The sequence below is a fragment of the Anabrus simplex genome, chromosome 2 (genome assembly GCF_040414725.1).
Source record: "Anabrus simplex isolate iqAnaSimp1 chromosome 2, ASM4041472v1, whole genome shotgun sequence".
NCBI lineage: Eukaryota > Metazoa > Arthropoda > Insecta > Orthoptera > Tettigoniidae > Anabrus > Anabrus simplex.
In genome coordinates, this window is record NC_090266.1 from 322,149,883 (window position 1) to 323,297,532 (window position 1,147,650).

General features: G+C 39.3%; 2 protein-coding genes and 1 long non-coding RNA gene across 8 annotated transcripts in view; 2 read left to right on the forward strand and 1 right to left on the reverse strand.

Annotated features, from left to right (window-relative positions):
* The first annotated feature begins 148,610 nt into the window (after nucleotides 1-148,610).
* LOC136864101 (DDB1- and CUL4-associated factor 7) lies at nucleotides 148,611-661,141 on the forward strand. 4 transcript variants are annotated; one of them, XM_067140674.2, is made up of 10 exons: nucleotides 148,611-148,964; nucleotides 163,526-163,669; nucleotides 252,778-252,938; nucleotides 358,971-359,112; nucleotides 385,599-385,697; nucleotides 421,650-421,772; nucleotides 421,926-422,049; nucleotides 500,772-500,923; nucleotides 590,398-590,515; nucleotides 647,362-661,141. In XM_067140674.2, the coding sequence occupies exons 3-10, from the start codon at nucleotides 252,829-252,831 to the stop codon at nucleotides 647,535-647,537; spliced, it is 1,044 nt and encodes a 347-aa protein (XP_066996775.1). In that variant the 5' UTR covers nucleotides 148,611-148,964; nucleotides 163,526-163,669; nucleotides 252,778-252,828; the 3' UTR covers nucleotides 647,538-661,141. The 4 variants fall into 4 exon arrangements, with proteins under 4 accessions (XP_066996775.1, XP_066996777.1, XP_066996774.1 ...); XM_067140676.2 differs by having other exon boundaries at nucleotides 148,611-148,843; XM_067140673.2 differs by lacking the exon at nucleotides 163,526-163,669.
* Nucleotides 661,142-843,362: 182,221 nt separating this feature from the next.
* Nucleotides 843,363-1,147,650, forward strand: part of Ptp69D (Protein tyrosine phosphatase 69D) — a 976,604-nt gene continuing 672,316 nt past the window's right edge. Inside the window, exons 1-7 of one of the 3 annotated variants that reach the window (XM_068226166.1) lie at nucleotides 843,363-843,816; nucleotides 895,121-895,262; nucleotides 933,710-933,867; nucleotides 973,095-973,230; nucleotides 1,039,534-1,039,682; nucleotides 1,072,345-1,072,454; nucleotides 1,095,163-1,095,346. In XM_068226166.1, coding sequence (XP_068082267.1) covers nucleotides 843,729-843,816; nucleotides 895,121-895,262; nucleotides 933,710-933,867; nucleotides 973,095-973,230; nucleotides 1,039,534-1,039,682; nucleotides 1,072,345-1,072,454; nucleotides 1,095,163-1,095,346 — 967 coding nt within the window. In that variant the 5' untranslated portion in view covers nucleotides 843,363-843,728. Of the gene's footprint in view, nucleotides 843,817-895,120; nucleotides 895,263-933,709; nucleotides 933,868-973,094; nucleotides 973,231-1,039,533; nucleotides 1,039,683-1,072,344; nucleotides 1,072,455-1,073,540; nucleotides 1,073,756-1,095,162; nucleotides 1,095,347-1,147,650 lie in introns of those variants that run through there. The other 2 variants (XM_068226167.1, XM_068226168.1) reach the window with 2 other exon arrangements.
* LOC137498533 (uncharacterized) lies at nucleotides 843,881-865,215 on the reverse strand. The gene is made up of 3 exons (XR_011017814.1): nucleotides 864,904-865,215; nucleotides 848,759-848,862; nucleotides 843,881-844,287 (listed from the first exon to the last, which is right to left on the reverse strand). It is a non-coding gene; the product is annotated as an uncharacterized lncRNA (long non-coding RNA).

Consider the following 1,147,650-nt stretch of genomic DNA (forward strand, 5'->3'; position numbering starts at 1 on the left):
TTTGGGAATACGTAAAAATTTTTGCCTTAGGAAAAACATGCTGTTGAACATAGAATTGCAAAGAGTTCCGCCGTAAAGATAGTTATATGATTCGGTAAATGATAATGGAAACTTGTTAGTGTATTGGAATCAAAAAAAGGCCGCTCCTACGCCGTGTTGAGACTTCGATCCATCTGTATATATATTTACGTCATTCTCGATTGATGAGATTTTAAGTTTCTTTGCTCTTGGCGCAATTAATGTGATACTTTGTGAGGATTGAGACGTTATGGATGATGATTGAATAATAATATGAGGTATAAAGTTGAGTGTTTCGTTTGGAAAGGAATGCATGAGTAATTGGGATGTTCATAGTAAAGAGGAGCGAAGAACGTGCATCTCGGCATAAGCCTGATATAACGCAGGGCATCTGCCGTTTTTGGGAGGGCGTTGATGATAATATTCATAAAGAAGTTGTAGTTTGGGTATAATAATGGAACTCGATCGAGTAAGGTGTTTTAAGATTTTTTTTTGCAAGCATTAAACATCTAATGAAGAGAGGGCATTCACTTCTTTCAACCAGAAGTGCATTTGTGGGGGTAGGTTTGAGAGCACCAATACAAAGTCGTAATACTTTGTGTTGGAGAATATCAGTTCTCGAATGGTTTGCAATGTTCATCACTGATGACGAAAACATTAACCAAAGACACTGGTATCCTCTAAGATCCAACCACTAATCCCGGCATAATCAAATTTGACGGATTTACGGAGTAAGAAAGGGATTGGCTGGCGAATAGCATGTGTACAAGATAGAAACAAAAAATATCTTCTTCTTTTGCAACTTAGATTTGACGGATTTAAGGAGTAAGAATGGGATTGGCTGGCGAATAGCATGTGTACAAGATAGAAACAAAAAATATCTTCTCTTTTGCAACTTAGCGTCTCCCCACAGGTGCAGAGTCCGCACTTCGGATAGACGAACGCAATTTTAAGCGATCAGACGCAACATTCACTGTCAGCTGAGCAATCTTCATATCTGCTCCTAGAATTTCTTGCCATCATGGCCTCAGCCTTCCACGTACATACATAAAGTCGGCAATGATGTTCTTTGTGCATTACGAGCGACGGCACCATTTGAGGCTATCAGCATATGACCGTTCCATCTCAGACGCCATTATTGCCTTAAATACTGAATGGGAACTGTTACGGGATTATCGTGGAACACAGAGGTGTAAGAAGTTGCTTGGGCAATGGGCGAACAAGGAATTGACCGGAGCATAATTTAATGAACTAAATTTTAAATGTTATTACTTTCCGTCCCTTCCATTTTTCTTAAAATTTAATAGATACAAAAACTGTATAAACAATACAATAATGAGCTCGTCAGCTCCAACAACAACGACTTATAGTCCACATTCAGGTATAAAAATAGACAGAATTATCAATTCGATAATATACGAAGGGATGAGCATTATAGCTCTGAAACTGGTACACTATTTTGTAAGAGCACGTTTGCTCCACTCTCTTATATAGCCCAGGTGTCTGAGCTCCTAAAGTAAAATAGTCCAGACTCACAGAGGCATAAATTCTTACATCCTAAGATTAACCTGACCATTCTCATGCAATCATATGGCCCTGGTTTGGACTCATCGTCTGCTCAACAGTTTTGTAATTCACGTGTTCCAAAAGAAACTTCACACCAAAATCTAATGTTTGATCAAACAGCGGCGTAATAGCCCATACTACTGGCCTTAATATGAAAAAGAAAAGATTATGATCGGTCAGAAAAAATACAAGGAGGCGGAAATCCTGCACTCCTTCTAAAAAACTCTTAAAACTTAAGAGAAATGTTAAATACCAAAAGTGTTCAGAATTTAGAGGTTCAGAAAATTGTAGTCACACCATACAAAGTTGAATTGGAATCAACAGAGGTTAATCACTCTCTGTTCCCTTACATTACCTATTTCCCAGTAGAGAATAAAGCAGAGTCCTTAGACTGACCGGCAATTTTACATTTAAACCACCAGGTTTAGAAATGTACACAAATTTAAAAAGGTTTGAAACATTCCACTCAAGCTATCTGCCGGAGCTATCAAATTTTAAGAAAATTCTCCCATTACCTTGAGTTGCTGGGCCATCCAAACGCCGACCGAGGCCCCTGTCCCCTTAGTACATGCCGCACACAATAAACTGGAGCGATGAAGATGACAATACGGATTTCTTTGTTGTTGTTGTTGTTGTTGTTGTTGTTGCAAGCAAGTCCATGAGAGTCCCAGGGCGAAAACTATGCCCCTCTATTCATCTGTACCACACTGGGGGGGACGATTTGGTGGAGACGCGATGTTTTCCTCTCGTCAGAAGGGAAACCCCCTCTTCGCTTGTGGAATAAATCAAATTTTAAGTCGGAGAGTTATTTGAGGGAGGAAATTTCCTTCTCAACAAACGGCCGCTTTCAGGGATTTAATTTGGAAGTCATTTAGTGAGGGATGTGTTTTACAATTTGGAAAAGGACGAAACAGATTCTTATTTCATAATCAGAGAGATCGTAAGTGAGTCAAGGGCCGCGATGCTTCAGGCGAGTCCGCGGTTTCTTGGCTCTCACGACCCATTTTAAGCGTAGGATGCCAGGGTCGGTTGAGTGGCTAGAGAGGATTCTAGCTTTGGTCATCTTTACTATTTTATTTATCTGAGATCTAATAGCCGGAATACGAAGTTGAGTTCGTATCCTTCTGTTAGATCTCATATTGGTGCTTTAATAATCATTCTTAATGTCTTATTTTGAATCACTTGTAATCTTGAAAGCGGAGTTTTAGCAAATATAGCCACAGGCCTCACAGCTATACAGCAGGATGGGCCTGATACATGCCAAGAAAATATTTCTCTTAACACAAATAGACATATGTTTGTTTCCTAACAGAGGCCATGGCACGTTGTCAGGCCGGTTCTATATTGTATCTCCAGGACATACGTCTGTCCGTAGCTAGGCTGAGATATTTAATTTTGTTTGTCCAAGACAAGGGGACAATGTTAATAGTAAGTTGACAAAATCTAGGCAGACGCTTGGTGAAAATAAATGCCTGAGCTTTTATGGGATTTATTTTCACCTTGTTTCGGATGCACCACACTCAGAAGGATAACGTCCATTGTTGCAGCCAACGGACAGCATAGTCATTCCTTTTCATACTGGTATAAATGGCTATGTCGTCAGCTTAATGCTGGACATCCACTCTTTGACGGGTTGGAAGATCATTCACATATAGGCCGTATAGGGTGGGGCTCAGCACTCCACACTGTGGGATTCCAGCTCTGAGTACCCTTGGGGTGGATTGCTCCCCATCACAGGAAACATAAAATTTCCTGTTCGTCAAATATTACTGTAAAATTTTTAACACATATTTTGAAAATTCGAATTGTTCCAGGAATTTAACAATTAAATTATCGTGCAATCAAAGTCGAAAGCTTTCTCTACATCGAAAAGTACTGCTGGCAGGCTACGGAATATATTGAATGACCTTGTGACATACTGCGTTAAGAGCAGCACCGCGAGTGGTTACTGCGCTTAGACCGAAAACCGAATTATTCCGGCCGCAGTATGTTGCGCATATCCCGGTATCCGTTGAGGCTTGTGAGAAAGGTCTAGAGAATTTTTCTGATATATGGGGTAACAGGGCTATCGGTCTATACTTTTGTGGGATTAATCTACCTTTCCCTGGCTTTGGAATGACTATCATTTTATCAGTCTTCCAAACGTCAGGGAAGCATCCCTGTTTCATGCAGGCTGAAAAAATAGTTGCCAAAAATGTTACTGCTCCGTATGGCAGTGACCTAATTTCCTTGTTTCATACCCTGTCATCACCGGGAGACTTCTTCTCGTTTAAGATTTTAATCACACTGCGAAACTCGCCAGGCTGGATATCAGGAATGCCACTGTCTTTGGAAAGATGAAACTTTTCTGCATATCTCACGGGTCCGTAGTTCGTTTACGTCATCGTCTTCGTCAGAAATGTCGTAAGTTACGCAATGACTTTCAATAGAGTCAACAAAAAGCATCAGCTTTATCATAAAGAGAGATAACAAGCCGTTGCGGACGTGAATTGCACGCCGGGGTTCCTTGGTTCGAGACAGACTGCGAGCGATCCGCCAAAATTCACGGTCTGACTCGTTTTCTGAGAGATGTCCGCAGAATTCCTCCCATTTTCTATCTATCGCTCCAGCAAACAATAGCGGAATTACGGGCTAGTTACTTGTATTCCGACCGATCGGCTGGGTCACGGTATTTTTGCCATTTTTTCCTATTATTGTTTTTAATTTGGATCAAATGCCTAAGAAGATCTGGCATGGTGACGTCTTAGGAGCCATTGCGGTACTGAAGCGACGGCCGAGCAGCGTTCGTATTTATGTCTCGGCCAACAGGACCCGTTTCCAGCGCGGTCCCGTCATTTTGACGGCGGTCCAGGAAAATATTATTATTATTATTATTATTATTATTATTATTATTATTATTATTATTATTATTATTATTATTATTATTATTATTATTATTATTATTATTATTATTATTATTATTATTATTATTAATGTTCCGGACCCCACGGCTAGATGTAAACCCGCTGTTTGGCTGTTAATTACTTCTGCCGTTATTGACATTGCTGAAAAATTGAACCAGCGCCATTGTCGCACATGAGCAAGTGCGCGGAATTTTTATTTGAATGAAATATTTCCTTGAATTATTGAGCTTATTATTAAGGTCAATAATTGCATGGACAACATCATTCTTACTGTTAATTGAAAACGTTTTTATACACATGCCAGGTAAACCTGTGGTAGTTAAGAGTTACGTTTCTCTAGGAAGAGATGGCTCATCTAGTCTAACCCAAGTAAGATTGAAGATCATAGGCTTATGGTCCGAATTTAAAGTATCTGGGACTAAAAAGTAAACAGTCCTATTATAAAAGATTAAGGTGAGTTTTGGGGATTCTGGACCACCTCAGCCTCGGCGCAAGCAGGTGCGCCAGCTCCCCCCAGCGGGGGCCCCACACTGGAGAGGCTATGCGTGTGCTGAAGGTTAACTACACATCGGGGGTCTTTATGTAAGGGGCAATTATTTCTTGAACATTATTGTAATAATAATAATAATAATAATAATAATAATAATAATAATAATAATAATAATAATAATAATAATGTTATTTGGTTTACGTCGCACTAACTACTTTACGGTCTTCGGAGACGCCGAGGTGCCGGAATTTAGTCCCGCAAGATTTCTTTAACGTGCCTGTAAATCTACCGACACGAGGCTGTCGTATTTGAGCACCTTCAAATATCACCGGACTGAGCCAGGATCGAACCTGCCAGGTTAGGGTTAGAAGGCCAACACCTTAACCGTCTGAGCCACTCAGTCCGGCTGAAGATTATTGTAGGAGAGGTGCAGTGACAATGGGGCGACTGTATTTGCTTTAAAGTTTAATTTCTGGTGAAAGGTGAACAGGATGTTAGTTTATGCAAGAAGCAACTTGTTCTGTACTTAACATCCCTCCCCACCCCCCTACTGTGAGTGAGGGGAAAAAACAAGGTGTGGTGCAGTGCAGGTGTCAATAGGCATGATCTGCTTTACAGCTTGTTAAGGTTATCTACCCGCGAAAGGTGAACAGGATGTTTATGGCTAGTTGCAAATTTGAGTGAAGGCTAACCAGCGACGACTCCACCCAACTGGTGAGGAGTGAAGGTGGTGGCAGGGAGTATTTAAGGAGAAGTGCACGGTATGCTAACCATCATCTAGTCGGAAGAGAAGTTTTCTGCTACTTTTCTTTCCTCTTCAGTAAGCGAGTTTAAGTTTATTTAGTTTGTTATTTCTGAAAAAGCAATATTAATTTCAAAGTAATGGATATGCAACTAAAATTAATTAAGATAGCAAAGGTACCTCAGATTCATAACAAAATTAATGGAGTTGCAACTTAACCATCCTTTTAAGGTTAAATAACTGAGAGCAGTGGAAACACGTTTCGGAAGGAAAATAATAGCCAATTTTGAGGGCGAAGATGAGGAGACCGTGATTGTTTTCCTACCAGATCAATTTGCAGAACTTTCTGCAGAAGAATTAGAAATAAATGTATTAAAAATAACCTGAAAATGGTGGATAAAGGCATGGAGAAGGGGTATCATCAAGTGTGCTTCCTACAGTAGAATGCCGCCAGTTACAACATTTATTTTAACTAAGTATGCAGAAGTTCTTTTATTCTTTCTCATATGTTTCTTCGTTTGTCCTTATTTGCACAATAGTTTTGTTATTTTAAAATAGTATGTGCTGCTTCTTTTCAGGTCCATGTTTCTATGATGAAGTGGAATAAGGTGGAGAATAAGGCTGGATCCCAAAATCAAGCATATAATATCATACAGAGACAACGATTGCAATTACATCGAGGAGAGGGAGTCGACGAAAGTACACAGCATGATCAAGGTGAAGCCGGACAGCTGAGCGCAGAACAACGGCAAGAACTTCTCTGGTAATTGTATTGAACTATGGAACAGAGGGTGTGTCCTCTTTAATTTCACAGTGTATGTGATGAACCTCAGTAAAGCATATGAAAGCCAGTAGGAGGTAACGGCTTCTGTAGTGCGATTTCTCTTAACCGAATTGTTAAGTAATGAATATTTTTTACTGTTTGTTGGTTAGAAAATATTCGAAGAAGTATACAAAATTGAATTTTCCTTTTCTTCACAAGAATCGACTAAAATTTCTTATTGCTGGAATACATTTTTAGGGAATCTTCAGGACGAGTTTCCAAGCGAAGCTATTCACTGTTCACTAGATGTATTGGGAAGTGAGGTAGCTCCACGGTTATACTGTGCGATGACTGACTGTACATTCTTGATAAGTCGTTGCTACAGCAACTGCTGGTCTTATCTTGAGAACGCAGAAAACTTTAGCACCAGAACGTAATTTGTGGCCAAATTTTAGTCATAGATTGTCTTTCAAGCAAACGTAGATAATTAGACATTAATTTACAGACGCATGAAGATGAGGGAAAAATGCAATCTCATTTTGATAGAGCGTTTGAACGCATTCGTGAGTTCATGAGGGAGGTAAATGGATCCATATTATTTTCGTGTAAGTTCGAACCTACCGAGAAACAAGAAGAAGCTGCCTACCTACAGTTGATTGAAAATCTTAACGAGCTAGAGGAATTGCGTAATCGGAATTTAGAAATGTATTTATATGCCCGCAATGTTAATGGGCTAACCCTTCAGATAGAAGATCTGTCTGCTTTACAGTGCAAGCAAAGTGAGGAAGCCTTTCATCGTAGGGTGTACACGCTAGCGGTGGTAAAGGTTAAAAATTATTTCTTACTTACCGAAGAGTTTCTAGATAAATCTTACGTGTGGTTTAATAAATATGTGAAGAAAGCACTTAACACACAAGCACTGAATGTAAATAATGTTCTCTGCACACAAAATGTTATTCACGATAAAGTCGCATACAATTATTTTCATACTAGGAATGCAGAAATTAACGAAGCTACGAATTTAAGAGAGTGGCACTGCGAGCAAGTAAGTAAACCGATTGTGAAAAGAATGACAGAGCTCGAGGCTCCTGACTCGAGTTTTTCTCTGACACGAATTTGTGAATTGCGAATAAACATTAATAGTTTAAACATTATTGTAGTGCAGTATAGTAACTTATTAGAAATTAGAGTGCCTATTTTATAATTTTGAGTAGTTCTGCGAATGTCGAACTTTATTGGTAATTTTCTTTTCTGTTTGTGCTTGCTAATAACCTGTTGTAATTAGAATACGTCTGAACATAGTTTAAAATTATTGTAGTGTATTGTAGTATCTGTACTTAGTCTAAACGTAGTTTAAAATTGTTGTAGTGTATTATAGTATCTTATTAGAAATTAGTGTTTTTATTCTATTACTGTGAAATATTTGTGTAGTATATATACCGTTTCTCTGGTAACTGTAGAAACTAGTAGTATAATTGGATGGTTCTGCGGCCTCCTCCTCCTCACGCGGCGCGGGAAATTTGAATTCTGGCGGGAAATTTGAATTTTGGCGGGAGATTTGAATTTTGGCGGGAGATTTGAATTTGTAAACAAAGCCACGTGCTTTTTGACAGCTGTCATCGACAACAACGCATCGCTAACCTCACTGCTGCCATCTTGACGGGCCTAAACCTCACTAGTGCCAACTTAACCTAACTAGCATGAGGTAAACAAAGCCACATGTTTTTTGACAGCCACGTGCTTCTTGACAGACAACAACGCATCGCTAACCTCAGTACTGCCATCTTGACGGGCCTAAACCTTAGTGGTACCAACTTAACCTAACTAGCGCGAGATAAACAAAGCCACGTGCTTTTTGACAGCCACGTGCTTTTTGACAGCTGTCATCCGCCATCTTTAAACACTGTGCTGCCCTCTTGCGTCACCTGTCATCGGCAGTGCTGCCATCTTGATGGGCCTAAACCTTAGTGGTACCAACTTAACCTAACTAGCGCGAGGTAAACAAAGCCACATGCTTTTTTGACAGCTGTCATCCGCCATCTTTAATCTATAGAGCACAGTGCTGCCCTCTTTAGATGTAAATTCATCACCTGTTATCGGCAGTGCTGCCATCTTGACGGGCCTAAACCTTAGTGGTACCAACTTAACCTCACTAGCGCGAGGTAAACAAAGCCACGTGCTTTTTTGACAGCTGTCATCCACCATCTTTAATCTATAGAGCACAGTGCTGCCCTCTTTAGATGTAAATTCATCACCTGTCATCGGCAGTGCTGCTATCTTGACGGACCTAAACCTTAGTGGTACCAACTTAACCTAACTAGCGCGAGATGAACAAAGCCACGTGCTTTTTGACAGCTGTCATCCGCCATCTTTAAACACTGTGCTGCCCTCTTGCGTCACCTGTCATCGGCAGTGCTGCCATCTTGGCGGGCCTAAACCTTAGTGCTACCAACTTAACCTCACTAGCTCGAGATAAACAAATCCACGTGCTTTTTTGACAGCTGTCATCCGCCATCTTTGAGCATCGTGCTGCCCTCATTAGCTACTTACCTTTGAAATGTGGTACGTCATCCGCCATCTTGCATCCGAAACCTCAGTGCTGCACTCTATGTAGTGACGGCAAATTCCACGTGCTCTTGTTTGGAAACAAAGCTACGTGCAGCTGTCATCCGCCATCTTTGAGCACCATGCTGCCCTCTTTAGCTACTTACCTTTGAAATGTGGTACGTCATCCGCCATCTTGCATCCGAAACCTCAGTGCTGCACTCTATGTAGTGACGGCAAATTCCACGTGCTCTTGTTTGGAAACAAAGCCACGTGCAGCTGTCATCCGCCATCTTTGAGCACCATGCTGCCCTCTTTAGCTACTTACCTTTGAAATGTGGTACGTCATCCGCCATCTTGCATCACAAACCTTAGTGCTGCACTCTATGCAGTGGCGATAAATTCCACGTGCTCTTGTTTGGAAACAAATTCACGTGCTACTTTCTGACAGCTGTCATCCGCCATCTTGCATCACAAACCTCAGTGCTACACTCTATGTGGTGGCGGCAAATTCTAAATGCTGTCAAAAAGCACGTGGCTTTGTTTATCTCGCGCTAGTTAGGTTAAGTTGGTACCACTAAGGTTTAGGTCCGTCAAGATAGCAGCACTGCCGATGACAGGTGATGAATTTACATCTAAAGAGGGCAGCACTGTGCTCTATAGATTAAAGATGGCGGATGACAGCTATCAAAAAAGCACGTGGCTTTGTTTACCTCGCGCTAGTGAGGTTAAGTTGGTACCACTAAGGTTTAGGCCCGTCACGATGGCAGCACTGCCGATGACAGGTGATGAATTTACATCGAAAGAGGGCAGCACTGTGCTCTATAGATTAAAGATGGCGGATGACAGCTGTCAAAAAAGCATGTGCCTTTGTTTACCTCGCGCTAGTTAGGTTAAGTTGGTACCACTAAGGTTTAGGCCCATCAAGATGGCAGCACTGCCGATGACAGGTGACGCAAGAGGGCAGCACAGTGTTTAAAGATGGCGGATGACAGCTGTCAAAAAGCACGTGGCTGTCAAAAAGCACGTGGCTTTGTTTATCTCGCGCTAGTTAGGTTAAGTTGGTACCACTAAGGTTTAGGCCCGTCAAGATGGCAGTACTGAGGTTAGCGATGCGTTGTTGTCTGTCAAAAAGCACGTGGCTGTCAAAAAACATGTGGCTTTGTTTACCTCATGCTAGTTAGGTTAAGTTGGCACTAGTGAGGTTTAGGCCCGTCAAGATGGCAGCAGTGAGGTTAGCGATGCGTTGTTGTCAATGACAGCTGTCAAAAAGCACGTGGCTTTGTTTACAAATTCAAATCTCCCGCCAAAATTCAAATCTCCCGCCAAAATTCAAATTTCCCGCCAGAATTCAAATTTCCCGCGCCGCGCGAGGAGGAGGAGGCCGCAGAACCATCCAATTATACTACTGAAACTCTCTTACTAGAATTCTGTTGCTGTAATTAGGGTAGACTTATCTGCAGTTAGGAATTGTGAAATTCTTGAGTATTATTCTCTGTTTTCAGTAATTAACAGCAATTTTCATCCTGTTAGCGTGTTGTAGGAATATAAAATCGTACAATTAAGTAGTATTGTAGTGTAGTAGTAGCCTATATTAATTAACTTATTGCCGTGTGATCTTTGTGAACTAACCTAGACAATATTTCTTTCTTTTAATTTTTATTTTGCACGGAATATTTTTCTTATTTTTCTTTTCTTTTCATTATTTAGTAAAGAATAGCTAAGGAGTGCGAGTGTAGGAACTGTGGGTGTGGCCATGCATTAAGGAGTATGAGGGAGGAGTTGGAGAGCATGAGGGAAATAATTAGGATTCTTTAAGAGGACAGGAAGGAAAGTAGGCCTCCCTCAAACAATGTACAGGATACAGTAGGTGTAAACAGGGATGGGAAGGAAAGGGGGGAGCTGCAGAAGACAGGTGCTCTAATGTTTTAAGAGGAAGGAGATTGCTGCCTAAGGGTTCCATTCAGGATCAGAATTTAGGACAGGTGTCTGTGAGAAATCCGTACGAGTCACCGCAGGTAGAACAACCGAGGGAAGAGGAGGAACAGGTAACTGTTGCTGAGATGTGTGGAAGCAGGAGGAAGAGAAAAGGTAGGAAAGGGAAATGTGGAGAAGTGGATGGAAAAAGACAGGTGGAATAGGGTCATGGGATGGAGAAAATGGAGGAGGAAGTAGCTTCTGCAGCTGTCAGGAAAGATAGGAAGGACCAGGAGGGGAGGTGATCAAATGAGTTGGGTAGGGTTGAGGCTCTGTTCATGGGGGATTCCATCGTTAGACATGTCGGGAAAATGTGTGGAGGAAAGGGTACCAGGGTAGAGTGCTATCCAGGAATTGGGTTAAGGCAGGTGTTGAGGAAAGTAGAAGAGGAGAAGGAGGGAAAGAAGAAGGTGGTAGTGTTTCACATTGGTACTAACAACGTAAAACAAGCAGGTATAAGTACCAACATAGTTGGGGATGTCTGGGACCTGGTAACTGCAGCACGGGCGAGTTTAAGGAAGCGGAGATTGTTATCAGTGGAATACTGTGTAAGAAGGATACTGACTGGAGTGTGATTGGGGATTTAAATGAGACTGTGAAGTGGGTATATGGGAAACTGGGAGTGAGATTTCTAGATCCTAATGAGTGGGTAGGATATAGGGATCTGCGCTCAGATGGCCTTCACTTAAACCGCAGCGGTACATATAAGTTAGGAAATTTGTTTAGAAGTGTTTTAGAGAGATACATTCAGGGAAACAGGGTGGCCTAGGGAGCGGTGTTAAGGGAACAGGGAACTGGAAATGAAGTAGACATTACATCTATATATATAAAGTAGCTTGTCCTGACTGACTGACTGACTGACTGACTGACTGACTGACTGACTGACTGACTGATTCATCATCGCCGAGCCAAAACTACTGGACATAAGGAAATGAAATTTTGAGGATATATTCATATTATAATGTAGGTGCTCGCTAAGAGAGGATTTTTTGATATTCCGTCCCTAAGGGGGTGAAAAAGGGGGTGAAATTTTAAAATGAGTGTGTCTATATCTCAAAACTTTAAAAGTTTACAGATGTGAAAATTGGTATTTAGAATCTTCTTTAAAAATAAGGAAACACGTATTTTTTTGTTTTCAGACAATCCCAATCGGAGGGGTGAAAAAGGGTGGAAAAGTGTGAAAAAGGGTTTGAATGCCTTTAATCAGGATACCGATACATATATCTCAGAAACTGAAGATATCACAGACCTCAATTTTGGTACTTTCGATCGCTGTCAAAAATAAAGAAACACATATTTTTTTGTTTTTGGAAAATCCAATTAATGCGAGGGTGAAAGGGGGGTGAATTTTTAAAATGAGTGCATCTATATCTCAAAAGTTTTATAGTTTAGGAATGTAAAAATTGGTATTTAGAATCTTCATTAAAAATAAAGGAACACGTATTTTTTTGTTTTCGGAAAATCCCAATAGGAGGGTTAAAAAGGGGTGAAAAATGGGTTGAATGCCTTTAAAGAGATTACTTATATCTCAGAAACCGAAGATATTACAGACCTCAAAATTGGTACTTTTGATCGCTTTCAAAAATAAAGTAACACATATTTTTTTTGTTTTGGAAAATCCAATTAATGCGAGGGTGAAAAGGGGGGTGAATTTTTAGAATGAGTGCATCTATATCTCAAAAGTTTTAAAGTTTAGAGATGTAAAAATTGGTACTTAGAATCTTCATTATAAATCAAGGAACACGTAGTTTTTTGTTTTCGGAAAATCCCAATAGGAGGGGTGAAAAGGGGGTGAAAATTGGGTTGAATGCCTTTAAAGAGAATACATATATCTTAGAAACTGAATATATTACAGACCTGAAAATTGGTATTTGGGATCTACTTTAAAAATAAAGAAACAGGTATTTTTTCGTTTTGGGAAATCCAAATAATGGGGGGTGAAAAGGGGGATAATTTTTTAAAATGAGTGTATCTATATCTCAAAACTTTTAAAGTTTATAGATGTAAAATTTGGTATTTAGAATCTCCTTTAAAAATAAAGAAACACGCATTTTTTGTTTTCGGAAAATCCAAATAGGAAGGGTGGAAAAGGGTGAAAAAGATGTTGAATGCCTTTAATGAGGCTACTTATATTTCAGAACCAGAAGATATTACAGACCTGAAAATTGGTATTTGGGATCTACTTTAAAAATAAAGAAACAGGCATTTTTTCGTTTTTGGAAAATCCAAATAATGGGGGGTGAAAAGGGGGGTGAATTTTTAAAATGAGTGTGTCTACATCTTAAAACTTTAAACGTTTACGGATGTAAAAATTGGTGTTTAGAATCTCCCTTAAAAATAAAGGAACACGTATTCCTTTGTTTTCTCTAAATCCCAATCGGAGGGGTGTAAAAGGGTGAATAATGGGTTGAATGCCTTTAATGAGGATACATATATCTCAGAAACTGAAGATATTACAGAACTGAAAATTTGTAAATGGGTTCTCCTTTAAAAATAAAGAAACACGTATATTTTTGCTTTTGGAAAATTCAATTAATGGCGATTAAACAGGAGTGGCAAATTGGGGTGAATTTTTTGAAAGACTATATCTACAGAATATCTGAGAAGCGTAAAATGTTACAGACGTAAAAAGTGGGTATTTGGAATCTCCTGTAAGTGAAAAGAAACATAGGTGATTTGTCTTTGGAAACTCCAATTAAGGGGAACTAAAAAGGGGTGAAATTTTAAAATGAGAATTTCTACAGTATATCTTAAAAAATTTAACATTTTTCAGAAGTGAAAAATGGTAATTTTTTAATTCTATTAAAAATAAAGAAACGTGTATTTTTGGTTTTCGGAAATACCACTTGGGAAGTGGGGGGGGTAAAAGTGACTGAAAATGGTGTTGAATTCTTTTAATTAGGCTACTGATATCTCAAAAATGAAGTTGTTACACACGTGAAATTTGATTTTTGGAATCTGCTTTAAACGTAAACAAACACGTATTCTCGGAAAATCCAATGAAGGGGGTTTGGGGGGTTAAAGGATTGAAAAAATTAATTGACTTAATTGTATGAGAATACATGCATCTAATGAAAACTAAAGTTGTTACAGACGTGAAAATTGGTATGTTGATCTCTTTTAAAAACAAAGAAAAGCGCGTTTTGGGGGGGATAACTTTGGGGGGGAGTGAAAATGAGCTGAATTCCTTTCATGAGGAGACATAAATCAAAAACTAAAGAGGTTAGAGTGGTGATAATTGGTATTTAGAAGATCCTTTACTATTAAAGGAACAAGTAATTTTGCCTTAATATCACTTTGTGAGGGTGGGGGGAGTGTGCAAGGAAGTTAAAAAAGTGAATTATTTTAAAGGGGATACTTATAGCTCAAAACTGAAGGTAATAAACGTGAACATTGGTATTTGGAATCTCCTTTGAACATAAAGAAACACACCTTCTTTTAATTTTTTGGGGGGTGGGGGTAAATAAATTTAACGGCGGTGGGGTGTAAAAGGCGGTGGGACCAATTCATTTTACTGTTCATAATGTACTTATAAGGAGCCTCCGTTGCTCAGGCGGCAGAGCGCCGGCCTCTCACAGCTGGGTTCCGTGTTCCAAATCCCGGTCACTCCATGTGACATTCGTGCTGGACAAAATGGCGGCGGGACGGGATTTTCTCCGGATACTCCGGCTTTCCCTGTCATCATTGATTCCAGCAACACTGTCCAATATTTCATTTCATTTGTCACTCATCGATCATTGCCCCAGAGGGGAGCTTCGGCAGCCGGCACAATTCATATTGTCGCCGCTAGATGGGGCTTTATTCATTCCATCCTTGATCCTGTCGAATGATAGGAAACAGGCTGTTGACTTCCGATGTACTTATTCTGATCATAAACCGATCATTTTTAATCTTTCCTGGGTTCTTTTTCAACAGCCATCTTTTCCTTCGGAGAACGTTCTTAGATTAGAGTAGATTCTCCTGATATATAAATAAAAATTTAAACACATTTGAAATAAACGATAGGAATGATATTGACCGTCAAATTGTTCACCTCTATAATAAGGTCACTAATACACGGAGGTATGTCATTCGTATCGCCAGAAATCCCGCACACTTGCCTACGCGCGACAATGGTGCTTGCCACATTGTCAACAATGACAATGGAAGCAGATGTAATTTACCGCCAAGTAGCGGTCTTGCATATTGCTGTGGGGTCCAGAATATATAATAATAATAATAATAATAATAATAATAATAATAATAATAATAATAATAATAATAATAATAATAATAAAAATAATAATAATAATAATAATAATAATAATAATAATAATAATAATAATAATAATAATAATAATAATAATGTTCTGGACCGTCGTCACATGTGTGGACCACGCTGGAAACGGGTCCTGGACGGCTAATGACTAAGAATGCAGTCCGGCCGCGGGTTCGGTAGGCTACCGCCAAGGCACCCAAGACGACACCACGACAGATCCCCTGAAGGATTTGATTCATATTAAAAATGCTTATAGGAAAAGATGGCAAAGATTTAGGGACCCAACTAACTGGGTGGAATACCTGGACCTAGCCCTGGAAGTACGAAATCGTTTGCTGGAAAGAAAGATTGAAATATGGGAGGAAACTTGCCGTAATCTATTAGAAAACGAGTCAGATCGCGAATTTTGGCGGATTCTCGCAGAAAACTGGTCAGATCGCGAATTTCGGCGGATTATATATCTAAAACAATAAGCATTCAATTATAAATTTCAGTATAATACCGTAGCGAAGCACGGGTATCTTGCTAGTTCATACATACATTATCACTATAGACTGTTATGCCTTTCAGCGTTCAGTCTGCAAGCCTCTGACAATTTACTAAACGTCGCCACAAACCTCGATTTGCAACTAGTGTTGTGGCCTCATTTAGTTCTATACCTCTATTCCTTAAATCGTTAGAAACCGAGTCTAACCATCTCCGTCTTGGTCTCCCTCTACTTGTCTTACCCTCAATAAGAGAGTCCATTATTCTCCTGATGATGATGATGATGATGCTTGTTGTTTTAAGGGGCCTAACATCGAAGGTCATCGGCCAGTCCATTATTCTCCTGGGTAACCTATCCTCCTCCATTCGCCTCACATGACCCCACAACCGAAGCCGGTTTATGCGTACAACTCCATCCATCGGGTTCATTCCTAAATTAGCCTTTATCTCCTCATTCCGAGTACCCTCCTGCCATTGTTCCCACCTGTTTGTACCAGCAATCATTCTTGCTACTTTCATGTCTGTTACTTCTAACTTATGAATAAGATATCCTGAGTCAACCTAGCTTTCGCTCCCGTAAAGCACAGTTGGTCAGAAAACAGACCGATGTAAAGATAGTTTCGTCTGGGAGCTGACTTCCTTCTTACAGGATACTGTTGATCGCAACTGCGAGCTCACTGCGTTAGCTTTACTACACCTTGATTCAAACTAACTTACTATATTACCATCCTGGGAGAACATACAATCTAAATACTTGAAATTATCCACCTGTTCTAGCTTTGTATCACCAATCTGACATTCAATTCTGTTGAATTTCTTACCTACTGACATCAATTTAGTCTTCGAGAGGCTAATTTTCATACCATACTCATTGCATGTATTTTCAAGTTCCAAGATATTAGACTGCAGGCTTTCGGCAGTCTGCCATTAAGACCAAGTCGTCAGCATAGGCCAAACTGATTACTACATTTCCACCTAAGTGAATCCCTCCCTTCCATTTTATACCTTTCAGCAGATGATCCATTTAAACTACGAACAGCAAAGGTGAAAGATTACAGCCTTGTCTAACCCCTGTAAGTACCCTGAACAAAGAACTAATTCTACCATCAACTCTCAATGAAGCCCAATTGTCAACATAAATGCCTTTGATTGATTTTAATAATCTACCCCTAATTCCATAGCCGCCAGTATAGTGAACATCTTTCCCCTCGGTACCTTGCCATATGCTTTCTCTAGATCTACGAAACATAAACACAACTGCCTATTCTTCTCGTAGCATTTTCCAATTACCTGGCGCATACTGAAAATCTGATCCTGACAGCCTCTCTGTGGTCTGAAACCACACTGGTTTTCATCCAACTTCCTCACAACGACTGATCGCACCCTCCCTTCCAAGATGCCAGTGAATACTTTGCCTGGTATACTAATCCATGAGATACCTCGATAGTTGTTGCAATCCTTCCAGTTCCCTTTCTTATAGATAGATTCAATTACTGCTTTTGTCCAATCTGAAGGTACCTTACCAACACCCCACGCTAATTTTACTACCCTATGAAGCCATTTCATCCCCGCCTGCCCACTATACTTCACCATTTCAGGTCTAATTTCATCTATTCCTGCTGCCTTATGACAATGGAGTTTTTTACCATCCTCTCCACTTCCTCAAGCGTAATGTCACCAACATCATTTTCCTCCTCCCCATGAGCTTGGCTGTTTGCAACACCACCAGGATGATTTCCTTTTACATTGAGAATATGTTCAAAATATTCCCTCCACCTCTCCAGTGATTCCCTGGGATCTATTATGAGATCACCTGAATTACTCAAGACACTGTTCATTTCCTTTTTCCCTCCCTTCCTAAGATTCTTTATTACTGTCTAGAAAGATTCCCCTGCTGCTCGACGTAGCCTTTCCAGGTTATTACCAAAATCTTCCCATGACTTCTTTTTGGATTCAACAACTATTTGTTTCCCTCTGTTTCTTTCATCTACGTACAAATCCCTGTCTGCCTCAGCCCTTGTTTCGAGCCATTTCTGATAAGCCTTCTTTTTACGTTTACAGGCTGCTCTCACTTCATAATTCCACCAAGATGTTCGCATTTCCCCATCTTTACACACAGTTGTTCCTAGGCATTCCCTTGCTGTTTCTACTACAGCATCCCTGTATGCCACCCATTCACTTTCTATACCCTGAACCTGCTTACTGTCTACCGTTCGAAACTTCTCACTAATCATATCCATGTACTTCTGTCTAATTTCCTCGTCCTGCAGATTTTCTACAATTATTCGTTTGCAGACAGAATTCACTTTATCTACCCTAGGCCTAGAGATACTTAGTTCACTACAGATCAGATAGTGGTCTGTATCATCGAAAAATCCCCGGAAAACTCGTACATTCCTAAGAGATTTCCTGAATTCGAAGTCGGTTAAGATATAGTATATTATGGATCTGGTAAACCCCTAGCCTCCCATGTGTAGCGGTGAATAGCCTTATGCTTGAAGAATGCTTGAAGAATGTATTCGTAACAGCTAAACACATACTAGCACAGAAGTCCAGCAAAAGCTTCCGATTCCCATTAGCTTCCATATCTTCCCCACATTTACCAATCACCCTTTCGTATCCTTCAGTTCTATTCCCAAATTTCGCATTGAAATCGCCCATTAGCACTATTCTATCCTTGCTGTTGACCCTGACCACGATGTCACTCAATGCTTCATAAAATTTGTCAAATTTATCCTCATCTGCACCCTCACATGGTGAATACACGGACACAATTCTTGACCTAATTCCTCCAACTGACAAATCTACCCACATCATTCGCTCATTTACGTGCCTAACAGAAACAACGTTGCGTGCAATGGTATTCCTGATAAAGAGCCCTACCCCAGACTCTGCCCTTCCCTTTGTAACACCCGTCAAGTACACTTTATAATCTCCTGTCTCTTCCTCATTATCTCCCCTAACCCGAATATCACTTACTCCTAGCACATCCAGATGCATCCTCTTTGCTGAATCAGCCAGTTCTACCTTCTTTCTTCCATACTTACTTACTTATCCGGCGCTACAGCCCTGTGTGAGCCTTGGCCTCTTCTACGATAGTCCGCCATCTACTTCGATCCCGAGCGGCTGGTCTCCATGGGCGGATGTTCATTGCCCTCAAGTCAGCTTCAACTTCATCACTCCATCTATTACGGGGCCTTCCTTGTCGCCGTCCTTTGTCTACTCGGGATTTAACTACTTTTCTTGGCATTCGATCTTCCTCCATTCTTTCCACATGGCCAAGCCATCGCAGTCTCTGTGCCTTAATAAATCTAACTATATCCTCCTGGTCTAGTATGTTTTGTATTTCAGCATTCGTCCTTATCCTCCAACCATTCTGGTCTTGAATTGGGCCATATATTCGTCTAATAATCTTTCTATCTTTAACTTATTTGCGTCATCAACTAAAAGGTTCCAGGCTTCTGAGCCATATGTCACTACAGGTCTAATAAGGGTCTTATATATTTTGAATTTTGTAGGTTTAGATAATAGACGAGTTTTAAATAATGTAAGATTAGCATAATAGGCCCTGTTTCCAGCCATTATTCTACGATGTATCTCCTCACTTATTCTATTATTATTTGTCAACATGGTTCCCAAATACTCAAAACTTCGTACATTCTCAAAATTATGGCCGTTTATTGTCAGATTATCTTGACTTCTTCTGCCCTCTATAACAGTCACATGCATATACTTAGATTTACTGGCATTCACTTCCAATCCCATCCGTTTTCCTGCTTCCTCCATTTCAAGAAACATTTCCTTCAAATATCTATCATTCCTGGCCATTAACGCTACATCATCTGCATATGCACAAATTTGTTTGGATTTATATACAATATTTCCTGTATCCATTATTTTTTCAAGGACTTGGTTAATTGCCAGATTAAACAATGTAGCTGAGAGTGCATCACCTTGTCTGACTACTGTATTAAGAGCAAACTCATTTCCAATTTTTCCATCCACCATCACCGTTGCCCTTACTTCTCCTAAAGTGATTCTGAACATCCTAATCAGTTTCTGTGGTATTCCTATAGTCTCCATGTATTCATATAGCTTATCCTTGTATATACTGTCAAATGCTTGGCTAAAATCTACAAACAACATATGTAGATCTATATTATGCTCACAGCATTTTTCCATCGTTTGACGTACCACGAATATTTGATCTACTGTGCTCCTACTTCGCCTGAAGCCACACTGTACTTCATCCAATCTTTCTTCAGCATATGGAGTCAGATATTGTAATAGGATATTTGAAAATACTTTATAGATGATATTCAGTAGTGTGATTCCCCTATAATTAGTGCATTCATATTTATTTCCCTTCTTATATATTGGGAAAATTATTCCTGTATTCCACTCATCAGGTATCCGTTCTTCCTCCCAAATCTTAATAATCAGTTCATGTATCTCTCCTAGCATTTCTTTGCTACTATCTTTAATCAGTTCACTTGTTATTCCGTCTTCTCCTGCTGCTTTATGGTTATTTAATTTTGCAATAGCATTTTCTTCATCTTTCGATGTGGGGGCATTTATCCATTGTTCTGGTCCATTCTGCTCCATATGCCGTTCACTTTCTTCCACATCTTCTCTTTCCTTGTTAAGGTGCTCTCGGAAATATTCGGTCCATCTTTCACTTATTTCCTCTTCATTCTGTAATAGCTTACCTTCTTTATTCTTACAGCCATTCAATCTTGGCTTATACCCTTTCCTGAAATAATTAATTTCATTATAGAATTCCTTTGTCCTCTTCTGTAACCTTTGTGTCTCTATACTCTCTAGTTTCTTCTTAATCATCTCTCTTTTCTTCTTCTTACAGATGTTATTAGCTTCACGTCTGCATTTCTCGTAATTTTCCCTATTTGACCTTTTATCTCTCTGTAACATTTTTGCTCTTGCTGCATTCTTCTTTCCAATCGCTTCCTCACACTCCATATCGAACCAAATATTTCTTTTCTTTTTGGCTATACCCAGTGTTTATTGTGCCGCATTTCGTATGCACTTTTGAACTTTTGCCCACCTTTCCTCTATTCCAGAAACTTGTCCAATCGTCTGTAAAGTATTATTCATTTTTGACTGGAATTCTTGTTTTCCTTCTGGTTGTTGTAGTTTTTCCAAATTCCATTTCTTTCTTTCCGTAGGTTGTCTCCTCTGTCCTATTGCCAATTTTTGCCTCACTATTGCTTTTACTAAATAATGATCAGAATCACAGTTTGGCCCTCTGCATGTCCTTACGTCAATAATCGATGCTGCATGCCTCGTTGTCACTAGTACATGATCTATTTGATTTACCACATTGTTTCCTGGCATCTTCCACGTTCCTTCATGTATTTTCTTATGATCAAAACAGTTGCTTTTAATTATAAGACCACTCGTAGTTGCAAACTGTCCCAAGTAAAAACCATTCTCATTTGATTCTTCATGTAGTGTATATTTCCCAGCTATTGGTCTCATACACTCTTCCTTTCCCACTTTGGCATTAAAATCTCCTAAAATAATAGTCATGTCATATCTTGGTCCCTCTTCAACGGTTTGTACTAACTCATCATAAAATTGTTCCTTCCTTTCCTCATCCGTATCTTCAATTGGTGCTTGTGCTGATATAACAGTTATGTTCCTAAACTTCCCCTTAATCCGAAGCTTACATATTCTATCTGAGATCGGTTCAAACCCTATTACACTCTTCTTCAATTTCCCATGTACTATAAATCCCGTACAGAACTGTCCTGTTCTTTCTTCCGGCCCACTGTAATAGAGGTTATAATCTTTCTTTTCAATACATCCTTGCCCTTTCCATCTTATTTCCCGAATCGCTATTAAGTCGTATCCAAATCTTTTTGTTTCATTTACAATTTCTTGCATTTTTCCCCGTTTCAACATTGTTCTTACATTCCATGTCGCCATGTTTATATCCGCTTTCCTTACTCGTGTCCTTTTCCTAAGCTTTTGTCGTCTTCGATTTCCATCCGCTTTTCTCGTAGAAGTCTTCTGAACAATGCTTTTTTACAAGGTGAGGCCGTTAACCCCACGCTCAACCCTATCCACTGGCTGGGGACATTGATTTTGGAGCATCCTACTCCTAGACAGGTTGTCTTCACCACGACTAAGGAGTCCCGTCTACCCCGTCTTACGTCCTCAACTAATTAACCCCAGTGAGGATGGGTTGCCTCATCCGCCTTTTCTACCATTCCGAAGGTCTCCTTTTCTGCTGAATCCGCCGTTAACGTCGTCACCCGTAACCCTGGGCAAGGGTTCCACGTTATACCCCGTGGGACTGGGTCCCCACCTGAACTTAGCCGTCCTTTTACACCGGCCTACTGGAGTAGAGGATGCCCACCCCCGCAACGTGGATGCGCCAGGCAGGAGTTACTCAAGTGGAGAATAGGGAAGGTGGCCCTACCTCCCTTGAGTCGGGTTAATGGTTGTGTATGGTACCACAACCAAAGGCTCTTTCTTCCATAAGCCCCATTAATATTGATAGCTGCCCATCGAATTCCATTTCGTTCGCCAAGTTGTTTCCAAGGAGTCCCTCGCCTGTCAAATGGGAGTGGGACTTCAATACTCCCATAGGTCCGAGGCTTGCTTAAAATGTTCTGAGCTCGGTAAATTCATGAAGCAGGATGCCACCCTACTTGCACATAGTCCAAGTGAGGATCTCTCCTCTAACGGGTTATGGACCACCGGTGAATTGTATAGTCCTAGCCGCCTGAGCACAAGGAGGGCCACGACTCAGAATATGTCCGAGATGCCCACTCCCTTTCCATAGCAACTGGTATCCCGACTCGCAGGCCCACTTACTAGGACACTCAGCCGTTGCGCATGGTTCATGAACTAGGACGTGACTACAGTAACCCACAAACATGAACCAGAAGTAGAGATGACATAAAAAAAGTTAGTGCTCAACTGTAGATATATTGTAAAGAAAGGAATAGAATTAATTTAATAGATATATGCTGAACCCGAGTGACCTAGGCCCAAAGTCAATCATGGTTTGATTTATGAAGGGAAATAGTACATTTATTGAAATACAGAAGTGTAGATGAAAATGTTTCATCTGTGTAGTGTTGAAATATGAGCTAAGGGACACGACAGACTGGAGCCTGACGGATTAGCTCGACACAACAACATTTAGCTGCTTCACAGCAGGGGAGCCCATTAGTTTGGCGACCAGGAAAAATACAAGTCCACAAATAAGTCTTGGTCAGGAAGAGAAGGGGTAGTCTGAGACAATGAAAGCTTGCCTCACGTGCAGTGCACTGGGATATTTTGGGCGAACGGAAACTTCCGCGACGACATGAATTCCAGGTAAGGTTGAATGGAAAAGTACAGAGGTTTCAACGACATTCGCTAGCCTAGGTTATTGCAGGTGGAAACTTAAATCACGTGACCACTTGCAGGCCAATCACAAAAGGTTGATGGAAGTCTCAGGGATACCATCTTAAGAGATGGGGGATGAGACACCAATGTAACTTCGAAAGTGATCAGTAATAAATTATTGTGAGTACACGGATCAATGTCATGAACTTATTAGATGTCACGCATGGAAAAATAATCGCTAATTATTGGCAAATTAAATAAATTGAAGGCTGGATTTCTTGGAAACCAGACAGCTAGAATGTCATTGGCTGGACGAAAACCACGTTGTAAGGGACGCTTCCAAAGGCGCGAAATGTGAGGAGCTAAATCCACCCGTATCTCCTAAATCTATGATCGTCAGGAGTTCATATTTATTCCAGCAAATAAGCTAGAGGAGTGGATTAATTTGATGTAAATTTTAACGTCCAATTCGGAGTGCAAGTGCCGATATTAAAAATCCACCCCCTCCATCGTGGATATGACATCAGTTAATGCGCTAGGGAAAGCTTCGTCAATAAATACGAGCGCATGGAACACTCATTACCCCAGTCTTACCAGTCGTAGCAGTCTGAGCAGTTGTGCTAGTTTTACTTGTCTTGAAATAAACTTCGGAGCGGAAATACCGTCCGCGCTTGACTTGAAATTGTACTTCGAAGCTGAACGACCGTCCGCAGCTGAATTCAAACTTGTCGTGCTTACAGTAATTCAACATGTATTGGTGCGAGCATCCGCCGGTACTTATAAAATGTGACCGCGCTCGAAAACCGTGAACTGAAAATAGTTAACTTAGGACAGTGTGTGCCAGTTACAAAAATCGTAGTGAAGTTAATTAATTGCATTGCAAGAGTGACTAATATAAATTTCAACTGCACAGCACTAAGTGAAAGAATAGAATACTGTGTGACGAACAGTAACTGGGAAATAATAGCCTGTACTTAGGAGGATCGAACCGCTATCATGAACACTTCAAGAGGGAAATCTGCGTCGGGCGTATCGCGTCGGACAACATAACTCGTGCCGGGCGAATAATTCGACACCTCGTACGTGTCCATGTCCTTTGTGCGGTAATCGGACGAAGCTTAAAACAGTGTAATATAATAAATCTTGTGTCTAGGGTATTAATTTGTTTTTTAAAAGTCAACTTTTCAGTGTTAACATTGTCAATTGTGAAGTAGTGTGATAGTTAAAGTATTAGTGTAAAAATGGTAATGTGCCAGGAAGTCACTTGTGGAATTCCGCCATCAAGAATGGGCAAGTAGTACGGCGGATAGGGGCCAAAAGGAGCCTCTCATCTGCCAAGCTGCAATGGATTACCAATAACTAAGATGAGTACCAAAAATGTAAATAATATTTGGGAAATGTTAGCGTGATTGGGAAAATGGGAATAATTTGGTTAGAATTGGTTACCTTCTGTAACAAGATGGGTCGCTTAACGATCCCATCCTAAATTTGTAGCACGGACAGGATTTAGTAATAATAACGTAAATAATCGGGTCTTTTTATGTATTCAGTTGGTTGTAGATGTAACTTTTGTAGATATAGGGTAGTACGTTAAGTCATGCATGCATTCATATTTTCTTGGTAGTCATGAATATTTTTACATTTGAATTTGTTATCATAGTCTAATAGACCCGATCTGTGCTTTTCTGTTAGTCATTTTGACGAGTTATGTAATGACATTGAAGGAAAGTCCAGCCTTGTCATGCCAGCTGTGTTCATATTTTCAAAGTGAAGTTAAATTTGTGAGAAGCGATATTAATAATAATAATAATTCAAGAGATATTGGAAGGTTAGTGAGCAGTGCGTAATAATAAAATTCAAGTGGTAAGATGTTGAGTTTATCGGGAATCATTTAATGACGGGATGTCGTTTTTAATTCGGAATTAAAGTGTGTGATAATTTAATTTGATCAATTAATAATATTGAATAATAATATCGGTGCTAATAATCCGTACATGTTAATGAACGTGTGGTTTAAATTACGGTCCAGTATTTTTTTACGAATAAATGTCGTGTCTTAAATTTGCAATTCATTAGCCGGAACACGTAGGACTAATATTACGAAACCATGATTGTCAAATTTTGGTAAATAGAATTTCAAAATGTTACGATTATTTGCGGAGAACGAACTAAGGCGTATATCAAAATGAGATAGAAAAATGTTAAAGAATCTGCAGTCAGATGATAAAAGGTCGTACGATGTCAGAAGTGGAATAAATAAGTCAGTTGATAATTCTGTGAGAAATAAATGAATCAAGGAATCTTGAGATAGAAAGGGATATAAATTCCGTACGAGAGACACTTAGGATATTGAAATTAGTGTAAAATGTACGGGCAGTGTCACAGAGAAATACTGAGTTACGTAGCGGGTAGAATTCGAACCCGTGACAGCATGTACGAAATAAATAAACTGCACCGCTATTCGTCGAGATACTACGGATCTAAGGATAATGAGAGTTCAGATTCCACATAAATGATCGTATAGTGTAATCATTGTAATGACGAGTGATGACAATCATGATGGCGTGATGATAATAATAAATATTGCAGATAAAGGATTGGACCGCCTTAATTAAATGAGCGTTGATAAAGATGTTAAACGGGAATCTAAATGATAATATGCAACCGATAATAATAACAACGTTAGGATAAATCATCGCGGTCAGATGAATAATAATTATCATAATAATAATAGTAATGAGGTCTTTGGGTTGATCATTGAATAATTGTAATCGCGACCGATATACTAATGCATTTTTGGCGGAAGTGACCGGTTCAATAATAATAATAATAATAATCTTGAGTGACATTAATAATAATATCTTGAGCCACCTATTCATTAATAATAATAATAATAATAATAATAACCACAAGAGGGATATAATAATAATAATAACCATTTGTGTTTGCGTCCCGCATAATAATGACGATATTAATCAAACGTGACAGTGCCAGGAACCGTTGAGTAATAATAATAATCGTAATAATAATAATAATAATAATAATAATTTCAAGGATGATAATTTCGTGGATAAATAAGTATTCTGACGATAGTGGATTAAAGAAGTGGTGACAACATCCCTCTACTCGAGTAGTTTGAATAATAAGAATAATAAATATTATAGTCATTTGTTACCTCGTTATCGTACGGTTTCCGCACGGGACAAGTTACAGTAATACATTAGTGTGCTTGTTTACTTCGCTTGCGATGCGAGGGGAGGTCTTCGGCACGGTATTTCCCACCGCTTCTTGTTATCTCATCCGTGGCAGTAGTTTACTGAGGCTACTTTGTAACATTTCAGATCATGTGTAAATAAAATATAAATGCTAATTCAGTGGTATGGCATCAGCTGGACATCGTAAGATAGAAACTGTCCGTGTAAATACATTTTCATAATTCACGAGAACATTACCCAGTCCGAGTACCGGTCTCGGAAAAATGTATATAGCCGGGGTATGTCATCTTGGTTAAATCGAGAAGCCGACCGTAACATGGGTTATGCTCGGGCTCTCGATGGAAGGAAGATATATCCTTGAACAATGGTTCGATTCAAACGTAATCGATCCATAAGTTATATCCCATTTGTAATATCTTTCAGGAGCAACCCAGCAACATATTGATACCACTTGCGGTATAGCAAGTGATTTGTTTATGTAACGTGTGTGAAAATTTAAATATCATTGCCAAATGTATCAAAGTTTCGTACGTCTGATGGCCTAATAAACCGCTCTTCTAGCCATTATTTCAAAGGAAACCATTCTCAATCTTTTCATTGTAGTTAGATGATACCCTTTTTAAAGTTAACTGTCACTTCCTAGTCCTATCATGGAGTCCTTAAATTCATGTTTACAATCGAGCTTTTCCCATTTTAATTTTAATTGCTCCGTTCATTCCCGTGTTCTCTTATGCCTCTATATTTATATATTTGTGGACATAATAATGAACCGACACCCCTGAGATTAATGCTAGTCTGGGACTCGGGAGGTGGACGGGTGCAATACTTACCAGATATTGTAATAGGAGTTGAATCATGACTGAGAAATGATATAATGGATGCAGAAATTTTCTCACGGAACTGGAGGGTGTATCGTAAGATAGGATAGGAATGATAGGAGGGGGAGTATTCATTCTGGTGAAAGAAGAATTTGTAAGCTACCAAAAAGTTAAAGATGACAAACACAAAATTCTAGGAGTAAGGTTCATCTCTAAAAATAGTAGGCAACTTTATATCTTTGGAGTGTACAGACCAGGAAAGGGTAGCGCAGATGCTGATCCAGAATTATTTGATAAGATAATCAGCTATGTGGAAAACGATAAGGAAAGGAACGTGATTGTAGCGGGTGATCTCAACTTACCAAATGTCAATTGGGAAGGCAATGCGAACGACATGACCAACGAACGGCAAATTAGTTAATATGGGAAAGGCACCTGATTCAGAAAGTGATGGAACCAACTAGAGGGAAGAATATTCTGGATGTGGTGCTTGTCAAACCAGATGAGCTCTATAGAGAAACCGGAGTAATAGATGGTATTAGTGATCGCGAAGCTGTTTTGTGGTCATTAAAAATTAATATGAAAGAAAAGAAGATATTAAAATTTGAACTATTAGGCACTACCATATGGCTAACACAACAGGCATGAGAGAGTTTTTAATAAGTAAATATGATCGGAGGAAAACAGTAAATAAAAATGTAAACAGACTCTGGGATGGGTTTAAACCAATTGTTGAGGAATGTGAAAATAGGTTTGTACCTTTAAAGGTGGTAAGGAATGGTAAAGATCCACTATGTTATAACAGAGAAATAAAGAGACCAAGAGGTGCAGGTTGGAAAGAAATAGAGTTAGAAATGGCTGTGGAAGTAAGGAGAAATTGAAGCTACTTACTAGGAAATCGAATCTAGCAAAGAAGTCAGCTGAGGATACATGATGGCAAGCATAATTGGTGGCATACAAATTTTAGTGAAAATGGAAGAGTATGTGTAGGTACTATAAGGCAAAAGCAGGTTCCAAGAAGGACATTCCAGGAATCATTAATGAACAAGGGGAGTGTGTTCGCGAGGATCTTCAAAAGGCAGAAGTATTCAGTCAGCAGTATGTAAAGATTGTTGGTTACAAGGTTAATGTCCAGATAGAGGAGGTGAGTAATAATAAAGAAGTATTAAAATTTACCTATGACAGCAATGACATTTACAGTAAGATACAAAAGTTGAAAACTAGAAAAGCAGCTGGAATTGATAAGGTTTCGGGGGATATACTAACGACAGTGGGTTGGGATATAGTACCATGTCTGAAGTACTTTTTTGATTATTGTTCGCATGAAGGAACTTTACCAAATGAATGGAGAGTTGCTATAGTATCCCCTGTATATAAAGGAAAGGGTGATAGACATAAAGCTGAAAATTACAGGCCAGTCAGTTTGATTTGCATTGCATGTAAGCATTGTGAAAGCATTCTTTCTGATTATATAAGAGATGTTTGCGAAATTAATAACTGGTTTGATAGACGGCAGTTTGGGTTTAGAAAACGTTATTCCACTGAACCCCAACTTGTAGGATTCCAGCAAGGTATAGCAGATGTCCTAGAATCAGGAGGTCAATTCGACTGTATCGTGATTGATGTCTAAGGCATTTGATAGGTTTGATCATGGTACACAACTGGCAAAAATGACTGGCAAAAGAGTGACTGACGGGGTGGCCCTGTTTCTAGAAAATAGAACTAGAGTAGGTGACGCTTTATCTGTCCCTGTAATAATTAAGAGGGGATTTCCTCAAATCAGTATTATTGGACCTTTATGTTTTCTTATATATATGAATGATATGTGTAAAGACTGCCTGCTGTCATTTCTTGATGGATACATTACTTTTGCATCCATCTCTTGGCACAGGCCAGAGTGAAGTGTAGCTTCCAGCGAAGTCCCAGTCAGCATCCATGGCTGTGGCAGTATGGAAGTTGCTAGGTTATGTGTAGTGCTGAGTAATGACATTCAGAGCATAACCAGTGCATCTGAGTGTTATGAAAGGTGCTGCTCATAGGGTCAGTCGTGCTTCAATAGTACTTTCTGACCCAGTGAGGTAAGCAATGGCAAACTACCTCACTCCTCATCTTGCCTAGTACACCTCATTATGGTGCTGCCATTGGTTTTTGGGGTTTCCTTTTAACCGCATAGCCTTTGGTGGTGCTTTTTGAGGATCCAACCAGCCTCTGCGCTGTTGACCTAACAGGCATGTGTAATGAAATGAAATCAGAGATAAGGCACTTTGCAGATGTTGTTATTCTGTACGGAGTAATAAATCAGCTACACGGTTGAGAGCAACTGCAAAATTACTTCGAAAATGTTGTGAGATGGACAGTAGGCAATGGTATGATGATAAACGGGGATAAAAGTCAAGTTGTGAGTTTCACAAATAGGGAAATTCCTCTCATTTTTAATTACTGCGTTGATGGCGTGAAAGTTCCTTTTGGGGATCATTGTAAATACCTAGGTATTAATATAAGGAAAAATCTTCATTGGGGTAATCACATAAATATGATTGTAAATAAAGGGTACAGATCTCTGCACGTGGTTATGAGGGCATTTAGGGGTTGTAGTAAGGATGTGAAGGAGAGAGCATATTTGTCTCTGGTGAGACCCCAACTAGAGTATGGTTCCAGTGTATGGGACCCTCACTAAGATTGCTTGATTGAGGAACTGGAAAAAATACAAAGAAAAGCAGCTCGATTTGTTCTGGGCGATTTCCCACAAAAGAGTAGCGTTACAAAAATGTTGCAATCTTTGGGCTGGGAAGACTTGGGAGAAAGGAGACGAGCTGCTCGATTAAATGGCATGTTCCGATCTGTCAGTGGAGAGGTGGTATGGCAAGATATCAGTATACGAATAAGTTTGAGTGGTGTCTTTAAATTTAGTAAAGATCACAATAGGAAGATACAGTTAGAATTCAAGAGGACAAATTAGGGTAAATATTCGTTTACAGGAAGGGGAGTTACGGATTGGAATAACTTACCGAGGGAGATGTTCAATAAATTTCCAGTTTCTTTGCAATAATTTAAGAAAAGGCTAGGAAAACAACAGATAGGGACTCTGCCACATGGGTGACAGCCCTAAATGCAGATCAGTAGTGATTGATTGATTGATTGATTGATTGATTGATTGATTGATTGATTGATTGATTGATTGATTGATTGATTGATTGATTGATTGATTGATTGATTGATTGATTGAAATATGTTGGTTTTCACGTTGGGAATTCTCAGAGTAGCCCAACATTGCCTTCAGCAATTACCAACAAGAAGGCAGTTATTAATCTGCAGAACACACGGGATGCTTGCTTTCCATGGAGTGTGGTTGCTGGCTTAGTTCCAGCTAAACATCATGTGGATAGCATTTATTCTTATCCGCTTTATTATTCAATTTTAAATTTAAAAGACATACCAATCCCGATGGAAATGATATATATTCGAAAATTTGAAAGATCAAAACAAAATCTCCGTGAATGTATTTGATAAGCAGTACGATGAAAACAACTGGGTGTGCATAGGACAAAAAATGTTAATAAAGAGTTCACCCTTGTACCTTTGTACGTTTAACACAAAACGTGCGAAAAAAGTAGATCTACTAATGCTTCAGATTGGTGACAGCGAGAAGTATCACTTCTGTTTAATTAAGAATCTTTCACGTCTTGTCCGCTCATCTCTTACGAAGCATAACAATATAAATTATATATGCAGACGGTGTTTGTAATGAAAAAATTATATTTTCGGTGTAATGACTGTAAACAACTTCCGGTGGCAAGAAGTGCATAATCATCTTATAGTGAACGACTAGTACACCTTACAGAGTATAAGGTTAAAGAGACAGTGACATTTATTGTGTATGCTGACACAGAATGCATACTGAAACGAGTTTATACGTGTTTTTCAAATGATAACACATCGCATTCAACTCCAATGCACGAACATGTACCATACAGCCTGGCATTTTATTTACACTCTAGTTTTGACAGAGATTTGTGTTCTTTCAAACTCTATCGAGGTAATGATTGTGTTAAATGGTTCGTAGATGGGATGTATAACTTAGTAGACACGCTTGCTCTGTATTGCACTGTATTATTTTGAAACGAAACCGATGTTACCACTATCTATTGAGCAACAAAATTCTTTCTTCTCGTCTACATTATGTCACATATGTGAGAAGGAAATCGCAGATAATGAAATTAAAGTTCGCGATCATTATCGCTTAACGGGTGTGTACAGGGGATCAGAACATAAATCATGTAAATTACATTATCGTAAAAATTCTACATTGCTGGTAGCATTCCATAATCTGACAGCCTGTGATGGTCATTTTATAATTAAAGGACTGCGTAGGAAGAGAGGGGATGCTACTGCAAATATTGATGGAGGCATTAAATTATTAGCAGCGAACATAGAGCGATATAAGGGACTTTCAAATTTTATACGTCATGACACAAGACAATGTGTTGAATTAAGATTTATGGCCTCATACAACTTTACTCCTTTTTCGCTGGACAAAATGGCATTAATACTTAGTGAGGATTCGAAGCTCGTAACGAGAAGGTATTTCACCGATGATTTACAGTTTAAACTTGCTTCTCGGAAAGGAATATTTCCATACGAATATATCACTAGTATGGAGGTGTTAGACGACAGTAGCTTGCCGCCAAGGATTTCATTCCTTAGCTCTTTGAAGGGTGAAAATGTATCTGAAAAAAGCTACATGTTTGTTTACCTTATATGGAATAATTTAACTGTCAATCATTGGATGAGTATTCCGATCTCTACTTGAAAATCGACACCGTACCATTGGCTGATGTATTTGAAAATTTTAGATTCAGCGGAAAAGAGACATATGGTATTGATGCCGATCATTTCTACACGGCACCTTCTACTATGGCCTGGAGTGCTATGAACAATAACAGATTTTCAGCTAGAATTAATTCAAGATGTTTACATGCTGCAGTTTTTCGAGCGCTCTATACGCGGTGGCAATGTGCAATGCGTTACGCGGCATGCATTAGCAAATAGCAAGTACATGTCAACGTATGATGTGTCAAAACCCGAATCATACATCATGTATTTTGACGTGAAAAATTGGTATGGATTCGGTATGCAGCACTTTCCTCCAGCGGGCTGGTTCCAATGGGTAGCGAACGTCGAGAATTTGGACAATATGAATGTTGAAGATGTAGCAGATATAGGGTATATGGTGGAGGCAGATTTACTTTAAGCCCATAACTTCATGATAAACATGCCGATTATCCCTTGTGCCCTGAAAAATCCACAACACTAATGTGCACTCATTACAACAAGGAATGGTATCTTGTTCATTATAGATTATTAAAACAGTGCGTAGAATAAGGTGTGCAATTAGCTCACATCTACAGATTAAGTCAATTTAATCAGAGCGCATGGTTAAAATGCTACATTGATTTGAACACAGAGAAACGAAAGCTAGCAAAAAATGTGTTCGAGAAAAGTTTCTATAAATTAATGAATAACGCCATTTTCGATCGTTCATTAATGAACGTAAGGAAGCTGCGCGACATAAAATGGGTCACACAGTGGGAGGGCCGTTGTGCAACTCATACGTTGACCGCAAAAGCAAACTTTAAACGTCTTATCATAGTGGACGATCAGTGTATGATTAGCGAAACGAAGAAACTTCAAATTCTTCACAATCAACCGGTTTACCTCGGTGGTACAATATTAGATTTGTCAAGAATCAAAATGAACGATTTTCACTACAACGTTATTTTGGCAAACTCTGATTCAAAATCGCAACTACTTACACAGACACCGACAGTTTAATATATAATTTTTCTTTTAATATATAAAGGTTTGTGAAGGAAAATTCAGTTTTGTTTGTCTCAGGAAACTATGATGAAAATAATCCTTTCCAAATTGAAAGAAAAAATTCAGATCAAATAGGTTTAATGAAGGATGAAAACGGTGGAAGTATCGTTGAAAAATTTGTAGGTTTGCGACCAAAGATATATGCTATTAAGTTGTGTGAAAAGGCGAAACCTACTTGTAAAGCTAAAGGTGCCAAGAATGTTGTCGATAACCTTACAATTGATTAATATAGACGTTGTGTTTATGAAGGTGAATGACTGACCAAACTACAAGTGTGCATCACTTTTAATTCTCATTCCGTGTTCACGGTTCGTCAGAATAAACTAGCACTCTCATGTAATGATGGCAAAAGAAACATCACAGACAACAATATTATTACATTACCATTTGGACATTACAGTCTTGCAGACAACGAATAGGCGAAATGAAGAGGGAAAAAATTACAACCAATGTATAGCTGACATTTTGCCTCGGGGCAGCTACCTTTCATGGTAACCCCCCTCTTGTGTTTCAGTTTTTTGCAAGCATCTCCGCCTCCTCCCCATCGGATTACCCTTACGTGTGTAAAAAGGATGTAATTTACTCTGTAGGTGGTAGTAGAAAAATGTGCATCCTCACTATCTCCTATTTATCAAGGAATACCAGAAGGAGCTCTTGAAGAGAATTGTAATCTTATAGAATTTCAAACTAAATAAACTTTTTTGTTTCTTCTGCATTCGATTTATTGAACACTTAAAGTAAATTGTAAACCTTAATGTTATCAATCTTTTTATTTTTGACAGAATTGTTATCTTATACAATTACAAACTAGGTAAACATTATAATTATTCAAATTATTGTACTGTATTTCTACTTAATATTGTCAATCTAACTTATTTTTGTTTTTCTACATTCTATATTAAAGTGCACTGTAAACCTCCCCTTCAGTCCTGAATTTTTCTGTTTAGAAAGAAAAATCATTTCTGACTGGATTTTGATTTTAGGTCATACTGGGGATGTACTTACAAAATTTGGTTGATGAGAGACCTCCCGTTACAAAAATATATCATGTACAGTATACTGTACATTTGGTCTCAAGTGTTGCTGAATCCTAAACTCTTACCTTGGGATGGCAACCTTCTTAGGACAGGATTTGGAGGTATACAATGTTTCTACTGTACTAAATAGTAAGCCATACATTCCTATAGAACTGAAATTATCTATTTTTGAGATATTTTCATTGTTTATAGATAATTACTTACAAATATTCATATTTTGTTAACATATTACCGACAAAGAAATGCTTCATAACGATTCACATTCATTTCATTGCTTATGAAATGCTGCAAAGCACTTCCTGTTCCTATTTATACAAAGATGTACTCCACATTTTCTGCAGATAATGTGTGATCGCTGGGTGCAATTAATTTTCTTGCATCGAGTAGGTTCTTTATTGCCATCATGCTCTGGTAAGTGATCAACACTATCCTGCACTTCCCTCTATGGTCTCCTCTCAGTTGTTTGTTTTTTATTAGTTGAAGGTGATATTACAGGGCTTGTAGACAGCCTTACTCTTTTGATACACTTGAATTGGTTATCAACCTTCAGAAAAGCTTCAGCTACCCTAAGCCTGAAATCTAACAAATCCATTATCTCCTTCTGTGCCAACCCAGCATTTCTAGCATTTTGACTGTACTCCATCACTCAGAGAAAACAAATATGTATGCACTTCAGAAAAACGTGACATACAAGCCAATCAAACGTGAGGAAAGTAATTAAAGTGTTGTTTGGTTTGCACATTGTCATGGGAGCAGAATATCAGGCCTCTGTGTCAGGAAAATATCTTCAACAGAAAGTTCAGCATCTCCAGAAGTACCAATAGTATATCCATTGCCACTTGCCTCGGTTGGGCTGCTTACAGATATCATCTCAACATCAGCTCCTGAAATATATCGCAGAATAAAGCTGTATTTTAATAATTATTAGAAAAAAATTTGGGCAACTCAGTTTGCCATAAGAGTACTGGAGTTTCATAATGTGTAATAATATTGAATGTGATAACGTACCAATGCGCTGTATTTGTGGCTGGTTTGTGGTTCATCCTCACCATCACTGGCTAGTTCCTCCACATCAGACACATCTCCATTCTCCAACAACTTCAATATCATATCAAAGTTGCTTGGGTTCATTTTCATTCTTGATGTGCCTGAATATCAACAAAAATATATTTTTAGGGAACTCAGAGAACAAAAACAAAGTTTCTTTTTACATTTCTAAGAGACAATCTAGAGTATACAACACTTAATCTTCTTCTATATTACTAGAAACTACCAGGTATATAAATAAAACTTTGTGAAAGATAATGAACTCAGTCACACTATTTGCAACACTTGAGACCCCATGTACAGTATACTGTACATGCTAATATACATGGATGTTATGAGTCAAGGGATATGAAAGACCAACTACAATTAGTATGCATATTCTATTCAAACCTTTATCTTTAACCCCCAAACAGAACTTTACCCTAAACAGAATAAAATGTTAAAAATAAAGAATAAAATTTTCCCACTTACCTCCACTAACAGCATGCTTGTCTGCCATGTTTGTTGTTTATCTTCATAATTCACTAATGTGTTGGTAGATGTAACTTCAACCAATTGAGAAACAAAGACAAAGCATAGAAGTCTCTAGCAAGATAGAGAACTCCCCTATTCACTAATAATTCTTGGTGCTATAAGCTAATGAATTTGATGTACAGTATACTGTACACCTGGACTGAAAGGGTTAATTGTCTCATTCTTTCCTTTTCTAAAAATAAAATCCAAATTAGATGATCAAAAGTTGTTAGATTTTTTAACCATCCTACCCTATTAGCTCCTGCGCTATCTCACTTTTATTCCTTTTACACTGACTGAAGTAGGAGTAGGAGAATTTAAAAATTTTGTTTCACTTATTTATTGTTAACTATGATTGTACATCATTTTTTATATTATACTATAATTTTTTACTCTTCTTCTCGTGCACACCTGTAGAGGAGAAAAAAAGATAATTAGTTGATAGCAGAATAAAATAAAAAAAGCAAGAAAAAAGAACATTAGTTGATAGCAGAATGAAATAGAAAAAGAAAGCAAAGAAAAAGAAACCACATTGTATTTTCCTCACCGGAATAATTGTTGAATTGGTAGCTGATATCAAGTTCGGACGTTAATAGTTGTTGTTGTTGGCTCATGGATCCCGACAGGGATGGTTTAATTTTACCTGAATATGATCTGGTAGATATGTCGAGAGCGCATTTAACTGATGTTGTTCGTAAATATTCAATATGCTTTCAGAAGAAAGCCCACACAAATTTATTGAAACTGCTCACACCACCTTTCTTGAATTTGCTTCTTACTGAACACACTATACTCATCAAGCCATCTAATGATTTTAACCAACTATGAACTGCGTGAAGGTTGAACATTGCACAGCTGCCTGAATGTCTTGCAACATGTGGTAAATGACGCGGACAGTCAACAGGGAAATACCCGTTACGCATTGTCTTTAAATCTGGCACAACTCCTATAGTGTCGAAGTCAATTATGCATGAACGAGGATACTCTCGCAGTGCCATTAGACGTAATTCTATAACACAGTTGCACACAACCAGATATTGGTATTGTAGATCATTGAGAAGGTTGAAGAACGACGTAGGCCTATGCGTGAAATATAAATTAGGTACACTCATTCCTAATATTGCTATAGTAAAAACATTTGTAGACGGATCGACATTACAACAAGCTATCTCGTAACCTCCAGTGGAATTTTTTTGAATATCAGCAATCACTCCTCTAGGTTTTGCACTCATGGTATGTCCGATATCGAAGAACTGAAGCAGATAAACACTACTCTCCCGTTTATATATGCAGTTAGGAAAAGGAAGAAAACCTCGTGCAAGAGTATTGGAAGAAAAATACTTCATTCGTTAGCGGTTTATAATTTATTATGCGATCATGAATAATGATGCAATGTAGAGTAGTGTTGATTGGAATAGGTTCGGTTCTTTCAATTTCAATGCGAACATCTACAGAGGAAGATATTTTCGATTCTTGCTGTTCCATGCAATTAATAGTAACAACAGGATAATGCGATTTAAATTCACTTCGTGATATATTCGGTTCAGACCGATTATCGTCAAGCTGATAATACGCATTACGAAACTTGATAAACATATCATACAATTCACTGCAATCGCCATTATTAAAATAAGCCACAGGTTTTTCATGTGGATAAAAGTTTGAATTTAAGAATACGGAAACGGATTGAATATGACAATGCTCGAACTCAGAACAAGCATCATTAATTAACTCTCTACAGGTTTGGAAACGAAGCATGAAAACTCTCGGTTTTTCTATTTGTGGCGTAGTCATATCCGTCATTAACTTTCATTTATTTCGAATTGTGGGCGACTCATGATAAATCCACGATCGAAGTTCAACAGAAATAGAAGGTTTTTCTGTATCATCTTTATGCCTTTTACTTCTTCCTCATCGGAAAGTATAATAGTTGGTAGCTTTATATACATTTTGCGTACTTAGATGTATCTTCCGCGTTGGCTGAAAACAGTGCGCACGTGTCATCTCTAGAACGAATAAAGGTGAATTCAAGTTTGCCGTTTAAAAATGGTTTCCTGTAGTCCTCAAATAAACTGCAAAGAACACACAGTGGGGTGATTGTATGGAACAGCTTTGCAGTTGCGTGAGCAATATTCGCTTCGTTTGGTATTATATTGTTGCATTGTATTGTAGTAGTAATTGAGTAAATGTAGCAAGTGTAGTAATTGACGGAAAATAACCGGCATTTTGAAGTGCTAGCATTTCATTTTTAGAATAAGAGGCGAATGTTCTTATAGCACTAGTCACACCTACACGCCGAGTTCTTTCAATTTCCACCCCATTTAATTGAATAAGAATTTCATCGAAGAGATTTGTTGCATAGTTTTGATCGGGGACTGCTGTAGTTAAAGGTGTATTCTGTGTGCTTGATCTAACAATATCAACTTATATGTGAACATCGGCTTCAGAAGTTAAAAAGACGTGCTCTTGGCTATGTACAGGAACTCGAATTCCATCGTTGTTTTCATATTTCGTGCCCGCATATAGTTGATAGTTCATTACTTCCCGCCTGGCTACTCTGTCATCAAATACAACTTTGTCTGTTACGTTGAACATAATTCTTCTTGATGTTACCTTGATTATACACGAAAAGAGACTAAAGTAGTTTCTGAAGGACAAATAGAATTTATATAATTTATCTTATGGTAGTCGGTAGCATAGCGACTGCAAAAATTCTTTCCGAGTTTTTTCAATTTCTTTCGCATTGAATTTAATACGAATTTCATCGGAGAGATTTGCTGCAAAATTTTCATCGGGGACGGTTTAAGTGGAATGTGTATCCTCTCTGCTTGATTTAACAATATCACCTTCTATCAGAACATCGCATTCGGAAGGTAAAAGGACATGCTCTTGCTCGTGTACAGGAACTCGAAATTTATCGTTGTATTTATATTTCGTGCCTGCATATGAATGATAGCTCCATACTTCCTGCCTGGCTACTCCGTTATTAAATACAACTTTGTCTGTTACGTTAACCCAGATCTGCCCACTGTCCTGTTTTAAGGACAGAAGATACACCCACCAACTTTTACTACTGCCTAAGCCGTCAGGAAAACACTGGTGCTAATTGTTATGTTGGTAACGCACTAAATATATAAGCTGTCATTTGTTTTGGTTTCAAACAGGTTAAACAAGTTTCTGTACATTGTTGATAGCTTTATTACAACCAGACATTGACATCATGGAAAAGCTCGTGCCCCGGAAGAATGAAAGGTAAGTTACGCAGTACCTACCTTTTGTTGATATTTATAATCCAATTGGTGTGATATGTTGGTCAATGTACAAGTAATGAATATATGAACTCTCCATTCTTGGTGGCGAATAATTGACTATGTGATTCTTATTTATATTTGAGTGTCCTCTTTATAGGACAGTGGGGATAAGGGGTACTATTACATAGTTTGTTTCTCCTCTATTCCAGCGTGTCTCTGAACGAGATTTTTTCAATTCTGGAGGAAGAACCAGATTGCAATGTGCAGACTGCATCTGTTACTGTGTTACCACCTAGTACCTAGATAACATCGTTACTGATGAGGAATCCGGTGAAGAGGACGATTTGAACGTGAATCATCTTCCTGGATCACAGTTACATGCTGATGCTGAAATGATGTACCATGAACAAAACGATGTAGTATATGTAGAAGTTGTAAATAACACACCCAACTGCAACATTACTGAGGAAAACTACCTGAAATTGACCATGTCTTCTAAAACAGCATATGTGTGGACAAAGCATGACTTGGAAAATGAAATGGCAAAAAAGCTTAGTCGTCCATCGCCGCTAGAAAATGCTGATTCCAGTTATGACCACGTAGATCACATGATTGAATCCCAACGGAAGCAAACAAGGTGAGAGTATGCGACAAAAAGGCGTCTGTGAGGTGCAAAAGGTGCAAAATAATTCTGCATGTGAAGTGTTTTGAGAAGTACCACCATGCCGTGTGAAAGCACCAAGGTCCTTTGAAGTCACACATTTTGCTGTTTTCCCTTCAGTTCAAACTCTAACAATACATTCTGTAATCAGACTACGTGTATTAGACTGGAATTAAGAATAATATAACATTATAATGACATACACATTTTTCTTATTATCATGCCCATTTTGCCCACTGTCCTTTTCATAGGACAACCCCTCCTGTCCATGCAACGTACCTAGTCCTGAAATACTTAACATTGGGGATCATAACACAACCTATAGGTCAGTTATATACCATTAATCTTCAAATTCAAGCCAAAAAATTGGGGCAGATCTGGATTAAACATAATTCTAGTTGATGTTACCTTGATTATACACGAAAAAGGACTAAAATATTTTCTGAAGGAGAAATAGAATTTTTATTCTCCTTAATTCCTGCCTGGCTACTCCGTTATCAAATACAACTTTGTCTGTTACGTTAAACATAATTCTTCTTGATGTTACCTAGATTATAAAGAAAAGAGACTACAAGTAGTCGGTAGCCTAGCGACCGTAAAAACATTTTATTATTTGAAGTTAATGTTTTCATGTAGCGTACACGATCAGATTTTTCAATTTGGCGCTAAATTTTACTACTCTGTCGGCTTTCTCTTTTAATCCTCGCTTTATTGTCCGGTTGTTATTAATTACTATCATGATGTTGTCGCTCAACTGTTCCTTACTCGAATGATAGTACATAAAAGTACGTTTTGTGTTATAAACGATTATTGTATTATCACTGGACGAATAATTAACTCTACTGTTACATCGTCATTTTGTAAGTCGATTGGGTTTCCGAACTGATCTTCGAGTACGATAGATATATGTTGAATAACACTAGTGTTTACCGAAAAGAAGCTTATAGTTGACGGCTGAACTACAACAGGATAGCCTGCTGGAACAAGTGGTTTAAAATTGTAAAACGAATGTGTTTGTTTACCATTGAGATAGGAACATGAATCTAACATGAGATTACAATATACGCGAATCGAGTTTACGTTATTAATTTTAATAATCTCCCCTGAAATATGCAATTTATTAGCTTCATATTTTTGACATGAAAACCCTAACAAACCTGCAATTGAGTCGGAAACATGAAAGTCTACGTCTAGGTCTGAAGACATTTTAGAGCGAAGATAGATTTTGATAAGTAATAAACATGTCTAGTATCTCCCTTTAGAAGGTCATTCACCTCTTCGAGAATAGGGAAGTTGTTAATTATTGCTTCTTGAACTAAAGCTCCTATACCTGAAAAAGTGTAACCACCTTCAAGTAATGTGATTACAGTTGTTTTGTCTCCCTTCGTTTAATACCAGTATGGGTATTTGTTCTATTAACGCTCACGCTACCTAGTTCATCCAGCTGAGATTCATGATTAGCATATTTCTCACATACATTTAACAGATGACCCAAGCTAGAACCAACACTGTTAGGTACATTAAGATCAATGTCAAACTGAGAATGTATAATAGATTTGTTGTAAAGAGTTGAGATAAATAACTAAGTTTTGGAGTGTACTCTTGCAGAAATATTTTCATATTTTTAATAGTTAGCAACCTTTCTATTTTTGCAACGAGTTCTTCGAATTCATAACTACCTTCTGCTACATTCAAAATAATTCTTTGTTATTCAATTATATAGCAAAGGTATTATTTTTACTAATGACATTTCGAATACTGTTAGATGTAAATAGTGCGGCAAGTCCTATTTCGTATAAAGAAGTTCTATTTAAGTGAATTGGGGTATCTAATACTACAGCAATCTTCGAGCCTTTACCCTCGAGTGCGATCCGTCTTTCATAAGGCATCATGAACACTGAAAACATATCTTAAGCACGTGCTTTATTTATACAGTATAAAAATAGTAAACACAGACCTCCACAAATTGATGAATTAAAATGATAAGACTGAAAATTATACTGAGTATAACAGTTTTTAAAGATTCTAATACCTCTTTAGGGGGACGTATATTACCAAAACTATCGAAGTAGTAAATATATGCACCTCGTTTACTGATCGCAACCCAGTGCGAACCAGGTTTACTTATCGAATCTAAATTCAAAATACAACTCTCCTTTTTATGAGAATTTTCGGTAACGTACCTCGCATAAACACACCTCTGAAGTAAGGAATTTTCAAACGAAATTCGTAACGATATAGATCTATGTTAGTTAAGGCTCTATTCGGCAAATCTTCCATTATCTTTTGTATGCAGGAGCAAATAAGTAAATGCCCCTTCATTTGTTTCGAGTAGAAAGCCCTTTCACACGCATTGCGTCTAGCATTCGATTGTGCGTTCTAATTCTTTTAATTCTTCCTGTGCGGCTTTCGCCTTGTTTACAGCCGATGCTATGCATGCAGCCCCATTTGCTTGACCGCCCAATCCCGACAAGGCTACAAATATCGGAAGGAGTGGAAGAAAACCACATTTCTTTTTTACAGCATGCTGTATTTTTCAGTTTTACACGTTCTCTTCGATGTTTTGATTTTCTTCTTCGTCTACCCCAACCTAATTTAGATTTCGCATTCGTAATACCCGTAACTGCTTGTGCAGCTACTCTTTCTCCCAATGATACGTCCTGAGAGTTTACACGAGACCAAGCCTTAAAGGCTAGGATTTCATCTGCTTCTTTCCTTCTGTTCTGATCTTTGTATGTAGCATAAGAGATATCGTGTTATTTACATGCCTTATCTAATAGATTTATTCCTTTATCACTACGTTTAATTCGTTTTTCTAACTTTATCCCAGGTCAACAGAATTCATACACAGGTATGTGCAGTTCTACTGGAAAATTATCTATGGCTTTATTAAGAACTTTGCCTAATATTCCTCCTTTCCCTACTCTTTTACATGGAGCTGCAACAACGTTGCGTCTTCTATGCAGCTTGCTCAAATGAGAGCTCTTGCTGCCAAGTGTGTTATTATACACGAATTAAATTTCTCACGATGTGCAACTGTTGCTTACTAAAATATATTTGAGTTCAGATTTCTTCTCTTAGAAGGTAGGTAAGATATATATTTTCTTCTCACCTAATTTTACTTCATTAAGGTGCACAGTGCTCTTCCGTTAAATTAAAATGTGAGGTAGGTCGGATAAAGACAATCGGTAGATGGCGTGTATCGTAGATAGTCCCAGTAAGTTTAGATAAATCTGAATTCTATTATACAGGATATCCAGCCGCAGTTAGATGTATTTTTGCGGACACGAATTACTTTCGTGTGAAAAGATGATAATCCTTTAACTGAACCCAGAAAATTCTCAATTTCCTGCCGGTATATGAGGGGGTGTGAAGTTGGCAACATACCATTACACATCTATAACACAACTACTGTTCCAGCACTTCTTAATACTGGGTGTAGTGTGATGTATGAACCATATTGGAACTAGATAAGTGAAACAGAATGTAAAAGAGTTCGTCTTTATTTAGTAATCTACACTAACTTCGTCATGTAAAAACCACTCTACGTACTGCTCCTGTGCATTCAATCGTTGAAATCATTATCAAAGTAGACTGATGGTAAAGGCAATAAAACAATCATTATCTTTACCTGTGACGAATCTGAACGAAACAAAACGTTCAGTTAGAAGGATAAATAAACATAGTAAACTGTTGCCGGACACAATACGCGGTATTACATGCGGTCCATCGAATGCAGGGAAGACCAATGTTATGATTAATTTGTTATTGCAAGCAGACGGGTTACGATTTAAAAATGTGTACGTTTTCTAAAAATCTTTGTCGCAAAAGAAATATATTTAAATAGAGAAGCTTTTAAAATCTATTACAGAAATAAAAAGCGAGTTTCACTATGATCATGAGCAAGTAGGCTCTAATAAAACCAGAAAAAGCTCTAAGAAACTCTGTTTATATTTTTGACGATGTAGCAAGCGACATACAGCAGCAAATGAAAGACTACCTTAGTAGAGGTCGACACTATATCGTAAATGTTTTTGCTTATGTCAAACCTATTCCTGCATACCCAAACATCTTATTAGAGACAACGCTAATTTTATTATTCTGTTTAAACAAGATGCAAGAAACCTCCGTCATGTTTATGATGATCATGTGAACACTGATATGAGTTACATACAAGTTCACTAATTTATGTTATCGTTGTTGGTCGCAATCGAAATTCATCTTTCTCGTTATCGATAAGGATAGAGAAATAAGAAATGTTCGATATCGAAATGGGTTCGATATGTTTTATAAGATATAAATACCGTAGTGTATGTATTAACGAACTCTTTTTCCAATTGTTGAGTAGGAAAAGAACACCATGATGACATCAAACAACAGAAATAGCAACGTGACCATCATCACTACATGATATTGCTACTGAATCATATGTGGATGAAAAAATGTTAATACAATTTACGTAACATCAATATCAGACGAAAACTTAATTATTCATGGTAAACAGCCGGAAAACATTGCCAATGATGTGTTAAAACCGTCAAGGACAGTATTAATAAGGAAGAAATACAACGTGACATTTAGACCTTAAAAATGAAATACGTGACATATATGAATTAGATGAAGATTCAGTTGATTTTAAAAACAAAATGCTGAAAGGAATAGCTCCAGCGATAAATATAAACGAAGCAGGTTCGCTTAATACATTGCGTACGCACACTAATAATGTGCAGAGAAAGTTAGAGAAACAAGTTAATGACGTTTCAGCACGCATAGAATATGTTAATTCGCTTGTACGTGATATCGTAGAAGATCACCCTCCTCGGACTGACAATAAACTCAACATGAACAACAAGAGAATATCGTGTGTAGCAGATCCTGAAGAGGAACAAGGTGCAATTTCACTTTTATTTTTAGAAAATCACACAAAAAGTAGACTACTTCAATTGAATGACGATGGATCAATAAATATGCAAAATAAACGAGTAACAAACATCAGCAAACCTATTCATTCGACCAATGCATTCAATAAAGCATACCTGGAAAAAGGTTCAGCTGCGCGAGAAGAACTCGAAAAAACTGAAGAATGAAATAAGCAGTCAACAGAAACTCAACGTTGATGTGGGGGGCACGTTGAGTACGGAAATTAAGCGAATTACTAACGTATACAACGAGAAAGATGTTGCAAATGTTTTTTGTAGAACCGTATGTGGCTGAGCGGAGAGAAGTTGGCGAGTTAAAACTTGTCTTACCTAAACTTCAGAAAAATCTAACGGAGAATTAAATATGAAGAATAAACGAATTATAAATGTTGATTCTCCTATCCACGAGCAAGATTTTGTTAACAAACAGTATTTAGAAACGTTTGCTATTCTGAAAGAAGAGTTTGAAATGACGAAAAAGAACTGGAAAATAAGTCAAGAAAATCCCTATTTCAAATTGGTAATCTACCATCAAATTAATCACGAATATACATGCTACAAAATAGTCGCCTTATGTATAAGATTCCATTCACAGGTACACTAACGCCATTAACAGTTTCACCTAGTTCTCTGAAATATGCAAATATTAATCATGTGAACAAACCAATCGAATTAGAAGAAGGTGCACTAATTGCTGTAAAAGAAGGTGATGAAATTCAATTCAATTCCACCTAACAATCCAGAGCAATGGAATACTAACGATCTTCCACTCTATATACTCTTTGAATATACTATATATGAGTAAAACAATGCATGTTTAACTTATAAAAATGCAGGCGAACATTTAGCCAAAAGTCGTGTAAAGGATAAATTAGCTAAATTAAGAAAAGGTGTAAAAAATATAACTCTATTAAAGCAGATATGGCATTAAACCAATTTAAGTAAGAAGAAAAACTTAAACCAATAACTAAACCATTAAATAAACTGAAGCTGCTTACAGTTAACTCGAATGGTTAAATGAAAAGAAAAATCGAAAATTAAATAGTTAAATAAGTGATGAAGAAAAATCTGAAGAAAAAGCTCTGGAAAAAAGGAAACAACTCTCCTGCAAATTATCTTGACCCACACAATTAAGACACAAAGTTGATAGAATATTTTGGATACGAGTAGTTAATTGGGAACACTACTTAGGGAGTGAAAAGTACTGTTTCAGGATAAGAATATCATAATTGACAATTACAACTATCCTTTAACCGAAGGTCTCCTTGAATTAATATTTCAGAAAGATCCAGATGCAAACTTGTATGATGATCATGACCTAGCAACATACGGTGATATATTAAGATACACTAACGTGGACAGAAAAAAATTGTGACGCAGGCAAGCAAATAAGAGAGACGAATTCGCTCATATTTCAAAAAGTTATCAAGGCGCCAGTAGATCATTCAAGAGTGAAAAAAAGAACGAACACAGCAACATTTTTAATTGTACTCAAATACAAACGTGCAGGAATAGGAACAAAAGTAGCTAAGTGGAAAAATGCACAAAGTAATAAGATAGAATTAGTTCTATGGAATGATCCAAACAATCTAGAATTGCAGGTCATTCGTCACACGAAAACTTGTCAATCGAAGAAGAATTTGGAAAATCGGATTTTATTGAATAAATGAACCCTCCGTGGGAGGAACTTCCATTCGCAAATGGATTTAAAGTGGTTAGATTTTCTAAGGACATATCAGTAATCTACGAAATTGATTGTGAGGACAGAAGAAACAATTGGCAACAACTAGCTATAGACAGACTTCGATTTATGAAACGAATAGACGACACAGAACGAATTCTTTTACCCATACTTTACGAACAAAATCAGAGAATAAATAGCGAAAGAACTCCACGCTCCACTAAGAAAGAGTTTTGAAAGTCGGGCTGTAATTAGCAAGGGGATAGATGACATTCACCAGACTGATCTTGTTGATATGTCTCGGTTTTCGAAAGTTAATATTGGATATAAATACAAGTTGACTGTAATTGATGTTTATTCAGAGTATGCACGGGCAGTTCCACTTTAAACAAAAACAGGAAAAGAGGTTGCACTACCATGGAAGGATAACTGTCAGATTATGAAAGGAAATACGGATATTGCCTTGAAGGGACACAGTTCTGCCACTGATCGTCTAAAGAAGGAAGGTAATTTTGAGCGTCACGTATATTGCCCTCCTCTCTGTACCAGTAAAATAGCCTGAATTTATGAATTAATTTTACAGTTAGCACGAAGTATATCTCAGGGCAATACTGGGTGATTTCTAGCTACGGCTTGGTATAGGAGGCAGGGTTATATCTACAAGAAAATGTTTAAATAGATTGAATAATTATTTTTATTCAGAAAATGCATTTTAAAGTGCACATCACCTTACTGTTGACAGTCGCTGTCTTCAACTGAGGACAGCGAATCTACTGTCTTTATAGTAAATTTCTTGTTTGTGCTAAGCAAAATCGTATGGAAACTATCGGTATTGCGGATCCCATTGAAATTCATCCAATGCAGGATGCAGAATTGGCTACTCTTAAGGATTTTCAAGGCATCGTCAGGATGAAAGAGGAAGGATGATATGAGTTTGCACTTCCATGGACGGATCAAAATTTCATTGATGTGTCCCTCTTCATCGGGATCCCCCTCTTCTTTTGACAGGGGTCCCTCTTCTTCTTCGGGACCACCCTATTCTCTCTGTACCTGGTCGACTGGGGCGGCATCGCCTATCACACCATCGACTTGTGGACGGGTTAAATCAATCCCTTGAAGTCTAAGAACTTCACTGTCTACCAGCTGTAACTCTACAGATCCAATCCTACGTAGATGAATAGTGTTGGCAGAGTAGTCAATGGTAGCCTTATATTTACATAGAAAGTCTGAACCCAAGATAAAGTTAAACTTCATAGGCGAGACTATCAGGAAAATTTGCTCACACGCTTCTTCATTGATAGCAAACTCAAGAAAGACTTGCTGCTTCCATTTGATATTCCTGTCAGGAATAATGCCTTTGAACTTAACTTGCGCTACCGCAAAAATGAGAATGTTATATCTGTCCTTGATTAATGTTATCAACTTGTCAGATATTAGGGAAACTTGCGCTCCCAAATCCACTAGTGATGAGACTTGAAATACCCCAATTTTAATATTGATTATCGGAAAACTTCGTTGGACATGTTGACGAATGGGTAATTCGTCTTCAAAAAATAAATTATCATTATCAATGGGCCAATCATTAACTATGTCCACATGGAATGAACCGACCTCCTCATTTTCAGGCAATCTTATTTCCGAATATTTAAGTTTTTGCAACAGCACCTGTGGACTCTGGATTCTGACCAAAGGTGTTGTTTCTCTTATGGTATTCTTGGTATTAAAGAGAAGTCGCTCCAGGTTGTTGACCCTCTTGTTTCTTCTGATGGAGGTAGTCCTGCGTTTCCTTCCACCGTTTCTGCAAGTCGGAGCGTCTACTGGACCCACACCACTTCCCTCTTATCCTACTGACCGAAACTGAATTGAGAGGGTAGGCCACATTGTATTTGCAGATTCATCAACCAGTGAACGGGTACACTATGTATATGAAATTTCTGATAGTAGCGAGGGTGATTTGAAGAAACATAACATGGAGAAGGGAATATGTGGGAAAATTTTAAGGTTACAGTAGGGCCCGTGGATGAATTATATTAAGGAAAGAGACATTTGGAGACCCTCCTGTAAAGAGTGTCCTCTACCGCTGGTAGACTGTTCGCGTGTGATGTTGTTCAGCTGAAATCTGGATTAGATGCCATGAAAATCATTTTCGGTTGGACAGTTTTTGGAAAGGTTTAGCAGGAAACTGAGCGTCTACTGGAACCTCAACAGTTCCATTTAGTCCTACTGACAGAAACTGAACAATCCAAATACATGTACCTACGGAAAGGTATCCACACTAAGGGCACGACATAATATCTTAGCATAGACAAGATCAACACAGTAAACAAGGAAAAGAAAAGTGTGAGGTCTCAGCACGGCCAACCCTGCTGAGCGACTGATGAGGGAGATCGCCAGATTCTGTAGTGTATACTGCCAGGAAGAGCACTGGAAATTGTTTGATGTGCTTCTAGTTATGCAGAAGATAGTCAACTCCACTAGCCACGAAAGAAAGATAACTGTCAGCTTATGAAAGGAAATACGGATATTGCCTTGAAAGGACACGGTTCTGCTACTGATCGTCTAAAGGAGAAAGTTAATTTTGAGCATCGACCAGGTACAGAGAGAAGAGGGGATCCCGAAGGACAAGAATAAGAAGAAGAAGAAGAAGAGGGACCCGTGTCAAATGAAGAGGGTGATCCCGATGAAGAGGGACCCGCCGATGAAGAGGGACCCGCCGATGAAATTTTGAATGTCAAATGGCCTGATTTTCTCACCTACATCTCCAGTGTGACTCAAGTCTCAGATTGCCAACCTAACATAGCAGTGGCGGAAGAAGAGATTTGTCATACATATCCGGACGTCTTCGATGAGAAGCCTGGAGAGGTTAAGAATTTTAGACACCACTCCAAAGTCAAGGATACTTCGAACTATAAACGCAAGCCATGCCCGGTGCCTGAGAAGTATAAGGATAAAACCAGGATACTGATTCTTCAGATGGAGACTGCCGGAATTATCTCCAAATGCGTTACGCCGTATATTTACCCACTCACCATAGTAAGCAAACCCAATGGTAACCTGCGATTATGCTTGGACGAGTCTTCAATGATCGACTGGTACTTGAGTACGACCACCCTCCACCGCTTACAGGTGTCATTGAGCGATTTTATGGAAGAAATATTTTTCAGGCATGGACATGACATCATCTTACTTTCATATTGTATTGGTCGCGCACAGCCGGCTCTTTAGTGGGTTTATCTTTGATAATATCACGTATGTCATCAACCGGCTGCCCTTTGGCATCAAGAACTCAGGAGCTGTCTTCATAAGGGCGTTGGAAAGCCAATTATCCGAAGAAGAAAAGGCCACTGCCACTATTTATGTACACGATATATTGGTAGCATCCGATACTTGGGAGCAACACTTAGAACATGTACATACAGTGCTCAAAGAATTGAGAGAAAAGAACTTTAAAATTAATTTGAAGGAAAGCCAATTTTTCAAGACGGAAGTTCTTTTCCTTGGTCATGTCATCAGCGCAATTCAATGCATTGTGGATTATCCTAGGCCTGGAAGGATTAAGCAAATTCGGCGATTCCTTGGACTTTGCAATTTTCTTCGCAACATTGTCCTCAGTACACAGAGGCTGTAGCGCCTCTCCAGGAATTACTGAAAAAATAACCGCTGGAAATGGACTACTGAATGTGAGCAATACTTTTTTCCACTAAAAGGATGCTCAGAAATAAGGTGCAGCTCTGCTATCCTAAATATGAAGGGCCTTTCCATATTGAATGTGATGCCAGTAGGATAGGGATCGGAGAAATTCTCTACCAGGTCGATCCTAGTGAGCCCGATGTCCAGCTATTCATTTCGTTCTTAAGTCGGAAGCTAAGGGCGCATGAGAAAGTGTACACCGTCACAGAGCTAGAAGCCCTAGCTATTGTATATTCGCTTCTTTTGGAAGAAATTTATCTTTGCGTTCCCGATCACTATATATACGGACCGCAAGGCACTAACTTTCATTCTATATTCCGACGTCACGAATGAACGGATCACTATACATACAGCAATTCACTGTCTCCATTGTGCATCGGCCGGGAAAGAAAAACGTACTGGCCGAAGCCCTCATTCGAAATCACGCAGATGCAGCCATAGCCTGTCCGATTTCAGTCACTGATAGTGATGATGATGAGTTTTTGAGAAGACTTCGGTATCTATCCCAAGCCCAGCGGGGAGACCACAGGCTAAGAGAAATTATTCGTTTCTGTGAAGGATTGTTTCCACAGCACGATCCAGACTACGCCCGGATTAGGCAAGCAGTCTAATCTTTCTCGTCGGACAACAACCTACTCTATAACTGTTTTGACGCAACCAGGACCACTAAACGGATTTATGCCCCGGCTAAATTTCGAGAAGCCTTCATCTGGGATTGTCACTTCATCACAGGACATGCTTGAGTGAACAAATTGGCCAGTGTATTAAAAGAAAGTTAATCTGGGAATACTTACGGAATGATATTAGAAGGACTATAAGAACTTGCGACTTATGCCAACGGATTAAACCGAATAGTTATATTATGACGGAATATCCAAGTCCTATCATCCCAGAGAAGCCACGGGAAGTGATGGCGATCGACCTGTACGGCCCACTTCCGAAGATGACCCGAGGTAACAAGCACGTCTTAGTCATCTTTGACGTCTTCTCGAATTTCACCATGTTGTTGCCTATCTAGAAGGCGAACATCGGCAATATTTTAAGGAGACTACGCAGGAATGTTTTCCTGAAATGGGGAAACCTGCATTCCTGCTGACTGATCATGGAAGCAATTTCACATCCGCAGAATTCCAGGTGGCTTTAGAAGAGTTAGAAATTCGTCATATAATGAATTCTATTCGTCATCCAGAAGACAACCCTGCTGAGTAACTGATGAGGGAGATCGCCAGATTCTGTCGTGTACACTGCCAGGAAGAGCACTGGAAATGAATTGTTGTGCTTCCAGTTATGCAGAAGATAGTCAACTCCGCTATCCACGAATCTACTGGAGATATTCCAATGTTGATGCATCATGGGCATAATCCTGATCGTCCATGCGATGCTATTCTCCGTGCTTCGCCAGATGCAGCGATCGGTCAAGAAGCAAGAATCGTTAAAACCTTAGGGAAATTGAGTCATGCTGCCGACATCAGACAACGAAGGAATAGGAACTGTAAGTTTAGACAGCCCTTGATGGTGGGAGATAAGGTATTAATTCGGAAACCTGCGATGTCTCGTCCAGAATTAAGGGTATATGCAAAATATTGTCCTTTGTGTTTTGGCCCTTACAGGATAGTTGAATCCTTGGACAACGGTGCCTAGAAGATCACCAGACTAGAATACAACCTTGAAGGCATCTACAATGCCTCAAATCTCAAAAAATAATTTGAGTAAGATGAAAACAAAAGAAAATCCTCATAGTATTTTCTTTTTCCCTAAGAGGGAATGATATGTACCGGTTACGACCTGTACATGACGTATCTTTTGACTATTAATTTTATTACACCATCACGCAAGTCATTCAGTGCGAACTTGGTTTGTCTACGTTCGGAGGAGCGAGCAGGTGAGCTGGCGACAGCTGTGAGGGTGACGTAGCGGCAGGAACAAGATAGACTACCCGCGTGACGCCACGTGTAGCTTGCATGACCTGGTATATTCTGGATATGAACGTCACCCCGTTGCGAACATTCGATGAGGAAAACATTTAAAACTTCTATTATAATAATCGCAGCGACTTCAGGGATACGTCATTTTTGAAGAATGTAAGATAAATGTCTCAAATTGTAAATCTCAAGAAAATCCGTCGAGGAATTAGTGAGATAATCAACTTCGAAGAGAACGCGTCATCTGATGACGAAGGAGCCCCAAACTGAATATAAGCTGAGCTCACTTGACCTGATCAGACAGTCATAGCTGGGTGTTCAGCCTGACACTCCACGCTGCAGTGTTCGTCGAAGTGCTGACAGAGTCTATCTTCGAATGGTTCAAAGTCTTCATGTGGGACATAAACTCACACTGGCGTGTTGAATTGTGCGCGTGTGAACTCTATAATGTATAAATTTTTTTTATAATGGACATTGAGTCTATCGATCAAGTTGAACTTATAAATTGTGCGTGTATTGGAACTCTGATTATGACAAGTCGTGTTGGACTTAGGCGACAACAGTTGAGTTGAACTTATATTCTGAGCGCATGTAGAAACTTCTCGATATAACTTACATTCGTTCTTGTAGATCTGAGTTCATTACCACGTTGCCTGTGTGAAACTTAATCTCTGAAAAACATTATTAATTACAATGTGACACTACTGCGATATATTAGGAACTGTGATATTTCTTTTTAAATCTCAGTCAGCAGAACTTAATCTCGTTTTTTTGCTATTTGCTTTACGTCGCACCGACACAGGTATGTCTCATGGTGACGATGGGATAGGAAAGGCCTAGGAATGGGAAGGAAGCGGCCATGGCCTTAATTAAGGTACAGCCCCAGTATTTGCCTGGTGTGAAAATGGGAAACTACGGAAAACCATCTTCAGGGCTGCCGACAGTGGGGTTCGAACCCACTATCTCCCGATTACTGGATACTGGCCGCACTTAAGCGACTGCAGCTATCGAGCTCGGTGAAATTAATCTCTGAACACATATCACTAATTTGAGTGTGACACTACTACGTTATTGTATTAACTGTGACATTTTTGTTAAATCTCAGTCAGCATAATTTCATTAATAAACAAGGGTGTTTAATAAAGTGTTCGAACATTCACAAGAATTGTAATGCAAGTGATTACCATAATCGTGTGCTACGACAACAGTGTTTCACTCTGAACTCAAACTGTGTTCTTTATCCAAATCAAACAAAATTAACAAAATTGTGTATTATTTCTTCTGAACAGTGAGTAAATTATTTGTGTGTGGCTGACAGCAGTGTCTTTGATAATCTCTCGAACAGTCACTATGTCAAGTGCGCCTAACAACGAACTATGCTTCTCATTTCAACCTTATTTCTTCGTCAAAGTGTTAAGTATTATCTCATGACTAACAGCAGTGTCTTTGATAACCTCTAGAGCAGTCATACATTTATTTCGATGTCAAGTGCTACACTATTTAGTGGAAAATCACCACGAAATGTGTCAAATGCGTGAACAAATTTTCAGTTTCATTATTTCTATTCATGAACTGTGCTTTATTTACTTTCAATTTCGATACTACCCACATCTTCATTTTTAGTGAACTTATAAATTTTATCTACAATATTAAGAGTGAATTCGACGGCATATCTCAACCATATTAAATGAAACATTGTTGTTAAACCAACGTGTCGGGGGACTGTGTAAATTTGGACACTCGTGTAAGTTATGTGATGAGTGACTAGCCCGTAACATCGTCGGAGATCGTCGGAGAACGTCGGAGAATGTCGGAGATCGTCCAGAACGTCGAAAAATCGTGATTCAAGCCCATATCAAACCGACCTGGTTGTTCCGGCCTTATCTCAACGTAATATTGGCAACCTGCAGAACGTGTTCCAGTACGGTTCAGCCTGGTGAACTGGGAACACGGGTCATCAAAGGGCGATGTTGACGACAGCGACTGTCAACAGTAAGGTGATGTGCACTTTAAAATGCACTTTTTGAATAAGAAACTATTATTCAACCTATTTAAAAATTTTCTTGTAGATAGTACCCTGCGTCCTGTACCAAGCACTAGCTAGAAATCACCCAGTATTGCCCTGAGATATACTTCGTGCTAACTTTAAAATTAATTCATAAAGTCGGGCTATTTTTCTGGTACAATACTTCATTTCCATCGCTGTTCTTTCCAGTATCTAAGACAACTGTGAACCACAATCTACCAGAGCACGTACAATTTCACCTTTCATTTAGTTCTACTCAACACTAAGGGTCTGTAAGAAACATCTTCAAGAAATTTGGTTGAGTATTGGGAGTCACAAATCCATTTTCCTCTCTATCTATCTTCCTATCACTATGTATCACATCATCCTTGGTAGTAAACTTGTTTACTTCTAACCTAGGGCACATAATCACTTCGTGTTTATTGCTGCACACCGGACACCTCAATTTTTCTGTGCAATTGGTTGCACTATGGCGCAAGACAACATATCTTTTCGGACATTCGCTTACGATTGTCGACTAAATTCAATTCTCAGACGTTGTGATACTCCTTAGTTTCATGCTGTATTTTACAAAACGTACAATGTATTTTTCTTCCCTCAAATTTGCTTCTAAAACATATACAGTATGTGGCGGATCCTCCTTAGATTCCCTCAACATCAATTTGTCACTGTTTCTCTTTTGAGACAAGCCAAAAGCAGCCTGAGCAATAGCTATTCTTTCTTAACTTCCACTTCCCCTTAAGGAAGACAAGTAAGGCTCCTTGTTTATCAGCATGGTTACGCACTTGCCCGCTTTAGTAATCGCTTGATTCCTCATTCAAATGCGTAGAATTTTTCGGGAAGGCAAGACTCAACCAATGAAACCAACATAGCTCCATATCTGTGCCTAGTGACACGCTCTAAACTGGGTTTCACTTTTATCGTGTAAAACAGCAAGATTAGCCTTTCCTTTCCTATTACCAGCATTTGCAATGGCAGATCTTACAAGCTCCCTCACATAATATTCAGTCAGTAAATCTCGTCCAAACCTACTTTGTAGCGATTTTACTGCCTTTCAGTAATTTCTGCAGTCAGTGGTATTCTATTTACCAGCTCTCTGGCTCGACTGTCTACTGGTATGTCATGAATTAAATACTGAAACTTATGTTCAACTTCAATATCCCCATCCTCGTTGATAAGTTTGAATTGCCCCCAAAAACCTAGCCATTCCTTAACATCTCCTCTAAACTTCATGAATTCAATCTTAGGCTGCTTTAACTGTAAATCAATCAATCAATCAATCAATCAATCAATCAATCAATCAATCAATCAATCAATCAATCAATCAATCAATCAATCAATCAATCAATCAATCAACACTGACCTACATTTAGGACAGTCGCCCAGGTCTCAGATTCCCTATAGGTTCTCTTCCTAGGTTTTTCTTAAATGATTTCAACGAAATTGGATATTTATTGAACATCTCCCTTGGCAAGTTATTCCAATAACTAACCCCGCGTCTTATAAAAGAAAATTTTTTCCAGTTTGTCTTGAATTCCTATCCTATCCTTTACATCCTTACTACAACACCCAAACCCTTCATGACCATGTGCAGGGATCAGTCTTGAATTCCTATCCTATCCTTTACATCCTTACTACAACACCCAAACCCTTCATAACCATGTGCAGGGATCAGTAGGCCTACCCTTTATTTACAATCATATTTATGTGATTACCCCAATGAAGGCCTTTCATTATATTAACGCTTAGGTATTTACAATGATTCCCATAAGGAACTTTCACCCCATCAGCACAGTAATCAATTCTGGGAGGACGTTTCCTTTTTTCAATCTCACAACCTCAGTTTTAACGCTGTTTATCATCATACTAGTGCCTTCTGTCCATCTCACAACATTATCGATGTCATTTTGCAGTTGCTCAGAATCTTACAAGTTATTTATTACTCTATACAGAACAACATCATCTGCAAAGAGCCTTATCTCTGATTCAACTTCTTTACTCATATCATTTATATATAAGAAAATATAAAGACCCAAAAATACTGCCTTGAGGAATTCAGATAAAGCTTCGCCTACTCTAAATTTCTGATATCTATTTTCTAGAAATATAGCAACCCATGCAGTCACTCTTTTGTCTAGTCCGATTGCACTCATTTTTGCCTGTAGTTTGTCATGATCCACCCTATCAAACGCTTTGGACACGTCAATCGCGATACAGTCCATTTGACCTCCTGAATTAAAAGATATCTGATGTATCTTGCTGCAATGGTACAAGTTGAGCTTCAGTGGAATAACTTTTCCTAAATCCGAACGCCTTCTATCGAACCAGTTATTAATTTTGCAAACATGTCTAATATAATCAGAAAGAATGCCTTCCCAAAGATTACATGCAACGCATCTCAAACCTACTGGCCTGTAATTTTTAGCTTCTTGTCTACCACCCTTTCTTTTATACACAGGGTCTACTATAACAACTGTCCATTCATTTGACATACCTCCTTCATGCAAACAATTATCAAATAAGTACTTCAGATATGGTACTATACAGGGGCGTATAACACAAAGAACTGTCTGATTTACGATTTTAGGTTGTTTCAGGTCAAATATTAACGATTTAATCTCTCAGAATTTCAAAAGGTACGCGCAACTGTACTAGTTCCGTTGCTTGATTACGTGTGGTGCTGGTGTAGTCTCGCCGTCTTCTCCACTCTCGGAAGAAAGAGACAGCAAATGGAGGAGTTAACGACGTAAGGCATTCAATCTTAAAATTGCATTCAGTGGCAGACGTAGTTCTGAAACCCTCCGAACGATGTCGCTGCAATTGAAACTTGGTCAGAATTTGTCACCCCATACCCGTGCTACCTTCTGCCATCTGTTAGCAACTTGGAGAAAGTCGACATGTTTACAGCGAACGGGACACACAGATTACCCCCTAGCGAGAACCCAACGTGACGACACTGACCAATGCCACTGGGGTGACTTACCTCCAGTGCTTGAGTTGTGGCTAACTAGTGAGTTAATTCATTGTGTGTTTTGCTGATTAGTGAGTTCATTCTGTGTGTGCTGTTCCTGTGCTATTCGTCGTTTTCGGTGTTTTATTATATTTTGCGCAATTTGGTATTAACGATGGATGAGTCTAAAACGGATATAATTGTAAATCAGTTTGAAAAGCCATTTACTGGCCGTTCGTTTGATGAAAAGATGCAAATAGTTAAAGCCGCGAGACCTCTACCTTCCCTCGTAAAATTCTCCTTCTTCTTCTTCGTCTTCTTAATCTGCTTACCCTCCAGGATTGGCTTTTCCCTCGGAAAAAGCGAGGCATCCTTCCTCTTCCGCCTCAAGGGCAGTGTCCTGGAGCTTCAGACTCTGGGTCGGGGGATACAACTGGGGAGGATGACCAGTACCTCGCCCAGGCTGCCTCACCTGCTATGCTGAACAGGGGCCTTGCGGGGGTTGGGAAGATTGGAAGGGATAGACAAGGAAGAGGTAAGGAAGCGGCCGTGGCCTGAAGTTAGGTACCATCCCGGCATTTGCCTGGAGGAGAAGTGGGAAACCACGGAAAACCACTTCGAGGATGGCTGAGGTGGGAATCGAACTCACCTCTACTCAGTTGACCTCCCGAGGCTAAGTGGACCCCGTTCCAGCCCTCGTACCACGTTTCAAATTTCGTGGCAGAGCCGGGAAGCGAACCCGGGCCTCCGGGGGTGGCAGCTAATTACATTAACTACTACAGCACTGAGGCGGACCCTCGTAAATTTAAAAAGAGAAAACAAGAATTGTGTACGCACGTTCAATCCAGAAACTTACAGTAAAACTGTTTGGCTCGAGTTCACCTACATGTAATTAGGGTGAGTAGAATTGAAATTTACTTAATACATTGTGTTAACTGCATGGTTACTAGTTGCATGCCTCAGTGGAGATTCCAGGATACGCCGCTGGTACTATATCATAACCCACTGTCTCTTGTTTATCCCTAGAAATCTTATCAATTCCAGCCGTTTTTCCAGTTTTCAAATTTTGTATCATATTTTCAATACCATTGTTATCTAATATACATTTTAATACTTCTTTAGCATTAGTCACCTCATCTATCTGGATATTATCCTTGTAACCAACAAACTTCACATACTGCTGACTGAATACTTCTGCCTTTGGAAAATCCTCACACACACTCCCTTTGTTCATAAATGATACCTGGAATGTCCTTCTTTGAACATGCTTCTGCCTTAAAGTACCTATACATACCCTTCCAGTTTTCACTAACATTTGTATGACTGCCAATTATGCTTGCCAACATGTTATCCTTAGCTGACTTTTTTGCTAGATCCAGTTTCCTAGTAAATTTCTTCAATTTCTCCTTACTTATTACAGTTTGCTTTACGTTGCACCGACACAGATAGATCATATGGCGACTAATGGATAGAAATATGCTATGAGTGGAATGAAGCGGCCGTGGCTTTAATTGAGATACAGTCCCAGCATTTTCCTTGTGTGAAAATGGGAAACCACGGAAAGCCATGTTCAGGGCTGCCGACAGTGTGCTTCGAACCCACTATCTCCCAGACGCAAGTTCACAGGTGCGCGCCCCTAACCGCACGATCAACTCGCCGGTGCACATTTATTTTTAACTAAAACAAAGACAGGTCTCTTGGTATTACTAATAGGCTATTTACTATTACTAAACTGCAGCATATTGGAAACTTCCCATCTAGCAGTGCCTTACTTTTCTCTTTTGTATTTACATTATTAATTAATTTCAACGAGCCAAAGGGTCGTATACAGGAACTGTATAATACAATTTGTTTAGCGACTAAGAATTATATAATACGTACGCATTTTCTGCAAATAAATACATGAGTTTGTAATAATGATCGTTACTCTAAATATTCCAATATTTACTTTACCTTTCCATTACACAAATTCTTTTCAAATAGTCTTCTACTTACTTAGGTACTGATTCCATAGCACTTTCTTTAATTTCATTTTGAAATATGACAGATTGGACACTGTGGAGGTGATTATACGATTCAATGGCTGAGAACTTAAGACTACGGTTGCCATACTTATATGAGTTTATTTGAAGTAGAGCAATGACACCTGTTTGTCATGTGTTATAATTATAAATGTCTGAATTCAGAATGTAAGTACTATCGTGCAGGACACTGTTTAGTTTAATTTTGTGCATTATTATTGATTATCTAAACGCAGTGCACACAGATAAAGGCACAATTTTACTATTGGCGCATAGAATTCGGGTGGTGTGTCAAAAGGAAGATGATATATATTTGTCAATGCTCTACTTTGTATTACCATAAGTTCATGAAAGACTGTCTTTCTACAACGAGACCAAATTAAGTTAAGGTACTGTAAGTGACTGTGAATGAGTGAGTAATATACTGTGAGTAGAACTTTCCTACGGACTATATGTCTTAATCTTATCAATAGCCCAGACACTGGAGCAATCTTTTTCGCAACGTAATCAACATGTTCTATCCAGCTTAAAGTTTTATCAATAATTAGATCCAAATATTTAAATTGATCGACCTCATCTATTTCTGTGCTATTAATATATATATTTGAATGATGAATATTTATATACTCGGCTTAGTGATCATCATGTATTTAGTTTTATTGATGTTCATATTTAATTTATTGATACTGAGCCGCTTGATTATTGCGATTATGTCTCCTTGCATATTATTGATGACCGAGTCCACTGTGACACCTGTGTAGAATACATTTGTATTGTATTTGTATTTGTATTTGTACAAGCCTTGTTGTCTTATATGCTAAATCTTTACTTTATTGTATAGCGCTACGGCAAGTAGTGGAGACGTTGCATGTGCTGTGAGGACAGAAAGACAGAAATATTTATTTAAAGTTGATTACAAGTAGGACCAGAGGTCCCTTTGGCTGTAACTAACTGCCACTTTAACTTAAATGTATCACCTAACATACAAAATCTAATAAAAAATACATAAAAAGCGTAAGATACATTTTCCTACTGAGGTATAAGAATAAGATAAAAACTAAACATCTAGGAGATTACAATAATAATTTTAACATTTCATAAACATACATTATACTAACAAGGAAGGGAAGACGAAAGAGAAACCTAAGAATTTTAAAGCCGAGGATGAATTAGAAGTAAAACTGAGCATCTAAAATGTATCTAGGGGGTTATGATATTTCGTACTGTTTAATTAATTTGGTGAAAATTCATTTACATGGCTTAACAAGTGGAAAGGTAGCGGTATTTAAGAGATTTTTTCTGAGTTCCCACACTACTTTGCTGAATTTCATTAAGATCGTTGTATAATTGAGAGGCAGTGACAATAAACGACTTACTGCACTTTATATTACAATGCTGTGGAACCTGAAGGGCGTTAGCTGTAAACCTATTGTCCCGATCATGCACTTGACTCATCTGAACAAAAGACTTGGTCAAACATGAGGGAGCTTTAGATTTTAAAATTCTCAGAAGTAAACAAGCAGCTGAGTATGATCGTCTATCCCTGAGTTTCAACCACTCTGCGGCTTTGTAGTAAGATGTTACGTGACAGTCTTTACGAATATTGAAGACGAATCGAACACAGGCATTCTGAATACGCTGGAGTTTGCTATTATATTTCTCGGAGACATCGCTGTAAATTACAGCGCCGTAATCTAAAATAGGAAATACCATAGTTTCGATCAGCATCTTTCTCACCGAGAAAGGAAGATACGGAAAGTGTCGTCGGAAATTATGCAATATGCCAGACACTTTCTTGACCAAGTACTTGGCATGACAGGTCCAGGAGAGAGTGTTATCTAATAGAATACCTAAATTCTTAACACATTTCTGATACTTGACTACAGAACCGTTTACAATTACTGGAGGAATGTTCCTGTTGAAATGATTTGATAAGTCTCTTCGATATCCTAGAAAAATAGCTAAGGTTTTGTTTTCATTTAATAGTAAATTATGACTTAGTGTATACTGATGTAGTCTCTCTATATCTAGATTTATTTTACTAATACTTTCGACAACATGATTCACAGGAAAATGGTAATAGATCTGTAAATCATCGGCATACATATGATGTCTCGTGTGGTGTAAAACTCCAGGAAGATCGTTTATATACAGCGAAAACAAAACGGGACCCAACACGGACCCCTGAGGAACGCCAGAATGTACACTATATTACTTAGAAAAATTTTGTTTGTCAAATACTAGACGCTGAGATCTCCCTTTCAAGAACGATTCAAACCAAGAGAGGGCTGATAGAGATATGCCAATTGTATGTAATTTAGTCAGAAGGAGGTCATGATGAACTCTATCAAATGCCTTGCTTAAATCGAATAGTACCAGAAGTGTTAGTCACTTTCTGTCCATTGCAAACTTGATATCATCTGTCACTTTGAGAAGTGCCGTCGTAGTGCTATGGCCTGTTCGAAAACCAGACTGAAATGTGTTAAGAATAGAATGAGTATTAAATACGAAGTGAGTTGTTGGCAAACAATCTTTTCTAATCCTTTACCTAATATTGACAAAATACTGATTGGCCTGAAATCATCAAATTTTTGAGGAGAAGGAACTTTAGAAACTGGTGTGATAGTGGCCATTTTCCATACAGCTGGAAAGACTCCTGATTGTGAACAGAAATTATACAGGTGAGCTATAACCGGAGTGATTATATCCAAACAGTTCATTAGGAGGGAATGTGAGATACCATCTGGACCAACAGCCTTGGTATTCATGCTCTTAAATACTTTGACTACATCCTCTGGGAAAATGTACGAAAAGTGAAAGAGATCATGTTGAGGTACATTTGTGTTCATGTAACTATGAATAATTTCGGATATTCTGTGAGAACTGTTCACTGGTGAGATTTTTAAGAAATAATCATTTTGCAATTCTGCAGATATGAATGAGGAAGTATGTTGCGAATTTTTCTTAGCAATACCTAGTGATTTTATAGTTCCCAGAGAGCAGATGGAGTTGATCTCTTACTGAACAAAGAATGCAGGTGTTTGACTTTAGCATCACGGATCGGGAGTTTGGTTTTATTACGCAAGATGCGAAAGGATTCAAAGTCTTCAGGTTTCCTGGTTTTGATGTGCTTTCTTTTCGCCTTGTCCCGCGCAGAGATTAATTTCTTAATTGTAGACGTTATCCACGGGTTAGGTGGGTGTTTGGCTCGAATTAGTTTTAATGGGGCATTGTTGTCATACAACGCGGAAATTAAACTATTAAATTTGATAACTTTACCATCGATATTGTACCCTGATGAGATAGGCCCTAGTTTCATGATTTGATTTTGATATGAGAAATACAGATATATAGGAATATTAAATGAATACAGTGGCAGTTTTGTGTGGACGGGAAAATTTTCGACATAAGCCAGCCGTGATCGCGACTGTCCGGCGCCACAATAAGCTTGTCATTAGGGGGAAAAGGTTTCCTGGTCAGAAGATAAGAGGATTAAATCTAGAGCTCACGACAACAGAATAATGACTTCGAGGAAGTGAAAGAGTATATATTTCGGACCAAGGGCGAGTAGATGCATCACCAATACCGAGAATGTGACGTGCCAGTTTTTCCACGCCCGAGGCGTTTGGTGTGGTTACGTTTCAAGGGAGAGATTTCAAACTAATCGAAACGGTGTTGACCAATGAGAAAATATATCACAGGCCCGCAGATAAACCAACATAAGAAAAACTCAGAGTGAACTCCAGTTAGCTTCTCCGATAACAATAATTAAATTATTCCAACCACATAATTGAATAGAGGGGATTTTTGTGATATCGTTCCCATGTTGAATAATGGTAATCGTAATAAATTAAAGTAATGAATTCGTGGAAATGACCCGCGCTATATCGCCATTGGTCGAGATGAGCACGCCATCAGGGACGCCGAGTTAGCGCGCGAAAGGTGCAGGACAGAAATTAAGTGATATTTCCATGATCACCGAACGATAGGAGTTCAGAATACGACACATGAATGTGTATCGCCAGTGTATTAAGTGGGATAAAGCAGGAGATCCAAATCCACCTGCATATGCCGATTTAGGAAACCAACCCCCCTCTCCAGGAAATGACCGCGGATGACCCCGGCGGGAAACCAGATCGTCCATAAAAGTCCAGAAGCGGACCTCACATCACTCAGTTCTCACCAGTACCCAGTCGTTGGAAGTCACCAGTTGTGACCGTCGTAATGGAGTAGTTGAGACTCTGACACGTTGACTCTGTAAGTCAGTACCTCGGGACGTAGTCGAAGTCAATTAGAGCTGAAAGTACGTGAATTATTAGGAGAATGAATACGAACAGTGAAATTATCCATAGTACCGAGTGTGTATAATCAGTACAATTGTATGTTGAATTTAATGAATGTCATGTGTTTAAATAATAAATAACTAACGGAACGCCGATAGTACCTTTGGAAGGCAGTGTGCGGAGCCTGAAGTAAACACCTCAAGATAGACGGTGAATAACTATCCGAGCAGGGAATTATAGGAGCTAGGCGATGATCAAGACGGCTTGAAAATAAACCAGGAAGTGCCGATTGAAGACGCGATACGCGCCGGTTCAAATGAACGACATTTCGTCGTAATGTGTCACGACGTGTGTTTCGGGCGTATATGAAGAGTATATTGTGCGAGTGTCAGGGGTCTAGGAGCACCTATAATTGTTTTTTTTTGTTATTAATATTTTTGTGTAAAATAGTGTAATAAGGTATTAATCATGGGTAGTCACCCAGAAGTGTTTTATGGTGTTAAATTTGTATTGTGCGGCATGATGGACGAGTAGATCACCATAGGGCCGTAAGGCCTATATCTACTCCGCTACGAGACAATGGAATTCTACATAGGAATGAGTACACAATTTTGATATTTAGGGGATGTTATCGCGACTGAACGGGGTTCAGTGTAAATTAATTATGGTTACTTAACATGGTCCGCTTCCCGAGTCCATGATTTTTTTTGTTAGACGGACGAACTAATTTATATTAACGTAATAATGGGTTAGATTAATTAATTTGAGTATTTGTTTGTTGTATATAATGTAAATATGGGATATATTTCTTTCAATTAATGCATGCTGTTTGTAATACTTTGAATTAAGTTCATTTCAAGTGTTAAATTCTTTTTTTTTTGTGCTAACCCATTTATTTGAATTTCATTCACTGCGGTGATCATTTGTATTTTAATTAGGAATAATTTCTATTAGACAGCCAGATTATGAAAGAGCCAGAGTATGGAAGATTTGTGTTGCGTACGGAAGGTCATTAAAATACTAATAATAATCATGTTGTGAGTCGACAAAGGAAAGTATAATAATAATATTTGGGCGTGTGCAAGTTAAAGTATAATAATAATAATAATGACAGTGCTTCGCGAGTTAGCCAGTGCAAATATAATAATCAAAGTGGAGATGACATGTAGCGTTAAAGACTTTCATTCGCGTAGTCAGTTTGAGTTTACGTAAATTTTTGATTTTACGTTTTTGGGACTTTATTTTAACCATTAAATTTTGTTTAAAAGCGATAAAGGCACGTGAATTAGAATGGTCACGATATGTTAAAAGCCCAGAATGATTTGAGCCCATATTTAGAGTTGGAAGTCATGAGGGACGAATATCCGGCGTGAAATAAATTGAGCCGTATTGTTTGTAATGATGAAATAGATGAATCTCAAGGCCTAAGATGATATAAATGCATATGCCGGTGTTATTAGTGGTAGAATCCACGCACCGAGGATTATTTTATGAATTAAATGTTTGAAGAGTTCCGATGAAAGGAAATGGACTTCAAATTTGAAGGAATAGTTTAGCAATCGCCGGCATTGGAGGTATTTGCCCAGCCGCGATGTGCCATAGGTTGTGAGATGTGTCTTGGGAGGACAGGTGTCCCCATATAAAATTAACGGCAGTACGAAGTTGAAGGTACGGTCCCGAATACCGTGTTGTCCCGACCAATATAAAGCAGATCTTAGTGGTTCATAACGGGATTTAACATATGTGACTAAATTCTAAAGAGTGGAAATTAAAATATCATCTTATCATTTTAATAATAATAATAAAAATAATCATACTCCAAGTGAATCTTGTCTTAAATCAAGTGCTTAGTGCCAAGATAAATCGGAATCGTAAAAGGGGTTATGCGTTAAACATATTAAGAGTGAACTACCGTGTAACAGGCGAAATTAAGTTTTTTTTAAAAAAAAAAAAATAATAATAATAATAATAAAAACTAAGCTACTTTTTTTTTGAAGAAATAAAATTTTTTTATATTTTGGACATAATAATGATGTTGGGAGATGAAATGAAAGATTTGAGATTTTTAACTAATAATAATAATAAATAAAATATTTGAAGAAGGAGAAGAAGAATAACCAATGAAGGTACTTTTTTTTAATTTTATTTTTTTGATGAAATTAATAAGAGCGAGAAGTTGAAGTATTATAGCGAGGTTGATTACGGGTTACGATAATCACGATTTCCACTATTAATAATAATAATAATAATAATAATAATAATAATATTTATGAGGAAGCTGATCATTATATTGTGCGGATAAATTAGGAGGAAGAACTAACCTTCGTTTGAAACGTCGGCAAGGGTTGGCATATAATCATCCCGGATGACAAATGATAATAATCAAATACCGGATTATAATTGAAATTAATGATAATGATAAAATTAATTGATGGTAGTCAAAGTATATGCTAATGATCAGATAAAGAATGGTAATGATATTATCTAATAAGAATAGGAGGATATGCTAGGGACAGTCATCCTGTGTCGAACTGCTCTGAACCAGATGTTGGGTTTTCACGGGGAGATAGCGGTAGATACGTATATAACCCACGGACGGCACATGTTTTCAGGGTCAGAGCAGAGTAATGAACCTTTCCGTACGTCTTGTCGTATTGACAAGTGTAAATATTAAAGTAGCTTTTGAGTTAATGAACTCTACCTGGTGTGTTTGTGAATCTGGAAATAATAGGCTAGAGTTTGTCCGTATTATAAATTCCCGTTTTTTCGAGGCGATAACATTTTCTACGGTGGGTGTCCGGCTCACCAGAATGTACATACCGGAAGTGTCTCATGTCCAAACGGAACGAGGAGACGACAGTAAAAAGTTACTGTCGTGCCTTCGTCGCCGAAAGAAGATCTCCAGCGGTGAAACGTCCAATCATACGGATGTGAATTCGATCCCCAGTAACCAATTGGGACGAATTCACCAGATGTTTTACACTACCAGAGTAGTGAGGTAAAATCCAAGTATTATGTCATTTATTTTTCAGGATGAAAGTGTCCCAATGTAAATTTGTCATCATGTGTAGTATGCAAAATAAGTGAATAAATTGCTCCTCATTGCAATTTCAATAGGAAACAGCTTCCATATCTTTTCATTGTAGTTAGTCCAGTATGCCCATGGAATTTAAGTTGTCACTTCCCAGTCCTATTGTGGAGTCAAAAATTTGTATCCATGAATGAGTCGTCCCCCGTAACCTTAAATTTTCATGCCCCGTTCATCCCTGTGTTCATTTGATGCGCCGATATATATATTTTTTGATTTTCTTTATATAAATTTTTTTATCGTTTTCGAACTGATCACCCCTGAGATAAATGCTAGTCTGGGACTCAGGAGGTGGGCGGGTGCAATATCACGCTGAGAAAATACTTCATACCAGGGAGCAGAAATTAGGTCTTTTCGAAAATCTTCGGGATTAAAACTGCGGAAATCCCTAAATGTGATCCATTTTCTTTCATATTTGGGCGTTGATATCGAGAAGACAGCATATAGCTTATCATGTCCAGAAAATTCACCGCTGGGGTCTGCCCAAATTTAAGAAGGATATCATTACAATTTGAAGCTATAGTATCGAGATTAGAATGACAATATGCAGTGTGGTATGTGTCGTCAAGTGGTATTCTAGTCAAATTGCATGAGTCAAGTGCATCATCGATTACTACAGTTTCCGAGGACCCTGATCCAAAATGCCCATTCATATCACCTGCAAGTATAACATATTTATAATGAAAAACACAATTATACACCGCCACTACAAACGACTCCATCAAACCAATATTGGGAGGTCGGTAGATGCATGAAAATAATAATTTACCCATAGGTAATTCAAGATCTAGGAAAATATACTCTGGCCTAGGACGATATTCTGCAGGGGAGGTGTGAACTATTTTACATTTTATGTTGCTCTTCACGTACACAGCCACCTCTCCACCTCTCTTGCCTAATCTATCGTTTCTATATAAATTAAAGCCAGGAATGATAATCTCTGAGTCCGGAATGGACTCCTTGAAAAATGTCTCACTTACAGCAATAACATTAATATTTGAATCAACAAAGCAGTTAAAAAACTCACCGAATTATACTTTATCAACTAATGACTGTGCATTGAAGTGAATTATTTTCAAATCAGTGGGATAGATTTCTGATAGATCTTCAATGATTTTATGAATTTCAGAAGACTTAAGTTTAGAAGACATGCATGAATTTGGCTGGTTACAAAATTCCAGAAAATTAATATTCAATTATAGGTCCTAATAAAAGGGTAGTAGGGGTACAATGTTTTGCCGAGGTCGTGGCCACGGAGCTATAATTCACCCGCTTGCCGCGCGCATTCGTCATTCTGACAGCCTCTTTATTGTCTGTTAGTTTCTTAGTGTGTATTCAAATACTAAATGATTCTTAATTGCATAAATATGCCGTACATCTATGTAACTGTACAGGACGATCTGGCCGTGGGGTTACGGGCGCGCAATTGTGAGATTGCACTCGAGAGATAGTGGTTTCGACTCCCATTGTCGACACCACTGAATATGGTTTTCCGTTGTATCCCATTTTCTTACCAGGGAAACGCTGAGACTGTTCCTTAATTAAGGACACGGTTGCCTCCTTCCCATAAGTTCTACCTGTGTCGGTGCGACATAAAGTCAATTGTAAAAACAGATATATTTAATTGTAATTGTAATTTCAACGCGAGAGAATACCAACTTTACATTCACCGGACTAAATTATTTCGTTTGTATTATGCTTTTTATAAGTAAGTGTAATTAATCAGCCTCGTGGATTAGGCCTATTCGTAAAAATAGGATTTTTGATTTTGATTCAATTCTGTATAATAAAATTTTCACCAGGTCTCACAAACATACTAATGGGCATTTACTTAATAAATGACATAACACAAAGAAATAACTTAGGAACGTTGGTATTAGCTCCTGTTGAAATACGATTACAACTGATCTTTTTTTACAATTGGCTTTACAAGTTATAAACCTCATTTTACAACCGTATTGGATTTCAGAATAAGAAATTATTATGTTAATAAAACCACCTTTCCAATACTCAATGTCCTTTATATTTAGGATAAAACCATTTAATTACAAGTAGGACATGTTTTACTCAATCATAGTGAGCATCATCAGCTATAGATAACATAAACCATGGTGGGTCAGGGCCCTGATCCTGGTATATATAACGAAAGGATGTCTAATATACATTGATAAAAATATGAATTTTAACAATTTAAAAATAATCAATAAGTTTATATTATGTCTATTAAAACAAATTGATCATTAAAATTGCTTAAAATGTAAAATGGAATGAATGACTTAAAATGTTATTATAGTATGTAGTGATTAGATGTTCGTATAAATCGTTGACCATTATATCTTCGCTCAATTTCATTAGACTGTTTATGGTAAAAACATTTATTCACATAAGGGTGAGCTCTTGTAATAAACTATGATGTTTTTTAAAAATAAACATGATGAGGAATACTAAAATCGTATATAATGGTTGAAAAACAAACTTCACTGATGATAAAGTATTCCTGGACTTAAACCTCACCCACTGGAATTATTTTCTGGGTACGTCACTTCATCCACTCACAATATGGTACAAGGTAATCCCGAAGAATTACTGGATACCTAAAATACACCACCATAAATGATGCGGTTATGTCTCAAAAGTACTAAAGAAAGGTAAGCGACGGGATCTACGGTTTTATGTATAATACGAATCAATGTAACGTGATTTCCCATTTCAATTATTTTGCATGCATCGACTGCAATTTAAGACTCGGCCGTCTTCATAAGAAGATATAACCAATGGAACTGAGTTTTCATGCCCGCCAATTTAAAAATAGTTACCCGCACTTCTGCTGCTGCCATTTGAGTTTCCAGTCAGTCCTTGGGCATTTGACAAAACAGACATGCCTACCTGTAGTAATTACGCACGTATCCGCGGTCATGCCTTGCTACTGCATGCTAGTGCTACTGTTAGAATAAAAAGAACAGTTTCATAACTTACGGAGGATGTAAATAGTTTTGGCTTCTTTATGACAAAACCGTCTATCTTCAAAATAGTCACATAGGGCACAAAATGAGGAACAAACGTGCAGCTGACAATCCTGTCACAGTCTTTACAATACTGCGACTTCAATACGGTACATCTTTCAACCACGGTTCAAACCGACAATCGCGATCGCGCTGAGCCAGCGTCCCTGGGATATTGTTGTTTCCTGGTACCGAAGTACAAAAGCTGACACAATGATGTAGGCTTGTAACATTTTGTGGCCGCCGTTATCCCGGTGGTCATATTGCGGCCCCTCACAGAGTAATCCCTTGCTAATTGCCCTTCACCTCATCTCTTGACATTTGTCAAAGTCCGGTTATATTCCCAATACTGATGCCACTACAGAGAAATATCCCACGCATCACTACCTTTTCATTCAAGCTCCTTAAAGTTTTACAGACATGAAAAGTTGTGTATGGCCCTACTGAACATTAGCTTTGCTAGTAAATTCTTTGTCACTACGTTAATTTTTCATTTCGCCGTAAGTTCTTAATTTTTTCGTACCGTCACCCGCACGTCTGCTACTGCCATTTGAGTTTCCAGTCAGTCCCCGGGCATTTGACAAAACAGACATGCCCACCTGTAGAATTTACGCACGCATCCGCGGTCATGCCTTGCTACTGCATGCTAGTGCTACTGTTAGAATAAAAAGAACTGTTTCATAACTTACGGAGGATGCACATAGTTTTGGCTTCTTTATGACAAAACAGTCTATCTTCAAAATAGTCACATAGGGCACAAAATGAGGAACTAACGTGCAGCTGACAATCCTGTCACAGTCTTTACAATACTGAAACTTCAATACGGTACGTAAAATACCGTACGTAAAACGACGCCTGATCCTCACTCTAGTTTCAGGAAACCTTTTGGGAGAGGGGCCTTACGACGCCCCTCCCCGCTACGCCAGTGCTATCACGTCGGAGTCACGATAATTCGTTAGGGACCAGAATCTGCCTGATTTGGATGTAAATAAAATAAAATAAAATGAAGGGAAATAAAATAAAATAAAATAAAATAAAATAAAATAAAATAAAATAAAATAAAATAAAATAAAATAAAATAAAATAAAATAAAATAAAATAAAATAAAATAAAATAAAAGAGATCATTCTGAACGCAACATCACCACCTGAACTGGCCAGAACTCACTATGAATTACCATCCTGATCTGATTCTAAATGCGGGTCTGGTATTTTCCTTGGAATGGTGCGATGCAATCAAGCGTATGCTTGGAGTTCAACAGGAGAGGAGAGATAACGTAATCCGAGCCTACAATCCACAACGAATGCAGGGAACTACCTCGGGTGATCTGCCAAGGCTGACTGACAATCAGGTTATCCGTACCCAACTGCCAGTTAATACACTATTCGTGGGTTCAATAAACTGTATGAAACCTGTGTCGCATCAGCATGTGCAACGTTCTAATAAAGAGCTGCATCATCCCTGCAACGTGAGTAATATCTCTAGGTAGATGTTTAGTTGTTACGTCACTTAAGAAAGCATTAGATAATGTAATTTGTCCCAGGATACGCTCACAGTTTCATTTCGAATATGGACGAAATTACGTATTCGGTTTTATTGTACTACTATAGATTGGTTTGTCCCCAACCTCTTCACGGTGGTAATCGCCTGCCCGTTAGTATCGCCCTTGCTATCTACCAAGGTGCATACAATAGGAGGTAGGTATCACGGGAGAGATGCGAACCTGTGACGTCACGCAGGACCCTCGTGCTAAAGCTGCCCTGAACGAGGTACAGGCAAGAGGGAGTTCGAATAAGAATTGCTGCGCACGCAGAATCTAGGCGCTAATAATACACGATAATAACATATCTGTGGTGTACAAGAAACCGAGTGTATTTTTTGTGTTATAAGACGTAAAAAGTAGCAGGAGAGTACACTTTTCAGTATGGTTTGTTGCACCATTACAGGCTACACAAATTATAGCAGGCTCGCAAAAGAACGAAACATACACTTTCATTTATTCACTAAAACCATTGTCCGAAATAAAAGGTGGCAGCAAGAAGTAATCACGACATTATTGAAAGCTATTTTTCTTAGTTTCGAGGATTCGGAAGATTCCATGATCACCATCTTCGGACAGCTATAATCCAGCCTCAGTGCTTCCGAAGTGATAAGAACTTCCAAAAGTTCTCCAGACAATTATGAAACATTACGTGCAAATATTTTATCATACGCTACTAATGAAGTCGATCAAACCTCGGATATCGTGTGCAAACCTAAGGCCAGCGTTGAGCCCACACCATCTTGTTCTTTACCGGAGGATGTGCAAGGGTTTGTTTAAACTCTTAAAGGGTTAGTGGAACAGCTCGCGGGCAGTCCCGACACCAAGGATCCTGATAATTGTCGCAGTTCATATAGCTTTTTGGGTTAAGAAAAAGAACCTCGACATAGAAAGCGATTAGAGATAGAAAAGTGGCCAACCTATAATAATAATAATAATAATAATAATAATAATAATAATAATAATAATAATAATAATAATAATAATAATAACAATACCCGTGTGGGGATTTACCGGTTACCTCCACCGGGCGCTTCCCATTGGAATTGGGGAAGATCGCTGGCTCTGCCGCTAGCAGATTCAGAGGGTAGTTGGGAAATAAAATACCACCGTGAAAAAACTGGTCCCTTGCCAGGGTTACGGCGAAGACTGGTAAATGACCAGAAGCCAGAAAACATCTTGAGGCAACCTCTAGGGCTAACAACCCTAGTTGAAAAAGAATGGGTACCCGTCCAAAGCAAAGTCAAGTCAAAAAGCATGATGGCACAACATTTCAAGAAACATACCCCAGGGGGTAAATCTTCGGATAAATCCTTCGTCGTGAACGCCACGGCGCACGAGTCTCGTTCGGATTCTGGCGGAGACCCGACATCATGCAAGAGACGAGTCGGAGCGTCTCGGTGTACCCCGAAGTGTCAAAAACTCAGGCCAAAATCTAAAACCTTTCTAGCAACTTTCAACATAAATTCACTTACATAAACTGGCAAGCTGAAAACCCTCACCAAAGCTCTTCACGGAAATCAGATATCCATAATGGCCCTACAGGAAACAAGGTACCCAGATGAAGAGATTTTTGAATCCGAAGACTACCGATTTTTCAAGAGCAAAGCGCAAAGAGGAATCCTCAATGGAGCTGTGATGCTTGGAAACGCGTTTGCTGTTAGACCCAAGATCCTTAAATCGGTTGCAAATTTCGAACCTGTGAATGACAGATTGTCTATACTCACAATTAAATGCGCGAACAAAACCTACACCCTAGTTAACGCACATTCTCCCACAAACGATAAGAACAAGTCTGATCTAGACGAAGTTGATAATTTCTGGGACCTACTGGATGAAAAATTAAACAAAATCCCCAAACACCATGTCAAGCTTCATTTGGGTGACTTCAATGCCCAACTAGGTCGTGAACAGAAGTACAAGAAAGTTATAGGAAATTACCCTGCTCACAAAAGAACAAATGCCAACGGCAAAAGGCTGGTGTCCATTTCCGAAAATCACAACCTGCAGGTCATGTCGACCCACTTTCGCCATCTACCCAGAAAGAAAAGCTCTCGGAGAGTTCCAAATTGATCATGTTGCAATCTCCAGGAGAAACAGCCCTGAGATTATGAATGTCAAGGTAAAGAAAGGCATCAATGTGGCCTCAGATCATTATATGTCTCTTATCAAATTCAAACCAATTCCCGCAAACACAAGGAAGACAACCAAACAGATCACACGCTTCGGCAATGATAAACTTCGGCAAAGGGTCGAGGAGTTCCAGGAGAAGGCTAGACCAAATGACTGTGACTTTAACAACGCCAAAAGTCTCCTTGTTGAGGCCGCCAAAGACGTTGCAGAAATCAAGGGAAGCAAAAAGCATGCCTGGTGGAATAGTACCTGCGAATCAGTCCTCCAAGAAAGACTCAATGCGTGGAAACAGTACTACTCTACGAAATCAGAAAATGATTGGGAAACCTACAAAACCCAACGTGCCCAAGCAGCTAGGGTGTTCAGAACTGAGAAACGTAAATACGAAAAATCTCTCATTGAAAAGATAGAACAAAACTTTAGGAAGAATGAAAGCAGAGAGTACTACAGAGCCTTCAAACGCAAACTCACTGGCTATAAACCACCACCTCTATGCTTTGAGCGAAAGGACGGCACAATGGCGACGTCAAATGAAGAAAATTGCAGCATTCTGGCAGATTACTTCAAGAATTTACTTAATTGCTCTAAACCGCAAAGCGCCATTGAGACCAAGGAACCCTTACTCAGGTATCCAGATTCCAGACCACCCGACAGAGATGAAATCAAGCGCCACATTGCCCGTCTCAAAAATAATAAAGCGCCGGGGGACGACTCAGTAGTAGCAGAACTATGGAAATATGCCCCAGAGGAATCACTCGATATCTTGCAAAACCAAAGAGAAGAAGTTTTGAAAAAGGAGACCCTACCCGAAGATTGGAAAATAGCTTTGATCCATCCATCACACAAAAAAGGCAGCGTGAAGAACATCAACAACTACAGAGGAATATCTTTGCTACCCGTGACTTACAAAATTCTATCACTTGCCATCCTGGAGCGTTTGGAAGCACAAGTCGAACAACAAATAGGTGAATACCAAGGAGGGTTCAGAAAAGGTCGCTCAACAGCTGAACACATCCAAAATCTCAAAACGATCATCAGATATTGTACACTAAGGTCCAAGCAGTATGTGTCTGTCTTTGTGGACTTTAAGAAAGAGTACGACTCCATTGACCGGGAAGTCCTGCTAAACATCTTAAATGAATTTGGAGTTGATTTGAAACTGCTGGCATTAATTAGAGCCACCCTGACCGATACAAAATCCAAGGTAAAGTTCCACGGATGTCTCTCGCATTCCTTTGACATCAAAACAGGAGTCCGACAAGGTGATGGGCTATCCCCGATACTCTTAAACTGTGTTCTTGAAAAGATCATCAGAACCGGGCGGGTGAGATTACAGGAAAACAACTACAGTCCATTGAGAATAGGAACCAAATCCAAGGGTATCGCAACAGACTGCTTAGCATTTGCCGATGATATTGCTGTTCTCTCAAACGACATAGAAACCGCTAGAGCTCAAGTTGAAATTTTAAAGCAAATTGCCGAACAAACTGGTTTGCAGATATCGTTTGAGAAAACAGAAGTAATGACTAACATCAAAGAGGCTCCACCAAAACTCCATACAAAATACGGGGACATCACCCGAGTAGACAAATTCAAATACCTGAGTGAGATCATCTTGAAAAATGGACTGGGCAAAGAAGCACTTCAGGAGCGAGTACGCAAACTGGAAATAGGCTACCAAACATCCCGCACAATCTACAACAAAAAAATGCCTCTCCCAAAACACCAAGATACGTTACTATGAAACAGTTCTGAAACCAGTAGTTCTATATGTAGCCGAAACCCTGTCTCTAAATGCCAACAAAGGACTCCTTGAAGAACTGGAGAAAAGAGAACGCAAAATTGTAAGAGGAATCTTGGAATCAAAGTACAGAAATGGAATCCATCAAAAGAGATCCAACGAGGAAGTCTGCAGCAAAATAGAGAAAATTACCGACACAATCAGAAAAAGACGGGCACGATTTTACGGTCATCTGAAAAGAATGGACGGAAGAAAGTAAACTAAAGAAATCTTTCACTTTCTTAATTCAAAACCCAAAACCACAATTCCCTGGTTTAGAAATACCAAAGAAGACCTGCAAATGCTACATATCTCAGCCGAAGACGCCCTTAACAGAGATGTCTTCCGCAAGAAAATATTGACGAACGGGCTAAACCGAGACGAGCAACCGAAGAGAAGACACGGTGCCCCTTGGACAGAGGAGGGTAAACAGGACCACTCACAAAGAATGAGAGAAATTTAGGCTCTAAAGAAGGCCAAGTTCAGTGTCAAATGCAACAAGACTTTACGTGGTCCTTGATGGCCCAAGCGAATTATATAATAATAATAATAATAATAATAATAATAATAATAATAATAATAATAATAATAATAATAATAATAATAATAATAATTGTTACCGTGTTTTGGTGGTAGTTATGCATGAAAGAAGGTGCTGGGTGGTGAAGGGGTCTCAAGCTACAAAAGTGAAATTAATTTTAAAATTTAACAAGGTTATATTTTCTTTTCAAAATTAGGTAACAACAAATTGAACAGGTACTTAGTAGCCGAAACACGATTGACAATTACATTTACATAGGTACCCCATTTGGGGCTTCAAAAAGTCAGAAACATAATTCTTGAGCCATGAGCCCAACCTTACAATGAACACCATACAACAAAGGGGCCGAAAACCCCCAAACATGCCAGAAACACCGGCTTCCAATTACATCCATAAGCCTCCTTGAGGCAGAAACACAATTTTCAAAAAGGGCAACTTCCCCTTAAAATACAAGCCTATCATAGGCCACTCCGAACTCCACCTTTAAGCCGTCCTCAAAGGACATATACACAGGAGCAAAATACCCAATCTACTGAGGTCTGTTAAATGACAAGAAAGTTAATACATGACCTCTAAAATCACAATTTGAGAGGAGGCGAACTTGCACTCCTAATACACTTTGTCTTTAAGACCTATTTTGGCTCTAAGGCCACTGATGCAAGGGCTAATCCCATACTACAGAGGTGACTTAAGAAACTACTAACTTACATTACTGAAGAATAGGTTGCGAAAAATAAGTTCACCTCAAACAATGTGAGTGGGAGCTCGAGAGGGTTAACACTCTCTATCCCAGTATGTCGCTTTACAAGAGAATAGAAGAAAAGAGAAGTTACATTTTAGGAAAAGGTTACATAGGGGAACGCTTAGAACCTGCCCCGAAAGTTAAACTGCTGAGCTGGCAAAGAAAAAAATTTATTAATCGGCCATTACCTTATTGTTGACTGCTGCCGAGGAAAGAGGCGCTTCCCGCCTCCTGCTATGTACTTAATACACTGAAAGATGGAACAGAAGTGGCCCGGAGACCCTAAAATCAGCAGTTTAAATACTCTCGCAGAAAGTTCTAGGCGTTAGGGGAAAGAAAACACCCTCCCACAAAGATTTTATTGGGTAGGACCCCGCAACAGATTCAAGTTGGGGAAAGATACACCAGATTGGTCAGAAATTAATTGAAAAAATTCGTGATTGGATACATTCAAAACAAGGGGAAGAAAGGGGTAAATATTGCCAACTTAAACAATAACAGAAAGAAATTTAACAAAGAACAAACTCCTGAAATTAAATTTTCTCCAACAAAATAGTTCTTTGACTCCGCACTAGGGTGCACTATTGTTGATCTTCAGTAGTGTCCTCTAGAAGAGAAAGTTCACACTTCTTAATACAAGCAAGACAAAAGTACGTCGAAAATGACACAGTTCACAAACTCAAAAATTTCCAGGTAGTGACATCTTCTGAGAAATTTGGAAATTAAGACCGTAGATAAAGTTCAGACTTCCTCCAGAAGAGGAGTTTCAACTGGCGCAACTTTTAAATAAACGGTGTGGAGGTGTACCGCCCGGTACAGACCTCCCCCCCCAAAAGTTCCTCCACGGGGTAACACAGAAGAACATAAACTTTAGTTTGAAAATAAGTTCCAAGTTTTGATGTTGATATTAAGATAACTTGCAGAAGTATTTGAGAAATTTTCTTAATTCGGTTCCAAAATTTTGTTGTTGGAGGTGAAGTGAAGTCTTTAGGTTTATAGAAGTTGAATTTCTGAAGATAAGCTTTTACTACTTAAAAGTGAAGGAAAAATTTGCAATGTCCATCATATATTGCGGTTGAATTCCCAAATGTAGTTATCTCTTATAGTAACTGTCCATGTAGTTGATGTTGATGAAGTTAGATGGCCGGACCGGCCGTTGCAGCTTGCGTCCAAAAGGAGGCCGCTCGGACCCCTTAAGTACCCTGAGATACCGCTCGCCCGCACTATGAGGGGAGCAGAGTGTTGAAACACGCCGCGCCCGCGGTGAACATATACAGGCTGCGGGCCAGTAGCAGGTCGTGCGCCGCACATCAGCCTTGGCCGGGAGGAGAGCTCCGGCTCGCCGTGCACATGTCGTCCTCGCTGGAGAGGAGGGGGCCCATCCCCCTCCCCAGTTGCTGCACGGCGCTGCGCGGCTGCGGGGGCACTGAAACATTAAGGCTATGCGGCAGAATTGTGTTGGACCATCGTCTTTTTGAAGGCACAGGCATGTAGAGAGGTTGAGGGGCCAGCGGCGTGTAGATATCCGTGGCATTTAATCTTATTAAGCCACAGTGTAAGGTGGAGCAGGAGACGGGAGCGTGGTAATGGCCGTGGCAAGAACAGGATGGCAGTTTAACGGATCGGGGCGGGTTTTACAAAAGGCTTACATCTAAAACCAAAATATTATAGAAGGGGCAGAATGCCATAAAAGTGAAACTCAAAAAAAATATAACCTTCATATCCTTTCAAAATAATATGAAGCAAGTTAACACAAAATTACACCGGTTTCACCTGGGACAGGTGAACCCTAAATATCCTCTCGGTGGCTGGATTACTTAACAATAAGGTAACCGGCGTAAGAAAATCGAGAATGATACAAGGCCCATGAAATCTGGGGGCAAGCTTGCCCGCGGGAACAAAATTTTTGACCATAACCTGGTCACCTACCTTCAAAGGGGTGGGTCTCCGTCCACGATCATACCTTTCCCTAACCTTTTCATGAGACACTTTAAGATTGGCTTTAGCCTTCTTCCAAAGATCTTTAATGTTGTCCGGATCTATTATCTCGGGTAGAATGTCATTCAGAGACCAGAGGTTAGAGAGCGGCGAGTTGGGAACAAACTTGAACATTAAAGAAGCAGGAGTGAACTTGTGAGATTCATGAACCGCTGAATTCAAAGCAAAAGCTATCCAATGCAGGGACGTGTCCCACCTGGAAGGATCTTCATGATGATAGGCAATGAGTGCGGACCTGAGATTACGGTTAACCCGTTCAGCCAGAGATGGTTGAGGGTAATAAGCAGAAGTAGTTACATGAGAGATGGATAAGTCAAAACAGAATTTACGAAATAAATTAGATGTAAAAGCCTTAGCATTATCGGAAACTATGTATTGACAAGGACCAAAAGAAGCAAAGATAGTATTAAGACAAGAAATGGTGGACTGAGCGGTAGCCAGCTTAGTCGGAAATAACCAGGAAAATCTAGTAAAACCATCTACACATACAAAGATGAACTTGTTGGCATTCCCCTTTGATTGGGGGAAGGGTCCCACATAATCAATATACAGGCGCTCCATGGGGCGCGACGCTTGATGAGAAGACAAAAGACCTACCTTAGTGGACATGGTCGGTTTACTAAGCAAACAGGATTTACATGCCTTTACTAATTCACGGATTTCACCGTCCATACCCTTCCAGATGAACATATCACGAATCTTTTCACGAGTTTTAAAGATACCAAGATGCCCTCCTAATGGGGTCTCATGATAATACTTGAAGATCATAGGTACAAGAACCGCTGGAACAACAACTTTCATCATCTTATCATGCCTCGAAGGGCAACATAGAACTCCATTCCTCAGAACATAAGGGACAACATGTTCCCCAGAAGAAAGGGTTTCCATTATCGGAGCCAGCGTCGGATCTTCACGTTGGTATTTCTCGATATCCCTAAACAGCATGGGAACATCTGTTAGGATGGCATTAACCTCAAATAGCATGGACTCGGGAGGTGATGGACTGTCGACCTGTTCATGGTTCTCAACGTCGCCTGAAAACATACGGCTGAGTCCATCAGCGACAACATTTTCAGTACCTCGGATATGCCTGACATTGAATTGGAAGGCAGAAATACGGATGGCCCAACGGGCTATACGACCAGTACGACGCGGCCTACCTAAGACCCAGCTTAATGCTTGATTATCTGTCTCCAGGTCGAATTTGACATGTTCCAGATAGAGACGGAACTTTTCTAAGGCAAATAAGACTGCCAACCCTTCGAGCTCATAGATGGAATACTTGGCTTCTTGAGCCGATAGAGTCCTAGATGCATAGGCGATGGGTCGCCTCCCTAGTTCAGTCTCTTGAAGAAGGACTGCCGCTACCGCCGACGACGACGCGTCCGTTTGGACGATGAATTTCTTTGAGAAATCAGGCATAGCAAGGATAGGGGCATTACAGAGAGCTAATTTCAGATCTTCAAAAGCGGCTTGTTGAGAAGGTCCCCACTCGAATTTGATGCCTTTCCTCCGAAGAAAGTTCAATGGCGCCGCTCTATTAGCAAAGTTAGGAATGAACTTTCTGAAGAAATTCACCATACCAATGAACCTGGCGATACCTTTAATGTCCTTGGGAGGTTTAAAATCACGGATGGCCTGTGTTCTAGAATGATCGACTGCTACACCATCAGGTGACACAATATGCCCTAGGAATGACATAGAGGGCTTAGCAAAAGCGACCTTGGACAACTTGACAGTTAACCCAGCCTTACGAAGGCGATTCAGAACTTCTCGCAGATCTAGATGTTCTTCGAAGGTCTCCGAAAACACGACGACATCATCCAAGTAGTGATATAAGTACTCGAATTTGATGTCGGAGAAGACCCTATCTAGTAGCCTAGTGAGCACAGCTGCCCCCGTGGGGAGCCCGAAAGGCACGCGGTTGTATTCGTATAAATTCCAGTCCGTGGCAAACGCTGTAAGGTGTTTAGACTCTTCAGCAAGGGGAATTTGATTATAGGCCTGATTCAAGTCCAAGATAGTAAAGAACTTGGCCTTACGAAACCATGAAAGGCAAGAATGAAGGTCGGGAAGGGGCACAGATTGTAACACCACCTTCCGATTGAGAGCCCTGTAGTCAATTACAGGCCTGAAGCCCCCTTGGGGTTTCGGGACTAGAAAAATAGGCGAAGAATACGCTGACTTAGAGGGCCTAATAATACCATCCTTCAACATCTGATCGATGATTTCTTTCAGAGCCTTCATTTTAGGTGGAGATAGCCTATACGGTGGAAAACGGACAGGAATCGAATCCGTGACCTCAATTTTGTATTCGATCAGGTCAGTAACGCCAAGAGTATCAGAGAATACCTCGGGAAACGACTGACACGGTTTGCGAATACTATCAGCCTGCTCCTCAGGTAGATGTCTAAGGTCTAACAACATCTCATCCTGGGTAGGCGAAATAGAAGAACATGACACAGAATTACACTTTAATAGTGGAATTTTACAACTAGAAGCAAATTTGAATGTGCACGACCTAGACTGGAGATCGAGCACAAGACCAGTGTGAGAAATAAAGTCAGCTCCCAATATAATGGGGCAAGACAATTGCTTGGCCACAAACAATTTAATTTTCCATGTAAATTTAAAAATACGAATTTTGACCAGTAAGGAACCTAGAATTTCTAATGGAGATGTATTAGCAGAAACACATTTCACAGGAGAAGAGTCATAGACAGGTAGGTTACAAACAGACTTCAATTTCGAGTACCATTCAGCCGAAATAATGGAACAAACACTGCCTGAATCTAATAGAGCTGTTATAGGTTCGTTATTTACCTCAATCTTAAGGAAAGGAACAGGTGCGGGGGTATCCGCCGCAATCTTAAGACACTCTTTGGGGCATTCAAAGGACAGATTAGCAGATTGAACGTTCCCAGAATTTTCGATCTGCTTACCAGGGGCTGAGCCTCGGGAAGATGAATTAGTTGACTCAGCCGAAGCCACTAGTCACTTTTGATTGTTGTTGGAAGTTACCCCAGAAGTTGAGCAGGAGGGGGTGCTATTCGAATTGGGACAATTCTTGGCGATATGTGAGAAAGCCCCACATTTAAAACAGCCTTGTGATGAACCAGCTTCATTATTTGCCCTACTAGACTTGATCAGAGGACACTTATTGCGCAGATGGTCAGGCGCCCCGCACGCATAACATTTACGGGGATTGACTGGTCGGCGAGGTGGAGGCCGAGTGTTACTAAAGGAAGGCGGGGGTTCTTTCGCGACACGCAAAGAATCGGCGTATCTAACTCCTTCCGCCGAGACGGCCAACGCTTCAAGTTCCGAGAAGGTTTGCGGGCACGCCGCGAAACACAAATATGACCTATAGGGAGGTGAAATTCCCTCTACAATAGCCTGCACAATCTGATCTTCAGGAAAATGAAGGGCAAACACCCTAGTATAAAACTTAATGTCCTGTATGAAATCAGCCAAGTTTTCATCCAAGCGCTGTACCCGATAATAGTATTTCTGAATCAGAGATGACCTCGCGCGGGCAGGAATGAAATTTGCAAGCAAGTGTGCGTGAAAATCTTCAATAGATGACTGTTCAGCAATAGCTCTTACTATCTTATCTGAGAGAACACCAATAGCATAAGGATAGATTATTTGTAAAATTTGACAAGGGGAAAGAGAAAACACAAGGGCGTGATCCTGAAATTCAACTAAAAATCTTAAAAATGAAATAACTTCACTGGTGGTGTTGACAGAAAACTTAGAGATACCTCTTAGCAACATTGCCAATGGATGAGGCAAGCTGCTAAACCCGGGTGACATAGTAGGTAGAGGTTTCAGGGGCAAAGAAGTTAATTCAGAACGGATGTTACTCAACGATGCACGGCGTTCAGGCTCGTTGTCCAATGGGGCAGAGATAGTTTGAGCAGTGGGGGTTTTCCTATTTACTTCTCCCTTAGGAGACTCTTCCTCGCTACCTACATTCACTATGGTGGGTTGATCAGATTTGGGAGGAATTTCCCCAGTTAACAATTGAGTGACTTTACTAGACAATTCAGAAATAGTTTCAAGGAGCGTATTAGCTTCCTTCCTCTGAACGTCATTCACCTTTAGAGACAACAGATCATTAACTCTATTTGAAAAATGATATAGCCTGCCTTGCACACGCTTAATTTGATTAGGAGACGGATCATTTTCATCAAAAAAACTAACGACCGATGCTAGCCCAGTAATGTTCTCGACGATCGTGGAAAGAGAGTCATCAATTTCTTTCTCTCCCAAATTGGGGATGGAAATGGGCAAATCAAGGGAGTCTCTAAGCTTGTTAGTATCGATAGCAACCGTGCCTCCAGATTGCACGTTTCTAATAGTTAATTCGTAGATCAACTCCTCTTTGCGCAAGTAGTTAAGGAGGAGAACATCGCGAGGGCCGGGCATGATAACAGAAAAATTTTGAAAAACCTCAATAAAAAATTTCCAGCAACTGAGAAAATGGTTAGAGTTCGGATCAAAACAGAGTTTAGCCGTCAAAAGGGGCTAAATTGAGACCCATTCAACCACGCTCTGCTACCACTTGTTACCGTGTTTTGGTGGTAGTTATGCATGAAAGAAGGTGCTGGGTGGTGAAGGGGTCTCAAGCTACAAAAGTGAAATTAATTTTAAAATTTAACAAGGTTATATTTTCTTTTCAAAATTAGGTAACAACAAATTGAACAGGTACTTAGTAGCCGAAACACGATTGACAATTACATTTACATAGGTACCCCATTTGGGGCTTCAAAAAGTCAGAAACATAATTCTTGAGCCATGAGCCCAACCTTACAATGAACACCATACAACAAAGGGGCCGAAAACCCCCAAACATGCCAGAAACACCGGCTTCCAATTACATCCAAAAGCCTCCTTGAGGCAGAAACACAATTTTCAAAAAGGGCAACTTCCCCTTAAAATACAAGCCTATCATAGGCCACTCCGAACTCCACCTTTAAGCCGTCCTCAAAGGACATATACACAGGAGCAAAATACCCAATCTACTGAGGTCTGTTAAATGACAAGAAAGTTAATACATGACCTCTAAAATCACAATTTGAGAGGAGGCGAACTTGCACTCCTAATACACTTTGTCTTTAAGACCTATTTTGGCTCTAAGGCCACTGATGCAAGGGCTAATCCCATACTACAGAGGTGACTTAAGAAACTACTAACTTACATTACTGAAGAATAGGTTGCGAAAAATAAGTTCACCTCAAACAATGTGAGTGGGAGCTCGAGAGGGTTAACACTCTCTATCCCAGTATGTCGCTTTACAAGAGAATAGAAGAAAAGAGAAGTTACATTTTAGGAAAAGGTTACATAGGGGAACGCTTAGAACCTGCCCCGAAAGTTAAACTGCTGAGCTGGCAAAGAAAAAAATTTATTAATCGGCCATTACCTTATTGTTGACTGCTGCCGAGGAAAGAGGCGCTTCCCGCCTCCTGCTATGTACTTAATACACTGAAAGATGGAACAGAAGTGGCCCGGAGACCCTAAAATCAGCAGTTTAAATACTCTCGCAGAAAGTTCTAGGCGTTAGGGGAAAGAAAACACCCTCCCACAAAGATTTTATTGGGTAGGACCCCGCAACAGATTCAAGTTGGGGAAAGATACACCAGATTGGTCAGAAATTAATTGAAAAAATTCGTGATTGGATACATTCAAAACAAGGGGAAGAAAGGGGTAAATATTGCCAACTTAAACAATAACAGAAAGAAATTTAACAAAGAACAAACTCCTGAAATTAAATTTTCTCCAACAAAATAGTTCTTTGACTCCGCACTAGGGTGCACTATTGTTGATCTTCAGTAGTGTCCTCTAGAAGAGAAAGTTCACACTTCTTAATACAAGCAAGACAAAAGTACGTCGAAAATGACACAGTTCACAAACTCAAAAATTTCCAGGTAGTGACATCTTCTGAGAAATTTGGAAATTAAGACCGTAGATAAAGTTCAGACTTCCTCCAGAAGAGGAGTTTCAACTGGCGCAACTTTTAAATAAACGGTGTGGAGGTGTACCGCCCGGTACAATAATAATAATAATAATAATAATAATAATAATAATAATAATAATAATAATAATAATAATAATAATAATAATAATAATAATAATAATAACAACAATTGTACCGGGTGATACACCTCAACCCCGTGCATTTAAATTAAACGCCATTAAGAACGCTATCAGTCATATAAAATTGAAACATCTAGTATAAGAAGTTGGGACGTTGATCAGAAGATGTCACTATTAAATGACACAGTAATATTTTATTTTATAGTTTCCTAAACTGACGGGATTTCTTTGTTTTGTTTTGGTGTATCACTAGTTGCAACAACTATTTAAGAAAATTTGGACTTTTCTCCATAGATGTCACTATGAAAGAACGGAGGTCATGCCCTCTGAAGCAAAGTGAAATAACTAGATAAGACGTTTCGTGTTTATGGGTTTTCTGAACTGAATTGACTTTTCCTATTTTTGGTACGTCAAGGTTTGCAACACTTCTTTTTCACCCGCCAACATGGGATTCTAACAATCATGAATATTCTGTATTTATTTTCAGCCAATCAAACGTTTCTTGTACCTATTTTATCCGCCAATAAAAATGAGACGGTGTGTCCGGATTTAGTCCAGATCCTTCTCGAAACTTCCTCTCGGGTATAAAAGCTGTTGCGTTTTCGAGCTAAGTTGTCTTTCTGATTGTCGTCTTACTGAGTGTGTGTGGTAAGACAGGATCCGGGAGCCTCAATTTTCGGCAGGCAGAACATCAGCTAAGGTAATGGCCAAGAGTTTTCTAACTCTGTAGTTATCTCCACAATCTGAAACAGAGAGGAACGTTCCAATCTTTAACTATGTAACAGCCCATTCCTAAAATGTAAATTTTCTTATTTCTAATGTAGTATTTCATGTAAGTCCTAAAGTCTTAAACTGTAATTCGCGATAGAGAGTGCGTTACCCTCTCTAATTCCCCTTCAATTAATCGTGGGGTGACTACAATTTTGTAACTGTTTTTCTCTTGTAAATCCTAAGTTACCTTTTCCTTCTAGACTCCACAGTTGTGTGGGATTAGCCTCTGCAACGTCGGGCTGCAAGCCCAAGTAGGGTTTTAATTTCCGATTTAGAGGAGCACAAGTGTACGCCTCCATACATTTTGCTTTGGGCCACTAATGTAACCTGTTCTTTTTCACGAAGGCTCGGTAGTATGGGTACTAGATAACCCTGTGTAATATAAAAGGTGATTAATATGACCTTGTAAATTGTAGGTTGTGCGTAGAGAGGCCTAGAAATGTAATTCTATTGAGCAAAGAAGATCTAATCCCTAATGTAAACTTAAAGGTTGCCTTAATCAGGCTGTAAGGGTTGGAAGCGCAGTCTCCTTGGTTGAATTTGTAGAGCATGTAAGCTCTTTCCTTCTAATGTAATAGATATTGGTGTAACATTGGGAGGGGTCTTTGGAAGGCCGTAAATTGTAAACGTTGGAGCAAAGTGCTCTTGAACATGGTGTTTTGGTAGATCTATCTCCTTATCTATCTCACTAAACACAACATTTGTAACGTTGGGACCCTGTAAATTAGGAGCTTGCAGCTCAAAATTGTAAATAACCAATTCATAGCTTTTCTATGTTTGTATCAAAATTGATATATACCTGAAACCTTGTTCTTTCACCAAGTGGAGAGTTTTGTAGAAATTTTAAGATCTGAAAAGGAATGTAACCTTTATTTTAATATTTTAAATACATCCTTGACTCTCGTAGATAGACCCATTCCAGCCCGCACATTCTTTCACCTCTGCGTTCCACAGAATACCCCGGATTAATAATAATAATAATAATAATAATAATAATAATAATAATAATAATAATAATAATAATAATAATAATAATAATAATAATTGTATGGGGAGGTACACCTACCCCGAGCATTTAAATGAGGCGCCTTGAAGAACGCACATAAAATTGAAGCAACTAGTGCAAGAAGTTGGGAGGTTGATCAAAAGATGTCACTACTAAAGTGATATAGTAATGTGTTATTTTAAGGTTTCCTAAACTGACTGGATTTCTTTTGTTTTTGTGTGTATCACAGTTTGCAACAACTATTTCAAGAAGTTTGCACTTTTCTCCATAGATGTCTTCATTTAAGAACTGATGTCAAGCACTCTGGGGCAATGTGGAATAACTAGAAATTTAAAGAAATGTGTGTTCATAAGTTTTCTGAACTGAATTGACTTTCCTTGTTTTTGATACTTCAAGATTTGCAACACTTCTTACACATCCCGCCAGCTCTGGAGTCTGCCCAATCATAAATTTCGTGTATTTATTTTTCACCCCATCAGTTGCTCCTTTTACCTATTTTATCTGCCAATAAACTGAGAGGATGTGTCTGGTTTTTAGTCCAGAGACTTCTCGAACCTTCCTCTCGGGTATAAAAGCTGACTCCTTTTCGAGTTCACTTGCCTCTTTGATCGCCGTGCTATTGAGTGTGTGTGCTAAGAGAAGAGGAGGGGGCCTCACACGTCGGCGAGCAGAACATCAGCTGAGTTAATGGCCATCAGATTTTATTCTCAGTAGTTATCTCCGCAAGCTGATTCGACGAGAAGGTTCTAATCTTTAACTATGTAACCGCCCATTTCCTAAAATGTAACCTTCTTTTTCGTCTTATGTAAAAGTTCGAGTAAATCAAGTGTATTTAACTGAAATTAGGGAATAGAGGTTGTGACACTCTCTCGAGTTCCCAGTCAACTTGTATTTGAGGTGACTATGTTTTTGTAACCGTTTTCTATCTGCAGCCTTGCAACTTAACTTCTCCATCTAGTCACCTCAGTAGTGTGGGATTAGCCTCTGCATCGTTGGGCCGCAAGCCCAAGTATGGTTTTTTCTTTGATTTCAAGGAGCACAAGTTCCGCCTCCACGCATTTTGAGTTTTGGGCCAGTAATTGAACCTGTTGTTTTCCAGAAAAGCCCGGTAGAATAGGAACTCAATACCCCTGTATTATTTCTTTCATGTAAACTTAAAAGACTACCTGCACGGTCCTGTTAATTTAGGTCGTGCCTAGAGAGGCCAGAAATCGTAACGTTTATTGAGCAAATGTAAAAGTTAAAGGTTGCCTTGAGTAGGCTGTATGGGTTTGGGAGCTCAGTCTCCTTGCTAGAATTTGTAGAGCATATAGGCTCTTTCTTGTAATGTAAACTGCGTGCCTTTGGAAGGCCGTAACTTGTAATATTTTGGAGCAATAGTGCTCTTGTTAAAGGTGTCATTTTAATTATCCTGTAAAAGAATAGTGGGAGATCTTTCTCCTTGAATGTGTTAGAAAAGAGCCTCAGTACTCTTGTTAAATTGTCAGTTTAAAGAGCGACAAACTCAGGTCCCTAATGGATATGTTTTTGATGTTACCTACCTTGTACCTGATCTAACTAACTAGTTCTGTACGTAACTGGAATCCTGTTTTCGCAAAGCGAATTGATTGTAAAAAATTTTATTACTGAAAAGAAATCAAAAGAAATATAAACTTTATTTTCAAAATTTTACATGTGTTTGCTGTCTGTCAAAGATAGACCCCATTCAAGCCCGCACCTTCATTCACCTCTGCGTTCAACAGAATACCCTAGAATAATAATAATAACAACAACAATAATAATAATAATCGTAATAATACTTTTACGTCCGACTAACTACTTTTCTACGGCTTTCGGAGACGGCAAAGTTCCAGAGTTTAGTCCCACAGGAGTTCTTTTATTTGCCAGTAAATCACCGATACTAGCTACGTATTTGAGCACCGTCAAATGCCATCAGACTGAGCCGGGATTGAACCTTCCAAGTTGGGCCAGAAGGCCAGCGCCTCAGCCACCTGAGCCACTCAGCCCCACAGCCTATAACAAGGAACGGAAACTGGATTTCAAACGCGTCTAGAGACTGTTTGATGCAGCCTACAAGAGAGATGGTACATCACGGTAGTGCCAATGGAAAAAGAGTTCAATTTTTACCACGGGAAAGAACTGAAAGAGGGTTCTAACCAAGGCCAACAAGAAATACAGGCCTTTGTGCGGGATTATCACGTGATCAATTCATTCTCCAATATGACGAAGGATCATGTTGTCTTGTGTATATCCGTTGCTAGATGATCAAATATATGTTAATGTTTTAATGTCTTAATCTTTTCAATTACATTCGATAAGTAATTTTGTTGACAAGAAAATCACCTTTGCATGTGTAACATTATTTGTTTATAATGGTGTGTACGTTTGAACTTATGCTGTAGGCAAATTTCTTTATCCCCGAGCGGGATTAACATTTCAGAAGCGTGAGCAAGATCTGGAGCTTGAAGGGAATAGTAAATGGTATACAAGTTTGTTCTTTCTGATGAGATATCTCTTAGCACTCGTGTACACGTATCCCTGCAATATGCTATAAATTCCGACGAATTTATTGATTTAGGGAACAATATAACATCAAAAATAAGATTGTATGCAGATGACGTAATTGTTTATAGGGAAATAAATACCATTGAGGATTATTCAGAATTACAAAGGGACCTTGAGAGTATCCAAAAATGGGTTGAAGAGAATAACATGAAGGTTAATGGAGGCAAATCAACTGTTACAACATTTACAAACAGGAGTTTTAAAACAGAATTTGAATATACTTTGGATGGGGTAGTTATTCCAAAAGATGGCAAGTGCAAATACTAAGGTGTAAGATTTGAAAGTAATTTGCACTGGAAGGGTCATGTTGATGACATTGTTGGGAAAGCATACAGATCTTTACATGTCATAATGAGGCTACTTAAAGGATGCAACAAAGAATTAAAAGAGAAAAGTTACTTAAGTATGGTTCGTCCATTATTGGAATATGCAAACAGTGTTTGGGATCCTCACCAAGAATACCTAAAAAAAGAAATAGATAGTGTGAAGAGGAAAGCAGCAAGATTTGTAACAGAGGATTTCAGGAGAAAGAGTAGTGTATCAGAATTGTTAAAGAAACTAGGGTGGGAAACTTTAAGTAAGAGAAGGGAGAAAACTAGACTTATAGGATTATATAGAGCCTATACAGGAGAAGCAGCACGGGGAGATATCCGTGAGAGGCTTCAGTTGAAAAATAATTATATCGGCAGCACTGACCACAAATATAAAATTAGAAGGAATTTTAGCAGAAGCGATTGGGGTAAATTTTCATTCATTGGGAAGGGTGTGAAGGAGTGGAACAGTTTACCAGGGGTAGTGTTTGATCCTTTTCCAAAATCTGTACAGATATTCAAAAAGAGAATAAACAGCAACAGAGAAAGTAAATAAAATGTTAGAGGGCATTCGACCAGTGCAGGTTAATGTAAATAAAAAATGTGTGTGAATAAATTAATTCCATCCCCTGGTCTAAGGAGTTTGGACAGCCAAAGTAGGGGACTGCCTGTAGGGGTGAAGTACAGCGGGGACTTTGAGGGCCCTGGGACCGCTACGGTAGCTGTGAAGGCCGTTCAGGAACTCTGAAAAGTGGTGGTAAAAGGGGCTCTGGTTAAGACGCAGCAGGTCGTTATGCTACTTAGGTTCTAGAATGGTAAAGAAAAGAAAAAGTAAATAAATGCAATGTAAATTTTAATACAGTATCATTTGAAGTAATTCCACATACTGTATATCAGATGACTATATTTGTAAGTAGTACAGAAGATATTATAAGTAGAATTTTGTAGACAATGTAAATTTATTAAGGATGAGCTGTGTGTTTAATAGAAAAAATTGTTAGCATAAATTATATAATATTGTATTATAGGAAAATTTTATTATCTTGTTAATTTAATATTTAGTGCTTGACAATAATGTATTTTAGTGTACCATTTGCCACCGAGGTAGACACCTCATTTGCAAATAAAGAGATTTTTTAAATTTTTTGTATTACTGTTTATCGGTTTGAAACTTTCCAGGCAACACATATTCGACTTGAGGTAGTCCTAAACAAAAGCATGTCAACTCAATCATGGCACTTGTTGTTCGTATGAGATCACTGAAAGTGTCTACTGAAAGGCGGCCGGTTTCCAAGGTTATATTAAACCATGCCCTCAATCAACTCACAAATTCTTCAAGAAACTGTAATCTGATATCATACCTTGATGTGAATGGAGAAGCTTCCACTTCTCTCTCTTTTGTGCTTCCTATTGACTTGGTCTTAATGTTCATAACTGTCCAACATCTATTAATCAAGTTAAGAAAATTTTAAACTTCAGAATAACCCATTGTAGACATTATTGTAAATGTTACAATAATATTACAAGCAAGAGCCACGTTCTGCCTCTCTATGACTGATGGAAGCACTGACTTGTAATTAAGTCTAGACGCCAACTTCAGTAACATAATGGACTCTAATTTGTACAATTCTCTCAACACAGAAAACTGGTCTTTCAAAACTGAACGACCATGTCCAACGACAGAATCCAATTTGGGATAAAAGAATGTTTTTGCTTCATCACACGGATTAAACCAATTATTTCTGACAGATTTAAGGAGATGAACAGTATCAAATAAAAAGTAATTAAAATATCACACTTTGAGTTGGGCATCTTATAATTTAAACTTCCACTTAGGAGAGAAAACACATTGCGATTTATTCGACTATTGTCAGAAATAATGCTAAGGACAGTAGAACCGCAATTTTGGACAGTACTTATAGCTCTTCTTCAAGAGAGGGTATTCAGTGGTGAAGTTAAAGACTGGTTAGGTTTCTGGAGCGAGTTCAGTAGGATACATGATGATCGGGACAAAGAAAGGGAAGATAAATTCCAGTACGTAATTCAAGCTACTACAGAGGGCAGTAGGGCGAGAGACGTCGTAAATAGCTTTCCGCCTACAACGGATAACTCCGAGAAAGCAATTCTGTGTTTACAGAGTAGGTTCGGAAGAGAAGAATTATTAGTGCAGTTTTGTGTTCGTGGGCTGTTAGGATTAGTTATCCAGAATTTCACAGCGTCTCCGAAACTCACTCGTTTCCAACTTCATGATCGATTAGAGCCGCATCTTTGGTTTCTGGAATCGTTGGGAATGACCAGTGAAAAACATGTAGCCTTTTTATTCCCGCTAGCCAACGGCCGTAGCCGTGTTGCAACACCGGATCCCGTGAGATATCCGAAGTTAAGCAACATTGGGCGTGGTCAGGAGTTGGATGGGTTGCCACGCGCTGTTGGTGGGGGTAAGGGAATGGAGGAGCGGAAAGGAACTGGCCACCCTACCGTACGTAAACTCCGGCTCATGAACACCTCTGCGGAGGATCGGACCTTCCTTCGGGCAGAATAACCCTTACATTACCTTTTTATTCCCCCCAGTTGAATCACCACTCCCAGATGACTTGCTAAGTGTGGGTAAGAACTGGCATTTCTTCGCCTGTCAGTGAGCAGATAATCTTTATTGTGAGAAATTGTCGCAGCCATCACTTTTCCTGAAGAACGAAGTGGAGGGAGAACAGGGAATTTCTCTGGCCCAATGGGGATTCCACATATCATCACAGAAACCGTGAAAGCAGAAGAGCAAGTCACCTCAATCTGAATCTATATCTACTGCTAGTAATCTGTTTGCTGGTGAAGAAAGTGGTACATCAAACGGAAGCAATTGTGTGTAAGAGAAACCACGATACGAAAGATTGTTTCAAGGCACAGAATATGTCTCTGCCTGAGAAGAAAAATATATTGATGATAACGGGTTGTTACAATCAATGCCTGAAACAAGGTCGTACGGCTAAGGCTTGTAAAGCAACTGTTCGGTGTCAGGAATGTGGTAAGAGACACCGTGTTCTTTCGTGTGCAAACGTGCCATTGAAGGAGTCGAACAAAGAGCAGAAGAATGAGGAGCCAAGTATGGAAAAACACAATGGAACGTTGAGCATTTAAAGCTATGGTCAAGAGGTCCTCCTTCAAAAACTAATGGTGAAGATACTATCCGGAAAACAAGAATGCATCGTCAGGGCTTTTATAGATAGTGGATCGTAGCGATCTTTTTTATTGGAAATAACTGCTGTGTCTGTTGGACTTCAATCCTCAGGTGCGGAGACTTTAACTCGTGCTTTTTTGAAGGTGCTGAAACTGACACGCAGTTGCATTCGAACTACCAGTTGAATATCTGCAGTGTGGATGGAAAGTATTGTTGTGAGATCCCTGTGCTCAGTTAACCTGTGATTCGTGTTGAAATTTCTAGGATTCAGAGGGGTCCCTTAATGAAAGAAATGAAACAAAGCATCATTTTTGTTTCTGATTGTGGTCCCAATTGACTTGAAATTGAACTGCATCTGGGAGCTGACGTGTATGTGCAATTCCAGACCGGGAAAATTAAAAAACTTTGAACTGTGGACCAGAAGCTGTAGAAACGCGTTTGGGATGACCTGTTATGGGAAGTCTGGTGGGTCGTCATTCCTCCTTCAGCGCTAACATGTTTGTAACCTCCTTGTTGACATTGAATTCTAGTGTGACCGAATCGCTTTAATTATACACTCTTGAAATCAAAGATCCTGTGGAAAAAGAAGTCCCGGGAAGAAATGGGATTTGCCACACTTGATTATTTTAAGAATAGCGTTTCTATTAACAGTGAGGGACGCTATGAGGTCAGCATACCTTGGAATGAGGGTGTTGAGAATTTAAATTGTTTTGAATTGTGTTGTATTTTTACTCTTTTGTTTTTGGTTGTGTATCATGGCGTCTCTTGGACCAGTGAAGTGAATTGTTGTTGACCAAGTGGGTAATCTATCACTGTTATGTGTTGTTATTCAGTTTAAACAGTAAATATACTGAATGTATGGAATTAGATCGAGTTTATAACAAAATAGTGGTGACCCCAGACCTGATAGATGTTGTGAGATTATTCCTGTCCTAGAAGAGAAGGAATTTAAAGTACAATAGCACGTGGTCCCTAGTTACTATTTCTTCCAAGTCGAGAAGGAATAAATATGGAGAAACTGAACAAATGGTAGGATACCTGTGAGAAAATGCTTCACAAAGAAGATAAACGACATAAAGGAAATTCTCGCAACAGGCACGTCTCCCGATTTTAATAATGCACTTCAAATTTCAGTCGTTTACAGGCAATAATGTCGGAGCTTCGTGAATTAGACAGCAAAATAATGGATGCACATTTAGATAGCGGTGATGATATGACTCTAAGTGTATCAGAAAAAGAAACATCCTTGAAGTATAACGACGAAATTGAGGTTTTACGGGTACAGGTGAATAATGCTTTGACGCACTGTAGATCAGACTGTTCTTTAAGCGAGGCACATGAAGAGGCCTCATGTCATAGTCAGGATAGGAGGAGAACTTATAAACTTCCTAAGACTGAAATTAAGAAATTTGGTGGTGATTTACGAGAGTGGTTATGTCTTTGGCCGCAATTTCGGAAGATTTACGAAGATGATAATTTGCATGGTAGTGACAAATTTCAGTATTTATTGCAAGTTATGGAAATAGGAACTGAACCTCATGAAATTGTGCTTAGTTATCCGCAGACGTCAGAAAATTAAGCGAAGGTCATTATGACTACGAATTGTGCTTCCCATCATGTTATCATTAGCTGCCTTCTTTGCTAAATTCAATTTGCTAGTAAGTTCCTTGAATTTCCCCTTACTTCCACAGCCATTTCTAACTCTATTTCTTTCCAGTCTGCACCTTCTTCTCAGTCTCTTTACTTCTCAATTATAATAAGGTGGGTGTTTACAATAACTTACCACCTTTAAAGGTACAAACCAGTTTTCACATTCCTCAACAATTGCTTAACCCTTTATAGGGCAAAAGACTGGGGGTATTAAAAAAATATTTTATGGTTAATTTGTACATGAAATATATGTATGACTATGGATATACAACTAGTTTATGGATTTACACCTTATTTCATAAAATATGGGGTGGGAAATTATTATCGCACTGACCGTTCCAGATGGGTAATGTCTGTGTGTGGGCAGTGGGATAATAATTTCCCACTTAAAAATATTTATGATAATGCGCTCATTACGTAATGATTACTTTATTTACATCAATATAAAACAATAACATGACATACTACATGGCCTATGGATTAAAAAACTGATAATGAAATCTCTGAAACCTAATTTACTTTGGTAGTAGAAAATTTTTGTCCGCCTCTGTGGTGTAGTGGTTAGCGTGATTAGCTGCCACCCCCGGAGGCCCGAGTTCGATTCCCGGCTCTGCCACGAAATTTGAAAAGTGGTACGAGGGCTGGAACGGGGTCCACTCAGCCTCGGGAGGTCAACTGAGTAGAGGTGGGTTCGATTCCCACCTCAGCCATCCTGGAAGTGGTTTTCCGTGGTTTCCCACTTCTCCTCCAGGCGAATGCCGGGATGGTACCTAACTTAAGGCCACGGCCGCTTCCTTCCCTCTTCCTTGTCTATTCCTTCCAATCTTCCCATCCCTCCACAAGGCCCCTGTTCAGCATAGCAGGTAAGGCCGCCTGGGCGAGGTACTGGTCATACTCCCCAGTTGTATCCCCCGACCAAGAGTCTGAAGCTCCAGGACACTGGGCGGTAGAGGTGGGATCCCTCGCTAAGTCCGAGGGAAAAACCGAACCTGGAGGGTAAACTGATGATGATGAGTAGAAAATTTTGAAAATTCTGTCTATGATTTGTGAAATGGTTCAAAGCATGATTTACATAATGCAACATAACATTTCATGTTACTCCTTAAGCTCGATACTACACTGTGCAGAGCGACGATATGTTTTTATTAGCGCAGGTAGATGGCTGCCGATATCTTGTAATCTCACCATATTTTCGATCGTTGCTTGTCCATCAGACCTGTTTCTCTTCCTTCTACGCCCGTTCCTTGGGGAATAGCCAGGGCGTTTCCTGCTCGAAAATGACTGTATCAGTTCATTTACTAGTTGTGACCTAAACTTCAGGTCTGATGTACCTTTTGTCTTCTCTCTCATTTCCGCTATGTACACAATCATACTGTCCAGGAAGTACCTAATACAAATCTTGAGCCACCATCTTCTTGACTTCTTGACCTGCTAATAAAAGATAACATGAACCTATAAGACACTATGTATAGGAATTCCAATCATAATAGTTTGCGTGGGTTGAACATTGCCTTTTCTTACCAGAGTACTGGACACGATCTTCAGCGTCAGAGTCTCCACCTTCCTCCGAGTCCACAGCTTGTTCTACCGATATTTTATCCAGCCAGACTCCAATCTTTACTTCCATATTCAGAGCAGTAGTAATCAGCCTACAATTAGTTCCAATATAATACCGTATTAAAATGATTATTATTATTATTATTATTATTATTATTATTATTATTATTATTATTATTATTATTATTATTATTATTATTATTATTACCAAGATACTATTACAGGAAACATGCTTTACCTATGTTTATGATTTGAAACCACTTATTAGAAGAACTAAATAGCACAAATACAGTCCAACCAAAATTAGGCCTAGATCTTGCCTAAAATCCAAGTACTGACTAAGTGCAAATGACTATAACATCTTTGTCTGTCGCCATAAGGGGAAACTTAAAACAGTTTCAGAATAACGAATTGTAGTAAGTTTGAAAAATATGTAAATAATTTTGAAATAGCATCTTACTAAGTTGCAGAGAAACTATGAATTTATCATTGATTCTGTTATTAGTATTCCGAATGACACAACGGATGGATCATTATTATATTCATGGCACAAATAGATTTCCTCCATGAATAAAACATGATAAATTGCATCTCTGGAGTATATACTAACCTTTCGAAATCTTCTGTCTTGAGTATTCCACACCTTCTTCCTACAAACACCGTTTTACTGCAGCTGAACACAAAGTGACTGTCACTGTACGCGCGCTAGGAACCGCTGGGATACATACTTCCCACCTAGTGATTTAGGTCGCAGTAGCGATCAGGTTTTCAAGTTTGAAATTAAATTGTGCAGCCCTCTCACACTAGCAAGTGGAACTGCATGCTCTGAAACAACTGGGGAGATAATCTCCCTAAACACGTTATGTATATACGAGGTGTTTACGAGTCTGTTTACATTTATATTTACCGTTTGCCACCCATCATAGTTTCGTTTTAAAACTTCCTCATGCCTGCTTCATCAGCCATATGGTACTGCCTAATATTCCTACTTTTAAGACCTTCCTTTCTATCACATTTATTTTAACTACGACGAAAACAGCTTCATAATCTCTAATGCAAGCTATTACTTCAGTTTCTCTATAGAGCTCATCTGGTTTTACTAGCACCACATCCACGATATTTTTCCCTCTAGTTGGTTCCAGCACTTTCTGAATCAGCTGTCCTCCCTATATCAACTTATTTGCCATTTGTTGGTCGTGCTTCCTGTCGTTCGCATTTGCTTCCCAATTGACATTTGGAAAATTGAGATCTCCCGATACGATGACATTCCTTTCCATGTCGTTTCCTACATAGCTGATTATCTTATCAAATAAATCTGAATCCGTGTCAGCGCTACCCTTTCCCGGTCTGTACACTCCAAATATATAAAGTTGCCTATTATCTTTGGAAATGAGCCTTACACCTAGAATTTCATGCGGCTCATCTTTAAATTTTTCGTAGCTTACAAATTATTCTTTCACCAGAATGAATACTCCCCATCCCACCATTCCTATCTGACCCGTAACGCAGTCAAACTCTACAACAACTACGTTAACGGCAGTAAAAGAAACTAGGAGTTACAGCAAATGAGCTAGTTCATAAAGGAAAAAACGGGAAGCGCAATCAGACTCCCCCAAAACACGACCAAAAACAAGAACAGAAACTTACCTGAAGTGATGGAAAGGTGTCTCATTTAAACCCGTGGATAAATAATATCAGTACCTGGTATCAAAATACTAACTTTTAAAAGGAAGAACAACACGTCTTTTCTTGAAAGAAAATATAACAAGATTTATTAATTTAAACTGAAAATTGTAACAGGGAAAACGTCCACTCAGGAGAAATTAAAATAGAAACAAATCATGAATTAAGTTAAGTTAAAATACCAAAGGAAAAGTTAACATTACAAATCGTGGTCGACCAACGCAAGAAAAGGAAAATGAACTAGTCATAACTCAAGTTAATATTTTAGAAACCTCAACATACAGAGGAACAGGTAAATAAATAATTCTAATATTTATAACTTCTCCAAATACTTAACCACGGAGTTCTCTCCAAGAGGAACGGCTGGCGGCAGTCCATATTATAATTATCATAACGACTGCTTCACACAGGGAGAATAAGGAACCAGATATTTAAAAATTAATAGCAAAATAACGTGCTCAAATTCAATAAGAGCAAGGGGAAATCATCCAATTAAATAGAATCGTCACACAAGATATTTAGTCTTCGAGAAAGAAAAATCGTCATCATCATCATGTAAAATCAACAAGAACATCAACAACAATTACCAATTTGCCATGGCAACGCACGCACGCCATGAACCAAAGCCATTAACAAAAGTAACAATGGCCCAAACTACGAAAGAGAAAGACATAATTTTACACGTAAAAATCAAAGAATGAACCAAGGAAATAAAATTAAGACAGAGGAAACTAAATAAAATATCCGTCCTCTTGGTTAGAACTCAAATGGTTCAAAAATAAAATAGTTCGTTATCTAATCAAATTATTTTTAAATAGTTTAGATCATAATTCAACTTCACCCCAGATCAATATCACAAGGTTTAAATGCACCTTCAGTACCCGATGAATACCATGGACACCTCTATTACAACGAACCCGAATAAAATTTTGAATTATAATAATAACAAATTTAAGCCGAGATGTAAAGACTGAAAGTTATTTAGAGTCCCACACGCCACACGTAGCGCAATAGATTTCCAAAATTGATGAATTTCGAAAGAAGAATATATTCATGAAGGGACGGAATGAATTCCGCAGAGCCAGAGATGACGCCATAACGTCATTAAAACACTCACGTTGATGAGATGTTTCCAACTAAGAAAATAAATAATTCATACTCTCTGGGGACGTTCCCATGATGAAGTAGGACACCTAAATAATACTGAGGGCAAGAGAGAGAGCCCTCTCTTTAAAATCACTCAGCCAGAATCCATCACACATGCTGGAACCTGCTCCTGCACGAGGCGCGCTGGCAATGCATCTCCATCAATACCTTAATGGCAGCTCTTGCTCGGTTATGATGAGCAAGTTAGAGCTTCCAACAGAGAGAGCTCTAATTGGTTAGGGGGCGGAGCGCCGCAGTACGAACTCTCCATAGAGAGTGCAGCACAAACAAGGAACTTTTCTATCCGTAAGTTCAAACCAAGACTATGAGCGCTATGCTCAGAGAAGTAGTGAATTGAATAAAACTTGAAGTAGTAAGGAAAAGGAACGAAGATGGTTTGAGGAAAATTAGAGTTATAAGACACGAATTTCAATGGCGATTAGCCCACAGCTCAAACGTTAGGGGAGGAGGTGAATAAATACGACACCTCGGTGTCACCATCATATCTCTACGATACACACTCCAGTTCCGTGAGAAAATTTATGCATCCATCATATAATTTCTCGGCCTTTATTCAACTCCTATTACAATATCTGGTAAATATAGAACTATTAAATTACTTAATTCTATTCCTTTCTTTACAATAATTCTACAGTTGCGCACTAACATTTTTATGACATCCCTACTTGATCTCCAGTTCCCTATTTCCACATCACCGCTCCCTAGGCCACCCCGTGTCCCTGAATGTACCTCCCTATTACACTTCCAAACAAATTTCCTAACTTATACGTACCACTGCGGTTTAAGTGAAGGCCATCTGAGCTCAGATCCCTATCTCATACCCACCCATTAGGATCTAGAAATTTCTCTCCCAGTTTCCAACATACCCACTCCATAGTCTCATTTAAATCCCCAATTACCCTCCAGTTAGTATCCCTCCTACAAAGTATTCCACTGAAAACAATCTCCGCTTCCCATAACTTCACCCGTGCTGCATTTACCAGATCCCACACACCTAAAAATATGTTGGTACTTATATCAGCTTGCATTACGTTGTTGGTATCGCCGTGAAAAACTACCACCTTCTCCTTCCCTTCCTCCCTCTCTTCTACTTTCCTCAACATCTGCCTCAAACGAATTCCTGGATAGCACTCTACCCTGGTTCACTTTCCTCCACACACTTCCCCCATATGTCTAACGATGGAATCCCCCATGACCAGAGCCACAACCCGACGCACCTCCTTTCATCCCATCCCGTCCTGGTCAGCCCTATCTTCCCTGATGGATGCAGAAGCTACTTCCTCCTCACTTTTCTCTTTCCCATGGCCCTGTTCCACCTGTCTTTTCCTATCCTCTACTCTATATTTCCCTTTCCTAACTTTTACCTTCCTCCTACTTCCACACATCTCAGCAACAGTTCCCTGTTCCTCATCTTCCCTCTGTTGTTTTACCTGGAGTGACTCGTACCGATTACGCACAGACACCTGTCCTGAAACACACACACAGAAAGACGATGATCAATTGAGAAGGAAACGTGAAAAGCCGCAGTTTATATGCCCTCAGAGAAGATTCGAGCGCATTCAAGACTAATCAGGACACACCCACCTAATTTTATTATCAATTGCAAAAATTCGTGATTGGCTAGATTCAAAACTGGCGGAAAGACAAGGAAGTATTGCCAACCCAAAAATAAATGAACATAGATCAGTTATGTAAAACCTAGGAATATGAAACTCCTTTAAGTTATAAATTCTTCCACCTTGTAACCGTACGAAAGTACGATCCCCAAATTTTAGGTTAGGGAATTTCGTAAAATAATTTGTAATGTTAAAGTCATGTAAATCATGTAATTTAGTTTATTTAGAATGTAAAAACGTAATATTATTAGAAGAATGTGTAGTTAGGGAATATTGCATATGTGCATCATTATATTTTGTATAAATTGCCGTTTGGTTAAGAGTCTGTAAATATGGCCTAGCCGTAAGGATTGTGCAACCGGGAAAACAGCGACTATATCAGGAAGGACGGTTGAAGTCAGTTGAATGTGTTGCAACAAAGTGGCTTGGAAACACGGGGTACGGCCAGGTAGTATAGGCTGAAGATTGGAGTGGATCAAAGTGGATGAACATGAATGGACGTTTGATGTCACATCAGACGCACGATAGCCAATACGAGGGCTTTGTTTTAAGCGAGGTTGGGTTGACTGAGTGACGCGTGAAGAAGTGCCTGTGAGAGCGTTGCTACTAGTAAACTTTTCAGGACGCTATAACCACGTGCAGCTAGCCTAAATAAGTATGTACGCGTGTGCGGCAATTCATTCTGATTCTGACTCTGATTCTGTTTCTGGTTGTGTTAGTGTTCTTGATTCTGTGTAACCGGCGCGCGGGAGCTACTTTGCGCAGATTCTTAGGCGATGCTCTATTGTTCCTAATAAGTATATTTTACCTACGGAGTGAGCACGCTATATATCGCTTATGCTACGTGTTTCTGGTGGCCGTTATGTAAAAGACGCTACTAAGTGTTTATTTGTAATTTCAACTCTGTATAACAATTAGACTATAATTCTTCAACGAGATAATGTACAGTGGATGTGGTGATGAGTGCCGAATCTATATTCGGTTGTGGATGTGTGGTTGTGCACAGAGCTAGTTCTTGGTAAAGGAAATCGTCGGCCGAGTATGCAGTTTCAGTTGGAGAAACGTGAGGCGTCACACTAACCTATGCTGCAGTCGGGAAGGACTCAAGACGTCGATGAAGTGTGTAAATAAGGTTAGGGGTGCTCTTCGTAAAGAAGGTTGCATCCGTACGTAGAGAAAGTCGTCGTACTTTTCTTTACCAGAATACGATTTTTGTTCTGTAACAGTACTGAGTGTAGTGGGACTCTTACCTGGAGGTATGTTAAGCAATGTAGGTCTGGTAAAATAATGATTTTTTTGTTGGTAGTAGTGTGTATATTTGCCTTTGTAAACGACAAACGAGTAGGTCTCGTCAAGTAATGATTTTGTTGTTGGTAGTAGTGTGTATATTTGCCTTTGTAAACGACAAACGAGTAGGTCTCGTCAAGTAATGATTTTGTTGTTGGTAGAAGTGTGTATATTTGCCTTGGTAAACGACAAACGATTAGGTCTCGTCAAGTAATGATTAATGTTGGTAGTAGTTGTTTGTACGTTGCCTTTGTGGACGGCAATCAGGAGTGGGTCTCTTCAAGTGATGATTATTGTGGTATTTATTATATTTTTGTTTATTATTTTGGGAATAAAGTCATGGTATTAAACTTGCAGTAAGTAATTTTATCAGTGGAGTGTGGATGAATCTGGCATGCTACCCACATCTAATTTCAGGGGTAAACAGGTAAGGTTATAAAGTAAGTCTGGAGCTTCGTCAGCCTGATGACCGTCGCCTGGGGAGAGGGAGTTGCTCATTGCTCTACAACGTTATATATTCCTGTAATTGTTTTACAGGTGGCGCCCAGTCTTGGTGTTTATACTTATTTTACTCACCGTTTATTCATTTCATATTCTTATTTATTTTGGTAGTTACAACCTTGAACTAGAGCGCATGATCATAGTTTTTGGTAGTGTCATCTGTACAAAAATGTCCAAACTTCTTAATGTATAGCAAAACAAAACAAGGAGAAATTCAGTCGGCTTAGGAAACTTAACAATAACAAAATTACTCAATATTTTAGTAGTGAGATCTTCTGATTAAAGTTCCAACTTCATGTGGTATCAATTTCAACTTTTGACCGATAGAGGAGTTCATTAAAGTGCTTATTTTGAATGCGCGGCGTTGAGATGTACCTCCCGGTAAAATAAAATTCAAATAAATATCACTACTCCCAATTTCTACCAAAAAGCACTAAACACCAGTATATAAATAGCGCTAAATGGAACACACACAAAATTTAAACAATTTCAGTAGGTTTTAAACTACTTTATTCCTACAATAATGCAAGAGCTCTCTCAACAGCCAACCGTTCACAAGCGCATCCAACAATACACAGTCCAGGGGCAAGGCATTTCTTGTAAACGTTTTACCTTTACACAACTCAGAAAACATACCAAACCACTGCAGACAATGAACTTAAGAGAAACAGAAATATCTCATACAATCAAAGAAATTACACTACTGTGCATGTGCTAAGAAGAAGTACCTAGGTGTTAAAATAAGAAAAGGCCTTCATTGGGGTAATCACATAAATATGATTGTTAATAAAGTGTACAGATCTCTGCACATGGTTATGAGGGTATTTAGGGGTTGTTGTAATGATGTAAGGGAGAGGGCATATAAGTCTCTGGTAAGATCCCAACTAGAGTATGGTTCCAGTGTATAGGACCCTCACCAGGATTACTTGATTCAAGAACTGGAAAAAATTCAAAGAAAAGCAGCTCGATTTTTTCTGAGTAATTTCCGACAAAAGAGTAGCGTTACAAAAATGTTGCAAATTTTGGGCTGGGAAGACTTGGGAGAAAGGAGATGAAATGCTCGATTAAGTGGTATGTTCCGAGCTGTCAGTGGAGAGATGGCCTGAGAGGACATCAGTAGACGAATAAGTTTGAGTGGTGTCTTTAAAAGTAGGAAAGATCACAATATGAAGATAAAGTTGTAATTCAAGAGGACAAATTGGGACAAATATTCGTTTATAGGAAGGGGAGTTAGGGATTGGAATAACTTACCAAGGGAAATGTTCAATAATTTTCCAATTTCCTGAAATATTTTCCCCAATGAGTAAATTTATAACACCAATAGAGTTGGTGCGGTATTGGACACTATACATCTTCCAGCTTACTCATTCCTGGCTGTAAGCGCTTCACTCCAGTGTGCCGAGTTGGGCTCATCAGTTGGTAAAGAGCACACCTACCAAGAAGCATGGCTAGTGCATACCGTGGAGGCCACTGCGTAGGCTACTTGGAGCCACCGACAGTGCATTGCTATTTACGAACTGATAAGCCGAACCTCACACACTGGGGCGAAACGCTGGCAACAAGGAATGAATCAGCTGAAAAATTCACAAAATCCAACAACAGACTTACTATATTGGTATTACACACCATTTCATCGAGCTGCTCGTCTCCTTTCTTCCAAATCTTCCCAGCCCACACTTCGCAACACTTTTGTAACGCTACTCTTTTGTCGGAAATCACCCAGAAAAAATCGAGCTACTTTTCTTTGGAATTTCTCCAGTTCCTGAATCAAGCAATCTTGGTGAGGGTCCCATATGATGGAACCATACTCTAGTTGGGGTTTTACCAAAGACTAATGCCCTCTCCTTTAAATCCTTACTACATCCATCTTGTACGGTATACGTTTTCTGCATACAAGGTAGATTACTTACTACTAAGTAGGTAAGTTTCAGAATGATGTGTTAGAGGGAAGTTTTGGTTGTTATAGACAGTTAAGTGGAGCTAACTTTGACATATCATTCCTGTAATTAATTGAGAGCAAGAAGAAAATCAGGTTTAAGTCTGTAGTGCTGTTAGCAGACAAGAATGGAAATGTTTCATTAACAACTCCATTACCGGTACCATGCTGTGATGAACCACAGACTATTCAGTTCAGTTTGAAATAAGATTTTTTAATACAAGATATACACCTGAAGAAGTACTTCCAATGTTAAGTTACATTGCAGGATATGTAGCCAGGCATGAAAAACGACAACAAAATTGTGAATTGTGATTTTCATGGCTACAAAGTAAGAAAACGCTGGAAGTTGAAATACCACCTCCGTTGAAATTAATTGAGGCATTAGACAGAGGTAAGCTTATGTTACCCTCAGAACTGTTTTTAATTGCAATTTGTGTTGTATGGCTTGTAATGCAGATCATAGATGATAATTTTAAGGGCTAATTTTTTACTTGCGAATCAGCTGGGCCCTCTGAAGAAATTGACTTCGTAGATACTGATCAACTGTCTGAAAGACTGCAATACTAGAATGGTAATAGATTCTGAAGAATCTTGTTTGTGTTTCTGCGAAGTAGCCATAAAATTTGTAAATGTTAGCAACTGTGGTTGTATAATAATGCTGAATAATTTTGTAAAAAATGAAAATGATGGAAAAAGATGTAATGCTGACCGAAAACTTAAGAAATGTAAAACAGATTAATAAGGGTTGTGAGTGTGGCAATCCCAGATAAATGTATTTGTATTTTCAAATTTTGTATAATCCTGGCCCATTTTTGTATGGAATGGCCGTGTTTAAACTTAGATTGTAAATAATTGTTGGTACAGCAATTACCATTGTTTACTTTCAGCATGAATGCTGACTCAGTTAGTTAACATAGTTCGGAAATAAATTCAGTGTCTGTTATGATCATACACGAATGACATTTATAATTAAACACGAACACCTTGCTTACACAAATACTGTATTGAAAAGTGTCTCATGATACACTGGCATAAAACAACCTCTACAAAGTATAACGCAGTTTCTATATAAATGCTGTGGCCGACATGCGTGCATTCTACTGGGATATAACAGTCTCCCACGCTTATTTCTGAAGAAGAGAATTTGGTGATCATTTAACTAACATAGTCCTTAAGGTACTGCGGCGGACGGCGTGTCCTATCTGGTCGGCAGGTTAGGTTTGGGGGTAGAGGTCCGTTTTCTTCTGCTTCAAGTCTTCGATTTTGCATGCCTTCTTCTGCCTCGAGTTCTTGATTACTTCCATGGATTGGCTCATTTATCCAGTCAGTGAAGATGACAGATTGTATATATTCGGATGTTCTTGTTGTTGACTTGGGCCTAATTTCTCATCAGTGATTGTTCCCGTCTTCTTCGGAACCTCCGTTCTAAGTATTTGGTCAATATGACTTTTGAGGCTATAACCATCGTCTAGCTGAATCTGGTAATGTAAATGACCGAACTTTCCAATGACTACTCCATACTTCCATGACACTTTATTCCCTTCATAGAATTTCACTTGGACTCTGTCTCCCACGCTTAGATTGCGATGTCCATGAGTCTCCTCTTGATTTCCTTCCTGTTTGATTGGGTTGTCTAGGTTGATCCGTAATGGTCTCTTCAGGTACAGTTCAGCTAGTGATTTTCCACAATCTAGAAGGGTGGCACGATATCTCAGAAGCATCTCTTGCACCTTTCTGGATATAGGCAAGGGCTCATTCGACATAGCTTTTAGTCGACGTTTTAGCGTCTGGATGTTTCGTTCAGCCATTCCGTTAGTTGCTGGATGTCCAGCAGCTGTGAATTTTTGGAATATACCGTGTTCCTTACAGAAAGATTTGAATAGGTCACTTACAAATTTTGTAGCGTTAGCAGAGACTATCGCTAATGGGAATCCATGAAATAAAAATATTTCTCTTAATAGCTCAATTGTCTTCACAGATGTCGGAGCTTCTCGAATTACTTTGATTTCTGCCCACCTGGATTTTGCATCAACAATTAGAAGCAAGTAGAAACCTTGAAATGGGCCTGCATAATCCATGTGGACGCGGTTCCAGTTGTCTGTAGGGACGTCCCAATTGTGAATCGATGCTTTCGCTGGAGAGGATCGAATGTCAGCGCAGGCCGGACAAGATTTTACCATTTTCTCAATATCCTTATCGATATTTTCCAGTAGCAATAACGCCTTGCTAATTATTCCATTTTTGTAATCCCTATGTGTGCTATGTAATTCCTTCAGGACTAATGGCTGGAGTTTTGACGGAATGGCGACTCTTTGACCCTTGAATAAGATTCCATCATCTAGCGTGAATTCATTGTCTATGGATTCAGATGACATGAACTCTGCTTTGATTTTTGATAACAATTCATCATTTTCTGTTGAAATTCGAATACTGTCAGGATTTAATTCCGTGGTTGCTATTTCAGCGATGGTTGAATAAGAGAGTTTATGAACTTCGTCACTGAACACAATATCCTTTGAAATGTGTGATTGAATGATCGCTGCTCTTGACAAGCAGTCAACGTTGGTATGTTCTGAACCTTTTTATACTCAACTTCATAGTCAAATCCCGAAAGAAATGAAGCATATCTTAATAATCTAGCACAAGTCATAGCTGCTAATCTTGAATTCTGATGGAAGATTCTGGTAATTGGGCTATTGTCTGTTATCAACTTAAATTTGCGTCCAAATAGATACATATAAAAATAGTTGACAGCGAACATAATTGCTAGAGCCTCATGATCCAGCTGGCTGTAGTTACGTTCAGCTGAAGACAAGGACCTTGAAGCAAATGCGATAGGATTTTCAACATCATCAACAATGTGTGACAAGTCTCTAGCAATACCTGTTGGACTGGCGTCGAAAGCTAGAACCAGTGGTAGATCTGCATTATAAGGTGTCAGCACTCGATCACTTGCAATCTCGTACCTTAGTCTGGCAAATGCTGATTCACAAGAACTAGTCCAATAAAACTTCTTATTCTTGCGGAGAAGCTACCTCAAGGGGTAGGTCATAGTTGAAGTATTTGGAGTGAATCTTGAATAACATGTTATCTTTCCAAGAAATCTTCGAACATCGTCTGTAATGACCAGACGAGGCATTTCAAGTATTGCTTTAACTTTTGCTTATGACTTCATGATTTTGTTATATTCAATAACATGGTCCAGATATTCCATGCTGGTTTCAAAGAAAGCACACTTCCTTTGATTTAGATGTAAGTCGAATTCTTTGAGCCTTTGAAGGCAGACAAATATGTTTTGTTGATATTCTGTTTTTGAAAAACCATGAATAATGTCATCAAAATATGAATGAGTTTATGACAGTCCAGATAAAACTTGATCTATGATTCTATTAAATTCGGACGGAGCTTTTTTTATACCAAAGGAAAGACGATGCATGCGATATGTACCTCAATGTGTTGATATGTTTTGGAACTTGCAGCTCTCGTGATAACCTGGAGATGAAGATATCCTTTATATATGTCCAGGCGGCAAAAGTACCTCAAGTTTTCAAGCTATTTAGGATGTCATCCACTTTCCGAATTGGGTAGTTTGCTGCTACTAATTTGTCATTGACGCCTATCTTGAAATCAACGCAAAGTCGAACTTCGCCACCGGACTTTGGAATCACTAATGGTGGCAACCCCAATGACTGTAATTGATTTTTGAGATTATCACACCTGCTTCTAAATCGTCTAATTCTTTTTCTAATTTCTCCCGCAAGGCATATGGAACATCACGTTCTTTATGAAAGACTGGCTTGGCATCCTTACGGATCTGAAGAGGCACTTTCAAATTTTTTTACTAGGGGCTTTACGTCGCACCGACACAGATAGGGCTTATGGCGACGATGGGATAGGAAAGGCCTAGGAGTTGGAAGGAAGCGGCCGTGGCCTTAATTAAGGTACAGCCCCAGCATTTGCCTGGTGTGAAGATGGGATACCACGGAAAACCATTTTTCAGGGCTACCGATAGTGGGATTCGAACCTACTATCTCCCGGATGCAAGCTCACAGCCGCACGCCTTACGCGCACTGCCAACTCGCACTGCCAACTCGCACGGTACTTTCAAATTTGGCACACCCTATATTTTCTTCGAAAATTTCTGGAAATCTCTTGATTATCTCAGTAATACTACCGACTGACTGTATATCTATATGACTAGTATTTAATTCCGCTTCACGGTCAATTTCTTGAAGATTAATACCAAGGTGACGGATCCAGACACGCCCCAGAAGCAGTTCGAAGTCGTCCGGTACTACATATAACTCTTCAGATGAAGTTCTATTCTGATAAGAAACAGCAACGTTAACCTTGCCATCAGATAAAAAACATATTCTTAGTATAAGAAATGCAACATCTGATTTCTGGAGTTGTACACGCAAGTTAAGTGCTTTGAAACTAGAACGTGATGGCAAGGTAAAACCCGCTCCAGAATCTACTTCAAATCTCTGGGGTATTCCTTCTATAAGAACTGTAGCATAAAATTTCTTCGCATGTGGATAGTCGTGATATTGAAAAATGTCTATTACATGGCTAACACCGAATGTTTGAGTAATATCTTCTTCCTGAAGAAAATGAGAGTCGATTTTGGAGTTACTTCTCGTTGCTAACAAAGTACGTATGCACACTTTATTAATGTGGCCAAGTATTCCTATAGTCCTTCGCTAGATGATTGTCTCTACCACAACGAAAACACATATTTTGAATTCCCAATTCCTTGTAGTCAATTTTTGATCTGACCTTGTTTACCGGTGTTGCTTGGCTTTGATCATCGTGAGATACGTCCTGCCTTGATTTGTGATTGATTTTTTGAACAGAATCATTATAAGTACCCTTGTATACAGCTGACGGTGATAGTTCGTTGCTGTCTAACTTACATGCTTCAAGAGCGATAGCTTTTGTTACAATTTCGTTAAATTCTTGAACATTTGCCTGGAGTAACTGTTCACGAATTGAACTGTCATAAATTCCCCTAATGAACTGTGCTCTTAGAAATACATCTGCAATGCTTACCTTACATTCACATGTAGAATTGAAGTCGTAGTCAATTGTAGCACGCCTTAATGTAGCAACATAGTGAACAATAGGTTGATTTTCAAGCTGGTAAGTGGATAAAAACCTATGTTGGGCTACCAGAACATTCTTCTTAGGACAAAGATGTTTTTCTAGGGTTTCAATTAAATTGTCATAATCGAAATCACTAGGTGTTTTTGGTGCCACTAATGCAGATAATACCGGGCGAGTTGGCCGTGCGTGTAGAGGCGCGTTGCTGTAAGCTTGCAACCGGGAGATAGTAGGTTCGAATCCCACTATCGGCAGCCCTGAAGATGGTTTTCCGTGGTTTCCCATTTTCACACCAGGTAAATGCTGGGGCTGTACCTTAATTAAGGCCACGGCCGCTTCCTTCTAACTCCTAGGCCCTTCCTATCCCATCGTCGCCATAAGACCTATCTGTGTCGGTGCGACGTAAAGCCCCTAGCAAAAAAAATGCAGATAATGTGTTATAACTCGCAGATCCAATCGAATTAAGTAGCATCTGAGCGGCGTATTTCTTGTAGGTGAACACATTTTTCAATTGTAGATAATTTTCAAAACGTTACTTGTAATTTCGAAAGTTCTCTGCTTGCGGGTTGAAACATTCGAAGGGTGGAATTAGAAATGTATTGGAATTAATAATAGGTTGAGTAGATTGAACTGGTGCTTGTGTTCTCAGTTGATCTAAGACTGCCTGTTGATTGGCATGCATTGCTGCCAAAAATTGCTTAAACTGGTCTGCATCCATGGAGAAATGTTTGAGTTATGTCTCCCACAAAAATAATTGAATGTTAGGAATATGATATTTACGCAGTTGAGGTTATATACGTAACACGACAGTCGTATTCCCGTTCAGTCACTAATCGCAGAACATAATTGTATTCAGAAACAATATTATCATTTCCTCTGACGTTTTGAAAGTTTTCCTCGTCGCAATTGTTATGACCATACACGAATTACATTTATAATTAAACACGAACGCCTTGCTTACACAAATACTGTATTGAAAACTGTCTCATGATATACTGACATAAAGCAACCTCTAGAAAGTGTAACACAGTTCAAATATAAATGCTGTGGTCGACATGCGCGCATTCTACTGGGATATAAGGGTGTCACAATATTTTTCAGTTTATATTGTCATGAATTTAAAGTATGAGTTTCATATCTAATCTCGAAAAATATTTCAAATTTTTGTGCACGCTTTTGGTTCTCAGCTCTGCTTTGTTTCCTTGACTTTGAATCATCTTCCTCCTGTGTTATTAACGCTTTTCAGAAACGATTTTTGGTAGTAATTACGTTACCATTTTCAAAAACGATAATTTTTTACATTCTCCAAATATTCCACTCCCCTCTCAGGGACATTAACTGCAGTGCACTCAACTTAAATGTCTTCACTCATGGAAATATAAATGAATATATACAGCGAAAGAACGTTATTTTACGATATGTGCATTTCTTCAGAGGACCGAGGAGAGAACTAGGACGATGGGAAACCGTAAGTTGGTAAGTTATTTTTTGTTTTCTCATGCAGTAACAAATGTGCAGGAAGTGTACTGTACGAAATGAATTTTATTAATTAATCTAATCAGTATATGTCAAATAACTAAAAAAGTAAATGTGGAATTTCCAATCACGAAGAATTGCACCGACTATTTTATTAAAATAAAAAAGTCTAGATTAAATTAAGCTGATTGTTTCCCCCGCTTTTTTTCACGATGATTCTTTTTTTCAGTCACACGCGGATCGGAATGTAGCTGGCCGTGTAGAGCTGTAGAGATTACTGTTACAGTGTACGAATGCTTGTAAAAATAAGAAGGCTAGGTTAGTCATGTGAGCAAAACCAGGAATCATTCATATCAGAACAGTTGTTCGGCAAAGACTGGATGTATCACGTTACTTCATTCGTTCGTGAGCGTGCTCGTGCCTGTCCTTCTTGTTGGCTTTGTTTCTAACGTCATCAATAACCTTAAGGATATCACGAAGAAGAAATTAACCGAAATTAATTAATTAACAAGTTACTTCGTGAGAAGGCGTTCTTTTATACAAATGAACGCTTTAAAGAAAAGTAAGGCATTCAAGAGACAGTTTCGGTTTATACAATACCGATAGCGTAAGAAGAAAAGCAAGTAAATTCCAATGATACTATAGATAAGTGTGTTTGATAATATTTTATAAAAAATATCAGCATTATTCTTTGTGTACAACACCCCTGTTAATTTTTTATGAAAGGCAGTTTATTATGTCGTATATGAAACTAGTATTATTTGTGTTAATGTACAGAGTCATTAATTTATATAGAATATCAGTAGTATAATTGGATGGTTCGGCGGGGGCCTCCTTCTCCGGCCGTCGGCAGAAGCCTCCTCCTCATTGAACTCTGGTAAGGACATGTTTGTAAACAATGCCACGTGCTCATGTTTGTAAACGAAGCCACGTGCTCATGTTTGTAAACAAAGCCACGTTCTTTTCGACAGCCACGTCCTTTTTTGACAGCGGCGATCTTTAATCGTGCTGCCTTCTTTACGGTACTAAACCTCATCGTAGTGGTGGGTAATTTAAAATCCACGTACTTTTTGACAGCTGTCATCCGCCATCTTGCATTGCTAACCTCAGTGATGCCCTCTTTACGGCACTACCTGTGATATGTGGTGGCGGTAATTCCCTCGTGCTTTTTGAGAACCGCCATCTTTAATCAAAAGAGTATCGTGCTGCAATCATGACGGCACTGAACCTTATCCGTATGCGTGCGATGGAGGGCAATTCCAAATTCCACGTGCTTTTTGACAGCTGTCATCCGCCATCTTCCATTGCTAACCTCAGTGCTGCTCTCTTTACGGCTCTACATTTGAAATGTGGTGGCGGCAATTTCCAGGTGCTTTTTTTACAGATACCTTGTTTAAACAAGACAGCATCGCGGTGCCCTCTTTAGGCAATAAACATCATCCTTATGCATGCGGTGGAGGGCAATTTGTAATTCCATGTGGTCTTCATATCCACGTGCTTTTAGACAGCGTTAAGCGATCGTCTTTAATCAACAGAGCATCTTACTGCCATCTTTAGCTACTTCCTTTGAAATGTGGTGGCGGCAATTTTCACGTGCTTTTTTGACAGCTGTCAGCCGCCATCTCTAACTTCATGCGCATGGCTTACTACTACTATCTTGACGGAATTAAATTTTGTAGCGTGGAATTTAACAGGACAAGCAAGCAAGCTGCCCTTCTTACTATCATAGTTATAAAGCAAGCTGCCCTTCTCAACATACTTACATACTATAACCTAAGTTTTTTAAACCAAGATGCTGTTAGAGATGATGGTTGATTGCACTGGGGCTACTGTGCAAGATAGTGGCTGCTGTTACGAAGAAAGCTAGCTCTGAGATAACTACACAAGATGCCGGCTATACATATGCTGTTATGGCCTTCTCCTCTGTCAAGGCATATCTCTATCGAACAAGTTTAAACATGCATCGCGAAGGCTAGAGTGAGCACGTTGGATTAGCCTGCAGTGATGACGTCATCATAGTTGTGCATGTTTAAACTTGAGTAGGTGTAAGGAGGCAAAGGAATGCAATAAGTACAATATTTCGAATGCAATAAAATATTTATTTACAATGTACTACAACAGTGTTCGTTTTGCTGCTGGCAAGGTTGGTATGCTTCTTAACAACGTTTTGCGAAGAGGTAGCATGCTTCCGAACTTGTAATGCCTCCTGCAACATTCAAATTAAACAAAGCATTAGGAATATATTGTACTAAGTATGTTATGCTTTACAAAGAAGATAATGCAATTCTTACCTTTTTGTTATTCATGTGGTTTATTCCTTCTCTGAATCAACGTCATGAGGTACTGGAAAAAACCATCCATACACTGTGTACAGTGTTTAATCCTCGGATTTGTTCCATGCCAATCATCATCACCATTTTTCCCTCGATGCTTGTAATGACGCTGAAAGGTTCTACATAAAGCTACATCGATTGACATCTTATGTGTAGAGGAAGGATGTCCCAAAAATCATGTACGTAAGGGGCAGCGTACGTTTGTTGTACTCTTTCTGTTCCATAGCGTACGATGTCGAAGCACACACTAATGTTGATAATAAAGGGCAATCCCTATTTATAGTCTAGTAACAATATTCGTTAGGGATGGTAAGTAACATCACTCATATGAATAATAAGACAATAGGCTGCTGTGTTAGCAGGAATGTTTTCAGATGTTTGAAATTTAAACAAATATCACCAGGAGATTATTTTATAGATTCTTCATGATAAGAGCAGTCTATAACTACAATCGGTGCTTTATTTTTGAATTCTTGAGGTGAAAATAGCGGACGATCTTCTTTCTGAAAATATGATGATTGAAATTTGCAAAACATGTCATAGGGCATCCCAAATTGATTTTTCTCAAAGTGAATGTCTATGTTTTCGTAGGGTACGTAATTCCGTTGAGATATAGTCCAACATGTCTTAATTTACAATGATCAAACAGTGAGCTATCTTTTTCCTGATCGAATTTACGATTGGTTTGAAATCCAAAAATAATATACAATGGCTTCTCAGTAAAAATTGACGTTTAACAGCCTAGCTATGCTTGTTTGTAGGTGGTACACAGGACATTCATGCAGTTCACAACTTCGAAAACGTATAGGTAATGGTGTATCATTTTCTACAATCTTCAGCAATCGAAGTTTTTCAAGATCAGGTAAGGTTACATGTGGAATCCACCACAATATACGATGAAGTGTGTTTCTGCTGTTTTAAGAGAATTGTAATCACTTCGATCACGGATCAGAATAAGCTCTTGTTTTGCGCTGATTATAATACGTGTTAAGTCTTCTGCGAAGCCAAAAATATGTTTCAGTGATAATATACCCGTAAAAGTTCCATCCTCATTAATCATCCAGTTGTTAGTAGCTTTTGTACACCATCCTCCCATCCGCAAAATATTACTTTCTTCATCACTGAAAGAAGGGCAGAGTTTCATTGCACTTGTAATACCAACATTCTACGTTCTATCTATTTCAACATTATTTACTTCAAATCGCACTTCAGAAAAGAGAAGAGCGAGAGCATGGTTGTTCAGTTGTGATGTGCTTCGTCCACTTCCATCCGACTTATCTAGCCGTCCTTCAGTATAGAGGTAGCTTTCATGCGGTTAGATGAATATATCTTGCTGATTAATAATAAAGTTAATTTCATCAATGTTATTTAATCCAAACGTAAAAGGTTGATAGGAATGAAGCTCACTTCGTACTACACCTTCACAAGTTTCTACTGTATTCGTAATGTCTAGCATTTCATCCATTCTGTTGTAGTAACGTATAACCTAAATCTTGGAGTATCTGCTTGTGGTTATAAGTTAACTCGATGAGTCTTCGCACACATGCAATATGTCTTCGTACTGTACACCGTGTTTTATTGATGTTTTTCATACCGGTTTGAGATGAAGTTTGAAAGCTATGTACGCGTGCCGATCTAAATGAATAAGCTGATTATGTTTATTTACAATCCTAAGAGTGATGTTACTAATGTGTTTTACAGACACAGGATGATAGAGAACTACTTCTTGTTTCTCACGAATAGTATATCCAAGTTCCTCTGTAATAATAAAGTCGTGCAGGACGTGCGATGTTTGTTGCTTACTATTGAAATCTGTAATAATATTACAAGTAATGTTCACATGATAATTATCGAAGGGCTATTGGTTGATCAGACTCGTAACGTACGTTCAGTAGGAGCTCCCTTGATGAAAATCCATGCAATGGTCCAATCGAATCAGGTTGTGATTTGAAGTCAAACTTAAATTATGATTCAATAACACATTTATGTATAACCTTGCTTACAGTAATTGAGAACATGTAATTATGATTACTAAAACTCTCTTCTCCAGACTGATCTACTGAATAATTGCCTGAGGGTAGCGTTAGCACACACACATCGTAATAGAACTTGTTTACACCATCACGCACATTATAGATTTTATCGTAGCCATCAAACGATACTAGTCCAAGACTATATAGCTGATATCCAAGTTCGATCGGCGGATTAAAATAGACGGTTGTTTCAGGTCTTTCTCCACGTACAGCAAACGTTCTTTCACTGTTAGTCTTCACGTTCATACTAATGCTCATTCTCTACTGTCTGGGTTTGATATAAGAACATAAGATATAATTGTCCGCACATGCGTGTATTAAATATTTGCACACGGTTTCTATTATAAACAATGTCCGCACTGCGTCCGAAATAACGTATGAGCTTAAAGGGAGAAGGTAAATATCCATAGCTATCGAGATACCATACTTTAGATTTACGTTTTACATAAGCAACGTAATGACTGTTGTTCAAGTTAATTACGGCACTTTCACGTTCAATCGGGCGCGCTGGTAGTTGATCGCGCATATAAACACCTCGAAAATAACGAATTCCTAGTTGTTTAACAAACGTAAAAACAACTTCATGCGTCAGAGCTCGATGTGGTAGTGCATTCAGTAGACATTTTTGGGAGAAATGTAGACGCCAAGACCTTTTTTGTATGGTGCTAGCTTCATGTGTACACATTTGCCTCGTTATGCAATTGCCTTCATCGTCTTTTTATGACGTTCACTCTCTTTCAACTGTTGTTTCGCTTCTTCTACAGCCTTAACTGTTCATGCTACAGCACTAGCACAACCCAGCAATGACCCTAAATCTGCTAGGCCAGCAAACAGCGCAGGAAAAGATCCTCCTCTTTTCGGTACAGGAATAATTCGTGCGCGTTTACTAAACATTGCTCTGCACTTTGGAGAATTTCTCGCTCTTGCTACGCGTAGTGCCTTAGTAATAGCTACACGAGGATTGTATTCCCCTCGGATAGCTTTTTGTGCAGCCTTTATAGCATCTCTCCATTCGACAGTTTTTGCTTTCTTCTTCTTCATGTCGTTTGGATATCGTTGTTTCACCATTCTGTACACGACTTTACTCGTCAAGAGCAAATGATAAACTTACTGTCACCTACGTTACTGTTACCTTTAATATATATATATATTACTATTGCCAAATTTATGATTCAGTTATCATGAAGATTATAAAGCAGCAAGACACACTACCTGTTAGCGATATTGTGCCACATCACTTACCTAGTTCTAGTACAACTACAAGAAAAATCATGGAACGTTGCTCCCTATTACTGCTCGATGTGTTATATCTGGCCCGTCGGGATGCGAGAAAACAAATCTTTTACTTACACTCATTACTACTTTAAATGGTATACATACATAGATACATACATATCTTTATTGCCCACCCTAGTGTACACCATCGGCTTACAGGCAATAAAGACAGACAGAGCGAAACAAAGGAAAACAAGCAATAATAACAACTACATATCTCTTAAAACTACTTAACTACATTTACTACCTCTACATCTACTCAGTATCATCCCACACGTACGCGGATAGCCAGCACACATGCAGGACGATACCGCACTACTAACTACCCAAAGCCCAACCCCTATCTACCACCTAAAAAAAAATAATTAGACTGGTCGCTGCAACAGCCCTGGCATGGAACACACGCCCACCAACCCGTCTACAGCAGCCACCAGCCTTGCCACGTGAGAACTGGTATCGTATCTCACCGACCCTCGCTGACAAACACTGTGTTCCTTTCCTTATCATGTGTTACAAGCCACCCTGGCTGAAACCAGACCCAACAGGTGGCCTGCAACACACTTCCGCTATGTACGTCACACATACTCTTGTCCCTTGTCAGCACACTACCTTCCCTATCCTTTTCATTTCCGTGCGGACATGCTCAAGTCTATCTTCTTTGGAGTGGGGTCAAGTCCCCCACCCCTCCCTCTTCCCTTGATACGTCACCCTCACCTCTCACGCACTACTCCCGCTATTTACATCTCACCTTATAAAAACTTAAGACTTAAACATCAGCTAACAACCATTTAAAATCCCTCATCAACGCACCTAAAACAATTAACACTTTTTTTTTACACAGACAAACTTTTTTCATTCGAAGTCCATTAGTTCACTCAGTCTTCTCCACCTACCGCACCACACTTCATATATCAAACCGACTCACCTTATTAAGCTTCAGACTTAAACATCAACTAACAATCATTTTATATCGCACTTAAAACAATTTGACTTTTTTTTAAAAACATTTCACTTACACACAAACAAACAGTTTCCAATCCAAATCCATTAGTTCACTCCGTCTTCTCAGTCTACAACACCTCAATTACATCAAACTGTTAGATCCCATTTCTTCCATCCTATTAAACTTAATACATAAACATCAAGAATCCCTCAATTTTTACACCCCTCATCAAGGCATCTACACCATTTAAATTCTTTTTAAAAGATTTTTTTTGACCTACTTTCATAATTTCCATACTGCCAACATTTTCTCCTTAACTACATTCCCACTTAATCTATCACAATTCTATCACATATACCTTCTTTATACTCCCTCCTCACACAAATACACTTAAACAATCCATTTTTTTTCACTCCTCATTTACACACCAACAGACAGTACTCCATTCCAAGTCCATTAGTTGACTCAGTCAACTCGCTTTTTTTTTTTACTTCCACCTAAGCTTTACACTACCCTCAAACCTACTCAACCTCCCTTTTTCTCAACGCTTACCTAATTTTCTCAGGCTTTCCCTTTGCCCCAGGCGGATCACCTTTCCACAGGGCAAGGTGTTCTCCCCCTTTCCCCTAACACTACAGCCCCCTCTTCTGATATCATGATTACCATGATACCCTTCCCGCATTTGCTCAGGGCGGATATCCATTCCTCTGAGCAGAATGCCTTCCCCCTTTCTCCCTCAGCACGAACCACATTATCTGCACAACCCCTGTTACTCCCTCAATTTCTTTATAAATATAGCTCTGGCCACATTTAAGAATTTCGCTGTATTCGTTCCTTTCTCCCACTCTCTACATAACCAAGATGTTATCTCATAGCTTTCCCCTACCATATGCAGCTCCTTCTTACTTAGTAGTTTGATCTTTATCTCCGCCAAAGGTCGGCATTGATTAAAAATATGCAGGTCCTCCCACTTCTCTCCACATAACACACATCTATCCCTATTCTCACTACCAACCCACCCCCTATTCCTCGGAAGACCCAATACCCACCAATACAAACCTCTCTTATCCCTTCTACCCTCAAACTCCGTTTTCGGGTTTATTACTTCCACCAATTTATTTAATACTGATAAAGAGACTCTCTCTCTACATGCCTCTATTAAGCTCTGTCTTTCAATATCTAGTAGTCTTCCCTTTATCCTTTCCCATACCCATTTATTCCTACCATCCCCCCAGACCTCTCCATATACCCCCAATCCAATCTTTTGTAACCATTAAATGGTATACACTTCGATAATATTTACTTTTTCGCAAAGTCACTGTATCAACCGATATATACTATCCTACAAACTGTAATGCACGATCTGGTTAAACATGGAATAAGGTATTTTGAATTTAATTCACATGAGCAAGTACCATAACCGAATGATGTGCTTTCTAATTCTCTTATGATCTTTGATGATGTCGCAACAGAACAGTAAAACGTTATTCGTGTATTCATTAGTATGGGACGACATAAATATGTTGATTGCATCTACTTATGCCAAACCTATTCTCGTGTTCCTAAGCAGTTGATACGCGACATCGCAAATGTTGTTGTGCTTTTTCGCCAAGATGACCGCAACATGGGACAGTGTATGACGATCATGTTAACACTGATATGACATTCAATGAGAGAACTATATGAATGGCATACTTCAAGAGGGTAATGACCAAAAAGGGAAGTGGAAAAAGCTGTATTCATATATTAGGAATCAAAAAGGAAAACGAATCTAAATTCCCACAATGTTGGGAGAAGGGGGTGAAAACTTCATAATAGATACTGAGAAGCAAATCCATTTAGTAGGGAATTCAGGGATTCAGTAGAAGATTGTCAGGAGTTGGAAACCAAAACAGAAGACAGAGAGGGGGCACTCGTAAGGAAACAAGAAGCTTCTCATTCACAAATGAGGATATTTTCAGAGAAATCCAACTGCTTCAGCATGGAAAACAGCAGGGAGTGATCAAATTGCTGGGGAGGTATTAGAGACAGTGAGGTGGTACATACTGCCTTATTTAAAATTTCTCTTTGACTATGTCATAAATAATACTGTAATACCAAAAGAATGGAAGGAATCTATGATCATACCAAATTATAAAGGAAAGGGTGATAAAAGGAAACCTGAGAACTACAGACCAATCAGCCTGGCCAGCGCAGTTTGTAAAATACTAGCGAGTTTACTAGCAAAGTACATCAGGGGGGGGGTATGAGATGATAACAATTGGTTCAAGATGTGCCAGTATGGATTTAGAAAAAAATTTCTTGTGAGGCACAACTGGTGGTATTTCAGCAGGACATATCAGATCAGTTGGATTCAGGAGGCCAGTTAGATTGCATAGTCATAGATCTTTCCAAAGCTTTTGACAGAGTGGAACATGGAATATTATTAAAGATATTGGAGGGAATAGGATTGAACGTAAGGGTTATACCTTGGACTAAAACATTTCTAAATTCAAGGGTTCAGAAAGTGAAAGAAAGTAAGAAATAATATATAACAGGAAGAGAAAGTTTGGAAGGGAATTGCACAGAGTAGGATAATCGGTCCGTTACTTTTCTTAATATACGCAAATGATTTAGGGAACAATATAACATCGAAAATAAGATTGTATGAAGATGACATAATTGTTTATATGGATATAAATTACATTGAGGATTGTTAAGAATTTCAAAGGGACCTTGAGAGTATCCAACAATGGGTTGAAGAAAATAATATGAAGGTTAATAGAGGCAAATCAACTCTTACAACATTTACAAACAGGAGTTTTAAAACTGAATTTGAATATACTTTGGATGAGGTAGTTATCCCAAAAGATGGCAAGTGCAAATACTAAGGTGTGAGATTTGAAAGTAATTTGCAATGGAAGGGTCATGTTGATGACATTGTTGGGAAAGCATACAGATCGTTACATGTCATAATGAGGCTACTTAAAGAATGCAACAAAGAATTAGAAGAAAAAGTTACTTAAGTATGGTTCGTCCCTTATTGGAATATGCAAACAGTGTTTGGGATCCTCATCAAGAATACCTAATAAAATAAATAGATAGTGTGCAGAGGAAATCAGCAAGATTTGTAACAGGGAATTTCAGGAGAAAAAGTAGTGTGTCAGATATGTTAGAGGAACTTGGGTGGGAAACTTTAAGTAAGAGAAGGGAGAAAACTAGACTTATAAGATGATATAGATCCTATACAGGAGAAGAAGCATGGGGAGAAATCCGTGAGAAGCTTCAGTTGGAAAATAATTATATCGGCAGAACTGACCACAAGTATAGAATTGAAAGGAATTTTCGCAGAAGCGATTGGGGGTAAATTTTCATTCATTGGGAAGGGCGTGAAGGACTGGAACAGTTTACCAGGGGTAGTGTTTGATCCTTTTCCAAAATCTGTACAGATATTCAAGAAGAGAATAAATAGAAACAGAGAAAATAAGTGAGGTGTTAGAGGGCATTCGACCAGTGCAGAGTATTGTAAATAAGGAATGTGTGTGTATAAATTAATTCCATAGCCTGGTCTGTGGAGTTTGGACAGCCGAAGTAGGGGACTGCTGTAGGGGTGAAGTACAGTACTTCGAGGGCCCTGGGACCGCTACAGTAGTTGTGAAGGCCCTTCAGGAACCCTGAAAAGTGGTGGCAAAAGGAGCTCTGGTTAATACGCAGCAGATCATTATGCTACTTAGGTTCCAAAATGGGTAAAAAATAAGAAAATAAATGCAATGTAAATTTTAATCTTAGACCAGTTGTATAGTATATTTGAAGTAATTCCACATACTGTATATGAGTTGACTATGTTTGTAAGTACAGGGGATATTATAAGTATAATTTTGTAAATAATATAAATTTATTAAGGATGAGCTGTGTGTTTACTAGAAAAATTGTTAGGGTAAATTTTATAATATTGTATTCTAGAAAAATTTTCTTCTTCTCTTAATTTAAAATTTAGTGCTTGACAATAACGAATTTTAGTGTACCATTTGCCACCGAGGTAGACACCTCATTTGGAAATAAAGGGATTTTGATTTGAATTGATGCAGCTGGCATCTACTCTATACGCAGCCTCTAATATATTTCATAATTTAAATATCAATTGTATTATGGGAAATCATATTAAAATGGAACAAATCTAAACGCATGTATGCTACATGTTGGTCATCACATCGTTACAGCTTTTTTAGTTTTTGATAAAGGTGATGTACAGCATGGACGATATCGCATGGGTTTCGATCATTTTATATGCATTAACATAGAATGTCAGTGACTACTTGATCAAAAACCATCATCATGTTAACATCTAGCAAGGAGATTACAAAACATATCATCCAAGCTCGAACAAATATTGGACGGTAATTTAAAGATCTTAAACGAGTTCAAGCAGAGACCGATTTATTTTAAAAAACGCAACTAAGTACACCACACAAAGAAATTTTTAATTGTACTTCATTGACGCAGTCTACTTCACGTTTTGCTTCTATGCAAACATCATATGATAAAGATAAGCATAAAGAAGAAGAGAAGCACAAACAAGAGAAGCAAGATGAGGAAAAGGAGAAGCAAGATATAGATCAAGAATAGGATAAGGAAGAAGATCTTAACGATACTCCACCATCTAAACGTGTTGAGTTTTTAGCTACAGATATTATTGCTTAAACACCTACTACATCGACGCAAGATCTACCATCTTTGCCTGAGGTTATGATCACGTCAGATTATCTTTTTCAGTTCAGAACTTTTATTCAAGATACCTATGGATCTCTCCTGGCGCCTTACATGGAAAAACTTTTTACAGGTCAAAGTGGCACTATGTACGGTATTCGCTACGAAGACGACTCTTTCTGGAAATGAAATTCAAATGTTAAGATTAATAGCAACGAACTCATTGTAAAATGTGTTACCTATAAACCTACGAAAGGACTCTTAGAACTTCTTTTCTCACTAATACCTGACAAGGATATGATTTCACAAGATGATCTTAAAAATATAAAGCAATAATTATTGCTACTGACGCAACACGACGTAATTACAAGAGAACAGAAGCTGTAATTATAATAAGAGTTACAAGTATCATGAGTTTATTTCTAATCTGTTTCCGACTGCACGTGGTCTTGATGTTATATACAAGCCTTTGTTGCTGTATGTGGACGTAAGATACTGTAATGACCCAAACTTACTTGTTCAACGATTACAACTTTTAGAGCATCGTAAGATGCTGGTCACACAGGTCACGAATCAGAAATTTTAGAAATAGAGAGAGAATTACGACATGCAGCTATTACTTTGTAATGGCCCGTCAAGAGAAGATCTCACCTGCAAAGGTAAACATCGCACATAAGTTATATAAACCAGCACGTCACACCTACTGTCGCAGACATGTTATTACAAGGGGAAAAGATGATCTCTGGCAAGCAGACTTAGTAGAAATGTTTCCATATGCCTCTTCTAATAAGGGGTATAAGCATAGACTTACTGTTATCGATGTGTGCCGGTACTCGAAATTTGCTTTTGCACATCCTGTGCGTTCAAAGACAGCAACTCAAGTCAATGAAGCATTTAAACATAATGTTGAAGAATCGAAACGCTGCCCAAGGCTGCATCAAACTGATCAATGTAAAGAGTTTTACAACAAGGATTTTTCAATCAATCAACCAATCAATCAATCAATCAATCAATCAATCAATCAATCAATCAATCAATCAATCAATCAATCAATACTGGTCTGAATTTAGGGCAGTCGCCCAGGTGGCAGATTCCCTATCTGTAGTTTTCCTAGACTTTTCTTAAGTGACTTCAAAGAAACTGGCAATTTATTGAACATCTCCCTTGGAAAGTTATTCCAATCCCTAACTCCCCTTCCTATAAACGAATATTTGCTCCAATTTGTCCTCTATCTTCCACTCACGAGGCACCTGATCCCAAATCTTCTATACAGCATTCGCAGCTACATTAACCAAAAATGCCTTTGGTAATGCATTTAACTCTTCTTCAGGAAATGTTTTTAGTTTCCTTTTGCCATGCATACAACTTTACGATTGCCTTTTCAACTGCGTTACAATTAGTATCTGTTAGAAATGACATGATGTCTTTACTCTACAAATGTTTCTTTCACACTAACGTTATTTCGTCACTGCAGTTTACATATGTTGTTCACCTCCCGGCACGCACTGCAACACAACCAATAGTAGGTAGAATTTAAGGATTCTGGACCACAAGGAGTCTAGACCAGCCGCTGCTTCCGCTCATGCGCGGGGGCGCGCTTCCCTCCCTGCAGGCGCCTCTCACTTGCCAAGGCGCGTGTGGAATATAATCTCTTGTACGGAGGGGCCTCTCGCAGTCAAGGCTACACACAAGTGTAGAATGTCACTCCTTGCGGTAGCTTTCTACTGCTATGCCTAGGTGGGTGGGTGTGATAGGTAACATCAATTGTTATGGTGCGTAATTGAGTATCATTTACAGAAAGGTATTGTAAGAGCAAAATAAGTTAACTATTAACCTTACTCTCCTAGTAGAGATTAAAAAACTCTATTGAGTGTAACTAACTGCTTAGTTTGTGACTTCCCCTCTCGGAGAACAATCATCGAACGAGAAATGCAACCATTCAAGCTAAGGGCGCCAATCTTTAAGTTGAGGACTTAAAGATAAAAATTTATAATCAAGCTTGGACGGACTCTTATCACAGGGGTGGGGTGATAGTACACTAATCATTAAGCAGGAGAATTAGAAATCAAAAGGCTAATTAAGGCAGATTGATTAAAGTGAACTAGAAAAATACTATTTATTATATTTAATATAAATGACGACGGTTTAACGAGAACTGAATTTAAAATAGAAAATGAATTTAATAAAAAATTGAATGACTCTACTTCGCGAAAACTTGCAATATCTTTAACTCGCTTGCTCACCATGTAGTCTTGTTCTGCTGGTCCTTGGAAAGCTTCCATCCTTGTAGCTGGAACATCACCGGTCGTCTTTGAGATCTCTTCATCTGCTGCTAAGTACCATTCCTACCTTGCAAATTGCACCCACCACTAATTGGAAGATGACTTCAAAACTAACACTCCCTATTATGCTTTATCCCATATATTGGAGATAAGCCCTAAGTCATAGTTAGAAGAACCACCTTGGGTTATATGGAGAGGATACTCAATTAAGAATCCTTCCAACTTTACTGAAAATGTGCTCTGAAGTTTCATTTCTATCTGGTTTAATACTACCTATTGACTTAGACTGGTTCAAACCGGTCTCGTAGCCGAGCTGTACGTACTTCCTGATGAGAGTGGCTATACCCCTCATTCAGAATTTCTAAGTATCGAGACGAAGAATCAAGTAGAGAATCAAGTAGAATAATGTAGAATAATATCGATCAGAATCACGTAGAAGTCTCGTAGAAGATCCGTAGAAGATGAAGCCAAGAGCTCCAACACGCCCTTTTATAAAATTCTCTCGCGCTAATTACAGGTCGCTACACGTGGTCCAATCAGGTGACACGTCTCTCCCCACTCCAGATATTAGAGTTGACGGGTCTTAACCATGATATCATCTGTTCTTCTACTAGTCCTTTCACTCAGTATCCATGGCAACATGACGCTCCTTTGAAAATATAGGCGGTGAGCAGTTTGAATAATTCTGGTCGAAATACGGTAGCTTACGTTAGGACGCGTGAACACGTGCTCGCTTTTCCCAGAACTTGGTGTCTAAATTTGTCCTTCCTTCTTCCTCGGTGATGTGGCAAGATAGAGGAAATCTACTGCAAGTTAATTTTAAACTAATGTCGCAAGAATCTAAGTGAATATTAGGATATTCAGCCCTCGTTTACAAGTCGTAGTTACAAAGTAATGAAATGATAGTGAGCAAATGATTAAACATGAATTATAATACAATTACATACCAAAATAAATATCATGACGTTAAATTCCTGAATTAATTACACATAATAAAATTAACATAATTACACTGTAACGTCTGGAACGTTACAAGTTCAATTACCGAAAAAAAATTCTACCCTACTTACCTATTTGATTAGCTCTTAAATTATTTATGTTGGTGACAGGAAGGACATTTAGACATAAATCATCATGTTAGATAATCACATTGTTTACTAAATTTATATTTTGGGGGAGGCCTCTCACTTGCTAGGGCGCATGTGGGAAATGTTAACTACACTTACCTATTTCTTGAAAGGTGTGGGCAAGGTTCTGTGAGTGGATTTGCTTCTAAAAGTTACTTGCTGGAGTGCCTCTCACTGCTCAAGGAGGCCAGCTACATGTGAAATAATTGCAGCAGCTGGATTTGCTTTAAAAGTTTACTTGCTGGCGAAAGGTGAACAGGATGTTAGTTTTTGTGAAAAAGAATCCCCCTCTCCTCCTACCCTACTGTGAGTAAGGGGAAAAACACTAAGGAGTAGTTCAGTGCGCTTGTTACTACGCAAGATTTGCTTTGCTGTCTCGTTTGAAGGTTACCTCTATCATGAAAGGTGAACAAGATGTTCAAGGCAGGTTGTAATTTTAAGTGAAGGTAAACCACTAACGACTCCAGCCTACTGGTGCGGAGTGAAGGTGGAGACAAAAGTGCTTAGTTTAATAAAATAAATTCCTTTTTCTCAACTACTTACCTTTAATTATTTTCCTTCTTTGATTAGCTCTCTCAAGTCGTTCATGTTGGTAACAGGAAGCACATCTCACCGTAAATCTTGACGTTAGATACACGCATTGTTTTTACTAAATGTATATATTTTTTCTCTCTTCCATATTAACTTCACATAAATAAAAGACATCTATGAAGTATCACTGTACTAGTTAAAAAACAAATAAAACTCAGATAGTCTGAAATAAGAGGTTTATTAAGAAATTCCATCGTTACGAGCGGGATAGTACGAATTTTTACATACGGAATAAAAAACAGGTCGCCATTTTTGGTATAGAGTTCGCTGTATACGTCGTCAACTGTTTATACTCTTCGAGGTCAAACAGCCCATACACGAGAGTGTCATGTCTGTGATTTCTAATTATCTTTGTCCAAGATGGCTAACACAATTTTTTTGTTAAAAATATGCATTATGATCTCTGAACTAATAAATTAGTTAGGCTAACACATGATGAGCTATCTCATCAAAAATTATATCGAATATATAAGTTTAGCACGTAAGATGAAATAAAAAATCGACTAATGAATCAGTTAAGGGCACGTGAATTGACCGCGAGTTAAAGCGACACTAATGAACTTCGGTGAACAAAGACATCAAACACGACAGTGTATTAACAAAACAAAAGAACGCGCTGCCCGTAGCAGAAATATTGGTCGAAAAACTGTAAAGCATGCGTTCCTTAAAATAAAATATTACGAATTGTTTCTTAATCCACCTCTGACTTGAGACAGTGTATGAGTAAAAGCTATAATTTGTCACACCCATACAGGTTGGTCTTTTGATGATAGAAACAAAATTCTGGTAAAGGAATCGGAGTTATAGCATTTGGTTGGTGAAAAAAGAAAAAAAGAAATATTTGTCTGCATATTCAAGCAACTCGAATAATAAGTGGAACATCACACTGTTTTATTTACCTGTTAGTTCAAAATACATGATCTAATTCTTTCTTTCATGCCTCACAGTCCTTAATCATTGTATTCGGGCTGTCAAAATCGTCGACTTCATCTTCTCCTCTGTAGCAATAATGTTTGACACATCCCCTGCAAACTGCTATTTCTAGTTTCGCTTTTGTATAGAAGGGAAGTTTCTCCCATGACTCATCTAAACCTTTAGCAGCATATGTTGAGAGAAACCCAGATGGTAAATAGTTAACTAGATGTTGTGGCATTCGAAGTAAACTGCCATATATATAGTATGATGTAATAGCCTCACTTACTAGCGAGAAATATATTGTACGTAAAGGATCAGGTTTAATATTTGGTGTACAAAGTTCACATTTACACTGGATGTTGCTGTTACGGGTTTTCTTCTCACCAAACTCATTCCTTACGTGTCGCTCCATGATTGTTGACACACACACACTGTTGTCGACGATGACAATACCTTACTATTTATTCACACACTTTTTAAATAGTGTGCTACAATTAACATTACGTCACACTGACATGTCGTATAGTCCAGTTAGGTTTAAGGTACACTTCCCTTAGCAGTTGCCTAGTGGGAAAATAGCGAACTAGAGAGAATTATTTTATGATTGCCAATGAGGAGGATCGAACTTGCACTCTTCTAGCTAGCTAACTAAAGATGTGAGCGAATTCGCTTGTTTGATAAAAAATTTTAATGCTAGATGTAAGATAATCTCGCATTATATTACCAGACGAGACTTTATTTTGTGAAAAAATATTATATCGTACACATATGTTTGAAGCAGAACGTCGCTTCGTAGTGAATATCAAACCCGGATGTTTCCTGCAAGCAGCTTTCGCTAAACCGGTTAACGCCTTACCTCTTTCGCGGTCATTGCTGGTCATGGCCGTGCTTGGACCACGGTTTCATCCCCTCAGGCTACGAAAAAGAATGCGTAAACTGAAGTGTGGCACGCCACGCAGCTTACTAGCAGATGTTGTATCCAAGCAGGTTTTTTGAAACTAGTTATTTCAAATTACATGTCGCCGTTAGAACGGGTATATATACTGCGAATCGCTTACTGTAAGTACGTCAACATTTCGAAAAGCTTTGCAACATGTCGACAGTGCAAAGAAGCCTTTATGAAAAACTGGTAGCGCTGCGAGAAATAGTCAGATTACAAGAAATCTGTGAGTTAAATAATATTGCGGAAGTAGAGGGGCCGTTTGAGCACGCTGTTGTGAATAGGATGAGAGATTTGACCAACAAAGAGTTTCGGCTCTTCGTTAGTCTTTACACTCGCATCATTTCACGGCGTGATAGCCCACACTTCCCACTATTTTTTATTCACAAATTTTGCTACTTTTCCTGCAGCGCTATATTAATAGAGCTGTGGGAAATAATAGACTCGCGTGAAAGTGATGATGATATAATTGGTGAGTTTCAACTCTTATAATTTCAAGAAATCGTATATTGTATGATTGGGAAAGATTTAATTTTACATTAACTTTTTCTTTTGATATAGTAGAAGAATAAGAAGTGGGAGAGCCTGGAGGAGGAGGAGGAGAATTTAATTTATTTAATCCGTTATAGGTGAGTGTAAATACCTTTTATTTTCTTGCTTTCTTTTTTCTGCTCTTAGGAAGATAAACTAATTAAAGAGATTGTTTTACGTCGCACTAACACAGATACGTAAAAGAGTAGGAAGAAAAGAACCGTAGCTATATGCATATATTTAGGAAAGAAAGAAGGGAGTCTAAATTTTTAGAAAAAAATATAAGAGGTTATATTTAGTTAAATTTTGTTTAATATAATTTATTACGATACATGTTACATAATTGTTTCTAATTAATTATGCATAGTTGAGATGAAAATTTCTTCTTGCTTGAGTTAATGTTCCAACGTTGTCATCATCAAAACAAACAGCACAGTTTCTTAAGCAAGGGAAGTCTGCAACAATAGAGAGAGGTCACTATACGATGGTAAATCTATCAGAGTAAGAAATTTAAAAATATATTTATATATTATACAAGCGTACTTACTATTGATTTTTTTAGAATACATATTCCTTCGGAATCCATGAATTATGCGTGGCGTCGAAACCAAGCCAAGCCACCAATACCTTGACGTTTTTTCTGCGTAAAATTTTATCAGTGAGGTATATTTTAGGATGTTTTGTCTTCTGCAGTTCTTGTTCATAGAAGGCTTATTGGTTTATTTTGATAGTCGTGAAGCAAGTAAGTTCTCGGTAATGTTTCTTTTACTTTTCTTACAGTAAATAATTCATTACTCCAATTAGGAGTATAGCCCTTTGTAAAATATCGCTTAATTTTACTTATTCGTACTGTGTCACCTACTTTAAATTTTGGTGGATAAGGAGATCTCTTTTTCTTCATTTCTCGTAATTTGTACACAGTTGCAAGTTGTTGTGGATTGTTTGTGACGTCTATAGGTTTCATACCAATCGTACGATGTTTTCGATTATTATATTCATGTAATAGTTTTGGTAGCATGCGAAGCCAGTGGTATGATCCACACGCCGAGAATTTCCTCCACGTCCACTGCTTCAGTGTTCGATTGAAGCTTTCAACTACGCTTGCCTTCAAGCTGCTTCCTGTCGAATAGTTTTTAATTTTCCTTTTTGTAATCCACTGTTGAAAAATCTTATTATAAAATTATTTTTCCCTGTGAGTTTGAAGATGTTTTGGATAACGTTTGCATTTTAAATAGATACGTTCCATATTTTCTACTACTTCGTTTGCTGTTTTTGATTTAAGTTGAACTGCCCATGCATACTTTGAATAAACATCAATAACGGTTAACATGTATTTATATCCACTATTATTTTCGAAAACAGAGACATATCAACAAGATCAGCCTGATACAAATCATCTCTTGCCCGGCTAATAACGCTCCGTCTTTCAAAATTCTTTCGCACTGGAGCGTGGAGTTCTTTCGCTATTTCTTCTCTGATTTTGTTCATAAAGTATGGATAAAAGAATTCGTTCTGTGTCGTCTATTCGTTTCTTGAATCGGAGTAGATCTATAGCCAGTTGTTGCCAGTTGCTTCTTCTGTCTTCACATCCAATTTCATAGATTACTGAAATATCCTTTGAGAATCTAACCGCTTTAAAAATATTTGCGAACGGAAGTTCGTCCCACCGCGCAGTGTTCAATTATTCGATGAACCTCGACTTTCGAAGTTCTTCTTCGATTGTCAAGATTTCGTTTTCGTGTGACGAATGTCCTGCACTTCTAGATGCTATTAACTTTTTCAGTCTCTCTTCAAGATTGTTTGGATCATTCCAATGAACTTAGTCAATCTCTTTCTGTGTTCATTTTTCCACTTAGCTACTTTTGATCCTCTTCCTGTACGTTTGTATTTGTGTACACTCACGAATTTTTGTGTGCTCCTTCCTTTTTTCACTTTTGCATCTTCTACGAAAGGCTTGATAATTTTTTTGAAATTTGAGCGATTTTGTGCCTCTCATTTGCTTGCCAGCGTCATACTGTTTCCTGTGCACGTTAGTGTAATTTAATATATGACTGTAAGCTGACAGATCCTTATGATCATACAACTGTGCGTCCGGATCTTCCTGAAATAGTAATTCAAGGAGACCATCAGTTAAAGGATAGTTAAAATTGTCAATTATGAGATTGTTATCGCGAAACAGCAATTTTTTACTCCCTAAATAGTGTTCTTCATGAACTACTCGAACTCCAAATATTCTATCAACTTTGTGTCTCAATTGTGGGTTAAGATAATTTTGCAGGATAGTCGTAACCTTTCTGTCCAGAGCTTCTTCTTCTGATTCTTGTTCTTCATCACTTATATAATTATTTAAATTTCGATTTTTCTTTTCATTTAATCCATTCGAGTTAACTGTAAGCTGCCGCAGTTTATTTAATGGTTCAGTTATTGGTTTAAATGTTTCTTCTAACTTTAGTTTGTTTAAAGCCATATCTGCTTTAAGGGAGTTATATTTTTTTACATCTTTTCTTAATTTTGCTAGATCATTCTTTACACGACTTTTTTCCACTATGTTCGCCTGCATTTTCTAAACTGAAGTGTAACGTCTATTGTTTTACTCATGTATAGTATATGTAGAGTATATGGAGCGGAAGATCGTTAGTATTCCATTGTTCTGGATTTTTTAGGCGGAATCGAATTTCATCACCTTCCTTTACAGCAATTTGTGCACCTACTTCTAATTCGATTGGATTATTCTCGTGATTAATCATCGCATATACCTGAGAACTACGTGAAACTGTTAACGGTGTAAGTGTACCCGTGTAGGGAAGCTTACACATAAGTCGACAATTTTGTAGCATATATATTGGTGACTGATTTGATGGTAGACTGTTAATTTGAAAAAGAGCTTTTCTTGGTTTATTGTGCAGTTCCTTTTTCATTACTTCAAACTCTTCTTTGCAGTAGCAAACGTTTCTAAATACTGTTTGTTAACAACATCTTGCTCGTGGATATGTGAATCAACATTTGTAATTCGTTTGTTCTTCATATTTAATTCTCCGTTAGATTCTACTGGTAGATAATTTTTCTGAAGTTTAGATATGACAAGTTTTAACTCGTAAACTTCTCTCCGCGCAGCTGCATACTGTTCTACAAAGATTTTATTTGCAACATCTTTCTCATTTAACGGATTACGTACGTTAGTAATTCGCTTATTTTTCATACTCAACGTACCACCCACATCAACGTTTATTTTCTGTTGATTACTTATTTAATTCTTTAGTTTTTCGAGGCCTTCACGCGCTGCTGAATGTTTTTCCAGGTATGCTTTATTAATCGCATCCGTCGAATGAATAGGTTTGCCTATGTTTGTTACTCGTTTATTTTGCATATCTATAGATTCATCGTCATTCAGTTGTAGTAGGCTACCTTTTGTATGCTTTCCTAAAAATAAAAGCGAAATTGCATCTTGTTCCTCTTCAGGATTTGAAACACCCGATATTCTCTTGTTGTTCATGTTGAGGTTATTGTAAGTTAAAGGAAGGTGATCATCCACAATATCACGTAAAAGAGAGTCAACATATTCTATGCGTGCGGAAAAGTCGTTGACTCGTTTTCCAAATTTCTCTGCACATGCTTAGTGTGCGTACGCATTGTGTCAAGCGAAACTGCTTCGTTTCCATTCATCGCTGGAGCTATTCCTTTCAGCCTTTTGTTCTTAAAATCAACTGCATCCTCTTCTAGTTCACATATGTCATGCATTTCATATTTAAGATCTAAAATGTCATGTTGTATTTCTTCTTTATTAACACTGTCCTTAACGGTTTTTAACACATAATTTTTATTACAATCATCCTCCATGTTTATAGGATTGCCGACGTTCTTTAAACTTTTACCATGAATACCGGTACTTAAGTTTCCGTCAGATGTTGATGTTACGTAATTTGTATTAACTAACATTTTTTTCATGTACATATGATTTAGTAGCAATATCATGTCGTGATGATAGTCGCGTTACATACACGTTACTAGTTCTGTTGTTTGATGCCGTCGTGATGTTCTTTTTCTACTCAACAATTCGAAAATGAGTACGTTAATGCATACACTGTGGTATTTATATCACATAAAATAAATCGAATCCATTTCGATATCGACCTTTGCTTATACAAGACCAACTACAATTACATCAGACCGTAATCCAGAATAAACATGGCGGACATCGGCGTGCGATATGAGAGGTTGAGGGAAGGATTATGCATGTTTATTTCGAGTCATCTACAGAAAATACCACAAGTCGAACGTCATGAAATGCAACTCACTAACTCAAAATATGAATAATTAAACACCAAATGTAGCGTTATAGCGTATTGTAAGTCTAAATGAAATTTCAGAGGGGAAAATAACGAAGCAAGAATTATTGTATCAACGTCAGGTTGGAACGGACAGAGAGTATAAAAATATTTCACATAAAAATCTCCGGTCAGCAAATACGATATATAGATTTCACACCACCATTAACCACAGCCCATTACGTAAAACACGCAAATAAATTTCTCCAACAAAATTTCAACCCTCCAAAATTCACCTATATTGTTGAGTAGGTACAAGCGATATTTGTATGATACACTTGACCATCTAAAGCACTCGTCAGCTTAAAACTCACCAGAATTTATGGCATAATTGTATTTTACATAAAAGAACACAATCTTCATGTTCACTCCACGGGAAAGGGGGTTAGGTTTAGTTTACGCATGTTCATTGTAAAACGTTGAAAATTTATTACATCATTCTTGCGCCACCGTTTAAAATTTATCATAAATATTAGTCATGATTTCTGGGACTGATTTAATGTTCTTTGTAGTACGTTGGCTGATAAGGCAAATGCTAGGATAGGCATCATTAGTTTAAAATTCGGAAGTTTGCGCGGCACTCGAATTAGATCACCATCTTCTATGGGTATATAATGTATTCCCTAACAATACGTTTGATTTCAAAAATGATAAAATGATTAATCCCCACAACATGGTTAGTCCTATGATTCGGTTCGAAGTTTTCCTTACGAATGCTCTTAACCCAATTTTGTTTTAATACTAGGTCTTTTGGAAACGGGAACACTTAAGCTCTTACTTACATCCAGGCACACAGCACATTTAACTATAAACATATTGCATAGGTAATTAAAAATTAAGGAAAAAACTTTCAGAGAAGAACACGAGAATCAACATTAACCTTATCACCACCTATATTGTTGGAATAAATAAGCTCTTTGAGAACAAATAGCTTCTTAAGGCACTGAAAGAGGATCTGTAACCTTCTTAAGACTATAAATAAATATAATATACGATTAATAATATTCAAATTTCCGTAAATATTTGGTAACAACACGGCTTACACAAATCAAAACAAACGCATGCTAGCACTCCAGCTGCCACCATTATGGACAGTTTCGATAGGTCGGTTAAGGTCTGATATATTGTAGTTGGTCTTGGCTTATATCGCTATCGTTATCGATAACGAGAAAGCTGAATTTCGACTGCGACCAAAAACGATAACATAAATCAGTGAACTTGTTGTAACTCATATCGGTGTTCACGTGATCGTCGTAAACATGACGAAGATTTCTTGCATCTTGTTTAAACAGAATAATGAAATTAGCGCTGTCCCTAATAAGTTGGTTGGGAATGCAGGAATAGGTCTGACATAAGTAAAAACATCCACGATATGGTGTCGACCTCTATTAAAGTAGTCTTCCATGTGCTGCCGTTTGTCGCTTGCTACATCGTCAAAAATAAAAACAGAATTTCTTTGAGCTTTTTCTGGCGGTATTACTTGCTCACGATCAGAGTAAAACTCATATTTTATTTCTTTAATAGATTTTAAAAGCTTCTCTGGCTCAATATATTTCTTCTGCGACAATGATTTTGGGAAACATACACATTCTCAAATCGTAACCCGTTTGGTTGCAATAACAAATTAATCATTACATTAGTCTTCCCTGCATTCTATGGACCGCTTATGATACCGCGTATTGCGTCCGGCAACACTTTACTATGTTTATTTTTCATTCTTACTGAACGTTTCGTGTCGTTCAGATTTGTCACAGGTAAAGATAACGATTGTTTTATTGCCTTTACCATCACTTCCTTTTGATGATAATAATTTTCAACAATCGAGTGCACAGGAGCAACACGTTTTTTTGTCAAAGTTATTGTTGATTACTAAATACACTCGAATTTTTACCTTCTGTTTTACTTATCTAGTTCTAAAATGGTTCGTGCATCACACTACACCTAGTATTAAGATGTGCTGGTACAGCTGTCCTGTTATAGTGATTTAATAATATGCTGCCAACTTCACAACCCCTCATATACTGGCACGAAGGTGACCATTTTCTGTGTTCTGTTAACGGATAGTCATCTTTTTGCCACGAAAATAATTCGATTCCTCAAAAAATACATTTAACTGCGTCTAGGTATCGCGTGTAGTAAAATCCACCTTTATTTAAACTTACGGGGTCTATCCACGGTACCCGCCATCTAGCGAAAGTCCTTATCCGATCTACCTCAGATTTTAAATTTAAATTTAACGAACGAGGAATGTACGCCATGTCGCTGTAAAATGAGGAGAGTAGAAAAATATCTCTCTTATTTATATACATCTTCCTACCTTCAAAAAAGAGTAAAAATAAACTTAAATACATTTTAGTACTCAACAGTTGCACATCGTGTAAAAATGTAATTCGTATACAATAACACACTTGCTAGCAGGAGCTCATACTTGAGTGTGCTGCGTCGAAGACGCAACATTGTAGCAGCTCCATGTAAACGAGTAGCGAAAGGAGGAATAATAGGCGAAGTTCTTAATAAAGCTATAAATAATTTACCAGTAGAATTGCACATACCAGGTTATGAATTTTTGCGGACCTGGGACAAAGTTAGTAAAACGAGTTAAGCGTGGTGATCGAGGAATAAATCTATTAGATAAGGCATGTAAAGAACACGATATCGCTCATGCTACATACAAAGACCAGAGCAGAAGGAAAGAAGCAGATGAAAACTTAGCCTCTACATCCACAGATATTATAGAAGAAATAGGTAACTGCTTGAATATGGTAACTAAGAACGATCCCATCATCCTAGCGGGTGATCTCAATTGTCGTGTAGATACAGAATTACAGAAGTCGAAAGAAGTTTTGACCTATCTAGAAGAAGAAGGGCTAATACTAATCAACAAGAAGGAACAGCCAACATATACACTGACTGACAGAGCAAATGCAACACCAAGGAGGAGTGGTTCGAAAGAGATGAAAGTTGGGGAAAAAACAGAGACGGCACGGACGAATAATTGATGTTTATTTCAAACCGATATGCAGGTTACACAATGCGCACGGCATCAACTCAGTAGGATGTAGGACCACCGCAAGCGGCGATGCACGCAGAAACACGTCGAGGTACAGAGTCAATAAGAGTGCGGATGGTGTCCTGAGGGATGGTTCTCCATTCTCTGTCAACCATTTGCCACAGTTGGTCGTCCGTACGAGGCTGGGGCAGAGTTTGCAAACGGCGTCCAATGAGATCCCACACGTGTTCGATTGGTAGAGATCCGGAGAGTACGCTGGCCACGGAAGCATCTGTACACCTCGTAGAGCCTGTTGGGAGATGCGAGCAGTGTGTGGGCGGGCATTATCCTGCTGAAACAGAGCATTGGGCAGCCCCTGAAGGTACGGGAGTGCCACCGGCCGCAGCACATGCTGCACGTAGCGGTGGGCATTTAACGTGCCTTGAATACGCACTAGAGGTGACGTGGAATCATACGCAATAGCGCCCCAAACCATGATGCCGCGTTGTCTAGCGGTAGGGCGCTCCACAGTTACTGCCGGATTTGACCTTTCTCCACGCCGATGCCACACTCGTCTGCAGTGACTATCACTGACAGAACAGAAGCGTGACTCATCGGAGAACACGACGTTCCGCCATTCCCTCATCCAAGTCGCTCTAGCCCGGCAACATGCCAGGCGTGCACGTCTATGCTGTGGAGTCAATGGTAGTCTTCTGAGCTAACGCCGGGAGTGCAGGCCTCCTTCAACCAATCGACGGGAAATTGTTCTGGTCGATATTGGAACAGCCAGGGTGTCTTGCACATGCTGAAGAATGGCGGTTGACATGGCGTGCGGGGCTGCCACCGCTTGGCGGCGGATGTGCCGATCCTCGCGTGCTGACGTCACTCGGGCTGCGCCTGGACCCCTCGCACGTGCTACATGTCCCTGCGCCAACCATCTTTGCCACAGGCGCTGCACCGTGGACACATCCCTATGGGTATCGGCTGCGATTTGACGAAGCGACCAACCTGCCCTTCTGAGCCCGATCACCATACCCCTCGTAAAGTTGTCTGTCTGCTGGAAATGCCTCCGTTGACGGCGGCCTGGCATTCTTAGCTATACACGTGTCCTGTGGCACACGACAACACGTTCTACAATGACTGTCGGCTGAGAAATCACGGTACGAAGTGGGCCATTCGCCAACGCCGTGTCCCATTTATCGTTCGCTACGTGCGCAGCACAGCGGCGCATTTCATATCATGAGCATACCTCAGTGACGTCAGTCTACCCTGCAATTGGCATAAAGTTCTGACCACTCCTTCTTGGTGTTGCATTTGCTCTGTCAGTCAGTCAGTGTATTTGCTATAATGGCATGAGTACAATAGATCTTGTCTTCACAAATTCTAGTATAACCACCAAATGTCAAAGTGTTATCATGGGAGCTGAGAAGAAGCATCTGCCCGTGAAAACAACGCTGGTAATAAACGGTATGAGGCACAGTAAGAAGTTACAGCCTTTAAAGTTGAGAAGAACATTGGACTTAACAGTACTAGAGGATTCAGACAACAAAGCAATAATCGATACACTAAACAAAGGGACTCTGAATCAGGCTGCTTTAAAACTGGAGGAAATTCTTAAGAAGGCAATACCTCCTACAGTAATTAACAATAGCAAAGCAAAACCATGGTTTGCAGATGCATGCTACAAAGCAAGGAAAACAGATTTGTCAGCCCAGCACGCAGCAAAATTGCAGCGCACAAAAGACCGGCTGGAGTACTACGCTAATTTAAGAAGAGAATATACAGCTATAGCTAAACAAGCCCGTCAGACGTTTTTGGAAAAGGAAGAAAAACGTTTAATTGAAGAGGCTACTCAGGACCCTTACAAAGCTTTGCGTCCTAAACAGCCAAAGTTTTCTCGTAATATACCAATGGATGTCTGGGAAGCGCACCTTCGTGCAATTCTTCAGGGGAGGGACACGCGGCCAATCAATTTTCATGTCGACCCAACAGTTATCCCGAATGACTCAGAGAGATTTACGCTTAAAGAAATAGAAGAAACTGTTAAAAGCCTAAAAAAAGGGAAAGCATGTGGTCCAGATAACATTTATAATGAACACTTGAATGGGATATTCCCAGTCTTGAAAGAGTCCATCTGCCAGTTATTGAATGAATGTTTACAACAGGGTAGGATACCAGACAGCTGGGCTAAGTCCACAATAAAAATGATGTACAAGACCAAAGGCGATACAGCAGACCCTAATTCGTACAGAGGAATTGCTCTGGAATGCACTCTCTTAAAGACATTGACTCAGTTAGTACGTCAGCGCCTCACAATATTAATAGACGACAAGCTCCCAGATTCCCAGTATGGCTTCAGAAGAAGAAGATCAACCATTCAAGCAATTGATTGTCTACAACAGTATATTAAGGAAGCTCTCGCAATTCCGAAGGGAAAACTTCATGCAATCTTTATTGATTATTCGAAGGCTTTTGATACGATCAATAGAGTTATCGTATTAGAGAAGTTGCGAAACATCATCGGGCCTAATTGTTATCTACTTCCAATCATCAAGAATCTCCTTACAGATAACTGGGTAGAGATTAGTGATGACATCGCCAGGTCATATCCGATACTTCAAACCATTGGCGTCCTTCAAGGTGACCCCCTATGCCCATTGCTTTTCATTGCCGCCACAGCTGACATCGTACAAAGAATAGATTCAGAAAATGTCAATATTCTCATGTATGCAGATGACATGGTTATGACGTCAACTTCTCAGTTAGATTTGCAGACTACTTTTAATAAAGTTACGAAATGGGCAGAAGAGAACCAGCTGAGGTAAAATGAAAATAAGACTGTCTCTGTGATCTTCAGAAAAGGAGGAAAACGGGGAACATTCTTAATCAATGACCAACAACTAAAGTCAGTCACAAATTTTAAGTACCTAGGAGTCACTTTTCAAACACCGGGGAACGTGTTCTCTTTACATGTAAAAGACCGACTAAATGCTGCCATAAAATCCATTAACGACATCAGATCTTTGAGCCATCTCTCACTTTCATGTGCCATCGAGTTATTTCATCTTAAGGTTAGTCCTGTAGCCACCTATGGATTAGAAAATATATGGATATATCTTGGAAAGAGGCAAGTACATAGTATAGAGAAGGTGAAAGCATTATTTTTAAAGAAAGTACTTTGCCTGTCAAAGTACACTCCACCACGCCTCGTATACCAACTGTCGAGGGAATTATTCTTTGTGGAAGAGCTGCGTTTGAAACTACTGTTCCCGGCCACCCCAGCGTATAAGGAACTCCTCCAAGAGCTTCAACATATGGTGGGACTTTTACCAGTGTGATGCGATGATCAACCGCAACTGGACGCAGGGAGGCTATGAGTTGAGACACGTTATGACCAGGCTCTCAGTCCATGGGTTTCACCAACGCCTGTGTATTAAAGCGAGCTTTCATGAGCCAAGTCCGGACTGCAGGTGCAAAACATGCAGCGAACTTTGTGAACGCTATCACGTACTTAAGCGTAAACTGAGAATAGAATCCTTAACAAAATTCTGCACAGACGACTGCTCATAAGAATTTTTTCCATGCACATTTGTGCGCAATAAACCATTTAATATAAGACTGTACTGTCCAAATTGTAATGTATTAATTTTGTTATCTGTGATGTACCTTTTGTCATCATTAGCTGTGAGTGCTAGTTTGTATTGACGAACCGTGAACACAGAATGAGAAGTAGAAGTGATGCACACTTGTAGTTTAGTCACTCGCTCACATTCATACAGACAACGTCTACACTGATCAATTGTAAGGTGATCAACAACATTTTTTGACACCCTTAGCTTTACATGTTGGTTTCTCTTCTTCACATTACTTAATAGCATACATCTTTGGTCGCAAACCTACAAATGTTTCAACAATACTTCCACCGTTTTCATACTTCATTAAAGCTATTTCACCTGAATGTTTTCTTTCAATTTGGAAAGGATTATTTTCATCATAATTTCCTGTGTCAAACAAAACTGAATTTTCCTTCACAAACTCGTATATATCAAATGAAAAATTGTATATCAAACTATCGGTGTCAGTGTATAGTAGTTGTGAGTTTGAATCAGTGTTTATCAAAATAACGTTGTAGTAAAAATCGTTCATTTTCATTTTTATCAAATCTAAAATTTTAGCACCGAGGTAAACCGATTGATTGTGAAGAATTTGAAGTTTCTTCATTTCGATAATCATACACTGATCGTCTACTGTAATACGACGTTTGAAGTTTGCTCTTGAGATCAACGTACGTGCACCAGAACGACCCTCCAACTGTGTGACCCATCTGACGTCGCGCAGCTTCCTTACGTTCATTAATGAACGACCAAAAATTGCGTTATTCATTAATTTATAGAAACTTTTCTCCAACTCATTTTTTGCTAACTTTCGTTTCTCTGTGTTCAAATCAATGTACCATTTTCACCTTGCGCTCTGATTAAACTGAATCGCTCTGTAAATGCGAGCTACTTTCATACGTAATTCTACACACTGTTTTAACAGCCTATAATGAAGAACATACCGTTCCTTGTTGTAAAGAGTGAACATTAGTTTTGTATATTTTTCAGGGCACAACGGATAATCGGCATGTTTGTCATGAAGTTCTGGGGGGGTAGATTATATCAACCTCCACCATAAACCCAACATCTGATTCATCTCCTACATTCATAATGTCTAAATTCTCGACGTTCTCTACCCATTTAAAGCCGCCCTTTGGAAGAAACTGTTGCCTAGCGAATCCATACAAATTGTTCACGTCAAAGTACATTATGTATGATTCCGGTTTGGACTCATCGTATGTTAACATGTACTTGTTATTTGCTACTGCATGCCGCGTAACGCATTGCACATTAACACCGCGTATTGAGCGTTCGAAAAGCTGCAGCATGTAGACATCTTGAAGTAATTCTAGCTGGACAGCTGTTATTTGTTTCATAGCACTCCATGCCATAGACGGTACCGTGTAGAAATGAGAGGCATCAATACCATATATCTCTTTTCCACTGAATCTAAAGTTTTCAAATACATCGGCCAAGAGTAAAGTATCGATTTTCAAGTAAAGATCAAAATATTCACCCGACGATTTACAGGTAAATTTATTCCAAATAAGGTGAGCAAACGCGTAGTTTTCTTCCGAAAGAGTTTCACCCTTTAAAGAGCTAAAGAATGAACTCCTTGGCGGTAAACTAGTGTCGTCTAACACCTCCATACTAGTGATATATTCGAATGGAAATATCCCCTTCCGAGAAGCGAGTTTAAACTGTAAATCATCGGTGAAATACAGTCTCGTTACAAGCTTTGACTCGTCACTAAGTAATACTGCCATTTTGTCCAGCGAAAAAGGAATGAAGTTGTAAGTGTCTATAAATCTTAGTTCAACACATTGTCTTTGGTTATAACGTATGCAGTTTGAAAATCCTTTGTATCGCTCCATGTTCACTGGTAATAGTTTAATGTTCGCTCTGATATTTGTCACATCATCCCCTCCATTCCTATGCAGTTCTCTAATTATAAAATGACCATCATAGGCTCTCAAATTATGGAATGCTACCGGCAAGATAGAAATTTTACGATACTGTAAGTTACACGATAGATGTGCTGATCCCCTGTAGACACCCGTTAAATGACAATGATCACGAAATTTAATTTCATTATCTGCGATTTCCTGCTCACATATGTGACATAATGTAGACGAGAGAAATTTACTTTCTTGCTCAACAGTCAATGGTAACATCGGTTTCGTTTCAAAATAATAGGGCGCAAGCGTGTCCACTAAGTTATACATCTCATCTGCGAACCATTTAACACAATCACTACCTCGATAGAGTTTGAAAGAGCACAAATCTCTGTCAAAACTACAGTGTAAATAATATGCTACGCTGTATGGCACATGTTCGTGAATTGGAGTTTAATGCGACGTGTTATCATTTGGAAAACAAGTAGACACAGGTTTCAGTATGCATTCTGTGTCAGCATACACAATAAAAGGCACTGTCTCTTTAACCTTATACTCTGTAAAGTACACTAGCCGTTCCCTATCCGAAGGCATTATACTTTTGCCCACCGGAAATTGTGTACAGTCATTACTGTGCAAAGCTAATTTTTCCTCATTGTGGAAGTAAGACAAACACCGTCTGCAAATATAAATTCTACTCCGGTTCTTCGTAAGAGATGAGCGCACAAGACGTGGAAGATTTTTAATTAAACAGAAGTGATACTTCTCACTGTCGCCAATCTGAAGCATTAGAAGATCAACTTTCTTTTCGCACGTTTTGTGTGAAATGCACAAAGGTACAAGAGTAAACTCTTTTTTGTCATCTTTCTGTCCTATGCACACCCAGTTGTTCTCGTCATACTGCGCTCCGAATACATTCACGGAGATTTCGTTTTGTTCTTCAAATTATGTCATGTATCTCATTTCCATTGGGATTGGTTTGTCTTTTAAATTCAGTATTACATTATAATGTAGATAAGCAGAAATGCGATCTACATGATGTTTAGTTGGAACTAAGCCAGCAACTACACTCCACGCAAAGCAAGCATCCCGTGTGTTCTGCAGATTAATAACTGCTTTCTTGTTTCTAATTGCTGTAGGCAACGTTAGACTAGTTGGCGACTTGCCCACGTGAAAACCTACATTTTTATAAATGTTTATCCGCAATTCGCGAATTCGTAGCAGAGACCAACCCGAATCACGAGCTTCGAAATCTGATAATTTTTTCATAATCGGTTTAGTTACATGCTCGTTGTACCATTCACTTAAATTAGTACCTTCGGTAATTTCAGCATTCCTTGAATTAAAATATTTTTTATCGATTTGATCGTGAAGAACATGTTGTGTGCAGAGAACGGTATTTACTTTTAATGCATGTGTGTTAAATGCTTTCTTCACATATTTATTAAACCACACGTAAGATTTATCTAGGAACTCTTCGGGAAGTAATAAATCATTGTTAACATTTACCACCGCTAGTGTGTATACTCTGCGCCGAAAAACTTCCTCGATTTGTTTACACTGGAAAGCAGACAAATCTTCTATCTGAAAAGTTAGCGCATTAACAGTGCGAGCGTGAAAATAAATTTCTAACATCCGATTATGCATTTCCTCTAGCTCGTTAAGATTTTCAATCAGCTCGAAATGAGCTTCTTCTCGCTCCTCGCTAGGTTCGAACCGATATGAAATTAATATTGATCCATTTACCTCCCTCATAAACTTACGAATGCGTTCAAACGCTCTATCAAAATGAGCTTGCATTCTTCCCTCATCTTCATCTGTCTGTAAATTAATGTCTAATTTTCTACGTTTGCTCGAAGGAAACTCCATGACTAAAAAAAAATACGTTTTGGTGCTAAATTTTTCTGCGTTCTCAAGACAAGTCCAGCAGTTGCTGTAGCAACGACTTATCAAGAATGTACAATCCGTCATCGCACAGTATAACCAACGAGCTAGCTCACTCCCTGCTACATTGAGTGAACAGTGAACAGCTTCGCTTGGAAACTCTTCCTGAAGCTTCCCTAACAATGTATTCCGGTAATAGGAAATTTTATTCGATTCTTGTTAAGAAAAGGAAAATTCAATCTTGTAAATTTCTTCGAATGTATTATACCCAATAAATAGTAAAAATGTTCATGACTTGAAAATTCACTCAAAAGAAATCGCACTACAGCAGCTGTCACCTCCTGCTGGCTTTCATATGCTTTACTCAGGTTCGTCACATATACTGTATAATTAAAAAGTGCACACCCTCTGTTCCATAGTGCAATACAATTAGCACTCACTTCTTGTTGTTGTTGTGCGCTCAGTTGTCCCGCTTCATCTTCAACAGGCTGTGAATTAGCGACCACATCCTCCTCTCGATGTGCTTGCAGACATCGACTCTGTATGCTTGGATATGCTTGATGTTCACTTCCTGCTTAATCTCAACTTTCTTCCACTTCATCATAGCAACACCATGGACCTGAAAAGAAGCAGCACATAATGTTTTCAATTAACGAATCAATTATACAAAAACGGTGAAAGAAGTTACATATAAGAACAAAAATACTATCTGCATACTTACTTAGTTAAAATAAGTGTCGTAACTGTTGGCCATTCTACTGTGGGAAGCACACTTGATGGTAGCCCCTCTCCATGCCTTTGTACATCATTTTCAAGTTTTTTAAAATTTATTTATTTCTTCTATTTCTTCTGCTGAAAGTTTTGCGAAATGCGCCGGCAGGAAAACACTCACAGTCTCCTCATCTTCCCTTTCTATATCAACGATTATTTTCCTTCCGAAACGTGTTTCGACCGCTCTCAGCGCTTTAACCTTAAATGGATGGTTAATTTGCAACTCGCTTAATTTTCTATTATGAAATTGTGGTGCCTTTGCAATTTCGTTCAATTTCATTAGCATATCCATTCTGTTGAAGCTGATATATCTTTTAAAATTAACAAACTAAATAAACTTACACTTACTGAAGAGGAAGAAAAATAGTAGTAGTAGAGAAGTTCTCTTCCAACTAGATGATAAATTTCATGTTGTGCTCTGCTCCTTAAATACTCGCTGCCACCACCTTCACTCCTCACCAGTAGGCTGGACTTGTCACTGGTTCGCCTTCACTGGAAATTACTACCTACCATAAACATCCCGTTCACCTTTCGTGATGGAGATAACCTTCAACAAGCTAGAAAGCGGATCTTGCCTAGTAACAGCTTCACTAAATCCACTCCTTAGTGTTTTCCCCTCACCCCCCTCCCCAGTAAGGGAAGAGGGAGGGTACATTTTTACATAAACTAACATCCTGTTCAGCTTTCACCAGCAAGTGAGCTTTTAAAGCAAATCCAGTTGCCACATAGTCACTGTTCCTCGCCCACAACAGTAACCTTTCAAGAAATCAATTACCTCTTACATAAAGGTCTCTGAGTGTGTTGTTCTCATTCCACGTGTGGATGACCCCCTTAGCCAGTGAAAGCCACTCCAGCAAGTGACCTCTTAAAGCAAATCCAGTCACAGTTAAAAAAAGATCTGCTCTTGACAAATGTGCGTTCATCCTTGAAGATAGAAAACGATAAGGTATTCCGTTTTCTTCCCACTGCAAACCTAATATTTTCTCGAACCATTGAGTCTGCTTTTTATCTTCATCCGTTTGCAAACAGTAAGGGAAAGGTGGTCTAAATACTAAACTAACAAGTTTTGGTGCCCACAACACACCGCAATCTAAACACAACCACCTCTTTAAACACAAATTTGTTGCCGTTTAATTTAAAGCCTTGTACACCAACTATTAATGTTCTCGTCATGTTTGCGCTCTGCTCGCTATCACTGTATTTCGAAGACTAAAGTTTTCAGTCAACGATCAAGTCTGAACATGTACAACTATGATGACGTCATCGCTGCAGGTTAAAAACCCGTGCTCACTCTTGCCTTCGCGATGCATGTTTAAACATGTTATATGGAGATATGCCTTAACAGAGGAGAAGGCCATAACATACCGTGAATAGCCGCCATCTTGTGCAGTAGCCTCTAAGCTAGCGTTCTTCATAACAGCAGCCGCCATCTTGTGCAGTAGCCTTTAAGCTAGCCTTCTCCATAACAGCCTGTGTATATGCGTCATCTTATGCAATCACCCATGATCGGCATCTTTAACAGCATCTTGGTTTAAAAAACTAAGGTAATAGTATGTTGAGAAGGGCATCTCGGTAATTATGTTGAGAAAGGGCAGCTTGCTTCATAACTATGATCGTAAGAAGTGCAGCTTGCTTGCTTGTCCTGTTAAATTCCACGCTATAAAGTTTACTTCCGTCAATATAGTATTAGTAAGCCATGCACATGTAGTTGAAGATGGCGGCTGACAGCTGTCAAAAAATCACGTGGAAATTGCCCTCCACCACATTTCAAAGGTAGTAGCTAAAGATGGCAGGACGGTGCTCTGTTGATTAAAGATGGCAGCTTGTCAAAAAAGCACGTGGATATTACCCGCCACCACATTTCAAAGGTAGTAGCTTAAGATGACAGCACGATGCTCAGTTGATTAAAGACGGCCTCTGTCAAGAAAGCACGTGGATTTTTTCAAATTTTGTTGATTGTGCTCTGTTGATTAAAGATGGCAGCTAGTCAAAAAAGCACGTGGAAATTACCCGCCACCACATTTCAAAGGTAGTAGCTAAAAATGGCATCACGATGCTTTGTTGCTTAAAGGCGGCAGCTGTCTAAAAAGCACGTGGAAATTGTCGCCACCACATTTCAAAGGAAGTAGATAAAGATAGCAGCACGATGCTCTTTTGATTAAAGATGACCGCTAACCGCTGTCTAAAAGGATGTGGCTTTGAAGAGCACGTGGAGTTGCAAATTGGCCTCCACCACGTGCATAAAGATGCGGTTTAGTGCCTAAAGAGGGCAACACGATGCTGTCTTTTTTAAAGATGGTAGCTGTCAAAAAAGCCTGTGGAAATTGCGCCACCAAATTTCAAATTTAGTGCCGTAAAGAGGGCAACACTGAGGTTAGCGATGCTAGATGGCGGATGACAGCTGTCAAAAATCACGTAGCTTTAAAAAGCACGTGGAATTTCTGCTGTCAAAAAGCACGTGGATTTTAAATTACCCACCACCACGATGAGGTTTAGTACCGTAAAGAGGGCAGCACGATTAAAGATGGCGGCTGTCAAATAAGCACGTGGCTGTCAAAAAAAGCACGTGACTTTGTTTACAATAAAGGTGGACGCTGTCAAAACAGCACGTGGGTGTCAGCTTGACAGCTGTCAATAAAGCACGTGGCTGTCAAAATTCACGTGGCTTTGTTTACAAACAAGTGCACAAAGCTTTGTTTACAAACATGACCTTGCGAGAGGTCAATGAGGAGGTGGCCTCTGCCGAGGGCCGGAGGCGGAGGCGGGCACCGAACCATCCACTTATACCACTACTATCTAATGTGAACGTGGAATTTGTCAGTTCTTGGCACTTGGAGGAGAACATTTACTGTTTGCGCTGTGGATAGTTATAGTTTCCTAACGTTTACTGTTTGTGTTGTTGACAGTGTATATAGTTTCCTAATGTTGTTTGTAACAATGGACATACTTCTTGCAGTCATTAAGCTTTAATGTTCCAGTCTGTAACAATTAGATCCCCTTGTTATTGTCGTCATAGTTAGGTCTTGGGAACATGAACATATGGAATGGTCATTCCACTGTGATCACAGTCTTAGCATTATTTCAACCTTTTATACAGGCCGTCTAATTACATCAGAAACGCTGCCTGAACCACATTGTATTTGATCTCATAATATTACTCTAATGTAATTGTGGAATGCCTTTTTCGAGGTGAGAATGAAGTATCAATAATGTCGTCTTACCTCTAAGGGTACGACCACACTTCACGAAACAAACAGCCTGAAACCCCCTCAAGCAAAACATTTATTATGTTGTATATGAAACTAGTGTTATTACTGTTAATGTACAGAGTCATTAATTTGTATAGACTATCTAATGTGAACGTGGAATTTGTCAGTTCTTGGCACTTGGAGGAGAACATTTACTGTTTGTGTTGTGGACAGTTATGGTTTCCTAACATTTCGTGTTTGTGTTGTTGACAGTGTATATAATTTCGCCGCACACACTGCAGCAAACTCAGCCAGTCGCCAAGATGTGATCTGGAGAAAAGGATGTAGATGAACCAGTGATGTGGCAGTGCTTGCCCTTAAATTCAAAACCACCACGAAAAATTTGTGTTCATCCTTTAAATGTTAAAAGAATTGAAAGTAATAGGCTAGTGTCCTTAATAAATGAACTACGGAACTATGAATATAAATTTCATGATTATACGAGATGACCCTTGCAACTTTCGATCTTTTATTAACATTGCAACCTTATCAGCTACAGTTTGCTTTTTACGTCTTTGCGAGGATACAGAGTGCTGAACAAGAGGCTTTCCTTGACCTTTTATGTGTGCTGCAAGCAAGTAGCCTCAGCACAACTTCCACCTCGGTAGTGTGGCCTGTCATCATTCCCTTCCGGTATTTCGAGCTCTAATTGAAGTAGGCGGTCAGGCAGCCTGTAATGGTTTTGCTTTGTTTCGTTTCACGCAGTGTGGTCGTATCCTCAGCACAAATTCCACCTGACTGAGGCAGCCTGGAGCAAGAGAAACGTTTTGCCTCTGCAGTGTGGTCTGCCATCTTTCGCTTCCTGTATTTCGAGGGCTAGTTGATTGAAGCAGGCGGCCTCAGTCAGCCTGAAAACGTTTTGATTAGTTCCGTTTCCCAATATGTCGCACCCTAACTTGTTTTCAAAACAGAATCGCTCACAGCAGATGACAAGGCGCTGAGGAGTCCGGTGAAGTCTCCGTCGGCTAAGCGTGATGTGGAGTCCTGCGCGTGATATCTACCTCTTAAGGCCGGTCTCCACTGATTAACATTTAACACCACCGCGTTAAATTTAACATGTTACAATTGGCATGTATATTGTGATTCTGTCTTCCAGTTGACTTTGCATGTTAACTCAGAATGTTGAGGTTAACAGTTTTAACATGTTGGCGTGTTTTCCGCTCCGAGTGGAATGTCAAGTCAATTCTTTGTTCGTGAGATGTCGGCACAGATTCGGCAATTCCGTGCTGTTTCCATTCCAATAGATAGCCTAAACGACGTAAACGATGCGCTTCTCGTGAAGTTGGATTATAGTTACAACACTCAGCAATACTCCTTTTCATTGTTATAAGCTATAAATACAGTACGCGCACGTATGCCGTTCTCTCTGCGTTATACCGGTATTAAAATTTATAGTTAGAAATGGAGTGGGGCAGGGAGATTACTCTAGACTTAATTAATGATATATAATAGATGGGCCTTGTTTGTGGGATGTCTCATCGAAGGAATACAGAGATAAAGCGAAGAAAGTGGACAGTTTCCAGGAACTCGAAATTGCCTTTAATTCTCAGTTCAGTCGAGAATTGTAAAAAAGTTCTGAAAACTCGGGTTTGGGGGAGGGAGCGGACGATGTTTATACTTCAAAGTGGTTTGCTTTTGAAGCAATGAGCAGGATGAGGGGAGGAAATGTGCCTAATGAAACTGCATTTCTAAATCATAACAATGAGCAGCAGTGGCAATAACAAAGGCCAAATCCTCTTCATCTTTTTTCCTTTAGTGGCTTTACGTCACACCGATACAGATAGGTCTTATGGAGACGATGGGATAGTAAAGGCCTAGGATTTGGAAGGAAGCGACCATGGCCTTAACTAAGGTACAACCCCAGCATTTGCCTGGTGTGAAAATGGAAAACCATCCTCAGGACTGCCGACTGTGGGATTCGAACCCACTATCTCAAGGATGCAAGCTCACAGCCGCGTGGCCCTAACCACACGGCCAACTCGCCTGGTAATCCTCTTCATCTGAGTCTATTGTCCTTGTTTGAAAATACTAGACACCACCTAAATTTATTACCACAAATTGATATAATGAACTACATGTATATAGAAAAAGGAAATCAAGTTTAACATGTTTATTACGTGTGGACACAATGTTAAATGAAACAGTATTCAGTATTCAACATTTAACATGTTGATGGTGTCACCAGTTAACATTTAACATGTTATTGTTAAATGTTTATCAGTGGAGACCGGCCCTTACTCAACTCCCTCGGTTGTCTACTAAGTGAGTAGTTTGCCTCGATTTTACATAATAAAACCATATGACTACCAAATTATTGTACACATTGTACACATTACTTGTAAATAGCCGAAATATAGAATTGTTGTAAAATTCTCACATGTATACAATGCAATACGAGGAAATGGTTAATGACATATTTAATGTCATCCCCAAGCTCACTATTGTCTAAGAATAAGAGATCTGTCTTGTTGTTTTAATTCGGCGTGATGGCAACATTGTGGCTGTAAAAGTAGGCGGGTGGTAGTCGCTATTTAGAGAATACGGGTTGAAATTCAATTATATATTCAATTAAAGTCATACATATTTTCTGCTGTAAAATTAATTATGTTTTAAAGGATGTGATCTCACCAATATTGTTCACATGAACGTCGGGTGAAGCTTATAAAACTGTGATGCTTGGAACATAACCGCAATTAAGGCAATGGCAGGCTGAAAAGTTGTGTTTAGAATGATGTGTATGTAGATGTTTGCATTGTTATATGTGTGTGAGTGTGTGTGTGTGTGTATGTCGAAAAGATTTATAGGATTTTAAATTTCTGAGGGCCTGTAAGGACATCTTTCAACTCTGTATATAAGGTAACACCTTTTCCTCCTGAAATTGCTTACTTGTACCTAAAGTTATTATTGTATAAGTTTTTTATTTATTTTTAGAATGTACCATGTGCTGTATAAAAACTAGGTACGTGGATGATGTGGCAATTCTAGTTATTATGTATTTGTCTTTGTTTGCAAGTTGGTGGTTCCAGGTTTTTCAGCTAAAAGGATGAAATAGGGGAAATTTTTATGTATGGCTGATCTGAATATATTTCCTTCAATTCAACGATATATCTATTTACGAAATAGTATATTTGAAGTTGTTAACACATTGTCAAGAGCGCATTAATACCTAATATATAGTATACTTTAACTATTCGTTTTTGTGAGGCTTTTCAGAAGATTTGGAAGTTGGTAGCCATCCTTTTTCCCTTGAGTTACTCTTCTTCTGTGGAATTTATACATTATCTTGGATCTCCACTATCTAATCTATCTTCACTTGAATGATTTTTTCCTGAACTTGATACAACAAAATATTGCCAATCCTGGTAATCAGTCTATAGCAGGGCCTCTCAGAGTGCATGTGCACGGTGCAAAAGACGACTTTGCTCGGTTGACCAGAGTGCAGACCCCACTCATCGATTTGGAGCAATAGCGCTGTCTCTCTCTTTCCCCACGCCTGTCTTGCTCGCTCCGCCTGTCTCCCTCTTCCTCCTTCCACTTGCTCCGTAGCGCTCCAAATCTGAGCCGAGTAGTCCAGAGACGAAGCATTGGTCCGAGCCGAGCCGAATGGGACCAATGCACTGTGCACAGGAACGCTGCGCCTCAATTTGCACGCGTGAGATTTTGGGCGTTTGAGAGGCCCTGGTTCTGTAGAGAGGGACAAGACTCAATCTATAACTATGCCTACAGTCATGGATATGTTAAGTAACCAGCATCACCAATGAGGTAATTTAATTAAAAATTTAAAGTTTACATGGTAAGAAGTTATACCGGGTGATATTTAAAAAATAGTTACAGAATTTAGTAACTCTAAAACTGAAGATTATTACGGTATCTCCAACTCGCTTTTAAAAGAAATGATTGATTTAATAGTGCTTCCGCTAACTACAGTCATAAACTGCGTATTCAAAGAAGTGTCTTTTCCAGACCGTTTGAAGATTACATTAGTAGTTGCAGTTTATAAGAAAGGGGATAGAAATAGTCCAGACAACTACCAACCAGTAGCACTTGTGCCAGTGTTATCGAAAATAATAGAATCTCAAAATACTTTGAGAACAACAACATAATCTGTCTAAACTAAACTAATCTAATCTCAACTTTCCCGAACCGGGCAAGTTTGTTGTGCAGTGGAGGCACACGGCTGTTAGCTTGCATCCGGCAGATAGTGGGTTCAAATCCCACTATCGGCAACCCTGAAGATAGTTTTCCATGGTTTTCCATTTTCACACCAGGCAAATAAGGGCTGTACCTTATTTAAGGTCACAGCCGCTTCCTCCCAACTCCCAGGCCATTCCTATCCCATCGTTACCATAAGACCTATCTGTGTGTGTCAGTGCGGTGTAAAGCCACTAGGAAAAAAAGAAAAAAAAATCTGTCCCGAGTGATATTTTTACTGCAAAAACTGAAGAAATGTCTTAGCAAACCTCAAATAATATCTGTTTACTATGCATTCTTCCATTCATATCTACAGTATGGAACAGTAATGTGGGGGAATTCTATGGGTGCTCAGGATATCTTTATATGGCAAAAGAAGGCAGTCGGAGGCGTGCAGGGAATTTCAGACAAGCAGTCATGTAGAACCATGTTTCAAGAACTGGAAATAAAGCATAGCTTTAGATACAGTATCACATGATATACTAATTTCCAAATTTAAGCATTATGGTGTTAAGGGTCTTGAACTGTCATTAATTAAATCTTTCCTCACAAATAGAAGCCAAAAGGTAACTGTTGACAATCAGCACTCGGAGTTATTCCAAGTAACAACAGGAGTAGTCCAAGGGTCAGTAGTTAGGCCATTCCTTTTTCTTGTTTATATTAATGACTTTCCTGGGAACTTAGCAGGCAAGTCTGTACTCTATGCAGATGACATTACTCTGATAACAGCAGATAAAGAATTAGAAAATGTAGTTACAGTATTCGAAACGGGGAAAGGTTTCAAGAGTCATTGACATGGTCAAAGAGGAATAAATTGGTCTGAAATTGAAAGAAAACTGAAGAAATTTTCTTTCATCTAAGCAGTACAACCAGGGAGGACAGCAACAAGTCGGTGACAATGTTAGAATCCCATTTAGGCTCAGAAGTCAGCTGGAATGTTCATACACAACTACTACGTAAGAAACTGTCCCAAGTGATATTTTTACTGCATAAATTGAAGAAATTTGTTAGCAAACCTCAAGTAATATCTGCTTACTATGCATTCTTTTATTCATATCTACCGTATGGAACAATAATGTGGGGGAATTCTACGGGTGCGCAGGATGTCTTTACATGGCAAATGAAAGCAATTAGGTGCATACAGGTAATTTCACACAAGCAATCATGTAGGGCCATGTTCCAAGAACTGGGTATAATGGCTCTTCCCTCAATGTCCAATGCATAATGGACATTGAAGGAAACCTGATTAATTATACCCGTTTTGAAGGAGGCACATCAACACAATATATAATAGGAAAAGCACCCGAAAGGGCATATACAATATGATTAAATCAAATTTGAAATTATTCTTTGCTAATTTGTGTGATGCTTTTGGTCCTTTTTGAACATAACACAATATGGTATTTTTCGCAGCACTTTCCACAGAGCGAACATATGCAATTCCCGTTTGATAGGTGGAATTTCTTATTGGTACATAACTTTTGGTGGTAGCCATGAATGGCTAGTCTTGTGATTGTGTGTCTTTGTTCTTCGTTAGCGTTTGTCCATGATCTGTCTTGCATTGCATCGGTACTGTAAAATTCCAAGTCGATGTCCATTCGTTTCCTTTGTCTAGCAGCTAGAAGTGCCTGGTAAGCGTCAGTAGATGGCAGGCTTAGCTTATACCTGATATCCTCTATGAAGAAGGTCTCTCTTGCTAATTCATAGGCAAGTCTCTATGGTGCATACTTCTCTATTCGCAGGCAGTTCTTTATGAATCGTGCTTTCACCTTTTCAATTCTCTCGAGGTTCTTGTACGTTAGATTTTCCCTTATTAGTTCTATGCCATAGACGAAGAAATGATACAGACTCACCTCATATTAGATGAAAGAAAATGCAAAAATATCGTAACTACACAGGAATGATGCTCTTTTAACAAGCTCCCATTGTAATTAAGAGATGTCTGTGGAATCCTTTCAAAAGACGCTAAAAAGCTCTCTGATGGGAAACAGCATTTACAGTATACAGGAATTTGAACAAAAATTGATGGGCCTCCATACAAATGAGTAAAGATGTGTAAATATGTAGATAGATTACTTGTTGATATAGCATAAAATAGTCAGTACAGTATATATAACAACGGAGTGAACAATGTTTAATAGTATGTACAGTGTAAGTATAGTCACAATTTTTGAGAGCATATTTTTTTATGGATTGTTGGACTTTTGTCTATTAAAATGTATATTGTTTAATGACAATAAATTCTACTCTATTATATTCTATTCTAAATGTAGATGGTGATTTTAAAAAAATGCTCGGCTATATCGTACTTGCAAATGTAATTTAATTTTAGTTTATATTTGTATATTTCTCAGCAGTCTCGCAGAAGTTTAGTGCTTGTTACATCCTACACTTCTAAGAATAATCAGATAATCAAAAGTATATTTTTGCATGTTTGTTTATATTCATTTGTATAGTCACTCAAAAAAGGAATGAGTACATCTAATATATTATCAGCTTTAGTTTCAATTATCAAAATATAATTCACCTCCCATGTAGATACAAACACTTTGGATACACACAACAAACATTATAGGTTCATTTGTTTCTGAAAAAAATGTACCTGCAAAAATCTGTAAAAATATCATTCAGTGATTCTATTTATGAGCAACCAGTATGTCGAAGCAGTTAACTTACCCAAACAATTTCCAATTAAGATTTGCAAAATTTCTAGTTTATTATGGATAATCTGAAATCGAATATGTATTAAAAATTGTTTCGAGGCTCCTTTAATCATATTTGTGCGATACTGTTTACATCCTAACCTAATCTGAAATTTTTTCCAGTTTTACTTAATGGCCGATAACTATCAGATATTGTCATTTATTGTTCAAGACACTCTGGTTTCTAGTTCAGTTTTTTGTATGGCAGTAATTGTTATTGGTCTTACTCACCTTCCATAATATTGTTGTAATCAATATAAGACCAGTATTTCTCTTTTTTGTAATAAGGATACCTAATTGTTGAACACCCAAGAACCATTGTATTCTATTTTATTGTAATTCGATGTTAATATGCCTGTGCAAATAGACTTACCAATGTAATTCTATTATTTAGAATTAGAAGTGACGTGTGACAACCTGTAGATGTGGGGCTATTGGGAATAACTATATTCAAGATGAAAGGTGGGAGAAGAGTAAGAAAGGTATTAGATGTTGGACATCTTGTTGAATCATTGACTATTTTTTTGTGTGTCCAAGAGAAATACATCAAACTTCTTAAAGGTATGCATTGTTTGTCGGGCATGTGACATGCTCCTGCATCACTTGCATAATTCTGCATCAGGTATGAATAGGAAGGGTATTGTTGAAAATTTTGAGGCGGCCCTAGGAACGGAAATATTGACGTATGAAACAATTATATGTAAAGTATGAATAAATGCTATGTATATTTGAACTCCTCTGGAGCCTCTGTGGCTCAAACGGCAGCACGTCGGCCTCTCACCGCTGGATACCGTTGTTCAAATCCCAGTCACTCCATGTGAGATTTGTGCTGGACAAAGCGGAGGCGGGACAGGTTTTTCTCTGGGTACTCCGATTTCCCTGTCACCTTTCATTCCAGCAACAATCTCCATTCTCATTTCATAGCCTTTATCAGTCATTAATAAATCACTTTGGGAGTGGCGACCCCATTGTACTAATAGCCTATATCTGCCTCATTCATTACATCTCTGACCCGGTCAATGACTGGAAAACAGGTTGTAGGTTTTAATTTTAACTCCTCAATGAGTTGGTAAAGTGAAAGGTTTCGATTTGCAAAAACGCGAGAGGTATAGGTACCATAGCCCTCGCAGGGTCACTAGTATGGGGAGGAATAAGCAGTGATTAATTTGTTCAATAGGACAGATGACAACCCAACCAATAATGTGAATTAATACAGTGCTTTGCCTTCCACTGGGTTTAAAATGTATCCTCTGTATTTACAATATTGATGATGCTGATGTTAACTCCCAAAGCCTGTACATTTGTCAGCCAATCTTTCTGCTTAGCAACCAGACTACCGAGCGAGTTTGCCGTGCTGTTTGGGTCGCATAGCTGTGAGCTTGCATTCGGATGATGGTGAGTTCGAATCCCACCTTCAGCAACCCTGAAGATGTTTTTACCATGGTTTCCAGTTTTCACACCAGGCAAATGGCGGGGCTGTATCTTTATTCAGGCCATGGCCGCTGCCATTCCATTCTTAGCACCTTCCCACCCTTGCATCGCTGAAAATTTTTAATGAGTTCATGTAAAGTTGAACTACTAGCAAAAGAAAAAGAAAAAAAAAAAAAAAAAAAGAGTGAGAGCAGGTAGACTGCAGTGCAAGTTCTGTAACAATTTCCCTGTATACTGCGACTCTGAATCAGCTATCTGTTGAAGAATTAAGAGACGTCTGACATTTCCATTTGTAACAGTTACATTGCATCAAGGCTATTTGATTGTATAGTAGTTGTTGTTTCTGGAAGGGTTCAAAGCATAGCTCTTTAGAAATTATGTTGTGTATACCTGATATAAACCTCGAAGACTATCATGTTTAGTATTTTGTACCGAGCAAGTTGGCTATGCGGTTAGGGGGTGCATAGCTGTGAGCTTGCATTTGGGAGTGCATTCGAACCCCACTGTCGGCAGCCCTGAAAACGGTTTTCCATGGTTTCCCATTTTCACAGTAGATCACAGATGCTCCCTTCCCACTCCTAGCCCTTTCCTATCCCATCATCGCCATTAGACCTATCTGTGTCGGTGCGACGTAAAGCCAGTGATAAATGGTGCATGTGACTGTCAACAAGTATTTAATCATGGGTACTGTTTTTAACAATTTTCAAGTAACACATGAGTGTGTATTGTGGGTGGGTGGGATGTTGCCTTATGTGACTACAGTATGTATTGATAATGTCTTCCTAAAAAAACTGTCTTTACCAGTTATTTTAACACCCCTTCTCAGTTTAAAGTATAGTCTCGAATGATTGTCAACCTGTCCATTGCGCTGTCTTGAATGGCTGGGGGTTATTGAATTTAAAATTAAACAGTTACATTTAGTTAATCTACAAAGGGCACTAGGAAAGTTTTGCAATACGCAAAAACGGTTGGCTGGACACCCCTGTTATGGTGAGAGATGAAAAGAGGGGTGAAAACCGGTCTAGAAGACAGCAAGGCGCGACCTTCACACCAGTTGTTACCAAGCAGTCGGATTGAAAGCAAGTTAAGATGTCAGTGTGGTCTAAAGGTGAATATCACGCAATTATCCGCGACAATTTTGCTCGTGAATTAACTGTTGACCAGTGCCTGGAGGAAATGACTCCTGTGCTGGGGAAAGACTGTCCACATCGGACAACAATTTTCTGCTGGTAGAAAGAGTTTCAGAGGAGAAATTTTGGGGTTGAAGACAATCCTCCTCCTGGGCGACCGTCTGAATCAGTGACTGAGGAAAACATTGAAGCTGTGAGGAAAATGTTTCAGCAAGAAAGGCGGTTGACAAATGGGCAAGTAGAAAAGACCCTCCACATCCCTACACCAGCTATTCATTCAATTCTACATGACCATCTCCATGTTAGAAAGGTTTGTTTCCTTTGGGTGCCCCATTCACTTTCAGAGGAACAAAGGGCACATTGAGTGAAATGGTGCCTAGAAATGCTAAAACAGTTTGAAAATGGGACTTCTCGTAACGTCAATAGAATCGTTACAGGTGACAGAACTTGGCTTTATTATTACGATGTCCCAACAAAATCCCAGGACAAGGTGTGGCTGTTCGAAGATGAGGGTACTCCTGTGACTGTACGAAAGTCAAGGTCAGTGAAGAAAAGGATGAGTGCAGTATTCTTCACTAAATGGGGCATCCTGACTTGGGTTGTGCTAGAAACACAAAGGACAGTTACTGCGAAGTGGTACAGTGAGACTTGTCTGCCTCAGGTTATCCAGGCTCTCAAGCAGCTCCGTCAAGCTCACGGCTCAACACTTGGCTCTTGCATCCCGACGATGCTCCAGCACATCGTGCTAATATAACAATGGATTTTCTTGCCAGATCAGGGTTGACTCTGCTTGATCACCCTCCATACAGTCCTGATCTTGCCCCATGTGACTTCGCACTTTTCCCAGAAGTGACGAAGCTGAAAGGGCGGCGTTTTGCGTCCGACGAGGAGCTTCTGGCAGCATGGGATCAAGAGTGTGAAAATGTAACCGAAGAAAAGTGGCAGAGTTGGTTCAGTGACTGGTTTCGACGTATGGAGAAGTGTATTGAGTGTGGTGGAAATTATTTTGAAAAATCCTAAACCATTCACTCACATTGCAAAACATTCCTAATGCCCTTTGTATATATATAAAATAAACAAGTCCTGACTGACTGATTCATCATCACCGAGCCAAAACTACTGGACATAAAGAAAGGAAATTTTGGGGATACATTTATATTAGCGTGTAGGTGCTCACTAAGGGAGGATTTTTGGATATTCCGGCGCTAACGGGGTGAAAAGGGGGGGGGGGGTGAATTATTAAAAGGAGGATATCTATATCTCAAAAACATAAAAGGTTACAGATGTAAAAATTGGTATTTGGAATCTCCTTTAAAAATAAAGACAATTTTTGTTTTTTGTTTTTGGAAAATTCCATTAAGAGGGGTGACAAATGGGGGGAAAGGGGGTTGAACACCTTTTATGAGGAGACTTATATCTCAAAAGCTGAATTTTTTTTTTTTTGTTATTTGCTTTACGTCACTTCGACACAGATAGGTCTTACGGCGACGATGGGACAGGAAGGGCCTAGGAGTGGGAAGGAAGCGGCCGTGGCCTTGATTAGGTTACAGCCCCTGCATTTGTCTGGTGTGAAAATGGGAAACCACGGAAAACCATCTTCAGAGCTGCCGACAGTGGGGCTCGAACCCACTATCTCTCGAATACAGGATACTGGCCGCACTTAAGCGACTGTAGCTATCGAGCTCGGTACTGTATATGTTACAGACATGAAAATTAGTATTTGGAATCTCCTTTGAAAATAAAGAAATATGTATTTTTTTTTGTTTTGGGATAAAATGAAAACTTACAACCTGTTTTCCAGTCATTCACCGGGTCAGGGATGGAATGAATGAAGCAGATATAGGCTATCAATCAATCAATACTGATCTGCATTTAGGGCAGTCACCCAGGTGGCAGATTCCCTATCTGTTGCTTTCCTAGCCTTTTCCTAAATGATTTCAAAGAAATTGGAAATTTACTGAACGTCTCCCTTGGTAAGTTATTCCAATCCCTAACTCCCCTTCCTATAAATGAATATTTGCCCCAGTTTGTCCTCTTGAATTCCAACTTTATCTTCATATTGTGATCTTTCCTACTTTTATAAACGCCATTCAAACTTATTCGTCTACTAATGTCATTCCATGCCATCTCTCCGCTGACAGCTCGGAACATACCACTTATGATGTAGATGTTGATTCCCATAGGGAATCAGAAATAATTGTTCCGAATGAGTAAATTTATAATACCAATATAAATGGTCCGTTATTGGACATTATAAATTTTCCAGCTAACTCATTCCTGGCTGCCAGCGTTTCGCCCCCGTGTGCTAGGCTGGGCTCATCAGTTGGTACCTAGCACACCTACCAAGACGCTGGTAAATTTATAATGTCCAATAACGGACCATTTATATTGGTATTACATACCACTTAGTCGAGCAGCTCTTCTTCTTTCTCTCAATTCTATTAGTACAATGGGGTTGCCACTCCCAAAGTGATTTATTAATGACTGATAGATGTTATGAAATGAGAATGGAGAGTGTTGCTGGAATGAAAGATGACAGGGAAAACTGGAGTACCTTGAAAAAACCTGTCCCGCCTCTGCTTTGTCCAGCACAAATCTCACATGGAACGATCGGGATTTGAACCACGGTATCCAGCTGTGAGAGGCTGCCGTCTGCGCCACGGAGGCTCTTGTTTTTGGATAATCCGATGAATAGGGGTTGACCAGGAGTGACAAACGGGGTGAATTTTTAAAAAGAATCTATCTGCAAATTATCTCAGACACTTAAACATATTACAGATTTGAAAACTGGTATTTGGAATTTGCTGTAAAAGTAAAGAGACATAAATAATTTTTTTTGGAAAATCAACTTAAAGGGAACTGAAAAAGGGGGTTAATTTTTTAAATTAGCATATCTACAGTATATCTCAAAAACTTAACATGTTGCAGACGTGAAAATTGGTATTTGGAATCGCCTTTAAAAATAAGGAAACATGTATTGTTTTCGGAAAAATCCTTAACCGGGAGGTGGGTGGGGTGTGTGTGTGTGTGTGTGGAGAATTGAAAATTTAGTTGAATTATTTTTATGTAAAATCTAAAGATATTACAAACGTGAAAACTGGTATTTGGAATCTCCTTTGAAAATAAACGTGCATTTCAGGGGGGGAGGGGGGAAATCCACTTGGTAGAGGGAGGATGGAAACGTAGATGAATTCCTTTTACGAGGATACCTATATCTCAAAAACGGAAGATGTTACAGTCGTGATAATTCGTATTTGGAAGCTCCTTTAATGAAACGGGTACTGTTTATTTTTGGAAAATTCAGTTAAGTGGGAAGTGTGGAAGGAAGTGAAAGAAATGGCTTTTTCTGGAAAAACTTATATCTCAAAACTGAGGTTACAAATGTGGAAATTGGTACTTGGAATCTCGTTGAAAAATAAAGAAACACGCATTTTTTTGGGTGGAGTGAAACCTACTTAACGGGCGGGGATGGAGTGAAAAAGGAGTTGAATTCTTTATATGAGGATACCTATATCTCAAAAACTGGAGATGTTAGAGCATGAACATTTGTATTTGGAATCTTCCTTCAAAGTAAAGAAACACGTGCTCTTTTGTCTTATGAAAGTCCACTTAGGGTGGGGTGAATGAATTGAAAAATTAGTTGAATTCTTTGTATGAGGATACTTATATCTCAAAAACTAAAGATGTTGAAGATTTGAAAATTGGTATTTGGAATCTCCTGTACAAATATAGAAACACGCACTTTTGGGGAGGGGTGAATCAACTTAATGAGTAGGAAGTGGGGGGTGAAAGAGGAGTTCAATTACTTTTATGAGGATACGTATATCTCAAAAACTGAAGATGTTACAAATGTGAAAATTAGTATTTCGAACCTCCTTTAAAAATAAAGAAACACGCATTTGTTTTTTTCGGAAAATCGACGTAAAGGATGTGGAGTTGAAAATAAGTAAATAGGAGTTGAAATATGTTTGAGGATACTTTATCTTAAAAACTGAATCCGTTATAGACATGAAAGTTGTTATTTTGAATTTCCTTTCAAAATAAAGGAACATGTACTTTTGTTTTTGGAAAGTCCACTTAAGGCGGGAGAGGGGTGGAAAGAAGTGAAGAGTATACATTTATCTCAAAAACTGAAAGTGTTACAGACGTACAGATGTGAAGACTGGTATTTGGGTATTTGGAAAGTCCTTTAAAAATGCAGGAACATGTACCTTCTTGTTTTCGGAGGAGGCACTTAACGGGGGGGGGGGTTTGAAAAGAAGTGAAAAATAGTTGAATTATTTTTTATGACGATACTTATATCTTAAGAACTGAAGATGTTATAGACTTGAAAATTGGTGTTTGGAATCTCCTTTAAAAATAAACATGAATTTTTGTTTTTTGGAAAATACACTTAAATGGGGATGGGGGTTGGGAAGGACTGATCAAGGGGTTGAATTCTTTTTATGGGGACAATTATGTATATCTCAAAAACTGAAGATGTTACAGATGTGGGAATACGTATTTGGAATCTCCTTTAAAAATAAACATGTATTTATTTTTTCGGCTTGAGAGAAGACTGTTCCTCAGTTGTACAGCTCTATGTTGCATGGTCGTCTTAGCCCCAAAAGGTAATACCACAAACATGGTTTACAAAGAATTTCTGGGGTAAATGAAACTCAATTTTTGGATGAGTTTTTATACTTCAGGAATTTTCAGATAATGTCTTAGTACAATGCCAAGGAACAATTACTTTGATCAAATTACAAAATCCACGCGAGCGAAGCCGCGGGTAATTGCTACTTAGAAGAAGATGGGATCTGTCAACATATTCTCTGCATTTGCTGTGTGCGACCTACTAACAGTACGGTGCAGTTTGTTTGGCACTCTTAGGGTGCGTTTATGCTGCAGCCTGGCTGCTGGCACATCGCCAAGCCTCGCTGCTCGATGTTAGACGATGATGAAACAAACCAATGGATCTCAATCGGTGCTTTTACCCTGGAGCCCAGCTCATAGTTGCGCTGATGGCTGCTATCCTCGCCACATCCATGGTCTCAAACACATTTGATTTTCGAGCCTGGCTCATCGTCGGCTATCCTGTAACTTAGACTGTGATTGGTTATTTCAAGGTCATCCGCTCTCCCTCTCTTCGTACTCTATACACACGTTCAGTGATCACTTGCTATCTGAACCTGTCTTCGAACGCAATGCGATTTGGAACCAGCGGCATGCCCAAGAGATTCATATGGGATAAAAGGAATGACGAGCGGCCAGTAGACCTTTTTCTACGTTTTATGAGGGAGAGTGGCTTGCTTTATCATGTTTAAAAGTGAAGTTTCTATATGTGTTTTAATTGGTTTATTGTTAACTACTATTTTTACTCTACTGGGAGAGTTGGCTGTGCGATTAGGGGCGTGTAGCTGTGAGCTTGCATCCTGGAGACAGTGGGTTCGAACCCCACTGTCGGCGGCCCCGAAGATGGTTTTCCGTGGTTTCCCATTTTCACACCAGGAAAATGCTGGGGCTGTACCTTAATTAAAACCACAGCTGCTTCCTTCCTATTCCTAGGCCTCTCCTATCCCATCGTCGCTATAAGACCTATCTGTGTCGATGCGACGTAAAACAAATAGCAAAATAACTAATTTTTTCTATTGACTTTGTGTTTATCTCTGTGTATTTTAAATTTGAATTAAATATGTTATTTTACTTCTATGTCAGTGCCTTATTCAGTTTTATTACGTTTTACTCTTTTTAATTTTAGAGGAAAATAAGGCATTGTGAATTAGATCCACTACTTATTTTAAATTCATAATAATTTTCCTCATCATTATCATTTTTCTAATCCTAGTCAGTGGGTTAATTATAATTTTTAATCCATTTCGTCTCATCTCGTACCACCAGGGGTCAATGACTTAGCCCACTTTAAACAACAAGCATCATCATCATCAAACTATGGAATGACGTGGCAAAAGAATGCGGAATGATTACGTCAACTTTGTTCTTTTATTCTTGCCATTTAGGGGACCTCTATCGTTACAGGCAGGTGATTTATATGAAATACCTTGTTTTTCATGGAAAGTTCGGCAGTTAATTTTTCAAACTGTAAACATATTTTGTTTAGGAGACCTAACTGAAGTCAAAATGAGATACTCCATAATCCCTTATTTTACATTATTCAAAGGTACACTATTAAATTACGAAATGAAGCATTTGTAGCTTCATTCTTCAATCAACTCCCGCAGTAGAAATGCACTGAAAAATCCAGGCGAAGCATTTTACACTTTTTATTTCACATTCAGTACACCAAATTATTGTAAGATACACTCGCCAACAGAACTGCGACTCACCCATTAAAAAAAAACTCTGAATTTATTCCGCACTTCAAAAGCTTCAGCTGGAGCTGTGTTGTTTCTCTTCGACGGAGTAGCTCTTGAAAGTACGTCTTCATAGTCTAAGTGTTCATACCCTCTATATCTATAATCAAATTATGCAAAATACAAACCGCCTGAACTATCAGTTCCTCTGTTTTGAATTTTCAACTACAGCTGAGAGCTGTGAGCAGCGTGGCTATAGTCAGCAGCGAGATGTTAAGGCGAGCATCCATGTGACAGCAGCGAACCTGCAGCATAAACGTACCCTTATGTGCTGTTCATATTGGTGGGATTAAATTCTGACATTAGCTGATATTCAGGTGTGCTTAAATGCTTAAGATCTGCCTCAGTAAATTGACTTGCAAGTAAAAGAATCCTTTCTCTGTTATATTCTGTAGTTTGTTTCCTGCCTTCCAAACTGCTTAAGGTCATTTGAGCTGTGAGAATAAGTAATGAAGGCTACCAAAGTTAAGAAACAATAATATGATCTTACTCAGAGTCTGCTGGGAAGTAGTTGAATGTTCATTATCTGTTATGCAATCCATGCACCGTAAGTTTAAATTAAAATCTACATAAACGAGTTTTCAGACATGTGGATCAGCCAGGGTTGGCTGGTTTAAACCAGTTATGTTTATTTTATTCCTGCTATTTATAATACTTCCCAATTTTGAAATAACAGTGGCTTTTAAATTTAAACAGTTTTAATAATATAATTTACAGAGTGGCACTTGTCCATTGTAGACCTGTATCCAGCCAGTGTCAGTTGTACTGCTTTTGTGATCTGGTTCTGTACCAACACAGTAAGATGGGTAGGAGGCAAAAAGACTTAGTTTGGCTCTCGTTTTATGAGTTACGTAATCAGAATAGAAAAGGCTGTAGAGTCAAGTACAAGAAACGTGGATATGAGTTGGAAGGCCAAGTACAGAGAATGAAGAGTCATATAAATTAGCAAAATGCAAAAAAGCTAACATTGATGATAAAGGTACGATATTAATTTAATTTTGATCTGTTATTTTGCACTAATAGTTCCTAGTTTTCTCACAATGAATCTGAAGTTAATATTCTTTAAAACTTCATAATTTTACTTTTCCTTTATATGTATCATGCCTTTTTTTTTAAAAACTTTTAACACACCGAGCAAGTGGCTGTGCGGTTAGGTCGCACAGCTGTGAGCTTGCATTCAGGAAATAGTGTGTTCGAACCCCACTGTCAGAAGCCCTGAAGATGGTTTTCTGTGGTTTCCCATTTTCACACCAGACAAATGTTGGGGCTGTACCTTAATAGAGGCCTTCGTCGCTTCCTACCACTCCTAGTACTCTCGTATCCAGTTGTTGTCATAAGATCTATCTTTGTCAGTGTGACGTAAAGCAAATTGTAAAAACTTCTAACAGAAAAGCAAGTTACTATAAATATTTAGTGCAAATTAATTTTATTTTTTTAATGAACTGTTTAACTGTTATATTTTGCCATTTTGGGTCTTTTTCTCAAATCCAAGCAACAGGCCTATTATTTTTTTTCAACAAATTTGAATGTAAGGTATTAAAGAGTTTTAACTTCCTTTAAACATTATTGTAGGAGAGATAAACACGCATTTTTCCTTCGATGTTTTCCAGACACTGTCTCGCTTAGAAGCAGCTTATCAACCAGCACTGGAATATTACCAGAGGACCTTGCAGCAAGAAAATGAAAATGTCTTCATCTTCATTGGATTTGTTTGTTGCAAAAACCACATCTGAAGAAAAACATTCATTTGACATGCAAGTAGCTCAATATTTATGTTATAACAAGACTGCATTTAGCACTGTGGAACATCTTCAATTTCTCCAGCTAGTGCAGCTACTACATTCTGGTTATAATCCTCCAAATAGAAAAGAAATTGGAAGTTTTTTTACTGGGCCCTGTTTATAAGGAAGTAAAAAGCAAGCATTTTTCACTGATAATAACGTTATTTGTATAGGGATTGTTGGGTGGTGAAACGTCTATAGCGAACCAGTAGATTGCTTAACAGTAACAACAACAACAACAACAGGGGATACTTATTTGGTAGATACTGTGGATATATCAGGAAATCTGCAGAATCAGAATACCTGGCAGAGATGTCATCTAGTAGCATTAAGAAATGTGAAGAAGAGTTGAAATATTTTGTTCGTTCACTCATGACCGTTAATGAAGCTAATGTCTCATGGATGCAACACTTGCTGTAAAACTGGGAAGACCAATGACTGTTGGGCACATCTTTTGAATCTCTTAGCTAATGACTCTGTTTCCAAACCTGAAGGAACATGTTCTTGGTGTTGTTAAATATTTTCAAAACAACCATTTTAGAAATGCTCTCTGCAATCATTCAGGTTCTCCAAATCTTATCATACCACCTGAAACTAATTGGCGCAGTTTAGTTGTCTGGATTAAAGATTACATTAAAGATTGGCACTATTTCTAAAAATGTGCAGAGATAATAGGGGCAAAATTAATAGTAATGTGCAAGCAAAAGAATTTTATCATCCTTTAAACATTACCCTAGACGAGATAACCATATATTTTTTCTTTGATTTTTTCCAGACACTGTCTTGGTTAGAAGCAGCTAATCAACAAGCACTAGAATATTACCAGAGCACCTTACAGCAAGAGAAGAAAATGTCTTCAACTTCATTTTCATTGGATTTTTTTGTTGTGAAAACCACATCTGAAGATTAGATTTGCAAGTAGCTCGATATGTATATTCTACCAGTCCTGCATTTCGCAGTGTGGAACACCTTCAATTTTTCCTGCTAGTGCAGAAATTGCATTCCAGTTATAATCTTCCAAATAGAACATGCTGAAGAGAAATGTTGAAGATACAGTTTCCACTTTGAAGCCCTTTGCTGAGACTCTTTATGAAGTAGAAGTAGACTTACATTATATTTCTCCTGCTGTGTACCTGTGGAAACAATGTAAAAAACAAAACAAAAAAAAACCAATTAGTGTGACCAGAGATTAAAATATCAAGAAGAAATGTGTGAATATATATAACATGGTTTTAACTCGTGTTCATTTCCTTGCTTGCGTGCTTAATAAAAAGCAAATCAATAAAACTAAACTGCTGCAACTAAGTGAAGAAATTGGGACTTGATAATGCATGCTCAAAATATAAATCTAGTTCTCTGCTACCAATAATAAGTGATGTTACAGGCACAATCTCCATCATTTCAAGAATAACTTTTCAGTGAATATGTGTGGTGTCACAAGTGTTGGTGTATGAATGGCGGAAGAGCCAAAACGGTGCAACTGAAAATGTGTATCATAATGTATTCCCAATTATCGAGCAAATTTTGACTGTCCATCCATGCATCTCCAGCTAGATATAGCTTACGAAGTTGTTCTTATGGTTTAGCGTATTCAAAGCTTCAAAACATATTGGGAACTTAAAAGGCCTCTCCACTAGTTTTTATATTCAAAGTGTTTAATCCCAGTGATGTTGCTACTTTTTGTTTTATTCACTAAAATTTGATTTTGTTTGTTGTGAAAACCACATCTGAAGATTGGATTTGCAAGTAGCTTGATATGTATATTCTACCAGTCCTGCATTTCACAGTGTGGAACACCGTCGATTTTTCCTGCTAGTGCAGAAATTGCATTCCAGTTATAATCTTCCAAATAGAACATGCTGAAGAGAAATGTTGTAGATACGGTCTCCACTTTGAAGCCCTTTGCTGAGAATCTTGATGAAGTAGAGGAAGACTTATGTTACTTTTCTCCTGCTGTGTACCTCTGGAAATAATGTCTCCAGCTAGATATAGTTTAGGAAGTTGTTTTTATAGTTTAGCGTATTCAAAGCTTCAAAACAGATTGGGAACTGAAAAGACCTCTCCACTAGTTTTTATATTCAAAGTGTTTAATCTTAGTGATGGTGCTAATTTTTGTTTTATTCAGATAAATCAGTGCCATTTTAAAATTAATATAAGATCAGTTCAATTGTTTGGTCTTATTGTGACCTGTACAATATATGAATATCAAGTCACTAAATATACAGAGACCTTCTGTTTTCACGTATTAATAATGGTATTATTAAGAACTGAACTATTCATTTTGATTTATTGATGTCATTAAGTGTGAAATGAAGGTTATTGATTTCTTCTCTCGGTCGACAGAAAGCATGACCAACAAATGGCAAATTAGTTAATATGGGAAGGAGAGCTGAATTGGAAGGTGATGGAACCAACTAGAGGGAAGAATATACTGGACGTGGTGCTGGTAAAACCAGATGAGCTCTATAGAAAAACCGAAGTAATGGATGCTGTTAGTGATCACAAAGCTGTTTCTGTCGTAGTTAAAAATAAATGTGATAGAAAGGAAGGTCTTAAAAGTAGGACTATTAGGCAGTACCACATGGCTGATAAAGCAGGCATGAGGGAGATTTTAAAAAGTAAGTACAGTCGAAGGAAAACGATAAATAAAAATGTAAACAGGCTCTGGGATGGGTTTAAAGTAATTGTTGAGGAATGTGAAAACAGGTTTGTACCTTTAAAGGTGGTAAGGAATGGTAAAGACCCACTTTATAATAACAGAGAAATAAAGAGACTAAGGAGGTGCAGATTGGAAAGAAATAGTTAGATGGCAGTGGAAGTAAGGAGAAATTGAAGGAACTTAATTAGGAAATTGAATCTAGCAAAGAAGTTAGCTAAGGATAACATGATGGCAATCATAACTGGCAGATACACAAATTTTAGGGAAACATGGAAGGGTATGTATAGGTACTTCAAGGAAGAAACAAGTTCTAAGAAGGACATTCCAGGAATCTTTAATGAACAAGGGGAGTGTGTATGTGAGGATCTTCAAAAGGCAGAAGTATTCACTCAGCGGTATGTAAAGATTGTTGGTTATAAGGATAATGTCCAGACAGAGGAGGTGACTAATGCTAAAGAAGTATTCGAATATACCTATGATAATGATATTTACAATAAGATACAAAAGTAGAAAACTAGAAAAGCAGCTGGAATTGATAAGATTTCTGGGGATATAGTACCATATCTGAAGTACGTATTTGATTATTGTTTGCAGAAAGCAGCTATACCAAATGAATGGAGAATTGCTATAGTAGCCCCTGTATACAAAGGAAAGGGTGATAGAAATAAAGCTGAAAATTACAGCCCAGTCAGTTTGACATGCATTGTATGTAAGCTTTGGGAAAGCATTCTTTCTGATTATATTAGGCATGTCTGCGAAATTAATAAATAACTGGTTCGATAGAGGGCAGTTTGGGGTTAGGAAAGGTTATTCCACTGAAGCTCAACTTGAAGGATTCTAGGAAGGCAGATATCTTGGATTCAGGAGGTCAAATGGACTGTATCGCAATTGACTTGTCTAAGGTATTTGTTAGGGTGGATCATGGGAGACTACTGGCAAAAATGAGTGCAATTGGACTAGACAAAAGAGTGACTGAATGGGTTGCTATATTTCTAGAAAATAGATCTCAGAGGATAAGAACAGGCAAAGCTTTATCTGAGCCTGTAATAATTAAGAGGGGAATTCCTCAAGGCAGTACTTGTGGACCTTTGTTTTCTTATATACAGTAGAGTCTCGCTCATCCGACCTTCGGTTATCCGACATTCCGTGTTATCCGACACTGTTAAACTTAATTTCAACTTTTGGTGGAGACTAAATTCAGGCACACCCGCTGTGGAGGGTGCGACCATGGGACAAGCACTGGCCTGAACGCTAGCGGTAGGACTGGGTTTCTCTCAAGGACAGGTGCAGTGAGTCTTCAGTCATTGTAGTATTGGTTGGGTGCGGATGTTATAGTTTTCATATCCTCTGTGAGTATGGCGAGTAAATGGAAGAAAGTGACTGTTTCTATGGAACACAAATACAGTGGATTAAAGAGACTGGACAAAGGGGAAATTCTTCAAAATGTGGCTTCAGATTATGGTATTGGACGTGTTACAGTGGGAGACTGGAAAAAACAGAGGGAAGGAATTGAAAAGTTGTGCTCTACCAGAGCAGAGAAAAACAATGAAAAAATGTCAGTGCGAAAAAGTAAGTGAAGCACTATTTCTTTGGTATCTCAGCACCGGGAAAAGGGCCTGCCAATATCTGGCACCATTCTGCAGGAAAAGGCTGTGTATTTCCAGAAGGAGTTTAATGAAGGGGACCCTAATTTTCCTGCCAGTGCTGGGTGGCGTGATCGGTGGCAAAAACTGTACGGTCTTGGGTAGCTTAATATCTGTGGAGAAAAGTTTCTTTTCGTAAGACATCTGGAATGTTTTCGTTTAATATTGCATGTACTGTATACAATTGAACTGGTAATTCAATAAGTAGAGCACCGTAAAACATGTCATTATTTTAGCCTTCCTGTTTGTTTCAGTTTATTTTCAAAGTTATTCTGTATTATCCGACATTTTCGGTGATCCAACGTACTCCAGGTCCCGTTTACGTCGGATAATCGAGACTCTACTGTATATATATATATAAATGATATGTGTAAAGAAGTGGAATCAGAGATAAGGCTTTTTCTGGATGATGTTATTCTGTATAGAGTAACAAATAAGTTACAAGATTGTGAGCTACTGCAAAATGACCTCTGTAATGTTGTGAGATGGACAGCAGGCAATGGCATGGTGATAAAAGTCAGGTTGCGAGTTTAAAAAATAGGAGAAGTCCTCTCAGTTTCAATTACTGCTGTGATGGTGTGAAAGTTTCCTATGGGGATCACTCTAAGGACCTAGGTGTTAATATAAAGAAAGATCTTCATTGGGGTAATCACATAAAAGAGATTGTAAATAAAGGGTTATGAAGGTATTTAGGGGTTGTAGTAAGGATGTAAAGGAGAGGGCATACAAGTCTCTAGTAAGACACCAAATGCGACCCTCACCAGAATTACTTGATTCAAGAACTGGAAAAATTCCAAACAAAAGCAGCTCTATTTGTTCACGGTGATTTCTGACAAAAGTAGTGTTACAGAAAGGTTGCAAATTTTGGGCTGGGAAGACTTGGGAGAAAGAAGACGAGCTGCTCGACTAAGTGGTATGTTTTGTGCTGTCAGTGGAGAGATGGCGTGGAATGACATTAGTAGACGAATAAGACTTAGTGGTGTCTTTAAAAGTAGGAAAGATCACAATATGAAAATAAAGTTAAAATTCAAGAGGAGAAATTGGGGCAAATATTTGTTTATAAGAAGGGGAGTTAGGGATTGGAATAACTTACCAAGGGAGATGTTCAAAAAATTTCCAATTTCTTTGAAAAAAAAAAAGGGGGGGGGGGGTACATGGGTGACTGCCCTAAATGCAGATAAGTAGTGATTGGTTTGTAGAAGGCAAAACCAATAGAATGTGTCAGTTAGCAATAGACATATGTTAGTGTTAGTATTATTTATTTACCACCATTCTGTTCAGAAATATGGTAGGTCTAAAGAAAAAGGGTGTAACCCCATGTACATATAAAATGTTCCCTAGACTTATCTTAGGATGAGATATTTACAATATTTTATCAGATTTAATATTGTAAGTACGACCAATGTTTAAAGATGATCATCAACATAATTTTCAGTTTCATTCAAGCTTTCTAACAGGCCTCACTCTATTCTCATGCTGTGTGTCTCTGGAAACAGTGTAAAATAACAAATAATTGGTGTGACCTGAGATGAAAATATTAAGAGGAAATGATGTACATTAATATGAAAAGTAAGACTCAAATTTTTCTTATGATATAATATCAATGGTGGTTTAAACGAATATTTTTTTAAAACTCTTTTTCCAAGCCTGGTATCAACACCTATTAACTAAAATAAGAAAAAATCCCATATCAATCATCCTGGGGAATATAGGTTCCAAATTTTTCTAGCTGGTGCCTCCATTCGTAAGCTTGACAAATTCCATGTCCCCCTCCTCCATGCTGTTATTACAAATATGTTATTTCTCAGAAACGTTTGTTTTTGAGAATAATATACAATAAAGGAGAGGATTTCAAAACTAATAATAATAATAATCATTCATGAGTTCTATTTTTGGGCTTATGCCGTGTAAATAATTATAAAACACACTCAACGTTTCAAAAGGAACCTTGCCTTTCTTCATCAGGAGACAAAAGAGAAGAGAAACGACGTATTGATGGTTGCTAGGAGAAAGCAACAAGGAAGCTACAAAGCTGATAAATCAGCTGTTGCTGACCATGCCCTAACACCTGGTCATGATGTCTTGTTCCAAGAAGTGGATGTTCTTGCCCGTATAAAGCAATATCGCCCAAGAATTATCAGGGAGGCGGTTGAAATACGTAAACATCCAGATAATTTCAACCGCGATACAGGTTACAACCTCAGTGAATCATGGCTACCTATAATCAGAACCATTAGAGAGTAATGCTTTGCTGCCACTATTCATTGTCTCTAGCATGGGGCTAAAATGGTGTCCCCTTTACATCTTGGGCACCATTTGTAGCTTCCTTGTTGCTTTCTCCTAGCAACCATCAATACGTCGTTTCTCTTCTCTTTTGTCTCCTGATGAAGAAAGGCAAGGTTCCTTTTGAAACGTTGAGTGTGTTTTATAATTATTTACACGGCATAAGCCCAAAAATAGAACTCATGAATAGTTACACGGGCCGTGAAAGTCTAAATGATAATAATAATCATCATCATCATCATCATCATATGCAGTTTCCAACTGTTGGCCATGCCTTCTTGGAACCAATAGCGTAGCCAGGATTTCAGTTTGGGGGGCGGGGGGGGCATTAAGGTAGTTCTTGATCCAGAATTTTATTTTGATAGGTGTCCAAACTTCCAGAGTTTAGGTGGTATAGAATACCTACAAAGGAAATGAGTGTCCTTGGATCCAAGTAAGAGTGGTGGATTCGTGCAGATTCTGGAAGCTAATAATAATATACATTATATATAAAAGGCTTAATAATAAAAGTTAATTTGTTAAAACTCCTGGGTGTCTGGACTCTTTGGACAACAACCCCTCTCCCTTCCCCGCCAACCTCTGTTATTCCCATCCCAACATAACTGCAGCATTTCATATATTCCGAGTACAAGTGAAATAAATGCAAGAATAAACAGTTTTAGTAAAGATGCAATATTCTGGTTTAGAATAAATAAGGTAATTTTATTGCAATAATGGTCATGTGATAAGTTACAAAGAAGCAACATTTTGTGCAAATAATGCGCTGAAGAAATACACACACACAAAACATATATATAGAATGTAATGGGTATGGGTATAGATATTTCGTTAGTTGGTAAAGAAAAATACATGTCACAACATATGCTAGGTAGGGTTTACCTTGTCCTATTAGTTTCCCTCGCAAGCCTGGGATACAGAACATAGTAGTATAAAGTTACAGTTTTTGACGCTAATATTCGTATGTATAATTTTTATTAACGTGCCAGAAACCAACGACATGGTGCTGTTGCCATTTCAATACCGTTTTAAGGGCCACCGAACCAAGCCAGGATTTGAACCTGCGAACTCGGACTCAGGACAGCGGCTCAACCAAGTCACATGAAAAGGAGGCGTTTGTGATTATTGTTATAAATAGATGCAGTTAGTATTTTTACAAAGGTTTTATGAGGAGCATTTGTTAAGGCGTATGTTTTCCAACTGTCCTAAATGCACGAGACCGGATGGAAGAACTAGCTGGAAGCTAAAGAGCCTTGCAGGGATGTCACTTCCTTCTCTGTTTACTTTTCCAAACCAAACTCCATGGTGTAAGAACCCCGAAGGGCCATTGCCTACCAAGCAACCGATGTTCAGCCCGAAGGCCTGCAGATTACGAGGTGTCGTGTGATCAGCACGGCGAATCCTCCCTGCCATTATTCTTGGCTTTCTAGACCGGGACCGCCATCTCACGGTCAGATAGCTCCTCAGTTATAAGCACGTGGGCTTGAGTGTACCTCGAACCAGTCCTCAGATACAGGTAAAAATTCCTGACCTGGCCGGGAATCAAACCGGGAGCCTCCAGTAAGAGGCAGGCACGATACCCGTACACCGCAGGGCCGGCTGTTTACTTTTAGATCTCGTTATTTTAGAATTTGACTTAAGGCATCCTGTATTCGATTCCCGGCACTGACGGAGTTAAGAAAGGCATAGGATAGGGAAGATACAGCCTTGTTTGTGGGTGCAATAGAGTTGGCCTTGAGTCTCCCATAATCGAAATATCTACGACCTGGAACGTAGTCACCTTCACAGGGCGTAGTACCAAAGTGGCTACTTTTTTTAAGAAGGTAAATTAAGATTCTACTTCCTCACAAATGAAGAAGATTATCAATTTTACGAGCAGATTCAATAATGCATCCGGTTTATGTTAAGAGTACAAAAGCTATGATTTCGATTGTTGGATATAATTTCATGGTAACAATCAAAACCATCAATATCTACTGAAGATCCGTCATCGCACTTAGAAGGGCCGGCTTCCTTTTCATTTCCACCGGGTAAGTTGGCCATGCCGTTAGGGGCGCACAGCTGTGAGCTTGCATCCGGGAGATAGTGGGTTCGAACCCCACTGTCAGCAGCCCTAAAGATGTTTTTGTGTGGTTTCCCATTTTCACACCAGGCAAATGCTGGGGCTGTACCTTAATTAAGGCCAAGGCCACTTCCTTCCCACTCCTAACCCTTTCCTTTCCCATTGTTGCCATAAGACCTACGGTGCGACGTAAAGCAAATTCTAAATAAAAATTATTTTCACAACCCCTTCCAAGGAAAAGTTGTATCTATGACTGGCCTCGACTTATACCCCACCCACTGAAATTATTTTGTGGGTACGCCACTGCATCCATTCATCATTTAATGTACAATGTAAGCCTGAAGAATGGTTGGATACTCAAAATACACTGCTATAAATGATGCGGTTGTGGCTCAAAAGTACTAAAGAAAGGTAAAGGACAGGATCTAGTGTTTGAAGTAGAATCCGAATCAAAATGCTTAAAAATGTCTTATGCATCGACTGCGATTCAAGCCTCGGCCGTCTTGATGAGAAGATAGAACCGTTGGAACTGAGTTATCACGCCCGCTAATTACAAAATAGTTACCCGCACTTTTGATGGTGCCATTTGTGGTTCCAATCAGTCCCCATGCATTTGACAAAATATATAGACCTACTTATAGAACTTAGGCACGCATCCGCGATCTGTTTTGCTACTCTTAGAATTAAAAAACATTTTCATAACTTACTGAGGATGCACATAGTTTTAGCTTCTTTATGATAAAATGGTCCATCTTCAAAAAAAGTTACTTATATGGCACAAAGTTAGGAACTAACATGCAGCTCCCTCTCCTGTCAGTCTTTCCAACGCTGCAAAACATATCACATCTCTCAACCATGGTACAACCCCAGGATTCCTAGGACATTGTTGTTTCCTGGAACCGATGTGCAAGAGCTGACACGATGTTGTAAGCTTGCAACTGTTTCTGGCCGTGGCCCCCCCTTATCTCTGTGGTCACATTTTGGCCCTCTACTGAGTAATCCCTTGCTAATTGCCCTTTTCCTCATCTCTTGACATTTGTCAACACACCATTATATTCCCAACACTGAGGCCTCCACAGGGAAACATCCCTGCACATCACAATCCTATGTGTTTTCCTTTCATTCAAGCAGTACAAATATGGAGAAATATGTATTGCCCTACTGAGCCTTACTAGTAGATTCTTTGTTGCTACGTTAATTTAACATTTCGGTGTATGTTTTTAAGTTGTTCGTACCGTACGTAAAACAACGGCTGATCCTTGTTTCAGGAAACTTTTTGCCCCCGCCCACTGGCTATGCCATTGCTGGGAACATAAGGCTCTCCATTTCCTCTTGTCTTCCCACAGCTTCTTCCCCCATTATTCTTGCCCAATCCTCTTCTATGTACACACTTACTCTCCTTTTATCCACCTGGATCTTGGTCTTTCTCTTGATCATTTTTGTTATCTTCATCTCGTGCATCCTCCTCGGTATCCTTTCCTCTGTCATTCTCTTCATGTGTCCATACCATCTAAGTCTAGATGCCTCTATCTTGTTCTGCAGTTGTTCTTTTTTTTACTACATCTCTTACATTCTCATTTCTCATCTTATCCATGTCACTCCTATCCTGATTCTCAGAAATTTCACTTCACTTGCTTGTATCTTAGTCACGGCTCTCTGCCTCATTACCCAAGTTTCTGCTGCACAACTCAGAGTAGGTATATAGTATGTCCTGTGTATCTCTTTGGCTTCTCTCAGGGACACCATTGTTCCAAACCAGGATTCTGACACTTTTCAGGAACGCTCCTGCTTGTCTTCCACACTCGATTATTTCCTTATCATTTCTTCTACTTTCCTCTATGATACTTCCCATGTGTTTGAAGCTCTCTACCTTCCTAAGTTGTTCCCCTTCAAGTATTATACATCTCGTAGGTCTCTCCTCCTTTCTAGTTGTGATCACTATCTCGCTCTTTTTGGCATAAAATTTCCTTCCATATTGTTCTGCCTCATCTTCCCATGCATCTGGATATCCTCTTCCTCTTCTCCCCAGACTAACAAGTCATCTGCAAATGTCATCACTTTCATTTTTCCTTTCCCAGTTTTCCTTGCCACTTTTGACATTAGCTTGTCTATTACTACAATGAAGAGCAAAGGTGACAGAGGACTTACTTTTCTTAATCCACTTTTTTGCTCAAACTAGTCTGTTGTCACACCACCTAATTTCACACAGCTGACACTCCCATGGTACATCTCCCTCATTCTCTCTATTGTCTGCTACTTGACACCTTTTTTCTGTAAGGCTTCCCATACCTTGTTTCTGCGCACACAATCAAATGCTTTCTCGAAGTCCAAGAAGGCCATCAGTAGATCTTTACCCCACTCATAGTGATACTCTTGTCTTACTGCGAATATAAGGTCTACTGTGGACCTTCCTGATCTGAAACCATACTGCTCTTAACTTTTCTTCCACCCTCTTTCTGATTCTATTCTCCAGACTCTTCTCAAACACCTTTGCACGGTGACATCAGTGTGACTTCCCTATAGTTCTTAAAGTCTTTCCTATTCCCCTTCTTGAAGATAGATATAATAATCCCCTTCTTCCAGTCTTCAGGGGTCTTCCTCTCCTTCCATACTACTTTCGACACACGATAAAGGCACTGTTTCTCAACCTCTCCTGCTTCCTTCACCATCTCAATACTCGCTTCATCCAAACCTGGGGCCTTCCCTCATTTCATCTTGTCCAGTGCTACCTCCACTTCTCCCCATCTTAAGTCTATTCCCATGTTTCTTCCTTCCTCCCTGCTTCTACTTTCCCCCTCAATGTATCCTTCTGGGTGTACTAAATTTTCAAAATAATCCTTCCACATTCCTTTGAGTTTCTCTTTTTCCTGCACTTCATTTCTATTTTTATCTATCATTATTACATCTTCCGACATACAATTCCTCTTACTCTTGACCCTTCCATAGAGTATTTTTTTATTTTTTGCTAACTTCTTCCATCATGTTTGTCCACTTTCCATCCATTTTTCTTCTCTCTTACAGCTTTTTTAGCTTCTTCCTTTTTGGTCTTATATTCTTGTTTTGTCTCCGTTGTCCTCTGTTGAAACCACAATCTAAAAGCTCTATTATTCTCCTCACCTGCCACTTAGACTCTGTCGTTTCACCATGGTGTCTCCTTGCATCTTTTCCTGGTACTAGTTCTCCCACAAACTTTCTCTGCAGTTTTTACTAATATCCTCTTGAACCTTTCCCATTCTTCCTCTCCTGTTTTTGTATCATCTGTTGGTAAGTTTAATCTTATTTTTTCCTGGTATTCTTCTTTGGATTTCTTCTCTTTCAGTTTCCATAGGTAATATACATCTTTCTTGCTTCTCTGTCCTCTTTCTTTCCTTGCTTGTTCTTAGTTTCACTACCAGTAGTCTCTATCTAGGGCCTTACATCTGTAACATTTCCCAGTTGTAGATCAAGTAATCCACAATGGATTTCCTAGACCAGTCACTGTTGTACCAGGTTATCTTATGGCTTTCTCTGTACTTGAACCACAAGTTCCTGTCAATGATTCCATTTCTTTTGCACAAATCCAGTAGCCTTTCCCCCTTCCTTATTTCTATTTCCCCATCCTTCTGCTACAAGCACGTTCTCTTATCCCTTCCATTCCATGCTTACATGGGCATTCAAGTCCCCCCATTACTATGTTGTTTTGGACATTCAACTGTCTCTCCAATTCTTTCTCAAAGTCATCTTTATTTTTGCATGTATCCTACTTGTGGAGCATATACTTGTACAATGAAATGAGGAAGGACAGTGAAATGGAGTAGGAGTGGTAATAAGAAATGGATGGAAAGACGAAGTGAAAGGGATGTGACAGGTTGATGAAAGTCAAAATAAAAGGTTTTTTTTTTCGCTAGTTGCTTTACGTCGCACCGACACAGATAGGTCTTATGGCGACGAGGATAGGAAAGGCCTAGGAGTTGGAAGGAAGCGGCTGTGGCCTTAATTAAGGTACAGTCCCTACATTTGCCTGGTGTGAAAATGGGAAACCATGGAAAACCATCTTCAGGGCTGTCGACAGTGGGATTCGAACCCACTATCTCCTGGATGCACGCTCATAGACGCGCGCCACTAACTGCACGGCCAACTCGCCCTGTAACTACGAGTGTAAGCTTGACAGTATATCAATAGCAGTTCTCATATGGAAACGTGTGCACCGATGCATTTTGTCAAAAGCCTAGAAAAGCACTGCATGTTGAACTATGAGCTCCTTAATACCATTAACGAAAGTGAAAACAGAATGTCAGTATCTTAAACTGTTCACGAGTTATTTCAGGTGGACATCTTAGCTGAATAACCCTTATAATTTGTGAATAACTCTAGGCAGGATGTACACCTACTTGGATACCTCGCAGTTGTTGTCGACAGGGTAGCTTCTTGTGATTCAGACCGGAGGTGTTCTGTGAGAATTCTCCTTCATTGATATTATGTGTTCTTAAGTGCCAGACCATCTCAGAAATATTTCTGTCGACGTATTTTAATTCGTTTGAACAAACAACACAGCGGACTATTCATGTGGCATCTCTTCAAAATAACCTATTTCCACGACTTACGTTGTGTTTTGGACATCGTCTTAAAGTTGTCGCATGCAATTAGACATAATTACACGTTGCACCGTCATATACCGAAGTAACATTGTAAGGAATCATTTCCTTTGTCACCAGAATATCGGTGAACACAACCAGTGCTCATATGATATTGAATGTGGGGTCTGATAACGGATGTACACCTACCTATCAAAAGAATTGGAGCAAACTCAGGCATTTTAGGTTACACTTTCATCTCATGCATAATGGTGGTTGCCTATGCAGCAAGGCGCTTCTTGCCCCGTCTCGAGTTTGAATATTGCACGCCTCTAATATCCGGGTAGGTGTATTTACAGTAGCCGTCAGTTTCTGTACTTAGCCTACTCATGTGTACTTACCGCTGCATACAGTGCCAGAATGCATATCCTTTATAATTATGTTACACTACATCAAAATAGTCTTCGGTAGAAATTATGAAATGGACGCCCTACTCGTTTGTTGACACGTACTTAAGGAACGGAGAAGACCCGTGGTGGGCTATTCGCATACTCGGCACAAAACAACATTCAGCTCCGTCTCCCTGTACACTGCTCGCCACACAATGCGGGGACAATGCTCTTGAGATCTCTCGAAATTTCTCGAGGGAAATATTGCCTGCGCTACTCTGGAGAAATCTCAAGAACTCGTCTCAGACTGCCCATCACTAGCTCAGGGGGCTAGGACTATACAATCCACCAGTGGTCCCTAATCCATTAGAGGACAGATCCTCACTTGGACTGTGTAGGTAGGATGGAATCTGGTGCACAGAATTTACCAAGCTCAGAATATTTTAAGCAAACCTCAGACCTATGAGTGTGACTGTCGCACTTCCATTTGACAGGTGAGGGACTCCTTGCAAATAACTTGGCGAACAAAATTGAATACGATGGGGAGCTATAAATATTAACGGGGCTTACGGAAGAAAGTAGAACTGCACGAGTCAGCAAAGAGGATGCGTTGGCATGTGTTAGGAGTTAATGATATTCGGATAAAAGGAGATAACAAAGAACCAATAGGAAATTATAAAGTATTCTTAACAGGTGTTTAAAAGGGAAGGGCAGAATGTGAGGTAAGACTGTTCATCACAAATACAATATTGCACACAGTTTAGTTTCTGTTAAGCATGTAAATGAGCAATTGATGTGGATAGATTTAGCAGTTACAGGAATGAGGACGAGAGTTGTATCAGTGTGAGGGTGCAGATGAGGTTGACAAGTTTTATGAAGCACTTAGTGACATTGTGGTCAGGGTCAATACCAAGGAATAGGATAGTGACAATGAGCGATTTTAATGTGAGAGTTGGTAATAGAATGAAGGATACGAAAAGGTGATGGTTGAATGTGGCGAAGATACGGTAGCTAATATGAATGGGAAGCGTTTGCTGGACTTCTGTGCTAGTATGGGATTAGCAGTTATGAATACATTTTTTGAGCATAAGGCTATTCACTGCTGCACATAGTAGGGTAGGGACAGGAGATCCGTAATACGGTAGACTATATCATAACCGACCTTCAATTCAGGTAATCTGTAAAGAATGTGTGGGTACTCGCAGGATTTTTTTAATGATATCTGATCTGTAGTGAACTAAGTATCTCAAGGCCTGAGATAGAGAGAAATCTGCTGACAAATAAGCAGAAAATCTCCAGGATAAGGAAATTAGGCAGAAGTTCATAGATATGATTTGTGAAAACTTCCATACAGTGGACAGTAAGCAGGTTCAGGATATAGAACGAGAATGGATTGCATACAGAGATGCTATAGTAGAAACAGCAAGGGCGTGCCTAGGAACAACTATGTGTAAAGATGGGAGAAAGTGAACATCTTGGTGGAATGATGAAGTGAGGGTAGCTTGTAAACATAAAAGAAAAGTGTATCAGATATGGCTCCAAACAAAGACTGATACAGACAGAGAATGGTATGGAGATGAAAAACTGAGGAAAACAAATAATTTTTTTGTTTTTGGAAAAACAGGAGTCACAAAGGGGGTGAATTTTTAAAATGAGTATATCTACAATATCTCCCAAAAGCGTAACAACACCGGGCGAGTTGGCCGTGCGCGTAGAGGCGCGCGGCTGTGAGCTTGCATCCGAGAGATCGTGGGTTCGAGCCCCACGGTCGGCAGCTCTGAAGTCTTCCGTGGTTTCCCATTTTCACACCAGGCAAATGCTGGGGCTGTACCTTAATTAAGGCCACGGCCGCTTCCTTCCAACTCCTAGGCCTTTCCTGTCCCATCGTCGCCATAAGACCTATCTGTGTCGGTGCGATGTAAAGCAACTAGCAAAAAAAAAAAAAAAAAAAAAAAAAAAAGCGTAACATGTTACAGATGTGAAAATTGGTATTTGGAATCTCCTGTAAAAGTAAAGGAACACACACAATTTATTTTCTGAAAATCTGCTTATGTGGAAGTGTTAAAGGAGGTGAATATTTAAAATAAGCACATCTACAGTATATCTCAAGAACTTTACATATTACACACATGAAATTTGGTATTATTATCTCTTTTAAAAATAAAACACATATTTTTTGTTTTAGGAAAAACAATTGGGGGGGGGGGGAGGTAGTAGAATGATTGAGAAAGGGGGTTGAATTATTTTTACTAAGATACTGGTGTCTCCAAAACTAAAGATATTACAGATGTGAAAGATGGTATGTGCAATCTCCTTTAAAAATAAACGCGTATTTTTTATTTTTGGAAAATTCACTTAAGGGGGTTGTAAAAAGGACTGTATAAGGGGTTGAATTCTTTTTATGAGGATACTTATATCTCAAAAACTGAAGATGTTACAGACATGAAAATTTGTATTTGGAATCTCCTTTAAAAATAAACGCATATTCTTTTGTTAGTAATTTATGAGCTTCATATCCGTATTGATGACTCTCACAAATGCAAAGAGGAGAAGAACTCCACCTAATCAGTATTTGTTTATTATTGTTATTAAAAATACAGGACTGGTTTCGACTCTAGCAGGTCATCCTCAGCTGGACATACATATACATATATACATGTCAGGTTGTACTCATGAGTAGGACATTCATCAAATTGGAAGTTAAGTATATGTTATCATGCGTGAATGCGCATCTATGAAAAGTGAATATTCCTAAACTTAAAACTAACTTATAAGTGTTCATAAAATAAAAACAACATATGCGTAAAACACTTTCATGCTTGTGAATGTTTGAGTTTATGGCTTGCACTGTTTCTTAATTCTTCAGTTTGACTGCTATCATTAAGTCTAGTTGTCCACAACTGTGCATTATATTAAAAACTCAATAGCTTAAATTGTAATATGAGTTACACTTTAAAATACCAATATCTCATTTAAAAGATTTTTGTCACCATATGTACACGAAGGATAAGAAACACTTTGCATCTCTAAAAGGCAAAATATTGACGTAGTGTGGATTCAGTTGAAGCTTGGGCGGAAGTGTAGAAATTGCAGCTTGCTGTATATAAAATCCAGTTGTTTACATTAAAAGACGAGTCGTAAACCAGAGTGCTTTAATGCAATACAACATTACTTAATACGGCAAAGGACATTCTGACCCATCTTTTAATGTATTGACGAATGTCCTACTCACGAGTACAACCTGACATGTTACCATCACATGATATTCCTTTTTAGATATGGTAATGTTTGCAATTGCACGATGTGTTATATGTCGCACCCTCAGAACAAGACTGTCGTAACTACCAAATCACTGTTTTGAGTAAATTGCGATAAAAGATTTCGAATGCACTTCATAATTCAGGGTTTTAAGATAGACACTAGAATTTTTTTAACTCACACTTGTATATCAATCTGGCAAGCGGAAATGTAACTGTTTACCTTCAATGTATAAAAATAGGTATAAAATAAACAACAAACTATACAGTAGTTACAACATTTTATGTGTTGGTATATTGTTGAAATGAAAAAGTTACATCAGTCATACGATACAGTAGCAAATGCACAGAAGTGAGTTGAGACATAATGAGGATTTAAATAAAGTGTTGTTAAAGTGAATAATATTACAATTCGTATGTCCTAATATTAAATGCTTAAAATAAAAATAAAAAGAATCTTTTCAGCTGAGATACACGGTTGTCGTGTGTAGGCAGGAGTAATTAGATGAGTTTGAGTTGACCTTCTTCCCCTTTGACGGCCCCTAATATTAATGTAATTGAACTCTTCACACTCGAAGTCTGTCCTTAGCATAGAGTATACTTCTGGCCCTTTTTAACTTTCAACACTCTAATTTCATTCCATTTGACTGATTCTCTTTTAGTTGCTGTGTAGTTGCTACCCATTTGGTCAGTTAATTTCTTGAAGTCATGGAATTCATTGTAATTCATCTCTCTGACCTGATATTCTGTCCCTCTTTTCGTGGCACACTGTGTGATTCCAGTCCACTGCGCAGGCACATACACTGGACTACTCTTTAAAGCTCTTTTCATTTGCTTCTCTATGCAGGAATGCATAGAATCACCAGCATTCTGTGTATCTCCTACAATTAAATATTTGTGGGTTATGGCTTGTAGGTTTGGAATGGTATCCACTGCATACAGATACATTGTTGCCAGGAACTTATTCTGGTTCTGTGCAGGGCAATTATCACTGTAAAATATGTCTTTACACTCAATGGATTTGAGATATTCATAGACACAGGATGCAATTTCTATTGCTCCTTTCTTACCAGATGCTTCATTCCTAAGGTAGCAATAACCTTTTTTGGTTGCATTATCAAAAATTGTGAAATTGTACACATTCAGCCGTCGTTTATAATAAAACACTGATAGGTCACCACATGGTGCCTGAAGGACAGACTGCAGATCAAAATCGCATACTTAAATATTGTTACCTCCAAGTGCTTTTTCTAAATCAGCATTTCTCTTGGCCTCTAGTGGTCACGGCAATAGGTCTATGTATGTTCTTTGAAATGGCAAATTATCGGTGTCAACATGCATCAGATGCGAGTTTGAAGCATTCTGCTCTTTCGGTTACACTAATACAAGATTTGCCAGAAGAAATATGACATAGTAACGATCCTCTACTTGGGGATACACGTTTGCAATCTCAACAGGACATCATTGCATCTATATCACTTTGTGGAATTTTACTCGCTACACAATCGCAACTTGCCAGTGCCTTGGTACAATACTGTCTTCCTATAGAAAGCATAACACTGTCAATACTATACAGACAATAATAATGTGCCCCACACACGATGACTTACGACAGTTTTTCAGTATGTACCTATGCAAAATGTTCTACAGGAAGACTGTCGTAATAAAGTTACGACAGTTTATCAGTATGTACCTCTACAAATTCACAAAACCTAAAAACTGTTGTTTGCGTGTTTTGATTGGTATGGTATGACTTACAGTTACAACAGTTTTACTATTCGATAGAGGACAAAATATCAGTTTTTAATATGTTCGTAACTCAAAATTCAACTTTTGGGAGTTACAACAGTCTTGTTCTGAGGGTGCGATGTATGTCTAGCTGAGGATGACCCGCTAGGATCGAAACCGGTCCTGTATTTTTAATAACAATAATAAACTAGTATTGATTAGTTGGAGTTCTTCTCCTCTTTGCATTTGTATTATATTTTTGGAAAATGCAATTAAAGGAAGGGGTGTAAATGAATTGAAAAATTAGTTGAATTCTTTATTTGAGGATACTTATATCTCAAAAACGAAGGATATTACAGACGAGTAAATTGGTATTTGAAATCTCCTTTAAAAATAGACACACACGTATTTTGTGTCAGGGATGGGAGGGAGGTGGAAACGACTTAAGGGGTTGTAAAAGGAGTTGAATTCTTTTTATGAGGATACAAATAAGAAGTGGACTTAAAACAACAGACTCCTAAGAAGGTTTTGACTGGAAAGGGGGGGGGGTTGAGGAATGATGACAAAAATATGATTTATACAAAACCGTTTGAATTATGAAGTTAAAATTTCAAATGATATCCTAGGTGTAAAAGAACAGAAGTTTGAAATAAATTTAACCGCCCGGAGAGTTAAATGGGGGTTAAGATCTGAAAGCAAATTTATTCATTCCTTCCTCCAAAATGATTTAACGTATCAAGACAAAATTCCAAATAGCGGTATATTTTTAAATCCTAGGTGTGTAATTGGATACATTTTTTTAACGTTCCGTCCCTAACATGTTAAATGAAGTTAGCTCCGTGAACAAAATTATTCATCCCTCCAAAACTGTTTGACGTGCAAACCATATCCATTCTTCCAAAACCATTTCAGGCACGATCTTAATCTTTTATAAAGGGCAGTCTTCTATACCCTAGATGTTAATAAATATTTAAAAACATTCACCCGTTTATAAAGTATTCATTCCTCCGTTACTGTTTGACATACAAAATCAGAATTTCACAGGTTGGTCATTTTTACTTTCTAGAGGGTTTAAAACATTCAAATTCTTCCGCAAGGGGTTCAAATGAGTGTTAGATCAGAAAATGTATGAACTGAGGGCGTATTTTACAGGCTCAGCTGACAGTGAACTCTCCAAAATGTAGAACTTTGAATAATAACTTTTAGTTTAAAACCATAGCGACCGAGCTCGATAGCTGATATCACTTAAGTGCGGCCAGTATCCAGTATTCGGGAGAGTGGTTTCGAACCCCACTTTCGGCAGCCCTGAAGATGGTTTTCCGTGGTTTCCCATTTTCACACCAGGCAAATGCTGGGGCTGTACCTTTATTAAGGCCACGGCTGCTTCCTTCCTAGTCCTAGCCTTTCCCTGCCCCTTCGTCGCCATAAGACCTATCTGTGTCGGTGCGACGTAAAGCCAATAGAAAAAAAAAACCCATAGCGAAGCACGGGTATTTTGCAAGTGGACTAATAAGATTAGCATGGAATGTTAGTAAGGTACCTTCTGATTGGATGAAAGAAGTAATTGCATCTATCTATAAGCAAGGGAACAGGAAGGATTGCAAACAACTATCGAGGAATTTCATTGATCAATGTACCAGGCAAGGTGTCCACTGGCATTTTGGAAGGTAGGGTACGATCAGTGGTCAAGAGTAAGTTGGATGAAAACCAGTGTGGTTTCAGACCACAGAGGGGCCAGCAGAATCAGATTTTCATTAAGCACCAGGTAACTGAAAAATGCTACGAGAGGAATACACGGTTATATTTATGTTCGTGCATGTAGTGAATGCATATGACAGAGTACCGAGGGAAAAGATGTTAGCCATACTGGAGAACTATGGGATTAAGGGTAGAATGAGGTCATGGTTCAACATTCTTACAGGGGTTAGACAAGGCTGCAATAATAAAGCATCTTAGAAAGCGAGGGGAAAAGGGAATGAATAGTGCTAGGGTAAATCAGGTAAAATCTGATCTGATCTGTAGTGAACTAAGTATCTCTAGGCCTAGGATAGAGAAAGAGAAATCTGTCTGCATACGAATAAGTATAGATAATCTCCTGGTTGGGTGAAACTATCTTTACACTGTTCCTTGGTGTTGTGATCATAAGTATAAAGATTGGAACTTTCCACCTAAACAATACTGTTATTTTATAAGGTACTTAAAATATTTTTACACTGCAATACAGGTTTCGACCCTATGTGTGGGTCATCTTCAGCTACTGAAGAACGTTTGTCTTATTAAAAATAACATATAATATTAAAACACTACTTCTAAACGACCAATTCTAAATTACAATGATGCGTTATAATATTAAAATATGTTTGGAAGAGAAATTTAAAAGTCTAAAATTGTTCACCAGTTCATTATAATGTCACTGCTCTTGATGTTCAGTCATATATTCATTTGATTACAGTGTTACAATGTTGTTTTAAAAACATCTTATTAAAAATTAAAAAGTACTGTATTTTGTTAAGCTTGTGTCAGTAGGAAGTTTAGTAATGAAGTATCATATGTTTTAAAGTATTTGTACAATGAAACAGATCTGAGCCACATGTTTTGAGGGAATAAATTTAAAATCTTCTTGTGGTTTGCTCAGGGTCAAGTTGTCTGGGTTTGATGCCCCATTATCTAAAGTGAGAAAGTTCCCTTCTTCATAACTCTGATCTGTTGGATTGTGTTGTATTATCTAAGTAACCCTTACCCAAGCCCTCTCCCTTGCTCTACTACCTTTCACCTCTGGTGCTGCAATAGCTAGCCCTCGTCGTACTCGAAGCAGTGCGTGGCCCGCTCCTGACAATCACACAATTGACAGGTCGAGACAGCAAGTAAGTAACACACATATGCAACATTTATAACATGTTCCATAGATATTCTCTAACAGCAAAACTATTTTCTTTCTTCTACTTAGATAATACGACACAGTCCTACAGATCAGTTTTCAAGAAGGGAACATTCTCACTTAAGACAATGGGACTTCAAACCCAGACAACTTGACCCTGAGCAAACCACAAGAAGATTTTAAATTTATTCATTCCAAACACGCAACTCGCATTTGTTTCATTGTACAAGTACTTCAAGACATATGATACGATACTTCATTATTAAACTTCCTACTGATGCAAGTTTTACAAAACACCCCAAGTACCTTATAATAAATAACAGTATTGATTAGGTGGAAAGTTCCAATCTTTATACTTGTGATCATTAGAATTATCAATATGGAAAATGAAGTTAATATATTATGACTTTGTTGTTGTACCATACCCTTAATCTTCTCTTAGTCTCCCAGTATGGCTAACACCTTTTGCCTTGGTACTCTGACATATGCCTTCTCTAGATGCGCGAAACGTAAACATAACTGTGTATTCCTCTCGTACCATTTTACAGTTACCTGGTGCAGACTGAAAGGTATAAAGTGGAGGGAGGGATTATGGAAATGTAGTGAGTTTGGCCTATTCTGTCTATTTGGTCTTAATGGCAGATTATACTGCAAGCCTGCAGTGTAATATCTTGGACTTTGAAAATATGTGCAGTGAGCATGACAATTAGCGTTTTCAGGACTAAAGCAATGTCAGTTGGTAAGAGAAATGAATGTCAAGTTGGGAATACAAAGCTGGAACAGGTATATCATTTTAAGTGTTTAGGATGTGTATTCTCTCAGTATGGTAGTATAGTAAGTGAGACTGAATCAAGGAGCAGCAAAGGTAATGCAGTGAACACACAGTTGCAATCAACAGTATTCTGTAAGAAAGATGTCTGCCCCCCATGTGAAAGTATCTTAACACCGATCTGTTTTCAGACCAACTTTGCTGTATGGGAGTACAAGCTGGGTGGTCTAAGGATGTCTTATTTATAGGGCAGAAGTAAGACATGAAAGTAGCAAGAATGATCCCTTGTATGAACAGTGGCAGGAAGGTACTCTTGAATGAGAAGATAAAGGCTAAGTTAGGAATTAACTCGATTGACATATCTGTAGGCTACACATTAACTGGCTTTGGTGCTAGGGTTATAGGAGGTGAAAGGAGGAAGACAGTTTACCTAGGAGGTTAATAGACTCTGCCATGGAGGGTGGGAGAAGTAGAGGGAAATCAAGATGATGATGATGGTTAGTCTCGGTTTCTAATGATGTAATGATAAGAGGTATAGAACTAAACAAGGCCACAAAGCTAGTTACAAATAGATAATAGTGCAGCATATTGTAAATTCACAGAGGCTTGCTGACTGTATACTGAAAGGCATAACAGTCTATAATCAAGATGGATGGGTATATGTTTATCAAGTTCTATATTCATAAGATCATATATGTTTCTCTTTACTTCTAACTAAATTGTCTGTGCCCAACTTGTAAACCTCTCATGCTACCCCATCTTCCCCCTCCTGGGAGGTGCGGCCCCAGTTTGGGAACCAATAAATAGTTGCTAGAAACTATGGGCTACCTGAAATTACTGTACACTTTGGATTAAATAGCATTATTTGGAATTTTGGTATTGAACTCTGGAATTGCATATATTAGAACATCCTATGAAAAGCCCAACATGCAGAATAGTGTTAGATTTAATGTAGAAAATTGTATTAAGTTGGAATAGACTACTACTTGCTCTATGGGACTCTCTGAGGCACTGTAATATAAAAAAAAGGAACTCATTGTTGTAATAATATTCACACAACTGCTTTACGTATTGGGCATATTGAAGAGAGAGATTTCTTCCAAAACAAATGGAAGATTTAAAATTTCCTCTATAGCTTTAAAGAGTATAATTTATTGATTTAGATCAGAGTATTGTAAGTTTATTCATTGATCATTTCAATTCATATTGAGAATTTATTTAAGTCCAATCTTGAGAATACCACAAGCATAGGATATATTGTAAAAATGGATAAAACAATTGTTTATTTTTAGAACAAGCTCTACCAACTCGTCTTTCATGTTGGCATCCATACATTTTCAATGCTGAATATTTGAAAAGTGTTTGCTAATTGTTGTAATGAATAGAAAGGCTGTGTTGATAAAAAGAATTCAGATTTGGCAGCCCTGAAAATAGTTTTCCATGGTTTACCAATTTCACACCACTAAAGTTTAGGGGTTCTACCTTAATCAAGGCCATGGATGCTCCTTCCTACTCCTAGCCCTTTAATTCCCATCATCACAGTAGGACCTGTCTGTGTTTGTGCCTAAAAAATCCAGATTCACAGTGCCTCATTCTAATATTTAGGGGGCTGATGACCTAGATGTTGTTCTTCTTATGACGCCGTCTCCCTTCGAAGGTTGGCGATCCAATTGATTAAGATTACACGCGAAACGGCAGCACGGAAGATTTCTATCGACGTATGTCCATACCACCGCCGCAAGTCTTTCAGCCAGGGACCTAGATGTTAGGCCCCTTTAAACAACAGTCATAATCATCATCATCATTAGTGTAACATTTAGTTGCACATAGGTTTGCTGAAGGTGAGATTTGTAGATCAAATCAAAGATGATGAGATACTGAACCAACTTGGTGAGAGGAGATCGATTTGGTTAAATTTGAAGAAAAGAAGAGATAGAATGATAGGACTAGAGTTGCGATGATGTTTTAAACCAGTTAGTTATATTAGGTAAAATACGACAACTTTGGTTTTAAACTGTATAATACCAGGTACAATTGGTGTAATTGGTTAGATTGGCAATTTCAAAGCTTGTAAAGAAAAATAACACCTAAAAACTGTTACAGAGGGTGTTTTATTTCATAAGTACATTCCATAGGCCAAAATATATAAATACATTATTATTCGATATGTAACTCAAAATTATGTGTAAATCATACTTGAAATATTAGGAACAGAAATGTCATTATAAGAAAACACTGTCAAACGTTTACCTCGAATAGGCTTCTGTACATGATAGCAAAGTCATTGAAAAAGCACAAAAACAAAGAAAATACCAATTGATCTCTGAAACAAACAAAACAAAAATGTCTGGTAGTCTCTAATCATAATGTCAGATTCATGTTCACAGGAGGACTGGAATGTTTCGATGACCTGTGTGTCACCCATGTGCTGGAGGTTCCACTGTATATAAACATGTTTTTCAGTTGTACCTGGAGACAGTCTTTTTCGTAGTGGAGTGTGAATTCGTCCATGAGCTGACTTGCTGCTGGGGAAGGTGTTACATTCAAAATTCTAGAAGCAAGTGAACATACAGGTTGTTTAGTACATAAGCCTTTCCATCATACAGAAGGTGTTACATGTTTTGCTGCAGTACATAAAGCATTCTGTTGGAAAAAGGCTTCGGCTGCCCGAAATGAGGCCAAATTTCCCATATCCCAAGATTTCACTCGTTGTGATGAAGTGTAGAGCCTGTGTTTCCTCCTCTTGGCTGAGAGTTTCCCCAATTAAAAGGGGGGTCCAACAAATTTGTGGTAGCACGAATAGCTTTACATGCAAACGCGAGTATCAGGTTCACAGCATCTTTAACGGAAGATTTGTCTACTGGATAAAGTGTGTTACGTTCTGTGAGTACAGGGTCTACTTCCCTAGAAATGCTATCACAGAATTCATATACATCCGAAAGTACAGGATTATCACCTTCAACCTTGCGTATGGCTTCTGACATTGGTTGCAAGGGACACCATGCCTCATCATATTGCTGCCATGTTTCGTCTGCTAACACAGAAGCTTTGTGTTCTGTTGCACTGCACAGTTGGGCATACAGTAGTTTCTAACACAGCCTCTTTATTCTTAAGTAAACTGTCCAAACAAATCACAGTACCTGCACAATGGGTTGGCGATGGAAGCATTAGTGTCACAGAGGTATGACTGTATTTCTCTTTCCTCTTGATTTTCAGTAAAGCATTGGGGACATGGTGATCCTTAAAGAATTTTACTATTTTCTTCGCGAGATGGAAGCACTCTTGCAGCGTTCTCAGTGACATTGCGTTCTGTATTAGTAGATTAAATGTGTGTGCTGCACAGCCTACGCAGGATATGTGTGTATATTGCTCCTCTGTTATTTTCCACGCAGCACACATATTTTGCGCATTGTCTGTGACCACTGCTACGAACCTCTCTGCACCTATTTTACTAATAACTTCAATCAGTTTAGAAGTAATATATTGTGCATTTTCCCTTTCCTCACTAGGTCTTATGCGTTTATAGAATACTAGCTGATGTACCCGTGCTTCGCTACAGAATTCTACATTGTATACAGAATTCTAGGCTAGGTAGTGTACACGTTGTGAGCAAGATTGTGTTAAATTGCATAGCTCTTAACATTACCCTAGAAACGCGATGGGGAAGTCACCTAACGTCTTTTCTCATATGAAGACTGTGTTAGGGAATTTTCATTGCAATGATAGGCCCACTTGCCTACCATCAGTTACCACCAGGTTGGGGAGTTTTCATTATAATGGCAGACACTCACTCTCCACCAGCCATTTTACATCCTCAGAAAGACTGTCTTAGGGCCATTTTCTCCAAATTGAGTTAAACCTGGTATAAATTAAACCCGTTCAACTTTAGTACCTAGTTTAAAGTTGTCCATTTTCTCCACCAATTTCTGACACTCGTTTAGTTTAAACGGGCGAGCTGTCGTTGGCGCTAACGTTGGCTGCACTGAAGGAATAGTCGAAGGCATGGTCGATTGGAATTGGCCAATCAGAGCCAAGTAATTCAATGACCGACATTTTTGTAATAATATCAGCTGTTTGTGGCGAATTAATGCTATCGTGCGTAGTGAATAAAGAACAAATTCGGCGGGATATTAGCTTTACTGATAAATAAATTGTTTACATTTGTGCGAAGTGTTGTGTCATATAATTCTACCTATTGCTGTCTACAATTTATTGGAACGCACTTTTATTTCTTATTTTTCTCTGTCATGCTTTACCATAAACAAGTACCGTGGGCCTAATACGTGTCTTTTGATGTCTGTATTGTCTTACGGAACACACGGGAACGTTGAAATATTAAAATCCTGGTCTTTCAGCAATAGGCCTACGGTATTCCTTTCCTCAGAAAATCAACATTTATGTGAATTTCAAGTAAACAAATTCCAAGCATGCTCGGGATCTATCTCCTATCAAAATCCATCGCCCTCGGCCGGGATCAATCTCACAAACCTTGGATCCAGCAGACAGACCACTGAGGATGTATTATTTGATTCCATATTCGTTTATAACATAACCAAGTTCGCGATATGTCGTACTGTATGCATAATACTCTTCTCCCTACAGCATTAATATTTCTATTGCTGGTATGCTGGCAATAGATACGGTGAAACATTCTTAACTATAATCTATTCTATTACAAGTTTACTAGCAAGCATGTAACACTTTATTGTTTTTCTGATCCTATAAATATATAATCTAGCGATTAGAAATTGTATACCACCGCCTCTCCTACCGTGCCGGTCAACATTCTGATGGTAAAAATATTTTCGACAAATTAGATTCGAACCGTCTTGTCACGGATTCGGACGATGCTGACTTCACGGTTTAGCGACTACAGCCACCAGGTACCACTTGAAGAGCGGACGTATTACACGACTTATGTAGGAATATTTTTATGCTTCGCATTACAGTATTCATGCCACCAACAGTATTTTACAGTATATAATGTTATAAGGAGACTGCAATTTAAGGTCTGTGGTCCCCGTTGTTAATGAAAAAAATGCCTGCTGCATCATATCTTAAAACAACCCGAATCATTGCTTCTAGCGAAATAGCATTATTTCGTGCTGTTGACGTTTTAAATTAATCCTTCTTTGATACTAGACAATCCTTGCTGCTCGCTTATGAATTATAAATCCATCAAAGAACTCCGTTACATCCGATTTTCCAAGATTGTAAACTTTTGTTGGAACGCGGCTTCTTAACCTCTCTTGCACATCAAAATTATTTCCTATTTAACCAAAGACTTCAATAAATTCTCCCATTTTTCTAATACTAATACTAGGTTATAATTTTAGTACGTTTTTCACTAAAGTGCTGCAGTACTGGTAGTCAAAACTAACCCTTCTGTTAGGAAAATCACAGATACGTTAATAAAATATCAAGAAGGTTGAATATAAACAGCAGTTTAAACCAACAGTATAGAAGGTTTAACTCTGAGCCAGGTTTAAACTAGATACAAAGTTTAAACCAATATGGGGAAAATGAATGTTAGTTTAAACTCAGACTTAAACCAGATTAAAATAAACCTAGTTTAAACTCATTTGGGGAAAACGGCCCTTAGTGGTTTTTCCAACTGAAATGAACATAGGTCATTGCAATGACGTCAGTAGGAATGGCGCGATTAAAAGCAATACTTTCATATGAAATATTCCATCAAATGAAAGACCACACACTTTCTCACTTTTAACGAACAGTACTATGCTGGAATTCCAGAACTGGAATGACCAAGTCGCAGACAGTTCTGATCCGTGAACACTCTTCGTCTTTTTTCTGCGGTGCGGGATGGAATGGGGGGGAAGGCGAATAGTGGAGAGTCCCAGGGCAAAAACTATGCCTTTTTACTAATCTGTTTCCGAGGAGTACCCGATGAGTCGGAAAAATCTCAATTTACTACAATGGCAACGGAAAAACCTATCTGATTTGGAGGCAATTTTTTCCCCCAAGCCAGAGGAGAAGCCCCCTCTTCACTGCTAATTTGGAATTAAATGAATGTAGAATTTAATAAAAGTGAAGAGGAAGATGCTTTTCTTAAGAAATGGCTCCTTTAGGGTTGACTTTTGAGTTATTTAGTGAATTGTGGTGCTATAATTTGAAATAGGCTTAAATAGTAATTCTAGACCAGGTCATACTACTACTACTACTACTAAGTGTAAGTGTGCATACAGCTCATTCGAAACAGCGCGTCAGAGTAGGGATTGAATAACTGGAATACTATGATGAACCAGTGTGTTACGTACCTGCAGTATCAGAAAATGTATGAACCAGAGGAAAATGAAAATGAAAACCTACAACCTGTTTTCCACTCATTGATCGGGTCAGGGATGTAATAAATGAAGCATGTGTATATATATATATATATATATATATATATATATATATATAGGCTGTTAGTACGATGGGATCGCCACTCCCAGTGACACATTAATGACTGATAGATGCTATGAAATGAGAATGGAGAGTGTTGCTAAAATGAAAGATGACAGGGAAAACCGGAGTACCCGGAGAAAAATTGTCCAGCACAAATCTCACATGGAGTGACCGGGATTTGAACCACGGTTACCAGCGGTGAGAGGCCGACGCGCTGCCGTCTGAGCCACAGAGGGTACAGACTCGATCACGCGAACGAGACCGTTACTTTGAGAAAGCCAGGCTACTAGAGAGGACAACCACCTACTGCACACCATTAGAACTTCATTGACGGTTTCCACTAGATTACTACAATTTACTATGCATCTGTCTTCTACCTAACACAGCTTCTCATATTTTTTTATATGCGGCCCTTCCGACCCCTCTATAATAAGGCAAAACACCAGCCAACATTATGAAACAATAATGTAGAAAGGGACCGCTAGATTGAGAAGATATTAAGAATGCTGCTATTTCTGAAGCCTTAAATTTAAGGTGTTTTTTCTCCTTATCACAGGCTTTTCGCCTGCAGGTTAATTCAGGCTTGGTTTCTCTCAAAATGTTTGCTCCCGCTCTCCTCCTGACCATTTGATGTGATGGGTTTCCACTAGGATTTTGACAGCGATTTCAAACTGTTTTGTCGTTTTTATAAACTAATAATTTGTAAACCATGAGGTCCACAACCTCACCATGTGCTACTATTATTCATTTCCATCTGCATCATTTGTTTTCTCATTCCCTTGTTTCTTAGGTTAACGCAGTTTTTTAGTATCAATTATTATTTCAAATTAACTCCTGTTTCACTGAATTTTGTTGCAATAAGTTGTTTTTTGCTCTGCATATTGATGTAAATATTGTATATTTGTGCTATTTTGTTTCCGTCTAGGCTCTCTTTTGTTTGTTTTTTCACTTGCGCTTTCATTATGTTTTTTAGCATTTTTTCAACTCATATTATGTAAATTATTCCAACCCCCCTAATTTTTTCACTGAAGATGGCTCAAACGAGCCGAAACATGTCTGAACTTGTTTACTCCGTCTAATGACGGAATATATGATGTATTGAATAGGAGGATACTTTCATTTTTCGCCATTGTAAAGTGAAAACCGTCAATACGGAATGATTCTAATATCTTGTAATAACCAGAGGAATGGTATGCTAAAGAAGAAAGTTTTCCAACTCCCCAGCTATTTTCCGCCATTGTTCAGTCGGACTGTTATGCTCGGTACGCAGTAGTAATCCCATCTATCGGAATTAAGCGGGACCATAAGAAACGAAGAACATCACAACAAACAATGGTCACTGTAAAGTTATTGTTGATCAGTGTTATGCGCTTTCAATATTGTAGGCCTTCTGAAATACCACTCTTATAATAGTCGGTACAGTAAAACTGAATGAAACATAAATGATCGGAAATTGTATTGTCTATAACTTTTGTTATGTAGTACTTTTCGATAGCACCAATAACATAGGTACCGGTATTTGAAAATTAAATTTTAGGCGCCTTCCCCTAACTACCATTTCATCTCGGGCGAATAAAATTATTTACAGCTTAGGCTGTAGTTTCTTATTCCCCGACTCTCTATAGCGGTTTTCATTAAATTCTGTTAACCCATTTTCTTAGCAACAAAACTACAAATTCATTAATATCTGTGTTATCAGAGCCAGTACGGTAAAAATGTATAAGACATAATTGATTGGAAATTTAATTCTATATAACTTTAGTTATATAGTATTTATCGATAGGACCGCTAATAATATAAATATTCGAGAATTAAATTTAAGGCCATCCCTTAAACTACCATTTCGCTCGGCGTGAATAAAATTATTTATAGCCTAGATTGTAGCGGCTCATCCTCCGACTTTACATACCGATTTTCATTAAATTCTTTTCAGCCGTTTTCTCGTGATGCGTGTACATACATACAGACAGACAGAAATTACGGAAAAGTAATTAGTACATTTTCTTGTTACTATGGACATGACCGATACAGAAATACCATTCTTTTCAAATTCTGAGCAATGTACAGACAAAACTCTTATTTTATATATATAGATTGACTGAGGTGTTGTCACGATTAAGTTCATGGCATTATTCCCTGTTACATCAGTCCATCTATCCAAAATGCAAGAGCAGTTGAACAATCCAACTTCATGACAAATGTCTTCACATCATGATATTCGTCACACAGCAGAACATGTGCTAAGCAGGTGGTGACCAGGAGGATCATAGCCAGGCCGTATTTTCTTAAATGCTTTCCGCCAATATTTTGAATTCAGCATAGATAGTGGAGCAGCTGAAGCACATATAGCCCTAGCAATAGCTTCATCAATGTCACTATCAGTTGCTTGATGGGTATTCGTATACCCAGATGAGTGTTGTGGTGAATCTCTCGTAAGTTGGTCACTGAGAAGAACCAGAAGGTATGGATGATACCCTAGATGAAGACATTGTCCTTGACACTTCAATATTCTGCAACCTAGTATTTTCTGACACATTTGTTTTTTTCCTTTTTGTTTGCAATGCATCATCCTAAGCTACCCGTTTGACAGACTGAGGGCAAAGATCACATCTGATAAAATGTTCTTTTAATCGTAATGCCAGGGCATTATGATAATTAGTTTTACAATATTTACATGTTGTCTCTGTCTTACCATCAACTTGTCTTAAATCAAATAGATTCTCAGACTGTTGAGGCGCTGGCCTTCTGACCCCAACTTGGCAGGTTTGATCCTGGCTCAGTCCAGTGGTATTTGAAGGTGCTCAAATACGTCAGCCTCATTTTGGTAGATTGACGCAAGTACGATAAACAGATACGAAGGCCATCCGGAAAGTGGTACCTGTTTGAGCAATAAAGACACAGGAGTAAATATTAACAAATATACACATTTTTATTGAAAAGAGCATACTTTACACTACTACTCCTCATAATCTCCAAGCAAATTTAGGCATTTGTCATAACGTGGGATGTTTTTGTATTCCAACGTCATAGTCCTCCACCACCAGCGTATTGAGATACGTAGTCACGGCTCATTTAAGTTCTTCATCGCTGTCAAATCTTTTTCCTGTCAGAAAGTCTTTAAGCTTCGTAAAGGGATGAAAATCCGAAGGGGCCAAGTCTGGGCTATACAGGAGATGGTCGAAGGTTTCCCACTTGAATTGCTGCAAAAGTTGTTGTGTTATTGTAGCTGCATGAGGCCTGGCATTGTCATGAAGGAGAATGACGCCTGTAGACAATAAACCTCGCAGTCGATTTTGTATTGCCCGCCGTAATTTGTTTAATGTTTCACAATACGCATTAGCATTAATTGTGTCTCCACGGGCCATAAAATCAATGAGCAGTACACCTCAGCGATCCCAGAAAACGGTTGTCATGAGTTTCCTGGTGGACAGAACTGTCTTGAATTTTTTTTGGTTTGGTTGGTGAATGAGCATGATGCCACTCCATTGACTGTCGTTTACTCTAAGGTGATGTATAGATGTATAACAAACCCATGTTTTGTCCCCAGTAATGATGCGAGTCAGGAAAGAGTCCCCCTAATCGGAATAACGTCCCAGAAACATCAGTGCTGCAGCCATACGCTTGGTTTTGTGCTCCTCTGTAAGCATGCGAGGGACCCACCTTGCACAGATTTTTGAATAATGCAGATGGTCTTTGACAATTTCATGAACAATTGTTCGAGACTCATTAGGGAAATGTTCACAGAGTTCATCAATTGTGACGTGCCGATCGTTCCTCACGCATTCATCTACTGCGCTCAGCAGTTGGTCTGTAATGACAGATGGTCTCCCTGAATGCTCCTCGTCATGTTTATCCCCCTCAGCAGGTTGAAGTTGTGACACCAGCGCCGAACAGACAACTCGTCCATCACATTGTCTCCATACACCTCCGTTAATTGGCGATGAATATCACAAGGTCAAACGTTTTGTGCATTAAGAAATTTAATCACGGCCCTCACTTCACAAGTGGCGGGGTTCTCAATTTGTTTAAACATTTTAAACGATCACAGACACAACACAGGCAATGCTAGCGTCACACCACCTTGCACAGAGCAAGCAGACAAGCCACTGATACGGTCTGACCTTGCCCAGCGGCTACCCAAGTCTTCAGCGCTTCATGCGGCGCTAACGGGTACTACTTTTCGGATGGCCCTCGTATAATTTGAAAACAGTATTCTCTCACCCATGGGTAACTAATGCATATATCAATGTTGTATTATTATTATTATTATTATTATTATTATTATTTTACGGTTATTATTATGATTATTATCATGGCTATGAAGTGATGTACATCCATTTAGTATTAGTATTATTATTTGCGTAGTTGAATGATCGTATTGTTGTGAGGTTGTCATGAAAATATTAGTATTATTATTATTTACGTAGTCGAATGATCATATTGTGTGTGAGGTTATGTCATGAAACATGTGCTGTGCATAGACATTTATATCAGTTCAATTAATGTAAGAACCTGTATATAAATTATTCTTACCTGTATGTAAAATTGTAATCCATAATTGTGAAACACACTGTAACTTCCAGAATGGTAATAGGCACGAGAGCATTTGAGAATATTCCATACATTATAATCTATGTATTATGCACTCTTGAGTTTTTGAGAAGGTATTGCTTGTAATGTATCTTTCTGGAAGCCTGGCCAGGATACCTGTATAAAGAGATGATCTTGACGGTAAAGTTAGTTACTGATAAGTGAGTTGTTGGAAGAGACAGAGATGAGTTATTTATAAGGTTCAACCTATTCAATACTAATTATATGTTGTATAGATGTTATTTACAACATTTATTTAACATGGGACCGGTTTCAACATTTAAATGTCATCATCAGCCATAAACAAATCACAAAAAAATGAGCAAGGACATAATTAAAATTGGTGTAGTGACACATTGAAATATGTACATTCCAAGATTAAGAGAAGGTTTTGAAATGTTATCAAATCACAAAAGTCTTTACGCCCATTCATACTTATGTTAATACTGGCGTAGTGACATATTGAGATATGTACAATGTTTTCTTACTAATCAGAGATTAATATAAGGTTCCAGTATATTATCAGAGTGTCAAACTGTCAAACAAATGAGCAATGGCATAATAATTAAAACTGGTGTAGTGACACATTGAATCATGTACATAGTTTTACACCATTCAAAGATCAAAAGAAGGTTTTTTTGATATGTTATCGAAGCATAAAAGTCTGTATACGCCCATTCACATCTTGTGTTAATAAAATAATAATTAGAACTGGCATAGTGACTACCGAGATATGTACATGGTTCTGCCAACAATCAAAGTTAATAGAAGGTTCTGACATATTTTCAAAGCCAAAGTAATTAAAACGCCTATATACACCATGTGTCAAACAAAATGTCAAGAACCTATTGGAATCACTTGGTATACAGCTCTGGCTGGTCCATCCATGCGCCAATGCACGCTAAGACATTATTGATTCGAATGTTGTCAAAGTGAGAATGTAAATTAGTAAACACACTTTGATCGTGTAATGCACTTGTAGAATTCTCAATGCACATTGTTTCGAAAGGCTTGATTTTTACCTGTTAAAATTTACACTGATGTATATGAAATTATAAGGAACAGTCAGTGGTAATAAGTTGTCCTTCAATATTCTTTTTCTTGCAGTACAGATGGTCTAAAATACTCAGGTCAATTGGAAGGATTTCTATCAGCCTGAAGCGAGAATAAAAATAAAGGAACATACCATAAGTGTTAAAATATATAATAGGCTTGGGCAGGTTGAAATGTGTTGGTATATGTTAAATGTGGCTCACCTTGGAACAGCGTGTTGTGGGAAGGGGGTACAGACTGTTATGTGCTGGAGGGGAGAAGGCTAAATATTGACCGCCTACTCGGAAGATCAACACACCTAAAGACTTTAACTAAAAAAATCGAAAAGAATGTTAGTTTCTTCTGAGATTTCGTTCAGGTTCGAATTGGAGTTAAAGAACTGGTCTAAGTGAATGAAGCAATTTTCTGCGGCGTCAAGAACAGGGCCTTTGTTCACATTCATGAGCACCTCAATATCTTGTTGTATGTTACTGAAGCAGTGCTTTGAATCTTGAATTTGCTGGCCAATTGCCGAGTATCTATTATATTTTATAGCATTTACATGCTCCATGTATCTGGTTTTGAAGTTCCTCCCTGTTTGTCCAATGTACGAGGATTGACAGTTTTGACATTGGAATCTGTAGACTCCCGATTTTTGGTAAGTGTTAGTGTTGTTAATTGAGCTGGTATTATATATGATATCCATATTTCTATTGTTAGTTCAATATGCGATTTTGGTGTTAGCGTTTTAATGACTTGTGGCTTTGAAAATATGTCTGAACCTTCTATTAACTTTGATTGTTGGGAGAACCATGTACATATCTCGTTAGTCACTACTCCGGTTCTAATTATTGTTATTTTATTAACACAAGATGTGAATGGGCATATAAAGACTTTTATGTTTTGATGACACATCAAAAAACCTTTTGATCTTTCAATGGTGAAAAACTATGTACATGCTTCGATGTGTCACTACGCCAGTTTTAATTATGCCATTGCTCATTTGTTTGACACACGGTGTAAATAGGCAGGTAAAGACTTTTATAGTCTGATAATAAGTTGGAACCTTATATTAATCTTTGATTTACCGGGCGAATTGGCCATGCTCGTAGAGGCGCACGGCTGTGAGCTTGCATCCAGGAGATAGTAGGTTCCAATCCCACTATCGGCAGCCCTGAAAATGGTTTTCCGTGGTTTCCCATTTTCACACCAGGCAAATGCTGGGGCTGTACCTTAATTAAGGCCACGGCCGCTTCCTTCCAACTCCTAAGCCTTTCCTATCCCATCGTCGCCATAAGACCTATCTGTGTCGGTGCGACGTAAAGCCCCTATTAAGAAGAATCTTTGATTAGTAAGAAAACATTGTACATATCTCAATGTGTCACTACGCCAGTATTAACATAAGGTATGAATGGGCATATAAAGACTTTTGTGATTTGATAACATTTCAAAACCTTCTCTTAATCTTGGAATGTACATATTTCAATGTATCACTACACTAGTTTTAATTATTGTGTCCTTGCTCATTTGTTTGTGATTTGTTTATGGTTGATGATGACATTTAAATGTCAAAACCGGTCCATGTTAAATAAATGAAGGGTACATGGGGAAAAAAGGGGAATGTCAATGTAAAACAAAAAATTAACACTACCCATGTATACTTAATGGTCAGGAGAATAGTTTAAGACAATGGTCAACCAAGTAAAGGGAATTGTCATGGAAATATAACAAGTTTAAGAATACATGTACAATTGATGAAAGGGGAATGTCACCACAGAACAAGAAACAAAGGGGGAATGTCAGTTTGGTATGTGGCAATAGCGATGGATTTCCAAAAGAATTTATGCATCCCTAATTTATCCACTAACGACGTGATCACCGTAGACAGCTGTCACTGTTCTCCTTCAATATACATGTTTTGTCTAATGGACACTCGGTATTCTATACATACCCAGAGACAGTTGCACATAAAGCAGCAGATGAAGTGTGTTCTGTGTTACATCATTTTATATTTTGTGAACTTGGGGACGAGATAAAACACTTGACAATCTTCTGTGATCCTGCATGTGGACAGAACAAGAACTGGACTGTTTTCAGATTTCTCCACTTTATAGTAAATCATGCCAAACGCCTCGAGTCTGTGAAAATAGTATTTCCAATTTTCGTGGCCACTCGTACTTAGAGTGCGATAGAAACATGACACTAATTAATCAGAAATTTGCAGCTGAAACGCCAGAAGACTGGGCGGATCATTTTAGAAGTGCCAGAAATAAGCCCTTCCCTTTCCATGTAATCGAAGTTGATCAACCAATGATTCGTCTGTGGACCAAGTTTTTTATTTCCTTGTACAGAAAGGTTTGCCTTTTTAAAACAAGACCTATGAGGGAACTTGTTATCTCCATTGAGCATCCACGATTCATGGAATACAGAGACAGTTGGGAACGACCTGTTGTAAATGCCCCAAAATCAACTCCACACTTTCCAGAAACACCAATTAGAGAGTTTGTTCTTCCAGAGGCATCTTATGAACGTAAGTGCAAGAGTTAATGTACATGAAGTTGCTCTACATTCGCAAACATGCTGGCAAGATAGAGATTTTAAATATGTAATTTATTTTTATTTCAGGTTTACATCCAATCTCTACAGCAAAATTTTCTGATCAGCTCGTCCTTAAATCATTTTGTGGACCAGAGGGAAGATCATTCATTGATACACTTCCTCACTATTAATTGACAGGTTATTTGTTAGGTTTTGTTAAAAGTGACATTCCCCTTTATTTCCGTGATAATGTGTTCATAATGCTGACATTCCCCTTTATTTTCGTGACAAATGTGTATTTACTTCATTTTCCATTTTTTTTCAATTATAAAACTTAATTCTATATCTTCATTATTATCTATTTACAATACCAATACATTAGGCTAACGTTACATAATATAATACTTTATGTATATTTATTATTGTAGACAGTATTAAAGGTTGAAATTTCAAAATTATCTCAGTTTGTAGAAGATATGACATTCCCCCTTTTTCTCGTGTACCCTCCAAATGTTGTAAATTACATCTATACAACACATAATTAGTATTGAATAGGTTGAACCTTATAAATACTCATCTCTGTGATCTCATTTCAATATGGAAACAACAATGAAGCTTATATCTTTGTTGGAAGAGAGTTATTGTGTAGAAAGGTTATGTTTATGACCACATGTGGACATGCTTTCAAGCAGTCAACTGTTTTATTTGTGTTCCAAGGTTGTATTCTCCATGTGCAGCGATTGGCTTTTCTTAAAATGGTGGCTTGGTGATTGAATGTTTTGTTGTGACAGCAGTGATTGAGGTTGTACGTGCTTAATTTGTAAATACATGTAAATAAAATAATTGTACCAACTGAAAGCATCTCGTGTGCGTCTTTATGGATACGTTAAGATTTACTGGCACGTAAAATTACTCCTGCAGGACTAAATTCCGGCACCATCTCCAAAAACCATAAAAGTAGTTTGTGGGACGTAAAACAATTATTATTATTATTATTATTATTATTATTATTATTATTATTATTATTATTATTATTATTATTATTATTATTATCATCAAATGAATTCCACAGCTTTTATCGAGGACGTATTCCACTAACTAAACTATTTGGTTTGATTGCGTAAGATAGCTCAGCCTCAGCGCAATGTAAACTGAGGCATGTCAGCACTGTCTAGCTTTGACCTGTGAGCTTGTTTCTAGATGTTTCTGGATTTATTCCATTCATTCCAGTATGGTAGACCCTGATGCTCATGCAGTACATGCTGCTGTATGGTATAGTAGGTTGTGTGACAACCGGGATGAAAAGAACTATTCCTACCATTCTTGTATGGGTTTAAACGGTTTAAAACAACACGTTCATCAATTCAACAGTATTAAACTATATTTTTAAATCTCTAGATAGGACACATCTTAAGACACCCAGGACTTGTTCAGTTGGTTTTTGAGGGAAGTGTAGGCAGTAAGAACAGTAGGGGTAGACCAAGGTATGAATATGATCAGATTAGAGCAGATGTAGGATCTAGTACTTAAGTAGAAATGAAAAGTTTAGCACAGGATAAGGTGGCATAGAAACTGTATCAAACCAGTCTATGGACTGATGACTCAGATAACAACAACAGGTTTGCTAACAGTTGTTTTTGTCAGTGAGGGACTATGAAAGTCTTGTAATACCTGGTCTTGCCAGTCAAAATGGAACCATATCATCCTAAGAACATAATTCTTAGCTTCCCCTCAAAACAGGATGTGGTTTGAATTCTGGTTGTTGGGGATGAAACTTGAAATGGAAAGCTACATTCCTGTTGTTTAGACTAGACCTAGAACTGTGTTTTGTAGTAAATGATTACAAGATTCCTAATCTTATCAAGCTAGAAGCTAGCTTGCTTGCTTTATGGATGAAAACCTCAAATCATCCTTCAAGACTCATAGTTCTACTGTATGTATGTTCAGTCCTAAGGCTGGTTGGATCTTCAACATCTCTGCCATCAGCTGTCATAGATGGCCTAGGCATCACTGAAGAGGCGTACTAGGAAAATGAGTGAGGTAGTTTCCTGTTGCTTTCCTCACCGAGTCAAGTTGCTATTACATATCAGTCTGCCAAGCGCACTGAAATGCATGCACCAGCTGACCCTATGAGCAACATTTTCACACCATTCACAGCAGGGACTGGCTGCATAAGGAATGGCATTACTAGCATCGACATACCTCAGTCACTTTCATATTGTCAAAGCCAAGGATAAGACAGAGACAGATCTGTGAAAGTAATACTGACGCAAAATATTTACATAGCTTTCGACATTGAACGGGATTAGAAATAGTGTGTGCTTGTGTGCAAAAATCTGGTTGGCGATGAAACTAAAAAATATGAACCCAACTTCGTTAAATTTATGGTTATTATTATTATTATTATTATTATTATTATTATTATTATTATTATTATTATTGTTATTATTATACAGGGTCTTTCATATAAACTAACAAGGAGAGGGCAGACCCTGCGCCCAACTGATTTCAGCAAGTTTGAGTGTACTTGTGGGGGGTGGGACACTCGACAGGAACTTGTATATAAGGTCAATACGCTCTTGTTTTGGAAAAAAAAAATGAAGTCAAAAATCATGATGCTGGATCCGCTTTAGACAAAGTGGAGATGATAGAACACTAAAAGGCAAACAAATTGTACTTAAACATGTCAGGTCCGCAACCTACCAGGTGTATGCGTAAGTTTTTGCTGCTTTTTGTGGTAAAGAAAACTCGTAATTTGAAGGGAAATTAGTTTTTGTTTATTCAAAATATTGGTCATCAGCTTCTACACACTTCGCCTATCTTTCAGGTAAGTTATGAATACCATGCCAGAAAAACTGCTTGTCCTTTGCGATGAGCCATTCGTCGAGCCATGTTCCAACGTCCTCAAATTTGCTGAAGTGCTGCTCTGTGAGCGCATGCACCATTGATGCGAAGAGGGTGATAGTCAGATGGTGCTAGGTGGGGGGAGTATGGCGGGTGTGGAAGGATGTCCCATCTAAGCGATTTCAAGGTGTCTTTCACTGGTTTTACTGTGCGAGATGGCACATTGTCATGTAACAAAATCACTTTGCCATGTCTTCTGGCCCATTCCGATCGTCTTTCGATCAATGCATGGTTTAAATTAATCATTTGTTGGCGATAGCATTGTGCATTAACTGTTTTACCAGGCGAAGAGTTCATAATACACGATACTGCTCTGGTCCCACCAGGCACAAAGCGTGGTCTTCTCACCAAAGCAATTTGGCCGTGGTGTTGAAGGACCGGCTTCACCAGGTGACAGCAACGATTTTCTCTGAGTCGCGTTTTCAAAATAAATCCATTTTGTGTTACCCGTCACAATTCGGTACTGAAATGATTTTCTTTTGTGGCGTTAAAGCAGCATTTCACAAGTGACTGTGATTTTCCATTTGCCGTTCATTCAGTTTGTGTGGGACCCATTTACAGAGCTTACTGAACTTCCCCATTGCTTGTAAACGTCTGCTGATTGTTTCTTGTGACACATTTAATGCTTGTGCCAATTGCTGTTGAGTTTGAGTTGGGTGATCATCCAGAGTGCTCACTGCCTTTCACATTGAAATCACCACATTTCAATTGTCGAAACCATGTCTCACATGTTCTAATCGATGGAGTGTGTTCACCATATGTTTCTACCAGCAAACGATGACTTTCCACTGCTTTTTTCTTTTGATTAAATAAGAGAAGCAATGCGTGCTGCAGATGTTCTTTTTCAGGCACACACATCGACATGATCACTCAATGATACAACACAGATGCTAGTGTTTCGCGGACTCAACTTGTGTATGTTGGTAGGTTAATGTCAGATGAACAAACTGACGTGTGTGTCAAATTCATATGCTGCGTACTGTTCGCTGGCACCATCTCTTAGTGAAACCAGAAAAGACTTAAGCATACGCTGGTAATAATTTCCAAAAAATTGATGAATCCCCGATTCCAATGCAGTGTATATATATTTGGAGAGTTACATCGCAGTCAACCAGAGTGGTGGCCTAGTGGTCATTGTACTTGTCTGCGAACCCCGAAAACGCGGGTTTGAGTCTCGTCGCAGCTATATTTCTTGTACAAAATAAATGAATATTTGAGGGAATATGAAGATCAAAATGGGAACAAAAATATTATGCAAATTTTAGTACACTTTATTTTCTACCTGAAATTAATATAGGCCTACATGTTCTTACAGTTACTGCTGGATCTCTCTCTATCTCTCTCTGTATGTGTATATATATATATATATATATATATATATACCTTCACGTTCCCTCAAATAATAATTTAATGTGTACAAAAAAATATAGCTATGTCGAGACTCAAACGCACGTTGTAGAGGTTCGTAGACGGCTACGGTGACCGCTCAGCCACTGCTCCGCTTGACTTTGTTGTAACTCTCCAGGTATATATGTGTTTCAAGGCATCGGGGATGCATACATTATTTGGAAGTTATTAGGTTGTGGATCTGACATATTTAAGTAAAATGTGTCTGCCTTTTAGTTTTCTATCACCTCCTCTTGTTCCGAAGTGGATTCTGCGTCATGACATTTGTCCTCAATTTTTTTCAAAAATAAAAGCATATTGACCTAAACCATTATACACAAATTACTCTAGAGTGTCCCACAACAGGTACATTGAAGCTCGTTGAAATCGGTCGGATGCAGGGCCTGGCTTCTCCCTGTAAGACCGAACACATGGTGTTTGTACTGTGTGCTATGGCAGTTGCCTAGCCGAATTTACGCCGCGCGTGGCCACACTTCTTTAAGCGTGTATACAATCTTACATGAAATCTTACCTTATAAAATACGCTCGAAGTGTCATCCATCGTGGGTTATACAGGCATTGTATCTGGTAACCAAATTCTGGTTGACGCAAGTGAGTTCTGCCACTGTTACGTTATGTTTCTGATTTCATTCATAATGTTTTCTTTCAGTTTTTCTAATGCATGAGGATTTGTTCGATACACTATTTCTTTCAGTTCACCCCTCAAGTAAAAATCACACACTGTTAGATCTGGAGACCGAAGGGGAAATGGACCAGCACTGATCACTTTGCCTGGAAACACTTCTGAGATTGTAAGAAGGGAATCTTCTGCTGTATGAACAGGGGCTGAATTTTGTTGAAACCACCAACGTGATTCTTCTTCCGTTAACCGATGGAAGTATGGCGTCAAAATGTCTTTTTTGTTGTTGCTATTTGCTTTACGTCGCACCGACACAGATAGGTCTTATAGCGACGATGGGACAGGAAAGGCCTAGGAATGGGAAGGAAGCGGCCGTGGCCTTAATTAAGGTACAGCCCCAGCATTTGCCTGGTGTGAAAATGGGAAACCACAGAAAACCATCTTCAGGGCTGCCAACAGTGGGGTTCGAACCCACTATCTCCCGGATGCGAGCTCACAGCTGTGCGCTCCTAACCGCACGGCCAACTCGCCCGGTAAAATGTCATCTTGGTTCACCTCTGCGTTTACTGTTGTCTCAAAAAAACAATAAGGCCCAATTTTTTGTCTTGCACTAACAGCACACTAAACACCAATCTTCTTATCATAATGAGGGACTTCATAAACACCATTAGGATTTTCTGCACACCAAGTGAAAGAGTTATGACTGTTCACACCACTGTTACGATGAAACGAGATATTTTACATACAAAAATATTGTGTTGCAAGGATAACTGTCTCACCATGTTGACAGCTCAAATTCAGACTGGCAACTGATTCTTGCCAGGTCGAACATGTGCAGGCTGCTTGCAAGGTCAAGAACTATGCACACGCCTTCCATACTGCAGCTTATGATTTGGAGAGTATAAACGCTTCTTCAACGGTCTTAGTTTATATGAGAGACCCTGTATAATAATATTAAAATAAAAAATTAAACAAGCAAAAAAAAAAGTATTTGTTTTGCTGGGGCAGTGTAGCTGAGTGGCATAAGCATTGGCTTCTCACCAAGGTGGCTATAGTTTGAATTCTGACCAATGTATGGAGGAGTTTTGAAGTGAAAAGTCATGTCCTGGTAGTCCCATGGCTATGATAATAAAACCAAAACCAAACCCATGGCACTTAAATTCCTTGAAAGGGCTTTGGCCTGCCCAGCGACCGCTGCTCAGCCTGAAGGCCTGCAGATTACGAGGGGCCATGTGGTCAGCACGACACATCCTCTCGGTCATTATTCTGGGCTTTCAAGACCAGGGCCACCATCTCACCATAAGATAGCTCCTCAATTCTAATCACGTAGGCTGAGTGGACCTCAAACCTGCCCTCAGGTTGAGAGAAAAATCCCTACACCACGGGGCCGGCGGCTATGATAATGCTATCATCATTTATATATAAAATGATAAGCTTGCTGTTTATTTGATTTTGATTTTGATATTATCATTTTTATCTGATACCTGAGTTCAAATAACTAAGTTAAAAGTATAAGAGTAACACTTTTCCTATTTCAACAAACTTACATTTGTAAACAAGAGGTAAGCTTAACTATTTAATGGACATATGTACTTTATTCGTATAAATAAAGCATTTGCTGGGTATGTAGACTGCCTGGTGGCCACGATCATTAAGGCATCAAGTCTTATGGTCTGACTCTGTGGTTAGACTGTTTCAGTCTCAATGGTGGGAAAAAAAAAAAAAAAAATTACCATGAGAATGTTGGCCAACGGGGTAAAAGAGGTGGTGGTATACAATTCGTTATCACTAGATTGCATGCCAAAAGCCTGGTTCAATTCCAGATCTCTCCACAGTGATCATGTGGAGTGAGGGCCACTCAATAATGTTGATGTTTCGTCGAGCAGATCCCTCGGTGTTCTCGACGTGAGTAGGTTAATCACAAAGTTTATACAAGGAGTAATTTTAATACCACCTATTCAATACAATTTATTCCACTATAGTGTGGTTAAATACACATGGAAATTACTGGAAATTTGAAGGGTACATGTTTCGCCCACTATTTATTGGGCATCATCAGCCTCGATCAATTCTAAAACACACATGGTCTAAGGAGTCATAATATTTTATGTAAAACGTATTGATGAATATTTACAAGTGTTAATACTGTGGATGCAAAATGTTTACAGTACAAAAATATTGAATAAAACAGAACTTATACTAAATTGTCGTCCAACCTACCTTCTGTTATTTGGATATTTTAGCAGCGGTTTACGGCAAATTCTTCGATGTTTTTTAGTACTTCACGACATACTACGATTTTTATCCAACTTTCCAAGACGTCTTAAACTATACCGCCTCCAATTCAACTACATATTTCCATCCTTATTTTAAATATTGGCCTCAAACATGAGCATGTACTGTATCTTTTAACCGTCTTGTTCTTATCCTGTGACGCATTATTTTTGATATTCTGTTTTCCAAATGTAATATATATTGTTCAAGCTTTTGATCAAAAAGATCCATTTCAGTGTCGGACATGGATTACTTTTTAAAAACAATGTGTGACAATTACTTTTAGACGAACATTTCATTTTTTCAAAGTGATTTTAGTATAAGTTCTGTTTTATTCAATATTTTTGTACTGTAAACATTTTGCATCCACAGTATTAACACTTGTAAATATTCATCAATACGTTTTACGTAAAATATTATGACTCCTTAGACCATGTGTGTTTTAAGATTGATTGAGGCTGATTATGCCTAATAAATAGTGGGCGAAACATGTACCCTTCAAATTTCTGGTAATTTCCGTGTGTATTTAACCACACTATAGTGGAATAAATTGTATTGAATAGGTGGTATTAAAATTACTCCTTGTATAAACTTTGTGATTAGCTATTTTTCAATATGGACTGATGACGAGAATAATGGTTTGTAGTGAGTAGGTTATGCGGCTACACTGGGTTTCTCCCTCTCTCTACCTCATCATTATGGCACACTGCACTTCACATAATATACAGTTATCACACTGGACACAGAAACACATGCACTCTCATAATGACTTCTGCATCTGAGGCAAGGTGTAATGAACTTCTTGACCAAAGGTGCTGCATGAATAAAAATGAAGGTCACAAACTGCACATCATCATTTGCTATGTACTTATAAACTTGTCAGTCCATCCCTGTCATGTATGATGGCAAACTTTTTAGGCACAAATTGCCAGGGAGTTGAAGGGCCTATCCCTATAGTTATCAAGAGGAAAGATAATACTGAATAGAATATCTAATTCTTGGTCATAAAGGCAATCAAATATTATTCAGTAGGTTTTCAGTTTCAGCCAACCTTTTGTCCAGTGGAATTTTGAAGTTTGAAAGATAACTATTTCTGTTATCAGGCTAGAGACTGCCTGCCAAGAAAAGGACACTTCAGGATGAGGGGAGAGACACTTAAGCCTAGTTCATCCAAGGCAGTACATACTGTTTTAAAATATAAACTTACAGCTGTCATTGCTAAAGGGTAAAAATATTACTGTTAGCACAGGTTTTCTTGAGTTCTCAGCTTTCTAATCGGTTGATATAGATGTTGATTCCCATAGGGAACCTGAAATATTTGTCCTGAATGAGTAAATTTATAATACCAATGTAAATGGTCCGTTATTGGACATCGTAAATTTTCCAACTAACTCATTCCTGGTTGCCAGTGTTTCACCCCCCGTGTTCTAGGTTGGACTCATCAGTTAGTACCTAGCACACCCACCAAGACGCAGGCTAGTGCGTACCGTGGAGGCCACTGCGTAGGCTACTTGGAGCTACCGGCCGTGCCAATGCACTATGAGAGACTTCGTCTCTTTACCAAAAACTTGATGCCTGCTTGGCCATCAGATGATATAGATGTTGATTTCCATAGGCAACCTGAAATACAATGTCCAATAACGGACCATTTATATTGATATTATTTCTAATCGGTGATTAACTGAACTCTATAACATTTAGTATAAGAAATCAACAGTGTTAGTGACTATAGTAGTAAAAGTCGGCAAGTCCAAGCCCCTCTCCCTCTCTTTATCTGCTAGTGGAAAAATTTACTGTGTTTGTATGAATGTTTTTCTGAGTTTATATCAGCCCTATATTAGTAAATAATATACTGTTCATCTACCGGGCGAGTTGGCCATGCGGTTAGGAGCGCACCGCTGTGAGCTTGTATCCGGGAGATAGTGGGTTCGAATCCCACTGTCGGCACGCCTGAAGATGGTTTTCCGTGGTTTCCCATTTTCACACCAGGCAAATGCTGGGGCTGTACCTTAATTAAGGCCACGGCCGTTTCCTTCCAACTCCTAGGCCTTTCCTATGCCATCGTCGCCATAAGACCTATCTGCGTCGATGCGAAGTAAAGCCACTAGCAAAAAAAAATCATTATTAATCTAATGGCGACCACAAGGTGCCTCATAATTATTTACCTTACTTCATTTCAACATAGATAGAAACATGAAAAGAAACACATAAGCATAGCTGTGGGCTTCCATTTGGGAGATGGTGGGTTTGAATCCCACCGTCGGCAGCCCTGAAGGAGGTTTTCTGTGGTTTTCCTTTTTCACACCAGGCAGATGCTAAGGGTGTACCTTTAGGCCATGGACACTATCTTCCCAATCCTACCCCTTTTCCTTTCCTTGTCACTGAAAAACTTTTGAAGTGTTAGTGCAACTTCAAACCACTACCAAAAAGAGGAACACATAATAAGATATACAGTGACAGATCAATGTGGGAAGTGAGAGCTGGAGGAGAAGACAAGGACAAACTTGAAAACAAAAGACAAGGACAATCGCCACATCATACTCTGCCATCTTCAAATAGATGGATTCTCTCCTCATCAATCTTCTACATCCCTTTCTTTTTGGCTCAGTGAGGAACCATTTTGATAGCTCTTCATTCTTGTTATGGCAAGTGTAGGACAGAAAAATAGATGAACTCAGAAAAGGAAAGTGACAAGCTAGTAACAGACTTGAAACACCGGACACAGGAGAGAAGTATCCCAACAGGTCAACGTAGGTAATGCAGAGGAACAAGCAAATTTCATATTAAACCATATGTATACCGGGTGTCTCACCTAAGAGTCGTCAGGTGTCTGTTCTCTGGTGTATTCGGGAGATAGTAGGTTCGAACCTCACTGTCGGCAGCCCTGAAAATGGTTTTCCGTGGTTTCCCATTTTCACACCAGGCAAATGCTGGGGCTGTACCTTAATTAAGGCCACGACCACTTCCTTCCCACTCCTAGCCCTTCCCTGTCCCATCGTCGCCATAAGACCTACCTGTGTCGGTGCGACGTAAAGCAACTAGCAAAAAAAAAAGTTCTCTGGTGTTTTGGAAGATATTTTCAATTTTGTTTTTGTAATGTGTAGGTAGACACAGCCCAAACAAAAACCGCTCATCAGGAACATCATGAGACCTCCAGTGTCAATGGAAAATGGCATTCAGTTTCTTATGGCAAACTGAATATTGTTTAAAGTGTAATTTTATGTGCCCAATCAATAGAGCAGCCTCAGATTAGTCTGTTGCAATATTCTATTAAAGGATATTTATTGACGGTGATAGTAAAGCTTCTCTGGTCGCACTGCGTTGTAGTGTACCATGCTGCCTCCACACTGCTGTCATAAAGCAGCCTCACTCAGTGGCTACAAAAAAATAAAAATATAAAAGTGCCAACTATTCCTCTTGTGCTGTAACAGTCAATAAACATCCTTGAATGGCATAAGACTAATTTCCTTGATATTTCATTTATTTCATTTCAATATAGGCACCTGAGCCAAGGCTCTTCTTGGTGCAATACAAATAAATGACAATGGCAGCTATATTCACAATCTGATTACAAAATAAAATACAGTAAGTATATAATTTAACATGGTGTAAGAGATAAGATAGGACAAAGCTTCCTAACCATAATTACCATACTACTTCAGGTATTTAGTTAAATTACTTTTGAAGATAGATAAAGTTGGTAACATTTTTATATTTTTTGGAAGCGAGTTATACATAGTTATAGAAAAATGCCAGAGAGAGTTTTGAGTTTTGACCATAACTAGTGGAATGAATCTGATTGTAGTGAATATTATAAATAATTCTTGTTTCATAATTATGAATCTGTGAATTGGTAATTACTGATGTGTTTGAGCGGACTAATTTGTTTTGAATTTTATAGATCATAATTATAGAAGCCTTTATGCGGAGGTTTGGAAGTGATAATATATTACAATATTTATACAGATCTTTAGTCGGTGTCAGAATGGGCAGTTTGAAAATTATTTTTAGTGCTCTCTTCCTAAGGACCTCTACCTTTCCAAATAATTCTTTATTACAGCATGCCCAGACATGTATCATATAAGAGATGTGGCTTTCAATAAGAGCATAGTAAATACCCTTCAACAACCCACGAGAAAACTTATATCGCAATCTACTGAGGATACCAATCACAGGGATAATTTTATTACAGATAGTCTCCACGTGATTACTCCACGACAGATTTTCATCTATAATCAGTCCTAAGAATTTAGTACTGTGCACTTTCATTACTCTTTGATTGAAGAAAAGCAGATTTTTATCCAAATTTAATACATATAAAGGTTTGTGAAAATTTATGTAGTTTGTTTTTGTTAGATTGATAGTTAATCGGTTGGAATTAAGCCATGTTTCAAGTAATCGAATATCCTGCTGCATATTTTGTTCAAGTTCATGATTGCTAGAGCCTGTATAAAAAATATTAGTGTCATCAGCAAAAATGGATAGTCTTCCATTTAATTTAAGGTGACCAATATCATTAATGAAGATAAGAAACAATAAAGGCCCAAGCACAGAACCCTGAGGCACACCAATTGAGATCACCTTCACATTACTCTGATTATTATTACATGTAACAAACTGCTCCCTATTAGAGAGGTAATCAACAAACCAATCCAATGCAATGCCTCTAATGCCTGCTGCTTCTAATTTATGTAATAAAATTTTATGATCAACTGTGTCAAAAGCCTTTTTAAGATCTATAAATAAACCAGCTGCTAACATACCTGAGTCTAAAGCTTGTTGTAGTTTAATAATAATATCCTCAATAGCATTACTGGTACTCGAGTGTGGTAGGAAACCATACTGAAATTGATAAAAATATTTATTATTTAACAAAAAATCTAATAATCTTTTTTTAACCACTTGTTCTAAAATCTTAGATAAAGGAGGTAGTACGGAGATTGGTCTGTAATTACTTACATCAAATTTATCCATGCCTTTATAGATTGGTACAACTCTGGCGATTTTAAGTTTGGCTGGTACTTTACCCTCTGATAGAGATTTGTTAACTAATTTTGTGATGTGAGGTATAATAAATTTGGAGAGTCTCTTTACAAGAATATTACTAATACCAAAACAGTCAACACTACAACTGTTTTTAAGATTATTAATTATTTGTTCAATTTCATTTTCATTAGTAGGGGTTAAAAATAAGGAATTAGATGGGCCAGGCTCAAGGTGAGGGTATTTACACTGAGGAATTTTCTTAGCTAAAGACAGACCCATATCAGTGAAATAGTTATTAAATATAGTAGAAATTTGACTAGGCTGCTCTATCGATTGTGTGGCAGTATTAAGACAGCAGTGGGAATTGATTGAAATTTCTTAATGTATTGTTTTAAAGAAATTTTTTCTTGTTGTATAAGATTTTATTTTGTTTGGACCTTTGGACTGGGAAGAATTCCATTTTAGAAACACTTTTTTAATGTGTTGTATCAAAATTATCATTTATCTGTGAATTTTAATATGTTTGTTGTCAACATTTGTGAAACGGTGTGTACCTACACGTGCAGTTCTGGAAGCGCATTTCCTTTTGCATAAATGAAGATTTTTCTTGAACATTTGTCAGCAAGAACAAAGAGACTTTTGATGGGAGAAAATAAGATAAATGTAATTGGTGAATGTGAAAGTCGAGGGTGAAGTCTGTTTTCTCATTGGTTCTCTTTGGTGGTTGCACCATTTCCTGTTTCTCGATCTTACACCGCTCCTTCTGTAGCAGCAAGGAAGGTTCTGTGTCTTTGATCATCTGACCATCATAGTGAGCGGTCATGCTCCTCCTCCGGTCCCCTCGTGGGAAAACCTGGTCTCAGGGTAAGCACTGCTTCTACGTTTATTTTGGTTTTCAGTTTCATTTAAACATAATATTTTCCTTTTCTTACCCAGGAGTTTATCCTTGAGTTTCACGTTTACTGCTAAATTTGTCGCAATGACTTAGCTTTTCAGCTCAGATCTCGTATCTTTTGTATCAGAGGCAATACCAATTTTCTTAAGTTCGTAACTTGTAATGTAATCCTTCGGATTTGTCTTCCCGTATTTCTGTGTCGCCTTACATAAGTATTGAAAATCTATTCAAATTACCTGAAGTGTTTCAGATAGTGATGCAAGTTTTCTGTACCTCTGTTTGGTCTTATTCCTACCTTTGTGTAGATTGGGATTAGCCCTCATTTAATCGGCATGTATACAGTATTACAAGATATACATTACTTGAATAGTGTTTCTTTCAGTTCAAAGTCTGTGAGTAAATTTCTTTTAATGAACTGCGCATGACTGCAGGCGCGGCTAAATCCTAATGTTCCTTGTAAAGATCTTTCTATTTTGAGTTTTTGATTTGTTCCCTTCTGTTATGAGTTTTGATTTGTTTCCTTTTTCTTAAAATAAATGTGTGTAATCCGAGGGCAATTACCCTCTATGTTTTCTTTCTTCGTGAAAGGCTACGTTCCATTACCTTTGAGGGTTCCATGCTGCTTCCCACATCCATTCTGTAGTTGTCATGTTTCCTAACCTGTTGTTTACATTTTGTGCTGCAATGTTTTCGTTGAACCTTAAGTTTTTCTTCTACTGTGTTTAAATTTTTTAAATTATTTTTTTTTATTATTATTATGGTTTATTTGTTTAATCAAGCAGTCACGGTTACAGATTGGGCACATAAAATTACACTTCCAACAACATTTTGTTTGCACTGAGAAGCTATGCGATTTCTGCTGTTCTGACACCAGATGTCTCATGACGTATCTGATGAGCATTCTTTGTTTGAGCTGAATCTTCTTACATATTACAAAAACAAAATTGAAAATATTGTAATGGTTATAGCATTTGGCATGCTGGTTATGTCGCCCACTATGGCCCGCCTGCTTACTCTTCGACCACACCAATCATGAACAAGTTTAGTGTCTAAACAAGTCCCTTGTCCCTCGAGCGGCAATGCGAGTTCAGCGTAATAATTATAAGAGCATGGAGTCTTTGCCTCAAGAGTTTTCTACATGTATCTAGTTACGGACCATTCTGGAATGTTTGGTCTCCTTATAAAAAGGAGACAGATGACAGCAAGTTAGTTTGGTTGTGAGCTCAGTCAGTGAGTGATTGCCAGCAATCGTGACATTAAAGTGCTGTGAAGTGCATGAAATGCTGTGATTGTCGGTCTAACATGCTACAGCGTGGACTGACAGCGAAGGTGAGACAGCGCAACTGTGCAACGTGGGACCTTGAAGAATGAAGATTATCATGTGTGTGTGTTCAGGTGCGCGTGGCTGCTTTTGGAATGCAGTGAGCTGCCCTAGGGTGCAAGTGTATGTGTACGTGAACTGTGTGACATAACTGTTTAGCTTGTAAGAATAATCTGTAGTGCTAGTACGAGCCCACGAACCTACTACGCTGGCGTAGCAGGGGGAGAGGTGATACTCCCCCGTGGCACATCCCAGGTGGCGGATAGTGGGGTCCTAACCGGCTTGCTGGCGGATTGAGGGAAATAAAATACCTCTCGCGGACCAAACACTCTACCCCCTGTGGGTGGGCGACGCAGACGAAGAATACACCCACGGTATCCCCTGCCTGCCGTAAGAGGCGACTAAAAGGAGCGACCAAGGGATGATCAAATTAGAACCATGAGACTATTTGTGCTTTGTACCACCACGCGGGGAACACCATGAGTCGCTTTTACTTGTGCGTAGTATCACTATGTTAGGTGCCATATAGGTTTGTGATTAGTAGCAATAGAGTACGTTGGCGGCTTCTACAGTACCTGTGATTTGTACCCCTATATGAGCAACACCATGGGATGAGTGACACCATGGTTCTGCCTTGCCTATGCTTAGTACCCACTATGTGAGGAACACCCCGGGATAGCGCGGGTCCCTGTGGTTAGTCCAATTTTGTGAGGAACATCATAGGTTTGCGTTGCATATATAGGTTTGCGTTGCCTGTGTGCGCCGCAGTGTGCGAAACACCGTAGGTCTGTATTCCCTGTGCAAATTTCATTATCTGTGTTTAGTACATTACTGTGTGGAATGCCGCAAGTCTAAGCTAATTTTGATTAGTACCGCAACATGACAAATGCCATGCCACGAACCTACTACGCTGGCGTACCAGGGAGAGAGGTGATACTCCCACGTGGCGCATCCCAGGTGGCGGATAGGGGGGTCCTAACCGGCTTGCCGGCGGACTTGAGGGAAATAAAATACCTCTCGCGGACCAAACACACAACCCCCTTTGGGTGGGGGACGCCGACGAAGAATACACCTTGATTGATAAATTTCATTTTTTATTCCGTATTGATAGTCACCATAAGTCATAAATGAAAGAAAAGTTCCACCTAATCAATACTATTTTATTGTCACATGTAGGACCGGTTTCGACCTCTCAAAAGGTCATCCTCAGCTACACTAGAATTTCATTTACATATTATGCCTCATATTGAGAGCTAATGACTAGAGACGGGAATTATAGGCACGAATAGGTTAGAATGCAAACGTATTTGAAGAAGACGCAAGTGTAATCTAGCCGCTCTACAGTTATGTCGGGGAGTTGCATAAATTTTAGGGGTTCTGTTTGTCCAGATCGATAATATATATGCAAATCTCACCCCAGAACCGTCATGCGGGTAACATGCACCTGCGCCTTGACTAAATACGTTTGCATTCTAACCTGTTCGTGCCTATAATTCCCGTCTCTACTAATGACATACTCTAGAATTCAACAATTTTGAAGTGGTTATACCCATGCTGAGAATTCAATATTATACAATTACAAAAATTAATTGCTCTTATTATACTCAATGTACATATGTAAGAATCTAATATGAGTTCGTCTTTTCTTTAGTGTGATGAGTATGTCGGAGTATTTTTAAACATAGGCATTATTACCTGCCGCATTACACAATCAACAGTGCAGTCAAGCACGTTAAATTATATTTACTACTGTTTTATTTGGCTAGTCATTTGTTTTATTGAACTATCAATATGTATATTTCTACATTTAGTGTAAATTATTGTTAAAACGGCTATAATACTGATTATTTCCAATTGTTCAACTAAGTTCATTTCATACAGGACTAAATATTCATAAGATTAGAGATCAATTAAACTGATTAGGCAAATGCCTCTGTTTAAAAATACTCCAACATACTCATCACACTAAAGAAAAGACGAACTCATATTAGATTCTTACCGAACTCGATAGCTGCAGTCGCTTAACTGCGGCCAGTATCCAGTAATCGGGAGATAGTAGGTTCGAATCCCACTGTCGGCAGCCCTGAAAATGGTTTTCCGTGGTTTCCCATTTTCACACCAGGCAAATGCTGGGGCTGTACCTTAATTAAGGCCACGGACACTTCCTTCCCACTCCTAGCCCTTCCCTATCCCATCGTCGCCATAAGACCTATCTGTGTCGGTGCGACGTAAAGCAACTAGCAAAAAAAAAAAAAAAATTAGATTCTTACATATGTACATTGAGTATAATAAGAGCAATTAATTTTTGTAATTGTACAATATTGAATTCTCAGCATGGGTATAACCACTTTAAAATCGTTGAATTCTAGAGTATGTCATTAGCTCTCAATATGAGGCATAATATGTAAATGCAATTCTAGTGTAGCTGAGGATGACCTTTTGAGAGGTCGAAACCGGTCCTACATGTGACAATAAAATAGTATTGATTAGGTGGAACTTTTCTTTCATTTATGACTTATGAAGAATACACCCACAGTATCCCCTGCCTGTCGTAAGAGGTGACTAAAAGGGGCGACCAAGGGATGATTGTCTTGGAACCATGAAACTACTTGTGATTAGTACCACCACACGGAGAGCATCATGGGCCACTTCTACTTGCGCGTAGTACCACTGAATTAGGTGCCAAATAGGTTTGTGATTAGTGGTACACAGGAGCACCGTGCGGTTGGCTTTTGCAATACCTGTGATTAATATCACCATATGAGCAGGACCATGGGATGATAACTACCATGGTTCTGCCTTGCCTGTGATTAGTACCCACTATATGAGGAACACCACGGGATAGGGGAAGGTCCCTGTGGTTAGTACTCTTATGTGATGAACACCATAGGTTTGCGTTGCCTGTAAATGGCGCCGCAAAGTGAGAAAAACATAGGTCTGTATTATATGTCGAATTTCATAACCTGTGAGTAGTACAATAATGTGTGGAATACAAGCCTCTGCTACTTTTGATTTGTACCACAATATGACAAATACCATGGTTCTACTTTCCTAGCGATCAGTACCGTTATGAGGGGCCGATAACTTGGATTTTGGACCCTCTTTAGACTGCAAGCATCATCATTTCAAGTGTTATGCTATAGCAGCAGTCCCTTGGTCAGTAATCCTATTCTTTTACGTCAGTTTGTGTGAACGTAAAGCAATGTGGGTCGCATCCACTGATTGTTTTAAATTCATGTCCATCCTTTCATTCTTCGTTCTCACGCTTTGAATTCTGGTCAGTGGAGAATTTTACACTTTTAATTTGTCACTCTATTTCGTCTCATTTCGTACCATTAGGGGCCGATGACCTCGATGTTAGGCCCCTTTAAACAACAAGCATCATCATCATCAGCTAATACGATTGAGAAACCCAGAGAGAGAGAGAGGGGGGGGGGGGCAGTGTAACTCTGTGTTATACTAAGAGTATAAGTTGTATTCTCAGTAAACTTGTGTGTGTAAAGTGTAGCCTTAGTAATTAGTAAATAAATCTTCAACCTCATGTAGATCTTGGGGATTGTCATTAACACAATGTCATCTGCTTAGACCAAGCTCTGCAGTCACACAGGGCTAACTACCAGTTGCTCACTCTAAATTTCTTGATTCTTCTTTTACATTGCTAATCTGTTGGTCCATGAGAATGGTGGAGAACAGAGGACTCAGATTATTTCCTTATCTTTCCTGAAGGTCTCAGTTTTTCCTGTATTAATCCTGCCCATTCTGAACACATGTTCATCAATGCTCTGAATTACTCTAGTAATATTATCTGGAGCTCAAAGGTTTAGAAGGGCTTTCCAAACTTCTTCCTTAAGCACAGAATCAACTCCTCATCTTTCAACTCCAGTTTTCCAGATGTGGTGTGCAAGCGCTCGCCATCTCTTCCTGTCTGCGTACATCTCCTGTTCCAGGACATATTCCCATTTGAGACCTCTCTCCTCCACAGTTGATTTTGCTGTGTCTATCCAGCGTTTCCTTGGCCTTCCCCTTGGCCTTTTCTCTTGGACAATAACGTTGAAGTATTTTCTGGCAGGTGTCTTGCTCTTCATTCTCATAATTTGCCCATACCACTGAAGTCTACTCTTCTTTATTACACTGGTAGCCTAATAGTGGGGCTGATACCTAGCTAATACTAGCCACCTGGCACTCGGCCAGACAGTCCCGGATAGCACCGTCTGTTACATACGGTAAAAGGATTGCTCCTCACCTGACCTGCCCTGACTTGACACTGTATCAATTGTTACAATTATATGTATGGCTTTCCTTGGCTGTTCATCTTCTTGGTCAATATTTATATGATACTGGCAGTCTTGACTTTGTTGCCCAGTTCTAAAAACAACTTGTTCTTCTTTTAGCTCGTGTTCATCATACTGTCATAGATGCTTTTCAACAATCCTTGCATACAGTTTAAATGCTACACCGGAGAGGGATGATAGTTTTGACATTTAGTTACACTTCCCTTCTTGTGTAAAAAGTAAAAAAGTCTTCACTCCACCATATTTTGTAGTATCTGGAGTTACATCAGTAGGGCCTGGTGCTTTTCCCATTTTCATTCTTTCTACAGCCTGTACTACTTCAGCTTCTGTGATATAATCTGTTTCTTCAGGTCTTTTATGGTTATTATCTGAACACTCAGCCTTTCTATCTTTAATTTCCTATAATAATCCTCCCAGGCTTTAAGCACCTCCTCTGTGTCAATATCTAGTTTCCCATCATGTGTTTCAGAAATCAATGTTTCTAATTTCTTCTCTTGTTTGCCTGTAAGGCTTTTTATCAGTCCAGAATCTTCTGTTGTTTCCTGTGAAGTAATTTTCTATTTCATTTCCACATTCTTCCAGTGCTGCTTTCTTGACCAGTTAAACAATAACTACAAAAAAGCTGACTGGGAACTACTATCACGCCTTCTCAGAAACCATCTAACCAACCCTTTATCTTTTTTTTAAAATTTGCTTTATGTCGCTCAGACACAGATAGGTCTTATGGCGATGATCCCTTTATCTTTAAACACTGCGGACATTAATGTGGTGTGGTCTGGATGGCAAGAAAGTTTCTTTCACTGTGTAGACAAAGCTGTGCCTAAAGTGAAAATCGATACCGAGGAAAACTCTCCTTGGATTCCAAAAGAAAGAGTAAAAATATTACTCAAAAGGAATACACTTTACCGGAAATGGAAACAGGATAAAAGTGATCTTAATATGGGACAAATAAAAAAGTGTGAGGAATACAACTAAGAAACTCATCCCCGAAGTATACAAAAACTACATAAACAAGATAAGTATCAACAGTAACGACATGTGGAAATTCCTGAATAGAAAATGTGGCAACTCAGCATCATATGCATTCTACTGCAACAGGGCAACAGTTACCTCCACAGAGGTCACTGCTACAGCATTCGGTGAGAAATTTAAAGGAAACTATAATGAGCCAGGGAAAGGTACAAACATGTAGCCAAACACAACTCAGCCATTACAACCTTTATTTTACGGAGTTCGAGGTAATTAACAGCCTTCAAAGGACTCAAGCGCTTGCTGCTTCTGGCCTGGTCAACATACATGCAATTATTTTAGTGCAGTGGGCAGAAGCATTAGCCCCCTCCTTGTGCACCCTGTTCAACTTATCAATGAACAGTGGCTGTGTATCTAGTAAATGGAAGCGTGCAAACGTAGTAGCAATTTTCAAAAGTGGAGGAAGAGATAACATTGATAATTATAGGTTTGTGGCAATAACATCTCTCGTTTGTAAGTCTGTGGAGCGATTAGTAGTGAGGAATGTCTTGGAATTCTTACGGGAGGGAGAGGTGCTTGGCTCTACTCAGCATGAGTTATCCCGGGGAGTTCTTGTGCAACATTCTTTGCAAACTGGCAGTGCTACTTGGAGCAACCACATGTGATTCTGGTGGACTGCCTGTCACCTGATTGGAGCAAAGCCTTTGACCAAGTGCTGCATGAATGACTTTGTTCCAGCTACAACAGCTCGGTATACAAAGCAGATTGTTGGTGCGGGTGAGGTCCTTCCTGGAGTGTCGAACTCAGTGTGTGGTATATATATGTAGGGGCCTAGTCACAATCTTTCAAAATTACATTAGGATAGTTCAAGGTTCTGTTGTACCTTGTATTTGTGTTCGATCTTTCCAGTTGTGTAGCCGCGCGCATGGCACAATATGCAGATGACACTGTCCAATATAAAAGTATAAAGAACATGGAAGATAGTAAAAAACAGCAATCAGACTTGCACAATTTATCTGTGTGGTGTTCTGTGAGTGGGTTGAACATAAATGTAAATATGTTAGGATAAGTAGATCAAGAAACTACCTAGAAAACAGGTATGAACTAAATAAGGATGTAATACTGCACTTTTAGGGATACTTGTTTCTAGGGATTTGAAATGGAACCTGTAGATGGAGGAGACAAGCCAAAAAGTGATGAATCATGGGATTTATTAGCAGGAATCTAAAAGGCTTCAAATGAGGGGCCCTACGAACAGTCTATCTCAGTATGGTAACACACATATTAACCTATGGTTTTCTTGCCTGGAGTCCCACCACAGATAGAAATCTAAATAAATTTCAGGACATACAGTCGGGCAGAGAGGCTAATAACTTACTACTCCCATTTCATTCAGCTAACCTCCCCTCAACAGAAATCATTGTTAAAAGAACAGACTGGATCTTCCTTTGAAAATCCCTCACCGGCTCCATTAACCTTGACCCATTTTGCTGCCTTTCCCTATCCTTTTGCTCTGTCCACAGAGGTGTTAATCTTGTCCCTCCATTTGCCTGTACCACCTCCTACCATTCTGGTTACTACAGCCGCTCTGCACATATCTGGAATGAGCTGCCACCTAAAATTAAAGCCTTGCGTCTAACACAGTTTACAAAGCATGTAAAAAAAAAAAAATAGACTGGAGTAAAAAGGAGTGCAAGTGTTGTGGAGTGAATGAATTACTGTACTAGTGTAAATATGTGAATAATGAAATTATTGTAAATATTAGCTTAGTGGGTCTGTGAAGCAGTTAATGTACATAGGGCTTGCCTTTTTTTCACTAGACCATCCATAAAATCTGTACGATTTGTGGTAAATAAGTAATAACAGAAAATAAATTATTTGGCACTCTGGAACTGGGGGGATCGCACCCCATCCCAACTTCTCCAGGAAATTCAGCGACTTGTTGGCAGCACCATTTTACCCAACATCATTTGTGTGTTATGGCTAAAAACGCACCCTTCCCACATACAACAGATCCTGCAAGTGAGAACTTGCTGATATGGTCGATAAAATTCAGTCGGTTCAGGTACGGCAAGCCCATGTCAGTGATGAAATTTCTAACCTCACTGAGATAGTTCAGGACCTAAGCATTAAGGTAGCACAACTTTCTGCTCAGATGTCCAAATATCAATCCCGGCAACCAAGAGAATGTTCTCAGTCATGCTCTAGAACCAGCACATGAGATTATAGCCCAAGTCACGTCATCTGCTGCTATCACAGAAGAATGAGACGGAGGGCTAATAAATGCTTTCAACCCTGCTCTTTCAACAACCGTCAGTCTGAAATCTCATAAGCCCCATCAATACAGCAGCAGTGATAATTCAGGCGAAGGCCGCTGCCTAGTTATTAACGATTCCAAGACTGGTAGATCATTCTTAATCGACTCAGGATCAGCTATTTCTCTTATTCTTTCTTCACCACATGATTGTCAAAACAAGTCTACCTCAACCTTGTATGCAGCAAACAACACCTGCATAAAAACCGTTCCAGACAAATATCCTGTCCCTAACCTTCAATATTGCACTCTAGCCCTTCACGGCTCTACGGTATTCTCTATTCTGGATCTCAACAAGGCATATTTCCAAGTACCAGGTCATCCTGAGTAAATAGCCTAAAGAGCAATATCGACTCCCTTTGAACTGTTTTAATTTGTCAGAATGCCCTTTGGATTCCGCAATGCCAGTCAGACCTTCCAGTGCTATATTGATTCAATCACTCTAGTCCTGCCTTTGCGTATATGGATGACATTTTGATTTTCTCATCCTCGTACAAAGAGCACTTGCAACATCTTGACATAATCTTGTCACATCTCCACCAACATAAGCTCACACTGAATGTAGCTAAGAGTGTGTATGCCCAGAATTGTATTAAATTTCTGGAGTATCTCATATCCCAAACAGCCAGTCTTACAGCTGAAGAGGTTTCTGGGAATGATCAATTTCTATCACAGGTTCTACCCTCATTTCTACGAAGTTCAGGCACTACTTAACATTTGTTCTAAATTCAACAAAAATGAAAATATGTTTATTGAGTGGACCCCTGAATTGGACTTAGGATTTCAGAAATGCTAAGATACTCTAGAAAACCATGTAGTGCTTCCTTTCCTATCACCGAGAGCTGAGTTTAGCATAATGACTGATGCATCCAGTGTGTATATTGCAGGATTTTATCTGTCAAACTTGTGATGGCATAACCTGCCCACTGGCTTTTGTCTCTAGAAAACTCACTCCTGCAGAAAATAAATATTCTACCTATGACTGAGAACATTAAATCATTTCTCCTACATACTGTATAGTTGTAAGTTTCAAAATTTATACGAATCATCACCCTCTCATTTACACTTTCACTAAATTCAGTGACAGTCTCACACCTCTGCAAAGCCGTCAGCTCTCTTATATTAGCCACTTCTCCACCAACATTTGCTTCGTTAAAGGGATGAACAACAGTCCAGCTGATTCATTCTCCAGAATTAAGACAATTGAGTGCCTGAGTAGAAGGGGCTAACCCACAAAAATTCAGAAATTTGTTTTATCGTGTTTTTGCTTAGTGCGGGTATCTCTTAGTAATCCTGTGCACTACTTGTGGTTGTGGGATAGATCCTTGTCTGTCCACATACACACAGAAATCTGAGGACTTTGGGAATAAGCTGTACAGTTGGTAAAAGGTGATAACCCACATACCTCAGTCAACTGGAGCGGAGGGGCGAGAGTGACATGTAGTTACATTTTCTAACCAGAAAATGTCTTGTGATGATACAAATAGTAGTGTTAGTGCGAGTAAAATGTCCTGTGGTGGCACAAACAGTGGTTTTAATATGAGTAAATGTAAAAAATGTAAACCAAACAAAGACAACTGAAAGAGGTCTGTAGCCAAGTGATTGAGAAATAGTGGTGAAGCTTATGTAAATGATAAAACTAAGGAACTTATGCCAGCTATGAGAATGGGTGAAGGATGTAAGTGCCTAGTGAAGAATGAAAAGGCTAATATTAAGTGGTGTGAGTATTACAAACTATCTGATATTGGAAAAGAAAACTGTTTTGTAAGATTTTACAAACTTGCAAATTTCAACTTACAAAATGCTTTTTTTTTTTGTTCAGTCTGATTAAACAGAAGTCATGTAAGAGCCTATGCAAAAAATAAAAGTGAGCCTAAGAGGAAGATGGCATACTACTATTACCTTAAAAAAAAAGAAAGCGGTGAAGATGTTCGTGTGTTTAAAAGGTTTTTGTGACACTTCTTCTCTATCCAAAAAGCATGTTTCAGTTTCTAGATGTGGATTGAAAGAACAACAATCATGTGGAAGAGTTGACGATGATTTTATTGATAGTGATGCAAGTCTGAATGAAAGTACTTCTTTTTCTGGGTCACCTTCCGTCCCATCAGTACCATGTCAGGACAAGAGAGGAAGACATGGGAAGTGTTGGAAAAAAATATAACTGACTGTCAATTTAATTTTGGGTGTAAACATATTAACATGTTTCCTAGGTATGTTAGCCAACATAGTAGGAAGAAAAACCCACACAAGAGCTACGTAAGGTCGGTGGCATCAGTTTCTGAAATGCACAGACTCTTATCTCTAAGAACAGAGGAACAGAGCGACATAGGCCCTCCCCTTCATAAGAGAAATATTTACATGTTTTTAATGAAAACTTTAACATTGGATTTAAGGCACCTTTAAGTGACACCTGCACAGTACACAATGAGTGGAGGGCTACGGTTGAGGATGATGCACCTTATGCAAATAGGCTTCATCAAATAAAAGCAGAACAAGGACACAAAACTCTTAACTGATGCTAGAAAAGACTGTAAAGATCCTGCTTATGAATACTTAGTTATCACAAGCGACTTACATTAGGCTCTACCTAAAATACCTGCGGAAAAAGTGTTCTGTCTCAGGCAGCTGTGGATGTATAAACCTAGGTGTTCATGTCCACAATGATGAATCTGGTATCATGTGTATGTTGACAGAAAACATTGCTTCTCAGGGATCCTGTGAAATAGGTTCGTGCCTACTAAAAATACTGGTTGACAACCAATTAACAGAAAACAAAACTCTGCTTCTTCTCAGATTCTTGTAACGGCTAAAATAAGAATATGGTTATCTTTATTCTGTATTACATTTTGGTACAGACTGGGAAGTTTGATGAAATAAAACAGTTTCTGGTGCCTGGCCACACATTTTTGCCAAATGATGGTTATTTCGGAATAATAGAGAAAAGTCTCGACAAGTTGATTATGTACACACTTCTGAACAATGGAGAAACATTGTAAAAATGGCCCAAGTCAAAAAACCATTTAAGGTAGTGGACATGGAATGTGCAGACTTCAAGGATTTAAAAATGCTCTTAAACATTGTAGTGAAGAACAAAGTAAATGTTGAGGATAGAAAAGTATTGAGTAGAGAAATAACAACAATAAAAGTATCAAAAGACAAGCCAGGTTTCCTGTTCCTTAAATTCTCATACTCACATTCAGAGTAATGAACAAAAGTTCATATTTTCCAAAAACAATCTGAGAGGCCAAAAAAGAAGAAAAAGATGAAAGTGTCGCTTACAAATGAAGTATTGAAACAAACACTGGAAAACCTAACATTTCAGTAATGATTACACTTATTTCTGAGTTACACTGATATGTAATTAATTTAAAGTCTGTAAATTGATATTTAAATTTTCAATTTTGTTGTTTTGTATAATCTAATGAAACCTTATTTATCTCGAAACTTTGTTTTTGTGGCTTAGCCCCTTCTCTTACTCAGGCACTCGATTGTAAAACACACAGTTTCCCCTGCGGATATTGCTGCCGCACTAGACGCTGCTGAACAACTTGCTGTACTATTGACTAGTGATTCATCTAGTCTTCAACTGAAGAAGCTTACACTTGAGGGCACAGTAATGTACTGTGACATTTCCACAGGTACCATTCAACCGTACGTTCTACGGACTCTTCGAGCTATAATCTTCAAGAAGTACCACTCCATTTCTCACCTTGGAGGCTGGGCTACTTCTAGTCTTATAAACCAGCATTTCATGTGGCCCCGGATACAAAGCAACATCAAGGAATGTGTGCAACAATGCAGCAATTGCCAACAGTCAAAGACCCACAGTCACAAAAGTTCTCCCCTCTACGTGTTTCTGAAGCCAGATGATAGATTTGCTCACGTCCATGTTGATATGGTTATACCCTTACCTCCTAACAAAAGATATTCTTACCTGCCAACCTGCATTGACAGTTTCACTCCATGGGTTGAAACCTTCCCTATGCAAGACCAGACAGCCGAAACAATTGCAAAGACATTCTTTGAGGTTCGAGTTGCCCGATTTGGATCCCCAGTCAGGCTTATGCGTGATCAGGAAGAAATTTTGAATCCGAGCTGTTTAAGAAATTATCTCACCAATCAATCAATCACCACTGATCTACTTAGCATAGACACTCACCATACTACAGCTTACCACCCACAGGCCAATGGTCTTGTTGAAAGAGTTCACTGTATGCTGAAAACTGCATTAATGAACTGCCAGCATTCAGACATTTCTGGTACACAGAGCTCCCAACAGTTCTCTTTGGTCTTTGCTGTGCCTACCGGGTGGACATCAAGGCACGGACATGGATTGCAGTTTGGTATAATGTGTTGGACCTCCTGTGGATGGGAGGGGCTGAATACATTCACAGGTAATGCCTGCCTGTCATAGGAGGCGACTTAAAGGGTCATGTGGCCATGGTCCCCTCTTTGTTTTTTAGTTTTTTTTTTTGAGGGTTAGTTGTAGACCATTTCAAATTTTTTGATGTGCGTGCTGCTCGGCGATGGAGCGACTACGCTTGAAAGCCCATGTCAGTGACCACCCAGGAAGCGGTGGGTGGGACTGTCATGTTTCTTGAGTCATTAGTTTCATTTTCCATATTGATAGTTCTCGTATATTATAGATAAGAAAGGATCCACCTTATCAATACAAGTTTTATATAAGATTCTACTTACAGTACCGGTTTCGACTTTTTATACAGTCATTCAGCTGTACATTAGTACCTTCACATAAGTCAAAGTTAAAATGCCTTGCCTAGTAAAGTCATAATAATGGAGTGTGTCCAACGTTCAAATTGGGCATGTTTCAAAGTAAAAGCTGACTATATGTACAATCTAAAAATGAGTGTGGGTGTGTCTTTTAGGCCTAAAATTCGTGTGGATTAACTTATTTTGAAAGTACAGGTACATAAACACTTAAAATATATAGTACATATTAAATCACATATTAAAATATGCAGTTCTTGTTAAAATCCATTATGATGACTATGAACACTTCATTAAAATGAGTTTAACATCTTGCATTTGTCCATTGTCTTATTTTTATCCAATATGAATGGAGAATGTCTGTATTCACAGGCGGTGCTTTCTGGGGTTCTGCTATGTTAGGCTTATCCACTAGGTTGATTAATAGAATCTTCAGTTATTGATGACAAGTTTAATGTGTAACCAGAGGTAGGTATGTGCAGCTGTGATTGAATGTTGCCTTAAAGTATTAAAATGCAGTCTGCTTTTGTGCATAAGTGTCAATTGCAGAATGGTGGCTCTTTTCTCGTCTATAATTGCTGGTGTATGTCTGTAAGAAACGAAAGATGGAATTAGGAATTTATAATCTGAAGAATGCCTGCTTGTGTGTGTGTTTCCGTAATGAATACTAACTATTGCTGTCGTGGTTGAGCTGTGTCAGATTTGGCTGCCTGGCGTGTACTGTATTATGTTTTCTTGGTGCTAGTGTCTGCTGCTGTGAGGGGAGTGGAGGGGTGGGTGAGGGGAGTTATTGTCGTAGGAGTAGGGGTGGAGTTGAGCGTGTCGGTCATCTGCGCTGTGGCGCGTGTTGAACACTGTTTATTGATTATTTTAAGATAGTAGTTTTTTAAAGCGGGGATAACTTTGTTAAATATGGTGTTGGTTTTTTCTGTGATTTCATTTATGTTATAATTAGGATTGGTGTATTGGTCTAGTGATATGTACAGTTCTTTTGTTATATTGAGGGTTTATATTTAGTATTTTCATGTCGTTTGCAATGTTCGTGAAATTGTGTTTGTATTCGTCAATGTCTTGGCCTATTGCAGAAAAATGATTGTGTTTTACGGCATTAACATGTTCATTACATCTGATTGCAAAGTTCCTACTGGTACGTCCTATGTAGCTTGTTTCACAGTTGTTTCATCTGATACGGTATATTCCTGAATGATGGTATTTGTTAGTACTATTGATTGTCTTAGTATTATGTAGGATGTTAATACTATTGTGCGTAGTCTTGAAGGCTATTTTTAAGTTGTATTTTTTAAATATATTAGTTAATGGATATATGTGTGGTGTTAAAGGTGAATAATGCATAGTCCTTTTTAGGTTTATCTATTTTCGTCAATCTGGTTTTTGGTTGAGATTTGATTTTTTGAATGATTGTATTGATCATTTCTTTCTTATAACCGTTATTTTTAGCTATTTCATGCATTAATCGTATTTCTTCATTTAAGTCAGTTTTTAATAATGGTATGTTGAAAGCCCTATAGATCATACTATAATACGCTGCTTTTTTATGAGTACTGGGATGGATGGAGTCTATTTTGATCGTGTTCAATGTGTGTGTGGGTATTCGATATATTTTGAATGATAAGTGGTTTTTGTGCCTAGTTATTGTCAAATCAAGATAATTTAATTTATGGTTGTTTTCAGTTTCTTTTGTGAATTTTATGTGCAGGTCTATTGTGTTTAGTCTTTCCAATAAGGTGTTTTCGCTGGTGTGTCTATTGTCAATGACGATAAAAATGTTGTCGACATATCTACACCAGAAGAAACCGTCTATTTTGTTAATGAATGTATCTTCTAGATAGTCTGTAAATTTCAGCTAGTATACTGGAAGCAGGAGGCCCATTGGTAGACATTGTTGTTGGTAGATCGTGTCGTGGAATCTGAAATAGGTATTATTAGTAGCAAATTCAAGTAATTTTATGAATTCTTCGATTTATTGGTTGCTTAATTTATTGTGATTTTTGAGATTAGACCGAATTATTTCAATGTTTTTTTTTTTTGGGAATGTTGGGATACATATTGGTTATGTCGAACGAAGCTATGGTATGGTATTGTTCTATTTGCAGTTCTTTGGTTTTGTTACAAAAATCTATTGAATTTCGTACAGTTTTGTTTGCTTGAAAAAAGTAATGTTTCTTAAGGAATTTTTGGATGAATTGTTGGGCTTGCCCTGTAATTTCTTATAGGCCTCATCGGTATGTTGTCTTTGTATATTTTTGGATAGACTTTTGCAGTTGGGAGTTCATTGTCGTGAGGTTCGTAGATTCTGTCTCTGTAAGTAAAAAATGTGTGTTTTTGAGTAGAGTTTTTAGATTCCTTTGTACACTGTTGGTCTGATCATTACGTATGATTCGAAGGTATTGTCTTTAAGACATTCTTTAGTTTTTGATATATATTCATCTTTATCGATGATAACCGTGGTGTTGCCTTTATCTGCTTTCGTTTTGTGTTTTTATTTTTAAGTTTCTTAATGTGTGCTTTGTTTGCAATACTATTGTTTGAGTTGTTGTTGATAATTTTGTTAATGTACTGTGGTAGTTTTTTTATGATGTCATGTCTAACTTCTTCACGTAAGTCGTGTGGAATCTTTTGTATGGCTTGTTCGGTTTCTGCGACAGTAGTTATGATGTTTTGAAAAGCTGACATGTTGCCCCAATTATGTTTGGGTCCCTTGCTCAATATATCAGTTTCTGTTTCGTTAAATGGAATTTTAGTGAGATTCTTCACTGGTGAATGAAAACTGTGCTCAACGATTTTGTTAGGGTGAGTTAGAGTATTCGTGTTCGTAGTTGATATCGTTGGTTTCATTTTGAATGGCTGTTTTAAGGACTCTAGTTTGAGTGTTCTGTTTTTTTATAAATAATTTTTCTATTTTTTCCTTTGTGGTGTGTTGGAAATGATCCCAGTAGCTGTATGAGAGCTCTTGGGATGCCTTCAAATGCAACTGGTATAGTTCGTTGTTCAGGTGCTGTTTTTTGCGATAAAAGAATTTTATTTCTGCTTTTAGCTAAATTCAATAAGTCCTTTTTAGTGTGTTGCGTGTTTGGGTAGTGAATCTATGTTTGTTATTATATTTGCTGAGAAATTTGGGGGTTAAATCATTTGCAAGGCATAATTTCAGAAATGCAATGTTTTTGGTTGCATTCATTAGTTTGATCTTAGTGTTCCGGTATTTGTATGCGTTTCGTTTTGCCTGTTTGGCTGTTGTATCTAAATAAATACTCAATATAAACCCTAAAGGCCCCTTGCTCAATATAACAGAAGAACTGTACATAACACTAGACCAATACACCAATCCTAATTATAACATAAATGAAATCACAGAAAAAACCAACACCATATTTAACAAAGTTATCCCTGCTTTAAAAAGCTACTATCTTAAAATAATCAATAAACAGTGTTTAACATGCACCACAGGGCAGACGACCGACACGCCCATCTCCACCCCTACTCCTACGACAATAACTCCCCTCACCCACCCCTCCACTCCCCTCACAACAGTGGACACTAGCACCAAGAAAACACGATACAGTACACGCCAGGCAGCCAAATCTGACACAGCTCAACCATGACAGCAATAGTAAGTATTCATTACGGAAACACACACACACAAGCAGGCATTCTTCAGATTATAAATTCCTAATTCCATCTTTCGTTTCTTACAGACATACACCAGCAATTATAGACGAGAAAAGAGCCACCATTCTGCAATTGACACTTATGCACAAAAGCAGACTGCATTTTAATACTTTAAGGCAACATTCAATCACAGCTGCACATACCTACCTCTGGTTACACATTAAACTTGTCATCAATAACTGAAGATTCTATTAATCAAACTAGTGGACAAGCCTAACATAGCAGAACCCCAGAAAGCACCGCCTGTGAATACAGACATTCTCCATTCATATTGGATAAAAATAAGACAATGGACAAATGCAAGATGTTAAACTCATTTTAATGAAGTGTTCCTAGTCATCATAATGGATTTTAACAAGAACTGCATATTTTAATATGTGATTTAATATGTACTATATATTTTACAGTGTTTATGTACCTGTACTTTTAAAATAAGTTAATCCACACGAATTTTAGGCCTAAAAGACACACCCACACTCAATTTTAGATTGTACATATAGTCAGCTTTTACTTTGAAACATGCCCAATTTGAACGTTGGACACACTCCATTATTATGACTATTCTACTAGGCAAGGCATTTTAACTTTGACTTACGTGAAGGTACTAATGTACAGCTGAGGATGACTGTATAAAAAGTCGAAACCAGTACTGTAAGTAGAATCTTATATAAATAAAACTTGTATTGATAAGGTGGATCCTTTCTTATCTATAATATATGGGAGTGTCATGTACCCGGGCTGTAGTATCCGCCTGACAACACAGGTCTCCGCACAGCCGAATGCCAGAAGAACATATTCTTATTAATTATTTTTATTTATTTTTCCTTATATTTAATGCTCTGTACACGCTATGGGACACATGCTATTGCGGGTGACTGGAGGAAGGGAGTCCTAGTCCTCATTGCCTCAGTCCTCCCGTATTAGACATCGTCCAAAATCGGACCCCGGGCAGTACCGGGTATGACAAGGTGGGTATTGCCTTGGCTGCTTGGTTCGGCTACAGAGACCCCTGATCGGTGTGAGTGACATTTGGGGAGGATGATTTCGGGCATGGCGACGAAACAACTTCCGCCTGCCACCTTGGGTAGTTCGCTACCCAAGTCTTTAACTTTTGGTTCCCTAAAGGGGGCAACCCCTTGGGAACAAGCGCAGCGTATTAGTCTGGGTTCCAGCTTCCCTAGGATCCTGGTTGTTACCAGAACCGATGGGCAAGATTTCAAGCTGGTTAAATTGATACTTTTCAGTCGACACATCGAAGGTGTATACGGTGAACTTGAGGATCTAAAGAAAATGCGCAATGGTGGTTTGCTTCTGAAGACGAGCACTGCGCTCAAAGCCGATCGGTTGCTTAAATGCGACCACTTTGGCAACATCCCCGTCAAAGTGGAAGAGCACAAAACCTTGAATCTGGTTCGTGGAGTTATTTTCCGTGATATACTAACAATTTGTTGGTTGTTTTGATCCACCTTTTCAATACAAATAATAAACTTAAACTTAAAGTTAAGGATGACGAATTCCAAGAATCTGGCATTTATAAGCTAACATGTACTCAGTGTAAAAAACGTACGTGGGACAATCGGGAAGGAACCTCTTAATTAGATATCAAGAACACGTCAATGCAGAAAAATACAGAAGATTCTCTACCATGGGAACTCATACGAATGGGACTAACCACAAATTCACTAATATCAGACAGGACCTTCAAATCATCTGTACGATCAATAAAGGAAATCTAATGAACAACCTGGAAAACATCCACATCATTCTTGATAAATTAGAAAATGGTGAACAGAATCTTAAAAAAAACAACGAGCAAAAAACATCTTATACGAGCATATCAATAAATACTTGGAATGGTTAGACAGGAAACAGACAAGAGATATAATCAAAAACAACATCGCAGAAGCTCAGCCTAATCTTCCTCCTCCCTCACTTGATATATTAGATGATGACGGAACTCTACTTCTCTTCTCTCCAGAGTATTGCATGAACTGTCAGAATGTGTCACATCGATACTACACTAGATCACGCTCAAAGACAGACCATCTGGACAGTGCAGAATAAACATCTTTTCCAAATAAGAACGAGAGGCAATATGTCCTGATCAGGTGACTGCCATTTTATAACAAAGGAGTCATCAAAGAACTTTTACCAAACAGTCAGACAGCAATTTTTTTCATTATAACCTAAGAGTATTACTTGTGCTTATCTCGACCTCCTGCATGCTAACCCAAAACACCATCCACTGCACCAACTGTACAGCACGACAAATATGTGCTGACAGACATAGTTACCCTACATGTGGTTACAGTGTTGCCAGATTGCCACCCTTCAACGTTCTTTTTCTGACGGATATACTCGCAAGACGAACTTTTGTCAGAGACATTTTTTTATTGCTTGCATGTGAGGAGTCGTGCCGCGACGTCCGAGTGCACGAATTTCGCTTCACCCTGTATATCTGTACCACCAGGCAATGCCCTATTCCTTTGTTTCCTGTATTTTCTCTTATTTTATTAGAAAATAAGGCATTGCGAATTAGATCCACTGATTGTTTTAATCTCATACTCATTTTTCTTCATCACCATTTTTTAACTTTAGTCAGTGGATACATTTTAAAATTTTAACTATCATATATCATGTTCCTTCTCTGCGAACCATGTGACCTTGCCGCGGTGGGGAGGCTTGCGTGTCCCAATGATGCAGATAGCTGAGCCGCAGGTGCAACCATATCGGAAGGGTATCTGTTGAGAGACCAGACTAACGAATGGTTCATCGAAAGGGCGGTAGCAGCCTTTCGGTAGTTGCAAGGGCGGCAGTCTGGATGATTGACTGATACGGCCTTGTAATAATACTCAACATGGCTTAGCTGTCTTGATATTGCTACACGGCTGAAAGCAACGGGAAACTACAGCCGTAACTAACTCCCGAGGACATGCAGCTCTCTCTGTATGAATGATGTACTGATGATGGCTTCCTCCCGGGTAAAATATTCCGGAGGTAAACTAGTCCCCCATTCGGATCTCCGGGTGGGGACTACACGAGAGGGGGCGATCATCAGGAAGATGGATACTGACATTCTGCGAGTCGGAGCGTGGAATGTTAGAAGTTTGAATCGTTGTGGTAGGTTAGAGAATCTGAAAAGGGAGATGGATAGGCTAAAGTTAGATGTAGTTGGCATAAGTGAAGTACGTTGGCAGGAAGAACTGGATTTTTGGTCAGGCGACTACCGAATTATCAACACAAAATCAAACAGGGGAAATGCAGGAGTTGGTTTAATAATGAATAAGAAAATAGTGCGGCGGGTAAAATACTACGACCAGCATAGTGAAAGAATTATTGTCGTCAAGATAGACACCAAACCAATGCCCACCACAATAGTGCAGGTCTATATGCCTACTAGTTCAGCGGATGATGAAGAAATCGAAAGAATATATGAGGAGATAGAAGATTTAATACAATATGTAAAAGGTGACGAGAATCTAACTGTGATGGGAGACTGGAATGCAGTGGTAGGCCAAGGAAGAGAAGGTAGTACAGTAGGAGAATTTGGATTGGCACAAAGGAATGAAAGAGGAAGTCGGCTGGTTGAATTCTGCACTGATCATAATTTAGTCCTTGCCAATACTTGGTTCAAACACCACAAACGACGGCTGTATACGTGGACGAGACCTGGAGACACTGGAAGGTATCAAATAGACTTCATTATGATTAGGCAGAGATTCAGAAACCAGGTGTTGGATTGCAAAACTTTCCCAGGAGCAGACGTGGACTCTGACCACAACTTGTTGGTCATGAAATGCCATCTGAAGTTGAAGAAATTGAAGAAAGATAAGAATACAAGAAGATGGGATCTAGACAAGTTGAAAGAAAAGAGTGTGAGGGTTGTTTCAAGGAACATGTTGCACAAGGGCTAAATGAAAAGGGTGAAGGAAACACAATAGAGGAAGAGTGGAGAGTCATGAAAAATGAAGTCAGTAGGGCTGCTGAAGAAATGTTAGGAAGGAAGAAAAGATCAACTAAGAATCAGTGGATAACTCAGGAGATAGTAGACCTGATTGATGAACGACGAAAATACAAGAATGCTAGAAATGAAGAGGGCAGAAAAGAATACAGGCGATTAAAGAATGAAGTGGACAGAAAGTGCAAGGTAGCTAAGGAAGAATGGCTGAAGGAGAAATGCAAGGATGTCGAAGGCTGTATGGTCCTGGGAAAGGTAGATGCTGCATACAGGAAAATCAAGGAAACCTTTGGAGAAAGAAAATCTAGGTGTATGAATATAAAGAGCTCAGATGGAAAACCACTTCTAGGGAAAGAAGACAAAGCAGAAAGATGGCAGGAGCATATCCAACAGTTGTATCAAGGTAAAGATGTAGATAATTGGTTCTGGAACATGAAGAGGCTGTTGATGCTGATGAAATGGGAGACCCAATTTTGAGGTCAGAGTTTGACAGAGCTGTGAGTGACCTCAATAGGAACAAGGCACCTGGAATTGATGACATTCCCTCTGAATTACTGACTGCCTTAGGAGAAACCAGCATGGCAAGGTTATTTCATTTAGTATGCAAGATGTATGAGACAGGAGAAGTCGCATCCGATTTTCGGAAGAATGTTGTTATACCTATTCCTAAGAAAGCCGGTGCTGACAGGTGTGAAAACTACCGACCATTAGTTTAGTATCTCATGCCTGCAAAATTTTAACACGTATTATTTACAGAAGAATGGAAAAAAAAGTTGGAGCTGAGTTGTGAGAAGATCAATTTGGCTTCAGAAGAAATGTAGGAACACGTGAAGCAATCCTGACTTTACGTCTGATCTTAGAGGATCGAATCAAGAAGGACAAGCCCACGTACATGGCATTCGTAGATCTAGAAAAGGCATTCGATAATGTTGATTGGACCAAGCTATTTATGATTCTGAAGATGATAGGGATCAGATACCGAGAACGAAGAATTATCTACAATCTGTATAAAAATCAGTCTGCAGTGATAAGAATCGAGGGCTTTGAAAAAGAAGCAGCAATCCAGAAAGGAGTGAGGCAAGGCTGCAGTTTGTCCCCTCTCCTTTTCAATGTTTATATAGAACAGGCAGTAAAGGAAATCAAAGAGAAATTTGGAAAGGGAATCACAGTCCAAGGAGAAGAAATCAAAACCTTGAGATTTGCCGATGATATTGTTATTTTATCTGAGACTGCAGAAGATCTCGAAGTTGCTGAATGGTATGGATGAAGTCTTGGGTAAGGAGTACAAGATGGAAATAAATAAGTCCAAAACAAAAGTAATGGAGTGCAGTCGAACGAAGGAAGGTGATGCAGGAAATATTAGATTAGGAAATGAAGTCTTAAAGGAAGTAGATGAATATTGTTACTTGGGTAGTAAAATAACTAACGATGGCAGAAGTAAGGAGGACATAAAATGCAGACTAGCACAAGCAAGGAAGAGCTTTCTTAAGAAAAGAAATTTGCTCACTTCAAATATTGATATCGGAATTAGAAAGATGTTTTTGAAGACTTTCGTGTGGAGCGTGGCATTGTATGGAAGTGAAACATGTACGATAACTGGCTCAGAAAGAAAGAGAATAGAAGCTTTTGAAATGTGGTGTTACAGAAGAATGCTGAAGGTGAGATGGATAGATCAAATCACGAATGAAGAGATACTGAATTGAATTGGTGAGAGGAGATTGATTTGGCTAAATTTGACGAGAAGAAGAATTAGAATGTTAGGACACATCTTAAGACACCCAGGACTTGTTCAGTTGGTTTTTGAAGGAAGTGTAGGTAGTAAGAATGGTAGGGGTAGACCAAGGTATAAATATGACAAGCAGATTAGAGCAGATGTAGGATGCAATAGTTACGTAGAAATGAAAAGGTTAGCACAGGATAGGGTGGCATGGAGGGCTGCATCAAACCAGTCTATGGACTGATGACTCACACAACAACATATCATGTTGTCCATCTCGTTCCATTAGGGGCCGAAGTCCTTCGATTTTAGGCCCCTTGAAACAACAAGCATAATCATCATCAATCAACACCCAATGACTCTCTACCCAGCCATGCATATGTCCAGCATCTCAGGCAAGTTTTCAACAATGTTTGGCCCAGAGATACTGCTATACACACAGCGGCACGTCCATTCTGCCCCAAAACCCTGGACTATTGCACTTATGTATATTTCCGTCAAGATGGAGATCATGCTCCACTTAAGCGACTCTATACCGGACCCTACGTAGTGCTGCGATGAGTCAGCAAAATGCTCGGCATTGTCATCAGTGATAGAAGATCAACAGTTTCTCATGATCACTTGACACCTGCTTTAGTGGTCAAACAGCGCACATCAACTGCTACCACTCAACTACTAGCATCAAGGCTAGGGACGCCCCACAACCTTTACACATCAGTCCAAGTACCTTTGCTCTCATCAGTTCCAGACAGTACACCACCCAAAACCACCATCACACAAAGTGGGCATCAAGTGCACTTCCCTAAAGCCCTTGATGACTTTGTTTCATGATGATGGGGGGAGGTCATGTAGTGACCTCTTCTGAAATGGAGTGAAAATGTGATTCTTTGCCTTTACTAGAACTCCCTCTGTGTAACCTCTCTGTAATGTTACGTATCTTGCATCATGATGTTCTGCTGTATTTGCTCCAGCATCAGTGTGTTAAATAATTAAATTTTGTATTTTGGCTAATGGTGACATTTATTCATCTACGTATCCATTAACCACAATTAAATTCAAAGATATACTTTCCCTGAAAGGCGTCGAGGCTTAGCAGTAATTATCTCCAGAACCAATTACGGTATTAGCAAAGTAAAGGGTAAGTTATTTGAATAGCTGAAAGTCATTAACTAAAATAAATATCACAAAATTAATTTAATATAATGGAATCCACCTTTTCAATACATACAAAACTGTTGCACATAAATTATATTACAACATTTTTATTACTTACTTTTGTGATTCTCAGTTCAATACGGAACGGCAATGAAGTTTTTAACTTCAGATAAAATAAATATGTTGGAAAAATTTCATTTCTAAAGTTCCAGCATCGGTGTGTTAAATAATTAAATTTTGTATTGTGGCTAATAGTGACATTTATTCATCTACGTATCCATTAACCACAATTAAATTCAAGGATGATAGCGACTCTACGCTATAGAACACAAAAAATAAAGCTACACGTTTCCTTGCAAATTTTATATTAAGTTATGCGGGGGGGAGGGGGATATTTGAGTGATTTCCTTAAGACCAGCATTCTGTAAAGTAATTGTACTTGTATGAAAACATGAAAATGAAAACCTACAACCTGTTTTCCAGTCATTGACCGGGTCAGGGATGGAATGAATGAAGCAGATATAGGCTATTAGTACGATGGGGTCGCCACTCCCAAAATGATTTATTAATGACTGATAAATGCTATGAAATGAGAATGGAGAGTGTTGCTGGAATGAAAGATAACAGGGAAAACCGGAGTACCTGGAGGAAAACCTGTCCTGCCTCTGCTTTGTCCAGCACAAATCTCACATGGAACGACCGGGATTTGAACCACGGTATCCAGCGGTGATTTGTAATTGTGATTTAGAGTAATTTGTAATTGAGAAAAATATTTCTCAGGTAACTGTAATTCATCCCAATTATTTTTTCATTTACTCTTCCCATCACAGGGAATTACCATAGATGAAATAGTAAACAGCAATTCCAAATATGTAAGTTAACTACATTATTGTCATGCGATCCTTGTGTACTATTCTAAACAATACTTATTTTCCTTCCATTTTTTTTGCACAAAATAATTAATTTACTTTTCCTTTTCTTTTAATTTTTCTGTAAAGAATGGCTGAGGAGTGCAAGCATAGGAACTATGGGTGTGGCCAGGCATTGAGGGGGGTAGTTGGAGAGTTTGAGGGAGATAATTAGGATTCTCTCAGAAAACAAGAAGGAAGATAGGCCTTCCTCAAACAATGTACAAGATACAGTAGGTGTAAAAGAGGGATGGGAAGGAAAGGGGGGGAATCATAAAAGACAGGTGGTCTAATGTTTTAAGGGGAAGGAGATTGCAGGCCAAGGGCTCTATTCAAGATCAGAATTCAAGACGGGTGTCTGTCAAAAATCGGTATGAGTCACTGCTGGTAGAACAACAGAGGGAAATTGAGGAACAGGTAACTGTTGCTGAGTAGTGTGGAAGTAGGAGGAAGGGAAAAGGTAGGAAAGAGAAATGTAGAGTAGAGGATAGAAAAAGACAAGTGGAACAAGGTCATGGGAGGGAGAAAAGGGAGGAGGAAGAAGCTTCTGCAGCTGTCAGGAAAGATTAGGGCTGACCAGGAGGGGAGGGGATCAAATGAGGTGGGTAGGGTTGAGGCTCTGGTCATGGGGGATTCCATTGTTAGACATATGGAGAAAGTGTGTGGAGGAAAGGGAACCAGGGTAGAGTGTTTTCCAGGAATTAGGTTAAGGCAGATGTTGAGGAAAGTAGAAGAGGAGGGAAAGGAGAAGGTGGTAGTGCTTCACATTGGTACCGACAACATAAGGCAAGCAGGTATAAGTACCAACATAGTTGGGGATGTATGGGATCTGATAAATGCAGCATGGTTGAAATTTAAGGAAGCCGAGATTATCAGTGGAATGCTGCGTAGGGGGTATACTGACTGGAAGGTGATTGGGGATTTAAATTAGACTATGGAGTGGGTATGTGGGGAAACTGGGAGTGAGATTCTAGATCCTCATGGGTGGGTAGGAGATAGGGAACTGCGCTCAGGTGGCCTTCACTTAAACCACAGTGGTACGTATCCTAGAATGTCCTGGAATGCTTAGTACAAACATACTAATGAACTTATGCAATGATTCACCAATATGAACTAAACTTCAAAGTGTACCTCAAAAATGCTATAAACATTTTAGGTGTAGAGATTGTATTTCACCAAATTATCTATTACTCACAAACAGTATACAAGAATTTTATGTAACATATACATGTCATAGAATATCGATGCTTGTTTTTTGAACGAGAAGATGCATCATATCGTATATTTTATATACTGTATATTTTAATATTATCACCCCCATGTTACATTCTTCATTAGATTTGGTAATGTTTTTAAATTATATATTAAGTTAGCTTTAGATCTCATGACCAGCTGAGGATGACCTCTGTGAAGGTCGAAACCGGTACTGCATAGTAACAAGACATAATAAAGTATTGATTGGGTGAACGGTACCCATTCTTTATGACTGTGGTATGTATATGTTAGGAAATTTGTTTAGAAGGGTTATAGGGAGGTACATTCAGGGAAATGGGGTGGTCTAGGGAGCGGTGATAAGGGTACAGGGATATGGAAGTCAAGCAGGATGACATAAAAATGTTCAGTGTTGAACTGTGGAAGTATCGTAAAGAAAGGAATAGAATTACGTAATTTAGTAGATATATACTTATCAGATATTGTAATAGGAGTTAAATCGTGGCTGAGAAATGATATACCGTATAATCCTGAATACCACTTGCATATTTTCCCCAAAATACTGGTTCTAAATCTTGGGTGCGGGTCGTATTCAAACCGCCATTCTCATTAATATTGACTACTTTTACATGGAGTATTGAAATAGATTTGAATACTGTTACTGTACTCAATATGTCACATGTAAATGAGCATTCAGGTCTTATTATGTTTTAGTTGCGTTCTAGAAAAAAAGATCAATTTTTTTCTTAATACGGTTACAGTGGCATGTAAAAGCGAAATGTAAGGTAGTGAAATATGGTAAATAACCGGGCTAGTTGGCCGTGCGGTTAGAGGCGCGCAGCTGTGAGCTCGCATCCGGGAGATAGTGGGTTAGAATCCCACTGTCGGCAGCCCTGAAGATGGTTTTCCGTGGTTTCCCATTTTCACACCAAGCAAATGCTGGCACTGTACCTTAATTAAGGCCACATTTGTCGCCATAAGACCTATCTGTGTCGGTGCGACGTAAAGCCCCTAGCAAAAAAAAAAAAAATTAAGGCCACAGCCACTTCCTTCCCATTCCTAGGCCTTTCCTGTCCCATCGTCACCATAAGACCTATCTGTGTCGGTGCAACGTAAAGCAAATAGCAAAAAAGAAATACGGTAAATCAAAGAATATGGGTAAATATGATAGCCACTGCTACGGATGCTCGATCGTCATTTGTTTCACAAGTGTTGCTGGCATGCTGGGTGCGCGAATAGCTGATCTCGCAGGATATCATACTTTGCGAGAGCCGAGACTGTTGGTTATGGAAGTCTACCTTGCTCACATTGGAGTTCCATATCTGTCTCGTGAAAGTGCTGTCTCAATAGTAAGCGATGGATTCAAAACTGCATCTGCGGTCATTTACTGTGCGTGAGAAACTTGAAGTTGTAAGCGAAGCTGAAATATCTGGAAATTGTGCTGTTGGCAGAAAGTATGATATTGATGAATTGTGTATTCGTGATTGGTGGAAGAAGAAGGAAAAACTTCTAAAAAGTAACGGCGATCGCAGAGCATTCCACGGGCAGAGTGCAGTGTTTCTGGAAATTGAAGAACAACTCCACAAATTTGTGATAGAAAAATGTGAGTTAGGATAGGGTGTTTCTAGTGAAATGTGTCAACTGAAAGCACTAGAGATCTCAAAAGAACACAAAACACAGGGTTTTCCTGCAAGCAGCGGATGGATCCGAAACTTTCATTGGAGAAAGGGATTGTGCATTCAAAGACGTACGTCTATTTCACAACGTTTCTCCGGGGTGTATGAAGAAAAATTAACGGCCTTTCAGGGTTACATTATTGAGGAAGCAAAATTCTTATTTGCTGTAGCAAATTGGGAATGCTGACCAGACACCTGTCTATTTTGAAATGCCGTTGGAAAATACAGTGGATACAAAGGGTTCTAAAAGTGTAACTGTCAGAACAGGTGGTAACGAAAAGCAACGATGTACAGTAATGTTGTGCGTATTAGCGGATGGAACCAAACTCCCTCCATATGTGGTTCTGAAAAGGAAAACACATCTGAAAGGAGACTTGCTGTCTGGTGTTATTGTTAGAACACGAGTCTGGCTGGATGGACAGTGCGTTAGTTGAGGATTGGGTGAAGTGCGTTTGGCAACGTCGCCTGGCAGCTTTGTTACAAAAACGAAACATGCTTGTGTTTTTTTGCTAGGGGCTTTACGTCGCACCGACACAGATAGGTCTTATGGCGACGATGGGATAGGGAAGGCCTAGGAGTTGGAAGGAAGCGGCCGTGGCCTTAATTAAGGTACAGCCCCAGCATTTGCCTGGTGTGAAAGTGGGAAACCACGGAAAACCATTTTCAGGGCTGCCGATAGTGGGATTCGAACCTACTATCTCCCGGATGCAAGCTCACAGCCGCGCGCCTCTACGCGCACGGGCAACTCGCCCGGTCATGCTTGTGTTAAGACAGTTACCGAGGACGTACAACTGACGCCGTAAAAGATATGATGAGGAAAGGAAAAACCGATCTTGCGATAATTCCCGGTGGACTCACTTCTATTCTACAGCTGTTGGATGTGTGCGTGAACCGGCCTTTCAAAACTTTAAAGAAACGGTTGTACCCCGAATGGATGTCTGATGGTGATCACGCGTTAACGCCAACCATACGAGTGAAGAGGCCTGATGTGGGACTACATGCAGCTGGATCAAGACCGCATGGGCGCGCATTCCCAACGATCTAGTGTCCAAAAGCTTTAGGAAATGTGGAATTTCAAATTCAGTGGATGGTAGTGAGGACGACTATACGTGGAAAGATGCCAGCGACGAAAGTTCCTATGGTGAAACTTCAGACGACGACGGTGAATTATGAATGATCCGAGTATTGGGCCAATTTTATTTACAATTTTTGTGATGATTTTATTAATTGTAAGATGTTTGCAATTATATTTGTGGTATATTTGAAGAAAATGAAATAGGTATGTAAGTTATTTAATTTTTTTTTTCTTTTCTGTATTTTGCAGTCTCATATTTAGGGTGCGGGTCTTATTCAGTGGCGGGTGGTATTCAGGATTATACGGTAATGGATGCAGAAATTTTCTCATGGAACTGGAGTATGTATCATAGAGATAGAATAGGAATGGTAGGAGGGGGAGTAATCATTCTGGTGAAAGAATAATTTGTAAGCTCTGAAAAATTTACAGATGACAAATATGAAATTCTCGGTGTAAGGCTAGTTTTTAAAGATATTAGGCAACTTGATATCTTTGGAGTGTACAGACCGGGAAAGGGTAGCCCTGACGCTGATTCAGAATCTATATATATATATATAAAATAAAAGTTTTGTCTGTACATTGCTCAGAATTTAAAAAGGATGGTATTTCTGTATCAGTCATGTCCACAGTAACAAGGAAATGCAAGTTTTAATTTTCCGTAATGTCTGTGTGTATGGACATGCATCTCGATAAAACGGCTGAATAGAATTTAATGAAAATCGGTATGTAAAGTCAGGGAATAAGTCACCATGATCTAGGCCATAAATAATTATATTCACTGAGCAAAATGGTAGTTCAGGGGAAGGCCTAAAATTTAATTCTCAAATATTTGTTATTAGTGGTCATATCGATAAATACTACATAGGTCGGTAGGTCAGGTCATCAGCCCAGAGGCTGGTTGGATCCTCAAATAGCACCACTAAAGGTTATGTGGTAATAAGGAAACCCCAAAAACCAATGGCAGCACCAAAATGAGGCGTACTAGGCAAGATGAGGAGTGAGGTAGTTTGCCATTGCTTTCCTCACTGGGTCAGAAAGTACTATTGCAGCACGACTGACCCTATGAGCAGTACCTTTCATAACACTCAGATGCACTAGTCATGCTCTGAATGTCACTACCCATACCCCAGCAACTTCCATATTGTCACAGCCATGGATGTTCACTGGGACTTCGGTGGAAGCTACACTTTACTCTGGCCTGTGCCAAGAGATGGATGCAAGAGTACTGAAGTTATATAGTATTAAATTTCCGATCATTTATGTCTCAAACATTGTTAGTGTACCGGCTATGATCGCAGAGATATTAATGAATTCGGATTTTTGTTACCAAGTCCATATCAGTGCCAAGTCGCGAGAAAATGGGTAAATGGAATTTAATGAAAATCGGTATGTTAAGTCGGAGAATAAGGAACTACAGTCTACGCTATAAATAATTTTATAAGATGCCCTAATATCACAGAGTCAAAAGAAAACTAAATGTGAAGGCCTACAATATAGAAAGCTAATAATATTGATCACCAGTAACATTACATTGACCATTGTTTTTTGTGATGTGCTTTGTGTCTTCTGTAGCTACTCATCTCCGATGGATAGGATTGCTGCGTACCAAATATTTTTTTTTTAATTTCCGTACGTCGCACCGACACAGATAGGTCTTTATTTTTAGAATTTGTTTTATGTTGCACTGACACAGATAGGTCGTATGGCGACGATGGGATAGGAAAGGACTAGGAGTGTGAAGGAAGTGGCCTTGGCCTTAATTAAGGTACAGCCCCAGCATTTGCCTGATGTGAAAATGGGAAACCACGGATACCATCTTCAGGGCTGCCGACAGTGGGGTTCGAATCCTCTATCTCCCAGATGCAAGCTCACAGCTGCACGCCCCTAACCACACGGCCAACTTGGCCGGTGGTACCGAGTGAAACAGCCTGCCTGAATATTGGCGGGAAGTAGCTGGGAAGTTAGATAAGTTTCTTCTTTAGCATGTCATTCCTCTGGTTCATAAATTTTCTAATACTACTGGTACATACCACACTGGTTCATCATAGCATTCGAGCTATTCTATCCCTACAAAGAGGCACTGATTTGAACGAGCAGTGTGCATATTTAATGGAATAATTGCAGAGGGGTGTTCATGGCTTTCTGCCGCCTGGTCATTTCAGCTCTGGAACTTCGAACTGTTAGATCAGCACCGTATTACTGTTTGTTAAAAGTGAGAAAATATGCAGTTTTTCATTTGATCGATTATTTCATATGATAACATTGCTTGTAATCACTACTTTCCTACTGACATTTTTGTAATGACCTTGACTTCAGCTAGGAAGACCTCAAAGTCAGTCTTTATGAGAATCCCGTAGCGAAGCACAGGTACATCAGCTAGAAATGGAAGTAATAGATGGAATAAGCAATCACGAACCTGTTTTTGTTGTAGTTAAAAATAAATGTGATAGAAAGGAACGTCTTAAAAGTAGGGCTGATAAAGGAGACATAAGGGAGTTTTTGAAAAGCAACTATGATCGGTGGAAAACGGTAAATAAAGATGTAAGGAGACTCTGGGATGAGTTTAGAGCAATTGTTGACGAATGTGAAAACGCGTTTGTACCTTTAAAGGTGGTAAGGAGTGGTAAAGACCCACTATATTAAAGAAGTAAAGTGACTAAGAAGGAGGTGCAGATTAGAAAGAAATAGTTAGAAATGGCTGTGGTAGTAAGGAGAAATTGAGGGAACTTACTAGTGTCCCTGTTTCTACCATCAAGGTAATTTTCCCCAGACTAGGTGTGCTCAGTTCGAACTATAAAAAAATAATTCCTTAAAATGTATGCACCCTGGATTTTGATGGCAAACATACAACTAAAATTGACACGGTGAGGTCAACTAAAAGCTATAAATAAAGCAAGGCGAAGCATGACGTCTGTTTAGAGGAAAAATATGTTCATCGAAAATAAACAAGATATACAAAAATTAGTAAAATATCAAATGTGATCAAATAATTTCATGACTCAATCATTTCTCTCAGTTTATAAAGCCCATATTGAGAATCAAATATAATACAAATTTACAAGCGTATGCCAACACACATACTTAACATTGCAAGGAAAAATTCTTGAATTTTATTAATTTAACACTTGGGCTAGTGTGCTCGCACCATGCTCCTGGCTTCGCTTTTGTTAATTCTTTCAACTGTAGATGAGTATATTTCCCCTTTCCTGGACGCTTGGCATTGCAGTGGGGGTCCCTAATTGTAAGAAAAGGCGTGTTTTAATACGCGTAGGGGAGACAGTATAACTAATCTAACCGTACAATAAATCTACGCTGAGTGGTAAAACGTCATCCTAATATATACACCTCAATCAGGAGTGACCTCGTGAGCACAACAAAACACTGTGGAAAAAAACTATGCACAATAAAATCACATAAATTACAAGCTGCTCTCACTTCATCATTGCACCAAGATGTTCGCTTTTTCCCATCTTTACACACAGTTGTTCCTTGGCATTCCCTTGCTGTTTCTACAACTACATCCCTGTATGCCACCCATTCTCTTTCTATATCCTGAACCTGCTTACAGTCTAGTGTTTGAAACTTATCACTAATCATATCCATGTACTTCTGTCTGATTTTCTACCCTTATTTGTTTGCAGACAGATTTCATGTTCTCTACCCTAGGCCTAGAGATACTTAGTTCACTACAGATGAGATAGAGGTCTGTATCATCGAAAAATGCTAGGAAAACTTGTACATTCCTAACAGATTTCCTGATTTCGCAGTCGGTTAAGATATAGCCTATTGTGGATCTGGTACCCCTAGCCTCCCATGTGTACCGGTGATAGCCTTATGCTTGAAGAATGTATTGTAACTGCCAAACCCATACTAGCACCGAAGTCCAGCAAACGCTTCCAATTCCTATTAGCTTCCATATTTTCCCCACATTTACCAATCATCCTTTCGTATCCTTCAGTTCTATTTCCAACTCTCGCATTGAAATTGCCCATTAGCACTATTCAATCCTTGCTCTTGACCCTGACCACGATGTCATTCAATGCTTCATAAAACTTGTCAATTTCATCCTCATCTGCACCCTCACATGGTGAATACACTGAGACATTTCTCGCCCTAATTCCTCCAACTGTCAAATCTACCCACATCATTCGCTCATTTACGTGCCTATCAGAATCTATGTGTCATGCAGTGGTATTCCTGATAAAGAGCCCTACCCCATACTCTGCCCTTCCCTTTCTAACACCCGTCAAGTACACTTTATAATCTCCTATCTCTTCCTCGTTATCTACTCTTACATGAATATTACTCCTAGCACATTCAGATGCATCCTGTTTGTTGACTCAGCCAGTTCTACTTTCTTTCTTCCATCAGCCCTATTAATATAGATAGCTTCCCATCGAATTCCATTTCGTTCGCCAAGTTGTTTCCAAGGAGTCCCTCGCCCGTCAAATGGGGGTGGGTCTCTGTTACTCCCATAGGTCCGAGGCTTGCTTAAAATGTTCTGAGCTTGGTAAATTCATGAAGCAAGATGCTACCATACTTACACATAGTCCAAGTGAGGATCTCTCCTCTAACGGGTTATGGACTACCGGTGGATTGTATATTCCTGGCCACCTGAGCACAAGGAGGGCCATGACTCAGAATATGTCCAAGATGCCCACTCCCGTTTCATAGCAACTGGTATCCCGACTCTCAGGACCACTTACTAGGCCACTCAGCTGTTGCCCATGGTTCACGAACTAGGACATGACTACAGTAACCCACACCATGAACCATCCTGTCCTCAAGCCTGACAAAAGTCCTAAGTATGCAGGAAGTTACAGACCTATTTGTCTTACTGTTTGTGTAAGCTATTTGAGAGATGGTAAATCGCCGACTTGTGTGGTGTCTGGAGGAAAAAGGACTTACGTCCGAGTACCAATGCAGTTTTCGAGCTGCTCGCTCGACGGCTCACCTCTTGTTACACCTGGAGATTTCTATCCAGGATGCATTTCTCTGCAAACAACATTTGGTGGCCGTTTTCCTTTACTTAGAAAAGGCCTATGACACCACATGCCGATATGGTATCCTTTCAGTCCTGCATCAATGGAGATTCCGATGTAACTTGCCGGTATTTATTGCAGATTTTTGTCTCTCCGTCTATTCTGTCTCCGTGTTGGGTGGGGATATTCACAATGCCACGTTCAGGAAAATGGAGTCCCACAGGGATCAGTTCTTAGTGTCACTCTGTTTGCGATTGCCATAAACGGTATTATGTCATAGAATGTCATAGAATGACATAGAAGATAAACGTTATTGTCGCTGCTGCTGATTCAGCAGTAATGCTGTTGCTGTATGTGGACAATTTTGCTCTGTATTATAGCTCACACAATATGGCAGTCACAGAGCAACAATTACAGCAAGCTATTAGGAGAGTGGGACAGTGGACTTTAGAATATGGCTTTCGGTTTTCAACTGCAAAGACGCCTGTTGTACATTTTTGCCGGAAGCGTACTCTTCACTTGCATCCTGAGTTTTATTTAGGGAATGTCGCTTTTCCCCTAGTTGACACCGATGCCCTAAGAAGTTGAATATTGTGATGTTACTTAACAGCACTACATGAGGGGGGGGGGGGGTTTGACCGCACGGTGCTCCTACGATTTTATAGGGAGCATATTTTATCCAAGTTGGACTACGGCACTGCAGCATAGGGATTAGCAAGGCAAAGCGTCCTTGCGAAACTGAATAGCATCCACCACAGTACAAGCCCCATTGCTAGTCTGCTTGCTGAATCTGGTGTGCTGCCTTTACACGTTAGGCGCCAGCAAATGCTTCTATCCTATGCTGCAAATTTGCGACAGATGCCACTTCACCCAAGCTACCCTTGCGTATTCCACAATGGAAACTGACGGCTGTACGATGCTTATCCTCGAGCAGCACTGCCGGGTGGAATACACTTGGATAGCAGTCACAGATTGTTTGATGTACCTTCGGTTCCCTGTCTTGTCTGACAACCAAGTGGGTTACCTCCGTGGATAACACGACAACCTGAAGAATTTCTGGATTTGCACACTGGCCCGAAGGAAAACACGAACTCTTCGATTTATCGGAGCCTCTTCCTGTCCATTGTTGGTCGGTATCCAGATTCAGTCGTCGTTTACATGGATGGTTCGTGGGCAGAAACGAAAGTGGGCTGTGTGTTTGTTGTCAACAATGATAGGTTCCATTTTGCTCTCCTGGAGGGGCCGTTGACCTTAGATATTAAGTCCCTTTAAACAAGCATCATTATCATCAGCAGCTCTCCTGGAAACCTGCAGTGTGTACACAGCAGAGCTCTATGCTATCTGTGAAGCTCTGCGGTATGCACTGTCTGATGAGCGCCAACACTTTCTGCTGTGTACCGACTCCTTGAGCTCGCTACAGTCTATTAATATATGTTTTCCTGGACACCCTCTGGTGCAGCGGATCCAGGACCTGCTGGCCAGGTGTTGGGATGCTGGCACCAGAATTTTGTTTATGCGGCTCCTATACGAGAGAAACGAGTTGGCTGATAAGGCTGCCAAGGAGGCTGTTACATTGCTCCTGTTGCCTTACAAGGTTCCAGCAAGTGATATTCGCTCTCAGCTGAGAAATTTTTTATGTCCCATTGGAAGATGGAGTGGCATGCCACTCCACATCCTAATTAGCTGAGAGCGATAAAAGGTACAACGAAGGTATGGAGGACTTCCCTTCGGGCTTCTCGGAGGGAAGCGGTGATATTATGTCATCTTGGGATTGGCCACGGCATAGTAACGTACTCCTGTTTACTGAAAGGAGAACCCCCTCCGGTGTGTACTTGTGGCGATCATTTTACCGTGGTACACATCCTTACAGATTGTGTGGACCTGGTCGATCTGCGCCGTAGTCGAAAACTCCCGAGTACCGTCTACCTCATTCTGCGAGATGACAAGCAGTCAGCAGACCTTGTCATGCATTTTATGAGGGATAGTGGTTTGTTTTATCACATATAAACATAGTGTTTCTTATTGGTCGTTGTATTATTTTTCACTACATTTTATTAATTTGACTCTGTCTTAGTTTGTGTTTGTATATTTTAATGCGTTTTTAAAAATAGTAATTTGCATGATATATTATTGCATTTTAAGGCAGTGTCTTATCCTACCATAATTTATCATCTATCATTTTACTGAAAATAAGGCATTGCGAATTAGATCCTCTGATTGCAGTATTTTAAATTCACAGTCATTGTTCATCTTCATTTGTTGTAAATTCTAGTCATTGGATACATTTCAAAATTTTAATTATCATGTTGTCCATCTTGTACCATTAGGGACCGATGACCTTAGATGTTCAGCCCCTTTAAACAACACACATCATCGTCATCATTCTGAGACAGATCATGGAAAAGAGCTGGAAATATGGGAAGAATATAGTAAAAACATATATAGACTGAGAAAAGGTATATGAGCATCCCCAGAACAAAAGTTTGGGAAAGCCTGATTCACAGGGGTATAGGCAAGAAACTAATAACAATGATAAAAGCAGTATATGATAACTGTTACAGCTGTGTGAAGACAACAGTGGATAGAACAGAATGGTTTGGAATTGACAATTTGCAAAAACACCCGCCAGTGCACATGATGGAGACTTTCCGACTCATCGGCATGTCGCAGAAACAGATGAGTAGAGAGGCATAGTTTTCGTGCCGGGACTCGCATGTACTCCCTCTCAACAAAAAAGGAAGGGAGTGTGTTGCCACCGTTAAATTGTGATGGATGACGTAAGGACAACAAGGGAATATTCTAGAGAGGAAAGAATGAATGTAATGATGTTTGTGGATGATGATGTGATCTGGGGAGACGATGAGGATGAGGTACAACAACAGCTGAATGCACTGATTAGAAGGATTGAACAATGGGGTTTGAGGATCAACATTTAGAAGGGCAAGACAGTGGTGATGGGTAGAGGAAGTAAAGAAGAAAAAGGAGCTATTAGAACTGGAGACAAGGAACTGGAAATAGTAGAACACCTCAGATACTTGGGAAGTGAACTGACAGAAAATGGAAAACTGCATATGGAAAATTATCAGGCGAGTTGGCTGTACGGTTAGGAGCGCGCAGCTGTGAGCTTGCATTCGGGAGACAGTGGGTTCGAATCCCACTGTCGGCAGCCCTGAAGATGGTTTTCCATGGTTTCCCGTTTTCACACCAGGCAAATCAGGGACTGTACCTTAATTAAGGCCACGGCCGCTTCCTTCCCATTCCTAGGCCTTTCCTATGCCATCGTCAACATAAGACCTATCTGTGTCAGTGCGACGTAAAGAAAAAAACATAACATGGAAATTTGCAGAAGGATGAAACTGAGGAGTACCTTTTATCACCAGGTACAGAGATTAATTTGGAATAGAGACGTACCAATGAAGGCTATCGAAGTAAAGTAATATACAAGGGAGATTAGTTATAAAGACATGTAGCAGAAACCTGGGCAATGACTCAGGGCGATGAGAGTAGAGTACAGGTGGCTGAAATTAAATTCCTGAGGAGTATGGTACAGAAGACAGAGGGATAGAGTGAGAAATAAGACATACGAAAAGAGCTAAATGTGAAAAAATTAAATGACCGAGCTCGATAGCTGCAGTTGCTTAAGTGCGGCCAGTATTCAGTATTCGGGAGATAGTAGGTTCGAACCCCACTGTCGGCAGCCCTGAAAATGGTTTTTCGTGGTTTCCCATTTTAACACCAGGCAAACGCTGGGGCTGTACCTTAATTAAGGCCACGGCTGCTTCCTTCCTACTCCTAGCCCTTTCCTGTCCCATCATCGCCATAAGACCTATCTGTGTCGGTGCGTCGTAAAGCAACTAGCAGAAATTTTTTTTTAAAAATGACAAACTGGAAGAGAACAGATTGAGGTGATTTTGATTTGAACATGTCAAGAGGATGAAAGAAGAAAGACTGCCCACGCAAGCACTGGAAAGACAGATGACAGGGAAGAGAGGATGAGGAAGACAAGATTACAATGGATGGACTCTGAGGAGAACAGTATAGGGCAATAGAATCTGTTCTGGAACATTGTTGTCAATGAGGAGTGGTGGCGAGATAGGACGAAATAGAGAAGAATCAAATTTGCTCCCACCAAATGTCAGTTGAAAAGGGGGAAGCGATGATGATGATGATGATGATGATCCAACTGATGAAAATGAGTATGATATGACAATTAGCTTTTCCATGACTAAAGTGTTGTCAGGAGGTGTGAAACCTAAGAGAATTGAATGTCAGGTTGAGAAAGTAAAGCTGGATCATGTAGCTAATTTCAAGTTTTTAAGATAGGTAGTATTGAGAGATTGAATCAAGGTGCAGCAAGGCTAATTCAGTGAGTTTACAGTTGTGATCAACAGTATTCTGTAAGAAAGAAGTCAGCTCCTAGGTGAAACTATCTTTACATCAGTCTGTTTTCAGACCATCTTTGCTTTATTGAAGTGAAAACTGGGTGGACTCGGAATATGTTATTGATAAGTTACAAGTGACAGACATGAAATTAGCAAGAATGATTGCTGGTACAAACAGGTGGGTACGATGGCAGGAGGGTACTCGGGATGAGGAGATAAGGCTAATTTAGGAATGAACCCAATGGATGATGCTGTACGCATAAACCGGCTTGGCTAATTTAGGAATGAACCCAATGGATGATGCTGTACGCATAAACCGGCTTCATGTGGGGCCATGTGAGGTGAATGGAGGAGGATAGGTTACCTAGGATAATAATGGACATGTTCATGGAGGGTAAGAAATGTAGAGGAGACCAAGACGACTATAGTTATATTTGGTTTCTAATGATTTGAAGGCAGGAGGTATAGAACTAAATGAGGCCACATGGCTTGTTACAAATAGAGGACTTTGTCGGTGTTTAGTAAATTTGGAGGTTTGCATACTGAACACTGAAAGGCATAACTATCTATAATGTATGTATGTATGTAATGACCTTAAGGTTGACCGTCTTTATTTGCCTCAAATGGTCCTTCTTGCCCAACATCCACATTTTGTGAAAGTTAAGAGCATTTGTTTTCCTCATAGTTTTTATTTTAAAATTACCATTATCCATAGCACTAGAGACCAATACGTATCTCTTTAACGAAAAATCTTATGTTATCAAACATGTAAATATGTTTTGTGTGTAATGTAATTGGTTTTAGTTCATAGAGTATAATTTCTTTTTGTTTCAGGTGAATCCATCCCACTTTAAGAATCTTAATTAGGTGACACTAGGACAATTCATGATGGCTGTTCACGGTGGACCTACAAAAAGGAAAGAAATATACAAATATGAAGCACCTTGGCCGCTCTATAGTATGAACTGGAGTGTACGGCCAGACAAGAGGTTTAGGTAAGAACTACATTCATTCATTCATTCATTTTCGATGGGTTTATACAGTGTCATGTCCTTCAAAAATTGGCCCGCAAGTGCCTCCAAAACTCTTTGCTTGCAACTTGCAGAGACTATATTTTGTTCTACACTTACTACCATGAAATTATTAAAAACTAAGTGCAGTCATCATCTCCAAAGACTTCCTGTACTTTTCTTACACTCCATGGCATAATTCATGGTAATCTATCCCTTCTCACTTCACATGACCGCACCGCTGAAACTGGTTCCTTGCTACAAATGTTATTACACGGCCTCAGCAGTATGGTAGGAATGACTGAATTGGAATGGAAGGAGTGAATCTGTTCAGGAAGAATAGGAAAACAAACCAATATTCTGCTACAATATTTAATAACAATCCTTAAAGAAGTTCATTGATAATAATAATAATAATAATAATAATAATAATAATAATAATAATAATAATAATAATTGTAATAAACAAATGGAAAAAACTCCAGAAAGCATACAAACTCGCATGGTCACATTATAATAAGTAAAGCATATCAAGACAGGCCAAACTTAGACACTACAAAACAGTCTTATTACCAGAAGCATTGTATGCATTAGAAACAACCACAATTAGAGCATCAGACATCATAGAGACAGAAAAAATAGAATGCAAATTTCTCAGAAAAATATTTGGACCAATACACAGAAATGGCATTTGGATTAAACGACCTACCAAAGAGCTGTACCAGCACACTGACAGACTCACGGACATGATCAGGATACGCAGACTAACTTTCTGTGGGCACGTACAGAGAATGGACAACAACAGACTTACAAAGAAAATCTTTGTTGTAGTAAACAGTTCAAGCAAGAAAACAAATTGGTATCATGAAAATAGAGGAAGACTTAAGGCAGGTGGGGGATCAACAGGCAAATGATAGGAGACAGAAAATAATTCAGAAAAAATATTAGGAATACAAAATTTTTAGTAAATGAGAAGAAGAATACAGTAATATTGTGGACAGAACAAAGGAAACAGGAGCACAGCCAAAGGATGAAGAGATTTTGGAAAGAGAAGAAGAAGGAAAATAAGTGAAAATAGTCGTGATGAGATATTAGAGTTCAAACACTGCCCATAATGGCAGATTAGAAAAAAGTTGGAATGGTTATATACTATTGGCTTTACATCACACCGACACAGATAGGTCTTATGGTGACGATGGGACTGGAAAGGGTTAGGACTGGAAAGGAAGCGGCCATGGCCTTAATTAAGGTACAGCCTGGTGTGAAAATGGGAAACCACGGAAAATCATCTTCAGGGCTGCCGACAGTGGGGTTCGAACCCACTATCTCCCGAATACTGGATACTGGCTGCACTTAAGCGACTGCAGCTATCGAGCTCGGTAAGGTTATATGCTGCTCACACACTGTCGTAAACACAAAGTTAAATTGTGAAATGATGCGAAGGGCAAGACCAATATTTGACAGGTCCCTATGAAGGGAATCCTCGAAGCTATCATTTTAGAGGTACAGTTTTAACAAATAGAAGCACTAGCTTAAATTCCCTGCAAGAAATAAGGTAGAAATAGAAGGATAAGAGGTTTACATTTATTTATTTTCTCCAACAAAATAATCCTGAGAAAAGACACACAATCTTTCTGTAGCACTTTGTTACAAACTATGGTTGAAAGAATCAATGTGTTCATGTTGCATTGTGCCAAAATAATTTTCATAAAGGTTCACTCGTTTCAGAAGGTAATTATATTTTACTTGAGTTACAGCTGAAGTGAAGTTAAAAACCAGAGTCTTCTCGGAAGGCGATTGGCAGAGCCTTCAGAGTTAGATAAAAACATCACAAGTTTCTTCTTTGATATATCACTTGCTGCTGGGTTGAGAAATTGGGCTCCTAAGCCAGACGAGGATGACAAATATTGAGGCAGAGTTGTTGACTGGGGTGGCTTGCACTGCAATGGGGTTTACTGACAGTTGATGGTGAATTATATAATCAGCGAGCAGATGTCATAGACCTTTGAGAAAAATCTGACAAAAATTACTTAATGAATTATTTACATAAAACACTAATCAAAACTTTATTTAGCTTTCAGTTCATTTGTAGATAATTTACCTTACAAAAACGGTGTTAGATTAATAAACAAAGTTAATGAAAGTGAGTAGTACAGAAAACATTTGACAGTAAGAAAGTGAAATGCACAAGGCAAGGTGATAACAACCCAGACAGGTAGATTCAGTGACTAACCTATAATATCTTTGCTTTAAATACAAGCAGCATAGCTTCATCCAATGTGATTGTTTCCAACTTAGCATTCAGTGCTTATCCTCTCCTGCCATTGAAAATGAAAATCCACGGACTGTTTCCAGTCATTCGACCGGGGCAGGAAGGGCATGAATGAAGCCCCATCTAGCGGCGAGGATAGGAATTTTGCCGACGCCTGTTGCACTCCTCTGGACTCCTGCCATTCTTCCTACATATTTTTACTAGCTGTTATTTTCAGTTGTCAATATTAAATTTACAAGAACTGTAAACTTGTCAAGAAGTTCTGGCTCTTGCAAGATTACATTGAAAATTTCAACACATGTTACGTGACTAAAACTGGTTTTCACCATTATTAATACTTTTCAGATTCAATAGTGAGTGAGTTTGCTTGTTTCTTTTTCTTTCCTTCTTTCTTTCGTCTGTCCACATTGCTTTAATGAGTGAAAAAATGTGCTCTATGGCTTCATTGGAACCTGGTAATGCTAAACGAAAGCCAACTAACATCTGAAAATTATAACATGTTTTCCTTCTTAAATACTTTTCACGTGCACTTTGATTTCTGTTATTCCAATCAGTTTTATTGTCACAGTGTTTTTTGCTCATTTAGAAAATTTTTAAACATACATTTGTGGGAGAAGCCAAGGAACTCTCTGGGTTAACAGGATCAACCAAGAAGGAGAAAGAGACACATTGGAACGACAGAGTCAAAACATTGCAAGTTGTGAATCTCATTGTAGAGCCGTATTGGAATTCAGAATAAGAAGTTGATACATTAATAAAAATTATATTTAGGATAAAACCATTAATAGATATTGAAATTAGGACATGTTTCGTTCATACTTTGTGAGCATCATCAGCCAGAATAATCAAATTCAAGGTAGGTCAGGGCCCTGATCCCAGTACATATAACGTAAAACATCTAATAATACAATGCTAAAACTAATTACAACAATTTAAAAATTACCAGTAAAAATATAACATGTCTGTTAAAACATTTAGTGACCATTAAAATAACTTGAAGTGTAGGTGAATGATAAGAAATGTTATTGGTGCGTTGCTGTGAATGATTATTCTTACGGAACGATGAACCTAATCCTCACACGATGGCATTAAAATGTTTATAGTTGTGAACACTTTTACACCATAAGAGTGAACTATTGTGGACTGCTATCTTGTTACAGATGTCGTGTTATATTTCATTGGAGCTATAAGCGCGAGCAAGTAAGTGTGTGGAGCCTCTCTTACGATGCGAAAAGTGGTCCCTTTTCTTAGTATTAAATAAACCTCATGTTTCAGCAGTGATTACTGTCAGAGGGCTTTTAAATTCGCACAGTGAGTAGATGACGGTCTAAGCAATACACAGGTATCAGAAACGAAATTTTGACATTTTACTCCGTTGAGTGGTTTTCTACAATTATTTCGTGAACTGTTGACCAAGACGTGGTTCATTTTGTTACGCGCACACACACATGTTAATTTAAGATAAGTTTAGTCTCGTTGCAAGACATCTTTTTTCTGCTACTTGCTTTACGTCGCACTGATACAGATAGGTCTTATGGCGATGATGGGATAGGAAAGGACTAGGAATGGGAAGGAAGTGGCCATGGCCTTAATTAAGGTACAGCCCCAGAATTTGCCTGGTATGAAAATGGGAAAGAATGGAAAACTTATCTTCAGGGCTGCCGACAGCGGGGTTCGAACCGACTGTCTCCTGGATAACTCGCCTGGTGCGAGACATCTATAGCTAAAAAATATCTAAAATAGAGTCACAGTTAAAACATAAAAAGAACACTTGGAAAGTTATTAAAAAAGATTTGTCACTGGTATTTCCTTATTCTTAATGTTTATGATTTCTTCTTCTAATTTGAAGTTAAGTTCTATGTCCCTGTTGCTGTTACGGTAAATTGATGAAATATTTGTCCTCTGTTTGGTATTAAATACCTACGAAATCAATCACTACTGATCTGCATTTAGGGCAGTCATCCAGATGGCAGATTCATTATCTGTTGTTTTCCTAGTATATGTATATAATATATAGGGTTGCCACATTGTTTTCCTTAAACTGGGACACTATGAATTCTCAAACGTAAGGTCAAATTTATTTTATTGATCACTGTTGGGACACTACTGGCCAGCCGGACGGAACCACACCCCGGCTATCGGCAGGGGAGCGAGAGTGTGAAAAGGCACAGCACAATGCGACCCTCCAGTTTTAGTTTGTTTTCTTTCTAAGCTGAGGCACTGCCTTTCTTGCTGTCTCTGCTTTAAATGGATACTGTTGGACTTGTCTCGGAACCAAGGGTCGAGGGTAAACGGGACTTGAGCTGTTATGTTTTCAGGTAGTCAGTTAGCAATGGTCGCGGCGCGCTGTTGTATGTCTGAAGTGTTTGATGTAAATATGTTTAATAAATCATTATTAATTGTCCTCCGTATATGTGTTTCAAAATGAGCTACCAGAGAGATGTTGTTTCACCAGCAAACAGACATTTTTTGGTCCTCCGGGCCGGATATTGTGAATAGTTTTCCGCCGAATGTTACGAATACTAACTTATTGTAAACTTTCGTGCACGGGTCTCTCAGTTCGTATCGTATGTTACGCTACTTTACGTACGGTAGCCAGTGCCGTGTTGTGTGCTTTTCGCCGGTCGTTTTATACAAGCCGGCTTGCTGTTGAAGAATTTCACTGGAGAGCTGAGTAACCTACTGGACCTGGCGGCGTGCCCGAGTTCGACTACAGGCCGAAGCATATCTACAGGCAGATGTAAGTACCTAGACTGGCAACAACCAATCCTTTCTTACCTAATATTGTTAGTCATGTCATCCTCGCCCGTTTATTGATCCAGTGTTCCTAATTATTGTTCTTGTGCATTCCTCTTCTACGGTCCTTATCTGTCAGCATGGATGAGACTAGCAGGAATAAATTAGTCACTACTCGCGCAGTAGCGAAAGCCAGCCTCACGCGTCTCGCGAAATTCGTACAAGAATTTCAAATGGATTCAAATAATCAGGCCATCGTAGTTCGTTTGAAGGAACTGCCTATTATTCGTGACAAATTTGAAACTGCTCAATCTCAGCTAGAAATATTTGAGGATTTCCAACAGCATGCAGAAGACAGAGATCACTTTGAAACCATGTATTTCGACACAGAAGCAAAAATGAATAGCTTAATCGCATTGAGTACCGAAGCTGCTGGCCCCAGTAGTTCTCGTTCTAGTGACAGTCAGTCTTGTTTAAGTGAAACTAAGAAGGCAATTAAGCTCCCTACCATAAACCTACCAACCTTCAGTGGTGATGTAACTGGATTTAGACATTTTTATGACACGTTCATGAGTCTTATAGTTAACAATGAATCGCTGGACAACATTCAAAGATTTCATTACTTACTGAGTTCTCTAACGGGCGAAGCGCACGTACTAATAGCAAACCTCCCAGTCACTAGCTCCAACTTCAACGTGGCTTTCGATACGATTTGCAATCGCTATAATAATCCGAGGTTAATCGCATCCGCACATCTTAAGAATCTATTGAACTTACCTACGATGAATAAGCTATCAGCGAATGAACTCCGTGCTCTACTCAATCAAGCTTTGAGCAATTTGAACGCTCTCAAGGCCTTAGAGCTAAATGTACCTTTAGATGATTTGATTGTTTCACAGCTAATTCTTGAAAAAACGGAGGCGTCAATTCGTAGAGAGTACGAAACTACTTTGAGTCCCAAGACATTTCCTACTCTTAGAGATACCTGCGACTTCTTGGAAACGAAATGCAAGTCCATTGAGATTGTGAGTTCTACTTTGCCTGTAAAACAAACCCCTTTGAACACCGGAACGAATTACCCATCCAATCGTAAGCAGCTTCAAACCCAGAAGTCATATGTGATGACCACTCCGCAGTGCACGTACTGCAACGAAGCTCACACACTAAGTAAGTGTCGTAACTTTGCACGTATTTCTGTCAATGAGCGCAGAGACTTTGTAAGAAGCAACAATCTGTGCTTCAACTGTTTACGGGGAGATCACAAGGTACAGGCTTGTAAATCTGGTACCTGCCGCACTTGTGGTAAATGGCATCATACTCTAGTACATGCAGACACTACACCTCAGCACTTTACTCAACAACATGGTCTGTCACGCAACATCGAGAGAGCGAGTACTTCAGCACAATCAGAGTCACGCATCAATAGTTATTATTCACAAAAGGTGGAACCAAGTAAACACATCCTTTTATCCACTGCACGCATCAGAATTAAGGATAGGAATGGAAAGTGGCAAACATGTAGAGCTCTACTAGATTCAGGCTCCCAATCATGTTTTATGTCCGAGTCCTGTGCCCAGCGATTAAGGTTGCATAGAGAGCCCAACAGAACACCTGTCCAGGGAATAGGTGACACCATTTCAGAATGCAAGTACAGTGTTTCAATAGATCTTGGCTCATGCACTAGTGACTTTACAACTTCAGCAAATTGTTTTGTGCTTCCTAAGATAACAGATGACTTACCGGGTCACAGGATTGATTCTGCTACATGGAACATTCCCCAGCACATTGTCTTAGCTGATCCCGAGTTTTATAAGCCCTCCAAGATCGACATCCTTCTAGGAGCTGAGGTCGTTCCGTACATTCAGCAGACAGGCAAGCTCACCAAAGATGCTAATCACCCCATTCTTCAAGAAACCAAACTGGGATGGGTTTTAACCGGAAGATACACAAATAATGACGGTCCTTCAGGTGTCTCACGGCGGCCGGTACTGTCATGTTTTGCTAAGACAGATGTTGAAGTCCAACAGCAGCTTCGAAGGTTTTGGGAGATCGAAGAGTTGCATCAAACTCCGCGTACGAAGGAAGAAGAGCAATGTGAAGCACACTTCGTGCAACATACCAAAAAGGATTCTACAGGAAGATTTGTTGTTCGTCTGCTGTTCAGAGAAGACCCGAGAAAATATGGTGACTCATTTCAAATGGCAGCCAGGCGATTCTATCATCTAGAGAGAAGATTACGCAAACTACCCAATATGAAACGAGAATACGTGAAATTCATGACGGAATATGAAGAGTTAGGGCACATGGAACTGACACTCCCTTCTGCGATTCCTGCATATTATGTACCTCATCACGCGGTTATCAAAGAATCCAGTTCTACCACAAAGCTACGTGTTATATTTGACTGTTCTGCTAGTTCCAGCAGTGGAATTTCCTTGAACGATTTACTTTATGTTGGGCCAACAGTCCAGCAAGATTTGTGTTCTATACTCACCAGGTTCCGGACCCACGAGATCGCGTTCACTGCTGACATAGAGAAAATGTACAGACAGGTACAGGTAGATGAAGGAGATTGCACGTACCAGCGTATTCTCTGGAGAAATGACGAATCGCAGCCCTTGCAGGAATATCAGCTCAAGACCGTTACATATGGTATGGCAAGCGCCCCGTTCCTTGCGACACGATGTCTATATCAGATTGCAATGGAAGCCGCTCATGAACTTCCTAGAGCATCTGAAACCCTATTAGACGAATTTTATGTTGATGACTGTATGTCTGGATCACAAACTGTAAATGAAGCTCTCCTCGTGCAGCAGGACTTGATACATTTGTTAAGAAAGAGTGGGTTTTCACTGCGAAAATGGTGCAGTAATCATCCAGCTATTCTTGAGAATGTTCCTCCAGAGTATCGAGAGACTCAACTTCCCCTACAGCTTGACAATGATGAGAATGTAAAGGCGTTAGGTTTGTTATGGCATCCAGCATCTGACAAGTTTCAGATAGTTAATAATGTTCAACCAAGTCCCCACGCTCCACCATTTTCTAAACGCAGTATTCTCGCAACAGTATCATCCATATTTGATCCTTTGGGACTCATTAGTCCAGTGGTAATTTTGGGAAAAATATTTCTACAACAGTTGTGGCTAAAGGAGACGTTATGGGATGAACCTTTGGATCCAGGAATATCACATGCTTGGGAGACACTATACTATCAGTTACCTTCCATTGAAAAGATTCGAATCGATCGTCGTGTCCTGGTTAATGGCCCTATCAAGGATATTCAGCTCCATGGATTTTGTGACGCCTCTGAGAAGGCTTACGGTAGCTGTATCTACATACGATCAACTAACATCCAAGGTAATACCTCAGCCAGACTACTGTGCTCTAAATCACGCGTCGCTCCTTTGAAAAGGCTGTCACTTCCTCGGCTGGAGCTCTGTGGAGCCCTTCTTCTTGCACGGTTGGTTAAGAAGATTATCCCTGCACTGAAACTATCGGTCTCTAAAGTCGTCCTGTGGACAGATTCAACCATCGTCTTGGCATGGATAGCTGCTCCATCTACAAAATGGAAAACGTTTGTAGCAAACAGAGTATCAGAGATTCAGGACAGCACCGAGAACAGTGAATGGAGACATGTGGCGTCTCAAGACAACCCAGCAGACATTATATCAAGAGGATGTTGCCCTGATGAGCTGGGTAAAATTCATTTATGGTGGCAAGGACCAAGCTGGCTACAGCAACACCATGATATGTGGCCTTCCTCTGCAAGTACTAGACTACCACTAGTGCTGCCTGAAGAGAGGTTCAAGGTGACATGTAATATCGCAACGATTCCTGACGATAATATTATCAACCGCTTTTCCAAGCTTACCAAACTGCAGCATGTTGTAGCATACTGTCTAAGATTTGCAAGAAATTGCAGGGCAACTCGTGGGTGCAGAGCAACAGGTGCACTATCCCTTCTAGAGCTCAACAGCGCAATTCTCCACTGCATACGAATAGCTCAGTTGACATCGTACTCTAAGGAAATACATCAGTTGCAGTCCAAGAAACCTATTCAGAGCAAGAGCAAATTAAAAACTCTAAATCCGATGTTAGACAGTACGAATATCCTGAGAGTAGGAGGAAGACTTGAACAAGCCAACATACCGTATGAACAAATGCATCAAGCTATACTGCCTGCAAATCATCACCTTACGAAGTTGATTGTTGAACAAGAGCACAGACGTATGCTGCATGCCGGCGGACAGCTTCTACTATCATCGATTAGACAGCGGTATTGGATTGTTAATGGCAAAAATGTCATCCGAAGAATTTTGCACCGTTGTTTGATTTGTCAGAAACTGAAGTCAAACACTGCTCAACAGCTGATGGGTCAGCTGCCACGCCCTCGTTTAGAAGTAGTTAGACAATTTTACAACTGTGGGATAGACTATACTGGGCCGTTCTACATAAAGACTGGTTCCAAGCGATCACAGTCAAGGCAGAAATGTTATATTGCCTTATTTGTATGCCTGGCCACTAAGGCAACTCACCTCGAGATTGTAACCGATATGTCTACTCAAGCCTTCCTAGCGGCATTGAAGAGATTTGTCTCACGTCGTGGCCGATGTCAGTCCATCCACAGCGACAACGGGACAAACTTCGTTGGAGCGGACCGAGAACTTCGTGCAGTGATTAGCTCCTGTCAACAGCAAACGGAAGTCAGAAACTTCGCAGAACAAGAAGGAATAACATGGATATTCATCCCTCCTGGAGCACCACACTTTGGCGGATTATGGGAGGCTGGCGTGAAGTCCTTCAAGTACCACCTTCGCCGCGTCATGGGAACTATGTGTCTCACTTATGAAGAGCTGACCACCCTCACTTGCCAAATAGAACCCTGCCTGAACTCCAGGCCCCTTATTCCCTTGTCCTGCAACCCTGATGACCCTGAAGCCCTAACTCCAGGTCACTATCTGATTGGCACAGCTCTCACTACCATTCCCCAGCCAGATCTAGGTAATACTAAGCTTAACCTACTGACTAGATGGGAAATACTACAGCAGCAAATGCAGAGGTTCTGGCACCGCTGGTCAAACGACTACCTGCATCACCTTCAGCAGCGATCAAAATGGACACACTCCAGTCCAAATGTGCAACCTGGAGAACTGGTGGTGTTAAAGGAGGATAATCTTCCACCATTAATGTGGAAACTGGCAGTGATCACGGACGTTCACCCAGGATCAGATGGACTAGTGCGTGTGGCTACTGTCCGCACCTCTCGTGGGATATTGAAGAGGCCTATCAATAAACTGTGCCCTCTTCCAAACGACGAAGAGTGATTTGTGTGTGTTGTAGATATTGAGTGTTGTATTGTGAACTCGTCTAGTGTGATTTTATCTGAATTTGTGATTTCAACTTTATTATGTGTACCTTTGCAGTTATATATTTTAAGAAATTGACATTTCTTGGCGGCCGGAATGTTGGGACACTACTGGCCAGCCGGACGGAACCACACCCCGGCTATCGGCAGGGGAGCGAGAGTGTGAAAAGGCACAGCACAATGCGACCCTCCAGTTTTAGTTTGTTTTCTTTCTAAGCTGAGGCACTGCCTTTCTTGCTGTCTCTGCTTTAAATGGATACTGTTGGACTTGTCTCGGAACCAAGGGTCGAGGGTAAACGGGACTTGAGCTGTTATGTTTTCAGGTAGTCAGTTAGCAATGGTCGCGGCGCGCTGTTGTATGTCTGAAGTGTTTGATGTAAATATGTTTAATAAATCATTATTAATTGTCCTCCGTATATGTGTTTCAAAATGAGCTACCAGAGAGATGTTGTTTCACCAGCAAACAGACAATCACCATCATTACATTATCGTCATTTGTAATATTTAATTTTAAATGAAAACTCAAACTCAACTAATGTCCAGCTCCATGGTTAAACGGTTAGCGTGCTGGCCTTTGGTCACAGGGGTTCCGGGTTTGATCCCCTGCAGGGTCGGGGATTTTAACCTCATCAATAGATCTGCACCTGGCGAGCCAAACATGTCCTCGGACACTCCCGGAACTAAAAGCCATACGCCTTTTCATTTCAACTAATGAAAACCTACAGCCTGTTTTCCAGTCAATGACTGGGTCAGGGGTGGGATGATTGAACCCCCCCAACTTGCGGCGAGTATATGAATTGTACCGGCTGGCGAGGCCTGTCACTCTCCTCTGGGGCAATGATTAATGACTGACAGATGAAATTAAATGATAGTGGAGAGTGTTGCTGGAATGAAAGATGACAGGGCAAACAGGAGTACCCGGAGAAAAACCTGTCCCGCCTCCGCTTTGTCCAGCACAAATCTCACATGGAGTGACCGGGATTTGAACCACAGTGTCCAGCGGTGAGAGGCTGGTGCACTGCCGCCTGAGCCACGGAGGCTCCTTCAACTCAACTAATACCAAACATCATCACCTAGTGCCACTTTCGGGAAGATAAACACACTTTGTAACTAAGTCGTGGTTCTCGGGTATTTTAAAATTGATGGAAATTTATTTACTTTTCTTGACATACTTTTTCCCAGATCCTAAATTCCGAAGACCTAGTTGGATGTTTAATTAATTAAGTTTTGAGCTTCAGAAAATGGTCCAGAGATAAAACATGCAGCAACAGCTGATTTTTCAAATTCCCCATTAATTATCACTTAACTGTGTTGACCTCGTAAGATAGTTTCTATGATTACCATCTGTTTTGAGTTTTTATCTAGTAGGAGTAGCCTTTCTCCCCACAGGACCAGGTATATTTCTCAGTGGAAGGAACCTTCCTGAGCACATTTGTTTTTGTTTTGGTTTTCTCATAAAATTTCCTGCAGGTCAAATTGAAGTTTAATTTACAGTAGAGCAAAGCTTGAACTGTGTTTTCATTCAGCCTATTTCTGTCAGGTGACCACATGTTTTTCATTATGAAGAACACACGTTCCACAGGAGTTGACGTCCTAGGTAGAGAAAAAACAAATTCAGCTACTTTCTGAAAATTACGAATCGGAATATTCTGCTCATCGAAGTGTTGGAATATTTTGACCCATTTATCTTCAAGTAGCCCAAAACCTCACTTTGAGTTAACATCTTGCTGTTTAATAAATTCCTTAATCCAAGATACCTCATCAAACAGGTTGTCAGTGTTTATTCTACACTCTGACTGTCCGACTTTAGTGTTAATTAGTTCCGCTGTTTTCTCAACTTCAGACCACTTAATTTCAGTTTGTTTTATCCAGTTGAAGGATTCCACTTCTTGAAAGTTTCCTTCCCACAATTCAGTAAACTCAATGCATTTTGGTAAAAATGCAACCGTCTCGTTTTTTGAACACGATAGCATTTATACTTTCATTTTCTTCAAGTTCTCTAAAAGGAGATTTAGCTCCTGCTAGTATGAAATAGTTCTCTTTTTCTGTTTGCTAGGCTTTGCTTCAGGTGTTTGAGTTTGCAGGCCACTTCTGTTGCAGTAATGTTAATCTTTTCCATTCCGAGAACTGTGTGATTAAATAAACAAACTGCAAGTACGCTTCTGCACATTCATTCTTGAAGAACTTAATTACTGCTGGGCATTGCTCTTGTCAGCAGAAGTAAGATTTAAGTCCTTGGAACATATGGATGATCCTTTCTAAGTCAGGAAGAAGGGAAAGAAACCTTGTGCCCCCATGTAGTAAGAACATGTATTCTACATCTACAAAAAAAATCCACAGCCTGCTTCCAGTCATTTGACCGGGTCAGGAATGGAATCCCCATCTAGCGGCGAGGATGGGAATTGTCCCGGCTGCCAAAGCCTGCCGCACTCCTCTGGGGTTAATGAATGACAGAAAAAGTGAAATGATACTGGAGAGTCTTTCTGGAATGAAATATGATGGGGAAAACCAGAGTACCCGAAGAAAAACCTGTCCCACCTCCGCTTTGTCCAGCACAAATCTCACATGGAGTGACTGGGATTTGAACCACGGAACCCTTCGGTTATCTGCACAGAAACCTGAACTTTCTGCTCATGTTCATACTTCTTGATGACAAATACTAAAAAGTCATTTAATATATCCAATGTTTCTTTTGGAATTGACAAAATGTCTAAAAGTTTTACTTTCACTCCCTCTGAAATTAAGAAATACCTCAATGGACACGGTTACAAAAGAGGCTTTTTTAAATCTTCCTTGACTTCGTAAATTGATAAAGGAGCTAAAACTGTGTATATCACTCATTCATATGTTGTATGTGCAAGACTAAATTTCACGTCAAAAACTTGGCGAAATTAGTTTTGAACTACAGTCAGCTGATTTGTTACTGAAATCATGAGAGGCTTTGTGGTAAGCAAAAGTTGCTTCTTTAGCAGCCATTGCAAGTTCCTTGTTCTGAGGATCCGTACTCTTGAAATACGAGGTGATATTCGAACTAGATGCTCTGATACAGCAGAGTTGTGCTTTGCATTTCGTGCATGGTCTACAAAATCAGATCGACCTCTATGTTCCACAGAAAAAACACTGCCACAATGTGAACACGTAACTATGCTTTCTTGATTACACAGTGTTTTCAAAAACAGATGTTCTCTCCAAAGCTCAAACATGTACGAATGCAAATGTAAAAGATCCATCAATTCAATACATCATATATCCAGATAAAATTACCTTACAGCAAGTACTAGTACATGTTTCGTCCAATTATTGGACATCTTCAGCTAATGCCATCAGTATTGTAACGTGTTGGCAGGGTAGATAGATAAATAAATGAGTACAGAACCTGGTAGCGTCCTATTCTAAGATTTATTCACTTAGCACTACAATTACAGATTTACACACACACAGACGATAGCCAAGCTTACTACTTACACACATACATGGTTACACACTTACACGGTTCGCGCTCTCTCTCTTAGCTTCTCATATTCCATCTACAGTGACACACACACGCACGCGCACACACACACAAAACGTCACAGGAACAGGAACCGAGTCCTCAGCTCCAACAGGCAGATACTCCAACAGGCTGCACTCTCCCAGGCCATCAATGACTGCGCTCCAGCTAACTCAATCTCGCTCTCACTCACTCACTAACTCTAACTGACCCTCACTGACTGTCACTCCAAGTTACTCCTCCCCTTATATACCTGCTCTGGGCCTTCCAGAACAGTCTGGATGCTAGATGTATCCAGGAACCTCGCTAGATAGAAGACTTCAGAATAATAGTCGAGTAATTTCTGTCGTCCTCTGCTGTGGGACCGCGGACGGAGGCGAGAGGGCCGGCCTACCACCAAGTGTTGCTCGTGATTGGCGCGCTTGAGCGTAAGGGGGTTGGGGCCGATACGATGATGCCCCCAGCGCGTAGCGACTTGGCATGGCGGACGCTATAACCATTACAGTATTAAACCATTAACACTAAAATATTAAAAGTGCAATGGAATAAAATCTATGGGAAACTGGCGTATGACTCATTAAAATTTAAAGTGAAATATCAAATTGAAATATGAATACAGTGCATCTATTAAGTCGAGGAATCACATATTCTGGCAAGCTGATCACTAAAGTCTTCAAATTGTTCTTTGTGTTGAAACACAAGGTCTTGATGTGGTGAAATGCAGATTGTGTGTCGCATATAAAAAAGTGCATAAAAATGTTTAAAATGAAGATGTATGTCCTTCAGAAGTTGGAAACAGTTCTTGTTATTAAGCAAGCTACTTTAGATAAGAAACTAGCGAACATTGGACAGTCTAAATATGATAATAGACCTAAGATTGCTGACAATGAAAAGTTTCAACATGACGTTAATACTGATCACGTATTTCATCCGTCAGTAAAAAGCCTTACAGATCTTGTTTTGAGCGAAGACGACCTTTCTATCTTAAACAAAGGCCTGAAGTATAATTGGCCCACAGTTTCAAAATCGGATAATCTGCTCACCACTATAGCTGAAGCTGAACATGCCATTTCCAAATTACCTACAGATGAGCAAGAGGAAATAAAGTTTCAACTGCGGAAAAAACTACAAACACCTTTCATTAAAGACATAAAAGGGTCACAGGAGTCCAAAAAACAAACCTCCAATCTTAAACATAAAATTAAAGAAAATATAATCATCATGAAAGCAGATAAGGGTAACCGTGTTGATGTCTAAGGAGGATTGTGTCGAAAACAGAACTTTTCTTTGCCGATAAGTAGCTTTACTACGATCAAAAAAAATCCCACAGTTAAAATTTAGAAAAATTTAAAAGCAGTTTTGAAGAACATCACTTTTCTTTTAGATGAACGTCAAATTAGTAAATACACTGTTATGAATCCTAAATTCCCAACTATCAGAGCAATACCTAAAATCCACAAAGAAAACGTGCCTATAAGACGCATCATTAATTTTCGATACAGCCCCTACATATGAAGTATGCCAGTTTGTGCAATCTTTTCTTGAAAAGCATTTTACCTTTACAAATAGAACCACAATTTGTAATTCCATTGAATTTTGTGAAATAGCAATGGACTTAGAAATTAAACCTCATTACACTTTACATTCCTTTGACATTTCTAACATGTACTCTAGCATCCCAATAGATAAGACGGTTGCAATAATAAAAAATAGCTTAAATAATCATAGTTTTGTCAGTAAACAAGAAATAGATGAGTTTATTTCTATTTTGGATTTTGTTCTGCAAAACAACTATTTCATAGTCAACAACACAATTTACCAATAGAAGGGCATTCCAGTGGGATCTCCTGTCTCTGGAATTTTGGTGGACATCTACATTGACAACCTCGAAAATACGAGAATTATTAATAATATACAAGGTATCCTTGTCTGTATGAGATATGTAGATGACGTTTTCGTTGTAATCGACTAACAAATAGCTAACAGTTCAACAACATTGGACCACTTCAACTCTCTAGACTGCCATTTTAAATTCACTATTGAAACTGAAATAAACAAATCTCTTAATTACCTTGATTTAACTGTTACAAGGAACACTACACACCTCTCTTTAACATCTATAGGAAACCTACACAGACCTTCAACTCCATGAGACAAGATTCTCTTCACCCAGAAACACATAAAATTGCAGCTTTTTTCGGTATGGTACCTAGAGCTTTTGATATTCCTCCTCCACGAACCTACTACGCTGGCGTAGTAGGGGGAGATGTGATACCCTCACGTGGCGGATAGGGGGGTCCTAACTGGCTTGCCGGTGGACTTAAGGGAAATAAAATACCTCGCGCGGACCATACACACTACCCCTTGCGGGTGGGGGACGCGCCTGTAGAATACACCTGCGGTATCCCCTGCCTGTCGTAAGAGGCGACTAAAAGGGCGACCAAGGGATGATCAAATTAAAACCATGAGACTACTTGTAATTAGTACCTTCACGCAGGTAACACCATGGGTCGCATTTACTTGTGCATAGTACCACTATGTTAGGTATGCTATAGGTTTGTGATTAGTAGCGACTGTGTGTGAATCAGGCTGAGGGTCTTACAGCACCTGTGATTCGTACCCCTATATGAGCAACACCATGGGATGAGCGACACCATGGTTCTGCCTTGCCTATGCTTAGTTCCCAATATGTGAGGAATACCAGGGGATAGTTCGGGTCCCTGTAGTTAGTCCACTTATGTGAGGAACGCCATAGGTTTGCGTTGCCTTTATAAGTTTATGTTGCCTGTAAATAGCGCTGCAATGTGCGAAACACCATACGTCTGTGTTACATGTGCGCATTACACTACCTGTGAATAGTACCATAATGTGCGGAATACCGCGAGTCTACGCTACTTTTGATTAGTACCGCCAAATGACAAATAGCATAGTTCTACTTTCCTAGCAATAAGTACCATTATGAGGGGCCAGTGACCTCTATTTTGGACCCGTTTCGACTAAAGCATAATCAATTCAGCATTGTGCTATAGAAGCAGTCACTTGGTCAGCAGTACTGTTGTTTTGTGCCAGCTTCTGTGCAAGTGAGGCACTGTGGGTCTACACTAATCGTTTCAAATTCATATCCATCCATTCATTCTTCGTCCTCACGCTTTGAATTCTGGTCAGTGGAGGATTTTGGACTTATAATTTGTCATAACATTTCATCTCATTCCGTACCATTAGGGGCCGATGACCTCGCATCATCATCATCATCATCATCATCATCATCGTTCCTCCTCTGCAAATCAATTTAAAGGAGGAAATCAGTACCATTTACACAATTGCCATTCAAAATGGATTTGAAAGGAACATGGTAGGCAAAATTGTGAAAAAAGTGAAAAACAAGATCTCCAGTACGCTCACCAGGACTTCCAGGAATGAAAATAAAAATTAAAAAGTCATTACTTTTACATATAATAATAATAAATTTTATCAGGTCTCCAATTTGTTCAAAAGAAGAAATTTCACTACTGCCTTTAAGACCAATAACACTAATTCTCTAATCTTCTATAACACATGTTCAGTTAATGGCGTGAGCTAATTCTCAAACTCGGGAGTGTACGAACGGAAATGCCCTCAATGCAAAGCGAGTTACGTCGGGCAAACTGGAAGAAACTTTAGTATCAGACATCTGAAACATTTTAATGCTAAAAAATATAATAAATTCTCGGCCATGAGTTTGCACATGATGGATTTCGATCATTTATTTTCATCTTCAGAACAAGATCTTAATAATTTAATATCGAAGTAAAGGCATACTACTCAATATTTTTGAGAACATTTTTATCCATTTAGACAAAGGATTCAACCCTACAGGGAATCTTAACGAAATTTCTGAAAAACAGAACATCTTATTTGACCAGTTATTCAAAGTTGTAAAAGAAAAAAAAAACCCCAAGAAACAAACCGCTCCCTACTTCATCTTGTCTCGCATTAGTACCGCCCACTTTAGTCCCTCCATCTCTACCCGCGCATCCAGCAGCTGTCAAGGTCACCTCCCAGTTGGAGCGCTCAGTTAATATTCAGAGAACCAGTCACATTATAACAAGTCTGTAGACCAGCCTGAGAAGTTCCAGCGGGTTCAGCGGAGAATGAATGGATGGATGAATATGGATTTAAAGCAATCAGTGGATCCTACCCTCAATGCCTCATCAACCCAGAAACAATATTAAAACAACAGTATTATTGACCAATTCTTCATCATCACGTTTTGAATTCTGGTCAGATTTCCATCGCTAAGGGGGTGAAAAGGGAGGGGTGAATTTTTAAAATGAGTGCACCTATGTCTCAAAAACTTGACAGTTTAAAGACATGAAAATTGGTATTTGAAAATAAAGAAACTTTTTTTTGTTTTCAGAAAATTCCTCTTAACGGGTGTGAAAAAAGATGGAAAAGGGGTTGAGTACCTTTTATGAGGATACATATATATCAGAAGGTGAAGATGTTAGTCTTGAAAATTGGTATATGAAATCTTCTTTAAAAATATGGAAACATATTTTGTTTTTTGGTTTTGGAAAATCTTCTTAAGAGGGGGTAAACAGGAGTCTCAATGGGGGTGAATTTTTTAAAGGAGTGTATCTAAAATATATATGTCAAAGACATAACATGTTGCAGACATGAAAATTGGTATTTGGAATCTCCTGTAAAAGTAAAGGAACACGCATAATTTGTTTTCTGAAAATCCAATTAAGGGGAAGTGTTAAAGGGGGTGAATTTTTAAAATGAGCCATCTGTATTATATCTCAAAAACTTTACATGTTACAGACGTTAAAAGTGGTATTTTTAATATCTTTTAAAAATGTAACACTTTTTTTTCTTTTTGGAAAAACACTTAAGGGGGAGGGAAGTAAAAATTGCTGAAAAAGGGTTGAAATATTTTTATTAGGATGCTGATATCCCCAAAACTGACGATATTACAGGCGTGAAAATTGGTATTTGGAGTCTCCTTTAAAAATAAAGCAACACACATTTTGTGTTTTTGTAAAAAATACTTGGGGGATGGGCGGGCATTCCTTTGTTTTCAGAAAATCTCCTTAAGGGGAGGGGTGGGGGAAAAGAATCGAAGAAAGTGTTGAATTATTTTTATGAGGATACTTACAGTACATATTAAATACTGAATGTTACAGACGTGAAAAATTGATATTTGGAACTGTAAAAATAAAGGAACATGCATAATTTGTTTTCTGAAAATCCACTTAAGAGGAAGTGTTAAAGGAGGTGAATTTTTAAAATGAGCATATCTACAGTATATATTTTTAAAAAAACTGCATATTACAGACATGAAAATTGGTATTTTTAATCTTTTAAAAGTATAGTAACACGTTTGATTTGAAAAAAAAAACAAACATTATTTTAAGAGATGGGGGTTGTAAAAAGGACTTAAAAGGCGATGAGTTCTTTTTATGAGGATACTTATATCTCAATTACTGAAGATGACACAGACATGAAAATTTGTATTTGGAGTCTCCTCTTAAAAAAAGAAACATGCATCCTTAATGGGGAGGCGGATATAAATGAATTGAAAAATTAGTTAAATTCTTTGTTTGAAGACACTTACATCTCGAAAACAAAGGATGTTATGGACGAAGAAATTGGTATTCGGAATCTCCTTTAAAAATAAAGAGACACACATTTTTTGGCGGGGGAGGAGGGGGTGAATCAACTTACGGGAGTATCAAAGTAGTTGAATTATTTTTATGAAGATACAAATAAGAAGTGGACTTAAAACAATACACCCCTAAGGGGTTTTGTCTGGGGGGGGGGGGGGGGCGGGTGAGGAATGATGACAAAAATATGCATTTATATGAAACTGTGAATTATGAAGTTAAAATTTCAAATTATATCCTAGGCTCTAATAACAGAAGGTTTGAAACAAATTTAACCGCTCAGAGAATTAAATGGGGGTTAAGATCCGAAAACAAATATATTCATTCCTTCCTCCGAAACGGTGTAACGTACAAAGACAAAATTCCAATTCCAAATCCTACGTGTGAAATAAGACATAATTTTTTAATGTTCCAACCCTAAAGTGTTAAATGAGGTTAGCTCCGAAAGCAAAATTATTCATTCCTCCACTACTGTTCAACGTACGGAATGAAAATTTCACAGGTTGGTCGCTTTTACATCGCAGATTTTAAATAAGATAGGGTTTAAACATTCAAATTCTTCCATATGGGGTTCACATGGGTGTTATATCGGAAAATAAATAATCATTCCCCAAAAAACGTTTGACGTACGAACTGAGGGCGTATTTTACAGGCTTCGCTGACAGTGGGCTCTCCAAAATATAAAACTGTGAACAATAATTTTCAGTTTAAAGCCGTAGCGAAGCACGGGTGTCTTGCTAGTATTAAATATAGGAGACACATTTCATCATTTTACCACAACACCATCAAGGACATTGAACTTTTAACTTCAAATTATTATTATTAGAACAAGAAGATAATAATTCATAAACATTAAACCTCCATTAGTGACGCACGGTGTCACAGACCGACATCATAAACGATTGCGCCTCCTTCTTTGCTCGTTGGAGTGAGCTAGTTGCGCATCAGGTTACCTTCATCAATTTCATTCTCGAGTATACTCACCACTGCACAAGTCTGAACGATAACCTTACAGGTTAGTGGAAGTCTTTTCGGTCTCACATACCGAGGTCACTAAGAGCGTACACGGTCCATTAGACCGAAGTCACCACTCTCGTTTTATGGTTGCATGCAAATGAAAGGTATGATCTAGATTTTGGTGGATTTATGTGTACTCATTAGCTTATTATATTCTGGAGCCTAGTAGCGTAAGCACTGTCGATTGTTGTATTCACTGTTAGAATTGTTAGATTGTTGTGCTAACACTAATGTTTCTTTACTGGTCAAGACAATATGGTTATGCTTTTTCTTCTTGTGTATTCAAGGATATGAATTTCAAAAGTGAAAAGTCCCATGTTAGGGAGCTCCTTGAAGATGTTTTAGCTGACCCTGCTAGTCAAGAGGAACAAGCTGACTTCTCAGATGCTGATGTCTGTGACTATGAAAGCGACATTGAAGAAATCAACTCTGTTGAATTATGAGAAAAAGATTCTAACAGTGAACAAGAATTAGATACCAATGATGAAATACAGTTTTATGTAGGTTGTGATACTCACTTCTATGTAGGAAAGGATATGACCAAATGGAAGATACATTGTCGTCCGAAGGCTGTATGAACAAGATCCAAAAACATTGTAACACAGTTACCAGGGTCTAGGGCATCAGTGAAGGGCATCAAAGAACTGATTGAAATCTGAAGGAAATTCTTTGATGATCATATGATAGAAATGATTGTGCAGTATACTAATCAACACATAGCGCAAAAATCCCTGGGGTGATATAAAAGGGAAACTTATATCAGGCCAACTGATAGTAATGAAATTGAAGCTCTGATTGGAATTCTAATATTGAGTGGTGTGAAAAAATCTAATAGGCTGAATGCAGATGAACTCTTTGCTACTGATGGAAGTTCACCAGAAATATTTCGCTTAGTCATGTCACTGCAGAGATTCAGATTTCTCCTACAGCACCTAAGATTTGATGACAGAAATACATGCCAGGAAAGAAGATCCAGTGATAAACTTGCTCCCATTCAAGATATCCTTGACAGCTTCATAGTAAATTGCAAAGCCCATTACAGTATGTCTCAGTGTGTTACCATCGATGAAATGTTGCTGGGATTTCACGGACCCTGTAGTTTCCGTCAATTTATACCATCTAAGCCGAACAAGTACGGCTTAACAGTATATGCTGTTTGTGATGCCAAGATGTTTTATATATCAAATTTAGAAGTTTACATAGACAGGCAGCCTGATGGTCCTTTTCAAACCAGCAACTCTCTCCTAGCAGTTGTTGAGAGGCTGTGTGAACCAATATATCATACTGGTAGAAATGTCACTACAGATAATTGGTTCACTAGCGTTGAGCTTAGTGACTTACTCCATGGTCAGTATAATCTTTGTTAGGCACCATTTGGAGGAACAAATGTCAGATTCCCCCCGAGTTTCTACAGGAGCAATCAAGGCCTATTCCATCAACAATGTTTGGAGGAAAAACGTTCTACTCATCAGTTCCATGCACGACGATGACAGCATCGATGATGAAACAGGACAATCAGAAATTATCGTGTGATATAACAAGAATAAGATCGGTGTTGACGTGGTCGATCAACTGAGTGCTAATTATAATTGCGCTAGGAATACTGCTCACTGGCCCCTGGTGATTTTCGTTGGATTAGTTAATATTTCAGGCATGAATACTCAGGTGATATTTAGTCATAACTGCCCATCTACCAAAATTGTCCGGCGTTAATTCCTGACTGAGTTTGGCTATTGACCTAATGAAGAACCATGCCGTTCGAAGAGCTTCTATTTCCAGTTTTCCCAGAATAACCAGAGAGAGGCTAAAGGAAATTTACAACATCAAGGAAGATGTCCAACCTAGATTAGAACCATCAAAGGAAGTGAGAAGGTGCAGGGTCTGCACGTCTAAGCAGAACCGGAAGACAAAGTACAGTACATCTGTAAGAAGTGTCATAAGTATTTGTGCCTTGAACACGCAATTGTATGCCATGACTGTCTTAAAAGTTAATTGTGTACTGATGCAAATTTACAAACTTCAGATCTCAATCATGATTGTTGTCTTTTCAACGGAGTTTATCATTGGATACTTCACTAATTTCACTTGTCATAACTGAGTTATAATTTCTCATTATTACTGCTTATAGATTACTTAAGTGTATTTTAAATAAAGTTTAAAATGATAAAATATGTATTATACCCTTCCTTGAAAATATACTCTAAAATAATGAAAAGTATGGAATTATTTAAGGCCAGTCTACTGGACCGAAGTCACTAAAGTTGAGAGTAAAATTCACGTCACTAACGGGGAGAATAAACAAAATACTAGTGACATAATTTTTTTTTTGCTAGGGGCTTTACGTCGCACCGACACAGATAGGTCTTATGGCGACGATATATATATATATATATATTTTTTAAATGACTTTCAATTGTTCTTTATTTGTTTTAATTAACAGTCTGTTCAAGTTTAGATATTTTTTTAGCTGAAGATGTTTCACGAGACAAAACACCCTAAATTAACATGTGTATATAATGTGTTAGTCCTATGTATATGTAGAGCAAAATAAAACTGTTGGAAGGTTGTAACTCTCTCAATGAAAGTTGAAAACATTACCTTAATTAAATTTCTTATACTTTCCAAATTACATCATTTCTGTCCTTATTCTTTTGTAACGTCTTTTTTTTGTGTGGGTAATATCTCTTTTCAGTTTCAGTTAATTTATAACTGTTAGTCTGCCAAAACTAACTTTGATTAATAAATTTATAAACCATCTGATAAAGAAAACATATGGTAACTGTATTATATTTCTTCTTTTCCTACCGCTTTTCTCACACATATGGGGTCGCGGGTGCGAACTGCGTCGCACATGTGGATTTGGCCCTGTTTTATAGCCAGATGCCCTTCCTGATGCCACCCCTATATGGAGGGATGTAATCACTATTGCGTGTTTCTGTGGTGGTTGGTAGTGTAGTGTGTTGTGTGAATATGAAGAGGAGAGAGTGTTGGGATGGACACAATCATCCAGTCCCTGAGCCAGAAGAATTAATCAGAAGCGATTAAAATCCGCAACCCAGCCGGGAATCGAACCCGGGACCCTGTGAACCGAAGGCCAGTACACTGACCATTAAGCCAACGAGTCAGACGGTAATTTTATTATACTAACAGTTATAAATTAAACATCTCCATTTATCACATGTGATTTGTATTACCTTGTCATTCATGGCAATACAAGAGGTTGATTTTGTGTGTGTATGAATAAAAGCAATATATGTTCGTGACAGAGCTGTGCATTCTGATGTATTCACAAAGACACACACACGCGATGCTGTCAATTGTGTAAACTATTTTATTTACAAAATATATACATATGTTACATTCACATCAATAAACCACCATTTTGAACAGCTACCTACTATGAAGGATCAGAAGAAGACTGCAACAGATGCATATCAACTACCAACCCAACAAAACCAATTCACATACTTGACGTCAAACACTCAGTTAACCCGACTTCCACACAAGTCTCATTAAAACAACTCACTCTATCCTCAAGACTGCCTCTTTATATACGTTGCTGGCCAGGCTTCTAGAACAATATGACATACATGTTTTCTCATAGGTCCGATGACCTTTGATGTTAGGCCTCTTTAATCAACAAGTATCATCATGTTTTCTCGTAAATTTGTGAGTCTCCAATAGCCTACTTACAATGTAAGGAACTTTCTACATATTTCTGGTAGCACATAGCATTGTTCTGGACTTATTACAGCGTGTTGCACAATGGTACATTGGATTATACATCATATATACAGGTAATAATAAATTATATACTATTAATTACATGTTCTTACATTAAATAAACTCATATTAATATATATATATACACACAGCAGATGTTTCATGACATAACCTCACAAATAATACGATCATGATTATACCAATTAAGCATCGTATACAACCACATAAATAATAATAATACTAATACTAAATGGATGTAAACAATTCATAGTCACACCTCACAAGTCATAATAATAATAATAATAATAATAATAATAAAAATAATAATATTTCCATTATTTACCAATGTGTTAAAGAAATATTGTTTCCAAGTTATATTAGTCTGTTTACTTTTATCCAATCCATTGACGTCAAGGGTGTCAGAAATGGCTTACACCTTTCATGAAGGTGTTGAATGAATGCAGGTGTCATATAAGTTGTCAGCATAACAACTGAAGTCTTAAAATAAGGCAGTAATTTCCGAGTTCCTTCAGCCGATCACTCAAATTATGTGAGAAACCATTGAGTTATTCTGAAATTTAATTTAATTTGTCCAACAAACTGTTCATTTCACGTTAACTTCTACAGTTGTAATGTTTTGATTCTCAGTGCATGTGATGGTGTTGGAAAACCATTTTACCTGAATGGCAAAAAAATTCAGAAGATAAAAAGAAAATAGATTTTCTAAGAACTTTCTAAGGGTGACAGGGCTGTTTTCAAAGGAAAGGAAATATGATTTCACTGCAGGAAATATATAAATATTTCTCTGAATTATTGGTAGAAAAGAACAATCTTCTCTTGCTGTGTCCTAAAATCATTTTATATTCTGTTTGTATAAATTCACAAAATGATTTCACTGCTTGAACTCCTACAGAAAATATGTGCAAGTTTTGATAGGTTCTATTTCTAATTGACTGTATATCAATAGTTAGGCTGTCTGCACCAATTTGAACATCGTGTACTGCATGTGCTGGGCACCCAGTACCAATTAAATCATTTGTTGTTGCAACATTTAAGACAAATTATTTTTTCCTTGTCTCTTCTCCCCACCGAAATTTGTGTTTGTGTTCTCAGTGGCCACGACGATCACTTGAAATTCAAACTTTTTTAAAACCTCCAACATATGACAAGCAAGCACTTCTGAGGTTTCTCCACTTACATTTACAAACTCCAAAATTTTCACCATCACAGCTTTTCAGGGTGAAAACATCTGATGAACTTAATTTCACATCCTGGTGGTTAGAAGTGTGCATTATCACTGAAATAAAATGAGCTGCTTTCAGTTCACTAATGATTTGTTGTTTCGCTTAAGGTGCAATGACATTGGTGACAATTGATTTACATTTAAATAATATTTAGGAACTTAATTGTACCTCAATTGGAAGCCATACTTTTGATTTACATGTAATTTACCAACACGTGAATTTCTGATAGAAGAGTTTCTTCACAACAGCTGTGGTGCATGAACTTAAAATTGCGGTTATGCGCTGCAGTGTGGAAGGCAAAAGTTGTTTCTTGTACCGCTATTGTCTTTCCATTTCATCCATAGTTTTTAAATGTAGTCCTACATACTCTTTAGTACTGCTTTTCGACATCCTACTCTCAACAAGAAGTGTATGCATTTTCTATTTAACGTGGTTTATTATGTCCGATCTTCCACTGTGCCCAGTGCAGATTTTAGCATTATACAAGTTGAGTTTGACATTTTCCCCCTTGTATTTTAATAAATTGAAATTCTCTTATATTATCATTCATGGAACAACTACATTTTGGCTTGATGATGGATAAAGAAAAATGTTGTCGCAAATCAACACTGCTGTTGTTAGAACATAAACCACAGTCATACACAACAGGGACTAGAAGTATTACATCACGATGATCTGATCACAACCAGAGAATACATACATACTGATGCAAGTGTAATAGACCGATATAACTTGAAAACAGTATTCTTTAACCCATGGGTAAATAATGCCAATATTGAGATTATTATTATTATTATTATTATTATTATTATTATTATTATTATTATTATTATTATTATTATTATTATTTATGATCGTCTTATTTGTGAGGTTATGTCATAAAACATGTGCTGTATATATATATATATTAATGAGTTTAGTGAACGTAAGAACCCGTAATTAATAGTATATAATTTATTATTACCTGTAAATATGATGTATAATCCTCTACAATATTGTGCAACACACTGTAATATCCAGAATGGCATATCTTTGACACTAGATGGTTGTAGAAAGTTCTTTGCATTTAGACTATTAGGCACCCTCGAATTTACGAGAAGATACTTTGTGACATATATTTCTAGAAGCCTGGACAGGCACATGTATAAGGAGGCGGTCTTGATGGTGGAGTTATTGTTTAGTTGGAGTTGTTTTGAAGAGATGTGTGTAGAAGTCGTGTTTGAAGTGTGCAAATTGGTTTTGTTGAGTTGCTAGTTGACATGCTTCTGGTGCAGTCTTCTTCTCATTCTTCGTTATAGGCATTTGTTCAAAATGGTGGTTTATTGATGTGTGTGACAAATGTATAACAGTTTGTAATTAAAATTAGGGTATACAACTGACAGAATTTTGTGTGCGTCTTTGTGGATACATCAATACATACATACCAGTGTTCTCCCTAGGACCTTTTTAATGGGCGCACTGCACCGCGCAGCTATTTCAACAGACCACCCGGCTAATATAGCCTATAGGTAGGCCAGCGTAAGGTTGCACATGACAACTACCAGAGCCATCTACAGTTAAAGCCGGAAGGTACGCTTGGCAACGCTGTATCTATCTGTCAAATGGAGGCCGAGAAAAAAAAGGGCGTGTCCGATTTTGAATGACTTCGCCCATATTCACTACATTTAGACCAACACGATGATTATGATAAATGCACACTCTTCGTAAGATGATACTAAGGAACACACACATCAGTAAATGCATTCACTGAAGTTAGAAATACACATTTTACATGAATAAAAACAAAACACTTTAGGAACATTACTCACAAGCTCAGTTATTGTGGAGCATTGACAGCTTCCTCCGCTTAGTGTTTTTATCCTCACTGCTGACATAACTCCTGTTCTTTATCTGCCTTCAGCACTTATTTAACACGACATTGGAAAATGTAGACAATAAACAGCAATCTATCGCACCATTATTGTCACGCCCACAATGAAGGCGTTCAAACCAGAATTGTTGATTGTCATCTCTTCCTAAAGCAGCTCAGGATAGAGAGAACAATCCAGGTAGTCCTTGTATACCACTGCTCTGTAGACACACACAACACAATGTGATGGCACCACTCTGAAGTTCTTCAAAATAGGGACCACCTGTTTCATTAATCTGCAGGAGACCTAATAGAGTGTCACAACCTATCCTCCTGGATATTGTCCTTATTGTATACCCACAAATGTACAGAATATTACCCCTGACATCTCAAAATGCCCACCAAAAAAATTCACGTGATAAAAATGAGTAACTTGCTTATTACTTCTATTTTGAGCCCAATCGAACATCTGTCTTAATGGAATCTGACATTTCTAATTGGCTACAACCAAACCACACTTTTCCATACCATCACCACCGCAACCCTAGAACACCCTTAATCCTAATTTTCATCTCACTTTCTAGGACTTTAAATGCAGTAACATTGTAGTTACAAAGAATAAGCCATAAGTACTGACTAAACCTTCTTTCTGTATTATCACTTTGAAACTTTCTTGACAGTAAATAATTTGCTTTCACAGTTCCAAACAAAACTTTTTGAGTAGGGCCTAACTCTTATTCCTTTTAGTGCAAATAATAATAATGTTATTCGTTTACGTCCCACTAACTACTTTTATACGGTTTTTGGAGACGCCGAGGTGCCGGAATTTAGTCCCTCAAGAGTTCTTTTACCTGCCAGAAAATCTACCAACACGAGGCTGACGTATTTGACCACCTTCAAATATTACTGGACTGAGCCAAGATCGAACCTACCAAGTTGGGGTCAGAAGGCCAGTGCCTCAACCATCTGAGCCACTCAGCCTGGCCTTTTTAGTGCAAAGTTGGAATTGTTCCCTAAAAATATGAGGCAAGACAAAGTGTGTGCTTTCACTGCTTACCTCATGATACTCTGAGATTGTGAAGCATTTTAATAGATTTATTTGTACACGTTTAACACTACAAGAAGTGGTTCCTATATAATTTAATAAATATGCATTTAGTTGAGACCACTTTGATATTTTACCATCTGCTAAACATATCATTTCTTTTACCAACATCTGGTAACTTGACATATAGGCCTACAGTGACATTCATATCTTGGTGAATTTTGGCATATCATCCATTTTCTTCTTTACCCTACTCTACATTTCCAGGCTCCTACTTTTGGGATATTTTCTTTTAACACTTTTCAATGACAAATATTTTGGCAAATTTGGTAAAATACTGTAATTGGACGTGCATCAGGGAGAAACTCATTAGGTTTAGGTGGTAGTATAGTTACGTTGACTTTAAAATTTATCCCCTGTTGAAAAACATTCGTGTGTGACAAGTTTTATGCATACGACTGAATCCTTCACGGGTTCCCAATTATCCCATTTAAAATGACATCCGTTTTTGTTTTAATTCCTCGTCTGAAAGAAAACTAAATGAGGTAACAAAACATTTTTAATGCTATAGTTGTTACGATACATGAGAACATTTTCTGGGCATCTGCAAATACACGAAACATTTTATTAATAAGCCAAATTCATTCTGCACCCTCACAAATAATAACGTTATTGATTTAACGTCCCACTAACTACTTTTACGGTTTTTGGGAGATGCCAAGATGCCGGAATTTTGTCCCGGAGGAGTTCTTTAACGTGCCACTAAATCTACCGACGCAAGGCTGACGTATTTGAGCAGCTTCAAATACCACCGGACTGAGTTGGGCTTAGAAAGCCCTACAGTCCAAGCTACTCAGCCCTGCTTAGCCTACACATTCTTTCGAGAATAGGCTCTACGTATGCTTATTCTATCACTTATCTTGTTATATATACTCGAACCTATCCGTGGCAAATTAAACGAAACACGAGACGAAGTTCACTTATAACCCTTTCAGACCCAAGACTAAACGGAGATAATTTTTTTTGCAATTTTTGTTGTTTAATGCCTCAATTGATCACGAAAACATAAGAAATCTGTTGCAGCAAAAAAATCTTATTCCATTGTTGTTTTTTATGACCGACACATTTGTGTGGGCTGGGTCTATACTCAGTCGTTTTAGTGGAGAAATAGTGAAGTTTGTAAAGTTCACTTTATATTTATTAATATTGATATAGCAATGAAATATTTTTTTCTAGAAGGAGATTGAAGGTAGATATAATAGACATGTTCTATCACATCAAATTTGTTTATTTATTGATCTAATATACACAATACAAGCAGTGAGAAATTGTCCCAAATTCTGAAGAAAATAATAAATAATTGTGAAAAATGCTTATGCTTACTACATCATTTCTTGTGGAATTCCCTGAAACACTTATTCTTACTTGTTAGACATAGGTAAATGTTACACTTAGTACATCGCACTCTGGTTCGGCTGGATCAGCTGGTCATGTGACTCCTGCGCGCCGTCAGCAGTTCATCAGCAGCTGGCCAATGCTCAAAACCTTCGAGCCTTTTGTCCACACATGGGAGTGGTGCACACATCTTCTTGTTGGTGGATCTCTTTCTTGTTCTTCCTCCTCTTGAAAGGGAACTAAGTCGGTTGATGCAATAAGTATTTCAGCTAAGGCTAATCGAAATTTCATTAGATCAAGAATGTCTTTCTTTGCAACTCCATTGCATACAGCATCTCTCACGTACTCCATCCACGCATTAACGGTCGCCAGATCAATAAGGTGAATAGCGGTTTTCAGTGCCCACTTCTTTGTTTTAAAGAAGGTTCAGGTACTCTTCCAACAGCTGATCGCAGGCATCGACACTGCCCATCTTTTATTTTTTTGGGTGCGTTTGTAATTGGTACTTTAATGTACTTCTTTTCCTTTTTGTCTCATCTCTCCACTTCATGAACAGGAGATTCTCCATGCATATTTGAGGCCATGGTTAACCACTTTCAAGTCCTTCCATCGAATTAAACACATTCCATCACCTGATCGGCATATCTCCTCAACTTCACCTTTTACCATCCTTTGGTCGGGTTTAAATGGGTTTTTTTTCACTCTTTTCATCATAATAGTGCCACTTCCATAGATTTCTTTCTCACATAGGGCATCAAGAAGTTGTATGGTTGTGAAATGACTGTCAAAATAAATTTTTGACCTGTACACTGGGTTCTTGATAGATGAAGAACAATATATTTCTGAAATTTAAAGGTTCTGTTAAAGCAAAACTATGGTGTATGTTAAATAATTGCTGTAAACATAGCAGTTATTTAATTACACTGTAATCTGTATTCATACATTAAGGAAATAATACCATATATTCCTTTTCATGGGACATTTGTTAGATGAGGAATAAGAATACGGTTAGCACACACCAGTCCCAGCCCACCCAAATGTGTGGGTAACATTTTGTGAAGCTCTACAGTAAAATAAACAAATTATAATTGCCGTATCTATGCATCAAAAATACTAATATGGTATTAGTTTTCATATTATGCAATTTGATATCAATATCTAACAAAATAAGGTAGTTATAAACAGACTTACCTGATAATGCACCGGTTGCCATGATGACCGCCAAAACCAGCAGAATCAACGTACTTCATAGGTCTTCCACAGGAGCACAGCACCAATTAATGCATATCAAAGAGTTTGCACAAACCTATGTTTTAAAACTAAATGGCTCAGAATGCTCTCGGTCACTGCAATGACTTGTACCAACTGTTGAAACGTACCCATACGTTTGTATGGTCTGAAAGGGATAGACATCAACATGCACGGATAGATCTCGCGCTTTCACCTTGGCCTCCACTGGACGTTGCCAAAGTTACATGACTACGGCTTGTAACTGCAGTCGGCTATGCAGCTACGCAAAACGTTGGTCACACTGCAGTGGCGCACGAAGCGATGTTGCCGCCATAACAACAATGATTGCACGACACGTAAGATTTTTAGAAACTTGAGAGAATTTTTCTTTAATGTTATCGCGATGATACACGATACAAATGAAATCGGCCGACGACAATCGCACCTTCAACACACCGATTAAGTTTACAATAAAATGTATCATCACACAAAATGATACGAAATAAATCTACTACGAAGTTCTTATTATCGTGATGTTAGAGTGCGGAAGAAATCGGCAAACAAGAATCTCACTTTAAATACACCAATATGTAACAATAATATACACCGGTGCTAACACAAGAGATTTCGAGTAAAGTCTATTAAATTTACGAAAATTCAGAAACGTTATTCTTCCTACCTTATTCACATTGGTAGAGGCTCTATACCCGCCAGATCACTGCCATCACTACCGTGGCCTTCATTGTTGTTGTTGTTGTTCTCCTCTTCGTCGTCGTCATCGTCCAGGCAGATCATTAACTCCTGACAGTCACTGATAGTGCCATCTATTGCCATCTTCGAGTTAATTAATGTTGCGACATAGCTAACTTTCTTCCTCCACGAAGCCGCATCCACTAGAGCAATACCCTCTCGGAACAGTCTTTCCACTTCAGTAATTGTGAAGGATTTGTTATTTGTGCGTACGTAATATTTCACTTCACTCCATACCAGCTCAATAGGACTGAAGTGGCAGTGGTACGGCAGCAACCTAACAACCTCGTGTCCTTGTTCTTTCGTTACGTTATCGACTACGTACGTCGGTTGTTTTGTTTCACCAGTGCATATAAGGCTAATTTAGTCATTCACATATGCGTTGGGATATTTCTTGCCTGCAGCCATTCCACTAACAGTTCTTTACGGGCGCTCGAAGTAGGGGTCTTGTCAATTATTACGGAGTGGTAAGGGGCATTGTCCATAACAATGACAGAAGGGCCTTTGAGCTGTTGCAGTAGCTTTTTAAACCAATCTGAAAAGCGAACATGGTCCATATCTTCGTGATAATCACCGGTTTTTTTTTTCGATCGGAACATTAGAAGACCACCTTCCACAAAACCAATGGATGAACCTGCGTGCGCAATTATTATTCTGGCACCCTTCTCAGTCGGTTGATTCCCGGAGCTTTTAGGACTGCCATCAGTCCAAGATTTAGCCATGCACTCCCCAGCGTTCACCCACGTCTCATCAAGCCATATTACCTCGTAGAGATCCTTACCGACAAGTTTATTTAGAAAAATACTCCTAGCCATCACGATGTGCGACTTTTCAAGCAGCAGTTTTCTTCCGTTCAGTTTTTATACCTGAAACCTAAGGCTCACAGTACCAATTTTAAGATAGTTTTGCCCTCGGAGAAAAGCTTATCCTGTTTAAGGGAGACTAGTAATTTTGCCACGATATGGTGTTGCTTCCTGCTGTAATAATCGTACACAGTGGCGGCTCGTGACAACATTTTTAGGGGGTTCACAACATTTTTGTTCATGTCTCAAATCCGCAAAAAAGTAACATAGTTGCATAAATCATTTCACTAAAAGTTCCTTGTACGGTTCCTTTTTCACGAATAATATGGTAGAACCCCTGTAACCGAGGATACATTTTATACTAGACTAATCTGTTGGTGTAGAACAAAAGTAAAATTCATAATAGCTTTACTACACTGCAGATATTGAAGGATGCGAGCACTGTTGTTGGTTTTTGAATAGCACCAAGTTCGCCTGGGCGTTGGTGTAGAACCAAACCAAACCCCATGGCCTACCAAGCGACCGCAGATTATGTGGTGTCGTGTGGTCAGCATGAAAAATCCTCTCGGCCGTTATTCTAGGCTTTCTAGACCGGGGCCGCCATCTCACCGTTAGATAGCTCCTCAATTGTAATCACGTAGGCTGAGTGGACCTCGAACTAGCCTTCAAATCCAGGTAAAAATCCCTGACCTGGCCGGGAATCGAACCCGGGGCATCAGGGTAAGAGGCAGGCGCGCTATTCCTACACCGCGGGACCGGCTGTGGTAGTGTAGAACAAAAGTAAAATCCATAATAACTTTACTGCACTGCGAACATTGAAGGATGCGAGCACTGTTCTTGGTTTAAATAGCACGAAGTTCACCTGGGTATGACGAGAAGCACAGTAATAATGTGTACCGCATTTACCGGTCATTTTTTAAAAAATAATTGTTTCCGAATTGACCCCAATAGTCTCCACATTATCTCGGTTAATCAGGGTTCTACTGTATCTGACGTTAATTATTCTCTTCTTGGAAATTATATACAACACTAGCATAGAGCATTCAATACTCGTGTTTTTGTGTGCATGGTAATTTTTCATGTTTATTTTTTCACTCAAATGAGCAAGGTCTGTGCACCCAGCTGAATTCCATACACTTTTTTGTTGGGCAATAAACAGGGCAAACAAAAAAAGCGCATTCCCAGATCTACATCCATACAACCACTTGCGCGTTTCGTACACTTCTCTCTTAAACTTACGCCGATACTCGCGTTTGTCAGTTTTTGTAACTTTTTCAATAATAAAATCTGGTCTGTCCGGTCCAAGCCTTTTAATTTCTAACTTATCCTCATATGTTAATATTTCGCTGGTTAAAATTTACCTGAACTGAATTCATTTCCTCTTACACAAAGAATACCATGTGGTTACAAACCATGCAAACAGAGAAGCAAAACACAACACTCAAATTAATTTCACTTGAAAAGATTTTCCAATCACAAGGTAAAGCAAACTTCTTCCCGCGATTACGAACACCTGTTCACAACGAGCTAGAAAATGCCTATTATAATTACTAACGAAATCTGCCGGTAATGTAATGCAATAGTAGCTTCTGGGAGCTGTGGCTAACCGTAATAGGGGAGGTGGCGGACCCTTGTGGTCAGCTCTAACCCTTACCCCTCGAATTAAAGTTCTCTGTGTTGCCTCTACTACTCGTATTTTAAATGTACATTTTTATCTTATATGACCTGTATTAATCTTTCACGATTTGGGAGATAGCACTTGGTTTTAAATGATGTAGAGGCTATGCACGTTTACAGCAAGCTATACGGGAGCAACTAAAAGCAATATGTGGAATTTAAGACGAATTATTTTGCATTTTTATTATTATTATTATTACCGTTATCGCATACCGATTGGTTTCTTTAATAATTTAGTGTACAAATTATCGCTAAAAAGCAATTGAAAAACTCTATTCAGTCTCTGTTTTCATACCTCGCGGTAGTATGTAGGCTGAAACCACTGTAAACCGCAATTTCTTGAAATCTGAATCTGTTGATTTATAATTGTGCCAGCCGTCAGCATCAGGTACATGTTGGGTTACGGTACACAAACCGACCATCGTCTGTTCACTTTTAGGCATCGTGAAATGCTATTAGATATATTCATTAGGAGCAGAGGTGCGAAAATACTGAGGTTTTGTGTGTTGCCTGACATATACAACATATATATGACTAGAAGAGCACATGGCGGCCATGTTTGTTTACTATGTGCGTGATTTGACAGCTGACGGCTACACTGCCATCTAAATAATGGATTTTTGACTGATTGTCGAATAGTATCTGGATTCTACAAAGTTCCACGCGGAACCAAAAGATGGCAGTACAGTATAACATCGTGTATTTTGTCGGCTAAGAGACGGAAGACGAGCGGTGGGCGATAAAATGCCGTGTCGGGTCTCCCCCGACATGCGACCGGAACGGGAATATCGTAATGTCGGGCCTCACCCGACAGACGAGTGGTAAAGGCTAATACTGCCACTGGTTTGAGGGTGGCTCTAGACGGCAAGGCACGCACCTTACCGATTACCGTGCTCCTCGCTAGAGGGAATATCAGTGCAAAAGCCATGCCGTCATCTACTTTGCGCATGTGTATAGTCTTCAGCACAATAGCGCATTATCCAGTGAGCTCGCTGCACTGTCAGTCAAAACGAACACCTGTCGGTGTAATGGAGCTTCGATATAAATGGAATGCTTTCGATCGATTGTCGAAATGAGGTCGAAGGAAAGGAAAGTTTCAAATTATCCATGAATGCATAAAACTGTACGGTATTAAAACTGGGTGTTCACGTGCTCATGTGCTCCTGAGAGCCCACCGCCACTGATCGTACACGTGTCTACGTATTGCATCAGCCTGGAAAGAATCAGTTGCTGTTACAGGAGATGGCTTAAATCGTTTCTTTCCTGGAATGCTAATAAACAAGTCCCCACTATCAGCCCCGTTTCCGCTACTGCTAAGTTCCCCAGTCTTCTTTTTTCCTTCAGTTCCTGGAGAAGAACACCTTTCTGAATAACAGTCCGCTTTGAAAGCCCTAATGTTCGACTTTTGCGTTCCACGACTTGATCTGCAGGAAGAGAGGGACGACCATGCAAGCGTTCGAATTCCCTCTCCCTGTCGTAAAACTCGCGAGTTCTCCGCACCAGTTCACATGCCTGACGATTAAGGGGCACTCCTTCCCGTAAAGGATTATCATTTCGCGATTCATCATATTGTCGTTTCCGTGACGTACTGCACTAGTTACAAAAAAAATCACTTATCTCACAAAAAGCACCACTTTCATCAACGCGCGAATCGAAAATGATCACGTGCTAGTGACGTCAAACGAGCGGCAACACTTCAGTACGGAAGTCAAGGTAGTTGTATATGGCACCAGCCTACTAGGCATATGGCCAACATGACCAAATGAAAATAGTTCGTCTTTATTTTGCAGTTCGCTTAAACATTACATTTAAGTGCTCATGTTTTTTGTAGGTATATAAAAGGTTATAAGCACTATACAAAATTAAATACGAACGAATATGTATAAAATCCATAACTCTATCTGACATAAAAAGTAGTGGATTGGTCGTTCTGATTGTTGGGGATATCACTAATAAATAAAACACTGAATCACTTTACTTCGTCACGGCTGCCATCTTTATTCTTACTTACTACAACGCAGTACAAAACAAAGGCATAAATACAAGCGATATGGCAGTTCCCAGTAGCTCCGCTAGACAGCAGGAGCTCATACTTGAAATACTAAACTATGTACAGTGAGATTGCATATTCAAATCACATAACGCCGTTAGAGTGTGTACGAGTCCTTTTCTATGAATCTCCAACATCCTCCCCACCCTGGTCTATCTCGAGTGGAATGACCAGCTGGACAGGCCGTGTCACATGGTTTCCGTCCGAGGTGCGAAGAATAACCGTTCTAGTTCTCCCGTCACGTCCTTCGCGTAATTCTTCGACCCGTGCTTTATTCCACATGTGCCTTGGGCGTGTATCCTCTTGTAGTAAAACTACGTCACCGACCCTGATTCTTGAGCCGTGGTCTCGGGGCTGGCGAACTTCGTAAAAATTCCGTAATAGTAGCAAATACTCTTTACTCCAACGCTTCCAGAAGTTGCGTCAAGGGTCTTGTGTTTAATACGGCTTCAGTGCTGATCAAAACAGCCCGTAGCCCTTCGTCATCAATAGTGGAACGTCCAAGTATTTTCCGCAAACATCGCTTGGTGAGGCCGATTAGTCTTTCCCACCATCCTCCCCACCAAGCAGCACGTGGGGCAATGAACTTCCATGTAATACCTTGCTGGGCTATATAGTGGTTTGTCCGTGCCGCTGTCAGTTCTCTCCACAAGTCTGTTAACGCTGCGTTCGCTGAATGGAATGTCAGAGCGTTGTCGCTGTAGATCGTGTGTGGTATACCACGTTGGCCTATAAACCACTGCAAGGCCTGTAGGAATTTGTTGACATGTCACCGCTCAGTTCCAAATGTAAGGCACGCGTTGTCGCACACGTGAAGAATGCAATGTAGGCTTTCTTCATGAGGTTGCCAGAAGTAACGTACAGTGGTCCTGCGAAGTCTAGTCCCGTTACTTCGAATGGTCTGCAAGGACGTAGACGATCGAGGGGAAGTGGTGCTTCTAATTCCGCCGCTCTCCTCTGGTGAACAACTTTACACGGAAGGCAAGTGTGTAAGACCTTCCTGATTGGCGTGCTCGCAATATCCAGATTTCTGTGCGTAGTTCAGTTAGTATGGCGGGAACACCCAGATGGTGAAGTCTTATGTGAGTTTGTTTTATCAGAAGTTTACAGAAAGCGTGTGAGCCATCCAGGTGCTTTTCGTTGCTCGAGATGTCTGCGTATTGTAGCCGTCCGCCTAGTCGGAGGATACCATGTTGTAGAAATGGATTGTAGCGAAATATCTTCGACGCTCGTGCTAGTGGAAGATTATTCTTCAGGGCTTGCAGTTCAGAAGCAAAACATTCCTGTTGAACTTGCTTTATCCAGTACGTTCTTTCTTCCTCCATTTCTAAGGCTGTGAAGTTGTGAAAATACTTGGTTTTCTCCTTCAAGCATTTCACGAGTCGTAGAATCCACGCGGTAACCCGTAAAAGTTTCCAGTATGTACTAAATCGTGAGGCATGAAACAATGGTCCTGGGGTGGTGGTTGCAAGAACTTGAGTGGTCTTCCTTTCCTCAGGTAGATTCATAGTGTGGGTGACATCTCTGGGCCACGAGTAGGAAGGTCCATTCAACCACGAAGGTCCGTGCCACTATGAGTCCAAGGACTCCAGTTGGTGTGCTTGAAGTCCTCTAGAAAGAAGGTCAGCTGGGTTGTTGATTCCGGGACATTGTCTCCACTGACTGGACGTGGTATGAGTCAAAATTTCAGTTACACGGTTACAGACAAATATCTTCCAACGGTTGGGATTACTTCATCCACCCAAGTGTGACTAGAATCGCTCCATAACGTGGCAGGGATGGACGTTACTCCAGTGGCTTCGTAAAAATAATGTAGAAGTCGGGATCCGAGCAAGGCTGCTAACAATTCAAGCCTGGGAAGGGTCACTTTGTTCACAGGGGACAGTCTGGCCTTGCTGCAGACTAAACGAACAGTGTAAGCATCGTCGACAAGTGACCGGTCGTACAATGCCGCGCCGGATGCTCTTTCGGAGGCGTCGCAAAACACGTGCAGTGATAAGTCTGTGCCGGAATTTAAAATGGCAATCCATCGTGGTATCCGGATAGGAGAGAGGTACTGTAGGTGTGAGAGCCAATCTTTCCATCGATGGGCGAGATTAGGTCGTAAAATATCTTCCCATGCCAGTCCTTGGCACCAAGTGTCTTGGAAAAGGATTTTGGCAGTGATTGACACGGGTGAAAATAGTCCAAGTGGGTCGTAGATGCGTGCGGTGGCTTTCAGTAACTGTCTTTTAGTTGCTGGCTGTGTGGATAGTTTTGCAGTGACGTCACTTGGGGTTGTAAAGAGTTCGTCTGATTCCGCATTCCAGTGGATTCCTAATACTCGTGTCTGCAGTACGACTTCTCGTGTTTCTGCTTTCCAAATGTTCATTAATGGCAAGGAATTCGTGACCAATTTGGAGAGTGGGAGTTGAATGTGGCGCATGAGGGCTGTCAGTTCATAATAAAGAGTAACGGCCGTATTGTCGTCTTTTACGCTGGCAGTGAAGTCACCCATAAATGTGCAAGCATCTAGGAGAGGCGCTGCCGTGGGGTACGTGTTGTGGTGTAGGGTTGCTAGTTCACGGAGAGTATCTGAGAGGAGGAACGTTCTAAAGGTGAGGCCAAACGGTAGTCGGGTGAATCGGCACGTTAACGACGTCCTCTGTTGTCGTGTAGGTTCCGTCTGTAGTAGTGTCGATCCCGTACCAAAGATATCTGGTGAAATCTCTATTGTTTCGTCGAGGGCTAGCTGGAGGAACGCCTGGGTACCGTCACATGCGATGGCCTTTCGATGCAATGGAAACCTTAAGAGACTGGCAAAAATTTCGGGTAGGAGATTTGGACCCATGTGGAGGGCATCGTTGAGGGATGGGAATTCTGGTTCGCGAGAGGAAGCGTCGTACACTATTCTCCGTTTAGTGGCACCTCGTTTCTCCTTGACGGCATGGTGTGGCAGATAAAACATAGTTCCAGGGATTGCGGTATCGGGGGCCAGTTCCACTTGCTGTCGAAGCACGTAGTCCAACATTTGCGTGTGATACATGTTCTTGAACGTTGCGTCTTGATGTAGCCGTGTCTGTAGTGTTCGAAACCTTGCCTCGGTTGTTGCGAAATTATCGGATAAGACTGTATCCCGTTTGCGAGGAAGGGACACGACTCTTCGTCCGTCATGGATGCGGTAATTGTCATGGAACTCTTGAAGAATAGCAGCATCCGTGTCGTCTAGCTGTCTGTGTTTCGTCTCTCGAATGCCGATTGTCTCGAGGTCCCAAAAACGTCGCCTGGAGTCGTCAGATATCTCGTCATTGTTGACAGAGACGTGGTTCGTCATGACATGATTGACAGTGGTACCAGAACGGTTGCCTGTGAGAACCCAACCGAAGAATGTTGGAAGTAGGACTAATGAAGGTGTGATGGGCTGTGATGGATCTAATTTTACGACTTTCCAATAATTGTCTGCACCAAAAAGGATTTCAATGGGCAAGTCATCTGCGTCATTGGTTTTTGGATCAGCGAGTGTCAGATTGCTGTGGTTAAGAGTGACTGCTGGGTGAGATGAATAAGTGTTGGCACTTTCGAAAGCTGTGATAGTGACGGCGGTTTTTGTCGAAAATCCGATCATTTCGAATTGGGTGAGTCGACGTGGCTGAAAGCTATTGCTAGTTGTTTCGAAGGCTGTGATTGCCAGGTCTCGAATACAGATTACTTGTTGCTGTAGAGTGTCCAATAATGACGTGGCAATAAAACTTGATTGACTTCCAGCGTCTAGGAGGCATCGTGTGATTTTGTGTGCCCCTGTTGGTCCTTGTATCTGAACACGGGCTGTGTGCAGAAATGAAAAACTGGTTGGACCAATTTCAATCTTTCCGACAGGGATACGTGAAGTTGTTTGCATTTAGAACATGACACTCTTCCCTTCTTGTTGCAGTTCTGGGCGTTGTGACCTTGATTGAGGCAGAGAAAGCATCTTTTGGAGATTTTCAGCTTCTCCACCCTAGCTTGGGGTAGGACTACTCATGTGCATCCCTGTGCCCAGTGACCCCTGCTTTCGCAGAAGGCACAGAATGGTGTTATTGCGGGCTTGTTCTGCTCCCTCCGAAACTTTTGTGGCCCAGTACTGACTTTGAGAGCAGCTGCTGTAGGTGGGTTAAATGATGGAAGTGCGATGCTGGTCTCTCCCCTGAGTTTCTGAGTGCTGAGGGCCGCTTCTACCTCCTCACGAAGAAATTCTATCAGAGACATCATATGACCTTCGGAGATTTTGTTGCGCTTTGCGTGAATTAGCCAACGTGTGCAGATTGCCGCCGGAAAATCTCGTAAAATCTTCGGGGCAATAACGCGTCCGTAAACATTAATGTCTTCGCCGAGCGCCTTGAGGGCTTGAACTCTACGGTCGCACTCCAGGTATGTTACGTTGCGATCATCAGGATTCTCTGATAAGGTGGGTGGTAAATACTCCAGGTAGGTCAGATGAGCCTGAATTATTTTATCCTTGTCGCCATACCGTTCAGTAAGTAAAGTCTTGACCTGGGCGTACGTTTCTGAACTAAGTGCTATACCATCGACGAGTTGCTTGGGTTCCCCTCGTAGATATCATCGTAATAACACGTGCTTGCTAATGTCTGTAATCGTGGTGGTGTTGTCAACTGCTGTCTCGAACTGTTCCCAGAAACGAGACTAGGACACGATGTCACCTGAGAATGGCTCGATGTGTATTGTCGGGAGTTTCACTTCTGGAACAACTGGGGGTGGAACATAATGGCTAGAAATGGGAATGAAAGTTGACGCATTTGTCTCTGCTGGTTTCCGTGTAAGAATTTTGTTGGCATGCTGTATAGCTCTTGTTGCACTGTCGACATAGTTTTCACATGTCTGTACATCTGTTTCATAATCTGTATCCGGTAACTATTCGTCTGAGGAAACTAATAATTGCTAAGAGTTCTGAAGTCTACCACGAAGATATTCTATTTCGTTATAGTCTGGTGTATTTGTTTTGTCTTTTAAAAGATTTACAAAGCCCGTTAAATTTGCTCGCAGAGTAGTTCGCTTTCTTTTCAGAAGGGACAGGTCTTGTATAGACATCGCTGAAGGTGTGGCAGACGGGTGATCTCGGTGAAAGTGATTTATGACGGCTGAGGAGGGGGTGCAGATGAACGTGCTGCAGGCAGTGCTTTGCTCCCGTGACAGTAGGTAGTTGACCGGTAATAGTCCGCCTTGTTTCCAGTAGGTGGCAACACTAGTTACATAGACCGGCGTGGAATGGTTTTAGAAATAACGATAGTCTTGAAGCATGCAGAAATAATATCTACACCAATGCAATAATGCCGTATAATCCCCATATAGCATGCTACGTTAGTGATTCAGTTCATTATATCTCGGAAGAAATAACTGTTCTACTCGTCGTGATCCTGGGTCCAGTGGCGTGATGAAACATTCCTTTTACAGAAGATCCGTGGTTACTTGGTGTGAAAGTTCTCCAAATCTTGAAAGTTCGTGATGAAACGTATCGTAACTTGAACAGATGGGTTATTTCGGCACCGTAAATGTTGGGGATATCACTGGTAAATAAAACACTGAATCATTTTACTTCGTCACAGCTGCCATCTTTATTCCTACCTACTACAACCCAGTACAAAACAAAAGCATAAGTGCAGCGATATGGCAGTTCACAGTAGCTCCGCTAGATAGCAGGAGCTCATACTTGAAATACCAAGGTCTGTCTAGGGAGGTCAAGTCACGAATGCTACTTATGGAGCCGCCATATTGGGTCTTTAAGCGAGCGTAACCAAAGGCATGTGTATTCGAATTTAGAGGATTTCGCTACCGTACATTGAAATAAAAACAAAATACCAACTATTTTTCATAATGAATTTAATTCGGCATCTACTGGTCATGTATATATAACTGTATAACACTTAAATGATATGAATACATCCACAGCTATTTGAATAGGAAGATAATTAACAGAACCTGAAATTCTTTTTTTTATTTTCTTGAGAAACAAGAATCAACAGAAAAGTTCATGTTCTTCTCTTTTACTTCCTTACAACTTGGTCTTACTGTGTTTCTTATTAATATCATCTGTCAAATACGTAATCTTATTGATAGAAACATAGAAATTTGTACAATACCTGTGTCATATTATGATTACCGGTACATGAAATACTGAACTTGAAGTACTGTACTTAAAGAACTAAACGACGGCTGTAATAAATTACCTTCAGCGTTTTCTTTATAAAAAAAAGTATTTTCCGATACTGCGTTTCTAAAAGGTTGACAAAACTGAATGCCTCTCGAGTTGAGTGCATTAAATTATGTATGGTAACTGTTGTTATCCATTCATGTGGTATTTCTTTGGGTTCTAAGGCAAAAATATTCTTCACATATGCAACAAGAGTGATGTTCTTAGCTACTCTTAACTAGTTTATTGATAACCCATGCAGCTATACAGTACAAAGTGGTGGTGGTGATTATTGTTTTAAGAGGAAGTACAACTGGACAACCATCCTCTATAAACACTAATCAGAAGAAAACAAATGGAAGAGGACCAACAATTCGAAAAATGAAGGTATCGGCAAAAGAAAGATGAAAGCCACAAAGTGCGTGGAAATGAAAAACTTCGTAGGCCTCGAATGCGCTAATGCCGTCGCGGTCGGAAATGAACAAGTGTTGACCAGGATAGGTCGGATAGGCTAGAATACTGAAAGCAATGTCAAGATTCAGCTAAGGGCCTCGTAGTCACAACCCAAAATAGATTTCCTCCCATGGGTGGGGGCAATAGAACAACACCCACGGTATTCCCTGCCTGTCATAAGAGGCGACTGAAAGGGGCATCAGGTGCTCCTAACTAGGGAGCGTGGGTTGGCGACCACGGGGTTCTTAGCTGACTCCTAATATTCATGCATATAATAATAATAATAATAATAATAATAATGGTTAAGAAAATTAAAGCCATTGGTAGACACGATTCCATAAGAAATAGGAATTCATTCACTATTAAGTTGAGTTAACCTAGGTTAGGCTATTTTAGGGATTACATTAGGATATTATGTTAGGCTACGGTACATTAAATTACAGTAGTTGGTTAGTGCGAGTGAAGCGAGTTTTGTGATCTCTAAGTATTTGTCCAGCCATATAATGTACTCTATAGAGCATATAAGATGACTGAAATTTAGCTGTAAATAATAACTACAGTACAGTATAAGACTGCTATTATCAATGAAATTGTTGTAATGATGGCCATCTGGACATAAATTGTTGGTTTGAAGTGAGAGGTCTATTGTTTGTTATGATTATAATTGGTAAATGAACAGGAACAAGCATTTCAAATATCTGTGAAATATTTCTACGTTGCATGTAGGGTTAGAATGATACTGTCTGTAGTTTATATGAAAAGGAATGGAATGAAATGGCGTTTGGCTTTTAGTGCCAGGAGCGTCTGAGGACAAGTTCGGCTCGCCAGGTGCAGGTCTTTTGATCTGACTCCTGTAGGCGACCTGCGCGTCGTGATGAGGATGAAATGAAGATGAAGACGACACATACACCCAGCCCCTGTGCCAGCGAAATGGTCCAATTACGGTTAAATTCCTGAACCTGCCGGGAATCGAACCTGGGACCCCTGTGACCAAAGGCCAGCACACTAACCATTTAGCCATGAAAAGGAAATTTTCATAAACATCAGTACTACTATTACACATTTCCTGTTAATTTTCTTGCTTGTTTTGAAAGACAATTCTCTTTCTTTGGGAGATTTCCTATTATATGTCAAAGACTTAGGTGGAAAAGGGGCGTTGAAAATTGTTGGGATGGAATTCCACGTGAGTAGTTTCCGTCCATCTGCCCTCTTTAGTTCAAATTGCGATTCTTCAAAATGATGCTAGAAGAAAATACATAATAAGGCCCGATAAATATAAACATCGTTCATATAAACATACTATTATTCAGGAATAATACGAATGTATAACTTCACTAACCTCGTACAAGAAGCAATTATCTGTAGGTTGCCATTTGTCACGCCTACAGTTTTGTACCCACTGAGCTCTCCTTTGCTTATCTCTCGGGAAGCGAAACACTCAAATTCCGTCAGTCGTCTTATTTTGACAATTTGGTGCGGCGCAGTATCCCGTTTTCCTTCAAAATACAAGTAAGAACTCACATCATTACATCGGGCACGCCCACATAACAGCGATATATGAGACCCAATATGGCCGCCACCGCAAAGGATTGTGGTAGCGTGACCAGACCTCCCTAGACAGACCTTGGAAATACTAACCCATGTACAGTGAGATTGCATATTCCAATCACATACCGCCGTTAGTGTGTGTACGTGTCCTTTTCTATGAATCTCCAACACTGATTGACGGGTGACGTTCTTTAATTATTCTTTTCGTAGTAGTGCCAACATGAACTATAACTGTCAAGTGCAACCTTGTACCGGCCCACCTATAAATATGTGCTAGTTACATACTATGAACACATATATGAGTCATTGGTTGTTTCGAATTAAAATATAAATACTGTGAAACTGTTTATTTAAGTAATGAATATTAATTATTGTCAACATAATTACACTGTGTGTTTTGCTTGACTATCACGTAATATACAATAGAGGGGAATTTGATTGATACACCTTTTTTCAGTACATAATATGTATTATCTCCTTTCAATACGGACCAGATATGAAGTTTCTAATGTTGAATGACTATGATGTAGCGTTGTGCGTAAGCGGCTCTTGGCTCAGCGTGGAATCGCATGCGAGCACTCGGCTCGATTCCTATGACGTTACACACCTGCACGGCACTCCTCAGCAACGGAGTGGTAAGCCCGATGATACGCGATTATGAACGAGCAGTATAACAATAGAAGTTCAAAATTCTCCGTTAATATTTGAATTAATAACGATTATAACAATTTCAACGCAATACAAATGGAAGAAATACACCGAATAATTGTGGCAAGGATCGTTAGAGACAGAACAGGATAGTGATTGTGATACCTATATATTAGTAGCGTTCTAAAACACAAATATTCTAACTACATTCTCTCACTATAGAAATGTATTTACGAAACAACTGGAGAGGATTACGTTGCAGCAGCATTATTAAGTCATATGTCCCAATGTGATGTTTCGAACCGGCATCCGGTGAAGTCATTAACGGTGTTATAATACTGATGATAATGTTGTGTTTACGTCCCATTAACTACTTTGAGCGGTTTTCGGAGACGCCTAGGTGCCGGAATTATGTCCTGCAGGAGTTCTTTTACGTGCCAGTAAACCTACCGAGGTTGACGTACTTGAGTACCGGTACCTTCAAATACCACCAGACTGAATCAGGATCGAACTTGCCAAGTTGAGGTCAGAAGGCCAGCTCCTCAAACGTCTGAGCCGCTCAGCTGGACATCAATACCACTAGCAGCTACAAAGAAATCACTGACATTCAGTCCTTCCGTACTTAATTTCATGAAGTGGTAAGGGGAATACCACACTAATCTCAAATTAGATTATCGTAAATTAAGATTTAACCGAGTTTGGGGTTGCGTTCATTATTTTATTCTTGATTTGAAATATATGTACTTCGCATATATTGTACCATATCAACGTCTTGGAGTCATTAAGCGCTATTTTAAACACACTTCCTTTGTCATATCACGATTTCATTCCTGCTACTTTCGTTGTTAGAAGTAATTTTACGAACGGTCAGAGATACCGACGCGTATTCCCATGGCCTTGATTCCCGAGCAGTGCCAATTTCCAGGCATAGACCGACTTTCGCGACTCCACTCCATCGCTAGCTCATCACAACGGTTTGCCAAATACTTTGATACAGTATTTGGTATAACGCATTTGCTACGGCAGCCATTTTGACGGAAAATATCGATCTACAATCCAATATGAAACACAGGAATCGATAGAGTATGTATTAGTGTTCAGTGTCACCAACATACTTGTTTTCGAAGCAAATCTGTTTGTTCGGTATTCTTTTAGTTTCTTTAAAATATGCTGCTGCTAACATTTCGACTTCAATTGATTTATAGTTCCGATTTAATTACATTTTAACTGTTATAAATGCGAGTGTTTTCCATTTGTGCTTTACTTTGTAATTCATCACGTATATTGGTGTTATTTTCAATTTCTGGCGTGAATGACTAAATTGAACTGGCTGTTTCATTTCTTCGCGTTCTTGACACTAAATTTTGTGTTCTCAAAATGAGCAGGAAATCTAGTCAAACATCTACTCTTCAAAGTTTCTTTAAGAAATAACCTAGTAAAAGTAATAATTTAACACCACGTGGGATTTCCGAAAAGGACATTGCTGAGGCCGTCTCATCTAGTGAAGTGGAATGTATTCAAAGTGAAAAACCACAAGTGAAACCCTCTTCTAAACACTGCTTGTCGGGCATCAGCAATGACTGATTTAAGCAATTTATGTTGTTAGTTGTGAAAGAAAATGATATGTTTTATTCCACATGTGTAAAATGTTCATTGAAGAAACCGACAAAGAAGGAGGTGACTTGGGTGACTATACCATGTGCAAGACTTTGAATGAGAGTTTAGTTGACCATGAACATGGCAAGCTGCATACCGATTCTTGTTCAAACTTAAATGAAAGACGTACATTCGAAGAAATTGGATTTGGGCAAATAGAAATATCAGTTTCCATTTTAAACAATTTTCAGAGAGATGCGCTTCAAGGAGCCCTGAGATCAACGTATCGGTTTGCAAAAAATGAACTACCACATACTACATTATACGGAAAATTGCTCAAACACTGAGGCTATGTGTTGTACATACTTAAAGCATCTTATTATTGGCGATAATGCTAATTATACTTCAGAAAGAATAATGCAGAAGTTACTTGATGTTATAGCTTTAGAAATTAGGTGTGAAATATTAAAGAACATAGGCCTACATTCAGCAGGTTATTTCATTGTTGTGTGTGATGATCCCTGATGAAACTACAGATATTTTTTTACTGAAGGAACTCATTGTGTACATAAAATATGTCAACCAACTTGAAAAAAAAGGTTAATGTCAGTTTTGTGTCAACATGCAACATCATTGATGGTAAAGCTGAGACCATAACAATTAAACTAATTGAAACCCTTGAAAATTTAGGGTTAAAAACTTGTAATTTGGTAGGTCTAGGATCTGACAGGGCAGTTGTCATGATTGGTAAGTAAAAGGGAGTGCAACACTGCTAAGAAAAAAAAAACGGACTCATGGTAAACTGTCGCAGCATAAACCACAGATTGGCACTTGCTAGTGCCCAGGCAGCAACTGAAGTGCCTTTTTTAGTGAAGTTTAATTATATTTTACGGCGACTCTTTTTTTTCAAAATTCCTCAGTCAGGATGGCTGGTTTAACTGAAATCCAGAATATAATGGGCAGCCCTCAAATTAAACTAAAAACCGCTAGTGATACCATAAAACACGGTAACTTTGGCCATCCAGGGCAAATTCGGCCAGTGACGCATCGCAACACTGATTTTCTCCTTCCCCCTTACTATAAAAGATTAATCACTTGCAACAACTAAAATACGCGCGCAATAGAATGCTCTATCAAAACTCGCTAGTTCAAAGAATATAGGTGGGCTCATTGTCGAGTAAAGCGATTTTTTTTGCAGCACCGATTGTTGTCTTGTTGGGTAACATTAAAAAAAAACCTGTTCTCCAGCCCCAGCATCTGATTCTCTACTCCATCTGTTTATGGTGTTAGAATTTGATGCGTTTTATGGAAATAGGTTTTTCATGGAATAGTTTTGTGATAAAAGTTGTCCTCTTCCAGGGTAACTTCGGTCATGCCAAGAAGATACAAGAAAGTTTTAGGCGGCTGCGGGTATTGTAATTACAATCCCGTTTACCTAAAAAACGCATTAGAAGAGATAAAGAAAGGCACTATAACGATTTGGCAAGCCTCGAAGAAATATGCTGTTCCACGATCGACCCTGCTAGACAAGCTGAACAAGAAGCACACGGGAAAAATAGGACGTCCAAGCATTCTTTCAGCTGAGGTTTGCTTTGACGCGTATATGTAACTGCTTCATTTATACCCCCGAGATATTGCTAACCGAGATATTTTATTCACCTATGATCTCTGGTGTTTGTTCAGGAAGAAGCCGACCTCATTCATGGACTGTGCTGTATGGAGATATCCGTTAACACCCGGAAGGATGGTGGTGAAGGATTATGTAGACAGAGAGCGAAAAACAATTTCCATCTTCAAAGATAATGTGCTTGGTGCAGACTGGCTCAAAATTTTCTTGATAGACATTTAGATTTAACGTTTCGCTTCGCGGAAAATATCAAACGTGCTAGAGCCTCCGTAGGATTGGTAGAAATTTGTGAATACTTCGACAACTTAGAAACAACACTGGACGAAATTCCTCCAGAAAATATTATAAACTACGATGAGACTAATTTTGTAGATGATCCGGGTAAAGTTAAAGTGATTGTCAAAGGAGGAAGTAAACACCCTGAGAGGATTACTGACTCATCAAAGAGTGGAACTTCTGTCATGTTGGCCGGAGCAGGCTCAGGAGAGTTGTTGCCTCCATATGTGCTCTATCGAGCTAAACATTTGTACCCAGGCTGGACGGAAGGTGGTGTCACTGGTGCACATTATAACAGAACGGAAAGTGGTTGGTTTGATATGGCCATTCTTGAGGAATGGTTTTCTACAATTTGCCTGCCGTATCTCAAGAAGTTACCGGATAAAAAGGTAATAATAGGTGACAACCTGTCCAGCCATCTGTCAATGGAAGTAATCAGACAGTGTGAGAACAACAATATATCGTTTGTGCTCCTGCCACTAAATTCAACTCATCTAACGCAGCCATTGGATGTTGCACTTTTCTGTCCACTTAAAATGTCTTGGAGAAAACAGCTGAACAAATGGAAGAATAAGAATAGAGGAACCCTACCTAAAACAGAATTTCCCAGAGTTTTCAAGGCAGCCCTGGAAGAAATAGGAGATGAAAGGTTGAAAAGTAGCCTAAAATCTGGCTTCAGAGCTGCAGGACTTTGTCCTCTAAATAGAGCTGCTGTCCTAAAAAGACTTCCTGACTTTACCAAAAATCAGAGTTCAGAACAGTCATGGATCTCACGAATCTCCTGAAGACATCTCGATTAGGAGAGAAGAATAATTCCAGATTCAAAGGAAAACGACTGAATGTGAGGCCTGAATGAAGCGTAACCACAAACCACATACCAGAGCAACCCCAAGATGAACAGGAGCAGCTTGAGGAAAATGATGAACTTTGCCGCCAAGGAGAGAGAATTTTAACTGAAGACAGGATGGCAAGTTTGGAAATGCAAGTAGATGGGACTGATGAATATGAAGCAGGAAACTTAGTACTTGTAAAATTTTCCAAGGACAAAATTCAACGATTTTATGTTGAAGAAGTTAAAAAACTGGAGGGCACTTGGTAGTGAAGTTTTTGAGGAAGAAAACTGGAAAAGATATGTACTTCACTTTCCCAGTTGTTGATGATGAATGTGACGTCCAGAATGATGATATTGTGAGGAAATTGGAAGTCCGGGATCCAGTCAGACGTGGGCGATACAAATTCAAGAGCTTAATTGACAGGCCAGATATATTTTAATGTAGACGCCAGTGTCCTGTGAGAAGAATCCAAAAATATTTTATTTTTTCAAATTGTTTCTTTCCTCATACATTGGACTCAAGAGAATATGATTTTGCTATCTTCATTATCTTTCATGACAGTAAAATTAGTACCAAGCTCGATAGCATTAGTCGCTTAAGTGCGGCCAGTATCCAGTATTCGGGAGTTAGTAGGTTCGAACCCCACTGTCGGCAGCCCTGAAAATGGTTTTCCGTGGTTTCCCATTTTCACACCAGGCAAATGCTGGGGCTGTACCTTAATGAAGGCCACGGCCGCTTCCTTCCCACTCCTAGCCCTTTCCTGTCCCATAGTCGCCATAAGACCTATCTATGTCGGTGCGACGTAAAGCAACTAGCAAAAAAAGTAAAATTATTTACGTAATATAATGCATAATTTTTATATCATTGAGTGCTTATAGGTTTAAATTAAATAAACTTGTTTCTTCTTTGGGGAAAATGTGAGTTATTTGGAAATATCTTGTAAATTTGATCACTATACATCTGTTTTATCCCGAATGGTTTTAATTCGTTTGTCAATTATTGATATCTGGCTTTTTACAAGGTTAAAAAACTTTTACGGTGGCCGAAGTAATACTAAGTCGGAGGAAACTTTGTTTTTTTAGTTACTTATACGGTGGCCGAAGTTACCCCGAAACGCGGGGTAACTCCGGCCGCTTTTTCGATAATCATAATTCATTACTGAATTACAAGTACTATTATGTACATACATAACAATGAAGAGAAAATACGACAGAACTTTTTTTTCAGAAAATTAGAGGGAAAATTCCATGTTTATATTTTCAAAATACATGAAAATGGCTGAAATTACCCCGTTTTACGGTACTAGATGGTTGTCTCATGCCTCTGCTGTACAGTCTCTAAGAATATCTGTGGTGAGTGTTGTTGCTACACTTGTAAGAGAGGCCAGTGAAAGGAATGACGTTACACCCGAAGGCTTTAGCAAGTGCAAGAGGACATACAATTTCTTACCTGCAATTATGATGCCTTCAGATATCTTACCTCTTCTGTGCACATTGTCTAGAGCTTGGCAAACGCAAGATATTAACTTGACAGAAATTGTGCCAATCTTAGAAGCCACAAAACTCAGCATCTTACAATTGAAATGCACTCCAGGAAATCATTTTTAAAAGTCTCAATCACCATCTTGCAGGTGAATAGTCAGATTTACACATCACTTATTCAGATATCGATGTTGTGACCTTCAAGGCTACATTTTATGACAAGTACATAGATACTGTAATCCAACATCTAGAACACAGATTTCCAGATGTGCCCATTATTTCCCGCTTTTCAAGAGGGTTTAATGAAAAAAGTCAAGATCAGAATGAAGATTCTAAGTTGCATCTTGATTTCTACTCTAAAATAAAAAGCCCTCCAGTCATAAATTATAATAGCGCTAAACTGGAATGGTCTATTGCATCAAAAATGTTCCAAGGAGAGTCCTTCATCAGGTTAAGAGCTAAACAAATAATGAAGTTTGGAACAACATGCGAACTTAAGGAATCTTTTCCAAATTTAGCAAGACTAGCTGCTATTGGACTGTCCATACCTGTGAGCACAGCTGAATGTGAAAGGGGACTTTCGGCTTTAAAGAGAGTTAAAGCCTGTTTGAGGAATCGTATGAAGCAGACCGCACTCAACAATTTGATGCTGATTTCACTAGAGGGACCAGACTCAACAGAATTCAATTACGTAAGAGATGCAGACAACTGTGCCTCAAAGAAGAAAAGAAAAAAACAACATGTAAAGTGTAATGCGAAAAGTAAATTTCAGTTTTGTAATGGTAGAAAAGAGAATATTTTTTCTTGTTCGTGATAACAGTGAAATAGTTCAATTTTGGAGTTAATGTTTACCTTTCTGATATTATTGTTAAGGCCTAAGGGAAATAGATTGAAATTTTATCATTCATTTTTGAAGTAGTATTCTTCCACCCGTCCGACAAAAATTTTCTGGGGAGAACACTGCATACTACGGTATGGATACTAGAACATATTGGTCAGGATGATAACATTGGTATTTATAAGCTATAAATTTCATTTTTGTTCCATATTGAAGTGCAATTATAAGAATAAATTGACAAGATTATGTGATAACTAAAACATATGTATTCATATGTATGTATAAATTTATTTGGCTGAAGATGGCCACTAAGTGGCTGAAACTAGTCCCAAGGCTTATGCGATATCATTTACTTAATATATTTTATTGAAAAGGTGGACCCTCTTGTCAATTTATTCTTATAACATTGGTATATCAATGTTTGTGTAAGTGATAAGCCCCATATGATCAAAACGTTCAGACATCATTGGCGCTAGCATCGCCATATCAATATTTGTATAAAGAATCAATAATACGGTGAGGCTCAGAGATAATTGCAATCGAATGCTCTAGTCTGTCTCTAGTATTAGATGGGATACTTGCAAGTAAAGCCCTTTTTTTTGAGATTGAGTGGGACATCAAAAAAGAGGACAAGGACTATCCCAGGTAGAATGGGACAAATGGAATTCCTATTCTAGGATAGATACATACATAAATATAAATAATTCTCCATTATAGACTGTTACGCCTTTTTCAAGTTCCAAGATATTAGACTCCCGGCTTTCAGTACAGTCTGCCATTAAGACCAAATCGTCAGCATTGGCCAAACATGCTACATTTCCACCTAACTGAGTCTCCCTACCACATTATACCTTTTGGTAGATGATCCATTACATAAATTGAAAAAAAACTCATTCTACCATAAATTCTCACTGCAGCACAATTGTCAACATAAATATCTTCGATTGCATTTAATAATGTACCCTTAATCCCCCCAGTATGGCTAACATTATTTCCCTCGGCACTCTGCCATATGGCTTCTCTAGATCTACGAAACGTAAACATTACTGTCTATTCCTCTTGTAGAATTTTTCACTTACCTGGCACATACTAAAAATCTGATCCTGCCATCCCCTCTTTGGTTTGAAACCACTTTGGTTTACATTAAAATTAATCTATACAACTGATCGCGCCCTCCCTTCCAAAATGCCATTGAACACCTTGCGTGGTGTACTGATCAGTGAAATACCTCGATAGTTGCTGCAATCCTTCGTGTTCCCTTGCTTATAGACAGGTGCAGTTACTGATTTTGTTCAATCAGGAGGTACCTTATGGACATTCCATGCTAATCTTATTACTCTATGAAGCCATTTTGTTTCTGCTTTCTCACTATGTTTTACCAATTTCAGGTTTAATTTCATGTATTCCTGCTGCTTTATGACAACGGAGCTTATTTACCATCCTTTCCACTTCCTGAAGTGTAATTTCACCATGAGTCCGGTAGTTTATGATGTCACCAGATAGATCTCCTTTTCTATTAATAAGAATTTTAAAATACAGTATTCCTTCCACCTGTCCAGTGATTCCCTGGGATCTATTATGAGTTCACCTGATTTACTCAGAACACTATTAATTTCCTTTTCTCTCCCTTTCTATGCTTTTTAATGTCCAGGAAGATTTCCCTGCCCCTTGACCTAGCCTTTCCAGGTTACTACCAAAATAAGGATAATACACATCCTGAATATTGGAAATAGTCCACTTGCTTCAATGTCATATTCCCTACTTAATATTTAATCTTCTTACTTTTCTTGCCACCCTATATAATCTTATATCGGGTTGCTGAAAAAATCTATACCCTTTAAAATATATTGCACATATAATACGCTTCAAGTTGGCGCTGTGTTCAGTTTGTGTCGAACAGATAGCATTAGTGTTGTGACACCACACATTAATCAGTGTGGCATGTTGCAATCATTCTACACATCATGACACATCTGTCATTTGAGCAGTGTGAAATCATTCTAAAATGGTATTGGAAAGCTGAAATGGTACTGAAGTGCAGCAACAATGGATGATGATGTATGGAAATGAGCCGCCAACGTGCTTAACCATTATTCACCTTCTGCATGGGTCAGTAAAGGGCATGCATAAAGGAAGATCTGGCTGGCCTTGTATGACCACAACTGAAGTGTGTTCTTTCGAGGTGTTAGATGCATTCACACGCTCACCAAAGAAATGGACACATGAAACACGAGTGAGATAGTGAGTTCGAATCCCACTGTTGGCAGCCCTGAAGATGGTTTTACTTGGTTTCCAATTTTCACACCAGTTTCATCAAGGCCACGGTAAATTCGTTCCCACTCCTGGCTCATCATTGTCGTAAGACCTATCTGTGTTGGTGTGGCATTAAAACGAAAATAAGAAAAAAAGAGCGAGTTCTGGCAAAGATAAGTCATCACTTTACAAATAAAAAGTATTTATATAATCCTCCTTCTCAATACAAAACAGCCATCTATATTAGATGGGACGATATCTATACATGTTTCAGCCTATCTAAAGGTCGTCCTCAGTAGAAGCTCAATATTACATTTATGCAAAGAAATAAAAAAAAACACTGATGAAATGAAATGGATGGCTTTTAGTGCCGGGAGTGTCCGAAGACATGTTCAGCTCGCCAAGTGCAGGTCTTTCGATTTGACTCCGTAGGCGACCTGCGTCGTGATGAGGATGAAATGATGAAGACGGCACATACACCCAGTTCCCGTGCCAGTGAAATTAACCAATTAAAATACATGATTGGTATGAATGATCATGATTGACAAAGTAAAAACATGTTGAGTTAAAAAAACTCTCGTCTGAAAATGAGGTCTGGCCAGGCTTTTCAAAAATTATTTAATGATATGTATTTGTTGATGGCGTCGACCTCTGTAGATCTTTTGCCACTACTTTTACCATATGATTGGAACCTGCGTGCAAGTGTAATTGCAGAAGTGTAGAGTGTTGAATGTTAGGAAAGGAACATTAAGGATGACACAAAGACCCAGTCCCCAGGCCAGGGATATTAATCATTTACAATTAAAAGCCCCTGACCCGGCCGGGAATCGAACCAGGCGGACGTGTTGCCCCCTACACCGTGGGGCCGGATACTGGTCAGGCTTACTTGGAGATGAATGGACACATTAACAGTACCATCGATTTGTGCTTTGTTTGGTGATGATCCCTTTTACTTCCATCAAGAAGGAAAGGTTCCATGCTCATGTCTGAAAACAAGAGGATTTTTTTTTTGCTAGTTGTTTTACGTCGCACCGACACAGATAGGTCTTATGGCGACGATGGGCCAGGGAAGGGCTAGGAGTGGGAAGGAAGCGGCCGTGGCCTTAATTAAGGTACAGCCCCAGCATTTGCCTGGTGTGAAAATGGGAAACCACGGAAAACCATTTTCAGGGCTGCCGACAGTGGGGTTCGAACCTACTATCTCCCGAATACTGGACACTGGCCGCACTTAAGCGACTGCAGCTATCGAGCTCGGTAGAGGATTTTTTGCCTCAACATGTTTTTACTTTGTCAATCATGATCATTGTATTTTAATTCCACACACTAGCACAACTGCGACATGAATGTGTAAATGCTTGTGGAACAAACCCTTTGACTACTCATGAAAATGTCTCCGTGTGTGTAGTGCATCGTACGCAGAAGTGTTTGGAGGCTGATGGTTCGAGTTTGAGCACTTATAGGCCAGTCAAAATCGACACAAAAAATCGCTAAATTCGCAATACATGATGTATTTCTGATTTTTTATTATGCTTTTTGGACACTTTAGGGGTATGTATACCCAAGTTTGCAACTCTCAAAAAGTTGTGGAAAAATTTTTACGCGCGAAAAACCACGAAATTTTTGGACTTGTTTCAGATTCTGCTCTATATCTCCTAATCCGTGCATATTTCGTCGAAAGCTACTCTATACGTTTTTAAGAGCATTAAATTTGTGACAAATTAAGCCCAACCGGAGCTCTATAGGTCAGTTGGTTACGGAAATAAGGCACATTGAAAATAAGCCAGTTTTCCAAAAATTGTAAATTTTAGTTTTAGACCTTCTTTGAACCAAAATTGCGTCGAAACCATTGATCCTACGAGTAGAACTTGCAAAATATAATTTGTAGGCAATTTAATTACCTTTAAATGAATCGCAGAGTGGGGTCTGTAAGCCTCGTAGTTCTCTCAAAATCTCAAAGAAACCCGTATAAGGTAAAATCGCATTTTTCCAGAAGTGTACCTAACCACTTTTTTGTTGCACGAAGTGAGATTTGAACATGCAAAACGTGTTATGATCATATAGGACAGGGCCATCCAAACAGCGCTCCCCGAGCGCTTTGGGGGAAGGTGCGGTAGTGGTGGGAGGAGCTTGGCTGGCTAGGCGAGCGGTCGGCCCGCTGCGCCTAAGCGAGCAGCCGATCCATCAGTCGCTAGTCTAGTCCAATGCGCTTTGTTGGCAGCGTGTAACTAAATCAGTTTCGCAGTTGTCATGACTGAACATCATAAAAAATAGAAGTGGTGAAGCAGCAGCCTTAAAAGCAGAATGAGAAATTTCATTTTTAGGTACAACTTATAAAGGATATGCCAAATGTTTAGTGTGCCGCCAAGATTTAATGCGTTTAAAAAAACACAATTTGGAACGGCACTGCAGAGCACACCACAGGGATGATTATGGTGATTTGACAGTCACCATTCGAAGTTGGAAGAATTATTGAAAGCAAATTTCAAGCAGCACTATTCTTCAAGTGTTATTGTTTTAATTTTAAAATGCTTGTTTACAGACGGGAATGAAGAAATAATTGAATTATCTGAAGAACACTAACATTGTAATAATAATAATAATAATAATAATAATCGTTTTACGTCACACTAACTACTCTTTTTCGGTTTTCGGAGAAGCCGAGGTGCCGGAATTTAGTCCCGCAGGAGTTCTTTTACGTGCCAATAAATCTACCGACACGAGGCTGACGTATTTGAGCACCTTCAAATACCACCGGACTGAGCCAGGGTCGAACCTGCCAAGTTGGGGTCAGAAGACCAGCGCCTTAACCGTCTGAGCCACTCAGCCCGGCACTAACATTGTGACTTGCCGTATTTTTGTCTGACAGGAGATTGAGGAGAGTGAGTTTGGTGGACCCATTTTACGAGCAAGCTACAAATGTTCGCTGCGAATTGCCAAAGCTGGGAAACCCTTCACGGAATGGAATTTAATCAAGGAATGCCTAATGGACGCGGCGGCATGTATTTGTCCTATTGAGCTAGTTGAGAAATTTGACAAGATCTCTTTCTCCTCAAACTGTGGCTAGCAGAATAGACAATATGGTCGTTGATATGGAACAGCAATTAATGGAGAAGGCAGCAAATTGTTTATCCTTTTCCATCGCCCTCGACGAATCAACCAACATTGCGGACACAGGTCAGCTTGTTATTTTCATTCGAGGGGTGGATGACGATCTTCGGGTCACCGAGGATTTCATAGACTTGGTAGCTCTCAAAGACACCACTACCAGTTTCGATATTTTCCAAGCTGTGAAGGGTGTTTTTGAGTCAATGGGATTAAAATGGGAGCGGCTGACGAGTGTAACGACGGATGGAGCTCCTGCCTTATGTGGTCTACGTACGGGGTTCCTCAGCTATGTAAAATTAAAAATGGCTGAGAGCGGTAGTACCCTCATAGCGGCGATCCACTGCTTGATACACCAGGAGGCAATCTGTGCAAAAGTCGCCGAACTTAAAGACGAAATGGGAACAATTGTGCGAATGGTAAATTTTCTGCGCTCCTATGGACTCACCCCCAATTCAAAGAGTTTTTGAATGACATCGAAGCGGAGTATCCGGATATCCCGTAACAAGCAGAAGTAAGGTGGCTGAGCAAGGCGCAGGTGCTTTATCGTGTTTTTTGCTTGCGGTACGCAATAAATACCTTTTGTGATATGAAAGGCCGGCCAGAAGTTATTTTGCGTGATCCTAAGTGGATGGCGAACTTGAGTAGTATAATAAGCGGGTTCGGCGGCCACCGCCACCGCAGGCTCCCAGAGGCCACCTCCACCACCACCACAGCCAGAGGCCTCCCAGATGCCTCCTCCACCACCACCACAGCCAGAGGCCTCCCAGAGGTCTCCTCCACCACCCGCGGGAAATTTGAATTTGTGAACAAAGCCACGTGCTTTTTGACAGCTGTCATCGACAACAACACATCGCTAACCTCAGTACTGGCATCTTGACGGGCCTAAACCTCAGTAGTACCAACTTAACCTAACTAGCGCGAGGTAAACAAAGCCACGTGCTTTTTGACAGACAACAACGCATCGCTAACCTCAGTACTGCCATCTTGACGGGCCTAAACCTCAGTAGTACCAACTTAACCTAACTAGCGCGTGGTAAACAAAGCCACGTGCTTTTTGACAGCCACGTGCTTTTTTGACAGCTGTCATCCGCCATCTTTAAACTACAGAGCATCGTGCTGCCCTCTTTATCGCAGTAGCTGCAAATTCGTCACCTGTCATCGGCAGTGCTGCCATCTTGGCGGGCCTAAACCTTAGTGCTACCAACTTAACCTCACTAGCGTGAGATAAACAAATCCACGTGCTTTTTGACAGCTGTCATCCGCCATCTTTAAAACACAGAGCACTGTGCTGCCCTCTTTATCGCAGTAGCTGCAAATTCGTCACCTGTCATCCGCAGTGCTGCCATCTTAACGGGCCTAAACCTTAGTGCTACCAACTTAACCTCACTAGCGCGAGATTAGAATCGGTAAACAAATCCACGTGCTTTTTTGACAGCTGTCATCCGCCATCTTTAATCTATAGAGCACAGTGGTGCTCTCTTTAGCTACTTACCTTTGAAATGTGGTGGCGGCTAATTTGAAAAATGCTTTTTGACAGCAGCCATCTTTGAGCACCGTGCTGCCCTCTTTGAAATGTGGTGGCAGACAATTCCACGTGACAGCAGCCATCTTTAATCAAGAGAGCACCGTGCTGCCCTCTATGTGGTGGCGGTAATTTGAAAAATTCTACATGCTCTAGTTTGGAAACAAACTCGCGCGCTTTTTGACAGCCGTCATCCGCCATCTTTAATCAACAGAGCACAGTGCTGCCCTCTAGCTAGATACCTTTGAAATGTGGTGGCGGCAAATACCACGTGCTCTTGTTTGGAAACAAAGCTATGTGCTTTTTTGACAGCTGACATCCGCCATCTTTAATCTATAGAGCACAGTGCTGCCCTCTTTAGCTACTTACCTTTGAAATGTGGTACGTCACAGCTGTCATCCGCAGTGCTGCCATCTTAACGGGCCTAAACCTTAGTGCTACCAACTTAACCTTAGTAGTGCGAGATTTGAATCGGTAAACAAATCCACGTGCTTTTTCGACAGCTGTCATCCACCATCTTTAATCCATAGGGCACAGTGGTGCCCTCTTTAGCTACTTACCTTTGAAATGTGGTGGCGGATAATTTGAAAAATGCTTTTTGATAGCAGCCATCTTTAATCCAGAGAGCACCGTGCTGCCCTCGTTAGCTATATACCTGTGGTGGCAGGCAATTCCACGTGACAGCAGCCATCTTTAATCAAGAGGGCACCATGCTGCCCTCTTTGTGGCGGTGGCAAATTCCACGTGCTTTACAAACTCACGTGCTTTTTTCTGACAGCTGTCATCCGCCATCTTGCATCACAAACCTCAGTGCTGCGCTCTTTAGCTAGTTACTTTTGAAATGTGGTGACGGCAATTTGAAAAATTCTATGTGCTCTTGTTTAGTAAACAAAGCCACGTGCTTTTTTTTGACAGCTGTCATCCACCATCTTTAATCAATAGAGCACTGTGCTGCTATCATGCGGGCAATTTCGTCAGCTTTCATTAACCATCTTTAATCTACAGAGCACTGTGCTGCTCTCTGTAGTAGCGGGCAATTTGAAAAGTTCTGTTAGCTGGCATCCGCCATCTTTAATCAAGAGAGCACCGTGCTGCCATCTTTAGCTAGATACCTTTGAAATGTGGTGGCGGCAAATTGAAAAATTCCACGTGCTCTTGTTTAGTAAACAAACTCACGCGCTTTTTGTCAGCTGTCATCCGCCATCTTTAATCTATAGAGCTCAGTGCTACACTCTTTAGGTACATAGCTTTGAAATATGGTGGCGGATAATTAAAAAAGAAAAATTCTACATCAGCCATCTCTCGACGCTAATTGCACAAGATGGTGGCTATACATGACTCCTTAAAGGTGCTTATGTAAGATGGCCGCTATACATAGGTTCTTATCAGATGCCCTTGGGATGCTTGCGCCAGATGGCGGTTATACAAGGCTCCTTATGAGACGCCCTAGAGATGCTTGCGCAAGATGGCGGTTGCTCTTATGAGGCGGCTTAAGGATCCTTGCACAAGATGGCTAGAGATGCCCTAAGGATGCTTGCGCAAGATGGCGGCTATACACGACTCCTTATGAGACGCCTTAAGGGTGCTTGCGCAAGATGGCTGCTGCTCTTATGAAGAAAGCTAGTTTAGAGGCTAACGTGTCGTGCTAGTTCGATTCATTAAATTTGGGGCTTAAATGCATAATGTTAAATATCTCGAGAACGGTGCATCGTAGAGCAAAACGGACAAAATTTTTCTACCTAATACCTCGGTTCGCAGTATGGGGAACATGATATCATAAGAAAAACATAGTCTAATGATGAGATCAACGGTTCGGTTCTAACTTAGGCCTTTTGGCATTAGCTCTGTTTCAGCTTGTAATGAAGCAAGTCTTCGTAACATGATCAGGTCTAGCTATGGTAGAGAGTATAACGTACCGTGCAGGTTCGATTCATTACATTTTGGGCTTAAATGCAAAATGTTAAATATCTCGAAAACGGACAAAATTTTTCTACCTGATACCTAGGTTTGCAGTATCAGGAACAAGAAAAACATAGTCTAATGATGGGATCGACGGTTCGATTCCTACTTAGGCCCTTTGGCATTGGTAGTTATCTATTTCTACAAGATGGCGGCTATACATAGCTTCTTATGAGACAGCTTAAGAGCGCTTGCACAAGATGACTGCTGCTCTTATGAGACGGCCTAGGGGTGCTTGCGGGAGGTAGCAGCGACAAGACGATGACTATACACAGCTGCTTATGATACGGCCTAGAGGTGCTTACACAAGATGGTGGCTGCTCTGATGAAGAAAGCTAGCTTTGCATCGTGCAGGTATTTTTACAGCACTAAACCTCATACCTTTGAAATGTGGTGGCGGGTAATTTGAAAAATTCGACGTGCTTTTTCATAAGCTGTTAAGGCCTCCTCTTATGTCAAGGCATAGCTCTATCGAACAAGTTTAAACCTGCATCGGAATAGCTAGAGTAAGCACGTGCTGCAGTGATGACGTCATTAAGCATGTTTAGACTTGCAAATCACAGAAGAAACGTAACAAGGCTGGAATCGAAAACTGCACTCTATGCCGTTAACTTTATCATGTGATCGGAACATTGATTGAAGTGTTTAGAACACTAAATAAGTAGAACCGAACACTGTACTCGATACAACATGTGTTTAGAACATGTCAGGGGATACCTTTGTTCTAAGAAGATTAGTTTACCGCACATTCCTTGTAGGGCTAATGGGCAAAAGGGCTAAAGGGCTAATGGGCTAAAGGGCTAAAGGAGCAACAACCTCATCGATCGCTAGCAGCAAGAACGCTTGTACTTTGTTAAGTGTAGAAAATTAATCTTTATTTGTAAATGGTTTCATGTCCAGAACAAGGAATGGAACCTAGGGGTTACGTCTTACCTAATAAAATCCCCGAGGTGCGATGAGTTACGTTTTTCGAACTAGTGTTTGGAACACTGAACTTTTCAAGATGATAGCAGAGAGTTTAGCAATGTTCTGTTGTTGGATTATAAATTCCGCGCTACAACATGCATAAGGTGGCAGCCTTGAGGTTTACTGCCGTAAAGATGACGAGAGTGAGGTTAACAATGTTCCGTTGTTGGATTTTAAATTCCGCGCTATAACATGCATAACGTGGCAGCCTTGAGGTTTACCGCCGTAAAGATGGCAGCAGTGAGGTTAGCGACGCTCTATTGTTTTTCAAAGTGAGGTTAGGGTTCGTCAAGAAGACAGCTGTCAAAAAAGCACGTGGCTATGTTTACCAAACAAGAGCACGTGGTCGTGACGTCACGGTCACGTAGTATGCTGCCTCAGCATGCATAGTTCAATGTCTACACCTACGTAGTAAACATTCTGCTATGTTCACAAGATTTTTTACACATAACTATTCTTCATGCTTTCAGTTCATGCACATTGGCTATGCTAAGATAGCAGCACAAACACATGCGAATTTTGTACATTCTAATGGAATAAGTTTAGTACTGCGTGCATCATGGATACATGATGTGTACACGCATTTAAACATGGCTATACTTAATGCTGCTGCTTCGTTTACAAGATTTTTATACATTGCTATTCTTTATGCTTTAAGTTCGTGCACACACAAGCGATAGTCGTACGCTCTGGCAGGAGAAGTTTAGTACGATATTCGATACATACATTATCGATAGGTGATGTGTACACGCTTTAGAACATAGCTCTTCTTTGTGCTTTAAGTTCGTGCACCTGGGTTAGGGATACACAAAAGCGATTGCTACATGCTCTAGCGGAAGAAGTCTAGTACGATAGTCGATGCATGTAAAATCGATAGGTTATGCTAAGATAGCAGCACACATACACGATTTTAGCACAATCTAGTGGAAAAAGTTTAGTATGATAGTCGTTTCATGCAAAATCATTAGGTAATGTGTACACGCTTTGAAACAAGGCTATTCTTTGTACTTTAAGTTCATTTGTATAAGTTATGCTAGGATAGCAGCACAACCTAGCGGAAGTTGTTTAGTACGATATGTGTTGCATGCAAAGTCGATAGGTAATGTGTACACGCTTTGAAACATGGCTATTCATTGTACTTTAAGGTCACGCGTATAGGTTATGCTAAGATAGCAGCACAATCTAGCGCAGGAAGTTTAGTACGATATTTGATGTATGCAAAATCGATAGGTGACGTGTACACGCTTTAAAACATGGTTATTCTTCGTACTTTAAGTTCATGCGTATAGGTTAGCTAAGATAGCAGCACAGTCTAGCGTAAGAAGTTTAGTACGAGAGTCGATGTATGCAAAATCGATAGGTGATGCGTACACGCTTTGAAACATGGCTATTCTTTTTACTTTAAGGTCATGCGTATAGGTTATGCTAAGATAGCAGCACAATCTAGCGGAGGGAGCTTAGTACAAGAGTCAATGCATGCAAAATCGATAGGTAATGTGTACACGCTTTGAAACATGGCTATTCTGTGTACTTTTAAGTTCATGTGTATAAGTTATGCTAAGATACCAGCACAATCTAGCGGAAGAAGTTCAGTACGAGATTCGATGAATGCAAAATCAATAAGTAATGTGTACACGCTTTGAAACATGGCTATTCTTTGTACTTTAAGTTCATTTGTATAAGTTATGCTAGGATAGCAGCACAACCTAGCGGAAGTTGTTTAGTACGATATGTGTTGCAGGCAAAGTCGATAGGTAATGTGTACACGCTTTGAAACATGGCTATTCATTGTACTTTAAGGTCACGCGTATAGGTTATGCTAGGATAGCAGCACAACCTAGCGGAAGTTGTTTAGTACGATATGTGTTGCATGCAAAGTCGATAGGTAATGTGTACACGCTTTGAAACATGGCTATTCATTGTACTTTAAGGTCACGCGTATAGGTTATGCTAAGATAGCAGCACAATCTAGCGCAGGAAGTTTAGTACGATATTTGATGTATGCAAAATCGATAGGTGACGTGTACACGCTTTAAAACATGGTTATTCTTCGTACTTTAAGTTCATGCGTATAGGTTAGCTAAGATAGCAGCACAGTCTAGCGTAAGAAGTTTAGTACGAGAGTCGATGTATGCAAAATCGATAGGTGATGCGTACACGCTTTGAAACATGGCTATTCTTTTTACTTTAAGGTCATGCGTATAGGTTATGCTAAGATAGCAGCACAATCTAGCGGAGGGAGCTTAGTACAAGAGTCAATGCATGCAAAATCGATAGGTAATGTGTACACGCTTTGAAACATGGCTATTCTGTGTACTTTTAAGTTCATGTGTATAAGTTATGCTAAGATACCAGCACAATCTAGCGGAAGAAGTTCAGTACGAGATTCGATGAATGCAAAATCAATAAGTAATGTGTACACGCTTTGAAACATGGCTATTCTTTGTACTTTAAGTTCATTTGTATAAGTTATGCTAGGATAGCAGCACAACCTAGCGGAAGTTGTTTAGTACGATATGTGTTGCAGGCAAAGTCGATAGGTAATGTGTACACGCTTTGAAACATGGCTATTCATTGTACTTTAAGGTCACGCGTATAGGTTATGCTAAGATAGCAGCACAATCTAGCGGAAGAAGTTTAGTACGAGAGTCGATGCATGCAAAATCGATAGGTAATGTGTACACGCTTTGAAACATGGCTATTCATTGTACTTTAATTTAATGGGTATAGGTTATGCTAAGATAGCAGCACGATCTAGCGGATGAAGTTTAGTTCGATGGTCGATGCATGTAAAATCGATAGGGGATGTGTACACGCTTTGAAACATGGCTATTCATTGTACTTTAATTTTATGGGTATAGGTTATGCTAAGATAGCTGAACGATCTAGCGGATGAATTTTAGTTCGATGGTCGATGCATGTAAAATCGATAGGTGATGTGTACACGCTTTGAAACATGGCCATTCATACTGCTGCTCTGTTCCCAAGACTTCTAAGCATAGCTAATCCTAATGCTGCTCTTAACGACGTCGAGCTAAGGATTGATTACGTGACCGTGACGTCACAGCCACGTGCTCTTGTTTGGTAAACATAGCCACGTGCTTTTTTGACAGCTGTCTTCTTGACGAACCCTAACCTCACTTTGAAGGACAATAGAGCGTCGCTAACCTCACTGCTGCCATCTTTACGGCGGTAAACCTCAAGGCTGCCACGTTATGCATGTTATAGCGCGGAATTTAAAATCCAACAACGGAACATTGTTAACCCCACTCTTATCTTTACGGCAGTAAACCTCAAGGCTGCCACCTTATGCATGTTGTAGCGCGGAATTTATAATCCAACAACAGAACATTGCTAAACTCTCTGCTATCATCTTGAAAAGTTCAGTGTTCCAAACACTAGTTCGAAAAACGTAACTCATCGCACCTCGGGGATTTTATTAGGTAAGACGTAACCCCTAGGTTCCATTCCTTGTTCTGAACATGAAACCATTTACAAATAAAGATTAATTTTCTACACTTAACAAAGTACAAGCGTTCTTGCTGCTAGCGATCGATGAGGTTGTTGCTCCTTTAGCCCTTTAGCCCATTAGCCCTTTAGCCCTTTTGCCCATTATCCCTACAAGGAATGTGCGGTAAACTAATCTTCTTAGAACAAAGGTATCCCCTGACATGTTCTAAACACATGTTGTATCGAGTACAGTGTTCGGTTCTACTTATTTAGTGTTCTAAACACTTCAATCAATGTTCCGATCACATGATAAAGTTAACGGCATAGAGTGCAGTTTTCGATTCCAGCCTTGTTACGTTTCTTCTGTGATTTGCAAGTCTAAACATGCTTAATGACGTCATCACTGCAGCACGTGCTTACTCTAGCTATTCCGATGCAGGTTTAAACTTGTTCGATAGAGCTATGCCTTGACATAAGAGGAGGCCTTAACAGCTTATGAAAAAGCACGTCGAATTTTTCAAATTACCCGCCACCACATTTCAAAGGTATGAGGTTTAGTGCTGTAAAATACCTGCACGATGCAAAGCTAGCTTTCTTCGTCAGAGCAGCCACCATCTTGTGTAAGCACCTCTAGGCCGTATCATAAGCAGCTGTGTATAGTCATCGTCTTGTCGCTGCTACCTCCCGCAAGCACCCCTAGGGCGTCTCATAAGAGCAGCAGTCATCTTGTGCAAGCGCTCTTAAGCTGTCTCATAAGAAGCTATGTATAGCCGCCATCTTGTAGAAATAGATAGCTGCCAATGCCAAAGGGCCTAAGTAGGAATCGAACCGTCGATCTCATCATTAGACTATGTTTTTCTTGTTCCTGATACTGCAAACCTAGGTATCAGGTAGAAAAATTTTGTCCGTTTTCGAGATATTTTGCATTTAAGCCCAAAATGTAATGAATCGAACCTGCACGGTACGTTATACTCTCTACCATAGCTAGACCTGATCATGTTACGAAGACTTGCTTCATTACAAGCTGAAACAGAGCTAATGCCAAAAGGCCTAAGTTAGAACCGAACCGTTGATCTCATCATTAGACTATGTTTTTCTTATGATATCATGTTCCCCATACTGCGAACCGAGGTATTGGGTAGAAAAATTTTGTCCGTTTTGCTCTACGATGCACCGTTTTCGAGATATTTAACATTATGCATTTAAGCCCCAAATTTAATGAATCGAACTAGCACGACACTTTAGCCTCTAAACTAGCTTTCTTCATAAGAGCAGCAGCCATCTTGCGCAAGCACCCTTAAGGCGTCTCATAAGGAGTCGTGTATAGCCGCCATCTTGCGTCCGCCATCTTGCGCAAGCATCCTTAGGGCATCTCTAGCCATCTTGTGCAAGGATCCTAAAGTCGCCTCATAAGAGCAACCGCCATCTTGCGCAAGCATCTCTAGGGCGTCCCATAAGGAGCCTTGTATAACCGCCATCTTGCGCAAGCATCCCAAGGGCATCTGATAAGAACCTATGTATAGCGGCCATCTTACATAAGCACCTTTAAGGAGTCATGTATAGCCACCATCTTGTGCAATTAGCGTCGAGAGATGGCTGATGTAGAATTTCCTTTTTTAATTAACTGCCACCATATTTCAAAGCTATGTACCTAAAGAGTGTAGCACTGAGCTCTATAGATTAAAGATGGCGGATGACAGCTGACAAAAAGCGCGTGAGTTTGTTTACTAAACAAGAGCACATAGAATTTTTCAAATTGCCGTCACCACATTTCAAAGGTAACTAGCTAAAGAGCGCAGCACTGAGGTTTGTGATGCAAGATGGCGGATGACAGCTGTCAGAAAAAAGCACGTGAGTTTGTAAAGCACGTGGAATTTGCCACCGCCACAAAGAGGGCAGCATGGTGCCCTCTTGATTAAAGATGGCTGCTGTCACGTGGAATTGCCTGCCACCACAGGTATCTAGCTAAAGAGGGCAGCACGGTGCTCTCTGGATTAAAGATGGCTGCTATCAAAAAGCATTTTTCAAATTATCCGCCACCACATTTCAAAGGTAAGTAGCTAAAGAGGACACCACTGTGCTCTATGGATTAAAGATGGTGGATGACAGCTGTCAAAAAAGCACGTGGATTTGTTTACCGATTCAAATCTCGCACTACTAAGGTTAAGTTGGTAGCACTAAGGTTTAGGCCCGTTAAGATGGCAGCACTGCGGATGACAGCTGTGGCGTACCACATTTCAAAGGTAAGTAGCTAAAGAGGGCAGCACTGTGCTCTATAGATTAAAGATGGCGGATGTCAGCTGTCAAAAAAGCACATAGCTTTGTTTCCAAACGAGAGCACGTGGAATGTGCCGCCACCACATTTCAAAGGTATCTAGCTAAAGAGGGCAGCACTGTGCTCTGTTGATTAAAGATGGCGGATGACGGCTGTCAAAAAAGCGCGTGAGTTTGTTTCCAAACTAGAGCATGTAGAATTTTTCAAATTACCGCCACCACATAGAGGGCAGCACGGTGCTCTCTTGATTAAAGATGGCTGCTGTCACGTGGAATTGTCTGCCACCACATTTCAAAGAGGGCAGCACGGTGCTCAAAGATGGCTGCTGTCAAAAAGCATTTTTCAAATTAGCCGCCACCACATTTCAAAGGTAAGTAGCTAAAGAGAGCACCACTGTGCTCTATAGATTAAAGATGGCGGATGACAGCTGTCAAAAAAGCACATGGATTTGTTTACCGATTCTAATCTCGCGCTAGTGAGGTTAAGTTGGTAGCACTAAGGTTTAGGCCCGTTAAGATGGCAGCACTGCGGATGACAGGTGACGAATTTGCAGCTACTGCGATAAAGAGGGCAGCACAGTGCTCTGTGTTTTAAAGATGGCGGATGACAGCTGTCAAAAAGCACGTGGATTTGTTTATCTCACGCTAGTGAGGTTAAGTTGGTAGCACTAAGGTTTAGGCCCGCCAAGATGGCAGCACTGCCGATGACAGGTGACGAATTTGCAGCTACTGCGATAAAGAGGGCAGCACGGTGCTCTGTAGTTTAATGATGGCGGATGACAGCTGTCAAAAAAGCACGTGGCTGTCAAAAAGCACGTGGCTTTGTTTACCACGCGCTAGTTAGGTTAAGTTGGTACTACTGAGGTTTAGGCCCGTCAAGTTGGCAGTACTGAGGTTAGCGATGCGTTGTTGTCTGTCAAAAAGCACGTGGCTTTGTTTACCTCGCGCTAGTTAGGTTAAGTTGGTACTACTGAGGTTCAGGCCCGTCAAGATGGCAGTACTGAGGTTAGCGATGCGTTGTTGTCGATGACAGCTGTCAAAAAGCACGTGGCTTTGTTCACAAATTCAAATTTCCCGTGGGTGGTGGAGGAGACCTCTGGGAGGCCTCTGGCTGTGGTGGTGGTGGAGGAGGCATCTGGGAGGCCTCTGGCTGTGGTGGTCGTGGTGGAGGCATCTGGGAGGCCTCTGTCTGTGGTGGTGGTGGTGGAGGTGGTCTCTGGGAGCCTGCGGTGGCGGTGGCCGCCGAACCCGCTTATTATACTACTAACTTTAAATTTTTAAGTGACATTACTGCCCATCTGAATACTTTGAACACTTCGCTTCCGGGCGAAAAGCACAATATCTGCGATTTGTTGGGAAAAATTCAAGCGTTCAAAAGAAAATTGATTTTGTGGGGAACCAGTTGCGTGCATGGAACACAGGGCATTTTCTATTGCTTGAAACAGTGAAAGGTGTCGACTTTGATGGGTACTTGCAGGTAATTCGCCAATTATAAGAAGAGTTTGAAAAGAGATTTTTCAGAATTATCAGAACTCCAAGTGGTGTTAGATGTATTTGTTCGACCATTTTCTATTAGTGCAGACAGTGCTCCACAGCTATTTCAATCAGAGTTGATTGAACTGCAGTGCAATGTTCGTCTTGAAGATCGCTTTCCAATGTCACGAAGTTTAGAAGAATTTTACAGCGGCTTTCCGCAAGAAGAATACCCCCTTTTGTATAAAAACGCATGTAAAGTTCTGTCAATGTTCGGCTCAACGTACATTTGTGAGTGTCTCTTTTCTGTTCTTAAGCTTAACAAAAGTAAACATCAAGCAACAATGAGTATTTTTTTTGCTAGTGGCTTTACGTCACACCGACACAGATAGGTCTTATGGCTACGATGGTATAGGAAAGACCTAGGAGTTGGAAGGAAGCGGCCGTGGCCTTAATTAAGGTACAGCCCCAGCATTTGCCTGGTGTGAAAAAGGGAAACCACGGAAAACCATCTTCAGGGCTGCCGACAGTGGGATTCGAACCCACTATCTTCCGAATGGAAGCTCACAGCCGCGCGCTCCTAACCGCATGGCCAACTCGCCCGGTACGATGAGCGATAGAAACTTGCGCAATTGTTTAAGAATAGCTGTGCCCAGAATTATTGTACTCAATTTGGAGAAGATTGTTGCTCCAAAACTAAAAGATCGTAAAAACGACAGAGCAAAAGTCACCCAGGTATGTTGAAATTTCAGTTTTGAATAATTCAAGTTATTCTTTACTTAACACTTGATTTAGTTTCCTGCATATTCCATACCTCGGAGTACCTTTCGATTTGTATATGCGGTATAACAAACCACAAAAGCTGTGGTAGGCACGTATCTAGTCAGCGCGTTCCGAACATCGTTCGTCTGTCTCAGGTCTCCTCGCTGCCACACTATAGTGGTGGTAGGGGAAGGAGCGCTAGTCTGACTGCCCAGTGCTCCCCGAGCGCGAGCGCGCTCTCGGAGCGCAATGTCTGGATGGCCCTGATATAGGAGGTATGTAATAATTGTACCGCACATGAAAGAAAGGGACGTTGTCCAAAACTGTCCCGGTGCTGAATTGACTGGTGTGGAAGTACGATTAGGTGGCTTCCACCTATTGATGTCATCAAATACAATAGAGACAATACGCGACACTGAGCGAGATATCGAGGGACAGCTATTGGAGCTCCCTCTAGCGAGTAGACCTGAAAACTACTGATTCTGTCATAAGAGCACGTGTATTTTTGTGTGAAGTTTTTGGTGTTATTTATGCGTTTTCAGTGAGTTGACATAATTAAATAGTGGCGTGTGTCATTCCTTGATATCTCCTCTCAACATGAGGGGAAAAGTATGTGCTGTGTTTGGCTGTAGTTACTATGAAGTAGAGAAGAATGCGCGGTCGTTCTTCAGGTTCCCTCGTGACAAGAAAATGTAAGTAATATTGTGTTTGCATATATATTCTTGCAGTGACAGAGATCTTTGTAGTACTTCATAATCTTCTGACCTGCTCGACCCGTATTTTAACGGGCTTAAAATGTAATACGCATATTTTATTGTATAGTGCAGCAGTTAACCTTCAATACCGATGTGTCGTTGTAGGTGTGATCTGTGGGTTTTGAAATGTCACATAAGTGATTTGAATAATGTATACAAGTAAGAAGGGACGTTACGCTTATATAAGAATTATAAGATCTCTTCAGATCATTTTCAGGCCAGTGACTTTAAAAATCCTCGACTATGGAGCCAAGGGTATGTTACATTTTTACTCTAATTGTACGCAAATATTCCTCAAAGCATCACTATCGACAACATTTTCGTAATTTTCTTTTATCCCTCTTCTCAGATTAAAGCCGGGATTTTATAGATTTTCTTTCTGTTAGTAGGTAGGCTTCATGTTAGGAAAACAGTCCAGCTATTAAATGTTAATTCATTACATCATATGTGTAAGGAATGTGCCGATATTTTAATTGTCAAGTGTCTTAATGTGATGATACAATGTTTTTAAATGAGAAAAAAGACAAATCCAACCGTAAGAGTTCAGGCAGGAATGCTAAAGCTAAAAAAGTAATGCATAAATGAAAGATCAAGCCATTTCACAGCAGTCTATTTCACATCTTGTTTATATGTCTAATTTCAGTCTTTGAATAATGACCTTTTAAATAATTCTTCATTCATTTATCCAGAATTGCTTTAGCAACTTCGAAGTTAATATCTCAATAACACTTTCTTTCTAGGCGTAATTTATTTATCCATTTCCGTATATACATTTCCATTGATATTTGAATTTAGCGCGATTTTTCCAGGTCAAGTCACTAGGAGCGCCACCGTCGAATTGCATCCCATTTTACCAAGGCTAAATCCGTAAGTGTCGCGTATTGTCTCTACTTATTTGATGTCATATATGGGAGCAATTGGCAATATCATGGCGGGGAGCGGCCTCAAACAGCTCCTTGCCAAGATACATGCTCAAAACAGTGTAAAAAAGTGATGAATGGGCACTTTGCAAGACCGGATGGATCGAACAGAATATCAGTTGTTCACGAAAGGATGCATCACCATCCGCAGATCCGACAAATTTTGGTCAGGTCTGTGGACTGACCTGACAATTGAACAGGATACGTTCAATGAAGAGCCAGAGTGGCCTTAGCTATGGCAGAGGTATCTCTACAAGTGTGCTCTTTCGTTGGACGGGCGTGATGGTATATATGCTGAATATATGTGAAGAGGTAGAAGTGCATTGGGATATTTCCTCCACAACAAGTAAACAGCGTGTCGATATGCGACCTACGCAAATTGCACGAGATACCTCTGATGTGAAAAAACTGAAAGCCTGGTTCAATAACCATCCACCGTTCCCATCGATAGGTAAACTCGTATCCATTAGCAGTGGCACTGTAGGTGGCCCCCACATAAATTGCCAAACTGCCTGAGAAGAAGGACTGAAAGGGGTGAACCGTATTATTGGAAAAACTTTTGGGAATGTTGGCATCTCTAGGAAAGAAAAAGTCCTCTCTTTGGGAACGCCTACAACCTCTATCAAGATCCACAAGAAGAGAGTCGATGTCGAGCCACTCATCTTCCAGCGCATGTGTATCATGAAATAGTCAGACCTACAGTTGAAGGCCCACTTCACATACGAGCTCGCTCCATATCTAATGGCCCTATTTTCCGACGAAGGAATGCGTAAAGGCTCAAAATCAGCTTTTTACGCTGCCTTTACTCAAGCCACAGAGAACATCAGTGTGTAGGCAAAAAACAGTGGTGGCAACTATTACGGATTATCCGTAATTAGTACGGATTTTACTTCACGATTACGGAATTACGGTCAAAGGGGAAATTATTACGGAAAAGCTGACATTATCAGGAAAAATAATTTTCAACGGGAAAAAAAAGAAAAGAAGGCTAAAGGCTCGAAAGGATTGAACATTTCTCCTAAATCGTCCTCATTTCAATGCTTGTGAATTGACAATGATAATTATTCGATCGTGATTTCCTTTTGCTACCCATAAGCGTTGTAAAATTCATTGTGAATGAAGGAGCTCAAGCGCTGCTCTTCTCCACTATAAATCCTTCAATAATGTTGTATTTGCTGTGTTAAGTCCACTGACAGTTGACAAAAAGATTGAGAAAGAAGTGAGGCCTGCATTAAGCACATCTGCACTGGAATCGCTTATGGTTCAGAAGATGAAAATGCCATCAGAGTGGGAAGGATGCTTCAAGAAAACCTACACTGAAAAGCTGCTGTTGCGTGAGAAACAAGCTACAAGGAATGTTTTATCACATAACTAACAGGTTGTATGCTAATGTTATTGTGTAATATGATATACACTGACAGAGCAAATGCAACACCAAGAAGGAGTGGTCAGAACTTTATGCCAATTGCAGGGTAGACTGACGTCACTGAGGTATGCTCATGATGTGAAATGCGCCGCTGTGCTGCGCACGTAGCGAACGATAAATGGGACACGGCGTTGGCGAATGGCCCACTTCGTACCGTGATTTCTCAGCCGACAGTCATTGTAGAACGTGTTGTCGTGTGCCACAGGACACGTGTATAGCTAAGAATGCCAGGCCGCCGTCAACGGAGGCATTTCCAGCAGACAGACGACTTTACGAGGGGTATGGTGATCGGGCTGAGAAGGGCAGGTTGGTCGCTTCGTCAAATCGCAGCCGATACCCATAGGGATGTGTCCACGGTGCAGCGCCTGTGGCGAAGATGGTTGGCGCAGGGACATGTGGCATGTGCGAGGGGTCCAGGCGCAGCCCGAGTGACGTCAGCACGCGAGGATCGGCGCATCCGCCGCCAAGCGGTGGCAGCCCGCACGCCACGTCAACCGCCATTCTTCAGCATGTGCAAGACACCCTGGCTGTTCCAATATCGACCAGAACAATTTCCCGTCGATTGGTTGAAGGAGGCCTGCACTCCCGGCGTCCGCTCGGAAAACTACCATTGACTCCACAGCATAGACGTGCACGCCTGGCATGGTGCCGGGCTAGAGCGACTTGGATGAGGGAATGGCGGAACGTCGTGTTCTCCGATGAGTCACGCTTCTGTTCTGTCAGTGATAAGTCACCGCAGACGAGTGTGGCTTCGGCGTGGAGAAAGGTCAAATCCGGCAGTAACTGTGGAGCGCCCTACCGCTAGACAACGCGGCATCATGGTTTGGGGCGCTATTGCGTATGATTCCACGTCACCTCTAGTGCGTATTCAAGGCACGTTAAATGCCCACCGCTACGTGCAGCATGTGCTGCGGCCGGTGGCACTCCCGTACCTTCAGGGGCTGCCCAATGCTCTGTTTCAGCAGGATAATGCCCGCCCACACACTGCTCGCATCTCCCAACAGGCTCTGCGAGGTGTACAGATTCTTCCGTGGCCAGCGTACTCTCCGGATCTCTCACCAATCGAACACGTGTGGGATCTCATTGGACGCCGTTTGCAAACTCTGCCCCAGCCTCGTACGGACGACCAACTGTGGCAAATGGTTGACAGAGAATGGAGATCCATCCCTCAGGACACCATCCGCACTCTTATTGACTCTGTACCTCGACGTGTTTCTGCGTGCATCGCCGCTCGCGGTGGTCCTACATCCTACCGAGTCGATGCCGTGCGCATTGTGTAACCTGCATATCGGTTTGAAATAAACATCAATTATTCTTCCGTGCCGACTCTGTTTTTTCCCCAACTTTCATCCCTTTCGAACCACTCCTCCTTGGTGTTGCATTTGCTCTGTCAGTCAGTGTACTTTCGGATAGATTGCTAGAGGGAAGGGCAAAAGGGGTGTCATTATCAAGAAGGGGGGAGCATGCTTTGGATTTGACTCGAAATTTTTCTCGGGGACGAAGGGCGATTAATGATAATCCACATCAAAGGTTGGCACCTCTGAAAACATTTACAGTCGTCGATGGAGGATACCTGGTCCATAAAGTCGTGTGGCATCGGAATGATTCGGTACGGGCAATCATAGCAAGCTACATAAGCGACATATTTAACCACTTTGGGAGAAATGTGTGTGTAGTCTTCGACGGGTATCCTGAGGATGGCGCCCAAAAGAGCACCAAATTTGCAGAGCGATCATGACGGTACTCTGCACCATCAGCGGAAACTGTGTTTGACGCATCGACCATCATCACAGTCCCCCAAGAGAACATGCTCTCGAACGAAAAAAACATGGTTCGACTCATTGAGCATCTCTGTTCTTCTTTTGCTCTTGAGGGAATTCAGACAAAAATATCAAAAGAAGACGGAGACCGCGATATCGTCGTGACTGCTCTGCAAAAAAGTACCTCCAATGACCACATCATCATGTTTGGAGAGGATGTGGATTTGCTTGTGCTCCTCTGCGGACTAGGATCCACTAAAACAAACGTATACAACAGACACTCTCAACGATGTACGCTTCCGTTATTTTTGTGAAGACAGCAGCCAACGCCAAAGCGAATCTGGCCCGTTTGCCCCAAGCACAGAAGCTGCGTCCTATTACCACTACCGCACATACCACCAGGTGCAAAAGTGGTTGGGGGTGGAGAAAGAGGCCACCGGCTGGGGTTGGGAATTGACCTCGGCTGGACTCATCCCCATTAACAGTCGGCAAGCTCCTGCCCCCGCAGAGCTCCTGAAACTCCTCTCTTGCAAATGCAAGAAGGGGTGCAGAAGTGGCTGCACTGGCCTGAAAGCAGGGCTCAGATGTTCTGTGATGTGTGCTACCTGCCCTGAGGAAACGTGCCAGAACGCTGCCCTTATCATCATTGAAGAGGACGACGATGACGATATCGATGACGAGCCTCAAGACAATCCTGACGATCCACCAATACTGGAGTACCTACCTATAGGGGACGAAGACCTACATATTTAAGAGAGCAATGAAAATGACGGACCTAGGCCATCAAAAACAAGGCGACGAGTTTGACTTCGTGTCTAATTTGATTGATTGATTGATTGATTGATTGATTGATTGATTTATTGATTGATTTACTGTACTTTTGATTACTTATGTTTATTACTTATGTTATATTAAAATACATTTCACCTGTTTTAAACGATTACATGCCTTCTTTTTCTTTACCAAACCAAAACCCAAGAGATTTTACCTTTTATGGTTTTTAGTTTTTTTTTTAGTTTTTGAGTGAACTAGGAGGTTTATAGACCCCGTTCTGCACTTAATTTAAAGCTAATTAAATTGCCTACAAATTATATTCTACACTTTCTACTCTTAGGATCAATTGTTTCGATGCAATTTTGGTCCAAAGAAAGTCTAAAACTAACATTTTCAATTTTTTGGGGGAAAAAAAACTGGTCTATTTTCAAAGTGCCGTAATTCGGTAACCGATTGACCTACAGAGCTCCGATTGGACTTAATTTGTCACAGAAAGTATACAGTAGCTTTCGACGAAAAATGCATGGATTAGGAGATATAGGGCAGAATCTGAAACAAGTCCAAAAAATTCGTGGTTTCTCGTGTGTAAACATTTTTCCACAACTTTTTGAGAGTTGCAAATTTGGGTATACATAGTCCAAATGGGTCCAAACAACATACTAAAAAATCATAGATACATGTTTTGTTAATTTATTGTCGATTTTGACTGGTCTGTTGTAATTGCACCAACAAACTGTGTATGTATTCTAACATTTCACTTTCGATTGTTGTAATACTCATAATACAAAAGCTATTCTCTGTTAAAGTGTGTGTGTACATTTTTTTGAGCAACCTGGTGTTTGGAATGCTTAGTTAAGGGATTTTGGATTGCTGGTTTTCAACATAGTTTACCATTGCCAAGCTGAGTGGCTCAGACAGTTGAGGTGCTGGCCTTCTGACCCTAATTTGGCAGGTTCGATCCTGGCTCAGTCCGGTGGTATTTGAAGGTGCTCAAATACGTCAGCCTCGTGTCTGTAGATTTACTGGCACATAAAAGAACTCTTGCGGGACGAAATTCCGGCACCTCGGCGTCTCCGAAAATCTTAAAAGAGTAGTTAGTAAGACGTAAAGCAAATAACATTATTATTATTATTATTATTATTATTATTATTATTATTATTATTATTATTATTATTATTATTATTATTATTATTATATAGTTTACCATTAAAAAGAACAGAGTCTACCATTAAGACTAAGCCATTGACGTAACAAACTATGTGTGTAATATATTACATTTTCACTCTACTGAATATAATCTTACCACTGATATGCCTTTTTGCGAATGATATTGTACTGTACAGCAGTGGCGTGCACTGAACCCCATCTACCCCAGCCTGCTGGGGTAAAGAACTTTATATTAACTTTTTTTTTTTTTTTTTGCTAGTTGTTAGTTGCTAGTTGCTAATTGCTTTACGTCGCATCGACACAGATAGGTCTTACATGTTACAAACTTCATATTTGGTCCGTATTGAAAATGTACATCAATTTAAGATTATTAAAAAATTTTATTAGTCAACCTATTCAATACAAATGATATTTGCAAAGTTACGACTTGCATCCTATTAGACTAAGGTCTAAAGGGACATGTTTCGCCCTTTAAAAGGGCATCATCAGCCTTTTTACACTCATGCTAAAGGTAAAAATCAGGATCCTGATTGTCGATATAAGAAAAAGTATATAAAATGAGAATAAAAATTAGAATGAATATTATACAATATGTGCAATCATGAGTTCTTAAATGACAATTGACAATTAAAAATCATTTAAAATGTTTGTGAAGAAATAAGAGTTTGTATGGTTATTACATCAGCAATCTTAAAATGATCTTATAAAACTGTACAAACTAGGCCTTGACCAAATAAATAATAAGAAAGTCTATGGCTAAAGTTGCCGTATCAAGGTTCGTGAAATTCGGCTGGAAGCAACCTGATTATAAATGGAAAGCAAATTAGAATGCCCTTTTAAAGGGCGAAACATGTCCCTTTAGACCTTAGTTTAATAGGATGTAAGTCCTAACTTTGCAAATATCATTTGTATTGAATAGGTTGACTAATAAAAAATTTTTAATAATCTTAAATTGACAGATAGGTCTTACGGCGACGATGGGACAGGAAAGGGCTAGGAGTGGGAATTAAGCGGCCGTGGCCTTAATTAAGGTACAGCCCCAGCATTTGCCTGGTGTGAAAATGGGAAACCACGGAAAACCACTTTCAGGGCTGCCGACAGTGGGGTTCGAACCTACTATCTCCCGAATACTGGATACTGGCCGCACTTAAGCGACTGCAGCTATCGAGCTTGGTGTTAACATTTTCTAATTAGGCCTTAGAACGCTTTTTATAATGTTTAAAAAATTGCGGACATCTAAGCCATCTAAGCCAAGCGAAGTACAGCTGTTGCGACAGTCCGCTCGCACTACTGCAGTTCAGCTCCTCCAGCGAGCTGGGTTTCCTTGCCGGCGCAAAAGAGAGCTACCCCAGCAAAATTTAAGATCGCTTGGGTGACGCATGCACTTGAAACTTCCTTATCCTGGGAGCGGGGCATTGATGTAACATCAATTTACGGTGACATGCCAGCTAGCTTAGGTAAGGGATGTTAGTTTTAATACTTGACACTCAAAGTCTTCAGTGCCACACACTAGACACAGCAAGAAAAATATAAACATCTTAACAGTATAGCCACTTACACATCGTCTTGCTAATAAAAATAGAGCCAGTATATGAAATCAATTGTAATATAGAAGAATATATTTTCGTATTTGGTTGTCTGTGATGGTGGTATAATACTGAATTTTTGTAGTGTTCCTCTTGGATTATAAGTGAAGGTTTCACGAGTTCTGTGGAATTCTTCATGAATATATAACGTGTGTTATGCGCCATGACAAATATTTTCCCTCGTTTGTCGTTGATGCACGTACACTCAGTATGCGAGTGAAACTATAAAACTTCAGCAATGGTAAAATACCAGTTAAATTTTGCTGATTAGTTGAGATTAGGCTTTTTAAGTAAAAAATAAATAGTCCAAGTGTGTTTTTTGTGAAAACCATGGCTATACTATCACGAAGCGTCAGCTGATGAAACTGTAAGTACATTGTTTAAAATCTGCTATAAATTAAGTTATGATGGCGTCGTCACTGCCATGAATATCAATTTGGAAGTATGTGCGAGCGTGTGGTTGAAAATATTCTCGAAAGATCTTTCTCAGGTTGACCTTTCCACGAAAAATGCAGCCTTATAAAATGGTAATGTTGACTTTAGAGAGTGTAGTGGGGCTATAATTGTTTATATTTAAAAAACGTTTTTGCAGCTGGGGTAATGAATATGTTCACCGCACGTCACTGCTGTATAGAGCAATAAGTTACAGGATTGTGAGCGACTGCAAAAAGGCCTCAACAATGTTGTGAGATGGACAGTAGATGGTGAATGAGGTGAAAAGTCAGGTTGTAAATTTCACCAAGAGGAAAAGTCTTGTAGTTTGAATTGCCATGTTGATGAGGTGAAGGTACCTCATGGGGCTCACTATAATTACTAAGGCCCGCATTTAAAAAAATGCATATGCAAATGCATATTTTTAATGTTAGTGCATATTTTGAGCGTTAGTGCATATACAGACAAATTTTTCTATTATGTGTGATCAATTATCTAAGATTTCTGAACAAAATGAAAAATCTAATTAACTCTGTATGTTGTACATCCCTTGGCAACATGAGAAGCCTTCCCTGGTTAAGGAAAAAGCTTTCAGTGTCACAGTACAAGCAGGTAGACGGATAATGACGCTTTTCACAATAGCTATTTCCTTCTTTCTGACATTCTTTTCTCCTCCTAACAGTAGCCTCCCGAGGTTTGCTTAAACAAGTGTGTCCATCTGTTAACTTGCTCTTCATTTACTGCAGTGTTTCACCAGGTTAAACTGTAAAATTATCTAAAGATTTTGCTAGAAGAATGTTCCAAACATTCAGTGCCAGTGTTCAAGTATTACCCACTTATGTCCATTGATGTAGAACGACCATTTTCAGCGTATAAATTAATTCTGGCCGACAAGAGAAGTTTCTTGACTCCTGAAAACATTGAAAAACTGTTGAAACCTACTGACATGCATCATTTTGCAAGGAATTACACATATTTATCAATTTAACACTGAGTTAAAATTAAATAATGCGTCTGGTAAGTGTATTTTATTTTTAGTGCATATTTTCATGCATATTTACAACATTTTTATCGCATACGCGCATGCATATTTTCAAACTTTTCAGTGCATATGAATCCGAGCACTAGTAATTACCCACTGTGGGTGCTTGTACGAGGAAGGATCTTCATTAGAGTAATCACATTGAGATTGTAAATAAAGGTTACAGCCATTGATACTGAGGAGTAAATACTACCACCATGTAGCAATACGGCTTTTAGACTTGACTTTGAAGAATCAATAAATTACATTCATCTGAAATATGTTCTTTACCTAGCTGAAGCATCAGTTCATTCACATTATTGCAATAAATGAGATCACCCTTTTTAAGCTGCCTCTGTGGATCCGTGGTAGAGTGTCGGCCTCCGAATCCCAAGATAGCGGGTTCAAACCCGGCAGAGGTAGTCGGATTTTTGAAGGGCGGAAAGAAGTCCATTCGACACTCCATGTCGTACGATGTCGGCATGTAAAAGATCTCTGGTGATACATTTGGTATTTACCCGACAAAATTAATTAAATCTCAGCCATAGACGCCCAAGAGAGATCCGGTTTACTCTGTCTGCCATCTAGCGGACCTAGAGTAAAACGGAACGTCGAAATTGACGAGCAGACAGCCAGATGGCGTCAAATCGAAATGTCTGCACATGGTAGCTGAGGCCATACGATTATTATTTATTATTATTATTACCCTTTTTAAAATATGTCGGTAAGCTATGTTGATGCTTTTGATAAATTGAAACTTTGATACCCAGTTAAGAGATTCCATTCCTTTAGTTGAGATGCTAATAGTTCGGACTGGGCTTGCGTGTGATTTAAATCTCTTACAAAATCGTCCAGCATTGACTGTGAAATTAGATGGGGGGTTTTGGATTCCATGAGTTCAGAATCAGAGTTGCGAGTGAAAGAAGTACTGGGACCAGCTCATTGGAAGAACTAGATGCTTCCTCTTGTAGGGTCAATTTTCCAAGTGATGTTGGAAAAGGAAATGAATCTCCATACTTAACAGACCTTTGCATGGAGGACAAACCTGGGTAGAATATTCACTGTTTGTTTTTTGATGAGAAAGTAGAAAGTTTGATTAAACAGAAATGACAGTTCAAGAGGTGTTCCTTCTGCTCTGCCACGAACCTACTACACTGGCGGAGCAGGGAGAGAGGTGATACTCCCACGTGGCACGTACCAGGTGGCGGATAGGGGGTTCCTAACCGGCTTGCCAGCGGACTTGAGCGAAATAAAATTGCTGTCGCAGACCAAACAGACAACCCCGTGTGGGTGGGGCATGCAGACAAGGAATACACCCGCGGTATCCCCTGCCTGGCGTAAGGGGCGACCAAGGGATGATGACATTATAACCATGAAACTACTTGTGCTTAGTACCATTACGTAAGGAACACCATGGGTTGATGTTACTTGCAGTTAGTACCACCATGTGAGGAACACCATGGATCTACGTTACCATTGAGTAGTGCCTTTATTTGAGGAACACCAGGGTTCTGTGGTTTGTAGGGTCTACGATTGTGTGTATTCCACCGAAGCGGGGAGTGGGCATTCGGCTGCGCGAACAAATGTCAATGTGCCGTAACGCTGTGCTGGAATGTGTTGGTTCCCCTGGCTTCAGAATAGATCTGCGCTACCTATGAGTAGTACCACATTACAAGAAACACTATGGGTGTACGTTGCCTGTGTTCAGTACCATTATGTGAGAAAAACCATGGGTTTGGCTCATGCTCGTGGTAAGTGCCACTATGTGTGAAAACCTTGGGTGTGCGTTACCTGAGAGTAGTTCAATTATGTAACGAATACCATGGGTTTGTATTACCTGTGGTTGTTACCATAATATGTGATACACCGTGGGTCTACATTGCCTATGATTAGTAGCACTATGTGAGCAACACCATGAGTATACGTTACGTTCAGGCTTTCTGAATTGGGACACCACAGGAATACTGGCACCCGTGATTAGTCCCACTATGTGCGGAGCACCATGGGTCTGCATTGCTTGTGAGTAGTACCCTTATGTGTGAAACACTATGGGTTTGTGTTACCTGTGAGTGATGCCATTGTGTGCGACATACGATAGGTCTACATTTCCTGTGATTAGTACCACCATTAGAGAAACACCATGAACCTACTTTACCTGTGATTAGTACCTTTATAGGAGGAACATCATGGTTCTACCTTCCAGTGATTTGTACCATTATGAGGGGCTGGCGACCTGGATTTTTGACTCCTTTAGATAATAATGCTTCATCCTAGTAATTCAGGCTTTCTGAATTGGATCGACTGATTGTTTTTGTTTCACTATCATTTTTTCATCCTCATTCGTTTTAGATTCTAGTCAGTTGACAAATTTTTAAGTTTTAATTTTAGTTTCGTTCACCTCTTAGGATTAGGGACCGATGACCTAGCTGTTAGGCCCTTTTAAACAACAAACATCATCATCATCCTTCTGCTCTGTTTATATCGTAGGAGCAGCAAACAACATAGAAAGGTGAGTGTCATATAGCCAGCCTCTCAAATTATGAGAACATCCACTACAACAATATTTACGTGAAAACTAACTTACTTACTTATCCGGCACTACAGCCCTGTGTCAGCCTTGGCCTCTTCTGCGATAGTCCGCCATCTACTTCGATCCTGAGCGGCTGGTCTCCATGGGCGGATGTTCATTGCCCTCAAGTCCGCTTCAACTTCATCGCTCCATCTATTATGGGGCCTTCCTTGTCGCCGTCTTTTATCTACTCGGGATTTAACTACTTTTCTTGGCGTTCGATCTTCCTCCATTCTTTCCACATGGCCAAGCCATCGCAGTCTCTCTGCCTTAATAAATCTATCTATATCCTCCTGGTCTAATATGTTCTGTTTCAGCATTCGTCCTTATTCTCCAACCATTCTGGTCTTGAATTGGGCCATATATTCGTGTAATAATCTTTCTTTCAAATATTCTTAATTTATTTGCGTCATCAACTAAAAGGTTCCAGGCTTCTGAGCCATATGTCACTACAGGTCTAATAAGGGTCTTATATATTTTGAATTTTTTAGGTTTAGACAATAGACGAGATTTAAATAATGTAAGATTAGCATAATAGGCCCTGTTTCCAGCTATTATTCTACAATGTATCTCCTCAGTTATTCTAGTATTATTTGTCAACATGGTTCCCAAATACTCAAAACTTCATACATTCTCAAAATTATGGCCATTTATTGTCAGATTATCTTGACTTCTTCTGCCCTCTATAACAGTCACATGCATATACTTAGATTTACTGTCATTCACCTCCAGTCCCATCCGTTTTCCTGCTTCCTCCATTTCAAGAAACATTTCCTTCAAATATCTATCATTCCTGGCCATTAACACTACATTATCTGCATACACACAAATTTGTTTAGATTTATATACAATATTTCCGGTATCCATTATTTTTTCAAGGACTTGGTTAACTGCCAGATTAAACAAAGTAGCTGAGAGTGCATCACCTTGTCTGACTCCTGTATTATGAGCAAACTCATTTCCAATTCTTCCATCCACCATCACCTTTGCCCTTACTTCTCCTAAAGTGATTCTGAACATCCTAATCAGTTTTTGTTGTATTCCTTTTGTCTCCATATATTCATATAGCTTATCCTTGTATATACTGTCAAACGCTTGTCTAAAATCTACAAACAACATATGTAGATCTATATTATGCTCATAGCATTTTTCCATCGTTTAACGTACCACGAATATTTGATCTACTATGCTCCTATTTTGCCTGAAGCCACACTGTACTTCATCTAATCTTTCTTCAGCATATGGAGTCAGATATTATAATAGGATATTTGAAAATACTTTATAGATGATATTCAGTAATGTGATTCCACTATAATTAGTGCATTCATATTTATTTCCCTTCTTATGTATTGGGAGAATTATTCCTGTATTCCACTCATCGGGTATCTGTTCTTCTCCCAAATCTTAATAATCAGTTCATGTATCTCTCGTAGCATTTCTTTGCTACTATTTTTAATCAGTTCACTTGTTATTCCGTATTCTCCTGCTGCTTTATTTTTATTTAATTTTGCAATAGCATTTTCTACATCTTTCAATGTGGGGGCATTTATCCATTGTTCTGGTCCACTCTGCTCCATATGCCTTTCACTTTCTTCCACATCTTCTCTTTCCTTGTTAAGGAGCTCTCGGAAGTATTCGGTCCATCTTTCACTTATTTCCTCTTCATTCTGTAATAGCTTACCTTCTTTATTCTTACAGCCATTTAGGTGAAAATGTTTGTCCTTATCTACTTTAGAGTTGAAGTACAATTCATATGCTTTCTTAATCATAAGAGTAATATTTTCTCTTTGAGATTTTGTAGTGAATTCACCACACACAAAGCAAAATACATTTGGAGAATTTACACACTGGCACAACATTGTTACCGTAAATTGCAACTTTGTATGAGTTTTACAATCTAAGTCTATTTAACGTACTTCTAACTGTTAAAAGCACTGTTATTCACAACCACAGAATTAACATCTGAACTCACAATAAATGCAAACACAAAACTTTACGTGAAAACATTCTGCACAATAGCAAGTCATTATAATGACTGAATTTTATTGATACTAATATATGTTTAGCAGTGAGGAATGATATACCTTTCAGAAAGAATGTAAACAGGAAATGTGACATATAACCAATAACTTCCACTAGTGTCTGCCTGCAATCTTATGTTTACAATCAGACCATGCTCGAGTGCCCTTCCAGCAAGTTATTAGCAAAAACGGGGATTGCATCACAAAAAATGGAATGATTTTTGCAGTTGATGTTATTCTGTATAGAGTAATAAATAAGTTACAAGATTCTGAGCAGCTGCAGAATGAGCTCGATAATGTTGTGAGATAGACAGCAGGCAATGGTATGATGATAAACAGGGTTAAAAGTCAGATTGTGAGTTTCACAAATAGGAAGAGTCCTCTCAGTTTTAATTACTGTGTTGATGGAGTGAAAGTTCCTTATGGGGATCATTGTAATTACCTAGGTGTTAATATAAGGAAAGATCTTCATTGGGGGAATCACATACATGAGATTGTAAATAAAGGCTACAGATCTCTGCAGATGGTTATGAGGGTATTTACGGGTTGTGGTAGGGATGTAAAGGAAAGGGCAATATAAGTCTCTGGTAAGACCCCAGCTAGAGTATGGTTCCAGTGTATGGGACCCACATCAGGATTACTTGGTTCAAGAACTGGAAAAAATCCAAAGTAAAGCAGCTCGATTTGTTCTGGGTGATTTCTGACAAAAGAGTGGCATAACACAAATGTTGCAAAGATTGGGCTGGAAAGACTTGGGAGAAAGAAGACAAGCTGCTTGACTAAGTGGTATGTTTATACCAATGTGGTTGGTCCTTTATTGGACATTATAAATTTTCCAGCTAACTCATTCCTGGTTTTGCCCTAGTGTGCTGAGTTGGGCTCATCAATTGGTAAATAGCACTCCTACCAAGATGCATGGCTAGTGCATACCGTGGAGGCCACTGCGTAGGCTACTTGGAGCCACCAGCAGTGCCGATGCACTATGACAGACTTTGTCTCATTTTCAAAAATTGATGCCTGCCCAGCCATCAGATGATAAAAATGTAGATTCCCATAGGGAACCTGAAATATTTGTTCCAAATGAGTAAATTTATAATACCAATATATTTGAAAATGAGACAGAGTGTCTCATAGTGCATTGGCACTGCCGGTGGCTCCAAGTAGCCTACGTAGTGGCCTCCACGGTATGCACTAGCCGTGCATCTTGGTAGGTGTGCTATTTACCAACTGATGAACCCAACTTAGCACACAAGGGCGAAACGCTGGCAACCAGGAATGAGTTAGCTGGAAAATTTATAATATCCAATAATGGACCAACTATCTTGGTATTATAAATTTACTCATTCAGAACAAATATTTCCTATTCACTATGGGAATCTACATCTTTATCATAAGTGGTATGTTCCGAGCTGTCAATGGAAAGATGGCGTGGAATGACATTAGTAGACGAATAAGTTTGAGTGGTGTCTTTAAAAGTAGGAAAGATTCCAATATGAAAATAAAGTTGGAAATCAAGAGGACAAATTGGGGCAAATGTTTGCTTATAGGAGGGGGAGTTAGGGATTGGATTAACTTACCAAGTGAGTTGTTCAATAAATATCAAGTTTCTTTGAAATAATTTAAGAAAAGGCTAGGAAAACAACAGATGGGGAATCTGCCACCTGAGCGACTGTCGTAAATGCAGATTAGTATTGATTGATTGATTGATTGATTGATTGATTGATTGATTGATTGATTGATTGATTGAATTCAGTGCACACAACATCAATATTTCATAGTTTCAAGTTTTGACACTTTTTTTGTTGTACAGTGTAATTAGAGGAAATTGCAATAACTTACCATAAAAGTGGTTATCAGCTAGGTATACAGACATACAATTGCACTGGGCTGAGTACCTCAGGAGTGCTAGCCTTCTAATCTCATGTTGACAGATTTGATCCCTGCTCAGTCCATTGGTATTAGAAAGAGCTGAAATATATCAGCTTGTGTTGGTAAATTTACTGATGCATTAAAGAACTTCTATGGGACTAAATTTTGGCACCTCACTGTATCCAGAAACTCCCAAAGTAATTAATGGGGCATAAAAGTAGTAGTAGTAGTAGAAGTAGTAGTAGTACAATCGGTTAAAGCACACAGAAGCAGTAACTAATTGGCAAGTATGGATTTAGTCAGTCATCAGTGATCTGTATTCAGGACTGTCATTCAAATGGCAGCTTCCCTATCAGTTGTTTGTCTAACCTTTCCCCAAATGTTTTCAAAGAACTTGGAATGCAACAATCATTTCCCGTGATAAATTTTCCAATCCCTTATTGCTCATCCTATAAATTAATATATGTCCTCTCTTTTACGTCCGTACAACTCTTAAATAACCTTTTAATCATGTAAAGAGGTCTGTATTTTTTTTAACAACTTCATTAATGTTATTACCCCAATGAAAATAATTTTTTATGGTAAAACCTAGGTACTAACTGCGCCGTTCCCGCGTCCAGGCATGGACACAAGAGATCCTGACTAGCTCTAAATTCAATTGGTTCAACGACTAAGTTTTATGGGTATGGGTTCCGTAAGAGAAAATCGTTCAGGTCGGTTAATGGTAGATTCTAACTAACGTTGAAAGACGTCTCTTACCCGTTACTAGTTAGATACCATACTCTTATTAGCTCATAGAGAAGTTGTCAACTGAAGATACCACTATCTTATAACTAATACTTATTCTAGGAACACATAGAAAGAATGCTGAGGTTATACTATCTCACATTTATTTAAATATTAAGTTAGACATTATAAGAAAAATCATCTTAAATTCGACCAATGAAAACTTCTTGGCGTGAGTAATTCGTTGTTATTCCTACAGTTTGTATTCTTCACCAACATTACAGAAAAATCATATCCTCCGAACTCATCGTAAATAAATGCATTCTAGGATTCTACCATTTCATTTCATTTCATTTCATGAGTCCATTGATCTCTCAACATTATAGAATATTAGAAGAAATATTACATAACATTTGGGAATTAAAAAGAAACATATGGTTTCATTCGTAGGCAATTCACTTACGAAGTTGGGCGATAATGAATTAAACTAATATGAATGAAATTAATTATATTTACATGTGCCGTACTGGCAAGAAAATAAACATTAAAATCAAGAATATTAAGAGTGTTGGATGCATCCTTTAAGAAGAAAAAAAATAAAAATTGTATCAATTACTATTTACAATATCTCTGATTAAACTTTCTTGAGAAATAAAGAATGCTTATGGAATCATCGAGTTGGTGTTCAGATAAGAATTGGAGTTCAAATTGTCTGAATATCAGTTATTCTTCGAATAAATATGGAATTCAGTTCGTTACTACCTATTCCTTACTCATAGGACTGACACATATTTCAATTTACACTAACTGTCTGTCTCGATGCAGGTGTAAAATTCTCAATAAAAACTATCTCAAAACTTCTCCTGATTTTGAATTGACAAGTACACTCACGTATGTTTCACAGTTTAAATATTCACATTCACATGTTCAATTGCCTCTTAGTTACTCATATTTCCCTGTGTCACTCACCATAAGCTAAGCTATGTCCAGTGTAAGTCGTAATCACCCTCCAAGTAACGTTATCATAAGATTTAACTTATAAACTTAAGGTAATGTGACCTTAATTTTAGTGATAAGTATTAGTCTACGTGCGTATTTGGTTGTAAGAAACGTCATCATACATACCCTATGAAATTATCATCACACCTACTACTAACGGAAAATCTACTTGGTCAGAAGACACTATCTTCGACGAAAAATAATCCTTTTTGAATAGCTATGTCACCAGTGATTAGTGTAGTAGGTTGAATATTGTTCAGTATAATGTTATACACAGTGAGAGTTTTCAAAATCATCCGAAATAATTCAGTGAAGGCTTAAATATTATCATGACTACATGTATGACTCTCTAGACAATCCTAACATGGATAAAAACATTGCTCTATCAATCTCGAGACCGTATCCTAAGCTATGTGAAAATGCATAGGATTAAGAATTATCATATGGAATTGACAAGAATTCACTGACACTCTCAGAAACATCATTTGAAAATCACATCATCTCACTTAGAACAACTATGACTATCTCTCTCGAAGAAAATAATAAATATGACCATCATAAATCACTATCATCCTTATACCATATCTATAACGCGTCAATCATTACTCACATTTCATGTATAATAAATCTCTCTCTTCATCATATGCAAATCACTTCATTAAACTGCACGTCAACGTGCCGTGACATTCTTAAAATGCCCTCTTTACTTCCTATCGTCATAGTGCCAAATTTAACATCATAACTGTGAGTAATCTACTGCCTTATTCCTTCATAAACACTTCCTATATACGATCTCGCACCGAGTGACTTTGATTAAAATAGTATACTCTGGTGTTAATGTCAACTTCACACTTTACTCTTCACTGATAATAATAATAACACTAACTATTTACTCTCACATATCACTGGAAACATTACGATCGAAATATCACTTGGTGATCACGCCTACTAATGAAATTGACATTTCATATAGATGAATACCTACTTCCAATAATCTCATCTAGACGTTTATCTACGCACTGTCTTCGCACAAATACACATATCAACATATAATTATAAAAGGTAATATTCTCTTACTTACGAAAACGACTCAGATAATGGACTTAGCTTTGCTCAAGGTGGTCTCGATGTCTTCTCATCTCCGGTCATCTGAGATTAGGATCTCGTCATCTGGTTCCTCCACGAGTGATCGGGTTCATCGTAGCTCTCCGCAATTGATTACTGGTCATCTGGGATGATCAACATCGTATCGCCTCATCAGGATCCAAATAGCGTTGCCTTGTTTCTTTACAGGCTCATAGTGGAATCTCGTACGTATGTAACAGAATAATAACAAAATATGTGATTCATTGCTGTCATTCTTCAACTAATATATCTCTTGTGAAGCTCAAATTGTATGGATTTTGCTATGGTACAGTTAGTCCAATATGCTAGCTCCAAATCGACTAGGATAATTATTAAGTATTTATTCCAATTTGAAAAGGAACTTCTTTCCTCTATATTTTTATTGGTGCGAACGCACTCAACAGCTGATCAGTACGTATCTTTTACCATTAAGCGGTATCGGGCAAATTTATTTAAGCTCTGCGCCACTTCGTGACGTAGCTCTATTGTAATCTGGCTTATCTCCTTTTATAGTATTTTATCTTTCGCGCAGCGATTAAATCTTGATAACAAGTGTTGGGTGTGTAGCCGCGAATTATATTTCCTTCCAAATTACGGTACCGGTATTTACTCCAGATGAATAATCTCTTTCAGTCTAGTCCTACGTCTTCTTACTGCTTCAAGGTCTGATTATATAGTGAGTGATGAGCAAATTTTTTTCTTAAATAATAGGTTTAAATAATGTCCATTTGTCATTCTTTTCCTGCGCCTTCTATACATGGTTCTTTCCATAACTGACTGATGAAAATAATTACATTTCGGCCCGTATTGACGTTAAATGCATTTATTTTAACATTTTGATCGTAGAGACTCCATGTTTGTTCCTACCAGCTCGTATAAAGAACTGTGAAACGGCACATGACAGTGATCCCCATGAGGCAGTGTTAACAACACTCATGTACACTGAGACCATATCATATGAAACTGCCTTTATAAACCCAATGCTGATATCGGATATTGGATATCAAGTGTCATTATCCCCAGAGTCAGTTGCTGAAAATTACTATTCAAAGGCTATTGAAAGTTCTCTAACTTTTCCGAAACAGCTGTGAATTACTTGGTATCATTCTTCTTATTATTATTTTTTTCTTCATGGGCCTCTAAGTATTAGTTCCTAATTAGCGTCAACCTCTAAGATCTTTTTCTACCATGTTTTTCCTTCATTCCCTCCTAGATATACCTGCTCCCTTCATAAAGCTGCAGGTTGTTCTTATTGGGTCGTCTTGGATTTTTCCTCTCTCTTCACCTGGTAGTCCTAGAGTGGAGAGTCTGATTCTACCCAGCACCTCACATTCTAAAAGTATGTATTCAGCTGATTCCTCTGCTTCACTGCATTTCCTACATATATTGTCTCATATTACTCCAATTGTATGTAGGTGTTTTTTCAGATGGCAATGTCCTGTCAACAGTCCTACTACCCATATTATATTTTCTCTGCTGAGTTGAACAGGTCTTTAGTATGCTTCTTGTTTGGTCCTTTTATCAGTTCCTTTGCAAGCCTGCATCCTGGAGTATTTTTCCAGTTTTCCATTTGTTTCTTTTGTACCCATTTTCCTATGAAGTGACAGGCTTGTCCATAGGAAAACCTGCATACAGGTTCTGGGCCTACAAAATGTGTTTCTGCCTCTTTCCAGGCCAGTTTATCTGCCTTTTCATTTCCTTCTATACCTGCATGCCCTGGTACCCATATTATTTTGACAATGTTGTACTTTGAGAGCTTCAGGAGAAGTGAATGGCATACATACATACATACATATATTATCATTATAGACTGTTATGCCTTTCAGCGTTCAGTCTGCAAGCCTCTGTGAATTTACTAAACGTCGCCACAATCCTCGATTTGCAACTAGTGTTGTGGCCTCATTTAGTTCTATACCTCTTATCTTTAAATCGTTAGAAACCGAGTCTAACCATCGTCGTCTTGGTCTACCTCTACTTCTTTTACCCTCCATAGCAGAGTCCATTATTCTCCTAGGTAACCTATCCTCCTCCATTCGCCTCACATGACCCCACCACCGAAGCCGGTTTATGCGTACAGCTTCATCCATCGAGTTCATTCCTAAATTAGCCTTTATCTCCTCATTCCGAGTACCCTCCTGTTTGTCCCAGCAATCATTCTTGCTACTTTCATGTCTGTTACTTCTAACTTATGAATAAGATATCCTGAGTCCTCCCAGCTTTCGCTCCCATAAAGCAAAGTTGGTCTGAAAACAGACCGATGTAAAGATAGTTTCGTCTGGAAGCTGACTTCCTTCTTACAGAATACTGTTGATCGCAGCTGCGAGCTCACTGCGTTAGCTTTACGACACCTTGATTCAATCTCACTTACTATATTACCATCCTGGGAGAACACATAACCTAAATACTTGAAATTATCGACCTGTTCTAGCTTTGTATCACCGATCTGACATTCAATTCTGTTGAATTTCTTAGCTACTGACATCAATTTAGTCTTCGAGAGGCTAATTTTCATACCATACTCATTGCACCTATTTTCTAGTTCCATGATATTAGACTGTAGGCTTTCGGCACAATCTGCCATTAAGACCAAATCGTCAGCATAGGCCAGAGTGCTTACTACATTTCCACCTAACTGAATCCCTCCCTGCCATTTTATACCTTTCAGCAGATGATCCATGTAAACTACGAACAGCAAAGGTGAAAGATTACAGCCTTGTCTAACCCCTGTAAGTACCCTGACCCAAGAACTCATTCTACCATCAATTCTCACTGAAGCCCAATTGTCAACATAAATGCCTTTGATTGATTTTAATAATCTACCTTTAATTCCATAGTCCCCCAGTATGGCGAACATCTTTTCCCTCGGTACCCTGTCATATGCTTTCTCTAGATCTACAAAACATAAACACAACTGCCTATTCCTCTCGTAGCATTTTTCAATTACCTGGCGCATACTGAAAATCTGATCTTGACAGCCTCTCTGCGGTCTGAAACCACACTGGTTTTCATCCAGCTTCCTCTCAACGATTGATCGCACCCTCCCTTCCAAGATGCCAGTGAATACTTTGCCTGGTATACTAATCAATGAGATACCTCGATGGTTGTTGCAATCCTTCCTGTTCCCTTGCTTATAGATAGGTGCAATTACTGCTTTTGCCCAATCTGAAGGTACCTTACCAACACTCCATGCTAATTTTACTACTCTATGAAGCCATTTCATCCCTGCCTTTCCATTATACTTCACCATTTCAGGTCTAATTTCATCTATTCCTGCTGCCTTATGACAATGGAGTTTATTTACCATCCTTTCCACTTCCTCAAGCATAATTTCACCAACATCATTTTCCTCCTCCCCATGAGCTTGGCTGTTCACAACACCACCAGGATGATTTTCTTTTACATTGAGAAGATGTTCAAAATATTCCCTCTACCTCTCCAGTGGTTCCCTGGGATCCATTATGAGTTCACCTGAATTACTCAAAACACTGTTCATTTCCTTTTTCCCTCCCTTCCTAAGATTCTTTATTACTGTCCAGAAAGGTTTCCCTGCTGCTTGACCTAGCCTTTCCAGGTTGTTACCAAAATCTTCCCAGGACTTCTTTTTGGATTCAACAACTATGTTTCGCTCTGTTTCTTTCATCTACGTACAACTCGCTGTCTGCCTCGGCCCTTGTTTGGAGCCATTTCTGATAAGCCTTCTTTTTACGTTTACAAGCTGCTCTCACTTCATCATTCCACCAAGATGTTCACCTTTTCTCATCTTTACAAACAGTTGTTCCTAGGCATTCCCTTGCTGTTTCTACTACAGCATCCCTGTATGCCAGTGAATGGCAATACCAGACAATTCTGGATATTAACTGGACTGCTTCTAATGCCTTAATGGCCACTTGGCTGTCTGTAAAAATGAAAGTGTTCTTATTCCTATAGTTCATTTTCATTTTTTCTTCAAGACATATTGTGATAGCTATCACTTCCGCTTGAAAGACTGTAGTGTGTTTACCCAGGCTCATCTGGATTGATCCCACCTCCTGTGCCATCCCCAGTCTTTGAGCCATCAGTCCACCACACTATATCCTCTTTTTCAGTATTCCATATGTTGATATCCCAGTCTTCTTTTTTTATTATCTGGGTCTCAAACAGTTTTTGAAAGTTGTACTTTGGTATCATATGATCAGAAGGCATGTGTAGAACTTCCTCTGTTATTACTCTGTTAATTTTAGTGTCCTAGATTGGGTCTTTGTGCATTCCAGCACTCTAATTTGCCAATCTATATGAACTCATTCTAGCCTGTCCTTTTATGACATTGCATAGTGATGGGAGGTCTAGTAAAGTATTCAAGGCTTCTGTCGGCATAGTTCTCATAGCCCCAGTTATGGCTATGCATGCCATTCTCTGTAGGCTATCCGATCTAATACTAACTTTTCCTTGGCTTACTTTCTGCCATCAGATGATTGCAGCATAGGCCAACATTGGTCTCATGGTCATTGTATATATCCTCATTACCATTGATGGTCTTAGGCCCCATGTCTTCCGACGGCTCTTTTGCATGCATACAGCAAGTTCTTGGCCCGGGTTATGTTCCTTTTTATATGTGGATTCCAGGTTAGATTTTTATCTAACACTACACTACGTGCAGTGCCTGTTCTTCTATATATATATCTTGCCCAAAGAGCTTCAGTGATCTCTTTCCCTCTAATTTCCTCCTTCTTGTAAAAGGGATCAGAGTTATCTTGTTCAGGTTAACTGATAGTTGTTCTTTCCAACATCAGTTCCCCACAGGGTTGAGTGGTCTTTGCATGAGGTCCTGGATAACACTCGTCACCTTACCTCGTTATACAATCACTAGGTCATCTGTGTATTGTTGTGTATAAAAACCTTGTTCGTTGAGCATAGCTATGATTTTGTTTACCACGAGGTTCCACAGCAGAGGAGAAAGAACTCCTTCCTGAGCACAGCCTCAGGTGGCCCTAACCGTCAGCGTTTCTTCAAACAGGGTTGCTTGTATCTTCCTTCCATCTAACATGGATTTAATGCATTTGACGGCAGTTTTATTCACCTAGCTCTTTTCCAATGCTTTGATCATAGAATCATAGGTTGTATTGCTGAAGGCTCCTTCTATATCTAGAAATGCCGCCAGTGCAATTTTTTTATATATTGTAGGCTTTCCTCTAGTTTACAAACCAACTGGTGGTGTGCTACTTCAGTGGATCTGCCAGGTCTATATACAAACTGATTTTCGTGTAACGTTGAGTTCAGTTGCACCGTTCTTCTTATATATTTATCCAGAATTTTCTCCATTGCTTTTAGCATAAAGGAGGTTAAACATAATGGTCTGTATGCTTTGGCTTGGGCATAATTTGCCCTTTCAGGCTTAGGTATGAATACTGCTTTAGCTTCAGACCATGATTTCGGCACGTACCCTAAAGCTAGACTAGCTCTGGAGAGGTCAGTCAGAGCATTGATGAGTATCTCCCGTCCTTCCTGTAGAAGTATCGGAAGTATCTCGTCTGGCCCCAGAGCCTTTATAGGACGAAACATGTCGATTGCGCATTTTACATGGTTATGTTTTATTATTCTGTTGGCACAGTTCCAGTCTGCTCTTCGAGCTCCGGTCTCTGTTCCAACCATTTTTTCTTCTTCTGTCATCTCCTCAGCCTCAGAAAAGTGACACGCCATTATTATCTCCAGCGTGTCCCTCCCTGCCCGAGTAAATGACCAATCTGGTTTCTCCAGTGTCCCTACTTGATTTATATGGGTTGCTTTCAGAACCTTCTGGAGCCTTGCTGTTTCAGTGTGTGATTCCACTTTCTCACAGAACAGTCTCCAAGATTTTCTTTTTGCTTTCTGTATCTCTAGGTTATACTCGGTGAGTTTCCTATGATATACGTTCCACATACCATTTCTAGATTATATTCTATACAACATCCTAACCTCTTTTTTCATTTTGGCTAGTTTGTTGTTCCACCACCTTACCTTTTTGGTGTTTTTCTTTTCTTTGAGAGGACAGTTTTCATGGAATGAGTCTATAATGGCCTCTTCTAATAGTTCCACTGCCTCATCCAATTCTTTCTGTCTTCTCACATTAGTTGGAATTTTTTGTACAGCCTTCACTAGAACTTCTCTGTATCTGTACCAGTTAGTTCTTTTTGGGTCTCTATACATCTCAATCCCACATAGTCTTGCATCTATTGCAAATTGGATATGCTGGTGATCTGCCAATGGTGGGTTTCTCCAGCACCTTCCAGTCTTTAATAAAGTTTGCAATATGCATAGTGCTTAGTGTAATGTCTATTACCTCCCTATGATTTTTATTTATAAACGTAGGATTATTTCCTAGGTTTAGTATCATCAGCTCAGTTCCAATAATAAACTCTAGTAAAGATTCGCCTCTTGCATTGCAGTTTGTGCGGCCCCATGCCGTGTGGTGTGAATTTGCATCTGCTCCAAGGACTAGGGGTTTGCCTTTCCTCTTTGAGTTGCAAATTAGGTTTTCAACTTCTTCTGATGGGGGCAGATTAGTTCAGTTATATGGGAGGTATGCAGAGCCTATGGTTACATCTCTGGGTCCCTCCCAATCTCCAAGTTTAATCTTGGCCACTGTTAAGTCCTGTGAACAGTGTTCCTGCAACATAAGTTATTTTAATTTCCTGTTCACAAGAAGACCTGTTCTGGGTATTTCCCATGTTGTATCATACATCAGCTTACCTCCAGATTCCGCCAGTCCTGCTACTCTGCGCTTGACTACCCATGGCTATTGAATAAGGGGCCACGTCACTAGCCTCGGACTTGAATTTCCTGGAAAAATTGGCCACAGCTGCTTTTTTTATACTGAAGATTGGCCTGAAGGACCTTCAGCTCCATCTTTATCAACATTGGGTTTCGTTTTTCCACTGATGACTTGCAACTTGATCTGCCCAAGTCCAAGCTTAGCCTTAAGGCTTCTCTTTTTGAGCTCTTCAAAGTCTCTTTCACCAAGGGCTAGAACGACTGTCCTTCCTGTCTTATCGATTGAAGTGGCATTCAGCACTCTCCACTCTTGTGTTTACCGAGCTCGATAGCTGCAGTCGCTTAAGTGCGGCCAGTATCCAGTAATCGGGAGATTGTGGGTTCGAGCCCCACTGTCGGCAGCCCTGAAGATGGTTTTCCGTGGTTTCCCATTTTCACACCAGGCAAATGCCGGGGCTGTACCTTAATTAAGGCCACGGCCGCATTCTTCCACTTCCTAGGCATTTCCCATCCCATCGTCGCCATAAGACCTATCTGTGTCGGTGCGACGTAAAGCAAATAGCAAAAAAAAACCTCTCTTGTTAGAAGTTTGGTATCGTGCTGATTGATTCTGACAGCAGTCTGCTCAACTGGAGCTTCTGTGGCCATTTCTTGTTTTAAGTCGGCGACTGCCTGTCCATTTGGGACTTCAGTCTCCAGTTTTTCATCTTGGGCTTGCTCCCGGATCTGCTCTACTGGAACTTCCTTGGCTTCCCTTGATGTCGAAGTTTTTGAAATTAGTTCTTTATAAGCATCCATATTTCAATCAATCATATGGTTTTTGCCCCTTCTAGGGTCCTGAGCGTCGTTCTCACCTTTTGTGGTGAGGCATACAGCCAGACATTGTCCTCCCGCAACTCAGGCGCTCCGTAGCAGAGACCATGCTCCTCAGTCGTCCATCCAGCGGTCCGCCTCTGGTCCGAACCTAGCCAGGTTTGTAACCCCTTCAGTAGGCCTAATCACGTGGTCTTCACTTGGCATTATCATGACTGAGTTCACAGCCATGACTTTCCCCCTAGGTTGGGATCACCCCTTTCCTAACCCGCAGCTCGTCCAGGCTACGTAGAACAAAGTGATGTGTTGGTTCCGGCACCCCGCAGTGAGCCTTCACCTCAAATCACCAGCCCACTTTACCTGAACCACTATATCACCCATGTGGAGGAACCGTGGATGCCTCTCTAGCATGTGTGGGCGAGGACTCCACTTCTAAGCCTTGACTTGGGCTAGTAACAATGGTATCATTCTTTGTTAAAAGATTTTTTTTAATTCATCACTACATAATGGACATCAACAGTTAAGATAATGAGTACTAATGTTTACATTTTCGTCACTGGAAATGGCTGACATTGTGCAGTTTGAACTTTTTTCAACAAGACTGTATTGAACATACGGTCTTTCTTTCACACTATTGATTCCTCTATATGACTTGCATTGATGTTACAAATTTCTGTATGGAACTACAGCAGTGTACTGCCTGAAAAAACTAAAAAACAAACAACTGTGCAGAATCAAAATGCAATTGTGGTGGTGGTGGTGGTGGTGGTGGTGGTGGTGGTGGTGAATGTCCATGGTACGAAAGGTATCTCTGTTCTAGTTAATCAGTGTTACTCTTCTTTAATGACCATTGAGAGAATAAAACAAAAGTGTGACAGTGTGGCCTATTTAATATAGTATAGCTTGAGAAGCTGAAGTAAGACTGGTATGATAGAGAGAGCAGAGCAAGTATGAGAGAGTAAACAGTGAACCCCCTCTTGCTGTCTCTCTCCCGTAAACAACTTCAGTTTTAGTATTTGCCATTACTTACCATTAGGGCATAATATACTACTGGTAGGATAAAATATCATACTCCAACAAAAATGTATGTGAAAATCTCTCTCAGTACAGTGCAACACTCGGCTTAACGAGAGCCAGCAGTACTGGCTATTTAGGCCTGGATGTTGCCAAGCTGTGTGCAGTAACTCAAGCATGGAGCTAAAGCACTTCAGTGCTTGCTTAACGGAAACATCTCCCATGAGAGGTGATCACTGATCCTCGGTCACTAATCAGCAACATTGGGCAATCTTCACTTTGGTTGGTTTTGACAGGACACTCTCCTGTACAGGTTATAAAACTGTTGGTCTTGCATGACTAGGGAGATTAGGGCAGGAGGGAGTTAACAGAAGTTCGCATTTCTTGCAGGGTTTTGTTTGTAGTTGCTGAGCTCTACAAACCCTGAATGAATAGGGGTACAGTCTTCACATCCTCATGAAGTACACTGACTGACAGAGCAAATGCAACACCAAGGAGGAGTGGTTCGAAAGGGATGAAAGTTGGGGAAAAAACAGAGTCGGCACGGAAGAATAATTGATGTTTATTTCAAACCGATATGGAGGTTACACAATGCGCACGGCATCGACTCAGTAGGATGTAGGACCACCGCGAGTGCAGATGCACGCAGAAACACGTCGAGGTACAGAGTCAATAAGAGTGCGGATGGTGTCCTGAGGGATGGTTCTCCATTCTCTGTCAACCGTTTGCCACAGTTGGTCGTCCGTACGAGGCTGGGGCAGAGTTTGCAAATGGCGTCCAATGAGATCTCACACGTGTTCGATTGGTAAGAGATCCGGAGAGTACGCTGGCCACGAAAGCATCTGTACACCTCGTAGAGCCTGTTGGGAGATGCGAGCAGTGTGTGGGCGGGCATTATCCTGCTGAAACAGAGCATTGGTCAGCCCCTGAAGGTACGGGAGTGCCACCGGCCGCAGCACATGCTGCACGTCGCGGTGGGCATTTAACGTGCCTTGAATACGCACTAGAGGTGACGTGGAATCATACGCAATAGCGCCCCAAACCATGATGCCGTGTTGTCTAGCGGTAGGGCGCTCCACAGTTACTGCCGGATTTGACCTTTCTCCACGCCGACGCCACACTCGTCTGCGGTGACTATCACTGACAGAACAGAAGCGTGACTCATCGGAGAACACGACGTTCCGCCATTCCCTCATCCAAGTCGCTCTAGCTCGGCACCATGCCAGGCGTGCACGTCTATGCTGTGGAGTCAATGGTAGTCTTCTGAGCGGACGCCGGGAGTGCAGGCCTCCTTCAACCAATCGATGGGAAATTGTTCTGGTCGATATTGGAACAGCCAGGGTGTCTTGCACATGCTGAAGAATGGCGGTTGACGTGGCGTGCGGGGCTGCCACCGCTTGGCGGCGGATGCGCCGATCCTCGCGTGCTGACGTCACTCGGGCTGCGCCTGGACCCCTCGCACGTGCCACATGTCCCTGCACCAACTATCTTCGCCACAGGCGCTGCACCGTGGACACATCCCTATGGGTATCGGCTGCGATTTGACGAAGCGACCAACCTGCCCTTCTCAGCCCGATCACCATACCCCTCGTAAAGTCGTCTGTCTGCTGGAAATGCCTCCGTTGACGGCGGCCTGGCATTCTTAGCTATACACGTGTCCTGTGGCACACGACAACACGTTCTACAATGACTGTCGGCTGAGAAATCACGGTACGAAGTGGGCCATTCGCCAACGCGTGTCCCATTTATCGTTCGCTACGTGCGCAGCACAGCGGCGCATTTCACATCATGAGCATGCCTCAGTGACGTCAATCTACCCTGCAATTGGCATAAAGTTCTGACCACTCCTTCTTGGTGTTGCATTTGCTCTGTCAGTCAGTGTATAAACCCTGCATTTCATGCTATTCCCTTGTGTTTTTTGTGGAGTTACCAGTGTGTTGTGGTCTACCAACCTCACTTCCTCTCAAGACCCTGTCCTCATCTTCGCAACTTTGCCGTTGAAATTGGCTGCTAAGTTTTTGCGTATGGTCTGTTCCTTAGCTGTCCTACCTAATGAAAATGTTGTAGTAGATTTGAATATGATCTAGTTGACAGTTCCCTTGTCAGGCCAAAGATATCCTGTATTACATATATGACTTTACTGTACAGAAATGAAACTAGGGTGAATATTGATTCATGAACTAAAGTTGATGAATTTGGTACTTTCCTTAAATCACAATTCAGTTGTTGGATGAGGGAAGGGAGTAATGTGGATACACTTTGGGAAAAATTTAAAGGAATCATTTGGGAAGGAGAGAAGAGATTTGTACCTGTGAAGAAAGGTAAAATGACCTCAGAGTCTGTTTATTAGACAAGGGAAATAAGAAAATGTAGAACAGTACAGGAAAATCAAAGAGGGTAGGGAGAGTAGGTAAACTAGAAGGCAGCTATTGAGGGAACTTAATTGAGTGAAAAAGGATGCAAAAGAGAATTATATGAATGTCATACTTAGAGAGGGTAATGACCAGAAAGGGAAATGGAAAAAGCTGTAATCATATATTAAGAATCAAAAAGGAAAAGGAATCCAAATTCCCACAATGGTGGGAGAAGGGGGTGAACACTTCTTAATGGATACTGAGAAGCAAATCTATTTAGTAGGGAATTCAGAGATTCAGTAGAAGATTGTCACGAATTGGAAACCAAAACAGAAGATAGAGAGGGGGACACTCGTAAGGAAACAAGAAGCTTCTCATTCACAAATGAGGATATTTTCAGAGAAATCCAACTGCTTCAGCATGGAAAGCAGCAGGGAGTGATCAAATTGCTGGGGAGGTATTAAAGACAGTGGGGTGGTACATACTGCGTTATTTAAAATTTCTCTTTGACTATGTCATAAATAATACTGTAATACCAAAAGAATGGAAGGAATCTATGATCATACCAATTTATAAAGGAAAGGGTGATAAAAGGAAACCTGAGAACTACAGACCAATCAACCTGACCAGTGTAGTTTGTAAAATACTAGAGAGTTTACTAGCAAAGTACGTAGGTGGTTTGAAAAGTTCTCGGAATGTACTAGAATTAAGTATCTTACCTCGGTGGAACTGCTTTTATTTTTCAACATAGTCTCCATGTAGACTAATGCATTTGGTCCAGCGATGTTCCAATGCATTGATCCCATCTCGAAAATGAGATTCCTCTAGGGCTGCAAAATACCTCTCTAATTTGGCTGTCAGTTCTTCCCTTGTAGAAAATCTCCGTCCACCGAGCAAAATTTTCAGCTTGGGGAATAGATGAAAGTCTGATGGTGCCAAATCAGGTGAATAAGGTGGATGTGGCAACAATTCGTACCCCAGTTCATGAAGTTTTGCCATGGCAATAACACTTGTGTGCAGAGGAGCATTGTCCTGATGAAAGATGACCTTTTTCCTTGCCAAACCAGGCCTTGTTTCGCGTATCTTTTCCTGTAGTTGGTCTAGGAGGTTTGCATAGTATTGCCCCGTAATTGTTTGGCCAGTAGGAAGATAATCTATCAGCCGAATGCCTTTTGCATCCCAAAAAACTGAGGCCATGACCTTTCCGGCCGAACGCACTGCCTTTGCTTTCTTTGGTGGTGTTGAATCAGCATGTTTCCACTCCTTTGACTGCTGGACCCAAGTTTCATCTGTAGTCACAAACCGGTGCAAAAAATCTTGTTGGTTGCACTGAAAACGGGCCAGACTTTGTTCGGACATTTCCAATCTGGTGCGTTTATTGTCTGATGTCTTGTCCGATATCTTGCGGATAATTTTTTCATACCCAATTCTTCTGTTAAAATATAATATACCTGTTCAGAAGACATCCCTACAGCTTCAGCAATCTCCCGAACTTTCAGTCGACGATCCTCCATGACCATTTTATGCACTTTAGCGATAAATTCTGGGGTCGTAACACTTTTTGGCCGTCCACTTCGCGGATCATCATCCAAGCTCTCCTGACCAAATTTAAACTTGCTGGTCCACTTGGCAACAGTTGAAAATGAAGAAGCAGGATCCCTCAGTGTGTTCTGAAAGTTGGCATGAATTTCCTTTGTTTTCATACCTTTCTTTACAAACTATTTAATCACTGCTCGAATCTCAGTTTTTTCCATTGTCACAAATCACTACGCGGGAACAACAACAAAGAGTCATCACTACCACACTCTTGCAGCTAGAGCACTGACACGCCACGTGTTCACTCACAAAGGATGTGTGATTATTGCGCGGGAACCTCGTTGCTCTAGCACTGACATCTAGCGGTGATTCCGAGAACTTTTCAAACAGTCCTCGTACATCAGAGGGGTATGTGATGATAACAATTGGTTCATAAGGAGCCAGTATGGATTTAGAAAGAAATTTTCTTGTGAGGCACAACTGGTGGGATTTCAGCAGGACTTACCAGATCAGTTGGATTGCATAGCCATAGACCATTCCAAAGCATTTGACAGAGTGGAACATGGAATATTATTAAAGAAACTGGAGGGAATAGGATTGGACATCAGGGTTATACATTGGATAAGACATTTCTAAATTCAAGGGATCAGAAAGTAAAAGTAGGAAATAATGTATCACAGGAAGAGAAAGTTTGGAAGGGAATTGCACAGGGTAATATAATCGGTCCATTACTTTTCTTAATTTACACAGAGGATTTAGGGAACAATATAACATCAAAAGTAAGATTGTATGTAGATGACATAATTGTTTATAGGAATACAAATAACATTGAGGATTGTTCAGAATTACAAAGAGACCATGACATTATCCAACAATGGGTTGAAGAGAATAATATGAAGGTTAACGGAGGCAAATCAACTGTTACAACATTTACAAGCAGGAGCTGAATTTAGATAGGCTTTGGATGAGGTAATTATCCCAAAAGATGGCATGTTCAAATACTTAGGTGTGAGATTTGAAAGTAATTTGCACTGGAAGGGTCATGTTGGTGACTTTGTTGGGAAAGCATACAGATGGTTACATGTCATAATGAGGCTACTTAGAGGATGCAACAAGAAATTAAAAGAGAAAAGTTACTTAAGTATGGTTCGTCCATTATTGGAATATGCAAACAGTGTTTGGGATCCTCACCAGGAATACCTAATAAAAGAAATACTGGGCGAGTTGGCCGCGCGCGTAGAGGCGTGCGGCTGTGAGCTTGCATCCGGGAGGTAGTAGGTTCGAATCCCACTATCGGCAGCCCTGAAAATGGTTTTCCGTGGTTTCCCATTTTCACACCAGGCAAATGCTGGGGCTGTACCTTAATTAAGGCCACGGCCGCTTCCTTCCAACTTCTAGGCCTTTCCTATCCCGTCGTCGCCATAAGACCTATCTGTGTCGGTGCGACGTAAAGCCCCTAGCAAAAAAAAAAAAAATAAAAGAAATAGATGGTGTGCAGAGAAAGCAGCAGGATTTGTAACAAGGGATTTCAGGAGAAAAAGTAGTGTATCAGGCATGTTACAGAAACTTGGGTGGGGAGCTTGTAAGTAAGAAGGGAGAAAACTAGACTTATAGAAGAGGAAGCTTGGGGGGAAATCCATGAGAGAGATCAGTTAGAAAATAATTATTTCGGCAGGGCTGACCACAAGTATAAAATTAGAAGGGATTTTAGCAGAAATGATTGGGGTAAATTTTCATTCAATGGGAAGGGCGTGAAGGAGTGGAACAGTTTACCTGAGGAAGTCTTAGATCCTTTTCCAAAATCTGTACAGATATTCAAGAATAAACTGCAACAGAGAAAAGAAATGTTAGAGGGCATTCGACATGTGCAGATAATTATAATTAAATAATTTTTGTGAATAAATTAATTCCATCCCCTTGTCTATGGAGACTGGACAGCTGAAGTAGGGGACTGCCTGTAAGGGTGAAGTACAGTGGGAACTTCGAGGGCCCTGGGACCGCTACGGTAGCTGTGAAGGCCCCACAGGAAGTCTGAAAAGCGGTGGCTCTGGTTAAGACGCAGCAGGCGTTATGCGAGTTAAGTTCCAAAATGGATAAAAAAATATGTAATTAAATGCAATGACAACTTTAATCTTATAGCTATTGTATAGTATTATTTGAAGTAATTCCACATACTGTATGGGTTGATTATGTTTGCAAGTACAGGAGAAATTATAAGTAGAATTTTATAAACAATATCAATTTATTAAGGACTAGCTGATGTACCCGTGCTTCGCTACGGGATTCTCAGAAAGACTGACTTGGTGGTTTTCCTAACTGAATTCAACATAGGTCATTACAAAAATGTCAGTGGGAATGTAGCGATTGACAGCAATGTTATCATATAAAATACTCGATCAAATGAAAAACCGCATACTTTCTCACTTTCAACGAACAGTACTACGGTGCCGATCTAACAGTACAAAGTTTGAGAGCTGGAATAACCAGATCGCAGACTGCCGTGAACACTCCTCTGTCATTATTCTGTTAAATATGCACACTATTCATTCCAATCAGTGCCTCAGAGTAGGGATTGAATAGCTCGAATGCTATAATGAACCAGTGTATTACGTACCAGTAATATCAGAAAATGTATGAACCAGAGGAATGGCATGCTAAAGAAGAAAGTTATCTAACTCCCCAGCTACTTCCCGCCAATATACAGGCAGGCTGTTACACTCGGTACGACCAGGCGAGTTGGCCGTGTGGTTAGAGGCGCGCAGCTATGAGCTTGCATCCGGGAGATAGTGGATTCGAACCCCACTGCCGGCATCCCTGAAAATGGTATTCCGTGGTTTCCCATTTTCACACCAGTCACACCAGGCTTTACTTTAATTAAAGCCAAGGCCGCTTCCTTCACACCCCTATTCCTTTCCTATCCCGTCGTCGCCATAAGACTTACCTGTGTCGGTGCGACGTAAAGCAAATTAAAAAACCCTCGGTACACTGCAGTAATCCTATCTATTGGGGATGAGTGGAAACAGAAGACAAAAAGCACATCACAACAAACAATGGTCAATGTAATGTTATTGTTGATAAAGTTTATGAGCTTTCTATATTGTAGGCCTTCACATTAGTTTTCTTTCGACTCTGTGATATTAGGGCATCTTACAAAATTATTTATATCGTAGACTGTAGTTCCTTATTCTCAGACTTTAGATACCGATTTTCACTAAATTCTGTTTACCCATTTTCTCATGACTCGGCGGTGATATGCACTTAGTAATGAAAATCCAAATTCATTAATATATCTGTGATTATATGCGGTACGGTAACAATGTATAAGACATAAGTGATCCGGAAATATAATAACTCCTTACATAACTACTACTAACTTACGACATAACTAAAGTTATGTTAGTTATGTAGTATTTATCGATACGACCACTAATAACATAAATAACTTATTTGTGAATTACATTTCAGGTGTTCTCCTAAAGTACCATTTCTCTCAGCATGAATAAAATAATTTGTAGCCTAGATTGTAGTGGTTCATCACCCGACTTTACATACCGATTTTCATTAAATTCTCTTCAGCCGTTTTCTCGTGGTGCGTGTACAGACAGACAGACAGACAGACAGACAGACAGACAGACAGACAGACAGACAGACAGACAGACAGACAGACAGACAGACAGACAGAAATTACGGAAAAGTAAAAAATGCATTACCTTGTTACTGTGGACATGACCGATACAGAAATACCATTCTTTTCAAATTCGAAGCAATGTACAGACAAAACTCTTATTTTATATATATAGATGGGCTGTGTGTTTAGTAGAAAAAAATGTTAGTGTAAATTATGTATAATGCTGTATTCAAGGAAAATGTCTTCTTCTCTTGTTAATTTAAAATTTAGTGCTGATAATAACTTACTGTATTTTACTCTGCCATTTGCTACCAAGGTAGACAACTCATTTGCTAATAAAGTGATTTTGATTTGATGGTAATAATTTTGGGCATAGCGAGAATCTGCAGTATTAATGGCAGCTGTCCTAACTGTGTGCAAAATTTCTTGGTAGGTTTTGACATGATCTTGTTGATGATTCCCTTGTTAGACCAAAGAAAATCCTGTATTACCTTCATAACTTTACTGTAAGGAAATGAAAATAGGTGGATTCAGATTCATTCATTCATTCATTCATTCATTGGCATGGAAATAATTAAAAATTGTGAAGTAGTCTGAATATGTGGAATTAATTGCATTACGTTACTCATATGAATGAAATGGAAGTATCATTAGTACAGAGGAAAGTTGAAACTCCGCTTACGAATGAACTTAGGTGGTTCACTGAATGCAAATAGGTGACAACATTTTACTTTGAAGATTAATGATTTTAACTTTAGGGTGCAATAATTTTAGGAGTAGACTTAGAAAGACTGTATCTGGCTTACACATTAGGATTGCGGTTAGTGGTATGTAAAGCCACCATATTGTTTGTTTTAGGGTGTAGTGGAGTTTAACATGCTAAGTCACTTCCAGACTGAATGCTGACAGGTAGACAATTCTAACAAGGAAGTAACTTATTGTAATTACTGGGAAATTCTGTATAGGAAGCTTGTACTTAAACAATGAAAGAATTTGCACAAGCTGTGCTCTCTGTGGTGAGAGTTAACAGCGAGTTAAGAGGTTTCTCATATTTTGCCATCAACACTTCATAGTCCTTTATTTCATGTTTCAGGACACCTTATTCAATCCTACCCAAAATAATTATAATCATATCACTGTGGACATCAAAATGCAGGTTATCTGGGAGGATTAAGATTCAAGTTAACTCTACGAAGTTGATAACTACTTAGAAGGAAATATGTATTTGATTAATCATTTCCAGTTACATATATCATTAATATTTCTTTTTTATTTCAGATTGGCTTTGGGTAGTTTTGTTGAAGAATATAACAACAAAGTCCAAATAGTTTCACTTGATGAGGACACTTCAGAATTCAGTGCAAAGAGTACATTTGATCATCCCTATCCTACCACAAAAATCATGTGGATTCCTGATAGTGTAAGTATAGCAACTTGATATAATTTGGATTTCCTTAAGAAATAAGGGTTGTTTTTTTTTGTTTGTTTCATTATTCTGGGTCTTATTATATGAGTCTAAATAACGGTCTAGACATTCAAAGTAAAACTAAAAATCATGTGGCAGCTTGTAGAACATTAATGATCCCCCTTCCATTTTGTATCCTAAAACAAAGATATGATCCTCCTCTTATTTTATATCAGAAAACAAAAGATTTTTCTAGTGATTAATACACCATTACGAACTCTCCCAGAATCCTGAAGTACACTTAACTGTGAATTTAGAATGTAGAAGGACCGAGCTCGATAGTTGCAGTTGCTTAAGTGTGGCCAGTATCCAGTATTTGGTGGGATAGTGGGTTCGATCCCCACTGTTGGCAGCCCTGAACACTGTTTTCTGTGGTTTCCTAGTTTCACACCAGGCAAATGTTGGAGCTGTACCTTAATTAAGGCCACGGCTGCTTCCTTCCCTCTCCTAGCCCTTTCCTGTCCCATCGTCGCTATAAGACCTATCTGTGTTCGTGCGACGTAAAGCAGCTTATAGAAATAAAATAAATAGAATGTAGAAGGTGAGCTGAATAGTGCAGTTGGCTAGGTATTCACTCTTTGTGTTTCAGGTTGTGGTATCAAGCTCCATGTCAGTTGGTACTCCATTTACGTGTGTTTAGAGAAGAAACCTATCTCAGTAAATTTGCTTGTGGTGGTGGTGGTGGTGGTGGTGGTGGTGGTGGTGGTGGTGGTGGTGGTGGTGGTCTTGTTGTTATTGTGATTAGCCTGTCTGGTGGTCATGATCATTAAGGAAAGTACCTACTTTTGTTATGAAGGGGTACCTCATGTATTGAGTGGTGGTTTTTGGTCTGATACCGTGGTTAGCTAGGTGATTAAAAAAATTTACCATCAGAATGTTGGCTGGCAGGGTAGGAAGAGAGGTGGTGGTATACAATTTCTAATCACTAGATTGCATTCCAAAAGCCTGGAATCAATTCCAAACCTGTCCCCAATGTTCAAAGGCATATGATGCTGTTGTTGGTGATTCATCCGTCAGATGGGAATGTTAAGCCTATTGGTGCTATTCGACAAGAGCAGGCAGTGTGCCGGATCTGGGTTTCACCCTCTTTCTTCCTACTGTCATATATCACGTCATTCATTTCATCTCGTTAACTTCTCTTATGAGGTTGGCATCAGGAATGGCATCCGGTCATACGAACTCGCAATGGAGATTCATCTCCCTTTCATATCCAACCTGTAGACAAACAGGACAAGGGTTGGATGTATATACTCAAATGTCCCCAGAAATAAAAGTTGCACATTCAGAGATCTGGAGAACAAACTGGCCATAATTCCTTACTAATTATCTGCCACCAAACATATTTCTAATTGCAGCCAGAGAATTATGTGCACTGTGGGGTATAGCACAGTCTTGCTGAAAGTGTGCACAGAAAGTACCTACTTTCATTATGAAGAGGTACCTCATGTATTGCATGGGGATTTTCAGTGTCCCAGTCTTGGTAGTTCTGAGAATAAATATACCCACTGAGTTGCAAACAAGTTTAGTTAGATATGATCAGTTACGACTCCCTTTTTATAATACCTTTTGCTGTTTAAGATGGATCCAGTTACATGCCTTTTTTTTTTTTCAAACAAAGCACATGCATGATAAAAATAATAACAATGGCGGAATACTTCTAGCCTCTGTTAAGTGTGCTCCCACTCAATGTGTGAGTTTGCGGGTGTATTCTCTGAGAATCTGTGTAAAACTTGGCTTACTAGGTACATACTAAGTTCCAAAGTGTGCTAGAGTGATTTTCTGGGTAATTGCGAAGTGCCAATCAAGCAAATTAATTATTCTAACAATGGGAAATAACAGCAACAAGACCACAAAGAGGAATGAGCCAGCAGGCGAAGTTGCTACACAGGTGAACATTGTGGACACTGTGCTGCAGCAGCTAGGGGCTGCCTTGCAGTTGTGGGACGTTCTTTCAGCGATTGTTGCCGCGAAAACAGAGTGTGTGACTAAAGCTGTTGTAGAACAGCTTAAAGTCTTACTTGACTTTAACAAAGACATACTAAGTGAAGTGAAAGCCAGTCTCAATAAAAGGGAAGCTGAGCTTGAAGACCGTTGAAATCTAACTTAAACGTAAAACTGATGAACTGGAAAAGCACCAGAGACGTAATAGTCTCCGGATATTCGACGTGCCTGAGACCTGTCAGGAGAACACTAACCAGCTTGTGATCAAGGTGTGCTGGGACAAATTAGGGATTGAACTCGGCATCCTTGATATAGATCAATCCCAATATAAATGGTCCGTTATTGGACAGTATAAATTTTCCAGCTAATTCATTCCTGGTCACCAAGGTTTTCTTATATATATCAATGATCTGAGTAAAGGAGTGGAATTATTGATAAGACTTTTTGCAGATGATATTATTCTGCATAGAGTAATAAATAAGTTACAAGATTGTGAGCAATTGCAAAATGACCTCTGTAATGTTGTGAGATGGACAACAGGCAACGGTATGGTGATAAACGGGGTTAAAAGTCAGGTTGTGAGTTTCACAAATAGGAAAGTCCTCTCAGTTTTAATTACTGCATTGATGGGGTGAAAGTTGCATTTGGGGATCATTGTAAGTACCTAGGTCTCAATATCAGGCAAGATTTTCATTGGTATAGTCACATAAATATGAAATGAAATGTCGTATGGCTTTTAGTGCCGGGATATCCAAGGACGGGTTTGGCTTGCCACGTCTTTCTATTTGACGCCCGTAGGCGACCTGCATGTCATGATGAGGATGAAATGATGATGAAGACAACACATACACCCAGCCCCTGTGCCATTGGAATTAACCAATTAAGGTTAAAATCCCTGACCCGGCCGGGAATTGAACCCGAGACCCTCTGAACCTAAGGCCAGTATGCTGACCATTCAGCCAACGAGTTGGACATCACATAAATATGATTGCAAATAAAAAGTACAGATCTCTGCACATGGTCATGAGGGTATTTAGGGGTTGTAGTAAGGATGTAAAGGAGATGGCATATAAGTCTCTAGGTAAGACCCTAACTAGAGTATGGTTCCAGTGTATGGGACCCTCACCAGGGTTACTTGATTCAAGAACTTAATAAAATCCAAAGAAAAGCAGCTCTATTTATTCTGGGTGATTTCCGACAAAAGAGTAGTGTTACAAAAATGTTGCAAAGTTTGGGCTGGGAAGATTTGGGAGAAAGGGACGAGCTGCTTGACTAAGTGGTATGTACCAATATAAATGGACCATTTACATTGGTATTATAAATTTACTCATTTGGGACGAATATTTCAGGTTCCGTATGGGAATCAAGATCTATATCATAAGTGGTATGTTCCGAGCTCTCAGTGGAGAGATGGCATGGAATGACATCAGTAGGCGAATAATTTTGAGTTGTGTCCTTAAAAGTAGGAAGGATCACAATATGAAGACAAAGCTGGAATTTAAGAGGGCAAATTGGGGCAAATATTTGTTTTTAGGAAGGGGAATTGGGGATTGGAATAACTTACCAAGGGAGATGTTCAATAAATTTCACATTTCTTTCCAATCATTTAAGAAAAGGCTAGGAAAACAACAGATAAGGAATCTGCCTCCTGGGTGACTGCCCTGAATGCAGAGCGATGGCGATTGATTAATTGAATAATTGTTTTGTTGGCAGTACAAATCGAACATGGAATTTGTGGCTCTGACCTAAGGGACACCTTATCTGAACTGGTATTTAAAAGGAAATGTTGGCAGCGGCACTTAGACGGATCAAGTTGAATGTAAATACATGAATTCTGTTTTCCTGTTTTCTTATTTCATTCCGTCTGTCACTAAGTTTTACTAAATTTGTTTTTTATTGATGCATTAGGACAATTTTCTTTATTCTGGATTATTTTATATATACGTTTCTTTTTTTTCTTTCCTTTAACATGTTTTTATATCTGCGTACGGTGGGGGGGTTAATATATGTCGAACTGTATGTACATTATAAGACATGGTCTGGCAGGAAATAGCAGGGTTCACAGCCTGAGTCATGCCATGTAAATAAATAAATAATGCAGTGAAACTTCTCCTCAATGAAACCCAATGGGCTGGAATTTTTTTTTCCACTGTAGGCAGGATTCCTGTTCATAAAGGTGGTTAAAAACGAAACAATAATTATAATTACAAGTCTCTGTTAGATAATCCAGCATTAGATTTATAATTTTGTGTGGTAACAGATAAAATAATGAGATTAATCACACACTTACATATAGTAGCTCATCATCACTAACACAGATCTCTACTTGCCTAGAACTTCCTCACAGTGCACAGTATTATGTACACTTATTTAATACATGTTACATGCTTTTTAGAAATAACTCCAATAGTAATACTGTATGGAATTAATCATTACGAATTTCATAGTGACTTATATTATCAGTAGTGTCCAGATCTTTATGTAATATTAAAATGCAAAATATGTACATGAAAATGTAGTAAGTATCAGTGGAATATGTAATTAAATACGTAATATTCACAAAAATGTAATATTCATAAAATATTTAAAAGTATTGATGCAATAAATTTTTAAAAAGTTTGTAATTCCTTTTATTATGACTCATGGTTATGATATGAGGCAGTGAAATTGTCTTAAATACCTTCATATTTTATCACAGTCATTGCTGTTGCTTTACATAATTTATATAGTGCACTGCTTTCTAACTTTGACAGTACCGGGCGAGTTGGCCGTGCGCGTAGAGGCGCGCGGCTGTGAGCTTGCATCCGGGAGATAGTAGGTTCGAATCCCACTATCGGCAGCCCTGAAAATGGTTTTCCGTGGTTTCCCATTTTCACACCAGGCAAATGCTGGGGCTGTACCTTAATTAAGGCCACGGCCGCTTCCTTCCAACTCCTAGGCCTTTCCTATCCCATCGTCGCCATAAGACCTATCTGTGTCGGTGCGACGTAAAGCCCATAGCAAAAAAAAAAAAAAACTTTGACAGTATTAAATAATGAAATTAAAGGCATAATCAAGCTACTTCAAATATTTAAAAGTAATAATATGCACTGCAAATTGCGGATTATTGATGTATCCACAGAGACCGACACAACCCCCTGCGGGTGGAGGACGCACATGTAGAATACACCCTGTCGTAAGAGGCAACTAAAATGGGTGACCTAGGCGCGGACATGGATTGCGGGTTGGTACAATGTATTGGACCTCCTGTGGATGGGAGGGGCTGAATACATTCACAGGTAATCCCTGCCTGTCATAGAACGCGACTAAAAGGGTCATGTGGCCATGGTCCCCTCTTTATTTATTATTGTTTCTTTTTTAGGGTTAGATGTAGACCATTTCGAAATTTTTGTTGTGCATGCTGCTCGGAGATGGGCCTCTTACGTGTGCAGTTATGCCCAAAAGCCCGCATTTGTGACCACCCAGGGATTTTGCGGGTGGGAGTGTCACGTACTCTTGCAGTAGTATCCGCCTGACAACACAGGTCCCCGCACAGCCGAATGCCAGAAGGACATATTATTATTAATTATTTATTATTTTTTCTCTATGTTTAGTGCTCTGTACACGCTATGGGGTACATGCTATTGGGGGTGACGGGAGGAAGGGAGTCCTAGTGCTCATTGCCTCAGTCATCCCATATTAGGCATCGTCCAACATCGGACCCTGGGCAGTATCGGCTATGACCAGGTGGGTATTGCCTTGGCAGCTTGGTTCAGCTACAGGGACTCCTGATCAGAGAGGGTGGCATTCAGGGAGGATGATTTCGGGCATGGCTTCGAAACGAAGTCGCCCATCCCAAGGTGGTCCCCCACCGAAGTCTCTTAACTTTTGCTTCCCTGAGAGGTTCAACTCCATGGGAACATGCGCAACGTGATGGAATGGGATCCAGCTTCCCTAGGTTTCTGGTTGCTACCAGAACCGATGGGCATGATTTTAAGCTGGAAAAATCAATCCTTTTTAGTAGACACATCGAAGGCATCTACTGCGAACTTGATGATCTCAAGAAAATGCTCAACAGTAGTTTGCTTTTGATGACTCGTACAGTACTGCAAGCCGATCAGTTGCTTAAGTACGACCACTTTGGTGAAATCCCCGTCAAAGTGGAGGAGTACAAATCCTTGAATCTGGTTCGCGGAGTCATCTTTCACCACGACCTTCTTTTGAACTCTGACAAAGAGTTGATGGAAGACATGAAGAACCGTGGCGTCACACATGTCTGGCGCACTACATGCAAGGTCAACGGTGAAGACGTTGCCACTGGTGCCTTCATTGTCTCTTCAAGTTGTCAGTGTTACTAGAGAAAGTCAAGGTAACGACTTATCGTTGCGATGTGAGGCCGTACATCCCGCCTCCTATGTGATGCTATCAATGCCAGAGATTCAGACATATGGTATCTCGTTTGAATCAGTTTGTGTGTGATACATGTGGAAGAGTAGCTCACGGCGCAGAGGAGTGCACAGGTGCACTAACTACTCTGGTCTTCATTCTCCTCAGGATCGGAACTGTCTGATATATCTGAGTGAGATGAAGATCTGGAAGATCAAGAACCTGGATAGTCTTTCCTACCAGGAAGCGCACCGTAAGTTTAATTCCACAAATACACCTGCCCATACACTCAACTACAGCATGATAGCTCAGACTCTCCCAGGTTTGTCTTTCACAACATCGTTACCCGTGATGATCACTGCAACCAAGGCGACTGTTGCTCCTCAGAGCAAAGTCACAAAGGGTAAAAACTCGAAGAGGGGGACCACCCTACCTTCGACCAACCAGAAGTCTGTGCCGGCTGGCAGTTCTAAGCCAGCACAGCAAGGTGGGAAGGCTAAGTCTCCCCCCCCCCAAGAGGTCGGCGAAATCCGTTCCCCAGCCGGCGGAGACGGCATCATCAACCAGGGCTGGGAAATCATCTCCCCGCCCATCTAAAGGCGACAAGAAGGCTGTGAAGAAGAACGCCCCTATCAGTCACTCCCACACTTCCCCTGCGAAAGGGAAATCATGCCCTCCATCTGGAGGGTATGAGTCTGCGCCAGCAGGTACTCCTGTTACAAACCCTGTGCCCTCCCCTCATAGGGGAACTTCCTGCCCCCAAAACGCGTCAAGGTTCTGGGCGTTAACCTCGCCGTCTGTCGATGACGGGATGGACGTCGAGCTGTCATCTACAAATACGGATAGTGTTTATAGTGTTTAGGTTCACGAGCATTTTGTTGCTCACAACCTAACATTCCTTTTATGATCCACAGTATGGCACTGTTACACTGGAATCGTAACGGTTATGACAGGCAGCTTTGCTGAGTTGTATCAGCTCATTAGTCAGTTCGCGGCTAGTATAGTCTGTATTCAGGAGACCAACTTCAGACCAGGTCATCATACGGTCTTGAGAAATTTCACACTATACTCGACAGAACATTATCATGCTCACCGAGCGTCTGGTGGTGTGGGTATTTTTGTTCGTTCTGATGCCTATAGTGACGAGGTTCCTCTAAGAACCCCACTGGAAGCAGTTGCGGTGCGGATACAGCTGCCTGTCATAACAGCAGTGTGTAACATTTATTTTCCACCAGGCCAGCCTCTTAACATAAATGATGTTACTGATCTTATAGATCAGCTTCCTCCTCCCTTTTATTGGGTAATTTTAACGCTCATCACCCCATATGGGGCTCTGGAACACCTTGCCCCAGGGGAAGGGAGTTGGAAACATTAGTAACAGAGCTGGATTTATGTATTTTGAACACAGGGCAACCAACTCATTTCAGTGTACGTTACTGCACATACTCTTGCATAGACTTAAGTCTATGCAGCCGAGCGTTGGTTCCACTGTTTCGGTGGAATACACATCGCGATCTCAGTGACAGTGACCATTTTCCCATTATTCTTACTTTGATGAAACAGAAATCCGTCGAGGCTCCTCCTCGATGGATTCTTAAACATGCTGATTGGCCAAAGTTCAGATCACTCGCTATCTTTAACGAGACCAGGCGGACTGTAGACAGTGATATAACTTATATAACACAAGTTATCCTTGCTGCTGCTGATGAGTCCATTCCCTACTTCTCAAGGACTCCTCGCCAAAAACTCGTTCCGTGGTTGAACGAAGAAATTGCAGCAGCTATCAAAGAACACCGTCACGCTCATAAACGCTATCATAGGCAGCCTAGTGTGGCCAACTTAGTAACATTTAAAAAACTCCGCGCTGCGGCGCGAGTTCTTATTCGCTTCGTGGGAGAGATGTGTCGTCTCTGATGTCACATACTCCATTATCTCAAGTGTGGACTAAACTTCGATGTATTTTGGGTATCCAAGGTTCATCTTCTGTACCGGGAATTTCCATTGTAGGCAGGATCGTCACTGAACCACTCTCAATATTGCTAACCATCTAGCTAGCCATTTCGCGGATTTGTCTGGCTTTGGGAATTACCATCATGATTTTCTCGCTCTGAAGCGGGAGGTAGAACGATATCACCTCAGTTTTGCCACTCAAGCTTCAGAGAGGACTACACTGTGCCCTTTACGGTGTGGGAACTCTGCAGCACCTTGGTGCTTCGCAAGGGCACGTCCCTCGGACCAGACAATGTCCGTAACCAGACGTTGAAACACCTTATTGAGGATAATCTATTATATATCCTTCGCATGTTCAACCAAATCTGGTTAGAGGGTGAGTTTCTGTCTCAGTGGTAAGAGGGCATAGTCATTCCTGTCCTCAAGCCTGACAAAAACCTTAAGTATAAAGGAAGATATAGACCTATTTGTCTCACAAACTGCTTGTGTAAGCTATCTGAGGGGATGGTAAATCGCCGACTTGTGTGGTGTCTGGAGAAATGCGGACTTTTTTCCGAGTACTAATGTGGTTTTCGAGCCGCTTGCTCGACTGCTGATCACCTGGTACACCTGGAGAGTTCTATCCAGGATGCATTTCTCCGCAAACAGCATTTGGTGGCTGTTTTCTTTGACTTTAAAAGGCCTATGACATCACATGGTGTTATGGTATCCTTTCAGTCCTGCATCAATGGAGTTTCTCTAGTACACTTGCATTTTTATCTATTCCGCACTACATTCGTATCCACTCGTAAAGTCTTACGCCCTGTCACGGTCGCCAGTGAGGTATCCACAACCCCCCCCCCACGTCACTTAACGCCCGTGAAAGGGCCTTGGCTTGCCCAGCGACCACTGCTCAGCCTGAAGGCCTGCAGATTACGAGGGGTCATGTGGTCAGCACAACGCATCCTCTCGGCCGTTAGATGCATCCACAAAGACACACACAAAATGCTGTCAACTTGCGTACATGGACTTATTCACAATTATTTACAAATACACATAACCTCAATCAGTGCTGTCGCATACAAAACACTTCACTCTGAAAACATCAACAAACCACCATTTTAACAACTGCCTATCATGGAATCCGTGGGGATTACAACCTTAAAACAGTTCACTGCTGACTGCCACAGCATGTCAGTTCAAACACAACACATGGTCACAAGTACAACTCCTGTTAAACGATAACTCCAACTGAATAGTAACTTGTCTCCACCATCAAGACCACTTCATTATATATAGGTGCCTGGCCAGGTTTCTAGAAAGATACGTTACAAAATTCCTTCTCGTAAATTCTAGAGTGCTTAATACATAGATATTATGTACAGAATATTCTCCATAGTTCTCGTCCTCCTAGTGCCATTCTGGATGTTACAGTATGTTTCACAATATGGTTGTGGATTACACATCATTGTATTGTATTGTAAAGAAAGGAATAGAATTAAGTAATTTAATAGATATATACTTACCAGATATTGTAATGGGAGTTGAATCATGGCTGAGAAATGTTATAATGGATACAAAAATTTTCTCATGGAACTGGAGGGTGTATCGTAGAGATAGGATAGGAAAGGTAGGAGGGGGAGTATTCATTCTCGTGAAAGAAGAATTTGTAAGCTACGAAAAAGTTAAAGATGACAAGCACGAAATTCTAGGGGTAAGGCTCATTTCTAAAGATAATAGGCAACTAGATGTCTTTGGAGTGTACAAACCAGGAAAGGGTAGCGCAGATGCTGATTCAGAATTATTTGATAAGATAATCAGCTATGTGGGAAACGATAAGGAAAGGAACGTGATCATAGCGGGTGATCTCAATTTACCAAATGTCAATTGGGAAGGTAATGCGAAAGACAGGAAGCATGACCAACAAATGGCAAATTAGTTAATATGGGAAGGGCACCTGATTCAGAAAGTGATGGAACCAACTAGAGGGAAGAATATTCTGGATGTGGTGCTGGTAAAACCAGATGAGCTCTATAGAGAAACCGAAGTAATAGATGGTATTAGTGATCACGAAGCTGTTTTTTGTGGTAATTAAAAATAAATGTGAAAGAAAGGAAGAGATTAAAATTAGGACTACCGGGCGAGTTGGCCGTGCGCGTAGAGGCACGCGGCTGTGAGCTTGCATCCGGGAGATAGTAGGTTCGAATCCCACTATCGGCAGCCCTGAAGATGGTTTTCCGTGGTTTCCCATTTTCACACCAGGCAAATGCTGGGGCTGTACCTTAATTAAGGCCACGGCCGCTTCCTTCCAACTCCTAGGCCTTTCCCATCCCATCGTCGCCATAAGACCTATCTGAGTCGGTGCGACGTAAAGCCCCTAGCAAAAAAAATAAAAAAATAAAAAAAAATTAGGACTGTTAGGCAGTACCATATGGCTGATAAAACAGGCATGAGTGAGTTTTTAATAAGCAACTATGATCGGTGGAAAACGGTAAATAAAAATGTAAACAGACTCTGGGATAGGTTTAAAGCAATTGTTGAGGAATGTGAAAATAGGTTTGTACCTTTAAAGGTGGTAAGGAATGGTAAAGATCCACTATATTATAACAGGGAAGTAAAGAGACTAAGAAGGTGATGCAGGTTGGAAAGAAATAGAGTTAGAAATGGCTGTGGAAGTAAGGAGAAATTGAAGGAACTTACTAGGAAATTGAATCTAGCAAAGAAGTCAGCTAAGGATTACATGATGGCAAGCATAATTGGTGGCCACACTAAGTTTAGTGAAAAATGAAAGAGTATGTATAGGTACTTTAAGGCAGAAACAGGTTCCAAGAAGGACATTTCAGGAATTATTAATGAACAAGGTATGTATACGAGGATCTTCAAAAGGCAGGAGTATTCAGTCAACAGTACGTAAAGATTGTTGGTTACAAGGATAATGTCCAGATAGAGGAGGTGACTCCTACTAAAAAAGTATTAAAATTTACCTGTAATAACAATGACATTTACAGTAAGATACAAAAGTTGAAAACTAGAAAAGCAGCTGGAATTGATAAGGTTTCGGGGGATATACTAAAGACAATGGGTTGGGATATAGTACCATATCTGAAGTACTTGTTTGATTATTGTTCGCATGAAGGAACTTTACCAAATGAATGGAGAGTTGCTATAGTTGCCCCTGTATATAAAGGAAAGTGTGATAGACATAAGCTGAAAATTACAGGCCAGTCAGTTTGACATGCATTGTATATAAGCTTTGGGATAGCATTCTTTCTGATTATATAAGACATGTTTGCAAAATTAATAAATGGTTTGACAGAAGGCAGTTAGGGTTTAGGAAAGGTTATTCCACTGAAGCCCAACTTGTAGGATTCCAGCAAGATATAGCAGATATCCTGGATTCAGGAGGTCAGTTGGACTTTATTGCGATTGACTTATCTATGGCATTTTATAGGGTAGATCATGGGAGACTACTGGCAAAAATGAGTGCAGTTGGACTTGACAAAATAGTGACTGAATGGGTGGCTCTGTTTCCAGAAAATAGAACTCAGAGAATTAGAGTAGGTGAAGCTTTATCTGTCCCTGTAAAAATTAAGAGGCGAATTCCTCAAGGCAGTATTATTGGACCTTTATGTTTTATATATATCAATGATATGTGTAAATAAGTGGAATCAGAGATAAGGCTGTTTGCAGATGATGTTATTCTGTACAGAGTAATAAGTAGGTTACAAGATTGTGAGCAACTGTAAAATGACCTCGATAATGTTGTGAGATGGACAGTAGGCAATGGTATGATGATAAACGGGGATAAAAGTCGGGTTGTGAGTTTCACAAATAGGAAAAGTCCTCTCAGTTTTAATTACTGCGTTGATGGGGTGAAAGTTCCCTTTGGGGATCATTGTAAATACCTAGGTATAAATGTAAGGAAAGATCATCATTGGGTTAATCACATAAATATGATTGTAAGTAAAGGGTACAGATCTCTGCACATGAGAGTATTTAGGGGTTGTAGTAAGGATGTAAAGGAGAGAGCATATTTGTCTCTGGTGAGACCTCAACTTGAGTATGGTTCCAGTGTATGAGGCCCTTACCAGGATTACTTGATTCAGGAACTGGAAAAAAATCCAAAGAAAAGCAGCTCGATTTGTTCTGGGCGATTTCCGACAAAAGAGTAGCGTTACAAAAATGTTGCAAAGTTTGTGCTGGGAAGACTTGGGAGAAAGAAGACGAGCTGCTCGACTAAGTGGTATGTAATACCAATATAATGGTCTGTTATTGGACATTATAAATTTTCCAGTTAACTCCATTCTTGGTTGCCTGTGTTTCACCCTTGTGTGCTAAGTTAGGCTCGTCAGTTGGGACTTAGCACACCACCCAAGACGCAAGGCTAGTGCATACCATGGAGGCCACTGCATAGGCTACTTGAAGCCACCAGCAGTGTCAATGCACTATGAGAGCTATGTCTTATTTCCAAAAATTGATGCCTGCCTGGCCATCAAATGATATAGATGTTGATTCCCACTGATTGGCACTGCTGGTGGCTTCAAGTTGCCTATGCAGTGGCCTCCATGGTATGCACTAGCCTTGCGTCTTGGGTGGTGTGCTAAGTCCCAACTGACGAGCCTAACTTAGCACACGAGGGCGAAACGCAGGCGACCAAGAATGAGTTAGCTAGAAAATTTATAATGTTCAATAACGGACCATTATATTGGTATTATAAATTTACTCATTCAGGACAAATATTTTAAGTTCCCTATGGGAATCAACATCTAGGCTATATCATAAGTGGTATGTTCCGAGCTGTCAGTGGAGAGATGGCGTGGGAGGACATCAGTAGACGAATAAGTTTGGATGGTGTCTTTAAAGGTAGGAAAGATCACAATATGAAGATAAAGTTGGAATTCAAGAGGACAAATTGGGGCAAATATTCGTTTATAGGAAGGGGAGTTAGGGATTGGAATAACTTACCAGGGGAGATGTTCATTAAATTTCTAATTTCTTTGAAATCATTTAAGAAAAGGCTAGGAAAACAACAGATAGGGAATCTGCCACCTGGGGACTGCCCTAAATGCAGATCAGTAGTGATTGATTGAATATATCATATTTACAGGTAATAATAAATTATATACAGGTTCTCAGTAGTGATTGATTGAATATATCATATTTACAGGTAATAATAAATTATATACAGGTTCTCACATTAACTGAAGTCATATAAATATCTATATACAATACATGTTTCATGACATAACCTCACAAACAATGTGATCATCCGACTATGTAAATAATAATAATACTAGTACTAAATGGATGTAAATACTTCATAGCCATACATTACAAATCATAACAATAATAATATTCATAGTTGTAAAATAATAATAAATAATAATAATAATAATAATAATAATAATAATAATAATAATAATAATAATAATAATAATAATAATAATAATAATTCAAGCTCGATACTTGCATTATTTACCCATGGTGAGAGAATATTGTTTTGAAGTTATATCAGTTTATCACAATTGCGTTAGTATATTACACAATGTATTTTTGTGGCTAATTTCCTGTTGGCCTCATGCCCTGAAATTGAAACAAGTTACTAAGTAAAGTTAATATACAGTCTCTCTTTACAACCTTATTCACAAAAATAGTATGGTAACTTTTTTATTGTGATGCGCACTGCGTCACAAAGTACTTCAACGTGTTTTCCATTGTGATGTTTTGGCGCTGATCCCATAAAATTCTCTTGTAAGCTGGGAAGGACTGTTGAACATAGCAGGAAGTTGCCAGTACATGTTAAAAGAGATAAAATTAGCTGGGTGAAATATGTTCTGGGGCTCTTCTTGTTCACCACTAATGATCTTGCAAACAGATAGAGAGCTTGAATAACCTAGATTTCGTTTCAAGACCGCATGGGTTTTGTCAGAAACTTTCACCAATGAAGGGTATCTAACGATCCCTGATTCTTAGAAAAGATTAGTGCTGTTGTTTGCAGTTCAGATGCTCAGAACTACTATATTTCACGGATAAACTGTTAGAAATCTCAATTTTAAAGGAATTTTAAAGGCAACTTTAGGAATTGATATATATTGTACCTATATAAGATAAAATTTGCCAATTATTTTACTATAGGTTATAAATTAAACAAGCAAGCGGGGAGTCCGGTGCCTTGGGGTCTGCCTGAGACTTGTTCTCAAACAAAACTGTCGCTTCGGTGACATCAAACGCATACAGATATCAATCCTAAAACTGAAAACATAAATTAAACAAGCTGACATAATTTTTAATATTTTTGAATAATTGCATAGGTATGTAAAAAGATGTAATATTACTAAGAATATGTACAAATGTGTAAAAGTAATAAACTTCATTGTTAGGTTCCATATTGAGTTGAGACTATGCTTAAAGTAAATACAAAATTTTAATATTCCACCTTCTCAATACTAAAAATCATTTGATGTTTTTACAAAAACATTACAATGATATTAAAAGGTACTAGTTTCGGTCCACTGTGGACCATCATCAGCCTAGCCAAATTACAACAGTAAAAGACATAGTGATAAAAATAGTGTGGAGAAGTGAGAGAGGATCTAGAAGAATGGGATGGTGGTGGAATGACAGACAAAAGTGAAAAACCGTATTTGCGAATAATGATAAAAGTAACAGAAGTGTTCACATTGACAAGTAAAATCTTGTTAGTCACGTAAAAACTCTTGATGAGATAGTCTTTGGTTGGCAGTTACTCCTGTGTTGCACAATTGACATATATAACTAAGTATATGCTTCTAGAAAGTTGTAGATGTAAGTTCCACTTTTGCGTAGAGGGAAGAATTGTCCGATGAGACCAGCATTAAAATTTGACAAAGTTGAACATGTTCTGTGGTGGAATGAAAAGCTTGCTGTGTTAAACAGAAGTAGTCTCAGTTCAATCGGGACCCCAATGAACCTTGCGCTGCGTGGAACAAACTTGCTGTATTGAATGCAACTTACGCAAAAGTGGAACTTACATCTACAACTTTCTAGAAGCATATACTTAGTTATATATGTCAATTGTGCAACACAGGAGTAACTGCCAACCAAAGACGATCTCATCAAGAGTTTTTACGTGACTCACAAGATTTTACTCGTCAATGTGAACACTTCTGTTACTTTTATCATTATTCGCAAATACGGTTTTTCACTTTTGTCTGTCATTCCACCACCATCCCATCCTTCTAGATCCTCTCTCACTTCTCCACACTATTTTTATCACTATGTCTTTTACTGTTGTAATTTGGCTAGGCTGATGATAGTCCACAGTGGACCGAAACTAGTACCTTTTAATATCATTGTAATGTTTTTGTAAAAACATCAAATGATTTTTAGTATTGAGAAGGTGGAATATTAAAATTTTGTATTTACTTTAAATGTGTAAAATGAAACACAGGTTTATATACCTCGATATTTTATGACAAAGTCATAATGTTGCTTTACATAATTTATGTAGTGTACTGCTTTCTAATTTTGAGAGTATTGATCGATATGAAGGCATAATCAGACTACTTCAAATACTTTTTAAAAAATATATGCACTGCAAATCGCATAGTATAAGTAATCAGAACCACAATTTGCCAACATTTTTCATTTTCATCTGTCTACAAGAAAAGGAATGGAATATGTAATTACATACGAATCCGGACCCTAGTTATCAGTTACAAAATAAAATGTTTATTAAGGTCAACTTAATACTATTGTATTACTCATGACTTACAGTTTGTCAGTACATATTTCAGCTTCTTTCATGCCATCACGAGCTGACAAAGCATGGTAAAGAATCAAGAATCTTTATTTGCCATTTACCGTATACAATGAAATAGGCTTCATGGATGCCTCGAAAATTCACGGGACGGACATGACCATGAGACCCATCGTGAACTTTAGGAACAACCCAACATATAAAGTTCCTAGTTCATCAACAAATTTCTGAAAATACAGTACCACTTTCAGTCTAAAACATCAGTCAGGTACACAACAGAATTATGCAACAGGACCAAAGTAATTCAGGTCTCAAAACTTCATACCATTCACATTCACTCATTTGACATCGTCAACATGTACCCAATCATTCCCGTCAATAACACTATCAGTTTAATCAAGGACAACTTACTGAAGCACAGCACATTACGAAAAATAGAAACAGAAGAGTTTTAAACCATCTTCAAATTAACTTTAAACAATAACTACTTCACTTTCAACAACATCTGTCAGCAATCAGGACTTCCCATTGGTTCACTGGCTTCTGGAATTTTAGCCCAAATATACCTAGATTTCTTAGCCTCCGTGGCTCAGGCAGCAGCACACCGGCCTCTCACTGCTGGGTTCCGTGGTTCACATCCCAGTTACTCCATCTGAGATTTATGCTGGAAAAACGCGGAGGTGGGACAGGTTTGTCTCCGGGTACCCTGAATTTCCATATCATCTTTCATTCCAGCAACACTCTCTAATATCATTTCATTTCATCTGTCAGTCATTAATCATTGCCCCAGAGGAGTGCGACAGGCCTCGGCAGCCAGCACAATTCATATCCTCGCCACTAGATGGTGTCTTCATTCATTCCATTCCTGACCCGGTCAGATGACTGGAAACAATTTCATTTTTCATACCTAGATTTCTGGGAGGATATAAAAATAATAAACATCATCGAAGGCATTACTCTTTGGACGAGATATGTAGACTATATTTCCGCCGAATTGATGAATGGATCAGTAATGCAAACACAATTTTAGAACAACTCATCTTAGGTCCACACACAAAGTTCACAGTCGAATCAGAAGACCAAAAATCAATAAATTTCTTGGATCTCACAATGCATAGAAAAAAGACAATCTTGTTTTCAACAAACACAGAAAACCCACACAATCAATCAGTACCATCAGAGAAGATTCCACACATCCAGTTTCACACATAGGAACAGCCTTTTACAGCATAATTGACAGAGCGTTCAACATTCTGTTATCAAAGACAGATTTCAAGAGAGAAATTCACACTATTTACTCCGTAGGTAATAAGAATGGTTACCTAAGGTCTTTTGTCAACAAAATCATAAATAAATTAAAATCCAAACCAAAACTCCACTCTAGTATGGGGCACCAAACCCAGGGCAATTTACTCGTCCTACACCTTCACTAATATAAACGTTTACCAATTAACGAATGTCCTCAGAAAACAAATCACCATTTCTTATAGGACTACCAATAACTACACCAGTTTATTCCATAACTCTCTCACAATCAATAACATGAACAAATTATTAAATTTGGGGATCTGTAGCCTAAATTGCTCTAAATTTCCTGCAAATTATGTGGAGCAAACAGGGAGAAATTTTAATGCACATTATGGTGAGCATTCAAAGGCAATTAGATACAACAAATTCTCTGCTATGGGTCAGCATATGATAGATTTTAATCATGAATTCACTACAGTAGAACAGGACCTGGAAGTTTTACATATTTCACAAAAGGGCACCATTAATCAGCATGGAGAATATATACATTCACATGGATCAGTTTTGTAACCCATCTCACAATTTGAATGGAATTTGTGACACTGCTATCAACTTAGTAAACAATATATCCCATTAATTTCTGATAAGTATTTCAGGAAGAGTAAAAAACAGAGTGCAAAGACAAACTTAATCAGTTCAGTGGCAGAGGCTGCTGATTCCATGGTTGCAAACAATGATGCCATTATCAGTTTTCTGTAATTAATCTTAAAACAATTAATGACACCCTGGTCCATTGGCTGAGTTGCACTTAAAGTATTTGGATGGAACCATGCGAGCTTACATTAGAAAGTTTTGTTGTTGAATTGCATGTAGAGTTGTCCAGAAATAGAATGACATTCCTCTTTTGTAGCTTCATTCTAGAGTTAAATGACACCAACCATTCTTCCATTAGGTGTGACGACATTCATGTCCTCTCATTGGATCTCCAATTGACAAGTAGACTCTTCAAATCAGTGTTTTTAAAGCATCTGAATTTTTTGACAATAATATTCTGGTGGTCAAAAATGGGAAATGTGTTGACATAATGGTCGTGAAGTGTATTGAATATTAGTGTATTTAAGTGAAGTTTCAGTTATTGTATATGATCAATTACATCAAAAGCTATACAACAACTGCTACAAGTGTTATCTTTGAACTAATTTGAGTGTACGATCAGAATAACTGTGTAACAAATTTCCGCACGTGAGTGAAGATAAGAAACCAGAATCTTGCATTCAAAAAAGTTATAGCTTAGGAGTTTGCTCCGATAGTCCGAAAGTGATGCCCACATCGGGGTGCAGCGCCGAAGTGGTAACTTGCAGAACTTGCAACAAGAGAGTAAGAGAGGAAGATATATCTATACATTGTGATGGGATTTCTGAAAGATGGCATCACAAGGCGTGCACATTAATGACGTCAGGTGAATTTGAAATGTTGAAACATAAAAACTGCACATTAATATGGATGTGTGAAAAGTGCAAGCATGAGATAATTAACAAAAACAAGTGGCAGGGTACAAAATTAAAAGCCTGGATGAGAGAATGGACATGATACCGAATAAATCAGAAATTAAATGTGAAATGGATGCCCTAAGTAAGACATTACTAATAAAACTAGCACTAATACTGGAGGTACAACTGAAACAATTCAAAAACCTAACAGACCATCTCAAAAGCACTGAAAGTGCGAGTTGGCCCTTACTGCCAAACAAGAGAAAAAGAAGAAATACAAGATCCTGCAACTTTTAAAATTGATGAAAACTCTGCACACAATCGGGAGCAACTACAATATTGTAGTCAAGATGAAGCACAACACCCACAAAGCAGCATGGTCCAACAAACCAAATCTCTCATTTCCCAAGTACGAAGCACTATAATGCACAGGAAGCTACGATTACAGGTACCACCTGATAACACGATATTCGAAGACCACTCTCAGAATCATAAACGAAGAACTCAGGAAGAATGTAACAAGAATTCCTTCGACATTTGTAACGAAAATATAATGACAGAAGAAACAAACAAAGATGCTAATCAGGGTAATACTGGACCATGGATTATCCATCAAAGAAGACGACCAACATCAGGGAACCGAAATGGGCATACAAAAGGGAACACAATAATTGAAACTAAACCAAACATAGAGCAGCTACTGGCAGCTTCCAGGAAAGCATGGATGTATATGGGGAGGCTTCACAAAGAAACGGAGTCGGAATCTATAATAAACTTCCTCCGAACAAATGGTATTCTTAGAGATATTGAATGTGAGTTATTACAAACAAAAGAATCAAACAAGGCATTCAAAATAGGAGTGGATTTGAGATAACTTGATTCACTATAGGACGACAGCTTCTGGCCCCAGGGAATCTTAGTTTGGCCCTTTCGCTTCTCAAGAGAAAGAGCAGGTATACAGCTGTAAGTCTAGAGTAAGATCACACAACAAGACTAAGACTAAGGCACTGAATTTGCACATCATTCTTTGTATTGTGGAAGGTTTAAAAAATATCTTTGTTCCTCTCTTCCTGATAATTTCTGGCACCAGTTGGATATAGCCATACTTACTGAGACTTTTCTACTGGAACACACAAGTTTTCCACAGTTTTACAGCAGACATGTTCTAGCCACACCAAAGGAGCGAGGAAGGCATGAAGGAAGAATTAGTATATTGTATGGAGAAGGCAAAGGCACACCAAAGAAGTCCATAAAGAGGAAAATATGCTAATAGTTGAGACATACAAAATAACCATTATCAGTATCTACATTAGCCCAGCTAGGACAACAGACAATGCAATATTTCAGGGTGTTAACATCCACCAACAGATTTTCGGCCATGGGACAGCACATGGGTAATACTAACCATCAGTTCGCTAATATCAACCAAGACATGAAAATTCTCGAAGTTATACAAAATGGCATGGTTCATGGTGTGGGTTACTGTAGTCATGTCCTAGTTCGTGAACCATGGGCAATGGTTGAGTGGCCTAGTAAGTCGTCCTGAGAGTCGGGATACGAGTTGCTGTGGAATGGGAGTGGGCATCTTGGATATATTCTGAATCGTGGCCCTCCTTGTGCTCAGGCGGCTAGGACTATATAATACACCCATGGTCCATAACCCGTTAGAGGAGAGATCCTCACATAGACTATGTGTAAGTAGGGTAGCATCCTGCTTCATGAATTTACCGAGCTCTGAACATTTTAAGCAAGCCTCGGACCTATGGGAGTAACGGAGTCCACTCCCATTTGACAGGCGAGGGACTCCTTGGAATCAACTTGGCGAATGAAATGGAATTCGATGCGGAGCTATCAATATTAATGGGGTGTATGGAAGAAAGAAAGTAGAACTGCCTGACACAGCAAAGAGGATGCATCTGGATGTACTAGGAGTAAGTTATTTTCAGGTAAGGGGAGATAACGAGGAAGAGATTATAAAGTGTACTTGACGGGTGTTAAAAAAAGGGAAGGGCAGAGAATGGGGTAGGACTGTTAACAGAAATACTATTGCACGCAACATTGTTTCTGTTAGGCACGTAAATGAGCTAATGATATGGGTAGATTTGTAAGTTGGGGGAATTAGGACGAGAATTGTCTCAGTGTATTGATCATGTGAGGATGCAGATGAGGATGAAGTTGGTAAGTTTTATGAAACATTGAGTGACATCGTAGTCAGGGTCAACAGCAAGGATAGGGTAGTGCTAATGGGTGGTTTCAATGCAAGAGTTGGAAATAGAACTCAAGGATATGGAAGGGTGATTGGTAAATGTGGAGAAGATATGGAAGTTAATGGGAATGGTAAGCGTTTGCTGGACTTCTGTGCTAGTTTGGGTTTGGCAGTTGTGAATACATTCTTCAAGCATAAGGCTATTCACCGCTACACATGGGAGGCTAGGGGTACTAGATCTATAATAGACTGTATCTTAACAGACTTTGAATTCAGGAAGTCTGGTAGGAATGTACGTTTTTTTGGGGGATTTTTGAATGATACAGACCACTATCTAATATGTAGTGAACTAAGTATCTCTAGGCCTAGGACAGAGAAAGTGAAATCAATCTGCAAACAAATCAGGGTAGAAAATCTCCAGGGCGAGGAAATTCAGACAGTAGTACATGGATATGACTAGTGAGAAGTTTCGAACAGTGGACAGTAAGCAGGTTCAGGATATAGAAGGAGAATGGGTGGCATACAGGGATGCTGTAGTAGAAACAGCAAGGGAATGCCTAGGAATGACTGTGTGTAAAGAGGGAAGAAGCGAACATCATGGTGTAATGATGTAAGTGAGAGCAGCTTGTAAACGTAAAAAGAAGGCTTATCAGAAATGGCTCCAAACAAGGGCCGATGCAGACAGGGAATTGTACATAGATGAGACACAAAGCAAAACAAATAGTTGTTGAATCCAAAAAGAAGTCTTGGGAAGATTTTGGTAATAACCTGGAAAGACTAGGTCAAGCAGCAGGCGAACCTTTCTGGACAGTAATAAAGAATGTTAGGAAGGGAGGGAAAAAGGAAATGAACAGTGTTTTGGGTAATTCAGGTGAACTCATAATAGATCCCAGGGAATCAATGGAGAGGTGGAGGGAATATTTTGAAAATCTTCTCAATGTAAAAGGAAATCTTCCAGGGGGTGTCACGAACAACCAAGCTCATGGGAAGAAGAAAATGATGTTGGTGAAATTACGCTTGAGGAAGTGGAAAGTATGGTAAATAAACTCCCTTCTCATAAAGCAGCAGGCATAGATGAAATTAGACCTGAAATTGTGAAGTATAGTGGAAAAGCAGGGATGAAATGGCTTCATAGAGTAGTTAGATTAGCATGGAGTCTTGGTAAGGTACAATCAGATTGGACAAAAGCAGTAATTGCACCTATCTGTAAGGAAGGGAACAGGAAGGATTGCAACAACTATCGTTGTATCTCATTGATTAGTATACCAGGCAATGTATTTACTGGCACCTTAGAAGGGAGGGTGCGATCAGTCGTTGAGGGGAAGTTGGATGAAAACCAGTGTGGTTTCAGACAACAGAGGGGCTGTCAGAATCAGATTTTCAGTATGCGTCAGATAATAGAAAGATGTTATGGGAGGAATAGACTTTGTGTTTATGTTTCGTAGATCTAGAGAATGCATATGACAGGGTACCGAGAGAAAAGATGTTCGCCATACTGGGGCACTATGGAATTAAGGGTAGATTATTAAAATCAATCAAAGGCATTTATGTTGACAATTGGGCGTCAGTGAGAATTGATGGTAGAATTGAGTTCTTGGTTCAGGGTACTTACAGTGGTTAGACAAGGCTGTAATGTTTCACCTTTGCTGTTCGTAGTTTACATGGATCATCTGCTGTAAGGTATGAAGGGGCAGGGAGGGATTCAGTTAGGTGGAAATGTAGTAAGCAGTCTGGTCTATGCTGACGACTTGATGTTAATGGCAGATTGTGCCGAAAGCCTGCAGTCAAATATCTTGGAACTTGCAAAAGGTGCAATGAGTATGGTATGAAAATTAGCCTCTCAAAGACTAAGTTGATGTCAGTAGGTAAGAAAGTCAACAGAATTGAATGTCAGATTGGTGATACAAAGCTGGAGCAGGTATATAATTTTATGTTTTTAGGTTATGTGTTCTCCCAGGATGGTAATATAGTAAATGAGATTGAATCAAGGTGTAGTAAAGCTAATGCAGTGAGCTTGCAGTTGTGATCAACAGTGTTCTGTAAGAAGGAATTCAGCTCCCGGACTAAACTATCTTTACATCGGTCTGTTTTCAGACCAACTTCGCTTTACGGGAGTGAAAGCTGAGTGGACACAGGATATCTTAGTCATAAGTTAGAAGTAACAGACATGAAAATTCACAGAGGCTTGCAGATTGAACGGTCTATAATGATTATGTATGTATGTATGTATGTATGTATGTATGTATGTATGTATGTATGTATACAAAATGGCCCCCTGCTCAGTATTATGGAAATTTGTTCTATCCTTCTGGAACAGTTTTTCAATCCTAACGTAAATCTAAATAAAACTTCAGAGAAATCAAATGTTTTATTTGACCTTTTTATTCATATCTTTAGTAATCATGTCTCACATAAAAATAATTCTTTCTTTTATCGTCTCTTTAAATTCCCATTTCAGCAGCAGTCTTCCTTTCCACACCCTTCAGCCCCACCTTAGACACCCCTCCTCTCATTCAGCCATCCCATCCCATCCCATCCCATCCCAACCCTCCCCCCCCCCCTTCCCCTCCCTTCTTTACCTCCTCCCCTCTTCTCCTTATCTACTCCTTTGTTTACATTGCCTGCTTCTTACAAGAAGTCAGTCCTTGCTCCCTATCCACTCTTTTTTTTTTTTTACATGGTCTGCCTGCTTCCTCCAGCAAGTCAGTGCTTGTTCTACGTCAGGCATTAGAGGTGAGTCTCGTTATAATTTTTCTCCTTTTTAATTACTTTTCTGTATGTGTATTAATTCCTAATTCTGGCTATCATTTCCAGATTTACTTCTTTGATAAAATTCCTAAGTCAGCTCAAAGACATCATATTATGACCAGAAGATCGTAACCGTAATTTTTGTTATTATATGTATTTTGATGTTATAATTATTCCTGCAACATTATCTTTGTCTGGTATACATATGTTTCAATTATTACATAATCTGTTTAATTTTTATTTGGCCAAAGATGGCCACTAGATGGCTGAAACTAGTCCCAAGAAGATGTAATATCATTTCAACCAACTACACAACCACTTGGTACCAATACAACATAACCACTTCTACAACATGAGTTCACATACTAATCTCAACTAATGACTCTAGCTAACAACTCAACTTAACTACCCAAGACCATCCTTTTATATACCTTGCCTGGCCAGTCTTCCAGAAAAGTATTGTTGTTGTTGTTGCTAGTTGCTTTACGTCGCACCGACACAGATAGGTCTTATGGCGACGATGGGAAAGGGCAGGGCTAGGAGTGGGAAGGAAGCGGCCGTGCCCTTAATTAAGGTACTGCCCCAGCATTTGCCTGGTGTGAAAATGGGAAACCACGGAAAACCATCTTCAGGGCTGCCAACAGTGGGGTCGAACCTACTATCTCCCGAATACTGGATACTTAAGCGACTTTAGCTATCGAGCTCGGTCCAGAAATGTATGACTCAACATGCTTCCTAATATCTTCTCGAGTCAATAAATTTCCAATTTCTTTGCAATCATTTAAGAAAAGGCTAGGAAATACAACAGACAGGGAATCTGCCACCTGGGCGACTGCCCTAAATGCAGAACAGTAGTGATTGATTGATTGATTGATTGATTGATTGATTGATTGATTGATTGATTGATTGATTGATTGATTGATTGATTGAGTCTCCAGTAACGTATGTACAAATGAATAAAACATTCTGTAAAACTCGAGTGACAACGGTACGTTGTTCTGGAATCTTACCTTGTGTTGCAAAACATTACATCAGATTTATGTATCATATTTACAGATAATAATAAATTATATACGATTAACTACATATTCTTACATTAAATAAAGGCGTATTAATAAACGCACAGCATAAGTTTCTTGACATAACCTCACACGTTCTGTTACACAAGACAGATCATACACCACACAAATAATAAATGATACGAGCACGATTTATACCAAATGAAGTCCGTACTGACAACCTGTCGTACATAACTATGTAGATAACACCACCACCTACTAATCGAGCTCGATATTTTCACTATTTACCCATGGGTTTAGAGAATTGTTTCCAAGTTATACTAGTCCATTACACACTTACATCAATACATTGTATTGAAAAGGTGGATGCTCTTGTCAATTTATGTCTTATAATTGCACTTCTACAGTATACAGGACAAAAATGAAATTTATAGCTTATAATAATTCTGCTGACCACTTGGTCTGTACTGTTTTTGTTATGGTTGTTCTGATGTAGCTTCCCAATTGTTTACTTTGTGCCTAAAGATGTCTCTTTCTAGGATGTCTGTTGAATTTATGTTAACGCTTTTGAGGTCCTTTCGAAGTTTGTTAAGCCAGGGTGTTAAATTCTTAAGCAAGGTTACATAATCTATTATCCTTTTTGTCAATCAGTTTTCTGATAATATAGTCAGATGGCCGAAGAATTTCATGAGTCTTTTCCTTATGTCAATTTATGTTTGAGAACATTTCTGTTATTTTGATTGATTGTAACCTGTAACCATCTTGGGTGTATCTTGCTCATAGGATTTTCCTAATAACTTAGTCTCTTCTTGTTTGATTTCTTCAAGTTCTTGCTTTCTGTTGAGTGCCAATATTTCATTTGCATAAAGGACTGTTGGTTTTATGACTGTGTTGTAAATGCTAAATTTTTGTATGTCTTCACTTGGATTTTGTTGTTGTTGTAGATGTTTTGGACTAACCCTATTGCTCTCTTATTTCTTCGGAGATGAGTTTGTTATGAGATCTTTTCAAGGCCTGTCGGTTCGATAAATTCTCTCAGGTATTTAAAGTAATGGACTTGGTCAATTGTACCATATTTTGTTCTCAGGCTCTTGATATCCGTTTTTGAACATAAAAATTTAGTTCTCTCGAACGATATCTGTAGTCCCACCTTTTCTCCAGTTTCTTTAACTATCTCGAGCTGTTTAACGGCAGTCTCCTCATTCTCTGTTAGTATCGCCAGATCACCTGCAAAAGCGAGGTATGGTATGTAGAGGTTATCTTTAGGAAAGCCCAGTCAGATTGGCTTTCAAAATTCACATTTCTTGAGTTCTTTTTCCCGTTCTTCCATAACCTTGTCTAGGATGATGTTGAACAGAATAGGAGAGAGTCCATCACCTTGTCTCATGGCTGTTTGAATGTCGAATGGTTCTGAGATTTCTCCCATAAAATTCACTTTAGATTTCATGTCCGTCAGTGTTTGTTTTATTTCTCGAGTTTTGGGATTTATTATTATTATTATTCTGTTTGTTTATGAACATAGCGTATTTACCTGAATTTTAAGACAGTCCTGACTGCAAGAAAATCCCTGTACTTTGAGGACGCTTCCTGAGGATTTCTTTTACCTACAGCATTTTTATTAGAAAGATTTGGCAAGTAAGAAGTTTGCAGCAGATCTCTTTCTATAGTATATGTAATACAATTATTCATTTCTTGCTTTGTATGTGCTATTCTTTTTTCATCTGAAATTCATGACGTGTCGCTTTGATTGTTTTCAGAAAGGAGTATTTCCAGATCTTTTAGCTACTAGTGGTGATTATCTAAGAGTGTGGCGTGCTGGTGAACCAGAAACAAGACTTGAATGTGTACTTAATAATGTAAGTATTGCTTTATTTTTCATTGCACAACTCAAGAGATAGAACTGCCTTTCTTCATTATCACTCTTTAATTTGTTGATATGAGTCTGTATTGTTTATGACCTAATACATCTAGAACTGTATCTGCGAAGAGCCTCAAGTCTAATTATACAGGATGGTGCAAAAGTCACTGCGCACTCATTTAAACAAAAGATTGAATTTATGTTTCATTACAAATACAAACTATGCTTACAATTATATTTTATGTTCAAACTTTTTCTGTCTGCATGAATACATCTTTCAAGTGTTTTTGGAACACTGATACATACTGTATGGCATAGTGTGGTATCACTGTCCAAATCATGAAATGCGTCATGTATGTAGTCCTTCATTTCAGCAATGGTCTGAGGCTTTTTAGAATAAACAGAGTCCTTGATGACACCCCGTAGGAAAAAATCCATGGGCATGATATCTATGAACGTGGAGGCATGTCAATATCTGCCCTTCGACCAATCACGTTTCTTTGGAAAGTTTTATTTAAATAATCACGGATGGCAGTGGCATAATATGCTGGTGCCCCATCGTGTTGAAAGTAAATTTCTTGAACGTTTTCAGCACACGTCATAAGTCCTAGTGCCACATAATTCTGAAGCATATCCAAATACGTATCCCCTGTCGCTGTTCTGTCAAAAAGATATGGTCCAAGTACGCCACATGATGATGCTGCCGCCGCCCCCCAGACACTCGCACCAGGTTGATTTAGTTGTTCTTCTAACAAAAGGTGTTGATTCTCGGTATACCAGTAAGTGCAATTATGTCTGTTAACTTGTCTGCTTAACTTGAAATTGGCCTCGTCAGACCACACAATTTTATTGAATAAGTTAGGATCATGCTTTTGTTGGTCAAGCATCAGTTCACAAAACTGAAGATGTCGATTGGGATCATCTCCAAGTAACCCATGTCGTAAACGTGGAATGTAAACTTTAAACTTCTGTTTGTGTAACATTCTTTGCACTGACCTTCGTGATAAATCCAGCTCAGTTGCTAATCATCTGGTTGATTTTTGTGGACTTTGGGTCACAGCTAAACATACACGCAGATAATTTTCCTCACTTGTGACTGTTCTTGGGTGACCGGATCTTGGTGCATCCGTAACAGATCCATGTTCTCCAAATTTATTCCGTATGTCGTACACTTTGTCTAGATGGTATTTCTGATCTAAAGTGTTGTCCCTGTTCATTATCAACTGAAGTAGTAAAGTAAAATATTTTAACGTGAAAATCCTTTCTTCTTTCTTTAACATGGTGACAATTTGGAAAACTACACCTGTAAACACATCTCACAGATCACGTTTTGAACAATGCACTAGTTTGATTATCATATTTGTTTTGTTTGTCATAGCCCAATTTGACAAAACGTAAACATCGCCATTTGGTAATAATAACTTAACGTGTTAAAACTTCCTACTGTACTACGTCTTGCTATTACTTTTGTTTTCTTTTAATCAGCTATCCAGTGACCTTTACGCCACCTTGTATTTGAGTTCTCTACGATGTTATATGCTCTCATTTATCTGGCATTCATTGTAATAAGCCCTAAATATGGTTCAAATTTTACACAGTCAAATCACATTTTTTGACCACCTGCTAGTATCCAGAGTAACCACCCTTTGCATCACGGACAGTAGCTAGACATGTTGGCACTGACTCAGTCTGGTGCTGATATGTATCTGGAGCCATGCTGTCTGCAGTACTTCCCACAACTGTTGAAGGGTGACGAAGTGATCCTACAGATATTCAGCTGGATTGAGATCGGGGCCAGGGAAGAACTTTGAAGACTTGATCGTGCTGGAAGAGCCGATCCTCCCAAGGAAAGACAATCGTCATATACAGGTGAACATGATTGCTGAAGATGGATTCATAATCATATTGATCAAGAGTGCCTTCCACATGCATGATGGAACTTACTATATCATGAGAACATTCCCCAGACCATAAAACTGCCCCCATTGCTGTGTGTTTGTCCAGCAGTGGTTGCAGGGTGTTGTATCTCTGATGTTTCATGCCAGAGAAATTGTGCCTCATAGGAGAAGGCTACCAGGCATCAATCAGCAGTGGTCCAAGTTGCCGTACTGTTCAGCAAATTCCAGTCATTTTTGTCGATTGTGTTAGCATGCATGCAGTCATCCTCCATCTACTCCACAGCCCCATTCGCAGAAGTGTTTGCTGAACTGTTGTGGTAGAAACTAATATAGATGCCCCTTGGTTCATTTGGATGGTGAGTTGCTCCACTATAGCCTGTTGGTTAGCCTTCACCCACTGTCATGGTTAGTGTTACCTCAGACATCAGTGATGTGTGGAGCTCCGCATTTTCCACGATGATTATTCTCAATGGTGCCATTCGTCTACTAATGATACACCTTTACCACAGACACACATGAATCGTTCACAAACATTGCTGTTTCTGGAATGCTACCAGTCTTGTCCCGAAAGCGAGTAAACATCCCTTTTTACAACTCTGTTAAATCACTTCCCTTACCTATGACAGCAGGAAGTGCAATATGTACAGCCAGTCTGTTGGTCGCATTATATACCCGCTTCACCAGCCCACGTTATGGGGCATACGTCATGGGCTACATGTGGAATATAGCACTTATAGCAGATAGTCATAATAGTGTGATTTGACTGTGTAAAGTTTGAAGTTGCTCAGTTGCATGAACATAATTCAATGTTTAGTTCAGGGAGATTTACAAACTATCCTATTAATAGACTCTTCGGAAAGTAGAATGGTTTGAGATTACCGTAAATACTTGGAGTAATGTAGAGCGTCACGTCTCTGTAAGATAGAATGTAGTGAATAGAATTGAACAGTAAAGGGTCTTGTGGATGTGATAGCTCAGCAACTTTGCCAGCTTGCCACCTAAATTATTGTCAGTTCAGTACTGGTAAAGTCATATGAGATTTTCAGGATGAGTAGTACTTTTCCTATGAAAACTATATGTTCCATGACTCAAGTTTTAAAGTCCTGTAAACTTCCAAGATTTCTCGCTAGATGCTTGGAATATGTTCTTTCTTATTTAAGGTAATACAGTGTATTCAGATGGTCCCTCCACTTTAGGGTCTTCCTGCTAAAAATTTTGTGGCTGCTGGGCAAGGAAGAAGGCTAGCTGCACGTAAGCCTTACTATGGTCTTGTAGGATACTCAACTATGAACCCATTAAACCAACTTCTGCTGCGGAGTAACTGTTAGAACGAACTGTATCATCATTCTTTTAATCCAGTGGATTCAGAAAATCTTGAAAAGAGAATTGAGTATTATTAGAATAATGCCTGCAAGTGATCTAGGCACATTCTATCTTTTAAGTTATTAGCAAGATAAGGATTAAAAAGTGGATGAATTTAAGTGATTACTCTAAATAGAAACAAATCATCGTTGCCGGGACGAAACCTCCTATGTGATAATATTTTTGGAGATATACTGACCCGCAGCACATACATTATGAAGAGCGAGAATGCTTTGACAACTGCCACACAATATTGCACCTTAGATGACAGAACATTACCAGCCAAAGTTCTAAGCTAAAATATTTCACATAGGAGGTTTCTTCCGGCAACGACGAAATGTATTTGTGAACTCTGCATTAGGGATAAGTATCTTATAATTTTTTTTCTTAAAAGCATTCATGACCTATATTAAGACATTATAGTCTTTTGAATTTATACTGTGTGAAACAGATATACTGCAGGCAAAAACTTAACTTTTCACAAAGACCTTGTTCCACTTCATCGGAAATAAATCACAACTATTCTAATAATGCTAAAGTGTTTGAAGTCAATGTCACCAGTGCTTTATTGATGAATCAGTACCCTCATTCATCACCAGATGGCTCTCTGTGCACCATTACATATGGAAAAGTAGTTCATTTGGCCGAATTTACATGGAAGTTTCATATTTTGTTAGTGATGTGTTAGGCAGATGGAAAATAAGAAGGTTGTCAGAGTGATAAAATAAAGTGGGGGTGGGGTGGGATGGGAGAAAAAATATTAAATGAAAAATGAAAAACAAGAGCAATTCAAGATTAAAATTTGTGTGTGTGTTTGAGTCATCAGTCCATAGACTGGTTTGATGCAGCCCTCCATGCCACCCTACCCCGTGCTAACCTTTTCATTTCTACGTAACTATTGCATCCTACATCTGCTCTAATCTGATTGTCATATTCATACCTTGGTCTACCCCTACCGTTCTTACCACCTACACTTCCTTCAAAATCCAACTGAACAAGTCCTGGGTGTCTTAAGATGTGTCCTATCATTCTATCTCTTCTTCTCGTCAAATGTGGCCAATTTAAATCTAAGAATTTCATTTTTTGTCCGTATTGAACTGATAGGAAACTTAAAAGGGTCCACCTTTTCAATACAAATAAATGTTATAAGTTTATTTACAACATATATTTACACTTGGAACTAGTTTCGACGCTGTTTGGCGTCATCTTCAGCCAAAATGTGGGAAATAGGCGTAAGCATGCAGACATTTACATTATACAAGATGTTAAATCGGTGTGATTAAATAAGAGACATGAAATAGCGAATTACAATGTCAGTTTACAAAATGGTCATGAAGGGTGAGTCAAAATTCTATAAACATGAGTTAGGGCTCAAAAACGTAATCACTTGAAAAACATATAAACCCCAACAAAACCACGCGGAAGTTTGAGATAAAATTGGCATTGGAGATTCAAATTATTTCAGACACTCTTCCATTGAATGTTGCCTGCTGCGAGTGTAGTATAAAACATAGGTTAGATTTCAACAAACACAATCGTCTCAAAAATGCACATAACATTTTAAAAATATTTTGGGGTTGAGATGAAACTTGGCAGTTAGGGATTGAAATCACTTGTTCACTAAGCGTCAATTCAAAACCAGCTGTGAAGGGTGAGACAAAATTGCACAAGTGTGAGTTTGGACTCGATGAATGCAAAAGTGGAAACTTACACGATTTACATAACTACAGACCAATATCAATACTTACTGTTATTTCAAAAATATTTGAATGTGCTATGAAAGATCGGCTTACTAAATTTTTAATCAAATATAACTTGTTAAATAATGCACAGCATGGGTTCAGAGCTGGCAGAAGTACTTTGTCTGCTTTATCACATTTTACACAGTTGGTCGTAAATGCTCTTGACAATGATGAAACTTTGATAGGACTATTTCTTGACCTTTCAAAGGCATTTGATACTGTTGATCATGAAATATTGTTGCACAAATTATATCAGATTGGAGTTAGAGGAATTGTTAATGACTGGTTTAGATCATACCTGAATAAACGATCCCAGTTTGTTGAAATTACACATTGTAACAGTAAAGGGCATAATGAGACATATCACTCTCAGGTAAAAAGCATAGACTTAGGTATTCCACAGGGTAGTATTTTGGGGCCTGTTCTTTTCTTGATCTATGTGAATGATCTTCCTCACAATAATCAAGTAGAAACAGCAGTTCTGTATGCTGATGATACAAACATAATTATTAATAATCCTGACCCTACGTCTATAGAAACTACAGCAAATACAGTCCTGTCTAGGTTAGAATCATGGTTCAGGAAAAACAAATTAACATTGAACTTTAAAAAGACCCAATACATGGAATTCAAGGCATCTAACTACCATGACAAAACTGCAAAAAAACACAACCTTATATTAAATGCAAATGCAATTGAAAATACGTTGACCACAAAATTTTTAGGTGTCCATATAGATGAAAAATTAAGATGGGATTGTCATATTAAAAAAATAGGGAAGTCTCTGAGTTCTGTTTGTTTTGCCTTAAGGATTTTGTCTAATAGTTGTAGTGAAGAATATGTTAGAATGGCATATTTTGGATATTTCCATTCTGTCATCACTTATGCTATTGGTCTCTGGGGCTGTTACAAATCAAATCTTGATGTTATTTTTCGAATACAGAAACGAGCTATCAGAATTATATTGAGACGTAACAGGTTAGATCATTGCAGACCATTATTTAAGAGACTAAGAATACTCCCAGTACCAAGTATATACATCATGCAATGCATTCTACATGTGAAAAAAAATATTGATCACTTCAGAAAGAATTTTGATAATCACAATTACCAGACGCGAACAAGAAATAATATTTTTATTGAACACAAGAGTAAAACCATTGCCTTGAGACATGTAGACTCTGTTGGAATCAGATTGTATAATAAGCTTCCAAATACGATTAAAGATATTAGTCCCATCAGTTCATTTACCACAGCTTTAAAAAATCTCCTGCTGAGTAGCTGCTTCTACAGTACAGAAGAATACATGATGAAGTGCTGGTAATGATGCTACTACTTATTAACTTGTAATCTAGTATATAGCCTTAAAAATATGTTAATGTCACATTGACTATGTTCACATTATTAACACCACACCAATATATTTTTATTTTGTCTTGTAAATATTGGTTATTAATATTATTTAAAAAAATTAAGATGTGCTGTCCTAACATTGAGGTATGTGGTGTTTCTGTTCTTCTTCTTTTTCAAAATGTTCATTGTTGTGCATATATTATTGTTAGTATTAGGAAATCACTTGACAACTCCTATACTGTTGGCATATTTCAAAATATGTAATTGTACAGTCTATGGAAGCTAAATAAATGAATGAATGAATGAAAAACCTGAAACACATGCAACACACTCGAAACTGTAGGATCGCGTTGAATTTGGCACATAAAGGTCTGCGTTCACTCATTCATTGAATGTCACTGGTGCAAGTGTAGTTCAAATACGAGTTAGGATTTAACAGAATCAAGCCTCTTAAAATTGCACATGACATCTGAACCCATGGTGCGAGGTGAAGTTGGCAGTAAAGGTTCGAATTTCACCTTGTACGTATGAAAAATTTGAATATGTTATATGTATTTGGAATTAGTATTTAATGAGTCCTAACTCGTGTGAGTTAAGCTTTTGTTTCACCCTTCATGGTCTGCTTTGAAGTGGCATACTGAATATCTACAAATTCGAACCTTTACTGCCAACTTCACCTCGCACCATGGGTTCAGATGTCATGTGCAATTTTAAGAGGCTTGATTCTGTTAAATCCTAACTCGTATTTGAACTACACTCGCACCAGTGACATTCAATGAATGAGTGAATGCAGACCTTTATGTGCCAAATTCATCGCGATCCTACAGTTTTGAGTGTGTTGCATGTGTTTCAGGTTTTGCATTCATCGAGTCCAAACTCACCTTTGTGCAATTTTGTCTCACCCTTCACAGCTGGTTTTGAATTGACGCTTAGTGAACAAGTGATTTCAATCCCTAACTGCCAAGTTTCATCTCAACCCCAAAATATTTTTAAAATGTTATGTGCATTTTTGAGACGATTGTGTTTGTTGAAATCTAACCTATGTTTTATACTACACTCGCGGCAGGCAACATTCAATGGAAGAGTGTCTGAAATAATTTGAATCTCCAATGCCAATTTTATCTCAAACTTCCGCGTGGTTTTGTTGCGGTTTATATGTTTTTCAATTGATTCTGTTTTTGAACCCTAACTTATGTTTATAGAATTTTGACTCACCCTTCATGACCATTTTGTAAACTGACATTGTAATTCACTATTTCATGTCTCTTATTTAATCACACCGATTTAACATCTTGTATAATGTAAATGTCTGCATGCTTACGCCTATGCCTATTTACCACATTTTGGCTGAAGATGACGCCAAACAGCGTCGAAACTAGTTCCAAGTGTAAATATATGTTGTAAATAAACTTATAACATTTATTTGTATTGAAAAGGTGGACCCTTTTAAGTTTCCTATCTTACTTTAATGTGGCAAAATCGATCTCCTCTCGCCAATTCAATTCATTATCTCTTCATTCGTGATTCAATCTATCCATCTCACTGTCAGCTTTCTTCTGTGACACCACATTTCAAAAGCTTCTATTCTCTTTCTTTCTGAGCTAGTCATCGTCCATGTTTCACTTCCATACAATGCCCTGCTGCACACGAAAGTCTTCAAAAACATCTTTCTAATTCCTATATCAATGTTTGAAGTGAGCTAATTTCTTTTCTTAAGAAAGCTCTTCCTTGCTGGTGCTAATCTGCATTTTATGTCCTCCTTCTGCCATCGTTAGTTATTTTACTACCCAAGTAACAATATTCATCTACTTCCTTTAAGACTTCATTTCCTAATTTAATATTTCGTGCATCACCTGCCTTCGTTCGACTGCACTCCATTACTTTTGTTTTGGACATTTGTTTTCATCTTGTACTCCTTACCCAAGACCTCGTCCATACCATTCAGCAGCATCTCGAGATCTTCTGCAGTCTCAGATAAAATAACAATATCATCGGCAAATCTCAAGGTATTGATTTCCTCTCCTTTGATTGTGATTCCCTTTCCAAATTCCTCTTTGATTTCTTTTACTGCCTGTTCTATGTAAACATTGAAAAGGAGGGGGACAAACTGCAGCCTTGCCTCACTCCTTTCTGGATTGCTGCTTCTTTTTCAAAGCCCTCGATTCTTATCACTGCAGACTGATTTTTATACAGATTGTAGATAATTCTTCGTTCTCTGTATCTGATCCCAATCACCTTCAGAATCTTAAATAGCTTGGTCCAATCAACATTATCGAATGCGTTTTCTAGATCTACGAATGCCATGTATGTGGGCTTCTCCTTCTTGATTCGATCCTCTAAGGTCAGACGTAAAGTCAGGATTGCTTCATGTGTTCCTAAATTTCTTCTGAAGCCAAATTGATCTTCACCCAACTCAGCTTCAACTTGTTTTTCCATTCTTAAATAATGTGTGTTAAAATTTTGCAGACATGAGATACTAAACTAATGGTGCGATAGTTTTCACACCTGTCAGAACTGGCTTTCTTGTGAATAGGTGTAACAACATTCTGCCGAAAATCGGATGGGACTTCTCCTGTCTTGTACATCTTACACACTAAATGGAATAACCTCGCCATGCTGGTATCTCCGGGGGCAGTCAGTAATTCAGAGGGAATGTCATCAATTCCAGGTGCCTTGTTCCTATTGAGGTCACTCACAGCTCTGTCAAACTCTGACCTCAAAATTGGGTCTCCCATTTCATCAGCATCAACAGCCTCTTTTTGTTCCAGAATCAAGATTAAAATTTAGGAACTAATAATAATTGGCACCAGCATGTTTATTGTGACGTATGGTTATGAAAGCCATAAATGATACGTGTCTTACCTTATTCATCTTCGTCCAGGCATCACTTTGAACTGGGCTCTGCACTTTACTACATATGCACATTGCCTGATCTCAACTGCCTGCCTTTCGGTGACATTCTGTTACATGCGGCTTGCATCAGTTGTCCTTTTGACTCTAACCTTCTCGACTTTTCTCCTCTCCTCATATAAATTGCAGCTCATCCTGATCTTGGGCAGTTCCGTTCCTGCTTGGTACCCGAGGGGAGACCATACTTCAGAGAAGTTGGTTCCTCTTCTGGAAGAGGGTAAGTCTATCTTCTTAGAATGAGGTGATAGGTTGAGAGAGGCACTGATTTTCATCTATCTACAGTAGAAATCCACTATAGCGAGTACAGCATATTTATTTTCATCTATCTACAGTAGAAATCCACTGTAGCGAGTACAGCATATAACGAGAACCCTGTTATAACGACAGTTTTTATCTGTCCCTTCAAAATTCCGGTATTAAACTGTGTATTATCCTTCGGTTACAACGAGAGCCCTATCGCCGATGCATCCATTATTACGAGAGATTAAGCTTGCAGATTTTTTTTCCATTACCGATATTTATGCACCCAGCAGTTATATTGCATGCAATCAGTCATCATCTTTGGAAACATACATGATGGGGAACGACAGGGAATTTGACAACATTCTATTTTGGTCTAGATTTGTGGATGACACATTAGTAATTTTAGACAAACGTGTTAGGGACGCAACGGCTACTCTAAATGTACTTAGTAACATTGACCGACAGATAAAAATTTACTTTGGAATCAGAAAGTAATAAATCAGTTAATTTTCTAGACTTAAAAATCAACAGATCGGATTCCTCTTTTGCTTATGTTATTTTTAGAAAGCCTACACAAACGGTAGTTACTATTAGACAAGACTCAGAGCACCCACAGAGTCAAAAAAACTCTACGTACAATAGTTTAGTAGAACGGGCTTTTAGGATCCCCATGACAAAAGCTAATTTGAATAAAGAACTTAACATAATCCGTTCAATGGCTAAGGCCAATGGTTTTAGTGAATGCTTTATTGAACGTTCAGGTACTGTTTACGAACCACTTTGCTCAAAGACAAACCTAATCAAAATGCGTTCGCAATATTTACTTATAATAAGGATATATATAAGTTTACTAATATTTTCAAGAAGCATAATGTCAGGGTTTCGTTTTGTACTGATAATAATACAGTTGTATTGCACAATTCAGCCTCAGTCAATAGATCAAACCCATATTCCAAATCGAGTGTATATAGATTTAAATGTAACGACTGTGCGTACACATATCTAGGTCAAACAGGATAAAACTTTAAAATTAGATATACAGAACATACTGATGCCATAAAATATAACAGATTTTCCGCAGTAGGCCAGCATATACACGATCTACAGCATAATTCACATCTATAGAACAGGACATTGAGTTTTTGGAGAACTTCGGAAAAGGAAGTTTGCTGGATGTTACGGAGTATTGCTATATACACCTAGAACAGTATTTTAATCCAAACCTTAATTTAAATGAGATTCCTTATTGCGTTTTTTAAAAACGTGCATATCCCGGTCAATAGGTCGGTGTTTCATATTATGCGTAACAGCTTTACTAGTTGCTTCTTACGACCACGCCCTCCAGAGCTCCAATAAATTGCCGTTCCTCAGTTGCTCCTCCCACTTTCCCCTACTTCCCCTCTTCAATCCCGACCAACCTTGGGCACTTGATTATTATCGCAACACTGCTTGCTGTGCTTCATTACGCTTCACATGGACAGCGATCTTTTGAAGTGAGTCATGTAAAAACTATTACGTTATAAGACGTAATTTTATATCTTGCCTCGTCAGTGAAGTGATAGTTTATTACATTCCTGTTATTACAGGTCCGCATTGAACTGCGAACGTTGTCCTTGATAACATCTCAAAGGACTTATTGCTCGTTTCCACCTCACTAGGATTGCTCCATTAAAGCGACACTGAAGTTTTTATTGAATTATTTATACTACGATTCTACATCAAGTTTTAAGAAGTGCTATAAATTAAGCACACAGTACTTCAAGACTATTTTATTTTTAAGTTGGTGTTCTTTTAAATCCACGTTATTTCATAAGTGAGCAAACCGGTTTGCATATGTTTTTATCAGTTTATATCATAAGACTCTCAAGTCTTGGACTTGTAAAAAATATGGACTTAGAGACAGTATAATTTCATGTTGTTAATATGGTTTTAAATTGTGATCAATTTGACGTAGATAAACTTACATGATTGTCGATTTTTCCATGAACTTATATCAGCTGATGATGATGCAGAGGGGCGTTGAAACTAGTTCTGATTGAAATATATATTGTAATTACATCTAAGCAACAATTTTTATGTATTGAATAATGTGGACCCAAATTATAATAAAAGTTGTAATCTCTTGTTGATATTTGAAGGTGATGTCAGAAACAATTAGTAATACCCATTGCCTGCTGTTCCATAAAGAAAAATGGAAATGAAAGAGAACATGTTTTCGTAATAAATGCGAAAATATAACTCGTCTGATAGCAGTTGTTAATTCGTTAAAAATGAAGGCTGAAGTAAACGTCGCCTAATTTTAATGCTAAATACTGCAATTAAGTAAGAATGGGATTCACCTGAAGATATGCCAGAGTGCATCATTGATTTCAGAGGTTAGTTTATATTTTCTCTCTTGTGGTTAAATTTCGGAAAGGCTATTATGTAAATTTATAGCGAGAAGGTTATAATTTCTCTACTGGCGCTTGAAATATGTTTCCATGACACATATAGTACGGTTAAGTTACGTTAGGTGATGCTGTTTGAATAAGGAAACTGAAACGTTTGCCACAAAATGCGATCGATTATCTTCGGTACAGTATCGTTTTCTCACTATGTGCACTTGCATGCTTTCTCGTCGACATTCAAAGGCGATGTTGGAGTCGATTAGCAATACCTTTCAACCGCTGTTCCGTAAAAAAAAAAGTCAAAAACGAAAGAGGAGTACATAATCGTAATAAATACATAAATAACGTGGCCAATAGCTATTGTTAACTCGTTAGAAATAAAGGCTAAGTAAACGATCGCTTAATTTTTAATACTCTACACCGAAATTAACTAAGAATGCAACACAGCTCAAGATATGGCAGAGCGCATCACTGATTTGTGAGGTTAGATTATATTTTCTCGCACCTGGTTACATTTTGGATAGGCTATTCCCATGTAAATTAATAGCGAGAAGGTTATCATATTTCTACTGGCGCTTGATATATGTTTTCATGGTACATACGCGGTTAAGTTTGGTTAGGTGATGCTGTTTGAATGGGAAAACTGAAGTGTTTGCCACAAAATGCAACCTTTGGTATAGTTTTCTCTCTATGTACACTTGCTAGCTCTCTCGTCGACATTCGAAGGCGATGTTGGAGTCGATTAGTAATACCTGTCATTTGCTGTTCTGTAAAGAAAATTAGAAATGAAAGAGAACATGTTTACGTAACAAACACATAAATAACGTGTTCGATAGCAGTTGTTAACTCATTAGAAATAAAGGCTAAGTAAACCGTCGCTTAATTTTAATGGTGTATGCTGAAATTAAGTAAGAATGTGATACACCTCAAGATATGGCAGGATACATCATTGATTTTGAGGATAGTTTGTATTTTCTCATGTCCAGTTTATTTCGGAAAGGCTGTTCACATGTAAATTTGTAGCAAGCAGGTTATAATTTCTCCATGTGTGCTTGAAATGTTTTTGTGATATAGATACAGTTAGGTTAGGTTAGTTGACTCTGTTTGAAGAAGAAAATGAATGTTTTGCCACAGAGGCCTCTGGCGAGATAATATATTTTTTTCAGAATGAAATTAAACATACACTTTAACATAGTATCGGATTTCGAAAAATAACAAACGAGTAAGCCATAGTGTGGAGATATAATCCGCAAAAATGCAAGTTTTTGAACAAACTGATAGCCGTTTCATACAAATTTTAATGTGTATGGTGTTTTCCCAACTTTTACAAAAAATCAGATATAACGACAATCCGCTCTAGCGAGTAAATTTTTCGCCGTTACGAATTTTTGCTATAACAGACTTCTACTGTATTTCTTACTATCAGCCTTGGTTGCTTTATTGAATCTCTTCTTAGGCCATACTGATCTGCAGTTTTCTAAGTACTGCTTATTTCAGGGCATTTAATTATTGGCTTGGGCAGTTGGAGCAAGAATGTGCTACAATAACCATCCACATCTAAACTATCACATACCGAGCTCGATAGCTGCAGTTGCTTAATTGCGGCCAGTATCCAGTATTCGGGAGATAGTAGGTTCGAACCCCACTGTCGGCAGCCCTGAAAATGGTTTTCCGTGGTTTCCCATTTTCACACCAGGCAAATGCTGGGGCTGTACCTTAATTAAGGCCACGGCCGTTTCCTTCCCACTCCTAGCCCTTTCCTGTCCCATTGTCGCCATAAGACCTATCTGTGTCGGCGCGACGTAAAGCAAATATCAAAAAAAACTATCACATGCCTTTGGAATTTATTGTGCAGCCAGTGTGAATTGCAATAGAATGCAACACTATATGGACAGAAGGATAAAGATTGTATGTTCACCATGGTGAACTGTTTTGGAAGGACCTTCCTTGAGAGACTCATTGAGTGTTCTACATGCTATTAATAAGGAACTTAGTTATTGCCATCTCACTTTGGACCTTTAAAATGTGTGATTTTTTTTTTCTTTTCTGCTAGGGGCTTTACGTCGCACCGACACAGATAGGTTTTACGGCGACGATGGGATAGGAAAGGGCTAGGAGTTGGAAGGAAGCGCCATGGCCTTAATTAAGGTACAGCCCCAGCATTTGCCTGGTGTGAAAATGGGAAACCACGGAAAACCATCTTCAGGGCTGCCGATAGTGGGATTCGAACCTACTATCTCCCGGATGCAAGCTCACAGCTGCACGCCTCTACGCGCACGGCCAACTCGCCCGGTAATGTGTGATTTAAACCATAATATATCTGATTACTGGGCGAGTTGGCTGTGCGGTTCCAGGCGCGCGGCTGAGAGCTTGCATCCGGGAGATAGTGGGTTCAAATCCCACTGTTGGCAGCCCTGAAGATGGTTTTCCGTGGTTTCCCATTTTTTCACACCAGGCAAATGCTGGGGCTGTACCTTAATTAAGGCTGCGGCCGGTTTCTTCCGACTCCTAGGCCTTTCCTATCCCATTGTCGCTATAAGACCTATCTGTATCAGTGCAATCTAAAGCCACTAGCAAAAAAAAATATATATATATAAATATCTGATTCCTCCCCACTTGCCCCTTTTTTCCCCCTCTTTGTATTAAGTTGGAATTTCTTTTTGTACCCCTTTGGTAAGGTTGTGGAAATTTATCATTGCTTCACCTTTTACTTGATTTGCAGAGTCTTTTAAGGCTCCTTGTAATTGATGAATGTAAGATGTAACCCAAACTACCACAACACATACACGCCTGTGCCAATCAATATGTGATGCAAAGGAGATGGCAGACATATCAGCGTACTATACAAAAGCCTTCAGTATGCAGGGGGATATGAATTTAATATATCAACCAACTTCCTAGACTTCACTATCACAAATAACAGCTGCCAGGAACACACAGATGCACAGAAAGCAAACACACAGATGCACAGAAAGCACACTACAGTACACTGATCCAGAACATGTTACACCATTCTACGCATCACAGGCACCAAGCATTCAAGCATTCTGAGACTGGTGCTAACAGTTACAACCACGGCATAATATACAGAATCGTGAAGTTTCACTCACCCCACCCCCCATTTGTCTGACTGCAGCACACCTAGGCGGCCAGCCAGCTAATACTATTCAAGTGATGTGGAGTTTGCCTGTGATAACCTCGTGGAAACGATATATTTTTACTTTTTTTAATGTAAGTTTAGTAAAGGAGACCTGTGTAGCATATTAAACTGTTCCTATAACAAGAAGAAGATACCAGATATTATTCTTCAGGTTTCTGAAAGATCCCGATTTGTATTCTAATAATTTTGAAGCTAGTCAAATGGTGATGCGGATAAGACAAAATTGCTGCAAAATGTCTTATCATAACATCAATTGATAGGTACATTGAACAGAATACCACAGATATCTTTACTGCTAGAACTGCCAATGCAAAAAGATTTGAGACAAATGAGCTGAAATTGTGAATAAGCAGTGAATGGATGGGGGTAAAGTTAGAATGCATAGCATCTTAGACATCTTAGTAACAGAGATGAGAAAACTGCCTGAAATGCATACAACATAGGTAGGTAGGTAGGTAGGTAGGTAGGTAGGTAGGTAGGTTGGTTGGTTGGTTGGTTGGTGTGATAAACTATAAGGCTCGTGTTAATATTTCACATCAAAGTTGTAAATTTTTGTTAATAAGCTATTAAAATGACTTAAACTGCAATGCAGCTGTGTAATTTTACTCTCTGATGTCCTTCATGTGAGCAATTGAATACCATGACTGCCCTAAATCTACATTGGACAAACCATTTAAATTTAAGAATTTCATCTTATATCCGTATTGAACCGAGAACGTAAGAGAGGTAACTTAATGGGTCCACCTTTTCAATACAAATAAATGTTATAATGGTTAAGTTACAGCATGTTTACTTGGGACTAGTTTCAACGCTATTTAGCATTAACTTCAGCCTAAATGTGAGAAACAAGCATAGGTACATACATACAAACATATACATTACACAAAATATTATAACATTATGCTTAAATAAGAGTAAAAAGGGGAATAAAATAGTGAATAGATTTTCAATCAGAAGTTCAGAACTTGACCGTCATTATCAAAACAACCCATAGAGGGTGAATTAAAATACCAATCTGATTGTACAAACATGAGTTAGGAACTTAACAAATTTAATTTTTAAAATACATATAACACTTTAAAACTTGGCCTAAGTGCGAGATGAACTTGGTAGTCAAAGATTCCAATTTGTAGTCACTTTTTTCATTAAATGATATCACTTATTAACTAGAAGTAACTTACAATGAATATTTTTTTTTGAGTAAAGATTTTGTCGCTTATTTGACCAGAATTACAAAATTCAATTTGCATAAGATGTTCCTCTGAGAGCTTTGAAGTTAGTTTTACATCACGGCTCTGCTGTTATCTGTGATCTATTGTTTTGATGTTGCAACGTAACGGGTGAGGTGGAGACCAAGTTTTGAGCCAAGGTTCCTATGATGATCGCAGTTCAATGTGTGGCCTGTGAGTCTCGTTCAATTATAGCCCAAGCTCTCTTTTGCCTCATTTATTTCAACTTTTATAAATATCTCCTTTTTACACTACAGGTTCCGCATTGAACTGCGAACATCATAGGAACCTTGGCTCAAAACTTGGTCTCCACCTCACACGTTATGTTACAACATTAAAAAAATTGACCACAGATAACAGCACAGCCGTGATGTAAAACTAACTTCAAAGCTCTCAGAGGAACATCTTACGCAAATTGAATTTTGTAATTCTGGTCAAATAACCGACAAAATCTTTACACAAAGAAAATATTCGTTATAAGTTACTCCTAGTTAATAAGTGATATCATTTAATGAAAAAAGTGATTGCAAATTCGAATCTCGGACTTAAGCGAAGTTTTAAAGTGTTATATTTGTATTATTGTATTTTAAAAATTATGTTTGTTGAGTTCTTAACTCATGTTTGTACAATCAGATTGTTATTTTAATTCACCCTCTATGGGTTGTTTTGATAATGACTGTCAAGTTCTGAACTTGTGATTGAAAAGCTATTCACTATTTTATTCCCATTTTTACTCTTATTTAAGCATAATGTTATAATATTTTGTAAAATATATATATGTAGGTTTGTATATACGTATGCTTAATTCTCGCATTTGGGCTGAAGATGACTCTAAATAGCGTTGAAACTAGTCCCAAGTAAACATGTTGTAAGTTAACCATTATAACATTTATTTGTATTGAAAAGGTGGACCCATTAAGTTACCTCTCTTACGTTGGACAAACCAGTCAATATTTCAAAACAAGGTGCTCATAACACATCACAGAACTCATACACAACCCATAATGTGAATTTACTAACTACTTACTAGGTATATTACACACATGCTGGTTAACTCAAGCATGGAAATTCTCCACATGAACCCAAAAGGCTACTGTTTTTACATATTACCACCAAGACTATCAGGCAAGCATCTGGCCCCATTGGGCTTAGCCATCATTCTCATTAACATAATGATAATACAAAGTTTCATTCAAATAGGTGTAACTTCTAAACTGAGCACTGCAATGCATTGAGCTTGGCATACACATCTATGAACCCTTTTAGATAATGACCAAGTTATATTTGTACAAACATTCATCTTTGCATCTTGCAGAACTTGCAAATGAACGGTGTTTTACTTCTAGCTTCTTAGCAGCACAAACTGTGCAGATTCTCTCAGCAGTTTCTTCACATCTGAGCTAATAACATTTTCAGGGATATACTTCTTTATGGCTCTAGAAAGTCTGCCTAGAGGATCGTTCCTTGGTGCATGTTCAGCTGGAGCAGTGGTTGGTCGATACTGAGAGTCGGTTTGTCGGATAGCACTGTCCCCCAACCATTCCTCAGCAACATTGCAAGTATATTATGTATGATATTTTAATTTGTGGGTTCATATCTCTAGAAACTCTTAACAAGTTCCACAATTCACAGTTCAGGAGATAAGCTCACCAGACAGAAAATTAGTCACCCTAGTGCGCACACACAGATGGATTGATAAGCCTGTACAGATGGCGCAGCGAATGAGTACCTTGTTCAACTGCATGTACACTGTGTCTGTGTGAGCATAAGGCAGTAGCAATCAGTGAGACTTTGATGTTTTAAGCAGACAGTGTACGTCAATGTGGGTAGATGTAAGAATGTGACAGAGTCGCAAAATAGAAAAATCTTGTTTGGCCGTGCCCATGGACATACAGTGCGTGAAGTTGCTGGATTTGTTGGTGTTTCACAGCGGACTGTGCAACGTGTCTGCAAGCAGTGGTATACTACACGTTGCCAGGAAACACGGTGCCAGAATTGTAGTCGGAAAATGATCCTGACTGAGATGAACTGGAGATGCGTTTCCTGGCTTTTGATTCAAAATCGCTTCCAAACCTGACAGAAATTGCTGCAGTCAGTGAATGGAGGTCCATCCCAACCTGTTAGTGAGAGAACATTTCACTGGGAACTGCATGCAATGAACATTTGAAGTCGGTCACCTTGCAAGAGGCCATTCCTCACACAGACACACAAAGCTGCGCATCTTCAACGGGCTAGAAATCATTGAACGTGGACAGTAGCTAACTGGAGGAACATAATGTTGTCTGACAAACCACATTTTCGCCTATATTCCAATAATGCATGTCGTCCAGTGCACCGAAGGCCAAATGTAGCATTTCATTCTGGATGTGTGCAAGGTCAAGTTCAAGCCGGAGGTGGTTCTGTGATGTTTTAGGGGTGTTTTTCGTATAATGGATTGGGCCCACTCACTGAGGTGACCACTAAGAAGAACCAGCATGTTTATTCAAATATTCTAGATGATCAGGTGGTGCCTTTCAGTCAACATATATTATGCATGATGAGTATGCTATTGATGCCCCTATTTTTCAAGATGACAACAGCAAAGTTCATTGGGCTGGACACATGTGTGACTGGTTTTATGAACACTCCCCCACCCTGTTACATCTCGATTGGCCTACAAAATCACCTGACTTGAACCCCATTGAAAATCTGTGGGACATGTTGGAACACTGGGTAAACTGCAGACATCAGCATCCCCGCAATTTGGTGGAATTGCGTGTCAGATCCTCAGCGAGTGGCTTAACCTGGATGTAACGTACCTGCACAACCTTGTGGCCTCACTTTCTAACCATATCCAGGTGGTTATCAAGTCCAGAGGTTGATTTACTCTGCATTAAATAATGCTTGTAATGATTTCTCCAGGGGTGACTAATTTTTTGTCCGGTAAGCTTACTTCATCCCTCTTTATCTCCTTTGTTTTATGTAGCACTAAGCAATATAACAGATACTGCTGATATGCATGGTATACTTCATTCATGAACTGTGTCCACCACAGCTAATGAGTGAAATGTAGATATCATTCACACATCTCTCTTGTCCTCCTACACCTGAACAAGTACATACTGTAACCGGTTTTCCAGTGGTTACATGATACACAGTTGAGAAAAGGGAAAAAAGAAATTAAATTACACGGCACCTTAAAACCTTTGCACCAAATAAAACATCAGATGAACTGCGCCAATACAAACAAATGAACATCAGGTTGGGCAACATGACGACTAAGATAAAGGAACGTGGAATGGGTCTGGGAAATCTACCAGGGCCGTTGGGATATGAAGGCTGCGGGTTTCCAGAAAAATCAACGGTGATCCCTTGATTCATGATATTATTTTCCAAAATAAACATTACAAAGAAAATTTGGAACAAATTCCATCTATCCAAACAATCCAGTTACGCTATTTCCAAAATACAAATTAGATATGGTTGCCGAGAGCTTTCAGAGCTTTCCTCTTAGACCAAGAGGTTAACTAAAGATATCTTAATGTAATGCAACTTCCACAATACAATTTTGAGGCTAAGAGGAACCACAGGATACAAATACAATATTAAAGGAAAGTTAACGTGCTTTTTGATAATTGTGCCACTTAGTGGAAATAGGGGGAAATCAGAAATATTTAAACTTGGCGCAGAGACCAGTTCAACTTGCTCCCACACAAAAAACACTTCTGATGCGGGGCAGAGGAAAAACTAGCGTGCATCAAGTGATATGGAGTTACTAGAGGCAAACCCCGAGGGAAATTAAATTAATCTACAAATTACATGTTTTGCAAAACTAAAGGAAAGGGGAATGCCTCAGAAGGCAAACAGGCAGGCCCAGCTGAAAAGCTAAGGAATCTGAGTAATTGAGTGGCGAGTCTGGGCGCGTAGGGTCAACTTCTGTGTGAAAATACAAGCGAACATTAAATACAAATTAAGGTGGAACTGAAACCAACAGTGCTTACCCCAAGGTAGCCCATCCTGGGAGGGAGGATTCGCCAACGTGCGTCTGATTGCTGGACTGACGAGAAAACGAAAGACCATGAAATCTCACCTCACTCTCTTAAGAAGGCAAGGCTGGCCCCGGTGTGATCACCGAGTGACCAATCAGAGCACAGGAGTTTTCCTTTCGCCACCCAGATCCACCAATCAAAACCCTTTATCATGTCGCGATGTTTTCACAATATTCTAGAACATCACCTAACCCTAATCGCGAACATTCCATCTTCCAAAATGAGTAAAGACGTGCTTCTAGAATCGACAGGGATTGACACACCCTGTTCCGAAAGTCCGCGTGACAACATTTTCCAGAACACAACGAAATATCACATAATAATAATAATAATAATAATAATAATAATAATAATAATAATAATTTACAATCTAGTAATTACATTTCCAAATTTAGGTAGATAAAGGGAATACAAATAAAATATTCTCAAATAATATTTTACACCATCTAGTAAACCTTTCTTGACAGAGATATATTCCACAGGTCTCACATACTGTATTTTTTTTAAATCTGAAATCTTGAATCTGCCCTCTTCAGTTCTGTGGACTTACTGAAAGGTGGCCCTTATTACTGCTAATTGTTCTTTCTATCCAGTAGTGCACAGGAAAGTCACTTCAGCAATATGGACTATATTATAATGATAATGAATTTAAATATAGTGCCACAAACCCTTTTTTCCCTTCCCCTGGATATATTTCTGAGTTACATAAATAATCACCGACTGCTTCACATACATCATTCTAACCAGAAGTCTTTATTCTACTTTTTTTCAGGGTTGTAAGTCTGAAATGAGAGTTACCCTCTCCAAGGAATTGTTCTCCCATGCAGTAAAATTTGCACTTTATCTTGTGATCAATTCTAAATATATACCGTATGATAATCTGTAATGTACTAGAATTATGTGATTTGTCTTCAGTGTTGCTAAGTTTCCTGCTTGCCATATCTGCCTAAATCTACTCATATTCATTGCTTTGGAAAATATTAGTTTCACAATCTATGGATCTGTAGTACAGTAGTCGTTAGTAGTGTATTTGGGTACTTGGCCTATTATAACTAGAAATTCCAATGATTTCAGGTACTGAAGTATCTGTCCACTTGAAATTCTTTTGAGAGGTTTTATACCTTGCTGTATTGTGATGATACATGTAGCAATCTTTCTAAAGGTGCTGCCCTCTTTCTATTGCATTATATACATACAGCCCCTTGAAGAGTTAAGCATCCTTTATAAAAAATTGAAATTAAGGTAACACAACAAATAAAATGTATTCAAAATTAATAAATGTTTAACTTTATAGTTTGTAAAATTATGACCTGTTCATAGTTCACAATAATTTTTGAATTAATGATGTTGTATGAAACACTTAACATTTATAACAAACTTAATGTGATTCTTGTACAAGAATATAGATTCTTGGCAGGTAATTCACCATATAATGGTAATAATTTGTTGAAGAATGATGATTTTATAAATGCAGCATCAGTTGGTACAGATCTCTTCATGAGCATTTCGGTTTCTGTCAAAATATTCAGGTGGCTTATTAGTAAGATTAGAAAGAACACTTTCCAGATGTCATTTTTTATTTTTTTTTATTTGAGAGTCTCATTTGTTTTAAACCAATTGGTTCAATTTCATTTCAAAATTTCTAATGTAATCCTCTCTTCGCATGGTAAATATGCTAGTCATCATACGTGTATCATCTGTTGCTGTAGAATTCACACCTTCAGGACTTTAGGCCTATTGATTCATTTATTTTCATATACTTTTTCTTTTTCGTTGCTAATTTATCATTTGAAATAGTTCTACAGATTATTTTTTGAATCCATTTTAATTAGGTTGCTCAACAACAGAATACTTCCAATAGACTGAAACACATTTGACTGAACGATGCCAGGCAGTAAATGAGGCTTCAGGCCTCAGAAATTAATGAAGACAACCAATGCACGATACTGTCCCCTTATATGTAACACGTCGGTATTTGCCCCCACATTGCTCGTCGAATCCCAGGCGTGCTCAGTCCGTGCTCAATAAAATTTATATCTAACTTAAGTAGTGATGGGGAACATATATTTAATAGTATGGACAAGACAAGGAAGCTATAGTTATAAATGATGATAGGCAGACCATGATGTAAGATAGAGGAAATTATTCGTTACATGAATAAAACAAGATATTAAATATTGTCAAAGAATTACATGTGACATGAATAAAATTTTATCTTTGAAAGTTTCAGAATAAAGTTCATCTTGAGTTGAATAAAAAATCCCAGCAATTATGCACCGACACACGCATTTAAACACTAATTAAATTTGGGCTGATGTAATTACTCATACTCCTGGCTGAATTGTTTATTTTACTTTATGATAAGTACAAAGGGCACTAGAAAAGTTTTGCAATGTGAGTAAACGCTTTAGACTTTTTCAAAATAATTTCCACCACACTCAATACACTTCTCCATACGTCGAAACCAGTCACTGAACCAACTCTGCCACTTTTCTTCGATTACATTTTCACACTTTTGACCCGATTCTGCCAGAAGCTCCTTGTTGGATGCAAAACACCACCCTTTCAGCTTCATCTTCACTTCTGGGAAGAGTGCGAAGTCACATGGGGCAAGATCAGGAATGTACAGGGGGTGATCAAGCACATTCAACCCTGATCTGGAAAGAAAATCATTGTTACATTAGCACATTGTGCTGGAGTATTGTCGTGATGCAAGAGCCAAGTGTTGAGCCGTGACCTTGGACGGAGCTGCTTGAGAGCCTGGATGACCTGAGGCAGACAAGTCTCACTGTACCACTTCACAGTAACTGTCCTTTGTGTTTCTAGCACAATCCGAGTCAGGACTGCAATGATCCTTTTCTTCACTGACCTTGACTTTCGCACAGTCACAGGAGTACCCTCATCTCCAAACAGCCACACCTTGTTCTGGGATTTTGTTGGGACATCGTAATAATAAAGCCCAGTTTTGTCACCTGTGACGATGTTACTGATGTTGCGCGAAGTCCTATTTTCAAACTGTTTTAGTATTTTTCGGCACCATTTCACTCAATGTGCCCTTTATTCCTCTGCAAGTGAATGGGGCACCCAAAGGGAACAAACCTTCTAACATGGAGATGGTCATGTAGAATTGAATGAATAGCTGGTGCAGGGATGCGGAGGGTCTCTTCTACCTGCCGATATGTCAACCGCCTCTCTTGCTGCAACATTTTCCTCACAGCTTCAATGTTTTCCTCAGTCACTGATTCAGGCGGTCGCCCAGAACGAGGATCGTCTTCAACCCCAAAATTTCCCCTCTGGAACTCTTTGTGCCAGCGGAAAATTGGACAGTCTTTCCCCAGCACAGGAGTAATTACCTCCAGGCATTGGTCAACAGTTAATCCACGAGCAAAATTGTAGCGGATAATTGCGCGATATTCACCTTTAGACCACACTGGCATCTTAACTTGCTTTCAGTCCCACTGCTTGGTAACAACTGGTGTGAAGGTCGTGCCTTGCTGTCTTCTAGACCGGTTTTCACCCCTCTTTTCATCCCTCACCATAACAAGGGTGTCCAGCCAACCGTTTTTGCGTATTGCAATACTTTCTTAGTGCCCTTCGTACACGCTTTATTCCTATGCAAAGTACGTCGCAGTGGAAATGCTAACCTTACACATTACCTAATCACTTTTCGGGAAAGTCCTATGCCAACTGTACACAAGAGCGTTAGTTAGGTGGCGAGTAAATAAAACTACTGTGGGAGTAAACAAACTTGAATGAATGAAACGTGGATTGAAATCACATACAACAAAATCATATCTCGATAAATATCACACAAACAAAGGAACACTCATATGTTGTCATATTTTTCCACACAAATAAGTATGAAACTTTCACTCCAATCAAATCACACAAAAAATGGAATTTTCTGTAGAAGGAAATTGAATAAAAAAAGCAATTCCTGCAATGAATGCACGCTGCACAAGAACATCAGACATCTGAATTAAATCAGATCCCTATTCAATGTGGACTCTCAAGAAAGAAAAAAAAAAAAGAAAGAAAGAAAAAAAATACATGACACAAACAAATCCCACTGTGGACCTTAAATCAACCTTGAATTTAACATTGGTTCCCTGAAAATAATTACATGAAACCAAAATAAATCACACATGATTCCACACTAAAATTGGATGACTCAAATAGTAAAACTTGCACTGATGAAATATTGTAATTACACTGAAGAATGTAGACAAAATACACAATTGCCCGCTTCACACAGAAACCCTCCTTGGCAGACAAAAAATAAATTACTCTCGCCGGACATCGACGGAATAATTAATGGAGATCCACGCTCCTAACGCAGCTATATAACCTGGGGTCCCAATACCCAAATTATACCATGAGACATGGACCTAATTGGCTCCTGGCTCATAAAACAATATGCTGCACATTAAAAAAGAATCTATCCAAGGAGAGGTAAATGCTAATAAATCCCATTATGCTGACCTGTACTGAAGAACAATCTTCCCCTTTATCACAAAATAAAATAGTTCCACATCCTAAGTTTATTAAATTAACATTCAATAGATGACGCCTAACATTGTCTCAGACTCTTGTCAAAATCGTTGAATAATCTCAGAGATCATACTCGCGTATGTTCAATTAATTTAATCTAATAAATTTATCCACATTACTTGAATCAAAGTTGATGACTGAAAGTTATTCACAATTTACTCACAATCACAATGAAATCATGAATCTTACTGAACTAGCTCGTATGACATACCCAACTAATAATAATAAATGTCACCAGTTGTCTGAAATTCAAATAATATTTGATCAATCCTATACCTGAAATTCCAATCCTACAGGTATTTGAACAGTTCATTCTCTCTGAAATTTGACAACATGATCACGTTGATAGTTCAAATAAATCATATTTACACTTGGGAATTAAGACGGTGATTCTGTCAGTTTCTTGGATCAAAGCTTCATGAAACAAAGCTTGGACTCTCACACACGCTCATGCATATGAATGGGAAAATTTGACTGCATGTTTGCCCTTAAAAATCCCTTTATCTTACTGTCATTGACTTTAATGATTAAATCTTACTTCCATTACTTCCCGTAAAGTTTACGTTAATCCTGAGATGTACAGTGCATCTCCATGATAAGCAGACAATAAAATATAAAGCAGATAATTAATTAAAATAATGAAATAATTAGAAATCACGCTAATCCACTCAGCTTGAAATAAATAAAAATACTATGACTCCATGCAATAGCAATAACTATTTACAAGTTACTTGAAAAATGTGCCCTATATTTTAAAGGAAGCGATTAGGTCATCATCCTATAAAATTAATCTATCAAACTAACCTATTGAAATTAACCTGTCCCCTCGGCCATTAGATAAAGTTTACACATTATAAAATTATTGAACTTTTGTACTCATTTTTATTGATCCACCGCTCCGCACCTGGCCAGGCTGCCCCCATCTTTTAGTAATGGCACATCATTACTGTAGGGTCAGCAAACCAGATGACGAAGTTCCTCCAGGGCTCCATTTCAGCATGTCGGGAGTCAAACTGTTGTCTTCTTTCTTGAGCCATGATAACTGGTACACCTACCTCATATATCAGGAGATCTAAACTTCGGCATTCACCACCTCTGTGACACAACTACAGAAGTCTTATTACCCTTGACCTACTGAATGTGTTCACTGTTGTCTTCCTGTGTATAGGCTCTTGCTTATGTAACATAAGTCCAGCCGCTACCTGCTAATCTCTCAAGTTCAAGTCTACCTTGCTTCACGACCCTAAATGACGTTAATAAGAAATTAAAATGAAGATCCACCTATTCAATACCATTTAATATGATGTTGAATCACTTATGCAGTGCAGCCCCATTAAGGGGTCATCTTCAGCCTTGGACTAAAATTGACAATATATAGTGCAAATACAATCAGATTAACACTTTAAAAATATTATGTACATATTAGAAATTATTTTACGAAGGAGGCAAAAATTCTCTGTCTATAATACTATAATTAGTGAATTTGAAGTCCACTAGTCGAATTTTGCCGTGTGACATTTCCATTGGTATTAATCTAAAATTATCAGTCCTAATAAATAACCCCTGTACATGTACAATTAAAATATTAAAATTGAACGTGAGCCGTTACATATACAATATTAAAATTGGAGCTGAGCTGTTACACTGGTGTTGAAAATTAAAATAACTATCTTATGTGCTTAGTTGGTAAAAGTCTGCCTTGCTGAGTAACATGTATTGGTGAGAGTTGTATCAAATGCAATACAGCTGTGTTTTAAACAATTGTATACACAATGAGTAGACTTGAGATGGTATGATTGAATCATTTGATAGAATGGACCTTGCAAAACCAAAAGGACTTGAGTTAAAATCGTAATTGATGAGCTGTTTTTCCAATCCTCCCAGGCAGCTGGCACCATGAGTATCCGGTCATGTTTCCACATATACTACAGAGTGAAATAAAATTATGAAGGCTGCCGATTAAATGTATTCATAATACCTCCATTGATTCAGTATATTAATTAACATGAGCACTGAATAAGGGCTCAATACAAAGCCTGTACGAAGAAACAGCACACGCTCAATTCAGGCAGAGCAGCCCAACAGCTGTTGACTCAAGTGCAGCTTGGCATTATGTTGAAACTGAAAAGAGCTGTGCTTGACATTACATAGCTTTTATTTTAAGTTGTGAAGTAAGTTGGAAAAAAATTAAACATATGCTATAAAAATGAAAGGTGGCAAAAGAATGTATGTTTTATTGGTGTAAAATTTGGCATCGTGGTATTCTAAATAGAACATTTTTAGAATTTTCATGATCCTTTCTTTACTGTTCTGAGGACCCCCAGGAAGCTGTAGTCCCCTAGTTGAGAAACACTGACCTATTCTTTTTATCCATCATAAACTGCAAAAAATAATCAACAAAAACTGAACGAAATAGCCATGCAGTTAGGGTCGCGCAGCTGTGGGGCTTGCATTTGGGTGATAATGGGTTTGAATTCTGCTGTTGGTTGCCTTGGAGATGGTTGTCCGTGGTTTCCCATTTTCACACCAAGCAAATGATGGGGCTGTACCGTAAGGCCACAGCCTCTACCTTCCCAAACCTAGCCCTTTTCCATTCCTCTGTCACTGAAAACCTTTGATGTGTTAGTGTGATATTAAACAAGTAGCAAAAAGTTCAACAAAATGTCTTAACAACACAACCCATATACTCATGTTCACTCAGCAAAATTTTCACACTGCATATCCCCTCAAAAGTTTCTAAAACTGTGTAATATCCGTTTAGACAAGCTATTGGCAGGAATAGTAGGACTGCTATCTGGACTTCTAACTTTTGTGTAATTGTCACTTTCGAAAGAAACATGCTATTCTGACTGCACATATAGTCTTGTAATTATCTAATTCTCAGTATCAGATTCATCTATTTGTTCAATGTGGCACTAACTTGTCAAAGGCTTCTGACAATATGAGGATGGAAAAGGTCTAGGATTGGAAAGGTAGCGGCCGTAGCTTGTAACACTTGGTGTATGATGGACGGTAGCTGGCGAGTATGGAGCAAGGTTGCAAAGATCTAATGCTGTAAAGGCTCATAAGCTACTGGTGGTTGACAACACAATAAATTTAACGTCAAAAATTTCATTATTGGTCCGTATTGAAACGAGATTTACAGTCAAGGATAAAGGTAGGATTTTCCACCTGTTCAATACTATAAAAAATGTGAAATAATTTTTTAATAGTATTGAACAGGTGGAAAATCCTACACTTATCTTTGACTCTAAAACACAATAAAGTTGAATTTAAGCATGAGTCACCAAGCAGTATTAAATCGAGCTTGGAGCTTATCATCAATATCATGGGCTAACGTACAGTGTGCAAGACACGGGTATTCTCAAAAGCCACAAGAAAGTACCGGGCACAAATACATGGAACCTGCACAATGGAACTTTAATTATAGAACAGATAGTAAGCAGAAACAAACAGGACTGGGCCAAGGTACTGGAGGTTAAAAGTCGAGGAAAGCAGATGCACAAAGGGTAGAAACATAATTTCTGATGCCTGTATGTATGTTTTCATTTCATACAAGCAAATTCCTTCCAGAGGATACATTACCAGCTTGAGACAGTTAAGAAAGTTGATAGAAAATCATGCCAAAGTTGGCAACAGTAATGACAATAATATTGGCAATAATGAAAGACTATCTGGTACAAGATTAAAAACATAATAAGGAAGCTAACCTAGTATGGAATACTCTCCCCTAAAACAACAGAAATACTTTGATTTGTTACCATATTAACTTAGACTAAAATACGAATTCTGAGGGGGGAACCAATTCCCAACCACAAAAGTTACGACGAAGAAAATATTAGAATATACATACACACACATTATCATTATAGACCGTTATGCCTTTCAGCGTTTAGTCTGCAAGCTTATGTGAATTTACTACACGTTGCCACAATCCTCTATTTGCAATTAGTGCTGTGGCCTCGTTCAGTTCTATACCTCTTATCTTTAAATCGTTAGAAACTGAGTAACCATCGTCGTCTTGGTCTCCCTCTACTTCTCTTACCCTCCATAACAGAGTCTATTATTCTCCTAGGTAACCTCCTCCATTCGCCTCACATGACCCCACCACCGAAGCTGGTTTATGCGTACAGCTTCATCCATCGAGTTCATTCCTAACTTCGCCTTTATATCCTCATTCCAAGTACCCTCCTGCCATTGTTCTCACCTTTTGCACCAGCAATCATTCTCGCTACTTTCATGCCTGTTACTTCGCTCTCGTAAAGCAAAGTTGGTCTGAAAACAGACCGATGTAAATATAGTTTCGTTCGGGAGCTGCCTTCCTTCTTACAGAATACTGTTGATTGTAAATGCGAGCTCACTGCATTAGCTTTACTACACCTTGATTCAATCTCACTTAATATTTATTCCTTCATGGGAGAACACACAACCCAAATACATGAAATTATCTACCAGTTCCAGCTTTGTAACACCAATCTGACATTCAGTTCTGTTGAATTTCTTACCTACTGATGTTAGATTAGTCTTCGAAAGGTTAATTTTCATACCATACTCATTGCACCTATTTTCAAGTTAGAAGATACTAGACTGCAGGCTTTTGGCACAATCTACCATTAAGACCAAGTTGTTAGCATAGACTAGACTGCTTACTACGTTTCCACCTAACTGAATTCCTCCCTGCCACTTTATACCTTTCAGCAGATGATCCATGTAAACTACGAACAGCAAAGGTGAAAGATTACAGCCTTGCCTAACCCCCTGTAAGTACCCTGAACCAAGAACTCATTCTACCATCAATTCTCACTGAAGCCCAATTGTCAACATAAATGCCTTTGATTGATTTTAATAATCTACCTTTAATTCCAAAGTCCCCTAGTATGGCGAACATATTTTCCCTCAGTACCCTGACATATGCTTTCTCCAGATCTACAAAACATAAACACAGCTGTCTATTCCTCTTGTAGCATTTTTCAGTTACCTGGCGCATATTGAAAATCTGATCCTGACAGCCCCTCTGTGGTCTGAAACCATTCTGGTTTTCATCCAACTTCTTCTCAACCAAGGATTGCACCCTCCCTTCCAAGATGCCAGTGAATAATTTGCCCGGTATACTAATCAATGAGATACCTCAATAGTTGTTGCTATCTTTCCGGTTCCCTTACTTATGGATTAGGTGCAATTACTGCTTTTGTTCAATCTGAAGGTACCAACACTCCATGTTAATCTTACTACTCTCTGAAACCATTTTATCCCTGCCTTCCCACTAGACTTCACCATTTTAGGTCTAATTTCATCTATTCCTGCTGCTTTATGAGAATAGAGTTTATTTACCATTCTTTCCACTTCCTCAAGCATAATTTTACCATCATTTTCCTTCTCCTGTGAGCTTGGCTGTTTGCAGCACACTAGGAAGATTTCCTCTTACGTTGAGAAGATGTTCAGAATATTCCCTCCACCTCTCCATTGATTCCTTGGGATCTATTAAGAGTTCACCTGAAGAATTACCCAAAACACTGCTCATTTCCTTTTTCCCTCCCTAAGATTCTTTATTACTGTCCAGAAAGGTTTCCCTGCTGCTTGACATTGCCTTTCCAGGTTGTTACGGGGATACCCGTGGAGCAGAAAGAGGTCAAAGAAGGTGCCAGGGTGAATGGGTCTATCTGCAATATCAAAATTAATTCAAAACTTGAACTGAAGGTTATATTTCTTTAGAATTTCAAAAATCAACAATTAACAACATTACAGGTACAATTAGCAATCTAGAAACAAGACTAGGAAAATCCCAGATTAGTGATTTTTACAGATTCTGGGCTTCAAGCCCCTAGTGTAACAATTCCAGGGATACCATATTCAGTTTACAACTTTAATTCAAACCAGGAACCATTTACTCAAAGGCAGAAATCCCTTAATTCAAGAGCACTTGCTCCCAAAATACAATATCTAGCCTTCCAGAGGCATTCGTTACAATTACAAAAACTTGAAAAGAGCAAACAGGCTCTCAGTTTCTTACAGCCCGCTCAAGGCAATATTACGTCAAAATGTTACGCTCTCTGAATTACAAATAATAATAGTTTAATACAGGGGTATTTAGTACCCAACCTACAGGGCCTTTGCAAAAAAGAAAAGGTTAAATAAACGGCCTGAACACAAACTGAATGGAGGCGAAAACTGCGCTCTGAGAAAATGATAAAAAATTAAAATCTTACAGGGCTCTCGGCTGATAAAACAGGGGCTATTCCCAAACTACAGAGGTGGCTCACATGGAAATATCTTTAACGTATTACAGAAAAGTTGCAAAACGTAGTCACCTCAAAGCAAGATGAAGGGGAGCTCGAGAGGGCAACTCACTCTCTATCCCCGATTTACAGTTAAAGATTTTATGAAGTTTTTACATTAGCCGAAAGAAAAGTTACATTTTAGAAAAGTATTGTTACATAATTAAAGATTTGGACTTCCCCTCTAATAAAACTGCGGAGTTAGCAAGAATGATTTTATGTGGCCATTACCTTATAGATGTTCTGCTGACTGAAGAAAGAGGCGGCCCCGCCTCCTGCCTTAACACACACATTTAGGAAGACAGTGATCAATTGACAAGGAAACATGAAAAGCTGCAGTTTATATACCCTCAGGGAAGGTTTGAGATCATTCAAGACTAATCAGGCAGATTCAAAGTGAACAAGAAATGCGGGATTGGTTGAAAAATAATTATAAAAATTTATGATTGGCTAGATTCAAACCTGGTGGAAAGAAAAGGAAGTGTTGCAAATCCAAAATTAAATGAACATAGATTCAGTTATGGAAAACCTAGGAATATAAAAATTTCTTTAAGTTATAAGTTCTTTCACCTTGCTCCAGAGTGCATGACCATCGTTTTAGTAGTGTCATCTGTGGGAAAATTTCCAAACTTCTTGATGAATGGCAAACAAAACAAAGAGAAATTCAATCAGTTTAGGAAATTTAACGGCACTATTGCGTAATTTTTCAGTGGTGACATCTTCCGATTAAAGTTCCAAGTTAAGGTATTATCAGTTTCACCTTTTGACCGTTAGAGGAGTTCATTAAGGCACTTATTTTGAATGCGCGACGTTGAGGTGTACCTCCCGGTACACAGGTTGTTACTAAAATCTTCCCATGACTTCATTTTGGATTCAACAACTATTTGTTTTGGTCTGTTTCTTTCATCTACGTACAATTCCCTGTCTGCATCGACTCTTGTTTGGAGCCATTTCTGATAAGCCTTCTTTTTACGTTTACAAGTGGCTCTCACTTCATTATTCCACCAAGATGTTCGCTTTTTCCCATCTTTACATGCTGTTGTTCCTAGGCATTCCTTTGCTGTTTCTACTATAACATCCCTGTATGCCACCCATTTTCTTCCTATATCCTGAACCTGTTTACTGTCTACTGTTCAAAACTTCTTACTAATCATATCCATGTACTTCTGTCTAATTTCCTCATCCTGGAGATTTTCTACCCTTAATCGTTTGCAGACAGATTTCACTTTCTCTATCCTAGGCCTAGAGATACTTAGTTCACTACAAATCAGATAGTGGTCTGTATCATCAAAAAATCCATGGAAATCTTGTACATTCCTAACAGACTTCCTGAATTCAAAGTCTGTTAAAGTATAGTCTCTTATGGATCTGGTACCCCTAGCCTCCCATGTGTAACAGTGAATTGCCTTATACTTGATGAATGTATTCGTAACTGCTATATCCATACTAGCACAGCAGAAGTCCAGCAAATGCTTCCCATTCCTATTAGCTTCCATATATTACCCACATTTACCAATCACCCTTTCATATCTTTCAGTTCTATTTCCAACTCTCGCATTGAAATCGCCCATTAGCACTATCCTATCCTTGCTGTTGACCCTGACTATGATATCACTCTATGCTTCATAAAACTTGTCAAATTCATCCTCAATTACACCTTCACATGGTGAATACATTGAGACAATTTTCATCCTAATTCCTCCAACTGCCAGATCTACCCACATCATTTGCTCATTTACGTGCCTAACAGAAACTATGTTGCATGCAGTGGTATTCCTGATGAACAGCCCTACCCCATACTCTGCCCTTCACTTTCTAACACCTGTCAAGTACACTTTATAATCTCCTATCTCTTCTTTGTTATCTCCCCTTACCCAAATATGACTTACTCCTAGCACATCCAGATGCATCCCCTTTGCTGACTCGAGCCAGTTATACTTTCTTTCTTCCATAAGCCCCATTAATATTGATGGCTCCGCATCGAATTCCATTTCTTTCGCCAAGTTGTTTCCAAGGAGCCCCTCGCCTGTCAAATGGGAGTGGGACTCCATTACTCCCATAGGTCCGAGGCTTTTTTAAAATGTTCTGAGCTTGGTAAATTCATGAAGCAGGATGCTACCCTACTTGCACATAGTCCAAGTGAGGATCTCTCCTCTAACGGGTTATGGACTTCTGGTGTATTGTATAGTCCTAGCCATCTGAACACAAAGGAGGTCATGACTCAGAATATGTCCGAGATGCCCACTCCCATTCCATAGCAACTGGTATCCCGACTCTCAGGACCACTTACTAGGCCATTCAGCCGTTGCCCATGGTTCACAAACCGGGACATGACTACAGTAACCCACACTATGAACCACTGTACTTGGGAATAGTTAATCCTTAAGACTCGGTTACAAGAGGAGCCTTAGAATTGAATATTACATAACAGTCCCATAATACTGAATTAATAACAAGAGAACCATAATAAGCAAGAAAACTGTTTGCATTTAGGTAAACTAGCAAGTATTTCTAGCATAACACAATTTCCACTTGAATATTGAGGGTTGAATGAAATTCTTGTAACTGAGGTACAAATTTGTTGGAAAAAAAAAAAAAAAACTTTTTTTTCTTACAGTAGGAGAATGCAAATTACATAGGTAAAATATAATGAACAATTACACTAACTGAACTGCTAACAATACGGTTTACAACTCAGGGTATTCACGAGACCAGAAAGGTCTTACAGGCTAGCTGTCCAAAGTTATCCAAACTTTTTGACAATAAAAAGTAATCCTAAGGAAGATAGTACAGGGGGGAAGAAAAAGGATTTTCTAGACCCAGCAGAACATCCTGTGTGCTGTGCTGGAATGTGTTGGTTCTCCTGTGTTCAGAATGGGTCTGCCTTACCTATGAGTAGTACCACTATAGGAGGAACACCATGATTCTGCTTTAACAGTGATTAGTACTATTATGAGGGGCCGGCGACCTGGATTTTGGACCCTTTTGGACAACAAGCATTATCTCAGAAAATAAGGCATTGTGAATTGGATCCACTGATTGTTTTGCATTTTTTCATAATCATTCGTTTTAGGTTCTAGTCAGTGGATACATGTTGGAAGTTTTTTTATCGTTTCATTTTGTTTCACCTCGTACCATTAGGGGCCGAATACCTAGCTGTTAGGCCACTTTAAATAACAACAATCATCGTCATCATCATCATCATCATCATCATATCCTGTGGGAATAGTCTCTAGCAGAATTCACAGTCCGTGAAATCCATAAAGTTCATAATTTGGAAAGTAAATCCACAGTTAGCTGCCATACGAAAGATCATGCAAAGAGTTAGTCCAAGATAGGACACTGGCTATGGAATGCCATCACTTGTTCCTACACATTACACACCCCAAGCTTCAATATTGATTCCCAAGAAGAGATAAATAAGGGCATTTTAAAAGAGACATAGAAGTAAAGGTTTCTCAGTCTCTCGCCCTGACTTGATGATAATGAGGCAAAGTTCATGGAAGAGAGAACCAGCTCTCTTCTTTACCTAGTTAAGCCTACAGTGCTCGATTTTCCATTGCACTCATGTAAACCCCAGCAAGTAGACGGAGAGGCCAGGTATTTATACAGAAAAAAGGAAAGGGGGCGACGAGAATGTTTTCTAGAGCATACCATGTGGCCAATCATGCACGAATAGCATGACTTAACAGCATGTTGGAGAGAGAGAATGGAGGGGGAGGGGGTGTGAGGTAAATCAGCAAGAAAGGTCTTTGAACGGGCAAAGGTACGGGTGGGAGTGATGTAGCCGAGCATGTATGCCAGTGTTTGGTTGGAAAATATTTCCAGGTAAGATGAAGCACATAATCTTACCGCATGTCACAGCCCTTAATTAAGGTACAGCCTGGTATGAAAATGGAAATAGGTTGGAAAACCATATTCAGAGCTGCCAGCAGTGAGGTTAGAACCCATCATCTCCTGAATACAAGCCCGCTGCTACATGACCTGAACACCGCGGCAACTCGGTTGGTAGATTCATTCAAATGCTTAGAGTTGACACCAGAAACATCACTGGACACTTCATTATCATCATCACTTTCATTAGGAATAACTGACAAGTTGTCAGGGTACAATACCTGAAGGAGCTGCCATGTTTGTTTAGATATGTTTATGGATATTCTCATGAGTGTCGGGTTGAAGAACATGGCAATAAGATACAGACATGCAATACTTGTGCTGAAGGAAGAACTAGATGTATGACATATGATAAATGGCAGAAGAAATAAGACTTGAACAAATATGTACTGATAGCAAGCCACTGGAGATAGGTAAGCCCAGCAACTCGTAGATGTACATAAGCGGCCAGCCTTGTGTTATCACTCTAGAGCAGTATGAAGTATACACCCACATACTATGACTTCAAAGCACTGGCATTCCTACTGAAGAGGGACACATGCTCTTTGACCCCATCGAACAAAACGGACTTTCTCACCACAGTGTTGGTAACAGACACAAGAGATCAAACGTTCCTTATCGCAGAAGTCAGATGATGAGGGCGGTTGCTCATAATTGGTTGAAGGCACTGTAGCAAGGTAATTCATTGACATTCACTAGATGATAGTAAAGTCAGTAGAACTCCTGGATGTACTGATATGAACCTTGAAATCTATTATTAAAACATTCATTCATTCATTCATTCTTTCTTTCTTTCTTTCTTTCAGTTCTTAAATATATCTATTGTACTTATAACTTAACATTTTAGAGTAACATTTATATATCATACTTTAATGACTGTGTTATCACCCTTTAAAATGCTGTTCCTTGTTCTTGCAGAATAAAAACTCAGATTTCTGTGCTCCACTGACATCGTTTGATTGGAATGAGGTAGACCCAAATTTGATAGGGACATCTAGCATTGACACTACGTGTACTATTTGGGGCTTGGAAACTGGACAGGTAAAGAAAATTGATTAAATTTGGAGTTTCATTTTAGATCAATAGTATGTGTCCAATATTAACTATTTTCCTTTTGATTGACCCTGTTAGTTAAATTGTGTAGTGTCTGCTTAAGTGTTTGGAGGATAAACAATAATAAAGAACTGTTTCTAGGTACTAGGACGAGTGAATATGGTGACTGGTCATGTGAAAACTCAGCTGATAGCCCATGACAAAGAAGTATATGATATTGCTTTTAGTCGTGCTGGAGGTGGGAGGGATATGTTTGCCTCAGTTGGTAAGTAATGCAGAACTGTTTTATTAATTCAGTTATAAGATCACATTTATTATTATTTATTCGCTGTGGCCATTGAGGACCACATTAAGTCTTGTTACATTTGGCAGTGAATTTTGCTTTCCTTTGAGTCCTTAATTCCTTCATTCTTTCTGAGTGGGCCTGCTTGTGTTTCTCTGTCCAAGGGACACCGTGTCATCTTCTTGGTTATTCGTCTTGGTTTAGCCTGTTCATCGCTATCTTTTTTCAGAAAAGACCTCTGTCACAGGCATCTTCCGGTTTGATCTGTAGCTCTTGGAGGTCTTCTTTGGTGTTTTTAATCCACAACATCATGGTTTTGGGTTTAGAATCAAAGAGGTGAAAGATCCGTTTGGTCAACCTGTTTCTGTCCTTCTTTCAAGGTGACAGTAAAATTGTTCCCCTCTTCTGCAGATCATGCCTGTAATTTTCTTTATTTTATTATAGACTTACTTGTTGGATCTTTTCTTGGTGGATGCCATTCTTGTAGATGGAACCCATGATTCCCCTAATTATTCTGCACTCCATTTTCTGCAATTCTTCAAGGAGTCCTTTATTGGTGTTTAGGGTTAGGGTTTTGGCTGCATAGGGATAGGTTTCAGCTGCATATATAACTACTGCTTCAGAACCATTTCATAGTGACGTATCTTAGTGTTTTGGGAAGGGATTTTTTGTTGTAGATCATGCGTGCCGTTGGTAGGCTATTTCAAGTTTGCATATTCATTTCCTAAGTGCTTCCTTGTCCAGTGCATTTTTCGTGATCTCACTCAGGTACTCACATTTTTATACTCACCTGATGTCCCCATACTTCGTCCAAAGTTTTGGTGGTGCATCTTTGATGTTACTCATTACTTCTGTTTTTTCAAACAACATCTGCAGGCCAGATTGTTCGGCACTTTCCTGTAACAGTTCGGTTTAAATCCTGGTGGTTTCTGTGTAATGCGATAGAATGGCGATGTCATCGGCAAAAGCTAGACAGTTTACCATGATTACCTTGGATTTGGTTCCCATTCTCAGTTAGCTATATTATTATACCCTTATTTGTATGGCATGGCTCGGGCTATGAAGCCTGTTATTCTGCCAAATCATGTCTTATAATGTACATACATTTTAACATACATTACATGCACGCACATTAACACACTCTCTCTCACACATACACACTAAACTGTATACATAGTTATAAACACACATTAAAGAAAAGAAAAAAAGAGACTTACAAAAAAGTAACCCTGAATAAAGGAAATTGTCCCAATGCATCAATAAAAACTAATTTAGTTAAGCTTACTGACACACTGAATGAAATAACAAAACAGGAAAACAGAAATCATGTATTTACACTCAGGTTGATCCATCCAAGTACTGCTGCCAACATTTCTTTTCTTAAATATCAGTTTAGACAGGGTGTCCCTTAGGTCATTCAGCAATAAATTCCATGTTTGAATTGTACTGACAACAAAAGAATTATTGAAGAGGGTGGATCTGTGATTTGATATTTTGAGGGTTAGGTTAGCTGCAGCTCTGGTGGAGATGTAATGAATGGTGAGAGCAACTGGAAGGAATCTTTTAGATAAGAGGGTGTTTGCTTGTATATTATTTTGTGGAGTAGAAGCAATGAATGATAGCTAAGACGCTGGTTTAGTTTAAGCCAATTTAGCTCATGGAATGCAGGAGTTACATGACGAAATTTTGGGATGTTCATTATAAAACGGATGCAAGCATTCTGAGCTCTCTGAAGTCTATTAGAGAGAGTGCCACTTAGTCTGCTGTACATGACATTACAGTAGTCGAACATAGGCATTATTAGCTGTTGAACCAACAGCTTTCTGACCTAGGGATGACATAAAATTGTTAGTGTTGAACTGTAGAAGTATTGTAAGGAAAGGAATAGAATTAAGTAATTTAATAGATATATATTTACCAGATATTGTAATAGGAGTTGAATCATGGCTGAGAAATGATATAATGGATGCACAAATTTTCTCACGGCACTGGAGTGTGTATCGTAGAGATAGGATAGGAAGGGTGGGAGGGGGAGTGTTCATTCTGGTGAAAGAAGAATTTGTAAGCTACAAAGAAGTTAAAGATGAGACACATGAAATTCTGGGTGTATGGCTCATTTCTAAAGATAATAGGCAACTTGATATATTTGGAGTGTACAGATCGGGAAAGGGTAGCACTGACGCGGATTCGGAATTATTTGATAGGATAGTCAGCTATGTGGGAAACGACATGGAAAGAAATGTGATTGTAGCGGGAGATCTGAATTTGCCAGATGTCAATTGGGAAGGAAATGCGAACGACAGGAAGCATGACCAACAAATGGCAAATAAGTTAATATGGGAAGGACAGCTGATTCAGAAAGTGATGGAACCAACCAGAGGGAAAAATATCCTGGATGTCGTGCTGATAAAACCAGATGAGCTCTATAGGAAAACTGAAGTCATAGATGGTATTAGTGATCATGAAGCTGTTTTTGTGGTAGTTAAAAATAAATGTGATAGAAAGGAAGGTCTTAAAAGTAGGACTGTTAGGCAGTACCATATGGCTGATAAAGCAGGCATGAGGCAGTTTCTCAAAAGTAACTATGATCGGTGGAAAACGGTAAATAAAAATGTAAACAGACTCTGGGATGTGTTTAAAGAAATTGTTGAGGAATGCGAAAACAGGTTTGTACCATGAAGGGTGGTAAGGAATGGTAAAGACCCACCTTATTATAATAGAGAAATAAAGAGACTAAGAAGGAGGTGCAGACTGGAAAGAAATAGAGTTAGAAATAGCTGTGGAAGTAAGGAGAAATTGAAGGAACTTACTAGAAAATTGAATCTAGCAAAGAAGGCAGCTAAGGATAACATGATGGCAAGCATAATTGGCAGTCATACGAATTTTAGTGAAAAATGGAAGGGTATATATAGGTATTTAAAGGCAGAAACAGGTTCCAAGAAGGACATTCCATGAATAATTAATGAACAAGGGGACTGTGTATGTGATGATCTTCAAAAGGCAGAAGTATTCAGTCAGCAGTATGTAAAGATTGTTGGTTACAAGGATGATGTCGAGATAGAGGAGGAGACTAAGGCCAAAGAAGTAATAAAATTTACGTATGATAACAATGACATTTACAATAAGATACAAAAGTTGCAAACTAGAAAAGCGGCTGGAATTGATCAGATTTCTGGGGATATACTAAAGACAATGGGTTGGGATATAGTACCATATCTGAAGTACTTATTTGATTATTGTTTGGTCGGAGGAGCTATACCAGATGAATGGAGAGTTGCTATAGTAGCCCCTGTGTATAAAGGAAAGGGTGATAGACATAAAGCTGAAAATTACAGGCCAGTAAGTTTGACATGCATTGTATGTAAGCTTTGGGAAGGCATTCTTTCTGATCATATTAGACATGTTTGTGAAATTAATAGCTGGTTCGATAGAAGGCAATTCGGTTTTAGGAAAGATTATTCCATTGAAGCTCAACTTGTAGGATTCCAGCAAGATATAGCAGATATCTTGGATTCTGGAGGTCAAATGGACTGTATCGCGATTGACCTGTCTAAAGCATTTGATAGGGTGGATCATGGGAGACTACTGGCAAAAATGAGTGCAATTGGACTAGACAAGAGAGTGACTGAATGGGTTGCTATATTTCTAGAAAATAGATCTCAGAGAATGAGTGTAGGCAAAGCTTTATCTGACCCTGTAATAATTAAGAGGGGAATTCCTCAAGGCAGTATTATTGGACCTTTATGTTTTCTTATACACTGACTGACAGAGCAAATGCAACACCAAGGAGGAGTGGTTCGAAAGGGATGAAAGTTGGGGATAAAACAGAGTCGGCACGGAAGAATAATTGATGTTTATTTCAAACCGATATGCAGGTTACACAATGCGCACGGCATCGACTCAGTAGGATGTAGGACCACCGCGAGCGGCGATGCACGCAGAAACATGTCGAGGTACAGAGTCAATAAGAGTGCGGATGGTGTCCTGGGAGATGGTTCTCCATTCTCTGTCAACCATTTGCCACAGTTGGTCGTCCGTACGAGGCTGGGGCAGAGTTTGCAAACGGCGTCCAATGAGATCCCACACGTGTTCGATTGGTGAGAGATCCGGAGAGTACGCTGGCCACGGAAGCATCTGTACACCTCGTAGAGCCTGTTGGGAGATGCGAGCAGTGTGTGGGCGGGCATTATCCTGCTGAAACAGAGCATTGGGCAGCCCCTGAAGGTACGGGAGTGCCACCGGCCGCAGCACATGCTGCACGTAGCGGTGGGCATTTAACGTGCCTTGAATACGCACTAGAGGTGACGTGGAATCATACGCAATAGCGCCCAAACCATGATGCCGCGTTGTCTAGCGGTAGGGCGCTCCACAGTTACTGCCGGATTTGACCTTTCTCCACGCCGACTCCACACTCGTCTGCGGTGACTATCACTGACAGAACAGAAGCGTGACTCATCGGAGAACACGACGTTCCGCCATTCCCTCATCCAAGTCGCTCTAGCCCGGCACCATGCCAGGCGTGCACGTCTATGCTGTGGAGTCAATGGTAGTCTTCTGAGCGGACGCCGGGAATGCAGGCCTCCTTCAACCAATCGACGGGAAATTGTTCTGGTCGATATTGGAACAGCCAGGGTGTCTTGCACATGCTGAAGAATGGCGGTTGACGTGGCGTGCGGGGCTGCCACCGCTTGGCGGCGGATGCGCCGATCCTCGCGTGCTGACGTCACTCGGGCTGTGCCTGGACCCCTCGCACGTGCCACATGTCCCTGCGCCAACCATCTTCGCCACAGGCGCTGCACCGTGGACACATCCCTATGGGTATCGGCTGCGATTTGACGAAGCGACCAACCTGCCCTTCTCAGCCCGATCACCATACCCCTCGTAAAGTCGTCTGTCTGCTGGAAATGCCTCCGTTGACGACGGCCTGGCATTCTTAGCTATACACGTGTCCTGTGGCACACGACAACACGTTCTACAGTGACTGTCGGCTGAGAAATCACGGTACGAAGTGGGCCATTCGCCAACGCCGTGTCCCATTTATCGTTCGCTACGTGCGCAGCACAGCGGCGCATTTCAAATCATGAGCATACCTCAGTGACGTCAGTCTACCCTGCAATTGGCATAAAGTTCTGACCACTCCTTCTTGGTGTTGCATTTGCTCTGTCAGTCAGTGTATATGACTAAAAGTATGTTCTTATTCAATAATTAGGCCAAAATATGACCTAAAGCTAAAATATGGTTAAATATGCAATTATATGACCAATAAAAACTTGTTTTTCGTGTTCACAAATGTTTGAAACATGCTTAAAAGGACTTAATAATGGAAAATTAACTCAGGATAAAATTTATATCATAAAAATCTGAGTCCTATTAATAGGCATGAACATGTCAAATGGGCTCGAAAACTCTTTAATTTTCTTTTGAATAAAGCACTTGAGTTTATGTATGTGAATAAATAGAAACAGCTCAAATGGTAATGATCAGTTAGTAGATTAAGCATAATAAAAGCAGTGTAGGAAACTTTTCTTCTAGTGGAGAATTATGAAGAATGATATGAACCTCATATCTTGAATTATCACAAGGAATATGTTACTGCCATGCATTGGTAATAATAATAATAATAATAATAATAATAATAATAATGGTGGTGTGTGGCCTCCAAAGAGGCATGGCGGAGGTCTTCAAGTTGACACCATATAGGCGACCTGTGCGTGTATGAGAATGGGCCCCTAACTGTGATGAATTCTAATGATGAAGACAGCACATGCCCAGCCCCCGAGCCATCAGAATTACAAAGTTTTGAAGGGATTTATTGCTCTACCTTTTTCACTACAAAACATTTGTTGTTTAGATTAAATTACGACAATTATTTATTCAATACTAGTTTCAACGCTGTTTGGTGTCATCCTCAGTCGAACATAGATCATAGAAACGGCCAATCATATAAAAATTACACTACATTACAACATTACATTTTAAATAATTCCTGAGTAAAATGACTGGAATATTTATCTTCTTTTAGCAAGTTTAAAACTTGCGGTTTGAATACAATAAGTTAAGAAGACATAATGAGTTAATTTCTGTCAAGCTGGGATCTTGAGAGTCCTGGGTTCGACTTTTGTCATACCTAATATCTGATAAAAACTGTTTGATTTTAAGACTTGTTGCACTTTGTGCTGTGTAAGTATATTAATTCTGTGAGTAATGAAATCAATCTTGAAGGATGCAATTGTGAACAGTTGCTTTTGTCTGTTTCCATTAGCTTATTACTGCAGCTTGTCAAGTGAGGTGGAAACGTGTTCTGAGTGAAGTCCATAAGATGCTAAAAGAACAGTATTTCCCAGTTCAATGCAGGACCTAAAGAATAAAGAGAAAAATGCTAATTATGAAAACGTGCATGAAAGAGGGGCGGGGGAAGGGGCAACGTGGAAAATCAAATCGTGTAATTGTATATTTATATGAGACTCACCTCTGATGGCTGTTGAATGGCACGAAGTGTGGAGAGAGATTGTGCGTTACGACAAGCTCTGATCAAGGACGTGTTGATGGCCGGGGAAGGTGGGGAGAGGGAGGGGAAGCTGAAGGGAGTGGATGAGGAGCGATTGAGTAAAGGAAATCTGGGGGGGCGTTCTGGTGGAAACGCATAGCGAGAAAATGTGTTGTGCATGATGCAAAAGACCGAACTATTGCTTGGAATTTTAATATTTTTAATAAATGCTATAAGGAAATCTAAATGTATTTTAGGTTTTTCAGAAATATCGTTCAAATTGAGATTTGAATTAAAATACTGGTCTAAATGTATATAACAATGTTCAGTAGCATCAAGCAAATGACCTTTACTTAAAGAATCCAATATTTCAATGTCCTGCCGTGTACCATTGAACGAGTGTGTTAGATCATGGATATGTTGGCCCACAGTGGAAAATTTGTTGCACTTTATAGCATTGAAATGCTCAGCGTATCTAATCTTGAAGCTGCGTCCAGTTTGTCCTAAATAGGGCCGATGACCTTCGATGTTAGGCCCCTTTAAACAACAAGCATCATCAGCAAGCATCAGTTTGTCCTAAATATGAACAGTTACAGTCATTACAACAAAACCTGGACGCAGCTGCAAGATTAGATACGCTGAGCATGTCAACGCTATAACGTACAATAAATTTTCCGCTGTGGACCAACATATCCATAATGTAAAACACTCCGTCAATGGTATAAAGCAGGGCATTGAAGTATTGGATTCTTTAAGTAAGCTCTTTACTGGTTTGCTAGGCCTAATGTAATTGACGATTTTCTTTTGGGGTTTATTCCCTTAGCCTTTGAGGATCCCTCCTCATCGCACAAGGCAATGGGTTCCGTCTGTACTACCCCTAGAGGAATGGGTTGCCTCCTCCGCCAGCTCCACCGCACCAAATCATATTCTTCGCTTTTGCTGCCATTGAGGTCTTCACTCGTTACCCTGAGCTGGGACCCTTTACCAGATGTTACACACCAGGTCAGTGTGCTCTGGAACTGATATAGGCAGGGGCACCACTCCCTGGGCAGGGCTGCCTCTAAGAGGGTCCCTACCTGTTACCTACATCCCACTAACTACTTCTTTGTTTTTCGGAGACGCTGAGGTGCCGGAATTTTATCCCACAGGAGTTATTTTACATGCGAGTAAATTTACCAACACGAGGCTGACATATATGAGCACCTTCAAATACCACCGGACTGAGCCAGGATCGAACCTGCCAAGTTGGGGTCAGAAGGCCAGCGCCTCAACCGTCTGAGCCACTCAGCCTGGTGATCACTGTAGGTACCTAGGTGTTAATATAAGGAAAGATCTTCATTGGGGTAATCACAAAAATGGGATTGTAAATAAAGGGTACAGATCTCTACACGTGGTTATGAGGGTATTTAGGGGTTGTAGTAAGGATGTAAAGGAGAGGGCATATAAGTCTCTGGTAAGACCCCAACTAGAGTATGGTTCCAGTGTGTGGGACCCTCACCAGGATTACTTGATTCAAGAACTGGAAAAAATCCAAAGAAGAGCAGCTTGATTTGTTCTGTGTGGTTTCTGAAAACAGAGTAGTGTTACAAAAACGCTGTAAAGTTTAGGTTGGGAAGACTTGGTAGAAAGGAGATAAGCTGCTAGACAAAGTCGTATGTTCTGAGCTGTCAGTGGAGAGATGGCGTGGAATGATATTAGTAGACTAATAAGTTTGGGTGGTAACTTCAAAAGTATTAAAGATCACAATATGAAGATAAAGTTTGAATTCAAGAGGACAAATTGGGGCAAATATCATTTTATAGGAAGGGGAGTTAGGGATGGAATAACTACCAAGAGAGATGTTCAATAAATTTTCAATTTCTTTGCAATCATTTAAGAAAAGGCTAGGACAACAACAGATACGGAATCTGCCACTTGCGCCACTGCCCTTAATGGAGGTCAGTAGTGATTGATAGATAGGGCGTTCCATTCCTCCACCAGCGTGGTTGATAACTGTTGGATGGTCGTTGGTGCATGTGGATATGCTGAAATACATCTGCCCAACATGTCCCACACGTGCTCGATGAGATTTAAGTCTGGAAAACAGGCAGGCCAGTCCAATCGCCAAATATCCTCACGTTCCAAGAGCTTCTCCACCTGCGCTGTTCGATGAGGTCATGCATTGTCATCCATAAAAATGAAGTCGGGGCCGAATGCACCTCTGAAAAGACGCAAATGGGGAAGGAGAACACTGTCACAATAATGTTGACTGGTGAGTGTACCCCGTTCAAAGATTTGGAGGTCGGTACGCTCATGCAACATTATGCCTTCCACACCATAACACTTGGACCTCCAAAATGATCATGTTCGACAATGTTCCTGGGTGCATTACTTGTTTCCACCTCTCGCCAGATGAGGTTACGTCTAGAATCACTACTGAGACTGAATCTGCTCTCATCTGAGATAGATTTTGAATTTAATTTCTTCAAATGTTTTCTTTAATTAAAGAAATATTCATTAAGTGAATGCCACTCTATATTGTTAATTATCCGCTCTACAGTATATTATGATGTCAGGAGTAATTCCTTAATAACTGTTACTTTATCGTTGTATCTCATTACTATCATAGTTTTTAAAATTTTTATTCTCTACAATGTGAAACCATTTTTTTTTTTTTTTTTTTTTTGCACAATTCATTATTATACAATGTTGTAAAAATATTATTGTAAATTTCCTATATTGTATATCTTGCATTTGATGCAGTCTGTTTGCATGTGTGTTTGTATTTCTTGTTGTGATTTTATCATATTCTTTGTAGAGTCTACTGACTGGGTTCTAGACTATATTCATTATATATATATATATAAAAGAGCTTGTCCTGACTGACTGACTGACTGACTGACTCATCATCGCCGAGCCAAAACTACTGGACATAATGAAATGAAATTTTAGAGATACATTCATATTAAAGTGTAGGTGCGCACTAAGAGAGGATTTTTGGATATTCTGTCGCTAAGGGGGTGAAAAGGGGGTTGAAATTTTAAAGTCAGGGTATCTTTATCTCAAAACTTTAAAAGTTTACAGAGGTAAAAAATAATATTAAGAATCTTCTTTAAAAATAAGGAAACACGTATTTTTTTATTTTCAGGAAATCACAATAGGAGGGGTGAAAAGGGGTGAAAAGGGATTCAATGCCTTTAATCAGGATACCGGTACTTATATCTCAGAAACTGAAGGTATTACAGACCTGAAAATTGGAACTTTTGATCCCTTTTAAAAATAAAGAAACACGTATTTTCTTGTTTTTGGAAAATCCAATTAATGGGAGGGTGAAAAGGGGTGAAATTTTAAAATGAGTGTGTCTATATCTCAAAACTTTGAAAGTTTACAGATGTAAAAATTAGTATTTAGAATCTTCATTAAAAATAAACACGTATTTTTTTGTTTTCGGAAAATCCCAATAGGAAAGGCGGAAAGGGGCGAAAAAGGGGTTGAATGCATTTAGTGAGAATACTTATATCTCAGAAACTGAAGATATTACAGACCTGAAAATTGGTGTTTTGGATCTCCTTTAAAAATAAAGAAACACGTAATTTTTGTTTTTGGAAAATCTAATTAATGGGAGGGTGAAAAGGGGGTGAATTTTTAAAATGAGTGTATCTATATCACAAAACTTATAAAGTTTATAGATATAAAAATTTGAATTTAAAATCTCCTTTAAAAATAAAGAAACACATATATTTTTGTTTTCAGAAAATCCCAATAGGAAGGGTGGAAAAGGGTGAAAATGTGTTGAATGCCTTTAATGAGGCTAATTATATTTCAGAACCTGAAGATATTACAGACCTGATAATTGGTATTTGGTATCTACTTTAAAAAATAATAAAGAAACAGGTATTTTTCGTGTTTTGAAAATCCAAATTAGGGGGGGGGGGTGAAAAGGGGGGTGAATTTATAAAATGAGTGTATCTACATCTTAAAATTTTAAAAGTTTACAGTTGTGAAAATTGGTATTTTGAATCCACTTTAAAAATAAAGTAACATGTATGGTTTGTTTCCGGAAAATCCCAATAGGAGGGGTGTAAAAGGATGAATAATCGGTTGAATGCCTTTAATGAGGATACATATATCTCAGAAACTGGAGATATTACAGAACTGAAAATTTGTGTATGGGATCTCCTTTAAAAATAAAGAAACACGTATTTTTTTGTTTTTGGAAAATCCAATTAATGGCGGTTATACTGGAGTGACGTATTGGGGTGAATTTTTTGAAAGACGATATCTACAGAATATCTGAGAAACATGGAATGTTACAGACGTAATAAATGATATTTGGAATCTCCTGTAAATGTAAAGAAACATAGGCGATTTGTTTTTGGGAACTCCTCTTAAGGGGAACTAAAAAGGGGGTGAAATTTTAAAATGAGAATTTATACAGTATATCTCAAAAAACTTAACATGGTACAGAAGTGAAAAATGTTATTTTCATCTCTATTAAAAATAAGGAAACGTGTATTTTTAATTTTCGGAAATGCCACTAGGGTGGAAGAGGGGGGGGGGGGTAAAAGTGACTGAAAATGGTGTTGAATCCTTTTAATTAGGCGACTGTCATCTCCAAAATGAAGATGTTACAGACGTAAAATTTGATATTTGGAGTCTGCTTTAAAAGTAAAGAAACACGAATTCTCGGAAAATCCAATGCATTTGGGGGGGGGGGGGGGAGGTGAAAGAATTGAAAAATTAATTGACTTAATTGTATGAGAATACTTGCATCTAATAAAAACTAAAGTTGTTAGGGCCTACAGACGTGAAAATTGGTATTTGGATCTTCTTTAAAAACAAAGAAAAGCCCGTTTTTTGGGGGGTGGGGTGGGGGGGGGAAATCATCTTGGGGGGCGGAAGTGAAAAGGAGTTGAATTCCTTTCATGAGGACACATAAATAAAAAACTGAAAAAGTTACAGTCGTGATAATTGGTACTTAGAAGTTCCTTTACTATTAAAGAAACATGTATTTTTTTGCCGGAAAATTAACTTGGGGGGGAGGGGGGAAGAGTGTGAAAGTGAAAAAAAGTTAATTATTTTAATCTCAAAACTGAAGGTAATAGACGTAAAGAATGGTGTTTGGAATCTCCTTTAAATATAAAGAAACACGCCTTCTTTTAGTTCTTTTTTCTTTTTTGGTGGGGGTGGTAAATAAACTTAACGGCGAAGGGGTGTAAAAGGACGTGAAACCAATTAATTTTACTGTTCATAATGTATGTATAAGGATCCTCCGTTGCTCAGGCGGCAGTGCGCCGGCCTCTCACACCTGGGTTCCGTGGTTCAAATCCCGGTCTCTCCATGTGACATTCGTGCTGAACAAAATGGAGGCGGGACAGGTTTTTCTCCGGATACTCCGGTTTTTCCTGTCATCATTCATTCCAGCAACACTGTCCAATATAATTTAATTTCATTTGTCATCCATTAATCATTGCCCCAGAGGAGTGCGACAGGTTCCGGCTGCCAGCACAATTCCTATTATCGCCGCTAGATGGGGGCTTTATTCATTCCATTCCTGACCCTGTCGAATGACTGAAAACAGGCTGTAGATTTTCGAGGTACTTATTCTGATCATAAACCGATCATTTTTAATCTTTCCTGGGTTCGTTTTCAAGAGCCATCTTTTCCTTCGGAGAACGTTCTTACAGTAGATTCTCCTGGCATATAAATAAAAATTTAAACACATTTGAAATAAACGATAGGAATGAAATTGATCGTCCAATTTTTCACCTCTATAATAAGGTCAATAATGCACGGAAGTATGTCATTCGTATGGCCAGAAATCCCGCACACTTTCCTATGAGCGACAATGGTGCCGGTCACATTCTCAACAATGACAATGGCAGGAGATGTAATTTACCGCCAAGTAGCGGTCTTGCATCTTGCTGTTGGATCCAGAACATCTATAATAATAATAATAATAATAATAATAATAATAATAATAATAATAATAATAATAATAATGTTCTGGACCGTCGTCAAATGTGCGGTCCGGGCTGGAAACGAGTCCTGGACGGGTAATGACTAAGAATGCAGTCCGGTCGCGGGTTCATTACCGCCAAGGCACCCAAGTCAACACCACGCCTGATCTCCTGAAGGATTTGTTCCATATTAAAAATGCTTATAGGAAAAGATGGCAAAGATTCATGGACCCAAGTGACCGGGTGGAATACCTGGACCTAGCCCGGGAAGTACGAAATCGATTGCTGGAAAGTGAGATTGAAAAATGGGAGAAAACATGCCGTAATCTATTAGAAATAGTCAGATCGCGAATTTCGGCGGATTATATGTAAAACAATAACAATTCAAATATAAATTTCAGTATAATACCGTAACGAAGCACGGGTATCTTGCTAGTATATATATATATATATATATTAAATATTCTGTTGTTAAACATTCAAGTTGGATGGTTTTCAGCGGTTCCCATTTTCACACCAGGCAAATGCTGGGGCTGTACCATAAGGCTATAGATGCTTCCTTCCCACTCCTAGTCCTTTCCTATCACATCGTTGCCATAAGACCTGTCTGTGTTGGTGCAACGTCTAGCTTACCGTGGTGAGTGAGAGCCAAGCATTCAGCAGCAGCATATAAGGCTGTAGGCCTAATCGTACAGAATTCCAACACCACATGAAGTCAATTTTTGTATTTACAGCAATATTTACACCAAATTAAAGGTTATGTTTTTATTTATATATTGTCAGCATCATTTATTTCATTGTAAAAATACTGTATTAAATTGGTGGCATTCTGTATCACCAAAAGTTGGGAATCTTGCTTAAGCAAGGGAACTAAATGTAAAGAAAGTTGCATAAGAAGTTGGTTTGCCCAACATGATGTATGTCTCCCAACAGTTTTCAAGACGTCAGTACGCCGGTGTTCAGCATCAATAGTTTGAAAACGACATGCCACATGGGACAGGAATGGAAGATGATTAGCTCAGACAGAGAAAACCATGTGATTTGAAGAGTTTATTTTATAGCTGGTTTGCCAGAAGTGTTGTCTTATTGGTCGTGGCTGTTTGAAATATTGTGATCGGCTTGTACCATTTGAAGTGTGCAAAGTTTTGTCATATTGAATGCTGCTCGTGTCTGTGTTTTCGAGAATTGTGTCTTGTCCCTGGACGTTTGGCTGGGACATCCGACTGGCTTAGGTGTCATTACATGTATATAGGAGTCTACTATGAAGTGCTAAGCTTATACTTAGCTGAATATACCATGAGTATTTTATTATTATTATTATTATTATTATTATTATTATTATTATTATTATTATTATTATTATTATTAACAAATGCATTGCAAATGGGAAATATCCCAGTGGTAATGGTCATTTACAGTAATGAAATAATAAAGTAACGTAAACATAATCACCCAACAACAAACAAATAAACAAACAAATAAACAAACAAACAAACAAACAAACAAACTAGAAGCAAATCCATGGAATGAAAATATTATAAGAATTACTACTAGTTTAACATTCTAAATCCAGCATCATCATATACAAATTCACATACAACTTAATTATTTCAGTGCTTAATACTACAGCTTACAATACTATAGGTTGACCGTAATACTAGCTTAACATTATAAGTGATAATAGAGTGAAGTTGAACCATAATTACCCTACAATAACAACAACAGCAACAACAACAACAACAACAAGAGTACAACAAGCAAGAAATATTACTAGTTTAACTTTCTAAATCCAGCGTCATTATATACAAATTTGCACTCAACTTAAGTACTTCCAGTACTTAACACTACGAAATACAATACTATAGGTTGAACTTACTACTAGCTTAACATTACAAGTGATAATAAAGTAAAGTTAAAAAAACTTTGGTAATTACCCAACAATGATGACTGCAACAACATGAGTACAACAAGCAATTTCCTGGAAAGAGAATACCACCAGAAATAACTCCTATTTTCACAATCTAAACCCAGCAGAAAATCACAAATTCAGTGTCCGTAACTTACAACTCTTACGTTTCACTTTACGCTAGCACTAATGGTCTTCTTAAATGACTTGATACTGGAAGGGAATCTATCAAAGACTGCTGCTGTCTTTTATGTACTGTGGAAATAGACCATGAACTTGTCAGCAAAGTTATCAGCGAGTGTGGCGAGGTATGTTGGCATTTAATCTCAACTTTGAGATGGTGTAGCAAGATTTTTGGCTGAGGTGTATGATCCTGCATTTTTGACTACTCAGATTATATGTACAGAGGGGTCCAGAAAAATATAGGCACTCGTTGATAGTTAATATCTTTGGAACAAAATTACATATAATTGCAGTTCTTGAGCGGGTGTGTAGTCCATTGTTTTCTCAACAGGTGATGGTCACATGAATGGCACGACTATCTTGATGTGCGTTTTCCAGCGGATGACAGTGCAACAATGAATGAAGTAAGATTGTCGTTTGAGCAACGCAAAGCCATATTGAAATGGTACTGGAAGTACGAAAACATGATGGAGGTACAATGGCAATGGGGTAATGTGTACGGAATTCGGCCAACAACACGTACAACCATTTATCGTATTCGGGATAAATTTAAAGCCGACGGTACTGTTCAGGATGTACATAAGAAAAGGTCTGGCAGACCAAAAACATTAACAAGTCCAGCTTCTAGTGCTGATGTGTTGCAACATTTTACTAGCTCACCTCAAAAAATCTATTAATTAGGGTGCATGTGAATTCTGAAGGCTACAAAGTGAAAAGTGTACATTCCAAGATCTCTGCACGCTATGTACGAGAATGACCTGGATCAAAAGATGGAGTACTGCGAGTGGTTTGAAGGCAAGGATGAACGTTTTTTCAGGAATGGTTATCTGGTCTGATGAATCGCAATTCAAACTGAACGGTACTGTACACCGCCACAACTGCGTGTACTGGGCTCCTGAAAATCTGCACATTCACATGGACAAACATGTTAATCTATCTGGTGTTAATGTATGGTGTGGCCCGTCATTGCACGGTTTGATTGGCCCATTCCTCGTTGAAGGCACCGTAACTGGTGAGGCGTATCTTCATATGCTGCAAACATCGATTTTATCTTTAAGGGTATTGTATTGAATAGGTGGAAACCTTTACTGTGTTGTTACTCATATGTTATCGATTTTATCTGACATCCGATAGGTGTTTGGAAATAAAAGATTTTACTTACAACAAGATGGTTCTCTGCCGCACTACCACAGAGATGTCAGAGCCTACTTGGATGAAGATCTACCTGGACAATGGATATGTCGAAGAGGAGCTGTTGAGTAGCAACCACGGTCTCCAGACCTTACACCACTTGACTTCTATCCATGGGGTACCTTGAAAAATGAAGTTCATCAACAGAAAAGAGTATAACCTAGCCATTTATCCTCATACCTTTTCAGTTCAGCAGGTCGTCAGGTTAGGTTAGCAAGTCAGGATATTGTCATCCCCACCCTGGGAGAGGTATTATTCTCATGCTGTTTATATCGTGTATCAAGTACACTGGCGCCCAATCAGTTTATTTTTATTGTGTTCCGTAACATTGTATTGTAGCGAGTTGGTGGGATAGTAGAAAAATTAACACTAGACTGGTAGCTTCTACAGTAAGATTTATTTACTAATTACTGAAGCTACACACACAGGCTTAGTGACAACACAACTAGTACTCATAGTATAGGACACACAGTTACCCAGTTTGCGCTCTCTCTTAGTTTTTCACTTGTGTTAGCACTACAGATTATTCTTACAAGTTAAACAGTTATGTCACACAGTTCACATACACATGCACTTGCACCCTAGGGCAGGTCACTGTTCACTTTATTTCGAAGCGACTGCATACTACACAGTTCGCGTGTGTGTACACAGTTTTACACTCAAGGTCCCACGTCACACAGCTACACGGTCTCACCTTCGCCTTCAGTCCACGCTCTAAAACACTAGAACGACAGTCATGGCAGTTCACGCATTTTGCAGCACTCTCCTCGGCTGCACTTTCACGTCACGATCTCTGGCAGTCACTCACTGACTGAGCTCACGACTGAACCACACCAACTCCAAACACTCAGCTGAGCTCTCCAACTGAACTCTTCGCTAACTCATTTGTTGGCAAGTCGCTCCTGTGTTATATGCCTGCAGCCGGCCCATCCAGATGCATCGGTCTTGTGAAGCTCGTGGAAATTACCAGCTATAGAAAGCTCTCGGCCTGTGGCTTAGTTGTGCCTTCACACCTCGAGACCTCAGAGACATAGCGGCCAATGACGGTGCTTGTAGTGATGTCTGGCCAATGAGCGCCGGCCCGGTGACAGTCAAACAGCTCACATGCACTGGCCCTGCCCCGCTGGAGGTTGAAATGGCAGACAGAGGCTAAGCCTGTAGCGTTATTAATTAAGTAAATACTGGGTGAGTTGGCCATGCGGTTAGGGGTGCGCAGCTGTGAACTTTCATCCGATAGATAGATAGATAAGGAATGGGTGAGCCCTGCCTTTGCTGGGCTCCACACGTAGGTCTATGAAGACCCTTTGTGTCCCTTAAACGGGTTTGCCTAGTCCAGCCCTAGTGCTCCGATGAAGGATACCAGTGTCCGGATGTTGGCATTTCTGATGTCTTCCAGGTTCACAAAGTGTGAGCCAAGATATTGATGTCTAGTGCGTGCAAGAGCCTTGCACTGACACAACACATGCGCGGAGGTCTCTTCCTCCCTACCGCATCTTCTACACATCAGATCTTGACTGATTTTATGATGTGTAGGTGTCTCTGTAAAGTATTGTGGCCTGTCAACAGTCCAACTACCATTCGTGTTCTGGTCCTGTTCAAGTTTATTAGGACCTTTTTATATTTGGCTGGACCCTTCGATAAGTTCACGTGCCTGCCTTGCCATGGTTAACCTCTTCCAAATATCTAAGTGAGACTGGTTTGTCCACTGGGATATTACTCGTTTCACACTTTTGAGTGATACTCTCAGGAAGGGCTCTGGTCCTATGAAAGGACCTTTTGAGCCTTGTTTCACTAGTTTGTCAGCTTCTTCATTTCCACTGATTCCTGTGTGCCCAGGAACCCATAACATGGTAACTGAGCTAAATTCACACAGCTTATCTAACATCCTTTGGCACTCCCATACCATTTTTGATGTTGATCTAACTGCACATAGTGCTTTTAACGCTGCCTGGCTGTTGCTGCAAATAGTGATGCATCTCGTACGCCCGGGCATGTTCCATACATGTACAGCACAGTCCAGTATAGCATATACTTCGGCCTGGAAAACAGTAGCATATTTACCCATGAGAAGGGAGAGCTTTGTCTTAGGCCCCCAGATCCCAGCGCCCATGCCCGTCTCCGTCCGTGAGCCATCTGTGCACCATGTACAGCCCACAGACCTAAGACGGGCCCCAGCATCCGTGACCCACTCCTCCCTCCTGGGTATCACTACTGTGAACTTATAGTTCAGGTTAAAACTAGGCTTCATCAGATCCCCGATTATCATTGTCGTAGGCCAGGTCTGATGAAGCCTTGTAAAAATAGAAGAATGACCTCTATTCGGATTCTTGAAAGACCATCCTCCGAGTGACCAGAGGCGGTAAGCACTCATTCCCCTCATCTCCTTAACATATAAATGTAAGGGGCGAAGGCATAGGATAGCCTCCATTGCACATAATGGTGTAGTATCCAGTGCTCCTGTTATTCCTAGACACGCAAGTCTTTGGACACTGTTTAACTTGGTGGTCACAGTTTTACTCTCAGAACGTGGCCACCAGATTAAAGATGCATAGGTGATCATCGGCTGTACAATAGAAATATAAAGCCATTGGACCACCCTAGGTCCTAGGCCCCAAGTCTTACCGACGGCCCTGCGACAGGCCCACATAATCTTGCGAGCTTTTGCATCCAGGAGATAGTTTGTTCGAATCCCACTGTCAGCAGCCCTGAAGATGGTTTTCCGTGGTTTTCCATTTTCACACCAGGCAAATGCTGGGGTGTACCTTAATTATGGCCACGGCCGCTTCCTTCGAACTCCTGGGTCTTTCCCATCCTATCGTCGCCATAAGACCTATCTGTGTCGTGCGACGTAAAGCCACTAGCAAAAAAAAAAAAGTATCGGGGTGTCCGGAAACCTGTATATGCCACTTGGGTGCTACAGCAGTTTAGGTTTCATATTAATAATAATAATAATAATAATAATAATAATAATAATAATCACTCCAAGAAACTAGGTACAGTGACGAAAATCATTTTTAATCAGGAAACTATAGAATTTATAAAGGTAAACCAGCTACCCTCCTCCCTAACAAAATATTACAATTTGGCACTGGTTTTGCAGTGAGAAAAAATATCACAAACTTGGTATTATACTTTACATCTCCTTCTGAAAGAATTTCGCTAATGACAATCAAATCAGGGAACAAAGTTTATACACTAATCAATGCACATGCACCTACAAACAATTACAATCAAAAAGACCCACAGAAGGTAGATGACTTCTGGGAATTACTAAAAGAAACTACAGCCAAAATTCCAAAACATCATGTCAAAATTCTGCTGGGAGACTTCAGTGCACAAATTGGCAAAGAGAAGAAATTTAGGACCACTGTAGGACTTTACCCTGCTCACAAAAGAACCAATAAAAATGGAGAACGTTTAATTGGCTTCTGCGAGAATTTCGATCTAAAATTGATGTCAACCCATTTCCTGGCACTTCCACAAAAGAAAATGACATGGAGATCCCCGAACATGCATTTAGGAGAATTTCAACTAGACCCTTTGGCTATTTCCAAGAAAAACCCAAAAGAAATTCTGAACGTTAAAGTCAAAAAGGGAATTATTGACTCCGACCACCACCTATCTCGTGTTTAAGTGAAGTTTCAACCCAACAGGAAGAAAACCAAAACAATCAGAAACCCAAGAATCGACCCTGAATTTCTGAGACAGAACTCAGACAATTTCCTTGCAAATATATCTAACGATGCTCCTTCAAACTGGCTAGAACTCGAGGACACACTCTTGAAAGCTTCACAAAACATCAGCAACCCCCCAAGGAAACCCAGACACAGGTGGTGGAATGACACCTGTGACAAGGCCATAGAAGTCAGAATTAGGTCCTGGCTAAACTGGAGTTCCCATAAAACTGATCAAAATCGTGATGAATTCTTCAAAACACAGAAACAAACCTCAAAAATCATCAGATCTGAAAAACGAAAATATTATCAAAACAGACTGGCAGAAATCCAAGAAGATTTCAAGAAAAACAATACACGGAACTTCTACAGAACATTCAGAGAAGAATTATCCAATTACCAGGCACCTAGTCTCTGTTTCAAATGTACAGATGGGACTTTGGAAACAAGTAATAAGGGAAATTGTGAACTCCTAGCAAACCATTTCATGGACCTTTTAAACTGTTTTTAAACTGTGAATCTCCGAAGGAACAATTCACCTATGAAAATACCAACACCTAATCCAGATTCAGAACCCCCCCCACATTACAAGAAGTCAAACAAATAATCAGAGATTTAAAAGACAACAAAGCACCAGGAGAAGATGGAATAATCGCTGAAATGTTAAAAATTGGTGGTGACAAACTGGCCCAGAGTATTCAAAAAATCTTACAGGACATCTGGTTTTCTGAAGAAATTCCAGAGGATTGGAAATGTGCATTGATTCACCCACTTCACAAGAAAGGAGACAAATCAGATATTAATAACTACAGAAGAATTTCTCTCCTCTCACTCGTATATAAAATCTTATCTAAAGCTGTACTTAATAAATTAGAGAAACAAACAGACCATCTGATTGGAGATTATCAGGCTGGATTCCGAAAAGTAAGATCCTGCGCAGAACAAATCCTAAACCTAAAAATCATACTACAGATTTGCAAAACCAAACAAACAGTAATTACCACTGTTGACTTCAAAAAGGCGTATGATTCCATAGATCGGCAGACCCTGTTCAACATACTAGAGGAATTTCAAGTCGACAGGAAAACGAGGGAATTGATTAAACAAACTCTGACCAACACAACATCAAAAGTTAAGTTCCTGGGAGAAATTTCTGAACCGTTCAAAATCTAACTGGTGTCCCACAGGGAGATGGACTATCCCCACTACTATTCAATTTAGTTTTGGAAAAAAGTGATTCGTCAATGGAGAAAAGAAACTAAAGGTATAAACATTGGCAGACTTCTTAAAGACAAAATTCACCTTGATTGCTTAGCTTTCGCAGATGACCTTGCAATCCTTTCGAACAACAGACAAGAAGCAATCCACTCCATAAAAGAATTGCATGACATAGCCGCAAAAACCGGACTTCAAATTTCATTTGAAAAGACGCAGTTTATGGAAGGAACTAAATCAAGATTCGCAAGTAGACAAATTCAAGTATCTAGGTGAAATTATTCAGCCAGCAGGGATACATCAGGAAGCTAACAAAGAAAGAACCGCTAAACTGCAAAGGGCTTACAAAATCACATGGAATAGATACAACAAAAGATGTATATTAAAAAATGCAAAATTACGACACTACAATACAGTCATCAAACCAGAGGCACTTTATGCATCTGAAACACTGATCATTGGTGGCAGGTCACAAATGAAAAGCATTGAGAAACGAGAGAGGAAAATTCTCAGAAAAATCCTAGGACCAAAGTTCGGAAATGGAATTTGGATGAAAAAGAAACCACACAAAATTTTTCTATTCACAGAAAAAATCACAGATACCATCAGAAAGAGACGACTAAAATTCTACGGACACCTACACAGAATGGATAACAACAGACTGACAAACAAAATTCTAAATCTAGCTCTAACCCTGAAAATCTGCAACAATTGGTTAGCAGAAATTCATGAAGATCTACAAGAAATGGGTATTGAGGATGAAACCATTCAAGATAGAATGAAATTTAGAAGCTTAGTAAACAAACATAAATTTGCAGAGAAACCAACAAGAAAAAATACAGGCTGGACAGAAACACGCAGAAAGGAACACAGTGAAAAAATGAAGAGAGATTGGGAAGGAAAGAAGAAGAAACATTGTGCAAAATAAGTTCAAACGCGCTCCACAGTTGGGCACAACAAATCAAAAAGAAAAAAAAAAATGATAATGTATTTATGTGAATTACCCCGAGTAGTTTGGGTTTAAAAGTGAATGTTATGAGTTTGAGTCCCAGTAAGGTTGTGATCACATTATGGTGGTAGTGTTTGGATGGTACCAGTGAGGCTTCAGGATGTGCTACTGTTTAGTGGCAGTAGTTGGACTGCTATGAAACCAGTCTGGACTGATAAGTGGTTTTGCAGAGGTGAAAAGCTGTTTCCATGCATTTAGCCCAATATTGCAGAGCTGCTTTCTCCGGTGCATTAAAGGAAATTATCTCTCAAAGATACTTAAAGTGAATGCAGCATTTGATTTTTCCATGTTGGGTATCAAGAAATGCAATGGCAGTCAGGCATCATTACTTCAGTTTTGTCAAAAGATATCTGGAGACTTGCAGCTTCACTACTTCTTGTAATGTCTCAACCTGGAGGACCGAGCTCGATAGCTGCAGTCGCTTAAGTGTGGCCAGTATCCAGTATTCGGGAGATATTGGGTTCGAACCCCATTGTCGGCAGCCCTGAAGATGGTTTTCCATGGTTTCCCATTTTCACACCAGGCAAATGCTGGGGCTGTACCTTAATTAAGGCCATGGCTGCTTCCTTCCCAGTCCTAGCCCATTCCTGGCCCATCGTCGCCATAAGACCTATCTGTGTCGGTGCGAGGTAAAGCCAATAGTCAACCTGGAGGTCGGCGATGTTGAGGTAATCTGCAAGAGCAAGATAGTCAGTGTTTACTGCTTTGAATTCAGTGCCCTGCCTAATACCACTATAGGGTAGTCTGTTTCTCCACTCGCAGATGACCTTTTCAAGAACACCGTTGAAAAGAATGGGTGATAGCCCATTGCCTTGATGAAGACCACTGTTAATCTTGAAGGGTTTATTGATTACCCCCATACATTTCACTTCTGAATAGGTGTTGGTTAGTTTGTTTGATGATGTCTTGCTGTCCGTGGTCATCTCCTGGTGGATATCAAGAAGACAGATGGTTGATTGAATCATAGGCCTTCTTAAAATCAAGTAAAATCAATACAAGTGTTTTAGCAAAAGAGATCTGATTTTGATGGTACTATTTAGTGAAAAGAACTGATCATTCACCCATCTGTAGATCAATAATAGGTTCATTGTAACTTCGAGGTGCTTGTTAGAGGATTTTGTAGGCGTCTGTAATTGCATCTGCTTTATTGCCTTTTTTTTTTTAATGGAGAGGATATATACAGTATAAGAGCTGATTGCCACTTTGTAGGAATAGTTTGATTGTTATATATCACAAAATTTTTTCCATTTTGGCAACAAAATTCGTACCAACTATGGAATCCTTGCCTGATGTCTTGCTATTGGGGGGAGATGCAATGATTAGGGTGATTTCTTCTCAATCAGGAGGAAGAGAATCAGGTGAAGTAAAGGATGGATGAGAAATTGTAATATTTGATACTGAAAGAGGGCAGTTGAGTAATAACTCAAAATATTGAGTTAATCATTCATAATTGTCATGATTATCAGAATAAGATTATACCATTCTCTTTCTGGAAACATAGCGAAAGGGCTTGGTAGCTGGTAAGGTCAGATTTGAAAGTATGACAAAAATCACGAGTGGTGTTCCTTCGGAAGGGTTCATCAATATTTTCAAGCTGAGCCTTTTCATAGGAATATTTGGCTTTATGGAGACAGACCTATTACAGTGAGTTTCTCTCATTGGTTGGCTGGTAGGCGCGCCCAGCTTATCTGCCTCCCATTGACTCGTCACTTCTCGTTACACAGTGCAGTGACAACACGGGAATGCCCGTACTTCACAGTTCATGTCTATGCTTAGAACGTGTATTAAGTGTTGATCTGTCACTCCAACTGTTCTCAAGTTGTGCAGTGTTAATTCGGGGTATAATTCCCATAATGCCTCCACATGTATACACGGTAGAGGAAAGGGTATTTATGTATGATAATTATGTGAAAACATAGTCTTGCAGGGAAGTCGTCAGAGTATTTGTAACACTATTTCCAGGTGTACGCCCTCCACAGAGACACTGTATGGAAACTCTTAAACAAATTGAGAGGAACTGGTTCTTCACTCGATAACAAGCAAAGTGTTAAAAAACGTGTACATAACAGGGAAAAAGTAAATGAAATTGCGGAAATATTAGAACATACACCTACAAAATCCCTAAGACGATCTGGACAAGAAGCCAGGGTTTTTGTAATTGGATGTTGCAAAAGGTTCATGATGAAATAATTGATCCACGCTTAATATTTTTCTCTGATGAAGCATGCTTCCATTTATACAGGTATGTTTTGACGCAGAATAACAGATATTGGAGTACATAACACCCCCATCGCATATACGAAATTCCTCTGCATGACTAACAGACTGGAGTTTGGTGTGCAGTGAATGGATACCGAATTGTAGAACCTATCTTTTTTCAGGCCACAATTCATGCACAAAGATACAGAGATAATATACCTGAACCATTTTTTGATGAACTGACTAACACTGTCGAAATGGATATTTTCAGCAAGACTTTGCCACTGCGTATACAGCTAATGACACATTAAACTTAATTGAGGAAATTTTTGAAGACCGTGTTATTAGTACGGACTTATCGCTGTCATGGTCCCCAGATTTAACTGTTTGTGACTTTCATTTATGGGGGAGCTTAAAAAATGAAGTGTATGCAAGAAACCCTCACACATTGGATGAACGGAAGGAACATATCTGGAGAGAAACAGCCTCCATTACGGAAGACGACCCTATGTGTGCGAATGTAGGTTGCTAAAGGGTGCTATGTGTGTGTTTCGGAGTTTCTTATGATGATGCCCGAAATTCATGAATGCAGGAGAACATTTCCAACATCTCCTGTCATAAGGTATGAGCTTATTTTCTTAATTTTTAATTTACTAAGTTTCTTAATTCTTATTTCCTTAATTTTAATATTTATCTCATGTCTTGCATGGATAAAGTGAGCGAAGTGCTGTCCTTGTTGCTATGCTGTGGAGTAAGGAGTGATGAGTCAATGCGAAGCAGATAAGCTGGGCGCTCCTGCCGGCCTGCCAATGAAAGAAACTTACTGTATTTATCTATTTATATATTTATTTATTTCCCACCAGCCAAATGCTGGGGCTGTACCTTCATTAAAACCACGGCCACTTGCTTCCTTCCCATTCCTAGGCTTTTCCTATCCCACTATCGCCATAAGACCTGTTTGTGTTGGTGCGACGTAAAGCAAATGGTATTTATTTATTTTCTTTCAAAAATTGTGGTGCAGTAAATGGGTGAGTGTTAATTTCACACAAGACATTGTCAAATTGAGTCCAGAAAGTCTCAAACATTCTCAGGACTGCTGTAGTTGTTTTGATTGGTTGGAGCATGAGCGTTGATTAGGGTGTAAGCCTTGTTGACACACTTGACACTAAGAGTTGACAGGCAGGGAGAAATTACTTTGAAGTCCACTATAGAATCCACTATGGATGTACGAACTAAGAAGACTGTGTCTAGAATAACTAAATTAGCAGATGTGATCTTAGCCTAGAATTTGAACATCCGGTATCCACATATCAGTGACAAAACTTCCATAGGATATGTCTCTCTTGAATTGCAGGAATTATGACAGTGTGTTTGTTCAGAGCTTGTGTGAGCTCAGTCTGTTTGCCAGCTCTAGCAAGTGTCTGTGGATATTAAAGGTTCCTAAATAAATGCTCTGTTTGGTCCTGATTCTTTGAGATTGAGGGACCCTTAGACTGGTCCTTGATGTTTGCACTAAGTTTAGTGATCAGTCACTACTGATCTGCATTTAGTGCAGTCGCCCAGGTAGCAGATTCCCTTTCTCTTGTTTTCCTAGCCTTTTCTTAAATGATTGCAAAGATATTGGAAATTTCTTGAACATCTCCCTTGGTAAGTTATTCCAATCCCTAACTCCCCTCCCTATAAACGAATATATGCCCCAATTTGTCCTCTTGAATTCCAACTTTATCTTCATATTGTGATCTTTCCTACTTTTAAAGACACCACTCAAACTTATTCGTCTACTGATGTCATTCCACGCCATCTTTCCACTGACAGCTTGGAACATACCACTTACCAACATAAATGGTCCGTTATTGGACATTATAAATTTTCCAGCTAACTCGTTCCTAGTTGCCAACGTTTCATCCCCATGTGCTATACTGGGCTCATCAGTTGGTACATAGCACACCCACCAAGACGCATGGCTAGTGCATACCGTGGAGGCCACTGCATAGGCTACTTGGAGCCACTGGCAGTGCCAGTGCACTATGAGAGACTTTGTCTCATTACCAAAAAATTGATGCCTGCTTGGCCATCAGATGATCAGGTTCCCTATGGGAATCAACATCTATAACATACCACTTAGTTGAGCAGCTCGTCTCCTTTCTCCCAAGACTTTCCAGCCAAAACTTTGCAACAATTTTTTTTAACACTACTCTTTTGTCGGAAATCACCCAGAAAAAGTCGAGCTGCTTTTCTTTGGATTTTGTCCAGTTCTTGAATCAAGTAATCCTGGTGAGGGTCCCATACACTGGAACCGTACTCTAGTTGGGGTCTTACCAAAGACTTATACGCCCTCTCCTTTACATCCTAATGAAATGAAATGAAATGAAATGAAATGTCGTATGGCTTTTAGTGTCGGGGTATCCCAGGACGGGTTCGGCTCGCCAGGTGCAGGTCTTTCTATTTGACTCCTGTAGGCGACCTGCGCGTCATGATGAGGATGAAATGATGATGAAGACAACACATACACCCAGCCCCCGTGCCATAGGAATTAACCAATTAAGGTTAAAATCCCCGACCCGGCCGGGAATCGAACCCGGGACCCTCTGAACCGAAGGCCAGTACGCTGACCGTTCAGCCAACGAGTCGGACACATCCTAATTACAACTCCTAAATACCCTCATAACCATGTACAAGAGATCTGTACCCTTTATTTACAATAATATTTATGTGGTTACCCCAATGAAGATCTTTCCTTATGTTAACACCTAGGTACTTACGATGATCCCCAAAAGGAACTTTCTCCCCATCAAAGCAGTAATTAAACCTGAGAGGAATTTTCCTATTTGTGAAACTCACAACCTGACTTTTAACCCCGTTTATCATCATACCATTGCCTAGTGTCCATCTCACAACATTATTGAGGTCATTTTGCAGTTCCTCACAATACTGCTGACTGAATACTTCTGCCTTTTGAAGATCCTCGCATACACATTCCCCTTGTTCATTAATGATTCCTGGAATGTCCTTCTTGGAACCTGTTTCTGCCTTAAAGTACCTTTACATACTCTTCCATTTTTCACTAAAATTTGTATGACCGCCAGTTATGCTTGCCATCATGTTATCTTTTGCTGATTTCCTTGCTTGATTCAATTTCCTAGTAAGTTCCTTCAATTTCTCCTTACTTCCACAGCCATTTCTAATTTCTAACTCTATTTCTTTCCAACCTGCACCTCCTTCTTAGTCTCTTTACTTCTCTGTTAAAATATAGTACCATTCCTTACCACCTTTAAATGTACAAACCTATCTTCACATTCCTCAATAATTGCTTTAAATCCATCCCAGAGTCTGTTTATATTTTTATTTACACTTTTCCACCAATCATAGTTACTTTTTTACTCCGTCATGCCTGTTTTACCAGCCATATGGTACTGCCTAACAGTCCTAATTTTAATAATTTCCTTTCTTCCACATTTATTTTTAACTACCACAAAAACTGCTTCGTGTTCACTAATATCATCTATTACTTCGGTTTCTCTATAGAGGACATCTGGTTTTACCAGCACCACATCCAGAATATTCTTCCCTCTAGTTGGTTCCATCACTTTCTGAATCAGATGCCCTTCCCATATTAACTTATTTGCCATTTGTCGGTCATGCTTCCTGTCGTTCGCATTATCTTCCCAATTCACATTTGGTAAATTGAGATCACCCGCTACAATCACGTTCCTTCCCTTATCGTTTCCCACTTAGCTGATTATCTTATCAAATAATTCTGAATCAGTGTCAGTGCTATCTGTTTCCGGTCTGTACAATCCAAAGACATCAAGTTGCCTATTATCCTTAGAGGTGAACCTTACACCTAGAATTTTTGTCATCTTTAACTTTTTTGCTTTACGTCGCACCGACACAGATATGTCTTATGGTGACAATGGGATACGAAAGGCCTAGGAATTAGAAGGAAGCGGCCGTGGCCTTAATTAAGGTACAGCCCCGGCATTTGCCTGGTGTGAATATGGGAAACAGCAGAAAACCATCTTCAGGGCTGTCGACAATGGGGCTCGAACCCACTATCTCCCGATTACTGGATACTGGCCGCACTTAAGCGACTGCAGCTATCGAGCTTGGTATTTAACTTTTTTGTAGCTTACAAATTCTTCTTCACCAGAATGAGTACTCCGCCTCCTACCATTCCTATCCTATCTCTACGATACACACTCCAGTTCCATGGGAAAATTTCTGCATCCATTATATCATTTCTCAGCCATGATTCAACTCCTATTACAATATCTGGTAAGTATATATCTATTAAATTAATTCTATTCCTTTCGTTACAATACTTCTACTGTTCAGCACTAACATTTTTATGTCATCCGTACTTGACTCCCAGTTCCCTGTTCCCTTATCTCTGCTCCCTCGGCCACCCCGTTTCCCTGAATGTACCTTCCTATAACCCTTCTAAACAAATTTCCTAACTTACTGTATATGTACCACTGCGGTTTAAGTGAAGGCCACCTGAGCGCAGATCCCTATCTCCTACCCACCCATTAGGATCTAGAAATCTCACTCCCAGTTTCCCATATATCCACTCCATAGTCTCATTTAAATCCCCAATTACCTTCCAGTCAGTATCCCTCCTACACAGTTTATCCACTGATAACAATCTCCGCTTCCTTAAACTTTGCCCATGCTGCAGTACCAGGTCTTCTACTTTCCTCAACATCTGCCTCAACCTGATTCCTGGACAACACTCTACCCTGGTTCCCTTTCCTCCACACACTTTCCCCACGTGTCTATCTGTGGAATTCCCCATGACCAGAGCCTCATCCCTACCCACCTCATTTGATCCCCTCCGCTCCTGGTCAGTCCTGTCTTTCCTGACAGCTGCAGAAGCTACTTCCTCCTCCCTTTTTCCATCCCATGACCCTGTTCCACCTGTCTTTTCCTATCCACTACTCCACATTTCCCTTTCCTACCTTTTCCTTCCTCCTACTTCCACACTTCTCAGCAGCAGTTCTCTGTTCCTCATTTTCCCACGGTTGTTCAACCTGCAGTGACTCGTACAGATTTCTCACAGATATCTGTCCTGAGTTTTGATCCTGAATGGAGCCCTTAGCCTGCAATCTCCTTCCCCTTAAAACATTAGACCACCTGTCTTCTACAGTTCCCCCCTTTCCTTCCCATCCCTCTTTGCCCCCACACTCCAATGTGCTACTTTTACCACTCACTCTGTAGCCCAGGATTTCCTCGTAGATGTTACTGCCTGGGGTATAATTTTCATTTTGTACTTTTCCTTAGTGCCAGATCAGGTGTTCAGAAGGTAATAGAGAGAGCTAGGCTCCAAGGAGTAGAGTAGGGTAGGAACAGTGATGGGTAGTCATGGAGCTGAGGTTTGATTCTGGTGTTCTTTTCTTGTAGGCAAAGTTCTTCTACAGGTCCATTTCCGTTCCACCTCTGGTTAGTTGATATGGAAGTGGTTTACCATTACCTCCTTCTATGCAGTCGTCTTTCTTGTCACACAAGTGATCATCTGCTTCATTCTCCTGTACTGCTGCTGGCCCAGATAGGAGCTGGAGTCGCCCTGACATGGAGGCAGATCTTCTTCTTCTTCTTCTTCTTCTTCTTCTTCTTATTATTATTATTATTATTATTATTATTATTATTATTATTATTATTATTTGATAATATTTTACTATTAATTCACATTTCACTCGTGGCAGTTCACCAGTCAGGAGATGGACCGTTGTCAAGTTCTCCTGACTGCTGTTATGATATGAAGGTTCTTCAACAAATTAGTTTGCAAAACAAAATGAAGGTTCTTGTCGTGCAGCAGGTGTTCAGAATGACAGCCTCCTGCATTTGTGGATGTGTATAGGCGATGTCTGGATTTTGCAGGCCTCAATGTTGCTAGGTCCATTTCCCACAGTTTTCAAACTTCCTGCTGAGAGTTCAGTGTACTTTTCAATCTTCTGGCATAAGCATGGTGGATATTATGATCTGAAGGGGCCGGTACATCCAGAAGGTAAGTCTTCCTGGCCTGTTTGATCTTAAGGTCCTGTCTGTCTGCAAAGGTAGATTCCAGTACAGCCTGAAGATTTCATTTTGAGCACATCAGATAGTCTGTGCTCATAATATAGAATTTTCTCATCTAGACACCAGATGGCGTTGAATTAAAATGTCTACACATGGGTAGCTGAGGCCATACTGTTGTTGTTGTTGTTGTTTTTCTCATCTATATGTCCTAATTTGATTCTCAGTTCTCGATGCACAATTTTCACTACCTCATCATGCCAATGAGTACATTCTTTACCTGCCATGGTTTATACGTGCAACCACGATATGCTTGACCATCTCAGCTGTTTCTTCACATCTCCTGCATCTCTTCTTCCTTTAAGATATATTTGCAGTAGTTATGGTCCTTTATGAGTCTGTCCTGAATCGGTGTCAAGAGCCCTTTTGTTTCTCTGTGAAGATAGCTGTGTCTTAGCCAGAGTGTGTACTTCAGTCTGTCAACAGATGGTAGACTCAGATGGTGAGAATATAAACCATGGAATTTTTTCTGCTTTCAAGTATACTGTAGTTGTTCTCTGTATTGGTGAATTGTGGAGGAGGAGGAGTCGGTGTCTACGTGCTTTTAATATTGAGTGGAGTAAAGTTGTGAGCAGAACAGACAGCTGCAAATTGATGTTGATCTCACTTTGAATGGAAGTATCTTCATAAATTTTCTGTCTGTTCATGGCATATCTTCCTGAGGTTGAGTATTCTTCTTCCTCCATTTACACATGGTAAGTTCATTTGCTCAATTGCAGAATGAGAATGAAGCACTTTGTTTATTATTATTATTATTATTATTATTATTATTATTATTATTATTATTATTATTATTATTATTATTATTATTAACAGATACATTACAATTGGGAAATATCCTGGTGGCAATGATCACTTACAGTAGTATGATAATGAAGTAAACTTAAAACTAGCTTAACATTACAACTCTGTCATATAGGAATTCACACGTATCTTAGGTATTTTAAAATTCTTACACTAAGTAGGTACTGTATTACCGCAGTAAATACAACATGTTCATATACAAACTCACACACACACTTTAAATAATTCAGATGCCTTAATACCTTAATACTACGATTTACAGTGGATTGAGCATTACATTAAAATATGACAGCTGCATATAGAAATTTATGCACAATTTATAGACAATTTACAGAATGCTGGAGTCTATTCTTGAAGCGTCTTACATTCAGTCAAATCAATCAATCGCTACTGGTCTGCTTTTAGGACAGTAGCCCGGGTGGCACATTCCCTATCTGTTGTTTTCCAAGCCTTTTTTTAAATGATTTCAAAGAAATTGGAAATTTATAGAACATCTCCCTTGGTAAGTTATTCCAATCCCTAACTCCCCTCCCTATAAACAAATATTTGCCCCAATTTTTGTCTTGAATTCCAACTCTATCCTCATATTGTGATCATTCCTACTTTTAAACACACCACTCAAATGTTTTCGTCTACTAATGTCATTCCACACCATCTCTTCACTGACAGCTTGGAATATACCACTGACCTTTCTGAAAGAATGTTTCTTGAGGGTCCACCTTTTCAATACATTATGGTTTTGTATTAATTTACACCAATATTGCTACATCATTAATATGTCTTTAGCAGGACATGTTTTGCCTGTTTCTTGGGCATCTTCAGCTACTGTTCCTAATATCTAAGATCAAAATTCCTAGGATCCTAGGCTTTGTTTATGATAAAATGCATAAAATAGTTGGGCTAATATGGATTGCATATGAATTACAACACAGTAAAGGTTTCCACCTATTCATACCGCATACGCCTGCCCTCCTCCCCGCCCATATTTCTCTTCCAGCCACCAGTTGCACACTATCAGCTAAACTACACACACCGCAGCGCGAGGTAAGCGTCCTCTCACTTATGGTAATCTTTCCTCTTTCCGTGTACTTTGCTTTTTACAGGCTTTTCTCCATTTTAATAGGTCCAATTTGGTTTCTGCTATGAACTGAGAATTCCACCAATTAATATCTCCACACACAGTGTCTACTTTCTTCTTAACAAGAATTTAAAAATAACTTCACATTCTGCACAACTCCAACAATCAACAATGCTGCCCATCAACACAGCTTGATCACTTAATACATCAACTGCCAATTTCTGTGCTTAAGCTGATCAGTATAAAGTCGACTCTGCATCTAAAGAGTATCGCATTTTACTCCCCAGACTTTGTACATACTTTTATATATTTTTATGTGTGTCATTTCACATTGTGTTCTTTATTATGAGGACCTACTGAATTCCATGAGTGTATAATTTTTATAACACAGAGCACCTCATTTGTACTTTTGTTCCAGACTTCTTAGTATGTATTATTTACTTGTATTAACTATTACTCACCTGTATCACACGTAATATCTCTCATTTTCATTTACAACATTTCAACCACACTTCACATTGTAAATTATATATCCATAAGATTCTTACTGTTAAATAACATGTTTTAGGATTTCGCCATAAATTGTGTATGTTTATGGCTGATGATGACCCCGAGGAGGGTTGAAACTAGTCCCATGTAATTTAAATATTGTAAATACATCTTAGTATTGAATAGGTAGAAACCTCTACTGTGTTATAATTCATATGTTATTCTCAGTTCAATACGGACCAACAACATGAAATTCATAACCCTTGATAATATGGATTGTTCTGTCTGAAAAGTTTATACATACTATGTATCTTATAGAAACATCCGGCTAACATGAATTGCTCTGTCTAAAATGTCGTGCTTACAGATTACTATACATTGTATAAAAACATCCTTGACATGATTCTTACACTTTTTTAAACTCTATTATATACAGTATTAGTTCATTCCACTGTTACTTATAGTGATGTTGGGCTGGTGTGTGTTGTTCAGTCTATAATGTTAAACATGTGTGTGACCAATGGAAACTTCACCAACTTGGTTGTCACTTTTTTGGTAATGTTCGTTTTTGAATTAAAAATTTGATTGTGGTTTTGTGGGATTTTTTTTTTTTTTTTTTTTTTTTTTTTTTTGCTAGGGGCTTTACGTCGCACTGACACAGATAGGTCTTATGGCGACGATGGGATAGGAAAGGCTTAGGAATTGGAAGGAAGCGGCCGTGGCCTTAATTAAGGTACAGCCCCAGCATTTGCCTGGTGTGAAAATGGGAAACCACGGAAAACCATTTTCAGGGCTGCCGATAGTGGGATTCGAACCTACTATCTCCCGGATGCAAGCTCACAGCCGCACGCCTCTACGCGCTTGTGGGATGTTGATGTGGTCACTTGTCTGCCTGATTTTCTTCTTCGTTGCCTTATGATGATAAAAATTAGGTAAAACAGGACTACCTGCTGTTGTGTGCGTTGGAAGAGGGGACATCTCAAGATCGTTCTTTCAGTTATTGTGGACCTTATTGCTCATTAAAGGACTGAGGTTGGTGGATTAAGAGTCTGTAATGAGAAAAGTGTCTTGGTTTTAGAGTTTGTGTGAATAAAGCATAAAATGGGGATGTTAAGCGGAATCTTACTCACCCCCTCGCTCCTCTTGCGGCTGGCTTGCACCTATGACACATGCTGTCTGACTGGCAGTGGCTAATGGTGTGCGCCTCGTGTTGTATCTGTGTGCGTTGCGCGGAGGGGGTGGGCGGAAGGGGCATTGGCTGTTGTCGGAGAGGGGGGTCTGTTTTTGGGCGGAACTTTTACGTGTGGAGATTTGTTAATGTTTTGGAACATGCTGTCTTGATTTTTAATATTTACACACCCCTCTGTGCAACACATATGGCCTCTACGGTATGCACTAGCCATGTGTCTTGGTAGGTGTGCTAATTACCAACTGATCAGCCCAAATTAACACACTGGGGCAAAACGCTGACGACCAGAAATGACTTAGCTGGAAAATTTATAATGTCCAATAATGTACCAACTATATTGGTATTATAAATTTACTCATTTGGGACCAGTACTTCAGGTTCCCTAAGAGAATCAACATCTATATCATCCTTTGATGTGTAAGTGCGACATTAAACAAGTAGCAAAAGAGAAAAGTTCTTGATAACTGACAGTAGTGATTTGTCAAGCATGCAATAAAGATTCTAGAAGTTCCATAAAATACCATCAGGAGCACCATGTACAAAATGCTCTGCATAGAAAAAACAAAACAAAACAAAGTAGATTTACAGAGAAGCAAATACTTTTAACACAGATAAAGAAACCTTTACCTTCAGATAACCCATTTTTTTTTTTTGTTTTATAAGGACATATGCAGTACAATGATTGCAGCCAAAATATTCCATGGTATGCGCTTCCAAGTGCCCAAATTCAGATGTTTCTGATCATTCAACACTACCTAAGAATTACCTTCAAGTTCTGCTACAATGAGGCAGTGGATCAAAGACAACATCTGAACATAGGAAGTGCTTCCTTATGGGTGAAAAAACTGCTGTTAAAAGTTAATTTATTGCAAATTTTGTGGTGGGAAAGCCTAACAGGTCCTCAGAGCCATGTTTGACATACTGTGAAGATCTGTACCGTACAAATCACTCCACTATTGCCAGATTTGTGAACGATGGATTAAAAGTTTTGGGGCATACTGGAATGCAAGAGGAGAAGGGATTAATGCTGTAATCTTATGCTACAGCATATATGCTTAAAGTCACAACTGACCTGAAGGTGTTTTATCTCAATATGCTCCATTTTACATGCTTGGCTCATGAATTCCAATGTGTTGGCAAAGATACTAAAGCTAAATCCACATTAGTTCAAAGAGTAACAGCACTGAGCTCGATAGCTGCAGTCGCTTAAGGGCGGCTAGTATCCACTATTCTCGAGATAGTGGGTTCAAACCCCACTATCGGCAGCCCTGAAGATGGTTTAGTTGCTATAAAGACTGTTGTAGATTCTTTTGATTCTGAAAATGCTGCATCTGTATGTGAAACTTCGAGTACCTGTAGTGATTCCAAAGTGGTCTGCTCAGTTGCCTACATCAGGAGCAAAATCATCTGCCTTCCAGAAAGCATCAGACATCTCGAAACTTCAGGACTTCCTCTGGAAGATTCTATTGCAGTCATAGAAGTGTGTATGAAGAAACTGGTGCACCTGTACTGAGTAAATTGCAAACAGTGTTGAAGGGAAAACCTGGGTATTCTAAATTTCACAGCTTGTGCCGAATTCTAAAAGGTGATGATGTTGATCCACATAAATACATTTCTCCAAAAATAATTTGCCCTAGTTATATCATGATGTGGAAAGATATACAAAACAATGTGCTCATTTACTTGCCTATTTTTTAGCAACTATACATATGTTGCTGAGATATACTATATAAAATCCCAGCTCGACTTACTATCACGATCAGTTGTGGTTGCTTTTGTCATCACTTTCCTCTTCTTCATCATCGAGAACATCCAGTATCAGGTTTCTAATTCACTCCTGCTTTTTCATGGCCATGTCTGTATGCTGTAGTTCGATAACACAGCCACATCAAATATGTCAAAGACCTGCAGTCTGTACCAACAACCGAAGAAAACTGAGTATTCAAGAAGATTCACTTCACAGAGATGTTCTCCAGACTAATGCTAGCTGATGAAAAATATGTATTTACTGCTTGCTATCTCAACTCGTACAGATGTACAGTAGAATTCCATTAGTCCGGCATCCAACGGTCCGAAACACCCGATGGTCTGGCACCATTCCAGGATTTTTTAATGCTTTTTTTTTTTTAACATTTGTGACAGTTAAAGCGCTCGGCACGGTTTGAAACCACCCGGATATGTCCACTACGCGTCTGCTATTGTTAGAGACAATCGCATTGTTGACTGTCACCTCACACAAGTTCAGTTCATTGTTTTGATTGCGTGCACTTTTCGCTACAGTTTTTTTTCCTGCGATCTAGGATCTGTATTACAGTAGTGTAGTGAACATACATATCAAAGTGCCCTGTGGAAGTTTTCTTGGTATTTAAGCAGTGACAATGTTCTCGAAACCGAAACCTTAAGTTCCAAATCAGGAGAGAAACATAAGCATGTAACTGTATCAACCAGAAACTGGAAATCATCAAACCCCTGGAGAAAGGTGAGAATAGAAATTTTGTTAAATGAATTTAATATTGGCTCGTCAACCCTGTAAGACATTAAAAAAAAAGGATGAACTAATGAAATTAGCTTCTCAATCAGTAACAACTGAAAAGTTGGCTTACAGACAAACATTAAAAAGCCAAAACTGGAACAATCAGATTGCTTGTTGTACAAATGGTTCAGTGTAGTACGCTCCGAGGAAAAGCCGGTAATGGGGCCAGTGGTTATTGAAATGGCAAAGAAATTTGGACAAGACTTAGGTGCTGCAGAAAGTGACTGCAATTTTTCTGATGGTTTGCTCAGAAACTTTAAGTTTCGGTATGAAATTCAAAGACTTGATGTAACCGGAGAGACACTTTCAGCAAACCAAGATTCAGCAGAAAAATACAAAGACGAGTTTGAAGAAATAATCGCAGTTAATAATTTAACAGTTGATCAGTTTTACAATGCTGATGAAACAGTCCTACTATGGCAGTGCTTACCAACATATTTCCAGCTGCGGGAGGTGGAAAGGTGGCCAAAGGGTTTTAAAAAATAAAGACAGATTGACAGTTTTGCTATGTGCTAATGCGTCTGGAAGCCACCGAATAACTCCTTTTGTAATTGGTAAATCTAGAAAACCTTGGGCATTTAAAAATGTTACGAACTTGCCTGTTCATTATGATGCTTAATCAAATGTGTGGATGACCGCCACCCTATTCAAAGACTGGTTCTTTCATCATTTTGTGCCACAAATCAAAGAAAGCTTCAAAAACCTTGGTCTACCAGAAGACAGCAAAGCCATCCTTCTTTCGAAAAACTGTAAAGCACATCCACCAGTAGCTGAGTTAGTTTCCGGAAATATATTTGCTACACTTCTGCCGCCTAATGTTACGTCACTGATTCAGCCACTGGATCAAGAGGTAATCCAGAACTTTAAATGTTTTTATAGGATTTCTTTCGTTTGCACCCTATTAAATGCTGAGTGTGATGTAACTGAATTTCAAAAAGAGTTTAAAGTACAAGATGCCATCTATGCTGTCACACTGTCGTGGGGTCAAGTAAAAAAATGTTACTTTACAATGATGCTGGGGAAAACTTTGGCGAACTGCAGATCCTACATGTGATTCAACACCACATACTGTTGAGGAGGAACAACATCCCAAATCAGTGTCTGAAGTTTTGGATGTTGTAAGAAGTGTAACCAACAACAATTCTTTGGATAACATATCTGAAGAGGAACTTGCGGAGTGGATTCAGATGGACAACAATGAACCTACCGAGCATGAGCTAACCGATGAGGACATTATCCAAAGTGTAGTAAACCCTCAACCTATACACAATCGTGAAGAGAGTGACTCAGATGAGGAGACCAAAGAAAAGGAGAGAATCAGATGGGCAGACGCAGCAGAGTCCCTAAATAAATTCATCACTTTTGCTGAGTGTAATACTATATTGCCACTGAACTTACTGATTTACATATCATCAGATATAACTTTTATGCCAAGCGACAACGACCTCGAATACTAAAAGATATTCAAGATTTTTTTAAGTCACACTAAAATATTGTACAGTACATGTATGTAAACTGTATGTGTTGAATGAAAATTTGATGCTGCCCTAATTTTGAGCTAAAGTTATTAAACTAATGATTCTGCTGATCAACATTTTACTGCAAAACGCCGTGTTACAGCTGTTTTTGCTGTACACCTTAACCTATAGTCCAGCATTTTCGGTAATCCTGCACCGGGCCGGTCCCGAACGTGCCAGACTATCAGTCTTCTACTGTACTTGCTCCCTTAAACTTGGAAGTGACAGTCAGGAAGGTAAGAAGGATAGCAAGTATGTCAGAACAATGAAATTAGAGCCAAGCAATTTGCAACCCAAAAGAGACCTCCAGCATGCTACTAAAGACTGGTTAAGCTTACCTGTGAATGTATTTAGTTGTGTTGATGCTGCCAACACTGTATTGAAGAATCAAGCACTGTCTTTCAAGAAAACTGTGTGTATTCTATTTTTTTTTTTTTTTTTTTGCTAGTTGCTTTACCTCGCACCGACACAGATAGGTCTTATGGCGACGATGGGACAGGAAAGGCCTAGGAATGGGAAGGAAGCGGCCGTGGCCTTACTTAACACATTACGGATCGGGTGCCCTTCACCCCATGCACAGCCCTGTTCCCGGCCACTTTCTAACTACCTCTATGCTGGAGTGCATGCATTCAAATAAACTGTCAGAACTTCACTAGTTTTTGAAGGACTACTGTGTATTTTTCTAGTGGCCTTCCTGAATAGTTGTTGAAATGCAGGGTATTTGTTGAAATCTATTTCAGCTCATAGTTTTCGGAAATATGGGTGTTTTATTAGGGGATCGGTTGGCCAGTAATCTTTCAGATATGATTCCTTCACCTGCCCTATCAATATACACAGAGAAATATTTTTTTAATTTCCCTGCTAGTGACATTAGTCCACTTTAGTCTTTTAGGGGATACGTTATGAGAATGTGAATTCTGCTCATAGTATAAGTTTGTCTGTTCAGCTACATACTGAAAAAATTCCTCACCAAACATAAGTCCTGCTACTTGTACTATGTTTCCAGATTCATTAGGCCATACCTTTATACCAGGAGCACCTTCAAAATCCTCTGGCCTAGGTTCACTGTTGCCCATAACCCAGTTGTCAGAAAACACTACATTATTTACAGTATTTAGAATATTTACACCCGTAACACAATTATCAGACTCGTTCTGCACTACGTGAGTTCCACACCTTGAAGATAAGACTATATCCTCGTCATCACTTGAAACATTTCCGTTAGAAGATATTTCATCATCGAACTCTAAATATTCAGCATCACTTAGATATTCGGAGCCTGTATCAGCACATAATTCGCGAATAATTTCATCTTTGTCTAAACACGTGCGATCCCTGGGCGCTGCCATCTTGCATGGCTCTTCGAACTTTGTAAACATGTTGTCAAGAAATGCAAAGAAAATCTATGATATGAAGAATACTCGAAAAGAAATGCGACTATCGATTGTGCAGAAGCATACATAACAGAGTTCTATCACCCTTGACCTCCAAATAGTTCCCGTATATCTCAAAACATAGCACTAAAGTTCAGTCTGCTGGGTCTGCTGCTAACACGATATAACTTGGGACCGGTCCGAAACGCTCGGCTAGGCAAACACGAGTTTTCTCGGGATTGGTCCACATTGTGTTAAGGTAAAGCCCCAGCCCCAGCATTTGCCTGGAGTGAAAATGGGAAACCACGGAAAACCATCTTCAGGGTTGCCGACAGTGGGGTTCGAACCCACTATCTCCCAGATGCAAGCTCACAACCACGTGCCCTTAACCGCACGGCCCAGTCTTCTTTACATGATGTATTTTCCCTGTTCAGGATTGAAATAACACATAAATCAGCAACAATAATATTGCCTGAGTCATAGCTCCCATGTAACAGGCACCACCTCCTTGTATGGACACTGGATCAATGTCACTTGCAAACTCATCTTCTGAAGATTTCTACCATTGAGAATTCTATGAAATTGTTTACAATGCTGTGAGCTGATATCACTGACACTTTTCTAACCGATTGTTTCAGTAACGGTATTGGGGAAATGGAATAAATTCTATCGTTTTATAGTGATGACTTGGGCAAAGAGAGGCTACTGTTACACAAGGACATATTAGACATTGCAAGATCAAAAGTGTACCATCACAGATTTTCAGATTTTTTTTTTTTTACCTCCTTCAAAAAGGAGCTTATCTTTGCAACATGTTAACAGGCCTTAAGTTCATGAGACTAGTTCTTAAAATACCAATGACTACCTCTGTTGCTGAATGTTCATTCTCCTCTCTCTGCAGACTTAAATCCTGCACTAGCTCTACCATGGGTCAGCAATGAATGAATGATGTATCTATTGTTCGTTTCTACTGGTATAAACATCTACATTTAGATTTCGATGAAATAGCAAATGAGTCTATTATCACTAGAAATGAAATTTGGAGACACTTTTGCTATTTACAATTGGGTCAGTATACTGTGGTACATACGTTATGAAGTATGATTTTATTAATCCAGATTGGACCTGAAAACTCTTGCTATTGCTGCTCATTAATTTTAATAAAGAGTGTGTGAACACTGTTCTTATCACTGTTGACATTCTTTGCTATAACAATGAAAGACTTAATTATGGTGCTCAGAATTGTTACGACCGGGCGAGTTGGCCGTGCGCGTAGAGGCGCACGGCTGTGAGCTTGCATCCGGGAGATAGTAGGTTCGAATCCCACTATCGGCAGCCCTGAAGATGGTTTTCCGTGGTTTCCCATTTTCACTCCAGGCAAATGCTGGGGCTGTACCTTAATTAAGGCCACGGCCGCTTCCTTCCAACTCCTAGGCCTTTCCTATCCCATCGTCGCCATAAGACCTATCTGTGTCTGTGCGACGTAAAGCCCCTAGCAAAAAAAAAAAAAAAGAATTGTTACGTCATATAAAATTATCACTTTTGACTTAACTGTGGCACGGCTGAGGGGTGTCAGAAGGCGAGTAAACTTAAGGTCTTGTTAAACAAGACAGCCAGATCACTTTCATTATCGAGCTTCAAGATTTCGTTCTCCTTTCCAGATTTGGATGCAACATCATCATAGGGAGTTGATTTCCATCTTGAACACAATCACTCCATTTCATCTAACAAGTTAATTCTCCTTTCCATTCACATCAAGTGTTGAATGTCACAAAAATTGCGAAGTTATATACTGCTGTTTCATGTATTTATCAAGAAACTTTAAGATCCCTTTGTCTTAGGATAATTTTCCAAATGGTATTTTATGAAGGAATGTGTTGTAGTGGGAGATCTTAATTTACCAGATGTCAATTGGAAAGGAAATGCAAACGACAGAAAGCATGACCAACAAATGGCAAATAAGCTAATATGTGAAGGACAGCTGATTCAGAAAGTGACGGAACCAACTAGAGGGAAAAATATACTGGACGTGGTGCTGATAAAATCAGATGAGCTCTATGGAGAAACTAAAGTAATAGATGGTATTAGTGATCACGAAGCTGTTTTTGTCATAGTTAAAAATAAATGTGATTGAAAGGAAGGTTTTAAAAGTAGGACAATTAGGCAGTACCATATGGCTGATAAAGCAGGCATGAGGCAGTTTTTAAAAAGTAATTATGATCGGTGGAAAACGATAAATAAGAATGTAAGCAGACTCTGGGATAGGTTTAAAGAAATTGTTGAGGAATGTGTAAACAGGTTTGTACCTTTAAAGGTGGTAAGGAATAATAAAGACCCACCTTATTATAATAGAGAAATAAAGAGACTAAGAAAGAGGTGCAGATTGGAAAGAAATAGAGTTAGAAATGGCTGTGGAAGTAAGGAGAAATTGAAGGAACTTACTAGGAAACTGAATCTAGCAAAGAAGGCAGCTAAGGATAACATGATGGCAAGCATAATTGGCAGTCATACAAATTTTAGTAAAAATGGAAGGGTATGTATAGGTACTTTAAGACAGAAACAGGTTCCAAGGAGGATATTCCAGGAATAATTAACGGACGAGGAGAATGTGTATGTGAGTATCTTCAGAAGGCAGAAGAATTCAGTCAGCAGTATGTAAAGATTGTTGGTTACAAGGAAAATGTCCAGATAGAGGAGCTGACTAATGCTAAAGAAGTATTAAAATTTACATATGATAACAATGATATTTACAATAAGATACAAAAGTTGAAAAATAGAAAAGCAGCTCGAATTGTTAAGATTTCTGGGGATATACTAAAGACAATGGGTTGGGATAAAGTACCATATCTGAAGTACTTACTTGATTATTGTTTGGTTGAAGGAGCTATACCAAATGAATGGAGAGTTGCTATAGTAGCCCCTGTGTATAAAGGAAGGGGTGATAGACATAAAGCTGAAAATTACAGGCCAGTAAGTTTGACATGCGTTGCATTTAAGCTTTGGGAAGGCATTCTTTCTGATTACTTTAGACATGTTTGCAAAATTAATAACTGGTTCGATAGAAGGCAGTTCGGTTTTAGGAAAGGTTATTACACTGAAGCTCAACTTGTAGGATTCCATCAAGATATAGCAGATATTTTGGATTCTGGAGGTCAAATGGACTGTATCGCGATTGACCTGTCTTTAGCATTTGATAGGGTGGATCATGGGGGACTCCTGGCAAAGATGAGTGCAATAGGACTAGACAAAAGAGTGACTGAATGGGTTGCTACATTTTTAGAAAATAGATTTCAGAGAATTAGAGTAGGCGAAGCGTTACCTGACCCTGTAATAATTAAGAGGGGAATTCCTCAAGGCAGTACTATTGGACCTTTATGTTTTCTTATACAGGGTGAAGCGTAATTCGTGTACTCGGGCGTCGCAGTGCTACTCCTCACATGCCAGCAATAAAAAAATGTCTTTTACAAATTTTCGTCTTGCGAGTATATCCAGTAGAAAACGGACGTTGAAGATTAGTGTACAGTTGGTGCAGTAGGTAGAGTTTTTGGTTGGCATGCAGGAGGTCGATGGTTCGATCCTGGGTTGAGGCGCATTTTTTATTTGCTAATTTCCATCTGACATTACCTACTGTAATACAGTAAGACACCGTTTCTAAGGTCACATCTATCCTACATTTACAACATTTTGTAACGCTGAAACAACAAATACCTGGTTAGACTAATAAGAAATAGACAGCTGAAACAAATGACCAGTCATAGGACAAAATAACTACACAAACAATATCACTTTCGATATGCTAAAGATGATAGCACAGTACAATAACACAACATCTACTTGTCATTTACATACTACATGTATAATAATAATGTTATTTGTTTCACGTCCCACGAACTACTTTTCAAGGTTTTGCGGAGACGCCACCACACTACATGTAACATGATCGCGCAGATGTAGCACATTAGCACTAATACTGTCCATATTAATGACCGCATGACCTTCACAATAAAATACGTTGTCCTCAGAACAACAGATGCTCAAAGCGACCTCCCTGCACGTCCAAACATTGCGCAACCCGCCGGATCATACAGCTCTGGACCCTTCGCAGCATAGCTGTGTCCACAGTAACAAAAGCAGCATGAACACGCACTACCAATTCTTCCACATTTGTTGGCGGAGTAGAGTACACGTGCTCCTTCAGGTGTCCCCACAGGAAGAAATCCAGGGGAGGGGAGTTACGTCAGGTGAACGCGGTAGCCATACAACTGGACCTCCACGTCCGAGGCATTTCCCTGGAAAAGTTCTGTCCAAATACTGTCGCACATTACTTTCAGAGTGTGGAGGCGCACCATCATGTTGGAACCATATCCTCTGCCGAACATGTAGTGGAACATCTTCCAGCGCATCAGGCAGATAGTTTGAGAGGAATGCATGATACCTTTGTGCAGTCAACCGGTGAGGCAACATGTAGGGGCCCAGACACCTGTCGCCCAATATTCCGGCCCAGACATTGATACCAAAGCGAACTTGATATCCACGGTCGTGAGTGATGTGCGGGTTAACCTCACACCAATGGTGGGCATTGTGCAAATTGAAGACACCCTCACGAGTGAATGCTGCTTTATCCGACCATAGTACAGTGTTCACGAAGTCATCGTTGGCTTCCTGTTGTTGTTGGAACCATTCACAGAATTGCACCCACTGATGGCAATCTGCAGGATGCAGGTGTTGCGTGCAAGAATAATGATAGGGGTGCAGACCATGCTCGTGCAGCACGTTAATGACCATGCGTTGCAAGACACGCGCTGCCTTCCTACGCTACGTGTACTTCGCTGAGGTTCTTGGTGTATGACCTCCAGAATAGCTTCCTCAGTAGCTGGAGTACGGCGAGTCCGTGGACGACCTCTGTCACGTGATGGTGGAAGGAGAGAACCTGACTCCTGAAGGCGCACCTCCAGACGACGAAACACATTTTTATCTGGATGGCATTGACAAGGATATCTAGCAGCATATTCACGAGCGGCAACACCAGCCCGGTTATCAGATGCACCAAGGACCAGAAGCATATCCACATATTCATTGTTTGTGTTATCCATACGTCTGCTGCAGTGGTTTAGAAGTTTATAAGACGGACATTCGATACGTGTACGCATGTACGTTGGAGTCTGTCATGAGTGCATTACTCCGCTCACCACTAGTCCCTGTCTGGTGGGCGCATACACTACGTACTAAATACGCCGTCAGTCCTGCGCGCTGTTCCACCTAACGCGCATTACCTCTCTGACAGATATTGTTCTGCATGATTCACCCCAAAATGGTGAAATGGTCGGTTTCGAATTACACTGTTTCCCTAACAGTAATAGACATGATGTTTTGACAATCCCATCGATGTAATAATAATAATAATAATAATAATAATAATAATAATAATAATAATAATAATTATAATGTCCCTACAGGAAACAAGGTACCCAGATGAAGAGATTTTTGAATCCGAAGACTACCGATTTTTCAAGAGCAAAGCGCAAAGAGGAATCCTCAATGGAGCTGTGATGCTTGGAACCGCGTTTGCTGTTAGAACCAAGATCCTTAAATCGGTTGCAAATTTCGAACCTGTGAATGACAGATTGTCTATACTCACAATTAAATGCGCGAACAAAACCTACGCCCTAGTTAACGCACATGCTCCTACAAACGATAAGAACAAGTCTGATCCAGACGAAGTTGATAATTTCTGGGACCTACTGGATGAAAAATTAAACAAAATCCCCAAACACCATGTTAAGCTCCTTTTGGGTGACTTCAGTGCCCAACTAGGTCGTGAACAGAAGTACAAGAAAGTTATAGGAAATTACCCTGCTCACAAAAGAACCAATTCCAACGGCAAAAGACTGGTGTCCATTTGCGAAAATCACAACCTGCAGGTCATGTTGACCCACTTTCACCATCTACCCAGAAAGCAAATGACTTGGCGTTCTCCCGTACAAGCTCTCGGAGAGTTCCAAATTGATCACGTTGCAATCTCCAGGAGAAACAGCCCTGAGATTATGAATGTAAAGGTAAAGAAAGGCATCAATGTGGCCTCAGATCATTATATGTCTCATAAAATTCAAACCAATTCCCGCAAACACAAGGAAGACAACCAAACAGATCACACGCTTCGACAATGATAAACTTCGGCAAAGGGTCGAGGAGTTCCGGGAGAAGGCTAGACCAAATGACTGTGACTTTAACAACGCCAAAAGTCTCCTTGTTGAGGCCGCGAAAGATGTTGCAGAAATCAAGAGAAGCAAAAAGCATGCCTGGTGGAATGGTACCTGCGAATCAGTCCTCCAAGAAAGACTCAATGCGTGGAAACAGTACTACTCTACGAAATCAGAAAATGATTGGGAAAACTACAAAACCCAACGTGCCCAAGCAGCTAGGGTGTTCAGAACTGAGAAACGTAAATACGAAAAATCTGTCATTGAAAAGATAGAACAAAACTTTAGGAAGAATGAAAGCAGAGAGTACTACAGAGCCTTCAAACGCAAACTCACTGGCTATAAACCACCATCTCTATGCTTTGAGCGAAAGGATGGCACACTGGCGACGTCAAATGAAGAAAATTGCAGCATTCTGGCAGATTACTTCAAGAATTTACTTAATTGCTCTAAACCGCAAAGCGCCATTGAGACCAAGGAACCCTTACTCAGGTACCCAGATTCCAGACCACCCGACAGAGATGAAATCAAGCGCCACATTGCCTGTCTCAAAAACAACAAAGCGCCGGGTGAGAACTCAGTAGTAGCAGAACTATGGAAATATGCCCCAGAGGAATCACTTGATATCTTGCAAAAGCAAATAGAAGAAATTTGGAACAAGGAGACCCTACCCGAAGATTGGAAAATAGCTTTGATCCATCCACTACACAAAAAAGGCAGCATGAAGAACATCAACAACTACAGAGGAATATCTTTGCTACCCGTGACTTACAAAATTCTATCACTTGCCATCCTGGAGCATTTGGAAGCACAAGTCGAACATCAAATAGGTGAATACCAAGGATGGTTCAGGAAAGGTCGCTCAACAGCTGAACAGATCCAAAATCTCAAAACGATCATCAGATATTGTACACTAAGGTCCAAGCAGTATGTGTCTGTCTTTGTGGACTTTCCATTGACCGGGAAGTCCTGCTAAACATCTTAAATGAATTTGGAGTTGATTTGAAACTGCTGGCATTAATTAGAACCACCCTGACCGATACAAAATCCAAGGTGAAGTTCCACGTATGTCTCTCGAATTCCTTTGACATCAAAGCAGGAGTCCGACAAGGTGATGGGCTATCCCCGATACTCTTCAACTGTGTTCTTGAAAAGATCATCAGAACCTGGCGGGTGAGATTACAGGAAACCAACTACAGTCCATTGAGAATGGGAACCAAATCCAAGGGGATCGCAACAGACTGCTTAGCATTTGCCGATGATATTGCTGTTCTCTCAAACGACATAGAAACCGCTAGAGCTCAAGTTGAAATTTTAAAGGAAATTGCCGAACAAACTGGTTTGCAGATATCCTTTGAGAAAACAGAAGTAATGACTAACATCAAAGAGGCTCCACCAAAACTCCATACAAAATACGGGGACATCACCCGGGTAGACAAATTCAAATACCTGGGTGAGATCATCATGAAAAATGGACTGGACAAAGAAGCACTTCAGGAGCGAGTACGCAAACTGGAAGTAGCCTACCAAACATCCCGCACAATCTACAACAAAAAATGCCTTTCCCAAAACACCAAGATACGTCACTATGAAACAGTTCTGAAGCCAGTAGTTCTATATGCAGCCGAAACCCTGTCTCTAAATGCCAACAAAGGACTCCTTGAAGAACTGGAGAAAAGAGAATGCAAAATTGTGAGAGGAATCTTGGGATCAAAGTACAAAAATGGAATCCATCAAAAGAGATCCAACAAGGAAGTCTACAGCAAAATAGAGAAAATTACCGACACAATCAGAAAAAGACGGACACGATTTTACGGTCATCTGAAAAGAATGGACGGAAGAAAGTTAACTAAAGAAATCTTTCACTTTCTTGATTCAAACCCCAAAACCACAATTTCCTGGTTTAGAAATACCAAAGAAGACCTGCAAATGCTACATATCTCAGCTGAAGACGCCCTTAACAGAGATCTCTTCCGCAAGAAAATATTGACGAACGGGCTAAACCGAGACGAGCAACCGAAGAGAAGACACGGTGCCCCTTGGACAGAGGAGCGTAAGCAGGCCCACTCACAAAGAATGAGGGAAATTTGGGCTCTAAAGAAGGCCAAGTTCAGTGTCAAATGCAACAAGACTTAACGTGGTCCTTGATGGCCCCAGCGAATTTTATATATATATATATATATATATATAAAATAATAATAATAATAATAATACATTGAGATACGTACTAAACAGCATGCGGTTACCAGACGCAATGTTGAAAGGCAGAATTATTGGGACCGTGGTGATAACACATACAAATTGTAACCGAGTTTGGACATTATTCGCAGAGCACATTGCTAGGCCTACTGGTAACGTAAGGCCCTAACGAAATGTAATGGACCTGAACGAGCCAAGAATAATAGTTGGTACTAATCTATGGGACCATTGGAGGAGGGTACACAGAAAACACGTTTCACATCTAGTAGATGAAGTGGTGCGAATAAATTCACGCCCACGACGTGGAAAGGGCGCCTTTCAAAGCTGACCAATGAATACGATTGTTCATCCATTTCTAGGATCGTAGTATGTAAGTGCAAATGGTTTCTAGAGGACCCACTGCAATCGCTGTTGACGATTAAGATGCCAGATACCATACCACCTGGACTACATTTACGAAATAAAAAACGTACGCCTCAACCCAGGATCGACCACTCGACCTCCTGCATGCTAACCCAAAACTCTATCCACTGCACCAAATGTACAGTACGACTAAATTCTGCTGACAGAGGTAGTTGCCCTACGTGTGGTTACAGTGTTGCCAGATTGCTACTCTTCAACGTCGTTTTTCTGCTGGATATACTCGCAAGACGAAAATTTGTAAGAAACATTTTTTAATAGCTGGCATGTGAGGAGTCACGCTGCGATGCCCGAGTGCGCGAATTACGCTTCACCCTGTATATATAAATGATTTGAGTAAAGGAGTGGAATCAGAGGTAAGGCTTTTTGCGGATGATGTTATTCTCAATAGAGTAATAAGTAAGTTACAAGATTGTGAGCAACCGGAAAATGACCTCGATAATGTTGTGAGATGGACAGTAGGCAATGGTATGATGATAAACGGGGTTAAAAGTCAGGTTGTGAGTTTCACAAATAGGAAAAGTCCTCTGAGTTTTAATTACTACGTTGATGGGGTGAATGTTCCTTTTGGGGATCATTGTAAGTATCTGGGTGTTAATATAAGGAAAGATTTTCATTGGGGTAATCACATAAATGGGATTGTGAATAAAGGATACAGATCTCTGCATATGGTTATGAGGGTGTTTAGGGGTTGTAGCAAGGATGTAAAGGAGAGGGCTTATAAGTCTCTGGTAAGACCCCAACTAGAGTATGGTTCCAGTGTATTGGACCCTCACCAGGATTACTTGATTCAAGAACTGGAAAAAAATCCAAAGAAAAGCAGCTCGATTTGTTCTGGGTGATTTCCGAAAAAAGAGTAGTGTTACAAAAATGTTGCAAAGTTTGGGCTGGGAAGAAATGGAAGAAAGGAGACGAGCTGGTCGACTCAGTGGTATGTTTAGAATATTGTGATTTTTTTATTCCACCTTTTCAATACAATTTTTTATGTTGTTAGATCATAATGCTACAACCCTATTTTATAGGGACATGTTTTGACTAAAACCCTCATATGTACAAACTACTACCAATGGAAAATCTGATCGTAAAAACAAGACTAGTTCGATTGAAACTAATTCAACATTTTACTGTTCAAAACTATTAAATTACAGTAGCAAGCCTCAAAATTAAAACCTGAAGCTGAATTCCAACGTATCCAAGATTTTAATCTTCAGACACCAATAAGTTTTAACTATAATTACGACTCAAATTTTAACATAGAATTCAAATTACAATTGTTTTTGATAAACTAGAACTTTGAGAAAACAATTTTAGCCAAATTTTCAACATTTGAAGATACTGTGTTTTGGACGTCAATATCTTTAGAATTAACGGTTATTCCAATTTTAGTTTAGTCATTCATATTGTTAAACTGTTAATGTGTTCATAAATTTCTATGTTTATATATTTTATAACATGGTTTTAGAATTATAATTAAGCACAAATTTGTCAAAGCAAATCAAATGTGACAGGTCTTAACCTTGAGATGATTATATAGGCTGAGGATGCTTGGAATTCAAGCGAAACATGTCCCTATAAAATAGTGTTGTAGCATTATGATCTAACAACATAAAACCAATTGTATTGAAAAGGTGGAATAAAAAATCACAATATTGTAAGCATATTATAGCAAATTCAATACAGGTCTAATCATGAGATTAGTTGCATGTAATGAGTGGTATGTTCCGAGCTGTCAGCGGAGAAATGGTGTGGAATGACATTAGTAGACGGATAAGTTTGAGTGGCATCTTTAAAATGAGGAAAGATCACAATATGAAGATAAAGTTGGAATACAAGAGGACAAATTGGGGCAAATATTCATTTATAGGAAGGGGAGTTAGGGATTGGAATAACTTACCAAGGGAGATGTTCAATAAATTTCCAGTGTCATTGAAATCATTTAGGAAAAGGCTAGGAAAACAAGAGATAGGGAACCTGCCACCTGGGCTACTGCCCTAATTGCAGATCATTGATTGATTGATTGATTGATTGATTATAACATATTTCACATCAAGAGATGTCAAATAGCGACAATGAAGAAAAAACCAAAGACTCCTTAGATATTTAGACCTTTTATCTTGTTAAGGACAAGTTGTTTCTAATATGAGTGATGAATTGTGTTTTACTTCTGCAACCTGTGTTTTTGTGCATATTTTGGCTGTAAATTAAGATCACAGCTGAAGATGTTTTCTGTAAAAAACGAAACATGTATGGACTAATCTTAAAATAAATTAATGTTATTTTAATCTAAGAAAAATCGTAAGATTTTAAGTGGTGAAAAGGTGGCACTTCTCTAATTTACAAGTTGGAATTTGTTACATATAAAAATTCCACCATGGACCAAGACGAAATTCATTATTTTTGGAACATACCACTTTTCAACATTAATAAAGGTGTTTTAATTTGTTCCACCTATTCAATACTTATATTTTCACTTATAGTGGGAACATAATTAGATTCTTAGTTACCGGGCGAGTTGGCCGTGCGCGTAGAGGCTCGCGGCTGTGAGCTGGCATCCGGGAGATAGTAGGTTCGAATCCCACTATTGGCAGCCCTGAAGATGGTTTTCCGTGGTTTCCCATTTTCACACCAGGCAAATGCTGGGGCTGTATCTTAATTAAGGCCACTGCCATTTCCTTCCAACTCCTAGGCCTTTCCTATCCCATCATCGCCATAAGACTTATCTGTGTCGGTGCGACGTAAAGCCCCTAGCAAAAAAAAAAAAAAAGTTTCTTAGTTACATGGGACATGTTTCACCCTCAATTAAGGGCATCTTCAGCCTAAACACAATCATAAAAAATACAACTAAATTAAAAGTGGAAGTTAAAAGTTTAGTCAGTTATTAAAATTCGGAACATAAAAATGTGAAAAGTGATAAAATATAAAGACGCTAATGGAAAACTGTCTTATGATTAAATTATAATCTTGTCAGAGACTAAAACTTCTTCTATTAAAATTCTAATTAAAACATTTCATATAAAATATTAGTGGAAAATCAAAGTGGTAATAATATAAAGCCAACGACATGAGGGCGTGAACACAAGCATAAACTTGATTGTCATGAATACAATCTTTCCAAGGCCGCTGATGAAATTCGTCAGCGAGTGAGACAGAAGCATCTGTTGAAAAATATGAATCCTAGGCTCCTGGAAACTAGAGCTATGCCCAAAATACATAAAAAAGATATTTCGATTCGTCCGATTATCAATTGCCGAAATTCTCCCAGGTATAATGTCTCCAAATACATTCATAATTTTTTGAAAAGACATTTCACTTTTAATAATAAACAACCATTAAGAAATTCCATTGACTTATGTGACATTTTGCTTAAATTTGGCGTGGTTCCAAACCAGATGATGTGTTCGTATGACGTAGTGAATATGTTCCCTAATATTCTGACAGATAAAACTGTTAATATCATTCAAGATAATATTTGTAAACACAGCAATCTTAGTAAAATGGAAGTAGAAGAATTCACTAGATTGTTAAAGTTCGTATTAGACAATAATTACTTCACATTTAACAATAATATTTATAAACAGAATTGATTAGCAATGGGTGACCCAATATCGGGCATCCTTGCCGACATATTTATGGATTCAATCGAACACAATGAAATAATAGCAAAAATTAAAGGAATTGATTTATGGTTGAGATATGTAGATGATACATTTGTAATCATAAACAAAGATGTCACTAATAGTCAAGAAATCTTAAATAAATTAAATGAAATTGAACCTAATTTGAAATTCACGAAAGAGGACGAAGTCGATAACTCATTGAATTTTCTAGATACAACAGTTACGCGTAAGGTTAACACTTTTGATTTCCAAATATTTAGAAAACCGATACAATCGTCCACAACTATAAACAATTCTTCTTTACACCTGAGTTCACATAAACAAGCATCTTTTCACAGTCTGATTTATAGAGCAGTTAGAATCCCTCTATCTCCCAAGAATTTGAAGAAAGAATTAAATTGTATTAGATACCTCGCTAAACAAAATGGTTTCAAAATAGAAATGATTAACAAATTAATCAATAAAATTAAGAACAAATTATCTACGAATCTGATACCAGAAAAGACCAAAAAAAAAAAAAAAAAAAAAAACTGAGTATGCTACATTCACTTTTAATAATCCAGCTATACACCAGATTACTAACGTATTCAAAAAACATAATTTTAATATAGTTTTTAGAACTACTAATACTAACCAGTCCATATTCTTTAATCATAAAAAAGTTAATTATGATAAAATTCGTTATTTGGGATCGGGAGTATACAGACTTAAATGTACTCAGTGTAATTTTTCATATGTTGGTCAGACTGGGAGAAGTTTTATGACAAGATACATGGAACATGTTAACGCGGAAAAACATAGGAAATACTCAGCGATGAGTTTGCATATGAGGGAGACTGGTCACAGATTTGAATCCATAGAGAAAGACTTAGCGATAATTAGAAACATACAAAAAGGAAGAATGCTGAACGAATTAGAAAGTTTATACAGCTATTTAGATCAGACGTACAATAAGCAACAGAACCTCAATGAAACCATGGATAATAAAAGTATGTTACATGAATTAATGCCGAAATTATTAAAGTCAGTTAGTTCGAATAATTTTAAGATACCTAATATATATAATTCTTCAAACTCTAATACTCCTCCCATACCTACAGATATTAGGCCTACTTCCAGCAATGCGGTTGACTCCGCCCCTTTGTCAGCCTCGTCACAATTGACTCCACCCATCCTCTCCTCCCTTCCGCACTCCCCTATTCCTTCCCCTCCGAGTTCACTGTCGCCTCTGCAGCACAGTTACAACACCAGACTCAGAGCCAACAGATGGGCAGCAACCAACTCAACAGTAGATAACAAATAACAACTTCCACTTTACGTGTAAGTCCTCATCTGTTTTAATTTTATGTAAACCGAATTCTCTCCTTACGTTCAATTTCTTATTTCTTCTTTTCCTTCTCTTACAGAAAACATTATTTCTGCATCTACTGACATTTTCTGGCAAGGTTTCAGCCATTTTATTACCTACCGGTGCTAACGGCCACTTACAGTTTTTCAACAGATGCTTCTGCCTCACTTGCTGACGAATTTCATCAGCGGCCTTGGAAAGATTGTATTCATGACAATCAAGTTTATGCTTGTGTTCACGCCCTCATGTCGTTGGCTTTATATTATTACCACTTTGATTTTCCACTAATATTTTATGTGAACTGTTTTAATTAGAATTTTAATAGAAGTTGTTTTAGTCTCTGACAAGATTATAATTTAATCATAAGACAGTTTTCCATTAGCATCTTTATATTTTATCACTTTTCACATTTTTATGTTCCGAATTTTAATAACTGACTAAACTTTTAACTTCCACTTTTAATTTAGTTGTATTTTTGATGATTGTGTTTAGGCTGAAGATGCCCTTAATTGAGGGCAAAACTTGTCCCATGTAACTAAGAATCTAATTATGTAACCACTATAAGTGAAAATATAAGTATTGAATAGGTGGGACAAATTAAAACACCTTTATTATTGTTGAACTGTTATATTTTCAATACGGACCTAAAATGAGGTTTATAACATGTAACATACCACTTTGTCGAGCAGCTAGTCTCCTTTCTCCCAAGTCTTCCCAGCCCAAACTTTGTAACATTTTTATATCGCTACTCTTTCGTTGGAAATTACTCAGAGCAAATAGAGTTCTGGATTTTTGGAGCTTTGGTTTTTTTTTCCAGTTCTCGAATCGGATAATCCTGGTGAGGGTCCCATACCCTGGAAACATACTCTAGGTGGGGTTATATTTGAGACTTGCATGCCCTCTCCTTTACATCCTTATTACAAGCCCTAAATATCCTCATAACTATATGCAGAGATCTGTACCCTTTATTTACAGTTCTATTTATGTGATTATCCCAATGAAGATCTTTCCTTGTATGAATACATATGTACTTACAATAACCCCTTAAAGAACTTTCACCCAATCAACACAGAAATGGGGTGGTCCAGCATGTTCACTGATATAATTTACATATTTCTTTAAACAAGATAAAAGTGTAGCAAATATTTTATGAAATCAATAGTAGTGCCATAGTTGATACGTGTAACTGTACAAGGGTATGATCCCCAATTTTTAGGTTAGGAAATTTTTGTAAAATAATTCGTAATATTTAAAGTCATGAAAATCATATAATTTTGTTAATTTTTGATGTAAAAATGTAATATTATAAGAAGAATTTGTAGTAGGGAATTTTGTATCTGTGTATCTTTAAACTGATGTAACTTTAATTTGTGTAAGATTCTGTACATGGCATGGCAGTGTAGATTGCTCAAGATTGGGCAACACTGAAAACAGTGGCTGTATCAGGAAAGGCGGTTGAAGTCAGTTGAAAGTGTTGCAGCAAAGTGGCTTGGAAACCCGGGGTACAGCCAGGTAGTGTAGGCTGAAGATTGGAATTATTGATCAATGTGGATGTACATAAGTGAACGTTCTATGTCACATCAGCCACTTGATAGCCAGTACGAGGGCTTTATTTCAAGCAAGGTTGGGTTGACTAAGTGATGTGTGAAGATGTGCCTGTGAGGGTGTTGCTACCCGTAATCTTTTCGGGATGCTATAACCACATGTAGCAAACCTATATATAAGTGTATGCGCGTGTGCTGCACGTCACTCTGATTCTCATTATTATTCGGACCGGTGTTCGGGATCTACTTCACACAGTTTCCTATGTGTTATTCTATTGTTCTTCAGTAACCGTTACAGAGTGAGCACTCTATAATTACAGATGCTTACAAGTTTCGGGTGGGCATTCCATAAAAGACACCACTAAGTGTATATTTGTTAGTCAAACTCTGTATTATTCTTCTAAGAGATAATGTACAGTGGGTGTGGTGGTGCATACTGCATGCACATTCTGGAGTGGATGTGTGGTTGTGCACACAGCTAATTCTTGCTAAAAGAAATCGTCGGCCGAGTATGCAGTACTTCAGTTGGAGAACTGTCGCCTTGGGAGAGGGAGTTCTTTCTTGCTCTACAGAGTTAATTATTCCTCTGAATCTTTTGGAGGTGGCACCCAGTTTTGTTATGTATATTAATTTTAGTTACAGTTTATCCATTTAGCATTATCAATTCTGCCAAGATGTTATATACTAGGAAAAACATAATACTTCTAATTTCAAAGATTTTAAATATCAGCTGGTGCTTTCCAGTAAGTCAGTATGTGATGAAGTTTTAAAAATAATATTAATGAAAACCTGGAGAAGAGAGACATATTGCTGGGCTGAGTGGTTCAGATGGTAGAAGCACTGGCCTTTTGAGCTCAAGTTGGCAGGTTCAGTCCCTGCTCTGTCCAGTGGTGTTTGAAGATGTCCAAATACACCAGCCTCATGTTGTCGATTTACCGGCAGGTAAAAGAACTCCTGTGGGAATAAATTTCAGGCACCTTGATGTCTCTAAAAACTGTGAATTTAGTTTGTTGAACATGAAACAAATAATACAGTTATTATTAAAAAGACATATCAGGGAAAATACACTGCAGTCTTACATTAAAGGCAGAGTTAGGTTGCAACATACATTGTAGTACATATCTTCTAAGACAGACAAAGTTACAGTATTTGTGGAGAATTTAAAGCTCTTAAGAAATAAATAAGTAATGGAGAATTCAACAGTCAATATGGAAATTAGCTGGATGATACAACTTTAGAGTGTTTTCGACCACAGAGTATGGAATCTTCCTTGGACAGTTGACACTAGGACAGTGAAAGATGAGAATGCAAGGAAGCTGGCTAGACTAGAATGTTGGTGAATAGCGACATTGCCGGTACAGGGATAATAATGTGTTTGGGGCCAGCAGTTGGTGAAATAATACTGCAGGAGAAATGTTTACGCTAGCAGTGTAGAAATTCCTGAGAAGAAGCTGGTTAACAATGTAGGAGGTACCCTGAATGATCTGGAAATGGAAACTACAAGAATCTTATGCAGGCCTATTTAAAGAGCACGGCTGTGGGAACAGGGGTTCAGTGTTGCATCAGTCACAAGTGAGTTACGAGACAGTCTCAAATCCTGTGTGTCATAGAGTACTTTAGTGAATCGAGACTGTCTTAATTACACGGCATATGACGGGCTTTGAAGTGAACTGCCCTGGAACAAGGCTGCAGTGTGAGAGGCCTGTTGGAGAGCAGAAGTTTGACACACCAGAGTGATGTGTGATTGGCCGAGTGAGCTGAGTTAGTGAGTGAGTGAGTGAGTGAGTGAGTGAGTGGAGAGCTGAGTTGGAGAACTCGCACATTGATGCAAGTGTGTAATGGACTAGTAGAACGTGGAAACAATTCTCTAAACACCTGGGTAAATAGTGAAATATCGAGTTCAATTAGTAAGTGGTGGTATTATTATTATATACTTGTGAGGTTTGGCTATGAATTTGTTTACGTCTATTTTTTAAAAAATGATTTTACACCCACATTGGAGCACTTTAATCAATCCATATACATTTAAGTCTTAAGAGTATTAGCTACAAATTTGGCTTGTTTTTTCTTCTTCTGCTCCCAGAAAACTTCATTATTTCTGAACTGGCTGCCCTTTCTTCGTCAGTTATGGTGTACTGTTGGCGTGTAAAGTTCTAAGCTTAAGTCTCTAGTCTCTGTTTCTCAGGATCCTCTTCTCTTCTCGGTCTTCAATTTGCTGCATTGTCAAGCCTAACTCATCCAAATCATCTTGGACTTCTTTGAACCAATTATTCTTGGTTTTACCTTTCCAAAAGTAGTTGAAAAGATGTTTCAGTACCCTGGTTTCTGGTAGTCTTGATATGTGGCAGAAGAATGCAAACCTCTTTTTCTGCATTGTGTCTATTATTGAATCAGTTTCCTGGTATACAACTTCATTAGGTAATAATCACCATTGTCCATCTACTTGGTGTTTTTTGTTTTTGATTGTTCTAAGGATTCTTCTTTCTGTCTTCTGTAATTTATCTGTTGTTGATTTGGTGTTCAAACTGAATAGTGTTTCACTAGCATAGGTTACTTCAGGTTTAATAACGGAGTTGTAGTGTTTGAATTTTGCATTTATCGAGAGAGATTTCTTATTGTAGGTTGGCCAAGTGATACATTGTGCTTGTTTCAATTTAGTTGTTCTATTTTCTACTGATACTTTCTTGTTTAAGTTCCAAGTAATAATCTCCCCAAGATACTTGAATTTATGTACAATCTTAATTTGTTTGTTATTATTCAGTGTGATAGTTTGTTGTTCAATCTTGAAGGATGGCATAATTTCAGTCTTTTCAAATGAGATTTGTAGCCCAACTTCTGCTGCATCTCTTACACTGTTTGTGAGCAGTGCAGGTCATCTGCAAATGCCAGGCAATTGAGTTTGATATTTTTGCCAATCTTGATGTTTGGTTGGCATTTCTTAGTCCACTCTTGCGTGATTTGATTATGATGATGCTTGTCGTTTTAAGGGGCCTAACATCTAGGTCATTGGCCCCTGATGGTACGAAATGAAATGACAAAACAAAAATTTTAAATCATCCACTGACCAAAAAAAAAAAAAAATGATGACGTGAAGAATGAATGGATGGACATGAACCCAAAACAATCAGTGGATCCTACCCAAAAACTACCAGAAAGAAACAGCATTACCGACCAAAGGACCATTCTAAAGTACAATCCTGATGATGATGATGATGATGATGATGATGATGATGACGCTTGTTTTCTAAAGGGGTCCAAAATCCAGGTCACCGGCCCCTCATAATGGTACATGTCGCTGCTAAAGTAGAACCATGGTATTTGTCATGTTGGGGTACTAATCAAAAGTAGTGAAGACTCACGGTGTTCCACACATGATGGTACTAATCACAAGTATTGTACATCGTACAGGTACTCATAGCCAACGCAAACCAATGAGGTTCCTCACCTAGGTGTACTAGTCACGGGTGCTGGTATTCCCGTGGTGTTCCTCACATAGTGGGTACTAATCACAGGCAACGCAGACCCACGGTGTCAGTCATATAGTAGTACAACTCACAGGCAACGCCCAGACCCGCGGTGTTGCTCACATGGGTATGACTCACGGGTACTGGAAACCCACTGCTGCTACTAATCACAAACCTGTTTCGTACCTAATATAGTGTACTACTCACAAGTACAGGCAACCCATGGTGTTCCCTGCGTGATGGTACGAATCAAAAGTATCATGGTTCTAATTCAGTCATCCCTTGGTCGCCCCTTTTAGTCGCCTCTCACGACATGTAGGGGATACTGTGGGTGTATTTTTCGTCTGCGTCCCCCACTCACAGGGGTACTTGCATGATTTTCTCCAGTGTGCAGTTAAATAATAATGGTGAGAGACCGTCACCCTGTCAAAGTCCAGTCCAGATTTCAAATGATTCAGGTAACACCCTTCTGAATTTAACTTTTAATTTAGTGTTCTTAATATGGTAATTCCAATAAGGTTGATAAGTTTCTGGTGCAATCCAAATTCCTTGAGGATTTTAAGTAATGATTCATGATGGATACTGTCATATGCTTTCTTGAAGTCAACAAAAGTGATGACTAACTTTTTGTTTCTCACTCTTTGGTGTTTCATGATCCACTTAAGACTGATGATTTGATCTGGACAACTTCTTCCATGTCAAAATCCTCCCTGATATTCTCCAAGTTCTTGTTCGAGTTGTTCTTGAATTCTTGTTAGGATAATTCTAGACAGGATCTTATTTGTGACATCAAGTAAAGAAATGCCCCAGTAATTATTAGGATCCAATCTATCACCTTTTTTTGTGCATTGGATGAATTACAGCTTTGTTCCATTCTTCAGGCAATTTTTCAGAATTTCAGATGTCTATGAAGTGTTTATGGAGGTTTTGAAGTGTCCGTTTGTTTGCATTCTTTCCCAGCTCTGTAACCTCTTGATTCTCTCCTGTTGCCTTGTAGTTCTTGAGCCAACCAGTCACTTTGATTACTTCATCAAAATCTGGTGGTATAACCTTTTCTAGAGGTGTTTTATTTTTTGGATAATGCTCAAATTCTTTTGGTTCCTCAGCATTTAGTAATTCTTTGAAGTGATCGGCTAGAATTTTGGCATTCTCGTGATTATTGTGTGCTAGTTTCCCTTGTTTATTTTTCATCATGAGTGTGGGTGGAGTATACCTTGATTGATATTGTCTAAATGTCCTGTCATAGTCCCTTGTCTTATGTTATTTGAATGACTCATCTATGATGTTTAGGATTTCTTTTTGATGGTCTTTTGATTCTTCTAATTTCTTTGGTTGCTTGTGTTCTAGTAATGGTTAGTTCTTCTCAAGATTCTTCGCTTTTCTTTTGTTGGTCATTTAGCCATGCTTTGTGCCTTTTCTGTATTGCTAAATCACAATCCTCATTCCACAAGGCGTGTTTCTTTCTCCTTGTAATAGGAGCAATTTCTTCGGTAATGTTTTTCAGTTTATCAATAATCGTTTCCAGTGTGCGACTTAGATTTGTTTTGGATATCTCTGAATACAATGCATTATTTATTGTGTAACTGGGGACATATTTCCTCCTTCTAGTGGATTTTGGTAGTTTGTATTCTTTCTTGGGGTAAACTTGACTTTTATCTTTGAAATATAGTGGTCATAATCAATGTCCATCCCACGAAGGACTTTGACATTATAGATTTCTTTGCGGTACTTTTTATCCATTGCTGTATGGTCTGTCTGAAATTCACTCATTTCAACATTAGGGCATTTCCTGGTCATTAACTTGTTTGGTTTTCCATTAAATCTTGTGGTTTCAAGAATAAGCCCATGGTCTATGCAAAGTTCAGTTAGTCTTTGACCATTCTTGTGTGTCAATTTATGAGCAGGCCATCTACCTACCACTGCGTGATACATTCATTCTTGTCCGATTTTCACGTTGAAATCTCCTAGCATTATTTTAACATGGTTGTGAGGGATATTTTTGAAATCAGTTGGTCAAGCTTTTTCCAAAATTTTTCAGTTTCTTCTTTATTTTTCATGTTTTTGTCATTTGTTGGTGTATGGACATTAATCATTTTATATATTTTGTTCTCTACTTTAATCTTTAAGGTTGCTGTTCTTGGGGAGTTTGATGAGAAGTCCTCCACTGAATCTAATATGCTGGTATAGACCAGGAATCACATCTGTTAAGTGTTTCAACTTTCCAATTTTCATTATGGAGTTTATGTTTAATGTTGCAAATAAAGAGAATTTCCCTGCTTTACTGAATTTAAGTCTGTGTCTGCAGTTTGTATGTTGGGCTTCCAGGTGCTTCGACTCGCCATGATCTAAGTGACACCTCACCGTATCCGAGTAGTGTCTTTTCTTGGGCCTATGATATATGTCCAAGCTGGTGGATTCTTTCATTAGATGACTCTTCATGTTTGGTTGATTGATCATTGATCACTGTTCTGACCGTGGTGTAGGATTTACAATTTCAGACGTGATCTGGAAAGGTGATTAATGAAATATGGTATGATGATGAATGAAATTGTGGAGTGTGTTTGGTCCGCGAGAGCTATTTTTATTTCACTCAAGTCCGCCGGTAATCCGGTGAGCATCCCCCTATCCGCCACCTGGGACATGCCACGTTGGAGTATCACCTCTCTGCTTGCTATGACGGCATAGTAGGTTTGTGGGTTTACGTCTGTTAGTATTATTATTATTTACAACTTATGTACTGACTTTATTTGGTATAAATCATGGTCGTATTTATTTGTGTGTTGTATGATCTGTCTTGTGTACCAAAACATGTGAGGTTATGTCATGATACATCTGCTGTATGTATATTAATAAGACTTTATTTAATATAAGAACATGTAATTAATGTATATAATTTATTATTACATGTAAATATGAGTATAAATCTGATGTAATGTTGTGCAACACAGGGTAAGATTCTAGAACAACACACCTTCGTCACTAGAGTTGTACAGAATGTTCTATTTATTTGTACATAGGTTATTGGAGTCTCGAGAAGATACGAGAAAGCATGTTGTGTCATACTTTTCTAGAAGCCTGGCCAGGCAAGGTATATAAAGGACAGTCTTGAGAGTTGAGTAGTTAGTGAAAGTAGTTAGTCGAGTGTGTGAACTCATGTTGTGATATTGTTGTGTTGGTAATCGGTTGACATGCTAATATGGCAGTCAAGTGTGTATTCAAGATGGCTGTTCATTAATGTGTATATAATTTGGAAATAAAATAGTGTACACAATTGACAGCATCCCGTGTGTGCGTCTTTGTGATTAGGATAACATGGGTGAGCCAATAAATGCCTTTAAATGTAGTTTGATTAATTTAGTGGATAGTAAATAATGCTGCTCTCTGAGTAACGATTTAAGTTTTGAGAACCTGCTACAGTGTGATGACAGTTTTCTTGGCTTTAGTCTCATAAGATACAAGTATAATTTTGTTGTGAGAGTAAAACATTGAGTGTTCTAATTTTTCTCTTCTTATTATTTATTATTAATTCTTCAGCATTTTCTAGGCACCGAGCTCGATAGCTGCAGTCGCTTAAGTGCGGCCAGTATCCAGTATTCGGGAGATAGTGGGTTCGAACCCCACTGTTGGCAGCACTGAAGATGGTTTTCCGTGGTTTCCCATTTTCACACCAGGCAAATGCTGGGGCTGTACCGTAATTAAGGCCAGGGCTGTTTCCTTCCCACTCCTAGCCCTTTCCTGTCCTATCGGTGCCATATGACCTATCTGTGTCGGTGTGATGTAAAGCAACTCGGAAAAAAAATCCTAGGCAATAGTGCAGAGGTAAACAGCTTAACAGATGGGTAAGGTTGAAACGAGCCAATGGTGTCAGTCCGTCTGTCACCCCGTGTGGGTGGGGAATGCAGATGAATACCCACGGTATTCCCTGTCCGTTGTAAAAGGCGACTAAAAGGGGCGACCAAGGGATGATTGAATTAGAACCATGAGGGCAGGGAACACCATGGGTCACTTTTACTTGCACATAGTACCACTATGTTAGGTACAAAATAGGTTTATGATCAGTATTGACAGTGTATGCTTCCGGCTGGGTTTTACAGTACCTGTGATTAGTACCACTATATGAGCGACACCATGGGTCTGCTTTCCCTATGATTATTACCCACTTCGTGAGAAACACTACGGGATAGTATGAGTCACTGTGGTTAGTACACTTATGTGCGGAACTCCATAGCTTTGCGTTGCTTGTAAATGACGCCGCAATGTGAGAAATACCATTGGTCGGTGTTACATGTGCGCATTACATTACCTGTGAGTAGTACCATAATCTGTGGAATACGGCGAGTCTATGCTATTTTTGATTAGTACTGCAACATGACAAATACCATGGTTCTACTTTCCTAGCGATAAGTACCATTATTAGGGGCTAATGAACTGGATTTTGGACCCCTTTAAACTACAAGCACCATCTATTCAGTATTGTGCTTTAGAAGCAGCCCCTTGGTCAGTAATCCATTCATCCTCATGTTTTGAATTCTTGTCAGTGGATGATTTTGAAGTATTAAATTGTCATTACATTTCCTCTCATTTCGTACCAATAGTGGCCGATGACCTAGATTTTAGGCCCCTTTAAACAACATCATCATCGTCCTGTCTGTCTGTCTGTCACCTCGGTATTACGAAATAATTCTTGTAATTTTCCAGGTTGGTAGATGACTACATATTGGCTCAGAGTGAACACGTTCTTGCTCTCGTTTAGCATGGTGATTTCAGTGTTTGTAGAGTAGTGATCACATCTGGCATTTCATTGTGTGTGCTCAGATACAGATAAGGCTTGACAGCTGACATGAGAAACTGGTTGACCCAAGCTATCCCTGCGTATTCCACAATGGAAACCGTCGGTTGTACACTGCTTATCCTCAAGCAATGCAACCAGTTGGAGTATGCCTGGATAGCATTTGCAGTTTGTTTGATGTATCTTCGGTTCCTTGTCTTGTTAGACGATCAAGTAGGGTACCTCAATGGACAATACAAGGACGTGAAATAATTTTAGATTTACACACCGGCCTGAAGGAGAACACGGACCTGTCCATTTATTGGAGATTCTTCCTGTCTGTTGTTGGCCGATATCCCGATTCAGTCGTTTACACGGATGGTTCGAGGGCAGAAGCGGGAGTAGGTTGTGCGTTCGTTGTCGACAATAACAGGTTTCTTTTTCCTCTCCCGGAAGCCTGTATTGTGTACACAGCAGAGTTCTATGCTACCTGTAAAGCTCTGCAGTACATGATGCTCAATGAGCGCCTGCACTTTCTGCTTTGCATCAACTCCTTGAGCTCGCTACAATCTATTGATACGTGTTTCCCTCGGCACCCTCTGGTGCAGTGGATCCAGGACCTGCTCGCCGGGTGTTCGGATGTTGGCACCAGAATGACATTTATGTGGCTGCCAAGTCACATGGGTGTAGAGGGAAACAAGTTAGCTGATAAGGCTGCCAGGGAGGCTCTTACATTGCCCCCGTTGCCTTACAAGGTTCCAGCCAGTAATATTCGCTCTCAGCTGAGACATTTGATTATGCCACATTGGGAGATAGAGTGGCAGGCTACCCCACTGCCGAATAAGGTAAGAGCGATAAAAGGAACAACAAAGGTATGGAGGACTTTCCTTCGGGTTTCTCGGAGGGAAGCAGTGGTATTATGTCATCTTCGGACCGACCACAGTATAGTTACACACTCCTATTTACTGAAAGGAGAACCTGCTCCGATGTGTAGTTGTGGCAATCATCTTACCGTGGTACACATCCTTACCGGGTGCATGGACCTGGCCGGTCTGCGCCATAGTCTAAAACTCTCAAGTACCATCTCCCTCATCCTACGAGATGACAAGAAGTCAAAACTTCGTCATCTGTTTTAGTGGGTTGTTTAATTGTATATTACCATAGTATTTCGTATTAGTCTTTATTCTTTCTTTCTTTCTTCGTTTCGGCCTGCTGTGGACCACGTTATTTCAACCGTTTGCATCCTTGAGCTTTAATTCTTCCCCAGTACTCACGCATTCTCATTCTGTGAGCCTCCTTCCTTTCATCAGTCCACTTCTTGCCTGTTTTCAACTTTGGCCTTTCTTGGAACCTCTTGTATCCCTGGAGCTTTTTCTGGAGAGGAGCACGTTTCTGGATGTCTTCGAGTGTGATTCCTATTTCTTGAAGTTCTTTTTCAACTTCGATAAACCAGGGTCCCTTGGTTTTCTTGTTAAGAAAGTAGGAAAAGATCCTATTGGTTTGTCTCTGTGTGCTCATGCGTGCTATATGGCCATAAAAATTAATCCTCCTTTTCCGAATCATGTCCGTTATCCTCTCCATATGCTGGTACAGATTGCTGTTGTGGCGTCTCCTGTACTCACCATTTTCTTTGATTGGTCCAAGAATCTTTCTCAGGATTTTTCTTTCTTTAGCTTCTAGCTTCTCCATCAGACCTTTTCTGTTCATTGCAAGGCATTCTGCTGCGTACAGTGTTTCCGGGCGTACAACCGAACAATAATGCCTAAGCTTGGCGTTGATGGACACTGATCTTTTGTTGTAGACATTCCTAGACAGCTGATATGCCACCTCCATCTTGTTAATTCTGCACATGATTGCTTCTTTCTCAGAGTTGTTAGGTACTATCCACTCGCCTAAGTACTTAAACTTTTCCACCTGCTTGATTTTTCCCTGTTCCACAATGAGCTCTCTGGGGGCTGGCTTGATGTTGGTTATAAACTCTGTTTTTTGGAAAGAGATTTGGAGGCCAGCTTTTGCTGCTTGGATTCTCAGTTGGTTAATTTGTTTTTCAGCAGTATCCAGGGAATCAGAAAAGATCGCTAGGTCATCTGCAAAAGCTAGGCAGTCTATGATAAAATCATCTTTCTTATATCCTATTCTAAGGCCATTCTCAACCTCTTCCTTGCACATCTCCTTGCGCCATTCCCGAATGATTTTCTCCAGAGCGCAGTTGAAGAGAAGCGGTGATAGTCCATCCCCTTGCCTAACACCAGTCTTGATTTCAAAGACGTTCGAAATTTCTCCCCTGAATTTCACCCTGGACGTAGTGCTGGTTAAGGTCTGTTGAATGATAGCTCTCGTTTTGTTGTCTAAGCCCATTTCCTTCAGAATGCGGAGGAGTGTGTGTCGGTCTATGGAGTCGTAGGCTTTTTGGAAGTCAACAAAAGTAACTACAAAATTCTTATTCCTGGATTTTAGGTACGACAGGACAGACTTAAGGTTCATGATCTGCTCTGCACAAGATCGTCCTTTTCTAAAGCCTCCTTGGTATTCACCCAACTGTGAATCAAGTTGCTCTTCTGCCCGAGTTTGAAGGGCTTTGGAGAGAATTTTGTATGTTACTGCGAGAAGGGAGATGCCGCGATAGTTGTTTACATCTGTTTTGTCACCTTTCTTATGTAGGGGATGAATCAGGGCTGCTGTCCAATCATTTGGGATCTTCTCTGTTTCCCAGATCTCGCGAATGATCTCAGTTAGTTTATCGATCGCCTTTTCACCTGCAGCCTTCCAGAGTTCAGCAATTATCGCATCTTCTCCAGGTGCTTTGTTGTTCTTTAATGATGTAATTATCTGTTTGATTTCCTCTTTTGTGGGGGGAGAAGAGTCTGGGTTGGGATGTCTGGATTCTTCAAAGGTGAATTCTGATTCTGGTTCTTCGCAGTTAAGAAGAGATTCAAAATATTTAGCCAAGATTTGGCAGTTATCCTTGTCGTTGTAGGCAACTTCTCCATTTTGATCTCGGAAGTGTAGACTTGGTGGGGTGTACTTGGTGAGGTTGTGTTTGAAGGTTCTATAGAAATCTCTAGTATTATTCTTATTGAAGTCCTGCTCGATCTGTGTCAGTTGGTTTTTGTCAAATGCGCGCTTTACTTGGCGGATCACTTTCGCTGCATGTTTCCCAGCCTCCAGAAAGTCTTCATATCTTTCTGGATTCTTCAGGGAATTCCATCTTTGCCAAGCGATTTGTCTTTGTGTTATGGCTTCATCACATTCTTGAGTCCACCACGGATGCTTCTTTGGTTTCTTTAGCAATACTGTCTCCTCAGCCGTTTCAACAATGGCATTTTTCAGTTGTTCCCAATTTTCTGTGTCCAAAGACTGAAGTTTCTGAGTGAATTTTTCGCTGGTTTTCAGCTTTTCTGTATCAAATTTGCTAGTTTTCTTTATCTTAACTCTTTTGGTGTTTCTTGGATGAAGCTTAATTTTGATCTTGGATAGATAGTGGTCTGAGTCAAGGTTAGCACTTCTCAGGACTTTAACATTTTGGATCTCTTGTGTTGCTTTTCGTGCAATGGCAACATGATCTATTTGAAATTCTCCCAAGTGAGGATTTGGTGATATCCATGTCTTTTGTTTTCTTGGTAGATGTTTGAAGGCTGTTGACTTAAGAACAAGACTGAATGCCTTACAAAGCTCTATAAGCCTTTCCCCATTTCGGTTGGCTCGTCTGTGGGCTGGATAGTTTCCAACGATATTTTGGAATTTCCTTTCTTTGCCAATCTGGGCATTGAAGTCTCCAAGCAAAATGATTGTGTGTTTGTCAGGAATTTTTGATATAACATCTTCCAGGTCCTCCCAGAATTTGTCTGTTCCTTCTGGGTCTTTCTTGTTTGCCTGGTTAATTGGTGCATGTACGTTCACAAGCGTGTGTACGTTGTTCATACTCCGAAAGCTAAGCATCGAGACCCTGCTGTTAGGAGAGCTGAAATCGGTGACTGAATCAATAATTTTCCTGCTGACAATAAATCCTGTGCCGAGGTGTGGAACAGTTTTCATCACACGTTTGCCAGTTTTCTCTTAGAAGATTCTATAACCTTGTGATTCAAACGCATGTTCATCAGTAAACCTTGACTCTTGAATTGCTGCAATTAGGATTTCATGATGGGAGAGGACATCCGTAAGATGTTTGAGTTTACCAACTTTCAAGAGGGAGTTGGCATTGAAGGTAGCAAAAAAATTTCGTTGTTTGTGGCTGATTTTGTTCCTAGGAGTCTCCGATACCTCCTTGCATGTAGGTGCAGGCTCCCCAGAATCCGAAGGCCTGCTTGCATCCCTCAAGGCGACGGTGGATTGGTTACCACCTGGGGTACAATTTCCTGTTGTATTTTCCTCCATGCTTTGCAGTTGAAAACTTGTAGTTTGGGGTCGGTGTAGTTTTATATCGACCAAGTTACTTCCAAGGTTGTAAGCCTTGGAGAGAGCCTGATGTTCGACTATATTATTGTTTACTACATTTTATTCTATTGACTCTGTTTTAGTTTGTGTATTTTAATGTATTTTTTACAGTGGCAGCTCATGGATATCAGCAACCTTAGTTTCGTAATTCCACAAATATCTAAAGTTCTTCAAACCATTTTATCAAGATACACACTTCAAATACTATATGGTGCAATGCATATGCAATTATTATTATTATTATTATTATTATTATTATTATTATTATTATTATTATTATTATTATTATTATTATTATTATTATTAATGCAATTTAGTACAAGATAGTACCTACCTTCATCCTCTCATCACGTTCTGGTCCAGCGGTTAACCATTTTTGGTTGCTCTACAGGAGGTCCTGGAAAGCAGTAAAAGGTTTCTGAGATATCACTTCCACATGTCCACAGGTTCTTGTTATGTACATCAGGAGAATTAAGTTGTCTTTGGAAAGCCCTATTTTCATTTTCCTTGGTCTCCGATTTTTTCAACGAGAAGTCTGGTGTCGGTCTACCACACTCCTTCAGTTCAACTTTCTTCTTGGTAGAAAGAGAAGAAAACGTTAGTTCTTTAATATGTTCGACGGTAATCATACTGTACGAAGTGCAAATATATAATAATAATAATTTTGTGTGGCTATTTCTAGCTGAGTGCAGCCCTTGTAAGGCAGACGCTCCGATGAGGGTGGGCGGCATCTGCCATGTGTAGGTACCTGCGTGTTATTGTGGTGGAGGATAGTGTTATATGTGGTGTGTGAGTTGCAGGAATGTTGGGGACAGCACAAACACCCAGCCCCCGGGCCATTGAAATTAACCAATTAAGGTTAAAATCCCCGACCCGGCCAGGAATCGAACCGGGATCCTCTGAACCGAAGGCCAGTATGCTGACCATTCAGCCAACGAGTCGGACAGTGCAAACATAACACTACGCCAACATATAGATCACAACCTTTCTCCTAATTTCATCTTGTCACAGTCACCTCACAAGATCATTCATCAACACAAAGCTGAACATCGTGCTCTCCAGTGAGTATGGCCAATATGAGTGCTACACACAGACGAAAGTGTCCAATAAAGACCACAAAAACATAATAAAACCATTACAGTCATGCATAGCCTGCACAGATTGTTGCAGATAGCAATGGCCCACATTCAGAATGGTTACAATTTCAAGAATAGTAGTCTGTCTCTTGGGTGTTACAAAGCATGACTGCTGATGTTTCATCAACTGTGTGCAACCACTCGTTTTGCTAATTACGAGCAAAAAATGCCAGCAATGCACTTTGTCCACTCTTACAATATAGACTTTGAAAAGCAAAGTTACTCACGTAATACCATCTTCTGGTTGGTCTGTAATGCATCAGTTATGAGTAAAGCACAAAATTTCCAGTAAAACTGCTATTCCTTTGCATTTGGGTCACGCGGTACATTATACACAATATACAATGCTGGTTAACCTCCCTAGTGTAACGGTAAGTGCTATTAGCAGCAGTCCTTGGAGACCTGAGTCAAGTGCGAGGAGACAGTAGTTACAGTCGTTACTCATTTCGTTAGTTAATAATCCTAAAAATTACAAGACTATTTTAAATATTGTGATAGTACATATATCACACCTTTGCACTATATGTAGAAGTCAGAGATATTATTGTCAGTATTCTATTTATTATTATTATTATTATTATTATTATTATTATTATTATTATTATTATTATTATTATTATTATTATCATCGTCAGTATTTCAATTGTATATTTCGTCATTAATATTTGTAAGCTGGGAGGTCTCCATACATGTAGTATGAGTAATTTGTTTTGACCATACGGCTGGGAAAACATTGCTATATTGGAACTTGGAAACTTTGCATGAGTCACGTATATATCCCAGTCTGATGAGATGAGCTTGTTGTTGTACTAGGAAAGTTCTATGACTCATGTTAAACACCCCAGAGAGTTTGTTTATGTCTTGGGACTAAGAAGGAGTTCACGGTGTGGTCTTGACCAAAGGATCTACCATGATTGGCTGGCGAGGATCAATCCAGACGTATCATGTGAGAGGAAGGGGAATGCTGATGTCTATAAAGGTTGATCAAATGGCGGGAACCAGACACACGGTATGGGAAAGAAGGAGTGCTAACACACTGCATGAGAAGGAAGTAGTGCAGACACATTGTACGGGAAGAAAGTAGTGCTAACACACACGGGAGTGAAACTGGATATACGGTATTCGAGTGACACTGCTACAATGGACTGGACTTCAAACGTTCGTGGAACGTAGTCTTGTTATGTTCGTGGAAAGTGGCTGATCGACTAAATTATGGAGTGCTTACGCATTAGGTATTTGTAGCACTTGTGGCGGCCTGGCATTATATGTTGGTGAAAGCTATCTCAGACTTTCCGTAATTTATGTTCAGAATCGACAAGCGTGTGTTGCTCAAATGTATATATATCTTTACAACGAGTGTTAAAGTCTGTGAACACAGTATTACGAGGTACAGTATCTGTGTGATGTTATAACTGCCGATTATGAGAATCGACAAGTCGTGTTGATACAGAGACAGTGAAGGGTTCTTATATACATATATGTACATTGTTCAACGAACTAACTACAAATGGTGGCTTAGTTCTCGCTTTCATTTTCCCACTGTTTTCATTGTTGTTGTAGTAAATATGGAGTGTTCCAGCAATCTTTTGTTTGTGTATTATAAGTGTATTTTGGAGTGTTGATGAGGTGCTCATGCACAGATTTTATTGAGAATGTAGTTAGATATTTTAGAATCAGTGGAGTTATTGATGAACCTAGGTGCAGTTCCTACCTATTTAGTTGTTTTCATAAGGCTAGGTAAGGTCTGAAGCAGATGTACAAGTACGCAGCATTATGTACATGCCCTGGGATATAAAGAATTATCACGCTGTATCTAAATTCGAGGGATCCATTCTGGTGAACTCTGGTGCCCATACAACGGACTTTTCGATACATTATATTTATTAATTTAATTTATTTCAAGTATTTTATTTATTTATATATTTTAATTTATGATATTCTATTTTTTATGTTTATTAGTATTTATAAACAGTTACAATTGGCGCCCAATGTGGGGATGAATGATTGGTACATCTGTTAGGCTTATAAGCATAGGTGCACTTGTCAGGTGTGGACAGAATTCTACAAACTATTTCAGTGAAGTGTTTTATATGTTTCATGTGTATTTTGGAGTATGAAGAAATGTTGTAGCGAGTCGAGTATTATAAAATTAAGAAATAGAGAGGTTGTTAAAGTTGCTGGTACTAAGAATCAGGATAAGAGAAGTCAAAAGAATTCCACCACATTGAGTTTATCTAATTTAAGTGAGAATAGCGAAATGGCTGATAGTAGGAAAGATCAATTGGCAACGATAGGTGAGGAACCTAGTCACCCGTCTTAAACTCAGAATGTAGGGGATCAAGGCAAGGCTTCAATGCTCAGTATGCTTAAATTACTACTTGATAGTCAGAGTAAAGAGTTGAAGAGTGAATTGAATTCTTTAAGTAATGAATTAAACAGTAAGAGTGTAGAATTATCCAGTAAGATTGATAGTCAGAGGCTGGAACTGTCCAGTAAAATCGATAATAATAATGTTGAATTGTCCAGTAAAATCAATAATAATAATGTTGAATTGTCCAGTAAGATTGATAGTCAGAGTAAAGAGTTGAAGAATGAAATGAGTTTTTTAAGTAATGAAATATACAGTATTAATAGTGAAATAAATTCAGTTAGTAACGGAATTGTCCAGTAAGATTGAGAATCAGAGTAAGGAGTTAAATTCAGTGAGTGTTGAATTGTCTAAAATTGATAGTTTAAGCAGTGCTGTGAATGGTAGAATAGATGAATTAAACCAGAAGTTTGACCATCAAAGCAGGGAAATTCAGGAATTCAATAATGTAGAAGCTCAATGCTTGGAACTGACTGACAAAATCGAATGTTGATTTAATGTAGTTAGGAAGGAATGTGTGGAAAACAGCAAGGAATGTGATAAGAGAATAAAAATAGTGGAGGATAAAGTCGAAGAAATAGATAGAATTAAATCTAATCAGAACATTTTAGTGAAGCGTATAGATGAGAAGAATGAGAAATTGGTAAAAGACCTTAAGTTGGTAAAAGATGACCTCAAGTCAGTACAAGGAAATGCCAGAATGGTAGTGGAAGAAGGAATTAAAACATGTCATGTGAAATTAAGGCAGGAGATCAGTCAAATCCAAGTAGGTAGCAGTATATGTAATAGGTACGTATCTTGTTCGAAGGACTCTGAATTACCCAAATTTAATGGTCGGCAGTGTAATCCGATGGAATTCTTGAAAACAGTGGAGAAACGGTTTTCCAAGAATCTTGACGATTGTTTGATTGAGTGGAGTATGGTAGATGAGATGTTGGATGTTGCATTTGTTGGAGAAGCGAGATCTTGGTTTCAAGTTTATAGACAGGGTATTTCGAGTTTGGAGGAATTTAGGGAGAAATTTAGTTCTAAATTTTGGAGTGAAGCTATTTAGGGAAGGGAAAGAGATCGCGTGCTGTTTGGTAAATATAGACTTCAGGAAGGTATGTCTGTGACGGAGTATTTCTTGGTGCATGTTCTGATCACCCAGAATATTGAAGGTGTAGCATCGGAGAGAGATACGGTCCGCCAGATGTTGAGGCATTTTCCTGAGAAGGTCGGATTAGCTGCATGTATGCAGAATATCGTTATGATTAAGGAATTAGAGCAGCTTTTAGAGAGGTTCGATGCTTTGGAAGGGCAGGGGAGGACTAGGCAAAGTGAAGGTAGAAATTATGGGGATAATGGGAGACAAGGTAATCAGCTAGTGGGAGATAGGAATAATCAGAATTTCAGTCATTCTAGGCAAGGGAATCAGGGTGGTAATTCCAGAAGGGGAATCAGAAAGTAGGGGGCGTACGGATCAAAGACCTCCAGATCAAGTGCAGAGACATGATAACAGTGAACAAGCCACGTCAAGTAATTTAAACCGGAATTGGACTTCTTAGTTGGGTCAGATAGGCAGTCCGATACCGAAATTCCTATTCACGCGATGAAACAGGTAAGTTATGATTTAGACGTGAAAGAGGAATTCTTGAATGACCAAGTGTTTTGTGATCAGGAGGAATCTGAAACTATTATGATCATGCCTGTGTTTGAAGTTGAGATTTGGGAGAACAAGGTCAAGGCTTTATTAGATTCAAGTAGTGAAAATTCTTGTATTAATCTTAAGTTTTGTGATGATGCCAAGAGGAAAGGACATATCATAGAGCAAATTCCTGTCAGTAACACATTCATCTTGTCTGCAGTAGGCAGCAAATCACATAGAATTAAGAATCAAGTGGCTATTCCAGTAGGCAGTGAGACTGTTTTTCAGGTATGTTTATTAGTGCCTAATTTAGTATATCCGGTGATTTTTGGGGCTGATTGGTTGGGTAGTCAAGGGGTTAAGTTAGATTATGATAGTGCGACGATTCGATTCTTTTGGGGTAGTTCTCGTGATTTAATGAAATTGGAGTACAAAATCGATGAGGGAATTTTTGTTCATGAGTTGAGTTGTATCCAGGTGGCTTACTATGTTGAAGTAAATGATGTTTGTGATAGAGAGTCACAGGTAAATCTGTGTCACATGTCTGTGGAGACTAGTCAGGGAGACCAGTTCCTCGAGGCTGTGGACAGAACGAATTTAGTACAAGAGCAGAAGAATTTTTTTATTTTCTTTGTTAGTAGAGTATAGCGACGTTTTTAGTGGTAAGCCTGGAAAAACTCACCTTTATGAACATAAGTTTGACATCACTGATCGCTCGAGTTTTGTGGGACCGCGGTACCCTATCCCACATGTTCATGCCAGAGCTGTAGATGAGGTTATATCGAAAATGTTGGAGGATGGGATAATTGAACCTTCAAGTAGTCAGTATGTGAACCCTTTAGTGGTTGTAGCCAAGAAGGATGGGAGTGTTCGCGTGTGCTTAGATGCGAGAGAGATGAACAAATGCATAGCACCCCATCAACAACGACCTGAGACTACCGAAGACCTGATCCAACATTTCGATGGTAGGAAATGGCTCACGATGGTAGATTTAAGCTCTAGTTTCTGGCAAGTTCCCTTAAGGAAGGAAGATAGGCAATTCTCAGCGTTTCTTTATAAGAATAAGTTATTTCAGTTCACACGCATCCCTTTTGGTACAAAAACATCATCTGCCGCACTTATCAGGGCATTAGACATTGTGCTGGGACATGAAACGGAGGATTTCACCACCAGTTATGTTGATGACCTGTCATTGCATCACATAAATTCGAGGAACACATGAGACACTTAGGAATTGTTTTTCGTAAGTTGAGGGATTTCTGCACAACACATAATATTTCTAGATCACACTATCACGCAGCAGGGTGTAACTCTGAAACAGGCGAAATTAGAACAAATTTTCAACACCAAGACACCACATAACGTCAGACAACTTCGGTCCTTTTTGGGAGTGTGCAATTATTTTAGGAGGTTTGTAATCAGGTATTAATTTCTCATAGAGCCATTTAGGGAACTCCTTAAGAGTAATGCTAGGTGGAATTGGGTCCGGAGCATGATACAGCTTTCACACAGCTTAAGGTTTTTGAGAAGCTGTCATGCTAAAATATCCTAGATCAGACCGTGCATACTTAGTTATGACTGATGCTAGCGATAAGGGGATCGCGGGGGTGTTATTTCAGGAGGAGGATGAGGGTAACCTTGGGATTGTGTCTCATGCTAGTAGGGGACTTAGTTTAGCTGAGAAGAGGTATACCGTTACCGAATTAGAGTTGCTTGCCATTGTGTACTCCTTGGCTAAATTTAGAACGTATGTATTAGGAACTAAATTTAAGATTATGACGGATCACATTGCTCTGATTTTTACGCAGATGTGTAAGTTGACATCTAATCGTATGTCTCTTTGGATTCTTGCCTTACAAGAGTACGACTTTGACATATCTCATGTCAAAGGGACAGACAATGTCTTAGCAGATTTACTGAGTAGAAACCCTCAGGTATCTCGTGAAGACATTGTCGCCGAACAGTTGGGAGGCATTTTAGTTTGTACTGCAAAATTTTATGATCGTAAGGAGGAGAAGTTGCGTTTGCATAAGATTAATGTTGAACAGAGGAAGGAGGATGACCTCATTCAGATAATTGGTAAATTGGAGGCTAGTGAGCCTGACACTCAGATTCAGAAAGGTAACACATGGTACAGTTTTTTTTTTTTTTGCTAGTTGTTGTACGTCGCACCGACACAGATAGGTCTTACAGCGACGATGGGACAGGAAAGGGCTAGGAGTGGGAAGGAAGCGGCCGTGGCCCTAATTGAGGTACAGCCCCAGCATTTGCCTGGTGTGAAATGGGAAACCACAGAAAACCATTTTCGGGGCTGCCGAGAGTGGGGTTCAAACCTACTATCTCCCGAATACTGGATACTGGCCGCACTTAAGCGATGGTACAGATTACAAGATGATTTACTGGCTAAGAAGTGTTATAACGATCTGTGGTGTGTGATAGTTCCCAAGTCTTTGATAGAAGACATTGTTTGGTTTTATCACAAGGAGTTGGGACATTTCGGTCCGGACAAGTTTTTATGTGCTCTTCAGTACAATTTCATCTGGAAGAACATGGGAAGGGATGTTAGGAAAATTCTAGCGACTTGTGTCAGCGCTGCAAGCACCCCAACATGCATTTAGAGGGTCCTAGACAGGTAGTTTTGACGCAGGTGCCTGGAGAGCTTGTATGCGTGGATTTGTATGGACCGTTAGTGTCTTCTCGGTATGGATACCAGTTCATATTTGTCGTATTAGATGCCTTCAGCAAATACGTCAAGTTGTATCACCTGAGAAAGTCCACAGGGAGAGGGTGTGTCAATCAGATCATTGACAAGTATGTGCCTGAGTTTGATAAGCCACTCAGGATACCATCAGACCATGGATCACAATTTTCCTCAAAAGTCTGGAGAACCAAATTGGCAGAAATTGGGATCCAACATATTTATTCATCGATACGATATCCGCAAGGCAATATGTCTGAAAGAGTCATGAGAGAACTTGGCAGGATGTTCAGGTCGTATGTGAGCGAGAAACACAGCTCCTGGTTTAATCGCCTGGATGATATTGAGTGGTGGTTTAACATCACTAAGCACGACAGCACTGGACATTCTCCGATTGAGGTTCAATTAGGTAGGAAGCCTACCAACAAACTCGCTAGAATACTAGGTTTAGCTACAGGAGAGGCGGTACCCAGGGAATCTGCTTCTAGCTGGCTAGGGATAATTTAATTAAGGCAGGTAATAGGAGAATTCGCCAGCAAAAGGGGAAAGGACAAGACGAGTTTGAGGTGGGTGACGAGGTGCTTCTCAAGGTTCCTCATTTGTCGAATGCCGATCAGAAAACTATGCTTAAGGTTTTTCAATTATATCAGGGTCCGTATACTGTGGACATTAGAATAGGCAAGTGTGCTTATCGACTTCTAACTTCTGACAACAAGTTCCTTGAGACATTTAATATCTATAGCCTTCGCAGATATAAGAGATAGGATCTGCACCTTGGATGTAAATATTATCAATTTTAAATTTGTGTTCATTAGTAAGAAGGGTTGTGTTCAATGATATATGAAACAATCGGAGTTGTGTGTATATAGCCATATTATTATTATTATTATTATTATTTGGACAAATTATATATTTAAAAAAAAATATATTTCCCGTGTGTGAATACAATGCAGTGGACGCAATGTATATATCATTATTACAGTAATTTAAGTGTTCAGTTATATCATTTATGAAGTTCTGTTTTATGGTGAATCATAATATGTTATATCATCGATTCACCAAGGGGGCGTTATGTGATAGTACATGTATCACACCCTCGCACTGTATGTAGAAGTGAGAGATATTATTGTCAGTATTTGATTTATTATTATTATTATTATTATTATTATTATTATTATTATTATTGTCAGTATTTCAATTGTATATTTCGTCATTAATATTTGTAAGCTGGGAGGTCTCCATGCATGTAGTATGAGTAATTTGTTTTGACCATACGGCTGGGAAAACATTGCTGTATTGGAACTTGGAAACTTTGTATGATACCAATATGAATGGTCCGTTATTGGACATTATAAATTTTCCAGCTCACTCATTCCTGGTTGCCAGCGTTTTGCCCTTGTGTGCTAGGTTGGGCTCATCAGTTGGTACCTAGCACACCTACCAAGACGCTGGCTAGTGCATACCCTGGTGGCCACTGCGTAGGCTACTTCGAGCCACCAGCAGTGCTAATGCACTATGAGACACTTTGTCTCTTTACCAAAAATTGATGCCTGCTTGGCTATCAGATGATACAGATGTTGATTCCCATAGGGAATCTGAAATATTTTTCCCGAATGAGTAAATTTATAATACCAATATAAATGGTCTGTTATTGGACATTATAAATTTTTCAGCTAACTCATTCCTGGTTGCACCTAGCTCACGAGGGCGAAACGCTGGCAACCAGGAATGAGTTAGCTGGAAAATTTATAATGTCCAATAACGGACCATTTATATTGGTATTATAAATTTACTCATTCGGAACAAATATTTCAGATGTCTATATCATCTGATAGCCAAGCAGGCATCAATTTTTGGTAAAGAGACAAAGTGTCTCATAGTGCATTGGCACTGCCGGTGGCTCCAAGTAGCCTACGCAGTGGCCTCCACGGTATGCACTAGCCAGCGTCTTGGTAGGTGTGCTAGGTACCAACTGATGAGCCCAACCTAGCACACTAGGGCAAAATGCTGGCAACCACGAATGAGTTAGCTAGAAAATTTATAATGTCCAATAATGGACCATTTATATTGGTATTATAAATTTACTCATTCAGGACAAATATTTCTGATTCCCTATGGGAATCAACATCTATATCAACTTTGCATGAGTCACGTATATACCCCAATCTGATGAGATGAGCTTGTTGTACTAGGAAAGTTCTATGACTCATGTTAAACACCCCAGAGAGTTTGTTTATGTCTTGGGACCAAGAAGGAGTTCATGGCGTGGACTTGACAAGAGGATCTACCATGATTGCTGGCGAGGATCAATCCAGATGTATCACGTGAGAGGAAGGGGAATGCTGATGTCTGTAAAGGTTGATCAAACGGCGGGAACCAGACACATGGTACGGGAAAGGAAGTAGTGCTGACACACTGTACGAGAAGGAAGTAGTGCAGACACATTGTACGGGAAGGAAGTAGTGCTAACACGCACGGGAGTGAAACTGGATATACGGTATTCAAGTGACACTGCTGCAGTGGACTGGACTTCAAACGTTCGTGGAACGTAGTCTTGTTATGTTCGTGGAAAGTGGCTGATCGACAAATTGTGGATTGCTTACGCATTAGGTATTGTAGCACTTGTGGCGGCCTGGCATTATATGTTGGTGAAAGCTATCTCAGACTTTCCATAATTTATGTTCAGAATCGACAAGCGTGTGTTGCTGAAATGTGTATATCTTTACAACAAGTGTTAAAGTCTGTGAACACAGTATTATGAGGTACAGTATCTGTGTGATATTTTAACTGCCTATTATGAGAATCGGCAAGTCGTGTTGATACAGAGACAGTGAAGGGTTCTTATATACATATATGTACATTGTTCAACGAACTAACTACAAATGGTGGCTTAGTTCTCGCTTTCATTTTCCCACTGTTTTCATTGTTGTTGTAGTAAATATGGAGTCTTCCAGCAATCTTTTGTTTGTGTATTATAAGTGTATTTTGGTGTGTTGATGAGGTGCTCATGCATAGATTTTATTGAGAATATAGTTAGATATTTTAGAATCAGTGGAGTTATTGTTGAACCTAGGTGCAGTTCCTACCTATTTAGTTGTTTTCAGAAGGTTAGGTAAGGCCTGGAGCAGATGTACCAGTACGCAGCATTATGTACACGCCCTGGGATATAAAGAATTATCATGCTGTATCTAAATTCGAGGGATCCATTCCGGTGAACTCTGGCGCCCATACAACGGACTTTTCGATACATTATTTTTATTAATTGAATTTATTTCAAGTATTTTATTTATATATTTTTATTTATGATATTCTGTTTTTATGTTTATTAGTATTTATAAACAGTTACAATATATACCGGCACATTTAACTCAGGTAAGTGTCTCACGCCTCTAGTATCCAGGTACGTGTACCTACAGTAGCCGTCAGTTTCTGTACTTAGCCTATTCATTTGTGTACCTACCAGTGGCACACACAGACTTTTTATTAGTAATGGGCAACGCTCTCGCTCGAGACCGGGCTGGAGGTGTTCTGTGACTATTCCTCTTCATTGATATTATGCGTTTGTAAGTGCCGAATCATCCCAGAAGTATTTCTGCCTCTAGCATTCAAGTAGGTGTACATCCTATTTACAGTTAACCCAAACGGCAGAGCGATCTTCCCTACCATGGCACCAAAAATAGTATACGCCATTGACAGAGTAAATTTTGACTACATGTCTTGTTGATATGAGTGATAATAAATCTGAAGATCAGCTGCAGAGATGTGGTACTTGCTATATTTCAATGCATCCGTATGTCATCCTTGCTAATGACAGATAAAAGTATGTGTGATACCTACTGGCTTGTTATAACATCCTGAGTACACTGAATAAATTGTATACTACCAACTTAATTTTAATATTTATCTTTCTTATGTACTCAAGTACTGTTTCCTGTATAATTAAAATCTCTGTGTTTTCGTAAGCTGCTCTTCTTTTTACTTGATGGCATTGCTATTATGATCCCATATCCATGATTGTTTTAGGTGCTGATGGATCTGTTCGTATGTTTGACCTCCGGCACTTGGAACATTCAACAATAATATATGAAGACCCTCAGCATACACCACTTTTACGATTGGCTTGGAATAAGCAGGATCCAAATTATCTTGCCACAGTGGCAATGGATGCTTGTGAGGTATATGTTTTTCTTTTGTTTGTATTTTCATTGTGTTCTTTCTGTTTTTCTAATAAACCGGCGTTTATATAAGTTAAAGTTGAAATCAAACTGTCAGAGTATATTCTCATATGCGTTTTAATATTGGGCTTAATGTTCCGTCAGTGTCAGAAAGAAATCTGGGAATCTATGAAAAGAGAAAATTGGAAATGTACAAGAATAACCCTCAAACACCAACAAGGCAGTAATCTAGAAAGGTACAGTAACTGCACTTAACCAAAACGGTGGAGTGATCCTCCCTACCATGTATGTGTTGTGTTGTCATCCAAGTAGTGAGTTTGGCTTCCTATGTGAAGGTTCTCCAGTACATTTCTTCATGCCAAAGTAATTTTCGATAGGTCGCTGTGTAAATTTTACTTTTTGTTGGCATTTGTAGTAAATGTAACCACATAACAATGACGTGTTGTTGGCAGACACGACTAATAATCCTGGGAACTTGATGTTCTTATATGGTGAAACGGAGAAAGTCGCATTGGATCCTTACAAGCCAAGATCTGACTCATAACTCTGCTTTCAACAGTGCATGAAAGAAAGTTGATAAGAGAAAATGCAGAAAAATTGGAGATTGTTCTTCTGTACAACCAGACCAAAGTGTGTTTTGAAATATTTGATCAAATGTGCCGATATATGAACTGTGGGAGGGAAACCAATAGGTTTACTATTTTAATAACATATTGAACATGGAATCAATTAACTTGTGCATAATTTTCAGTAATCAGTACATGAGGGAAAACCCAAGCAGTAAAGTTATATCTTGAATGAATTTCATTCAAGCAGCTTATTCAGCCTGGGCAGAAAGAGAGCCTGGATGGGAAAGGTTTGTCATACTATCTAAGGACTGGTTGTGGGTTGTGATGAGGAGGAAATGAAACAGAAAGAAGCTAAGTCAAGCAGAAGAGATGTATTGTCACTTATGTGACAATAAGACGAGGCAGATGACAACCATTTACTGTCTGAATTGAGCTAAGTCTATTTGCAGACAACATTGGAAGAGAAGGTGTCCAAATTGATAACCACCACCAAAGAGAATCACCGATGTGCTGATAAATGTTGTGATAGTACATATATCACACCCTCGCACTGTATTCAGAAGTAGGAGATATTATTGCCATTATTCGTATTATTATTATTATTATTATTATTATTATTATTATTATTATTATTATTATTATTATTTCATGTGTATATTTATTCTTAATATTTTAAGCTGGAAGGTCTCCATATGTGATATGTGTAATTTGTTTTGTACAAACGGTTGGGAAAACAGTGCTATTTAAGACTCAGAAACTTTGCGTGAGTCATATGGAACTACCCAGAGTCTGTTGATGTTGTAGTCATGGGGACACGGAAGAGGTTCAGGGTGTGGTCTTGGTATGGCAAGAGATCTTCTACTCATGATTGAATGGCCAGGATCAATCTCGATGTATCATATGAGAGTAGGGGGAAGCTGAGATCTATTTAGGCATGTGAGAAAACGGCGGAGGGGACTTGACTGTAAACAGCAAAAGAGATCCAACTTTTGTGGAACGTGGTCTTATTATGTTTGTGGAACGTAGTTGACCTACAAACTGTGGAGTGTTTAGGCACTTGTTATTATATCACTTGTGGCGGTTTGGTGTCTTATATGTTGTTGATAGCTGTGGGATACTTTGTCTCATACTTTCCATAATTTATGTTCTGGAACAGCAAGCGTGTGTTGCTCGAGTGAATGTATCTTTAAACCAAGTGTTGGAGTCAGTAAACACAGTATTATAAATGTACAGTATCTGTGTGATATAACAACTGCCAATAATGAGAATATGCAAGTTCTGTTGATACACAGAGATAGTGAAGGGAATTCATCCATATATATATATATGCTTTGTCATGACCTTTCATCGGCCTGACTGCAAATTATAGCTTGGTCATCGCTTTTGGTTTCCCACTGTTGTTGTTTTAAATACGGAGTATTCCAGCAGTATTTTGTGAGTATATTTTATGTATGTTTTGGTGTGTTGTTAAGGTGCTCATGCATGGATGTTATTCAGACTATAGTTAGTAATTTTAAAATCAGAGGAATTATTGATGAGCCTAGGTACAGTTCCTACCTATTGAAATGGTGTATGGCTTTTAGTGCCAGGATGTGTCCAAGGTCTTTGGCTCGCCAGGTGCAGTTCTTTTGAATTGACTCCCGTAGGCGACCTATGCATCGTAATGAGGATTAAATGATGATGAAGACGACACATACACCGAGTCCCCATGCTAGGGGAATTAACCAATTAAGTCAAAATTCTGGACCCTGCCGGGACTCGAACCTGGGACCCCTGTGACTAAAGGCCAGCACGCTAACCATTTAGCCATGGAGCCAGACTCCTACATATTTAATCGTATTCAGAAGGTTAGGTAATGCCTGAAGCAGATGAACAAGTACGTAGCTTTATGTACACGCCCTCAGAGAGAGAATTATCATGCATAATCAAAATTCTAAAGTGTCTGTGGCTCAGGTGGCAGCGCATCGGCCTCTCACCGCTGGATACCGTGGTTCAAATCCCGATCACTCGATGTGAGATTTGTGCTGGACAAAGCGGTGGCGGGACAGGTTTATCTCCAGGTACTCCGGTTTTCCCTGCCATCTTTCAATCGTGCAACATTCTCCATTCTCATTTCATAGCATCTGTCAGTCATTATTCATTAATATAAATCACTTTGGGAGTGGCGACCCCATCGTACTAACAGCCTATATCTGATTCATTCATTACATCCCTGACCATCAAAGGCTGGAAAACAGGTTGTAGGTTTTCATTTTCATCAAAATTCGAGGGATCCTTTCTGGTGAACTGGCGCTCATACAACGGAAGTTACGATTATTTTTATTAATTAATTTTATTTTAATTATATTATTATTTTATTTCAGTTATTTATTCATGTATTTTTTAATTAGATTTCATTTAATGCCCAAGCGTGAGGCGATAAAGTATTTTATTCATATTTGATTATTTTAATTCTATTGAAATTACTATTATTATTATTATTATTATTATTATTATTATTATTATTATTATTATTATTATTATTATTATTACATACATTATCATTATAGACTGTTATGCCTTTCAGCGTTCAGTCTGCAAGCCTCTGTGAATTTACCAAACGTCGCCACCATCCTCGATTTGCAACTAGTGTTGTGGCCTCATTTAGTTCTATACCTCTTATCTTTAAATCATTAGAAACCGAGTCTAACCATCGTCGTCTTGGTCTCCCTCTACTTCTCTTAACCTCCATAGCAGAGTCAATTATTCTCCTAGGTAACGTATTCTCCTCCATTCGCCTCACATGACCCCACCACCGAAGCCGGTTTATGCATACAGCTTCTTCCATCGAGTTCATCCCTAAATTAGCCTTATCTCCTCATTCCGAGTACCCTCCTGCCATTGTTCCCAACTGTTTTTACCAGCAATCATTCTTGCTACATTCATGTCTGTTACTTCTAACTTATGAATAAGATATCCTGAGTCCACCCAGCTTTCTCTCCTATAAAGCAAAGTTGGTCTGAAAACAGACCGATATAAAGATAGTTTCGTCTGGGAGCTCACTTCCTTCTTACAGAATACTGTTGATCGCAACTGCGAGTTCACTGCATTAGCTTTACTACACCTTGATTCAATCTCACTTACTATATTACCATCCTGGGAGAACACACAACCTAAATACTTGAAATTATCGACCTGTTCTAGCTTTGTATCACCAATCTGACATTCGATTCTGTTGAATTTCTTACCTACTGACATCAACTTAGTCTTCGAGAGGCTAATTTTCATACCATACTCATTTCACCTATTTTCAAGTTCCAAGATATTACACTGCAGGCTTTCGGCACAATCTGCCGTTAAGACCAAGTCGTCAGCATAGGCCAGACTGCTTACTACATTTCCACCTAATTGAATCCCTCCCTACCATTTTATACCTTTCAGCAGATGATCCATGTAAACTACGAACAGCAAAGGTGAAAGATTACAACCTTGTCTAACCCCTGTAAGTACCCTGAACCAAGAACTCATTCTACCATCAATTCTCACTGAAGCCCAATTGTCAACATAATGCTTTTGATTGATTTTAATAATCTACCTTTAATTCCATAGTCCCCCAGTATGGCGAACATCTTTTCCCTCGGTACCCTGTCATATGCTTTGTCTAGATCTACAAAAAATAAACACAACTGCCTATTCCTCTCGTAGCATTTTTCAATTACCTGGCGCACACTGCAAATCTGATCCTGACAGCCTCTCTGTGGTCTGAAACCACACTGGATTTCATCCAACTTCCTCTCAACGACTGATCGCACCCTCCCTTCCAAGATGCCAGTGAATACTTTGCCTGGTATCCTAATCAATGAGATACCTCGATAGTTGTTGCAATCCTTCCTGTTCCCTTGCTTATGTGCAATTACTGCTTTTGTCCAACCTGAAGGTATCTTACCAACACTCCATGCTAATTTTACTACTCTATGATGCCATTTCATCCCTCCATTCCCACTATACTTCACCATTTCAAGTCTAATTTCATCTATTCCTGCTGCTTTATGACAATGGAGTTTATTTACCATCCTTTCCACTTCAAGCATAATTTAACCATCATAATTTTCCTCCTCCCCATGAGCTTGGCTGTTCGCAACACCACCAGGATGATTTCCTTTTACATTGAGAAGATGTTCAAAATATTCCCTCCACCTTTCCAGTGATTCCCTGGGATCTATTATGAGTTCACCTGAATTACTCAAAACATTGTTCATTTCCTTTTTCCCTCCCTTCCTAAGATTCTTTATTACTGTCCAGAAATATTTCCCTGCTGCTTGCCCTAGCCTTTCCAGGTTGTTACCAAAATTTTCCCACGACTTCTTTTTGGATTCAACAACTATTTGTTTTGCTCTGTTTCTTTCATCTACCTTCAAATCCCTGTCTGCCTCGGCCCTTGTTTGGAGTCATTTCTGATAAGCCTTCTTTTTATGTTTACAAGCTGCTCTCACTTCATCTTTCCACCAAGATGTTCGCCTTTTCCCATCTTTACACACAGTTGTTCCTAGGCATTCCCTTGCTGTTTCCACTACAGCATCCCTGTATGCCGCCCATTCACTTTCAGTATCCTGAACCTGCTTACTGTCTACTGTTTGAAACTTCTCACTAATCATATCCATGTACTTCTGTCTAATTTCCTCGTCCTGGAGATTTTCTACACTAATTCATTTGCAGACAGATTTCACTTTCTCTACCTTAGGCGTAGAGATACTTAGTTCACTACTGATCAGATAGTTGTCTGTATCATTGAAAAATATGCGGAAAACTCGTACATTGTTAACAGATTTCCTGAATTCGAAGTCTGTTAAGATATAGTCTATTATGGATCTGGTACTCCTAGCCTGCCATGTGTAGCGGTGAATAGCCTTATGCTTGAAGAATGTATTCGTAACAGCTACACCCATACTAGCACAGAAGCCCAGCAAACGCTTCCCATTCCCATTAGCTTCCATATCTTCCCCACATTTACCATCACCCTTTCGTATCCTTCAGTTCTATTCCCAACTCTCGCTTTGAAATCGCCCATTAGCACTATTCTGTCCTTGCTGTTGACCCTGACCACAATGTCACTCAATGCTTCATAAAACTTGTCAACTTCATCCTCATCTGCACCCTCACATGATGAATACACGGACACAATTCTAGTCCTAATTCCTCCCACTGACAAATCTACCCACATCATTCGCTCATTTACATGCCTAACAGAAACTATGTTGCGTGCAATGGTATTCCTGATAAAGAGCCCTACCCCAGACTCTGCCCTTCCCTTTCCGACACCCGTCAAGTACACTTTATAATCTCCTATCTCTTCCTCGTTATCTCCCCTTACCCGAATATCACTTACTCCTAGCACATCCAGATGCATCCTCTTTGCTGACTCAGCCAGTTCTACCTTTTTTCTTCCATAATCCCCATTAATATTGATAGCTCGCCAACAAATTCCATTTCGTTCACCAAGTTGTTTCCAAGGAGTCCCTCGCCTGTCAAATAGGAGTGGGACTCCGTTACTCCCATAGGTCCGAGGCTTGCTTAAAGTGTTCTGAGCTCGGTAAATTCATGAAGCAGGATGCTGCCCTACTTGCACATTGTCCAAGTGAGGATCTCTCCTCTAACGGGTTATGGACCACCGGTGAATTGTATAGTCCTAGCCGCCTGAGCACAAGGAGGGCCACGACTCAGAATATGTCCGAGATGCCCACTCCCATTCCATAGCAACTGGTATTCCGACTCTCAGGACCACTTACTAGGCCACTCAGCCATTGCCCATGGATCACGAACTAGGACGTGACTCTTTTTAATCTAAGAATTTCATTTTGTCCGTATTGAACTGAGAATGGATGATAGGAAACTTAAAAGGGTCCACCTTTTCAATACAAATAAATGTTATAGTTTATTTACAACATATATTTACACTTGGAACTAGTTTCGACGCTGTTTGGCGTCATCTTCAGCGAAAATGTGGGAAATAGGCATAGCATGTAGACATTTATATTTTACAAGGTGTTATATCAGTGTGATTAAATGAGAGAATATGAAGACGTGAAGTACAATGTCAGTTTGAAAATGGTCATGAAGGGCGAGTCAAAATTGTATAAACATGAGATAACATAAACACATAAACAAAAAACATATATACATATAAACTGTAACAAAACCATGCGGAAGTACGAGATGATTGGCATTGGAGATTCAAATTATTTCAGACACTCTTCCATTTGAATGTTGCCTGCCGCGAGTGTAGTACAAAACATAGGTTAAATTTCAATAAACACAATCGTCTCAAAAATGCACATAACATTTTAAAAATATTTGGGTTGAGATGAAATTTGGCAGTTAGGGATTGAAATCACTTATTCAGTAAGCGTCAAAAAATTAAAAAAAACAGCTGTGAAGGGTGAGACAGAAAATTTCACAAGCGTGAGTTTGGACTCGATAAATGCAAAAAACACATGTAACACACTCGGAAATGTAGGTTCTTGATGGATTTGGCATAAAAGGTCTGTGTTCAATCATTCATTGAATGGCACTGGTGCGAGTGTAGTTCAAATGCGCGTGAGGATTTAACAGCCTCTTAGAATTGCACGTGACATCTGAACTCATGGTGCGAAATGAACTTGGCAGTGAAGGTTTGAATTGTAGATACTCAATAATGCCATTTCGAAACAGTCCATGAAGGGTGAAACAAACAACCCAAATATTTTTAAAATGTTATGTGCATTTTTGAGACGTTTGTGTTTATTGAAATCTAACCTATGTTTTGTACTACACTCGCGGCAGGCAACATTCAAATGGAAGAGTGTCTGAAATAATTTGAATCTCCAATGCCAATCATCTCGTACATCCGCATGGTTTTGTTACAGTTTATATGTATATATGTTTTTTGTTTATGTGTTTATGTTATCTCCTGTTTATACAATTTTGACTCGCCCTTCATGACCATTTTGAAACGGACATTGTACTTCACGTCTTCATATTCTCTCATTTAATCACACTGATGTAACACCTTGTATAATATAAATGTCTACATGCTATGCCTATTTCCCACATTTTGGCTGAAGATAACGCCAAACAGCGTCGAAACTAGTTCCAAGTGTAAATATATGTTGTAAATAAACTATAACATTTATTTGTATTGAAGAGGTGGACCCTTTTAAGTTTCCTATCTTCCTAGGATGTGACTACAGTAACTCACAAACATGAACCATATTATTATTATTATTATTATTATTATTATTATTATTATTATTATTATTATTATTATTATTATTATTATTATTTAGATTAAAATGTAAATATTAAATTGTCCCATCCATCTTAAATTTTATTGCAGTCTTTCTTCACTTCTTCTTTCACCTGTTCCTTTCAAAACTAGTGAATTTTTGTGTTGGCCGTTTTCAGCATAATTTTTAACTAATTTCTTGCAGTCCAGATATTTTAAGTAATACTAAATAGTTATAAGTTATCCCGTATTGCCTTCTGTTGTTCCTATACAGCCTGTAAAGTAGTAATTTTCCTTGTTGGATACAAGGTTCAGCACATGCTCCAGAATCTACACTGACTGACAGAGCAAATGCAACACCAAGGAGTGGTCAGAACTTTATGCCAATTGCAGGGTAGACTGACGTCACTGAGGTATGCTCATGATGTGAAATGCGCCGCTGTGCTGCGCACGTAGCGAACGATAAATGGGACACGGCGTTGGCGAATGGCCCACTTCGTACCGTGATTTCTCAGCCGACAGTCATTGTAGAACGTGTTGCCGTGTGCCACAGGACACGTGTATAGCTAAGAATGCCAGGCCGCCGTCAACGGAGGCATTTCCAGCAGACAGACGACTTTACGAGGGGTATGGTGATCGGGCTGAGAAGGGCAGGTTGGTCGCTTCGTCAAATCGCAGCCGATACCCATAGGGATGTGTCCACGGTGCAGCGCCTGTGGCGAAGATGGTTGGCGCAGGGACATGTGGCACGTGCGAGGGGTCCAGGCGCAGCCCGAGTGACGTCAGCACGCGAGGATCAGCGCATCCGCCGCCAAGCGGTGGCAGCCCCGCACGCCACGTCAACCGCCATTCTTCAGCATGTGCAAGACACCCTGGCTGTTCCAATATCGACCAGAACAATTTCCCGTCGATTGGTTGAAGGAGGCGTGCACTCCCGGCGTCCGCTCAGAAGACTACCATTGACTCCACAGCATAGACGTGCACGCCTGGCATGGTGCCCGGCTAGAGCGACTTGGATGAGGGAATGGCGGAACGTCGTGTTCTCCGATGAGTCACGCTTCTGTTCTGTCAGTGATAGTCACCGCAGACGAATGTGGCATCGGCGTGGAGAAAGGTCAAATCCGGCAGTAACTGTGGAGCGCCCTACCGCTAGACAACGGGGCATCATGGTTTGGGGCGCTATTGCGTATGATTCCACGTCACCTCTAGTGCGTATTCAAGGCACGTTAAATGCCCACCGCTACGTGCAGCATGTGCTGCGGCCGGTGGCACTCCCGTACCTTCAGGGGCTGCCCAATGCTCTGTTTCAGCAGGATAATGCCCGCCCACACACTGCTCGCATCTCCCAACAGGCTCTACGAGGTGTACAGATGCTTCCGTGGCCAGCGTACTCTCTGGATCTCTCACCAATCGAACACGTGTGGGATCTCATTGGACGCCGTTTGCAAACTCTGCCCCAGCCTCGTACGGACGACCAACTGTGGCAAATGGTTGACAGAGAATGGAGAACCATCCCTCAGGACACCATCCGCACTCTTATTGACTCTGTACCTCGACGTGTTTCTGCGTGCATCGCCGCTCGTGGTGGTCCTACATCCTACTGAGTCGATGCCGTGCGCATTGTGTAACCTGCATATCGATTTGAAATAAACATCAATTATTCGTTCATGCCGTCTCTGTTTTTTCCCCAACTTTCATCCCTTTCGAACCACTCCTTCTTGGTGTTGCATTTGCTCTGTCAGTCTGTGTATATGATACCTTTTGTAAAAATTAATGGAAACTTACCTTTCCTTACTACACTCACTCCACTTGTGCACATAAATACATCAATAAACAAAAGAAACTGACCGGGCGAGTTGGCCGTGCGCGTAGAGGCGCGCGGCTGTGAGCTTGCATCCGGGAGATAGTAGGTTCGAATCCCACTATCGGCAGCCCTGAAAATGTTTTTCTGTTGTTTCCCATTTTCACACCAGGCAAATGCTGGGGCTGAACCTTAATTAAGGCCATAGCTGCCTCCTACCCATTCCCTATTCCATCATTGCCGTAAGAACTATCTGGTTTTGTGCAACATGTAAAAAAGTCTTTTTCCCATTGTTTTATTTTTCCTGACCCAGTTGCATCTGTATAAAGGAAGATGGTGATATTGATGGATATTGCTATGCCCATACCTTGAAAGTACCGTATAATGCTTTCAGATTGTTTCTTGGCATTGGTAACGTATCGTGAAGTACATCGTTTTATTCTTCCAGTACAGTTCCAATCATACAGCAAGTAGGTGAGATTGCTGAGTTACTGTACTTTGTCCCTAGCTCTGACCTATGTGTCCATTATCATCATCCTGTTCAATGCAAATGAGAATATCATCTCAGAGTTGTAGATTTCATGTAAAATTTTGGTCCTGTTGCAAGACATTAATACTACTGTAGTAAGTTCATGGACTGGTGCCGACAGTGTAGGCAACACAGCATACACTTACATAGTCCCCGAAAATTGGTCGCTATGCACGTCTGTCAACGTTGGTATAGTTGTTGGAATCACTGCTGAAAGGTATGGGCAGAAAGATCCTGTATGGCTGATCTTGTGCAAGTAATGAGCTCAGCGGAATGAGATCTATGCTCTCATGAGCTTGTTTCAAGTGAGGAAAGAAATCGCATAATGCAAGGTCTGGTGATTATGGAAGTTGTGGTAAAATGGTGACCTTTTGCCTTTCTAGTTCCTCTTAGGAATGCACAGAATGATGCTCGCTGGTGCTGTCGTGCACCAGCAGTTCTTTCCAGGCCACGAATCAAGATGCCTATGACGAATTGAATCACAATAACGCTAAAGGATCTCCTTGTAGCTGTTCTTGTTTACAATTTCTTCTTGTGGGATGAACTCCATGTGCACATTTCTCAATGAGTAAAATGACGATTCATGCATCACCTAGTCTTTTGACCTACCTTTGTGTGGGTTTTACCTTTTGTAGTGATACGGATGATTTCGGCTTCATCATCTTGAACGTTTTGCTATCGGATTTGCCCAATTCTTGGCAGAACTCAAAATTTGCCTGTTGCTCTAACTAAGACATTCTCAAATTCTGCTGCTCACTTTCAACTACCCTTCATAATAGAGACCATAGTTCTATTTACACTGAATGCATGCAACTGCCCCTTGCTTGGACTAGCAAAGAATTGACATGGCAACATCCTGTGGAGCAACCTATCCATTGTAGTGCACTATGACAACACTAGGCGGCCAGTCCATGAACTGAGTGACTGCATTGTGTAGGCACGTAAATCACCAAGCTTGCTTTTCTTACACCAATTGATATGTTTCTTGATGAACATTGTTTAATAAAACTGATTTTGGATTTGTGATATGGTTTTGCATAGTCATCAACCCTGGACAGTGGTTGAATAACCTAGTCAAAGTTTCTTAGAGCCAGGAAACAAAACTGCGATGGTATTGGGTCTCAAAAGTGGCAGCACTCCAGGGAGCGAAGAATTATTTACGAGACATATTTACCGCTGCGTAAAGGAACAACTAGTATGGTTAAATTTGGTGATCACTGAAATTTAGACTTAGCTGTTATTGTATTTTGAATGTTCGCCATTCATAGGCATTGATAAGGAAGATTAAGATTTCGAGTGTTCCTCACATTGAAAATACCAAATGTTGAAAATTTTGTTTTAGATCTCAATATGTGACAGTCGTCAGGAAATGATACCTTCAGTCAGAATATTGTATTTTATATTTTGATAGTACATACTGTTACCATGTTTTGGTGGATCAGCAGAGGTGAAAGAAGGTGCGGGCTGGAATGGGTCTAACTACAAGGCCGAAAGATTAAATAAAATTTAAATAGAGGTTATATTTTCAATAGACAACAAAATTTAACAAATTTTCACTAGGTGAAATAACAATGAAAAATCAGGTACAATGCTAATTTTACAAGCGAAAACACAAGTTAAGGTGTCTTTAGAAATCCTGGGCTTTGAGCCCCAATTTGACCATTCTTGAGCTCTCGGCTCACAACCACAAATTACCAAAGGGCAGAAAACCCCTAATTACATGGAGCACTTGCTCCCACCTCGTAATGTCAAGCCTCGTAGAGGCACCTTTCAAAATACCAGAAAGAGCTGACCCGCTCTCAATCGCCCAGGCCTATTAAAGGCAATAACAGACTATTACACTTAACTGCCATCAAGGCACAACTTATAATGGAACAGGGGTATCTCGTACCCAATCTACTGGGCCTTCGCAGGAAGGAAAACAAAAATGGGTTAAGTTAATGGCCCAAAATACAAAGCAGAATGGAGGCGAGTACTTGCACTCCTACATGAAAGCTTGTTAAAACCTAAGGGGCACTAGGCTGATTACACAGGGGCTATTCCCACACTAGGGAGGTGACTCGTATAAGAAAAATAATTTAACACATTAATGAAGAGAAGAAAATAGGTTATGAAAACGTAGTCGCCTCAAATCCAAATTGAAGGGGAGCTTGAGAGGGTAAAGCACTCTCTATCCCCGATTTACAGTTAAAGTAATAAGAAAATGTTTACATAAGCCGGCACTAAGTTACATTTTTAAACAGGTAAGATACTTAGAAAAGTTTTCGAACCTTCCCCTGGGGTTACACTGCTGAGCAAGAAAGAAATAAAGATGTTAAAAGGCCATTACCTTTGCTGAAGAGCTGCTGCTCGAAGGTTGAGGTGCAACCCGCCCCCTGCTATACTTCCATACACTAAGCTAGATGTTGTTGAAGTGGCGACGAGCCATGAAAATCAGCAGTTTTTAATCCCTCATGGAAGATTCGAGACCTTTCATGAATAATTAAGACACACCCACAGGCGTTTATTGGTTGCCCCAAAATTTACACATTAAAAATTGGAGAAGAAGGACACTATTGATCCAAAATTAATTTTAAAAAATTCGGGATTGGCTAAGTTCAAAACTGGCGGAAAGAAAGATTAATATTGCCAACCCATAGATGAAAATACAAAATTTAGTAAAGACAACAACATACGAATACAAAATATCTTCAAGAAAAGTTCCTTCACTTCGCACCAGGGTGCATGATCATAGTTTTTGATAGAGACATCTGTGAGAGAATGTCCACACTTCTTGATAATTAGTAATCAGAAACAATCCAAAATTAACACAGTGACATCTTCATATAAACGGTTGAATTAATTCAGTTTTAAAGTTCAGAGTTTCAGCTGTAGAGGAATACCTTAAGGCGGAAAATTCAAATGTGCGGCGTATAGGTGTACCAACCGGTACACATACTATAACAATCATTTACTTGAAAACCAGAAGTCTCTAGCTTGATAATACAGCATTTTACCAGAAGTTTGAATGTGTTAGATTGATTTTTTTTTTTTTTCAAAATTCAATAAATTCTATGTCAAAATTTGGTATTCTTATTAAAGAGCATAATGTCTAAGGCAATCTGAATGTTTCATTGATTAGAGGAATATCTGTACGAGGTATTAAAATCATCTTTGTAAATGTTTAATGGCCGGGCTGAGTGGCTCAGACAGTTGAGGCTCTGGCCTTCTGACCCCAACTTGGCAGGTTCGATCCTGGCTCAGTCCGGTGGTATTTGAAGGTACTCAAATACATCAGCCTCATGTCGGTAGATTTACTGGCACGTAAAAGAACTACTACGGGACTAAATTCCGGCACCTCGGTGTCTCCGAAAACCGTAAAAGAGTAGTTAGTGGGTCATAAAGCAAATAACATTATTAAATGTTTAATGGTTTTATTCACAGGAAATTAAAATAAATGTATATAAAAGTTAAGAAAAAATGGAATAGAACAAACTGTAAAAATCTGAGTCAGTTCATAATAGAAATCATATTTTGTAATATATTAAGAAAATTTCAATCTAATAATGACAGTAATGAAAATGAATAATAATAATAACAATAACATAGGAATTTAAGAAAATCGATGGTATTTAAAGGTGCTCAAATATGTCGGCCTCATGTCAGTAGATTTACTGGCACATAAAAGAACTCCTGCGGGGCTAAATTCCAGCACCTTGGCATCTCCAAAAACTGTAAAAGTGTAGTTAGTGGGATGTAATGCAAATAACATTATTAAATGTTCAATGGTTTTATTGTTTCTTAGTACCAAATTAAAATTTACATACAGTACATTTAGAAGCATGCATCGCACTCGTGCAGATAATGTAAGTTCTCTTCCATTGAGTTGACTGGTACCAGGTGAGCTAGTGAATTGTCAGATCATCTGGGTTAATTCCATCTGCCGAGCTATAATACAGCAGTGAGGTAGCCTGCTGGCTTTGACTAGCAAAAAGTCTGAACCATGTCACAACTATAATGCTAATACTTGGTGTAATACGCATTCAGTGTCAAACTTACATGTTAATGACACAAATAATATAGCAGAACCACATATTGGATGTCAATATAGATAATGCCTTTCTTCTTGATTATCGATAAATACTTCTATTTTCTGACTAGTAAACATACCTCGCCAGGCGAGTTGGCTGTGCGGTTAGGGGCGCACGGCTGTGAGCTTGCATCTGGGAGATAGTGGGTTCGAATCTCACTATTGGCAGCCCTGAAGATGGTTTTCCGTGTTTTCTCCATTTTCACACCAGGCAAATGCTTAATTAACCTTAATTAAGGCCATGGCCGCTTCCTTTCAACTCCTAGGCCTTTCCTATCCCATCGTCGCCATAAGACCTGTCTGTGTCGGTGTGTCGTAAAGCCACTAGCAAAAAAAAAAAAAAGTACCTCATGTAAAAATGTCGTCATGCTGTAGCATAATACAACAAAACTAGGTGAGTTGGAGGTTGTCGTTCACTTAGTGGATGCATCTTTATACCTGAAAATTATAATTCATTCATTCATTGATCATTACCATCATCATTATCATGCAGTTTCCAGCTGTTGGCCATGTCTGGTTGGAACATAAGCCACTCCATCTCCTCTTCTCTTCCCACCAGTTCTCCCACTTCACTCTTGCCCGCTTCTCTCCTCTTCCCTGCACACACTCTTCCGCTCCTTTTATCCACTTGCCTTTTGTTCTTCCTATTGGTCATTTTTCCATTTCGTGCATCCTCCTAGGTATCTTTTCCTCTGTCATTCTCTTCATGTATCCATACAATATAAGTCTAGATGCCTCCATCTTGTTCTGCAGTGGCTATTATTTTCTAACTCTCTAACCTTCTCATTTCTCATCTTACCTATTCTCGTCATTCCTATTCTGCTTCTCAGAAATTTAATTTCTTTTCTCAATCCAGTCTGTTCTCTCTTCTTCTTTCACACAACTGACACTACCATGGTACTCCCTCACTCTTTCTATTGTCTTCATCTTGGCACCTTTTTTCTGTACGGCTACCCGTACCTTGTTTCTGTGCACGGCTGTATGCATCACCACCCAAGTTTCTGCTGCATACATCAGAATAGGTATAAAGTACGTCCCTTATCACTCTTTTGCTTTTCTGAGGGATGTCCTTGCTCCAAACCAGGTTTCTGACACTTTTCAGGAACACTCCTGCTTGTATTCCGCACTCTATTATTATTCACTTTACAAAGGTGAAAAATGAGAGTATCCTCCTAATTCAATACAATAAATATTCCGTCATTAGATGGAGTAAACAAATTCAAACATGTTTCAGCTCATTTGAGCCATCTTCAGTGATAAATGAGGGGAGTTTGAAATAATTTACATAATATAAGTTGAAAAAATGCTAAAAAAACATACCATACCATTTCTTCAACTTTCCTCTAAACTACCTTGAAACTACCTTCCTAAGTTGTTCCTCGCCAAGCATTATCCCTCGGGTAGGTCTCTCCTTTCTACTTGTGATTGCGATCTCGCTCTTTTTCAGCATTAAATGTCATTCCATATTATTCCACCTCATCTTCCCATGCATCTAACTGTTGCCAGATATCGTCTTCTAGAGCACTTCATTGTCTTAATCCACTTTTTTATCAAACCAGTCTGTTCTCTCTTCTCCGACTTTCACACAGCTGATACTCTCATGGTACTCCCTCACTCTATTATCTGTTTCTCAACACCTTTTTTTTCTGTACAGCTACCCATACCTTGTTTCTGCACACACGATCGTGTGCTTTCTCAGAATCCAAGAAGGCCATCAGTTGATCTTTACCCCACTCATAATGATGCTCTTGCAGTTGCCTTACTGTCCGACTCGTTGGCTGAATGGTCAGCATAATGGCCTTCGGTTCAGAGGGTCCCGGGTTCGATTCCCGGCCGGGTCGGGGATTTTAACCTTCATTGGTTAATTCCAGTGGCCCGGGGGCTGGGTGTTTGTGCTGTCCCCAACATCCCTGCAACTCACACACCACACATAACACTATCCTCCACCACAATAACACGCAGTTACCTACATATGGCAGATGCCGCCCACCCTCATCGGAGGGTTTGCCTTACAAGGGCTGTACTCGGTTAGAAATAGCCACACAAAATTATTATAGTTGCCTTACTGCGAATAGAAGGTCTACGATGGACCTTCCTGATCTAAAGCCATACTTCTCTTCTTTTTCCTTCCACCCTTGCCGGGCTGAGTGGCTCAGACGGTTGAGGCGCTGGGCTTCTGATCTCAACTTGGCAGGTTCGAAGTTGGCTCAGTCTGGTCATATTTGAAGGTGCTCAAATATGTCAGCCTCGTGTCGGTAGATTTACTGGCTTGTAAAAGAACTCCTGCGGGACAAAATTCCAGCACCGTGGCGTCATCGATAATCGTAAAAGTAGTTAGTGAGACATAAAGCAAATGCAACATTATTATTGTTATTATTATTATTATTATTATTATTATTATTATTATTATTATTATTATTATTATTATTATTATTATTACTTCCACCCTATTTCTGATTCTATTCTCCAGAATTTTCTCAAACACCTTTGCACAGTGACATATCAAAGTGACTCCCCTATAGTTTTCTAAAATCTTCCCTATTTCCCTTCTTGAAGATGGGTGTGATTATCCCCTTCTTCCAGTCTTCATTCATAATTCATAATTAATTTGTAAAAATTTATAATATAAGACCACACGGAATTGCCAGTTTCTTCACAGCATAAATGATTACAAATGTGAAGTGCAGTAGCCTTACAAAACAATTGTGCACTAGTTTGTCATTTACATTCTGAAAACTAATTGTACTACTTTTTCTTTGGTGATTATCACCTTTTCTTTGTTGAAATTTCGTATAGTAGAAGTACTCATATTGATTGCTAAAATTTGGCAGTTCCGAAAACATGTCCATTGTCTTGCCACTACTAAACTGGATTGGCACCGGCAGTGCAGCTAATGCATGGTCTACCAAGCACATGACATGCTGTTTACATTACTAATTTTATCTTGTATGATATTGCAACAAACATTGTTAACCCTTATAGCCTCCATAAACTCGCCCAGTATTACGTTCACATTATCTCCTGAATGACATTCACTATCGGAGTTGAAACTTCATTCATAATTATAGAGTTCATTAATATTGGGACCACTAGAAAAAGACTTACAAATATCTAAAAACACTTCTCTCTCGCTCAATATGTCTGCCATCTGTAGCCTTTATCTTTGGTCAGGGGTGAACTAAACAGGGAATAACTCTGCCTCATATCTGTAGGTCTCCCAAGCAGATATCGAGTGAGCTTCAGTTAAAATAAAGAGTAAGTAAAATATGTACCCTAGGTAAACAAAGTCTTTCATTTTAACTATAACATGCTGTTTACATAGGATATTTGATGTTTTAGTATAAGAAGATTTCATAGAAACTTCATTTTCCAGAAGTAAAAATCCCATTGTGATTTAAGGTATGGTTTTGTTAGTGTATATAACCTGTATCAAGGGGCTTTTTACAGACTTTCCAGTACACTGACAGTGCTGTTGATGCTATATCTTATAGTGTAAGTATCATACTAACAGATGGCACTGAAATTGAAAAATCAATATTTTCACCCATGTACCGTTTTTTCCTCATCCTGTAAAATCTAGCCATGCAACTTTTGGTTTCTTGGAGAGCATCACACATGTTATGACAGATTGATTTAGTTTAAAATGTATCGTCAACTCCTTGACTGAGTACATCCCAACTACAGTAATTGGTATATAACTGAGCCTTTTTACCTTCCTAGAGAGCGGACCATTGAAAATGCCGGGAACAGTTTCGGGTGAAATTTTGGGAGTCTGTAAGCCCAAAAATTTATTTTGTATCCATCAAGATACCAGCTATGAAAACCCTAACTGTTGTGTAAGGTCCAACCATTTAAAAAATTAGGAAAATTGTATGAGGACAGGGTGAGATTTTGAAAGCAACTGAAAGCCTACCTAGGCTTCACAAACCTAGTACCATGAGTGTTGAACAAAAACAAGATTTGGCAGGAAATATGATGGAAAATTTGTGGCATAAGTGGAAGCAGTACTAGACTTAGCTCGGACCCTTCGGTCTTTATATCCATATTTCAATATATTTCTTAAAGGTAAACAATTTATTAAATTGTGAAAACTTTAATTGTCCACTATTTTGTATATATACTGCACTTAAAACTAAACAGTTTTGATCACACGTATGCACGTAGGTAGCCTTTGTTGCATAGGCGTCTGTTCCTTTTTGTCCTGTACTTCTGTTTTTGTTTAATATGTATTTGTTCTAGGATTGATACAGAACAGCTGTGCTTTAAAAAAGTTTCCATCCCAAGATATGCTCAAAATTGAGGTTAAGAAAGCACAGAAAACTGTTTCAGGATCATTTCATCATTCTACTGGTTCTATAACCCACAGTATCAGTTTTCAATACTTGTATTCAAATTTGACCTACAGTGTGCTATCTAGAAAATACTACTACAAAAGTTGCACGTTATAAATTTCATATTAGAGCCCGTATTGTCAAAGTATCAACTTGTGAAAGTTTAGATTTTATAATTCCACCTTTACAATACTGGAATTGTCTTTATTACGAAGATTACATTAAATTACACTCGTGAAACATGTTTCGTCCTCTTATAGGACATCTTCTGTCATAAATACATAACATTGCCTTATTTTTAATGTTATGCATTTATGACTGAAGATGTCCTATAAGACATTATTTTTAATGTTATGTATTTATGACTGAAGATGTCCTATAAGAGGACGAAACATGTTTCACGAGTGTAATTTAATGTAATCTTTGTAATAAAGACAATTACAGTATTGTAAAGGTGGAATTATAAAATCTAAACTTTCACAAGTTACTACAAAAGTTGATATGGATGATGAAGGCCTGAGTGAATAAAACAAAAGTACCGTAATAATTGCGTATGGCCTCCGGAGGGGCCTGGTGCAGGTTGTATTCTAGGAGAAAGCCTGTAGGCAACCTGCATGTCTGTGAGGATGGGGTCCAGTCTATAATGATTTCTGATGTTGGAGACATCACAAACACCCAGACACTGAGCCAGGTGAATATTAACCAATTCGGGTTAAAATCCCTAACTTGGCTGGGGGTCAAACCCGAGAACCCTTGGGCCAAAGGCAGCATGCTAACCATTTAGCCATGGAGCTGGGCAACATTCCAGTGAATTCATGTTACTGAACTTATCATTTTCAGTTATCTTGATAGCAACCTCTCTTATACTAATGAAAAAGACAAAAAAATTAAAATTTTAAAATTTGCTGAAGTTTCATGTGTAATTAACCAAATTTCTAAGCTTCTTGTAGCACAATTAGGCATCAGGCTGAAAGAGTATGAAATCCTAGCTAGGTCTCTTCTTTCCCATGTAAGTGAGGCCGTAACCAAAAATAAGGAAGGTAAAGGGAGACTCCCTACTTGATCATGAAAAGAATGAGGACATTCAAAGAGCTACAAATTATACTTAAAAGATTCATTGTGCATTGGATACAACATCTTGACAGGATAAACTCTAGCCAGATACCTCAGTTATGCTCCAAGAGGTCAAAGAAATCTAGGAAGGCCAACGTAAGGTTGTAAGAGTCCATAACAGGTCACTAGGTCCAGTACATTAAAGATAAACATACTATACATTGGAGTGAAACAACTAACCAAGTATATTAAATACTCATGCCGTCCATGTAGAAATCGCATTCCATTGAAATTCCAAAATATCCAAGATATCAAATGTCAGACATCAAAAGGCTTCAGCTGTGATTGAGAGAGGGTTAAATGTCCGTGAACTCTTACAAATTCATAATGATGACCCTTATTGTTTTGACAGAACATGGCTCAGATTAGAGCCATGAAAATATCACGACCACAATAAACACAATGAAAATAAATAAAAACTTATTTTTGAGTCTTTTGTCCCATTATAATTACACTCCTTTAAGACCAGTTCTGTTATTGTGAATTAATGCTATAAGTGGATAATAAGGTGATAAATTATATTTTCAGCAAAATATGAGCGATTGCAAAGAATGTTTAATATTTTGGCATAGAATATGTCCCTCCCGATGGTATCACCACCTTGACGAAGGCAAAATACATTTTGCCGGGTGTTTTGGAGGCTTGCATGTTCAAATGATCCTTAGAGCTATGCCGGCAGGAGCATATGCTCTTGGTAGGGCCACCCAAGCCGGACAGGTCTAAGGTGATGATCCAGACTAAGAGTGATACCCTGGTCCTCCAGGTTGGGGGTTGGTACGTGGGGCTAACAACTCCACTACCACAAAACTACATATTGTTCAGAAACCAAATCAAGATAACCGGACGGTCCCAAACTTACGACGACTAAAGGGCGCTAAATGGCAACGATACGGATATATTGGAACATGGAATGTGAGAAGTATCTTTCAGGCCGGGGCTAGTAGAAAATTGGAGGAGGAATTACTTAAATATCAGATAGATGTGGCAGCATTACAGGAGATAAGATGGAAGACAATGGAGGTGACAGATCTACAGCACTACATTTTGTTCAATAGTGGGGAGGAAGAAAATAGAATAGGAACAGGGTTTATGGTCAAGAAATCGGTCAGTCATAATGTGATTGAATATGAAGCAATAAGCCCCAGACTATGCCGGTTAAGATTGAGAGGGAGATTTGCCAACATATCACTAATTAGTGTCCATGCACCAACAGAGGATGCCGATGAGGAAGAGAAAGAACATTTCTATGAAAAAATGGAGCAGGTATATGACAAGTTGCCCAAGTATGATATTAAAGTTGTCCTAGGGGATTATAATGCCAAAGTAGGCAAAGAGAAAGAAAACCACCCAGTGGCAGGATATCATAGTAAACACCAAGAATCAAATGAAAACGTGTGGAAATTGATTGACTTTGCCTTTAGCAAGGAGCTGGTGATTAAGAGCACATGTTTTCCCCATAAGGAGATCACCGGATGGTCTGACAAAGAACCAGATAGACCATGTGCTGATAGATGCGCGACATGCCTCCAATATAATGGATGTGAGAAGCATGCATGGTGCAGACAGTGATTCAGATCACATACTGGTGAGGATCAAGTTCCGAGAAAGACTGGCAATTAAACCCAGGGACAGAGCTGAGCAGAGCAAGATCTATAATGTAGAACTGTTAAGGGATTAGAAAAAGGAGGAAGAGTATAGAGACCGGCTGCAAAGAAAGCTACAGATGGGCAGAAACGGAGATGTGGACATCAACACAATGTGAGAGGAAAGCAAGCTAGCAATAAATACAACGGCGCAGGAAGTACTTGGAGAGAGATGGAAACAGAGTAGAAATAAATGGTATGACGAAGAAGTGGATAAGGTTCTGGAAGAGAGAAATCTTGCCCGACAAAGAATGCTACAGAGACCCACTCGAAATAATATTGCAGTTTTTAAAGAGAAACGGAGAATAGCAAAGACATTGATAAGGAACAAGAAAAGAATAGAAGAAAAGGAGAGAGTGGATGAAATGCAGAAGAATTTTGAAAACAAGGCAGAAAATTCTTCCATGGGGTTGGACAAGTAAAGAAGGGATATCAACCCAGAGTGAATATGCTTAAGGATGAGACTGATAGACTCATTGTTGGGAAAGGACAAATTCTGGAAAAATGGGCAAAACATTTTGAAACATTACTTTCTGTCAGACCAATAAATGAAGAAAAAGAAGGATCAGACAGTATGGAAACTTCAGAGAGAGATGAGGAGGGTGAATATGGAGATGAGTGTGAGGAGGAAGAGATGGATGAGGATGAAGACGATATGGGATCACCATCGATTGAAGAAATAAGAGATATTATAAAACAATTAAAGAGCAGTAAAGCCCCAGGGAATGACCTCATAACAGCAGAAATGGTAAAACATGGAGGAGAAGTGTTGGTGAAGAAAATACACGAGATAATTAAAAAGGTATGGGAAACAGGTACAATGCCGGAGGACTGGACACTAGCAAATATATGTCCTATACATAAGAAGGGGTCATGCATGCAATGCAAGAATTATCGAGGTATATCCTTACTGAGTATAGTATACAAAATCTCTGCAGCCATAACAAAGAGAGTTAGTAGTAGAGCAGAAAGAATTATAGGGGAGTACCAAGCTGGTTTCAGACCTGGAAGATCGACGATGGACCATATTTTCACCATGAGAATGACTCTGGAAAAGACATATGAATACAACGTTCGACTAAGGCATCTTTTTATAGATTTTAAACAAGCCTATGACAAAGTTAAGAGATCAACATTGTGGGAAACAATGAAGGAGTTTAAATTCCCACAGAAGTTAATAAAATTGACTAAGATGACCCTGGAGAACAGCAGAAGTCAGGTAAAAGTGCAGGGAAGTCTGTCAAGATCTTTCAGAACCGAAGAAGGCCTAAGGCAGGGAGACCCCTTATCACCAGTGTTATTTAATCTAGTGTTGGAGAAAGCTGTAAGATCAGTAACTACTAATCCGGGTGGTAATATTTACAATAGACTGATCCAAATTTTGGCTTATGCAGATGATGTGGTGATATCTGCTAGAAGTAACGAGGCACTTACAACTGCCTTGAGGGAGCTGAAAGATGCGGCTGGGTCCTTGGGCTTGGAGATAAGTGAGGCTAAATCTAAATATATGGTAACAGAGAGAAATGGAAGGAACACTGAAAAATTCCAAGTGGATGGTTACACCTTTGAAGCAGTAGATAGCTTCACATATCTTGGCTCAGTAATAACATCAGAAAATAAAGTTGAGACAGATATTGTAAATCAAATTAAGGCTGCCAACAGATCCTACAGGGCACTGAATCCCCTTCTGAGAAGTAAAAACTTAAGCAGGAAATTAAAACTGACTCTCTACAAAACAATAATTAAACCAGTGCTTATGTATGGGAGTGAGGCATGGGTATTGACTGAAGCCACAGAGAGGAGATTAAATGTGTGGGAAAGGAAAGTACTGAGGAAGATATTTGGTCCGGTGAAGGAGGGAGATTTATGGAGAATCAGAACAAATGAAGAAATAAGATTATTGTATAAGGAGCCGGACTTAGTGACATCAATCAAAATGAGACGAATTGGATGGCTGGGGCATGTACAACGGATGGAGGAGGGAAGACTACCAAGGAAAGCACTGACAGGACACCCTGGGGGCAGGAGAAGGAGAGGTCGGCCCCGGATGAGATGGCTGGAGGATGTGGAAACTGATCTGAGGACCGTTGGAGTCAGGAGGTGGCGTAGGCGTGCTGAAGACCGGGACGACTGGAGAGCTGTGGTCAAGGAGGCCAAGGTCCTTAAAGGACCGTAGAGCCATGGAGTAAGTAAGTAAGTATAGAATATGTCTATAGTTTCAAATTTGTACTTGGGTTTGTCCAGCATTACAAAAACATGAAAGTTTTTAAATCAAAATAACTTCAAGAATGCACATCCTATGATGGCATCCATTATCTAATTGTAAAGAAAAATTTTGAACGTTCCCTGTAACAAGATTCCGACCTCAATATAATGTATACAAATCTTTAGGTACTAAAATCGCCATACTGTGCAGCTAACAAATGGATGGAGTTATGCATCAATAGACTAAGCGCCATTGGACAAAAATTGAGATTTTAGCACTATCTTGGTAGCCATGTCATTTATGTTAGGTTCATAACTTGCTGTCTTCAATATCACACAAGTAACACTTATATCTGAACCAAGACGGTTTCTAACTGTTGACTGCACGACGTTCATTGCAGGAAACAGCTGCTTGCAGGCATACAATGTATAATAGTCGTAAATAAAAAACAATAAGATTAACCACCTTTCCAATACTTATCAATCGTTATATTTAGGATACAATCATTACAACTGGTGTTACAAGTTGGGACATGTTTCGCTCAACTGTTGTAAGCATCTTCAGCCATAATAAACTTAACCTAAACTTCGGTCAGGGCCCCAAACCTAGTGACTTAAAGTATAATAGTTCTCTAAAAACTAATGCTCTCATTAGTGACTGACAATCAATAACCGTATAATTAGTTTATAAGCTTTTAACAATTTCACATAATTAAGGTAATAACACTACATTCATATTGACAGAGGTTAAAATATATCAAATTACATAGTCTGATAATAAAGTAAATAATCATAACTGGGGCAAATATTCATTTATAGGAAGGGGAGTTAGGGATTGGAATAACTTACCAAGGGAGACGTTCAATAAATTTCCAATTTCTTTGAAATCATTTAGGAAAAGGCTAGGAAAGCAACAGATAGGGAATCTGCCACCTGGACGACTGCCCTAAATGCAGATCAGTATTAATTGATATTGATTGATTGATCATATTAGATTTCACATTGCTATCACTCACTAAAAAACTGTTTTACAATACTTCTAAAAATCATTTTTATTTTTTTGTTGAATGAAGTATAAGGTAAAATTAAAATAGTTACAAGTTAAATCTCATTCTATTGCATAGAAAATGAGAGTCAGGTGTAAAAAATCACTTAATAGTTAGTTGACTAGTGGAATAGTTCACATCACAGAATTAATTACTCCTGAAATAGGTGTCCTAGAGTTTTTACTGAGAGTTCAACAAAGTCTTAGCTGGAGAAAAAAATGCTATGAGCGTGTATTGAAGTATGAAAATATAAAAGAGAGAAGATATATGGCAGTTCTTGAAAAATTAAAGTATCTATTGAAGTGAGAATCGAAGACTTGCTTACCCCTTATGTTGAAAGAGAGGCAACTAGTCACCTTAGCCACTCGAGGAGATCTGGCAATCGTCTGCCCACTACTGCGTGTGTAGTAGGGGTGTGCTAGCATGGGCGGAGAGCAAGCTGGGAGGGGAGAGCGCTAGAAGTTGGTGGCGAAGTTGTGGCAGAAGGAGTAGATACGGCAGAAGCTGCTGATAAGACTGGAGGGATATTTAAAGGGTTATAATTGAAAATTCTCGTGTAATTATTATGATTTATATCAAAATTAATAAGTAACTTGGGGACTTGTTCAGTTATCAGACAATTGTTCTCAGAAACATCATTCAAATTATTATTACTGTTATTATTATTATTATTATTATTAGCGTATTCTCCCAATAATGGAAGACGTTAAGCAAACAACTCAATCAAGCTTTCTTTGGGTTCTTCTTGTTCTTCCAATAGGCTTTCATTCTCTCTGAGAAGGCTTGTTTACGTTCTTCCGACCATTTCGGTCTGCACTGTTTTTGCTTTGGTTGCTCTGATGTAACTTCCCACTTGTTGACTTTGTGTCTGAAGGTGTCTCTTTCTAAAATGTCTGTTGCACATATGTTTGCGTTTTTGAGGTCCTTTCGAAGTTCATCCAGCCAAGGTGTTGAATTCTTAAGTGAGCTAACATAATTTAATATTCTTTTTGACAGTCGATTTTCTGGTAATCTTGTGAGGTGTCCAAAGAATTTCATTCGTCTTTTCTTAATGTCAATTTCAATGTTTGAAACTTTTTCTGTTGTTTTGATTGATTGTAGCCTGTAACCATCTTGGGTATATCTTGCTCCTAGGATTTTCCTGATGATCTTCCTCTCTTGCTTTTTTATTTCTTCTAATTCTTGTTTACTGTTAAGTGACAATGTTTCACTTGCGTAAAGGACTGTTGGTTTTATGACTGTGTTGTAATGCCGAATTTTTGTCTGTCTTGACATGCATTTTTTGTTGTAGATGTCTTGAACTAACCCTAATGCCTTCTTGACTTTTTGGAGACGGTTTTGCTGTGAGATCTTCTCAAGGCCTGTCGGTTCGATGAATTCTCCGAGGTATTTAAAGTACGAGACCCGGTCGATTTTACCGTATTTTGTTCTCAGGCTCGTGATATCTGTCTTTGAACAGAAGAATTTAGTTTTCTCAAATGAAATCTGTAGTCCCACTTTTTCTGCAGATTCCTTAAGTATCTCAAGCTGCTTGATGGCAGTCTCCTCATCCTCTGTTAAAATCGCCAGATCATCCGCAAATGCAAGGTATGGTACGTAGAGGTTGTTTTTGGGAAAGCCCAATCGGATCGGTTTCCAAGATTCATGTTTCTTGAGTTCCTTCTCCCATTCTTCCATAACCTTGTCTAGGACGACGTTGAACAGAATTGGAGAGAGTCCATCACCTTGTCTCACACCTGTCTGAATGTCGAAGGGTTCTGAAATTTCTCCCATAAATTTCACTTTAGATTTTGTGCCCGTTAGTGTTTGTCTTATGAGTTCTAGGGTTTTGGGATCTAGTCCTCTCTCTTCTAGAATTTGGAATAGGGAGGGTCTGTCTATCGAATCATATGCCTTTTTGAAATCTACAAATGTGCATACTGTCGGCTTTTGTCTGAGGGCTCGTAGTTTAAGTATGGTTTTGAGGTTGAAAATTTGTTCTGGGCATGACCTGTTTGGTCTGAATCCTGCTTGAAATTCTGATAATTTGGGTTCTAATTGTTGTTGTGTTCTATGCAAGAGACAGGCTGATAGTATTTTGTATGTGACTGATACAAGTGAGATTCCTCTGTAATTGTTTACGTCTAACTTGCTGCCTTTTTTATGTAGTGGATGGATTAGAGCAATCTTCCAGTCATCCGGGAGCTTTTCGGTTTGCCAAATGTTTTGGATTATTTGTGTAATTTCTCTGAGTGAATTTGGGCCTAAATTTTTCAGAAGTTCAGCTACAATTCCGTCTTCCCCTGATGCTTTGTTGTCTTTAAGTTTCTTGATATGTGAATAAATTTCTTCTTGAGTTGGTGGTGACGAATTTTCCGGTATGATTTCTGGCTGTACTTTCGGGAATCTCTTTTTGGGTTCTGGACAATTTAAAAGCTGTGAAAAATATGTAGCTAATTCTTGGCAGTTTTCCTTATTTGTCAGGGCTAGTTTACCATCGTGCTTCCGAAAGCAAAGGTTCTGTGGGGAATATCCTTTAATTTGGTTCGCAAAGGTCTTGTAGAAATCGTGTGTGTTGTAATTTTTGAAGTTGTCTTCAATTGACTTCAGTTGGACATTGACGTATTTCCGTTTATTTTGTCTTAAAATCTTGGATACATGCTTGCGAACTTCGAAGAATTTCTTCTGTGTTTCTTCTGATTTGTTACAATTGTAGTTTTGAAATGCCTTTTTCCTTTCTTCTAGTGCGGTCTCACATTCTTGATTCCACCAAGGATGTTTTGGTTTCTTGCGAAGAGGGATTAGGTCCTTCGCCGTTTCGATGATTTTAGTCTGGAAATTCTCCCAGCTCTCTGCAGGTCGTTTTTCCCATTCTTCTGAAATTTTGGAGTCCTTGATTTTGTGCAGATCAAATTTTGGAATCACCGATGTTTTCCTGTTGAATTTCCCTTTGGGTGTGAATTTAATTTTGATTCTGCTTAAATAATGATCCGAATCGATGTTAGCACCTCTGCGCACTTGCACATCATGAATTTCCTTTTGGTAATCATATGATATTGCCACATGATCAATCTGAAATTCTCCTAAATGATGGATGGGTGATCGCCAAGTTTTTTGCTTTTTGGGATTCTTCCGGAGTGATGTTGACATAATTTTGAGGTTATTTTGTTGGCATAACTCAATGAGGCGTGTGCCATTTTTATTGGTGAATCTGTGAGCTGGATAGTCTCCCACTGTCCTCCTGTATTTGTATTCCCTGCCAAGCTGTGCATTGAAATCACCGAGTAGAATTTTCACATCATTTTTAGGGATTTTGGCCATTTCTGTTTCAAGTTCTTCCCAGAATCTTTCTGTTTTTTCAGGCTCCTTTTTATTGTCTCCATTTGTTGGCGCATGCACATTAATAAAGGTGTATTTTTTGTTTGTATGCCTGATTCTTAAGGTCATAAGCCTATTGTTGATGGGTTTCACCTCTATTACTGAATCCAAAACTTTTTTGTCTACACAGAAGGCCATTCCTAACAATGCTGCTCCTTTACCAATTTTCTTGTTTGTTCCACTTTTGAAGATCCTATAATTATTGTAATCCATCGTTTCTGAATCGGTGAAGCGTGTTTCTTGCAGGGCCAGAATTTGGATTTTCTGCTTTGTAAGTTCTGTTGTGAGATTGTGCAGTTTTCCTGTTTGAATCAGTGTCTGAATGTTGAATGTGCCAATGAAAGTGTGAGTCTTTCGTGGAAGTTTATCAGAGCACTCCGATTTGCTCTCTCGTATTCGCCCAAGCTCCCCAGAATCCGAATGCTTGGTTGCCACTTTAGAGTGGGTGGATTGTCCACCTGGGGTAATTTTGTCTTTACTTGTACGAGTCATGTCTGCTTGTAAGCAATCTTCTAGCTTTCGCTAGTGGTGTAGAACCAGGGATTGTTAGTTCCTGGAGCATATTTACAGCCGCACCTCTGGTGATCAGACGCTGACCACTTGCCGCTTGCTACAAGTCAGACGCAAAGTGGATTTGATTCGGTTCTTCCGCCCTCTCTGCCATTGGGATATGTCCTCTTCTGCCGTCGAGGCCGTTGACCATTTCTCTGTTTACCTCAGTTGATCCGCGGGTGCTTATTTGGCTAAGCCTTATTCACACCTCTCCTGCATATCTACAGGAGCTTCCCCTATCAGCCATATGGGACGCGCCGTGTCGGGGTTGAGGGCCCCCTCCCCAGTGTCTTACGCAGGGTTATGCCTAGCTCCTACTCATTTCAGAACCAGACCCCCACGTAAGCTGACCGGGCACGGTTATTATTATTATTATTATTATTATTATTATTATTATCATTATTATTATTAAAGTGTTGATAAAAAAAATGTAGGTATTTTCAAATTCAGTCATTAAGTTGCTTTTATTTACATATTTAATAATGTGAAGGTCCTGATCAGTTGTGGTAAAATTGTCGCTGGAATACCTTATATGGTTGCCCATAGCAGAGTATATTTTATGCTTTAAGGCATTATAATATTCCAAGCATCTAGTTCTAAAGTTTAGAAAATTCACACAGGGTGCACTTACGTCTGTGTATACCAGAATTTGAAAACTTGTCCTGAGAGGCATTTACAGAGTTGGAATTAAAAAATATGTTTTGATTAGTGTTGCATGTTCGGTAAGCGATTCTGATATTATGCTTCTTTAATGGGTTAGTAATGCTGTATATAGCTGGATTAGTGAAGGTGAAGGTGGCAGTTTTTCCTCTTTTGGGCTTATCAAAACTTAAATTTGTAGCATTTTTTGATTTTATTTTACTAATGGTCTTATTGATCATGTCTGGTTTAAAGCCGTTAAGTTTTGCTAGTTCTTTTACGTAATCATATTTTTTTTTCCGATTAGAAGGAGAAGGAGAAGGCATACAATGTCCCAAACAAAGTAAGTAGCACTGTAGTAAGTTTCTTCATGGCCAAAAACATTACTTGTGGAAGGCTGTTCCACTGTTCTAGTATTAAGTTCGCCGGCTGCTGGAGAGAGAATTCACCATCAACAGCACACTCAATTTTCATCAATACTTCAACAAATTGTACGAATTTTTTCATCCATGTACTGCTTTCTTGAAATTCAGTCAACTCCATTTCTAAACTGTCAACCTCTCACCGCTCAAAAAATTGACCTTAATATCAGTCATTTGTGCAATATGAGCTTTTGAAATAAAGTGCAATAGTTTCTCCAAATCTCGAAATTGGGATAATCTCTTGGCAACTATTTGTCTTACAAAAATTCAAAACAGTACACAGTTACTCACTAAGAATAATTACGCGGTGCTGGCAACCACAGACAAGCCAAACTTCGCTAACTATATGATGTGGGTGAGCGAATGGCTTGTCGGCCACATCTGACATTTATCTCACTTTACTTCCGAACCTATCAGTGTTGCCATAATGCACTTCCGAATGGAACTAGAATTTAGATTTTTGGTATTTATTTCTTAAACCTGAAACACTGACTATACGATGCATGAGATGTGTATAATCTATAGTATAAGACGTACATAAAAAGGCTAATATCTGCATGTGGTGTGCCACCGAAATTGTGTGCATGTGTCACCTAGTGACACGCGTGGTGTAGGTTCGCCATCTCTGGTATATTGTAACTGTTTCTGACATGAGAATAATATTAATGATACTTTGGTGTGTGTGCGCGTGTGTGTGTGTGTGGGCGCGCACGCGCATCCTTTTTTATTGTATTACAGATTTGAGAAAGTTTTCTACATATTTGTTCTTTCTTGCTAGTTTTTGGTTTCATTTTCCAGTGTGAATTGTATGTGTGGAACTATTATTCACTTTTGGGTCTATTATAACAAAAATGTCATTGACATATCTAACTCTTTGATATTATTTAATATTTTTATATTTCTCCTAGTGATCCATGTATATTTATGAGAGTAACCCAGAAGCTGGAGCTCCCATTGGGAGTCCTTTTTGTTGGTAAATTTTATTGTTGAAGGAGAAATAACCATTGTTTAGATCAAACAAATAAGTTAAATAACATAGACTCACAGAAAATTTAATCATCATCATCATCATCATCATCATCATCATTTTCCAGCTCAGTTTCCAGGGTGTGGTGTACAAGCGCTCACCACTTCTTCCTGTCAAGGTACAGTATAGTTTCTCTTCCCATTTCCTCTCCCACTCGACATTCCTCTTGCTGACCTCCATTTTCACTGTGTCTATCCATTGATTTCTTGGCCTCCCTGTCCTCTTTCACTCTTGCTCAAAGTAATTCTTCGCTGTTCACCTTCTGTCCATCCTCTTGACATGTCCAAACCATTACAAGTTATAAATCTCATTTTACAACCGTATTGGATTTCAGAGTAATAAATTATTATATTTAAAAAACCACCTTTCCAATACACAAAATCCTTATATTTAGGATGAAACCATTTGATTACAAATTGGACATGTTTCCCTCAATCTTAGTGAGCATCATCAGCCATAGATAACATAATTCATTGGTGGGTTAGGGCCCTGATCCTGGTGTATATCACAAAAGAATGTCTAATATACATTGATAAAAATATATGAATTTAACACTAAAAATAATCAATAAGATTATATGTGTCTATTAAAACAAAAATTGATCATTAAAATTCCTTAAAATGTAAAATGGAATGGATGACTTAAAATGTTAAAATAGTATGTACCGTAGTGATTAGATGTTCTTAAAAATCGTTCTCCATTATATCTACACTCGATTGCATTAGACTGTTTATGATAAAAACAGTTTTTCATATCAGGGTGAGCTCTTATTATAAACTATGATGCTGTTTTTTAAGAATAATCATGATGAGGAATGCTGAAATCACATATGATGGTTGAATGACGAAGTTCACTGATGATAAAACGTCGTCTAAATCGGCGTAAATTAGCCTTAATGGGATTCCTTGCGTTGTGTTTCAGATATTATTTTGTTCAGTAATGTGTTGACATTGGTCTCCTAACGGAGAATTACTAATCTAGTAGGTGAAATTTAAATCGGGTGTATCCTGTAAAAGAAGAAAAAGGGGGAATAATGTGTGTGTCAGCTATTGGAAATTTAAAGACCGTAGCACTGTAAGGAGGTGATAACGGAAAACGCTTACCCGTGTGTGAATTGGTCCCTTGGTTGTTTACTGAGGTTTGATGGTAACTGACTTACTGCTGCGTGTGTTGTACGAATGCGGTCGTGGAGACGGGGACGGTAGCGGTGAGGGTAAGAGAGGCGGGACATTACGCGAGTTGTCAGCCAATGGGGAGGATGCAGTGGTAGGAGGCATTGTGGGTGTGGCTACTGTTGCTGCTGTTACTACGGGAGGATTGAAAGCATGTTTATAATGGAAAATCTTCATGAAATTATTACCATTAATTCCAAATTTAGCAATTAGTTTGGGGATTTGCTCAATTATGGGGCTGTTAATGTCCGAGACATCATTTAAATTACAATTTTTATTAAAGTATTGGTCCAAAAAAATGTAAGCATTTTCATACCCGGTCATTAAACTGCTTTTATTTACGTATTTGAGTATTTGCATATCTTGATCGATAATACTGAAATTATGTCCTGTGTCCCTCATATGAATACTCATAGCGGAATGCTTTTTGTGTTTCAGGGCATTATAATGTTCTCATTCTAAAATTGTGGCCAGTTTGCCTTATATAAGAAAAATTGCACTGTGTGCATTTGAGTCTATATATTCCCGAGTTTGAGAATTTGTCGTAAATTGTATTGACGGAGTTGGAATTGAAAAAGATATTATGGTTGGTGTTACGGGTTCAGTATGCAATGTTAATATTGTGCTTATTTAATGGTTTAGTGACATTGTGAATAGCTGGGTTGGTGAAAGTGAAAATAGCGAAATTTGTTTGTTTTTTTTGTTTTTTTGGGAACTAGTGTAGTTGAACTCTTTAATCTAATTTTACCTATGATTCTGGTGATCATATCAGGTTTAAAACCATTCGCCATGGCTAGTTCTTTGATGAAACGTAGTTCTTTTTCTCGATTAGCTTTAGAAGGAGGAATGTTCATGGCCCTGTGAATCAAGCTGTAAAATGTAGCTTGCTTATGGGAGTGAGGGTGCAAGGATTCGCTTTTTATTGTTATGGGAGCGGCAGATGGTTTCCTTTAAATTTGGTAAGTGAACTTATCTTTATCTCTAGTCAAAGTTAAATCTAAAAAGTTTAAGGAGTTGTTGATCTCGTCCTCTTTAGTAAACTGAATACTAGGGTTAAGGTTGTTAAGAAGCCTGAGTACGTTGTCGCTATTATTCAATTGTTTATCTATGATTACGAACGTATCATCCACAAATCTCAGCCAGAGATTTACGCCGTTAATTTTATTAATTATTAATTTGGTTTCCATATCGTCCATAAAGATATTGGCAAGAATGCCGGAAATTGGGTCGCCCATTGCTAATCCTTTTTGATGATATATTTCATTATTGAATGTGAAATAGTTATTGTTAAGTACAAATTTCAATAAATTAATAAAATCGTCTATTTCGTATCTGCTTAGGTTGTTATGTTTCATAAGGTTAGATTTCACAATGTTAATTGTGTCAAGTACAGGTATGTTCGAATACATGTTAGTGATATCATAAGATACCATAACGTGATTATCTGTTAGCTTGAATGTGGACAATTTGTTGCAGAAATCGACAGAATTCTTTATGTAGGCTTTATTATTGAATTTATAATGCTTGTACAGGAAACGATGCAAAAATTTTGAAACGTTATATATGGGACTATTTATACAATTTATAATGGGGCGCATTGGAATCCCTTGTTTATGTATTTCTAAAGCTAATCGAGAAAAAGAACTACGTTTCATCAAAGAACTAGCCATGGCGAATGGTTTTAAACCTGATATGATCACCAGAATCCTTGGTAAAATTAGATTAAAGAGTTCAACTACACTAGTTCCCGAAAAAACAAAAAAAAAAAAAAAAAAAATTTCGCTATTTTCACTTTCACCGGGCGAGTTGGCCGTGCACGTAGAGGCGCGCGGCTGTGAGCTTGCATCCGGGAGATAGTAGGTTCGAATCCCACTATCGGCAGCCCTGAAAATGGTTTTCCGTGGTTTCCAATTTTCACACCAGGCAAATGCTGGGGCTGTACCTTAATTATGGCCACGGCCACTTCCTTCCAACTCCTAGGCCTTTCCTATCCCATCATCGCCATAAGACCTATCTGTGTCGGTGCGACGTAAAGCCCCTAGCAAAAAAAAAATTTCACTTTCACCAACCCAGCTATTCACAATGTCACTAAACCATTAAATAAGCACAATATTAACATTGCATACCGAACCCGTAACACCAACCGTAATATCTTTTTCAATTCCAACTCCGTCAATACAATTTACGACAAATTCTCAAACTCGGGAATATATAGACTCAAATGCACACAGTGCAATTTTTCTTATATAAGGCAAACTAGCCGCAATTTTAGAATGAGAACATTATAATGCCCTGAAACACAAAAAGCATTCCGCTATGAGTATTCATATGAGGGACACAGGACATAATTTCAGTATTATCGATCAAGATATGCAAATACTCAAATACGTAAATAAAAGCAGTTTAATGACCGGGTATGAAAATGCTTACATTTTTTTGGACCAATACTTTAATAAAAATAGTAATTTAAATGATGTCTCGGACATTAACAGCCCCATAATTGAGCAAATCCCTAAACTAATTGCTAAATTTGGAATTAATGGTAATAAGTTCATGAAGATTTTCCATTATAAACATGCTTTCAATCCTCCCATAGTAACAGCAGCAACAGTAGCCACACCCACAACGCCTCCTACCACTGCATCCTCCCCATTGGCCGACAACTCGCGTAATGTCCCGCCTCCCTTACCCTCACCGCTACCGTCCCCGTCTCCACGACCGCATTCGTACAACACACGCAGCAGTAAGTCAGTTACCAACAAAACTCAGTAAACAACCAAGGGACCAATTCACACACGGGTAAGCGTTTTCTGTTATCATCTCCTTACAGTGCTATGGTCTTTAAATTTCCAATAGCTGACACACACATTATTCCCCCTTTTTCTTCTTTTACAGGATACACCCGATTTAAATTTCACCTACTAGATTAGTAATTCTCCGTTAGGAGACCAGTGTCAACACATTACTGCACAAAATAATATCTGAAAAACAACGCAAGGAATCCCATTAAGGCTAATTTACGCCGATTTAGACGACGTTTTATCATCAGTGAACTTCGTCATTCAACCATCATATGTGATTTCAGCATTCCTCATCATGATTATTCTTAAAAAACAGCATCATAGTTTATAATAAGAGCTCACCCTGATATGAAAAACTGTTTTTATCATAAACAGTCTAATGCAATCGAGTGTAGATATAATGGAGAACGATTTTTAAGAACATCTAATCACTACGGTACATACTATTTTAACATTTTAAGTCATCCATTCCATTTTACATTTTAAGGAATTTTAATGATCAATTTTTGTTTTAATAGACACATATAATCTTATTGATTATTTTTAAAGTGTTAAATTCATATATTTTTATCAATGTATATTAGACATTCTTTTGTGATATACACCAGGATCAGGGCCCTAACCCACCAATGATTTATGTTATCTATGGCTGATGATGCTCACTAAGATTGAGGGAAACATGTCCAATTTGTAATCAAATGGTTTCATCCTAAATATAAGGATTTTGTGTATTGGAAAGGTGGTTTTTTAAATATAATAATTTATTATGTCCAAACCATTATAGTCTGCATATTCCTAAAAGCTTGACAACAGATATTTTGATGCCAGCCTCCTTCCTATTTACTTCATTTCTAATCTTGTCTTTCCTAGTCCTTTTGGTTCATTGTTCTAATGAATTTCATTTCTGCTGACTGGATTTTACTATTAGCCTTGTTATGTTGGGTATATGTTTCAAGCCCATAGGTGAGAATTGCAATGTAGTAGGTATGAAACATGGTTAGTTTTGGTTTCTGGGACATTGTATCATCCCAGGGTAGAATTCTCACTTGAAAATAAAATTGAGAAGCTTTCAAAGTCCTTTTAAGTATTTGTTGGTTTATTGTGTTATCTTTTGAAATGATACTTCTAAGGTATTTGAAGTCAGAAACATATTGTAACAGAGTTCCATCCAGGAAAATGTTTGAAACTGTGACTTCCCTGTTGATAGTCATTTCAGCAGTGATTTTTAGTCCATTTTTTTAAAAACTTCCCATTCCAAAGATTTAGTTTCTCCTGTACTTCTGATTAATTTTCTCCCCAGATCACATCATCTGCAAATATTAGAGTGTTAGGTGCTTTGCAGCGTTTTGTAATAGATTTTACAATCCGATCCATGACGATGAACGGGAGTGGTGACATGCACTTCCCTGCTGGACTCCTCTTTTGATTTCAAACCAATCTGATCTTCCATCACTTACTTGGATGCAGCTCAAGCATTTTAGATAGATCATTTTTACTTTATCAATCAGGAAGTTTTGCACACCTATACCATCCAGGCATTCCTAGATTATCTCCCTCGGCACACTGTCTTAGGCCTTCTGGATGTCTATAAAAACTTTCACTAAGTTCTTACTATAATCCCAGACTGACAGACTTCAGAAAATTGAAAGGAGGATTGGAAGAACCTGCATCAACAAAAAATACCAGAAAGATGGACAGTGGCGGTTAATACCTAACAAAGTCGTGTACAAAGAGCTAGAACCCATTACAGATACTATGCGTAAGAGGAGACTGGGATTCTTTGGACATATCATGAGGATGCAGGAATCGAGACTTCTGAAACAATTAGTACAACACAATCTCGTCTCAAAAAATACCACAACAGGATGTAAATGGATCAGAGAAGTAAGAGAGGATCTAAAGTAAAGAGGCCTTACAACAGAAGACACCACAAATAAGATAAAATTGAATACAAAACTCAAGAATACAAACTTCCGCTTTACCCTTACACAAAACAAACCAACGACATGCATATTTTCAACTGAGGAAAGGGCACGAAGATCGGAGCACCTGAAGAAGTACTGGGAGGACTGCAAAGCCCGAACAATCCCTCCAAAGAGACCTGAACGACGATACCAAGAACGTACTGTGCCATTCCACTATTCCAGAAATAAAAATAGAGTCGAGTCGGGATGAATGCGATTTCCCATTTTGGCTGATGATGACGCAAACACAGCGTCGAAACTAGTTCCAAGTACAAATACATGTTATAAATAAAATATAACTTTTTGTATTGAAAAGGTGGACCGTTTTAAGTTTTTCCTATCATACCGACATCAAAGTTAAACATATTGAATAAATTACATAAAATGTCAAGAAAGTTCAGAATAATGCGAAATTGAAATGTATAAGATTATAATGGCAGTGGTAAAGACATAATGAGAATAAGAATTGTTAAGACCAACACTGTAAAAAGACAAAAAATGAAAAAGCATTCTAAGGGAATGGACGTATTGCGATCTAGGAGCTGATTAAGTGATATAAAACTATTGAAAAAGAAGAGAATTTAAGAAAGAAAAGTCATTAACAACGATTAAATAACAATATAATGCAAGAATATATAAGAAGATTAATTAAATATGCGTTATATATTAAAATGCACAGCTGGAGAATTGATTAGCGACGGCATTGAAAACTGAAAGGACAAAGCCTTGACTAGAGAAGAAAATATTCAATATAACGCAGCATCAATGTTTAATATTTTATAAGGCTATTCTGTACGAGATAAAACTGAAATAATTGCAGACATATTGGAGGTCTTAATAGTAATTGAAATTACACAAAGCAATATTAAGCGCAATCTAATAATGAAGTTATGATAGAAGGCTTTGAAAACGTCAATATGTTACAGCTGATTTCATCAATGTGTTTTGTCTTTTTAATTGAGCAATTCAGGAACACCATGGCTCTCTAAGACGATTTGAGGTAGACTGTCTGGATGTTCCTGAGCTGGACCGACATGGCAGAGAGGAACCTTGGTTCCCGTTGACATTACAGTGAGTGGCCAAGCAGGATGACCATCACCCAGAGCTGCAGAGGATGAATGAATGATATCATTCCGGAAGTGAAGAAAAAAGATAAGTTTCTTAAATAAAATGTATATGTATTTGTAGATAGTAACAAAGGTAACCCATTTTTAGTTAAGGCCTAGATGTTATATCGTTATTGTCTTCAGAATGGCCTAAATTGTGTTCGTTTCTCGCAAATGATTTATTATATTTATATAAGGGAATAGGTAGTCATCTTAAGAAACAAGACTAACCCCAGTTAGGGAATGCAATGTAGAAATGTGATAATGATACTTCAGTCAAAGCAAAGAATTCCAACATGTTATGCCGTATCATGTATGAAGTGTTTATGAGTAGAATATTTTGAGGATCTTCGAGACCGAGCTCGATATCTGCAGTCGCTTAAGTGCGGCCAGGATCCAGTAATCGGGTGATAGTTGGTTCGAACCCCACTGTCAATAGCCCTGAAGATGGTTTTCTGTGGTTTCCCATTTTCAAACCAGGCAAATGCTGGGGCTGTACCTTAATTAATGCCACGGCTGTTTCCTTCCCATTCCTAGGCCTTTCCTTCCCTCGTCGCCATAAGACCTATCTGTGTCGGTACTATGTAAAGCAAATAGCAAAAAAAAAAGTTCTTCGAGAATATGCCAATTGATATGTATAAATATTTTTTTGTTAGTTGCTTTACGTAGCACCGACACAGATAGGTCTTAAGGCCTAGGTATGGGAAGGAAGAGGCCGTGGCCTTAATTAAGATACAGCCCGAGAATTTGCCTGGTGTGAAAATGGGAAACCATGGAAAACCATCTTCAAGGCTGCCGGCAGTGGGGTTCGAACCCACTATCTCCCGGATGCGAGCTCACAGATGCGCGCTCCTAACCGCACAGCCAACTCGCCCGGTAATTGATATTTTATAGGCCCAAGAGAGGTTATACGTTATCATAATGAATTAGGATGATGTTAGATATGGATATGACGGCAGAGAGAAGACATGTTAGTGTTATTTAAGAAGATATTGATCCAATTATATGAATATTTGAGAATAATGTTATTTGTGTGTCAAATGAGTTATATACGTGAAATATTTGGAAGAATAGGGAGAGATATGATGAAGATATTATGATGCAAATTAGGATCGTATATGTTCATGATGCAGTGACATTGTATTTGTTTGAAAATCCATATCCTACGATAATGATGACAAGGTTTCACATTTATAAAATATTATGGTATAGTAAGACCATCAAAAGGAATCCATATAAGATTGTTTATTTGTTCACTTGTACATTTTTAGCTTGATACTTCTACTTTAAAATCACAGTTTCCTAAATTAATAATGGCATAGGTAGGTTAACATGGATGATTACTACCACATTGTATAATGAACACAATTGAATAGATATCACATAATGTCTTCGAGAATAATGCACGAGGTTACGTATTGATATGTTTAGGCATACTTGAGAATCTGATTACCTTGTTATATTCAGTGAGTGATCTGTGTTGAAAAGTGTATTAATATAAGACATAATGTTGATTAACATAGTAACTTCAATATGTTTAGAAGCAGCTTTTTGTTGTTAAATAAGAAACTTATCATTTTCCAGAAGCTTACCTTGAGATACTATGAAACAAGATGAATAGAGCTTGTCCTAAGTGAGATTGATAAAAACTGATGTGTATAAAGAGAAATATAATTGTATCATATTAACGTAACCAATAATTTCCCATGCAGATGTGCATTTTACTGCTTTTCTTTATGATTATTTTATGAAGTTAACTAATAGCTCATTTCAGTTGTAATGTTAAAATGATCGACGCAGATAATAATGATCATTGGCGATTATTTTAACCCAGCAAATCAGAAATTAATTAATTAATTTCTGAATTTAATTTCACAATTTCATTCTCTCTTAACATCATTTTTATTTCTTGAATAAATAATAGTAATTTAAGTTTATATGAGATGTCATTTAAAATTTTCTGTAGTAATGTAAGTAAATTTAGATTCAAGCTGTTGGATTATCGATTTTGTTGCGGCCCAGTGATAAGTCAAATGGAGACGTCCATCAATCCTAATGAAAGAACTGTACTGCGTATCAGCGTTGTCTTGATCCCATATAAAATATATAGGCTATTTATGAAGATGAGAACAATGAACCCTGAGAGTCTGGTCGGGATTTCTTTTACATCACTCATCCTGGACGCAGGAAGGGCGTAGTACAAATGCAGAAAAACACAGTAGATACTCAGCTATAAGTACACATATGAAAGAATATAACACAGCTCCACTACAAAACACCGAGCTTGATACCTTCAGTCGCTTAAGTGCGGGCAGTATTCAATATTCAGGAGATAGTGGGTTCGAACCCCACTGTCGGCAGCCCTGAAGATGGTTTTCCATGGTTTCCCATTTTCACACCAGGAAAATGTTGGGGCTGTACTTTCAATAAGGCCACGGCCCCTTCCTTCCCACTCCTATCCCTCTCCTGTCCTATCATCGCCATATGACCTATCTGTGTCGGTGCGACGTAAAGCAACTTTCAGTACAGAAGAACAAGATTTAACAATTTTACTAATGAGAAAAAGAGGTACCTAATAAACATTTTAGAATCAGTCTACATAGCAGTAGACCAAAAACAAAATCCTGATTGCAACAGTAATGAAATTACAGAAAACATAAACATACTTTTAGAAGAAATCCTAAAAATAGGTCCACGAAAAATTTAACTAAAACAGACATGAAAAGAGATAAGAACTCCTACAAAGAATAAGCTCCATCTACCACAATATTACACCTACTGCTCCCCTTCATATGCTTAGAACCAGTCAGCAGCTCAATGTGAGCAGTCAGTCACCAGCTACAAGTACGTTATGATCTAAGGGGCTGGTGGGGAGTTCAGTATTCAGTATATATTTTTAACATTTCCACACTACAATAGCAAGGTTTCTTCACAGCAAATTAAACCCATTCTCTTTCTTCTTCATCTCTTTAGTCTCCTAACAAAAAATATCATATTGGCAGATGAGATAACATCAATATCAAACTTCATCTGCGGTAGGGAGGAATTTCCCCTGCCAGTGAAGAGAGTCTCTCTTAGAGTAAAATTAAGAAGTCCACCAGTCTACACATAAGAAGGTTTTAAATATTAAAAGTAGGATGATACATTTCATCATAACACTGTCGACAAGAAGAGAATGTTTAACTTCGTTCAAAGAAGAAGAAGAAAATGTAGACATTTCGAAAGAGCAAAACCAGTGACAAAAAATGCTTTAAATTACTGTTAGTGTTTCTTCTTTCATGTTTCATGTTTGTGGGTTACTGTAGTCATGTCCTAGTTCGTGAACCATGGGCAGCGGCTGAGTGGCCTAGTAAGTGGTCCTGAGAGTCGGGATACCAGATGGTATCGAATGGGAGTGGGCATCTCAGAGACATATTCTGAGTCGTGGCCCTCCTTGTGCTCAGGCGGCTAGGACTATACAATTCACCGTTGGTCCATAACCCGTTAGAGGAGAGATCCTCACTTGGACTATGTGCAAGTAGGGCAGCATCCTGCTTCATGAATTTACCGAGCTCAGAACACTTTAAGCAAGCCTCGGACCTAGGGGAGTAATGGAGTCCCACTCCCATTTGACAGGCGAGGGATTCCTTGGAAACAACTTGGCGAACGAAATGGAATTCAATGGGGAGCTATCAATATTAATGGGGCTTATGGAAGAAAGAAGGTAGAACTGGCTGAGTCAGCAAAGAGGATCTATCTGGATGTGCTAGGAGTAAGTGATATTCGGGTAAGGGGAGATAATGAGGAAGAGATAGGAGATTATAAAGTGTACTTGACGGGTGTTAGAAAGGGAAGGGCAGAGTCAGGGGTAGGGCTCTTTATCAGGAATACCATTGCACGCAACATAGTTTCTGTTAGGAACGTAAATGAACGAATGATGTGGGTAGATTTGTCAGTGGGAGGAATTAGCACAAGAATTGTGTCCGTGTATTCACCATGTGAGGGTGCAGATGAGGATGAAGTTGACAAGTTTTATGAAGTATTGAGTGACATCGTGGTCAGGGTCAACAGCAAGGATAGAATAGTGCTAATGGGCGATTTCAATGCGAGAGTTGGGAATAGAACTGAAGGATACGAAAGGGTGATTGGTAAATGTGGGGAAGATATGGAAGCTAATGGGAATGGGAAGCGTTTGCTGGACTTCTGTGCTAGTATGGGTTTAGCTGTTACGAATACATTCTTCAAGCATAAGGCTATTCACCGCTACACATGGGAGGCTAGGGGTACCAGATCCATAATAGACTATATAATATCAATCAGTCAATACTGATCTGCATTTAGGGCAGTCGCCCAGGTGGCAGATTCCCTATCTGTTGCTTTCCTAGCCTTTTCCGAAATGATTTCAAAGAAATTGGAAATTTATTGAACATCTCCCTTGGTAAGTTATTCCAATCCCTAACTCCCCTTCCTATAAATGAATATTTGCCCCAGTTTGTCCTCTTGAATTACAACTTTATCTTCATATCGTGATCTTTCCTACTTTTATAAACGCCATTCAAACCTATTCGTCTACTAATGTCATTCCACGCCATCTCTCCGCTGACAGCTCGGAACATACCACTTAGTGGAGCAGCTGTTCTTCTTTCTCTCAATTCTTCCCAACCCAAACATTGCAACATTTTTGTAACGCTACTCTTTTGTCGGAAATCACCCAGAACAAATCGAGCTGCTTTTCTTTGGATTTTTTCCAGTTCTTGAATCAGGTAATCCTGGTGAGGGTCCCATACACTGGAACCATACTCTAGTTGGGGTCTTACCAGAGACTTATATGCACTCTCCTTTACATCCTTACTACAACCCCTAAACACCCTCATAACCATGTGTAGAGATCGGTACCCTTTATTTACAATCCCATTTATGTGATTACCCCAGTGAAGATCTTTCCTTATATTAACACCTAGATACTTACAATGATCCCCAAAAGGAACTTTCACCCCCTCAACGCAGTAATTAAAACTGAGAGGACTTTTCTAATTTGTGAAACTCACAACCTGACTTTTAGCCCCATTTATCAACATACCATTGCCTGCCGTCCATCTCACAACATTTTCGAGGTCACGTTGCAGTTGCTCACAATCTTGTAACTTATTTATCACTCTATAGAGAATAACATCATCCGCAAAATGCTTTACCTCCGATTCCACTCCTTTACTCATATCATTTATATATATAAGAAAACATAAAGGTCCGATAACACTGCCCTGAGGAACTCCCCTCTCAACTATTACAGGGTCAGACAAAGCTTCACCTACTCTAACTCTCTGAGATCTATTTTCTAGAAATATAGCAACCCATTCAGTCACTCTTTTGTCTAGTCCAATTGCACTCATTTTTGCCAGTAGTCTCCCATGATCCACCCTATCAAATGCTTTAGACATGTCAATCGCGATACAGTCCATTTGACCTCCAGAATCCAAGATGTCTGCTATATCTTGCTGGAATCCTACAAGTTGAGCTTCAGTGGAATAACCTTTCCTAAAACCGAATTGCCTTCTATCGAACCAGTTATTAATTAAACAAACATGTCTAATATAATCAGAAAGAATGCCTTCCCAAAGCTTACATACAATGCATGTCAAACTTACTGGCCTGTAATTTTCAGCTTTATGTCTATCACCCTTTCCTTTATACACAGGGGCTACTATAGCAACTCTCCATTCATCTGGTATAGCTCCTTCGACCAAACAATAATCAAATAAGTACTTCAGATATGGTACTACATACCAACCCATTGTCTTTAGTATATCCCCAGAAATCTGATCAATTCCAGCCGCTTTTCTAGTTTTCAACTTTTGTATGTTATTGTAAATGTCATTGTTATCATATGTAAATTGTATTACTTCTTTGGCCTTAGTCTCTTCCTCTATCTCGACATTATCCTTGTAACCAACAATCTTTACATACTGCTGACTGAATACTTCGGCCTTTTGAAGATCCTCACATACACACTCCCCTTGTGTTCATTAATTATTCCTGGAATGTCCTTCTTGGAACCTGTTTCTGCCTTAAAATACCTATACATACCCTTCCATTTTTCACTAAAATTTGTATGACTGCCAATTATGCTTGCCATCATGTTATCCTTAGCTGCCTTCTTTGCTAGATTCAATTTTCTAGTAAGTTCCTTCAATTTCTCCTTACTTCCACAGCCATTTCTAACTCTTTCCAGTCTGCACCTCCTTCTTAGTCTCTTTATTTCTCTATTATAATAAGGTGTGTCTTTACCATTCCTTACCACCCTTAAAGGTACAAACCTGTTTTCGCATTTCTCAACAATTTCTTTAAACCCATCCCAGAGTCTGTTTACATTTTTATTTACCATTTTCCACCGATCATAGTTACTTTTTAGAAACTGCCTCATACCTGCTTTATCAGCCATATGGTACTGCCTAACAGTCCTATTTTTAAGACCTTCCTTTCTATCGCATTTATTTTTAACTACCACAAAAACAGCTTCATGATCACTAATACCATCTATTACTTAAGTTTCCCTATAGAGCTCATCTGGTTTTATCAGCACGACATCCAGGATATTTTTCCCTCTGGTTGGTTCCATCACTTTCTGAATCAGCTGTCCTTCCCATATTAACTTATTTGCCATTTGTTGGTCATGCTTCCTGTCGTTCGCATTTCCTTCCCAATTTACATCTGGCAAATTCAGATCTCCCGCTACAATCACATTTCTTTCCATGTCGTTTCCCACATAGCTGACTATCCTATCAAATAATTCCGAATCCGCATCAGTGCTACCCTTTCCCGATCTGTACACTCCAAATATATCAAGTTGCCTATTATCTTTTGAAATGAGCCTTAGACCTAGAATTTCATGTGTCTCATCTTTAACTTTTTCGTAGCTTACAAATTCTTCTTTCACCAGAATGAAAACTCCCCCTCCCACCTTTCCTATCCTATCTCTACGATACACACTCCAGTGCCGTGAGAAAATTTCTGCATCCATTATATCATTTCTCAGCCATGATTCAACTCCTATTACAATATCTGGTAAATATATATCTATTAAATTACTTAATTCTATTCCTTTCTTTACAATACTTCTACAGTTCAGCACTAACAATTTTATGTCATCCTTACTTGATTTCCAGTTCCCTGTTCCCTTATCACCGCTCCCTAGGCCATCCCGTTTCCCTGAATGTACCTCCCTATTACCCTTCCAAACAAATTTCCTAACTTATACGTACCACTGCGGTTTAAATGAAGGCCATCCGAGCGCAGATCCCTGTCTCCTACCCACCCATTAGAATCTAGAAATTTCACTCCCAGTTTTCCACATACCCACTCCATAGTCTCATTTAAATCCCCAATCACCCTCCAGTCAGTATCCCTCCTACACAGTATTCCACTAATAACAATCTCCGCTTTCTTAAACTTCACCCGTGCTGCATTTACCAGATCCCACACATCTCCAACTATGTTGGTACTTATATCAGCTTGCCTTACGTTGTTGGTACCAACGTGAAACACTACCACCTTCTCCTTCCCCTCCTCCCTCTCTTCTACTTTCCTCAACATCTGCCTCAACCTAATTCCTGGATAACATTCTACCCTGGTTCCCTTTCCTCCACACACTTTCCCCACGTGTCTAACGATGGAATCCCCCATGACCAGAGCCTCAACCCTACCCACCTCATTTGATCCCCTCCCCTCCTGGTCAGCCCTATCTTTCCTGATAGCTGCAGAAGCTACTTCCTCCTTCCTTTTCTCCTTCCCATGACCCTGTTCCACCTGTCTTTTCCTATCCTCTACTCTACATTTCCCTTTCCTACCTTTTCCCCTCCTCCTACTTCCATGCATCTCAGCAACAGTTCCCTGTCCCTCATCTTCCCTCTGTTGTTCTACCTGGAGTGACTCGTACCGATTTCGCACAGACACCTGTCCTGAATTCTGATCCTGAATAGAGCCCTTGGCCTGCAATCTCCTTCCCCTTAGAACGTTAGACCACCTGTCTTCTACAACTCCTCCCTTTCCTTCCCCTCCCTCTTGTATACCTACTGTAACCTGTACATTGTTAACAGACTTTGAATTCAGGAAATATGTTAGGAATGTACGAGTTTTTCGCGGATTTTTCGATGATACAGACCACTATCTGATCTGTAGTGAACTAAGTATCTCTAGGCCTAGGGTAGAGAAAGTGAAATCTGTCTGCAAACGAATAAGGGTAGAAAGTCTCCAGGACGAGGAAATTAGACAGAAGTACATGGATATGATTAGTGAGAAGTTTCGAACAGTAGACAGTAAGCAGGTTCAGGATATAGAAAGTGAATGGGTGGCGTACAGGGATGCTGTAATAGAAACAGCAAGGGAATGCCTAGGAACAACTGTGTGTAAAGATGGGAAAAGGCAAACATCTTGGTGGAATGATGAAGTGAGAGCAGCCTGTAAACGTAAAAAGAAGGCTTATTAGAAATGGCTCCAAACAAGGGCCGAGGCAGACAGGGATTGGTATGTAGATGAAAGAAACAGAGTGAAACAAATAGTTGTTGAATCCAAAAAGAAGTCATGGGAAAATTTTGGTAATAACCTGGAAAGGCTAGGTCAAGCAGCAGGGGAAACCTTTCTGGACAGTAATAAAGAATTTTAGGAAGGGAGGGAAAAAGGAAATGAACAGTATTTTGAGTAATTCAGGTGAACTCATAATAGATCCCAGGGAATCACTGGAGAGGTGGAGGGAATATTTTGAACATCTTCTCGATGTAAAAGCAAATCATCATGGTGGTGTTGCAAACAGCCAAGCTCATGGGGAGGAGGAAAATGATGTTGGTGAAATTATGCTTGAGGAAGTGGAAAGGATAGTAAATAAACTCCATTGTCATAAGGCAGCAGGAATAGATGAAATTAGACCTGAAATGGTGAAGTACAGTGGGAAGGCAGGGATGAAATGGCTTCATAGAGTAGTAAAATTAGCGTGGAGTGTTGGTAAGGTACCTTCAGATTGAAGAAAAGCAGTAATTGCACCTATCTATAAGCTAGGGAACAGGAAGAATTGCAACAACTATCGAGGTATCTCATTGATTAGTATACCAGGCAAAGTATTCACTGGCATCCTGGAAGGGAGGGTGCGATCAGTCGTTGAGAGGAAGTTGGATGAAAACCAGTGTGGTTTCAGACCACAGAGAGGCTGTCAGGATCAGATTTTCAGTATGCGCCAGGTAACTGAAAAATGCTACGAGAGGAATACGCAGTTGTGTTTATGTTTCGTAGATCTAGAGAAAGCATATGACAGGGTACCGAGGGAAAAGATGTTCGCCATACTGGGGGACTATGGAATTAAAGGTAGATTATTAAAATCAATCAAAGGCATTTATGTTGACAATTGGGCTTCAGTGAGAATTGATGGTAGAATGAGTTCTTGGTTCAGGGTACTTACAGGAGTTAGACAAGGCTGTAATCTTTCACCTTTGCTGTTCGTAGTTTACATGGATCATCTGCTGAAACGTATAACATGGCAGGGAGGGATTCAGTTAGGTTGAAATGTAGTAAGCAGTTTGGCCTATGCTGACGACTTGGTCTTAATGGCAGACTGTGCCGAAAGCCTGCATTCTAATATCTTGGAACTTGAAAATAGGTGCAATGAGTATGGTATGAAAATTAGCCTCTCGAAGACTAAATTGATGTCAGTAGGTAAGAAATTCAACAGAATCGAATGTCAGATTGGTGGTACAAAGCTAGAACAGGTCGATAATTTCAAGTATTTAGGTTGTGTGTTCTCTCAGGCTGGTAATATAGTAAGTGAGATTGAATCAAGGTGTAGTAAAGCTAATGCAGTGAGCTCACAGTTGCAATCAACAGTATTCTGTAAGAAGGAAGTCAGCTCCCAGACGAAACTATCTTTACATCGGTCTGTTTTCAGACCAACTTTGCTTTACGGGAGCGAAAGCTGGCTGGACTCAGGATATCTTATTCATAAGTTAGAAGTAACAGACATGAAAGTAGCGAGAATGATGGCTGATACAAGCAGATGGGAACAATGGCAGGAGGGTACTCGGAATGAGGATATAAAGGCTAATTTAGGAATGAACTCGATGGATGAAGCTGTATGCATAAACCGGCTTCGGTGGTGGGGTCATGTGAGGCGAATGGAGGAGGATAGGTTACCTAGGAGAATAATGGACTCTGTTAAGGGTAATAGAAGTAGAAGGAGACCAAGACGACGATGGTTAGACTCGGTTTCTAACGATTTAAAGATAAGAAGTATAGAACTAAATGAGGCCACAACACTAGTTGCAAATCGAGGATTGTGGCGACGTTTAGTAAATTCTCAGAGGCTTGCAGACTGAACGCTGAAAGGCATAACAGTCTATGATGATAATGTATGTATGTATGTATGTATGTATGTATGTATGTATGTATGTTTTAAATTTGTCTGTAATCAATTTTAGATATTTATTTCAGCTGAAGATATCTCCTATCAAGACCCAACATGTCCTCATTTAATGTAAAAATATATTGAGTTAGTCCCAAGTATATGAAGGGCTATAATAAGAAGTATTGAAAGTTGGAAAACTCTCTCAATCACAGTTGCATAGCAGTCAATACGGATCCATATAATGAAGGTGGTCATCATCATCATTTCCCTTTTTCCATGTGACACCGTGTGGGGGATGATATGTTTCCTCTCCACTTCATCCTGTCCATCATTCCTTATCCAACACTGTGTTCCAGTCCAGGTTCTGTTCTATGCTTTTCTTCACAGTCTATCAAAATCTTCCTCTCCTCCGTGTCATCTGTCGTTGCACTGCTTGTCTTGGCAGTCATTTTTCTTTCATCCACTTTACATGTCCAAACCACCTGAATCATTTCTGTTCCAGTGTGTATGTAGGCCTAGTTTTTGCACACCTGGATCTTTTCATATAGCTTCATTTCTTACTCTATCCCTGCTTGTCTTTTGTACCCTACTCCTCAGGAATTTCATTTCAGCTGCCAATACCGTACTTTAATCTCTCTGAGTCATCGTCCAGGTTTCTGCTGCTTATGTTGATAGAGGTAACGAACATCCCTTGTACAATACTTCTTTAGTGCCCGTCTGAGTGGCTCAGATGGTGAGGCACTGACCTTTTGACCCCAGCTTTGCAGATTCGATCCTGGCTCAGTCCGGTGGCATTTGAAGGTGCTCAAATATGTCAGACTCATGTTGGTAGGTTTACTGGCACATAAAAGAACTCCCGCAATGGAATGAAGCTCTAGGCATTAAATTTAAAATACACTGGCCGGACATTTGAAATCTTTGTAAAGGAAGTTTATCCCTCACTGGTTCACATTACCTTGGACACTTTAAGTGGTGTTGTGGTGTGTTTCTTGGAACTGGCATTGGCTGTAGTTATCTCAGACCAGATTTGCTGCACAAAATTTGAGTTAGAGTATAAAAGAACTCCTGCAGGACAAAATTCCAGCACCTCGGCATCTCCAAAAACTGCCAGAAGTAGTTAGTGGGACGGAAAATCAATAACATTATTTCTTTATCCTTCATTGGTACACCTTTATTCCATACGTGGTGGTAAAAGGCACTTCTCAGTTGTACCCTTCTACTATATTTCATAACCAGTCCTCCATTTTCTGTCAGTTCACTTCTAAAGTATTTCAAGTGTTCTATTAATTCCAGTTCCTTGTCTCCTATTTTGATAGCTCCTTTTCCTTCTTTACTTCTGCTCATCACCATTGTCGTGCTCTTCCTCACGTTGATCCTCGGTCCCCATTGTTCAGTCCTTCTAATTCAGTACCCAGCTGCTGTTGTACCCATCTTCTCTGCAGATCGAATCATCATCCACGAACATCATTACATTCTTTCCCTTCTATAATCTTCCCTTGCTGCCTTTATGATGTCATTCATCACCATTATGAACAGTAAAGGTGACAACGCACTCCCTTGTTTTAGTCCATTGTCAATTCCAAACCATTCTGTTCTACCCACTGTTGTTTTCATACAGCTATAACAGTTATTATATATTGCTAGTTCCTTGCCAATCCTCCTGTGCATCAGGCTTTCCCAAACTTATTTTTCTGGGTATGCTGTTGTATGCCTTTTCTAAATTAAATAATGCGATTTGCTTTACGTCCCACCAACTACTTTTGCGGTTTCCGAAGACGCCGAGGTGCCGGAATTTAGTCCCGCAGTTCTTCTTTTACGTGCCAGTAAATCTACCGACATGAGGCTGACATATTTGAGCACCTTCAAATACCACCGGACTGAGCCAGGATCGAACCTGCCACATTGGGGTCAGAAGGGCAGCGCCTCAACCGTCTGAGCCACTCAGCCCGGGCTTTTTCTAAATCTATAATGGTCTGTAGTCTATAATGAAGTTCATAAACTGTCAAAAGGCTTATCATAAACATCTCAAAGTTACGGCGCCCAAGCTTTATGAGGCGAGTTCTGCATTACTGGAGCTCCATTCAAGCACGTTTCTGCCTCAGTGGTGGAAAAATGTTAAACCCGTGGTGACTAGATACTTTATTTCATTAAAACTTATCACATGGTAGGCCGACATATCTACCTCAAAACTTGCGGTTGTGACCCAGACACAGCCCCGTTCAAATTATTTAATTCAAATAGGAAGAGAACATTTCAGACTTGGTTTCGTTCTTTAGATATGACATAGCTGGAAACTTCATGAGGTCCGCTGATATACCGTAAACTGTCCATGAGCAACAATGATCTTTAATTTCATCCACTAAAGAGCACATGAGGGTCATCCTTTGGACGGGCGGTGGGTTGAAGATGTGCGATGTTAGTAATTTGTAATAATTCGACTGCTGTTTATTATTTTTAAAATCTCAATAATTATTGTAGGTTGCCATAAAATTTCACGGAAGTTTATCAAGTTTCGGAGTTTTGCTAGGAGGAATTACCCGTCCCAAGCAACCTAATAAAATAGCAGAACAGGTTACAGCTAATAAATGCTATTTCTTCAAATGATTGTTATAATTTCACACCTTTACTCATGATGCAGCCCGTGTACTTTCAGTATCTATAACATGAAACACAACCACTGATGTGTATCTGGTGCCAGAAACAGAACTGGGATTACCTGTTTCACCATGAAAAAAAACAATTAACTGCACTTGATACTAAACAAATTGTATACTTAAAGTTTGAAATAGAAATTGTGAGATTTGCTGCGATACTGAAATTACAATATAAAAGTCTGAAATTAAAATGGAATGAAGCTCTAGGCATTAAATTTAAAATATATTGGCAGGACATTTGAAATCTTTGTACAGGAAATTTATCCCTCACTGGTTCACATTACCTTGGACACATTAAGTGGTGTTGTGGCGTGTTTCTTGGAACTGGCATCGGCTGTAGTTATCTCAGACCAGATTTGCTGCACAAAATTTGAGTTAGAGTATTTTTTGCTTCAAGGGAGGAAATGTTTGCTTCGAGAAATCGAGAAATTCTTGTAACCAAATTTCAAGAAACAGAGAAATAAATACACGTGAAGAATAGGACAAACGGCCGGGAAATTTAAGTTGCTTCGAGTTACTGAAAATTTGAATAATAGAGGTTCGAGATATCAAGGTTTGACTGTATTTAAATCATTCAAGACCGAGCAACTTAGCAGTGTGGTTAGGGTCACGCAGCTGTGAGCTTTCATTCAGGATATAGTGGATTCGAAACTTGCTATCGGCAATCTTGGAAAGATGTTTTTGCGTGGTTTCCCATTTTCACACTATGCAAATGATGGGGCTGTACCTTAATTAAGGCCACGGGTGCTTCCTTTCCACTCATAGCCCTGTCCTATCCCATCGTCACCGTAAGACCCATATGTGTCGGTGCGATGTATAGCAAATTGTAAAAAAAAAAAAAATTTAAAAATGGTTTGTGCCCTGTTAAATCAAGGAAAGTAAAGTCGCATGTCCAGGTTTTTTTTCTTGCAACTGAGGAACAGGCCAATCGTAACTAGTCATGAATAATGTTATTTCATCTCTTAACTCAAAAAAACGATCAAGCACCTTACCCCTTCCCAGCCAACGCACATTACAATGATAAGTGAGATTACTATACTGACTGCCACATTTTACAAGGAAGGTTTTAAACCGTCTATGTCTGAGGCCTCTTGAACGGATGGAGTTTGTAACTTTTACTATGGTATCCAGAGCGTCTTCAACTGTAATGTACAAAGATTCTCTTGATGAAGAATGCAGTGAATTGCAATCAATGAGATCATGTGTTGTACTAGCAATACCTTTCATTCTGAGTGCTAGGAAGCATTACCTCATACATAAAAAAATGACTTTTTTTCAGGAGAAACTAAAAATGTTCTTCAGTTTCGAATTTTGGCCCACTAAGGTGAATTTGAAATTGTTACTGTAATTTTTATGGTCTTTAATTGTACTGCAATATATTTCATTAAGAAATAAGCTAAATATTTCAAAGGAAGATTATTTCTTAAGAGGTATCATCACAAATAATATTGTCAAATGTGGAGTTACAACATTTTAGAAATAGGGATTGTTAAATACTCAGATATTATGTAGAAATTTAATATTCACCAAATGCACAGCAATTGTTGAAATAAAATTTGTTTATGAAGAAGAAAATCGGTACATAATATGAAAAGCTTAACAGTTAAAAATGACACTGACATAAATCTCCATTCAGTTTGTTCTTCAGAATAAATCACCAATAAATTTGATGTTCTGACAAATCTTCTGGCAAAACTTCCTTAAACTGTTGAAGATCATAATATTTTGAGTCAGAATTTTCAATGTGCTTTCATACATTTGTTTGTAATATAATTCACGGGTGATTTTCTTTGGCCATCATGGCAGATCGCAGAGTTGATCGGAAAAATTAAGTTTGTGCCATATGATTCCCAGGGAATCGAAATTCAGAACCTTCAAATCTCTGACAGTGGGATCTGATACACAAAGTCCAGGTTGAATGGAAGAGTATCTTTCAAGCTCTGGATCTGTGTAGTTCAAAAAATAAATCATAAAAAAGAAATTTGCTTCAAGACAGGATGGTTACTATGGGCCTTTCTTTGTGACACCTGTATAATCTGTTGGAAGGTGAATGTGTCTACTTCTTACAAGGAAACTATCAATATGGTCATATCAAAACTGACAATAAAATTTTGCAGAGAGGATGAGGGGACCATGAGAAAGCAATGTACAAAAATTTAGCTGCCATTTCGAGCTGTTAGTTCCTGAATTAATACGAAAATGTATAATAAGATTGCACACATTACCGTATAGCTAGACGTGGACAGCCCTGGTGACAACTGAAGCGAGCGTGTTACCTTGAGCTTTCTGTGTGAGGCATTTAGCACATGTTCCTATGAGAGAGCAGTCATGAATCCGGGTAATGTTCTAGAGCAGTGGTATTCAAACTTTTTGGTTGGCGTACCCCAAAAATCCTATTTTTTTACCTTTGTATCCCTGAAATAAAATTATACTGCAGTTATACTAGGAATAACAATATTATTGTTGCTGGATGCCAAATAATATTAACTATAATAATATCATCATAATCTTCCACAGCTTATCCTGCTTGCTCAGGGTCTCTGCATGCACTGAAGCATGAAAAGAGTTTTGGGCGGGGATTGAGGGCCGCATGCCCTTCCTGACACCACGGGATTTTCAACTGAAAATCCCACCCCAGCAACACCAGGAATCAAACCACGGTCACTGGGATGACAGGCAAGCAGCTAAAGTGCTGCACCACCCTATTCCCCCATAATAACAATAAAGTACTTCCTCTGTCCCCAAATAATAGTCGCATTTCTTTCGCAAGTAATTTATTGACAATAAACAATACAGAAAGGAATATACTTATAACACTAATACACCACACCAAACCGATGCTGTTGACAGTACTCACAACTGCACCTGATCACTTAACACGTTCTAAGGCAGCATGAGCTGACATGACAATATCGGAATCACGCTGTTGAACAAGAGGTATACATATACACCCCTGTCGTTGCAATTTTTGTTTGCCCATGTGAGGCAGGTTGTAACAGTTCTTTCCATGAACCTTCATACATTCAACCATAACTTGTTGCAGGGTCAGGAAAACATTATTCATTGTCTCAACAGGAAGGTCGTTGAAGGCTTTTTTAACAGCAGTAACAAGTGCATCTACTGTGGATGTTGCCTTTTGATATTGGAGAGACTGTATGGCATGGAAGAAGCCGAGATCTGGGACATTCATATCTGGGTTATTTGAAGGCTGACAGTACAATTGTATGGTTAGACCAGTATTAGAAGCGGCAGCTTTAAACTCAGGATCAGACGGATCAATGTGTGGTTTTTCATTATCCTGTTGTATGTAGATGAGTTTTGATGCTGTCCATGAAGGCCATTTTAACTGGATAGCAGGAAGAACTTTCTCGATGAGCATCTTTCGGTATTCGTCCTGTGTAACGGATTGGATAGGTTCTGTAACCAGTGTCCCCCTAGGCCTATTTTTGCTACTGTGTTTTGCTAGTTCCTGGATGATGAATGGAAATGCCCCAAGTTTTCCATCAAAGTACTGGTTACGCATTGAATCAGGACGGGGATGTGCCACTGCTGCTAGAAACATCACCTTCGTAATGAAGCGTTTATTCTGACAGGTTTGATGTGGATAGGGTTCTTCATCAGCAAGGTAAAATCGTCCTTTTTCTGCAGTCATGTAAAACCATTTTTCATCAACATGAATCCAATCAAACATGTCCTGAAATCTTGCTCTGCGTATCGAAATGCTGGATCCAACATTGACAAACAAAATTGCAAACGCTTCTGTTCTCCTGTGAAGTTTAGTGTTGGTTTTAGTCTTGATGAATGTCGTCGAATAGCTTTTTCTTGGATTCTGCGATGCACTGTTTTTGCCATACCCAAAGCGACAGCTACAGATCTGATAGTCACTCTTTGACGCAATGGAATTTTTTAAAGTCTATCCTGATCTATGCATTTCTTCTTTCTACCGGCTCTCCCTTTCATTCTAGTAGAGACATCAGCAACAATGTTGTCATTCATTATGGAGTTCTCACCTTGTTTCCATATGCGCTCTATGGACCGTCTATGAATGGCAAATTTCACAGCACTTTCCTTTATTACACCTCTTTGCAAGATGCCATTATTACTTACACGAAGTAAATGCTCATAAATGGCCCTCCTCTGATCATCATCAATATTTTTCACTCTTCCCATTTCTTCAATGGCACTTTATCACTGCAAGTACAATATGTAAACTGTACATACTTCATATTGACATCTATTGTACACATAAAGCGTCTGATTCACGTCACTACCACTGCATTCACCGATAGCTTGCGTTGATCTGAACACCTCGGTTCATGCGACTGCCTACCAAGGTCATGCACATATGTCCCAGACTGCTAAACCAGTTTATATGCTCTGCAACAGAGCAAACATCACTGTTCTGTGCTTAAATTGCTATTACGTTGCTGTTGTTAACAATAAACGCTTGTTGACGGAATGCGACTATTATTTTGGGATAGAGGAAGTATTATTTATACAGTATATCCTTACTGAGCAAAGGAAAGCTCATAACTCCTTTGGAGCAGAGTTTTTTTTTAAAAGCCGAAAACTGTGTGGTCAGCAATGGCCGGAGAACTGTTCTTAGCATTTTCATTGCTTAACAATAGCCCAGTTATTTGACCATTGTAGTCTTCGGTTACCTTCTCAAGCAATGCAGCAAGCCTTCACAAGACAGATGGAGAAACATGGTTTTCTCGTGAGTTGATGATCATGATCATGATGATGATGTTTGTTTTTTAAAGGAGCCTAAGCTAGGTCATCGGCCTCTAATGGTACGAGGTGCAACGAAATGAAACGGTAATTTAAACTTAAAACTGTATCCACTGACTAGAATCTAAAACAGAGGATGATGAAATGTCCATGAATCCAAAACAATCAGTGGATCCAATTCACAGTGCCTTATTTTCTGAGATGATGCTTGTTATCCAAAGCGGTCCAAAATCCAGGTCACCGGCCTCTCATAATAGTACTCATCACTGGTAAAGCAGAATCATGGTGTTCCTCCTACAGTGATACTAATCACAGGTAATGTACTGTGACCCATTTTATGTCACACATAATGGCACCACTCACTGGTAACACAGTCCAATGGCATTCCTCAGATAAGGGTACTACTCACAAGCATTACAGATCCATGGTGTTCCTCGTATAGTGGGACGAATCATGGCTGCCAGCTGGATCTGTGGTGTTCCTCACATAGTGGTACTAATTACAGGCCATGTATACTCATGGTATTGCTCACATAGTGGTACTAATCATAGGCAGTGTAGACTCACGGTGTTCCTCACGTAGTGGTACTAATCACGGCCGATGCCCAGTCCCGTGGTGTTCCCTCACATAGTGGTACTAATCACAAGCAATGTAGACTCATAGTTTTTCTGGTATAGTGGTACTACTCGTAGGTAATGCAGATCAATTCTGAGCACAGGGGAATCAACATATACCAGCATAGCACACCGCATGTTCTGAGCAAGGAGCAAGTGCCTGCTTCCCCGCCTTGGTGGGATGCACACAATGTTACTAATAACAGGCAATGCCCAGATCCATAGTGTTGCTCACAAATGGTACTACTCCTAGGTAACATAGATGCATGGTGTTCCTCACATGGAGGTACTAATCACAAGTAACATCGACCAGTGCTATTCCTCACATTATCAAGAATCTTTATTTGCCATTGACCATATACAGTGAAATAGGGTTTGTCAGCTGATAATAATTCAGTACATAGGGTCGGTTGGTGCAAGCATTTCAGTGGGCTTCGCAGACTGATATGTAATAGCAACTTCTGGCTCGGTGAGGAAAGCAACAGGAAACAATCTCGCTCCTCATTTCCCTAGTACGTCTCCTCAGTGACGCCTAACCTATTTATGACAGCTTTTGGCGGAGCTGTGGAGGATCAAACCAGCCTTTAGGCTGAATACCCAACACACATACTTCATAATAACAGGGCTAAATGATCAAACACCTTTTATTAAAACGTAACACTAACATTATGCATTTCTAAGAATTCAGAGGTATTGTAAAATGGATTTTCTATTAACCAGTCATATGATTTCCATTTAAAATTGCTTAAAGGAGTGGACCGTGCAGAATGTGGTAATTTATTAAATAATCATAAACAACTGATTTTATTTGAGTGAGCAGTTTTTGACAGCCTATGAATTGGGATGTCAATGTCTGCTTTGCCCCGAGTATCATGAAGGTAAATGTTTTCCCTAGTACTGAATTCATTTATGTTGTTTTTAACATACGTGAAAGGGACATAAATATACAAATTTATTATTGTCAGTATTTTAAGCTTAATAAAGAGAGGTCGACAATGGTCAACTGCACCAGCCCTACACATTGTGCAGACAACCTTTTTCTGTATTAGAGGAATATTGTATACATAAGAGGAATACCCCCATAATAACAGTCCATAAGTAATGTGTGACTGGAAGAGACCAAAATATGCCATCCTCAGGTAGTCACTGCTAACTAAATCCCTCATTTTCCAGATCAAATAGGTCACTCATGATTTTTTTATTTTTTTATATAAACATGATCAATGTGTGTTTCCCAGTTCAATTTGGTATCAATATGAAAACCAAAAGTTTCACTGACTGATTTTCAATATCTTTGGAAAAACCTAGTGTGGGAAATTGAGTTTTATCCTGATTGTGCAACAGCCTATTGGATGAAAACAAATACATTGCAGTTGCAAGAGCTTCTTGTTACATCTGATGCAAACCTGAGATACTCTGGTGTTTTGTAATTAAAGTTGTATCATCTGCATAGGATATAAGAGCATGAGCTGTGACATTTTGCGGTAAATCATTGATTGCCAGAATTAATAAAAATGGACTGAAGACAGAGCCCTGTGGCAGACCAATTGGAACTTTCTTCAAAGTGGAATACCTATTTTTAATCGAGACAGACTGGTATCTGTTATTTAAGTATGACTTAATTATGTGTAGTGAGGAATACTCGACACCATATGTCTCAAGCTTTGCAAGTAAAATTTGATTAATACAATCAAAAGCTTTACTTAGATCACATAACACAGAGAAATGGCCTGCTTGTTTTCAGAAGCTGTTAATAGCTGATTAACAATTTAAAAACAGCAGTAGTAGTACATTTACCTTGTCAGAATCCAAATTGACTGTTGGATAGGAGATTGTAAGTTTCAAAATAGTTGCTAAGTTGATTGTACAAAAGTGATTCAAATATTTTAGAAATTATTGGAACAATTGAGACTGCATGATAGTTCTGAAGAAATTGTTTGTCCCCACTTCTAACTACTGGAATAACTTTAGAAATGTTAAGTAAATCAGGAAAAACTCCAAACTCTAAACAATTATTAAAAATAAAAGCTAGAAGTTAAGAAATCAAATGTATTATTCTTTTGACGATATAATTAGATAACCAAAAACAATTCATACTTTAAGAGTTTGATCATTTTAAGCCGACTTTAATTACTTAATCAGGTGTGATTTCAACCCATTGGAAAGTGTTTCGGCGGGGGGGTTGATTATGAAGAAAGTCACTCACAGATGTACCTGTTGCCTTAATTTGATCTCTTTTTTTTTTTTTACAGAGTTTAAGAAATAATTACCAAGTTCTTCAGCATTGAGGAATGTGTCTTGAGTATGAGTAGGGATGTTTTCTTGTACTGTAACATCCCATGCTGCCTTGCATTTGTTGGGTGCATTCTCAATATATTTTTCACAAGCTAAAGTTTTGGATGGATAAGTTTTCTTTTATATAACTTTTTACAATTAAGATAAGTTTTATACACGCCATTCTGATTGGTTCTTCCTTGACTAGACTTTTTATAAATTCTATGCAGCGAAATAATTCTTTCTCTATACTGAGTCAATTCATCAATGTACCAGTTCAACTTCTTCCTTTGAAGTTTACCATTACAACTAATTTTTACCAATGATTAACATAAATGCCACTGTTCAACCAATTTATTTCAAAAGTTTCCAAATACAGCTTCAATATCATTTTCTCTCGTTTCAAATTCAAATACAAAGCCCCAGTTAATTTGCTTCAGATTTTCTATAAATATGTTAATATAATCATCACTCTTGACTTTTTACCCTTATCAGAACAGGTTCGTCATTGTAAGTTATGCCAGCCTGATTAAGATACGATGATATAGGCAAGGGGTCATGATCTAGTACTAATCAGCAGTAGTCCCATGGTTATAATTCCATTATTCCTTTGTAGCCTGTTATGACAGGCAGGGGATACCATGGGTGTATTGTTCGTCTGCGTTCCCCACTCACAGGGGGGTTCTCGTGAGTGGAATTACGAAGTTTTCATTGCTTAACAATGATATACATATGAGTATAATTATTAATGCAATAATTAATATTGTACTATATACACTGCTATTGAAAAAATTTCAAAATAAAAAATAAAAAAGCGGAAAATAAGCATCTTTTACACACCTAGTCACATATTTTAGAATGAAAAGTTCAGAAAGGTTACTGTGTGTAGTGGTAGGCAAAAATACTAAATCAAAACAAGATATTATTGATAATGAGTAGGCTCAACTCATTTCTGTACTACTCACTGAAAACAGTCAGAAGCTGCGGTAAATTTGCGTACCCATTTAAGACAACTCTGCATACCCCTAGTGGTACGTGTACCACTGTTATAGAGTATGCATTACATTATTTCTGTGAGAAAGGTTTCTCTTCATCCCGTGAAATAGCTTTCGAAGAAAGGGAGATGGGTCAATGCGTAATCAAACTAATTGAAAATCATCTCGGGGGTGCCTGTATTGTCTCGAAGTCATGTCCAGAGAGAAATAGTGGTAGCGAAAGTGATAATGAAAGCAGTGACACCTCATCAGCATTATCTGAAAGAGAAGGTAGCACACCAGTGCCAGGTAAGAGAGGTGTTATGGGTCAGAATTTGAGCCCCAAGTCCAATTCCCGTCAATCCTATGAAGCGGCACCATAGTCACCTAAAGGCGCGTCCAGACTTGTAACAGAACATCGTAACGTAACCGCGTCGCGCTCCTGTCTGGACGGTACTGCGTAACCACGTCGCGCAACCTTAGCCCGCAACATGAACGATACGGAACGAGGTTCGCTGCGTTCCACTGCTTGTCGGTTTTCCCGCGTCACATCAAAGAGCTGCGCGCGCGGAAGTTACAGCAAGCTTGGACGTACACAGGACCTCGGCGCGTAACACACATTCGCCTCTGTCTGCTTGATCAGTAAAAATGTTGTGGACCGAGCAAAACACACTGCATTTTATTGAAATGTACAGAGCTAAGGAAATGTAGTGGCTAACTAGCCATCCCAGGCATTTCAACAAAATTTTAAGGAATGACCACTTTCCCCATTCACTCCATTCTCCGGTTCACTCTACATATTCCCAATATCCCCATCATGCTGCACAACATAATGTTCATCAGCTGCCGAACCCATCACATTTTCAAGGTTACACCATTTCAACACCCACTCCTTCAGCTTCCTTATCCTCACCGAATACTACTACTACACCCAATTCTCCTCACTCCAACTCTAATCTGTCCACTGAGTGAAATACAGTAAGCAATTCCCACGATGTGGATATGGATTTTCAGGACTTGATTAGACTTACAAAGTAGTGTTTCTGTGTTGAATAAGCAATTAAAATAGATAATGTTTGATGTATGAAACCTAGAATATCCCAGCAATAAATTCCTTACTTACGTATATATTTTCTTTTAGTGCTTCAATCAGAGGTTGTCACATTCCGGTATGATAACACTAATCGACTGTTTGGATATTTTGAAAAGATACTGCAGACTAGTGTTTGAATCACCGGTTGCTAGAAATCGTACTGTCACTGCCAGTCTCTCTTGCACCGAGATAGCCTCTCTGAATGTGGGTATCCTTCTTAGCAATTTTAGGCCCTATCAAATTGATGAGGTGGGATCTCTCGCTGAGTCTGAGGGAAAAGCCAACTCTGGAGGGTAAACGGATTAAGAAAGAAGGAAAGACATGTATTATTATTATTATTATTATTATTATTATTATTATTATTATTATTATTATGGAATTTCTAATATGTTTTCATGTAATAAGATACGTATTTCCGTTTCATTGCTGTCATTTTTATTCAATTAATGTGAGTATAGCTATGCAGTATAACTTAACCTCTACAAATGATGTTATGGCAGTAAATACTGTACATTGCAAAAATTATGTTGAAGATAACTACATTAATATTTTGCCCATGTAAATTGTGTTTTTTTTTTTTTTTTTTTTTTTTTTTTTTTTTTTTTTTTGGCGTTTCTCTTCTTTTTAAGACTGTACCCCGCTGCTAGTCCAACAACTACAACAGCTGTTTGCCTTTCCTCTATGTTAAAACGAAATGCTATCAAACCTTGCCAAATCTTTTCAAATCTTATCAAACCTTCAGCAATGTTGAACAGTCTTCGACAAGATTTGACAAATTTCTTGTGAAATGTTGAACTGACAGGAAAATGTAATGGTGTACAACACGCATAAGACAGTGGTATTTCCTGCCCCAGAAGTTCAGGCGTTGTTATAGATTAAATTTATGAATTAAATATAAGCGCGCACATTCCTCCACACCCTCCCCAAATTATTCAGATCACGAAATGAATGAATGTAATAGGAGGGGGAAAAAAAGGAGAAGTCTGCAGATAATTACGACTTTCTTTCAAAGATGAAATGTGTAATTCGGTCAGTTCAGTCACTTCACCGTTGTAAAATCTTATATACTGTAATAATATAATATTGTAAAACTAAAGTACAGAAAACCGTCGTCAGGCCTGAAAATCGCTGAGCAGGGTCGGCTACAGTCAATCACTTGTTTATTTTCACTCGATGAAAAACGTGTTTAATAATTGTTTTACTATGCTTTCACTACCCATATTACCGGGCGAGTTGGCCGTGCGGTTAGGGGCGTGCAGCTGTGAGCTTGCATCCGGAAGATAGTGAGTTCGAATCCCACTCTCGGCAGCCCTGAAGATAGTTTTCCGTGGTTTCCCATTTTCACACCGGACAAATGCAGGGGCTGTACCTTAATTAAGGCCACGGCCGCTTCCTTCCAACTCCTAGGCTTTTCCTATACCATCGTCGCCATAAGACCTATCCATAAAAAAAACTCTACCCATATTGAAACATTTAAACCTCCGACTTGATTGCCTAAGCAATAATACTCTTGCGCGGAACTCGAAAACAAAAATCAACACAAAGCGTTGGAAACGGAAACGACGCCTTGGTCAGGTTTAGCAAGTAAAATGTTTATAATGCCCACTAACTGTCTGAAACTTCATGTCAGCCAGCAAATTTGAACCACCATGTGTAGTTCTACGTGAATATAGCTGAGTTTGCCACTATCGCCTATGTTTCCGTTTAGTTGCATAATGCAAATAAATATAGGCTGCTGCAGCTAAGTCCATCTTTCAAAGCTGCACTGTCTCAACTGGCGGAACGCTGGTAGGTTACGCGTTACGACCTGCGGCGTGGGGTAGAAAAGTTTACCTCGCAACCGCGGTGCGTAACATTGCCCCGTTTAACCTTGGCGCGCGACGTGGTTACGTTACGGAGTTAGGCGCGCATGTCTGTACCCGCCTTAACAAATCTATCAGTTGAAGCTATGCTTCCAGTGCACAGAAGAAAGTGAAACATGCGTATAAGAGGAAAGCTGTAAATTTATGATTAAATGAGGGGGTGGTAAGAAGGGGCTTTCCCAAAAATTGTCATATGTTAACATCACTAAGACTACTGTACATGTGGAAGAAACAATTAGAATCGATATCAGTAAGTCCCATTGAACACAGGAAACTGATGTATACAAAAATATCTTTTTGCTTTGCAGAAGCAAGAAGGTTGAAGTGGAATATTGCGATGAAGTCTTGCGACGATGGGCCTTGGAAATTTCGAATGAGAGCTCAATCGGACAAAGTCATTTCAGCACATCTACTATTTGATGGAGTCACTTCAAGGGCAAGTACAGAATCACAAGTAGAGAAATCACTAAATTAGCACCTCATAATTATCTGCAAGAAGAGGAAAAATATATCATAGTATGAAGGCTTTCACGTCCAGTGTCAATATAATAAAAATCTTCCGGGCTATTATACCGTGGTCCACTGCTGTCATTCCTTCCAACCATTTCGACTACTGCTGCAGTAGTCATCTTCTATGGCACTGTCGAGGTACTCGCGCCTGTATCCCGCTGGCTACCGCGGTGGTTGCTTGGGAGGCAGCTGTATTTATATCTGAGTGTGCGGCCTCTGATTGGTTCGCGCCATGCAGTCTGACGGCTGATTGAATATCTGAAAGCACAACCTCCGATTGGGTCACACCGAGCAGTCTGATGTTTGGTTAGATCTCTGAGCACACGACCTCTGATTGGTTTGCGCCGTGCAGTCTGTCGCCTGGTTGAATATATGAGGGCACGACCTCCGATTTGGTCGCGCCAAGCAATCGGTCCTCTGGTGGGTTGACTGTGATGTCCCTGATCTTAGTTGGCTTTGGCCAATTCACTGTAGAGAAGGAAAAGGATGGGAAATTAGCCTTCCTGGATGTGCTGGTGAAGAGGAAGAACGATGGATCCCTAGGACATCATGTATATTGAAAACCAACACACACAAACTGTTGCTTAAACAAAGATTCCAATCGCCATCCTGGCCATAAGTGCACAATGATGAAGACTGTGGAAGATCGCACTCTTCGTGTCTGCGAACCAGAGTACATCAAGAAGGAACTATGGCATCTTGATCAAGCCTTACAAACCAGTGGCTACACGGTATAAGAGGTCAGGAGGGCACTCCATCCCAGAAGACAGCCAGCTAATAAGAAACGAGAACCATCCAGGAAGAAAGGTATATATATATATATATTTTTTTTTTTTTTTCCGTATATTTGTGATGTTTATGGAGCCTATTGGAAGGCTCCTTAAACATCACAATGTTAAGACCATTTTACAGCCAACCCCACAGCTACGAAATATGTTACGTTCTGCCAAAGATCCACGTGACCCTTTAACATCTACTGGAGTCTGTAGGATACCGTGCAGCTGTGGAGCTGTTTATATTGGCACAACTGGCAGAAGTGTCAAGACTCACCTGACGGAGCACGAAAGGAACTATCGCTTGGGGAATACGACAAGTCAGCAGTAGTGGAGCATGCACTGCTTAACGGAAAGCATGAGATCCGTTACAAGGATACTGATGTACTGGCCACATCATCTCACTTCCACGCCCACCTCTACAGGGAAGCTATTGAAATACACAAATATCCAGATAACTTTAACCCATTAACGCCGTGCATGATCATCATCGCAATGACTTATATAATATTGTATATTTTCAAATCCTTCGGGTTTAATCTACTAATTATTGGTTTATTCTCTTTGACGTACATCTGGCAACTCAGCCTGATCGATATGTTATAGTTCTCAATTGGCGGCATTATTGCATTGTGAGTTGGAGTGTGCCTCTGTGAGGATCAACAATGGATGCGTGCTTCAAGTAAGTAATTGTTTTCTTGTCCTGTTCACACATATTAGCCCATGAAAACTGCACCGAAAAATCATATTGAATGCTGGATAATTTCCAAGAGGAAAAATGTTCTTACTACTATATTATACGCCAAGAATTTTTAGAGTGATCGTACAAACATGCTAGGCTCTAGCGGTGGCTTTCAATTTCATAAAATATCACACATGTAATGAGCTAGAATTTTACAAGAATATTATCAGGGGTCTCTGTTTTAACATTTTAAAAGTTATTTCTCCTACTCCCACTGCTATAATGTGTTGTTTTACGGCATATCTGTGCCCTAACCTTCGCTTCTACATCTTAATAACGGTGCTCGAAAACATACCTACGGTAGTTGCGAATGTATCAGACATTTCTATTAGTCCATAATATAGGTAAAAGTACGTTAAGACTGTAAATAGCCTGCTTTCTTTACACATGTCCTGATTTTTTTGCAGGGACATAACTCTAAAGGAAGTCCTCAATATTTTGGAGGCTAACAGTGAAGAGAAAACGGTGAAGGAAATATTCATCGAATCACCTGAAGTGAACATACCATCTGATGAAAATTCAGGTGACGAAGATAGTGGTGGTTTAGTTGACAATCTCACTGGCTGTCAACTATCCAGCAAGGCGGAAATTGTGTATACAAATAATGTACATTTGGGAGGATGTGCAACAGATGATACTGAACAAGCAGACACTTCTGCCAAGAAGAAGAAAACAAACATTTACTCGTGGAATAACTGTAACGTACTAAATGAAGAGAGTGTTTTTCCAGAACCCGATTACATGTTGTTTCGTGATAAATCCCCTGTGCAGTGTTTTGAAACTTTCTTTGATGGTGAAGTTATTGAACTGCTGTTGCAAGAATCAAGAAAGTATGCACTTTTTAAAAATTTCCCTGATCCTAATTTCTCGCCAGAGGAAATGAAAGTATTTATTGCTATTTTGTTTCTGTCTGGTTACAACCCTGTTGCCAGTAAACGTTCGCACTGGGAAGCAAGTGAGGACTTGCGCAATGTACTAGTTGTCAATGCTATGCGCAGAGACAGGTTCTTAGATATGTGTAAATTTATTCATTGTGCAGATAGCACCCAGCCAGTTCCCAATGACAAGATGTGGAAATTACGCCTCCTTATGGATCTTCTGAAAAAGATATTAGTTTCCATGTTCAGGCCTGAGCACAATCTCGATTTCGATGAGTGCATGGTAAAATACTTTGGCAGGCATGGCTGCAAGCAATTCATAAGGGGGAAACCGATACGTTTTGGTTACAAAGCCTGGTATTTGAATACATCCTCTGGATACATTATCAATTTTGATACTTATCAAGGAAAGAATCCAAAAGGAAACTCTGAATACGAAAAGGCCTACGGTAAATGTGCAGCTCCCATGATGCTGATGTTAGATGAACTGCCAGAGGACATCAAAGTACTGCCGTTCCGCCTTTACTTTGATAACCTGTTCACAAACATGACACTTCTTCAAGAGCTGAAGCGCCGTGGCTATGGAGGGAGTGGGGCTATCAGAGAGAATCGTGTTCCCAAAGAATGTCCTCTTCCCACAGTAACAGAAATGATGAAGAAGCCCCGTGGAACATTTGAGGTCACCATGCGTGTGGAAGATGGGTTTGGAATTGTAAGATGGGTTGATAATTCCGTTGTAACCATTGCATCCACGTGTTACGGCGCAGATCCTGCATCTTCCGTTTCACGTTACTCTCAAACAGAGAAGAAGAGAGTATGTGTGAGATGTCCTGCTGTTTTTGGGGCATACAATAAGCACATGGGAGGAACGGACAAAATGGATGAGAACGTCTCCCACTACCGCGTAGGCATACGGGGGAAGAAGTGGTGGTGGTCCCTATTTACGTGGTTGCTCGATGTTACAGCACATAATGCCTGGCAGCTTATGAGAAGATCAGGTGCTGACATCCCTCAGCTTGACTTTCGCCGGCACATCGTACAGACATATCTCAAGGCATACAGGAATCCACCATCTGGGGCAGGACGTCCCATTGGAACGGTTCATCAAGGTCGCGCCCCCAATGATATTCGCTTAAATGGCAGAAATCATCTAGTAGCATCTGGTAATCGTCGCAGATGTGCTGGAATTAACTGTTTCAGCACTGTACGTACCCAGTGCTTGAAATGCAACGTTGGACTCTGCATTCCTTGCTTTGTTCCATACCATACAGTTGAATATCGCTAAGAAAAGACAACCAAATCGGTAAACGGTGATAGAGTGATGAACAAATGCTTTTTCTTATGGCTCTCACGTTTTTCATTTCATGGTTTGTTGTACCCATATATTTTACACAAGTGTTTTTGTACATTATATGTTGAATTTGTAGAATGTGCTTGTCGCCTATTAAAATAATAATACATTTACAAAGATATTAATGATAAAATGAAATGCTCCCACTCCCGCCTAGCGTGATCATATGGACACGGTCCCTCGCGGGGAAACTACTGGACGGAAATGTGTAAAACTTCATATACATACTCTAGACACAATCAGAAGCAACATGTATAACAGGCAAATAAAAATTCTAAAAAAAAAAAAAAAAATTCCGGCGTTAACGGGTTAATAGAAAGGAGGAAGGACTAAAGCTCAGCAAGGCCTGGTACACCCCCTTATATAACTTACAGCCAAAGCCAACTATGATCAGGGACATTACAGTCGACCAACCAGAGGACCTATTGCTCGGCGTGACCCAATCGGAGGCCGTGCTCTCGGATATAAATTTAGCTGGCTCCCAAGCAACCACCGCAATCGCCAGCGGGATACAGGAGAGAGTACCTCGACGACGCCACAGAAGATGACTACCACAGCAGTAGTTGAAAAGTTTGGAAGGAATGAGAGGAGTGGACCACGGCATAATAGGCCGGAAGATTTTTATTATGGGAAAAATTTGTGTGAGCAGCTACAGAGAGATTTTTAGACTACACCCCTTCAATATATAATACAGATCAGTTTCGAGCACGAAATGAGAGCAGAAAGGTCTGTATCGTTTGTTGGTGTGAAACATACAGAGACAATTGTTCAAGCAGTTAGTGCACTCGCCCATTCATACACATTTACACCTATAATTAGTGTGGCATATACTCTTTTCCCAAAATTATTCATTGTACTACAGGAGTCAACTGAAACTTTCCATCAGAGAGTTTCCAAAGAAGTGTTTCATGCTGAAAATATAATTGTAACAGCCAAAAATCAGGAAAAATGCGAGAAAAAATGAATTTAAGTATTGGTTTAAAGAAGCCTTCTTCCCATTTGCCGAAGACAAGTGTTTGCTACTGTTAGATTTCTGGACTACTTAACAGTGATAAAAGCTATCTTGAAGACATTGCTCCAGGCAACAGTATAGAAATACTCCAGATTCCTCCCGGTACTACAAGGAAAATATAGCCCTTGGACAAGTTTATCTTCCAGCAATTAAAGGCTTTGTTTCGCCATTTAACAGACGTTGTGCCGGCTTGTGAAGATTTTCACTTTGATGTGTATCAGAGAAACAGCATACTGAAAATACAATTCTTCACTAATTTTCAATTTTCTTCCCCACGGTTCAAGGACAGATTGAATATTCGTGTAAGTGCCTGTGAAATAATATTGCCTTTAAACAAGTAATGAAAACTGTGAAGAACAATGTGGCCTTAAAGTGCATATTCATTTTGTGTGGTGCCAAAAACAGTTGTGTTTTTATCATTTGATTAATACACGTCATTTATGTTTCACATTTGTTCTCTAACAAAGTTCTGTATGATTGTATCGATAGTTCCCTTGTCACCTTAGTTCAGTCATAGCATGGACAGAGTCTACTTTCATTTGAGTGTTTCCTTTCACCAAATACTTGTGCTCTATCTCAATATTATACAGTGTTTCACTGCTAACTTGAGTAAGGCATTTCCAAGCACAGTGTTTCTGTTTTGATGTTCTAAACTGTGTCTTCAAATTGTTACTTTTTTAGCATTCATGCAATTGTGTTGAAATAGTCAATCAAGTAAGAAGTTCACCTTCACACTTGCCCAACTGTAATGAATACAGTGACAGAAGGATAAATGATAAACATTTTAATTGTGTACACACAGCTTTATCTTATAATACATTGCAGTAGCCTGTAGGTTAGGACACAATTTGATGAACTGTAGGTCTGCTGTACGCACTTTTGTATTTTCATCTTCATTTTGACACAGTTCCTTAATCCCTCTTTTCTTTTCTCTTCTCTTGCCTCTTCCTTTTCAAAAATGTTCTCTTTTCCATTCTTCCTGTAAATTTCCTGCTTAGTAAGAGCAGTTTTACGTCACATTGATCCTTTACCGGTTGATCGAGAGCAATGTTCTCTTGGTCTGCTATGACGTACAACTTGTGGAGGCTTAATGGTTTCATTCCATTGGATATGCATTTATGCATATCTATTTGTAAATGTCAAATAGCTGTTGCTTGGTATTAAGTAACTGTTTCAAGATACAACTTTGTTGTGATGTTCTTCCTGGAGTAGTGAGCCAGAAGTATTGGGAAATCCTTCGGGAAACTAATGGCAGTGGATTTCTTCCCATTATACTAAGTAGTACTTATGCATCTTAATAGAGTTCCATCGGTAGCCAACAAACTGTTCACCTTTTATATGAAGTGTCTCACTCATTTCAGTCTTATTACTGGTTGGTTGAGAACAATGTTCTCTTGGTCCACTATGATGTACAACTTGTGAAGGCTTAATGGTTTCATTCCATTGGATGCACATTTCTGTTTGTAAATGTCAAATAGCTGTTGCTTGCTATTAAGTAACTCTTTCAAGATACAACTTTGTGATGTTCTTCCTGGAATAGTGAGCCAGAAGTATTGGGAAATTCTTCGGGAAACTAATGGCAGATATTTATCAGACTTTCTTCCTTCGTGTCCTTACTTCACTCAAGATGATGTTGGCTTCCTTTATGTCACTCATGATGGGTGGAATAAGAGTTAATATTTGGTCACTCTAAATGTCATTGTTGATAGCAGAATCATTTGTATTGTCTTTGATAGCAGGGAGGGTATTTAAAATACCAGAATAAGTGTTGGCATTTGGATTAACTTGTTAGTATCACTGTCCTGATGGTTGTTGATATCGCCAACAACACACTCGTCATGGCGTTCGGTAAATTTTGTTTAGTAGTGAGATTATGTAACTGGTCTTGTAGGTCTGTCCCAGAGTTGAATGATATACCCATTGTTTCTCTTTCACTTGAGAGTACCTCCAGTTTAGAAACATCACATCCCAATCTCCGATCTTCCTTAATATTGAGGCTACTGGCAATGTGAGAATTTAGAATATGGTTAATTTCCTTGTTATCTGACAGGTCCAACAAACATTTATTGCATCTGATCCAAAAAGCAAACAACACAGATATTAGTAATGTTACAGAATACATGATGAGATACTGGTACCATATCTACCTAAACTATGAATAATATTTATTGATGTGCTACTAATTCTTATAAATCATGTTACGTGTATAGTACACCAACACTTTTTCATGCATTCGCAGGTAAAAATATATTTATAAACTTACCTGGAACAACAGATCAAAACAGTTTTACTTCAGTCTTCAGTGAAACAGCAATATGTATAATAAGAGCACAACAACAATACATGAATATAATCCCACAGAGCACACCACCAAAACTGACTTACGAGGAATTTTTGGGTATCAGCATCGACACACCACGTAAGAGTTATTGCAGTTGCTTGACTTCTGAGGTATTTCTGCTCATGAATATATGGGAGGCATCACTATGTTATTTTGAAAGGAAATACATTTATCTCAGTTATGAGATATCCGCCATCTGAAAGAACACTTCTTTTTATATAAGAATGCAAAATATTAAATATCGTCAAAAATCAACTTACAGGGTATTGCTTCTTACAAGTAGACTTGTTCTTTCATCTGTTTAATTAATCCAACATTGACTTACACCATAGACGGAGACCCATCTGTTGTAACAGAAGCAAGCTTATTCCACCTCAGGCCAGCATTTTCAACAGCTCCTTCAACACCTTTGAAAATATCCAACACCATGGTGGTGCCCTTAAGGAAAATTAAATCTAACAATTGCTGTGTGTCATTGACGCCCCTAATGAAAACTTGCGCCATATCAGATATGTTGCCACTCTCAAGAACAGATAAGGAATAATTATACAAACTTACGTGACATTTCACAAGTTCCTCGTGGGCATCTATGCTCAGTTCCTGAATCCTCCTCCTCCTTGCTTGCATAATTTCTCCAGTTTGTGTACCCAATCTCTTTTTGACCATGGTTTCCTAAATCATCTCCCTGAGAACACTTGTCATATGTCTTTGGTAGATCGATGAATGTCATGATCAGATCCATTCCCTCTTCTTTCCCATTAAATACCTCATGCTGAAGATTGGGTCCACGATAGATCTTGCACTTCTAAAGCCATACTGTTCCTCTTCCAACTTTCCTTCTACTATTCTTCTTATAATTACTACTTGTGATAGGAGTGTGATTCCTCTATAATTTTGTCTACCCCCTGTGGGTGGGGGACGCAAACGAAGAATACACGCTCGGTATCCCCTGCCTGTTGTAAGAGGTGACTGAAAGGGACGACCAAGGGATGATTGAATTAGAACCATGAAACTACCTGTGATTAGTACCATCACGCAGGGAACACCATGGGTCGCCTGTACTTGCAAGTAGTACCAATATGTTACATACTGTACCGGTAAAAGAGCCCGACTCTCAGATTAAATGTTAAAGTAGCATGACTATAGTTCTCAGGGCGAAAAACTGGATTAATTGTAGCTAGGGCTCGGTACAGGAGGTAGGTCCTATCTACAGAAAAACTTTGACTCTGATTGCACAAGAGTTTATTCAAATAAGTCATGAATTGGCACGTCACCTCTAAGTAGAAATGGATTGTCTTCCTCGTATTCCAATAGTATGGCTCGGTTCTCCAGCTCACCAAGCCAAGCTGGTTGAAGCACGTTCCAGAAGACTCCAGGGATTCCAGGGACTCCAGATACTCCAGACGGAGGCAGCTGGACTGTCTGGATTGACGGCAAGTAGAGATGTCTCGAACTCTGAGGCCCGGGTTGAACCCCGGTGATCCAGGCGATGAGGCAATGAGACTGAGAGGATTGATGTTCCCAAGGTCACTAGTAGCACTGAGTCCATGAAAACCTTGGATGATCAACTTATAAGCAGAGTTCTTGATAATGGTACATCAAGACTTCCAACACTCCTAAAACAATATGAGTGGTATTAATAATTTTAGAGTTCATCACTAGGAAAATCCCCTTCCCTGAATAACTTTTGGCAACGAAAAGCACAAGTCCCTTCTTGTGAAATTATAGTTAAACTCAAAGTTCATTACTGGCGAAGGTGCAAGTCTTTGCCTAAACTCGAATGAAAACACAAGTCCATTCACTTGGAAGTTGAATATATTTAATCACTGGTGAAATTCATAAAGTCTTTGAGTGACCACTGACGGAAACACAAGTCCTTCCACATAAATAAATTCACTGACGAAATTTATAAGTCTTTTAAACTAACACTGGCAAATGTACAAGTCTTTGAGTAAATGCAAGTGAAATCCTAACTTTGTTTAGAGCCGTTGGAAAGTTAAAGTTCATCACTAGCAATGTTAATCAATCGCTGTCTATTAGAAGGATGAGATCCTCAACAGTCGCAAATATTCCACGTAAATAATACAAGTCCATTTCACGAACACTTAGAAAAATTCCAATCTCGAATACTCGTAAATAATACAAGTCCATTCAATGATCACGTAGAAAAGTTCTGGTCTTGAACACATGAAAATAATACAAGTCCATTCTGTGAACACTTAGAAAAATTCCAGCTTCGAAGACACGTAAATAATACAAGTCCAAACACTTAGAAAAGTGTCACTCTTGAAGGCACGTAAATAATAAAAGTCCATTTAATTAACACTTGTAAATATTCTAAGTTCATTTATGAAGACTTAGAAAATTTTCTACAACACTCGAAGTCTTATGAGTCCACTTATAGTACTTGGAAGAATTGTCTTCCCGTACTTGTATAATGACAGAGTTCCACGATGATAGTAGCAGCAAGAGTGTCCCCGCTGACTACTCAGCTGAGACTGTGTGAATAGGCTACAGTAGGTCCTCCTTTTATTCAATCCGGGATGTCTACGTCACAATACGGTTTGATTGAATATCTCCCGAATCCCTCGATGGATTTGCTTGAAACTCGAGCATTGGGACGTTTAGGTGATCCCAAACAAGATGACATATCGCTCGATTCGCTAGCATCATTATTATAGAAATTTCAAAATTTTCTCCATCGAACTCTCTAGAACAAGTGACGTGGAATCCAGAAAATACCAGTCAAGGCTGGTAACACGTGTTGAGACGAGCGGGCGGTCTAGCTAGCCCCTGTGGCTACGTCACAGCTCACAGTCGTCATACGCTCGCTAGCTGGTCCTCGCTGCTGGTAAACAAACCAGGCGCGCTCGGAACATTACGCGTGGTAAATAAACGTAACTTATGCTCAAAAAATACTTATGTACAGGTCGTAACCGGTACAATACATAATAGGTTTGTGATTAGTAGCAGCAGAGAGCGGTTCACTGAGGGTTTTCAGTACCTGTGATTAGTACCATTATATGCGGAACATTACGGCTTACGCTGCCTGTGATTTGTACCATTATGTGAGAAACACCACGGGTCTGGACGTTGCCTGTGATTAGTACCATTATACGCAGAACATTGCGGCTTACGCTGCCTGTGATTTGTACCATTATGTGAGAAACAGCACGGGTCTGGACGTTGCCTGTGATTAGTACCACTATATGAGCAACACCGTTGGTCTATGTTGCCTGTGATTTGTACCCGCTATGTGAGGAACACCACGGGATAGTACAAGTCCCTGTGATCAGTTCACCTATGAGAGGTGCACATAGATTTGCGTTGCCTACGAATGGCGCCATTATGTGAGAAACACCGTAAGTCTGAGTTACCTGTGTGACGTACAATACTTGTGATTAATATCATAATGTTTGTAACACTGTGAGTTTACGCTCCTTTTGATTCGTACCGCAACTTGAGAAATTCCATGGTTCTACTTTACTAGTGATAAGTATCATTATGAGGGGCAGTTGACCTGGCTTTTGAACCCCATTAGACAACAAGCATCATCCATTTGGGATTGTGCTTTGTAAGCAGTCCCTTCGTCAGTAATACTACAGTTTTAATATAGTTTCTGGGAAGGTGAGGTATTGCGGGTTGGCTCTACTGATAGTTTTAAATTCATATTCATCCATTCATTCTTCATCATCACGTTGTGAATTCTGGTCAGTGAATTAATTTTAGACTTTTAAATTGTCCTTGCATTTTGTCTCATTTCGTACCATTAGGGGCCAATGACCTAGATGTTAGGCCCCTTTAATCATCACACACATTTTTGTCCCCCTTACCAGGCGAAATAGCCATGCAGTTAGGAGCGTGCAGCCGTGAGCTTGCATCCGGGAGATGGTGGGTTTGAACCTCACTGTCGGCAGCCCTGAAGATGGTTTTCCGTGGTTTCCCATTTTCACACCAGGCAAATGCTGGGGCTGTACCGTAATTAAGGCCATGGCCGCTTCTTTCCCATTCCTAGGACTTTCCTGTCCCATCGTCGCCATAAGACCTATCTGTGTTGGTGCGACGTAAAGCAAAAAAAAAAAAAAAAATTGTCCCCCTTCATAAAGACTGGTATTATTATTCCCTTTTTCAGTCTTCTGGCAAAATTTCTGTTTCCATATGCACTTTAATAATCTGTACACCCATTGTAATCCAACAGGTCCAGCAACCTTTAACATTTCCACACTAATTTCATCAATCCCTGGTGCCTTCCCCATCTTCATTTTACAGACTCCTAATTCCACCTTCAACATTGTTATATCATATTTTACTCTTGAGTCAGCACACCGTATTACTATAGTCTTCTCTGCAAAATTTCTCATATTCAGCAGTTTATCAAAATGCTTCTTCCATCTTCTCTTTATTTCTTCTGGATGTGTTATCAACTCTCCACCTTACTCTTTCATCAGCTTTATATAAACTCTTTCTTCCCTATTACTTTGTATAATTCCATAGAGTATTCTTCTACTATGAGCTCCATCCATTTCCATCTTTTGTTCAATTCTTCCCAACCTTTAATTTCTTCTTTTACCCATTTCTTAAATTTCCATTTATTATCAACTTCCTCTTGCTTGCTTTCTTATGTTTTTTAACCTCTATTCCATTCTTGCCATGCTTTCTTTTTTTATTTCACTGCTTCTCTCACCTTCTCATTCCACCACGGTGCCTCCTTTTCTTTCACTCTCATCGATGTTCTATCACGGGCACACTCTGCCCCACGTACAAATGCCCTTTAGAAGTTATACCATTCATACCCCACATTTTGTACTTCAGTAACTGGAATTTGTTGTTTCAGTCTCTCTAGAAATTATTCCTAAACTTTCTTTTAATTTCCACACTTTTCTTTTACTATCTCTTATCTCCTTTAATTTTTCCGTTATTTTTCCACTGTCATTTTTGCTATCACAACTCTATAATCTCCATCAAATGCTTCTCCTGGTAAAGCTGTTATATCCATCAACTGTCTGCGATTTGTCCTTTCCACCAGAAAGTAATCAATTATTGATTTTATTCTTCTGGTACCCCAACCATTACTTGTAATTTTCTTGCTGTTTTTCTTCCGAAACCATGTGTTGCCCACAATCATTCCTCTCACAAAACGGTCCGATTACTTCCTTTCCTTGTCTTTCGTTTCCCACCTGTGCATTTATGTCTCCCAGTATAATCATTTTCATATCAGTTATCTCCTTTTCTAGTTTCTCCATTAATTCCTCAATAACCTCCTCTTTGTTCCCTGTCTGTGCTGCATACACTTGTATGTTCCTTCAGTTCCTTCAGGAGACTAACTTGCTCTTTCACTTCTATCAAACATGGACATACTTGTTCAGTGGGCATCACAATCACTTTGTCGCAAAGTCTCCTTCATTAAATGGCGTTACTTTCTTGGCTATATGAAGAGATATTCTGTAGCTTAGATATATGCTTTGCTACTTTGATAGTGCTCCACATCAGTATATTCCTTTAATTCTGCTAATACTGCATCTCATTCTTCTCCTTGATATTTCTCCTATTCATTTGTGTGGCACACAGAATAATGTCATTCTAAATTACATTTCTTAGTACTTCTTTGTTACATACTAAACACTTTTTTTGTCTTCCCCACATTGCACAAATGGAAAAAAAAGAAAAGAATTCCCGTACAGACTGAAAAACTTGCAGCTCTGTTATACTTGTACTTGCCATGTTACTGTCATCAAGAGCAGCTGACTGAGCTGACTGACTCCTCCAGGTCCGTACTCAGTGTCATTTGTCCTCTTCTTTTTTTACGGGTATGGTTATAACATTACATTTTGTGTTTTTGACAGACTGAAAAACAAGTTGTATTAAATGAGTCTACACTGAAAAAGAATGGCTGGGTTCTTAATAGACATAAAGGAAAAATAATGTTTGTCTAGCCAACATTACATTACTCAGCTGTCACCTGATGTCACACAAAGTGCCAGGCTTGCTCTTGGTTATTACACATCACACCACCTGAAACTGTCATCCTCCTACCTTGGTTAACAGGATATGTGTTTGTTTATATATTGCTTTTATGTTCTGCCTCTTTTACCTTTCAAATTGTCAAAATTCTTTGGGAGTTGATGTAGTTCTTAGTGATGTACAGTATATTTAGCTAGCCATGAGTCTGTGCTGTAGAACTTCTCTTCTGTTCATTGTTGCTTCTTATTGCTACTATTGTCAATATAAGGGAGCATTTCATGTGATGTACTTTGCCTCATGTTCTTTTTTTCTTTTACTTGCCGTCATTATGTGATAGATTAGTATGATATGTGTTCAGCACAGTAAAACTTTATCAAAACAAAACAGGGAAGTTCTGTATTTGTAGCCAAAAGTCTTTGTTGTAAAATTGTATAATATGGGTAGCATTGTATCATTGTATTAACTTGACATAAAGTGATAAATATATAGCATTATGTATTGGGGCCGATGACCTCCGATGTTAGGCCCCTTAAAACAACAAGCATCATCATTATGTATTGTTGCTCAAAAAGAGAATGAGCGCTTGTATTGTATATTCCTTGCATTTAATAATTTATTTGACTTCATTTTAATTATAAAAATATAGTTCACCTCCCATGTACAGAGGTGGCCAAATTATTTTCCTTACATATTTTACTTTACCTATGCTTTATCACACACTGCATTTGAACATTAAGAGTTTTAGAACCTCATTTGCACCCCCTTGTTCGTAATCAACATTTCCAGCCTTTCAGGCATGCTTTCCACAAGATGTATACATGCTCTACATACATCAGTGTCACTACCCCACATTTCAGCAAGTTCATGTTTCAGTTGTTTTTCGGTTGAAACTTTTTTCTGTTTCAGTTTTTTCTTCAGAATTGTCCAGAGGTTTTCTATGGGGTTCATATCTGGAGAATTACCTGGCCATGGGAGCACATTGACTTCATTATATAGAAGAAACTTCGACACAGTCCTTGCTTTGTGACGTGCCCCATCATCCATTAAGATGAACTCCATGTTCCCAAACCACTGATGAGCCTGAGGCAATAGTTGATTTTGGGGGCACTGATAAATACTGATCCTGCCCCATGGTGCCTTCTACAAAGTAAAGGGACCCTGTACCATGCACAGACATCTCCCAATCAATGACAGAAGTAGGATTTTCTTTATGGTTTGATGCACACATTCTAGTTTAAATTCTTCATATGCACATACTGACTGGATTCTTCTGACACACAGAAGATGAACTCACAACTGAAGACTACGTACCAACAATATTTGCTGCTTTTGATGAGGCAGATGTAGAAATACTGTGCTGCAAAAACTGAGTAAAAGAAATTGAGATCTCATTGAAATGTTGATGCAACACAATGTATTGCACAATCACTACTGTACTGAAATGGACTGAAGAAAAACTATAATAAAATGGTTGTAAAAGACAAGGATATCTTCCAGTCTGCAAAACTCCAATGCTGAAGTTCTTTGGCCCATTAAAGGTGTTTCAAGCTGTTTCTGAGCCATTGATGGTGCTATCTTTGCCGTCTTGCAAGGCCTACAGGCTTTAAGAACCACACTTACCAAGGATCTCCGCATTCTTCGGTGTGAAATCACAACTCCCAATTCATGCATTTTTCATGCTTAGGTCTTTGCTCGTCTATTTCCTGTTGTCAAGACACACATTCTGCAATTTCCTTAAAGATCTATGCATACCTGCCTAGTATTCTGGTTTTTCCGCAAAATGTACGGATTTTGAGTGTGTACAGATTTTGAATATCCGCGCTTGTTTTAGCTTTCTGCGGTCAAATCGGATTTGTTTGTTTTTCGGTAGTAGCTGGTAATATGAGATGGTGTTTGAAATTCGATCGGTAAATGTATCAATAATCACATTATCGATTATCACCCTGCTTTTGTCACCTGTTCGACCTCAACTGCTACTTCATTCACTGAAATGTTCCCAAACAAGTAGCAGGCTGTGATTTTGAAGAAAAGAAATCGGTGAGAAGTAGCAGTCTGTGAATTTATATATAACAACTTTAGTAACTGTGTCGTGCTTCGTAGCAGCTGAAAGGCTTTGTTTGTGTGTGGGTGTGAGTAACATTGGCAGTAGTTCTGAAACTCGTGGAATTGTGTGATGAATTTGTGAGCGATTTAGTATTTTTAGTGATGTTTGTAAGGAGTTCAACTAAGAAACGATGTTATCAATCTTATAGGGAGGCATATTCTGTTGAATTTTCTTGTTTTATACGATCACGGAAAAGCGAAACATTCGCATTCCGTTCCATGTGCTCATGTGATACAAATGTTTCTCACTGAGGAAGAACAGAATTAGTAAATCGCATTAAATCTGTTAAACACGTCTCCAATACAAAATTTAAGGATGACAGTCGGAAAATTAATTTGATTTTTACCTCTTCTGCAGTCGACCTTGATATACAGTAGTAAGAGCGGAATGCTTGTTCACTTAATTTTTAATTGAACATGATATCCCGTTAGCTGCTGCCGATCATGCTAGTGCTCTGTTTAGGGAAATGTTTCCAGGTTCAGAAATTGCAAAATTAAAAAAAATGGCTGTGGTCGTACGAAAACCACACACATTGTGAAAGAAATGGCTACGGATTCAAGAAGTGAACTCGTTGGTTACATGCAATGTGAACCATTTTCTTTAACTATGGATGGAAGCAATGAAATAGTAATGCTGAGCTGTACCCTATTGTTGTCACCTGTTTTATGGCAAAGCAGGAAAAGATAGTTACCACAGTGTTGTCTCCCCCCAGCCTTGGTGGGTGATTCAATGAGACGTAATACTGGTAATTTGGTAATTTCACAGTTAGAGTGTTTCAAAATACCAATTCAAAATAGTGTAGCGTTCTGTTCCACACAATGCTCCAGTCATGATTGGAAAGAAGAATGGAGTCATTGCTGTTTGATGGGAAGTACAATCATGTTGCTCATGCCATTTGATTAACTTGGCTGCTGAGAAAGGTGCAAGCAGTTTGCCTGTTAAATTGATGAACTATTAGTCAACATCTTCTATTATTTAGAAAAGAGCTGTAAGAGGAAGGAACGCCTTAATAAATTCCAAGAGCTTCACAACAAGGAAACGAAGAAGATCCTGAAACATATTTGCACGAGATGGCTATCGTTAAGAAGATGCCTGCCGAGGCTGTTAGAGCAATGGGATCCACTACTTGTTTTCCTTAAAGATGAGGTGCTTGTTAATGTTCAGTGTGCATCAACTACTCACTTAACACTATTTATGATCCCAAAAGCTGAGTCTGGTAGTTCCAACACTGTTTGTGTACTGTGTTAAGTGTTAAGTGAAAACAAATGAGCACTCATCAAGATGTAACTTGGTGTAAGTATTTAATTTCAAGGGTGATCATAACATGTATTTGACTTGTATTAATGTTGTTTGTAATCTCCCCCTTGCCGTCCTTTTTCACTATGTCTCAAGAATTTACGATGCATGCGCGTGTTGTTAAAAAATTTCCGCGTTAGGATCTTCTGGATTTCTCTTTTTGAAAGTTGGCAGGTATGCCTATATGAAAGTATCTTCTTGCATCTGCATTTTCCAACACTGTTTTCTTTGAATACTTCTCGTTGCTCAAATATTTTTTAAATATTGCTCACAGATTCTTGAGAGATACTAAGTCTCCTTGCAATGTCCCTCTGAGAATATCTTTTCTCTTCAAATAGAGTCCTTACAATGCCAATTTTTCTAGAAAATGTCACTTTTTCGCCCCATATTCTCAAAAGATACGATGGCAGATGTTCCACTCACAAACACACCACCAAATGAAATTCTTGAACTCAAAATTCAAAAATAAACCCCACAAATGATATGAGGTGACCTACTTCATGATAATTACAGCAAAATTGATGATTAATTGGAAAAGAGTGACTGTATAAACAATTACATCAATGTCAGAATCACTGTCCTAAAAACTGAAAAGCAACAATTGCCATTATGGAGGCTGTTGTTGCCAAGTTATGAGAAAAAATTCCTGGAATCTATTGTTGGAAGATGTAAGGCATTAGTGAACAAAGAAAACATCCAATACATTCTTTGAATTAGGCACCAAGTACAGGAAATCACAAATAAATAGAAACATCTTGAGTATAATGATTTGGCCACCTCTGTAGATACAAAGCCTGGGATACCCACAACAAACATTTTATCTGTAGGTTCAGTTGTTCAGTTGTTTTGAAAAAAAGTGTACCTGTGAGGATCTGTGCTCAATACAATCCACTTATTCTTTTTTTTTTAGTGATTGTACATCACCAATTTTACAGGCAAAATTGAAAATGAACATTTAAGAGACAGAGCCATCAGCTGCAACCTGAAGACTTTGCAGACATACCTTACACTGTTGAAGGTAATGCCATTGTTCTTGTTGAAGATAGCAGGCTTGCTCTGGCTTTATTGTAATGCAGAGTGGTCCAGCTAGCTTAAACAAGGATGACTGTTATCTCCTCGGTGAACAGTGCTAACCAGCAGACTTGAACCAAGAAAATTACAAAACTTTTATAAACTTATTTTACAGTGAAATTACTCGGATGTAATGTTTACCAGGCTTAGTATTTGTTGGTAATGCTTCAGTTGTTGGATCTGTAATTTATACTGATATAGCTCACTGTTTATGATTTTCTTAAAAGCTGAGCTGACTTGTTTACATTCAAGTATCAACCCTCCTTTGGAGAGTAAGTAGTATTACCAAACCATTTGTCGATAATTATGGTGCTGTTAGGTAAGCTTGGTGTTCAGTCATTGCATATTTATTAATATTTGCATTTATGAGCATATGTGTCCTGTTAATGATAAGTATTACTAGTGACAGCCGATGACAGTTAGGCTGGTGGTGACAACAGCAATAATAATAATAATAATAATAATAATAATAATAATATAAGTAAATTCTACCAATTGAATTATAATTTATTTTACTCATATTATTGGTGATTGGCTGATGGTTTCTTAGCAACTGACTTGGCAACACAGCGCACATCTCTGAATAAGGTGATACTCTCCTTCCCATTCCAATTAATGCTCAGTCAGTCACACATTGAGAAAGAGCTAGATATACATGATAAGTTGACACAATCAGATGCAGTGTTTACAATATTGAATTAACCAATTATCTTGTTTGTATGGTACACACACACATAGCCTATACTGTATACTAAATTTAAAATGAAAATAGGCCTACTGCATTTCAAGTTAAAATTATTATCTGAATTTAGCTTACCAAGTGAACATTTGTTGCTCTTAATTAAAATGTACAGTAATTGAAATTCATACACAATTTATTAACTTTAGCATTTCGTCGTTCATACATAATGTTTAATTTTGGTAGAGGCCTGCGTAACAGCTTCAGTTTCAGTTTATATATATAAAATAACATGTACTGACTGACTGACCGACCGACCATTGCCGAGCCAAAACTACTGGACATAAAGAAATGGAATTTTGGGGGTTCATTTATATTACAATGTAGGTGCCCACTAAGGGAGGATTTTTTTATATTCTGTTGCTAAGGGGATGAAAAGGGGGGGGGGGTGAATGTTTAAAATGAGTGTATCTACTTCTCAAAAACTTTACAGTTTAAAGATGTGAAAATTGATATTTAGAATATCCTTCAAAAATAAACACATACTTTTTTGTTTTGGGAAAATCCCCTGAAAGGGGTGAAAAAGGAATTGAATATCTTTTATGAGGATATATATATTTCTCAAAAACTGAAGATGTTACGGTCATGAAAATTGGTATATGGAATCTCCTTTAAAGATAAAGAAACATATATTTTTTTGTTTTTGGAAAATGTACCGTAAAACGGGGTAACTTTGGCCACTTTTTCGTATATTTTTAAAAATAAAATGTGAAATATTCCCCCTAATTTTCTGAAAAATATAATATAAATTCTGCCATGTTTATTCTTCATTTTTAAATATGAACATAATTTTCATTTTTATTTAATAATTAATAATGATTATCGAAAGAGTGGCCGGAGTTACCCCGTGTTTTGGGGTAACTTCGGCCGCCATAAAAATAACTCAAGAAACTAAGTTTTCTTCGATATAGTGTTACTTCGGCCATCATTAATGTTTTTCAAAAACCTGCAAAATGCCCAGTATCAACAATCACAAACAAATTAAAACTATTTATGGTGAAACAGATGTATAGTGATCAAATTCACTTCTTCCCCAAAGAAGAAACTATTTTATTTAGCCTAAGCGTACAAGCATTGTATGATATTACATATTACATGTTGCATTGCATAAATATTTGTAATGGTACAAAAGATAATAAATAAAAGGTACAGAAATCATAAAGCCCAATTGTATGGTGAGAAAAGGCGGTCGGGAAAGAAGCAATCTTGTAGACTGTCCTCATAATACACTGTCTTCTAAATTAGAAAATATCTGGGCCGTCATCAAGTTCTTAAATATGTATCATCCATGTCAACTGATATCCGTCTATTTATCATTGAAAATGGAAACTATCTTTCCTCTCCCTGTCGCGATAAACTTCCCTGTTTATTGTTATTGTGCCTTTACTAATCTCTTCTAAACCGTTCTTGAAGTAAACAGGATTGTAATTACGATATCCGCGGCTGCGTAATGTTTCTCTGTACCTTCTTGGCATGGCTGAAGTTACCCCGGAAGAGGACAACTTTCATCACAAGACTATTCCCTGAAAAACCTATTTGAATAAAATGCATCAAATTGTGTTGATCAGTTACCAGACGAACTTACATTTTGACCCCATAAACCACTGGAATGGAGAATTGAACGGTGGGGCTAGAGAACAGTTTGTTTTCTGTTACCAGACAAGACAATAGTCGGGGCTACAAAAAAAATCGATTGACTCAACAATGAGCCAATGTTATTTGGACTACTGAGTGTTGATAGAGCATTCTATTGTATGTGCATTTTAATTGTTGCAAGTGGTTCGTCTTTTCCAGTATAGGAGGCAGGAGAAAATATGTGTTGCTATTCATCAGTGGCCAAAGTTACCCTGTATGGTTGAAGTTACCCCACTTTACGGTACTTCATAGGGGGTGAACAGGAGTGTCAAAGGGGGTGAAGTTTTAAAATGAGTATATCTACAGTATATCTCAAAAACTTAACATATATGAAAATTGGTATTTTTAATCTCTTTTAAAAATAAAGTAACATGTATTTTTTGTTTTTGGAAAATTCAATTAAGGGGATAGGATGAAAGGAAGTGAAACAAATTGAATTCTTTTTTTGGGGATACTTATATCTCAAAACCTGAACATTACAGACATAAAAAATTATCATTTGGAGTCTCCTTTAAAAATAAAGAAATGAGTCTTCTTTTGTTTTCGAAAAATCCACATAAGTGGGTGAAATAATTGAAAAATTGGTTGAATTATTTGTATGAGGACACTTATTATTAAAAAAACTGAAGATGTTACAGACGTGAAATGTGGTATTTGGAATCTCCTTTAAAAGTAAAGTAGCCTCCCCTTTTTTGTTTTCGGAAAATCAACTTGCTGGGGGGGGGGAGTGAATCACCCTTAAAAATAAAGAAACCCGATTTTTTTGTTTTCGGAATGTCCACTTAAGGGGTATGCAGGGTGGAAAGAAATGAAGAAGTTGAATTCTTTTTATGAGGATACTTATATCTCAAACACTGAAAATGTTAGACATGAATACTGGTATTTGGAATCTCATTTTAAAGTAAAGAAATGTGTAAATCTTGATTTTGAAAAATCCACTTAGTTGGGGGTGGGCGAAGGACTGATAAAGGGGTTGAATTCTTTTTATGGGGATACTGAAATCTCAAAAAGTGAAGATGTTACAGACGTGGAAATAGGTACTCTATTTGGAATCTCCTTTAAAAAATAAAGAATCATGTGTTATTTTTGTTTTACTTTTCGAATGGAGAGAAGACTGTTTCTCACATGTACAGTTGCCGCATGGTCATCTTAGCCCCAAAAGACAATACCAAGAACGTGGTTTGCAAAGAGTTCCTGGGGTAACTGAAAGTCAGTTTTTTGGTGACTTTTTATACTTTAGGGATTTTCAGATAATGTCTTAGTACAGTACCAGGAATGATTACTTTTATCAAATTATGAAATCCATGTGAGCGAAACCGCGGGCAACTGCTAGTCATCATATATTACTGTACAAAACGGACCCAAGAGAAGAGCACCTACTGAATTCATAATGTAAAACACATCAGGAACATATAAAAATGTCACTGCTGTGACAAGAAGGCTCTGTCACACATGTGCCTTCTTAAATCTGAGCTCTACAGGCAAGGGTGCATGTGTGCCAGCACTTTCTTGCCAGGCCAGAGCTGCCACACAACATATCTGCAGTGACAGTGACAGTTGTTATTGAAGTTTTCTACCAGCTGAGTACCTCAGACTGTTGAGGTGCTGGCCTTCTGATCCCAACATGGCAGGTTTGATCCTGGCTCAGTCTGGTGGTATCTGAAGGTGTTTAAATATGTTAGCCTCGTGTTGGTAGATATACTGGCACGCACAAGAACTCCTGCAGGACTGAATTCTGGCACCTTGGCTTCTCCAAAATCTGTAAAAGTAGTTAGTGTTACGTAAAGCAAATAACATTATTATTATTATTATTATTATGAAGTTTTCTCTGCTGTATAACAATGTCTTATAAATTTTAACTCCAAATTACTTGCCATGAATCTAGAGGGTGCTGTGTTACTGTCACTATCCCTAGAACCAGCCCTCAGTATTGCCTATATCTCCGTTCATGCTTTGCATTATGCAATTGTGTGTGGGTGTTTTTTTTTTTTTTTTTTTTTAACATTTGATTCCTTGTGTCTATTACCAACGTTGTAGTTAATGTTCTTGAAAGACGTAATAATTTAGCATATGCCATGTGAGTTGTCTGTTCATTGCGAATATTTGTGCTTTGAGACAAATTGAGTGAACGAGCATGTTATATTGTTCTCAAGTTAAGGTTCTGCAGAGGTACCAACTGTTGTGGATTGTCTGTAATTATTACAGTTATTACGGATTTCACCTCATAATTATCGTCAAAGGGGAAATTATTGCGGAAAAATGATATTATTACAAAAAATAATTTTCTGTGGGTAAAAAAAAAAGACAGAAGGAAGAATGTTCAATCCTTTCGAACATTTCTGCTCAACCCTCCCCATTTCAATGCTTGTGAGTTAGCAATGATACCTACTCGATCGTCACTTCCTCTTGCTACCCATAAGCGTTGTGAAATTAATTGCGAATGGAGGAGATCTACTCTCCTCTTCTCCAGTATGAAACCTTAAGTACCGGGCGAGTTGGCCGTGCGCGTAGAGGCGCGCGGCTGTGAGCTTGCATCCGGGAGATAGTAGGTTCGATTCCCACTATCGGCAGCCCTGAAAATGGTTTTCCGTGGTTTCCCATTTTCACACCAGGCAAATGCTGGCTCGGGCTGTACCTTAATTAAGGCCACGACCGCTTCCTTCCAACTCCTAGCCCTTTCCTATCCCATCGTCGCCACAAGACCTATCTGTGTCGGTGCGACGTAAAGCCCCTAGCAAAAAAAAAAAAAACTTAAGTAATGTTGTATTAGCAGTATTAAGTGTACCTAAAGGTAAATCTCCCTCAGAAAGAGTTTTCAGTGTTGATAGAAAAAAAAATGAGACAGAATTGAGAGCTACATTAAGCACATCTACATCGGAATCACTTACGGTTCAGAAGACGAAAATGTCATCACAGGGGAAAGGATACCTCAAGAAAACCTACACTGAAAAGCAACTGCTAGGTACAAAACAAGCTACAAAGGATGTTTTATCACTGAATAAATAGGTATTGTGCATATGCTGTTATGTAATATGATATACTTTAGAATGGATTACTGTTGGGAAGGGCAAAGCGAGTGTCATTATCGAGAAGGGAGGAGCGTGCTTTGACTCGAAAATTTTCTGATGGATGGAAGGTTGTTACTGATAACCCACTTCAAAGGTTGGCACCTCTGGTTGTGTCCTTCAGAATTCATGTGAGAAATTTCCTTAATTTTGTTGATCTCTGCATGAGTATGTTATGTGTGGTTGATAAATGCACTTTCAGTGTTTTGTTTAAATGCTCTGATATGTTATGTATGTTATGTGTATAGATGTCCCTCGCTTTATGCAATCGGTTGTTTCTACAAAGTAACTGCATAAGACAAAATCACTCCATAGACTGGTTTTGTGTAGCTCTCCGTGCCTAGGCTTGCTCTTGTACTTCTTTAACATCATTTCATCCTCATCACGACACACAGGTCACCTACGGGCGTCAAATCAAAAGACCTTTCAAAAATATGCAATTGAATTATTCAGGCAAATATGAGATTTAACATCATTAACACATTGTGAGTTGAAATTGTACAGCATTTATCAGAAAGTAACCATCATGAACTGAAAAAATGAAAAAAACTGAAGTCGAAGTTAAACCAATTTTATGAATCTGAAAATGCCTGAAATGGCCTATAGCCATGCACTTGTGTATTTTTTCACTGAATATAATACATTTCAATGTATTTATTTGGTTGTTAATACTTTTTGTGGTTGGTTCCTTTCTGGTTTTTAGAAAGTTGAAGGGCTGTAAATATACTGAAGGGATTACAGAGAAAATGAACAGCAAACAAGGATAGAAATTATTTTATTCTTCAGTAAAAAAAAGAAGTGGTATTTAACAGGGCAAGAAGCAGGATCACATGCTACAAATCATAAGCCTTCAACAGAAACTGAACCTATCTACTCATTTTCAAGTTCAGAATCTGGTGAAGAAAGAAAAAGAAAGCCATCAGTATCATATTCCACTGCAACTGTAAAATTCTTACCGAGCGAGTGGCCACGTGGTTGGAGCACGTTGCTGTCAATTTGTAGTCGGGAGATAGTGGGTTCGAATCCCACTGTCGGCAGTCCTGAAGATGGTTTTCTGTGGTTTCCCATTTTCACACCAGGCAAATGCTGCGGCTGTATCTTGATTAAGTCTGTGGTCACTTCCTTCCTGCTCCTAGCCCTATTCTGTCCCATCGTTGCCATAAGACATATCTGTGTTGGTGTGACGTAAAGGAAATTAATAAAAAACTAACATTATTTGCCATCAATAGGAAGAATCCATGTCATTCAACTTAAGTGCTGCATTGTCCTTTCCCTCTTCCCACATTAACTGAAGATAGTTTCAGAAATTGATACTTGTACTTACCTGCAACCTTCCTCTTATTGGCCTTTTTTAAAGGTTGACGCAAGTGTGATAAACAGATGTAACTTGAAAACAATATTTTCTCACCCATCGGTAAAAAAATGCAAGTATCGAGTTCAAATTATTATTATTAATATTACTTGTAATGTATGGCTATGAAGTGTTACATCCAGTTAGTACTTGTATTATAATTACATCATATGTACGTATGATACGATCACGTTGTTTGTGAGGTTATGTCGTGAAACGTGCTGCACATAAATATTTATACGAGTTGAGTTAATGTAAATACCTGTAAATTAATATTATTGTATATAATTTATTATTACCTGTATATGATGTGTAATCTGCTACAGAATTGTGAAACACACTGTAACTTCCAGAATGGCACTAGATCATGGTAGAAGATTCTGTACATTATAACCATGTTGTTAGGTGCTCGAGAATTTACGAGAAGGTATTTTGGTAATGTATCTTTCTAGAAGTCTGGCCAGGCACGTATATAAGTAGGTGGTCCTGATGGTAATGAAGAGTTATTGTTTAGTAGAGTTATTGTGTAGCATGAGTATACTTGTGGCCACATATTGTTGTGGCATGCTTGTAAGCAGTCAGTTGTTTCAACTATGTTTCAAGGATGTAACCTCCATGATTTTGTGGTGGGCTGTTGTTAAAATGGTGGCTTGTCGACTTGTGCATTTTGTTTGTGACAGCAGTGATTAAGGTTATGTGTGTGTAACTCCATTAACTTGGTATGACTCCTTAATATGTAGTTTAATTCACAAGTCGTAGCAGTTGTATTTTATCTCCCAAAAATGTGTCAACATTGGAGATCTAATGTTCATGTGTGGGTGTGTAATACATACTTCATACTGTTGCCACTAGGTGTGGCATTAGAGCCCCAGTGCAGAAGTGATCATACTCCCAAGATTGGTCATTTGATGACAGTGGTGTCTAATAGACCTTAACGTTTGAAAGATTACTGCAAAGTGGCTGCCACATCACTTAATTGAGGTAGAGAAGTGGACTCCCTACAAAAAAAAAGTACCAATCTGGAGAGATTTAACAGCAGAAGAAATAGCATTCTGAATTGTTTGATTACATTCAATGAAACCTGGGAACAAGCTCATGAACCTGAAGTTAGGTGATGTAATATTCTGTAAAATGAGTTGCTCATGAAGCCTATGATCATTTCAGTGTATGACAGTCAAGGTGTTCTGCTGTGTCATCCAGTTCATAAGGGACAAACTGTAACTGTACAGTATTAAAAGTAACTTTTGTGGTACCACCTTCGTTGTACACTATGGGATAAATGTTCAGAACTGTTGGGCAACACAGTAAACTTAAATAAAAATGCTGGATTTCACGAAGCTTACGCCATTAGATGTTTACCGTGTGGGAAGTCTTGCCACATCCTCCCTGTTTCCCTGATCTTAGTCTGTATAACTTTGATTTCATACCTAAAGTGAAGAAACCATTTCATGGGAAACACTTGACCAAATACAAGACGTTGTTATGGCAGTTCAGCACGATTTTCATGTGGTTGATATTAATGCCTGTGTTTCCCATCAGCTGAATATTACCATGGACAACCTAGGAGACTACTAGTTCTTTGAAGGAGGATAAACAGATTGTACACAAGTAGGACATTGATTTCAAATGATTAGTGACTTTGCACCTAGTAATGTTTTCAGAAGGTAATTTTTCTTTAAATACAGTGGGTGCCATACTGGGATGATTTGCCAGAGCAGGTTATGGCTAGTTCCCACATGACTTCCATATAAGGTCGCCAGGTGTCCCTTATTATCCCGGATTTCCCGTATTCGATGGTCTGAAGTAGTCCCATTTTTAACAGCACACGGGACACCCATTTTTCCCCCATATTTAAACAACTCTCTTCTGCCATGCTTAAAAGTTATCTATTTACAGTAGCATATACCAATCGTACATCTCAATTCATTATTCTTCATTTAGTGATTCTGCTCTATGATTGAAAAGTGTAGCAGGCATGCGAACTACTGGTGTCAAGCCCAAGCACGGGACTCACAGGAGTATGACACGGAGGCATCTGGTTTGTCAATGCAACAATTAATGAAACCCTGCATTCTTTCATTTTCAAATTATTTTAGCAGAAATTATTGCAGCTGGCAGTTTGTGTTGTGCTGTGGTGAGATGAGAGTAAAAGTGTTCATACTAGTTTTGTTATATTGTGCGATTAAGGGAGATTCACTGTTATTGAAAAAGGCTAAAAGTGAAGAAAAGTGCGAGTTTAAACTTTTTATGTATTAAATGAAACAGCAAAATACTGTATTAAAGCTTGTGCCTACAAGCTTTACTGTAGCACAGTAAATTATATCTCTGTTTTTTCTTGAGCAAACGTTATGTCATGTCGACGTGACCTGGGTTTTCAAAAACCTGGCAACCCTACTTCCACATGATTAGTTCTTTCTTTTGTGATCATGTAGCTTGTCAGTTAATTATACAGACTATAGAGCTAATGCCATATTTGTCTCTCTTCTCTTTCCAGGTTATCATCTTGGATGTAAGGGTGCCTTGTACACCTGTTGCTAGACTGAATAATCATCGTGCTTGTGTTAATGGCATTGCATGGGCACCTCATTCGTCGTGTCATATATGCACAGCTGGTATGTTTTTGTGGTACTGATTGGCTTGTGTGTGTGTATCGAAATACCTGTATACAATATGTTGATTACTATTGATGATAAGGAATAGTATTCCATTTATGAAAGTGATCAGTACACTGAAATTCTTTGACAGTCCGTTACATTCTTTGTATTGTAATTCAGCCCATATCAGACTCTGGTTTCAATACACTGCTTAGCAAGCAAGGTGCATTCTGTAGTAACTTGCTACAGTTATCAGACCAAGGGCTATGATATACACTTGTGCTCATAAGTATTGGAAAGAAACAAACAAGTGTTAAATCGTATCATATGTAGAGAGATGACATATATGACTGTTGTTCATAGATATCCATACTTCAACAGGAACTGTGATGAATCTCTGAGTTTTCCAGAACAGGATTACAATGCAGCATTAGTGAAATTATTAGTATTGCTTTATCAGTGTTTCTAGATGAAGTGGAGGTCAGTGTTTCAGGATGTAAAATGGATGAAAAATAGTTCAGCAGGTAGTGCTTATGGGTCAAACTGAAAATATCTGGGATATAATCACATAATAGGTGCAGCATTACAGCTATTCACCAGCAAATGTTGACAAACATTGAACACCAGTGTACGATACATAGGTGATGATGATATTATTTGTTTAATATCCTTATAGTTGCTGCACATTTTAAGAGATACCAGTGCATCAGAATTTTCACCCTCTGGTGTTTTTTAACATGCCTGAAGGCAACGACACAGAGTTGTCGCATTTGTTTCTTCTGGTCATCAGTACAAAAAACTGATTTAATGCAGCTGTCTATATCACCTTATCCTGCCCTAACCTTTTCATCCCTATGTAACTATTACATCCTACATCCACTAATATATCATATTAATGTGATGACCCTTTCCTACCATTCTTACCCACGTACTCCAAAGTCCAATTGTAAAAGTTCTAGCTATTTCAAGGTATGTTCAATCAGTCTATACCTTTCTCTGCTTAAATTTCATCGGATCATTCTCCTCTCATTTAAATGGTTCAGTATTTTTTTTTCTTTTTTTGTTTCAAGCTATGCACTTCACCTTCAACATTCATCTGAAACACAACATTTTCCTTCTGTACGCAACTGTTATCCATTTCACATCCATACAATGCTACGTTCCACACAAAAGTATCAGAAACATCTTAAATATGTATATCTATTTTTAGGTGCCCAAAGGCCTTAGGCCTTTCTTGCTTGGGCTAGCTAGTCTACATTTCTGCTCTCCTAGGTTATTCTGTTACCCAAGTAACAATATTCATCTGCTTCCTTTAAGACTTTGTATCACAATCTAATATTTTCTGCATCACCCAATTTCATTCAACTACATTCATTACCGGTACTTGTAACTTGTACTCCTTTTCTGCGACTGTCTCCATGCCATTCAGCAATTTTTGCAGTTTACTTATAAACCGGGATAAAACATCAACATCTGCAAATTTGAAGAGTTGTGATTTCCTCTCCTTGAACTGTGGTTCCTAGTCTAAATTTCTCTTTTGATTACCTTTACTGCCAGGCTGAATGGCTCAGACGGTTGAGGTGCTGGCCTTCTGACTCCAACTTGGCAGGTTCGATCCTGGCTCAGTCCAGTGGTATTTGAAGGTGCTCTCATACGTCAGCCTTGTGTTGGTAGGCACATAAAAGAACTCCTGCGAGACAAACTTCCGGTACCTTGCCATCTCTGAAAACCATTTAAAATGGTCAGTGGGATGTAAAAACAATATTATTATCTTTACTGCCTGTTTTGTATTTATTTATTTATTTTATTATGGGAGGACAAACTGCAACACTGCATTACTCCTCTCTAGTTAGTTACTTCCTTTACACATCCCTCGATTCTGATCACTGCAGTTTGACTTTTGTACAAATTGTGGATAAAAATTCCTTCTCTGTATTTGATCCTGCCCACCTTCAGAATCTCAAAGAGGTTGGACTAATCAACATTATTAACCGGAGGTGGGTCACATGCTGGGCATAACAGAAGTCACGCACAGTCTTTCCAACCAGGAATCAATAACATTTCATAGTTTACAAAAAACTATACTTATTTTTACAGTATTATGAAATATTACTAGCAAAACTTAAACATACATTTTTTAAATAATAATAATAATAATAATAATAATAATAATAATAATAATAATAATAATAATAATAATAACAAAATTATTGTTACTAACTTAATAACATTAAAATAACAGTTGAAAATTAAAAAATTGAAGTTCTTATTGCCAAAAGTAGCCCACAGTTATGTTAAATATAAGCTTAGTTGAATTGTATGCAAAAAATTGGAAATAAAGCTCAAATGGCAAGCAATAGGGTGTAGAATGTTAAAAAAGGTATTTAATCTCAGTACTTGTTTGAAGAACTCTTCCTGTTGGGTTTGGTATCACATCTGTCACAGTTGATTGCGCTCCTTGGATTGTGCTCCTTGCGGATGAAATGATGGCAAACCATACACTTTGTTTTCAACTTTCTGTTTTCCGTAGGGTCACAATGAATACAACGGACTGGTTCTTCATCATCTTCCCTTGGGGTTGGCCATTCTTCTTCCAATCCTAGTATAGGTCTGATCTTCTGTTTCAAGGGATGAAACAGTGCCTGACACTACAAGGCTTGAAATAATTCTGACAAAGCTCTCTTGCAAGTTGTTTGAGGAAAAATTTTCTCTCTCCACAAACCTGCCATGCTGGCATAGCAAGGGGAAAGGTGATACTCCCACGTTGCACGCTCCAGTCCTAACCAGCTTGCTGTCGGACTTGAGGGAAATAAAATACCTCTCGCGAACCAAACACACAACCCCCCCCTGTGGGTGGGGGATGCAGACGAAGAATTCACCCATGGTATCCTCTGCCTGTCGTAAGAGGTGACTAAAAGGAGCGACCAAGGGATGATCAAATTAGAACCATGAAACTACTTGTGATTAGTACCACCACATGGGGAACACCATGGGTCACTTTCACTTGCGCGTAGTATCACTATGTTGGGAACAAAATAGGTTTGTGATTAGTAACAAACAAGGGCTCGGCGACTTTTACAGTACCTGTGATTAGTAGCACTATATGAGCGACACCATGGGATGAGGGAACCCATGGATCTGGCTTGCCTATGATTAGTACCCAGTATATGAGGAACTCCATGGGATAGTACGAGTCCCTGTGGTTAGTACCATTATGTGATGAACACCATAGGTTTGCACCGCCTGTAAATGGCACCGCAATGCGCGAAACAACGTAAGTTTGTAATACATGTGCGAATATCCTTACCTGTGAGTAGTACCATAATATGTGGAATACCGCGAGTCTTCGTTACTCTTGATTAGTACCGCAACATGACAAATACCATGGTTCTACTTTCCTAGCGATAAGTACCATTGTGAGGGACTGATGACTTGGATTTTGGACCCCTTTTGACTACAAGTATCATCGATTCAGTATTGTGCTATAGAAGCAGTTCCTTAGTGAGTAATTCTATTGTTCTACGCCAGCTTCTGTGCATGTGAGGCACTGTGGGTCAGTTCCACTGAAGTTTTAAATTCATATCAATCCATCCATTCATTCTTCATCCTCACTTTTTGAATTGTGGTCAGTCTATGATTTTGGGCTTTTAACTTGTCATTTCATTTTGTCTCATTTCGTACCATTAGGGGCCGATGACCTAGATGCTAGGCCCCTTTAAACAACAAGCATCATCATCATCACAATTTTCTCTCTAACTTGAACTGTCCTTAAGGACAGGGAATCCAGAGAAATGTGTTTTACTCGCCTACAAGTACCTAACATGACCTCAAATCTATAACTTAGTACTGTTGAAAGCACACTGTTAAACAGAGGGCTAGTTCATTTAAAAAATTAAACATGAAATAATTTCCCATTTTATCAAGCTCCATACAAATAAGAAGCTTTTGAGTCCTGAAACCCTCAAATTATATATTCTCAGAATTAGCAGAAATTTTTTACTGAACTGAGATAGCCCTATCTAAATGGAAAACAAGAAAATAAAACCTAGAACCAACACAATCTATTGAAAAATATCAGAATCTAATGAAAATAACACAAATGAGAAAAATGTTGGCAACAACACTTAATACCTGGGCAAAGAGGTCATCTTAAATACTTTTAACTTATGTGCATGGTAATATGAAACATACACAACCATCATCAAATAAATTTATCTTTCACTGTAAAACTCAACAGATATCAATCTGGAGGATGAGTTATTGAAAAGAACCACATATATTCACTCTCTTATCAGTAATGACACAAAAAAAGGAGTCTGATATTTTACATTGTTTGCATTTCTTTTGTCGTATTGTGTCAGTTTGATTTTCTAGTTCATAAAGGTGATCAAATGTTGCATCACCCCCATCTGAAATTAAAAGGAACTTCCTCCGTGTTTCCAGCAGAAAAAGTATCTCCCATCTAAGGAACACTGTCGCTTACTTTGCCATCTTTGGAATTAGTATTGCGAACTTCCTGCGTATGGTTCTCGGCAATGTCCTCAGTAGCATGGTGTTCCACATTGATGACGTTTTCATCAACCTCAACGAAGTCGCGGTGTGGAGGCTTTTCCACTCATTATTCTACAACATTGCTTTATTGCCTTCATCTTCTTCTTAAGCCTCCTTTTTTGAAGCCGCTGGATATGGTTGCAGGGCTGACTTCATGCCATGCTTTGGCAACGAGGTACACAGCATCTAAAACTGAAACCTTCACATCTGCTAGCTTTCCTTTCTCCATTAGTTTCTCAGAACCATCCACATTCATTCCCAGCTTGTTAGTAAGCTGCTTTTTACTATACATACCACCATGACTGGGTTCCTCTTTGTGTGAGATTGGTTTGGGAGGTGGTTATAGAACAGACCTGTTTCATCCACATTGAAATTGTTGCATGGTTTATAAACTTTCAGCAGCTCCTGAACCCTCTGTTCTTTTCAGGTCTGAACAATCTCCACACTTACACTGTTCACTTCTGCAGGTATAATCTTGTACACACTATTGTACCATTTTTATAAGTGGTTAATCCAGTTGTATGAGGCTGTGAAGTCTTCAATCCACAGCATGTTTGCCACTTAGTGGAGAGCATGTTCTCTCGGTATTATACCACTGATGAGAACATTTGCCGCTCATGCAAAAGAAAACCATTCACGGGCAGTTTCTTCTAATTAAGCATATTTTGAATATTTGATGCACCATACTTTCTCATATAATAAATACACTTTTTTGACTAAAAATGTTGGTGTGTAAATTATTCATGGAATTCAGATGTACAAAAATGTTATTTACAGTTTTTCATTTAGAAGATACACAAAGTTGGTTTGACTCGTTTACAATTATCGTTATCTGGCATAAAATTACAGCTTAAGCTTTCTTCTGAACAGTGAAATAAACTACATCAGGGAAGTTCGACACACGGGTTTGAAAGACAGACACTGGAGTATATTCTTTCTGTTACGAGCTGATAATACAAACTGAAGAGAAATAAATATGAATCTACAAATGTACCAGTCACATAAGTAATAATAACATACCAGCAAAAAAGGCAAAATATCTTCCCTTTGATAGGCTACTGTCTTTGACGTCGCTACTGGCACTGCAGTAAAAATTGCTGCTGTTATCACTGCTCAAGTGTCTTCATAAGAAGTCATTTTCACTCCCATCTAGTGTATTCAAGATTCCTGTCTTTTGGAGCTCTTTTTAGTCTTATATAAAATTTATTAATTTCAATCACCTTTGAAGAAATTATGTCCCAAGCACGCAGTATCAGCTCAGGCAGGATTTTATCAGGCGGTCTATGAATCTTGCCTTTTGGAGTAAGTTCTTGCACACTTTCTGCCATCCAACACTGAAAGAATTTCCCCAAACCGTTCATATCTAATCTTGTATGAGTGATGTGTCCATCCACACTTTTTCTAGGATACGAATGTGAATCATCGCAGAAATTTTACTTTCAACTTTGTGTATTGTTTCAGTAAAATGTAAGGTGCAAGCTTTTTGCCATCAGCTGTCAATGCAAGCATTGCAACACTTTTTTGTTTATCGGTTCCAGTACTGTGTACAATAACACTCAATATCCCTTTCTTATCAATAGCTGGACTTTGTAGCATATCAAAAGTGATTGGTGTGTGATCTGAGTTTCCTATTTGGGAAAGCATTTATTTCTTCACTTTCTGCTTCCCAGTCACAAAGTGATGAAATTCAATGACTCCGATTGAAATCATTCAGTATTCTTTAGCATAATGATGTTCTTCATCGAAAAAAGGTTAATTTCTCTTTATAAAATTAATCATCCAGCCTCAGCTAACCTTAAAATCCGAGACACTGATCCCATGTGCTGCAGCTATTTCTCTTCCTTTAAAGTACCGTCCATCGTCGCGTAACAAAATCGCATATTTCTGCAGGTTCTGCTCTATTTGTGGAAACTTTCCACTTTTTGGGCTGCAAAATGCTTTGTGAGATTTGTTAGTCGCTTGAAGTGCAGTCTTCTGCTTCTGCCAGTAGTACATGTTGCACGTGAACACTTGCGGCTCACTGTCCTATTCCCATGTGTTTCAGCGTCACTGATCACAGCACGTTTATATGATGCAGTATTACGTGAATACTTGCTGACAAAGAAAGTGGAAGAACGTATCAGGAAATGAAAAGGAGGTGCAAGAAAGTCGTCAGTGGAAAAAGGCGGAGAAGGATTTACACGATAGTTGGAAGAGGGTGTGTAGGGGTGAAGAGGGCTCGAGGGCACAATTTTTTGAAATGTTCTTGAAAGTCAAGGAAAGGTATGCTTTAGAAATATCTTGCTCATTTCTGTCTACAGCATACTGTATTTATTTCTGTCACAAATGACTACCTAAGTTTTCATTGTTCTTATCTGTTCCTAATAATCAGTATTAGTGTGATCCCATGGTAGGGGTGAGTGTGGACATTGAAAAGGGATAGTTTGGACAATCTAAAGAGTCTTAAATAATATAATTTTAACACAAATAACTGATCAATTTTCTTTTAAATAATACCAGACCATAAATAAATTAATAACTTAGGCCCTCAAGTGTATATTTAACCCATATTGAAGAAGGAAAAGTCAGTAAGAAATTTTGTATGTCTGGTAACTCGAGCTGTGCCCTTAGTAACATGATGGTGGGATAGTAGATAAATAAATACACTGCTGGTAGCTTCTACTATTAACTAACTACTAACAACTACAACACAGCACACAATTACACTAGTTACTAATTACATTTACAATACTAATTACAATCTCCCTCGGTGTCCCCAATGTTCAGTCACACTAAATTCACACTCCCTGGGCTGACAGTCTCGCTCAACTACACTACGCACACTTCTATAACTGTCCCTTGAGCTCTAGGAGAGTTCAAGATACTGCTCACAGAACTACTTTTAGTGAACACAGAAAGAATAAAAAGAGTTCCACCTTTTAACAACTCACCAGCCTTAGTTAACATGACAAGCACAAGGTTCTCAGATAAAGAAATAGATCTTTTAAGCAAAGGGTTAAAACATAATTGTCCCAGCACACAAAAAGTTAAAGATGTGATCACCATTATAACTGAGGTTGAATCAAATATTTCAAAACTCCCTTTGGAATTACAGAATGATACTAGGTACGATATAAAAAAAGAAACTACCGACAGTAACCGAGGAATTAAATAAAAGTTCTGATACCAACCACACAAGATTAATTCAAGAAATGAAAACCAAAATAAAAAACAATAATATTAACCAAAGTGGACAAAGGAGGGACCACAGTTTTATTAGATGAGAATGATTTTTTTTTTTTTAAGATTTTTTTTTGCAGGTGGGACATATTCCATAGTCAACAAAGACCCCACAACAAGAATCCAACGAAATTTAAAACACTATTAAAGAATTCAACATTTTTACTTAATGAACAAGAACAGCAAAAACTAATCCACATGAACCCTAATACCCCCACAGCCAGAGCATTACCCAAATTACACAAACAAGACACTCCCATCTGTCCTATCATTAATTGTAGAAATAGCTCAACTTATGAAACTTCAAAGTATATCCATAAATTTCTTGTAAGACACTACAGATTTAACAATTAATCCACGTTAAAGAACTCAATAGAGTTTTGCGACATTTTAAGGAAATTTTACCATACTACCCAACCACATTATGTGCTCCTTTGATATCACGAATATGTATTCTAACATGCCAACAAAAGAAACAGTAAATGTTATTAAGAACTTCACCAATTACAGCAATCTTAGCAATGGTGAAATATAAGACTTCACTGTACTAAAAAAATAACTTTTAGATTTAACGGCAAAATTTATCACCAGGATGGCCTAGCAATTGTCGATCCTTTGTCAGGCATCTTAGCTGACATATACATGGATTCGTTAGAACACCATGAAATAAAAATAAATGGACTCAGCCTGTGGCTCAGATACATAGATGATACTTTTGCAATAATTGGCCTGTGGCTCAGATACATAGATGATACTTTTGCAATAATTGATAAAGATTTCAACAATAGTAATGACATTTTAGATTTTTTAAACAACCTCGATCAAAATATAAAGTTCACCAAGGAGAATGAGCTCAATGGATCCATTAATTTCTTAGACATCACAGTAACATGCACAAACAATAATTTTGACTTCCAAATTTTTATGAACATTAAAATAAGAATAATAATTTATACCACCTTTCCAATACTTACCTTTCCTTATATTTAGGATATAAACATTACAACAGGTGTTGTAAGTTGGGACCGCCAGGACACTGGCGGTAATTCTATCTAATTCTATCCAATGCTGAGCCAGCAGTAGGATTACCTAATGAAAGATTTTCAGCTAACTTATCACCTATATCTGTAAAGTATGTATTGAAATGGTTACTAATCAGTTCAAGTGATGAAAGCATGAAGATAAAGTTGGAATTGAAGAGGACAAATTGGGGCAAATATTAGTTTATAGGAAGGGGAGTTACCGAGCTCGATAGCTGCAGTCGCTTAAGTGCGGCCAGTGTCCAGTATTCGGGAGATAGTAGGTTCGAACCCCACTATCGGCAGCCCTGAAGATGGTTTTATGTGGTTTTCCATTTTCACACCAGGCAAATACTGTACCTCAATTAAGGCCACGGCCGCTTCCTTCCCACCCCTAGCCCTTTCCTATCTCATCGTCGCCATAAGACCTATCTGTATCGGTGCAACGTAAAGCAACTAGCAAAAAATAAAAAGAAGGGGAGTTAGGGATTGGAATAACCAAGGGAGATGTTCAATTAATTTCCAATTTTTTTGAAATAACTTAAGAAAAGGCTAGGAAACAACAGACATGGAATCTGCCACCTGAGCGACTGCCCTAAATGCAGATCAGTAGTGACTGACTGATTGACTGATTCCATTGGCTGATTTCAGAGTTATATTTTGATTGGATTATTGATGGGACTTGTTGTTTATTAGGGAACTTACGTTTCCATGTGGTTTTAGGTCTGTTGCTTGATTCTAGGAATACATGTGAATAGAAACCTTACATAAGTTTTCTCCTTAAAGCTGTGATTTTGTTACAACATTGCTTGTATGCTTTTATTACATACGTATTATTTTCAACTTCTTTTTCTTGTTAGCAAACAGAACTGATCTTCTATTACATGACTTAAATATTCTGGTGTGATCCAGGGTTGTTGACACTCAATTTTATCATGAATTTCCCTACTATATGTTAAAAATTCAATACCTTGTTTAATGTTTGATTCTAGGTCATTATAAAACAAGTCAGCATTAGTTGTGGTAGTAGAGAATAATGATTTGCTATATTATAATTTGTGGATAGTATTTTTCTTTTCTTAAATGTAGGTTTAGCTCTGTTACCAACAGGTACCTGGCAATAGAGTAAATTATGATCACTGATATCACGTAAGATATTATTATCTTAACAGTTGCTGTTGTACTTGATATACATATGGTCAAGAAGTGGGGAAGTATTTGCCGTAATTCTAGTGGGGTACTTTGTGTTACAGAGATTACAACCACAGCTCATAACTGATTCAATGTAATCTGATATTACTGCGTTACTTTCTAGTAGATCTAGATTGAAGTCACCTAGTACAGTAGTTCTTTTACGCCCAGTAGTGGCAAGTATACTTTCAAGGGAGGGTAAGAAACAATGATGGATTATATGCAGCAGTAACATGATTATTTCCTCCAGTTGAATCTATCTCAAGATGTAGGATACTGTGATCATGTATTTTACTCACAATTTTACCCATCCATGAATTATGCAAAAATATTGTAACTCCACCTCTCCTAGTTTTTATCTTACATTGATTACACACTACGGCAGTGATTTTGAGATTTTCCTGTGAGCAAAAAAAAAAAAAAAATATATATATATAATCCTTGAGATTGTAAAATTTAGCATTGGATTCAGAAAGCCATGATTCATCTACAACAGTCACATCAGTGAGGGTAAGATAATTAAAATATTTTCTAATTTTTCCTTACTTCTGATATACTGTTAAGATATAAAAAGTTAATGTTGTTAGTTATGGTTGGTGAATGACTTACAAAATTTTTGAGAGAGTCCTAGTAGTGCTTCTTGGATTGGTAATGGGATGAGAAGTATTAACAAAAAAATAACTAAGGTAAGTTGTTGGAATTTTTAACAGCAAGAAACCAACACGAATCCTGAAAACACTCATTTGCTAGCTCCTCCTCCTTGATCATCTAGTTTAATAAAGTCTTAATTGTTCCTGACAACAATAACTTCAGAACCTACGTTTTTTCAGAGACAGATCTTCCAGTTTGCATACCACACAAACTTGTAACCTCCTATTTCTCCCAGTTTCTTGTCCCCTGCCCTCTTAAAGATAGACTTCTTGTAGTGTGTGAGGTGATCGTTTATATATATATATATATATTGCGATTAATGTTGAATCTTAGATTGAGTTCATTAGTAGTGAGATTCTTCTTAGCTTTCATCTTGGCCATTATTTCATCTCATTCCCATCTTCTTACCAATCTTGGAAAGCTTTGGCATTTCCAGTTTTCTTGTTTGTAGTCGGTGGATTGCATCAATACTATACTTGCTAATCTCGACTCGCAAGGGTGATGCACCTTACAGGTTATGTCAATTGTTTCAGTTCTTCTGTTTCAAGTTTGGGAAGCTGAACTTCCTTGGAGGAGCGTTCCACAGTTTCATTCAGGCTCATGCAATTCTTTTGTTGTTCAGCTAAAAGCATTTTCTGTCCTTCAAACAATTTGCTCATAAAGTTCATAGAGTCCTTCATTTCCATGTTTTCTTTTAGTACTTGATCGAGTTTTGGTCTCAGTTCCTTATTCTCGTTAGCTAAAGAGTCAATTTCTGTGATTAAATTGTCTAATTTGTTACCGATATTAGCCCTGTTGTTGTCATCCGGTTTTGAGGTTAGGCCTACACATTGCGGACATTTGAATGTTATGCACACTTTATCATACACTGCTTTTTCATACTGTTCATTTGGTAAATGAGTGCATTCTTTGTATCCGCTTTTCACAAACTGCACAAGTCTTGCTGTGATTTTGATACCCGGTACTTTTTTGCTGCACAAGCCACACATAAACTGTTTACCATCTGCCATTTTAAATTCACTTATTTCACTAGGCTTGAACACATTCATTTCTAAAATTAACACATTTGTTTTAGTTTTTATTTGATTTCCTAATATTTCTTTGACTTTTCCTTTATTTTTGATAGATTATAATATGATGTATTTTAGGAAATGTTATTTAATTTAATATGTATTCTATCAATGCATAATTCATCATCAGAATGAAAAATTATATTTCTTTCACTCTCGGAAATTCTTATACTCGACAAGATCTGAAATCTTCCACCAAAACAGAACGTGTGAAGTTCAGATGCCCCAAGAATAGACTAATGTTCACAAAGATAAAACATGACATCAGAATATAAGAAAATCAGCACGCAGTATCACACTCATGCAAATACGCATTAATTACTGGTATATTTAAGTAGTCACTAAATTTTCTGATTTTTTTATCATTATTATAATTATTATTATCATCATTCATCATGGCAATATTGATGATGATCGTACATTTGACGTACCTTTGTAATGTATCGACTTAAGCATCTGATGATGATGATGCTTGTTGTTTAAAGGGGCCTAACATTGAGGTCATCGGCCCCACTTAAGCATCTTGTGATGGAATTCAGAAATTCACTTGTTAAAACGAGTCTTCAAATTCATATATTCATGACATTGGGATTTATCAGAAGAATCCATCTCCTATTATCACAATACTCCTGGGGATAATTTAGCTTCGTTATTTATTTGTGTTGAACAATCTGCAGAATGGTTATTATTTAAACTAGCTAACGTTTGCTTGCAGTATCAACACGTGCTCACAATATATCATTCCAAACTACATTATATAGTTCCTAATTCAAAAAGTGGACTCAGCCACACCGTATATTCTGCCGCTTGAATTTGAGAACTTTTCGCTTCTTTTAGCAAAATATTCATCAAAAAATAAATTATATTTATCTACTCAACTACATTATTTATGGGTAAGGTTTCCTACTATCATTTTTAAAACTATCAGTTTTATTTCTAAATTCCTATTTTTTCCTATATGTCTATGAAATTGAATGATGACTGATATAATTTATTTATGGAAAATTCTCTTGCAAGACTCTCATCAGTATCACATTGATCAAAACCTTGGTTGAATTCTAAGTCAAATAATGAAATTATTTAATTGATTGTCAGTTATGTCAGTTCGTATTATATTAATATTTTTAATATGCCAATATCTTTTAGATGATCATCATGACATGCATTTCTTCCTCAAATTAGAGCTACTCAGACACACTCTAATCTACCTTCCACCTTAACCCCTTCAGTGGCACGCCCGAGAAATTCTCGGGTGGCGCACGCCTGCCCATAACGTCACCGCCCGAGAAATTCTCGTTTAGCTGCAGTGTTCATTTCGCGATTGCCCAATAATTTCTCGGGTGCTCTAATCGCTTTGGAAAATGTTTTCAAGCATTCTCAACAAATGGCGGGAGGATTTCCAGCTGTATTCACGAAGCGTCTGGCCTAAAATATGCCTTATCTTTTCTATTTTACATATACAACCTCTGGCCAGCTGACGAGGTAAACAGAAATGGCGAGCGCGAAACGGAAGAGAAGTTTGTCTGAAGACAAAATAAGGAACTACATCAAAGATGAATCTCTAAGTGACATTAGTATTTCTGATAGTAGCTATAATGGTACTATTGATTCTTCAGATGATGACCTCAGTAATTGTAGTGAAAGTGAAGAAGGTATTACGTCAGAAGCTAAGGTGATGGTAGATGTTGAATATACATTCGTTTGGAAAATGTGTAAGCCTGGGGATAGTGCGCGACCTAATATTATTCCATTTACGGCAAATCCTGGTGTGAGGATTATCAGAGGTGAGTGCGATTGACTGTTTTGAACTGATTGTAACAGATGAAATTGTAAATTTGACAGTGCCCGAAAAACTTCGTTGGCCCTATTCTAAAATTGCATTGAAAAACTTGTAAATAAATCTCCGCATGGAAGGGCACAGTTTTGGAAAAAATAAACTCTTATAAAATTTGGTAATTGATTGCGTTAGTGTTGCTGATGGGAATAATACAAAAGCATGAAATAAGAATGTATTGCTCACAGGACAGTACAGGTCCTACTCAAAACACCAGTGTTTTATGATTTTTATGGAACTATATCACAGGCCTACTGTAAAAAAGTGTTAATAGAGTGTAAAGTAAGATTTTATTAACCTTGAATAATATATGAATGTGTTCCCTTAATAATTGTTACTCATTCCTTGCTTCCTAAAAATAAATAATTTCCTCCGAAAAACCTCACTTTTCTGGCACAGGAGGTCTCCCGAAACCCGCCACCGAAGGGGTTAAAAGATAAGATAGAAAGCTACAGCCCAACAGAAGAAAATGTTAATTCTATTCAGATCACAGTATAATATACTGGAATTGAAAGAAAATAATACATTTGGGTCCTCATTTACAGTAGACGGGAGTCTATTCTTTGTTGGTCCATCCTCATGCTGGATGAATTACGTCAATGCTCTGGTTTATTTCCTCCATAGTGCTGGCTGCGTATCACCATTAGATTGTCATCGTTGAGGTAATGTCCCACTCAGGAGAATTGGTGATCCTTTGGGTGGGAACGTGGTAATCTCTCACTGGTATGAAATACAGCACATGATGTCCCATATATTTAATACGTTCATAGCTGAAACTAATAAAATATTTCAATATGTGCACTTGACCAGATTACGAAGGCTGTTTTTTTTTTTTTCCAAGTTTTGATAGGCCATAAATAATAGATGTATTGAGATAACAAGATGATTTTATTACCAAAAAATATGTACGATCTTACTTATTTTTCTACATAGTCACCATGAAGGTTGAGGCATTTGTCATAACGAGAGACCAGCTTTCCTATACCCTCCGCAAAGAAGTCTGCCGCCTGCGAGCTCAGGTAGGTCCTTACAGCATCTTGAAGCTTTTCGTTGGTAGCGAAGCATTGTCCACCTAACCACGCCTTCATTTCTCGAAAGAGGTGATAGTCACTGGGTGCTAGATCAGGACTGTAAGGTGGGTGGTCAACGACTTCCCACTTGAACTTTTCGAGAAGTTCTTTTGTCACATTGGCATTGTTGTGCATTGTCTATTTTTGGGACCCAACGGGCACACAGTTTTCGGTATCCTAGCTCGGTGGTTACAATTTTGTACAGGAAAGACCGTGAAATGTCCAGAAATTTTGTGGAAAATTCACTAATCGTAAACCTCCATGTCTTGAAGATCACTTGGTTAACTCGGTCAACCAAACATGCAGTAGCGATCAGCTTGTGTCCTTGACAACCTTTGTCATGGACGTCTGTTTGACCTTCGGCAAATTTCCTACACCATTTTCTCACAGCATTGTCACTCATACAGTTTTCACCGTACACTTCACTCATCCTTCGATGAATTTCAGCAGCACTGCATCCTTCAGCTTGAAGGAAACAAATCACACTTCGCAACTCACAATTGGTGGGTGCATCGATCGTCGCGGCCATCGTTACTCGCTCGTAGCTCGGTGATGACTGAGGGATTGGAGCCAGCACTGGCGGCAGTTGTAGCGAGGGAGCGGCACAATCTTACTACGCGCTGACCAGCTTCCTGCCACTATGCAATTTACTTTTAGAAACAAATGGAACTTGAAAAAAAAAAAAAACCAGCCCTCATGTAACATGTAATTGAGTGTTCCTTGAGTACTGCTCAACTTATATCTTGGAACATACATACTGAAACATGAACGCCCGTACTTCAGCTTTGTGGAGAGCATGGATTAACGCCAAGGCGTGTACGGTTCATGCTTTAGAGAGTACGAGAGAAGGGTAGTGAAATGAGTTCATTTTTAAAGTGGAACTTGAAGTTTATTTAAAAAAAACATAGAAATTATATCACCTTTTACAGATGACGGGTTTGAATGTCCCCAAAGGTGTGGAGAAGGCGGCGTCCTGCAGCGTCGGCGTCGTCCCACGGCGGTTGTTAGCCCTTGATGTTGAAGGAGACTCAAACCTGGGGCAGTCGTCTGATGACAGTGCAGCGTGGAATAGTTGCTTAGCTTTGTATTCCACTAATTCCCATGAAGGGAGTAGAGAAATGTAAAACTTCCGCACAGAATGTCAATAGAATCTGATAAGACACTTCTCTACCGCACTGCACTTCAAATTGTGGCGAGACACTGTTTACTGATGTAGATGTTGATTCCCATGAGGAACCTAAATTATTTGTCCCGAATGAGTAAATTTATAATACCAATATAATGGTCCGTTATTGGACATTATAAATTTTCCAGCTAACTCATTCTTGGTTGCCTGCGTTTCGCCCTTGTGTGCTAAGTTAGGCTCGTCAGTTGGGACTTAGCACACCACCCAAGACGCAAGGCTAGTGCATACCCTGGAGGCCTCTGCGTAGGCTACTTGAAGCCACCAGCAGTGCCAATGCACTATGAGAGCTATGTCTCATTTTCAAAAAATGATGCCTGCCTGGCCATCAAATGATGTAGATGTTGATTCCCATGGGGAACCTAAATTATTTGTCCCGAATGAGTAAATTTATAATACCAATATAATGGTCCGTTATTGGACATTATAAATTTTCCAGCTAACTCATTCTTGGTTGCCTGCGTTTCGCCCTCGTGTGCTAAGTTAGGCTCGTCAGTTGGGACTTAGCACACCACCCAAGACGCAAGGCTAGTGCATACTGTGGAGGCCACTGCATAGGCTACTTGAAGCCACCAGCAGTGCCAATGCACTATGAGAGCTATGTCTCATTTTCAAAAAATGATGCCTGCCTGGCCATCAAATGATGTAGATGTTGATTCCCATGAGGAACCTAAATTATTTGTCCCGAATGAGTAAATTTATAATACCAATATACGCAGGCAACCAAGAATGAGTTAGCTGGAAAATTTACAATGTCCAATAACGGACCATTATATTGGTATTATAAATTTACTCATTCGGGACAAATAATTTAGGTTCCTCATAGGAATCAACATCTACATCATTTGATGGCCAGGCAGGCATCATTTTTTGAAAATGAGACATAGCTCTCATAGTGCATTGGCACTGCTGGTGGCTTCAAGTAGCCTATGCAGTGGCCTCCACTGCACTAGCCTTGCGTCTTGGGTGGTGTGCTAAGTCCCAACTGACGAGCCTAACTTAGCACACGAGGGCGAAACGCAGGCAACCAAGAATGGGTTAGCTGGAAAATTTATAATGTCCAATAACGGACCATTATATTGGTATTACACTGTTTACTGGCCGAACAAGTTCCACTGTAAATGGTGTTGTACGCACATAACTTTAGGAAAAAGAGATGAATTCAAAATCACAGTTCTGTGAATATAATTAATATTGTTCGTGCAATAGTCACTGGCGAACTCGAAGTGATATGCAATGAAAATAATCTGGAACTTTCTGAGATACAACTGTTTACCACTTCACGTAATCTCAGTGTGAAAATAAAATAAATGAAGTCTTACGGACACAGTCTTTGTACTGTTTGTAGTGAGTACGGAGAAGCACATGCAATGTTTTAGCACACGCACATGTAGAAATAAATCAAAAAAACAGTTATGACCCTTAATGGATGGTCTCTTGAAAAAGAACTACGTTCTATTACGACACAGTCTTAACCAAAAATCACATAGTTTCTCAGAGATAAATTTTCCACTGAGGCACAGTATTACACGTAATACAACTTCTCAGCAATAAATGTAGACACAGTCTTCTATGAGGGGAATTAACATAGTCCCTTGAAAAGAAATAAAGGTACCAAATTTCACAACGTGAATCGGCACAGTCTTATGAAAGAAAATGTTAGCACAGTTCTACGAAATGAATTGACACAGTCCTTTGAAAATGAAGGTTGGCACGGTCTAATGAAAAAAAATGTTAGCACAGTTCTGCGAAATGAATTGACACAGTCCTTAGGTTGGCACAGTCTTATGAAACAAATTGACACTGTCCATAAAAAGAATTGTACTTTCACTAGGGCACAACCTAACACAGTCTCTTGGAGAGGAAACAACTAAAGCACAGTCTTCATGCCCTAAGTCCTTTAAGCACAGTTTCAAAATATCTAGTGATTTCTGTACAGTCTCTTCAATACAAAATTCACAAAACGAAATAATGTTACTCGGCTCGACAGACCGATATTAGAAGTGGATGAGCTTTCCGCTTACACACGAAGTTAGAATCCACTGAGAAGGCTTACAACACTCGTATCACGTACTTTCAACCACCGGTCCTTAGCCGGACAGAATAACGAACTGTATTACATCAGCGGGCCCAGACAGCGAGGCGGCTGGTTCACGACATAGTACTCACTCACACACTGGCTACCTCGAGGCTGGTGACCCCCTTATATTGCTCAAGGTCGGACGGCGAGACTGGAAATATGAGCTTCTTAAAATATATCTCGGCCATCCTTCCGCCGATTTTAATTAAATTTTGGGCAGTAGCATTTGTTGTCCAAGCCTACAAGGTGACGTTCTCCAAATTACGATCTGACCTTCTGTTCATGATGAAATACCATTGAATCGAATAGAACTTTCGGTGTGACGTCACTTGGCCTTGGCTGGCACCCCGTAGCAGCGCTCGCTTGCATGCTGTCCCCCATGGTGCCTGTGCACTCGGCGCTCGTTTTGAATCCATACAATTGGGTGTTAGTGCGTTCTCCTCAAGAAATACATGACCGTGAATGCTCACAGGGCATTTCCGTTTCAATATATACATCATTATAGACCATTATGCCTTTAAGCATTCAGTCTGCAAGCCTCTGTGAATTCACTAAACGTCACCACAATCCTGTATTTGTAACTAGGCCTGTGGTCTCATTTATTTCTATACCTCTTACTTTTAAATCATTAGAAACTGAATCTAACCATCATCGCCTTGGTCTCCCTCTACTTCTCTTACCCTCCATAACAGATCCCATTATTCTCCTAGGTAACTTATCCTCCTCCATTCGCCCCACATGGCCCAAAAGCAAAACTGGTTTATGCACACAGTTTCATCCATCAAGTTCATTCCTAGCTTAGCCTTTATCTCCTCATTCCAAGCACCCTCCTGCCATTGTTCCCACCTGTTATTACCAGCAATCATCACATGTAACTAATCTCATGTTTAGACCTGTATTGAAATTTGCTATAATTTGCATACAAATTTGTATTTTTTATTTTTGTGTTCCACCTTTTCAATACAATTGATTTTGTTTTTTAGAAATTCATATTGCTACAACACTACGTTAAAAGGGACATATTTCACTCGGTTTTGAGCATAGTCCCTTAATATTGTTCGTGCAATAGTCACTGGCGAACTCGAAGTGATATGCAATGAAAATAATCTGGAACTTTCTGAGATACAACTGTTTACCACTTCACGTAATCTCAGTGCGAAAATAAAATAAATTAATCATGGATTGCAGTTGATGAGTCCTTTGCAACTGATGGCAAAGTAGTGATTTGCCAAGCATGCAACAAACATATCGCATGTTCCATGAAATCCCAGCTTGAGCAACATGCACGAAGTGCTCTGCATAGGAAAAACCAACAGTTCGGTCCACAAAAGGAACAAATCCTTTTAACACAGATGCAGCCTTCACTTTCAAGTAACCCTTTTTATAACGACTTATGCAGTGCAATGTTTGTAGTCAATATTCCATTGAAGTGCCTGAATTCACATCTTTTCTGGAAAAATACTGCAAGCAACATGTTTCTAACCAATCAACACTATGCAAGAATTATCTTCAAGTCTGCTACGACGAGGTAATGCACAACATAAGACAGCATATAGGAAATTCTTTCATATGGGTTGCTGTTGATGAAACAACAGATGCTAAGATGCTAAGGATAAATTTATTGCAAATCTTGTGGTGGGGAAGCTACAAGCTGACAGCGCCTCAAAACCATGTTTGATCTACTGTAAAGAGCTAGACTATACAAATCACTCAACTATTGTGAGATTTGTAAATGATGGATTAAGAGCTCCGTAGCTGACTGAGATGAAAGACGAAAAGGTATTGGTGATGTATTCTGATGCTGCAGTATATACGGTTAAGGCTGCAACTGCTTTGAAGGTGTTTTATCCCAGTATGCTCCATTTTACATGCTTGGCTCATGGACTGCAACGTGTTGCCCAAGATATTAGAGCTAAGTTTCCACAAGTGAATAGATTAATTTCAGCTACAAAAAAGGTTTTTCTAAAAGCTCCACAATGAGTGCTATCTTACAAACAGCAATTGCCAGAGATACCACTGCCGCCGGAACCAGTGTTAACAAGGTGGGGGACATGGATAGAAGCAGTTAAATTCTATAGTGAGCATCTATATGCCATAAAGACTGTGGTAGATTCTTTTGATCCTGAAAATGCTGTATCTATTAGTGAATTACAAACTGCCTTTACGTGCATCCGGGAGATAGTAGGTTCGAATCCCACTATCGGCAGCCCTGAAAATGGTTTTCCGTGGTTTCCCATTTTCACACCAGGCAAATGCTGGGGCTGTACCTTAATTAAGGCCACGGCCGCTTCCTTCCAACTCCTAGGCCTTTCCTATCCCATCGTCGCCATAAGACCTAACTGTGTCGGTGCGACGTAAAGCCCCTAGCAAAAAAAAAAAAAAACTGCCTTTAGTGACTCCAAAGTGGTCTCCTCAATCACCTGCATCAGGGGCAACTTCTGCTGGCTTCCAGAAACCATCAAACGTCCAGAAACATCAGGACTGCCACTGCAAGATTCTGTTGCCATCATAGAGGATGCTATTGAAAAACTAAGTGCTGTGCATGGGGAAACTGGTGCAATTGTATTGAGTAAATTGCAAAAAGTGTTGAAGAGAAATCCTGGTTATTCAACATTTCACACTGTTGCCGAATTCTAAATGGAGATGACGTTGATCCTCCCGAGGACATTTCTCCAGCGAAAATTCCTCTCCTAGAATTTGCCCCAGTTACATCATGTAATGTTGAAAGATCTTTCTCTGCACATAAGAACATCCTAAGTGACAAACGCCTTTCCATGACCCCAGAGAACATCGAAAAATACTTAATAGTTCACTGTGCTACAAAATTTAAGGAATAAACGTGCTTTGAGTGCTGAAAATAATAAGTTTCTATTGAATATGTGTGTGATATATTCATATAATATGACTCCAAAGAACATTGAAAAATACTTAATTGTTCACTGTGCTGCAAAATGTAATATAAAGCATGTTTAGTGTGTTGTAACTGACAAAATGGTAAGTTTATATTAATTATATAATATTACATATTTTGCCCATTCTACATATTTTGGTGCTTTTTGTTACATATTTATGTACATATTATGCCACTTGATACTATATAAAAATCCCAGCCCTACTGATTACACCTATTTTCAAGTTTTGAGATATTAGACTGCAGGCTTTCGGAACAATCTGCCATTAAGACCAAGTCCTCAGCATAGGCCAGACTGCTTACTACATTTCCAGCTAACTGAATCCCTCCCTACCACTTCATACCTTTCAGCGGATGATCCATGTAAACTATGAACAACAAAGGTGAAAGATTACAGCCTTGTCTTAACATTTGTAAGTACCCTGAACCAAGAACTCATTCTACCATTAATTCTCACTGCAACCCAATTGTCAACATAAATGCTTTTGATTGATTTGAATAATCTGCCCTTAATCACATAGTCCCCCAGTATGGCGAACATCTTTCCCTTCGGTACTCTGTCATTATGCTTTCTGTAGATCTATGAAATATAAACATAACTGTCTATTCCTCTCGTAGCATTTTTCATTTACCTGGCACATATTGAAAATCTGATCCTGACAGCCCTGCTGTGGTCTTAAACCACACTTATTTTCATCCAACTTACTTTCAACCACTGATAGCACTCTCCCTTTCAAGATGCCAGTGAATACTTTGCCTGGTATACTAATCAATCAGGTACCTCAATAGTTGTTGCAATCCTTCCTGTTCCCTTGGTTATAGATAGGTGCAATTACTGCTTTTGTCCAATTTGAAGGTACCTTACCAACACTCCAGGCTAATCTTATTACTCTGTGAAGCCATTTCATCCCTGCCTTCCCACTATACTTCACCATTTCGGGTCTACTTTCATCTATTCCTGCTGCTTCATGACAATGGAATTTATTTACCACCTTTCCACTTCCTCAAGCGTAATTTCACCATCATTTTCCTCCTCCCCATGAACTCGGTTGTTCGCGGCATCACCAGGAAAATTTCCTTTTACATTGAGAAGATTTTCAAAATATTCCCTCCACCTGTACGATCTATTATGAGTTCACCTGAATTACCCAAAACACTATTCATTCCCTCCCTTCCTATGATTTCCCTGCTGTTTGACATAGCCTTTCCAGGTTACTACCAAAGTCTTCCCACGACTTCTTTTTGGATTCAGCAACTATTTGCTTCGCTCTGTTTCTTTCATCTACAGACAATTCCCTGTCTGCTTCAGCCCTTGTTTGGAGCCATTGATAAGCCTTCTTTTTACGTTTACAGGCTGCTCTCACTTCGTCATTCCACCAAGATGTTCACTTTTTCCCATCTTTACACACAGTTGTTTTGAGGCATTCCCTTGCTGCTTCTACTACACCATCCCTGTATGCCACTCGTTCTCTTTCTATATCCTGAACCTGCTTACTGTCCTCTGTTCAGAACTTCTCACTAATCATATCCACGTACTTCTGTCTAATTTCCTCGTCCTGGAGATTTTCTACCGTTATTCGTTTGCAGACAGATTTCACTTCCTCTATCCTATGCCTAGAGGTACTTAGTTCACTACAGATGAGATAGGCATCTGTATCATCGAAAAATCCCCGAAAAACATGTACATTCCTAACAGCTTTCCTGAATTTGAAGTTTGTTAATATATAATCTCTTATGGATCTGTACCCCTGCCCTCCCATGTGTAGTGGTGAATAGTCTTACGCTTGAAGAATGTATTTGTAACTGCTAAAACCTGTACTATCACAGAATCCCATCAACAGTTTTTACCTTTCCCAAATATGGAATCGCGTTTATCATGCACTTGGTAGTCGCATCACACGTCATTATTAGGGTTGTAATATTTTGGTATGAACGATAAGAGCAAAATTTTTGGAAACTGGATTTTATGTGCAGAAAAGACTAATCTCATGAAGAATGTCAGTAAATCATGCATTCTTATTTGCAAATAAACATGAAATTATGCCATTGGCACAAATTTAGCACAAAAAAATATATTCATCATGAAATACTTACAAAAATAGTATTCTTGTAGACTAGAAAAACACTGCCATTTCCCTACATATATGATGAGGGCTTTACAAAGGAAAAATTAACTGTATCCTCCCAATTCAATACAAAACATAATTCCATCATTAAATGGAGCAATAAAATTCAAACATGTTTCAACTCATTTGAGCCATCTTCAGTGAAATAAGGGGGGTTAAAGTAATCTACATATTACAAGCTAAAAATGTGCTAAAAACATAATGAAGGAACAAAAAAAAAAAAAAAAAAAAAAAAAAGGACATGATGGAATTAAAAACAGTAACAATATACAATATTTACATCACTAGATGGAGCAATAAATAACTTGCTGAGACAAATTCAGTGAAAAGAGGTTATTATGAAACATAATTGGATCCAAAAGGTGTGCTAAAACTAAGGAGAAAAGAAAAGAAATGATACAGACGGAAATGAAACATAAGTGCTAATGGTGAGGTTGCGGACCTCTTAGTCTAAAAATTTTAGTTTAATAAGAATTGCATTTGTCTTGTGTTGTTATCTGTTCTGGGGCATTTAAAGTCATGGGGAAGCTGTCCACGGTTACAGTGCAATCTTTTGCATTAGAATATGTACAAGAAACTTTTTATGTATCTGATTCCAAAGTAAAGTGTTGATGTGCAAATTATGTAACATGCGATTCACATGGGAAAGGAAGGACTTGTATGACAAACACCTGAATAGCATCTTACAAAATTGTACAAAAATTATTTTAATCATCCTAGTCAGTACTTTTTCTTTTACATCCAATTAAGACGAAAGTTCACACATAAATAGACATATTTCGACCCGGCATTGGGTTATCGTCAGTAAGACATGTATCCTGTATGATGTATTTAAAAAAAACAATAGCACTGTGCTCGATAGCTGCAGTCACTTAAGTGCGGCCAGTATCCAGTATTCGGAAGATAGTGGGTTTGAACCCCACTGTCGGCAGCCCTGAAGATGGTTTTCCATGGTTTCCCATTTTCACACCAGGCAAATGCTGGGGCTGTACCTTAATTAAAACCACGGCCACTTACTTCCCACTCCTAGCCCTTTCCTGTCCCATCGTCGCCATAAGACCTATCTGTGTCGATGCAACGTGAAGCAACTAGCAAAAAAAAATAATAATAATAATAAAACCAGCAGACACACTAAATGAAATGTTAGTTAAAACGTTCATGTTAGTCACTACTTTTCAACCTTAATTGCAGGAGTCATGATTCATGAAAATGTGAATGCAGCTGCATGCTATCAGGCAACTGTAGAAGTTTTCACAACATTGTCAGTGGAGTACCAGTACATTTTTTGGCAATGGTTACGGATGGAGCTATGTACGTGATGAGTTGTGTTGATACACTAAAGGGTTTTCTCATCCATTGCTATTAGCTTCCATATCTTCCCCACATTTACCAATCACCCTTTCGTATCCTTCAGTTCTATTTCCAACCCTCGCATTGAAATCGCCCATTAGTACTGTTGCAGGGGTCATGATTAGGGCCCGGATTTTTAGGTTTTAGCGTATTTTGTTCCTCGTTGTTTAATTTACAAATTTCAATATATTTGTTCGTTTCGCACTTCCTGAAGCAGAATATGTGAATTTCATTGCACCTAAAAAAACTTAAGTGAGGGGTTGGCACCTAAAATTACCTTAATAGCTGTTTTACCTTCTTCAAATAAAGAATGTTATTTCCCTGCATTGTAAAATTATTTTCACTGCGATTACAAGCAGTAGGATGGAGATAGTTCAGGTTACTACTGTTAAATACAGCACGTCCTATGCTTCCCACTACACATGCGAGATCTGGTGGCTCCTTGATGCATCTGATAGGTCAGGAGGAACGTAAACAGTTTCACCTCCAGTCGTCCACAGAGTATACAGCCGGTAGAGTGTGTGGTGAATAGTTCCTGCAGTATTTTCTAACCATAATTATTGTATAGCGAAACAATGCCTAAATCGCACTTATTGAGAAAATGGATTGCTACAGATGGACACTTCACTACAGGTGGTCGAGTCGTTTTCTGTCAGGCATGTTCCAAAGAAGTAAGTTTCCTGTAACTGATCGAAAACCTGCATTGCAATACCCTAGCTCACTTACTGAAGGGTACTTAGGATTTGGATTCTTCATTTGAGGTTAAATGTGAGCAGAAATCCCATCTTGAACAGCATAAATCTGCAGCTGCTCACATGGCTAGCGTAGTGAGGAGAAATAAGTCCAGCAACAACAGTAAGCAAATGTTTATTTCTTCCACAGTTGGCAGGCCTGAAGATAACTTTAACTGTCGCTTATGTCAGGTGTTGGTGTCTGCGAACGTTCCATGGAACGTGCTAAGTAACCTGACCATGAAAACATTCTTAGGAGACATCAGCGGCCGCAGTATACCTAATGAATCCACTTTAAGGAAGAATTATTTGCATCCTGTTTACCAGAAGACATTAGGTGAAATAGGAGAAGATATAAGTGATCACTGTATTTGGTGGTCTGTCGATGAAACATCTGACAGTTGCGGTGGCTTCATTGTGAATGTGGTAGTAGGTAAGCTGGATCAAAATGAACCAGGTAACTTTCATATAATTCTTTATAAAGAAATAGAACAAACTAACAACAGCACAATAGCCTGTGCAGTGAGGGATGCTTTACGCATATTGTGGCCAGCAGAGAATCAAGTTTATTTTGTTAGTGACAGACAGTGCTACCTACATGTTGAAGGCAGGGCAGATTCTACAGTCCTTTTACCCGAGCATGCTATACGTTATGTGGTTGGCCCACGGTCTGTACCGCCTTGTGGAGGAGATTAGAAGCAACTTCAGTGACGTGAACAGCATGGTTTCTTTGGTCAAGAAAGTTTTCTTACAAGCCCCAACACGTATACAGTTGTTCAAAGAGAAACTACCAACAACACCTCTTCCACCTGAGCCGATACTTTCCTGTTGGAGAACTTGGCTGTCTGCTGCTATTTACTATGCTGAGCACCTAGAAGGAATTTAAAAATGTCATCAATGACTTGGATGAAATAGAAGCTTCCTGCAACGTCAAGGCCAAGATATCGCTCGAGTGCCCGACCCTCGTCGGTTCCTTAGCATATATTAAGACACATTTTTGTTTTATACCAGAAGCTATTCTCCAGTTGGAAAGTGCAACCTGGCCACTTGGAGATTCCCTGGATATCATTGGCAATATTTCCAGAAGAGAAATACCTGGGCCATTGGGAGTGGCATGCTCTTCGAAGCTGCAGAAGATTCTTCAACGCAATCCTGGTTTTGAAGATATGAAAGACATCAATTCAGTATTACAGGGAGAAAAGTATTCAGGAAAATTACCTCTACAACCTGCTGCATTAGCATCTATGCACTACGCTCCAATGTCCGGCTCCATGGCTAAGTGGTTAGCGTGCTGGCCTCTGGCCACAGGAGTTCCGGGTTCGATTCCCAGCAGGGTCGGGAATTTTAACCATAATTGGTTAATTTCGCCGGCACGGGGACTGAGTGTATGTGTTGTCTTTATCATCATTTCATCCTCATCACGACACGCAGGTCGAAAGACCTGCATCTGGCGAGCCGAACTTGTCCTCGGACACTCCCGGCACTAAAAGCCATAAGCCATTTCATTTTACTACGCTCCAATGATGCCATGTTCCGTTGAAAGAACTTTTTCGTCTTATAAGAATGTGTTGCATGACAACAAGAAATCATTTATGCCAGACAATTTGGGTATGTACATTGTTATTTACTGCAATGTCAAAAAAATAACTTACAAACGAAACAGTAAAGTGTATTCTGTGTTTTTTTATGAATATGACAATATAAACTTTTGTGAAATAAGTACATAAATAAATTTTACAGAACTACGAAAACAGGAAATTATTGCTGCCTGTATTGATCCTGGAGGCAAAACCTAAAATAACCTATTTTAAGAATACAAGAAACCTAAGGTTAAGGTTTATGCCACCTAAAAATCTGGTCCCTAGTCATGATTCATGAAAATATGAATGCGGTTGCATGCTGTCAGGCAATAGTAGAAGTTTTCACAACATTCTCATTGGAGTACAAGAACATTTTGGCAATGGTAACGGATGGAGCTATGTACATGACGAGTTGTGTTCATACACTCAATGGTCTTCTATCAGAAACTATCATCCATGTCCAATGCTAGGCACATAAATTACTTGATGGTCTAGCAAAAGTACATTCCATGCACTTAAAAAAAAAAAATGAATGTGTCATTGTAACAAAAAAATGCTTTCCTAAACACATGTAAATATAAGCATGGTTATGTTAGGTACCTAAGTGATTAGTATCGAGGTGGTGAAAAATCAGTCAAGTTGTTTCCTTGTCCAGTTACAATTCACTGGGGTTCCTGTATGACATCTGTCCCTTATGTAGGATATCCAGAAGATATTACCGACTATTTCAAAAGGTTGAAAAGCAATTCAGATTCAGATGCACTTGCATATTTTAATGACCTTACTCCAGGAATAGTTAAGGCTATAAAGTGTGAACTTACATTTGGAAAATAACACTGCAATTCTGTTGTAAAGCTGATCAATATTTTGGACTGGGCATCCTATCCATTCACTCACAAATTATATCCCAAACTTCATGAGGTATTAAGCGAGTGGCAACTCGTCAAAAAGTCCATATTAAGTGATGAAGTTAATAACGTCCTTGCTACACTAAGTGAACAGAGGAAAGAAACAGCAATCTGTAGGATGTAGCAAGTGGCAAAGTAAACTGTTGCCAGGTTGCAAGAGCAATTGAAAAAGATCATGCAGGAAAGTTTTTCAAGGTTACTGCAGAACTCATTTGTCTTCCTTCTCTTCTCAGCAACCCTGTCAACAACATCCTTGTAGATAAAATGAAAAATATTGCTGCACTAGATGGTGTCTCAAAATCATGTTTCTTAAGGGGTTACAAAGTTCTATAAAGCCTAGCAGAAGAATCTGCTGGAGGAAAGAGTGAATGTGATTTGGTAAGCAGTATATTAACAGGCATGCTTGAGGATCACAACATTTTTGCCTCTAAATGTCTACGTTCACTGTGGTTTTCTATGTCAAACATTGACAGTGAGAGAAGGTTTTCTGTGCATAAAGTGGAAGCTAGAAGGAGAAATGGAAGAAGAACAGCATCTCATGTCGGCGTTTTCCGGGCTTGTAGGCCGTGGTCCAGGAGCGAGTGAATGTCCCGATGTTTCACCGAAGACTGCGTTCATGTAAATAACACCTAAACACAACTTTGTAAGAACCGTAAGACAATTGTATTTAGTATTAATTTAAGCTTAGTATTAAGTTCCAATGTTAATAGATTTAAGACTTAACCTTAAGATTAGTATTAGGCTGAAGATGCCCAAAACTAGGGCGAAACATCTCCCTAACAAGTGTTTATAATTTATGTAGAATTTAATCACTACTAAATATAATTGTATTGAATAGGTGGACACAGTAATTTTATTCAATAAAGAATTGTCAAGGGTTCCAACTGACTTCGATAGCAGCGAAGCTATCAGTGGAGTGAAATGCTGTTGTAATCCCACCTCATTATATAGTGCAGGATACGGTACGCTGCTCGCCTATTGGCCGCCATGGTGGGGGGGCGGTCGCTGATTGGTTGTTCTTCGGCCAATGGTTGAAGTGTTAGGGAGCCCAGTGTACATCAATATGCCTTGGCGGAGACAGGCAGCCGATCACCCGTTGCTTTCTTCTTGTCTCCCGCGGCTATCGTGTCCTTCAGGATTTAGAGCTTTCAAGACTGGAAACCAGGGTTTGTTTACCCGCTCAGATTCCTCCTTATGGTTGAATTTGTGTGCTTCAAGATTTCAACGGCTTCGCTCTGTAGCCGGGCGTGATAAGACACAGTAGTTGACAGTACTTTGGTGTCTCTGTACTGTATGTCATGGCCTGCTAGCAGCGAGTGTTCAGCGACTGATGATCTATCTGTCTGTCCCAGCTGGCTATGTCTGTTATGCTCCTTCAGTCGTGTGGCGATGCTGTGTTTGGTAGTGCCTATGTATACTTGGCCCCAGCTGCACGGGATCTTGTAGACACCTGATGTGGAGAGTGGATGGCGCTTGTCTTTGGAAGACCTAAGCAGTTCCTGGATTTTCTTCGTAGGCCTGTATGTGCTTTTAACCCCATGGGACTCCAGTAGCCTCCCTATTCTGTCAGTTACTTCCTCAGTATACTGCAGAAAGGCTTTAGCTGCCGGCCGCTCCTCTTCTTTCTCCTTGGTTCTTGGACGTCTGGGATGGAGTGCTCGCTGGATATCTTTGAGGCTGTACCCATTAATGAGTAGGGCCCTATTGAGGTGACTGAGTTGTTCTTTTAAGTGCTGAGGTTGACAAATTCTCTTAGCACGGTCAGCTAGCGTCTTAATCACTCTGTATTTTTGTTGTGGGTGGTGGTTGGACGTCTTCTGAAGATAGCGGTCTGCGTGGGTCGGCTTGCGGTATACTGTGTGTCCCAAGTTTAAACCAGCAGTCTTCATTACCAGAACATCGAGGAAAGGGAGCTTTCCCTCGTTTTCTGTCTCCATAGTGAACTGAATATTGGTGTTAATACTATTCAGATGCTGTAGAAACAGAGATTCAAGCCACTTCATAGAAAAGCTGAATAACATCCAATTAGAAGCAGACCTGCTTGTCAGCTTTGACGTGGTCTCACTCTTCACTAAGGTACCTGTGAATGAGGCTCTGGACCACATCGCTCGGATTTATCCCGAGGACATTACCAACTTGTTCAACCACTGGCTCACGACAAGCTATTTCCTGTGGAATGGCAATTTCTATGAACAAGTAGACGGCGTCACCATGGGCAGTCCTCTGAGTCCGGTGATGGCAAATTTCTATAGGGAAAAGTTCGAAGAAACAGCACTCGAGACCGCACCACTGAAACCTAAGGTGTGGCTGCGCTTCGTAGATGACACCTTTGTGATCTGGAGCCACGGAAAAGAACAATTACAATGGGAAATGAAGATGATGATGGAAGATGTTTTATCCGAAAGACGAGTTAGCTTGTTGTGTGCAAATGTGGAAACTGTTTTAAGTCTTTTCATTCTGTGTCATGAAGATTAGGCAATGTTCGAATGTACACCATGGTTTCTTTTTTTCTGTGCCTATAAATGTGTATTTAAGGTTAAGATACAATAATAAAGGTTAGTAAGCATGTTTTGTTATTGTATTTGCTTTGCATAATGTAATTTTTTGCGTTATAACTGGTACTTTTATTAAATAAGTATCAATATCGTTAAATAAGCACCAAAATTGAGGTAAAATAGACACCACATAATCACAGGCTAATCATTACTAATTTTATTCCATACTTCACTGGCTTGTTTGGAATGTACGTAAAAAAATTTACAGTGACCTCAGAAAGCTAGCAGCTACTCTTCAACTATAACGTACGAACCAGGAGTGTAGTAACTGGATCAATTTGTGATGGTGAATATATCCCACATCTCACGTGTGTGCAAAGGGATCACCTTGTTGACAGTCAGCCCTTGTTTCTTTATCATCAAAACACACGCTGTCTAATAAGAACTCGCATCTGTCCGTACTGCAAATTGCTTTGAACACAGAACTACACAAACTTAAGTCAAATATTTCATCATTTGGTAGATGATCGTCTTTGAGTGCAACAGATAAAATTAATAGTCCTACTATGCCTTTCACCTCTTCAACAAAAGTTTTGGATATAGTTGCACTTCGAGTACTTGGTTTGCTTTCTTCATATTTTCTCACTGGTATGTGTAACAGTGTACCATAATATTTGATCATTTATAAAATATGAAAAACAGTTGACTGGATATTGGGCCTCTCTTGCTTGCCCTTTAGACCCATGAAAGAAATGCATGATGTTTCTTCCAGCTGTTCTGGCTGCTAAAGTATGTGGTACTGTGGTCCACCGTTGGCCATTCTTGCCCCTGAAATAAGATTTGAAGGTACAATTGCGGCAGAATGACTTGGACTGAAGAGGCCAGCTTGCGGATTATTTTCATGTGAATTTGTTGCTGGCATTGGAATAGTCTTCACCTTATCTGCATCATCCAGGGATATACTAGATGATTGAACAATACATATCTTCTTGACAACAGGTTCGTTGTCACAGGAGGTTTCACAACTAGAATCAGACACAATATATTGACTGTCTGAACCACTATCTTGAAATTCAAAAAAGCTAGCCGCAAATACGTGTGTAGCGGCAGGCCTCTAGCTCCCTACATGTTTATTTTCAGAAGACTGCTGTAAACTATGAGACAGGTCTGCACCGCACACTCCCATCTCGATCAGGTTGAAGCCTGTGTGTTAAAAAGATTTCAGAATCTTCTTCCTCACTAGAGCTAACCGCTATTGTCTCGTGTCACTGTCTTCAGTCATGTTCGATGGCATTGCCTCTATTTCTGCAGAGGTAATAGAATTCCTTGCTGTATTTTCTTGGGAAGAACTTGGAATTCATTTAGCACTCTTTTCAAAAAAACTCTATTCCATTTGTGATGCTACACAGAGATTTTCATTAAAAGCTAACAATTTCATTTTGTTCCATATTGAACTGACTGTTAAAATTTGAATGAAGGTTCCACCTATTCAGTACTAAATATATGTCGTACAAGATATTAGTTTACAACATGTTATTTATTTATTTATTTATTTATTTATTTATTTATTTATTTATTTATTTATTTATTTATTTATTTATTTATTTATTTATTTATTTATTTATTTATTTATTTATTTATTTATTTATTTATTTATTTATTTATTTATTTATTTATTTATTTATTTATTTATTTATTTATTTATTTATTTATTTATTTATTTATTTATTTATTTATTTATTTATTTATTTATTTATTTATTTATTTATTTATTTATTTATTTATTTATTTATTTATTTATTTATTTATTTATTTATTTATTTATTTATTTATTTATTTATTTATTTATTTATTTATTTATTTATTTATTTATTTATTTATTTATTTATTTATTTATTTATTTATTTATTTATTTATTTATTTATTTATTTATTTATTTATTTATTTATTTATTTATTTATTTATTTATTTATTTATTTATTTATTTATTTATTTATTTATTTATTTATTTATTTATTTATTTATTTATTTATTTATTTATTTATTTATTTATTTATTTATTTATTTATTTATTTATTTATTTATTTATTTATTTATTTATTTATTTATTTATTTATTTATTTATTTATTTATTTATTTATTTATTTATTTATTTATTTATTTATTTATTTATTTATTTATTTATTTATTTATTTATTTATTTATTTATTTATTTATTTATTTATTTATTTATTTATTTATTTATTTATTTATTTATTTATTTATTTATTTATTTATTTATTTATTTATTTATTTATTTATTTATTTATTTATTTATTTATTTATTTATTTATTTATTTATTTATTTATTTATTTATTTATTTATTTATTTATTTATTTATTTATTTATTTATTTATTTATTTATTTATTTATTTATTTATTTATTTATTTATTTATTTATTTATTTATTTATTTATTTATTTATTTATTTATTTATTTATTTATTTATTTATTTATTTATTTATTTATTTATTTATTTATTTATTTATTTATTTATTTATTTATTTATTTATTTATTTATTTATTTATTTATTTATTTATTTATTTATTTATTTATTTATTTATTTATTTATTTATTTATTTATTTATTTATTTATTTATTTATTTATTTATTTATTTATTTATTTATTTATTTATTTATTTATTTATTTATTTATTTATTTATTTATTTATTTATTTATTTATTTATTTATTTATTTATTTATTTATTTATTTATTTATTTATTTATTTATTTATTTATTTATTTATTTATTTATTTATTTATTTATTTATTTATTTATTTATTTATTTATTTATTTATTTATTTATTTATTTATTTATTTATTTATTTATTTATTTATTTATTTATAGTACCGGTTTCAACATTTAAGAGTGTCATCTTCAGCTTAAAATTTCAAACTGGGTGAGTAACATATTATGTTACTATAAACAATAATCATATAATATGTTATAAAATACATATAGTGACAATTTTACACATAAAAATGAAAAGTAGGTAAAATATATGGTGGTATGTTGGAACGCATTACAGGCGTTATAGTCTATGGTTGTGAAACTGTTGATGATGTTACACATTCAGTGTTGGATTGATGATATGCGAGTTTAAAATCTTGATGTACACATTATTGATGTATTCATTATTGAATAGTTGGAACCTGTTGGTGAACTATCGGACTATGCAAGAAATAACATAACCACAATACCATATGTTAGTTAAAAGAATGGTTTATTTAACATCCCAACATCTCTGTACATGTATTACTGTTCTAGTACACATATTCAACAACTGTACACATCCTAATGCTGTATCTCTACTACAACTGGAACTGCAACTGGTGCCTCGTACAACTGACCCATATTCATATAGGCACACAGCTGATCCAAGGAGTCTACACACTCACTGAGTAAACACTTCCACCAGAGTACACAATATGAGGGAACATTGACCCTCAACATTCCCCCCTCAATGTTAAACTCATATTTACATAACTTTAACATCTCAGTATCTTAACATTTTACCAAACCAAGACCTTTCATGCAATTCTCAAGAATTACATAGTTTACAGGCTTAGTTAACATATCAGCTAGTTGCTTGTCTGTTTCGATATATTGTACATGTTCATGTTTCTTTTCCACTTGATGTTTTACAAGTTATACTTAATGTCTATGTGCTTCATTTGCTTCTGATCCAGATTATATACAACCTTTATTGTACTCTGATTGTCTTCAAATATTGTTATAAGTTACACCCTGTATCAATATTTAAGTCTACCAACATTTTTTTTTTTTAAGAACATTGCCTTTTCAGTCACTTGACACAATGATATTAATTCTGCTTCTGGAGGGCTTAATGCCACAACACTTTGCTTCTTACATCTCCATACTACCGTGTTATTAAACACTTTAAATACACAACCTGAAGTTGACTTATGATCAAAGTCTCTAGCAAAGTCTGCATCTACATAACCAGTTAAAACATCACAGTTGTTTGATTTACAATACTTCAGTTGTATGTCCAAAGTTCCTTTTACATGGAGTACCGTACTCTTTTTAATGCTAACCGTAGCTCATTAGATGGCTTGTTTTGAAATATACTAAGATAGGACATTGCAAAAGCTAAGTCAGGTCTTGAACCATTTGTTGCATACATCAGTGAACCAGTACATGATCTACATAATTTTTCCTTATCAGGAGTAATTACACAATCTTCACTGATTCTAAAATTATTGTCCATAGGTGTTCTTACTGATCTACACTCAGACATATTAAATCTGTGCAAGACACTTGTCAAATAACTTGTTTGATCAATGTACAGACAGTCGTTAACTTTTTCCATGCACTTATCACTACAAAACTTAACATTACTGTAACTTGATGGGACATCAACCTCTGACTGAACAAATAATGCAAACATCTCTTCTGCTTCTTCAACCACCTTATCCACATCTGTGACATAATCATCATGCCATACTGGTTTTCTCCTAATTCTTTTCTCTTCTACAATTTTATCTGAACTCCCTGCATTACCTTCAACTTCATTTTCAATCCTGACTTTAACTGATTGAACATTAACATTTTGAATCTGAGACTAGACTGATACAGTTCCTACATTCTCCTTCCTTGATTTATGTTGATCAAAAATCACATTGCGATGTAGAACAATCTTTCTGTTTTAGCATCCCATAATATCCAACTTCCCGCTGGAGCATAGCTTACCATAACTAGCTTTTCACTTTTTGGGTTGAGTTTTCTCCTGAACTGTCTAGTCACATGCTTAAAAGCAATACTGCCAAAAACTCTAAGGTTACACAAATTGGGTTTTCTACATTCCCATAGTTCACTAGGAGTTTTGTTACAAGAAACAGTTGTACTTCTATTTGTTAAATAAGTTGAACAATAAATTGCCTCTCCCCACATTTCTTTGGGCAACTCAGATTCAATTAAGTTCTAGCCTTTTCTGCTAAGGTTCTATTCATTCTTTCTGACACTGGATTCATTTCTGGATTGTATGGAACAGTATATTCTAGCTTTATACCCTTACTTCTGCAAAAACTTTTCATGTTATTACTAATATATTCACCACCATTGTCTGCTCTAAGTTTTAACAAATTTTTAGAGAAATGATTTGTTGCATAGTTATAATATTCAACAAATTTGTCATATACTTCATGCTTATTTCTCAATAGATATACTGCAGTAAAATGTGTAAAGTCTTCGGTAAATGTTACAAAATATTCATATCCATCCCATGTTAAAGGTATAATTGGACCACACACATCGGTATGAACAAGCTCTAAGGGCTTACTTGACTTTTCTCTTCTACCACTAAATGGTTGTCTAGTCATCTTTCCAAAAATGCAATTTTCACAACTCTAATTTTCAAATCTAACATCTTGTATATTACTAAATCCATTAACTAACTCTTTCTTTGCTAAAGTACTTATAATTTTGTATAAGTAATATGCCATAACTCTAATTCGTCATTGGGTTTACAATTCTTCAAAGAATTACCATAGCTAGCATCAGATCCACTATACATGCTGTCTCTTGCAGCCCCTAACTGCACCTGAGTAAGTGCTTATAAATAGCAATACTACATCTTCATCTCCCTTTCTTCTTTCCCACTCTTTCTTTCATCAGCTCGTTACTCACATTTTTTACTATTCCTAGAAAATGTTTGCAGTGACAGATATACCGGTACATTCCGAAAACTAATACTTCAGAACCTTCATTAGGAAAGTGATTGAGTGTTGACAGATTTTTCAACTTTCATCTTAACACTGTACAGTGAACCATCTTTCTGTCCTGCAAGTATTAATCTATTATTCAAGAAAGCTTTGACACTACTACTATGAAATATCACTTTGCAGTCAACCTGCTCCAAGTTTGACACTGACAATATATTTTTTCTGAGTTCTGGTACATAATGTACAGTTTTAATAATACAAGGATCAATTGCTCCATTTGCATAGATTTTAGCATTAATATTCTCTATACCAATTGCCTCGATGTCTGCCATTTTTGGCTACACATATCTTTTTTGGAAGTCTTAATTTCACATAGGTATCAAAAACATCTAATTCAGGCACAAAATGATCAGAACAACCTGGATCCACACACCGAACAAGATCACTCTCAGTATTACCTTGCTTATTTTTCTGTACATTACACACAAAGTTATCAGAGTTACATGAATTTAAATTTTGTCCTAACTCACTTTCACTTTGAACTTCATTTTCATCTTCTGCATAAAATGACACTTTTTCATCTGCTTCAGTGTTGAAATCATTTCCCCTGCTGTCCATTTTGCATGAAGTATTTTCACGATTCATGGAAACTGGAGTACGAGACTGTGCTCGACCATGTCCTCTTGACCTTGAAGATACTCTTCCTCTGTCTGGAGTGTACTTTCCTCTTCCTCTGTAGAGGTTTCTAGATGAAGAATTGGAATGCCCTTTACACTGATATTGTTTATGACCTGGTTTACCACATCGAAAGCAGAGAAAAATGTGACTTCTCGTAACAGAATTTTGAAGTGTCTTCTGTTTTTCTTCTTCTCCTAACAGATGATTTTTCACAAAATCTAATGTTAAGCTGGTTGAGTTTATAGAGCTGTCACCACTGAATCATAACTACGAAGCATTGAAAGTAACAAATAATTAATTTGGTCATCCTCAGATAACTCACTATCAGCGTCCTTCAATTGTGAGAAATAGTCCTCCCATTTCATAATATGTTCTGCCAACATACAACAAAGGAGAGTACAAATGATCCACCTTATATCAATACAAATATGTTGCTAATACAAGATCACAACATTTTTATTAGGGACCGGTTTTGATGTCTCTGGACACCATCATCAGCCACAATAGGTCAAATGAACAACAATATATATATATACTATAATACAAATTGTAGACAGTTAGTAATAAAATAAAAGCCTCCGTGGCTCAGACGGCAGTGCGTCGGCCTCTCGCCGCTGGATACCGTGGTTCAAATCCCGGTTGCACCATGTGAGATTTATGCTGGACAAAGCGGAGGCGGGACAGGTTTATCCTTGGGTACTCCGGTTTTCCCTGTCATCTTTCATTCCAGCAACACTCTCCATTCTCATCTCATAGCATCTATCAGTCATTAATAAATCACTTTGGAAGTGGCGACCCCATCGTACTAATGGCCTATATCTGCTTCATTCATTACATCCCTGACCCAGTCATTGACTGGAAAACAGTTTGTAGGTTTTCATTTTGAGTAATAAAATGACATTAATTGGATGAAATATACTACGTGATGGTGCTTAAGTCATTCTTACAAAATTTACAAGTTTGGGACTAGATGGTCGAATAATAAAATAGAAGTGAAAAAATATTAACAAATGGTTTAAAAAGTCTTTGTCACTGTGTAATGCCTAAAAGTATTGAGCATGGAGTGAATAAACACTGGATGAATGTTGAAATCTAAAAGCTGACGTAAAACATTGTTTTCTGTTGATAATATGTAACTTGGTAGTGGCCTGTATCATCGGTTTTCATAACGTAAACAATAAATTATAAAGTAATTAAGCAAGTGGATTGTGTTAACGGCATTGACAGAAGTATTGTTGTGAAACCAGAAAGTTCTCGATCCAATGCGGGACCTGAAGTGTGGGAAAGAAAAAATTTTGTATTAAAATAAATTGATAGAAAAGAGGGCGTTAAATTTTTAAAAATTTGAAGTACGTGACTCAACAAATTAACACGCTATCCTTCCCTACCATGCCCGCCTGACTCCGCCCCTTCCATCGCCCCTCTTCCACTCCCTCCTGATCCACCCTTCTCCGTCCCTTAACACTGTGCTATGCTCCCAGTAAGCTCCAGCCTTCAGTTCCTCTCCGTTCTCCATACAAACAGGCCTATCAAGGTGAGCCCCTTACTTTAAATTTTTTAAAATTTAATGCTCTCTTTTCCATCAACTTATTTTAATTCAAAATTTTTTCTTTCCCACACTTCAGGTCCCGCATTGGATTGAGAACTTTCTGGTTTCACAACAATACTTCTGTCAATGCCGTTAACACGATCCACTTGCTTAATTACTTTATAATTTATTGTTTACCTTATGAAAACCGATGATACAGGCCACTACCAAGTTACATATTATCAACAGAGGAACTATGTTTTATGTCAGCTTTTAGATTTGAACATTCATCCGGTGTTTATTCACGTCATGCTCAATACTTTTAGGCATTACACAGTGACAAAGACTTTTTAAATCATTTCTTAATATTTTTTCACTTCTATTTTATTATTCGACCATCAAGTCTCTAACTTGTAAATTTTGTAAGAATGACTTTTAAGCGCCATCACGTAGTATATTTCATCCAATTAATGTCATTTTATTGCTAATGGTCTATAATTTGTATTATAATATATATTTGTCATTTGACCTATTGTAGCTGATGATGGTGTCCAAAGACATCAAAACCGGTCCCTAATAAAAATGTTGTGATCTTGTATTAGCAACATATTTTGTATTCATATAAGGTGGATCATTTATACTCTCCTTTATTGTATGTTATTCTCCTTTCAATATGGACCAAATATGAAGTTTTTAATACTAAATGTTCTGCTAGTGAACTACGGAGGCCATCCGGAAAGTGGTACCCATTTGTGCAATAAAGACACAGGAGTAAATATTAACAAATATACACATTTTTATTGGAAAGAGCATACTTTATACTACTGCTCCACATAATCTCCAAGCAAATTTAGGCATTTGTCATAACGTGAGACGAGTTTTTGTATTCCAGCGTCATAGTCCTCCACCGCCAGCGTATTGAGATACGTAGTCACGGCTCATTTAAGTTCTTCATCGCTGTCAAATCTTTTTCCCGCCAGAAAGTCTTTAAGCTTCATAAAGATGAAAATCCGAAGGGGCGAAGTCTGGGCTATACGGGGGATGGTCGAAGGTTTCCCACTTGAATTGCTGCAAAAGTTGTTGTGTTATCGCATTTGCATGAGGCCTGGCATTGTCATGAAGGAGAATGACGCCTGTAGACAATAGACCTCTCCGTCGATTTTGTATTGCCCGCTGTAAATTCTTTAATGTTTCACAATACGCATTTTCATTAACTGTGTCTCCACGGGCCATGAAATCAATGAGCAGTACACCTTGGCGGTCCCAGAAAACGGTTGCCATGAGTTTCCTGGTGGACAAACCTGTCTTGAATTTTTTTGGTTTGGTTTGTGAATGAGCATGATGCCACTCCATTGACTGTCGTTTACTCTCAGGTGATGCATAACAAACCCATGTTTCGTTCCCAGTAATGATGCGAGTCAGGAAAGAGTCTCCTTCATCGGAATGACGTCCCAGAAACGTCAGTGCTGCAACCATACGCTTGGTTTTGTGCTCCTCTGTAAGCATGTGAGGGACCCACCTTGCACAGATTTTTGAATAATGCAGATGGTCTTCGACAATTCCATGAACAATTGTTCGAGACACATTAGGAAAATGTTCACAGAGTTCATCAATTGTGTCACGCCTATCGTTCCTCACGCATTCGTCTACTGCGCTCAGCAGTTGGTCTGTAATGACAGATGGTCTCCCTGAACGCTTCTCGTCGTGTGTATTCCACCTCCCCAGGTTGAAGTTGCGACACCAGCGCCGAACAGATGAATCGTCCATCACATTGTCTCTATACACCTCCATTAATTGGCGATGAATATCACAAGGTCGAACGTTTCATGCATTAAGAAATTTAATCATGGCCCTCACTTCACAACTGTCAGGGTTCTCAATTTGTTTAAACATTTTAAACGATCACAGACACAACACAGGCAATGCTCGCATTTCAGTTGAGAATTGTAGTGTAGATACAGTATATTAGTTAGTAACTTGCCTGTTATATTCGTGTGTATTTTTGTGCAAACGGCAGGTTTCATTTCTATTACAGCATAGTAGGACAAGTAGTACTAATATTAATCTGTATACGTGTTTAACTTTGTTGGTAATCTTTGAGTACCTACCGGTAGTTCTTGTGAATATCTAAATTTAGGCCTAATTGGAATTTTCATTCCTATTTGTGCTTAGTAAGAAGCTAGGATACGTCTGAACGTAGTTTTAACATTATTGTAGTGTAGTATAGTAACTTATTAGAAATTAGAGTGCCTATTCTATAATTGTGAGTAGTTTTGCGAATTTCGAACTTTAATGGTAATTTTCTTTTCTTTTTTTGCTTGGAAATAACCTGTTGTAATTAGAATACGTCTGAATGTAGTTCAAAATAATTGTAGTGTATTGTAGTATCTGTACTTAGTCTGAACGTAGTTTAAAATTATTGTAGTGTATTATAGCATCTTATTAGAAAGTAGTGTGTTTATTCTATTACTGTGAAATATTTCTATAGTATAGTACCGTTTCTGTGGTATCTGTAGTAACTCTCTTACTAAATTTCTGTTGTAATTGGGATAGTCTTAACTGCAGTTAAGAATTGTGTAATTCTTGTGTATTATTCTCTGTTTCCAGTAATTAACAGCAATTTTCATCGTGTTAGCTTGTTGTAGGAATAAAAATAGTACAATTAAGTAGTATTGTAGTGTAGTAGTAGCTAGTGTTGGTTACTGAATGCATGATTCGAAGCAGTGTATCGATTCATTCAAGTGTCCGAGTGAATCGATTCACAGGAACAGGAAGCTCACGGCACACGATTCAGCTTACTCCCAGCGGACAGTGCTGAGTGGCGCACTCACTGGACATTGACGGGGAGCCGAGCTTCCACTGCAGCGAGACAGTGAATCATGCCACATCGAAAGAATCGTGAACGAGCGCGGCTCAGTGAGACACATGATACACACGGCTCCTTATCGGCTCACTGGACACGCGGAGAGCCGAGCTTCCGCTGCAGCGAGACATACAGTGAGCCATAGCACACCGAAAGAATCGTGAACGAGCCGGCTCAGTGAGACACAAGATACGCACGGCTCCTTATCGGCTCACTGCAGCGAGACATACAGTGAGCCATGCTACACTGAAAGAATCGTATGCTATAATGGACTCTCGAGCTCAGCTCATTTGAAAATAATACCCATTTGCATTCACTGTCCTCTTCTTACAGGGAGGTTTAAATAATAGATGGATTTATTTGCAGTGTTAAAAGGGTAGTCACAACATAATTCTGAAGTAGCTAGTAAGTAGGTAGTAAGCTATTAGGTTATACTATTTATTAGTTTAATGAATCTTAGTATTATAACTTAGTTGACTTTTGACAATTAAACTCGACTCTAGCCTGCCCTATGACTATGAGTCATGCTCATGACCACTCAAAAGTACCTGTTTTATATTGGGAAGAATGGCTCAGTATTCTCTCAGTTCATATGTCACATCGTTGCACAAGACTTCAATCATATGTGGACAGACGCAATAACAGTATGTTGAATCAGAAAACCAGCGGGCTACTGTACATCTCGGGCAGCCTATACAAAATATGACGATTTAAAAAAATCCTCAGCTGATAGAAAAATACATATTTTCAAAAATGACTGAGCGAGTTGTCGTGCGGTTAATATCGCATGGCTATGCGCTTGCATTTGGGGGATGGTGGGTTTGAATCCCACCGTCGGCAGCCGTTAAGATGTTTTTCCGTAGTTTCCCCATTTTCACACCAGGAAATGCTGGGACTGTACCTTAATTCAGGCCATGGCTGCTACCTTCCTAATCCTAACCTTTCCCACCCTGCGTCGCCGGAAACCTTCGATGTATTAGAGTAACTAGCATTTTTTCTAAGAAAGGAGTTCATAGTATGAAGACCAGATGGCAGCTGCGAGCACTGAATGCTGTTGCTGCTTACCAGCACATGCTACACAGATGCAGTAGGAGCGGTGACCAATGAGCCGTGAATCGGATCACTGTATCGATTCAGTAACGTGAATGGAATCAAATGAATCGATTCAGTAAAATGAATCGAATGTCCCATCACTATAAGCAATGTGAGTGTAGGAACTGTGGGTGTGGCCAGGCATTAAGGAGTATGAGGAAGGAGTTGGAGAGCTTGAGGGAGATAATTAGGATTCTCTCAGAGGACAGGAAGGAAAGTAGGCCTCCAAACAATGTACAGGATACAGTAAGTGTAATCGAGGGATTGGAAGGAAATGGGGGAAATGTGGAAGACAAGTGGTCTAATGTTTTAAGGGGAAGGAGATTGCAGGCTAAGGGCTCCATTCAGGATCAAAATACAGGACAGGTATCGATGAGAAATCGGTATGAGTCACTGCAGGTAGAAAAACCAAGGGAAGATGAGGAACAGGGAACTGTTGCCGAGAAGTTTGGAAGTAGGAGAAAGGGAAGAGGTAGGAAAGGGAAATGTGGAGTAGTGGATAGGAAAAGACAGGTGGAACAGGGTAATGGGTTAGAGAAAAGGGAGAGGAAGTGGCTTCTGCAGCTGTCAGGAAAGATAGGACTGACCAGGAGGGGAGGGGATCAAATGAGGTGGGTAGGGTTGAGGTTCTGGTCATGGGGGATTCTATCAATAGACATGTGGGGAAAGTGTGTGGAGGAAAGGGTACCAGGGTAGAGTGTTACCCAGGAATTAGGTTAAGGCAGATGTTGAGGAAAGTAGAAGAAAAGGAAGAGGGAAAGGAGAAGGTGGTAGTGTTTCACGTTGGTACTAACAACGTAAGACAAGCAGGTATAAGTACAAACATAGTTGAGGATGTGTGGGATCTGGTAAATGCAGCATGGATGAAGTTTAAGGAAGCGGAGATTATTATCAGTGGAATACTCTGTAGGAGAGACTGACTGGAAGGTGATTGGGGATTTAATGAGACTATGGAGTGGGTATGTGGGAAACTGGGAGTGAAATTTCTAGATCCTAATGGGTGGGTAGGAGATACGGATCTGCGCTCAGATGGCCTTCACATAAACCGCAGTGGTACATATAAGTTAGGAAATTTGTTTGGAAGGGTTATAGGGAGGTACATTCAGGGAAACAGGGTGCGCTAGGGAGCGGTGATAAGGGAACAGGGAACTGGAAATCAAGTAGGGATGACATAAAACTGTTAGTGCTCAACTGTAGAAGTATTGTAAAGAAAGGAATAGAATTAAGTAATTTAATAGATATACACTTACCAGATATTGTAATAGGAGTGGAATCATGGCTGAAAAATGATATAATGGATGCAGAAATTTTCTCACGGAACTGGAGGGTGTATCGTAGAGATAGTATAGGAATGGTAGGAGGGGGAGTATTCATTCTCGTGAAAGAAGAATTTGTAAGCTACGAAGAAGTTAAAGATGACAAACATGAAATTCTAGGGGTAAGGCTCATTTCTAAAGATAATAGACAGCTTGATGTCTTTGGAGTGTACAGACCAGGAAAGGGTAGCGCAGATGCTGATTCAGAATTATTTGATAAGATAATCAGCTATGTGGGAAACGATAAGGAAAGGAACGTGATCGTAGCGGGTGATCTCAATTTACCAAATGTCAATTGGGAAGGTAATGCGAACGACAGGAAGCATGACCAACAAATGGCAAATAAGTTAATATGGGAAGGGCACCTGATTCAGAAAGTGATGGAACCAACTAGAGGGAAGAATATTCTAGATGTGGTGCTGGTAAAGCCAGATGAGTTCTATAGAGAAACTGAAGTAATAGATGGTATTAGTGATCACGAAGCTGTTTTTGATCACGAAGCTGTTTTTGTGGTAATTAAAAATAAATGTGAAAGAAAGGAAGGTCTTAAAAGTAGGACTGTTAAGCAGTACCATATGGCTGATAAAACAGGCATGAAGGAGTTTTTAATAAGTAACTATGATCGGTGGAAAACGGTAAATAAAAAATGTAAACAGGCTCTGGGATGGGTTTAAAGCAGTTGTTGAGGAATGTGAAAATAGGTTTGCACCTTTAAGGGTGGTAAGGAATGGTAAAGATCCACTATATTACAACAGGGAAGTAAAGAGGCTAAGAAGGAGGTGCAGGTTAGAAAGAAATAAGAGTTAGAAATGGCTGTGGAAGTAAGGAGAAATTGAAGGAACTTATTAGGAAATTGAATCTAGCAAAGAAGTCAGCTAAGGATAACATGATGGCAAGCATAATTGGTGGCCACACTAATTTTAGTGAAAAATGGAAGAGTATGTATAGGTACTTTAAGGCAGAAACAGGTTCCAAGGAGGACATTCCAGGAATAATTAATGAACAAGGGGAGTGTGTATGCGAGGATCTTCAAAAGGCAGAAGTATTCAGTCAGCAGTATGCATACCTGCCAACTTTCCCAATTTAGGCGGGAGACTCCCGATTTTCGACAGTTTTTCCTGCCACCTGATTATTCTATTGTTTCTCCCAATTTTAGCTCTTTTTTTTTTTTTTTTTTGTGAACTTTAAAAATTTGTTTTCAAATCTCGCCATTTCAGCTTTGTACGCTAGTGGCCGGAATTCCTTCACTCACTGCTGTTTTCAAATGAAATATCGGCGTTTATTAACACGAGAAATGCGCCTGAATGTGCGATGTTCATTGAAACCTGTATATCGCGACGCGTATATCGATTGTCAATATCTCGTTCTCGCGTACTATGTTCGTGTTCATTCACATCAGTCTAGTCTATTCTAGAGATTAGTTGCTAGGTTTGGAGTCTTTTTAAATAATTTAGTGATAGAATTTCAAGGATACTGACTAGTGACTCTCCTAGAGATTTTAGGAGCCAGTCGGAGACAATTCTGGCGAATTTTAATGTGTTACTTGATAAAAATAACATAGCCAACGGCTATAGCCATGTTGAAACACTGGATCCTATGATATTTCCGAAGTTATGCAACATTGGGCGTGGTCAAGATTTGGATTGGTTGCCACGCGCTGTTGGTGGGGGGTAAGGGATTGGAGGAGCGCAAAGGAACTAGCCACCCTACCATACTTAAACTCCGGCTCAGGCATACCTCTGTGGAGGTTTGGACCTGCCTTCGGGCAGAATACACCCTTACCTTACTAAAAGAACATAGTGCTTTGCATAATCACGCGAGGAGTTATCAGAGACCGATCACCTCACTCACATACTTCCTGTGAGGGAATGGAGATGTGTAATTTTTTACCTTGTAGCCTTGTATAGCAACAGTCGTGTTTTGAGACAATAGGTGTTACAGTGTACCAGTAGTACTCCTGTATTGCGCAAGACATGTAGAATAAGCAGTTTTGACCAATTGTATCTCCTGATTCCTCCTGATTTTTCCTGATTTTCATATCCAAATCTCCTGATTTTTGGTTTTGTAAAGTTGGCAGGTATGTTAAAGATTGTTGGTTACAAGGATAATGTCCAGATAGAGGAGGTGACTAATACTAAAGAAGTATTAAAATTTACCTATGACAGCAATGACATTTACAGTAAGATACATAAGTTGAAAACTAGAAAAGCAGCTGGAATTGATAAGGTTTCAGGGGATATACTAAAGACAATGGGCTGGGATAGAGTACCATATCTGAAGTACTTATTTGATTATTGTTTGCATGAAGGAGCTATACAAAATGAATAGTGTTCCTATAGTAGCCCCTGTGTATAAAGGAAAGGGCGATAGACATTAAGCTGAAAATTACAGGCCAGTCAGTTTGACATGCATTGCATGTAAGCTTTGGGAAAGCATTCTTTCTGATTATATTAGATATGTTTGCAAAATTAATAACTGGTTTGATAGAAGGCAGTTTGTGTTTAGGAAAGGTTATTCCACTGAAGCTCAACTTGTAGGGTTCCAGCAAGATATAGCAGATATCCTGGATTCAGGAGGTCAGATGGACTGTATCGCAATTGACCTATCTAAGGCATTTGATAGGGTAGATCATGGGAGACTATTGGCAAAAATGAGCGCAACTGGACTTGACAAAAGAGTGACTGAATGGGTGGCTCTGTTTCTAGAAAATAGAACTCAGAGAATTAGAGTAGGCGAAGCTTTTTCTGCCCCTGTAATAATTAAGAGGGGAATTCCTCAAGGCAGTATTATGTGGCCTTTATATTTTGTTATATATATATATATATATATATCAATGATATGTGTAGATAAGTGGAATCAGAGATAAGGCTTTTTGCAGATGATGTTATTCTGTACAGAGTAATAAATAAATTACAAGATTGTGAGCAACTGCAAAATGACCTTGATAATGTTGTGAGATGGACAGTAGGCAATGGTATGATGATAAACGGGGATAAAAGTCAGGTTGTGAGAGTCACAAATAGGAAAAATCCTCTCAGTTTTAATTACTGCGTTGATGGGATGAAAGTTCCCTTAGGGGATCATTGTAAATACCTAGGTATTAATATAAGGAAAGATCTTCATTGGGGTAATCACATAAATATGATTTGGGCGTCTCCGAAGACCTTAAAAAGTAGTTAGTGGGACGTAAAACAAATAACATTATTATTATTAAGTATGATTTGTAAATAAAGGGTACAGATCTCTGCACATAGTTATGAGAGTATTTAGGGGTTGTAGTAAGGATGTAAAGGAGAGAGCATATTTGTCTCTGGTGAGACCCCAACTAGAGTATGGTTCCAGTGTATGGGACCCTTACCAGGATTACTTGATTCAGGAACTGGAAAAAATTCAAAGAAAAGCAGCTCGATTTGTTCTGGGCGATTTCCGACAAAAGAGTAGCATTACAAAAATGTTGCAAAGTTTGGGCTGGAAAGACTTTGGAGAAAGGAGACAAGCTGCTCGACTAAGTGGTATGTAATACCAATATAAATGGTCCATTATTGGACATTTCAGATTCCCTATGGGAATCAACATCTGTATCATTAAGTGGTATGTTCCGAGCTGTTGGTGGAGAGATGGCGTGGGAGGACATCAGTAGACGAATAATTTTGGATGGTGTCCTTAAAAGTAGGAAAGATCACAATATGAAGATAAAGTTGGAATTCAAGAGGACAAATTGGGTAAATATTCGTTTATAGGAAGGGGTGTTAGGGATTGGAATAACTTACCAAGGGAGATGTTCAATAAATTTCCAATTTCTTTGAAATCATTTAAGAAAAGGCTAGGAAAACAACAGATAGGGAATTTGCCACCTGGGCGAGTGCCCTAAATGCAGATCAGTAGTGATTGATTGCTAGCATCATGCAACCTCGCACAGAGCAGGCAGACAAGCCACTGACGCGGTCTGACCTTGCCCAGCGGCTACCCGAGTCGTCAGCGCTTCATGCGGCGCTAACGGGTACTACTTTCCGGATGGCCCTCGTATAACCATCATATTTAGTTTCATTCAAAAGTCTCCTCAAATATAAACGACTTCTTGCCCCTTTACCTTTAAAATTATCTTCTAAACTCCTGAACATAGCGTAGCTGAATTATGCTGTTTCAGAAAATTAAGATAACTATCACCTACACCAGCAATGAGTAACGCCTGAGCTCTTGCTTCCTTACCAGCATTTTTGTGTTTCGTAGCAAAATCAGCAACTTCAATAGCTTCTAACACTTGAGCTTGATGTAATACACTCTTCATTCTAAACGGCCAGTTCCCAAAATCTGCACCCGAAAACTGCTGAATGTGATACATTTCATTAATCGCCATTGTCACTGGATAGTCTTCACTATTTATGCAAGGACACCGAAAAAACAACTCACTAGAACTTTCTGGAACCTTGTAGCTCTGTCAATCTTCTGGAAACTTCTGGAACATACGGAGCAGACTGTCGATCTGGATCTCTGGGCCCATAACCTTGTAGGTGAACTAACTGTAGAGCTATGCGAGGAGTAACATAACCACGATACCACATGTTAGTTAAAAGAATGGTTTATTTAACATCCCAACATCTTTGTACACGTATTACTGTTCTAGTACACATATTCAACAACTGTACACATCCTAATACTGTATCTCTACTACAACTGGAACTGCAACTGGTTCCTCGTACAACTGACCCATATTCATATAGGCACACAGCTGATCCAAGGAGTCTACACACTCTCACCGAGTAAACGCCTCCACCAAAGAGTACACAATATGAGGGAACATTCACCCTCAACAGAACCTTCATTCAAATTTTAACATTGCTACACAGAGAAGTGAAGGAAAATTAATTTAAATCTCAAATAACAATGAAAACAACATAAAAGTAATACTAACATGTCACAAATTATGCGACTACACTGATAAAATACTACTTTCAAAACAACCGGGATCACGGATAAACACGTCCAACAATGCAGCTTGCTGCAAACTGAAGGTAGCGAGGTGTTCAGTGCTCAGGTATTTCCGGTTTTGCAGCAGCAGGCTATGTTGCCGAACTACCTTCTAAAAAGTACAATGTGTTGATGTTCTATGCTTATATCACTTCTCAAAATGGGAGTATCATACGAAAATTTACCACTGTTAGCCTAATGCATCAAGAAAACCACATCATGATGAATTGTGAATACACTAGAATTCATACTGCCTTAAGACACAACAGGCAGAACGCAGAATATGTGCGGAGGCCAAAATTAGGACCCCATTTGAAGTTGCTGTCAAATTTATTTTCAATGTAGATAATAGGTTGTGTTATGCAGTTTACGAAGTATAAAGCTTCGTGCTATACCTTCAACTAAGTTAGCGGATTGTGGGGTTTGTTATTCAAGATGTTAGGTACGTCCTGTCGGTCTAGAGTTGTTAATGTGTCTGCCACAGGATAATGACCTGTAACATACCACTTAGTTGAGCAGCTCATCTCCTTTCTGCCAAATCTTCCCAGCCCAAACTTTGCACCAGTTTTGTAATGATACTCTTTTGTTGGTAATCACCCAGAACAAATCGAGCTGCTTTACTTTGTATTTTTTTCACTTCTCAAATCTAGTAATCCTGGTGAGGGTACCATACACTGAAACCATACCTGGAGTCTTACCCCAGACATATATACCCTCTCCTTTACATCCTTGCTACAACCCCTAAATCCCATGATCTACCCTATCAGATGCCTTAGATAGGTCAATCGTGATACAGTGCATTTGTTCTCCTTAATCCAAGATATCTGCTACATCCTGCTGGAATACTACAAGTTGAGCTGCTTCTTGCGCTGCATACATGGCTTGCTTCCCTATTGTGCTCACATCTGGGAGATAGTGGGTTCAAACTCCACTGTTGGCAGTCCTAAAAATGGCTTTCCATTTTTTCCCATTTTCACACCAGGCAAATGCTGGGGCTGCACCTTAATTAAGGCCATGCCCGCTTCCTTCCAATTCCTAGGCCTTTCCTGCCCCATTGTCGCCATAAGACCTATCTGTGTCAGTGCGACGTAAAGCAACCAGCTTCCCTGTTGCCATTTTTTGTAGTTCACAGTAAATTATTTGCTTAGTTCAATGTGTAGGGTTGCTACCTTAAGAACCCTGAACTGTATGGTTAAGATTATTGAAGTAACTGGCTTGGATAAATATCACTAAGAATCTAAATGAATTAAGAATATTGATTTTCCAGATTTCTTTTGCCCTTTCCACTCAAATGAATATCTGATACTGCTTACTGCTTACTCATATTTACTTGTAGCTTGCTCCAGTGCTGAATACTATCATGAGATTAATCATGTCAATAAAACATATGTATCATTATGCAGATAATTACATTAAATATGAACACTGCACATTTCTTTCAAATCACTGAACCTAATTCACCTGTACTTTATCACAATATGGTGCATTCCAAAGCATTCTAGAAGTCCTGGGTTTTATGAGCATGTTTGGCAGTAATAAGAAGTTTGTCTCCCTCCCTTGACCTTGCGGGCACTGCAGACTGCACAGTCCTTAGTATTCCTCTTCTCTCTGGAATACAGAACTTGAGGCTGCTGACAGCCTTTCCTGTTTATGGTCTTCCTTCCTGCATTATGTAGCAAATTGTAAATCTATGTATGGCAAATGTCCTGTAGCCTTCTTCCTATAATACGGTTCAAACCTAACAAGATAACTGTTGCTACTGCCACACACAGCATACACTTGTATATACCATTTCACAAGTTTCATTGGGTTATAGCTCTTGAGTTTTATTCATCCTTTGAAACTGACTATACTCTAATCAGTGCAAATATTCTGTCCTGGCACATGACACTCCCAGCATTTAGGATCTATATATACCACCATGTCTTTCATTTTTGTGTATTCAGGTTGAACACCATTCACAGGCTGAACAGTCCGAGAGCATGAAAAGATCTGGAAGAACGTATCACGGTTGATTATATCCTTCTGGAAGGTGCATTTTTTTACCATTCTTCAGTAACGTAGTCCTGAAGATCAGGCTTCGGATTCATGCCCATGTTTACTATCACCCATAAAAATGCTTTTATCTTGGTCAGTCAGTCAGTCAGTCACAGTCACATCAGTCCATTCTCTTCATAAGAAAACGTGAAAATCTTATTTATTTATTTGTTGACTTTACCAACTTGGTGAGCAACTTGAGCATGAAGAACAACATGAAGTGATCTAACATACCTTCTAGTTTATAATGAGGCAGTTAGTAATAATAATAATAATAATAATAATAATAATAATAATAATAATAATAATAATAATAATAACGTTATTGGCTGTATGTCCCAGTAACTACATTTCCAATTTTCGGAGACGCTGAGGTGCTGGAATTCAGTCCTGCAGGAGTTCTTTTACTTGCTAGTAAATCTACCAACACGAGGCTGTCATATTTGAGCCCCTTCAAATACCACCGAACTGAGTCAGGATTGAACCTGCCAAGTTGGCGTCAGAAGGCCAGCGCCTCAACCATCTGAGCCACTCAGCCTGGCGAGGCAGTTAGTAGCCAGGTACTGGGTTGAAAGGGATTTTTATGAAAATCATTAATGTTCACATATACAGTACATTCAGTGCGTGCTGTGGGTTACTATAGTCATGTCCTAGTTCATGAGCCATGGCAACGGCTCAGTGGCCTAGTAAGATGTCCTGAGAGTCGGGATACCAGTTGCTATGGTATGGGAGTGAGTGTCTGAGACATATTCAGAGTTGTGGCCCTCCTTGTGCTCAGGCGGCTAAGACTGTACAATCCACCAGTTGTAGCTAACCTATTAGAGGATAGGTCCTCACTTGGACTATGTTTAAATGCTGCTTCACAGAATTTTCACCGAGCACGCTCGGAAGGTTTCAAGTAAGCCGCGGACCTATGGGGTAACAGAGTCCCAGTCCGATTTGACAGGTGAGGGACTCCTTGGAAAAAACTTGGCAAGCAAAATGGAGAATTTGATGGGGAGCTATCAGTATTAATGTGGCTTATTGAAGAAAGAAAGTAGAACTGGCTGAGTCAGCAAAGAGGATGTGTCTGGATGTGTTAGAACTTAAAGATATTTGGGTAACGGGAGATACCGAGGTAAAGATAGGAGATTACAAAGTGTACTTCATGGGTGTTACAAAGGGAAGGGCAGAGTGCGGGGTAGGACTCTTCATCAGGATTACTATAGCACACAATGTACTTCATGTAAGGTATGTAAATGAGCTAATGATGTGGATATATTTGGCAGTCTGAGGGATTAAGATGAGAATTGTTTCAATCTACCCACCATGTTTGTGTGCAGATGAGGATGAAGTTGACAAGTTTTATGAACCATTGAATGACATCATAGTCAGGGTCAACAGCAAGGGTAGGGCAGTGCTAATGGGTTATTTCAGTGCAAGATTTTGAAACGAACTGAGGGATACAAAAGGGTGTTTGTTAAATGTGTTGGAAATGTATGAAAGCTTATAGGAATAGATAGTGTTTGCTGGACTTCTGTGCTAGAATGGGATTAGCAGTTATGAATACATTCTTCAAGCATAAGGCTATTAACTGTTACACATGGGATGGTATATCATAACTGACTTTGAATTATGGAAATCTGCTAGGAATGTTCTGGTTTTCCAGGGAGTTTTCGATAATACGGACCACTATCTGATCTGTAGTGAACTATGTAATTCCAGGCCTAGGATAGAGAAAGTGAAATCTGCCTCCAGACAAATAAAGGTTGAAAATCTCCAGGTCAAGGAAATTAGACTCGAGTACATGGATATGATTAGCAAAAAGTTCCAAACAGTGGACAACAAACAGATTCAGGTTGTAAAAAGATAATGGATGGCATACAGGGATGCAGTAGTGGGAACAGCAAGGGAATGTCTAGGAACAACTGTGTATAAAGATGCAGAAAAGCAAACATCTTGGTGGAATGATGAATTGAGAGCAGCTTGTAAATGTAAAAAGAAGGCATATCAGAAATAGCTCCAAACAAGGACTGATGCAGGCAGAGAATTATACGTAGATGAAAGAAACAGAGTGAAACAAATAGTTGTTCAATCCAAACAGAAGTCATAGGAAGATTTTGGTAATATCCTGGAAAGCCTAGGTCAGGGAGCAGGGAAACTTTTCTGGACAGTAGTAAATAATCATAGAAAGGAAGGGAAAAGAGAAATAGTGTTTTGAGGAAATCAGGTGAACTTTTGTAGATCCCAGAGAATTACTGGACAGGTAGAAGGAATATTTTGAAAATCTTCTCAAACTTAAAGGAAATCTTCCTGGTGATGTTGCGAACAACCAAGCTCATGGAGAGGACGACATTGATATTGGTGAAATTACGCTTTAGGAAGTGGAAAGGATGGTAAATATACTCCATTTCATAAAGCAGCAGGAATACATGAAATTAGACTAGAAATGATGAAATATTGTGGGAAGGCTGGGATGAAATGGCTGCACAAAGTAATAAGATTAGCATGGAGTGTTGGTAAGGTACTTTCAGATTGGACAAAAGCATTAATTGTGCCTATCTATAAGGAAGGGAAGAGGAAGGATTGCAAAAACTAACAACTATTTATCAATGTACCAGGCAAGGTTTTCACTGGCATTTTGATAGAAAGGGTGTGATCTGTGGTTGAGAGTAAGCTGGATGAAGACCACTATGGTTTCAGACCGCAGAGTTGTTGTCATGATCAGATTTTTGAACCAGGTAGTTGAAAAGGGTTACTAGAGGAATAATAATATAATTTCGTGTGGCTATTTCTAGCCGAGTGCAGCCCTTGTAAGGCAGACCCTCCGATGAGGGTGGGCGGCATCTGCCATATGTAGGTAACTGCGTGTTATTGTGGTGGAGGATAGTGTTATGTGTGGTGTGCGAGTTGCAGGGATGTTGGGGACAGCACAAACGCCCAGCCCCCGGGCCATTGGAATTAACCAATTAAGGTTCAAATCCCCAACCCGGCCGGGAATCGAACCTGGGACCCTCTGAACCGAAGGCCAGTATGCTGACCATTCAGCCAACGAGTCGGACACTAGAGGAATAGACAGTTATGTTTATGTTTCATAGATCTAGAGAAGGCATATGACAGAGTACCGAGAGAGAAGATGTTGGCCACAAACCTACTATGCTGGCATAGCAGGGGGAGAGGTGATACTCCCACGTGGCGTATCCTAGGTGGTAGATAGAGGAGTCCTAACCAGTTTTCCGGCGGACTAGAGTGAAATAAAATAGCTCTCACGGACCAAACACACAACCCCCTATGGGTGGGGGGCACAGACTAAGAATATACCTACAGTAGCCCCTGCCTGTCGTAAGATTCAAGTAAAAGGGACAACCAAGTGATGATTGAATTAGGACCATGAGACTACTTGTAAGTAGTACCATCTCTTGGGGAACACCATGGGTCACCTTTACTTGCGAGTAGTATCACGATGCTTGGTTCACAATAGGGTTGTGATTAGTTTCAACAGTGTGTGAATCAGGATGGGTTTTACAGTACCCGTGATTAGTACCACTACATGCAGAACACCACGGGCTTACGTTGCCTGTAATTAGTACTATTATGTGAGAAACACCACTGGTCTGGGCGTTGACTGTGTTTAGTACCACTATGTGAAGGACACTGTGGGTCTGCTTTGCCTATGATTAGTACCCAGTATGTGAGGAACACCACAGGATAGTATGAGTCCCTGTAATTAGTACACCTATGTGAGGTACACCATAGGTTTGCGTTGCCTGTAAGTGGTGCCGCAATGTGAGAAACACCTGCATTACATGAGTATATTACATTACCTGTGAGTATACCATAATGTGTGGAATAACGCGAGTCTGCACTAGTTTTGATTAGTACCGCAACATGACAAATACCATGGTTCTACTTTACTAGCGATGAGTACAATTATGAGGGACCGATGACCTGGATTTTGGACCCCTTTAAACAACAAGCATCATCGATTCAGGATTGTGCTTTAGAAGTCGTCCCTTGGTCAGTAATACTATTGTTTTACGTTAGTTTCTGGGAATGTGGGTCATTACGGGTTGGATCCACTGATTCTGTTAAATTCATATTCATCTATTTATTCTTTGTCATCACGTTTTGAATTCTGGTCAGTGGATGATTTTGGACTTCTAAATTCTCATTATATATTGTCTCATTTCGTACCATTAGGGGCCGATCATCTATATGTTAGGCTCCTTTTAACAATAAGCATCATCATCATCATCATCAGAAGAAGAAGAAGATGTTTGCCATACTGGGGGACTATGGGATTTAAGGGTAGATTATTAAAAACAATCAAAGGCATTTATGTTGATGATTGGGCTGCAATGAGAACTGATGATAGAATTTATTCGTGTTTCAAGGTACTTTACAGCAGGTGTTAGACAAGGTTGTAATCTTGCATTTTTGCTGTTCATAGTTTACATGGATCATCTGCTGAAAGGTATGAAGGAACAGGGAGAGTTTCAGTTAGGTAAAAATATAGTAAACTGTTTGGCCTATGTGGGCGACTTAGTCTTAATGGCAGGTTGTGTCAAAATCCTGTAGTCTAATATCTTGGGACTTGAAAATAGGTGTGATGAGTGTGGTATGAAAATTAGCCTTTACAAGACTAAATTGATGTCAGTAGGTAAGAAATCCAAGAGAATACTGTGTCACGTTGGGGATACAAAGCTGGAACGAGTAGATCATTTTAAGTATTTAGAATTTATGTTCTCCCAGGATGGTAGTAAAATAAATGAAATTAATCAAGGTGCAGTAAAGCTAATGCCGTACCAGGTGAGTTTGCCATGTAGACAGGGGCACGCAGCTGTGAGCTTACATTCGGAAAATAGTGGGTTTAAACCCCATTGTTGGCAATCCTCAAGATGGTTTTCCGTGGTTTCCCATTTTCACACCAGGCCACAGACACTTCCTGCCCATTCCTAGGACTTTTTTATCCCATCGTCGCCATAAGACATGTGTGTCAGTGCAACATGAAAAGAAAAGGCTAATGCAGTGAGCTCGCAGTTGCGATCAACAGTATATTGTAAGAAACTATCTTTACATCGGTCTCTTTTCAGGCCAGCTTTACTTTGCGAGAGTGGAAGTTGTGTGGACTCGGGATATCTTATTCATAAGTTAGAAGTAATAGACATGAAAGTGGTGTTAACGATTGTTGCTACAAACCGATGGGAACAATGGCAGGAGGGCGCTCAGTTTGAGGATATAAAGGATAATTTAGGACTCAATGAGTGAAGCTGTACGCATGAATCGTCTTTGATGGTGGGGTCATATGAGGCAAATGGAGGAGGATATGTTACCTAGGACTATAATAGGCTCTGTTATGGAGGGTAAGAGAAGTAAAGGGAGACCAAGATGACGATGGTTAGAATCAGTTTCGAATAATTTAAAGATAAGAGGTGCTGTACTAAACGAGGTCACAGAACTAGCTACAAACAGAGGATTATGGCAGCTGTTAGTAAATTCACAGAGGCTTGCAGACTGAACGCCAAAAAGCATAAGAAGATGTATGTATTCATGTACATATGTGCATTTGCCATCCATGAAGCATGACACCATCACATTTTCATTTGCACCTTCGGAATCAGAAGTAGTCTCGTCCTCTCCAGATTCAGATGAAGCTTCATTCTCTTCAAATAAATCATTGCATTCCTCAGCAGTATCATCACCCTGTTCCTATAGCTCTAAAATTTCACCACCACTCATACTTCCATTTGCCCACACTGCCGTTTTGTAAGTAAACACGGAGAACATGAGTTGTTACGCATATTATGATAGCATATGAAGTTCTTGGGATCTGCAGCAGTAAAATGTAGTTCTTCATATTTGTGATGCATGATTTTATGTACGTAGAGTTTACTCACACATCAGCAATCTTCAGTGTCAGGGATACGTAAAAGTTCATGTGGGCTATGCACAACATACGAGCTTTATGCAAAAACATGATATAGAGAATTGCCCGACTTGCGAGTGGTAAAGGTTTAGTCTGTTGAAATGCAGTTATTTTGGTAAGATGTCTTACCACCGAGCTCGATAGCTGCAGTCGCTTAATTGCGGCCAGTATCCAGTATTCGAGAGATTGTAGGTTCGAATCCCACTGTCGGCAGCCCTGCAAATGGTTTTCCGTGGTTTCCCATTTTCACACCAAGCAAATGCTGGGGCTGTACCTTAATTAAGGCCACGGCCGCTTCCTTCCCACTCCTTGCCCTTCCCTGTCCCATCGTCGCCATAAGACCTATCTGTGTCGGTACGACGTAAAGCAACTAGCAAAAAAAAAAAAAAAGATGTCTTACCAGCCCTGGTCAATGAAAGAAACTGCGAGGTTGGTGGAGGGGTTGCTTTTTCCCTAGGAGTAGAAATACTTGAATAAACACTTTACTTTCTGGTAGAGTTCAGTCAATTCTTTTTATCTTTGAACTCTGTTACCTCCAAGAACGGGGGTAATCAGAAGTTTACTCTGCCATATTTCAAGTATGCACACCCAGCCGCAGTCATCACTAGCAGCCATTGTCTGCATGAACACATTGGTGAAAGACTTATTAAGGATGTTTTACTTTCAAAAGTGAGCATGGTTTGTTACATGTTGTTTATTGGAAGAAAACATATACATGGTCTTAATCCTTTGTATGAAGATCTGTAATGTTAGATTATAAGAATTGATTTATCTTTCCAGGTGATGACCACCAAGCTCTTATATGGGACATTCAACAGATGCCCCGTGCGATTGAAGATCCTATTTTGGCCTATACTGCTGCTGAAGGAGAAATAAACCAAATACAATGGGGAGCCACTCAGCCCGATTGGATAGCAATTTGCTATAACAAAGCTTTGGAAATCCTGCGTGTGTGAAAAAGACTAAACATATTATAGAAAAGTACAGCAGAATGTCATTTTAAATTCTTTATGCTGTAGGAAATTTGCATTTGAGTCATTCAGCATCAAATTGGGCAGAAACTGATATCACTTTCCAAAGTTTAAATTACTCATTTTCTCATTGTTCTGTTCAGTTTGCATAGCTGTGAGCCTGCGTTCAGGAGATAGTGGGTTCAAATCTCACTGTTGATAGCCGGGAAGATGGTTGTCCATGGTTACCCAGTTTCTTGCCATGCAACTGCTGGTTTGGACCTTAATTAAGATCACGACCACTACCTTTCCAATCCTAACCCTTTCCCGTCTTAGCGTAGCCGAAAACATTCACTGTGTCAGTGCTACGTTAAACCACTAATAAAAGGCATTACATTTGTTCTCTGCTTTGATATTTCCAATATTTTAAATGTCAGATATTTTATTGAAATTAAGTCCTTGAAATTTAAAAACATGTTGGTACTAGGCTTACCAAATTATACAACAGTGAGTAATATAAAAGGATAATGAAAATTAGACTGAAGTGAAGGACTTTGTACAAGTGAATGCACCACAGACAGGGAACAAAGAGGAGGATATTGAGGATTTCCTGGAGAAATTAGAAAAGGAGGTAACTGATCTGGAAGTGATTATAATGCAAAGCAAAGCAAAGTCACCGCCGTACAAGCCATGAAGGCCCGTGGAGGAGTGGAAGGTAAAGGCTTCCACAATTGTTAACCTCAGCACGTGATGGAGTAGAGTGGTTAGCTCTATGCCCGGCCGCCTTTAGGAATTAACCTGGTACTCATTTTTGGTGTAGGCTGAGTGAACCTCAGGGCCATATGCACCTCCGGAAGTGGAAATCTTATTTCTTAAATTTTACAACTTCATGATGGGGATTCGAACCCACGTCCTTCCGGGTGAACCGAGCACGCCTTTACCGCCTTGGCCAGACAGCCCCTAGAAGTGATTATAATGGGGGACTTAAATGTACAGGTGGGAAACTAAAGATAAGGAAAAGAAGAGGAAATCAGACCTTGTGGATGTGGGAAAAGGAATGAAGAAGGAGAATAACTAGTTTTGTTAAAAGAATGGAATGATTGTGGGCAACGCATGGTTTTGGAAGAAAAACAGCAGAAAAATTGCAAGATTTGACTGGGGTAACAGAAGAATAAAATCAATAATTCATTACTTTCTGGTGGAAAGGACAAATCGCAGACACTTGACGGATGTAACCGCTTTACCAGGAGAAGCATTTGATGAAAATCATAGAGTTGTGATAGCAAAAATGAGAGTGGGGAAAATGGAAAAATTAAAGAAGAGATAGTAAAGTAAAAGCAAGGAAACTAAATGATAAGAATGTACCAGAAGAATTTCTGGAGAGACTGAAACAACAAATTCCAGTTACTGAAGTAGGAAATGTGGAAGATGAATAGTCCAACTTCATAAGGAAATTTGTAAGTGGGGCAGAGAGTGCCTGTGGTGGAACATCAATGAGAGTGAAAGGAAACGAAACACTGTTGTAGAATGAAAAGGTGAGAGCAGCAGTGAAAGAAGAAAGTATGGCAAGAATGGAATACAGATTTAAAAAAAGAAAGCTAAAAGAAACATCTTGATAATAAAAGGAAATGTAAGAAATTGATAAGCGAAGAAAAGTTGGGAAGAATTTACACAAAAGATGGAAATTGATAGAGCTACAGTGAAAGAATTCTGTATGGAATTATACAAAGTAATAGGAAAGAAAGACTGTATACAAAGCTGTTGAGTGTAAGGTGGAGAGTTGATAACACATCAAGAAGAAAAAAAGAGAAGTTATTTATTTATTTATTTATTTATTTATTTATTTATTTATTTATTTATTTATTTATTTATTTATTGGTGATAAAAGGTCCCATGAGCCTCTGGCTCGTGATAGGGACAATACAGTACATACAGTACATACAGTACAGATGGAAGGAGTATTCTGATTAACTGCTTAATGTGAGAAATTGTGCAGAGGAATTTGTTGGAAAAAGGTGTGATGACTCAGCAGTTGAAGATCATATAACAGTGTTAGAGGTGGAATTAGCAACCCGTAAAATGAAAATATGGAAGGCACGATGGATGAAATTAGTGTGGAAATGAATAAGGCTGCTCGACCTGTTGGACTACAAAGGGTGTACAGATTGATGATGATGATGCTTGTTGTTTTAAGGGGCCTAACATCGAAGGTCATCGGCCCCGATGTACAGATTATTCAAGTGCACATGGAAATAGAAACGTGTGCCAGAAGACTGGAGAAAGAGAATAATATTACCTGTCTTTAAGAGAGAGGACAAAAAACTGTGTGATAACTATGGATGAATCACACTCATATCACAAGTGGCAAGAATATTGGAAAGGATAATAGAAAGGAGAGTGAGAAGAAAGGTAGGAGGAGAGTTGCAAGAGGAACAGTATGGCATTAGAAATGGAAAATCTCCAGTGGAGCCAATCTTCAGCATGAGGCAATCAATGGAAAAAGAATTGGGAATATGTGAAGGACCTGGTCACGACATTCATAGATCTTAAAAAGGCATATTATAATATTCCACGGAGAACGTTTGGAAAACCATTGTCAAAAAGAGACCGGGTACACAAACTGTAGAAATGGTGCCAGCAATGTACGTCAACTGCATCTGCAGTGTATAGACTCCGGTTGGAAAGACGGAATGACTTAGAAATGAAACTGGACTACGACATGGGAGTGTGCTGTCACCTCTTTTGTTTCTAATGGTTATGGATGAAATTGTAAAGGAGACTAAGGAAGCATATGGGAATAGGGAGATGAAGTTATTACCACTTGCAGATGATATTGTAGTATGGGAAACAAACAGCCAAGAAGTACAAGAACAGTTTGATGCACTGAATGAGAAAATTGAAAAGTAGGGTATGAAAATTAGCGCAGAGGAAACCAAGACCACAGTGATATCAAGAGGGGGGAAAACAAGGGAAAAGCATTGTGAAGATTTGTGGTCAAAGCCTTGAAATTTTTGACAGTTTCAAAGACCTAGTGAGTCAGTGCAAGAGGGCAATGCCTTCTACCAGAGTGTAAGAAACATTTTCTGTAATAAGAAAGTACCAAGGAAGTGTAAAGAAATAGTGTACAAAATGTATTGTGCACCCATATTGACTAATGCAGCTGAGACGTGAACCATGACATGTAGGGAGGAGAGTAGAATTCAAGCCGGCGAAATGAAATACCCAAAAAATATGATAGGAAAGACAAGGAAAGAAAGATTGAGAAACAAAAATTTGAGAAATGAGGTTGGTATTGAAAACCTAAATGAGAGAATTGATAGAAGTAAACTAAGATGGTCTTGACATGTAAAGAGGATGGAGGAGGAAAGAATACCAAAACAGATAATGGAGATGAAGTTTTAGGGAGAGAGATTGAGAGGGAGGCGTAGAACAAGGTGGATCGATTCAATAAATAGGAGTGCAAGAAGAAGAAACCTAGACTGGGACAAAATTATGGAAGAGGAATGGTGAAAGGAGAGAGGAAGTAGGAGAAGTACTATAAATGCTCCGACCCAGCACAAGCTGGATTAAATAGTAAGGTGGTGGAGGAGGAGGGAGAATGAGTAAACTAAACATTTTGGCCAATATATACTCATAATCAAGCTAAGCAGATGTATAGTGGCTTTTGCAACATCACTTGCATACTTCTTGACACTTGGAGAACCTTAGAATTAAATCCTGAAGGCCCTTCTCACATATAGTCGTGAAGAACGTCGTAATGTCCTCCTTAGGTATATGCTCCCATTCTTCGGTTAAAGCTTCCTGTAGACCTTGCGGGGCCTATGGAACACAATAGACACATCTTACAGGAGTAAGAAATGGCATATCTTGCCACTCAATCATATAAAAGGTGAACTCTTAGGGCTTCACTAGCAGAAGGTCAGTTTTGGCTACTTTCTTGACCTACATGCAAATTTTGGACACTACCACTAAACACCATACATTGATGAATAGTCCATTGTAAATAGAAAATATTTCCATGGACTTTGCCTTTTCCACTCTTTTGTGCATCAGTAGTGTTTTAGATGAGTTAGGACTCCTCTGTGACCAAGAGTCCCACCCCCCCATTGTTCTTCAGTCCATTTACAATTTACAATGGAGTGAAATGAATCCTGGTATGCTTTCTGTCTGCGAGATTGAAATTATTACCACACCCTAGTCTGCTTTCAAACATTAAGAACTTCAACTTTATTAAACAGATTTTTACGTGTGAATATTAGTGTAGTACAGTGTTTGTATCGATCTTTCAGGATGCAAGAATTGGTTACCTCTTGCCATCTTTGAAAGTAGTAATATCTCTACTGAAGTAAAAAATCTGTAACACTGTACACAGGACCTTTGTGATATAAGGAATGCAATACCTTTCTTGTACCTGTATGACGACTCTAGGAGCAGGACTTTATAGCATCTTAAAATGGTGAAAGGTTGATGGAGGCTGATTGAGGTATCTTAGAATAAATTTTACAGGTTCACAAGTCTTGACAGCTAAATGACCAAGCGAGTGGCTGCATGGTTTGGGTCACGTAGCTGTCAGCTTGCATTCGGGAGATAGTGGGCTCGAACCCCACTGTCGGCAGCCCTGAAGATGGTTTTCCATGGTTTCGCAAATGCAAATGCTGGGGTTCTACCTTTAAGGTCACGGTCGCTTCCTTCCCACTCCTAGCCCTTTCCTATCCCATCGTCACCATAAGACCTATCCGTGTCAGTGCAACGTAAAGCAAATTGTGGTCGGGGAAAAGAAAGAAATATCCACTAAATACATTTGAAGGCCTCTGGAATGTGCTTCTCAGTGTTTCTTCCAAAGTGGGTCTGGGTACAGGAGATAATGGCAAGGGGCATTTGCAAGATAAGTAGAAATCATTGTCTTACTATGCATGCAGATCTTGTCCAACTGAAAATCCTGTTGTAAAATTCAAGACACTGTCAAAACACACGCTCCTTGGCTGAATGGTTGATGTACTGACCTTCGGTTCAGAGGGCCCCAGCTTTGATTCGTGGCTGGGCGAATTTAACTGCGTATGGTTTACTACTACAGCTTGGGGACGTCCTTTTCCATATTCACATAACACATCACACTACAACACAATAATTCATACTTCCTTCCGCATAGGAAGGGCATCCAGCCGTGAAACAGGACCACTTTCACATATGCTATACAGTTTGCACCTACGACCCCGTCAGTGTGGAAAACTCTGTTAGAAGTAGACGGTATAATGTCATCCCCAAAAATATGTAAATATACCAGGCGGCTTACGAGCGCCGTACTTTCTACTTATAAATGTCCCGCATGCACAAATGATGAATGGGATGTCCACCAACTGATTTGCACACGGGCACTACTGCCAGTGGGCAGGTTATGTCAGAATACAAAGAGATAACAACCGGTCGGTCGCTCGCAGCATGTTACTCGGCGCTACGGGTTTAATGCACCCCTTGCATTAGTAAACCTCATTTTCCACCACATAGTTGTAGGTTGATGTATGGTACAGCCGCACTATATTTGCTGTCTGCATATCGACAGTGGCTGGTGTGTTCAGCAGCGACGAATACACAGACAGTGAATTAAAGGTAATTTGGATCCACCTTTTCAGTACAATAATAATTTATTGATGTGAATTATATCACATGCCATTCACAAAAGAGTGGTACTATGTAGTTTCGACACTAATTACGTGTCATCATCAGCCAGTGATACAATTAAGCAAAATACAGACATCCAAAAAAACAATATAAAACTTTCAATGAATACGCAGACATTATTTTAATCTGGACAACCTGCCCCGTTGTTTTTTTGTAATAATAGTTTTGTTTATATATTTTGATTCAATGCTGTGCAATAGAATTTTTACCAGGTCTCACAAACGAACCATGGGGCAGGTTAAATATATTGATAAATAACATAGCACAAAAGAAAGAATTTAGCCCAGTGAAGGGAAAGTTCTTATTATCTCCCCTTGAAATTACAATTACAATTGATTTTTTTTTAATAATTCACTTTATGTTGCACTGACTCACAGATAGGACTTATGGTGACAATGTGGCAGGAAAGAGCTAGGCATGTAAAGGAAGCAGCTGTGGCCTTAATTAAGGTACAGCCACAGCATTTGCCTGGTGTGAAAATGGGAAACCATGGAAAACCATCTTCAGGGCTGCCGACAGTGGGATTCGAAACCACTGTCTCCCAGGTGCAAGCTCATGGTCAGCTCGCCCAGTATAATTAAATAGAAGTACGGCATGATTATATAATAAAAAATCATTGCGTATTTGAATACACACTATAAAACTAACAGACACTAAAGAGACTGCCAGACTGACGAATGTGTGCAGCAAGCGGGTGAATTATACCTCAGTGTCCACAACCTTGACAAAAAAATATGTACCCCTACTACCCTTCCTCATTCAACATGCAGTATCCACTACTTGTCGTAGCGCTATACGAATCGGTTAGCCGCGACAAACGGCATTTTGTGCGTATTTCCGCCAATAATCATGTTAATAATTAAGGAAAATAAAGGAAAGGATTAGCAGATAAGACAACAAGGCTTGTACAAATAGCTTTTTTAAATAATTCCTAGTTCCAGCTGGCTCAATTCGAATAAAAATGTAATGTTTTCTCCACAAAGTGGAGGAGGGGCAACTGTCCCCCCTCGCCCCCGCCCCCGTCTTTAATCGCCGCTACTGTTGGTAAATACGCCAAAGATGCAGAAAAGAAAATTTAATAACTTATTAATTTGTACATGTGTAGACATTCCACTCTATAAAAGAGTTGTTTGTATGAAACAAAGCTAATACTGTTCGGCGAAATACGTGTGTAGAAGGCTGTCTGTTTGGAGCTTCGGCTGCATTCCGACCAGGTTGTCCAGATTAAAATGATGTTTTTGTATTTGTCTTTGTCACTGCTGAACACACTAGCCATTGCCGATATGCAGACAGTAAATATAGTGCGGCTGTACCATACACCAGCCTAGAAGTATGTGGTGGAAAACTAGGTGTATTAATGCAAGGGGTGTATTAGACCGGTAGTGCTGAGTAACATGCTGCAAGCAACTGTCCGGTTGTTCTCTCTTCGTATTCTGACGTAACCTGCCCACTGGAAGTACTGTACTGCCCCTGCGAAATTCAGTTGGTAGACATCCCATTCATCATTTGTGCATATGGGACATGTATAAGTAGAAAGTATGGTGCTCGCGAGCCACCTGGTATATAAGAGAATATAAAGGTCCAAAATACTGCCTTGCGGAATGCCCCTTTTTATCATTACAGGATCAGATAATGCTTCATGTACCCTAATTCTCTGAGATCTGTGCTCCAGAATTGTAGTCACCCATTCAGTCGCTCTTTGTCTAGTCCACTAGCACTCTTTTTTTTTTTTTTTTTTTTCTAGTAGTCTCCCATGATCTACTCTAAGAAAAGCCTTGGATAGGTCAATAGCAGTGCAGTCCATTTTACCTCCTGAATCTGAAATATCTGCCATATCTTGCTGGAATCCGAAGAGTGGAGCCTCACTGCAATAACTCTTCCTGAACCTGAGCCCAGTTAGTAATTTTTCTAACGTGTCTAATATGTAATTATCCGCTTTGATCACTTTACAAACGTGAAAAATGAGAGTATCCTCCTAACTCAATACAATACAATACAATAAATACAATAAATATTCCGTCATTTATTGTATTGAATTAGGAGGATACTCTCGTTTTCCACCTTTGTAAAGTGAAAACCGTCAATACGGAATGATTCTAATATCTTGTAATAATATCCGCTTTATGTTTATCACCCATTCCTTTATACACAAGGGCTGCTATAGTAACTCTCCATTCATTTGATATTACTGCACCTTGGAAACAGTAATCAAATAAGTACTACAGATATGGTATTATATCCCATCCCATTGCTTTTAGTATAGAGTGAAACCTCATTAGTGTGTTCCTTATTAAAACGCATTCTTGCTCAGCATGTCGTAAATTCGAACTCCCAATTTCCCATCATATTAAATTTATATAAATCCACATTGCTTATTGCATCACAGATGTTTGCTATTCTCACTTAGTATGATCACATTTTTCCCAGCCATGAAAATGTTCTTTGTTATTCCTTTTGTATGGAATGTGATTTACTATCAAAATAAGAGCACTCACCAAACGCGATACGAGGCCAGTTGGGGAATTTGCTTGATAACAGCGAAAGGCCTTGAATAACTGAACTTCACAGTGTAAATTGCACTTTCAGGGCGCAAGTTATTAGCCTCAGGAAAGTTCAGTTTTACTTGCTGGTTAGTACTGAGGTTGCTAAATAACCCAGTGGGCCTCGCTGTGCTTGTATATCGCATTCTAGTCACAACATTACAAGTGAGATATGACATGTTTAGCCCGTATTGTCAACTTTGAATAGTTTAAAGATATAAACATTGAAAGTTCCATCTTTACAATGTTTACAAAAGTTTTTATTCTTAAAGCGAAGTTACAGGTACATGTTTCGTCCCTCTTGGGGACATACTTAGCCTAGCGAAGAACGAAAGTTAAATAGTAAAATTAGCATAACAAAAAAGATATTATGTTCATATGTACAGCAAATCAAATTTACATGGTCTTAATTTGCCATTTGGCAACAAAATGGTGACATGAAATTCATTTGAAACATCTCATCATTACATTTGCAGACACACAGGTTAAGGAAAGAAAAATCATGGCTAGTAGTTCAGTCTTAGTTCTATGCTGCTATTCATAAAATATGTCCCATTAATGGATTAATGGATGTAAACATCTCATCATTGAACAAGTATAGAATCATACATTTGTTCACATATAGGTTAACCTGTGCTTATTTACTATTTGTTGGTCATGCGTTCTGACATTCACATTATCTTCCCAGTTAACATTCGGTAAATTGAGATCACCTAATAATATTGCATTCCTTTCTGTATCGTTCTGCATGTAGCTGATTATCTTATCAAATTATTCTGTGTCAGCATCACCCTTTTCAGGTCAGTACACCCCAAATCAAGTTGCCTATAATTTTTAGAGATCAGCCTTAGAATTAGATTTTCATGTTTCTCATCCTTAATTTTTCATACCTTACAAATACTTCTTTCACTAGTATGAATACTGTACTCCACCTCCTATCAAATCTATCTTGCCTCTACGATAAAAACTCTAATTTCAGGAGGAAAATTCTGCATCCATAATATCACATCTTAGCCATGGTTCGACTCTTATTACAATGTCTGGTAAATATATATTAAACTAATTTTATTACTTTCCTTACAATACATCTAAAGTTTAATGCTAACAACTTTCTGTGATCATTGCGTACTTCCAGCTCCCTGTACTCTCATCACTGCTCCCTAGTACACCCTGTTTTGCTGAATGTTCCTCCATATAACCCTTCCTAACAAGCCTCCTTACACAGACCACTGCGGTTCAAGTGAAGGCCATCTGTGCGCAGGTCCCTATCTCTTACCCACCATTTGGAATCTGTAAATCTCGCACCCAGTGTCCCCACATACTCACTCCACAGTCTCATTCAAATGCGTAATCACCCTCCTTTCAGTATCCCACTGATAACAATCTCCGCTGCCTTAAACTTCTCCCGCGTTGTCATAACTGGATCCCACACATCCCCAACTATGGTGACACCAACTTGTAAAGTTACCACCTTCTGCTTTCCCTCCTCTTTCCTCAACATCTGTCTTAACCTGATTCTTGGAAATCCATCTAACCTGGTTTCCTTTCCTCCACACACACTTTCCCACATGCCTAACAGTGGAGATCCCATGACCAGAGTCTCAAACCTACCCACCTCATTTGGTCCCCTTCCCTCCCCTCCTTGTCTCCCTTATCTTCTCTGATGGCTGCAGTACCTACTCGTCCCTTTTCTCCCTCTGATGACGCTGTCCTACCTCTGTCTTCATATCGTCTACTGTGCTTCCCGTTCCTACATTCCCCTTTCCTCTTACTTTCCCCCTCCTCTCTAACATATGCCTGCTCCTCATCTTCCCTCTGCTGTTCTACCTGCAGTGACTTCTACTATTTTCTCACCAATTCCTTTCCTGTACTATTCTTCCCCTCCTGAGACCCACCTTCATTCCTATCCTCCAGTAGAATCCTAATTCTCTCTCAAACTCTCAATCTCTTCTCTCATACTCTGTAATGCCAGCTCACACTCACAGTCCCTAATTCTGAGATACCTCATCAATCTCTATTAACATTTCTGCATGTTAATAAGATGCTGTAAAACCCTGCTGGTTGAGCAGTTACATAAGTACAAGAAAGGTATCACATGCCTTATGTCACAAAAGTGACAAAAGATGAAATTATATTATTAATATTTTGTACTTTGAGGATGCTGAACATTATAATTAATATATTGTCTTGCTGTTTTTAATATTTGTGTAAGATGAAGTTGAAGATACAGGAGAATATTGCAATGAACAAGTTGGCCCTAGAGATTGGTAACTGTTGATATGAGAAGTAGGGTAGTTAAATTAATGTTGATTCAAGGTAGTCCAATTTAAGCATTAAATTGCTGTTAACGAAACAAAGTGGAATGAAACATTTAATTGAGGTATTCTAAGCAGAAATGGAGCTATTATTATCAAGACACTGGCATTCCAGATATTTTAATTTACGTATATTGGTATGGTGGAAATAGTGTACATTTTTCCTATGTCAGTGCATATTCTTATGCAAGATTATGAGTTTCCTTAATGTTCTTAATCTTTCTCATTGCTTTTTAATATTATAAAATATTTCATTAAAATCTGGGATATTGAGATCAGAATTTGTCTAATATGATGTGGACTGACTCATTTAGAGCTGAAGAGGAAAGAAACAACAAGAATGTTTATGGGGACGCTTATTGACTGTGTGAAGTATGTAAGTGGACAATATTAAGGAATAAAAAAACTAGAGCTGAATTCTATAGCTTTATTGTGATATGCTGGAAAAGAGGATATTGTGTGAAGGGCAGCTGTCATTGACATTCATAAAAACAAGTTCATTCAAGGAATCTGCTCAAGATAGTGCAGATTAACATGTAATTCAGATGCCAAGCACCTGATGGTGATAAATAAAATGTAATTCTTCGTGAAGCAATTTATCTGTTACAAGCTCTTCCTAGTACTTGAGAAACAGCTGGTCTCTTTTGTAAGCCATATTGAAACAAAATATTCTCAAGGACTTACAGTAGCATCAAAAAGTGTAAACTCACATCTGAAATTCTCTCTATATATTTTTGAGACAGATACTTCATTGAAATTTATTGAATTTCTGATCTATTTCCTGCTGCCAGGTATTAGTCCATTCCGATAGAGTACACACCAAAATATGATATTTAATTATTATTTAGGTTTTATGTAGGTACTTGGAGTGGGGCATGATTAGCTCAGCAGCTAAGCTGATGGCTTCCCTCCCAGAAGGCTGAGGTTCGAATCCCAGTCGATCCTGGATCTAAATTTTCATCCCAATAATCACATGGGTCAGGAAGGGCATCCCATCAGAAACCCCCGGCCGAAATCAAAATGAGCCTGGCTGGCTCCAATGACCCCAGAAATAACTGGAGTAAGATGAAAGAAGTTACGTGTACTGTAGGTATCTGGATAGATTACCTGTAATATAATTTTCAGCCTGTGTGCACCAAATGTTAGCCTGGTTTCTGTTATGTTGCTAAACCAAAGCATTTACAAATCTTAAAAGGTTCTCTTTCCTTTGTTGTTGAAATCATTTATTGTTAGCTGTAATGCAAACTACTTTTGCTCCTTTTTCAATGTCTGTTGGGTTAAAATTTTTTTGGAACACTGACTTCTTTCCAGTACTGCTCCAATTTTTGCAGGATAAAGACTCACTGTAGAAATGGAGGAAAAAGCTATAGTCCTCTCCGTGTAAGGACGTACCCTAAGGGTGCAACCTTACCCTTTCTCCCCTGTAATATTAAGATATTGATTTATGGTTACTTTTCTTGCTGTTGGGTCTTTTTCAGTGTCGGTAACCATACAGTTTAGGGACCCTACTTGCCGATACGACGTCTTACATTTACCGTTAATCTGGCACGTTGGCAACGTTCAATCACTGCTCTAGCGTGAAGTGCGTGTTGCCACCGCATCGCCGTTAAAGTCACTAGTGATACATTTGCGAGAATATTTAAAGCATATTTTCTTTTTCTGTGGGATTGTAAATCTGTTTGGCTAATACCAGGTAAGTAGGATTGTGGCATGTTCGGATAATGCATTTAATAACATAGTTTGTGTGAAATGATGAAAGTGCTCAAATACGTCAGTCTCATGTCTAGATCTACCGCTACATGAAATAACTCTTGCGGGACGAAATTTTGGCATTAGAACTTATAACATTATTATTTTCAAATCCGCAGTGAACTTGAAAGCTGACCTAAATTCCGTTCACGGAGCTTGGCACATTAGTATTCCTATATGTTTCCTGATAAGCTTGAAGATATAACCAGCCTGCAGGCTGAAAATATGCCCAATAATATCTCTCCTTACTGGTTACCGGTATTGAAGAGAGAGGGAAATATTCGCGCAAAAGAAAGGGAAGTCATTGGATGTCTGGAACTTTCGAAAATCACACTGCAAAGACTTATTAAATAAATTGCATCGTTTAACACGCCCCTCTTTTCAAGAATATGGTTATAGTACGCCTACTGTATATCAAAATAAAGACAGATAATTTAAGTGAGAAAGTGTGTTTATTTCCTTAATTCCTCATTGAGGAGATATTCATAATTATCTTGATTTATTTCATCTTATCTTTTATCATTTACTAGGGTAGGGAAACATTCATTATCGGTGTTTACATTGAGGTTAGTTTGTTATGGTTATGTCTGATGATTTTAATATGTAACCAGGCAGGTTGGCAGCAGTGATCAGCCATTACAAAAAAGAGAAAAGAAGAGCATCGGGCAGCGATATTTACTTTCTGGGGTATTTCCTTACGTGGCAATTACTTTAGGATTGGCATGTGCCTACAAGACAGTTGTTTGGACTGGACTGAGTGACTCTAGATATTTAAGATGCTGGCCTTCTGATGCCAACTCGGCAGGTTTGATCCTGGCTCAGTCCGGTGTTACTTGAAGGTGCTCAAATATGTCAGCCTAATGTTGATAGATTTACTGGCATATAAAAGAACTACTATGGGGCAAAATTCCAGCACCTCTGCATCTCTAACCTCTGTCCAATGTAGTTAGTAATAACATAATTAAAATTACAATTGTTTGGTCACAGTCCCTAATTGCCAGATTGCTGCAAAATTAGGAATTTTCTGAATTTAGCATTCGCTCTGCTTTGAGATGAAGACAGGATAGGCACTTGGTGTGTAGTGGACATTCTAGAAGAACTTTTTTTTTTTTTTTTTACAAGTTGCTTTTTGTTGCACTGACACAGATGCTAGGAGTGGGAAGGAAGTGGCCATGGCCTTAATTAAGGTACAGCTGGGGCTGTACCTTTCCTATCCCATGGAACAGTTCCCTGGAAAGTGCAGGTCTCATACAACCATTGCATATGTATTACTTCCATCTTTACAAGAATTTCATAAAATATATCACAGATTCTGTATTTAGCTATCTTTTCACAGTATGATTTATGGAATCGGGCAGACTTCTTGAAAGTTCAAGAGGTGGCGCACTTAAAATGTTTTACTTTCAGATTTAAACCATCAATCGGGGCCGATGACCTTTGATGTCAGTCCCCTTTAAACAACAAGCATCGTCGTCATCATCGTCATCAAACCATCAATTTTGCATGCATTTTATGAAGCTGGATGTATAGATCAGACACTGGGAACATTCAAAAAACACATTCAGTTCTGTTCCGACGCAAACACTAATGATAAATATATCACATGTGAATGGATTACATTCATACAATGTGCACACTGCTTCAGAACATTTTGTTTTATGAATTTTATCGTAGAACTACACAAATGTGCATGATGCTCCATGTATTTGCAAACAATTGCATAGGTTGTGTTTATTTTGTACAGTTCAAAAGGTTATAGTTGATGAACCCATTGCACTTTGGCATTCACATTTATCATGCATGCATATCCATATACTTTCAATGTTTTACATTTGGTCAGGATCAGCATCTGACCGAAATATATGAAACTTCTTGCACTTCCCTTGTCAGTCACCCGATTTATCACCCATAAAGTTGTTCTGGGATGAACTCGACTGTAAGGCAAAATTATCTTTTGTCAGCAGTTGTGAAAATGTCTTGCAATGTCTTTTGCAAGAATGGGGAACTATAACCACAGAGATGTTGGAGAAACTAACTAGAAGACTGCCACATATTTGTCGAGCAGGAACCACAGCACAGACGAGCACAGAGTTTAAACAGGGTTGCTCTAAAAACATTGTTTTCCACTGTGTGAAACATAAATATTGCTTTATAATGTGTCCAGACGTGCCAAGTCTCCCGATTTGAGCGGGAGACTCCCGATTTTTCATCGTTCCTCCCGATCGCCGGGTCCGATCTCCCGATTTTCAGAGTAATATCCGTAATTTTCGTATTATTTTAAACTCCCGCGGATTTCCTCGTTCTATCGATATATAGCTGAGTATGGCTGGTCGATAGTAGTTCTAATAATGATACCAGATGGCAGTACGGGGCACGGTGGCCAGTCAAGACCAACTACAATATCTCAGACCTTAACCGACCTATCGAAACTGTCCATAATTGTGGCAGCTGGAGTGCTAGCATGTGCTTGTTTTAATTTGTGTATGCCGTGTTGTTACCAAATATTTACGGAAATTTTAATATTATTAATCGTACATTATATTTATTTTTAGTCTTAAGAAGGTTATAGATCCGCTTTCAGTGGCGTAATAAGTTGTTTGTTCTTAAAGAGCTGATTTATTCTAACAATATCGCTGGTGAGTAGGTTAATGTTGATTCTCGTGTTCTTCTCTGAAAGTATTCTCTTCATTTTTAGTTTCGTATGCAATATGTTTATAGTTTAATGTGCTGTGTGCCTGGATGTAAGTAAGAATTTCAGTGCTCCCGTTTCCAGAAGACCTAGTATTACGGCAAAATTGGGTTAAGAGCATTCGTAAGGAAAACTTCGATCCGAATCATAGGACTAATAATGTTGTGTACATTAATCATTTTATCATTTTTGAAATCAAATGTATTGTCAGGAAAGACATTATTTACACAAAGAAAGTGGTGATCTCATTCGAGTGCCGTGCAAACTTCCGAAGTTAAAACTAATGATGCCTGTCCTAGCATTTGCCCTATCAGCCAACGTACCTTACTACAGAGAAAATTAAATCAGTCCCAGAACGATCCGGAAAATCGTGACCAAGATTTATGATTTAGAGACTAAATTAATCTTAAACGGTGGTGCATGAATGAAGTAATTAATTTTCAACGTTTTACAATGAACATACGTAAACTAAACCTAACCCCATTTCCCGTGAGTGAACGTGAGGATTATGTTTTTTATATAAAATACAATTATGCCATCAATTCTGGTGAGTTTTAAGTTGACGAGTGTTTTAGATGGTTATGTGTATCATACAAATATCGCTTGTACCTACTCAACAATACAGCTGGATTCTGGGGGGGGGGGTTGAAATTTTGTTGGAGAAATTTGTTTGCGTGTTTTACATAATGGGCTATGGTTAATTGTAGTGTTACATAGTATTTCATGTAAGGTTAATAATGTTCTTTGTTGACATATCTTATTTGCAGACCGGAAATTCATATGTGAAATAATTTTATACTCTGTTTTGTGTTTCAACCTGACGTTGATACAATTATTTTCCCCCTGAAATTACATTTAGACTTACAATACGCGATAACGCTACTTTTGGTGTTTAATTATTCATATTTTGAGTTAGTGAGTTGCATTTCATGACGTTTGACTTGATATTTTCTTTAGGTGACTCGAAATAAACATGCATAACCTTCCCCTCAACCTCTCATATCGCACACCGATGTCCGCCATGTTTCTTCAGGATTACGGTCTGATGTAATTGTAGTTGGTCTTGGGCCAGTCATGTGGTGCTGTTTGGTCTATAATACAGTCATTCTCTTTGCAAGCGAGTCAAGCGAGTAACATTCTCTTTGGAGTAACGCAACATCAGAAGTAGCACACCCAACGAGCTAGAATAACGTAGAGAGGCGGAAGCGCTGCCTGGGTGAACCTAATAGAACGAACGTCCGCCATGTTTCCTGTTGTCACACAAGCAAGGGGGCATGGCCTTTAAATGACGAAAAGTGTAGAAAATGCGCATTTTAGAATCGCTGGGGGAGAATTAAAGACCGTCGCCGAACGCCTGAAGCATGAAAGCGAATACCGCCACTTCATCATATTGCGGCACGAGGCCAACATTACGACCAGTTGATTGTAGGGTAATTCGAAATCATCGCACAGTGACATACGAATAGGCCTCGAAATCGGAACAAGAGCGTTACCCTGCTTGGCTGTTGTGATTAAGCGTAAATTAGAATAAAAACGATGGACATAAATATTTATGACAGGAAACCTTAAAATCATTCTGTTCATATTTTTAAAATTATTGCATCCTCATGAGTACTGTGTTCCTTTTTTAATCTGTTTACCCTCCCGGGTTGGTTTTTCCCACGGACTCAGTGACGGATCCTACCTCTACCACCTCAAGGACAGTGTTCTCGAGCGTGAGACAATGGGTCGGGGATACAACTGTGAGGGAGGGCTGCACCTGCTATGCTGAACAGGGGCCTTGTGGGGGGGGGGAGAAGGAAGCGGCCATGGCCTTAAGTTAGGTACCATCCCGGCATTTGCCTGGAGGAGACGTGAGAAACCACGGAAAATCACTTCGAGGATGGCTGAGGTGGGAGTCGAACCCACTTCTACTCAGTTGACCTCCCCAGGCTGATAGAATCCCGTTACAGCCCTCGTGCCCCTTTTCAAATTTCGTGGCGGAGCTGGGAATCGAACCCGGGCTTCCAGGGGTGGCAGCTGCTCACGCTAACCAGTGCACCACAGAGGCGGCCCATGAATACTTTACCACAATAATCGTTTAGTGTAATTATTTATTATAATGTAGGGGGGATATCATGTTTCTCCCATTACCATATCATACTGGGATTACTAGCTGAAAGGTAAGCTTGAAAGTTGTCCATTGTGAAGTGTGGCATAGTTTTAAAAACCAACGCAACAGACATCTACAATAAAGGCTGTATACATTTCAAAAATAGCAGTAAAATGCTGTATTTATCATACTTGGTGTACGTTTGAACGAAGTGTTTGTTTGTTTTTTTTTTTTTTTTTTTTTTTGTGGTTACGTTTTCTTGGTGGTGGGCGTTCCGTTTCCTTTATTTGTAAATGTGAATGAAAATTAAATAGGGCTGGAAATGTACAGAGCATAAGCAACTGAATTGAGTGGGATACCATTTATCTCTTTTCGCCCTCACAACGCATTGTTCGGTTAATTCCTTGTTCTTTAAACGAAATCTGAAACAAAATTCGACAAATAATTACCGTGGCTATCCGTACTTTCGCTAAGTAAACAATAAAATGGATTTAATTACAAACAGAAATTACAAAAAGGAATCTCGGCTATAATTCAGTAATACTTACTTAAAGTACGATATATCCTTGGTTTTATTACTCCGATTAGTACAACCATACGTTGAGCTTACGGCTGGCATTCTTGAAAGCGAGAATCTATGTTTTCACTTCTTAAAACTTAGGGAGTTAAATTGGCATGCACGATCTCCCTGTCACCTCAACATATGCTCTCGCGCCAATTCGCTTTGTTTTGACAACCGTTAACATGGCTGCCCCTTATCAACTTGCTTCAAGCAGGGAGCGCTGATGTCAGGTATACAGCCCCTCTATGTTATTCTAGCTCGTTGAGCACACCATAGTTGTTTTACCCGTAGAAGTGCTCGTGTTGTGCCTTAATATTTGTTTTGGCCAAAATGTCAAAAAAGAAATATGATGCAGTGTTTAAAAGCGCTTATAGGGAAGAGTTTGAGTGAAACCAGAAAGGGACCAACGTTCACATTCTGTACTATATGTAGGTGTGAATTTTCAGTTGCACATGGCGGGAAATGCGATATACTCAAGCATATGCAAACGATAAAACATAAGGAGAGTGTCCAGTGTGTAGAAAGAAACCAGAAACTGAACTTTTCATGTAAAAACCAAGATGTAAATCCTGTGACGAATACCGAGGCGTTATTTACGTCATTTATAGTAGAACATAAACCTGCCTGTAAATTGTGCCGATCACGCCGGACCTTTGTTTCGCAAAATGTTTCCTGATTCGGAAATCGCTAAACGATATGGGTGTTCTAGAACGAAAACACGGCTATCATTACAGAAATGTGCATGAAAGAAAGGGCGAAAATTGTATCACATTTGCAGGTGAATGCATTTTCTGTTGCTACTGATGGTAGCAATAAAAGCGACTTGAAGATATATCCCATTTTTGTAACATTTTTTTAGGCCTGAACTCAATGAAATTCAGAGTTGTCTACTCTCTGTGCCTAATTTAGAAGGGGATGCTACTGAAGGTAACATTGCCAATCTTTTGCTCTCAACTTTTCGGGAATTCTGCATTCCATTAAGAAACTGCCTAGCTCTTGGTGCTGATAATGCTCCAGTAATGGTAGGATTAAAGAATGGTGTGGCAGGATGTTTGAAGCCGTAAAATAGTAACATAATCATCGTAGGCTGCTCTTGTCACCTAATTAATCTTGCTGCCGAGAAGGGTGCGGCGTGCTTGCCCGTAAATGTAGATGAAAGTATAATTGATATAATCGAAACAGACTTTCAACGTATATGCCGTGTTACGTGCATGTAGTGTGTGTTGAAGAGATGTTAAGTACAGAACAAAAATGACCAGTGGGATCCGAACACACAACCTCCCGATTTCGCGTCGGTTGCTCTACCAATTGAGCTATGGTGGCCTAGGCCATCTTTGTTCTGTTTGAAAGGATCTGAGCTACAGGTCTGGCACTGCTGCTAGCACACTGTAGAGTGCGTTTAAGTCGCCCGTTGTGGGGCATGTCAATGAATATTGAATTTTCACGACCGCATTGTAATCGAAACAGACTTTCAACGTATTAGGTCGACGCGAAATCGGGAGGTTGTGGGTTCGGATCCCACTGGTGTCTGGCTGGCCATTTTTGTTCTGTACTTAACATCAACACGCACTACATGCACGTAACACTACCTAATACGTTGAAAGTCTGTTTCGATTGCAATGCGGTCGTGAAAATTCAATATTCATTGACATGCCCCACAACGGGCGACTTAAACGCACTCTACACTGTGCTAGCAGCAGTGCCAGCCAGACCTGTAGCTCAGATCCTTTCAAATAGAACAACGATGGCCTAGACCACCATAGCTCAATTGGTAGAACAACCGACGCGAAATCGGGAGGTTGTGTGTTCGGATCCCACTGGTGTCTGGCTGGCCATTTTTGTTCTGTATTTAACATCTCTTCAACACGCACTACATGCACATAACACGACCTAATACGTTGAAAGTCTGTTTCGATTACAATGCGGTCGTGAAAATTCAATATTCATATAATTGATATATTGTATTATCTGGAAAGGAGTGCAAAGAGGAAAGAAAAGTTCAGAGAATTTCAGACTTTACACAACACTGAGATCAGGTAAATTCTGAAGCATGTGCCTACTCAGTGGTTATCACTAAGAAGGTGTTTAGATAGGATTTTGCTTCAGTGGGACCCTTTGGTTACATTATTCAGGAGCGAAATTGTGAGTAAGAATTCTCAGATGGAAACTTTGAAGACTTACAAAATTCCTAAGCACAGTTTAAGTGCAGATGTGTCTTGTTTGCCTGAAAACGTTAAGGAATGTCATAACATTTCACCTCACTCCTAAGTTAAAAGGAAAATTCAGTCATCAGTTTCGTTAAAAAAAATGAAACTGCTGATTACACTAAAAGCCATGCATTGTCACGTGAAGAACGACTTTTCATGTTCCTTTAATCAAATGTACATAAATCTTTTTGCCTTTTTCTCTCAAGTTTTATGGATATCTTTGAGAATCCAAACGTAGCTCTTCCGTCAAGTATGCCGCACATCCACTTATTGAGGTCAGTTTTGCAGGAACTATTGAAGAATGTGATGGCAAGGTTTGTGAAACCAGACGTTATTAAAAGATCCTCCTCTCCCCTTGATGTAGACTATCATACTCCAGCAAATCAAAAGGATGATTGTGATTTGATTATAGGGAACTCTGCGTTTGTTTTAGTGAACACCTTGAAGTCTGAGGAAAAGTGCATATTCTGTAAGTCTGTTAGAAAGTGTTTCTCTTCATCGTGTGACTACATGGTACACAAATTTCCATTCAAAGATGAAGTTTTAATTAATGCAGAAGTTGCAAATATTTCTGCTATAAGTAAGGCATCATTTTCTAGTCTTGGATTTTTCACTAACAAGTGTCCGAACATTTTGACTAGTGAAACGGAACATTTGGATAACGAAACTGATATTCTGCACTCCCAGTTCTATAACTTTCAGCTCGAAGAAACAGACCTGGCAAAAGGAAGAATTGATGCTCAATGGGCATTGGTAGGTCGGATGAAATCAGCTGATGGTGTACTTAAATATGACAGACTCTCTAAGGTGATGCTTGCTATTTATCAATTCCACATAGCAATGCAGAGTGTGAAACGATTTTTAGCTGAGTCACAAAGACAAAAACAGTTCAGATCCTTGCTGTCTGAACAAACTTTGGAGAAACTTTTAACCTTGAAATCAGTTCAGCAAGGCAAGTGCTTTGAGCAAAAATTTAGTTCCGAGTTTCTGAAGAGGGCTAAGTCAGCTACTGGTGTGTTGAACAACAACTAGTCGTAATGTGATCATCATGTTGAAGGATGAGAAGTCACATGTTTCTACAGTTCAGGTTTGTCCAGTATTTAGTATTCACATGTAAATGATGAAAAAAATATATATGGGCAAATAGAATTGTTAATGTATTGAATTATAATGAATTTGTACATGTTCTGCCATCAGTGATGTGTCGTAATACGTCGCGATTCGCTGCGAAATTTCTCCTGATTTTTCACTTTTGAAAGTTGGCATGTCTGTGTCAGTTTGTGTATAATGGATGGATGTATTTGTATTTTGTTTTAAAATATATGTAATTTGAAATATCGCAAATCTGCTGCATAATAAATAACACGAACTGGAATTTTCTGAAGGAGAGTTAAAACTTTTTGATGCTAGTGTATCTGAGCAGGGATTGTGAAGAATTCTTGAGCACTCAAACCACTGTAGCACACTACCTTCATCATCATCTATATGAACATGTATCTCTTGATGGCTTTACCGTGTTAGTCCAGAGAGGAAGAGAAATTGTGCAGTAATAAATCAGGATTGAATGTTAAGTGTCTGTAGACCTTAAAACACTTGTAGATTTTGCCATAATAATGTGATTGATTATATGGATTTTTAAGCTTAATTGTAAAACTGTCCGTATCTACAGTTCATATTTATCTTTATTTAAAAAGCATTCATATATGTTTCACCACCTACCAATAATTTATCTGTGAAAATTAGTCCTTTGAATTATAGGTCAATAATGGTATACAAAATATAAAATGAATATAGTGGACACCGTTTATTGTAATCACGGATAATGTTATCAACCGTATTATATAATCACTTTTATCAAGTCCCGTCCCCTTTATTGTGATCATGAATTCGGTTTATGTTATCATATTTGGTTTCAAGGATTTCGTTCTCGAGTATGCTAGTATTAGCGCGCCTTGCCTGAACACACTCACTTCTTCAAATATGAAAGTTCTAAAGGCTATAAAACCTCTAAGGAACAAGTAAGAGTTGTATGTTGTGCGAGTGTGTCTGGTGAAAAGAAAATACTGTTAGTGATTGGGAAAATTATGAACCAACATTGCTCTAAATGCATCAATAAGTTTCCAGTGGACTATTATTCCAACTCTAATGCATGGATGACTGCCCTGATTTTCAAAGAGTGGCTACTGAAGTGGGATAATAGGCTTGGCCGTAAATAGTTTTGCTGGTTGACAACTGTGCAGCACACATTGTGAATTGTGAGCTCAAGAACATCAATGTGGTTTTTTACCGGCGAATATGACTTCATTTATGCAGCCATGCGATCAAAAAATCATTCGCACCATGGAAACGTATTAACGCCATGAAATGCATACACGAATCTTAGAAAAAATAGAGCATCCGGGAGATAGTAGGTTCGAATCCCACTATCGGCAGCCCTGAAGATGGTTTTCCGTGGTTTCCCATTTTCACACCAGGCAAATGCTGGGGCTGTACCTTAATTAAGGCCACGGTCGCTTCCTTCCAACTCCTAGGCCTTTCCCATCCCATCGTCGCCATAAGACCTATCTGTGTCGGTGCGACGTAAAGCCCCTAGCAAAAAAAAAAAAAAGAAAAAATAGAGGACTCGCATAAAACTAGTGCCAGTGCCCTTGCCAAAACAACCAGGCTTCTCGATGCCCTGCATCTTTTAGCCGTGTCATGGGATAATGTCTCAGCACATACAATAAAGAACTGTTTCCGGTATGGGGGATTTTTAAGAGAGTTACCGGAAGTAGACGAGGCTTAACGGAAGTTGAGAACAAGGACGGCATATGTGAGACAGTTTCTTCCGGAACATTAGATATGAGAGGTGAAAAACATGGAGCAGAAGATAGTGATGCTGATGATGACGATGTTGCCAAAACATCCCAAACACACTGTAGTGCAGTGCTGTGTACCTGTATCTGTTTCATTGTAGTGCATGTATATTTTGACTAAATACAGTAGGCTGCCTGTCAATTTTTATTTTTTGGCTACTGTTATCAATAGGTTAATATTATCAAATTATCTGCGTCCCAGAGTGATCATAATAAGCTGCGTCCACTGTACTTGTACATGCTATAATACTATAATAGTAATAATTATAATAATAATGATGATGATGATAATAATCATCATTGGTTTATAGTCCCAGTCTCCTGGGTAATGTAGATCAGCCTCTTCCACTCTCCTTGATTCATAAATGTCCTCTTCTTCATGACATCTTCCATTCTCTTTTCTCTAGCTGCAGCATCAGTCTTGACCAATCCATCCAGCAGGCTCTAGATCTTTCAACGTGGTGTTTTCCTTCTACTTCTCTTTCCAACTGCACTCCAGCTGTTCTCATCGACTCCATCCTCATCATGTGTCTGAACCATCGTAATTTGGACGTACAAACTCTGTCTAGTACAGGTGTCTTAATCCCAGCTTCCTGCCTCGCTTACTCATTTCTTAACTTGTCCATCCTGGTCTTCTGGTTAGTGGACCCCAGGAACTGAATCCCTAATGCCTGCAGTCTTGATGAGTCTTTCTTCATGAAGATGCATGTTTCTATACCTTCGGTCAAGATCGGTATGAAGTAGCTTGTGAACATTGCTAACTGCTTTCTTTAGAGTTTTATTATCTTGCTGGTGGAAGAGGGACCTCTCTTGCACACTATGGGTGACCTCTCATGTGACTAGATTGCCCCTAGAAATTATACTGCTGAGAAAGGTGAAAGTGTCCACTCCCTCCAAATGGTAGTCTGTTATTTTGATGCTTGCTCTTGGCCATCTCTGTTTACCGCCATCACCACCGTCTTAGTTTCACTGATTTTGAGGTCGAACGCCTGAAACATGGCCTTCCACCCATTGAGTCTTGCCTGCGCCTCATCTTCTGTTTATTCCCATATCATGATGTCATCAGCAAAGACAGCTGCGTTGAGTTCACCTGATGCTGAGTTGGTGCTCTTTATTATATCATTCATATCTATGATAAACAGCAGTGGGGACAGCAGTGCATTGCCTTGCTGGATGCCATTCTTGATCGTAAACAACGATTGCCTCTCTCCAACTCGCACACAGCTGGTACAGTCGTTGTACAACATCTGACTTTTCTTACAAGCCCTTCAGGTACCTTCCTCTTTTGCAACCACTGCCAGATCTTCTCTCTTATGCTATTTCAGTTCCCGGGAATACCATAAACTAGTCTTGGCCTTTCTCATGTTACTTTGCCCTCAGCATTCTTGCTCTGAATATGAGATCTAGAGTTGACCTGTTACTTCTAAAGCCATACTACTCCTTTATGAACTGTGGTTCTATGATGGTTCACAGCCAGTGCTTGAGAATTTTCAGCCCACGTGACAGAAGAGTTGTCCCTGTGTTATTGGTGGATTTTTACCTGTTCCCTTCATTATGCAGAGGAGTGAAACCACCCTTATTCCAATATGCAGGTATCCTGTTTTCTTCAGTTTCAATCAATCAATACTGATCTGCATTTATGGCAGTCGCCCAGGTGGCAGATTCCCTATATGTTGTTTTCCTAGCTTTTTCCTAAATGATTTCAAAGAAATTGGAAATTTATTGAACATCTCCCTTGGTAAGTTATTCCAACCCCTAACTCCCCTTCCTATAAATGAATATGAATCAGGTAATCCTGGTGAGGGTCCAATACACTGGAACCATACTCTAGTTGGGGTCGTACCAGAGACTTATATGCCCTCTCCTTTACATCCTTACTACAACCCCTAAACACCCTCAAAACCATGTGCAGAGATCTGTACCCTTTATTTGCAATCCCATTTATGTGATTACTCCAATGAAGATCTTTCCTTAAATAAACACCTAGATACTTACAATGATCCCCAAAAGGAACTTTCACCCCATGAACGCAGTAATTAAAACTGAGAGGACTGTTCCTATTTGTGAATCTCACAACCTGACTTTTAACCCCGTTTATCAACTTACCATAAGATGTCAGTGTGGTCTAAAGGTGAATATCGTGCAATTATCCGCTACAATTTTGCTCGTGGATTAACTGTTGACCAGTGCCTGGAGGAAATGACTCCTGTGCTGGGGAAAGACTGTCCACAACGGACAACAATTTTCCGCTGGTACAAAGAGTTCCAGAGGGGAAATTTTGAGGTTGAAGACTATCCTCGTTCTGGGCGACCGTCTAAATCAGTGACTGAGGAAAACATTGAAGCTGTGAGGAAAATGTTGCAGTAAGAGAGGCGGTTGACATATCGTCAGGTAGAAGAGACCCTCCACATCCCTGCGCCAGCTATTCATTCAATTCTACATGACCATCTCCCATGTTAGAAAGGTTTGTTCCCTTTGGGTGCCCCATTCACTTTCAGAGGAACAAAGGGCACATCGAGTGAAATGGTGCAGAGAAATACTAAAACAGTTTGAAAATGGGACTTTACGTAATGCCATTAACATCGTTACAGGTGACGAAACTTGGCTTTATTATTACGATGTCCCAATAAAATCCCAGAACAAGGTGTGGCTGTTTGAAGATGAGGGTACTACTGTGACTGTGCAAAAGTCAAGGTCAGTGAAGAAAAGGATGATTGCAGCATTCTTCACTGAACGGGGCAGCCTCACTCGGGTTGTGCTAGAAACACAAAGGACAGTTACTGCGAAGTGGTACAGTGAGACTAGTCTGCCTCAGGTCATTCAGGCTCTCAAGCAGCTCCGTCCAAGGTCACGGCTCAACACTTGGGTCTTGGATCACGACAATTCTCCAGCACAGCGTGCTAAGGGTAACAATGGATGTTCTTGCCAGATAAGGGTAGACTGTGCTTGATCACCCAATACAGTCCTGATCTGGCTCCATGTGACTTCGCACTCTTCCCAGAAGTGAAGCTGAAGCTGAAAGGGCGGCGTTTTGCATCCGACGAGCAGCTTCTGACAGCATGGGATCAAGAGTGTAAAAATGTAACCGAAGAAAAGTGGCAGAATTGGTTCAGTGACTGGTTTCGACGTATGGAGAAGTGTATTGAATGTGGTGGAAATTATTTTGAAGAAGTCTAAAGCGTTCACTCACATTGCAAAACTTTCCTAGTGCCCTTTGTAGATGTTATACCCCTGCTGCTGTGATCATGTTTGCATTCACTTCATCTACTCCTAGAGATTTTTCGATAGGCAAAGTTCTTAATGCTGCTTCTGTTTCTGTCCAGGTCATATTCTACCTCAGATTCAGTCTTTCTCTCTTCCTCGTATCCATTCAGCAGGTAGTTGAAATGGTTCTTCAGGACCTCTTACATCACATACCTTTCTGACTATATATTCCCATTTTTGTCTTCAAGTGCCTTGATGGTATCCGAGTTTCCCTTTGCCTATGATCACTAGGTACTTCATATTGCATCTGCTGTCTTCATCCAGTTTCTGTGCAAAAATCTCTCAACTCTTCTTGTTCTTTTGAGCTTTCCTTCTGACTTTCAGCTTCTTATCTCGGTACTCATGTTTAAAGTCCTTGATTTTACATTATTAGTTTGTTGTATTTTTCTTTTTCTCTTCCTTTACAACTGAGTGAGGTGGCCATGCAGTTAAGGATGCATAGCTGTGAGCTTGCATTCAGGAGATGTTGGGTTCGAATCCCACTGTTAGCAGCCCTGAAGATGGTTTTCCATGGTTTCCATTTTTACACCAAGGCAAATGCTGAAACTGTACCTTAAGGCCATGGCAGCTACCTTCCCAATCCTAGTCCTTTCCCATCCTTGTGTTTCCGAAAGCCTTTGATGCATTAGTGTGACGTTAAACCACTAGCATTAAAAAAAAGAGAATTCTTGCCATGATGCATTCCTTTCACTGATGGCTGCTGTCATTCTTTCATTCCTCCATGATGTTACTTTCTCCCTCTTTCATACTTGTCTTCCATTGAGCGAGTTGGCCGTGCGGTTAGGGTCGCGTTGCTATTTGGGAGATGGTGGGTTCGAATCCCACTGTCAGCAGCCCTGAAGATGGTTTCCCGTGGTTTCACATTTCCACACACCAAGCAAATGCTAGGGCTGTACCTCCATTAAGGCCATGGCCACTGCCTTCCCAATCATAGCCTTTTCCCGCCCTTCCGTCGCCGAAAACCTTCGATGTGTTAGTGCGACGTTAAACCACTTCAAAAAGAAAACAATAGTTATCTTCCCACAGGGTTCAGTTGTTGCCTCTACTCAGATGTTTTTCAGTCTGGCCCATTCATCATCTCTAGTCTTCTCTTCATCTCTTGGCAAACGATACCTTATCCATCCTGATATCAAAACTCTTGCCTGTTTTTGGAAGTTCCCACACCTTGATCAGTATTTTTGGTACATGGCAGTCTACAAACGGGTGAGGAATGGAGTTGGGATTTGTCGTCGCAAATTATGTGTCTGATTCTGTCTCATGCCTTGTAACTCTTTTCTTGAACCAACTGTTTTTCACCGGTAAGCCATTCCTCGTGCAGAACTAAAGGTGATGTTCGCTTCCTGAGTTTTTTCTGCCATTTACATACGGTCCCATCTTCTTCTCATACCCATTCCTATTTGTCCCGATCTGTGCTTTCAGGTCTCCTCTGATGATGGCTCCATCTTCATGGGTGATCTTTTTTCTTTTCTTAATCATCCAGGAATTGGGTTATATCATCCTGGTTGTATCCGTTCTGTGGTGCATAAACCTGTACTAATATTTGTTTTTCTTTCCCTAAGTGCACTGTCACCTTTATTATTATTATTATTATTATTATTATTATTATTATTATTATTATTATTATTATTATTATTATTATTATTTCATTGAAATACTGGACATCAGTGATCCCTTCTAGGTCATTTGCCGTCATGAATCAAACTGCATTCCTCATCCCTTTCTTTCTTGTCACCCTGTCAGTGATAGGTATGCTATTTCTTCAACTTCTTTGTCCCTTTAGCTTTCCTCGTGATGTCACTCAGCCCCAGGATTGCTTTTTTTTTCTTCCATGAATTCTGCAAGTTGTTCACACTTTCCTATATGGCTGAGTATATTGATGGTTCCAATTCGTGTTGTGTGTTCCCCGAGATCGGTGCATTGCCACACTGCCCTGCCTGTCATCAGACTAAGTCATTATACCTGGCATAAATCTGCATATACTGGTGTCTTAGCTGAGTATTTTGCATTCTGATGCTCTTGTTAGAGTTCAAAGCAAATTTACAAAACTAACTTGCTAGGCATAACATAAGAGGTTGTTTTTTTTTCTGTTGGGGTTAACTCCCTTAGTCTTAGGTTTGGTATTGACCACCCAACCCTCAGCAAGACAGTCGCAGGTAGTACAGTCTACTGTTACGTATGGTAGCAGGATGTTCCTCACGTGGCATAAAGTAACAATAATAATAATAATAATAATAATAATAATAATAATAATAATAATAATAATAATAATAATAATGAAAACCTTCAACCTGTGTTCCAGTCATTAACCGGGTCAGGGATGGAATGAATGAAGCCCCCATCTTGCGGCGAGGATAGGAATTGTGCCGGTTGCCGAGGTCTGTCGCACTCCTCTGGGGCAGTGATTAAAGAATAACAGATGAAATGAAATGATATTGGAGAGTGTTGCTGGAATGAAAGATGACAGGGAAAACCAGAGTACTCGGAGAAAAACCTGTCCCGTCTCCGCTTAGTCCAGCACAAATCTCACATGGAGTGGCCGTGATTTGAACCACGGAACCCAGCGGTGAGAGGTCGACGTGCTGCCACCTGAGCCACAGAGGCTTCTAATAGTAATACCAACAGTAGTAATTTTATAGCCTCAGCTACCATGTGTGGGCATTTGTAACCTAACTAGACTGCGTGTGTGTCAGTTTTTGTTCGATTTTACTCTACCAGATGGCAGAGAAATGGCAACACGCATTAACATCCTCAGCATCATGAACAATAATTATGGAATGCATGAAATCTTCAGTAAAGCCAATTATATCAATGTATAAATGTACTTCAGATTGTTTTGTTAGAAGAAATACGAAAAAGCAGAAAAGGCTCTTTCAGGTGTCTTCAGTGTATTTTGTGCAGCATACACAAAGTAGTGTCCTCAAACTTCCATTCACTTCCTGTTTACATCCCATGCCCTCAGTGCTTCAGAACGAAGGTCCTACGAGTCAATTATGGAACAGTTTCCACTAACAAGAGGTTCCTAACTTTAATCTAGCTCTCCAACTTTCCTTGGTCAACTGTCATCATTTGACCTTACTGATATGTCAAAACTATTTGTTTCGCTCGAATCTACTGTTAAAGAAGTTACTGTGGCAGATTATCAGGATCCTTAAAACTAAAAATCACTTCTCAGAAGGGGCAGCGTGTTTTACTGTTCACTAAATTGATTAAACTACTATTTACAGTTATTTGCAAGTTCACTCACATTTGAGTTTTCCTGTCCACATCTTCAATAATCAGTCAACCAGTCACTCATAAACTCAGCCAGTCAAATAACTCTTCAGCATGTTGAACTGCTCCCCAAAATATTTATTGCAATACAGCCTCATTCAGGACTGGTTCACATTACCGCTTGCTGCACACTCCGTAATCAAAACCATCCTTATTCACTACAGTACATGCTGGCGCACAGGACCTGTGTCCATCTTGTAACTTACTTGTGATTGATACAAGACTGACTCCATGCTCCTGCAGCTGCACACTTTATATGGGCCCACAGAAGATTTTGTAGTTTCCATTTCCAGATCATTCTGGACACCTCTATTTTTTCAGCTTCCAGCATCATCTGAGGAGCTTTCTTATCATGAGCCTCAACAATTCACCAGCAGTATTCTGCTTGTTGCTGGCCCCACTCATATTGTTGTCGCTGCACCGGCTTTATCATTTCTCGCAGCATCGTAGCCTTGTCAGCCCCCTTTCACTCTTGTTCTTCATAGTCACACTATTTTATCTAACAAAACTTAAGTGACTGGTAAGTTGTCACTGTCGTTATGTTTGAACTTGAACCACTTCTAGAAAATGTCAGTTGAACATGAGAATTTTATGCTAAATACAATCATGTTCATAAAAACCAGAACACCTTGAAAGATTAGAGATAGGAACTTCATATTCACAGGACATGTTCATTAGTATGTTCTGCAGAAACGATTAGCATTTCAGTCACCTAGGTTCAGCATGTGTGCTGTTGCCTAGTAGGCACTGGGTCCTCTGTGGGCACTGATAACTTGTGCCATGCGTGATGGTATCGATGCGTATAAGGCACGAATGGTGTCCTGGGGCATAGCCATCCATGCTGCATTCACCTGGTTCCACAGTTCATGTTTGGTGGTTGGCATTGGGTTACAGCGCCGCGATTGGCGACAAGTCCAGTGAACGGGCAGGCCAGGGCAACAGTCTTGACAACCTGTGACAACAAGAAGGCACGTGTTCATGCAGCAACATGTGGTTGCACATTTTCCTGCTGAAGTATGGCGTCTGAGGTGTCGTGCAGAAAGGGTATGGCTGCGAGTCTCAGGATGTCATTAACGTAGGTCAAACTGGTCATAGTACCCTGGACACGCACCAAGTGTGATTTGTGGTTGCACCCAATAGCACGCCACACCATAAGGTTTTGAGTTCTTGTTGTATGTCTTGTGTGAATGCAGCAGTCAATGTGATACCTCTCCACCTGTCTGCAGCGAACCAAAATGTGGCCATCATTTTCAAACAAACAGAACCTGGATTCATCCGAAAACACTACCTGCTGCCATTCCTGTCCCCAGTGACGTCATTCTATACACCACTGCAGTCTAGCATGTTTACGTACATTAGTCAAAGGTAGGCAGAGAAGTGGACGACGCGCAGGTAACCCAGACCATAATAAACGGCGACGGACTGTCACTCCTGATAGTGTACAATATGTTACACTGTGGTGCCAGAGCCAAGGAGGATGCACATCTGTCCTGCAATGCCATTTGGATGTGGTGTCGATCTTCTCAAGGATTGATCTGGGTGGTGCAACCAAGATCCGTCTCGTGTTCTACGGCCTTCTGTGAACCATTCTGTACACACCCATTGCACTGCCGACTCACTTCGCCCACACGAGCAGCAATTTCCCTGATAGATGCATCACGTTCTCTCATGCCATTAATGCGTCCTATTTCAAACTCACTTATTTGATGGTACGGTTCTTGCATATGTCTGTGAGCCACCCTGCACGTCTGCTCAAGTCATACTGATCCATTACCTTCGGTTTATAACGACAACAAGAGCCGCAGGCACATTTTACCAGTCGGTGGTGGTGCGCCGATATACCGATGTGGGATGTGGACCTTGAACCTGAAGGCCAACATGGTTCAAATGCTAATCATTTCTTCAGAACAAACTAATGCACATGTTCTGTGAATATGAACTTCCTATCTCTAGTCTTTCAAGGTGTTCCAGTTTTTATGAACATGAGTGAACTTCAGAAACATTCTCAACTGCAACAGTTCCTCCTAACTAATCCTCTTGCTCCTCTTGGCATTATATGTAACGTTTACGTTATCACACTCACACACTTTTTTGAGGGATCTAGAGTCTCCTTTTCAATTTATGTTGGTGGATCATTCTAAGAAATTTGCAACTGCAAGAAAATCCACATAATATATTTTCATGCATTGATCGAATGAATGATTCAAACAGTTTCTTAAGCAATTTAGAAAATAAGGATATATTGGAGTTAGTTTTCTTCCAAATTTGAACAATATTTCTCCAATGGCCTGTAGAAACTCGCACTCAGTTTCATGCGCTTTGTGATGTTGTTCATTTTTTTTAAAAAATAGCTTCCTTTATATAATAGTCTCCCAGATTTACAAAGCTTAACTAAAACTTGTGTACAAATACACCTACAACAATTGAAATGACTACATACAATGGAGTGTGTTACTGTAGTCATGTCCTAGTTCGTGTACTAAGGGCAATGGCTGAGTGGCCTAGAAAGCTTGGACTATAGAATCCACCAGTGATCCTTCATCCGATAAAGGAGAGATCCTCACTAAGATTCTGTGTAAGTTGGGTAGCATCTTGCTTCAGAATTTACCTAGCTCAGAATATTTTAAGCAAGACATGGACCTATGGGAGTAACAGATTCCCACTTCCAATTGGCAGATGAGGAGCTCCTTGGAAATAACTTGGCAAACAAAATGGAGTTTGATGGTGAGCTATCATTATTAATGGGCTTCTGGAAGAAAGAAATTAGAACTCTTTTTTTGCTAGTGGCTTTACGTCACACCGACATAGATAGGTCTTACGACGACGAGGGGATAGGAAAGGCCTAGGAGTTGGAAGAAAGTGGCCGTGGTCTTAGTTAAGGTACAGCCCCAGCATTTGCCTGGTGTGAAAATGGGAAACCACGGAAAACCATATTCAGGACTGCCAACAGTGGGATTCGAACCCACTATCTCTCAGATGCAAGCTCACAGCCGTGTGCCCCTAACCGCATGGCCAACTTGCCTGGTGAAATTAGAACTGGCTGAGTTACCAAAAAGGATGCATCTGGTTGTGTTAGGAGTTAATGATATTCGTGTAGGGGGATGTAAAGAGGAGCAGATTATAAAAGTATTCTCAACAGGTTTTCAAAAGGGAAAAGTGTAGGACTGCTCATCACAAATACTATTGCACACAACAACGTAAATTAGCTAATGATGTTGGAGGATTTAGGACGAGAATTGTCATATAGTCTCGAGGGTGCAGATAAATTTGACCAGTTTTACGAAGCACTGAGTGATATCGTAGTTGGGGACGAAGGCAAGGATAGGATAATGCTAATAGACTATTCCAATGCAAGAGCTGGAAATAGAACTTAAGGATATGGGAAGCTGATGGATAAATGTGGGGATAATACGGAACCTAACAGGAATAGGATGCATTTACTGAACTTCTGTGTTCTTACGGAATTAGCAGTTATGAATATATTCTTCAAAAATAAGGCTATTCACCTACATGCATAAGAGAACAGGAGCACCAGATCCATAATAGACTATATTATAACAAACTTTGAATTCAGGAAATCTGCTACAAATATCCAGGTATTCTGTGGGATTTTTTGATGACACAGACAACTATTTGATAAGTATTGAACTAAGTATCTCCAGACCCATGATAGAGGAAGTGAAATCTGTCTGCAGACAAATAAGAGTAGAGAATCTCCAGGCCGAGGAATTTGGATAGAAGTGCATGGATATGATTAGTGAAAAGTTCCAAACGATAGACAGTTAGCAGGTTCAGGATATAGAAAGAGAATGGGTGTCAAAAAGGGATGCTATAGTAGAAACAGCAAGGGAATGCCTAGGAACAGCTGTGTTAAGGATGGGGAAGAGATAACTTCTTGGTGGAATGATGAAGTGAGGGCACTTTGTAAACATAAAAAGATGTAACAGAAATTGCTCCAAACAAGAATTGATGTAGAGAAGGAATTTTAAGTAGATGAAAGAAACAGAGTGAAGCGAATAATTGCCTAATCCAACAAGAGTCGCAGGAAGATATCGGTAATAACCTGGAAGGGCTGGGTCATGTAGCTAGGAAACTTTTCTGGACAGTAATAAATAATCTTAGGAAGAGAAGAAATAAGGGTAATGAATAGTGTTTCGGAACTCAGAGTAGATGCCAGGGAATCACTGAACAGGTGGAAGGAATATTTTGAAAAACTCATCAAAAGTAAAAGGAAATCTTTCTGGTGACGTCATGAAAAACCAAGCTCATTGGTAGGAAGGCAATAATGATGGTGAAATTACGCTTGCCTGGAAAGCACTAGCTTCAGACTTCGAGGCCTACGCAAATGTGGCGCGACGGGATTGGAAAACTTTGCAATTATGTTACAAGAATGTCAAACGACAAACGAAGAAGTCGGCTGCAGACGATAATGTAAGTACAGATACTTATTTACGTATTAATCACTAGTTGAGACTTCGGAGTACCGTACTTAACAGTTCTTACTAGGTCAACATTCATGAAACAGGTGGAGGCCCATTCGTACAACCTACGGTGGTTGAAACTAGACAGAAACTCGTGGCAGCATTAAAAGCTCAATTTCTTCCACTAGCCTGCGAGTCCGATTGCAATACGAACTCCACCAAGAAGTTATTTTTGTCAGTTAACCTTGAGATTTTGGTATAAATAACTAGGAGTGCGGGGTGTTCGGAGTATAGACACATACAGAGGTGTGCTTTTCACAAGCGTAAGGCATTGTAAATTAGTTACTGATACACAGGACTATGCCTGATGTTAAAGAGTCCGTTTTTGGTTCTAGTGATTGAGATAAGGCCTTTCCCTTAATCGGTGAGGATGGTTGCCTAGTTGAACTTCCTCTTAAAACAGTAATCGGTCATCAGTAACTCCAATAAAAATTACAAACTACCCCTTGTTGACTAATGACAGGTTAACTAAATACAGCGCACATTTACTATGGAAGTTAATAATGTCTACTTTTATTAATTAGATATACGTGAATGTGATGTGAAGGATCCTGCACTTACAGTGGAAACTGCAGCGAGCGAATCTCAATCGGTTGCTTTTGTGGAGGAAAGATCTGTCAGTGGGGTTTATTATAACACGGTAATGTATCACGTTACGTGACTACTGTATGTTGCAACAAACTTCATGAAGGTGTTAATTCAGATAGATATTACATATTGAATCAAATATGCTTTTCACACGCTTAACTGTTCCTTATTACTATTCGACTAGCTTTTACAGTGTTACATGTGATAAAATTCATTTTTGGGTCCGTATTGAAAGTATTTGTATAAATAACACTCGTGTGTTTTTATTGTTCTCCCACCTATTCAGTCTTCAAATAATTGTCATGTTTTTAGGCTCAAATATTAACACAAATATTGTTAAGTAATAGTATACCACATTTTATATTGTAATAGTTGTTTAACGATCTCTAATCCATTTTACAAGACATAGTTTTTAACAGCATTCATAAGTCATTCCCAATCAGGTACCTGATCTATTCTTAAGGTAAAAAATGTCTGATGATGCCTACTATTGATAGGAGAAACATGTACCATCCAATGTATTAATTTTATGTTAACATTTTGATAAGGACAAAGTCCTAACTTTTAAGATTGTATTGTATTGAATAGATGGGAGAACAATAAAAACATACGAGTCTTTTTTTATAAAAATACTTTCAATACGGACCCAAACATTAATTTTATCACATGTAATATCAAAGCCAACCAGGCAAACGTTAAAATGAATAATTATTTGAACCTTAGAATAAAGATCGGTAAAATATCAAAAGACATAACATTTCTCAAGGACTGCTTGAAACTAGAACTAATACCATAAAATGCGGTGAATAGGATCACTTTCACGAGGAACATTAACCTACCAACAGAAAAAATACAGAATTATCCTCCTTTTTTTATTTCAGCACATGAGTCCTACTATGATTTATAACTTTATGTAGAAATATTATAGAATTCCTTCATATTTCCTTGATTTTAACCATTTTAAGTGATCCTATTAACCCCTTGACTGGGGTCAATAGGATCAGGCATATTAATATGAATGTTATTCGATTCACATCAAACCGGGGTCAATGGGATTGGTTATTTGATAGTTAAAACACATAATTACACTTTCTATTATAGTTTAATGTTCTGAAATAACAAAAACTGATTAGGGTAAACAAAACATTGTTGTCAAAGTAGCGGTACAAAATTACTGTGAAAATTACAGCAGGAATAGTGTCTTCATCAATAGAATAATAACAAAAAATGCTATTTATAGTACATAGTTGAAATGTGTTGTGTTTTTTAAGGTAACAACATATTATATGAAGGAGAAACATTTGTTTTTGTTTCATCAAGGAATGGCATTCTATGATGACAGGGTCTGAGAGTGCACATTGAATTTCAATTGGCTCCTCATTATATGTGCATTATCCAGTTTTCCTATTACCCGAGTATAGGAAAATTCACGTATGTCCTCAACATCAGGAAAAGTGTAAATGTAACCAGCATTATCTCGAGTAACCTTCGGCTTCACAAAATTGGCCATAAATCGATCCTTCTCTTTCTTCTCTACAACTTTACCAATGAAAGAGTGACTCATAGTGGAACTAGTGCCTGGTTTACTAGTCAGAAAGGAAACCATTATTCGGTCCCTATTTTCAACTTCCTCAGCAGGAACTTCTATTACGTTATTTTCATTCCCTTCTGAATTATGTTCGTGCAAAGGAGGTTCGGAAATATCCCTGAGCTGCTGGAACATCCATTTCACATTGAGATTCACTCACATTGGCATTTGAGGATCAGTCACTTACTACAAGTCACGCTTTTTCCTGGAGCAACATCCAGCTTCTTCTTTTGCTTCCGCACTACGTTCTTTTCATATCGCATGCTCCTTAGAAAAGCTTTGAAAGAATCTTCCAACAATTCAAAGACGTGATCAGGATCATTTACCCCATCATCTAGTGGCAACACTTTTAAAACTCTTTCCCAAACTGCTTACTTGCAGCTCTTATGCTAACATATTTCTTGTTAATTCCATCCTTAGGCCATTGTATGGTCTCAGGATCATGGTTCTTGTCACGGGTGGCCCGGATTGGTTGCGCAGTAGATGTTAGTTTTCCCTCGTCCTGCTCGTGACGTCATCACAAGAGCACCGTGACTGTGTGGCATACAACCGCACGTGTATCTCATTTCGTTGTTCATATATATGTCTGTCATATAAAGAAAGGATTTCCACGTAATACCTATACGTAATTTATTTCCGTACATTGCTGTTGGTTTATATAGTGGCCTACTGTATTTTGCGTAGTGTGTGTGTCGTAGATCATTTCTGTGAGATCTCTATTAAGTTGTTGTTTCGTGCAGGTAGGTGCACTTATTTTCTCTTCGTTAGTTGCGTGAATAGTGTAATAGTAGCTGGAGTGAAATTCCTGTGTTTATAGTACAGTATCATTGCGATAGAAAACGGTGCCGTTAATGATTCGCCGCAATCTACAACGACACCTGATTGTTCAGGAGAGGGATTGCGGTACCTCGCCGGCTACATCGCCTACCGTGAAAGAAAATATGACAGGTCAATGGGAAGTCCCACTGGGGAAATGCTTTCCATTTCCTCTGGTACAGCCCCTGTGGGATGGATAGAAGTGTTATCTCGGGGAGGTCTACTCGTTCTATCGGAAGTATGGTAAACCAAATAAAGGAATTTATGTTAATTTTCACTGACACTCACGGACGTGCTGATCTGTGACGCAAAACCTAATATTAAACGCAAAGTGTGTCAAATAATTAGCAGTAAATTCCCCGCTGTACCACCAGAAATAGTAAAAATGTATGTTAGAACTGGAATATTTACAAGCATGCGACAAATGAACATTTGGGCAAGAACTGAAAAATCCATATCAGCTCATCGGCGAAAGGCATGACAGTGGATTTCATCTTCAAAAGCAACCACTTCATGACATCTGATCTCACAGGTAGGACTGTGTTCTAATTAAGTGCTTTTCCTGTTCTTTCTTATTGTTTAATTTTTAAAAAGTAGACCATCTGTGCGGAGCCTCCGTGGCTCAGACGGCAGCGCGTCGGCTTCTCACCACTGGATACCGTGGTTCAAATCCCGGTCACTCAATGTGAGATTTGTGCTGGTCTAAGCGGAGGCGGGACAGATTTTTCTCCGGGTACTCCGATTTTCCCTGTCATCTTTCATTCCAGCAACACTCTTCATTATAATTTCATAGCATTTATCAGTCATTAATAAATCACTTTGGGAGTGGCGACCCCATTGTAATAATAGCCTATATATAGTTCATTCATTACATCCCTGACCCAGTCAAAGACTGGAAAACAGGTTGTAGGTTTTCCAGGACTATCTATGCATGGTTTCAAATATGAAATTACTTCTGCTGCTGTTATAATATGTGCTAAGCTTTAAACTCGATACCTGCGGAAGTGAGTCAGTACCGGTATATCGTATGTTAACATACCGTACGTTAGTTCCATCACGGAAGTTCTGCTGTAAAGATTTAATATTAGGTACAAACATTTCATATCTTTAAATATTTATGTTTACAGATTTGAGAGCGCGTAACCTTCCTCAAACTAAATAGAGGAACTTGGAAATGTTAATAAATTTCAAGCGTTGGTCAGTGTGCCGTCACGTTACATTTACGCTTTATTCGTAATAGAAATAACGAAAAGTTACTATGCTGTACTCTTTTTCAATCTTATAACAGCAGTAATCCTTATGTCTGGTCTGCAATTAGTTCTGAGAAACTGGTAGTATGAGATTATGAGATTCCTAGTGATTTGCGCGCTCTCTGGGCTCGGCTGCTTTGCTGCTACTGTGACGTCATTTCGTTAACCAATAGCAGCTCGTCTCGCGTTGGGCCCAACCAAGACCAACTACAATTACATCAGACCGTAATCCAGAATAAACATGGCGGACATCGGTGTGCGATATGAGAGGTTGAGAGAAAGGCTTTGCATGTTTATTTCGAGTCACCTAAAGAAAATATCACAAGTCGAACATCATGAAATGCAACTCACTAACTCAAAATATGAATAAATAAAGACCAAAAGTAGCGTTAGAGCGTATTGTAAGTCTAAATGAAATTTCAGAGGGGAAAATAACGAAGGGAGAACTATTGTATCAACGTCAGGTTGAAACAGACACAGAGTATAAAATTATTTCACATATGAATCTCCGGTCAGCAAATACGATATATAGATGTCAACAAAGAACATTATTAACCTTACATGAAATAATATGTAACACCACCATTGACCACAGCCCATTATTTAAAACACGCAAGCAAATTTCTCCAACAAAATTTCAATCCTCCAAAATCCACGTGTATTGTTGAGTAGGTACAAGCGATATTTGTATGATACACTTGATCACCTAATGCACTCGTCAGCTTAAAACTCACCAGAATTGATGGTATAATCGTATTTTTATATATATAAAACATAATCCTCATATTCACTCCACGTGAAATGGGGTTAGGTTTAGTTTACGCATGTTCATTGTATAACGTTGAAAATTAATTACATCATTCTTGCACCACCGTTTAAGAATTATTTAGTCTCTAAATCATAAATTTTAGTAATGATTTCTGGGACTGATTTAATGTTCTTTGTAGTAAGGTACGTTGGCTGATAAGGCAAATGCTAGGATAGGCATCATTAGTTTAAACTTAGGAAGATTGCGCGACACTCGAATTAGATCACCACTTCTATGGGTATATAATGTCTTCCCTGACAATACATTTGATTTCAAAAATGATAAAATTATTAATCCAAACAACATTATTAGTCCTATGATTCGGTTCGAAGTTTTCCTTAAGGCCGGTCTCCACTGATTAACATTTAAAACAACATGTTAAATGTTAAAAGTGTTGAATGTTAACTGGTGACACCATCAACATGTTAAATGTTGAATACTATTTCATTTAACATTGTGTCCACACTTAAACATGTTGAACTTGACTTTCTTTGTTTATATATAGGTAGTTCATCATATCAATTTGCGGTAATATATTTTGGTGGTGTCTAGTATTTTCAAACAAGGAAAATGGACTCAGATGAAGAGGATTTGGCCTTTGTTATTACCACTATTGCTTCTTGTTATGATTTTGAAATGCAGTTATTAGATACATTTTCTCCCCTCATCCTGCTCATTACTTCAAAAGCAAACCTCTTTGAAGTATAAACTTCGTCCGCTCCCGCCTCCCGACTTTTTCTTTTTTTTTTTTTGGCAATACTCCACTGTACTGGGAGCGGAGGGACGCTAGTTTTTTTATGCACTCGCAGGAATAATTATAGATAATTTAGAGTTCCTGGAAACTGTCGGCTTTGTTCGCTTTATCTCTGTATTCCTTTGATGAGACATCCCACAAACAAGGCCTTTCTATTATGTCATTAATTAAGTCCAAGATAATCTTGCTCCACTCCATTTCTGACTATAAATTTTAGTATAGTACAGAGAGAACGATACACGTGCGCGTACCGGTACCGGTACTGTATTTGTAGCTTATAACAAAGAGAATGAGTGTTGCGGAGTGTTGTAACTATAATCCTGCTTCACAAGAAACACGTCGTTTGCGTCGTCTGGCTATATGTTGACATGGAAACGGCAAGGAAGTTGCCGAAGCTGTGCCAACATCTCACGAACAACGAATTGACTTGACATGTTTTCCACTTGGAGCGGAAAACACACCAACATGTTAAAAGTGTTAACCTCAACATTCTGAGTTAACATGCAAAGTCAATTGGAAGACACAATCACAATATACATGTCAATTGTAACATGTTAAATTTAACATGTTGGTGTTAAATGTTAATCAGTGGAGACCGGCCTTTATGAATGCTCTTAACCCAATTTTGTCTTAATGCTAGGTCTTTTCGAAATGGGATCACTGAAGCTCTTACTCATCCAGGCACACAGCACATTAAACTATAAACATATTGCATGGGTAACTAAAAATGAAGAAATACTTTCAGAGAAGAACACGAGAATCAACATTAACCTTATCACTACCGATATTGTTGGAATAAATAAGCTCTTTGAGACCAAATAGCTTCTTACGGCACTGAAAGATGATCTGTAACCTTCTTAAGACTATAAATAAATATAATGTACGATTAATAATATTCAAATTTCCGTAAATATTTGGTAACAACACGGCCTACACAAATCAAAACAAACGCATGCTAGCACTCCAGCTGCCGCCATTGTGGACAGTTTCGATAGGTCGGTTAAGGTCTGAGATATTGTAGTTGATCTTGGCCCCCTTTAGTAGTGCTTATGAACCTTGGGTTATTGTAAGCCCTTGCATATGGATCTCGTTTTGTAAGTTCTTGGCATGGTGATCCTGTTCACCCCAAACACGCCTACAAAAATTACAAAGCGAGGTTAACCTAAATTCCAGAAACTCTAATAGATGCACAATATTGCCTATTTCACAGATGATTCTGGAATATATTTTAAATACAAAATACCAACTGTAATTTCGTGGAATCTAATAGTTCCTGAGATTTAGTCAATGTTATTTTACTCCCATTGCATTGTCACAGTGACACAAATGGTGGAAAAATGTACAGGTGTCACGACAGGCAACCCCCATACATGAAATTAACTGGATTCCCAGGAGAAAATAGCATATAATTGTATAACCCCGGAATTCTTTGAAAAGAAAGTCGTTTACTCCTTGAAAAGTGAAGTTTATCATTTGATGATGCTACTCACCCCAGTTTACGGTACCTAAGTTCCTTAAACCACCGCAAAGGAAAAACATTCCATACCAAAAGTCAAACGGCACTCAAAATAAAGTAAAAAAATATATGGCTGAGAAATGAAATTAAAGAAATGTATAAGAAAAAATCATTCCTAAATTTGCAATTATACTGGACGCATTTGACCATCTCACACTATCCAGCTCCACTTGAATGGAGTTCTTTTCTTAGGTGCACCGACTATAAACTGACTACTATATCAGGTAGAAAACAAAAGACACTAAACCAGAAGCTAACTTGTTTACAAATAGCCGAACCCAAAGCCCTCAATCAGAACAGGAACACCAGGTTTTTTGGCTACCCCTTCGTTGACGAACATTCCCACTACAATTAACTTATCTGACAGAGTTTTCTCAGATAGCGAAATGGATCTCCTCAATCAAGGCATAAAATATAACTGGCCTAATCCACAAAAGATCGAAGATGTAATCACCACCATGACTGAGTCTGAATCTAATATTAACAAACTGATCACCTTAGAGAAACATAATGATGTAGAATACGAAATAAAAAAGAAAATACCTACACTCGTCCATTTTATAATAACTAACAATAATTCTAACTTTTCAAAACAAAAACTAAAAACTAAAATTAACAACAATAACGTCATAGTAACAAAGGCTGATAAGGGCAATACAACAGTTTTAATGAATAAACAAGACTACATCAAAAAACAGAAGATTTTCTCCGATAAAACCTACACAATAATCAATAAAGATCCCATAGTAAAAAAACAACGCAATCTAAAATCACTCCTTAAAAATTCAATATTCCTACTTAGTGAACAAGACTATAAAAAAGATCACTATGAATCCGAAATTACCTACAGCGAGATCATTACCTAAAATACACAAGAAAGAAACCCCCATCAGTCCAATAATCAATAGCAGAAACAGCCCCACTTACAAAACTTCTCAGTTCCACCACAAGTTCTTAAAAAATCATTTTAAATTTCACAGTGCAAATCTCATCAAAAATTCTATCGAACTTTGCGAAACTTTAAACAAATTCAATATACAACCAAATCACGTTTTATGTTCGTTTGACATCACGAATATGTACTCAAATATACCCTTCAACGAAACTATCACCATAATAAAAAAAACCACCTCTCCAAACACAGCGCATTAAGCAAAATTGAAATAGACGAATTCGTAAAGTTACTAAGTTTTGTTTTACACAATAATTACGTTACTTTCAACAACAGAATATATAGACAAGAAGGCTTAGGTATGGGATACCCAATCTCCGGCATTTTAGTGGACAATCTAGAATACAAAAATAGTAAGAAACATTAACGGACTCAGTTTATGGCTCCGTTTTGTCGACGACACATTAGCAATTATCGATAAACAACTTAACAATACTGATAACATCCTAACGTTCCTAAATAATGTAGACGATAGTATAAAGTTCACAAAGGAAAATGAAAACAACAATTCAATTTTCCAGACACCAAAATCACGCGAGTTGTAGACAAATTTGATTTCCAAATTTACCGCAATCCTTCATTTACTCCATTAACTATAAGAAATCGAACCTTTGCACACGAATTCCCATAGAAAGGCTACTTATTACAGTTTAGTATACAGGGCATTAAAAATCCCTCTTTCACCGAATAATCCAAAAAGTTAATTAGGTTTCATAAAATAAATAGTTAGATTCAAGGGGTTCATTCCAGATATGATCAACAAAATCATTAATAAAGTTAGACTAAAATTAACCACAAACCTTTCTCCAATAAAATCCAACAGACCAAAATTCGCCAATTTCACATTTACCCATCCAAAAATTCATGAAATTATCAATTCTTAAAAAAACACGAGGTAAAAATCGCGTACACAACGCAGAATACAAATCGAAATTTATTTTTAAATCATAACTCAAGTCAATTCAACTAACAATAAATATTCAAGCTCAGATATATATAGACTCAGATGCTCAGTATGTAATTTTTCTTATGTTGGCCAAATTGGCCGATGTTTCTCAGCTTGATGTGCAGAACATTATAACGCCCAAAAACAAAATAGTTCTCTGCGATGAGTAACCACATGAAGGAAACAGGTCACAAATTTACTACAATGGATCAGGATTTACAAATCTTAAAAAGAATTGAAAAAGGTAAGCTTATGACAGAATATGAAAACTTATACTTTTTCCCAGATCATCAATTTAACAAAGACAAGAACGTAAGATGACGTAATAGATAACAAAATTCATCTTTATGAACAGATTCCAATTCTATTAAAAAACATTCCTCCTGAATATTAATTTCTATAAAATATATAGCACCAAATCTGTAAACACTCCCACCAATCTAACACACACACACACACACACACACACACCACGCCCCGCCCCTTCTCCCGCTGCCGGCAACTCCTACTCACGCGCATTGAATGGGCTCTTGGCCACGCCTTCTCAAGTTCAACCCCCTCCACCAAGACTTCACGAATACAACACGCGAAGCAAGAGTTCGTCGACTCCAGTTGCTCTAAAGCCCTCAACATAAGTTAACATCTCAGCGGTCAAAGGGGTAAGTGTCAACACTTTCTATTTAGCTCCCACTATTCAACCCTTAATTCAAAATATGGCCCTTCATTAAATTTTCAAAATAACTCTTTAATTACAGAATTTCATCACACACTTGGCTACCCACCGATTGACAACAACGTTCCCCTTCAACTAGTACGCTCACCTCAACACGTTCAACAACAAAGATCCACAAATACTGCATTAAAGGAGATGGCCAAATGACGTCTACACAAACTTCAATATAGCCCACGGCACCAGCATTCCAAATAATATCATCTTAAAAAGAACCAGGCGATATGAAAATTCTTCAAAATTTTTAAGCATATAAATGAAAACCAACACTTATTAACTTCAAGAACCAACGACCATTAGCAATGCTCAACTTTCCTCAAGTTTTTAAGTACACGCCTTTTGGCAATTAACTGGAATGTACTTTCTGATTTTTATCTTTGTAGTAATATATTTAATATCAAGAACCAGCTACCTATGTTGTAATCTTCAAATAATTGTCATGTTTTTACACTCAAATATTAACACAAATATTGTTAAATAATAGTATACCACATTTTATATTGTAATAGTTGTTTAACGATCTCTAATCCACTTTACAAGACGTAGTTTTAACAGTATTCATAAGTCATTCCCAATCAGGTACCTGATCTATTCCTAAGGTGCCTAATATTGATAGGCGAAACATGTACCATCCAATGTATTAATTTTATGTTAACATTTTGATAAGGACAAAGTCCTAACTTTTAAGATTGTATTGTATTGAATAGGTGGGAGAACAATGAAATGAAATGTCGTATGGCTTTTAGTGCCGGGATATCCCAGGACGGGTTCGGCTCGCCAGGTGCAGGTCTTTATACTTGACTCCCGTGGGTGACCTGCGCGTCGCGATGAGGATGAAATGATGATGAAGACAACACATACACCCAGCCCCCGTGTCATTGGAATTAACCAATTAAGTTTAAAATCCCCGACCCGGCCGGGAATCGAACCCGGAACCCTCTGAACCGAAGTCCAGTACGCTGACCGTTCAGCCAACGAGTCGGACGGGAGAACAATACAAACATACGAGTCCAATGTATAGCTTTTACAGCACGGTCGTTCTTATTTTTCTGCCGCTTCATCTTTATCATCACATTCTCGTATTTCAATTCTGATTGCCTGATTGTAGGAACAAGTACCAGACACAGATGTCAGTCCTGGCCCCAGCAGACTAACTTCGCCTCCTAAAAAGAGAAGAGCTGAAGCTGAAGTAAGTTTAAGGGAAAACTTCTACAAGAGAAGATTGGAATGTCTAGAGGCAGAACACGCCATAAAAATGGAAAAATCTGAAACTAGATCAGGAAGTTAAAAAATATGAGCTAGCGGTGGCTAAAGTGAGAGCAAATGAATATTCTTGTTAATACCTACTTAAAATATGAGTAACAGCACCTAAAGCTAGAACAAATTTATAGTCTTGTTAGTACTTATAAATATTAAAAACATACCTGAACAAGTTGTAAATTATTTCATTCCTAACAGCAGTATTTCATCAATTCAGTCCAGCTTCCCCGAAGACTGGAAGTTCCTCGAAAGCCCTTCTTCCTGTTCAAATATCTCCTTCTACTTCAGGTTCACCATCTATGGAATCCAACGCCGTGTTATGTAGGACAAAAGTTGCCACTATAATAGGCAGAACCTGAAGTAATTTCACTCAAAAACGCATCTTCAAGCAGGGAAATGGTCTTTTAACAACCCCGAAAGTTCTCTCAATTGTGGATCGCGATCTCTAGACTTATTGAGTGTATTACAGTCGTGTGCAAATCCAGGCCACGTTCCTACCATGTCAAGACAATCACATATAACCTGTACATTCAGGGAGAACCATCCATGCCTGTTCCTCAACAATTCTGCGTTGTTAGTCCCTGGCGATAGGGCACCGAGCTCATAGCTGCAGTCACTTAAGTGCGGCCAGCAGTAGCAGCCGGCCCGTAAGGACTCCCGGATGGTGTCCTCGCTAGAGAATGAAAAGTTTTTTATTTATTTTTTCTCGGAGTTTGGACTCCAATAACGCTAAGAAAATTACATTCCATCGTAAAACTGTAAATTCCCATCAATAAGGAAGACTGTTAGGATATATCAAACTTAGATGAGTGTCTTTTAACGCGCAGTTCACTTGTAAATGTTTTCAGGTTGAAAGTAAGGCACGGACTCTCGAGTTTCCGTCCTGGGAGGTACTGAGGGCGAGGGGAGAGAGATGTAAGGGGGAAGCACGCCGGGATTCTGGCTCAGTCCGATGGTATTTGAAGGTGCTTAAATACGACAGCCTCGTGTCGGTTGATTTACTGGCACGTAAAAAGAACTCCTGCGGGACTAAATTCCGGCACCTCGGCGTCTCCGAAGACCGTAAAAGTAGTTAGTGGGACGTAAAACAAATAACATTGAAGCACGCCGGTGGACGGTTTTGGAGGGGCGAAGGGTGCGGGAAGAGGCCTTAAGCTCGGCAGAGTCCGGAGAAGTAAATCCATCTCCACAAATCCCTCTACGAGCATGCGCCAGTCATGGCTGCATATAATGACATTAAGTAATGCTTCATGACCTTGTTTTCCCTATTTTTAATTGTATTTGAAGACTATGAACAATAATGAATGGTAATGAAATGTAACATTTGAGACCAGGGATGTCTATTAAAATTGCAAAGGTTAAGTAACTCAGGCCTCTGGCTTGCATCCCGCGTTTCGTGAGTGTTGACAGCAGTGAGCGAGTTCGTTTTCGCGTGGAAGACTTGAATGAGTGCGGCGATACTGCTCCTAGTTGTACTCTTTGTTTGTAATCTTCCTTTATTTTCGTGTTTCGTGGTGATTATTCTGTATGCTTTTACGCTTTGAAAGTAGTGTGTGTGTTAATTTACGGGTGCGATTGTAATTTTTTTGCTACTTGCTTTACGTCGCACCGACACAGATATGTCTTATGGCGACGATGGGATAGGAAAGGCCTAGGAAGTGGAAGGAAGCGGCCGTGGCCTTAATTAAGCTACAGCCCCGGCATTTGCCTGGTGTGAAAATGGGAAACCATGGAAAACTATCTTAGGGCTGCCGACAGTGGGGCTCGAACCAACTATCTCCCGATTACTGGATACTTGCCGCACTTAAACGACTGCAGCTATCGGGCTCATTCGATTGTTATTTGGAACTGCTTGTGGTGATAATGATATCCTCGTGCTTTCTTTATCTGTGTTTATTGACGATAATAATAATATTGCTGCTGTGCTCTAGAATTAAAAATGGTGAGTTGCGCTCACAGTGCTTAAAACTTAAATGTCTTTCCTTTTTTAAAATTTTCATACTTATTCTAACAATGCTTTCATCTTAGGTTGATTAATTATTCCTGCTTTTGAAAATGAATTCTGTGGATGATGTTTTCAAGAGCGAATGTATTTCTTTTGACAGTAGATTTGAAATGAAAAGGCTAGGACCTCCAACATCCGATTTAAACATTCCACAGGTTCAGAATTCTTGCAAAAGTGAAGCTGGCTATACCAGCAAAACAATCGCACACTGTACAAGCATGCAGACTGGTTGTGTGGATGCGAGATAAGAAATGCGTTCTTTTGCTACAGAGGACTGGCTATGAATTCTCGTGATCGAACGTGGACATCACACCAGGCAAATGCTGGGGCTGTACCTTAATTAAGGCCACGGCCGCTTCCTTCCCACTCCTAGATCTTCCCTGTCCCATCGTCGCTATAAGACCTATCTGTGTCGGTGCGACGTAAAGCAACCAGCAAAAAAAATTATGTAATTTTGTTATTGTGCAGTTTCCTAAACTGAGTGAATTTCTCCTTGTTTTGTTTGCCATTCATCAAGAAGTTTGGACATTCTTCCATAGATGACACTACCAAAAAACTATGAGCGCACCCTGGTGCGAGGTGTAAGAACTTATAATTTAAAGAAGGTTTGTATTTCTAGGTTTTTGTAACTGATTGATGTTCATTTATTTTTGGATTGGCAATATTTTATTTTTCTTTCTGCCAGTTTTGAATCTAGCCAATCACTAATTTCTGTAATTAATTTTCTACCTATCAAGGGCTTCTTGTTCGATTCTGAGCGTTACTTTTAAACTCAACCAATAAAATTGAGAGGGTGTGGCTAGTTTAGTCTTGAATGATCTCGAACCTTCTCTGAGGATTTATAAACTGCGGCTTTTCACTTTTCTTGGCCAATTGATCGTCAACTTTCTGAGTGTGTGTGTGTTAAGCAGGAGGCGGGCGGCCTCTTTCGTCGGCAGCTAGAACATCTACATGGTAATGGCCACATAACTTTATTCTTTCTTGCTACCTCCGCAGTTTAATCCGATGGAAAGGTCCGAATCTTTAGTTATGCAACAAACTTTTCTAAAATGTAAATCCTCTTCCGGCTAATGTAAAAACTGCATAAAGCTTTAACCTTAAATCGGGGACGCAGGGTGAATTACCCTCTTGAGCTCCCCTTCATCTTGGTTTGAGGTGACTGCGTTTTGTAACCTTTTTTTCTTCTGTAAGGTGTTGAAGTAATTTCTATACGAGTCACCTCAGTAGTTCGGGAAAAACCCCAGAGCCCTTTAGGTTTTTAAGTGTTCATTATCTTGGAGCGCGGTGTGCCTCCATTCACATTGTGTTTGGGGCCAGTTATCTAACCTGTTCTTTTTCATGAAGGCCCAGTAGGTAAGTTGTGCCTTGAGGGGCCAGTGATTGTAATTTTCTGATATTGCCTTGAAGAGGCTAGAAGATACTGAGAGCCGGTTCGCTCTTTTTCAAATTTGTTGTAAGATTAATGAATGCCTCTGAGAGGCTTGAGATTGTGATTTAGGGAGTAAGTGCTCTTGATTTAGGGGATTTCTGCCCTTAACTAGGTAATACCACTTCCATTTTTTAAAAATGTAAAACTAGGGGCTTGAACCCCAAAATTGTTAAGGTTCTGAATCTTGGACTTTTCCTAATCTGGTTTCAAGATTGGCATTGTACCTAATTATGTTTTTACGTTCACCAAGTGAAAATCGTTAAGTTGTTGTTTTCTGAAAAAATATAACCTTCCGTTCAAGTTTTTACATTAATGTTATATTGTAGTTAGACCCATTTACCCCAGCACCTTCTTTAACCTCTTTCCGCTCCACGGGTAACCCCGTAACAGTACATATAGGTCGAAAATTAAACAGTTCAATGAGGACGTAGCGAAAAACCATTACACACTCAGTAAACTGATCGACTGCATAAGTTTTGTGGATAATCTGAGTTCGCACTGCGAAGACACAATGAAACCGATTCATCCGATAATCCTAGAATATTTCATGGGTTGGGCAATTTAATGGTCGAGCTCGACTCTACTTTAAAGGGGCACATTTAAAAAAAGCTAACAGTCGTGTTTTTCTGGGACTAGTTAAAACTATAGAGAACATGCTTTTAGACTCAATCTATTCTGCGCGCTTTCAGTTGTATCCATTGCATTTTTGGACGTGATCCAAAATGGCGTCAGAGTGGAGGTATGGACCACACAAGCCAGAATTATATGAAGTGAACTATAATTTAAAAGTTCACAGCCACGAACCTACTACGCTGGCGTAGCAGGAGGAGAGGTGATACTCCCACGTGGCGCGTCCCAGGTGGCGGATAGGGGGTCCTAACCGGCTTGTTGGCGGACTTGAGGGAAATAAAATACCTCTCGCGGACCAAACACACACCCCTGTGGGTGGGGGACGCAGACGAATAATTCACCCACGGTATCCCCTGCCTGTCGTAAGGGGTGACCAACGGATGATCCAATTAGAACCATGAGACTACTTGTACCATCACGCAGGGAACACCATGGGTCGCATTTACTTACGCGTACTACCACTATGTTAGGTACGCAATAGGTTTGTGATTAGTAGCGACAGCGTGTGAATCAGGAGGTAGATCCTACAGCACCTGTGATTAATACCCCTATATGAGCGACACCATGGGATTAGCGACACCATGGTTCTCCCTTACCTATGCTCAGTTCCCACTATCTGAGGAATTCCACGGGATAGTACGAGTCCCTGTGGTTAGTTCACTTACGTGAGGAACGCCATAGGTTTGCGTTGCCTGTAAATAGCGCCGCAATGTGCGAAACACCATAGGTCTGTGTTACATGTGTGCATTGCACTACCTGTGAATAGTACCATAATGTGTGGAATACAGCGAGTCTCTGCTACTTTTGATTAGTACCGCGACATGACACATAGCATGGTTCTACTTTCCTAGCGATAAATACCTTTATGAGGGGCCGATGACCTGGATTTTGGACCCGATTCGACTATAAGCATAATCGATTCATCATCGTGCTATAGAAGCAGTCCCTTGGTCAGTAATACTATTGTTTTGTGCCAGCTTCTGTGCATGTGAGGCACTGTAGTTCGGATCCACATATCCGTCCATTCATTCATTCTTCGCCCTCGCTTTGAATTCTGGTCAGTGGAGGTTTTTGGACTTTTATGTTGTCACTTCATTTCGTACCATAAGGGGCCGATGACCTCGATGTTAGGTCCCTTTAAACAACAAACATCAATCAATCAATCAATCAATCAATCAATCAATCAATCAAAAGTTCACAGGAGGCCAAGACCGAGTAAAGAGCGCACTATTTCGAAGGCTGTGAGTAGAGAACATATAAATATCAAGTGGATTGTTTGAAAAGAAACAATCAAATATTCATATACAGCATTATTACACTAACTAATCTGCCGAGATACTGGACGGACACGAAACATTTCAGCTGCGTCGGAAAAGAAAGATATTAGCCAAATTAAACGAAATACTACTCGTTCTAAAGAAGAAGATACGATGTAATACACAGTATTCAGAAGAGAGGAATCGCGGCATGAAATAACGAGATTTAAATTAAATACGCTCATCAACTGATCAGACACGGAGCAAAACGACACGTCGAAGCTTATTAAAAATCGAGACCAAGAAGCAAAATGATATAAAATTCTATGTTTAAAAAATTAAGGAAAAGATAAAATCGAAGATACACTGAACCCAGTGTCAAATATTTTGGGAAACGTCAGTTCAATAGGCAAAATACAAGAGTATTGACGAGATATTTGATTTTCAAGAATCATAAAAATGAACTCTTACTTGTTGGGATTATTTTATGTTAACACTAGCGCAAGAGAGGAGATGATTATGACTGGCTAAATTCGAGGTGAACCAACCTAGAAGTGAATATGTAACCAGCCAGCCAACCAAACCTTATGAAGGAGAGGACTTCAGCTGACCCATAGTATCCAGCCGGCCAAGGACTACAGATGTAGCGCCGAGAGCTACAAAGTCACCATAGCCATAGAATGACAAGCTAAGTTTATCAAATGATACTTCTTAATTAAGTTAGAATGTAGTAACCTCATGAAATTTATAGTAATTGTGAAGTATTTAGGACAACAGGTGACCCAGTGAAGTGCAATTATAGAATTATACATTACGAGGTTAAGATGTGATACAATCGATATATCTCGAAGAAATGATTATACATGTATTGAGTGTATTATGATAGCTGACGAATTTATGATTATTTGCGGGAATGAGTGTAGATTTCACACAGCAGAATGAGAGTATATTCATGTATTAGATTTCTTAAATGGGTTTGGAAGCCGAACATGCTTATTAAGCGTCATAATGAAATGATATGGAAAGTGAGTGTAGATTATATGAGTTATTCCTTGTCGATGTACGTTATGAAGTGGTGTTATGGAATACTAGAGGTTAAATAATATTCTGTGATATGAATTATGATCCAATGAAGTGAATATAAATGCAATGAAGCTTAATACGTCGTAGGAATTGTGTTATATGTGAAGAGATTATGATATGAAAAAAACGGTTATTTTGATGTTTACAATTGATTAAATTGAGCGATATATAGAAGTGAGTGGTGTAATATGAAGGAATTGAAATGAAGTGTTAGGAAGACAGTTGCAGCAAAGACGTAATGATGGATGCTAAATATATATATTAACATTATGGATCAATTATAAGAAGCAAGTACATGGAATGATTAATACTTCGTGGAAATATCGTAAGAAAAGCTAGGCATGGCTGACCCAGACGCGTATATCAGAGTAGATGGTTCCTGCTATATTAAAGTAAGGCTGTGTAGCAAAATATCATATAGAGGTCATACACGAATTGAAAGATGGGAGTGTGTGTAGCTATGTTGAATAACATAGACGTCAGAGCTAATGTTGAGCTGTCATATTAAACTGAGAGGAGTCTCTTAACTTTTCAACGCAAATAAGGCTTCATGTAAATTCAAGTATGGAATAAGAGGATGGAATTATGTCTAATTAAGAACTAGTAGACCTGCCGCAAGTACTGCCACCTTGACGAAGACAATATGGCATTGCCGGGTGTTTTTGGACGCTTGCGTGCTCAAATGACCCTTAGAGCTATGCCAGCGGGAGCTACGGCTCCTGGTAGGGCCAACCAAGCTGGACAGGTTTAAGGCGATGGGCCAGACTAAGAGCAGTACCCTGGGCCTTCAGGTTGGGGGTTGGGCGTGGGGTCAACAACCCTACCCCGGAAAAAAACTCTTGTTACGGAACCAATGGACAAAGGAAACCGGACGGATGTAATGGATAAACGACCCTAGCAACGGAAACGGCATATGCATTGGTATTGCGCTACATGGAATGTGAGAACACGGAATAAACCTGGAGGATTACTGAACCTGAAAACGAAATGAAAGAAATATAATGTGATGGTGGTAGCATTAAAATAGGTAATATGGAGTGGAAGTGGAGTAGTTGCAATTGGGACACACACCTTGTTCTATAGCTGTGGAAACAGAGGATACGGAGGTACAGGGTTCATTGTTGATAATTCATATAATAGTGTAATATTGAACTTTAAGCCCGTTAATGAAAGAATTTGTCTTCTACGAGTAAAAGCCCGCTTCTTCAATATATCTTTCATATGTGTATATGCACCAACAGAAGATGCAGAGTCAGCGGAGAAGGATATCTTTTATGAACAACTGGAACAAGAATTAGCACTAGTGGCAAAGCATGATGTTAAAGTGGTTAAGGGGGACTTTAACGCCCAAGTGGGAAGATAAATTGCTTACAGGAAAACAACTGGTAAGGAGAGTTTGCACGAGGTTTCGAATGATAATGATATAAGATTGACTGATTTTTCTACATACTTATTAAAGGCAGATGGATGCAAAGGAAGAATATAAGGAAAGTAACACGGTGCTCTCCTGATGGGATCACAAACAGCCAAATTGATCATGTGCTTATAGATAGAAGGCATACTTCAGATATCTTGGAAGTGGATAGCTGTCGAGGTGCAGATGGCGATAGTGATCATTATCTGATAAGAGTCAAATACAGACAAAAGATAGCCAACTACACAGAGATTAAGAGAGTTGTCGTACCCAGGTTTGATGATGCTAAGTTAAGAAAGGATGAAAATATAGCACACCAATATGCAATGGTTTTGACATAGCCTTAATGAAATGGGAGTTTGGACAGGAGAGAGTATTGAAGAAAGATGGCAAATGGTTAATGGTATAATATACAGTACAAAACAACCGAAACTGTTTTGGGCAGAAAGAAACAATGGAGTATTCAGCACTGGTTTGATGAAGATTTAGATTGAAGAAAGGAACGAGGCAAGAAGGAGAATGTTACAGAGAAGAACAAGAACTATTGTAGAAGAATACAGAGAGAAGAGAAAGGAAGCGGACAAGGAATGTAGGAAGAAAAAGAGAGAATTTGAGAAGCAGTGGATTGAAGCATTAGAAGAGAGAAAGACAGCTCAGGAAACTAGACAGTTTTAGATAAGGGTAAAATATATAAAGAAAGGATTTCAACCCAGAGCAGTTTTATGTAAAGATAAGGAGGGAAATCTGATTGGAGGTAAAGATCAGATGTAAGACAGATGGGTGGAATATTTTAGTGAACTGCTGAATAAGGAGTCAGAATTTGAAGGTAAGGTCGATGATGTGCAGACAGAAGAGAGTGGGCAGGAACAATGTAGAGAAGAAGTGGACCTGGAATCAATCAAGGAACCTACATTGCAAGAAGTTAAAGATGGAATCAATGCTGTTAAAAGCAATAAGGCGCCAAGAGAAGACAACATTACTGCAGAAATGATAAAATATGGAGGAGATAAGCTAACAAGGTGGGTGCATGAAATTATGGTAGAGGTATGGCAAAATGAGAAAATGCTAGAGCAATGGAATATAGCAATACTCTGCCCTATACATAAGAAACATCATAAAGCAGACTGTGGGAATTATAGAGGTACAGCATTGCTATGTATTGCTTATAAAATCTTAGCACAAAATCATAACTGGAATGCTGAGACCATACGTTGAAGAATATCTAGGAGATTACCAGTGCGGCTTCAGAATTAACCGATCTACTACGAACCAGATTTTTCCTATCAGACAGATCCTTGAAAAATGTTACGAGTATAACATTGATGTTCATCAGCTGTTTATTGATTTTAAACAGGCATATGATAGTATCAGAAGGGGTCAGTTATGGAAGGCAATGAAAGAGGCAGGAATACCTAACAGACTTACAAGATTGGTCCAAATGACTCTAGCGAAAACAGTATGTAAAGTAAAGGTTGAGGGTACTTTATCTAAAGCTTTTGAAGTTAACCAAGGATTACGACAGGGTGATGTACTCTCCACTCATCTGTTTAACATTGCTTTGGAGAGAGTAATGCGAATAACACAAGGGAGTAACCCTGGTGGAACATTGTTTAATCGAGTGATACAAGACCTTGCATATGCAGACGATAATAATTTGCTATCCAGGAGGAAACTGGATCTGGAAGAGAAGTTGAGAAATTAGAAAAAATATGGGGCTGAGATGGGGCTGATGATTAATCAGTCAAAAAATAAGTACATACTAATGTCTAGGGAAAAGTATAATGAAGCAGAATAATTTGTGAATTTGAATGGGAAAGAATATGAACGCTGCAAAAGCTTTAAATATCTAGGGTCAATGGTAGCTAAAAACAATGATGTGAAGGAAGAAATACATGCTAGGATAGCAGCTGGTAATAGGAGTTACTTTGCCTTAGGCAGGGTATTTAAAGCAAGGAGACTTAGTAGGAATCTGAAGCTGACTGTTTATCGCACGGTAGTGAGACCTGTGGTGATGTATGGTGTGGAAACTTGGACTATGACACAAGGTGATGAGGAGTTGCTACGGAGATGGGAAAGGAAGATACTTAGGAAAGTCTATGGACCAATAAAGGATGGTTGACTCTGGCGAATCAGAAATAATAAGGAAATCAGAGAACTGTATAATAAACCAGATATAGCAGCAGAAATAAAGAGTAGAACACTGCGATGGTTGGGACATGTAGAAAGAATGACAAAGGACAGGACAGTAAAGAAAGTCTTTGATGGGAAAACAGAAGGACGTCGGATGAGGGGAAGACCGAGGATCAGATGCTTGGACAGCGTGGAGGAGGATTTGAGACGGATGGGAGTTAGAAGATGGAGAACCAGAGCAGTCAACAGAGAAGAGTGGGTGGAAATGGTCTAGGAGGCCAAGGCCCTACAGAGGCTGTAGCGCCAAGGAGTAAGTAAGTAAGTAAGTAAGTAAGTAAGTAAGTAAGTAAGTAAGTAAGTAAGTAAGTAAGTAAGTAAGTAAGTAAGTAAGTAAGTAAGTAAGTAAGTAAGTAAGTAAGTAAGTAAGTAAGTAAGTAAGTAAGTAAGTAAGTAAGTAAGTAAGTAAGTAAGTAAGTAAGTAAGTAAGTAAGTAAGTAAGTAAGTAAGTAAGTAAGTAAGTAAGTAAGTAAGTAAGTAAGTAAGTAAGTAAGTAAGTAAGTAAGTAAGTAAGTAAGTAAGTAAGTAAGTAAGTAAGTAAGTAAGTAAGTAAGTAAGTAAGTAAGTAAGTAAGTAAGTAAGTAAGTAAGTAAGTAAGTAAGTAAGTAAGTAAGTAAGTAAGTAAGTAAGTAAGTAAGTAAGTAAGTAAGTAAGTAAGTAAGTAAGTAAGTAAGTAAGTAAGTAAGTAAGTAAGTAAGTAAGTAAGTAAGTAAGTAAGTAAGTAAGTAAGTAAGTAAGTAAGTAAGTAAGTAAGTAAGTAAGTAAGTAAGTAAGTAAGTAAGTAAGTAAGTAAGTAAGTAAGTAAGTAAGTAAGTAAGTAAGTAAGTAAGTAAGTAAGTAAGTAAGTAAGTAAGTAAGTAAGTAAGTAAGTAAGTAAGTAAGTAAGTAAGTAAGTAAGTAAGTAAGTAAGTAAGTAAGTAAGTAAGTAAGTAAGTAAGTAAGTAAGTAAGTAAGTAAGTAAGTAAGTAAGTAAGTAAGTAAGTAAGTAAGTAAGTAAGTAAGTAAGTAAGTAAGTAAGTAAGTAAGTAAGTAAGTAAGTAAGTAAGTAAGTAAGTAAGTAAGTAAGTAAGTAAGTAAGTAAGTAAGTAAGTAAGTAAGTAAGTAAGTAAGTAAGTAAGTAAGTAAGTAAGTAAGTAAGTAAGTAAGTAAGTAAGTAAGTAAGTAAGTAAGTAAGTAAGTAAGTAAGTAAGTAAGTAAGTAAGTAAGTAAGTAAGTAAGTAAGTAAGTAAGTAAGTAAGTAAGTAAGTAAGTAAGTAAGTAAGTAAGTAAGTAAGTAAGTAAGTAAGTAAGTAAGTAAGTAAGTAAGTAAGTAAGTAAGTAAGTAAGTAAGTAAGTAAGTAAGTAAGTAAGTAAGTAAGTAAGTAAGTAAGTAAGTAAGTAAGTAAGTAAGTAAGTAAGTAAGTAAGTAAGTAAGTAAGTAAGTAAGTAAGTAAGTAAGTAAGTAAGTAAGTAAGTAAGTAAGTAAGTAAGTAAGTAAGTAAGTAAGTAAGTAAGTAAGTAAGTAAGTAAGTAAGTAAGTAAGTAAGTAAGTAAGTAAGTAAGTAAGTAAGTAAGTAAGTAAGTAAGTAAGTAAGTAAGTAAGTAAGTAAGTAAGTAAGTAAGTAAGTAAGTAAGTAAGTAAGTAAGTAAGTAAGTAAGTAAGTAAGTAAGTAAGTAAGTAAGTAAGTAAGTTTATTTATTTATTTATTTATTTATTTATTTATTTATTTATTTATTTATTTTTATTTGTGAAAGATACGTGATGATTTTACCAAAACGTAAACATAGTAAGACTAGAATGGTAGGTGCCAAGATTATAAGTGGCAATAGGTAAGCCTATTAGTAACCTTAGCATGTCATTCAACGGAGATAAAGCGATATTCATAAAACAATATAGACTGCGTAACTTGAAAGAAAACATCTAAATATAAATCATGTATTATATGAATCAGTGATGTGATTGATTTTTCAATCTGATTATTATTTGAATGATGTGAATGATTAAATAAATATTTACATAGTCAAATGAAAATGTGAAAACAACATGTTAGCTCATGTCAGGATTGAAATTGAATTTTATTAAGTCAGCGCTGATATATATATAAAATCCATGGATAATGTTATTATGATTTATTGGACGAATATTTTAACAAGTTACTTTCTCTTTCCTTCTGAATTAAATTAGATTAATAAACTTCTTATTATAGATTTTTATATGTGTGAGTAATTGATTTATAGGTAATTGTCGTAGGATAACTTAGTCTTAAGTGGATTTTTGCGATTTATCTTGGTACATGCGTTGGAAAAACATGCGGTTGGATGGAGACGTTCATCCGGTATCGAATTATTTCGCATGGGGTCGAATGACTCTTCTGAATTCACGTTAAGCCGTCTTATTTACATGAAGATTTACTCTGAGAGATTACTGAGCTGTCGGAGTATTTTTATTTGTACCGTACCTGGACGCAGGATGGGATCACAGTTGGTATGTGACTAGATTTCTCTGAGACAACCAGAATAACCATTAAATTCGTCCAGAATCTTTACGCAGTTCATTTTTGAGAAGGAAACAGTTCTTACGTACCCTCCCTAAAATTCCATCTAGTTGCGGAAATTTTCGGGACTAGATTCGAAACGATCTCATTTAGTATGTCTGTCCATTTGGAAGATTTGGAGAAAACGTGTAAAATCCTTTTAAATTGCTATTTTAAAAACCTTTCACTTGTTAGTTGGGTTGCACAGCTCTCTATAATAAAGTCCTATTGATGGGCGTAGCAATGAACAAAGTGCGCATTTTTGTACACAGCCTTCTTTCTTGCCAGTACACCTGTGTATTGACCGCTTATCACATTCGAACCATCATACTCTGAGCTATTACGTTTCGCGGGGACTTACTTACCTCCAGTTAATTTAGTTCGGCCAAAAAAGCTTCACTAATTCCGTATAAGTGTAATTTTCACATCAGAACCTCAGTTATGGTATCATTTAAATGTAATCATCATTGTATATTCAAATGACAAAAACAGGTGATAAGGACAGCCTGATCTCAATTTGCTCTTTTCTGTCAAAGTTGTCAAGAAAGAGGTGTGTGAAAAAGCACTGTGGCCGCCCCGACCTAACAATCCACTGGTGGCCAGTATTCAGTATTCGGGAGATAGTGGGTTCGAACCCCACTGTCGGCAGCACTGACGATGGTTTTCCATGGTTTCCCATTTTCACACCAGGCAAATGCTTAATTAAGGCCATTATCGCTTCCTTCCCACTCCCAGCTCTTTCCTGTCCCATCGTCGCCATAAGAAGTATCTGTGTCTGTGCGACATAAAAAATTGTAAAAAATATGATAGGAACGTGTGTACAGTCTATTGTGACCGTTCGTCATCATGTTATGGACATGTTAGGAGGTCTGGCTAATTATATAGGCCGTTTTCCGCAACATCCTGTGATATATAACGCAGTAGTTAGCATCCTGTATGCTTAACCGGGGTATGATCCGCGACGCGCCAGTCCGGAGGGAGCAGTTTCCCTACGCTGTGACGAGAAGAAGACAGCGCAGTATTGTTAACCTTGAAACCGCGCTCTCTTTCCGAGCGAGCGAGAAGGGATGATAACGCTACGCACGGAGATGGAGGTTTTTTGAGACAGGGCCAAATTAAGGTGTGTTAACCGTTGAAAAATAAATGCCCACTATAAATTCAACACCGCATTCATTAGTACCACTTCACCATAATTTACGAAAAAGAGGAAGAAGAAGAATACTTCTATATGAAATAATTTTTCTAAATTTATAAGTCAGGTCTCATTCGAACCAGTGTATTTTATGCTGACTGTCAATGCATATAAACACAATACTTTAAATATGGATCAGTAATGACGCCTATCACACAGTAGTACGCAGATCAAAGGCGACTACTGAAATCTGACAACATGTGGAAAAAAGTGGGAGATATTGCATGATGAAACATGACGCATGATTTTCCAAAAGGACGCTTTGGAAATTATGAATAACCTACTGATCGCTTTGGTTTCACAGATGTTCAGTAGAAAGTAGAGGTCATGAGCTTTAATTCGATTGTTATCACGTCATTCAAAAACATCCATTACCGGACTGTCATTTCCAACAGGGGCATAATTCACCTCCCCCCTGACCATTTTGCCCGTAGGCTATAAATATATCCAAGACCCAGACACTGTATCTCATTCTCAACTGTGTAACTGCAGTGGTAACACGTTACTTAATTGTCGTCTGTATAGTGGCAGCCCAACATATCAGAAGCGGACTTGGATATCAGTGTTCAAAGTGTTGTGCCATTGAAGAAACACATCAACGTGATGTAAATATATATACGGAATAAGCCGTGTGGTACAAGTTAATGTACATAATTGCCGAATAGAAGCCTTAATTTGGCATTTTAACATCACAATCGTCGAAGATAGTTAATTATGACTTATGGTGCAATCACCAACGGAGGGCAAACGCTTCAGGTTATTTAGCGTGGTGAGACAGTTAATTAATATATATAAATGTTAATTATCACTTCTCCTGAGCATTTAAGAACGAGTGACATTTAGCAAAAATTAAATAACTGTTCTTGACAAATTTAATATTCGCATCCTCCAGGGACATTCGTTGTGGTAGTCTGTGTGACGGTCAGGGAATGAACAGTGATTTTTATAAACTTATCACTACTTGCGTTAATCTGTTTGAACTTAAGAGTGGATCTTGTTACAAGTAGGTCCCCCTTTGAAAGGGCAAAAAACAGTATTTGATAACTCATTCTCCATTTTTCTGTATGTTCGTGAGTGGTCGTCGAACCCAAGACTCGGAGCCTACAAGAGTCGCGCCTGAGTGCCTGCAATCAGCTTTACAAGGATCGTCCCGAAATTCAACTGAGAAAACAGCAGTTCGAGTCATGGACCCCCTCGTGTGTGCTTCTACAATTGTAGGGGGCTAACCTTGGTTACCCTCTTCAATTGAAGATCCTCTTCGCGGTGAGGGGGACTAGTAGCTCCTTTCTTGCGATGCCGAATGGAGCCCTATTGGGTAACCATTCGGCATACAAGGAGGAGGAAGCTAAAGCACCGCCCAACCCTAAGGTGTAACGCGACCCGTGCCGATGGGGTGCATGGCACATGGGAGATGTGTCTTGAACGGAGCCTTCGAGATACTTGGCGACCTCTCGAAGTAAGTAGCCTTACCCAGGTATGCGGGGCTCTGCCTGGGCGGACATATATTTCCCTAGCTACTCGTGGGACCTACATGAGTTCCGTAGCCACCCATAAACCGGAGAGCTCTTCTGGGGCCTCCGAGAGAAATACCAGCACAACAACAACCGAAGGGGACTCTTCGGAGATACCCTCGGACAGTACGACTTCAACAGTTAGAGGGCTCACTCAAGAGGTGGGCAATCTGCAGGTGAAGAAGAAGAAGAAACAGCGCTCTGGCGCTGAAAAGAGGAGGTACAAGAAGGCCTTAAAGGCCCGGGAGCAGGCCAAAGAAGGCCTAACTCCTGGGGCTGAGGGGACTTCTACTACCACAACAGCGACAACAGTGGAGGGATCCAATGGGCACAAGAGGCGGGACCCTGAAAAGGGCTCTGCTTCTAGGGCACAGAGGACCCCACCCACTAAGATGCCAGCGGGGAAACGACTTCTGTCGGGGGCAACCCCAGAAGAAGATCGGCAGACCCGCAAGAGACCCAAAGTGGAGTACGCCAGGATAGCTAAAGCTGGGATCAGGATGGCCATAGTACCTGTGGGATATCCTGACCAGCAGCTATCCGAGAAACAGGTGGAAGCTGTGGAAGAGGCTATCACCAATCTGATAGACGAGCTTCCGGAGCAGGGGCCCATTAAGCCTCAGTTCCTGGACTGCTATCTGTCAAGGGGTGCGGCCGTCATCATAGCGGAGAACAATGAAACTGTAGCATGGCTTTCTAGCCTTGTTACAGATATACAACCGTGGGAAGGAGCCAGGCTCACAATTGTGGGCATGGACAAACTCCTTTCCTACAAGAGAGTCATGGTCTGGATACCAGGACAACCAAAGGACAATAACGTCCTTTTGGGAAGAATGGCACGCCAGAACCATGGCTTAAATCCCGCCAGCTGGAGGGTCTACGACCGCAAGGAGGAGAAGAGAGGCGTCCGCCTTGTGGTCAGCATGGACTCCAGGGATGTGGAGAAAGTGGTGGGGAAGAAGATCTTCTGCGGGGTGCATGTGGCTACCTTCACATTAGTGGAGGGCAAGCGTGACAAGCAGAGGACCAACCCCACCACAGATAAAACCGAGACCAGCAGGGGCGAAGAGCTGGAGCCCGGACAGGAACCGGGGCCAGCCAAACCCCAGGATCCATCGCGGGAGACGGAGCTGCAAGTTCCGGAGACCGCATAAGGTAAAGTATTCTATGAAAGTAAAGAATGATTACTTTCATACAAGCAAATATACAACATTGTATAGCGGCCTCTAGGGTACTTAATAGAAGTATCCAGAAAGGCGGGTTTTCGGTCGCCCTGATACAAGAACCCTGGCTTAGACAGGGACATATCATGGGACTAAATTGTGCAGGTTTCACTCTATTCAGTGGAATAGCAGAGGAGAAGCCTAGAGCATGTATACTAGTTAAGGATCATAACGCTTGGGCTATACCGGGTTTCATTACTAGAGACCTAGTAGCAGTCCTAATGAGATATGAAGAGGGCGGACAGCCAAGAAACTTGGTTGTCTGTTCTGCATATTTCCCAGGAGACTCTGAATCTCCACCCCCGCCGGAGGAGTTCAAGAGACTGGTGATATACTGTAGGAAACAAGGATTAAACCTCGTAGTAGGATGTGATGCCAATGCTCATCATAGCATTTGGGGAAGTAAAAATACAAACCGAAGGGGAGAGCACCTCATAGAATTTCTATGTACAACTGATCTTGAGATCATGAATATTGGTGATACCCCTACCTTCATTAATAATAGGAGCGAAGGGATCATAGATCTTACCCTGGGTTCCATGGGAATCATGCAGGAATTTAAAGACTGGAAGGTCTCTCTGGAGCCTTCCTTGTCAGATCACAGACACATTGTGTTTTATATAGAGGGCTCCATCGAGATCCCGTCTTACAGAAACCCTAGACGAACCGATTGGATATCTTTTAGGGAGGACGTGAGGAGGGGACTGGAGGGAGGACCCTCAAATATAATTAAAAACAAAGAGGAGCTGGAGCTCAGTGTGAGTTTCCTCACACGGACACTGGTTACCTCTTATGAATTAAACTGCCCTATTGTTAAGGCAAAAAGAGTAACAGGAAGCTTCAAGTGGAATAGTTATCTTGAACACCTGAGGAGAAATACACGAAGGCTCTGGAATAAATACAGGGAACTTCAGGATCAAGAAAGCCTAGATTCTTACAAAGAATCTCAAAGAAGGTACAAGTCAGAAGTCAAGAAGGCTTCTAGGAAATCTTGGAGACAATTTTGTGACTCCATTGAAAGTCAACATGAAGCGGCAAGGCTTCATAAAATTTTAACCTTGGATAGAAGGGCAAGGCTGGGCTCATTGGAGACTCCTTCTGGTGGATACACATCCACAGAGGGGGAGACCCTGAGCTTACTGCTTGATGCCCACTTTCCAGGTTCGGTAATCACGAATAGTGAGGTAGAATCGAGCGGATCCTTCAGACCCGATAAAAGTGGCTGGAGGGAAGCCGCAGAGATTGTTACCCCAAGAAGGGTTAAGTGGGCATTAGAATCCTTTGCCCCTTACAAAAGCCCAGGTGTGGATGGGATCTTCCCGGCGCTTCTTCAGGAGGCGGGGGGGGTCCTTATACCATACCTGGTCAGAATCTTTAGAGCCTGTCTCACTATGGGGTACGTGTACTCCTTGTGGCGTCAGGCGAAGGTGGTATTTATACCTAAACCCGGAAGGTCTTCATATACTAGACCTAAGGATTATAGACCCATTAGTCTAACGTCTTTTCTACTTAAGACCTTGGAAAGACTGGTGGATAGACATATCAGGGAGAAAGTATTAAGAGACTTTCCCCTGCATTCTCATCAACATGCATATCAACCAGGGAAGTCGGTTGAGACGGCACTACACCAGCTGGTTTCTAGGCTGGAGAGTGCCTTGGATCAGCAACAACTTGCTATGGTTGTATTCCTAGATATAGAAGGGGCCTTTAACTATACATCTTTGGGCTCCATAGAACGTAGTCTAGAGAGAAGAGGAGTGAGCAGTATGCTCATAAAATGGATTATGGCCTCACTGCAGGGCCGTCAAGTTCTGTTTACTCTCAACGCTGTAATGTTGAGAGCTAATATAGACAGGGGGTGTCCACAGGGAGGAGTATTATCACCAACATTATGGTGTCTGGTAGTGGATGAACTACTTACCAGGTTAAATGTTGGAGGAATATACGCCCAAGGCTATGCAGACGACATAAGCCTGATGGCGGTAGGAAATTTCCCCAGTACGGTTTCCGAACTCGTACAGAGCTCTCTACGTAGGGTGGAAAGATGGTGTCACGAGACAGACTTGTCGGTTAATCCCGATAAGACGGAGCTCGTGGTATTTACCAGGAGGAGGAGGCTAGACGGACTGTCAGAGCCTTTCCTATTCGGAAAAAAATTAGTTAAGACAACCTCGGTTAAGTACCTAGGGGTAATCCTTGAGGCAAGACTGAGTTGGAAGAAACATATAGATCATAAGGTGGATAAGGCTCGCAAGATTATGTGGGCCTGTCGCAGGGCCGTCGGGAAGACTTGGGGCCTAAGACCTAGGGTGGTCCAGTGGCTCTATATCTCCATTGTACGGCCCACGATCACCTATGCATCTATAGTCTGGTGGCCAGGCTCAGAGAGTAAAACTGTGAGCACCAAGTTAAACAGTGTCCAAAGACTTGCGTGTCTAGGAATAACAGGGGCACTGGATACTACACCATTATGTGCAATGGAGGCCATCCTAGGTTTTCCCCCCTTACATTTATATGTTAAGGTAATAGCGGGAATGAGTGCCTATCGCCTTTGGTCACTCGGAGGATGGTCCTTCAAAAACCCGAATAGAGGTCATGCCTCTATTCTTACAAGGCTTCACCAGACTTGCCCTATGACAATGATGATCGGGGATCTGATGAAGCCTAGCTTTAATTTGAATTATAAATTCACAGTGGTGATACCCACAAGGGAGGAGTGGGCCGCGGACGCTGGGGCCCGTCTTAAGTCTGGGGGCTGTACATGGTACACAGATGGCTCGCGGACGGAGGCGGGCACAGGCGCCGGGGTCTGGGGGCCTAAGACAAGGCTCTCCCTTCCTATGGGTAAATATGCTACTGTTTTCCAGGCTGAAGTATACGCAATACTAGCCTGTGCTTTAAATATATGGAAAATGCCTGGACACAGAAGACACATCACTATATGTAGTGATAGCCAGGCAGCGTTAAAAGCACTATGTGCAGTTAAAACAACATCAAAACTGGTTTGGGAATGCCAAAGGATGTTAGATCAGCTGTGTGAGCTTAGCTCAGTTACCTTATTATGGGTTCCTGGGCACACAGGAATCAGTGGAAATGAAGAAGCTGACAAACTAGCGAAACAGGGCTCAATGGGTTCCTTCACAGGACCAGAGCCCTTCCTGGGAGTGTCACTCCGAAGTGTGAGACTGGCAATATCCCAATGGATAAACCAGTCTCACCTAGATATTTGGAAGAGGTTAACCATAGCAAGACAGGCACGTGAACTTATCAAAGGGCCTAGTCAAAGCTATAAAAAGGTCCTAATGAATTTGAATAGGACCAGAATGAGAATGGTAGTTGGACTGTTAACAGGCCACAATACCTTACAGAGACACCTACACATCATGAAAATCACCCAGGATCCGATGTGTAGAAGATGCGGTAAGGAGGTGGAGACCTCCGCGCATGTGTTATGTCAGTGCGAGGCTTTTGCAGGCACTAGACATCGATATCTGGGCTCACATTTTGTGAGCCTGGAGGACATCAGGAACGCCAAAATCCGGACACTGGTATCCTTTATAGGAGCACTAGGTCTGGACTAGGCAAACACGTTCAAGGGGCACAAAGGGTCTTCATAGACCTACGTGTGGAGCTCTGCGAAAACAGGGCTCACCCATTTCTTATCTATCTATCTATCTATCTATCGAGTCATGGATCGTCGTATGAAGAAGACCCAAGGACTACTAGGAACAAGAATATTCATCATGTTCGTGTAAAGATCTAAGATGTACCCTAGATGACAACAAGCCTTACTCACCAAGTGTTAAGTACATACTTTTATATACCCTAAACACGAGATATGCATGCCAGTAATAATAATATTTGTAAATATTATAATGTCATAATTAAATATTAAATATGTAGGGAACATTATGCGCGTATGATTGGGAAAGATATATTACTATCAGTTAGGATCATCAAGTGATTTTTAAGATAATCATTGATATTTAACAAAAGTTCATTTGCATGAATTATTATATAGACTTCAAAGTTCTTAGCTTATATGAACTATCTTTGGGAAGAACGGCAAGTTAGCTGGTAAAGATCTTCAGAGTAGTTTGGATATAAATGATACTTTGAGATTCGGGTATTTGTAATCCCGGATAATATTAGATAATCATTGGAGTTGATCCAAACCGAGGTGTAATTAATTTATAATTATATATGAAATTGTGAGAATAAAATAACCTGAAATAATGGGGTTTCTCTGTGAATTAAATGAACGGATTGAGATACGATGCCAAGACATGAGAGGGCGAAGCTGTAACATGTTTTGTTGTTGGAGTGATAAGGAAGAATAAATAATTATAGCTGTTGTGAGATATTGAATTGGGCTGAATATATAGCCAAATGATGAATAATAAGAAATAATGGCTTTCAAGTGAGTGCATACTTGACAATGATCCGAGATGATATGTAAGAGAAATGAAAGGGAGAGTGACGGACGATTTATGGTATCCACAACCCAGGACTAGTCACAGCTGTTATTGTGATGGAAAGGTATATGCTGGTCGACCGTAGGCCGAGCAAACTTTGCAGTCTCTAGCAAAGCGATGTTAACGGGCCAAGCTCTTTTCATTTACCAAAGTAATCTCAATCCCATTCTAATTATACGTTGCAAGTAACACGGATAATTTCCGGATTTTGTGAAGGATAGATCCCTTCTCATGCTAAGCATTAATTTAGCCTCTGATTGGAGTCCAAAATTTTTTACCTTGGAAGCCGAAGCCTGTTGGTTCGAATGATGTTGGAGCGAAGATTTAACCAGATATTATGGCTTGGTTAAGCCATATCTTCAAGATGTGTTGTGTAAATATATTTGATATTTTTATATATATGTTTCTGTGTGTTTTATTATTTCCCAAAGTGATATGGTGATGGGTTCGATTCCAGCTTTGGCTGATTTTCTTTAAATATATAATATGTTAGGTAAACCCAGGATACGCACATATATGTTCAGCGTGTATGTTCATCGTAAGTGTTCAATGTAAATATACATTTGTCGTGGTCAAATGGATCACATGTTCGATACTCGGCAATGCAATCTCGTGTGTATATCAGATGTGGTTATATTGTGTTATAATTTCTTTTCTTTTCTCCAAATCATGACCGGTAGACAAAGGACACTATTTAATATCCATTTATGACTAACACATGAAGGATATCTGGTTCTTACCCAGGAGGCTCGAGTTCGATCCTCGGTACCGGAACCATATTTAATATCCATTTGTGACGAGAGTTTAACAAATAAATTCAATATCCATTTTTTTAATATCATGTATCAGTGTATGTTGATCGAATGAATTGGTGTACATCAAGAACTAATTATGCCAAGACAATTTCAAGAAAAGAAAGCATATAATGTATATAACTGTATCATTTTAATTGTTTCTTTACTCATATGTTGAGATACAACATTATTTATGTGGTTCATATCAGTATAATAAATATGATTAGAATATATATTTGAACGGAGATTCTTTTCATTTAGCAATATTAGCATATCCCTTTCATATTATAGAATCCTACTTTCATTATTTTAGATAGTGCCTATTTTATTTCTTTATCGGACATTCCATTACCCATATTGCTCTACGAATTCAGCCGGTGATCTTATGAAAGTAGGGAGGATGAGACTTCAAGCCTGGTAAGTGACTTCTGGCCGTTCTCGTCGAAATGTTCCATCTGTACATCTGTTTGTGAAACCAAATTAAGTAATATTGCCCTGATATACCTAACGTAAGCCTCATTTTTGTTGCCCAATTTTTGGGGCCAGTTTCATTTTGTCGCCCGATGTGCTCCGAGCTGGTTCATACTTAGTTTAGGGCATAGAATTGTCGCCCGATGTGTTCAAAGCTGGTTCATACTTAGTTTTTGTGCGACGATTCTATGCCCTAACGGTTGCATTATATCACGAAGAATTACTGGGAAATGAGCTATGGCATAGACCTGATGCATGGTTCTCCTTACTTCTCTCTGGTCAGTCGGCATATTTATAAACTGAGTCCTCAACGCAGCTATGACTCGACAAGCCGTTGCCTTATCCATTTGAATAAATCACTAACTACGATTTGAAAACTCCGTGTCGCGTAAAATCGCAGAGTCAGAATCTGGAATATCGGGGTAAGTAGCTGGTTTCTATTCGATCGTCTCATTAGAGAGTATTACCAATGTAGTTGGTCCGTTATTTGACATTATAATTTTTCCAGTCAACTCATTCGTGGTTGCCAGTATTTCTCCCTAGTGCGCTAATTTGGGCTCATCAGTTGGCAAATAGTACACCTACCAAGACGCATGGCTAGTGCATACCGTGGAGGCCACTGCGTAGGCTACTTAGAGCCACCGGCAGTGCCAATGCACTATGAGAGACGCTGTCTCATTTTCAAAAATGGATGCCTGCTTGGTCATCAGATGATAAAGATGTTGATTCCCATAGGGAACCTGAAATATTTGTTCTGATTGACAAATTTATAATACCAGTATAGTTGGTCTGTTCATCATCATCATCATCATCATCAGTGTCCCACTCCAGTCACTCGGGTGTAGTTAACAAGCCTCCTCCACTCCTTTCTGTCCTTCCACTTTTCCTGCTCCATAATTCTCACCACATCCAATCCAGCTTCTCAAATGTCCTTCCAAATCTGATCCATACATTTTCTTCTCTGTGTTCCAACTGGTCTCTTTCCCTTAACTTCTGTTTCCAATTCCCTTCTTGCTACCCGTTCCTTTCCCATTCTTTTACATGCCCGAACCATCTCAGTCTTGCTTTCTGTATGTTCTGTAGCAACGGTTCTATATTTAGCCCTTCTCTGATTTTCATATGTTGAATTCTATCTCTTCTTGTCTTTTTAACAGATGTTCTTAAAAATTTCATTTCTACTGCTTGGATCCTACTATCTTGTCTCTTATTATTTATCAGTGTTTCTAGTCTGTATGTTACAATTGGTGTGAAGTACTGTTTATATAATGTTAATTTTGTTCTCTTGGATACTTTGTCATCCCATAAAAGCTCTCTAACTCGATGATAATATGTTGTACCTTTACTTAGTCTGTTATTAATTTCAGGGTTGATTTCATAACTTCCATTAATAATGCTATCCAGATATGTAAACTGTTCTACATTCTATGTTCACTTGGCTTCTCTTTTTTCTCTTTTCCACAGTGCATGACTACAGTTTTCATTTTACTAATTACCTTTCCAAACTCCTTCAGATTTTCATTCCAAACTTCCAATCTCCTTTGTACTTCCTCTTCTCCCTATCCCCAAATCACCACACCATCTGCAAATGCCAAAAAATTCACTTCATCACTACTGATACTCTGTTTTACACGTTTTATGATTTCATCCATCAATATAATAAATAATAATGGTGACAGTGCACTTCCTGCTTGAGACCTTTTTTCGTATAAAGTGCCTCACTTTACAAAGTTAAAAAACTGAGTGTATCCTCCTAATTCAATACATCTTATAATTCCATCATTAGATGGAGTAATACAATCCAAACATGTTTCGGCTCGTTTGAGCCATCTTCAGTGAAAAAGGAGGGGGTGCTGAAATAATTTACATAATACAAGCTAAAAATGCCAAAACACATAATGAAGGAACAAATGAAAAACAAAAGAGAGACATGATGGAAATAAAATTAGCACAATATGCAATATTTACATCATCATATGGAGCAAAAAATAACTCGCTGCGATTAAATTCAGTGAAAACAGGTATTAATACAAAACATAATTGAAACCTAAAACTGTGTTAACCGAAGAAGAAAAGAAATGAAAACAAATGATACAGGCGGAAATGATCAATAAGTGCACATGGTGAGGTTGCGGACCTCTTAGTTTACAAAATGTTGGTTTTATAACAATACAAAGCAGGATGGAATCATTTTGTCGAAAATTCAGGCCGAAAGCCTGTCTTTGTAGAAACATCATCACATCGAATGGCTAGGAGGGGAGCGGAAGCGAAGAAGTTTGAGAAACCAAGCCTGAGATAACGCGCAGGCGAAATTCGTGTGACAAGGAAAAAACGCCGATGAAATTTAAAACTTATGAACAACAGCATTCTCAATATCTTCTCTATCTAGCGGTCCCATTCTTGATTATTGTTTCAAAGCGTTGGCTGGTTGGTTTGCCTTATTACGAAAGGTCGGAAGGGCCGCGACATACAATTGAGAAGCTGTGTTAAAGGAGATGACAGATGCATGGTAAAGTGTAATTGACCTAGTGGAAACCGTCAATGAAGTTCCAATCTGTAATGGAAAAAGTGAGGTTGTGTGAAAAACTTGGGGTGATAAGTAAAAAGTGTGAAATGGGTGTGAAGAAGACTTGAAACTTACAGTGTTTAGAAGGTGGTTGTCCTCTCATACGGCCTGGCGTTCTCAAAGTAACGGCCTCGTTCACACGTTCGAGTCTATTGTTGGCTCAGCTGTGTTTGCGAGGATGGGAGGAGCAGATGGGAAGGGGAGGTGCAGGTCTTGCGGGGAGGGGGAGTGGTGGTGAGTTGGAGAGATGGAGGCGGAGTTTGTTTATATTATGGAAGTTCTGACAAATATATGGAATGAATGTTTCTAGTAGAATGTTCTTTTCTTCGTTGACTTCATTTAAATTGCTAGAAGGGTTTATAAACTGCTCTAATTCGACGTGGATGCTCTCGAGAATGTTGAGCAAGGTGCCTTTTTGCTCATAATGCAAGATCTTAAGATCTATTGATCTCTTTCACTGAAGATGGCTCAAACGAGCCGAAACATGTTTGGATTGTATTACTCCATCTAATGATGGAATTATAAGATGTATTGAATTAGGAGGATACACTCAGTTTTTTACCTTTGTAAAGTGAGGCACTTTACACGAAAAAAGTTCTCAAGATCTATTGAAGTGTATTCGTGGCTGGATGCTTTATGATGTTCATTCATAGCTGAAAAACGATTATATTTTGAGAGCGTTGCGATGTTCGGCGTATCTTGTAACTACTGCAAGCTATTGAAAATATGAAATTAATAAACGATGAGTAAAATAAGTATAAATACCCGGACTGGGCGCCACCTGTAAAACAATTACAGGAATATATAACTATGAAGAGCAATGAGCAACTCTCTCTCTAAAGGCGACGGTCATCAGACTGACGAAGCTCCAGACTTACTTTATAACCTTACTGTTTACCCCTGAAATTAGATGTGGGTAGCATGCCAGTTTCATCCTCACTCCACTGATAAAAAGATTTACTGCAAGTTTCATTCCATGACTTTATTCCAAAAATATTAAAAATATATAATAAAAACCACAATAATCATCACTTGATGAGACCCACTCGTGATTGCCGTCCACAAAGGCAACTTACAAACAACTACGACCAACATAAATCATTACTTGACAAGACCTACTCGTTTGTCGTTTACAAAGGCAAATATACGCACTACCATCAACAACAACAAAATCATTACTTGACGAGACCTACTCGTTTGTCGTTTACAAAGGCAAATATACACACTACTACCAACAACAAAATCATTACTTGACGAGACCTACTCGTTTGTCGTTTACAAAGGCAAATATACACACTACTACCAACAACAAAATTATTACTTGACGAGACCTACTCGTTTGTCGTTTACAAAGGCAAATATACACACTACTACCAACAACAAAATCATTACTTGACGAGACCTACTAGTTTGTCGTTTACAAAGGCAAATATACACACTACTACCAACAACAAAATCATTACTTTACGAGACCTACTCGTTTGTAGTTTACTAAGGCAAATACACACACTACTACCACCAACAAAATCATTACTTTCAGTCGATATACATTTCTTAACATACCTCCAGGTAAGAGTCCCACTACACTCTCCACTGTTACAGAACAAAAATCGTATTCTGGTAAAGAAAAGTACGACGACTTTCTCTACGTACGGATGCAACCTTCTTTACGAAGAGCATCCCTTACCTTATTTACACACTTCTTCATCGACGTCTTGAGTCCTTTCCGACTGCTGCACAAGTTAGTGTGATGCCTCACGTTTCTCCAACTGAAACTGCATACTCGGCCGACGATTTCCTTTACCAAGAATTAGCTCTGTGCACAACCACACATCCACTACCGAATGTAGATTCGGTACGCATCACCACACCCACTGTACATTTTCTCGTAGAAGAATTATAGTCTAATTTTTATACAGAGTTGGAATTACAAATAAACCCTTAGTGGCGTCTTTTACACAACGGCCACCAGAAACTAGTAGCATCAGCGATATTTAGCGTGCTCACTCCGTAGGTAAAACATACTTAAGAACAATAGAGGATCGCCTAGGAAACTGCGCAAAGTAGCTCCCGCGCGCCGGTCCGAGTGAGAAACACAGAGAATCAAGAACACAAACACAATCAGAAACAGAATCAGAGTCAGAATCTATTGCCGCACACGCGTACATACTTATATAGGCTTGCTGCACGTGGTTATAGCGTCCTGAAAAGTTTACTAGTAGCAACGCTCTCACAGCCACTTCCTTACGCGTCACTCAGTCACCCCAACCTCGCTTAAAATAAAGCCCTCTTATTGGCTATCGTGTGTCTGATGTGACATCGAACGTCCACTCACGTACGTCCACATTGATCCACTCCAATCTTCAGCCTATACTACCTGGCCGTACCCCGTGTTTCCAAGCCACTTTGTTGCAATACATTCAACAGACTTCAACCGTCCTTCCCGAAATAGTCGCTGTTTTTCCCGGTTGCACAATCCTTACGGATAGGCCATATTTACAGACTCTTACCCAGATGCAAATTTATACAAAATATAATGATGCACATATGCAATATTCCCTAATCACATTCTTCTTATAATATTACGTTTTTACATTCTAAATAAACAAATTTACATGATTTTCATGACTTTAACATTACAAATTATTTTACGAAATTTCTTAACCTAAAATTTGGGGATCGTAATTTCGTACTGTTACAATCATATGACAAAATTGCGGCCTATTTGATCAATATAGCTGGAATTACAGGATTGGCATTCGAATTTGTAAAATCTGGAGTTCAAATATTTATTATTAATGTTGTGATTGTTTACCGTGTGTGGATTGAAAATGAGTATGGAGTTGGTGTGGTAGGTTCTATGTGCTATTTTGATGTTGTGTTTTTTAAAAAATATTAGAAATGTGGTAAATGCTACTATTATTGAAAGTGAATGTGGAAAACTCTTCTTTAGGAGCGGAATCTTTTTCTAGGGTAGTCTTGGGCCTGCTCTTATATCTATTGATGATTCTGCTGACGAAGGTTCTACTGAAACCATTGTGTTCTGAAATATTGTAAATAGTATTAATTTCTTTTTTGTAATTCTTGTGAGATAAAGGAACAGTTAACGCTCTGAGGACCATGCTATTGTAAGCTGCTTTTTTATGTATGTCGGGGTGTACAGTGGTTTAATGGATGGTATTGATGTTATGGGTGGGTTTCCTGTATATATTGAAGGATAGTGTAGTTGCTGTTGCGCATAATGTTTAAGTCCAGATAATTAATATTTTACATGTGGGTCAATGGAGTTGAGAAATTAGAGTACTGTGTTGCTGTTAGTAACGTGGGAGTCTAAAATAACAAACGTGTCATCTACAAAGCGTGTCCAGTGTTGAATGCCGTTAATCTTACCAATGATTTAAGAATGCTCTAAATGATCCATGTAGTTATCCGCAAGGATTTTTCATGGGAAGACCTATCTGTTGGTAAATAACATTATTGAACGTGAAGAAATTGTTGTTCAATGTAAACTTCAGAATCCGAATAAATTCATCTATTTCGCCTATGCTACAATTTATTGCTGTATTTGGAAAGATGGTTCTTGATCAATTGCACGGTTCTGTTACAGGGAACGTTAGCATACATGTTAGTAATATCAAAAGAATGAAGAATGTGGTGTTTGGATAAATTAAAGTGTTTAATCTTGTTGCAAAATTCTATAGGGTTCTTCACTGATATATTGGCTTGAAAACGATAGTGTGACTTGAGGATTTTTTTGCTAGTTGCTTTACGTCGCACCGACACAGATAGGTCTTATGGCAACGATGGGAGAGGAAAGGACTATGAATTGGAAGGAAGCGGCCGTGGCCTTAATTGAGGTACAGCCCCAGCATTTGCCTGGTGAGAAAATGGGAAACCACGGAAAACCATCTTCAAGGCTGCCGACAGTGGGGTTCGAAGCCACTATCTCCCGGATGCGAGCTCACAGCTGCGCGCTTCTAACTTGAGGAATTTGTGAATGAACCGACATACCTCATAAGTCGGACTGTTTCTGAAATTGATGATGGGTCTTATGGGGATGTCTGTTTTATGGATCTTTGGTAGCTCTTTTTGCTGTGGAAAGCTTCGGATTCATAATAATCATTTTGCATTTTTCAAGGTCATTAAACAGAAATGAAACGTTCTCAGTGGTGGTTTTTAGGTCACTTTGTATTTTATTAATTGGATCTTTTTTAGAGTTTATGAAGTTTTAGTCTGCAAAAAACGTGTGTGCTTCATTAATATAGTCACTTTTGTCCATGATTACGGTAGCTTTCCATTTGTCGGCTTTTGTTATTATTAAGTCGTTTTGTTTGACTTTTTTCTTTAGTTTGTGTACTTTAGCTATGTGTTCTGTGTTGGATTTAATGGTTTGTTCCTGATTAAGGATAGAGGATAGCTTGCGTTTGACTTCATATCGGACCTCTTTTCGTACGTTTATGGGTAATTTATTAATGGCTAATTCAGATTCAGCTATGGTGGAAATTAAATTATCACGGTTAGAATGATTTCCCCAATTATGTTAGGTCCCTTGCCCAGCTCATCGAGATCATCGGCATCAAGATTGATTTTACTTAAGTTTACTACAGGTTGGTGAAAATCATTTGGCTTTATGTTATTTGGGGTGTTATATTTGCTAAGTGTTTTTGAATGTTTGTGTTATGTTTTTGCAATAAAATATTTGAGTCACCACTCCCCACTTGTACACTGCTTTTACTCACATGACACAATATTTTTATCTTGTTAATGAATGATTTTGGTACTATATCATAAGCTTCCAAATCCAAAAATACGAAGATGATTTCCTTGTTCCTTTCCAGATGTTTTTCCATTATCATTCGCAATGTAAATATCAAATTTATTGTTGATCTATTCGGTCTAAAGCCATATTGTTCTTCCTCTAACTGTGTTTCTATTATATCCCTCAGTCTTTCGTCTATGACTGTCCATTATTTTTAGCCCATGGGATAATAGGTTTACACCTCTATAATTTTCACACTTCTTCCTATTTTCTTTTTTGAACAATGGTATAATGCTTCCTTGTTGCCAATCTTCAGGTATACTTTCATCTTTCCATATGGCATTCAGGGCTCGGTATAGCCATTCTAGTCCAATTCTTCGTGCTGCCTTAATCGTATCAGCATTTAATTCGTCTTTCCCACTTGCTTTACCTTTGGTCATTGCTTTCACTGCCCTTTCAAGTTCCAACCATGTTATCGGGTTCTCTTATTTTTCTCCATCTGTTATTTCCATTTTCTTATCTCCTTCCTCTGAGCAGTCATCCTCATTATAAAGTTTTTCAAAATACTTTGCCATCACCTTCTGAAGACTGTTTTCGTCATGTACTATCGACCCATCTTCTCTTTCTAATACCTTGAATTTTCTTGTGATTTATTATTTTTGATTTTTTAATCTGTGTAATAGTTTCTGATTTCCTCGATTATCTTGCTCAATTTTGTTGGTAAACTCTCCCCAATATTTCTCCTTTTCTTCTTTGATACTCCTCTTTACTTGTAGTTTCAATCTTTTGTATTCCACATGTAACCTTTCTACATTATTCTCATCCCTCTGATACGTTTTTTCTTTTCCTTATAATTTCTTTCATCACCTTGTTCCTTTCTTTTATTTCTTTTCTATTTTGTCTGTTCACCACCGTGTCTACTTTCCCCTAACCTTTGCCTACATCAATTGTTGCTTCCGCAAATGTCTGTCTTAAATTGTCCCACTCTTCTCCTCCACTTCGCATTTCCGTGTTAGGCAACTTCCTTTTTATACAATCTTGGAATGCCATTCTTTTATGTCCCTCCTCCAATTTCCAAATCCTGATTTTTGGTTTATCCTTCAATGCAATTTTAGTAATTTTTACTTCTTTTCATTTCTCAATTAATAATCTATGATCACCCTCCATAATTTCACTGGGGATTATCTTCCTATTCATGACGTACCTTCTCCAGTCTCTGTCTGTTATAAAATTGATGAGGGTTCCATACTGTCCATCCCAACTATATCGGTTGATCTATGGCTATACCTCTTCATAAACCATGTGTGCTTTTTATCAGGTTATATCTGATACAAAAATCCAACAGTTTCTCTCATCTTAATATCTATTTCCACACCCATGTGGGCTCAGAACATTCTCGTATCCTATTCTATCAGTTCCCATATGAGCATTCAGATCTCCCATTATCATGATCCCATCTCCAACAATATGTGTTTCCAGTTCGTTGAGGAACTCTTCTTTTTCTTCCATGCTACATCCTCTCTGTTGAGCATACACCTGTACTATCTTCAGTAGTTCCTTGTTTACATGTATGGGCATTATTATAATTCTTTCATTTACATACTCAACTTCAGCTATTGGTTCAACATTCTGATTCACCAGAAATCCCACTCCATTTCCTTTTTTAGTTTCTTCATTCCTTTCCCCTTCCATTTTACTTCGCTTAATCCCCGGATGTCGAGTTTTCGTCTCTCCGTTAGGTCGAACAATTAATATTCCTTGCCATGCATTGTTAAAATATTTATTGTTCCAAAACGGGTTTTGTTCTCTGATCTAACACTTGCACGAACATCAGGATTACCATCATACTGTGCAACTTTAGCCAGAGATTTCTCAATTTCATTTCCATTTTAAAACCTCCATCCGATGCTTGTATTATAGTTGAAAGCAAGTACAAATTTACTCCTCTGTTGACCTGCTAAGCCTAAGGCATATGAGGATTTTCTTTCGGGGTTTACTCCCTTGGCCTTTAAAGATCCCTCTTCTCCACAAGGCAGTGGTTTCCTATTCTAATTTTCCCCATCGAGGATGGTTTGCCTCACTCACCATATTCGCCATTCCAAAGGTCTCCTTCTCTGCCCTTTATGCTGTTAAGGTCTTCACCCGTAACCCTGGGCATGGGTTCCACGTTATACGCTTTGAGAACCTTGCTCTCTTTCACACTGGCCTACTGATGTGGAAGATACCCCCCCCCGAAACGTGGATGCGCCAGACAAGAATGACTCATGTAAAGGAAAGGCAAGATGACCTTACCTCCCTTGAGCCGGGTTAATGGTCGTGTATGATGCCACAACCAATGGCTAGTTCCCGATAGGTTCCTTATGGCAGTCAACTTCTTTATCATCTGATGGCCAAGCAGGAATTAAGTTTTGAAAATGACAAAGTCTCTCATAGTGCGTTGGCACTGCCGGTGGCTACAAGTAACCTACGCAGTGGCCTCCTCAATGTGCAATAGCTGTGCGTCTTAGTAGGTGTGCTATTTACCAACTGATGAGCCCAAATTAGCACACTGGGACGAAACGCTGGCAACCAGGAAAGAGTTAGCTGGAAAATGTATAATGTCCAATAACGGACCAAATATATTGGTATTATAAATTTACTTATTCGGAACAAATATTTCAGGCTCCCTATGGGAATCAACAACTTTATCATCATTAGAGAGTCTCGAAGTCTACATTCCATCACCTCAATAGTGTGTTTGGTTAGACGGAATCTCATTTTAAAGGCTTTATCGCCAAGTGCTTTGAATGGGTTACCTCTTCTTTGGTATACTCAGAGAGACCACCGAAATTCTTCATTATTTTCATCTGAAGAAAAGTCGGAGAATTCAGACATATGTAATTCAAAGACAGAATCGCGATATAAATCCCTTCATCGGATTCAATAAAGGTAATAATGTAGAACCTCTTTTTTATTATTTTCTTACCCTGATTTATTGTTACGGCACAATTTTTCACTACAAAAGCCTTCTTCTTTTCACGTTGATAAGTGCGGCCTACAATACAAGAACACTACTTGATCCGGATCACAAGGCATAATCCAAGGAATTTGTTGGATCAGTTTTGATTCGAAATTAAGGAAAAATGATCAGATTTACGCCTTGATCTCGGATTAACTGCTTTATACAATCTGGCCTAAGAGACACAAACAACACAAGCAGATGATAGGATATCAACACAGGCATAAATCCACATGCAGAAACCTGAAATCGTTGACAAGAACATAATAGCACGCTTTCAAAAATAGCACTCCCGTGACTCAAGCGGCAACGCACCTGCCTCTCACCACTGGGTTCCATGGTTCAAACCCCAGCTACTCCTTGTGAGATTTGTGCGGGACAAAGTGGAGGCAGGACAGGTTTTCTCCGGGTACTCCGGTTTCCCTGTCATCTTTCATTCCAGCAGCACCCTCCAGTATCATTTCATCCGTCAATTATTAAACTTTGCCCCTGAGGACTGCGACAGGCTTCGGCAGCCAGCATAGTTCCTATCCTCGCCGTTAGATTGTGGCTTTATTTCCATTCCTGGCTGGGTTGAAACTGGAAACAGCCTGTGAATTTTCACTCTTCACTTCGTTCCACAATTTGTGCTCTATAGCCTAGACATGTTCCGCATTCATCCCTGGGTCATGTTACAAAAGTCTGCCGCAATTAAGTAAGCGGGTCAAATTAAGAATCTACCCATTGGATATTACCTTCCCTGCACAAAGGATGGTGGTCTCTTCATTCGCCAACTTCTGTAAATCTCGTGCAATAAAAGAACATGCGAATACTAATTTTAGCTGATGTCTCTTAACTCCCAGACTCCTGGTTCGATACTAGTGTGAGCCGTGAGGTCCCACTTGCAGAGATAACCACATTAATATACCAGATTGAAATAAACTGCATAAAGACAACTGAACATTAGTGATTCCTACTATTTAAAAAGCCTAACTAGCTAACACCCCTGCAGGAACCCAAACGATAAACATGCATAAATCTGGCCCCACTCCAGCTATCAACCAAAAATCTCACTTTGAAGCAGCGCCAATAAATACCACATTAAATATGTACAAGCCCGGTGCAAAAACTTAACCTCCTACATAATTATAATAAATTATTAGGACTTTTCTGTTCATTTCGTGACGAATATCAGTCGTTTCATCCTGCTATGGTGGGCCTAGCTCATCATAGCGCCAGTGTTAAATGCATAGAAGGTCTTGGTTTCCATTGTACTGGGAACTTCCGTACTAGTGCGATCGTCTGCCTGAAAACTCGGCTACGATTTCAGTGCAGCAAAAGATAACGATTCATTTACTGCGAACTCCCAGCACATCTTCTGCAATCGCGCAACGCCCGAAGGATATAGCCTGCGTTTACAACGCGTTACACTCGAACTAGTGGGCTTGTGTTTCAGCACACCATCGGCAAGATTGGAATAAGCTTACACACCCTAACGTTGCGCCCTTACTGCGTCCAATAACGGCATAAATAAAATTATCCGGCTACTCAGATTATCTCAGCGTATGTTTACTGTAAAGTTCGCTTTGCGTGAATCCCGAAGAATGGCGAATTTGCTTAAAATTCGGAATCCAATCAATCAATCAATCAATCAATCAATCAATCAATCAATCAATCAATCAATACTGATCTGCATTTAGGGCAGTCGCCCAGGTGGCAGATATCTGTTGTTTTCATAGCCTTTTCTTAAATGATTGCAAAGAAATTGGAAATTTATTGAACATCTCCCTTAGTAAGTTATTCCATTCCCTAACTCCCCTTCCTATAAACGAATATTTGCCCGAATTTGTCCTCTTGAATTCCAACTTTATCTTCATATTGTGAACTTTCCTACTTTTAAAGACACCATCCAAACGTATTCGTCTACTGATGTCATCCCACGCCATCTCTCCACTGACAGCTCGGAACATACCACTTAGTCGAGCAGCTCGTCTCCTTTCTACCAAGTCTTCCCAGCCCAAACTTTGAAACATTTTTGTAACGCTACTCTTTTGTCGGAAATCGCCCAGAACAAATCGAGCTGCTTTTCTTTGGATTTTTTCCAGTTCCTGAATTAAGTAATCCTGGTAAGGGTCCCATACACTGGAACCATACTCAAGTTGAGGTCTCACCAGAGACAAATATACTCTCTCCTTTACATCCTTAACACAACCCCTAAATACTCTCATAACCATGTGCAGAGATCTGTACCCTTTATTTACAATCATGTTTATGTGATTACCCCAATGAAGATCTTTCCTTATATTAATACCTAGGTATTTACAATGATCCCCAAAGTGAACTTTCACCCCATCAACGCAGTAATTAAAACTGAGAAGACTTTTCCTATTTGTGAAACTCACAACCTGACTTTTATCCCCATTTATCATCATACCATTGCCTACTGTCTATCTCCCAACATTATCGAGGTCATTTTGCAGTTGCTCACAATCTTGTAACTTACTTATTACTCTGTACAGAATAACATCATCTGCGAAAAGCCTTATCTCTGATTCCACTTCTTTACACATATCATTGATATATATATATAAGAAAACATAAAGGTCCAATAATACTGCATTGAGGAATTCCCCTCTTAATTTTTACAGGGCCAGATAAAGCTTCACCTACCCTAATTCTCTGAGTTCTATTTTCTAGAAACAGAGCCACCCATTCAGTCACACTTTTATCCAATTGCACTCATTTTTGCCAGTAGTTTCCCATGATCTACCCTATCAAATGCCTTAGATAAGTCAATCGCAATACAGTCCAACTGACCTCCTGAATCCAGGATATCTGCTATATCTTGCAGCATTTGCGATGGACTTCTCCATCCCTATGCCCCTAATTTCACGCTTTAGAAAGGCGAGAATCGCAATACATAATTATCAATAATCTATTCTACAGTTTCGGCCTATAAATAATTATGTTACCCATATTTAATCTTAACCAACTAATTTATTGACACAATATTAAGCTTAGGAATGAGAAAATCGTATTAATGCTTTGTTTGATTCTTCAAAATTCCAAATAAATATAATGAGATTGTCTTTATGTACATATCAATTGTAATCATGATCACTTGCAGTCTTGACATGAGCTAACTCGCTCGTTTTCTTTCATTAAACTGATAATTAAACTCTTCTCTTTAATTATTACATGTCCACAGGTATTATATTGAAAATTATTATACTCATTTCTAAAGAAACTAATATTTTTGTCTAAACTTTAAATATAATACCTGACCAACTAAATTGATCTCTGTCACTGTCAATTATTTCAATTACCGTTTAATAACTCGCTACGCTTGCTATTTCTACTGCGCACATACTGGCCTAACCACACTGTGTTTAATTATTTAAACAACATCATATGACTTTATGAAATAATTGTCTGTGACTGAATTCTAATTATTTTAGTTCTTAATGAATCACAACTTTCATTTAAGACTGTAAGTTTACCTTCAATGAAATATCATTCGCCTCTTAAATTGATTCACTCCTTTCAATCGATTGAATAGCTCAATTATAACTATGGATGTCAGAATTGATCATTATTCATCACATAATACCTTGTGCGATACCAACATGGATAATTATTGAGGGTGTTTCCTTACCTTATGTATTTATTTCCAACATATGGACATGGTGAAACCTATTTGACTTGACATTTACCTCTGTCGGTTGGCTATGTCTTCATTATTCTGTGTTTTATTTCATATAAATTCTTCTCGACGATTCATTATTTTTTTCATTATAACCTGCATATCATTTATTTCATTCATAACATCTTCATAACGTTGCAATTTCTCTTATATCTCATAACCTTTACTCGTAAACACTTGTCCCAACACGTAATCTATTCCATTGGTAAAACATCTTTACTTCACTGGATCACATATCATTTCCTACGATGACATCTAATCTCCTAGTATATTGTATTACTCCTTCCCGTTTATGCATCGACTAAGAATAACTCATATTTGAGGCATATCTCTTGTATAACATATTATCATGAAGGCCAACAACACTTTATGTTAGTTGACCCATCTACAATATCCATTTCTCAATATATGATGTCATTATGCTGTAATAAACTCTACTCATTTCTGCTATCAATAATAAATTCTAAAGAGCTAACACATTACATTCAATACACACTATCGGTTCTCCCAATCGAGGTATATCGATCCTAACATATCTTAAACTTAAGAACTCTATTTTGACATTACACTTCACTGATCCCTTTAATATCCTAGATTCACAATTTATGTAATATTTTTCTCACAAAATCCTACATCAATTTAATTAATAACTACATTATAGAAAACTTAGCTTGTCATTCTCGGGTTTATGGACGAATCTGTAGCCATCCAAACTACAGCTGCTGCACTCGGCGGGCTGGAATCCATAGATCGGCTGGTCTCCTGTTCTACATCAGGTTGTTTGGATCATCCGTGACACACTCATCTCCAGGTCGGTCCACTGCAGATCTAGTAGCACATAGTGACGGACTTCATTCTTGCTCTAACCTGAATGGAATATAAATATGATATGGATGAGTTCATTTCGACGTCTTCAATAGTTCAACAGTCTGTAAGTGATTTTCTTATATGTCTGATAATACGACTGCTTTCAAATACGTCATTTGAAGTTCACTACTGCTCGAGTAACAAATCTGCTTTAAACTGATAGTGAACTCAGATAATATTTCGTTTTTCTAACGTCCTCTTTCCGTTAATTTTCACCTTTCTTGAAATTCTCTTCTTGCATTTACTTGGCAATCTTCTACTACGTCAGCAATCAGTATTCTGGTCCTTGTCTGACCACTTGCCCTGCTTGCTAAGCCTTTCTCTTCCTATTTAAAGGGACACTGGGACTGAAATTTCTAATTCCCGTAAAAATTAAGATATCACCTTAATATTTGGTTGGCTCAAGTTATGTACTATTATGAATATCTGTACTAAATTTGATCAGTGTAGCTTTACTAGTTTCATAGACATTAATTATTTTCCAATATTTATATGCAAATTATTCAAATATTATAAATGTTAAGCATATCAAAGCGATCCAGATAGCACATTTTTAAGTAATGATTTAGTACCTTATTCTTATATAAATGAAACTGTACATCATTTTTTAGATTGTATTACTTACTATGGAGATAGGACTTTTCCCCTGTTGAAGTTTATTTAGTGTAAAATTATTGGAATTTTAAGTTTTGAATTTATTTCACAGGCAAACCAGAATTTCAATCATAAAAGTAATGCACACGTTTATGGACACTGTACTAAGGAACATTCGTGTGAATTTTCAAGGTAATAGCATCATATCTGTAATGTGTATGACATTTTATACATCTGAAAATGTGAAACTGAGAAAATAGCATTTTTCTAAATTCATGCATATTTTTTAATATTGTCAGTTGACATACTCATTAGAACTGTCCTGCAGCATAAGTCACACTCTCAGTCTTCCGTTTTTCAGCCTCTTTCTTCATTTTTGTGACCTTCGCCTTCCGTCGAGTTGATTTTTTCTTCTGAGAGGACAATCACTGTATTTCATACTTTCTGCGATCATCAGCCTAAGGACTGATTTTTCTGTCACATGAGAGACTGAAGTTATTTTGATATCAGACTTCAAGTCTATTGTTGCACTGCACCCCTTATTGAACTCTGCCACAGCACTGCATGCACCAATTTCAAGTCTCTTTCTTGATACAAAATTTTCTTTGGACACTTTCTCCAGATGCTAGAATGTAGACTTTCGTTCTGATTCTGCGTTGCACCACGGACACATCGGGATAGTACTTCATCAGAGGCCAGCCTCTGATACACAGGCATAATCTTACACACGAATGGCTTAGAAAGTTCGACCGACATTTTATCATGACTCTGAGGTACAATACCTTCCGCTATGCTTTTGTTATAGAAGCACCAATCATCTAAGCCTTGCCTGCATTTCTTATGTTGGGGCTTACTGTTGGTGAATATGTAATAGTAGAGTGTCTCAGAGATAGCATTTTTCATGTTTGCAACATTAAGTGTGATTTGTACAATATAATTCCTATAATAGCTGGTAAGTTTGGTAATTGTACCATTATTAAGACCACCTGAACGGCCACCTAACTACACACCCTTCACTTTCCAAGTTTGTAGCATCTGTCTGAAACCTTTTCCCATTCTCTTAGCAATGTGGTTTACACACTTCTCCTTCAGTACTGTGTCGGTGCCATGCACCACATTTCAAAATTATGTTATGAAAAACGCATAAATGCGTCTGCAGGATAATTTTCGGTGAGAATCGAAGAGGAAGGGGCGTTTAAATGGCTGTGCAGCAGGCATTTAAATGTCCCGCTGTGCCTTAAAAAGGCGGAACATGGAAAATTATATCGCTAATTTATCCGCAATGGTCAGGGGTAGAGCATTATGTGAAAATCGAAAAATCGAAATATTTGTTAAAATATGCCTAAAACTCAATCCCAGTGTCCCTTAAGCTGTACCGCTGTTCTTTTATATCAAATATGAGGCTTTCTACTGTATTTTTTTCTTTCTTTGGTTCCTCGTAGAATACTTTATATATATTTAATTATTTTCCCTGCAATTATAAACACACGATGTCTTCGTCGACCATTTAATCTTTCGACAGTTTTGTGATAATAATATTGATATTTTATATTGTTTCTTTAAACAATCTACTCAGCATTTCAATGTTCTTTTCTTCCACAGCCTTTGTGATCATGCTCTATTTTTCCGAGTTCGAACCCCCTGTGAACTTCTGAATCACAGTTTGCTTTTCATAAATTCCGTCTCGCATGGTCCATACATCTGTTTTGACACCATTTTATAACGTGGCAGAAAATGCAATGGCAAAACATTTATTTAGCATTTCTACTCTTGGCTGACAATGATTCAGCTACATAAAATTAGTTCGTCCCCTAGCTAACATAAATGGCATATTTTCTGTTGCTCCTCCTGGAGCATAGGGCTTCCGTGAAATACTTCCGTCTGTTCCATTTGTTGGCTAACCTCTTCACTTTGTTCCACGTCTTTCTCACTGCCAGACATTCCTCTTCGATCATCTTTTTCCAGGTCTTCGCACGTCCGCGCTTTCTAACACCTTGGGGGTTCCATTCGAGCGCTGTCTTTTCAATGGCTCCAGCGGGCTTCTTTAAAGTATGTCCTATCGAACCCCATTTTCTCTCCCTTATCTGTATTTCAGTTGGCTGCTGATTAGTTACTTCCCGTAAGTCTTCATTTGAATTAACGTCCGGTCATCTTCTGTTGATGATATGTCTTGGATAGCGATTCATGAAGACTTACAGTTGTTTAGTAGTCTTCTGGGTAATTTCCCACGTTTCACAGCTGTAAAGCACAACAGACTTAACATTTGTGTCAAAAAGTCGTACATTAGTCTTTCTAGATATGTTCTTATTTATCCATATAGGATGCAATTGAACAAAAGCACCATTTACTTTCCTGATACGCCTCTTAATATCTTCTTCTGCTTCTTCAGTTGTAGTAACCATGCTCCCAAGATATACGAAGGAGACTACTTGTTCTATCTCTTTATCATTGTTTGACAGTTTATCATCAGTCTTGGAATTTACCCTCGTCTCCTTGGTCTTATTAATATTTATTTTAAGTCCAGCATCCTCTGCCTCCTCTTTCAGCCTCTTAATCTTCTCTTCCATATCTGTACCCTCTAGCCAGTAGGCAGATATCATCTGCAAAAACAAGGTCTTCTAACCCATCTTGCTAGCTCTACTGGATCCCCCTTCCCAACCATGATACACTCTCCTCAGCACACTATCCAACACAAGTAGGAAAAGCGTCGGAGAAAGAATACAGCCCTGTCGAATTCCCGAGGTCACATCTATTGGCTCAGTAATATCTCCCATATGCAGAACGTGACATTTATAACCCTCGTATATATCCTTTATAATATTCAGGATCTGTCGTGGTATATTATATTCTCCAAGTGTTTGCCACATAACTCTTCTATTTACAGAGTTGAAGGCCTTCTCAAAATCAATGAAAGTCAAGTAGAGCATGTTCTGCCATTCAGTACATTGTTTAAATATCATTCTCAGCGTGTTTATGAGATCGACACAGCTACGGTGTTTATGAAAACCAGCATGTTCCCTTCTAAGGCTCAATTCTACAACATCCTTCACCAGCTCTAAAATGATCCTTGAAAGCACCTTACTTGGTACCGACAACAATGTAATTCCCCTCCCGTTATCACACTTAGTAATATCCCCCTTCTTAGGTATCATAACAGTCAGGCCTTTCATCCATTCAGCTGGTAGCATTTCATTCCAGATCCTTTCCAACAGGGTTTGCAATAATTTTGTCCAGGTCTCAAATTCTGTTTTAAGTATTACTGGTGCCATATTATCCATACTGGTGCTTTTCCAGTTCTTATCTGTTTCAAGGCCTTCTCTATTTCTGAACAGGTCTGGAGGATGTAAATTTATTCTTGGATCACTATCTACTGGTTCCGTTTGTTGGTTACCGTTCTGTTCTATATCTCTATTGAGCAACTCTGAGGAATGTTCCTTCCATCTTTGTAACTGTTCTTCCCGTGTGGTCACTAGATCACCTCCCTTGTTTTTAACGGGTTTATCCTTGATAAATTCTTTCCTTGACACTTTCTTTGTGAAACTATACAATTCTTTAGCATCTGCCTTTGCTGATACCTCTTCTGCCATTCGTGATTGTTCACATACCCACTGTATATGATCTTTTCTTGCGCTTACCTTCACACACTTATCTGTTTCCACATATATCTTGTGTGCTGCGGCTTTATGTTGTCCGTTTTTACACATATTAATCTTTGCCTTTACTAGCTTCTTAGCCTCTGTTTTTTCCAAGTACCATCAGACATCCATTCCTTCTTGAGGTAATTGTGAAATCCAAGTACATCCTCACTAACGTCTAAGGACATATAAGGAGCGCGCCCAGTGAAAAGAGCGTCAGTTTGATTCGGCATGAGGGGCCGACGGTCACAACAACGTAAACATGTGCAGGCCTACGCATCGACGGAGGAGAGCAGCGATTGTGGCTGTGTCGGAGCAGCTACTATCACAACGGAAGGACGGTCCTACACGGTCCCACCACGGTGTCTTCAGCTGCCCTCAGTTCTCGTTGGGTTCTACGCTACGGGACCTTTGGTCTACTTTCAACCCATATGACGAGGACACTCCACAGGATTACCAGTCACATCATATAGACGAGCATATAATTCGGCCAGACTGGGATATCCCGCGTGACTCAAGCCCTTGGGATATTGCTGATTTTGAAGACACCGGTCGCTCTCCGCAGGACGATGACCAGCACAACATACTCCGAGATGCTGACAAGGATGAGCGTTCCACATCTACCCCAGAGGATGACTACGAAGAGGACTTCGAGGACACCTAGAACTACGAGAATGACCCGAGTTTCTGGCGTCCACCTCGCTGCCACCAGGTCCCATAGGACAACCCCTGCCAGCGTTGCCCGAATTCCAAGCTACGTCTCGTCGACCGAGACTCACTACTCGTCAGTCGCCGTGCCTGCGGCTACGCCGGTACCATATCTGGATACTCCAATGGGGCGGTTTGCAGAGAGCCTTATCCGCAATGGCGCACGTCTACCTCGACCAACAGCGGCGCCACCTGTCTTCGTTCCCACTAAACCGTCAGCACTCATGGACGAAGTCATCCAGGATCTCCAACACACAGGTATTATTGAGCGCCATGAAATTACTAGTTCACACCCCCTATTCCTGGTTTCTAAGCCGAACGGATCCGCACGGATCATTCACGATCTGTCGCTTTGGACAACCTTTTATAATATTCCCAAGTTTTCTTTAAATAGCCCTGCCCGGGACTCAACAAGATCCCGCCATTCTCTTCGATGATCAAAGTAGATCTCAAGTCAGTTTTCTACCAATACCTCTTAAATTTCATGACCGGCTTTTTATGGTATCTATTACCGCGGGGTCTCTTATGCAATGACCAGACTTCCCATGGGACATACGTTAGCCCCGTCAATAATGCAACGATGGGCTATCGCAGTATCTGAAATTCTACACGAGCAATTTAACGTGCATACTATCTGCTACCTCGACGACTGGCTCATTTATGGTTCCGAGATTCATGTCACCTGCACTCCCATAATTTGTTCCAACCCTTCATTGTTAGAACCAAACTTTTCATTTAAATCCCCCATCACAATAATAATATCCCTATTTCCTACTCTCTTAATAGTCTCATTTAGCTGGCAGTAGAATTGCTTCCTGTTTTCAATCTCTGCCATTTCTGTGGGAGCATAACACTGGCTCACGGTCACATTGCGAACGCGGATCTTGAATCGAGCTCTCATCGGTCTTTGTTAGATGGGTTTCCAATCAAGAAGACCCCTCTTTGTGGTTTCATTTAATAACAATCTTACACCATCTCTATGTTCTGCATCCTCCCCATTTCCCCAGAATAAAGGAATGTGCACCTATTAAGAGTGTATTTCTCCGAAGTCTGGCCACCATTCTTCACTCAATCCAAGGATATCCAGCCTGTATTCCTCCATCACTTTAGCCAGTCTCTTGAATATACTGCTCTCTCTCTCTCAGTGTTCTGACATTACAAAAATATATTCTCGTTTTCCGTTTCATGCCAAAAGTCATCTTATTATCCATCCGGTTGTGTTTCACTTCGGTTACTTTAATAGTTTATATTTAAGGCAGTGCAAGTCATCAGCCCACAGCAACCCGACCTTGGTGGTGGGACTGCCACCTAAGCCTCCAACCCTTCTGTTTTCTGTAGGGGTTGTCTCCCTTATCCTTTGAAGATACCTCTTCACTACAAGGCAGTGTTTCCCTTTGTTTCCTTAAACCCCACGGGAAGAGGGTTGCCTCGTCTACAAGCTTTGCCATTCCAAAAGTCTCTTTTTCCGCCGCATCTGCCGTTCAGGACTTCATCAGAGCCCCATCAGCCGTCAATTTTCAGGGTTCCTGTAGGGCCTTCATAGCTACCGTAGCGATCATGGGGCACGCACAGTCCCCGCAGGTAATGCCTTACTTCACGCCGTTGCCCACCTCCCATGTCGTGGACGAGGGGTTGGACTTGTGGGAGGCTAACATAAGTTACTCTGCACTGAAATTAACTATTATTTTCTATCAGCGCCCACTCTCCTTAATTGAAACTTAAAAGTTCGTGCTCTTATTAAACTCTACAATTTCTATTTCTGAAGTTTCTCCATTGTAACTCCGATACTGTAAATCCTCGTTCACAAATTGTTTGAGATTATAAGGAGTTGAACTCACAACTGCGCACAATGATCAGTTGTTTGCAGTTCCGACTTAATATGTAATGTTATGTAATATTCCACATCGACATGTTTAAAATGAATGGTCTTGTTAGTTAATGATACGAAGAGGCGGCTACAGAAGATTGTCAAATGCTTTCAAAATAAATTGATATGGGCAATACGGATTGAGTATATTTTACAAATCATGGCATGCATCTTAACAAAAGGGAGAAAAAGCAGCTATGTATTACGATAAGGAAAAAATAAGAGAGGCCCCAGGAACAACTATCATGAATAATGCCATACAATTGCTGTTCGATAAAGATGAGGAAGATGCAGAACATTTGCAGGTAGTGAAATTAAGAAGGCTTGAGGAATTAGTTGAAGTGATTGCTACCACTAAAGGAGGATGCCCAGGAGAAGAAAATCAGCTGAAAGGGATTAGTATGATTCTCAGGGAAGCTCTTGAGGAAACCATTGAGCTCGTGAGTAGGAGTCACTTGGATGAACGAGGAGAAGAGTTACTGGAGAAGCTGAATGTTGGAGCATCCTCAGGATAAACTGAAGGAGGGCAAGCTAAACAACCAGAAATAAGAACGTCAAGTAGGACAAGGAAATGAACAGTATTACTAGAGCAGGATAATTTTAAGGTAAAAGTTAACAATAGTAATAATCTAAAGGAAGAGCTAAATTATTTCCACCAGAATGTTCAATCTTTAAGAAATAAAACACTAAGTATGGAAGTTCGGTTGGCAGATATCCTACAAGGGTATGATTTATGTTTAACTGAGCATTGGTTGGTAGAGGATGAGATGTCAAACTTTGCATTAGAAGGTTATGCTCTTGCTAGTAAGTTTTGTAGAAGGAAAATGAAGTTTGGAAGTTCATGTATATATGTGAAGAATAATATCAAATGTAAGCAGTTGGATAAATTAGAGTTCTGAATGTAGAGGAGCTTTTCGAGGCTAGGCTTTGTTGAACTAGTGGATTATAAGTTAATAATTACATGCATTTATAGAAATCTTTTATTAATGTTGAAAATTTTTATAATAATATTGAAATTATTTAAACTGGCCTACAAAATAAGAACAATAATGTAATAACCATGGGCGACATATTGTAGATTTTTAGACAATAATGCTAGGCAAAGGCTAGAAATGTTGATTTCCTTGTATAGTCTAAGGGCAGTTGTAAATCAACCAAATAGAATTTCTGGGGATACCTAGTCAGCAGTAGATCAAGTTGTATTGAATGAGGAAATGTGGAATTATGAAATAGAAGATTATGATATAGGTTTTTCAGATCATTTTGCTCAAATTGTGCATCTAAATTTTAGGGCAATAGGAAACCGTAATTTAAAAATAATGATGCAATTTGCAGGGAGACCAGAATGAATAACATGGAAAATATGTCATATTTTAACCAGTTATTGGCCAAGGAAACTTGGGAAAGTGTATACAGAATTAACTCAACTAATGAGGCCTTCAGTGAGTTTTTGGGTTTGTTCAACTGTTATCATCAAGTGGCAATACCAGTCAAAAGAGTAATTAGAAGAATTATGTGAATGTGTGGATTACAAGAGGAATTAGAAATTCAAATACACGATTAAGATTTTTAAGCAAATGTATGAAAGGGAGTAAACACCTCATCTGAATTGAAGGATTATTATAAGAAATATAAGAACATACGTAGGTGGTTTGAAAAGTTCTCGGAATGTGCTAGAATTAAGTATCTCACCTCGGTGGAACTCCTTTTATTTTTCAACATAGTCTCCTTGTAGACTAATGCATTTGTTCCAGCGATGTTCCAATGCGTTGATCCCATCTCGAAAATGAGATTCCTCCAGGCCTGCAAAATACCTCTCCAATTCGGTTGTCAGTTCTTCCCTTGTAGAAAAACTCCGTCCACCGAGGAAAATTTTCCGCTTGGAGAATAGATGAAAGTCTGATGGTGCCAAATCAGGTGAATAAGGTGGATGTGGCAACAATTCGTACCCCAGTTCATGAAGTTTTGCCATGGCAATAACACTTGTGTGCGGCGGAGCGCTGTTCTGATGACAGATGACATTTTTTCTTGCCAAACCAGGCCTTGTTTCGCGTATCTTTTCCTGTAGTTGGTCTAGGAGGTTTGCATAGTATTGCCCCATAATTGTTTGGCCAGTAGGAAAATAATCTATCAGCAGAATGCCTTTTGCATCCCAGAAAACTTAGGCCATGACCTTTCCGGCCGAACGCACTGCCTTTGCTTCCTTTGGTGGTGGTGAATCACCATGTTTCCACTGCTTTGACTGCTGTTTTGTCTCTGGGGTATAGTAGTGGACCCAAGTTTCATCTGTAGTCACAAACCGGCGCAAAAAATATTGTTGGTTGCACTGAAAACTGGCCAGACTTTGTTCGGACATTTCCAATCTGGTGCGTTTATTGTCCAACGTCAAGAGCCACGGCACCCATCTTGCGGATAATTTTTTCATACCCAATTCTTCGGTTAAAATATAATATACCTGTTCAGAAGTCATCCCTACAGCTTCAGCAATCTCCCGCACTTTCAGTCGACGATCCTCCATGGCCATTTTATGCACTTTTGCGATAAATTCTGGGTTCTTAACATTTTTTGGCCGTCCACTACGCGGATCATCATCCAAGCTCTCCCGATCAAATTTAAACTCGCTGGTCCACTTGGCAACAGTTGAAAATGAAGGAGCAGAGTCCCCCAGTGTGTTCTGAAAGTCGGCATGAATTTTCTGTGCTTCCATACCTTTCTTTACAAAGTATTTAATCACTGTTCGAATCTCAGATTTTCCATTGTCACAAATCACTACCCGGGAACAACAACAAAGAGTCGTCACTACCACACTCTTCCAGCTAGAGCACTGACGCGCCACGTGTTCACTCACAAAGGATGTGTGATTATTGCGCGGGAACCTCGTTGCTCTAGCACTGACATCTAGCGGTGATTCCGAGAATTTTTCAACCCGCTCTCGTATACTGAGAAATTTTGAAGGCTGCCAAAGATTATATAATGAGAATGAGATTAAGAATTCTAAAAAACAGGTCTAAATGTATGTGGAACATTATGAAAAGGGAGAAAGGTACTATAGTTACAACAAAAACGAATATTACTCTTACAAATGTGGGGAAGGAAGTCGGTGATCCAGAAGAAGTTGCAGAAATCTTTAGTAACTGTTTTCTAGAAGCAGTTTTGAATTTAACAGAAAATTTTCAAGCGTCATTGATAAGAACAAACTTGAATACAGTTCATAGGAATGTATCATCCGTGCTTCTTTCTCCTGCGACTGAGCAAGATATAGAGAAGACAATACAACAGATGGGTAAAACGAAGTCTTCTGGTTTAGAGTGTTGTTCAAACTACCTTTTTAAATGCTGTTATCAATACATATTCAAGCCTCTCTGTTATTAATACATTTGTCACTTATCACTGGTAAATTTCCAGAAAAATTCAAGGTAACCAAAGTTGTTTTCACACATAAGAAAGGTAGTGAATAAGATGCTGGTAACTATAGACCTGTCTGCCTCCCATCTGTATTCTCCAAAATACTGGAAATAATTATACACGATAGACTATTATCATTCTTTGAGAAGCATAATATATTAGCCGGTTGCCAAAATGGCTTTCGTAAAAATAGATCAAGTAGCACAGCATTCATTAACTTTATTGAACAGATATATGACACACTAGATGGGAAGGGTGCATGTTTAGGTATTTCCTTAGACTTAACATAAGCTTTTGATGTAATTGACCCCAGCTTTCCTTTAGTAAAGCCGTACATGTATGCAGTTCGGAGAATGGCCTATAAATGGTTCAAAACATTTTTAGAGGATAGAAAACAGATGGTTGATATATCATATACAGGTACTGATTTGAGCAAAGTTAAAATTAAGGATGTGTATTGCGATGCCAGAAACATAGATCATGGCATTCCACAGGGGTCAGTGTTAGGACCATTATTGTTTTGAGCATTCCACAACGATGTAGTCCAAATTGTCGATGATATGCAAGGAGTGCAATTAACTGTGTTTGCAGAGGATATTACTGTTTTTGTAGCTGATGAAAGTTCTGAAGGGTTAGAATTAAGGGCAGGCAATATAGTGAGTAATATCCTGAGCTGGGTTGAAGATTATAAATTAATCTTAAGTAAATAGAAAACATCTGTGATTACATTTCTCCGATAACACTTGGAGATCATAGTTGAGTACTCATCATCAACAAAGTTTCTTGGCTTGTGTATGGATGAATCATTTACCTGGGAAAAACATACAGAGTTTATAGGGAAAAAATTAGTGGTAGAATTTATTTCATGACAATATCTTTGAAAAATAGTTTTAATTTAGAAGCTTGTGGAATAATGTATTTTGCATAGGTCCATCCCATACTAGCCTATGGATTCATTTACTGGGGGGACTCACGATATAGACAAGTCATCTATAAGTTCCAAAGAAAAATAATTAGGGGAATGGTTGATGTGGGCAGGAGGACAAGCGGCAAGAAATATTTTAAACTATTCTTTTTTACCATTGCCAAGAATTTATATCTTCCAATCACTTGTACATATGAAAGAGAACGTAATCAGTTTCACCTTAAACTCAGATGTCCATAGGTATAATACTAGAAAGCGTATAAAACACATATAGCATATAAAACATGTATAAAACCATTTAAAAATGTAAGAAAGCATTATTCAAATTTGTTTCTAACCATTGTTTTTATTCTATTGAAGAATACTTAGCTTTTGAAAATTAACTTATGTATTGTCTTTTTTGTTTTTGTTTATCTGTGTTCATTTACTACATTGTATATTTCTCTTTATTTCTCATTGCATGTATATTACTGTTTTATCCTTTGTTACTGTAAATATGATTATTGACATGTCCCATATCACTGTGTGATCAGTTGGATGAAATACAATACAAAAACGATACGTGCTTTCCGCACACATGACACAAGGAATTTTCCCCGTCTGAGGTTTTAAAAAGTTACCCCCACTCCCCAAATACTTGTGAGAATCACTACCAAAGAAACATTGAGACTATGTTAGCAATCAAGCTTTCTCTTGTAACGGCTCGACCTTATTTCCATCTTCTGTTAAGCCACCGAATTACCATATATTGTGATAAGATATTACTTTATAAATTATATCTTAGCAAACCTGTGTTTTTATTTAAACCATATCGGTCCCATGGGCTTGATAACAGTCAACTAGCGAGGGTTTCCAGTCCTGAAGTGTCTCATATTCATTGTGTTTTTTTGGCAAGATTAAATCCCCGAATAAGGGCCAGTTCGACCATCTGCTGGTAAACTGGCTGGCAGTTGCGCGGGGGATAAATTACGTGAGGGTGTAAATCAGCTGGTACTGTGGCTGGCGTGTAACCACCTCCGCACAAGCGCTAGATAGCACAAGAGTCTAGCTCCTGAGGGAGCAGTAGTTTCGTGTTTTGCCGCATAGCGCTGTACGAAAGTAATCGGAAGACATCGGTAACTTTCGTGAGGGAGCTTTAGTTTCAAGCTATGGCACGTTACGTCGGGAGCGCGCTGGTGTAGTGGATCTTGCGAACCAGCTATGAAACGGGTCGTTGTCTACGAGGCCTCTGCATGCGCGGTCTTTTCAAGCAGGCCTACTAAATTGACAGAGAAGCAACAGTTAAAGCAGTGCCGCTAAGTATACGGCTATCGCTCCAATCCACAGCGCGATTCCAATTGGCAGTGCGAGAATGACTTGCACCCAAAAGCAAATTATTTTTCATCACCTTTTTATCATCATCATCATCATCATTATTTCAATGGTTTCTTCGAAGATGCAGGCGACTCTGAGTGCCTGTGTTGTTGTAGAGACGAAGTCTCGGTTCGCTCCAGTGTCCTGGTCTCCCCATAAAAGCACATTAGAACGGTTTTTTTAAAATGCGTTTTGAATAGAAAAGTGATATTCCTATGACGATTAATGAAGAAGAGTAAATGTATCACACAATAATTCAAGAAGAGCCCATACGAATCAGGTCGTTGCGACTGCAAAGTTCACGTCCTGGTAGAAATTAAAATGCTACATAGTGTATATATATTTACAATTGGCTTTACGTCGCACCGACACAGATAGATCTTATGGTGACGATGCGATAGGAAAGGGCTAGGAGTTAGGAGGCGGTCGTGGCCTTAATTAAGGTAGAGCCCCTGGTTGTGGTGGTGATAATTGTTTTAAGAGGAAATACAATTAGGCAACCATCCCCTATATAACACTTATCAGAAAGAAAAAATGGAAGGGATCCGACACTTCGAAAAATGAAGGTATCGGCCAAAGGAAGATAAGGGCCACGAAGGGCGTGAAAATGAAAGACTCCCGAGGCCTCGAATGCTCTAATACCGTCGGGGTCGGGAAAGAACACGTGTTGACAAGGGAGATCATAGGATACATAAAAGTGAGGAGCTTGGCACAAGTAAGAGGAAGCAGTGCTAGTACTCAGCTCAGCGCCCCGTGGCCGCCAATCCACGCTTCAAAGGTATGAGCCCCTGGGGCCCCTTTTAGTCGCTTCTTACGGCAGGCAGGAGATACGTGAGGGTTATTCTAAAGCCCCCATAGCATTTGCCTGGTGTGTAAATGGGAAACCACGCAAAACCATCTTCAGGGCTGCCGACAGTGGAATTCGAACTCCCGGATGCAAGCTCACAGCTGTGCGCCCCTAACCACATTGTTCCCACAACGAATTACTTTTTCTTCTTGGTCGTTATTGGAATCCGCATCTACGGCATAACCACAGTCCAGCCACAGAAACTCTTATGTTATACTGTTAGTTTGCTTTCGTGAAGGAAATGAACGATCGAATTTGCTAGTTGAACTGTAGGTTTATATAACAGGCAAGAGACATTCAAGGGCAGTTGCAAACCCAAATTCATTCATTTCGAAAGAAATTTGTTCCGTTAGTGATTGAATTTTTCAGACTGGAAAAGAATCTGTGTATTTGCCGCCACGAAGTGCCGTAGGAAAATAAATGCCATTCTTCGGGAGAGCCATAGTTTCGTGTTTCACCGCATAGCGCCGGAGGAAAATAGTAATCGTAGCCCTTCGGAAAACTTCGGTGAGTTTGGCGCCGCGTAGCACCGTAGAAAAATAAAAGTAATTCGGGTGACAGATTAAATAGTATTTTCATTCTGTTTTCGTTCTTCATTAGTCAACGCTCATTAGCTAGAGTAGTACCATGTAAATGTGTGTTACAATTTAGGAAGTGCATATAACGCGTCTAATTTAAAGTGATTATACATCAGGCGATAGAGTATCTGTTTGTCCGCGCTCGTGTTTGAAGGAATGTTGCGGTGATTAGCCAGCACTGTAACATGTAAATAGATGGGTGTTACTGTTCTATAAGTGTATAAATTTATGTGGATAATTTCAGGTGAATTTTTACAATGTTCAAGTGTAGTGACTGTGGTTTATTATACAGGCATAGACAAAGTTTAAATAGACACATTAATAGTACACATAAGGAAATTAACTCAAGTGGCCCTAATGCTACTAGTGCCGGTAATTTTACATGCAGTGTATGTTCACATACATATTCTAAAAAGTCAGATATATTGTTACATTTCCGAAATATTCATGACATTGTTGCGATAAGTGAAAGCAAGTCATTTAATTCTTTTGAAGAGTTTAAGGAATGGAAAAGAAATTATGAAGCAAAAAACCTTGTGAAATATGTTTTAAGGTTTGGTTCTGAGGACATTGCAAAAAGTGGAACAGTATATTACAATTGTCATCGTTCAGGACACTTTAAATCAAAGGGGTCGGGTACCCGTCATTTAAAGAGCCAAGGCACCAAAAAGACTGATGGTTTCTGCCCTTCGACAATAAAAGTTTCTTTAGTTGAAGAGGGAAGGTGTGAGACTGTGTTTTCACCTACTCATGTGGGGCATCAAAATGATTTAGAGCATTTATTTTTAACTCAGGATGAAAAGAGTTCTTTGGCAGCTAAAATAGCATTAAAAATTCCTTTTGATGTCATATTAGATGATATTCGAAGCAGTCTGAAAACCCCAGAAGAACTGCAAAGAATTCATCTCCTCACAAGAAAAGACTTGCATAACATTGAGAAGTCTTACAATTTGAGCTCAGAAGCTGTGAAGCATTCTAATGATGCAGTGAGTGTTGATGCCTGGGTGAATGAGGTGAGAGCAGGAAGTGGGGATTGCGTGTTATTCTATAAGCCTCAGGGGAAGGTTTCTGAAGAGTATCCTTTCTTGGCTAAAAATGACTTTGTGTTAGCATTAATGAATGATGCACAAGCTTCTATGCTGGAGAAATACGGAGGGGATGCTGTATGCATTGATGGTACCCATGGACTCAATGCATATGATTTTGAATTGATAACTCTCATAATTATTGATGATATGCGTCAGGGTTTCCCATGTTCATTTTTATTTACAAACAGAACTGATAAAGAAGTCTTAAAGATTCTATTTTTAAAAATCAAAGACCAGCTTGGCAATTTGTCTCCAAAGATTTTTATGTCAGATGTGGCAGATTCATTTTTTAATGCTTGGATTGAAGTTATGGGGGAACCAAATCAAAGGCTGTATTGCTCCTGGCACATTGACAGGGCATGGCGTAAGAACCTTGGCAAAATCAAATCTAGAGACAAACAAGCAGAAGTGTACAAAATGATAAGATCACTTATGCAAGAACGAGATGTGAATACATTCAGTATTATTTTTGAGCCAGCTGTTCAGAAATTAATTGATGACCCTGACACCTATGATTTTGGTAAATATTTTTTAGAAAATTATGTTCCCACAGCCAGACAGTGGGCATATAGCTATCGGATGCACTGTGGTTTGAACACAAATATGCACATTGAGAACCTGCACAAGTGCATAAAACATATATACTTGCAAGGCAAGAAAATAAAGCGCCTGGACAAATCCATTTTTGCAATAATGAGATTCCTCAAAGATAAGATGTTTGACAGAGTCATCACCATGCATAAAGGTAAAGTGACAAGTAAGCTGAGGGACCTTAGGCAAAGACACAAAACTAGTCTGACATTAAGAAAAGATTTAGTTATACAGGAAGGCAACATATGGACTATTCCATCAACATCCAGTTCTGATATATACACAGTTGTCCCCCTGAAACAAAACTGTGAGTGCCAGTTAGTATGTAATGACTGCAAGTCATGCATTCACAGCTACTCTTGCACGTGCATCGATTCTGCCATACGATTCAACATGTGCAAACACATTCATCTTGTATGCCAGATTATCTCAAAGGTAGAGGTCCAGCCTAAAGAATACCAAGAACACCTTCAAATATGTTCTGAAAAAGAGTTACAAGTTGTTGAAAAAGAAGTATTATTGAAACAAATCTCTACCAATGCCTTTCAAAGCACCAGTACTACAGAAACCAATAATCAACCATGGTTAGATATCAAGAAACAAAAATTATTATCTCAGTTAAATGAAATCAAGGAATTGGTGCAAAATTTTACAACCATTCAAGAAGCAGATGCTTTAGAGAAGTTATTGTTACCAATTAAGCCTACATTAGCAGCAGTTCAAAGTTTTAACATGCCCTATAATCAAACAGACACATCTCAGAAAAGAAAAATTGAACCTCAACGGGGACTCATCTCAACCAAGAAGAAAAGATCGACAAAAAGTAGTACAGTGACCAAACCATCTCCAGCGGAGCAACAAGCTATTACGTTGGATTTAATCAGTTCTGTTGACAATGAGGGACATTCTGCATGGAACCAATAAATGCCCTATGAACAATACCTACTGCTTCTGAATGCTCATGTTTAGATCAATTCATTCAAGTGCATTATTAACCATCCTACATCTAAGTTAAGACTGACTGAGACGCACACCTCAGTAAAAAGTATCTTATAGGTTAAGAAACTGTCTTATGGTACCACACTGAACTAATATTTTGTAGTACAGTAGCATTAGGGCATCTAGTAAGCTTAGAAATGCATATTTGACAGTTATCCGAACTTAATTTTCGGACAATGACAAGTGTTTTATTGCCTATAGTATGTGCGCGTTTGTAATGTGCTACGACAAGTGACAAAATGACAAGTCGCCGTTCTCCCATACGCTAGTCGTCAATGGTATTATATTTTTATTATAATTTCTTCTTGTTCTGTTGACAAAAGTCCTTACTTGGTGACTTCACTGTAGTTTCATTCGGTATATGCGTTTACGAAGTTATTTTATAGGCCTAGTATTATATATAGTAACGACGACCGAGTCGCACTCCGTATCAGCTGTTTGTGTTTACGTTGTACAAGCATGTCTCTCAGCTGCTCCCGCTTCACCAGCGCGCTCGCAACATTACGTGCCATAGCTTGAAACTAAAGCTCACTCACCGAACTTTCCCGAAGTTGTCCGATTATTTTCTTACAGCGCTATGTGGCGAAACATGAAACTATTGCTCCCTCAGGAGCTAGACTCTTGTCTAGATAGCTACCCGGAACTAGACACCGATATCCGGGGTTGGTTACACTGATTTTCAGCGACTTCTCACTTTCGAGTGAGATGCTATCTATCGTTAGATATATGAAACTCATTTGGTTTGTCTTATTTTCCTGTGCTTGCATCTGCTGATTATCACCAAAAAATCTAATAAGGGGAGTCCTAAGAGTTATGGACAACGATTTATATCATGCTTTTCGTGTTTTTAATCTATTAGCTTCGAAATCAATACCTAAGTGACATTAATATCTCGAGATTACATTTTCTTACGCAGTTATAACATGCCATGTAAGGCAGCGTTTTGGAAAGTATTCTCGTAGTAGATTGGTCAAGTCGCTCGCTCCGTAAAAGAAGGTACGCAGGTTCTCTTCGTCTTTCTAATTTACATTTAAAAATTTATTTTCGTTCCCTGCCGTTGTTTTTAACTATCTTTTACGCGCTTCCATATATATAGTGTGACCGTATCGTCACATTGAATATTTATTCGGAAATATATATATGTGGGAAGTGTGTATTCTTGGAGTTTCTTAGTCAGAACAGGGGCTCGGTTGCATCGTGTTGCGTAACATCTTAGCAAGTCTGGCGCCTACCTTGGCTTATAAAACCCCCGAACTGAGTGCACGTGATGAGGGAAGAAGAGAAAAAAATATAGTTTCTGCTGGCTCCACCTCTAAAACAAGTGCCAACTCACAGTAGAGACAACGTGAGGAGGTGATTTTAGAAGTACTTTCGGGATAATAACGTTTAAATTAATCATAATGCGCATGTCAAAGTAATAGCGAGAATAAGGGATCATTGACAAAATTATAAGTCAAAATAAAATAATGCCACTTATGAAATTACGTCTCAAAGAAGTTACGCAAGATGTTTTGGCGTCATAACGCTAGCTGTGAAACCAGACAGCCAACAGGGATTCCCCGTTGGGCCCTTGATTTGGACGACGAATTTCTATAAAACCACTGATCGTTCTGCATTCCGTTTTACATCTGTTATTTGTGATTAGCGAGCCACACAATCTCCCGCATCGTTGATTGCCATAAACTTTGTGGATCTGGAGATCTCAAGATTATGGTGGGGAGCCGTTCCTCTGTCTAACCCCCACTCCATATTTGTCCATATATGCACGCACATCTGAGGATAGCTGGTTAGTCTGGAGGCGGTCTTGGAGGTGGAAAGACGGTCGGTCGGTGGTCGATTCTGCCTATTCTTTGTATAGAAAATGTGCAAACAAACGGGGGTGTTCTACGTATAATTTCTCATCCGAAGTGACAGTAGAGAACCTAATTGATTGAAAGTGCTGTAGGATTGACAGATCGTGAATTACATGATTACTTAATATGGTCACATCGCGTAACTGTGACTCTCTGATGTGACGAATATCGAACGGAGAGGACTATCCTTGAATTAACCTCCCGTGCACGCGCGCGCGAGAGAGAGAGTGTCGGGGTGGTGTAATATTAATTTTGAAACTGTGTGAAGGCAAACTTGTGGAAAGGTAGCACGGAAATCCGTGTTAGATAATAAACAGATTTTCAGTATAAATTTATCGTGCTGAATGACGGCGTAGTTATAATAGTACAGAGAATCAGACGCAGGAGACTGGGTTTCGAAATAAATATAGATACCCAATGTCTCGATAATTTGGAGTAACGAACTGTTGCATTGACTACACCGCGAATTTTTGTACTAGCTTGTCGGATTGAGGTAGACTAGCTACACCCTGCATCAAAGTAATAAGTACGTAACTTTAATTCCGTCTGAGGAAAAGGGAAATTTGACTGTGACGCGTGCGGAAGAAGCCTTCGTGAAAATCAGTGTGATTAGAATCCTTCCGGTGATTTAAACTCAAATATCATGGATTACTCAATAGGCCCCGAGGGACGTCTAGAACCCGAGACTTCCCACTTCAGCACCATGGAATGAACACTGCAGGCGGCTCCCTCGTCGACTCGGACGATGAAGGACAAATCAGCTGTTGAGTAGCAAGCTATGACTTTGTAATGCTAGCACTCCTTTAGTAAAAATTTAAGGATAGGGTTATGATGATTTTTAATATTTAGTTAATAGATTAATTCACTTAGAGTGGTCGATAGAGTCCCTTTTACTTTTTGTCATTTAAGGTTATATCGAGAAGGAAACAAATTAGGGTAATTGTACGTATTTTTTACCCCATTTATTTCCTTCCATGTGCATGATTTATGGGTAATTAAGAGTGCTGTCAGAGGACGATGTGGGAAGCGAGTAGTTAATTTTGGTAGGTTGAGGAAGTAACTTTCATCTGAATGACTATTCAAGATGAGTCAGGGTAATGTAAAGGTAGGATCTTCGCCAAGTGCATGTGAACAATATAAATGTGGGATAGTTGAAGCACTCTCTTTTAACGTATAGTCGTAGAATTTGTTGCATTTTAGATTATAAGCGGGTGTATGATCTGTGTGTGAAGAAGACCTCGTCCCCAGTTTTCGAAATCCGCCCTCCGACATGAGTTAGGCCCATGTGATTTTTTCCTCTTATTTTATTTTAAAAATTAATTGGTTTGATAGTAAATGCTGACTTTACTGAAAGTAAATTCACTTAATTATAAATATACAGTCTTATATCTCTGTTTGAGAATATGGTTAATGCTAGCCTATGAGATGGGGAAACCCTGTTAACTATGCTAGGTAGGAAACTGTGCCTGAACTCTGGCCTTCTGTAAAATTGAGATACATTGACATGGTAATTTATAGGATATAATGCACGCCAAGCTGATTTTAGCATACAATGAGTGCGTCAGTTTATTGCGTTGAAATAATGAGCCATTGATGCATTGAGTACGTATTTATTTGTGGAGACGTTTGTTTCAAAGAGGTTTTTGTCCTGTGGCGTGAGCCCTGTCCACATAGTTTATTACGGTCTACCCGAGGGTGTGGAGCGCTTAAAGGAAAGGTCTCTGTACTGGCTGGTGGAGAAGACAGATTTTTCACACACTAGCCGATATATTTTTTAATTGGTTTCTACATTTGTAACAAGTTATGATAAAACTAACGTTGAAATATTTAATTGTTACCCTTAAGAATGCAATAGCTTTGGATTTACAGGGTCCAAAATGATGTCGAAATCGAGGCCACCACTTCGAACCTTGCAGGCACGATGAGGTCCGTGAGTCACACAGAGACATGTAAATAATAATGCAGCCAATATGTGTGTTATATGTTTCCTTTTCCAGGTTGTAGAGATGTATGAACATGATGTTTTGTTAATCATTGTTTTACTGAAGTTAGATTTCGTGAGAATCCATTTGTAGTTGGTTGAAGTAAATGGGTTCGACCCTTATGACGTGTACAGTTAGTTCATCAAATGATTGATTCATAAGCACCAGAATTAGTTCATTTTTAACATTTTTAGGATTATGTTGTAATACCGTAGTTTTTGTTTAAATTTTATTTTATATTTTTTATTTTTGTTTATATATCATCTATCGTGTCATGTTTTATTTAGGCGGCCACTCTAAGACTAATCTCAGTGTAAGTTAATGTTTGAATACATAAATTGGGAGATAATCCCGGGGAATATCTCGCATTCGCAAGGTCGTAGCTTCTCACTGTAAATACACAAGTGTTTTATTATGATATTTTTGTCGTTTTCAACAGCTGAAACATATTAGGCCGATGAATGTAAAAAACAATGATAGGAAGTGAAACGTTTTGAAGGAAAATTCAACCTTCTCCGATTTATTCTGATGAAAGTGCAGTAACACTGAAGTGTTTAATTGGTAAATGTGTGATTTCTCTTATTATTAAAACCATGGCCGAACTTTTGAAGTCCACACAGATACACTTGCAAAGATGTGGATCGAAAGGTATACTTGAGGGACAGCACGGACATGTTTTCCCGTTGCTTTATCGAGTATCAAGTGTAATTATTGTAAATTTTAACCATCAAGGTTGTAGAATGTATTATATGTTTTAACGAGAGCTAATTATATTTCTTTGAGAACTTATTTGTGCCTATCTTTGCCGATAATTAGCATCCATGACCTCTTCTGTTCAGTGTATGCCTATAAGTTAGACTTTAGTTGGTTCTAGTTCGTATCTACGGACGCGCCATGCCCTTGAGAGGCTTGTGCTCTTATCTTGGAACGGAAGGGTAGCGGTTGACCTCGCTATGCTGTATTGGGCATTTATCATCTCATGTGTTCGAATTAGTTATTAAAATTCCCTTGACTATTATTTTCTGTGGCGCGTGATCCCATGTGTTAAGACCCGATAAGGGTAAATTTGTGTTGTCACATGGTCCCATGAGCTATGGGAGATGATGGGAAAGGTCCCAATATATATCTTCCTTATGGACTTATTGCTTTTGAGCATTCTATCTGCAGGCTTCTGTGAACAGATTAAGTATCTCCACGATTCTCTATCTGCAACTAGCTCTGTGACCTCGTTTAGTTCCTAATGCTTCCTGTACCGGAAGGTACACCCCAACGCCGCGCATTTAAATCTAGCGCCTAAAAGAACTCTTCTAGTGGAGAAACAGTGAAATTGAAACTAGACCAACTTATAAATTTACTCAGAAGATGTCACCACAGAAATCTAATGTAATTTTGTTAATGTGAAGTTTCCTGAACTGACTGTATTTCTACTTGTTTTGTTTGCCATTCATCAAGAAGTAGGGACTTTCTTCCATAGATGTCACTGCGAAAAACTATGATCATGCACTCTGGTGTGAAGTGAAAGAAGTTTGATTTAAATAAGTTTTGTATTCATAAGGTTTTTTTACTAATTGATGTTCATTTATTCTTGTGTTGGCAATATTTAACTTTTCTTTCCGCCAGTTTTGAATCCAGCCAATCCCTAATTTCTGTAATTAATTTTCTACCAATCACAGTCTTCTTCGGTTTTCAGTGTAACTTTTAAATGAACCAATACAATTGAGAGTGTGTGGCTAGGTAATCTTGAATGGTCTCGAACATTCTCCGAGGGTTTATAAACTTTTGGGTTTTCTCGTCTCTTGGCCAATTGATCGTCATATGAACTAGTGTGTGTGTCAAAGCAGGAGGCGGGCTGCGCCTCCTTCATCAGGCAGCAGTACACGACAAGGTAATGGCCACATAACATCTTAATTTCTTGCTAGCTCCGCAGTTTAACCTGAGGGAAAGATCCGAATCCTTAACTATGTAACCTAGTTTTCCTACAAATGTAACTTCCAGCCGGATAATGTAAAAACATAAAATCTTTAGCTGTAAATCGGGGATAGAGAGTGATGTGCCCTCTCGAGCTCCCCTTCATATCGGTTTGAGGTGACTACGTTTGATAATTTGTTTTCTTCCTTTCTGTAATGTTCTAAACTATTTTTATACGAGTCACCTCCATTGTTTGGGAATAGCCCCTGCTTTATCGGCCTAGTGCCCTTTAGGTTTTAAGTGTTCATGTCTAGGAGGGCAAGGTATTCGCCTCCATTAATTTTGTGTTCGGGCCATTTATTTAACCGTTTTTCCTTTTATATGAATGCCCCGTAGGTTGGGTATTAAATACCCCTGTATAATCATTTTCCTGTTGTAAGTTATGCCTTCAGAGGCGAGACTTTGTAAGTTGATGTTGCGTTGTATAGGCTTGGAAAACTGAGAGCCTGTTAGCTCTGTTTTTCAAAGTAAGATTACTGTATGCCTCTTGAAGGCCAGGTGTTGTATTGTGGGAGAAAGTGCCCCATGAATTTGGGGAATTTTCTGCCCTTTGAACACATTTATGCCCGTCTGTAAAATTTGAGCTGGGAGTTCAAAAAAGTGTTAACTATGGGCTTGTAGCCCAAGAGTGTTGAAGTTCTGAAATCTTGGATTTTCTAAGTCGTGTTTCTCAATTGCTATTTTGTACCTGAAACGTCATTGTTATCTCACTATGTGAACATTTTTTAAGTTGTTTTAAAAAATGTAACGTTCAGTTTACGTTTTAAATTCAATTGTTGACATTGTAGTTAGACCCATTCACCCCGGCGCCTTCTTTCATCTCTGCGTTCCACGGGTAACCCCGTAAGACTTCCATTTAATGATAACGCATTTCATTCTAATGTTTAACTTTATGAAGATAAACTTGGAAGATGCTGTAAATATAGAGAACTAATCGGGGTAAATATCCATTCATAGGAAGAGGAATTCTGGAATGGAATAGTTTCCAATTTCTTTGAAATCATTTACGAGAAGACTAGGTAAACAACTGATTGGCAATCTGCTACCTGGGCGACAGTGCTATATGCTTTACTACTATAATGATGATTGGAATTAATCATTACATCACTTTCTATAAGTAGCACACATATAAAGCATGAAAAGGGGCATAGAGATGAATACAACACTGATAATGAAAATAAAATATATTCGGCATACCTCATATTACGAAGCGAGCGTGTTAGCCATTACGCTACGAGAACGCTTGGTGTACTTGGAATACACATACTTATATCTGGTGTCTGAAAATTGAAGAATGTGACAAAAACTTGTCAGTTCTTGTTACGTTTAACTAAGTCGACACTGAGAAGTATGGCTTCATTCTTAACAAAAACAAGAAAACTGAAGAATTAAAATTAGAAAATTAATGCCCATTTGAGATGATTTCCAAACAGGTTTTGATTTGATATCCTAGTAGAGTTTCCTTGCGAAAGCTTGACGTATACATTGTGTCCCAGACGCTGTCGATGCGAGAGGCTGGTGTGACGGTTGCAACTCAAGGGAAGCATTAATGTTCAAAATCCTGCAATACAATATCAATCACTATTACGGTATCATGATTATATCAATAAACTAAGCTAATTTATGCTGTATTATAGCAGAAATACAGCTAAAAATGTGCAGCTCTTAAAACTTTCCCGGCAGGTAAAGTCTTATCCAGCCCTCGAAGTGGCCGATAAATTGCGCGCCGGGTAACAACAATTTATGCTGCCAAAAGCGCTATCTAGGCAGGGAGATGCCTTGGAATTCTGAGAGTAAAGCCCAATGACAGTGGTCTACATAGGGGGCCTAGTCGTAAATAGGCGTGAGAACGCATGCTATTTTTTGATAGGCAAATCTGTCATAGCTCATTGAAGTGAATACGGTGAACGCAAAATGTAATTGCGGGATTTTTCAGATGCAAATACTGTACGACACGCTAAAATGTAAAAGAGAGACTAATATTTAGTTGATGTAGCACTTACAATGTGCATACGATTGCACGAATCGGGAATCCTAAAATATTCCTGGAATGACATTTCACAGGTAAGATTCTACGTATGGTTTTTAATATGCAGTACAGTATATTATATTGCCTCCAATTTTATTGTGCTAGTATTTCGGAGTCTCAAAAGCACCGTCCCTTCCATTTTTCCTCCTAATTAGTGTTAAAAGAGGATTGTTGCCCAGGTGTACTTCCTCTTAAAACTACATTCACTACCACCAACTCTAAAACATGTATCCCCCTATGGTGAGGACGGTATCCCTTGCCAGTTGTATAAGTCCCTGTGGAATATTGGGGTAGTAGAATAACATCCACGGTAAGCCCTGCTTTTCGTGAGAGGCGACTGAAAGGGGCCCAGGGGCTCTCAGTTTGGGAGCATGGGTTGGCAATCACGGGGCCCTTAGCTCTAGCATGGCATTGCTTCCACTTACTTGTGCCAGGCTAATTTTAATATCCTGTCCGATATCTGATGGTCAACTTTTGTTCTTCTCCGACCCCGATGCTATAAGAGGATTCGAGGGCTAGGGAGTTTTTCATTTTCTCAGCCTTCATGGCCCTTATATTTCTTTGGCCGATATCTTCATTTCTCTCTGATTAGTGTTAATAGAGGATGGTTGCCTAGTTTTACTCCCTCTTAAAGCAATAATCACCACCACGTGACGTAAAAGGCGATTAAGGGGGCCTAAGGGGCTCTTAACATCGGAGTGTGGGTTGACGTCCAAGGGGCTCTTAGCTGAGTCCTGTATTGTTTCCACTTGTGTCAGAGGATGGTTTATTTGATGGTTGTACGTCCTATTAAAGCAATAATCACCACCACCACTCCAAAATATTTATTTATTTATTTTACACATAATAATAATAATAATAATAATAATAATAATAATAATAATAATAATAATAATAATAATAATAATAATAATAATAATAATAATAAGTTTAAATAATTATGAAAGGGAACAAAGGTATAATCAACAATATTAAGTAGCAACAATAAATTAACAAATTTAACAATAACAACGTAACAACAATGACAACGATAACTGACAAGTGTCGATTACAGAAACTAGGAAGTAGAAAGGTCGATGGCTGGAGGGACGGAAGAAAATGGCAACCTGGAGAGGGCTTCAAAGGAAGCTTTTAATTTTTAATTCCCTATGGGAATCAACATCTAAATAAAGTGTGAATATGTTGATATCGGGTAGTGCGTTACCAAGAGTAGGGAGACGGTGTTGTAAGGTTAAGCGCGGACGGGACACATGATGAGTGCGCCGGTTGCGTGTAGGGCGGGGAGGAACGTGTATAGGGAAGTATGCCGGAAGAGTATTACATTTGGTGCAGCCATTGATTATTTTGTGAAAGGATCATAGATCGGAGAACTGTAAACGGCTTCTCAGGTCAAGTATACTCAGGTAGTTCATAATGTCAGATTTAGTTTTGTACTTAAAACAGGATTCATATTCTTAACAATGACAGTGAAAAAGTTAAAATACTATTTAGTTGAGATGCGTTTGTGATAGCAGATGAGGACCAAATAGGGGAACAAAAGTCAATAATGAGGAGAACGAGACAAAGTATAATTTCAAGACGTTATTATCATTAACTTCAGTGAACCTGTAAAGAATGCCTAGGGCACGCATAGTACGTGACTTTATAGACTGAATATGAGCAGAGAAGGTTAGTTTACAGTCTATTATAACATCTAGGTCTCTTACCTGAGAAGCCGATTGCAATGTATTTCCCTGGAACGTATAGGCAGTGTTCATTCCTTGCTTTAGCAATAAAAAGGATATTGTATTGCACTTCTTAACATTCGGAGAAAGGTGACATTTCTTAAACCAGTCACCACACGAATTGAGAACAGTCTGTAATTCATCACTGTCATATGGCGTACACACTTCTCTTAGGATTTTCAGGTCGTTAGCGTACAAGAGGAGGGAACACTGACTAATTTGGCTGCAAAGAATTATGTCATCGATATAGAGAACAAAGAGTAGGGGTCCCAGAATACTGCTCTGAGATACACCTGATAACACAGATAACCAGGATGAGGCAGATTCAGGGAGTGCCACCCTTTGTTTTCTGCCGGAGAGGAAATTATCACAGCAATGTTGCTATGTCCAGTTTGGTGATTTATTGCGCATTATCCTAAAGCATTCAGATTGCGGTATGCCCTTATTAACAGCTTACTCCTTATCTTTACTGATATCTGGTGAAGATTTGCATCTCCTGTTTTTAAGATACTCGGTTTATTAGTACCGATAGTCAACTAGCGACAGAGTAGAATTAAGGCTGCGGGTCATGAGAAACGCTTCCTTTGAGCTTAGTAAAAAAGCCCTAATAGGTCTGTTTGCCAGAAAATTTTGTTACAGTTTATCGCTGTGTTATTTTGAATACGATTTTACTTCATTGAGCGATTCGAAGTTTCCCTTCTTCCGAGAAAATATCTTAGTTTGTATATACCCACAACGTAAGAATTGCCATGTTTTGCTAACCTTGGGGGGCCTGGCCGTTGTCTTCAAGCGATAGCCACAGAGAGTAGTGTAGTGGGCAGTCTCACCGGCACCGTCCTCAGGGCACCCGAACAACCCTTCGGGCGATGGTCTTTTAATCTTACACGCATAGATGTGATGCCCCCAGGTGAGAATGTTGGTAGCGTATTCGCCCCTAAGAGGGAGTTAAAGCGTACTCGAGAGAGAGAGAGACCAAACACAGTCAGGTAAAAACAAACCTCAACACAACATTAAATCCACCATATAGGAAAACAACGCACAGTTACCATAGACGGTGGGAGGAAGCGGCTTAAGACCGTGGACGAAAATCGAAAAGAAACAGTGACAGTGCTCCATAATTTCAGTGAAATGAAAATCGACAGCTTTAGTAACACACGGTAAATTTAATTCGTATGAAAAATTGGTTGCAACAACTCAAAGAGGAAATACAATTCTAATGGAAATTAAAATCTTGAAAGCATCAATCAAAACTTTCTGAATAATCTTTAGGAACCATAAAACGCCGATTAGCTTGGAATGTTTTTAAAAGGAACAATGAGTGGGAAAACAATTCAAGTTTGGTAAAAGAAATTAAAATATTGTTTGATTTAAAATAGATTTGAGAGTCAATAAAATACAAATCAATTCAAACTGGTTTTCAAAGAAAATAAAATATTGATTTATTTAAAATAGTTTTGAGAACCAATAAAATTAAAATTAATTCAAGCTGGTTTCAAAATAAAATAAAATGATGACCTCTATACAACAGAAATTGAATATAAGATTTCAAAAAATAAAGATTTAGGGCCGAATTTATAGACAGCACTTATACATAAGTGCCCCTTATAAGCCAGTTTTCATTTCATATTTCCCACTTAAGTGTCCCTCTTATTGCTATAAGTGGACCTCCCACTCACACTTAAGTGACTCACTTATGTTGTTTGGTAGCAAGATGGAAGATAATGATTTTGCTGAATAGTTTGCATTTCATGCGCAGAATGCATTCCGTGCACCCAAAAAATATTTGAGAGACATGGAAAATCCTGTAGAAATGTATAGTGGCCAACAGTTTAAAAGAAGGTTTCGATTTAGTAAAGTAACAGTAATGAATATTCTTGTACTTTTGGTTGAGGGAGTGAACATAACCTCTAGAGGACTCCCTATCTCACCATTAATGAAGATATTAATTGCTTTGAGATTTTATGCCACCTCTTCATTCCAGGTGAGTTATCATTAATTTATTATATTTCTTGGCTTAATTAATTGGAAAAATGTTACAAGTTGATACATTATCAAAACTGTGGGCTTATTGAATAGTAAAGACTTACCTGGAAAATTAACTTAAATATGACATGCTTCAGGATTCTTTTTTTATTTTTCAGTTGGTTTGTGGTGATTTATATCAGGTTAGTCAACCGACCGTATGTCGGAATATATCAGAAGTTTCTGAAATCATGGCATTCCACATCAAAAGATACATCAAATTTCCTGCAGACCAGAATATATTAAATGGAATAAAAGTTCAGTTTTTTCAAAAAGGTGGCTTTCCAGGAGTCGTTGGTCTTGTTGATGGAACTCATATCCCTATTAAAAGTCCTGGAGGGAACAATGCTGAAGTATTCCGCAACAGAAAAATATTATTTTCACTAAATGTACAGATAGTTGCAGGACCTAATGAAGAAATCTTCGATATTGTTACAAGATGGCCAGGTTCTGTTCACGATAGGCGAATTTTTGAAAACAGTGGTATTAGAGTGAGGTGAAGTGAAGGGCACATACCTGGACATTTGCTAGGGGACAGTGGCTATCCTCAGCGTGATTACATTTACACACCTGTTCCACATCCAACTACTCGTGCTGAAATGAATTACAACACTGCCCACAGGAGAACTAGGAGTACCGTTGAAAGGACCATCGGGAGATGGAAGAGAAGGTTTCCATGCCTATATTTCGAACTTCAAAATAAATTGAGAAATGTCACTAGGATAATTACAGCTTGTGCAGTTTTATACAACATAGGGATACAAGCTGGAGATCTCTGGGAAGCAAAGGAGTTGGAGGAAGGAAGGGAAATTATTGAAGTTCCCATTGTACATGTTGCTGAAAACGTTATGGGCAACGTAATCAGACAAAAATTTATAGACAGTTATTTCAATAATTAATTTATTGCACTTCCATTAATTACATTAATTTTTTAAATTCCAAGTCACGTTTCAGTTTATTAAACTCTTCTTCGTGTCTCGCCGCCTCTAATTGCTGCTTCGCTACTTCTACTTGAGTTTTGATTAATTCACATTGTAGTGACTGCTCTTCTCTTCTCATCTCTCCTAATTCTTTTTCGAGTTTTAATAAATAGTCTGCTTTGTCTATTCTTAATTCAGCCTCTTCAGAAAATAAATTCTTCTTGCTATCTTTCCTAATTTCTGAAAGGAAGGAAGTTCCATTATAAAGTTATGAAGTGCCATGTGATACAATGTCCATATTATAACATGTCATTAATCAAATACAAATGGATAAATGTACCTGGTGTGCTTGATTGCTGAATTTGTCTGTCACCATTAATGTACTCTAGACACTGAGAATTCTCTGAAAATATATAAAAATAAAATGAGTTTATCATGGTATAATTGTAACAGAGCAAAAATATTTTTATTTGTTTATCGAAATTCTTGAATTTCATTTGACATTTTTATAGATACTGTATATAAGTATTTTGATCCAGCAAGCAAATATGTACATCTAAAAAGTAAACTATATTTTAACTTTTAATAAATTGGTGACGTGAGGTCGAACAAATTCCCAAGAAAAATAAATCATCAGGGCTATTTTAATTAAATCGTGCAGGGAGCTGTTGTTTATGTTACCTTCTTATCTGGGTCAACATATAGTACTAAACGCCCCAGTCAGGAATATTCAGTGGCCTTGGTTAACTCGCTTCGTTCGGTTGAATTTCTTAAGTGGACTGCCAGACCTCACGTCTCCAGGTACGAGAGTACTTTTTTTCAATGCATGTTGAATACTCAGCTTAAGTAAAATGTCACAACTGTTTGGACCATTGTGGTAATTAATATCTACAGAGCCTGAGTTCGAGAAGGACACTAGGGAAAGTGAATACAGTAGTGATACACAGGAAGTAAGGGTGAATTGGCGGGTACTAATGAAGGTGGGGAAGACGACGTAGGAACTCGGAGATACTTTTATGGGAAAAAATCGGTTCAAATGAGTTTTAGATGAACCCACAAGAAACGTCCGAACACCAAGTTACAATATTGTGCGCTTACGTCTCACAGCACTCCGTCCCCATGCAAGAGTCAGTGAAAGTGTACAACCACGCCCTCTGTGGGTTTTAATATTTAGCGAAGCCCGGAAACAAAAATGTTGGAACTCCGTACATCACCAGTTCAAGGTTAATATTTTTTTCTTACAATTTGCTTTACGTGACACCAGCACAGACAAGTTTTACGATGACAATGGGGTACGAAAGGGCTAAGAGTGGGGAAGGAATCGACCGTGGCTTTATCAAGGTGCAGTCCCAGTATCTGCCTGGTGTGAAAATGGGAAAACCACAGAACACAATTTTCAGAGCAACCAACGGTTGACTTCAAAACCCCCTATGTCCCGAATGAAAGCTGACAGCGCTATGTGACCCAAACCTCGGAGCCACTCGCTCGGTTTTAAGGTTAATATTAATTATATGATAATAGATTAAATAGTATTTACCTTCATTGCCGGATGTAGGTGCTTTGATTATACCACCTCCTCGGTTTGATGCTGGCTGAGAATCAGCCTCACCATGTCCTGATATAAAAGAACATAAACACTGATTTGAACTCATAATAACAGAATTTGTGTGAAGTATGAAAATATATTATTATGTTTATAAGGTAGAGTGAGTATATAATGCTAGCATGCAAAATCCCTCTATAGTTGAATTTCACAGTTATTAAAAATAAAACAAATGTTTCAGAAATATAAAGTTAGGCCTACATTTTGTTCAGAGAATTTGGTAGCCCTCCCCCACCACCTTGGACCTATCTGTGACAAAAGAATCTTGGACTTGGGTTAAATTCTTAACGTGGAGTAAAGCCTCTGAGAAACGTGTAGTGTAGTGAATATTTTATTCAAACTTGTGACTGGTAGCAGTTTTTACTATTTCATCAAAATAATTATCAATTAATGCATCACATTCTTACCTTCGGTACTCTGTGGAACGAGGTTGCATTGTTGGATGCGCTTGAGAACGGTTGGCTGTTGAGAGAGCTCTTGCATTATTGTAGTGATAAAGTAGTGAAAACCTATTGAAATAGCTTAATTTTGTGTATATCTGATTCATTTAGTGCTGTTTATATAGTGGTGTTTAGTGCTTGTTGGTAGAAATTGGGAGTAGTAATAATTATTTAAATTTTGTAACAAGTAATTCAGTTGGTATTCAGTAAATTACGTTTTCTAGGTTAAGTAGGCTAGCTAGGTGCACCTTGTTTCGAATTTAGGTTTAGGTAATACTTTAGGTAACAATATTAACTTTAAAAATATTTGTAAATACCGGTATCTGTAGGTTCGTTGGTTGTACTTACAAAGGCATATTATCATAAGGAATAGTACCGTAGCAGATATCTTGGATTCTGGAGGTCAAATGGACTGTATCGCGATTGATATGTCTAAAGCATTTGATAGGGTGGATCATGGGAGACTACTGGCAAAAATGAGTGCAATTGGACTAGACAAAAGAGTGACTGAATGGGTTGCTATATTTCTAGAAAATAGATCTCAGAGAGTTAGAGTAGGTGAAGCTTTGTCTGATCCTGTAATAGTTGAGAGGGGAGTTCCTCAGGGCAGTGTTATCGGACCTTTATGTTTTCTTATATATATAAATGATATGAGTAAAGGAGTGGAATCGGAGGTAAGGCTTTTTGCGGATGTCGTTATTCTCTATAGAGTGATAAATAAGTTACAAGATTGTGAGCAACTGCAACGTGACCTCGAAAATGTTGTGAGATGGACAGCAGGCAATGGTATGTTGATAAACGGGGCTAAAAGTCAGGTTGTGAGTTTCACAAATAGGAAAAGTCCTCTCAGTTTTAATTACTGCGTTGATGGGGTGAAAGTTCCATTTGGGGATCATTGTAAGTATCTAGGTGTTAATATAAGGAAAGATCTTCACTGGGGTAATCACATACATGGGATTGTAAATAAAGGTTACCGATCTCTACACATGGTTATGAGGGTGTTTAGGGGTTGTAGTAAGGATGTAAAGGAGAGTGCATATAAGTCTCTGGTAAGACCCCAACTAGAGTATGGTTCCAGTGTATGGGACCCTCACCAGGATTACCTGATTCAAGAACTGGAAAAAATCCAAAGAAAAGCAGCTCGATTTGTTCTGGGTGATTTCCGACAAAAGAGTAGCGTTACAAAAATGTTGCAATGTTTGGGTTGGGAGGAATTGAGAGAAAGAAGAAGAGCTGCTCGAGTAAGTGGTATGTTTCGAGCTGTCAGCGGAGAGATGGCGTGGAATGACATTAGTAGACGAATAGGTTTGAATGGCGTTTATAAAAGTAGGAAAGATCACGATATGAAGATAAATTTGGAATTCAAGAGGACAAACTGGGGCAAATATTTTTTATAGGAAGGGGAGTTAGGGATTGGGATAACTTACCAACAGGAAAGCAACATATAGGGAATCTGCCACCTGGGCGACTGCCCTAAATGCAGATCAGTATTGATTGATTGATTGATTGATTGAGAACATTTTCTACTGGCACATATGCTCCAGATCGATTCTCGGCCAACATCAGCGTATCACTATCAATCACATCTTTCATTTCAATGTCAATATTGCAGCAAGAGTCCAGATCAGGATTATTTACTGCTGAAGTTTTTGGAGGTGGACCTCCTCCAGTCTTCATGACAGCTCTTTTCTCTGCAGCCAGCTCAGCCTTTCTGCGAAATGTAATATTCTCCCACAGTTTTTTCAACTGTGCAACATCCTTCTGAATAAACAAAATTTTAAAAATAAAATAAAATTCATTATCTATATAAAGAGTAAAAATATATCAAAGATCTATGCCGTGTGTAGTCTGCTCGCATCTAATGCTCGATCTGACCGTAATAACCGTTCTTAATCTATATCAGTAAAATAATGCAATATTACCGCGAATGGAAATATTTCATCCGTTACGCAGGTAAAAATGGCAAACGAAATTGTCGGGATGGCGTGTGCTTTGTGAAAACATGCTCTTTCCATTTTATTATGGAAGTAAATAACTAAAACACAAGGACTGTGGATGTATTTGTCAAACCATCAGAAGTATTGTAAGGCAAGATATTTTACATTTGTAAACAAATAAAGAAGAAAATTGGACTGTAATGTTTACCTGGGCATTCTCGGAGTTGTCGTTATATTCCACAAGAAGTGTCTCCCAAGCTATTTTTTTCTTCTGCAGAGAAACGGCGTCTGTCTGCTTGTTTTCTATTATATTCATGTACCTCGACACAAGTTCTTGCAGGTTCCGTCTCTCCAGCTCACTGCATGGTTTTCCTTTAGGCATTCTGATGACAAAATACACATACGCAAATACAAATATGATCTTCTAACCTTAAAAATGACAGCGGCTGATAAACAAAACGCAATAGATCATTCCACTGTTCAGTAGCCAGAACTATACGATCCAGGAAGCACGAGCAAACTATACAGCGTTGCCACATCTCCAGTGAATTCTTATTGGGTAAATGTTCGTACTCTTTAAGTGTTGTCTATGAAATGTAAACTGATATAAGTGAATACTTATTATAAGTAATCCCTTACTACTTAAGGGTTCCACTTATGTATAAGGGCTGACTACGAATTCCGCCCTAAAACTCACAGTCGTGACAGGTCACCTGTCTTAAATTAAATAAATTAACAATGCTCTTAGATTAAAATTAGATATACGTTGTTCCAGTGGGTGAAATCCCATCAAATTCCCTTAAAATCACATAGATTTAAAACCCATTTCCCAGCAAGGTTCTGCCGCAAGGTTATGTTCTTCACAAGTATGCTCGAGAACAAATCGCCTTCAAAAATAAACATACAAGTTTCACAGACGGCGAAAATGAATAAAGAGAATCAGATCGCAATTAATAGACCCGGAAATAAATAATCGCCACCACGATTGAAAGCCAAAACAAGGAGCACGGGCCAAATCAAACCCCAAAATACAATAACAACGATAATAATATCAACAATACCGTTGCTGGGGGATACCAGAAAAACAAAGGTAACGCGTCCGCCCAAAGCCCGATAGAACTGGCCCGGCACAAAATTAAACGGTAAAATCAGCAAACAGGAAAGAATTAAATTAAAACAGGAACAAACACACGAGAAGAAACTTAAGCTTGAACGAAATATGAATACAACCTTGCGAGGGCGTCCTTGTTTAACATAGAAAATATTACATTTTCAGGGTAAGATTTAGAATAAAACCTAAAATAAATTTTGAACAACAGTTCACGACGTGCCTTTTTAAACGCAAAAATGTAGCTTCATTAATCTAACCCATCGTAACGTAATTAGGGTTACCAACTGAAAATTTCCAAATGCAGGACATTGCTTAGCAAAAAGCAGGACATTTAAGAAAAATGCCTGACTATTTCAATCGATAACAAAATTATACATATATTACACACAACTTTTTACAAAAGAAAATACCTTACTTAATGATCAGTCCTTGCTGCAGTTCATTTCCTTGAAGCTGTATTTTTCAACAGAACCTACTTTTGAAAGAAGACGTGTGTTATTTTTTTGAAGTACATATTTATAAAATTCTTCACACGACACATCTTTGAAATTGAACCTCACAAGTAACATTCCTTTCACTGATTCTACCAACAAACGGTTCCTTTCCTTTGTCCATTGAGCATTTATGAATGAAAGCACACGTTCAGTGGAGGCATTGCTGCCTGGTATGGCAAGGAAAAACTGGCAAATGTTCAAAAGTTCAGAAAATACCTCAATGTTCTTGCACTTATTAAAAAACAGACCATTGTTGGTCCAGTGTTGTATCTTTATCCAAAGTTGAAGTTCTAGAATAAGCCCTTACGTTGCAGAACTGGTCGAATAATTTTGAATCATCTATTTCTACACCTTTTGACTGAAGTACTGAATACATGCTACAATATCGTCAAAGCTGAGGTCTTTAATGTTTTGAAGTTTCAACCATTTGAAAGACTTGAATTCCTCTATAGGATGCATTCACTTATCCAAGTATTCAGTGCAGGTTTCATAGAAACAAGATACATTCTCCATAAACACTTTGCATTCTTTATCCAAACCATCTTCTGAAAATGTATTTAACATCTGTCTGACTTTAAGGGGAATGAACTGACCTTCAAGTCTGCCTTTCAATGAAGATTGGACAGATTCTAATAGTTCAAGCACTTCTACAACTGAATTATGTTCTTTTTCAAGTGACAAAATTTTATAGTGAAAAATGTGCATGGTTGAGGAAAGAAGCAAAAGATAGAGCTCTGAAAAGTCATTTTCAAGGAAGTTTCTAATTGATGAAGGCACTGACTTCCTACCCTGTGAAAGAAAGTAGGATTTCAGAGCTGGAAACAATTGCAGGTTTTTTCAACTGCTGGATACAATGTTAACCACCTAGTCTTAGAATGATTTAAAAGCTGCAGATAATTTATATCAACAAATTAACAAAAGTATTTCAGTTCCTGAGTGCGCAGTGCATATATATGAAAGAAGTTGAAAATTTTCATCACCACAGACTCAATATCAACAGGAAGAGCAACAGCTCCATGTTGCAAACAGTTATGTAGAATGTGAGCAGGACATCCAACACCTACTATGTTATAATTCAAGTCTTTTTTTGAGAGCAGAGAATACATTCTTTCCTTCACTGCGTGCAAGACCTCCAAAATTAACATTGGCATTGTCTCCAGAAAATGCAATGCATCTAGAAGTAAGTATCTGAAATATAGGAGGAAATACATTCAGAACTTTCACTTGAACATGCTTGTAAATCAAGAACTTTTATCTGAATGCCATTATCTTTGTAATCAAAGAATTGGATGACAATTGGAAACAACTTTAGTGCACCATGATTGCTTGCATCTGTTTCTAGGCCAAAAAATGGAACTTTACTGTTAAGAGTTCAATTATAATATCTGTCGAGTGAGGAGCAATAACATTATTTATTATGGCTTCTGTTTCAGTTCTGGCACAGGTCAGTTTCTGTTCTACTTCAGAACCTAAGAATATACTCTTATTCAATTTAGCTGTGCAGTCCATTGATTTGTACGACTGGTGATGGAAAACTGTATGAAATGACACTGTAGCTTCTGCGGCTTGAACTTTTTTATAATCTGTTGAATATTTGGGAGTGACAAATGATAACATTGAACATGATATTGACCTAGTTCTCACCGTCTTTTTGTGTTTTTCACTGTTAACGTGCTTTCCAAGTCACCAACACCTTTGTATCCGACATTAACATAACTATTACACATTACACATTGCACATTTCGCTTCACTTTCAGTGCGTCCGTGAGTAAAGCAAGGATACTTATGTTTTAGTTTATTTGAAAATTTACACTGTCTTTTTTTAGATTCACTCCTTTCAGGTTGCAAAGATGACATACCGGTACAATAGGATGCAATGAGATTAATATTTCACTCCACTCGCTGCATACTGGCACTATACTTTACGGCGACAACCAGATAACCAAACACGATAGCTGCAAATCATATGGCAAGCACATGTAAACTGTAGCTCTCGACACTTCCGGTTTCTCTCAACATAAACGTGGAAATGAAGCGCGTTGATTGGTTTATTGATGCCTGGACTTGGAGTTTAATATATTGAATATTAGTATTACGCATTTCCACCCTCGGAAGTAGCGCCCTGAGCACATAGAGTTGATGTACGATACAGTAACATGCTGTCTTCAGCCTAAAACCTAAGTGAGCAATCTTGTAACGAAAAATGCCGGACAATGTCGATAAATTAGAAATGCCGGCCGGACATAACCAAAATGATTGAAAAGCAGGAAATGTCCGGCAAAAGGCGGACGGTTGGTAACCCTAAACGTAATGGAAACTCCATCCTTATCCAAAACAGGAATAATCATTTCATATGTAGAAGTTCGATTTCAACATGCGTAACCAAAATAATTCCTTTTAGTTTCTTCACGTGTATTTTTATGGATGAGTAAAATTTATGGCAAGACTTACAGTTTTTGATCCATCGCCCACGAGGCAACCAGTGCACAGCATACTACCTTTCACACGAAGATCCTTTAATTTAAAAGAAGGCAAAACTATAACTTGTAGTAAACACAATCAGAACAGAGGCCAACATCATAGGAAAACGGGCTCCAACGTCCGTAGTAAGTTAGTCTCATCCAGGTTCCATTCTGTAGAGTCACGCCACAGCGCCAGAAAGGAACGAACAGCTTCTCTTCATGGCTACATAACTCACACTGATAGCATGCCCAAGCAGAGGAGCTTGGCTATTCAGCTGCTGCCAGCGCGCTCACAGGATGCCTGAGACGCTCTAGAAAGTTCAAAGGCTCGGCACTACAGCGCAGCACCTCATAGAACGAGAAAATATGATAAACAAATCCAAACGAAGATGGCAAGTTATTGCACATTAAATGTGATACGATAATGTTCATGGCCAAGGTCCGTTGATATTAATTTCCTGCGGTAAAAATACCAGTCTAAAAGGTTTACTGGGGAGGATCTACACAGTTAATACTGTTACAGCAGGTCCCTGTACCTGGGAGTGGTCTAACGGAAATATCCTTTTGCGCGGAGGGCAAGTTACGCGCTACTTTACCCGTAGGTGGTAGAACCAGTACCTACTAATACAACATGCCTCACAGCACGGCTGATGACGTCACAAGGATAGGCAGTCACTCCTGAAGCGCGCAACGGCACTTCAATGCTTGTTGAACGAATTACTTTATGAGAACTTGTGTGATTTACAAAACGTTTTCAAAAGATGCTCTTTCAGGGTATTAAAGCACATTCAGTTGCACCGAAACCAATTAAAGCAGAAGAAAGACGGAGAGATGGCGCACTCCGTTTTCTGGAAATTTCGTAAAAGTTCAGATTGATAGTAAATAGCAACAAGGGGCTTTAATTTGATTGTTACTATTTTTTAGTTAATAATAATTTTATGACCCTTGGTGATTAGTAATTCACCTACGTTTTACTCATGAAGTATCAGTTAACATTTTACTGGAAAATAAAATAATTATATTAATTAATAATCAAGGTCTTTCGTCTATACTACTAAATTATAAGCCAAAGTAAACTGGAATTTCGTACCATTTAGGACTCTTTAACGTGCCGGAAACCTTCCTTTATTTCTTATTTAGAACATTTTATTTTTACTATTTTGGTAAATATTTCTGTCTTAGTGCTGACTTAGAAACAAATCGGATATTATACATCATGGAAATAATTAGTTACAAATGAAAAATGGAATACAAAGGAGGGAATGATTCACAGAGGATGAAGAAATTATGCTGGAATTCATAACAGGAAATACAACAATTTAACAATAATAACATAATTTTAGTTAAATAACTTAATTCTTCTGTACAAACATTACATCAATACACTTTTCTGAACTGTTAATTCTTAATCAAGGGAATTTTCTCACGGAAACTTGTTTAAACTCATTTGTTTATTTAGATGAAATTAAATCCTGTAAATTTTCAATGTTTAATAATAAGAATAGTAATATAATAATTCCACAAACTTTACTGAAAATCCACTGAAATTTTTCCTTAAGTCTTCCAGTGAAATAATCTGACATTAGTCCTAGATGTTCCGTATTTCTTTTCTCCATTACTGGCAAGATGCTGTAATTAACTTAATTTTTTACTTTTCAGGTAATACCCTGTCAATCACATTCCGTTAATGTAAAAGCTCTCTTTCTCTTCAACACACTTGTTTAAACATATTTTGCACAAATTGCAAGAAAGATGTTAAATATGTTTTTTGTGGAAGAAAAATTAGGCTAACTAAGAAAATAGCATAATATGGAAAAACAATTCTTAGCATAAGAAATTTAAAATTTCAAATAAGTGCATATTTTGCTCAAATTACAAGAAAATTTTTAAATGTTTTGTTGAAGACAACTTAGAGACTAGCATACAATTAGGATGATGGAAGAAAAGCCTTTTATGGCAATAGACTAACCTTGAAACAGTGAATCAACTACAATACACTCAGAATATGAGTACATGGGCTTAATAATATCACAAAATTAGAGCCCAGAAATGTCTCATTAAATTCAGATTACATGGAAGTACTGATACTGAATCACGTACTCTCAAACTCAACATGTCAAAAATTAAAAGTACCTATTTGAAAATATATTTTAACTTGGCTATAAAGTACCACTGGCCATTTAGATAATGTTTGAAAAATATTTTTTCATTGTCAATAGAAATATGCAAAGGTTTGGAGTATATTTTTTAAAGAAATAATTTACAGCATACATGGTAATATAATCATGCATCCAAACCATAGTCTCTGCAAGATATTAATTCTTAAAATTACAAGACACATTTAAAAGGGTATGCAAGCACTTTCAAGGAAACTCATTAATGAAACTGTGCAAAGATTTAGGTTCATTAAAAACATGACATGATTTAATTTCAATTTCAACCTTGGCATAGAGCTTGAAAGTGAACTACTAAGTTTTTCACTAAGGCAGCACTTTAAAATTTAAAGATTTTTTCTCCTTTGCAGGAACACATGCATCTTATGGTACTGCTGCCATTGTGATAGGAATGAACACTTTATATTAATTGAAGAACACTTTGAAAATATGACACTTTTTGAATTACACTACACTGCATTTATGAAAATATCAGAACCAGGGTGGAATATGACAACATAATAGCCAAGTTTACAGGGTATGCCTACATTACAACATTTCATCCTCTTACTGTAGAACCACTCTATTACAAGATAATTTAGTACCCTTAACCTATGAGACTGTTAAGTTTCCTCCTCTTTGTATGTATGCGACTCTGGACATTATTAAGTTTCTTAACATAATTATTAAGGCATATGTTACATCCTGTTTTTACAATGTAAGAGAGAATTTTTTCAGGAGTATGGTCATCTTGAGTACATGGCAACTCCACAAGAAATACACCTTTTTTTCTAATCACAGACATTGCCAATGTTACAACTAAATTTTGCTGTGATGGGTGCTTCATAAACAAGTATTCATACTTCTCAGATACCAAGGTTTTGACAGTCAAGTAAGTGAAAATAATAGCATTAACACTTCTGGGTTGGGACAATGCAGACCCCCCCTGTCAACACTTTTTATAAGCTCATAATTACCTTGATCATCTGTTAATGATAATGTTCTATCCAAAACGAGTGATGTTTTACAAATTTCACACTTCAACCTTCGAAGAACTGCTCTTACACAATATCCTGACAAATATGTGATAACAGGCAAATATTCCTGAATGGATAAAAGCTGGTCTTCACTGATATCTACACAGTAAATGTCAACATCTGGGGGACTAGCCTCAAAGTCATCCAGTTTCAGATCACATTCAAATGAATCCAGGTCCAGATCAATTTCACCAAAAGCATTAGATGCAATTTTCAATGACAATAGAGTTTGAATTCTTATCTTTGATTCAATTTCAAATACTTGTCGCAGAGATATTAGGTACTGAGATCCAGCCATTGTTCTGTACTTACCAAATCGTGCTTCAAGTGCACCTGTTTGAATTTTACCTGGCAAAAGGTATTTGAAATTCAGCTCTTGAGTACAGTATTTACTGATTTCTAAAAGTGCATGAGTAGTATGTGATATGGCTAGATGTGTTTCATTTGACAGAGCACTTGCACGATTTGGTAATTTTTTCCAGAAACGTTCCAGAAATGTGAAATTTTCATCACTTGGATTTAACAATGGTTTTTGACAGATACCTTTAGCACGAATATCTCTACCAGGTGATCCTACATTTACATTTCTCCACCATGTACAAATTAATTTAATGAAAGTGGCAGTTGCCTTAAAATTTACAATTCTGTTGCTTTCTCCAAGAGCTTCTAGCCCCTGAATAGTCATTTCATTGAAAACATTCAGTACAAGTTTTACATTTTGACGTTCAAGATTGGTAGGAAATAGTGACTTCAAGTTCAGCCTGTTGGCAATGTAGGGATACATTATCGACTGATCAACATCTTTTTGGTTAAGCCAATTGTTTCTAATACATTTGAGAATGTGAACAGAATCTGACACATAGAAAAGAGGCTTGTTGTCATCACATGGGTGCCTATAAACAATTGATAATTTTGGTGGTGAGGCAAAAAAAGACATAGCCCTTCTATTGAGTGCATTATTGTCAGTTACAATGCATATGACCTTAAAACCTATTGCATGTAATCCACAAACCACTTTCTTAATAAATTGAAACAGACCCTCACCATTGAGCTTCTTGACTGGAAGTATGTGTACTACATCTTTGAATGATGACAATAAACTTTGAATCATAAAAACTTGAGCACTAGCAGCAGCATTTGAGGAATTATATGCAGCACCTAGGATGTTGCCACCAGTATAATCTAGGTAAGGTTTCAGATGGATTTCATCAACCATTAGTGAAACAATACTATCTGATACACTAAGAAATTTATATTTCTGCCTTATATAAAGGAGAAAATTCTTGTCAATTTGCTCCATAGCTGGGTTGGTATTATATGCTGAGCAAATTTTATGCAGTGTGTTGGGATGGGGCAGTATCAAATAGCCTGAACTTCTCATAAATCTATATGCATGAGGTGAAATAGAAAATAAAATGCTGCAAAAAATGAGGAATTCTGATGAATAAGAATAATGATTCTTGGGTAAATTAAATAACAGTAACTGTTCACATATAAAGTTGATCAAACTAGATTCTTCTCCTTTAAGCAGCTCTGATAACTTCATTAAACTGTCCTTAATAAACTGAAAATGATCTTTTATAAAATCCTGATTTTCTAGTCGTCCAATCTTATCAAGTTTGAACATACTGTCTGCTACATAATTGATATTACTAACTATTATAGGAAACTTTCTTTTATCTAGGTTAGTAAGTTCCATTTTCCCCACATGTAAGGACATACTCAGGTCACTTTTTACCACAATGGAAGCTAGGAGTGTGGGAATATTGCATGTATCGAGTAGGACAAATGAAACATTAGATTCTGATTTAACACAGATCCAGTCATCTAAAATTTGGATATTAGGGAGACATTGAAGAAAACCTTGAAAGTCTGTGAAATTCCTTTTGTCTTGGTACTGAGCATGGGTTTTCAAATTTTCTGCTAATGCAGTTTCAAGATCCCTGTTTTCCAACCTTTCTCTTCTTTGATCACCACTCTCCCTACATGAAGAAGTGGAAGAGAGATAAGAGGGGCAGTTAGGCATAATTGTTGGCACTGCTCCCTGTTTCAGACGAGGTTTCTGAAGAGGTATACAATACTTATTTCCAGTCTTACTGTCATAGCAGTCACTATGCCTCAGGATTTGGTCCTCACTGAAATGCAGTTCACAGACCTTAAAAAGAAAAGTGAGGTAATTAATTAACTAAGGATAATCATCTCAAGGTGGGCAGTTAAAATGCGGAACAGGACAGCAACTTGATGTGTGTGGTTCAAATTAGGGTGGTCTTAGACTCAAATATTATAAATCTTAAATGTTCACGTTTATCACCTGATTCAGTTTGAGAGATAATGAATACGGTAAAACAAGCTTCCTAGACCTTTAAGTGAAAAATAAGAGCGCACAATCTAAAACGAACAGAATTTTCAAAATATAAGTACTGAGCTTACCTTTGAATTCTGCGTGACCTGGAAATTGTCTCGGCGTATTGCGGTAACCCATATCTTGCGAAGTCCTTCATCGCTTGGGAAGGAAAACACAGCTACACGGGATCCTTTATCATAATTTCCCCTGCAGCGGGGAACGGGACATTTAAACACCATTCTTCTACGAACTATAATACTGGTACACTACACTAATTTCGACCATACGCCAGTATTAAACAGATTCGGCGCAGCATTTTTTAGTCGCATGTTCCTCACGCACAACGCAACATAGCAGCCGTGTTTGATGATACTCATTACAGCAGGGGTGCCAACATGGAAACTTAAATTTTTCTCCAGGTGAAGAGGCAGGGAAGGGAAAATAAATTGGTTCGAAGTACATTTAACCGTTTTTATTCATTAATGAACTTCGCTGTTCTTTGTAGTTCATCATAATCACATTTGTTTACGATGCTGAGTGTGGAATTAATATTCCATACGTGGGTTGAAATCATAGACGTTGGCACCTCTACTATGCCTAGTTCCTCCTTTCACCGCCAAGGAATCTCTCTCCTTGCTGTGATCTAAACGCTGGGTCGTCGACTGGCCACGTCTGCCTATCCCCGTGACGTCACATACTTCACGACACATCTGTTGTAAGGCCTGTAGTATTAGTAGGTACTGGTAGAACACGCCCTAAGTTGACTAGACGTGGGTTTTCGAATTCATAGCTCCCATAGCTCCGCGACTAAAAGTTTTCTCTCTCTCTCTCCCTCTCTTAGACCTGGCTTGTCTCTCTCCGCTCTCTGTCTGCCATGCCTATGAACTTAGCCCTCACTAACAGTGGGCTACCTGTTCGCGGACAAAGGATTGCACTCGGTGCAACAAATTTGCTCTAAATGAGTCCTGGGATCACCGCCTGGTAGAGTTCAGTATAGTGTCAAATTTACGAACATTTTTCTAGTATTCTCAAATCGATTATCAGTATAAGGCTCTAATCATCACTAGGAGTAAGAAACGCGTATTTTTTTCAAATTTACCTTATATCCGACATGAAGTCGCTCTGTGTTAATCTAGCAAAACCCTCATTTATAGCTTCATTTATTTGTCGGGAATAATCAAAACAGTTTATAGGTGGACCGGCGTAAGGTTGCATATGACAGCTGCGTACAGTATTGGTCACACTGCAATGGCGCACGAAGCGATGTTGCCGCCGGAACAACAGCTGATTGCACGACACGTAAGTTTTTAAAAACATGGGAGAGATTGTAATGTCATCGCGATGATACACAATACAAAAGATTACCGCCGACAAAAATCGAACTTTATACTCATCGATTATTCATCACACAAAATGATACGAGATAAATATACTACGAAGTTCTTATTATCGCGATGTTACAAAATACGGAAGAAATCGGCCGACGAGAATCTCACTTTAAATACATCAATAAATGTCAGAATACTATACACCGGTGGTAGCACAAAATGTTTCAAGTAAAATCGATCAAATATACGAAAATTCAGGAACCTTATTTTCATGCCTGATTCACAAAGGTAGAGGCTTGATACCCTCCACATCACTGCCATCACTACCGTCGCCTTCGTTATCGTCTAGACAGATCATCAACTCCTGACAGCCACTGATGATGCCATGTATTGCCATTGCCGTGTTCATGAATGTTGCGACATGGCTAAATTTCTTTCTCCACAAAGTCGCATCCATTCGAGCAATACCCTCCCGGAGTAGTCCTTCCACTTCAGTAATTGTGAAGGACTTTTTATTAGTGCGTACGTAATGTTTCACTTCACCCCATACCGTACCAACTCAATGAGGGCAGTGGTACGGCGGTAACCTAATAACTTCGTGCCCTTGTTCCTTCGTTACCACGTCGGCTAATTTAATCATACAAATATGCGCTGGGATATTTCTATACCGCAGCCATTCCACTAACGTTTCTTTACGGGCGCTCGAAGTAGGGGTCTTGTCCATTATTACGGAGTGGTAAGGTGCATTGTCCATAATAATGACAGAAGGGACTTTAAGCTGTAATAATTGTACTCTTGTCTTCGTATTGCATCAGCCTGTAAATAATTAATTCCTCTTACAGGACATAGCTTAATTCGTTTCTTTCCCAGAGTGCTATGAAACAAGTCCCTACTATCAGCCCCGTTTCCGCTATTGGTATGTACCCCAGTCCCCTTTTTCCTTCTGTTCCTGGAGGCGGTCACCTCTCTGAATAACAGAACGCTTTGAAAGCCCTAATGTTTGACATATGCGTTCCACAACATGATCTGCAGGAACAGAGAGACGGCTACACAAGCGTACGAATTTCCTCTCCCTCTCGTAAAACTCTCAAGTTCTCCGCACTAATTCTAAAGCCTGACTATTAAGGGACACTCCGCGGCGCAAAGAATTATCACTTCGCGCTTCATGACTATGTTGCCGTTTCCGAGTCAACGCACTGCATTCGTTGAAATAAAATTTCACAATTATCTCACAATGAAAACAAAACGTTCATAAACGCGCGAATCACACCTGACCACGTACTAGCGAAGACAGACAAAACGGCAACAGTTCAATATAGTAGTCAAGCTAGTTATAGATGTCACCACTATACTACCGATATTGCCAACAACAACCAACTGAAAAGAGTTCGTATTTATTTTGTGGCTCTCTTAAACTTTATAACATTTTTAAAATGCTCATATTTGTGTAAGCAAATAAAAGATTATAAGCGCTATACGGCATTAAATACGAATTAACATGTATAAAATGCGTAACTGTATCTGACATAAAAAGTAGTAGATTGGTGATTCTGATTGACGGGTGACGTTTTTCATTTCATTTTTTGTAGTGGTGCCAACATGACTTACAACTGTCAAGTGCAACCTTGTGCTGGCCCAGCTATAATTAGTGTACCTTTAAGAGTTTACGAAATTCAAAATGACTCTTAAGGCCGTACAAAATAAAGTTTCTGCGTTTGAAAATCGGATGAAAGAATGTCAAGCTCTTCTCGACCAAGCGACCGTGGCTGCTAACAGTGCTACTAACTCCCACGACATGCACCATGATCTCCGCTCGGACTGCACTGATTTCCAGGCCACTAATGGAGCTGAATTGGTCTCCATAAAGGAGGAATTAGTTTCATTGCAGCGAACAGTGTAAGTGCAGGAGGAAAAACTGGACCAAGCGGAACAATACTCCAGGCGAAATTGCCTCCTCATCCACGGGATCAGTGAGTGCCCATAGGAAGATGTAGCGGCAATGGTACTCAATATGGTGAAGCAGAAGTTAAACATCGAGCTTACCATGAAGAGCATTGACCGCTGTCATAGGCTGGGGGCCCGTAGAAGAACTGCTGCTGATGTTCTTAACAACAGGGAAGAGGCCGGTAATAGTGAAATTTACTCGCTATCAACAACGTAATGCGGTCTGGCGGGCTAAACGTGCCCTCAAAGGGACGGATCTCCTGGTCACGGAGTCTCTCACTGTTACTCGGAAAGGGATGCTCAAGAAGGCGCGTGAGCTGGTGGAAAGACGGGCCTGGGCATAGGATGGTCGAATAGTGATAATGGACAATGACGGGAAGAAACACTATTTATACACACCTGCGGAGCTGGACATACTCCTCAACCGGCTAGATGCAGACAGCAAAAGAAAGTGACAATTAGCTTAAGTTTGTATTATAGTGTTTTATTTTTGAGTGCGAATGTGAGTGCTTGAAAATCTGGTGCGACATTGAAGGAGATCCGAAGGTAAGAAGCACGTATTCTGCTCTGTGTGATGAGTACCGTTGCCGTTATAGCCACTGCTAGCTGTAGACCTGACTGCCCCTACTCCTAACCACTCCTATACGAGACTGGAGACACCTCACTGCCAGAGCTCGTTAGTGAAAGTATTTCTGGCGAACTGACGAGCATTGAACTGTATTCACTTAAATTCCCAATCACTACCTGCTAACAGCTCTTCTTGAAAACAGCATTGTACACTTATCTTGTGTTCGTGCGAGCTGGTTACGGCGAACTATTCCTAGTAGTATGGTTCACATAACGGGCTATAATATACTTTTTTTGCTATTTGCTTTACGTCGCACCGACACAGCTTGGTCACATGGGGACGCTGGGTTTGGAAACGGGTAGGAGTTTGAAGGAAGCGTCTGTGGCCTTAATTAGGGTACAGCCCCAGCATTTGCCTGGTGTGAAATTGGAAAACCATCTTCAGCGTTGCCGACAGTGGGATTCAAATCCACTATCTCGCGGATGCAAGCTCACAGCTGCGCGCCCCTAACCGCACGACCAACTCGCCCGGTAAATAAAAGAGTTGGAGGAGTAACCTTGTTCTGTAAAGATGATATTAAATGTAAAATTATATGCATTTCTGCGCACTGTGCTGACCCGAGATCTGACTTCATTTTTGCCGAGATCACTGTGACAACAATGAAAGTCCTAATAGGTGTAGTTTATCGGCCACCACGGGTTGGTCACCTCTCAGACATTGAAGACATTCTACAGAGACTATCACATGCTTATGAACATATTCTAATATTTGGAGACTCCAATACTAATTTACTGGAACAGGCTGGAGATTCGAAACAACTATTAAGTATTTTCCACACATGTGACATGAAAACACTGCCGCTAAAACCGATAAATCATACCTCATCTTCACATACACTAATTGACTTAATGATCACTAACAATCGACATAAAATAGTACCACATTGTCAGATCCCTACTCCCAATATATCGACACATGACTAAATATATTTGCCTTACTCGCTGAAATTTCCCAAGTATCAAAAACGAGATACATCACATTCAGGGACATTAAACATATAAACTTAGATGATCTAAGATTTGATGCCTTGAATAATCCATAGGGTGACGTAAAAAAATATAAACGATATCGATAAGAAAGTTCAAACTTTTAGTTCGCTTATACTTGGCCTCCTCGAAAAACAGCACCTAAGCACACCGCCAAAGTCTCCCGACCTCCTCCATGGCTGACCGAAGATATCAAACGAATGATATCTCACCGCGAAACGTTACACCGGCTCTACGGACGCACTTTCCCTTCCAGTGCACTTGAACAGTATCGGATACTTCGGAATAGATATAAATTAATAATCCGAAATAAGAAATTTACTTCTTACCAACAGCTGGTTGGAAATTTAAACGTGTCAAACATTTGGAAACAAATTCGTTCCATTGTAATTGGGAAAGCTTTGCCCCAGCCAGGTAATCCAGTCATCTCTCTAGATAGATTAAATGCTCATTTTTCAGAAATAAAAATTAAACCGGAAATGCAAGCAATATGTAAGTCTATACATTATCTTCTGAACCAACTACCAATAAATAGGCCATTCTTTGAATTTTGTGAAGTCAGAGAGATTGATGTGAAACGTGAACAACTATCCAGTCACAACACCTGCTATATGACCTGATGAAATACCCATATTCATAATAAAAACATCATTGACATTATTGTTCCTGTAATTACTCATATATACAACGTCTGCCTCATAAGTGACCTCTTTCCAACAAGTGGAAAAATGCCATAAAACCTGTTCCGAAAACTCCCTGACCTGTACTTATAACAGATTATCGACCTGTTTTAATAATTTCATCTCTCTCCAAGCCTCTTGAGCGCATAGCACACGTGTAAATAACTGACTATTTAAATAAATACAAATTCTTTTACCCTTTACAGTTATGTTTCAAAAAGGGGCACAGTACGGCCACTGCCCTACTGAAGGTTACAGACGACATGAGATGCGCGATGGACGAACGGCAGGTGACGTTACTTGCACATCTTGATTTTAGCAGTGCTATTGACACAGTAAATTTAGACATTTCTAGAATTCTTTCACTCATATCTTACCGAACTAAAACAATGCGTAATTCTTCAGAATAGGTCATCTGAATGGGTAACGAAATATACAAGAGTGCCACAGGGCTCAGTACTTCGACTACTTCCTTTTGTTATCTATGTTAATGATACATCGACACGGCTATGACACTGTAAATGCCACTTACGCTGACGATCTACAAATCTATTATCACTCCAGAATTTCGGACATCAATCAAGCAATAGGTTATATGAATTCTGTCTTAAATAATATCTGTGCATACGCTCATGACAACTATATTTCAATAGAAAATGAAAAACCTACAACCCGCTTTCCAGTCATTGACCGGGTCAGGGATGTAATGAATGAAGCATATATAGGCTGTTAGTACGATTGGTTCGCCACTCCCAAAGCGATATATTAATGACTGATAGATGCTATGAAATGAGAATGGAGAGTGTTGCTGGAATGAAAGATGACAGGGAAAACCGGAGTACCCGGAGAAAAACCTGTCCCGCCTCCCCTTTGTCCAGCACAAATCTCACATGGAGTGATCGGGATTTGAACCAAGGTGTCCAGCGGTGAGAGGCCGACGCGGTCCCGTCTGAGCCACGGAGGCTTTCCTATATTTCAATTAATCCATCAAAATCTAAAGCAGGGCCATCCAGCCATTGCGCTCCGAGAGCGCGCCCGCGCTCGGGGAGCACTGGGCAGTCAAGACTAGCGCTCCTTCCCCTACCACCACTACACTGTGGCAGCGAAGAGACCTGAGACGGACGATATTCGGAGTGCGCTGACTAGATACGTACGTACAGTCGTGCGTCCGACGGCTTTTGTGGGTTTGTTGACATCATATTGATAGGGTTGTTTTACCATAACAAATATACCGCATATACAAATCGAAAGGTACTCCGATGTATGGAATATGCAGGAAACGAAATCAAGTGTTAAGTAAAGAATACAGTAATGTGATTTATTCAAAACTGAAATTTGAACATATCTGAGAGGAAAATTCAACAAAACTTTACCAATATGACCAGATAGTAGAGACCTTGCGTGACTTTGGCTCAGTCGTTTTTACGAGCTCTTACTTTTGGTGCAAACAATCTTTTCCAAATTGAGTAGGCCTACAATATTTCTGGACACAGCTATTCTTAAACAATTGCGCATGTTTCTATCGCTCATCCTTGCACGATGTTTACTTTTGGTAAGCTTAAAAACCGAAAAGAAAGGCTCACAAATGTACGTTGAGCCGAACATTGACAGAACTTTACATGAATGTTTGTACAAAAGGGGGGCTTTTTCCTTGCGGAAAGTCGCTGTAAAATTATATTAAACTTCGTGACATTAGAAAGCGGTCTTTAAGACGAACATTGCACTGCAGTTCAAGCAACTGTAATTGAAATAGCTGTGGAGCACTGTCTGCACTAAGAGAAAATGGTCCAACAAATACATCTAACACCGCTTGGAGTTCTGATAATTCTGAAAGTCTCTTTTCAAACTCTTCTTGTAATTTGCGAAATACCTGCAAGTACTCATCAAAGTCGACACCTTATTTCACTGTTTCAAGCAATGGAAAATGTCCTGTGTTCCTTGCACGCAACTGTTTTTCTCACAAAATCAATTTTCTTTTTAACGCTTGAATTTTTTCCCACCAAATCGCGGATATTGTGCTATTCTTATTTTTGCGACACAGATAGGTCTTATGGCGACGGTGGGAGAGGAAAGAGCTAGGAGTGGGACGGAATCGTACGTGGCCTTAATTAAGGTACAGCCCCAGCGCTTACTTGGTGTGAAAATGGGAAGACATGGAAAGCCATCTTCAGGGCTGCCGACAGTGGGGTTCGAACTCACTATCTCCCGAATACTGGATACTGGCCGCACTTAAGCGACTGCAGCTATCGAGCTCGATATTGTGCTTTGCGCCCTGAAGCGAAGTGTTCCAAGTATTCAGGTGGGCAGTGAAGTCTCTTAAAGAGGCCAAGTCCGCCACCCACTTAGGATCACGCGAAAGAACTTCGGGACGCCCTTTCATACCATAAAAGGTATCTATTGCATTCCGCAAGCAAAAATCTCGATAAAGCAACTTCGCCTTGCTCAGCCATCTTACTTCTGCATGGTAAGGGATATCCGGATACTCCGATTCGATGCCGTCCAAGAACTCTTTGATTCCTTTTTTTTTTTTTTTGCTATTAGCTTTACGTCACACCGACACAGATAGGTCTAATCACGACGATGGGACAAGAAAGGCCCAGAAATGGGAAGGAAGCGGCGGTGGCCTTAATTAAGGTATTAGTTAAGGTACAGCCCCAGCATTTGCCACGAAAAACCATCTTCAGGTCTGCCGACAGTGGGGTTCGAAATCAGTATCTCCCGATTACGAGCTCATAGCTGCGTGCCCCTAACCGCTCGGCCAACTCGCCTGGTACTTCTTGAATTGACGGTGCGTGAGTCCATGAGAGCGAAGAAAATTTACCATTCGCACAACTGTTCCCAGTACGACTTTAAGCTTGGCGACTTTTGCACAGATTGCCTCCTGGTGTTTCAAGCACTGGATCGCCGCCATCAGTGTAAGAGCACTCTCAACATTTTTAATTTTACATAGCTGAGGAACGCCGTGCGTAGACCACGTAAGGACCACTCTATATGTATAGAGTCACTGTAGAGTAGACTATGGACTAGCGACTGATGGATCGGCTGTTCTCTTCGGCGTGGCGAGCAGACCGCTCGCTCAGCCATTAAGCTCCTTCCACCACTACTGAAACTACCTTCCCCCAAAGCGCTCGGAGCACTGGCTTAGAGCGCGGCCAGAGCGCTAGCGCTCGGGGAGCGCTTTTTGGATGGCCCTGATCTACAGCTATTATTTTTGGGCAGATGAAACAAATCAGTGCGCTAAAAAGGAAAAACATTCCTCCACTAACTTTAACTGGAAAATTATTTCGTATGAAAAATTGGTAAGAAATCTAGGTGTTATTATTATTATTATTATTATTATTATTATTATTATTATTATTATTATTATTATTATTATTATTATTATTATTATTATTATACATGAGAGTCTTAACTGAGGAGAGAACATTACTAATGTCTGTACAAAAGTGTACGCCTCCCTCCACCCACTAAAATATCATCAGAATATGCTGCCACTAAACATTAGAATTAGGCTTATAAATACCGTTATCCTCCCTATATTTTCCCATTGTGACGTAGTACTAAATGATGCTACCAGAGAACAACTAAACCGATTACAACGTGCTATGAACTCTTGTATTACATTTATTTTCTCCTTAGACTATGATGTTCAGGTTACCTCTTATTATCGTCAACTTTCCCTTCTAAAAGTTGAACAGTAGAGAAACCTCCACCCACGAACGTACTACGCTGGCATAGCAGGGGGAGAGATGATACTCCCACGTGGCGCGTCCCAAGTGGCGGATAGAGTGGTTCCAACCGGCTTGCCGGAGGACCTGACGGAAATAAAATACCTCTCGCGGACCAAACATAGAACCACCTATTGGTGGGAGACGCAGACGAAGAATACATCCACGGTAAACCCTGCCTGTCGTTAGAGGCGACTAAAAGGTGTGACAAAGGGTTGATTGTATTAGGACCATGAAACTACTTGTGATTAGTACCACCACGCGGGGAACACCATGGGTCGCATTTACTAGCGCGTAGTGCCACTATGTTAGGTACCAAATAGGTTTGTGATTAGTAGCAAGAGAGTGCATTGCCGGCTTCTACAGAACCTGTGATTAATACCACCAGCGACACCATGGTTCTGGCTTGCCTATGATTAGTATCCACTATACCAAATCGATCACTACTGACGTGCATTTAGGCAGTCGCCCAGGTGGCAGATGCGCTATATGTTGTTTACCTACGCTTTTCTTAAATGATCGCAAAGAAATTGGAATTGTATTGAACATCTCCCTTGGTAAGTTATTCCAATACCTAATTCCCCTTCCTATAAACGAATATTTGCCCCAATTTGTCCTCTTGAATTCCAAATTTATCTTCATATTTTGATCTTTCCTACTTTTAAAGACACCAATCAAACTTATTCGTCTACTGATGTCATTCCACGCCACCTCTCCACTGACAGAGATCGGAACATACCATTTAATCGAGCAGCTAGTCTCCTTTCTCCAAAGTCTTCGCGGCCCAAACTTTGAAACATTTTTATAACGCTGCTCTTGTGTAGGAAATCACCCAGAACAAATCGAGCTGCTTTTCTTTGGATTGCTTCCTCTTCTTGAATCAAGTAATCCTGGTGAGGATCCCATACACTGGAACCATACTCGGTCTTACCAGAGACTTATATGCCCTCTCGTTTACATCCTTACTAAAACTCCTAAATACCCTCTATAACCATGGGCAGAGACCTGTACCCTTTATTAGCAATCATATTTATGTAATTGCCCCAATGAAGACCTTTTCTTATATTAACAACTAGGTACTTGCAATGATCCCCAAAAGCAACTTTTACCCCATAAAGGCAGTAAATAAAACTGAGGACATTTCCTATTTGTGAAACTCACAACCTGACTGTTAACCCCGTTTATCATCATATCATTGCGTACTGTCCATATCACAACATTATCGAGGTCATTTTGCAGTTGCTCACAATCTTGTAACTTATTTATTCCTCTGTACAGAATAACATCATCTGAAAACAGCCTTCTTTACACATATCAATACTATACATAAAAACATAAAGGTCCAATAATACTGCCTTGACGATTTCCCCTCTTAATTATTATAGGGTCAGATAAAGCTTCGCCTACACTAATTCTCTGAGTTCTATTTTCTAGAAATGTGGCCGCCCATTCGGCCACTCTTTCTTCTAGTCCAATAGCACTCATTTTTGCCAGTCGTCTCCCATGATCTATCTTATCAAATGCCTTAAATAGGTCAATCGCAATACAGCCCATTTGACCTGAATCCAGGATATCTGCTATATCTTGCTGGAATCCTATGAGTTGAGCTTCAGTAGAATAACCTTTCCTAAACCCAAACTGCCTTCTGTCAAACCAGTTATTCATTTCTAATATAATCAGACAGAATGCTCTTCCAAATCTTACATGCGATGCAAGTCAAACTGACTGGACTGTAATTTTCAGTTTTATGTCTATCACCCTTTCCTTTATACACAGGGGCTACTATAGCAACTCTCCATTCATTTGGCAAAGATCCTTCAAGCAAACAATAAGTAATAATATATGGTAATATATCTCAACACATTGTCTTTAGTATATTCCCAGAAATCTGATCAATTCCAGCTGCTTTTCTCGTTTTCAACTTTTGTATCTTACTCTAAATGTCATTGTTATCATAGGTAAATTTTAATACATATCTAGTATTACTCGCCTCCCCTATCTGGACATTATCCTTGTAACCAACAATCTTTACATACTGCTGACTGAATACCTCTGCCTTTTTAAGATCCTCGCATACACACTCCCCTTGTTCATTAATGATGCCTGGAGTGTCCTTCTTGGAACCTGTTTCTGCCTTAATGTACTGTACCAGGAAGGCCTAGGTCCTGGTCCATATTAATTGAAAGAAATGTTATTTCCAGCATTAAAGATCCGACCGACGTACGAACATCCATGTAAAGAATGTTCCAGTATGTGCCAGACCCTACGAGTACGCTAGGCGGAGTCAAGTGACGTCACCTGTCGCTCGAAGCTCACCTCCCCTAGAGATATTTCTCGAAAGAATTTTTCTTTTAACAGCTTTTTAACACCTTAACCAATTTCAACGGGACAAACGCTGAATTATAGCAATCATCATAAAAGTTAATCCCTGTAAATTTCAAATTAATTCATCAAACGGTTGTTGAGTTATAACAATTTAAAGTCTCAACGAAATTACGTAATTACGGTCACATGGCCGAGAGAGAGCTGCCACCCCTCCCTGCGCTGGTATCTATATATGTCAAGGCCAGATAGCCCGCAAACCAGTGTGCAGTACAGTACAGTACGGTACAAGGACAAACAGACAACTGTGTGAGTGAGATAGTGAAGAGACCGGCCCGCGTACAGTATGTTCGCGCAGTCACGGTAGAAGTACTTTCGTCGTATCTCCAGAACGCGAAATTCTATCGCCGATAAAGGACGTCGCACTGCAGTTAGTATGTCGCGTCGCGATTACAATATAATCCTAAAAAGACATTTAAGACTGTAACACGAGTGAACTTATTGGAGTACAAATATTAACTATTTCATTACGTGTGGACTTAGGCAACGTCAAGTAACATTAAACTGCTACAGAGCCTAATACTTAAGAATCACCAGAACTTATTTTTTTTTTTCTCGAGTATTGCATTATATTTCTTTATTCACGTCACATCAATATTTTGAATGAAAAAGTAAGAACTTTTCTGAGTTAATATAACAGGATTAGCAGAAAATCTAACTTAATGACGGTGTTCACAGACTGTGCTTATCGACTTGCTTTCTTTTTTTCAAGTGTGAACTGTGTGATTAAGAACGTTTCAATAACGACTGTAAATAGTATTTAGTACAGAAAGGACTGTGATTCTTCATACGCCATAAATAGTGTTCAACAGTGTAAGTGATAACCAGTCGCACTAAATGAATTTTCGTGTGCGAAACTCAACAGTTCCAGCTGTCATCACCTCATCGGGAACGTCAACATCGCCGATCCTGATTCTACATGGAACATTCCAGATGTCCATCTTTCGACATTTGGTAACAACAGTTCTTGTCATAAGTGAGTAACAAACTGACTAAACTTTTTCATTTATTTTGAACAGTGAAACTTCAGTGTCGCGTGTGAACAATTTCCATAATTTCTCAAAAGTGATAAATTTAATTTCAATTTCATTTCTCGTAAAAAGACTGTAGGATTTCAAGTGTGCTGTATAACGAGATTAACGAACTGAGAACTGAAAACTTTTAATAATTTCTCATATCCATTTTAAAGGTGTGCTTAGGTTTAAAAAGACTTTAGGTGGAAATTCACACATATGAAAGACTTTGAAACCAATGATATTTATGCCATTTTTTTTTCAAGAAGATTATTTTCAACATTTAATTTCAATATAAATTTTGAGTCAACAATCATACCGCAGGGTGAGAAATTAATAAATTGTTTTGAAAAAAAATTATTTACCATCTATTATTCGCTCTGCGAGACTATCCTTCTCTGTATCGGCTCCAAAACCCAGTTCCACTCCCTGAGGTCCTACTCATGCCCTTTGCCCACAACTTTTCCTGGTACAGTACCTATACATACCCTTCCATTTTTCACTAAAATTTGCATGACCACCAATTATGCTTGCCATCATGTTATCCTTATCTGACTTCTTTGCTAGATTCAATTTCCTAGTAAGTTTCTTCAATTTCTCCTTACCTCCATAGCCTTTTCTAACTCTATTTCTTTCCAACCTGCACCTCCTTCTTAGTCTCTTTAATTCTCTGTAAAAATATAGTGGATCTTTACCTTCCTTACCACCTTTAAAGGTACAAACTTATTTTCACATTCCTCAACAATTTCTTTAAACACATCCCTGAGTCTGTTTACATTTTTATTTACCGTTTTCCACCGATCATGGTTACTTTTTAAAAACACCCTCATGTCTGTTTTTTCAGCCATATGGTACTGCCTAATAGTCCTAATTTTAATACCTTCCTTTCTTTAACATGTATTTTTAATTACCACAAAAACAGCTTCGTGATCACTAATACCATCTATTACTTCGGTTTCTCTGTAGAGCTCATCTAACTTTACCAGCACCTCGTCCAGTATATTTTTCCCCCTGGTTACTTCCATCCTTTCTGAATCAGCTTCCCTTCCCATATTAACGTATTTGCCATTTGTTGTTCATGTTTCATGTCGTTCGCATTGCCTTCCCAATTGATATTTGGTAAATTGAGATCACCTGCTACTATCGCATTCCTTTCCATATTGTTTCCAACATAGCTGATAATCTTATCAAATAATTCTGAATCAGCGTCAGCGCTACTCTTTCCCGGTCAGTACACTCCAAAGACATCAAGTTGCCTATTATCTTAAGAGATGATCCTTACACTTAGAATTTCATGTTTTTCATCCTTAACTTTTTCGTAGCTTACAAATTCTTCTTTCACCAGAATGAATACACTCTCTCCTACCATTCCTACCCTATCTGTACGATACACACTCCAGTTCCGTGAGAAAATTTCTGCATCCATTATATCATTTCTCAGCTATGATTCAACTCCTATTACAATATCTGGTAAGTATATATCTATTAAATTAATTCTATTCCTTTCGTTACAATACTTCTACAGTTCAGCACTAACATTTTTATGTCATCCGTACTTGACTCCCAGTTCCCTGTTCCCTTATCACAGCTCTCTCGTCCACCCCGTTTCCCTGAATGTACCTTCCTATAAGCCTTGTAAACAAATCTCCGGAATTATATGTACCACTGCGGTTTAAGGGAAGGCCATCTGAGCGCATATCCCTGTCTCCTACCTACCCATTAGGATCTAGAAAGCTCACTCCCAGTTTCCCACATACCCACTCCATAGTCTCATTTAAATCCCCAGTCATCTTCCAGTCAGTATCCCTCCTACACTGTATTCCACTGAAAACAATCTCCGCTTCCTTAAACTTCATCCGTGCGGCATTTACCGGATCCCACACATCACCAACTATGTCGGTACTAATACCTGCTTGTCTTACGTTGTTAGTACCAACTTGCAACACTACCACCTTCTCCTTCCCCTCTTCTTTCTCTTCTACTTTCCTCAACATCTGCCTCAGCCTAATTCCCGGATAACACTCTACCCTGGTTCCCTTTCTAACCATGTAATCCCCCATGACCAGAGCCTCAAGCCTACCCACCGCTTTTGAACCCCTCCCCTCCTGGTCAGCCCAATCTTCCCTCACTGCTGCAGAAACTACTTCCTCCTCCTCTTTCTCGCTCCCTTGACCCTGTTCCACCTGTCTTTACCTTTCCGCTACACTACATTTCCCTTTCTTACCCTTTTCCCTTCCTCCTACTCCACACATCTCAGCAACAGTTCCCTGTTCATCATCTTCCCTCGATTGTTCTACCTGCAGTTACTCGTATCGATTTCTCAATGACACATGTCCTGAATTCTGATCCTAAACAGAGCCCGTAGCCTGCAATCTCCTTCCCCTTAATACACCGGACCACCTGTCTTCTACAATTCCACACTTTCCTTTCCATCCCTCCTTTACACCTACTGTATCCTATAAACATTTTGAGGGAAGCCTACTTTCCTTCATGTCCTCTGAGAGAATCCTGTTATCTCCCTCAAACTCTCCAACTCCTCCCTCCTACTCCTTAATGCCTGGCCAAACTCACAGTTCGTACATTTTCACTCCTTAGCCATTATTTACGGAATAATGAGAAGAAAGGAAAAAATAATATAACTTATTCTGTGCAATATAAAAATGAAAGGAAAGAAATATTGTCTAGGATAGTTCAAAAATATCACACAAAAATATTATTAATATAATCTACTACTACACTACAATACTACGTATTTGTACGAATTTCTTTCTACACCACCCTAAAAATGAAAATTGCTGTTAATTACTGAAAACCGAAAGTAATACACAAGAATTAGGCCTACAAAATTCTAAACTGCAGTTAAGTCTACCCTAGTCACTGCAATGGAATTCGAGTAAGAGAGTTAATACAGACACTAGAGAGTTAATAAAGATACTACAGATAATATACGACACAAATATTTCACAGTAATAGAACAAATACACTAATTTATAATAAGATACCTACTATACACTACAATGATTTTAAACTATCTTCAGACACATTAATTACAACAGGTTATTTCTAAGCACAAACAGAAATGGAAATTACAATTTGTTTCAAATTTGCTAGACTACTCAAAATAATAGAATAAACATTCTAATTTCTAATAAGTCACTACAATACACTACTACAGTTTTTAAACTACGTTGAGACGTATAATAATTACAACAGGTTATTACTAAGCACAAATTGAATTGAAAATTGCAATTAGGCCTCAAGTTTGAAATTCGCCAGGACTACCGTACACAAGCGTAGACAGAAGATTGTTTTAGTACTCATTTATCCTACTATGCTCTAATAGAAATGAAACCTTGCGCTTGGTTAAATGCTAAAGTATCGAAATGATTGCCGTGCACAAAGAAAAGCACAAATATAACAGGTAACAGGTAATACCTGATTCATTATTCCGATAATTTGTAGTCTTACGTTCCTGCATACTTTTTACTTTCCACCTTCGTTTATTCATCGAGTAAAAGTTAATAATCCAATTCCTATATCCCAATAATACCGTATTGCACTTCAAGACCCCGGCGTGGTTTTGATAGAAATTATAGTAGACAACCTCTTATTCTCAGCATTTAAGGACACTCTTATTCTCCGTCCCGCGTAGTAGGGAAAAAATACTAATCCACCCGCGGTAAAAGTTCATATAACCACACTTCAGCTGAAAATTGTAGTGTAGATACAGTATATTACAAGTGCGTATCTTGCCTGCTATATTCGTGTGTTATCTTTCGTGTGTATCTATTAGAGCGTAGTATTAATAATAATTTGTCTAAGCATTTAGCTTTGTTGTTAATCTTTGAGTACAGTAGTTCTTGCAAATTTCATTTCTGCTTGAGCTTAGTAGTGACATACGGTACGGGTATCATAATTAGGATACGCCTGAAAGTAGTTTAAAAGTTACTATAGTGTACAGTAGTATATGAGTAATATCCTATTAGAATTTAGTGTGCTTATTTTATTATTGTAAAAGATATGTGTAGTACTGGTGTAGTAGAGGTATCCGTAGAAACTCTTACTAAAATTCTGTTGTAATTAGGATAGGTTTAATTGCAGTAGGGAATTGTGTAGTTCTTGTGTATTACTTTCGATATTCAGTAATTAACACCAGTTTTTATCCTGTTAGGGGTTGTAGGATAAAAAATAGAGTACGACTAAGTAGTATTGTAGTGTAGTCGTATGTTAATTACCTTATTGTTGTGTGATCTTAGAGTACGATCCCAGACAATATATCCCTCCGTTCATTTATTTTTTGCAAATAAGTTATTTTAATTTTATTTTCATTTTTCCGTAAAGAATGGCTAAGGAGCGCGAGTGTACGAACTGTGGGTGTGGCGAGGCATTGAGAGGTATGAGGGGGGAGTTGGAGAGTTTGAGGGAGATAATTAGGATTCTCACAGAAGACAGGAAGGAAAATAGGATTCCCTCAAAAACAATGTACATGTTACAGTAGGTGTACAAGAGGGAGGGGAAGGAAAAGGGCGGGGGGTTGTAGAAGACAGGTGGTCTAATGTTCTAAAGGAGAAGGAGATTGCAGGCTAAGGCTCTATTCAGGATCAGAATTCAGGACAGGTGTCTGTGCGAAATCGTTACGAGTCACTCCAGGTAGAACAACAGAGGGAAGATGAGGGGCAGGGAACTGTTGCTGAGATGTGTGGAAGTAGGAGGAAGGGAAAAGGTAGAAAAGTTAAATGTAGAGTAGAGGATAGGAAAAGACAGGTGGAACAGGGTTATGGGAATGAGAAAAGGGAGGAGGAAGTAGCTTCTGCAGCTATCAGGAAAGATAGGGCTGACCAGGATGGGAGGGCATCAAATCAGGTGGGTAGGGTTGTGGCTCTGGTCATGGGGGATCCAATTGTTAGACATGTAGGGAAAGTGTGTGAAGGAAAGGGAACCAGGGTAGAATGTTATCCAGGAATCAGGTTGAGGCAGATGTTGGGGAAAGTAGAGGAGAGGGAGGAGGGGAAGGAGAAGGTGGTAGTGTTTCACGTTGTTACCAACAACGTAAGGCAAGCTGATATAAGTACCAACATAGTTGGAGATGTGTGGGATCTGGTAAATGCAGCACGGGTGAAGTTTAAGAAAGCGGAGATTGTTATTAGTGGAATACTGTGTAGGAGGGATACTGACTGGAGGGTGATTGGGGATTTAAATTAAATTATGGAGTGGGTATGTGGGAAACTAGGAGTGAAATTTCTAGATCCTAATGGGTGGGTACGAGATAGGGATCTGCGCTCAGATGGCCTTCACTTAAACCGCAGTGGTACGAATAAGTTAGGAAATTTGTTTTGAATTGTAATAGGGAGGTACATTCAGGGAAACGGGGTGGCCTAGGGAGCGGTGATAAGTGAACAGGGAACAGGAAATCAAGTAGGGATGACATAAAATTGTTAGTGTTGAACTGTAGAAATATTGTAAAGAAAGGAATAGAATTGAGTAATTTAATAGATATATATTTACCAGATATTGTGATAGGAGTTGAATCATGGCTGAGAAATGATATAATGGATGCAGAAATTTTCTCACGGAACTGGAGTGTGTATCGTAGAGATAAGATAGGAATGATTGGGGGGGAGTATTCATTCTGGTGAAAGAAGAATTTGTAAGCTACGAAAAAGTTAAAGATGAGACTCATGAAATTCTAGGTGTAAGGCTCATTTCTAAAGATAATAGGCAACTTGATATATTTGGAGTGTACAGACCGGGAAAAGGTAGCACTGACTCAGATTCAGAATTATTTGATAAGATAGTCAGCTATGTAGGAAGCGACATGGAAAGAAATGTGATTGTAGCGGGAGATCTGAATTTGCCAGATGTCAATTGGGAAGGAAATGCGAAAAACAGGAAGCATGACCAACAAATGGCAAATAAGTTAATGTGGGAAGGACAGCTGATTCAGAAAGTGATGGAACCAACCAGAGAGAAAAATATCCTGGATGTGGTGCTGATAAAACCAAACGAGCTCTATAGGGAAACTGAATTAAGAGATGGTATTAGTGATCATGAAGCTGTTTTTGTGGTAGTTAAAAATAAATGTGATAGAAAGGAAGGTCTTAAAAGTAGGACTATTAGGCAGTACCATATGGCAGATAAAGCGTGCATGAGCCAAATTCTAAAAAGTAACTCTGATCGGTGGAAAACGGTAAATAATATGTAAACAGACTCTTGGATGGGTTTAAAGAAATTGTTGAGGAATGCGAAAACTTGTTTGTACCTTTAAGGGAGGTAAGGAGTGGTACAGACCCGCCTTATTATAATAGAGAAATAAGGGGACTAAGAAGGAGGTGCAGACTGGAAAGAAATAGATTTAGAAATGGCTGTGGAACTAAGGAGAAATTATTGGGACTTACTATAAAATCGAATCTAGCAAAGAAGGCAGCTAAGGATAACATGATGGCAAGCATAATTGGCAGTCATACAAATTTTAGTGAAAAATGGAAGGGTATGTATAGGTATTTTAAGGCAGAAACAGGTTCCAAGAAGGACATTCCAGGAATATATAATGAGCAAGGGAAGTGTGTATGTGAAGATCTTCAAAAGGCAGAAGAATTCAGTCAGCAGTATGTAAAGATTGTTGGTTCAAAGGATAATGTCCACATAGAGGAGGAGACTAATGATAAAGAAGTATTAAAATTTACATATGATAACAATGACATTTACAATGAGATACTAAAGTTGAAAACTAGAAAAGTGACTGGAATTGATCAGATTTCTCGGGATATACTAAAGACAATGGGGTGGAATATAGTACCATATCTGGAGTACTCATTTGATTATTGTTTGGTCGGAGAAGCTATACGAGATGAATGGAGAGTTGCTATAGTAAACCCTGTGTATAAAGGAAACGGTGATAGACATAAAGCTGAAAATTACAGGCCAGTAAGTTTGACATGAATTGTATGTAAGCTTTGGGAAGGCATTCTTTCTGATTATATTAGACATGTTTGTGAAATTAATAACTGGTTCGATAGAAGCCAATTCGGTTTTAGGAAAGGTTATTCCACTGAAGCTCAACTTTTGACTTACTACACAAATAACACTTTCTTCTATTGAGGATAACTCTTCCTCAATAACTCTATCACAATACAACTTAACATCACTCGATAGAACGTCAACCTCTGACTATACATTACACGCAAATAACATCTTTTCGTCTGCCACTCCAATTACCTTATTCATTTATGTAACTTTCCTCCTGATTCTATTCTCTTCTACAATCTGATTTGAGCTTTCTGCATTACCTTCTACTTCATTTTCAAAGCTAACTTTCACTAATTGAACATTAACATTTTGAGGTTGAGATAGGACTGATACATTTACTACATTCTTGTTTCCTAACCTATGTTCATAAAAAATCACACTGCGACCTAGAATAATCTTTCTCGTTTTAGCATCTCATAATATCCAACTTCTAAACTCCTGGACAGAGCGTAAGCTGAATTATGCTGTTTCAGAAAATTAAGATGACTATCACACCAGGAATGAGTAACGCCTGAGCTCTTGCTTCCTTACTAGCATTTTCTGGTTTCGTAGCAAAATCAGCAACCACAATAGCCTCTATCACTTGAGTTTGACGTACTACACTCTTCATTCTAAACGTCCAGTTCCCAAAATCTGCACCCGAAAACTGCTGAAAGTGATACATTTCATTAATCGCCATTGTCACTCGATAGCCTTCACCATTTGTCCAAGCACACAGAAAAACAACTCACTGGAACTTTCTGGAGCCTTGTAGTTCTATAACTCTGAAGAATACTGAGACTGTCGATCTACATCTCTGAATTTCTGTTGATCTAGGCCCATAACCTTGTAGGTGAACTAACTATCGGGCAATGCGAGGAGTAACATAACCACGATACCACATGTTAGTTAACAAATGGTTTATTGAACATCCAACATCTCTGTACACGTACACTGTTCACAAACACATACTCCACATGGATACACTTCCTACTACTTGCTACATACAGGCTAATATGTTGAATTGTTGTTGTTGGTGACGATTTTTGGGCTTTTTTTATCAAGGTAATTTAACCCAGTCTACAATCCCTTACTTGCTGAATAACACTAATACAAATGTACACGTCAAGCTCAGTGAGCTCCTCTAACTACACACATATTATATAGCCACACAGCTGATCCATGGAGTCTGCGTTCTCTCATGGAATAAATGCATCATACAAAGGGTACACAACCACAGAGTAAAGACTATGAGGGAACATTGACCCACTACACAAATCCTACTGTCGGCAGCCCTGAATATTTTATTCCATGTTTTGCCTTTTCCACAGTAAGAAAAAGGTGTAGCTGCGTCTTAATTAAGGCCATGGTTGCTTCGTTCCCAGACCTAGTTCTGTCCTATACCATAATCGTTGCCCTCTGTGTCTGCAATGTAAAAACAGAATTTTACACTCTTGTGCCTTTCAGTCCTCAGTTGGTAAAAACAAAGGAATGAAATAGACACCTCTGTTTATAATTAGGATTGTGGTTTCATCATGCAAGCTTGAAATCAGGCATAGAGAAATCTTACGAAAATTCCTCTCATCTGAGGTTACCAAATGACGAAGCATGTAAAACTGTGGTGATAAAGCATCTATTAAATTTTAAAATTATTTATGTCGCTGGTAGAGCGCTGGCCTTCTGAGCTCAATTTGCCAGATTCGATCCTTAGTCCGTCCAGTAGTAACTGAAGTTTCTCGAATATGCCAGCGTCCCATTGGTAATTTATTAGCACGTAAAAGAACACCAACTGGACAAAATTCCAGCACATACAAAAGTGTCAAAAGTACTTAGTGGGACATAAAACAAAAACATTATTATAAAAATATTTATAATATGTTATTATAGTGAGACAATAAAAGTTAATTATAATGTTCCTAATTGCATAAGAAATATATAAACTTATGGTAGTTGAATCATTTATTCTCTTAAGTAATTACCTATTCCTTTGCAATCCCTCTTCTAAAACTAGCTCTAAGGATATTTTCATCCTGTGTATTTTCCTAACTTGGAGTGTGTCTTTTTATGAATACCCTACTGTTTAAGAAACTGATTAAAATGTTATAATGATTAGTTTATTGAGTTATGCTTTATTTAATCATATAGAAATCACCATGAATGGATAAAAATACGGAACTACACTAGGTCAACATTCTGCATCAGTGTGCGAAATCAGAAAGAAATGGTGAGAAGGATCATAGGTCCTAACTACTAACGTATATTTCAGACAGTACCTGTGCGGGAGGGGTATATAATTCCCCTGTAAGTAAATTAAGCTCTCCTCCAGAAAATTGTACATTTTAAATCTTTTTCTTTGAATTCTGTTTATTATAACAAGAATGGTAAACATTAGAATGTTACTTGGCTGAGAAGTTCATGAGAGACTATCCCTTTCTTAAGTACAGTCAGACGAGGTGCAATTTGTCCTGATTTATTGCCTTATTAATGGAACCTTCCTCTACCAGGGCTATGTGCTGACTAAACAAATTTGTTAGTTTGTACACTCCTTAAGTGAATATTGTCGTACAAGCTACCTGTTGGAAACACAATGTCTCCAAGAAGTACAGGAGTGGTGTAAGCTCGAGCTGCTTACAGCGATGGCAAGGGAGGAGGGCTTCAAGTAAGTTATATTTTTGCTCGGGTTTCAGATGCTAGAGTGAAATATAAACACTTGGCTGCAGTGAGGAGTTGTTGTTTTATTGCTCAAGGTCTTGCAGTGAGACTGAACAGGTTGTTAGGGCTTCCAAGGTAAGAACGGAGGGCAGCCTTGGATAAGGTGTTCGATACTCTGTTCCTTTACACCACAGTCTCACACTGCTGAGCTGATCTACACTATTTATGCCAGATGTAGCTGCTGCAGCCGTGTCCACTCCTATGCCTGTTGAGGGAGCACCAAAGATTTGTTTTTAATGTTACAAATTATTATACGCCACTCACACACACAGATAGGTCTTAAAGCGTCGTTGGGATAGGGAAGGGATAGCAGTGGGAAGGAAGCAACTGTACATCTAAGTTAAAGGCCCAGCATTTGCTGGTGTGAAACTGGGAAACCACGGAAAACAATCTTCAGGGCTGTCGAAATAGGGGTTCGAATCCACTATCTCCCGAAGGCAAGCTGACAAGTATACGGCCCAAATTGCTCAGGCACTGCCTCGGTACCAATGCTTCCTTGAGAGGTCAAATCTCCTTGGATTCTTTGCAAGATCCAATGTTTTCGTGGATCACTCATCCTTTCAGCTTTGATTTAAATCGAACCCATTCGCATGCCTGTTAAAAAGGGCAGTTCTATCTCATGGTTTATTATTTTGATCCAGAGCTTAGTACGAAACCGTCTGGGAGGTGCAACATGTACTTCTCGAAGATATCTCTTCTATGTTAATTACAGCTTTGTTTGTTATTGCTGAAGTGTATATTTAAAAGGCCTTCAGTAATTAACCTAATTAACCTAACCTCAAAATATACAAGTCTTAACCAAGCTAACATTTCCTAACCTACAAGTTGGTACAACTACGTAACCTAATCCGTTTAACCCAACTACAAAATGTAAACTACTACACAATCCTTAATCTTACAATGAAATGCAACTCGTTATTAACCGACGAAATATCTTCATAAACAATCATTTCTTTCCTCTACCACTTTCAAACGCTAATAATAGGTCTAAGTCATGTACACTGCTGTCGTTAACACACGAGCAATGGGTCAGCAAATCGACGGTCACCAACTGAGAATATTTGGTCCAAGCAACAGTTTTGGCCTTCTATTATCAGTAAAGAAAGAGTGCAGAATAGCACTCGATGAACATAGTCGGAAGGTCGATTAACCGATACCGAACATCGTCGGTTGGCATGTACGGAATAGCACCCTACGTCTGACCCGAAGCAAGCTTTCCAGTCCAACACCTGGTTTCTGAATCTCTTCCTAATCATAATCAAGGTATTTGATACCTTCCATTGTCTCCAGGTCTCATCCACGTATACAGCCGTCGTTTGTGGTGTTTGAACAAAGTATTAGCGAGGACTAAATTATGATTAGTGCAGAATTCAACCAGCCGACTTCCTCTTTCATTTCTTTGTCCCAATCCGAATTCTCCTATTGCATTACCTTCTCTTCCTTTGCGTACTACTCCATTCCAGTCTCCCATCACAATTAGATTCTCGTCACCTTTTACATAATGTATTAAATCTTTTATCTCTTCATATATTCTTTCGATTTCTTCAACATCCGCTGAAGTTGTAGGCATATAGACCTGCACTATTGTGGTGGGCATTGGTTTGGTGTCTATCTTGACAACAATAATTCCTTCACTATGCTGGTCTTAGTAGCTTACCTGCCGCCCGATTTTGTTATTCATTATTAAACCAACTTCTGCATTTCCCCTGTTTGGTTTTGTGTTGAGAATTCTGTAGTCGCCTGACCAAAAATCTTGTTCTTCCTGCCAACGTACTTCACTTATACCAACTCCATCTAACATTGGTTTATCCATCTCCCTTTTCAGATTCTCTAGCCAACCACAATGATTCAAACTTCCAATATTCTACGCTCCGACCCGCAGAATGTCAGTATCCATCTTCCTGATGATCTCCCCCTCTCGTGTAGTCCCTACTAGGAGATCTGAATGGGAGACTATTTCACCTCCTGAATATTTTAGCCAGGAGGAAGCCATCATCAGTACATCATTTATACAGAGAGAGTTGCATGTCCTCGAGAGTGAGTTACGGCTGTAGTTTCCCGTTGCTTTCAGCCGTGTAGAAATATCAAGACAGCTAAGCCACTTTGAGTATTATTACAAGGCCATATCAGTCAATCATCTAGACTGCCGCCCTTGCAACTCCCGAAAGGCTCCTACTCCACGTTCGATGAACCATTCGTTAGTCTGGTTTCTCAACAGATACCCGTCCGATATGGTTGCACCTGCGGCCCGGCTATCTGCGTCATAGGGACGCGCAAGCCTCCCCACCACCGCAAGGTCACACGGTTCGCAGGGGAGGAATCTGGCGATAAGGGAGAATTAAACAATTATCGCTCAATTTTTATCACACCTTTCAAAATTACTAGAGAAATTCTCTAAAACCAGACTACCTAATTACCTGAATAAGTACAACATATTGTCGCCAAATCAGTTTCTGGGTTGAACATTATTCACGTCCGTAGGTATTACCTCAAAATACCCCCGGGTTGTGCTAAACGAGTAACAGCGTTAAAGGTGTCATACAATATGCCCAGAGACATAACAAGTAACGGTTATTTTCAGAACCATCAAACTAGAGACGAGAAACACCCAGTCCGCGTTATGCAACTTAATATTTAAGGCATAAGTTCTGCCAAATGAGAGTATCTTCAAAAATAAATGCATGACCTTAACATTGATGTTAACATTCAAGAAATCCATACGAAAGTTGAACAGGATCTCCAGCGTTGAGGAAGAATACCCGGTTATACACTGGTCGAAGCTTTCCACCGTCCACAAAATGGAATAGCCTCTTATGTGAAGTCACGTTTAAATGGAGTGCAAGTAATGGGTTGCACTGAAGATGGCTACATTTATACTACAGCAATTCAGATAAATATCAGTCTGTACAAGCCTCCATTAGTGAATTGGGCTCCTATAGTACTGCCGGCTTTTTATCACCCTTGTGTATACATTGGAGACTTCAACAGCCATCACACGAACTGGCGCCATGGCACCGTGGATGTGAATGGAGAGTCTCTAGTTCTATGGGCCGAAACTAACAATATGCATTTGGTTTTTTATGTAAACGACGACGGAACCTTCCACTCCGCACGCTGGAACAAGGATTACAACCCAGACTTGACATTCGTGTCTAAAGGTCAACTAGACCAACCCCTCAACACCACTTGCACTGTTCTGCCCAACTTCACAAACAGTCAACACCGACCTGTTATGGTGGAAATCGGTTTGAAAATTCCCCTTATAAACTCAATGCCCTTACCCAGATGGAACTTTCAACGAGGCAACTGGGATGGATTCACAAAAGACCTTGACTCCAGTCTAGCTGCGGAGAATCTTCAGCCGGCAGCAAATAACTACGACGAATTTGATAAACTAGCTACCAAATCTGCCAAGTGAATCATTCCAAGGGGTTACAATAAGGAATACGTTCCCGGATGGAATGAAGATAGTGAAGCCTTATACCAAGAATACCAAAGTTCTGGAAATCAAACAGTTGGCTCACAGCTACTCCACTATTTAAATAAGAGCAGAAGAGAGAAATGGAAAGCTTCACTCAAAGAAATGAACTTATAAAAGTCAAGCAGGGAAGCTTGGAGGATCCTGAATTGGCTAACTGGCAAGCAATATCCCAAAAAGCCGCATCCTAAACTAAGTCCTGACATTATTGCCAACAGGATTGTAGACCTCACAAGGACAAAGGGGGACAAGAATCATACCAGAATAGTAAAATATAACCATTCTAAACTCAAGCGTAGTGTACCGAAAAACGAGCCGCTTTCCAGACCCTTTTCCACAGTGGAAGTAGAAAATGCTATTAAACAACTGGAAATCGGCAAAGCTTCTGGTCACGACAACATCTATAATGAATTTATTAAGCACATAGGCCCGGATTGTACATACTGGCTCGGTTCTCTCTTCACTTACATACTCCAAGAGAACAGATTGTCCAGACAATTCAAACTGTCAACATTTATAGCCATTCTCAAACTTGGCAAACCTGAGGACAGCCCAACAGTTATCGAACAATAGCACTGCTCAGTTTCATATTCAAACTTCTTGAACGAATCCTCCTAAGCAGAATAGCTCCGTTCATTGAAGCCTGCTACTCCTCCTGAACAAGCTGGATTCAGACATGGACGCAGCTGGACCGATCAAGTTCTTACCATAACTACACATATCGAAGCTGATTTTTAAGGACAACTAACATCAACAGCTGTATTCATCGACTTGACAGGTGCATATGACACTGTTTGGTGACAAGGACTGATCTACAATCTATTGAAAGTTGTACCAAGGCAAGAAATCGTGGATCTAATATCTAGCATGCTTAGTGAAATACAATTCGGTGTGTTTCTACTCAAAACTAAAAGCCACAAATGAAAACTAAATAAAGGTCCACCACAGGGATCTGTCTTAGCACCACTGCTATTCAATTTGTACATTCATGACCTACCAACCCCAACATCAACTAAGTTCATATATGCTGATGACATCGCATTGGTAGCACAGAGTAATAACTTCGAAGACGGTGAACAAATTCTTACGGAGGCCCTTATAAAGATGTCAACTTTCTTTTTAAGGCCATTAGATTGATCCCCAGCACAACAAAAACTGAAGTCTCTTGTTTCTATTTGGGGAATCGCGCTGCAAACTACAAACCAAGAGTTCGGCTCAACGAACGAAAGCTGAGGTACAACCCTTTCCGAAAATAGCTTGGAGTCACTTTAGATAGAACCCTGAGCTACAAAGCTGCAAGCTTTCTCATAAAGTCGCCGCAAGAAACAACATAATGCATAAGCTCTGTGGCACCTCCTGGGGAGCCTCTGCCGATTGTCTAAGTTTAACTGGCATAAGCCTTGTCTACTCGGCTGCTGAGTACTGCGCTCCTGTCTGGTCGGAAGGTGTGCATGTGAAGAAGGTAGACACAAAATTAAACGATACAATGCGTTGCATTACTGGTATCATCAAATCAACTCCATGTCACTGGTTAGCTGTGCTGAGTCACATCCCTCCGCCTCACTTAAGACGGAAGCAAGCTCTACTAAGGGAAGCTAAGGAAATCTTTGCATCTCCCTCTTTGCCACTGCACGAGGAATTCCGTCATCCGTCACAGCAGCGATTGCAGTCAAGAAGCCCAGCAAGTGTCAATGCAGGGCAACTCATTGCGGACGGATTTGACCTAACTGAAAGATGATAACATGAGTGGTCAACAAGAACATTGGGAACAAGTGCCCACCATCTTGATTTCACAAAGAAGCCGAACGGTTTTGACCTACCGAGGAACCTCCAGTGCCGTATCAACAGGTTAAGGACTGGACAAGGTTGTTGCAATTATTTCAGGTACAAGCGGGGTTGGATCAGTTCACCAATGTGTGATTGTAACCTAGAAGAACAGACGATTGAGCACCTGGTCCAACGCTGACCTCTTCGTCCGTACCCTGGCACTCCTGAGGATTTGTTCGCTCTCACACATGGTTTATCTGAATGGCTGAGAAGGATGGACTTTAAAGTTTGATTTTGCCTTGTGTATATACACTGGTTTAGCAAATGTCATGGGATAGTTACTAATAGCGTGTGGGGCCTCCTCTGGCTCTGCGAACTGCAGTGAAACATCGTGGAATTGAGTCGACAAGACCCTGGTAGTCCTCTGGACGCAGCTGACACCAAATCGTTTGCAGAGCGGCCGCCAATGCTGGTCTGTTCGTGGGTTCAGAATCCATACCACGGAGTCTGCGTTCCAGGACATCCCAGATTTGCTCGATAGGGTTCATATCGGTGCTCCTGGGTGGCCATGGCAGTCGTTGGAGCTCCGCTGCGTGTTCCTGGAAATATTCCCGGGCGTCGTGGGAGCGATGTGGCGGCGCGTAATCATCTTGAAACACCGCAGAACCGTGTGGGAGCTGGAAGGCCAAAAATGGTTGGAGATGGTCTCCGATCAGCTCAACATACAGCGTACCATTCAAAGTCTCTTGCAGAACAACTAGGGGGGTCCATTCCATACCAGGAAAATGCACCCTAGACCATAACAGAGACACCAGCGTCCTGGACCACACCTTCGAGGCAGGCGGGATCCTTCGCTTCATGTGGTCTGCGCCATACACGGCGCCTCCCATCGGCATGGTGCAGTTGAAATTGTGATTCGTCCGACCATATCACGTTACGCCATTGTTCCAGTGTCCATCCTTGGTAACTGGCGACAAATGCGCGTCGTTGTGCCCGATTACGTTGGGTTAACAGTGGGACCCATTGTACGGCGCCGGCACCCATACCCCATAGAACCCATGTTCCTACGGATTGTACACTGGGAGACGTGCCTAGCACGGCCTGTGATGAATTGAGCCGTGATTTGTTGCACGGTTGCCCGTCTGTCACTATTGACAATCCGTCTCAGATGCGGCCGGTCACGGTCATCGCGGGTGGCTGGACGGCACGTCGTTCGTCTGTTGTAGACGGTGACACCCGCATTCAACCCTTCGCAATTCACCCTGGACATGGTTGATAATGTGAAGCCAAATTCCCGCACCACTGGTTTTTGATGGTCCTTTGAAAACTCTCTTATCACGAGTGTGTTTGGTGATAGAAGTCAGCAAGCGAAAAACATTAGTTAAAGTTATGTGAAAAATTTCAAAAATTTTCAAACTCCACATGAACTCGGGGTATGGTAAAGGTAAAGTGTTTTACTATGAAACTGTATGTGAAAAGTAATCTAAAGCGAACTTAGTGTAAATCGAGTAGGAAAATTGAAACCTGAACCGGTTCTTAAAAGCGGATATCAAAAGGAAAACAGTGTTGCGGCACAGTGTAAGTTTAAAAGTAACTTATAACTTCTGGGCCTTGAACTGTGTTCTATCAACTTAATGGTATGATTGGTGGTGAGTTATGAACATTCCCGATTTAGGAATGCCTTCACTTCTGGATGCTATGGATATCTGAAGATGGACTCGATACCAGTGACTTTTATTTGTTGTGGACTGAAACACCTAAAAACTAGCTTAATTTCATACACTGGACTACGTCAAGGGGTGACGAATGAAAATATGAAACCCTTATAGGGGGGAGGCTGAAACCGAGTTTTCGCATTAGTCTCCTCTCCATCTACGCTTTGGGATAGCCTGTTACGGCATAAAAATCAGTGTCATTATTTTTCCTGCAGCTTAAACTGTGTTCTTACAATTATTTGTAATGTTTAATTCTGCGAGGGCATGTAAGCTCTGATTGTTACTGTTATATTACAGCTACTGTGGGAACTATTTGTCGCCTTTCCCCTTGATCTTGCTCCGGCCAAACAGCGCCTTGTGTCGGCCATTTTGGAATAGACTCTGACTCCAGAGAGCAAGGCAAGCGAAGCCTGGCATTCGCTGTCTTCCCAACATGGAAAGAAGACGTTGGTGTATCAGTCTCTACGTTATGTATTGGAGTAGCGGCATGGACTACGGATAATTGAAATAAGGTGGAGGGTTGTGCTCTACACCCTCAGAACATCTACATTTTTTATCCTCTTGAAAAAGATTTGTGTTTTTCCTTCTATTTTTGGTGATCTTGATCTGGTAATGTAGCATGGCTCGGCCATGTCTGAAACTTTTCTACTTTTGGAGCAACTAAAATGTAAGTCCACATCTTTAAAATTACCTTGGTATTTCTCACCCGGAGTGGACTACTTCAGTGATTTATTCGAAGAGAGTCTGTTATCATTAAATTAGTGGTGTGCGGCGGAAAATTATGATAAAATCTTCTTAAAAAACATTCATAAAAATACTGTGATTTCATACATCGGGTTGAAAATGTATTAGCTTGGTTATTTATGTCCCTAGGGTGTTTAACTTTCACGATAAGGTATTTAAATGGTTTCTTGGGCAAAATTGTAAAGAAAAGTAAGAAATGTGGAATTTTAATTATTATTATTATTATTATTATTATTATTATTATTATTATTATTATTATTGTACCGGGCGGTACACCTCCACGCCGCTAGTTTAAAAATGTGCGCCACTTGAAACTCCTCTGCTGGAGGAAGTCTGAACTTTATCTACGGTATTAATTTTCTACTTTATCAGAAGATGTCACTACCTGGAAATTTTGGAGTTTTTGAACTGTGTCATTTTCGACGTATTTTTGTTTTGCTTGTAGTAAGAAGTGTGAACTTTCTCTTCTAGAGGACACTACTGAAAAACTACAATGGTGCACCCTAGTGCGACGTGAAAGAACTATTTTTTGGAGAAATTTTTATTTCAAAAGTTTGTTTCTTGTTAAATTTCTTTCTGTTATTTTTTAAGTTGGCTGTATACCCCTCTCTTTCCCCTTGTTTTGTATTTAGCCAATCCCGAATTTCTTTTATTAATTTCTGACCAATCGGATGTATCTTCCCCCAACTTGAATATGTTGCTGTATCCTACCCAATAAAGAGTTTGTGGGAGGGTGTTCTCATTCCCCTAACGCCTCGAACTTTCCGCGAGAGTATATAAACTGCTGATTTTAGGGTCTCCGGGCCACTTCTGTTCCATCTTTTCGTGTGTAAAGTACATAGCAGGGGGCGGGAAGCGCCTCTTTCTTCGGCGGCAGTCAACAACCAGGTAATGGCCGATTAATTACTTCTTTTCTTGCTTGCTCAGCAGTTTAACTCTCAGGGCGGGTCCGAAGTTTTTCCATTATGTAACCTTCCTTAAATGTAAAGGAACTTGTATCTATTCTATCTTTTAAACTACATATTGGGATAGAGAGTGCTTAACCCTCTCGAGCTCCCACTCATATTGTTTTGAGGTGAACTTGTTTTCTCAACCTATTCTTCCCTAACATTATGTAAATTTGTCAATTTCTAAAGTCACCTCTTTAGTATGGGATTAGCCCTTGCATCAGTGGCCTAGAGCCAAATTAGGTTTTGAAACAAATACATTAGGAGTGCAAATCGCCTCCTCTCAAACTGTTGATTTAGAGGTCATGTAATTAACCTTCTTGTCATTTAACAGACCTCAGTAGGTTGGGTATTTTACCCCTGTGTATATGTCCTGAGAGGACAGCTTGAAAGTAGAATTAGGTGTGGCCTTGACAGGCCTGAATTTTGAGAGCAAGTTGCTCTTTTCCCGAAAATTTTGTTTTCTGCGCGCCTCAAGGAGGCCTTACTGTGTATTTTGGAGCAAGTGCTCCTTGGTATGAATGGGGTTCTCCCCTCTCTGTTGACACTTGTGTTTGGGGTAAAACTGAGCTGATTGCTCAAGGATTGTGATCGCGGGGCTCGAAGCCCAAATCCTGTAAATACTGTAATTGTACTGTTGTTGCCTTGCTACTCTGTACCTGCCATATTTGTTATTTCTTGATTTTGAAAAGAAAATATAACCTTGTTAAATTTTAAATTCACTTTAATTTCGTAGCCTGAGACCTATTCACCACCCCGCACCTTCTTTCACCTCTAACTACCACGGAAAACTCCGTAGCAATTATTATTATTATTATTATTATTATTATTATTATTATTATTATTATTATTATTATTATTATAATTATTATTATTATTATTATTATTATTATTATTATTATTATTATTATTATTATTATCCATTTTTGGATGTTACTTCTGTTTCAAATGTCTTGGTTTTTAAACTGGGTTAATGCATGGCAGATCCAGTAAGGATTATCAGGGTGGGATTCCTTTCGTATTAAATTTTGTTTCTTGTTTCCTTTATTTATTACTTGATTTCTTTTTGGGTTTTTATGTGTATTTGGGGATGGTTTGCGGCTTACTGGCCTACATTTTACCGACCATTGTTGTCCTCCCCCGGGATTGGTCCTTACCATGTTTAACAATTACCTTTGGTATCCTTGGTGATGATGATTGTTTTTGGTAATGATGATGATTTTGATTTAATATGGTGGACTGTCCCTTGTGATATTGCTGTGTGGTTTGATGTAACCCGTGTTGGGTGTGTTTGGTTTTATCTTTGGAGTTCATTTTCGGCCTTTCTTTTCGTCTCCCCTGCTTTTGATCTTGGGATTTTTCCTTTCCCTTTGAGTATTTTACTAAAAGTTTCTGATATCCTGTGCTGGTCCTCCCAGTATGCCTGGTCACTCTGTTAAGAAAGAAAAAGGAGAGTTTCAAGAAATTAAGAAAAAAATCTCTCAATGTGTAATTTTAAAGGTTGTAATTTTCAACCCCTACCTAAGACATTGGGTAATTTGAAGGTATATTTTCTCCGTCTAGAAGTGATTGTGGTTGTTGCGAAAGTAACTTCAAGTTTCTGTTGGTAACATTCATTCATTTAATTCCTTTCTTATCAACCGGCCGTTTTTAATTTGATTTCCTTTTTTAAGGTGTTTAGTTTAACTTGATTTCCATTGGAATTTTACTGTGGTTTCAAATAAGCCAGTTTAATTTAACTTAATCTGTTGTTGTTTCATTATAATTTGATTGATATTCCATTTCAAACTAATTGAAGTTTAATTCGGGTAATTTTTATTTGTTATACCTTCGAAGATGATCTGTAATTTATTTTATCTGTTTATTTCTCTTTGAGTTTAAAAAATGATATTTTCTTTAAAAAAGGAAAGATTTGACTTGTTTTCTGCTCAACAATTATGTGGTACACTATCAGTTGGTAGCTTGATCCACCCGTTTGTTGTTTTCTACCACCTGGAGGTAAGTTTACTTGTTTCTATGTTCTTTATTTGTGTTCTGGGTGTGTAGTGTATGTGACGCTTACTGTTTGTTTCTCTGGCACACCTTTTGTCCTGTGTGGTGCAGTTTTTACTGCCGATCAGCTGGGTTGGCACGGGTTACCTAGCTGGATTGGCACCGGTTACCTAGCTGGTGGGGCATCCTATACAACTGCCGCTGGCACAGGGGGCATGTGGTGCGCAGACAACACACCTTCTCTTGAGTGCTCCGCTATTACATGACATTTGCTCAGTCAGTGTATATTGTATAAAATCTCCACATTACTAAATAAAATAAAAGTTTGGTTTTAGACAAAAAATTAGCGCTCATGCAATAGACTCCTTAACTGATTATTTGTATAAAACCATTGATATCTCGAAAACACTACTTCTATATTTTTGGATTGAACGAGGGTATTTGATGCCGTAGACCACAATATTCTCCTTAGGAAACTTGAAAAAGTGGGCATTCGTGGAATTCATCAAAATCTAATTAAAATCTTTCTTTCTAATATAATGTAAAATGTAAGAATCAAGGACACACTAAGTAAAAGTGCTCAGGTAAAAATCGGAGTACCCCAAGGAACATTGTTAGGACCAATTCTTTTTTATATATCAGTGGTCTGTGTGAGCTAAACTGTAATGCAAAAATTAAGTCTATGCTGATGACACGTTAGTCACAGACACGGGTGAAACTTGGGAGGACACTTTCAACAGAGCCTAAGAAACCCTATCCATAGCTCAGAAATGGCTAAACAACCACCTACTTACTTTAAATGGAAATAAAACAAAACTCCTCTGCTTCTCACATAATAGAACAGTGCAACCCTCAGACAACTTAACACGAAGACTCCACACACCAACTTTCAACAATACTGAACTGTTATACTTTACAGAAATAAATAAATAAATGTTACATACCCAGGGATAATTATAGATAGTCACCTGAAATGGAAATTTCACGCATCAAATTTGATCATTAAACATCACTAGCTTATTTATATAGTTTATAGAATTAGAAATGTTATTTGCTCATACGCCCTGAAATCTGTATACTTTGCCTTAGTTCAATCGCAGCTGCAATATGGAACTAACAGTTAGGGTGGAATACATTATTCACATTTGACTCAGGTAAATACGTGCCAGAACTACATACTGAAAGTCATGTACAAAAAGCCACTGATGTTTCCATCATATGAACTGTTCCAACAAAGAATGATACTTAGCAATGGGCAATTATTTGTGCAGTCAGTGACCCTATACATGCACAAAACTTTAAAGCTCTTCTGCAAAGAACACAAGTAACAAATTTGCACTAGGCTGCAAGACAGAACTGGAGTAAGTATTCCACGCCGGAGCACTTTACTTGGACAAAGAAATCTGAGTTGTCTAGGGCCACGGATATGCAATGCATTACCTGGGGACGTGATCAGTGGCAAGCAGAATACCCTGAATAAAGGCTATTCACATGGCTCATTAACAATTATTACGAAGTAATCCAGCTTATAAATGCCTATTATAATATTTAAATCAACTAATAAATTCCCATTATAATATTTAAATCAACCGGCTCACAATTCCTCTCTACTCTTCCTCACATTTCCAGCTTCCTGATTGTTGCATCAAATGCAGGAAAACGGTTCATAGAATTAGTACAAAAATTACCAAAATGCTAATGGAGAAAACGCTATTCGCCAGATTCCATTATTTACAAAATCTAACTATTGCATTTTTGAAGCCCACACACAAGTTTACCTTATGTGGGATTCACACTGTTTGATTCACTACCTCTGTATGTATAAGTACGATACTGAACGTGAATAAAACTATTTAAACTATAAAATGTAAACTTGCATATATCTCCCAAATTATTAATAGCAATAATGCCTGTTGTCTTCCAAGCTTCTTCCACAGTTCTTTTTCTTCAAAATGATTCACTTTATGCATCACATAACGTTCTGCACGAGGGTGCAGCTATTGTCGACTAGATTATCCTGGTAAATGAGAAAAAATTGAAAACACTGTATCTGCAGTGGCGTGCGGTGGTTTTGAAAAGTGGGTATGCTGTCCAAGGTAGGACGTACTAATTACCGGGCGTAGGAAGTATAACTTAAAGTGCATCATTATATAAAGGAATATAACCAAGTTGTAACCATATAGACTTACCTATGTGTAATCTCATGAAAATTGAAAGACTTCTAACCAGAGCGGACGGTATCATGTCAAATCCTTGGCTCTTCAGGAAACACAAAATAACTAGTGACATCACATCTATAGATTTAGAAAATCGATATAATTTTTAAAGCTGCAATTAACTTATTGAGATGTATAGAAATAGTTTATGTATGCCCAATGGCAATGCATAATCCGTTAAAAAAGGAAGATTAACGTATCATTGTTGCGTTTTAGTCTAAAAATTGTTATTTTATTCAGTTTCCTACATCGAAGTGCAGAGATTAGTAGAAATCACGTCTATTTAGTGTATCACCCCTCACTATTCAGTTAAAAACTCTTTGATCTCTTATGTATGTATCAGAAAACTCTATGTCCTGTTACACTTTTCACCATTGAAATATCTTTGACACTAATGCAACAGTATCATGCATATTACATTGTCCACATAGGCCTATCAAAAATTGATAGTAACTTATTTGCTACGTTTTTGTGAGAAGTTCTTCTATTGTCCACTGTATTATCTACTACTAACAAAACTATGAATTAAGTCCCTTCACAAGATTTTTGGTTGCTTTGAGTCTACTTGAAGGTGAAATCTAGTCGTCTCTCTTGTTTTGTGAATGTTGTGATGACATTATCATATAATGTGTCTGTGCTTTTCAGTTGGTGCAGAACTTCCTTTTCTATGGACAGAACTGTCAAGCCTGATAGCCCCTCTTGACTCTGTGTTGACCTCTGATAAGTCTTAATCCTCCTGAGGGCTGAATACGATCTTTCAACTGACGCTCTTGTGCTTGGAACAGTTACTATAAGTACACCCAATGTGTACACTTCAGGCAGGGCTGTATCTAATTGTTTGCTTTTCAGGGAACACACTAACTGATGAGGGTGTTGACCATAAAATTCATCAAACGAATACAGCACGTTAAGTTCATTCTTCAACCGGATAAAATCAAACAAGTCTTTGTAGGACAGTTTAAGATTTTCAAAGGCAGAATGAGGAAAAGTAGCTTTGTACGCTTCATACTTCAGAGGATCCAACAAGGAAGTAAACTGTAATTGGTTTAATGACCCAGATCGTTCGTCTAATTGTACAATAATGTTGTCAAAAATAGAGTGGTAAAGGCATTTCCTTGACATTATGGGATTTTCTTCCCGACATTGTCGCTTAGTTGGTAAGGATTCTTCGACACCATGATAGACCAGAGTCTCGGCCCTAATTACCTCGCACTTTTTCCTGAGGTTTAGTAAGTCTCTTTTGATTTCCTGAACTTTTTGGGAGCAATATAGGACGTCTAAATGCTTGGATTGAAGGATATTGAAAAGGATATCAGTGAAGGTGAAAATGTTGCTAAAAATCAGTAACAAAAAGGAAGTTTCAGTGCTGGTTAGAAATTTCATGAAACCTTGTGCCGCTACAACTGTTTCACTCTCCCAGTTTGAGCTTTCATCTAAAACATTCCGAAAGAATTCAAGGAATGAAGTGCGATGTTCTTTAACTGTGTGAACAAGACGAGATGAAAAATTCCACCGTGTTGGAGCATTTCTAGGCATCCTCTTTGCAGTAAATTCTTTCAGTTCATGAGATCGTTTAGAGGACTTGTGAAAAAATGATCCTAATCCCGTTAAGGTCTGAAAAAATATTCTACATTCCTTGATACAGGAAACTGACCGTGACAAAATCAGATTAAGCTTGTGACTAAAGCAATGGATAAATATGGTCTTCGGAAAGAGTTCTTGTACTTTGGTTCTTAGACCACTTGTGTGGCCGGAGATCATAGCTGCTCCGTCGAACGTTTGTGCAACCAACCTGTAGTTTAAGTCAAACTCAGTAACAATGTTTTTCACATGTACAAACAAACCACTGGCTGTTCGATCTGCGCTGACATCAGTGAGAGAAATGAACCTTTCGTGAACTTTACCATTTTAAGAATCAACGTATCTCAGAGTGGTTGATAGTTGAGACAAATTCATAATGTCTGAAGTCTCGTCAAGAAGAAGGGCAACGAAAATAGCGTGTTTTATTTCTGACTTCACTTTTCCAAAACTACATCACTGACTGCCCTTATTAAGTCATTTTGTATCCTGTTTGAATTCCCGCGGAACACGATGTTTCTAGGTGTGTACTTAATGTCGCATCGTAAGTGGCGAGTACGTTCACTGCACCCAAATAAGCACCCCTGTTCAAAGAATCTTCACCCTCAGAATGTCCACGGAATGGTAATTCGTGAGTAGCTAAAAAACACACAACATCAATCAATCGCTTGAACACCTTTCTGTTTTTCCGAACGGTCTCATTATATTGTGCAGTGCTTGCACGCAATTGAGCATCAAGCTGAATATCAATTCTAGATTTTCCAAACGTTCTCAGCTGTAATAGTGCAGAAATGTGTCACTGCGATTTCTCATGCTTTTGAATGGCATTGTGCAAGTTACTCAGATTATCATAACCAGTGTCAGACCAAACAGTTCGGTCTCTAGCAAAGAGTAAACATGGCCAGCAAAACAGTTTATTAAATTTGGAACTTCCAGCAATCCATTCTGTTTTACTGTACTGTGAAGTTTGGAAATGACGAACGCACTTTTCACTTTTGTTTTTATGCGTCCCTTTAAAGTTGAGCATATTTGGAGAAGGTTTTCCAGATTGAACAATTTCTAGTTTCTCACATAAGCTCCTAAAACGAAATGGTTTGTCCAGCAGTTGTTCAATCACACAAATAGAGTCAGCCATCGCAAATATTACGATAGTTGAAACTAATAAGAAATTACCGTACCGTATATTTCACTAGTACTTCTACGTAAATCCACAATGATGCACTCACGACACAGCACTGTCCACGTTGCATGTTATTATTATGAAAATCATTACAACGTACGCCCCTACAAACACGCCACATGGTCCACAACAACGCTGGTACCTACTATATAGTAGGCATGTTTTTCTCACCCTGTTACAATTAAGAAAAAATAATTTTCAAATCTAAAATGAACTGGGTATTCGTACTTTTATAACGTTCTTCACTGCTGTCAGTTATCACTAGCAAGAGCTGTTTCAGCAACAAGCCAAATAACAATAAATAAACGTATCATAAACCAGCACAAAGTTGCTTCACACTGCTACACCATGCGATCAAGCCGGGCAGCGTTCAGTTGTCGGCTTACCAAGCTCACTAACTAGCGCGGTTACTACGCTTGCGTCACTTTGAACTCAACGCTGGGCGAGCCAAGCGGTAGGTGTGTCGCGTACCCTCGCTAATGCAGAAATTCGTACTGCAGAATAATCTTCCTGCATACTGCAGAAAACCACACTGCAGCAAATAGTCTTAGTTAAAAACATAGTATTGCCAACTGACAAGATAAAATTATTTGTTACACTTACAGTTGCATTACTAATTACTTTGCTTCTCAAGTCCAACGGGTAAGCCCGGCTTAGCCTGCATACCCACGATGCACGCTACTGTGTATCTGGCTTCAGCTTTGTATAACTCCTTGCAAATGTCTTCATTTCTGTGTCAACAATCAACTGTTCTGTCTTGTTTATGAACTCTTCACTAAATTGTTTCATTCATATAAGAAGCTTCATGAATTTTTTGAAGGAGTCTGTGGGAATTTTTTGCCGGCCCCGCGGTGTGGAGGTAGTGTGCCTGCCTCTTTTCCCGGAGGGCCCAGATTCGATTCCCAGTCATGTCAGGAATTTATACCTGGATATGAGTGCTGGTTCGAGGTTCACTCCAGCCTGCGTAATTACAATTGAGGAGCTATCTGACTGTGTGATGGCGGCCCCGGTCTAGGAAGCCCAGAATAACGGCCGAGAAGATTCGTCGTGCTGACCATACGAAATTCTCATAATCTGAAGGCCTTCCGTCTGAGCAGCGGTCCCTTGGTAGGCCACGGCCCTTCGGGGCTGTTGCGCCATGGGGTTCGCTTTGGTAGGAATTTTTCTAATCGATTTTTCTTCTGTGTTTCATACCGGGGAAAAGACATTGTTCTATGACTTGTAATTACTTTTACAACTAGCCACTCTGCAGACCTTGACATTTTAGTACCTGAAAAATAAAAACTGAATATAACAATTACAACGTAAATACAGACTTATTTCCAAAAAACAACAATTATCTTGTTTTATCTTAGTGTTGAAAATATTTCTAGATAATTAGATACGGTAGTTTATAATATCATTTTCAACATAACCTCGCAAACAGAACATACGAGCAATGCTCGACTACATTTATCAGCCATTAAGCACCTAATTATAGTACTTATATCAACAATTATGAAATACTTACTGCTATTAAAACTGAAACATTATAATCATCATATTAGCAGCCGAAGAGATTAATAAGATAAAACAGACGAGTCAATAAAACTTCTAACGACGGCCAACACTCCGAAATTTGAACTTTGGTCCGTGCTCCAAAGTCAGTTCCTCCAGAAAAAAACTTGGCGGACATCGGTGGGCGATATGAGAGGTTGAGGGGGAGGTTATGCATGTTTATTCCGAGTCACCTAAAGAAAAAATCACAAGGAGAACGTCATGAAATGCAACTCACTAACTCAAAATATGAATAATTAAACACCACAAGTAGCGTTATCGCGTATTGTAAGTCTAAATGTAATTTCGGTGGCAAAATAACGAAGGGAGAATTATTGTATCAACGTCAGGTTCAAACAGACGCAGAGTATGAAAATATTTCGCAAATGAAAATCTGGCCAGCAAATAATATATATACGCTATATATATCAACGAAGAAAATTATTAACCTTACACGAAAGTCTATGCATCACCACCATTAACGACAGCCCATTATGTAAAACACGCAAACAAATTTCTCCAACAAAATTTCAACCCTCCATAATCCACCTAGATTGTCGAATAGGTAAAAGTTATATTTGTATGATACACTTGACCATCTAAAGCATTCGTCACCTTAAAACTCACCAGAATTGAAGGCGCAATTGTATTTTATAGAATAAAGAACATAATCCTCATGTTCACTCACGGAATTGGGGTTATGTTTAGTATACGCACGTTCATTGTGAAACGTTAAAAATTAGTTACATCATTCTTGCGCCACCATTTAAGATTAATTTAGTCTCTAAATCATAAATCTTGGTCATGATTTTCCGGATCCTTCCGGGACTGATTTAATTTTCTTTGTAGTAAGGTAAGTTGACTGATAGGGCAAATGCTGGGAAAGGCACCATTAGTTTAACTTCGGAATTTTGCGCAGCACTCGAATTAGATCACCACCTTCTATGGGTATATAATACACTGACTGACAGAGCAAATGCAACACCAAGAAGGAGTGGTCAGAACTTTATGCCAATTGCAGGGTAGACTGACGTCACTGAGGTATGCTCATGATGTGAAATGCGCCGCTGTGCTGCGCACGTAGCGAACGATAAATGGGACACGGCGTTGGCGAATGGCCCACTTCGTACCGTGATTTCTCAGCCGACAGTCATTGTAGAACGTGTTGTCGTGTGCCACAGGACACGTGTATAGCTAAGAATGCCAGGCCGCCGTCAACGGAGGCATTTCCAGCAGACAGACGACTTTACGAGGGGTATGGTGATCGGGCTGAGAAGGGCAGGTTGGTCGCTTCGTCAAATCGCAGCCGATACCCATAGGGATGTGTCCACGGTGCAGCGCCTGTGGCGAAGATGGTTGGCGCAGGGACATGTGGCACGTGCGAGGGGTCCAGGCGCAGCCCGAGTGACGTCAGCACGCGAGGATCGGCTCATCCGCCGCCAAGCGGTGGCAGCCCCGCACGCCACGTCAACCGCCATTCTTCAGCATGTGCAAGACACCCTGGCTGTTCCAATATCGACCAGAACAATTTCCCGTCGATTGGTTGAAGGAGGCCTGCACTCCCGGCGTCCGCTCAGAAGACTACCATTGACTCCACAGCATAGACGTGCACGCCTGGCATGGTGCCGGGCTAGAGCGACTTGGATGAGGGAATGGCGGAACGTCGTGTTCTCCGATGAGTCACGCTTCTGTTCTGTCAGTGATAGTCACCGCAGACGAGTGTGGCGTCGGCGTGGAGAAAGGTCAAATCCGGCAGTAACTGTGGAGCGCCCTACCGCTAGACAACGCGGCATCATGGTTTGGGGCGCTATTGCGTATGATTCCACGTCACCTCTAGTGCGTATTCAAGGCACGTTAAATGCCCACCGCTACGTGCAGCATGTGCTGCGGCCGGTGGCACTCCCGTACCTTCAGGGGCTGCCCAATGCTCTGTTTCAGCAGGATAATGCCCGCCCACACACTGCTCGCATCTCCCAACAGGCTCTACGAGGTGTACAGATGCTTCCGTGGCCAGCGTACTCTCCGGATCTCTCACCAATCGAACACGTGTGGGATCTCATTGGACCCCGTTTGCAAACTCTGCCCCAGCCTCGTACGGACGACCAACTGTGGCAAATGGTTGACAGAGAATGGAGAACCATCCCTCAGGACACCATCCGCACTCTTATTGACTCTGTACCTCGACGTGTTTCTGCGTGCATCGCCGCTCGCGGTGGTCCTACATCCTACTGAGTCGATGCCGTGCGCATTGTGTAACCTGCATATCAGTTTGAAATAAACATCAATTATTCGTCCGTGCCGTCTCTGTTTTTTCCCCAACTTTCATCCCTTTCGAACCACTCCTTCTTGGTGTTGCATTTGCTCTGTCAGTCAGTGTATATAGGACTACACCACAGAATTTGCATTGCTCAGGAGCCAAGGAGCAGCGGCTGCGAGGAACGTCACATGTAAAACCCCTCGCCCGGCTTATGATCTTGAACGCTAAGCTTTATCAAATACAGTAGAGACAATACGCGACACTCGGCGAGATATCGAGAGACAGCTATTAGAGCTCTCTCCAGGGAATTGACCTGAGAACTACTGATTCTTTCGTAAGAGCACGTGTATTTGTGTGTGAAGTTTTTGGTGTTATTTATACGTTTTCAGTGAGTTGACATAAGTAAATAGTAGCGTGTGTCATTCCTTGATATCTCCTCTCAACATGACGGGAAGGGTATGTGGTGCGTTTGGCTGCAGCAGTAACTATGAAGTAGAGAAGAATGCGCGGTCTTTTTCCATTGCCCTCGTGACAATAAACTGTAAGTAATATTGTGTTTGCATATATATTCTTCCAGTGACAAAGAGATTTTCATAGTACTTCATAATCTTCTGACCTGCTCGACCCATATTTTAACTGGCTTAAAATATAATACGCACATTTTATTGTATAATGCAGCAGTTAACCTTCAATACCGATGTGTTTAGGTGTGATCTGTGGGTTTGATTTAATTAAGGAAAATACATATGAATATGAGTGTAGCTGGTTGTGTTCCAAGTTACCCCATTTGGAATGCCGTAATGCGTTGGCAAGCACTGAAGAAAATATGGGTGATTTAAGAAATGTACATATTTTCTTGAAACAATATAATGATGCAAATTTGCTTTACCCTAATGTAATGGCATTATGGCAAGTATTGCTTATAGGGAAAGTTTGAATGTTTTTGAGGCTAAATTTATAGATTTTCTTTCTGTTAGTAGGCTTCATGTTAAAAGGAAAATTGTCCAGCTCTTAAATGTAAATTCATTGAATCTTGTGTGTAAGGAATGTGCCGATATTTTTGTTGACAAGTGTTTCAGTATGATGATAGAATGCTTTAAAAATGAGAAAAAAGAAAAATCTAGCCGTGAACGTTCAGGCAGGAATTCTAAAGCTAAAAAAGTAATGCATAAATGAAAGATCAAGCCCTTTCACAGCAGTCCATTTCACATCTTGATTATACGTCTAATTTCAGTCTTTAAATAATAACCTATTAAATAATTCTTCATTCATTTATCCAGAATTTCTTTAGCAACTTTGAAGTTAATATCTTAGTAACACTTTCTTTCTAGACGTAATTTACTTATCCATTACGTATATACATTTCCACTGACATTTGAATCTAGCGCGAATTTTCAGGTCAAGCGTCTAGAAGCACCACTTGCGACTCGTCTCCCATTTTAACAAGGCTAAATCCGGAAGTATCGCGTATTGTCTCTACTGTATTTGGCTTTATTCATACAAGAATTGAGATTAGCCCTATAACTGCCATCTGCGGAATAGCACTCCCAACTTCATCTCAAGCTTCAGCAAAAGGAAAGAAACCCTGTAGGCTTCTACTCTACTACAGCAACAGAATGGAAGAGTGCAGGTTCCGAGCTTCATTACCGCCACACACTTTGTGGTCCACAGTTTCCATCACAAAGTCTGCGTGATGAAAACATGTCATCTACAGCAGGTATGTCAAGGTCACGAGCTGACTGACAGCTTTGCGTGCATCAGAAGCAGCTGCGAAATTTCTATCGCATTACGTTATCAGGTGGCGCGTGTCTGGAGGGGTGTACATTATGCGTTCGTAACTCCGGCATACTACATTTACAAACAGGAGCGTAAAACTGATTTTAAATATGCATTCGATGAGGTAATTGTCCCAAAGTATGGCAAGTGCAAATATTTAGGTGTAAGATTTGAAAGTATTTGCACTTGAAGGGTCATGTTGATGACATTGTTGGGAAAGCATACGGATCGTTACATGTCATGATGAGGCTACTTAAAAAATGCAACAAAGAATTAAAAGAGAAAAGTTACTTAAGTATGGTTCGTCCATTATTGGAATATTTAAACAGTGTTTGTGATCCTCACCAGGAATTCCTAATAAAAGAAAAAGATTGTGTGCAGAGGAATGCAGCAAGATTTGTAACAGGAGATTTCAGAAGAAAAAAGTAGTGCATCGGAAATGTTAGAAAACTTGGGTGGGAAGCTTTAAGTAAAAGAAGGGAGAAAACTAGACTTATATGGTTATACAGAGCCTATGCAGGAGAGGAAGCTTGGGGGAAATCCGTGAGAGGTTTCATTTGGAAAATAATTATGCCGGCAGAGCTGATCACACGTATAAAATTAGATGGGATTTCAGCAGAAATGATTGGGGTAAATTTTCAGTCATTGGGAAGGGCATGAAGGAGTGGAACAGTTTACCTGGGGAAGTGTTTGATCCGTTTCCAAAATCTTAAGAGATATTCAAGAAAAGAATAAACAGCAACAGGGAAAAGAATTGTTAGTGGGCATTCGACCTGTGTAGATTATTTCAAATAAAGAATTTTTGTGAATAAATTTATTCCATCCCCTTGTCTATGGAAACTGGACAGCTGAAGAAGGGACTGCCTGTGGGGGTGAAGTACAATGGGGAAATCAAGGGCCCTGGGATCGCTACGGTAGCTATGAAGGCCCTTCAGGAACTCTGAAAAGCCGTGGCAAAAGGGGCTCTGGTTAAGACGCAGCAGGTCGTTATGCACAATAGGTCCTAAAAAGGTTTATAAAAAAGCAAAGTACATTTAAATCTTATAGTAATTGCATAGCATTTTGAAGTGATTGCACATACTGTATATGAGTTGATTATGTGTGTAAACTACAGAAGATATTTTGAGTAGAATTTTGTAAATAATTTTATACGTGTCATTTGTAAATAATACGTGTGATAATTTTGTATAATACTGTATTTTAGGAATATTTTGAAATTTTGTAAATAATATAAATTTATTAAGGATGACCTCTGTGTTTAATAGAAACGTTCTTAAAATAAATTGTTTAATACTGTATTTTAGGAAAAATGTCGTCTACTTTTTAATTTAAAATTTAGTTGTTGAAAACAATGCAGTTTTGTGTAGTATTTGCCACCGAAGTAGAAACCTCATTTACAAATAAAGAATATTTAGATTTGATATATTATTTCATGTAAGGACCTAGGTAATTACACGTGTTCAACACAGCGTTTGCATGAAATGCGCGAAATGCCGCGCTCTATAATTGCCGTGCACTAGGAAAATAAATAATTATGTTAAAGGTTGCAATAAAGTATGAAGTACACAATAAAATACACTATTTTAGGGGCTTAACCTGCTCAAATCTCCTGCGAACAATATTGCTACGTATTGACGAGGTAAATAAATGAGTGCAGAACCTGGTAGCGTCCTATTTCTAAGATTTATTAGCTATGCACTAAACTACACAAGACTACACACAACTTCCGCTCATAACACACGCTTACACAGTTCGCGCGCTCTCCCTCTCTCCCTTAGTTTCTCACTTGTTCTCACACTACACAGTTTCACATTCACACGCAAGGTCCCACGTCGCACGTCTATACCTTGTCTCCTTCGCCCTCAGTCCGCACAGAAGCATGCTAGTCCGACAATCACGGCAGTTTACACACTAAACAGCACTGTCAGTCGCTCATGACTGAACCACACCAACTGCAACCCAGGCAAGTCACTCCTCCCTTATATATCTGCGCCGGTCCTTCCAGAACAGTCCGGATGCTGCATGTGTCCAGGAACCTCGCGAGATGGCAGACTCTAGATTAATCGTCTGTTAATTTCCATCGTCCCATGCGGCGCGACCACGGACGGAAGAGTGGGGGCCGGTCTGGCACTTCAGTCTTGCTCGTGATTGGCGCGGTCGAAGCGTAAGCGTGTTGACCGATAGGGTGACGTCCCCACCCATAGCAAGTTGGCATGGTGGATGCTATAACCATTACATTGCCCTGTCCTTAAGGCTGTTGGTTCCGAGCTGCTGCACGATACTGTAACGGGAACGGCGGTACAGAACTAAGTCCCCGCAATTAAAATGTAAACTTCGGTTACGCGCCGGTTCAGCAGCAGAAGAAAATCAGGGACAGCGAGCAATCTGTGTGTGTGACGTAGAACGGGTTGACTTCACAGCCTGCCTCCCCTTGACACAGAGAGAGCCCACGTCAGCATGGAATGTTCGAAAGGTTCTTCGGCTAATAACCTTCCTCACAGCAATAATTGCGTAAATCATGTAGCCCCATATTTTATCTCCATTCCTACAAGGTTTGGTAAAATTCCGGCAAGAAACAACGAAGTTGTTGAGCGAAATGTATAGACAGGTTTTGGCTTGGTTCGTGTATAAATTGAGAGCTGCTTCCCTAAGCAGAACAGTGTGTGTCAGAGTGTGTGTGGAGTTCATGCGGCGAGCAGCGGGCGAGAATACGGATCCTCTGTGCCACAGTCGAACCCGCCGGTCGGTTCGTGGGTACCGCGACGCTACGCGAGTGATAGTCTCATTTCGCTTAGTTCAAGACTTAGACTCCACATTCGAACTTATAAATATTTCAGCGAGTTGCAAGTGATAGTCTTATTTTGCCGGGTCTCCGACTTAAACTTTATAACACTGTGTGTGGATTTGTAAATTTCCCGTGATTCACGAGTGATATAATCTAGCCTCAGCTAAGATTGTTTTAAACTTTAATGGTGATCTATTCGGACAGGTGTTTCAAACTTACATTTCTTACAAGTGTTCATAACCCATGATTGATGAAACAATCCGAACAGTGATAAATTGTGAACGATATTTGCCTTGCCAACTATTTGAAATATTTCGCAAATTTTGTGTCTTCAGACAGTGACAAGGGATGAATTAATGAATTAATTTCAATCTATGGCTGTGCCATCGGACTTTTACAAAGCGTGGGATTTTTCAATACCTCGTGCATTCAGAGTAAATATTGGACTGTGATTAGTTTCAATCCGTATACTACAGATTTAATGTGTGCAGACATTGAACTGCGAGTTAACGGTAGACTGTCAAACACTTATTCGAACTGCACTTTTTTTAAAGACAATGAGCTGTGTGTTAATGACTGACTATGGATATTTATTTGAAATGTGTTAAGAGATGAATTATGTATTCGAACTTCGCATTCATGGTACAGTAGATATTAGACAGTGTTTAAGGTGTACATTTACCGTGAAATTAAACTGTTTATTCATGACTAGCAATGAACTGTGTATTTAAACTGTGGGTTTACAATAGACAGTATTTTTTTCGTGTGATCAAACCACGAACTGTGGAAGAGTGAAACCCATTTTTATTTAATTTCAAATTAATGAACCAAATCGGTTTACAAATGAAACATTTCCTTTTTCAAGCAATTGAGTTAAAATTGCACGTAATTCTAAACAAATATTTCGTGTATGATAATTTCAAACTGTTTCAAGTATCATATTTTCATTAGTCAATTTCATTGACATTTGATTACGTTACATTACGAGTGATTTTTTTGTTCAACACTCAAATCTGTTATTCAAGAAACTCTTTCCGTGTCCCAGGTCCTAATGTGTACAGTCGTAAGTCATTCTCCGTGCAACCAAATCTCAATGCTGACATTACTACGTTATCCCGATCTTCTGGACGTCGTATGGATATTCCAGAACTTCTAGAATTTCCATCGTGGGAGAAATCGTGTTTTCATGGTGCCGAGAGGAGACTGACGGCAGTAGGAGGAGAGCAGCCGGATTTCGAGTACATCACCAGCCTGGATGAGGAAAGAACCATTTCCTACATATTTGCTGTATGAAGGTGATATAATTTTGAACGTTGTTAATAAATTCATAATTTTAAGAAAGAACTTAAGAATCGTTTCAAGACACCCCTCTTCCTCTGTAAGCACTTCAATCAGAAACGGTACACGCTTTGCGTCTAACTCATGCTCGTCAATGTACTGTATTTACTGTTACAATACGGTGTCAGACGTTTTGTTCGGTTGGCCACCACCTTCCCATGGGGGATCCGCTGGGTCCGGACGGTGTTCTCGTTCCCGGTGATAACGATCCGCAAGTCCTCGCGTGACGGTCTGACCTTCGGTGGTTTCCCTTTCGTCCACACCTGCGTTTACGTTCGGGAGTTGAGCGAATTCATAGTCCTCCGGTGTGGTGCACGGCACTGGTTTGCTCGTCCCAGATTTAGCCATGCTGAATTTCCTCATCTTTCGGGGTCGGAATTCGGTGTTCGTACCAGCACTCAGCTTCGAGCCGGAACGAGTGTCCTGTTCAGGTGGCATTCTCGTTCGTTGGTCATCAGTTGGTCTTCCATTGGTGCTCCGTCTCCTTGTAGGGCTCCCTTCAGCCGCGTCGTTGCCATCGCTGCGTCCATCTCCTGTAATATCGTCAGAGCCTCCTCGTAGTTCCACTTCCGCCGATCATCCTTCCTGGACGGATCTCAGCGCCACGCAGTTAATCACAGTTGTCGGCCGCTTCGATCTTGGTGTCACCTCGGATAAACTCGCCCACAATCACGTCTCCTGTTCGCTCGATCTCGGCGTCGAATATCCGCAGCGTTCTATTGATACGCTTAGTCGTCTCCTGCAGCTGGACTCGGTAGGCAGCTCTCCGTTGGTGGACACCGCAGCATCCTTCGAACACTTCCTCAACCTCCTCGTAGGTCGAACATGGCTGGGGACTGCGTCATAATGTCATATTCTGTACACGTAGTCTGGCGTTCGGATATTCGGCTCTCTTCTTGGACGTCGTTCCGGTCTCGAACCGGGTCCGGCAAGTTTTCTTGGAAGTAATCCCATAGTCCTGTGAGGTTTCCAACTTCACGATGGTGGAGCCACCATCGCTGCTACGAGGATTTATTCGCGTCTCCACAGCCATCATGTTCGCCCGCGGGGCACTCACTTCCACCGCTGGGCCTCGAACTCCGGACTCCACAACCGCGAGCCTCTCTTCTGACCGCTTCTCGTCCAGTTCGTTGTCGTCCTGCACATCGTCATTTTCGACCTCGGTTTCGAGAGAGCGCACTTCGTCTTCACACTTTAACTGCTCGCTCTTCCGTTCACTTAAATCTGTTTTCAGTTGGTCCGGTTCAGATGTTCGTTCAGATATCAGTTCGCTAATGAGTTTGTCATAGTCAGATAAGATTTTATTTTCAAGTTCACTAAACTTAGAAAAATCTGGAGCTGCTCGGAATTCATTTCACTCGAAGAAATTTCTGCCGACTACAAAATACGCTGACACCATTTTTAACTTAAGGGATTATCCACTAGTTTGTCACACTTGTCTATTCCACTTCGGACGCCAGTTTTACGTGTTGGCGGGGTAAATAAATGAGTACAGAGCCTGGTAGCGTCCTATTTCTAAGATTTATTAGCTAAGCACTAAACTACGCAAGGCTACACACAACTTTCGCTCGTAACACACGCTTACACAGTTCGCGTCTCTCTCTCTCTCCCTGTGTTTGTCACTTGTTCTAACACTACACAGTTTCACATTCACACGCAAGGTCCCACGTCACACGGCTACACGTTCTCTCCTTTGCCGTCAGTCCTCACAGTAGCACGCTAGTCCGACAATCATGGCAGTGTACACACTTGACAGCACTGTCAGTCGCTCGCGACTGAACCACACCAACAGCAACCCAGGCCTTTTCTTTATTCGGTGGGTGGGGTAGTATGTAACCCGCTCTCCCACGTGGCAATCGACAGTGTTCTACATTTCCTTCGACATGCTATTAGTTCTAAGGAGAAAAAGATAGCCGGGAGGAGTGGAAGTGTGATACTACAGGAGTATCTGCCTGTCCCCATGCTCAGCATGTTACCAGGCCAGATGTGGTGATGGGTATCAATAGTGGTGTAATCGGTAAGGGTCAGGACAAAACCACATAGGCGGAAATAGAACGATGCATACATGTAAAACCTGACATTTTGGAAGTAGCACATGCAAGGATGTGGTTCTGGAGAAGTCCAGATAATTGAGTTTGTATGGAATAGGAATCATGCACAAGTCATAAGCCTATTGCTCGCCAGTCCAATTATTCAGGGGATCAGTCATTCTGGGCACTGCTGTGACTAGCGCGGGCCTTGCCATTTGCCGAGCCATGCGGCAATAGTCACCAGAGCCTGTCTCACCACCCGAATCCCTTGGGGTCTCTCGTATCCCGTCTCCGATCCCGGAGAATGAGGCCAAGCCCGCCGAGGTGGAGACGTGCTGGATGGATGCGGAACATGGCGCCGGGCCTCCTTCCTCTCCGCCCGCGCCATGGCCCGGTATACAGGGCAACTGCGATGAGAAGCCGGCTGGCCTCCCGCGCAGTTGGCGCACACCGGCACCTCCCTAAGTGTAGCGCAGGCCGTGTAATGATGAACAGCACCACAGCGGTTGCATCTCACTTGGAGCCCACAGCTAACTTGACGGTGGCCCCACCTCAGACAGCGGGATCACCGCTAGAGCTGCTGAGGGGGACTTTCTGTTCTCACCTGCCTGCCGCTACACGTTGAGTTCCGATCCTGGTTTACTCCTCGGTAGACTGCCTTCCCGTGAGCAGTCCTGGCTTGCGTCTGGGTGGCCCACCCCTGGTGAACCGACGCAGTTGTCTTCTTCTTGCCCTTCTTCTCCCTCCTGGTCCAGGCGCGGCGTCTGCTTCCTGGCAGTGGTGGTCTCTTCTCGGGGGAAGGGAAGAGACCTCGTCCTGGTATCCCTCCTCCCGGCCTGGTGACCGTGGTGTGGCGGGTGGCCCCGCTGCAGGGCCGTCTTCTCCTTCCTGGTTGGTGTCGGCGTCGCTCGTTCCTGGCATCTCTGTGCATTCCCTGTCCTGTAGGGCGCATATGGATGTCTGCATCGTGAATGAGGTGATAGTTGGCCAGGCCTGGGTAACAGCCACTGAATGCCCGGGGGCGTCCATGTCCCTGCCGCATTCCGCCGTCCGGGTCGCCTTCCTGGTTTGCGCCCGCGTGGTGGACCTTCCTGGCTGTTGGATGTTCCTGGATGGCTGCCCTGTCGGTCTACGTGTACTTCGTGAAGTGCAGCAAATCAACTTGGGTCGCACAATGGCGGCGCTCGGGAGCACCACAGTCGTCCTCGGTGCTCGGCTCCGGAGGAGGAAAGAAGCGTGGGTCCGTTCCCACCAGCTTGTTCCTCTGCCTCCTGGCTGTCTGCGTCCCAACTGTAGACGTCCCCTGTGACGTCTAGGTGGCTGTCTCCTGGCTGCCGATACCAGCAGGGCAGCTTCTCAATCCTGGTAGTCGGATGACCTGAAAGTAAACAGAAGAAATCCCCTCGTAGAGGCTGATCTGGCCTGGGTCCATGGGACGAATGATTATCGCCCAGTTCAGGATGTTCTCAATGACGTTGGTTGAGAGGTCCTTCCTTGCAACCCCCTCTAGCCTGTGAGGAGTTCGGTGATAAGGTATTCCTCGCTTTAGGTGTCGTGTATCGGTCGGTACTGCACCATTACAGCTGGGAGGGCCATGTTCAGTGAGACGGTCCTGTGGTCGACCCACTGAACCCTGCTTCCCTGTAGCCCTCTGGTACATCGTCTCGCAGTTCCGTCATTCCTGCTGCTTCCTGATATAAAAACCTGAAAGAGAAATAGCACTAAAAAGTGCTTCCTGACAGAGCTCGTACTGGGTACTTAAATGTACACACAGTAGACAATTCTCTTTCGGAGATGTACCAACAAGTACAGTCGCCTGACTAGTACTGGGAAAGTACAAATCACCTGGCGAGGAGAGATGAGTCAGCGGGAAGCACGAACGTCCTCTCGCTGTGACTGCGAAACTCGTCCTCTGCAACCCAGGCAATTTTTTTCGGGGGCCCCCGAAGCCTGCTCCCCCGCGTGACCGTCGACTCAATCTAGATGGCATCGGACATGCTATTCATTTCTAAGAAGAAAGAGATAGCAGGGAAGAGTGGGTAATGGTACTACAGGAGTACCTGCCTGTTTGTACGTTAGACGCATTACCAGGCAGGGTTTGTGTTGGTAAGGTCATGTTAGGCCGTGGTATTGAAGGGTCAGGGGAAAACCATATAGGCAGAAAAGAGAAAGAGAGCCTACATGTAAAACATGACAAATTTTGATAGCACATGCAAGGATGTGGGCTGGAAAAGTCCAGAGGTTGTGTTAGTTGTGAATAGGTATCATGCACCAGCCATGGACCGTAGTCTTGCCATTCCAGTTGTTAGGGGATCAGTCCGTCTGGGCACTGCCGTGACTAGAGCGGGCCTTTCCGGTTGCGGAGCCATGCGTCAAGTACCACTAGAGCCCGCCGCACAGCGCCGCCTCTTTGGGGTCCCTCGTACCTAGTCTCCGAACCCGGAGACTGAGGCCAAGCCCGCCTGGGCTGGGGCCTCCTGCATGGGGGTGGGTCATAATGCCGGCCCTCCTTCCTCTCTGCCCGCGCCATTGCCCGGTAGACAGGGCAACTGCGATGGGAGGCCGGGTGGCCCCCCGCGGAGTTGGCGCACACTGGCGCTTCTTTACGTGCTGCACAAGCCGTGCAGTGGTGATCACACCTACTGGTTGCTCCTCACTAAGAGCCCACACCTCTCCTGCAGGTGGCCCCACCTCAGGCAGCGGAAACATTGCAAGAGCTGCCGAGGGGGACGTTTCGGTCTCACCTGATTGCAGCTACCCGCTGAGGTCCTCTCCTGTTTGGCTCCTTGGTAGACTGCTGTCCTGGGAGCAGTCCTGGGTTGCGGCTGGGCGGCCTTCTCGTGGTGGGCCGGCGTCGACTTCTTCCTCCTTGTCCGGGGATGTCGTCTACTTCCCGAGGGTGTGGACCTCTTCTCGGAAGGGGAAGAGGCCTCGCCCTGGTGGCCCTCCTCCCGGCCTGGTGACCGAGGGGTTGCTGGTGGTCCCACTGTTGAGACGGCGTCTTCCACTTCCTGGCTGGTGGCGGTGTCCTCAGTATGTGGAGACACTCGATTGCGTTCCTTGTTCTGTGAGGCGCACATCGATGTCTGCACCTCAACTGACTCGCTGACGGGCCGGTTCTGGGCAGCAACCTCCGAACGCCAGGGGGCGTCCGTCTCCACTGTCGTGTTGCCGTCCACCGTCCGGGGCGCTTTCCTGGACTGCGCCCGGTTTATAGGCCCTTCCTGGTAGACCTTGCTCTGCGTCCACTTCGAGAAGTTGTCCATGGAGGAGCGGTCTGCGTCCACTTCGCAGTGCCGAGCCGCTCGGCCTGGGTCGCACAGTCTCGGTGCCAGGGGGCGGCATGAGCCACCTCCGTGGTGGCGTCGCTGGTCTCCGGCTGGGTGGCTTGGACTAGGTCGGTATAACCGCCTGTACCTTTGCCTCCTTGGCGTCTGGATGATGACCTTCCTGGTCTCTGTCTCGGCCCTCCTCCTGAGGGCGCCCGCGTTCATCCCTGGCACGCCGTCCCTCCCTGGTAGACCGATGACCTGGAATAGAGTAGAGAGCTCCTTCTCTGCGTCGCGCATTCGCTCCTGGTCGTGATGCCTGATGATGAGGCCTCCTGATAGGAAGCTCTCGACGGATATGGTTGTCGAGATGATCTTGCCACCGTGGCGAGGGGGCCGCATTCTGTCAAGGACTAGGCCCCGTTCAGAATATAGAGGGTGCCCCGGCCTGTAGTACACAAGCAGCGCCTCGCACTCCGTGTCCGTGTAGCCCCCGGGGAAGAAGAAGCCGTTAGGGGGGTCGCACCCTTCCCTGTACAGCTCAGTCTCCACCTCGATAAACGGCACCTCCTGCTCCAGCTCCGGCTCTGGTGCCGGCGTCTCCGGCTCCGGTGGCACTCGACTGAAGGGGTCTCGGAGCAAGTGCCCCAACTCCCTCGCTCGTCTTCTGTCCAATCTGGTCGTTGTCCGCCGCAGTCCATCTGAACGAGAAAGCGAGCACTGAAAAGTGCTACAGCTCAGACAAAGCTCTTTCGAAAGTGTACCAACAGGTACAGTTGCCTGACTAGCCAGTAGCGGCGATTGGGAATTAAAAGTGGGGGGAGGGAATGTACAGACAACATAAAATACATTGATTAGTTGGGTATAGGGGGCGGGGGGGAGTGGGAGGGAGGAAGACGGCGTGGTGTATGCATGTAAACTAAAAAACCCTCCAAAGTAGGAATTATTTATGCTCTCTGAGCAAATTTCCACAGAGAAGAAAGTGTTTTACCAACTTAAGTGGCAATAATTTGAGATTCTGGTTCAATAATAGACTATACAATAAAAATTTCACCAAAGTAACAATATACACATCTATTACAATTAAATAGAAGTACGGCGTGATTACGCAATTAAAATCATTCAGTATTTGACTAGGCCTATACACTAAGAAACTAAGAGACAGTTAAGAGACTGCTAGACGGACGAATGTGCGCGGCAAGTCGGTGAATCATACCTCAGTGTCCATGATCTTGGCAGAAAATTATACCCCTGGTACCCTTTCTCACAGCATATGCAAAGTCCCCACTACTTGCTGTAGCACTATGGAAATCAGTTAGCCGCGACGAGCTACATTTTGTGCATATTTCCGCTAATAATTAACGAAAATAAAGTAAAGAATTAGTTGACAAGAAAACAGGGCTTGTACAAAGTGCTTTCATAAAAAAAATTCTCCTATATTCCTAGTTTCAGACGGCTAAAATGGAATAATTGTTTCTCTACAAAGTGGGGGTGGACGACTGTCCCCTCCTCACCCCCTTTGTCGCCGCTGCTGTGACTAGCACTGGGAGGGTACGGATTGCCTGGCAAGGAGAGAGAGAGAGAGAGAGAGAGAGAGAGAGAGAGAGAGCGAGTGAGAGGAACACGTCCTTCCACTACGGCAGTCAAGCTCGTCTCTGGCTTCTTTTTAATTTCAGTGGGGGGGGGGCCGAAGCCCGCTCCCCCGCGTGACCATCGACTCAATCTACTTGGCCTCCGACATGCTATTATTTCTAAGAAGAAGAAAGAGATAGCAAGGAGGAGTAGGAAGTGATACAAGGAGTATCTGCCGGTTTCCGAGATAGACTCGCTACCACGGCAAGAGTTTGTGTTGCCGCGGTGGCGAGGCTTGCGTGTCCCAATGATGCAGATAGCCGAGCCGCAGGTGCAACCATATCGGATGGGTATCTGTCGAGAGACCAGACTAACGAATGGTTCATCGAAAGTGGGGTAGCAGCCTTTCGGTAGTTGCAAGGGCGGCAGTCTAGATGATTGACTGGTACGGCCTTGTAATAATACTCAACATGGTTTAGCTGTGTTGATACTGCTACACGGCTGAAAGCAACGGGAAACTACATCCGTAACTAACTCCCGAGGACATGCAGCTCTCTCTGTATGAATGATGTACTGATGATGGCTTCCTCCCGGGTAAAATATTCCGGAGGTAAACTAGTTCCCCATTCGGATCTCCGGGTGGGGACTACACGAGAGGGGGCGATCATCAGGAAGATGGATACTGACATTCTGCGAGTCGGAGCGTGGAATGTTAGAAGTTTGAATCGTTGTGGTAGGTTAGAGAATCTGAAAAGGGAGATGGATAGGCTAAAGTTAGATGTAGTTGGTATAAGTGAAGTACGTTGGCAGGAAGAACAGGATTTTTGGTCAGGCGACTACCGAATTATCAACACGAAATCAAACAGGGGAAATGCAGGAGTTGGTTTAATAATGAATAAGAAAATAGGGCAGCGGATAAGCTACTACGACCAGCATAGTGAAAGAATTATTGTCGTCAAGATAGACACCAAACCAATGCCCACCACAATAGTGCAGGTCTATATGCCTACTAGTTCAGCGGATGATGAAGAAATTGAAAGAATATATGAGGAGATAGAAGATGTAATGCAATATGTAAAAGGTGACGAGAATCTAATTGTGATGGGAGACTGGAATGCAGTGGTAGTCCAAGGAGGAGAAGGTAGTACAGTAGGAGAATTTGGATTGGGACAAAGGAACGAAAGGGGAAGTCGGCTGGTTGAATTCTGCACTGATCATAATTTAGTCCTTGCCAATACTTGGTTCAAACACCACAAACGACGGCTGTATACGTGGACGAGACCTGGAGACACTGGAAGGTATCAAATAGACTTCATTATGATTAGGCAGAGATTCAGAAACCAGGTGTTGGATTGCAAAACTTTCCCAGGAGCAGACGTGGACTCTGACCACAACTTGTTGGTTATGAAATGCCATCTGAAGTTGAAGAAATTGAAGAAAGGAAAGAATGCAAAAAGATGGGATCTAGACAAGTTGAAAAAAAAGAGTGTGAGGGATTGTTTCAAGGAACATGTTGCACAAGGACTAAATGAAAAAGCTGAAGGAAACACAATAGAGGAAGAGTGGAGAGTCATGAAAAATGAAGTCAGCAGGGCTGCTGAAGAAATGTTAGGAAGGAAGAAAAGATCAATTAAGAATCAGTGGATAACTCAGGAGATACTAGACCTGATTGATGAACGACGAAAATACAAGAATGCTAGAAATGAAGAAGGCAGAAAATAATACAGGCGATTAAAGAATCAAGTGGATAGAAAGTGCAAGATAGCTAAGGAAGAATGGCTGAAGGAGAAGTGCAAGGATGTCGAAGGCTGTATGATCCTGGGAAAGGTAGATGCTGCATACAGGAAAATCAAGGAAACCTTTGGAGAAAGGAAATCTAGGTGCATGAATATTAAGAGCTCAGATGGAAAGCCACTTCCAGGGAAAGAAGACAAAGCAGAAAGATGGCAGGAGCATATCCAACAGTTGTATCAAGGTAACGATGTAGATAATTTTGTTCTGGAACATGAAGAGGTTGTTGATGCTGATGAAATGGGAGACCCAATTTTGATTTCAGAGTTTGACAGAGCTGTGAGTGACCTAAATAGGAACAAGGCACCTGGAATTGATGATATTCCCTCTGAATTACTGACTGCCTTAGGAGAAACCAGCATGTTAAGGTTATTTCATTTAGTGTGCAGGATGTATGAGACAGGAGAAGTCCCATCCGATTTTCGGCACAATGTTGTTATACCTATTCCCAAGAAAGCCGGTGCTGACAGGTGTGAAAACTACCACACCATTAGTTTAGTATCTCATGCCTGCAAAATTTTAACACGTATTATTTACAGAAGAATGGAAAAACAAGTTGAAGCTGAGTTGGGAGAAGATCAATTTCGCTTCAGAAGAAATGTAGGAACACATGCAGCAATCCTGACTTTACGTCTGATCTTAGAGGATCGAATCAAGAAGGACAAGCCCACGTACATGGCATTCGTAGATCTAGAAAAGGCATTCGATAATGTTGATTGGAACAAGCCATTTATGATTCTGAAGATGATAGGGATCAGATGCCGAGAACGAAGAATTATCTACAACCTGTATAAAACTCAGTCTGCAGTGATAAGAATCGAGGGCTTTGAAAACGAAGCAGCAATCCAGAAAGGAGTGAGGCAAGGCTACAGTTTGTCCCCTCTCCTTTTCAATGTTTACATAGAACAGGCAGTAAAGGAAATCAAAGAGAAATTTGGAAAGGGAATCACAGTCCAAGGGGAGGAAATCAAAACCGTGTGATTTGCCGATGATATTGTTATTTTATCTGAGACTGCAGAAGATCTCGAGAAGTTGCTGAATGGTATGGATGAAGTCTTGGGTAAGGACTACAAGATGAAAATAAATAAGTCCAAAACAAAAGTAATGGAGTGCAGTCGAACGAAGGCAGGTGATGTAGGAAATATTAGACAGGAAATGAAGTCTTAAAGGAAGTAGATGAATATTGTTACTTGGGTAGTAAAATAACTAACGATGGCAGAAGTAAGGAGGACATAAAATGCAGACTAGCACAAGCAAGGAAGAGCTTTCTTAAGAAAAGAAATTTGCTCACTTCAAACATTGATATCGGAATTGGAAAGATGTTTTTGAAGACTTTCGTGTGGAGTGTGGCATTGTATGGAAGTGAAATATGGACGATAACTAGCTCAGAAAGAAGGAGAATAGAAGCTTTTGAAATGTGGTGTTACAGAAGAATGCTGAAGGTGAGATGGATAGATCGAATCACGAATGAAGAGGTACTGAATCGAGTTGGTGAGAGGAGATCGATTTGGCTAAATTTGACGAGAAGAAGAGATAGAATGATAGGACACATCTTAAGACACCCAGGACTTGTTCAGTTGTTTTTAGAAGGAAGTGTAGGTGGTAAGAACGGTAGGGGTAGACCAAGGTATGAATATGACAAACAGATCAGAGCAGATGTAGGATGCAATAGTTACGTAGAAATGAAAAGATTAGCACAGGATAGGGTGACATGGAGAGCTGCATCAAACCAGTCTATGGACTGATGATTCAAACACACAAGGTGGTGTTGATGTATGGTATTGAAGGGTCAGGGAAAAACCACATATGCAGAAAGAAGAAAGAGCCTACATGTAAAACCTGACGTCTTTTGATAGCACATGCAAGGATGTGGGCTGGATAAAGACCAGAGATTGTGTTAGTTAGGAATAGGTGTCATGCAATCATAACCATTTCCTTGCCATTTTCTGTTCTTATGGGGACCAGTCCTCCTTGTCACTGCCGGGTCGGCTCGGGTCTGCTAGCGTCTGGGCTTTGGGCCACAGGTTGGTCCCATTGTGCAGCAGCTAGCAGTCCCTGGTGCCAAGTCTCCTTTTGGAGAGGGGGAATTAGAGCCGAGCCTTGCATGCAAGGGGCTATCTTCTTCCGCCTCTCGATGTCCCTCTATGCGGTGTTGTTGGAATACACTTGTCACTGCAGAACTAAAACTAAGGTTATTAATAACATATGTATATACAGGTTCTCATTGGAGTGCCGGCTGTTTGCCTGCACTCATGTCCAGCGTTCAACCTAAATAGGAGTGAAATAACTCATTAAACAGATAGATATTAGTGCTGTTTGTAGGGCGCAGGCTGGTGTTCCTCTCCCATGTCTCTGTCGGGGGCGGGGGTGGATTGATACGACCTTGGCCGTCTGGCTACGTTGCCATCGTCTTCTTAAGCTGTATTTTTTATCAATCTTCCTCGCCTGGTCCCTGGGTCTAGGACAGCTGAAACATATTTACATATTTACATATTTACATAGGTGTCTGCAGTGTGTGGGTTTATGTGGTATATAGGTTTCAGCTTTGGGGGGAGGGGGTTGGCTATCGGCCCCTCGCCCACCCAACCCTGTGGCTGAACAGAATATGCTTCGGTGTAGGATACTTTGTGTAAAGATCGACGTCGTAGCGTCCGAACCCGCTTATTATCGGGTTGATCTTTTTACTCCATGACTTTCTGTACATATTTAGTGTCTGTTTACGTATTTGGTGCCTTATTGAGCTGACTTTCGCAATACTGCGTAGTTGGCGTATTGGCGTGTCGTAAGGGAGTCTGGTCGCTGCTCGTATGCATTTATTTTGTATTAATTCCAGCTTATCCACGTTCGTCATTGCAGTGAATCCCCACGCTAGGGCTGCGTACATGATTATTGGTCTGATTAGGGCCTTATACATGTTTGTGGCTACTTCCGTATTAATACCGGACTTTTTGTTCAGTATAGGATATAGCCGGCTAAGTCGTATGTGTGCTTTTCTTTAGATATCATTGATGTGGTGTAGCATGGTGAGCTTTCTGTCTAGGACTACTCCTAGGTATTTGACTTTGTCATGCCACACTATATCTTCGTTGAAAAGGTTTAGCGGTTTTATGTTGACTGGTCTTCGTGTGCGTCTGTTCTTCTTAGTGAACAGCACGGCTTGGCACTTGTCAACATTGACCTTGATGCGCCATTTCGTTAGCCATGGCTCGAGAGTTCTTAGTGCTACTTGTAGCCTCCTTCGAGCGCACGCTAGCTGTGGATGTTGAACTGTGATAGCGGTGTCATCAGCGTAGAGGTGTGTGGTAGTGAGTTCTGTAGTGGGCATATCGTTTGTATACAGGACGAAGAGGATTGGGCCGATAAGGGACCCTTGGGCTACACCCGCTCTAATCCTACGTGTACTTGAAAGTGTGTTGTGTACGTCTACTTTGAACTCTCGGCCCTCCAGATAAGATTTTATAAGTCTTATATAGCCTGGGTGGAATTCGTGGTCTATTAGTTTCGCTAGTAGGCCTTCGTGCCAGACTTTGTCAAATGCTTTCTGGATATCAAGGAAAAACGCACCTGTGTCTCTTCGTTTATTAAGACCTATGGTGGCTTGTTCTATGAATCGAGTGAGCAGTTGTGGGGCAGAATGTCCGTTCCTAAAGCCAAACTGCTCATTGCGAATTATACCTTTTTCCTTGATATGCCCTGTTAACCTTTTCAGTAGTATTTTCTCGAATACTTTACTGAGGGCGTCCAGAAGGCTGATGGGCCTGTAGTTGTTGGGGTCTGACTTGTCTTTGCCTGGTTTTCCAAATACGAGGATCCTAGCCCTTTCCCATTGTTCAGGGTAATATTGGAGTCTGAACATTGCATTGAAGATGCTGGTAAGTAGTGTTAGGGCTTTGTGAGTTAATTTCTTAATTATAATATTCTGGATCTCGTCTCGGCCAGGCGCCTTCTTGGAGTTAAGATGACATATAATTCACTTAATTTCGTGTATATTTGTCCTCTTAACCTCCGGCTTATTTGCGTTTTCAAGGAATTCTGCTACCTTTGCCTCAGTTTGCCTGATGAAGTCTGGGTCAGATGGTATTTCGTTTGGAGTGAAAGCCGCCTCTATCGAGTTCGCTATGATTTCGGCTTTATCACGGTTCTCGAATACCGGGCCGTTAGGTCCCTTAATGGTAGGGATGCTGTGTGTTTCTCGCGTGAAGTGTCTCGCTAGGTTCCACACTGGCCTGGTGTTGGTGTCGAAAAGTCTGAGGTGGTTGTTCCACTTTTCCGACCTGTATTCCAGTAGTTGAGTTTGTATTTCCGGGTTTATTTCGTTTTTCATCTCGCAGTCTTCGTCTCTGTGATGTCTAGCCCAGTTACGCCTGTGGCTGTTGCGCCTGCGTATTAACTCTTTTACGAGTGTTGGAATCTCGAAAAGAGGGGATTTTTTGTGTTTGCTTAGCGGTGTGCTCGCAGTTGTGGCTGTTTGAATTGCTTCTACTAGGGTTTTGACTGATTCGTCAATTTGGGCTGTGCTGTCTAATAGCATGCCTTCGCTTCCCTGTAGGAGTGTGTCTAGCTTGCGTTCGAATTTGCCCCAGTTGGCTGCTTTATAGTTGAGCCGGCGTCTGGGGTTTATCTCATATTCCTCTGGGTTCGCATCTAGTGTAAATATCACTGATTGGTGCCTCGACCCCAGGTCGTTCACTACCGTTATGCTATGCCTTTGAGGAATATGTCGTAATAGGGCTATGTCTAGTATGTCGGATACGTGATAGTTCGGTGCTAGGAACGTGGGCTCGCTGGGGGCTGTTACCACATAGTCCTGGGATAGCATGTGGTTATACAGCCTTGTGCCTGCTGGGTTTGGTTTCAGGCATCCTCACGTGGCGTGTTTCGAGTTTAAGTCCCCTCCTAGCACCGTGTTTCGATTTAGCCCTAGTACTACTTCTATGTCCTGAGTGTTAAGGCTTGTCGTTCTGGAGTATGCTGCTATGACATTTATAAGTGTTCCTTGCACTGGTAGGGCTATTCCGCATGCCTCCAGCGTGACCAGCTCTGGCATGTCTACCTCCATGTGCTTGATGTCCTTCTTTACCAGGACTGCCACTCCTCCAACTTTGTTAGCCTTATCACTTCTGTGCATTTTGTAGCCTCTTATGGTGAACTTCTTTCCCGGTGGGAGGAAGGTTTCTGTTAGGAGAGCTACGTGTATGGTGTTCGCGGCTAGGAAGGCTTCGAGTTCATATTTTCTAGACCTGACGCCCTGGCAGTTCCATATTAGAACTCGAAGCTCCTGCTTGTTATTATTATTATTATTATTATTATTATTATTATTATTATTATTATTATTATTATTATTATTATTATTATTATTATCTTCTTTGGGTTGTTCAGCCATCCGGGGTTAGGAGTTCGGAGATTGCATTAGCCAGGTCCCTTAGCCAGGGGTAGGGGAGCATGTTGACCATCATAACCCCAGTGGTTATGGCTACCGAGAGGTTCAGGTTCGGAAAGAAGGTTTTCAGGATTTCTTCTATCCTTTTCCTGAACGCCTTTACTGCCATATTCCCTGCTGGCTTTTGTGCCTGTTCCTGTGTAGTTGGTGTGATTGGTGTGGTGAGAGGGGGGTGGCAAGGGGGGTGGTGGTTCGGATGCCGGCTGACTATCGGCAGGTTCTCTGCGGGGGGTTGAGATGGCCTGGGGCGGGCCCTCTAGCAGCTCGGGAGGTGCTGGCGTGAACTTAACCTGCCTTGGGTTCTTTGCAAGGTGTTGGGCCTTCTTTTTATTATTATTATTTGAGGTCTTAGTTTGGACGGTGGTGGAGGCTGATTGGGCTGAGGGCCCGGGGTTGAGTTCACCCTTCGTCCGTAAAGGTTTAAAATTTAATATGCCTCCGCCTGATGGGCGCTGGTTGTCTGAAGGACCTTGCTTTTGGCCCTTTGTGCCTGACGGGCCTGCGGAACCTGAAGGGTCCTTTTTGCCATATGGGCCAGTTTTCTTCTTTCGTGAAGCGACTGTACCTGAGGGATCTGCTTGTGCTTTAGGGTTGCCACGCTTGTTACCCTTTGACCCTTTGCCTTGATGAGCGGCTTCGTAGTCCTTGCGGCTAGGATAGTCTTTAAAATTGGCCGCGTGTTTTCTCCCGCAGTTAGCGCAGTTGGAGTACGCGGGGTCGTTGCCGTGGGGGCAGTCGCGGGGCGGTATCTGGGCTCCAGTCGGCACGCCGCCCCTGGATGGCCATGCCTCTGACACACTCCACATTGGGGGCCAGTGACTGGGGGGCGGTATGGCTCGACCGACACCAGCATGTTCGCCAGCATCCGCATTTTCCTCAGGTTGTCCGCTCCTGTGGTATCCGCCACGGCAACTAGGAATAGGTTGCCCTTGGCTGGCCTATTCCCTGTACGCATCCGCACCACGGAGAATGCGGGGATATCCTGTGCTTTCAATGCAAGCTGGATTTCGTCCGCTTTACTTCCGTTGATGGGGGTCCTCACTACGAACCGCTTCATAGTGCTGTTGGGCAATACTTTTACAAAATTAATATTTAGCCCTTTTAGCACTCCGATAGCAGTTTCGTAGCTCTCAAAGCTAGTCATGTGTAGCCGGATCGCTTCGTGCGCGTCAACTCTCGGCCTAGAGAAGTAGTATGTTCTCTGATCATGGGGTAGCTTTTTGAGGAGCCCCTCTTCAAGTGCCTTAGTGTTTTTGGTGTATACCGTGAGGGGTGGGGGGTAGACCCCTTACGGGTGATTGGTTTTGTTGTTTGGGGTGGCTGAGGTGGATTCTGAAGTGTCCGCCTCGTGTGTGTATTTTGTGTTGTTGGTGATGACATAATAGTATTAATGGAAGTGTCAGTGGAGCTTTCGGCGCGGGTACTCGGTTTTCGGCCCCCGCCTTGCTGAGCCTTACAGATCAGAGGCTTGGTGTTTTTCCCTTTCTCCTTGCCTATTCTCTTTCTCCCCCTCTTGGCCTTCCTGAAACCGTCATCCTGTTTTCCCGGCTGGGTGGCTGGGTCCAAGTTTTCGGTCACCCCGTGCCCGCACAGTTCCTCTCCCTCCGAACCTTCAGAATCGGCATCCTGGGATGTGCTTGATACATCGATCACCAGTTTTGCCTCATCCGAGTCGGAGTCCAATTTGCCGGCTTGCTTGGGCGCCGCCTCTTCGCTCGGGTTGGCGGAACTGGGTCCCGTTTTCGCGGCGTCCGGCTGGCTTGCCACTAGGTTGGGTTTGGGGGCAAGGTTTGTGTTGGGGGGAGAAGTAGTCTCCTATTTATGTTTGAGTGTCTCCCCAGTCACTGGCTCAATGGAGTCATGTGACTGTTCCTTCCTGGGTGCGAGTTCCGGCACTTCAGGGTCGAACCCCTGTTCCCGTTCACTCGCACATAACGTCAGGCCTCCTGGTTCGCTTTCCCCGCGCTGCGCGCTCTTTTCTCGGGGCTCAGCTCGAGAGCTAGCCGGCCGAGTGGGCAGCAGCTGCACAGGTATGTACTTACCAGCGGCTACTGACGGGGTGGTCATGGGAGTTGTCCTGGTTGTGGTGGTGGTTGTAATCGTAGTGTTAGTGAGCGCAAACTGCGTGGCGCACCCCGTTACGTGAGCGTCCTGTGTCAGGTTGACTTGCACAGAATCAGTGGTGAAGTCTGTTCTGTGCTCCTCTGGCGCATTTCACTCACTGCTCACGGGGGGCACGCTGTGGTGGGTCGCCAGCGGTCCCCGCTCGGCCGGGTCCTTGGCCGTAGCGGGGGCCGTTAGCGAAGGGTTGGGCGCTTGCGGACACCCATCCAAACACTGACCAAGGCCTATGTTGCTCAACTGCGGTGATAGCACCGTGGAGTTCAACATGGTATGGTCGCTGGCGGCCTGGGTAGGGCTCCCTGAAGGCAGATAAAGGAGATAGTCCTTAAAGGTACCCTTGTGTGGTGATGTGGGGCTGGTCAGCCCCAACCTACTGGGTGTGGTTGGCGGGAGGGTGCGCTGTGAGAACTGCGCTGTACCCTCCGCCGATGGGCCGACGGCCGTGGAGTGGGCAGGATGCAGTGAAAACGGCATCTCCTCACTCTCTGGCAGTTCTCGATGATCGTCGCCTATGTCTGTAGTAGCCCCAGACTCGCTGACAAATTGCTCTTTCCTAAGTGCATTGCTCTTTTGGAGATTACGAGTCTGGCGCCGTGTGTTTCTGTGTGGGGACATTCGAAAGCGAGCTAGTAGACGCGGGATGATCCGTTGTTCAGCGGGTCCCTGGCCTACAGATTCCCTATCTATCCCTAGGTACCGAGAGGAGGTAACCGGCTGGGACAGGTAGTGTAATCTCTCGAAGTTCTCTGAAGGTCTCGGTGAAAGGAGAGAGACAGCGCAGCGAGAGGCACGTACGTGCTTTCACTACGGCAGTCAGCTCGTCCTTTCTCGTCTCTGGCAAATTTTTTTATTTACGGGGGGCCCCCGTAGCCCGCTCCCCCGCCGTGACCATCGACTCAATCTACATGGCCTCCGACATGCTATTAATTTCTAAGAAGAAAGAGATAGCAGTGAAGAGTGGGAAAGTGATACAAGGAGTATCTGCCGGTTTCCGAGTTAGACTCGCTACCATGGCAAGAGTTTGTATTGGTAAGGTAGTGTTGAGGTGTGGTATTGAAGGGTCAGGGAAAAACCACATAGGCAGAAAGAGAAAGAGCCTACATGTAAAACCTGACATTTTGTGATAGCACATGCAAGGATGTGGACTGGGAAAGGTCCAGTGGTAGTGTTAGTTGAGAAGAGGTATCATGCACCAGCTAGCCATGAACCATAGTCTCGCCGTTCCATCTGCCAGGGGATCAGTCCCTCTGGGCACTGCCGTGACTAGCGCGGGCCTTGCCGGCTGCGGAGCCATGCGTCGAGTACCACTAGGGCCTGCCGCACCGCACCACCTCCTTGGGGCCCCTCGTACCCAGTCTCCGATCCCAGAGAATGAGGTCAAGCCCGCCGAGGCGGGGGCCTCCTGGAAGGGGCTGGGTCATGACGCCGGGCCTCCTTCCTCTCTGCCCGCGCCATGGCCCGGTAGACTGGGCAACTGCGATGGGAGGCCGGGTGGTCCCCCGCGCAGTTGGCGCAAACCGCCGCCTCCTTAAGTGTCGCGCAGGCCGTGTAGTGGTGATCACCCCCACAACGGTTGCACTTCACTTGGAGCCCACAGTTCTCCTGCCGGTGGCCCCACCTCAGACAGCGGAAACACTGCAAGAGCTACTGAGGGGGACGTTTCCATCTCACCTGGCTGCCGCAACCCGCTGAGGTCCTCTCCTGATTTGTTCCTCGGCAGACTGCTGTCCTGGGAGCAGTCCTGGGTTGCGGCTGGGCGGCCCTCTCCTGGTGGGCCGGCGTCGCCTTCTGCTTCCTGGTCCAGCGTCGTCTTCTTCTTCTTTCCTGGGGTTGCTTCTCGGCAGGGGAAGAGGTCTCGTCCTGGTGTCCCTCCTCCCGGCCTGGTGACCCCGGGGTAGCTGGTGGCTCCGCTGCGTCGCCGTCATCTTCCATCTCCTGGTTGGCGGCGGCGGTGTCGGTCGGTGCTAACACTCGACTGCGTTCCCTGTCCTGAGGGGTGCATATCGAGATCTGTAGCTCGACAGACATGCAGGCAGTCTGGGCCTGGGCAGCAGTCTCAGAACGCCAGGGGGCGTCCTTCTCCACTGCTGTGCTGCTGTCCACCATCACGGGCGCGTTCCTGGCTTGCGCCCGGGTAACAGGCCCTTCCTGGTAGGCCTGCGTCTGCGACCACTTCGCCTTATAGGTGGTCGACGATCCTGGTTGGCGGCCTTGTTGGTCTGCGTGTACTTGGTAGAGTACAGCCTTCCAACTGAGGTCGCGCCGTCGCGGCGCTCGGGAGCGCCGCCGTCGTACTCGGTCCTCGGCTCCGTCTGTATGGCTGCCTCCTGGTAGCCTGAGACGTCCAGATGCTCCCTGAGTCCTGGTAGCCGGGCAACCTGGAACTCCTGGGACGCGCGCTCCTCGTAGACCTTGAAGTCAGCTGCGTCATTAGGGCGAATGATGATCGCCCAGGCAGGGACCATATGGCCTATGATCTGCAGGATTGGCTCCCCGATGGATTCCGCGATCGCGTTGAGGTGGTCGAATACTCTCAGCGTCCCCTGGTGGTTGTCCTCCCCCCACCGGTTGAACACCACCAGCCCCGGGCGTTCATAGTGGGGGCTTCCATCGTGTAGAGCGCGTCTTGTAGTTTCTCGAAGGCTGCCTCGTAGTCGTGGTCGACCGGTCTCACTGGTAGGGTCGGCTTCTCCATCCTGGTCCTCCTGAAAATAAAGCTCCTGAAAGAGAAATAGCGAGCACTGAAAAGTGCTCAGCTCTGACAAATGCTCTTTCGAAGATGTACTAACAAGTACAGCTGCCTGACTAGTACTGGAAAAGTACAGAGCGCCTGGCGAGGAGAGAGAGAGCGAGCGGGAGGAAGACGTCCTTCCACTACGGCTGTCGAACTCGTCCTCCGTCTCTGGCTTTTTTTTTTATACGGGGGGCCCCCGTAGCCCGCTCCCCCGCCGTGACCATCGACTCAATCTACATGGCCTCCGACATGCTATTAATTTCTAAGTAGAAAAGAGATAGCTGGGTAGAGTGGGAAGTGATACAAGGAGTATCTGCCTGTTTCCATGTCAGACACGTTACCAGGCGAGATTGTGTTAGGTATATGGTGTTGAAGTATGGTATTGAAGGGTCAGGGAAAAACCACATAGGCAGAAAGAAGAAAGAGCCTACATGTAAAACCTGACATCTTTTGATAGCACATGCAAGGATGTGGGCTGGAAAAAGACCAGAGGTTGTGTTAGTTAGGAATATGTGTCATGCAATCATAACCATTTACCTAGCTTTTGTCAATTATTATGAGGGATCAGTCCTACTTGTCACTGCCTGGTGCGGCTCGGGTCCGCTGGCGTCTGGGCTTTGGGCCACAGGTTAGTCCCTTGGTCCAGCAGCCAGCAGTCCCTGGTGCCAAGTCTCCTTTTAAGGAGAAGGGGATTAGTGCCAAGCCTTACTTGTTGTAAGGGGCATCTTCTTTCCCGCCTGATGACGTCCCTTCTTTGCGGTGTTGGTGTCACACACTTGTCTCTGTAAATATATACACAAATATACACACATCCTATTATATATACATTATTACTTTTCTTCTTTAGAGTGCGGGCCGCATTTCCGCTCTCGTGTCCTGTAGAACAAGTACAAGTACAATTAGTAGATTAATAGTTAATGATATTAGCAGGCGTGGGTTTTTTGTCCACTCCTTTGTCGTTGGTGGGAGCGGGTTGGATTGGATCGTCTCTTTCTTGGCTGTGTTGCCTTCGTCGTGTTGTATTACTTCTCTCAATCCTCGCTCGCTTGGCCAAATCTGTAACATAGTAATAACATAACACAATCTAGGGAAAGGATGTATGTTGTAAACAAGCATGCACATATATACAGGTGTTGCGGTGTGTGTGCATAGTGTTAAGTGGTGCGGTATTGTGAGTTGGTGTCAGTTTAAGAGCGAGGGCGGTTTTGGGCCCCCGGCCTCCTGGCCCTGTGCCTGAACAGAATGTGTTTCGGTGTGGGGTATTTGGTGTATAGATCGACGTCATAGCGTCCTATTCCACTGACTAGTGGGTTGACCTTACTACCCCATGACTTCTTGTACATTCGGAGTGTTTGATTTCGTATGTGTTGCCTTATCGAGCTGACTTTCGCAATTGCGCGTAGGTGGCGTATTGGTGTGTCATACGGGAGTCTAGCCGCTGCTCGAATGCATTTGTTTTGTATTAGTTCCAGCTTATCCAGGTTTGTCATAGCAGTGTAGCCCCAGGCGGGAGCTGCGTACGTTATTATCGGCCTAATTAGGGCCTTGTACATGTTTATTGCTACTCGCTTGTTAATACTGGATCTTTTATTCGGTATCGGATAGAGCTGTGCCAGTCGTGCGTTTGTTTTCCGCTGGATGTCTTTAATGTGATATAGCATGGTTAGTTTTCTATCTAGGACTACTCCTAGATATTTGACCTTGTCGTGCCATGCTATATCTCGATTAAATAGTTTGAGCGGTTTTATGTTAGCTGGCATACGTGTGCGTCTGTTCTTCCTAGTGAACATCACAGCTTGGCATTTGTCAACGTTGACCTTGATACGCCATTTGGTTAGCCAGGGCTCGAGAGTTCGCAGTGCTACTTGTAGTCTCTTTCGAGCGCATGCTAGCTGAAAGTGTTGTACTGTGATAGCAGTGTCATCCGCGTAGAGGTGCGTGGTAGTGAGTTCCGCTGTCGGCATGTCATTCGTAAATAGAATGAACAGGATTGGCCCTATAAGTGACCCCTGGGCTACGCCCGCCCTGATTGGTCGCGTGCTTGACAGCGTGTTATGAACATCTACTTGGAACTCTCGGCCTTCCAGGTATGATTTAATTAATCTTATGTACCCTGGGTGGAATTCGAGGTCTATTAATTTCGCTAATAGGCCTTCGTGCCAGACTTTATCGAATGCCTTCTGGATATCAAGGAATACCGTGCCTGTGTCCCTCCGCTTGTTTAGTCCGATGGTCGCTTGTTCTAGGACCCGGGTAAGCAGTTGTGGGGCGGAGTGGCCGTTTCTAAAACCGAATTGTTCGTTTCGAATGATTCCTCTTTCCTTGATATGTGCTATGAGCCTTTTCAGCAGTATTTTCTCAAATACTTTGCTGAGGGCGTCCAGGAGACTGATGGGCCTATAATTATTAGGGTTAGATTTGTCCTTGCCTGGTGTGCCGAATACAAGAATTCTCGCCTTTTTCCACTGTTTCGGATAATACTGCAATTGGAACATTGCATTGTATATTTTAGTGAGTAGTGCGAGGGCTTTCGGTGTTAGCTTTTTGATTATTATATTTTGAATCTCATCTGGGCCGGGTGCCTTCTTCGGGTTAAGGTGATCTATTATCCACTTAATTTCGTGGATATTAGTCTTCTTAACCTCGGGCTTAGGTGCGTTTGCTAGGAATTCCGCTACCTTGGCCTCTGTTTGCCTAATGAAGGCGGGGTCCGACGGTTCGTCATTGGGCTTAAAGGCCTCCTCGAGTGAGTCGGCTATCACCTCTGCTTTGTCTTGATTTTCGTATACTGGTCCGTTGGGTCCCTTAATTGTTGGGATCACGTGTGGTTCTCGCGTGAAATATCTCGCTAAGTTCCACACCGGTCTGGTATTTGTGTCGAATGTACTCAGTTTGTTATTCCAGATCCGTGACCTATACTCCATTATTTCGGTTTCGATTTCGACCCTGAGCTCGTTTTTACGTATCCGGTCTTCATCGCGGTGGTGTCGGGCCCAGTTGCGCTTGTGTCTGTTGCGCTGGCGTATTAGATCTTTAATGTGGGCCGGTATTTCAATGTTAGTGTTTTGTCTAGGTTTGTGTACCGGAATGCTCGCAGTTGTGGCTGCCTGGATCGCATTTACGAGTGTTCTTAGTGATTCATCCGTTTGGGCTGGGTTTACTATTTGTATGTCCTCAGTCCCCTGCAGGAGTGAATCTAATTTTCTTTCGAATTTACCCCAATTGGCTGCTTTATAGTTGAGTCGGCGCTTGGGGTTATTCTCATATTCCTCCGGGTTCGCTTCCAGTGTAAATATTACTGGTTGATGCCTCGACCCTAGGTCGTTAATGACCTTTATGGTGTGTCTTTGAGGAATATTTCGCAGTAGGGCGATGTCCAATATGTCGTCGACCTGTTCGTTTGGTGCTAGGAACGTGGGTTCACTGGGGGCTGTTACCACATAGTCCTGGGATAGCATGTGGTTGTACAGCCTTTCGGCGTCTGCGTTAGGTTTCAGGCACCCCCAGCTGGCGTGTTTCGAATTTAGGTCGCCTCCTAGGATCGTGTTTCGATTTTGCCTTAATACCGATTCTATATCTTGAGTGTTAAGGTGTTTAGGTCTGGAGTATGCCGATATTACATTGACGAGTGTTCCTCGCACTGGCATGGCAATTCCGCACGCTTCCAGCTCGACCAGTTCTGGTAAGTCTATTTCCATATGTTTGATGTCCTTCCTTACCAGAACTGCCACTCCTCCGACTCTATTAGCCTTATCGCTTCTGTGTATTTTGTAGCCTCTCCGTCTCTGGCAAGTCACTCCTCCCTTATATATCTACGCCGCTCCTTCCAGAACAGTCCGGATGCTGGATGTGTCCAGGAACCTCGCGAGACGGAAGACTCCAGATATCGTCTGGTAATTTCCATCGTCTCATGCAGCGCGACCGCGGATGGGAGAGAATAGGGGCTGGTCTAGCACTTGCTCGTGATTGGCGCGGTCGAAGCGTAAGCGGATGGACCGATAGGGCGACGTCCCCACCCATAGCAAGTTGGCATGACGAACGCTATAACCATTACAATATTATGAAGCAGAATAATGCCGAGTACTGTGCCGCTTTTATAACACATCGCCATATTTTCATAAACTTTAACAGAGGGAAGTAGGCTTCGATAACAGTAAGATTAAATAAGTAATCATATTCATACACAAGTACACAAATACAAACACAAAGTAACAAATTATGTCAATCCTTATGTTGCAGCCTATATTGTTTTATGTTTCAACAATTACTTGAGCGCAAAAACAGTTAGCTGGGGCCAAATACAATATATATTGATACACCCAGCCTTGAGTCAACAGCGTGGGGAAGAGATTTGAGTCCGGATGCACATGTATTTCCAGTACGGGCATTGCGCTTACGACGGGCAAGTTTTGATATTTAACATTAAGAATTTCATATTTAGGTTCCGTATTAAAACAAGATTTCTTTGATGCAAGTTTTGATACATGCGATTTAAAAAAAAAAATTTTTTTTTTCGTTTCCTACTCCCTTTTTGCATCTCGGGTGGTGTTAAGTGGAATTCCATCATATTACTAGTGGCGGTCTCTGATGCTGTGAAGGGCGAACTATATGAATTACTTTTCTAAAAACATCTTGTACTTATTTGTACGGTGATCTACATTAGCTGTTAATCAATGAGTTGTACTTCAGTGGTCTGGAAGGGTTCAAATTTTGTTGTAATGTGGAGGTTGACATCTACGGAGTTGTCGTGTGTTTGAAGTTGGTGCGGTGTTGTTAACATTTGGAGTGGTTGATTATATTGCCTGTGTGTGGAATATGAAATACTGTTTTAATGCCTTGTTATAGAAAGCCATCGGACTTTCCGCAGAAGAAATATACCGGTTTCACGCCATGATTGGGAGTCAAGCCTCCGTATTATGTTTAGTGATTTTTTGCTGTGTTTGTTTACAGTCTGTCCTAATGCTTCTTGACGCAAGTGGTAAGTTGTGCGATATTTTATTACTCACTACACTTTCACTTCCGAAGTATATCTCCGTTTGAATTTGAAGTTAACCTGACAGTTGTGGCTGGTGTTTTTGAACTTCCTGTCAAATATTTCATAAATTTTCTTAAGAGAGGGAGTACGGTAGTCATTTCCTTGAAATGACGTGTTTTGAGTATGTTTATTAAGATAAAGTACAGAACTTGTTAGTCTTTAGTAGCAAAATTTTATAGATAGAAAACTTAAAAATTTATACTAGTCTGATTTACTACTGAAATTAAACTTACTTCTGTGAATTTTGTATATTATCTTTTTTTCCGTGGAATGTTATAGATGTGTAAGCCTATAAAGAAACTAATTTGGTTGACCTTATTCTTCATCTGTAGTAAAGATTGATTTCTGGAGATGCTTGACATGTCATGCTGCATTTGATAATCTTCCTGTTATCTGCAATGTTGAACCATGCATCTGTAGCAAAATATATGTAGTATTGGTTATAGTTTACTTAAGTTCAAAAGGAAGAGAGACAGTGTGAATGATAAAAGAATAGACCTAGGTCTATAGCGATAGAAGGAAGTAGAAACCCTAGAAGAAGCACATTCTGCCTCTGATAAATTTTACTCAAAATTTCAAACTTGGTGTGCATAGCTAAATGCTTGAATTATCTCATTCATGTGATGCTGTGGTATTTGAAGTAGGGGCATTTTAAGTGTATAAATTTAATACGAAGCGTGGTGTTGTACCGTAATGTGTGCATAGGTTTGATTGCTATCACTTGAACTATAATGATACTGCAGTGTTGATACTAGATCGTATGGAGGGCAAAAAAAGAAAACGGTGCTAAATAGCTTCAGACATCTGACATGGTATATTTTCACTTTTGTATGGAGTCTTAATTGTTCATGTAAATGACCCCAGTTTACCTTCAGAAAACCAGAAATATTTATAAGATTGAGTTAAACAGTTACCTCTTGTAATATATTCATTTTTGTTCTTTATGACAATTCTCATGCTCCCTTCCTACCTTGTTCGTGGGCTCCCATCTTTACCGTCCATGCGTCATGCTATGTCCTAATATTTGAAGTATGGTGTATAAATTTAATAAGAAGCATGGTGTTGCACTCTAACATATCTGCACAGATTTAATTGCCATTGTCCGAAAGACATAAGATGCTAAGTACGGCATTGATTGCCTCATTGAAGTCCTGTTCATGTTAACATATTCTGAAACTTCTCTCAAATAATTTTTTTGTTGGGTCTTAAGCATAATTTACAGTTATATCTCAGTTTTAAGAGACATTATGTTATGTTTTATAAAATACACTTTTAAAATTTGTCTGTCTTTCTATGTAGTGTTTGGACCATTATTTCTCCTAAGTCTTCTCAATTTCTCGTACACACTGGTGAGTTGTATTTTCTAATACTGGTCTACCCAAACCGAAAAAACCAAACCCCACGGCACTTAACGTCCTTGAAATGGCTCTTGCCTGCCCAGCGACCGCTGCTCAGCCCGAAGGCCTGCAGATTACGAGGGGCCGTGTGGTCAACACGACCCATCCTCTCGGCCGTTATTCTAGGCTTTCGAGACCGCAGCCGCCATCTCACCATCAGATAGCTCCTCAGTTGTAATCACATAGGCTGGGTGGACCTCGAACCAGCCCTAAGGTCAAGAGAAAAATCCCTGGCCTGGCCGGGAATCGAACCTGCGGCCTCCTGACGAGAGGCAAGCACGCTACCCCTACACCACGGGGCCGGCTTCTAATACTGGTCTGGGCATATTAAAATATAAACTACCAAGCATGTGGCTATGACCCGCTTCCGTGCTTTCCCATTTTCACACTAGGCAAATGCCGGGGCTTTTATTAAGGCCACAGTCGCTTCTTTCCCACTCCTATCTCTTTCCTATCCCATAGTCGCCATAAGACCTATCTATGTCGGTGCGACGTAAAGTGAATTGTAACAACAACAACAAATTATTTCAACTAGTGCTTTTCAATCAGCACATGATAAAAGTTCCAAATCAGTTTGAGGTATTGATCAAATTAAATGACATTAAAAGCATATGTAAGATTTTAACTTAATTCTTCTTCTTACCTAGTGTGTGTTCAATTACTTGGCATTGAGACTGTATGGAGAAGTATAGACACCACTTCTAACAAGCTCTTCAAGGATCAGTACAGTCCAAAATTGTTATCTTGGCATCTGTGAGGAATTCGAGAAAATCTAGAGCTTTGGATGGGAAATATAACCTACTTACTGCTGCTTCTCCTAGAGGGAGGGGTAGAGAGAGAGAGAGACAGATGTTGTTACATATATTTATCTTGTCGTCCAACCGTCTTTACATTTCTTATGTCAACAAATGTCTTAATTAGGCGTGAACAGTGTGTACGATTTGCTGTGTTGCTTTCTTATTGTTTTTTTTTTTTTTTTTTTTTTTTTTTTTTTTTTTTTTTTTTACAAGTTGCTTAACGTCGCACTGACACAGATAGGTCTCATTATTTATAAATTTCATTTCCATATTGTCTATATACAGATAGGTCTTACGGCGACGATGGGACAGGAAAGGGCTAGGAGTGGGAAGTAAGTGGCTGTGGCCTAAATTAAGGTACAGCCCCAGCATTTGGGAAACCACAGAAAACCATCTTCAGAGCTGCGGACAGTGGGGTTTGAACCCACTATCTCCCGAATACTGAACACTGGTCGCACTTAAACGACTGCAGCTATCGAGCTCGGTTTTCTTACTGTTTGTCAGCTCTTCAAAGTTGGTTTAAAAGCTTTGAGGACTGCTTATATCCTTAAATGTATATTTGATTTAGTACAATAATAATGAAATGGCGTATGGTTTTTAGAGCTGGGAGTGTCCGAGGACAAGTTCGGCTCGCCAGATGCAGGTCTTTTTTGATTTGACTCCCGTAGGCGACCTGCGTGTCATGATGAGGATGAAATGATGATGCAGGCGACACATAGCCTACACCCAGCTCCCGTGCCAGCGAAATTAACAAATTAAGGTTAAAATTCCCGACCCTGCCGGGAATCAAACCCAGGACCCCTGTGACCAAAGGCCAGCACGCTGACCATTTAGCCATGGAGCCGGACATAATAATAATAATAATAATAATAATAATATAGCTTACAGTTTGCAAACCTTTGGAAATGCTGCCATTTAGGTTGGCTATATACTTCCTTTGCAGCTATCAGTAGCAGCCAAACTGAAAAGTCCTGTACAGTTTCGAAGACTGAGTAGGTAATGTTATTGGGTGCCAACAATTGAAGGGCTTGGTGAAAGAACCTGATAGCTCCATTTGAGTTCATTTTGAAGTTATCAAGCAAAACCAAATAGAAAAAATTCAGTATTTATTCCAGTAACCTTAAATTTGAAATATTCATAGAACAGGAGTATGGAACTAAAAGTGAAATTGTATCATACTAGAATTAGATGTAGGCTACCTAAAATATTTTACTTGTTGGATCTACCTGATTCTTTTACAACAAAAAACAATTACTAAAAATTTTATTTTTCAATCAAATATACTGAATTTGTTGCCATATTCTGTAGTATTTGACCAGAGAAAGATATTATGTATCAAAATACACCCAGACTGATGAAAATGAGAATATTCAAGAAGAAACAACTGTTAAAAAACATGAAAGGTTTCACACTCACAAATCCTTAAATATAAAATTTGCAGTAAGTTTTACTTGATTATAAGCATGTTATACTTCTCTTGCACAGCTTCTCATGCCTCGCTCATCATCTGAGTTGGACAAATTGTTACCCTGTGGTAACTGGAGTATCGTAAAATCACATGTCGGATGGAAGTATGTGTTGTGTTGCCAACTTCATCACATTGTGAAATTAGGCTGCTTTGATTGGAAGGGCACACTTACGAGGATGTTCAGAATTGAATGAAGGGGGAAGTGCACAAACTATGGTATTTTGTAACTCCAGCGTGTGCCTCCTTGATCCACCAGACAGATGATAAAGGTAGCTGCTTTTAGTCTGCAGCTGTGTGGTGGCTCTCTGAAGCAATCTGGTTCTTTCACCAAATGGAAGGTATTTTTTTCTTTCTTTCAGGATCAATATGTAACTCATTTTGGTAAAAGAATGTAGCCACCTGATTCTTTCTCCTAGCCTCGTATGTGACATGGAATGTTAGACATTTTTGTCTGTCCTTTAAAAAATCTACTGCATGAGCAGGAATGAAATCTGCAAGCTTAAGTTGGACATTCTGCGTTTGATTAACTGAAGGAGCTGGTTATTTGGTACTTACATTTAACTGTTAACGGAAACCTTAGTTTTTGTTTTACACTATATTACTCTTCAATACGGATTAATATTAAATTTATTACCTATGACTGTTAATGGCCAAATGGTTCTTCATATAAATGTCAAATTGAAGGAGTTAATGTAGGAAATATGTATCGAAAGCCAGAAAAATTAATTTGATTTCACTTAATGGGCTGGGCTGAATGGCTCAGATGGTAGAGCTCTGACTTTCTGAGCCCAAGGTGGTGGGTTGAAACACGACTTAGTCCAGTGGTGTTTCTTTCCCTCCAAAATATTAACAGTGCCCAAACACAACAGGAAGTGGTGATAACTCAGTAGTTACGACAAAACTAAAAGTACCCTTCGCTGTGATGAATTGGAAACCAGAAAAACAAAAAAGGAAAAACCTACATTGTGTCCAAAGTTTCCCCATTTGATGGTATGTTGCCTGCTGACTAAACTCTAATACGGGCTACAAATCAATTCAAGACATACTGTAGGCCTACTTCCAAATGTACAATAGAATCTGCAGCAGCAATGAAATGTAAACTTGAAGTAACTGATTACAAAATTTAACAGATGTACAGATTCACTAGAAGTAATTATTAATGCACTAATCCAGAAACTCAACAGAATCAACCCATGATAAAATGTCAACAAAGAAATACTTACCAGAAAATTGATGAAGATGCACCACATTATCTTGTGAAAAGTCAAAATGGACAAGTTACACTCCAGTAATTCCAGAAAATGCCAGTAGAGTTCCATTCCAATTTCTGAAATAATTGAGCCTCAGTGAAAATGAACTGTACTTCAAGTCTTTAATGGAGTATATGCCAACGAAACAAAAGAGGGATATGCTGATGATAGAAGACAAGGCACTTCAAGGAATTGTTTCTACAAACATTCTGTCTGTTTGAATGGTGTGTTCATAATTGGTCAATGACTTCTAAGGATGGAATTCTTAATAAGACGCACACACCAAGTATACTGAGAAGAATTCCAATAAGGTGTTTACGATTAGGTTCCTGAAGGATCTCCCAAAAGTTCTGGCTCATTTTTGCAGAAAGAACACCACAAAGTTGTATCTTGAAACAGTTATTTAATAGCAAGCAACGACTATTTGAATGGATAAAAACCATAATGGTATAAGTGACATTTCTTAAAAAAAAGTTAGTTAAGTGCAGGATGTAACTCCGGGAGGAAGCATCTTTTCACCAGCAATGAGATACAAGTGATAGTGGTAATATTCTGCGCTCCAGTGATGGGTGGTATAACTACAAATAGCATGCTTTATATGAGTGTTAAGATGTTTAAATGCCTTTTTCTCTGAATGGTTTTCATCCATCCATTCATTTGACATTGACAGAAAGAAATGCAATATCTGTTGGAAGGAAACCATTGAGCCTTCCTTTGTTTTATATCTTAGTAGACCAAGAGAATACTGCTTTCCACTAACCAATAAAGGATCAGTATGATGTATGCTGTTCTTACCAAGCAAGAGGGTTAGTAGAAGAATAATGGAAAAACAACATTCTTGTAAGGTAAGAAAAGAATGGATAAGGAACTCAAAAATGAAGACGGAAGATACGAAAGTGCTTCCAGTGGACCTACTGTCCGTCATATTGTGTCCTAACGTAAAGACTTGTGCTTTGTATTATAAGACAAAGCTGTATGTGCACGATTACACAATTTTATGATACATCCTCCAGCCGTTCGACTTGTTACCATTGGGCCGAGTGTGAAGGTGAACTACTTGGGTCAAATTTTCCTTCTTGCTTGATTGACTGTTTGAATTCAAATTGTATGAATGCTAAAAAAGTAAGAACTTACAGTGACAGCTTTGGACATCAAAAGAAAAACACTGTGCTTGCAAATGCTTTACTTAAATTTGCAGTGAAAATTGGATTTATTTTAATGTCCACCAATTTTTGTTAGACAGAACAAAAAATTTGCATTGCTTGTTGGTTCAAACTAAACCATTGACACCATGAATGGCATACCACAAGTTTTGTCACTACCTATCCATTTGATAAGATTAGGATAAAACCTTATACATCGCACACGAGGAGACCATTCTGTATCTTCATTATCAACAGGACAGCTAAAATAACTGAAATATTTTGGCTTGAAGTTTTTGTCAAAGATTGATGCTGTCTGTTGTAGAGTTAACTCCCCTCACTTGTAAAAGGAATTGTTTGACGTATTTTCTCAAGGATGACGCGATTTCCCTCAATGCAGAGAAAATAAAATAACAGATCACAATAGCCACTTAAAACCACTTTTCACATAGACTACAAGGCAAAAACATGAACTGAACCTAAAATGGGAATGTTTATAAAGGAACATGCTGGTCTGGCACCTAGAGCACTACAGCAATAAATCACTTATCCCTTCACACTTCGCAAGTTCACACATACTATAAACTACAGTAGGTTGTTATAACAAGATCTAGATCCTAAATAATTGAAAAGAGAGGAACTGGTTTTAGAGAATATCTTGAGCATTTATAAAGGTCCATTTTCACTAACTCTATCTTTGTTTTTTAAAAGATAATTTCACTATTTACAAGAAAATGGTGGGTGATGGAACTTTTTCATGCTCAATCTTCATTAATAGCTCATAAATCTTGACTTAGTGTGCTCATTTTCACCTATGTGACAACAAGCCTCATTGACTAAGCGTTATCTATGTTTGTGAACAAATCATATTTCAAGCAATTACACTGTGCTTCTGCTGAAAATAAGATTTCTAGATAGTATCTAATAATTCCTAATTCTAAAATTCTTAACTCCATGTTTGATAATATTATACTTTTTTCCTTGAAATATTTCTTAACCTTTTGACCGCCAGCCTCATACGCGGTGTTTATGTCCCATACAGCCAAGGCTTAATGAGCACTTTTTACTTTGAGTAAATTATTTGTAATAACTTCTGTTAAATTTATGTAAATTGGATGGGCAATATTTTTGTTTTGAAGGTAATGCTTCAGGCATTTTGTTGATGTAAATAAATTTACCTTTATTTTATCAATTTTTATTTTATGAAGTGATAATTCAAATAAATATTTCCTTTCTTTGAAAAAGAAGTATTTCATGATTAAAAAATTGTTAAGAAAAACATTTTTACTATCAAAAGCTGCATTATTTTAGAGAGGTGGTGTTTCCTATGCTACATATAAAAAAACAGAGCCTTATGTACAGTCTTACAGTTACAGTACTATTATTATTATTATTATTATTATTATTATTATTATTATTATTATTATTATTATTATTATTATTACTATTACTACTACTACTACTACTACTGCTACTACTACTACTACTACATTAACGTGAAATTTTCTAATCTTACATTATATGTAAATGCTGTAGTTCCTGGTTCGTTTTAAGTAAAAAATGATTACTGTCTATTTCACACAGATTTAACACTCAAAAATTCACTCTTTGCATTAAAAATATGATACAACAACTATTTACTAATATTTACAAATGTTTATGACGTGTTCTCGCAAATGTGCTTAAGGAGGCACAAAGGCTGTACACCCTTCTTACACTGTTTACAAATGTATCTGGTCTTTCTTCCATTTACCACCTTGACTAGTACTGATCTTTCTGAATATGGAGCAGTTGCGTTCTTTTTTTTTTTTTTTCCTCGGTAAAATAGTAAGGGGTTTGTTACCAGCCCGCGGGAGCTGAATTGCCACTTGGCAGCAAGTTCTTCAACTAAACTTGTTGTATATAGTCTTATTTAATCCAATACTAGTCCAAAACATGTATTATACATTATTAAAACGAATAAATAACTTGGAAAGTACTTTTTCTGGAACGTCCGCTCGGACGTTGGCGGTTAAAAGGTTAATAAAATATGTTACAGTATAATTAAAGGCCGTAAAATTTGCAATAACAATATCAGACTCATCTTGTTGGGACAAAGGAATGTTTTTTACTTAGGAGGTAACGCTTCTTAGCAGTCGAGAAGGGTACCGATAAGCCACTTCTTATTTATTGGGGATACTTGTACCACAAGAGCCTCCGTGGCTCAGACGGCAGCGCATCGGCCTCTCACCGCTGGATACCGTGGTTCAAATCCCGGTCACTCCATGTGAGATTTGTGCTGGACAAAGCGGAGGCGAGACAGGTTTTTCTCCGGGTACTCCGGTTTTCCCTGTCATCTTTCATTCCAGCAACACTCTCCATTCTCATTTCATAGCATCTATCAGCCATTATTGAAATCACTTTGGGAGTGGTGACCCCATCGTACCAATAGCCCATAATATGATTCATTCATTACATCCCTGACCCGGTCAATGACTGGAAAACAGGTTGTAGGTTTTCATTTTTCATACTTGTACCACAATCACAATACAACAAAAATAAAACAAAAAATTACTGTTAGTGTAGCAGAATAATATTTTTAAATGTTTATGATTACCAGCAGCAGTCTTGACAAGAGATGGTACAGATGATTATCTGATTCTAGCTGATAGAGCAGGCATTGAGGTTGAACGAACTTTAAACCACATTAAGTCTAGGTCGATAGCTTTGTCTAGTTAAAGTTCATCAGCTATGTTGGCTACAACATTTAGGAGTCCCCTAGAAAAGACTATTCAGTGAAGAACTGTAAAGAAAATGATGAATCGTTCACAATTCCGTGAACCCCCCTCGGAATCTCCACACACTCATATCTTGATGTAACCTCGCCTTATGATCTCGCGCTTCGAGGTAAGCTTTTCCTGCTCTTCGATTCAGGGCCGGATGATGAAAATAGGATCATAATGTTGGCATGTGATGATGTCCTTAGAATTTTGATTCGTTATGATTAGGGGGCGGATTTCTATGACCTAAAAATGTATAAAATTTGTATGCATTTATGATGTATAAAATTTAAAATATGACCAAAAGAATAGCAACTAAATTACATACAGAAATACTTTTGTTACAATTGCTACAGGTTGCAAATTGATGATGCTTGTTGTTGAAAGGGCCTCGCATCGTGGTCATTGGCCCAATTAATGAAGAGTTGAAATAGTTTTAATTTTTCAAAATACTCAACCCAAAAATCAACTATAATGCTGAATAGTTCATGAATTCATTAAGGTTACACTGCATACTCCTAGCCAAGGGCGGACTCTGTGGAAGACATAAACACTACAGTTACTTTCACTGTTCACTATTCATTCAGTTTTACGTTATACACAAAGTACAGTATGTGTTCTTCGAATGAAGCTTTCATACCTTAACTAGTCTCGATTATCAGGATTGTTGCCGTTTATGACCACATGCATCTTAAGGTTGTTGAATGAGAATCCTCTCCTGTTGTCACTGAGTATCATCTTGTAGCAAGAAAAACTTCAACATGACATGACATAATGGGAATGTACTTGAGTAGAATTAAATGATATGGAGAACATTCCACAATTCCTTGCCTGCTGATAGTTTTTATTTTGACTTTTTAAATGGTGACTATAATGGACTAAATTATTATCTGTCACAGTTCAGCTGGAAGGTGGTTTCAAAATGTATCAATTGATAAAGCAGTAGGAACCTTCTATTCAGTACTACATTATAGCATCAAAATTTACATCCCTATACGGAATTTTAAACCTCCCAAATTTCCAAAGTTGTTTAATTATAAATTGAAGTTACTGATTATTGAAAAGAAGAAAGCACACAAGCAATACAAAATATCAGGTCTCAATAGTGATTATCAGCATTTCTAGAAATTAAGAAATGAATGCAAGTGTGAATCTAAATCTTGCTATACAATGTATGTCTCCAACTGTGAACGAAGTATTACTTCCAATCCACAGAAATTCTGGCAATATCGAAGTTCTAAAAGGTCGTGTAATAATATTCCTTCAACAATGCATCTTAATGAAGTTACAGCAGATACTGGAGAAAATATTGTCAATCTTTCTGCTAACCACTTTTCATGTGTTTATTCTTCTTATCAGAATAGTAGTAGTATGTCATATGATTATCCTTTCTCTGTCAATCTGCCAGTTATAAACATTAGTAAGGCAGAAATTTACAACAAACTGATATCTCTGGAATTAAAGAAAACTGTAAGACCTGATGGTGTTTCAGCTTACGTGCTCAAGTACTGCTCATTTATTTTATGTGAAGCACTCTTTTATCTGTTCAACTTATCATTAAACCAAGGCGTTTTTCCAGTGGAATGGAAGAAAGGATTTGTTAGTCCAGTTTTCAAAAATGGTGATAAAACTGACATAAAGCAATATTAGACCAGTCATAATTTCTTCTCATATTTCCAAAATTTTTGACTCAATAATTCTTGACAAAATCACACCTCTCTTTAGAAACATCATCATTGATGAGCAACATGGATTCTTTTCAGGACGGTCAACCTGTAGCAATCTTCTTTTATTCTATCAGTTCCTCTTGGATGCAATAGAGAACCACTCCCAAGTGGACTGCATTTATACAGAATTCTCAAAAGCTTTTGACACGTCAAGCACAATATCTTGCTGCAAACACTAACGGGCTACGGAATTAATGGGCCTCTCCTCTCATGGTTTGAATTGTATCTTAAAAATCGCCTCCAGATTGTTAAAATAAGGAATCATTTTTCTGCACCTGTTATTGTTACCAGTGGAGTTCCTCAAGGGTCTCACCTTGTGGCCTTACTTTTTACTCTCTACATAAATGACATTAAAAATATACTTAAGAATTCTGAATTGCTTTTGTTTGCTGATGATTCAAATTTTTTTATGCAAGTTAATAGTCCACTTCATTGTTTAAAACTTCAAGAAGATTTACATCATCTGGAAAAGTACTGTATTCAAAATGGGTTGAAACTTAATCATGAGAAATGTTAAATTATATCGATTTTTAAAAACAATAAGAAAATATCATTTCAGTACAAATTTAGTAATAAGAACATTCTAACTCCTGTTTCACAAGTTAATGACCTTGGTGTTTAATTCAGTTATAACGTATCGTTTAGTGAACATATTGAAAATATTTGTAAGAAAGCATTTCAAAGATTGGGTTGCATTACTAGATATTCTAGAGAATTTTCAAACTTAGCTACCTATCGATTGCTGTATGTATTGTAACAAGGGAGGGGGGGGGGGGGTAGTATGATCAATTAACACTAGACTGGTAGCTTCAATACTAAGATTTATTAGCTACACACTAAACTACACAAGACTACCCACAACTTTTGCTCATAACACAGACTTACGCAGTTCGCGCGCTCTCTCTCCCTTTGTTTCTCACGTGTTCTCACACTACACAGTTTTACACTCACACACAAGGTCCCGCATCGCACGTCTACACGTTCTCTCCTTCGCCGACAGTCCGCACTGTAGCACACTAGTCCGATAATCATGGATCACGGCAGTTCACATACCTCACTACACTGGCAGTCGCTCACGACTGAACCACACCAACTTCTAACTCTCACTAACTCCGGGCAGGTCATTCCTCTCTTATGTACCTGCGCTTGCTCTTCTAGAATCGTCCGGATGCTGGATGGATCCAGGAACATCGCGAGATGGAACACTCCAGATTAATCGTGGAGTCATTTCCATACTCCTCTGCTACAGGACCGCGAGCAGAAGCGAGTGGGGCTTGCCTAGTCTTAAGCGCTGCTAGTGATTGGCGCAGTTGAAGCATAAGGGGTGGGTCTATACCGTGCTGGGCCGGGCCCACTGCCAGTTGACGTGGCGGACGCTATGACCATTACACTGCCCCCTCCTCAAGGCTGCTCGTTCCTAGCTGCTCCACGATACGGTGCCAAGCGATCCAGGTGAACAACCATCTTCCCTCGGGGAGGCCGCCGGATTCGGTAGACGACATCGTTGATCCTGGCAATAATTTCGTGTGGCTTTTTCTAGCCGGGTGCAGCCCTTGTAAGGCAGACCCTCCGATGAGGGTGATTGATCCTGGTGACGATTGTATATGGGCCTTCCCATTGTGGCTGCAGTTTCGGTGACTTCCTTTCGTCCACACCGGACGGTACAGCCACACTCTGTCATCTTCTTGGAAACCCGCAGAGTTTGCGAGCATGTCGTAGCGGGCTTTCATCCTGTCACTGGCTACCCTTAGATGATGTCGGTCATAATCGTGGATGTCGTTGAGCCGATCCACCAACTCCCATGCATAGTCTGTCGCTGGTTGCTGCTGGTCTGGTGCAGAGCCGAACATTAGATCGCATGGCAGGCAGAGCTCCCTTCCGAAGACCATGTTGGCAGGTGTCATGCCCATCGTCTCATGGGTGGACGCTCGATAGGCCATCAAGAAGAAGGGGACCCTCTCGTCCCAGTCCTTCTGGTGCGCCCGAAACCACCTTCCTGAGGTGCTTTTCGGCGGTTTTCACAAAACGCTCCACCTTACCATCTGACTGAGGGTGGAGAGGCGTCGTACGTGTCTTCCGCACTCCTAAGCATTGCGGAACCTCTTGCATCAACCTGGACTCAAAAGTTTCTGCCTCGGTCACTATGAAGTTCCCTCGGGACACCGAATCAACAGAAGTAGTTCTTGACCAAGACATCTGCCACTGTCGATGCCTCTTGGTTCGGGATGGCGTAGACCTATGTCTCAAGTATTATTACAATATTATAAGTCCACCTGTTCAATACAATACAATATGATCCACTATTTCATATGGTCAAATGTTTTTTATACATAATACATAAAAGTCAAAGGTACATGTTTCACCCTCCTTAGGGGCATCATCAGCCTATATCAATCTTAAAATAATACATATACTTATAAATTATAGGTTAAAATGTTGAAAAATGGTTTCGTAAAACATTATACAATAACATCTAAAACAACGATAATGCACCAAAGTATGTTAAAAGAGAGTGAAATTAACAGTTTGAAGATTAAAACGTGATTAAACATGAGATTTTGAGAGTCTAAAACTAAAATGGATCCATATTTTTATAATATCATTAAGACTGTGAAAGCCTTGAGTATAAAAGCAATCATCAAAGGGGGATGTTTCTTCAATTCCCAAGTTGAATCCAAGGTGGTAAAATCACTTTCAGTTATTTAAAACGGAAGTGTGAAAGTAATAAACAAGTTTAAAATGTATATGATTGGGATATCTGAAAGTCAAGAAGAAAATGGAACTTCTGTAGAGGCGATGCTTGTGATAAAACGTATGTCAAAGCTAGCGGAGTTCGGAAATTATGGGAGTCGAATGGATCTAAAAGATAGTCAAGTTGATATATAATTCCGTTGAAACATATGTTGGAAGAAATGTTCAGGATTTTCTGAAACAAAATGTAGAAGAAAGTGTGTTAATAATACCGTACTGTACAAGAGACTTCCCGTACGTCAAAGATGGCTAATGCGGTACTTACTCGTACGGAGCGTATTAAGTACGTCAGGTTGTTACAGCAACGCTAGCTTGACTGGGTTTTCGACTTCTAGTATATTAAGATTGATATAGGCTGATGATGCCCCTAAGGAGGGTGAAACATGCACCTTTGACTTTTATGTATTATGTATAAAAAACATTTGACCATATGAAATAGTGGATCATATTGTATTGTATTGAACAGGTGGACTTATAATATTGTAATAATACTTGAGACATACGTCAACTTCAATACGGAACCAAAATGAGAATAGTCACTTGTAACATGGCGTAGACCTCCGGCCACTTTATGAAGTAGTCCATAGCCAGGAGTAGATAACGGTTCCCAGCGTCAGATTCGGGGAATGGTCCAGCGACATCAATGGTGATCCTCTCGAATGGTGCTCCAACGTTGTACTGCATCATTTGGCCCCTACTCCAGGTACGTGGACCCCGACTTGCCGTGCAGGTGTCACACAGCTGGAACATCCTCTCAACATCGTTCCTCAAGTGCACCCAGTAGTAACGCTGTCGGACACGATCTAGTGTCTTATTCACTCCCAAGTGGCCGGCAGTAGTGTCCGCTTGCAACTCGCTCAGCACCTCTTTTCTCATGCTCCTGGGGATTATCAGCTGTGCAATGTGCTTCTTTCCGTCGGTTGATTCCCACGTGCGGGTAAGTACCCCGTCACTAACCGTGGGAGACGACCACTGGGCCCAGTACGCCTTATAGGTTGGACTGCGTTCGGCGATGTCTTTCCATTCCGGCCTCTGCCCCGACTCTACTTCTCGTAAGATCAGCCCGATGTCGTCGTCCCTCAGCTGCTCCCTCCTGAGGGCATCTCGAGCCCATCCTTCAGCAGCGGTGGCCCTCACGGCCCGGACGTCCACGATGCCTGCCTGTCTCTCCACTTTCTGGCAGTGTGTACAGTTCGCAGGGCACGGCCTTCTCGATAGAGCGTCGGCGTTGCAGTGCTTCCTTCCTTGTCGATGCTCGGTGGTGAAGTTGTACTCCTGAAGGCGTTGTACCCAGCGAGCTGTCTGACCTTCCAGGTTTCTGAAGCAGAGGAGCCAGGTCAATGCGGAGTGGTCGGTGCGCAGGCAGAAAGGCTGCCCCTACGGATATTTGTGGAAGTGCTCCAAGGTCTTCACGATGGCAAGCACTTCTTGACACGTCATGCAGTAATTTCTCTCATCTTTTGACAATGTCTTGCTGAAATAGGCGATCACCTTCTCCTGGCCGTCTTGCGCTTGTGACAGTACCCCACCAATTCCCACGTCACTGGTGTCGGTATTGACGATGAACTTCTCCCCCAGCTTGGGATATCCGAGGGTGGGTGCAGTACACAGCGACTCCTTCAGCTTCCGGAACGCAGCTTCCGCCTCGTTTGACCATTGGAAAGACCTCCTCGGTGAGCCGTGTAAGCAGCTTTGATATGTCTGCGTAGCCAGCTATAAATCTGCGGTAATACTTGCAAAGGCCGAGAAAACTCCTTAGTTCTCGCTTGTCCTTCGGCACCGGCCAGTCCCTGACAGCTTCTAACTTCTCCGGATCCGTGGCTACTCCCTCCCATGACTCGATTTGGCCCAGGTAGCGGACCTCCTTCTGGAACAGCTGGCATTTTCCGGGATTTAACTTTAGGTGAGCCCCACGTTGCCTCTCAAACACTTTCCGGAGGTTCTCCACGTGCGTCCCACAATAATTATGTCATTCAGGTACACGAGGCAAGCATTGTGTGTTAGCCCTCTCAGCACGGCCTCCATCAGTCGCTCGAAAGTTGCCGGCGCGTTGCAGAGACCAAAGGGCATCACGGTGAACTGGTAGAGCCCTTGGCCGGTTGATAACGCAGTCTTCTCCTTGTCTTCCGGATGGAGCGCTAGTTGCCAGTATCCCGACTTCAGGTCCAAAGTCGAAAACCACTGGGATCCAGATAGTGCGTCCAGGGTGTCGTCTATCCGCGGTAACGGGAAGCAGTCCTTCGTGACGTCGTTCAACTTCCGGTAATCGACGCAGAAACGGAGTTCACCGTTCTTTTTCTTCACCAGGACGACTGGCGATGACCACGGGCTGTTCAACTCCACGATGACTCCCCACTGCTTCATGTCATCTAGCATCTGGTCGATTTTCAACTTCTTTGCCAGGGGTACTCTACGAGGTGGCTGTCGGATTGGAGCGGCGTTGCCGGTGTTAATGCGATGGCACACTCTGTCCGTCTTTCCGTAGTCACCTCCGGTAGCAGTGAAAATGTCCTGAAATTCATGGATTGGTTCCTTAACCTCACTGAGCAGTCTCGCCTCTAAATGTTTCCGGGCGTCGGATATAATCTTCCGGAGCTTATCCAATCCTTCGCCTCCTTCCAGGGTCTGTGCGTCTTCGCCGTCCACTGGCACGACGCACGTGACTGGTTCACAAGTCCCAAGCTCGGTCCCGCTGGGTACCCTCTGCTCCCGTGACGTCGAATTCAATATTCGTACCGGAACGAGCGTCCTGGCCAGGTAGAGTCCTTGGCCGGTGGTTGGCGAACTGGGTTCCTCAAGCACGCTGTCCCCTTGTATGGGTTCCTCTAACCGTACGATATCCATCACCTCGCTGTTGGCTGGTATCACTTCGTCGCTGGCCAACGTTAACCGCACTACTCAAGGTTGCGTCCCTGGGCGTCGCAGCATGACCTCTTCTTTGCCGAGCCACAATACACGTCGTCCCACGTCGACAGTCACCTCGTATTTCCGTAGCGCTTCTAGGCCCAGGATGACCTCATCCGCGATGGCGGTGACGAAGGCCCAGACTCGTAGGCGTCGCCCCAGCGTCAGTTGAAGTAGCGCCTCCTTCAAGATGGATGGTGTCTCCTGAGGCCATCGCTGCAGATAAGGGTGGTGGCGTTCCCTCTCTGGCTGTCGCTCAGCTATGTCCGGCCTGGCGATGGTCAATGCTGCCCCCCGTGTCTATCGTGACTCGGCACGGCCTGTCTCCGAGCCACCTGCCGGCGATCAAGCTGTCGTCACTCCGCTCGGTGACCACATTTAGCGTGAAACGAGGGGACGGTAGTGACGGTGCCGACGAGCCCCTCTCCTTGTCGGCCCTTACTCGTTTCCCTGATCAGGGGCTGCCTCCATTCGGCAGTTCCTCCGCCGGTGGCCACGCTTGCCGCAATTCCAACAGGTGATCTCGGTGCGTCGGAGTCTCAGCGGCAGCGTGCGTTGTCCTCCCGTAACAGCGCGAGTCTCCGGCGCGTCCTCGCTTCTCACGCCTCGTATTCTTGGTGACGGTGCCGCTGTTCCCTTCACTGCCTCCACACTCAGGGCTAACGTCAGGGTCTCTCTGAGGTCATGCTCCACGCTGAGCATCTGCTTTTGACGGATCTCAGCATCGCGGAGCCCATCACTGAATGTATAGGCTGCCTCCCACTGAATGTGGTCCAGAGGCAGCCCATCCAGAGCCTTGTGGGCTAGCTGCTCCATATCTTGCGCGAATTCTTGCAGCGTCTCATTAGCGCGCTGGGTCCTCTTCCTTAGCTGGACTCGGTAGGCGGCTGCCAGCTGGTGGTCACCGTATCGGCTGTCGAGCACTCTAACGATCTCGTCGTAAGTGGCACCCGCCTGAAGGCTGTGTAGTACTTCCGCTGCTGGTCCTTGCAGTCCGGCGATTAGGTACACGGCCCTTTTCTGCGATGTCCAACCGTTGTGCCCGCACACGGTCTCAAATTGGGCCCCGGAAAGTCCGCCAAGATGTTGTCCCGTCGAAGCGCGGAGTTTTACTTTCCCGGCGCTGGAGCCGCTGTCGCTGCAGGTGGTCCTAGCACGAGTCTCCATGGCTGTCACTCTCGTACGCAGGGCACTTACTTCTTCTTTCAGGTCTCGAACTCCTGACTCCACAACCTGCGGTATTTCTTTGATCTGTTTTCCAACCAGTTCCTGTACGTCCTGTGTAATGTCACTCTTTAATTTTCTTTCGAGAGAGCGAATTTCGTGTTCTAATTTACCTTGTCCACCATTAAGTTCATTTAATTCCAGTTTCAGTTCGCTCTTGATTTCGTCCTGTTTGGATGAGAGTTCGGTGAACTTACTGAGGAGAGCCTGAAACTGTTCGCTATCCATTTTACGATTCACTAGAAATTCCTAGTTACGAAATTACTGCTACCAGTCGATCCTGATTCTGACACCAGTTGTAATGAGTTGACGGGGTAGTAGGATCAATTAACACTAGACTGGTAGCTTCAATACTACGATTTATTAGCTACGCACTAAACTACACAAGACTACACACAACTTTTGCTCATATTACACACTTACGCAGTTCGTGCGCTCTCTCTCCCTTCGTTTCTCACTTGTTCTCACACTACACAGTTTTACACTCACACGCAAGGTCCCGCGTCGCATGGCTACATGTTCTCTCCTTCGCCGACAGTCCGCACTGTAGCACACTAGTCCGATAATCACGGCAGTTCACATACTTCACTCCACTGGCAGTCGCTCACGACTGAACGTACCAACTTCTAACTCTCACTAACTCCAGGCAGGTCATTCCTCTCTTATATACCTGCGCTGGCTCTTCTAGAATCGTCCGGATGCTGGATAGATCCAGGAACATTGCGAGATGGAACATTCCAGATTAATCGTGGAGTCATTTCCATACTCCTCTGCTACAGGACCGCGAGCGGAAGCGAGTGGGGCTTGCCTAGCCTTAAGTGCTGCTAGTGATTGGCGCAGTTGAAGTATAAGGAGTGGGTCTATACGGTGCCGGGCCGGGCCCACTGCCAGTTGATATGCCGGACGCTATGACCATTACAGTATCTATGGTACGCCCCATACTAGAATACTGTACACCTGTTTGGAACCCTTCTCATCAGACCTCTCTCCATAGATTAGATTCAGTACAACATAAATTTCTTCGTCTATATTCATTTAGAGCAGCATTCTCATATGATAATGTTGATTATACATCCCTACAACAGTCCTTAAATCTGCATAGCCTGTCGCAACGCCGTGAATTATTGGATACACTTTTCATTTTTAAATTGCTTTATTCCTTGGTGAATTGTCCAAAACTCCTTGCAAAAATTAACGTACATGTACCAGACAGACGCCCAAGGTTCAAGAATACATTGTCTACAAATTGGCATAGAACTAACTATGCGTTCAGTTAGCCAATTGAACGAATGTCAAGATCTCTAAACAAAGTGGATATTGATATATTTAACTGATCATTGTCAAAATTTAGAAATCACTTACATAACCTCCAGAATTGCCTATTACTTTCCTGTGCTCACTTGTAATATAAGCTGTGTATATATCTGTACATATTTTTCTACTTATACTCCATACTTTCTTTTTAGTGTGTTTTGTTTTGTTTATTCTTCTCTACTGTTATGTAAAATGGTATTACCGTTAATAAAGTATTATTATTATTATTATTATTATTATTATTATTATTATTATTCCTGGAAATCTGCAAATGAAGGGTTCATACAGAGGATTTCACTAAGTCCATGTAGGTACACAAGTCCACTGTTTTTTTTCTAAGTACCTACATTTTCTAATTTTCTAGACACCCTAGATGCCTACTGTTCCGTTCACATGCTTTAATTCCTGTTCTATGCACTTGACAAGATCCACATCCAATGTATCGTTTAGTTCTGCACCTGAATCTTCCATTTGCATGATTGCTCCAGACAAAGAATTAAAATTGGACTTTTTGTAGGCCAGGTCTACTTTTAATGTAGCGCTTGAAAATAAATCTTGAGTCGTTTTTCGGAGACTATTCTCCAGGATCAGAAGAATTTACGATCTTCTCCATGACATCTAAGTTGCTGCAATAGTACACTGCGGCATCAAGCCAAGTCCCCCAACATGTTATAATTGGCTGGGGTGGAAGGGGAAATGAAGGTGCTTCTCGAAATTTCTGAACGAGAAGTGGAGCTTTGAGAAACACTTTCTTGCAGTTGGATATTAATTTATCTATGTCAGGGTAGCTACTTTGAAATTTTTCAGCTACACTATGCAAGGTATGTGCAAGTCATGTCACATGTATCATTTTTGGTTATAGCATTTTAAGTCCCTTGGTTGCCTTCATTATGTACATATGGAGCAGCATTACTTACAGATAGAAAGATGTGATCTTTCTTTGGCCCGCTTGGCTATAACACATTCATTGAATTGTTGGAGAGAAATGCAGTGGCGGAATGATTTGTCGTCTCTAGCACTTCATAGGTCAGGTGGTACGTATCTCCTGGCCGATGTTCTTTCAGCGAGCCAACAATCGCATTTGTGGTAAAAATTCAGCCCTCGATACATATCATTTGTAACATTCTAGTGAAGTAGAAATTAAAGAAATCTTATTTGGATTGAGTGTCAAAGGGGAGATGTGTTCATAGTGATGTCTGGAAAACCACCATCCCGACCCCAGGAGTACATTTATTTTTATAACCTGACAAAGAGCATTACACGCCATTTTTATTGCTGAAGTAGAAACTTGCATACCTATTGGTCAACGGAAGTTGCCACGTGATGTCATTGTGGTGAATGATTTTACTTTTATTACATTATCAACCCCAGCAGATTAAGAGGACAAGTAAATGAAACATACGAAGGAAACAATGTAGATTACAGAACAGCAGTAATGTTATATGAAACTTTCCTTAATGTAGAGGTTTGTACCAATCGTCTTTCTCACAGGACGCTTCTTTGGAGGAGGCTCTGCTATCATACTGATACCCTCAGCTGCCGTCGTTAGTACGTACAATGCTGAGATAAAATAGTTATACTGTAATAGTTGATATATAGCTTAAGCATACAAGTGGTAGAAGCAGCAGCACGATATAATCATAATAATAATTTATGGCAGAATTCGCGCAGTGAGAAGGAATTAAACCAAGAGAAAATTACAGGAACAAGAAAAATTACAAACTTAACAGAGTAAATAAGATATATATTTAGCAAATAATAAAATAGTAAACATTTCTCAACAAGTTTAGAAAGTCGCAGACAAGAGTTTGCTAGACAGTGAAATATATAGAGAAACTTCAGAAGACAAGAAAAATGTGCCACATTTACAATATAGATATTTAGAGATGCATCAAAACCGTATGAAGCATACAATGAAGAGCATAAAGGAAGCAACCTGAAAGAAGATGTGAAAAGAAGGGAAAGGGGAAAGGAAGTAGGGATCGAACTGGGGAAGGGACTCTCTTTGCCGGGTGTAGCTACTTTGCAGAATGTGTTATTATTATTATTATTATTATTATTATTATTATTATTATTATTATTGCAAAAAGTAGCATTAGTCCAAGGAAGCAGATAATCTGATATTCAAAATTCCATTGTCCATGGTACAGTTCGTGGTTGAAAAGTTTTAGTAGAAAATATGCCTTGCATATATTATTTTGATGCCGTAATAAGCTGGCGAAAGTAAAGTTCAACTGGGGCAGATGGCCCAATGAAGAATTTAATGTCAAAATAACATTATGATAAATCTTGCTCACCAGATAACCTGAAGAAATAACAGTCCAGATGGTAATGCCAATATAGAACGTAGTACAGTTGTTTGGGTGCTCCACCACTCCGAAACGAAGGCAGACTCAATTTTTAGAGCTGTGGAGCGAGATTATATAGCAGTACAGAAGCGTCCAGAAGAATAGAGAAGTTGAAAGCCAGCATATTCCAGAAACGTCATAATCACGTGTCCAATAGCGGTATGCACAAGCACACACACACAGGTGGAGAAGAAGATGACGTCAGAGTCACGTGATGAACAGAGTAGGCAGACGACAGGTGAGCATAGCAGAAGAGTGACTGAAGCAGCGGTGGCGTGATCGGAGAAAAACAGCCTGCGAAGGTAGGAAATATACGTAGCATTAGCGGAGATCGCAACATGCTAGAGGCATGAGGCCGCTTCACGGCATCTAACCCTTGCTTGTCTCCATTTCACTGGTCTTGTCCAGACCGTACTCTAACCTATCCAGACCAGTGATAGTGTCCAGCCCCTACTCCAACCAGTCCAGACGATTGGTCTTGTCCAGGCCCTACCCTAGACAGTCTAGACCAGTGGTCTTTTCCATAGGAAGCTAGAGGCCTAAGGCCGCTTTGCAGATTCTAACCCCCTTTGCTTGTCTCCATAGTTCTTAATTACACAGGTTGGCAGCCTTGTGCACTGCTGGAATGCGTCCTCTGCGAGAAGGCAGCTAGAGACCAAAAAAATCAGTCGTTCTGCGTGTATGTTTGTACAGAGTGGCAGCGAGGGCTGAAGTATTGATACATATGCTACATATCTTCCATCCACACCTGTAGCTTCGTCTTTTGAAAGCCACATCTTGACGCAAGTTTGATAAACTGATATGACTTGAAAACAATATTCTCTCAACCATGGCTAAATATTGCAAGTATTGAGCTCGAATTATTATTATTATTATTATTATTTTAAATAATGTTTGTTATTGTTATTATTATTGTTATTATGACTTTTAATGTAATTCCAGTTATTATTATCATTAATTTATGATCGCATAATTTGTGAGGTTATGTCATGAAACATTTGCTGTATATAGATATTTATGAGTTTAGTTAATGTAAGAACCGGTAATATTATATAATTTATTATTACCTGTGTTTGTAATCCACTACAGAATTGTGTAACACGCTGTAACATCCAGAATGGTACTGGGTATAAGAGAACTCTGTAGAATTTTCTGTGTATTATATCTGGGCCTTAAGCACTCTAGAATTTACAAGAAAATGTATATTTCTAGAAGCCTGGCCAGGCACAGATATAAAGAGGTGGTCTTCGTGGTAGAGACGAGTTACTGTTTAGTTGGAGTTACGTTTTAACGGGAATATTCTTGTGACCACGAGTTGTGTTGAACCGACATGTTGTCAGCAGATAAAGATGTTGATTTTGTTTCGAATGAGTAAATTTATAATACCAATATAGTTGGTCCATTATTGGACATTATAAATTTTCCAGCTAACTCATTCCTGTTTGCCAGCGTTTCGCCCCAGTGTGCCACCGTATGCACTAGCTATGCGTCTTGGTAAGTGTGCTATTTACCAACTGATGAGCCCAACTTAGCACACCGGGGCAAAACGCTGGCAACCAGGAATGAGTTAGCTGGAAAATTTATAATGTCCAATAATGGACCAACTATATTGGTATGTTGTCAGCAATCAACTGTGTTTTAAGGTTGTGATTTCCATGTGGCATGCGCTTAGTGATGGGTGATATGTATATTTTGTTTGTGACATCAGTGATTAAGGTTATGTGCATGTTTGTGTGAAGTTAAGGTGAAATAAATAAGTGTACCAACTGATAAGCATTTTGTATGCATCTTTGTGGATACACCAATCTTACTGTCTCCCAGGCCACGCCTTATTATATCCAACATCTCTTCATGATAAGGGGTTAGTAGTCTTTCCTGAGAATAGATTTGTTGGGAACAGGATGCTTTGTATTTTTTTTTTTTTCAAGAAACTGTCTAAAGCTTCAGTTGTAAAGTTTCTTTAAAGAAATATTAGGCTAAACCATCATGTTGCAGAGATCTTGCAAAAATTATGAACATTTTGAACTTGATGTTGGGGTTACGAATAGCAGACATTTCAGAGTGCATAATGTCTAGTTACACAATTCTTATGTTTTGCAGTATTACAGTGTTGTGGCACAGTGAAGCATTTTTTGGCTGTAACTTTTATCTCACCCAATTTTCAGGATATCAGTCCATCTGTACTGAATATGTTTCCACTGAACTCGTGAACAAAACTCAAAATTCTCACTAATTGAAACTTTTGATTTAGCCATATTAAAAGAAACTGAATGACTGAAGCTTCCTCACTAACCAAGGTCATCCAGTGTGTTGAAGGAGGAAGAGCTGAAGGGCAGAGGAGAAAGATAACACTCACAGATAACTGCAGAATTGTCTCTGCTTCCATGTAAACAATAGCTCGGTTTCCAGGAATTGATCCAACCAGCAAACAATAGCTCCTATCTGCCAGAAACTTTCCATACACTACGTTTCAGTGGTTCATCAGTAGAAGTACATATATTCCAGTCTACCCTGAAAAAGAATTTCTAGAGCTTACTCTGACTTTTATAAAATGAGATTCAAATGAAAATCACTAAAATATGTTGTTACGAGATTTTGTTCAGAATATGCACAAAACTTTAAAAAATCTTAAATATGTATTTATATGCCTAATAAAACTTGTTTCATTTTGATTATCGTGGTTGGAAATATGTTGAAAATACAAGACTACATGTTAGAATGTTAAGGAAAAATATGTGACTTGTCATAGAAATCTGCTCCCTAGTTACTGTTGGTGTTATTATATTTTATATGGAACATTTAAAAGTGCTCCCTATTCATTTTTGCAGTTATTCACTGTACACAGATGTTAAGTTGCGACATATCTTTCCTCTTATATGTTGCCTAATGACTAGATTTACAGAATATACAAACTACACAATTTATGAGCAAATAAGAAACCATTGCACTTATCTAGAGGTATCAATCAAGGTGCAAACTTAGATCCTCAACAGTTTGTTTGTGTGAGCATGAGATTTGCCTGGAATTAGTGAATCTTGTACATTGAGCGTGAGAATTGGCAGGTGTGTCATGCGGACGAGAGCATTGATGATCTGGTTACACATTTAGACGTAAATTATGTTAATCACATGAAAAACTATAATAGTGGACTTTCAACTTGCAGACTATTAAATTTAATGAATGAGTGGGATTACACATCAGAAAGAGAGAGATTAGTGGAAAATAAGTGGGACAATAATTTTGGAATTATTAATTTATTTCTGTTAGTTATACTCCTTAATGAAGCACAAGTTTTATAATAAGTTGTTTTATATATAACAGCAACGGAATGAAAAATAACTACAGCACAGTGAACTCACTGCAAATGTTGCTCTTCTGTCGTCAAAAATAAACTCACTTAATGATACATTATCATTATAGACTGTTATGCCTTTCAGCGTTCCGTCTGCAAGCCTCTGTGAATTTACTAAACGTCGCCACAATCCTCTATTTGCAACTAGTGCTGTGGCCTCATTTAGTTCTATACCTCTTATCTTCAAATCGTTAGAAACTGAGTTTAACTTGGCAGGTTCGATCCTGGCTCAGTCCGGTGGTATTTGAAGGTGCTGAAATACGTCAGCCTCGTGTCGGTAGATTCACTGGCACGTAAAAGAACTCCTGCGGGACTAAATTCCGGCACCTCGGCGTCTCCGAAAACCGTAAAAGAGTAGTTAGTGGGGCGCAAAACAAATAACATTATTATTATTATTATTTATTAGAAACTGAGTTAAACTATCGTCGTCTTGGTCTACCTCTACTTCTCTTACCCTCCATAACAGAGTCCATTATTCTCCTAGGTAACCTGTCCTCCATTCACCCCACATGACCCCACCACCGAAGCCGGTTTATGAGTACAGCTTCATCCATCGATTTCATTCCTAACTTGGCCTTTATCTTCTCATTCTGAGTACCCTCCTGCCATTGTTCCCACCTGTTTGTACCAGCAATCACTCTTCCGTACTTTCATGCTGTTACTTCTAACGTATGAATAAGATATCCTGAGTCCACCCAGCTTTCGCTCCCGTAAAGCAAAGTTGGTCTGTAAACAGACCGATGTAAAGATAGTTTCGCCTGGGAGCTGACTTCCTTCTTACAGAATACTGTTCATTGCAACAGCGAGCTCACTGCATTAGCTTTACCACACCTTGATTCAACCTCACTTACTATATTACCATCGTGGGAGAATATACAACCTAAATACTTGAAATTATCGACCTGTTCTAGGTTTGTATCACCAATGTGACATTCACTTCTGTTGAATTTCTTACCTACTGACATCAGTTTAGTCTTCAGAAGGCTAATTTTCATACCATACTCATTGCACCTATTTTCAAGTTCCGAGATATTAGACTGCAGGCTTTCAGCACAATCTGCCATTAAGACCAAGTCGTCAGCATAGGCCAGACTGCTTACTACATTTCCACCTAACTGAATCCCTCCCTGCCATTTGATACCTTTCAGCAGATGATCCATGTAAACTAATAATTGGGCGAGATCTAAACTTGCCTGAAGTTGAATGGAATGGAGCTGCAAGTGAAGCCCATGAACAGAAACTGGCAAATAAGTTAATTTGGGAGGGAGGATTTACATAAGTAGTACAAGAACCAACTTGTCTTAATATAGTTGGAGACAAATCATAACGACCTCACCTCACACCACTACTTTCCAGCGGCAGCTCGGTGTCTATTAGTGACTAATAGGATTTACTACCTCTGCTGCAGCCATAGATGCCAAATCGGCTTCTGCACTCTACACGAAGAAAGGGTAAATGCTACAGAGAGTGAGGAAGAAAGTGGTTTGGCAACCTCGCCAAAACAAACAAGGATCACTTAGAGCTCATTAACTCAGCAGGGTGCAGGGTGGGATTTACAGCTGGCTTCCAGCTCGCTTCTAGGAACTGAGGTCATCATGTTTTGTCCTCAACTATAACTTACTAGATGTTTTCTTGGTTAAACCATGGGAAATTGTTGATAAAACTGAGGTAATTGAAGGAATAGGTGACCATAAGGCTGTAATAATGGATGTAGGACTGGTACCAAAAAGGCTTAATAAGAGGGTCACACAAGACAAGAAATTGTACAGAGAAACTAAAGTTGATGAATTTGGGACTTACCTTAAATCACAATTCAGTTGTTGGATAAGTGAAGGGAGTAATGTGGATACACTTAGGGCTAAATTTAAAGGAATCATTTGGGAAGGACAGCAGAGATTTGTACCTGTTAAGAAGGGTAAAATGACCTCAGACCCTGTTTATTATACACGAGAAATAAGAAAATTAAAAAGAAAATGTAGAATAGTAAACAGGAAAATCAAAGAGGGTAGGGAGAGTAGAGGTAACTAGAAAACATCTAATGAGGGAACTGAATAGAGTGAAAAAGCAAAAGAGAATTATATGAATGGCATACTTCTAGAGGGTAATGACCACAAAGGGAAATGGAAAAAGCTGTGTTCATATATCAGGAATCAAAAAGGAAAAGGAATCCAAATTCCTACAATGGTGGGAGAAGGGGGTGAACACTATTTAACAGATACTGAGAAAGCAAACCTATTTAGTAGGGAATTCAGAGATTCAGTAGATGATTCTCAGGAGCTGGAAACCAAAACAGAAGATAGAGAGGGAGAGACACAGAGGGGAAACAAGAAGCTTCTCATTCATAAATGAAGATATTTTCAGAGAAATCAAACTGCTTCAGCATGGAAAAGCAGCAGGAAGTGATCAAATTACTGGGGAGGTGTTAAAGACAATGGGGTGGTACATAGTGCCTTATTTAAAATTTCTCTTTGACTATGTCATAAATAATAGTGTAATACCAAAGGAATTAACGGAATCTATAATAATACCAATTTATAAAGGAAAGGGTGATAAAAGGAAACTAGAGAACTACAGACCAATCAGCTTGACCAGTATAGTTTGTATAATACTGGAGAGTTTAATATCAAAGTACATGAGAGGGATATGTGATGATAAAAATTGATTCATGAGGAGCCAGTATGGATTTAGAAAGAAATTTTCTTGTGAGGCACAACTGGTGGGATTTCAGCAGGACATGTCAGATCATTTGGACTCAGGAGGCCAGTTAGATTGCATAGCCATAGATCTTTCCAAAGCCTTTGATAGAGTGGAACATGGAATATTATTAAAGAAATTGGAGGGAATAGGATTGGAAGTAAGGGTTACACGTTTGATAAAAACTTTTCTAAATTCAAGGGTTCAGAAAGTCAAAGTAGGAAATAATGTATCGCAGGAAGATAAAGTTTGGAAGGGAATTGCACAGGGTAGTATAATCGGTCCATTACTTTTCTTAATATACGTAAATGATTTAGGGAATAATATAACATTAAAAATGAGATTGTATGCAGATGACATAATTGTTTATAGGGAAATAACATTGAGGATTGTTCAGAATTACAAAGGGACCTTGAGAGTATCCAGCAATGGGTTGAAGAGAATAATATGAAGGAAAATGTAGAGTAGAGGATAGGAAAAGACAGGTGGAACAGGGTCATGGGAAGAAGAAAAGGGAGGAAGAAGTAGCTTCTGCAGCTATCAGGAAAGATACGGCTGACCAGGAGGGGAGGGGATCAAATGAGGTGGGTAGGGTTGAGGCTCTGGTCATGGGGGATTCCGTCGTTAAGACACGTGGGGAAAGTGTGTGGAGGACAGGGTACCAGGGTAGAGTGTTATCCAGGAATTAGGTTGAGGCAGATGTTGAGGAAAGTAGAAGAGAGGGAGGAGGGGAAGGAGAAGGTGGTAGTGTTTCACGTTGGTACCAACAACGTAAGGCAAGCTGATATAAGTACCAACATAGTTGGAGATGTGTGGGATCTGGTAAATGCAGCACGGGTGAAGTTTAAGAAAGCGGAGATTGTTATTAGTGGAATACTGTGTAGGAGGGATACTGACTGGAGGGTGATTGGGGATTTAAATGAGACTATGGAGTGGGTATGTGGGAAACTGGGAGTGAAATTTCTAGATCCTAATGGGTGGGTACGAGATAGGGATCTGCGCTCAGATGGCCTTCATTTAAACCGCAGTGGTACGTATAAGTTAGGAAATTTGTTTGGAAGGGTAATAGGGAGGTACATTCAGGGAAACAGGATGGCCTAGGGAACGGTGACAAGGGAACAGGGCACTGGAAATCAAGTAGGGATGACATAAAATTGTTAGTGTTGAACTGTAGAAGTATTGTAAGGAAAGGAATAGAATTAAGTAATTAAATATACGGTATATATATTTACCAGATATTGTAATAGGAGTTGAATCATGGCTGAGAAATGGTATAATGGATGCAGAAATTTTCTCACGGCACTGGAGTGTCTATCGTAGAGATAGGATAGGAAGGGTGGGAGGGAGAGTGTTCATTCTGGTGAAAGAAGAATTCGTAAGCTACGAAAAAGTTAAAGACAAGACAAATGAAATTCTAGGTGTAAGGCACATTTCGAAAGATAATAGGCAACTTGATATATTTGGAGTGTACAGATCGGGGAAGGGTAGCACTGACGCGGATTCGGAATTATTTGTTAGGATAGTCGGCTATGTGGGAAACGACATGGAAAGAATTGTGATTGTAGCGGGAGATCTGAATTTGCCAGATGTCAATTGGGAAGGAAATGCGAACGACAGGAAGCATGACCAACAAATGGCAAATAAGTTAATATGGGAAGGACAGCTGATTCAGAAAGTGATGGAACCAACCAGAGGGAAAAATATCCTGGATGTGGTGCTGATAAAACCAGATGAGCTCTATAGGAAAACTGAGGTAATAGATGGTATTAGTGATCATGAAGCTGTTTTTGTGGTAGTTAAAAATAAATGTGATAGAAAGGAAGCTCTTAAAAGTAGGACTGTTAGGCAGTACCATATGGCTGATAAAGCAGGCATGAGGCAGTTTCTAAAAAGTAACTATGATCGGTGGAAAACGGTAAATAAAAATGTAAACAGACTCTGGGATGGGTTTAAAGAAATTGTTGAGGAATGCGAAAACAGGTTTGTACCATTAAGGGTGGTAAGGAATGGTAAAGACCCACCTTATTATAATAGAGAAATAAAGAGACTAAGAAGGAGGTGCAGACTGGAAAGAAATAGAGTTAGAAATGGCTGTGGAAGTAAGGAGAAATTGAAGGAACTTACTAGAAAATTGAATCTAGCAAAGAAGGCAGCTATGGATAACATGATGGCAAGCATAATTGGCAGTCATACGAATTTTAGTGAAAAATGGAAGGGTATGTATAGGTATTTTAAGGCAGAAACAGGTTCCAAGAAGGACATTCCAGGAATAATTAATGAACAAGGGGAGTGTGTATGTGAGGATCTTCAAAAGGCAGAAGTATTCAGTCAGCAGTATGTAAAGATCGTTGGTTACAGGGATAGTGTCAAGATAGAGGAGGAGACTAAGGCCAAAGAAGTAATAAAATTTACATATGATAATAATGACATTTACAATAAGATACAAAAGTTGAAAACTAGAAAAGCGGCTGGAATTGATCATATTTCTGGGGATGTACTAAAGACAATGGGTTGGGATATAGTACCATATCTGAAGTACTTATTTGATTATTGTTTGGTCGGAGGAGCTATACTAGATGAATGTAGAGTTGCTATAGTAGCCCCTGTGTATAAAGGAAAGGGTGATAGACATAAAGCTGAAAATTACAGGCCAGTAAGTTTGACATGCATTGTATGTAAGCTTTGGGAATGCGTTCTTTCTGATTATGTTAGACATGTTTGTGAAATTAATAACTGGTTCGATAGTAGGCAATTCGGTTTTAGGAAAGGTTTTTCCACTAAAGCTCAACTTGTAGGATTCCAGCAAGATATAGCAGATATCTTGGATTCTGGAGGTCAAATGGACTGTATCGCGATTGAACTGTCTAAAGCATTTGATAGGGTGGATCATGGAAGACTACTGGCAAAAATGATTGCAATTGGACTAGACAAAAGAGTGACTGAATGGGTTGCTATATTTCTAGAAAATAGATCTCAGAGAATTAGAGTAGGTGAAGCTTTATCTGACCCTGTAAAAATTAAGAGGGGAATTCCTCAAGGCAGTATTATCGGACCTTTGTTTTCTTATATATATAAATGATATGAGTAAAGGAGTGGAATCGGAGGTAAGGCTTTTTGTGAATGATGTTATTCTCTATAGAGTGATAAATAAGTTACAAAATTGTGAGCAACTGCAACGTGACCTCGAAAATGTTGTGAGATGGACAGCAGGCAATGGTATGTTGATAAACGGGGTTAAAAGTCAGGTTGTGAGTTTCACAAATAGGAAAAGTTCTCTCAGTTTTAATTACTGCGTTGATGGGTTGAAAGTTCCTTTTGGGGATCATTGTAAGTATCTAGGTGTTAATATACGGAAAGATCTTCATTGGGGTAATCACATAAATGGGATTGTAGATAAAGGGTACAGATCTCTGCACATGGTTATGAGGGTGTTTAGGGGTTGTAGTAAGGATGTAAAGGGGAGTGCATATAAGTCTCTGGTAAGACCCCAACTAGAGTATGGTTCCAGTGTATGGGGCCCTCACCAGGATTACCTGATTCAAGAACTCGAAAAAATCCAAAGAAAAGCAGCTCGATTTGTTCTGGGTGATTTCCGACAAAAGAGTAGCGTTACAAAAATGTTGCAATGTTTGGGTTGGGAAGAATTGAGAGAAAGAAGAAGAGCTGCTCGACTAAGTGGTATGTTCCGAGCTGTCAGCGGAGAGATGGCGTGGAATGACATTAGTAGACGAATAAGTTTGAATGGCGTTTATAAAAGTAGGAAAGATCCCAATATGAAGATAAAGTTAGAATTCAAGAGGACAAACTGCTGCAAATATTCATTTATAGGAAGGGGAGTTAGGGATTGGAATAACTTACCAAGGATGTTCAATAAATTTCCAATTTCTTTGAAATCATTTAGGAAAAGGCTAGGAAAGCAACAGATAGGGAATCTGCCACATGGGCGACTGCCCTAAATGCAGATCAGTATTGATTGATTGATTGATTGATTGATTGATTGATTAATGGGGGCAAATCAACTGTTACAACATTTACAAACAGGAGTTTTAAAACTGAATTTGAATATACTTTGGATGAGGTAGTTATCCCAAAAGATGGCAAGTGCAAATACTTAAGTGTGAGATTTGAAAGTAATTTACACTGGAAGGGTCATGTTTATGACATTATTGGGAAAGCGTACATATCGTTACATGTCATAATGAGGCTACTTAAAGGATGCAACAAGGAATTAAAAGTAAAAAGTTACTTAAGTATGGTTCGTCCAATATTGGAATATGCAAACAGTGTTTAGGATCCTCACCAAGAATACCTAATAAAAGAACTAGATGGTGTGCAGAGGAAAGCAGCAAGATTTGTAACGGGGGATTTCAGGAGAAAGAGTAGTGTATCAGAAATATTAAAGGAACTTGGTTGGGAAACTTTAAGTAAGAGAAGGGAGAAAACTAGACTTATAGGATTATATAGAGCCTATACAGAAGAAGAAGAAGCATGGGGAGATATCCGTGAGAGGCTTCAGTTGGAAAATAATTATATCGGCAGGAGGAATTTTAGCAGAAGCGATTGTTGTAAATTTTCCTTCATTGAGAAGGGTGTGAAGGAGTGGAACAGTTTACCAGGGGTAGTGTTTGATCCTTTTCCTAAATCTGTGCAGATATTCAAGAAGAGAATAAACAGCAATAGAGAACATAAGTAAATAAATGAAATGGTAGAGGGCATTTGACCAGTGCAGGTTAATGTAAATAAAAAATGTGTGTGAATAAATTAATTCCATCCCCTGGTCTAAGGAGTTTGGACAGCCAAAGTAGGGGACTGCCTGTAGGGGTGGTAGTACAGTGGGGACTTTGAGGGCCCTGGGACCGCTACGGTAGCTGTGAAGGCCCTTCAGGAACTCTGAAAAGTGATGGCAAAAGGGGCTCTGGTTAAGACGCTGCAGGTCATTATGCTACTTAGGTTCCAGAATGGGTAAAAAAATAAATAATTAAATAAATGCAATGTGAAGTTTAATCTTATACCAGTTGTATAGTATCATTTGAAGTAATTCCACATACTGTATATCAGTTGACTAAATTTGTAAGTAGTACAAGAGATATTATAAATATAATTTTGTAAACAATATAAATTTATTAAGGATGAGCTGTGTGTATAATAGAAAAAATTGTTAGCGTAAATTATATAATGTTGTATTATAGGGAAATTTTCTTCTGTTGTTAATTTAATATTTAGTGCTTGACAATAATGTATTTTAGTGTACCATTCGCCACAGAGGTAGACACCTCATTTGCAAATAAAGAGATTTTGATTTTTTAATGTCCGCATCTTCATTTCTGTCCATCTGTAGCTTTCTTTGTAGCCAGTCTCTATACTCTTCCTCCTTCTCATCCCTTAACAGTTCTACATTATAGATCTTGCTCTGCTCAGCTCTGTCCCTGGGTTTAATTGTCAGTCTTTCTTGGAACTTTATCGTTACCAGTTTGTGATCTGAATCACTGTCTGCACGACGCATGCTTCTCACATCCATTATATTGGAGGCATGTCGCGCATCTATCAGCACATGGTCTATCTGGTTCTTTGTCAGACCATCCGGTGATATCCATGGCTCTTTATGGATCTCCTTATGTGGAAAACATGTGCTCTTAATCACCATGTCTTTGCTAAAGGCAAAATCAATCAATTTCCACTCGTTCTCATTGGATTCTTGGTGTTTACTCTGATATCCTGCCACTAGGTAGTTTTCTTTCTCTTTGCCTACTTTGGCATTATAATCTCCTAGGACAACTTTAACATCATACTTGGGCAACTTGTCATATATTTGCTCCATTTTTTCATAGAACTGTTCTTTCTCTTCCTCTTCGGCATCCTCTTTTGGGGCATGGACGCTAATTAGTGGTATGTTGGCAAAACTCCCTTTCAGTCTTAACTGGCATAGTTTGGGACTTACTGCTTCATATTCAATCATGTTATGACTGACCGATTTCTTGACCATAAACCCTGTTCCTATTCTATTTTCTTCCTCCCCACTATTGAACAAAATTTAGTGTTGTAGATCTGCCACCTCTATTGTCTTCCATCTTATCTCCTGTAATGCTGCTACATCTATTTGATATTTAAGTAATTCCTCCTCCAATTTTCTACTAGCCTCAGCCTGAAAGATACTTCTCACATTCCATGTTCCAATATATCCGTATCATTGCCATTTAGCGCGCTTTATTCATCGTAAGTTCGGGACCGTCTGGTTATCTTGATTTGGTTTCTGAACAATATGTAGTTTTGTGGTAGTGGAGTTGTTAGCCCCTCGCACCAACCCCCAACCTGGAGGCCCAGGGTATCACTCTTAGTCTGGATCATCACCTTAGACCTGTCCAGCTTGGGTGGCCCTACCAGGAGCATATGCTCCCGCCGGCATAGCTCTAAGGATCATTTGAACACGCAAGCCTCCAAAACACGAGACAAAATGTATTTTGCCTTCGTCAAGGTGGTGTGGTACCATCGGGAATAACGTGCATTTGTAGAAATCCAAAAACAGCCGTCGTTTATGTTCAGCTGACAAAGTATGACATTCTCCTTTACACTTGTCATCCCTCCCTTGGTGCTGGTTATCAGTTGAGCGTGACGTCAACAGTGCGGTTTCCCTGTTTGAGGATTTAATATTTACCACTATTAAACAGAACGTACCTTTCTCCAAACCCAGAACACACAAATATCCCCCCTGGCTGAGTGCCGAAACTAAATTACTACTAAAGAACAAGACCCATGCGTGGTTACTCTTGAAGTCCATCCCCATTTCACACACGTATAATACTTTTAAACACCTCAGGAAAATTTCAAAATTGCATCTTAAAAATGACTACAACCGGCACATCACTTCTATAACTGGAAACCTTAAAAACCACCCTAAAAAATTCTGGACCCTCATTTCATCACGTAGAAAGTCACCCCGAATACCACTGAATTATGAAATACATACTGATGATGTCCCAACTGAATTAAGGTCTCAAAAATTCAATGAGTTCTTTCACTCCACCTTTACCCCTCCTGCACCTCTCACAGACCTACCACAGATCAATAGTGTTTGCAAATATCAACGACCCCTAACGAAGTTCAAAATATTCTCAGTAGTCTCCCAACAAACCGCTCCACCGGGCCCAATGATATTAGCCCTATATTCCTCAAAAAAATTTCTGCATCTCTCTGTGCACCGTTATCTACAATTTTAAACCTGTGTATGGCTACTGGTACATTCCCCGACAGCTGGAAACAAGCTGATATCACACCTATTTTCAAATCTGGCAACAAACATGATATCTCATCATACCGCCCAATATCTATCGTTCCGATACTATCCTCTGTCCTTGAAAGAATAATCCACAGCCGTACCTCTATCAAGAACAACACGGATTCACTCCCGGAAAATCATGCCTCGCTAACCTCACTGTTCTCAATCACCACATCAATACAGCAATGGAAAATAAATCTCAGTTAGATGTAATCTATATAGATCTGGCCAAGGCATTTGACTCAGTGGATCATGCACTTCTTCATAAGCTCGCTACCAGATTTAATATCCATGGCCCCATCTTGTCATTGATAAGTTTCCTCTCCGGCAGAAAACAAAGAGTGGTACTCCCGGAATCTGCCTCATCACGGTTATCTCTGTTATCAGGTGTATCTCAGGGCAGTATTCTGGGACCCCTACTCTTTGTTCTCTATATCGACGACATAATTCTTCGCACCCAAAATAGTCAGTGTTCCCTCCTCTTGTACGCTGCCGACCTGAAAATCCTAAGAGAAGTGTCTACGCCTGATGACTGTGATGAATTACAGACTGTAATGAATTCGTGTGGTGACTGGTTTAAGAAATGGAATCTTTCTCCCAATGTTAAGAAGTGCAATACAATCTCCTTTTCATTGCTAAAGCAAAGAATGAACACTGCATGTACCATCCAGGGAAATACATTGCAATCGGCTTCTCAGGTAAGAGACCTAGGCGTTATAATAGACTGTAAACTAACTTTCTCTGCTCAAATTCACTGTATAAAATCCCATGCTATGCATACTCTAGGCATTCCTTACAGGTTTACTGAAATTAATGATATTAACGCCTTAAAATTATACTTTGTCTCGTATGTTCTCCTCATTATTGACTTGTTCCCCTATTTGGTCCTCATCTGCTATCACAAACATATCTCAACTAAATAGTATTTTTAACTTTTTCACTTTCATTGTTAAGACTCACAATCCTGTTTTTAAGAACAAAACTAAATCTTACATTATGAACTATCTGGGTATAATTGACCTGAGAAGCCATTTACAGTTCTCTGATCTATGTTACCTTCACAAAATAATCAATGGCTACACCAAATGTAATACCTCTAAATCATCCCCAGGTTTTCACTTTCTTCCGTCCCTCCAACACTTGACCTTTCTTCTTCCTAATTTCAGTAACCGACACTTGCCAGTTACCGTTGTCATTATTGTTACATTGTTACTGTTAAAATTGTTAATTTATTGTTGTTACTTAATATTGTTGTTTATACCTTTGTTATCTTTTATACGTATTTAAACTTATTATTATATATATAATTCGCTGGGGCCATCAAGGACCACGTTAAGTCTTGTTGCATTTGACACTGAACTTGGCCTTCTTTAGAGCCCAAATTTCCATCATTCTTTGTGAGTGGGCCTGCTTACGCTCCTCTGTCCAAGGGGCACCGTGTCTTCTCTTCGGTTGCTCGTCTCGGTTTAGCCCGTTCGTCAATATTTTCTTGCGGAAGAGATCTCTGTTAAAGGCGTCTTCAGGGTGAGATGTGTAGCATTTACAGGTCTTCTTTGGTATTTTTAAACCAGGGAATTGTGGGTTTGGGGTTTGAATCAAAAAAGTGAAAGATTTCTTTAGTTTACTTTCTTCTGTCCAATCTTTTCAGATGACCGTAAAATCGTGCCCGTCTTTTTCTGATTGTGTCGGTAATTTTCTCTATTTTGCTGTAGACTTCCTTGTTGGATCTCTCTTGATGGATTCCATTTCTGTACTTTGATCCCAAGATTCCTCTCACAATTTTGCGTTCTCTTTTCTCCAGTTCTTCAAGGAGTCCTTTGTTGGCATTTAGAGACAGGGTTTCGGCTGCATATAGAACTACTGGCTTCAGAACTGTTTCATAGTGACGTATCTTGGTGTTTTGGGAAAGGCATTTTTTGTTGTAGATTGTGCGGGATGTTTGGTAGGCTATTTCCAGTTTGCGTACTCGCTCCTGAAGTGCTTCTTTGTCCAGTCCATTTTTCATGATGATCTCACCCAGATATTTGAATCTGTCTACTCGGGTGATGTCCCCGTATTTTGTATGGAGTTTTGGTGGAGCCTCTTTGATGTTAGTCATTACTTTTGTTTTCTCAAACGATATCTGCAAACCAGTTTGTTCGGCAATTTCCTTTAAAATTTCAACTTGAGCTCTAGCGGTTTCTATGTCGGTTGAGAGAACAGCAATATCATCGGCAAATGCTAAGCAGTCTGTTGCGATCCCCTTGGATTTGGTTCCTATTCTCAATGGACTGTAGTTGGTTTCCTGTAATCTCACCCGCCAGGTTCTGATGATCTTTTCAAGAACACAGTTGAAGAGTATCGGAGATAGCCCATCACTTTGTCGGACTCCTGTTTTGATGTCAAAGGAATGCGAGAGACATCCGTGGAACTTCACCTTGGATTTTGTATCGGTCAGGGTGGTTCTAATTAATGCCAGCAGTTTCAAATCAACTCCAAATTCATTTAAGATGTTTAGCAGGACTTCCCGGTCAGTGGAGTCGTACGCTTTCTTAAAGTCCACAAAGACAGACACATACTGCTTGGACCTTAGTGTACAATATCTGATGATTGTTTTGAGATTTTGGATCTGTTCAGCTGTTGAGTGACATTTTCTGAACCCTCCTTGGTATTCACCTATTTGATGTTCGACTTGTGCTTCCAAACTCTCCAGGATGGCAAGTGATAGAATTTTGTAAGTCACGGGTAGCAAAGATATTCCTCTGAGTTGTTGATGTTCTTCATGCTGCCTTTTTTGTGTAATGGATGGATCAAAGCTATTTACCAATCTTCGGGTAGGGTCTCCTTGTTCCAAATTTCTTCTATTTGCTTTTGCAAGATATCAAGTGATTCCTCTGGGGCATATTTCTATAGTTCTGCTACTACCGAGTCTTCCCCCGGCACTTTGTTATTTTTGAGACGGGCAATGTGGTGCTTTATTTCATCTCTGTCGGGTGGTCTGGAATCTGGGTACCTGAGTAAGGGTTCCTTGGTTTCAATGGTGCTTTGCGGTTTAGAGCAATTAAGTAAATTCTTGAAGTAATCTGCCAGAATGCTGCAATTTTCTTCATTTGACGTCGCCAGTGTGCCGTCCGTTCGCTCAAAGCATAGAGATGGTGGTTTATAGCCAGTGAGTTTGCGTTTGAAGGCTCTGTAGTACTCTCTGCTTTCATTCTTCCTAAAGTTTTGTTCTATCTTTTCAATGAGAGATTTTTCGTATTTACGTTTCTCAGTTCTGAACACCATAGCTGCTTGGGCACGTTGGGTTATGTAGGTTTCCCAATCATTTTCTGATTTCGTAGAGTTGTACTGTTTCCACGCATTGAGTCTTTCTTGGAGGACTGATTTGCAGGTACTATTCCACCAGGCATGCTTTTTGCTTCTCTTGATTTCTGCAACATCTTTGGCGGCCTCAACGAGGAGACTTTTGGCGTTGTTAAAGTCACAGTCATTTGGTCTAGCCTTCTCCTGGAACGCCTCGACCCTTTGCCGAAATTTATCATTGTCGAAGCGTGTGATCTGTTTGGTTGTCTTCCTTGTGTTTGCGGGAATTGGTTTGAATTTGATAAGAGACATATAATGATCTGAGGCCACATTGATGCCTTTCTTTATTTTGACATTCATAATCTCAGGGCTGTTTCTCCTGGAGATCGCAACATGATCAATTTGGAACTCTCCGAGAGCTTGGATGGGAGAACGCCAAGTCATTTGCTTTCTGGGTAGATGCCGAAAGTGGGTCGACATGACCTGCAGGTTGTGATTTTCGCAAATGGTCACCAGTCTTTTGCCGTTGGGATTGGTTCTTTTGTGAGCAGGGTAATTTCCTATAACTTTCTTGTACTTCTGCTCACGACCTAGTTGGGCATTGAAGTCACCCAAAAGAAGCTTGACATGGTGTTTGGGGATTTTGTTCAATTTTTCATCCAGTAGGTCCCAGAAATTATCAACTTCGTCTGGATCAGACTTGTTCTTATCGTTTGTAGGAGCATGTGCGTTAACTAGGGCGTAGGTTTCGTTCGCGCATTTAATTGTGAATATAGACATTCTGTCATTCACAGGTTCGAAATTTGCAACCAATTTAAGGATCTTGGTTCCAAGCATCACAGCTCCATTGAGGATTCCTCTTTGCGCTTTGCTCTTGAAAAATCGGTAGCCTTCAGATTCAAAAATCTCTTCATCTGGGTACCTTGTTTCCTGTAGGGCCACTATGGATATCTGATTTTCGTGAAGAGCTTTGGTGAGGGTTTTCAGCTTGCCAGTTTGTGTAAGTGAATTTATGTTGAAAGTTGCTGGAAAGGTTTTAGATTTTGGCCTGAGTTTTTGACTCTTCGGGGTACACCGAGACGCTCAGACTCGTCTCTTGCATGATGTCCAGTCTCCCCCAGAATCCGAACGAGACTCGTGCGCCGTGGCGTTCACGACGAGGGATTTATCCGAAGATTTACCCCCTGGGGTATGTTTCTTGAAATGTTGTGCCATCATGCTTTTTGACTTGACTTTGCTTAGGACGGGTACCCATCATTTTACAACTAGGGTTGTTAGCCCTAGAGGTTGCCTCAAGATGTTTTCTGGCATCTGGTCATTTACCAGTCTTCGCTGTAACCCTGGCAAGGGACCAGTTTTTTTTTTTTTTCACGGTGGTATTTTATTTCCCTACTACCTTCTGACTCTGCTGGCGGCAGAGCCAGCGAGCTTCCCCAATTCCAATGGGACGCGCCCGATGGAGGTAACCGGTAAATCCCCACACGGGAATTATTATTATTATTATTATTATTATTATTATTAATAGTTTAAAATGCCCCTCCATAGGCTGTATCTAATAATTAATTAAATAGATAAATAACTTGCATATTACCTGTGAAAGAATTATACAACATATTATGGTATTATTAGTAGTATTAATATTGGTAGTAGTAGTAGTAGTAGTAGTTGGTGTTGTACAGATGTAGGTTATGTTAGGAGTATCACTTACATGAGTTTTCGGAGGCTGTTTTGTTCGCACATCTTTCTGCTAGTAGTTTTTGTAGCATTGACCACTGTTCCTTAATCTCTTCCTTTCCTTGGAAACACTTTCAGAGCCCATCCTTCTCTTATTTAGAATGCTAACATCACCACTGGACGACATTCTGTGTTACACGCGGTACTCACGCTACTATCAACTAGTGAGAATAAACGGCACATAGACCCTTACTAACTAAACGTACCGCTGGTGATAGAGCTCCTGCCATCTTCCGAGGACATTAAAAACTACAAGACAAACTTTGACGTTATAAACCCTTTATGTAAGTATTCCGTTCGGCACCATTTAAGTCAAATTCGCTTACTTTGGTACTTAGGCCCTTTCTATATAGTATTCAATTTTGCCAGAGCATTTTGGTTAAGCGGGGTTCTAATGTATTCATAACTGCTAAACCCATACTAGCACGGAAGTCCAGCAAACGCTTCCCATTCCCATTAGCTTCCGTATCTTCCCCACATTTGCCAATTCTCGAACCTACTTCGCTGGCGTAGAAGGGGAGAGGTGATACTCCCGTGTTGCGCGTTCCAGGTGGTGGATACGGGGGGGGGGGGGGTCCTATCCGGCTTGCTGGCAGACTTGAGGGAAATAAAATACCTCTCGCGGACCAAACACACTACTTCCTGCGGGTGCACATGTAGAATACACCCGTGGTATCCCCTGCCTGTTGTAAGAGGCAACTAAAAGGGGGGACCAAGGGATGATCAAATCAGAACCATCAGACTACTTGTAATTAGTACCATCACTCACGCAATACCATGGGTCGCATTTACTTGCGTGTAGTACTACTATGTTAGGTACGCAATAGGTTTGTGATAAGTAGCGACAGCGTGTGAATCAGGATGAGCGTCTTACAATACCTGTGATTCGTACCCCTATATGAGCGACACTATGTTTCTGCCTTGCCTATGCTTAGTTCCCACTATGTGAGGAATACTATGGGATAGTTAGGGTCCCTGTGGTTAGTCCACTTATATGATGAATGCCATAGGTTTGCGTTGCATGTAAATAGCGCCGCAATGTGCGAAACACCATAGGCCTGTGTTACATGTGCGCATTACACTACCTGTGAATAGTACCATAATGTGTGGAATACCAAGAGTCTACGCTACTTTTGATTAGTACTGCCAAATGACAAATAGCACATTTATACTTTCCTAGCGATAAGTACCATTATGAGGGGACGATGACCTGGATTTTAGACCCGTTACGACTACAAGCATAATTGATTCGGCATTGTGCTATAGAAGCAGTCCCTTGGTCTGTAATACTATTGTTTTGTGCCAGCTTCTGTGCATGTGAGGCACTGTGGGTCGGTTCCACTGATCGTTTTAAATTCATATCCATCCATTCATTCTTCGTCCTCACGCTTTCAGTTCTGGTCAGTGGAGGATTTTGGTCTTTAAATTTGTCATAACATTTCATCTCATTTCATACCATTAAGGGCCAATGACCTCGATGTTAGGCCCCTTTAAACAAGCATCATCATCACATTTACCAATCACCCTTTCATATCCTTCAGTTCTATTTCCAACTCTCGCATTGAAATCGCTCATTAGCACTATTTTATCCTTGCTGTTGACCTTGACCACGATGTCACTCAATGCTTCATAAAACTTGTTAACTTCATCCTCATCTGCACCCTCACATGGTGAATACACTGAGACAATTCTCGTCCTAATTCCTCTGGCTGCCAAATCTACCCACATTATTCGCTCATTTATGTGCCTGACAGAAACTATGTTACGTGCAATGGAATTCCTGATAAACAGCCCTACCCCGCACTCTCCCTTCCCTTTCTAACACCCGTCAAGTACACTTTATAATCTCCTATCTCTTCCTCGTTATCTACCCTTACCCAAATATCACTTATTCCTAGCACATCCAGATGTATCCTCTTTGCTGACTCAGCCAGTTCTTTCTTTCTTCTATAAGCCACATTAATATTGTCCATTACTACTGATCTGCATTTAGGGCAGTCGTCCAGGTGGCAGATTCCCTATGTGTTGTTTTCCTAGCCTTTTCTTAAATGATTACAAAGAAATTGGAAATTCATTGAACATCTTCCTTGGTAAGTTAATCCCTAACTCCCCTTCCTATAAACGAATATTTGCCCCAATTCGTTCTCTTGTATTCCAACTTTATCTTCATATTGTGATCTTTCCTACTTTTAAAGACACCATCCAAATTTATTCGTCTACTGATGTCCTCCCATGCCATCTCTCCACCGACAGCTCCGAACATACCACTTAGTCGAGCAGCTCGTCTCCTTTCTCCCAAGTCTTCCCAGCCCAAACTTTGCAACATTTTTGTAACGCTACTCTTTTGTCGGAAATCACCCAGAACAAATCGAGCTGCTTTTCTTTGGATTTTTTCCAGTTCCTGAATCAAGTAATCCTGGTAAGGGTCCCATACACTGGAACCATACTCTAGTTGGGGTCTCACCAGAGACAAATATGCTCTCTCCTTTACATCCTTACTACAACCCCTAAGTACTCTCATAACCATGTGCAGAGATCTGTACCCTTTATTTACAATCATATTTATGTGATTACCCCAATGAAGATCTTTCCTTATATTAATACCTAGGTATTTACAATGATCCCCAAAGTGAACTTTCACCCCATCAACGCAGTAATTAAAACTGAGAGGACTTTTCCTATTTGTGAATCTCACAACCTGACTTTTATCCCCGTTTATCATACCATTGCCTACTGTCCATCTCACAACATTATCGAGGTCATTTTGCAGTTGCTCACAATCTTGTAACTTATCTATTACTCTGTACAGAATAACATCATCTGCGAAAAGCCTTATCTCTGATTCCACTTTTTTACACACATCATTGATATATATAAGAAAACATAAAGGTCCAATAATACTGCCTTGAGGAATTCCCCTCTTAATTTTTACAGGGACAGATAATGCCTCACCTACTCTAATTCTCTGAGTTCTATTTTCTAGAAACAGAGCCACCCATTCAGTCACTCTTTTGTCAAGTCCAATTGCACTCATTTTTGCCAGTAGTCTCCCATGATCTGTCCTATCAAATGCCTTAGACAGATCAATCGCGATACAGTCCAATTGACCTCCTGAATCCAGGATATCTGCTATATCTTGCTGGAATCATACAAGTTGGGCTTCAGTTGAATAACCTTTCCTAAACCCAAACTGCCTTCTGTCAAACCATTTATTAATTTTGCAAACATGTCTTATATAATCAGAAAGAATGCTTTCCCAAAGCTTACGTACAACGCATGTCAAACTGACTGGTCTGTAATTTTCAGCTTTATGTCTATCACCCTTTCCTTTATATACAGGGTCTACTATAGCAACTCTCCATTCATTTGGTAAAGTTCCTTCATGCAAACAAAAAATCAAACAAGTACTTCAGTTATGGTACTATATCCCAACCCATTTTCTTTAGTATATCCCCCGAAACCTTATCAATTCCAGCTGCTTTTCTAGTTTTCAACCTTTGTATCTTACTGTAAATGTCATAGGTAAATTTTAATACTTCTTTAGTATTAGTCACCTTCTCTATCTGGACATTATCCTTGTAACCAACAATCTTTACATACTGCTAACTGAATACTTCTGCATTTTGAAGATCCGCGCATACACACTCCCCTTGTTCATTAATTATTCCTGGAATGTCCTTCTTCGAACTTGTTTCTGCCTTAAAGTACCTATACATAATCTTCCATTTTTCACTAAAATTAGTGTGGCCACCAATTATGCTTGCCATCATGTTATCCTTAGCTGACTTCTTTGCTAGATTCAATTTCCTAGTAAGTTCCTTCAATTTCTCCTTACTTCCACAGCCACTTCTAACTCTATTTCTTTCCAACCTGCACCTCCTTCTTAGTCTCTTTATTTCCCTGTTTTAATATAGTGGATCTTTACCATTCCTTACCACCTTTGTAGGTACAAACCTATTTTCACATTCCTCAACAATTGCTTTAAACCCATCCCAGAGTCTGTTTACATTTTTATTTACAATTTTCCACCGATCATAGTTGTTTTAACTGCACATAGTGCTTTTAACGCTGCCTGGCTATCGCTGGAAATAGTGATGCATCTTCTGTGTCCAGGCATGTTCCTTATATATACAGCACAGGTCAGTATTGCGTGTACTTCAGCCTGGAAAACAGTAGCGTATTTACCCATAGGTAGGGAGAGCCTTGTCTTAGGCCCCCAGACCCTGGTGCCTGTGCCCGTTTCTGTCCGCGAGCCATCTGTGTACCATGTACAGCCCCCAGACCTAAGACGGGCCCCAGCATCCGTGGCCCACTCCTCCCTTGTTGGTATCACCACTGTGGATTTATAATTCAATCTAAAACTAGGCTTCATCAGGTCCCCGATCATTGTCGTAGGTCAGGTCTGGTGAAGCCTTGTGAGAATAGAGGCATGACTTCTATTCGGATTCTTGAAGGACCATCCTCCGAGTGACCAGAGGCGGTAGGCACTCATTCCCGCTATTTCCTTAACATATAAATGTAAGGGGGGAAGACCTAGGATGGCCTCCATTGCACATAATGGTGTAGTATCCAGTGCCTCTGTTATTCCTAGACACGCAAGTCTTTGGACACTGTTTAACTTGGTGGTCACAGTTTTACTCTCTGAACCTGGCCACCAGAGTAAAGATGCGTAGGTGATCGTGGGCCGTACAATAGAAATATAGGGCCACTGGACCACCTTAGGTCCTAGGCCCCAAGTTTTTCCGACGGCCCTGCGACAGGCCCACATAATCTTGCGAGCCTTATCCACCTTATGGTCTATGTGTTTCTTCCAACTCAGTCTTGCCTCAAGGATTACCCCGAGGTACTTAACTGAGGTTGTCTTAACTAATCTTTTCCCAAATAGGAAAGGCTCTGACAGTCCATCTAGCCTCCTCCTCCTGGTAAATACCACGAGCTCCGTCTTGTCGGGATTAACCGAGAAGTCCGTGTCGTGGCACCGTCTTTCCACCCTACGTAGGGAGCTCTGTACGAGCTCTGAAACCGTACTGGAGAAATTTCCCACCGCCATCAGGCTAATGTCATCAACATAGCCTTGGGCGTAAATTCCTCCAACATTTAACCTGGTAAGTAGTTCATCCACTACCAGACACCATAAAGTTGGTGATAATACTCCTCCCTGTGGACACCCCCTGTCTATATTAGCTCTCAACATAACTGCGCCACTATCGGCAGCCCCGAAGATGGTTTTCCGTGGTTCCCCATTTTCACACCAGGCAAATGCTGGGGCTGTACCTTAAGGCCACGGCTTCTTCCTTCCAACTCCTAGGCCTTTCCTATCCCATCGTCGCCATAAGACCTATCTGTGTCGGTGCGACGTAAAGCCCCTAGCAAAAAAAAAAAAAAACCCCACCCCAAAACATAACTGCGTTGAGGGTAAACAGAACTTGATGGCCCTGTAGTGAGGCCATAATCCATTTTATGAGCATCCTGCTCACTCCTCTTCTCTCTAGACTAAGTTCTATGGAGCCCAAAGATGTGTAGTTAAAGGCCCCTTCTATATCTAGGAATACAACCATAGCAAGTTGTTGCTGATCCAAGGCACTCTCCAGCCTAGAAACTAGCTGGTGTAGTGCCGTCTCAACCGACTTCCCTGGTTGATATGCGTGTTGATGAGGATGCAGGGGACAGTCTCTTAATACTTTCTCCCTGATATGTCTATCCACTAGTCTTTCCAAGGTCTTAAGAAGAAAACACGTTAGACTGATGGGTCTATAATCCTTAGGTCTAGTATATGAAGACCTTCCGGGTTTGGGTATATATACTACCTTCGCCTGACGCCACAAGGAGTACACGTACCCCATAGTGAGACAGGCTCTAAAAATTCTGACCAGATATGGTATAAGGACCCCACCCGCTTCCTGAAGAAGCGCCGGGAAGATCCCATCCATTCCTGGGCTTTTGTAAGGGGCAAAAGATTCTAATGCCCACTTCACCCTTCTGGGGGTAACAATCTCTGCGGCTTCCTTCCAGCCACTTCTATCGGGTCTGAAGGATCCGCTCGATTCTACTTCACTATTCGTGACTGCTGAACCTGGAACGTGGGCATCAAGCAGTAAGTTCAGGGTCTCCCTCTCTGTAGATGTATATCCACCCGAAGGTGACTCCAATGAGCCCAGCCTTGGCCTTCCATCCAAGGTTAGAATTTTATGAAGCCTTGTCGCTTCATGTTGACTTTCAATGGAGTCACAAAACTGTGTCCAAGATTTCCTAGAAGCCTTTTTGACTTCTGACTTATATCGTCTTTGTGATTCTTTATAGGAATCTAGGCTTTCTTGATCCTGAAGTTCCCTGTATTTATTCCAGAGCCTTCGTGTGTTTCTCCTCAGGTGTTCAAGATAACTGTTCCACTTGAAGCTTCCTGTTGCTCTTTTTGCCTTAACAACTGGGCAGTTTAATTCATAAGAGGTAACCAGTGTCTGTGTGAGAAAACTCACACTGAGCTCCAGCTCCTCTTTGTTAATTATATTTGAGGGTCCTCCTTTCAGTCCCCTCTTCACGTCCTCCCTGAAAGACGTCCAGTTGGTTCGTCTAGGGTTTCTCTAAGATGGGATCTCGAAGGAGCCCTCTATATGGAACACAATGTGTCTATGGTCTGACAAGGAAGGTTGTAACTGTTCGACCCTAAGCTTCTCATTAGAGGAGACGAAAGTTATTACCTTGGAACTCATGAATATCAAATAAACTATATGTGGCTTGCCCGCAAATTGCCACGCAAATAGAAACAACTAACATTCCATGGTTTCCCATTTCTCTATGTGATGTATGGGCGCCAGCATTACAGTTTTAAACAAAACTGTAAAGCAAAATTTATATTTACTAGCATAGAGACTTATACTTAAATCACAGGGGTAGGATTTTAAATAATTAACCATTAAGTATCGTTTGAGAAAGAAAATTAACGCAAATATAAAATACAAATGAATTTATTATACAAAAAAAAATGAGATGAATCGGAAAAGTTCCTTAAAGCGTGGAGGGATTTAGAATTTACGTTACTCAAATTACTATTGCTTGCTTTATCTAATTGAAGCTCACCAATTGCAGTTTCCATTGAAGTCATCTGGTTTCCGTGGTTACTCGTTCTCTTCTTCTTGATGTAGAATTGACTCCATGGACATCCTTCCTTCTCTGATGTGGTACGGGCTATCTGGACTAGCACTCCCTAATTGCCTAGTCTTTAAATTAGACATTGGCCCTATACTTGTAAAAACTGATCAGCGTTGATCGTATGAGGAGAAAATTCAGAGATATGAATTTTTCCATGTTAGTAGAAATCTCAATCCAACTGAGCTATACTGTTTATATGGTACAGACTTGTACCAAATTCCATGGACTTGAACTAAACATAGTTCTTCGTCCAGAAGATTTACTGAATATAACACAAGCCGTAAGCTTGTTTCGTCTCACCCAGATCCGATAACATTACCGCAGGTGAGTACTGTGTCAAAGCGACAACACACTGTACAAAAATAACTATGTCTCGGAGAGACCACACACTGTCTCAAAATCAATAACGTCATTCAAAGTAGATGTTCACAGTAGAAGTAGCGATGTGAGTGAGTATCTGTTACTCTCTGAATCGAGGAATGCTCCGCGCTACATAATATATCACCGGGCTCTCCCCACTCTTGATAATAGCTCAGTATCAATTCTCTATATAACGAAGCATCTGATTCGTAGATCGCATTATCATCTCCCTCTTCTTTCTTCTTGACAAGACCAGAAGGCGTGGCGATGATGTAGTCTGCAAGCCTAGCCTTGCACGCGGGTCGCTGTTTACTGCCTTGGCTCACGAGTTTAACCCAATGACTCGTGTAATTTTCCCCCGCTATAAGAATAACCTTTTCCGTATACACAAGTATGAGGTGAAATGACAACTATGTCTCAACATTTTGACCATATTTACAGTACATAATGAATTCCTATCCTACCTAATATAATAATTTAAATAATAAATGATGTTATAACTATATAATATGATTGCAAAAGCCTTATTTACAAATGCTTGACGTTGAATAAATATGATATTACGAATAATTGCCGATGGCGGAAAACTTGATATCGAGTGATATCGTGTAAAATGATAGTATATTAAATTAGTCTGGCTGGAGAAGCCGGGACGGTTACAAGGTTCCAAAGAAACTTTCCAGTCTTTAAATTCCTGTATGTTTCCCATGGAACCCAGGGTATGATCTATGATCCCCTCACTCCTGTTATTGATGAAGGTAGGGGTATCACCTTTATTCATGATCTCAAGATCAGTTGTAAATAGAAATTCTATGAAATGCTCTCCCCTTCGGTTTGTGTGTTGACTTCCCCAAATGCTGTGATGAGCATTGGCATCACATCCTACTATGAGGTTTAGTCCTTGTTTCTTACATCATATCACCAGTCTCTTGAACTCCTCCGGCGGGGGTGGAGATTCAGAGTCTCCTGGGAAATATGCAGAACAGACAACCAGATCTCTTGGCTGTCCGCCCTCTTCATATCTCACTAGAACTGCTACAAGGTCTCTAGTAATGAAGCCTGGTATAGCCCAAGCGTTATGATCCTTAACTAGTATACATGCTCTAGGTTTTTCCTCTGCTATTCCACTGAATAGAGTGAAGCCTGCATATTTTAGTCCCATGATATGCCCCTGTCTGAGCTAGGGTTCTTGTATCAGGGCGACCGAAAACCTGCCTTTCTGGATACTTCTAATATGTACCCTGGATGCCGCTGTACAATGTTGTATGTTTGCTTGTATGAAAGTAATCATTCTTTACTTTCATGCAATACTTTACCTTATGCGGTCTCCGGAACGTGCAGCTCCGTCTCCCGCGATGAATCTTGAGGCTTGGCTGGCCCCGGTTCCTGTTCGGGCTCCCGCTCTTTGCCCCTGCTGGTCTCAGTATTGTCTGTGGTGGGGTTGGTCCTCTGCTTGTCGCGCTTGCCCTCCACCAAGGTGAAGGTAGCGACATGCACCCCGCAGAAGATCTTCTTCCCCACCACTTTCTCCACATCTCTGGAGTCCATGCTGACCACAAGTCGGACACCTCTCTTCTCCTCCTTGCGGTCATATACCCTCCAGCTGTTGGGATTTAAGCCATGGTTCTGGCGTGCCATTCTTCCCAAAAGGACGTTATTGTCCTCTGGTTGTCCTGGTATCCAGACCATGATTCTCTTATAGGAAAGGAGTTTATCCATGCCCACAATTGTGAGCCTGGCTCCTTCCCACGGTTGTATACCTGTAACAAGACTAGAAAGCCATGCTACAGTCTCATCATTCTCTGCGATAATGAAGGCCGCACCTCTCGACAGATAGCAGTCCTGGAACTGAGGCTTAATGGGCCCCTGCTCCGGAAGCCTGTCTATCATATCGGTGAAAGCCTCCTCCACAGATTCCACCTGTTTCTTGGTTAGCTGCTGGTCAGGATATCCTACAGGTACTATGGCCATCCTGATCCCAGCTTTAGCTATCCTAGCATACTCCACCTTGGGTTTTTTGTGGGTTTTTCCGATCTTCTCCTGGGGTTGGCCCCGACAGAAGTCGTTTCCCCACTGGCGTCTTGGTGGGTGGAGTCCTCTGTGCCCTAGAAGCAGAGCCCTTTTCAGGGTCCCGCCTCTTGTGCCCATTGGATCCCCCCACAGTCGTCGCTGTCATGGCAGTAGAAGGCCTCTCAGCTCCAGGAGTTAGGCCCTTTTTGGCCTGCTCCCGGACCTTTAAAGCTTCTTACACCTCCTCTTCTCAGCGCCGGAGCGCTGTTTCTTCTTCTTCTGGACTAGTAGATTGCCCACCTCTAGAGTGAGCTCTCTTACTGTCGAGGTCGTACTATCCGAGGGTATCTCCGAAGAGTCCCCATCGGTTGTAGTTAAACTGGTGTTTCTCTCGGAGGCCCCAGAAGAGCTCTCCGGTTTATGGGTAGCTACAGTACTCATTTAGGTCCCACGAGGAGCTCGGGAAATATATGTCCGCCCAGGCAGAGCCCCGCATACCCGGGTAAGGCTACTTACTTCGAGAGGGCGCCAAGTATCTCGAAGGCTCCGTTCAGGACACATCTCCCATGTGCCATGCACCGCATCGGCACGGGTCCCGTTACTCCTTAGGGTTGGGTGGTGGTTTAGCTTCCTCCTCCTTGTATACCGAATGGTTACCCAGTAGGGCTCCATTCGGCATCGCAAGAAAGGAGCTACTAGTCCCCCTCACCACGAAGAGGATCTTCAATTGAAGAGGGTAACCAAGGTTAATCCCCTACAATTGTAGAAGCACACACGAAGGGGTACTAAGGGGGGTCGAACAAATGAGGTTCTACTGTAATAACAATCATTATGGTATAGCATCAACTACTGTGTGCAGGCGTTTTGATTTGATGCCATTTACGTTACCTGTGTGTTATTTCAGCTTACTGTTTTACTTTGGAAGATGGCAGAGAGTCTGGAACCTTTGTTTGCCCGAGTAAGTCACCAGGGAGATCTTTTATGTGTTGACATCGTATGACATTACTGCCAAATGGACTTGTTTTCCATCCTTAAAAAAATCTGACTACCTGTGCTGGGTTTGAATCTGCAGTTTTGGGAATCAGAAGCTGACACACAACCCCTAATCCTCAGTTCTCATTACAAGCACTCACTATGACCCCTGTGTGCCTGTTGGAGTGAAATCCTTTGATCAGATGCATTGCTTCTGCCTTTTCAAGTAGTTACGGTTTTTGTACAGTTGTGGTTTCCAGCAGTATACTCATTAGTTCTTCACTCTCATAATATATTGTTTGAAAGTTCCTCTGTAATATTCCATTTCATCCAACATACTGTCTCTTGTCTTTATAAAACAGAGCTTTGTATTCATGTGTAGCCTTCAGTTGTTGTAAATGATCCATTGAAAATTTGTATACGAAATCTGTGACTGTTGATTGGGTGGTGCCTTTTCACACAGAATAATTGACATGATAATATTTTGGGTTTGTGCTTTGTGAAACAAGACAAACTGCAGGAAAACTTTCTGGTTTGCAAAGACCTAAGTTTCCTCAAAATGTGTACCACATCAGTTTTGTTAAACAAAGCGTAAATCTGAAAGACTATTAGGCGTGTAATTCAAAAGTTGTATGTGAATATTTTTGATAATGGAGAGGGAACAACAAAGTCTACAAATGAAATACACAGAGCTACAAACTGCTACAATGGGGCGAAACACTGATAATTTCACGATTGAAGACACCTAAAGACTTAAAGTTTAAAGGATAAGAATGTTTGTAAAAGGTAAATACAATGATGGGTGAGTATGGGAAGAGAGAGCAACAGAAAGTGAGACTAGGGCAAAGATGAAAACACAAAAGCACAGGTACTCTCTATCTTCATACACTACCATCTACTGTCTACGGTACAATGTCATCCGTAGATGATGTGCAGTGCGAGTATCAGTGCTCAGGGAGCCCCTGTGCTTGTTCTTTACATGTAATTATTAAGTCTTTATGCTTGGTGTTTGTTATTGTAATTGGGATGCAGTTTTAAAATAACTCTGCAACGTGAACTCCAGCTAGGGATTCATCTAACACATATTTAAGAGTGTGGGAAAGGAGGTTGCATAACAGAATCGTGGTAGATTAAGAGAGGAAAATAACTAGTCCATGTTGTCTGAACTGTCACAGTTTTACTATAGATACACCTTCTTAATTACTAAAATCATATATCTAAAGGTAAATGTAATCAGCCTGGAAATAGTGTTTGTATCCAGCAATAAGTCTCTTTATATACATGCAGTCATTTTACGTTTCTGGTTTTCTCTTTATTATGCATAGAATTTAATATTTCAGATTTTGTGCCCAATTCACTGAAAATTGAGGTACCTTCTCTTCTAAATCTTTGCGACAATGCCACAGTATTATGCAGAGTACGCCCGGGTGGCAGTGACGTTTGGTGGAGTGCTGCAGATGTAAACATCACTGAAGATGACAGGTATGTTAGTTTTGGAAAATTACATGTTCTCAGATATTATCTTAAATGGTTCTACAGTGCTATTCATGTTAATCACTCTTTAGTTTTGATTATGTTCTTAATAAATCCAAATTAGTTGTGGTTTAATTAACCTGTATTCATAAACAGTAAATGAACCACAGAATATTCAAATTCAGATTTACTGAAGATCACTCACTGTCATTGCTTTTCTGCGGAATATACAGTGCTCAAAAAATGTTTTGCATTATACTACACTGCCTGACAAAAAAGTGTAGCACCCATTTCGGTATGCATGCATACCATTGATATGTGAGCAAATGATTAGATTTACCAGGATCTGTAATGTGTAGAGTGCCCACCAGAGTGCATCCGTGATGGCACCATCCTGTTGTTCATAAGTTGTTACCAGTCAACTGCTGTGAGTCACAGTTAAGCAAAACGTGCAGAGAAGACTACGTACAGTACGAAGCACCCGCGATGCCTCGCAGACGCGTTAGACAGCCTATTCACCAATTGACAGCATTTGACAGAGGCCGCATTGTGGAACTGCATGAGGCTGGTTGGTCATATCGTGCAATTGTCAGGCATGTGGGCCATTCAGATGTCACAGTGACCCTATGTTGGACTCAATAGCTGGCCATACACGGACAGATTTTTTCGCAGGCCTTGCCTTTGGGGCCAGATCCGACGGGCCGCCTGCCAGGCGTGACCTTCAGAGACCCGGCCGGCTGCTCGCCATCAACTGTGACATCAAGCCTGTCGTGTTGTGGAGGCAAATCAACTGTTACAACATTTACAAACAGGAGCTTTAAAACTGAATTTGAATATACTTTGGATGAGGTAGTTATCCCTAAAGATGGCAAGTGCAAATACTTAGGTGTGAGATTTGAAAGTAATTTGCACTGGAAGGGTCATGTAGATGACATTGTTGGGAAAGCATACAGATTGTTACATGTCATAATGAGGCTACTTAAAGGATGCAACAAAGAATTAAAAGAAAAAAGTTACTTAAGTATGGTTCGTCCATTATTGGAATATGCAAACAGTGTTTGGGATCCTCGCCAAGAATACCTAATAAAAGAACTAGATGGTGTGCAGAGGAAAGCAGCAAGGTTTGTAACAGGGGATTTCAGGAGAAAGAGTAGTGTATCAGAAATGTTAAAGGAACTTGGTTGGGAACCTTTAAGTAAAAGAAGGGAGAAAACTAGACTTACAGGATTATATAGAGCCTATACAGGAGAAGCATGGAGAGATATCCGTGAGAGGCTTCAGTTGGAAAATAATTATATTGGTAGAACTGACCACAAGTACAAAATTAGAAGGAATTTTAGCAGAAGCGATTGGGGTAAATTTTCATTCATTGGGAAGGGCGTGAAGGAGTGGAACAGTTTACCAAGGGTAGTGTTTGATCCTTTTCCAAAATCTGTACAGATATTCAAGAAGAGAATAAACAACAGCAGAGAAAATAAATGAAATGTTAGAGGGCATTCGACCAGTGCAGGCTATTGTAAATAAAAAATGTGTTATTAAATTAATTCCATCCCCTGGTCTATGGAGTTTGGACAGCCCAAGTAGGGGACTGCCTGTAGGGGTGAAGTACAGTGGGGACTTCGAGGGCCCTGGGACCGCTACGGTAGCTGTGAAGGCCCTTCAGGAACTCTGAAAAGTGGTGGCAAAAGGGGCGCTGGTTAAGACACAGCAGGTCGTTATGCTACTTAGGTTCCAAAAATGGGTAAAATATAAACATGTAATAAATTCAATGTTCATTTTAATCTTATTCCAGTTGTATATTATTATTAGAAGTAATTTCACATACCGTACTGTATATGAGTTGACTATGTTTGTGAGATATAATAAGTAGAATTTTGTAAACAATATAAATTTATTAAGGATGATGTGTGTGTTTAATAGAACAAATTATTAGCATAAATTGTATTCTAGGAAAATTTTCTTCGTCTCTTGTTAATTTAAAATTTACTGCTTGACAATAATGTATTTTAGTGTACCATTTGCCACCGAGGTAGACACCTCATTTGCAAATAGAGATTTTGATTTTGATTTGAACATAATCTGTCAACATTCCAGACCCTTTCGTTAATGGAATGATGCCTTTGTTCTCGGCAGGCCAAGCCTCATCCGCTGGCCTTTCAAACTAGTTTGAAATCCTTGTCGGTCGGGTCTGCCGTACTTAGAACTGTGCGATGGACATCGAAGCAGACAGTATCCAGAGGGAAAAAAATGCTGTTGCGGCTGTTGGAATGTGCATTTTGCTATATGTTAAATCATGCAAACAGAAAAATCAATCGATGTGGATGGAATCATGGATAGGAGACCGAGACAGCTTTAGTCGCGTGAGTCTGATACAACACCTGAGAGAAAATGAACCGGACGATTACAAGAATTATTTGCGAATGGGCCACAGCGATTATGATATGCAGTTAGGTAAGCATGTACCCGGCGAGTTGGTCGTGTGGTCAGGGGCACGCAAAAAAAAAAAAAAAAGTAGGTAAGCATGAATGGATTTTTCTCGTTATTACGTTAAATATTTGATCTGTCTCAGTCTCATCCTTGGCTTTGACAATGTGAAAGTGACTGAGGTATGAGTGATGCTAGTAATACCATTCCTTATGCAGCCAGTCCCTGTTATGAATGGTATGAAAATATCACTCATAGGGTCAGTGGGCTTGGCAGACTGATATGTGTGCGAGCAACTTCTGGCTCGGTGAGGAAAGCTACGAGAAGCTACCTCACTTCTCATTTCCCTAGTACACTTCTTCCGTGATGCCTAGGCTATCTATGATAGATGTTGGCATAGCTGTGGAGGATCAAACCAGCCTTCGAGCTGATTACCAAACATACACAACACATACATAATGACTTGTTTACCGGGCGAGTTAGCCGTGCGCTTAGGGGCGCTCAGTTGTGAGCTTGCATCCGGGAGATGGCAGCCCTGAAGATGGTTTTCCATAGTTTCCCATTTCCGCACCAGGCAAATGCTGGGGCTGTACCCTAATTAAGGCCACGGCCGCTTCCTTCCAACTACTAGCCCTTCCCTATCCCATCGTCGCAATAAGACCTATCTGTGTCGGTACAGTGTAAAGCCACTAGTAAAAAAATGACTTGTTTTGCGTAGCTATTACTGGATAACAGTCTTACTGTGGATGTTGTAGCTTCTAAGCTGAAGAAGGAGGATAGTGAAGAACGCTTGATTGCGACACTGCGACACCTCATGTTTTAATTGTCAGAGACACGGCCGCTCTTTGTACATTTCAATAAATTTCTCTAGCAGTGCCTTTGTCCACTCCATTCTTTCCTTACAAGAGGCTTGATCTGTGAGGCAAGGTCTTTCCGTTGAGGCGCTGACAACAGGTCTCGCCTGTAGGAGATAACGCCTTGAACTGTTTCGCTCACTAACGAGCAGTCCTAGCCTGTCGGAACGCGTCACAAAAGGCCTCGTCTGTCACAATTCCTTTCCGTGTATGGCCAGCTAATGGGTACGTGAGGGCACCCAATCACGTTGTGCAGGTGCAAGAAACACCACCCGGAGGGAGGACCGTCGCATGCTGCATCAAGCATTGCGGGATCCCATAACTTTGTCACCCGCCATCCGGAAACATGTACTGGAGACTCTACAACTTCCTGCGAGTTCCCTCACAGTTCCTCGACGACTCGTATCCATCGGATAGGGGTCCTACTGCCCCATGAGTCGGTTGCCATTGACACCAGAACACCAACGCCTGCGTTTGGAGTGGTGCCTTGCCCAGGAGACATGGACAGAGGACGACTGGCATCGCATCATGTTCATTGATTAGTCCCGCTTCTTCCGATGACCACCGTGTGCAGCTTTGGCGGTATCGTGGGCAGAGGGCAGGTCCTGCCCATATTGTGGAAAGACACACAAGAGTAATCCCTTGCATCATGGTGTGGGGAGCCATAGGATATGTGTTCAGGTCACCTTTAATAGTGCTTCGGCAGACATTGACAGTACAGCAGTAAGTCACAGGTATTCTACGTCTGCACGTACTCTCCCTTATGGCACACTACTCGGGGACAGTGTTCCAACAAGATAATGCACATCCACACACAGCATGTGTGTCTGTGGACTGCCTAGAGCAAGTTGAGGTCCTCCTGTGGCCATCAAGATCCCTGGACTTCTCCATCATTTAAGACATTGTGGGATGATATTCAAAGGGGACTCTGTCCCAATACCAACCTTCGGGATCTGGAGGGACAGCTGCAACAGCTGTGGACGAACGTGTCTCAGGAGAGGATCCAAAGGCTGTTTGTCACCATTCCAAACTGCTTAAGGGCATGCATTGGGGGGGGGGGGGGGGGGGGATGCGACACCCTACTGACCTTTTTGAAAGTTGGAAACTTCATTTTGTTATGTATTGAACTGGGATTAGAGTAAAATGAAAATGTTAAAAGTCCACCTTTTCAATACCATGAATGTTTATTGATGTGAATATATATAACATAACGTTTAAAGAAGATTGGTACTAGTTTCGACGCTCATTGCGTGTCATCAGCCAAAAAATCAATTGAGCAAAATACAATTTATCAAATAGCAATATATAACACATGGTAGCACCTACAAGACAAATGTTAATCTATGGCTAGAGTATGATACACGAGAAAATAGTCCAGCTTGAGGTTTGTAGAACATTAGGTGTATCTATATACAACACTTAAAGGCACATACTAAGGCAAATTTTAAATGTAACATTAAAATGATGAGGGTATGGTGCATATGACAATCTAAAACATATAAATGTACATAGCCAAAAGAAAGTTCGCCTCTTTTCCCGTATATATTTCTTGGCTATGTACGTTTATATCATGCCTAATTTGGCTTTCAATCTTTTTGTCAGTCTCCACGTTTCCATACTGAACTGGGGTGACGTTGATTCAAATTATGATCTTCACACGACCACATTGTTGGCTTCGAAAACACCTGAATAAAGCCTGTTAATTACTGCAACGTAAGAGAACTAGGTTTATTATTCCCACTGATAACATATGTTGCACCGGGCGAGTTGGCCGTGCGCGTAGAGGCGCGCGGCTGTGAGCTTGCATCCGGGAAATAGTAGGTTCGAATCCCACTATCGGCAGCCCTGAAGATGGTTTTCCGTGGTTTCCCATTTTCGCACCAGGCAAATGCTGGGGCTGTACCTTAATTAAGGCCACGGCCGCTTCCTTCCAACTCCTAGGCCTTTCCCATCCCATCGTCGCCATAAGACCTATCTGTGTCGGTGCGACGTAAAGCCCCTAAAAAAAAAAAAACATATGTTGCCTTATGATCTATGCACCTCAAGCTGGACTATTCTCTTGTTTATCAAGACTCAACAACTGGGATACCTTCTCAAAAATGTTATATTTTATGGTCAGACGCACCTCATCATTTCAACTGGTTATAATCTAACAGTGACTTTATAGGTGCTGTCATGTGTTTTAGATGGTCATACGCACCATACCCTCATCATTTTAACGTTACATTTAAAATTTGCCTTAGTAGGTGCATTTAAGTGTTATATATAGATACACCGTATGTTCTACAAACCTCAAGCTGGACTATTTTCTCGTGTATCATACCCTAACAATTGTGTTACCTTCTCTGATTTGCGTTCATTGTTTTAACTTGTTGCAATTTAACTTTTAACATTAATCCCTGTATTTGCTGTCATGTGTTTTATATTTTAACTAGTCATAGTTTAACATTTGTCTTGTAGGTGCTATCATGTGTTATATATTGCTATTTGATAAGTTGTATTTTGCTCAATTGATTTGTTGGCTGATGACGCACAATGAGCGTCGAAATTAGTACCAATCTTCTTTAAACGTTATGTGATATATATTCACATCAATAAACATTCATGGTATTGAAAAGGTGGACCTTCAACATTTCCATTTTACTGCAACCCTACTGACCTGGCGCCAGCATTCCACCTGTATAACTGCCAATGGCCTAGTCTCTTTCATCCCGTATTGTAATCAGTTCATTAAAGGCACATGGTCTTCCAGCGTATGTAGTTTTATTCACTTTCAACCACTCCTGCTGGGTGCTTAACCTTTTTTGTCAGGCAGTGTAATTCACCACAATAACCTTTACTTACAACCTCATTAATGTGACTACCCCAATGAATATCTTTCTTTATATTAACACCTAAGTACTTACAGTGATCCCTGTAAGGTACTTTCAACCCACCAAACACATCAATTAAAACTGAGAGGACTTTTCCTCTTGGTAAAACATACAATCTCATTTTTCATCCCATTTACCATCATACAATCGTCTGCTATCCATCTCACAATATTGTTGGGGTATTTTTGTAGTTGGCCACAATCTTGTAAGTTATTTACTGCTCAATACGGTATAACATAACTTGCAAAAAGCCTTATCTGTGATTCCAGTTTTTTACGAATATCATTTACATTCATAAGAAAATGTGAAGGTCAATTGAAAGTGGATTTTTCCGCTCTTGTTGGAGTGAGTCATAGTGATGTCTCCAGAGTTTGGAAAAAAGTTCAGGGGGAGACAAATGGTTGCTGATCATCAATGGACAGGATGTCAACACAAAACAGCTCACAGGAAAGATTGTTATTTGTTGCTTTCAGCATGTGCTACGTCTAGTGCTACTATCACCTCGTTCTGCCAGGATCTTCAGAGGGCCTCCAGAGGGAATGTATCAGATCAGACAGTGCAAATTTGGTTTCACAATGGTGGACTGATATTAAGGTTGTCTGTACCAGAGGCTTCTCTTAAACCCCACCACAGGGTAGCTTGTGAAGTGAGCAACTACTCATAATCCGAGGCATCCAGAACAGTGGAAGCGTACACTCTTTTCTGATGAGGTCACTGTAGGCATGCATTCATACACAGGAGCATTGAAGTCTGGAGATGATCTGGGAGAGATGGAGTGGGATTGAACCTTTCATCCTGGAGTGCCATCAGCATCAAGGTGTTTCTGTCATGTTTTTGGGGTGGGGTCATATTTGTTCGACGTAACCGTCTGATTTCTGTCTAGGATAACAGGACTGGTCTGGTGGAGACCCATCATCCTCCAAACTATAGTTACAGGATTTGCTACAGCTTCTGTTTCTCCCCTTAACAGTACATCATCAGCAAATACCAGGGCATTTAAGCTACTTTCCATTTTCTTGAAAGACTTTGAACAACCCACTGTTGCAGTGAATCCTCTATATACTGATGGCGGGTTAATGCATGTGTTGGTGCTAATGGAGGCCATTTTGAACATTTCGTGTAAGAAGAGTTTCATGTGGTATGCTGGTACGTTTTGTTCCTGTGTTTTTCCCATGATTAAGATGCTATGTAGAGTTGTAGGAAATGAGTTTTAACATGGAAATAAAGCATTTCTGGACCCATGTACATACAGCATATTTTCTTCTTCTACGTGTGAGGAATGTACCCTGAAAGTAATAGCCGTACCTTATGTTTGCATTCTCTATGTACACCCACACACATACAGTAATAATACTTGAAAATGAATGACAATGGTTCACTAATTATTAGCTATTTACAAAGTCTCTAGTCCTCACAGCAGGTGTCCAGCTTGCTGGTATTTACCTGGAATGGTGACCCTTCCATAATCTTGATTGACAGCTTTCACTTGGTGTGCACTACAGCCAATTAACATACCGGCAGTATGCACACAGGTTCGAACTCAAGTCTGTTGGTTAATACGCAGCACGACAAATGTACACTTGGCTCAACTCCAGACAAGGCAGATAACTCACACAATCACTTCACGTGACAGCTCCACACACTGAACTACTCAATACGTATCACTCGATAATAATACAGCACCAATTCATCTACTGCCCAACCCTACCACAACACACTCGATGATGATGATGATGATGATGATGATGATGATGATGAAGACGATGACTGTTCGACACTGGATCATAATGTCACACTGTCTCAACACTTACGTCTCTGCTCTAACAACACTACTTGTTAGTGGCAGCCCAGCTTTTATATCTCTGGCGATGCAGTAATAGAGTCTTCGGGGTACATCCGGAGTAGGAACATTCTAGTTTTGCATCCCATTAAATCTACGGAGGCACCAGGCAAAAGCACAGTACAGGGAAAGGCCAGCACGTGCCTTCAGGCTAGCTAGGATGTTCCCAGCTTTACTTGCTCGTTACTTATGGGAAATACGCAAGGGGACTACAACAGGGCTGACAGTTGCATGGGCATGTAACAATATTCTTAAAACAATTGTCCTGCCTGGCTGAAACAAAGCAGTACCGTACGTTTTCTAAGGCTGAATTCATTTTTTTGGGTGGACAGTAAGAGTGCCATTAGAGGATTTTGACATGCTGGCAGTAATGACAGGGAGTACTCTTCAAATATAAATTAACTTACTTTGGCTGGGATCAGACCATGACCTTGAGAGGGGTAGAAGTGTGGGACAATCCCACGATGGTAGGATTGGAAAGATAGCAACTTGGTGTCAAAATGGGGAACATGGAAGACCATCAACAAGGCTGCCGACGGTGGGTGCTGACCTGTGATCTTGCTAACGCAAGTTTACCGCTACACGACCTGCACTGCGTAGGTTTGCATGGTGATGGAATTGTTATTTATAACACCTTTTGTAGTAATTAGAATTAGTGGTTATAGTGCACACTTGGACTAACAACAGTCTGTGTAATGTTATTGCTGATTATTTTTAGAGGGTTAGGACATTGTAGATAATCACTAGACATCAGGAACTTCAGACATGAAATAGTGATTTTCTCCCCAACTTCTCCTTTAGCACTAATTTTGTAACAGTACGTATGTATGATCCCCGAATTTTTAGGTTAGGAAATTTCGTATATAGTTTATAATGTTAAAATCATGTAATTTTGTTTATTTAGAATGTAAAAACGTAATATTATAAGAAGAATGTGTAGTTAGGGAATATTGCATATGTGCATCATTATATTTTTTATAAATTTCCATTTGGGTAAGAGTCTGTAAATATGGCCTAGCAGTAGGATTGTGCAACCGGGAAAACTGCGACTATATCGGGAAGGACGGTTGAAGTCAGTTGAATGTGTTGCAACAAAGTGGCTTGGAAACACGGGGTACGGCAGGTAGTATAGACTGAAGAATTGGAGTGGATCAATGTGGATGTACGTGAGTGGACGTTCGATGTCACATCAGACACACGATAGCCAATACGAGGGCTTTGTTTTAAGCGAGGTTGGGTTGACTGAGTGACGCGTGAAGATGTGCCTGTGAGAGCGTTGCTACCAGTAAACTTTTCTGGACGCTATAACCACGTGTAGCAAGCCTATATAAGCATGTACACGTGTGCGGCAAGTCAATTCGGACTCTGATTCTGATTGTGTTTCTGTCTCTGATTCTGTGTGTTTCTCACTCGGACCGGCGCGCGGGAGCTACTTTGCGCATAGTCCTAGGCAATGTTGTATTGTTCTTGAGTATCGTTTTTGGAGTGAGCACACTATATGTTGCTGATGCTAATGAGTTTCTGGTGGCTGTTAGGTCAAAGACGCTACTTAAGTGTTTATTTGTAACTCCAACTCTGTATAATAGTTGGACTACAATTCTTCTACGAGATTATGTACAGTGGATGTGGTGATGCGTACAGAATCGAGATTCGTTAGTGGATGTGTGGTTGTGCACAGAGCTGATTCTTGGTCGAGGAAATCGTCGGCCGAGTATCCAGTTTCAGTTGCAGAAACCTGAGGCGTTACACCAACCTGTGCGGCACTCGGGAAGGACTCAAGACGTCGATGAAGTGTGTAAATAAGTTTAGGGATGCTCTTTGTAAAGAAGGTTGCATCCGTACGTAGAGAAAGTCGTCGTACTTTTCTTTACCAGAATACAATTTTTGTTCTGTAACAGTAGTGAGTGTAGTGGGTCTCTTACCTGAAGGTATGATAAATGTAAATAGTGAAAATAATTTTATGGTGGTTTGAAGATGTTTGTAATTTGCCTTTATAAGCGGCAAACACGAGTTGGACTCGTTAAGTGATTTTTTTTTTAAATTGGTGTTTTTAGTGGTTTGTAATTTGCCTTGTAAACGGCAAACACAAGTTGGTCTTGTAAAGTGATGTTTCTTTCTTCATGTTGGCGGTTTGTAGATGTTTGTAATTAGACCTTGTAAGCGGCAAACACGAGTTGGTCTCGTAAAGTGATGTTCCTTTCTTCATTTTGGTGCTTTGTAGATGTTTGTAATTAGACCTTGTAAGCGGCAAACACGAGTTGGTCTCGTCAAATGATTTATTTTTGTATGTGGATTTTAGTGGTCTGTATATTTGCCCTTTGTAAAACGGCGAATAGGTGTTGGTCTCATCAAGTGATGATTATTGAGGTAATTTATATATATTTTTATTTATTTTGGGAGTAAAGTCATGGAAGGAAACTTGCAGTGAATCTTTTATCAGTAGAGTATGGATGAACCTGGCATGCTACCCAAATCTAATTTCAGGGGTAAACAGGTAAGGTTATAAAGTAAGTCTGGAGCTTCGTCAGCCTGATGACCGTCGCCTTGGGAGAGGGAGTTACTCATTGCTCTACATAGTTATATATTCCTGTAATTGTTTTACAGGTGGCGCCCAGTCTTGGTATTTACACTTATTTTAGTCACCGTTTATTCATTTTATATTTTCTATAGATTGCAAATCATTACAATTTTCATTTTGGCTTTTTGCACCACTGGCATCTGCTCTTAAAGAGATTTTCCTTTGCATTCCTCACTCGCTATTGTTGAGGGCAAGAATGAAAAATCTGCACTGATGTCAACAAGATCTCTCTATAATATTGAGGTTTTCAACAGTTCCTTTATGAATAAAACCCAACCTGTTCTCTCAGTAGGAAGCTCAGTTTTCTGCATAGAGGTCCCTTTACCCAGGTATCCCAGCAGATTAGGAGAGGTTGAGGAGGAATATTTTCCGAATGATTTTTTGTTGAATTATGCAATGCGGGATGAGCCCTTGCAGAAAGTTTAATTCTTATCAGAGAATAGACTGTTGACTTGCGGAAATTTATTCTTTAGAGTTTCTGAGATCCGGTTGTTTCAGACAAGAAGAGGCTGAGATCATATAGCATGCTGCGTTTGTGCAGAGAAGAGGAACCTTATTCTCGTCAACACCACCAGGAAATAACAGTAAACTTCTTTACACAATGATGGTTACGTACTGACCATTGGCATTGTAGAGTTCTCTGAAGATATGGAGGGAGAGGCGTATTATCGAGTTTATCAAGTATTATGTTTGCAAATATGTATGCTATGAGCATCTGTTGTCTCGTTGACACCTACCCAAATGCAGGAATCCGTATGTTCTCCCTAATAGTAGCAAGTGTTTAGTGGTATTCAATATTTAAATTTTTCTTCCTGAGTGTGGGCTCAGATGGGATGTGTTTTTAGCTGTTACCTATCCACAAATTTACAGATTACCTAATTTTGCAGCAAGTTTCATGAAATATTAGCTGCAAAGATCTGCAGTTGTTGCTGAACTTGCTGGAGTCTGAGTCAGGAGAGTGTGTTATGGCAATTTCTTTCCTTTAGCTTTGCTATGCCATCTACATGTTGCTTAATGTAAATATCCTCTCTTGTGAAGCTAGAAAAAAATTAATGGCTTTTGTTAGTATTATTTGGAATGTATATTCTTAATTGATTTAATTTTACTTCAAATTTAGGTTCGCCATGAATAACTGTATAGTGTAACCACTTAATAATAGTATGGGGAAGGTACCTCAGTATCGGACGGCACTCAGTATCGGACAGTAGCAGTTTGGGGTTTCCAGTACAATGTTGCAGCAACTTTTGTACAGGTAGTAACAGGTTCCTTCCAGAAAGACCTGAGAGGGTCCATTGTATTTCCGTGAACCGAGAAGTGAACACGTGTTAGAAGATTTCCTGTTTTTGACCTGCTTCTGTCTGCACTAAGATAATCTTGTGAACCTGTTACTACAATACTGGTGAGTGAAATACAATTTCCATCATAATTTATTATTTACCATATGTTAATGTAGGAGTATGGAGGATGGCACTGCTTTTCTTTACACGTGTTACACACGGTAATTATTTTTTTTTTTCGCGTATGGAACTCTATATTGGACAAGCTTGCGGCACACGGTATCGGACAAAGTTATTTGTTATTGCCGATTCATAAAGTACTTTCCTTTGTTGCAGATAAATATGGGGAAGAAAAGAGGAAATTGGACGGAAGAGAACATGAAATTAGCTGTTGATAAAGTAAGACGGGATAAATTGAGCATTAGGGAAGCAAGTGAGCAGTTTAGCGTCCCTAAAAGCACATTAGGTGACAGATTGAAATTATTGTCTTTAGGAAAGGAGGTAGAAAAGAAACCTGATATGGGTACATTTAAAAGTACTTTTTCTGAAGCGGAAGACGAAGCCTTATACAACCACGTGAAAATTTTAGACAGCTTTTTAATGCCACTAAGTAGGAATGAATTTTTGAAACTGGTTTTTCAGTACACAGAGAAATTGAAACTAAAACATCAGTTTAATAAAGAAAAGGGCATGGCAAGCAAACAATTTTATTATTCATTCATGGAAAGGCATCCCGATCTGAGCTTGAGATCGGCTGAATCCACCAGCCTACAGCACGCAAAAGGCTTCAACAAAGAGCAAGTGCATTCGTTTTTTGACAAGCTCACTGATTTAATGCTTCGATACTTATTTCATCCTTCGAGGATTTTCAAGGCTGACGAGACTGGGGTTTCAGTTGTGCACGAGAATCAGTTGAAGGTGTTATCGGTGAAAGGGAAGAAACAAGTTGGTAAGCTAACTTCCGGGGAAAGGAAAAAAAAACATTACTGTTCTTCTCTGCACACATGCCTCAGGTGACTAGTTTGTCCCTCCATTGTTTGTTTTCCCAAGAGTGAGAATGGACAATAATCTGACGAAGGATGCGCCCATGGGCAGTGTATTTGATGCCAATCCGAGCGGGTGGATAACTAAAGAGGGATTCCTAAAGTGGATGAAATCTTTTTGTTTTGAGAGTGAATCCAAGTGAAGAAATCCAGTGCTACTTGTTGATGGCCATTCTAGCCACAAAGATTTGGATGTTATTCTGTTTGCTCGAGACCATAACATCCACATGCTGAGTTTGCCACCTCACACAACTTACAGGTTGCAACCTCTTGATCAAGTGATCATGAAGCCATTCAAGGATGCCTTCAATGAGGCTTGTTCCATGTGGATGAGGAAGTATCCCAATCTTAAAATTACGCTGAAAGATATTTCAGGTCTAGTTGGCTCTGCATTTACCAAGGTGTGCAGAATGGAGCTTGCTCAATTGGCATTTTCCTGTTGTGGCATCTATCCCCTGAACCGGAACATCTTCAGCGATTTAGATTTCTTCGCGTCCTCGAAAGAGTTGTCACCACCAGCTGCTAAAATTCCTTCCAGTAGCCAGCTTCCTTCCATCCAAGCGTCATCTGAAGCACAACCAACTAGAACAAGATTCAGTCCTTCAGCTTCACCATGCATAGCATCCACTTCCACGGCCTCTAGGAGTGAAGATTCAGATGGGCTTAATGAAAATATATCTCCGAGTGCAAGTCTACTTCAGGAAATTAGTCCTCTTCCAAGTGAAACTATTGAAAATTTAAACCTGAGGAAAAGGCATGGAGACCAGAGAGAAGTTCTAACCTCTACTCCTTTCAAACAAAGGCTTGAAGAAAGACAACAAAACTCATTCCTGCGAGAAACGAAAAAATCTGCGAAAAACGGTGCGACCAAAGGTGAAAGCTCACGAACGAAGAAGCAGAGCCAGAAAAATGTAAAAAAACACTGACATTTGATTGTGAAAAGACTGACTGCATCATCTGTGGGGAGAATTTTTAGTGAAGACTGGATTCAGTGCATCATATGCAAGGGTTGGGTGCATGAAAACTGTGCTTATCTTGAAGGGGATGCCCTTTATTACAAAAGTGACATTTGTGTTAGAAAGTAAGGTAATGTTACAGTGTAATAGGAAAATATACAACAATACTGAGTGTTCGATACCGTGTGCCATGTTTTTAAAATTATGAAAACTCAAGTGTTTATAAATACTAAAATTTCATTCCCGCCATTACTTGCTGTGGATTAATGTATGGCCCCTGTTAAACATAAACCATATATGGTTCCAGAAATAATTTTAAATTTTAATTATACCCATTCCAAAATGTAATATTAAAAAATAAGCTGAACTGTCCGATACCGGGGTACCTTCCCCTAATAATAATAATTTTTTATAACCCAAGAAGAAAAGGTATTTTAATTTCTTAAAAATAGGTTACTGGGTTCCCTACTACAACAAAGAAAATGTTCATTTTTTTCCTGTTTGCTGCAGGAATGACAAAAAAATTCCCATCTAAATGAATAAAATTCCTTTCTGTAAACATCATACTTCGGTATTTTGGATCTGGTATTCAAAAGCTAAAAATGGGTTAAATTCAGTATTTGTCTCTGCTGACATCGCGGGTAAGTGGCATACAGAATTTGATGTAGCGGAAGCCATTTTTTCCGTTTCATTGTATAACTGAAGTTCTTCAGTCCGTCGAAACTAATTTGGGATAGATGAAATAAGAAAATTGAAAAGGAAATTGAAGGTCCCCCCGGAATAACGGTCTATGCCACAAAACTAAAATGTTCAGGAAATAGAAAAAGACGTCCGAATAATGAGAAAATGAAAAATATACACTTTCAAATAAATCAGAATGCTTAAAGACCACTTGAAAACCGAATGATCACAAATTAACCTTATTAATGTAGTAAAAAAGCCATTTCTCATTTTGAAATCACGGAATAAGGGTCTAAACCACATTTTCACAGTTTAATACAGTGTTACTTATTTGGAGATGAATCACTTCAAATCACTATAGAATCCTCTGAATTCTTAAGACATATAGTCACACATCTTCAGTAGGTCATTCTTTTTTCTTTCTTAATGGGCAGCATTGAGCCGTTGCGTTGTGGCAATTTTTTTGGCAGGAATAGTGGCTGATTCCATCTGTTCTTGACACCTTTAACTAAGGTATATCTTTCTTGAGGAACAATCAAATTGTGGCATCTTCCCATAAACACAGATGTGGGGTCATCTTCAGAAAACTTCAGTCAAATTGCTTCAGTAACCTTGAATTTAGGGTCTTTGACCCAGATTTCGCGTCTTTGAAGTCAGAACTCTGGACAGACAGACTAAACAAGTCTGAAAAAGTTATTTTACAAACCTGCAGTGAACTACTGTCACTACCTTTTGCTGGAACGTGGTATTTAAAAGAATGTTTCCGACGTGAAGTGGCATTTGTTCTCTGATTACACCTCCTTTTTGGTTCAGAGATTTTGAGGCACTTATTCACAAGAAACAAAGACTGCTCATTAAGGTCCATGGTATAGTATTCTGTACACTACTCCTCCTTTTCACAGTCAGTGAGCTGCATACACCCATTCTTGTTACAGAACTCTGGATCATACACATGACCCCGAAACAACGAAGAAGCAGAAAATTATTATAATGTTATACACTATACCATTTTACCGCAATGATAATTAAATGAATGGTTTGTATAATGCATTATGTATTAAGCAATGACCAAATTTATTCTAAGGACATTCCTTAGCATAGACCCTTATTCCACTCGCCTGTTGTGGCCTCGTTTTTGCTTTTTTTATAACACCTTTTGTTGCTGTATAAGCCTCACCCCTATTTCGTTTCCTTTTACGTTCATTATCCTTTCAGTTATCCATATTTATCTTAGTTTTTCTGGTTTTATTCAAGTTTTTTAACTCGTTGGACGAAAGATTCAACACACAGGCAGCCATCTTGAATGAGTGGCATAGACCCTTCTTCCAGGCAAAGAAGTTTTTTAACAGACAAATGACCTATTTCTGTTAAAGGTATGACTATCATAGTTCGCAATTCAAAAACCTGAGATGATATAGACCTTTATTGCACAAAAAACTCAACTTGCTGAAAAATGTGGCTTAGACCCTTCTTACGGGGGGGCCTTCAGTTATTTCCGAAAATATTCTACTGTAGCCTGACAAGTCACATCATTAGGCCATGTCTTTCACCTGATCTCAGGAACAGTAAGAAATGTATTTCTGCACGTCAACTGCCCGATCCCTGATAAGAAGAAAACTTTCTGCGAAGGCCATCCCGCATTCATTTTTATTAATGTCAAGTTCATCCCTTAATATTAGTTGTATCAAAAACTGAAGTTATTAAAAGTTGTGGATAATGAAATATCCAGTCAGATAGCATTATGCTTTAAACTGCTATTTGTCAAATACTGAAATTGTGTAAAACACAAAAGTTAGGGCATTTAAACAGCTGCTAAAACTCTCCTGTTGGCCCTGTAATAATGAAGAGGTGAATTCCTCAAGGCAGTATTGTTGGATCTTTATATTTTCTTATATATATCAATGATATCAGTAAAGAAGTGTTATCAGAGAAAAGGCTTTTTGCAGATGATATTATTCTGTACAGAGTAATAAATACACTAGTGTCCAAAAGTTAAGCATAAGTTACGAGTAAGCAGGGCAACAGGAAATAGACCGCAAATCGCACGACATATGCACCTACCAACCTTACATGTTCGCTTTGTACAGGAAAGGAGTGTTCCCTACTTTGACTAGCGGCGTAACCGCAAGGTAAACACAGCCAGTGCCTGCGCCCCGTGTTCCCTCAGTCGTGCGTTGATGGCATCAAAGTTCCTTTTGGGGACCATTGTAAGTACCTAGGTGTTAATATAAGGAAAGATCTTCATTGGGGTAATTGCATAAACATGATTATAAATAAAGGGTACTGATCTCTTTGCACAGTTATGAGGGTATTCAGGGGTTGTAGTAAGATTGTAAAGGAGAGGGCATATAAGTCTCTGGTAAGACTCCAACTAGAGTATGATTCCAGTGTAGCCCCGTGGTGAATGTAACAACATAATGGCACAACGGTGCCATTTGGACTCCCTTTTGCTGGGTACAATACTCGCCCGCCTGGAAGCAGGCCAGACACAGACTGAAGTCGCTGTATCCTTGAATGTGCCATAAAGTATCATTTCCATGCTTTGGAGATGATTTCGAGACACAGGAGATGTTAGTCGTAGGCCAGTACCAGGTCGACCATCGGTAAGCACCCCACAGCAGGACAGATATCTGGCCTTAACCGCCCGACGAAATCAGAGTGCACCTGCAAGACAATTGTCGGCGGAGTTTGCAGCCATGTCAGGGGTTGCCGTTTCCGGGCAAACTGTGTACTGGAGGTTCAGAATAACAGGGCTGTTTGCCCGACGTCCAGCGGTGTGAGTCCTGCTGCCTCCAACACAGAGACGGGCGCGTTTACTGTGGAGCTGTCAACATCTGGACCATGAATGAATGGAGGCATGTGCTCTTCACAGATGAATTCCGCTTCAATTTGCAGAATGATTCCAGTCGCACATTAATCTGGAGAGAATCGGGTAGCTGATACAACCACAGGAACATCGTGGAACGGGACCAGTATGGTGGTGGTGGTGGTGGCGTCATGGTGTGGTGCGGCATCATGTTGAGTCACTAAATTTTACGCTATTGAGATTCTTCCACCGTTTTGATAATTTATTTTGCCTTTTGGCAAATTTTTTATTTATATGTCAACAGTACATGTTTCGTTCCTTATTTAGGAACATCCTCAGCTGTTATAGTGGCTTAGGTGAATGGTTAAGATTGTAAACACATAGATTTACAAATACATTGATTCACTTAAAAACTAAATATGAATTAAGATAGATGATATTAAAAATAATGTGGGGTTAGTGTGTTTCTGGTATGAGAGCAGATGATTACATGGTTGATTGACTTAAAACTATGTCTATTCATTAGAATAGTTGTTCAAAAATTTTTTTTACTTTGTTACATAAAAAGTCTGTATGCAATTAAAATTTTTTAAAAAATGTTTAACTTCATAACATTGTTTGAATTGTTGAAAGTTTTTCTTCCTTTCCTTCCAGGTAAGTTGTTGTATGTTGTGTGCTTGCTTATAGTGCTTTTGATTGAGTCTAATGTGGAAACTTTGGAGCTGACTGCTGATCTATTAATGTGAACACTATAAGCAAGCACACAACATACAACAACTTACCTGGAAGGAAAGGAAGAAAAACTTTCAACAATTCAAACAATGTTATGAAGTTAAACATTTTTAAAAAAATTTTAATTGCATACAGACTTTTTATGTAACAAAGTAAAAAAATTTTTTGAACAACTATTCTAATGAATAGACATAGTTAAGTCAATCAACCATGTAATCATCTGCTCTCATACCAGTAACACACTAACCCCACATTGTTTTTAATATCATCTATCTTAATTCGTATTTAGTTTTTAAGTGAATCAATGTATTTGTAAATCTATGTGTTTACAATCTTAACCATTCACCTAAGCCACTATAACAGCTGAGGATGTTCCTAAATAAGGAACGAAACATGTACTGTTGACATATAAATAAAAAATTTGCCAAAAGGCTAAATAAAGTATCAAAATGGTGGAAGAATCTCAATAGTGTAAAATTTAGTGATTATATTTTGATACGGAAAATGAAGCTGATTACTTGCAAATCATGTTGAATGGTCGTACGGACCTGCACATCTTCATGGGTGGTGCGAGGACCACTGTTAACGCTTGGAGAAACAGGGATGAGGTACTGAGACCATATGTTTGACTCTTCAGATGTGCGGTTGGTCCAGAATTCTTCTAAATGGACCATAATGCCCGACAGCACCGCGCTGCTCTGGTGGATGAATTTCTGGCTGAGGAAAACATTCATCACATGGACTGGCCAGCGAAGTCTGCGGATCTGAATCCTACAGAACGTGCCTGAGATGTATTGGGGAGGCAAATTGCATCCCGTCAGCCTCCACCAAGGACCCTCCAAGTCATTCACATTGCTCTTTCGGTGGAATGGGTTCGACTGCCACAAGAGCTCTTGGACCATCTGATGGAGAGCATGCCACGTCGCTGCGAAGCATGTGTGGCCGTTAGGGGTAACCGTACACCCTATTAACAGCCTATTTTGTTGTGGAAGACATTGCCAAGTTTTGTTAGTTGTTGTCAAATGTGTACCTTAGCTATCAGATCCTTTCTGACACTGTTTTTTTGGGCAAGTTGTGTGACATATGGTGTGTGAGTCGGTCAGCTTCCATTTGTTCAGCAATCCATCTGACATTCTTATCAGGCGCTATGGCCTCGTTTAGTGATTATGCTTAACGTTTGGACACTAGTGTGAGTTACAAGATTGTGAGCAACTGCAAAATGACCTTGATAATGTTGTGAGATGGACAGAAGGCAAATGGTATGATGATAAACTGGGTTAAAAGTCAAGTTGTGAGTTCCACAAATAGGAAAAGTCCTGAGTATTAATTACTGCGTTGATGGGGTGAAAGTTCCTTTTGGGGATCCTTGTGTCTGGGTGTTAATATAAGGAAAGATCTTCATTGGGGTAATCACATAAATGGGATTGTAATTAAAGAATACAGATCTCTGCACATGGTTATGAGGGTGTTCAGGGGTTGTAGTAAGGATGTAAAGGAGAGGGCATATAAGTCTCTGGTAAGACTCCAACTAGAGTATGGTTCCAGTGTATGGGGATCCTCACCAGGATGACTTGATTCAAGAACTGGAAAAAAATCCAAAGAAAAGCAGCTCGATTTGTTCTGGGTGATTTCCGACAAAAGTGTAGCGTTACAAAAATGTTTCCAATTTTGGGCTGGGAAGAACTGGGTGAAAGGAGACGAGCTGCTTGACTGAGTGGTATGTTCCGAGCTGTCAGTGGAGAAATGTCGTGAAATGACAGTAGACGAATTAGCTTGAGTGGCATTTTTAAAAGTAGGAAAGATCACAATACGAAGATAAAGTTGGAATACAAGAGGACAAATTGGTGCAAATATTCATTTATAGGAAGGGGAGTTAGGGATAGGAATAACTTACTAAGGGAGATGTTCAGTAAATTTCCAATGTCATTGATATCATTTAAGAAAAGCACCTGGGCGACTGCCGTAAATGCAGATCAGTATTGATTGATAGAAGAATCTACAAATTTATAGTGTGTCCCTTCGAGATATCAGAAATTTTTAACCTTCCTCTGTACCTTTCTGTATCCAGGCTCGCCTGGTGTGGGCTTGTTCTCTAGAAAATCGATAATTGGCCACAATTTAGGAACTCTTCTTTGCGCTTGTCGACGTTAGCTGAGCTTGCGTAGGAATTCATAATCTTCTGGAACTAGTTTGATCTGGTGGACTTCTAGGGTTTCAGAGTTAGGGTTCCTGCTCATACAATCTGCCAATAGATTACTCTCCCCTGAACAGTGCTCCAATTGAAGGGTGAACTGTTGCACAAAAAAAGTCCATCGAAAGACCCATTCGGAAGCCATGGTAGTCTTTAGCATAAAAGTTAAGACACGATGATCAGTTCTAACGATGATGGGGAAACCCATACATCAATTTCTGCCAATACTTGACGGCATAAATGATTAACAACATCTCTAACTCAGTGACGGAGTAATGTTTTTCATGTTTCCTGGATTTCCTGCTAACAGAGGCTAAATGTTTTCTTCTCCGGGTTGTCTACTTCCTCCTGAAACAACACGGCACCAATCCCGATATTCGACGCATCCGTCTGTAGAATAAAAGGTTTAGTAAAGTCAGGATATCCTAATTTGATGTTGTTAATCAGCATTTCTTTCGTTTTCAAGAAGGCTCTGTCAATCTCGGTATTCCATTTCCATCTGTTCCCTTTCTTCAATAGATCTTGTAACGGGGCGGCTGCCTGGGTATATTGTGGAGAGTGGTTTGCAAAAAATTGGCACATAACCAAAAATTGCCTTGCCTGTTTCACTCTGATCAGGTTCGGGAAGTTGCTGATAGCTTTGATCTTTACAGGATTGGTCTTTCACTCCATTAGCGTCTAAGATGTATCCTAAGAATAGTATCTCAGACGTACAAAAATGCGACTTGGCTAGGTTGACATGGAAACCTGCTTCCGATAGATTGATCATAAGCTTCTGTAGCTTCACCATATGTTCCTCTAAGGTTTCTGTAGCCAGAAACAAATCATCTATATATCTGATAGTGAAACTTTTTTCTTCGTCAGTTAAGCATCGATCAAGAGCTCTAATAAGTGCGGCACCAGCGTTACGTAATCCGAAAACAATCTGCGAAAAATATACGTCTGTTGGTCATAAATGTATCCTGTGAGTACCTCTATTTTTCTTTAAGCAAAATATGGTAACATGAAGACGGGAAATCGACTTAGGAGAAGTATCTTGTGCCCTTGAATTTGAGGATGATGTCCTTAATGGTAGTAGCCTGATCATTTTCTGGAATTAATTTTTCATTGATGGCATGGACATCCAAACATTCTCGTAAAAATCAGTCAGGTTTAGAAACCACCACCATAGGATTAATGAATGGTGTTTGAGCTTTCATAATGATCCCCTCTCTCTGTCTCTTTGATGATCTTTCCAATCCTGGCGTGGAACATCTCTGGTATTGGCTAAGGCTTTTTTTTTTGAAAGGTAACCAGTCTGTTACAAGCAGCAAATATTTGAAGTCTGGGATCAGGCCAGGTTTGGAATCAAATAAATTCTTATATTTCAATAGCAAATTTTGAAGTTTAATTCGCTCCCCATCAGTTCCCAATGCTTGTCTTGCCATCGTTCTGATTAAGTCGAAAGGATGTGCACCGTTGTCGCCCGCTTCTAGAATTCTATCCATGGCCATAAAAATTTCTTCTGTGGCCTCCTGGTCTTTGGATTCCCCCAGAAATAAGGCATTGTTATCCACATAAAAGGTGCATGGATCGTCGATTCCCTGAGGATTGAATACTGCAGTTTCAGAAGAGTTGGCTTTCTTAAAACAGATTGAATTTGATTTCATAATCTATAAGTTTCATCTCCGTATTGATTATATTCACAAATATGAAGTTTAGAAGCTTCCACCTAATCAATACATATATTTACACATCACTATTCTACAGTACCGGTTTCGACCTTGTAAAGGTCATCTTCAGCTGATAATCACAATATGCAATTAAAACATCACAATAAGAATGTCATATGATATGGGCAAAAACGTAGTCATTACAATTGTTCTGGTTTAAATAATCGTCTACAATAACTGATATGATAATCAAAATAATTCAAACATTACTATATGTACATGAATGATGTATGTTAAAATACATTTTCTTAAATTATAAAGGTGTCATATAGTGTGTACTATTCACTTTCAACAACACCCACATATATCCTATAACGAACATTTTCAAGAAACAAAATCTAAAAATAGCCTACAGAACTACATATCCTACACAACTCCAAATCCATCAATAATAATAATAAATACAGTCACTCAGGAGTATATCGTATGAAGTGCAACAACTGTGAAGCCAGTTATATCGGACGTACTGGGAGGAACTTTCAGATACGTTACAATGAATATATCAATGCAATAAAACACAGTCATTTCTCAGCTATAGGCCAACACATTGAAGACTTCAAACATAAATTTACAAATATTGAAAATGATATGCAAATTCTAAGCACTAACCCCAAGAGCCCCTTACTCAATATAATGGAAGAATTTTATATCAACCTAGATCAATACGGCAACCCAAGCTTCAATTTAAATGAAATTACGGACAAAGTTAACATTCTTTTCGATGCAGTCATCCCCTTCCTAAAAAACAATTACCTAAAAAGAATCAAAAAGCAAGACCCGATACACTTAAAAGAACCGCCAGAAGACACCCTCCATTCCAGTCCTACCTCCCCAACAGCCGCTCCTCCTACCCCTCCGAACGTCCCCTCCGCAGCCACAAGCAGCAACTTCAGACAAACACGGAACAGTGCTCGACGTGCTGCCGAATAACACACATCAAGTGTCAACATCTACAGTAAGTACACGCACACCCATTCCAACTTCACAACAAACTTGGCAGACGCAACATTTCTTACACTTTATTTCTATTTACAGATATAAAATATGTCCTACAACACAAAATGAAGAAAGAAGCTTTCATGCTAACAAAAAAACACAAGATATGTTGAAATCAAGTATTATAATACATATTGACATTTGACAAAGTCAAATAACATTAAAACAAAGGGAAGCACGTCGCCAAATCAACTTCTTATCTACATTTATATACCGCATTTTAAGGTCACTTCAGTCTTAGCATAAACTATAAGCTTTGTTTATATATCGAAGAAGTCCCGCACTAAACACCGGATACCTATTAAGAACCTGATTTCAACATAAGTGTTCATATTACTTCAAAAAACTCGGACTATTATACCACCAGTAGACGAACACGGCTGATCATATAACATAGTCGTATATACAACACGCTGCAAGAATTAATCTGTACTTCAAAATGTTTTATTCATCTAACCATAAGTTTTAATGTGGAACAGTGGATACTTTATAATTCAAGAATATTGTACATTTAACATATATCACCTGTGCACATAATAGTATTGCAAAGTTTTAATTCTCATATCGATTAACGTAGACGAAGATAAGACGTAAAACATTTGCAAATTGATAACTTTTTTTATCCACACTATATGACACCTTTATAATTTAAGAAAATGTATTTTAACATACATAATTCATGTACATATAGTAATGTTTGAATTATTTTAATTATCATATCAGTTATTGTAGACGATTATTTAAACTAGAACAATTGTAATGACTATGTTTTTGCCCATATCATATGACATTCTTATTGTGATGTTTTAATTGCATATTGTGATTATCAGCTGAAGATGACCTTTACAAGGTCGAAACCGTTACTGTCGAACAGTGGTGTGAAAATATATGTATTGATTAGGTGGAAGCTTCTAAACTTCATATTTGTGAATTCGATTTCATGTCAATCATGGCCTGATATGACATTAGAAAGTCGGCTCCAAGGATAATGTAGAATTTTCTGCCAGACGTAGCCAAAAATGTATGAGGGAATTTTGTGTACCCGATTTTGAAGTCTAGAAATGTCTGCTGCGTACATGAAATTGATTTTTTGTGAATAATACCTTTAATCTTCACATTTGATACCGGAATGATGGTATCATTTCTATCTTTCAAATCCCTTAAAAAAGAAAGTCAAGATCCCGCTAATGGTTACCAGACATTTGACATAGACTCTACAAATACGGGCTGAAATTATTGGTAGAATTGATGATGCTTCATGATACTTTTTGTCTAATAGGTCGTCTGTCTTTGTCATCCGGGAGTCTACCTGCATGATGATCCATTTCTGACATTGGTCCTGCTAGTTCAGATCAATTTTTTTTTTTTTGATGGCACCTTGGTTATGACCATTACTTGATTGATTCTGACCTCGTTCTCTGAGCTTTTCCTCTTGATATTGTAGGCTTTCTGCCTGTACAGTATCAGGATTTGTGTACTGGCTTTGGATCACTTTTCCATTTTTTCCTTTTCTTGGGTAGCACTTTGGAGATCCTTTACATAGCGTTCTCTTTCCTCTTCCTGCCAATCTCTCCATCTTGACCTCTTGTCCAGTTTCTTAGATTGTTGATATAGGGTCTCTTCCTATTATATCTCCGCGTATATTCCCAACTTCTCATATTTCTGTCTCGGTAAATGAGTGAACGATCACAGGGTGAATTTCTTCCGTCAGAGTTCCACCTCCAGGTTCTCCCTTGGTTGGCTGACGTCCTTTCTTCCTCCCTGGTAGTCGCGTTCTTGTGAATTTGCGGCTCTGGGCGACGGACATTATGAACTGCTTCCCTCGATGTCATATCTGTCTTAACACGGCTTTGACTTGAATAGCTGTCTGCACAATAGAAGCGATCATAATTTGTTGTACATCAGCAGGTAATTGACGGAGGATGACCTTCACTAATTCTTGCTCAGCTGGGGGTGAGTGCAACTGCCTGAGTTTCCTCATCTAGCTCGAGAAAAGATCTGAATATTTTGTAGGCATAGACGACACATACTTTTGAGCATATAGTTCGGTTTTTAGATTATGTTGTACATCGCTGTTTCATTATTTTTCGAGGAATGCTCTTTTGAATCCTTCAAAGTCATCAAAAGAGAACCTGAACACCACAAACCATGTGTGCACTGAATTTTCTAAGTAGCGATCAGTGACTCGGAGCTTGTCTCTTTGGATGGATCTTTGCATCGCAAAAATAATCCTGAAGCTCGCTTTAAAACTTTTGGGAGTTACTCCACGAATGTTGTTTAACTTTTTAGGCTGGTCTTCATGTAGCCTGATAATATTGACAATTTGCGTCTGACCAGTCGTGTTTAACTGCGAAGTGTTATTGGTAATACCTGGGGACATATTAAGTGGATTAGTAGCATTTTGCTCTGATGTTATACGAGGTGTTGAGGTTTGAACAGCGCCTGTAATTCACTTCTCCAATAAAGGTTGTTATCCGAGCAGTGAAGTGGTTATAATGCTCGTGCTTTCACTCTGAATTTTCAACAAGTGCATTTCGTAAACCAACTCCTTGTTTCCCTAGGTGCATATTTTTCTACATCCCTTGGTGCCTGTCTTCACCATATTTCTTTAATAAGGGGCGATTTTATGGACTTTAACTCATGTTGGTTTCCCTCGAGTGCTTCGTAAAAATACTCAAGCCTTTCTGAGTTGTTGGCTTGCGCTGTCTTTATCTTTTCAAGAATGCCCTTTTCTACTTGCTTAAGAATCTCATTAAGTCCACTGAACTTCTTTGTCCAAGCCGATTTTGTGGCTGCCAAGTCCAAAATATTATCGTCGATTTTGTCCTCTACGTTTTGGAAAGATTTTTCGACCTTGGTCTTGTACTTGTCCAGCCCATACATTATGTCTTGCTGAATGTGCGCCAACCGTTAACTGAACTCATTTGAAATGTCGGCCATAGATTTGGTGATGTTTTCATTGACCTCCCACTTTCATGTTTGCAAGGTCACGTTTTACTACAAGTTCACTCTGCACCGAAGCTAGTTTGCCACTAAAATGTTTAACATCCAAGTGAAGTTTTCTATGTCGTCATTAGTCTGTTGTTAGATATCTCCAAGTGTTCGGGTGAATTGTTCCTTTAACCCGACCTGGGTATCGTGTTTTAACTTTGCATTAAGTCTCACTAAGTTTTTCATTAAGCGATTTTTCTAAATAAACCTGATTAGCGTTTAAAATATCCTTAAGTGTTTTCTCAGATTCACTTGATTTGCCAGTAAATTTGCCTGATTTGTATTTAAAGTATCATTAAGTGTTTTCTCTAAATTCGCCTGACTAGCGCTGAGATTATCACTAAGTCCTTTCTTCATCTCAGCCAACATCTGTTGTAATCCTTCCATGTTAATAATTATGTATAACTAAACAATGTTGCTAGCTCGAGAGGAATTCTGATTGAGACAGGGGGATATCGAGGATCGAGCCCATCAAGTAGCAAAAGCGAAGCTTTGTTAACCTCGTGAATTCTTAATCGTAACAATACTTGTAAATATCTACCTAACTGAATTTAAAATGTAGCATCACAACTAAGTCAAAAATTCCTAATCAACAGCAAGGATTTTATAATCATCATCAGCCATTTTACAGCATGTGTTTGCCAGCCACAAAAAATAGGGTTAATAAATGTCACAAAATCAACCTGAAATAAATGGTCGTCAGATCTTGTCAATGTCACAAGCACTGGACAGCACAAGACCAAATCCTAGGTTTGGGAAGCCATTTAAAAACTAGCAAGTAGCTTTTAAATCGAGCCCCATGTTCGGGTAAGCCATTTATATGCTCCCTATTTCCCAGTCCAGCTCAGCTAGCACACGAGATATCCCGAGGTGGATCGTTTGTTAACCGGCAGTCCTTTCAGGGGCATTTAAAAGGGATAGGATTGACGACCATAAAGAAAAGAACAAATCACAACACAGGTTTGACATTTATTCCATAAGCATTAATTTAAATAAATCATAAAATTTCATTCTTGCCGTTTGTCAAACATTTTCACAGTGTTAACATTTTAAATTGAATTTACAAAATTAACTGGTTTAACTTCTTCATTCATGTAGACAGTGTTATGTTCTGAAAATGAAAATGAACCAAAATTAGGCCTTCAATGGCTTCAAAATGAAAATTAAAGGATGAACCTCTTCCTGACTCAATCCTGAATTAACATCATAATTGAAACTGAACTTCGCTTACTTCACCCTTAAACAAAAATAAAAAATTCTACTGGACCACGTAGCGTATAAATTTATCTTACTCTTCCAATAATAATTTTATTTACAGAATTCATGTTATCTTTGCTTCCTTAATGAATGAAAACATCTCTGATAACTTTGTCACATTTGAATTAATCAATTAATTGATTTAAGCACTTTCTTATTCGGCTTTAAATTACGTGATCACATGACGTTACAGTACTGTTATATCTGAAAACAGTACTCCTTATTTGAAATTATTAAATGCCTTAATTCAAAATTTATTCCTGCCATCACTTGATTTTGTGTTATGGAATTATCTCAACATGGAATAATCCTTCCAAAATTTAACACTTCTTGTTATTAAAATTTTACAATCCTAGTTTAAATTTACAATCTTTGTCAAAATTCTCAGTCTTTTGCTTTTGCCTTTGAAACTAATGATCATATTCATCTTTAACTTCAAAGCATAGAAATTTTAACTCTATCATTAAGCTGACGTAACATTAATAAACACTTCCAAAGAAATAGATCAACAAATGCAACGCTGAAATAATCTGGACCATTGTGTTGAACACATCGCCAGACTGAAGCACAATATTCAAAATCCCATCAAAATAAATCTCTAACTATGACATTCACAAAATCCACACATACAATGGATACACAAAATTTATTTACACTTTCCACTTGAATCCTGGGTGAATGATTATTAGTTCATGATTTTTATCATAATTATAGTCGATTGGATCAGATAGATGAGCCTTTATTCATGTAACATGCTCTACATAGTACATGGCACATGATTGAATTTGAGTTATCACTTTAAAGAATCTAATAATTCCATGGCGACGACGATTGTGTAGAATTGAAGGTTATTATCCAAGATCTGATAGAAAACAATCATCATGCACATCATATGGGTTACAATGATAAAACTTTAAGTTCCACCTATTCGATACAATAATACTATTGTCTAGATGTAATTACAACATTCTAAAACTTATTGAGGACTAGTTTCCACCCATTTTTTTTTTTTTGCATCATCTTCAGCTGTACAAAGAACTTAGAAAATAGGCAATTGTATAAAAATCTCATGATAAACATTAACCTATTTTCATAAGATAAAAACCCTATGATCCCTACATTAAAACAACATATATTAAAACCTTTAAATTACAATGTTTAACTGTTCTTTCTTTTCCAGCAAGTTGAAGACTTGCGAGTCAAATATATAACCATTTGTTGAATAACTATTTTCAAGACTATTCATGTCCTTGTGGACATATAATATTGAGTTCAAAATACTTGATTTGCAATCTGCAATTATAAAATAGCTTATATTTTAAAACATTTTGTACATTGATTCAGTTATAGTTCTTAAACTGCATTTCTCATGTAAAGCCATCTTAAAATAAACATGAATATAAACAGCTGAATGAGATTTAAGTTTGACAATATTCTTCTATGTTTACAGGCCCTTAAGGTGGAAACATATATAAAATCCTTAAGATGTAAACAGGAACTACGTTTCCCTGTTCAATTGTGGAACCTGTGAATAATAAAAAAAACGCTAATAGTAATTTGAAGCGGGAAGTTATAAGGCCCTACTCAATAATATAAGTGTTTATAAGACTCACCCCAAACGGCCGTAGACTGATCGTAGTGCAAATGAAGTGACATGAGCAATGTACTGCTTGAGTTAGGTGAGCTTATCTGGGCGGGACAAGGCTGGGGTGATAGGGGTAGGCAGAAGAAGGGTGTGTGTGGCAGTTATGTAGAGATCTGTAGGGTGTGGCCAGCAAAACGAATATTGAGAAAACATGTGCATAATGCATAAAATTAAACTCTTGTTTGGAATTTGAACATTTTTAAGAAATGCTATAAGGTAATCAAAGAGAACCTTCGGTCTCTCGGATATATCGTTTAGATTAAGATTTGGTTTGAAATACTGGTCTAAGTGGATATAATAGAATTCAGTAGCATCCAGCATCTTAAAATCGTCAAACACATGGTCGATCAGCACCAATTAATTTATTACTATTCTAAAACAAAAAAAATAGAAATGTGACTCCAACAATTTCATTGGAATGCTGTGTTCCCAAGACACATGCTTCCAAATTACTATAATTATCCCGCAGGATCACCAATATTCCAGGCAAATACGCAAAATATAGAGCACACCATAAATCATATATAAGCATAATCTACTCTAATTTATTGCTCACGACCTTTATCTTCATGTTTAACCCGATCTAATAATTTATGATTTATTATTATTATTATTATTATTATTATTATTATCAGTGTTTATTAGGTCTATCGACAATATCCGGATTAATCTGAAAACCTGATGACACAATCCTAAATAATCATTGGATATACCAGGCGAGTTGGCTGTGCGGTTAGGGGTGCGCAGCTGTGAGTTTGCATCCGGGAGATAGTGGGTTCGAATCCCACTGTCGGCAGCCCTGAAGATGGTTTTCTGTGGTTTCCCATTTTCACACCAGGCAAATGCTGGGGCTGTACCCTAATTAAGACCACGGCCACTTCCTTCCAACTCTTAGCCTTTTCCTATTCCATTGTTGCCATAAGACAATCTGTGTCGGTGCGACGTGAAGCCACTAGGAAAAAAAATATCATCGGTTAAATGCATAAGATGAAACTCACCTCAGTCTAGTAAAATGAAACATTACCCAATTCTATATCACAATGTTTCCAGAAATAAAAATTATTATTAAATCCATTATTAATCAAGAGGTTAATTAGTATTAAGCCTTATTTTAAATACTGGCATAAGATTGGAAAAACACTCTGATGACAGACTACAGTTAGATACACTAATAGAATTCCAACTCTCATTCACACATGTAACAAGTCTACCATGACACCACCAAGATTGGAAGTATGAAATATGGCTAAATATTGCAAAACTAATAGAATTACTGGCTAAGAGAAGGAGTTCATCTAGTTTTCTACACAGATGGACAGATAGATTACATAAAATGGTACTCAAATTTTATGTTGGAGTTCGATCCTTGGTAGGTATCTTCATTCTCCCAGTTCGTCCATCTCATTCACCCTCATGTGTGTAGTAACCCATGATGGCCGGAAAGTTGAAGTCCCACGTCGAACATGTTGAACTTCTTGATGTTGGAAGATGCATCCTGAAGTAGGAAACGATTTCTGGTGGATTTGTGGTCCTCTTCTCATGCAAAGTTGGAATTAGCTGCAACTGACACAGCAAAATTTTAGAAATTGCACGAGCCTGGTGAACTTGACTGATTTGTTCAAAGCAACACTTAACTTCTAGGCTCGATGCCTGTAGGTGTGTTGGCAAGGTAATATTCCATTAGAATAAGGAGGAGGTAGGACGCAATAAGAGAACAATTTACAGTATGCTGAAGGTTTTGTAGCCTCTGGCTCAGAGGTGTGTCATTCATTTTAACAGACTGTTGGTTCATAGCTGGCCATATTCATTGGTTGAGACTATTCCAGAAACCCTTAGCGAGCAGGCGAATATGCACACGCGCAGTATTTAGCCTTGAGAAATCCCGTCTGTCATATGACTATCATATGGTCTCGATCGAAGGGATGGCAATCTGATCAATACCTTGCCTCGCTAAGAACTCATCAAGCCACTTGTTGCATGCTAGCATGGCTCACTGATAATAAAATATAGCCCTTCTCGCTCAATAATATAACTTATGCTGGCTGTTGCGGGCATGGAAATAAATGTTAATTACCAAGTTTGACGGATACAATACCTCCGCCGCCCTCCGCTATATCTCACAACCCAGGTAAAGTTTTGTTGTCAGTACACTTTTTGGCCCCCCCTCCCCCTACTTCTAATTTCCAATCACCACTACTGTATAAATGTGTAGAGTTTTGTCTCACAGCACAGATCTGGCTTGGACTAGAGTAATCAGAATTTCAGAACCTACATCAGCCTTTTCACAAAACCAACCATAAATCCTACAAAGCAGTGCATTGAACACTCTACCAATAAAGTAAAACTATATGACACTATGATACTAATGCATATAACTTGTGTCTAGATATCTCTTGTGTTATCTCCTTTACAGCTGCCATACGATTAAAGAACCGTACACTGTGAAACCATACATTAAGTTGCATGTGCCACTGAGTCAATAGCAGCCGTCCATTCCAGTGGCAATGCACTGCTGCTACACGACACGGCAGTGACTCGTGCCATAACCGTGTAATGTGAAAGGTGTAACGCTCTTATTCATGCCACTAACAGAATGTAGCCGTACGGTTCTTTTGTCATATGGTCGAAACCGTGTAGTGCGAAAGGAGCCTAAATGTGCCTGAGCTTGAATTACTGGAGTGATCCTGCACGTTGCTAGCATCAACTTGTATTCCCTGTAAATAAAATAATTCTATCCAACTTTAGCTTGCCTATTGCATTTAACATTGCTAATAATTTCTAAAGAAATCAGTGTTTGCATTCAGAGATTTTTCTGCTAGTAATGAAAATTATATGTTGTTGTAATCTACTCAAGAGGGCTTTCACTATCAATGAGTAGAGAAAGACCCACCTATTCAATACCATTAGTTTAATATAGTGTCCTATATAATTGGTACTAGTTTTGACCCTACATACATTGGGTCATCTTCAGCCATGATCTAATTAGAAACGTATATTCACATACAACCAACAATAAAGAATACAATCTGGTATGGCTTAATTTAAAATCTAATTCTAATACATTGATGAAGTCGGTCTGCACATTTAAAATTGATTCTAAAATGACACATCAAAACCATTGTGGTTGGTGTTGAACTATGCCAATGTTCTTATAGAAATCAAGTGTTCTTGAGTCTATCTTGGAGTTCTTATTCCTTATCTGTATAGTTGAGCCATTTGATTTATAAATTGTCTTGTTGAATAGTAACATGAGTAATGGTTTGTTTGTTTGTATTTAGCTTGAAGGGGACATTCACAACTTGAATACGTGTTCCTTTTCATCAGATGTAGTTATCTATTATTTAATTTGGTTTGAAGTGAATGTCCCTATGTTCCTCGTAAATTGTGTACACTTGTTTTAGACTTGGATTTTAAATTAAGACAAACCAGATTGTATTCTTTATTGTTGGTTGTATGTAAATATGTGTTTCCAATTAGATCATGGCTGAAGATGACTCAGTGTATGTAGGGTCAAAGCTAGCACCAGTTATATAGGACACTATATTAAACTAATGGTATTGAATAGGTGGGCCTTTCTCTACCCTTTGATAGTGATCAATTATCAATATGGACCATAATGAAATTGATAACTTATGAATCAGTAGGACATTGTCATCTTAATGACCTAGACGTGATAAATCAAATCAGTAACAATGTTAGATATTGCATGTTGAAAGGCACTGTTGAGTTATCATGTATTATGAATAAAAAGTAATCTTGAAGACAACTTAGTATTCATGTAAAGTGTCTGAATCCTTAGGATGATTCTTCTTCAGAAGCAAAATAATTTTCTGTGCTTCGCTTGCCATGATGCATACACACAGTCATTAAGCACACCTAGAACATTTTCCCGTGAGATCAAAGGCAGTAACAGAGAACAGATCTTTTGGCACATACACGGCAGAAAAAGAAAACCAAACACCATGAAATAAGGAATGTAGAATACGGACATTTTGGCAATATATTTGTCGAGGTAATGTATTTAATTGATTAAAAGTAAAAGACTACTAGTTAATATCCACACAAGAAAATCCATTGCAAGTTATCCGTGCTGGTCCATTAATAATCGGTTTAATAGCCTGACTATTATATGCAGGCATGTATTGTGTCGTACAGGTGCCAGATATCAGCTTGTAGGGTTGAGTTCCATGCCAGTTCCACTTGATCGGTCAATACAGGAACGGTTATTGAATAACCACAGGAGTGCTCCTGCTCTCGTAGGAAATTGCTCCCCAGACCAGAACTCCTGCTGTAGGTCGAGTGTGGTGACGCCGCAGTCATGTGGAATGCAGGCGCTCACCTGGCCTCCTCCTAACCAACACATGGCCATCACTGGCACCAGGGCAGAACCGGCTTTCATCAGAAATCACAGCGGACCTTCACTCCAACCTCCAGTGAGCTCTTGCTTGACACCATTGAAGTTGCAGACGGCGGTGGTTTGGGGTAAGTGGAATGCACACAGCAGGGTGTCTTGCTCGGAGATGTCCTTTAAGTAACAGATTTCGAACAATTCGTTGCGTCACTGTGGTGCCAATTGCTGCTCGAATTACTGCTGCAGGCGCCGTCCACTATGCCACAGCCATATGCCGAATACGGTGGTGCCACGGGGACGTCCAGAGCCCGGCCTTGTTGCGAGCGCTCCTTCTCGTTACCACTGCTGTCAGCACACATGCACAGTGGAGACATTCCTGCCAAGCAGTTCTGCAATATTGTGGAAGGAAAATCCACCTTAACGTAGCCCTATTATACGGCCTCGTTTAACCGGAGTGAGCTGTTGATACTGGCCTCTTTGTCGTCATAAAGGCATTCTTGACCCACTCACAGTCAATTAATGCTCTCGCACAGTACATCCTGTATTTAAAGCAAACCAGATGTAAAATGCCACGGGGCTGCTATTAGCGCCACGCTAATGCGACTTTTGGGAAATTTGAATCAACGTCATCTTTCAGATGTATAAACCCACCTACCAACGGGTCATTAATCTAGCACAATCCCTTCTAGGATTTTGGATATTTTTTCTACTAGTGTAGCTGATGATCACATAATACTAACAGTAGAGCCTGAGAGTCTGTTTCATGTAGAAGATTTTCTGGTGTTTGTAAGAATAGCTTCATAGTTTTGTATCATGGCTGATTGATACAAAACTCATAACCAAATATAAAAGGGATGGCGCTTGGATTTTATTAAAATGTTAACAGATAATATTAGTTAATGTATAAGAAATTTGTAGTTCCAGATCATACACACTAGATGGTGCTAAAGTCACTATTTCTAATAATTGGCACTTAACTGTTTAGTGCATAGCTCCATCCAGTCTATGTTTCATGCATTTTTCTTTTGAGAAATAATGAAAATAATCTGGCTTCTAGGCTGAATGGCTAGAAAACTGGCCTTTTCTTTCAAAGGACTGGGTTCAATTTGTGCCGGGTCATAATTTTATCCATGTTTAGGTAATTCCTCTCACTCAGATGCTGGGTGTTATTCTTCTAGTTAACACATTACCATGTCAACAGAACATAATTTCCATGTCAGCGATTGTGAACGTTGATGAACTTGGCAATAAAATCTAAATTTTTTAATATCTCCAATACCATAGCATAAAGAGGGAAAATGTATGAGATATTACAGTTTCAAAAACATTATTTTCTGCAATTGGTTGGGTACAATTTTTTGATACATCTGAACTTAATTGAGAAATTTGACATTTCCTTTTTTGTTACCCTTGATATAGCTATGCCACTGTATACGAACCAAATAATACAGTCTAGTGCAAAACAAAACCTGGCTAACCCTTAAGTGCTGAGTTTTGAGAAATTCTGTTTAGCCATTTTCCTGTGATGTAATAATAATAATAATAATAATAATAATAATAATAATAATAATAATAAAAATACACTTAAGAAAATTGAAAATGCAACACCATGAAGGGATTGGTCGTTTGTGTTTATTTTCAAGATATGGAATGATGCCATGAAGGTATGTAAACGATCAAAGTTTCAGACCCATTGGATTCTTGCTACAGGTCTCCCCACATGATTGGTCGTGGAGAAATCAACTCCAGTATACGGACTCTGGTGTAGTGTAGTTGACTTGCAGTCTGTGCAGTGAAGTGTTCCCCGTCAAACTTGCCTCGACGACAGAGAAGAGCACGCTATCAACAACTGTCGCCGTTTGAGAGGGCCCGGATAATTGGGCTTTATGAGGCTGGATTATCGCTAAGGACTGCCGCTGCACATGTTGGCCGACAGGCATCTATGGTACGTGTATGGCAGCAGTGGTCAAATGAAGGTACCCACACTCGTAGACCTGGCACACGCCCAGCGCGACAAACAACTGTGGGAGAGGATCGCCGCATCGTTCAGATGGCCCGGATGGAACCCCATGCAACAGCAGCGCAAATTTGAGTAGCTGTGGCACCCCACGTTACACAACAAACAGTTGGCAATAGCCTGCGTGCAGCTGGCTTACGAGCCCGTGTCCCTGCAGGTGTTCCATTGACCCCACAACAGCGACGTGTAAGACTGGCCTGGTGTCGAGAAAGATCGACGTGGGTCGACGAATGGCATAGGTTCGTCTTTAGTGATGAATCGCACTTCTGTCGCCCGCAGTGCTCGCCAGAATCGTGTGCGCCAACGTACCGGGGAGAGGGGCCGCCTAGATCTTATTGTCGAGAGGCACACAGGGCCAACACCAAGCATTATGGTCTGGGGAGCTATTGGCTTTAATGTGAAATCACAATTAGTGCTTGTTGAGGGCACTATGACTGCTTGACAGTACGTTGATACGGTACTCAATCCAGTGGTTGTCCCTATGATGGCGAACATTGTTAATGGGATGTACCCACAGGACAATGCCTTGGTTCACACTGCACGCATCTCCAGAGAAGCTCTCCACAACATCACAACCTTAGAATGGCCCGCCAGATCCCCGGACCTCAGTCCTATTGAGCATGTGTGGGACGTGATGGGTCGACAACTGGCCAACCGTCCTCAGCCACCCACAACTCTGGAACAACTGACCCGTGCAGTGCAGCAAGCATGGGCCACAATTCCTCAGGAAGCGATCCAGGGCCTTATTGACTCCATGCCTTGATGAATTCATCAATGTATTGCTCCTCGTGGTGGGCACATCCTGTATTGATTCTTGTCCAAACTTGCGGTCAGAGGGACCTGAAAGTGTAATCATCGAATCACAACCGAACACTCGTCCTGCATGTTGATTTGCAGCAATGGAGCACCACTCCTTCTGGGTGTTGCAATTTCCATTTTCTTCAGTGTAATAACAATAGAGCCTGAGAGTCTAAGGGACAATAAACTGTCACTTAGCTGGTATTATTATTATTATTATTATTATTATTATTATTATTATTATTATTATTATTATCTTTCACCTTTGCTGTTTGTAGTTTACATGGATCATCTGCTGAAAGGTATAAAATGACAGGGAGGGATTCAGTTACGTGGAAATGTGGTAAGCAGTCTGGCCTATGCTGACGACTTGGTCTTAATGGCAGATTGTGCCGAAGGCCTGCTGTCTAATATCTTGGAACTTGTATGGTATGAAAATAAGCCTTTCGAAGAATAAATTGATGTCAGTAGGTAAGAAATTCAACAGAATTGAATGTCAGATTGGTGATACAAAGCTAGAACAGGTCGATAATTGTGTGTTCTCCCAGGATGGTAATACAGTAAGCGAGATTGAATCAAGGTGTGGTAAAGCTAATGCAGTGAGCTCGCAGTTGCGATCAACGGTATTCTGTAAGAAGGAAGTTAGTTCCCAGACGAAACTATCTTTACATCGGTCTGTTTTCAGACCAACTTTGCTTTACGGGAGCGAAAGCTGGGTGGACTCAGGATATCTTATTCATAAGTTAGAAGTAACAGACATGAAAGTAGCAAGAATGATTGCTGGTACAAGCAGGTGGGAACAATGGCAGGATGGTACTCGGAATGAGGAGATAAGGGCTAATTTAGGAATGAACTCGATGGATGAAGCTGTACGCATAAACCGGCTTCGGTGGTGGGGTCATGTGAGGCGAATGGAGGAGGATAGGTTACCTAGGAGAATAATGGACTCTGCTATGGAGGGTAAGAGAAGTAGAGGTAGACCAAGACGATGATGGTTAGACTCGGTTTCTCACGATTTAAAGATAAGAGGTGTAGAACTAAATAAGGCCACAACACTAGTTTCAAATCGAGGATTGTGGTGACGTTTAGGAAATTCACAGAGGCGTGCAGACTGAATGCTGAAAGGCATAACAGTCTATAATGATAATGTATTTATTATTATTATTATTATTATTATTATTATTATTATTATTATTATTATTTTACATCACACCAGCTACTGATGTCGTAACAAACACGCAGACAGGCAGACAATAATTGAACTGAAGCTATTTTTTACTTACTTGTACGTAACCCTTGCTTGAAACTAAGTGTGGCACAAACATTTGAGAGGTACACTACAAATGCTGATGCTTACATGTAAGGACTATTCAGGTTTTATGTTCAGAGGTGTATGCATTTTTGCAGTGAGGTTACATTACCTTTTGATTAGAAGTTAGCTGTCTGGTGCAGCACCTGGCCGTTGGGATTCTTGCTTTGTGACATTCAGTTCTCTTCTACACATATTAAGTATGCAAATGGTTGTAATTCATTGTGTAATGAAAACTAACGTTTGTTACAAGAATTGCTCCAAGTGGTGACCATCGTTAACAGTTGAGTTACGTGCGATAAAATACACTTTTGATCCGTATTGAAAGTATTTGTATTAAATAACACTACTATGTTTTTATTGCAAATTGCTATGTTGAAGAGCGTTCAAATGTTGCCCTAATTTCAGCCAGTTTTCTTCTGTTAACATCATTTGTTTTTTTTTCCTACGAATTCTAGCATTTAATGAACCAGTGTCTATTAATCTAAGAACCAGTCTTCTAACAGTATCCATTTTCGTAACTTGAAAGCCGGGGAATTTCTGTGGACATTGAAAGCAGTTGTCTTGGCATGTTTCGGTTTTAATATCTGTGTCATACATGAAAAGTCTCTGTTCTAATGTGAACTCTCGGCTGTTGTTTCAGTGGCATAACAAAACAAAACAGAAACCCTACACACAGTTACACTGATAAACACCATACAAAAATAAAGAATAAGAAATGCTGACAGCGATGGCTACATAATCTCGTGAGGAAAACCATGCGCTAGCACCTTTCAGGCTTAGCTGATTGTACAAAGCAGCCTGCCAGGTGTCAGTAAGGTGACTGGCGTGACCTGCAAATTGCTATGCCCTGGCTTCTGGTTGAGCGCTGTGCCATCCCCAGCTGAAAATTAATCTTACCTCACTATATAAATGTATTTAACATACGTCATACAAGTAGGAAATGTACTTTCTGGTTTGCTTTGCTATAAATGTGTTGTAGTAAATTTCAAGTAATGTAGTTTCTTCATTAGTCTAGTTATTGAATCATCATCAGTTCTTATTAATAGTTTTAATAGTTTAATAGTTTTAACTAACATGTTTTTGATCTGCTGATCTTTTAGTATACACACGTTAATTTTTCAGACATGTGATGGAGCGTATTGAAGATAATGAGATTGTTTTATTGAAGATGACAATCATTTGTGTATCATTTGAGGACATTAAAAATTATACTTGCCATGCTGCATTTTCAAATGATTTGGCAGATGAAATGTTCGATACTGTCTTCTTAGATATTTCAGGTACGTATATCATTAATACCTAATTTTTGTTATGGTTGTAAGTTGAAGCAGTTACTAAGTGACCTATGTATAGTAGCCTATTCACCTCTTTGTGCTTGAGCTTTTGTAGTGTTATAGTGATACATGTGTGTTTCATGTAATGAATTTTGTTTATATGGACCAGGATCCATTAGAAGTATAGGAATAAGATAATGGCATTGTATGGGTGCTCAGAGTATTTAAGAGTTTTATCTCCTTTGGGTCTTTTGAAAGTTAATTCTGGCACATGGCTCTATAGCACATGCTACGACTTTACTTTGGCATGATGATATTAAATTTGATCAGACCTACGCCATCACTGTATGTTTAAAGTATGTTGAAGTGAAAACATTACAAATTTTAAAATATCCAATGGAAGTATAATGAATGTATTAGTACAAAATTTTCGAAAGTGGAAGAATGTATATGAGAAGTGAATAAATATTCATTGGGTTAGCTGCACCATCTTGAGGCCATTGTTGTACCCACCTTTGTGTATTTTGTTCAGTTCTATATTTGCTTGTATTCCTTCATTATGAGTAACTTCCTTACATAGTCCTCGCCAATTAGCGCATCTTGGCACTGTCATGTCTGTGTTCTTTGGTTTTTAAATGGAAAAACCAGTGTTTATGCCTTAGCATTTACTCCCATGCATCTTCAGTGATTTGGGACAACCTAATCATCGGCTGCCTGTACTTGTAAATGTTAGTTTTTTTGTTTGTTTGTTTGACAACTTATATTTTTGTGGAGTGTGTGATAGTGTAGAGGTAGGATTGGAGACTTGAAATAAGGTGCTATACAGTATTTTTCAGGAGAGAGTGGAAACCTCACCTTCAAGAAAGCTGATGTTAGCACCAGGCCTCAGTTTTCAGATTTCTGAAAAGGAATGCTTCCAAGTCTTAAAATGGAGTATGAGATAGCATTCTCAGCTATGAAGGTGGATTCATAGCAAGACAGGATAATTTGGTCTTGTACTGAATGGGAACTAACTTGCTTCTTTAGGTTAAAGCATATTACAGCCAGGAGTATAGTGCATTAGATTTACTACACCTTGTTTCTGTAGGGAGTATAATTTAAGGCTTCAAACTGCTTAGAGGCCACGGAAATCCCCAAGCGAGCACCACATGCTTTGCATTAATCTTGGCATGATAAGAAGTCTTGACAGCTGACTTAGAAGTTTGCTAGTAACTATTGGACTTTCAAGGTGTGTTGTGAGGTTATAATAGCATTGGTTCAGTACTCTACAGCGCAGAGAAAAGTTTTAGGCGTTATAAATTTTTAGTGAAAAGTTCCTCCTTTACAATGCAAAAGTTATTGTATTCATTTCAAAATAATGTATACTTTTGATTGATTGATTGATTGATTGATTGATTGATTGATTGATTGATTGATTGATTGATTGATTGATTGATTGATTGATTACAAGATACAGCTACACTGAGCAAATTTCACTTGCACTGTCAACAGACTGTTTAACAAACATAAACTTTCATTATAAAATATAACAAACATAACAAAATATAACAAGGTCAGGTACACAGCCTACTAATAACTGTCCAGATCGAAAACCATGAGAATGTCCATGTTCGTAGCCAAGTCGTCGTGGGTCAAGATGATGGTATAATCGCTTCACATCAACTTATCTTTAAGAGACACCCCTCTCAAATATTGTTAAAGAGTGTTGTGAAGCAGATTAGGAAAGATCGTTGAAGTATTGAGTTCTGAGTGTGGGGAATGTGGAGAAGATCTTTGGTTCTGGTGGAGCGGGAAGGAACACAGAGAGAAAAGAGTGAGACAAGATGTTCCGAGCGGTAATGCCCATTTAAGATTCCGTGGAGGAAACTCAGGTCAGCTACCTGTCACCTGATGTGCAGTGGTGACACATTAATTGCCATTAATACCTGCTGCGTAGACAGATTTCTGAGCTTGGGGTTACTGTTCCTTACAATTGCAGCAAAGGACACTGCTCTGTCTAATTGCTTAGTATTGGAGGGGGAGGCTGTTGTCCAAATCAGAGAGCAGTAGTGTAAGAGCGGTTGAATGATCGTGAGGAAGAAGTGACGAAGAGCAATGGGGTCAGAAATTTCTGTGAAGTGATAGAGAATGCCTAGTAATTTCATAGCCTTGGTTGTATATGTTTCTATGTGGGTCTTAAATTGTAATTTTGTATCTAATATTACACCTAGGTCACGCTGTTGCGTAACTACGGTGATGGGCTTGTCGAGTAGGTAATATGATGTCAGTAGAGGAGATTTACGTAGTGTTATGGTCATGTGGCTGCATTTTTGTGGATTGGGGATAAGTTTCCAAGAACGGCACCAGTTCGAGAGGGCATTGAGTGAGGACTGTAGCAGAGCTGCATCTGCTGGATTCCTGATCTCCCTAAATATCTTGCAGTCGTCAGCAAAGAGTAGGGTATTCGTTTTTTCGTTGATTTCGGATGGCAGATCGTCCATAAACAAAGAAAACAGCAAGGGACCAAGAGTACTGCCTTGTGGGACACCGGAGGTGACTGGTAACCATGAGGATGAAGTGCCTGATATTACCACTCTCTGCCAACGGTTATGTAGGAAGCCAGCAAGAAGGGTCAGAAGACTGCCATGTATATTAAATCGTTTGGAGAATTTATGGAGCAACAGAGTATGGTCTACAAAATCGAAAGCTTTTGAAATGTCTATGTAGCAGATATCCAGCTGTGATTTAGCTTCAATGGCATGTGATGCAAAGTTATGCAGAGTGGCCAGGTTTGTTAGACAAGAGCCACTTGGTAGAAAACCATGCTGCTTGGTTGAGATATACGGCAGAGTGAATGCGAGGAGACGCTGGTGTATAATTTTTTCAAAGATAAAGGATAGTGTGGGGAGAGTAGAAATCGTTCGGTAAGATGAAACATTAAATTTGTTGGCTGATTTGAGAAGTGGAACAATATTTGCATGTTTTCAGGTAATAGGAAAATAGCCCGCAGCAAAATATCTGTTAAATAATTTAGAGAGAGGGACACAAAGAGTGCTGGCAGTATTTTTTAGGAAAAGAGGACCTATAGTGTCGGCACCAGTAGCTTTGTTGGTACGAAGAGTTTGAGGAAGGTTATGAACTTCACTTGGTGTGGTAGTTATGCTTGATAGGGTTCTGTTTGAAGCTGTACCAACGGGAGGGAGCGGTTGGTTTTGTAAGGGAGGGGAGAAGTTGAAGAAATACCTGTTGAACAGTTCATTGCGATTGGCGCCGTCTGCTGTTGCATCGTTGTGGTTCACGCTGACAGGAATCTGCTCCGTCCTTCTCCGTGTGTTGATGAGACCCCAGTAGCGCTTGGGATTGCTGCGGACGTTTTCAGTGACAGTGTCTACGTGTTTGTAGTCTCTTCTGACCATAAACCTCGCGTGGCGGCGGATTTTAACGAAGGTATTGTGAGTGTGTGGGTTAGGGAAGTCTTTCCACAGGTGCCAAGCTCTCTTCTTATTAAATAGTATCAGTCTGGTCTCTTGTGATATCCTGTGTTGATATTTGCTGGTAGTAGCCCGTGGCTTGCAGCCAGTTGTACAGCAGATCAAGAGCCGATTCGATATCTGTTATTTCGAGCAGACTCCAGGGAAAGCATTCCAGGGCACGACACATTGCAGGCCAGTTGGCACGGCGCCAGATGTAGGTAGGGCGGTAGGATGTCCTGCTGTGAGGCTTTTGAGGAGGGGTGGGGAAGGAGGAATGTAGCATCAAGAGACTGGTGGTCGCACAGGAAAAGGTTTCTGCCTGGGGTTATTGTTTTAAGTTCTAATGAGGAGATTATGAGGTCTAGGGTGTTGGGTCCACGGGTTGGGTACATATTAAACTGTTTCAGTCCGAGGCCATTAATAAAACTGTCTATAAAGTATGTGTCACAGTTGTTAGCTGACAGTCCGGAAGTTGGAGAAGACCACTTTATAGACAGGTTAAAGTCGCCCATTAAAATTACTTCACCGTAAGGGAGAGCTGCAATGACAGTCCAGGCACTGTTCAAGGTCACAGAATGGGCTGTTTAGTGGTCTTAGTAACATCCCACAAGTACAGGGCGTCGAGGAAAGAGTAGCTCAACCCACACTAACTCACAGTTCCATTTGAGACCTGTCCTTCGTTTACATGGTAACGAACTGTTCACTGCTAGCATAACTCCACCACCTAGAGTAGCGCGATCATGACGAAATATGCTGTAATTAGCATTGAGTGGTAGTTCACTGTCACTAGCCCACGAGAGCCATGTTTCAGTAAGTCCGGTCACGTCAACTTCTCTTAAGTCTGGCAAGGATAGTTCACAATCAGACAGCTTATTCTTTAGACTTTGCACATTCTGATAATAGATGTTTGTTTTCATTTCACAAGTGGTGGGACTGGGATTTAAGTGAACATCTCCAGCCAGTAGTAGAGGGCAAAACAAGCCCCTAATCGCTGAGCGACCAGGCCTAGGCTTGTTCGGCTAAGAGCTAGTAGGGAGGCACCTAGAAGTCTGGAAAATGGCGCATCCAGTCAGAGAGAACGCCGGAATGTAGTAGTTTCTCTGTGCTAGTAGCCATGCAAAAGGAGAACTCACTTTTTCACTTGCACACACTGATTCCTTAACTCGAATAGACCCGTGCAGAGAACCGTAAAGCGCAACAACTTTATTACCACAGAAACTGCGGCAGCAGTAAGCTACTCTAACCGCCACCTTGACGCCTCAGAATTCTAAAAATAAATTTTCTTATTTGCTACCACGTACAGTTCGATATTAAGTTCCTTATGGAAATATAGAAGTCTGAGACTTAAACTTTACTAGCAATATGTTCAAAGTTTTGGACACAGTGTAAAACGTAAGAAACTGCAATTACCTGATGAAGAAAATTGTCGTCCACGTTGGGACATCATCAGCTAATTAGCCAATGAGAAAATGATTGGAACAGGGATAATATAACACACTTGATGAATAAAGGGTGATTCGTCTGGCAAATCTGTCAATGGTAATTAGGTTAAAATACAATACTATGTTGAAGTTTAACATACAGATGAGATTAAAATTTGTACAGTGAATACATGTGTTTAGAGCTTGAATACTGATTGCACACATTAAGAGTTATTAATTATGAGATACTGCCGTTGAACAAGCTTCTTACAGTGTTAATCTCAGAGAAATTAATTTCAAGTCCCTCGTGGTTGAAGATTGATCCCGTTACATAATGAGTTGTAGGAGGAACTTTCTTTGAATAACACCTAAAAGGAAAAATTGAGAAATTAGATTGCCAGAGAAATTATGAGCCGTGTATAAGAATCATGTGTAAGAGACAGGTACATCTCACTACTTGCGTCTCCACCAGTCTCATGTTGTACTACTCCGCCTGTGTCCTGTTACAAACTGAGCTGTGTTTGTGTAGGTTGTATGCTTGAGATACCGAGCGGGTAGGGGAAAGAATAAGAGGGCTTGAGTAATGGGACAGGGAGCAGAAGTGTACAGTTTTATATTGTTTCGAGGTCATATAGAACTTCTTAACGATTTCTTGAATTAACACATTTGTGTTCTCAGATATTTCATTTAAATTGTGGATCAGATTACTGTTTTGATCAATGTTGATGAATATATTCTTTAAATTATTAAGTAGATTACCTTTGTTGAAAGAAAAGCATGTGTGATTATCTGTTTTCTTTTTAGTTTCTCTGAGCAAAGTAGAAGTGGGTTTGTTCTTGATTTTGGCAATGATTTTATCTATAAAATCTTTCATAAACCCATTTTTCTCGCTAGGTGGTGAATGGTGTTCAGTTCTTTCTTGCACTTCTCATCTGATAGAGGGATATTGAAAGCTCTATAGCTTAAGACTATGAAACGAGGCTCTCTTACGTGCTTCAGTGCGTGTAGATTTCTGTCTTATTGTGCTTATTGTCTGTGTGGGTTTTCTAAAAATTCTGTATGAGAGTTTGTCAGAGTTTCTACTGATGATGAGGTCCAAAAAGTTTACAGAGTTGTTAATTTTGGTATCTGACGTAAATTTGATCCGTGGATCGACTATCGAATTTCTCTAATATTGAATTATTATTGGTGATGGGCTTAACATGACATTTGTTCTTTAAAATGACTATGCCAACCAGGCAAGTCAAGTGAACATCTATTTAAATCTAAAGACAAAAATTATAAAAATTGGCCACGAACCTACTACGCTGGCGTAGCGGGGGGAGAGGTGATACTCCCACGTGGCGTATCCCAGGTGGCGGATAGGGGGGTCCTAACCGGCTTACCGGCGAACATGAGGGAAATAAAATGCCTCTCGCGGACCAAACACACAACCCGCTGTTGGTGGGGGACGCAGATGAAGAATACACCCACGGTATCCTCTGCCTGTCGTAAGAGGCGACTAAAAGGGGCGACCAAGGGATGATTGGATTAGAACCATGAAACTACTTGTGATTAGTACCCCCACGCGGGGAACACCGTGGGTCGCTATTACTTGCGCGTAGTACCACTATGTTAGGTACCAAATAGGTTTGTGATTAGTAGCACGCAGGAGCACCGTGCGGTTAGGCTTTTACGGTACCTGTGATTAGTAGCACTATATGGGCGGCACCAGGGTTCTGGCTTGCCTATGATTAGTACCTACTATATAAGGAACACCACGGGATAGTACGAGTCCCTGTGGTTAGTACACTTACAGTATGTGATGAAAACCATAGGTTTGTGTTGCCTGTAAATGGCGCCGCTATGTGCGGAACACCGTAGGTGTGTATTACATGTGCGAATTTCATAACCTGTCAGTAGTACCATAATGTGTGGAATACCGCGAGTCTACGATACTTTTGTTTAGTACCGCACCACGACAAATACCATGGTTCTACTTTCCAAGCGATAAGTACCATAATGAGAGGCTGATAACCTATATTTTGGACTCCTTTAGCTTGTAAGCATCACCGATTCAGTATTGAGCTATAGAACCAGTTCCTTGGTCAGTATTACTATTGTTTTCCGTCAGTTTCTGAGACTGAGGCATTGCGGGTCGGCTTCACTGATTGAAGTTTTCTGCATCGAATATCAACGGATTTCATATTGACAGACTACTGTGCAACAGTACAACTGTGCAACAATTACAAGGAAAGGAAGAGTGCGAGGAGGGAAGCCAAAATAACGACTGGAACTTGGACGGAGAAGAAGCCAAAAAACAGGGATTGGCGAGAGGCTATCCCTCCGACAACGCCCAAAAGGCCAAGGTCGGGGGATAGTATGCCATCAAGTTCGGCTACAAAACCGCCCGTCAAGAGACAGAAAGAAGAGATGGTCATGTCCTTTTCGGAAGGACTAACTTTCATCAAGGTAGCAATAATACCTAAAACCTCTCCAGGTAGGAAACTAAAGGAAGAAGGCGTGAAGGAACTTTCATCTGCTCTGATAGCGCAAATGAAACCGCTGTCGGGCGGATGGCTTCTAGGTTTCCTCGAGTCTCCAAGGCTGAAATGTGGAGCAATGGTACTGATCTGTGCAAATCCAGAAACTAAAAGCTGGCTGGAACAGACAGTGGCCACTTGCAATCCTTGGAAAAGGGATAATTTGGAGGTGTCAGAAGCCAAAAAAGGTGCTGAATACTACAAAGGTCATCACCAAGTTTCCTCCTCTATTTGACAAGAAGAAGGTTGATGATGTGCTTTCAGGATACATCAGCATGACACCAAACTTCAGACGAAGGAGGGGAGAGTGCTGAATGCAACAACTACTGATGACACAGGAAGGACCTTAATGAAAGAGATTTTGAAGAGCTCAAAAAGAGAGGCCTTAAGGCCAAGCTTGGACTAGGGCAGATCAATTTCAAGTAATTAAGGGAAAAACAAAACCTAGTGTTGGCAAGCATGGTACTGAAAGTCCTACAGGCCAACCTACAACATAAAAAATCAGCTGTGGCCAGTTCCGCCAGGAAGTTCAAATCCGAGGCTAAGAGCCACGGGTAGTTAAGGGCAGAGTAGCAGGACTGGCAGAATCTGGAGGTAAGCTAATGTATGATACTACATCGAATATGCCTAGAACATGTTTACTTGTGAGCAGAAAGCTAAAATGCCTTCTGTTGCAGGAACATTGTTCAAAAAACTTAATGGCAGCCAAGATAAAACTTGGAAATTGGGAAAGTCCCAGAGAAATAACCATAAGCTCTGCATACCTCCCATATGACGCAACAAATTGCCCTCATTGGAAGAAGTTGAGAACCTAATTTGTAACGCAAAGAGGAAAGGCTAACACCTAGTCCTTGGAGCAGATGCAAATTCACACCACTCGACATGGGGCAGCACGAACTGCAATTCAAGGGGCGAGTCTTTCCTAGAGTTTATTATTGGAACTGAGTTGACGATACTAAACCAAGGAAATTAGCCTACCTTTATAAATAAAAATCGTAGGGAGGTAATAGGCATTACACTAAGCACTACGCATATTGCAAACATTGTTAAAGACTGGAAGGTGCTGGAGGAACCATCATTGGCAGACCACCAGCACATCCAGTTTGCAATAGATGTGAGACTATGTGGGATTGAGATGTACAGAGACCCAAAAAGAACTAACTGGGATAGATACAGAGAAGTTCTAGGGAAGGCTGTACAAAAAATCCCAACTAATGTGAGAGGACATAAAAAATTGGATGAGGCAATGGAACTATTAGAAGAGGCCATTATAGACTCATTCCATGACAACTGTCTTCTCAAAGAAAAGAAAAACACCAAAAAAGTAAGGTGGTTGTACAACAAACTAGCCAAAAAGAAAAAGAGGTTAGGATGTTGTGTAGAATATCATTTAGAAATGGTATATGGGACGTATATCATAGGAAACTCGCTGAGTATAACCTAGAGATACGGAAAGCAAAAAGAAAATCTTGAGACTGTTCTGTGAAAAAGTGGAATCACACACTGAAACAGCAAGGCTCCAGAAGGTTCTGAAAGCAACCAATATAAATCAGGTGGGGACACTGGAGAAACAAGATAGGTTGTTTATTCAGGCGGGGAAGGACACGCAGGAGATGCAAATGGCGTGTCACTTTCTGGAGGCTGAGGAGATGACTGAAGAAGAAACGGTTGGAACAGAGACTGGAGTTCGAAGAGCAGACTGGAACTGTGCCAACAGAATAATAAAACACAACCATGTAAAATGGGCTATCGACACGTTTCACCCTATAAAAGCTCCGGGGCCGGATGAGATGCTTCCGATACTCCTACAGGAAAGACGGGAGATACTCACCAATGCCCTGACCTACCTCTTCAGAGCTAGTCTAGCTTTAGGGTACATGCTGAAATCATGGTCTAAAGTTAAATCAGTATTCATACCTAAGCCTGGAAGGGCAAACTATGCCCAAGCCAAAGTATACAGACCGTTATGTTTAACCTCCTCCATGCTGAAAGCAATGGAGAAAATTCTGGATAAATATATCAGAAGAACGGTGCAACTGAATCCATCGTTACATGAAAATCAGCTTACACATAGACGTGGCAGATCCACTGAAGTAGCACTCCACCACTTGGTTGTAAACTAGAGGAAAGCCTAGAATATAAAGAAATTGCACTGGCGGCAGTTGTAGATATAGAAGGAGCCTTCAGCAATACAACCTATGACTCTATGATCAAAGCATTGGTAAAGAGCAAGGTGAGTAAAACCATCGTCAAACGGATTAAATCCACGTTAGACAGAAGGAAGATAAAAGCAACCCTGTTTGAAGAAACGCTGACGGTTAGGGCCACCTGAGGCTGTGCTCAGGGAGGAGTCCTTTCACCTCTACTGTGGAACCTCGTGGTGAACAAAATCATAGCTATGCTCAACGAACAGGGTTTCTATACACAAGGATATACAGAAGACGTAGTGATCGTGGGACAAGGTAAGATGATGAGTGTTATCCAGGACCTCTTGCAAAGGTCACTCAAACTTGTGGAGAACTGGTGTCAGGAAGAACAACTATCAGTCAACCCGAAAAGGATATGTCTGGTCCCTTTTACAAGAAGGGGAAAATTAGAGGGAAAGAGATCACGTAAGCTCCTTGGGAAAGATATATATATATGAAAGAACAGGCACTGCACCTAGGTGTAGTGTTAGATAAAAATCTAACCTGGAATCCACATATAGAAAGGAACATAACTCGGGCCAAGAACTTGCTGTATGCATGTAAAAGAGCCGTTGGGAAGACATGGGGTCTAAGACCATCACTGGTAATGTGGATATACACAATGATCATTAGACTGTTAATGGTCTATGCTGCAATCATCTGGTGGCAGAAAGTAAGTCAAGGAAAAGTCGGCAGTAGATTAGATGACCTACCGACAATGGCATGCATAGCCATAACTGGGGCTATGAGAACTACGCCAATAGAAGCCTTGAATACTTTACTAGACCTCCCATCACTATGCAATTCCATAAAAGGACAGGCTAGAATGAGTTCATATAGATTGGCACACTCTAAGAGTGCTGGAATGCACAAAGACCCAATCTACGACACTGTAAAATTAACAGAATAATAACAAAGGAATTTCTACACATGCCTTCTGATCATATGATACCAAAGTACAATTTTGAAAAACCCGTTGAGACCCAGATAATTAAAAAAGACTGGGATATCAACAACTGGAATACTTATAAAGAAGATATAGTGTGGTGGACTACTGGCTCAGACTGTGGGTGGCACAGGAGGAGGGATCAACGGGGGAAGACTTGAGAGATCAATCCAGATGAGCCTGGGCAGCCACACTACAGTCTTCCAAGCTGAAATGACAGCTATCACAACATGTCTTGAAGAAAATCTGAAAATGAACTGTAGGAATAAGAACATTTTCATTTTTACGGACAGCCAAGCGGCCATTAAGGCACTAAAGGCAGTCCGGATAATATCCAGAATTGTCTGATATTGCCACTCACTTCTGAAACTCTCAAAGTACAACATTGTCAAAATAATGTGGGTACCAGGGCATACAGATATAGAAGGAAAAGAAAAGGCAGATAAACTGGCCAGGAAAGGGGTAGAAACACATTTTGTAGGCCCAAAACCTGTATGCGGGATTTCCTATGGACAAGCCTGATACTGCATAGGGAAACGGGTACAAAAGAAACAACTGGAAAACAGGAAAAATACTCCAGGATGCAGGCTTGCATAGGAACTGGTAAAAAGACCAAACAAGCAGCATGCTAAAGAACTGTTGAAACTCAGCAGAGAAAATATAAGATGGGTAGTAGGACTGCTGACAGTACACTGCCATCTGAAAAAACACCTACATAGAATTGGAGTAATTAGAGACAACATATGTAGGAAATGCAAAGAAGCAGAGGAATCAGCTGAACACATACTTTTAGAATGTGAAGCGCTGGTTAGAATCAGACTCTTCACTCTAGGACTACCAGGTGAAGAGAGAGAAAAAAAATCCTAGAAGACCCAATAAGAACAACCTGCAGCTTTGTGAAGGGAACAGGTATATCTAGGTGGGAATGAAGGAAAAACATGGTAACAAAAGATCGTAGAGGTCGGCGCTAATTAGGAAGTAATATTTGGAGGCTCCATGAAGAAAAGAAGATAATCTGTCTATGCATTTAGGTTTGTTGGTAATTTCAAACTTCATTGCGATTTTCATTTCTGTTTGTGCGTAGTAATAACCGATTGTAATTAAGATACGTCTGAATGCAGTTTAAAAATTCTTGTAGTGTATTGTAGTATCTTATTAGAAATTAGCATGCTCATTCTGTCATTGTGAAATATTTGTGTAGTAGAATTATCTCAAGAAATTCTCGTACTAGAATTCTATTGTTGCAATTGAGATAGGCTTAACTGCAGATTAGAATTGTGTAATTCTTGTGTATTCCTTTCAGTATTCAGAAATTAATGGCAGTTTTCATCCTGTTACGGTGTTGTAGGATAAAAGTATAGTACGACTAACTAGTATTGTAGTGTTGTAGTATATTAATTACCTTATTGTCATGTGATCTTTGTGTACTATCCTAGACAATATTTCTTCCCTTTCATTTTTTTGTGCACAGAATAAGTTATTTTATTTTTACTTTTCTTTTCATTATTCCGTAAAGAATGGCTAAGGAGTGCAAGTGTAGGAACTGCGGGTGTGGCCAGGCATTAAGGAGTATGAGGGAGGAGTTGGAGAGTTTGATGGAAATAATTAGGATTCTCTCAGAAGACAGGAAGGAAGGAACGAAGGAAGGTACAGGATACAATAGGTTTAAAAGAGGGATGGGAAGGAAAGGGGGAAATTGTGGAACGGATGTGGTCTAATGTTTTAAGGGGAAGAAGATTGCATGCTAAGGTAAAATAATTCAGGACAGGTGTGTCTAAGAAATCGGTAGAAGTCACTGTAGGTAGAACAACAGAGGGAAGATGGAGAACAGGGAACTGTTGCTGAGAAATGTGGAAGTGGGAGAAAAGGAAAAGGTAGGAAAGGGAAATGTAGAATAGAGGATAGGGAAGGACAGGTTGAACAGGGTCATGGGAGGGAGAAAAGGGAGGAGGTAGTAGCTTCTACAGCTGTCAGGAAAGATAGGGCTGACCAGGAGGGGATGAGATCAAATGAGGTGGGTAGGGATGAGACTCTGGTCATGGGGGATTCCATTGTTACGGATGTGGTAAAAGTGTGTGGAGGAAAGAGAACCAGGGTAGAGTGTTATCCAGGATTTAGGTTAAGTTAGATGTTGAGGAAAGCAGAAGAGACAGAGGAGGGAAAGGAGGTTGTACTGTTTCACATTGATACCTACAATGTAAGGCAGGCAGGTATAAGTACCAACATAGTAAAGGATGTGTGTGTGGAGTTTGGTAAATGCAGCACGGGTAAAGTTTAAGGAAGCAAAAATTGTTATCAGTGGAATACTGTGTAGGAGGGTTACTGACTGGAAGGTGATTAGGGATTTAAATGAGACTATGGCATGGATATGTGGGAAAGTCTGTGTGAGATTTCTACATCCTAATGGGTGGTAGGAGATAGGGATCTGTGCTTAGATGGCCTTCACTTAAATCGCAGATGTACGTATAAGTTTGGAAATTTGTTTAGAAGGATTATAGGGAGGTACATTCAGGGAAACGGAGTGGTCTAGGGAGCGGTGGTAAAGGTACAGAGACCTGGAAATCAAGTAGGGATGACGTAAAAATGTTAGTGCTGAACTATAGAAGTATTATAAAGAAAGGAATAGAATTAAGTAATTTAATAGATGCATACTTAACAGATATTGTAATAGGAGTTGAATTATGGCTGAGAAATGATATAATGGAAGCAGAAATTTTCTCACAGAACTGGAATGTGCATAGTAGAGATGGGATAGAAATTGTAGGAGGGAGTAGTATTCATTTGGGTGGAAGAAGAATTTATAATCTACGACAAAGTTAAAGATGACAAACATGAAGTTCTAGGTGCAAGGCTAATCTTTAAAGATATTGGGCAACTTGATGTCTTAGGAGTGTACAGACCTGGAAAGAATAGCACAGACGCTGATTCAGAACTATTTGATAAGATAATCAGCTATGTGGGAAACAACATGGAAAGGAACGTGATTCTAGCAGGTGATCTCAATTTACCAAATGTTGATTGGGAATGATGCAAGTGTGATAAACTGATATAACTTGAAAACAATATTCTCTCACCCATGGGTAAATAATGCAAGTATTGAGCTTGTATTATTATTATTATTATTATTATTATTATTATTATTATTATTATTATTATTATTATTATTATTATTATTATTTACATCATATGTACAGACAATACAATCGGATTATTCGTGAGGTTATGTCATGAAACATGTGCTGCACATTTATATAAGTTTAGTTGATGTAAGAAACTGTAATTAATAGTATATAATTTATTATTACCTGTATATATGATTTGTAATCCACTACAGTATTGTTAAACACACTGTAACATCCAGAATGGCACTAGCTAGACGAGAACTAGGGAGAATATTCTTTACATGATATCTGGGCTTTAAGCACTGTAGAATTTACGACAAGGTCTGTTATGGCATATCTTTCATGAAGCCTGGCCAAGCTCATACACTGACTGACAGAGCAAATGCAACACCAAGAAGGAGTGGTTCGAAAGGGATGAAAGTTGGGGAAAAAAACAGAGACGGCACGGACGAATAATTGATGTTTATTTCAAACCGATATGCAGGTTACACAATGCGCACGGCATCGACTCAGTAGGATGTAGGACCACCGCGAGCGGCGATGCACGTAGAAACACGTCGAGGTACAGAGTCAATAAGAGTGCGGATGGTGTCCTGAGGGATGGTTCTCCATTCTCTGTCAACCATTTGCCACAGTTGGTCGTCCGTACGAGGCTGGGGCAGAGTTTGCAAACGGGGTCCAATGAGATCCCACACGTGTTCGATTGGTGAGAGATCCGGAGAGTACGCTGGCTACGGAAGCATCTGTACACCTCGTAGCGCCTGTTGGGAGATGCGAGCAGTGTGTGGGCGGGCATTATCCTGCTGAAACAGAGCATTGGGCAGCCCCTGAAGGTACGGGAGTGCCACCGGCCGCAGCACATGCTGCACGTAGCGGTGGGCATTTAACGTGCCTTGAATACGCACTAGAGGTGACGTGGAATCATACGCAATAGCGCCCCAAACCATGATGCCGCGTTGTCTAGCGGTAGGGCGCTCCACAGTTACTGCCGGATTTGACCTTTCTCCACGCCGACGCCACACTCGTCTGCGGTGACTATCACTGACAGAACAGAAGCGTGACTCATCGGAGAACACGACGTTCCGCCATTCCCTCATCCAAGTCGCTCTAGCCCGGCACCATGCCAGGCGTGCACGTCTATGCTGTGGAGTCAATGGTAGTCTTCTGAGCGGACGCCGGGCGTGCAGGCCTCCTTCAGCCAATCGACGGGAAATTGTTCTGGTCGATATTGGAACAGCCAGGGTGTCTTGCACATGCTGAAGAATGGCGGTTGACGTGGCGTGCGGGGCTGCCACCGCTTGGCAGCGGATGCGCCGATCCTCGCGTGCTGACGTCACTCGGGCTGCGCCTGGACCCCTCGCACGTGCCACATGTCCCTGCGCCAACCATCTTCGCCACAGGCGCTGCACCATGGACACATCCCTATGGGTATCGGCTGCGATTTGACGAAGTGACCAACCTGCCCTTCTGAGCCCGATCACCATACCCCTTGTAAAGTCGTCTGTCTGCTGGAAATGCCTCCGTTGACGGCGGCCTGGCATTCTTAGCTATACACGTGTCCTGTGGCACATGACAACACGTTCTACAATGACTGTCGGCTGAGAAATCACGGTACGAAGTGGTCCATTCGCCAACGCCGTGTCCCATTTATCGTTCGCTACGTGCGCAGCACAGCGGCGCATTTCACATCATGAGCATACCTCAGTGACGTCAGTCTACCCTGCAATTGGCATAAAGTTCTGACCACTCCTTCTTGGTGTTGCATTTGCTCTGTCAGTCAGTGTACATAAGGAGGTGGTCTTGATGGTGGAGACGAGTTACTGTTCAGTTGCTTGTCAGCAGTCATCTGTTTCAAGGTTGTAATCTCCATGTGCTTCGTGATATGCAGTTATTAAAATGGTGGTTTGTTGATATGGTGTTTTGTTGTGACGGCAGTTAATTAGGTCATATGCGTGTTTAATGTGTAATGTGTAGATAAATAGTTCTAAAAAAATGAGTGTATCAACTGACAACATTTTGTGTGCATCTTTGTGGTTACATCAGGAAGGTAATGCGAATGAGAAGGAGCATGAACAACAAATGTCAAATAAGTTAATATGGAAAGGACAGCTGATTCAGAAAGTGATGGAACAAACTAGAGGGAAGAATATTCTGGACGTGGTGGTGGTAAAACCAGATGAGCTATAAAGAGAAACCAAAGTAATTGTTGGCATTAGAGACCACTAAGCTTTTTTTTTTTGTTATAGTGAAATATAAATGTGATAGAAACGGAGGTCTTAAAAGTAGGATTATTAGGCAGTACCATATGGCAGATTAAACAGGTATGAGGGAGTTTTTAACAAGTAACTATGATCGGTGGAAAATGGTAAATAAAAATGTAATCAGAGTCTGGGATGGGTTTAAAGCAATTGTTGAAGAATGTGAAAATAGGTTTGTACCTTTAAAGGTGGTAAGGAATGGTAAAGACCCACTGTATTATAACAGGGAAGTAAAGAGACTAAGAAGGAAGTGCATATTGGAAAGAATTAGACTTAGGAATGGCTGTGGAAGTAAGGAGAAATTGAAGGAACTTACTAGGAAATTGAATCTGGCAAAGAAGTCAACTAAGGATAGCATGATGGCAGTCAAACAAATTTTAGTGAAAAATGGAAGGGTATGTATAGGTACTTCATGGTAGAAACAGGTTTCAACTAGGGCATTCCAGGAATCATTAATGAACAAGGGGAGTGTGTACGGAAGGATCTTCAAAAGGCAGAGGTATTCAGTCGGCAGCATGTGAAGATTGTTGGTTATAAGGATAATGTCCAGATAGAGGAGGTGACTAATATTAAAGAACTAATAAGATTTACCTATGGTAACAACAACATTTAAAATAAGATACAAAAGTTGAAAACTAGAAAAGCAGCTGGAATTGATACGATTTCTGGGGATGTACTGAAGACAATGGGCTGGGATATAGTACCATATCTGAAGTATTTGATTATTGTTTGCATGAAGGAGCTATACCAAATGAATGGAGAGTTGCTATAGTAGCCCCTGTGTATAAAGGGAAGCGTGATAGACATAAAGCTGAAAATTACAGGCCAGTCAGTTTGACATTCAGTGCATGTAAGCTTTGGGAAAGCTTTCTTTCTGATTACTGTATGTTGGACATATTTGCAAAATTAATAGCTAGTTCGATAGAAGACAGTTTCGGGTTTAGGAAAGGTTATTGCACTGAGCTCAACTTGTAGGATTCCAGCAAGGTATAGCAGATATCTTGGATTCATTAGGTCAAATAGACTAATAAAGATTTTATTGCAGCCAATTGCCATTAAAATATGTTTACATGACTATATACATTAAAGAGAATTTGGTTAGTCCCATCTGTCTTTTAGTACACTTCACAAGTCTTCTCGCACAGTACACATATACATTCCTTTCTCGGGGTGTGAAAAGTTCTGTTAGCACACACGCGATGATGAAAACCGTGTGTTGCTAATCTAGTCACTATGTGCCTTAGTTCATAGTTCGCCTGTATCTAATCCGTACTGGTTGTAGCCTCTGTGGTGTAAAATGTTTCCCATATATCTCTCTTCTTGGTTCGCAGCTCTGTTTGTAACTGGTTGAATGCGTCTTTAGATGGCAGTGTTAATTTTTTGACGTAGTTGTTCTGTATAGTTCTCTTGTCATCTCGTAACATAGTCTTGACGGAGTTAATATTTCTTTTAGTGAGATGTTCTTATATCAGTTCTAGTCCGTACGTCATTATCAGGGATATTTTTGCATATAACAATTTCATAGCGACTTCAACCGAAAGTTTGCGTAAGATCAAGATGTCATTCATTGCTGTTACGTTTGCAGCCACTCTATCCTTGATGTGTCTTGTATAAGTAGTTCTTGATGTCTGTAATGTAATGCTCAAATATTTAAAGTTGGTTATGATGTCATAGTTTCTCCTCCGTTCTCATAGTAAATTCCGTTAATGCTGTTCTGCCTCCCTTGTAGAAGATCATATGTACAGTCTACATACATACATACATACATACATTATCATTATAGACTGTTATGCCTTTCAGCGTTCAGTCTGCAAGCCTCTGAGAATTTACTAAACGTCGCCACAATCCTCGATTTGCAACTAGTGTTGTGGCCTCATTTAGTTCTATACCTCTTATCTTTAAATCGTTAGAAACAGAGTCTAACCATCGTCGTCTTGGTCTCCCTCTACTTCTCTTACCCTCCATAACAGAGTCCATTATTCTCCTAGGTAACCTATCCTCCTCCATTCGCCTCACATGACCCCACCACCGAAGCCGGTTTATGCGTACAGCTTCATCCATCGAGTTCATTCCTAAATTAGCCTTTATCTCCTCATTCCGAGTTCCCTCCTGCCATTGTTCCCACCGGTTTGTACCAGCAATCATTCTTGCTACTTTCATGTCTGTTACTTCTAACTTATGAATAAGATATCCTGAGTCCACCCAGCTTTCGCTCCCATAAAGCAAAGTTGGTCTGAAAACAGACCGATGTAAAGATAGTTTCGTCTGGGAGCTGACTTCCTTCTTACAGAATACTGCTGATCGCAACTGCGAGCTCACTGCATTAGCTTTACTACACCTTGATTCAATCTCACTTACTATATTACCATCCTGGGAAAACACACAACCTAAATACTTGAAATTATCGACCTGTTCTAGCTTTGTATCACCAATCTGACATTCAATTCTGTTGAATTTCTTACCTACTGACATCAATTTAGTCTTCGAGAGGCTAATTTTCATACCATACTCATTGCACCTATTTTCAAGTTCCAAGATGTTAGACTGCAGGCTTTCGGCACAGTCTGCCATTAAGACCAAGTCGTCAGCATAGGCCAGGCTGCTTATTACATTTCCACCTAACTGAATCCCTCCCTGCCATTTTATACCTTTCAGCATATGATCCATGTAAACTACAAACAGCAAAGGTGAAAGATTACAGCCTTGTCTAACTCCTGTAAGTACCCTGAACCAAGAACTCATTCTGCCATCAATTCTCACTGAAGCCCAATTGTCAACATAAATGCCTTTGATTGATTTTAATAATCTACCTTTAATTCCATAGTCCCCCAGTATAGCGAACATATTTTCCCTCGGTACCCTGTCATATGCTTTCTCTAGATCTACGAAACATAAACACAACTGCCTATTCCTCTCGTAGCATTTTTCAATTACCTGGCGCATACTGAAAATCTGATCCTGACAGCCTCTCTGTGGTCTGAAACCACACTGGTTTTCATCCAACTTCCTCTCAACGACTGATCGCACCCTCCCTTCCAAGATGCCTGTGAATACTTTGCCTGGTATACTAATCAATGAGATACCTCGATAGTTGTTGCAATCCTTCCTGTTCCCTTGCTTATAGATAGGTGCAATTGCTGCTTTTGTCCAATCTGAAGGTACCTTACCAACACTCCACGCTAATTTGACTACTCTATGAAGCCATTTCATCCCTGCCTTCCCACTATACTTCACCATTTCAGGTCTAATTTCATCTATTCCTGCTGCCTTATGACAATGGAGTTTATTTACTATCCTTTCCACTTCCTCAAGCATAATTTCACCAACATCATTTTCCTCCTCCCCAAGAGCTTGACTGTTTGCAACACCACCATGATGATTTCCTTTTACATTGAGAAGATGTTCAAAATATTCCCTCCACCTCTCCAGTGATTCCCTGGGATCTGTTATGAGTTCACTTGAATTACTCAAAACACTGTTCATTTCCTTTTTCCCTCCCTTCCTAAGATTCTTTATTACTGTCCAGAAAGGTTTCCCTGCTGCTTGACCTAGCCTTTCCAGGTTATTACCAAAATCTTCCCACGACTTCTTTTTGGATTCAACAACTATTTGTTTCGCTCTGTTTCTTTCATCTACGTACAAATCCCTGTCTGCCTCGGCCCTTGTTTGGAGCCATTTCTGATAAGCCTTCTTTTTACGTTTACAGGCTGCTCTCACTTCATCATTCCACCAAGATGTTCGCCTTTTCCCATCTTTACACACAGTTGTTCCTAATTCCGAATTTATTGTCCTCTGCCCAAATGTTCAGCTTGCTGAAAACAGCCTGTAGTTTTTCGTTCTTTTTTGATATGAGTATCATGTCATCTGCATGCATGTATATATGTACCTCGTCGCGTTTGACCTTTATAGTGGATATTAGGTCTGAGACCGCTATATTGAAGAGTATGGGGCTCATTGGGTCGCCTTGTACTACACCGTTCATATGCATTATGGGATTTGATATAGAGGCGTGTTATCGTTTACAGTGATGTAATTATAAGTAAGAATGGTCCTAATGATGTTTGTTAAAGAATTCTTATATCCTGTTATTTTTCCCAGTTTCTTCAGTAGCTTTTCCCTGTCCGCTATGTCGAACGCTTTGTTGTAGTCTACGAAGATCGCATAAGGTTTCCCTTTTGGATGTCTGAGGGCATCCACTATGTCGTCAGTCAGATTCTTTATTGCATGCATTGTAGATCTCCCTCGTCGAAAGCTGAATTGCTCTTCTGGTAAGGCGTGGCCTACCTCTTCTATCAGTCTTCTTATTAACCTGGTAAAGAGTTTAATGATATTGGTTTCTAAGGCAATTTCACGGTATGAATCTAGGCAACTCGTGTTTCCCTTTCCTTTATATAAGATCATCATTGAATGTCGCCAGGTGTCAGGCATTTCGTTCATTTCCACACACTTACTGAAGAGTGATGTCCACGTTGTTAATAGTATATTTTCTGTAGTTTGTATATGTTCATTGAAAATGTCATCAATTCCTGCAGCTTCCTTACCCTTCAAGTCCCTTCCGGAATTTTTTGCTTCCTCTTCGGTGAAGTCGTGAAAGAGTTTTTGTTCTCCATGTACTATATTATCTACTGTAGTTACAGATACTGTATGTTGTCCTTGTTCAGCACTTACCTAAAATGTTCTTCCCATTCTTCAATGGCAATATCATGAGGGAAATGCAGCTTTCTTGGTTTTAGAGCTATATATGGATTTAATTTTGCCTCTTCAACGAGTTTCTCTCCTTCATCTATACGTTTTTCTCTTAATAAAGCCTTATATATTCTTCTCTTCATTGCGTAGATATGTAATTCGCTTTCTTTGCGTGAGCACCTTGCTTTGTGGAGAGCTATAAGAGTATCTTTCCAAAGATTATAGCATTCTTGATCAAACCATGATTTTGCTTTCCTCGCCCTGTTCTCAGTCTTTACCATTCCCATTCATATCAATCAATCAATCAATCAATACTGATCTGCATTTAGGGCAGTCGCCCATGTGGCAGATTCTCTATCTGTTGTTTTCCTAGCCTTTTCCTAAATGATTTCAAAGAAATTGGAAATTTATTGAACGTCTCTCTTGGTTTTATTCCAATCCCTAACTCCTCTCCTTCCTATAAATGAATATTTGCCCTAGTTTGTCCTCTTGAATTCCAACTTTTTCTTCATATTGTGATCTTTCCTACTTTTATAAATGCCACTCAAACTTATTCGTCTACTAATGTCATTCCACGCCATCTCTCCGCTGACAGCTCGGAACATACCACTTCGTGGAGCAGCTCTTCTTCTTTCTCTCAGTTCCTCCCAACCCAAACTTTGCAACATTTTTGTAACACTACTCTTTTGTTGGAAATCACCCAGAACAAATCGAGCTGCTTTTCTTTGGATTTTTTCCAGTTCTTGAATCAGGTAATCCTGGTGAGGGTCCCACACACACTGGAACCATACTCTAGTTGGGGTCTTACCAGAGACTTATATGCCCTCTCCTTTACATCCTTACTACAACCCCTAAACACCCTCATAACCATGTGCAGAGATCTGTACCCTTTATTTACAATCCCATTTATGTTATTACCCCAATGAAGTTCTTTCCTTATATTAACACCTAGATACTTGAAATGATCCCCAAAAGGAATTTTCACCCCATCAATGCAGTAATTAAAACTGAGAGGACTTTTCCTATTTGTGAATCTCACAACCTGACTTTTATCCCCGTTTATCAACATACCATTGCCTGCTGTCCATCTCACAACATTTTCGAGGTCGCGCTGCAGTTACTCACAATCTTGTAACTTATTTATCGCTCTATAGAGAATAACATCATCCGCAAAAAGCCTTATCTCATTTATATATATAAGAAAATAGAAAGGTCCGATAATACTGCCTTGAGGAATTCCCCTCTTAATTATTACAGGGTCAGATAAAGCTTCACCTACTCTAATTCTCTGAGATCTATTTTCTAGAAATATAGCAACCCATTCAATCACTCTTTTGTCTAGTCCAATTGCACTCATTTTTGCCAGTAGTCTCCCATGATCCACCCTATCAAATGCTTTAGACAGGTCAATCGCAATACAGTCCATTTGACCTCCACAATCAGCACCACATCCAGGATATTTTTCCCTCTCGTTGGTTCCATCACTTTCTGAATCAGCTGTCCTTCCCATATTAACTTATTTGCCATTTGTTGGTCATGCTTCCTGTCGCATTTCCTTCCCCATTGACATCTGGCAAATTCAGATCTCCTGCTACAATCACATTTCTTTCCATGTCGTTTTCCACATTGCCGACTATCCTATCAAATAATTCCGAATACGCGTCAGTGCTACCCTTTCCCGGTCTGTACATTCCAAATATATCAAGTTGCCTGTTATCTTTAGAAATGAGCCTTACACCTAGAATTTCATGTGTCTCATCTTTAACTTTTTCGTAGCTTACAAATTCTTCTTTCACCAGAATGAATACTCCCCCTCCCACCATTCCTATCCTGTCTCTACGATACACACTCCAGTGCCGTGAGAAAATTTCTGCATCCATTATATAATTTCTCAGCCATGATTGAACTCCTATTAAAATATCTGGTAAATATATATCTATTAAATTACTTAATTCTGTATAGTAATAGTATGACCATTACTATACTAGACGTAAGGCAGCATCAAACGTTCCCCCTCCAGGGTTACAGTAGAATTGGAGTCTAAGAACAGTAAGAAATTGAGACGAAGCTCCCTTCCCAAAATTTGACCAGCAATCAGCTTCAAAGTTCCGCATTAGACTCAATTTAGGGCACATTAAGCAAGCTCATAATAAATAACAGCCTACCTGGAAGGAGTGAAAGAAAAAACATTCAACAACAATTTGAACAGTGTCATGAAGCCAATCATTTTTAAAACCTTTTAACTGGAAGACAGACATTATATTGTAACAAAGTGAAACTTTTAACAACTTTTCCAATGAATAGATATTGTTTTTAAGCTGACCAGCTATGTAATCAATAATCATCCAGTCTCATTTCATTAACCCATTGTTTTAACGTCATTTTAATTTAATTTGTATTCAAGTAGTCTTTAAGAGGACCAATGTACTTGCAAATAACGTGTTCAGAAACTTAGCAATTCACCTAAGCTTAACAACAGCTGAAGATGTTCCCAAGTGAGAACGAAACATGTACTGTTTACAAATAATAATAAAGCTAATAAAAAGTAGCAAAAAGGTGGAATTATTGTAACTCACTGTGATTAGAATTTGATACGGAAAATGAAGCTGATTACTTGCAATACTAGGGCGGATCATATATAATCAAGAATTACTTTTTAAAATTTATTGCATCAAACAAAAAAAGAAAAAGTACACATAGAGAGATCACCTCTATTCATGGTGTCCTGCGTTTTCTCTATCGGATTGGTCGGATTGGTAAGTTTTTGGTGCCATCCTGATAGAAAGAAGAGGGACGTGCGTAGAGCCAGTTGCACAGAACTCTTCTAAACTTGCATCATCATCGAACCGCTGTCCTCCTAGGTCTTGTTTGAGTGATGCAAACAAATGGATTTTGCAGAGCGATAAATCTGGACTGTCTGGACTGGACGGAGGATGCTCCAGAGGTGTCTGGTGAATTTCCTCCAGTTTTCCCTGCATTAATGTGGCAGTATGCAGCCTTGCATTGTAATGGAGAAGAATGACGTTTTGGATCGGTTGCCGGTGTTGCTTGTTGCGGTACACAGCTTTTGTTTCATTCAAAATGACACAGTAATAGGCTGCATTAATTGTCCTTTGTTCATGAAGGAAATCCACCAGCAAAACATCCATGGAGTCCCAGAAAACGGTTGCAAGCACCTTTTTACCAGATGGGCATGTTTTGGCCTTGACCGGACCTGATTCCTCTCATAACCGCCACTCCATGCTTGCTTGCTTTGACTCTGGGGTGCAATGATGCACGCAAGCTTCCATCACAAGTCAAAATACGACGCAAGAAATACTCTCCTTCCTCGTAGTGATGCGTGAGTCTCTGACAAACTTTCTGGCATAAAGTTTTTTTTTCCCTGGTTGAGTAGACAAGGAACCCACCTGGCAGACAATTTTCTGAAACGGAGTTCATCTCGGATGATTGTTTGAATACTTCCATAACTTATGCCTACAGCTAAAACAATTTGCGAAATTTTTATTTGCCGATCTTCACCATTAATTTCACAAATGGCAACAATGTTATATGCAGTGATGCTTGCCTGCAGTCTCCTTTCATGAGGTTCATTTTCCACAGCTTCTCTTCCAGCCACAAATATTTTAGCCCACTCATAACCTCGAGTCTGCGAAAGTGTTTCTTCCCGAAATTATGCGCGGAGCTGTCTCAAGATTTCGGAAGGTGTGGTGCCCTCTTTTGCAAGAAATTTGATCATGATGCGTTGCGCAAGAGGCGTATACACCTCTTGCTCGCTCATGGCGTACTGAAGTAGCCATGCTCTCCCCTGTCGCTTGCGTGCACAAGCCCCTTCTCCAGACACCCCCACCAACATCCTGGCAAAGACCTGCCTCAGAATTATTACTAACAGCAGTGTACATTCAAATTCCCATTTATATTTGATCTGCCTTTGTAGTATTGTATTTTAACCAAATTACCATTGATTGATTCGCCAGTCGAATCACCCTTTATTCATCAAGTGTTGTATATTATCCTTGTTCTGATCATTATGTCTTTGCCTAATTAGCTGATGATGTCCCAAATATAGATGAAACATGTCCTATTTTAATAAGTGTATGTTATTGTAATGATTTGGCGGGGTAGTAGGATCAATTAACACTAGATTGGTAGCTTCAATACTATGATATATTAGCTACGCACTAAACTACACAAGACTACACTCAACTTTTGCTCATAACACACACTTACGCTGTTCGCGTGCTCTCTCCCCCTTCTTTTCTCACTTGTTTTCACACTACACAGTTTTACACTCACACACAAGGTTCCGCGCGGCTACACGTTCTCTCCTTCACCGACAGTCCGCACTGTAGCACACTAGTCCGATAATCATGGCAGTTCACATACTCCACTACACTGGCAGTCGCTCACGACTGAACCACACCAACTTCTAACTCAGTCTTAACTCTCACTAACTCCAGGCAGGTCGTTCCTCTCTTATATATCTGCGCTGGCCCTTCTAAAATAGTCCGGATGCTCATTGGATCCAGGAATCTCAAGAGATGGAACACTCCAGATTAATCGTGGAGTCATTTCCGTACTCCTCTGTTACGGGACCGCGGGCGGAAGCGAGAGGGGCTGGCCTAGCAGTTAAGTGCTGCTCGTGATTGGCGCAGTTGAAGCGTAAGTGGTGGGCCTATACGGTGCTGGGCCGGGCCCACTGCCAGTTGGCATGGCGGACGCTATAACCATTACATTACTTTGAAATGAATAAAATAACTTTTGTATTATAAAGGTGGAACTTTTTGCTAAAGAATTGTAATCCTTATGTAAGTGACAATACGTGCTTAACATAAACTTTGTTTCTTGAAGTGAGAATATTTTTTATCAAGTGTTATTTGCATAAGGAGGAACCAATTAAAAGGTGCCTTCGAAAATTCCGTTGACAGTTTCCCAGTTCTATTGGTACCATCATAACATTACATGCAGCAACTTGTTCACAAGTGGCATAGTATTGGTTCAGTAACTAATAAGAAAGAAAAAAAAGAAATGAGTGAAGGAGAACAGCTCTCTCACAGGAGAGGTTAAAAGTTATACAGGCAAGACTGCAAGTCAGTCTACACAAGTTGCTTTGGGGAGTAGCTCAGGAAACTGGTATTTAACATTCATAGCAAGAGGATTGTGGCGACGTTTAGTAAATTCACAGAGGCTTGCAGACTGAACGCTGAAAGGCATAACAGTCTTTAATGATATATATATATATATATATATATATATATAGAGAGAGAGAGAGAGAGAGAGAGAGAGAGAGAGAGAGTGTACGCGCGCGCGCGCGCGTCAAGAAGAAGATTTTGCAATTGGCTAATGAATAGTGTCCACGATGGTATCGTGGATCCGAACTTCCTTTTTATGAGTGGTGAAGCATGGTTTCATTTTAGTGGTTATGTCATTTCAGAGAACAATACGATCTAGGATACAGGGAAACCGCACATTTTACAGCTGAGACCTCTGCACATTTTGAAGTTGGGTGTGTCGGGCATTATCAGTACCAGACGAATTACCGGTCTTGTGTGTTTTCAGGGCACAATTGCTTCCAACCATTTCCCTTGCATCCTTTTCCAGTTCTCGAATAAAGTAATCTTGGTGAAGGTCCCCTACACTGGAACTGTGCTCTAATTGGGTTCTGACCAGTGAGTTACTTGCCCTCTTATTCACATTTTTACAACAATCCCTAAATCATAATAATATATAGAGATCTGTAACGTTGATTTAGAGTCCCATTAATGTGATTCAACTTTTGGTTTTAAGGGATGATTTCTACGTTCCAGTACTTTTTAATGGCTAGTCTTTGATTACATAAACTTAGCTTAACGTCTAATTAGTATGTGTCTTCCTGATTTGTGGGATGTCTTCAGCTAAAAAGCGTGCAATATAAAAACTGACACAGACAATAAAACATTAGGTGTCTTAAAATTGTTCAAACTATATTCAATACTGGTAAAATGTGACACATAAGAAAGGATGGTGACATTCCAATCTATGAAGAGTAACTTACACTAATATAAAGTTTTGCAGAGTGTCATCTTCTTTTATTCTTCTTCTGAGAGCAGGTTGTTCTTGTTATTAACACTGCATTGTAATTTGATAAACATTCATGGTCATTTGAACATATATATGTGAAATTAATGCTGTTTACTTAAGTTCTTCTGGATCTTAGTTTCTATTTGGGGAGATAGTGGGTTCGAACCCCACCGACGGCAGCCCTGAAGATGGTTTTCCGTGGTTTCCCATTTTCACACCAGGTAAATGCTGGGGCTGTACCTTACGGCCATGACCGCTTCCTTTCCACTCCTACCCCTTTCCTATCCCATCATCGCCATAAGACCTATCTGTGTCGGTGCAACGCAAAGCAACTAGCAAAAAAAAAAATGTTTCTGTTTGGACAAGGGGGAACTCTGTAAACTGCAGTTGAAGTTTGGTAGGAAAGTAGTGTCATCTTTCGATAATAATGTGTAGTTAGGAGTCTGAAATGAAAAGAGAAGAAAAGGTTGGTTGTAGAAGTGAAGAAAACTTTGTTGTGTTGGAAATGGGGAAAAAATGTCAAATTGCTTATCTCACCGCTGGTCCCATTGGGCTTGCTTTGCGTGTGGTGTCTGCTGACTGAGTGTATGTGTCATGCAACTGATCAGTGAGAGGGACAAGAGGGGAAACGGAGAGAAAAGTAGGGGTAGTGTTGAGGTGAACGGAACTAATGGAGTGTAGAGAGCTGGCATATTTTTTCGGTTTCTATTTATTAACTTTTCTTTGTGAGTGGTACCAGATCCATAATAGACTATATCTTAACCGACTTCGAATTCAGGAAATCTGTTAGGAATGTACGAGTTTTCCGGGGATTTTTCGATGATTCAGACCACTGTCTGATCTGTAGTGAACTAAGTATCTCTAGGCCTAGGGTAGAGAAAGTGAAATCTGTCTGCAAACGAATAAGGGTAGAAAATCTCCAGGTTGAGGAAATTAGACAGAAGTACATGGATATGATTAGTGAGAAGTTTCGAACAGTAGACAGTAAGCAGGTTCAGGATATAGAAAGTGAAAGGGTGGCATACAGGGATGCTGTAGTAGAAACAACAAGGGAATGCCTAGGAACAACTGTGTGTAAAGATGGGAAAAGGCGAACATCTTGGTGGAATGATGAAGTGAGAGCAGCTTGTAAACGTAAAAAGAAGGCTTATCGGAAATGGCTCCAAACAAGGACCGAGGCAGACAGGGATTTGTACGTAGATGAAAGAAACAGAGCAAAACAAATAGTTGTTGAATCCAGAAAGAAGTCTTGGAAAGATTTTGGTAATAACATGGAAAGGCTAGGTCAAGCAGCAGGAAACCTTTCTGGACAGTAATAAAGAATCTTAGGAAGGGAGAGAAAAAGGAAATGAACAGTGTTTTGAGTAATTCAGGTGAACTCATAATAGATCCCAGGGAATCACTGGAGAGGTGGAGGGAATATTTTGAACATCTTCTCAATGTAAAAGGAAATCATCCTTGTGGTGTTGCAAACAGCCAAACTCATGGGGAGGAGGAAAATGATGTTGGTGAAATTATGCTTGAGGAAGTGGAAAGGATAGTAAATAAACTCCATTGTCATAAAGCAGTAGGAATAGATGAAATTAGATCCGAAATGCTTAAGTACAGTGGGAAGGCAGGGATGAAATGGCTTCATAGAGTAGTAAGGTTAGCGTGGAGTATTGGTAAGGTACCTTCAGATTGGACAAAAGCAGTAATTGCACCTGTCTATAAGCAAGGGAACAGGAAGGATTGCAACAACTATCGAGGTATCTCATTGATTAGTATACCAGGCAAAGTATTCACTGGCATCTTGGAAGGGAGGGTGCGATCAGTCGTTGAGAGGAAGTTGTATGAAAACCAGTGTGGTTTCAGACCACAGAGAGGCTGTCAGGATGAGATTTTCAGTAATGCCAGGTAATTGAAAAATGCTACGAGAGGATTAGGCAGTTGTGTTTGTTTCGTTGATCTAGAGAAAGCATATGACAGGGTACCGAGGGAAAAGATGTTCGCTATACTGCGGGACTATGGAATTAAATTTAGATTATTAAAATCATTCAAAGGCATTTATGTTGACGTTTGGGCTTCAGTGAGAATTGATGGTAGAATGAGTTCTTGGTTCAGGGTACTTACAGGGGTTAGACAAGGCTGTAATCTGTCACCTTTGCTGTTCGTACTTTACATGGATCATCTGCTGAAATGGCAGGGAGGGATTCAGTTAGGTGGAAATGTAGTAAGCAGTTTGGCCTATGCTGACGACTCGGTCTTAATGGCAGATTGTGCCGAAAGCCTGCAGTCTAATACCTTGGAACTTGAAAATAGGTGCAATGAGTATGGTATGAAAATTAGCCTTTTGAAGACTAAATTGATGTCAGTAGGTAAGAAATTCAACAGATTTGAATGTCAGATTGGTGATACAAAGCTAGAACAGGTCGATAATTTCAAGTATTTAGGTTGTGTGTTCACCCAGGATGGTAATATAGTAAGTCAGATTGAATCAATGTGTCGTAAAGCTAATGAAGTGAGCTCACAGTTGCGATCAACAGTATTCTGTAAGAAGGAAGTCAGCTTCCAGACAAAACTATCCTTACATCGGTCTGTTTTCAGACCAACTTTGCTTTACGGGAGCAAAAGCTGGGTGGACTCATGATATCTTATTCGTAAGTTAGAAGTTACAGACATGAAAGTAGCAAGAATGATTGCTGGTACAAACAGGTGGGAACAGTGGCAGGAGGGTACTCGGAATGAGGAGATAAAGGCTAATTTAGGAACGAACTCTATGGATGGAGCTGTACGCATAAACCGGCTTCGGTGGTAGGGTTATGTGAGGCAAATGGAGGAGGATAGGTTACCTAGGAGAATAATGGACTCGGCTATGGAGGGTAAGAGAAGTAGAGTTAGACCAAGACGACGATGGTTAGACTCGGTTTCTAACGATTTAAAGATAAGAGGTATAGAACTAAATGAGGCCACAACACTAGTTGCAAATCGAGGATTGTGGCGACGTTTAGTAAATTCACTGAACGCTGAAAGGCATAACAGTCTATAATGATAATGTATGTATGTATGTATGTATGTATGCGAGTCTGAATTTGAAATCTCTTCTAGGAGTATATTTATGTTTTCAGTAACCTTATTAGTGTTGAAGTTAGGGTTCTGTTTTTTTTATCTATTTCAATATAAATGAGTTAAAGAATATTCATTAGTTTACCTTTATTTAATGTGTGTAAGATTGTTAAAACTTTCTCTACTATGGTAAATTTATGATTTAAGTCTGTCATGTGCAAACTCATGGCAGAATACCTATTGTGTGTCTCTGCTTTGATGTGTTCTGGGTATAGTATTGAAAAGTTTCTCCTGTTTGTACAATATAAGAATTTTTGCAATCTGTGCATTTTAGCCTATATATTCTGGAATTTAGGTATTTTTTTTTAAATTTAGGCTGTGGTGGTTATAAAGTAATTGTTGGTTAGTGTTGTATGTTTCCCATACACAAATCAGGACAAAACATGTACTAATTAGACATTAAGCTAAGTTCAAAATTAGACAATAAGCTATGTTTATGTAATCATACAATAGCCATTAAAAGCATTGGAAGGTGAAAATCATCTCTTAAAAACAAAGTTGAGTTAAAAACCAATGTGGAACTACACAATGAAATTTGTAAATTGTTAATATGATTACCACAATGAAGATCTTTCCATATGTTAACACCTAGGTACTCCCTCTTGAACTATACTGGATCAGACAATACTTCATTTACTCTGATTTTCTGAGATCTTTTTTCCATAAATATAGACACCCTTTGAATAACTTAGTTTTCTAGTCCAATAGCCATCATTTTCATCAGTAGTGTCCCATGGTGTACCCTGTCAATAACCTTGGGTCGGTCAATAGTGATGGAGGCCATTTGACCTCCTCAACCTAAAATATCTGCCATATCTTACTGGAATCTGATAAGTGGAGCCAGTCAGGCAAAAAATAAAGAAAGAAATAAATAAATAATACAGTAACATCGTTGATGTACAGTTAGGGCTGTCATCCAGGTGGCAGATTCCCTATCATTTTTTTACCTTCATCATCATCATCTGCAAGTTTCAGTTTTTTACCTTATCTTTCCTTAAATGATTTCAAAGTTCTTACATATTTATTGAACATTTCCATTGATACATTTTTCCAATCCCTAATTTCTATGCCTATAAGTGAATATTTGCCCCAATTTGTCCTTGTGCATTCCAGCATTATCTTCATACTACTTTCTTTCTTACCTTGAAAAGCTCCACTCTAGCTTATTCGTTTACCAACAGCTTGGGACATCTCCTTACTCCCAAGTCATCCTAGGCCGAAGTTTGTAACATTTTTATAACACTAGTTAGTGGCATGTAAAGCAAATAACATTATTAATATGACCCAGAACAATTTGTGCTGCCTTCCTTTGTGTCTTTTCCAGTTCTTGTATCAAGTTGGTGTTATGCATCGCTTGACCAATACCAAAATTGGTTTTTTGTATTATTGCTCCATCTGGTAGCTATTGGTGTAAGCTATGTATACCCAGTACTTTATTGTTCCGACTTTTGTTCTCAGTATGGTTTCACGGGATTGAATTTTGACCAAACGCCAACCCCTCAATGTTTAAATTGAATTTTTGCATCAAGCGACTAACTGCCATTTCTGGTTCTGAATTACACATCAAAATTGCAGGCATTTGTGAAAGAGAGTTCTGGAGACAAATACGATCAATATAACACATGATATGGTATTTTATGGAATATCATCCTGTACTTAAATGAGCAATAAAATGTATTAAAAAGTACCATATTCTACACTGCACTGAACTTTTAAAAGTCAGACTGAATTACTAAATGACAATTTTGTTGGTTGGTAAGTGATGCAAAACAGAAAGCAAAAGGAACACAGTAAAGAATATAATGACCAAGTGCCCATTATATCAGATTACGTGAATATATTTAAATACCACTCATTTTGTCCGGCTACGTGGCTAAATGGTTAGTGGCTTTTGGTGCAGGTGTCCTGAGTTTGATTCCCAGCTGGGTTGTGGATTTTAACATTCATTTGTTAATTCCGATGGCTTGGGGGCTGTGTGTGTTTTTCTGCATTTTTATCACTAGATATCGTCATAGGTATGGCCCCATCCTCACTGACACGCAGGTCGCCTATACGGCGTCAACTCAAAAAGACATGCACCAGCCCTTTTTGGAGGCCACACACCATTATTATAATACTACTAATTTTGATACATTAGCAGGAAAATTAATGTTATCTTCATTTCGGTATATTAATACTGTACACTTAACAGGAAAGATGAATTAATACAAGGGATTTTGTGTTTGTATAAATATCTCAGAATCTGTTACTGGTATATCAAGTGGAACTATGCAGGAATAAAGGTCCTGGAAAAAGATGATGGAAGCATTACTTGGAATGACAAAAGTTAATAGATGATATGGGGCAGTATTTTGAAAATTTATTTAAGGTTAAAATTTAAATATCACTGGATGAGTTGGCTATGCGTTTAGGGGCGCGCAGCTTTGAGCTTGCATCCGTGAGATAGTGGGTGCGAATCCCACCGTCGGCAGCCCTGAAGATGGTTTTCCGTGGTTTCCCATTTTCACACCAGGCAAATGCTGGGGCTGTACCTTAATTAAGGCCACAGCTGCTCCCTTCAAACTCCAAGGCCTTTACTATCCCATCATCGCCATAAGACCTATCTGTGTCGGTGCGATGTAAAGCCACTAGAAAAAAATTTAAATATCAAACAGGAGACCACAACGAAAGAAAATATTCAAAATGTGGTGCCCCCTACAGTGTAACATGGATGGAACTGGAAAATGCCCTTAAGTATATGGGGAATGCCTAGGTGGTAGGCATAGATGTGGTAGGTGTTCCCATGATCAAGGCTGCTGGAGTGTAAGGATAGCAATGGTTGTTTGGAGTCCTAAACTCCATTTGGAAAAAGGAAAAACTACCCAAAGACTGGATTAAAGGAGTCATCATCCCTCTATTTAAGAAAGGAAATAGACGGAAACCCAGCATCTACAGAGGCATCACTCTTATCTCATGGACTCAAAATATGGAATGAATCTTAGAACAGAGATTCAGAACCATCGTTGAACAACAGCCTGAAGAGTAGCAGTATGGTTTTAGAAGGGTAGGACAAAAACAAATATAATTATTTCTGTAAGGATTATCATGGGGAAGCATTGGGAATATGGAGAAGATCTCATCTTCATTTTCCTAAATATCGAGAAGCCTTACGACAATATACGGAGAAAAATCTGGGATTGCCTTGAGAATAGATCTATATCATGTACTTTAATTATTAAAGTCAAAGTGCTGTATGAACATTGACAGAGTTGTGTCCAGTCAGGCCATGGATATTCAGAGTGGTTTGAGACTATTCAGGTTGTACAACTATTGCCAATTTCATTCATCACTGTAATGGATGAAGTAATGAAAAAGAGTTAGGAGACTCAACAACTCTTGAGTTTAAAGCTCTTGTCTTTGCAGATGATGATGTGATATGGGGTTATAATGATGGCGAAGTATAACAGAAGCTGAATGACCAGAATGCAATATTCAAGCAATTTGGTCTCAAGATGAGCAAGTCCAAAATAGTAGTGTTGCCTGTTATTCAACAGAACGTCTGTACTAACATCACTCTGGATGGATCAAAGTTGGAACAAGTACTCCATTTCTGCTGTCTTGGCAGTGTAGTAACAACAGATATTCAATCATCTTCAGAAATTAATACTATAGTACAGAATGGAGCACAGTTTTATCATCTTGTGAGGAAACTTCTTTGGGTTAAGCAGGTTCCATTAAGATCAAAATTAATACTCTAGAGAAGCTTCTTTGTACCTGTTAACCACATATAATCTAAAGACCTGCATCCAAACCAAGAAATACCAACAAACTACAAGCAGTGGATATGAAATTCTTAAGAACTGATTCAGAAAACAAGGAGGGATAAAAAAAAAGAAACAAGATCCACCATCTTGTCCAAGTGCAACAACCCATTACCGAGATCTGTATTGAAGCCAGGCTGAAATGGTTTGGTCATCCCAATAGAACTGTACCCACGAAGAACAGCTAGCGTGTGGTTTGAGAAGTAACTCGAAGACAAAAGATCAACAGGTCACCCAAGGAAGAAATGGATTGATCAGATTAGAAATGATTTAGCGGGGTGATGTCTGGATTTGCGGCAGGTTTTGGTAGAGGACACCTACATGGACAGAAATAAGTGGAGAGCGTTCATTCACTGCACCCTGGAAACTTCAGTGGGTTCAAAATGATGATGATGATGGTGACGATGACTCACTACTCATTCAGAAAGTATGTTACAAAAGGCCATTTCAACACAGTGTTTGAGGATTAGGAAGCCCTGATGCTGCCCCATGTCTGCCCAAGGCTGGCCCGCTACTACTCTCTATCACTGCAGCTGTGGTAATGAAAGAATGTACTCACTGGGTTGGTGATCTTCCCTTTTTAGCCAACTTTACACAGCATTTGAGTGATTTAAATGATTCTTTGTAAGGCAAAAATGTGTTGATTGATGCTGTGTGGGACACAATTTGTGCTTTTAAGATGGAATTTTCATTATTGGAAAAACAGTTAAAGGAAAGAAATTTTGAAGAATTCCCATTTTCAAACACACGTGACTTGTCTGTAATATTGATAGTTACTGAGAAACCCTAAAACATTTTGACAGTGGTTTAGAAATACAAGGCTTCAGTGTAACACAGTTTTGAAAGATAGGTATTTACAGTATTCCAGGCTGCCTCCTTGCATTTTTTAAGAATGTGGAACAAAAGGAGTTTCCGCATATCCACGTAGACATGCAAATTAGTTACTGCGTTTGGTTCTACATACCTTTGTGAACACACATACTCAGTCATAAACCTCAGTAAGAGTAAAACTAGGTCATGTTTGATGTCCTACCGGGAGCTGAGTTACAAATTTATTATGCTCATTTTTCCCCGACATCACGAAGTTGGCGAAATTAAAGAAATATCAGGTGCCATCCTAAATGCATAAAATAGAGTAGTTTTATTTTTATATATATTTTAAAGGCTGATTTTTGTAATTCTTGAATTCTTTGTATATCTTATCATGTGTGCTGTCCATATACCTCACTCCCCTCAGTATCTCGCTTGCTGTCTCTCTCTCTTTCCTTTGGAGCTCACTGTCAGCAGCCCAGGGCTGCCCACTTGGAATGGGCTGTGTTATGACATGTCTGCAAATTTGACCAAATCTTGCCAAAGTCTATAAATATTTTGAGAGAGGATAAAAAATTGATGACTGACGAGTGCGTGGAAGTTTGAGATCATTTACCATCATTGCGGGCAAAGAGTTTTTTAAAAATATAATACAAACATTCATTAAAATGGGCAAAACAATGGCTTGGAGGATGTTAAAAATGTTGTACCTTCCCGAGTCACAGTCCCAGGAAAGTACAAAACTAGTTCAAATATTCACAGTGCGTTGGAAGATCTTTTGAAAGTTCTAGGTTTTTCTCATGAAGATATTTGCAAAATTACATTTGTAACAGACCACAGGAACAATATTTTTAAGGCCCTCAGAATATACAAATGTCTTCCATGCCTGGCTGATATGATTAATATGGTCCTTGAAGTACGTTTGCACAAAATTTTTTTTGAGAGACAATTTTCCTGATGTGTCAGCTGCTGTATGTGATAGCAAACAACTCTCTAAAACAGTATATTTCCACTCTGTTGAATAGCTACTTTGCCATGCTGCAGTCGGGCCACTCCCAGACAGATGCCACGAAAACTGTTGTGGCCCCTCTGATAAAATGCCAGATTGTGATCAAGACATTATTGGCTAGCTTATAACATTTCTGTAGTCACTTAAGGAAGCCATAAATGATATTGAGGGTGATCAGGAGCCAAACATACATCAGGCCCTCTTGTGGTTTTATACCTTAAAAGTCCATTGTACTTACTGGATAATGATGAACAGGAGTTAAATCCCCTTTCTTTTAAATTTTGGTGGGGTCTCCTTGTGTCTAAGTGTAAAGATGTTTTCATAATTAATGTATTTTCAGTACTGGAAACTATTAAAACAAGCTGGTGGTGTCTTCCTGTAACAGAAAATTGGAGTTGCTCTGTTACATAAAATTACAGTATTTATAGTGCCTAAATATCTATCACACATTAGAAATGCCGGCGAACAAATGTGTCTCTTCAAGGCAGCTCGGCAGATGTGTACTGAAGGTATAATTCCGAGGTTATTTTTTATTTGAATTTCATTGATGCAAATTAGATATTTGTAATATTCTAACATTATCGTAAGAAGTTAATAAAATTTGAGCATATGTATTTTCAGAGCAGCTGCCCAATCACAATAGAAGAGAATCCCCATCCTCTTCAAATGAGTAAGACTCGGGGCAATGTAAGAAAGCTAAAGTTGACGATTGGGCAGAAAATTTCCTAATGCTATATTGCATTTCCTACATATATTGTCTCTTATTACTCCAATTCTATGTAGATGTTTTTTCAGATGGCAATGTCCTGTCAACAGTCCTACTACCCATTTTATATTTTCTCTGCTGAGTTTCAACAGTTCTTTAGTATGCTTCTAGTTTGGTCTTTCTATCAGTTCCTTTGCAAGCCTGCATTCTGGAGTATTTTTCCAGTTCTCCATCTGTTTCTTTTGTACCCATTTTTGTATGTAGTCAGGCTTGTCTGTAGGAAATCCTGCATACAGGTTCTGGGCCTACAAAATATGTTTCTCCCCCTTTCCTGGCCAGTTTATCTGCCTTTTCATTTCCTTCTATACCTGCATGTCCTGGTACCCATAACATAAATGTTTATACATTTCTAAAGATTTGAGTGTCATTTGATAAAATCTGATGATGTTATTTCAAGAACTAAACATGTCATTCTATTTTAATTAAGTTGTTTGATTTTCAAGTATAATAACCAAGTGAGTTGGCTGCGTAGTTAGGGGCATACAGCTGTGAGCTTGCATTCAGGAGATAGTGGTTTCAAACCCTGCTGTTGGCAACCCTGAAGATGGTTTTCTATTGTTTCCCATTTTCACATCAGGCTGTACCTTCGTTAAGGCCATATTCACTTCCTTTCTAGTCCTAGCCCTTCACAATCCCTTCGTCACCATAAGACCTATCTGTGTCGGTGCGATGTAAAGCAACATTAAAAAAAATATAGTTTTGGCAGATTGAAGAACCTAACAGTTAAAAAAAATAGTGTATTATGGATCTCATACTTTTACCCTCCTGTGCATGGATGTGAATAGCCTTCCTGAAGAATGAATTACATAGCAAATACTAATACCATACCAACATAGAAGTCCAGTAAATGTTTCTCATTCCTATTAGGTTTCAAATCCATTTCCTTCTCGTATCCTTGTATTCATTTCTGCCCACTGGGCAGGTTCGATCCTGACTCAGTCTGGTGGTGTATGTAGGCCTCAGGATAATGAGCTCTCTTGCTCTGCCACTTTTCCAACATCCTTGCACGGTCACTTGGGCCTGTGTTATGGCCGGATGCTGTTTCTGGCACTACCCTCTGTAGAGGGATGTATTCACTATTGCATTTTTTTTTTTTGTTTTGGTTGGTAGTGTGGTTGTATGTATGAAGTATGTTGGACTAACACAAACTCCCAGTCCTCGAATCAAAGGAATTAACCGGACGTGACTAAAATCTCCATACCGACCGTGAATAAGACCTGGGACCCTCTGGGCCTAAGGCCTCAACGCTGACCATTCAGCCAAGAAGCCGGTCAGGATAGTGAGCTCTCATGAACACTATGCTAACTTGGCTGTTGTCCATGACAGTTACATTACTCAATGCCTTGTACAACTTGTATGTCTCAATATCATCATATCGTACAATGATACTGTTAAAGTCTTAATGTCAAAAACTACCAAATCTCTTATTTTAGTTTTGTACCCAAGGGAAACTGTTCAATGCTATAATTTTCCTGATGATTTAACACACTGTACATTCCACCCTACCTCATTTCATACCTGTTGAAAGAACCTTATGATCTCTTCTCTCTTCTTTTCATCCTCTTTCTTACTCATTCACATCCTATTTGCTGGTTCATTCAGTTCTACCATCATCCTATCATATACTCCATGAAAATAAAGAATTTTCACATGACCACGAAGTAAAATGATTATCCAGAAATAGTTTTCCTCATAAGACGAAGGTCCCTGCATATTAGTTGATAATACCTTTTTTATTATTCCATTCCACACACCTTCAGGTACTTTTCTACATGATCCCCATGCTTATTCAGAGAGAGTGGTAGAACTACCGCCAGCCAGAAGACTGGGTGAGTACTTGCATTTAAACGGCAGTATGGGGCCTCACAGCATCATAAATAGGGAGTACTCCTGCGTACATCAGGCTATGGTGGTTATATTGGATTGCATGCTCAAGTTTTTTCGTTGTAAGACAATATGAATCTGAGTTGATTGTCTCTCTTTGTGGTATGAAGTCCACCAGCAAAACACTGTGCCCATCACAACACATTGTTGCTATAATCTTACGGGTTGAGAATGACAGTTTGAACTTCAGTTCTGCCGCAGATGTCGCACTCCATGATTGCTGCTAGGTTTTAGGTGTCACATGAGATACCCATGTCTCATCCCCTTTGATAGTGTAGTCCAATAATTCATTCCCTTCCTGATGGTACTCGGTTAAAAATGCCCAAGCACTGGCACATCTCTTCATTTTATGTTCCTCCATCAGCATATTAGAAACTCCACGATTGCAGAGCTTCCTGAAGTCCAAGTTTTCTGACATAATTTTGTAAAGAACAGACCTTGATATTTGTAAGAAATGCAAAGCCAGTGTGGAAATTGTGAATTGTCAGTTTTCACAAATGTTGGTGTCTAGATGATCAGCCAAAATGTGGTTTGTCGTGCGCACTTTCCCAACTGTTTTTGAGTAATCTCACCTGCTTATGAACCTTCTCTTATACGCAGCATTGTGGCTGTAAACTTAGATCTGGTGATGAATTTTCGCTGCTGTAACATTTCTTGCTGTCAAGAACAGTATAACTGATTTGATTTTACATGTGACAGGCTGCTTGATTGTCTTTGAACAGTTTCACGACAGTCCAAAGTGCACATACTGAACATGTGATTCGAAATGGCATCTATTTGTGGGCAAGGAATGCTTGCAGTTGCAGAAATACAGCTGTGTAGGATTTCAAAAGATATGTCCCTCTTATCTACATAGGGTTCAAGTAATATTTTAACTCTTTAACAGTTTAGGGAGTGCTGGTGGATGCATATTCTTGGCTGCCCAAGGATGTGGAAAGAGATGGCTTGGGATGTGTTCACACAGAAGGAAAAAAGGCTATGAAAGGCATTGGGAAAAATAAAATAAAGAGCAATCTATTGTATTTGAATGTGCTTTTGTCTGAATTTAGAACTTTTCAAAGTCCATATTGGGTTATTTCTTAGATTTCTAAGTTGAATATCTGAAACCTTTTTCTTTAATGTTCCGGTTGCAAAATTCATTTCTATGTTAGTCTAATATAGAGATGCATTATTTTTTCAATGCTTGCTTTTTCTTTTTCTTTTTTCCAGTCTTGCCGGCAGTAATAGGAACCCAGTTTGACCGTGTGAAAATTGATAAGCCAGCAACATTGCTGTGCAATTTCACTGGCTATCCATTAGATGATTTTAAATGGCTGAAGGTTGGGGAATCCTTGCCCCTAAATCAGTAAGTTTAAAAAAAAAACTTCCATAGCTCATAATATACTGTAAACGTTTTGTCAGTTCTTTTAATTGACAGTTTTCATATTCATTCTGCTATATTACCGTAATATACCATATTGGCCTAGATTTTTGGAAGGTACTTAGAATACAAATTACAAAATTATTTTCAGTACAACATATGGAAGCTCCCCTATAACTAAGATAATTTAACAAGTCCTAACCACACCCGGGCGACTGGATTGGACATTGATGATGATGATTATGATGATGAATAAGTCCTGAAGGAAAATGTGAGAACAAAGGTTTTTATGCAAAGTATTGTGGGCTTTGCTCAGTTTAATTATGTAAAGCTCATGGAGAAAATTTGTTGGTGTAATCTGACAGTAGGCATTGTGCAGTGGTAGTGCAATTTCGTAAATACAATCCTGAATGCCGTATCATTTGTTTGTCACCCTAGGCTTGCCTTTTAACTCATGCCACCTCCATTGCCTTCATTCTAAAACAATGGCTAGGCAGGCATTTTTAAACATAACGATTATTAATAGAAATGAACATAATGTTTTATTCTATTCACCCTAGCGACTAGACTGTCTGTTGAATAAATCAGTTACCTTTGCCTTAAATGACAGATTTTGGAACCTGCTGGCTGCAGGATGTGTTTTTAAAGTTGTTGCCTTTGTTTAACGGCCTTGGTGTAGACCATCATGCATTTCCGAAGGAACTTGAAATGTTCTCAAAAGTCATAACAGTAATATCAAAAGTGATTGTTTTGTTGTTGGTTGTTAGACATTATCATAAAAGGAAATGACAAAGTCATGGATACAGTACGCACAATAATGGGCTATCAGCCGGGTCGCTTCTATACTATGTTTCTTAATGTACCGGTAGTTGCTGAAAATCGTGTTCTTTACTGGAAGATTGAGGTCCTCCAGTGGGTGGGGGACGCAGACGAAGAATACATCCACGGTATCCCCTGTCTGTCATAAGAGGCGAATGTCCGGCTCCATGGCTAAATGGTTAGCGTGCTGGCCTTTGATCACAGGGGTCCCAGGTTCGATTCCTGGCAGGGTCAGGAATTTTAACCATAATTGGTTAATTTTGCTGGCACGGGGCTGGGTGTGTGTGTCACCATCATCATTTCATCCTCATCACGACACACAGGTCGCCTACGGGCGTCAAATCGAAAGACCTGCATCTGGCAAGCTGAACTTGTCCTCGGACATTCCCGGCACTAAAAGCCATACGCCATTTCATAAGAGGCAACTAAAAGGTGCGTCCAAGGGATGATCGGATTAGAACCATGAGACTACTTGTAATTAGTACCATCACGCAGGGAGCACCATGGGCTGCTTTTACTTATGCATAGTACCACTATGTTGGGTACACAATAGGTTTGTGATTAGTAGCGATAGTGTGTGCTTCCGGCTGGGTGTTACAGTACCTGTGATTAGTACCACTATATGAACGACACCATGGGTCTGCCTTGCCTATGATTAGTACCCGTACCCACTATGTGAGGAACACCACGGGATAGTAAGAGTCCCTGTGGTTAGTACACTTGTGTGAGGTACACCATAGGTTTGCGTTGCCTGAAAATGGCGCCACAATGTGAGAAACACCATAGGTCTGTGTTACATGAACGCATTACATTACCTGTGAGGAGTACCGCGAGTCTACGCTACTTGTGATTAGTACCGCAACATGACAAATGCCATGGTTCTACTTTCCTAGCGATAAGTACCATAATGGGCCGATGACTTGGATTTTGGACCCCTTTAGACTACAAGCATCATCGATTCAGTATTGTGCTTTAGAAGTAGTCCCTTGGTCTGTAATACTATTGTTTAATGCTTGTTTCTGGAAATGTGCAGCATTGTGGGTCGGATCCACTGATTGTTTTAAATTCATATCCATCCATTCACTCTTCGTCCTCACATTTTGACTTCTGGTCAGTGGAGGATTTTAGACTTTTAATTTGTCATTACATTTCGTCTCATTTTGTACCATTAGGGGCTGATGACCTCGATGTTAGGCCACTTTAAACAACAAGCAGCAGCATCATCATCATCAGATTATGAGCTGCAATCTATTCACTTGTGTTGCAATCGTGAGGATAGCTTTGTACTTTAGTTCAATGTTGTGCAATTATTTCCATGAACATTTTGTCTTGCGTAAAACTTGCAATTTGAAGTTTATATCATAACCTCTCTCTCTTTCATTTAACTGAAGTGATATATTCAGTCTCCTTTCCACACTCCCTGCCATGTCTGGAATAGTGACCAAAACTGAATGCATTAACACAGTGATGCCAGTCCAAGCAACAGTAGATCATGGGGGGAGGGAACCATTGAAGCTTGAGAAGTGTCAGTTTATTCATAACCTTGAGCTTAGCTGTGGTGCATGTGGTGACTCCTGCCACAACAGCAAACCAGTTCAGTTGGGTACTGCTACAGATAGACCTTCACATTAATAAGTGTTGAAATGTTTGGCTGTGCATATGATCCCTGGGGTTTCTATTGGTACATTTTAATATAAAAAACATTGATATTCAGGCAGATATGGTATTCAGTATATTGGAAACATAATCTTGTTCCTAGTGATGTACAGTCACTTGCCTTATGCTTTGTGCATACAAACAGAAACTAGCTTGCAATGTATAACTAGCCTAACTTTCATGTAGACTTCCACTGTTGTTGATCCGCACATTTGATTTAATTCTTCTATTTACTCTCTCTCAACTATTAATTCTACTCGCTTTTCTTCTATTGTTAATGGTATAAGTCTAAAATATTGTTTTCATTGTCCTTGATTGTAGTGTTCAGTTGTGGTCTCATTTCATGTAATGTCTAACAAGATCATCTAATCCACTCAAATGCCAAGTCTGTCAATAAGGAAATTAATTAATCTCCTAATCGCCAATTCCTTCACGCTGAATAACATTTCGTGTGAAAGAGCATCACTAAATAATAATCAATAAAAAAAATGAAAAGAAATATCTTCTCTTCAGTGGAAATAATTGATTCACCGCACATTAATGCCTCTTGCTCACGGTAAAATTTTCTGTCAAATTTATTGTACAATAATTTAATTTTATAAAATTTCTGTTGCTCACGGTCAAATTCAAGTTTTTTAAAACCTTTGATAAAACTTTTCATAAAATAGGACATGTTCTATTCTGTAAAATTAATTTTACGAAACGAACCAATCGGCGAAGCTGACATCACGATGATGCTGGTGCTACGTTGTGAGAAGATTGTGAAGCTCGATTGTAAACAATCACTTCTTTCTAAAATGGCAGGATCCGGGTGGACAAAAGAAGCTGTTAGTGTTTTACTGGACGAATACCAGAAATATCCTTGTTTGTACGAAGTTAAAACGCCACTTTATCATAACACAAATGCAAGAAGAGAGGCAGAAAACACAATAGCCGAATTCCAATATGAATGCTGGTCTTCTAACCTCAACTAATTTTCGACCAAGGACAGCAATCCTCCACCGTCTTCTCTTCTTTTCATCCACTCCTGAGTCCAGCATTTCCTGGTATTTCTTTTCTTCCATTTTACCACTGTACAACATATAATTGCAGTAAAGCAGTAAGTTTTGCTTTGTTTGTTGGAGCCATACTCTCAAACACACTGTAAGTTGAACAGCTGATTCTTGGTTTAAAAGTTTATCGATAGATGGCACCACAGACAAACCTTAGTTCAGAAGTGAGTTCATAGATGGCCATCCTGATGCTTCCACGGATTTTATAAACTAATTTTACCGTGAGCAACACAACTTGTTTTCACCAAATTTTTATAAAATTAATTGTACAACAAATTTTACGAAACATTTTACCGTGAGCAATGGGCATAAGAATCGGGCAGCAAAATTTGATGGTATGGTCATAATAGATCAGACGTGCAGGTCACCTATAGGCATCAATCTAAAAGACCTGCACCAGGCCTCTCCAGAGGCTACACATCATTAATTGTAGTTACAGGAAATCTGAATATATTGTAATCTTTCACCTGGTCATATTTTGGGATTATTTTAATGGGATGCATAATATATACATGACTGTATATGATGGGTTGATGTGAGTATAATTGAAGCAGTAAAGTGGCAGAACACCTCGACTAACTATAGTGAGTCAATATAATGTTATAGTTGGACAGGACATTGTAGGCTATCAAATTTTGTTTTCTACAAGCTCGGTGATATTAGAGCAACCAGCTCTTTTATGATTCTCTTCTCTCCATTCTTTGAGTGATTGTTTTCTCGTTTTGATAGTCATCTTCATTATCTTCTTGATCAGTACTGGCTAATGACCGAGCGGATTTGCAGCTTATTTAAACAATTGCCATCATTATTAGCTAGTTTCCTCTGCAGCAAACTATGTGACCTTGCCGTGCTGCGGGGTCTTGCGTGTCCCAATGAAGCAGATAGCCGAGCCGCAGGTGCAACCATATCAGATGGGTATATGTCGAGAGACCAGACTAACAAATGGTTCATCGAAATGGGGGAAGCAGCCTTCCAAAAGTTGCAAGGTCGACAGTATAGATGATTGACTGATATGGCCTTGTAATAATACTCAGCGTTGCTTAGCTGTGTTGATACTGCTACACGCCTGAAAGCAATGGGAAACTACAGCCATAACCAACTCCCGAGGACACGCAGCCCTTTCTGTAGGAATGATGAATTGAGAATGGCTTCTTCCCAGGTAAAATATTCCAGAGGTAAAATAGCCCCCCATTCGGATCTCCTGGTGGGGACTACACGAGAGGGGGCAATCATCAGGAAGATGGATACTGTCATTCTGTGAGTCGGACCGTGGAATGTTAGAAGTTTGAATCATTGTTGTAGGTTAGAGAAACTGAAAAGGGAGATGGATGGACTAAAGTTAGATGTAGTTGGTTTAAGTGAAGTACGTTGGCTGGAAGCAACTACAGAATTATCAACACAAAAATCAAACACAAGAAACGCAGGAGTAGGTTTAATAATGAATGAGAAAATACTACCAGCATAGTGAACAAATTATTATTGTCAAGATAGAATCCAAACCAATGCCCATCGAGCTTGATAGCTGCAGTCGCATAAGTGCGGCCAGAATCCAGTAGTCGGGAGATAGTGGATTTGAACCCCTGAAGATGGTTTTCTGTGATTTTCCCATTTTCACACCAGGCAAATGCTGGGGCTGTACCGTAATTAAGGCCATGGCCACTTTCCCACTCCTAGACCTTTTCTATCCCTTCGTCGCCATAAGACCTATCTGTGTTGGTGCGACGTAAAGCAACTTGTTAAAAAAAAAAAAAAAATGCCCACCACAATAGTGCAGGTCTGTGTGTCTACTAGTTCAGCGGATGATGAAGAAATTGAAAGAATATATGAAGAGATAGATTTAATAAAATATGTAAAATGAGAAGAGTATCTAATTGTGATGGGGTACTGGAATGCAGTGGTAAGCCAAGGAAGAGAAGGTAATACAGTAGGAGAATACAGATTGGGACAAAGGAATGAAAGAGAAAATCGGCCGGTTGAATTCTGCACCAATCATAATTTAGTCCTTGCTAATTCTTGGTTCAAACACCACAAACCATGGCTGTATATGTAGATGAGACCTGGATACACTGGAAAGTATCAAATAAACTTCATTGTGATTAGGCAGAGATTCAGAAACCAGGTGTTGGATTGCAGAACCTTTCTCAGGAGCAGACATTGACTCTGACCACAACTTGTTGGTCATCAAATGCTATCTGAAGTTGAAGAAGTTGAAGAAAGGAAGGAGTGCAAGGAGATGAGATCTAGACAAGTTGAAGGAAAATAATATTAGGGATTGTTTCAAGGAACATGTTGCACAAGGACTAAATGAAAGAACTGAAGGAAATAAAATAAAGGAAGAATGGACAGTCGTGAAGAATGAGGTCAGTAGGACTCCTGAAGAAATGTTAGGAAGACAGGAAACATCACCTAAGTCTCAGTGGATAACTCACGAGATACTAGACCTGATTGATGAGCAATGGAAATACAAGAATGCAAAAATAATAATAACAATAATAATAATAATAATAATAATAATAATAATAAATGAAGAGGGCAGAAAAGAATACAGGCGATTAAGGAATGAAGTAGATAGAAAGTGCAGGATAGCTAAGGAAGAGTGGCTGAAGGAGAAGTGCAAATGTAGATACTGCATACAGAAATATCAAGGAAATCTTTGGAGAAAGGAAAACTAGGTTTATCAGTATTAAAGAGTTCACATGGAAAACCACTTCTAGAGAAAGAAAAGCAGAAAGATGGCAGGAACATATCCAACAGATGTATCAAGGTAAAGACGTAGATGATATGGTTCTGGAACTAGAAGAAAGTACTGTATTGAGGCTGATGAAATGGGAGACCCAATTTTGACAGAGCTTTGAGAGACCTGAATAGGAACAAGGCATCTGGAATTGATGACATTCCCTCAGAATTGCTGCCTGCCTTAGGAGAAACCAGCATGGCAAAGTTATTCCATGTAGTTTGTAAGATGTGTGAGACAGGAGAAGTGCCATCTGATTTTTGGCAGAATGTTGTTGTACCTAATCTCAAGAAAGTCGGTGCTGACAAGTGTGAAAACTACCGCATCATTAGTTTAGTATCTCACGCCTGCAAAATGTTAACATGTATTCTTTTATAGAAGAATGGAAAGAAGTTGAAACTGAGTTGGGAGAGGACCAATTCGGCTTCAGAAGAAATGTAGGAGCACGTGAAGCAATCCTTACTTTACATCTGATCTTAGAGAATCGAATTAAGGAGGACAAGCCCACGTACATAGTGTTCGTAAATCTCGAAAAGGCATGCGGTAATGTTGATTGGACTAAGCTATTTGAGATTATGAAGGCGATTGGGATCAGATACCGACAACGAAGTATTATCTTCAATCTGTATAAGAATCAGTTTGCAGTGATTAGAATCGAGGGCTTTGAAAAAGAAGCAGCAATCCAGAAAGGAGCGAGGCATGACTGCAGTTTGACCCTCCTCCTTTTCAGTGTTTATATAGAACTGGCCCTATAGGAAATCAAAGCGGAATTTGGAAAAGGAATCACAATCCAAGAAGAGGAAATCAAAACCCTGAGACTGGCTGATGATACCGTTATTTTATATTATACTGCAGAAGATCTGCAGAAATTCCTGAATGGTATTGACAGATTCTTGGATAAGAAGTGCAAGATGAAAATAAATAAATCTAAAACAATAGTAATGGAGTGCAGTTGAACGAAATCAGGTGATGCAGGTAATATTAGATTAGGAAATGAAGTCTTAAAGGAAGTAAATCAATATTGTTACTTGGGTAGTAATATATGTAACGATGGCAGAAGTAAGGAGGACATAAAATGCAGACTAGCACAAGCAAGGAAGGTCTTTTTTAAGAAAACAAATTTGCTCATCTTGAACATTGATATAGGAATTAGAAAGATGATTTTAAAGATTTTGGTCTAGAGTGTGGCATTGTATGTACGTGAAACATGGACGATAATTAGCTCAGAAAGCTAGTGGCTTTACGTCACACCAACGCAGATAGGTCTTATTGCGACGATGGGATAGGAAAGGCCTAGGAGTTGGAAGGAAGCGGCTGTGACCTTAATTAAGGTACAGCCCCAGCATTTTCCTGGTGTGAAAATGGGAAACAATCTTCAGGGCTGCCGACAGTGGGATTCAAACCCATTATCTCCCGGATGCAAGCTCACAGCCGCGCGTCCCTAACCGCATGGCCAACTCGCCCAGTAGCTCAGAGAGAGGATAGAAGCTTTTGAAATGTGATGTTACAGAAGAATGCTGAATGAGAGGTGGAAAGATCAGATCACAAATGAAGAGATACTGAATTGAATTGGTGAGATGAGATTGATTTGGCTAAATTTATGATAAATACGGATTTGCAGTGATTTTCATTACGTAGCTAAATTTGACGAGAAGAAGAGACAGAATGATAGGGCACATCTTAAGACATCCAGGTCTTGTTCAGTTAGTTTTTGAGGGAAATGTAGGTGTTAAAAACAGTAGGGTAAACAGTAAACAGTAAGGTATGGATATGACAAGCAGATTAAAGCAGATGTAGGATGTAATAGTTATGTAGAAATGAAAAGGTTAGCACAGGATAGGGTGACATGGGAGGCTGCATCAAACCACTCTGTGGACTGATGACCCAACAACAACATTAGCTAGTTGATTGCAATGACTGCTGAACAATTAATAATAATAATAATAATAATAATCTCTTGTGGCTATTTCTAGCCGGATGCAGCCCTTGTAAAGCAGACCTTCCGATGAGGGTGGGCGGCATATGCCATGTGTAGGTAACTGCGTGTTATTGTAGTGGAGGATAGTGTTATGTGTGGTGTGTGAGTTTCAGGGACGTTGGGGACAGCACAAACACCCTAGTCATTGGAATTGACCAGTGAATGTTAAAATCCCCGTCCCGGCCGGGAATCGAATCCGGGACCCTCTGATCCGAAGGCCAGTACGGATGAAAGATTATAAATTAGTTTTATATTGTTGTTAGATACACTGTTTAGTTAGGATTAACATTTCCAAAAAATATTTGGAAGTTTGTGAAATATGTAATCAGATTGGCCATCTTGGTGGTTAAGGTAAACGGAGAAAATATTTCCAATTCGTAGCAAGGGTGAAAGTATGCATATGGGATGAACCAGTGTGACACATACTGGTAGTTATCAGAACATATGAACCAGAGGATCGCATGTAATTTCCACCAATATTCAGGAAGGCTGTTCTACTCGGGTAGGTAATTCCCTTAGCTCGTGCAGTATGCAGCAGTAATGCCATGTATCGCACACGAGTGGCACGGGAGGAATCAAAGCGCGTTACGACAAATAGTAGTCAGTGTACCAGTAATGTTATTGTTGATCAGTTTTATGGGTTTTTGATATTGTAAGCCTTCTATTTAGTTCTCTTTCAACTCCGTTATATTATTCATCCAATGTAAAGTGGGTTCTCCTTTCACGACTCCCTCTTGACTGATTCTTCAAGTGATTGTTTCTTTACGATTTTTTTCTCATTTTGATAGTCATCTCCACAACCTTTTTTGTCGATTGTGGTGATGACTACGTGGTTTTTCACCTTAAGACAATCCTGACAAAAACCGCCACCATCGCCAGTTAACACAGTTGAACAACATTTTCATAATAGCGATGCTTGGCGTTGATACGGACTAAACAACAAAAGTCTGAATTAATGAATATCCCTGTTATTATAGCCGGTACAATAAAGCTGTGTAAGACATAAATGATGAGAAATCATATTCTCTATAACTTATGTTATCTGGGATTTATCAATGGGACCACTGATAAGCTTAGTATTTGAGAATTAAATTTTTATGCCTTCCCCTAAACTTCCAATTCACTTGGCATGAATGAAGTTATTTATAGCCAAAAGTGTAGTGCTTTATTCCCCAACCACGATACCTGACATACCGATCTTCATTAAATTCTGTTCAGCTATTTGCTCGTGATGCACATACATACATACAGCCAGAGAGACAGATATGATGGGAAATTAAAAAGGGCTCCTTCTTACTGTAGACATGACCGATAGAGAAATACCATTTTTTAAATTCTGAGCAATCTACAAACAAAACTCATATATAAATATTACAGTATTTAGTTAGATTGAAATTTTAAAAACTGTGGGCTTTACTGAAGATGTGGTTGTAAAGAAAGGAAACCTTGGTGCCTGCAGGGAAACGAAATGATAATGTTATGAAAGAAAGAAGCATTTTCAAGACTAGATTGATATCAGTGGGGAAGAGAACCAAGAATGTCCAGTAGAAAGTATGAAATTGATGCAGGTGGCGGATTTCATGTATTTGGGTTGAACTTTCTCCCAGTATGATATGAGAGGAGTAAGAATTTTTTTTGGAAGGCTAACATGATAATTTAGTAGCTTGTGTCAACATTAATTTTTGAAAGGAAGGGATTGATTCCTGTGCACTTCCCCCAATTTTTTATTCCCAAAGTTAAACCTCCCAATACCATTTCAGACATGCCAAGTCTCCCGATTTGAGCGGGAGACTCCCGATTTTTCATCGTTCCTCCCGATCTCCCGATCGCCGGGTCCGATCTCACGATTTTCAGAGCAATATCCGTAATTTTCATATTATTTTAAACTCCGCGGATTTCCTCGTTGTATTGATGTATGTCTGAGTATGGCTGGTCGATAGTAGTTCTAATTAATAAGAAAAGCGCACAAACGTGCAGAGAGTTAAGGGTCATTATTCTTTGCTATATTCCATTAGTGATTTAGTGTGCTTGTGGCACTCAATGAAGTGGTAGCGCTTACAGGCCTTCCCGCAGAGGTTGCATATACACTCTGGTGAGGGTTCGTGGAAGCTGTTTCTTGTGCCTAGCTTGTGGTGGAAACCGTGCACCGCGAGCCTAGTTACGGCGCTTCGTAAATTCTTGTTTGGTCCCGTCCAGTTCCGATCTAGCATCGCATCTCTTGCTTAGAATTCGGGCCAGATGTTCGCTCTCTTGTTTTGTCTGTCCCGAAGTAGGTCCGACTCTTGTTTCGTCGCTGGCAGCTGTTGTCTGAACCTCAAGTCTTCTATGAGGAAGCAGAAGCACGTTTTTGCAAGTTCGTAGGCCAGTCTCGAAGGGACTTGTTTTGATATTCCCAGAGTTCTCTTTAGGTATCTTGCTTTCACACTCTCAAGGGTTGAGATGTCTCTAGTTGTCAGGTTGTTCCATATGAGCTCAATGCCATAGATCAGAATAGGCATTATCTTTGCATAGAAAAGTGTTAGTGCGGTGTCTAGCGCTAGTCTTGTCAGGTTTTTATAGTAGTTCTAATAATGATACCAGATGGCAGTACGGGGCACGGTGGGCAGTCATGTGCTGCTCTTTGGTCTATAATACAGTCATTCTCTTTGCAAGCGAGTCAAGCGAGTAACATTCTCTTTGGAGTAACCTAACCTCAGAAGTAGCACACCATAGTTGTTTTACCCGTAGAAGTGCTCGTGTTGTGCCTTAATATTTGTATTGGCCAAAATGTCAAAAAAGAAATACGATGCAGTGTTTAAAAGTGCTTATAGGGAAGAGTTTCCGTGTTTGAGTGAATCCAGAAAGGGACCAACGTTCACATTCTGTACTATATGTAGGTGTGAATTTTCAGTTGCACACGGCGGGAAATGCCATATACTCAAGCATAAGCAAACGAAAAAACATAAGGAGAGTGTCCAGTGTGTAGAAAGGAACCAGAAACTGAACTTATCATGTAAAAACCAAGATTTAAATCCTGTGACGAATGCCGAGGCGTTATTTACGTCATTTATAGTAGAACATAACCTGCCTGTAAATTGTGCCGATCATGCCGGACCTTCGTTTCGCAAAATGTTTCCTGATTCGGAAATCGCTGAACAATATGGGTGTTCTAGAACGAAAACAGCGGCTATCATTACAGAAATGTGCATGGAAGAAAGGGCGAAAATTGTATCACATTTGCAGGTGAATGCATTTTCTGTTGCTACTGATGGTAGCAATAAAAGCGACTTGAAGATATATCCCATTGTTGTAACATTCTTTAGGCCTGAACTCAATGAAATTCAGAGTTGCCTACTCTCTGTGCCTAATTTAGAAGGGGATGCTACTAACATTGCCAATCTTTTGCTCTCAACTTTTCGGGAATTCTGCATTCCATTAAAAAACTGCCTAGCTCTTGGTGCTGATAATGCTCCAGTAATGGTAGGATTAAAGAATGGTGTGGCAGGATGTTTGAAACGGGAAAATAGTAACATAATCATCGTAGGCTGCTCTTGTCACCTAATTAATCTTGCTGCCGAGAAGGGTGCGGCATGCTTGCCCGTAAATGTGGATGAAAGTATAATTGATATATTTTTATTATCTGGAGAGGAGTGCAAAGAGGAAAGAAAAGTTCAGAGAATTTCAAACTTTACACAACACAGAGATCAGGAAAATTCTGAAGCATGTGCCTACTCGATGGTTATCACTAAGAAGGTGTTTAGATAGGATTTTGCTTCAGTGGGACCCTTTGGTTACATTATTCAGGAGCGAAATTGTGAGTAAGGATTCTCAGATGGGAACTTCGAAGACTTACAAAATTCCTAAGCACAGTTTAAGTACAGATGTCTTGTTTGTCTGAAAACGTTAAGGATTGTCATAACATTTCACCTCACTCCTCAGTTAAAAGGAAAACCCAGTCATCAGTTTCACTTAGAAAAAATGAAACTACTTAGGACACTAAGAGCCATGCATTGTCACGTGAAGAACGACTTTTCATGTTCCTTTCATCAAATTTACATAAATCTTTTTGCCTTTTTCACTCAGGTTTTATGGATATCTTTGAGAATCCAAACGTAGCTCTTCAGTCAAGTATGCCGCACATCCACTTACTTTGTGAAATCAGACGTTATTAAAAGATCCTCCTGTCTCCTTGATCTAGATTATCATACTCCAGCAAATTAAAAGGATGATTGTGATCTGATGATAGGGAACTCGGCGTTTGTTTTAGTGAACACCTTGTAGTCTGAGGAAAATTGCATATTCTTTAAGTCTGTTAGAAAGTGTTTCTCTTCATCGTGTGACTACATTGTACACAAATTTCCATTCAAAGATGAAGTTTTAATTAATGCAGAAGTTGCAAATATTTCTGCTATAAGTAAGGCATCATTTTCTAGTCTTAGATTTTTCATAAACAAGTGTCCGAACATTTTGACTAGTGAAATGGAACATTTGGATGAAGAAACTGGTATTCTGCACTCCCAGTTCTGTAACTTTCAGCTCGAAGAAACAGACCTGGCAAAAGGAAGAATTTGATGTTCAGTGGACATTGGTAGGTCAGATAAAATCAGCTGATGGCGTACTTAAATATGACAGACTCTCTAAGGTGATGCTTGCTATTTTATCAATTCCACATGGCAATGCAGAATGTGAAAGGATTTTTAGCAGAGTCACAAAGACAAAAACACAGTTCAGATCCTTGCTGTCTGAACAAACTTTGGAGAAACTTTTAACCTTGAAATCAGTTCAGCAAGGCAAGTGCTTTGAGCAAAAATTTTGTTCCGAGTTTCTGAAGAACAATTAGTCACCATGTTGAAGGATGAGAAGTCACATGTTCCTACAGTTCAGGTATGTCCAGTATTTAGTATTCACATGTAAATGGTGGAAAATATATATATGGGCAAATAGAATTGTTAATGTATTGAATTATAATGAATTTGTACATGTTCTGCCATCAGTGATGTCATAACACGTCGCGATTCACTGCAAAATATCTCCTGATTTTTCACTTTTAAAAGTTGGCACGTCTGCCATTTAACCCAAAACATTTTTCCCCTTGTCAAATATTTCCAAGGCATTCTTTTCCCAATTCACAATTCCCAATGAAATATTTGTCCAAAATCATTTCAGGACCCACTGTCGGCAGCCTTGAAAATGGTTTTCCGTAGTTTCCCATTTTCACACTGGGGCTGTACCTTAATTAAGGCCACGGTTGCTTCCTTCCCACTCCTAGCTCCTTCCTGCCCCATCATCGCCATAACACCTACCTGTGTTGGATGACATAAAGCAACTTATTAAAAAAAAAAAATTCAGGAAATGAACATATTTTATTCCAACTTCATGGAAAAACAGTAAGTTATCAAGCAACATACAGCATAGGGAGAAAATATGTCCTAATATTCTTAGGTGATTTGCTATCCTGTTCTTTTCTTTGTCTACAGAGTAGGTGGAGGTTAACAATCTTATTCTTCCCTGCATGCTTATCTGTTTACGTTTAGGCTTTGCTTTTATTGCTTGGCCAAGCGACAGTTGCAAACTGGGCTTCTCTGTGTCTTGCAAAATGGGCATCTGCATGTCCTTTTCTTTCTTCTGGATTTCTAATTGAGCTGAATTTAGTGAGGGGTAGGTTTCCCGACAACTGTCCAGAAGTTTTTATGCCCACCCCTTACTGCAGTTGTTAGTAAGGTGTTCACGGAGTAATGTGCATCTGTAGGTCTTCCATCTTTCTGAGTGATACCATGGCTGCACTGGCGGTCATCTTCCCCATCCAGACTGTTCTGTGAAGTATGTTTTGCAAAAGTACTCTTCCTCTCTTATGGACTTGTCATTTAGATCTTTGTGTTGTCTTTGTAAACCACAACTTTGGCTTTTTACAGTACATCGACTGACATTGGTTGAAAAAGCAGCACGGAGGATTTCATTCAGAGATGGTCCTCAACCCAGCATTAATTATAGCCACTTCAGAGTTGATATTACCCTTGATGGTAGTGTAAATTGTATCTTTAGCTTTGTGCTTTGTCCGCGATTGCCTGCAGTACTTGAACATAAGAGATTATTAGTCTTTGCGGACAAGAGGGTGAAAAAAAAAGATGTGCCACTTGCTGATCATTTTTGTGTGTCCTAACAGTCTCTAAAATTGTGAAAATTTGCATGAATAGGTTTGGCGAGCGCTTGAACGTTCCATTAACATACCATGTGTCTGATTTTATGAGTAATTCCAAATTTCTCCTGGCCCCAAAAACAATCAATCTGTGGGCCACTCTTCTTCACCTGCTTCTTACACATTATTTTCCTGTTCACCGAGCAAGTTGTTCGTGCGGTTAGGGGTGCAAAACTGTGAGCTTGCGTTCGGGAGATGGTGGATTCAAAGTCTGCTGACGGCAGCACCGAATATGGATTTACGTGGTCTCTCATTTTCCCACCAGGCAAATGCTAAGGCTGAACCTTAATTAAGGCCACGGCCACTTTCTTCCCACTCCTAGCCTTTTCCTATCCTATCATCGCAATAAGACCTATCTGTGTTGGTATGACGTAAATTCAATTGTTCTCGCGGTCATAATTATCATAAAGCAGGAAGTGATCCCCATTTAATGTTCATATCTTGGGATAACTTGCAGCTTATCATTAGATGTTAGATGTCCTGACTGATTTCTCATTGGAATCTGCCTTAGAGTTTTTAAAAAACAATCCCTGTGATGTGATTAAAAAAAAAAACAGAGGAAACTACTGGGAGCTGATTGTATAGTACCTGGGTGAGGTGGCGGGGGGCTAATTTCCCAGTAATCAGATGCAATTCGTATCGTCCGGTTAACTACCATCTCAGCTGAATTTTTTCCCAATTTGGTGCATATGAATGCACCCAATGGTTCTTGTAATAGCAGTAGTTTTACACTGCAGTATATTTTTGCAAACCCAGTACTGTAGTTTCTTTCCAATTTTGTATTCCTGCTGTGATATATATATAAAACTTGAAAGATTTTCAATCTGTCGAACACACAAGTGTTACACTACAACATACCTCTAAAATACCACATTATTAAACAAGGAATAAAAATACACACTATTAAGGAAAGAATGATATGTTTTGTTCTTAAGAGAACATCATCAGATTCTATCAAGTCACATTTCATATTTGGAAATATTTGTGTTTATATCTGTCCAAACATCTAGGGGTCTGAAATTTGAAACTTATCTTAATAATGCCCTGCTTTGTCACCATTCCTGCACACACTGCACTGTTTTGGAAAAACCGTAGCTCTTTTGTTGGCTCGAATCCAAACAGCTGTCAGTCCGCTGTCCCTCCATTACGTCACGCTGTACCGTACCTGCCTTCAAAATATCCTGGGCTAGTCGCGGCAAAGCACGTGGTTACCGTTCGAAAAATGATATGGGCAAACTAATAATCTAATCTCCCCATGAGCTTAATACCAAAAGGTACTCGACAGGAATACTGGTACATAGACTACGTGAATAAGAGAGAGAAATGGGGGTAAAATGGATTGATTACAAAAGACATTAACCCATTCATTAACGTCAAAAGTATATTACAACAACAAAGCCTGATGACCAAATAAAATCAAAGAAAATATGTGCCGCACACATGTCCATGATAACACAAAATTTTATTACACAAGGGACTCGGCCCTAATAAAAAAACACATGACTTGGGAGCGACTTCGGATGATTACATTTGTTTAAATTAAGTCGACGCAACCTTCGCTTCAATGTCATAATCCCCTATGGGATGCGCTTCAAAAAGTGTCTCCACATGACCGCGGTAGATAGTTGAACACACTAGTAATCGAACCAAACTATACATATATACGTTATCAACAACAACAAAATCAATTCAATGCAACGCTAGCCCTGAGCTGCAACTTATAACTACACTGGTTCTAAATGTGTGGCCGCCCACACAGAAATTGAATGGCATGAATTCCAGCGATCATCTACTGAGCTATCGAGCTAATTAAACACACAATAATCTATGCAACGCGATCGCATCGACACATATACAATAAAACAAAACAAATCAAAATCAGCCATCACCATCTCACACAAATCATGATTCAAACCCAGATCGGCATGATAACACATGAAATAAAACAGGGCATATGGAACCTGTAAAAGAAAAACATGAAATATGCATAAATTCTCCACATGTGGTCATCGGGATCTTCTCAGCAGACAGACACATGGCTTATGTCCAGAAGTCAGACGCAAGGGCTATTCATTCTGGAACACTTTCACTGCCGCAAACAGCTGAGACCTATAACTTCCTAATTGTCTGGGAGAACACAAATAACGGTCCATCTAGCATTCCACAAAACAGGGCCTTGGGGTGCTGCGCTCAACTTGGTAAGAAAAGGGGTGCGCCGCTACATGCCAACTCCCGTTCAGAGACAAGGATAAATTCACTACACTTGCAGCTCTATTACTGCTTCTTACTTAAAATCGCCTGCGATCTCAATTCGCAGATTAAAACAAACGCACATCAATAAGGGCTTCGGCCTCTTTCCTGTGAATTCACACATCACGTACTAAAAATCCTGAGACCGCCGGGCTGAGTGGCTCAAACGGTTAATGTGCTGGCCTTCTGACCCCAACTTGGCAGGTTTGATCTTGGCTCAGTCCAGTGGTGTTTGAAGGTGCTCAAATATGTCAGCCTCGCGTCGGTAGATTTACTGGCACGTAAAAGAACTCTTGCAGGACTAAATTCCGACACCTAGGCATCTCCGAAAACCGTAAGAGAGTAGTTAGTGCGATGTAAAGCAAATATTATTATTATTATTATTATTATTATTATTATTATTATTATTATTATTATTATTATTATTATTATTAAATCCTGAGACCATACTCGGGCCTTGCATTTGGCAGTATACGGGTTCTCGACCCTCCTCATGTCATGACTACAGCAATTCCAGCCTCCTTCAAATGTCTCATTCTAGCAACCCCTGAATTATACATCAATATACTCGTGATACCTCATGGCTTACATAACCAGCCCCAGGTTAACATTCATCTATCTTAACGTGCACTTCTGGCGTCTTATTCGGCCGGTCAGCTGTTCGGTAAGACCGTTAGTCATGCTTCCCTGGAATAGTAATGACTCTATCTAACAATGTTGAATTTTCCGCAATTCTGCTTCTGGAGCATGTCCGAAATTTCCATGCATGAAATAAAAAAAAAGTAAGATAAAAACTACAGTTGTAAACTGATCTCCCATACGCCACTACCGGAGTGTAGCATATGTAAATAATGACCAGAACTTTCATAATGACCACACAATGGAATACGCTGAAAACACAAAAAAAACACTCCTATATATACACTGGCACACCCATAAACCCATCTAAGTAAAACAAAGATAAAAAAGAAGTATGTAAATTGAATTGAAAAAGCACTGTGCCCTCTGGCTGAAAATTAACTTTAAATTATTTATATACAACTGATCTAAACTAGTGTGCAACTATCCCCCAGGCATGCTAAAAAGAAGACAAAAGGCTTAGCTTGCGTCGGCTTCATCACCCGCAATGATTACATGGACACTGGCGTCGCCACGAACTTAGGCCATGGTCATGTCAGTCTCCAGGATGGGGGAAGTCACTCCATTATTCCTTGGGGCTGGCTCCATAGTGCTGGTTGATGTTGCTCCTGTAAAACAGTTGAATTAGGCACTTCTTCGCCGCTAGTCACACACGTGTGTAAGATCGCGCCCTTAATGATTGGCCGTTAATTGGCTCCAGCCTGCAAGCGAAAATTAGTTTGTTCCGCTCACCATTAATTTAAGGGTGTTTAGCCCAGACGCAATCAGTTCTTGACGCAGCACTGCAACATATGGTTACGAAAGTTCTCGCGATCACGCACGCGGATTGTTATAGTTATAGGCAGCACCGAATAACACCGTTCATTACCGTCCTGATAGCGTCAGATAAATACGCCGCTCCTGCACTCGGCGTCACTTTCACGACCGTTACAGATAGAGGCAACTACATTATTACGTTCATAATGATCCCTCTTGGATCGAATTGAAAAGCAGCACATATATTGTACCACAGTTAAACTAAATTATTAATTGTACTGGTCTGACTCGTTGCCTGAATAGTCAGCGTACTGGCCTTCGGTTCAGAGGGTCCCGGGTTTGATTCCCAGCTGGGTCGGGGATTTTAACCTTCATTGGTGAATTCCAGTGGCCCGGGGGCTGGGTGTTTGTACTGTCCCCAACATCCCTGCAACTCACACGCCACAACACTATCCTCCACCATAACAACACGCAGTTACCTACACATGGCAGATGCCGCCCACCCCCATCGGAGGGTCTGCCTTACAAGGGCTGCACTCGGCTTAGAAATAGCCACAAGAAATTATTATTATTATTATTATTATTATTATTATTATTATTATTATTATTATTAATTGTACTTGTCTCGAATATATATCACTGGCTCAGTTCTCATGAATCAGAACAAAGCATCCCCTGATAAATGTGGTCTCGGTGGGCGATCGACCAACCGTCACAAGAGTTAGACTAAGAATGAGGTGACGCTCCCTCGTTACCCAAAGTTATAAAGACCCGTAGAGTTTCATTCAAAGGCGGGGACTCCCCTCTGATGAATAGAATGTCTGTTGAGCGGGCAGCTTAGTTTGAATGGGAAGCCATTGATAATGCGAAAGAAACATTTTGGCCTTAATTAGGCACCAAATACATCTTAAGGAATCAGAAAAATTACACTTATCTTTCTGGACACCTCAGAACTGTGGATTATGGGTGCAATGACAGATTATTATCATAAATGAAACTGGTTCAAACCTGCTGTTAGAGAGTTGGTTATCCTGCCATCGCGGTTCGGCAGCTCGCAAAGTCCTCCTCCTAGCTTGTGATTGGCTGAGTTCGAAACTGGCTGGACAAAGAGTGCTGCAGCGGTTCCCAGTGACAACATTCAAATTTAAACAAAAATCGTTGTCTGAAGCCCTGCACTGGCCGCTCACTTTGTGCTGGCGCAGTCCGGTATCTGACCGTCTTCCAGCAGACTCCCACACAAAGCCATTACTGTGGCTCTGTGTCAACTTCCATCTCAGCTAGTAATTGCTTTTGTTCAGCCAACAATTGCTGTCTGGCTTCGTAATAAATTTCAAGTAGAGTCTCAAATTTCTTCTGGTTCCCATCACATTGCTGACGAGATTCTACCTGTAGCTGGGCTGGATCCTCACACATTGCCAAGTTCACTCCTTCCATATCTTCTTCTTCTTCTTCCTCAGTAATCACCTCCACGGGACCAGGCTCTTCTTCTTCTTCTTCTTCTTCTTCTTCGTTGCCTTCCTCGTCTTCTTCCTCCATGTCATCATCGTGCACTTCGTCGATTCCAATCTGCCCTGGGGGAAAATATGGCTTTAACTACAAAGCATGGAAAGTTTTGTCCTTTAGTCACTGTTGAGTGTATTTTCGGTACGCGCCATTAGACTGGCCGACGCTTGGTTGCGGAGGGTTTAAACCCTAGCTTTGTTCCGCTTGCCGGTAATTGCGGTAGGCCTCGCTCTCCGCTCCATGGCCTTGGTCATTTGTACTACTTTGAATGGCCGTTTTCCAGTTAACCTCTCTCTGATGTTTATCCCTCAATTCTTCTATGTATCTTTGGGATTCCATATTTCTCTTCCGGTATTCGGACGACGATTAAGTCATTACGATTATTCCGATAGCTTCTGCCTTCCCATCGCTGATACAACACCTCTGTCCTACGAAGCCTCTAGGTCGATACCTGTACGTTCGCCCTTGGTTGCCACCTACATAATTCTGACCATGACCTCCGTTCCTATTCCAATGGTAGTTAGATTCTCTCCTTTGTTCCGCCCGGCGGGGTGGACTCCATCTTCGTCTCTGTGGTTTCTCATTCTCGGCTTCTCTCATCTTCCGTGGCACGGTCCAAGTCCCTGAGCCTAGCTGTACATGACCTTTCCTTATCTTATGTGTAGGGCTATTGTCTCCTGTCAGGTCGACGGTGTGAATCGCCTCGGCAGGCCTTATTCTAGGCTGGGCTTGATTTGAGGTTAAATCCAGCTGTCTCAATATCATTTCTGCTTCCACAGCTGTTTTAACATTCGCTGCGATGAGCATTCTCTGCACTTCAAGTGGCAGTTGTCTTGCAATGGCAACTATCATTTCTGCCTCCGACGGTGTTGTATCTAGGTCCCTGAACCATATAACTTGAAAGACAAAATACTGCGAGTACCTCGTAGGGATCGAAGTCTAATACTTCTGGGAATAGAGCTTCATACGCAATGCTTGCTGAACCCCAGTATCCCAAAATTGTTGTAGGAAAGCTGTCTTGAATTCCTCGTACGTTGCGAATATATAATGGAACGCTAGCATCCAATTTAGCGCTGAATCAGTTAGAAACTTCTCCATTACATGCAGCCTTCTCTCCTGTGGCACTCTGGCATCCACAAAACAATCCTCCATCTCTCTATGGAAAGCTTGTCGCATACAGTCGTCCATGCCGCTGAATTTCCGTGGTTTCTCATCTGCCGTACGGAAAACATTGTATACCAGCGCTCCACCCGTTATATTTGGTGTTGACAATCTCTCAATTGGTTTAGGCAAGTTTAGTAGTTCATTAATCAGCGCTGGTTCGCTGGCTTGGCTCGGCTCCCTATCAATACTACTTTGTTGTATCGAGTACTTTCACTTCTCCATTTCCTTATTCGTTCTCAAGTCGATTAATTCTATCTTGTCCTTGAGATACTGTTTATCTACGGAGATCAGCTTATTGGTGTTTTTATGCGACGCCTCAGACCAGGCTTTGATGCTCTCTCCTACCCCCTGTATATTACGTCTAGCTGTGTCGCGATGTGTCAATATCATTCTCTTTATCTCTCCGGCTTTGTCATCTGCTCTGTGACCACCTGGTTCAATTTCTCCTCCATTTTTGCTTTGGTTTCCCGTTACCTTTCCCGCAATTTCTATTCCATCTTTCCCTTAGTCTGCTGTCTCACTTTGGCTATACGGGTTCCAGTGTCTTCCGTCATAGCTGCGAATCTTGCCTCCGTATTTTCTCCCAGCTGATCGATGGCACTCTTGTTCTTGCAAATTTCAGTTCGAGCCTCGTCTAACCTAGCTGTAACTTCATCCACCCTCTTCTCAGTCTGCGCAGCTCCATCTCTCACCTTGCCGGATAATTCCTCAACAGTTCTCTGAATACTCTTAATCTGTTCATCGGTCCTACTTTCGATATCGTCCATTCTTTTCTCTAAACGTTCCATTCATGTAACACAACATTCCTGAACGGAATCAATTTTCGTCTGTAGCGTCTCATTCCCTTCTGCGATCGTAGCGGTAATTTCCTGCCTGTTCTTTAACTCACGTTTTTCTGCCTCTGTGGCCATTAAGCCTATTCTGCCTGTAATTTCCTTCATTCGCTCCTGCTCGCATAACACTGCTTCCTGCTCGCGTTTTTCAGAGTCTCTGGCGGCTAAGTCTATCTTCTCCATGAATACCTTCATTCGCTCCTGCTCACGCCTTTCAGCTTCTTGCTGACGTTTTTCCGCTTCCTGCTCTCGTTTTGCTGCCCTTTCTGCCTCCAAGTCCATGCGGGCTAACAAATTGGCTAATGTAACTGCCATACTACTTTTTTTCCCATATACAACTACGTGGCCTGCTCACATCACGAGTGTATAAACTATAGTCCGAAGTCACCAAGTCTTTCATTAATTTAAAATACCAGTTTCTGCTATGTACTTCAATCACGTCAAATATCAATCAATATGGCTCAATAACTCGCCATGCAGAAACTGCCTAACAAATGCTAATTGATGTCTTTATTTACATCACGGTAAACTAAATAAATCAGATTCACACAATAATAATTTAGAAAAACCTTACACTTATAGCCCCAGATATGTGAATCGAAAGATAGGCTTTCCTACTTACGGGCTCAAAACTATGTGTTAGACAACAATGCGCAACCATATTTGCATAATATCTCCAATCCAAGGTGAATATATTCCGAACAATGGTTTATATACCTTCAACCTTCGATATAAATGCCACTATCGTTGCAAATTTCATCCGAAACTGAGGTTATCTCACGTTCCTAACTTACTCTAATAAACAAAATTAGGCTACTATGTCACTGGCCTTGAAATTTGCTATGCAGAGCAAACTTCGGTGATGTCTTTAGTTGATTAATATCCTAAGGATATTGCATCGGCTATCTTACCTCATATGAGAAATCATTTTGCTGTTCTTGAATTCCTATTGGAATTACTTAATCATTAGACTTGCCTTAATCATCGGCTATTTTTCTCTTATTCACATCCAACCTGATCTAAAATAATTTACTTTAATGCCGATAAATATCTAACGTGATCTCATATATTTAGGATTTTCAGATTTTCCCTAAATATGCGATTTCCATCTAAACCTGGTCCACTCGTATTCACATACCAACACAAGTAATTTGCATACAATTTTTTATTTTTTCGTTCCACCTATTCAATACAAATGATTTTGTGTTGTTAGAAATTCATATTACTACAACACCATATTACTACAGCACTACATTAAAAGGGACATATTTCGCTCGGTTTCCGAGCATCTTCAGCCTTTGTAACTTATCTTAAGGTTAAGATCTGTCATTTTTAATTTGCTTATAACTAATTTGTACTTAATTATGATTCTAAAATCTAAGCGGTAAAATACGTGAACATAGGCATTTTAAACACAATGGACAGTTTAACAATTTAAAATGACAGTGCTAAAATTGGGATATACATTGATTCTAATAACACTGACGTCCAAAACACAGTAATATCTTCACAGTAATGCGATTTGGCTAAAATTCTCAAGATCATTGTTTTTTAAAAACAATTGTTAGTTATTGTATTAAAATTTGAGTCGTAAATTTTGTTAAAATTCAATAGTGTCTAAAGCTTAAAGTCTTAATATGCATGTCAAAGAGGTTGGAAATATTCTGCATCATGTATTGGTTTGAGGTATGCATCTGTAATTTATTAGTTGTAAACAGTAAAATGCAACTTGTTGGCAGTTTCATCGAACTCGTCTTGATTTGACGAGCAGGTTTTACATTGGAAGCAGTTCGTTTTTTTTTTTAGAACTTGGTCAAAAGGGTCATCAGTCTGAGAATGTTGAAATGTTGATATGTTTTCCTTTTTTCACAATATTTAAATGAGGGTGCGTCCCTTGGACTGCTACTACAATGCCTCGCGGTGCTTGTTACATTACCGTAATGTAGACATTAGTTATTTGCCGGGATATAGGCGGCACCGAATAACACCTTTCATTACAGTCCTGATAGCGCCAGATAAATACGCCGCTCCTGCATTCGGCGTCACTTTCATTACCGTTGCAGATAGAGGTAACTACCTTATTACGTTCATATTGATCACTCCCGGATCGAATTAAAACACTGCACATACATTGTGCCACAGTCAAGTGCAATTATTATTTGTTCTTGTCTCGAATACGTATCACTGGCTCAGTTCTCATAAAACAGAACAAAGCGTCCTCTGATAAATGTGGTCTCGGTGGGCGATCGACCAACCATCACAAGATTCAGACTAAGAATGAGGTGACGCTCCCTCATTACTCGGAAGTTATAAAGACCCGTAGAGTTTCATTCAAAGGCAAGGACTCCCCTCTGATGAATAGAATGTCTGTTGAGCGGGCAGTTTAGTTTGAATGAGAAGCTGTTGATAATGTGAAATAAACATCTTTGCCTTAATTAGGCACCAAATACATCTTAAGGAATCAGAAAAATTACACTTGTTTTCTGGACACCTCGGAACTGTGGAATATCGGCGCTCTGACAGATTATTACCATAAATGAAACTGGTTCAAACCTGTGGTTAGAGAGTTGGTTATCCTGCCATCGCGGTTTGGCAACTCGCAAAGTCCTCCTACTAGCTTGTGATTGGCTGAATTCGAAACTGGCTGGGCAAAGAGTGCTGCGGCAGTTCCCAGTGACAATGTTCAAATTTAAACAAAAATATTTTTCTGAAGCCCTGCATTGGCCGCTCCCTTTGTGCTGGCGCGGTCCAGTATCTAACCGTCTTCCAACAGACTCCCAAACGAAGCCATGTTGTGCAATAAGCCCACAGTGTTATATCATGATTAAAATTATGCCAATGAAGCAGGTCAGGTCAATGGCATGCTGCATTATCCCTACAGGTGCTTTACCGTTAGTGTTCCCTTAGTATTATCGTTGTTGCGATCCTGATTATCAGTATTCTTATTTCTTGTATTTTATTCCTTACACACTAGGTTAGGGTCCTTAATGAGCATTTAATTGTCTGCTTATTATACCATTAATTTTTTTTTATTATTATTATTATTATTATTATTATTCCCAGCTCAGGGTTATGTGCCAAACCTAACGGAATCTACAGCATATAAGATGGACTTTGGAACTGTGGAGATTGCGGAAGAGGCAGCCCAGTACTTGGGGAATAGTACGAGTACACTACTCATAAGCAGCGTTTGTTTCCAATGTTAGGGGCAGCTGCAAGGACGTCTGTTCCCCATGTAAGGGGCGGCCTGATATAACTCTAAGATATATTTGAAAGTGGCGACCCCATCGTAACAATAGCCTCAAATTATCAACCTCACTAAAGGTTTGGGCATAGCCTGCTAAAAGCAACGCTCAGTTCTTGTGCATACCGAGTAGGGTCAAGTAGAGGCGAAAGGGAGTGAAGAGGGCGAGTAGATGATACACCCTATACTGGAGTAGAGGAGGTGAGGCAACGAATGAAATAGGAGTGATTGTTAACAATATCCTGGATGAAAATGTGGATAGGATAGACTACATTAGTGATAGAATAATCAGAGTGCAACTGAGGACGAAAGAAGGAAAGAAAGATTTCATTCAAGTTTATAACTCCAAACTAGTAATAGTAAGAAAAGTATAGAGGAATTCTTGGAGACCCTTGAGGAAGTAATCACCAATGTGGAAGTTACAGTTGCGAGAGATCTCAATGTGCAGGTTGGAAATGACAGAATTGGGAAAGAAGAAGTGATTGCTCCATTTGGACATGGTGAAACAAAAAGGGAGGGATATAAGTTGATTGATTTTTTGTGAGAGAAATGGAATGATTGTGGTTAACACTTGGTTTAGATAACAGAATGGTAGAAATATCACTAGATACGGCTGAGGTGGGGAGGACAAAAACAGTTATTGATTTTTTTCGGTTGAGAAAATAAATCGTAAACAGTTAATGGATGCAACAACACTACCAGGTAAGGCGTTTGTAGGAGACCACAGAGTAGTGGTGACACAGTTGAAAATATGTAAAATTGTGAGAGTAAAAAAAATAAGACAGAAGAAAATAAAAGTATGGAAATTAAAAGATCAAACAACTCAGGAGAAATTTCTGGAGGAATTAAATCAGTACATCCCTATATCAGAAATAGAAAGTGTAGAAGAAGAATGGACCAAGTTTAACAACACATTTGTAGGCTCTGCAGAGAAGATTTGTGGCAGAACTTCAGCAGCGTGAAGGAAAATGAGATACCTTGGTGGAATGAAAGGGTGAAGGGAGGTTGTTAAACAAAAGAAGGATGATAAGAATTTAATAGAGATAGGAAAGAAGGAAGTAAGATTTAGTATCAGGAGATTCAGAGTAAGTGTAAAAAAGTGGTAAATGAGGGGGAAAAAGTTGAGAGAGATTCACAGAAGAGTGGTGGAAAAAATATGTTGTATGGATTGATAAAAAATAAGAAAACGGAAGAAATCTACACAAAAAAAAAGTGAAGGAAGAGAGTGGAAATGTAATAACAGACCCAGAGGAGATAGGAAATAGGTGGAAAGATTATTTTGATTAACTCCTGGATGTGAGAAATGATGCAGAAGATTGTGTAGTGGTAAATGAGGATGATCTAGAAATGGAGAGTGATATTGCAATGGCAGAGATGGAAATGGCAGCTAACAAATGAAAACAGGAAAAGCAGCAGGGATGGGTGAAATGTGTGCAGAGATAATAAAGGCAGCAGGACCTATTGGTCTACATTGGCTATAGAGGCTGGTAAGGTGTATATGGAGTGGAAAGCAAGTACCTGATGGTTGGTGTAAAGGTGTAATAATATCAGTATTTAAGAAAGGTGACAGGAAGGTATGCAACGATTATCAAGGAATTATACTCTTGTCGTTTATTTATTGAACATTGAACATTACAGGCTGTTCGCCCCGATACGTGTTCACAGTGTTAGAATACAGGGAACAGAAAGAACCATAAATAGACTAAACTAAACTAAAAAATTATAGGCAGTTCTATAAGCACACCAACTAGTTTGCTGAGCTGTCCCCTACATGGGCGGATGACCAGTCCACATGTAAGGGTCAACCCTGCAATTCTGTCAACTAACTTGGTGGTCCCTCACACGAGCGGTATACCAGTCTCCATGTTAAGGCACCACCCTATACTAATTCTACAAAGTTGCCTCTACTAATAACAAAAGGGACCAATAAATAAACAAAAGGAAAAAACCAGTATAAGCATAACTATACCAACTAAATCTACTGACGGCCTCTTACATGGGCAGATGACCATACCACGTGAAAGTGCCAACCCTATAACCCTAAGTTCTAATCTAAAGTAAAACAAGAGCCAAAATTAAGCATCTACCCCTACTGCCGGCCGTGTCATCACCCCTGGTGAGAAGAAGCCGCCCTCCCGATGATGACACGACCAGCCCTATCCACTAGGCCCTCATAAGGACCCCCACAACTACCAGATGACCGTGTGTCCCTCTCACCATTCCATTGCAGCCTGCCCCGTAAAGCTGAAGCCGTTCTCTTTCTTACCAACTAAAACTACTGGGTGGACCCCCACATTGGCAGATGACCATTCCACATGTAAGGGTCAACCCTACTTCCCTATACTCTTACAACATACTTGGTGGCCCCCCGCACGAGCGGGATACCAGTCTCCATGCAGGGTACCATGCCCAGTCTAACTCTACTAAGTTGGCACTTACATCTTTCGGGTGGGCCCGTCCCACCCATTTTTGACGGTTATATCCTGAATCCCCTTTCCCCTCATTCCGAATTCTATCTTAGTACTTCTAATTATTAACTAATACTATTCTTCCTACTATCTCCTACTCAATACGATTCCTGGTTTACATCTAATCCAATATACATAGGAATGTATATTAAGAATAAAACTTAACTGCACTCTATGGGGGTACATATCTTCCCTCATCATTAGTGTCATCAACACTTGTCCATGATCCATTTTGTTGCACACACATGTCAGCTCGTTAACTACTTCTAACTCCAAGACTCCTAAACCCTTAGAGCAGCCTTGACCAGAACCTTCTTCTATTTTACTCGCACATAATTTTTTTGCCGCACATAAGTATTTATTTAAATTACCAGCTCCTTAACCATTCTTTCACTATCCAATTCATAATTTTATGATCATCCCCCTGCTTAAATATGGTTTGCTCTTCTTGATTCAACAGTTTATTTCTCACTTTATCTAGAGCTACACATTCTTTCACCAAGTGTAGATCATTTGCCACTTTTTCACATAATATACACCGTGACTTGTCCGCTCTTCTTATCCATCCCCTATTTTTATGCACCCCCAATAACCACCATACAATTCCTCTTCTCTCTTCTCTGTTTACATTGGTAATGCTTATTCTTGTTATTTTGGCGATATCATAATAAAGGCTAAGGGAGCACTTCTCCCTACCTTCCTCTATCAAGCGCTGTCTTTGGATGTCTTTGACTCTCTCTACTATCTCACTCATTCTACATCTCTCTTTCCCGTGCCAGACTGTCTTCCAGATATACCCCATACCAATCTTATTCAGATACTCTTTAACTCTCGTCAACCAACACCCCTTATACAGTAGAGTCTCGCTCAACCGACCTTTGATTATCCGACACTCCGTGTTATCCGACACTGGTAGTCTTAATTGGAACTTTAGGTGGATGCAATTCTGGGACACGGGGTGTGGAGGGTGCGACTGTGGGACAAGCACTGGCAGTCATGCGGTAGGATTGTTCAATGTAGTACTGGTTGGGTGCGAATGTTATAGTTTTCATATCCTCTGTGAGTATGGCGAGTAAACGTAAGAAAGTGATTGTTTCTGTGGAAGACAAGTAGAGTGGGTTAAAGAGATTGGACAAAGGGGAAACTCTCGAAAAATGTGAGTACGAAAAAGTAAGTGAAGCACTATTTCTTTGGTTCACTAAAAACCAGGAAAAGGGCTTGTCGATATCTGGCCCCATTCTGCAATAAATGGCGGTGTATATCCAGAAGGAGTTTAATAATTTTACTGCCAGTGCTGGGTGGCTTGATCGGTGGAAAAAACGGTACAGCATTGGGCAGCTTAATATCTGTGGAGAAAAACTGTCAGCTAAAACCGATGAGGTTGTGAAATTTAAAAGACAATTTCAAGAAATAATTTTTGCTGAAGGATTATCCGGTGATCAGATTTTTAATTGTGATAAGACTGGGCTGAATTTCAAGATGCTGACATCAAAACTCTTGCAGCCCAAGCCAAGACGTCTGCACATGGCTACAGGCGTAGTAAGGAAAGAGTACTGCATCTACTGTACAATTGAATTAATAAGTCAATAAATAGAGTCCCGTAAAACATAGTACATAATACAGTGTAGCCTTCCTGTTTGTTTTAGTTCATTTTCAAAGTTATTCTGTATTATCCGACATTTTCGGTGATCCGACGTACTCCAGGTCCCGTTTAAGTCGGATAATCGAGACTCTACTGTACATATGTTTCAACTGTTGGATATATGCTGCTTGTAGGACTGCACCCCTTTCTCCTAGTTTAAGTCTCATCCAATATTTTAGTACTCTTTTCACACAATCAGCTTCAATACATTCCCCACACATTAGTAATGCCCCGGCATTAGCCGTGCATTGTGGTAATTACATTATTATTTTACTGAACCTGGATATAATCTGTTTCAACATGTCTTTTTTGTCCTCTAAACCCCATAGCTCCGCCCATACAGAGCTCTGCCTAGCACCAGCATTTTCAAAACCATTCTCTGCAAACTGTAATTAACACCAGGGAATTTTGACTCTAGGATGTTGACCACCGAAAGTGCTGCGGTTCCTTTCCACTTCGCTGACCTCACTTGGTCGTTCCAGTCTCCTTTCCTGTTTAAAATTACCCCCAGATATTCTAGTTTGCTTACCTCTTCAATCTTCTCTCCCTGTACCGCCCATATCCTTTCATTCTTCTCTTAGTTTTACTTACTACCAACACCTTTGACTTACTTCCATTGATTTTCAGGGACCATTTCTTTGCAAACTCCTCAACCATATTGAGGCTTTTCTGTAAGCCTCCCCCTGTCAGGGCTAGTAGGATCACATCATCTGCAAATATTAAGCCTGGTACCTCAAGCCCATTTACCGCTGGCACCGCCCAGCTATCTCTACCGTGGCCCTCGAGGATGTCATTAATGAACAGGAGAAATAATATGGGCGATAATTTACAGCCCTGTTTCAGGCCTACCTTACACTCTATTAGTTCGCTCAACCGATTGTCCTCCAATCTAACCCTACAATATACCTTCCTATATATAGCTTCAATCGCTAAGATCATTTTCCTAGATACCCGTATGTTCCCTAATTTTTCCAATAAAGCTCTTCTACTAACCGTATCAAATGCTTTCTCAAAGTCTATTGCAGCTGTGTACTCTTTCCCCCCTTTTCTATCCAGATATTTTTCTATGATCATCTTGACAGTCATTATGCTATCTGTTGTTCTGCGCCGTCTCCTAAACCCCCCTTGGTAGATTGACAATGTCGACTGGTTCTCCGCCCAGTCGCTTAGCCTATTCACAAGTATCCCTGTGTACACCTTATTCAACGAGTCTAGCAGTGTTATTCCTCTATAATTCTTTGGTAGATTTCTGTGTCCTTTCTTTTTGTAAATAGGACATACTACACCAACTTCCCATTCTTTTGGGTAGTTCCCTCCTTCGAAGATCTTGTAAAAAAGTTTAACTATACCATCTACTATCTGAATGTGCTTACCTATTTCCTTCCAAAAGACGTTATTTATTCCATTACATCCTCCTGCTGATTTACTCTTAAGATTACTCAGTACCCTCATCACTTCTTCCCTAGAGATCTCTTTATGGAGTTCCTGGATGCGTACCTCTTGATTTTGTCCTGCCATTTCCATATCTGCCTTTTCCCATTTATCTTCACCACCCAGCAGCTCCGGAAAATAATTCAACCATTGCTCGTCCGCTGTATTCGGTTTGCTAACCTTTTCCCCTCCTTTGTTGATTTTATTAATTCTATCCCATACTCTTTCCACTTGATTCATTTTACATTCCTTGTTTATTAGCTCCGTTTCCTCTTTCATCCATATTCTTTTTCTCTCTGCGATTTTTAATTGGTATTATTTTCTTAGGTTGCAGAACGCTATTCTTTCTTGGCACCCTCCCTTCTTTCTAAACTCTTTTAGTGCCACTATTACTGCTTTTCTTTTTTCTTTACATTCATTGTTGTACCAGCTCTCTTCATTGTTCTTCGATCTTTTAGGGACTCTGTTCACCTTTGCCACTCTTTTAATTGGGTATTCGATTAATTCAAGCACTTTACCTTTTCTCAGTGCCTCTTCCCATCCAATCCTAATTATGTCCAGCTCCTTTTCTAAAGGGACATTTAGCTCCTGTGATGTCTTTTCCATCCACCTGTACTTAGTGAGACTAGTGCCCTTCCCCATGCCTCCCTTTACTTCCTCCTCGTCCTCTATTTTCCTCTCGCTTCTTTCTAACATTACCCATACTGGTGCATGATGGGACTCGACCCAGTCTCCAATCTGTATCTTTTTGATATACTCTAACATGTCCTCTGTGCACAGTATTAAATCAATCACACTCCCCCCCTAATCCGTAATGAAGGTTAGCTTACCCCCACGATCTCCTTCCCACCAGTCATTCAAAATATAAAATTGGCCTGTCGCACATAGCTCCAATAGTTTTGATCCATACCCATTCCTTTCTTTGTCCGCACATTGCCTTCTTACCCTCATCGTCATCTCGTCTTCTTTACTGTATACAGGGCACAATTCTCCTATCCTGGCATTCCAATCCCCGAATAACAGCAATCCATCTTCATCAAATTTCCCTCTTTTGGTATTCACTTCTATAACTAATTCCTCATAGAAATTTTCGTTCGCGTTGGCAGAGTTCTGTGGGTGGCAATAAGCAAAGACCATACATATCTTCCTTTCCTTCCTCCTGCTAAACCTGACCCAGATTACTTCTTCCATCTGATTGTCAATCACTTCTACTAGCTCCCTAATCCATTCTTTTATTAATAGCGCTATTCCTCCCAGAACTCTCCCTTTATTGCTCTTTTTTCTCCTAGATTTATACTTTACCTCGTACCCTTTCCATTTTATCTCTTTCCCAAACTCAAGCCAGGTCTCTAATAGGGCCACAATGTCAAAACTTTCTATCGTTTTAATAACTGCCTCATTACCCAGTTTATTTGATAGCCCTTCAATATTTATAAATCCTACCTTCCAGTCTAACTATGACTTCCCCTCCCGTCCCTCTCGATTATCTCCCTTATTTTTGCTTCTTGTTATTATGGCCCTTTCCTCATCAGTTCAGATTCCATTTTTCTTTTGCCCTTTGGCACGCAGCCTGTCATCTTTGTCTTCTGCAAGTCTATTTTTTTACCCCATAACTCTTTTAGGCTTAAACTTCTCCCTCTATTCAAGACATCTCTACCTTTTGATTCCTCGCATGCTCCTTGTTCTTTATTGGACACTTGTCTACTTATATTTAAACTACCTTGCTCTTGTAAGTCGACTTCTGCCGGCACTTGCTGACTCTCCATTTCGGCTTCCGCACTGCTTACTGGACTGTTCGGTACACTGACCCCAGACATACGCTCTTTACTTGCTTCCCTGACCCGCGCTGTTTCATCTTCTGTCTTCTTGTCTGTTGACATATTTTCTTCTCGTTTTAGATTTTCGTCCATCTCCTGTAGCTTCTCCACCGTCCATCGCCTTACCCATTTTCCATTAGAAACTATCAGCTGCTGTCCCCTGATGTGTGCTCTGAGCCCTTGCCTTCTAGCTCTAAATAGGTGGGCTCTTAATGTATTTAAGCACTTCCCATGTCTCTTCTCACCCATACTTTCTCACCTTGAAGGTTGTTCGCGTTTCTTACTATAATTTCCGCCATGAGTGTTGATATCAATTTCATTCTGATTGGTCTGCTCCCTCTCACTTTTCCAAACCTTTCCACATCGTCGATATCGGCTTCGCTAAAGTTCATCTTCCTTTTTGCCTGAATTACATCGACCGCCTTGTATATAAGTTCAACTTTGTCTTCTTTTGCCTCTTCCTTCACTCCATATATGAAAATACGTTTCTTCACTCGTTCCCGTCCACTATTAGCCTCTTCTTTCTTCAATTTCGTTACTTCTTCCAGGTTTTTTATTTTTTCCTTCAATTTCCTGATTTCTTCCTCATTCTTTCTTGACTTTATAGCTACCTCTTCGGTTTTTCCTTTTATCCATCTCTCCAACTCTTCAAACTTACCAGACTGGTTCTGGAACATCTGCTTTAGTTGTTCTGTTGTGCAGATGTCCTTCACCTCTTCTCTTATTATTCCTTTAATAACCTCTATGTCGTCCCAACTCATATTGCCGTTTTCATTCGGCTCCTATCGCTGCTTGGTACTGTTCCACGCCAATCATTGTTCTGCACACTTCACTCAGCACAACTGCTTCCTTCGGTAGTTTGAGTTAGACTGAGTTGTATTAAGTGCTGATAGACTTTCACCAATATTGCATGCGATGGCTCACTTTGGAAAGGAGATACACCGCTGCAATATAAGCAGGGAGACATTCATCCTGGAGAGAAGATTCACAGTTGTAGTGTGTGCGGCAAGACATTTGCTGGTATCACACAAGTGAATTGCTAGTCATTATCAGGATCTCTGTTCAGGTGGTCGATTTGCAGATCTTCGTGCTTAACCTCATAGTTTGCCCGTATCCACGTGTATCACTATTTCGATTCTTACCCCACTTAATCCATTCTGTAGCACTTGCTAACACTTCCTCTTATTCAGAACGTTTGACTGCATCTCGCGAGTCATCCAGATCTTGCTCCCTCACTCGAATTAGCTTTTCTTTCACTCAGATATCACATCTCACTTCCTTGCCAACGTGAAGCACTCCATTTCCCGGACACGTATGTATACTCTTGTCACAAGTAGCCAAAAGATTGGAGAGAATAATAGAAAGGGGGATGAGAGGAAGGGTGGAAAGAATTTTAGAAGAGCAGCGTGGATTTCAACAAGGCACGTCAACGATAGATGGAAAGGGCAAGGATGTATTGAAGAGAAAGATTATAACCTCTATTACAGTAGGCCGGAAGAAAGAACAGGACAGTTCTGTACGGGATTTATAGTACATGGGAAATTGAAGAAGAGTTTAATAGGATTTGAACCGATCACAAATAGAATATGTAAGCTTCGGATTAAGGGGAAGTTTAGGAACATATCTGTTATATCAGCAAATGCACCAATTGAAGATGCAGATGAGGAAAGGAAGGAACAATTTTATGATGAGTTAGTACAAACCGTTGAAGAGGGACCAAGATATGACATGATTATTATTTTTGGAGATTTTAATGCCAAAGTGGGAATAGAAGAGTGTATGAGACCAATAGCAGGGAAATATACACTACATGAAGAGTCAAATGAGAATGGTTTTCACTTGGGACAGTTTGCAACTACGAGTGGTCTTATAATTAAAAGCACCTGCTTTGATCATAAGAAAATACTTAAAGGAACATGGAAGATGCCAGGAAGCACAGTAGTAAATCAAATAGATCATGTACTAGTGACTATGAGGCATGCGGCATCCATTATTGACGTAAGGACGTGCAGAGGTCCAAACTGTGATTCTGATCATTATTTAGTAAAAGCAATAGTGAGACAAAAATTGGCAACAGGACAAAGGAGACAACCTATGGAAAGAAGGAAATGTAATTAGGAAAAACTACAACCACCAGAAGGAAAACAAGAATTCCAGTCAAAAATGAATAATACTTTACAGACGATTGGACGAGTATCTGGAGGAGAGGAGAGGTGGGCAAAAGTTCAAAAGTGCATACAAAATGCGGCACAAGAAACACTGGGTATAGCTAAAAAGAAAAGAAAACAGAAATAATTGGTTTGATATGGAGTGTGAGGAAGCGTTTGGAAGGAAGAATGCAGCAAGAGCAAAAATGTTACAGAAAGATACAAGGTCAAATAGGGAAAAGTATGAGAAATGCAGGCGTGAAGCTAATAACATCTGTAAGAAGAAGAAAAGAGAGATGATTAAGAAGAAACTAGATAGTATAGAGACACAAAGGTTACAGAAGAAGACAAAGGAATTCTATAATGAAATTAGTTATTTCAGGAAGGGGTACAAGCCAAGATTGAATGGCTGTAAGAATAAAGAAGGCAAGCTATTACAGAATGAAGAGGAAATAAGTGAAAGATGGACCGAATATTTCCGAGAGCTCCTTAACAAGGAAAGAGAAGTGGTGGAAGAAAGTGAAAGGCATATGTAGCAAAGTGGGCCAGAACAATGGATAAATGCCCCCACATTGAAAGATGTAGAAAATGCTATTGCAAAATTAAATAACCATAAAGCAGCAGAAGATGAAATAACAAGTGAACTGATTAAAAATATGATGATGATGATGCTTGTTGTTTTAAGGGGCCTAACATCGAAGGTCATCGGCCCCTGATTAAAAATAGTAGCAAAGAAATGCTACAAGAGGTACATGAACTGATTATTAAGATTTGGGAGGAAGAACGGATACCTGATGAGTGGAATACAGGAATAATTTTCCCAATATATAAGAAGGGAAATAAATACAACTGCACTAATTATAGGGGAATTACATTGCTGAATATCATCTATAAAGTATTTTCAAATATACTATTACAATATCTGACTCCATATGCTGAAGAGAGATTGGATGAAGTACCGTGTGGCTTCAGGCGAAATAAGAGCACATTAGATCAAGTATTCGTGGTACGTCAAATGATGGAAGAATGCTATGAGCATAATATAGATCTACATATGTTATTTGTAGATTTTAGACAAGCATTTGACAGTATATACAAGGATAAGCTATATGAATATATGGAGATGATAGGAATACCACAGAAACTGATTAGGAAGATCAGAATCACTTTAGGAGAAGTAAAGGCAAAGGTGATGGTGGATGGAAGAATTGGAAATGAGTTTGCTCTTAATACAGGAGTCAGACAAGGTGATGCACTCTCAGCTACATTGTTTAATCTGGCAATTAACCAAGTCCTTGAAAAAAGAATGGATACCGGAAATATTGTATATAAATCTAAACAAATTTGTGCGTATGCAGATGATGTAGTGTTAATGGTCAGGAATGATAGATATTTGAAGGAAATGTTTCTTGAAATGGAGGAAGCAGGAAAACGGATGGGATTGGAGGTGAATGACAGTAAATCCAAGTATATGCATGTGACTGTTATAGAGGGCAGAAGAAATCAAGATAATCTGACAATAAATGGGCATAATTTTGAGAATGAACAAAGTTTTGAGTATTTGGGAACCATGTTGACAAACAATAATAGAATAAGTGAGGAGATTCATCGTACAATAATAGCTGGAAACAAGGCCTATTATGCAAATCTTACACCCATGGAGAGCAGCCGCTCAGAATGAAAGTAGATGACGGACTATCGTAGAAGAGGCCAAGGCTCACACAGGGCTGTAGCGCCGGATAAGTAAGTAAGTTCAACGATAGACCCTATATTTACCATGAGATTACTGGCAGAAAAACAGTGGTATGGAAAAGATCTGGTGATGGTATTCCTTGATCTAGAGAAAGCATACGATAGTGTTAATAGGGAAAGGTGTGGGGAAACTCTGGAAACAAAAGGATGTGGAAGGCAATGAAGGGAACTAGCGAAAGCAATGTAGAACAATTGTTTCAGTTGTGTCCAGACTCCAGTGGGGAGAGCAGATTGGTTTAAAAAGCAAACTGGACTAAGACAGGGAAATTGATTGTCTCCACTTACGTTTATAATGGCTATGGATGAAATTATCTTGTGTCACTGTTCCGTCCTTCAAGGAGGGGAATATCGGCCTCACCGACTATCCATTTTGAGGAGGACGACTAAACATATTTATCCACAAGAATGCATGGCAGTCTGCTAGAGAATTGATCCAGTTGATGGAATGCTCTCTAGTCAAGCTATCACCATCCAACTGCACTTGATGGATAAAGTACAAGAATTAGGTGCATGAGTGCCACATATACAGGAAGGAAAATGGACAAATTCAAATATGCCAATGTTGCTCCAGGCAGTAATTTTAATGTAGTCAAAAAAGACCCCACGAACATAATTCAAAGAGAACTGAAATCTTTAATTAAGAACCTCTTAATTTTGTTTAATGACCTTGAGAAACCAAAATTGTTTGTCACGAACCCCAAGTTACCTACAGCGAGCATTACCAAAAGTCATATGGCCGAAGTCCCCATAAGGACAGTTATCAGTTTCAGAAATAGTTCGACGTACAAAATATCTCAGTACATTCACGGTTTTCTCAAAACACATTATTTTTCCAGACTAATACATCAGTTAAAAATTCCCTAGAACTTTGTAAGAGAATTGAAGACCTTGCTTTACCAAATCATTACAACCTTCACTCCTTTGATATCGTCAATATGTACGCGAATGTACCTATCAATCAATATTATGTCATTTAATCAGTCACTACTGATCTGCATTTTGGGCAGTCGCCCAGGTAGCAGATTCCCTATCTGTTTTTTTCCTAGCCTTTTCTTAAATGATCGCAAGGAAATTGGAAACTTATTGAACATCTCCCTTGGAAAGTTATTCCAATCCCTAACTCCCCTTCCTATAAACGAATATTTGCCCCAATTTGCCCTCTTGAATTCCAGCTTTATCTTCATATTGTGATTTTTAAAGATACCACTCAAACTTATTCGTCTACTGATGTCATTCCACGCCATCTCTCCACTGGCAACTTGGAACATACCACTTAGTCGAGCAGCTCGTCTCCATTCTCCTAAGTCTTCCCAGCCAAAACTTTACAACATTTTTGAAACACTACTCTTTTGTTGGAAATCACCCTGAACAAATCGAGCTGCTTTTCTTTGGATTTTTTCCAGTTCTTGAATCAAGTAATGCTGGTGAGGGTCCCATACACTGGAACCATACTCTAGTTGGGGTCTTACCAGAGATTTATATGCCCTCTCCTTTACATACTTACTACAACCCCTAAATACCCTCATGTGCATAGATCTGTACCCTTTATTTAGAGTCATATTTATGTGATTACCCCAATGAAGATCGTTCCTTATATTAACACCTAGGTACGTACATTGATCCACAAAACGAACTTTCACCCCATCAATGCAGTAATTAAAACTGAGACGACTTTTCATATTTGTGAAAATCAAACCTGACATTTAACCCCGTTTATCACCATACCATTGCCTACTGTCCATCTAGCAACATTATCGAAGTCATTTCGCAGTTGCTCACAATCTTGTAAGTTATTTATTTCTTTGTACAGAATAACATCATCTGAAAAAAGCCTATCTCTGATTCCACTTCTTTATGCATATCATTGATATGTGTAAGAAAGCGTAAAGGTCCAGTAATACTACCTTGAGGAATTCCTCTCTTAATTATTACAGGGACAGATAAACCTTCACCTACTCTAATTCTCTTAGTTCTATTTTCTAGAAATATATTCATCTGCAGACAGATTTAACTTTATCTTAGGCAAAGAAATACTTGGTTCACTACAGATCATATAATGGTTTGTATCATCGAAAAATCCCTAGAAAATCTGCACATTCGTAACAGATTTCCTGAATTCAAAATCTGTTCAGATATAGTCTATAATGGATCTGGTGCCCCTACCATTCAATGTTGTAGCAGTGAATAGCCTCATGTGTGAAGAATGTATTCGTGGCAGCTAATCCCACACCAGCACAGAAGTCCAGCAAACGCTTCCCATTCCTATTAGCTTCCATATCTTTCCCACACTTGCCAATCACCCTTTTGTATCCTCAGTTCCATTTCCAACTTTTGCATTGGAATTGCCTATTAGCTCTAACCTGTCCTTGCTGATGACCCTACCTAAAATGTCTCTCAATGCTTCATAAAATTTGTCAACTTCATCCTCATTTGCACCTTCACATGGTAAATGCACTGAGATAATTCTCATCCTAATTCCTCCAACTGCCAAATCTACCTACACCATTCGCTCATTTACATGCCTAACAGAAACTATGTTGCATGCAATAGTATTCGTGATGAACAACCCTACCCTACACTCTGCTCTTTGCTTTTTAACACACTTTGTTGAGTACACTTTAGAATCTCCTATATCTTCCTCGTTATCTCCTCTTAACCGAATATCACTTACTCTATCACATACAAACACTTCCTCTTTGCTGACTCAGCCAGGGGGGGGTGGGTGTGCGCGTGTGTGTGTGTGTGTGTGTGTGTGTGTGTGTGTGTGTGTGTGTGTGTGTGTGTGTGTGTGTGTGTGTGTGTGTAAAACGCCATACTTTTCAGTGTCAACTTAGTTAATGTAACAAAAACTTTTCAGTCAGTCCAACACACAGCAGTTGCAATATAAATTATAACACTGTAAACATACCTGTAAAAATACAAACTATTAAACAAAGAATGACATGTTTTGTTCTATAAGAACGTCCTCAGATTATATCAAATCACTTAAAACATGCTTATTTATGTACAGTATTGTTTATGTTGCACAAACTTGTCAATGATAGAGAGTTTTGAGATAACATGAACCAGTAATAACAAAAAAAGAAAAAAATTACAAGTATTAATATAATGAAAAACTTACGTTTTATCTAGACTGCCGATGCTAAGTCCGTTGTCACCAAACACTATTTCAGGACTGTGGTCGTGGAAAGTTTTGGGTAAAGCATACTGCTCGTGGAGAGGGGAGGGGAAGCATGGGACCGGCTGTGTGGAGCTTTGTGGATCTCTCCTGTTGGATGTTAAAATCGAGTATACTGTTCTGTGGAGAGGGTAGGGGGAGGTAGGACGGAGCGAGTGGAGCACTGTGTGACATTCTATCAGCACTGGAGAGGGGAGAGGTTATTAACCTACTTCATGTTAAAATGTAGCCTACTTTTATGTAATATGGATGAATGCCTTTTAATGATTTTAGGTGAATAAAGTAAGGAATAGAAATAGAGACTAACTATTAAATGTTATTATTATGATAAAAGCTAATTTAATGAGTAAGTGTTGTCCAGATATGTTATGTGAGTGGAGCGAAGAGGGAGGGGGGGGGGGGGGGGGGTAAGTATGTATGGTCATTTAGGTTAGTTACATTTTACGAGGGCTATTTTTTTTTCAAGGTCCGATTGGTCACGAAATGAAACAGCAGTACAAATTTGACACTTTTCTATTAGTAACACTTACTGATACATCACAGCTATTTTTCAACATAGTCGTCTCGCAGATTGAGACATTTATCGTAGCGTGGTACCAACTTGCCAATGCCCTCTTGATAGAACGTCGCCGCTTGCGCCTGTAACCATCTTTGTACATCGGTCTGCAGCGCCTCGTCGGTGTCAAAACGCTGTCCTCCTAGCCAGCGTTTCATGTCAGCAAAGAGGTGAAAATCTGATGGAGCCAGGTCCGGTCTGTATGCTGGGTGATCGAAAACGTCCCACTGGAAACGCTGCAGGAGGTTCGTGGTGGCAGCTGCAGTGTGCGGCCGAGCATTGTCATGGAGGAGGACAATGCCTGATGACGACATCCCTCTCCGCTTATTCTGAATTGCCCGTCGTAGACGTTGAATAGTTGCACAGTATGCGGCTGCAGTGATGGTGGAACCACGTTCCATGAATTCCACCAACAGAACTCCTTTCCGGTCCCAGAACACAGTAGCCATACACTTTCTGTTGGAGAATGTTCGCTTGAATTTCTTTGGCTTACTCTGGGAGTGCAAATGCATCCACTGTTTGGATTGCTCTTTTGTTTCTTCCGTTTCAAAATGAACCCATGTCTCGTCCCCTGTGACAATTTTGTTCAAAAAAATCCAGTCCTTAATCATGGTAGCGCTGGAGAAACGCTAAAGCGGCGCCCATTCGCTGTGTTTTGTGACGGTCAGACAGCATCTTCGGAACCCATCTCGCACAAAGTTTGCGGTACTGAAGTGTCTCACTCACAATTGTGTAGAGAGCTGACCTGGAAATTTCAGGAAACGAAGCACTCAACACAGAAATTGTGAACCGACGATTTTCTCGAATTGCCTGATCCACACGCTGAACAAGATCATCGGTTGACACACGCTTCCTTCCCTGGCCGCCTGCATCATTGACGTCTGTACGCCCTGCTGTAAAGTTCCTGCACCATTGTCGCACTTTGCTGTCGCTCATGCACGTTTCACCATACACACGACTTATTCGGCGATGAATTTCGGTTGCATTGCACCCCTCAGCCTGAAGAAATCGAATTACACCGTGCACTTCACACTTGGCGGGCGAAGCGATCGTTGTAGCCATGTTTACGAGCGTGCTGCACGTTCACTACTGACGGGACTGAGGTGAGGCGCATAACGGTCATTTCAGAGACGTTGCGCAACACATCTGCGCAGCGGTTCATCATATATTCGCGGGCGTTTGACTGTCGCGACCGATCGGACCTTGAAAAAAAAATTAGCCCTCGTAAATCTGTGTTGATGTCCGTGAAATGGTATGTTACCCGAAGGCTGAATGCCGATTATATCTGATCACGTTTTTGTGTTCTTTGTATCTTGTTTTTTAATTTCGTGTGGCTATTTCTAGCCATGTGCAGCCCTTGTCAGGCAGACCCTCCGATGAGGGTGGGCAGCATCTGCCATGTGTAGGTAACTGCGTGTTATTGTGGTGGAGATTAGTGTTGTGTGTGGTGTGTGAGTTGCAGGAATGTTGGGGACAGCACAAACACCCAGCCCTCGAGCCACTGAAATTAACCAGTGAAGGTTAAAATCCACGACCTGGCCGGGAATCGAACCCAGGATCCTGTGAACATAAGGCCAGTACACTGACCATTCAGCCAACGAGTTGGACTTTGTATCTTTTGTGGAAATTACATTTTGTTTGACTTATGTATGCGGCATTGCAGTTAGGTTCTTGGCACTTGAGTTCATATACTCCTGACTTCGAGAAAGGGTCTTTTTTGTTTAGGTTGCACTTGCAGCTGTGTCTCTGTTATGTGTTGTTCCTTCTAAAGGCTACTTTTAAACCTTGTTTCTTGAAAATATTAGCTATTTTGTATATGTTCTTGTTAACGTAGTTGAGAACCACGTATTTTTCTTTGTCATGTGTGGTGGTTTCCTGGCTATTTTTCTTATGTTTATTTAATAGTTCATCTACTGTGCGTGGAGGGTGGTTGTTTTCTTTTGCGATTTGTTTAATGATTTGTATTTCATCATTGAAATCTGTTGTGCTCATTGGTAAGGAAATAGCTCTGTATATCATTGTATTCAGTCCTGCTAGTTTGTGTGTGTATGGGGGGTTCAGTTCATTGTCAATAGTGTGCGACGTCTGAGTGGACTTTCTGTATACTTCGTATGATCGGTTGTCATTATTTCTGCTGATTGTGATGTCTAAATAATTTATTTTCTTGTTAGTTTCTGGCTCCATTGTGAAACCAATGGACTTGTATAAGAATTTAGTGTGTTTAATAACTGGTGTGCATTAGTGATATCATTATCATATATGCATATGACGTCATTCACGTATCTGCTCCAGTGTAAGATTCCTTTTGAATGCTGGCTCATTAAGAAGATCTTTTCGAAGTTATTCAGAAAAATGTTCACTATTATACCAGATAATGGTGAGCCCATGGCTAACCCTTCTCTTGGGCAATAGATTTTGTCATTGAATGCAAAGCAATTTTGGTGTAGTGTTGTTCTAAAAAGGCTAGTAATTTCTTTGGTTTCCTGTAGAGAAGTGTTACCTTTAAGAAGATTTTCGATAATTTTAATGGATTCAAATGCGATTAGATATAATCGGCACTCAGCCTTCGGGGAGCACATACAGGACTGTTCACACCATTTCACAGACATCAACACAGATCTAAAAATTTTACACATCGAAAACAAAAGTAAATCTCTGAATATAAAGGTATCAATCAAAATTTACATTGCAAAAAGTGCTAATGTAACCAATCTAAATGACCATACACACTTAAAAAATTCTCCCCTCTTCGCTCTACTCACATATCTGGACAACACTTACTCATTAAATTAGCTTTTATCATAATAATAACATTTAATAGATAGTCTCTATTTCAATTCCTTACTTTATTCACCTAAAATCATTAAAAGGCATTCATCCATATTACATAAAAGTACATTTTAACATGAAGTAGGTCAATAACCTTCTCTCCCCTCTCCCGTGTTAATAGAAGGTTCCACAGTGCTCCACTTGCTCTGCCCTACTTCTCCCTCCCCTCTCCACGGTACAGTATACTAGATTTTAACATCCAATAGGAGAGATCCACAACACTCCACATGGCCCTCCCATGCTTCCCCTCCCCTCTCCGCGAGCAGTATGCTTTATCCAAAACTTTCCATGACCACATTCCTGAAATAGTGTTTGGTGACAACGGACTTAGCATCGGCAGTCTACATAAGTACGTAAGTTTTTCATTATAATACTTGTAAATTTATTTATTCTTTGTCATTACTGGTTCATTTTATCTCTAAGCTCTCTATTATTGACAAGTTTATGCAACGTTAACAATACTGTACATATATAAGCATGTTTTAAATGATTTGATAGAAACTGAGGATATTCTTGTAGAATGAAACACGTCGCTCTTTGGGTAATGGTGTGTATTTTTACAGGTATGTTTATAGTGTTATAATTTATATTGTAATTCCAGTGTGTTTGACAGACTGAAAAGTTTTTGTTATATCAGCCAGTTCTACTTTCTTCCTTCCATAAGCCCCTGTTAATATTGATAGCGCCTCATCGAATTCCATTTTCTTTGCGAAGTTATTTCCAAGGAGTCCCTCGCCTGTCAGATGGGACTGGGACTCTCTTACTCCCATAGGTCCAAGGCTTGCTTAAAACATTCTGAGTGTGCTCGGTGAAAATTCTGTGAAGCAGGATGCTACCGTTATTTACACATAGTCCAAGTGAGAATTTCTCCTCTAACGGGTTGGGGATCATGGTGGTTTGTATAGTCCTAGCCACCTGAGCAGGAGGGGGGGCAATGACTCGCAATATGTCGGAGATGCCCACTCCCATTTCATAGCAACTGGTATCCCGACTCTCAGGACCCCTTACTAGGTCTGCCGTAGCCCGTGGTTCACCAACTAGGATGTGACTACAGTAACCCACCACATCTAGGATAAATTTTTTAAAAAGAATTGCATATATTAAGTCCACCTATTCAGTACAAATTATTGCCATTGAATAAATGGTCTGTCTGAAATGCTATATAGTAGGATATGTTTCGACCTTTCATAAAGGCAGTCTTCAGCTTAAAATGGACGAGGACGAAAAACATGTATAAAAACAATGATGCATAAACTTAAATGAGATATAAACTGCAGTCGGTAATTGCAATAAAAGTGCATGTTTAGATATGTTCATTGCTTCAGTCTTGTTGTAAGATGAATCTAGTTGGCATGGGTGTGGGTCCAACCGTGTTTGCTACAACTAGTGATTGGCTGGAGGATTACTTTAAAATTATGAGGATGGAACATTCTGTCATCTGAAGTAAAACTGGTTCCTGTTCCTCACTTCCTTCACGCAGTAAAGAAAATGTGTATGTAAATAGAAACCCATATGTGATGTATATAACTTAAAAAATTTCAAGAATTATGTATGCAAGTACAGTTGTATGTGGGCGAATGTGTGTGTATGTGTGTGTGCGTGCGGATGTGGGAGTGGTTGTGAATGAGTATGAGCTCAGAAATGTGTGTATACAGAAGTAGAGTGAGGGTATGAATGACTGGGTCTTTTTACTATTAATATGTATAGCATAAATCAAGATAATTATTATTCTAAGTGTACAGTGTTTGGAGTGTAAGATGAATCTAGTTGGCACGGTAAATTTAAATTGGTAAATTGGTAAATTTAAAATTGTCTATTCATCTGTAAATGTTCAGTAGAGTTTATTTAAACATACATGTGGGGATGGAAGCACTTTCATGTATGTGTATCTTGTGCCTTCTCCATCTACCACCTCTACAATTTAAGGAAAATAAATAAATAAATTAATTAATTAATTAATTAATAATAATAATAATAATAATAATAATAATAATTTCTATTATGTATTGTATTAGCAATTTTTGATGTGTCACTTTTATGCAGTGGATTACGCCTTGATTCATGGGTTACGTCACACTCGAGTTTGGCAGAATCCACAAATAAAGAACTACCAAGTTAAAACTTTGTAATATATATGGCTGTAATCAGTGAATCTGTTTCCATTTCATATTGGACAGGTTGTGCTAAGTACAGGTACACTTATATTATAACTTTTATCTCATGTGTCCATGGAACTTACCTTTAACACCAGGTTTCCTCTGTAGGGAGATTTTACTGTACCATACAATTTTTAATACCTTTCAGCCATTTTCTCTCAGCTGCCTATCTACAGGATTCTTCAGTTGCCTGCGTCTTATTTTCATCCTCTTATTTCCATTCGTCTACTTCAGCTGGTCATTAAGTCATGTCTAGTAGCTTATGATTGATCCATTTATTCCTACTTGATCTTATCATTCATCCTACCATTTTAACCAGCATCCTACTGATATCATTCCTTAGCCATTCTTCCACCTTTGTTGTAGAGAATTTTTGTTCACAAATGTGGAACATGGATGATATAGAGCAGAAGTAATTGAAATATGGTATAAGAGAAGAAATCTGAAGTTACAAGGACTGAATTGGTGACTAGAGAATAATTTGTGGAAATATGATCAGAAAAATAGATGGGTTGTTCAGGCATATCTTACGACTTTTTAGACTTGCCCACTCAATTTTAGAGTGAAGTATTTGTGGTGAGAATGGCAGGAGGATGTGAAGATACAAAATATGACACAGTGATTAGTTGTAGGCTGTAGTACTTGCATGGAGATGAAAATACTAGTCCAAGATGGGAGAGCATGAACAGAGTTCTTTATTTACATGCTGTTAGATTAGAGAAGAGTTGTGAGCAGTCTCAGGCTCGGCTGGGCTCGTACGTGTGTCAGCCAGCTAAGCTAGGCCTGCATTGTGTGATAGTACTATGGAGCTAGGCTGGGCGTGTGACATCATGAGAGCCACATCAAGGCAGCCTGGCTAACAGGGCTTGGTTTCCTTTGCAGGCTGGGCTTGCTAGGGCTGTCGTACCGGCCAGGCTGGCTGAGTGGCGATCACTTGCGTGTTGCGTTTTCTAACGGTTTGCACTTTTCTCTTCTCAGTTAAATTAAAGAGGAATTCGGTATTGTTTAATGAGTAATGTTGTTGTAATAATCAGGATTGACCACCGTCGTAATTTAGGATAGTGCTCTAGCTCCTCATTGGTGTCCAGCTGCGATTCCCAGTTCTAGATGATGGAAAACCAAAGGATTGCATTTTGTATTGTTGAACATCTTGTCTCCTAAATCATCCGTGGCTTCTTTGGAAGGTCTAGGAAATAAATCAAGTCACTCATGAGTTCATTATTTATTACTTCCTGTTTATCTCTCACTTTTTCTACTTTCTCTTTTTTGCCTGCAGCTGCAGCTGATAGGACCTCAATCATTTCACCATATTGGTTATGTACAGATGTGAGCATGGTCGGCTTGGTATTCCATCTTGTTTCTACATCCTGATACAGAGTATGCTCAACATAACAAAACCTGTACATTTGAATTAGGCCAAAGCTTTCTGTGTTTCCTTAATTATGTGTTCTATGTCCTGTGCCTGAGAATTAAGAAAATCATTTTAGAATGTGTGCCGTAAAACTGTATTTAACACGTTCAGTACCTGCTTCTGACTGGGACACTTGAATGCCTGGACCAGCCATTTTCATGCCCAGCTCTCTTGGCGTGCATCACTTAAAACAATTTACAATTACTCCTAAACTATAAATGTTAGAAAAATGATACTTTGTGCTTACCTCTAGTAAATATTTAGGGTGTGATATCTGGTGTCACAGGTTTAAAAATACGTCTAATTTTACACATCCTATCTGTACTTTCGGCATGATGATCACTGTCAACGAAGTGAAGAAATGAAAGAATATGAAGGAAGCGTATTCGGAACATTTTATTAGAAAATATCGGAGTGAAAAACAGGGTCTTCGGTCCAGTAGATTTTTATATCAGGATTTTGGACTAATCGGTTTCCACTATTGCATGATCGAATTCTTTGTGAAAGGCCGGGGTGCCGCACTTGACTCGCGTATAGATTGGTCTGCTCACACACATGCTGATAAAATTCGTCATTCGTGAAAATACTCACTTAACTCAAAATATCCTGCTTATTTTCTATTTGAACGTTTATACCTGAATTCTCTGTAAATGGTGGAACGGGTGGACAATAACTAGGATGATATGTGTCAGGCACTTCACTTTTCTCTATAGGCCTATCGGATTCGGGAATCTGAATTTTCTCGTCACTCTCACTTTCACTATCTGAGTCTATTTCAGGAATAAGTTCAGCACCAGAATAATCACTGTGAACAATACTTAATACTTTTTCTTCCGTAAGAAACTTTGTTTTATAAGCCATTATACTACACTCGATAAGAACGACACGTACTGCATTGAAATCTCAAGTACCGTCTTGACGCACGAGGAAGTGCTGAGATATTCCCGCTAAAACAGCTAAGATAAACATAAGCCCACTCAACGCGACGGTTATCTCAAAAAGGTCAACCAACTTCCTGCTACAACCAGTAACGCTGGCTAAGGTGTAAGACTGCATAGATGACGAATATAAACAGCATTGCTTCGCGCGGAACATTAAACATCTTACACCGTCCACGGCCCAAAGCATAGGAGCAAGCTTGAACGTCTTACGCCGTCCATGGTACGCAATGAGTTAAACAATGCCCTACATAAGGTATTCACGTAAAGCCTTTGCGAACCATTAAGGCCTTCCTAATATTCGCACCTTGATCTGTTACAAATGTAACCGTGTGTAAATCTGGCAGCTGAATTCCTAATGCAGAACACAGAACTCTGTTTTTAATTGCTCGCTCAGTAATATTGTAAAGCATCTGGGGTGTTTTTTTTGTCATCATCCATCCACATGTGTGAGTTGCAGCACAAGAATAACACTGCATTGCATCATGAACGTTGGGTATTATAGAGCCGACAGATATCACCGGTCACTTCAAGGCATCGCCAGGAAACAGTCGTCCGGTGCAGTAGCACCTCAGACGCATTTACTTTACTAAAGTCTTTTCCTATGTTAATTTGCTTCTTCTACCATTTTAAAGCCTGTACCTGATACAACATTGAAAGGGCATAGGTTTAAGGGACACATTTTATCACGAGCCTCTCTTATTTCATGTTTTATGAAGCTGTATGCATAAACCGGTTTCGGTGGTGGGGTCATGTGAGGCAAATGGAGGAGGATAGGTTACCTAGGAGAATAATGGACTCTGTTATGGAGGGTAAGAGGAGTAGAGAGAGACCAAGATGACGATGGTTAGACTCGGTTTCTGACGATTTGAGGATAAGAGGTATAGAACAAAATGAGGCCAAGCACTGGTTGCAAACAGAGGATTGTGGCGACATTTAGTAAATTCACAGAAGCTTCCAGACTGAACACTGAAAGGCAATAACGGTCTATAATGATAATATATGTATGTTATACACACAGGAATAACTCGGCTGCATAAAGCACTCATCCGACTTGAAGGAGAGCAAGTGCAGTTATGCCTGGCTACGCAGATTAGTGGTGATTGATTGATTGGATTGATTGATTGATTGATTGATTGATTGATTGATTCATTCATTCATTCATTCATTCATTCATTCATTGAAGAAAGTAGAACAATAATCACCACAACCGACATTTACGCACGTGCCTACTTCGATCACCAGGCCTCTATTCTACTGTAGAATCCTTGAGCTGGCGTTGCCATGGTTGTTGGTTGCAAGGATAATGTAAAGATAGAGGGGGTGACTAATACTAAAGAAGTATTCAAATTTACCTGTGACAGCAATGACATTTACAGTAAGATACAAAAGTTGAAAACTAGAAAAGCAGCTGGAATTGATAAGGTTTCGGGGGATATACTAAAGACAATGGGTTGGGATATAGTACCATATCTGAAGTACTTGTTTGATTATTATTTGCATGAGGAAACTTTACCAGATGAATGGAAGAGTTGCTATAGTAGCCCCTGTATATGAAGGAATGGGTGATAGACATAAAGCTGAAAATTACAGCCAGTCAGTTTGACATGCATTGTATGTAAGCTTTGGGAAAGCATTCTTTCTGATTATATAAGACATGATTGCAAAATGAAATGAAATGAAATTAAATGTTGTATGGCTTTTAGTGCCGGGATATCCCAGGACGGGTTCGGCTCGCCAGGTACAGGTCTTTCTATTCGATGCCCATGGGCGACCTGCACGTCGTGATGAGGATGAAATGATGATGAAGACAACACATACACCCAGCCCCCGTGCCATTGGAATTAACCAATTAAGGTTAAAATCCCCGACCCGGCTGAGAATCGAACCTGGGACCCTCTGAACCGAAGGCCAGTACGCTGACCGTTCAGCCAACGAGTCGGACATAGCGAAATTAATAACTGGTTTGATAGAAGGCAGTTTGGGTTTAGGAAAGGTTATTCCACTGAAGCCCAACTTGTAGGATTCCAGCAGGATATAGCAGATATCCTAGGTTCAGGAGGTCAATTGGACTGTATCGCGATTGACCTATCTAAGGCATTTGATAGGGTAGATCATGGGAGACTACTGGCAAAAGCGAGTGCAATTGGACTTGACAAAAGAGTGACTAAATGGGTGGCTCTGTTTCTAGAAAATACAACTCAGAGAATTGGAGTAGGTGAAGCTTTATCTGTCCCCGTAATAATTAAGAGGGGAATTCCACAAGGCAGTATTATTGGACCTTTGTTTTCTTATATATATCAATGATATGTGCAAAGAAGTGGAATCAGAGGTAAGGCTTTTCGCAGATGATGTTATTCTGTACAGAGTAATAAATAAGTTACAAGATTGTGAGCAACTGCAAAATGACCTCGATAATGTTGTGAGATGGACAGTAGGCAATGGTATGATGATAAACGGGGATAAAAGTCAGGTTGTGAGTTTCAAAAATAGGAAAAGTCCTCTCAGTTTTAATTACTGTGTTGATGGTTTGAGGTTCCCTTTGGGGATCATTGCAAATACCTGGGTATTAAGATAAGGAAAGATTTTCAGAGGTAATCACATAAATATGATTGTAAATAAAGGGTACAGATCTCTGCACATGGTTATGAGGGTATTTAGGGGTTGTAGTAAGGATGTAAAGGAGAGAGCATATAAGTCTCTGGTGAGACCCCAACTAGAGTATGGTTCCAGTGTATGGGACCCTCACCAGGATTACTTGATTCAGGAACTGGAAAAAATCCAAAGAAAAGCAGCTCGATTTGTTCTGGGTGATTTCCGACAAAAGAGTAGTGTTACAAAAATGTTGCAAAGTTTGTGCTGGGAAGACATGGGAGAAAGGAGACGAGCTGCTCGACTAAGTGGCATGTTTAAAAGCAATAAAGGCGATCTTTAATCCACCTATTCAATACATTAATTTCCACTTATAGTGGTTACATAAACATACTATCAATTAAATGGGACATGTTTCGCCCTAAATTCAGGGCATCTTCAGCCTAAAAACAATCTTCAAGAGTACACCTTATATTAATATCGAAGCTAAAAGTTTAGCCAGTTACTAAAATTCAGTATATAAAAATGTGAGAAATGATACATTATACAAACATGTTGATGGAAACACTGTCAATGATTAAACCATAAAAATATTTTGTCAGAGACTAAAACTAATTCTGTTACAAAATTTCTAATTAAAACGGTTCATTAAAAAAATTTTAGTGGAGAAACAGTGTGACAATGATATAATGCCAACGACATGAGGGCGTGAAAAACAAGCACTAAAATGAATGTCAAAAAAACATCATCTTCAAGGCTGCTGACGAAATCATGAGCATAATGTAAAACCGAAGCATCAGTTGAATTATTGCAGAAGGGGCCTTTAGCACCAGTAGGCAATGAAATTGACTGAGACCATGTCAGGAAGTGTCAGTAGATATTGGAAAATTTCTCTGTAAGAGAAGAAAAGGAAAGATTAAGAAGTTGAACGCAAGGCGAGAATTCTGTTTCTGATGTTCGGAACAGATGAGGCCTTACTATTTTTGTTGATAGCTGTTATTTGCTATCTACTGTTGCGTTGGTAGCCGCCCTTCTGTTGGCTCTGAGTCTCGTATTATAACTGTGCTGCGAAGGCGATAGCAAACTCAGAGGGGAAGGAATAGGAGAGCGTGGAAGGGAGGAAAGGATGGGTGGAGTCAACTGTGATGAGGCTGACAAAGGGGCAGAGTTATCTGTTTTGCTGGAAGTAGGCCTAATATCCGTAGGTATGGGTGGAGCCCCATTAGAATGGCAGTCATTTTATCAACACATGGAACTCAAACTAACGTTCGCACTTCGTAACAAACAAGATATGTTGAATAAGAAATTGAATCATTTGATAGGGACACAAATTCGTCACAGTAAATAAACGATGCAAGAACAGATTAAAGGCCCATCGGACACTGTTACTCCCACTGTAGTAAACTTGACCAAGGTACAATTTACGGAAGGAGAGAATGAATTATTCAAAGGGGTCCAAAACACAATTGGCCTAATAAAGATAGATAAATAGACATCATTAACACTGTAGCAGAAGCGGAAGTGAACATATCAAAACTCCCACGCGATGTACAAGACGAAGTAAGATTGGAATTAAAGAAAAGATTACCCAAATTAGCTAAAGAAATTTATACCAATTTTGATCCTAAACAACAGAAAACAATAAAAAACTTGAAATCGAAAATTGAAGATAACAATATTTTAGTAACCAAGGCTGAAAAAGGGGGTTTAATCATTTTGATGGATAAGGATACATATATTAAAAAACTGAAGTTTTTTTGATAATAACAAATACACAGTAGTGACTAAAGATCCATTAGCTAAAGTTCAACACAACTTAAGGGCCTTACTCAAAAGAGCCAAATATCTTTTTACTGAACAAGAACAACTAAAACTTGTCAATATGAATCCTAGGCTCCCAGAAACTAGAGCTTTGCCCAAAATACATAAAAAAGATGTTCCTATACGCCCGATAATCAATTGCCGAAATTCTCCCACGTATAAGGTCTCCAAATACATTCATAACTTTTTGAAAAAACATTACACTTTTAATAATAAATAACCATTAACAAATTCCATTGACTTATGTGACATTTTGATAAAATTTGGTGTGCGTCCAAACCAGACGATGTCCTCGTATGATGTAATGAATATGTTCCCGAATAATCTGACAGAAAAAACTGTTAATATTATTCATGATAACGTTTGTAAACACAGTATGTAAAGTATGTAAGGATTGTTGGTTACAAGGATAATGTCCAGATAGGGGATGTGAGTAATACTAAAGAAGTATTAAAATTTACCTATGATAACAATGACATTTACAGTAAGATACAAAAGTTGAAAACTAGAAAAGCAGCTGGAATTGATAAGATTTCTGGGGATATAATAAAGGCAATGGGTTGGGATTAAAGGTGTACAAATTGTACTTCAGGCTTGCCTGCCCCAAGCTGCTCTGCAACAAGCGAAGCAGCTTAGCTTGAGCGTTAGCGAAGCAAGAGTACACGCGTACTGAGCTGCTAGTCATAGCAAACCAAAACCTGGGTTTCCCTAAGCCTGACAGGCTGCCTGGGACCCGTTCGGACTGCCGGGCTTGACAAGAGTGAACGTGAAGTTTGCTATCGATGCGACGTGATTATGCCGTTATATGTTAGTGTAGCTACGTATTGCGTCGAGTGCAGCTCTGTTGTAGTTAGAGGTGCAACCAGCAGGAAAATGAACAAATCAACCGTAAAGGAAATCGAAGAAAAATTAAAAGTGGTGGATTTATTCCAGCAATAACACAGGGCTCAAGTCTAGCATGGGAAAAATGTTCATGTGTTTATGAACAGGTATAAAATAAGCCAGTAGGTTACTCGTAATGCAAATTTTGCAAAAAGCTACTCAACACCCATTCAGGGACCTCAAGTATGTTGCGAAATGTCTGCACATTTGACCCAAATTTTCCACAGTCCAAAAATATTTTGAAAGAGGACAAGGACTTGGTGACTGACAAGTGCGTGGAAATGTGCGCCAAGGACTTGAGACCGTTTACAACTATTGAGGGTGAAGGATTTTTAAATTTAGGGCAAACGCTGATAGAAATGGGCAAAAACTATGGCTCGGTGGATATTTAAAAAGTTATAACTCTCTCGAGTCACAGTTGCTAGGAAGGTACAACTTTCGCGGTCAAAGTGCGCAGTAAAATGCTTCCTGATATAGTACGTGCTATTAAATCAGGTATATGTGCGAGTGCCACTGACCTGTGGACAGATAAGTAGAAGGGTGTGCACTATATGTCTGTCACAATGCACTATATAAATAGATATTGGTCTCAATAAGTACGGTATGTATTAATGTGTTCGGCCTTCCCTGACTGTCCAAAAAATGGTGAAAATATTCGCAGTGAATTGGAAGATCGTTTGAAAGGACATGGTGTTTCTCATGAAGATATTTGCAAAATTACATTTGTAACAGGCCAGGGAAGCAATATTGTTAAGGCCTTCAGCATATACAAGCGTCTTCCATGCATGGCTCATATTATTAATACGGTTTTGAAGCATGTTCTGAGTGAACCCTTTTTGAAAGAAACTGTTCCTAATGTGTTAGCTGTTATCCATTCAGTGAAATCTCTGGTTTCGTACTTTAAAAGGTGTGAGGTTACAATCATCTCTGAAACCCTATGTTTCCACTCGGTGGAACAGTTATTTTGACATGCTGCAATCAGTTCACTCCCAGATAGATGCCGTGAGAACTATTTTAGAGAAGGAGGGTGCCTCTGATAAAATGGTCGGTTATGATCAGGACATTACTGGCGTGCTTATAACATTTCTTAAGCCATTTAAGGAAGCCACAATTGGTCTTAAGGGAGATAAGGACCCGACTTTACATCTGGTCTTTCCGTGGTTTTATGCCTCCTCTGCGAACCATGTGACCTTGCCGCGGTGGGGAGGCTTGCGTGTCCCAATGATGCAGATAGCCGAGCCGCAGGTGCAACCATATCGGATGGGTATCTGTTGAGAGACCAGACTAACGAATGGTTCATCGAAAGGGCGGTAGCAGCCTTTCGGTAGTTGCAAGGGCGGCAGTCTGGATGATTGACTGATACGGCCTTGTAATAATACTCAACATGGCTTAGCTGTGTTGATACTGCTACACGGCTGAAAGCAACGGGAAACTACAGCCGTAACTAACTCCCGAGGACATGCAGCTCTCTCTGTATGAATGATGTACTGATGATGGCTTCCTCCCGGGTAAAATATTCCGGAGGTAAACTAGTCCCCCATTCGGATCTCCGGGTGGGGACTACACGAGAGGGGGCGATCATCAGGAAGATGGATACTGACATTCTGCGAGTCGGAGCGTGGAATGTTAGAAGTTTGAATCGTTGTGGTAGGTTAGAGAATCTGAAAAGGGAGATGGATAGGCTAAAGTTAGATGTAGTTGGCACAAGTGAAGTACGTTGGCAGGAAGAACAAGATTTTTGGTCAGGCGACTACCGAATTATCAACACAAAATCAAACAGAGGAAATGCAGGAGTTGGTTTAATAATGAATAAGAAAATAGGGCAGCGGGTAAGCTACTATGACCAGCATAGTGAAAGAATTATTGTCGTCAAGATAGACACCAAACCAATGCCCACCACAATAGTGCAGGTCTATATGCCTACTAGTTCAGCGGATGATGAAGAAATCGAAAGAATATATGAGGAGATAGAAGATTTAATACAATATGTAAAAGGTGACGAGAATCTAATTGTGATGGGAGACTGGAATGCAGTGGTAGGCCAAGGAAGAGAAGGTAGTACAGTAGGAGAATTTGGATTGGGACGAAGGAACGAAAGAGGAAGTCGTCTGGTTGAATTCTGCACTGATCATAATTTAGTCCTTGCCAATACTTGGTTCAAACACCACAAACGACGGCTGTATACGTGGACGAGACCTGGAGACACTGGAAGGTATCAAATAGACTTCATTATGATTAGGCAGAGATTCAGAAACCAGGTGTTGGATTGCAAAACTTTCCCAGGAGCAGACGTGGACTCTGACCACAACTTGTTGGTCATGAAATGCCATCTGAAGTTGAAGAAATTGAAGAAAGGAAAGAATGCAAAAAGATGGGATCTAGACAAGTTGAAAGAAAAGAATGTGAGGGATTGTTTCAAGGAACATGTTTCACAAGGACTAAATGAAAAGGCTGAAGGAAACACTATAGAGGAAGAGTGGAGAGTCATGAAAAATGAAGTCAGTAGTGCTGCTGAAGAAATGTTAGGAAGGAAGAAAAGATCAACTAAGAATCAGTGGATAACTCAGGAGATACTAGACCTGATTGATGAACGACGAAAATACAAGAATGCTAGAAATGAAGATGGCAGAAAAGAATACAGGCGATTAAAGAATGAAGTGGATAGAAAGTGCAAGGCAGCTAAGGAAGAATGGCTGAAGGAGAAATGCAAGGATGTCGAAGGCTGTATGGTCCTGGGAAAGGTAGATGCTGCATACAGGAAAATCAAGGAAACCTTTGGAGAAAGCAAATCTAGGTGTATGAATATTAAGAGCTCAGATGGAAAACCACTTCTAGGAAAAGAAGACAAAGCAGAAAGATGGCAGGAGCATATCCAACAGTTGTATCAAGGTAAAGATGTAAATAATTTTGTTCTGGAACATGAAGAGGCTGTTGATGTTGATGAAAAGGGAGACCCAATTTTGAGGTCAGAGTTTGACAGAGCTGTGAGTGACCTCAATAGGAAGGAACAAGGCACCTGGAATTGATGACATTCCGTCTGAATTACTGACTGCCTTAGGAGAAACCAGCATGGCAAGGTTATTTCATTTAGTGTGCAAGATGTATGAGACAGGAGAATACCATCCGATTTTCAGCAGAATGTGGTTATACCTATTCCCAAGAAAGCCGGTGCTGACAGGTGTGAAAACTACCGCACCATTAGTTTAGTATCTCATGCCTGCAAAATTTTAACACGTATTATTTACAGAAGAATGGAAAAACAAGTTGAAGCTGAGTTGGGAGAAGATCAGTTTGGCTTCAGAAGAAATGTAGGAACACGTGAAGCTATCCTGACTTTACGTCTGATCTTAGAGGATCGAATCAAGAAGGACAAGCCCACGTACATGGCATTCGTAGATCTAGAAAAGGCATTCGATAATGTTGATTGGACCAAGCTATTTATGATTCTGAAGATGATAGGGATCAGATATCGAGAACGAAGAATTATCTACCATCTGTATAAAAATCAGTCTGCAGTGATAAGAATCGAGGGCTTTGAAAAAGAAGCAGCAATCCAGAAAGGAGTGAGGCAAGGCTGCAGTTTGTCCCCTCTCCTTTTCAATGTTTACATAGAACAGGCAGTAAAGGAAATCAAAGAGAAATTTGGAAAGGGAATCACAGTCCAAGGAGAGAAAATCAAAACCTTGAGATTTGCCGATGATATTGTTATTTTATCTGAGACTGCAGAAGTTGCTGAATGGTATGGATGAAGTCTTGGGTAAGGAGTACAAGATGAAAATAAATAAGTCCAAAACAAAAGTAATGGAGTGTAGTCGAACGAAGGCAAGTGATGCAGGAAATATTAGATTAGGAAATGAAGACTTAAAGGAAGTAGATGAATATTGTTACTTGGGTAGTAAAATAACTAACGATGGCAGAAGTAAGGAGGACATAAAATGCAGACTAGCACAAGCAAGGAAGAGCTTTCTTAAGAAAAGAAATTTGCTCACTTCAAACATTGATATCGGAATTAGAAAGATGTTTTTGAAGACTTTCGTGTGGAGCGTGGCATTGTATGGAAGTGAAACATGGACGATAACTGGCTCAGAAAGAAAGAGAATAGAAGCTTTTGAAATGTGGTGTTACAGAAGAATGCTGAAGGTGAGATGGATAGATCGAATCACGAATGAAGAGATACTGAATCGAATTGGTGAGAGGAGATCGATTTGGCTAAATTTGACGAGAAGAAGAGATAGAATGATAGGACACATCTTAAGACACCCAGAACTTGTTCAGTTGGTTTTTGAAGGAAGTGTAGGGGGTAAGAACGGTAGGGGTAGACCAAGATATGAATATGACAAGCAGATTAGAGCAGATGTAGGATGCAATAGTTACGTAGAAATGAAAAGGTTAGCACAGGATAGGGTGGCATGGAGATCTGCATCAAACCAGTCTTCGGACTGATGACTCAAACAACAACAACATGCCTTAAAAGCCCATTGTACTCCACAGGATGACGATGAACAGCTAATATTTCATTTCTTTTAAATTTTAATGTTTTCATACTAAATGAATTTTCATTACTTGACGCTTTTGAAACAAACCGGTGGTGTCTTCCTGGAGCAGAAAATGGAAGTCGCTATGTTACACAAAATTACAACACTTTTGGTACCTAAATATCGCACATTAAAGAAAGTAAATGCAGGAGAACGAATGTATGTTTTCGAGGCAGCTCGACAAATGTGTGCTGAAGGTAAGGTTCTTAGGTTATTATTATTATTATTATTATTATTATTATTATTATTATTATTATTATTCCTATGCAAATTAGATATTTTTAACATTCTGTTATTAGCATAAAATATCAATAAGTTGGGCAGATATATTTTCAGAGCAGCTACCCGATCAAAATAGACAAGAAGTCCTATCTTCAAATGAAGAAAATTCAGTGCAACGTAAGAAAACGAAATTTGATGATTGGGCAGAAAATTCGCCAATGATACATGATGAGGTCAGTAGGTACTTGCAAGAAGGGTTTATTAGTGACGAAAATACACTGCGGTGGTGGAAAAATAATTCGCACAGGCTGCTCCGACTTGCCTGTGTATCGAAAAAGGTGCTAACATACCCGCTACGAGTCTCTCCAGCGAGAGGGTCTTCAGCTGTTCAGGAAATTTTATCAGCGAAAACTTTCCCGTATTTATAAACACTTAATGACATCATAGTAATACACAAAAGCGATAATGTGTCCATGCATTAAATACTGGTATGCAGTATGCATAGTATGAGGCGACCACAAACTAAGAGAGCAAATGGTAAAATTACACTTCTAAACTGATTAGTTTTATAGTTGTTTCTTTTGGTTTTGTGGGGAAGGGGTTCCTAAATTATTAAATGTATTTCAAAAAAGTTACCTATAAAATTATTCTTTTAAAGATATTTATGACCTGTAGCTACATTACGTACATCTTTGTTTCTAATTTTCTCGAATAATAAATAATGGATTATATTTATTGTCGTACTTCCATCAGCTGTCATTATGTTTATTTAAATATTCAAATATTTTGTTCAGAGAAACTACTTTTCATTAAGTAACTATGTTTGACAGAGAGAAATATTATTTGGTAATTAGTTACATAAGACGTCTGAATTACGAAATAAATTTAAACATAGCTTTGTAATGATTAACATAATACTAAATAACCATACAAAATAATATTTGTGTTGACGAATCCTATATAAATTCTGGCATGTAACAACGCCTTTCCTGCTTGCATTCACGCGAGTCTCATATCAGCACAATGAACGAGCAAACATCGATTAATGCAGCAGGAAGAAGAAAGCAAGCAAGCAAGCTAACCTGTAGCCTGCCCAAGTTGGGCTGAGCTTGACCTGGCCAGGAGTGCAGCAGCCTGCCTGTACTGTTGTTTACGTGCGGCTAGCTTGCTTGCCTGGAGAGCAGGCAAGCATGGGCAAGTTAAATGCGGAGTTTGTACACCTCTAGTTGGGATATAGTACCATATCTGAAATACTTATTTGATTATTGTTTGGTTGAAGGAGCTATACCAAATGAATGGAGAGTTGCTATAGTAGCCCCTGTCTATAAAGGAAAGGGTGATAGACATAAAGCTGAAAATTACAGGCCAGTCAGTTTGACATGCATTGTATGTAAGCTTTGGGAAAGCATACTTTCTGATCATATTAGACATGTTTGCGAAATTAATAACTGGTTTGACAGAAGGCAGTTTGAGTTTAGGAAAGGTTATTTGACTGAAGCTCAGCTTGTAGGATTTCAGCAAGATATAGCAGATATCCTGGATTCAGGAGGCCAAATGTACAGTATTGCGATTGACCTATCTAAGGCATTTGATAGGGTACTTCATGGAAGACTACTGGCAAAAATGAGTGCAATTGGACTTGACAAAAGAGTGACTGAATGGGTGGCTGTATTTCTAGAAAATAGAACTCAGAGAATTAGAGTAGGCGAAGCTTTATCTGACCCTGTAATAATTAAGAGGGGAATTCCTCAAGGCAGTATTGTTGGACCTTCATGTTTTCTTATATATATTAATGATATGTGTAAAGAAGTGGAATCAGAGATAAGGCTGTTTGCAGATGATGTTATTCTGTACAGAGTAATAAATAAGTTACGAGATTGTGAGCGGCTGCAGGGTGACCTCGATAATGTTGCTAGATGGACAGTAGGCAATGGTATGGTGATAAACGGGGTTAAATGTCAGGTTTGATTTTCACAAATATGAAAAGTCGTCTCAGTTTTAATTACTGCATTGATGGGGTGAAAGTTCGTTTTGTGGATCAATGTACGTACCTAGGTGTTAATATAAGGAACGATCTTCATTGGGGTAATCACATAAATATAACTCTAAATAAAGGGTACAGATCTATGCACATGAGGGTATTTAGGGGTTGTAGTAAGTATGTAAAGGATAGGGCATATAAATCTCTGGTAAGACCCCAACTAGAGTATGGTTCCAGTGTATGGGACCCTCACCAGCATTACTTGATTCAAGAACTGGAAAAAATCCAAAGAAAAGCAGCTCGATTTGTTCTGGGTGATTTCCAACAAATGAGTAGCGTTACAAAAATGTTGCAAAGTTTGGGCTGGAACGATTTGGGAGAAAGGAGACTAGCTGCTCGATTAACTGGTATGTTCCGAGCTGTCAGTGGGGAGATGGCGTGGGAGGACATCAAGTAGACGAATAAGTGTGAGTGGTGTCTTTAAAAGTAGGAAAGATCACAATATGAAGATAAAGTTGGAATTCAAGATTACAAATTGGGGCAAATATTAATTTATAGGAAGGGGAGTTAGGGATTGGAATAACTTACCAAGGGAAATGTTCAATAATTTTCCAATTTCTTGGTTATCATTTAAGAAAAGGCTAGGAAAACAACAGACAGGGAATCTGCCACCTGGGCGACTGCCCTAAATGCAGATCAGTAGTGATTGATTGATTGATTGATTGATTGATTGATTGATTGATTGATTGATTGATTGATAATCTTAGTAAAATGGAAGTAGAAGAATTCACTAGATTATTAAATTTCGTATTAGACAATAATTACTTCTCATTTAACAATAAAATTTATAAACAGAATGGATTAGCAATGGGTGACCCAATATCGGGCCTCCTTGCCGACATATTCATGGATTCAATCGAACACAATGAAATATTAGCAAAAATTAAAGGAATTGATTTATGGTTGAGATATGTAAATGATACATTTGTAATTATAAACATATATGTCACTGATAGTCAAGAAATCTTAAACAAGTTAAATGAAATCGAACCTAATTTGAAATTCGTAAAAGAAAACGAAGTTGGTAACTCATTGAATTTTCTAGATGTAACTGTTACACGTAAGGTTAACACTTTTGATTTCCAAATATTTAGAAAACCGATACAATCATCTACAACTATAAACAATTTTTCATTACACCTGTATTCACATAAACAAGCATCTTTTCACAGTCTAATTTACAGAGCACTTAGAATCCCTCTATCTCCCAAGATTTTGAAGAAAGAATTTAATTATATTAGGCACCTGGCTAAACAGAATGTGTTTTCAAAATAGAAATGATCAATAATTTGATCAATAAGATTAAGAACAAGTTATCCACGAATCTGATGCCAGTGAAAAAAAAAAAACTGAGTATGCTACATTTACTTTTAATAATCCAGCTATACATCAGATTACTAACGTATTCAAGAAACATAATTTTAATATAGCTTTTAGAACTACTAATACTAACCAATCCATATTATTTAATCATAAAAAAGTTAAACATGACAGAAATCGTTATTTGGGATCAGGAGTATACGGACTCAAGTGTACACAGTGTAATTTTTCATATGTTGGACAGACTGGCAGAAGTTTTACGACAAGATACATGGAACATGTTAACGCGGAAAAACATAGAAAATACTCAGCGATGAGCTTGCATATGAGAGAAACTGGTCACCGATTCAAATCCATAAAGTAAGACCTAGCGATAATTAGAAACATAGAAAAAGGTAGAATTTTGAACTAATTAGAAAGTTTATATATCTATTTAGACCAGACATATAATAAGGAACAGAATCCTAATGACATCACGGACAGAAAAAGCATGTTACGTGAATTAACGCTGAAATTAATAAAGACAGTTCAAATAAATTTAGGATACCTAATATATTTAATTCTATATACCCTAGTGCTCCACCCATACCTACAGACATTAGGCCTACTTCCAGCAAAACAGATAACTCCGCCCGTTTGTCAGCCTCATCACAGTTGATTCCACCCATCCTCTCCTCCCTTCCACACTCCCCTATTCCTTCCCCTCCGAGTTTGCTACCGCCTCTGCAGCACAGTTATAACACGAGACTCAGAGCCAACAGAAGGGCGGCTACCAACGCAACAGTAGATAGCAAATAACAGCTTTCAACAAACATGTAAGTCCTCATCTGTTCCTAACATTGTAAACAGAATTCTCGCCTTACGTTCAACTTCTTAATCTTTCCTTTCCTTCTCTTGCAGAGAATATTTTCCAATATCTACTGACACTTCCTGACATGGTCTCAGTCAATTTTATTGCCTAGCGGTGCTAAAGGCCCCTTCTGCAATAATTCAACTGGTGCTTCAGTTTCACATTATGCTCATGATTTCATCAGCGGCCTTGGAGATGTTGTTTTTATGACATTCATTTTAGTGCTTGTTTTTCACGCCCTCATGTCGTTGGCATTATATGATTGTCACACTGTTTTTCCACTAACATTTTTTTAATGAACCGTTTTAATTAGAAATTTTGTAACAGAATTAGTTTTAGTCTCTGACAAAATATTTTTATGGTTTAATCATTGACATTGTTTCCATCAACATGTTTGTATAATGTATCATTTCTCACATTTTTATATTCTGAGTTTTAGTAACTGGCTAAACTTTTAGCTTCGATATTAATGTAAGGTGTACTCTTGAGGATTGTTTTTAGGCTGAAGATGCTCTCAATTTAGGGCGAAACATGTCCCATTTAACTGATAGTATGTTTATGTAACCACTGTAAGTGGAAATTAATGTACTGAATAGGTGGATTAAAGATCGCCTTTATTGTTTTTGAACTATACGTTTTCAGTACGGACCAAAAATGAGATTTATAATATGTAATAAGTGGTATGTTCCGAGCTGTCAGTGGAGAGATGGCGTGGGAGGACATCAGTAGACGAATAAGTTTGGGTGGTGTCTTTAAAAGTAGGAAAGATCACAATATGAAGATAAAGTTGTAATTCAAGAGGACAAATTGGGGCAAATATTCCCTTATAGGAAGGGGAGTTAGGGATTGGAATAACTTACCAAGGGAAATGTTCAAGAAATTTCCAATTTCTTTGCCCTAAATGCAGATCAGTAGTGATTGATTAATGTGCTGGTATTTGAGCTTCATAAGATGCACTGTCCTATTTTGCATTGCAAAAATTCAGTTTTCTGTCTGTTGTCGTCAATAACAACATAAAATCATTCCCATACTTCACTCTTCCTAACACTAATTTCTTTTAATGCACTCAGTTTATTTTTGATTGTAATCTCAACTTTACTTCGACTATCTCTGTTCAATGACCATGTAACCACATTCAACCAAAGACAAGTGTACTGGATATTTTTATTACATAAAATGAGGAATATTCATTTTATAGGTTTTTCAAACACATTCAGTTATACACAGGGTAAATTATCTTTTATTATTAAAGAAGTGCATATATATTTACATCATGTCTAATATTGAAGCCTACCTTGGTACAAAAGATTCGTCACTGATGTGGGCTGAGATCTTTCAGCTCATCACAAAGTTTACACAATGAGTAATTTTAATACCACCTATTCAATACAATTTATTCCACTATTGTGTGCTCAAATACACACAGAAATTACCAGAATTTTAAAGGTACATGTTTCACCCACTACTTATTGGGCATCATCAGCGTCGTTCAATCTTAAAACACACACTGATCTGAGGAATCTTAACAAATTACATATTGATGAACACTTAATGGCGTTGAGACTGTGGTTGCATAATGATTACAGCACAAAAAATCTCTATATATAAAATAACTTGTCCTGACCGACTGATTCATCATCGCCCAGCCAAAATTACTGGACATAAAGAATTGAAATTTTGGGGATATATTTATATTAAGATGTAGGTGCTTGCTAAGAGAGGATTTTTGGATGTTCGGTCGCCAAGGGGGTGAAAAAGGGGGGGGGGGGGGCTGAAATTTTAAAATGAGTGTATCTATATATCTCTAAACTTTTAAAGTTTATAGATGTAAAAATTGGTATTTAGAATCTCCTTTAAAAATAAAGGAACAGGTATTTTTTTTGTTTTCTGTAAATCTCAATAGGAGGAGTGTAAAAGGTTGAATAATGGGTTGAATGCCATTAATGAGGATACATATATATCAGAAAATGAAGATATTACATAACTGAAAATTTTGTTTTTGGAAAAATCAATTAATGGCAGTTAAACAGGAGTGACAAATTGGGGTGAATTTTTTGAAAGACTGTATCTAAAAAATATCTGAGAAATGTAAAATGTTACAGACATAAAAAGTGGGTATTTGGAATCTCCTATAAATGTAAAGAAACATAGGTGATTTATTTTTGGAAACTCCACTTAAGGGGAACTAAAAAGGGGTGAAATTTTAAAATGAGAATTTCTACAGTATATCTCAAAAAACTTAACATGTTACAGAAGTGAAAAATGGTACTTTTTATCTCTAATAAAAATAAAGAAATGTGTATTTCAGTTTTCAGAAATACCACTTGGGCGGAGGGGGGTTAAGAGTGACTGAAAATGGTGTTGAATTCTTTTAATTAGGCTACTGATATCTCAAAAATGAAGATGGTACAGATGTTAAATTTGATATTTGGAATCTGCCTTAAATGTAAAGAAATACGTATTCTCGGAAAATCCAATAAGGGGGAGGGTGAAAGAATTGAAAAATTGACTTAATTGTATGAGAATACATACATCTAATAAAAACTAAAGTTGTTACAGACTTGAAAATTGGTATTTGGATCTCCTTTGAAAACAAAGAAAAACACGTTGGGGGGGGACACCATCTTGTGGGCGGGAGTGGAAAGGAGTTGAATTCCTTTCATGAGGACACATACATCAAAAACTGAATTTGTTAGAGTCATAATAATTGGTGTTTAGAAGATCCTTTATTATTAAAGAAACAAGTATTTTTTGCCGGAAAATTCACATGGGGTGGGGGGAGTGTGAAAGAAAGTGAAAAAAAGTGAATAATTTTTATGGGGATACTTATATCTCAAAACTGAAGGTAATAGACATGAACATTGGTGATTGGAATCTCCTTTAAACATAAAGAAACAAGCCTTCTTTTAATTTTTTTGGTGGTGGCGGGGGGGGGGGGGGTAAATAAACTTAATGGCAGTGGGGTGTGAAAGGAGGTGAGACCAATTGATTTTACTGTTCATAATGTACTTATAAGGATCCTCCGTTGCTCAGGCGGCAGCGCGCCGGCCTCTCACAGCTGGGTTCCGCGGTTCAAATCCCGGTCACTCCATGTGACATTCGTGCTGGACAAAACGGAGGCGGGACAGGTTTTTCTCATGATACTCCGGTTTTCCCTGTCATCATCCCAGCAACACTGTCCAATATTTCATTTCATTTGTCATTCATCGATCATTGCCCCGGAGGAGTGCTTCGGGAGCCGGCACAATTCCTATTGTCGCCACTAGATGGGGCTATATTAATTCCATTCCTGACCCTGTCGAATGGCTGGAAACAGGCTGTAGATTTCCGATGTACTTATTCTGATCATAAACCGATAATCTTGAATCTTTCCTGGGTTCTTTTTCAACAGCCATCTTTTCCTTCGGAGAACGTTCTTAGATTACAGTAGATTCTCCTGACATATAAAAAAATTTAAACACATTTGAAATAAACAATAGGAATGAGATTGCCCGTCAAATTGTTCACCTCTATAATAAGGCCAATAATACACGGAAGCATGTCATTCGTATCGCCAGAAATCCCGCACACTTGCCTACGCGCGACAACGGTGCTGATCACATTGTAAACAATGACAATGGCAGCAGATGTAATTTACCGTCAAGTAGCGGTCTTGCATCTTGCTGTCGGGTCCAGAACATCTGTAATTGTAATAATAATAATAATAATAATAATAATGTTCTGGACCGTCGTCAAATGTGCGGACCGCGCTGGAAACGGGTCCTTGACGGGTAATGACTAAGAATGCAGTCTGGCCGCAGGTTCAGTACCGCCAAGGCACCCAAAATGACACCACGCCGGACCTCATGAAGGATTTGATCCATATTTAAAATGCTTATAGGAAAAGATGGCAAAGATTTACGGACCCAGTTGACTGGGTGGAATACCTGGAACTAGCCCGGGAAGTACGAAATCGATTGCTGGAAAGAAAGATTGAAAAATGGGAGGAAACTTGCCGTAATCTATTAGAAAATGAGTCGGATCGTGAATTTCAGCGGATTACATATCTAAAACAATAAGCATTAAATTATAAATTTCAGTATAATACCGTGGCAAAGCACGGGTATCTTGCTAGTATTGAATAAAATAAGTGCATATACTAAAATCATTTTGAAAAATTAAAACGTTCGTCTGAAAGTAATTGTCACATTGCATTTTAAAAAAAATTCATGTCTGACACTTCTGGATAAAAAGCTTGAACAATATATTTCACGCCTGGGGAACAGATTATCAAAACCAAGGCTTCACAGGATAAGAATAGTACAATTAAAAGATACAGTATTTGATGAAGTTGAAGTCTAATATTTATAATTAGGATGAAAATACGTAGTTGAATTGGAGGCGGTATAGATTAAGACCTTGGAATGTTGGATAAAATGTTGACGAGAATAATGGTTTGTAAATCTCTGAGCTCGCCATGACTTGACCTTCTGAACCACTGGGCGTGCTCACTTCCCAGCGTGAATGCTAGGAATCTTGCACCAGCCAGCTGGCAACACAGTCGCATCGTGTTTAGGCTGGTGCCTGGAGATATTGGAAATTTCCTTGGCTTGAGCTGTGCTTGTTTTCTTCTCTGTGTTAGATGTAGTTGTGTTTCTGCTTTCATAGCTCAGCAGTAATAGACTGATTTTCATATTCTTTATCCTGCTATTCTGTTTTTGAAATCATTTAACTATTTAATACAGTATGTAATTCTTGCTACTACTATAGTTTTTATTTTATTTTTTTGTGTACATGTTTTTTAAGTAACTTAATGCAGATTTCACATAGACAATGGTAGTTATGTATTGTAGTGATCTCTATAAATTATATTTTTGTAAATGTATATCTGGAAATAACTCCCAAATGTTTTTTTTAGGGCATCTGTGACAAAGAAATGGAATGATACATTTTTTACTTCGGTGCTTCAATTTGATTCTGTTGGTCGTAAAGACAATGGAACGTACCATTGTACTGCAGTTGGACCTAAAGGACCTGTGGGTGCAGATGTACCATTATTTGTTCTGGGTGAGTGTATTAATAAAATAAAATGTCTTTGTAATGGTATCACTGTTTTATATTGGATTGATAGCCTTTATCCACGGCTCTTTTTTATTTATATTTTTATTTTTGGACCTTCATAGTACTGTATAATACAGTATAATAAGTTTCCAATAAGTTATTCTCAAAATGTTTATCACAGTCATTTCATTTGTAGCTAAATTTGAAGTTCCGGGTTTCAAAAAGGAATACTGTTACAGTGCTCAGAAAAGTTAACTAGTAAGTAGTTAAAAAGATTTAAGCCCTTTAGGCTTTTGTCAGTTGTGAAAATACCTAAAGAGCATAAATGTTTTTTTCAGTTGATGAAATTAAATTATGGTTTCCTTCTGGGAACTTAATTTAGAATAGTGACACATTCATGCTTATTTTAATGGCATTCTTGTTTAATTTTTAATTTTAGTAGTATTTATTCTGTACAGTCACTATTAAGCAGGTTCTTCAACAGCTGAAGATGACCTATTTACAGGTTGAAACCGGTACTGTCCTTTTATGTAAATAATATTGACACTATGTAAAATAAAGTATTGATTAGGTGGAGAACTCATCTTTCATACTTGTGTGCTTGAATTATCAATATGGACCATGAAGCTAGTAGATTATAGTAACTTAATTTTTGATAATAAGAAGTTTCTCGGCAACTGATAAATAAATATCAGTATCAATAATAAATATGCTAGGGTCTACCGTTTAAATATGCAGTCACTGTTTTTCTCTTTTTAAATTCTTGTCTCAGGAGACATTTTCAAATACCATATTTCCTCTATAGTTATACTGTGTATATCATGCAAAAACTTGCATGCACTGTTACAGTATAAAATTACTTCAAAAAATTACCATATTGAAACTGCAGACTTAAATTGATTTTAGCCTGTAAGACATTACAAGGTTGTTTAAACTTAAACAGTGAACATATTTTTCAAGTTTAGTAACTGAATGAAAACTAATCCTTAATCTGTTAACTCAAGTATTTTTCTAGCACTTGGTGTAACCTGTCATTATATTTTTTCAGCCACTTTTCTGTATGACAGAATGTGTGGCAAGGTCAGCAAAATCATTTTTGTGTGTTACAAAATGTAAAAGAAATCCACTCTAAAGGAATTGCAAGGTGTTTACCTCATGAGAAGTTGAGCGTTTTGTTTGTATGATATTATACGAAGCAAGGTGCGTCACAAAGTGCTTTGTCACAATCATGGCACCATTACTTTGTCTCTTTTTTCTTTCCATTGCTACCTATCTTCTGGCGGCTTTCTTCTTTGACTTACCCAGGACTTACCCCACACTCGGTCTTCATTCTCCAATGGATGTCCACCGGTGTATGTCCTTTAGAAGCTAAGAACAGAATAACACCACATTGGTCCTGTTTCGACACCAAGTGATGAGCCTAACTTAGCACACTGGAGTAAAACGCTGGCAACCAGGAATGAGTTAGCTGGAAAATTTATAATGTCCAATAACGGACCATTTATATTGGCATTTGTTAATGCTTCCATAGTTCACGTGTCCACATTTAATGAATGCATTTCAGCACGACACGACTGCCACACTAATCCCTTGCCTACATGTCCGTGCTTATATACCAACATCGGAGTCACGCTATGTTGAATGTCTGCTGCAGCAACACCCTCAAACGGAAACTTGATCATACCTTATATATCTGACAGCGTGTTCAGTGAAGGCAGAGAAGTTGATGGAAAGGACTGTGATGAATTGGATGTTATAGCCTCTGCTCTAGACCCTTCAGCCCACAGTGAAGACGGCAGTTCTTGAAGCGATATGCCTTTTGAAGACACCTCAGTGAATGAAAGTGAACTTGGTATAAGTGATGTGCATCATGTAAGTGAGGGAGAATGAAGGGATAGAATGACACCTGTATGAAGATAAACTAAAAAATATTCCTTTTGCTAGCAATTCTAGTTACACAATTTGTCACATTCTGCAAAACTGTCTGATTACTACAAAACTGGTTGTAGCAAATGAGATTATTCAGCTCACGGTTATGGTGGATCAGATACACCAACATGCCGCCAAAGTCATTCTCAGATGTAGACTGCAACGCAGTAGCAGACTACACAAATGGCATCCGACGAACAGTGAGGAAATAAACAAATTTTTGGCATTCTCATATGGATGGGATTAGTGCTGTTCCCTGGTATCAATGACCCCTGGTCTCGGAAAATTCTGCATGAAAAATCTATGGTCCGCGAAGTATAGCTTCAGTTCTGGTATTTCAATTACAGTGACTATATTGTAAGAGGGCAGACTTTGATGAAAAATATCACCCGTCCCTTTGAAGCTCAGTGACAGATTTCCCGCATTAAGATGTCCTGCACAAAATGTGGTTATAGATGAAAGCATGATTCCATTTCATGGAAAACTATCATTAAAACTGTACATTCCTAACATAGATATGGTATGAGGATTTTAAAAATTTGCAGTAACAGTGGATGCAGTTACAAAGTGAAAGTTTAAATAGGGAAAGGAACTGCAATTATTTAATTCAGGTAAGTCCATAGCAATATCCATGTTAATGGAATTGATGAATACTATTGTAGATCGTGGGCATATGCTTTATACAGATAACTTCTACACCTCATCAGAACCATCAAAAGAACTGCTGTCAAGGATCACTCATCTTGTGGGCACAGTGGCGAAGAACCAAAGAGGTTTGCCATGAAATCTGCTTTGTACAAAATTAGAAAGAAGGGAAATGATTTGCCTCAAGAATGCAAGTAATGGTGTGGTCACCAAATGGCTTGACAAAGAGAGTAATGAAATTAGATCTCTACAAAGCATCCTGTTGAATGTATTGGTACGGGTAAATGGAACAGCAAAAATGACATTGTTTTCAAGCTCCTAGTTGTAATAGAACACAACAAGCAAGAAAAATGGGATTAGATATTTAAGAGCAGATGTCTCCCTACAACACTGGTACGAAGTTGAGGAACCTTTTCTGGGAACAGCTATAGTCAATTCTTGGTTGTGTACTGACCGACAGCTTGTATGCCTCGATGAAACTGGCAAACGAATGACTGTCAAGACCCACTCATCTTGTGGGCACGGTGAGGAAGAACTGAAGAGGTTTGCTTATGCAAAGGCAAAAAATCTGAAAAAGGTGACATTTTGTGAACAGTGTTCTGAAAAGCCCTTCTTGTGTAAAACTTGTTTTAAAACCTTTCATTGGTAATTTCCTGAAGACATTTACTGGAATTTGACATTGCTTTTCACTTTAGAAATACCTGTACTGTTATTTGTGTTTTTTATGTAAATAAGAACGGACTTCATTATCAGAAGAATACTAGATGTATAGAATATTCATTTCATGTTTCAATGCACACAAATAATTTTTCAACTGAAGTATTGTACCCTTGAACTTACCATTCCATCATTGGTCGGCCATGGTTGCTACAGTAGAACAATCTAGAACTCTTAAATCATGGGTCGTTGCGGGAATAAATTCGGTCACGATCTTAACCAAACGATGGGGTTCAGAAGAGAGCCTAACTACTTGAAATGAGGAGCAAAATGTGCTTATTAACTTTTATTAAATCGAAATAGCACGACCACATTATTAATTTAATATACATTCTTGAAATTAAAAAAATGAATTATTTATTTTTGAATGTTTCAAACACAGTCACATTGCATAGCGTTGATTTGTTTCTTACAATATCGAAGAGTTGCTTCGGAGAAGTTAGTACATTAGTGGACAGCGAAACTGAAAAACTGAAAAAGGGAAGACCTGAAAACCGGGCACCTATTATTCCAAACGAGAACTGAGAGTTAATCCACACGATCCGTGGAAAATCTGACTTTCAATAAGTAGAACGCCTCATTTTCTCTCAATTAAGGTTATCCACCAGTCGAATACCCTTTACGGATACGGAACACCCACCGAATGGACCCTTAATCGAACCAAATTGACTATCAGTTGCTTTAGATAGGTTGCGAAATATTATGGGAAAGCATGGTGTTCACTACGAGTTAACAGCATCATTCACAATTGAAATAAAATTCCACCATGTATTTGTCATTCATGACACCCTTAAGCGATAAGGTAATCCCGATGCTAAATGTGCATCACCCAAAACAGCTGTTCGGAAGGAACCAACAACAACATGATCCGTGAGGATCTTACGTTATGTCGTTCTAAAGGAACAAAACTGCGAAATGCAGGAAACACTTATTCATCATGCATTTAGAAGAAATGCCAAACACTGAAGTTAATTAAAAAGTGGAAAGTCACTTGAAAAGTATTATTTAACCGATTTTCAGGTTAGAAATGGTTTGGTTACGTTTAATAAAATTACCAGTCCACATCGAAAAATATTACAACTTTAAGGAATTCTTTCCCTTGAAAAACAATGACTACCATTACAGATCTATCTATTTATCGTCTGTCCCAACACACTACTTATAAAGTGATTACTTAATTAAATTCAACTACGAATAAAATGAAAGTACGACAAAGATTGAAAATAAAATATTGTTACTGGCTGACGAATCGAAACCGCATTCGCAATTCAAGTCTCACACTAATACACTGAGTGTCAATATGCACACTATCAAAACAAAAAGGACGTCAGAACGATAAAACAATTAAGTCCGTAAAATAAATTAACATATCGAAGTCATTAAAGCTCAACACGCACGGAGAATTACAGTAAAAATATTTAATCTCCATCAGGTCGATATCCAACATTTGGGCAACCCTCATTCACCGATAGCGGCCCCGTTATCTTAAGGAACACCAACAGCTGTTGGAGCCACGCACTAGTTGGCCTCATCATAACCGATCTGACCCTCTTCATAATTTATATTTTACTGTAGGTGCTACCTTCATCCAGGCCACTTCGCAAAAACAAAAGAAACATCTAATCTGAGACTTGAGTGTGTACAGCTGACATCCCAAACCTATCATCGGGCTCACTTAAAATCTGTACATCCTAACACTAATCTCTATGTACCTGATACCTTCCAAATTCTATCGTCGGGCGTGAACTAGGACGTCTTATCAGTAACTCCGAGGATAACATGTGACGTCCTAAATCTATCGTCGGGCGTCAAAAATGGGTCGTACTACGCATCCCTTAACATATCAGGCGAACTAGCAATTTCAAACAAACTCTAACATTTCAATACTAAACCTGGTCAGACTAATAACACACAACGGAACAACGTCTCTTACTATTAAACGAATGCAAGTCGAAAAAATACAGTAAGTCTCTACCTCGTTACAATATGTGGACTCGAAAATAAATATACGTGACGAGCAATTCTCCACCTCAAACACAATCTCAGCCTGTGCAAAGAAGTTTAGGGAAGCAAATGATAATTCCCAACACACGTCTACCATTTAGTGGATGCCTTCAAAATAATAATCATCACTACCACATTTGAAACTCGCAAATCGCCTATCGTCAATTCCAACTATTTATATCAATGACATATCCAGTGAACGAAATTCAATACAACACCAACCATGTGTCCTAAATGCTCTTTTATCCTTGAGGTCACATTATCTTAATATTCATACGGGCTTTACGTAACAAACCACTGGACGTTTACTACCAAGATTTTAACCTTTTACTAGAGTCGTTTCCACTGGGGATCTTACTAGAAATCTACGATGCTTCACACAGTAGTCGTCTCAAATTTCGGATTGGTAGCAGAAAACACTACAGCCTGTCTCAATACAGCCTGTTTCCTAAATATTTCCTCGGCAAAATATAGCCTGTCTCAAACTCATTCTCCTCGCCTTGTTCCAGCGGTATCACTTAAAATCCAGGCTTCATTTCATACCCCTCTCATCTTCACATACATATAAATCCTTCGCTCTCAATCCCTTTTCTTATATTTCCAAGACCCTTTTTCATCATTCAGTCCTCTGGTGAAAACAATGACCATTATAAAACACATCTCTGACTTTACTGTTATTACGACTTTCGGACCTCGAGAATCCAAGAACACACCGCGATTTTTTCGTATCATTGATATACACAATGTTCCTAAATTTTACTTCCCATGAATAAATGTAACTCTATCGAATTTCACTGAAATTTTCTAAATGCCTGCGATCCTTGTAAAAATATACTGGTTAAATGCACTTTTAACATAGAAAAATTTCTTTATCCCGTGGTAGACATTATTATTATTATTATTATTATTATTATTATTATTATTATTATTATTATTATTAAACATTTCCGAATTCAACTGATATTTGAAATTTAGATATTCGCCACGACTAATTTACACGTATAACTTCCCAAAAATTCCACGCTTTGGACAATATCTCATCGAACATTAACACCAAAATTCAAACGTCGCATTTTACAGTTTCTTGACGTGAGATTTACACACTAAAATTTTCACACGCTGAGCAAAAATTACAACATTTTTCGCCTGATAATTACAAATATCAACCCGACAATCATCTTGAAAGATTTGTTGGGACAGAACAATAAAATCTAACTGCGACATAATACAAATATAGACAGACCTGCACAATGGAGTCATTCCCAGTATTCTGGCTACATCGTCGCCAGCTGACCTCGCGCCTTTAGCCGTACATTTTCACAAATAACATTATCATTTCCAACATCTCACTCTTACAAACACTGCCTTTTTCACACAATATAAAATTACCACACAAATCACGCACTTTTCTCTATAATTTACACCACGAACTTCCCTCGTTCTGCAGTCAACTGCGACTGTCTGGCTCGTTCCCAACGATGTCTCTCTCTGTTACTCCAATAAAACAGGTGTTCAACAGATAAAGGGAGCAGAACTACTCTGAATAGCTTCCCCAACTCTCTTACCACTTTCAGACGTACATGAGGTGATATAATAAAATCTGCTGTGTATATTTTAACAAACGCCTACACTTTCATAGTTCGTCGGCAAACGTTCAGAACTTTTCAATCACCTTCTCTTCCTAACCGAGTATGTGGACCTCAGCCACGGACATGTATTTAGTTATTTGTAGATCAATATGGCGCAATTTTCCACTGACGACGGGCGGAAGCTCCCGCGGCTTCAAGATCCAGATCGACACTGAAAAATATACGGTGGGGGGGTTCCTTTTATAATCTCAGGAGGGACGCTACCCACACTATTAAGCTTGATTGCGTAATCTGCCAATTTTGCGTCCAATAGACCGATTTTTGTGAGACTTGTCCCAGAATTCTGGACAGGCTTGTAATTATTTTAGGTGCTAATCTTATAATTTTACCACACTCACAACAGGGGAAATAAATTATTTATGTGCGTGCGTTTCGCGCGTTTTCTTCATCCATTGACCTTGGCACGTGTAGCTAGTTCACTGATCTGACGCCGACATGTACTTAGGCTTAACTGCATTTATGTTTTTCCCTGGGGGCTCTGTCTTCACGTAGGGTTTACGAATAATTTAACTTCTTTGTTTGCTGTATTGCCAAAATCCCTCATTATATAGAATTCCATGAATTTAAAGAATTATCGGGCACTCGGGGTCCGCCGAGGTGTCACGGTATTTCACGAGCTTGCCGTGAGTGAGATCATTCCCACGCGACATCGGGGCTCATAGGAGCGCAACATGGCTGCCCTCAAAAATAAAAGTAGCTTGTTGATACCAAATAAATATTGAGAAAAAAAAATATTTTTCTCACCGTAGAATTATGGGTTCAGTATATCATATTGTCAAATAATTAATTCAAATTCTCAATTTCACCCTGGTCTTTACTGTGTAAAATGTTCTGCCGATCCAATCAGGCTCATAAGCAATGTAACATTCTACACCACTCTGCAAGTGTCCTGTGCTGCATAGCCGAACCGTTGGGGGAAAGTTTTATGCCACTGACTTTCCACAGTATTTTGACGTACCGTCATTCATGACTTTTGTGCTAAAATGTGTGCTGTTAGTATAGGAGATCTATTGACGGGAGTAATGAAATAGGATCTCCACAAAACATCCCATTCAATTTTTTGTTTAATCAGCTGTTGCTGGCCTGGTAGGACTGGCAGAGTTCTTCATAAATACTATGGCATTTTTCACCATTTCATCGTAAGGCCACGGGAGGAGCAACTTAGCCTGGACCTAAACACGAGTGATGACACCAAATTACAGCCCTGCTGCTCACCATACAGCAAGCCAAGAAGAGGTAAGCTGGGTGCGCAAGGCCATTCCCTTGGTTCACCACTACTGTCGTCGCATCGTTAGCTGACTGGATGCCTCCTGGCAATGTGAGAAAGGACTGGAAGGTAAACTCACAGTATTCACTTTCGAGAGGACTCTGGAGCCAACTCCTTTCTCAAGGTATCAGGAAAGGCTGGCCTCTCTATCTAAGGCAGGCTGGATGGGCTTCAGTGGTTCATTTGGGGCCGAGTTCCGCTAGGGGAGTGCAGTGGAGTGCATTCAGTTCAATCTGAGAGCGAGTGCTTTCAAGAAAGGGTGCTGTGAACAGTGACAGTTCGAGTTGAGGTTCAGCGTGAGTTGAGGGGGCAAGTTGTGTCAGTCTCCTTGAAAGTTCTGTCTGTGGAACTGAGTATTCATTCTATCTTGTCGGTCATTGAGGTGTTGAGTCTCTGTCCAGCTGCTGTGAAGTGGATGGTTGTGTCTGGTACAGCGTGGGAGAGTTTGACACGGGATCAGCAAAGAACAGTGAACGAAGACTGTTGGGAGTTAATGGAGGGTGTATGTCATATGGGATTGTGAGACTGTTGTGCACGGGCTGTGATCTAAGTGGCTGTGATAGTGACAGCGACATTAACTGTGGAACTGATGTAGACTATTTTAGTGTCAGTTGTGGAAGAGTGTGTAGCATGTTTGCCATAGTTTTATAGAGTGGATAACTAGTGGGACAGCATGAACTAGCATCATTGTGTGCCTGTGTAGTTTTGTAAGTAACCAATTAGTGTTAGTTAATAATCCTGGAATAAATGCTACCAGTTATGTATTTCTTTAGCTTATCACTAACATACTACAATACTGGTCCGATTGGACCTCCTTGGCAGCTAACATGTTGGAGGCTCATTGGAAATCAACAAAGCTTCTTAGACCTTCTCAGATGGACCTTCATGACCTTTGATTGTGCTTTCCTTCATCATAAATACTCCTTCAACTTTAATGTTTATATTGCTTTCTTTTTTTTTTTTTTTCTTTGCGTTTAGGCCATCTGTGGACCACGGTGCTTGTGTTCTAGCTGTGTTTTTGTCGTTGTCTGCCCCTTTTAGCATACTGGATTGTGTTCTTAGTGGCCTCTTGAGCCTTCCTGTTGGCCCAGTATTCCTTCATTTTCTCGCTGAATTTTTTCGCTTTCTTTGTGAAAACACTATTGACTTAATGTGTGTTCCTTATCTGTCAGCATTCAGCATATGGTGAAATTGTCATCCATTGTTAGGTAGTCCATATGGGCTGCTCTGTCAAAGTACAAGTTACTCCATTGCATCATCAGTTTTTGCTCCTTTTCCCTTTGCGGCTATAGTTTGAAACCAACATTTTGGAAGCAATCTGCTCTTGTCTCAGAATGATTTACTTACATGCATTAAACACATTTTCTGATTAAAAGAAATTAATTTTTACTGCCTGTTTTTGACGATATATTCTACATCCGTTTTATGCCAGCTTAACAGTCCCATAATCATCATCATCATCATCATCATCATCATCATCATAACGGTGGTAGAAATGGTTGAAATTATATATCATTCTGTGTGTGGGCCATGTTTTGTGGAAGGCAAACAAGCTGCCGTATTTTTCGGACAATTATTTTAGGCAGTATTTTATGTAACAAAAAGTGCTTCTTATGGTCTGAAGGTCTATCATACTTACACACTGAGTTTACATCATTTGCTACCCCAGTGCTCAAAATATTCCTTAAAATACTCTCAGCAGTTGACCCCTTTCATTACCGTAGTTAATGAACAGTGGCTGTGGTGTACCTGCATTTGTCTGACAGGAATGTGAGTTACAAGTCATCACTCTCATGTGAGTTGTCGGGGAATTCCTAACAAGACAGCTTACAACTCCTTCCCTGCCCACCACCTTATCATACCAGGCAGAATCATTAAACTAGGTCTGAACCAGGTACAGACACGTGTGTTGCCAATGTATACATATTATACCCTTCCCTGTACATCTCTTGCTACAATTCACAAACACCGGATTCAGTCGGAGGTATTGCCTGGGACTCTTGCCTCCAGTCTCGAACATTGGATCTGCAATCTAAGGTATTATCTTGAACTCTTTTTTCTACCATTTCTGTTCTGCCCTGCAGAACGTCGCTTTGTATTGTAATTTTAATTCAAATACCTGCACCTCCTCCTCTTACTTGTACTATGCACCTTTAAGTTTATTCAGCTTGGCTTTATTCTCAACTTGACAGTTCATTCCCATTGGATTGAAGCTGTGACTTAAGTTCATCCCGACTGGGTTGAAGTTGTGACAAGTTCATGCTGACTGGCTTTAACTTCTATTTTAGGTTTTCTTAAGTTCATTCTGGCTGACCTTCAGTCCTTGCTTCTTTGCACAGAACTTATCTCAGACTGCATGAAGGCCAGACTCAATCTTGTCCACTACTATAGAAATGTCCTCATACTGAAACACGCTACCCATTTCATCCCACTTCTCACACCAGTTGTGGCAACTGATAGCTAAGAGAGGTAACATATTTTGCTATCAACTAAATTTATTACATTACTATTTACAGTCCTGTAAAATTTCACTTATGTTCAAGTTTTCTACTTCACACAGTTTGCATTCACAATCATGGTTGAACACAGCTCTCTGTCGCATCAAACTCCTTCTGTCCAACATTGTTTCTCACAGCACAGTGTCGACCCAGAGCAGTTCACTCCACACTCGCCGCGTGTTATGTAATTGAGTGGCTGTCCTATTCTTCGGTGACACCACTCCTGAATTATTTGCAACCATCTCATTACTAACATACAACTGTTGCCTGTGTTGCTCTTGATATAGGTCAGGGTAACAGGTAGGGACCCTCTTTGAGGCAGCCCTGCCCAGGGAGTGGCGCTCCTGCCTATGCGAGTCCCAGAACACACTGACTGAGTGTGTAACATCTGGTAAAGGGTCCCAGCTCAGGGTAACGAGTGAAGGCGGAGAATATGATTCGGTACGGTGGAGCTGGCGGATTAGGCAACCCGTTCCTCTGGGGGTAGTACAGATAGAACCCACTGCCTTGTGGGATGAGGAAGGATTCTCAAAGGCTAAGGGAGTAAACCTTGAAAAAAAAATCCTCGATTACGTTAGGCCTAGCAAGCCAGTAAAAGAGCTTATTTGTAGTTGCTTTCAAAACGCACAAGAGCCTCAGAATGCATTTATCAACTAAATTAAGACACCAGCATGAGCAGGCATCATGCCAGGGATGATAGTTTATGGCCTGATGATAGATAGGGTCTTGCAAAAATGCAAAAATCCCGGAGGAGACTTGACACGGACTGGGACCATCAACTCACTCTGTCTTACAGGATGATGTGAAAAACTAGTGGACCTCATGGAAAGAAGGAAATTAATGATACTGGGGCTGAGTGAAACCAAATGGGGAGGGAAAGGAATGAAGAAATTAAGAAAACAGTATGCACTGTTTTGGCATGGAAATGACAAAGAAAGAGATGAGGAATGGTGTTGGTTTTATCATGAGTAAAGATTTAGGAGGAGTCGCTGACATTTGGTATGTTAGTGATATTCATCATCGATTTTCCACTCCAGAAAGCCGGGTGCGGTTGTTTACGAGCCTCTTCTAGTTCATCCCGTTCATCTACAGCTGATGTTTTACTTCTTGTTGCCAATTTGCATCACATTTGGCAACGTCTTCGAAAATTTGCTTTTCTCTACTATCATGAGGCCTCCCTTTGGGCCTTTTACCAATAACTTTCATAGTGTGCTCTTGGGGTGCTAGTTGGAGCCATCCGTCTCATATGTCCATACCATCGTAATCTGCTTAATTCTAAGGTTTCCATCAGGCTCCTGTCCAATCCAACTTGTTGCCGAATACTTTCATTCCTTATTTTGTCTCTCCTTTTCTTTTGGAGACATGACCGAAGGAACTTCATTTCAGTGGCCTGTAGGCGACTTTGTGCAGATCTAGTCAATGTTGTGCTGGGCTGAGTCTTTCAGACACAACCGGAACAAGTGGTCCCAGCTAACATCGACAAGACAAGTAAGTTCATGGGATAAACACTTTCACTCTGCAATTATCATATTGGGCTCTACATTCATCATTCTAATTCCCCCTTTTTTTTTTCTCTTATCCAGTTACAGACAACTCATATTCCTCCCAAGGTTGAACAATGCACCAATGGGAAAGTTAATCAACAAGAAGACTTAATATTCCAAATTTTTATCCGATGAGTACTAATGAATATCAACAATATGTTTCCAACATACATTCTTCAACCTAAAAACATAACTCTTGTATACAAGGAACTTGGTATACAGTAACACAACATAAAGTTTATTGCTTCAATAGTTTTGTACAGTATTTACAAGAAATATAATGAACTTGTCTTGAAGCTTGATTGATTGCACGCAGTTAATGCTGTTATAAAATGATAGACTGACAGTCTGTGGCACAAATATATATTTACAAAGACAGTCCTGTATACACATTCACACCTATCTTGAGGAGATAGTCTATTCCACTGGGAAATGTCCTTAGATAGTCGAAAACTATCTGTTGTGGGATAACAAGTGTAACTTGTAGAGAGAGTCACGTTGGTAGAATATTAATATTGGACTTAGACTTGCAAGGAACTTGCATCAATATCTTAATTCGCAGAATGATAAGATAGTCGTCGGAGCACAGGTGAGGACTTGGGAGTGTAGCAGAATGCTTGACTCGGGGCTCGACGTGGCTACGGGAATCAGGGAAGATGAGGCAATGTCCGAAGGTGAGACCTTACGACCAGCAATCTGTCCACCTGTTCGAGACACATTTTTAAGAGGAATGCCTCCGTGTTTGACTTGTGGTGTGGTCTGGTCGTTGGACACTGGGGTAGTCCTCGGTTCGGCGAGGAACGTCGCTCCTTATATAGTGCTGGCTGACGTCACAGACGAGCATGCCAGGCGCAGTGCAGTCCTCTCGTAGGCTCTGGAAACATCGGTGATGCGGCGGGTTGCGGAGCTTGTAGGCGCGGAGCTTGAGCGCGGAGGACACACACAACAATAACCATGCTTCTTTCTAAAGGAATATTCAAACAGATTCAAACCCTAACATGATCGACTTTAACCAAGGTTCCGGTTTTGTAACAATTCTTATGACTTTGGCGACCATAACAGTTGAAGAAACCCCAATTCACGCTGTGATCAATCCAATCTACAATTTGGATGTCTAGTCATTATAAAATAAATTAATTCATTGTTCATAAATTCTGGCAAAGTTATTGTACATATTGTAAACTATGTAAAAAGCATAAGACCATTGTATTTAGTATTAAGTTTACTATTAAGTTCCAATATTTATAGTTTTTATTCTTGACCTTAAGATTAGTATTAGGCTGAAGATGCCTATAACTAGGGCGAAACATGTCCCTAACTGGTGTTTATAATTCATGTAGAATTTAATCACTAAAAAATATATTAGTATTGAATAGGTGAACACAATTTTAATCTTGGAAGAGTTTTACTTAAGAGCATTCTTGTCGAAAAAATTGTATTTGTGTGTGGGTCAGTTGTATTACAGTTCAGTAAGTGATTGAAATATTTACTGAACTCCTGTAATATTTCATTTTCATTCCTAGTTACCTCTTCATTTGGAAGCTCTACTGTGTTGATAGTATTATTACCATTTCTTTTGTTTTTAACAATGCTATACAGGAGCTTCTTGTGTTTGTCTTGCCCTATTCTATTGGCAAGATCTTCTTTGCATTTCCATTTCTCATTGACATTTATTCTTTTGACTTGTAATCTTTTTTCTCTGTAAAATGATAGTTAATCCTCTATTTAACTTGGATTTCCTCACACTGGCACAGTGCAAAGCTCTTCTTGCACCATTTCTAGCTTTGACAGCAGCTTTTACATACTCATTCCACCATGTTGTTTCTTTGGATTTTCTTATTTAGTTCTGCCTTCCACATACTCTCTCAGTTGTCTTCACCAATACTCTCCTCAGGTTATCCTATTCCTCATTTGCAGATCTCAGATGTTCTTTTGGTAACATCTTCCGAACATTTTCTCAAAACATTTCCGTTACCCTTGGTTCAGAAAGTCTCCCAATATTTTATTTTTGGTGCTTCGTTGTAGATTTCACGAGGTCTTCTCTTTGTGATATCTGCAACCAATAGCCTGTGGTCTCCACCCAAATTTTCAATAGGAATTACTTTGATATTTACAATCTTCTAAACTTCTTGTTCAGTGAGTATATAATCAATCACAGTTCAATATTGATCGTCCCAATTATATCTTGTGATCTTATGCGTGCCCCTTTTCTTGAACCAAGTGTTACTTACAATCATAGTGTTCTTCATACAAAGATCTAGAAGATGTTCGCCCTTTGTCACCCTATTTCCCATTCCATGAGGACCCAGGGAGGATTCATAGCCCAATCTGTCTGATCCTACCTGGGCATCAAAATCTCCCATTACTACCAAATTTTCACAATCCATATGTTCTTCCAAGTTGGAAAGGAAGGCTTCTTTTTCTTCAATTGAACATCCTGATTGTGGAGCATAGGTACTCGCTATAGCAGACTTCTACTGTAATTTACATATACAAAGGTCGATCAAATATTAACAGGATTTTTGTCCCTGAACATCAACAGTTGGAAGGACTGGCCCCGCACTTCTGCTATGCTTAGGTAGGACCGTTAGGAGTGGGGACAGTGTGCTGTTAGATATTTCCCGCTATTTCACCAGTAACGCTCACGATGTCAGAGCAACAGGTGCACCCCTCCACTGTGCAACGCATAATTATAAAATTTCTTGCTCATGAAGGAGTTACAGCAGCGGAAATTTGCCATAGATTGACTGCACAGTTCAGTTATCAAACATTGTCAAGGACGCGCGTGTTTGCCTGGCATAAAAAGTTCAAGGAAGGACGAGAAGATATGGAAAATCAGCAACACGACCGCCGTCCTTGGACCAGCATTACAGACGAAAACATTTGTACGGTTAAAGACATTATTGACGACGATCAATGAGCACGAGCAATGCACAATCAATGCTGCTTACTACTGCGAGCTGTTGAACAAAGCGAGGGTTCCATATCATCGCAAAAGACGAGACCAACCGATTTGACAGGTCATCTTCCTCCACGACAATGCACGGCCCCATTCTGCAGCTCGAACTGTCTCCAAGTTACAGAAAATGCGCTGACTACACTCGATCATCCTTCTTACAGCCCGGAGTTATCGCCCTGTGATTTCCATTTGTTCCATTATAATAATAATAATAATAATAATAATAGATTATATATTATTCCTATCTGCTATCAGAAAGTTCGTTAGTTATGTATCCTGAAGAAAGTAAGAAAAAGCAGTCATTGACTGAGTAGTTGGCTAGTGTCTAATCAGCAAATTGTTTATAAAAATGAGAATCAAATACCTGTGCCTGGCATTAGTTCAGACTGTCACTGAAATTACATAGGATAATCACATGCATTTTCAAGTCAGCAAACTGTGAGACTCTTTGGTTGTCAGAATGTTTTTCTACCTGGAGAAATTCTGCTAGACGTCACGTGATGATGTGGGCACAAACTTGAGTAAACTTATTTCATCGGGGGAAAAGTCTGGTTCAGAATCCTCATGTTTTGCTTCATGTCCACAAAGAATGCCACTTACCTTGCCAAGTGTATAATAACCTAAATTAGGTAACAGCACCCTTTCCAGTTTTGCACCAGATGTATCACGTCACTTCACCTTTTGCTCATTTTAGATCATCCTCAGTTTGTTTTACAATTTCCACTGCATCATAAAGTGGAAGCCCTGCAATTTCAAGACAAGTATAATAATAATAATAATAATAATAATAATCGTATGGCCTCAGCTACCGTGTGCAGACATTTCAATTTAACGCCATCTGGCTGTCTGCTCGTCAATTTCGACATTCCGTTTTACTCTAGGCCCACTAGATGGCAGACCGAGTAAACCGAAACTCTCTTGGGCATCTATGGCTGAGATTTAATGAATTTTGTCGGGTAAACACCAAATGTGTCGCCAGAGATCTTTTACATGCCGACATCGTACGACATGTAGTGTCGAATGGACTTTTCTCCGCCCTTCAATAATTCGACTACCTCTGCCGGGTTTGAACCCACTATCTTGGGATTCGGAGGCAGACACTCTTACCACTGATCCACAGAGGCAGCTTCAAGACAAGTGATTTATTTTGATATTCTGACAAAATTTTATGTTATGTTAAGTTTCTGACCAAGCTCTGAGAAGAAATCAGTGCAGAATTTTAATACATGACGAATCAGAAGGATCAAACTCTTGAATTACCGTCTGAAAGGAATCTTAATTTCTTCAATAACATTGAGTAGCAGCGAGTAAGAATATGTTGAAGAGGAAGAGGTAGAGCAGGGGCTGTTTCTTTCATCTCCTCTACTCGAATTGGATCTTTCAGAAACAATTTCTTCTCAGTAGAAATTAGCCGTTCCATCAGAGTAGTTGCTTCGAACCTCTTCCGCCACTCCTTGCAAACCATGCGCAAGACATGTAACCCACATTTTTGGATAAGGTAGTTCTAAGCCCTTTCCCTGCCTTGGTCATGAGTTCACATGGTAAAAATATACCACTTCACCAGGTCAGTCCTCTTTCATGACAGCAGTAATGTTGTATGTTAATGTTAGATGTTAATTTTAATGGGAGATAAGTAGCTATCTCTCATCTACATTGGTTCTTTCGTCCACCAAAACCCATATCTTATTGTTAAGAGCTGTAGATCTCATCTTCTTTAACACATCTTCATAGCAAGAGGATCTATACTTTGTCTAAGTGTTTTTTCATTAGGAATTGGCTGACTGATGTACTAAGAAGGATCTGAAGCTGGCTCTTATTTACTTTCTTTAATAATAATATTGAAAGTAACCATCATCATGCAGGGATCTTTACAAAATTCCTAAGTGTTACGACAAAACCGTATTTGAAAAAGCTCCCTCAAAAATCAGACACTGCCCTTTTCTCCATGGTGGAAAATCACGTTGTTAAACACCTGTGATGCTTACTGGCACCACAATATTGTTGCACATTAAAACACTTTTGAGCCGATACCTTAAATGTGCAGAGTTTACCATATAAAATAACAGCATTACTATTAAAAGTCTATCCCCCAATTTTGCAAATGAACTGCCTTAGTTTTGCACTCTCTGAACCATTGCAAGTTATAAATCTCACTCCGTATTGAATTTATAAATACTCTCCGAAGTCTTCCCTTTTGGCATGTCAAAATCGCACTGAAAGACTTAAGTTTAATCTCAAACCAAGGACAGTTGAAGGGTGGAAAGGAAGTTAGTTCAGTTTAGGACCATATAGTAAGGGCTGGCCGGTTTCTTTGACACGAGTGCTGCCTTGTGGCTGCCAGTCAGAGACTGTGACGTCATTACCCAGACAAGTTCCTTTTCTTTTCTTTTCTTTTCTAGGTATATATAAAGCATTAGCTGGGAGTGGGTTTTTTTGTAGCAATGTCTCACGACCCAAGAAATCAAACGAAGTGAGAGCGTTTCGCACAACCAGGGATCAAACAAGCAATAGAACAACAAATAAAATAGAGACACTTGCCCAAGAGATCCCAAGGAAAAGTTCGTCGCAGAGTGTGAAAGCAAGGGCACACGAGGCCAAGCAGAATGATTAAAACTTAATTTTAATTTATCCTTGGCTGAAATAATAAAATTCGCAGAGTTTGGTTGAGAAAAGAAACTTCAAATAAATTAAATTGATTAAAAAAACTTCCGACCATGTTTAACACACTACAAATTAAATCAATTGAGATATCAACAATTAATCAGAAATTAGTAAAAGGGAAAAATGCATTAAAACCAATCTCACAATGTTGAAGTCTTCAATTAGGATATGAAAATCGAAAACATTTTCTAAGGCACTAGCTCGGTTTGTATTTAGGATTTGAAATCGGTAATGAAACACAAACGGCATGCAAGCATCAAATAATCCAGGAGAAGAAAAACAATTAAAATCCAATTAACAGCCACGAAGAAATAATGCAAGCTCAAAATCATTACCACAAGAGCCTCAGTAAATCAGACATAATTATCACAAGGCCAGAGGAAAAATCCAACCACACCAGGAAAAATCCCATCCCAATCGGCAAACGTCAAATGTCATAATAGTAAGACGACGCTCAAATGTCGGACTCAATAGAGCACATGCCCCCAAACTGTTTACATTCTGTTATATCGCAACAGGTCACGTGACACCCACATACCAACAAGATGGCTACCCAAGCAAACCGAGTAGTCCATTAGAAAAGTTTTCACCTTATTACCTTTATTCCCAAAATGGTGGTTGCAAAATCTACAAGATAATAACCATGATTGCAGTTAAACAATATCAATTTAAACCACCGAATAGAGATTTATACCATTAACTTATTCGCAAGCAATTATTGTTAGGAGCTCCTACAGCATAGATTCATTGAACGTTACATTATGAACCTTTTAAATTATCCCACCATGAAGGTCAAATGGTAGTACATATTTACAGTGTCATTGAAACCCCAATAATAAACCAAACATAACAGTGACATCATTAAGACCTCTTTTTCGAATATTCCACCAATTCTGAATTACACGAACATTAAATCAATAATTTCTCACACATTTATTACACCAAGACAGTTTCTATTTCCCTAGATAGTATGCATTAGTAGATCTCGCTGATCAGGTTAGTGCCGTAGACAAGAAGATTCAAATATACTCACAAGCTCGGAGAATGCCAAATTCTAAGAAAAACAAACCAACATTTCAGGCCTAATCGCCCAGGTGGGCGATTATTCACCCTGGATCCAGTCCTAGTATCATCTCCACAGCTCTCAAATGGGTACTTTTATCACTTAATATTCAATTGGATCATTGCCCAGCAAGCTGCCTTCTTGAGAATAATAATCAGAACAACTGTACTACTCAGTCATTGTCGTCTTACATCACACGATCGCGGAGCAAGTTCGACTTTCCGTACCCAGGGAGCAGCACACTCTAGCGACCAGGAAGCTTAATACAATGCCAGCCCGCTAGGAGGCGCACAATTACCAAGCAGAGAATAAGGAAATGCATATAACGACAGTCCAGCCCACTCAATAGGCCAGAAATCACATGAAGGCATAAACTGAGCTGCAAAATACTTCCTGACTTGCATCTAGTTATTTAAAATCCATTATAAATGTAGCTATCATTAATTCGTTCCGAGAGGTAGAATTAGTTGTATGGTAGCTGCGTGTAAAAATAATTCTCGAAAGACAAGCAATCTGGGATAGACATGGTTTACCACAGGTTCTCAAAGGATCCTGTCACTTGAAAAATTTGGTTGATTAAATGTAAACAATTGGACTCGGTTAATTGTAAAAATGCATATGTATGCAGCAAACATGTTTCTACCTCTGATTATGAAGAGGACTTGAAAAAATAGTTTAAGATTACCTCTAAAGAAAATACTGAAGTCAGGTGCTTTCTCATTTCTGAAACTAATAAGTCTTGCGGAACAACGGATACAAGTAATTCAAATTCGGTTTTGCGACTTTAAGTGAGAAAAACTTGTTTTGATGCCTTTAAATGAATGGATAAGCCCAAAGAAACCACGCACAGAAATAGGAGAAGCTTCTACAGATATCTCCACTAAAGAAGTGAATGAGGGCTCTATTTTCTGTATTCATTATGACCAATTACTCCAAGAAAATGAATCTTTAAAGACAGAAGTTCACAGTTTAAAAACAAACTTGAATGTTTTGAAAGAAGAACAATGGAAACATTGTAAAATATTCATTGATAAACCTGGAATTATTACAAACTCATTCAAAAGTATATTGGTAAGGTACAATAATTGAAATTAGAACTGTGCATCCTTAAATGGAAAAACAGAAACTCTCCTTTGACGAATTGGCTTGCCCGACTGTTCACACCTATGCAGATGAGGTTGGCACCTGGAAGAAGAATTACTCGATGGACAAGCAAAGACATTTCCCGTTCAGTAATGATAAGGGCCTTATCTCCTAAAATCTACCACTTCTGGAAGACCGAATGAGTGGCTATGTTGTTTGGGTCACGTAACTGTCAGCTTGCATTTGGGATATACCGGTAGTGGGTTCGAAACCTACTGTTAGCAGCCCTGAAGATGTTTCCCATGATTTCCCATTTTCACGCCAGACAAATGCTAGGGCTGTACCATAATTAAGGCCATGGTTGCTTCCTTCCTGCTCCTAGCCCTTTTCTATCCATCATTGCCACAAGGCTTCTCTCGGTGTTGGTGCGACGTAAAGCAGATCATTAAAAAAAAAAATTCATAACTTCTGGACAAGTGTGGATTCCCTTTGCCCTCATTAACAACTTTAAGCAGGTGGTGCACAAAGCTTATTTGTTGTCTCAGTATTCTTGATAATGTACTTGTGATGGTGTCAAAATGTAGTGAAAATTTACACATGGCAAGTAAATTTTGTTCGTATTTGAGCTTTGATGAAATGCACATAAGCAGCAAGGTTGTTTATGATGTTGGAATGGATCAAATTATTGGTCCCCACTATCAAAGGGTTGAGAAAGGTCCACCGTTTCAATACCATTAGTTTAATATAGTGCCCTATATCATTGGTACTAGTTTCGACCCTCCATACATACGGTCATCTTCAGCCATGATCTAATTGGTAACATATTTACATACAACCAATAATAAAGAATATAATTTAGTATGTCTTAATTTAAAATCTAAGCCTAAAACATTGATGAAGACTGACTACACATTTGAAATTGAAACCAAAATGACATATCAAAACTGCTGCAGTTGGTGTTGAACCCTGTTGTCATCCTTACAGTAACCAAATGGTCTTGAGTCGATCTGGGAGTTGGTGTTCTTTATCTGTATAGTTAAGCCATTTGATTTATAAATTATGTCTTGTTGAATAGTAACGTGAGTAATGGTTTATATGAGCTTGAACGTTTTAGACATAGATTTTAAATTAAGACATGCTAAATTATATTCTTTATTATTGGTTGTATGTAAATATGTTACCAATTAGATCATGGCTAAAGATGACCCAATGTACTATTTTTAAAATGTGAAATATTCCCCCTAATTTTCTGAGAAATATAATATAAATTCTGCCATGTTTGTTCTTCATTTTTAAATATGAACATAATTCTAATTGTTATTCAGTAATGAATAATGATTATCGAAAGAGTGGCCGGAGTTACCTCATGTTTTGGGGTAACTTCGACCGGCATAAAAATAACTCGTGAAACAAAGTTATTTCGATGTAGTGTTACTTCGGCCACCGTGAATGTTTTTTAAAAACTTGCAAAATGCCTAGTATCAACAATCACAAACAAATGAAAATGATTTATGGTGAAACAGATGTATAGTGATCAGATTCACTTTTGCCCCAAAGAAAGAAACTATTTTATTTAGCCTAAGCGTACAAGCATTGTATGATATTACAAATTACATGTTGCATTGCATAAATATTTGTAATGGTACAAAAGATAATAAATAAAAGGTACGGAAATCATAAAGCCCAATTTTATGGCGAGAAAAGGCAGTCGGAAAAGAAGCAATCTTGTAGACTGTCCTCATAATACACTGCCTTCTAAATTAGAAAATATCTGGGCCGTCATTTAAGTTCTTAAATGTGTATCGTCCATGTCAATTGATATCAATCTGTTTATCATTGAAAATGGAAACTGTCTTTCCCCTCCCTGTCGGGATAAACTTCTCCGTTTATTGTTATTGTGCCTTTATTAATCTCTTCTAAAGCATTCCTGAAGTAAACAGGATTGTAATTACAATATCCGCGGCCGCGTAATGTTTTCCTGTACATTCTTGGCATGGCTGAAGTTACCCCGGAAGAGGACAACATTTATCACAAAACTATTCCCTGAAAAACCTAGTTGTATAAAATGCATCAAATTGTGTTGATCAGTTACCAGACGAACTTACATTTTGACCCCATAAACCACTGGAATAGAGAATCGAATGCTGGGGCTAGAGAACAGTTTGTTTTCTGCTGTTATCAGAGAAGACAATAGTCAGGGCTGCGAAAAAAATCGATTGACTCAACATCGAGCCCGCCAGTGTTATTTGGACTACCGAGTGTTGATAGAGCATTCTATTGTATGTGCATTTTAGTTGTTGCAAGTGGTTCAACTTTTCCAGTATAGGAGGCAGGAGAAAATAAGTGTTGCTATTTGTCAGTGGCCGAAGTTACCCTGTATGGCCGAAGTTACCCCACTTCACAGTATGTAGGGTTGAAACTAGTACCAATGATATAGGACACTATATTAAGCTAATGGTATTGAATAAGTGGACCTTTGATAGTGATCAATTATCATTATGGACCATAATGAAATTAAGTTATGAATTTCATTATTGGTTCCCATTCGAATGTTCAAGTAGTGCTAATCAGAGGACAGTGCACTCAATGGAAACCAGCCTATGTGTTTTGAGTTTGATAAGACTATGAATTGATCATTATTTTTCAACATCATCACACCTGTAGAATCTGCAGGAAGTAAAGTATTAGCCATTTGTTTTGATTTAGAAGGCTGCGGTACACTGTGGAAGGAATTCAAAATATCGACACAGAACATTAATCCTGCAGACTCTGAAAGAAAAGTATGGGTTTTTGCTGACATGCCTCACTATACCAAACTTTTAATGAACCACTTTCTAGATGAAGGGATTGTATTGGAAAATAGTGTGTGAAGTTGGTCATTGTGTGGTTACTGCTCTGTAAGCATACACAAGCAAAAGTACATACTGTATGTTTATGAACAGCATCTTTAAATTAAATTGAAGGCTGTGGTATCATAATTCATTATCGGTATAGTAGTATGATGTGGCAGTAGCACGAATTAAGCCAGACCAGATAGCATTGTACCTTGATCACACAAGCACTGCCCAGTGCTCTCTGGCTCATGACGTCATGCATAGCTTCAGCAAGACAACACATTCCAGGCTGCAGTGATCCAGCCCTTTTATATGGCCGTGGTTCAGTTGCCCTTGCTTTCCAGGAAACAAATATCCTGGCAATGTAACCATTCAGATAAGAGTGAGATTAAGACGGCCCAAGCCAAGCTGCTGTGTCGAGCTGAGTGGCTCTGATGGTTGAGGCACTTGCCTTCTGACTCCAACTTGGCAGGTTCGATCCTGGCTCAGTCAAGTGGTATTTGAAGGTGCCTAAATACGTCGGCCTTCTATCGGTAGATTTACTGGCTCTTAAGATGTCCTGCGAGACAAAATTCAAACACCTTGGCATCTCCGAAAACCATTAAAAATTTTGTTAGTGAAACGTAAAGCCAATAACATTATTATAAACCAAGCTGCCTTATTCAAAATACTGTCTTTCACTGTCAAGGATGAGCTTATTAGGATTTTCCAACAAGCATCCTTTATTCGTGCCTTTACTGATGCCTGTTAAAAGTAGACTAAAGCTGAACAATATTCTTTCCTCAAAAAGACACAACTTACCTGTTGCAGTAGTAATATTTTAAAATTTGCCACAGAAACTCTTGGATTGGCAGTAAAAAAATCTATGGAATATGACTAAATTATGACTTTATATAGAATTAAGCAGAAATATGACCAATATCTCACAAAGATAAGAAAATATGACATCTAAGGCAAATAAATACCCTAAAATTGCCTTCAGAAGACTTGCATATGTGGTTTTACATAGTTAGAATTGAAAATAACGCTCTTAGAACAAATATGACATTCCATAGAAATCTGCCCCTTAATTGTTGTTGTTGTTGTTGTTGTTGTTGTTGTTGTTGTTGTTGTTGTTGTTGAAATGTAGTGTTCAGTAAAGTTGGGCGGTTTTGAAGTATTGTCTAATTTCACTTGCATTGGGTATCCATTTGATTAACGTTGCTTAAATAATGAGATTTATAAGAAATTCAATCCATACAGTTTGTGCTCATGGGTATATTAAAAAGAATCTGCATAATAATTTGAAACTCAAAACAGATTTGAGCAGTTTGTTTTGATGCTACTTACAAATGATTTCCTTCTATTGCTATAACTTTTAAATTCTTACATAAATGTAGTATGTACTCATATTTCATATGTATATTTAACAAAAACCACATCTATAAAATGGTATGTGCTTTATTCATGAAGATATCACATTGGCTGATCAAAGTGACAGGCCAGTTAACTTAGTAACATAATGGACATTTTCAGTGGAATTCAAGCCTGCCTTGTTTTCATGCAAAGGTCCCCATTGACAATCTTACTTTTAATATTTATGTGATTGTTATTAGTCATACCACTGATGTATGAGTTTTCACTAGTGTGAATGAATGATAAATACTAGAAATAAAATTATAGTCTTTATTGGGCAACATGGTATGCAGCATTAATAGTTTCCATCACAACCTTGCTTATAATACAAAAATAAACCAGTAAATAAGGTAATAAAGATCCTTTCGTTGTGTACATTCTTTGAATAGTGCTTCTACATAAATCTGCCTGCAAAAGAAATGAAGGTGGGAGTGGTTAGAACTAGTCTGTAACTTTCATTAGCTTGATTCAGTCTGATCTTCAGTCTTAATGGTATGGAAGTGAACCTACCTCTGTAAATGTGTGGCATGTTGGTTGGTGTATACTTTTCAGTGGGCATAGCAAGCTGTTGTGTAATAACCCTTTTAAAATTATTATTTCGACCATTATGGTGTATTTAATAACTTATCGGTAAGAAAATCAAGGAGAGCCATCTCACTCCTCATTTCCCTCACCGTTGCTGCACTTACCAGTATAAAAGGAGACACAGTGCCGTGTGCTGTTCATTAACAAGGACTACCATCACAATCGGTTGGTTCACTTTAAACTTTGTTTCTTTCTTTCTTTCTTTCTTTCTTTCTTTCTTTCTTTCTTTATTGATTGATTGATTGATTGATTGAGTGAGTGAGTGAGTGAGTGAGTGAGTGAGTGAGTGAGTGAGTGAGTGAGTTAGTGAGTGAGTGAGTTAGTGAGTTAGTTAGTTAGTTAGTTAGTTAGTTGAATTGGAAATATGAAGGCACAACACAAGAAAACCATGGCCAATAGCAGACAAGCATTGTTGAATTTTAAAGCAGGTGGTTCACTACCGTCACCAGATATGAAGCGAAACAATCATCAAGGAGTTCTGTAGTGTTACTAATTTTTCAGCCAGCTTGTATGTTGAGATGTGAGAGAAGTGGAGTTCTGTACTCCAGCAGTTGCCCACCTACCAAATATTTATTTTGTGCTAAGTGCCATCTAAACTAATGAATCTCATTATACCATGAGGTAGTCCAGCAGAGGGTTTGGGTGTAGTTGAATATGTGGAATATGCATAGTGCCATGAGTGGAATTTGGGGGAAGTACAGTACAATTTGGATTTATGTGGCAAATCAGAGTTAACATTTGTCTTTATCAGTTGCCTTAAGGCAAGGTCTGCATAGTTATAGTTTGTGAACTGTAAGGTTTCCAAAATGGGCTAACCAGCCCGGAGTCCTGACATGAATACCATGCAGCATCTCTGAAATGAATTAGAACACTGATTTCCCTCCAGATCCAAACAACCCAATGCACAAACTGTTCTATACTCACAGGAAGAATGAGCTGCCATTTCTCCAGATACTTACAGGAGAATATTCAGTGAAGAAGATATAAAGCATGAAGATCACAGCGCTGTTTGAGTCACTTTTAGTGATAAATGATAATCTAAAAGATTGTCTTGAGTGGCAAACACGGTGTGTAAATTCAGAGAATTTACTAGAGATAAGAATGTCCTAACCCACATTCCAGACCTTTAAGGCTGAGATTACCTCCTGTGGGATTCATTAAGCACTAATGCAAAACGTGTAAATGTTGGCCAGATGTTAAGTAGGGCAAATATGGGAGTGATTGAAAAAAAATTATCATTGTTGTTGCTGCTATTATTATTATTATTATTATTATTATTATTATTATTATTATTATTATTATTTATTACATTTCTTTTAAAAACTACGCAAGTGTTCTTAACAAGCATTTAACGTTCTGCCTATTATACTGGTAATGTTTTTTTCTTCTTGACAGATTATCTCTATTTGTAACTATTAGTACAGGGTGTTTCTGAATTCCGATTACAGACTTTGAGGGCTTGCAGTGGGGACCAAGACGGTTAAGTTTATCATAGGAACGTGTGACCGGAAACGTACCGTCTTCCTGCTACCTGCAAAAAAAACCACCATAGCACACGTTCAAATCTCCTGCATTTTCGGTGCCACTGACTAGAGTACGTACGTCATTGAACGATCACGTGATGTCCCATACTCCTGCAGGTTTGTTGACATTCCATGCCATTCAGCTGAGTTTGTGATCCATATAGAGACGTGTCGTACCTGCTGTTGTGCTTGTGATCTTCGTTCATACTACAGTACAGCAGTAATTCTTTTACTACATACACAGCAGTAAGCTGTATGTACTGTACTGTACTTTGGGTAGTTCATTGGTAGTGTGTTGCTGCTGACCATGCGTACACGTTTGCGGAATACGCCGACATTGATATTGTGTGGTGAAGCTTGGTGCACTGGGAGAGCTGCTCGTCAGTTGTATTGGGAGCATTTTCCACACTGCCGGACACCTTTGCACGCCCTTTTGCCAAGGTGTATCAGTGAGCCTCGGAGACGGGTAGATTCACCGCCAGCAAAGACGACTGTGGTGCTCCATGGCAGCGCCGCACACCCAACTTCGAAGAGTATGTACTTCACACAGTGGAAGAGGACGATACTATGAGTACGGTACCAAAAACATAGCGAGGTCACTGAATTTGGATCACACAACTGTTTGTTCTGCATAAGCACTAGCTACACCCATACCACCCCTTACAGGTGACAGGCAATGCAGCCACAGGATTTTGCGTCAAGAGCCCACTTCTGCAGGTGTTTCTTGCATCATTGTGTATATGATCCCCGGTTCCCACAGCAGATCTTTTTCACTGACGAAGCAAAGTTCACCAAGGAAGGCGTTTTCAATTCCTGCAGGAGTCGTGTGGGCTGCTGAAAGTCTGCGTGCTGCACACCCCGATGAATTTCAGCAGCTATACGGTGTGAACATTTGGGCAGGGTACCTGAATGGATGTGTTATTAGGCCATACCTCCTTCTACGAAATCTCACGGGTGCCGCGTACTTGGTATTCCTTGAAGATGTACTACATGAGTTCTTAGACGATGTGCCACTGCATGTGCTTCGAAACGTGGTTTCAGGATGGTGGCGCACCACCTCATTTTTCACTTGCGGTCTGAGATCATGTGCACCAAAGATTTGGGCAACACTGGATAGGTAGAGGTGGCCCAATTGTTTGGCCTGCATGTTCACCTGACTTGACACCGCTTGATTACTACCTGTGAGTTCACGTGAAAACCTTGATTTACGAGACCCCTGTGGAATCCAAGGAAGACCTACTGGCGCGGGTTATGGCTGCGGCGGATGTTGGAGGACTAGGGAATGGTGATCGTGTGTACAAGAACATGGTACCAAGGTACCGTGTCTGTGTTGACGTCGGTGGTAGTCGCATCGAGCCCCACTTGTAATTGGACCAACACAACAAGCAGCAGGAGTAGGACAGAGCACCGAAAATGCGTTAGCTATGAAAGTGTGCTGTGGTGGTTTTTTGCGGGTGGCGGGAAGACGGTATACAAGTTCCTGTGATAAACTTACCTGGCTTGGTCCCCACTGTAAGCTCTCGAAGTCTGTATTGGGAATTTAGAAACACCCTGTATATTCTAGAAGTTAATTTTAATAATAATATTATTTGCTTTATGTCCCACTAACTACTTTTACGGGTTTTTGGAGACGCCGAGGTGCCAGAATTTTGTCCCGCAGGAGTTCTTTTATGTGCCAGTAAATCTACTGATATGAGGCTGATGTATTTGAGCATCGTCAAATACCACCAGACTGAGCCAGGATCGAACCTGCCAAGTTAGAGTCAGAAGGCCAGCGCCTCAACCGTTCGAGCCACTCAGCCCGGCAGAAGTTAATTTTGAGGAGCATGATGAAAGATACAACATCCTCTATAGGAAAGTGAGCAGGCTTGTAGTATTATGTGACTGTTGATATCATGATTGTAGCACAAGACTCGAGTTTTACATGGAATTACATGTAATAAATATCATTTTTGGTCCGTATTGATGATATTTGATTGAAATAATAACATTAAGTTATTTATTAGACCACCTAATCAATACAAAATCGTCTTGGATGATTTACATAAATTTGTTAACCCTTTCAGTCCCAATGTTGCTTTAGGTTAACATGATATTCAGTGCACACATGCACTAAGCTTATTACTTTCCCCTAAGTCCCAATGTCGCTCTTAATTAACTGCAGATATAAGCTTCCATAATCAGTCAAGAGATGGCAGAAAAGTTGAATATAATTTATCTTAGATAAAAAAAGTTGACAGAGGTGCACTCCATGGTCATGGAGGATGTTGTCTTGGTGTTTACTTTCTGCATTTTATAAGTGAGGGTGTGTTGAATTAGGAGTGTATTTATTATGTTTTGTGTAAAAAAAACCTTTCAAAATACCGTGCGTATCACATACAATTAAATTTAGCAATATCATTTTGTTATAAATATATCTGAAGTTGTTGTTAATCTAAAGCAACATTGGGACTCAAGGGGTAAACTGTGTTACCATATCCTAACCTCAAAACAATAATGAGCAAGATGAAGTGTTTTGGTAGGGCACTGAAAGAGACAGAAATAGAGGATGTTCTCGAGAAGCTTATTGACGGGACAATCTCTGACTTCGAAGATAGTGATTCAAGTAATGAATTTTGTAACTATATAGGCCTATATATTAATAGTGTATTATGTACATCATACTCGCCTTGATTTAATAATTTGTTCTGTAGGTCACAGATGCAAATCCAGATTATGGAGAACAATGTGCTGGAGGAAGTTTAGACAACAAGATAAGTGAACATGTCCCAGAAAAGAAAAAACGTCCCAAGTATCGTTTTGAATTTTATACCGGGAAGGGTAGTTGCAAAGATGTGGGTCTAGGTTTTTCTGGCGACATTGTAATGGCTCTCACAAGTGAACTTCCTGATCATAAACATTTTAAAGTTTACTTTGACAATTGTTTTTCCTCGCTACAGTTAGCTATTGCCCCGAAAGGAAGGGGTATTATTTGTGTTGGTACCATCCTGAATGACAGAATGTCCGCTTATGTCTGAAAATGACCTAAAGAAGAAAGGAAGAGACACCTATGACCACAGAGTGGAAGAGGAACTTAACATTGCCCTCATTCCGAGGTTCAGTAGGAAGGCAATCCATTTCATTTCTACATATATCCGTGTAGACCCAGTAGATACGTAAATGCCAACGATGGAGCCAGTCGGAAAAGAAAACTGTGGGAAAAGAGTGTCCCCAAGTGTTGAAAGAATAATAATAATGTTATTTGCTTTACGCCCCGCTAACTACTCTTTTACGGTTTTTGGAGACGCCGAGGTGCCAGAATTTTGTCCCACAGGAGTCCTTTTACGTGCCAGTAAATCTACCGACATGAGGCTGACGTATTTGAGCACCTTCAAATACCACCGGACTGACCCAGGATCGAACCTGCTAAGTTGGGGTCAGAAGGCCAGCGCCTCAACCGTCTGAGCCACTCAGTCCGGCGGTGAAAGAATATAATCAGTTCATGGGGGGAGTAGATCTAGCAGATATGCTGCTTGAGCTATACAAAATAGACATTAGATCGGTCAATTAGTTAATGAGAATTGTGTTTTGGTGTATTATTGTTGCAGTAGTCAAGGTTGGCTAATGTACGGTAAACATTAAAAAAAGCACCAAGGAGAAAAATGCATGTATTTCCTTGTACAATTTCTGTTAGAAATATCTCAAGCATTGACTAGGGCAGGGAAAGTTCTGAATCAAGAGCATGGCTGACCAAGTGACAGTCCAATTCCTTACACAGTCGAGATGAGTTTGCTCCAAGACCAGTCGATGATGTAAGGTATGATGCATATCCACACTTGCCTCAGTATGAAAAAAGGAAAGGCTGATGTAAATGTTGTCCTAGTGGAATCACCCAGCTGCCTGCTCTAAATGTAGTGTTAATTTGTGCTTGACAGGAGCTAAGAACTATTTCTTCGAATTTCATAACAAGTAATTGAAGAAACATTAGTTTTTGAGGCATAATTTATTGTTCTATTTACCTTTGTAGAATTATATTGTGATAAAATGTTAAAAATAGCTTATTTTTTCGCTAGATGTAATTTTGTGTACAGAAGAACACCATGTAAATAGCTCTGTGAAATATATATGTCGCATTTGAATGTTACCACAGAGTCCCAATGTTAACCTAGAGCAACATGCTGGATTTTCTAAATTTGTTTGTGAAATTTTGAAAATTGTTATTAAACATGATCACTGTGTTCTAAAACAACTATTCTAAACAAGAAAAAAAATTTCTCTCAAAAATAATAATTTGGGACTGAAAGGGTTAACTAATAGTGGTACATGTTTCGCCTTCCCTGAAGGCATCATCAGCCATAGTCTTAACCTTAAATTAAAAATAAGCGTCTAAATAACATGTAATAATGAAATGAATTTTAAAATCTTGAAGAGATTTGAAGTAAAATAACATTAAAAATAACAATGATGGCTTAAAAATACAATGTCGTCGCCATAAGACCTATCTGTGTCGGTACAACGTAAAGCCCCTAGCAAAAAAAAAAAATACAATGTGATGAGATATAATAGTGGAAGTATTAACAAAATTAACATTAGAAGGCTGCTAAAATAAGTGCAGTGGATAAAACAACAGATTGTTATACAACAAGTAGTAAGATTGCATAAAAGTAAAGTTGATAGTCAGGCGGTTATAATTAGACGATGGCGAAAAATCGTATATAAGTCTACTGTTGCAAATACTTCTAACTCATAATGTTACAAGCTATCTTTGTCACCGTCAAATGGTAAGTGCACACGATTCTACTTCAATAATTTCAAATATCTTTTCACACAATTAACTCTACATTTCTTGCTTCCTTTTACAGATTCCACTATTATATGCTTTTTCAACTAGAATATCTACAAACTCATATCTACAAACTCACAGTTTACAACATTTGACCGGGCGAGTTGGCCGTGCGCGTAGAGGCGCGCGGCTGTGAGCTTGCATCCGGGAGATAGTAGGTTCGAATCCCACTATCGGCAGCCCTGAAGATGGTTTTCCGTGGTTTCCCATTTTCACACCAGGCAAATGCTGGGGCTGTACCTTAATTAAGGCCACGGCCGCTTCCTTCCAACTCCTAGGCCTTTCCCATCCTATCGTCTCGCCATAAGACCTATCTGTGTTGGTGCGACGTAAAGCCCCTAGCAAAAAAAAAAAAAAAAAAAAAAAAAAAAAAAAAAAAAAAAAAAAACAAACAAACATTTGAGCATTACTTCAAATTTTGAGATGGTCCATAGAGATCCTATTTGAAACTGTTCAACTTCTATTCTACAACTTCATATCCTCAACGTGTTCTACAACTTCACCATATGCCTCTGACTTTCCTCTTTTATCTTCAAGATCATGATTAACTTCGGATCTCTGGAATAACTTTGACTTTTATTCTCTCTTCTTTACTTTGATTATATACGATTTTTCGCCATCGTCTAATTATAACCGCCTGACTATCAACTTTATTTTTATGCAATCTTACTACTTGTTGTATAACAATCTGTTGTTTTATCCATTGCACTTATTTTAGCAGCCTTCTAATGTTAATTTTGTTAATACTTCCACTATTATATCTCATCACATTGTATTTTTAAACCATCATTGTTATTTTTAATGTTATTTTACTTCAAATCTCTTCAAGATTTTAAAATTCATTTCATTATTACATGTTATTTAGACGCTTATTTTTAATTTAAGGTTAAGACTATGACTGATGATGCCTTCAGGGAAGGCGAAACATGTACCACTACTAGTTAACAAATTTATGTAAATCATCCAAGACGATTTTGTATTGATTAGGTGGTCTAATAAATAACTTAATGTTATTATTTCAATTTTACATGGAATCCGAACAACAGTGGTGTAACTTTTCACTTGAAAAGTCTCACATATGTTGGCCAGGATATTTTGGTGATAAACTAGTGACTGTACCACTCGGCTATCACACTCCTAGCCTTAAGATGAACAGAAATAATCTTTTAAAGATTGTCGTAAGAAAGAATAACTGAAAAGATCCCCTTTCATTTAGTAAGTCATTTCTGAACTCAGGCTATTAAGGATTTTAATTTTGTGTCGTTGAAAACGTGTTTGTTAGTGGAATGTTAAACTGCTAGAAAACATGATTTTTGTGAGGAAATTTTTCTAAAAATTTACCCAGGATTAATTTCTTATGCTTCTGTATTTTCATTTCAGCAATACAGATTTTATCACTTACCTTTTGCAGAAATTTGGATTATTCTATGTTTTTTTTGCATCTAAATCTACTATCATCTTAATGTGCTCAATTTCATTTTGGCTTGCAGCGACACCTCAAGTTAACATAGAATTCGCAACTGCTGTTGGTGCTCACGGAATATTTTTAAACTGGACTGTTAGTGATGGAAATGTGCCTGTTGAGGAGTATTTTATTCAGGTCAGTGTTCAGTGAAGCTTTTTAAATATAGATCCTTAGAATTCATTCAGCTGCTAAATGTTATTTACAAATTTTATTTCACTCTCTAGTCTGATGATAAGAGAATTGAGAGTATCTTCTGTGATATAATTAATTGAAAAGATCTTAATGTGTTGTTCTAGTTACTGCAAGAATGTATGCATGCAGTTTTTATTCTCATCCATTTAACTGCATTTCAATGGAGAGGAAAGAATGAATTACTTTTAGCTGAGTTAATGGAAAATTTCATACATGTGTCCTTAACATTTGGATCCAGTACAGAAGAGCATTTTGTTTTTATGATACATGGTTCATGAAAGAAAGATTGTTTGATGTTAAAATACCTAGACCATGTACAGAGCTGCCATAATGGTATTAATTGTATGCACATATTTTCTAATCCTTAGGAATAAGTATAAATTTATAGCAGACACTACGGAGGAATATCCAAATGCATGAAGACGCTCCCTTTTCAGGAAGTGTGCCAAGGAGAAGTAACACTACTATTTGTGTTGATAAGAGACAACCCTGTTGGGATTTAGACTATTACATAATTTTTTTAATAATAGCTTTGTTCTTATCTTGCTGATAGTTAGAGTGGTTGTGCACATTTCAGTTGGTGATGATTAAAGTAAATTATTTTGTGTATTGTTCATATGTTTATTTGAATACAAGTATTTTGTGCATTTTATGTAGAATGGTTATTGAGCATGCTTAGTGTTGCAAGATTAATGAAACCATTGATTGTGTTGTAGCAAGTTATTTAAATGTTCAGTACTTGCATTAAAACAGTCATGGTTAATGCCTCTGTGTTGTGGATTTTTCTTTCTAATCCTTAGTAATGAAAGCTGTTGATAAAATTGTCATACTCAAAAATTCTTTTAATTCTAGTGGAAACATTGGACATGGTTCTGCAGCAGTCTTAGGATCATCTTTTCTGACAAATATGAGTTTGTACCAACAGAACTGATTAAATTTGACTTAATGCAGAAGATTATCCATAAGATGTACTTTTTATATTTTTTGCAGTTATGAAACTACATATGAGAGCTATCACAGTGAACTTCTGGTAGCAGTTTGATAGGCCAAAAGTGTGATTGTCCTGAGCCATTTGAGAATTTTTTTAATCATTCATATGAAAGTGGAGTATTCACAACAGAAGTTTTTCTTTACTTTGAAAAATGGCTATCTTCTTTTGAAACATTCTCCTGTGAGTGTGGTAGCCAGCACTGGATATTGGTGACCTCACCAAGGGGGTTTACTATCCCAGGAATTCAATGGAGGTAGGATGGCCATTCCTTTCCTCCTCATGTCGTGTAAGTGTCGATGACTGTGATGAGGGAGTGTTAAATGTGGTGCGTGTGAGTGCTGATGATGGGAAAATACCTTCTCTTGTTGAAAGATTCCAAGAGAATAATTAAGCTTGTTGGTCCTCTACCAGTTTGGAGAGGTTTGGAGTTGGATTTAGATCTTTGGTATCTGTTGCACTGACAGAAATTTATGCACCACCTACTTCTGCTGTACCCGCAGCAGGATCTCAACAAGCCAGGATTGAGTCACATTGCAAGCCAATTTCTAATTGATGTTCTTGACTGTGAATAGGGCTTTGATGAATGAATTTGTGTTTTATTGTAACAAATACCATGGGTGACAGTGAGGTGGAAACGAGAAGATAATTTATTAATAAAAGGATATGTGTAGGTATCTGTTGGGCCTCTGTTTTGGGTGACAAAGAATGTTAAATTATTACTCTGAAATGTAAGGGTATTTCAGCGATACTGTGTTTACAAGGCCTTTGAGCTATGGAAATAATTCTTTCTTTTTTTGTGTGTGTACTCTCATGTATAACTTCTGGCATAGTCAGGGCTTTTTATGTATTTTTTTCAGGTCAGCTTGAGAGTCAAAAAAAATTAATTGAAATCTGTATTTTATATGGCAATTAGTGAAGCTGGAAAAATGAATAATAGAGAGAAATATCAGACATATCCTAGGTATAACTATCATATGTTGAGTACGATTACATAAAAATTCTGGTATTTTAAAGTTTTGCTGTGAGAAGAAACTGAATCCATTTCACATTGGACACTCTGTATTCAATCAATCAAATTATTTGCAAATGAGGTGTCTACCTCGGTGGCAAATGCTACACTAAAATACATTATTGTCAAGCACTGAATATTAAATTAACAAGACAACAAAATTTTCCTATAATACAATATTATACAATTTACGCTAACAATTTTTTAAAATTAAACACACAGCTCATCTTTAATACATTTATATTGTTTACAAAATTCTTATAATATCTCCTGTACTACTTACAAATATAGTCAACTGATATACAATATGTGGAATTACTTCAAATGATACTATACAACTGGTATAAGATTAAAATTTACATTGCATTTATGTACTTATTTATTATTATTATTATTATTATTATTATTATTATTATTATTATTATTATTTTTTTTTTACCCATTCTGGAACCTAAGTAGCATAACGACCTGCTGCGTCTTAACCAGAGCCCCTTTTGCCACCACTTTTCAGAGTTCCTGAAGGGCCTTTACAGCTACCGTAGCAGTCCCAGGGCCCTCGAAGTCCCCACTGTACTTCACCCCTACAGGCAGTCCTCTACTTTGGCTGTCCAAACTCCTTAGACCAGGGGATGGAATTAATTTATTCACACACATTTTTGTAAATTTACAGTAACCTGCACTGGTCGAATGCCCTCTAACACTTCATTTATTTTCTCTGTTGCTGTTTATTCTCTTCATGAATATCTGTACAGATTTTGGAAAAGGATCGAACACTACCCCTGGTAAACTGTTCCACTCCTTCACACCCTTCCCAATGAATGAAAATTTACCCCAATCGCTTCTGCTAAAATTCCTTCTAATTTTATATTTTTGGTCAGTCCTGCCGATATAATTATTTTCCAACTGAAGCCTCTCACGGATATCTCCCCATGCTTCTTCTCCTGTATAGGCTCTATATAATCTTATAAGTCTAGTTTTCTCCCTTCTCTCACTTAAAGTTTCCCACCCAAGTTCCTTTAACATTTCTGATACACTACTCTTTCTCCTGAAATCCCCTGTTACAAATCTTGCTGCTTTCCTCTGCACACTATCTATTTCTTTTATTAGGTATTCTTGGTGAGGATCCCAAACACTGTTTGCATATTCCAATAATGGACGAACCATACTCAAGTAACTTCTTTCTTTTAACTCTTTGTTGCATCCTTTAAGTAGCCTCATTATGACATGTAACGATCTGTATGCTTTCCCAACAATGTCATCCACATGACCCTTCCAGTGCAAATTACTTTCAAATCTCACACCTAAGTATTTGCACTTGCCATCTTTTGGGATAACTACCTCATCCAAAGTATATTCAAATTCAGTTTTAAAGTTCCTCTTTGTAAAAGTTGTAACAGTTGATTTGCCTCCATTAACCTTCATATTATTTTCTTCAACCCATTGTTGGATACTTTCAAGGTCCCTTTGTAATTCTGAACAATCCTCAATGTTGTTTATTTCCCTATAAACAATTATGTCATCTGCATACAATCTTATTTTTGATGTTATATTGTTCCCTAAATCATTTGCATATATTAAGATAAGTAACGGACCGATTATACTACCCTGTGCAATTCCCTTCCAAACTTTCTCTTCCTGCGATACATTATTTCCTACTTTGACTTTCTGAACCCTTGAATTTAGAAATGTTTTTATCCAACGTCCAATCCTATTCCCTCCAATTTCTTTAATAATATTCCATGTTCCACTCTATCAAAGGCTTTAGAAAGATCTATGGCTATGCAATCTAACTGACCTCCTGAATCCAATTGATCTGATATGTCCTGCTGAAATCCCACCAGTTGTGCCTCACAAGAAAATTTCTTTCTAAATCCATACTGGCTCCTCATGAACCAATTTTTATCATCACATATCCCTCTGATGTACTTTGATATTAAACTCTCCAGTATTTTACAAACTATACTGGTCAGGCTGATTGGTCTGTAGTTCTCTGATTTCCTTTTATCACCCTTTCCTTTATAAATTGGTATTATTATAGATTCCTTCCATTCCTTTGGTATTACATTATTATTTATGACATAGTCAAAGAGAAATTTTAAATAAGGTACTATGTACCACCCCATTGTCTTTAATACCTCCCCAGTAATTTGATCACTTCCTGCTGCTTATCCTTGCTGAAGCAGTTTAATATCTCTGAGAATATCTTCATTTGTGAATGAGAAGCTTCTTGTTTCCCTGTCTCTCTCCCTCTCTATCTTCTGTTTTGGTTTCCAACTCCTGGCAATCATCTACTGAATCTCTGAATTCCCTACTAAAAAGATTTGCTTTCTCAGTATCTGTTAAATAGTGTTCACCCCCTTCTCCCACCATTGTAGGAATTTGGATTCTTTTTCCTTTTTGATTCCTGATATATGAATGCAGCTTTTTCCTTTTCCCTTTGTGGTCATTACTCTCTTGAAGTATGCCATTCATAAAATTCTTTTGCTTCCTTTTTCACTCTATTCAGTTCCCTCATTAGCTGTTCTCTAGTTTCTCTACTCTCCCTACCTTCTTCGATTTTCCTGTTTACTATTCTACATTTTCTTTTTAATTTTCTTATTTCCCTTGTATAATAAACTGGGTCTGAGGTCATTTTACCCTTCTTAACAGGTACGAATCTCTTCTCTCCTTCCCAAATGATTCCTTTAAATTTAGCCCAAAGTGTATCCACATTACTCCCATCACTTATCCAGCAACTGAATTGTGATTTAAGGTAAGTCCCAAATTCATCAACTTTAGTTTTTCTGTACAATTTCTTGTCTTGTGTAACCCTCTTATTAAGCCTTTTTGGTACGAGCCCTACATCCATTATTACAGCCTTATGGTCTCCTATTCCTTCAATTACCTCAGTTTTATCAACAATTTCCCATGGTTTAACCAAGAATACATCTAGGAAGTTATTGAGACAAGTTGAGACGAGTCTGTTCTTGTACTACTTGTGTAAATCCTCCCTCCCAAATTAACTTATTTGCCAGTTTCTGTTCATGGGCTTCACTTGCAGCTCCATTCCATTCAACTTCAGGCAAATTTAGATCTCCCCCAATTATTACCATATCATTATTATTGTTTTTATGAGTATAATCTATTATTTTCTCAAATATTTCCACATCTCTTTCCTCTCTTCCAGGCCTGTATGTTCCTATAATTCCCACCTCCTTCATATTATCACAAACTAATTTTATCCCTAATATTTCATCCCTTTCATCGGTAAACCATTCATGTGAACAATAAGTTTCCTTCATCAGAATAAACACCCCCCGCTCCGTTTTTATCTCCTCGGTCTCTACGATAGACTGTATACCCTTCTGGAAATTCTTCTCTATTACCCACCCCTTCTCTCAACCACGATTCCACTCGTGTCACCACATCAGTCTCATAAGATTCCATCAATGTACTGAATTTTAATTGTTTATTTACTACACTTTGACAGTTTACCAAGAGCAATCTCAGACCCCCTTCCTCCCTAAAACTGGACTGTTGCAATTGGGTAACTTGAAATTCCTTACTTTCCTGAGTTTCTTTTTCTAGTTGACTGAGCCAGCTTGAAGTACAGCTGGCTCTTTCTACTAGTTTTCCTGGTCAGTATTATAACTCAAGGGCGTTGCCTGCTTTACAGTACATATCTTAAGATTAATAAAATCTAGAACAATATTTGCTATCTTTCGTTTACCTGAATTGTTTAGATGGAGGCCATGTTTTGTATAACAGTATCTCTCAAAACTGCTGCATTCAATAACCTGAGTATTCCGAAAATGTTAACAAATTTTAGCAATATCTGTATTGACCTTGTCCACTTCAATGTTTACACACGAGTCTACTCAAATCATGCCTGTGGGGCACGTTCACTACAAAGACGTTAGTGTGGGTCAGCTTCCCTAGTGTATGTTTAAGTTGTGATCTTAAATTCTTGGCGTCGTCGTGAGCTACATAGTTCGTCCCACTGATGATAAGCACTGCATCGCCGCTCCTGAAGTTCCTAGTTGCTTCTTCTACGTTTTCCAGGACACTGCTGATAGAAGCTCCTGGATATATTTCTCCGGTTGCTGCTATATTCTCGTCGTTAATCACTCCCGCAATTCCCCTTCCTTGGCTATCACCAAACACAGCTACCTTTGCTGATTTAGGCCTAACTGGGTCTTGAATCTGAATTCTAGTCCTAAATTTTAACCTTGGCACGGCAACGGCAGCGGATCGCGATGATTTGGTTTCATGCGCGCGATCACTTTCTTCCAGAATTAAATTATTTAGGGCAGAAAACCTTTTTCCGATGTTTATTTCCGGAAATTCAGTTGCAGATTTCTTCTTAGCCGGCCATCCACGAACTACTTGACACCACGTGCTCGAGTTTGTTACTGGTACCGGTATATCACTCGAAGATTGGCTAGTCCCAAATTCTAGCGATCGCAGTCTTTCCTTTAATTCCTGATTTTCAACTTTAAGAGCCTCATTGTCCTTTTGTGGAATGTTTATAATTTCTAATGCACTTTTATATTCCTCATCGATTGTTTTCGGTGCTTCATCGTCAACGCCGTCGCCAACTACAACATTCCGAACACACTGCTCACAAATCCATTCAACATTTTCATTAGTTTTTACGTTTCTAGGGCAATTTCCGCACTTATAATGCCACCATCGATCACATGAATCACACAACATTCCATTTTTCACTAATCTTCGACATTTTCCGCACTTTTCGTCGCATTTTACGGTTAATTTACTCGGAGGATAAAACACTATGTCGTCATTACCGGGCGCCATTTTGAAAAAAAGAATTCTTCCTTGTACAGTGAAGATGACGACAATGATGGTGTTGGAATAAATATATATATATTTGTGTTGCGCTGCTCGAGAGTGTAGCATTACATCTTTGACTTTTTCTCTCTAGTTTCTTTATTTTGCTTTAGTGTGGCGTCTACATGCTGTTTTTCTTTGATTTATAACAAATATATTCCAGCTTATAAATCTCATATTTTGTCCCGTATTGGTTCAACACAACTGAGGTTATGCTTACAAGGAGATTCCCACCTTCCAATACTTGTACAATTTCTTATAGCTAGTTTATTGTTTACATGACATAATCCAGCTCAGTGTGATACTAAATAGAACATGTTTCGTTCCAATTATGGGAACATCTCCAGCTAAAAGATTTAACAAAAATTGACATGAAAATTAAAATATATATGATGATTATGATGAGATAAAATGTTCATTCATGTTGGGTTAAAATTTCCAACAAGTCACTGTCCAAATTAATGAATAAAATCTGTGTAAGGGGTCTTCTTTTTAAGCTGGAGAAGTACGGTATATACTTGTTGACTCTTGAAGATAAAATTTAAGAATATAAAAGATTTTCTAACATATGATTGTCGGAGGAACTTGTAACCGTCCAGGCTTCTCCAGCCCTACTAATTTTAATATAATATCATTTTACGCGATATCATTTGATATCAAGTTTATCCGCCATCGGCAATTATTCGTAATAACATATTTATTCTACGTCAAGCGTTTGTAAATTAGGTTTTTGCAATCATATTGTATATATTATAACATCATTTATTATTTATTATTATATTATGAAAGAAAGGAATTTATTATATTATGAAAGATAGGAATTTATTATGTATTGGAGTTGGTTAATATGTTGAAATATAGTTCTTGTCATTTCATGTCATATTTGTGTATACGGAAAGGTTATTCTTGAGCGTGGAAATTTGCATGACTCACTGGGTTTAACTCATGAGCCAAGGCTAGTAAACAGCGACCTGCGCACGAGGCTTGCAAGCTGGTCAGCTACATCATCGCCACGCCTACTGGACTTGTCAAGAAAGAAGAGAAGGGGAGTTGATAATTCGATCTACGAATCGGATACTTCGTTGTATATGAGTTTTGAGATTGAACTGTTACCAAGAGTGGGGGTGAGCCCGGATATATAGAGATTCTCACCACGAGAACGGCACCTAACTACTACTTCTGCTGTCATCCGATCTACTGTTAGAACATCTACTGTGAACGACGTTATTGATTTTTGAAACAGTGTGTGGTCGCACCGCGACATAGTTATTTTTGTACAATGTGTTATCGCTTCGATACAGTACGTAGCTGCGGGTATGTTATCAGATCTGCGTGAGACGAAACAAGCTTACGGCTTTACTTTTATGGCGATTGTGTTATATTCAGTAAATCTTCTGGACGTAGAACTATGTTTAGTTCAAGTCCACGGAATTTGGTACAAGTCTGTACCGTATAAATAGTATAGCTCAGTTGGATTGAGATTTCTACTAATATGGAAAAATTAATATATCTGAATTTTCTCTTCATACGATCAACGCTGATCAGCTTTTACAAGTATAGGGCCAATGTCTAATTTAAAGACTAGGCAATTAGGGAGTGCTAGTCCAGATAGCCCGTACCATATCAGAGAAGGAAGGAAGGATGTCCATGGAGCAAATTCTACATCGAGAAGAAGAGAACGAGATGACTTCAACGGAAGCTGCAATTGGTGAGCTTCAATTAGATAAAGCAAGCAATTAGTAAATTCAGTAAAGTAAATTCTAAATTCCTCCACGCTTTAAGGAACTTTTCCGATTCATCTCATTTTTTTTGTATAATAAATTCATTTGTATTTTATATTGCATTAATTTTGTTTCTTAAGCGATACTTAATGGTTAATTATTTAAATTCCTACCCCTGTGATTTAAGTATAAGTCTTTATGCTAGTAAATATAAATTTTGGTTTACAGTTTTGTTTAAAACTGTAACCCTGGCGCCCAAACATCACATAGAGAAATGGGAAACCATGGAATGTTAATTGTTTCTATTTGCGTGGCAATTTGCGGGCAAGCCACATATAGTTTATTTGATATTCATGTGTCCCAAGGTAATAACTTTCATCTCCCCAAGTGTTTTGATGAGGAGAGCGAACAGTTACAAACTCTTGAGAACAACCGTAGTTGAAGTTGAATCTGAAGTTAGAATGTTGTGATAAGTCTGAAACATGAAAAATATAATACGCCCCATTCGCCTTCTAAAGACATTGAAGGCTTAAAAAAAAACAAAAAAAAATAAATGATGACCTTATAATCACAAAGGCGGACAAAGGTAATGTGTCGGTTATCGTGCACAAGAAAGAGTACATAGGCAAAACCAGATCATTTTTCTCAGATAATACTTTTACAAAAATCAAAACAGTCCCTACTAACTCTGTCCAAAGAAAACTAAAACAAATACTTAAAAACATTAATTTCATCCTTAATGAAATATCAAGCTTAAGTAATATGAATCTAAGACTACTGACAGCAAGAGCTTTGCCTAAGATACACAAACCTGACACTCCTATGAGACCAGTCATTAACCTTAAAAACAGCCCTACCTACAAAACCTCTAAATTTATCAATAGTTCTCTAAAAAAAACCACTATACTTTCCAACGTGGAACCACAATCAAAGATTCAATAGTCTTTGCAAAATTATTAAGAACACTAAATTAAAACTATTCGACGTTACCGATATGTATTCTACCATCCCCACAAAAGAAACTAGATATAATTAAGAACAACGTAAAGGCACATAAGAAACTTAGAAACCATGAAATTGAAGAATTTATGCTACTCGTAGAATTTATCCTCAACAGTAATTAAGTTTCCTTCAGTAACACAGTATATCAACAGAGAGGTCTCCCAATGGGATCCCCAGTGTCAGGTATCCTTGCCGAAATATACATTGACCATCTAGAAAAACATAAAATTTTAAATGAAGAAAAAGGTATTACCATCTGGCTAAGGTTTGTCGATGACATTTTTGCAATTATAGATGAACAAATCAATAGTAGTGCTAATTTAATAGATCATATTAACAGTTTGGACCCTTTCATAAAATTAACATTAGAAACTGAGAACAACAAGAAACTAAATTTTCTGGATCTAACCTTTGAAAGAAAAGAAGAAAATTTAGCCTTTTCAACCTTAGAAAACCGACCCAAACTATAAATACAATTCGAGAAGATTCACACCATCCTGAGGCACATAAAAGGAGTTCCTTTTCAAGCATGTTAAATAGAGCCTTTAACATCCCCTTGTCCAAAAATGATTTCCGAAAAGAAATTGATCTCATTTACAAAATAGTGATAAGCAACGGATACACAAAATACTACATAGAAAAATAAATAAAATAAGAATAAACCTCAAACGCAGCTGATAAAAGAGCATTCAAAGAAAAACTTTGCCACTTTCACTTATAATAATGGGAACATTTACCAGATTACTAATATTTTTAAGAGACTTAATTTCAAAATTGCTTTTCGCACCAATAATAATAATAATAATAATAATAATAATAATAATAAACATTTAAATATCAGTTACCAAAGCATTGCAAGTAATAACAGATATTTAAATTCGGGGATATAAACAAAGTAAACTTAAGTGTTCAAATTGTGCCAATTCATACATTGGGCAAACAGGACGCAATTTCTTAGTAAGATACCAGGAACATATTAATGCTGAGAAACATGGGAAATAATCGGCTATCAGTCGACATATGACAGAATATAAACATAATTTTACGACATTAGAAAAAGACTTGACCATTCTGTGAACTTTAAACAACAAAGGTAAATTAATGAATATTTTGGAAAATATTTATATTGAGATTGATCAGACACAAAACCCTAGCCAGAATATTCACGAAATAACAGAGAATATCAATATATTGTTAGAAGAGGCTACCGAATTGGATTTATCTAGAAAAGCCATAAAAAAGAATCCCGAAAAACATCCCACACGTCTTCTCTCAGTTAGCTCCAAAACACAGTATTCCCCTTGCTTCTCATTCCGCTTTCCTTCGCCTATCACATCGCTTCCTCTGTTAGCTCCACCCCACACAGCATTCCCCTTGCTTCCCCTACTCCCCCTGCTTCTCCTTCCGCTTCTCGGCTACCACAAGCTCCTCACACACATACAGAACTTAGTCAGTTGAAGACACGGTGTAAGGGAGGATGCTAAACACAACACAACACAACACGACCAACTATGAGGTAAACAATTTCATGAATCCTTATACACCTCACCAACATACATACATTCTTTCAAGGTTTTCTCATTTAAAATATCTCCCTTCTTACTTAATTCCTTCATGTTTCAGACTTATCACAACATTCTAACTTCAGATTCAACTTCAACTAAGGTTGTTCTCAAAAGTTCCCCTGAAAATCGTATGTTAGAAAATCTTTTATATTCTTAAATTTTATCTTCAAGACTCAACGAGTATATACTTCTCCAGCCTAAAAAGAAGACCCCTTATGCCGATTTTATTAATTAATTTGGACATTGACTTATTATTGGAAATTTTAACACAACATGAATGAACATTTTATCTCATCATCATAATCATCATATATATTTTAATTGTTCTGTCAATTTTTGATAAATCTTTTAGCTGAAGATGTTCCATAATTGGAATGAAACATGTTCTGTTTAGTATCACACTTAGAGATTAAGCTGGATTATGTCATGTAAACAATAAACTAGCTTTAAGAAATTGTACAAGTATTGGACAGTGGGAGTCTCCTTGTAAGCATAACCTTAGTTAACAAATATATTCTTCAAGAATTACAGGAGCATGTGCAGAAGACTGTTCAGGATAAATCTGAACACTTTTTACAGTGTTCCTTCCTCCTGAAATGCCATGCCTTCACTGGTTGTGTTCCGTTGGACCACCAGCATTGTGGGCTATCGCTCTACAGTACATCATAGTTTCCATTGTAGTAAATTGTGTTGGAGAACAGGCATGGGAGTCTTATCCTATTCCTTACAACAGATGTAAGAAAGGCCAATGAGGGTGTGTGTACAAGAATATTTCAGATGTTTCAAGATTCCAAATGCATTGAAGTCCATAGTACAGGTATCAGGGCTTTTCACTGGAATGTTCTGAAATCTGATAACACAGATCCCTGTTTCCTGCTGCACCTCCTGATAAACTCCTGTTCTTTCAGTTTAGTGAGATTGTTAATTTAAAACAGCTGCATTGGCGTTCCAGCTGAATCTCGCAGATGGCAGTAGTGTGTCAAGTCCGTTTAGATATATCCTGTACAACTATGAGTAATATGGTCACTCATCACTTGTCATCCATCAAGTTTTCTCAGTTTCATCAAAGCTGCATTTTGGCAGAAAGATAGTACAGCTGACTAGTAATCAAGAGACCTGTGGTTAGTGTTCCAAGGAAGTTAAAGTTTTTGTTCAACTTTTTATCAAAATGCTGATGTATGCTTGTATCCAGATGTTTCCAAGTTACTTGATTCTTTCAGGAAGTGCTTTGCTACTAGCAGTAGATTTTATATTCAAAGTTTGTTACAATACTGGATGATTATTGATTTCCTGTGTAACCTGTATGGTCTGCTTCTTGAGATCCGGCAAGTATTGACAGTATGAGAAGTTAATAGCTTTAGTAGCTGCCTCTGTGGATCCGTGGTAGAGTGTCGGCCTCCGGATCCCAAGATAGCGGGTTCAAACCCGGCAGAGGTAGTCGGATTTTTGAAGGGCGGAAAAAAGTCCATTCGACACTCCATGTCGTACGATGTTGGCATGTAAAAGATCTCTGGTGATACATTTGGTATATACCCGACAAAATTAATTAAATCTCAGCCATAGACGCCCAAGAGAGATCCGGTTTACTCTGTCTGCCATCTAACGGACCTAGAGTAAAACGGAACGTCGAAATTGACGAGCAGACAGCCAGATGGTGTCAAATCGAAATGTCTGCACACGGTAGCTGAGGCCATACGATTATTATTATTATTATTATTATTATTATTATTATTATTATTATTATTATTATTATTATTATTATTTATAGCTTTAGTAACTGAAGTTAAAAGGTATGTTCAGGCTAAGGTAGAAGATCACTTTATTGCTTCATAAGCAAGTTCTTTGAAGGGTGTGGAGATATGGTGGTTCTAAGGTCCATGTACCTTCTAAAGTTAACCTGATTTATGTGGAGATATTGTTTTATGCAATGGTGTTGATGGTAAACGGCAATGCTATGAAAATCCAAGTCATTCATACAGAATCTTAAACTGTATGTCCAACAGTCGTTTTTAGTCAGTACATAAGTTTGTGATGGACAAGAAATTATTTTTTGCTACTTGTTTTACGTTGCTCCAGCACAGACAGGTCTTACGGTAACGAAGGGATAGTTAAGGGCTAGTACTGGGAAGGAAGTGACCAAGGCCTTAAGTTTCAGCCGTAGCATTGTAACATTGTATCTTTCTATACATATATTCATATAAAGTGTAATATCATAAGATTTCAATTTGTGAAAATGTTAATATTTATAATGTTTATATGATTGCCAGTTTTTCAACACCTTTGTTCAGCTGATGATGACGTGGAATAGCACCGAAACTAGTCCTGAATAAACGTAATATGATGTAATTACATGTAGACAACAAATTGTACAGTATTGAATTAGGTGGACCCTAAAACATTTTAAGCTTTGTAATCTCAGTTCAGTATGGATAAAAAATGTTTATTATTTGAAAGGAAGATGATGAGCCCAGTAATGAGTTTCTCCTGACGTGTGCAGTTTTAGAGAAAGTAAATCATTCCTTCATTGCATTGCTGTTTGATGATGCTATGAAGTTACTGTGGTCAGATGTGGTAAGAAGAAAAGAAAAAGTAGGCAGGCAAAGGACTAAATCCACTTTATCGGAAATGTTCCACGTAACGTGCCTTGCCCATGCTTTGCATAGTGGCCAAAGAGGTTCGGATCAACTACCCTGAAGTAGATAAGTTAATTGCAAATAGCAAGAAAATATTCCTGGAGGCACCCCTTCGAGTTCAAAAGTTGAAAGAAACTACTCCTGCTCTGCCTATTCAACCTCAGCCTGTCCTTACACATTGCGGAACTTGCCTCGATGCTGTTCAAAATTTCTGCAGCAATTACGATTCTTTCAAGACGGTTGTTCAGGAATTTGATCCTTGCGATTCATCATCTGTCTGGATTGTGCAAAATTTGTTTACTTCTACCAGCTTGGTTGGAAATTTGGCATTCATATCATCGAATTTCAGTGTGATGCTAAGAGCAGTCACTTGTCTTGAAACTGTGGGGCTTCCACTAAGTGACACGTTGGATATTGTGAAGAACATTGAGCATGATTTAAAGAAAGGGAAGGGTGAAATGGCCGAAAAAATTCTGAAAAACTGAATAGTGCTGTTCTCAAAGGAATGTTATTCTATAGTTTGTAAGATAATTGACATTCTTTGTGGACACCATACAACATATGGGGATTTTCAGCGCAGTTTTCTCCAGAGGACATAACCGTGTTCAAATTTGCCTCCATAACATCTTGTGACATTGAGCGGAGTTTCTCCAGGTACAGAAACATTCTGATTACCAAAGAGGGTTCAAATTCGAAAGTTTGAAAATGCACATGATCATCCAGTGAAATTTCACTGCCAGAAAGGAATACTAAGGCCAGGTATGGATATTTTCATCATCATTTTTATAGAAATTTGCCGATTCAGAACTAGTTAAATAGTTTATAATTTATTTCTTGATTTTTCAGGATACGTGTGCTGCCATATCTGAAGATAAAGAAGAACTTTGTGATTAACAGAAATTGAATGTAACAAACAAAACTGACATAAGTTCATTTATAGTCCTCAATTAATCAATTACAGTACAATGTGAGGTCATATTTTTTTCCTTTTTCAGTCATATATTAAAGATTTTTGGGTCATATTTGCTTGCATATTTCAAACAAAAATACACTCAGCTCTGTTGCTATCATTACACAAATTGTAACACCTTTTTACTTTATACACTTGCAGACATATTGGCAATTGTTTAGTAATACTTCCCAAGTAGCAATCAGAAAGTGAGCTGAGAATTAACAAGGAAATTTAGTGGTAGGGGAAGGTTGGCATACAACAATTTGACACAGCCCCATCCACGGACAAAACGAGGAATAGAATATCAGTGGTTTGTTCCCACCCAAGGTGGTTTGGGCAGATGCATACACTTCCTCACTTTCATGGTTAAGACTGTGAGGTGTGGTTGAAAAGTATTAGTTCTGTTTTCAGATAATTAATTAATCATATAATTAATACGGTGAGAATTGGATATACACTTGTGCAGGGATTTTCACTGATAACCCATTAGAAGGAAATCTACCAGGTCATAAAATGTAACCTATATAGGCCTACGAAGGGTATTTTGGTGTCACTCTCCCTAACTCTTAAATCATTTTTAAAATTTTGCACAAGAAATAGGCCCATTTGAGGACAGAAAGTATTCCAGACTGTGATCTCTGTTAACTCAGGAAAAAACTGTTGACATGATGTTCTGTATTGGAAATGTTCTTTGCTAAAAGGAAATCTAACAGTGCAGTTGGTAGATTTGTCGTTGTTATCCTTCGCTTCCAAACAGCAGATTTTTTTCCAGCTGAAATCATTGACTTTTCTTCTCCCACCATCGTGAGTATTATTGCTAGGCCATATCAGTCAATCATGTGACTTCTGAAAGGCTGCTACCCCCCCCCCCCCCCATTCAGTGAACCGTTCTTTAGTCTGGTCTCTCGACAGATACCCATCCGATGTGGTTGCACCTGCGGCTCGGCTATCAACTTCATTGGGGCGAAGGTTGCATGTTTCGCTGGGGAGAGGTTTTTTCCCCACACATTGAGTTTCTGCGACACTATATCAGTCAGCTGGCGTGCCTCACTTGTATACATCCCCAGTGTCTGTTCATGGTCTTATATAGTGTCAGCGTCAATTTTCTACTACTGTTTTTGCTTTTCGGAGGAGAATATAAAGACCCAGCAAGTGGCTGTGTGGTTTGGGTCATGTAGCTATCAGCTTGCATTTGGGAGATAGTGGGTTTGAACCCCACTATCGGCAGCCCTGTAGATGGTTTTTTCCATGATTTCCCATTTTCACACCAGGCTGAAAATTAGTTAAGGCCATGTTTACTTCCTTCCCACTCCTAGCCCTCTCCTATCCCATTGGCACCATAAGACCTGTTATCTGTGTCAAAGTGATGTAAAGCAAATTGTAAAAAAATGACTTTTTTAAATGCATAAGATCTATAAGCTGACTTATCTTAATCTGGTATACTGCATCTGTTCCAAATTTTTATCTGAAGTCGCAATGTTTCAAATCCTTCAAATACTGATTTTAAGACTTCTTCATTTCTACCTGTTGCAACACCTGCATAAAATGGAATTTGTAGTGGTCTGTTATAAATATTGCCTTCAAGTTTTGTGGTTATGGCTATGACTGCTTTAGAACGAAGTGAAATAAAAGAGGATATTGGACCACCACATCTTAAGTCTTCTCTAGCTGGGAATTCCCTTGACGAGGAGCCCTGTATATTCAGTTGGCTTTTACTGCCATGTAAAGTCATTTGCTTCAAGTTGAAGTTTTGATGGTCTCTCATAACTTCCCACAGAACAGACCTTTTAACCTTGAAGACACCTGTTTAAAATCTAGGAAGGTATGCCCAAGGCGTAAGTCACACTAGTTGAATATTTCAAAATTTTACACAGGGTATCCAGTTAGCCTTGAGGTGTAGGGGTAGCGTGCCTGCCTCTTACCAAGAGGCTCCGGGTTCGATTCCTGGCCAGGCCAGGAATTTTTATGTGGATCTGAGGACTGGCTTGAGATCCATTCAGTTCACGTGAGTACAGTTGATAGTGAGATAGTGGCCCCAGTCTAGAAAGCCAAGATAATAGCTGAGAGGATTTGTCGTGCCATCCATGTGACACATCGTAATCTGCTGGCCTTTGGACTGAGCAGCAGTTGCTTGGTAGGCCATGGCCCTTTCGGGCTGTTGTGCCACAGGGTTTGCTTTATAAATATAGTTCTCTGTTGCTTCTTCAGCTCTTAAGCCTGCCTGATTCCCTCCCATTATCTTTTCAACTCTCTTACGAATTCTGTTAGTGGCAGCAGCTTCACGGATTTTATATACGATACATAGAAGTGATATGCAGCAATAGTATCTGCATTGCATGCAATATCCCTTGTTATGTATAGAATCAGTAATAGCTTGTGTCCAGTCCTACAGCATTCTTCCAGTTTCATAAATGGTGTTCATTATTTTCTGTATCCTCATAACATTTCTCCTCCATTTTTCACTATTTGAGCTACTGTACCATCATTGTGTAAAGTTTTGTTCTCTTTGAGTTGTTTAACTATTTCTTATTTCTACAATGTTAGTTGGTACTGCATCGTTTTCCTCCTACTTTTTCTCTTTTCCTTCTATAACAAATTCTCTCTTATGTTGAAACACTGTCTCAGATCCTGTTGATATTCTTCTCTTCTTCTTGTTCTTGTTCTGGATACATTTCTGCTTATGCAGTTCATTCACAGAGCCTCTTCTAATCTTTCTTTCTTTTTTTTTTTTTTCACACATTCTATCTTTCATCACTATCTGCCACTGTAGTCCTCTCCAATTTACGTCATCCTCCACCTGATCCCTCCATCTTGTTCGTGATCTTCCAATGGGTCTTCTTCCAGATTCTGTCCATTCCAGAGCTCTTTGTGGTAATCTTTTTTGTCCCATTCTATTGACGTGGCTGAACCATTTCAGCCTTTTTCTCTCCAGAGACTCTTTTAGAGGGTTGATCTGTAGTGTGTTTAATATGGTTTCATTTCTTATCTTGTCCCTCCTTCTTTTACCCTAGATCCCTTGCAGAAAGTGCATCTCTGTTGCTTGTAATCTACTCAGATTTTTTTTTGTCTAAGTCCAGCATTCTGCTCCATAGGTCAGTGTTGGCAAATAATAAGATTTATATATAATGATTTTTGCCTTGGTAGGTACTTTCCAATTTCTAATTATGTCTGATACACAGTAATGAAATTTTGAGCAATTTCCTATCCTCTCCGAAATTTCTTCCTTTTTGTTTCCTTTCCCAGTTTGCTTACTTCCTAGATATTTAAAAGCATCTACTTCTTTAAGAATTTTTCCATTACTCCTAACATCCTTCATATTTTTGTTTTCTCTACCGATTTTCATTACCTCACTTTTTGTTAAATTTATTTCCATGCCTCCTTCTTCAATTTCCCCCCAATTTTTGTTCATTTTCTTCCCATATCATTACATCATCTGCATATGCTATGACTTTCATATCATTTGCTGTTGACCCTTGGTGAACTGTCCTCATCATGTTGTCCATCGCTGTATCAATGAGCACTGGTGAAAGTACACTTCCTTGTTGAACTCCTCTGTCTGTTCTAAACCATTCTGATTTTTTGCCATCTATTATAACACAGTTCCGACATTTGTTATGCATGTTTCTAATTCTGAATTGCATTTCTCTTGACAATTCCATTCTATTCAGCCGTTGCCATATCTCTTCTCTTCTAACCATGTCATAAGCCTTTTGTATATCTATGAATGCAACTGTGATGTCTTTCCCAAATTCCCATTTCGTTTCACTACTTGTCTAGCTGTAAATATGGCATCAATACTTGATCTTCCAGGCCTAAATCCTTGTTGTTCTTCTCTTAATTGCGAGTCTGTCTCGTTCTTGATTTTTTTGGAAGATACTTTTTCATAAATCTTCATGTAATGACACAGTAATGCTATTCCTCTGCAGTTCTCACAAAGTGCCTTATTACCTCTTTTTTAAAAATAAGTACAGTAATTGCACTTGTCCAATCATCAGGAATCTCTCTGTCAGTCCATACTATCTTCATTATTCTATACAGCCACTGCATTCCAATACGTCCTGCAGCTTTAATCATCTCTACTGTGATGTCATCTATTCCAGGAGCTTTGCCATTTTTCATTTCTAATACAGCCTTTTTTACATCCGACATTTGTAGATCTTCTCTTTCTATTTCATCTGATTGTTTATTCGCCCCTTCAACTGTAATAGATGATGATTATTGTATCTTCATCTATTTCCTTGAGTTCATTTGTTTAATTTTGTCCTTCATATAGATTTTTGAAGTATTCTTTCCAAACTTTCTAAACTTCTTTTTCTTCCCAGTCAGATCTTCCAACTTTGTTGATGACTTTTGACATTTTTTTTTTTTTTGCTTCCTTTTGTTACCTAATATCCGAAATAATATTTTCTTGTCATTCTTATAATTCTCTTCTATCTCCTTTGTAAATTTTTCCCACCGAGCTCGATAGCTGCAGTCGCTTAAGTGCTGCCAGTATCCAGTATTCGGGAGATAGTGGGTTCAAACCCCACTGTCGGTAGCCCTGAAGATGGTTTTCCGTGGTTTCCCATTTTCACACCAGGCAAATGCTGGGGCTGTACCTTGATTAAGGCCACGGTCGCTTCCTTCCAACTCCTAGGCCTTTCCTATCCCATCGTCGCTGTAAGACCTATCTGTGTCGGTGCGACGTAAAGCCACTAGCAAAAAAAAAAAAAAAAAAAAAAAAAACGTTCTAGTTCCTGGTAGGGCCACCCAAACCAGACAAGTCTATGAAAATGCGTCAGACTAAGAGTGATACCCAGGGTTTGCCAATAAGGGGTTGAGTATGGGGCTCACAACTCTGCACTGTAAAAGACCTGATTTTGAGTAGCCTACACAGTGAAATAAGATAGTCTCAAACTTACAATGACCACAGCAGGTTACAGGGAAATGATTGAGGTATTTCAGTACATCAAATGCAAGAAGTATTTGCCAGGCTGAAATAAGCGAACAATTAGACGACAACATACTCAAGAAGAAAATTGTGGCACAGTTCAAGAGATAAGATAGTCAATATAGTAAAGAAATCAGTCAGTCTAAATTTGATGGAATAATGGCAAATTCCAGACTGTCGTTTGAGAGTGAGAGGGATTTTTTTAAAAAAACATTTCACTAATCAGTGTATATGGTCCTATAGAAGATGCAGAATAGAACGAGAAAGTACAATTTTATGAGACACTGGATTCTATAATGATACAAAACTAGTCTCTGAAATACTAATGTCAAAACTGGAAAAGAGAAAGAATTACCCTGTGCCAGGATCTTGCAGTAAACCTGAGAGAACAAGAAGAAGTGGTTGGGAACTGATTGATATTGCGTTCAATGGAGGACTGATAATAAATAGCACAATAATGATTTCCCCCAAATGATATTTACAAGGAGACATGAATATCAGCTGGTGGGCTAGTTCAAATCAGACAGACCATGTATTATAGATACAAAACACGTGTCCAATATTATGGATGTAATTAGCCGTTGAGGTGTTGACAATGAATCAGATCACACATTGGTCAGAATATAAGTTACAGGAGAATGTAGCAGTTGAAGGAAAGGATATGGGTGGTAAGCCAATCTAAGTATTCAATGTGGGGAAGTTTAAAGACAAGGAGAAACCAGAAGATATAAAGAGAAACTATTAGAGAAGCTAAAATAGGATGAAATAAATGGAAGGTGACCGTGTACAAAAAGTATGAGAAAAAACAAAAAAGCAAGCCATAACATCAACAGCCCAAGAGGTACTGGGTGCAAAAAGAAAACAGGAAGGAAATGAATGTTTGATGAAAAGGTTTTTGATGTCCTTAACGTACAGAAACATAGTACAACAAAGAACGCTGCGAAGGCCTACCAGAAATAATATATTTAAAGGAAAGAGGAGAATTGGGAAAAAATATGATATGGTGGGAAAAAAAATAAGACCAGTTGATACTCACAATAATTTTTAAAAACAGGTGTAAAGAAATGTTCCATAAAGTCAGCCAAATAAAGAGGGGATGCCAACCTAGAGTGAATATGTTGAGGTCAAACAGATAACTTGATTGTAGGGAAAGAAAATATCCTGGAAAAATGGATAGAGCATGTTGAAAGATTAATATTGGCAGATTGTTGAAAGCGATGTTAATACGCTACCACTGGCTTGCTAGGCCTATCATACATCTTTGCATTAATATTTTGTTATGCCCTAGCTGGTCGGTGCCTGACATGCATTTCCTCATGTCAGTAAGGTTTATGGTTTGCCTGCCAATACTGCAGCTATCAAGCTCGGTGGGAAAAATTTACAAAAGAGATAGAAGAGAATTATAAGAATGACAAGAAAATATTCTATCGCATGTTAGGTAACACAAGGAAGCAAAATAAATAAATAAATAAATAAATAAATAAATAAATAAATAAATAAATAAATAAAAATGATATCATGGTTGTCATGGCTAGAAACTTTGTAAGAAATAACAGAGATTGGTGGTCTCATCTTTTCTGTCCACATTGAGGTATATGGCTAGACAGAAAGAGCATACTGTTCAATTATAGCAGTTTAAAATAAACACACAACCTTATTATTACAAAGAACATAAGGGCATGAGTTACTCAATTCTCTAAGAAGTCACATCTCGGACTGAGTCGCGTACTTAGAAGGTATTGTAGTCGTAAACAACTAGGCTGAGAATTCAGAATGAAAAATGAAATTTGTTTCGTTACTTATGTAGCAATAAAAACTTCCACGTTTTGCTCCTTTCACTCGGCCAGCCACCCATACCTTTAGTTGGAGAACAGCTGTAAAGATCAGCTTTGGACTCTGCAATAGGACTTGCTTCATTGTAAGAAAAGAGCATATTATATTTTCAAACTTGAGGGAGTAGAACTTTACTTCTTATGCTTGTGTCCATATTATTTAATTTGATTAACTGTGGCCAGAATTGGCAAGTGAGAAAGGTAACTTGGAAGAGGAAGCAGTAAACTAAGTGAAGAAACTAACGTGTGGGTAGGATGCTGCATGTAAAGATTACCTGCCTGAAATATGTAGATAATTTAACTGCATGAATTAATCCTTTATAATTCACAAACAAGATTGATAGGGTGAGGTGAAATAATTAGGGCCTATTTTGTGATATTCACGGGGAGGTACTAGATCTATAAAATTGACCTGTCTCAGTCTCATCCTCGGCTATGATGGTATGAAAGTGTTGAGGTATCAGCGATGCTAGTAATGCCATTCCTTATGCAGCCAGTCCCTGTTACGAATGGTATGAAAATGTTGTACATAGGGTGGGTTGGTTGGTGTGTGCATGTTTGTGGGTTTTGTATACCGGTATGTAATAGCAACTTCTGGCTCGGTCAGGAAAGCAACCGGAAAAATACCTTGCTCTTCATTTCCCTAAGATTTCTCTTCATTGATGCCTAGGTCATCTATGACAGCTGATAGTACAGCTGTTGAGGATCAAACCACCCTTCAGGCTGAATACTGAACAATAGTCTACATTCATAAAATGGAATTTGATAGTAATCTGTAGTCACTTTGTTTAAGGAGTTGCTAATATTATTTTCATTGATGGTGCATGTATATTTTGTCTTGAATACTGAAATGAAATAGAAATTTCTTTGTGATAGGGAAGGAAATGAAGTTCCTTTCCATATTCTACTTTGTCTTAGCTGCTTGCAATGTCGCAGTTAAATCTTTGACAACTTTGCTCTTACACAGTAGCAAGGGCTTTCAAATGTATGCCATTTTTTCAGACCCTTTATTGATTTTCAAGAAAATATGTCACACAAATATTTACGTGTTATTACTTTCTTTTTTAATGTGTTATGTGGGAAGTGAAATACAGCGAACCAAATCATGTCTAGGTAATCTTGTTGCATATTTTTAAAAAAAATCTGCGACAGCTTTCAAATATGAAAAATGTCTTTATTCTTTCAGCACATGAAGAGTGGAACAAATCAATGGACTTATTATCCAGAACATATTGGGAGTGGAAATTCAAGCTATATAGTGAAAAATTTGGAGTCTAACTCAACCTACAGGTTACGACTTCAGGCAAAGAATGCAATTGGCATGAGCAATGTTGGTATATACCCTAATCCTGTTCAGACTCTTGAGACAGGTATGTATGTAGATCAGCTTAATTTGGAGAGTAAATTAAATCGATCTTTTACTCCATCCTCTATTTCTATTAATGGTTGCTAAACACTGTTTGTGTTTTTAGGTAGTAGGTACTTAGTCTTGGAATAATCTTCCAAAAAGAGGACAGTGCCTGAGTTGGTAAATATTTATAGGAGTTTGTGTGCATTTCAACCCTTCACAGTCAGATTTTTTTTTCAATACTGCTGATTCACTCTGATTTATTTCAGCACTTTAGTCAGAAAATGACCTTTATTTTTTTATTTTTTACACAATGAATTTGTCCCTAATAGTTCACAAAATACTCTTGATATGTTGAAATGAATGTGTAGTTTAATTCATAGAAGAGTTTTCGAACAATCTTCAAGTCTTTTATGACCTGCGCTTCAGCAGGGTATGGTCCGGCTCCTTGGCTGAATGGTCAGCATCAAGGCCTTCATTTCAGAGGGTCCCAAGTTCAAATCTTCGCCAGGTTGGGGATTTTAATTGCATATGGTTAATTCCGTTGAGTTGGATTGTGGTTCTTTGTATCTGTCCCAATACTCTCCTTTTCATATACACAAAACAGACCACACCACCAAGCACCACAGAAGCACACAATAGTGAATACACCCCTCCTCGTAGGGTTAGTGTCAGGAAGAGCATCCAGCCTCAAAACAGCACCACTACTTATGACGTAGTTAATCTATAACACTGTGATTCTTCAGTCTGTCAAAAAGAATTTAAGATAAAATGTAGAAAACACCTGGAAGGGAAAAATTTAATAAAAGACTAGCAAATGTACCCTTGGTTTGCTACGGTATTCTACATTGTATATGTATATCAAGGTAAATTACTTTACATGCAATGAATATGATTTATAAAAATTGTATGCCTCTTACAGTTATCCAGAAACAGCAGGAGGTGGTTCCTGTATGTTGTTTTGAATGTAAAGTGCAAGTTGCGGAGTTGTGATGATAACGTTAGGCTCACTTGCCTACTGCCCTTCACAATTGAGTAGGAAAGTTTTCATTATAATCAGAGGCCCCATTACTGCTCAGTCACAATCGATTTGGGGAGTTTTTGTGACAGTGGCAGGTGCCCTTTCCTACTTTCAGACAGATTACCGTTGAGGAGTTTTTATTATAATAGCAGGCACATTCCCTCTTGCCAGTCAAAATTGAGTTGTGCTGATATCATTATGACAGGCCCCGTTTTCTAATGAGTCACACAGAGTTGGTGAGTTGCCATTATAATAGCAAGGCTACTATGCCTAATACCAGTCACATTTTAAATGGGTAAATTTGTTTATAATGGCAGGCACACTTGCCTACTCCCAAACACAATCGCTTAGGGGAGTTTTGAACAAAATTGCATGCTCACTTGACTTCTGCTAGTCAAATCGAGAAGGGAATTAATAATTACAATGATAGTCCCTCCTTACTAATACTAGTTACAAAGGAGTTGAAGAAGGATCCCATTCCTACTGCCAGTCAAAGTTGATGTGGAGAGTAATGATTACAATAGCAGATGCCCTCCTGCTGAGAGTCACTATCAATGTAAAATATTAATTATAATGGCAAACACGCCCTTTCTACATCGCTATTGTGCAATTGCGTAATGAGGCCAGTATCCAGTATTCGGGAGATAGTAGATTCGAACCCCACTGTCGGCAGCCCTGAAAATGGTTTTCCGTGGTTTCCCATTTTCACACCAGGCAAATGCTGGGGCTGTACCTTAATTAAGGCCACGGCCGCTTCCTTCCCACTCCTAGCCCTTCCCTGTCTCATCGTCGCCATAAGACCAATCTGTGTCGGTGCGACGTAAAGCCATTAGCAAAAATAAATCTACATCACTACAAATCGACTTCAATGAATATATATAGATCGATTCTTATATGCATGTTTACAGTATTGCAAACTTTAATTTACAGATTAACTGCTGCTAAACGACACATCATATCGACAAACGGATCGTACTATTAGACGCCTCATTTAGCAGTCTAAATGGCTGGTCTTAAGATACTTTCTCCTGTCTCCTCTATTTATGGGTGATATTGAGTTAGAAACGTTGAATTGGGGATTTCTCACAGTGCGCTTACTTTTGGGTACTAATATGACAGCTACAAACAGAATTTGGTTCACGTATGGATACTGGGTGGGCCATGTTCCTATAGAATTAGATAATTCTACCTTTCGTATAAGTGATTCGAACTATGAATTATTCCTGTAGAATTAGATAATTCTGCCTTTCGTATAAGTGATTCGAACTATGAATTATACGAGTACTAATAGCAAAATGTAGGTATAATCGAGAAATAGAAACAAATCTAACATGTAAAGAATAGAGATATGACGAAACGTCATAGAACCAAAGTTGTAGATCACTCCAAATTGAACTGAGATTGTGCCATCCGTTTTGTGATACGACACCGTTTAGCTGCAAAATATCTCAAAACGAAGGTCTGCACCGACATTAAAATTTCCGCAATATTCCAATATTTTTGGGGGTAAAAGATTAAATAGAAGACCTTGGAAGCTTTGCGTCGATTATAGGCTAAGACATGTAATTTTGCCAAATTCCAATTTTCCAGCTCGTCTGGCAGTTTGTGCCTCAGTCGTGCTTTGGGGGAGGGGGTAAAAAGAAGATCTTTCAGGAAACTAAAGCTAACAAATATGGCAGATGATCATTATTACACTTGAAACGGATTACTGTACGAAAATTTAGCCAAAAAGGTCATTGTACAGAGACACGTCGTTATGATTTTATTTATATAGAAGATAAGGAATCTGCTCTACGTACAACTTTTGGGCTATGTCTGATAGACTTAGCTGCAAAACAGACCGTTCATGATATCTCCCTTATTAATCCTCCTATCAAAAAAATGCACATGCGAAGAAGGTTTTAGAAATGGACTTCCATCAAGGTTGGTCGATTTCCAATCAGGTTGGTCTTGTATATATTTTGGGAGAGTAAAATCACTGTTTCGGTTCCCTGTAAACCCCCAGTACATTCCTGGAATTTGACATGGCATGGACCTAGAAACTTACATTTGGACAGGTGGATGTTAAATATGAAGTTTGGTTGAAGTATCTCCAATAGTTTTCGAGTTATAAGAAATATGCTTTACAGGCACCCTCTCTTGAGGTAAGTCCGGTGGGGCTTGTACCAAAAACCTGTCCGTTAAAGATATCTCCCTTATTAATCCTCGTATTGAAATGATGCACATGAAAATAAAGGCTTAGAACTTGATTTCCATTAAGGCAGGTAGATTTCCATTAAATTTGGTTGTGTATATTTCGTGCGAGTGCAAAATCACGGTTTTGGTTTCGTATAAACCCCCAGTCATTTCAGGGATTTAAAAACAGTATTGGCCCTAAAACCTACCCAAGGATAGGTGGATTCTAAATTTAAAGTTTGGTAGAAATATATCCAGTAGTTTTCAAGTTACAAACAGACAGTTTAACGTTAAGAATTTCATATTTAGGTTCCGTATTGAAACAAGATTTACATCAAAGAAAGGACAACAAGTTCCACCTTTTCAATACTATATATTGTGTGAAAGTTTTACATTACAGTTAAAACATCACAACTTTTGTACATTCGGTACCGGTTTCGACAGATTCCCTGTCATCATCAGCCGAGAATAATTAAACAAAGACAAATATAGATCATGATTCTTATGGTGTGAATACAATGGTGGATTAAAAATATACATTATATGATTAAAATAGTATATGTATATATATATAAAAGAAATTTTGTTCGTGTAATATATAATTAGGGCCTATAGTGAAATTTGATTATAGGCTTAAATCTGTAATATTTTAACTTTTTGACCAGCCAATTCATTGAAGTTATGTAGCCATGTTTGACACATTAAAAAGGTAAACAAACATGTAGTCGAATGGTGTTCCACATAAAATATGTACAATAAAATTCGATTGGAGCTTCAACTTGGACTTATGAATGGAAGAATTATGTTAATGTTCAATGCAAGCAGAAATAGATGAGTTAATTTTTTCACTATGTATTGATGTTGATAGTTAGAATGTTCCACTCCGATACATCTACTACCAACTTGGCACATGAGGTTCCGACTTGGATCAGGATCTTTCCAAATCATTTATGTATTCACAACTTACAACACAAGATCTTCAAGTACCACCTTAGCAAGAACCTCAATTACTATTTCTCAAAATAATGTAAACTATTCCAGAATACAAATCGACTTATTGAACTGTTCAATGGACATTCTAACTATCAACATCAATACATAGTGAAAAAATTAACTCATCTATTTCTGCTTGCATTGAACATAATTCTTCCATTCTTAAGTCCAAGTTGAAGCTCCAATCGAATTTTATTGTACATATTTTATGTGGAACACCATTCGAATACATGTTTGTTTACCTTTTTAATGTGTCAAACATGGCTACATAACTTCAATGAATTGACTGGTCAAAAAGTTAAAATATTACAGATTTAAGCCTACAATCAAATTTCACTATAGGCCCTAATTATATATTACAAGAACAAAATTTCTTTTAACAAATTAACCTTTTAATTAGAAATATTAAGGTGTACACCTCATAGAATAATGACCATTCCCATTTTACTTACCTTTTACTTGTGTATATATATATATATACTATTTTAATCATATAATGTATATTTTTAATCCACCATTGTAATCACACCATAAGAATCATGATCTATATTTGTCTTTGTTTAATTATTCTCGGCTGATGATGACAGGGAATCTGTCAAAACCGGTACCGAATGTACAAAAGTTGTGATGTTTTAACTGTAATGTAAAACTTTCACACAATATATAGTATTGAAAAGGTGGAACTTATTGTCCTTTCTTTGATGTAAATACAGACAGACAGACAGACAGACAGACAGACAGACAGACAGACAGACAGACAGACAGACAGACACCAAAGGTAAAAAAATATGCGGATGGTCGTTATTACACATGAATTACACCTATATTTTGCCAAGATAGTCAATATACAGACACACGGTCATTATGATTTTATTTATATAGATTATATTAGAAAAGATGCCATTATTTAAAAACAGAATGACATGTTATGTTCTTAAAAGAACGTAATCAGATTCTATCAGATCACACATTTAATTATTATTGTTTTATTTCAATTTATTATTATGAATTGATAAATATTATTAAGAAGTGTAAAAACATTTATGTTGAAATTCAGTGTACACTCTTTGTGTTAGAACTAACTTTAATGAAGAAGTGCTCTTGTGCTTACTTTCTCTTCAACATTCATGCTAGGAGTGCAATGTGGCACATCATGCAATCATTGGCATGTCATCTGTCTTGTTTTCCAGTAATGCTGTTTTGTCACACTCCAGTGAAGTCATTGGTTTTCATGGGAACAGTACTTGTATTTTGTTGTTGTTGTTGTTGTTGTTGTTGTTGTTGTCGTCGTCGTCGTCGTGTGGCCCAATGGCTAAATGGTTAGCATGCTGGCCTTTGGTCCAGGGGATCCTGGGTTTGATTCCTGACCGGGCCAGGGATTTTAACCTTAATTGGCTAATTCCGATGGCGATGTTTGTGCCACATTTTACACCTAGCTGGACTAGTGAGGAGAGAGGAAACACAAGAGGAGAACTTCATAAATATGATTTCTAACATTTAAAACTTACTGGAAGGGTATACATAGAATTTTAACATAAAGATCTTTACACTTCTTAATAATATTCATAAAATAATAATAATAATAATAATAATAATAATAATAATAATAATAATAATAATAATAATAAAACGTGATTTGGTAGAATCTAATGATGACCTTTCAAAAATGTAACAAGCTATTCTGTTTTTAATCAATGGTATCCTTATCAGGTATAATCTTTTATTAATTTTTTCAGGTATTTTCTAAATTTCTTTTTTTTATCGTGAACTAATTTAGACAGACTGAAAAACCTCACAGTTGTAGACTTTACTGTTCATACTCACAACTCCACTAGCATGTGGGAAAGTGATGGTAGAAGAACAAACACCACCACCACCACCACCACCACGCAATTATTTACATGGGGGAAGGATGAGGTTAGAGTTATTGGTGTTTAATCGGTGTTTACTGCAACTCTGTTCACAGCTTATTTATAAGGACGCACAGCATCACTACTGCCACTGTCAGGTTCACTGTCGTGTAATACAGCAAAATATCACTGTAATTAATGCCAATATAATGAAGTATTGAGAATTGCAAAATTATTTTTAGGCCCCTTCCCTTTTCCCTATTTAATGTATTTTGCAATATTTCATTTTAACACTTTTCAAACTCCCTGAAAAATGAATTTATATTGAGACCTTGTTTTCTACATTTAACATAATTTTTCAAAATATAATTGAAATTCATCCTATAATCACCAGGCATTTTGCATAACACGTTTCTAGACTATACAGCACACTCATTACAATACACAGTCGAAATTTGCTGATTGCAAATCTCAGGGAAAGGTATGTAAACCATATCATAAGTCTGATCAGCAGGTTGCCTACTCAACAATATGTGTGTGATGAGTTTCTTAAAACAAATTTATATTTTGTTCAGTTATGGAGTACATTATAAATTAAAGCCAAGATCCTGTGTAATACTGCCTTAAAGAGACCTTAATGTCAACATATTGGAAGCAGCGCAGATATTCAGTGCTGCATAGAGATTGCTGAAAGAAGAAATCATTGCAAACTGCTTTAGAAAGGCTGGGGTGGTTTATGCAGAAGGTATCACAGAAAATGAAGTGTTGCATGATGCAGAAATAGAGGAAAACTCGAAGCGTTTGTGTGAAAATTTGGATGTGCCAACACATGATGCAGAAATAGAGGAAAACTCGAAGCGTTTGTGTGAAAATTTGGATGTGCCAACAAGTGTCAATCTTGCAGACTATGTCAATGTAGACTGTGATGTGTTTGTGCATAAAGAAATCACTGATGATGAAATTGTGGTAGACATTGTGAGTGATGGAAATCTATGTGATGATCAGGTGGAAGAGGAAGATGTGCCTCAATGTTCAACTGAATTTGACTCCAGTGCTGGCAACAAACATGGCAATCTTCAAGATTTTCTTCTGTCATGAAGTGATGTGCCAGAATCTGTCTTCAGTTCTTGTTTAGTGGTTGGTGACTATCTTGAATGTTCTTTTGTGTCTGAGAATGTTCAGAAGAAAATCAGACTTTTCCAAAAAAGTAAAGTCCAGAACATAGTCCAGAACAATGTGAAATTTGATATGCTGAAATTTACAGAAAACCTCTTGCTATTACTGTATATAATTACTTCATGTACGTATATCCTTACTGGCTCATGTACCCGTGCTTCAGTATAGAATTCTGCATTGTATACATAATTTTAGGTAAAATACTATACACGTTGTGTATAAGATTAAATTAGTTTGCATTGCTCATAGCATTATGCAAGAAACACCACAGGGAGGACATTGTACGTCATTTCTCATGTAAAGTCGGAGTTGGAGAGTTTAGATTATAATGGCAGGCTCCCTTGCCTGCTGCCAGTGACAATCAATATGGGACCGAGCTCGATAGCTGCAGTCGCTTAAGTACGGCCAGTATCCAGTATTCGGGAGATAGTAGGTTCGAACCCCATTGTCAGCACCCGTGACGATTTTCTGTGGTTTCCCATTTTCACACCAGGCAAATGCTGGGGCTGTACCTTGATTAAGGCCATGGCTGCTTCCTTCCTGCTCCTAGCCTGTTTCTGTCCCATCATCGCCGTAAGACCTATCTGTGTCGGTGCGACGTAAAGCAAATTGTAATAGTCAATATGGGGTGTTTTCATTATAATGGTAGCTCCCTTGTTTTCTGCTTGTCACACTCAACTTTAGAATTTTCCATTATAATGGCAGTGTCTCTTGCCTACAGCCAGTCACCACTGAGTTGCATGGTTGTCATTATGTCATATCCTAAGGATATTGGCAAGCAGGGGACTGGAAAGGGCTCTAAAATGCATTCAAAACTCTGAATAAGAACACCAGGTTAAGGTGGCTTAATGCCAAGGATCACTATATTGAATTGCCCAAAAATATTTCACTGAACAAGAATATACAATTATTTACAGTTCTTGATTATTGAATAGAATCTTGAGTTTAAGGGAACTTCCTACTCTACACAATTTCTTGTCTAGGTAATGATTCTTTAGTTGCCTAGTTAGCTCTGTTAATACTAGATAATACTTATCTTCCGATGGGAGAAGTCTTCCACGACGTCTTCTTTCTTGAAGCTTAATTTCACCTTCATACGCAAGCACGCTAATTCACTGGTTCCCTTCACTAGTACCCAAGAGATGCAGTTTTGTTACTTCTATGTGATACTGTCCTTGTGACTCCCTTAGTGTTGTCCTCACGGAATATACTGGAATCTGCTGCTCCGTGGTTACCTCTTCCCAACTATCCGGTCCAATTCTTGTACAGTTCTTAACCCTGCTCAACTCTCTGGTAGGATACTCTGAGCCCTTAAATGATGCCTTCCCTTGAGTCTCCTCCGCGTAGTTTAGCGACTATCAAGTGGGCTCCTCCTGAGACCTTAACTTGTAATAAATGAACAGTCAAAGTCTTTCACTGCTCTCCCTTTAATTTGAGTCTGTGTTGACTTCAACTCCTTGTCTAGATACTTGTACGTTTCCCTGGTCGCGTACTATTTCTTAAGGACTTCCCTTTTTATATTATTGGCTTTACAAGTCCGCTAATGCGTTCCCCTTTTCCTAAACACTCTATTATTTGAGTGTCTAAGACTTCCTGGCACAATGCCTAAGAATACTTATTACCAGTTGCTGGTAATTCTGACTTCGAGCTTAACTCTAGTACTTTTCGCGACCTGACCGGCTTATTGTACCACCAGACTTCCAGCCTAACCTCCCAACCACTTCTTCTGACTGTGAGCTATTAACTAACTGACCACCTCCTGTGTTCTGCCATAAGTTAATTTCGTATATTCGCTGTTGCTATGCTCTGCCGAACTTTGAACCCTGAGTACTTCTGATTTGTCATATTCTCATTGGCTAACAGTATCCCTTCCCTGAGGAAATTCTAAACCTTTCTCAATTGTTCTAGAAGGACAGACATCGGAAATTTCCTTGGGCTACGTGCGCTTTAAGCTGTGCCTTGTCATCCTGTTGACTGTGTACATACTGGGATAAGGAATGACAAATATCCTGTGTTCGTTCAAACATTTCACCATTACCTGAACGGCTGCTACTGCTCAGAACTGCATCTCCTTAATAATTCCCAATGTATATTTCATTTTCATTTTCTTACCCATATAATTATTTTTACCTTGACACCTTCGAGTTGTATGTCATTTTCTGACATCGGAAGTTCTTCGAACCTCTCGCTCACGAATTTAAGAATTGCGGGCGGTGCCAGATCAACGATACAACAATTATAAATGCAGTTCCCCTTGTCTAATGTTGTTCAAATTATGTTGTTCAGGGTTGTTACCGAAGTTCCCATCCGTTTGGGAAGTTTTCATTAACTACTGGCTAAGTAGACTGTGATAGAGTAAGGTGTAGTTTTTTTTTTTTTTTACCCTTTCTTTCCATGATTCGGTAAGAAAAAATCTGAAGCAGAAACTGTTTTCTTAAGAGGAGCTTTAAAATTTGGACCAAGCAGGGGGATGTAATGGAGTATCGATCTTCTCCATGGCAGTACATAAGTGGGTACTGAAGAACGTCATAAGTATAGTGAGTTTCATTGATCTGCACCAACCTTGTGTCTCTGCCGTGAAGAACGAAGTCCTACTTTTCAAACTTCTGCTCCACAATCACCAAAGCCACCTCCCTCATCGTAGGTGTGTGTTATTGAACCCTTTGTTCAGCTGGTGGTTGATGGTTTGCATGAATCACAACTTTAAACTCTTGACCTTCTGGGGCATTTTCCAATGCTGTTTTAAAATCGCATATACAAGGATTGTGATTATGTGTAAGTTGTTGAAGTTGTAAAATTAACCAAGGCTTCACAACAGGAAAGTTATTCGATCAAATTTCCAACTTGCTTTCTTCCTTGCCAACAAAATATATGTGTAAAAATGGATGTTTTGCTTGTGATGAAGGTAAATAAACTTCCTATTCTGTGGTAAACTTGGCCTTGAACTCCATAAGTTGGTATATAATTTTCCTCACGTACCTTACTAGCTCCAAAGGACGTAATTTGAAAACATCCATTATACTTCCTAATATTCCTCAGAAAATGATGATCATTAGTATGGAGTTTGTGCAGAGTGTGAGAAGGTTCTCTAATAGGTGCAAGATGTGCGTTTCTGTTCCTACAACACGGATCGGGGTTTTTTGTATTCCATTCTTTGCGTGACACCACTTGCTATATTGACTTTGTGGCCAATGGCAACACCCATGTCATTACTGTAATCTGTATTGCAGTCTTTAAAAAAAATACATTGTTCAAAAAACAGAATAGCCATAAGTAGGGCTCAGATGATGACGAAGTCATATTTTTTTCCTTGTCTCTATTTTCTTGTCTGATTGGATTTCGGTGCGTATCAGATGATTATCATCACAATTAAGTGATTTTCATTTGTCATATAAATGCATATTTTGGCTATTTTTTTCCATTAGGTCATATTTTGGCTGTTTTTGCCATTAGGTCATATTTTGAGCTATTTTAGTAGGAAGGTCATATTTCGGTCATATTTTGGTGGTTTGGCGTTAGTTACAATTACAAGTAATGAAAATAATTTTTTTCCGTATTGAAAGAATCTTAATAATAAATGTAAGAAATTTATTTAAACTTCAACCTATTCAATACAGTGCAAGATATTAATGTGTTAGTTAAACATCATTAAAATAGTTGAGACATGTTTCGCCCCTTTTGTGGGGCATCATCAGTCATTCTATACCTCAAAGTTCTACCAGACGTCTGGTTGGAAAATTGTAAAACATGCTGCATGAGTGAATACATTAAAAAACTTTACAATATCTTATTGTTTACAAAATATCAAATTGATTAAAAATATGTTGCGCTGGTGAACATGCTTGTGAATTTTTACTTAAACAATGGCTGTCATATGTGTAATAAATGACAATAGTGATAGTCTAAAATCTTATGCGATGCCGAAGTTCGAAGACAGTTCAAAATTTATATGCAAATATTGAGAATGAATGCAGAATACAATACAATTACAAAATACTGTACACGAATTTTACATGTGAAATGATGTGGAGAAGCATTCCAAATTTGTGCTAATTTCACTTAAATTTGATCTTATTATTACGTTCATGATGTGGTCTAATGGAATTAGCATCAAAATGTGGAAAGTTTGTATATGGTTTTTGACCAGCTCATGTGAAACACGTTGCTTTACGTTGTAATTCAGCCTAGGTGTCTAAGTTGCGTAATTATATTTTAGACCCAAACAAGTTAGTTCGCTGAAGTATCCATGGGCTATTCAACTCTGTTGGACACTCTCTATGAGACGGAGTGCCTAGTGCATGTAAATTACAGTTGTTATTTGATTCAAATTGAGCCTATGTTGAAACAGTTGAAATGATGGCTTGAATGAGGGCAGTTGAAACGTCATTAATGTCTTCCCATTTGACTATTATTTTGAAGTTTTAACGCTGTGTTTCAGTTGCCGGAGCAGGGCTGAGTGGCTCAGGTGGTTAAGGCGCTGGCCTTACAACCCCAACTTGGCAGGTTCGATCCTGGCTCGGTCCGGTGGTATTTGAAGGTGCTCAAATACGACAGCACCGTGTCGGTAGATTTACTGGCACGCAAAAGAACTCCTGCGGGACTAAATTCCGGCACCTCGGCGTCTCCAAAGACCTTAAAAAGTAGTTAGTAGGACGTAAAGCAAATAACATTATCGGTTGCCGGAGTATGGGATGTCGGTATTATTAGTTGAATGGGTGACAGTCAAAACATTGTGTGATGTAATTAATGTTGAGCTATCTTACGTATGTGAAAATCTGAAAAGAAGGATAAGTCCTTAATTAGTCAAGTGAAATAACGATGAGGAAAAAACAAAGATTGAAATGCGTTAGGAAATATGGAGTTAAAGCTTACCTTTAGTGTTGTTGGGCTGTTAACTTATTGCTAAGAGGTTTTTGAAGCACTGGCTGTCACTAACGTCTTACTCCTTGTGTTGTACGTGTGACGTCTTGGTGGAGGGGAGTGGACTCAAGAAGGCAGGGCTGTGAGCTTGTGATTGGCGCTTGGGAAAGAGTTGTGTGTATTCGAGGGAGAACAGGGGCGTGATAAGTTGAACGGCTTAGTGGGGGTGCTTGAAGAGGGTGTTTTGAGGTCATCAATAAGTCTTTTGTCTTTCAGATTTAACTTGCTGAACGAAATTATTAATTGTTCATATAAAGGGCTTCAGTTATCTATTGGATCATTTAAGTTTTTATTACTGTTGTGTTTTTGGTCCAAGAACATGTACAAATTTTCGAGCTCGGTCATAAGTCTGCCTTTATCTATTCTTTTTAAAATTTGAAGGTCTTGTTCGATTGTGGTGAAACTGTGTCCTGTGTCTTTCATATGGATGCTCATTGCTGAGTGTTTGTTGTGATTCTGGGCATTAAAATGTTCAGCATATCTAGTTGTGAAACTTCTTCCAGTTTGACCGAAGTATGAACTGTTGCACTCACACGTTAACATCTTGCACTGTGTTGAATAGGTTGAAGTTTAAATCAGTTTCTTACATTTATTATATTGTCATTAGTTGTCAGTGTGCAAAATAATCTTCAACTTACCGAATGCGAACTAGTGTTCACAAAACTGCTTCTTTGTATCACTCTGTTGATACAAATGGAATACCCTTTGTATACAGTGAAGGTCATAGACCTCACCCTAACCAACCCGGTGTACTCGGCAACCCGGTCTCCCAGGTAGAGACAGAAATAATCTGGAAAATTCCATCCCAGCAGTGAGCTAATTACATCTGGTAATCGCTCACTTGTCCTTGTTCAGATATTAGAACCTCAACCTCCTTTCACTTGCACAAGCGTCAGTTTACAGTAAATCGTATCCCAGCACACATTCCAGTATGCCTAAGGAAAAGTCTTCTACTAGTGTTAAGTTAGGAAGCTTTGTTAAGGAATTTGGAGAAAAATATTTCTGTACAGACAGTTTAGTTCTATTTTGCAAGTTGTGTGTAGTGAAAGTCTTGGCTGAAAAACGTTTTAATCTGCAACAATATTGTAACACGGCAAAACACAGCAGCGATGTCAAACGACAACATGTCGATAAGAAGGGGCAGCAATTGATATTTGATAAGGCTGTTACATCTTCAGCAATGGACGGATGTTAGGATTTTTCAAAGGAACTTTGTGAGATGATGGTGTCTGCAAACATTCCTCTATACAAGGTGAAAAATCCCCATTTCAAGAATTTCCTGGAGAAATGCACAAAAAAGTCTGTTCCTACTGCGAGAAAACTATTTATCACGTTGTTTTGAAGATACCCTAAATCAAATACAGACAATAAGATTTGGATATCTACTGATGAGACGACGGACACTGCAGGTAGATATATAGGGAATGTAATTATTGGAACACTCAGTGCTGATTGCCCTGATGATATTTTTCTATTAGCCTCAGAAATTTTAAAGAGAGCAAATCATTCAACGATTGCAATTCTTTTTGATAATGCACTAAAAATTTTGTGGAAGGATGAAATTAAGCGGGAAAACGTTCTTCTCCTTGTTACTGATGCTGTTCCATACATGGCGAAAGCTGCTGTAGGCCTCAAGCTGTTTTATCCAAGAATAATTCACGTTGCATGCCTTGTGCATGCTCTGCATAGGATGGCAGAAGAAATTCCTGGAAATTTTCCTGATTAAATAACACATATGTTTTATTATTCATCCACTTATTCAATACAATACAGTTTTAAAAATTAGGACATTGTCCTTATCAAAATTGTTAACATGAAATTAACATATTAGATGGTACATATTTTTCACCTTAGGATAGATCAGGTACCTGATTGGAAATTTTTATGAGTGCTGTTAAAAACTATGTCGTTAAAAATGTATTGTAGATTGTTAAACAACTATTACAAAATAAAATAAATGGATGAAAACCATAACGGTATAAGTGGCATTAAAAAAAAAATGCACTTAGATGTAACTCCGGGAGGATGTATCCTTTCACCAGCAAAGATATACAAGTGATAGCGCTAATATTCTGCGCTCTAGTGATGGGTGGTATAACTACAGACAGCATGCTTTATATGAGTGGTGATGATGTTTAAATGCCTTTTTCTCTGAATGACCAAAATGCTACTTACACTGTTATGGTTTTCATCCATTCAAATGTAGTATGCTGTTACTTGACAATATTTGTGATAATATTGGAGTCTAAAACATATTAAAAGACACTACAATAAAGATAATATCAGAAAACACATTCCATTTAGTTGTCAGATGGCGTATTATTAAAAACTTATGGAAAGTTGAGCAATGGTAATGGTCGTTGTTTCTTGAAGTTAATAAATATTGATTTTCATTTATTTGCTTATAAATTTTGAAGAATTTTCATATGGCCTGGTTCCTTTAGAGATGATAGAGATAATAGTAGTTTGCTGTTCGGCGTGTTGAGGTGAGCTGATTAGTTGGAAGGGAACGTTGTTGTCATTCGGTGATTAGCCAAAGATATGATGAGTTCTGTAATTAAAGAGTTAATTTGAAAATTTAATGAATAACCATAATTGAAATTAAGGGGCTGAATAGTGGAAGTTAAATGAAGAGTGTTGACACTTACCCCTTCGACCACTGAGATGTTAGCTTACATTGAGAGTTTTAGAGTAACTGGCAGTCGCCGAACTCTTACTACGCGTGTTGTATTTGTGAAGTCTTAGTGGAGGGGGTTGAGCTTGAGAAGGCGTGGCTGAGGGCCCATTCGCTGCGCGTGAGGAGTAGTTGTCGGCAGTGGGAGGAGGGGAGGGGAATGGTGTGTGTGTGTGTTGGATTGGCGGGTGTGTTTACTGATTTGGTGCCAAATATTTTGCAAAACTTATTATTCAGAAGGAATGGTTTTTGTAATAGAATTGAAATCTGTTCATAAAGAGGACTTTTGTTATCTATTACATCATTTAAGTTCTTGTTTTTGTTAAACTGTTGATCTAAGAAGATGTATAAGTTTTCGTATTCTGTCATGAGCTTAACTTTTTCAATTCTTTTTAAAATTTGTAAATCATGATCTATTGTAGTAAATTTATGACCTGTTTCTTTCATGTGGTTACTCATCCCAGAGAACTTATTATGTTTTTGGGCGTTATAATGGTCTGCATATCTAGTTGAAAAACAGCGGCCAGTTTGACCAATATAAGAAAAATTACATACTGAGCATTTGAGTCTATATATACCCGAGCTTGAATATTTATTATTGGTTGAATTGACTGAGTTATGATTAAAAAATAAATTTTGTTTTGTATTCTGTGCTGTGTAAGTGATTCTTACCTCATGTTTTCTTAAATGATTGGTGATTTGATGAATTTTTGGGTTGGTATATGTGAATTTTGTGAATTTTGGTTTGTTGTGTTTTATTGGAGAAAGGTTTGTGGTTAATTTTACTCTGACTTTATTAATGTTTTTGTTGATCATATCTAGATTGAACCCGTTGAATCCGGCTATTTCTTTTATGAAATCTAATTCATTTTTTAGATTATTCGGTGAAAGAGGATTTTTAATTCTCTGTATACTAAACTGTAATAGGTCTTTGATATTACATGTGATAAAATTCATTTCTGAGTCTGTATTGAAAATATTTGTGTTAAATAACACTTGTATGTTTTATTATTCATCCACCTATCCAATACAATACAATTTTAAAAATTAGGACATTGTCCTTATCAAAATTGTTAACATGAAATTAACGTATTAGATGGTACATGTTTTGCCTGTCAATAGTAGGGATCATCAGCCATATTTTTCACCTTAGGATAGATCAGGTACACGATTGGAAATTGGAAACACACACATCACCCCCCTCCCGTCATCCCACTGCCGACAACTACTCCTCACGCGCAGCGAATGGGCCCTCAGCCACGCCTTCTCAAGCTCAACCCCCTCCACCAAGACTTTACAAATACAACACGCGTAGTAAGAGCTCGGCGACTGCCAGTTACTCTAAAACTCTCAACGTAAGCTAACATCTCAGCGGTTGAAGGGGTAAGTGTCAACACTCTTCATTTAACTTCCACTATTCAGCCCCTTAATTTCAATTATGGTTATTCATTAAATTTTCAAATTAACTCTTTAATTACAGAACTCATCATATCTTTGGCTAATCACCGAATGACAACAACGTTCCCTTCCAACTAATACGCTCACCTCAACACGCCCAACAGCAAAGAGCCATACCCATTACAAACTCTTACCACATCAAAGAAGATGGTCTAATGACGCCTACAAAGACTTCAATATAGCCTACGGCACCAACATTTCAAACTACTATTATCTCTAAAGGAACCAGGCCATATGAAAATTCTTCAAAGTTTATAAGCAAATAAAAATTAAAATCAATATTTATTAACTTCAAGAACCAACAACCATTACCATTGCTCAACTTTCCGTAACTTTTTAATAATACCCCATCTGACAACTAAATGGAATGTGTTTTCTGATTTTATCTTTATTGTAATATCTTTTAATATGTCATAGTCCTCAAATAATTATCATGTTTTAGACTCCAATATTATCACAAATATTGTCAAGTAACAGCATACTACATTTTATATTGTAATAGTTGTTTAACAATCTCCAATACATTTTAAACAACATAGTTTTTAACAGCACTCATAAATAATTTCCAATCAGGTACCTGATCTATCCTAAGGTGAAAAATATGGCTGATGATGCCTACTATTGATAGGCGAAGCATGTACCATCTAATATGTTAATTTCATGTTAACAATTTTGATAAGGACAATGTCCTAATTTTTAAAATTGTATTGTGTTGAATAGGTGGATGAATAATAAAGCATACAAGTGTTATTTAATACAAATATTTTCAATACGTACCCAGAAATGAATTTTATCAAATGTAATTTTCCTGATATCGATAATTTTTTTTTTTTTTTTTCTTTAATGGTGTGCGCTACACAGCACAAGTAAACGAGCTCCGCAATTCACCTGCCATATCAGCAAGTAAAGCATTATATTATATTACATGGGTGTGCCAGTTGTATCATTTTAATTGAGGCAGTGAGTGAGAGAGTGGGCTATGCCAGAGTTGGGTAGAACTGAGATATTTAGAGTTTTATGTTTGCTCTAATAACACTACCCAGCATGATTTTTGCGGCAAGGCATCTGATACATGATTTTAACTAAATAAGGTCTCCTGGTTTCAGAAATGTCATTGGTTCTATTGTATCACATCTAGTTTTCATGATATTTGCCATTTACTGTCTGAAAATGTCTCATTGCGGCACAGTGCTGCATTGTGATAACGGCGAATCGGGTGTTTTTGGATTCCTACAAGAGGAGCTTAAAGGCTGTACTACTTCATAATGGAAACATTCTAGCTTCGATTCCTGTGGCACATTCGGTTTCACTAAAAGAAAATTACAATATATCACAATGCAAACTGTTTTAGATAAAATCAAGTATCATGAGCACTAGAGGGATATGTGTAGTGACTTGAAGGTGTATGGTATTGTATTAGGACAACAAGCAGGCTACACTAAATTCCCTTGTTATTTATGTGAATGGGACAGCAGAGCTGGGGACAAACACTGGTCTACACCTTCCTGGCCCAAGAGACAAGTTTTGACACTTGGTGTGAAAAATGTTACAAATGTTACAAATGCTTCATTAGTTGACCCACAAAAAATTATTTTGCCACTGCTACACATCAAACTGGGAATCATGAAGCAGTTCGTTAAGGCCTTGGACAAAAGTAGCCTCTGTTTCAAGTACATTGCAAGCAAATTTCCACATTTGTCTGATGCAAAAGTCAAGGAAGGCATTTTTAATTGACCACAAATTATAAAGCTTATGGAAGACAGAAACTTTGAGCAGACGATGAATGCCATGGAACTTCATGCATGGAATTTAATAAGTGACGCCATAATGAAGTTCCTAGGAAATGTAAAGGATGAACAATACGAAACAATAGTGAAAACGATGTTGGGTGATATAAAAGAGTTGCGTAGAATGAGTCTGAAACTGCACATTCTCATCTCGATCAGTTTCCGAAAAATCTTGGGGCTGTTAATGAAGAGATGGGAGAGAGGTTCCATCAGGACATCAAGGAGGCAGAAAGAAGATACCAGGGGAGGTGGTATGAACCAATGATGGCCGACTACTGTTGGTGTTTGAAAAGAAAAGAAAAACTTTGATGCACTCAGACGCTGGGGAAGCCAAGCGTTCATTCCAAGCGGTCATCTAGGACTGTTAAAGTTTATTTCGTTCACATTTATGAATTCATAAAGATACTGAATAAAAGTTACATTGTTTGCTTGTAAATTACGTTTAATTGTAAAAATAAAATGCTTTCATTGCCTCAGAGTTGTTTGTGTTTTTGTGCAAATCAGTATTATATTACAATAAATGCTAAATATTTCATTGTAATTTTATACTCAATAATTTTTCATTGTATATAATAACTCAAGACAATATTCAACTATTTCAAAATATATATAATAATACAAAGAAATATAGATATTTCCAAAATTATCAAGATTTTTTCAGTAATTTTTAAATGCAATATTTAGGTCGATCTCTTATTTTGATATACCTATTGCGAGAAAACGTGACGTGATACGTAGAAACGGAGAACAGATTCGTGTTCAGTGACCCAAAATTAGTTAAGATCACCTGTCACACCTCTTGCCGCAAGAAAAAAGTTTGAAAATGCTGGATTGTGTAATGGGAAAAACATTCCTATTAACAAATAATTTATTGTTTACCATTTCAAAGCATACATTTCAAACTCTTTAGGAAAATTATTTACAGGGTGTAATTCCATCATTTAACTGGCTCCTTAAGCCCTTTCCACCTGCAAACAACCAAACGAAATAACCTTGCATTACTACCTATAGGTTCGCTAACAGTACCTACCCAAGAATTGCCTTCATTACCTGGTTACTATAAAACATTTAGTCCTTTATAACAGTCCGGCTCCATGGCTAAATGGTTAGCGTGCTGGCCATTGGTCACAGGGGTCCCAGGTTCGATTCCCGGAAGGGTCGGGAATTTTAACCATAATTGGTTAATTCCCCTGGTACAGGGACTGGGTGTATGTGTTGTCTTCATCATCATTTCATCCTCATCATGACATGCAGGGCGCCTATGGGCGTCAAATCAAAAGACCTGCACCTGGCGAGCAGATGTCTTCGGACACATCCTGGCACTAAAAGCCATACGCTATTTCATTTCATTTTCCTTTATAACAAATATTTGGAACTTCAGTTGATTAAAAAAATTGAACTAATTCCAGAGTAAACAAAACATTTCAGTGCCTTCAGATACCCGAGTCTTCCTCCACATCCACAGCTGTGCTAGAGTCATCCGGCTGGAGTGCATTGTATATAGTATGGTGATTCTGCGGTATGTACGGCAGAAGTGACATCAAGTCCTTGTATTTAGCTTTATTAATTCTTCTTCCTACAGGATATAGACTTTCCAGTTCTGAAGGAATTAATATTCTGTTCAGTGCTTCCAGTGGTGCTTATGTTTTTTCTCTGCGAGGCCTCCCGATATATTGTATATACTACTTGCACTTCCTCCCATGAACGAAGTTCAGAATAGCTGGTTTTGTACTGTAATATACCGGGTTTATTACAGTCTATCCTAAGAATGGCAATCTCCCAGAGTGGCATTTTAACCCCTGACCAACTTCTCTTGTTTCTAACGAAGCACGATGTGGCACTGTGGAAGTTTTTGAAGTCTTCACTTTTCATTTCTATCATATGAAAAGGATTTTTTACACTTGAACGTTCCACGAGGCGAAACCAGTCTTCTGGTGTGAATACATAGCCCGTTTTCTTGATCATTGTTTCGATGACACCGAATAATATTCTATACAGTCAAACTTTCCTGTCATCACAAGAGCATAATAAATCATATATAGGATGTTATTTTTGTTCTGTGCTGAACAGGAGTTGGAAAAGAATCTTAACTTCTTTTCCCAAAGTATTTTTAGGTTCACTTAACACTTTAAATAGACGCGATGCAATCTCTGAAGCACCTCGTGAAGGAACGTTTTCAGCCCACGTACACATGAAGGCAATTTTCTGGTTGCATATACGAATACCGAAATTGTACACCCAGAGTTGCCTTAGATAAAATACCACTCCTGTTGGTATTTTTGGGTTGGTAAAGCTTTCTAAAGATCATTCGTTATCAAGAAGTAGTCCGGCTCCATGGCTAAATGGTTAGCGTGCTGGCCTTTGGCCACAGGGTCCCGGGTTCGATTCTCGGTGGGGTCGGGAATTTTAACCATCATTGGTTAACTTCGCTGGCACGAGGGCTGGGTGTATATGTCGTTTTCATAATTTCATCTTCATCACGTTGCGCAGGTCGCTCATGGCAGTCAAATCAAAAGACCTGCACCTGGTGAGCCGAACATGTCCTTGGACACTCCCGGCACTAAAAGACATACGCCATTTAATTTCATCAAGCAGTAGTCACAGTTTCCTTCGAGGCATTCAAATCGAAATGCAGAGAAGATTATATGCTACAGTTGCCCTTACTTGATGTAGCCGTATCCTTAGAGGTATATCTTCTTCTTTAGCTTGCCATTTGTAACACACTTTGCATGTACCTGTGTGAGGCATTTTGAAGCCAATATTAAATTTCGTATTAAATATAGTCCTGTATGTGCCGCAACTAACACTCTTCATGCCAGTATCATCTCTTTCTTCTTTGTATACCGTACATCTCTGCAACTGATTTCACAGCTCGAATGAATTTTTTTTTAACCTTCCTACTTAGTGACTTACATACAAGGGAATTTTTCTTAATATGGTACATTACTGATTTCTCATCTTCATCACTTATGCTTATAATTACCGTGCTTACCTCTGAGATCCACATGAGGTGATACTATTGAGATGGTACATGATGATGATCCTTCGCGTTCAGATTCGCCTCCTTCCGGCACATTAACGTGTACTCTAATCCGAAGTTTCTACACACTTTAGCCCATTTGCACTTATCATTTCTAACTCATTTTTTTTTAGGTTTTTCACAGCGACTAACTATTACTTCTCCTTCACTGCCTGCCATTTTGTACACAACTAACACGTGTTTGAGAATAAGCGCAGCAATTGACCAGGTCGCATAGCCGACTGACAGCGCACACATTGAATGCTTCTAGCTGCTTGGCATAGCTCACTCTATCACAGCATAAACATGAGATGAGTAATTCACTGAAAATATGTTCTTTAAAAAAGAAAGGAAGGAGCCTGTGGAAGTCTTCGATATTTTGCACACTGAAAGATGAATGTAAGCCCTACACATGGGTACCAATAACTCAATTTTGACAAAATCTCGGTATAGCCCACTCTCTCACTCTCTGTCTCAATTGTCAGGTTGAACAGTAGTGAAGTGCTATGATGCTGAAGGCCGTGAATGAACGTCTGACAAAGTTTGAAAAACGTATGTCCGATTTTCAAGTTCGCTTGCAGCAAGCCATGGCTGCTGATGCGACAAGTGCTGCCAACCCCAGCAACACTCTAACCAGCCTTGCATCAGCTTCCAGGACTTCTGACAAATTATATCTGCGGAATTAAGCGACATGAAGAAGGAGGTAGGCCAGCTACAAGAACATCTAGATCGGCAGGATATCCAGCTTGACTAAGCAGAACAATACAGTAGGAGGAACTGCTTCCTCCTTCACGGTGTAAGTGAAACACCCAGTGAGGACACCTATGCTGTTACGCTAGAAACCTTGAAAAATAGGCTGAACATTCAATTGTCTATCGACAGCATAGATTGGTGATACAGACTGGGCCATATGAAGAGGACAGTGGCTAAGGGGGTGTCTGCAGGGAATAGACCTATTATAATAAAATTCCTCAGGTACCATGAACGAGATCGCATCTGGCGTACCAAGCGAGCTCTGAAAGATACAAAGCTGCTCATCACAGAATCCCTGACGTCCACACGGAAGGAACTACTAAATAAAACACAGGACTTCCGGGGAATGCGCCGGGTTTGACTCAGGATGGCCGCATTATTGTTCATCTAGACGATGGAAAGAAGCTCCAGATTAATTCACCTTGTGAACTGAATTCACACTTTAGGCGACTAGGTGGATTATTGGAGTGAAGAAACCGTTGCGATGTGCCTTGACATAATTATTACTATTATTGTTAGTACTATTATTACAGTGTTCTTAAGAATGTGTGAAAGTGCCAGCAATGATAGTCAGTTGTCTCATTCTCCAGGAAGTTGAGGTGAGTTACCTTCTTTTAAATAGTATGTATTATTATCTGATAATCTACTTGTTGGAATTCTCAGAATTCAGCTAGGCAGTTCTTGTGCTCCTAGACCTGACGTTGGCAGTGACTGTATTAACAATTCCTCCCATCCGGGCTCTCCCTTCTCAGCAGGTACTCTGTTGAAAGAAGCATAGTCGTCTTCTTCTCACAGCCTGCAGTGTTGCCATGTAAATGCTCTTTCTCTTCCGGCGTATTACGACGAAATTCAAACGGTACTAATGGAAAATAATGTACATATTCTTTGCATTTCTGAAACCTGGCTGACTCCTAGCATTCCGTCCTCCATGGTTGATATCAATCGATATAATCTAACGCTTCGATCGATTGGATGGAAGAGTGGAGGTGGGACAGTGATTTACTGTAGAAATGGCCTAATGAGCCGAGTGGTACGTACATCTTCCCAGGGTGTACGAACAAGGCTGGAATTCATGTTCATTGAAGTAAATATTAACAGACGAAAGGTGATGATTTCTGTCATATATAAACCACCTGGTGTAACAGATATGACCGAATTCGAAACGTATTTACTAGACTTCCAGGCTCTTTATGAACACACAATCATTATGGGGGATTTTAACTCTAACCTGCTTAATAAAACCCATGACAGTAATCAATTAGTAGACTTGTTTACTACTTGTAACGTCTTATTCCCTCAAAATACCTAAATACAAACCTAAGTACATAATTGTCAGAAATACGAAGGACATAAACGTGGATTACTTGAATTATGACGCTTATCAACTACCATGGGACGATATACGGCGTCTAAATGACACTGACACTAAAGTTAACTTGTTTAATACGATGGTACCAAGCTCGATAGCTGCAGTTGCTTACGTGCGGCCAGTATCCAGTAATCGGGAGATAGTGGCTTCGAGCCCCACTGTCGGCAGCCCTGAAGATGGTTTTCCGCGGTTTCCCATTTTCACACCAGGCAAATGCCGGGGCTGTACCTTAATTAAGGCTACGGCCGCTTCTTTCCACTTCCTAGGCCTTCCCTATCCCATCGTTGCATGAGACCTATCTGTGTCGGTGCAACGTAAAAAAAAAAAAAAAAAAAAACCGATGGTAAAGAACTTATATGAGAGACATGTCACTAAATGTCGAATAATGGTTTCTCGCCCTTCTTGTCCATGGCTAGATGATGAAACCAAGAGAATGAGGGCCCATCGCGACTCGTTATTTCGACATTATAAACAAACCCTAGAGTGACACAGACTTTGAATTTTACCGCATCTTAAGAAATCGCACAAAGCAGTTGATCAGAAAAAAATATAGATATTTCCGAAATTTAGCTAACAACTTAAATTCTAATCCTGCATGGGACGAACTTAGAGCTCTGGGGATAGGAAAACATCATCTGAGACAGACAAATCCTTAACTTCCACCTGACGAACTGAACAATTACTTTAGTAGAATAAATATTAAACCTACCCAAATTAACTGTACAGACTCACCGCCCTCCCCTCCAGCGAATCCACTATGTACATTTCACAGTGTCACAGAAAACCAGGTTAAAAAGGCTTTGTACTTGATTAAATCAAAGGCTATAAGTGTGGATGATATTCCTATTACTTTTATACATAAGATTATGGGTGCTGTCCTGCTTATACTGACGCACATACTAAATTACTGTTTACTAAACGGAACTTTCCCTACTGTCTGGAAAACGGCCAAAATTATACCGGTACCTAAGAATTTAGACCCACCATCACCCTCTGACTATTGTTCTGTGTCCATACTCCCTGTGATTTCTAAAGCCTTTGAACATTTAGTATATGAGCAAGTTCTGGAATACCTAAATAAAAATGCTCTTCTGGACCCTATGCAATCTGGATTTAAGAAGGCCCACTGTACTGCGACAGCACTTTTGAAGGTTAGTGAAGACATTAGAAACGCTATGGACAAACGACTGCTTATCCTTCTTGACTTCAGTAGTGCCTTTGACACTATAGAAATTCAGACTATGATAAAGAAAATGGAACTGCTAAATTTCGACCTGGCTGCGCTTAAGTTTTTTAGTTCTTATTTGAGTAACTGTCAGCAGCGTGTAACAGTAAACGACACGGCCTCTAAATGGAAAATGAAACTTAGTGGTGCTCCACAGGGCAGTATTCTAGGGCCCTTACTTTTCTGTATTTATATCAATGACATACCATCAGTGATAGGAAATAACACACACCACCTCTATGCTGATAATCTACAGATTTATCGACTCTGCAAGACTTCAGACTTACATGAAACAATACAAGATATTAACAATGACCTCAGATGACTCAGTATACCTGTGGCTTGGTTCTAAAAGGGCCAATGTCATTTTTTATCGAAATTGAGATATTAACTGATACAAATGCGTTGTATCCTGGCTTGCAACATGTTAAAAGGGCCAATGTCTCTGTTAAGTACTAAACGAACAGTTAACGTTTAATTAAATAAGCCCTTGCCAATAATGTTAGATTACCAATAAAGATTAGAGACCTGGCAGTTTTTAAAAAAATACGATAGAAAAGATTAGCGTTTAATAAGGTGACTTCCACAAAGAAAGTATAAAGTTATTTAAAGTTAGTTGTTGAAAAAAATAATAGGAAAACTATAAGCAAAACTTCAAATGCTCATAGCTCAAAAACAGGTTTTTTGACATTGGCCCTTTTAGAACCAAGCCACAGATATATGTACAGCGAAAGTATATATGTACAGCAAAATTCTCTTGTACTAAACTCCACAAAATCTCAGGCAATTATAATTGGATAACGAAAATTTTGAGCTGCTCAAACAATGTCACAATCGTGCCTATACTACTGAATGGTAACATTATTCCCTACAATTAAACGGTTAAAAATCTCGGAATAATTATGAATGAAACACTTGATTGGTCTGATCACACGAATGAAATACGTAAAAAGATTTTTGGAGTGCTTCACCCTCTTAAACAGCAGAGGGATGTATTTCCATTTGAGCCAAAGGCCAAACTAATACAGACACTGCTTTTCCCTATTCTTGATTATTGTGACGTTGTTTTAGTTGACATGACGAAAGAAGAAACACTTCAGTGAGCACTGAATTCCTGTCTGCGATTTATTTACAGCATGGGGTACGATGTTCATATCACCCCATACTATCAGGCTCTCTCATGGCTGAAGCCTGATAAACGTCGGCAGCTACACGTTAACGATGGTGTTTAGAGTGTTAGCTGAAAATCATTTCACAACTTAAATACATGTTCGAGATCCTTTCTTTCTATTCCAGTGCACCGCACAAATAAAATTAACAGATCATTTGTGGTGACCGGTGCCAGACTATGGAATTCCCTGCCAGCTCAGGTCAGAGAAACTAGCTCTTTGTCAAGATTTAAGGTTGCCTGCCGAGACTACCTGCTGAGGACAGCTGACTGAATGGTTGAAGTATGAATGTGTTCGTGCCTGAGGATTAGTCATTTTGAAGAGTTTTAATATTAATTAGTATGATATTAATTTAGTTAGTAATTTATTTAATTTGTTTTCATTTCTATTAATTTTTGAAGTTTTAACTAGACCTATATTAAGTATCTTAGTATTTTATTTAAGATTTTGAGTAGAATGTGGTTAAGTGTAAGAGAGGGTCTCGAGCCCTAACTTCGCCACTGTAAAAAAAGGCACAAATAAATAAATAAATAAATAAATAAATAAATAGATGTATGTGTGCGAGTTTGCACTATAGGCTCTGATCCCCTACTATAATGTATTGGAGAGAAAAAACAAAGGTATTGAAATAAATTGCCTAGCATTTGCAGACGATTTTGCTATATTGTTCAGAAAACCTAACAAGTGGAACAACACAAATCAATCTCTGAGAAGAAATAGCCAACAAGACAGGTTTGAGAAGAAAAAACAAAATTTATTAAAAACATCAAGAATGCTCCAAAATTTTTGGCAACAGATATTGGTCCAGTGGAAAGAGTAACAAAATTCAAATATCTGGGAGAAATAATTCAAGAAAATGGTTTAGGCAAATCTGCAGTAGAAGAAAGGGTGCATAAGATGGAGAGAGCATATGGTATCGCAAAGAATTTTTATAACAAAAAGTGTCTATCTAAAAATCTTAAAATAAGGCACTACATTACATTGGTGAAACCAGAATGGTTATGTGCAAGTGAATGCCTGGTACTAAACTATAAATTACATGAACTTGAGGTACTAGAAAGGAGAATCATGAGAAAAATCTTAGGCCACGTGAAAACAACAGAGGTATGGAAATTAATATCTAATAATGAAATATACAGGAACATAGAAAATATAACAGAAACCATAAGAAAATGGAGATTGCAATTTTTCAGACATATTTACAGAATGGATGATTTCAGATTAACAAAAAGGATTTTCAAGTACCTTTGGGACAAAAAGGCAACAACTAGCTGGATTCAAGAAGTAAAGAAAGATTTAGAAAGTAATAATATTAAGTGAAGAAGAAACTATGGACGGAGAAATTTTTAGAAAGAGGGTAGTAAGTATGGAAGGATTCCAAGGAAGATTGAACGAGGAGCCTGGTGCGAAGTGGTCTGAGGACAGAAAGGAACAGCATAGTGAAAGGATGAAACAATATTGGAAGGAGCAGAAGAGAAAACAACAAAGTACGATGAACTGAATTGAAATTGGCACGTGGTCCTTAGCAGGCCTCATCGGAAAGAACAACAAATAAATAAATAGATTTGTTTGGGGGTGTCGACCTAGAAAGATCTTTTGCCCCTACTTGCACCATATGCGAGGAACCTTAGTGTATTTTGTAAATGGCGGAAGTGTAAAGTGTTGAATGTGAGGAAAGGAATGTTAAGGACTACACAAACACCCAGTCCCCAGGCCAGGGATATTAATCATTTTGAAATCTCTTGACCCGGCCAGGAATCGAACCCGGTGCCGTCGAGTGAAAGTCTAAAAATTAATATCTAACATAATTTTTTTTTTTTTTTTTGAAAGCACCGCTGCGGAATGCAGCTTTCAAGGAGTTAGCTCCTTCGACACCACTCCCCTTCCACAGCCAGTTGTTACTAGGTGGGGGACATGGCTTGATGCTGCCACGTATTATTGCGTACTCCACTATCAAAAACATTGTTAATGGCTTAAACAAAGATGATGCCTCTTCTGTCAAGATTGTGCAGAAATTGTTTTCCAACAGTTTGTCAGAATGTCTGGCATATATTAAGTCGAACTTTGAAATTATATTGAGTGCAATTACTTGTTCAAAATCAGCTGGCTTAGAAATTCATGCTAGTATTGACATTGTGAGAAGTGTTGATCTTTCAGTACAACAATCACATGGAATAGCTGGTGACAGTGTAAAACGGAAACTACAAAATGTTCTTAATTGAAATGATGGTTTTCACCTTGTGTGCAAGATAAATGATGTTCTTAGAGGAGAAGGTACCAGTACACTTCAAGATGAGTGCATACTTGACAGCAGTGATTATTTAAATATGTATCAGTAATGTCTTGTGGCGTAGAAAGCAGCTTCTCTTCTTACAAAAATGTGTTAAGTGATAATCGGAGATCTTTCGCGCCTGATGCTTTGAAGATGAATCTTGTCATACACTTCAATTCCACCTGCGGAGAAGAATGAAAAAGGTATGTGAGTTTGTACTATAGGCTCTGACGCCTTACTATAATGTATTGAAAGACATCTACTTAATTTGTTTCTTGGTGCTCAATTTGAACTTGAACGCATTTGAATAATCTTTGGGCTTAAACATTCCAAAATATATTTTTTAAATAGGTTGATTTCTAGTTTTCTCGTATTTCAAACCACCAATTGCAGGGTGAAAAATATGTCTTGACTTTTAAAATGTTGTGTGATCTGATAACCTTAGTGAACTTAGTACTCCATAGGTATGTATTCACAAAAGTTTGATAAGTGAATCAAGGATAATAGACTGTGAATAATTGCTGCACATGCATATTGAGAAAATTAATATTAAAATAAGAATAAAGAATTTAGTTAACAAATATGTATCAGAGGAATTGCCGTTTTGATTTATAATTTATTTTATAATGGCCATATTTTGTGTAATCATTTTTGGGTCATTTTCGTCACTGTTGAGGTCATATTTAGTTATTTTTGAGGTCATATTTGCTTGCTTATTTGGGCTATTTTTAGGTCTTAAACATCCGAGCCCTAGCCATGAGGTTACTAGATATGGCTAGGATGGAAAATCGAAGACAGTTATTGCCTGTGTGATAACTGGTAAGTTAATTGGAGAAAAAGTGAGGCATATGAAAGTTATATCAAGTGAAACCTTAGAATGCAATCACAGACTTCTAGTAGTGGATCTAAATTATGTAGTTGAAGCTACAACTGTAGTAAAAATATTGCCAAAGATTAAAAAATAGAAACTGAAAAATGAAGAAATCAAGAAGGATTTTCAAAATTTGATAGCAACTAAATTGCCGAAAAATGAGACGGGTAGTGTTGATGAAGAATGGAACCAATTTAGAACAAGAATAGTTCATTGTTCTCTTGAGGTATGTGGTAAAACAAAAGGTAAAGGCAAGGAAAAAGGAACGTGTTGGTGGAATGATAGTGAAGCATACAATTATAGAAACATGGCAAAGAAAAACAAACATGTTGAAAAACACAATAACACTCAGGAAATTGTACTAAAGGATGATGAAAAAATAGGAAGACTGGAACAGGAATACAGGAATAAGAAACTTCAGGCAAAAAAGTAGTGAAAGAAGAAAAGGAGAAGAGCTGGGAAATCTTCACCCAAAGAATTGAGGAAAATAGAAATATATTCATTTAATGTTAATTACAGGTAGGACCAGAGGTCCCTTTGGCTGTAACTAACTGTATCAATTAATATACAAATTCTACTAAGAAGAGAGTAAAGGAAATCAGAAAGTGTTACATGGGTTATTGAAAAAAAAAAGATCAGGCATGGAAGTAATTAAAGCAGTTGAAACAGAGGATGGGATCATTATCAGATACATAGTAGGAGTCAGAGAAAAGATGAGTTATTTTGAACTATTATCGAATGGGGAGTAGGAATAAGAACAGGTTATCAAAGTTACTAATGAATTACAGAAGGAACAACATTCAGTTACTTGGAAAGAAACAGAAAATGCCCTAAGAAAGTGGAAAGTCAGCAGGAGCAGATGAACTAACACCAGACATGATTAAGGCAGCTGGAATCTCTGGAATACAGTGGCTACGTCAAACACTGGGAGTTATATGGAAAGAGAATAAGATGCCAGATGACTAGAAAAAAAGAATTATAATAACATTGTTTAAAATAGAAGCTAGTAGGAAGTGAACAAATTATAGGGGAATCACTCTTTTTTCAAACTGCCGTAAGATAATGGAGATTATAGAAAATAGATTCAGACACATAATGGAAGACCAATTTGAAGAGGAACAACATGGATTTAGAAGAAATAGAGGAACCACAGGCCTAATCTTTTCAGGGAAGGACTTGATAATGGTGTTTTTAGATTTGGAAAAAAGCTAATGACAGTATGGAGAGAAGAAAAACATGGGAAAAACATGTTTGAATTTTATTACTCCATCTAATGATGGAATTATATGATGTATTGAATTAGGAGGATCTTTTAATTTTACTTCTGTAAAGTGAAGACCTTGAATGTTAATACAACAGGATTACAAGGCTCACCATTCATTAAACCAATGACAATGTTCCCAATCATTCTCCATGCACTCTGTCGTCTTAGTAAGTCATACCCATAGATTTCTGTATTTGTTGCAGCATTTCTTCATAGGTCAATGGTGCATAGTTTTTCTTTAATGTTGACTGGTCTGGTATACTCTGCACTGTATATTTTTCCAGGAACTCTTTGAAGCACAGGTTGTTTAACTTGTAGAGTGGTATATCTACACCAATAAGGGCTTGACAAAGGTGCTTAATAAATTCACTCTTCATGTTCGGTTGCATACATATCTGACAGAGATATTTTTTCCCTTGCTTTTTTTCGTATTGTTGGCCTTGTGTTTTTCTTTAGAAATGTGTTGTTGCACTAGAAATGCTAAGAACTAGACCTGTTTTCTGGCAGGCATTACAAAAAATTACTTTACCATCTGTTGATAGTCCCTCATTTGGAAAATCATTTGCTTGTAATCTTAATTTTACAGGCGAGGATTTACAATGTGGTGACATTTTAAATATTTCATACACTGAATGAACAATAGAAGATGCACTCAGAGCTCATACATAACAGTTGATGGTTTATGAAGTACTGAAGAGAACAGGTTAACCTAATTGGCACTAATGCTCTGCAAATTGCCTGGATCAGACCTGCTCTGGTGAGGTAAAAGGACTTTTATTTTCGCAGGGGTTGCCGAGCAATAAACAAAGGAATGTGTATACCACCCTACTTGTTTTCACTATTCCATAGAAATTCAAGAATCTAGCTTTGAAATACAGATGCTAATAAAATACATTATAAATGATTATCCTACAGGAATGAGTTTGAAATCATAAAATATGAGACATATTTAAAATAAAACATTCAATTATGAAAAGATCTGAGAGTTTTTCTAAAATATCCACTATATCTCCAAATGTAGACAAACATGAAAAATCAAATGCCTTAAATCACTCCAAATATCTTAATTCGTAAACATATAACAACATTTTAACTTGAAATTATATCTTATTTCTGTACCCATACTCATCGAAATTGAAACAAAACTGCAAGAACATATAATGCAGGAAATGGACTGCACTGCAGTACACTTCATTTACCTTTGTAATAAACATTCGAAAACAACATGATGGTTAGTGCGAATGGTAAGGTCCATTTATTACATCTCATCGTTGGGTCCGTATTGACCTTTCTAAAATAATTTTTATATTTTGAGCCCACCTTTTCAATACATTGTTTTTTGTTGATTTACATAAATATTTTTACATCATTGTTATGTCATAAGCAGGACATGTTTTGCATATTACGTAACAATAATGTAAAAATATTTATGTAAATCAACAAGAAAAACATAATGTATTGAAAAGGTGGACTCAAAAAATAAAAAAATATTTTAGAAAAAGCTCTATTTATTCAGGAAAACAGTGTGATTGGGACAGTATTTTGACTTAGGAGCATTAAAGGATATTAGTTTCTATTTGTGTATGATTAATAATTCTCTGTTGGTGAATGGTGAACAAAATCTGTAAGTTGTTACCATTTGTTGTTAATCCATATCATTATATAATGGACGTTCATCACTGAAGAATTCTCTAGCCTACTTATTTACTTATTTACTTTTCGTAAAAGCACATCAACAGCATACCAACATCGGAGCTGCTACTGCAGTGCGTCCACATGGAAGGATGGAAAGGTTAATATTATCAATGTTCACTGAAACTTCAATCACAGGGGAGGAGTATTTATTCAGTGGGAACTCTTGTAGAGCCCAGTGATGTTTTAACATGGGAAGACTTCTTGTGTTTGTAAATTCATATTCAGATGATCCATCCACAGCAGGTTATAGTTAATTTTAGCCTTTTTACTTCCAATGTAAAAAAACTTTTTATGGTTTTCCTGATAAATTACTGATATACTAAATAAGATGTATTTAGTTCATTTGGAGGATTTCTAAAAGAGCATCCTGTCATGTGAATAAAATATAATTGATGAAATTGGTGACGGAAATAGGCGCCATCTGCAAAATACTTGCACAAATAAATAACTCGGCTGAGTAGGAAAGAACTGCTTTTCCCAAGGTGACAATCATAGGCTGGTAAGTCTCCAAATTTTCCTCATTACTTTACCTGCTTCTATTTAACCCTGAAAATAAATCTAGGTAGCATGCCATGTTTTTCTGTACTCCACCATTGAGATGATTAACCATGAGTTTCACTATGTACATCATGTGATGAGACCAACTCGTTTTGCCACTTAAACACATAAATTACCAAAATTGACGAACCACAGATGTGCAATATATCCATAATTTAGCTATGCTCGGTCTTCATATACATGTTATTTACACTTGTTACATACCTTGAGGTAATAGTCCAATAGGCACTGCCTGATTGTATTAGAATTCCACTAGTAAGGATAGGTGGGACAACCTTCCTTACACTTGGATGCCGCTTCTTTGCGAATGTCATCCCTAACCTTAATTACACACTTCCTGGTCACTGGCGCCTCGAGTCCTCCCAGCTTCCAAAAGCTATTTCGAAAGGTTGGTCCGGCTCCTCACTTTGCTCCCGGACATTAATATACATGAAGTGCAAACTTGGTTCACAGATGTATGTACATAATCTTGAAGTCCAAGCTTTAAAGTGATGATTTTATATGGATGGGATTGCTGTCCCTTTCTTAACCCCCCCCCCTACTGTACTATGTGAATCTATCCAAACAACTTCACAATGTAGAACGCTCTCCCTGACACACTTCCAAGTATCTCTCAGTCAGTGCAACCTCATTCAAAATCTTAGCGTTCGGAATAGCTACTGAGCAGCCGATACGAAAGTTAGCGCTCTTGTGTTCATCCATATTGCTGAATTACTATCTTAAGCCTATATTTTCCTGACTGTACCCATGGTTTTCAATTCACTTCTTGCAACACATTCAACCGATTTCAACTGTCGTAATGATATAGTCACTGTTTTCCCCATGTTGCACAATCTTGAGCAATCTTCACTGGTTTGTCATATGTACAGATTCTTACCCCAATTAAAAGTTATACAAATATAATGATATACATATTTAGCATTCCCTAACTACCCGTTATTCTTGTAAAACTATGTTCTTACATCTTAATTCGACAAACTCGCACAATACTCACTACTTCATATTACAAATTATTTTACGAAAATTTCCTAACCTAAAATTGGGGATCATACTTTTGCATGGTTACAGTCCTTTATTTATTTATAGAATTTAAGTTGCTAGATGCATGCTTGTTGCACTGAATCTAATACAATATTCTTCTTCGCTTTTAGACATATTCCACTTTTCTATACACATTTTTTGCATAATTCTGCTAGCTTCAAAACTCTTACGGTAGAATTCTATTCCGATACCAATATAGTTGGTCAGCTATTGGACACTATAAATTTTCCAGCTTACTACTACTACTCGTCCTCCTCCTGCCACTTTCCCACATGTGTGGGTTCACAGGGGTGACTATGTCACACACACACACACACACACACACACACACACACACACTCACTCTCTCTCTCTCTCTCCGGCATAGCGAGTATGGTGGCGTGACCCTCTGGATGCAAGCAGAGAGTGGCTCACCGAGCCCGCTCTACGGAATACTCATCTCGCTCCACTTTCCCTTCCATAGTCGTCCCGTGACATAAGGAGAGGACAGGCAGAGTTTAAATGTATTTTATTTTATTTAAAATGCACATTCGGTGAAATTCTTATGATCATATTTTTAGAACTTTTCACTCTGCTAGCAATTTTCAATTTTCAATCCGGAATTAGCTGTGTCAAACTTATGTTTATTCGGATTCAAGCTCTCCTTTTTCCAATTTAGTTTTCTGCTCGATGGTTCAGGCACCTGATGTTCATCCTCACTACCTTTTAGATGACGAAGAGGTAACTTGAGTAGAAAACGTGCCTGAAATAGAAGGTGTGATTGAAGTCGTTCCATCAGCAGAATCAGATGACAAATAACTCATCGTCATCTTCTTCAGTATGAGGGCAAGAGCTTCCTCCACAGTATATCTTTCCTCCGTCATCAGGACTTTCACAATTTCAAAGCGATTGAAAGCTAAGTCAAAAAGCACAAGCACGTCAGTACTGGGAAGCAACTAGGCGCGAAGTGAGTAGCATACCGGACACATTCCTTTTGTCTTCGAACTAGTTACTCCTGTCATCTGGTGATCATAGCATTAACTATAGACTCCAAAGACAGTCACGAGAGACCTCCAAGGCCGAACTTCTCCAGCAGTCTATCGTAGTGAAATGGAAAACAGCCGAAAGACACGCAACTTCTACAGCTGTCGACCGACCATGAGGCACGGCTCCAGCACGACTGCTACAGCAGTCCGCCGGGTACTCAGCACAGCTACCACCCGACTGCTACAGCAGTTGACCGTAGTGAAAGGGTTAATTCTGTTTTACGACCAGATGCCCTTTTGACACCAACGTTATGTGAAGGGATGTATACCATCCTGCAGCACTGACACACTGATTTCTGTAAATCCTCTGTTATGTTGTGGTGCTAGCCTCTTGTGTATTCGTTCTCAAAACCAAAAGATAGAGGGTGCCATTATGGGACTGTGGGCGGGATGTAGCAGGACTTCCCTCTTCCCCTCTCAGTTTCCTTCTGGATGAATTGAGCAAAGTGAGGGTGCTTATTATCATGTTCCAGGTCATTTATTGCTCAATGCACGACACAGCATGTGAAGTGTTTGGATGCAGTGATGAGCATTTGAGGCGTCCCATGCCAAAACTCGCCTTACCCACTTTTTTTCCGAAATTGAGATAGCTATAGTACTGGATTACTTGGGTTAATCCCTATTTGTTGATGATACACATATCGTGCTAGAACTGGTCATTTCCTGTTAAAATGAGCACAGAAAATCAAGTGTCATAGCAAAACATACCTTTTCCAATGCACCTGTCATTCCTAAACTGGTCTAATCCAACTGGCCAATCACAGCTCAGCTGGGAGGTCACGTGAGTACCCGGCTGGCCGGCAGGCAGTTAGTTGTTGTTCTTTACTGTTCATGTTGTGTTTGGGTAAAGGTATACTGTTGCTTTATTTGATGAAAGTTTTAGAATAAATACTAGTATAACTCCAGCAGAAAAAGGGAAAGGTAGGAAGATGACCGCAGACCCCGTAAACTGGAAGAGAACCATTGCAAAATGCCAAAAGAAACATGCCGTTGTTTACTTCAGTACTAGGCCTAAGTTCCTAACTAAACATTACAGTTAAAAGATGCATAGGATCCTGGTTCTAAATCAGTGGCAATTGATTGGTTTACATGTCATAAATTATGTGCAAAGGCATTCTTCTCTAAGCTTCAGGACGGTGCTAAAGGAATGCAAACATTTAGTTTTGACTGTCAGAAGAACTTAGTAGTTCCCGAAGTACCAGACCAATGTGCCTAGTATTGTAGGCAACTCTACACCTACAATTTTACCATAGTCAAAGGTTCATCCAAAGAAAAGTTGACTAAAGACAGTGTACACATTTACACTTGGAATGCAAATGAGTATAGCAAGTCATCCAATGAAATAGCTTCTGCAGTCCATGAGTGTTTAGTGAAAACTGACCTGATACTGATGGTTGCAGTGGCCAGAATCACAATTCTGTAATGCTACTTAATGTGTGCTCATTATTTACTAAATAGTGCTCCACAGAATGTGAAGTAAATAGAGCTTGTTTTTCCATTTAGAGACCATTCCTTCCTGCCATCAGACAAGATTTTTAGTTTAATTGAAAAATCACTCAGAAAAATGCCAGTTATCTGTGAACCTGATCCATATACTGAGATCTTCAACAAACATGGAACAGTAACTAAATTAGGTGAAGATTGCCAATTGTCAGAGGCGAAATACTGTGCCACAGCAGTTATGAAAAAACCAGGATAGTGGCATTTCCGGTTTTCCTTGTGCAAAAGGTTCATACTTTCACGAACAACATCAATGAATGATGTTCTGATCAGAGGTGAAGTATCGTACAATTCTGACATGAACGTACCAAGGTCAGTTATGAAGAAAGGTAAAACATTAAAAGATGTAGTTGTTAATGAGGTTCCACGAGTTGTTATGGTTAAGCCAGCCAAGATCAATGACGTCAAAAAACTACCTATCAGTCACTTTGGTGATCAGTGGTTTGATAATCCATCAACGAACTATCTGAATAATGTTCTCAGTACGTATGATGAAGCTGTTGTTGGTGCTAATGAGGACGAGGATGAAGAACCTTACTGTTGTCAGGAAGAAGGTGTAGACGTAATTGTTTAAAATAAAATCATTGAAGGACTAATGAAATACTACTTCATGTATTTTTAAAAAATTCATTGACCTTTTATATATTAATAAATAAATGTTTAAACGTAATTTTCAAAGGTGTTAATTAATTGGGCCCTCCTTGTTCGATGTAAACAGATATTAAAAGTAATTTTCGGTTGCAGCAAAACTGGTCTTATTCCATCTGTGTTGGAGCAAAACTTGCCTTATCCCATCAGTCATGCCAAAACTCGCCTTCTCCATTTTTTAAACGTAAATAACTCAGTCTCTACAACACATGGTTTATTTACACAATATTCAATGGCCTTGGATGATTTCTTTCTTAATTTTAGAATTGTTTTCAACAAACAACACTAAGCAATTCGTTTTTTGTGTTTCCTGAAAAATTTGTCAGTTTGGAGAAGGCGAGTTTTGGCATGGGACGCCTCATTTATGGTTTCCCTGTGTTCAGAAACTACCTCTTGTCTTTCCAACCCGAGAATAAAGTAAATGTAAACAAAACCATGGGACTTAGACTACTCCACATTTCATTCTTTGTCCGCCCAGTATATCCTGCCGAGAATACGAGAGGTTACTGATACTTTGAAGTATAATGTACTGAATGCAAGAGCATTTTATGAGTTGAGAATAGTATTGTTCTGAACTTCTGATTAATATATTAAACATCCGATATCTGCTCGCGAATATCCCCTATGTATCTGCTAGCTGTAGCAGCTGCAAGGTCACGCATGCACAACCTCGATTCAGTCCACTGCAATGGCTATGCACAGACCTGATGATGTAAAACATAAAAGAGGGAAACCTTTGAAAATTGGAGAGAAAACTATTGTGTTGAATGTATTTAGTAAGTGTATGGAAACCAATCCCAACTGTCTTCTTCTTCTTCTTCTTCTTCTTCTTCTTCTTCTTCTTCTTCTTCTTCTTCTTCTTCTTCTCCTGCCACTTTCCCTCACCTGTGGGATCACAGGTGTGACTGTGTCGCGCATGTGCATGCACACACGCACACACGCACACACACTGATTTAATTCTCGTTTATGACCAGATGCCCTTTCTGACACCAACACCTTGTGAAGGGATGTAATCACTATTGCGTGTTTCTGTGGTGGTTGGTAGTGTAGCGTGGTGTGTTGTCTGAACATAAAGCAGAGAGTGTTGGGACAAACACAAACACCCAGTCCCCCAATTTTGAAGAATTAATGAGACACGATTAAAATCCCCGACTCGGCTGGGAATGAAACCCCATATCTTCGAACCAAAGGCCTGATCACTGACCATTCAGCCAAGCAGTCGGACAATATCCCGCCCATGATAATTTCACAAAATTACCATCTGAGTTCGCCGGTGTGTCTGTTTAAAGTATTTACGGGGCGCAAGCAGAATTATCCAGCATGGGTCGTGTTACCATACTGGATAAAAATAGATAGTTTGTGAGAATTGTTTTGGATGTGGAGTAGGGCACATTTGTTTGTTCTGGTATCTGTCATAAAGTGCTTGTATTTTGTTAAAGCTATGAACCTCCCACAATTAACAAAATTGTTATCAGCTACTCATTCTGATCCAACTCCGTGATTTAAAAAAAAATTCTTCCCTTCACTCTCTACCGAAGACAATAGGTTTCGAGTTCATCAGCAAAAATCGAAAAACTGCCGTAGCAGACAGAGGTGATTCTACTCATCCTCCTCTTCCTCCTTTTCCCTTATTCATCTCCTTCCGGATATGACACTTCTCCACCTTCCTTTCTCCTTCCACCATTCCTCTTTTATAATTTTGTCCTATTCCAAGTTTCTTCTTCTTGCACTCCTCTTTATTGAATCCATTCACTTTATTGTTGTCTCCCTCTTGCTCCCTTTCTCTAAAACTTAATCTCCGTATTCTGTTTTTGGTATTCTTTTCTCCAGCACTCTCTTTACTTGTCCAAACCATCTTAGTTTACTCCTATCAGTTCTCTCATTTAGGTTTTCCATTCCGACCTCTGACCCCTTCTTACATCTTCATTTCTCAATCTGTCTTTCCTTATCTTTCCTATCTTACTTCCTAGGTATTTCAGTTTGCTGGCTTGAATTCTACTCTATTCCCACATTTCATTGTCCAGGTCTTCAGCCACATAGGTCAATATGGGTGCATAATACATTTTGTGTATTATTTCTTTACATTCCCTTGGTACTTCCTTACTCCAGACAAGGTTTCTTACACTGGTAGAATGCTCTGCCCTCTTGCAACCTCTTGCTACTCTTCATATCCAGCATTGTATTCAGCATTAAGTCACATCCTGGTTATTCGAAACAGTCAGCAATTTCAAGGCATTGACCACCAATCTTCACATTGCTTTTCCCTTGTCTTTTGCCTATTGATATCACCTTGGTCTTGCTTTTCTCAGCACTGATTATTGTACCATACTTCTCAGTTTTCTCATTCAGTGCATTGCATTGTTCTTGTACTTCTTTGTTGTTCATTCCCCAGACAACAATGTCATCTACAAATAATAATATCCTCATCTCCCTATTCCCATATGCATCCTTTGTCTCCTTCACAATTTCACCAATAACCACTAGAAACAAAAGAGGTGACAGCACACTCTCCTGTCTTAGTCCAGTTTCATATCTAAACCATTCTGTCTTTCCAATGGGAGTCTGTATGCTGCTGATACAGTTGTTTTGCATTGCTTGCACCATTCCTACAGTTTGTGTACCCAGTCTCTGTTTGACCATTGTTTCCCAAATCATCTCTCTGGGAACATTATTGTATGCCTTTGTTACATCTATGAATGTCACTATTGGATCCTTCCCATATTCCCAATTCTTTTCCATTAATTGCCTCATACTGAAGATTAGGTTCAAGTAGATCTTCCTCTTCTAAAACCATACTGCTCCTCTTCTCATCAAATTTAGCCATATCGATCTCCTCTTGCCAATTCGATTCAGTATCTCTTCATTTGTGATTCGATGTATCCATCTCACCTTCAGCATTCTTTTGTAACACCACATTTCAAAAGCTTCTATTCTCTTTCTGAGCTAGTTATCGTCCATGTTTCACTTCCATACAATACCACGCTCCACATGAAGTCTTCAAAAACATCTTTCTAATTCCTATATCAATGTTTGAAGTGAGCAAATTTCTTTTCATAAGAAAGCTGTTCCTTGCTTGTGCTAATCTGCATTTTATGTCCTCCTTACTTCTGCCATCATTAGTTATTTTGCTACCCAAGTAACAATATTCATCTACTTCCTTTAAAACTTCATTCCCTAATTTAAAATTTCCTGCACCACCTGCCTTCATTCGACTGCACTCCATTAATTTTGTTTTGGACTTATTTATTTTCATCTTGTTCTCCTTACCCTAGACTTCATCCATACCATTCAGCAGCTTCTCGAGATCTTCTGCAGTCTCAGATAAAATAACAATATCATCGGCAAATCTCAAGGTTTTGATTTCCTCTCCTTGGATTGTGATTCCCTTTCCAAATTTCTCTTTGATTTCCTTTACTGCCTGTTCTATGTAAACACTGAAAAGAAGGGGGGGCAAACTGCAGCCTTGCCTCACCCCTTTCTGGATTGCTGCTTCTTTTTCAAAGCCCTTGATCCTTATCACTGCAGACTGATTTTTATACAGATGGTAGATAATTCTTCGTTCTCGGTATCTGATCCCAATCACCTTCAGAATCTTAAATAGCTTGGTCCAATCAACATTATCGAATGCCTTTTCTAGATCTACGAATGCCATGTACGTGGGCTTTTCCTTCTTGATTCGATCCTGTAAGATCAGACGTAAAGTCAGGATTGCTTCCTGTGTTCCTACATTTCTTCTGAAGCCAAATTGATCTTCTCCCAACTCTGCTTCAACTTGTTTTTCCATTCTTCTGTAAATAATACGAGTTAAAATTTTGCAGGCATGAGATACTAAACTAATGGTGCGATAGTTTTCACACCTGTCAGCACCGGCTTTCTTGGGAAGGGACTTCTCCTGTCTCATACATCTTGCACACTAAACGGAATAACCTTGCCATGCTGGTTGCTCCTAAGGCAATCAGTAATTCAGAGGGAATGTTATCAATTCCAGGTATCTTATTCCTATTTAGGTCGCTCACAGCTCTGTAAAACTCTGGCCTCAAAATTGGGTCTCCCATTTCATCAGCATCAACAGCCTCTTCTTGTTCCAGAACCAAATTATCTACATCTTCACCTTGATACAACTGTTGGATATGTTCCTACCATCTTTCTGCTTTGGCTTCTTTCCCTAGAAGTGGCTTTCCATCTGAGCTTTTAACATTATAATATTAATATAATATTATAAAACATAAAGGATGACATACTAGCTATTATGAAAGATTTAGAAATAATTTTAAGAATGTGTTAGTGTTGTAAGTAGACCCTGCTACTGTTTGAGAAAAACACTAGGAAGATGATGATGGAATGTTATTGTAGTGTTCTGATTTATTTGCATGGGATTCAAGTTTATATTTTTATGGGTAACAGTGTTAAAATTAATTCAAAGTTAGAACTATTATCAAATATTTTTGGAGTTTTTGAGTTTCTTGAATATGTTGTTCTTCATGATACACGAATATATACATGTGTTTTCGACCTCTTTAAGGGAGCATAATACAGTTTAGATTGTGTCCAGTGAAATGACTGGAAGAAAATCACAGCATTATCTTTGGTTTATGAATAATATAAATAAATTAGAAATGAAAGAAATTACCTACTGTGACTGAAATTTATTGTGACCTTGTTCATATAATACAAAGGGATATATAACTATAATTCTGTATTAACCCTTTTGCTCTCAGGCTATTTTCACCAGTCAAGCCCAAAACACTCAGGCCATTTTTCATGATTATGCATGTTAAAATGTAAAAAATTGCCGTATAAAGAAATCCCCAGTTACAAAGCTGAAAAAAATCACAGTAGTACACTATTTAATATCGTTTTAGGAAAAAAAATATCCCAAAATTGTTCATGGCATATTTTACTACAAAATAAATTTTGAAATTTGAAAATATATGACAAAAAATAAAAATCGGTTTTTAAATACTAAAAAAGTAATATGTTCTTTAGTGATATTGTTGTTCAGTCATTCTGAAAATAAGAGCATTTAATTCTGTATAACATGATATAATTTTGTTTTTTGTATTCTTATTTAGTCATGAGTTATAGCACCTGACGTCAAGAACTGTACACGTACCTTCCGGAGTCAGCATTTGTGTTTTGGAAAACATTCTCCTATCATCAGTACCTGTAAAATACGAATCACTTCTTCTTTATCTACAGCTTTCCCCACACCTGTGGGGTTGCGGGTGCGAACTGTGTCGCACATGTGCATTTGGCTCGTGTTTTATGGCCGGATGCCCTTGCTGACGCAACCCTGTATAGGGGGGGGGGGGATAATCACTATCGCGTTTTACCGTGGTAGTTTGTAATGTAGTGTGTTGTCTGAATATGAAGATGAAAGTGTTGGGACAAACACAAGCACACAGGCCCCGGGTCAGAAGAATTGATCAATGGCGATTAAAATTCCCGACCTGGCCGCGAATCAAACCCGGGCCCTCTGAACCAAAGACCTCAACGCTGATCATTCAGCCAATGAGTCGGACTGAAATACAAATCAATATCGGCTATAACGTCACCGTCATCGTCTAAAGCATCTAAATAATCCAAAACATCGGAATTATTTAGCCTAGAACTTGGCGCAGCCATGTAAAAAATTAGGCCTACTTTTGGCACGAAAATCTAATAACACGAAATGTTAAACTGAAATTCACTTGAGAACACCGATAAATGTAGAATATAAACAAAATATAATTAACAATAATCTATTATTAAAATGGGAACAATAAAACGAAGGAAAACACGTATTTTGAAGCTTAAATGAGACTGTACTCGCAAGCAGCACACTTCAACTCGCCATGCGGTGAACATACGCGGTTTGATAACTTCATTTGTTCCAAACAGGTGAGCTTAGTGTCTCTATCTCTCGAGAAAAGTGTAAACTAAATCCAAAAGCTACTATTGATGTCTTTTCCTGACATCTGGGGGTCCATTAAGGTACTTACACAGCCATCCGAACACAAAGCTGATAGATCGGCATGCTGAGTGTTTTAAGCAATACCACCCGAGCCGATAGATTGGCTCGCTGAGCAAATAAGAGTTAAGATTTTTTTTTTTTTTTGCTGGTTGCTTAACGTTGCACTGGCACAGATAGGTCTTACGGCGATGATGGGACAGGAAAGGCCTAGGAATGGGAAGGAAGCGGCCATGGCCTTAAAAAAGGTACAGCCCCAGCATTTGCATGGTGTGAAAAAGGGAAACCATGGAACACTGTCTTCAGGGCTGCCGACAGTGGGGTTCGAACCCACTATCTTCCGGGTGCAAGCTCAAAGCTGCGCACTCCTAACTACACGGCCAACTCGGCCGGTTTTTATGGAAATTTATTCAAGGAAAATGTTCTTTCGTGGTAGGAGTTAACGTACAGTATGCGGCAGAACAAATGACACTGAACTTATTGTTCATATGCTGTCCACATTTCCGTAGCAAGAAAGCATTTATTGATTGTGTATAACAGTTTGAAATCTTGTGAATTCAGTGTTTTGTAGATTTCTGCAGCTATGGTTCTCACAACAGTGGAGGAGATGTTTATTTTGGAACATTATTTCCCATCATACGGAGTGGGGTGCCAGAATGGGCGAAGTTTGCTTTCCGTTAAAGAGTACAAGGAGTGATTTAATAAGGAGGTACCAAATAACAGAACAATGTTAGCTGTTGGTGACGACGTCTGTCAAACGGGATCAGTCTTTATGTCAACGAAAGGGGGCAACAGGGCACGCAGTACTGTTGCCACGAACTAGAATCATGGAAGACTTCTCCAACAGGTGTTCAAGTCCGGTCATGGAATATTGGACCCTTATCTTGTTGAGGATGCTACAAAGAATCCAAAAACAGTGGTAGGTATTCTACAGAGACCTCCATTATTACCCCATTCGTGCATGTTACATGCCAAAATCTTGCTTCTCCAACGACAATTGATGCAGGAAGATGGATCTACCAGTTCACACTGCAGTGTAGTCACTTACCCATCTGCAACAGCTGTTTGGAAATGACCAATTTCTCATGAAACTCCATTCCCATAGCCTTCCAGATCTTCAGATTTCATGGCCCCAGATGTCTACATATGGCACCTACTGAAAGATTCAGTTTTCGGGATAGGTGGCCCATCTACAAATAGTCCTGAATTACACAAGGAGATAACTATGTTAAGATATAAAATTTCCACCTCTTCAGTACTACACATTATAAACTTGAATGTGCTTGCGCTAGTCTCCAGAAATCTCGAGACCCCGTCTCTGAGTGCATACCACTACAGGCAAGTGTGACACTACTTTCGAATGAAAGGAAGATTTTTATGTGAATACATTTCTGGTTATTGTAGGCAGATTGTCGGAATTGGAGAAAAAGAAAAAAATCAGAAGAATTTTTTATGGCAATTACAAGTTTCTCAGTAGTTTGCCTGGACAAGACAGCACTGTACTCTTAAAATGTGCCTCAACACTGCATGAGCATTACAGATACGACTTTCAAGAATTTTTGAGCGAAGAAATTATTAATTTGAAAGTATGTAGTAAGAGCAAAGACCTAAAAATATCCTCCCTAAGTACATTGTATCAAGTATTACTTGAAAACCACATTCAAGAACTGTTTCCTAATTTTGAAATTGCATCATGAATATTCTTGGCAACTGCTGCAATTAACTGTTCGGCTGAGTGCTCTTTCTCACTCCTCAAAAAACTCTTAAATTATTTAAGATCATCTTTGTCGCAAGATTGAGTTAACAGTCTTGCTGTTCACTCCATGAATTGAGACATTACCCAGCAATTCAACTATGAATATATGATCATTGAATTTCCAACTAAAAGCATGCTGTGAATAACTTGTTGCATGACTGAATTTGGTGAGTTCAGTATGCATGGTTTGTAGTAGTAGTAGTAGTAGTAGTAGTAGTAGTAGTAGTAGTAGTAGTAGTAGTAGTAGTTTACTTCATTACATTCATGTCAAAATAAGGGGCAGAAATATGTTTCTCAACCTAGGGGCACAAGTAGCTAAATTCATCCATGCCCTTAATAGCTACAAATGGAACATGTATCCTATACTATGAATTCCCGATACATTATCTTACATTAAGCTTAAATTTCTAGAGTTACTCACGTGAAACACTCATGGATTTTTTATGAACAAATTAAGACAGAATGAAATGTAACATTATTATTATTATTATTATTATTATTATTATTATTATTATTGTTGTTGTTGTTGTTGTTGTTGTTGTTGTTGTTGTTGTTGTTTGAGTAATCAGTCCATAGACTGGTTTGATGCAGCCCTCCATGCCACCCTATCATGTGCTAATCTTTTAATTTCTACGTAACTACCGCACCCTAGATCTGCTCTAATCTGCTTGTCATATTTATACCTTGGTTTACCCCTAACGTTCCTACCACCTACACTTCCTTCAAAAAGAAACTGAACAAGTCCTGGGTGTCTTAGGATGTGTCCTATCATTCTATCCCTTCTCGTCAAATTTAGCCAAATCGATGTCCTCTCGCCAGTTCGATTCAGTATCTCTTCATTTGTGATTCGATCTATTCATCTCACCTTCAGCATTCTTCTGTAACACCACATTTCGAAAGCTTCTCTTCTCTTTCTTTCTGAGCTAGTTATCTTCCATGTTTCACTTCCATACAATGCCACACTCCACACGAAAGTCTTTAAAAGCATCTTTCCAATTCCTATATCAATGTTTGAAGTGAGCAAATTTCTTTCCTTAAGAAAGCTCTTCCTTGCTTGTGCTAATCTGCATTTTATGTCCTCCTTACTTCTGCCATCATTAGTTATTTTACTACCCAAGTAACAATATTCATCTACTTCCTTTAAGACTTCATTTCCTAATCTAATATTTCCTACATCACTTGCCTTCGTTCGACTGCACTCCATTACTTTTGTTTTGGACTTATTTATTTTCATCTTGTACTCCTTACCCAAGACTTCATCCATACCATTCAGCAACTTCTCGAGATCTTCTGCAGTCTCAGATAAAATAACAATATCATCGGCAAATCTCAATGTTTTGATTTCCTCTCCTTGGACTGTGATTCCCTTTCCAAATTTCTCTTTGATTTCCTTTACTTCCTGTTCTATGTAAACATTGAAAAGGAGAGGGGACAGACTGCAGCCTTGCCTCACTCCTTTCTGGATTGCTGCTTCTTTTTCATAGCCCTCGATTCTCATCACTGCAGACTGATTTTTATACAGATTGTAGATAATTCTTCGTTCTCGGTATCTGATCCCTATCATCTTCAGAATCATAAATAGCTTGGTCCAATCAACATTATCAAATGCTTTTTCTAGATCTACGAATGCCATGTACGTGGGCTTGTCCTTGATTCGATCCTGTAAGATCAGACGTAAAGTCAGTATTGCTTCACGTGTGCCTACATTTCTTCTGAAGCCAAATTGATCTTCTCCCAACTCAGCTTCAACTTGTTTTTCCATTCTTCTGTAAATAATACGTGTTAAAATTTTGCAGGCATGAGATACTAAACTAATGGTGCGGTAGTTTTCACACCTGTCAGCACCGGCTTTCTTGGGAATAGGTTTAACGACATTCTTCTGAAAATCGGATGGGACTTCTCCTGTCTCATACATCTTGCACACTAAATGAAATAACCTTGCCTTGCTGGTTTCTCCTAAGGCAGTCAGTAATTCAGAGGGAATGTCATCAATTCCAGGTGCCTTGTTCCTATTGAGGTCACTCACAGCTCTGTCAAACTCTGACCTCAAAATTGGGTTTCCCATTTCATCAGGATCAACAGCCTCTTCATGTTCCAGAACCAAATTATCTACATCGTTACCTTGATACAACTGTTGGATATGCTCCTGCCATCTTTCTGCTTCGTCTTCTTTCCCTAGAAGTGGCTTTCCATCTGAGCTCTTAATATCATACACCTAGATTTCCTTTCTCCAAAGGTTTCCTTGATTTTCCTGTATGCAGCATCTACCTTACCCAGTAACAATTTAAAATACCAGAATAGTCTAAAACATTGTGTGTCGATCAGCATACAAAATCAAAGAAATAAATACAGGGTCTTTATTTATGCTTGGCAAGGACTTTCTCGCTCGACCTTGGCCGCCGATGATAGGCCGCTACCGGCCGCTGGTGTGCACGGTTTCCGGTATTTCCTGCAGTTGCTAAGAGCTGAGCTCCGAGATAATAGTGTGTTCAATGAAGCTACTGCATACTGCATGTCGTATTGTATAATGTTTTATTGTGTTTGTGTATAGTGCTGTAATGTATGTGAAATATTCATTATGTGAACGTGTATATCTGCATAATACTTACATAAAGTGCAGAAAATTGTGCGCTAGGACAAGGTGAATGTTTCGAGCAAAATTTCCAGGGAGATCCATTTCTATCAGACAATAAAACTGTCCAAGAGATTCAAACATACAGGTTCAGTAAACAATAGAAATAGGCGTAAATGTCGTTATCTCCTTACTTAAGCGTGTTTGGTACCAAGATCATAAGTAAAAAATCTGTGGCCCCCTCGTAGCCCAGATTTAACGGCATGTGGTTTTTATTTGTGGGGTATGCTTAAAATTGTAGTTTATGGGATCACCCCTCACACACTAGATGAACTTAGAGACAATATGAGAGCTGCAATTGCATCTTTCAGTGCTGAAGAACCTAGTAGTGTAACCAAAAACTTCATTAGGAGATGCTGATTATGTTTGGGAGCGCATGGGGAACATTTTCAGCATAAACTGTAAAAGTGGTGAGTAAAATGCATGATAATGATTTTGAGCATAAACCGTAAACATGGTGAATAAAATGCATGATATTGATTTTGAGCACTGTATTCTGCCGTACATACGCACGCGCGGTAACCGACACCTGAACAGTTACTGACGGCCAAGGTCGAGCGAGAAAGTCCTTGCCAAGCATAAATAAAGACCCTGTATAACTCATTATGACCCAGGCTGAGTGGCTCAAGTGGTATTAGCACAGGCCTGCTGAACCCAAATTGGCATGTATATTTATTATTATTATTATTTTTATTATTATTATTATTATTATTATTATTATTATTAACAACTCACTGTGATGGATTTCTTATGTACTTGCAATACTATAAAACATATGGAAGCTCATTGTAGGAAGAGCATATTATATGCGTAGAATGTCACTCTTCACTAGCTGACAATTGCTCCATGACATTTCATACACACCACTCTATGCTGTCGAGTTAGTGAAGATCGGAGGGAATATCTCAAGGGGGATCTTTTTTCTAAGCAAGAAAATGTGAGAATTTAACTTTGCACCTTATTTCATAAAGAGAAGTGTTGCTGGTACTTTTTTTAGTATGCACATTGTCTTCATTGACCTTTTGTTGGTGTAAATCCTATTTCTGAATTGTTTGTTACTCAGTAATACAATGTAAATTTTTCATATAATATAGTGCTGAAAATCTCTTATGATTAAATGGTATAGTTTAAGAAAACCTTTTCTTAGTAGGATTGTGGAGATTATGGGTTTGGACCTCACCTTCGGTAGACAAGAAGGGGTTACCATGGTTTCTTGTTTCCACATCAGGGAAATGCTAGGGGTGTATTTTAATTATAATCTTCCCGTTACTTGCCCTTTTCAATACCAGCATTTCAGAAATACTTTCTCGGTTATTAGTGTGATTATGAACATTAAAATAAGAATAATAGTTTACACCACCTTTCCAATACTTATCTATCCTTATATTTAGGATATAAACATTACAACAGGCGTTGTAAGATGGGACATGTTTCGCTTAACTGTCGTAAGCATCATCAGCTGAAATAAATCTTAGCCTAAAGTTAGGTCAGGGCCTCGAACCTAGTGTCCTTAAAATATATGGTACCCTAAGAATTAACATTTACATTTAGAAAATCAAATGGACTTAAAAATAGTGTGAAAAAACATAGAATGTAACATATGGCTAAGAGAAAAACACACAATCGTGTTGAACAGAGGTTAAAAACAAAAAGTATAATACAGAGCTGGTAGTGAAATAATTAAAATCATATATGATATCATTGCTAACAATCAGTTAACAAGAATGTTCATACATAACAAAAATGATTATATTCTTTTGAATGAAGATATAATTAAATCTAATTCTTGTATAGACACGTGAGTCGGGCAGGTGAAATCACATATTATAGCAGACATGGAGTAGTAGCACTTCAAACAGGATTGATCACGCCTGAAGACGCTTATAAGGTAGAGGCCAATATCCACTTCATCCAAAACAATGCTTCAAGCCGAATAACAGGTGTCTTAATTTTTACAGGTAGTTCAAGACTGAAACGGAAAAAATAAGGTGTGAAGTGTGTGACTGAAGTCTGAAAAATGGAAAAAGGAAAAAGATGTACTCAGGCCTTGAAAATAAGGTGTTCAAATGAGAGTCTAAGATCGCTTACCTCTTATGTTGGATGAGCGTTGACTGGAGATGTTAGCCATTCAAGGGGGTCTGTTAAATGTATGCCCTTTGCTGCGTGTGTTGTATCTGTGTGCTTGCTTAGGCAGAGAGTAAGTCGGGACGGGAGGGATAGGCACAACAATGGGAGTGCTGGAAGATGGCGGCGGAGTTGTGTTATGGGGAGGGTGTAAGGAGGAAGGAATCTGTTATGACGACCGGAGGCATATTTGAAGGTTTACAATTGAAGATCTTTGTGAAATTATGATTTATATTAAAATTAGTGAGTAACTTGGGGACTTGTTCAATTAACGGGCTGTTGTTCTCAGGGACATCATTCAAATTATTATTATTATTATTATTATTATTATTATTATTATTATTATTAAAATGTTGATCCAAGAAAATGTACGTATTTTCCAATCCAGTCATTAAGCTGCTTGTATTTACCCCTCATGTGGTTGCTAATGGCAGAGTATTTTTTATGCTTTAAGGCATTATAATGTTCCGAGTATCTAGTTCTACAACTGCGGCCAGTTTGTCTGATATAAGAAAATTCACTCTGGGGGCATTTGAATCTGTAAATACCAGAGTTCGAAAATTTGTCCTGAGAAGTATTTACCAAGTTGGAATTAAAGAATATATTCCGATTAGTGTTGCGAGTTTGGTAGGCGATTCTGATGTTATTCTTCTTAAATGGGTTTATAATGCTGTATATTGCAGGGTTAGTGAAGGTGAAGGTGGAAGTGTTTATTCTTTTGGGCTTATCTGGGATTAAATTTGTAGTATTATTTTATTTTATTTTACCAATAATCTTATTGATCAGGTTAGTTTTATAGCCGTTAAGTTTTGCAAGTTCTTTTATATATTCAAACTCTTTCTTCCGGTTAGAAGGGGATAGTGGAGCATTTAATGTTCGATGAACTAAACTGTAGAAAGTTGTTTGTTTATGAGATTGAGGGTGTAAAGACTCATTCTTTATTGTCAAAGGAGCAGCGGAAGGCTTTCTGTAAATTTGGAAAATAAAATTATCACTGGCTCTGGTCAAGGTTAAGTCCAGGAAGTTTAAAGACTTGTTGAGTTCGTCTTCCTTAGTGAACCTGATATTGTGGTCAAGGTCATTAAGGGTCTTTAAATGTTATCACTGTTATTGCGACGTGTGTCGATGATGGCAAATGTGTTATCGACGTATCTTAGCCAAAGCTGTAGACCATAGATTTTATTGATTATCTTGTTAGTCTCAAGGTGATCCATAAAAATGTTAGCAAGGATTCCAGATATTGGGTCGCCCATCGCTAGTCCCTTCTGTTGGTAAATTTTGTTATTGAATGTAAAGTTATCGTTTACTACAAATTTTAGCAAGTTGATCAGTTCATCTATTTCATATTTGCTTATAGTATTATGTTTCATAAGGTTAGTTTCTATTAAACTAATGGTTTCATTTACTGGTATACTAGAATACATGTTGGTGACATCATACGAAGCAATGACATGATTGTCGTGTAACTTAAATTTAGACAGTTTATTACAAAAATCAACTGGATTTTTGACATAGGCTTCATTATTGAACTTATAATGGCTATTTAAAAAATGGTGTAAAAATTTATAAAACTTGCTGGTGGGACTACTTTGACAGTTTATAATAGGGTGCATTGGTACTTCTTTATGTATTTTTGGTAAGGCTTTAGCAGTAGGTAACCTAGGAGGAGCTATACCAGATGAATGGAGAGTTGCTATAGTAGCCCCTGTGTATAAAGGAAAGGGTGATAGACATAAAGCTGAAAATTACAGGCCAGTAAGTTTGACATGCATTGTATGTAAGCTTTGGGAAGGCATTCTTTCTGATTATATTAGACATGTTTGTGAAATTAATAACTGGTTCGATAGAAGGCAATTCGGTTTTAGGAAAGGTTATTCCACTGAAGCTCAACTTGTAGGATCTCAGCAAGATATAGCAGATATCTTGGATTCTGGAGGTCAAATGGACTGTATTGCGATTGACCTGTGTAAAGCATTTGATAGGGTGGATCATGGGAGACTACTGGCAAAAATGAGTGCAATTGGACTAGACAAAAGAGTGACTGAATGGATTGCTATATTTCTAGAAAATAGATCTCAGAGAATTAGAGTAGGTGAAGCTTTATCTGACCCTGTAATAATTCAGAGGGGAATTCGTCAAGGCAGTATTATCGGACCATTATGTTTTCTTATATATATAAATGATATGAGTAAAGGAGTGGATTCGCGGGTAAGGCTTTTTGCGGATGATGTTATTCTCTATAGAGTGATAAATAAGTTACAAGATTGTGAGCAACTGCAACGTGACCTTGAAAATGTTTTGAGATGGACAGCAGGCAATGGTATGTTGATAAACGGGGTTAAAAGTCAGGTTGTGAGTTTCACAAATAGGAAAAGTCCTCTCAGTTTTAATTACTGCATTGATGGGGTGAAAGTTCCTTTTGGGGATCATTGTAAGTATCTAGGTGTTAATATAAGGAAAGATATTCATTGGGGTAATCACATAAATGAGATTGTAAATAAAGGGTACAGATCTCTGCACATGGTTATGAGGGTGTTTAGGGGTTGTAGTAAGGATGTAAAGGAGAGTGCATATAAGTCTCTGGTAAGACCCCAACTAGAGTATGGTTCCAGTGTATGGGACCCTCACCAGGATTACCTGATTCAAGAACTGAAAAAAATCCAAAGAAAAGCAGCTCGATTTGTTCTGGGTGATTTCCGACAAAAGAGTAGCGTTACAAAAATGTTGCAATGTTTGGGTTGGGAAGAATTGAGAGAAAGAAGAAGAGCTGCTCGACTAAGTGGTCGAGCTAGCGCTGCTGTAACAACCTGACGTCCTTAATACGCTCCGTACGAAAAATCCTGAACATTTCTTCCAACACATGTTTCAACGGAATTATATATCACCTTGACTATCTTTTAGATCCATTCGACTACCATAATTTCCGAACTCTGCTAGCTTTGACATACGTTTTATCACAAGCATCGCCTCTACAGAAGTTCCATTTTCTTCTTGACTTTCAGATATCCCAATCATATACATTTTAAACTTGTTTATTACATTCACACTTCCGTTTTAAATAACTGAAAGTGATTTTACCACCTTGGATTCAACTTGGGAATTGAAGAAACATCCCCCCTTTGATGATTGTTTTTATACTCAAGGCTTTCACAGTCTTAATGATATTATAAAAATATGGATCCATTTTAGTTTTAGACTCTCAAAATCTCATGTTTAATCACGTTTTAATCTTCAAACTGTTAATTTCACTCTTTTAACATACTTTGGTGCATTATCATTGTTTTAGATGTTATTGTATAATGTTTTACGAAACCATTTTCAACATTTTAACCTATAATTTATAAGTATATGTATTATTATTATTTTTTAAGATTGATATAGGCTGATGATGCCCCTAAGG

Excerpts from the sequence above, each read along its gene's own strand:
- LOC136864101 (XM_067140674.2), top strand. The coding sequence starts at position 252,829 with ATGATGGCTGTTCACGGTGGACCTACAAAAAGGAAAGAAATATACAAA. Across the intron at positions 252,939-358,970 it reads CGGCCAGACAAGAGGTTTAG|ATTGGCTTTGGGTAGTTTTG; the intron begins GTAAGAACTACA and ends TTTTTATTTCAG. Across the intron at positions 422,050-500,771 it reads GGATATGTTTGCCTCAGTTG|GTGCTGATGGATCTGTTCGT; the intron begins GTAAGTAATGCA and ends TGATTGTTTTAG.